The sequence below is a fragment of the Macaca thibetana genome, chromosome 12 (genome assembly GCF_024542745.1).
Source record: "Macaca thibetana thibetana isolate TM-01 chromosome 12, ASM2454274v1, whole genome shotgun sequence".
Lineage (NCBI taxonomy): Eukaryota > Metazoa > Chordata > Mammalia > Primates > Cercopithecidae > Macaca > Macaca thibetana.
The window spans coordinates 82,935,569-84,066,625 of NC_065589.1; the positions used below are offsets into that span (position 1 = coordinate 82,935,569).

A 1,131,057-nucleotide genomic window follows, 5' to 3' on the forward strand; every position below is an offset into this window, starting at 1 on the left:
CTTTAGTTCTAATAGTATTTGCTTTATACATCTGGGTGCTCCAGTGTTGGGTGCATGTATATTTATAATTGTTACATCTTTTGCTAAATTGATCCCTTTATCATTTTATAATGACCTTCGTTGTCCCTTTTTATAGTTTTTGTCTTGAAATCTATTTTGTCTGATGTAAACATAGCTACTCCTGCTCTTTTTTGGTTCTCATTTGCATGGGATAACATTTTTCATCCCTTTATTTTTAGTCTATGTATGTTTTATAGGTGAAGTGTGTATCTTGTAGGTAACAAATCACTGGGTCTTATTTTTTATCCATTCAACCATGCTATGTCTTTTGATAGGTGAGGTTAGTCCACTTAACATTCAATGTTATTATTAAGTAAGGACTTGCTGCTATTATTTTGTTACTTGTTTTGTAGTCTTCTCTTCCTTCCTGTCTTCCCTTTAGTGAAGATGATTTTTCTCTGGTGGTATAAACTTCTTGCTTTTGATTTTTTGTGTATCTGTTGTATTTTTTTTTTGAGATTATCATGAGACTTGCAAATAATATCTTATAACTCATTATTTTAAACTGACAAGAATTTAACATTGATTGCATAAACAAACTAATTAATTAACAAAAAGAAAACTAATTAAAAAATCTCTATATTTTGACTTTGTTCCCCCTTTTTTCTAATTTTGTGTTGTTTCTATTTATATTTTATTGTACTATCTCTGTCTTGAAAAGTTGTAGTTATTATTTTTGATTATTCATCTTTTAGTCTTTCTACTCAAGATATGACTAGTTTACACACTACAATTACAGTATTACAATTTTCTGTTTTTCTATGTATTTACTCTTACCAGCAAGTTTTGTATGTTTAAACAATTTTTTGTTGCTTATCAACATCCTTTATTTTGAGATTGAAGAACTCTCTTTAGCATTTTTTTTATTATTATTATACTTTAAGTTCTACGGTACATGTGTACAATGTGCAGGTTTGTTACATATGTACACATGTGCCGTGTTGGTGTGCTGCACCCATTAACTCATCATTTACATTAGGTATATCTCCTAATGCTATCCCTCCCCCACCCCACCACCACACAACAGGCCCCAGTGTGTGATATTCCCCTTCCTGTGTCCAAGTATTCTCATTGTTCAATTCCCACCTATAAGTGAGAAAATGTGGTGTTTGGTTTTTTGTCCTTGCGATTGTTTGCTGAGAATGATGGTTTCCAGCTTCATCCACAGCTTCATCCATGTCCCTACAAAGGACATGAACTTATCCTTTTTTATGGCTGCATAGTATTCCATGTGTATATGTGCCACATTTTCTTAATCCAGTCTATCATTGACGGACATTTGGGTTGGTTCCAAGTTTTTGCTATTGTGAATAGTACCGCAATAAACATACGTATGCATGTGTCTTTATAGCAGCATGATTTATAGTCCTTTGGGTATATATCCAGTAATGGTATGGCTGAGTCAAATGGTATTTCTAGTTCTAGATCCTTGAGGAATCACCATACTGTCTTCCACAATGGTTGAACTAGTTTACAGTCCCACCAACAGTGTAAAAGTGTTCCTATTTCTCCACATCCTCTCCAGCACCTGTTGTTTCCTGACTTTTTAATGATTGCCATTCTAACTAGTGTGAGATGGTATCTCATTGTGGTTTTGATTTGCATTTCTGTGATGGCCAGTGATGATGAGCATTTTTTTATGTGTCTCTTAGCTGCATAAATGTCTTCTCTTGAGAAGTGCCTGTTCATATCCTTTGCCCACTTTTTGATGGGGTTGTTTGATTTTTTCTTGTAAATTTGTTTAAGTTCTTTGTCAATTCTGGATATTAGCCCTTTGTCAGATGGGTAGATTGTAAAAATTTTCTCCCATTCTGTAGGTTGTCTGTTTACTCTGATGGTAGTTTCTTTTGCTGTGCAGAAGCTCTTTAGTTTAATTAGATCCCATTTGTCAATTTTGGCTTTTGTTGCCATTACTTTTGGTGTTTTAGTCATAAAGTCCTTGCCCATGCCTATGTCCTGAATGGTATTTCCTAGGTTTTCTTCTAGGGTTTTTATAGTTTTGGGTCTAATATTTAAGTCTCTAATCCATCTTGAATTAATTTTTGCATAGGGTATAAGGAAGGGATCCAGTTTTAGCTTTCTACTTATGGCTAGCCAGTTTTCCCAGCACCATTTATTAAATGGGGAATCCTTTCCCCATTTCTTGTTTTTGTCAGATTTGTCAAAGATCAGATGGTTGTAGATGTGTGGTGTTATTTCTGGGAGCTCTGTTCTGTTCCATTGGTCTAGATATCTGTTTTGGTACCAGTACCATGCTGTTTTGGTTACTGTAGCCTTGCAATATAATTTGAAGTCAGGTAGCATGATGCCTCCAGCTTTGTTCTTTTGGCTTAGGACTGACTTGGCTATGCGGGCTTTTTTTTGGTTCCATATGAATGTTAAAGTAGTTTTTTCCAATTCTGTGAAGAAAGTCATTGGTAGCTTGATGGGGATGGCATTGAATCTATAAATTACCTTGGGCAGTATGACCATTTTCACAATATTGATTCTTCCTATCCATGAGCATGGAATGGTCTTCCATTTATTTGTGTCCTCTTTTATTTCCGTGAGCAATGGTTTGTAGTTCTCCTTGAAGAGGTCCTTCACATCCCTTGTAAGTTGGATTCCTAGGTATTTTGTTCTATTTGAAGCAATTGTGAATGGGAGTTCACTCATGATTTGGCTCTCTGTTTGTCTGTTATTTGTGTATAAGGATGCTTGTGATTTTTGCACGTTAATTTTGTATCCTGACTTTGCCGAAGTTGCTTATCAGCTTAAGATTTTGGGCTGAGATGATGGGGTTTTCTAGATATACAATCATGTCATCTGCAAACAGGGACAATTTGACTTCCTCTTTTCCTAATCGAATACCATTTATTTCTTTCTCCTACCTGATTGCCCTGGCCAGAACTTCCAGTACTATGTTGAATAGGAGTGGTGAGAAGGGGCATCTCTGTCTTGTGCCAGTTTTCAGAGGGAATGCTTCCAGTTTTTGCTCATTCAATATGATACTGGCTGTGGGTTTGTCATAAATAGCTCTTATTATTGTGATATACGTCCCATCAATACCTAGTTTATTGAGAGTTTTTAAGATGAAGGCCTGTTGAATTTTTTTCGAAGGCCTTTTCTGCATCTATTGAGATAATCATGTGGTTTTTGTCTTTGGTTCTGTTTATATGCTGGATTACGTTTATTGATTTGCGCATGTTGAACCAGTCTTGCATCCCAGGGATGAAGCCCACTTGATCATGGTGGATGAGCTTTTTGATGTGCTGCTGGATTAAGTTTGCCAGTATTTTATTGAGGATTTTTGCATCGATGTTCATCAGGGATATTGGTCTAAAATTCTCTTTTTTTTGTTGTGTCTCTGCCAGGCTTTGGTATCAGGATGATGGTGGCCTCATAAAATGAGTTAGGGAGGATTCCCTCTTTTTCTATTGATTGGAATAGTTTCAGAAGGAATGGTACCAGCTCCTCCTTGTACCTCTAGTAGAATTCGGCTGTGAATCCATCTGGTCCTGGACTTTTTTTGGTTGGTAAGCTGTTAATTATTGCCTCAATTTCAGAGCCTGTTATTGGTCTATTCGGAGATTCAACTTCTCGGTTTAGTCTTGGGAGGGTGTATGTGTCCAGGAATTTGTCCATTTCTTCTAGATTTTCTGGTTTATTTGTGTAGAGGTGTTTACAGTATTCTCTGATGGTAGTTTTTATTTCTGGGGGATCAGTGGTCATATTCCCTTTATCATTTTTTATTGCATCTATTTGATTCTTCTCTCTTTTCTTCTTTATTAGTCTTGCTAGCAGTCTATCAGTTTTGTTGATCTTTCCAAAACACCAGCTCCTGGATTCATTGATTATTTGAAGAGTTTTTTTGTGTCTCTATCTCCTTCAGTCCTGCTCTGATCTTAGTTATTTCTTGCCTTCTGCTAGCTTTTGAATGTGTTTGCTCTTGCTTCTCTAGTTCTTTTAATTGTGTTGTTAGGGTGTCAATTTTAGATCTTTCCTGCTCTCTCTTGTGGGCATTTAGTGTTACAAATTTCCCTCTACACACTGCTTTAAATGTGTCCCTGACATTCTTGTATGTTGTGTGTTTGTTCTCATTGGTTTCAAAGAACATCTTTATTTCTGCCTTCATTTCGTTAAGTACCCAGCAGTCATTCAGGAGCAGGTTGTTCAGTTTCCATGTAGTTGAGTGGTTTTGAGTGAGTTTCTTAATCCTGAGTTCTAGTTTGATTGCACTGTGGTCTGAGAGACAGTTTGTTATAATTTCTGTTCTTTTACATTTGCTGAGGAGTGCTTTACTTCCAACCATGTGGTCAATTTTGGAATAAGTGCAATGTGGTGCTGAGAAGAATGTATATTCTCTTGATTTGGGGTGGAGAGTTCTGTAGATGTCTATTAGGTCTGCATGGTGCAGAGCTGAGTTCAATTCCTGCATATCCTTGTTAACTTTCTGTCTCGTTGATTTGCCTAATGTTGATAGTGGGGTGTTAAAATCTCCCATTATTATTGTGTGGGAATCTAAGTCTCTTTATAGGTCTCTAAGGACTTGCTTTATGAATCTGGGTGCTCCTGTATTGGGTGCATATATATTTAGGATAGTTAGCTCTTCTTGTTGAATTGATCCCTTTTCCATTATGTAATGGCCTTCTTTGTCTTTTTTGATCTTTATTGGTTTAAAGTCTGTTTTATCAGAGACTAGGATTGCAACCCTGGCTTTTTTTTTGTTTTCCATTTGCTTGGTAGATCTTCCTCCATCTCTTTATTCTGAGCCTATGTGTGTCTCTGCACGTGAGATGGGTCTCCTGAATACAGTACACTGATTGGTCTTGACTCTTTATCCAATTTGCCAGTCTGTGTTTTTTAATTGGAGCATTTAGCCCATTTACATTTAAGGTTAATATTGTTATGTGTGAATTTGATCCTGTCATTATGGCTGGGAATGTATTGAGTCACACTTGAAGCTAACACGGCTTTGAGCCTTACCCAGTGTCCATGGCAAGTGCTGCCTGGCTACCACTGTTGATAATTCAAGGCCCAAAATCTCTTTAGTCAGCAGTTGATGAATCCTTTAAGGATTGGGTCCTTCCCTTCAAGGCAGCAGGTACCCTTCTGGCCCAGGGTATGTCTAGAAATGTTGGTCAGGAGCTAGGCCCTGGAATGGGGGCCTCACAACTCTCCCTAGTACCCTATCCTATCATAGCTGTGCTGATATATATGTTGTGAGACAAAGTTATCTTTATCCTTCCTTCTCATCTCCTCAAGCAGAGGTAAGGAGTCTCTCCTGGAGCTGTGAGCTGCACTGCCTGAGGTTGGGGGAGGGGTGGCACAAGCACTCCCTTGGCTATTCCAGCTGATGTATCATTGAATTGTATGTCCCCCAAGTTCCCTGGCCCTGAGCTCAGCCCAGCTCCAGGACTTGCCCAGAAACTGCAGTCCTTGTTGTGTAGACTGCCTTTCAAGTTTATTTAGGGTCCCAGAGCACTTTAGCCTAAGGTAGTAGAGCTTGCTGGAACTCAGGTTCTGAGTGCTGGCATGGGCAATTCCCCTCTGTCTAGAGCTGTAAATGCTCCTTCCACAGGCGGCAGCTGAATTCTGCACTGCATTGATTTCCACTGTGACAGGAAGCACTGAGTTCCAATGCAAAGTTCCACAATCACTGCACTCTTCTACCCCCAAATGTACAGATTCTCTGTCTGTACCATGAGGCTGCTGCCAGAGGATGGGACAGGGATGGCATTAGCAATTCAAGACTGTCTTTTCTACTCTCTTCACTGCTTCTTTCAATGATATGAGCTTTAAACTAGGTACTGTGATCACTCACCTGATTTTTGTTCTTATGTAGATGCATTTTTTGTGTGGAGAGTTTTTCATTTTGATGTCCCTTCCGCTATCCTGCTCCACCTCAGTTACTGGGCATTTTAAAGGGAGAGGAGGAAATCCAGTGGGGAGTGAGTGGAGGCTCAGGAGAGTCGGAGAAGTGAAAAATTACAAAAAGTGAGAAGGAGGTTTGGTCCATGTGAAATCCGTCTGAGTTTATTAACTGGTATTTATGGAAGTTAGGCTTCTACTCTCCCACAGAGGCTGGAGGACAAGTCCTATCTTCAGGCATCGGCTGGAACAAACAGTAAATTCTTTTGGTAGCCTTGAGTTTTGTCGGACAGGCACTTGAAGAGGGGTAAGGTCAGGGTCATCTGAGGGATGCAGACTTGAGTTACTAAAAATGGTGTTAGTGTTTTGTTCAAGTCTTTTTTTTTTTTTTTGACTGGGTCTCACTCTGTTGCCCAGGCTGGAGTGCAGTGGTGCTATCTCAGCTCACTGCAACCTCCGCCTCCTGGGCTCAAATGATCATCCCACCTCAACCTCCCAAGTAGCTGAGACAACAGGCATGCACCACCAAACCTCATGAATTTTCGTATTTTTTGCAGAGATGGGGTTTTACCCATGTTGCCCAGGCTGGTTTCATACTCCAGGAAGGAAGCAATCCACCCACTTCAGCCTCCCAAAGTGCTGGGATTACAGGTGTGAGCCATTGTGCCCTGCCCTTTTAAGTCTTTATAGGCCGAAGTTGAGGCCCAGTTGAAAAGAGAGGTCAGAGAAGACTGGCTAGAGTTTGGTCAAGGAGAAAATATTTGAATCCAAGCAACCTAGATTTGGAATGCATGCTCTTAATCACTATGCTATACCATCTTATAAATGCCCAGTTAAAGACGTAATAACAACACAAGCCACCATTTATTGATTATCTGCTATAACCAGCATTATGCAAAGCATATTTCAGTCCCTGACTAAATATGATCAGATATATAATATGTTTTGCATAATGCTGGTTATAGCAAATAAACAATAAACAAACAGTACATGCATCTTATCATAGATCATATTTAAATGTTTCCCCTATTCTTTAGAAACTAAGCCTCAAAAAGCTTAAGGGATTTGCCAAGAGTAACTGAGTCTGTAAATTACAAAAGTGGAATTTGAACCTGAGCACCTCTCACACCAAAATCCTCAGTCTTAAACCCTGTTCTATAGTGATAGTCTCTTCTAGAGCTCACCTTGGCTTTGTCCCTTCTTTTGTATAAAATGAGAGGTGCTACTTTCTGCCCCTTGGTACTAAACATCTTAAGTTGCTTTTCCAGATATAGTCATGGATTTGCACTGATCCATGTGAACCTAACTGCCTGAGAGTTAAGTTAATACACCTGAGAACTGGGTTGGGGAAATGTTCTGCTCAGTTCTCATTCAATAGCCCTGTCTGTCACTCTTTAAACCAGATGGGGACTGCTACTATGCACATATGTGTGAAGTTTTATCGCAGTATCATGAGTCCTAGGGATGGGGAAATTGAGGTTGTTTTGAGGTAAGGGTCTCAGCATGTCAAGGAATCTGTTCTTGGCAGCAAAAACTTCCATATCCATACTGACATTTTCCAGAAATGTTGCTCTTTTATGCTCACTTGGGTAGAAGTGTTGTCTGAAAGTTCTCTTCCCACAATATCCTTGCAGAGTTCACACACTGCTGTCCTGATGGTTCCCCTTCTTCCCTTTGGGGGCTGGTACTAGTGGAAGCAAATACTCAGCAGAAGGGGCCCCGCCTGCTTGACATGAGAGGATTGGAGGAAAAAGTGGACAACGTGCCAAAGCCAGGATGCCCTGCTTTGCTAGATGATTAATTAGAAGATGGAGACAAGGGTAAGAATGAGGGTGTGGGTGATGGCAAATGTAGCCAGAAAATATTAATGACCATGCAAGGAAGGTTCTCCAATATGGGTAATTCTGAAGCCCTTGTCTTTACTTTCTTTTTTTTTTTCTCCCCTCAGAACAAGCTACTGGAGATACAAATTGGGATAAGTCTTTTTAAAATTGAAAATGGTTATCATTTAGTAGTTTTTTAAGAGATCTTCTTAGGCTACATTACATAAAGTACTCTGAATTCAAGGTGTAATTGCCTTTATGAAATGTCTTAACAAAACACACATATACACACGCATTTTAATGCTATCAATAAACAACAGTTTTTTCATAATTTTCTCTTTCATTAATAACTATTTTTGCTCCATGTTTTTCTTTTAAAATAAAAAATTATGCCTCTTTTAGTTGTTCATCTCCTATAAGAAATAACTATACTATATTCTCTATAAAATACTATTAGTGGGATAATGAAAATTTAAATTAAATAAACTGTTAAATGTATTTTGCTTGCTTAGTTTTAGTACATTGAATATCCATTTCATCGTTTTCTAGAAGTATATCATATTTTGGAACCTTTGTTTATCAAAGTGATGGAATTGGAGATAAAAGATATAAATAAAAGAAGATTGAAAACACTGAGAATAATAAAAGATACGAACTTGTCATAGAGGCAAAAAATAAAATATATGATGTTTCTCTCTGAGGCTTCCTTGGTCTTAGCCACACATGTTCAGTCAGTGTTTGATTTAATCAAATTTAATATCCATTTGTAGAGACAACCAACACACGCTTTAATAAAGGTTTATAATTCATTCAACAACCTGAAAATAGTTCCAGTTCCAGAGAAACCCAGGGAAGCACCCAATATAATGTCATCCTATAGTTGCAGAGCAACTTTCTCAGCACAAAGTTATCATTTTAATTCCTTGGCTTAGAATTAGTCTAAGATTAAGATAATTAGCCTTAGAATTAGATAATTTAGTAACCGATTATAAATATGCATGTCTTAACTTCACATACTAAGTTCACAGGGGAGAGATAGCAATCTGATGGACACTCCTGTTCTCAGCTTGGTTCTGTGTTCTATAAGTACTGCATATATTCTCACCGATTCCCTAGAGTCATTGTGAGGATTAAATGAAATAACATTTTCAAGTATTTGACCTAATATGCTCAATAAATGGTAGCTGCATTCATTAACTGAGTGCCTCTAATAATCATCCTCTTAGAAAAAAAGCAGAGTACCCAAGGTTGGGGGTCTAGGTATGATTGGAGAACTGGTGAAGGGGGAAGGTACAACAGAAGACAAGTTTTAAAGAACCATTAGGTGCATGAAAAACAGTAACATTAATACCATGAGTTAGATCAGGGGTTCCCAATCTCCAGGCTGCACAGAAGGAGGTGAGTGGCAGGCAAGCTAAAAAAGCTTCATCTGTATTTACAGCCACTCCCCATTGCTTGCATTACTGCCTGAGCTCGACCTCCTTTCAGATCAGTAGTAGCATTAGATTCTCATAGGAGTAGGAACCCTATTGTGAACTGCATATGCGAGGGATCTAGGTTGTACACTCCTTATGAGAATCTAATGCCTGATGATCTGTCACTGTCTCCCATCACTGCCAGATGGGACCGTCTAGTTGCAGGAAAACAAGCTCAGGTATCCCACTGATTCTACAGTATGGTGAACTGTATAATTATATATTACAATGTAATAATAGTAGAAATAAAGTGCACAATTAATGTGATGCACTTGAATCATCCTGAAACCATCCCCTTGGCCAGTCTGTGGAAAAATTGTCTTCCATGAAACTGTTCCCTGGTGCCAAAAATGTTGGGGACCTCAGAGTTAGATAACTCAGAACAAGGGTCGTATTGTAAGAGGAGAATGCTGGTTCTGGGTAAATATGGTGGCAGTTCCTTAAACTACACCTCAAAAGAACTATATATAAACTAAAATCTGACCTACTGAACTCTTGGGGCCCGAGCAATACTAATGTGGGGCCCTTTTGAGACAAGTAGAGTACAGAAGAGGAGACCTGCTTCCAAATGGCTAAAAATAAGATGAGTCTGTCAGCTCAGAAGGCAGAGCATCAAGCTGTGGACTGGAGTTGAGTGGCTTCAGTGGAGCAGGGACCTGCCAATGCTGCAGGTTGAGCAGAAGCCTAGAGACAGGCAGGCACAGGGAACACAGTGGGCCACTGAAACCTTGGGAGGGGCCTAAAGGCAGGCGCTCAGCACATGCCATGAAAGGTGGGGCAGCGTTCTGAGCCTGGGCATGGAGCTATGGAGGCTGCCAAGGAAGTAGCTGCCTAAAGAAGCACTGACAAGCTGCCATGAGGGCATGTGAGGTGCCCCCTGAGTATCCCCAGATACTAGAGGTGAGTGTGAGCACTGGAAGGGGCCCCTCAAATCTTCCAGGGACTGCAGTAAGTAACACAGGCCACGAAATTCAGGTCTGAATGTTAAAAAGACTGTTTATTCCCACTGGGCACTGACACTTGGAAAGGTTTGGGACTCAAAGGACAGAAATATTTGATATGAAGGTAGACAAAGGAAAACCAATTTAAAGTAACATTTCTCAAATTAACATCTGTAGACCCTTAAAGGTCATTGCTGAATTCTAAGAGTAATTTTACAATCATGCAGCTTATTCAGTCCTTTCCTTAGCCAGTCCTCCCAGAGGGACAGTACACCAAACAAATCTCAAGTTTTTCAGGGAAGTAGGATGGCGGTGGGAAAATAAGGAGAAAGGAGTAGGGGAATTATGTAGGTCATGAGGACCTACGGGCAAAAATAAGAGTACTGATGGAAATAACAAAGCCACAACTATTATGATAAATAACAAGCATAAGTGACAGATTCCAGATTTCATTTTTTAAGAAACTAAAACAAGCCAGGACCAGTTCAGATTTGGGTTTAGCCTTTCTGAAAATAACCACTCTTACTAACAAACAGGAATTTACCTGACTAGAATGCACAAGTCAAAACAGAAATTTACTAAAAAGAGACGCATAGATTTTCTGTAGCTCACACAGGTGAGTCACACAACTCTCTCTGGGAATACAATTAAGGACAAAGGAGCAGGGAAAAATTCCAGAAGGCAGAGTATTTCATCACACTAAGGGAGTGGAATGTTTTAGAAAGTACTGCTACGCCACCTGTGATTTAGTTTAAGCATGGCATGCCTTTATCCAGCCTATAAGGTAGAAGTGTACCACCCTGATTTGGAAATTAAAGTACTCTGAAAGCAAAATCACTCAGAGAGTGAAAAGTCAGCTCAAAAGGAAGTCATTAACCATTTTCAGAAACAACCCAAGAGACCATCTTTGAATAAGAGATTTAGGGAGATTTGGAAACCCAAAAATATAATTAAGGCAACAAGAATGGGATTGAGATGTGATTTGCCACAAGAAAGCCCCAAGATGATTGACATTTTCTACCATATAGTCTGAGGAAAGACAGTGTCAGTGGAAAGCAAAGGTCTTCATGGAGCTTAGAAAAGGAAAGGTAAAAGTAGACCCTGGACCAAATGGAGTTTATTCCAGAAATGCAGGGTTTGTTTAACATACAAAATGAATAAGATAATTCACTATATTAACAAACTGAAAAGAAAATTCATATGATCATCTCATAGATGCAGAAGCAGCATTTGACAAAATCCAACATCCATTCCTGATAAAACTTCTCATCAAACTAGGAATAGAAAGGACCCTCCTTAAGTTGATAAAGGACAGCTACAAAACTTTAGGGTTAACATGCTAACTATCCTAGCTACTACTAGAGGTTCTAGCTGGTACAATCAGGCAATAAATAAAATAGATTAGAAAGAAAGACATAAAGCTGTCTTCATTCATAGATGACATGGTCATCTATGCAGAAACTCCAACAGAATCTACAAAACTACTGTAACCAATAAATGAGGATAGCAAGATTTCAGGATACAAGATTAATCTACAAAATCAATTGTATTTCTATATATTCACAGCAAACAACTGGAAAATTTAAAAAAGAATGCTTCTTATAAGAGCATCAAAAATATGAAATATTTTGGAATAAAAATGACATAAATATAAAAGATCTATAAATTAGAAACTATGAAACATTGCTGAGAAAAGTTGGTGACTAAATAAATGGATAGATATTTCTTGTTCATTGGGTCAAAAGACTCAATATTGTTAAGATGTCAATTTTCCCCAAATTGATCCTTAATTCCATGCAATTCCAATCAAAATCCTGGTAACGCTTTTGTAGAAATTGGCAAACTGGTTGTGAAACTCAAATCAGAATCCAAAGGATCTTCAACAGCCAAAACAATTCTGAAAAAGAACAAAATTAGAAGGTTAACACTACCTGACTTCAAGACTTATGATAACACTACCATAATCAAAACAATGTGGTACTGATGTAAAGATAAATAATTTAGTGGAACAGAAAACAGAGTCCGGAAATAGACATATATGGATAACTCATTTTTTTTTTTAAATCAAGGTGTGAAGCAATTCAATGGAAAAACTGACACAGGAGCTAGAAAGAAATTATTTAGGCAAGAGAGTCCTTGGCAGAATTTCTCTTTTAACAATAAAAGTAGCCCAAAATCATTATTTTTCTAACAAAGAGTAGCATGAAAAATTGAGCTACAGACATAGATAAGCAAGCTGGAAGCTTGCACAGGTGAATGCCGACAGCTGTGCCAATGGAAAAGGGCTACCTGGGGGCCAGTTATGTTCAACATGGAGGCTCCATCTTCCCTTTTCTTTGTCACCATGTGTACAGTAAAGAAGCAGGCAACATGGTGTTGGCAGATAACTCATCTGCATAAGAAAAGATTAGTGGGGAGACAGCCAGATTTTCATATGCTATGCAAATGGCACACCTGGTCTGACTAATCTTTCATGTTCTATGTAAATCAGACACCACCTCCTCAAGTTCATCTATAAAACTCCTTGCATTTTGCCTTGGACCAGAAAATGTGCTCTGGACCCCTCTCTCTGCAGGAGAGAGCTTTTCTCTTTCTTTCACCGATTAAACTTCCGCTCTCTTCCTCATTCTTTGCGTGTCCGTGTCCTAGTTTTCCATGGCCATAAGACAACAAATCTTGGGTATTTACCCCAGACAATGGCACTGCTTCATTTTGGGGGCCCATCCGGGTAGACTCATCAGAAGGGTGAGTATAGGAGCGGACCCCAACCCGTTCTTCTCATTTTGAGGCCTCCATCTTCCATTTTAAAATCAAAGCAAACACTGGGCCCCCTTCAGTCATTTAAAAACAGTTAGTGTGGCTGCCAGCCTTACAAGACTGGGGGCAGGCTTGCCAGGAGAACTTAGTGAATTCCTCAGTGCCCTCAGGGTGCTGGGAATGTTGGCTTTGTTTTGAAACAGTTTCTTTTCACAGAGAGCCTAGCTGTCACATGAGGCTGGAAGAAGTTCGGAGGTAACTGAGGGTTCCTGGCCAGGGTCACACTCTGGTGTTATGTGAAGCCTTCTGGACTAACCCCAGCCTCTGACAGCCTGCAGGGCATTGGAAGCAGGATCTCCAAGCTTTTCATATCACAATTTTCCTCCTTTTCTGTCTGCAACCACCATGTCTCCTATCCACTCTCTGTATGCAATGCTGTGGGAATTTTTACAATTCAGGGAAGTAACCCTGTTAGTCAAGATCAGGAAATGCCATAGTAACCAGGAATATAGCTCAAGGGATTGCTGTTTTTGCAATTTTCTTGAAATATGGGGTCTTCTTCCCCTACATTACCTCCCCCCTCCCCCCTCCAGTGAGTGTCTCTCTCTTTACCCTTGGTCTGGAGAGCACGTGGTATTTTAAGGCCAACAGTACCACCTAGTCGAATAGGACTCCTACATGAGGCACATTGTCAGCTGTTTGATGAAACACTCTAGTTCCCCAATTCTCCTCCCTTTTGGCACTCCTCTACCAGAGACCAGGCTTTATGTTCCTTCTGTGTACAGGAAAACTCAACAATGGGGAGGAAAAAGTTCTCCAAAACAAAATTCTAGTCTTGATACTGTCCCATCATCAGAAAGACTGCCATTCAGTCCCTATGTTCTTTTAAGTCACCTCTTCTGCCTCCAATTAGAATGGTACTTAAATAGTAAGGGGATTTTGTATCTGGAACTTAACCAGAGCTGCCGAAAAATAAATGTTTTAGTCCAGGACTCCCTCCATTAAAAGGCCTGTCAAATGCAACTGTTACATAGTCTTACCCAAGATCCATTTATTGGGGAGTGGCACAGGTCACACAGGTCTAGGAAGTCAAAGGGAAGTGGAGGACTAGAGTCACATGGGTGGGGTGAGTGTGACGAATCCCAATCACTCAGTTCCTCCTTTTTCATGGCTGAGGGTCATGCCTGCATCCATGGGTGGCACCTTTAATGGATGCTGGGGCTCAGAGAACCAAGGAGGAAAAACAGTTGAGGGGATGCCTCCCCTATCTTCCCCTCCACCTTGGGCTAATCCAAAGGAAAGGAAAGAGACTAAAGGGACACTTTTTTTTCTCACTTTGCTTTCCAGATGGGTAACAGACCATCTTCAGCCTGCACTCTTTTGAAACTCTGCTTTTGCACAAGCATATAGCCTTTTTACTAGACTTTTGCAAGCATGGCACAATCTACCCACCTCTTTTAGCAGTCATAGCAGGCAGGCCCATAGGGAATGGTTCCACAAAATTAGAGAAGCAACTTCCAGGGGAACTATCTGAGGCAGATATTGAGTGTCCAGGCCCTTCTTGTCCCCCTTATTTTGGGCCCCCTCCAACTGTGCCATCAGCTCCTCCAGTTCCACCATCTCCAAAACTCTCCACCCTCCAACTTCACTCTTAACCCTACAGGAAATGCCCAATGGAGGTGACACCACTAGGATTCATGTTCCCTTCTCATCGCAAATAAGTGAAATAGGCAAATAAAGAGAGACTTAGGCTCATTTTATGACAACCCTGATAGGTATATAGAAGCTTTCCAAAATTTAACTCAGGTGTTTGACCTCTCATGGAGGGATGTTATGCTGCTCCTAAGCCAAACCCTAACCACAGCTGAAAACAGGCAGCTCTGCAGGCAGCAGAGAAGTTTCGAGAGAAGCAATATATCTCCTACAGCAGGCCAAAAAGGAAAAGAGAACATCGCCAAGGTGAAGAAATAGGGAAACCATTATTCCCAGTAGTAAGAGAAGCAGTACCTCTTGACAAACCTGAATGGAACCCCAATGACTCCAGAGATGAATGGAAAAGGAAACACTTTTTTATTATTATAAAATTATATTAATTTTATATACAATTTAATTAATAATAAAAATATTATTTTATTATAAGTTCTAGGGTACATGTGCATAACATGCAGGTTTGATACATTGGTATACATGTGCCATGTTGGTTTGCTGCACCCATCAACTCATCATTTATATTAGGTATTTCTCCTAATGCTATCCCTCCCCCAACCCCCCACTCCACAACAGGCCCCGGCGTGTGATGTTCCCCGCCCTGTGTCCAAGTGATCTCTGTTCAATTCCCACCTATAAGTGACGACATGCAATGTTTGGTTTTCTGTCCTTGTGATAGTTTGCTAAGAATGATGGTTTCCAGCTTCATCCATGTCCCTGCAAAGGACATGAACTCATCTGGAAAAGGAAACACTTTTTAATGTACATATTGGAGACCTATGAAAAACTAGGGCCCAACCTCTTAATTACACTAAACTATCTATGATAGACCAAAAGCCAGATGTGAATTCCACATCCTTTATGGAAAGGCTGAGAGAGGCACTAATAAAAATACCTCCTTATCCCCTGATTCAGTCAAGAAGCAGTTAATTGTAAAGGAAATGTTTATTACACAGGCAGCTCCCAATATTAGGAGGAAACTGCAGAAGCAGGCTGTAGGGCCAGATAGCACCTTGGAAAACCTCCTAAGGGTAGCCACCTCAGCCTTTCATAAGAGGGATCAGAAGGAGGTCCAAGAGAAAGAGTGAAAACACAAGAGAAGGACTGAGGCTCTAGTAACTGCTTTGTAGGCTTGCAAAGTCCGGGATCCCTGAGGTGCATCCACTGGTTGCTACCAGTGTGGCAAGTCAGGGCACTATAAGAAGGAGTGCCCAGGCAGCAAGAAGAAGCCACCTCAACTCTGTTCAGCCTGTGGTGGGACCACTGGAGATCAGACTGCCCCCAGAAATGAAGGTCATTGGGTTCAGAACTAGTCTCACAGATGGTCCAACAGGACTGATGCTCCCAGGGCTCAAACTCTTAGCTCCAGCAACTCAAAACTGCCATCACTGCACAGGAGCCCTGGGTAATTCTGGAAATTGAAGGAAGGAGGGTAGACTTCCTTCTGGACACTGGAGCCAGTCTCTCTCTTCTCTCTGATCCAGACCTCCCCTCTTCCTGTAGCACAACCATATGGGCATCTCAGGAAAGGTTCTAACCTGAAATTTTTCTCAACCCCTTAGTTGTAGTTGGTGGGAACCCATTATTTACATGTGCCTTCTTAATCATGCTAGAAAATCTCACTCCTTTATTAGGTAGAGACATTTTAGCTCACATGGGGGCCAGCATCCTAATAGCCCCAGGACACTCTTTGTCTCCCCCTGGTGGAAGCTAATATTAATACAGAAGTATGGGCAACTCAAGGAAGAATAGGTGGAGCTATAACCACTAGGCCAGTCAATATCCATCTTAAGGATCCCACTTCTTTTCCTAACCAGAGTCAATATCCCCCAAAGCCAGAGGCTAAGAAAGGGCTAGAAGCCATTATTAATAACCTGAAGATGCAGGGCCTCCTCAAACCCTGTAACAGCTTCTGCAACACCCCAATATTAGGAGTGTAGAAACCCAATGGGGAATGAAGACTAGTTCAGGACCTCTGCCTCATTAATGAGGCCATAGTCTCAATTCATCTGCTGGTCTCTAATCTCTATAGCTTCCTAACTCAAATACCTCAGGGAACTAAATTATTCACAGTCCTAAAGCTAAAGGATGCCTTTTTCTGTATACTGTTACATCTCGACTCCCAGTACTTGTTTTCCTTCAAAGATCCCTCCAGCCAAACCACCCAGGTAATATGGATGGTGCTGCCTTGGGGATTTTGAGACAGTTGTTACTTATTAAGACAGGCAGGGTCAAAGGACCTATCCAAGTTTTCCCAACCTCAGGTCAGGTCTTGCAACATATAGATGACATATTGGTCTGTGCCCCAGTTGAGGAAACTTCTCAAGAAGGCACTGAAGCTCTTCTTAATTTCTTAGCAGACACAGAATGTAAGGTTTCAAAATCTAAGGTCCAGTTTGGCCAAACCTCAGTGAAGTATCTGTGTTTAGTATTGACTGAAGGGACCAGAGAATTAGGGGAAGAAAGGATTATTTCCTCCTTTCCCCTCCCTAAAACCCTCAAGCAACTAAGAGGATTTGGGGACATTATGGAATTTTGCAGACTATGGATACCTGGGTACGGTGAGATAGCACTTCCCTTATGTCACTGCATAACAGAAACTCAAGCAGCTGAAACTTATTTCCTGACCTAGGAACCTGAAGCTCAAAAGGCCTTTAACCAGTAAAAACAAGCCTTACTTAAGGCACCAGCCTTCAGCCTTCCCACAGGGAGGGCCTTCAATCTTTATGTATCAGAAAGGAAGGGAATGGCCTTGGGAGTTTTAACACAGGCCCAAGGACCAGCTCAACAGCCACTGAACTACCTGAGTAAGGAACTTAATTTGGTGGCTAAAGGATGACCAGCATACCTCCGAGCAGTTGCCACGGTGGCCTGACGGGTACCAGAGGCCACCAAATTAACCCTGGGAAATGGCTTAAAGTTATGTGGGGCCTGGGAAATGGCCCCACATAATGTAGCAAGATGGCTGTCTTCCAGGGGAAGCCTTTGGCTAACAGCCAGCCAGCTCCTTAAATATCAGGATTTGCTGTTAGAAGGATCTACAATCCAATTGAAAACTTGTTCTTGCCTAAATCCGGCCACTTTCCTCCCTGAGAAAACTGAACGTAACTGTGAACAAGTTATGGTACAGACCTATGAAGCCAGGGAGGATATCAGGGAAACTCCCTAGAAAATCCAGACTGGACCCTCTTCACGGATGGAAGTTCCTTTGCACAGCAAGGAGTTCATAAGGCAGGATATGCAGTAGTCACTCTGAATGATGGTGTTGAAAGTGTGCCTCTCTCTCTAGGCACAAGTGCTCAACTAGCTCAACTGATAGTTCTTACAAGGGCACTTGAATTAAGCAAAGAAAAGTTAGCTGACTCCAAGTATGCTTTCCTAGTTCTCCATGCTCATGCTGCCATTTGGAAGGAAAGACACTTTCTTGCTGCTCATGGATCCCCTACACAATACCACCAGGAAATTAACAGGTTATTATCCTCAGTTTTTCTTCCATGAGAGACAGCAATGATGCATGGTAAGGGACATCAGAAGGGAATAGATGTAATAGCCAAATGAAACAAGCTAGCTGATCAGGCAGCCGAGTCAGCGGCAATGAAGCCTCAGGGCATCCACACACTCGAAGCCCCTCTAATCTGGGAAGGCTCCATAAGATAAATTAAGCTTCAGCACTCCCCTGCAGAGATGGAATGGGCCATCTCTCGAGGGTACACTTTACAGCCCTTAGGATGGCCACAGTCAGAGGAGGATAAACTCCACTTGCCACCATCCAGCCTGTGAAAAGTCCTTAAAATCCTTCACCAAGCTTTTCACTCGATAAAAGATAAAATTTATCAGTGTGCCCAGAGATTGTTTTCAGGAGAGAACTTATTAAAAACAGTCAAATAGGTTGTTAATGCTTGTGAAGTCTGTCTTAAAAATAATCCCCTCAATAGTTGGCTCCTTCCTCCTCAAACCCAAAGTATGAGAAGCTATCCCAGGGAGGACTGGCAGATAGACTTCACCCATATGCCAAAGATGAAGGGCATCCAATACCTCCAGGTATGGGCAGATACTTTCACTAACTGGGTAGAGGCATTTCTATGCTGTACAGAAAAGACCTCTGAGGTAATAAAAGTGTTAGTGAATGAGATCACTCCCCACTTTGGCCTACCTAAATACCTCAAAAGTGACAAAGACCTCTCATTGAAGGCAGCCATCACACAGGGGGTCTCAAAGGCACTAGATATACAACATCATCTCCATTGTGCTTGGAGACCCCAGTCCTCAGGAAAGGTAGAGAAAACAAATGATGTCATCAAAAGACAACTCAGAAAACTGTCCCAAGAAACTCACCTTCCTTGTGTCAGGGTCACTCTTCTTCCCATGGCTTTACTGTGGGTGAGAAATACCCTTTTAAAGTTAGATCTAAGCCCTTTCAAAATGCTGTACGGACGGCTTTTCCTGGTCTGTTAGACCAGGAAGCCTCTCAAATCGTTAAGCATGTAACCTCTCTGGCTCACTTCTAATAGGAATTAATACAACTAGCAGAAACCCAACCCCAAGAAATAGGACCACCTTAATGAACCCAGGAGATTTGGTATTGGCGAAAGCTCTCCCTTCTTGCTCTCCTTCTCTAAGCCCAAGCTGGGAAGGACTCTACACTGCTCTTCTTTCAACACCCTCGAGAGTAAAAGTCAAGACAGTAAAAGTTACAGTATGGACTCTTGGATAAATTACACTTGAGTCAAATCCTGGAAAGCTGGACAGCTAGAAAGCCCCAGACAGCCCAGAGGAACGTCCTGGATGTCAACGTGAAGAAATAGGAGATCTTAAGCTGAAAATCATAAAAGATAAGTAAATGAGTGAGGGCTACTCAACCTACTCAGTCCCACGCCTACCTTCTCTATTTTTAGTCATTTCTACTGTTCCTCTCAAGATTTGTTATCAGATATTAGAATTCCTTTTTGACCCTTAAAGGGAAATTCTATATCTTGGTGTGTAAAATTTTACATAGAAATTATTTATTTCACCACACTTGTAGGATTGCTATACTCACTCTACTATTTGCATTAGGAATATACACTGTGGAACCTGCAAAGTGGAATTCTGGATGGAAAATTCTAATTGCTGTAATATTCTGCCTAGTTATCATCTTTATAACAGGACTGATAATTACAGGAAAGATTTAGCCAAAGGTAACACTAAAATTACTCTGGTCACCCAATCCAATGTCACTTTTCCTGAAAGGAAAAATGTTGCTTCTATATTAATGCTTCTAGTAAAGTACAGTGAAATCTGGTAGAGTCAAACCAGCATTACAACCCATCAAAATGACTAAGAGGTATCAAACTCTGCTGTCATGGTTATGGCCTATAGTACCCACACTAATAGTGGTAATTTTCTTTTTTTTTTTTTTTTTTTTTTGAGACAAAGTCTCATTCTGTCATGCAGTGGCATGATCTCAACTCACTGCAACCTCCACTTCATGGGTTCAAGTGATTCTCCTGCCTCAGCCTCCTGAGTAGCTGGGATTACAGGCGCCTGCCACCATGCCTGGCTAATTTTTGTATTGTTAGTAGAGATAGGGTTTCGCCATGTTAGCAGGCTGATCTTGAATTCCTGACCTCAGGTGATCTGCCCACATCGGTCTCCAAAAGTGCTGGGATTACAGGTGTGAGCCACTGAGACTGGCCAAATAGTGGTAATCGTAATACTCATATTAAAACCCTATATTGAACATATATATATATATATATATATATATATATGAGTAATCTTAATACTCATATTCAAATCCTATATTGAACATATATTTACAACAAACCTTCTTGTAAAATTTATCTCTTCTCACCTAGAAACTATTAAACTTCAAACAGTGCTATGATGAAACCATGCATGGACACACCATTCTTCTGAGGGTCCTTAGATTGACCCCAGGAGGAGCCTTAACTGTTGTTCCCCACCCGGTGCCGCTTTTCAGCAGGAAGTAGCCAGAAAGAGTCATTGTCCAACATCCCCTAATAGCAGTCAGAGTTACCACTCCTGAGGGGGGATTATGATACAGGATCTAGAAAGAAATTATTTAGGCAGATAGTAAGGGCAACAGAGTCCTCAGCAGAATTTCCCTTTTAACAGAAAAAGCAGCCTCAAAACCATTCCTTTTCTCATAAAGAGCGGCCCGAAAAATCGAGCTGCAGACATAGAAATCTAGCTGCTTATAATCTAAGGCAAGCTGATAACCTAAGACATAGATTATCAAGCTGGAAACTTGCACAGGTGAATGTCAGCAACTGTGCCAATAGAAAAGGTCTACCTGGGGGCCAAGTATGTTCAACATGGAGGCTCCATCTTCCCTTTTCTTTGTCACCATGTATACAGTAAAGAGGCAGGCAACATGGTGCCAGCCAGGCAGAGAATCCATCTGCATAATAAAAGATTAGGGTGGGGGTGGCCAGATTTTTGAACTTAATGCAAATGGCACACCTAGCTCTAACCAGATTTTCACACCTTATGCAAATGGCACACCTGGTCCAACCAATATTTTTTGTCATATGTAAATCAGACACCACCTCCTCGAGCTCATCTATAAAACACTTTCCATTTCGCTGTGGACCGGAAAACCCACTGGGGACACCTCTCCAGGAGAGAGCTCTTCTCTTTCTTTCACCTATTAAAATTCTCCTCTGAACTTCACATTTTATGTATCTCTGTCCTAGTTTTCTGTGGCCATGAGACAACAAATCTTAGGTATTTACCCCAGACAGTGATGCTGCTTTGAAAGGATGGTCTATCCAATAAATATGTTGGAACAACTGAATATTCGTATTTTTTAAAAAAACTTCACAGCATGCATAAACATCAACACCAAATGAACCACAGACCTAAAAGTAAAATCTAAAAGCATAATGGCATTTAGAAGATAACAGAATATATTTGTGACCTTGAGTTAGTCAAAGATTCCTTAGATTCAAGGATCCATAAAAGAACTTATTGATAAGGTGAACCACCAAAATCTAAAACTTACATTCTTCAAAAAAACAATATTGATGGGCACAGTGGCTCACACCTGTAATTCCAGCACTTTGGCGCCAAAGTGGGCAGATCACCTTAGGTCAGGAGTTTGAGACCAGACTGACCAACATGACAAAAATCCTGTCTCTACTAAAAATACAAAAACTAGCAAGGTGTGGTGGTGTACACCTGAAGTTCCAGCTACTGAGGAGGCTGAGGCAGGAGAATCACTTGAACCCGGGAGGTGGAGGTTGCAGCAAGCCAAGATTGTGTCACTGTACTCCAGCCTGAGTGAAAAAGTGAGACTCTGTCTAAAAAAAAAGAAACCCACAATATTAAGACAACACAAATATAAGCCACAGGCTGGGAGAAAATATTAATAAATTATATATCTGATAAGGAACTTGTATCTAGAATATATAAAAATTTCTCAAAACTCAATAAGAAGAAAACCCAATGGAGAAGAAAAAAGAAACAAAGAATTTGAACATGTATTCCACCATTATTTAACATGCAGATATCAAATAAGTACATGAAATGATTTTCAAAATCCTTAATTATTAGATAAACAGAAATTTAAACCACAGTGAGATCCACTGTCTTCCTATTGGAAGGGTTAAAATTTAAAAGATCAACCATACTAAATGTTGTTAAGTATATTCATATCTTAGGACTCCCCTAACAAATTTCCACAAACTAGGTGGCTTGAACAGTATAAATGTATTGTCTCACAGTACTGGAGGCCACACATTTGAGATCAAGACGTTGACAGGGTGGGTTCCTTCTGGCAGCCATGAGGGAGAATCTCTTCCATGCCTTTCTCCTAGCTTCTGGTGGTTTGCTGGCAGTCTTTGGCTCTCCTAGGCTTGTAGCTGCATCACCCCAACCTCTGACTTCATATTCATATGGTGTTCTCTTCAGATGTATGTCTGTCCCTATGTCCAAATTTCCCCGCTTTGTAGGGACACCAGGCATATCAGATTATGGCTCACCCTAATGACTTCACCTTAACTTGATCATCTGCAAAGACCCTAGTCCTAAATAAGGTCACATTTACAGGTACTGGGGGTTAGGACTTCCGCATCTTTTCGGGGGACACAGTTCAACTCAGAGCAGCAAGGATGTGGAGGAACTAGAACTCACACACTACTGGTGAGAATGTAAAAAGTTAAAGTATAACCTCTATGTGATCCAGTCATTCCACTCGTAGGTATTTACACAAGAAAAATAAAATGGCATGTCCATACAAGGATTTATATATGAATGTTCATATCGGCTGTATGTGTAATAGGCCCAAATTGGAAACAACCCAAATATCCATCAACAGATGATGGGTAAACAAATTGTGGTACATTCATGCCATGAACTACAACTCAGCAATAAAAAAGATTGAACTATTGATGAGTGTAACATGGGTGTATCTCAAAATATGCTGAGTGAAAGAAGTCAGACCAAAAAAAAAAAAAAAAAAAGGAGTATGCATTGTATGTTTCACTTACATAAAATTCTGGAAATTGCAAACAAATCTATAGTGACAGAAAGCAGCTCAATAATTGACTGGGAGCTGGGGTGGGAAGGGGTACAACAGAGGACTTACCAAAGAACACAAGAAGCTTGCAGGAATGGTAGGTATGGCCACCACCTCGATTATGGTAATGCTTTCATGGGTGTAAAAGTATGTCAAAAACTTTCAGACTGTATACTTTAAATGTGTACAGTCCATTATAAGTCATTTATGCCCCATTAAAGCTATAACAAGGGGCTTATATAATTTTATAATTCACTGGATTCACTAGGAATATTAAAATTTTATTTAATCTATCAATTCTAGTATCAAAAGCTGAGGTTTCTGGCCCTATATTAATAACTTGCTTTTTTCTAGCATCAAATGTAAATGAAGCCACTATGCAGGAACAAAACTATATATTAATTGATAAACATAATGCACGAAAAAAATTAAGTTATAGTCATGGATTCCTGATCACTTGTCCATCCACATCTTCACCTTTTATAAAATTTGCACATGGCAACATTGTAATTCCTGTTTTAACCCAGAAAACATGTTAAGCTAAGGAAAAACCATACAGCATGCCTCAAATGATTCTTAAGAGAGCTAAGCAATATAAAACAGGCTTGCCAATTTCTTAGTGCTCAATTCACTTAGCTTTATAAATCTTCTTCTCAGAAAGTCACAGTGAACTTTAATATTTAACCAGTTTTACTTGGAAAGTTCGGTGAAGACCTTTGTCCACAAGTTTCTTTTCACAGTCCCATGATCACTTCATGCCAAATCCCCATTATCTCCACTACCCTGAGCTTTAGCATTTTGAATTGCCTAGAAATAAAGCTTGACAAAGTATCCAACCCTCCAAGCAAGCAAGATAAGTATGATCATGCAGGCTTGCTGTCCCTGATCCTTTAGGACCAGCCTCCTTCCCTCAGAGTGACTGTGGCTGTACTTCTGGGGGACCTACTTGTGCGAGGTGTTTGGCTCACTTCATTTCTCACCTTACAATAACCTTGCAAGACAGGTTTTTATTGTCCCATATATAGAGGAAGAAACAGCAAGATTATGTAATTTGACCCAGGTAACATAGCTAAGAAATCATGGAAGAAAGTGTTTTCATCCACCTAGTCCAACCTGCTCTCTGTCTGCCTCCTTTTTCTCCCCTCACCTCTCCCTTCCAGATGTGAATACATTCACAGACTCTGCTTCCATTTATTGGTGAATACTTTGGATGAAACCAAAAGATGACAGACCTTAAATTTTGTTATTTTTATTTATAAGGAACATTGGTAATTATGAAAGCTTTTATACACTTTCCTGAATCTTAACTGACATAGAATATTTAAATCCCTAGAAAATGATTACTAGACGTTAAGTAAATATTAGTTTAACTCTCCAGCCTTTCCCCTTGAGTTCTAGGAAGGTTATAGAGCTCAAAGGACGTTAACTAGAGATGCAATGCCTGGGAAGATGCTTCAGTAGCTTTGATTCCCAAATTGGGGTTCCTAGATTCAGGCAGCAACACACTCCATGACAGCCATACGTCTGCTGTGGCTTCCTGTGCCTTGCTCCCCATTCTCTTTGTAATTACAACACAGCCGATTGGAAATTGTATTCTAAAACCAGCCTTCTCTCCCCCAACTGAGCAACTTATTGTTGATTTCCCTTTCTTTCCATGTCCCAATCATTACCTCCTGCCCTTTTCTATTCAGAACCCAGAATGGGTTCTCTGCACAGACCAGCCCTTCTCCACTCTAGCTGCATATTAGAATCCATCACTTTGGGAGCTTTTCAAAAAAATACTGTTGCCTAGTCCTACCCAAAACCAACGGAATCAGAATCTCTGAGGGGCTGAGAGCCTGAATAATGGCTGATTTTTAAAGCTCCCAGGTGACTCTGGCCACAGTGAGGGCTGAGCACTACTGGGCCTTCGTAGGTTTCAGAAACATATGCTGCAGGTGCACATTCTCTCCAGGGGGATTGCCTCTTTCTTTTAACAATGTGTGCCCCTTTGCCTGCTTCCTCTGCATCACCTCAATAAAGTTACATACAGGAAGCAGAAGTGAAGGTGTGAGCACGCAGAATTTAGGCTTAGCTCACTGACAGGGGAAGAAAGAGACCCTGCGCAAGCCCAGTCAAGACAGAAGCTCAAATAGAACTTCTGAGTAAGTGAAACTTTCTTTCTGGCTAAGAACCACACATGGGGAAAGTCATTAATTGAATTAAATTGATATAAATTGCTGCTTAGACTAAGGTGAGCAGCTAGTTCATTAATTCACTACTGAAATTGGCCCATAGCCCAGTAAATTTTCACTTCTTTTCACTTCTCAGTACTCAAGCCGCTGTGGATGTTATTAGTTAAAATATCATGGTTCTGCAAAATCGCAACATAAAACAATATTTTGAACACATCCAGAAGTGTTTAATAAGTAGCTGGGAGATAGCTGCTAAATATACATATTAAATAGGTTAGAAAACTCCTGTCTTATATAAACCAATGTTCTCTTTTATCTCTAGTACAGTTGCCTCTTAATGAAATAGCTTATTACATGTAGTTAATGAATAGCTCAGGATAGAGATTTAACAATGCGTCACTTAACCTCTTGCAGTGTCCTTATCAGCATCTAGTGATTCTAAAAATACAAACTTCATGGTGTTGCTGTTATCAGGATTACCTAGCAACCCTAGCTACATTTTGTGAGCACTCATTATTTGCCAGGTTATGAGTGCTGTCCATGTATTACGTTATGGAGTGGATATTATACTACCCTAATTTACACAAAAGAAACTGAGGCTGAGCAAAGTGCTGTGACTTAGCATCGGTCCCAGAGAAGATTCCAAACTAGGCAATATGACCTTTTAACCACTGCACTGTGAGCACGATGCATAAAGCCTGGCACATACCAACCTCTCAATAAATGGCAGCTATTAGGAAGAAACGAGGACAAGGTCACATGGCTTTTCTCTCCACCTGTCAAGAAGACAAATCAATACTCACTCTTTATTTGCCTGCAGGATATTTTTATTTGTTTTAAGTAATAACAATTAATAATAAAAGCTACTTTTGTTGAGTATTTACTATGTGTCACTGTTCTAAGCACTTCCCATGTAATAACTCATTTATTCTCCAAAACAAGCTAATGAGATAGGCACTATTGTTGTTGTTGTTGTTGTTGTTATTTTGAGACTGAGTTTCACTCTTGTTGCCCAGGCTGGAGGGCAATGTTGCAATCTCGGCTCACTGCAACCTCTGCCTCCCGGGTTCAAGTGATTCTCCTGCCTCAGCCTCCCAAGTAGCTGGGATTACAGGCGCCCACCACCACGCCCAGCTAATTATGGTATTTTTAGTAGAGACGGGATTTCACCATGTTGGCCAGGTTGGTCTCAAACTCCTGACCTCAGGTGATCCACCCTCCTCGGCCTCCCAAAGTCCTGAGATTATAGGCGTGAGCCACCACGACCAGCCAGCGCTATTATTATTATTCAATTTTGCAGATGAGGCAACTATGGTACATGAAGGTCAAGCAGCTTGCCCAAGTCACACAACTGATGAGTGACAAAACCATGATCTGAACCTGGCAATCTGGCCCCAGAGCCCTCTCTGCCTGCCACCACCTATCCATCTGTGGTCATGGAGCTGAGTCCAGTGAGATTCCCACCAAGAACTACAACCTTTCCCTCGCCAATATCCTCAACTCTTTTGCATATAACATCCTGATTAGGTAACATCATCATGGAAGAAGCCCAGTGCCCACCTTCTTCCTGCCGACACCTGCACTGCTGAACATTATTAAGAAAACACGTGCTTTGCAGACGCTGCCGCCGAGGAAAGTCATGTACTACTAGCCATGGTCAACCCTACCGTGTTCTTTGACATTGCCGTCGACAGCGAGCCCTTGGGCCGCGTCTCCTTCGAGCTGTTTGCAGACAAGGTTCCAAAGACAGCAGAAAATTTTCGTGCTCTGAGCACTGGAGAGAAAGGATTTGGTTATAAGGGTTCCTGCTTTCACAGAATTATTCCAGGGTTTATGTGTCAGGGTGGTGACTTCACACACCATAATGGCACTGGTGGCAAGTCCATCTATAGGGAGAAATTTGAAGATGAGAACTTCATCCTAGAGCATACAGGTCCTGGCATCTTGTCCATGGCAAATGCTGGACCCAACACAAATGGTTCCCAGTTTTTCATCTGCACTGCCAAGACTGAGTGGTTGGATGGCAAGCATGTGGTCTTTGGCAAAGTGAAAGAAGGCATGAATATTGTGGAGGCCATGGAGCGCTTTGGGTCCAGGAATGGCAAAACCAGCAAGAAGATCACCATTGCTGACTGTGGACAACTCGAATAAGTTTGACTTGTGTTTTATCTTAACCACCAGACCATTCCTTCTGTAGCTCAGGAGAGCACCCCTCCGCCCCATTTGCTCGCAGTATCCTAGAATCTTTGCTCTCGCTGCAGTTCCCTTTGGGTTCCATGTTTTCCTTGTTCTCTCCCATGCCTAGCTGGATTGCAGAGTTAAGTTTATGATTATGAAATAAAAACTAAGTAACAAAAAAAAAAAAAAAAAAGAAAAGAAAACACGTGAGTCATCGTAAATTCGTTGGTCCTGGACTGCATTTGGGCCCCTGGTGATTTTCAGATTTCCAGTCTCCCCAGCAGCTCTCTCTGCTGTTTTATATTGAAGCCAGCCTCACCTGCTCTCTCCAACTCCAGCTCTCCCTTCATTCTCAGCTGATGAACTCCTCTGTCACTTCTCAGGGAAACTAGAAGCTAGCAGATGAGAGAACTCTCAACTCTACCCACAGCTTACAGGATTACCTTGGTCTACACTATTATTTCCTGCATTTCAACTATATGAGAGGTTCCACCTTCCTTTCTAAAGTGAGTCCTCTTAGTTTTAGATCTGGAAACTTCGGTCTTCTCAAGGAACTTACTCTATAAATTCCCTCAGAGTAAGCATTTTTGACTTCTCCCTCCCTAGTACAGTCTTTCCATCAGGGTTCAGACATGTTAAATCTCTCATCTAACAATGTAATAATGACAACAATAACAACAACATTCTATGTTCCCAGCCTGTTTCTGACTTTGGTACCCATATATGCAACTGCCTCCGGACATTCTCCTTCTTCCCCGATCATATACCCACAGACTATACAGCCATTTCTCCTTCTCCTTGCAACTACAAACTGCTTGAAAGAGTTGTCTATCCTTGTCTCTGCTCCTAGTCATTCTCAAACCACCAATGTGTCTCCTGCCTCCAACCCTTAAGAGCATTCTTCCCAAGTTCATAGTTTACCTCTCTGTCCCAAAATTCAGCACATGTGTCTATCCTTAATCCTTTGACCTCGCCAGAGCATATGAAGCTGTTTTTGTTATCTCCTTGAAACGCTCTCCCCAACTTCCAGAGCACCACACTTTCTACCTACCCTCTCCTGCCTCTCTAACTCCATCTCAGTGTGCTTCCCTAGCTGTCCTTACATTTGGTTATTTCTATGATTCTTTCAGGCCTCTCCCCTTTCTTCTCAACTTAAACTCCCTAGGAAATTGCACATGCTCCCAGGGCTTTAATTGTTAACCACAGATAACCCCCAAATCTATGCTCCCAGACTGTTTCTGACTTTGATATCCATAATATGCAACTGCCCTCTGGATATCTCCACCTGGATGTCCCATCAGTCTTTCAGCATATCCCAAAGTGAAATCCTCCACCTTCCCCAAACTGTTTCTCAGTGTATGAAGCAATTAGGTTGGCCATAAAATGGGAAATCATTCTTGACAACTTCCCCTCTTACTCCCCAACACACTCAGTCAAAACTTCATCTTGATGATCCTTCCTCTTCAATATCTCAAAATGTGTGTTCGGATTTCTTTACCTTCCACTGCCTCCTTCCTAGTCGAGACAACTGCCCTCTCTCTATCTAGGCTCCTGCAGCGGCCTCCTAAGCCTTATGAATTGCTCAATCCCATCCATTCTCTATGCTACAGCAGAAACATTCTTTCTAAAATGTAAAACATAAATCTGGTCGCAATGAAACCACTTAATGACTTCTTCCTGGCTTTAGCATAAATTCTTAACATGATCTTGGATCTAGCACCAGCTTTTCTATTTAGTCTCAATGCTCCTAGAACATCCCAATGCAATCCAATCTGTCTGCTACAAGAGTCTCTCAAGCACCTTTTATGTGCACTCTCACCTCTCTTCAGTCTGTCTGGAGTATTTGTTTGTTCCTTCTTGGCTCAGCTAAGTCTCTGTCCATGCTAGCCCTTCATTCCCATTCCCAGGCAACCACTGATTTGCTTTTCTGTCACTACATATCAGTTTACATTTTCCAGAATTTTCTATAAATGCAGTTATAAAGTATATACTCTATTTGTTTAGCTTCTTACAGTCAGCAGAATTATTTGGAGACACAGTCACATTCATTCTTGCCAGAAGCTGGGTGCTTCACCACCCTGTTTTGGTTCCCTTCACTCTGCCCACACCTTTGTAAATAGTCCTGTAAAAGGGAAATATCTTGGGCCCCCAAAATCAGTAAGCTAAAGGGAAAAGTCACACTGGGAAATGCTTAGAGTAAACCTGCCTCCCATTCTATTCAAAGTCACCCTTCTGTTCACTGAGATAAATGTATATCTAATTGCCTCCTGTGGAGAGGCTAATCAGAAACTCAAAAGAATGCACTCATTTGTCTCTTATCTACCTATGACCTGGAAGCCCCCTCCTCCACTTCGAGTTGTCCTGCCTTTACAGATCAAACAAATGTTCATCATACATACGTTGATTGATGCCTCATGTCTCCCTAAAATGTATAAAACCAAACTGTGCTCTGAGCACTTTGGGCACATGTCACCAGGACCTCCTGAGTCTGCGTTATGGGCATGTATCCTCAATCTTGGCAAAATAAACTTTCTAAATCAACTGAGACCTGTCATAAATTTTCAGGGTTCACATTTTGGTAACCATGAAGGGATTCTGAGTGGAGGTGTCCCTAACCTTTAACAAATCTCCTTTCTGTGCTTGGTACCAGCATGAGCTAACTTTATGGCTCAAACCAATAGGACAATTTGTGGAAGTCTGGGAGCACCCCCTCCAGAGAATCCCTGATCTCCCAAAATTTGGTCAAGATCTAAAGTTTATTTTGCTGCAACTCCTCCAACCCCGCCTTTTTTTCTTTTTCTTTTTTTTTTTTTTGGAGTTTTACTTGCTTACAACAAGGAAGGCAAGTTTTTCTGCTTCCATGACAACGGAAGGCAGGTAACTCCTTCATAGAGTTTGAGCTCATTTCCAACAGGGAATATAAGTTATTATTTTTTTTCTGCTTCTAGGACGGTGGAGATACATTTTCAGCATGAGACCCACCCCTAAGTAAGTAGCTGAGCAGGGATTTTTGTCTTGGAGAAAGTTAACAACCAACTGGTCTTAATTTCTCTTTACCATTAGAGCACTCAGTAATCACATAAGTTGTACAATTGTTTGTTTTGCTTAACTGTGTTTTTTTGGGGGGGAGTTGTCTGGTTCTGTTTTCATTGTTGGGTCTTTTTCCCATTGGGTTTGATCAACTCTGTCGGACTTGATCAAATCCAAAGAAAGTTCCAAATTACGGGGAACAAGGCTTCTGAAGTGGTTAAATTTCAACAAATATATAAAAAAAAAAAAGTTGTGTGGTAGTAGGGAGAAAAATGATCAACAAAAGGAAAAAAAAAAGATGAAAGATTTTCGATTTTGACTACTAAGTGACTTTACTTACATAACAAGACCACTTTTTTGCTAGCCAGGCAAAACCGAAACATCAATAGCTATACTTCTGAAATCGCAGCAATTTGTCCTAGCTGAAATACGGTAATGGGATTTAAAAAGATTTTTTTTAAAGAAGTTCAATGGTTAAAAGTCACCTTAATTGAAAGCTAACATCCAAAGTGTGTGTGTGTGTGTATGTGTGTGTATGTGTGCATATGTGTTTGTATTTAAAATGCCTTCATGTTTTTCTTTTTGTTTTTCACCTAGGACTTTGTCTTTTTTTGAGCAAAAGGTTTTTCTTCTCAGTTTCCTGAATTCTGTTTTCTTCATTTACTTCTGTTGTCTCTCCTTTCTCTTGTACCCTCTGCTGTATGGTGGACCTAAAATGCACTCATATATGGGGCTCCATAAAGAAAATAGGGAAGGCAGCAGGCTCCCGTTAGGGCAGAAGCCTGTTTTACCTTATGGAACCACAATAATGAAAACAGACAAGTTTGTCTCAGCTCTTAAACTGCTTACTTTTGTATTGTGTTACCTATTTGTTTGGGTTTTTTTGTTTTGTTTTGTTTTTCGTGTGTGTGTGTGTGTGTGTGTGTGTTTTTTTTTTTTTTTTTTTCCTGCCTAAAATAGTTGTTGCCACGGAGGTACTCCTGTTTTTTTAAGAAAGAGTGTGGTTTAGACACTTGGAAATGTCTTTATTTTAAAAAAAATTTTTTTAAGTACACTGCAAAAACATCACAAGGTCTAAACTCATAATAATTCTTCCTTTTTGGAGACCCAGGATTCAGTGGGAGATCCTGTTAAAAGATAGGTAGTCCCTATGTAGATAAAATTGGTCTTCTTATACAATCCTATGATAGATTTCTATAATTTTTTGTCTGATTTGGCATCCATCTTTAATATCCCTCTAGGACCACCAGATATTTTCTCTCTGTACCTTATGACATACATTTTGCTATTTGGTTTTCACCTGAGTTGTTTCCTTTAATATGCAAATTTAAGGCTGTTAAGCTGACAACTGCCTAGGGTTGTGAAATAGTTTATCTAGAATCTGATAGCCTAAGATAGAAATAAAAAAGGTTTTTATGAATCTATAAGATGTATTTCTATCAGCATGCCTAATATGTCTGTGTATTTATGTGTACACAATGTTTCACTACTGAAAAAATATAAAAAACCTCTAATTCATTGACTTAAGAAAATAAAAGCACTTGCATCAAATACTTTATCAGGATAAAAGAAAAGACTAGTAAAATGCTTTTTCAAACTTATGTAACTTAAGTAAAATCTTTAATAAATAAGTTAGCTTTAAAATTATTGGTAAAGTGGCCGGGCGCGGTGGCTCAAGCCTGTAATCCCAGCACTTTGGGAGGCCGAGACGGGCGGATCATGAGGTCAGGAGATCGAGACCATCCTGGCTAACATGGTGAAACCCCGTCTCTACTAAAAAAAAAAAAAAAAATGCAAAAAAAAAAAAAAAATTATTGGTAAAGTATTATTAGAAATGTCTTAAGAATTGCCAGCATACATTTTTGTTTGCATTTATAAATCAAGTAATTTCATACTTATCCCTGCCAAATACTATAAGTTGTCAAAATATTGGCATAAGGGTTACAAAACTATAAACCCAGCCCAAATCAGAATGACCTTTGCTTGAGTAATCTTTAATAAGATATTGATATTGGTTTAATAAAAAAAGCTACATCTTGAATTTAGTACAATTACCATATCTTCTAATCTTGTGGCTTTAGGTGGTCTATTCTACAGTCAGTAAGGTTTGTTTGGGGAAAGGACTGTTACAGTCCTTGTTTCAAAGCTAAACTATAAACTAAGTTCCTCCCAAAGTTAGTTATACCTATGCCCAGGAATGAAAAGAACAGTTTGGAGGTTAGAAGCAAGATGGAGTCAGTCAGGTGAAATCTTTTTTACTGTCTCAATTACAATTTTGCAATGGTGGTTCTATAACTTTAAATAATGACAGTCACAGTTTTTGTAAAAAATCTAGGTAAATGATAAAAAAAATTATTAGGTAAACATAATAGAATAAATACTTGTAGACAAAATAGTCATAATTTAGAATCTAAAGTTATATCAAATTAAATAACATATATTTTATTATTTGGATATTTTCCAACAAAAATATATTTGTAGGAAAACATTCAAAACAAATGTGTCCTTTAAAAAAAACAGTAAACAATTTTTATCAAATTCAAAGTTCATTTAAAGGTCATGTATAAAACAAGGTAAAAGGAACCAGGAAATAAAAGAGATGTAAAGAAAGTTATTAAAATAAAGAGGATTTTTTGTAAGAAAGCTTAAAGGAAAATAATTTCATATGAGAAAGTATCTTGTATGGTAAATTGAGTCCTAGAGTAAAATGACTGGTTGTTTAAGAAAGAGGGATGTTCAGAACAAACCAGAAAGTCCAAGCATGTCATGAATGGTCTGTGTAAGTGACAATAAGAGGATTTATTTTTTAAAGACCCAAAACTTTTATATGATCAAGTTGTCATATTATTATTTAAGTTTTGGTTTGCTTAGGAAAAAAACTGAGATTAAAATTTTTAAATGAAGGTTATTACATCCATCTATCTCTCATCTCTCTGTATGCACTTTTAAAATACTTGTGACACTGAGTTACAGGGCTTTGACTCCTGGGTCTAAAAAGGACAGCAACTCCTACTACATTTTAAACACTGACAGCAATTAAAGCCCTATTTTCAGGCCCTGTAGGAGACGTCAATCAAAATAAACTGCATTTCTAAGACACACGGCCAGAAATTAAAGCTATTTCAACTCAAATTCCAGGGACTATCATGGAAAATATGGGCACATGAGATTGTAAAGGCTGATTTTGAAAGATAAAATAAGTTGTTTCTCTATAAATTAATCATTAATGTTAAAGGCACAGTGATGCAAGACTAGCATGTGGGCCCCTGTGTCAAATTAACAAGGTTGTCTTGAAGCATTAACTGACTCCTCAATAAAGGTTGTAAAAGGTTTATGGAAGTTGTATCTTATGGTCAAGATTAAAATTTTATAGGTTGTTTATAAAATTTCAAAAAACAAATTTAATTGGCTTCATGTTGTTTTTATTAGCTTATTGTTTGGAACATTAAGTCTCCTTTCTCAAAGAATGAAGGTTTTTTCCTTTTTTAAATCCTTGAGTTATCACTTTGGTTAAATGAATGATCTTATTTTGTGATATCAAGAGTTTTAAACCTTTGATATTTGATGAACTTTCCAAAATCAAATTATAAATTATGTCTTTTTCTAACCTAATCAATCCTTTAAGATATTAAGTTCCTTAAAGTTCAAAAATGACATTGTTTGGTTTATCTGGTATAAAAATTATGCAGGATACATTGCCAAAGATGAAATGGTATTTGGTTTTCTTTAGGCTGTATTTATATAAATATGTGGTATCTGTTCCAAAATCATGGTCACTTCTATAATTCTGATATGACTTACTGTACATTATCAGTAATACTTATAATTGTTATGTTAAATTATTGTGTGCCGCAGAGGTAACACATTTCCTTATCAATTGTGTCTTTGACTATGACTGCCCTAAAACTCTTTGTCATCCACAGATAATTGTTGTCTTGTTTTGGTCCTCTTTAGGAGGTGGTTTTATAATCAGCTATAAAACTCTAACGGGTTTTCTTAAATGCAGGTTTTTTGATAACTTTGCAGACTGTGACATTAGAATAGAGGAAAAAACTTTCAGGACTCTCATGGGGAGTTGAAATGTTCATGAATATCAAGCAGAACAGGAGTTAACTGTGTAAAATGAACTGATAGAAGACTAAAGTAATCTTTTTGATTTGTGCTTTAAATGTTGCTGATCCTTCGTTTTGCTTTTTTCAGAGTCAAGGAAACTTTTCTTCTGAGCTATTGACAACTTTAACAATTTAGTATACTCCTATAGACACAATTTGGAGCATATTTGTTTCTCTCTACCTGATTTCTCCAGAATTTGGAAACTATTTGTGGGTATTCTTAACTTATGGCAATACAGTTATTTGCATAAGTGCAATAAGAATCTATTTTCATTTTGCAACAGGACACAATTGGAGAAATTGGTTATTTTACCAAGGTTTTAATGGTGTGCATTCCTTTAAGGAATCAAACTTGACTTACGGAGTCAATAAAAGCCCTTGGGGAAACTGACCTCATACCTTCCCTGTACAGTGGTAAGTAAAGAATTTTACTTTCTGACAGGCCCAGGAGCTCCAAGTTTATCTTGGAACCTCAGGAGAAAAGGATCACCCAACTCATAGGTATTAGGTGGCACAAATTCATCATTGGGTTCAGCTTTAAAAAAGTCTTATCTGAAATTCCTTCTATGGAACAAAGCCCCATCAAAGACGATTTAAAAGCCTATGTAAAAAATAATTATTCTTGCTGCACTGTATGCAAATAATTAGGACAAGTATAGTAAAGCAAATCAGTCCTACCATGATTTGTCTTTAAAAATGGGAAACTGGAGAGAGAAAAATTATGTTTCAAAGCTGTAGTGCACCTGTTGTTAAATTCTAGTCTTGCCTGATATTTTTCAATTTTATTATTTTCTACAGTTTGGACTGAACTCTAATATTTTTTGGCTATTAATTTTCAAAACAGTGTTTTCAATTTTTTTCCCCTTTTTCCCCTTTTCTCCTAATTTGGCGTCCCTGAAAACAAAACTGTGCTTACGTAAAGCTCTGCAAACTGAGGCTAGACAACTTGAACTTCAGAAGACAATAACAACCACCTATTTACATACCTAAGCCACTTTCATACCTGCCTACTGATATATGGACTTCAGAGTAATGTGGCCAACATCAATTTTCCAAAATGGTTCTTTTGTTTATTGTTGTTGTTCTCCCTTCCTCCCTCTATTTTCTCCATAGGACATGAGACTTCACAACTTTCTAAAAATGAGCTTTCCTAATAACTCAGGACCTACCTGTCTAGGAATAAATCATCCTAGCCATGAGATACCAGATAAAAAGACAAAACCTGGAACCAGAGACTAATTTTCTCCAAAAGATTTTTTTTTTTTTTTTTTGAGATGGAGAATGGCTCTGTCACACAGGCTGGAGTGCAGTGGCATGATCTCGGCTCACTGCAATCTCTGCCTCTCAGGTTCAAGCAATTCTCTTGCCTCGGCCTCCTGAGTAGCTAGGATTACAGGCGTGCACCACCACACCCAGCTAATTTGTGTATTTTAGTAGAGACGAGGTTTCACCATGTTAGCTAGGCTGGTCTTAAACTCCTGACCTCAGGTGATACACCTGCCTCAGGCTCCCATAGTGCTGTGATCACAGGTGTGAGCCACCATGCTCAGCCTTCAAAAGATTTTTTTAGAAGAAAAGAGGGGAGATGTGAAAGAAAAATATCTTGGGTCCCCCAAATCACTAAGCTAAAGGGAAAAGTCAAACTGGGAACTGTTTAGCGTAAACCTGCCTCCCATTCTATTCAAAGTCACCCCTCTGCTCACTGAGATAAATGCATATCTGATTGCCTGCTTTGGAGAGGCTAATCAGTAACTTGAAAAAATGCAGCCACTTGTCTCTTATCTACCTATGTCCTGGAAGCCCCGCTGTCCACTTCAAGTTGTCCCACCTTTCCAGACCAAACCAATGTTCATCGTACATACATTGATTGATGTCTCATGTCTCCCTAAAATGTATAAAACCAAACTGTGCTCTGACCACCTTGGGCATATGTCGTCAGGACCTCCTGAGGCCGTGCCATGGGTATGTGTCCTCAACCTTGGCAAAATAGACTTTCTAAATTAACTGAGGCCCGTCTCAAATTTCTGGGGTTCACAGTCCCTTGGGTAAACGTTCAACAAACCAGGACCTCACCCTTTCTTAATGATACCCTGATTCATACAGTGCTCAAAAAATTTGTTAATTTTGACAAACCACAATCTATACCTTGAGTTTTAAATCCCATTTTCTTCACTATCAATACAATTCAAAGTTTTAATATTTTTCTCAAGTTTCAAATGACCCCACACACTGTACAGGAAGTCTTCACTTAACACCATGAACAGGTTCTTGGAAACTGCAATTTTCAGTGAAATGACATATAGCAGGTCCTCAAATAACATTATTTCCTTCAACGTGATTTCTTTATGACATTGATGAGAAAAAGAAAATTGGTTTTCTTATATGCCATTTTTCTTAAAATCATAGTCTCTAAGAACCTATAGATGACGTTAAGTGAAGACTGACTATATTTCTTTCAACGTCTTTCTTTTCTTCCCTCATTCCTTCACTCATTCAGCAGAAACTGAGAGATGACTAAGTGCCAGGAAGTGTGCTGTCCTGGAATTCACATTCAAGTGAGAGATATAAATAATGAATTCCAATTCCAAAGGAGAAGGGAAGCAATAGGAAGCTGTACAAAGGCCAGCAGGCACTGAGCCCTGCCCACCGTGTTCCCCAGCTGGAGTCCAGAGCCATAATTACCACTAGCACAGCGCTTTGCAGCATGGCTTCTAAGCTCTCCTTTGCTCTTGCTCTGTGCTCCTCATGCCCTCCCCACACACCCACAGCTCCCAGAGGTGAACTTTACAGTGTGCTAGCACTGTGCTAAGCACTCTGCATACATTAGCTCGTTTAATGCAGTCACACAATGAAGCAAACATTATTATCTCCATTTTACATAGAGGCAAACTGAGGCTGGGGCAAACTAAGTGGTGTGCTGGTAAGTAGCAGAGTTGCCTCTTTTAACCATGACCCTACACTGCCTCATGAACCTGAAACACATGTGAGACCAGGATATGGGTGGTGGTCATTTTCTTGAAGGTTAAAAAGCTCTTTACCACAGATTTCCATTTCAAAGCTGCAGTGTTTCAGGAACAGATTTAAAAAAAAAAAAAAAGAAAAAGAAAAAGAAAGAAAAGAAAAAGTAGCTCTTTTCTGAGTGTTCTAATGGTTGAATAGAAAATATGGGGTTGGTAGGCCAGGAAGCTGTCATCACCTCTCTTCATTATACTAATTGCTCTGAAGATGAAATAAGGTTTGTTTCTCCCTTCTTATCCTACTCATAGTCCTAGCTCTGCTACTTCAGAATTGTATCTGCTATGGGTCAAGGGAGGCTTTTTTCCCCCTCATTATACGGAGACTAAAACAGGCCCGTAGCACGTGGACAACTCACACTGGTGCACAGCCAGTGAGAGGTAGCCCAATGTCCCAGCAACTGTCCTCATTCGTCAGGGTGCCCCAGTGGCTGCCCTTTATTTCAACCAGGCATGCCTCACTCTCTCCCATACAAGCAGTTCTCACTCTAACCTTTGTATAATATATATTTTTTTCACAACTTCTTCCCATCCTAGAACAGCCTCTTCCTCCCAATATCCACCATACTATCTGAGCACACTTAGGCCTCTATGCCCACTCCAGCCTAGTCTTTCTCCCCTTTACTGTTACTGCCCTGGACCTCACCAGAGATTAGCATCAGTGTCCCATTTTATGACCTAATTATGCCACATGCATTGCACTTGCCTGCTGCAATGCACGCCAACTTGCTCAGGCAGGGCCAAATCTTCTATTACAATACTACGGGGATATTCCCATAGCAATGTAGTTCTGAGACTATAGGAGAGATGGATACATAGTTTGTAGCTGAAGTCTGTGTAATCTACTAGGCTTAAAGCATCTCTTTTCTGCATGTTTTCAAGCAGGGATGCTGAATTCTACATGTAATGATACGTTATAGACTCTACACACATTGGAACCTCTCACATCCTCTCAACTCACCTCTTACTCCAGCCCCCTCTGCAGCCTGTCTCCCCTAGCTGTCCCCCTGTCCCCCACCCCCCTGAGAAACAACCTGACAACGCCTCACCTTTTGCCATGCTATGCACCCAGGGCTTCTCAGAGACAAAGCGTGGAACCATGCCTGAAACTCACCACTGCTGTAGAACAGTGCAGCAGAGTTAATCTCTAGGAGCTCCCTTACCAACAGGGAAGGATAAAGTCCATGGATAAACGCTTGCCCCTTTTGTCCTCAGACAGACAGTTCTGAGGCTCTCTGAGGTTCCTGCAGGACTGAGCACCTTTCGTTAAGGCAGTGGCCAAGACAACCACTTTCCCTTCTTCCACTTTTAGCTCTGACCTTCAATCCTCCTCCCTGCTGGGCATTTCCTTCCAGGCTCTGCTTTCTGCCCTCCCCTCCCCCTCTCTTATGTTTTAACGACTAATGTCAAGGTCCCGCTGAGGAAAGGTCTTATATAAGCCTGTTCTCAGAATATTAAACACTTACAGTGTTCTGCTGGTTATTTGAAGGAGGACAGTTAGAAGGACTACATTCTAGCCAGGACTGCCCTACTTACTACAGAGAAACTTTTGCTGGATTAGGAAGTAACCTAGGGCAAAGCACTTCGACTTTCTGGGCAGGGTTTCTCAGCTGTAAAAATGGGTAATAGGGACCCTGGCTACTTTGCGGGGCTTGGGGGATCAAAGGAGATGTAAAGAGGAGGTTATTTCAAAACCGAAGGAGCTGAACAATAAAAGAATCTTTGGGTTACTCTGTGGCAAGGAAGGTAGACCACGGGGTGGCCCCTCAGGGGTTTCCAGTGCTCCACATTTCAGAGGAGTCCAGGGCGCTCCCAAAGCGCCCGGGTCGCAGAGCAGCTGGGTTCACTCTAAGCTGCCCGCTGCAAACCCGCGGTGTTTTCCAGAATCCGGGTGGTTTGCAAACCCGGATGTCAGGCTCCTTGTCCTGGAGATTCCCAAATCGCTCACCCACAACTCCTCTTCGGCCTCCCCCGGAAAGGAGAGAGCGGGGCTGCGAACTGGAAGAGCAGGGAGTGTGCGCTGGGCAGCCTCACTGCTCCTGTCCCCACCCCAAAGGCAGGAATTTCTGGGATGGGCAGATGGCTCACCCCTCCTCCTCCTCCTTCCTCAAGCCGCAGTGGGTAGGGCGGGGAAAACGCGGGGGACTTTCCCGCGTCCCAGCCAGAGCCCCGAGTGTCCGTTCACTGTGGCGACAGGGGTGGCGGAGTGGGTCTCCAGGGCCCGGGAGTGTCGAGGCCCCCGGAGGGGTGGGGCGCGGAGGAGGCTGCGGATCCGCCTCCGCGCTGCAGGGCCGGGTGCTTGGGGTGCGGCTGTGGGCTCCCGGGACAAGGGGCGCCCGGCGAGCCCAGTGGTTAGCGATGCTTCTGTCGCCGTCGCTGCTGCTGCTGTTGCTGCTGCTGCTGCTGGGGGCGCCGAGGGGCTACGCTGAGGACGTGGCGGCGGCGCTCACCCCCGAGCGGCTCCTGGAGTGGCGGGGTGAGTCTCCCAGGGTCGGGGACTGGATCGGTACGTTGGGGAGGGGGGTCGGGGTGGTCGAGGGAGAGGAAGAAGGGGTGAAGCTAGGGGCCAAGCTGGCGGGCAAGGGCGGCCGCGTTTGTAGGGGTTCGTGTGTCAGCAGTCTTGAGCATGGGGGGAGGGAGTGGTGTCCTGCAGCCTCATGTCTAGGCCCAGCACCCTCCTGGCTCCTGCGGGGGTCCGGCGGCGGGGGGCGGGGCTTGGTCTCGCAGGCAGCTCCTCTCGACTCTGGCACCCGGAGCCAGCCCGGAATAGGAGTGTCGGAGAAGTTTCAAAACGGAAACTTTCCGAGAGCTGCTTATTTGGACCGATCGCATCTCGGATAAATGATGGCAAAAAAAAAAAAAAAAAAAAGGCTCAGTTCGTCCCCTTGCAAAACAAGCGCTCAGAGTGTGGGCCGCCACCTGCGGAGTGACCCCCAAGCCAGGCCTCCCCAGTCCACCCCTTCCTGAAGGAAAACTTTTTTTTTTTTTTTTTGAGACAGAATCTTGCTCTGTCGCCCAGGATGTAGTGTAATGGCGGGATCTCCGCTCACTGCAGCCTCTGCCTCCAGGCGTCAAGTGATCCTCCCATCTCAGCCTCCCGAGTAGCTGGGACCACAGGTGCGCGCCCCCACGCCCAGCTGTTTTTGTATTTTTGGTGGAGACGGGGTTTCACCACGTTGCCCAAGCTGGTCTTGAACTCCTGGGCTCAAGTCATCCTCCCACCTCGGCCTCCCAAAGTTCTGGGATTACAGGCGTGACCCACCGCACCCGGCCTGAAAACATCAGACCAGGTGAGGGAGAGGAGCCCCAGTGACTCCATGAGCTGTGCGATCTGGAGCCTTTGTGCCTTAGTCTCTGTCAGAGGAAAAATGGGATTTGTTATATACATGGGACCCCTGAGAATTAAGTTACTCCCCAAACACGCACCTGCGCACACAGACCAATTCAGCAAACACTTATTGAGCACCTACTACACATGAGACTCAGAAGGATGTGTAAAGAGATGGAAGGAGATTTCTGGCCTGCAGGGGTCCGCATTCGAGAATGGGCCACCTCAGGCAGAGAAGCCTGCGCCTAAGTGCAGAAGTCCATATATGCAAGTAGGAGGGGGACAGGAGGGAGTTAAATATGCCAGGAGGAGACTCCAGACAGACTCCATCCTCTCTGCCTTTGGAGATAAGTTTGGAGAGAAGGGGTAACACAAAATGTGATCAATATCTGCGTTCACATTTTTTCCTCCCCGGTAGAATATATCGACATTTTTGAGGTAATCTTTTTTAGACTGTGTTTCCTAAGATCCCTGGAGGCTTAATCAGGGGCAGGTAGAACAAGACCATTCTTATTCTAAAGTGACCAAAGTCAGAGATGCTCTTACCTTCTTGGTCAATTCAGTAAAAATTGCTCCTGTGGATGCACATCTGATCCTGTGGTATGTTTGATTCCTTTCCACTAAGTTTACCATGCAGTGGTTATTCCTTTGCGTTTTAAAATGTGGGTTTTGACTGGGCACTAGGTGGTAGAACAGGGCAGCAGTCCGCAGGACAGAAGTTGGACTGGGCCACACAGAGAGTATGTGCTGGTGATCTCTGAGCGAAGGGCTAATCCTTTTTATATGTAGCAGACCCAAATCCTGGCCTAAGACAAATTCTCATCAGTGTCTTCTTTTTGGTAGTCAAGGGCACTCTGAAATTAGAGCCATCTGCTAGCCCTTGTACCTACCAGGTGCAATTTGCAAATCTGACAAGGTCGAAATAGTTGGCATAGAGATTCTCCAGATATGAAAATACTGCTGCTCATTTTCCAAGGAGCACAGAGGTTATCTACCAATCCTCGCACAGGCTCCCTCCCTGATTCCAGTCATCTGCATCAGTAGAATTTCAAGTGTAAGCTAGACGGTATGAAGTCAAGTTTTTACTGTCAATACAAAATGGAAAAACAAAATCTTAACATTGAAAAGGACCTGAGACATTGTCTACTCTAGCCCTCTGTTCTTCAGATGTGGAAATTGAAATATGGCTGCCATGTAGTTAGCCACGCTTTGGGGTGCCTCAGTTTCCTGCTGTGTTCGCTGTACCACATTGACTCACTTTAGCCACGATTGACATCCACAGAGCAACTGAGAGGAAAACGCACACTCATTTTCATTTCCAATCCACTAATAATGGCTATGTGATATTGTACAGCAGATTATACATACAGCATTTTTATCTGAATTGTTTGATATGTATTATTTATAGATCTGATATGTATTGTAAGCATGCCAGCCTTGGGAGGCAGATGATATATTGTATTGTAATGATTTTCCAATGATTTATCAATAATTCTTGATATGGTTTGGCTGTGCCCCCACCCAAATCTTAACTTGAATTGTATCTCCCAGAATTCCCACGTGTTGTGGGAAGGACCCAGGGGGAAGTAATTGAATTATGGGATCTTTCCCATGCTATTGTCTTAATAGTGACTAAGTCTCACAAGATCTGATGGGTTTATCAGGGATTTCTGCTTTTGCTTCTTCCTCATTTTTCTCTTGCCACTGCCATGGAAGAAGTGCCTTTCGCCTCCCATCATGATACTGAGGCCTCCCCAGCCATGTTGAACTGTAAGTTCAATTAAACCTCTTTTTCTTCCCAGTCTTGGGTATGTCTTTTTCAACAGTGTAAAAATGGGCAATACAATTCTGTATTCAAAAGTCAGTAGATACGGTATTATGCAGTAGTTAAGTTATTGGGCTTCAGAGCTAGACGGTCTGAGTTCAAATCCTGACTATGCCATTTACCATCGTGTGACCCTGGACAAGTACTTCACCCGTCAGTAGCTCAGTTTCCTCATCTGTCAAATGGAGCTAGTAATAGTACTAATCTAAGTGTTGTCCTTTTGCTGCCCTCTCACCATGGCGCCCTCCTCCTCTGGCCAATCCAGACTATTTTGACAGGTTGACAGCCCCATAACAATTATTTACTACCCTGTGTACAGCACTGTACTTGGCAGGTCTGAGGCTCATCTCCTCCTACCTTTAGTTCAGGCATCCCCAACCTCCAGGCCACCTACCAGTTTGTGGCCTGTTAGGAACTGGGCCACACAACAGAAGGTGAGCAGCAGTGAACAAAAGAGGCTTCATCTGTATGTACAGCTGCTCCCCATCCTTCACATTACTGCCTGAACTCCACCTCCTGTCAGATCAGTGGTGGCATCAGATTCTCAAAGGAACCTGAACCCTATTGTGAACTGCACATGCGAAGGATCTAGGTTGCACTCCTTATGATAATCTAATGCCTGATGATCTGTCAGTGTCTCCTATCACCCCAGATGGGACCGTCTAGTTGCAGGAAAACAAGCTCAGGGCTCCCCTGATTCTACATTATGGTGAGCTGTATAATTACTTCATTATATATTACAATGTAATAATAATAGAAATGAAGTGCACAATAAATGTAATGCCCTTGAATCATCCCGAAACCATCCCCCACCCCACCACCCCACTGGTCTGTGGAAAATTTGTCTTCTATGAAACCAGTGCCTGGTGCAGAAAAGGCTGGGGACCTTTGTTCTGGTTGGTTATTCCAAGGAGCCTGATTGTGGTTTGTTTTCCCTGATCAGAATCTGAGCCCTTCTTCTAGCAAGTGCTAAGACATGCTAACTTCACTCACTCAAGTACTCCAGATACAAAGAGGACAGAGGGGAGAAAGAAGAAGAGGATGGCGCATCCTGGTGAAAGCTGGGCATAGTCATTGCTGAAGGAAATGATCAGGGGGCAAGTAAAATGGTTTTGAAGCTTTGTTGAGGGTTGAAAAATGATCAATGTGAAATGGTCCCCAACTAATATCGTAGGAGAGTTTCCTTCTGTAGTGCTCAGCTTCCCAGAGCAGGAGTGGAAAGAACCCAAGTCTGTGTCAGTGCCTGGGGACTCTCAGGGTAGGCTCTTCTAAATGACCAGTGACCAAGGGAGGTGAGGGTGCTGATGAGTGTGTGGTCAGTGTGCTTGCCATCAGGTCCTAACTTGGGAGAATATAGTGAAACAGGGTTGGGTGTACAGGGTGTCTCTTGACATGCTGTGCCAATGGAAAGAGGGGTAGAGGCTGATGACCTCAGTCATTCATTATCTGTCAGGCACTATGTGTTTTATCTCCCTGTTTTACTTGGGCTCATCCAAAAGCAATTCCTGAGACATGTTTTCATTAGGGTGCAAGTAGGTTTTTTTTAGGAAGTGATTCTAGAAAGCATGGTAAGGGAGTGAGGACATGAGACCAAGGAGGGAAGAAAGCCACCACAGGCCACTGGGGCTCAGTTTCACAAAGGACCCTTTGAGGAACTGTATAGAACTCAGTGGACCCACCGACAGGCAAGAAGCTGAAGTATTTATCCACCAACTCCCACCTCTCGCTGTCTAAGGGTCACTCCTGGGGCATTCACCCCCTGGTGCTCCTGGTATCCCTGAAACACTCAGGCAGAGAGCCACAGAAAGTCACTGGGAGTGCACAGGGACTGTCTGCAGGTGAGTGAGCTCCAGGTTAGAGGGTGTGAGGAGGGAACCAACAGAATCTGCTACCCACCTCCAGATTGGGGAGGTAAAAACATGAGTAGGATTGACACTGGCCCCAAGAGGCTGAGAGTGCAGGGACAGATACAGAAACACAAACAATTACAAAACAGCGAGAGAGGTCTTATGATAACTAGGGATGAGCAAAGTGCTGAAGGCGTGCAGAGGAGGCGCTGGCCTGGGGAGCTGGAGGCTCATAAAAAAACATTTGTTTTCCTAAAGGATAAGTAGGCAGTTGCCATATAGGAAAAAGGAGACTGAGCATTCCTGGGAATGCATATTTCATGTGCAAAGGCACAGGATTATGTGTCAGGCAACAGTAAAAGTTCAGTGAGCTGAAAGTTCCCTTCTGAGCTCTTTTGGATTCAAGGAAAGAGGCCCACTGAAGGTCACTCAAGCAAGCGTGGAGTTGTTGTAATGGTCCCAGGATCTCAAGGGGGACCCAGGACAGGTTCTTCAGGGCAGCCAGATCTTCTGGGACACAGGTACTGGCCACTGACATGAAGCATTACTTTATGTGTTTCTCTCTGTCTCTGGGGCTCTATGGTGTCTCCAGCTTGGTTGTTCTATCTGTTGACTAGTTTCTTTGGCTTTGACTAGCAGGACTTTCCTGTGTAGCTCCCTTAGCTTCTTGGGAAGAGTCCCTTAATTTCCTAGGAGAGGGGTCCAGTTACACTCTTCACAGCATGCTAGTCAGTTCCTGTGCTCTGCCCTCGAGTCGAAGGCCTTCCCCTGGCTAATTGGCCATGGTAGGGGCAAGAGGTGGACACAGGGATGGATGCTGCTTCATCCGGGGCTGTGGATGGGGGAGACCACCAGAGTAGGGCCCCAGGCAAAACAAGAAGCAGTAACATGTCTATATTTGGAAGCGTGAGATTGATGAGGAAGAGTTGGTTGGAGGCACCCTGCTTCCGGAAACAGTCTGGTCCAGTGAATTGGGCACTGCTGAGAAGGGCCTTGTGGGTTTGCACAAAAGGGAACCAGATCGCATGTTTAAGTTTAGAAGTGCCATGTTCAATTTGGGCCTTGAAGAGAAGGTCTCCTGTCACCTTGAAGAGGGTAATTCTGGAGGGCAGCAAAGAAATGGTCTGGATAGTTAAAGCTGAGCTAAGTCAATAACAATAGGAAGATTGAGGAACAGAAAGTTTTGTTCATGAAACAGGGTTTAAAAAGAGGAAAATATATATTTAAAAACAGTAACAAAAGAAAACAGTTAGTGAAGGTTAGGAGATGAGGGAAAATTGCAGAATAGGAGAGGTAGTGGTTATAGAGTGCAAAATCCAAGTTTTGGAGATGGACCTATTCTTGGTAGTAACCAGATCTGTGATATGGTTGTGGGAGTGGTCACCAAAGTGGAGAAGAGGCAAAAGAAGGTCCTCACCACAGAGGAGGTCAAGGAACCCAATGTCCTGAGCAAAGCTAGGTTGGAGTAGAGTTTGGGACTCTTTTGTCAGCAAGCCACAATAAGAAACACATTTTACGTCACAACCCACAGCATATAGGTCTACATATGTATAACTGAAACAATGTTTCATTTTAAAAAAATACTCTTACCTAATATGACATGCTGCCACATTTCCCCCTGTTCCATTCTGTTTTGTTTTGTCTAGCTAGTCATAACATGCTCAGTTGATTGCATGACCATAAATGGGCCACAACCTGCAGTGGGGAAAGCATTGAGTCAGAGTGTTAGGTCGTATGTGTGGAAGCTAAAGTGGCTTTGGGATGTGGAGAACAGCAGAGAGTCTGCTGGTATCAAACCATGGTGAATGTGGGGAAGAGTGGTTCAGGGCTGAGGGCCCCAGTGGCGAGGAAGAGGGGTAGGTGCCACCTTCTGAAAAACAGCGATAAGAGCCACTACCTGGAGGCGGCAGAGGGGAGAAGCTGTAGCCCTGAGATTTCCCACATAGCTTCTGTTTCTAATACAAAGGTAAAAATGCCCCTCTACTGCTTCTAGTATTTTCTAAAAGTTGGGGAGTCGTTACTCTTTGTTGTTTTACTTACATCGACACGTTGTCTCCTCACCTAAACAGGTAGGCAATATTAATACATACCCTTCTTTTACAGATGAAGAAGGGTTAAGCAACTTGTGCCCACAGGAGCTTGTAGCATGGGGTTTGAATCAAGCACTCAGCACTAATGCAAAGGATCCCTGAATAGCCTTGTGACCCCATGGTATGGTTCATTCTGTATCCTGCTGCACGACAGGAGCACACGATTTGGTTTCACAGCAGGAAGAACAGGAGGCCAGCCTCTTGCTCTCTGCAACTCCTCCTTTTCCAAACCCCTCCTTTCACAAGTGGGAGTGGTATTTTCCTAAAGCAGAAATGTGCAAAGCTATTGATTTGTGTATTGTTCTAGGCAATTCTGATGTCTCTAGGCAATGAGCCATTCTACTAATCTGGAGATGGAATTTCAGTAAAAGTGTGATCAGATAGTGGTTTAGCTGCCCTTCCTGGCCATGAATCATGCTAGCCATCTTGACTCCATTTCTCCCGTTTCTGTTTGTCATCCCTCAGCGTTTCTTCCCCTTCATACTTTTCTCATCCCACCTTCTCTGCCTGCCTCCTTTCCTGGCAAGCCTTTGTGAGTCAGCATAGACGTCCAGTTTTCCTGGTCCTATTTACTCTTTCTCGTTAAGCCTCTAACTATTTTCCTATTGTTGGTTGTCACCGTAACTGATACCACACAATGCAGGTTCCAAGCCCATGACAGGAAAGATGGGGCCACACAGATGGCTTAGTTGTCCCTGCAGCTCCCCTTCTTTGACCTAATAATCTGCTTATTTATATCAAGTTATCTGAAGAAACGATCCCCTTGTGTTGCCTCTTCTGAACTCAATCCTAATGCCGCAAATCCTCATGGAATCTATCAAAGTAATCGATTTAAGACATTTATAAACCCTTCCCTCCATTTTTCTTTTTAGAAATTATGCTTGAGAGCCTTTTGGAGATGTTCCAATGCATAGCTAGGAGCATAAATTACATTTTGAACTGATCAAACCAAAAAGAAATATTATTGTTCATAAAATAGACAAAAGAACACCATATAAACACTATATAAAGTCATTTAGGGAAAAACATTTTATAAAGCCACTCAAGAAAATTAGAAAATTAGAATTAGAATTTCTGTAACTTGGGTTCTGAGACACAGAGCTAAACAAAACAGAAAAGTCATAACCACTTGGCTTTTTAATTTATGATACTTTCCAGACAACTACAGTTCCAAAGAAGTATGGAAATAAAATAGTGTTACCACTTCTAGCTTTTGGTATTCTGCTCTTGAGAACTTTTCAATTATGAAAATATAAACAGGAATCTCAAAGTAATTATTTAACTATAAACATTTTTTTCATTTTGCTGCTCTTTGGCACCATTCATATTCAAAGTTAAGATTGGCTTTTATTTTTATTAATATTTATAAAGTGATCATCATAACTGAGATAACCCTTATCAAGGTCTTGTGAAGCTAGCACGATTATTTTTTCTTTTTATTATAAATTTAAACTTTTTGTAAAGAAGGGGTCTTGCTATGTTGCCCAGGCTGGTCTCAAACTCCTGGTCTCAAGTTGTCCTCCAGCCCCGGCCTCCCAGAGTGCTGGGACTACAGATGTGAACTACACACCCAGCCCCAGCATTACTATTAAACCCATTGTGCAGATGGGAAAACCAAGGCAGATACTTTCCTAGTTTTAAGCAGTTCTGCCCTAAAAGAAGTGCTCTGTAGTTTGCCAAGGTCTTTTTTCCATAATGTTAACCTTGTTCAAATACAAACAAGGAGAGCTTCATGGGGATATAACCAGTGCAGTCGCACAGAGTCCTATAGTCAGAAGGGCCTTCTTTCCACTTAGGGTTTAAAGCTCCATGGATAGGGGCCTTGGGATTCATAATTATTTCTATCTTTGAAATTGTGTGCTGTGCGTGATGTTCAGTGGAACAATGGAACTCAAGCCAGAGGTTTGGAGCCTCTGTTCAATTCTGCCTGGGGTCCGCTGTCTACCTCCCTGGGATGGGTTCTCAGCTGCCTCCCCCACACTCCTGCCCCACAGTTGCTGCTGCCTTCTGCACACAGTGGCAACCGGGTTGCATTGAAGTTGGGGGACTGGAGGCCTGGGCCCTGGGAGTAGATGCCTTGTGGCATTTACGGGCAGTGCAAAGCAACATCTGTCACCACTGGACTAGTAGCACTTCTGTGGGTTCTGTGAGGGCTGAGTGGGAACGTGTCACATATCCTCAGTCCAGGTACTATATTCCAAGCATGTTATAGCTCAGAGGTTGCAATCTCTTGTGGGCCCAAGGGAAAGGGACATTGACTTGACTTCCCCATGTCCAGCCAAGACCACATATTTTCATTGTACCCTGGACCCTGCAAATGATGCAGACAGCCTGAATAAGAATGATAGGGATGGTTGTGACTTGAATTTTGTTTCCCCCCACCACCAAATTCATATAAAAATGAGACTTTACTTGGAGATAGGGTCTTCACAGAGGTAAACGAGTTAAAATGAGGCAGTTAGGGTAGCCCTAGTCTATTATGACTGGTATACTCATAAGAAGGGGAAACTTGGACACAGAAATATGCATAGAGAGATGATGTGAAGAGACACAGGGAAAAGGTGGTCCTCCAGGGGCCGAGGAGAGAATCCAGGATCCCATCCTTCCCTCACAGCCCTCAGAAGGAACCAACTCTGCCACACCTTGATCTCACGCTTCCAGCCTCCAGAATTATGAGAAAAGAAATTTCTGTCATTGAGGCCACTCAGTTTGTGGTATTTTATTATGGCAACTCTAGTAGCAAATCAATACAGGGACTAACACTCTACCTACCACTAAACGTTGTTTTTTTGTTTTTGTTTTTGTTTTTAACATTTCTACCTTGCACTGTAGTAAATGTTTTGTTTTTTTTTTTTAATGGCCATACTCTCAAAGCAGCTAAGATGGATAGCTCATTGTAAGCACTTTTGTTTTCAGTCATGCCATATCATTTCCAGAGTTGTTTTGGTTGATGATGGAGTTATTTTCTGGTTTTGTTGGTTTTTTGTGACCCAGTCTTTGAATCATTTCCAGGCTTTAATATGCAGGCATTTGTGAGGGCATCTTAACAATGTTCTGTCTTTTTGTCCTTGCCCTAACTTGCACTTTGTAATGAGGCACGTTTTTGACTGAGATGGTATATTTTCAACAGAGTGTATAAGGTAATCACGGAGCTGCTGTAAATAATGATTTTTACACCAGCAATGTCTGTTAGGTACTTTCCAGTTAAATAAAGGTAAAACAATGGGAGAAGAGACAAAAAGCTAAAAGGAAGAAGAATGTTTTCAACTCAGTTTAAAAATTCATTGGTAAGATACAGAGGTCTAGCAAAGAATCACGGAAGAGAGAAGATCTTCTGCCAGGGTCAGCAACTGCTAAATGAGGACAGAGCAGGAGGACAGAGGAGGGAACAGGAATGGCCAGGGAGTGGCAAGGACAGTCTGAAAGGGTAAACCCCTCCTGGCACAGGGGTTAGTAACAGGCAATTTGAAGCCTCACAGAACTACAGTCCGGTGGCACTGATTATGCTGGGTTTCATTTTTCCCATATGTGAGAAAGACTATTGTGTGCCTCATGGAACTTGGAGAGGCAATTTGGGGAGGTTAGAGAGAAAAGGGAAGAGAACATGTAAAAAGATTTATCAAGAGGGATCCACGACCCTGTGGAGATGGTGATTATCCAGGTTCAGAAGCTATAGGAGAATAAAGAAGGCTCAGAGTTAAGGACAATGCTAGGACAGAGAAAGAGAAGGAAGTTCTGAGACAGGACAAAGAGGTTTCTTAAAAAATATATTTGGTTAACTTTTTAGTTGATTAATAGAAAGCAATTGACAGGAACTCAAAAGCTTCAGATTAAGAGACACATGAAAACTCAGATGATTTGAGATAAAATGCACATTTTCATGCAGAGAGAGGTAGGAAGGACTGGCCCACTTTTCACTTTGTTCCGTGGATCTGTTCTTTGAAGAACCATGCACATGCTGATTGCTGCAAGCATGGGAAATTCCTCACTTATTGGTTTGAAAGGTCATGTTAAGAATCCAGATTTTCTGCATCACTCGGCCATGAATAGGACTTGATTCAGCAGCTTACAGTATCCCTTCCTGCTACAGAGTAATCTTAGGAATGCAATCGGCTCTGAATCCATTGTTCACTAGATGGAAGAGATAGAGACAAACCCAAATTTGTGAAGCTGGAAAAGGTCAATACATCTCAAGAGAGAAGCTGCTCACCTTCAGATTGGTTACAGAGGAGAGATGCCCTCCCCATTTCCTTCTGGACTGTGTCCCTGCTGAAACCTAAATACTGTCAGAACAGCAAGGAAATGGACAGAGTCCAGAGAGGCTGCAAGGCAGGACGGGCGTGAGCCCAGCACTAGCTCTGTGGGTAGATGGAGTAGAAGCAATTTCAAACCTATGGACTGGGGTAGGAGATTGAAATTGGGCTGCAGCCTGCATGCTGTGGCTTTCTAATAGCTTGTCTTACGCATTGCACTTGATGTGAACCATGCACTGGAACTTTTCCTTCCAGTTCCCTTAATGAAGCGGCACAGAGACGGACTTTATGTGTATAGTTGGATTAGGTGAACACCTTCATGATATAATTTATTGATTACCAGAAAGTCCTTTGTTTGCCTAAAATGCCACCATTGAAATTGCTGTTTTATTATTTCTTCCAAGTGTTTTTTGTTAAAAATGCAGAAACTTCACAAAAGCTTAACAGTACAAATCTTATCCTACTCACTTAACACTTCAAACCTTCATTCAGCTAGTTCTAAGAGAAGAGCTGTCTAAAGCTAAAGGGAACACCAAAGGCAAGCAGAGGTGATCAGAAGGGGTGCAGAAGGTCAAGTGGAGGGGCCCCAGGAGAAACTTCCTGTAGGTACCTCCAGTCTGCTGTTCACACAGACAGATCAAACTGCAATAATGCCCCCAGGCTTTAGACTCCAACCTCATGGCACACCATTTTGCTTGTATCTCCTATGTCAAAATATATGTTGGCATTAAGTTATAATTTTTTTCTGTGTATTTCAGGGATTCCCAGGGAGAATATGACTTCCTTGCAGGCAAACACTATGACATATATATCCTTCTGTCTGCAGGGTTCCCAAACCATGCCACATTAAGCACATGCTAGATCTTTGTCATCTGAAATTTCAAGTCAGCTACTTCAACATGTTTGGCGACAATCTATAGCAGTTTATTTTCTTCTTTCTTAAGTTATAAGAGAATGCATGTAAATAAAGCTACACCTGGACTGAATATAGTAGATAGATATAAAACTTCTAAGACAAAAATGAATTTGAAAAAAAAAAAAGTAAAAGATTGGTTCAGTTAAATAATCTTTACAGTTCCATCCAGCTCTGAAGTTCATGGTTCGGGGTTTATGGGTGAAGTGAGTCTCCTCTGCCACACCTGTCTTCCTTCCAGCACTGCCCTGCTTTGTCCTCCCTAGAAAGTGGGCAAGTATATGTGTGTGCACACTCCCTGCTCAGAGTCTGGTGACACTGAGGGGTCCTGTCCAACTCACATGTGACATCAGTTGAAGAGCCAGTTCGGTGTCTTAAATTTTGGGTTATTTTCTTTTTTTTTTTTTTTTTTTTTTGAGACGGAGTCTTGCTCTGTCACCCAGGCTGGAGTGCAGTGGCTGGATCTCAGCTCACTGCAAGCTCCTCCTCTCGGGTTCACGCCATTCTCCTGCCTCAGCCTCCCGAGTAGCTGGGACTACAGGCACCCGCCACTTCGCCCGGCTAGTTTTTTGTATTTTTTAGTAGAGACGGGGTTTCACCGTGTTAGCCAGGATGGTCTCGATCTCCTGACCTCGTGATCCGCCCGTCTCGGCCTTCCAAAGTGCTGGGATTACAGGCTTGAGCCACCGCACCCGGCCTATTTTCTTTCTCTTATTTGTTATCACTTAGTTTTTAAAATCTTTTAAAATCATTTTTTATTTTATTTTAAGTTCCGGGATGCATGTGCAGGATGTGCAGGTTTGTTGCATAGGGAAATGTGTGCCATGGTGGTTTCCTGCATCTATCATCCCAACATCTACGTATTAAGCCCACATGCATTAGCTCTTTATCCTGACGCTTTCCCTTCCCCTGCCACAGGCCTCGGTGTATATTCTTTCCCCCCTGTGTCCCTGTGTTCTTATTGTTCACCTCCCACTTATAAGTGTTATCACTTGTTTTTAAGAGCTTATTGTATCAGTTTGTTGTTGTTGTTTATTTGTTTGTTTGTTTTGAGACACAATCTCACTCTGTCCCCCAGGTTGGAGCGCAGTGGCATGATCTTGGCTCACTACAGCCTCCACCTCCTGGGTTCAAGCGATTCTTGTGCCTCAGCTTCCCGAGTAGCTGGGAATACAGGCACGCACCGCCAAGCCCAGCTAATTTTTGTATTCTTAGTAGAGACCTCAAGTGATTCCCCTGCTTTAGACTCCCAAAGTGCTGGGATTACAGGTATGAGCCATCACGCCCCACCATTAAGGGCTTATTTTGAATGCAATTATAAAGTTTTCTTTGGAATTGATGGAACTCCCTTCTTTTCATTAGCTAGCCAAATTCCCATGATTCCAGAACAAATATACACAGTTTCAAAGGACAGATATTTAGGCAAATGATTTCTCTCTATCTCTAGCATCTTACCCAGTGTCTATGAAGTAGCTGGCATCCAATGAAAGCTAGTTGAAGGAATGAATGTTCCATACGCAGTCATAAAGGTAACACCCTAAACTTTGGTTTAACAGTTGATCAATGAAACATTCTCCTCCCACTCCTTAGAAGAGTACACATTATCTTATGGGGCTAAAGAGTGGATCTGAAATGATCTCCTCCTAAAGGAACTCAGAAGTAGAAAGTAGAACCACTGTCTTCCATGGATTTTATTTTAGAAAAAAAAGGATAGAAATTAGCTTATAAGTTTCTTCTAATAAATCAATCCTTTCTCTCCTCCTAAACTTATAATTATGAAGGGAAGTATAATAACATTTTCCTGCAAAGAGATTTAGTAATTCTGGCAGTACTTCATTAATCACTTAATCAGTGTTCAAGCAGAACTGATGTCCTTGACATGTATAATCAATCTTGATTCCTCCCACATTTGATTTTCATCTTTTAAAAAATCCAGCAACTATACACACTAAGGATTGGTGGCTTATTTTCACATTATAGTTTTGTTAGAGACATTATGTGCATATAATAACAATCGGAATATTGATACCTATATTAAGTCTCCTCATAGTCTGTTTGAAAGTAATTGTTTTCTCTTCAGTGAATTTATGGAGATTAACAGTGCCAGGATCATATTCTATTATAACTTAATGGAAAAATGGGCTCAAGTCATTTTTTAACTTAGTATATTTGGAGGCAGCATGTTGATTATTATTGGTGAACCAGAGCTACTTGCCTATGGCAGATTCTGAAGAACTTTTCTAAAGCTATTTCCTAAATGCAGCTGGCATGGAAATATAAGTAGCACCCCAAAATTAAGCAGCAATGGATTAGGTGTGTCTAATATGTTCTGCTTTGGAAAGGTAATTTTATGATTGCTAGTGTGATACAGAAGTTCCAATTTCTGCCACTCTTTTTCTCTTAACACTTATTAATTTGGAAGTTTAAAAGCATTATTGGCCAGGCATGGTGGCTCACACCTGTAGTCCCAGGACTTTGGGAGGCCAAGGTGGGAGGATTGCTTGAGCCCAGGAGTTTGGAGACCATCCTGGGCAATATATTGAGATCCCGTCTCTACCAAAAACAAACAAACAAAAAATTAGCCAGGCATGGTGGTACACACCTGTAATCCCAGCTACTCAGGAGGCTGAGTTGGGAGGATCAGTTGAGCCTGGGAGGCCAAGGCCTCAGTGAGCGGTGACAGTGCCACTGCACTCCAGCCTGGGTTACTAGAGCAAGACCTTTTTTCAAACCCCCCGCCCCACACAATATTTATTCACCCCAAATGTTAGGTTTGTAATTTTCATGTCCACTTATTCACAGACCACCCGTTTCCCCCCATCTACACACTGCTTGTCAACACCATGTATTTTTCTCTTTCCTATTAAAAAACCTACAGTGTAGACTTTACTGGTGGGTAATGCAGAAAATCAACAGATGAAAGCTCTTAATTCATCACTGCACACATATTTGAACAAATGAGACAAAGATTTTGTTATCTGGTTGTTTGGAGAGTATTTTTCCTCCATAAAAGGTGATAGCGATTGTTTAAAAAAAAAGCGATAGCATTGTTTAAAACTAAAATGTCTGCGCCCACTGTGTGCTGCAGAAACTGCAGTAAAAATAAGCTTTTGTGCTAACAGTGTAAGAGAAGAAGCCTTTGAGGGATGCTGAGATTAGCACTCTGTAGGTTCAACCAGGTCTGCAGCTGGATCTATAGACCAAGAATCAGGAAGTCAGAGGGATAAAGTAATAATGATAGCTCCCATTTCCTAAGGCTTTTCATGGTAGTATGTGGTGTGCTTTTCATGGGTTATTCAATGGAATATCCTTAACATCCCTAAGAGGTGAGTACCATACATAGTCCCAGTTCAAGGAGGAAAGACGAGGCTCGCTGAGATGGAGCAATCTGCCCAAAGTTACACAGCGGGTCCGTGATGGTTCTACGTGACTCCAGAGCTCTCAACCACTAGCCAGGTCATCTATATACCTATCTGAGGTGTATAAACTGAGGCACAGTCAGTACGTTGCAGAGCTTATAATACATTTGAACATATATATTAGGTAGAAGCTGAACTACAAAACCATTATAGTAAAATAATTATCCTTTGATGAAAAATTAATGAACTCTAGGTTAACTAGAAAGTAATTAGTAGGTTACAACAAAAATTAAGGTGAACATTCTACCCAGGCATGAAAAGGTGAAAAGGAGAGTTGGACAGAAGGTTAATTATCGGACTCCATGTCACACTGATGAGAGGTGGATTTGATTTTGAATCACTATTGCTAATAACCATGCAGACAAGGCCCTCATTAGGAAAACAAATTTCCTGATCTAAATGAAATCTCCCTAAAACCATTCATTTTCCCTACCCCACCCCCTCTCTTTTACTCTGATGTACGGTGATCAAAGCAATTCTATGACAACTAATTCAACTCCTCAAATCTATGGCTATAAGTAAGGTCATCAATTATTAAATGAGGTATAGCATTTATTAATACATTGACAATCTTTTTGAAACAGTATCTTAAGTGATTTTGGTAACTGTAAATCAGTTCTCCTCAGGCTGATTAACTTTGGAGAAACCAAAAGAACATTTACCAGAATGAAGCATTGTTCCCTCGTGGATCTGTGAGAAGACCTGTCCTGCACTGTCCCAAACCTCTCCAAGGCCTCTGCCTATACCTGTTCTGCCCTCCATGACACGACCCACCCTAAACCCCAGACATTCGAGGGAACCCTATCATGTCCCTTCAGAGTTTTGAAAAAATAGACAGGAAGTAAAATAGAAAAAGGGGAACCCAGCTACTGGGAGAATAAAAGAGTGCCAGGGCCTGACCAGACATGACCGAGGTGACTTCAGCAGCCAAAGGCCGAAGCAGCAGCAGCTGGTGTATTTCATCAACAGCAAGCACTGACTGAATTTCCATCATGTGCGCAACACACTCCGTGCTTAGACCAAAGAAATGAGACTTGGTTTCCATCTTCAAAAAGCCTGAGAGAAAACAAGTTCATACTAACTGTTGAGTACTAGGTGCCTTCCAGGCCCGCAACTTGGGTTAAGTCAGGTAGCAGGCTGGCAGCTAACATGTATTCCCCGGCTGGGTCCCACCAGCTTTTCCATAGGAAACTCACCCAAATCCCTTCTTCCATCTCCAGGAAGGAGAGCTCAGGGGCATATCACAAAATGCCTACTTTCTCCAACCGTCCATGTGGCCTCTGGTTTCTGCCACGGTAATGGTGGTCCATCACCTCTCGTGTTTCGAGGTGTGGTGCCATAGCTAGTGGCCTGGGCATCTACCTGCTTCTGCCAGCCCCACCCAGCAAGCCGTCTCCTACTAAGAGTCTATCCCCATAGCAAGAGGTCCCCGCCTCCACCTCTGTACTGCTGAGAAGCCCTGTGTTCTCACCAGCATGGAATCCTGCATCAGATCACAAAGCAGCATTTCATTGATAGCCTTTCAGTTTTCTACAGGAACTTGATGGTAGAGAGTTTCATTCAGTGGTTCTTGATTCAGCAGCTGTGTCCCTAACATTCAGGCATTTGTCTGAGACAGTGTTGTCCCATCCATGGGCCCCCAGTGTCCCTCCCCAGGAGCCCTGAGTATTATTACCAATCCCCCTCTCTAACCAATTGTGTGAGCGCACCTTCTCTGTCAGTAACAGACCTGAGTGGATTGACAGGTAACCCTTGTTCCTATATGGCCAATGAGGTCTTAGATCAGAGCTCTCCCATTAGCTCCATAAGCCCTTTTATGCTTCCAAAGAAACTCCTTTGTTTTATGGAAATAAAGCCCTTCAGATGGACCCTGCCCAACAACGCCAGATCTGTGGGAAATGACCGGCAACTGTGGCATATCGCACTTAGATATGCACACTGAGATCCTCATGATGCTAGTAAATTATATAAGAAAATTTCATGCCAGGTCTTTGATTTTTGTTTCAGATAAAGGGCTATTTATTATCCAAAGTGAGAGTCTGAAGAAATGCATTCAAGCAGGTAAATCGGTACTGACCCTGGAGAACTGCAAGCAAGCAAACAAGCACATGCTGTGGAAATGGGTTTCAAACCATGGCCTCTTTAACATAGGAGGCAGCGGTTGCCTGGGCCTGAATTTCTCTGCCCCAGAGCAGCCCTTAAGCTTATACGAATGTGACTCCACCCTCATTTCCTTGCGGTGGCGCTGTAACAGGAAGATGATCACCGGCCCGCTGCAGTACTCCGTCCAGGTGGCGCATGACAACACAGTGGTGGCCTCACGGAAGTATTTTCATAAGTGGATTTCTTATGTGTCAGGTGGTGGAGACATTTGTGAATATCTACACAAAGGTAAAAATAATTTAAAGAAGCACTCAGGGAATAGTATTTTTTTAAAGTTTGCCTATAAGTAAAGATTTGTAAAGCGTTATGTGAAAGAAGTACACAAAGCCTGGACCCTCAGGGGACTTCTGTTAAATACATTTTAGTTGCTTCCTTGCTTATGGTAAAAGGGTTATGAGAGTCTCAGAATGGACATACTACATTCTACTAAAGAAGCAGAACTTCTCAGAATTTAAAGGTATTGGGAGGAAAAACATTCAACTGACTCTGGGAATCAATGGAAAGGAGGAGAAAGAACAAGCAGACAGGAGAGAGAGAGAAAAGGAAGGTGGAAGGAAAAGATATTTGAAGACTTTTGTCATGACAAATATAATAACTTCTCCTTCCCTGCCTCCATTTCTCTTATTGTAAAAACGCATCCCCACCTATGGAGGTATGTATCCAGGGCACCTCCAATGCCTCCTGATGCTGGCTGGCATTCATGTGATAATCATGTTGCAAGTCACTTGAAGATAAATGACAGACTGTTGTCAGGGGTTATTTGGTGTGTGCCAAGCATGGTCAGTGGGGAAGCATGGTTTAGAGGGGAATTTCATTTTCTATGGTTATCTTTGTCATTTCTAAACAGAAAAAAAAAAATAAAGAAAGTTACATAGTTAAATTCTAAAATCTCAAACCTGTCCCTCAGGGTTTGTTTGGTAGCTCACTCTATCCAACCATCCATCTATCGATCCATCCATCCATCCATTCATCCCACATTTTTATATAACACTGCTGACAAATCCACCCCATATTGATCAGGCACTGGGCTAGGCACCTGGTTTACAGAGGCCCACAGGACAAGCGGAGTCCCTCCTCTTGTGGTGCTCTGTAGAGTTATGCTTTCACAAGAGCATATCTTCCTAAGAATTCTGTACAGTCCTGGGAAGCAGAGCAAGGAACTCCTAAAGAAGAAATGATTAAAAAGAGACAGAGCCAAGGACCAGGCATTTTCAGGGCTCACTAAAATAAAGCTAGTGCTGCAAATCAGCACTCTGAATAATCTACAGTCCTGAAGAGGAACTTGCTATTTTGCTTTATGTTAGCTTTTTTAGCCACATACCCACATTCATGGTGCATGCAGGAGAAGATTCTAGAGAACATATGCTTCTGAGTAGAAGGAAGGGGACTGAAAGAAAAGGGCATGTCCTGAAATACCTACGGTTCCTAAGTAGCCTTAACTGCTAAGGCTGGTGACTGGTGACATGTCGTGAGCTCAGGTCACCCCTGCCAGTTGTGGGAAAGAGGTGAGGCTCTCCACAGCTGGTCCTTTTGCCCCAGGACCTACCACTGGCAACCCCAGTTGAGTCGTGACAAGTTTTTGTTGATTCCTGATTAAGGCCAAGAATGACCAAGTATTGCAAAACCCTGAGAAGGCAGCCAGCAGGCTACGTCTGCATGATCGTCTCACTCTAGATCATTGTAGAAGTCACCCAGTCAGCTGTCTGGCTTCACCCTCTCCCCATGTCGGCTGTTTGCCCCCTTGCACTCTCAGTGATTCTTTAAAAATGGAAATCTGAACCTGTCACTTTTCCATTTGAAATGCGCAAGAGACTTGCCCCCACCCTCAGAGTAGAGGCCAAAGCCCACAGTATGGCAGGGAGACAGCCCTATGTGCGCTGGCACTCCAGTACATCCCTGGTTCCCCTTCCCAGAGGGCCTCCTTCCTCTTCTTCATTCTCCCACACCTGTTCTTGTCTCAGGTTCTTTTTACTTGCTCTTCCTTCTGCTGGATCAACTCTTGTCTAAAGACCTGCACTCTCGGGTCACCCAGTTCCTATTCAGAGAGGCCTTTCACTGCCCATCCTGTCCAAAGTAGTGCCCTGTGCTCCTCCATCCCGTCTCTCCCTCTCTCTCTTTCTCTCTGTCTCTCCCTCTGTCTCATGCATACACACATACACATACACACGCACACACACACCCCACTCTGTCTTCTCATCCTATTTATTTTCCGTCATGGCACTTTTCAATACCTGCAATGATACTGTATGTTTACTTGTATATTTGCTTTCTTTTTCTCTCTCCTTGCTAGAATAGAAGTTCCACATGAAGGAACTTATGCTGGTTTGTTCACTGTTGTATCCCCAGTACTGAGTACACTAAATGCTCAATAAATAGTTATTGAATGAGTAAATTAATAAATGCCTATGAATCTATTGAGCCTTAGATGCTAATGGCTGATGTATTTGGGGACTGGAAGGTATTATGAAGTTAAATCTCCATTAAAGTTTCCTTCTCATCCATCCACAAGTATGAATGTTACTGTGGCAGCTCACCATAGTAAGTAAACAAGTAGATAAATGCGTAAGCAAACCATGTATCAGCACTTCCTCTGAGCCCAGCTCTTGGTCTCACACTTCTACTGACAGGAGAGAGTGAGGAACTGAGGGCTCACTCTGTTGTAGTGAGTATCTGCCCCTAAGAGGGTTTCAGTCCATAAAAAATGCTTTTGATGTATAGCAGTTTCCAAAGGTAAAGCTGACATCATACATGTCTGACTTTGTACATTTCTTTCTCCTAGATTTGCACACAATCAAAGGGAACACCCATGGGATGCCGTGTATGTTTCCCTTCCAGTATAACCATCAGTGGCATCATGAGTGTACCCGTGAAGGTCGGGAAGATGACTTATTGTGGTGTGCCACGACAAGCCGTTATGAAAGAGATGAAAAGTGGGGATTTTGCCCTGATCCCAGTAAGAATAAATTTTGTCTTCTCTATATGTCATGAATGAATCAAAGAGGATTAGAAAGTTATCTGTATCTAAACAAAAGCACTGGGATTGATATATTGAAGTCTGAATAAGCACCCTGATGCTATTAATTCAGATTTTGAATGGGGTTTTTGTTTTTGCCTTGAAAAGACAACTCTAATGTATATTCTTTTTGCCATACATTCAAGAGATGTTAATTAGCCATTCTTCATTAAGCTCAGTGCATAATGATGTTTTAACCCGAATTAAATTATAATACTCTGCGATCTCATTGATCCTAGCTTCTTGGCTGGATACTTCAAAACAAACCTGATTGCATATAAAACCCAGTTAGCCTTTCAATCCACTACCTCTTATGAGCTGCCTTAATTTCTCCACATCCAGGCTGCTTGTCTTGTCCATTGTCAAGTCCAGGCACCAGCTGGCCTCTTGATGATCTTTCTAAAATCGCAATTGCCCTCATTATTTCTTGACAGTGGATTCTTGTCTTGACTCCCTTTCCTTACTACTTACCTTCTGGATATAACCTCATTTTTTTTTTTTCTTTTCTTATCTTGATTTTCAAAGGTCAATGGCAGTGGCAATGTTCTAACTTTTTTTTCCATTAGTGCTTTATTATTTTATTTTATTTTTATTTAGCTGAAAAGTTTCCAGTTGTTCTCAAGTATTAGAGAATATTTATATATGCCTCCTACTTTCTATATTCAATTTCCTTTCCCGTGGTTTCTGTGAGTCAGAGGGTACAGCTCTTACAGTCTTCATCTCCCATGCCTGCCTCCCCTCCGCATACATAAAATGCAACAAATAAATTTGAAGCAAAAGCAAATTGAAGAGATTAACTCCAAATAATCTGATTTATAAAGTATCTGTAGAATTGTTTTCTAATCCAAGAGCTAGTATGGCTTAGTAAATAAGAAAGTATAAACTTTGAAATAATCAGACAGGTCAAGATTGGAATCCTGCTTCTTCCCAACAATGAAATTTTGGGAAGCTCTCTCCATCTTTCTGAGTCTCAGTTTCCTCAGCCGTAAAATGTAGATAATAGCAGTACCTATTAGGATTATTGTGCAATTCAATTAGATGAAGCATTCAAGGCACTTTTCATAATGTCTGGCACACAGTAAGCACCCACAAGGGCTAACCATTGTGGCCAGCAGCAGCAGCAACAATAGCAGCAGCAGCATCAAACCCAATTTATCTTTTCAGCATACACTTCTGAATCCACGATTTCCCCTCTCTGTTGTCAGTCAACAAGCCCTAAGCTAGGCATAGTGGTGAATGCCAAGAGTTTTAGGACTTAAGATCTTCCCTTTAAGGAACTTGGCATCTAGAGAGAAGACAGGACAGACAGGTTTGCTGTATGCCAGAAAATGCAGGCTGTATTTGAGACAATGCCCTAGAATCACCTGGGAGATAGTTTAAATGCATATCCTGGCCCATCTACCAGAGATGCAGTGGGAGCAGTATGTAAAACCCAAACATCTGCATTTTTGAGAAGTGCCCCAGGTGACCCTGGTGCAGATAATTCATCATCAAGCAATTAATAATATGGAGATAATTATATGCAATATACATCTATATACAGGAATAATATCAATACATTTAACAGCCAATATGGTATGGGCTATTGGTCAATCAATAGTGGAGACCTTAGTGTGGGGTTGGGAATTCCAGAGGCCCTCTGCTGATATTAACCCCTTAGCTGCTGGAATGCAGGAGTAGGGTACAGGGAAGGCTGGGGCAGCAGTGGTGTAATAGAGAAGCAGAGAACAGTGGCTATTCACCAACCAGCATGAAAGCATTTCGTTATTTTATAACTGTCAGATCACCAGCCTTCTCTATCTGAATCTAAATGTATGCATGTAGGTGTGTATGCATGTAATCCCTACACTCCTTGGATTCCTGAACCAGATGTCATGTTATTTTTATTATTGTCATTTTGTTTGCATCATGTTTTCTCTTTCCTTTTCCATCCCCAATAGAGGTCATTGTTAAAACCAAATAAATGAATCAATACTAATAAAGTTAACACATACTTCACTTGGCTCTAATACTAGGGACTTAAAAAAAAAAAAAAAAAAACTACAACATTCTCCTTAAGGTTCTGAAAAGAACCCCGCCACCATCCTCTGTCACTTATAGCCAATGATAGTTTCCCAGTGGAAGCCTGGGTTCAGTGATGCTCTGGGCTTTTCATTCCCCAGACTATCTATTTGTTCAGCCTCCTACAGCTCAGAAGCTTCCTCTGCTTGACAGCCTGCCAGATTCCAGCTCTCCTGACCTTTACCACAACCAGCAGAGAGCATGTTTATTTGTTCAGTGCCAGTTTTCTTCCTTTCTCGTTACTTTTGGCTCCCGGCAGCCAATATAACTCAAAATGACATGTCAGAGATTGAAACCTGAGCAAGCCAATGGCTCTTTCCATGGGGTCAACAAGTGGATAGGACAGAGAAGAGTGAGGGGAATAAAGTAAAGGTCTGTACTACTGTATCTCATCCTTCTTATGTGGGAGTTTTTAAAAAATATCTCAGTGTAAAATGATGCTACCTTTTTTTAAAAAAAAAGTTGATTGTAAATGAGCAAAATTTAAATGTAGTATTCATAAACACATACACAAATATACTAACAGTGAAGGATGTAATAAAACATCTTCAGCAATAAGGATGACATACAGGAATCTCTCTGGGTTTGTTTAGTGGCAATTATGGGCCATTCTAGGTCTTTCTTGGTTGTGTGCCTTACACAGCTGCAGAACCACACTTAGTTAATTTGAGATGTTTTTACAATACCAACCTGTGAAATGATATGGTTGCCCTTGAACCTTATTTTTATATAATTCTATAATAAAGCAGATTTAGGCTGGGCACAGTGACTCACACCTGTAATCCCAGCACTTTGGGAGGCCGAGGTGGGCAGATCACTTGAGGTCAGGAGTTTGAGACCAGCATGGCAAACATGGTGAAATCCCATCTCTACTAAAAATACAAAAATTAGCTGAGTGTGGTGGTGGGCACCTGTAATCCCAGCTACTTAGGAGGCTAAGGCAGAAGAATCGCTTGAACCCAGGAGGTGGAGGTTGCAGTGAGCCAAGGTTACGCCACCGCACTACAGCCTGGTGACAGAGCAAGACTCTGTCACCGCCAGCCCACCCCCTCCCCCTGCAAGAAAGAAAAACAAGCAGATTGATACAATAAAGGTATGGCTGCTCTCTCCTGAGCCCTCAACATGAATCAGCAATGCTATGTGTTTCTATCATGCAGCTCTCACACCCCACGACGACCCTGCCAACCTCTCTATTCTCCTTTAACTTCTAACCCTACCTTCCAGTCTCCTTTCTGATTCTCAGTAGGTGACCTCAATTCCTACCTCATAATGGCAAAAAGATCCATCAGACAGGCAGTTTGGCAACTTCCTGCTCCCTCATCTTTAAGCCTACCTGCGTCTGTGCCCATCCTTATTTCCTTCCTTTTATGCATGAGGATGATGTTCCTCCTCCTATGTAGGCCAAGTCTCCCCACCTGGACTCTGGAGCACCCCATCCAACCTTCTCTAACCTGTATCTCAATGGTTCTCAGTGTGTGGTCCCCGTTCCAGCAGCGTTGGAATTCCCTGGGAGCTGGCTAGAAATGCAAGTAGCAGTCACACCCTAGACCATCATATCAGAAATTCTAGAAGTGCAGCCCAGCAATCTGTGTTTTAACAAACTTCTAGGTGATTCCAGTGCACACCCCCGGTGCTTCTTTGCTGGGCCCTTTTCCTTAGCAGTTAGCCCTGTGTGAGTCTTAAAATAACATCTTAAAAATGATGCAATTCTTTCATTCCCATTTCTGCCTCCTGAAAACACCTGTCTCTCTCATTCTCTAAGTAAAGAGAATTCGCAAAAGAATTGTCTATGCCTTCTTCAGGGCGCTGTCTCTTCTTGTCTTCTACAACAATGCATGCCTGACCTGACCTTGACCTCCATTTCCACAGACCATTGATTCATTTATCCATTTAACAAACAGGTATTGAACACCTACTATGTGCCAGGGACTTCTCTGGCTCCTGGGGTTATGACTGTGAATGTGAAACATGAAAGTCATCGTGCCTGCCCTGATGACATTCACATTCAAGTATAATACCCAAATTAGGCCGGGCGCGGTGGCTCAAGCCTGTAATCCCAGCACTTTGGGAGGCCGAGACGGGCGGATCATGAGGTCAGGAGATCGAGACCATCCTGGCTAACACGGTGAAACCCCGTCTCTACTAAAAATACAAGAAAATTAGCCGGGCGAGGTGGCGGGCGCCTGTAGTCCCAGCTACTCGGGAGGCTGAGGCAGGAGAATGGCGTGAACCCGGGGGAGCGGAGCTTGCAGTGAGCCGAGATCGCGCCACTGCACTCCAGCCTGGGGCACAGAGCAAGACTCCGCGTCAAAAAAAAAAAAAAAAAAAATACCCAAATTAATATATAATTACAGTTTGTCATGGGTTCTACCTTAAGAAAATACAGTATTATAAGTGAGAAACCAAAGTTAAAATTGGGAGTCATGGAAGGTTTTCCTGAGGAAGTTGTATTTGAACTTCCCAAGAGATGAGTAGAAGTTGTCAAAATGGAAAGTGAGGGAATTAGATATTCACACAGAGATGCATGATGCAGCCATGTACAAAGGAAGGGGAGAGGGAGTGGTCAGCATAGGATGCAGGCAATAAAGGGGGTATATGGTTTAAATAGAACTAAAAAATAATAATAAAACCAAGTAAAAGACAGCATGCTTTTGATTCACCATGCACATGCTCTAACACTTCCAATGTCATCGATCAAATACGCCCACCTGTCCAGGCTGACTGCTCCTCCACCCCCAGCCCTCAGCATGTCACTGGCCAAATATCTGAAGGTTTTGAAGGGGGAAAGAGGTTATTGAAATCTAAGGAAGTCAACATGGCAAGAGTACAGTGATTGAAGGAGAGAGAAACAAGACACTCTGAAAGGGCAGACAGAGCCCAACTCCTGGACAGGCTAGATAGTTCAGAGTGTCATAAATGTAAGGACTTACCTAATTCTAAGTGCAAAAGAAAGCCATCAAAGGGTTTTAAGCAGGGCAGTGATGATTTTTTTTAAAAAAGATATTTAAGGATTACTCTGGTTCCATTATACTGAATGGCTTGGAAGGGAGCAATAGGCAAATCCTGCAGACCAGTTAGAAGGCTAGAGCAATAGTCTGGGCCAGGAATAGTGGTGGCTTCAGTTAGGTGGCAGCAAGGGGATTGGAGAAATGTGGATGTATTGAAGATCTAACTCGTAGATAAACTGAACAGGACCTGGTTGTCAGGAGCTTAGCTGGGCTGGAGACAGCTGAGCTGTCATGTGTTGGAGTAGCTAATTAAAGCAACAAACCAAAACTGAAGGTGTTAGGCTGCTCATCACTCACTACGATGGTATAATGAAGAGAATAAAAGAAGAATTCGCCACCTCCCCCTGTTCCATTTTTCCCCAGGGAACAGCACCGCCATCCAGGGTCAGTGGATCCGCACAGACGTGGAGTTCAGCTCAGCTCACCGTTGAGAGACCCCTCAACAACAACAACAACAAAGGCTTTTCAGTTGTGTAGATTCTGGGTTGGGGTAAGGTGAGGGGAAGAGCTAGGAGTCGAAAAGTACTGAGCACTGAGTCAGAGTGGGGAAAAAGTGTCTTCAAGATTCCTCTCCTTCCCGCTCCATACCAGCCTCGGCAGAGGCACCTGAAGAGGACCTTGGCCCAAGGCCTCACACAGAAAGAGACGTAGGAGCGGAAGGCACCTGTGCCAGAAATGCAAATAACACAGAGCACGATGGGCCTGAGGGGCCTGAACCTTAACTATGACTCTCTTTAGAAACTGCAGTGTGCCAGCTCAGCACCAAGTCTGGAGTAGGGGCAGCTTTCCCCCATGAGGCCTGCCAGGTAAAGCCTTTGTAACTGCCTATGGTCAGGCCTCAAGAATCACATATAGGTTTTTAACCAGGAGTAGGACTTCTCACTCCTAAGAACTTGGAGGCTAGGAGAAAAAGTGAGACATTAATTCAGACTCCATGTTTCTGACATGCATAGCTAAGTTTATGGAGATATACAGTTGGAAAAGAAAATTAAATACTATTCAGGTTGGCACATGTTATATGTGAGTCAGTTATGTGGAGATGTGTACTAGGTAGGTAGATGTAATGATCTCTATGGATTTGGAAGTTATAGGAAATGGACCCATGAGAACAGGTTAGATAGCCATGTGCAGAAAGAATGTGTAGAATAGAAAGGAAGGGGGCTCAGGGCCAAGTCTGGAGGCCTCCAACATTTAATTTGAGTAGAGAAGAATAAATCAGCAAGGGAGACTGAAAGGGGGCAGCCAGGGAGGTTTAAGGGTAGCCTGGCATGGGAAGTCAGGCAAAGAGAGTAAATCAGCATGGAGAGGGAACTCAGCCTGCCAAGTGCTGATGAAGGGCCTTGTTTGATAAAGTCTCAAACTAACAGTTGCTGAATTTGGCAACACAGGGGTCATTGATGGCCTTAAACAAGATATACATTAATGGCTAGATTGAGTGGATGAGAGACTAAGTGGGAAATTAAAAGAGGATGAAACACGTCCCAAATCATTCTACGTATGCACTTCAGTTCATTAAAAAAGAGATGTAGTTTAGGAGGGGAAAGTCACCTATTTATATAACACCATGAAAAAGATTTTGGTAATCTCTCATCATGTACTAGGAGACTCAGTTATATATGACACGATTGCTTCCCTGGAGCTCATAATTTAACAATAGAAGAGATGATATAAAGACAATCAAAGATGTAAAGAATATAACAATAGGATTCTAGCCCTTAGATTAGAATTTTTCCAGAATAATAAACATACCTGAAACGCCAGCCTTTGATCCTGCGTTTTCTGTGGCTTGGAAGGAGAGACTATATGTAAGTGCAAATGCCCAGGTCAAGGTGGGAGCCTGTGGAACGTGGTGGGTTCCCGGGGAGCAGTCTTTAAGCCAAAGGTTAACATGTGGGATGTTCTTGGGGAGCCCCTTCAGGATCAGTTCATGTGGAAAGGAAGGGAAGAGAGCAGGATTGCACAGAGGAGGCTCTGATGCAGGCCTGACGGCCCCTAGACCAACTCTATTCAGAGTTCTCAAGCTGGGGTGACCCTTCAGAGTTGCCCCTTGTTGGGAGACGGGGGCTAAGTATATCACTGCATTGACCAGTCATGGTCTGTCAACTGCCCTTGGGAAGGGAGAGTGACAATGGGCAAAGAGACTCTTCTGCCAAAGCAATCTTTAAGGAGCAGCACATCACAGTGTCTACGACAACATTTTCATTCCATTTGTTACTTACAACTTACAAATGAGATTCATGGAGTGACGTGCAGTCCACCTAGAGAAGCAGAGAAAAGACCTGTGTCTGCCTGTACAGAAGTACAAATTCTTATACAGGCTGAGTATCCCTTATCCAAAATTCTTGGGCCCAAAAGTGTTTTGGATTTCTGATTTTAGGATATTTGCATATACATAATAAGATTTCTTGGGCACAGGAGCCAAGTGTAAAGACAGAATTCATTTATGTTTCATATATACATTATACCCATAGCCTGAAGGTAATTTTATACAATATTTAAAATAATTTTGTGCATGAAACAAAGTATTGACCAAAACCCATCACACAAGATCAAGTGGTGTCATGTCAGCACTCAAAAAATTTTCACCATGTTGCCCAGGCTGGTCTTGAACTCCTGGGCTCAGCTTCCCAAAGGGCTGGGATTACAGACATGAGCCACCACACCCAGCCTCTTTCTTTCTCTTTTTGTAGCAATAGGGTCTCGCTTTGTTGACCTGGCGGGTCTCGAACTCCTGACTTCAAGTGATCCTCCCACTTCAGCCTCCCAAAGTGCTAGAATTACAGGCATGAGCCACTGTGACTGTCCTAAATGATTCTTATGCACGCCAAAACTATGAACACACCCCCACTCCCCCATCATGGTCTCAGCTGTCATGGTGGGTGAGTATGGCTGAACTAGTGTCTCATAACACGTAGTAGCATATTGTCCATCTCAGGGAAGGCCTAGCATTTTAACTGAAAACAATCAAGGATTCCATCTCAATTGGGAAATTTCAGCCACCAGGGCAAAATGGTTACTGAAAATTTCCCTTCTCTTTTTCCTTTCTTTTTTTTCCTTCCCTTGAGTGTTACTTGGTGATAGCCTTGTCTTCTGCCTTCCTTTAATCTTGGATCCTTCTATAAACACATGTATCAGTCAGGAAACTCTATAGACAGCCTTAGATTTATATGTGATTTAAAACCTCTGGAATGTGTGTTGCAACCAGACATGAAAATAAACTTTCCACATATCCCAAGGGGACCATCTAAGTGTTATGAGGGAGAAAAAGACAAACAAAACAGATTTTATTGTCAAATAAGTTTGAAGTGCACTGAATTAAAATTAAGCATGTTTGTTTACTCCAAAACTTCTCAGAGCCTTGAATATGCTAATATTTGTTGTGAATTTCCTAGAGAACCCTATGCATGCATTGTGTCTCAGATTTTCTTGGGGAGCCTCTTAAAGTTGTCTTACTTTGGGGATCACACTTCGGGAAAGGCTGTCCTAGATTTCAGCTGGTTATCTGTCAGTCATTTTCAGTCATGCTGCAGTATGGCTCACATTCTCTGCATTCTGATATTTTCTGTTTGAGTTTGATTTCCGGTCATTATTGTGGCTACTTTTTTCACCTTGGAGTTTGATTTAAAATGTTAGCAAAAGCACCCAAACTCAGTCTTAATTTTCTGTTATTTCAAAACACTTTGGACTTCAGCTCCACATTTCATACTTTATTTAATTTACTTTTGAGCATACTATGCAGTCTTCGGCCAGTGTCTTACAAGTGGATCTTGCTTCTATTCGTCTTGGCTGAAAGAATTTTCTTAAACTATATGTCAGTGTTCCGGTGCTTGATGTTTATTTGAAAACTTGTGTTTACTATTGACTTATATTCCTACTCTATCCTTTTGTTTTAGCATTTTGTATTTGGGAAGAAATGCCTTTGAAATAACATTTGTATCCACTAAAATGAACTTTTAAAGACACAAGTTTTCAATGTAAAGTTCTAAATAACAAAAGAACTCAGATCTTATTTTCACAAATACTTCGCTTCCATTTCCTTCTCTTAAAACTGGTTCCTATTATTACTCTGGAAAGGATTATAGCTTCTTCATAGGTGATTTCTTATATTTCCTTAGGTAAATCATGAAAGAGTTTAACCGTATCTTAACAATGGGATAGCAATGCAGATTTTATCATAAAGATCTAATCAAGAATAGATAAGGCACTGAAGTTTTAGAGATTGCAAGATGGAATAATTCCGTTCAGATTTATGTTACAAATATGTTGCTGTATAGATAAAATAAGACTTGGATGATTTAACGGCCGTTGTTTCCAGCCTCTGCAGAAGTAAGCTGTGATACTATTTGGGAGAAGGACCTCAATTCACACATTTGTTACCAGTTCAACCTGCTTTCATCTCTCTCTTGGAGCGAGGCACATTCTTCATGCCAGATGCAAGGAGGTGCTCTGTTAAGTATTACAGATGAAACTGAAGAAAATTTCGTAAGGAGTAAGTAGGTGGATGATGCACATTGATACTGATACAATAAAAAGACTGTTGTTAACTGATTTCACATATACAAAAATATATTCTGGAAAAAAAGCTCTTAGAAAATATTTTTCTTTCCTTAATATGGCCCAAAACTCTCACCCAAAATGTTTCCATGAACCTTGAGTGATTCCATTTGGCATCCAGTGATGTCTTTCTTATTTTCTCCCCCTTGGAGAAGAGAATTTGAGGCCACAGCAAGGGACTCAGGAGAGTTGCAGTTCTAACAGGTGAATCAGGAAGATTTCTAAATTTAAGGGCTATTTCTTGCTCTTCTAGAGATCTTAGCCATTCCATTTCCATTAATAAATCATTAAGCATTTTATTAATTAAACGAAATCTTACGTATCATTCACCATGTGCAGGTACATCATAGGCCTTTTGGTGGGTCCCAAAAACAAAATCTTAAACTTTGGTGGGAAAAGCAAAAGCACATATATGTTAACTAACAGTATAGACAATAATGTGTTAAAAGAATTGTGCCAGTAAACTAAGACTTGTGTTTCACTCATTTCCTACACTCTCCTCTTACTTTTCCTTTATAGATTAAATGTATTCGTATGTGTGTACGCACACCTCTTTAAAAACTTGTGGAAACATTAGAAAATATCACAAAATTAGTCACTTTCATTAACAGTTTTTGATGCCAGTTTTTTTCAAATATTATTGCATATGTAGTCCATGTTTATTTTAGAATAATTTGTAAAATTCAGGTATATAGAAAGAAAAACCAATGAAAAAGTTCCCATAGTTCTGTAATCCAGAGATAACTGTTTTCTCTGCAAAAACATATAAATGCACGTGTACATACATAGTCTATATTAAAAATGGTATTATATGAAAACATGGCAGCAGCCAGGCGCAGTGGCTCACACTTGTAATCCCAGCACTATGGGAGGCCAAGGTGGGTGGATCAGTTGAGGCCAAGAGTTCAAGACCAGCCTGGCCAACATGGTGAAACCCTCTCTCTACTAAAAATACAAAAATTTGCCGGATGTGGTGGCATACACCCGTAGTCCCAGCTACTAAGGAGACTGAGGCAGGAGAATCACTTGAACCTGGGAGGTAGAGGATGCAGTGAGCCAAGATCATGCCATTGCACTCCAGCCCGGGCTGCAGAACCAGACTCCATATCAAAATACATAAATACATAAATAAAAAATAAAAATAAATAAAAACATGGCAGCTATTGCACAGTGGTTAGAAGAGCAGGGAGCCACCTGGGTTTGAATCCTGCCTCTACCACTTGAGTAGCAGGGTTACTCAAGCAAGTGATTTAACCGCTCTGTGCCTCAATTTCCCCCTCTACCAAGTGGAAATAATAATAATGCAAATTCCTTGTGTGGATTACATATTTTAATACAGGTGAAATCATAGAAAAGTGCCTGGCACACATAACAAACACTCAGTGTGTGTTAACCATTTAGCAACAACTATGTACACAGTTTGGTAATCTGGTTATTTTATTTACCTGCATATAATGAACATTTGCCTGTATCTATAAATATAGATCTACATAATAATTTTTAATGGTTACATAGTAGTATAGGTTAGTGGTAATACATTGATCGAATCTCCTTTTACTAGAGATATATTGATGAAACCATTTGTTATTTATTTATTTATTTGTTGATATTGTAAACCATCCCTGCACATAGCTTTGTGCATACCTCCCCAATTATTTTTTATAAGTTTGCAGAAGTGCGTTCACTGGATGGAAAAGTAAGCACACTTTAAAGCTTTTGTAAGTCATTAATATCTTCCAGAAGGATTGTAAGAAATGAATGAGCAATGTGTGCCTACCCTTTCCCCACAGCTGTGCAAAAGTCAGAAATTATTATTGAATTTGATTTGAGTAAGTCATAGTGCAGGAAAACATCAATTTTCAAAATCATTATAAGCCAGAAATGGTTTTCATATAAAAGTTTACATGCCATTTATGAATTACAATTATCTATCTTAACTGCCAGGATCTGTCATGAGAAGGTCTGGAGTTATTCATCAAATTTGAATAACAATTTAAAAAAATAAGACATGTCAGGGACTTTGCTTTAACTACCTCAGTTCTATATTTAGTCTTTGGGAATTGTTTGGAAAAACAGAAGTCTGTTCATAAAGACAGAAACCTGTTCATTCCAACCAAGGTATTTTTTAATGATGAAAATAATCTAATGTTTCTTGCTAATTCTGGTGAACATGTACTATGGTACAAGGAATTATCTAAGCTGTCATGAATGCCAAGAAATATCCAAAGGAATTTAAATTCTAGTTTCTTATTACAGTATTGTGGGCCAGCTTAGTCATAAAGATAAATAGATGGTTTTTTGTGCCTTCAGACATCGATTATAAATTGCACAATGATTTTTTATCTGCATTATTGAAACAATTGCACAATGGGTATTCAAAATAATTCTAAGAGAAGAATAATTCACGTTTTAATATTTTAACTAGATTTTAAAATATCACTTGGCACTTGCCTGGATGTGAAATGTGAAAATTACTCCCTGCCTTGTCAATCCATTTCACTTCTTATCATCATAAGACCTGCTAAATGATTTAATCAAATGGTGCTATTGAAAGGAATAATCAAATGGACATTAGAAAGAGATTCCATGTGAATGCCATGGAAACTTGGAAGGGTGAAACCCACGTATAGGATGCTGTTTCTGTTTATTGATTTCTGGGGATCTCAAAATTATAAAGCACCTTTTTCTCTTTTCCTAAATGGGTTAGGCTCTTTGAGTTTTTCACAATTGTATTGAAATGTCTAGTCACTGAGGATGCTGCAGCCTTGTTATATGACTACAATGACCTTCACAACCTGGGTAATCATACAGTCTATCATCCAAACTGAGACTCTTTTGATAGTAAAAGGGACTGTGATTAATAATTATTCTGGAACTACCAGCATGAACCATGAGCTTTCCAGGAAAACGGGGGCATACGGTCACCCTGTTTATTACTCTTATCCGTCAGGGTCTTAATCTCAGGCAGGACCCCTGCATCTGACTAAAAATACATTGCGCTCTGAAGCAGGTGAATTGTAAGCGAACAATGCTCTCCTTTGTAGATTAAAAGAGTAAATGGCAACATTTCAAAGCGTCACAAAATTGCCACTTTCATTACGTTTCTGATACTGGGTTTTGGTCCCCCCGACCCTCATTTTTACTGCACAAATAGTACCTATTTGTTCTGGAAGAATGTTTAAAATTTAGGTGCACAGAAAGAAAAACTGAAGAAAAATTCCCATAATTCTATAATCTTGATAACTATGTTTTTCTGCACGTCAATGCATGTTTTTATTCATAGTGTCTTTAACAAACATAGTATTGCCTTAAACCTAGAGTTGTAGTGGACTGGTTAAGAGGAGGGGCCACAGAGCCAGCCTGCCATAAAATCTTCCTCCACCTCAAGCTGTGGAAGCAGCCTCTAGTTTGCACTGCACACAGCCTTAGGTCCCAACCTGCTAGGGATGCCCCGAGACACTCTGGTCCCTCCTGTTGAGCAGACAACTCCTAGTGCCTCTCACACTGTACACCCCTCCTTGATCTACTCCAGCACACTTTTTTACCTTTGAAGATGTGCCTCTGTTCACTTTCTGGGAGTGACCCTGCACACCTCCTCCTCCACCCTATAAAACCTTTAAGTTCATGAGCTCACTCAAGTAAGATGGCCTCAAATGTGCAACCATGCACCCTTGTCTAGATTGACAACCGTGAAAGGCAACATTTCTGGGTACTCGCATGAAGCATTCACAGTTGAAAAACAGCTGTCAGTGAGCCTGCTGTGTTTCTCAAGATGGTGGGAGCCTGCTTTATCACTCAGAAGCACCACGTGCATTCTCTGCACCTTTCCTATCATTGACTGGGATTAATTTCTGACTCCATGATCCAGGAATAGGAGAACAAGAAAGATGTGTGACACTGGATTTTTTTTTTTTTTTTTTGAAGCTTCATAATTTTCATTTCAGAGCACATGAGCAGTAAGGCAGTGGAGGTGTGGATCGGTCTCAATCAGCTGGATGAACACGCTGGCTGGCAGTGGTCTGATGGAACACCGCTCAACTACCTAAATTGGAGCCCAGGTACACGCAGTGTTTTCTTTGCCTTTGTCACGTGGCATCATCCTGCAGCCTTACACCGCAGCGTTTCCCATGCACATAGGACATGCTTTTCTGAGAGTAGTTTATAAACATTTTTTAACCTGACTGAATTCTTTTAAGGCAAGCTTTTCCAAACAAGAAAATAGAGTCCAGGAAGATAAGCTTTTTAGCCAAAGTTGCAAGAGAATTTGGGTACAAGCCAAGATTCCAGTCTGCTGCTTTAAAAATAGCTACAAATTGCAAAGTATCTCTCTACTTTAAGATAGTGAAATTGGGTCTTTTGGAATCTTTGGGAAATCATTTAATTGACATGCCTGGACTGTAACTGCAAAATCATGGATAACATCTTATAGGATATAACATCTTTACAGGATTTACTATACATGACAAGCAAAAAGGCTATCCCCTTGATGCTGAAACTACATTTCAATATATATTAAACTAGCTGCTTTTGCTTCTAATATTAAACACACTCTTTGTATTTTCAGAGGTAAATTTTGAGCCATTTGTTGAAAATCACTGTGGAACATTTAGCTCATTTATGCCAAGTGCCTGGAGGAGTCGGGATTGTGAGTCCACCTTGCCATATATATGTAAAAAATATCTAAACCACACTGATCATGAAATAGTTGGTAAGTGTTTTTATTTTAAGTTGTTCTTAGGTGTTGTTTACTTGTCCTCTCAATATATGTAAATTTCTCTAATTTTTACTAATAATTCATAATGTAAACTTAGCTAAATCTAGTTTATATTTATATGAAAAAATGTGTAATTAGATAATATCTGCTATGTCAAAGGGACTGTGATTTTAACAAATGCATTTAGGTTTTTACTAAAAAACTGAAATAAACCGAGCATAGCAAACATTTTCTTCCTCTCTTCTAAAAAATTTGCACTCTTAGTCACTCTGTATTAGAAAAATAAGATACATTTCTTTTTCTATTCTAGTTTTGAGTTTTATTTATTGTTCCCCTAGAAATTAAACATAATTTAAAAAACAATTTTATATAATTATTTACTTCATTGATTTTCTGGCACACTCTGAATCTCTTATTAGTAACACACCCTCCTCCCTGAAATCACATGCAGGACTTTTTAGATGGAGTTAATACTTAAATAATATCTAATCACAGTCTACTACCAGAAGTCCAATTATTTCTGTTTTCAGGTCTATAACCTCTTTCTAGTTTCTCTGAGAATTAATGTCTTAACTCCAAATGTAGAGATAAAAATATAACTTTTTTTTTTCTTTTGAGACGGAGTCTCGCTCTGTGGTCCAGGCTGGAGTGCAGTGGCACAATCTCAGCTCACTGCAAGCTCAGCCCTCCTGCCTCACTCTCCTGAGTAGCTGGGAGTACAGGCGCCCGCCACTACGCCTGGCTAATTTGTTGTATAGTTAGTAGAGATGGAGTTTCACCGTGTTAGCCAGGATGGTCTCGATCTCCTGACCTTGTGATCTACCCTCCTCGGCCTCCCAAAGTTCTGGGATTACAGGCGTGAGCCACCGCGCCCGGCCAATATAACCATTTTATAAAGAATCATTGCAAAAATATTAGAAAAACTCTAGATTTAAAATAATAAGCTGAATTATCATTTTTAAATATTGTCTCTGACAATCGGGTTTTAACTTTCATTTTCCTTTAAATAGCTAACTAGAAGTTTTGTAGAATATGGGGTACAAGTTGGGGAAAAAAGAAGCATCTTGCCATTTTTTAATGTAGAGATTTGTCCATTATTTCAGGAATTTGCTGAAATTGCTACCACCTGTTATTGTCCTTTTCCCTCCCTCTCTTCCTTCTTTCATATTCCTTTCTCCATTCCTTCTCTCTTCATTTTTTCTTTCTTTCTTATGCCATCTTGCATTCCCTCCTGCCACCCTTCATTTCTTCTGTTATATTTATCCTTCTGGTCTGCTAATTGAGGTCAGAAGACCAGAAATGGGAGTAGTTAAGTTAGCTCGTTTGGATTATTGGCTTTGCTTCAAGTTCAACACATTCTTCTGCGGATCGATTGAAGTCTTGCTTTTGTGACCCAGGCTGGAATGCAATGGCGCGATCTCAGATCAGTGCAACCTCTGCCTCCCGGGTTCAAGCAATTCTGCCTCAGCCTCCCAAGTAGCTGGGATTACAGGCGCCTACCACCATGCCCAGCTAATTTTTGTATTTTTAGTAGAAACAGGGTTTCACCATGTTCACCAGGCTGGTCTCGAACTCCTGACCTGAGGCTATCCATCCGCCTCAGCCTCCCAAAGTGCTGGGATTACAGGCGTGAGCCACCACGTGCAGCCTAAAATTCCAAGTTTAAAAAGGGTGTCATGAGTACTTTTTTAGGCTGAAAACCATTGGGGTCAATGATATACAAAATTCTAACACTCTTTGGCCATGATTCCAATTGCTGTCAGAGTCCTAGAAACAATTTTAAAAGAATGTTTTGTTTCCCACAGTGAAATCATATTTAGTTTAAATTCGTTCTTAATGGAGGCACCTCGTTGTGGTTAATAAAATAAGGCAAAAAATGCCATCATCAGATAGGGGACAGTCTCGCGAGAAAGGAAAACCAACATATAGCATGTGCATCACCACTGCCCTCCAATGTCCAAGCATCATGGCACTGTGTTCCTGAAAGCCCCACCTGGCATCCGTATCAGCCCAGAGCAACACCGTGGACACTCAAGACTTGTCTTCAAAGTGAAACCTATTTGTCATCCCCATTTTAGAGGAAGTCATCAGAGTTTTAGGCTCTTTTCAGCTGGGGATAAATATCTACCTCACCCATACACTATGTATAAAATCCCTGAAATGCCATTTAAATTGTATTCCATAATACTTCTTTTAAATGTAAAAAGGTTTCAAAAATGAACAACTTTGTTAAATTTTATACCTAGTCCCAACACCCTGCTTTCATTGTATGTCCTTTGTCAAGTCTCTTTACTTCTTTGGTTTTGTTGTTGTTGTTTGTTTTACTTTTTTACTATTTTTTAAAATAAAATATACTATATATGTTCAAAGTATACAATATGATGTCATAGGATATATATATATATATAGTAAAATGGTTATTTTAGTGACACAAATTAACACATGCATCATCTCACTTAGTTACCCATTTCCCCCACTGTGACAAGAGCAACTATAGTTTACTCATTTATCAAGAATCCTGAATACACTATATTAACTATAGTCCTCATGCTGTACAGTAGACCTTTAGACTTGTTCATCCTACAGATCTGCTACTTGTATCCTTTTTCCTACCTCTGCTCATTTTCTCTCTTTGACTCCTAGTAACCTTTTATCCGTTCAGCCATTCTGTGTTTTGATTAGACAATTTAATCCATTTGCATTCAGAGTAATGATTGATAGGTAAAGACTTACTATTGCCATTTTGTTCATTGTTTTCTGCTTGTTTTATAGATTCTTTTTTCTTTCTTCCTCTCTTATTGTTTACCTTTGTGATTTGGTGATTTTTTTTGTGTGTGTGGTGCTAAATTTCAATTCCTTTCTCTTTATCAGTTGTGTATCTGCTATAGTTTTTTTTTTTTTTCTTTGTGGTTATCATATGGCTTACATAAAACATCTTGTAGTTATAATGGACTGTTTTACACTGATAACTGCTTAACTTTAGTTGCATACAATCACTCTAGATTTTTACCCTACCTCCAATAGTTAAAATTTTGATGTCACTATTTACATCTTTTAATATTGTGTATTTCTTAATTTATTGTAGCTATAGTTATGTTTTAGCATTTTGGTTATTTATTTATTTATTTACTTATTTATTTATGTTTTAGAGACAGGGTCTTGCTCTGTTGCCCAGGCTGGAATATGGTGGCGTGATCATAGCTCGACCTCCTGGGTTCAACTAATCCTCCCACCTCAGCCTCCCAAAGTGCTGGGATTACAGCCGTGAGCCACTGTGCCCAACCTATTTTTGACAATTTTGACTTTAATCTTCATACTGGATATATAAATGATTTACAGACCACCATTACAGTATTTGAACATTCTGAATTTGACTATATATTTACCTCCAAGGAAGAAGGGGTACTCTGGAGGTTTGGCTCCAGGGAACAGCGCACGGCTGTAATTTGGGAACCAGAACCAGTATGGCACTGTGGCAACTCCAGCTCTAGGGGTGAAGCACCAGGCAGTGGTGACTCCGGACCCTGGGATGGTGGGACACAGCAGAATCTCAGACTCTGTAAGGTCAGGTTCAGTAGCAACAAGGACCCAGGAATGTTGGCATATAGCTATGGCCTGTTTCCTGGGGGGCAAGGAGCAGCAAAATGATGACTCCTCTCCCGGGGAAGGCGGGGTGCCTCAGCAGTTCAGGCTTTGTGGGACTAGTCCAGTTCCAGGAAAGCAGGGTGCTACAGCTGTTTGGCCTGGAGGGCAGGATGTCCCAGCCTTGCCAATGCTGTTTCCATTGGATGCAGGGTACCACATCAGCCAAGCCCCACGAGGCACAGCTGCTCAGCTCAGCCAAGGCACCCATTCCCCCATGAGATGGGGCTGCTTCAGCTTAGGTGCTGGGGGGTATGACTGCTTTGGGCAGCTAAAGCACTGTTTCCCCTGGATTTGGGAGCCACTTCAGCTCAGGTGCCAGAGGTGTGACTGCTCTCGGCAGCCAGGGCAGGGATTCCCTGGGAGGCAGGGCGCCACTTCAGCACACATACTGGGGAATATGACTACTCTGGGAGGCCAAGGCACCATTTCTTTGGAGGCAGGGTGATAAGCCAGCTCAGGCTCTGAGGGGCATGGCACAGCAACAACCAGGAAAGGTAAATAGAGCAGCTCATGGCAACTTGGCCACGCCAGGTAGAGTGAGAGCCCCACAGCAATTTGGCATGGGGTTGGTGGGCCACGAGGTAGAAGTGGTGCAGTGGTTACAAAGCCTCAAAGATGGAGAAGTGCTGTGGCTACTCACTACCGGAGCAGAACATGACATTCTAGCAGTGGTTCTTTTTTCAAGATGGTGCAGCACAATAGCCCCACAGGCCACAGAGAGACAGGGTACAGCGTCAGAACTTTCTCTGGGGCAAGCATAGTCCTGTAGACTCCAGGCAGCCCCCTCAACTGGGCTTAGTGTCTGTGAAGGCTGCAGGGGTCCCCAGTAGCAAGGACTGTAGGTGACCCTGGTGGTGTTGGAGGCTGCTGGGGTCCTCTTGCTCATACTTTCCTTACAGGGAGAAGTCTCTCCTGGCTCTAAGCTGCTTCCAACGGGGACTGGGGGAGATTGTGGGGGTGGAGGTGGCAAGGGTTTCTGTGCTCCGTGTTGTTTCTGCTACTCCCTTGATGTGCTCCAGCACTCTCTTTCAGCTGCCTTTGTGAAAATGTAATCATTTATTCGTTGCTTTGGCTGTTCCTATAGCAGGGATGAGTGCCAGGTTTTACCAGAAAGGGGTCCCAATCCAGACCCCAAGAAAGAATTGGAGGTGAATCCATAAAAGGAAAGCAAGTTTATCAGGAAAGTAAAGGAATAAAGATTGGCTACTCCAGAGGCCGAGCAGCGGCTTGGGCTGCTCAGCTGATTACACTTACAGTTCTTTCTCGATTATATGCTAAACAAGGGGTAGATTATTCATGAGTTTTCTGGGAAAGGAGTATACCATTTCCGGAAATGAGGGTTCCTCCCCCTTTTAGAACATATAGGGTAACTTCCTGATGTTGCCATGGCTTGTAAACTGTCATAGCATTGGTGGGAGTGTCTTTTAGCATGCTAATACATTATAATTAGCATATAATGAGCAGCTAGGATCACCAGAGCTCACTTTCCTCACCATCTTGGTTTTGATGAGTTTTGGCCAGCTTCTTTACCGCAGCTTGTTTTATCAGCAAGGTCTTCGTGACCTGTATTTTGTGTTGACTTTCTGTCTCATCTTGTAGAATGCCTGACCTTCTGGAAATGCAGCTCAGTAGGTCTCAGCCTTATTTTACTCAGCCCCTAAACAAGATGGAATTGCTGTTGTTCAAAGGCTTCTGACACAGGTGTCTCTATCGGCCATTTTGCTGCCATCCCTCCTCTCCTTACTTCTTTGTACCTTCACTAGCTCATCTGGAAAATGAAATACTGAGGTTCATTTTATCCTAGATCTAGATCTAAATCATAGATTAGACCCTTCTCAACTCTGAAGATCTAGAATTCCATGATATATGTCATTTTGTATATTTCTGTTTTTCACATTTTTAAAGTAATCATATAAATGGCAATTTACATAAACTGTAATAAGTAATGTTAAAATAATTGTGGAAAATGACATTGTTTTTTGTTGGTTTAAAAAGAAAAAGATGCGTGGAAATATTATGCTACCCACTGTGAGCCTGGCTGGAATCCCTACAATCGTAATTGCTACAAACTTCAGAAAGAAGAAAAGACCTGGCATAAGGCTTTGCGTTCCTGTCAGGCTGATAACAGTGCATTAATAGATATAACCTCATTAGCAGAGGTGGAGTTTCTTGTAACCCTCCTTGGAGATGGTGAGTCCCAGCTGCCTTTGGTTTAAGAGGTATAAAATATAATGTAGTAACTACTTTTATTAGTAGAGTTGAAAAGAAATTTAAGTTATTTAAAAGTGGTTATTCATGACACATATATTTAAAGTTTCTAAATGTTATTCAGGAGTTCAAATTTATTGGATTTTTACAAAATACATGTTCAGAAACTTTGTAACATCTTCATATATGCCACATTTATTAGATGATTTTTAACTTTTTTGTAAAGTAGGAAAGTTCATTTCCTAAAACTTCTAGGGAAAAACCTAAACCTGTAATTTAGCTTTATGGCCACTAGATAGCAGTAGTGTGTTGTTATCATGTAATCCACATACTAAAGGGAACCCCTTAGGCAAATAATTGGATTTACACAATTTTAGCCGGTGAACATGGGTAATTTATTTGGTGAGGTGATGTTCAGACTGTTCCCCATGTATAGGAGTTTTAGGCTCCTGGCTTCCACCCAGCCTGAGTCCATCAGAGTTGGCTTGCTCTTCAATGTGTCATGCATTTGACATAGACTTCTGCTGAAAAATACTGAAATTATTTATTTCATTTTTCAGTTTTTAAAAATACAAAAAAATTTCCAGGATCTACTTTGATGACATTTTCAATTGTTAGGTTTTAGTATGGAGTGAAAACATGCATCCTTCTCTGTTATTTTTCCTAATCCTTTGCATTTGGGATTAAAGAACCCTGTGGGCTGCTTATCTCAACAAGGGCACTTACACATCTCTTTCAGCCACATAGGGTCCTTTCCTACCTAGGCTGTCAACTTTTAATTCCTTTTCCAGCAACTCCACTTCAATTCCTTTAAGAGGTTTTGCTCCTTTTTTCTCATGGCAGAAAAAAGAAAAAGGAAAAAACATACTTTAAAAAATAGGTTTAAGAGGTACAGGTGAGTATTTCTTACATGCATATATTGCAGTGGTGAAATCTGGCCTCTTAGCGGTCCCATCACCCAGATAGTGAACATTGTACCCAACAGGTGATTTTTCAACCCTCAGCCTCACCCCTACCACCTTTTGGAGTCTCCAGTGTTTATTATCCTGCTCTGTATCTCCATGTGTCCCCATTGTTTAGCTCCCCCCATAAATGAGAACATGCAGTATTTAATGTTCTGAGTTATTTCACTTAGCAGAATCGCCTCAAGTGCTACCTGTGTGCAAAAGACATGATTTCATTCTTTTCTATGGCTGAGTAGTATTCCGTGATGTGTGTGTGTGTATATATATATGCATATATATGTGTATATATGTGTATATATATGCATATATGTGTGTATATATGTGTGTATATATGCATATATGTGTATATATGTGTATATATATGCATATATGTGTATATATGTGTATATATATGCATATATGTGTATATATGTGTATATATATGCATATATGTGTATATATGTGTATATATATGTGTGTGTATATATATATATAAAACCATATTTTGTTTATCCAGCCCTCCTCTGATGGATACTTACATGATTCCATCTTTGCTATTGTGAATAATGCTGTGATAAACATATGAGTACAGGTGTCTTTTTGATATGATTTTTTTCCCTTTGGGTATATATCCAGTAGTGGGATTGCTGGATTGAATGGTAGTTCTATGTTTAGTTCTTTGAGTAATCCCCATACTGTTTTCCATAAAGGTTGTACTAATTTACATTCCCACCAATAATGTATAAGTGTTCCTTTTTTTGCATCCTCACCAACATCTGTTGGGGGGGGGAAAAAACTTATCTTTAAGCTAGACTATCATTAAAAGTTTGTTTCATGCCCTTTTCATAATCCAGTGGGTCTTCCTATTTTTCCTTTCTCTAGGCAGAAGCAAAACCAGACTTTTCAGATCTACTTAACGTACATACACGATTCTAGCAGAAATCAGAGCCCCAGGAATCCAACTTGCTTAGGCTTTGTTGTTGCATTGGCTTTGGCTCACACTCTGCCTCACTTATAAGGCCTATATCAAGCAGATCTGGATATTATGGGGGTGTCTTAGTCCATTTTCTATTGATTATAATAGAATACAAAGAAACTGAGTAATTTATAAAGAAAAGAACTTTATTTCCTACAGTTATGGAGGCTGGGAAGTTCAAGGTCAAAGGGCCACATCTGGAGAGGGTCTCCTTGCTGGTGGGAATTCTCTGCAGAGTCCCATGGTGGCACAGGGCATCACATGGAGAGGGGGCTGAGTGTGCTATCTCAGGTCTCTCTTCCTCTTCTTATAAAGCCACCAGTACCATTCCCATGAGAACTAGTTAATCCATTAACCCATTAATCCATTCATCAGGACAGAGCCTTCATGACCCACTCGACACTTAGAGGCTCCCCCTCAATATTGCCACATTGGGGATTAAGTTTCAACCTGAATTTTGGAGGGGACAAACATTCAAACCATAGCAGAGAGGGGAAAATGTTTAAACAGACATTTTATGCCAAGACTTAAACAGATTTCATTATGCAAAGAAATAAAGAAGAAATCACATGTGAAGTGGTATATTTTGGTAGTAACTCCAGGGTGTTATCTCCTTTGCAAATAATAGGATCCCGTAAGTAATTTACATTTATCTCTTACAGAAAATGCATCAGAAACATGGATTGGTTTGAGCAGCAATAAAATTCCAGTTTCCTTTGAATGGTCTAGTGACTCTTCAGTCATCTTTACTAATTGGCACACACTTGAGCCGCAAATTTTTCCAAATAGAAGCCAGCTGTGTGTCTCAGCAGAGCAGTCTGTAAGTCAATTCATTTGTTCAGTGTTCACTTTACTGGTCTTGTACTGAAGGCCACCTATGCTGGAGCCTTGGGCTATGGCAGAGACCAAGACAGGCACAATCCCTGCTCCTCATGGGCCTTCCGTGTTAGAGAGTAAACAAGTACACACAGAAAAAACGTGGTAATTATAGTTGTAATGATTGCTCCAAGGAAATATGTGACATGATAGTGAAAAGCTTGGGTTGGGAAAGGATAAGATAGTCACAGAAAGCATTTCTGAAAAGTTGACATTTAAGCTTGGACTTAAAAAAAAAAAACAAAACTCTCAGAGAGAAGGGGGAAGAATATTCTAAGCAGAAGATGCAGAGGGTAGCAAGTGCAAAGGCCTAAAGACAGACCAAGACTTGCTATGTTGAATTATCAAAAAGGAGACCAGTGGTGAGGAGGTCGTAAGAGACGGGCAGTAGGAATTCTAAAATGCCAGGTTTCTAGACTGTGGTACAGTAATCAATAAAGTGCTTCAAGGAAACAAATGGCATGATCTGATTTACATTTTAAAATTAACTGTGGCTGCTACACAGAAAATGGTTAGGAGAGGGATAAAATGGAAGCAGAAAAGCCAGTTTGGAGGCTACACCAGAGTTGAATTAGGGTAGTGACTGTGAAGAGAAGTGGACAGATCCAAGTGTGCTTTGGAGAACAGGAGGTGTTGCTAAGTTAGATGTTGGGGTGGGAGAGAGGTCGGCTTTTGGCTTGAGCAACCACGGTTTTGGTGGATGGTGGTGCCATTGACTGCCGTGATGAAGATGAGGGGAAGAACTGAGGGATGGAAGATTACTCTGGAGAGTGATGGTTTTTAAGCTCCTTTATCTTATTCACATAAAAGGATTTAAACAGTATGTGTAACCTCTTTGAAAATTATGGATCAGTGGCAAGTCTTGCTCTTTTCCTCACGTGGATGGAGTGGTCCCAGTAGTCTGAACACCACATTCATCCCTATGTTCTAGTCTCTCATTTATCTAAAACATCTGATTATACAGAATTAGTTTAATACCAAGCCATTTGAATAGTTTATTATGCCTAAAACAGACTTAATGTCTTTGATCAAGATAGCTGCTGAATACAGTGGCTGAGTTTTAGGAGGTTGTTGGGACTTGGTAGATGTCCTTATTCTTCTAACCACCGGGATACTCTGTCAAGTTCCCCCAAGAGGCAGTTTATTAAATGTTACTGACATGGCTTGACAAAGTAATTATGCCAGCCAAACAGGAAGCATTTCTGAGCACTTAACTTTTGTGACATGTTTCATGGTTTCATCTTTTAATGCTAGCACAGACAATTACAATTGTACAGTGCAGTAACAGTTATACATGCTAAGGCCGTGTCTCTCAGCCCCATATGAAGAAGGAGAAACATACCTCTCAATGTTTGTCTTGGGTCTAGCTCTGCTGAAATTCACCACAATGTTTTGTTTGTTTGTTTGTCTGTTTGTTTGTTTTTGAGACAGAGTCTCACTCTGTCACCCAGGCTGGAGTGCAGTAGTGCGATCTCAGCTCACTGCAACCTCCACTTCCTGGATTCAAGTGATTCTCATGCCTCAGCCTCCCGAGTAGCTGGGATTACAGGCCTGCACCACCACGCCTGGCTAATTTTTGTACTTTTAGTAGAGGTGGGGTTTCATGTTGCCCATGCTGGTCTCAAACTCCTGGACTCCACCCTCCTTAGCCTCCCAAAGTGTTGAGATTACTGGCGTGGGCCACCGCGCCTGGCCCACCACAGTTTATTCCACAGTATCTGCTGATTTATTGGTTCATTAGTTTTGATATAATTTAGGTGATCATTTCTTATTGACAGGCATGGGTATGTTGCTCTGCAAGTTTACAGAACAGGAACCAATATTTGGACAGAGATTATTTTTTAAGAGATTGAGGATAAGTATTAATAGTATTGGACATGTCAGGACAATGCTGCCATAAGTGTAATATTTTGTGGCCCCTTTTCTGGCAACTCAGAAGCTCCTTGAATAGTAGATGTATAAAAAATAACATTTATTTCCTGGAGTAGAACTCAGTATGAATATAATTATTATAATTAACAAGTTAACAAATCACAGTTGACACAAATTTGAATATGAGAGCCTAGGAAACAATTCATTTGTTCTTCCATTCATCTAACAGTTCTTAACTACAGAATGCCTGACACTATCCTGTAACTGGATGGTTTGCTGGAAGACTCCCTGGGGGAGTGATGCAGGGCTCCTCTTACAGATGAAGGTGTCAGCCCTGGATGTTGTATTTTTCTAAGGGTCATGGAAGGGCTCCACATTCCCCTAAAATTCTAGATGTGTGAAATACCACCTGGAATTTGAATTGTGTAACTTTAGCCTAAGGTTCTGATTTGTGTTATTAAAAAAAATCCTACAGGAAGGTAAAATTTTAATCTGTTAGCAATTATTATATCATTATTAATGAAAGATCTGAGAGTAGCCTTCAATAGGATTACAGAAAAACATGAAAGTATCTGCCTAGCATATAAAGAGGAGATGGGGTGGTGCTGTTTGAATTCCTGATGGAGGGATCATTGAAGGGTGAACGTGAATTTCATCTATGCCAGTATTACCTAGGGTGCTTCATGGTAGCTTCTAGGAATTTCCCCAGCATCAGGTAGAGACATGAAAGCAGCAAAGCATTTAATGTAACACTTAGAATTGGTTGAAGAGAGGTATCAGCACTCTCACTTGGTCAGGAGGATGGCTTCATCCCAGTGGTTCTCACAGTGTCACCCCCAGACCAACAGCATTAACACCACCTGAAAGCTTGTTAGGAATGCCAATTCTCAAGTCCCACCAGACCTACTGAGTGAGACACTGGTCTTGCAGCCCAGTCAGCTAGGTTTCAGTTAGCCCTCCAGGTGCTTCTGGAGCACACTCAAGATTGAGAACCGTGGCTCTATCCCATCTTTTCACAGAAAAATTGAGAACAGCTTAATGGAAAGCCAGGCTGACCTTTGTATTAATCCTAGCTCCAATTGTTACTGACTCTAGGACCATGTAAAATGCTAACTCTAACCTTTAAAACGGGAATAATAATCCCTACCTCACTGGAGCATTGAGATAATAGATGAAAATCGCCCTGCATTAAGCCAGCACATGGCGGCTCTCAAGAAGCACCAGTTGTTGATAGTTGCTTCCTCTCTCCCGCCCACTCAGTTACAGATTGAACACCTTGGAACTCGTGCTGAAGAGAGGGGCCTCCCATCCCTAGAGAAAGTGTGAACCCTTTCCATGACAAAGTGGGGTGCTGCCTGAAACATTATCCCATGCGGGAGCACATTATTCATCATATTTTTATTTGTAAGAATTGCTATGGCCCACCAGCATCAGCACAGAGTGTATTCATTCTCTTGTAACATTTTTCTCCATAGGAGGGACACTGGAAAGTCAAAAATTGTGAAGAAACACTTTTTTACATTTGTAAAAAAGCAGGCCATGTCCTCTCTGATGCAGAATCAGGATGTCAAGAGGTAAATGCTGTTAACATTGCAATTTAGGTACAGGAACTTCATAGCTAGATATCAATTCCACCATCAATTTGAAGTGAATTTCTCTTTCTCCTCTCTCTCTCTTTATCTCTCTCTCTCCTCTCTTGCTCTCTCTCTCTCCCAACCCCCCTTCTTTCCTTTCCTCTTTTTTTTTTGTCCTGAGAAACATTGTCTTGCTATCTTCTACACGGGATTGCTTTTCTTTTGAGATTAAAAATGTAAATGGTCCTGATACAGCATCTGTACAGTGACTATCCTGTCTGTGTGATGCCCTGTCTCACACTTGATTTTCCTAGTTTTCTTTCTTTTTTTTTTTTTTTTGAGATGGAGTCTTGCTCTGTCACCCAGGCTGGAGTGCAGTGGTGCGATCTTGGCTCACTGAACTTCCATCTCCTAGGCTCAAGCAATTCTCTTGCCTCAGTCTCCCGAGTAGCTGGGACTACAAGTATGCGCCACTACGCCTCGCTAATTTTTGTATTTTTAGTAGAGACAGGATTTTGCCATGCTGGCCAGACTGGTCTCGAACTCCTGACCTCAAGTGAACTACCTCCTCGGCCTCCCAAAGTACTGGGATTACAGGCTTGAGCCACTGTGCCTGACCTATGGTTTTCCTAATTTTCAAGTGAGATGTCAGAAAACAATTGTGTTCCTCTGAGTCAGAGTGAACTATGCTGTATCAGTCTCAACAGTTTTCCAGACCTGGTTTTTATGCAACTATGCTTTAATTATTTTCTCTTCTAATCCAGTTATTTGTGTTGCAATTGAACAATGACCCATCCCCTTAGAATCTTCATTTTATTCGTTAATCAATGTGTAAACATGTGAACTACTCTTCATACTCTAGCTGGATAACAGATGTGCCATAGCTGACATGTCACCATTTTATCTAATGATTACAATTTTGAATTATAGCTGATATCTGATTAATCTCTACCTGATCTGAAATATTGAAGACGGGGCAGGGGCGAGGGTGGGGGTATTTGTCTTACTGTGGCTTCCCAGGAAACTCAACGTGTTTTATTTTTGTTGAAAGGACAATTAACTTTTTACACTGCAGAAACAGAACTGATGTTCTATTCAAACTTTTGTTCACTGCTTCCCTTTTCCAGCCGGCATTACCAGTATTTAAAGTTTCTGAGTTCATAGCCAGTTCTCTAGCTTTGTAAGGAAATTTCCATTAATTTTATTATGCATCAGTCTATGAATATGGTTTTGAAAGTTTTCTCTTTCTTAGAACGTTGCTTCAATGCAATTCTCTAAACAGTCTGCACTTGAAAAATCAATTTGTAAAATCAATCTTGATAATTTCAAAGCAAAAAAAAAAAAGTGATTTGTTTTTCCTTCTGAGTCACTTTTTTGGGATTGGACAATATGAGCAATTCCTTCAGTCTTGTCACCACCATCCTTTCATTTAAAAATGAAATAGCACCTAGTGTACAAAGGGTTAACTTATATACTCAGTTATCCTTCCCGCATTCATTGTGTGGACAAAGCCTTGAAGTAACAAGTCTGTTTTTCTGACTATTCTATGCCAGATCTATTTTTCCCTCCCTTTTCTTGAGCCTGTTCAGTTACTGGATTTTTTTGTTTGTTTGCTTTGCTAAGCAGCCTATGATCTAAAAACTTCTAACGAAGAAGAAATACATTATCAGAAAGGTCAGATTGCCAGCCTCCCTCTCCCTGTCCTTCCAAGTGCAGGAGCAGTCTAACATCCCTGCTCCTATCCTGGAGGGATGCCTGAAGGAGCTGTATGGAGCTGTCAGGTACTCACAGAGAGAAGACTGGGAATAGAGGTGAAAGAGAGTGAGTTCAGAGCAGATCCTAGATGGCTGGATGTGGGAGCTCCTGTGCTTCCCACCTCAGTTAATGATATGTTTGAACTAACATAGCTGATTTCTAAATTAAGGTTTTCTTTAATTTACCGCAAGACCAAAATCTTTTCCAAGAAATTTATGAGAAATCATGTTATGACTGATCAAAAGCTGGCAAGTATTGGCATAGCATAAAATGAAGAGTGTTTTAAAACTGGTGAATAAATTAAAATAGATAAAAATCATGTGATCATAATATTGGGAAAAAAAAGAACTAAAATAGCTCAGTTTAAATATAGAGGACTAATGAATGTATGTCTTTCATACTGTATGATTTCTGATGAGATCGGGCACGTTCAGGGTGGTATGGCTGTAGACTGTACTGCATGATTTCAAAGAATAGAGCCACCCTTCATTGTTCCCAGGGTTAAGACACAGACCTGCGTGTTTGTCATTTTTGTCTGAGTGCCAAAGCTTACTTTCTTCCCCTCTAAAAGGCGAGCCAGTTAATTTAGTAATAATCTTTACCAAAAAAAAAGAAAAAATACATATATTGGCCATTTTCTATTTGGAAGCATTATGCTCCAAACAAGACCATCCTGGACTATGCCAGAATTGGGTTTCAGGCCCAGCTGATCCACTAGTTTGACTTTATCCAAGTCCCTAATCTCAATGAATCTCAGTGGGATAACATGAAATAATCAATATGAAAGTTGGAAAAATCTATAATATTATCTAGATATATATTCTCTTTGTTCATGTTCTCTTTCCCCTCTGTTCAATTCTGAAATCTCTATCTGCATTGTCCTTCTCTGATTCTCAGAACTGCCCCATAAATACTATTACTATCCTCATTGTATAGATGAAAAAACTAAGATATTAAACAAGGTTGCACAGTAGTGGAGCCAGAATTCAAACCCACGCATCCTGACCCTAGAGCCAACACTTAATTTCTACCCTCCTGTCAGGGCCATTTATATGAAATTCTGTAAGTAAGGGCGGGGGGGGGGGGAGAGAGAAAGAGAGAGAGAGAGAGACAGAGACAGAGACAGAGAAAGAGAGAGAGAGAGGGGCAGAGATCTCGAATGAGTGCCCTTTATTTTCATTTACTTTTAAGGTTTCACATTTTAAGTAAATTAAAAATTTTACGTTTTAAGATAATAAATCAAATAAATGTAGAAGTGGCTATAGTTAATGGTGTTACCAGATAGAAGAAATATAAAAATATCAAGACGAAAATTCAAGGAGTTTTAAAGGAGTAAGAGAAGACAGTCATGTAGGTGGTAAAAGAGTATGCAAAAATATCTCTTGGTATTTAACTAAATCAGATTGTGTCCTTAATTTCCCTTTGATTCTTTTTAAGGGATGGGAGAGACATGGTGGATTCTGTTACAAAATTGACACAGTCCTTCGAAGCTTTGACCAAGCTTCCAGTGGTTATTACTGTCCTCCTGCACTTGTAACCATTACAAACAGGTAAATTAAATTTTTTTTTAACAGAAGCAAGACGGCTTTGACATGAGGGCTCTTGGAATGATAAAATCTAGCTACAATCATAACTCGTCAAAATCTAAATCGTGCTATACATCAAAGTACAAAATTATTTAAATTATTTATTGAGATGAATTTAAATTATACTGTGTTATTCCAGAATTGGTTTTTGAGTAATCAATAATAAAATTTAAGGTGACCTTTACTTTCCATAAAGATTTATTAATTATCCAGCTTTTCTAATATATTCAGATGTTTTTAGATTTTATCTTCTAACTGCTTATACTGGAAAAGAAACACATTATTTATTTTTTATTTTATTTTATTTCATTTTTTTGAGACAGAATCTTGCTCTGTTGCCCAGGCTGGAGTGCAGTGATGCAATCTCAGCTCACTGCAACCTCCACTTCCTGTGTTCAAGCATTTCTCCTGCCTCAGCCCCATGAGTAGCTGGGATTACAGGCACCCACCACCACGCCCTGCTAATTTTTGTATTTTTAGTAGAGACAGGGTTTCACCATGTTGGCCAGGCTGGTCTGAACTCCTGACCTCAAGTGCCTCAGCCTCCCAAAATGCCAGGATTACAGGTATGAGCCACCGTGCTCAGCCAAAACACATTACTTAACAAGTATTTTTTTAATGTAATGTATGTGAGTTGTATCAGGGTGTTTTTAGCAGAAGAGAAACTATAATATGTAGAAGATATTCAAATCCCTCACCATCACTTCTATTTTATTTAGACTGAGACTTCTCTGTGCACATATGCCTTCTTGATGCTGGCACAAAAACTGTGCCCTTTTTACACTCCATACAATCTGCAGCATGCTACCGATGCATAATACCTGTAGGGGATAAAAGTACCAAGAGCAAAGGTGACCTCATATCACTATCGATGCCAGGAGGACAGTGGGGGCTGGAACACCTGGGAGACCCATTCCTCCTGGGGAAGACAGAAGCAGGGTAGAACTCCAGTGGTGCCACAGGAAACTACACCTGCAAAGCAAGTCACTTGCATATTTGCCTGGGCCATTGCCTTTAAAAATATTCACTGAATACCAGCAAATAGGACAACTGGTTTTACCTAGAGACCCTTCCCATGTAAGTCTAATTTGTAGAGGAATTCCTGTATAACTTCTCTGCTCCTCCCATATTGGAAGTCAACATCCAAAGCTGCCAGTATGTCCTTCCTCCTCTTACCCTCTTACTTTCTTGCCTTCTTACCTAACTTCTGTTCCAAACAATGCACAGGCATGCATACACACACACACACACGCACACACACACACGCACACAAAAAGCACACATACACACACGCACTCAAATGGATTGATAGCATTTGGTAGACTAAATCACCTCGTGAAACATTTTACTTTCAGGAGATCCTCCCATCGAAATATAGCACTACCTTTGATGTATTTCAGCATTGTTTTTAGTTTTACCTTTCTCCCCCCAGGTTTGGCTAACAGGCAGAAGAAAGCCTTTATCAATTTATTAACTCACCCAAAAGGTTCCAAGAGCACCCTGGGTTGGAAGTCCCCCAGTCAGTGAGTCAACATTGGACTTTACAGGAGCCTGACCAATGAAGCTATATGCTCTTTTGTTAATTACAATTTCATTATGTTTTTTACCAAAGAAAATAAGTCTAATTGTTTCACCTGGTTTTTATGTCTTATTCTTTATTTTTTTGTTTAATGTTCATTGAGTGCCTGCCACATACCTGGCACTGTGTTAATTATTTTTCATATGTTACCTGACCACACAAAAAATTAATAGCCAAGAGTTTATTAGAAAATTATTTTTTGAATACCTGTTTTGTGAGAGGCCCCGTATTAAACACTGACATGCTACACACAAGAAATAAAAGGCATGCTATTATTGTCCAGTGCTTTCTGAAACCCAGCAGCTGAAGAGATAGAACATAGACACAAGAAATAAGTGAAGAAGGTAGAATAGCACAATAAATGGATAAACTCACAGTGACATTACAGATAACCCATAGCACCAAAGTGACCCAAGCTAAGGCAGAAATCTGTTAGAACAAATGCTTCACATTCTATGAACCCTTTGGGGACCTCATACAAATGACAGAAAGTATCTGAGAAAAAAAATCTGTTTCATTTTCCCCAAAACTGGATACAAGACTATGTTGTGAATACTTTTAAATGTTTTCTCTGGTAAACTGTAGTCAGTAGCCAGCGCTCATGCCCGATCCAGCTCTAAAGCAGAACTATGGCATGGGAAGTCTGTTTTTATCCCAGTCTTGGCCTCCTAGGCCTGTCCAGATTGCCCTGTGCTGGCGTGCTGCCTGGTCACCAGTCAAGCCCTGAGGGAATACAGATGAACAGGGATGTGTCATCTGTCCAAGTCAGTTAACAGATACTTATGCTACCCCCAAACATGTCTACATTCAAAGCAGCGACTCCCACACAGGACTCACCAGTTGAAGAAAGGAAGGGCCAATGCTCTTGATTTTTAATCATTCAGACCCCATCAGGGAAGAAACAAGGGTCCACACCGTACTACTTTTGATTCACAATACACATTGGAATTTTTGCAAACGCACCTTTTGTCTGAGAAGGTTTGGCAGTAGACAGAAAGTGTCTCAGATCCAGGAGTGTCCACTAACGGCCATGGTAATCATTTTCTTCCATTACTGATTTCCTGTTTGAGTTAAGACACTGCTGTCACTCTTCAGTACCCAAGCTTGTAGTTGCTAATTGATTTTCCACTCTTCTGCACAATGGAATGACAGGTTTGATGGGCACAATTAGAACCACCTGCTACAAATTACTTATTTCTTTTGTGATCAGGCAACTGCTCCTGGTCTAAGACTTTTAACACTTTGTGGAATAGAGAGGGGAAGAAAAACAGATCCTTATTGTTGAGTAACAAATTTGTATTTGCTTGCTGATTGTTACAAAATCTTTTCAGGCCTGGCCACTTTGCTTCCAGACAAAGCATGAATGCAGAAGTTGAGTTCCAAAATTATAACGCATAATTGGCTAAATCCATGTATGTCTAAATTTTGAATCAATCAGCCATGGAATATTGGTACAAAATAATCCAAATGGCATTCAATTTTGTGAATTTTGCCAAAAGTGAGAAATTCTGCAATATCTCATTTTCTCCTAAGTTTATTTTACTTTCATTTATTTTTGAGGCAGTGTCTCACTCTGTTGCCCAGGCTGGAGTGTAGTGGTGCCTTCATGACTCACTGCAGCTTTGACCTCCTGGGCTCAAGTAATCCTCCTGCCTCAGCCCCCCAAGTAGTTGGGACTACAGGCGTGTACCACCATGCCTGGCTAATTTTTTAAATTTTTTTGTAGAGACAGATTCTTGCCATGTTGCCATGGCTGGTCTTGAACTCCTGGGCTCAAGAAATCCTCCTGCCTTAGCCTCTCAGAGTGCTGGGATTATAGGCGTGAGCCACTGTGCCTCTCCTAAGCTTAAATGTGCATTATTTTAAAGCATTTTTACAGCTCTACCATTTTCCTGCAACTGTCATATCTCCCCAAAACACTTTTGCAGTTAATATTTTTTATTGTGGTAAAATATAGATAACACACATATAAACATAAAATTCACTATGTTAGTCATTTTTAAGTGTGCAGTTCAGTGGTGTTAACTGCATTCACATTGTTGTTCACCACTACCATCATCCATCTCCAGAACTCTTTTCATCTTCCCAAACCGAAACTCTGTACCCGTTAAACAATAGCTGCCTATTCTCCCCTCCTCCCAGACCCTGGCAACTACTATTCTATTTTCTGTCTCTGTGAGTTTAACTATCTAGGTGTCTCATGTAAGTGTAATTATGTTTTTTCTGTATCTGCTTTATTTCACTTAGCATGTTGTAGTGTCAGCATTTCCTTTCTGTTTAAGGCTAATTAATATTCCATTGTATGTATATACACATACTGTTTATCTATTCATCCATTAATGGATATTTGGGTTGCTCCCACCATTTGGCTATTGTGACTAATGCTGCTATGAACATGAATGTACAAATACCCTTTGAGTCCCTGCTTTCAATTCTTTGGCATGTATGCCTATAAGTGAAATTGCTGGATCATATGAAAATTTAATTTTAAATTTTTTGAGGAACCGCCATACTCTTTTCCATAATGGCTGCACCATTTTCCATTCCCACCGGTAGTGCATAAGGGTTCCAGTTTCTCCACATCCTAGCCAATGCTTCCTATTTTCTGGTTGTTTTGTTTTGATAATAGCCATCCTACTGGGTGTGCAGTGGTATTTCGCTGTGGTTTTGATCTGCATTTCGCTAGTGATTGATGCTATTGAACATCTTTTCATGTTCACGTGCTTATTGGCTAGCTATATATCTTCTTTGGAGAAATGTCTATTCAAGTCCTTTGCCCATTTTTTAATTGGGATGTTTGTCTTCTCTATTGTTTAGTTATAGGAATTTTCAATATATTCTGGATATTAATCCCTTATCTGATGTATAACTTGCAAATACTTTCTCCCATTTTGTGGGTTGCCTTTTCATTCTGTTGATAGTGTCCTTTGATGCACAAAGTTTTTAATTTTGATGAAGTCCAATTTATTCATTTCTTATTTTGTTGCCTGTGCTTTTGGTATCATATACAAGAAATCATTGCCAAATACAATGTTATGAAGCCTTTTTCCTATGTTTCCTTTTAAGAGTTTTATAGTTTTAGCTCTTATGTTTAGGTCTTTAATCTACTTTGAGTTCGTTTTTGTGCATAGTATAAGGTAAGGGTCTAACTTCATTCTGTTGCAAGTGGATGTCTAGTTTTCCCAACACAGTTTATTGAGAAGACTGTCCTTTCTGCACTGAGCAGTCTTGGCACCATTCTTGAGAATCATTTGACATATATGCAAGGGTTTATTCCTGGTCTATTCCACTGGCCTATGTGTTAGTCTTTCTGCTAGTACCACACTGGTTTTTTGTTTCATTTTGTTTTTGAGACAGGGTCTCACTCTATCACCCAGCCTGGAGTACAGTGGCTCCATCATAGCTCACTGGAGCCTTGACCTCCTGGGCTCAGGCCATCCTCCCGCCTTGACCTCCCTAGTAGCTGGGACTACAGGCATCTACCGCCACCACTCACAGCAAATGTTTTTTATGTTTTGTAGCAACAGGATCTCCCTATGTTGCCCAGGCTGGTCTTGAGCTCCTGGGCTCAAGCAAGCTGCCTGCCTCAGTCTCCCAAAGTGCTGAGATTATAGGCATGAGCCAATATGCCCAGCCCACACTGTCTTGATTACTGTAGCTTTGTAGTAAGTTTGGAAATCAAGAAGTGTCAGACCTCTAACTTGGTTTCTTTTCACAATTATATTGGCTATTCAGGATTCCTTGAATTTCCATATGGATTTTAGGATGAACTTTTCTATTTTTGAAAAAGATATCATTGGGATTTTGATAGGGATTGCATTGAATATATACATCATTTTGGGTAGTATAAGCATCTTAACAATATTAAGTCTTCCAAGCCATGAACACGGGATTTATTTCCATTTCCTTGTGGCTTCTTTAATTTCCTTCACCATTTTGCAGTTTTCAGTATACAAGTCTTTCTCGTTTGTGTAGTTTATTCCTATGTATTTGGGGGGCACTATTGTAAGTGGAGTTATTTTCTTAACTTCCTTCTGGCCAAACTCCACATCGTTCTTCCTGTCGATGACCTGCCGGCCTCTGCCGGTGCCTGTCGGTGTGCTCTTGTACCGGTGTGTTCCTCTGGATGTCCAGCCGCTTGTCTCTCTTCCCACTAGGGTCTCGGGGGGTTTTATAGGCAGAAGATGGGGGCGTGGCAAGCCAGGGTGGTCTTGGGAAATGCAACATTTGGGCACGAAAACAGAAATGCTTGTCTTCACCTAGGTCTGGGGGCACAGGCCGGGGGTGGAGCCCTAACCAGGAACCCTGCCCTTCTCCTCCCAGCACTTCCCTGACCCCGTATTACTTACTCTGCCTTGGAGGAGATAGAGAAAAGCAGATCGTATATTATTGAGAGCACGAACCAACTGAAGTGTAAGGAAAATTACAACAGCATGTAGGCAATATTTAGTCTTCTATACATTTCTTTTGAAGCACATTTATGTAAGGTTCTGCCAGTATGATCTGGATTAAAAAAAGAACTTTTCCTGTTTCGAATGTGTGCTATTTAGGTTATTAATAGAGTATCTGCAGAAAATATTTACTAAAGCATGATGAAAATCCATTTCCCCTGCAAAGATGAGTACCATAAATGCCTAAGATCTCTAAATGTTGCTAATAATATCTGTAAGACACTTAAAATTTTTCCTTCTTTTTATTCTTCTCTCTTTTTATCTCCTATTTCCTTTGAGACTCCTCTATTCATAAATGACCCCATTGCTTTTGCTTCCCTTAGCAAGTTAAGGATGCACAGTAATGAAAAAAACCACCAAAATTGAATAAAAAGGTCTAATTTGCTTTCTCCTTAGGTTTGGCTTCAGCCTTTCCTTTCCCACTGACTCAGCAGGTCTGCCCGGAAGTCACCACTGTTTCAAATGTGTTTCTTCTAACTTTATATGTTCTAAAAATAGCTTTCTCAAGATAGTTTCAACTTAGCTGAAAGGTTCAATGCTAGTTAAGTTTTAATAGTCATGATTTTCTTGGTAGGTGTGCATGTGGAAGCATGTATGCAAGTTTTCTAGATTCTGCTTTTGACGCATTCATACTGGAAAGGGGGCACTGCCACCAATCATTAAACAGTAATTCATTCAGCTGTTTGGGAAGTACATTAGTGGATGTAGAGCTTTAGATTAGTTCCTGGGCTTTCACATTTTTCTTCAGTGAACATGCAGATTTAAACACATTTGAATAAGCTGAGACCTACCTGTGCCTATGAACACACTGATTTGGGAGACATAAAATTGCTACTTTAATTTCTGTTTCTTTCTCCCCAGGCAAGTATGGTAGGTGGGTGCATGTGAACTCTGTATTAGTAAATGCTCATTCAGAAAAGCATAATATCTTTCCTCCTCCCTCCTGCCCACCCTTACCCCATGCATATTGTGGCATGGTTTGTGTGGTGTGTGGCCTAATTACAAAATAGGCCACATCGTACTCCAAGAAATGCATTGCTGGCCATATGAACTTTACCACCTATGCTTTGAAATTGGAGCTGGACTTTATTCCGTGCAAGAATTAAGCCCCATATGCAAGAGTCAGATTCTCCTCACTCATGTATTTCTGGGAATTGCACTGACATTCGGCATTTATTAGTAATGTTCAGGGTCTTTGGGTGTTTTCCTGCTCCATGTTCTAAAGAATTAATGAGAAACGCTTACTCTGGGGCCATTCTGTGCACTTCATTATGCTTTAATGACTTTTTTTATTGCCCAGAAACTTAATATAATCACTTCTTTTTTCTCCTTTTAAGGTTTGAACAGGCTTTTATTACCAGTTTGATCAGTAGTGTGGTAAAAATGAAGGACACTTATTTTTGGATAGCTCTTCAAGACCAAAATGATACAGGAGAATACACTTGGAAGCCAGCAGGGCGGAAACCTGAGCCGGTGCAGTACACACACTGGAACACACACCAGCCCAGTGAGTAGAGTGAGCTGCATCGCCAACCCTCCCTCACCTCTGGCTCCTGTTTTCTTTACTCCAAATTCCTTCTACCCCTTGGTCCACCTCCTTTGATTCTTTCTTAATGTTTTCTTAATGCCTAAATCAACTACAAGGATCAGCACAGGTTAACAGGGGGTGACATATGGCTGATCTTTGTTTTTATTTATTTATTTATTTACTTATTTATTTGTTTGTTTGTTTTGAGACAAAGTCTCGCTCTGTCACCCAGCCTAAACTGCAGTGGTGCAATCTCAGCTCACTGCAGCCTTGACCTCCCGGGCTCAAGTGATCCTCCCACCTCAGCCTCCCCAGTAGCTGGGACCACAGGCATGTGCCACCACACCCAGCTAATTTTTGTATTTTCTGTAGAGACAGACTGGTATTGAACTCTTGGGCTCAAGCAATCCGCCCACCTTGGCCTCCCAAAGTGCTGGGTTTATAGACGTGAGCCAAATTGCCTGGCCCGATGGTCGTTTTTAAAACTATAATCCATATGAGTCATTTGACATATTAAAGGTATAAATTCATTGCTCAAGACCACCACTGTCTTTATTAGCAGCAAGTCCAGTTTCTCCCTCCTAAAGTCTTTCTCCCCACCTGCAACCCCCCCACCCCACTACCTAAGAATCTCAAGCGCTTCCTCAGTTCAGAATGGTCAGTTAAACTTCAAAGTACAGTGGCTGGGCACATATGGGTACATCCAGTCAGTTCACAGTCACTGCCTGGGGTACCTTAACCAGGATTCCAGCTCTACTAGTTCATCCTCAGGTGTTCAGCTCTGAATCCCAAGGCATGAAACTGGGCCAGGTTGGTCAGTACCAGAGAAACTGATGGCTTCCACCACAGCCTACACTAGAACCTGTCTCTGTGGAACAAGCTTCAGGCTCTTGTATTAAGCTGAGGTCGACAGCCTAGACCCAACAGCCCCTATATTTCAGAGTGAGTTCTTGCTTGCCTGGATCTCCATCAGGGCTATGCCAGAGAAAACAGCAAAGAGTTACCAAGTTTGTATGTAGAGGAAATGGCTTAGGGGCCCCAGGCTCTTCCCTCCCTGAAGAGGGAAGAGACACAGAGGTAGAAAATGTTTTAAAAATATTAACAAACATGGAGGAGAGGTTGAGTCACTGGAACGATAAAAGGAAAGGTTAGAATGAATGGGAAGAGGCAGTATTTGAAGAGATAATGCTTGAATAGCTAGTGTAACAAATAAAAACAGTAAACATTTATACAGTAAACATTTATTAGAATATGCCTCATATTTTATATAGGAGATTTAAAAACCACATTCAATTTCTGTAATGCTTATAAGACTATTGAGACTTCCTACTTCCTTCCAAGTGCTGCTTGAGTTGTATCCCACAAGATTTAGTAGAGTTTTATAATTTTTCAATTGAGAATACATTCTAATTTCCAATATGAATATGATTTCAACCCATAAATTAGTTAGAAGATTTTTTTAATTTCCCAAAATACAGGTGTTTCTAGTTCCTTTTGTTGTCAATACCTAATTTAATTGCACTGTGGTCAAGAAATACTGTTTGTTTGGTGCCTGTCCTTTCAAATACAGAGTTGGTATTATGGCCTTGCATGTGATCATTTTTTTTTTTATATCCCATATGTACTTGAAAAGGTTGCATATTCTGCTTTTGCTACATGAAATGCTTCATATCTGTCAACTGATTATGTTAAATGTGCTGTTCAGATCATCTATAGCCTGAATATTTTTTGCCCACATGATCAATCAATTACTGAGAGTGTTAAATATCTCCCACTATGATGGTGGATGTAGAAACTTTTCCCTGTAGTTCTGTCGAGTTTTTATATTACATACTTTTTAGGCTGTTTTATTAGCAACATACAAGTTTAGAATCATGATATCCTACCTGTGGTGTCAAAATCGGTATAGTATCCTGAGTGATCCTCTTGTTCTCTCAAAATTATTTTCTCCATAGAGTTAATTTGTTCATGAATGTAGCTACAGTAACTTTTTAAAAATTAGTATTGGCCTAGTACTTTTTTTTATTTTTTCTAACTTTGAATATTTTTGTGTTCTTAGAGTTAATGTATCACTTATAAACAGCATATAACTAAATTTTTAAAATCTTATTCACACATTTGTTGTCCTTAACTGCAGAGTTTGGTTTACTTATATTTTTTGTGATTATGTATAGAATTGGATTCATTTCTTCCATTTCATTATGTCCTTTCCATTTATCCTGCACTTTTTAGTCATGTTTTCTCTTCTTTCTTGCCATCTTTTGAATTTATCTTTTTCTTCTTTTCTCATTTCATTCTTTCCCCTTTACTTATCTGGAAATTGTATTATCTAAATCTATGTTTTTATATGTTACACTAGCTATTCAACATGCATTCTTAACAAAATCAACAATACCATCTTTGCTCTCATCTTTAAAAGGATTGTAATTTGCTATTGCTGCCTAGTTTTGAAAATTCTGAACTGTTTCATTTCTGTTAGCCATGATTTTGTTGTTGCTATCTTTGCAGCGAATATTTGTTTAGATGTATTCATATGCTAACTATATTTATTTCATTTCTAGAAAGACTATTTCTGTTTTAAATTTGGTTTGTGGCTCTTTGTAGTCACTTGTTTCCTACTCATATTTTAAAGATTCTCTTTATTTCCTTAAATATATCCAAGTTATTTTGTATTTGGTTTCTAACAATCTCATACCTGAAGTTTTATGGGTCTGTTTCTGTATCTCATTTCTTTCACTTTGTGGGTTTTGCCTGGAACTACTGATTTTTCTATGTACTTTATTTATGGGAGTTCTGTAACCCCTAGGTTGAAGTTGGGCTCCTCCAATGAAAATTAGCATTTGTTTCCATCACTCAGTTTGAGGCACTACCAACTAAGGACCACTTTAAAAGCTCTGACTGAGGTTTTCTTGAACACATAGGTAGCATGAGTTCGATGACTAACCTGCATGAAGTTTGAGTTGTGGTTATAAATTCTTTAGAAAGTTATTTCTTTTACTATTATTCACTGCCAAGATTGACAGAGACAAGTTTCCTTACAAACAGCTGAGTGAGTATGTTCTCATGTATGCTTCCCAAAAGTGGCCATTTGGGATTCTATTTTATGCAGGTTTCTTCTATTAGACTTTTCATTTTGTATATCTGTTAGGCTTCATCTCCTTTCCCTCAAAATCTCCATGCAACTATCAAAGCAGATGCTCAAGGTCTCCAGAATTAGAAAGAAACCTTTAGGGTAAATCCCGCTAGGAAGGTAGTTTGGCTACCATGGTTCATACTTTTACTTCATTTGCGAGCTCTGTAGATTTGTTTATTTTATGCCAACTCAGCCATACATTTATAAAGATGTTTTCAAAATGTTTTATCTAGCATTTCAACTAGTTTGACTGAAAGAATCTTTCAGGGTACCTAATCTGCTGGTTATTTCTCATAGCACCATTTATTTTAACACATGAGATTTTTAGGATGGAGAAGAGATAAACACATGTATTCAGTCTACTGCTCAATCTTTGAGATGTCTCCCTCTGTGTTTTTTTAAAAAAATTTTCTTTCTATAACCCTACTGCATAATTAAAGCCATTCATTTAATGAGCTTTATAGGGCGTTTGTATGACAAGGGAGATTTAAAAATTACCTAATGTGCATGCCTTCATGTTGCTATAATCTGGGAGTGGTGATAGCAAATACAATAAATAACTCGTATATAGAGTCTTAGTCATTCCTGCTGCTATAACAAAGTATCACATATTGGGTAATTTATAAATAACACAAATTTATTTCTCACAGTTCTAGAGGCTGGGAAGTCCAAGATTAAGGTGCTAGCAGATTTGGTGTCTGCTGAAGGCCTTCTTGCAGCACCCTCACATGGTGGAAGGGCAAAACAGCAAAACGAGAGTAGGACACCCCCTCAGCCTCTTTTGTAAAAGCACTAATCCCATTCATGGGATGGAGCACTCATGACTTTATTACTTCCCAGAAGGCCCTGCCTCTTAATACTATCACATATGAATTTTGGAGGGATATATTACGTTCAAACCATGGCAACAGGAAAATATGTGGTGAGTGCTGTAAGAAGTATAAAATAAAGTATTCTAACAGTTAAATGAAGGGAGGATTTATTGAAGTTACCATAAAAGTTCAAGAGGAAGTGGCCTTTCACCTGGGATTGAAAATGTCTGAAATATAGTAGGATTTAGTGGTTAAAGAAGTAAAAAGAATTTTCTCAGCAGAAGCAAATATATGGGGCAACTCTGAGAAATTTTAGGAGCACTGTGTAATTAGAGATTAAGATATATGTAAAAGAGTTGTAAAAGATAAGGCCAGAGTAAGATATTGAAACCACAGCCTAATATTACAAGCTAAAGAGTTTTCACTTCTTATCTAGGTATAGGAAGCCACTAGAGGTTTTGGATCAAAAAATATTAAGATCAGAAGTGTTCTTCATTGAGGGTGTTAAGTAAGGTGATATAAATAGATATAAGAGACTGCACTGCAGGATAACATATGCATAAAGAGTACCTACCCGCTATTGAGTTGAACTAAAGTTCAAATTCCAGCATTATGATCTCAGAGAAATTACTTAATCTCTCCATATCTCAGTTTCCTCTTATTTAAAATAAGGACAGTAATAGTATCTACCTTACAGGATTGTTGTGAGGATTAAAAGAAATATTACATAGTTGCTACTGCATTGTAAATAATTAATAAATATTAGCCTTTCTTATTGCAGAGAAATAATTTGCAGAATTTTACCTAAAGCTACAGACAGTGACATTGCTAATCTATTAGGGTTCCTCACCCATACATTCTAAGATGCAGGACCTATTCTGTGCTGGACCAGTCACCAATGTGAGCACCCTGGGAAACCACAGAGCTTTAAAGGAAGGTATGACTGTGGCCTACACACACATTTCCCCAACACTTATAAGCTAGTGTTAAATGTTTTTTTAAAAATTCCTTTAGACCTCCTGAAATTAGAAGAAAGAAAAAAGAGAGAGATCAAAGAAAGTCAGTTTACATTCTCTCTGTTAAATACATGGTTTAAAACCATGTAGTTTTGAAGACTTAAGTTTAGAAGTTACACCATCCTAATGAGTAAAGAGCTGAACAAACTGAAAAATCAACAACTCTTCTTAGACCCATCACAAGGCAAACCACGGCCACCCAAAACTGGAAAAATACAAAGATACAGAGAATCACAACTTCCTGGATCGGAAACCCGTCAGCAGAAACCTCCAGAGGAACCTGTGCTGGGAGAGGAACATCTGAACCGTCATTGATAAAATTGCTGGAGGCTCAGCACAGACACTCTGAGGGTTCTCCCGGGTGACCCAGTCATAGGGGACCCCCACACTTTTGTGAGTTCTAGTTCCAGGTAATCTATCAGGTTATCACAGTGAAATATCAGAGAAAAAATTCCCTAATGCTTCCAGCAGAGGGAGAGGAAAAGGAACCATTTTGAAATATAGCAAAGCATTCCGTTCCTAACAAGGCCCCACCTCAGGAGAGGCTGTTTTGTCAGACTGCTGCTGGAGTTTTATCAGAGCCTGACTCATCTGGAGGAAGGGAAATCTACAACTCCAGCCAGCTCTATCCTTTCACGTGATGGAAAGGAAATACCCCGCTCCAGCTCTCTAGCCATCCTGTCCCACCAAGCAGGGAAAAATAACTGAGAAGCATTCGCTGGTCAAGGGCACAGTCCAGGAACACAGGCTCACCAAAAGGCTGAAACCTAATGGTAAAATTGTAGAACACTTCCCCTCCTCTCACACCTTACCATTCCATCGCAAAGGCCTGTTTACTGCAGTTTCTTTTACCCAGTATATTACATCCACTTTTCAACAAAAATATTACAAGACATACTAAAAGGCAAGAAACATAGTTTGAAGAGACTGAACAAGCATCAGAGCCAGTCAGCTATGACAGGGATGTTGAAATTACCAGACAAGCAATTTTTTTAAATTTGATTAATATGCTAAGGGCTTTAATGGGAAAAGTAGACAACATGCAAGAACAGCTGGATCCTGTAAGCAGAGAGGTGGAGAGTCTAAGAAAAAACAAAAAAACAAACAAAAAAAAGAAATGCTACAGATCAAAACACCATCACAGAAATGAAGAATGCTTTTGATGAGTTTATAGTAGACTGAACACACATGAGAAAAGAATCTCTGAGTTTGAGTATATGATAATACAAACTTCTGAAACTGAAAAACAAAGAGGAAAAAGACTGAAACAGAACAGAATATTCAAGAACTGTGGGACAACTACAAACTGTGTAATGGGAATATCAGAAGGAAAAGAAAGAAATAAAGGAAAAGAAGCAATATTTGAAGCACTAATAACTGAGAATTTCCCCCAAGTTAGTATCAGACACCAAACCACAGATCCAGGAAACTCTGAGAACACCAACCAAGATAAACACACGAAAAACTACATGTAGACATACTGTATTCGAACTTCAGAAAATAAAAAATAAAGACAAAATCTTGAAAGAAGCCAGAGGGGAAAAAAACACCTTACCTCTGGAGGAGCAAAGATAAGAATTATATCTGACTGCTCTTCAGAAATCATCGAAGCAAGAAGAAAGTAGCATGAAATATTTAAAGTGTTAAGAGAAAAAAAACCCTCCAACTTAGGATTCTATACTCTGTGAAATTATCCTTTAAAAATGAAGGAGAATTTTTATCAGATTTTATCTGATTTTTATCAGACAAACAAAAATTCGGGAAATTTGTTGCTAGTAGACCTACCTTGCAAGAAATATTCAAAGAAATTCTTCAGAGAGAAGAAAAATGATATAGAAGCTCAGATCTATGTAAAGAAAGAAGGAGCATCAGAGAATAAATGAAGGTAAAATAAAAACTTCTATTTTTCTTATTCTTAATTGATCCAACAAATAATAGTATGTTTAAAGTAATAGCAGCAATATATTCAGTCATAGGTGAGATAGATAGATGATAGATGATAGAGTTGCTTTTATACAAGTGAAATGAGTGACAGAGATGGCGCAAGGGATGAGAGGGACTTTGGGTGGTTGTGATGTGTCCGTGTAAGTTCATCAGTGGTAATAAATGCACCACTGTGGCGTGGGATGTCTATAGTGAAGGAGATTGGAGGGCAGTGGTGTTAGAGGGGCGCTCTCTGTATTTTGCATTCAATTTTGCTGTCAACCTAAAACTTTCTGTTACTATTTTTTAAAATTATACTTTTGAAAGATGCATGCAAAGTGAAATGAAGACAAATTAGTTTTTTGTATATAAACATCAGTTTAGGAAATTTGTATGGAAACTGGTGACTTTCCATAGCTCCAAACAAGTAACATCATAATTCGCTCAACAGAAAGACCTTGTTCTACAAATCTATGAATATTATTAAAATAAAGAGAGTAATAAACTTCCATGTCACACTATACTGCAAAAAAATAAAAGTTTAGGTATCATTTCTATACACTTAGGAATTTTGTTAGGAATGTCTATACCTGTCAAAATAAATTAATACATTTTGAGTAGAGAAAATCTTTGGTTTTTAATATTAAGTTTCTTGGGGGCATATTTAGATGTCGGAAATCTGGAATTGAAGCAGAGCTTCTTGTCATTCATAAGTTTCTGCTGTAATTTATTTGAGTGGCACTACTCTTTTTCTCTTTTCCCTAAAGCAAAAATAATGCCATGATGTTCAGTTTGGCTGCTCAAGCTGATTGACACTGAGTAAATTGTCTCTGAATAAGATGAAAATGTAAATCTTTTTGAAGAAAATAGCAATATAAAAGCTTCTGTGTTTCCCTTTTTCTTTTAAATTGCAACTTGCAGAAACACTGCCTAAATCACCTTTTCTTTCCTGCCTGTCACAAAATAATCCATTAGCTTCGTCCCCACGTCAGAATCTTAATCCAGCAAAGACTAACTACATGAATTGACCACTGAACAGGAAGCCTACAGCTTTTTGTAAACTCATCCAGGACTCTGTCTCTATGTCATACCAGCAAAATATTCACCCACCCCACATCCCACACCACAGTGTATATTTGCTACAATTGACGAACCTACATGAACACATCAGAACCCCCAAAGTCCCTCTCATCCTTCCTATCATTCCTGTCACGCATTTCACTTGCATAAAAGCAAATCAGAAGGTAATCACCTTTCTGTCATTTTTTTTTCAACTTAGTGTTATGTTCACCAAATAGTATTACCACCAGATGGCATCTACCAGTAGTAGAACCACCAAGCATCAGCAATTATCAATTCATGACCAATCTTCTTCCATCTGTACCCTCACCCCTTTCCCATATTTTTTCATAGCAAATCCTCAACATCATATTGTTTCATCCATAAATATTTCAGCATTATTTCCAAAAAATAGAGACTTCTTTTTAAAAGACCTAATAATACAATTATCACCCCTTAAAGTAATTAACTATAATTGCCTATCATTATAAATCTTCAGTTAACGCTCAAATTTCTAAATGGCTCATAAATATTACGTAATGTATTTTACAGCTAGTTTGAATCAAGATCCAAAGAAGGTTCACGCATTGTAATTGGTTGATAGATCTCCTAAAGTCTGTTTTCATCTCTGTGTTTCCCGCCCCTCCCCAATTTCCACCCCTGCCTTTATTTGTTAATGCAAATGTGCTTTGTCTTATAAATTTTCCTGCAGTTTGTTGATTGTATTCACATCACATTGTTTAATGTGTTACTCTATTTTCTTTTTCATAAAATAGGCATTTTTATTTTTAAAAAGAATGAAAGGATTGACCAAAATCAGATTTTTTTTTTTTTTGAAAGATGGTTTCATAGGTAGTTGTGTGCTCTGTCTGGAGGCACATAATGTCCAATTTTTTTCTCTTTTTGTGATATTAGCAGCCTTTGATGGTCAATTCTTAAATCCATTGACTCATTAGGGGTTTCTTCATTTATAGCTGGGATAGTCCTATAAAGAGGTAATTCCTTTCAATCAATTTTTTGTTACCCCATGGTACAATTTTTATAGGAAACACAGAACAAATGCTTAGTTCTTTCCCTTTACTAGCTTTCAAAATAATTATTTCTTCATTAGCATCCTTCATCCGTGACCCATTAGAGGTGTTTTTCTTTTTTTAGCATTACTATGAAGTAAGGGTTTTAAACATAGTTGATATGTTTTAGTCCATTGGAATTATCCTTTTTAATGCTCAAATGCCCCATCTTTGTGATGGGAATCTCTTCAAGGAATATCTTCTGAATCCTTCTGATGTGATCCTAGTAGTCTTTGATAGTGTCCGTGCTATCTGATATGACAGATATAAATTTCTGCTGCAGACCTAGAAGCATCCATTGCATCAAGGAACCCTGGTTTCTTTTGATGGAAAATGATATTATTTCAGCATCACAGACTGGGCTTATGTGTTCTCGTTGTTTGTGGTTTGTTATTGTTTCTAGGCCATTTCAGTGGACAGATCTAGGAAGTGTGTGTTTGTGTGCATGTGTGTGTAAGATTAAACACTTTTTGAGTTCAAATTCATACTTGCCATTTGAATTCAGGACTACAAAGTTAATTAACCTATATTTTAACTGTATTTCCTTTCTTTCATGCCAAATTTTCCATTCTTAAAACACCAGAAAATCCTGTTATTTTTAGTAAAAAGCGACAACAAAGGCTCTCTATGACAGTTGGTATTTCAAGAGAAATGAAATATTCAGGTGAAACAGGAAAAATGGTTTTCATCCATACTAATTATTGCCACTGATTAAATGGAAAGATGATAAATTAGCTTCTCATTCAAGGAGAAGCTAATGCTTAGAAACTAAAATGTACTTTGTACCTAGATTCAAGATTCAATATAAGTGGAGGTTGCTCTATGGTGAAAGAAAATAGATGAGTCTATACTTGTTAAGACATTCAAAAACACTTTTCCAAGTTATATTAGAGGCTCATAGGTGTCTGTATTGAGAAAAATAAACACTTTCGATCAGTCCTTTGCAGCCATCCATAACTCAGGCTCTGTGAAAAATGTTTTGTTTCTAGACCTAGATACCCCTGGCGTGTTCCATTCCTGTGGGATGACTCTGGGGCATGTTCACCCTGATTGTTCCCAGCCCATGGAAATCTGCAAGTGACAAGGAAAATAAGATCCCAATAGAGCAAGTCAGGTTTATTTTCTTGAAAGTGCCCTGCACATAGTGAGGAGTAGTAAGAAGCCTGTCCCATCAGTAGGCCAATCCATTTTAAGGCTCATCAAAGCTCTGAAACGAGCCACCACATAAATAAGGATAAACCCAGTCTAATTTCTGAGAAGCCCTTAGAACACTGACGTATCTCCTCATAATCATGTAAGTAACTGTCATGCAAAGTAAAAATGTGACAGTAGATCTTCAAGGAAATGCTGTGGCCACACACAGGAGAGAAACAGGATCAGGGGAATGCGAGAGAGCTCCATGGGACAGGAGCATAATTTTAGGGGAACTCATTCATTCATTTATTCAACTGCTTATCGAATGCCCACCCACTCACTCTGTACCTTGATACTGTCTCACAGTAGACCCAAATAAATCTGGTTTCAAATCCCGGAGCAAGCCCACTACGTTTGCGGCCTTTGGCAAGTTACTAAGCCTCTGTGCCCTAATTTTTCCATCTGCACAATCAGGCACTAATGCCTGTCTCAAAGAGTTTCTGAAGTTAAACAGGGAAAAGACCATATAAATTGCCTAGCACAGTGCCTGGCAGATACACAGCATTGTAGGAAACTTGCCTAGCCTACCCAAAGAGCTTCACTTTCCTCTGTTAGAGGAGAGAAGGAGAGAGAGGGAAGGTGAGAGGGTAGAGGACTTGAGAGATGAGGATGTAAAGGGTTGTTGCAGGGAACTGGAAAATAAGTAGGCAGACTCAAGTGAAATAATTGTCTAGAGGCACTGAAAAGCCAGCACAAAAAGGTTTGGTCAGGCCGGGCGCGGTGGCTCAAGCCTGTAATCCCAGCACTTTGGGAGGCTGAGACGGGCGGATCACGAGGTCAGGAGATCGAGACTATCCTGGCTAACACGGTGAAACCCCATCTCTACTAAAAAAATACAAAAAACTAGCCGGGCGAGGTGGCGGGCGCCTGTAGTCCCAGCTACTCGGGAGGCTGAGGCAGGAGAATGGCGTGAACCCGGGAGGCGGAGCTTGCAGTGAGCTGAGATCCGGCCACTGCACTCCAGCCTGGGCGACAGAGCGAGACTCCGTCTCAAAAAAAAAAAAAAAAAAAAAAAAAAAAAAAGGTTTGGTCAATGGGTTTGTTTTTAGATATCTGAACAGAGAGGTGGACAGTGGCGGTTTTCCCAGCTCACTTAATTTTGCATAGTTAGATAACTTGGTGAATTAGAATTTCTTAATTGACAGAAAGTCTCCCCATTCATGTTGGCAGGAGAAGAGTGAGTGGGGTGAGGGTATGGCAGGTAAGGAGAATCTGTCAAAATGTGAGATTCACCACTGAGAATAATCATTTTTCTTCCCCAGTGGGAAGTGAGTTATCAAATTTAAGAACAATATCTCTGAAAGAAAATTCGCCTCTGCTCTTTCCCACACCCTTACCCTTATTATTTGGCTTTGCAAGCATCCCCACAATATAGGCTTATAAATTTAGTTTATCTCTCCCTTAGCCTGGTCTCCCTTTATTATACCACTTTACTGCTTCTTTGGGGCTGAGACTCTAAAATTTGGGTCAAATGTTCCATTAAGTTAACCACTTTAGAATACCAATACCACTCCTGCAGCACTTTTCATGTTCATAATGGTTCACAAACATCTCCTTCTTCACTAATGAAGATGAGTCGAATATCTTATAGCATCTAAAACCAAAGCTATTTAATCATTGTCTGATGTGGGAAAGTGAGACAAAATGCAAGACCAACAAAAAAGTATATTACATTTCAAACTTGCTGATTCAAACTTTTGAAAAATTCTATGAACATACAGGCAGAATTCATGCCACAAAATCCTGGTTTTTGTAATGAAAATGGCCATAAGCATAATAGCAACACTGCAGGGGTATATTTAGCTCATCATATTTTATAGAGTGCTTTTCAATTCATTATTTCATTTGATCTTCATGAAAACCCATGAGAAGAAAAGGAATTATTATTCACATATTTTAGACAAGGCCTATTGTGATTAATTCACATCCTCAAGTTTCCAGTTACTAAAGATTTGTACTGGGACTAGAACCCCAAACTTCATGCTCCAAGTCCCCCACGAGGTTTCCTGCCTGTGCTGTGCAGTTTCTGGAGGTTCCACTGGGGCCCCTCAAAGGATGGGGGAACGGAGCAGGAATGTGTGTGTTCCCTCCTCTTTCAACTAGAGCAGCTCCACAAATATATTGTATTCGGGGCTTCCACATGGATTTCTCCGGTTCGGTTTTATTGCACAGAGCATGCAGCATCTCCTCTATTGTTCATGATCCAGCTGGACTGTGAGCTGCATTCTGAAGTTACTCAACAGGCCTTCAAAGCTCCACTAATGGCAGGGGCAGTTACATACTATAATCTCTCCCCCTTGCCTGCCCACAACCTTGCATCTATAACACCAGCTAGCTGTTCTCGGCCAGTAGAGCCATCTGATGGATTTTGGATGCACCAACTCTTCCTTGACTTCCTTTTCTTCTATATGAGACATAGCGTGTTTCCTCTTTTACCACTGGCCGTTTTTACCTTTGAGGCTCTCTGATTCATCACACAGGCCCAGGGAGTTCTTCCAGATCAGAACCGCCTTGCCATGGTGATGCTGGTGCCTAACACACTTGTGCAGCCAGGACTGTTGAAGACACAAACACTCATACACTCATTCTTTAGCAAATGATTCCATTCCTAAAGAGATGCTCTATGTCTTCCTTTGTCTTCTTTCTTCTCACTTGCACTCTTCATTTTCCCTCTCTTTTGTCTTTCCATGAGCATAAAACAATCAGAACATAGATGACAAGCACAATGCCAGTTACTCAGTATCTGAAAACATTGAAGCCATTACTTCTGAAGGGAAATTAAGCAAGATAAATATCAAGTAGCAAGTGACGACATTTTTTAAAGAGCATTCAGGTACAGAATCATCGCAAGTCTTCAGATGCTTCGTCTATAATCACTCTCTTTTTACAAGCATGCCTTGAAAACTCATGTCTCCTTTTCATCCTTCAAAATTCAGCTCACATGTCACTTCCTACAAATGTTTTACTGACATCTCTGGTGAGGCTCCATCACCCCTTCTGATGTCTCCTCCAGAACTTCGAACACACCTTTTACTATGGCACTTTACACATTATATTTATTACAATTGCTTGTTTATGTGTCTGTATCTCACACTAAACTAAGAATTGGTTTTTGGTTTGCTTTGCTTCATCCTTTTGTTTCAAGCAGCTAATTATACAACCTCGCTGAGCACATTGCAGATGTACAATTTTTTATTGTTGTTGATGAATGTGAATTTAGTTAATTAAATGACCACCCAGGATTCGAGAAAAAACAAGCTCATTCTTACTCATTTTAATCTTATTTTTGGAATAGAATTGCTTTCTACTATTCTTCACTGAAATTTGGAGTGTTGTTTTTGTTTTTGTTTTGTTTTGTTTTGTTTTTGCTGTCATATGAGTTGTATAGATTTTGCTGACAAACTTAAGAATCTTAATTTATACATTGTTTCTGTGGAAAAACACATTTTACCTTCTAAAATGTTCAAGCATACACAAAGAAAAAAGTGGAGTTTTGTCCGTGACTATTATATCACATTTCCCAATATCTCACATATACTATGAAGGTGGGAGGCAAAATCTCTGTACTTTGCTTTTCATACAAAAGCCTCTCTCTCTAATTCTGTTTCTCTCTTCCTTTTCTCTGATGTCTGCCTTGTCCCTGCCCCTAGATCTTTACCTCATTTAGAGAATTCATCTCATTCTCTTCATTCTTCCAAGGTTTACAGTTTGGTTTTCTGTTGTATACTTTATGGTCTACCTTGAATCTGTTATTCACATATTTCCCCCTGTTGAATCCAGTTGTTAGAGGATGAGCACTATGCACTTTTCATTGTTGATTTTTCACAGTGGGATTTCGAAGTATAATATTGAAATATGGGGGATATTTTGGTTCCAGGTAGGAATAGCTCCTAATTCTTCATCATTTGCCATCTGAGCACAAAGCAGACAAGGTCCAAATTTCAGCCTTCACACTCTCTTTTCTCTCTTTCCCATCTTCCATTATTTTCTCCAGAGATGAAGAGAAATGACATAATCAGGTCAATAAGACATTCGTTTTCATCTTGATTGTTCCTGTCTGGGTGCTTAATTATGAGATGTCAATTATTCAACACTCTAAAGAGCAGTCTTCTGAGCACAAAACGTTTTAGTTGTCTGGTATTAAAAGTGCTTGTTTTCTGCTTTCAGGCTACAGTGGTGGCTGTGTTGCCATGCGAGGAAAGCATCCACTTGGTAGCTGGGAAGTGAAGGACTGTCGGCACTTTAAGGCAATGTCCTTGTGCAAGCAGCCAGTTGAAAATCAGGAAACAACAGAGCATGAAGAGAGATGGCCCTTTCACCCCTGCTATTTGGACTGGGAGTCAGAGCCTGGTCTGGCCAGTTGCTTCAAGGTGATACCAAGGTTACATGGGCATTCTTAACAGGACTAACACTATTTTAATTTGATCCATGTATCCCAAATTCCTTTATTCCAGGACTCTTTTTTTTCCAGAACAGTGCCTGACAGACAGCAGGTGCTTAATCAACATTTGTTGCCTGTCTCTATCCTTTCAATCATATTCCAAATAATTTTTAAGTAAAAAAAATCGACACATCCTGGTGATATTGAAGACTTCCTCATGAAGATTGTTATCAGTTCAGCAGAAATACCATGCACGTGGCCAGGCATGGTGGTTCATGCCTGTAATCCCAGCACTTTGGGAGGCCAAGGCAGGCATATCACTTGAGGTCAGGAGTTCCAGACCAGCCTGGCCAACATGATGAAATCCCACCTCTACTAAAAATACAAAAAGTAGCCAGGCGTGGTGGCATGCACCTGTAGTCCCAGCTACTTGGGAGGCTGAGACAGGAGAATCACTTGAACCCGGGAGGCAGAGGTTGCAGTGAGCCGAGACTGCACCACAGCATTCCATCCTGGGCAACACAGCGAGACTCTGTCTCAAAAAAAAAAAAAAAAAAAAAAAAAGGAAAGAAAAGAAATACCATTAATCCCTGGAAGGAGGGCACCGTGCTCTGGTTATCACTCCTGGGGGAGAACTCTAAACACCTAACCAGTTTCTGCATAAGTTCCTAGCTCTGACAGGAGGTTTTGCACAAACTTGGCTGCCAGAGTATGAATCTGGTGAGACAGAATTCCCACACAACAAGATGGGCAAAATAACTTTATTACAGGGTGAGTACTCCTTGGCTGAAATGCTTGGAACCAGAAGTGCTTTGGATTCTGGATTTTTTTTTTATATTTACATAGTACTTACCAGTTGAGCATCCCAAATCTGAAAGTTCAAACTCCAAAATGCTCTAGTGAGCATTTCCTTTGAGTGTCTTGTCACTGCTCCAAAAGTTTTGGATTTTGGAGCATTTTGGAGTTTGGATTTTTGGATTTGAGATGCTCAACTTGTATTCACAGATAGGCAGCAAGAAGCAACCAAAGCCTAGGATCTATGGTGAGCCATTCCCCCAAGGCTCAGGAAAGCACCCCTGGGAAGATGGAATCTTGTCTGCACATGCCCCACTTTGCAGGACAGCTGAGGGCTCCCGAAAGTGCTCCTTTCTGGGTTTTTATCCCGGGTGCCACCTGGATCACTGAGCTAAAGTATTGCAAGACATCCTACTCTAGGAGGGATAAGGACGGTTCCTCCTTATCTCAGGATATTGCATTCTTGGTACACTCTGCCTGAGAATTGCCAAGAAAAAGAGGAAGAGCTGGGTCAGCAAGGGTCATCTGGGGACCTGTCCTCCTGCAATATTGTTAATACACCAAGTGAAGGAGGCAGACACTCAGAGGGTGTTAAGTGGTATAATTTCATATTGTTTGTAAACCAACAAATAAAGTTTTTATTATTGAATAATACAATTTTACTAATAAGGATAGCTTTTGCAGCTTGCCAGACACCTGAAGATCAAACAAATTAATGCATACGGTTGATTTGTATGTGTATAATGTGTGTGTGTGTGTGTGTGTGTGTGTGTGTGAAGAAATTTCTATTTTTAAAATCAGCTTTAGATCCTACATTTAAATTAGTTCCTACAATCCTGTCAGAAACACTTTTTTGAAATATGATTTTTTTAAATGTTTGGTGGTTTTGTTTTGGTTTATTTTACAAATAGGGTTTCACTAAGTCTTGGGAGAAAGTTCCCCAGCAGCTCTGCACGTCAGAGCGGAACGAAGACAGTCTCTATCTCCGGAACTGTGGTAGCTTGTACGTGGCATGAAGCAGCTGTGAATGTGCTCGATTTAAGTTGTACACATATATAATCCTACATTACGTTCATAGAATGATAGGCCCAAAAGTGGCCTCACCCAGTAATAAGTTAAACCTTAGAGATCAGTAAACTGAGGCATGTGAAATGTTGTGATTTGCCCAAGATCACAATTATTTATTGACAGAGTTGGAATAAATCCCTGGTTTGGGACTTCTGGTCTGGTGCCTTTTCTACTATATATCACCCTGATATGTCAACAAATGCATGGTGTGTGTGTGATAGGCATGGTGGTAGGATTTATGAATTTAGAGTGATTCAGGAAGAGGTTCCCAGAGGAGACAAGTTTTGACATATAATTTAAAAGATGGAAAGGTTGTTCTGTGGTCCACAGGACTTGGAAAGCTATTCATTCTGGTCTCAGCAAATAAGAGCCTGGGGGGGGCTGGCCACAGGGTGTACCTGTCTGGCATCAGAGGCTCAGGCTTAGTGCCAGGCAGTTAAAAATAAGAAGGGTACAGAGGACTGGGATTGCAAGCTCTGGGTCTTCAGTCCCTTTCCCCAATCTTAAATAAGCCAACAGAAGACCTTCCATTCAGCTGGCTTCTTCCTGCCACCATGAAGACAGCTGAGAAGCAGCAGAGATTTTAGAGACAGCTGAACCACTGCATCTGCCAGTTCAACTAAGATCCAAAGACTCTAGAAATAGAGCTACCCTAGGTCCCAGGTCTCATTTCTCATTTCTTGCCCTGGGTCAGGCAGAGTAATGATCAGTCTGCTAATTCTAATCTGTCAGAAGGCAGTCTGGTGGGATGGAAGTTTATGGACTCTGGAAGCAAGGAATTGTAGGTCTAATCCTAGCTCTGCCAGTTTATAGCTGTGTGACCTAAAATTCTTAACCTCTCTTGGCCTGACTTTATTTATCTATTGACAAATATTTACTGAGGGACAAGTACATGCCAGTCACAGAAGATTTAGGGTGAAAAAAAATTCTTCAAAAAGCTCATTTATAAAACTGAGTTTATTACATTCTCATCAGGAATTTGTTATGAGGATAAAAGGAACTAATAGTTTTATGATGACTAGGCACATTCTAGTTCAGTAAATGTTACTTCCTCCCACTAGATCAAGCTCTTATAAAGAATAATGACAATTATATTAATATTACTCTTACTTTCTAGAGCAGAGTTTAACAACCTCACCTTATCTATAACAATGTTAATTTATTTTCTTTTACTATACAGGTATTTCATAGTGAAAAAGTTCTGACGAAAAGAACATGGAGAGAAGCTGAAGCGTTTTGCGAAGAATTTGGAGCTCATCTTGCAAGCTTTGCCCATATTGAGGAAGAGAATTTTGTGAATGAGCTCTTACATTCAAAATTTAACTGGTAAATACTTGTTAATTATGAAAACTTACAGTCAAATATTCTATCTCTCAGTAATGGCTTCTGAGGGGTGAGTATCCCAAGTAGTTGTTTAAAATTCCCATATTTGTATTACACCCAAAGCCAAGAAAAATAAATATACATATAGTTTTATATTTATCTTGTACCAGGTTCTAATTTCATAAAACGAAGAACAAAGTGACAATTGTTTAGATATTTGAAATCTTTTCTTTGTGCCTCAAGTCAGAACTGTAGAGCTTTCCTGCCAAACTCAGGAATTATCTACCCCCGTGGTTTTCAAAGTGTTGTGGAAGGATCCCAGGAATCCTGGAACCCCAGGAGTATGAGAGGACCATGTAGGCAGAGCTCCTGGTTCCTTCCACGCCTCACCAGAGCAGCTCCAACCAGCTCCACTGCTGATTATTTTGTATATAATGCGATCCTATGTAAGATTTTGTTTGAAAAAAAAAAAAAAAAAAACAGTCCCAGTAATTTTTTTTTACATTCCAACCCAACCCCCTAAGTTTTCATTTGAGGAAACAAACTTTCTCTTATCTGTATCCACCTTGCAAGTTTACAGAACCTTGAATTCAATGGAGTTAGAAATTCAAGCTTAAATTGGAAGAACTCTAAACTGTCTTGTGCTACCTCCCACCACATACCGTGGTCATCCGCTGTCTGCATAATTCCTTCCAATTTCAGAATGCTTCTTATTTGAGAGAAAGCCCATTCCATTGCAGAAGGTTGATTTCAAAGAGCAGTTTTCTAATAAGCTAGAAATCTGCCTCCCCTCAATTTGAGCTAGAGCAAATACAGATCAAATCTATGCTATTTTCAAATATTTGAAGACAGTCATCTTGTCCCCTTCCTGTGAACCCCCCACTCCCCACGTTGGCCTCTCACTTTGGAATGTTCTGTCAGTCAGCCTGCACTGTGAGAGTATCTTCTGTGGAAGATACATGCATTACATGCATAGCTGGTTGGAGAATTCAATAGATGTGACAGACAAAATCCTGCCTCTGAGGATGTTGTGATCAGCACAACTCCATGGCTCTGTATATTTATTTAATGAAAACAACTATAATAATAGGTATTCTGCTTCGAGCGCTGGAAATCTGAAGTCTCAATGAAACACTGGCCTGAATCCCAGAGAAAAATCCCGGACTATTTTTTGAGGAAAATCCTCCTCGCCTTTCCCACAAGTTTCCTTGTAGGACATTCCCATGACAAGATTAACATGCAACATCTATCAAATTATTCATCTTCCACATCTACAACAATGACCTTAAAGCTGGGAGATTTTGACATCTCTCCATGTGAGTCTTGTGCAGCATTCTGCAGGGAAGGAAGGAGATTTTATCGTAAAATATGTTTGCAAAACAATGTACAGTCTTGGAGATTTGCCATGTTCATTAGCATCATAAAGGGTTCTAGAAGGAAGCACTTTCTTTGACCACAAATCCCTTTTTTAAGAACACTTATTGACATCCCACAGAACTGCTAGTCCCTACGGGAAATGCTGACATGAGGCCATGACTCAGGAACCTGGCTCCTCATCACACTTGGTCGGGACGCCTTTTTTACAGAGCTTTCTGGCCTCACACCAGAGCTGCTGAGTCAGACTCTGAGTCTGAAGAAAAGTTTAAGAAGCTTCCTGGCTAATTGGATTATCAGCCAGGTCTGAGGCCATAAATCCAAGGAATAGGTGATAGTCTCCATTGTTCAAAGTTACATTTTACTTCATTACTTCAGCTTCCTGCAAAACATATTTGCATATTCTGCCTTTGCATTTTAGTGAGGTTTGCCATATGACAACCACACACAAACTGCTTCCCAGTTTGCTTTAAGATCAAATGTCACTGTCATTTCTGTTTATATAAGTTCTCGTGCTTAAAATGTCTCGTAGAATTTAGTCCCAAGCATCTATCAAATCATAGTTTTTCAATATCTGATCACAAAAGCCGTATAATATGAGCCAGGCACAGTGGGTCACAGCACTTTGGGACACTAAGGTGGAAGGAACACTTAAGGCCAGGAATTCAAGATCAGCCTAGGCAGCATAGTGAGACTCAGTTTCTACCAAAAAAATTTCACAATTAGCCGGGTGTGGTGGCCACACCTGTAGTCCCAGCAAAACCTAGTTCGAAGTTACAGTGAGGTATGATTTTGCCACTGCACTCCAGCTGGGCAACAGAGCGAGAACCATCTTTAAAGAAAATATTTTAAAATTCTTGACTGGGCGCAGTGACTCACACCTGTAATTGTAGCACTTTGAGAGGCCAAGGCAGATTGCTTGAGCCCAGGAGTTAGGGAACAGCCTGGGCAACATGGTAAAAACCCCATCTCTACCAAAAAAATACAAAAAAAAAAAATAGCCAGGTGTAGTGGCACACGTCTGTAGTACCAGCTGAGCAGACTGAGCTGAGGTAGGAGTATCAGTTGAGCCCAGAAGAGGAGGTTGCAGTGAGCCAAGATTGTGCCACTATACTCCAGCCTGGGTGACAGTGTGACCCTGTCTCAAAAAAAAAAAAATTATCAATAACTGTGTATATTTCACTTTATTCCCAGATTACCAGAGAATTCAGTCAAATCTGATGCTTAATTATAGCAAACATACCAGATCTCATAGTTAGCAGCTATAGCAGGTATGCTGCTTTTCCTTCCTATGGCACTGCTTTTCTATTTCTATTTTATTAGTCAGACATACACACACACGCACACGTATGCACATACATATGTGTTTATTAAATGTTATACAATTTCAGGAAACTGATGAAGAGAAAGTAAATACCATTTCATCTTCCAGGAGCCAGTATATAGCAGGGAAGACATAGATCTCTGAATTCAGTGAGGAAAGACAAAGTTCACAACACCAGGAGAGAGACATGGATTTTCAGCCTATGCCATGGAGATTAGTGTGCTTGGCTTAAACAGAAGGTGGCCATTCTCACCTTCTCCCAACCTTAAATGTAAGGTGTCATCATGACAGTGCCCAGCTGGGCACCAGTGATCTCTTAGATTTCTAAGCTGAATTTGCTTTTAATTTGTGTCATCCAGGCAGAGTAGCTGACACATCTGAGAAGGAATTCCTCAGAATAGGTTTGCTTCTCTGCACGAAGGAAAATAAAGTATCTTTCCTGACATCTGAATCTTTTAAATCTTTGATTCTTCAAAATTATTCTCAGAAAATGATCTTAGTGAGATGGTTCATTGCACAATTAGGCTTTATCACTCGATTGATTGAGGACTCTGTGGACACATTTGTACTCTGCCTCATAGAGGGGAAAGTGACTCTCTGTGGAGCTTCTCGCCAAGTCTAAACCAATGGTGATGACTGAAGTTAATCTACCATGGCTCAGGGTGACTGGCTTTAGAATTATTTATGTTGATATCTGAAAAAAAAAAAAAAAACCTGTGTACCTTTTATTCAATGAAGATGATGATGGCTGACTTTCAGAGAATACATGAACGTTTAACAAAAGAACAACAAATCAAAGCATAGTAAAGTAGAACAAATAGTATAGTGAGGTAGTAAACACACAGTAAAGTAGCGAAAGGTCCTCTTGGCTAGAGATGTTCCAAAATTTCTTACTAATTTTCTTTTCATGTGTTCTTGTCCTGACTGAAAGGCTTTGCTATTCCTGATGAGAAACTCATGTTCTCAATAAAAGCTGACTTTTCCCCAACTGTATATCACCTGTGAGCAAACCACACAAACCAAGAGAAATAGAATGTGAGGCTTATTCTTCTCTCAGTTCATGCCATAGCACAGCGTTTTGCACATTTAAAATGTTCATTGCTTGTTGACTTGATCAATCCTGCCAGTAGCATCAGCTGTTTCCTGCATACATAAATATTTTTGAATTTTTTTTAACCTTTCACGTAATGCCGTAAATTTGATGGGAAAGGCAAAGCTTTTGTTTCTTCTCTTCACAGGACAGAAGCAAGGCAGTTCTGGATTGGATTTAATAAACGAAACCCACTGAACGCTGGCTCGTGGGAGTGGTCTGATAGAACTCCTGTAAGTCTTTTCGAACTGGAGAAAAGGGATGGATTCCAAACAAGTGGCCCCAGAACCACGTGGTAAACCAAGAGAACCTAGAAATGATGGCCAGAGCTCCCATGACAAAACTGCACCAGACCTTGGTACCAGGAGAATTATTTGGCAAGGTCCTGGGAAATGTTTGCCAGCCACATTGTTCTGAGGCCATTGTACAATCTCAGCCTGAAAAAGTATCAAAAACCTCCAAAAAGTCTCCCTAAACCAACCTGAAAAAGAATAAAAAAACCTCCAAAAAGTCCCCCCCCCAAATCATCTCCCATATGAAGAGTCTCTCTGGCAGAGAAGCAGCTATTCTTTTAAATAACACAAGACTCCCTTTACCCTGTACCTCCCTATCCTGCATAGCACCTGATGTCTGAGTATGGGAACCTTGTCCATGTCATAATGAAAGGAAGATTATTTTGGAGAATGATTTTTCATTTACCTCACTCTGAAAGGACAGTAAATCAAGTTTTAGAAATATCACCTTCTAGAGCAAGTTGTTCCAGAAGGAAAAAGTCTTGCTTTTCATTCATTCCCATACTTGCAAACCTCTATGAAGGACAGAGAGAACTCACTATTGCGTTTTTTTTTTTCAGTTGCAATCGGTAATTCTCACATTTTTCTCAAAATGACAGGGAAAAAAACTGAAGTAGTATTCTAGATTGAAGTGGGATCCATCCTACGGCACATGAAAAATCACATTATTCACTTTCACCTGTGAAATGGGGCGACTCCTGAGAGACCGCAGTGAGCACTTCATGCAACTGCTGTCGATTGAGTCCTCATGTTGTTCTGAGCACCGAGCTGAATGCACTCCTACATGATCTCATTTCATCCTTACAATAACTCAGTGTCATGGGTATTAGAATGATTAAGTGGTTTGCCTAAAATAATACATAGGAGAGCCAGGATTTGCACACAGGTTGTCTGACTCCAAAGTCACAATGCTATAATATCTCATGGTTGGCAAAATATCAGTAGCCAAACTTTGAAGTAGTAAAGAACAATAGAGAAAGCCCCATACCAAGGTGGTGTTCAAATTAGTGTCAAGGAAGAGGTTTATAGGAGAGAGTAGGAAGAGATTTTAAAGATCATTCAGCCCCACTAATCTATTTTGCTGATAGAGAAACCAAGGCTCAGAAAACAGAAAAGGCATAGCAGGGTCAACTTGCCCCGTAAATGGCAGCCACTACATAGGACAGCTGGGTGGTTCAAGTCAATATAGTACTTGAAAAAGAAAATGTGATACATAGAGGTTGAGAACACTTTCTTTTGTTTTAGTGTAACAAACTCATTAGTAATAGGAGAGAAATAGACAATCTGGCTCAGAATAAATTAGATAAGGCCGTGAAGCAGTGGCTGAGCTTCTCACCAATATCTGCTCTGAATCTGAGGCTATACATATTTAAGATAGATGAATTATTGCATGATGGTGTACATGTTTGAGGAAGAACATAAGGGATTTAAAAGCATCCTTTTTTCCCCCAAATTTTTACCCCAATTTTACTTGTCATCCATCCATTCTTCTATGAGGTAGTCATTAAATAATTGAGAAGGTTGAGTCTTTAATACCCTTGTAATGTGAATTATATGAGTTATGTGGTCGTTCATGGAAAGTGACCTGATAGATTCCTGATTAAAGCTAACTATGGCTCAGAATTTAGTTATTAGAGGCAAAAAAACTTAGCATATGTTCAAAGTAATCAAAATCAAAGTTAATACCAAGATCTGGCACACCCTTGAGTCCCTAAGTCTACCCAGGATCCCAAGGCTAGAAAATGTTCCCAGTTGGAAAAAAGTGCAGAAAAAAGCTTGCGTTTCATTTGATCCTTCTGGAGAAAGGAGTAGCGTACCTTTTTTTATTTTTATTTTATCTATTTATTTATTTATTTATTTAAGACGGAGTCTTGTTCTGTCACCCAAGATGGAGTGCGGTGGCTCGATCTCTGTTCACTGCAAGCTCCGCCTCCCAGGTTCACACCACTCTTCTGCCTCAGCCTCCCCGAGTAGCTAGGACTACTGGCGCCCGCCACCACGCCCAGCTAATTTTTTGTTTTTGTATTTTTAGTAGAGATGGGTTTTCACCGTGTTAGCCAGGATGGTCTCAATCTCCTGACCTTGTGATCCGCCCGCCTCGGCCTCCCGAAGTGCTGGGATTACAGGCGTTAGACACCACGTCCAGCTTTTTTTTTTAAAGCATCTTTAAATTTAAAAAGCTAAATATTGATTAGCTTGTTCTTCACAAATGTGAAATAACCTTCAACTAGAATGACATCCAGACATTTCTGAAGCTTCCTGTAGAAGCCTATAATGCTTATGTACAGGGATGCCCTTTTTGATCTTTTGAAACTTTGTGGGGGAATCATCATTAAGAAATAATGAACTTCATCTGCTGCAGGTTGTCTCTTCGTTTTTAGACAATAATTATTTTGGAGAAGATGCAAGAAACTGTGCTGTTTATAAGGCAAACAAAACGTTGCTGCCCTTACACTGTGGTTCCAAGCGTGAATGGATATGCAAAATCCCAAGAGGTAAAAATATAATAAGATCTTTGCTATGTGTTTGGTTTCTAATAATCTCTAGTACTTTCTCAGTTTAAACACCCCAAACCACAATATCAACAACCTGCATGATAAACTAAATTACACTATTTTAGCAAAAAATGTTTCTATACGAAATGAGAAAAAGCGACACCAATGCAGGATGCCAAGGTAGTTCACTGGGAACTGAGGTAACCAGCTAATATTCCAGAACATTTATAATGCAAGTATAGTCTGGGAGAAATGTCACTTTGACTTTACAAAGTAAATGGAATTACTTGTACAATGAGTAAGTGGAAGCACCTAGTACAGTGTGTGACACACAGTGGCCTCAGCGAGTGCTCATGTCCTTCGTTCTTTAATCAGAAGCCTCTCTGGAGCCTCCTCTTCAAGTGTGAGAACTCCCCACATATTCCAAACAGCACAATGTACCTGTTTTAAAGTGAAATTTTTTAAAATGAAGGACAAAATAATGTGTTTAGAGCTGAAGTAATTCACAGACAATGCACTTGAGAAGCAAGATCAGTCAAAGTGATTTGCTTTCACTTTGCAGATGTGAAACCCAAGATTCCCTTCTGGTACCAGTACGGTAAGAACGACTCTGCAGCTCTTGAATTTCTAATTATTAATATATACCATATAAGTGCTACTATATAGCATTAATGTGTTGTTATATTTCTCAAATCAAGCCTCTCTTTTCTTGTGTCAACCTCGAGCTAATTTGTTCAAATTAATAATTAATAAATGTAGTCATTAAATATGGTTAAGGACTAGTATCGTCAATCATTTTTATGACATGTGGTTTTAGAATATGTATCTATCCCTGATCTTTTAATCCTGGTGAAGGTATCTTGCAAGAGATAGACCAAGGAAAAAAAGCAAGTTATTTATCTATTTATGTGCATGTGTCTGTGTGTGTGTGCGGTGTGTGTGTGTGCAAATTTGTGTGTGTGTGTGTGTGTGTATACAATTATTTTTAATGCTGAGTGACCAAATCACAAATTTGGGGTGAATCCTAGCATACCTATTTATCTTTTCTGCATTATTTTCACTGTTTCTTTTTCTTTCAGATGTACCGTGGCTCTTTTATCAGGATGCAGAATACCTTTTTCATACCTTTGCCTCAGAATGGTCGAATTTTGGGTTTGTCTGTAGCTGGCTACACAGTGATCTTCTTACAATTCATTCTGCACATGAGCAAGAATTCATCCACAGCAAAATAAAAGCGGTACTTGAACATAACTCACCACGAAAAATTCAGAGTTTAGCACCTTCTTTTGCCCTTAGGACGGAGGGAGGGATGGTTTTCTCGGTTTGACTTCGGATATTTATTTAAATTTCAGTAAAAGCCATAGATTTCAGTAAAACCATAGATTTTTGAGAATTTTTTTTTCTGTTATAGAGATTAAGAGAAAATAATGGAGATACAGATTTACTCTATTGCTCAGTCACTTCCCTCCTCTTCACTCTTTGTTAGCAATAATGGTGAGCATGTCGAGATTGTTTCATGAGGTTCTACAGACCCAAATTCCTATCTTCATGGAGTTTATATTCTCGTCTGGGAAGAAAGACCATAATCAATACGAGTAAATAGAATTATATAATATATTAGAAAAAAAATAAGTGGATAAACACCACAGGGGAAAATTAAGCTCAAATGAGAGATGAGGAATACCCGGGGGGTGCCTGGCACTTTTAAAACTTCAAATCTTACAAGAGTACATTATTTTTAAGTTTGTAAAGACTAATATACAGAAAATAGTAAGGAGTAGTTTTCTATTTCAACTTAAGCTAGAGAAAGTCTACTTAATTCCTTGCAGAACTAAGCTAGTAAGAAAGAAACATGCAAGACCTATTTAATAATAAAATAAACTGGCCAACATACTTGTCAGTGTGTTCCTTCAGTAAGCATTCATTAGTGAGTATGTGCCAGGCACTGGGGTATTTGTCAAAGATGCAAAAATGTATGAGATACAGTCTCTGTTTTTAAAAAGACTGGATATATATACTTTAAAACATCGTGTTGTAGACAATAAATACGTACAATTTTATCTGTCAATTTTTAAAACATAAATTAAATTTAAAAAATAAAGAAGCTGGAAGTGATATGATGTAGTAAACAGAAAGGGCACAGACAGTACAAATTACAATGGAGGCATGAAGGCAGGAAATCCTCACTCCCAACTTTCCCTTGGAAGCTTTGAAAGCAAGAAGCCATTTTCTTTTCCTGTAATTTAATCATATTTCATGATCTTCAGGAATCCTTTCTAGCCCTATCATCTTTTTATATCTTTGTAAGTTGACTATAAAATGAAGCCCTGTGTTAAAGCATCCTAGACTTGAAAAAGAAATGTCTTTCCTCACAGTTCATGGGGATTTACTGTCTCTGTATCCTGTCTGTTGCACATACAGCCCATGAGGTACAAGCAGGTCAGGACTCCTGCTACATTCTGATGGAGAAGCCGAGAAAAACAGAAGTTAGATGACAATCATGTGGTCCCACAGACACTCAGTGGCAGAACAACTACTAGATCTGGAATGTTCCCCACCATAAATTTGTACACTATTTTGTCACCCTTCCACTCTTACAAATGGAACACTCAAGCCAAAACCATAATGTTCAATATGAGCAAGTTCAATTCCATATCATAGTGTCAGAAAATACACATTTCTTTAGCCAGACACCATACTCCTCACCTCAGAGGGCAATAACAAGAGACCAGATGAATGACTGAAAACTAATCCACAGGCATGCAAAGTATACATCCCAAAAAGAGTTGATATTTGGCCATACTTACCATAACCGTGTCAGGTACTATAATAAGTACTAAAGTGTAATCTTCCCAAGAACCCTCTGTAGGAAGTCTATTATTAGTACATTTTACAAGTGAGGAGGCTAAGGCTTCAAAGAGGTTGAGCAACTTGGTTACACAGCAGCTAAGTGGTGGAATTTGGAAAGAAACCCAGGCCATCTTACTTATCCAGTCATTTAAAAACCCTACACGGTGCTGCCTGTGACAGTGGAACAGCGGTGTCAGGACATGTAAGAGCACAATGTCTTCATTACATCAAAATGCTAGTTCCAAAATCCTCCCCAAAACATGGCTGCCAGCTTTGTCTCAGACATGAACAATGAAGGGCTTCTTTGATCTTTCCAACGGAGCTTAGCTCTGCTGGGAACTTCAGTAGATCTTCTGTCTTCACCTTTCCCCTTAATTCATCTCCTAATCTTTGGAAGCTGGGAAGCCAGTGGGGATGGCAGAGTTAATGCCTCCCATAGAAGGCAAGGGTGAAAACCCACAGGCTGAGCAGTTTGATTCATCATAGCCACTGCCATGATCTAGTTGAGGATTCTGATCTCAAATCAGACAAACTTTATGGTGCCTCATATGGCAAAATTGTCACCTGGCCTATGACCATGTTGATGTAGAATGCCCCATCAGTTTCATGGGTAAGGTGCTGACTAATCTCCCCACTGTGCTACAAAAGAAAATTATGGGAAGGTATAGGATTTGAATACTGAGAATGGGGCTGGGGGGACTGTCCTAGTCTTTTCAGGCTGCTATAACAGAACACTATAGACTACGCAGTTTACAAACAACAGAAAATTATTGCTCACATTTCTGGAGGCTGGAAACTCAAGATCTCGGCATTGGCCGACTTGATACCTGGTGAATGCCCACTTCCTGGTTCATATATATACTTATAGAGTGGAAGGGGCAAAGGAACTTTCCAGAGCCCCCTTCTAAGGGCGCTAATCCCATTCATGAGACGCCCCCACGGCCATCATGACCTTATCACCTGCCATTTGCCTTGTAATATATCACCTTGAGAGTTAGGATTTCAATATGTAAATTTTAGGGGGACACAAACATTAAGTCTATAGCAGGGTCCAAGGGGAAAGGATATCAAATTGGAAAGAAGAAAGTTGTAGCTTTCCAAGAAATTCTTATTTGTGCATAATTTGTGCCTACCTTGGGCACTTAATGGTGGCGGTGGTGATAGTGGTGTTCACATTTTGTAAGAAAGAAACCCTATACCTAAGAACATCCTACTGGAATGGGTCAATCCAGAAGTTATTTCATTCCATGACGAGGAGCAAGATGTGTAGAGATCATTCCACTCACTTCTGTCTCACATCTATCTTATAAATGTAGGAAGAGCACAAATAAATAATTAAATATTTTTAAAATTACATATGTGCTTTGTATGGCTCCCCTAAAAAGAGCAGTGATTAGAATTGTGAAAAACAAAACTAACATTTAGTTGCAGTGTCAAAAAATTAATTATGAGCAAGAAAGCTAGATACAATTTTAAAAACCCAAAGCAAATAAATTTTAATAAAATGTTTCCATCTTGGAAAAAGAATGTCAATTTTTCTCTCCCACTCTTTGAGTAACAGAAGACCGTAAAGCATAATCAGAGTGAATTTATTTTTTGAGCCATCTTGATAATCACATTAATGCTGAAAAAAAGCTGCAAGCACTTTAGGACTTGTTTGACACAAACTACTAGCTAATTAGTCCACTTGTCTGACATTTTTACACCGTTTTGCAGTATTGTCATTTTGAAATGGCAATTTACCATTATTATTAAATTTTTATTTCTAAATGCTTCTTATAATACATATCAAATCTATTAGTCCTTCTCCAAAATATCATTTTGTCATTCTTGATGGGAGCATTTTAAAAGATGACAGGTTGTTCTTCCTTATATTGCTTTATGGATTAATGTATTGACTGTCACTGTGGGGTTTTGTTTGTTTGTTTTTGGTAAATGCTGTTTCCATATGATGCTAACTATAATGGCTGTTTGTGTATACCAAAACATAGTTGATGTTATAAAATGCATGTTCATATGACATTTTTAAAGTCCTGAGCTTACTTCTCTATCACATTTCTTTATGCAAACGCATATTAATAAGTCTTCTATTGTTGTGGCCTTCCTAAGCTAAAATTTCAAACATCCATTTTCACATTGGATGTTCCATTCTGGATATCTTTTAGTATCTCCTATGAAGTTCAGTTCTGTGCCATATCACAACAGGTTGTGATGTGCCATGTGGAGGTTACCATGCCATAATTGAGGTGGTAATAAATATGCCACTTAAGATGCAGCGGTTATAATTCCTCTTTAGAGGTCCTTAATTGGGGCAGAGAACAATCCAGGCCATGATTTCCAGTCCTGTGGCACATGAAACCTCTTTAGATTGAATGATTGAATGAAATTGTTGTGGTTCCCCCACTGAGTTCACAGCCAGTCTCAGTGGACCCATTCCAAAGTCTGACAATGGGAATCTGAATTCAGCCAGTAAGAACACGTCCAGGAAACAACACCTCAGGGATCCAAAATTACAGTTGTTCCATCTTGCATTATTCTCAAATTGCTGATATGACAAACAGCCACGCTGTTTACAGAATAAAAATACCTGTTTATAAATTAGATTGTTAGAGGACTATTGGGTTCTGTTGTATGGAGAGCTGAAATTCCTATGGAAAAATAATATCTCTTAACATTTCTTCCCATGTCTTTACAGAAGAAATGAGAGTACAAATTTAAATATATAATGCCTTCAAATAAACAGGATTTTTGCACATAAAAATTAAGTTACAGTTCAACATACACCACCCACACACCCCTCCACCATTAAGTATACTGATTTACAGGTCTTAGAAAAACCCTTACTGCCTCTTCCTCTTTTATAGTTAAAGAGGGAATTGCAATTTCCTGGGTCATAAGTCAGTACATCTGCCCTAACGTGTGTGTGTGTGTGCGCGTGTGTGTGTGCGTGCACACACGCACATGTGTGCAGATGCATGCACGTGGTACTTTAATTTTATACTTTATTGTACTTAGGTCCAAGTGATTAATAATGGTGTAAAATTAATAAAATGTAAAAGGATTATTTTCCTTTTGTTATTGTTGTTCAAGTCTTCTATTTCCTTACTAATTTTTACTACCTTTATTCTGAGCACTACAACATTACTAATACAATCTTAGATTAAATGGGTTTTTTTATTGATGATAACTATATCATTCTGTTAACATAAAATTTATAATCTATTAAAATTCCAATTTTTTGTTAAACAGTTTAATTTTATATAAAAAAGTACATATTTTGAAATGTGTCTATGTTGACACATATAAATCTGGTTCCTTTTTTTATTATTATATTTTAAGTTCTGGGATACATGTGCAGAACGTGCAGGTTTGTTACATAGGTATATATGTGCCATGGTAGTTTGCTGCACCCATCAACCCATCATCTACGTTAGGCATTTCTCCTAATGCTATCCCTCCCCCAACCCCCTACCCCCCAACAGGCCCCAGTGTGTGATGTTCCCCTCCCTGCGTCCATGTGTTCTCATTGTTCAACTCCCACTTATGAGTGACAACATGTGGTGTTTGATTTTCTTTTCCTGGGTCAGTTTGCTGAGAATCATGGTTTCCAGCTTCATCCATGTCCCTGCAAAGGACATGAATTCATCAAAAGGATAATTTTCTAGTTGTCAAACACTGGGCGTTCTGTAGTATTCTTTTGTCCTATATTGTGTCTCTCTATTTGAATGGGAAGGAAAGCTTATACTGTTTAAAGCTTAGCAATCAGACTAATACCTAAAATCAGTATCTTTACACTAATGATGCCTTGATACCTTAAATTGTTTTTCAAATACATGTGACATATGCAATGAATTATAAATCACCGAGAGGGTAAATCACTGAGAGGATAAGCCAATAAATTTTTATCAGAAAATGAATTCATTTTCTAATATTACTTTTTAAATCCTTCTTAGAGAGTTAGAAACACTACTTTTCAAGTTGTATAAAACTAAAATTATTTTCCATGTTTGATTCCAGTTTTTCTTCATAACAAGGAGGGAATATTTTAGAATAATGAAGTTTCAGGTTTTCTCAAGATGCTAGGCCTTAGTATACTGTTCCTTAGATAACTGGGTAAAATACTGAAGAATAGAAAGCCACTAGCAGCAACCCCATTAATCTTAATAGTGAAAAAGGAAAACAAGTAGAATAAATGCTGACTTTTTTTATTTCTTTTAATAGCTATCAAAGTATGGTGCAAGCTGGTGGATTGGACTTCAAGAAGAAAGAGCCAATGATGAATTTCGGTATGAACCTAGATTCATTTGCATTTAATTTTGTTTGACAGGTTTTATTTGCAGAATGATTGGATTCAATTTTAGTGATCAATTTGTTGAATACCCTTCAAACATTAACTTATAAATTTTCACTTCTCTAACAAAGACGTGAGAGGTTTTTAAAGAATACACTTATGAAACCATCACAACAATCTAGCCATAAACTTATCCATCACTTCCAAAAGCTTTCTCTCCTGCTCTGTTCATTTATTTATTTATTCACTAATTCATTCATTTTTGTGATGAGAACACTTAACATAAAATCTACCCTCTTAGCTGGGCGTGGTGGTTCACACCTGTAATCCCAGCACTTTGGGAGGCCAAGGTGGGCGGATCACCTGAGCTCAGGAGTTCGACACGAGGCCAACATGGAGAAACGCCGTCTCTACTAAAAATACAAAAATTAGCCGGGCGTGGTGTGATGCATACCTGTAGTCCCAGCTACTTGAGGGGGCTAAGGCAGGAGAATCGCTTGAACCCAAGAGGCAGAGGCTGCAGTGAGCCAAGATCGTGCCACTGCACTCAGCCTGGGTGACAGAGCGAGACTCCATCTCAAAAAAAATCTACTCCCTTAGAAAAACTTTAAGTATATGATACAATATTGTTAACTATAGGCACTATGCTGCATATGAGTATTTTTTAAATTTAATAGGATATTATATCCTCAATCCCTACCTCAGAACGCTAAGAATGATGTTGGAGACTGGACATGCAGAATGAGAGAAGACCTTAACATTTTTAATCTTCCCACAGCTGGAGAGATGGAACACCAGTGATATACCAGAATTGGGACACAGGAAGAGAAAGAACTGTGAATAATCAGAGCCAGAGATGTGGCTTTATTTCTTCTGTAACAGGTTATTTTACTTACCCATTTTTGGGTTTATAATACAAACTGATAATTTTCAGGAGACTTAAAATCTTTTCCTTGCATCATTTCCATGAGAAGTTTCTGTTTATTTCTCTTTTCATTTGATGTGTTCAGTTTTGTCTGCCATAAGGCTTAAGGATGGACATTTTTTCTGTTCAATCCATGTATTCATGTTCTAGGAAATAATTTACATCTGAATAAGTCCTTCCTCATAAATCAAAACAGCACCAGAAATGGGCCCAATAAAACTGTTTAAAAAAAAAAATGCCTGACAAATACTTTTCCCTATGACATTTCAATGGAAGCACTTAAAAAAAAATCTATTCCTATATGCAATTTATAATGGGCCAGAACTTTAACATCTGTGAAATTTACTTCCATTGTCCTATTTAATAAATGTTTTGATTCAAGTCAATATTCTTTTTTTCTTTTAATACCTGGCATCAATTGTTGCCTGCTTTAGAATGGCAACTGTTTGCAAGTTGGATTTAGAAGCACATTTAGGTTGAAGATTGGTTTTTTTAATTCTCTTCGTCAGTGCAGTGTAGTTAGGTTGATTGTCCACTCATTCCCCTTCTTTCTAACCATAAAAGATAATGATATCCGTTACTCTAACAGATTCATAACTAACCTGTGCCCCAGACCAGGAGAGGGATAAACATGGAAAATAATTTTGGGTGTGAGGGCCTCTGCAGAGAGTTAGGAAAGGAAAATCCATGTGGTTAATCAGCTTGCTTTTACCAGCAGGTGTCACAACAGCCTACAGAAAGGACTGTTTTGAGAGTCTGGGAGAATAGCAGCTAATCTGCATTGAAAATAGCATTCCAGCCCCTCCTTCAAAATGCCAACATCTTTTGGACTCATATTCCTGATCTAGAAAACTGAGCCTGCCCTTGCAATTGGCATGCATTCTGCCCTGTTCTGGAATTTATGACTTGGATGCCAATACAATGCATTCTATAATCTTTATTCTGAAAATATAGCTCTTCTAAATTAAAAAAAAAAAAGCAGTCAGTTTGTCGGAGGCTGAGGATTTGAGGATATATCTTACTGAAGACAAGTCTATATGTGAGTCTGTTTTATTTAAGAGTCAGTGTTAAGAAATGCTATTTTCTTGGAAGTTCTTGAGTTAATTTTTCTAAATTATTATATTTTCTAAAGAATTATAAAGTAGAAATTATCTACTGTTTTAGAATCTTTTTCCTCTCTGTACATTGAAGTTGAAGGTTTTAAAATGAAATTGTTACCCTATGAAGTATTCTTTTGCGACACAAGTCAAATACTCTTAAGATTTTAATCAGTTCTATGATTCAAATTGCAGTATTTATTTAGATTTTTTTAATTTGTAAAATTTCTACATTCTTAAATTAAAATTACTGATTTGGCCCCTTGCCCAGTTAACTGTTGTCCCTAGAGAAATCAGTCATCAGTAGTTTAGTTCAGTTTCTAGATTTTAAAAAATAAATTATGAAAAACCACAGCAGTCATAAAAATAGCGATCAATAGAGAATGCCTTCAAAGAATTGCCGTTGTTCCTATACCATTTCTAACCCATTTCCTCCTCCAGGACTCTGGGGTAGTGAAGAGTGTTCAGTTTCTATGCCTAGTATCTGTAAGCGAAAAAAGGTTTGGCTCATAGAGAAAAAGAAAGATACACCAAAACAACATGGAACGTGTCCCAAAGGATGGCTATATTTTAACTATAAGGTAAGCTTGCTTTTCAAAAGTTGCCTTTGTTTCACTTTTGTAGACACTAATTTTGGAAAGTGTTCAAAAAGTAGAAGTGGCTTTTAAAAGCTATGAGTTGACCATAGGACCTGGAATGTTTTTGTCACAATTTTCAAGAAATTTTTCAAGAAATTTGAGTTTTCCATTTAGTAACAAATCTTTTGGAACAAAAAATTTTTGTCAAAAACAGCCTGGATCCTGCCCCTCATTTCTATACTCAGTTTTGCCATTGGCATAGCCATTTATTGTGCTGTATGAATGTTCCATTAGGTGTGACATATGCATGTATGCATGTGTGTGCGCGCTCATGTGTGTGCGTGTGTGTGCACATGTGTATGTATGTGCCTACATGCCTGTGTGTCTAGGTTCTGCTCCCAAATAAGCTGTAAATTTCAGAGGACCCAGACTCCAACCCCTACTCTTGTGTTTTCCCTGCCTGGAGCTGGCATACAGCTCTGCCCACTAGTGAATTGAGGGACTAATAACTTAGCTTGGTCAATGTCATCTGGAGCCTCATAAAGCTGGTGCTTCCATGCAGATTTGAATTAAGAAAACGAAATTGCCAGTGGGGATATTTTAAACCAGATTTATTATTTCTGATGCTGCCTTCAATTAAGGCCTAGACTTTCCCTCCACTCCTCATATTTTATAATAAAATAACTTTGTAGGCCTTAGGTGGAAGTAATTAAAATGCATCCCAAATTATAATTGTTTAACTCTTAGAAAATTAAAAAACCCAAACTGTGTCATCATTTCATATGCTAATATGAAATTCCTCTTCAACTGTGGACAGCCAATTTTTAATCTAAGTGTTCAGTTATATTGGCAGGGCTTTCTCTCCTTTGTGATCTTCCTCCCATTGTTAATTTGAGAAATGAGGCCGCTTGGATTTTTCACACATCCGCTGAGTACCCACTATATATTGTGGCACTGATTTTTAATTTTTTAAATTTCTGGTAAATACAATATAGAATTCACCATTCTAACCATTTTTGTTTACTGTTTACTAGTGTTAAGTGTCATATACTCACACTGTCATTCAAAAAATCTCCAGGCCTTTTCCATCTTGCAAAACTGAAACTCTACCCATTAAGCAACTCCCTGTTCTTCCTACCCCGAACCCCTCGGCAACTACTGTTCTACTTTCTGTGTCTTTGAATTTGACTACTTTAAATACCTCATGTAAGTGGAATCAGACAGTATTTGCCTTTTTGTGACTGGCTTATTTCACTTAGCGTAATGCCCTCAAGGTTCATCAACACTGGCATGTGACAGGACTTCCTTTTGACAATATTCCATTGGATGGATAGATTACATTTTGTTTATCCGTTCATCCATTGGTGGACGTTTGAGTTACTTCCCCTCTTAGCTAATTGATTTTATGTGTATTTCTTGTATCACTGAATTTTAAAAATATATAGAATTACTATCCTCATTTTACATATGAGAAGACAGATGCTAACAAAATTGTATGACTTTTCTGAAACTTCACAGTGATAAGCATCAGACCAAGACGCACTTTTTGTTTTCTGACCCTGAGTCTGGTGGTCTTGCCTCTTTTCTACGCCTGCCACTTCACATTGGCACTTGAGTACAGCTACTCCAGAAATGCAAATTAAAACAACAATGAGTGATTTGCCACTACACAGCTACTAGAACGGCCCACATCCATAGCACTGACAACACTACATACTGGCAAGGAAGCCGAACAACAGGAGCTCTCATTCACTCCTGGTGGGAATGCGGAATGGTACGGCCACTGTGGAAGACAGTTTGGCAGTTTCTTACAAAACTAAACATACTTTTACCATTTGATCCAGCAATCACACTCCTTGGTATTCACCCAAAGGAGTTGAAAACTTATGTACACGTAAAAACCTGTCCATGGATATTTATAACATCTTTATTCTTAATTGCCAAAACTTGGAAACAATTAAGATGTCTCTAGTAGGTGAATGAATAAACTGGTACAACCACACAACGGAATATTACTCAGTGCTAAAAAGAAATTAGCTATCAAGCCTTTAAAATACATGGAGGAAACTTAAATTCATATTACTAAGTGAAAGAAGCCAATCTGAAAAGCCTACAATACTGTATGATTCCAACTATATGACATTCTGGAAAAGACAAAACTAGAGAGACAATAAAAAGATCAGTGGTTGCCAGGTGTTGCAGGAGGGAAGGATGAAGTTGCGGAAGATTCTTAGGGCAGTGAAAATTCTCTGTATGATACCACAATGGTGGACGCATGTCATTAGACATTTGTACAAACTCATAGAATGTATAACACAAAGAATGAACCCTAATGTAAACTATGGACTTTGGTTGGTTATGATGTGTTAATGCAGGTTCATCAATTGTAACAGATGTACCATTCTGGGGTAATGGGATATGTTGATAATGGGGGAGGCTGTGTATGTGTGGATCAGGGAATATATGGGAAATCTCTGTACCTTCCTTTTGTGTGTGTGTGTGTGTGTGTGTGTGTGTGTGTGTGACAGACTGTCACTCTGTCACCCAGGCTGGAGTGCAGTGGCATGATCTCGGCTCACTGCAACCTTCACCTCCCAGGTTCAAGTGATTCTCTTGCCTCAGCCTCCCAAGTAGCTGGGGTTACAGGTGCCTGCCAACACGCCTGACTAATTTTTGTATTTTTAGTAGAAACAGGGTTTCACCATGTTGGCCAGGCTGGTCTCGAACTCCTGACCTCAGGTGATCCGCCAGCCTCGGCCTCCCAAAGTTGTGCCTTTACCTTCCTCTTAACTTTGCTGTGAACCTAAAACTGCTGTTTAAAACATGAAGTCTTTAATAATTTTTTTTTTAAACAAGAGTTGCCGTATCAGCTTAGCCTCATGATACAATGAGCTCAGCAGCACTGTGAGGTATTTTCTAGAGTGGTGTAATTGCACTCTAAAACTTTATGATAGTATTGAGGTACACTATTTTTTAATCATTGATACTTTCTGTATACTTCCTATTTTCTGAAACTATAAAATCTTGCTACCAGGTATAAATTATTTTCACATTTCAGTATGAGAAACTTGTAGATAATATTCAAAAGACACTGAGTATTACTAAGTCTTCTATTAAAACCTTTGGCAATTAATTTTTTAAAGCATTTTTATGGTCATAAATAATGTGACACAAAATTTGCCATTTTAACCATTGTCAAGTGTACAATTCAATGGCATTAATTACATGCACAATGTTATACAACCATCATCTCTATTTCCAAAACATTCTCACTATCCCAAACAGAAACTCTGTAACCATTAAGCACTAACTTCCTGTTCCCCATCCCCTGGTAACCTCTAATCTATTCTCTCTCTCAATGAATGTGCCTATTCTAGATATTTCATATTAGCAAACTCGTACAATATTTGTCCTTGTGTCTGGCCTATTCGCACGATGTTTTCAAGGTTCATTTGTGTTTTAGCATATATCAAAATTTCATTCCTTCTTGTGGCTGAATAATATTCCTGTGTGGCACAGGCGTGTGTGTGTGTGTGTGTGTGTGTGTGTGTGTGTGTGTGTGAATATTGCACATTTTGTTTATTCATTCATCTGTTGATGGACAGACACTTGGGTTGTTTTCACCTTTTGACTATTGTGAATAATGCTTCAATGAACATTGGTGTCTAAGTCTCTGTTTGAGTCCCTATTTTCAATTCTTTTGAGTGTATACCTATGAATAGAATTGCTGGATCATATGGTAACTCAGTAGTAAGCTGTTTGAGGAACTGACAAATGTTCTTCCACAGCGACCAAACCATTTTACAATCCTGCTAGCCGTGTGTGAGGGTTTCAATTTCTCCACATCCTTGCCAACACTGGCTATTATATGTCCATCCTAGAGCATGTTAAGTGTTATTTCATTGTGATTTTTATTTGCATTTCTCTATTATCTGATGAATTTGAGCATCTTTTCATGTGCTTCTTAGCCATTTGTTTATCTTCTTTGGAAAAATGTCTATTAAAGTCCTTTGTCCATTTTTAAATTGGATCATTTGCCTTTTTATTGTTGAGTTATAGGAATGCCTTATATATTCTAAATATTAAACCCCTATCTAATATATGTTTATAAATATTTTCCTTCTTTCTGTAGCTTGTCTTTTAACCTTCTTGATAATGTCCTTTGATGCACAAAAGTTTCCAATTATCTACTTTTTGTTTTGTCACTTGTGCTTTTGGTATCATACTTAAGAATTCACTGCCAAATCCAAGGTCATGAAGATTTGCCCCTGTGTGTTTGTCTAAAAGCTTTATGGTTTTAGCATTTACATTTAGGTTGTTGATCCATTTTGAATTCACTCCAGTATGTGACAATTAGTTTTTCACAACTGTTAGAACAAGTGTATCCTGGCGTGGTCTCTAGGGAACAGGCATAAAGGAATGCCTAGCTAATCTCCAAATCACATTTCTGGTACAGATAGTGAACAATCCCAAAGCATGAACACACTGTTCTAGCTACTAACTCATGCCTCCTCTCATGTGTAAAATAGGATTTTTTAATGTACTTTAAGTTCTGGGGTACATGTGTAGAACGTGCAATTTTGTTACATAGGTATACACATGCCATGGTGGTTTGCTGCACCCATCAACCCATCATCTACATTAGGTATTTCTCCTGATGTTATCCCTTCCCTAGCCCCCCACCCCCTGACCGTCCCTGGTGTGTGATGTTCTCTTCCCTATGTCCATGTGTTCTCATTGTTCAACTCTCACTAATGAGTGACAACATGCAGTGTTTGGTTTTCTGTTCTTGTGATAGTTTGCTGAGAATGATGGTTTCCAGCTTCATCCATGTCCCTGGAAAGGACATGAGCTCATCCTTTTTTATGGCTGCATAGTATTCCATGGTGTTTATGTGCCACATTTTCTTTATCCAGTCTATCATTGGTGGACATTTGGGTTGGTTCCAAGTCTTTGCTATTGTGAATAGTGCTGCAATAAACATACGTGTGCATGTGTCTTTATAGTAGAATTAGTTATAATCTCTTGGGTATATACCCAGTAATGGGATTGCTGGGTCAAATGGTATTTCTAGTTCTAGATCCTTGAGGAATCACCACACTATCTTCCACAAAGGTTGAACTAATTTACACTCCCACCAACAGTGTAAAAGTGTTCTTATTTCTCCACATCCTCTCCAGCATCTGTTGTTTCCTGACCTTTTAATGATCGCCATTCCAACTGGTGTGACATAGTATCTCATTGTGGTTTTTGATTTGCATTTCTCTAATGACCAGTGATGATGAGCATTTTTTCATATGTCTGTTGACTGCATAATGTCTTCTTTTGAGAACTGTTCATCTCCTTTACCCACTTTTTGATATGGTTATTTGTTTTTTTCTTGTAAATTTGTTTAAGTTCTTTGAGATTCTGGATATTAGCCCTTTGTCAGATGGATAGATTGCAAAAATTTTCTCCCATTCTGTAGGTTACCTGTTTACTCTGATGATAGTTTCTTTTGCAGTGCAGAAGCTCTTTAGTTTAATTAGATCTCATTTGTCTATTTTGGCTTTTGTTGCCATTGCTTTTGGTGTTTTAGACATGAAGTCTTTGCCCATGCCTATGTCCTGAATGGTATTGCCCAGGTTTTCTTCTAAGATTAAAAGAGGATATTTTAAGGAAATTAATGACAAGTCAAATCCTTAGCATTTGATAAATAATTCCTAGAAACATGGAATAGTTGTTTCTGGGTCAGCCTTTTGCTGTTGTCCTTCCCCCAAACTTGATTTTTACCCACACAGTTCAGCTCCATCCCATGTGTCCTCCTGTGCATATGTAGAGAGTGTGTATCTATGGAAATGGTGGCAGTGATGGTGGAGCAGACCCAGGGCAAAAGAGCAAGCGAATGCTTCCCAGGAAAGGAATAGAGAGGGGCATAAATACATGCATGAGAATGGCGGGGAGAGGAGGCGCTTTCTGAAGCTAGCCCTGGGGCATGATTAAAACACCCTCATGTAGCTCAGAGTTCTATAAAAAAAATTTATTGATAACTAACAGCTAGATCAGTAGTTTTCAGCCCTGGTCAAATATTTAGAATCAGCAGGCGAGCTTTTTAAAAACATCAAGGTGCAGGAGACGTCCTGAAGTTTCTGATTTAGCTGATCTGCATGGGATCCAGGCATCCGTATTTTTTAAAAGCTCCCTCAGTTATTCTAATGTGTAGCCAACATTTGCCAGGCAATTCAACAGTCATAGTTACACAACTCTTTCTTCAAGGCATTAGGAGAATTTGATACAAAGGATATCATCACAGCAGGCTTCATGAGTAGGTGGCAATTCACCTGGCACAGTGTCAGAGTCACCATGCATGTCTCCCCACCCACAGTGCCTTCCCCGGCACATTAATGCCTAAAATTCCACCACTGGAGTTTCACTCCTTTGTCTCAACACTTTCCTTTATTTTTAAAAGGGAAATATTTTTGAGATTGCCTCATTTGTCATCTACACCTTGAAACAGGTGGGTTTATCAGATTATTAGAAAAACTGCTAATAGAAGAGTTGATAGCTGAGAGGAGTGGGATGGTTTTTCCCTATTAATAAATAAAGCTACAGAAGGAAAACTGGGAGATAACAATGATGGACCTTCTTTGCTTCACAATTCTGAAATAAGTTCCAATATATTATGTCCCATTAAACTTTGCTTCTTGTTTGTGAATTTCCTAGGACTAATTTTTATTGGTTGTTTCTAGGGAAAAAAATCCCACTTTGTTGACGAATTAACCACCTTTTAGAGTTTTTAAAACTGAGATACACAGAAATTAAGCATCTTTTCTGATGTCTCATAAATAGTTTTCTCTGTGTTTGACAATGTAGAAGAGGTTTGACCAGGGGTTAACCCAGGAAGAGTGAGTCATCTAAGATACTTGTCCCAGCAGATCTGTGGGAGGAAGAAATTCTAAGTGTGTGTGTGTGATTAACTCTTGTGCTTCTACTTACATATTTTTATTCAAGACCTAGATTGAGTGGTAATGGCTACTTTGCACCGTCTAGTTTGGGATTAGTCAATATTTGGTTTTGTTCATAACATAGTTTTTCCTTAAAATTAGTCTCACCCATGATTCATTCATTCATTTGACTATGCTGGATGTCGGGAATTCAGTGGTGAGAAAAAACAGAAACAACCCCTTCTCTTTTGGACCTTACACATTAGAGGGAGAACAAACATTAGTAAATCGATCAGGAAAATGGCTGTTTAATTTAAAATTGTGGTGTCTGTGATGAAGGAAAGTTTTGTGGTTCTAGAAAAGTGTATAGCCAGAGGACATGACTGAAGTGGTCAGAAAGGCAAGGAACATTAAAAATAGGGGGAGCCGCATGTGCTAAGGTCCTGCAGCAAGGGGGAGTATGACATTTAAGAAACTAAAGGAAGCATAAAGAACTAGAGTGGCGGAAGGTGAGACAAAAGAAGTGGAAAGGGTGATACCGTATTGGACTACTGTCCTCTATCCTAAAAGCAATGGGAAACTCTTGATGGGTTAAAAACTAAAGAAGGACATGACCAGGACCAAATTTTTAAAAGTTACTCTAGGTACAGTGCCAAGGATATATGGGAGAAGGGCAAGTGTGAGAAAGGTAAGGGCAGTTAGGAAGCTATTGCTATAGTGCAGGCAAGAATTAGTAGCTTGGGCTAAGATGGTGGTAGCAGAGACCATGAGGCAGTGGGAATGGGGGATGGGTGAGGGGACTCTTTGGGAAATGAGATGTCCAAATGGTATGGCTGTTGGGGAGATGGAGTGGAAAGGTGAGGATGCCTCTGAGGCTTCAGGCTTCTTGTATGTGTATAAGTGCATGCTGACCATGCCATTCATTGTGAGTAGGAACACTGGGAAAGGACCAAGTTTGGAGGGAACTGAATTTCATTTTCAAATATTGAGCTAGAAATGATTTTGAGACAAAAAAGAATCTTATATTGAAAGCCCATTTAGAATAGAGTAGGACCTCCTTAATTCACAGTAATAATCGGAGATGCATTAAACTTGATCACATTTTACAAATTAGTAAGTAAACAATTTTTAATTAAGGATGCTGTACTTCATCTTGCTGCTTTGCCTTAATTATTAATGACACAATTTCGGAGTGTGTTAGTAAATATGTTATATTTTTAGAAACAATGAAGTCGTGGTAATGGGAGGCCACACTTCCGTAGTCAAGCTAGTAAATCCTGGCTGAGGCAAACATAGAGGAAGCAGAGGGGGGTGTTTTTCTGGAGAGATTTATTGAGCTAACTGAACCAATGAGGTTCATTGGTATTTTTGAATGGTTCATTAGTGTAACTATCTGAACACAAGGTGAATTCACATTAAATGATAAGACTTCCCAATAATTAATATGTGCCACTCTTTAGAATTTGTAATTAGAGGAAAGAGGCAAAGTGAAAGGAAATAGATAAAAGGATAGTTGTTATAAAATTAAACTCCTTAAAAGCCAATTCAGTTTCTTTGTGAAGCAAACAAGACAAAAAGGACCAGAAGAATTGAAAATGTATTTTCTCTCTTAGTTGGCAACTCAAGCTAGTTCAGGGTTTCAGGCTAGTTCAGGGTTTCTGTTTCTTATCCTAAGGGCAGTGGAAAATTCCTGAAGGGTTTAAACTAAAGGGTGACATGATCAGGACTGAGTTTTAAAAAGAATTACCTTGCACTATTGACATTTGGGGCTGGATAATTCTTTCTTTTGGAAGACTGACCTGACCTGTGCTTTGCAAATGGTTAGCAGCATCCTTGGTCTCTACCCACTAGTTGCCAATAGCAATCCCCTCCCCAGTTGTAAAAATGAAAAAAATCTGCAGACATTATCAAAATATATCATGAGGGGCAAAATTGTCCTGTTGGAGAACCACTGAGCTAAATTTAGAATGCCTGAGAATGTCATTTGACAACCATTTTCAGGTTTGTTGGCTTTTATTTTGCTTAATAAATGTTTACTAGGGACCTTCTCTGGTGTGATGTTCAAAGAGGAGTAAGAGTCTCTCTGCTTTTAAGGGGTGTGTGATGGTGGGGAAGGGGTGGAGAACCGACAAATTTGGAAATTAAAGAATGGTGGGGAAAGATATTGTGTTAGACTAGTCTTGCATTTCTGTAAAGGAATATCTGAGACTGGGTAACTGATAAAGAAAATAGTTTTATTTTGACTTACAGTTCCACAGGCTGTACAAAAAGCATGGTGCCGGCACCTGCTCCTGGTGAGGGCCTCACGGAGCTTACAATCATAGCGGAAGGTAACAGGGAACCAGCATGTCACATGGCAAGAGCATGAGCAAGAAGGTGAGGTGGGAGGAGGTTCCAAAACAATCAGATCTCGCATGAACTGAGAACTCATTCATCACCTAGGGGATGGTCCTAAGTCTTCATGAGGGATCTGCCCCATGATCCAATCACCTCCCACCAGGCCTCACCTTCAACACTGGGAATCACATTTCAACATGAGATTTGGAGGGGACAGATATCCAAACTATATCAGATACTATTCCAAAATAAGGTAGGAAAGGATGCTTGTTCAAGTGTAGGCTTCCATGCTAACCTAGAATTATCCCGTAGCTGGGTTTTTCTCAGTGGCAAGATCTTAGGTTCTGACCTATCAATCACTCTGGTCATCTGTGTTCACTGATGAGAGAATTGAATATGAGAGAAGAATCCCCAGCAATTCCAGATGAAATATCCTTTGCATAAAGTTTCTCCTGACCTCTCTGGAATTTTGCCTGACCCATTATAACCTTTCTCTTCTATCTTTTCCTCTCACCTAACTCCATCTGGTCCTACCAACATTCTTAAATTTCATTGAACTTTCGGGGAAAAACAAACAAACTCATCTTTAACCCTGCCTGTCCTGTCAAGTATGTATCATTCTATTTCTCGTCCCATCCCATAAAAAAGAAACCTCTGCGGCTGGGCACAGTGGCTCACACCTGTAATCCCAGCTCTTTGGAAGGTAAAGCCGAGTAGATCACAGGTTCAAGAGATCAAGCCCATCCTGGCCAACATGGTGAAACCCCCTCTCTACTAAAAATACAAAAACTAGCCAGGCGTGGTGGCATGCACGGGTAGTCGCAGCTACTCGGGAGGCTGAGGCAGGAGAATCACTTGAACCCAGGAGGCGGAGGTTGCAGTGAGCCAAGATCTCACCACTGCACTCCAGCCTGGGCGACAGAGCGAGACTCCATCTCAAAAAAAAAAAAAAGAAAAAGAAAAGAAAAGAAAGGAAACCTCTGCCATGATACAGACATGATTCTCTCCTGCATAACACTCAACTTTTATTACCAAATTCCACAACCTTTTTTGTGTTCTCTTTAACATTGATGGCCAACCTTCCCCTTCATTTCTACTTCTTCCAGGTTTCTTTGGTCATACCCTTGCTTTCTGTCCCACTGGAATCATTTATTTTTCTTCTCTGGCTCTTGCCAATAGACTTAGTGACCAAGTATTTAGTGAATTTAAACACCTGATGCGCTTTGACTCCCCATTATTTCTCTCTCACTTAAAGTAAGGAAGTGTGTTTGTAAATAAAATTGAACTAAGCTGTTCATTGCCACCCCTAGAATGGTTTTTTTTTTTTTTTTTTTTTTTTAGATTAAATGTGCCAGTGTAAACTTTGCAATCAGGGTGGCTCCTTTTTAGGAAGAATACTACATTTCATTGTGCTGAAGGCATTGTTCTGACATTTCACATGACAAAACGCATCCCTGCTTCTGTTCCTGCCTGCCGCAAATGCAGGCAAGTCATTAACTCACCCTGAAAGCTGCTCCTCTTTGTTTTACTGTAACACCTTTGGAGGAGTTGAAAGAAAAATGAGTTCTTTCTGCCCAAGAAAAGTATAAAGAATTTTCAAAACTGATATTCAGTGTCTTTGGGACATTTTTAATTCACTTAGAAAAATACAGAAATGAATCTTTTGTTTTGACATTTTTTGATAGTGCCTTTTGCTGAATATCCCCAAAGACCCAAGCAGTTGGAAGAACTGGACGCATGCTCAACATTTCTGTGCTGAAGAAGCAGGGACCCTGGTCGCCATTGAAAGTGAGGTGGAGCAAGGTAGAGTACTCAAGATCCAACCAACCAGGCCAAGATAACCATTTTTGTTCAAGTATTTATTAAAATATCCCCCCACCAATACTAACATTCCCAAATCAACATTTAAAATACTGTATTGCTGATGATACATGAATTTTCACTTTCACCCATAGATTTTATTTCATGATATCTGTGAAAGTTAGTGTGCTGCATTGCTTATAAACTGCTGGGTTTGGGAGCCTTTTCTCTTACCAGTAGCAGTGGAAAGAATAAGGACATGTTTATGGCCTATATTTCAAAATAGCTAAAAGAGTCTCAGGTATAATCTACATGTAATTGCATGGTATGATTTTTAGATCCCTTTAGATTTACCTACATGCTTTTGTTTGATATTTAAACAATTATTTACTTTAGTTTAAATATAGTAGGTAAATCCTCTTTTGTTTAGAAAGGTAATTAATGAACACTGGAAATTGTTTTGTTAATGATATGATGAAATCTCAGGTTATCCAGCTAATTTCTGTCAATTTAAACTAAAACAAAAGTGAAAGAAACTGCATTACCTTAACAAGGATGAAGTAACAAATTCCTACAAATGATTCATAATTATGTTTTGCTGGCATTTAAATATAATCATAGCTATAAATAGGATTCAGTGATTACCCAAATGCTTTCTGCAGTATTAAATTAGATAATGTATTCCTGCTTTTCAGCTTTCATTACTATGAATCTTTTTGGCCAGACCACTAATGTGTGGATAGGTTTACAAAATGATGATTATGAAACATGGCTAAATGGAAAGCCTGTGGTATATTCTAACTGGTCTCCATTTGATACAATAAATGTAAGTTTTAAGATTCATTTTTTAGAGATCACTTTGGCAAGATATTTTATTCAAGACTTGTTTATTAAAGCTTTTTTATTTCCTGTATTTTGTAGGTATAACTTTATATTAGTTTGTCATTAATACATTAATTTTTAATGTAATTTGATATAATTTTATGTGTTCCATAAATATAATTACTTTACTCATCACAATAATTGTTTATTTTGTAGGTTATGAAATGACTTGTGAATAAGTTTATTAAATGCAAATAAAGGAATAATGGTGTCTTAATTTTAAAAATAATGTTCTTAATACAAATTTTAATGTTATAATAATGCTATATGTTATCATACTTTTGATAATATGCATTATTTTAAAGATTCCAAATCACAGTACCACTGAAGTTCAGAAACACATTCCTCTCTGTGCCTTGCTCTCAAGTAATCCCAATTTTCATTTCACTGGAAAATGGTATTTTGAAGACTGTGGAAAGGAAGGCTATGGGTTTGTATGTGAAAAAATGCAAGGTGAGAAATATTTGGATTTTTATTCCTTTCATTTCCAAAGTCCATCCTTCTCTTCCATGTTGGTTTTACACAGCTGTGTAGCTAACAGCTTCATGGCTCACAGCGTCAGGCACTTCTTTGGCTTTACCTAAGTTTAGTTATTTAATCTCCTCTACCCTAGTCTTACGCCCTTTAGTGGGATTCTAAGGACTGCTGAGGCCACTTGAGTGATGACCAGATTTATGTATCTATCTTAGTCATATTAAATGGTTTTACTGCTTCGTTCTGGGATTATGTATCTGTTCAGGTAATTCCTAAAGGTCACTGAGAAAATGTTGGGAAAGAATCAGGGAAATAAACCAACTCATACTGGCTCCATTTTTGGAACCCTGAAAATGGTCTCTGTGGCTAAATGTGGTATGCAGCAAGCTTCTAGACCTGATGGGCAGAACCCCCAAATGGTTTCTGTGTGAAATGTCAAAGCCACACTATTACAAATAGCCAACAGGGTCAATGAGCAGTGTGAATGCACTATAACTGACCTTGAGTAGTATAAATAAAAACAACAGCTCACGCTTTTATTGAATGCTGGGTATATACCCCTGCCCACACCACCCAAGAAACCCATAGTTGGTGTCTAGAGCTGTGTGGAACTCTGGGCAGTCTAGCATATATATATATGCTTATTTGGAATAGGAATTTTACTTCTGAATGTGGCATACGTGTGAAGTCTCTAATGTTACTATCAACCCATCCTCGAAAAAGCAGTGCCAGGGAAGCTCCATTTCTGGTTCTCAGTTACCACTTAAACATTATAGTGGTCAGGAACTGAAAAAAAGGTACTAGATCTGTAATAGCAAGAGTAATATGGGAACAGCAGAGCCTTGTAGGGAAAGAAATAATATGAGCATGCCAGGTACTTACACATTTATGATGTGCCTGACACTGTGCCTTGAGTGTATGCTCAGTTTGCCATAAAATCCTCAAGACAGTTCTATGAAGTAAGTAAAAGTTTCCCATTTTACAGATGAGGAACTCTAGGCTTAAAAACATAAGTAATCCTTGCTGGGCACGGTGGCTCACTCCAGTAATCCTAGCACTTTGGGGGGCCAAGGCGGGTGGATTGACTGAGCTCAGGAGTTCAAGACCAGCCTGGGCAACATGGTGAAACCCTGTCTCTACTAAAATACAAAAAATTAACCTGGCATGGTGGTGGGCACCTGTAGTCCTAGCTACTAGGGAGGCTAAGGCACGAGAATCACTTGAACCCGGGAGGCGGATGTTGCAGTGAGCCGAGATCGCACCACTGCACTCCAGCCTGGGCTACAGAGCAAGACTCTGTCTCTGGGAAAACAGCACAACACAACACAAAACAAAACAAAACAAAACAAAAATAACACACTCAAGAGAATCTCAGTTAAACACAATGATTTTATTCCACTACCTTCATGTTGATTTATTCTTGGAATTTACCCTCTGATCACTTTCTCTCTTTGGTATTTTTTGGACTAATAGTGTAGATTTGCCTTTAGAGATAGTATAGAATAGTGGTGATTGAGAGCATAGGCACTGGAGTGCCCACCACACATGGGTTCCCACCCTCCTTTGTAGATAAGCTTCAGTCAAGTCGTGACCTTCTGTGATTATGATTTCTGCATCTGCAAAATGTGGTAATAACCATCTCACACACTCTATGTATATATAACACTTAGCATACTTCTAGCATGTATTTAACAAATAATAGAGTTTTTTATTATTTCCAAAAAATATTGTTCAACTACACTAATTACTGTAGCCAACAATAACTATTCAAGTTCTGCTCCTCTTCTCCATTTGCCAGATACATATGTGCTCACATTGGGCTTGAACCCAAAGTCTTTTATCTACCAAAACAATTAAGAAACCAAATAAGAAGAGACACAATGGCAAAGCAAGACTCCCCAGTTTAGAACTTGGTTTCCAATAGATCTTTCTTTTTCAGGGCAATGGGTGGAAAAACCCTGCTGCTCAAAAATCACTTGTTTTGAAACTTAATGGAATCAATTACATATGGAGAAATTTATATATGTAAAAATACAGACATATAACTCAGTGGGGAAAAAAAACAGTCAAATTGGCGTTTGGGTAACATATACAAAGAATTTCATTTAATTTTACAAATTGTTAGCATTTTAAAATAGCTACTTTGATATTATTTTTATTTTGTATGAATAACCATTACACTGGACATATAGGCTGGGCACAGACTTCTAGCAAAGAATAAAAATATGATAAAAGTGTGACCCATCACAATTTATAGAAATTAAATAGATTCATTTTACTTTGGTTTTTCCATATGTATGGCTGCTATATTGAGGTAATGGTTTCAGATAAAGGTCAGTTTCCCACTTTGCCATTTTTATTGGAGGGAGTATGACCGGAGGCGGAGAGTGGAGGAAGAAGCAACAATCATAGGATGCTTTCTGTGTCTCCATACAATAGTGTGTGCGCTGTGTGGATATCTTGTTCAATTCCATCCACACCTCTCCAAGGGAGATCATCATCATCTCTTGGAGACCATAAATTTGAGGTTTAGAAAGATTTATTTGCCCAAGGGCTCTTAGCCAGTTAGGGCCAGGAATAGGATTAAGTCCCAGTCTCATGACCTATCCACACCTCACATGCTTCTTTCCAACACCAAATGTTGTTAAACCAGTACACAGAAATTCAAGTCACTTTGGATCAGAAGGTACAAAAATTCTTACCTTGTTTTTGTCCTTTAGGTTTTCTAAACCTTTAATCTATCCTAGTATATAACATAATACAGAACAGAAAGGCAAACGCACATATTAGAGAGGAAACACCTGTTCATAAACACAGGCTTGGTTTTCACATGATCAGAGGCACTCACGAACACTCAAGCACCAATGCTTGACAACGTGTGGGAAAACCTTGCCTTTTAATTTATAAACCTTGACTGTGACAGGTGACATATTAATAGTAACTGTTTATAAGAACAGTGTGTATTTCTAAGAATTTATTAACTTTATTTTTTAAAGTTCCTTTTAGAATTTATACATGCTAACATTAAGCACAATAGTGACTATCAGTGTCAAAAGTGTTATCAAGTATTTTACCTGATAATATGCACCTGTAATATTAGGTTTGCAGTGCAGTATGTGACTATATAACATGTGCCTCTCTGCTACTAATAAGCACTAAGTTCTGCCAGAGCAGTGTGGATTAGGCCAAGTGTAGTTAGTGGAGTGAAACCCACCTAAGAAGATCACCATCAGTTCCACCAAAAAGCAGTCAATTTGATAAAGGATGGTCAAAAACGGGAAATCTTCTAGAAATGGTTCAATCAATGTTTGTTTTTGAAAAATGATTCATTAAATTTCCTAAGTGTTCTCATTTTTTAGCATCACCTACACTTTCAGATAGTGTCCTCGTTTTGAAACAGTCAATTCCAGAAGAAAGCTCTGTGATCAACATGGATCATAGTGACAAGGATCTATGCTAAGCTTTGCCTCCTCCTTTGTCATCCACATGCTACAAATGACCTTTGTTGCTGTTCTTGTTCTAGATACTTCTGGACGTGGTGTAAATACATCTGATATGTATCCAATGCCCAATACCTTAGAATATGGCAACAGAACTTACAAAATAATTAATGCAAATATGACTTGGTATGCAGCAATAAAAACCTGCCTGATGCACGGAGCACAGCTGGTCAGCATCACAGACCAGTATCACCAGTCCTTCCTCACTGTTGTCCTCAACCGGCTAGGATACGCCCACTGGATTGGACTGTTCACCACAGATGTAGGTATCCTAACTCCCTTGAGACATCCTTGAATAATTAAGTTTAGCATCTACCTCCTTCGTGATCTGGCCACTGAAATTAGCACTGAAAAAAAAAATCTCAAAAATAATAATAAATATAATACTTAAATAATTGGTTTATGCAATTATTTGACCAACCTTATGAGCAGCCTATGACTACAAAATAAGAGTGCACACCTCTTTAGGGTAAACATCCACTTGCCTAATGTCTGGAAATCAATACCCTTCAAAGGTTCTCTGAAAATTTCCAAGTACCCCAATACTGCCTTGCCTGTGCACTGGAACACATCTGAAACTCAAGCACTGCATTTGGGAATTGGTGGCATTTAATGAATCTCCAAGAAAAAAATGAATCATTCTTCTTGTCTAGAAATGTGATTATTAATTAGTTCAGTACCCCTTATAATTAAGCACTTGAGGTTTTATTTTCCTCTAGGGATGTGGTTTAGAGAATACGTTATTTTCATTTTTTAAATAAAAATATTGTACACTCAAAGTAGCGAAAAGTACACTAGTCTATCCTGACCCCTAGTTCTACTCCCTAATGTCAGTAATTGTGAACACTGTCTTGCGTGCCATCTAGAAATTTTCCATGTATGCACATATATATTCACGTAATGGAAGAATATGTATATTATTTTTCAAACACAAATGAGATCCTATTCTATATGCTGTCTTTAAACTTGCTTTTTAATTTAATATATCTTTTACAATTTCACATGTCAGCACATAAAAATCTCGTGAATTCTTTAGAACACGGCATGTAAGGAGGTACTACAACTTATTAAACGATTCTCCTGTGAATAGACATTTGGGTTCTTCTCTGTTTTTCACAGTTATAAACAATGCACATGAAATATCCTTGTTCCAGTAGGATAATTTTTTAGAAGTAAAATTGCTGCATACACTTTAAATTTTGACAAGTACTACCAAATTGCCCTCCAAGAGTTTGCACCAATTTACATGCCAACAACAGCATGTGATAATGTCTAATTTTTTCACATCCTTGCCAACACCAGGTATTCTCAAAATTTTAATCCTTGCCAGTGGGAGAGATAAATGAATGATATTTCATGATGATTTATTGCATCATGTAGTACAGAATGTTTTAACTTTATGTAGTCAATTTTACTTTATGGCCTCTGGATTTTCTATGACTTAGAAAGGTTTTCCCCACACCAACAGTATAAAAAAATTTAACCAAGTTTTCTTTAACATGTTTACATTTTTAATTTTATGTTTGAATCTTTGATCGATCTGAAATGTATTTCACTGTAAAAGACAAGGTACTGGTCCAATTTCACGCTGATTGCTTACTAGAAAATCATAGTGGCAGGGAGCCAAGAATTCCTACAAATCAAAAAAGATCTCATTTGTGGCAGATATTCGTGTTTGTCAAGCTGTATTCACAGATGTCCTCGCCCCTCTTTAAACAGGTGTGTGAAAATAGCGATCGATGTGGGAATTGTAGTATGCTCAGATAACATTGGGTGATGCTGCCAGCAGTCATGGCAAGGAAATGATGGCTCAGTTTTCCTCCACAGAATGGTCTTAATTTTGACTGGTCTGATGGCACCAAATCCTCTTTCACTTTTTGGAAAGACGAGGAGTCCTCCCTCCATGGTGACTGCGTTTTTGCCGACACCAACGGACGCTGGCATAGCACAGCCTGTGAGTCATTTCTGCAAGGTGCCATTTGTCATGTGCCCCCTGGTAGGTACAATTCTATTCAACTCAAAAATATACCCTATGTAACTACTGTATGCAAGGCACTATGCTAAGCAAGGGATATGAGGATGAGTATAGTAAGAAGTCTCTGTCTTCAAGAAGCCTCTGGTCTGGTGGGTGATGTAAAGAAAAACAGAACTACAAAATGATACAAGAGAGGTAGCAAATGTTGTGGGGGTTATCAAGAAACAGAATGCATTGTATCCATTTGGAGAAAGGTAGAAAGGCTTCTTGAAGGACTCGGCAGTGCAGATGGGCCTTGATAAATGAGTGGGTGTAGATGGCTAATAATGGGACATGGAAAGGCATTCTGAGCAGAAAAGCTGGATGAAAATGGGGAAGGAAGGCAGGACTAGGATGTCCGGCAAAGCCGATGTTGGAATTTGCCTGAATGCAGGTTAGGCGTAAGGGAGGGGTGGGAAATTAGATGAGAAACATGGGCTTCAAGCATGTGTGGAGGACTTTGAGGATTCAAGTTTAAATCAAAGATGGATAGGATTCCAGAGCTACAATAAGATGATGGTGATATTGTTTGGATATTTTGTAGCTATCTGGCTCTGCACTTTACATAATATCTCATTTACACTTAAAGTTCACCTGTCCTAACCCCTTTATTAAAAATGAAATGTAAATTCAGAGCATTAAATAGCTTCCTAAGTGTCTCACAGCTGTCCATCACCAGTACCAAGAGTAGAAATCAGGTTTCCTGCACAGAATTCGCTAACACAAGCTGGCCTCCTTTTAAATCTCTCATTTAGTAAAAGTGCGTGTATTTACTTGCATTCTGGGTACTGTATCAAATAACATACAAATTATATATCTTTAGATCAAAACAATCCAGATTAAATATAAATGATAGCCACATGTATCTTGGAAAAGCTAATTGTGCTTCTAAAACACATAAAAAAGCTGTCCTTCCCCCTCCCCACCGCTTTTTTTTGTTGTTGTTAGCTCTTGCCTTTTCTTGGAATCTTGTCCTTTCAATAACAATGCATTTATTGAATGCTTCAGAAGTGTCAGGCTTTAACTCATTGAAACTTCTCAACTTGTAAGGAAGGTGGCTGTGTGGCATACACCAGTAATCGCAGCACTTTGGGAGGCAGGAGCAGGAGGACCTCTTCAGACCAGGAGCTTGAGACCAGCTTGGTTAACACAGTGAGACTCTTTCTCTACAAAAAAAAAAAAAAAAAAAAAATCAATTATCTGAGCTTGGTGGTGCGTGCCTGTAGTCTGCTACTTGGGAGGCTGAGGCTGGAGGATCACTTGAATCCAGGAGTTTGAGGCTGCAGTGAGCTATGATTGTGCCACTGCACTTCAGCCTAGGTGACAGAGTGAGACTTTGTCTCTTAAAAAGTTTTCTGTAATTAAAAAAAAATATTTTTAAAGGTTTTGTTGTTAGCTCTCTTTTATAAAGAAACCAAGTGCAAGGTAACATGCCCATGGCCACGCAGCTAATAAGTGGTGGAGCCGGGATCTCAGCATGGATGTGTCTAACTCTCATGCTGGCTCTCTGAAATAAAATCCCCCTGGAGTTCCCTTATTTATTTTATGTTATGCTACATTATGATACTTTATTGAATGCATTATTTTCTTTCATAGGTTTATTAGTGGGTAAGGACTTTTCAAATCTGTGATACATGGCACTGCATGAAATGCATACATTTGGAAATCTCTTTTGCCAGCGTCAGTCAGCTGCCACTCTCTCTGGGAGTCATAGCCCCTGCTTGTTCCAACCTTTAGGATGCTAACTGTAAACATCAAAGAGCCACGCTCACCCAGGCAGCACCCAAACTAAGCCTACAAAGCTGTGCATTAGCATATTTTGTTATGTTTATGTAAAGATTCTTTCTGTCAGAAATGCTATAAACTGGTCGTAGTTTTATAATCATTTACATGAAACCCAATCTTTTGGAGTATTACCATGAAAATCTTGTTACACATATTTAGCTTGGTCTTTTATAAAATGTAGTATAATATTTATCTCAATAAATAAACCCAGTCACCACCCTGAAATCATAACTGGTTTTTCTTCACAGAAACAAGACCATCTGAACACCCAGAGTTGTGCTCCGAAACATCTATTCCCTGGATAAAATTTAAAAGTAATTGCTACAGTTTTTCTACAGTCCTAGACAGTATGAGTTTTGAGGCTGCTCATGAATTTTGCAAAAAGGAAGGTAATTGTTTTTGTGATGGTAAAAATGCTTTCATGTGCTCTTTCTTGCCATTTCAGTAAACAATGTGGATTTCTTTATTCATCCCATTATTTAGTGACTTAAGAAGCAACAAAAACTATTGAAAAAATAAATACTATTAAAATTTCTTGTTTGGAGGACAGCTACTATATGAAACAGTGTCCAGTGTAAATTTGGAAACCTGAGATGATGTCTCAGCATACTGCACTTTCTGAAGAAAACGCTCCTTTTGCATGCATTTGCATTATGAATTTTGAATGTTCCCTAAAATTAATATTCTATGCCTTAACTTCTGAAGTGCAAGCTTATATCTTTTTAAAACTGTGGTTTTACTTTTTTAATTTAAAGTATCTTATTTACAATGGAAATTTTCACTTTTCAAAACCTGAGCTTTACAAATAATGGTATAGGAAACATTTTTTTAAGTATATTTATGTGTAAACACCAATATTCCTTTGCTACTTGTCTCTCTTATAGGTTCTAATCTTTTAACAATCAAGGATGAGGCTGAAAATGCATTTCTCCTAGAAGAGCTGTTTGCTTTTGGTTCTTCTGTCCAGATGGTTTGGTTGAATGCTCAATTTGATGGTAACAGTAAGTGATTTGGGTAGAGGAGAGGACATAAATAAATACATGGTTGTTAAAGCTGATGATAATGGCATCTGTGAGCCAGAAAACTCTCCTTGGATACATTTTCTGTGAAAAAAAATAGCATGAAGCCTAAAGCCATTTCTTCCAAAAACAACACTGCAACCCTTTTCTCTACGCTTTTGTCTTTTAAAATAATCCCAGAACACCAAAAATAAAAACAAACAAACAATAACATGTTTATCTTTATGCTTAGCAGGAGGATGCTTGACTGGAACTTTGTGTTCACAGACTTAGTCACCGCATACCAAAACCATATTTACTTGAAAATATCCCAGGTTTCTAAATGTTATAAAAGCACAATAGAGTTATGGAAATGTTTCCATGATAAACTGTGGTGTTAGGATTCTGATTTGTTACTCATAAAAACCAGAATTTGTAATAAAATGGAATCATGGTATTCTTTTCTTTATGTAATTGATGGTTATTGAAAGGTACTTGTGAAGAAAATTATTTTAATTGGTATGGAGAGCTTGTTATAGTGGTGTACCAAGGTGGGGGGTGAGCCTACCCTTTCGAGGAGGAGTATTTTAATCACCAACATTGTTCAGAATTTCAAGCAGATGGTGATAATAAAAAGCAGACCAACTTTTAGTTAGCTGTATTGTTAGTTTTAAATTATTTTCAGACAATACACTATTGCCCACACATGGGATGGACTGTCCTACCGCCCCTACCCCTTTGGTACATGGCTGGCTTGCTATTAAAGAAATTCACTGTAAAATCTTTTTAGAAAGCGAGCCTTTTTGTAATGATGAAGATGTTAGGACTTCAAAGGATTTTTCTTGACTCAATTAGTTTTGTTTATCAAATGATTTCTTTAAATTGATCGTATATATATGGAATATTTCAAAATTCAAACTGTCACATTAAGAAACATGATAACCTAAATGACCTAAATTAGAACACTGTACCTAAAATAAAGAGGCAACTTTATTAACGCCTACCTTTTGATGCTGAGTACATGACTATATTTACTGAGTTGAATGTATTAGTTCAAGAGTCTTATTAAATTCAGGGGGTGCTTTTTATGGTTAATTCCAGTCTTAGTATGTTTGGTAACCATGCACATAATTCATAATGAGTCAGCAATTTTCTCACAGATGAAACCATAAAGTGGTTTGATGGAACTCCCACAGACCAGTCAAACTGGGGCATTCGGAAGCCAGACACAGACTACTTCAAGCCCCATCATTGTGTTGCCCTGAGGATCCCGGAAGGATTATGGCAGCTATCCCCGTGTCAAGAAAAAAAGGGCTTTATATGTAAAATGAAGGCAGGTAGGTAAAATCAGAGAGTAATTCTTCATTTTGATTCTACCTTAACTAATGTGACTGATTTCTTCGGCATTTAAAGGTTTTAAAATCCAAGTTTAGAGAATATTCAGATAGATTCTGACGTTATTGTCGTGTTCTGCACCAAACAAGTCAGAGAATAGTTCAGCTCCTTCTTTCTCTGATAGAAGAAAAAAAAAAAATCATTATAAATCAGCTAAAAGACTATGATTTTTCTTGTGTTACCCTGGTTGATCACCTAATGGACAAAAAAGCATTTTCCCTCAAGCAAATACAACTAGGAATGTAAACCAGCAACCTTCATTCTGGTGACTGCTATTCAGAATTCTTAAGGTTTATGTTTTGTCTCAGGCAATATAATCTAGGCTTATGTACATTTGTTGTGGACAAGGAGATGTTATTCTCTGTTGCAAGCATAATGTGTCCTAAAAGTCACATTCTAACTTAATCATGAGCAACATACTTAGTGTTTAGTAATTAAAAAAGAAAACAATAATTTTAGAAATCTAAGCTAGAAACTTCTAGTCAGTTGCAAACAACCAAAGAGAGGGTGTTAAGGAGGATCACTGATGGTGGGAAAATGTCTATAATAATTACAGCAATTTCTAGATGTCAGTATTATAAAGTAGGGATCGCTGTGGCCTGGACTACTAGAGAAGGCTGCAGACGTGAGGTTTTAGGATCCCAAAGGATGAAGAGAATTATAGAAGCTGGAGCAGAAGAGGAAAAGGCCCAGCCTGATTAAAGGCAGCAACTAAGAATGTATTTCAATTAGAGCAAAGGGCTCACGTTAGGGGGTGATGGGAATAAAATTGGACAGTAATGTAGGATCCTTTCACAGAGAGTGCCAGGCTAAAGAGCTAAACTTTGTGGTGGAAGAGACAAACCCCTATGTGCTCTGTAGACACCTGTGATGAAGTAGAACTCATGAGGCTATGAAGAGAAACATTTGTAATTTAAGTAATTGAACTAGGAATGAAAGAGGAGGGGCGAAATAGGAAGAGAGAATCACCAGCCTTGGTGACTGATCTGATACTGGGAATGAAGGAGAAAACACTGCAGGTGTGGGCACCAATGTCTGAAACCCCCACAATGTGAGTCTCAACTCTGTGTGAAAAACATGGCTAAGCCTGATAAATAATGTGACCAAGTTATCACTAGCGTTTAAATATCAAGAACAAATCAGAAACACTTCATGTCTTACAGGACTTTAAAGCTTCCTATTATGCAGATGACACCTCTTTCATCCTTTGTAGCAGCTTTCCAAGGTTGTGGAGCAATTTAAATATCCCCATTTTACAGATGGGAAAAGTGCCTGTCCAAACTGAGGCTACATCAAGGACTACAGAGAAAACTCTAAGTTTTCTAAGTGCTCCTTCCATGCCTCCCACTGCATCTATTCTGAGAACAAACACTCTTAACAGTCTTTCTTAAAGATGTATCTTTGTGTTTAAAGTGATGGTTATCCCAAGTACACTGTATAAAGTGTATGACTATATTCAATTATCACTTGTATTCTGAAAATTTGTGCATCTGATATGCATCAATTTAAAAGAAGTGTCTTCATAAAAACACAATAATACATGTTTTCAACAGTTTAATGCAACGTTAAATGGCATTGTTTTTATATTAAAAGAACAAGTCTGGGCCAGGTGCAGTGGCTCACACCTGTAATCCCAGCACTTTGGGAGGCAGAGGCAGGTGGATCACTTGAAGTCAGGAGTTCAAAACCAACCTGGCCAACATGGCAAAACCCCATCTCTACTAAAAATACAAAAGTTAGCTGGGTGTAGGGGCGCATATCCGTAATCCTAGATACTAAGGAAGCTGAGGCAAGATAATTGCTTGAACCCAGGGCAGAGGTTGCAGTGAGCCAAGATCGCACCATTGCACTCGGGCCCAGGCAACAGAGTGAGACTTCATCTCAAAAAAAAAAAAAAAAAAAAAGTCTGTTTTTTAAAAGTATGGTTTTGCTATTGGTAACGGTGTTTATTTTTTTCATGTCTATCAGAGTGAATGCGCATCAGTAGGACATCAAGGCACTTTTTTTACTCACAAATCCATTTCTTCTTCTTCCTCTGGTTCATTCTCTATATCTTTCTCTGGATCTTTACCTAGATCAAAAATAGAAGAGTTCACATTTTGATATAACATCTACTTAAAAGATGTGTTTTTACAGTAGAAAGTTTTAAAACAGGAACTCTCTAACTTTTTGGATGGAGAAGCTGTTGCTCATTCCCCAAGACCCATGAGACCACAAAGGTGAGAAGATGCTGATTTAAAAATCCTTGTAAAGAGGCAGGCAGATTATCATTGCTGGACAAACTCCATATAAGATCCCAGCAAAACTGTGAGTTCCTTGTATGCAGGGTTTATATTTTACTCTATATTTATTGCAGCACAGTGCTGGAACTGAATGAAAACTTTTTGGCTTGAGAAAAAAAAAAAAGCAGGGTGTGTGTTTGTGAGCACTAATAACAGTGATTACAGTAAATCAAAGGTCAGCAAATTTTTTTGTAAAGGGCCAGCTAGTAAACATTTTAGACTTTGGGAGCCATATGGTCTCTGTCACATGCCATTGTAGCACGAAAGCAGCTGTAACGATACATCAATGAATGAGTGTGGCTAAGTTCCAGTAAAACATTTTTTGTAAAAACAGGTGACCCAGTTTGTTCCATGGACCATAGTTTGCTGATCCCTGTGTAAGTAATGACATATTTTTGCTGAATTAAAAGAAAAACCTCATTTTAATTTTTGTATTTGATCTTAGATATTCGCACTGCAGAGGAGCTGCCAGAAAAAGGTACGTTTGAAACCATACAGAACATTTTGATTTTTCTTAGAAATAATAAGATAGAAAGCAACTGTATGACAGTATCTACATTATTTCATCGCCATTGACATTTTTCTTTTAAAAATATATATATATATATTCTTTCAGGACCAAGTCACAGCATCATTCCTCTTGTGGTAGTCCTGACACTCATAGTCACTGTGGCCATTTGCACTCTTTCCTTCTGCATCTACAAGCAAAACGGTGGTTTCTTCGGGAGACTTGCAGGGTTTCAGAATCCTTACTATCCTGCAACCAACTTTAGTACGGTACATTTAGAAGAAAATATTCTCATTTCTGATCTTGAGAAGAGTGACCAATAATAATGAGGTCAGAGAATGTCCCAGCCACCAGGGTGAGTAAAGAAGACTAAACAGGAGTCTCATCTGCCTTTCCCTTTACAGCCCACATGCTATTAGAATGTGAATTGGGTCACTATTTTAATTATTCTTGAAGTGATTACTGGTTTTGAATTTTAACCAAATCAGATGGGTTTTGATTTATTCATTTCCCTAAACTGTGATCCATTCTTAAAAAGGGGAAATTATGCATTGGTTATTTTTCAGAAAGACAAGAACTATTAAAAGAAACTCCCTATTGAAAATTCTCAAATCAATATGAGTAATAGTTTTTGCATTAATGTGTCTCTACTAAAATTTGGGGGATTAAAACTAATCTGGTATCTATTCAGACATTTACCCACACTTATACCATTAAGAAAGACAGAAAGAAGCAAAAAACAATTAATCTTGTATATGAGAGGAAAAGGAAAGGGCTTCTGAGAGGATTCTTAGTTGTTTCTTTTGAATTCACTTTTAATAGCAGGATTTGAAAAATACTAATTTCTATGCTTAAGGATCACAGGTTCTGGGCTCTCAACTGATATGTAAGGTGACATTCATTTTTATTAGGTCTAACATCTCAAGCTAAAGGAGAAAAAAATACCTTCTTTTAAATGGCAAAGACCTTCGTTAGCAGCACACTTTTATAAACAACCATATAGTTAAAATGTGGCCTTAAACCTTCAATTACTAAATGATTACTAAGTTGGATATTTTAAAATGTCTTATAGATAAGCTTAAAGTAATATATTGAAACTTTAACAGTTGTACTGTTAAAACTCATGGACTTTCTGAAAAACTAAAGATGTAGAATAATATCTAACACTCTTAACAACTGGAAGATATAAAATGTAACTTGGATTTAAAGGGGAAGAGCTAAAGATCTGAATTATAGTTTCATTAGAACCAGACAGACGATTGTTGAGAAGTACTAAATAAATTAGTAATCTAGATATCTTTATTATGTAAATGAGTTTAGGTGTTCTATTTAATAAGCTAGTTTCTGGGAACCATCTCCTTTTATATTAGTCTACTTAGTGTAGATGGTAAATAATGATTATGATACTGTCTGTAAATTAAAAATTACAGATTTTATTTTCCTTTTTTAGTTCCTTATAAAGAAAACAGCTTCATAATCAATATCTAAAAATGTACTCATTACATAACTGTTTATTGGATTTTATCAAGAAAAAAGTGTAATGGGCATGGTGGCATGCACCTGTAGTCCCAGCTACTTGGGAGGCTAAGGGAAGAGAATAAACTGAGCCCAGAAGTTGGAGGCTGCAGTGAGTTATGGTTGCTCCACTGCACTCCAGCCTGGGCAACTGAATGAGACCCCAACTCAAAAAAAGTGCTGTTCTAGAAACAGAGATGCTAAGGTGAGCAACTTGGGGTAAGGGCTATCTTTTCATGGCACTTATTTTCTAATGAGGGAAAACTGACAGTAACTCAGTAAAGAAATGCATATGCAGAAAATAGCAAGTGGTTATGAAAATGAAGTAAAGTTCCATGATAGAGAGAAACTGCGGGCTCTCAGGGCCTCCCTGAGAGTGTGCATTTTAATTATTACAACCAACTGCCTCAAAACCAGTGGCCACTAGTCACAAGGGGGAGCTCTGAGAGAAAGTATGAATGAATTTCTAGGAGGCAAACCATCATCATTAGAAATACAATTTGAAGAGCATACCACTAAGAATGGAATCCTTGTGGCCTGCAGCAGTTAACCCAGCTTCCAAAAGCAGCTCTTCGCTACTGTTATAATAATTTACACACTGAGACAGTCTACTTCCATAATTTTTTAAGTATTGGGACTTCATTTTTTAAAAGATATTATATGATGTGGCAGTTGCGTATTTATGACTCAAAAGAATAATTGGCTTGAACTCACCAGATGGTATAAAAGCCCAATTTAACAATCTTTTGAGTGGAATTAAAGTTCTGTTCTTTTCAATGGACTTGTAAAAACTGCTAATCAACCAGCCTTCCTGTCAGGGTATATAGTCACACATAGTAATTTGACAAAACACACCATTCGGAAAGTGACTTTGCAGAAATAAGCAGTATTGCTTGTCAATGATCCATGCTTTGGTGTTTAGTATTGAACAACACCTCCGGAGAATCTGGACCCATGGACAGATCACACACTTCTTGCCATTACTGAATTTGCAGAAATAGCACTGAAGTATTCTGCTACACTTATATATATGCAATTTTTTTGACCTTTTTTTTCACTTTTTTTTTTTTTTTTTTATGGAGTCTCGCTCTGTTGCCACGCAGGAGTACAGTGGCTTGATCTCAGCTCACTGCAACCTTCGACTGCCTGGTTCAAGCGAGTTTCCTGCCTCAGCCTCCCGAGTAGCTGGGACTACAGGCGCACACCACCACGCCTAGCTAATTTTTGTATTTTTAGTAGAGACAGGGTTTCACCATGTTGGCCAGGATGGTCTCAATCTCCTGACCTCGTGATCCACCCACCCCAGTCTCCCGAAGTGCTGGGATTACAGGCATGAGCCGCCGCACCCAGCCTCATGTGTATTTTTAATCTGAACTAGATTTTGTAGCTATAAGACGAAAAGAAAAAAAAAGTAGCAGGTAATGGGTATATTATACACTATTTTGGTGATGGTTACACCAGACTTTACCACTACATACTGTATTTATGTAACAAAATTACACTTGTACTCCTTACATTTATGCCAAAAAAACAGCAGGATCACAAATTCACACATAGATAATGTGCCCTTTCAAAAGTCAATTATTTTCTATAACTAATTTGAGCATCTTTATAGACTCTGAGTAATGGAAATTCTTGGGTTTTTCCATTTAACAGTATCTTGGGCTCTTACAATTACAACAGTCTTCTTTCAGGTTTAAATGTTTACTGAATGTTCACTTAAACATTGTCTTTTGGAGTTTCTTTACTCTTTTCAAAATGGTGGTTGGATATATGAGAACTTGCTGTGTCCTGATAGTGTTGAGGGGAGAAGGTGATAACTTACGGTGGATGTATGTTAGCTGATGTCCACTGAGAATAGCTGTCTGGCCTCACTCTTGGGAATTCTGCTGGCACCTGCTGTTAAGTCTGCAGTTGCTGTAATCTGTAGTCTGTTCTCTTTGATTTGGCCTCATTCTGGCTGTCCCTGGTGCTGTCTTATCTCAGGAGAAGTGACTGTGTCTCCTGTTGAATTCCCTATCTGGACACTGCAGGTCTTGGCTACAAGGCAGTCACTTCACCCCTGCAGTGGTGAGATCCTATTAGCTACCATTAGCTACTCTTTTAGTACAGAAAGGCAAAATGCCCTAGCAAACAATCCCACAGTCTTGGTGGATTAACACAGTAAAGGTTTATTTCTCACCCACACCTCCATGGGCTGGCAAGAGGACTTTGCTCTATTCGGTCATTCATGGGTCCATGCTCCTCCTATATAGCCAGCCCTCTGTCTCCTAAGGCCTGGAGTCCTCCATGGGCCTCCAATCTGTGGCTGACAGAGGATGTTAACTTGAGACCCATCTTTGATTCATTATGGAGCTTCCACAGGCTGTTGAAATACATCCTCTAAGTCAACAGTCTTCGAACTGGGGACACATGCCTTAGGAATACAGGAGCATGGGTATTTTAAGAAACTTAATTTCCAGAATCTTCATGTATATTTTTTTCTTATAACTGATTTGCCTGAGAGCACCCCTGGTTCTTCTTTCCCACCTCTCTTTACACAAATGCCTTTCTCTACCTTTAAAAAGAAAAAGAAATGGCTTTCATTTCAGATCTTACTATGGGAAAATCCTCCATGGCTCCAAAGAAAAATATTCAAAGTATTGATGTCAGTGAAGCTTCTTTTAATAAAGAAATCATAAACTCATTCTGTAGATCCTCATGTCTTTTTCTGTGTTAGAACATTTTTCTGTAAAAGTTGAAGCAATGACTTAGAAATGAGTTATTTTGCCCCATGTTCATATTCTGAATTAATACGTATTATACAGTGGAACAGCTGGAGTGCTAACCACCTTCATTTGAGAATTTATCTCATCTATTACCTGACTATTGTCAGAGAACAGGCTATAGAAAAAGTCTGGTGAAAGCAAAGTGAAGTGTGTGTTGCTAAGAACCTAACATATTATGTTATCCAGAAGAAAGTCCCAAGGCTTGATTTATCTTAGATTTCTATGTGAGTTGTGAGGATCAGTATTAACAAGCTTCTTTGAACTGAAAAATGAATTCAAACCTTTTCTGAACTTTTTTTTTATTTGGCTCATTGGTTTGACAACAAGGATTGACTTTACCCATTAAGTTTCATGATGAACATTTTGTGTTAATTGAATGAACTAAATCTGCTGCTCTTGTGTTCTGATTAAAGCTTGTAATATGATAAAGGCATTTTAATAGAAAATAGTATTGACCGAACTATAATGAATTGATATTTTACTTTTCCCAGCCTTCATTTGTATATTAGGTAAAGCAAGGTGCCTGTAAGTGAAAGAGTAACAGGCATAATGAACAGTTACTTGAAGGGTCTTAGTAAAGCCTTTTAATTTTACTTGTAGGAAATTGACATGAATCATTCTAATGACTGGGTAACAAATCATTTTGCAAGTAGGGTGCTTCCAGTTCTTTGTGTTACAAAAAACTGAAGGAGGACATAATCAAACAGTTAGCTGATAGATGATAGAAAAATTTTTTAATGTAGAATCACTGATTTTTTTTTGGCACCTATGAGAAAGGAATTCAAATAATAGAGGGATATCATTATAACAAACCTCCTTTTATTCCCATCTACCTATTTAATATGAACAAAGTTTCCATGTTAAGATAAGTTAGAGTATGCTGTGGAAACAAACCCTGCAATACCAGTGGTTAAAAACAAAACTCAGAAGTTAATTTATTGATCATGCGAAGCCTGCTATGGTCAGGACGCTTGCCTCCAAGCAGTAGCTCACAGGTCCAGGCTGTGTCCTACCTCCAGAACATGGGGCTTCCAGTGCTGCTTTGGCACTAGAGAACTGTTAAGTTCCCGGGTTCAGGAAGAAACACTTGGCACTTCCACTCCTGTGTCATTGGCTGGAACTAGTCACATGACCTAAGCTAACTGAAAGGAAGTCCAGGAAGTCTTCTGCTTTGTGTGCTCAGGAAAAAGAGGATAACTGACTACAGTTAGCACCAGCAATTTCTACCAGAGTTTCTCAGCATGTATACCTACAAAAAAAGGAAAGAGAGAACGGAATTGATGCTGAAGCTTGATTTATACTAGTAATTTTTAACTAATGCTAATTAATTTTTATCTGTGATACATCCATTTCATTAAGAGATCCATTTGCTATCATTTTAGTTGGACATATACTGATCTTATTTTAATCTTTGTAACATATTTATTTTGTTCTGATCAATTGTATACTAACAATAATTGAAATGACAACTCAATGTAGAAGAAAATGTATAATACTTAGAGCCTATGTTCACAGGGACTTCTTAAAAAATAATTTTAATTTATATACATATTTTTACTGCAGGAAAATATGATAAGGTAATGAATAAAATATTTCACAAATAAAAGTATATTTCATTAGGATAAAATTCTGGGGGGGAGTTGGAATGGAAATACAAGATTAAAAGAAAGTAATATCTCTGACTGCTGTGTATTTCTATTTTTAAATAGATTATGATAGAGCTCAAATTGTTGTAGTATCTCCAGTCAAAGGAACTTAGGCTTCTTGAGAAAGTAGTTGATTGCAGGTCTAAGGCAGGAAAACACAAGATGAAACTGGAATATCTTGTGACGGCAGAAAATAAGGAGGTGCTCACAGAAAGATGGGGCATGTCCAAAGGGCACAGGAACCAACCTGAAGGAGCTCTCCAGTGGAAATGTTGGAACAATTTGAGCAAAAAATAAAAAATGATAATATTGGATTATAACCCATACAATACATATCTGTGTGTCCATACTGATGTAAACAATTGAATGAGTGAATGAAAGAATGAAAAGAAGACACAGTTCTTCTCCCCAGCAAATTCCAATTAATAAATGTAGAAGAAATGGGAGAAACAAAAATCACTATCAGGAAAACACAACAATAATAATTGTTGTTGGCAAGACCTACAAGTTGGTGCAAAAGTTAGGGGGTGAATGTTTGAGGAGAAACAGAATATTTGCATAACCTTGCAGTATTCCCCCCAAAATAATCACTAATTACAAAGGGAAAGTAATAACTTTACAGTAAAGAAACTTCTTTAATCAAGGGATCAAGGTTAACAGAAGCAGTAATAAGCCACATCAGCATCATGTACCCCCTGGTATGGCACTGAGGAGGGCACATGACTTCTTTGGTATCCTCCCCAAAATGCGTAATCTCAACTTAATCATGAAAAAACATTAGATAAATCCAAGTTGAGGGACATTCCACAAGATAAATGATCACTTCAAAAGTGTCCAGGTCATGAAAGAAAGCAAAGATTGAGGAAATGTCAAGGATTGGAGGACACTAAAGAGACATGACAACTACATGCAAGTTGAAATCCTAAACTGGATCCTGGAACAGAAAATGGACTTTATGGGAAAATGGGAAAGTAAAATAAAGTCTGTGGCTTAATTAATAGTATCGTACCAGTATTAGTTTATTTGTTTTGATGATTATACCATGGTTTTGTGAGATGTACCGTTAGAAGAAGCTGAGGGAGGCTGTACAGGAACTCTCTGGACTAAGTTGGCAATTTTTCTATAAACCTAAAATCATTTCAATATACAAAGTTAACATTTTGCTATGATATTATTCCATTGGCTATATTAAAAGGGCGATAAGGCACTTTTATTTTTACACGTCATTATTTATAATATTCTGAAAATTGCATCCTAATTATAAAAAATTTTGGCTGTCAACTTAGAAATTCGTGAAGCGAAATGCCTTCTTTCACAATTATTTTAGCAATTTTGTATGCTAGCCAAAAAGTTTGAGGACCACTGCTATATGATGTTTTTTCTCTCTTGTCTCAGATGAGAAGCAGTGCAAAACCCTGTGTGTCTCCAACCTACCTAACACACCATCCGCTGTAGGATTAGGACCCAGACACATCTTGCTGCAGGCCACACTGACTTCCATCTGCTCTCTTTTCTCTGCATTCTTCTTTTGTGTCACTTCCCTGTCTTATCAGTACTTCTAATTCTCATACTCCTGCTTATCCCCTACAATCTTATGCCTTAGTATTAATAGGGTACGGCAGGGAAAAACTCACTTCATTTCCATTTTGTTCTTAGAGAAGAAAAATTGGGAGACATTTCCAAAATGGCATGTACATCATGATTCTTATTGCCAACATTTATTAGAAACTTTGACTGTAGTGATTATCAAGATACATGCCTGGACTATTTATTACCTCTTTCCCCACCTTTCAAAATGAGGATTTAGAGCAGGAGTTGGCAGGGCCAAATCCAGCCTGCAGCCCATTTTGGAAATCAGGTTACTGGGACACTGCCATTCCGCATTCGCTCACATACTGTGCATGACTGCTTTCATGCTTCCGTGACAGAGCTGAGTGGTTGCAACAGAGACCGAATGGCCTGCAAAGCCTAAAATACTTACTTTCTGGACCTTTACAGGAAGTTTGCCAACCCCTGATTTAGAAAATGAAAACCTAAATGGGGAAGTCTTACATACTTTAACGTATCTTAGCAAGCACTGTTATGTTAATGTATATGGGCAGCACTTAAAATATATTAATAAACAATTCTGATCAGTAAACATTTATTTAGAGCCTATTGTGGCCCAGAGAGTGTCATGTGCTCGGAGGCTATAAATACCAATAACACCCCATCTCTCCCCTCATGGAACTCAGTCTCGGGGAGAGGAATATGTAAATGATAAGTGCAATGCAATGTGACATAAATAATATCAAGAGGAAGAGAATCAGAAAAAAAAAAGGAGAGGAGACTGATTAATTCTGTCAGAAGTAGACAAGCCTTAACAAGATAAGTAATATGTATTAAATTGTAAGAAATGTTAGATAAAACAGCTTTCTTTAGTATTTTTTGAGTTAGAAAGCAAGTTTTTAGCTTGGGGTCAGAATATTTTTAGAGAAAAATTTTAAAATGTGCCTAAATCTGAAATTCTGGATTTAAAAAAGTGAAACTATGCATGTGCCTCTAATACCTAATGACGAATTCTAATTGCAGAAGAATGCCAATAACTGAAACCACAAAATGAGCCCTACGTATACCGGTGACCTTCTTTACTCAGAATTAATTAACACGAGCACTTGTTTCTTGCAGAGCACTTTGCTGTAATTTAGAACAAATTAAGGGAAAAAATCATTCAAGTGCTGTTTTCTTCACACCATGAAGTAAGCATGATGGACCAAAGTTAACTCATTTAAGATATTATCATCCATTTTTTGTAATTATGAACAGCAATATCATCTTTTTCCTTCAAAAAAAGAAAAAGACACCCTGATCTATGCTATTTTCAGCTTGTTTCCTGTGCTTCTATTTATTAATGGAAATTGATTTTTCAAGATTAATGTAAAATGTGTTTATGTTTCTCCCATTAAGTCTCTTATTTATATTAGATTCAATGTATATGTTCTGGACATTTTTCAAATAAATATATTTTTAATATAATACAGCAATTTGCAAATTGTTAAAGGACCATTTGTAATGTTTTCTCCTGGCCCCCCCAGCCCTGAAACTGTAACTTTATTATTGTCTTCGCACAGTGGTTTGTGAATTAACTTGAGCTCCTTGAGTTCCTACTTCTAAGAAATTATTTAAACTTTACTCTTTATCTTCTTAGTATACAGAGCTTGGTAGGAGCTGGAAACCCGACTCACAGATTTAGGAAACAGTGAGTTCTTGTCCCTGTAGACATCAGAACTGTGGGGAGGGAGAGATAGAGAACCAGAAGGCAGTTGGCTGTAAGTATTTGGCTTTATTTCTGAGTTCTCTATTCTGTTCCTTTGGTCTATTCCTTTGTTCCTCTATTCCTTTGACTATTTTTATACCAGTACCATGCTGTTTTGGTGACTATGGCCTTATAGTATAGTTTGAAGTCAGATAATGTGATGCTTCCAGATTTGTTGTTTTTGCTTAGTCTTGCTTTGGCTCTGTGGGTTCTTTTTTGGTTCCATATGAATTTTAGGATTTTTTTCTAGTTCTGTGAAGAATGATGGTAGCATTTTGATGGGAAATGCATTGAATTTTTAGATTGCTTTTGGCAGTATGGTCATTTTCACAATATTAATTCTACCTATCCATGAACATGGTATGTGTTCCCAGTCATTTGTGTCATGTATGCTTTCTTTCAGCAGTGTTTTGTAGCTTTCCTTGTAGAGGTCTTTCACCTCCTTGGTTAGGTATATTCCTAAACATTTTATTCCTCCTTGTAAATTAATAAACTGACATTGTGATGTCCTCCTCAGTCTCATGTATGATTTTGTTTGGGCAGTGGCAGCTCTGGAACATTGCTATAGGAGGTGCACAGGTGTGCGCAGTCTCACCAGAAAGGGGGTCTAGACCTGAGGAACTTGTCATGGTGCAGTGATTCCACAACAGGGACACCAGGCTTTCTTAGATGGCAGAACAGTCATATATTGGCATTATGACATCTACCTCAGCTTTTGCAGGTGTTTAGTTGAATAAGCCAAAGCATGGCATCCCCTGGTCCAGAAAAGAGTTATGTTTCTGTGACTTGAAACCAGGAACGATGCCTGGGGCATAATGGTGATCTTTAAGTTCCAACCCATCTCCACACAGCCTTCCTTTTCTTTGAAGACAACTAGGCCACTTCTGCCAGCTCTCATCTCTCTTATTTCATGGTAGTATTTGAGAGATCACAAATCTATTTCAAGCACAGTTTTACAGATGACAACAGAAGACTTAGAAATATTCTTTGATTTTACCAGTAATACATGGCTAATTTGTGACAATACATGAGAACTAATCTCATGATTCCCAGTTCTGATCTGGGTGGCTTGCAGTGTGACTGACCCCAGAGCACTGCAAGAAAGGAGGAGGTTAAGAGGAATGTGGGTCATGGTAGACCAGGGATAATGAAAGAGTCTATGTTATCAGACCATAAAATCAGAGAAAGGGAAAGAGGCTTCTCACCTGAATCAGATACCTGGGAAGGTGAGATATAGTTGCAGTTATGCACTGGTACCCAAATAGGTCTGTGGAATAGGAAAGAAGCCCCAAGGAGAGTTCTGAAGTGCGGAGTTGAAGGAAGGGAGTACAGAAGGGAGAATCAGGAACCCCAGAGGATACACAAAATGCCTGACAAACAATTAAATGCAAAGTTCCCCATTTGATTTTACTGATGGATCTTAGGAATGGCCAAACTTCCTCCTACGGCCCTGGATAGTAGCAAGAACTGGGTTGCTTCTGTTTTGCTTCATGTTTCCAGAGACTGATGCATTCTTATGAAAAGCTAGTGATTTACATCCAACCTGATCAAAGATATAAACAAACAGCCCTGCAAGTCACCTAATCACAGGTTTAAAAAAAAGAACTTTAAAAGAGTCTTTTTTCACTAGTAATAACTGGAAAGTAGAAAAAGGGGACTAGAAGATCATTGAGTTTAGATTCCAATTGATCACATGTATATCAAATACAAATGCCAAGTCTTTTAGCATCAGTTTTATTCACCCTTCCTCACTTCCAGTCCTGTATGGATGCTGGCTATTCCTCCAAAGCCACACTCCACCCTTCTTCACCCTGCTGTGTGCCTCAGATTATGTCCCTTGGTGTCCTTGCCCTCTAGTTTCAGTTGGGTCCAGCCCAGCGTGGGGCCGGGAAAGGAGATTTGAAGATGGAAATTAAGAAAGTTTGGAGGTTTGGGTCCCCTTGGCTCCCTCCTTGCCTTGCTGGAACCTAGCACTGGCCACATTCCTTCACTGGGGATACAGTGCCCAGTCACCTTCTCCTCTCCATAGCTTCAGTGTTTTCCAGATCCAGGAACAGCAAACACACTGCCTCTTCAGGCCTGGGGTGGTAAAGGCGCTCTGCAGCATGGAGCTGGCGGGGGAAGGGGTAGTTCATCATCCCTTGTTACTTCCTTTAACCTTTTCACACCTTTATAAATACAGTAGTCCCTTTAGTAAACTCTCTCTGGTGACCACTTCCAGCAAGCCACCCATTTCCTGGACAGCCCCTACTGATACAGCAAGCTTCCAAACATGGAACATGCTTTTGATATTGGAATGGCTCACTATTTAGCCATCTTTTTGTCCCCAGCTTTCCATTTCATTTTTGTGGGAAGCTTTTCTAACAAAACAACATAAAATTCCAATTAAACACATGTTCAGCCCTACTAGACTCTGAGAGCAAGCATAATAAATCATTCCCAAGTAAGCCATTCTTGATCTAAAATAAGAGTGGACACTAAAAAAAAGTTATTATAAGCCCAAACTGCTAAATTATACTTTCATGACTGAACACAACTGTAATCCATATTATTATTTTAAATTACACTATAAAAAGCAGTCATTTATCGCCTTTCCAAAACACAGTGATAATATATTACCAAATTATCAAGGGTTCTTTATTAAATCTCTTGAATTTGATTTATAATACACAAGGTAGCTTATCCTTGAGAAAGATCTACTAAAAGGTATACTTAGTCTTAAAGCTAGTGAAATAAAATTTCCCTCTAATCAGCTGCCAGAAAGCTTCCGCTTCAGTGCTTTGTTGATACTGGTGTCAGCAGGACATTAAAAGCTTGAAGCTTTTTACGTTTGATCAAATACCAACATGATGCTGAAGCAGAAGTATTAATTCATAGAGTAAAGCTTCCAGAACCTCTCCAGCTCTCCTCCATCCTTCCTCACCCCACCAAAAAGGTCGCATCAAATCAGGGATTCAGGGACAAAAGAAAGACGGGCATTTTGTCAGTGTTTCATGTACACAAAACCACTCTAGAACCCAAGGGAGAGACAAGCACTAAAATATACTTTTCTAAAAATGCCAATCACATCTAAGAAAGGGGAAAGTAACTGGTGCTGAAAAATAAGAAGGTGACCTGGTTATTATTCTCATATTATAATAAGAAATGGAGCACCAGAAAGGGTCAGGAATTTGCCCCAAATTTTCAGCTAGTGTTTGGGGAAGCTGGGATCCTTGTCAATCAGATCATATTACTACAGTCCCTTCCCGAACAAAATCTCTCAACAAAGAAATAGGAAGCCTCCAAGGTTAAAGAAAAAATCATTTTTTTCCACAACTTTTTTTTTTTTTTTTTTTGGCTTTGATTCCAGGCCTTCTAAAAGAAAGTTTTTATTATGCTGCCAAACTCACAAAAATGCTCAAGGGAACAGATTGAATTTTAAGTGTGTCTCAGAAACCTGCAGGAAAGTGTCAACAATAAAAACAATGTTTTCAGAAGATTATTTATACATAAGAGCCCAAAATGTATTTATATTGACATCTACGTAGTTGCTCTAAATGCTAATATCAGTCATCTTTTACATAGCTCTCTCGCCCTTGTCAATACACACGTACACACACCTACAATGGAGAAGTAATGCGGACACGGTGCAGCCTGTAAGATGCCTACCATTGCTGTAACACAATTAAGACATGCAAGATCCTAATTGATTATCTGATTTTTTTATAACAGACTGACTTGGAAAACAAGAGTTAGCACCATTATTTTTACCAGGTATACCGGTGAGAGGGGCTGGAAAATTCATTGCTGACATGGAGAAATACATATGTATCAGGGAAAGGGGACAGATACAAGAAGGATCATTTTGGTTTGTTTGAAAATCACATATCAGAGTGTTGAGGAAACAGAAGTTGTCCACATTGTATTGCCCAAGTCCTTATTGCCATAAATGTATTGGACAATGTGGGGCACCACAGGCATAACATGCCTCAGACCAGATAGGAAATGGGATGTACCACGACATACAACCAAATGTTATTCTTAACAAAATATAGGATCTAATCGAATTGTCCATACTGGAGTCTGGAACAGATATTTCCTGGGAGCAAAAAAAGAACAGGACCCTAAATCCATTTCTCATGTTTTTACTTTGGTTTTTTCGTTTGTTTGGTTTTTGTTTTTGTTTTTGTTTTCACCACCACCACCTCCACCCCCATCCCAGAGTAAAAGAAAATTGTTTTCTAGGTGGATGGTCTTTCCTTAGCAATGCTTACATGGCTTGACATTTGGTGCCCAAAGCATTCAGCAATAGGTAACTTCTTTCAGTTTAAAGATTCTGGCTGGTCCATTACATAGAATTTCATTTTTATGTATCTTTGAAGACTATTTTACTTGATATTTGAGATTCATTTTGGTTGCTTTCATCTTTAAACACCTTTCCTAACATGAAGCTACTTCCCAGCCTCCCTTGCAGCTCAGAAGCAGGCATTGGACATGGGTTCCACCAATGAGATCTGTACAAGTGAGACTTTGATTCAGAAGCAAATGACACTGTCCTAGGTTGAAGAGTAGTCCCTACAGATATCAGATCTTAATCCCTGGAATCTGAATGTTACCTTATATGGTAAAGTCTTTGCAGATGGGATTCAGTTAAGGATGTTGAGATGAGGAAATTATCCTGCATTATCCAGGTGGGCCTCACATGCAATCACATGTATCCTTAAAAGAGGGAGGCAGAGGGAAATTCAACATGCATGCAAATAAGGAAGTCATATAAAGATGGGCCAGAGAGGGATTTGAAGATGTTGGCCCTAAAGATTCTGGTTATGCAGCCACAAACCAAAGAATGCTGGTAGACCCCAGAAGCTGGAAAGGAAGAAATGGGTTCTCCTCTAGGGCCTCCAGAGAGAGAGCACAACCCTGCCAGCACCTTGATTTCAACCCAATGATACCTGATTTTGGACTTCTGACCTTCAGAATTATGAGAGAATAAATTTCTGTGGTTTTAGGCAACCAAGTTTGTGGTAATTTGTTACACACTGAAAACTAACACAAACGTAAAGAAGTAGGCCCCATACAGAATGCATTCTAACGAGGTTGGTGGCAGCCACATACAGCTTTCAGAAGCAGCAGTAGCAAAGTTTCCAGGACTACCTTCTGGTTCGCGGTGAGCTGCAGAGTCTATGTCCACAAGGTCTGGCCACGTAGTGCTCCAGCATAATCTGTGCTTTGCTTTTGCTGTGTTGTCTCTGACCCTCTCTGCAATCCTGTGAGCTACTGAGTATACTTTAATAAATTACTTTTCTGCCTGAACTATAGTGCATTCCATTTTTTACAATTGAGAACCCTGGCTATAACAATAATTAAATTAGCATTAACTTCAACATGTTGGGCCATCCTCACCTATGGTAGATCATGTGTAGGTCATCTCCTTCTCCCAGATATTTATCCATGTGAAATCCAGTTAAACTAAGAAGTAAGCAAAACCATGTGGTGGGAAAGAAAAGGAGGTGATGCCAGAAGCATATTCAATTAAGATAAACTGATCAAGTGACTGTATTCAACAAAAATAATGATGAATGAAGCCCAATCCCTGTGTTCAAGGAGGCTAAATGGGTACTGTAAACATTGTAGAATATTGTAAGTGAATACCACATAGTTCCTGTCCTGCTGTCTTGCCCTGTGGTTTAATAATAGAGCATGCCTCACCTTAGGGCCTCACGACCCCAGGTGTGTCCAGGGACCTGTGGCATCACTCAGGAACTTGTTAGAAATGTATTAATAGACTCTCAGACCTTAACCGAGACTTATAAATCAGAATCTGCATTTTTAACAAGATGCTTAAGTGATTCATATGCACTTTAAAGGTTGGAAGCTCTTTACAAGGTGACAAGGAGGAGGACATTTTGGAGGAGATGACACCTGAGTTGCAACTTGGGTTGAACTGAGAGAAAGACACTCCAGGTAAAGAAAATACCCTGAACATAGGCATGAAGGTGGGAAAGTATGGGACATGATCAGGGATCGTAAGGTGTTTTATAAAATTCTACATATAAGATAAATAAAGGGGAAATAGTTTAGGATTCGGTTGTGGAAGGTAAAGGTGGGGTTTCACCTTAGCCTGAGGCGTTGAAGGTGTGTGGAGGGGCAGGTGGGAGGGTGACATGACTAGAACTGTGTTTTAGGAAAATTACACCGACCACATGTTGTCAAGTTGACCCAGAGGGACAGCTAGAAGCAGGCGCTCAGAAAAGAGCATACTGCAATTGTTCAGGCAAGAACAAAGTAGTGACAGTACATGAGAAAAGAAGAATGTAAGAGTTACTGGGCAGGAAAACATAAACAAAACTTGGTACTGTTTGTTTGGGGATGTAAAAGGCAGAGTAGATTTTAAAAATTTAAAGTCTGGGTGTCCAGCAAGGAAGACAGAAACTTGGAGGAGAAGTAGGTGTATCAGCAAGATGAAAACTGGTGAGTATGAGTTTTAGTCCTGTTGATTTTCATGCATCAGAGGACATGCATGGGAAGTGCATTGGAAATGTGAGATTAAACCAGCGCTCAGGAGAGAGGTGGAACCTGGGAAAAGATTTGGGGGAAATTGGTGCAAAGGTGGTAACTGATACCCAGAAAATAGATTAACTTTCTGGCTAAAAGAGTGTGGATGGCGGAAAAAAAACAGCCAGGAAAAGAACCACTGGGAATACTCTCATTTAGGAGATGGAGGAAGAAAATGTGCCAGCCAGGGATCTTAGGAGCAAATCACAGAACACCCAACTCTGGCTCATCTAAGCTGAAACAGGATTTACTGATGGGATATGGTCTTGCTCACACAGAGCCAGAGCTGGAGAACCAGGCTCAGAAAACAAGAGGCAACCAAGTGAGGCAGGCAGCCCAGAGCTGCTACAAGCCCACACCGGCCACAGGAGCCTTTGGTGCGAATGCCACCACGATGCTGCCTGCCCGGGGAGCTCGCCAGGGCTGATGCTGCGCACTCGGCCCTGAGACAGCGCTGCTTCCACCTCCAGAAATGATTTCTGACTGTCCCAGGCTGAAACCTCTGACTGACAGGGGGCAGGTCACATGCCAGCTCTCCAGCAGGGAAGGAGCGGAGGGGAGTGGGAGGGAAATGGCCCCTACTACCTTCCCCCGGGTCCTGCCTGCCTCACAGCCCTAACCCCGATGATTTTCCCAAACAGGCTAGGAAGCAGAGGCCGAGCAGCAGAAAGTGACCACTGTTCAATAAAGCAGTGAGGAAGGTGGGAACCCCGAAATATCTGAGACAGGTCTCAATCAATTTAGAAAGTTTATTTCGCCAAGGTTAAGGACGCATCTGTGACACAGCCTTCAGAAGAGCCGGATGACATGCCCAAGGTGGTCGGTGCACAACTTGCTTTTGTTCACTGTAGGGAGACATAATACATCAATTAATACATGTAAGATTCACATTGGTTCTATCTGGAGGGTAGGACAACTCAAAGCAGGGTGGCGGGGCTTCCAGGTAGATCTAAAAATTTCCCAATTGGCAATTGGTTGAAAGAGTTGTTATCGGTAGAAAGGACTGTCTGGGTTACAATAAGTGGTTGTGAGAGTAAGGAGAAGGGGGTGGTGGTGGTGGGAAGTGTCGGGAACAGACAGGGAAATGAGGACAAGCAAATCCTGGAGGGGCTCCTTTAATACAAGTTAATATTTAAAGGTGTTTATCATAAGCAAGTGTTACTCCCACATCTGTGGGGTGTTCAAACATGGAGAAGACAGGTCATGACTTCAATGAGCTGATGAGCTACCGGGCATCGGAGTAGATGACCTTTAATGTTCGTTCAACCTTAAATATGCTAGAACTTAATATTTTTAACGCAAATATCAATACAAATCAAGTGAGGATTTAATAAGGTCAAATAATAAAAATTGCATTGGGAGTTCAGAGCAGGAGGCAGACACTTCCAGCTGGGAAGGTTTCAGGGAGGAAGCGGAATCTTAAAGGATAAGGAGACTTAGTGGGGACAATGAGCATTTGGAGGGTTTGGCAAAGAAAACAAAAGGTACAAACTATGACACACACACAGAGACACACACACGTATACAAACTGGATGTCAGAGTACACATTTACCAGTTGTGAGGCTTCCCAGCATTTGAATCTCTTGTTTGAGGTTCCCCATCTTATGAGTCACAGCTATGACTCTAAAAGCTGAAAGATCAGATGCTCACTTTCCCTGTCATCTTTAAGTCTAGGGCACAGGGGCACAGCTTAGCTTTCTCAATGAGGGACACTCAGGGGCCGGGCGCGGTGGCTCACACCTGTAATCCCAACACTTTGGGAGGCCGAGGCGGGCAGATCAAGAGGTCAGGAGTTCAAGACCAGCCTGGCCAACATGGTGAAACCTCATCTCTACTAAAAAAATACAAAAATCAGCTGGGCGTGGTGGCATGTACCCGTAATCCCAGCTACTTGGGAGGCTGAGGCAGGAGAATTGCTTGAACCCAGGAGGCGGAGGTTGCAGTTAGCTGCGGTAGCACCACTGTACTCCAGCCTGGGCAACAGAGTGAGACTCTGTCTTGAAAAAAAGAAAAATAGGGACGTGCAGCCTCTGAGTTCAACAGGGGCAGTTGCTGCCCTGGTTCTATGGCATGATTTTGCTTGTGTCCCACTTTCCCTAGATTCATTCTCACTGCCTGGTTCTCCACCCTTTCCAGCAATTCTGCAAGCTTTCTGAAATCCTTTCATTAAATTTCTTTTCTTTTTCAGTTAGCTGTATTTATTTTCTGTTGCTGGCAACTAAAAATACTGACTGATAGAAATGTGATCATCCTGACTGATGAATGTGATCATGGAAAAGCTCATGATCCAGCTTAATTGAAAAATTGGGAGGATATATTAGCCAAGGTTATATTAGGGAAACAGCTCTCTAAATATGTCAAGTAAAACATATTTAATATGGAAAATTAGAAGATTATACAGTCTGGAAGGTCCAAGGGAGCAAAGATCTGAGAAACCACTGTTGCAATTCAAGAAATTTAGGGTTGCATGGGTTGCAGAAACTACTACTGAGGATCTCAGCTCTGCAGCACCAAAGTGATTCTCAGGAGCATGCCTGGAAATCTGAGGGAGGTCTTCCCAGATGTCTGCCATCTGCCAATGCTGATGAGCTTGCCTCTAGCTGCAGCTGGAGAAAAATGACTTCTCCTTTATTACCTTGCAAATCTCATACAAGTGTCCCCCAGTCAGTAGATACTAAACTGAAACTCCACTGACAAAGGGAGTCTGGGAAATGTAGCTTTCCAATTTCCAGCCCTGCCATAAAAGGAAGAGTTTAGAAGGATGGTCACCGGGAGAATGGGAGATAACCGTTCCCCTTCCAAGGTGTGGGGTGGGGCACATGCAAAAATGCCTGGATTCAACTCTCTTCTCTTCTTTAAGCTTCCTCACTCTCCCACTCCCCCTACATCTGCCAAACCAGTAATTTCATTGAGGCTTCCAGACCATCGATACCCCAATTTTCTCTAGTCCATCAGCTCCTTGCACCTTTCTTGCAGTCTTCAACTCCCTTGCCACCTTTTCTTCTAACAGTTGCTTCTCTATGCTGCATAACATCCTAACGTTGTTTCAATCTACCTGTTTGGTTCTTAGGTACAAGCTGGCAGGCATCATTGGGGGAAAAAAATCCTATACCATGAAGGTTGGTGTCATTCGTAGTTTATAGCTTCTAACCAGTCCCAAGTAAGCTACAGTTCTCATTCCCCACAGCTACTGTTTCAAGTTTAGTAATATACCTATCAAGTCTGACTATCCCGTCTCCTCCCCAGCCTGCACACTCTCTAAGCAATGGCCTTGTCTCCTACTCCACAGGGAAAATAAGTAACCTGCACTTGAACTCTTCCATGTGTTCCCTTCCTCCCCCGCACGTAAAACCTACATACTTCTCTGTACAGTTTCCAGTCTTACCACTTTCCTCCTTGTGGTGGAGGAGGCAGCCTTCTCCTGCTTAAGGCTGAATTTCCCATCTGTGCTATAGATCATTGGCAATCTTCCTTTTTTTTTTTTTTTTTTTTGAGACGGAGTCTCGCTCTGTCGCCCAGGCTGGAGTGCAGTGGCGCGATCTCGGCTCACTGCAAGCGCCGCCTCCCGGGTTCACGCCATTCTCCTGCCTCAGCCTCCCGAGTAGCTGGGACTACAGGCGCCCACAACCGCGCCCGGCTAATTTTTTGTATTTTTAGTAGAGACGGGGTTTCACCGTGGTCTCGATCTCCTGACCTTGTGATCCGCCCGCCTCGGCCTCCCAAAGTGCTGGGATTACAGGCGTGAGCCACCGCGCCCGGCCATTGGCAATCTTCCTATCAGTTATCACCTCTCTTGCAGAATTGCCTCAAATGCTCTCTCTTTCCTGCCTCAGTTCCTTCACTGTATAACAATGCTCAATTCATGCACGTCTTTTAAGAAAGACGGGAGGAGGGAATGAGGGGAAGTTCCCTTAACTCTATGAGTTCCCATTTCCCTTTTTTCCTGCTCTTACCCATAGGCAAGCTGCCTGGTTTCCTGGCTACTCAGAAGAGTCATTGTCTACATTCAGTCACTGTCTCCACTAACCTCACGCTGGGAGACCTTAGAGCATATTATTTAAGAGCTCAGTTTTTGAGACGGTCAACGTGGGTTCAAATTCTGCTAGGATCACTTACTTAGCTTTATGACCTAGTACAAGTCACTTAGACTTTGCAAGTCTCTAATTATTATCTTAAATTAGGGATAATCATAACTTCTCAGGGTTGTATGCAAAGTCCTAAGCACAGTGTCTGGAATGTGGTAAGTATACATTCAATGTAACCTGCTACTATTTATTCCTTGAACCTCTACAACCTGGTTGCTCCTCTTCTACTGTTGATACTGCCCCCATGAAGGCCTCCAGTGATCTTCTAGTTGCTAAAGTTTATTAATGTTTTTCCATTTTTAAGACAATATTTTATTTATTGTCTTAGATGTTACATACTGTTGACTCCTCCCTCTTAAAACCAGTCTTTTTTTTTTTTTTTTTTTTTTTTTTTGAGATGTAGTCTCACTCTGTCACCCAGGCTGGAGTGCAGGGGCGGGATCTGGGTTCACTGCAACCTCTGCCTCTCGGGTTCAAGCAATTCTCCTGCCTCAGCCTCCTGAGTACCTGGGATTACAGGTGACCGCCAAAGCACCCGGCTAATTTTCGTATTATTTTTAATAGAGACGGGGTTTCACCATGTCAGCCAGGCTGATCTCAAATTCCTGACCTCAGGTGATCTGCTTGCCTTGGCCTTCCAAAGTGCTGGGATTACAGATGTGAGCCACCACACCCGGCCTAAATCCAGTCCTTAAAGTGAGGCACAATAGAGGATCCACTGGGGTGTGGGAAGAAAACAATTTCTACTGATTGTAAGATGTGCCATTACTATACCAATCTCTAAGAAGGAAAAACACTGCTAATTAAATGAAACAGTTTCCTCTGTCATTTAGAAGTTTAGTTAATATTTATTACAAGAATTATTTTAGATGTATTTAAACTTATAAATTTATTTAAACTTACAAATAATGACACTATGATTCATTGTGACTAAGTTCATGTATGCAGAGATACAACATCATCACCATTCCCTTATGGACAGACAATAAAATTGGGAAAATAAGCATTTTACAGTAGAAAAGATATATTTAGTTTATGTCTAACTTTGTAAGAAATTGAATTTTACTAATAGTTATTATGTGGATTAAAATATATATATAACTTGTAAGTATACATATATGGAATTTTCTCAAAAAAACTTTATTGATTGGGTATCAATTTAAAAGGTTTGGAGACCATCAAACCAATTAAGTTGGCCATTAAATCAATGGTCTCCAAACCTTTCAAATTGTAATTCTCCTCATGGTTTCTTTATCCACTCCAGTGTTTTCTTCTTGGCTGCCTTCTTGCCGCCTCGTCCTATCTCTTTTCCTGACATGTTAGTATTCCCCAGATTCTTCATTGTTTAGACACTCCTAGAACTTATCTACTTCTGTGCACTGATAATACTCAAATCTCTGTCTCCAACATAGTTCTCTCCTGCTTTCCAGACTGAAGGGATTAGTGAATTTTTACCGTATTCATTCAGTGTATATCTAAAATTCCTCAAATCTGAAAAATAAATGTACCTTCCTTTAAATCTTCCCCTCCTCCTGAGTCCCTCATCATAGCAAATGGCACCATCATTTACCAGTTGGCCACTTCAGAAGCATGGAATGCATCCTCCCAACAGCCATTTATACTTCTGGATATTATACCTTCCAATAGCTCTAGAATATGTCACCTGCTCTCCTTCTCCTCTGGTACTGCTCTAATTTAGACCTTGGCTGAAACAGAAAATAAGTTATAATAAAGGCCAATAGCTCCATCTACAATGCAAAATTAAAATGAAAAAATAATTTGCATCGTTAATTCATCATGCTAGAGTTACCAAGATAATCAAAATGGTCCAAAACAAAGACATCTGCTATGAGCGGGTATGTGCCAGGGCTCAACACAATATTGTTTTAAGCCCATAATTACCTGGGATGCTGAATTGATTGTTTTTATCCCATAATTTGGTGTCTAGTGACTTAAGTATCTGGCTATTAGAGAAAATCCCATTACTGTTTGGCAAACTATTTCAGACTGGATTGATTAGCCATGAAATGAATGCAAGAGACTTGCACGGTTTAAACATGCACTTAATAGTTTAAATATGAGATGACGTTGACGGCTTTCCAAATAGTGCTGATACTCTAATAGAGCGATTCACTAACATATATCAGTATACTCCTTACATATTCTCATTACCATCCCATTTTTTCTTTTATACTTCTAGAATTCTCCATTTTTAACTTGACAGTATTTCTAAATTCTTCATTCTGACACCTTTCATGGACAATAAACTATGGCAAATACAAGCTAAGCTACCATGATCATCAAGGGATTGCTGACTTTATTCTCCTCTTCCAATTTTTACAATATAAATGGAGACAAGTGTAGTTGGAAAGTGCAATGAAACCCAAGAGCACAGTATACAATTTGAAGAGAAATGTAAGGAGTCTCAATTGTACATGGATTGATCATCATTAAAATGAGAAGTTTCTTTAGAATAATCGGGAGAGTCTTATTGTACCTTAAATATCAGTCATATCTCTAACCTTTTCAATAGCAGCTTATTATAGCCTATATCCTACTAAGATTTCTCTTACCTCTTATCTCACCTATATCCCATTGATACTGTCCTAGTTAACTCTCTCAACATCATCTCTTGCCTGGCCTTTCCTAATAGTTCTTCCAGTCTTATCAACTTTAAAGGTATCCACAACTGCCAGAGTTTTTGTGTAATCTTTTTAAGTTTTACATCTGATTATATCTTTTTGGGTGGGGGAGGTCAAAACCCTTCAATGATCTGCAGTGTACAGAGGATGAGGACGAAGCCCCCTAATGTTGCACACAGGACCTTTCTTGACATGGCTCCACCTTACCATCCAGTATCACCTTTGGATGTTACTGTACAGGCAGACCTTGCTCCACTGCTAGGTATCCATCCACTCACAGATCCCAAGAGCACTACACTGTGTCATATCTCCATGACGCTACATATTCAGTTAATGCAACTACCCCATATGCCAACCTTCCCAAGTTCCCAGTGTCAATGTGCTACCCCATGGCCTTCCATTCTGGAAAATCTGCCATGACATACTCAAGAAAAATTAGCCAGTCCCTCCCTTAAACTGTGACCCTAACTTCAATATGTCTCTTTTGTTGCACTAAATCCTACCAAATCATAAATGCTCCTTCATACATCTCATTTTCCATTAGCCTCAGAACTACTTGAAGATAGGGAGATATCTTGTCTATTTCTTATCGCTCCAATGCTAACCTTAATAGCTAACAATAATAATAAATATCAGTTATTACACACCAGAACTATGTTTCAGATTCTGATCTAAATGCCTCCTTCATTTAATTCTCACAATAACTTTATGAAGTGAATATTACTATTAGTCCAAATTTATATATAAGAAAAGCAAGACATAGAGTAGGTGCTCAAAAAATGCTAATGAATGTTGTTGCTTTTTAAAAAAATGTAATGTAGTCCTATCATCATTACTCCTGGGAGCTCCCAGATACTATTACAACTGGAAGTTGAAATCTTGGTGCAGGTAAGGTGTGTGCAGTGATATGGATACAGCTACTTGGTTTTAGAAGGAGCTAGATTATCTGCCATGCTGAAGGTCCATGTGTACTGGGCCTCAAGGTTAATTGTGTTGTTTTGTTTTTGTTTTTGTTTTCACATGCTGTACTGGCATTGTAAATCACCGTTCCCTTCCCCAGTCTCATCTGGACCTGACCATTATCTACATGAAAGGTTACATGAAGTCTTACTTATGCATTTTCTTAAAATGTCAGACACATAGATAAAGTTACTAGGCCTCGGCAGAAAAAATGCTCACCTCCATATCACAAAGTGGGTAGTCCTTGCACTAATTTAATGTTTATCTACTTGAAGTTCTCTCTCTGGCAAGTCACTACTAAGACAGATTTGAGGGTTACTCTAGATTATAAAAAATAATTGTTCTGTGGAACCATAGTTTTGCAATTTTTAACTGTATCATCATACATGAGCACATGAACTTAGATTATTAACTGATATGGGTCATTTCCAGGAAACATTTGCATGAACATAATAAATGAGAAGCTGGGGGCTGGGTAAAAGACCAGAAGTTGAAGTACTTATAGTACAAGCCTTGGCACCAATTCACACAGTTTGTAGGCAACTGCTTACTACCCACCATGAAGCTGGCCCTTCCAGTGAGGTAGAGAAGTGTTACAAGCACCTTCAATTTCTAGACTAATTCTACCGAGACATCCATAACTCATACTGAAAAATCACAGAAGGTTGAGTTCAGTGATGATCTATACCTCACCTGACCTAGACAAGTAAGGAAGAAACAGAAGGAAGTGGAATAATAAAGTAGTTGAACCCAAGGATTTGACCACCTGGTTCTTTGGGGGAGTCATGCCTGCTGTCCTAACTTTATATTTAAGACATTCTGTCATTACAAAAGGCAGTGATAGAGTAATGAAAGACCACTGCCCAAGGGGAATTAAAGAGTGCAGCTGAGCGAAACCAGGGCACACCCACGCACGCATAACAGTACACTTTTGCTTCTATTCTTTTTAACTCCTTGAGTTTCTTCATGCTCCTAGATGCTGCTGCTTTATTAATTCTTGCTAAATGTGTAGCTCATACCCAAAATCCCTAAAAGAGAGGATTTCATTAGTTCCAATAATCACAGTAGTCTCTGCTGAGAAACCTCTCATACTGGGCCTATAGAACCCGGTGACAAGGCTCCATGCAGATCCCCTCTGATGGCTGTACTCTTTGTGTACTTCTCTTCCAGCATGCTTTTACTCCCAACAACCAGCACCTGCATCTCTTTGTCAGAGGGCTGCCCTCAGACTGCGTGAGGCAGCTTTTTCTGCATGCAGAGATAGCAGACAGTGCCTGGGAATGCATATCCCCCCAGGTTCAGCATTAGCCAATGATTGACAAGTATAGAAGTGTAAATACCCCAGCTCCCTTAGCCCTGGTGGAACTGTCTATGATGTGACCCCTGCATCTCCAGACCCACTCCCTGTGGAATTGAGACAGTTACCTTCCACAGCGCTTTGCTTGATTCCACCCTTTTTTGTCTTACTTTTCTTTCCTGTTGCATGTTCCCCACTACCCTACTAGTGGTTTTCTGGGAATATGTCCTACCTCAAGAGTCCTGTGGCAACAAGACAAACTCCCTGGATTTTATTTGCAGATTTATTTTCACCAGGGCCTGTTTATACAAATCTTCATCCCAGTACCTGCTTCTGGGGAACCCATCCATCTCAGAAAAGGCCATTTCATATTCTGTTAAGCCACTTAGAGATTGGCTTGTCTTTCAGGCAAGCACCCATCCCTCATCCAATCAGCTATGATGAGGGTTGAGGGTCATGTGGAATGGAGAATTATAATATGTGCCTCATCAGGGGCTTTGAATATGGGCCATGGCAACCTCTCAGAGTATAAGAAGCACAAGGCAAGAACCAGAGCTCTCTCCAGATAATGCATTCATATTCATTTGGATAGTGTCTGCTGGGCTTTAGAATGGCAAAGTGATAACGAATGCAGGCAACAATTGTGAACTGAATGTGTCAAATTAAAAAAACTAAAGTACTCTCTGTATCCAATGTGGAAATGACAATGTGTCAATGTCATTTAAATATGAGATGAATTAAATATGAGACATATTTTGTCTCAAAATATGAGACAAGAATATAAGAAACAAACCTGGGAATATAACTTCAATAGGAAACACACACATAACACACGCACACACATAGAAAGCCTCCATAAATCAGCCTTTCTCACTGAGAACAATGTGAGTTGAACCACGCTTAAGAACCTTAATAATATATTCTTAGTTTTTCATTAACTCACAGGCGAAGTCTGAGCACCCATGGGACAGAAACCTATTACAGCTATTTACATGGTAGACAGGATACACTTTTATTTATGATTGTATTCTGTTTTTAATTTTTGAATTGTTAGGTATCTATCTTTCATTCTACAAATTGCATACAGTAATATGGTAGGTGATTTATACCTTACATTATTTCACTGTAAGAATAATAAAACACTAAAAAAATCCTTTAAACCAAATAACTATTGAACTCACACACAAATGTCATCATATACTAACAACATTATAAAACAATAGAACAATCGATGAAGTCACAAAATATACAAGGTGTCTTTGAAGGAATTGAGGATAGAAGGACCCATAAAGATTCTGCCCAAATTCGCTTGTAGTGGCCTCATTTAGCACAGTGGTCCAGACCCCACTCCCCAAAAGGGAGAAGAAACACCCAGTGTCATTTATAGAATAAACAAAGGTTTCCATTTTTATTCTTGAGTGATCATCCATTGTTACTCGGTATTCTTTCACTTGTATTAAAACGAATTGTGCCAGAGAGTAGGGAATAAAAACGTAAGACTTGGTGCCAGCTCCCATGTGAATGACAAGTATCTACATAATTGTCATACAAAGGAAAATCTGTCAGGCATCCTCATTCTAACTGATAGAATCAGGGTTGGCTTCATGGAAGAGGTCTATTTGAACTAGAATTCAGGGAACAATATAATTTCTGAAAAGAAGCAGTAGGGAGGCTGGGCGCGGTGGCTCACGCCTGTAATCCCAGAATTTTGGGAAGCCGAGGTGGGTGGATCACCTGAGGTCAGGAGTTCAAGACCAACCTGACCAACATGGTGAAACCCTGTCTCTACTAAAAACACAAAATTAGCCAGGTGTGGTCACAGGTGCCTGTAATCCCAGCTACACGGGAGGCTGAGGCAGGAGAATCACTTGAACCCGGGAGACGGAGGTTACAGTGAGCCGAGATTGCACCACTGCACTCCAGCCTGGGCAACAAGAGTGAAATTCCACCTCAAAAAAAAAAAAAAAAAAAAAAAAAAAAAGAGAAAAGAAAAGAAGAAGAAGAAAAAGCAGTAGGGAATAGGATGCTCTAAGGGCTTATTCCAGTGATTATCATTTTTCACTATCTCAGGTGAAAGTAACCCCTGCAAGTCTTAGCATCTTTTTCTTTCAGAGCTTTTCATTCATCTGTCTTTAGGAAGAGAAGCAGGAAGGCTGATTGGCTCTTTTTCTTACAAAAGAGAGCAATTATGTTATTTTTGGAAAGTCTCTCACAGCTATCTTATCTCCATTTCCACTGCAGCCACTAAAATTCAGACTTCCATTATTGTTCCCCTAGACCTTTGCAAGAGTCCTGATCGATTTCTCTATCTCTTGTCTCCCATCAAATTGCTACCACTTTCAGACCAATATTATCAAAACAAGGCTCTCATTATGTCACTCTTTCCACTCAGAAACCTTTAGTGAGACCCAAACAACTGCCAAATCCGGTACCTATCCCCTGTTTAGCATTCAGACAGATGCCAAAGAAGACCAGACTGAAGAAAGAGCAAGGCCAAGATCACAAAGAACGAAAGACCGGCATCATTAAGATGTTATCTTTCTCAAATTAGTTCTTAAATTAAATGCAGTTCCAATGAAAAGCCAAAAAGGTTTTTCATGAAAGTTGGATGCACTGATTCTAAAGTTCAGCTAGAGGAGCAAAAGGGCAGGAATAGCCAAGGTAATTTGAAGAGGAAAAACAAGTGAACTGTTTCACTCTACCAGAAATTGAGACTTATTCTAAAGGTATAATATATAAAAATATTATGCTACTATTGGTGCAAAGATGGGGAGAAAACATTTTAATGAAGCTATATACAAAGCCCAGATACTGTCCCATTAATTTATGAATGTGTATGTACGACAGAAGCAGCACTATGAATCAATGTAGAAAGGATAATTTGGGATAATTAAACATTTAAAAATTTCTATTTTTCATCATAAAGCCAAATGTACCCCAGGTGGATTAAAAATCTAAAGGTGTAAAGGAAAATGTCTTAATGTTTACAAGAAATTATAGGAGAATAATTTTATGATCTTCAAATAGGAAAGGAATTCTTAAACAAGGATGAAATGCATCATCACAAAGAAAAGATTTATACAGGTGAATAAATCAAAGCTTAAAATGTCTATACAATAAAATATACCACAAAGAAAAAAGACAGTCCTCAAATTTGGATTGCTTGAGCCCAGGAGTTAAAGACCAGTCTAGGCAACATGGCAAAACCTTGTCCCTAAAAAAAAAAAAAAAAAAATACAAAAAATCAGCTGGGCATGATCGCATGCACTTGTAGTCCTGGCTACTCAGTAGGCTGAGGTGGTAGAATCACCTAAGCCCCAGAGGTCAAGACTGCAGTGAGCCAAGATTACACCACTGCACTCCAGCCTAGGCTTTGGAGTGAGACCCTGTCTCAAAAAAAAGATTTTAAAAAATGGTACATCTATATAGAGCATTTAGTATTAATGGAGCTTGCCAGACTAGAAGTTGTTTGGGGTGAGTCAATGAGTGAGTGGTGAGCAAATGTAAAGGCCTAGAATATTACCATACGCTACTGTAGACTTTATAAACATTGTACACTTAGGCTACACTAAATTTATGAAAAAGTTAAAGTTTAAAAATAAAACATTTAAAACATGTATAGCGTCTCTGTTTCTCTGAGTCATGGAGAGGGAGAGACTAAAAAATACTAGAGAGAGGAGGAACATGGTTGGGAGTACAGAAGTTGCTTTGTTAAGACAGGAGGGATGCGGGGCATGTGCACGCCTATAATCCTAGGACTTTGGGAGAACAAGGCAGGTGGATCACTTGAGTCCAGGAGTTCCAGACCAGCCTGGGCAACGTGGCGAAACCCTGTCTCCACACACACAAATAAATACAAAATTTAGCCAGGTAGGGTGACACGTGCCTGTAGTCCTAGCTACTCAGGAGGGTAGGGTGGGAGGATCGCTTGAGCCTGGGAGGTCTAGGCTGTAATTAACAGAGATCATGCCACTGCACTCCAGCCTTCGCAACAGAGAGAGACTACAAAAAAAAGAAGAAGAGAAGAAGAAGAAGGAGGAGGAGGAGGAGGAGAAGGAGGGAAGAGAAAAGGAGAAAGAAGAGAAGAGAGGAGAAAAGAAGAGAAGAGAAAAGAAAAGAAAAGGTGGCTAAGATTTATTCCAGGGAGGTGAGGATGGTTCAACATATGCACATCAACAAACATGAGCATCACATCAACAACATAAAGGACAAAAACCATATGATGATTTCAGGAAATGCAGAAAAAGCATTTGATAAAATTAAACATCACTTCATGATAAAAGCTCTCAACAAATTAGGTATAGAAGGAACATATCTCAACATAATAAAGGCCATATATGACAAACCCACAGATAACATCATACTGAATGAGGGAAAGTTGAAAGCTTTTCCTCTAAGAACTGGAACAAGACAAGGATGCCCACTCTCACCACTCTTACTCAACATAGTACTGGGAGTCCTAGCCAGAGCAACCAGGCAAGAGAAAGAAATAAAGGGCATCCACACTGGACAGAAAAAAGTCAAACTGTCCCAGTTTGCAGATGACATGATCTTATATATAGGAAAGCCTAAAGGCTCCATCAAAAAATTCTTAGCACTGATAAACCAATTCAGTAAACTCGCAGAATACAAAATCAACATATAAAAATCAATAGCATTTCTAACACCAATAGTGAATTAGCTAAAAAAGAAATCCAGGATGCAATTCCAATACACACACACACACCCCCCCCTTAGAAATAAATTTAACCCAGGAGTCTAAAAATATATACAATGAAAAATTTGAAAACTCTGACTCAAAAAGTTGAAGAGGACACACAAAAAAATGGAAAAATGTCCCTATTCACGGATTGTAGGAATTAATAGTGTTAAAATGATCATACTGCCCAAAGCAGTCTACAGATTCAATGGAATTCCTACCAAAATACCAATGACATTCTTCATAGAAACAGAAAAAAATCCTAAAATGTGTATGGAACCACAAAAGACTCCAAATAGCCAAAGCAATCCTGAACCAAGAGTGCAAAGTTGGAGGCATCATACTACCTGACCTCAAAATATTCTACAAAGCCATAATAAGCAAAATAGCATGATACTGGCATAAAAATAAATACATAAACCAATGGAACAAAATAAAGAACACAGAAATGAATTCACAAATTTATAGTCAACTGATTCTTGACAAAAGCTCTAAAAACATTCACTGGGAAAAGGACATCTCTTCAATAAATGGTGCTGCGAAAACTGGATGTCCATAGGCAGAAGAATGAAACTAGACTCTATCTCCCGCCATATAGAAAAATCAAATAAAAATGAATTGAATATGTAAATATAAGTCCCAAAACTATGAAACTATAAGAAGAAAACATAGGAGAAACGCTTCAGGACCTTGGTTTGGGCAAAGATTTTATGGATAAGGCCTGAAAAGCACAGACAGCAAAAGCAAAAATAGGCAAATGGGATTATACCAAACCAAAAAAACCTTCCACATAGCAAAGGAAACAAGCAACAGAGTGAAGAGACAACCTACAAAATGGGAGAAAATGCTTGCAAACTATTCATTTGTCAAGGGATTAATATCCACAATATATAAGGAACTCAACAGGAAAAACACAAGAACCTGATTTAGAAATGGGCCAAGGATCTAAATAGGTATTTTTCTTAAAAGAAGACATACAAACATCCAACAAACATATGAAAAATGCTCAACATCGCTAATCATCAGAGAAATGCAAATCAAAACCACAATGAGATGTCTTCTCACCCCTGTTAAAATGGCTTCTATCCAAGACAAACAATAACAAATGCTGGCAAGGATGCAGAGAAAGGGGAACACTCATAAACTGTTGATAGGAATGTAAATTGGTATGACCATTATGGAAAACAGTATGGCGGTTCCTCGAAAAACTAAAAATAGAACTATCATATGATCCAGCAATTCCACTACTGGGATTCCAAAGGGATGAAATAGGTATGTTGACAGATATCTGCACTCCCATGTTTATGGCAGTACTAGTCAAAATAGCCAAGATGTGAAATCAACTTAAGTGTCCATCAATAGATGAATGGATAAAGAAAATGTGGCGTACATACACAATGGAATATTATTCAGCCATAAAAAAGAACAAAATGAAGTCATCTGTGGCAACACAGATGAACCTGGAGGACATTATATTAAGTGAAATAAGCCAGGCACAGAAAGATAAAAACTGCATATTGTCACTCATAAATAAAAGCTAAGTAAGTTGATTTAAAAGTCAAGAGTAAGATAATGAGGCTGGGCGTGGTGGCTCACGCCTGTAATCCCAACACTTTGGGAGGGTGAGGTGGGCAGATCACTTGAGGTCAGGATTTTAAGAGCAGCCTCACCAACATGGTGAAACCCCGTCTCTACTAAAAATACAAAAATTAGTTGAACTTGGTGGTGGATGCCTGTAATCCCAGCTACTTGGGAGGCTGAGGCAGGAGAATCGCTTGAACCCAGGAGGCAGAGGTTGTGGTGAGCTGAGATGGTGCCACTGTACTCCAGCCTAGGTGACAGAGTGAAACTCTGTCTCAAAAAAAACGAGAGAGAGAGAGAGTAGGATAATGGTAACTAGAGACTGGAAAGGGCAGAGAGGAGGGGGACATTTGGAAGGGGAATACAGAGAGGTTGGTGAATGTATACAAAATTATAGCTACACAGGAGGAATACGTGCTAGTGTTTTGTAGTACTGTAGGGTGACTATAGTTAACAATTATTTATTCCATATTTTCAAATAGCTAAAAAAGAGGATTTTGGATGTTCTCAACACAAAGAAATGATAAATGCTTGAGGTGCTAGATATGCTAATTACCCTGATTTGATCATTATACGTTGTATACTAGTATTGAAACATCACACTCTACCCCATAAACATGTACAATTATTATGTGTCAATTAAAAGTAATGAAAAGAAAAGAAAGCAAAATGAAAAAGACTGCTGGCTCTTTCTCCAAGACTGAGAAGCAGACGAGACTACAGAGAGGTGGTGAACTCACATCAGGTGGCCTTGAGCCTATCAGCAAAGTAAGACCTGAAAGAAGCCCATAGGGAGCTGGAGCTGGGTCTTGTTTTGAACAGGAAAAGGATTGGACCATCTGCCTCAGAGAGAGATATTGGGCAGGTCAAGAAAAGGCCCACAAATGGCAACATTGATAAATACAGTAATTTCGTGATGTCATACTTCTCAGTGCTAAAATTTTGTAGTAGGCTCTCACTATTACCCTTCAAAAATGTTTCTAAAAATCAGGAATTCAGCATTCAGCTAACAGGTTAGGTGGTCCTGAGACTTGACACTGGGTTATGAGTCCGCTTGGAAGAGGGTCACATCACACTCTGATTTCCAAAACTAGAAAATCTGACCTTTTCTATCTTCTGTGAAAGTTGGGAAAATAACTGTCCTAAAGCGCAAACCTGATCAGTATTCCCAAGGAGCAGAGACTCCTGGGCTTTGATTATTTATATTCCAACTGTTGTTTTCTTGGAACAGATATCAGCAATGAATTTAGTTCATCCTGAGGAAAGAGCCTCCAATTACATAAGTAAAAGGCAAACACATCACCCCAGTTCTTGCCTCTTTGCCAAAATATGATGAATAAATGTCTCTGCCAAAGTCAAAAACTTGTCTCTTCATCACATTTCTCACATCCAGAAAATCCTCTTTACCACTGAAATTGTTTCCTTATTCTCCAAAACATGCACATGGCATGAAAAAGTCTCCTAGAGAATTCTACCATGCTAGTGATACTACACTCCTACCCAAAACACATTATTGATCCTTGTAACACACTCTTACCAACACCAGCATTTTTTTGACCTGTGATCCACCATTGGGTGCCCAAATTTCACTTCTACCCTCATCAGAAGCATGTAACTAGCCCTAAGATGCTCTCATTGGTACTTCTGCAATCTTTCCATCAATCTCAGGGGTCTACATCTAATCTCTCTAATGCTTCTCATGTCCACAGTGGTCACCAAAATTTCTGCACCTCAGTTTCCCTGTCTTAAAGGGAGAGGACAGGGAATGGACTAAGTGAATGAGTCAACCACATCTACTCCTTGTCCAGTCTCTGCTGTCACTGTTCGGTAGATATGCTAGTTGGGTATTTGCTTGTCTGAAATTCTTTCTAAAGTCTGTGGAGAAAGTTCAGTTTATTCTAATAAGATGAGTTGCTCAATTTTTTTTGTTTTGTTTTTGTTTTTTAAGTGGTTGAATTATAACCTTATATTTGCCCTTTGAGGTCTACATCCATGACTACAGTCCTTAAGAGTTTACTTATGACCAGGAATAAATGCAGATCTTAATTGTTGTGGTGTAGTGGGAATTGTTTAAAATTTATTCTTTGACAAAGTCCTCATCTGGGCCTCCGGATCCCTTCTTACTAGACCTGGAAAAATCGTCATAATTGCAGTTTATGCGAATCCCACACTGGTTCTCTTCATGCCACAACTCTCCAGGCGGTTGAATATGTTCCATGTGTTATTTCTCTAGTCCACATCTAACTCAATTTTGGATGCTGTCCCAAGGTACTATTCTGTTGTATGTAAAATCAATATCTTCAAGGTCCAATAAAGAGAACAAAACCCATGCTAGGTAGTTCAATTGAAGAAATTTAATATAGGGAAATACCGAGTTACAGAAGTGCTGGAAGAGCTAAAAATAAGTGCTTATGAGGCTACTCTGAAAGCAACGACTACAACAAGCTACTGTCGTCCATGAGGCTTGAGGACAGGGAAGGGATGTTATCAGTGTAGGAACCAGGGATACACTGTAGGAGCTAGAACATTGGAGAACCCAAAAGGAGCTGGTAGCAGGGCAGGGGTTGCCTGGTGAGAGTTGGAACACAAAGGTTGGGGCTTCCAGGCAGGAGCTAGAACCACAAAGAGGCACAGCCACTGCTTGGTCTTCTCCCAAAGCAGAGAGGAAAGAAATACCCTGGGTTCTACTCCTCCCAAACTCCCATCTCAGGCCATTGGCTGACCCTAACCAGAAGGAAACAGGTAAGGGGGGTCTGGGAAATGCAAGGTAGCCACTTGGGATTCAAAGCAGAAAAGGGCAGGGAACAGATCTACGAGAAAACAGGCAAATAACCTGTACAAGAATGTGAAAAGGAAATACCAATAACCAATACGCAGAGAAAAATATGTCCAACCTCATTAGCAATCAGGGTAATGCAATTTTAAACCACTAGGAGATACCACTTTACACCCCACCAAAAATTTTACAATGCCAATGTTGATGAAGATGTTTAGCAGTGGGAATGCTTACATACACCAATGGGAGTGTAAATCAGAAAGCACATTGGCATTGTCCAGTAATTGTAATGCTACACATACCCTATGCTCCAGGAATTCCACTTCTAGGACCATATCCTCAGGAAACTCTAGCAATGCGCACCAAGAGACAGGTACAAAAACTTCACAGGAGCATTAACAGCAGCAAGCTACCCAAATGAAAACTACCCAGCGGGAAACTACTCAAACATCCCCCAACAAGAGAATGCATAAAGTGTCCTTTATTCTTATAATGAAATGTTACATAAAAATGAATGTACTACAACTACACACACCAACACAGAAGAATGTCACAGACAGAATCGAGAGCAAAAAGACAAGTGACAAAAAAACCCAACCCTTGAAATGATTCATTTACATAAAATTCAAAAATATGTAAAATTATAGGTACTCTTTAAGGAATGAATGATACATGGGAAAACTGTAAAGAAAGAGTGATGAGTAATTCAGAGGAGAGGTTACCTCGATGTGGGAGTAAGGTGAATATGATCACAGAGGCCAACAAGCATAGCTGTTCTTTTTTTGGGTATGATTTATGTTATAATTAAAAAATATGACTTCAGAGGTTCTAAAAGCTCCTTTACCCCTCCTCCCTAATTGTGATTGGGAATAAAATATTACTAACACTCTCACACACTCATTCAAGTTCTATAGTTAGATTTCCATCATAGTGTCTTCACTTGTGGCTATTAACCTGGTCTAGGTATCAGTCTTCTCTGTGTTCTCTTAGTTTCCACATTTATAAAATGAGGATTATAGGAATACTTACTTTGTAGGATGATTCCTAAACAAGAGAGTACATGGGAAATGCTTAGCACATGGCCTGGCTCCCAGTGGATGGCAGATGTTTGTAATTTGTTTACACCATTGTCTCAGCTTGTAGCATCCTCATTGCCTCTATCTACTGAATGCTTCTCATCCAAGGACATCCAGTTCAGTGCCTGATAACTGCTGCTCCCACCCAAGCCAATTTTCCCCTCTTTTAAATGTCTAGACCTTCCATTGCCTACATCATTTATGAGGCATTACTATATATTTACTTATTCATTCATGTAGCAAATCATGTGCCAGGTATTAGGGACGCAGAAGTGAATGAAGCAGGCATAGTCACTGTCTTCATGGAGCCTGCAGCCTGGTGAGGGAGATACACATTAAACAAATGAGCAAGCACAGAATGATCTACTCCAGCTGTGCTAAGTGCTATCAGGAAGAAGTGTGGAAAGCCTGGAGAACCTGTTATAAAGGAAGCTCACCTAGACCATAGAGTAAAAAAGAAACAACAAAAAAGATTTCTTTGAGAAAGTAACATCCAAGGTGAGACCTGAAGGACACATTGCTTTTTATTGTCACCATTGACAATATTTACTGAGAATCTATAACCTAGGTGAAATAATCAGCGCACGTCCCTGAAGAAAAAAATCGTGGCGAGAGGTAATACATGTTAAATGCCAAGTGAACGGAATGCACACTGTTATGTAGATTTTTGGAAGAGGGTTAACCCCTTGATAGAAGTGTTTTACATAAAATGTCAGATCTAAACAGAAACTTCAAGAAAGGTTGGAACTAAGTACGGGGAAAATGGCATTCTGGATATGCATATATGGGCAGAGATAAGAAAAGGCAAGATAGGTTCAGACAGGTAGCTTGAACCAAAGTGACATATGAAGGCAGTAAAGAGAAAGGGTCAGATTAGGCCAGGCACAGTGGTTCACAACTGTAATACCAGCACTCTGGGAGGCTGAGGCGGGCGAATCACCTGAGGTAACGAGTTCAAGACCAGCCTGACCAACATGGACAAACCCCGTCTCTACCAAAAATACAAAATTAATCTGGCTGTGGTGGCACATGCCCATAATCCCAGCTACTTGGGAGGCTGAGGCAGGAGAATCACTTGAACCCAGGAGGTGGAGGTTGCGGTGAGCTGAGATTGCGCCATTGCACTCCAGCCCGGGCAACAAGAGTGAAACTCCGTCTCAAAAAAAGAGAAAGGTTCAGATTATAGAGGTACTTGCTTTTTGTCTTAGAGTTTTCTTTTTGTACCGTGGGCTTCTCTGGGATTCTCATGAAAGCCTTGCACCCTTCTTCCTCCTCCTCAAAAAACAGTGCATTTATAAAGCTGCATAAAATTTCAGGGTTTCATAATTCCCCTTAAGTAGCATTTAGGAACTCCTGCTATATGCAAATAGCACTGAAAGGATTTGAGTAGAAAAGTGGCATGTTCCAAACAGTGTTTAGAAGGATTCATTTGCCAGAGAGGATAATAACTGTTGGCAGTAAGGTCAATTGAGAAATTATTGCAATATAATGCAAGTAGGAGCTCATACAGCCCTAGGCTAAGGTGGCGGCCCTAGGAATCCATTCCTTGATTAAACTAACATTTATTGAGAGCTTACTTTGGGACAGGCCCTGTGCCCAGTGTTGAGGATGTGATAATGAATACGGCAAGACCACTGCCCTCAAGGATCTCCAAGCTGGGCAGGATCAGAAAGAAAGGCAGGCAGCCACAGAGGCAGAGGGGATCAGATCAGTGGCAGGTTCTCCTACTCAGAAATTCCCACCATGTGTTCCTTAGAACAAAGTCAAGGCCCTTCACAAAACAGACACAACTCACCTTTCTGCTGTCATTTCCACTGGGGCCCCCACCACAACCACTTTGATCTCTCTCGAAGGCACACACCCTGCAGGGCAGCTACCCTGGACTCTTGACTGTCTTCTGACTCTGCTTGCATTTTCTAGTCTCTGCCCTGTCACTAGTTTTCTCCCACCAGCTGTGCCTGCTGAAATTCCTACCCATTCTTTAAGACCCAGCTAAGATGTTGCCTTCCTTCAAACTTTGTCAGAGTCTCCCCATTCATTCTGCCCTGTGTCACTGCGTGTGCCTGTATTAGGGTTCTCTAGAGGGACAGGACTAATAGGATACATGTATATATGAAAGGGAGTTTATTAAGGAGTATTGACTCATACGATCACAAGGTGAAGTCCCACAATAGGCTGTCTGCAAGCTGAGGAACAAAGAAGCCAGTCAGAGTCCCACAACCTCAGAAGTAGGGAAGCCAGCAGTACAGCCTTCAGTCTGTGGCCGAAGGCCAGCGGTCCCCTGATAAACCACTTTTATAGGTCTAAGAGTCCAAAAGCTGAAGAACCTGGAGTCCAATGTTCAAGGGTAGGAAGCATCTAGATGAAGATGAGGAGATGAAGGACAGGAGACTCAGCCAGTCAAGTCCTTCCAGCTTCTGCCTGCTTTTATTCTAGCCATGCTGTCAGCCGATTAGATGGTGCCCACCCAGATTGAGGGCCAGTCTGCCTCTCCCAGTCCGCTGTTAATCTCCGTGGCAACACCCTCACAGACACACCCAGGAACAATACTTTGCATTCCTTCATTCCAATCAAGCTGACAATATTATCCATCACAGTGCCCCAGTCTCCCCAGTATTAAAGGGAGGGCAGAGATGTCTTTTTGTCCTCCTGTTCCATGGAGTGCCCAGATCCTGGGATGGTAGGCGCTCACTATATCTATGGAACTGAAAGGCCAGACCCTGGGGAGAGGACAGAGCCAAGGCAGGTTTGGGAGCCGTCTGTGAAGCCTCAGCAGTGGAAGTCAGGAAGAGCAACTAGGTCTCTGCGTCCTCATGCAACAAGGATAGAGGCCACCTCAAGTACACATTATGTGTTCAGCAAAGACGGATTTAAAAGTATAAAACATTCACTTTTGAGCAACTTAGGTCATTAATAATTTGGTCTCTTTTTAATGATAGCAGTGTCCACAGGAAGAGAGTGGGACATGAAATTTCTGGTTCTGCGTGCAGACTTCTACATTTCTACCAGCTAATTATTATTATCATTAAATTATTACGCAAAGAGCTTACTCGCAAAGCTCAAATTGTTATAAAGCGTAAGTCATCCTTGGAAGTGTCGTTTGGTCACTCTAGTAATTCTTGCTTTTAATTCTTTAACAACTATGGGTAGAACTGAAGTGTACCATTTGCACTATCAAAATACCCAAGACGTTGCCAAGGACGACTGAATTCTTAGGTTTGGCCGCAGTCACCCACGCGGCAGGTGCTCACTTCCTTCTCCGGGGCAAGAGACACCGTGGGTCTCTTTCCAGTCCAGGCTGGAATGGAGAAGTCGTACCTGACCACAGTGAGCTAGGCAGAGCCCAAGGTTCTAAACTGACAGAACCCACCCACCAGGGCGGTGCCAAGTCCCAGTAAGGGCCCCATCTCCCCAGCTTGGCTGATGAAGAGGCGGGGACCAAACCGTCCAGTGCAGGAGCCTGTGCGGTGCCTGGCTTTCCCACCGACCCGCACGTCCCTCTTCCTCGCGGGTCCCACCCCACGCAGGTATCTAGCGCCCCGCCCTGTTCATTTCCCACACCCGGCCCGCTACGCCCCGGGGCCGAGGAGACGCACGTCTGATTGGTCGGGGTCGGCGGGGGCGGGGCCGGGGCGCCCCGAGAGGCCTGATATAGGAGCGGGCGGGGCAGGCCGAGCTCAGCAGGAGGGGCGGGTGCCGCGTGCGCCCGAGGACCCGGCAGGAAAGCTTGCGCCTGCTCAGGATGAGGACAGACTGGGCGACCCCTCGCCGCCCGGCGGGGCTCCTCATGCTACTCCTCTGGTGCTTCGAGCTCGCGGAACCCTCTGGCCGCGCAGGTAACCGCGGGCGCCTCCGCCCCGCAGTCCACTGGGTGCCTCGACGCCGCAGCTCTGCCGCCTTCCAGCCAGGAGCAGGGCTGCGCCCCCGGCGCAGGTCACGGCTGCTTTGCTGTTGGGGGTCTCTGGAGCCGGACGAGTGAGCCGCAGGGGAGGTCTGGCGGAGTAGGCGCCCCAGTGCCCTCGGGAGCCCGGAGGAGGGCGCGGTGGATGTGGGAGGACAGGGCCCTTCTGGTGCAGAGGGGACGCGGTCCACCGTAGAGTAGGCTCACTGAGGCTTTTTTTTTTTTTTTTTTTTTTTTTTTTTTTTTGAGACGTAGTCTCGCTCTGTCGCCCAGGCTGGAGTGCAGTGGCGCGATCTCGGCTCACTGCAAGCTCCGCCTCCCGGGTTCACGCCATTCTCCTGCCTCAGCCTCCCGAGTAGCTGGGACTACAGGCGCCCACAACCGCGCCCGGCTAATTTTTTGTATTTTTAGTAGAGACGGGGTTTCACCGTGGTCTCGATCTCCTGACCTTGTGATCCGCCCGCCTCGGCCTCCCAAAGTGCTGGGATTACAGGCGTGAGCCACCGCGCCCGGCCCACTGAGGCTTTTTTGACTAGGTGCCCTGCTCCGTCGTCTGTCTTATAAAATGTTGCTGGAGTATGGGGTTCCCCATCTGCCCTCTGCGTCCTGTCCCGCCCGTTCTCGCTTTTCCTTCGCCCCTTGGTCACCTTGGCCACAGGGCCAAGAGGAGCCTCCACCCACAGTGCTAAGGATTCCCAACGATTCCCGGATTTCACTGCGCCTACGGTGCGCATCAGAAAGGCAGTCAGGTTAAGTAAACCATCTCCTCTGAAAGTGACCAAGACCAAGAGTCAGCTATGATGCCGTCACCCACCGTCTAGAGCAGCAAACCTTTCTTCTCTTTGTTTTATCAGTTCCAAACGACCCCGCTCCCCCAAGGCTGACAGCCCCACGCTGAAGGGCAGGTCGCCTGGCTGGGGACCTGCTGCCTCTCAATGGGGAAGCAGGACCAGAAACAGCCTTCACTGATGTTCAGGGTAGTGCCAGCGCCACCCCACCACACCCCTTGTCAGCAACCGGTTGCTTTTACTTTCTCTTTTTGCCTGGGCGAGAGGTGTGCAGAGGACTTTGTTTCTTGGTTGGGCCGCATCATAGGCACTCAATGGGCCACCCGCCACCGGCCACTTCTGTTATCGTGCCTGTATGAGGAAAGAAAAGACTGTCCAGGCAGTTTGAAAAACACTAAATTGCTGGTGGCTCTTATTTTCTTTGCAGCTAAGCTAAGTTACCATCTGGTTTAGACTTCGTTCGGAGAGTGATGGGAAGAGATTTCTCAGAGTGTGAGTGCCATCATCCTATCTACAGCAAGGACCTGTAAATGAACCCTGCTCTGAGTCACACTTCTCTATTCTCCTTTGACCCTGTGTGCTATTAACTACCAAAGGAATCATTTAAAATAAGATCCTTTATTGCCTTGAGAATTTATCTGCCTGCCCCACAATCCAAGGTGGAAAAGTTCACTGCAACAACTAACTACAGTGAAAATGCACTAACTTTTCAATCACTAACCTCTTGGTTCCCATCTACATCTGCTTCAGTCCTGTTTTTATCTCCTTCACAAATTTCAAGGTTTCCTTAATTCTTGCAATCTCTGCAATCACTGCCCTTTATCACTGACCCAAAGCAAAAAGCACCAGGTTTAACTCTATTCGCCCTGTGCTAGGTCTCCACAGGTTTTGTTATCCTGTATCCTTCCTTACTCCTAGCAGCTACTCTGATCGATGTTCTCTCAACCTCAGAGCAGACTTGTGGCCTTGTTTGGGGAAGCACTGGAATTTTGAACCCCCAGCCATTTGGGTCAATTGTTTGGCAAGAGTGTCCGCTTCATGATGCTGGTGATGGCATGCACCTCGTCACGTGCATGGCTAGGCTTGTGCAGGTGGCCTCTATCACCCAAACACTGAAGGAGCACCTCTGTGTCCTTGGGGAGATGCCAGGTGCTTAGTTTACATTTTTGCTGCTTGGAGAGCTAACAGCTTGAAGTAAACCAATCCGTCAGGGACTCCTGAGGTTTTCACCAACCAACACCACCCAATCATGCGTGAAGACTTTCTGACTCCCTGGACATTGCCATGGACTCAGCTGTCATTTCAGGACCTGCTTTTGAACTAACAAACCTAGACTTCTGATTCTGTCTTGCTGCGCTTACCTGTACATTCTGAACACATGGTAGAGACTCTACAAAATGCTTAATATGTGATCTATGGATGTTCCCCTGAAATTATCAATGCTGCCATCTTCATCCTTCTTGTTTTCCCAAGCTATTTCCCTATCCATTTGTCTATGGCTATATATGTCAATATCCAGCTCCTCTTTGGAATGCGTGAAGCTATTTGGTCTAGAGTTTATAAGGCAGGAATTATTTAGTGATCAGACAATAAGAAAACACTGAGAGAGATGATTTTCCTTTGATGGATGTAAAAATACTAAAAATTTATTTTCAATTTTTGGTAATGCTACTTAGCCATTTTCTCTCAAACACTGGAGAATTTATATCAAATGAAGCATATACAAATGTATCTAGAGGGTAATGAGGCTTCTTTTAATCAAATTCTGCCTTTTAGATTTGCCCTAATGTTGTATTTGGAGGTAAATACTAAAACTCCATTGAGGACTGGTATAAAGTTGTAAAATGAACAAAATCTAATAGGAAGCTATCTGTAAAGAATCTATTTTATAAAATAAGTTTTATAAAATAAAATCTACTCTGTAATTACCTTTTCAAAGTATAATATATTTCTAAAATAGCTTGTATGCCCTTCTATACCAAATTTTCTAAATAAGGGATTATGTTCACTCTTTCTCAGTCCTCCTTCCGGCTCTTCAACCTACTATCCCAATAAGGGTCGTAAGACTGAGGCAGTTTGAACAGCTCCTGCTAAAGGTAAAGAAAGATACAGGGAAGCATCATGAAAGGATAGGACTCTCCCAATCTAATATATGCATATACGTACCTTATATATGGAGGCTAATAAGTTTCCTTTAAGTATATGAATAATTAAGATCTGTACTAAGTGACCACTATAAGTGTCAAACATTGAAATTGCATACTTGGTTCAAACAAGGGGTTAGTCTGAGAAAAACGTCTATATTCAGAGATGTAGCAGTTTGTTAGGAAGTTTGGCAGCTCCACTTTAACAGAGCTACTCCACACCTCTCCTGCAGTGTTTTAGTATTTCAATCTAGGACTCCTAACTCCTGCTTTTTCCACTGTACAAAGAAATGTAGCTAATCCATTGGATTCTACAAAAACTTTGAAAAATGCAGAATTGCCAACTGCAAAGGAAGGCAAAGCTGCTGCTTCCCCAGTTCACCTGTTTGGGATCGAACGCACAAAGCAGAATGCCCGGGAAAGACAGCAGCAAGACTACAGGGCAGGAGAGGGGATGTTTCCAACAAGGGTGATGGGCACGTCTCCTGCAGGAGCAGACTTCTTTTTTCTTCTGTAATTTTTGATACTTTGGAATGCAAGATTTATTTTGGAGAGGCAAGAGAGAACAGTTTAGAAAAGATGTAGATCAGAGGTCTGAGTAGCTATTGAATTGTGGGAGAAGGCCATGAGAGAAAGTGTAAATAGTAATCTTATAGTACATTTTCTTTTGTTGACTGTCCTCCCAGCCTGTGTCCATCAAGCAGAAAGTGGCAGGGGACTGTCAAAGGAGAAAGTGTGAGGGATGTGGCCGGGCACAGTAGCTCATGCCTGTAATCCCAGCACTTTGGGAGGCCGAGGTGGGTGGATCACCTGAGGTCAGGAGTTCGAGACCAGCTTGGCCAACATGGTAAAACCCTATTTCTACTAAAAATACAAAAATTACCCGGGTGTGATGGCAGGCACCTGTAATCTCAGCTACTCGGGAGGCTGGGGCACAAGAATCACTTGAACCTGGGAGGCGGAGGTTGCAGTGGGCTGAGATTGTGCCACTGCACTCCAGCCTGGGCAACAGACCAAGACTCCATCTCAAAAAAAAAAAAAAAAGTGTGAGGGAGGAAAGCTGCTATGGCAAACATCAAACATCCTTAGCTGCAACCCTGTGGAATACTTTTAAAATTCAGATTTAAAATAACTTTAAGCTTTAAAGGATTTTTGTTGCTGTTCTTGTTGTTTCCCTTGTTGTTGCTTCTGTTATTGAAAACAAAACAAAAAAAAATCCTTCCAAAGTTCAAGCTGCAGTCAGACTTAATTTTATAGTTATTATTTACATGGTAAAAATCCCCTCAAGTCACCAGTCCCTGGTATGGGAATTTTTAACTCTGAAAGCCTTTGAATTATTACTAGGAAAAGCATCTGGTGTTAGTGAAACCAGTGACTGTGACGCTGGTATCAAAATGAAAGTGTCTTTGGGGAACCAAAATTTTATAGATCTTTCTGCTGAACTCTGGTTCATTGACAGTGATTGCTTAAGCTTGTCTAAAATATTTCAGCTTTACTCTTATCAACGTGATGATCTCTGCTATAATTGTTTAAAATTTTCCTTTGTAAAAGAACTAACCAAATTATCCGATTATAGTTTGTTGTAACAGATGTGAATCTTATTCCACAAATTCAGGTGTGCAAGAAACAATGCATTACTTTATTTTCAGAAAACCAAATTAAATTTGGTGCTGAGCTCCCATTCCACCAGGTTGCCAGAACTCCAATAATTGTCCTTATTGGGGTCTTTCCCAGCTCATGCAGAGTGCCAGGGGAACATTCAGGGAAGATTCTTCTTTAGTCATTGGATCCCGCTGGTTACCTCTGGGTTTCCCCTTGTCCAAACCCACAGGATCTTGAATCTGGTGGCTCAAGACTCATCAGCCATCACTCTGGTAGTTCCTGGAGTTTGGGGTTCAGCCTTCTTAGGTGATCCACACAGTCAATCCCCCAGGCTTTCCCCAGGTCCTGTCACCTTCCTGAGGGTGCCACAATGCAGCTGGCCACAGGTTCCCCTACCCTCAGAACCCAGATCTCTATTTCTTCTTGTTTCAGTACCCCCGTTGTTCTGCTGCTCCCCCAGAAGTTTCCCCGTTTCCTCTGACATACCTCAATGAATTTAGTCCTCCAAAAAAATATCTAGGGGGAAGTGGTCTTTAAGAAATTTGTCCTTAAATTTTCCTTTTTAGTGGCCACACTAACTTGCCCTAAGGCAGAGGACCACAGAGGCCTCACTATGTACTTAGATCTGAAGAAAGGAACATATATATAGTGAACATGCTGTGTTAAGCATCGACTTTTCATGTAATAATTTACCCTGTCATAGTAGCTAACATGTAAGCAGGCAGAATTATGGTCCCAACTAGACTTTTCATTGAGATGAAAACTAAAGAGCTTCTTTTATCTCATTAAATGAGAAGGGAAATATCTTTCATGAAATAGCAACAACAAATATACATGCTGCTCTACATGCTTTACATGGATTAGCTCCTTTCATGCTCACACCCATCATAGGAAAACTGGAGCACACAGGTTAAATGATTTGCCCTGATCATATGGCTAATAAGTAGCAGGAGCAAAATATGGACTCAGGCGGACTGGCTCCAGAACCCGTGCTCTGACCCTACAGACTGCACTGCCTCTCTGCTCACCACTGTCCCACCTTGTGTAGTGCCCTGCAGCTTATAAAAAGTGGGAACAGTCTGAGGATGGGAACAGTCCAGTAGTCTCAGACTCTCCTCAGCAAGTAGGGAGCAAGGCACTTCAACCACATAATCCACAATCTGTCTATCCATTTGACTCAGCTAATGACCCCTTCACCATCGTCCATGGAAATACGGGCAAGTGCATCAAGCCAGTGTATGGCTGGATAGTAGCAGAGGACTGTGATGAAACTGAGGACAAGTTATGGAAGTGGGTGTCCCAGCATCGGCTCTTTCATTTGCACTCCCAAAAGTGCCTTGGCCTAGATATTACCAAATCGGTGAATGAGGTAAGAATGTTCAGCTGTGACTCCAGTGTCATGCTGTGGTGGAAATGTGAGCACCACTCTCTGTACAGTGCTGCCCGGTACCAGCTGGCTCTGAAGAATGGGCATGGCGCAGCAATCTCAAATGCATCTGATATCTGGAAGAAAGGAGGCTCAGAGGAAAGCCTTTGTGACCAGCCTTATCACGGTGAGTAGTAGAGAGGGACTTTGACCGATTTGCTGTTGTGCTTGTCACATGTGATATTGAATGTGCACAATTTAGTAAAAATAGAGTCATACATTCGTAAGGGCAGTGAGTGAGCTCTTCAGTTCCAGGCACTGTGCAGTTACTTTGAGCGACATTCTTACGAGTGCATATTTGCCTCTACTTTGCAAGTAAGGCTGAGAGAGGTTAAATGCCTTGTCTGAGGTCACACAGCCATGTTATGATAAACCTGGGATTTCATCAGATAGATATGTAGTTCTTATGATGGTCTTCTAAAGCCTAGAGGAAAGGAAACATTTGATTAACAGGAAATCTTTTTACAGGCTAAAAGTCAAATGATCTAATAATGTTGATCTTATTCTAAGTTTTAAAAGAAGAAGAAAGGCCAGGTGTAGTGGTGCGTGCTTGCAGTCCCAGCTTCTCGAGAGACTGAGACAGCAGGATCACTTCAGCACACAGGAGTTCAAGGCTGTAGCGTGTAATGATCACGCCTGTGAATAGCCACTACACTTCAGCCTGGGCAACATAGTGAGACCCCCATCTTTTAAAAAAGAAAAGAAGGAGAAGGGGGAAAAATGTATTTTTTCTTGCCTACGGATTTTGATAAAATGGGAAAATTTTGAGTGGATTTTCCTATTTATTTTCATTTTTGGCATAGCAACCAAATTTTGATGTTTATATTTATGATTCAGCGTTTTAAGAGTGGAGTTTTTCAGTTGCTTCCAAAAATAAGTATATTAATATTGCCTTGTGGGGAGCTGACCATGGACTTAGCTCTGAGTCTAGGCACTGGACTACAACTAATTTCCAAGTTAAAGAATGAGTAGATTTATTTTTTTAACCACTAAACGTAATTAGCTATCTCCTAAGCAAATATTTTTCATTGTGTTGCTCTAAATTACACCAGATGTCAATATGCATATAATTATGTCCTCTAAGTCCTATTATTTCTCCTTGCCTTTCTTTAAAAATTTCCCTAGCTTTATGGTGGCTTTCTTCTCTTAAAGATCATTGAAGCTAAATTTGACCTCAAAGGCAGGATAGCAGCTTTGCTATCCTTTATCCATCCACACAAGTTTTTCTTTCTAGTCTTTCTATTTCCTAGTGAGGATGCAGAAATTATTCTGAGAATGTCAAGTTCTGTTATGGAGAAATATTAGAGAATTAGGGATGGGGTTTTCCTTTTCATCAATCCCTAACCTTTGAATAGTTGACAGTCTGTTTCTGCGAGCCAGTTTCCTCCTAAAAGTAAAGCAGTTGCTTTCTGGATATGACTTAATGGCAAATTTAAATTCTGTGCCACAAAAGCCCTTCTCTAACTTGCCAACTAAGAGGAAACACAGAGTCAAAAAAAAAAAATGCCTTTTAATTGGATTTAACTTGTTTCATTGTATTTGTCCAGGGATCAGAAAGGATAATTTTCTTGACAGTGTTCTTTTAGCCTCCTGATCTAATTCTTTTGAGGGGCATCGTTGTAATCTTAAACTCCCTCAGTTCCCAGAGTGTCTTCCTTTCAATATAACTGATTTTCCTTTTTATCCTATGTGTTTTATTTATGCATTTCTAATGTTCTTCTAAGACGGGGACTATGGATTTCACCCAGCTGCCAAAGAGATCAGTAGCACAAAAAAGGTTAAGGACCTACCCAGGGGACCACCCAGAGAGAGCTAAGCAACGCCACCAGCATAGCCCACAGGCATGAAATGTCTCTTGACTTTTTCAAATATAATATTTGAAACACTAAATCTTTTTTTTAAAAGCATACACAGTTGTGACTAGTCAAGGCATACTTCAAGTTTTAATTTGCACAGAAGCCAAGGCCAAACCTGCCACCTCTTCTCTGTTTCTGTCGGGGTGACTGGTACCATCTAAGTTCTACATGTCAGAAATTAGCAACTCACCCGAGAGGTTTCAGGCTTGCCTCTTCCACCACTCCAGTATAATCAAACATGAAGTCCTGGCAATTCTACCCTTTTCAATTTATGTACATCCCTTCTGTTCTTAGGTTAGGGACTGTTGTCTTAAGTTAGGGACCTTCTCTAGGACTCCTTTACTCAGACTCTCAATACTGATTGTTGTCCCCACCTTCTTATCTAGCAGTATATAAACAAAACATACAAGACAACTGAGTCCCAACAAAGTGAAATCCAAGGTTACCTAGCTTGTTACAGCAAAGCTAGGGCTCAAAACCAGTATTCCTTTCCCCCAAACAGCTTCTTTCTTTCCCCCTTGGCTTTAGCAGTATAAACAAAGTTTTCACTTGTGATACAAGAACATTAATTTATCACTGTGCCTTGGGTTGCCTCTCACCCCAACTCCCATCCTGTGTGAGTCATGTTCATCTCAGAGAAAACTGAAATTGTATAAATTTTATGAGTGAACTGCTTTTACCTAGCACCCAGGTGTACATTTATACCATTAAGATACCTTGATCTCACTAGGACTTTTCAAATTTTGAATGTTTGGTGAATCATGAAGAGGAAATGGACTTTTTGTGGTAGGGTGGCTGCAGAACTATCAGAATTCTGGGCAACTCTTAGAAGCCTGCCAACAACCCCTTTATCCACTGAAACTATTTTGTCTCATGTTACTGATGACATTAATTTGCTAGTTTTCTGCATAATCACCTCATCTCACAAATTTGTACCTATTGCATAATAAAGCTGTTGTTTTAAGGATGCTATCACCATAAATTTGCACATTCAGAGAAGAGTCTTCCCAGGAAAGCCTGTCTTGCTAAGGAAGCCCATGGCATGTAAGAGGTCCAGCATCAGCAAAGAATGTGTGGGAGCAAAACGCTTAGTGAACAGTTAGCGCAATGTAGCTGCTTCTGGTGTGGTGGTTGTATGCTTATCATTCTTCAAAGCATGTATTGTGACTTAGAGAGCTTATTAATTGAAGCCCAGCTTTGAGCTATGAAATTTAACTTGAAACTTGAGAAGGCACCCACTGATGTCACAAGTTGTCCTTATAGGTCAAGAGTCCAATCAGAGAGAGCCCATTTTCATTCCTGTCACTTGCGGCTGAGTGCCTGAATGTCTCACTTGACTACTCTGCAAAAATGGGGATTTCCCAGACAAATATAATACTTCCCCTATGATCTCACAGGTTTATGATAAAGAACAAATGACAGAAGTGTATACCAAGGCACTTTGTATTCCAAAAATCAAAGGTTTTAGAAAAGAAAACTGATGGTTCTACAAGGAACAGTCCTTGTGTTCAGGGACTGTCCTCTTAGGTTTGTAATATGGGAAGAGAAATTGGTCATGAGCTATTGGGGGGTTTTTGATGCAGTTAAACTGAAACATAGGTAATAAGCAGAATCCTTATAAAATGTAAGGTCAACATACTCTTTAACAGAAGTACCCTTTTGAAACTATTTATATGACATAGCAAAATAAAGCCAGTGATCTTTAAAAGACTATTTGTGAAGAAAAGCATCCAGATTATTACTACCTTTTGCTATAGTTCTACTTAATACATTCTAAGCTGTTAAATGGCCTCACACTTTAGTTAGACAGATACTTGAGAAAAAGAAAGTAGAATCAAATACTGTCTTAAGCACACTTTTAAGCACATCTGTGAGACATTTTGGGGAACCCTAATTGCCTGGTAAAGGGTAATAAGATTTGATTACTATGATTTATCTAATGACCATTACTTGATCTGTTAATGACTGAGGTTTTTAGCAAATTGAGGATTTGGAAAATTGTGGCAGAAAGAGATACAGAGTTAGCCGTTCTACAAAAACACCTTTCCAAGAGAATTAGTATTGATATAAGTATCAAACACTCTTTCCAGCATTTCCAGGCATATTTGAGGTTGGAATCACTTTTCAGTTCCTCCCCATGTACCAGGGAAAATGATTAAAATAAAAGCCAAATCTACTACCTCACTGGCCACCAGCCAGTCACATGACTGCCCCATTGAAGTTGCTGCTTCTTTCACACCCCAAATCACCATGCCCTGTGCCTCCCCAAGAATCTACTCAGAAATTCAGCAGCTCTTCCTTTTACTTGCTTATAAACCACAGTCTCAATTCTACTTCCAGTCTCTGAACAATGGGACTATTTGTCCATCTTTCTAATTCCGCAGGTGGTTCCAAAGTCCACACCCACCCTTAGTGGTTCCAAGGTATTTTTCTGGCTCCAGCACTTTCTAAAGAAAAGAAAATAAAGGTAAATGTAACCTCAGCCAGGGCACCCTTTCTGGTGAAGTGCTCTGCGGCCCACAGCAGAGTTAGTAGACCCTCACCTGACCAAGCCAGGCTCTTTCAGCTCCTCATTACACCACAGTAAGTGAAGCTTCACATGGATGATCACTGAATGCTATCCCCAATTTGCAAAAGCAGAAACAGAGGCTACTAGAGGGTTGGATAGCTAGCCCACAGGCAAACAGTGGGTCAGCAGGGAGCTGGCATTCATGTGCAGACCTGACAGCACCCATGCTCCGAATTCCTACATTCGGATATTGTATTCTAAACAACAATGTTTGTTTTTCAAAGAGTTTTAGAAATGAGCCAACTGAAGCTGACTACCCAGTTTTGTTTTGGTTTGGTTTGGTTTGGTTTGGTTTTGACTACCCAGTTTTTAACTCTCTTTTCCCCAACTTCCTCTCCAACCCAGAGATCTATACCAGAGATGGGAACTCCTATGGGAGACCTTGTGAATTTCCATTCTTAGTTGATGGGACCTGGCATCATGATTGCATCCTTGATGAGGATCATAGTGGGCCATGGTGTGCCACCACCTTAAATTATGAATATGACCGAAAGTGGGGCATCTGCTTGAAGCCTGGTATGTATGGGCTGGTAAACTTTATGTGGAAAGGCAGTACATTTATATGAGGCAACAGGGAGAAGGAAGAGTTCAAAGCGACTCAAAAGTGACTGCAAAAATATCATCCTGGATAAGGAGTGTATGTTTGGAGGAGAAGAGAGAGGTAATGTGTAGCCATGAATTTGCCTTCAGAAGCAGGCCTGGAAGTGAACCAAGGCGGATGGTGTCATGGAGGAGAAGGAGGGAGTGTTCCATAGCACAGACACCTCAGGGAGAGGAAGTGTGGAAAAGGCATGCACAGTTAGGAAATTGCTGCTGACCTTTAGTAGTTTCAGAAGACTAGAGGGGGTAGAAGCTGGGTTGTAGTGGAATGAAGCATGAACAGAAGGAAGTAAGCCTCGCAAGTTTCACGGAGCAGAAGAGACAGTTGGCAAAGGACAAAATTGCAACAAATTTATGTAGTTACAATCTCATTTGGCTTTATTGCAATTCTAGAATCAGGCAACACCTCATTTCATAAAAGAGTACTGTAAGTATTCCAGTTCGTTGAACAGAGAGGATTGGCTTTGTAGACAGAAAAAGGGCTGAAGAAAGCAAAGACAAAAACCAAAGAGTGGATTGGTCGTTTCAAAGTAACTTTCCTTGTAAGAACAATAGAGAAATAATCGATTGGTTAACATCAGGTGACTTCAGGTTAAGCATTAAAACAGAGGGAACTTCATTTTAATTAGGCCAATTAAAGATTGAAACTGGCCTGTTTGGGGAATTAGGCAGTTCTCTCTCTCTCTCTTGATTTCTCAAAAGGCCGGATGACAACTCTGTTTCAGTTTGGTGAGTGGAACTTTGGCATGGGTGACTCTGTTTTGATTTTTGAGTCCTAGATCAGGAGCTTAGTCCAAAACAGTGACCTCCTGTAATTTTTATTTAAAAATGCAAAGGGTAGTTTAAGAAAGAGATCAGTTGAAAAGCACTTTAAGAATGGTGAAGTATTAAGCATGTTTATGGCCTGAAGCAAAGAGCAGGAACGAGAAGAGATAGATCTTCCTGGGGCTCTCAAAATTGGTAACACTGTTCCTTCCACCATTCCTGTGTGTTTGTCAGAGTGCTTTTTCTCATTACTTCTTACCAGAAGCAAACTGAGAGTTGCTAAAGAATTTGCTGTTCTTTAGAAAGACAGAGACCAAAGTAGCAATTACATCATTGTCTGGCACATAACAGAAACAGTTTCTTACCAATTAGGTGAGAGTTACAGGGGATCATGGTACCTGACATGTGATAGGTACTCACAAAATATTACTTAATAGACAATAGATTGAAAGAATCTATAGCAAAGAGAAAGGAAAGAGCTCCAGACCTAAGTAATAATAGTTAATACTTAACAGGGCTCTGCCAGGTGTCAGATACTGTTTCAGGCTCTCAATATACATTAACTCATTTAATCCCCCAGTAACCCTGAAAGGTACCATACTTTATTCCCATTTTACAGATGATCACAGTGAGGCACAAGGGAGCTATGTAACTTGCCTAAGATCACATAGCTAATAAATATCAGAACTAGGATTCAAACCCAGGAAGCCTGGCTATGAAGTCCTTGTCCCAAACAGCTACACTATACTGACTAATTGAGCAGCCAGCCAGGTGGTATTAGTAATGCTGATCCCTCCTTTGGGAATCTGAGCTTCAGCATGCAGAGTTCTAAGCAACTTGAAGAGATTATACTGGGTTAAGACTTCAGATTTCAGGGTGCAACAGAATTACGTGCAGAGTTTGTTAGAACACAGGTATCTAGGGCCCAGAGATTCTGATTCAGTAGATTTTTGGTGGCACCACCAAATTTGGCAAGTTTCCAGGTAGTGCTGATAATGCTGGTCTGGGGACCAGTCTTTGAGGATTATGTATCTAGTTAGAGGCTCAAGCTTCTCAACACCTGTAACCTACCTACTAAAATAGAAAAAGCCAGTATTTTCTTCAGCTGTAATTGATAATAAGCAGAGTTTGGTCAACCAGGTATCAACTTCATTTAACTCTCCTTATTTGGATCAGAAATTTAGATGTGAAAGGTTGTTTAGAGGTTATCCAGTGCAAAACCCTGTTTCTCAGGTGAGAGGCAGCAGGCCCAGATCCATGAAATGGTCTGTCAGGATCAGACCACACTTTTGTGGAAACTAGTGAAGGATTCCTTATCCTCCTTCCCCACTGTACATACTTACCCCCACTGTACCTTGCTGCCTTGACAGGGATGTGTCTTGGTGCCTTTAGCCTCCTGTGGGTGTTGTGTGTGTGCTGGGGGTTTGGGGGTGTGACACATACAGTGTTGTTAATGCATGCATACGCTTCCTAGAGTTACTTTTTATGGAAGAAGCAAGACTGAGTTTCTCAAACCTGAGGGCTGCTAAATCATGGAGGTCATGTTGTATAGTGAACACACGGCCATCCCACTCCTGGAAGCTTCTGGATTTACAAAAGTAGGGCCTCAGTGGTAATAATGAACCTTTAGACAATGTGCTTTCAAATCCACCCTATTTTGTTTTTACCAAATGTCAGAATCTCTGTTGCTATTTATGCCATAGAAAAATGGCTAAAGCAGCAGGATGTGCCATTCAGAGGATCAACAAGACCAGTGCCCTCATTATAGCTCTGCCACAGTCACTTCTAGATCTTTGTTCGTGTGTGTGAAATGAGGACATTAGACAAGATGATCTCTAAAGGCCCTTCCAGCTTATAGGATCATGAGTATAACATCTGATATGTAAGTGGCTATAGGAGGCCTTTTGGAAAATCCCCCAGTTGGAGCCTGGGATGCACTTGACACAGCCTGCACTGGACTTCCCCTCTTGAGGGGTGTACACAGAAGGCTCTGAATATATTTTGAACCAGTTGTCAAAAAACTTTTATATCTCATTCAGGAAACAGCTTGCAGTTTCTTTGTCTGAAATTATGTATACTCTACAAACACATATGTATACGTGTTTGTATGCACATATATACACACATATACATGTATAAATCATATGTAATGTGAATTATATATAATATATTCGATTCTTTATTAAAATATTAAGGAGAAATTTGGACATAGTTTCCCAAATAAGGCAGTCACTTGGGCTCAATATCTTGGCCATTTAAGCAGCATGTCTGTGCACACACGTACACATACGGTGGTTTCTATGCAAGCTGTGGGCAGACCCTCTGTAGTCTGCCACTATGTTCAAATGAGCTTGTTTTCCATTAGCTCAGTGTTCACAACATGTGCACACTGAGACTCATCTCAGGCAGAGGGCAGGCAGGGACATGGGCGAAAACACAGCATTGTAATTGATAGGGATAAAAGGAGAGTGGAAAATAAGAAAGAGTGGAAGCTTCAACCAGCCTGAGTCATTTGGTGTGTTATGATTCCAATTGTATTGTGATCAAAATATGGTCTAAACGAGTGATGGCAGTCTCCATTTGGGCATATCCTAAGAGTATGCAAATTGACTTGCAGTATTTGTAAGCATCCTAAGTAATGGAAAACATTATGTCCTTACTTTATGATCACTAACGTGTCTTTATCAACAGAAAACGGTTGTGAAGATAATTGGGAAAAGAACGAGCAGTTTGGAAGTTGCTACCAATTTAATACTCAGACGGCTCTTTCTTGGAAAGAAGCTTATGTTTCATGTCAGAATCAAGGAGCTGATTTACTGAGCATCAACAGTGCTGCTGAATTAACTTACCTTAAAGGTAGATTTTATTTGCATGTGATAGAGCAAATTGGCTAAAATTGTAAAGGTACTTCTTCTGTTTTCATATCCAGATGTGTTTCTTTGTATGTATCTTTTCTGGCCTCTCTTGGGATTTAAACTTCTGCACTGAAACCCATAAGCAAAAAAGTACCAAATGTAATCATATTTCACCATTGTGAAATACATCTTGTGATGGAAAGTAAAGAGAGATTGATGTTCAGAAAACAAGTTTGGGTAGCAAGATTAGACTGATACCCTAATCCTAAATGAAAGGATTTTTCAAAAAGTGAACAATTAAACTCTTTGAACATTGAAAAATAGAGAATTAAAGGAAGGGAAGGAAGATGGTTACGTTATACCATATGGCCTCAGTAAAGGTCCTCCCCCTGAGTGAAAGGGTACAGTCCTCGGGGCAAGGAGTGTTTTACTAAATCTTAAAGTGGGTTTAATAACATGGATACAGAGTGGATAGGACTTTGTTTTGTTTTGTTTGGGGGATGGTAGTGGTAATTTTTTAATTTTTAATTATGAAAACTTAAATTAATAGGAATAAATAAAAACTTTAAAAGACCACTTATCCTTCCATAAGAATTTAAGGATCACCTTGTTAATTTCAGTAGCAAACCCTATTGTAACTTTAGTTGGAATCGTATTGAATTATAGATTCATTAAAAAGGAATTGGCCGGGTGCAGCAGCTCACACCTGCAATGCCAGCACTTTGAAAGGTAAAAGCAGGAGGATTACTTGAAGCCAGGAGTTTGAAACCAGCCTGGGCAGCCAAGTGAGACCTAGTCTCTACCAAAAAAAAAAAAAAAATTGGCTGTTGGCATGTGCCTGTAGTCCCAGCTGCTCTGGAGGCTGAGGTAGAAGGATCGCTCGAGCGTAGGAGATTGAGGCTGCAGAGAGCTATGATGGCATCACTGCATTTCAGCCTGAGTGACAGAGCAAGACCTTGTCTTAAAAAATAAATAAATAAATAAAAGGTATTGCTGTTTCAATATTGTCTTCTCAACCATGAAAATTATATGCTTTTCTATTTATTTAGGACTTCTTTTATGTACTCAGTAAAATTCTATAACTCTTTCCAGAGTCTTGTATATCTTTCAAAAGAAACTATATAAAAAGAAATTTTAATATTATATTTAAAAATCAAGGAACCCAAGTTACTGAGTCCGTGATGAGTTATTCTTTGAATGAAAGACAAATAATTATAATATATGATAATGATGATGTGCCAGACAGACTACTAAATGCTTTTTATACGTTATCTCATTTCATCCCCATCTAACTACCTTATGAGGTGGACGTTATTGTTATCCTCATTTTGCCAATGAGGAATGCGAGGCTCAGAGAGGAAATATAACTTGTCCAAAGTCACCCACAAGTATTTATCAGAGCCTAAATTTGAATAGTCAGTTTGACTTGAAAACAAATTGCATCAGACATATAAATGGATTCACCTTTTATAAGACTGTAAGTTCTTTGCAGGCAGAAATGGGTCTCATGGGTTGTTTTTTACTTTTGCACAAAGCTGTAAGCTTTATTGCTATATAGTAAACAAGCATGTATTGTCTAAGAATTCAGATATATTCTGTCACACTATTTTATAATAACTGGAAATATTTAATAAATGCTTACTGTAAGCAAGCCCTACTCTCTCCAGATAAATCCATTAATCATTACTACAACCTCATCAAACAAATGGTTTATCACTAGATAAGGAAATTGATCCTCAGAAATAATATACCCAACAGCATACAGCTAAGAAGTATCAGATTGGGATTTGAATATCGACATATAGAATTGCAGAACCCTATTTATTTATTTGAAACAGGGTCTCAATACGTTGTCCAGGGTGGTGTGCAGTGGATATTCACAGGTGTGATCAGAGCACACTATAGCCTGGAACTCCTGGGCTCAAGCGATCTTCCCACCTCAGTCTTCTAAGTAGCTAGGACTACAGGAGCACAGGATTACGCCCAGCTTTCTTTTTTGTTAATACTACGTACCCCTCTTAGATATCTTTATCTCTTTTTATCATTAAAAGGCCACAAGCCTTTTGTCATTCTTTTTGTTTACAGCTTTATTCAGACCTCGTTTCTTACTCGTAGCTTTACCCCTTTCTTGTATTGTTTGGCACTTGAATATTCAGATCTTTAGAATGAAAATCTGCCAAATAAGCCGAATGGGCTAGTGTTTGGCATTGGAGTTCTATTCCAGACCTCGCTGAAGACTTACAAAAAATATTGTTGAGAATGAAAAGTGCCAATAAATTAAAGATTCCTAGAATATTGACATTTGGAAACTGGTGACTTCAATCAAGGAGAAAAGTGCCTAAGTGTGACAATCAACATCCTACTAAACAATCTAATGATGCATTTGGAGGAACAAATGTTGCCTGATTCTTTATGCATCCGTTTTCTTTAATAACTAATGAAAGTAAGGTAATATGGTAAAGGGCCTTATTGCACCCTACTCCTGGCCAGACATGCCCCATATTTAATACATACCATTAATTTTAGAAGTATATCTGTTTCTAATGTTTCAACTTCCTTTTCCAGTATGAAAGCTTCTTAGGCATATCAATATGCCTAATTATGACTATTGGTTTCCCAAGACCCAAGAAAACTGTGTTTTAACCTCTACAACTCACAATATGCAAATCTGGAAAAGAAATTTTTATTAAGTGCCCCTTTACTGAAAACTACCATGTGTAAATACTGATCTAGGAGTAGTGACTTCCTAAGCAGTGTCGAAAATCATTACCATCATTTGCACATTCTTTTTCCAATATACAGGAACCCATACCAACATGATTGCATCCATTTTTTTGTGGGCATATGCACATTGAATCGCGTATCAGAAACTGGCCTCACTACCTAAATTATATCTGCTTTCCATCTTTCTTTCTTTCCTTCCTTCCTTCCTTCCTTCCTTCCTTCCTTTCTTTCTTTCCTTCTTTCTTTCTTTCCTTCTTTCTTTCTTTCTCTTTTCTTTTCTTTTCTTTTCTTTTCTTTTCTTTCTTTCCTTCCTTCCTTCCTTCTTTTTTTTTTTTTTAGACAGAGTCTTGCTCTGTTGCCTAGGATGGAGTGCAGTGGCATGATCTTGGCTCACTGCAACCTCCGTCTCCTGGGTTCAAGCATTCTCCTGCCTCAGCCTCCCGAGTAGCTGGGATTACAGGCACATGCCACCACACCTGGCTAATTTTTGTGTTTTTAGTAGAGACGGGGTTTCACCATGTTGACCAGGGTGGTCTCAAACTCTTAACCTCAGGTGATCCACCCACCTTCTATCTTTCTTAATTGCTGATAGCATCTGGTCATCAAATAATAAATTTGAATGATCTATCTCCATTGTACCACGTGTGTGTGCATGTGTGTGTGCATGCATGCACATGCGTGCATGTGTGTGTGTGTGCACGTGTGTGACTCTCATTCTGTATCTGTAGTCTAAACTGGACCCTTTGGGACCTAGAGCCATGAGTCATATATATGTATTTCATTATCTGTGAAACAGCTGCTATACATATTTCTGATCCAGTCCCAGAAAAACTTGATCATTTGAGGGATCCATGTCTGTCTCCTTCTACTAGATTGAAATTCTCATGAGGGCAGGGACTTTGTCATTTCAGTTTTTATATCCCTAGAACCTGGCAAATAATATGTGTGCCTAATGAATTTAAATTGTCGGTCTAGAATCCAGTCAGATCTTCCAAATCTAGAAGTACAATGGAAACTGCTTTTGATAAGTCTTCTATGTTAATACAAGAGGATTATAAATAGATAGTGAGACAGCTAGTCTAAGAAGCTTCTGTTCTTACCTTAGATGAAAGCGAATTTGACAAGCTAATAGGAGAGAAGAATTGAATTAACTTATCAGCCTTTGGGTTTCTCAATAGTCTGAAGACTTTTGTCTATTAGCATTGCCTGCCTTTGATGTATAGACAGCCTCCTACAGGGACTGCTGCCTTACAATCAAGGTCTGCACGTTTGTTTGTTATTAGTAGAATAAGTCTAATTTAGATAATAATTTAGGCAACTTTGTCACTTTTTAAAATTTTTTAATTCTTACAGAAAAAGAAGGCATTGCTAAAATTTTCTGGATTGGTTTAAATCAGCTATACTCTGCTAGAGGCTGGGAATGGTCAGATCACAAACCATTAAACTTTCTCAACTGGGATCCAGGTAACTGCTCCTTCCCCACCCCTCTGCACAGAACAAATCTTCAAAAAAGCAAAAGCTTCTCACTCACCAATAGCTTAGAAAAGTTTCACATCTTGGCAACTCTTACTATCGTTACCTCTCAGAAGAGTGTTTTCTTCCTAAACCATTCTTAATTGTGATACTGTTATTGCCAAGCTGAACCACACCATGGACAACTGGGCATTTGAACCTTTAGACCTTTAGAACAACCCTGCATTTTTATGTAAGAGCAGAAGGAGCTCCACCACATGGCCCAGAAGCCATTCTGTGTCCCTAAAGGACTTGGCATGGCTGTGACTCACCCATGCTGTGTTTCATCTGCAGCTTAACTCTAATATGGACATATCCCTTCATTTTCAAACTCCTGGGGTCGCTCCCCACTATAGCATGCAAGTACTGACAACATCATGGTTGTATTTTCTAATACAAATAAATACTTCAAAGAGAGTCTTTTAGGGAATAAAACAAACAAAATGCCATTTAGCCAAAAGACTTTCTCCCCAAAGGAAGGATTAGACAATTTTGAAAAATAAAATAAAATCTTTGACTTACGACAAATGTAGAACCTAAAGTTAACACTGATTTCAGTATAAAACTGCTCTGTACACATATAGGAAAACTGAGTTAAGAGCAATAAAATTCCAATTAGTCACTTTAGTTAATTTAGTTTGCTAAATTTCCTTATCAGCAAATGAAGTAATACTTTTATTATTTCACTAAATAGAACCTTTAAAGATAATGTAATCTTTAACTCAAGGCCTTAATGGCATGACAATGATAAATTAATATTTTTATTTTATGGAGTAGCAGATTAAGAGCTACTAACCATAGAATATGACCTGGAAGTCATTTAAGGAAAAAGTTTTTGTTTTTGTTTTTAAAATTAACTACAGTGTATCATAATATTTTCCCCTTAGATCCTATATTTTAGAAGAAAGACATATTTAAGCACATAATTATTCATTGAGGCTTATACATTTCAATTTAGCTAAGTTTTAACTATACTATGAGTTTCCATAAAAGCATAAAATTAGGAGTACAAATTATTCTTTATGACCACCATCCTGGCCCTAACTTTCTCATTCTAATGCTTTGAAAAATGTTCCCTTTTAAGACAGACCCAGTGCACCTACTATAGGTGGCTCCAGCTGCGCAAGAATGGATGTTGAGTCTGGTCTGTGGCAGAGCTTTTCTTGTGACGCTCAACTTCCCTATGTTTGCAGGAAACCATTAAATAATACGGTGGAGTTAACAGGTATCTTTCTTACATGCTTATACAAATAGGTCTTAAAATCATAGTTTTGTGAAAACAAGTAAATCTTTTCCGACATCCATTTCCACCTTTCCTTCTCCTGATACTGATAGTACCAAAAAGTACTTGATTTTTAACCCTGTGGTTAGATGTTATCAACCATATATGAGTAAAGCTTTGGTTGAGGTAATAAAGAATATTAAATAAAAGGATGTACTTGCCCAGAAGAAGGCAGAGATATTCGAGATAGGAAATATACTTCTGTTCGTGTGTGGCTCTTTTTTCTCCAGAGCAGCGGTTCTCCAGGGGTGGTCCCCAGACCAACAGCATCAGCATCACCTCTTCCTGTTAGAAATGCAAGCTCTCAGGACCCACCACGGATTTGCTACATCAGAAACTAGAGGATGGGGTCCAGCAATCTATGTTTTAAGAAGCTCTCCAGGTGGTTCTGATGCATATTCAAGTCTGAGAACCACTACTGTCCATGCCTCCGTAACAAGGCAAAACCTATGGACACAGGAGTAATCCCAGGCTTCTTCACCCTGTGCCCCACAGCACCCGGCCCTCTTCTGTCCTTCTCTACCAGGCAGGTCTTTGCCTTGAAAAATCAAGTAAAAAAGGAGAGGTGCAGAGGGACAAAATGTGTACAATGAGGGGGGTTTTCCAGGGAGTTTGGGGATGAAAGAGACATAAGAACAGCTGAAGTTTTTGAGGAGTGGAAGGGTGTGAGGAGTTTTTGAAAGAATGGAAAAAAGGGGTGCCTTGACTGTCAAGCACAGGGCCTGATGTATACCTGGTATTTAATTACATCCTCACCAAATGAGAGAAACTAATACTCAAAACTGGAGGGGTGTATTAGTCCATTTTCATGCTACTGATAAAGACATACCCAAGACTGGGAGGAAAAAGAGGTTTAATAGACTTACAGTCTCACATGGTTGGGGAGGCCTCACAATCATGGCGGAAGGCAAGGAGGAGCAAGTCACATCTCACATGGATGGTGGCAAGCAAAGAAAGAGAGCTTGTGCAGGGAGACTCCCCCTTATAAGACCGCCAGATCTCGTGAGACTTATTCACTATCACGAGAACAGCACGGGAGAGACCTGCCCCCATGATTCAATTACCTTTCACCAGGTTCCTACCATAACACATGGGAATTTAAGGTGAGATTTGGATGAGGACACAGCCAAACCATATCAAAGGGAAAGGATGATTTTTAAATGTCCTGCTTTAAAAGGAACTATGAGTGAAGGGAATAAAGCATCCAAATGTCTTGTCATCTAAAAAGGAGCATAGAGCAATTTTTAAGGAAAAACTAGATATAAAATAAAGAATGTAAGAGGATATTTTAAGATAATAGGGGAAATGAACATTTGTCTTCCAAGTTGATTCAAACTGCATTTAGTCCATACAACAAAAGGCATAATAGAAAAGCCAGCACAAATGAAAATAAGCTAGAGCAATTGATGATAGATTAAGTAAATATCTCGCAGTAGCAATTATTAAGTAAATCATGATGTTTCCACATGATTGAATAATATGCATTTACTAAAATAACTGTGCCAGCAGGAAAATACAAAGAACAAAACCAAATGATATTCCTACTTATCATTTTAATCTTGTAAAAATATATATTCATTGAGACAAAGACTAGAATATGAAAATGATTGCATTAAGTTCCATTGTGGGTGATATTTTTCCTCTGTTCCTTTATCATAATTATAAAATATAACAATAATACATGCTATTTCAGAATATTAAAGTTAATTGAGTTATCTTGCAAGTGTAAGAGGTTAGCTGAATCTGAATCACTTTATCCTTCAGTAAGAAAACAAACTGTCCACATTTTTAAGATGCTGTGCATTCTTACAACAGATATTCCAAATGGTTCTGAATCAGTGAAGTCTGAGTAACCAACTCACTTTCTGGTTTTGTTAACAGGGGTAGAAGTATTCCGTAGGGTTTTATACTTCATTATTTTTTTCTAATCTGGAAAAATTAGACCTTTGATTGTGAGCTTTATCATGGTCAAAACAGAATCACTAATTCCATGAGGTCCATCTGTCTAGCAGAGGGAAGGAAAGAAGTGCAGGGGTAACCTTTGCCCTTTCCCTCCATTGCTGCCATCTCTTGGATGCGAAGTATATAAACGTCTTATTCTGTCCCTTAAATCTCTGCCTGTTCTTTGTTCAACAGTGAGCATTAATCTACATCCCCTTGCTAAGCTGACCATACAAGAAAACGAGGCTCGCCCTCTTTAATCTTCTCAAGGACAGAGACTGGAGGGAAACCTAACAAATTCCATACCCAGGAAAAGATTTGTCAGAAACTGACTTAAGGCACGTCTTTCTGCTGTCTACTTGGACTAAGGGCAATCTCTCCCTTCATTGTGTCCAAACCCTTTAATAGTCTGTGCTCAGCCATATAGGACATTGAAGCACGTTAAAGTCACATCATTTTCTGAATCCCAGTGGGAATTCCTGCGATGCCATATATACCTCATTTATGTGATAGGCACCACATGAATTCATGTCACTGTAGCATCTGACATCACATTCCCCAGTTTTCCAGGACCCTCATTATTCAAGAAAAAATAATTTGCAATGTTATTGATTCAAATAGATGTATCTTTACTGGAATATAAATAGCTGCTTTTCCCCCAGATGTCTGGACATACTCAGATACCCGCTGTGATGCAGGCTGGCTGCCAAATAATGGATTTTGCTATCTGCTGGTAAATGAAAGTAATTCCTGGGATAAGGCACATGCGAAATGCAAAGACTTCAGTGGTGACCTAATCAGCATTCATTCTTTAGCAGATGTGGAGGTGGTGGTCACAAAACTCCATAATGAGGGTAAGTTTTTAAAAATATCCTATTTGAAAGGCTTAAGGCATTTTAAAGTATCCCTGGTTTTAGACTCTTGGTGGGAATGAAAAGCTTACAGTCTGATCCCACAGGTCAGCACTGTCAGATAGGATTGTCTATGGTGATGGAACTGTTCTACAATTAGCACTGTCTAGTATGGTGGCCACTAGCCACATGCAGCTTTTGAGCAGTTGGCATGTAGCTAGGGCAACTGAGGAACTGAATTATTACTTTTATTTCATTTTAACTAATTTAAGTGGCCACATGTGCCTAGTGGCAACCAATTTGACAGTACTACCATTGATTGAATGATCTCCCTCTTCTCATGAGCTAAATTTTATTTAAGTTGCTCAGAAAACTTAAGTGATAATTACTTCACTTTTGTAATTACTTGAAAGCTAAATACTGGTAAAGGAAAATATACTAGACTGACAGTATTATGATCTCTTCCTAGAATTCACTAATAATAGCTGAGAGTAGATACCTACTCAGTGCCAGCCTGGTGCTCCTTGTTTCACTTGTGAAGGCAGCAGAGTCATACCAGGGCAGCAGTGGACAGTATTTCTGTTCAAACTGGGATATATATGATTGTATTTGTAGAATTTCATTCATCCCACAAAGCAAAGTTTATCTACACCAGATATCAGGAACACTCAGCCTGCAGATGTTCTACCCGTGTACTTTACTGGCATAAGTGACTTAAAAAGCCTTCATTACCCAACCTGCCTGTCTTATCAACATATTAATAACCAAATTAAGAGTACTACAAAGGCTCTTAAAACTCCGTATCAGAATGTAAAAATTCGTATAACAATATAAATATTAAAGTATGTAATTGAGCAAAACCAAAGAAATAAAACATTTTTCTTTTAGATACCAAAGAAGAAGTATGGATAGGCCTTAAGAACATAAATATACCAACTTTATTTCAGTGGTCAGATGGTACTGAAGTTACCCTAACATATTGGGATGAGAATGAGCCAAATGTTCCCTACAATAAGACGCCTAACTGTGTTTCCTACTTAGGAGAGGTAGGAAACCTCCTACGGTTTCTTTATATTCTTATTGTTTCACTTAATGATAATATTAAGATTTCTTTGGTTGGGAAGTTTGTGTATAAGCTGGAAAAGAAAAGGTAAGAGCCCTCTGGATCAGGGTACAGGGCCACGGACCATTACCTGTTAAGAATCGGGTCGCACAGCAGGAGATGAGTGGCGGGTAAGCAAGCATTACTGCCCGAGCTCCCCCTCCTGTAAGATCGGCAGCACCATTAGATTCTCATAGGAGGGCGAACCCTATTATGAACTGCACATGCAAGGGATCTAGGTTGCACTTCCTTGTAGAACAGTTTCATCCCAAAACTATCCTCTTCGCCACCCTCTGTGGAAAAAATTGTCTTCCACAAAACTGGTCCCTGGTGCCAAAAGTTGGCAAAAAATAATCTCAAGTCTAGATTGTCTTTCTGGTAGTTACTTTAAAAAGGTAAATAAAAGCAATTACTAAGTAAGCAACCTACATCCTATCTGAGAGCATCTTTTCTGGTCTCAAACAGATACAGAGAATCCCTTTAGAACTCAGATTCTTGTGCCAGACTGATTCTAGCAACCTGCTTTCTCTCAGGACCAGGGCCTCCACCCACCTTTCTGCCATCAATGTGATATTTGGCTAACCACAATTTAACCTGAAAAATCCCATCTTCCAAATTCATGTTCAGATTGTTTTATATCGATACTACTTTGAAAAGTGAAAAAATGATTTTATTTAAAAATTAGGCCTAACATCTTTCAGAAACCATCTTACTCCTATAGAGTGCTCAGCCTTAATAATCCAAAATAGGCTGTGTCTTGAGCAGAAAAGATATATGTACCTCTATGTTTTGTTTGTATCACTTTCCCGTGGACTCCTAATTGGTTATTGAAAGTGACTGTGTCACTTAGACATCTAAAGAGACTTAAGTGGAAGCAATAAATATTATGTGTGTTTAAAAGCAATTTAGAAAGGTGTCACATTTGAAGCTCTATTCAAAATGATATCCAACATGTCTTTAAAAGAACATCAGAAATGGAAAGGGGTTCCCATGGGCAAGAGTGAACTGATGGCATACCTAGACAGCATTCCAATGTTCAAAACTGACCCTTATCACAATCGTCTTATTAAAATTTAATTCGAAGAAAGCAAAGTGACTTAGTCAATTAAGCAAATTAATGTTAAATAGCATATTTGAAAGAGAGAATTTTGAAGTCCAGGTTGAAGTAGAGTTGAAAGAAACTTTTGACCTAGAATTCGTGGAGAATAGCTATTTTAGCCACCGTCATCATTTTACACGTGAGGAAACTGAGAAAGGGAGGTTGATGATGTGCCTAAAAGTTTCAAACTTTGGCTGTGCCTTAGGGAAGAAGATTAGAATGCTGAAACTGCGGGCTGAGTTCTTCTCTCTTCAGCTTTTATACTAAGTGTCCTTTGATGGTTTTATTGCTACTCTTATAAGAAAATGAAATTTATCCACAATGTGACCTGGAGGTGATGCTGAGGTAACTGGTTGTGAGCCATCGCTTTGCAGGCCTGTTGAGTAGCATTTTCTAGCAGTGTGTTCTCACATTTGATAATTCATTTATATTAATTCTCTTTCTCTCTCTCTCTCTCTCTCTCTCTCTCTCTCTCTCTCCCCCTCTCTCCCCCTCTCCCCCTCTCTCCCTCTCCCTCTCTCTCCCTCTCTCTCCCTCTCTCTCCCTCTTCCTCTCTCTTTGTCTCATAGTTTTTGTGAGTTCAGTTTTGAATATGCGGTAAATAATTTCCTTTCCAAGCAAATGTTTTTGTCTCCTTTCAAAGCTAGGTCAGTGGAAAGTCCAATCGTGTGAGGAGAAACTAAAATATGTATGCAAGAGAAAGGGAGAAAAACTGAACGACACAAGTTCTGATAAGATGTGTCCTCCAAATGAGGTAGGTGAAATCCCTATGTAAATTTTCTCAAGCAGTGTTACAACTTCTTGGTTAGAAATGGTAGCTGAGACTTAAATAATTCAGACTTATAAAATTGAGGAAACTACTAGTTTCTGTTCATTTATGTTAGAACAAGCCAGAAGGCAGTGAGTTACAGCATATTGCTTCTTACAGAAGCAGAAGTTTGAAAATTTCTATAAATATTTGTAGAATTACTAGCCTCAAGGCCAATGTCTTTACTTCCCCCACTAATATTATCAATATTCAAAAATAATTCATCCAGTGACTATTATACTCTTATGATGAGCCAGCCTCCAAGGATAAAGAGAATTAACCCATACCTTTTGTCTGACACAGGCTCACAGTCTTGTGGAAGTTATCTGTGAAATTGCATCCCACCCCCATCACATGTGTGAATTCAATAGCCATGTCCTCAATTTCCACATGTTCTAAGATGCTATCAATGTAACAGAAACATGCTTGACAGACGGGGACACCATCAAGTCTGGCAAACAGTTTGACAGTATTTTTCCTCTGATTTAGGGCTGGAAGAGACATGGAGAAACCTGTTACAAGATTTACGAGGATGAGGTCCCTTTTGGAACAAACTGCAATCTGACTATCACTAGCAGGTGTGACCATCAGTCAACTTGTACTCAGAAACTTTCAACTCTGAGTTCTTTTGCTAAACAGTCTTCATAAGAAAAAGGTGCATCTTCAAATAGAGTCAATCATTGTGAAACACTTGCCAATTTGATTCTCCTTTTGTAGATTTGAGCAAGAATACCTAAATGATTTGATGAAAAAGTATGATAAATCTCTAAGAAAATACTTCTGGACTGGCCTGAGAGATGTAGATTCTCGTGGCGAGTATAACTGGGCAACTGTTGGTGGAACAAGGCGGTCTGTAACCTTTTCCAACTGGAATTTTCTTGAGCCAGGTGAGTGTGTTAATCTTTTTTTATATATATACTTTAAATTCTAGGGTACACGTGCACAACATGCAGGTTTGTTACATAGGTATGCATGTGCCATGTTGGTGTGCTGCACTAAAGTAGCAGTATACTGTGACTAGTGAAAGGCAGCACTCCTCTCAAAGGTGTTCCTCACTCACTTTTGAAATGTGAGGGACTCGATGATCTTCAGGATTGGAGGCTGTCTATGGAAAAATACACAGAAGCACTGGCTGTGTCTTCCCTATTATGTCCTTGAGAATAATCCAGTGAAAGAAGTTCAAAAACTTAGTTCTCCCAAACCACCGTCTAATGGCTCAGAGCTAGAAGCACCAGTGCGAGTTTTTAAAATCTTTTCTGTGTAAATCTCAAATAGAATCTCAAAGTGCCCATGTGGGGCTCTTTACATTTTCATCTCTCTGCTTCCTAACCTTTTATCAAAACTGAATGTGTTTTCTTCCATTATTCTCAATGGGTAAGAATTATGGAGGCTATCTTGCATTATTTATTTTAATACTGTTTCATACTTTTAATACTGTTATGAATACATAAAATTATGACGGTCATAAAATAAACAGCAAACAAATGTATGTTACCACATACCTCCTTCTATCTTTATTATACCAGCTTTTCCTTTGGATCAGAATCTGGGAGAGTTGTGTTTTGAGGTTTACTAGGTTGCTTAAAAACTGCTCAAAGTTGTTAAGCTAATTTGAACCACTATCCTAAGCAGCAATAGTATTTAGGGTACAGCTCTAGAAACAGACCACCTGGGCACAAATCCTGGGGGCAACCACTTACTAATTCTATGACCTTGAACAAGTCACTTAATTCTCACTGTACCTCAAATTATGACAATAGAATCCCCCCTATAGGTTTGTTGTGAGGATTAATCTTTTTCAAAAAGTACTTTACAAATAGTAAACACCTATCATTATTATTCTGAACAACACATTTCTTTCCTCTCTTTGTTCCATGTCTTTTTATTCTCTCTCCCCAACTTGGCTGAAATAAAGAGTAGGAACACTAGAAGATGTTTGAACTTTAACATTTTAATTGTTAATTGAGCTTTCCACTTCAATCCCAGCTTCCCCGGGCGGCTGCGTGGCTATGTCTACTGGAAAGTCTCTTGGAAAGTGGGAGGTGAAGGACTGCAGAAGCTTCAAAGCACTTTCAATTTGCAAGAAAATGAGTGGACCCCTTGAGCCTGAAGAAGCAGCCCCTAAGCCTGATGACCCCTGTCCTGAAGGATGGCAGAGTTTCCCCACAAGTCTTTCTTGTTATAAGGTAAAGTGACATTCTCATTCTATCCTTTAATGAAGTTATTTTTCCACTATCCTAGTTCGTGTCCTTGTACAAATTATGCTCTTCTCCATAGTCCTATGTAACCTAACTAAAGTGCTCTGGAGCACAGAGTCCTTGGCAGGGCGTCGCCGAACCTCTGGCATGAGGTGGTCAGCCCCACACCCTGCACGTGTCCTACCCGAAAAGGCAGGCCCAAGAACTGGCTCCTTCCCAAAGTCCTTTTTTCCCAGTAAGTTGGTATACTATATGCCATACTGCCGCTCTGCCTATGATCCTCATATTCCTCTAATTCTTGTTGTCAAACTGATAGCTCCAGCACTGTTTATAGTGTAAAAAATTATATATATATATTTATATATGTATTTATATTTATATATTTGGGTCTGCATCAGTCAGCTAGTCCCATAAACAAACCATTAGATGCCACCCCAAAATTCGGTGGCTATGACAACAAACATATAGCCTCACATTCTCACAGATCTCCAGGCCATCTAGGGTTTGACTGATCTAGTTCGGTGACCTCTGCTCCCAACTTCAGGTCAGCTGTGCTGGGCTCCAGCCCTTCATTCTAGGGCTCAGGCTGAAAGGGCAGCAGTTTGCAGGGGTTGGTTATTCTCGTGGTATATCGCTGGAGCCCAAGAAGGCAAGCCAACCATATAAGCACATTTCAGGCCTCTGCTCACTTTACCTCCACTAATATCCCATCAACACAGTAAGTCACATGGCCAAGCCCCATGCCAAGGGACAAAGAAGTGTACTCCACCCACCAGGGGGTTGTGGCAAGACCATCTAATTATATTACAAGGAACTGAAAAATTGGGACAAATGTAATTTGGCCTGTCCTTGTGTCATCATCTCTTCTTCCTCCTCCTCCTCTTCTTCTTTCTTCCTTCTTTTTCTCCTTTCTTCTTCTTTTGAAACAGCCCAAGTTCCAGGTTTACTTTTGCCACTTTCTGTCAATGTTCACACACCAGTGCAGACTGCTCTTTGGTTCTTCCTCGTCAGAACATAGTTCTATTTCTGTGTGGGTCACAGTGTCTTATATTCAAAATTTCTATTGTTAGCACATTTCTTTGCCAAAGCCTACTCCCAAAGCATGTATATGTATCGTTTACAGCCTTGCCTACTGGTTCATTTTATCTTTCAAGATCCTAGGAATACGGGAGAACATGGATCTTGTTGGACCACTTCCCCAGTCTGGCTGAGGAAGGCCATCCATCTGACCACAGCGACTGGCATCTGTGCTGGCCCTCAGTTGAGTTGGCACTTTCAGCCGGACTAGTCTGTGTCTCAGTATCTGTGCATTTACCTGAGCCTCCATTACACCTTTCAGAATTCATTTCAGGGGCCCACACATGTGACAGTAATTGACTTTAACACTGTGAAACTTTAAGATTATACCAGAAAACAAATTAACGTTATATTTTGCTAAGGTATTCCATGCAGAAAGAATTGTGAGAAAGAGGAACTGGGAAGAAGCTGAACGATTCTGCCAAGCCCTTGGAGCACACCTTTCTAGCTTCAGCCGTGTGGATGAAATAAAGGAATTTCTTCACTTTTTAACAGATCAGTTCAGGTAATGCTTTTAGAATGAGAATTTCTATGCTGAATTTGATGTCCTCTAGATATTCAAAATTGGCACGTCCTTACCCTCTCTCCCTGTTGGAAAAAAAAAAATGGACATGTTTTATTATCTGAAAGGTCATTTGTTGCTTAGCAGTCATGCAACATCAAGCACTCTTAATATGCAGACACTATGAGGAATCTAAAGGTGAATGAAATGTATTCCCTACCCTTTGTTTAATAAAGTCCAACAGCAATGTGTGGCAGAAAATCTAGAACATAGGCAAGGAAGGGCCTCAGGAATTCAGAGGAGGGAGGGAGTGTTTCTGGGAGTATAACCAGGAAAAGTGTCATAAAGAAGGCTGATTCTTGGAAGGTAGGTATTATTTCAAAAGGCAAGATAGGAGAAGGAGAAGGAACCAGAAAAAAATCAGAACATAAGCAAAGGAACTGAGACCAGAACGTACAGATATGGTCAAGGAGAAATGAGTCATACAAATTAGCTAGAAAATGGGATTTGGATATGAAATTGGAATGTCCTTGTTTGCCAGGGAAGGAGTTTGATCTTAAGTCATTAAGCACAACCAAACAAAAAACAAAAACAAGGTGCCTGTGTGTGTATTTATATCTATACACACTCACATATACATGCATATATACATATATATAGAGAGAGGAAGGAGTTTCACCATGTTGGCCAGGCTCGTCTCGAACTTCTGACCTTAGGTGATCCGCCCACCTCGGCCTTCCAAAGTACTGGGATTGAAAGCATGAGCCACCACGCCCAGCCCGTTTTCAGTTTTGATGAAGTGCGAGTCTGCAAATTTGTTCAATAATAAAGTCTGCGCTTTTGAAAGAGACTTAAAACAAAACTTGCCAATTAGTACTTATCCAGCTCTAAGACTATAATGTTCTTTTCCTGGGAGGAAGGGGCCACAAAATACTACAAAATTGTGAAATTCTAATAAAAATCCTTTAAAAATTAAATTTTTTAAAAAAATTTTAATTTTAAAAATTAAAGCAACTAGCAACATTTTCATTATGCAACAAATAAGTTAGTACTGAGTAGCTGGTGGCCTCCAGAAATGGGTCTGACTCTCCAATTTGCCATGGTCTCTAATTTATTACTTCTTGTCCCCACTTCCCTTGCTTATGTTATGTGCTTGTCTCATATGTACTCAAATAGCAATTGAGTTAATAATCACAAGTCATGTGATCATCTTAACAGGTGCTGAAAATGCATCTGGTAAAATCCACTATTCATTCCTGGTTTAATACATAAATATACACTTACATTTAATAAATATAACATATATAAATTCTTATTAGAATAGAAGAATAGCTCAAATTAATAGCCATATCACACTTAATGATGAAGCATTGTTAAGTGCATTTCCCTGAAAGTCTGAAAAAGGTAAGGATCCCTATATCATCACTATTGTTAATCTTGGTTTGAAATTCATCTCCTGCACATTAAGATAAAAATAATACTATAATGTGTAAATGTTTATATATATTAAGCAGAGGAAAAGATAAATTATCAGAGTAAAGCATATACTATTTACACTCAAACTAGACTTCAAAAATATATCAAAAAGAGTAATGGCTATTATATCTCTAGGAAGTAAGATTTTGAGCGATTTTTAAAGTCTTTTCTTTGGGCTGGGTGTGGTGGCTTACGCCTGTAATCCCAGCACTTTGGGGGCCTGAGGTGAGAGGACTGCTTGAAACCAGGAGTTCGAGACCAGCCTGGGCAGCATAGGGAGACCCTGTCTCTATAAAAAAACAACAACAAAAAAGCCCAAAAGATTAGCTGGGCATGGTGGCACACACCTGTAGTCCTGGTTACTCAGGAGGCTGAGTCAGGAGGATCACTTGAGCCCAGGAGTTCAAGGATACAGTGAGACAAGATAGTGCCACTGCACTCCAGCTTGGGCAACAGAGTGAGATGCTGTCTCTAAAAAATAAATGAATAAAATATTTTCTTTGGAAATTTCCATATCTTCCAGATTTGCTTTTTGTTTTGTTTTGTTTTGTGTTTTGAGACAGGGTCTTGTTTTGTCACTCAAGTCTAGTGGTGTAATTACAGCTCACTGCAGCCTCAACCTCCCAGACTCAGGTAATCCCCCTACTTCAGCCTCCCAAGTAGCTGGGGCTACAGTCACATGCCACAACACCCAGCTGATGTTTGTGGTTTTTTTGTAGAAACAGGTTTTTCCATGTTGCTCAGGCTAATCTCAGATTCCTGGGCTCAAGCGATTCACCTTCCTTGGCCTCCCAAGGTGCTGGGATCACAAATGTGAGCCACAGTGCCTGGCCCAGATTTGCTCTAATATAGCTTCTGCTGTGTTTTTCTCATTAGAGAATGTAGTTTCACTACAGTGTACTGGAAACCTAATGTAAAATACAATACCTGTGTTCCATAAATATTTATTTATTAAGCATCTGTCATAGAATCTCAGGTATTCTAGACATCATTGTCTAGTGTTAGAAATTAATATACAAAATTTCACTGCAGACTGACCCAAGGTAATTTGTATATACTAAATACCAACTCTCGGGTTCTTTTTGAGGTGAGTGTTAGCTATTCCCTCAACCTTGAGAATAGATTATAACAAATACAAAATTCAGACCAAAATTTTCCATACATACAGACATTTGCTATGCAAACATTTATTGAAGCAGACACAAAACATCTTATACAACCTGTTTTGTAAGCTTGACAACATCCCAGCAATCTGTCCTTTTTGGTGTTTTAACTATCACCTTGCACAGGTTTACTTGAGCAGATGTGGCAGCATTCTGTTCCCATTGTAGTGAGTATCAGGCCGTCACAGTCACAGGACCCAATGACTGGATGTGGGATTGTTTAGAATCAAGCCCTACTAAGATACAGGCTGTGGCCTCACAAAATTCTAATATATTCTTGAGAAGTGTGAGAGTTTCTCTAAATATTTTAGCTAATCCCCGCATCTCAAATAACTTATATTTCACCAATGAGAGCCCAATCCTACTATCATGCCGATGAACAAGCTTCCAATTTCAGCGACATTAACCCAGTTCTCACATTCACTCTGCTCATGACCAAAGCTTCCAGTGTGACTTTGGTGATCATGGAAGTCCTCATGATGGCCACCTCTGGAGCATGGCCTTTCTTTTTTTTTTTTTTTTTTTTTTTTAATTGTACTTTAGGTTCTAGGGTACATGTGCATTTTTTAAAATTATACTTTAGGTTCTAGGGTACATGTGCACAATGTGCAGGTTTGTTACGTATGTATACATGTGCCATGTGGTTTGTTGCACCCATTAGCTCATCATTTACATTAGGTATTTCTCCTAATGCTATCCCTCCCCCATCCCTCCGCCCCATGACAGGTCATGGTGTGTGATGTTCCCCACACTGTGTCCAAGTGTTCTCATTGTTCAGTTCCCACCTATGAGTCAGAACATGCAGTGTTTGGTTTTCTGTCCTTGTGATAGTTTGCTCAGAATGATGGTTTCCAGCTTCATCCATGTCCCTACAAAGGACTAGAACTCATCCTTTTTTATGACTGCATAGTATTCCACGGTGTATATGTGTGGGGCATGGCCTTTCTAATACACCACCAATACTTCCTGACATGTAAGTTTCAAGCAGGGCAACTTAACAGCCCTTAGATTTCAAGCTTGACACAGACAATATCGTACTATCCAGGTAAAGTATTTTTAAGTAAAATGCTGATATAAGGTCTAGATTCCAAGCAAGCAGTTAGTAACCCTAACTGGAACGAAGAGCCGTGGATAAGTACTAAGCAATGAGGTTGTAGATATTTGTGAGAAACAATAAGCAGAAAACATTGGAACATCATATGTGATAGAAATGACCATTAAGAGCATCCATATACAGAATGAATTACACCAGGAAACAAAACATGAAAGGAAACTTTTATGATTTGTTTCTTTGTTTTGAATTACACTTGTTGAGCACTCCCTTCTTTAAAAAATTAATACAAGTTCATTATATAAAATTTGGAAAAGATAAAAACAGATAATGAAGCAATCACCTCAAATCCTAGCTCCTGATTATAAACATAGTAAACACTTAATGTAAACCCTTTCCATTTACTTACATCTCTACACATATAGCTTTTACAAAACCTATTTTCCATAGAATGTACTATGTTTAATTTTTTTCTAATAAAAATAATGTATATTGAATTTAGAAAACAGAACAGCACAGAGAAAAAACAAATCTCCATAATCCCTTCACTCGTAGGAACTGTATTTTATTTGTACTTGGATCCTAGCAGCTAACACAATGCCATAGTAAGCATACTGCGTTGTTTGCTTAATAACTTCTCCATAATAAAGAAAGTGTTTGCCTGTGCTGTGCTTACAGAACATATTCTAAAACCAAAATTGTAACTATGGCTTAAAGGAAAGAAGGAAGCAAACCCATTTATATTAGAAAATGATTCTAAAGCGTACTCCTTGATGCCTTGGCTTTTTATTGCAGGAATTGACCTTTCTCAGCAAGATATCTATTGCCCAAATTGTGTATTGCATGCCAAGGAGTTAAGTCAGATTACTGCTGTACCTCTCACAATCTAAGTTCCACATCTCTATTTGTATTTCAGGGAAAAAGATTCATGGTGCACCAAATCATTAAGCCTCTAAGATCTTTGCAACTCCTAATGGTAGCCCAACAGGGAAAGCCATTGTAGGGCAGAAATAGCCATAGGATTAGAGAAGAAAGCCTTGTTTGCGATGCCATTGCTGCTGTGTACACTGCCTCCTGTGATGTGGCATGAATGGATTTAGACATAAATCTAAGGCTTTGTAGAATAAGCACCCTCATCAAATAGTATTTATTGGGGCTTATGGCTGAGATACTGTTTTCCTTCGCAACCAGATGCAGCAGGAAATTTGATTGAGAATAGGAATTTTAACACAATTACACATATTAACCTTTTATGCAATCTCTTCATAACCCAGTAGTTTTAAAACCATATACTTAGTGCTTGGAGTACCAGGAATTTGTAAAGAGAAAGAGGGAATCTCAGTTTGACTTGATTCCCTGGTTATGATCGGGTACAATTTTTTCCTTCACATTTTCTAAAATTAACATTGGAAGTGTGCAATGATTAATGTGATAGCCAATTTCTTCTTCCCTTTATCTTCCTACAGCTCAACTAGGTCAAACCAGGAATGAGTTACAATTGAGGAAATATTTTCCACTTCTGATCCCGCACACAAAAAAAATACATACACGTAGCTATTATTTTCTGTATTTATGACATGTTAGTGAGTTCTTTAAAATGAAGCTGAAATCTGTAAATTTCTGTGTTCAAATGAAACTCAGTTTCAGAAAGTAGTAGAGATTAGAAATTTTGGACAATCGAGCAAACTCTTCTCTAGGAAACTGTCCTCTGAGATGCAGTAAAGGAGCCAGAAATGGGCTTGAAAGCAGAGATGTTTCTAAGTAGAAGGAAGGGGAGCTATTAGCTGAGAGAAGACTGGGTAAGGGCTTAAGGAGCCTAGAAAGTTGAGGACAAACCTCTAAAAAGGCTGCCAGTGGGAGCCTCTGCAATGCAGGTGACAAATGATCTTTGATTGTCTTCCTGGTTGTATTGTGGATTGTGTAAAGAAGATAAAATAGCTAATGCTTACTTTAGGGAAACACAAAATTCTACACGAATTCCCCAGGCCCAAATATACAGTATGCAAAGATTTGGGAGAAATGAAGTTATTTCCCCCAAATAAATATGAGGAAGAATACTTAACTGACTCTCTATTTTAGCCGTCTGGCTCTAACTGTGCTGTATATGCCAGTTGTCTAGACCCTGTGGTTTAGAAATCCAGCACTCGGGTGGTCTGATACACTCAGAAGCCTGTAAGAGAGCTCTGATGAGCAGAAGGCATAAACTGCAAATTCCTCTTTAGCTGCTAAATTTAAACTGGACTTGATTGTCTCCACTGGATATATCTTAAATCCACAAATTGGTGGATCTTTCTCTGTGGAAGAAAACAGTATAACAATGAAAACCAAAACAGGACAGTCCTCATTCATATTCCATTGCATTAAGTCAAAAACCTTGAGGTTGAAAAGATGAAAAAGTACTTATTGTTGTTAAAATACGAGGGAATGTTGAATAAAGGTAAGAAATAAAGAAAAGCAATTATTTATTTAAAAATAAGAAATTAGTTTAAAATTCTTTGTTTCAGCCTTTGATTCACTAGTACATTTTATTAAAATGAACTTATGATATTTCTCTGTAGACTCGTAGCTATATGTTCCATATATTCCATATATTCTGCTGAACTTGAGAATATGCATTGTTTTTAGATTTGAAATCTACCCCTTCTTTAAAATGTATTCTATATTATACTTATAGGCATATTACATTTATATATGTATACACACATGTACTGATCATACATATCATGTGCCAACAAAAAAGGTTAAATTATATGGATTATTATTTGTCACCCAAAAGTGTAATAAATTTTAGAAAATATTTTCAAATGGAGTTAGAGGCAGAGAAAAATTTCTATGCTTATATCACGTCTACTTATGCTGTATATTTATCCCTGGCCAGAGCATAAATGTATTTGAGGGGAAAGATTACTTAGACATATGTTCCTGCCTCCATATGCTTGTGTAGATAGTCTTCCTTAGAAGGCCTACCCTTCTTCCTCTTGGCCAATCTGATTACTGGCATTCGGATCGTGTCTAGAAAGAAATGTTAGCCATCCCTTGAAGAATATCTTTTGTCCTACCAACCTCACGAAGTCTTTCTTCATTTTCTGCAGTCCACAGTGACCTCTCCTTTCTCTGAACTTTTGTATCATCTAAAATGTGTACAACTCATTTGATAGCTTTCATAAATGGTCTTTAGTTTTTTGTTCATATATATCTTATCGCTATTTCATATTACATTTGAGGGTAGATGTAGGTCTTAAACTTCTCTGTGTCATCATTGCTCCTAGCTCAATGCCTTTTACATAAAAGTATAATACTTATAGATGATAAGCATAATCACTTAAATGATTACTTAATATATTTTTCTGGTGTATTTCTTTGGCACATAAGCAATACTCACATTCTTGTTTACTTTAAACTTGGTGGGTAGTAGGAACTCAACTATGTTTCAACTATTGTTTAACAAAAATTTAGCCAACTAGTTCTGCATTTTAAAGAAGATTATTTGATAGTGTTATAGACAAACACTTTAAAGAAATGCCATTGTTGCTTTTGAGTGTATCTGAAAATATTCTTTAATATTCAAGCACTACAGTAAAAGTCTTTTTTCCTCTTAAAATTCAAAGAATGGTTTTTGCCTTTCATATGAAGAAAACAGCTTAAAATGTAGTTTTAAAAGTATGGTACTTTTTATGTAGCTACCCCATATTAAGGACTTAGTTTCGTTTCAAAAGACTTCTTTATGTTGCTTGAAACTGTGCTTTTCATTTAGTGACGCACTTTAGACATGTGAGTGCTAAATATTTTTGCCAAGCATTGTCCTCGTATTTTTAACACTTGCTTTTTACATAGTGGCCAGCGTTGGCTGTGGATTGGTTTGAATAAAAGGAGCCCAGATTTACAAGGATCATGGCAATGGAGTGATCGTACACCAGTAAGTTAAAACATTATTGTTTTAGGTAGTATGGAAGCACTGTTTCAATAACAAGTTGTTTGTTAAATAATACATCCACACCTAAAATTTATATGGAACCAAAAAAGACCCTGAATAGCCAAAGAAATATTGAGCAAAAAGAATAAAGCTGGAGGCCACCACACTACCTGAGCTCAAAAATATACCTTGAAGCTATAGTAACCAAAACAGCATGGTACTGGCATAAAAACAGACACATAGACCAACAGAACAGAATAGAGAGGCCAAAAATACATCCACATATTTATAGCCAACAGGTTTTCAACAAAGATACCAAGAACACACAATGGGAAAAGGACAGTCTCTTCTATAAATGATAGTGGGAAAACTGGATTTCCACAGGCAGAAAAATGAGATTAAGCCCTTATCTCATATCATATACAAAAATCAACTCCAAATGAATTGAAGTACTAAATGGAAGGCCCCAAACTGTGAAACTACTAGGAGAAAACATAGGGGGAAAGCTCCATGACGTTGGTCTGGACAATGATTTTTTTGGATATGAACTCAAAAACGCAGACAACAAAAGCCAAAATAGACAAATGGGATTACATCAAACTAAAAAGCTTCTGTACAATAAAGGAAACAATCAGCAGAGTGAAGAGAAAACCTACAGAATAAGAGAAAATATTTGCAAATCCTATATATATATATCTGATACAAGATTAATATCCAAAATATAGTCATGCATCACTTAACAATGGGATACATTCTGAGAAATGCATTGTGAGGTAGCGGTTTTGTGCAAACAACATAGAACATACTTAAACAAACCTAGATGGTATAGCCTACTACACATAGGCTACACATCTAGGCTCTATATTGCTCCTAGGCTACAAACTTGTAGAACATGTTACTGTACTGAATCCTGTAGGGATTTGTAACACAATGACAACATAGAACAGGTACAGTAAAAATATAATCTTGTGGGAACACATCTTCAAGGGATGGCTAACATTTATTTCTAGCCATGATCTGAATGCCAGTATTCAGATTGGCCTAGAGGAGGAAGGATAGACCTTCCAAGGAAGACTATCTACACAAGCATATGGAGGCAGGAACATACATGTAGGCCATCTGTGGTTGACTGAAAGGCCATTATGCAGTGCATGACTGTAGATAAGGAACTCAAACAAATCAATAGCAAGAAAACAACCTGATTTAAAAATGGCCAAATGACTGAACAGACATTTCTCAAAAGAAGACTTACAGATGGCCAACAGTCATATGAAAAAATGCTCAACATCACTAATCATCAGGGAAATGCAAATTAAAACCATAGTAAGTTATCACCTCCCACTTGTCAGAATGATTGCTATAAAAAAGACAAAAGATACATGTTGGTGAGGATGTAGAGAAGAGGGAACTTTTGCACACTGTTGGTGGGAATGTAAATTAGTACAAACATTATTGCAAACAGTATGAAGATTCCTTAAAAAATTTAAAATAGGCCGGGCGCGGTGGCTCAAGCCTGTAATCCCAGCACTTTGGGAGTCCGAGATGGGCAGATCACGAGGTCAGGAGATCGAGACCATCCTGGCTAACACGGTGAAACCCCGTCTGTACTAAAAAGTACAAAAAACTAGCCGGGCGAGGTGGCGGGCGCCTGTAGTCCGAGCTACTCAGGAGGCTGAGGCAGGGGAATGGCGTAAACCTGGGAGGCGGAGCTTGCAGTGAGCTGAGATCCAGCCACTGCACTCCAGCCTGGGTGACAGAGCGAGACTCCGTCTCAAAAAAAAAAAAAAAAATTTAAAATAGAACTAACCACATGATCCAGCAATCCCACTACTGGGTATATATATTCAAAGGACGTGAAATCAGAATGTTTAAGAGACCCACAGGATGACTGCAGCACTATTCACAATAGCCAAGATATGAAATCAACCTAAGTGTCCATCAACAGATGAATGGATGAAGCAAGTGTGGTACATGTACACAATGGAGTACTACTCAGCCATAAAAGGGAAGGAAATCCTGCCATTTGTGACAATGTGGATGACCCTGGAGGACATTATGTTAAGTGAAAAAAGCCAGGCACAGAAAGACAAATGCCATGTGATGTCACTGAGATGTGGAATTAAAAAAAAAAAAATGGATCTTATGGAACTAGAGAGTAGAATGGTGGTTTCCAAGAGCTGGGGCAGATGAGGTGGGGGACTGGGGAGATGTTGGTCAAAGGATACAAAATTTCATTTAGATAGGAAGGATAAGTTCAAGAGATCTGTTGTACAACAAGTTGGTTATAGTTAATAATATGTTAGATTCTTGAAAAATGCTAAAAGTAGATGTTAAGTGTTCTCACCACAAAAATGATAACTATGTGAAATAATGCATTTGTTAATTAGCTAAGTTTAGTCAGTCCACAATGTATATATACTTCAAAACATCATGTTGTGTATGATAAATGCATATACTTTTATCTGCCAATTTAAAAAATAAAATAAATACATTCACATATCATACAACCATTAAAATTATGTGTCAAATGAAAATAGAGTCATATACAGGCAGTAACGGAAAGACAAGTTACAAATCTTCTTTTTATTTTTAAAAACTCATATGTATAGTCTCTCTATATATAGTCAAAAAGTAATAAAGCTATAAATATAGTAGTCATCTTTGGGTAGTATGAGTGATTTTTTTCTTTTTGAAATGGGGTTTCACTCTGTCACCCAGGGTGAAGTGCAGTGGTGCGATCTCAACTCACTACAACATTCACCTCCCAGGCTCAAGCGATCTTCCCATATCAGCCTCCCCAGTAGCTGAAACCACAGGCGCCCACCATCACACCCAGCTAATTTTTTTTTTTTTTTTTGAGAGGAGTCTCGCTCTGTTGCCCAGGCTAGAGGGCAGTGGTATGATCTCGGCTCACTGTAAGCTCTGCCTCCCGGGTTCACGCCATTCTCCTGCCTCAGCTGCCCGAGTAGCTGGGACTACAGGCGTGTACCACCACGCCCAGCTAATTTTTGTATTTTTTAGTAGAGACGGGGATTCACCATATTGGCCAGGCTGGTCTCTAACTCCTGACCCTGTGATCCACCCGCCTCTGCCCCCCAAAGTTCTGGGATTACAGGCGTGAGCTACCGTGCTCAGCCATGCCCAGCTAATTCTTATATTTTTTTGTAGAGACGGGATTTCACCATTTTGCCCAGGCTGGTCTCAAACTCCTGAACTCAGGCAGTCTACCCATCTCAGCCTCCCAAAGTGCTGGGATTACAGGTGTGAGCCACCACACCTGGCCACAAGTGATTGTTTTCAAAGCTTTCTCTTTATGCTATTTATTTTCATTTTTATAGTGAGAAGCTATTCTTTTTATTATCTAAATATGGAAGAGTAATACAAAAAATAAAATATCTTTTTTTGGGGGGACTAGGTGGGGATGAGAGTCTCGCTGTGTCACCCAGGCTAGAGTGTGGTAGTGCCCTTGTGACTCACTGCAGCCTCAACCTCCTGGGTTCAATTGATCCTCATGTCTCAGCCTCTCAGGTAGCTGGGACCACAGGCACATGCTACCACATCCAGCTAATTTTTGTATTTTTTGTAGAGATGGGGTTTCACCATGTTGCCCAGGCTGGTCTGGAACTCCTGGGCTCAAGCCATCTGCCAATCTTGGCCTCCAAAAGTGCTGGGATTACCAGCATGAGCCACTGTGCCTGGCCAAAAGCATCCTTATTGGAGGAAATTATTTGTTTGAAGAAACCTCTAAAAAATCCTTGCTATTATTCCACATGTTTATATTATCCTAAGGAGATATTAATGTAATGGTTATAGGAGCAAAACTATTCTCAGATATTCAATATTTACTCCAAATTACAGTTGTGTCACCTCGTTTTTTATTCTTTCTAAATGTAAAACTCCTTGAATTTATTTTTAAATTGGAACATACCTGAGATTAGTTAATCAAATAACAAGCATTTCAACACGTGCAAAAAAAAAATGAGAAAAGCATTTTGCAAGCTTGATTCTCTATGACTCCAGTGGCGAACTTAATACACCATTAACCTCAACTTCTGAAACTGTGGCTTCCTTTGTTTGGAAACTTATGACATTATGCCATTTGCTAAGTCCTCTCATGATTCAGCATCATGGTATAAAAAAGAGATGAAAAAGTTTTCTTTCTGTGGCATATGAACACACTTGAGTGATTAAGGCTGCCTAAATTACATCTAAATTGCAAATATTTATACATCAGTCTTAAATTCTCAAGCGTCTCTTGTCTTTTCAGGTGTCTACTATTATCATGCCAAATGAGTTTCAGCAGGATTATGACATCAGAGACTGTGCTGCTGTCAAGGTCAGTACAGTGCTGGAAAATCTGCATATTTAAAACATAAATCCATCATCATATGCAATCAAGTAATGGATCCATGGAGTGTCTTTGTGTGTGGAGCATGATGTTAGATGTGGTGAGAGATAAGCACACCCATGGCCTGGCCCTCAGCAGCCTAACTTACACTTCATTTGAGAGGATAAAATTCATATTCAAGAAAACCTCCCTCATTACCATGCAGTAATAAGCTCCTAATGAGTGGGCTGAGGAAGGCTAATGAAATTCAGAGGAGGAAGTGAGTCCCATGGCCATTTCCAGAAAGAGGTAGGACTTGAACTGGGACTTTAAGGATGGATAGAGTTTCTACAGACGGGATAGAGTAAGGCTTTCTCATGAGGGGATGGTATGAGAAAGTGGCATAAAACAAGGTGGGAGTGGAAGGAAGAGGGCAGTGAGGAGAACAGCATACAGATCAAGAAGTTTTCATTGGTGCTGTCCTTGATAACAGTATTAGGAAATCAGATTGATGCCACGTTCAGGAATTTCTATACTTCTAGATAGGCAACAGGGCATTTTTTAAAGTTTCTGAGTAGGGAGAGTCACATGAACTAAGGAGGGTATGAGGAAGATTCATCTTGAGACAGATGACAACATGCAACAGGTAAGATTGGAAGGCATAAAAGACCGGTTAGGCATCTTCCTTTGCAGAATGCATTCATGTATCCATTTCATAAACAGTCCAAGGGGTCAGTGAGGCACTGGGGGATAGAACAGTGACAAGGTACAAGGCATAGCCATTGTCTTCACAAAACTGAAGTCTAGTAGAAAAGACAAGTAAACAAGCAATTACGACACCATTGAGTAAGGACTATGCCAGGCGAAATACGAGTTTTATGCAAGAACAAGACTATTATGAGACAATAATAATGATGGTGATGGTGATGGTCTATGGTGGTTGTGATGATGATGATGGCAGCAGTTAACACTGATCTGATTAATTCCTTTATCAGGCAGCCACTGTACTAAGCATGTCACATATGTCACACAGCACATAAGCAATCTTGTGAGGTAGGCACTGTTACTATATTCATCTCACATGGAAATTCGAGCTGTGAGTAATTTACTTCAGCTTACATGGAGTAAATTTAAACTGAAAGAACTGAGATTTACACCCAAGTGTGTCTGGGTGTGGTACTCTTAACCACTATGCTATATGACTAGGCATTTATAGAAATAGAAAGGGTACTGATTTATGGAGAAAATTGTATGTTTTAGTTTAGATATTTTGAATCCAAGCTAGCTATAAGATGTATACTATGGTAAGTTGAGATCAAGAGTCCTAAGTTGAAAGGAAAATGTATATTTAAAAAAAAAAAGGGCCAAGAAGTGAATTTGGAGGAACTGCCAACATATAGAGTGAAAAAAGATGAAGATGGAGGAGACATCAGGTAATATCTTTGATTTGTAGTCCAAGAAAGAGATTGAACAAGGTGGCTGACCAGAAATGTTACAGGAAGGCTGAGGCAAATAAGAACTCAAAGCCACAGGAAAGCACGATTTTCAAAGTAACTCTTCTAGTAATAAACTGTGTAATACATGGCATTTTTATAGATTCCCAATTTAACATAAGAAAAGGTGAGAACTTCAGAGAAGCTTATGGAATTTTTAGGAGTGTTGAGAACACTGGTACAATAAACTGTTCTAGGGAAATAGAGTTGCCAAGTATGGAGAGATTTGAAAATCTACCAAATAAATAAAGAGATATTAATGCAACCTGCATCAGGAACAAGCCCAACCAGGGCAGTGTTCTGTAAGGAAAATCTTACCTCACCTGCCACAGAACCCCCACAAACTTGGTCTTGAGAGAAAATAGTCCAAGAAGTGATGGATGCTCTCCCGAGTAATGCCTTCCCCTATCCTTTTTCTCCTACTTGCTAACTGGATTTGTAGTGAGCCATCCTGGAGAAGGGCAAAATCCTAGAAATGGCATGGTAACACCAGAGAAGGAGCCTGAGCCGCTGAGGCTGGACTTTTATGTCACTCTCTGATCTAATTTGATCACAGCTTGGTGCTTGGATAGCTCTGAAATAAATATCCTAACAAAAATTGTCAGGCGTGGGGGAGAAAATTTGCATTTTGGACATAAACATGACCTTACAACATATTTCCCTTATTAGCCCCTTTGAAGGCTCTTGCTCAGGGTATTACTGTTTAAATATTCCATTCATTCATGTGTTCATTTATTGAACAAATATCTTAGGTGCTAGAGCTAAAATACAGATCAAGATCACAGGGCTTACAGTTTAGTGTTCCATAAGGGATGTATCAACTTCAAAATATTCTGCAATACTTTTCCTCTTTTAGGTATTTCATAGGCCATGGCGAAGAGGCTGGCATTTCTATGATGACAGAGAATTTATTTATTTGAGGCCTTTTGCTTGTGATACAAAACTTGAATGGGTGTGCCAAATTCCAAAAGGTAAGTGGTAATTGTTACTTTTCACAACCTTCTCATGTTAACATTGTGAATGCTTAGTTCAAAGTACCTAGGGGAGCATTGTGATCTATAATTCTAAGGTCTAAAAGCCTATGATGATGCAATTGATATGTGGAGCACCCCCTGCCTGACTCTGGCTTCCAATAGAAGGCTAGCTTATTGAAATTTGGTGACATCTTACTCTTGATCATGCAAAAATTTGCATAGAAGATAAAATGTAAGGTTCATTTAGGGAGATTAGATTTTGGATGAAATTATTTTAAGCAAAAGGAGAAATGTAGAATCATTTTAATTTTTATTTTGATGCAAAATGAAAAAATAAAGATAATCTTGGGAATAATAAGGCAGAAGTCAAGAAATAAAAATGTGGCAGGTCCCTGTAAAATTTAGAAGCAATTTTCAATGAACTACAAAACTGCTAATACTTTATATAAATTCAAATTTGAGAAGCCAGTTAGATTGATAGTATAGCCTTTGGTAACAGAAAGGAGAGTGGGGAGAAATGTAGATACCATTTTACTTCACTTTTTCCAGGAAAATATGAAATATTAAGAAAAATGTCAAGAAGATTTTAATTCTCAAATTATTATTATTATTATTATTATTATTATTATTATTATTTTTAAGACAGAGTCTCACTCTGTCTCCCGGGCTGGAGTGCAGTGGCATTATCTTGGCTCACTGCAGCCTCTGCCTCCCAGGTTCAAGTGATTCTCCTGCCTCAGCCTCCAGTATAGCTGGGACTACAGTCACCCATGACCACACCTAGCCAATTTTTGTATCTTTAGTAGAGTCAGGGTTTCATCATGTTGGCTGGGCTGGTCTCGAACTCCTGACCTCAAGTGATTGGCCCGCCTCAGCCTCCCAAAGTGCTAGGTAGGATTACAGGCATGAGCCACCTCACCCAGCCTCAAATTATTTTTAAGCAGACATTGGCTGTATTAAATTAATTAGCAGAAAACCCATAGAAGGTTTTAAAATAAATCTCTGAACTGAATGTAAACAGATTGTTGAAACTAAAGGTGTATCCTCCTACAAGTTCTCAAAGAACCCGAAGTTCACATCATGGAAGTGACTATTAGAAGACTGTTTTCCCTAAAATAGTTAAAAGAGCTTCAGATGTGACATCAGGTAGTAGCGAATCTCTTTCACAAAGGCAAACTGTCAAACCATTTGTAAAAGAGAGAGAGAGAGAGAGTTGTGTTGATGGGTTTTTCTAAAGGATAAATTATGCCTGAGTTATTCTTGATTATTTTATTAAACCCGAAAAAGGGACAAAGGAAAACCAGTTTGGATATCCTTTAAACAAGTGGAAAAGTAACTTGTACATAATTAATTCGGACAATGTCTCTGTTTTGAAGTGTTAATGTGAGCCTCCCATTACTCTCTGGCATTTGTTAGCATTCCACAGACAGTGTCATTGTTCCAACCAAGGTGCCCTCGATGGGAGCTGCTACCCCCACCTCCTGTTTGAGCAGCGGAGCAGACCCCAGAGTTTAAACAAGGGCAACCTTAGAAATGGCAAATTAGTCACCACAGAAAATAGTATGAAGGGCATGTGGAGGAGTATATATATTTTTAAACATATACTTTTAACAAGAGAGAAAGGAATTAACCCACTTAGCAAATATAAATCAATTAATCAAACAAACCTAAAGAATTCCACCTCTATGATCCCCATGCAGAAAGAAAATAAAATACTAAGCTCCTGTTCTCAGTCTGTCTCAATCACTTGAAGCAATCAATGATTGCTTGCTCCAGGGTTTAAATGCTATGTTCAACCTTTTTTGACTATACTATATAACTTTCTAAGTTATGATGTGATGCATTCAGCTGGTTGGATATTTTCTTGGTTATTAGAGCAGCCTAAGTTTTCTCAACTTGTATTCATCTGTATTTTCTGGTTTTCTTAAAGAAGTTTTCCTCTTATGTATCCTAAATCACCATGCCTCTTCTCTGGCTCTTCCTTTTTATTACTTGGTTCTAATGAATCCTGTCTTCCCTAAAAGAGATATTTTGACAACCTGTAAATTTGAAGTAACCTCAACCACAGTGGATATTTGTACTTTTTAAATATTCTTTTTTTAATTGAGAAAACTGTGTCAAAAATAAGGCTCATAAAAGTGTTTTTAGGAATATTACCTATGATGCCATTACCCAAACATAGCTATTTTTATTGTATTTCTTGATGCCTTATACACACATACATGTTGTAATCTTGTATAAAAAACACCTTGCATCCTACTTTTCTCACAATTTAAAGATATTTAAAGGTTAGACATAGCTTTCCCTCCCCCACACACAAATAATCAGAAGCCTTTGACAAGATTACAGACAAGAAACTATGTACATTTTGAACTGACTTGCAACGTTATTGTTGGAAATTATCCAATACGAATCGAATTGGCTCAGAGAGACTAAAGATGCTGGCTATGCAGGCAGTCCTCTGAGTCGGGTCTTCTGATGCCTGCCTGAGGCTCACATGCCACACCAAAATTAAGACTAGCTATTTTACTCTGTAATTTCTAAAATTAAGCAAATGATGTCTTTGACTTGAAGCCAATGAGATCTGTGGCCAGAATGAAAAGGGGGAGGAAAGCAAATAGGCTCCCATGGGGAACTGCTCTGTGCCTGGCCCTGTGCTGGCCGCTTCCTCCAGGGCGTCACATGTGACCTCACTCTCTGTGAGTCAGGTAGCCATCTCGTTTTCATAGAGGAGAAAATCAAGGCTCAGAGGGAGTTAAGCAATTCATCGGAAATACCATAGCAGCAAAATGCATAAGGGCATTTGCACACTGACCTGCCCAGCTTCCAACCCGGAATTCTGTGTAGCATGCCATATTTCCTCCATTTCCATCTGAGAATCCTCAGTGACTTTTATTATTTTCCTCTCAGTTATGTCTCATCTTCTCAAAAGATTCAACATTGGAGCATTGTACGTTGTTTCCAAGGATATCTTGGAAGACAATAGACTCTATCAACCTAAGTTTATAGAATAGTTATTTGTTTCATTAGATGGAGAAGTGGTTCCTGAATAACTTCACTTTACAATGATGATTATTTTGGTTCCTATTTCTTATGCTTCTGTGTGACACATACAATATCATTATTTACTTGTTTTTACTTTCTAATTCTTAGCTATGTTTTATCCATCTGCACTTCTTTTGTGACCTCTGTGACACAAGGTAAAAGACTGCTAGAAATACTTCATTAATATTTAACAGATAAGCCTTTTGGATTGCTCCTAAAGCAGCTTTAGCATCGGCCCCACAAAATACAACTAAAGTGATCAAAACATGAAATGGCTTGGCTAGAAATGGACAAGCCTCAACAATACTGCAAGTCCTTTTGAGCTACATTAAAGGCCTTACTTATGGTATACCCTGATCAGTCATTGAGTACTAATGCCACTTGCTTTCTTCCTCATACAGGCCGTACTCCAAAAACACCAGACTGGTACAATCCAGGTGAGTTAAGAAAACTGAAATTTAACGAAAGCTGCTTTTCCCTTGTCACTAATGCATTTAGTTAATTATTTAAGTGCCAGCTTCTTCTCTGTACATCTTCAAGTGAGACAAAATTTCTCCAGGCAAGGAAGGTAAGTGACTGGTATGGGATGAGGTGATGAGGATGGTTTCTTCTTTCCCTGTGAGTGCAGGGGAATGGCAGAGTCACTGGCTCAGGAATCTCTTGTTCCTTGTAGTCAGTACTGCCCCAGCCAGAGAGGGCTAGTAATCTGAATTACTATTTATAGTTCTGAACATTAACTCATGCTTAGAGGACACAGTTTGCTTTGCATAGTCATAACACTAATCTCTTTCTTCTTCTTCTTTAGAGCGTGCTGGAATTCATGGACCTCCACTTATAATTGAAGGAAGTGAATATTGGTTTGTTGCTGATCTTCACCTAAACTATGAAGAAGCCGTCCTGTACTGTGCCAGCAATCACAGCTTTCTTGCTACTATAACATCTTTTGCGGGACTAAAAGCCATCAAAAACAAAATAGCAAATGTAATTTAAAAGAATCTATTTTAAATATATTTCTTATTTTTATATTTATTCCATTTAAAAATATTACAAAAATTTTGCCAAAATCTACAAAAGTTAAATTTTTCTTTAATGTCAGATCTGCCTCACAACATCCAAATTTATTTCATGTTAGAAAAATTAAGTAGAATTGCTTATGTTTATAATATACAAGATTAATAATAAATGTCACTTTATAAGGTAAACATTAGTAGATAATATAAATGATTCTAATTCCCTGTCACATTTTTTACTAAAAGTCAACTTTACAGTTAACTTGAGTTTCTGTTTCTACTAATAAGTAACTTTGCAAAATAGCCTTTGGGAAGAAAAATAATTTCTGTATTTTTAAATTTACAATTAATTGCAATAGGATACTGTATGCCCACTTAAAGTATTAGTCTAACTAATATATGCCCATAATTACAGCTACCATGTTTCCTGTACCCACAATAGGATCTGTAAATATACAGAGAGTTTTCAACTATTCTTTGGCACAAGGTCCTGGTTTGTATAATTTTGAAATATAAGTAAGGAATGTCTAGAAATTATAGTGGTTAGTGATTACAGTAAGACAAGGTATTTGAATCAAAACCCTCAAGAAAGCTCAGCACATATAAGCATGGATGTTTGGCTTGTTTTTCAGATATCTGGTGATGGGCAGAAGTGGTGGATAAGAATTAACGAGCAGCCAATAGATGATCATTTTACCTAGTAGGTGACATCATTGATTCTACCTTTGTAAAGTTATCACTTAAAAGAAGCAGTTCCTTTTACTAAATGGATTTCTATTTATAAGTAGTTTGAACATTAATCCATAAACTGCCTGAATTAGAGAAACCAAGCCCTTTTGCATGTTAGCATCAAGAAAAAAGGGGTAGAGAATGATGGTATTAACATTAAATTTAGAAATAAAATAACTTACAGTAAAAAGAAAAAAAAATGAAACACCTAATTACATTACGAGTTGTCAAATCTGTCATTTTCTTTTAGCTCACGATATCCATGGCACCGCTTTCATGTGACATTTGGAGAGGAATGCTTGTACATGTCTGCCAAGACTTGGCTTATCGGTAAAGTTAATTCAAATCCTTTAATGCTGATTTTGTAATATGTGAACTTCAGGTTCAGTTTCTAGCTTAATCTTGTTTTCCTTTTGATTATATGTTTGGTCACTTCATCTTATTCTGATTTATTATTAACAACTATAGCTCAAATCCCCAATGCAAATAAAGGTACTTTTCACTGTGAATATTTTAACTTCCTTTATCCTAAAGCAGTTACTTAGAAATAAACTTACCACTTTCCTAATTGATAAGTGTCTAAGCAAATTTTCAAAGATAAGCAGGCAGCAGTTCTAAAATATAGTTTAGGTCCCCTTCCCCTGATTACACTGCCCCTTCAACTTCCTACCTCCTGCCTTCACCCTGGGATGCTATGGTAGTCACACAAAATGCGTGCTGTTTCATAGACAGTATTGGTATGCTGTAACCTACAGATAAAAATAATCATAGAAGACAGAAGTGGCTAGAGAAGAAAGGGAATATATCTTAAGCATTTGGGAAAGATTGATTTCAAGAACCTTTCTTTACTACTGGGGTTGCTTTTAAAATGTGCTGACTTAGCCAGGCGTGGTGGCTCACGCCTGTAATCCCAGCACCTTGGGAGGCTGAGGCAGGCAAAACACTTGAGGCAAGGAGTTCGAGACCAGCCTGGCCAGCATGGTGAATCCACGTCTCTACTAAAAATACAAAAACTAGCCAGGTGTGGTGGCATGCACCTGTAATCCCAGCTACTTGGGAGGCTGAAGTACGAGAATCACTTGAACCTGGGAGGCGGACGATGCAGTGAGCCAAGGTTGCATCACTGCCCTGCAGCCTGGGCAACAGAGCAAGACTCTGTCTCAAAAAAAAAAAAGCACTGACTGAAAAATTCTCACCATAGTAATGCTTGCTTTTCATTTCTCAGACTTAAGTAAACCAACAGACTGTAATACCAAGTTGCCCTTCATCTGTGAAAAATATAATGTTTCTTCATTAGAGAAATACAGCCCAGATTCTGCAGCTAAAGTGCAATGTTCTGAGCAATGGATTCCTTTTCAGAATAAGGTAAAAAGAGAATTGCTACATTATGCAACAATGATTGCTTCCATGCTGGTTATATAGCCTATGGCAGAATGGCAACCCATTAGTGACATCATCACTGAGATAAACTCTACATGTTTCAGGATCCCACCTGGCCCTCTGTGTTGCCAGAAACCGTGGATGATATCAAGAATTAATTCTCAAGTTGGTCATGCCTACAGGTCTTTTAAAGTGCAGCATTTCTATTTTGTTGCTGCCAACACTTAAATTGCTCAAGTTGATCTGTTGATGGATTGGGAGGCATTGAATAGTCAGGACTATCTCTATGGCCTTGTAGGAAGCTGACTTAATTTCTGGCTTGTGTTTTCTTTTTCCCCTCAAGGAGAACATCCAAGCAGCATCTGCCAATCAAATTAGACTGGCATTTCACAAACTACTTTTTGGGGACTACACATATGCTACAAAATGTTAATCATTGATCTTGCCTCCAAATGGGGGTTTCATGATTAAATAGGTTAGAGAAATGCTGCATTCTGTATCTGCCTCTTCGAGATGCATAATCCATTTTGGTATACGTATCTATTAGGAAATGCATTTGGCTGCTGAAAAGAGGTTGCTACAGTATGTTAAAACATTTATTCTGTCACATTAAAGACATTTGAAGATACGCAGGTTTGTGTGGAAACACCATGAAGTCTTCAAAATCAGGCTTCTTGTGATTTTGCTCTGCCATCCTTAATATAAGGCTTCTGAGCTTAAATTCAGGGTGTTCTCTCTAGGGTCTTTTCTAGAAGTTACCCGATGAGGTTGTCCATGTTGGGTAGCTTGGCTCATTGACCACTCCAGTCTATAAGAAAGCTGGAAAAAAATTTTTTTGTAGGATGTTTCAAGGAACACAATTTGGGACATACCACTCTATACCGAGGTGATCATAATGTGAAAAAGGGAAAAAAGATGTGTCTGACAGCTGGAAGGATCTGTAGTAAAGTTAGGGGTACATTTTAACTTTTTAAAATTAGGACAATCTTTTTAATTCCTTGAGGTAATAGTACTGTGTTAATTTGCATAGCTGATATAAATTTGAATTAATATATCCTGCCAAAGATGAATTTTTCAGCAGTGTTTCTTGATATAAGGAGATGATGATTAAGGACACAGATTTTGAAATCAGGTGGAACAGAGTATAAATACTGACCTTACTATTGTGTGTCTATTTCACTTATGGATCAAGTTATTTAATGTCCCTGTGCCTCAGTTTCTCTCTCCGTTGTGAGAATTAAATGAGATAATACTACGCAAACTGCTTAACACATAGGAAGCACTTAATAAATGAGAGATCTTTAAATATATATATTTAAAGATATATATAAAAGATATTATATGTTCTATATGTGTCTTATATATAAGATATGATATATATTTATATATATATGAAAGTTTGAAGACCGCTCTTTGGTTGTTTCAATTGAGAAGGTAGCTTGAGCCTAGGAAGCTCAAGGTTACAGTAAGCTATGATTGCACCACTGCACTCTGGCCTGTGTAACAGAGAGAGACTCTGTCTCTTAAAAAAATAAAAAATTAATGAGAGCATAAACTTGAATTCTTATGGTACTACATTGCAAATTACCATATCTCACAGACCGAAAATTAGCAGCCCTCTAAAAGATGAAGCATTTTACTTCCTGTGTGAGCTTTCCTGTGTCTGGAATCTCATGTTTCACATATGTCTTTGTTTGCAGTGTTTTCTAAAGATCAAACCCATGTCTCTCACATTTTCTCAAGCAAGCGATACCTGTCACTCCTATGGTGGCACCCTTCCTTCAGTGTTGAGCCAGATTGAACAAGGTACTGGAATTATTTGAGAAACATGTTTTATTCTGATCTGGGGCCAGGTTAGTTTTAGGAGGCTATGAGGAATTAATATACAAAAAATCTTATTAAACTTTTTTTATGGAACAGATAAAAGACTATCTTGATAGTTAGATAAACAAAAGATATTCATTGGCATTTTTAGTATATCTTTAATTTGAATAAATCAAATGCTTTTTAAAAATCTCTTTCTAACAGACTTTATTACATCCTTGCTTCCGGATATGGAAGCTACTTTATGGATTGGTTTGCGCTGGACTGCCTATGAAAGGATAAACAAATGGACGGATAACAGAGAGCTGACATACAGTAACTTTCACCCATTATTGGTTAGTAGGAGACTGAGAATACCAGAAAATGTAAGTTTTTTTTAATCAGTACTCTTTACACCTCTGTGAAATACTTGAGTCTTTCATACATTTAAATGATCTGATCAAGGTAATTACCATATTCCTCACTTTAAAGATTTATCATTTCTTTGTAAAGATAACATTCAAAACTTTCTCCTCTATCTATCTTGAAATATACACTACATTGTTCTTTGCAGAGATCATACTCTGATGATAAAGGAATTTGGTGCAACAGTGAAGGGCCCAAGCTCTGGAGTCAGATTGCCTGGGTTTGAATTCCAGTTCAGCCATTTACTATGCCTTTGGAAGTTTACTTAACTTTTCTTAAGCCTCAATTTCTTATCTGCAAGCTCTAATACTGTTGTACTACCTCATAAGGTCAACATAAGGATTATATAAGATAATTTATTTAAAGTTTTAACAATAGTACCTGATAGTATAAAAAAAAAAATAGCCATTATTAATTTTCCATTTCTTTCAAAGTCATTGGTACATTTTGGTGTTTCCACTTTTCCTTATGACAATTTTGCTAATTGGCATTTTTCAAGAAAGTTGTCTATTTAATTTAGATTTTCAAATGTATTGAAGTAAAGTTGCTTATGGTATTTTACAAATCTCCATTATCTTTGCTTGCATTTTTACTTTGCATTATTTACATTTTTACAGAACAGATGCATGTTATTTGTTTTGTTCACTTTTCCACCCTCTACTCCTATTGCTTGACCTGTGTTATGAATACTATTTCTACCTTTTTCTACCCCATTTTTCTTGGGGTTCTGTTTTTGTTCATTTTCCAATCTTCTATATGAAATTCAGTTCATGTTCCCTTTAAAAAAAGAGAATACATTTAATAATACACATTTGGCTCCACATAAAGTTCTACCCATACCTCTTTTTTTGACATTTCTTGTTTTATTCTTTCCTATAATTATTTTCGTTCATTTTTGGTTTCCTATTTATTGAGTAGCATTTTTTTGGTCAGTATCTCCTGATATAAACTTACTTTTCTTATTTTTCTAAGTGCAATATGTTTGAAACACACAGAAAAGTATAGGGATAATACACTTAGAAAAAATTTTCATATCTAATATTATTGATTGCGATCAGAAAATGAAATCTAGATACTTTTGTTTTAATATATGGAGATTTTTATAGTGACTAGTATAGGATCAAAGCTTTAAGGTATATTCTGTTATGTGGTACGCAGCTTATTGTTACAAAAAGTTTGTAAAAATCTAATAAGTTGAATCATTATGTTTTGCTTACTTACACTGTAGTCGAGTGTTAAATGTGACTGGAGGTGTTTTGTCTTATTTCTAACAGTTAATCTGTTTTAAAAATATGTTTATCAAGATTGCCACTATTTTGTTTTTTATAAAGTTAATTGCCCTTTATCCATGCTTTGAAAGTTTATTAAGATTTTCTAAGAAATGTCATGGTCAGGTCCTTCATGGAATTCTTTTATAGGGGGACAAATTCAATCTAGAATCTAAACTTTTCTTGCTAGGATCTCCAGACCATTGTTACAAGATTGCATCTATGTATTTACCTTTTCGTTTAGTTATTTGAGGAAGAGTCTCACTACCACTGTGCCCTAATTCTCAACCTCCAAAAATCACCGTTTATTGGGACGTGGAATTTTACATCCTGCAGTGAACGCCACTTTGTGTCTCTCTGTCAGAAATATTCAGGTAACTATCATTATCTAGATAACTATGGTACTTTATGCTATTAGATATATACAGTCACTTACTATAGGGAGGGAGGGGAACATGGGTTGAAAAATTACCTATTGGGGCCTTCCTGCCTGCCTTCCTTCCTTCCTTCCTTCCTTCCTTCCTTCCTTCCTTCCTTCCTTCCTTCCTTCCTTCCTCCCTCCCTCCCTCCCTCCTTCCTTCTCTCTCTCTCTCTTTTCTTTCTTTCTTTCTTTCTTTCTCTCTTTTCTTTCTTTCTTTCTTTCTTTCTTTCTTTCTTTCTTTCTTTCTTTCTTGCTTTCTTGCTTTCTTGCTTTCTTGCTTTCTTGCTTTCTTGCTTTCTTGCTTTCTTGCTTTCTTGCTTTCTTGCTTCCTTTCTTCCTTTCTTCCTTTCTTTAAAAAAGAAAGAAAAAAAAAAAAAAAGAAAAATTACCTATTGGGTACTGTGCTTACCACCTGGGTCTAATACACCATGTAACAATCCTATGCATGTACCCCCTGTATCTAAAATAAAAGCTGAAAAAAATTTTTAATACTATAAGTGAATTTATATTAATTTATAATCATATGGCTTAAAATTTCAGCATGGCTAAATCCATATTGGCTTAGTGAGTCAGAGTTTATCAAATGGGATGTGATTTTTTTAAAGGATCTTTGCTATAATTTAATTAATTAATTGTATCTGATGGAATTTGTTAATAGGAGTTATCCCATGATAGTAATTGAATTTTGTTCTTTTTTCTACTCTGGCATTTTTCAGATTTTACATTTTATTATGGGAAAAGGAGAAGAAAAAACTTCTTATTTTTAATTGAGTGCAGTATTGAGCTTTAAGTCCACTAATAGTATTCACTGTTAAATTTAGCATTAAAAAATAAACAAGTGGGGATTTGAAACATTATAAAAAGATCACTGTGCCTTTCCATAATCCAAATAAAAGTAGAATGCATACTTAAAAGTATAAATCATCCATATTTTGAAAAATATATTTTTTAAAAAGTATTACATTATTTTTCATTGATCACAATGTGTTTTTAAGAAATGATCAAGAAAAAATTTTGTCATGTAATGAGAACTGTAAGTAGATATTTCATGTGCTTTGGCGGAATTTTTTTTGCTAAATTAATCTTTACCCATTTTTTCCATGTTTTTAACTAACTCCTTTATTAGCAAAATACTACTATAAAGCAATAATTCAAATACCTCCTCTCTGGATGGTTTCTTACATTTCTCCATGCTAGCTCTCCCAGGTGAAAACTTTGTAAGGAGATATCTTAATACATTTCCTTCCTTGTTGAAGTAGTTCAAACAAAAGAGGTATTTAGCACCAACACGACATGATCATGCAGGTTACATTTATTTGCAGATTTTCTCTTTTGTAAATCAGACAAACGAAACAGAATTTTGTTCTGAATGGCGTAAACCCAGGAGGCGGAGCTTGCAGCGAGCTGAGATCCTACCACTGCACTCCAGCCTGGGCGACGGAGCAAGACTCCGTCTCAAAAAAAAAAAAAAAAAAAGAATTTTGTTCTGATTTTAGAAAATAAACGTTGCAGCTCACACATTTTACTTAAGATATACAGTAAGACATACCTAATTCTCTCACCCAAAATATAAAATAAATAGGTAAATAATATCTAAAGTAGATTCGTATGGGGAGAAATGTGAAAAAAATGTCCCATAACTTGCAGAGTGTGGGGAAGGGTTTGTTGTTGTTGTTTTCTTTTACATGCAGAAGTTAAAGGCAGACAGACCTTGCAGAATGCTTCAGAAACTGTAAAATACCTAAATAATCTGTACAAAATAATCCCAAAGACTCTGACTTGGCACGGCGCTCAAAAGGAATGTCTGAAAAATAATATGCAGCTGGTGAGCATCACGGACCCTTACCAACAGGCGTTCCTCAGCGTGCAGGCGCTCCTTCACAACTCTTCCTTATGGATCGGACTCTTCAGTCAAGATGTAAGTTTTCAGTCCCAGCTGCCAGGACTGGGAGATGGAAAGCGACATTTTTTATTGTGCATAGCATCTCTCATAGCAGACTAAAACAAACAGGAGACCTGAAAATCTTACTCCAGTAAATTTCATGGAATATGTCAGGTTTTTTTTATTTTGTTTTGAGACGAGAGCTCACTCACACTGTCGCCCAGGCTGGAGTACAGTGGTGCGATCACACGTCACTACAGCCTTGACCTCCCAGGCTCAAGCGATCCTCCCACCTCAGCCTCCTGAGTAGCTGGGACTGCAGGTACACACCACCATACCTGGATAATTTTTGTATTTTTTGTAAAGACAGGGTTTTGCCGTATTGCCCAAGCTGGTCTCAAAGGCCTAGACTCAAGCAGTCTGCCCACCTCAGCCTCCCAAAGTGCTGGGATTACCAGCATGAGCCATGGCACCTAGGAGCAATATGTGTTTTTTAGAGACAATTATCTTTCCACTATTGAAAGATCTAGTACTTTATTGTTTAAATGAGGAAAAGGTTCTAGTGGAGATAGATAGATATATATATATATATAAATATATATATATATTTGAGCACTTCTTTTTATTAATTCTAATCAAAGACTGAGCTAGAATCTGAAGCTGCCATATCTCTTCAGCCAATGAAAAGATAAGAGAAGAATTTAAAAATCAGATGTGGTTGGGTGTGTGGAAGCACTATGGATAGTTTTAAAGAGTCCTTTCCATCCTTTCACTTTTTTTCTTTTTCTTTATCTTTTTTTTTTTTTTTTTTTGGAGACAGGTTCTTGTTCTATCACCCAGACTGGAGTGCAGTGGTGCAATCTCAGCTCACTGCAACCTCCACCTCCAAGGTTCAAATGATTCGCATGCTTCGGCCTCCTCAGTAGCTGGTATTACAGGCATGTGCCAACATGCCCGGCTAATTTTTGTATTTTTAGTAGAGATGGGGTTTCACCATGTTGGCAAGGCTGGTCTTGAACTCTTTACCTCAAGTGATCCGCCTGCCCCAGCCTCCCAAAGTGTTGGGATTAGAGGCGTGAAACACCACACCCAGCTTCCATCTCTTTCAACATCAGCAGCACTGCTGGGCACCTGGTGCACACCTGTAGTCCCAGTTACTCTGGATGCAAGAGGATCACTTGAGCCCAGGAGTTAAAATCCAGCCTGGACTACATAGCAAGACCCCAGTCTCTAAGAAGACAAAATTCAGCAAAGTAAAATTAAGCAACTCTGAAAAGGAAGTTGAATAATGTTTTCCTCCATCTTAAGTGCTGATCCTAGATAGATGTCTCAGGGGCTTCTCATTCATTTCATAGCCCAACAAAGAATGCTAGTCTCGAGGCAGGAGAATTACTTGAACCGGGACCTAGGAGGCAGAAGCTGCAGTAAGCCAAGATCGCGCCACTGCACTCCAGCCTGGGCTACAGAGCAAGACTCTCTCAAAAAAAAAAAAAAAAAAAAAGAAAAAAAAAAAGGATGCTAGTCTCCTATTAATTCCCATCACTAACCTCTGCACATGTAGCACAAACTGGAATCGTTACACAGCTGAAGTTTTGGCTATAATTAAATAAGGGATTTTTAAATAAAGCTGTTGTATTCCTATTGGCATTATAGGCCACCTTTTTTCTCAGCCATGGTATATCCCAAAGTATACCAGGGCTGTATATCTAGGGCTGCATGGAAAAAATGTGATTGAAGACTCAGAATTGAATTGAAGAATGGGTGGAAAAACAAGAATTGTTATCAGAAGCTCAATTAAAAGTAGCATTTAGGAATAGCTTAAAGAATAGTCTCTCTGAGTCATGGCGTATTCTAAAGTTAACCCAGTTTGGCCAGGCATGGTGATTCACGGCTGTAATCCCAGCACTTTGGGAGGCCAAAGCGGGTGGATCACTTGAGGTCAGGAGTTTGAGACCAGTCTGGCCAACATGGTGAATCCCTGTCTCTACTAAAAATACAAAAATTAGCTGGGTATTATGGCAGGTGTCTGTAATCCCAGCTACTCAGAAGGCTGAGGCAGGAGAATCACTTGAACCTGGGAGGTGGAGGTTGCAGTGAGCCGAGATTGCACCATTGCATTCCAGCCTGGGCGACAGAGTGAGACTCCATCTTTAAATAAATAAATTAATTAAATAAATAATTAAATTAAATTAACCCAGATCAAGCCAGGAGATTGGAAGGCTGCTTACCCAGTCCTCACAGTCTCAACTGTTTCATAGCATTGCTTTACTTGCTTTATCTTCAGTGCTGGAAATTCTGTGAAATGCGTCATTGTGGCTGTTGTGAGGAAGCAATGAGTGATTACATTTCCTAGTTTCAGTCACCCCAAATCTTTTGAGACAAAAACAATATTGCAATGTAGAAAATTTGTCAGTAAATTAAAATAACAAAATTAAAGTCACCTGTAATCCCAGTACCTAAAAATAAACATGATTCAATATTTTGGTATGGATCTTTCAAGTTATTTTTCTATGTGTACCTATTTATTTTTTAGATAGCTAGAGTCAGACTATTTTGTAACTCCCCCCAACTTAATGATTTGGGTCTTCTTATCCTATTTCCAACCTTTACCTATGGTTCTCTTTTCTCTTTCACCCTTAATTTTAACATATTCTGTGTAGCTGTTTAACTATATATCCTAATAGCTGCCTTAATTCTTTGAAAATGACAGGATGTTAATAAATACTTTACATTGAAAGCAATGATAAGATACTGAAAGATTTTAAACAGAGTAGTAACAATATAAGACTTCATTTAAGTAGAAGACATTGTGTGGAAGGCTGGGGAGGACCAAGCAGCTGGAGAGAGGGAGAGCAGTTATTTTTCTATAAATTCATGCAGGAAATGATGTTGGCCTTTACAGTGTCTGAGGGGAGGCAGCTCTGGGTTATGTAAAGTGCAGAGTGTGGCCATGCAGTGGGTCACTCAAGTACCCCGCTTGAAGAAGTAAAAATACATAGAATTAAAGGAAGTCAAGAAGGCTTGGAAACATGAACACAGGCATCCCAAGTTAATGGTAGGGCCGGGAGGACAGCAAGAATTGGGACATCTTAGTGAATGTCAGGGAGGAGCAGGGCGACCAAGTCCTCAGTGAATGTCATGGGGAGTTTGCAGTGATACAAAGGGAATAATCCTCAAAGGAAATAAAAGGAGATAAAAAATATCCACTACTCCTTTCTCACAGCCCCTGTGGTATCTGAGAATAGAATCTCAAATAGCCTTCCCGTGGGTGCTGAAAGGAGATTATTCCCTTGGAAAAGCCAGATTTATGTATTTATTTAAGATTCAGGGGGTACATGTGCAGGTTTGTTACAATACATACACCGTGGGATGCCGAGGCTTGGGCTTCAGTTGAACCTGTCACCCAAAGAGTGAACACAGTACCCAATAGGTAGTTTTTCAACCCTTGCTCCACTCCCTCCCCACTTTTGGAGTCCCCAGACACTATCATTCCCATCTTTACGTCCATGTGTACCCAATATTTAGCTCCCACTTATATAAGTGAGAACATGTGGTATTTGGTTTTCTGTTCCTGCATTAATTCACTTAGGATAATGTCCTCCAGCTACATCCATGTTGCTGTAAAGGACATTATTTTGTTCTTTTTTATGGGTGCACAGTATGCCATCATGTATGTGTGCTACATTTTCTTGATCCAATCCACTGTTGATGGGCATCTAGATTGATTCCATGTCTTTGCTGTTGTGAATAGTGCTATAATAAACATTTGAGCCCAGGTGTCTTTTGGCAGAACGATTTCTTTTCCTTTGGGTGTATACCCAGTAATGGGATTGCTGGGTTGAATGGTAATTCTATTTTTGTTCTTTGGGAAATCTCCAAACTACTTTCCACAGGGGCTGAACTAATTTATAATCCCACCAACAATGTGTGAGCGTTCTAGCCAGAGTTAAATTAAGATCAATTAAGATCAAGAATTTAGTGAAAAGATGTTTATAGTCTTAATATTTTGTATTCAATGAAAAGATAAAAGGTGTGGGATGATTTATTTAGATGGAATGGAAATTCCAAAGGATCAGGGACGGGGTTAGGTGGGGAGTGCCTCAAAGGGGAAGAAATGCAGGGCAGTATGGATGAGTGCAGGCAAAGTCGCACGGCCTCCACACCGGAGGCCACAGTGGCTTAGGCCCTGACTGGGTTAGGGTTAGGGGCTAGGATTACAGCTGGAACTCTGGTCATGAACATTTCAGAATGAAGCAGCCAGTGGTGTTGAAGCTTAACTGTGTTGCTGTTTATGGTTCACTAAGTGTGGCTTCGTTCAATATTTCAAATAAACTAGTGATGTAGATTGTCTTGGGATTCAGGAAAGCTTAGCTCAGTGGGTCTGTTAGGCCAGCACCAGACTCAGCAGTTGGTATGTAAGGCCCGGTGCTCTGGCAGCACCATGGGGAAGCTCAGACAGGCCTGTACCCCACAGTCCATCTCCTGTACCTAGATGGGTGGTCAGGACCTTGGCAGGGTGTAAAGGCAGATGTTCACAGACTTCTAGCACACAGCAAACAGCGGTGTGACATCCATGTGCCTGAGGACTTCAGAGGAAGGGAACCACCAGCTCTCTGTGTGCCAGCTAGCCCCTGAGTTGCAGGCTTTACACATTATCCCATTAATTCCAGCCCCACGAAGTTAAGTGTCACACTGGTTTCATTGATGGGGGATGGAAACTTGGAGACGTGGCACACAAAAGCTAATAAGTAACTGAATCAGGATTCAAAACCATGTGGGCTTAGCTCTGTAGCCCATATTCTTTCCACTACACCAGTTTGTCTCTGATCTAATCAGTGCCGATAGTGATCCTCATCCCATTTTAGTTTTCTGATTTCTGATAACCAGTGGATCCAATTATGTGTGAGACAGCATAGCATAATGGTTAGGACATAGACTCTAGGGACTGACAGCCTGGAAGAGAGGCCCAGCAGTGTGGTTTGTATTCGTGGGACTTTGCAAAGTTGCATACCTTTAGTTTCCTCGTCTTTAAAATGGAGATAATAATAGTACCTCCCTTATATGGTTGTTACAAGGATTAAGTAAGCCAATATTTATAAAGCATTTAGAACAATGCTTGTCATGTAGTAAATGGTATGTAAATGTGTGTTAAATATAAAAAAATAAATAAAAATCGTTAGATTGACCATGGGAGTCAAAATAATACAAAGGGATAACATGAATATTGCCACTTGAAATGTATTTCTGCTCCTTACAGGATGAACTCAACTTTGGTTGGTCAGATGGGAAACGTCTTCATTTTAGTCGCTGGGCTGAAACTAATGGGCAACTTGAAGACTGTGTAATATTAGACACTGATGGATTCTGGAAAACAGCTGATTGCAATGACAATCAACCAGGTGCTATTTGCTACTATTCAGGAAGTATGTGAATTTCAGATATTTTAATTCTTAAATTATTAACAGTCTCATAAGTGGTAAAATTTCTGAGGAGTGGTTTTGTAAAATCTGGTTTTGGAATTGTGAAGAAATTATAGTCATGTCTTTTTGTAGGAACATTTGTGAAAATTTGTATTCAAGCAGAATTATATATTAAATATATTATTATTAATGGGTTATTTTAAGCATGTTTTATTTTTACGTTAGCCGACAATGGGGATTAACACTTTAAAGTCCCATTGTTACTCTACCTCTTTCTGCATATCTTTATACTTGTAGAAAGCTTACACTTGTGAGAATTCTTTTGTGATTCATAACATCACAACTAACATGATTTTTATGAGTCACTCTTAAGATTCAGTTGGTTGTGGCCGGGTGCGGTGGCTCACACCTGTAATCCCAGCACTTTGGGAAGCAGAGGCAGGTGGATCACTTGAAGTCAGGAGTTCGAAACCAGCCTGGCCAAGATGGTGCAACCCCCTCTCTACTAAAAATACAAAAAATTAGCCGGGCATGGTGGCACATACCTGTAATCCCAGCTATTCCAGAGGCTGAGGCAGAGAATTGCTTAAACCTGGAGGGGCAGAGGTTGCAGTGAGCCGAGATCACACCACTGCACTTCAGCCTGGGCGACAGAACGAGACTCTGTCTCAAAAAAAAAAAAAAAAAAAAAAAAAGATTCAGTTGATTGTAAGTAACAGCAACCACCTCAAGCTAGCTTAAAACAAGGGGAAATTCAGGATCCGCAAAACGGGGATAGAGCTGAACCTGTAACTGGAGATGAGTTGAGACAATTTCTAAATTTCACTTTGTAAATCCTTAGAGAAAATCTCATGAACTTAGCCTGAGTCAGGTGTGCCATCTCTAGCCCAGTCAGAGGAAGTGTTTTTGCAACTGTCAAGGTCACATTTGTGGGTTTGTGGTAGAAAGAAGACACTGCTTCATGGACAGAGGGACTTATTGTGATCCAGAAGAGATACTGAGTGATCTCTGCCACATATTAAATCCGTTTAATTTATTTGAGTGGAATATGTTTATGTTTGTATCTTTGTGAATGTATGGCGTTTTCAGAAAATGGAAAAAGATCATAATCAGATACTGTAGATGTCAGATTTTAAATATTATTTCTGTTTTACTTAGTTAAAGCAATAACTTACTTAGAACATCAAGTGTTTCATTTAAATGTTCCTTTAAAATTAATAGTGTCAGTAGACAGAAACTTGAAAATGAATTCTCAAAGTTATAGTTAGGTGACTTTTAATAATGAATGTGTTTGTACAGTATCTCTAGGGGTGGTCCCTTGTACTTGACATTTGGTAATGCAGGAAGACAGAAATTGCATTTAACCTAATAGCACCTCACTTTTTACATTCTTCCACGCCACAGCAGGGGTAAGAAAATTGTGTCAAGTAATTTCCTTCCTATAGAAAGCTGGCTTTTGTGTGCTGTATCTGAGTATAAACAGAGATAGGCTTCACTAGGATATTACTTCTTGGCTTCCTGAATATTTCCTACAAATCAAGCCTAATGACTGCAAACAGGATTTAACATTTATATCTCAAATTAGAATTCTTACCATTAACTCTTTTTCTAGATGAGACTGAAAAAGAGGTCAAACCAGTTGACAGTGTTAAATGTCCATCTCCTGTTCTAAATACTCCATGGATACCATTTCAGAACTGTTGCTACAATTTCATAATAACAAAGAATAGGCATATGGCAACAACACTGGATGAAGTTCATTCTAAATGCCAGAAACTGAGTAAGTATTATATTAGTCCATTCTCACGTTGCTATAAGGACATACCCGAGACTGGGTAATTAATATAGAAAAAGAGGTTGAATGGCCTCACAGTTCCACATGGCTGGGGAGGCCTCACAATCATGGCAGAAGGCGAAGGAGAAGCAAAGGTATGTTTACATGGCAGCAGGCAAGAGAGCATGTGCAGGGGAACTGCCCTTTATAAAACCATCAGATCTGGTGAGACTTACTATCACGAGAACAGCACGGGAAAGACCCACCCTCATGATTCAGTTCGCCGGGTCCCTCCCATGACACTTGGGGATTATGGGAGCTGCAATTCAACATGAAATTTGGATGGGGACACAGCCAAACCATATCAAGTATATGGTACTGTCATTACTTATTGTATTTTGCTAATTAAAAAAAATTTTCTGTGTTATAAATATTTCTAATTAGCACTAGTAACTAGATGTCAAAAATATTCATCTCCTAATATCTACATTATCAGTGACAAAGTATTAAAATTTGTGTTAGTTAAAGTGGAAAGTATAGGCATAACTCCTTTCTTTACTCATCCATTCAAGAACTAGTCTATGTTTGTAAGGAAGGTGGGTTCTTCTTTAAAAGGAAAAGAAATGGGCTAGGCACATTGGCTCATGCCTGTAATCTGAATTCTTTGGGAGGCTGAAGTGGGAGGATGGTTTGATGCCAGGCATTCAAGATCAGCCTGGGCAACATAGTGAGACTTTTTCTCTGCAAAAAATTAAAAGCATGATGGCACATGCCTGTAGTTCTAGCTACTTGGGAGGCTAAGGAGGGAGGATGATTGAGCCCAAGAGGTTGAAGCTGCAGTGAGTTGTGATTACACCATCTGCACTCCAGCCTGGATGACGGGAGACCCTATCTCCAAAAAAAAGGAAGGGGGAAAGAAATGGCACACAAGAGAGGAAGTGAAAATAGGTTAGTTGGAGCAGTCAAAAGCTTAGACACACCACAAAGCAGCAGCTAAGCTTAAAGATGTGCACATTTCACACTTAGAGCTCTCAAGAGTCTTCAGATAATTCCTATGAGATCCACTAAGGATTTGTGACTTCCGAATGATGGAACTGTTGGAACCAATGGAACAAGGAACTTAGTGAAAGTTGCTATAGAAAATATCAAACCATTATTTCCCAAAGCATGCTCTATATAACATTAGTCTTGAGAGATGTTCTGCAAAAAATCCTTAGAATAAGGTTGAAAAAAAAAACCAATAAAAAAGAAAAAGATTGAGAAACACTAGACACCATAGCTTCCTGTTGGACATTAACAAATGTACATTAACATATACCTTAAGAAATACTGGCATAAATAAACGAATTTAACTTTGTTTAAACCAATGTTTGCAAACTTTTTAAAAAATCCATGTAGATCTTTTCTGGAACCTCCTTGTTAATTTTGTGAGGAACACCCTTTGGGAAATATTAAGCCTTTTAACCCTCATACTGATAACTAAGGAAAAGGAAGATCTGTCATATAGGTCAGCAGTCCCCAACCTTTTTGGCACTGCCAGGGAGGGGTGGATGGTTTCAGGATGAAACTGTTCCACCTCAGATCATCAGACCTTAGTTAGATTCTCATAAGGAGTGTGCAAGCTAGATCCCTCGCATGCATAGTTCACAAGACAGTTTGTGCTCCTCTGTCAATCTAATGCCACTCTGCTCTAACAGGAGGCAGAACTCAAGTGGTGATGCTCGCTTGCCTGCTGCCCACCTCCTGCTGCACGGCCCAGTTCCTAACAGGCCTGGTTCCTAACAGTACCAGTCTGTGGCCTGGGGGTTGGGGACCCCTGTTATAGTTCATCTAAGAGGTTTTAATTATTATAGAGTAATCTTTGACAGTCTATCATTACTATGGGTGATTTATACCAACTGAAAATCACCTTTAAATAGGGGAATGTGAAGTGAGTCAATGTTTTAAATTCTCTACTCAGCTACTAGTTTTCTATTATACCATAAGACCAAATTTAACATCAAACATTTGAAAACTCCTTAACCTATTAGTACAATGGCATAATTTTATTTTACATATCTTTCTAATTGTCCGATATTGTTTAAGTTTGAAGTATATTAAAGTGAGAATTAAAATGTTTTAAACCTATCAAAGTGTTCTAGATAAGTAATTATTAAAATTATTGACTATTTTTTATTTAACAGATCCAAAATCACAAATTCTGAGTATTCGAGATGAAAAGGAGAATAACTTTGTTCTTGAGCAACTTCTGTACTTCAATTATATGGCTTCATGGGTCACGTTGGGAATAACTTATGAAAGTAAGTTGTAAATCTGCCAGTTTTCTCTATTTGTTTTTGTGCTTCATTATAACATAATTATCAAGCTGTAGTTCTTCAAAGTACATGTCTATCAATACATGAAAGTATAATGACATACTTAACATAACTTACATAAATACCAAGACAGTTTTTGTGTCTCTGCTCTGCCATTAACATACCTTTAGAGTTTAAAGTTAAATGGCAGAAAATAATTTTCTGAATTAGTTTGTTCCCACACTCCTATAAAGAACTACCTGAAACTAGGTAATTTATGAAGAAAAGAGTTTTGAGTCACAGTTCCGCAGGCTGTACAGAAAGCATGGCTGGGCAGCCTCAGGAAACTTACAATCATGTCAGAGGCAAATGGGAAACAAGCAGATTTTACTATAATGGAGCAGGACAGAGAGTGAAGGGGGAGTTGCTACACACTTTTGAACAACCAGATCTCACGAGAGCTCACTCACTATCACAAGAACAGCAAGGGGGAAGTTTGCCTCCATGATCCAGTCACCTCCCACCAGGCCCCTCCTCCAACACTGAAGATCATAATTCAACATGAGATTTGGATGAGGACACAGAGCCAAACCATATCAATTTTCTTTTACCACTCTTTCCTCTAGCAATTCAAGACTTATCACTCTTCCATCCAGCAACTCAAGACCAACTAAAAATGATCACCATCCCATATAAATCTTCAATACTTACTTTATGTTTCCACTGACTATGTGAGATGAGCAGAGAACTGAATCACTCTTCTATTAGTGTTGCACCTTTGGGTTTATAACCCTGACTTGGGTTATATTGGCTCACATATGATAAGCATTAGAAAAATGAGACACATGGCCAGGTGTAATGCCTCACGCTTGTAATCCCAGCACTTTGGGAGGCTGAGGCGGGTGGATCACCAGAGGTCAGGAGTTCGCCACCGTCTCTACTAAAAATACAAAAATTAGCCAGGTGTGGTGACATGTGCCCTGTTACTTGGGAATCTGAGGCAGGAGAATCACTTGAACCCAGGAGGCAGAGGTTGCAGTGAGCCAAGATCATGCCACTGCACTCCAGCCAGGGCAACAGAGCAAGACTCAAGACTCCGTCTCAAAAAATTTAAAAATGAAAAGAAAAATGAGATACATGGTCTGACAATGGGATCGAATATTTGGAATGTGGGCTAAATACCACGAATTCAAAATATGATTGATATGAATTTTTTTAAAACAGAGTCCAGTATAGAGGAAACAAGACCAATTTAGAAAGATGCTCAGAAATGTCCTGAAAATCATAGACATTTTGGAATTAGGAAAACCTTTCCATGGCCATAGAGCATCAAAAGCATACATTTACTCTAAAAAGGGTTTGATAAGGGGCACAGGACAATGATAACCAGGGGTAGGGAAGGAAAAGAAACTAAATTAGTTTCTGTCTTTTAAAAATAGGCTTCTCCTTTGCTCTCTAACCCATCTATTTTGTGGGGTTACCACTGTTTTCCTGAAATGTTTATGGTTTGCAGAAGGGTTAATGAAAATTAAACTACCAAGCAATAAAGACTTGGTTTACCAGGTGAGGATAAGTTCATCATAGTAGGACTTAGTTGGCCCAAGCCTTTTCTCTAATGACCCTTAACTACCCTTGAATTAAAATGGAGAGAAACTAGCTGGAAAGTTCTGAGGCTTCACCTGAAAGTGACTGAAGAAACAATGGTCTTGTATTGAGCAATGGAGACCACACCCAGTACAGAAATTGAAATTGTACCCTTTGATATACATTATATTATCAGAAACAACTGAAAATGTGTTATATATTCTGAAAAAGCATTTTTAGATCAGAAGACTCCCTTGTTTTGTTTTATCTTCTTTTATAAAATGTTTGAGTAATAAAATTTCTATTAAAATATACAGACATATACATATAGAAAGACATTTCAGGCAAGTGGCAAATTTGGTTTGAATCTCATTCTTACTGACTTAATTTACATCTGTAAGGTACTGTTTTGGGTTATTTTGATATACTTATAAATATTTAATTTATTTGCCCCCGATGCAAGGAATTCTGTTTTTTAAAGCAGTTTTGGCTTTTCAATAGCAGGGCCATGAATAGAAATCACTGTAAGTCACTGTTTTTGGTTATGTTGATATACTTATAGAATATTTAATTGTATTTGGCACCTACACAAAGAATTTTGTTTTTTTGAAACATTTTTGACTTTTCCATAGCAGGGCCATGAATAGAAATTACTATGAGAAGCCACAGTATGTCAACTGAGAGATACATTAAGCCAAGTGAAAAAAGTGACTTTTTCTTAAAGCAACTTTAGAAATCTACCATTACATCATATTGGTCAGAAAATTGATAACTTTGAAGTTTGGGAGAGGGGAGGAGGAACTGGTAGGCATGAGATAATACAAAGCAGCAAACAATAACCAAATCGTGTGTGCAGTGCTTCTAACGTGTCATTGCTGCAAGCAGATGTTTAGGGGTCTTGCCTTGGGAGGTGGTAATCAGTGAAAACCAGAAATAACCAGGACAACATTGGATATGTGTAGGTAGTGATGGCATCAATCTTTATACCAATTTATAATTGTAATAGACCTAGTACCCTTTTTTTAAGCCTTATTGCAACCATCACTACCCTAAAAAGAAACACAATACCCATTAGCATCCCCTCCCTGTCTCCCAGTCCTCAGCAACCACTTGCTATCTCTACAGATTGCCTGAATGTAAAATTCTGGACATTTTATGTAAATGAGATCATACAATGTGTGCTTTTTGCGTGTGACTGGCTTTTTCCATTAGCATAAAGATTTCAAGGTTTATCCATATTGTAGCATGTATCAGTACATTATTCCTTTTTATAACTGAATAAAATTCCATTCTATGGATATAATACATTTTATTTATCCGTGTATCAGTTGATGGACATTTAGGTAAAACAACCTAGATTTTAAACCATTTTTAGTTATTATGTATAATGCTTCTCTGAACATTCACATACAAGTTTTTGCATGGACATATGTTTCCCTTTCTCTTGGGTAAACCCCTAGGAATGGAATTGCTGCATCTTTTGTTTAACCCTTTGAAGAACTACCAGGTTGTTTTCCAAACTGGCTATACCATTTTCCATTCCCGGTATATGAGAGTACTGATTTCTCCATATCGATGCCAACATTTGTGTGTTTTTCATTATAGCCATCCAAGTGAGTGTGAAATATCTCACTGGGATTTTAATTTCATTTCTCTAATGGCTAATGATATTAAGCATCTTTTCATGTGCTTATTGGATATTTGTATATCACATTTAGGGAAATCCCTATTCAGATTTTTTGCTCATTTTTTAAATTGAGTCTTTTTATTGTTGAGGTGTAAGAATTCTTTATATATTCTGGATATAAGTCTTTTATCCAATAAATAATTTGCAAATATTTTCTCCCATGACTTGACTTATACCACAAAAGTGTTTTTCTTTTTTTTTTTCTTCTTTTTTTATTGTACTTTAAGTTTTGGGGTACATGTGTAGAACATGCAGTTTTGTTACATAGGTATACACATGCCATGGTGGTTTGCTGCATCTATCAACATGTCACCTACATTAGGTATTTCTCCTGATGTTATCACTCCCCAACCCCCCAACCCCCGACAGGCCCAGTGTGTGATGTTTCCCCCTAGCCCTGTGTCCATGTGTTCTCATTGTTCAGCTCCCACTTATGAGTGAGAACATGTGGTGTTTGCTTTTCTGTTCCTGTGTTAGTTTGCTGAGATTGATGGTTTCTAGCTTCATCCATGTCCCTGCAAAGGACATGAACTCATCCATTTTTATGGCTGCATAGTATTCCATGGTGTATATTTCTTTATCCAGTCTATCACTGATGGACATTTTGGTTGGTTACAAGTCTTTGCTATTGTGAATAGCGCCACAATAAACATACGTGTGTATACATCTTTATAGTGGAATGATTTATAATCCTCTGGGTATATCCTCAGTAATGGGATGGCTGGGTCAAATGGTATTTCTAGTTCTAGATCCTTGAGGAATTGCCACACTGTCTTCCACAATGGTTGAACTAATTTACACTCCCACCAACAGTGTAAAAGTGTTCCTATTTCTCCACATCCTCTCCAGCACCTGTTGTTTCCTGACTTTTTAATGATTGCCATTCTAACTGGCATGAGATGGTATCTCATTGTGGTTTTGATTTGCATTTCTCTAATGACCAGTGATGATGAGCATTTTTTCATGTGTCTGTTGGCTGCATAAATGTCTTCTCTTGAGAAGTGTCTGTTCATATCCTTTGCCCACTTTTTGATGGGGTTGTTTGTCTTTTCTTGTAAATTTGTTGAAGTTCCTTGCAGATTCTGGATATTAGCCCTTTGTCAGATGGATAGACTGCAAAAATTTTCTCTTGTTTTGTATGTTGCCTGTTCACTCCGATAATAACTTCTTTTGCTATGCAGAAGCTCTTTAGTTTAATTAGATCCCATTTGTCAATTTTGGCTTTTGTTGCCATTGCTTTTGGTGTTTTAGCCATGAAGTCTTTGCCCATGCCTGTGTCCTGAATGGTATTCCAGGTTTTCTTCTGGGATTTTTATGGTCATAGGTCTTACATTTAAGTCTGTGATCTATCTTGAGTTGATTTTTGTATAAGGTGTAAGGAAGGGGGATCCAGTTTCAGTTTTCTGTGAATGGCTAGCCAGTTTTCCCAACACCATATATTAAATAGGGAATATTTTACCCATTGCTTGTTTGTGTCAGATTTGTCAAAGATCAGATGGTTGTAGATGTGTGGTGTTATTTCTGAGGGCTCTGTTCTGTTCCATTGGTCTATGTATCTGTTTTGGTACCAGTACTATGATGTTTTGGTTACTGCAGCCTTGTAGTACAGTTTGAAGTGAGGTATCGTGATGCCTCCAGGTTTGTTCTTCTTGCCCAGGGTTGTCTTGGCTATGCAGGCTCTTTTTTGGTTCCATATGAAGTTTAAAGTAGTTTTTTCCAATTCTGTGAAGAAAGTCAGTGCTGGCTTCATGGGGATAGCATTGAATCTATAAATTACTTTGGGCAGTATGGCCATTTTCATGATATTGATTCTTCCTATCCATGAGCATGGAATGTTTTTCCATTTGTTTGTGTCCTCTTTTATTTCCTTGAGCAGTGGTTTGTAGTTCTCCTTGAAGAGGTCCTTCACATCCCTTGTAAGTTGGATTCCTAGGTATTTTATTCTCTTTATAGCAACTGTGAATGGGAGTTCACTCACGATTTGGCTCTCTGTTTGTCTGTTATTGGTGTACAGGAATGCTTGTGATTTTTGCACATTGATTTTGTATCTTGAGACTTTGCTGAAGTTGCTTATCAGCTTAAGGAGATATTGGGCTGAGGTGATGGGGTTTTCTAAATATACAATCATGTCATCTGCAAACAGAGACAATTTGACTTCCTCTCTTCCTATTTGAATGCCCTTCATTTCTTTCTCTTGCCTGATTACCCTGGCCAGAATTTCCAATACTATGTTGAATAGGAGTGGTGAGAGAGGGCATCCTTATCTTGTGCCAGTTTTCAAAGGGAATGCTTCCAGTTTTTGCCCATTCAGTATGATATTGGCTGTGGGCTTGTCATGAACAGCTCTAATTATTTTGAGATATGTTCCATCAATACCTAGTTTATTGAGAGTTTTTAGCATGAAGGGCTGTTGAATTTTGTCAAAGGCCTTTTCTGCAACTATTGAGGTAATCATGTAATTTTTGTCATTGGTTCTGTTTATGTGATGGATTATGTTTATTGATTTGCATATGTTGAACCAGCCTTGCATCCCAGGTATGAAGCCGACTTGATCCTGGTGGATAAGCTTTTTGATGTGCTGCTGGGTTCGGTTTGGCAGCATTTTGTTGAGGATTTTTGCATTGATGCTCATCAGGGATATTGTCCTGAAGTTTTCTTTTTTTGTTGTGTCTCTGCCAGGTTTTGGTATTAGGATGAAGCTGGCCTTATAAAATGAGTTAGGGAGGAATCCCTCTTTTTCTATTGTTTGGAATAGTTTCAGAAGGAATGGTACCAGCTCCTCTTTGTACCTCTGGTAGAATTCCGCTGTGAATCTGCCTGGTCGTAGACTTGTTTCCGTTGGTAGGCTATTACTGCCTCAATTTCAGAACTTGTTATTGGTTTATTCAGGGATTCGACTTCTTCCTGGTTTAGTCTTGGGAGGGTGTATGTGTTCAGGAATTTATCCATTTCTTCTAGGTGTTCTAGTTTATTTGTGTAGAGGTATTTATAAGTATTCTCTGGTGGTAGTTTGTATTTCTGTGACATCAGTGGTGATATCCCTTGTATCATTTTTTATTGCGTCTATCTGATTCTTCCCTCTTTTCGTCTTTATTAGTCTTGCTAGTGGTCCATTTTGTTGATCTTTTCAAAATGCCAGCTCCTGGATTCATTGATTTTTTGAAGGGTTTTTTTATGTCTCTGTCTTCTTCAGTTCTGCTCTGATCTTAGTTATTTCTTGTCTTCTGCTAGCTTTTGAATTTGTTTGCTGTTGCTTCTCTACTTCTTTTAACTTTGATATTAGAGTGTTAATTTTAGATCTTTCCTGCTTTCTCTTGTGGGCATTTAGTGCTATAAATTTCCCTCTCTACACTGCTTTAAATGTGTCCTAGAGATTCTGGTACGTTGTGTCTTCATTCTCATTGGTTTCAAACAACATCTTTATTTCTGCCCTCATTTTGTTATTTACCCCATAGTCATTCAGAAGCAGTTTGTTCAGTTGCCATGTAGTTGTGTGGTTTTGAGTGAGTTTCTTAATCCTGAGTTCTAATTTGATTGCACTGTGGTATGAGAGACTGTTATGGTTTCTGGTTTTTTTTTTTTTTTTGCTTTTGCTGAGGAGTGTTTTACTTCCAATTATGTGGTCAATTTTAGAAAAAGTGTGATGAGGTCCTGAGAAGAATGTATATTCTATTGATTTGGGGTGGAGAGTTCTGTAGATAGCTATTAGGTCTGCTTGGTCCAGAGCTGCATTCAAGTCCTGAATATCCTTGTTAACTTCCTGTCTCGTTGATCTGTCTAATATTGACAGTGGGGTGTTAAAGTCTCCCACTATTATTGTGTGGGAGCCCAAGTCTCTTTGTAGGTCTTTATGAACTTGCTTTATGAATCTGGGTGCTCCTGTATAGGGTGCATATATATTTAGGATAGTTAGCTCCTCCTGCTGCATTGATCCCTTTACCATTATGTAATGGCCTTTTTTATCTCTTTTGATCTTTGTTGGTTTAAAATCTGTTTCATCAGAGATTAGGATTGCAACTCCAGCTTTTCTTTGCTTTCCCTTTGCTTGGTAAATATTCCTCCATCCCTTTATTTTGAGCCTATGTGTGTCTTTGCCCGTGAGATGGGTCTCCTGAATACAGCACACTGATGGGTCTTGACTCTTTATCCAGTTTGCCAGTCTGTGTCTTTTAACTGAGGGCATTTAACCCCTTTACATTTAAGGTTAATATTGTTACGTGTGAATTTGGTCCTGTCATTATGATTTTAGCTGGTTGTTTTGCCTGTTAGTTGATGCAGTTTCTTCATAGTGTCAATGTTCTTTACAGTTTGGTATGTTTTGCAGTGGCTGGTACTGGTTGTTCCTTTCCATATTTAGTGCTTCCTTCAGGAGCTCTTGTAAGGCAGGCCGAGTGGTGACAAAATCTCTCAGCATTTGTTTGTCTGTAAAGGATTTCATTTCTCCTTCACTTAGTTGGCTGGATACGAAATTGTTGGTTGAAAATTCTTTTCTTTAGGAATGTTGAATATTGGCCCCCACTCTCTTCTGGCTTGTAGGGTTTCTGCAGAGAGATCCACCGTTAGTCTGATGGGTTTCCGTTTGCGAGTAACACGACCTTTCTCTCTGGCTGCCCTTAACATTTTTTCCTTCATTTCAACCTTGGTAAATCTGACAATTAGGTCTCTTGGGGTTGCTCCTCTTGTGGAGTATCTTTGTGGTATTCTCTGTATTTCCTGAATTTGAATGTTAGCCTGTCTTGTTGGGTTGGGGACGTTCTCCTGGATAATATCCTAAACATTGTTTTCCAACTTGGTTCCATTCTCTCTGTCACTTTCAGGTACACCGGTCAAATGTAGATTTGGTCTTTTCACATAGTCCCATATTTCTTGGAGGCATTGTTCATTCCTTTTTATTCTTTTTTCTTTAATCTTGTCTTCTCTCTTTATTTCATTAAGTTGCTATTCAATCTCTGATATCCTTTCTTCTGCTTGATCAATTCAGCTATTGATACTTGTGTATGCTTCATGAAGTTCTCGTGCTGTGTGTTTCAGCTCCATCAGGTCATTTATGTTCTTCTCTACAGAGGTTATTCTAGTTAGCAATTCATCTAACCTTTTTCAAGGTTCTTAGCTTCCTTGCATTGGGTTAGAACATGCTCCTTTAGCTCAGAGGAATTTGTTATTACCCACCTTCTGAAGCCTACTTCTGTCAATTCGTCAAACTCTTTCTCCATCCAGTTTTGTTCGCTTGCTGACTAAGAGTTGTGATCCTTTGGAGGAGAAGAAGCATTCTGGTTTTTGGAATTTTGGCCTTTTTGCATTGGTTTCTCTCCATCTTTGTGGATTTATCTACCTTCGGTGTTTGATGTTGGTGACCTTCGGATGGGGCCTTTGAATGGACATGCTATTCATTTCTGTTTGTTAGTTGTCCTTCTAACAGACCCCTCTGCTGCCAGTCTGCTGGAGTTTGCTGGATGTCCACTCCTGACTCTGTTTGCCTGGGTATCACCAGTGGAGGCTGCAAAACAGCAAAGATTGCTGCCTGTTCTTTCCTCTGGAAGCTTTGGAAGCTTCTTCCCAGAGGAGCACCTGCCTGATGCCAGCCAGAGGTCTCCTGTATGAAGTGTTTGTTGGCCCCTACTGGGAGGTATCTCCCAGTCAGGATACATGGGGGTCAGGGACCCACTTGAGGAGGCTGTCTGACCCTTAGCAGAGCTCGAAGTCTGTGCTGGGAGGTCTGCTGCTCTCTTAGGGCCGTCAGGCAGGGACGTTTAAGTCTGCTATAAGTCCCTGACTGGGGCTGCTGCCTTTTTTTCAGACACCCTGCCCAGAGAGGAGAAATCTGGCAGTCTGGCCATAGCAGCCTTGCTGAGCTACAGGGGCTCCACCCAGTTCGAACTTCCCAGCAGGTTTGTTTACACCAGAAGCGTAAAACCGCCTACTCAAGCCTCAGCAATGGCGGATGCCCCTCCCCCAACCAAGCTCTAGTGTCCCAGGTCAATCTCAGACTGCTGCTGTGCTGGCAGCAAGAATTTCAAGCCAGTGGATCTTAGTTTCCTGGGCTCCGTAGGGGTGGGATCCACCGAGCCAGACCACTTGACTCCCTGGCTTCAGCACCCCTTTCCAGGGGGGTGAACGGTTCTGTCTTGCCGGCATTGCAGGCACCACTGGGGTATGGGAAAAACAGAACTCCTGCAGCTAGTTTGGTGTCTGCCCAAATGGCTGCCCAGTTTTGTGCTTGAAACCCAGGACCCTGGTGGGGTAGGCACCAGAGGGAATCTCCTGGTTTGCAGTTGTGAAGACCGTGGGACAAGCGCGGTATCTGTGCCAGAGTTCCTCACGCCCAGTCCCTCGTGGCTTCCCTTGGGTAGGGGAGAAAATTCCCCAACCCCTTGCACTTCCCAGGTGAGGCGTTGCCCCACTCTGCTTTGGCTCACCCTCCGTGGGCTGCACCCACTGTCCAACCAGTCGCAGTAGGATGAACCCGGTATCTCAGTTGGGAATGCAGAAATCATCCGCCTTCTGCATCAATCTTGCTGGGAGCTGCAGACTGGAGCTGTTCCTATTTGGCCATCTTGCCAGCAATCCATCACAAAAGTGTTTTTCTTTTGTCATTTGTGCATATGTAAGAAGGCTTTGCTTACCCCAAGGTTATGAAGACTTACTCCTATGTTTTCTTTATTTTTTTTGAGACAGACTTTTGCTCTTGTCACCAAAGCTGAAGTGGTGCAGTGGCGTGATCTCAGCTCACTGCAACCTCCGCCTCCTAGCTTCAAGCTGTTCTCCAGCCTCAGCCTCCCGAGTAGCTGGGATTACAGGCGCCCACCACCACGCCCAGCTAATTTTTGTATTTTTAGTAGAGATGGGGTTTTACCATGTTGACCAGGCTGGTTTACTGACCTTAGGTATCTGCCCCACCTCAGCCTCCCAAAGTGCTGCAATTACAGGGGTGAGCCACGGTGCCCGGCCTCTTGTGTTTTCTTCTAAAGGTTTTATAGTTGTAGCTCTTATATTTATGTCTGTGATCTACTTTAATTTTTGTGTGTGGTGAAAGAAAGGGGTCCAACCTCTTTTTTTTTTTTTTTTGCTTGTGGATGTCCAGTTTAGAAGACTATTTTTTCCATACTGAATTGTCTTGGCATCCTTCTTAAAAATCAATTGACTGGCCAGGTGCAGTGGCTCACACCTATAATCGCAGCACTTTGGGAGGCCGAGGCAGGTGGATTATGAGGTCAGGAATTCAAGACCAGCCTGGCCAAGATGGTGAAACCCCATCTCTACTAAAAAATACAAAAGTTAGCCAGCTGTGGTGGCAGGCATCTTAATCCCTGCTACTCAGGAGGCTGAGGCAGAGAATTGCTTGAACCCTGGGGGTGGAGGTTGCAGTGAGCTGAGATTGTGCCACTGTGCTCCAGCCTGGTTGACAGAGTGAGACTCCGTCTCAAAGAAAAAAAAATTAATTGACTGTAAGTATGCACAATTGTTAACAGTTTATGTCCAGAGAAGAGATTTCTTTGGCGACTTTTATAATATATCAATCATGTTTTAAATAATAAAATATCATGTTCATTTCCATTGCAATTAAATGTATATGTAAGATAAAATATTTTTTATTTCAATAGGTTTTGGGGGAACAGGTGGTGGTTGGTTACATAGATAAGTTCTTCAGTGTTGATTTCTGAGATTTTGGTGTACCCATCACACGAGCAGTGTACACTGTACCTAGTGTGTAATCTTTTATCCTTCACCCCCTCCCATCCTTCCCCCTGAGTCCAGTGTCCATTGTATAATTTTTATGCCTTTGCATCCTCATAGCTTAGCTCCCACTTGGTGAGAACACACAATGTTTGATTTTCCATTCCTGAGTTACTTCACTTAGAATAATGGTCTCCATTTCCATTCAGTTTGCTGCGAGTGCCATTATTTCATTCCTTTTTATGGCTGAGTCGTATTCCATGGTACATATATACCACATTACCACATTTTCTTTATCCATTCATTGGTTGATGGGCATTTGGGCTGGTTCTATATTTTTGCTATTGTGAATTGTGCTGCTATAAACATGCACGTGCGAGTATCTTTTTCATATAATGACTTCTGGAAAATAATATTTGATGACAAAAATGAAACGTTATTACTGAAGGATGGTGGAATTATAGGTCAATATTTGTAGTTTGCATTTATAGTCAAATTAAAAATGAGCATGATTTACTGTTATAATCAGAAAATATCTTAAAGGGTTATACATAATCATACAAACTTTTAGAAGGTTGGGAAAAGATAAAATCAGTCAAGTTTGAAATCTTAACTATATAACTGTAATTCAAGTATTGATTTAATCTCTAAGCATAGGAAAACAATGTTTCTTCTCTAGATAATTCTCTTATGTGGTTTGATAAGACCCCACTGTCATATACACATTGGAGAGCAGGAAGACCAACTATAAAAAATGAGAAGTTTTTGGCTGGTTTAAGTACTGATGGCTTCTGGGATATTAAAACCTTTAATGTTATTGAAGAAACACTTTATTTTCACCAGCACAGCATTCTTGCTTGTAAAATTGAAATGGGTAAGTATAGTAATATAGAGTTTTCTTTCACTCCAGGGGAAGAATATAAGGCTATTAGTTCCACTAGCGGGAATCATACAATCAAATGCTTCCTCTGTGTTCAGTCCTGTGCGAGGTGTTCCAGAGGTTAACGAGGAAGGAAAAGACACGGGCCCTGCTGTCAAGGTTTTGACCCTAAGGAGTAAAATGTAGTTGTGGAGATAGCATTAAATTCCTTATTATTGTTTAATGTAAATTAGCCTTAGATTAATTGATACAGGCTTCAATTGTGGGGAAGTCAAAACTGATACATTGGAAAGGGGAATGACAGAAAAAAGGAAAGGCTTCAAGAAGAGGTGAAACTTGGTTGGGGTTTGAAAAATGCATAGGGTTTGTATAAATAAGAAAGTGGGGGAAGAGTTTTGACATTCTGTGCAAAGTGAATGTCTCTCAACCTTGCCTAATTTGTAAATAAATCTATTTTTAAATATATGTTAGTTTTAATTTTTTCACAGCTTAAAAACTGTTAATTATTACCACTGTGCCCTAAAACTCTCATTACTCCCACTGTGCCCTAAGCTTCCTGCTCAATGGGAGCCCGTAATGGTGGCGTGCTGGCTAGTCGGCTCACTTCACAGCGCCGCAGTCACTTCCCAAGACCGTGTCCACCAGCAACATCCAGGGATTCCTTATTCTAACCTACTTTGAGTCAGTGTAAACTTGTGAGACATTTTAGAAACTAGTCTCTATCCCCAATTTCTAGGCCTTCTCCCAGTTCCCTGTTTTTCCCCATTCTTGTTCAGCAAAACATCTTTTTCTCAATCAAGCTGGTCTCTCATTGTCCCAGGCACAGGGTATGCCCATCCTCATACTTGCACCTTTATGTTTTCCTCCTGCCAAGAAGTTTAGCAACTTCTTTCTTTCTTTCTTTTTTTACATCTTTAATAAACTTTTCATTTTAGGATAGCTTTAGAGTTACAGAAAAGTTGCAAAGATAGTACAGAGTGTTCCCATCTATCCTACAATTTCCCCTACTGTTGACATATTACTTTAGTATGGTACATTTGTCACAACTAATAAACCAATATTGATCATTATTATTATTATTAACTAAAGTCCACACATTATTCAAATTTCCGTAGTTTTTATTTAACATACTTTTTCTTTCCAGGATCCCATCCAGGACCCCACCTTACCTTTAGTACTCCTGCCTCCTTAGGCTCCTCTTGGCTGGGTGGTTTCTCAGACTTTTCTTATTTTTGATGGCCTTAACAGTTTTGAGGAACACTGGTCATGTATTTGGTAGAATGTCCCTCAGTTTGGGTTGGCGGATGTTTTTCTCATGATTCAACTGGGGTTATAAGTTTCTGGAGGAAGACCAAAGATGTGAGGGAGCATTCTCACTTCACATGGGCACCATGTACTATTCATGTGACCTATCACTGGCCACCTGGCCCAAGGTAGTGTTTGTTAAGTTCTCTGCTGCAAAGTTACCCGTTTTCCTCCTTTCCATAACTGTCCTCTTTCTAAGGAAGTCACTATGTAGAATCCACACTTAACAGGGTAGAAAGTTATCCTCCACCTTCCTGTGAGGGGAGTATCTATATAAATAACTTGAAATTCTTCTGCACGGGGTATTTGTCTATTTTCTCCAATTTTTATTTTATTTTATTTTTTATTTTTTTTGAGATGGAGTCTTGCTCTGTCACCCAGGCTGGAGTGCAGTGGTGCCATCTCAGCTCACTGCAACCTCTGCCTTCCAGGTTCCAGCGATTCTTTTTCCTCAGCCTCCCAAGTACCTGGGATTACAGGCATGCACCACCATGCCCGGCTAATTTTTTATATTTTTGGTAGAGACGGGGTTTCACCATGTTGGCCAGGCTGGTCTTGAACTCCTGACCTCAGGTGATTCCCCTGCCTTGGCCTCCCAAAATGCTGGGATTACAGGCGTGAGCCACTGCACCTGGCCCCAATTTTTAAATTTATTCAGTTATTTATTTATACCCTCATCATTGTGGTTTTTTTGTTATTTGTTAGTTTGTAGCGCTTCCATACTTTCTCCTTCTTTTTGTTCTTAATTTCCTCCAATCTTCTAGACCTAGTATAGGTTCATGGTTATTTATTTTATACTTTGGATTATAATCTAACATACTGCATTCTGTAATATTTTGCTCAAGTCTTTCCGCTTTGGCCTTTGGTAGCTCTTTCACTTGGCTCCCATGTCCCTTGAAATAACCTCATCATTGTGGCTTTGTTGTTTGTGTTTGTTTTAAGCACTTCCTTACTTTCTGGTTACCTTATTTCTTTTTAGTCTTAATTTCACCTAACCTTTGAGACCTGGTTTATCAAGTAGTCTTCCTGACTCCTCTCATTCAAATGAATCTCTACCAATTTCACAGTTCCTACTGGTTAATAATTTTGCCATCATTTCAGCCATTGTTTCTGTCTCCAACTAATATATAAGCTTCTTAAATGAAAGAAAATGTCTATGCCTTTTAAAAATATCAACCAGAGAACTTTAAGAGCCTAAGATATGTGTCATAGCAGTAAGAAAAATAAAATATGCATTTGACCTCACTTATTAATAAGAAACCCAGTTTTATTTAACTTTTCAAATGATTGCATGTTGTCTCATCCAAAAGGTATATTTGAAATACTTTAAATTTTAATCACCAGTGCTTTTAATTATTATAGTTGACTACAAAGAAGAATATAATACTACATTGCCACAGTTTATGCCATATGAAGATGGTATTTACAGTGTTATTCAAAAAAAGGTAACGTGGTATGAAGCGTTAAACATGTGTTCTCAAAGTGGAGGTCACTTGGCAAGCGTTCACGACCAAAATGGCCAGCTCTTCCTGGAAGATATTGTAAAACGTGATGGATTTCCACTATGGGTTGGGCTCTCAAGTCACGATGTAAGTCTTGCTTTGCTTTCCAGAAACTTTTCAAATGTGTTATTTTGAGGGTTAGAAATCTGAACGTAAAGTATTAATACAAAGTACAACAATAGATGAAGTACTGGGACTCCGTTTGCATAGCATGGTGCTTTCTTACCTTTTACAACATAGAACAAATAGAAAATTTTGGTGCAGAATGCACTAGGGCAAATGCTCAGGCCATCCCAAGGGCCCAGTGGATGAATATCTCAACAACACCTCTATAGCCTAGTTGGGACAGACAAATTGGAAAGCTGGTAAAAATGAAATAGCATAGAATCAGAAAACCCTGAGTTTCAGTACCAGTAGTGGATCTTCTATTTATATGCTGGGTGATCATGAGCAAGTTATTTAGCCTTTGCAACCTTATTTCCTCATGTAGAAAATCAGGGTAATAATAATTTCATTGAGACTTTAACACAAAAGTTTATACAAGTTACCATCTAAAATTCTCCACATGGTTAGGACTAATAAATGCATACTTTCTTCCCACTTTTCCTCTAGAAAATTACACTACTTAAGATTAATTCTGCTAGTAAACACATCTGTGCCACTATTTGAATCATATTATTTAATCATTTATGTACTTACAATAAAGTCTTGTATACAAAAAATGGTTATCTATTGAGACTAGAGTTGTAGTTCTAATTTAAATAATCTTTAGAACAAAATTTAGGGCAAAATTTTTTAAAAGGATAGCAAGTTAAGATAAATTCAAGGAAAACTCAAAAATAGTCTTCCCATTTTGAGTTTCTTGGGAAGTGTTTCTCTTTTCTAGCTCCCTACTGCTTGATGTCCTCTGTAGTGTGAAAAATGTAGCCAGAGACACAAAACACAAAACTATATAACATAGAAAACAATATTCAGAACAATATGAAGGTTGGGATTATAAATTTGTCATTGTGACAAATGGAAGCCATTTGCATGTTGTTTAATTTCAAGTGTTATGTAAACTCATCCTTTAAAAAAATCTAAAGACCAGATATAATAACTCTGTCTCTAAGTTTAAAATCCTCCATAAACGGTGCCAGAGCAAATGTCCTGAATCAATGCATCAGAAGTCAGTCAGACCTACAATAATAGTACGTTCAGACCTACAATACTGGAAGCAAATAATTAATATTCCATTATAATATTTCTTGAAGTATGTATGTTGTTCTTTATATTCTTTCTAAAGTCATACATCTAGGTTCAGATTATCTCTATTATTCTTACAACAGGGAAGTGAATCAAGTTTTGAATGGTCTGATGGTAGTATATTTGACTACATTCCATGGAAAGGCCAAACATCTCCTGGAAATTGTGTCCTCTTGGACCCAAAAGGAACTTGGAAACATGAAAAATGCAACTCTGTTAAGGATGGTGCTATTTGTTATAAACCTACAAAATGTAAGACTTGAATTTCAGTAACAGTACATTTACTAAAATGTGACATAATTTATGCACATAATTAAATGCTCAGTGGAATTTTTATTTAAAGATTTATTCACAAATTATATGAAAATGATTTTGATACTTTGTAAATGGAAACAAATACAATATAAGCACTCAGGGAATTTGTTCCCAAAGACTTTCATTTGTTCTGTCACCAGGTAAATTCTACCCTAGAATTTGTGAATTCTAATTTCACTTAGCAATGTTTTACAAAGGCTGAGATGCTTATTTCAAAAAAGGGTCCCACACATATAAATTTGGGAAACACCTCATGTGATTTATCATATTAAAGGTTCTTATCTTTTCTTTTTTTTTTTGGACAGTGTTTTTTGCTCTGTTGCGCAGGCTGGAGTGCAGTGGCATGAACATGGCTCACTACAGCCTTGACCTCCTGGGCTCAAGCAGTCCTCCCACCTCAGCCTCCTGAGTGGCTGGGACCACAGGCACGTGCCACCACACCCAGCTAATTTTTAAAACATTTTGTAGAGATAGGGTCTCACAATGTTGTTGAAGCTGGTCTTGAACTCCTAGGCTCAAGCAATCCTCCTGTTTCAGCCTCCCAAAGTGCTGAGAGTATAGGTGTGAGCTACTGCACCCGGCCAAAGGTTCTAAGAGAGTTTCTGTAATAATGAAGTCTGTTTAACCTTGTGTAACCAAGCATTTTCCAAACTTACATGATCCTTAAAATTTAAGGGAAGAGCCCCTTCCATTAGAGGCTGGACTTAGGGTCACCCCTGGTGGATAAAGCATGAACCTTGAGGAAGATCACAAAAAAAAAAAAAAAAAAAAAAACTACCAGAGGCTGCAGAGGCCTGCAGGATAGGCAGGGAGGTGGTGGCATTAGTTTCCAAAGCCTCTGGTTCTCAGTGCTCACCATGTTTTCTGCTCTGAAGAATCTTGAATGGCAGATTCAACATTTGGTTGAACAGATTCAGGCAGAAGAAGATGTGAAAACTTTAGAGAAGCAGGTTAATAAAAGAAAGGGAGAATGATATAAACAATGAGGAATCAAGGTACAATCAAGAACTGACTTCTCAGTTGTTAGGCACAGAAAACAAATGTAACTTTTTAGAACAACAATTGGAATCCATGAGAAATAAGGCATGCAGAAATAGAGAAACAGACTTTATGGGATAGAGAATGATAAGATGACCAGACGTAAGTTCTGTGCTCTGCCAGGTTGAATAATGCCTCCTCCCCAAAGATTGCTGTCCAGTCAGAACCTTAGACTGTCACTTTATTGAGAAATAGAGTTTACAGATGTAGGTAGTTGAGATGAGGACATACTGGATTATGGTGGGCCCTAAATCCAATGACTAGTGTCCTTATAAGAGGGAGATACAGACATACAGAGGGAAGAAGGCCACGTGATGACAAAGGCTGAGATTGCAGTGACAGAGTGATAAGCCGAGGATTGTCGGCAACCACCAGAAGATGAGAGGGAGGCACGAGACAGATTCTCCATTAGAGCCTCCAATGAGAACCAATCCTAACCCCTTCAATTCAGACTTCTAGCCTCCAGAACTGTGAGAGCATACATTTCTGTTGTTTTAAGCCACCAATTTTGTGGAATTTATTATGGCAGCCCAAGGAAACTAATACAAGAGCTAACTTTAAAAACTAGATCTTCAAAAAAACCAGAGAATAACAAGCATTAGTGAGGATGTGGAGAAAATGGAACCCTTATGCATTGCTGGTAGGAATATAAAACCGTGTAACCACTGTGCAAAATGGTGTGGCAATTCCTCAAAAGCATATACATAAGATTACTATGTGATCCAGCACTTCAGGTATATACTCAAAACATCTGAAAGCAGGGATTCAAACAGGTGTTTGTCCAACCATGTCATAGCAGCATAATTCATAATAGCCAAAGATGCAAGCACCCCAAGTGTCCATGGATGGACAAATGGGGAAGAAGCCTTAAAAAGGAAGGAAGTTCTGATACGTGCTGCAACACAGATGAACCTTGAAGACAGTATGCTAAGTGAAATAAGCCAGTCACAAAAAGACAAATACTCTATGATTCCATTTATATGAGGTAGTACCCAGAGTTCTCAAATTCATAGAGACAGGAAGTAGAATGGCAGTTACCAGGGACAAGATGGAGGGGAATATGGGGAGTTATTGTTTAGTGGGTATAGAGTTTCAATTTTGCAAGATAGAAAAGTTTTAGAGATGGATGGTGGTGATAGTTGTACAGCAGAGTGAATGCATTTGGTGCCATGGGACTGTACACTGAAAAATGGTTAAGGCCAGATGTGGTGGTTCATGCTTGTAATCTCAGCACTTTGAGGGGCTGAGACAGGTGGATGGCTTGAGCCCAGGAGTTCAAGACCTACCTGGGCAACAGAGTGAGACTCCATCTCTACAAAAAAAATTTTAAAATTAGCTGGACACAGTAGTGCATGCCTGTAATCCCAGCTACTTGGGAAACTGAGGCAGGAGACTCTATTGCACCCAAGAGTTTGAGACTGCAGTGAGCTGTGATTGCACTACTGCATTCCAACCTGGGTGACAGAATAAGACCCTGTCTCTAAAAACAAAACAAAACCAAAATGGTTAAGATGATAAATTTTATGTTATGTGTATTTTACCACAGTTAAAAAAAATGGATCTTCTTGAACAGGAATATAACACACTTACCACGATGCAGGCCCTTCCAAAAAAAAAAGAGTTGGAAGCAAAACTTCATGAAGAACAGGAAGAAAAAAAAATGTATGCAACCTAAGAGACCCCAGTTGCAGACTATACTAGAAACAAATAGACCAAAGATAAGGCATTTCCTTATGTTGCCAGTGTGAGAAATAATAATAAAAAAAAAAAAAAGAGTCAAACCCTTCAGAAAAGTTCCCTATCCTAATGATGCCGTGATAGCCAATGTTCAAGAAGTTTTGCATTAACAGTTGAGCCCAGTGCAACACTAAGTAATCAGCAATATACCTTTGCCCAACCATTTTCATCAGAATAGAAAATGTCAAACAAGAACTTACTAGTAACATTTCTTTTCAACAGCAGCATTAATGAGGAGTTGTGAGAAGTTCTATAGATTGTATAGATGAATTTGGCAAATGCATTTTGATCTGCAGCAGCTGGGAAACTTACCCAGGAGTCCAACTGCTGAACTGAAGACTTAGTACTCAAATTGGTAGCATTAGTGAGAAGAATGGAGGCAAACGCCAATCAAATAACCAAAGTTCAAAAAGATCAAGTCTGGTTTCTAACAGAAGACAGAGAAGCAGCAGAAGGAACCAAGGGCCACTAAAGAGTCTCTTGATGATGAAAGAAACAGCAGCCGCCATCCTTCTCTAATCACAGAGACCACAAGTAAGGACTCTGCCAAGCAGAGATTTGGAGAAAAAAACAGGAAATGCCTTTACTTACTGAAGGACATACAGACCATACAGAATGCATCACAAAGCAATAGTCTGGGTTGAGATTACTGACTGGTACCAGGTCAGATATTTGATTCAGATAATCTGTACCTCACTAATACAACATTGACAATTTACTTTCCAGTTTTCATATGCTCTTCTGTTGGAATTAAAAACAGGTGTTAAGGGGCAAAAGCTGCATTCCCCAGGCTGCTTCTGTTACTCAGCACAATTAAAAATCAATTTAAATGGAAACCAGGGGCATTTTTAAGAGCTAAGAAGCCACTCCTAGTCTTTTTTTGTTTGAGTGATGTTGTGGTGCTGATATATTACGCTTTGTAAAACAAATTAGCAATTTAAAAAATATATTTTTTAAAAATAGTTCTTTTATGACTAAGTAAAACTAGATTTATTTCGATTATCAAAATAAAAAGGAATCCAAGGGGCTAAGCACGGTGGCTCATGCCTGTAACCCCAGCACTTTGGCAGCCTGAGGAGGGCAAATCACTTGCAGTGAGCGAATCACTTGAGGTGAGGAGTTTGAGACCAGCCTGGCCAACATGGTGAAACTTCGTCTCTACTAAAAAAAAAAAAATAAACAAAAAAAGGAATCCAAAGAAAGAAATAATTGTAATTATTATTTCAGAGTAGTTTCAGGTCTGCTTAGCCTGTCTTTACTTCTTTTTCTAGTCTTTCTCATTGTTTTTACTTTAGTCCAAATCAGTCTTAGAAAGCTAAGGCATTTTCTGCTTCTATCATCTATGTTTTTTAAATGGTATTCCAAAAAGTTAATTAAAATATGTATTTATAGAGTGTGGGCTGTGGCTTTCTCTGGTATGAATTAAATGCTTCTTAACCGCAAAAGCAACAGTTCCAATCAGGGACATTTAATTAGATTTTGAATTAGACATTGAATTAGTCTGTTTTTTCCATGCATTGTTATAACTGTGTCTAACATTTTTATAGCTAAAAAGCTGTCCCATCTTACATATTCATCAAGATGTCCAACAGTAAAAGAGAATGGGTCACGGTGGATCCAGTACAAGGGTCATTGTTACACGTCTGATCAGGCATTGCACAGTTTTTCAGAGGCCAAAAAATTGTGTTCCAAACATGGTGAGTTAAAATTTGTTGATTTTCTTATGACTCAATAATTTTTAGAAATGTTTGTTAAGGATGTAATTTGAAGCAATGATTATATTTTTGAAAATATTTTTAAAGCACTTTCCATTTCTAATAGCACTATAAACTAATTGCCCAGTGGTGGGGAAATGGTTAAGTATCTTATGACATAGGAACTCAATGAAATATTGGAATAGCCATTAAAAATGCCAGTAATCCCAGCACTTTGGGAGGCCAAGGCGGGCGGGTCACAAGGTCAAGAGATCGAGACATCCTAGCCAATATGGTGAAACCCTATCTCTACTAAAAATACAAAAATTAGCTGGGTGTGGTCGCACACACCGGTCGTCCCAGCTACTCGGGAGGCTGAGGCAGGAGAATCACTTGCACCCAGGAGGCAGAGGTTGCAGCTAGCCGAGATGGCGCCACTGCACTCCAGCCTGAGTGACAGAGCAAGACCCCATCTCAAAAAAAAAAATTATCAATGTTAATAATAAGTACATGGAAACTAGTAAGTGGGAAGAAGTAGAATTTTAAAGTGGTGGCTGGGCGTGATGGCTGACGCCTATAATCCCAGCACTTTGGGAGGCCGAGGTGGGAGGATCACGAGGTTAGCCATTCAAGACCAGCATGACCAACATGGAGAACCCTTGTCTCTACTAAAAATACAAAAATTAGCTGGGTGTGGTGGTATGCACCTGTAATCCCAGCTACTCGGGAGGCTGAGGCAGGAGACTCGCATGAACCAGGGAGGCGGAGGTTGCAGTGAGTCAAGACTGCGCCACTGCACTCCAGCCTGGGTGACAGAGCAAGACTCCATCTCAAAAAAATAATAAATAAAATAAATAATAAAAAATAATAATAAATTTAAAATAATAAAAGTGGCTAAGTGAACTGCTAAGCAAAACTACTGACGAATTGAAATGGTTTTACCTATAGCTAGACATGCTTAGAAAAAAGAATTAAGAGGTAAAATTTTTGTAACGTTAACTAAGTAGTAAATAAAAATTACAGTTGTTCCACTGCTTGGTTATTAATACATAAGCTTAGCCTCACCAGGGTAACAAATCAAAGTAGTATGGTTGTCCATCCATTCTGCAATAGGATTGGCCGCATCCTCTGACCACCACAAAGGACAGGGATTTTTGCCTTCAGATTTAGCTATTTTAGAAAGAGTAGCAATGATCGGCTCTTTCCCATGACAAATTTGATCCATAGTCAAACTGTAAAATGACTTCTAGGGAAACTACCTAGAGTATTTCAAAGACCAAAATTTGTTTACCTGCTTCCTTGGGTAGCAAATTAGCCAGGTAGATGGGTGGCATTTATCTAATTTATTCTGATAACCATTGTAGAGACACTTGACTGATTGAAAAATCTTCTAATTACTGGGAACTTTTGTGTGGGAACCATTGGGTGTTATACCTGTATACACATGATGGGAACTGTTGTAAGCTATATGTATGTTTTGAAAGTCAGAAACCTTTTTCTCCTAAAGGAGAAAACAGAGTGGTTTACTGTAAAAATAATATGTAGGTTAAGCACTTCAGACTTGGACGCATGAGGGTCTGGGTTCAAATTCCAGCTCCCACATATCCTAGCTAAGTGACATTGGGAGGTTATATAACTCTTTCTCTTTTCTCATCTGAACAGTGAGAGAGAGCTCATGGGTAGGCAGTTCCAGGGCCAAAAAAATATTGACAGATAAATAGTTTGAAGAAGCACAAAATTTATTTATACATGTTTGGAAGTGATTTTTTTTGGAAGTATTTATAAAATTTTGACCTAAATACCAGTTTTTAAAAACTGTCTCTGTGTAAGGCTTGAATTTATCAATGATCTTGTTAATAATATATATATTTTTCAAATGGTTAGTTGAGAATAAACTACTTCTCTAGTTTCCATAAAGCTAATTGAGAATTTGTTTTCCTTCAACAGATCGGTCTGCAACTATCGTTTCCATAAAAGATGAAGATGAGAATAAATTTGTGAGCAGACTGATGAGGGAAAATAATAATATTACCATGAGAGTTTGGCTTGGATTATCTCAACATTCTGTTGGTAAGTGAAATAATTGTATGTGTAGTGTGCAAAGAGAGTTCTAACTCATCCTAAATAACAAGTCATCCTTGCTAAAGAATGTTAAGTGATGGCTAATTCAGGTGCCTCTTATGGATAAATAAACTAGGTCGCTGGCTGTTCTGGACTGTTATAAATTTTGAATGAATCCATGAGTTAACTTAGCAGTGATGGAAACCACTAATGACACAGAAAATCATGTTTAATAAAGTAGAATCATTCTAGAGGCTTATTTCTGGGATCCTTGGATCAACATCAGGATATTTTCTTCTCAGCAATGTCTGTGTCCCCACAAGGAGCCCATGCCTGCCTTCTCTTAGAGTTCTAGTGTCTGTCACCGCGTGGATTTGCAGCTTATAACTTTGTTGTTCAGACAGTTATCTTCTTGTTATTCCCTTCTCTCTAAGAATATTTTTTTACCATTGGTTAAAATTAAATCTTAATAGTAATCTTTAAAAACCGGCTTAGTGTTAGGTTGATGCAAAAGTAATTGCAGTTTTTCCCATTACTTTCGCGCCAACCTATAAAATTGCAGATAATTGATTCAAAGAAAATTTTTGGAAGGATTTTTTAATAAGAAATAGTAGATATAGATAAATGCTTCTTATATTATTCCAAAGTTATTTCATACCAATATTATGTAAATAGGGTTTGGGTGAACTTGGAATTGGTAGAAACAAATTGAGAGTACAAATATGACAGAAAAGAAAGTTTTTTTCACATTTTATGCAAAGTTGAATTTTAAATTATTAAAATGTGAATTCTAAAATGTTAAGTACTTGTCAAAAAATACAAGGATTCCAAGTTGTCCAAATGAATCCTAAATCGTGTTTACACTGTCACCACAAGGTGGTGCCACTTCAGCTGGAAAACAAAGATGAAGTCCTGGTGGTGGTGTGGGAGAAGGGTGGGGATGGAGGTTTCTGCACCCTTCGTCTTCCACCAGCATGTCTTTAATGATATGACTTTTTAAAATTAGACTAGGGGAAGTATATGGGTCCTTAGAAATCTCTCCCTCACAAAATAAATGTGCAAGTATTCTACACTTTAATCGAAACACCACATTCTCTATCTGTGTTGTCCAATAGAACTTTCTACAAAGACAGAAATGTTCTATATCTGCACTGTCCAATATAGTAGTCACTGGTCACATGTGGCTCTTGAGCACTTGAAATGTGAGTAGTGCAACTGAAGGACTGATTTTTTTTTCCTTTTTAATGCATTTTATTTTAACAAGTAGCTATCATATTGGACAGCACAGTTCTGATGAGTTACATGAACCCCAGTTTAGTGTCAGTAAACATAGTTATATTTAATTTCTTTCTTCAGACCAGTCTTGGAGTTGGTTAGATGGATCAGAAGTGACATTTGTCAAATGGGAAAATAAAAGTAAGAGTGGTATTGGAAAATGTAGCATGTTGATAGCTTCAAATGAAACTTGGAAAAATGTTGAATGTGAACATGGCTTTGGAAGAGTTGTCTGCAAAATGCCTCTGGGTAAGTATGGAACCTGTCCTTAGGAAACTTTTTGCAGAACAGTCAGGAAATAAATGCACAATCCAATTATGTACAAAATTCTGTACTTGGTCTTGAAGTATTTAGTCCTTAAAGTATATCCAAATATCTTGATTAAGTCATAGAGATTTCCCCCTGAAAAATAGATTACAAGGGACAATAAATGCAGAAGATGACTAGGACTCCAGTCTACATTTCATATAATTCTTTCCTAAGAAAAACAGAAGTTGCCAGGGTATTAGGGAAGTAATTTCTTTTAAAATGCTCTTGAGATGTATTTTATTCTATAGTTTGATTATATAAAAGCTTAAAGGTCTATTTTTGCAGTTAATTTGCTTCCTTTCTTCCTAATCCTATAAAACTCATGGTTAATTTTAAAACAATGCAAAACTGGATTTAGTTATTGAAAACATTCAGGGTATCTATAAAAAATCATAATTTGAACTTACATTTCATTATGAATTAATACATAAAATTACCATTAAAATATTATATTAACTTCATTTCTGGAGAAAGAGCTCCAAATTTTTCACAGTAACATTTTTAAAGATCTTGCATAAAAATTTCGCTTCTGGTATGTAAATATTAAAGATAAAACCTCAATTCTAGGTAATCAGTATCCATGTATACACACATTGAGTCAGTAAACAGAGTGTCTACTATATGCCATGCCCTGTTTTGCACACTGGGATGCACCTGAGAACAAGACAGATAAGGTATCTGTTCTCACAGAAATTACAATCTGGTGAAGAAAGAGAAGTAAATAGGTCAATTTTTTGAAGAGAGGAAAATATCAAATTGTTATAAACTCTATGTGATGGAGACTAGGTGGATAGCTACTCTAGGATACCAGGGAAGACGCCTAGAAGCAGGAGACATTGAAGCTAAGATCTAAAAAATCAAGCCAAGCAAATATCAAGGGAAAGGGCATAACAGACAGAGGTACCAGTTGGAGCAAAGAGCCTAGGGCAGAACGAGTTTGCTGAGCGCTCAGGGAAGAACTGACAGGTAGGTGCTAGACATACAGAGCTTTGGAAGCAAGGCTTGAGTTCTGGTTTTATTCTGAGTGGAATGGAAAGCAACTGGAAGATTTGGGGGTTGGGTGGGAGCAGAGTTAGGTTGTTGTAAATCAAAAGTTCTATGTTGGCCATTTTGAGTTATCCATAGAGGGATGAGATGTGTAATGTGCATAGCAATGGTATGTAAAGTCATGGAACAGAGCGAATCCATCTGGGCAGCATGCAGATAAGGCGCTTGGAACAGCAGCTGCACTAAATGAACTCATCTGAGAGGCTTAAATCATTTTGAAGCAAATAATACTTTATTTGGCCCCAGGTAAGTCAATCACAAAAATTTATAGCTTTTAGCGATTTGCTATCAAAGTAGGATAATATACAGGTGGTGATATTCTCAAATTGGTGTTAGGAAGGGAATGTGAGAATAATCACAGCACATTAATGTCTTTGGAAGAAAATTCCTATCTCAATGAAGAGGATTTGAATGAAAAGGAAAACACTTACATTTGAAAAGAAATCACTCAAGTGTTTCTTTTGATCTGATGATGAGTTTGAATTCTATGTTAGTGCTATGAAACAATCAGATTTATTATGTCTGTACACAGCTTACAGGTTTACGTGTGTGACACAACCCATAATGTATAAAATCAATAATGATCACTTTTGTATTCTCTCCTCCAACATCAAACCTTTTCCTGTTCCAGGCCCTGATTACACATCCATAGCTATCGCAGTTGCCACACTAAGTATCTTAGTTCTCATGGGCGTACTGATTTGGTTCGTCTTCCAAAGGCACCGTTTGCACCTGGCGGGCTTCTCAGCAGTTCGATATGCACAAGGAGTGAATGAAGATGAGATTATGCTTCCTTCTTTCCATGACTAAATTCTTCTCAAAGTTTTCTAATTTGCACTAATATGTTACAAAAAATTAGTCACTTAAAATGTCCCAGTGTCAGTATTTACTCTGCTTCAAAGTAGAACTCTTAAGTACTTTTTCAGTTGTTTAGATCTTAGGCATGTGCTGGTATCCACAGTTAATAGCCTGCTAAATGCCATGTTTATCACCCTAATTAATAGAATGGAGAGGACTCCAAAGCTGGAACTGAAGTCCAAATTGTTTGTACAGTAATATGTTTAATGTGCATTTTCTCTATATGAATGTGATTGGTAACTAGGATATGTCTATTTTAATAGAAGTGTTTTTACAAAACTTCTTAGAAAATTAAAATTGGCATATTACTAGGTGACATGTCTACTTTTTAATTTTTAAGAGCATCTGGCCAAATGCAAAATTAGTACCTCAAAGTAAAAATTGAACTGTAAACTCTATCAACCTTGTTTCAAAATAGTCATTTTTAGCAATGGAGAAAAATAATAAGACATGCTTACTTTTTAATTTTAATTTTAATTTTTTTTTTTTTTTTTTGAGAGTGATCTCTCTCTGTCACCCAGGCTGGAGTACAATGGCGTGATCCTGGCTCACTGTAAATCTTCGCCTCCCAGGTTCAAGCGATTCTCCTGCCTCAGCCCCCTGAGTAGCTGGGATTACAGGTGCCCACCACCATGCCCGGCTAATTTTTATATTTTTAGTAGAGATAGGGTTTCACCATGCTGGCCAGGCTGGTCTCGAACTCCTGACCTCAGGTGATCCTCCTGCCTCGGCCTCCCAAAGTGCTGGGATTACAGGCATGAGCCACCGCACCTGGCTTCTGCTTACTTTTTATACAGCAAAATGATTCCTCTTGGCAAAATGCTTCTTATATTATTCCAAAGTTATTTCATACCAATATTATGTAAATATGAAGAGTTTTTTTCTGTTTATAACTGTTCATAAAACAATGACTTTTAAAGATTTAGTACTTAACATTTTCTGAAGTGTGGGAACATTATTTTTAGATTGAGTAGGTACCCTGTAGCAGTGTGCTTTGTATTTTCTGATGTATTACATGACTGTTTCTCTTGTAAAGAGAATCAACTAGGTATTTAAGATTGATAATTTTGCAATTTATGTACTTCACATAGCATGTCAACTTTGGACTAAGAATTTTGTTTTACTTTTTTTACACGTGTTAAACAGAGAAAGGGTCCATGAAGGAAAGTGTATGAGTTGCATTTGTAAAAATGAGACTTTTTCAGTAGAACTCTAAACCTTGTGACGACTACTAACAGATTTAAAATTATGAGTGATTAAGAAAACATTGCTTTGTGGTTATGACTTTAAGTTTTGACACCTAGATTATGTTCTTAGTAATAGCATCCACTGGAAAAGGTGAATGTTTTATTCAGCATTTAACTTACATTTGTACTTTAGAGTATTTTTGTATAAAATCCATAGATTTATTTTACATTTAGAGTATTTACACTATGATAAAGTTGTAAATAATTTTCTAAGACAGTTTTTATATAGTCTACAGTTGTCCTGATTTCTTATTGAATTTGTTAGACTGTTAGACTAGTTCTCTTGTCCTATGATCTGTCTACAATTTTAGTCATTAAGACTTTCCTCCAAGAACTAAGCCAAATTGATGTGAAAAGCACAGCTGTATATAATGGTGATGTCGTAATAAAGTTGTTTTATCTTTTAAGTAAAAGTAAAAATGCTGGAGTTGATCCTTATTGAAAAAAAAAATCTCTAGATTGGGTTTTTTATGTTAGGCATACAGTACAAGAAATAAATTGACCACCAATTGTGAAGCGAGGCATTTGCTAAGAGATTTTGTGTGCATTTTTTAGAGAATAAATAGGCTGGGGGTAGTGGCTCACACCTATCCCTCTTCACACTTTGGGAGGCCAAGGCAGGGGGATCATTTGAGCCCAGGAATTCAAGTTCAGCATGGGCAACAAAGCAAGACCCCATTTCTACAAAAAATAAAATAATTAGCCAGCTGTGGTGGCACCCATGTGTACTGCCACCTACTTAAGAAGCCAAGGCAGGAGGATCCCATAAGCCCAGGAGTTTGAGACTACAGTGAGCTATGAACGTGCCACTGAACTCCAGTCTGGGTGACAGAGCAAGACCCTGTTTTGAAAAACAAGTCGATATTGATCCAATTGCTGAATACTGGAGAGGCAAAGTCAGATAAAATTGGATTCTAGGAATTAGGAAACCAATGACCATCTTAGCCAATGGAAATGTAGCAGAGTGGTGAAGCCAGAATCCAGATGGAAGTGAGTTTAAAAGTGAAAGGGAAGGCCAGGTGTGGCACCTCACGCCTATAATCCCAGCACTTTGGGAGGCCGAGGTGGGTGGATCGCTTGAGGTCAGGAGTTTGAGACCAGCCTGACCAACATGGTGAAACCCCGTCTCTGCTAAAAATACAAAAAAAAAAAAAATTAGCCAGGTGTGGTGGTGCATGCTTGTAATCCCAGCTGCTTGGGAAGCTGAGGCAGGAGAATCGTTTGAACCCAGGAGGCAGAGGCAGTGAGCTGAGATTGTACCATTGCACTCCAGCCTGGGTGACACAGCAACGCTCTGTCTCAAAAAAAAAAAAAAAAAAAAAATTTGAAAGGGAAATTAGGAGATGAGGAACATGAGATTTCAAGAAGTATGATGGAGACAGAAAGGAAAGGGACTGGGCCAGAGGGGAAAGAAGGGTTGAAGAAGGGTTTTTTTCTAAAGGGGAAAGAAAGAGGTTCACAAGTTTAGAAGCTGAGAGGAAAAACAAAAACAAAAATAATGGACAGAGAGCAGCTGATGATGCAGTGGGGAGAGGGAATCATTAATGGAAGATCTTGGAGAAGATAAAATGAGAGGGGCAGTCCTAAGCAGAAAGAGGAACTGGTTTGGGTGGGCTGGGGAAGCATGCCTTCTTCTCTGAGGCCACAAGAGAAGAACTGCAGATAAGCATTTGAAGGTGTTTGTCTGTATGTAATGGTCTCCCATTTTCTTGTGTACTAGAAGGCAAGGTCTGCTGAGAAAGATTGGTAGCAGATGGGGTCTTTTAAAAAGTTTAAAAATTTTTTAGAGACAGAGTCTGGCTCAGTTGCCCAGGCTGGAGTGCAGTGGTGCAACTCTAGCTCACTGCAGTCTCAACCTCCAACATTAATTTTTTTTTTTTTTCCTAGAGACAGGTGATTTCAATGTTACCTAGGCTGCTCTCAAACTCCTGGGCTCAAGTGATCCTCCCACTTCAGCCTCCCAAAGTGTTGGGATTACAGGCATAAGGCACCACACCTAGCCTGGGATCTTAGCTTGAAAAGAGTAATAAATTTGAAATACTCAATGAGAAAAATAGGAGAGGACACTGACTAAGGTAAAATCAAATACAAGGATTGCAGAAGAGCAATAGAGGGCCCAGATGAAATTAAAAGCCATATTGTTTATAGTGACAGCCATTGGGAGAACTGACTGATTTCCTCCACCTATCCTCAGTTGACTTCAGTAAAGTTGAGGAAAAAGAGAGCATGGGCCGGGCAAGGTGGCTCATGCCTGCAATCCCAGCACTTTGGGAGACCAAGGCGGGCAGATCACTTGAGGTCAGGAGTTCAAGACTAGCCTGGCCAACATGGTGAAGCCCCATCTCTACTAAAAATACAAAAAACTTAGCCAGGTGTGGTGACGTATGCCTGTAATCCTAGCTAGTCGGGAGGCTGAGGCAGGAGAATTGCTTGAACCCAGGAAGTGGAGGTTGAGGTGAGCTGAGGTAGTGCCACTGCACTCCAGCCTGGGCAACAGAGTGAGACTCTGTCTCCAAAAAAAAAAAAAAAAAAAAAGCATGAAGAAGAAAGCGGAGACCGCAGGTTCTGAGTTGGCCAGGTGAGCACACCAGAGGAACAAGGGGACAGAGGATGTGGTATCCCAGCTGGGTGGAGAAGGGAAAAAGAAAAGGCTGAGAAAAATGCAGGCAAGGGCCTGAAGTCTGGCATGAGTCAAAAGAGGACGTAAGTTGGAGTGAGAGTGAAGGAAAAATTAAGGGTATGAGGTGTAACTGGAGAGTAAATTGGAGAGTGAAATATAACAGTACCCACATACAGGCAATAAGTAGTCTATTTCATCAGATTAGCATCAAAAATGAGGCAGTGTGCACCAGAGTTAACAATAAAATAATATAATTTTCTTTAGTCCAAATGACTTAAAATGACAGTGTTAAAATAGGTTTTGCCTTAAATAGATTGATTCATTAGGATGTCAATTCTATTGGTAAATGTAACCAATATTTGAAAAGTAGCTTAACACAAAGAAAACCACATTGATAAAATATACTTTGGTGCCTGAGGTGGGTTGGAAGAGATAATTTTCACAATTACATGATTGCTTAGAACTGTCCATTTTTACTTCTGTAATTAGGAAGGCAAAAGAGTCCGGAATCAAGATGTGTCAATATTCCAACGTAGAGTACCTTTGGAAGGATTCGCTGTGGTCTGGAGTTTGGTATATAATAAACCCATTATTGGCAGCCTGAGAAGAAGAATGGAAGTAAATAAGTTAAGCAAGACCTTAATACTTTGGCAAAGGGGCAGAACCTGGAATAGGTGGGAGAGTCCAGCACAGGACCTGGGCTCTGGTTCATTTGTTAGCATTCTCTGTGAGCCCACAGGGAATCACATCCCTTCTTTGGGTCACTCAATTTCCTTACTAGTAAATGAAGATGACCCCTACCACATCTAACACTCTATGACTCTCCTTATAGACCCCGTGGGTCAAATTTCCTTGGTGTAACCACTCTGGATTATCAGAAGTGTGGAAAGGGTTAGATTTTATTTTTTAAAAAAAGAGTAATTTTTGAGCAGTTATAGATGTATACAAAAAATGTAGCAGAAGGTATAGAGTTCCCATGTACCTCCTTACACATACCCCAGTTTCTCCAATTATTAACATCTTGCATTAGCAGGTACATTTGTTACAGTGGATGAGCCAATATTGACAAATTATTAACTAAAGGCTATTGTTCACACTAGGGTTCATCTTTGTTTTGTGCATTCTAAGGGTTTTAACACATATATAGTGATACACATCTACCATTACAGTATCCTACAGAATAATTTCATAGCTCTAAAAATCCTGTGTTCCATCTATTCATTCCCTCTTTCTTCCCACCCCTGCCCCTGGCAACCATTTATCTTTTTACTGTCTCCATAGTTTTGCCTTGTCTAAAATGTCATATAGTTGGAATCATATAATATATAGTCTTTTCAGATTGGCTTCTTTCTCTTAGCAAAACATATTTAAAGTTCTTCCATGTCTTTTTGTGGCTTGATAGCTTATTTGGTTTTAGTACTGAATATTTCATTGTTTGGATGTGCCATCGTTTATCCATTCACTTATTGAAGGACATCTTGGTTGCCTCTAGGTTTTGGCAATTATGAATAAAGCTGCTATCAACATTCATGTGCAGGTTTTTGTGTATATGTAAGTTTTTAACTCATTTGGATAAATACCAAGGAGTTGTGATTGCTAGATGGTATGGTAAGAGTACATTTAGTTTTGGAAGAAGCTTCTAAACTGTCTTCCAAAGTGGCTGTCCCATTTTGCATTTGCACCAGCACTGAATGAGAGTTCTTTTTGCTCCACATCTTCGCCAACATGTGATCTTGTTAGTGTTTTTGGATTCTGGTATCTAATAGGTATGTAGTGGTATTTCATTTTTGTTTTAATATACAATTCAGCAATTACATATGATGTTGAGCATCTTTTCATCTATTTGCCATTATATAACTTCTTTGATGAGGTGTGTATTCAGATCATCTGCCCATTTTTTTAACTGGGTCATTTGTTTTCATGTTGTTGAGTTTAGACTTGATTTTTTAGAACTCTTTTGCCGATGACATGAGGCTTAAACAAGCACCCTTGCTTGACCCTGGCTGGTGTTGTCCAGAGGCCCTCATGAGTGAAGTATAATTGCACAGTTTATGCATACATTGTAGCAAGCATAGCTTAAAGACTCTTCATCCAGGAGCTGGTAACAGAAAAGCTGTCGAAGAGACATAGTTCACTGAAAAGAATCTTTGAAAAGGAGGATTCTGGCCAGTAGATCCAAAGGAGAAGGCTGGCAAACGCCACCTTAACCAAGTGATCCAAGTTAACATCAGTGATGAGACATCGACATCTTGTCCTTCTCGAGCAGGTACATCACTTCTGGGGTACTCTTGCCAAAAAAGCGCAACCTGAATCAAATCAGGAGGAAACGTCAGACAAAATGAAACTGAGGGACATTCTACAAAACGACTGGCCAGTACTTTTTAAATGTGGTTTGATCGTGAAAGAAAAAGAATGACAGAGAACTGTCCTAGATTAAAGGGAGACTAAGAAGACACGACATCTCAATGCAATGTATGATCCTGGATTGAATCCCAGAACAGAAAAGGACCCTTAGAGGGGCAATTAATGAGATGCGGTAAGTGCTGTAGATTAGCTAATCGCATTATACCAGTGGGAGTGTCCTGTGTTTGATCACTGCACTGGCGTTATATAAGATGTTAATATTTAGAAAAGCTGGCTGAAGGGTTACGGAAATCTCTTGTGCTGTTTTTGCAATATTTTCGAAAGTCCTAAGTTATTTCGGTTCAAATTAAAAGTTTAAAAAACAAAAATTAGAAGCTCCAGAAGGCCGCGCGCCAGCTGCTCCTGTGGGACGGAGCACACAGGTCCTCCTGGTGGGAGCCCCCCGTGCCGTTCACGCTCCGCCCGGCGGGCATTGAACCCTCACCCGAGAAGCGCCGCCCCCGCCCCCGCCCCGCCCCGCCCCGCCCCGCCCGCTCCGCTCCGCTCAGGCCGCGCCACCGCTGACGCCCCCCGGCACCCGCCGTCATGCCCCTGGCCGCGCCGCCCGCGCTCCTGCTGCCGCTGCTGGGGCTCGCAGCTGCTGCCGTCGCGGGTAAGCCCGTAAGCCGTCCCTCGCCGGGACCGCGCGCGACCGCCTTCGCCCCCTTCCCAACGCACACTCTTCGTCCTCGCGCACCCGAGGGCATCCCGCCCTTCCCTGCACGACCGTCCCCCGTGGGTCCTGGCTCCGGGTCACCTCTCACCCGCCTGCCCTCGGGGAGGGGAGGTGGCCGAGAATACGGGAGGGCCCTGTCTTCCTTCGAGTCCACATCCTCAGCGCAGACCCCACTCCGCGGGGAGGGAACCCCCAAATTAGGCCGATTGGCTGGAGAACTGAGGGACTTGGAGTTGCACGACGGGCGCCGTTTCAGGGCCATTTCAGGCTGAAATGAGAAGCGGGGACATTGGCGGCGATTTCCCCAGCTGCTGCGCGGCCGGGGTGGGGTTGCTGGGATGGGGGTGGGGGCGGAGGAAGCAGGCCCTCTTTTGCAAGCAGCGCTGTTTGTCTAGTTGGTTGGTGTTCAAGTTGTTGAAACAGGAAAACAGTTCAGCCAAATAACCCCTGGATGGAAGAGGAACGGGAACAGGCCAAGCTTGGATTTCACTGAAATCAAGGGGTTTTAAAGTTCTAGTCTGCTGTTGTGCAAGTGATATCTGAAAAATCACACACGTGACCACTCACTCACAAAATGACTTGTGAGGAAAATGCACAATTCTATTGACTGTTTTTTTTTTTTTTTAATTTCCATACAAGCATGTCAAAAATATGTGGATGGGGAGACTGGAGAAGGGAGACTTCCAAAAACACCACTGACTGAACAATTCCGGGAATTAAAGAGCAAAATAAACAATAACTAAATTAGTACTTGTGTGGGCTTAAATAAAGTGCAAGAGATTTAAATAAAATGCAAGAGATTCCCCCCCAACCCCGGCCCCGAATTTCACTGCCTTTTTATAATAAGTGCCTGTTCAAAGTCTGCTGACAGGAATATTTCAGTGGACCTCACTGCTGGAGGCAGCAGCAGCTCAGAACTTGCATACAAACCCAAGGTTCCTTTCTTGAAAGCTTTTGTGGACCAGCATTTATGACTGGTTATGCCACTTGCTGCCTGTCAAAGGGGCAGAAACAAGATGTGCCCATGTTCACACTGTTCAGACTGGGAACATTAATTTTGTCTAAGACAAAGCTGGGCTGTCTCTGAACCCTTCTTCTGCACACCCTCATTTTGCAAGCCAGTAACATCTCAACTCTCATGTAAACCACCCTCTGCGAGGCTGTGCATTTGTACTTTAGGCTAGTCGAATTTTCTTGTCAGATTTTTCTTTCTTGTCAGACTTTTAAAGAAAATCAGTTTCTAGATTTTGGTATGTCTCTTCTTCAGTGAAGCTGTTTTGACCAGCAATAGAGGGCAAATTTCCCTTTGGAAATTTTTGTGCATTTCCTTTGATAAGTCCAGTGTGGATCAATAGGCTTTTCAAGAGCTTTAGAAAAGTGCATGATGAATAAATTAATGTTGTTAATTAATCAGCTTCTCTCAGTCAGGAAGCTTTAAGGATTAATTTAGAAATGAGTGTGAGCTTTGACCTAGCTAGTTAACCAACTTATCTGCACTTCACTAAAACAGAGATAATACTTACCTCACGGGGCTATTGGGAGCATTAAGTGGAAACTCCACGTCTAGTCCCTGTTACAGGTGTGGTTCATCTTGATTTCCTTCCCTTTATTCTCTTCATACAAAATGAAGGGTAATTGTTGCAACCAGAAAACATATGAATACCACCTTATGTGTATTGGATGTTTATGGTTACTGAGCACATTCATATACATGCTAATGTTATAGGGCTGAAAAACTAAGTGTGTTTTTCATAATACTTTACAAATCTCCCATCCAAGCAAGATCAGGGGTCATATTTGGCTTAGAACTAAGTCAAGAAAGAGTTTGTTGCTGAATACCAAGATCTTAATAGAAAAGCTCTTATGATGTTGCATAATAAATATGGGTATTGCATATAAATGTGATATTGAAATGGAAATCATTGTTATTTTCTGTCATTCTGGAGGTTATTAGTGAAGTGATCTTATGTTGTTCTTTGCTATTATTTTGAAAATCACAGTGGACAAAACATTCTTTAAATTCCTGAGTGAAAATCCATGGCATCTCTTTAAAAAGTTTTTCTGTAAGGGTGCTTAAGCACATAGTAGATGATCAGTATGTGTTTATTGGTCAGTGGTTTCCTATGCCTGGCATGAGATAACAAGCATGTTCTGAGTAAGTCCTCATTCCATGATCATCATGTGGATCAGAATCTAGGGAGTTTGAATTGCCATGTCCTACAAGCCTTAGATGAGGTGCCTCTGCCTTCTTCCCTGATGTCATCTCTTACCATCCTTCCTGTCATTCACTCTGTGTATCCATGGAGTAAACAGTATCTGGGTACTCCAACGCCTCTGGTCCTTCTGTGCACACCACCTTCCTGCAGTCCTTGGCATGGCTGCCCCTACCTCCACCATTCAGATCTCTGTTCATATGTCACCTTCTCCAAAGCCTCCCTGAACACCCACATTCTCCATCACATCTCCATGTTTTATCTTTTCCAAGCCTTTCTGAATGCATCGTGTTTATTCATATGTCTTGCTTGTTGCTTCTCTTACCAGAGGGAAGCTCCATAATAACAGAGATTTTACCATCTTGTGGATTTTTGTTTTGTTTGATTTGTGTACCTGCACTTTATTCTAAGTTATAATAAAAGGATGAAAAATTTAGGTGAGTTATTTAAAAAGGAGGTGGGATAAGTGGATTGCAATTTTTTTTCAAATTATATTACCTCTGCTATGCACTCATTTCATAGATTGAATTCAAAGCCTTAAATCATCTTAATCTACTAATGCCACCTTTTCTTTCTTTTTTTTTCCAAGATGGAGTCTCACTCTGTCACCCAGGCTGGAGTGCAGTGGTGCAATCTCGGCTCACTGCAACCACTACCTCCTGGGTTCAAGCAATTCTCCTGCCTCAGCCTCCCGAGTAGCTGGGATTACAGGCATGCGCCACCATGTCTAGCTAATTTTTGTATTTTTAGTAGAGATGGAGTTTCACCATGTTGGCCAGGTTGGTCTCAAACTTCTGACCTCGTGATCTGCCCACTTCAGCCTCCCAAAGTACTGGGATTACAGGGGTGAGCCACCGTGCCCGGCCTGATGCCACCTTTTCTGACCCTTGTGTATGGCACAGTTATGTTTCAGGGGAAATTATCTCAGATTAAATATTAGAGTATTTTAAAATAAATTTTGAAATGTTAATGTTTATTTTTCTTCCAATGAAAAAGTGAAATTACAATTAGGTATTATTTCAGGACTTCTTTTACTGTTGAGAATCTTTTAACAATTTGCTTATGTGTTGAAAACTAGTTTTGCAGCAAGATTACTTTCCATAATTTTTATTGTGCATATCAAGTATTTCATTCCTTTTGTGGGTTTTTTTTGTTTTTATTTTTTTGAGACAGGGTCTCACTCTGTCACCCAGGCTAGAGTGCAGTAGTGCAATCATGGCTCACTACAGCCTTGACCTCCTGGGCTCAAGTGATCCTCCCACCTCAGCCCCCCGAGTAGCTGGGACTACAGGTGCATGCCACCATGCCCTGCTATTTTTTTTTTTTTTTGTAGAGGTGGGGTCTCACTTTGTTGCCCAGGCTAGTCCCGAACTCCTGAGCTCAAGTGATCCTCCTACCTCAGCCTTCCAAAGCTCTGGGATTACAGGTGTGAACTGCCACGCCTGGCCTGTTTTAGATTTTGAGGGCAAATCTTGAGACCGAATCTTTAAAAAAATAGACCAGTGATGCCCAAAGAGAAAGGTACAGATTAACAATGGCACACCCTTCTGTGAAAAAATATTATTCATAGCCCTTCTGAAGAGGGAAGTGATGGGAGAATATGGAGATGCATGTCTTGAAAGCTAGATTGGGAAGAGTGATATGGAGAGGGGATGGGGTGTCAGAGTGCCTCAGTTTCTTTGGGATTCAGAGAGATCTTGCAGCTCAGAGTACAGCCACAGAATCTCTGGATTAGTCAGGGACTTGGAACAGCCACTCCCTCCTCCATACATATAAATGTAATAAATAGCCCCTCTTCTTCATCTGTCTCTGCCACAGTTGCCCTTGCAGAAGTTATGTGACTACAACTCATATCTTAATGGGAGAGGAGCAAAGGTCTTATTATTGACAATGAAAACAAAAAAGAAGTCTTTGCCTTTTCCTTCATTAATGTTTAGAACAAGTATGTCCCAAGAATCACTTCCTCATGCTGTGCCTGTTTTGTTTGTTTGTTTGTTTTTAAAAAAGAGAGAACTTATAAAGGAACCGAGAGTTCTATTAGATTTGACTGGTAATGCAAAGTATTCCTGTGGATATGATACTGTCTTCTATTAGCACATGACAATTTTAGGCAGAGGATCTATATAGAAACTTTTGGAGTTGTGCTAAGTACAGCTTCTAAAATATTCATGAGGCTCCTAAATTTCTGTACATATTAAAGAATTATAAAATTATAAAATCCCTAAGGGTCATTTAAGTGCATTATTAATCACAACCTATCATTCAGGACTGCTGTGAAGAAATAAGAGTCATAGAAAGGCCCTTTGCAGAGAGCTTAATGGGCAGGTTTTTAATTATATTAGGACTATAGCAAACATACTTAGCATTGAAGACGACTTCGTTTAGCCTTTTGCTCATGAGGTGCATGAACGTCAACAACTCTCCTCACAGGAGTTGTCCAGCCTCTATTTGAACCCTGTTCTTCTCAAAGTACAAATATACCTTTTGAGTAGTGCTTAAAATTTGTTTCTGGGGCACACAGTCTGATCTATAGCATGAGAAAAGGGGTTCCATGTTGAATTAACTGGAGTTACTGCTAATGCTGAAATCAGCCTAAGGAGAAGACAGTTGAAAGTTTTGGGGAAGTGAGTCAACAGTCTGTTTTCTCTTTTTCTATACACATCCTGTTAAAAAAGTTTTTTTTGTCTTGTCACATGCAGATGCTCCTCGACTTAGAATGGGGCTATATCCCAATAAACTTGTAAAGTCAAAAAATCGTAAGTCGTCCATCATTAAGTTCAGGACCATTTCTGTATTACTTAGTTATTCATCAATGGTCTTTGAGTAGCTGGTTATCATTATCATCATCATACTCATTCCCATACTGTGCAAACACAGTAGCTTTGTGTTTGCTACTCCCTCTGTTTGCCTGAAATATCCATGTGACTTTTTCCCTCCTATCTTTTCGGGGACACACACCACACACACACACACACACACACACACACACACACACACACAGAGTTGGTTCTCTGTTTCTCTGGAGAACCCTAACACAATAACCAGTAGGATAATACAGTGTGACAATCAAGGCTGGATTATATGAAGCACTGCATGTCCACCTTTGCCCTCCTTTGAATCACTCACTCTGGGAGAAGCTACCTGCCATGTCATAAGGACCCTCAAGCACCCCTGTGTAGAAGTCCATGTGGTGAGGAACTGTGGTGTCCTGCCCACAGCCAGTACCAGCTCACCACCCATATGAGTGAGCCTCCTTGAAGCTGACCTACTAGCTCCAGTTCAGTATTCAGATGGCTGCAGCCCTAGCCAGCATCTTCACTGTAACTTCATAGAGACCCCAAGCCAGAATCACCCAGACAAGCAACTGCTTCTGAATTCCTGACCCTGAGAAACTGTGTATAATAAGTGTTTCTTGTTTTAAGCTGCTCATTTTTTACATAGCAATAGACCACAATACACCATCTAACATATTATTTTACGTATTTGTCTTCCTTTCGCATATCTGCCTCAACTAGAACATAAATTTCCAGGAGGATAGGAATTTTTTTCCTTTTTGTTCACTGTAGAATCCCAAGCACCTAGCACAATTTTTTAACAGCAACCCCCTCACATAGGTACTGTTATTCCCATTATACAGATAAGGAAACCGGGACACAGTAAGGTTAAATAACATGTCCAAGATTGTGTAGTCAGAGCCAGACTTTTCTCTACAACCTAATGGGCTTAACCAGAGTCCTGTATTGACCCACTTCTATGCATCCCTTCCAGTGTTATGTTCAAGGCGGAAGGATAGTTATTATTGAGAATACAATTAGATCTCAGACATGATCTTTGCTGTCGTGGAGTTAACAATCATTTGGGAAAGCAAGATGCATATCAGATAGCCGCTAAATAAAGCAGGATCTAATGAGTGCTATGTAAACGTGGATAGGCCGTCAGAGGGTAACACATTGCCTTTTCCAAAGAAGAATGACTACCCATAGTTCTTATGATTTGTGCCATATTATTTTCAAAACCCTAGCCACAACTAATTGGAATAAGGATAATTTCCTTAATCAAAAGCTGACTACTCTAGGTAGGCATCAGCCCAATATGGGGCCTAGTATATGAACGCTAAGCCTATTTGACTGTTGAGATAGTATCCTCAGTTTTCTTATTGGCCACGTATCTGTACAATAAATCTATCATCTTGTAGCCTGAGCATGTCTTTAGTCCTTGTTGCCAGAAAAGGCCTCTCATGCATAATGCAGTTTAAAAGTCCTACAGATGTTCAGAGGAGTCATAGGTTAGAGGAAGATAAGGCTGAGACACTTCATGGAGAATTGACACATGAGCTGCCGCTGAAATAAGCATATACTTTAATCAGTGTTTTAGAGATCATATCTTTGAATCATTTTAATTTATAAAGTATAAGAACTACATGTTTTCACAGCATGCCAGGAGCAAAAGATAAAAAAAAAGAACTATAAGTGCTTGACTTGGGTGTTGATTATATTTTTGTGGACTTATTACACATATTTTATTTTATATAAATGGTATTTCAAAAATTCATTCATTTTTGTATATTGTCGAGTTATTTGTTATAAGTAGAAAACAGTATCTGTAGTTTTGACTACAAATAATACAAAAGTGCATTTCTGAACCTGTGGTTCAATAATTGCCAATGATTTATAAAAGTGTTTCAGATGTCATTCAGTGTGGTAATGCAGTCTGTTTCCATTTCATTTTTTAAAAAATCCATAAGGTAAAAGAAAAAGAGCAATAAAAGGAACCAGACGAAAGTAAAAGAGGGAAAAAAGAAGAGAAAGAGTAATCAAAGTTTGTAATTTAGAGCCTCTGCCCTTTTGACTTTCAGTTTGAGTTTTATTCTGGAAATGACTGCTGTGTCCTCTGTCATGTCTCTGGCAGCAGAGAGGGGAAGGAGGGAAGAAATCTGCCTTTACATCCTAGTTCACTCATTCAATGAATATTTATGGAGACCTTACTAGGTACCTGTAACTGTGCTTTTTATCATACACCCTCTGCCTGGATTCTTTTTTTTTTTTTTTTTTTTTTTTTTTTTTTTTTTTTTGAGACGGAGTCTGGCTCTGTCGTCCAGGCTGGAGTACAGTGGCCGGATCTCAGCTCACTGCAAGCTCCGCCTCCCGGGTTTACGCCATTCTCCTGCCTCAGCCTCCCGAGTAGCTGGGACTACAGGCGCCCGCCACCTCGCCCGGCTAGTTTTTGTATTTTTTAGTAGAGACGGGGTTTCATCGTGTTAGCCAGGATGGTCTCGATCTCCTGACCTCGTGATTCGCCCGTCTCGGCCTCCCAAAGTGCTGGGATTACAGGCTTGAGCCACCGCGCCCGGCCCTTCTGCCTGGATTCTAAGCATTATACCTGACACGTAGAAGTTGCTCAGCAAATGTCTGATACGGATGATGGGTAGATAGGTGACCAGTTGTTGATAACTTGTTGAAAAGTATAAAAGATGGAATTTTGCATCTCACTATCATGGAGTAGAAGACTAATACTCCCATTAAGAACAACTAGAAAATCTAGATTAAATTCCTGGAAGTAGATTTGAAGGAATAAGAGTTTCTCTGAATAAAGACCAGATTTTCAAAGAAGGTGGCAGAAATGTGTAATGAACCTGAGATGGCCGAATGCTATTTCTCAGGGAAAGGATCTACCTGCTCCATATACAGACTTTCAACCAAGTGTCTTGTTTTCAGACCTTCCTCCTACAAAGCTGTCTGGCTTCTCCAATTCCTGACTCTATTCTGGACTTCTTTGCTTTGCAAATGTTGGTATCATGTAATTTTATAGCCAGATTGTTTTAATGTTTCATAATGAAAATTTTCCCAAAGCAAAGTGTTTGCTGCAAAACAACCGTATCTTTAAGCCAGCATTGTGGGAGAGTTCTAGATTCCTACCAGAGTTAAACCCAAGGTAGTCATATGTGTAATTCAAGTGCTTATAAAACAGCTGGAAGGAAAAAAAACTTGGATATAAAATAAATTTAGGTGGGTCACAGTGGTTCTAGAGCCTAGGCTTAAAAATGCACATCTTTATAATAAACAAAAAGAGACCAAGATAGAGGTGAAGGAGATGTCCCCTTCGAGCAGTAGAGGAAGAGTTATGGTTCTATTTCATTGAACTACTTTAAAGAATCTACTTTGATGAGGTGTTAAATTAAGGACATTCATAAGAACATCAGTCTCGTTTTCCTGTGCAATATGAAAACTTGTGTGAATATTTATAAGCTAGCAACTTCTTTTTCTCTTCTGTTCTTAGAGGTATAATTTGAACAACAGGGCCTTGTAAAAGTCTTAAGACTTTTGAAATTGTTAAATACTGCAAAGATAACCTTCAAACAGAAGTGTGTAATCCTGATTGGCTGTCTTCTAGATAGTTTGTTGCCTTGAATTCCTAAACAACCTAAAAACTTGTATCTTTGCTCTGTAAAGTCAGAAGAGAATCATTGGCACATTTCTCTTTTTCCGTATGTATAATGGAGAGAAACAAATTCCTGTTACACTGGTTGATTTCTTATTTTAATAAAGATTTAACAAAGGAAATTGCCTTTGTGTGTGTGTGAAAATTTAATATCTAATATCCTTATCTTTGGGAATTCATGTAATTCTTTTTCTCAAGTTATTTAACAGTGTTCTTCTTTTTTCTACATAGACTGTCCTTCATCTACTTGGATTCAGTTCCAAGACAATTGCTACATTTTTCTCCAAGAAGCCATCAAAGTAGAAAGCATAGAGGATGTCAGAAATCAGTGTACTGACCATGGTAAAAGGCTTATTCTTTTCTGTTTGTTTTTTCACAAATTAGTAAACAGTGTTCATTAATTTCTTTAAAAACTGATTTTGTCACATCTGACTTTTAACTGGGTCCTAAGATTTCATGTACAACTTTTATTTGACAACACACAAGCTACAGGCAGTGGAATTGGGTATATATTTAATCCTGGAGTTGAAAGACAGTTGTTGGACAATATGGTCCAAAGCAGGGTCTATTTAACATGCATATCCTGTGACAGGCACTGTGGTTAAGCACACCATATACTTTACCTGGCTTTAATTATCATAACAAACCTATCAAGTAGTGTATTATCATCATTTTATTGAGAGATGAAATTAACTTCAGTTATTTGTTCAAGGTAACACAGGAAATAATTGACAAAGCCAGGATTTTAACCCAGGTCTGTTGGATTTTAGGCTTAGAGTTCTTAATCACTTAGTTATTCTCCTGGAAAGTGCTGAAGTCAGATTACATAGGACCATGAAGTAAGACTGTAGTAAAAAAGAGTATATCAAGGAAAAATTATAAAAAGGCGATTTGCTAGAGCATACACTCAGTGTTCTCTAGGAAATAGATTTATAACTTCACATTGTAAAATATTTGAAATAAAAATATCTGTTTTTTTTTTTTTTGAGACAGGATCTTGCTCTGTCACCCAGGCTTGAGTGCAGTGGCATGATCACAGCTCACTACAGCCTTGAACTCCTGGGTTCAAGTGATCCTCCCATGTCAGCCCTCTGAATAGACAGGACTACAGATGTGCGCTATTTTGTTTGTTTGTTTGTAGAGACGGGGTTTCACTATATTACCCAGGCTGGTCTGAAACTCTTGGCCTTAAGTGATCCTCTCACCTTGGCCTTCCAAGGTGCTGGGATTATAAGTGTGAGCCACTGCATCCAGCCAAAAAATGTCATTTTTTAAAGACTGTGCTTGGAGGCTATTTATATATTTGGCTATTGGGCCCAATTGAGCCTCTAATTACTTTGACACTTTTTTTTTTTTTTTGAAATGGAGTTTCACTCTTGTTGCCCAAGCTAGAGTGCAGTGGTGTGATCTCAACTCACTGCAACCTCTGCCTCCTGGGTCCAAGCGATTCTCCTGCCTCAGCCTCTGGAGTAGCTGAGATTACAGGGGTGCACCACCATGCCTGGCTAATTTTTTGTATTTTTAGTAGAAACAAGGTTTCACCATGTTAGCCAGGCTGGTGTCGAACTCCTGAGGTCAGGCAATCCACCTGCCTTGGCCTCCCAAAGTGCTGGGATTACAGGCGTGAGCCACCGTGCCCAGCCTAAAGGTGCTTTTTATTACTGTTATATTCTTCAACAATAACATTTGGAAGAATGTTTCAAACTGTATTAGGGATACCTTAATCAAAATCATATACATTTATTATAGAAGGAATAAATGTAAACACTGAAATTATTAATCTTATTAAAGTGCCACATAGTACTTAATACATATATGTTGTTTCCCTTTGAGAAAGTCCTACATGAACATCGGCTCTGTGAAAACAAGACGAAATTTCCAACATGCCAATATGGTTTTATTTCAAGGCAGCTGAAATAAAATAATAGCAATTCTGCTGGTCTTAGAATATTTTTAAATCAAGTTTTCCCCTGCAACTATTTTCTTTCTTTCCTTCCTTTTCCTTTTTCTTTTCGTCTTTCTCTTTCTTTCTCTCTTCCTTCCTTCTTCTCTTTCTTTTTCTTTCTTTTTCTTCTCTCTCTCTCTTTTTGTCATTCTTTCTTTCCTTTTTACATTTTTTTTTTTAATGGATTCTCAGTCTGTTGCTCAAGCTGGAGTGCAGTGGTGTGATCTCAGCTCATTGCAACCTCTACCTCCTGGGTTCAAGCAATTCTCCTGCCTCAGCCTCCTGAGGAGCTGGGATTACAGACACGTGCCACCAGACCCAGCTATTTTTTTTTTTTTTAATATTTTTTTGGTAGAGACAGGATTTCATCATGTTGGCCAGGCTGCTCTCAAAGTCCTGACCTCAGGTGATCCACCCGCCTCAGCCTCCCAAAGTGCTGGGATTATAGGCATGAGCCACCGCGCCCGGCCCCTACAACTGTTTTCTATCCCTTAAAAAAAAATTATATTAGGTATACTGAGACATAAACGTAATTTCAATGACATAAATCATATTCAAGGCTGAGAGCCAAGACATGTCCCTGTAACCTTATTAGCTTGTATGAACCGTAAGATCAAAGTTCATTGTCCAGCTCTAATATATATAGAAAGTTAAGCAACTATTTATTATTTTTATTTACCTAGTGATTTTCACTGATTCTAGAATATGCTGACTTTTTTCTCTTTAAAATAATTTCAGGAGCGGACATGATAAGCATACATAATGAAGAAGAAAATGCTTTTATATTGGATACTTTGAAAAAGCAATGGAAAGGCTCAGATGATATCCTACTAGGCATGTTTTATGACACAGATGGTAAGTGATATTTACCTCGTGGGACGTGACTTTGTTCTTTTTTAATGTAGTAAAACTGATGGCTCTTCAATTCTCTAGTTCAAGTTGATGATTCCTGTGGCCTCCAGGTGTTACATTTTCAGTGTGCGGCTATGATCGTACCACAGCTTGTATCTGCATAGCTCAATGAGTTACACAGATGAAAGCCACAGTTGATTCTTGTCTGGATTAAAATGTGGCTCTAAGGCTCAGTATTTTTGTAATATAGCATGATCATAAAAGTTAGTATTAGCATCTGCAACTAATAGGCTAAGGATAGAGTAAATTATCACGGTTCTATTATATAAATGTATTTATCATCACTGTAGACAAATATAAAGTACGTATGTAAACATTTTCAAGTGAAATGAAATTACTAAGGTTACTACTAACATTTAACTATTTTTCTTGACTTTTCCCATAAGAATATTATACATGTATATATTTTTGCAAAAACTGAATCATCTTCAGAAACCTCTTAAATCGATAACTTTTGATGATTTGGCTGTACACAGGATATATTCCTCCTTCTAATTTTAATCCTACAACCAAAAGTTTAGACCAGACATACCTTAGTAACTTTCCACCTTTAATCCTACACGCTTTTCAACTTGAACACCTTTTAAAACTGTCATAATGTTGAAAATATTCCTTAATTGACAGATGCGAGTTTCAAGTGGTTTGATAATTCAAATATGACATTTGATAAGTGGACAGACCAAGATGATGGGGAGGATTTAATTGACACCTGTGCTTTTCTGCACATCAAGACAGGTGAATGGAAAAAAGGAAATTGTGAAGTTTCTTTTGTGGAAGGAACACTATGCAAAACAGCTAGTAAGTATGACTGAAGGTGTTTTTCCATTCTAGGAGGGGCAGGGAAAGTAGGGCTGGTTTTAAAATAATTTTGAGATAAGTATGCCTCAATAAATAGGATAAGGCTAGGCACAGTGGCTCACACCTGCAATCCCAGCACTCTGGTAGACTGAGGCGGTGGCTTCCTTGAGTGCAGGAGTTCCCAGCTTGAGCAACATGGCGAAAACTCATCTCTACAAAAAATACAAAAATCAGCTGGGCATGGTGGTGTGCACCTGTGGTCCCAAATACATGGGAGGCTGAGGTGGGTGGATCAATTGAGCCTGGGAGGTTGAGGCTGCAGTAAGCGGTGAATAAGTCATTGTACTCCAGCCTGGGCAAAGAGCAACACTCTGTTTCCAAAAAAAAAAAAAAAAAAAAAAGAAAGAAAAGAAAAGAGAATAAGACTTAAGAATATATTAATAGGATGGTTTGCTCTTAAGTCTCTTGGAACTCAAATTATAATTCTCTTACATTTAGGAGATAAGGCCAGATCACATGAAATAGGCATACTTTTATTCTATCTGCTTAGTGTTTGCAAGAGGTCAAAAATTTATTGTTTAAAGGAATTATTATAATCTCTTTGCATGTGGTTTAAGTGAGCAGAAGTGGTGAAGAATAATCATGTATAATTCTAGAATTCTCGTGTTACTTTACAGGGAATTCGATTCTCCATAAGAACATCCTTTGTTTAGGCAAACAAAAACTACATCATAGTTTATAATTCATTTGGAATTAAAATGTTTTCTTCTGACCCATCATAAGGTTTTTTTTTTTTTTTTTTTTTTTTTTTTTTTTTTTTTTTTGAGACGGAGTCTCTCTCTGTCCCCCAGGCTGGAGTGCGGTGGCGCAATCTTGGCTCACTGCAACCTCTGCCTCCCGGCTTCAAGCGATTCTCCTGCCTCAGCCTCCCGAGTAGCTGGCACTACAGGCAGCTGGCACTACAGGCACCTGCCACCACGCCCGGCTAATTTTTATATTTTTTAGTAGAGATGGGGTTTCACCAGATTGGCCAGGCTGGTCTCAAACTCCTGACCTTGTGGTCTGCCCCCGTCCGGCCTCCCAAAGTGCTGGGATTACAGGCGTGAGCCACTGTGTCCAGCCCAGAAGGTTTTTTAATGAACAGAATTATCCTGGCCCACAACAGTATTTTGATATTTGTTAAAATACTACACAGTTTGTTATTCTAAGTTTTAGAAAGTAAATGTTTTCTCATTAAAGAAACTTAAATTTTCAAAATGTAGGCTGGGCACAGTGGCTCATGCTTGTAATCCCAGCACTTTTTGAGGCTGAGGCAGCCTTGTCAACATAGCAAGACCACCATCTCTACAAAAAAAGTTTTGTTTTGTTTTTTAATGTTTCAAAATATGAATTTGGGGTGCTTGAAACATGATATAAGCAACCATTTCCCCATTTTGCATACTTAGTATTTTCCCCTTCTACTTCAACTGTAAACCAAAACTCCACATCCTGCTCTGCTTAATTCCTTTCTTTACATATGGAAGTATGTACATTTCTTTACTTGCAACGGCAGGATCCTTGACTACTATTAGTTTTACAGTGATTATCAAAATGTTCATCATAGTTTTATGGTAGTAGTATTCAACTTCAAATATTTGTTTTGCAAAATATTGGTTCTTTTCAGGTACTGCACCTCATGGTGCAATTACATAAACAAAATTTTTAATTAAACTATAACTTCAAAACATCAGAAGTAGTGAGTACATCCATACTAAGGTAGTTAGGGTCACAGTTGTTTAATTTTACGACATTTGTTTTCTATACTCTCCAACCAGAATCCTCTTTTTTCCTTTACCTCATTATTGTCTTTTCCTCAAGATCCCATATTCGTTTCCACCAACCAAGCTAATGCATGTTGTGAGCCCTCTACAGCTTTCTTTAAAAACTAAGTTCAAAACAGACAAGAGACAATTAATGAGGCAAAGAAATACGGATTTTAAGCTATGAATGTGTTGATATTAAGCTACTAATAAAAGGGTTTATTTTTAATGATTGTGAACATGTTTAAAGTCAATCCTATAATAAAGCATAATTAAATTCTAATTTTAATTTTCTTTCGTATTTTAGTTCCATACAAAAGGAAATATTTATCAGGTAAGTGATGATTTGGTCTTTAAATTTTTCCCACAATTAAAAATATATCAAAATTCTGGCATATTAAAATACTATTACAGATCCCTTTTAAAAATTATGTAATACAAAGTAGAACAATTTTTATAAGAATGTAGAAAGGTCTCTTAGTAATAAGACTCGACATTTTAAATATATTCTACAATATGTAGTTTTGTCTGGCTTCTTTGACTTGGGAATTTTTTTTAGATTCATCTGTGTTGTGCACATTCACTGAATTTTTTTCCTAAGCCTTATAATACTTTATGAATATATCATATATTGTCCATTCTCTTGTTTATGGATATTTGGATCACTTCTAGTTTCAAACTAATTTGAATAGAGCTGCCTACGAACATTCTCATACATCTTCTTTTGGACTATGTTCTCATTTTCTTTGACTATATTCTAGAAAGTAGAAAGCTGGGTCATAGGGCAAGTATATGTATTTAGATTTATTAGAAACCACCAAATAATTTTTCAAAATGCTTAAATCATGTTACTACTGGCAGCGTGTCCAAGTTCCATTTGCTCCATGTTCACCCCATGATGGTATTGTCAATTTCTTTATTTTTAGCCATTCAGATCAGGTGTGTAGTGATCTTTTTGTGGCTTTCATTTTCATTTACCTGATGATGTTGAGCACCTTTCAGATGATTATTTATTTGTATATCTTTTGTGAAAAGGCTTTTACCCATTTTCGGAGTGCGGAGTGCGGAGCTTGACTCGCTGCAGTCTCGACCTCCTGGGCTCAAGCAATTCTTCCACCTCAGCCTCCCAAGTACCTTGGACTACAGGTGTGGGTCGCCATACCCAGATAATTTTTTTTGTACAGATGGGGTTTCACCCTGTTACCCAGGCTAGTCTCAAACTCCTGGGTTCAAACGATCCACCCACCTCAGCGTCCCAAAGTGCTGAGATTACAGGCGTTGGGCCGCCATTCCCAGCCACCCATATTATTTTTATCGAGTTGCCTTTATTATTGGTAGAAATTTTAAAAATAACTTTTGTTTCTTTAAATTTGGATATGGGCCGGGCTAAATAATACAAAGCTTAGCCGGGCACGGTGGCGAGTGCCTATAATCCCAGCTACTTGGGAGGCTGAGGCAGGGAGAATTACATGAACCTGGGAGGTGGAGGTTGCAGCACTCCAGCCTCGGTGACAGAGTGACTACATCTAAAAACCAAAAAAATTGAATCTGAGTCCTTTGTCAGTTTTCTATTTGGGGGTTACTACGATAGAACTATGACAGAGGAGAAGAAAAGAAGTGTTGAGTTCGTGTGTATACAGGAATTACATCTTCATTCATCTATAGGAAGAAGACAATAACAAGCGTTAGTGTGGATATGCAGCAATTGGAACTCTTGTGGTGGGAATGTAAAATGGGGCAGCCTCTGTGAAAAACAGTGTGGTAGTTCTTCAAAAAAATTAAAATTACCATATGATCCAGCAATTCCACTTCTCAGTATGTATCCCAAATAACTGAAAGCAAGGAGTCTTTAATATCCGTACACCCATCTCTTTGATAGTTGTGTATCTATGTTCATAGCATCATTTGCCATAGCCAAAAGGTGGAAGCAACCCGTGTCCATTGATGAAGAGATAAACAAAATGTAATCTGCGCATACAAATGAGTATCATTTAGCCTTAAAAGACACGAAAATTCTGACACACGCTACAACATTCATAAACCTGAAGGACATTAGGTTAAACAAAATAAGCCAGTCACAGGCCGGGCGCAGTGGCTCACGCCTGTAATCCCAGCACTTTGGGAGGCCGAGGCGGGTGGATCACCTGAGGTCAGGAGTTGGAGACCAGCCTGGCCAACATGGCGAAATCTCGTCTCTACTAAAAAAAAAAAAATTAGGTGAAACCTGGAGGCAGAGGCTGCAGTGAGCCGAGATCGCTCCACTGCACTCCAGCCTGGGCCAGACAGAGCAAGCCTCCATCTAAAAAAAAAAAAAAGAAAAGGAAAAAAAAAAAAAAAGCCAGTCACAAAAGGCCAAGTTCTGTATAATTCTTACCTACAGTATGAGGTACCTGAAGTAGTCAACCTCACCAAGAAACTCTTTGCCAAGGGTTAGGTCAGGAAGAAATGGGAATTTAATAGGTAGAGTTTCAATTTTACAAAATGAGTTGTTCTGTGAATGGATGGTGGTGATGTAGCACAACGAAGTGAATATACTTAATGCTACTGCTCACCTAAGATATTATTTGTTACATGTAATTCCTTAAATTACATTTAAAAAAATCAAGTAGCAGAAGCATGTTATTTAGACATGGAGATAAATAGCTGAAGCAACAGGAGTGTAGTTAACTTTAAGGAATGGATGTTCAGGTGAGTAGTAGTGGAGCAGGAGCACAGTATTTTCATTACGTATCTTCTAGAACTGATTTCTAAGCTATGTAAATGTATTACTTTGGAAAAAACAGAGATACATGTAAGTTGGAACGTTTAGAAAAAAATAGATCTATGGCTTCAAAACCATGAATAGATGAAACATCTGGCAACATAGGGTCTTCAGACTACAGAAAAAGTAATCTCTAAATTCATTACATGTATATATGTGTACGTAACTGCATATTAAATGTGTGTATAATTTAGTGAGTAAATACTGTGTGTCAGACTTTCTCCTAAAGTTAGACATTGAAGACAGAGCAATGAACAAAACAAAAGCCCCTGCTCTCAAGCATACATTCTAGTGGGAAGGGTAAAACAAAAATATGTGAGATAGTGACATATCCTATAGGGAAAACAGGCAGATAAGGATGAATTCCAGTGCAAGAAGGGAGGTGCTGTACTTTTTTATTTTTCATAGGGTGGCCAGGGAAGGCCTCATTTGATAAGGCCATGAGTTTGCAGAATCAAGACCTAAAGTTAAAGTGAAAGCCTGTCATGTAGACAGACAGGGATTAGGCTTAGTCTGACTTTAAGGAGTAACGGTAGAGAACATGGAGTTGAAACAGCAAGGAAAACCACCCAATAATTAAGTGTAGCTGCAATCTTGGCAAACAGGGAGTTCCCCTTCATACCAAGTGTAAGCTGGAAGACTCCCTTGGGAAGAATACTTTCAACAGAATTAAGGTGTCCATCGTCGGATGCACCTAGTGTGGCAAGCAGACAGGAAAGGGCAAGTTAGTCCAAGCTGGGTTCAGCAAAGGTTACTAGAGAGGACACGGGAGTTAAATCTTCAAGGACAGGTTATCTGAGATGACAAATCAGGACCAAGGTGAAGGGTTGAATTTTTGCTGTCACTAAATGGACTTGGGCAAGTCATTTAAACCCTGTGCCTCAGAATTAAATGCACACAGTTGGCACTCAAACTAACCTGAGGTTACAGCCCAACAAAATGTTTCATATAGTTTTTGAGGTGGATTATACATAGTTCGGTCCTCAGATGATCAGTGTTTAGAACTAGGGCATGAAAGTAGCAGTCAAATAGTTAACAGAAGAAAAATGTGTAGTCTTGATAATTAATAGAGAGGAAGTCTATAATTTCCAGATTGGATGACTGGGCAGTGGCTATTTGCAGGAATTCAGAAGCGATTTGGGAGTAAAGTGGGGGTACACACACATATTTATCTATGGATTTACATACAAAACTTGAATGGTTGAGATCAACCATGGAAAGCTTTGAGTCCACAAAGATGACTAGGAAGCAGTTGTCTGAAAAACAGAAGAGAGCAAAGTCAAGGAAGCCAAGTGAGGAGATAACTTCAAGTCTGGACCGCTAACAATCTAGTTGCCTCAGGTTGAACTAAAACATTCACGTGTTTATGCATGTAGTCATAAAGAGATCATTGTTGACCTTTGCCACAGGAATTTCAGAATGTTGAGAAAATGGATTAAATGGGCTTAAGAAATGACAAAGAAGTGAAAGCTTGTTTCAGTGTTTATTATGTCTCCTCAAGTAAGGAACATTGTTAGGCTAAAAAGTATTTTTCCTAAATTTTGTTTCTTTAAAAAAGTAGGATTTCATGGTAAATAGCTATTATACGCTCAAGCAATGGATTTTTCCTTTAATTAATGAGGTAGATAATAGATTTCCTAATGTAAAACTATCCTAACCTCCAGATACAAACTACACATTGTTTTAATACACTGCTCATCAGTTGCCTTGACAACTGACTTTGTCACACATTTAATAGTATGCAGCTAACTAAAACCCCTGGAGTCAACTTTGGCTAAAGGTCACTTGCAGAATGTGAAAATAAAAGCAGCATATATACTTACTGTGTCTCACCCATCTTGGATGCTGTCCAGTTCTTAGGATACCAGGTCTTTTAAAGCTATATAATTTAGTGTGTAAATATTTCTCATTTACCATGATCTTTCAGACTTGTTTTTCTGTATTACCATCATGTAATACCTATTTTTAACGTAGATGCTACTATGAAGCTATTACTGTACAATCATTAGTAGACTGAAATAAAGTGTGTTCACATTGGTAAAGTTAAGGTTCTACACTGAAAATGGGCTATGTTAATTTTAAGAAAACTAACTACGGGTCTGGGCACAGTGGTCCACACCTGTAATCCCAGCACTTTGGGAGGCCGAGGGGGGCAGATCACTTGAGGCCAGGGGTTTCAGACCAACCTGGGCAACATGGCAAAACTCTGTACTAAAAATACAAAAATTAGCTGGACATCATGGTATGTGCCTGTAATCTCTGCTACCCGGGCTAACACATGAGAATCACTGGCACCCAGAAGGCGAAGGTTGCTGTAGACAAAAACTATGGAAGAACCCCATTTGAACTCAGTTTACAGAATTCTTGGCGTTTTTTTTTTTTTTTTCATTTTAATGTCTTTAATAATACCAACAAATCCACCCTCACACCTTACCAAATCTTTACTACCAAATTTTATTTCAGGATTAAAAGATAATTCACTTGTGAGCATTTCCTCACTCCTCCCAAAAAATCCTGTCAATATCTGAAAAATATCAATGGCTCCCCCTCACTTTAACAAATAATTTGGCCAGATTTATCTCACTAATCTTATATACTTCCAGGTCTCATTTTAACAAGCACCAGTTAGAAATAATGGGTATTATGAATATATTTAATAATCAAAAATCTGTCAAAATTATTCTGAAAATTTTTCACATTCTTTAGTCTATTACTATACATAATACAAGTACCTGCCCAAAAGTATTTTCATCCTCCTAAACCAAGTTACTTTCCTCAATTTATTAAACTGGATTCTTATAGAAAGATTACAAGGGTTTGAACAGGCAAGAACTGCAAAGTTGTACATACTTATAGAACTTTAGGGAAACACACAAAGAATGAATGAATGCAGACACCCAAAAGCAAGGTACTTTTACTGCAGCTCTTGGGTGTTTTTTTCAGGTAAACAAATCTTAAATCCCCAAAGCCAGGTGAACCATTAAACCTCAATAATGTAACACATTATCTAAATACTAGAATTCCTAAAGGGAACAGTAGGTCTGAATTTGTAGTCTTAGAAAGTAAAGCAAAGGAACACAAACTGGAGCATGGTGTACTTGGGTGATTTCCATTTTGGGATCTTCAGTAGAGTGGAGAAGTGCACAACTTCCTAGAAAATTTGAGTAATATTCTTCAGGCCAAGAAATATAAATCTTGATAGGAACAAATGTGCAATTTTTGGTTTTCTCATCAGTGTGGGAAATTCTCAACAGAGAAATGTTTAAAAAAACTACAGTTGTGCTCATCAAAATATACTTGCAACTTGTGTACCCTAATCTCCCATATGTTCTTTTGTCTTTTCCTTTTCAGATAACCATATTTTAATATCAGCTTTGGTGATTGCTAGCATAGTAATTTTGACAGTTTTGGGAGCAATCATTTGGTTCCTGTACAAAAAACATTCTGATTCTCGTTTCACCACAGTTTTTTCAACCGCACCCCAATCACCTTATAACGAAGACTGTGTTTTGGTAGTTGGAGAAGAAAATGAATATCCTGTTCAATTTGAGTAAGTTTTTGGTAATCTTGCACTAAGACATCAACAAAATGCCCTGGCAGAGATTCTTGGGAAAAATTTTAATATAAAACTTGACATTGGATATTAGAGCTTTAATGGTTTTCCTTATTCCAGTAACATTTTTATGTATTCATGTTGTGAAAAGAATCTTTAGGTTCATTAAAAAAACAGGTTTTAGAAATGATCTTAGATCTAATATAGTGATTTTAAGCATCCCGTCAAATGCAGAATCTGTCACTTGAATGAAGGAAAGCTTAAAGCCCAAGAAGCAGATAAAAATAAAAGCTCAGCCTATTTATCTTGCCTGCCGTATCTTCCCTTCTAGTTGACCACATATGTTTATTAGTAAACATGAAATGGGGAATAAGTGATTTTAAGTACATTCCATACATTTAAGTATCTTTGATAATTGTTTCTTTGGCAGATAATTCCTCTAGAATGTGTATTTCATGATTTAGATGAAGAAAACTTTACAACTTTTAACACCCCACACCACATAATTTGTTTCATTACACACACCATTTTATCACAAATGACTCGTTTTAATTAATGTTTATAAGTCTTTTGAAACAAAATATGATCGCTGTGTCCAGGATGGCATGGAGAAAGCTGGCAATTAGGTTAACACTTATATATCCTAGTGCCCCTTTAAGGATTTCTTTCTTGCCACCGTACCTTTTGTACCTTCCCCTGTACAAAGTATTTCATTCTCCTCAAGCATTTATAAATTTTTCCTTCAACATGAAAACTGTGTAAACAAAAACCGAAGAAAAACACTAAGTACAACTGTAGTGACAATGATCAGTTTTCAGTGCATTTATTGTACATTTTAAGATAAAGGTGAAAATCATTTGGGGAGTAAAAAAATGAAAAAGCTGAAATGAGTGTTTTCCTCACCATCAATAAATCAAAAACAGGAAAGATAGAATGTATAAATTTCACATAAATTACTCATGTATCACTTATCAATGGGGATAGGTTCTAAGAAATGCATAGTTAGGGAATCTTCTTGTGTGAAAATCAGCTTGTACTTACACAAACCCAGATGGTATGGCCTATTTTGTTCCAAACCTACACAGCATGTTACTGTGCTGAATACTGCAGACAACTGTAACACAACGGTATTTGTGTATCTAAATATAGAAAAGGCACAGTAAAAATATGGTCTACTAAGGGAACACTGTTCTATATGTGATCCATTACTGACTGAAGTATATTGTCTATATTTAGAAGTCTGAAGCTCAAAGAAAAGTAATCCCTCTCCTGAATCCACATCCCATCAATTATCTTACTTTCTTATGGGGAGATACACTATCTCACTAGCTTGACTAATGGCAACAAAGTCCCAGCTTTTGTAATCTTTTTATTGACCACATGAATCGAAAACACTCATCACAATTAACGGCACTATCATTAATGAGACATAAGTAACTAAAAAGTGACACAAAACTATTAACAGTGTGGCTATGTGGTACTGAAAATGCAGGCATTACACCAGCTGTTACATAAGCACAAGCATGCTCTGTAAGAGCTTTACATTTCTGAGATGTGGTGTAGTGTTTGAGATGTCTATTTTATTATTGATAGACTATTACTAATGTCAATATTGAACACTACCTTGGAATTCCTCCCTGGTTTTCCTATCCGAATTGTACCACTCCTTGAAGAACTACAGGCAAAGTAAAATTATGGCGTTATTATATCAACTAAGAGTTCTAAAGGAGTTCTTAAAGGAGTGGTAGAATTTGGGTAGGAAAGTGATTAAGTCCAACTTAAAACCAACACTCTCAAACATCTAGAACTACAATGTCCAATGAGCCACTAACCACATGAGGCTATTTAAGTAAATTAAGTATAGTTTAAAATCCAGTTTCCCAATTACATTAGCCACATTGTCAAGTGTTCAAATCACAGGTGGTTAGTGGCTACCATACTGGGCAACATACATCATAGAACATTTTCATTATAGCAGGCTTTATTGGGCAGTGCTGCTCTTAAATCCTACCTTCCACTCAACTCCCATACAACTTTCTTTTGTATGTTTTGATACTTTCTACCTAATGGCAACTCTTCCAAAACAGCTGTTTTAAACTCTGATTTAATTTTCAACATTTGGTTTCATGGCCTCTGGTAATGAAGTGCTATATACATATATGATGAGTCTCGCTGTGTCGCCCAGGTTAGAGTGCAGTGGCTCAATCTTGGCTCACTCCAATCTCCGCCTTGCAGGTTTTCAAGCGATTCTCCTGCCTCAGTCCCCTTAGTAGCTGAGACCACAGACATCTGTCACCACACCTGGCTTTTTGTATTTTTGGTAGAGACAAGGTTTCACCATATTGGCTGGGCTGGTCTCAAACTCTTGACCTCAAGTGATCCACCCACCTTGGTCTCCCAAAGTGCTGGGAGTACATGCGTGAGCCACCACGCTCGGCCTACATTTTAATTTTCTTTATATACCAGAACATCTATAACAGGCCCCTTATCTACTCATTAGTCAAGAGATAATTGGATTACACACGCAGGCTTGTTTACTACATTCAGAATGTAGAAACTGCTTTCTTCAACATCTTGGTTTTAGCTAGTAATAACAATATAATTCTTTGGCAGATATTTAGAGTAACATTTTAAACTACATTTTCTTAGAAAATTGCATTCTTTGTAGTGAGCAGTGTATGGTCTCTTTTGTTCAGAATTTAAAACTGATAACCAATGAAAGCCTTTTCTCTAATTCCTCTACTGTCATTTACATGATAATCTGAAGCTAATATGACAATATTTAAATACTAAGTGGTACTAGGGAACTAAAAGAATACTGTAAAGCTTAAGCCATTGTTATCACTGTCATTTAGCATTTAATGACAAAACTATACAGAATTATCTTATATGCATACCAATCAATGTTTTGTACCATTTAGTTAAAATTTTTAAATAAAGTTTTATGGGTTAAGCAGAACATAATTGTCATACTGAATTTTATTAAAAGTATATATACTTCAAATTCAAAGCATCCCTAAGGACCCACAGAATATATTAAAACTACCACCCTAAAATTTTATATTTTTGCTTTAAGACAGACAATGCAAAGATAACTGGCAAGAGGTGAGCAATATTTTAGAACATTTATATTACTGCTTAAAATGAGATTTGCAATTTTAATAAAATTATTGGTTATGAAGTTTGATGTCTTCTTTGAGCACCAGTTTAAAAGGAAACATTTCAAACTAAAATAAATCAGTGTGCACTTTATTTCGAGCCAATGTTTTACATAAGACCAACAAACTAAGTGTGGGCAAATTGTTCATTCACTTGAGAAATTACATGGTTCCATTTAGGTTTGAAAAAGTAGTTTGTTGCCATAACATCAGACCTTAAGGTGTTTTAAAGTGTATCCTAAGGGTATTGACAGAAGAAAAATACAGTGTTGTGGAAGTATACACAACTCATGACCACAGTATAGATCCATTCGTGGTAAATAATGTTCATCTGTTATCCAAAGGTAGGGAAAATATTAAGTCATCAAATAAATGCTCAGAATTACCAAGGAACAGTTAGAAACGACCAGGATCCAAACAGGTTATTTATATATTTATCTATAAAGAAGTGACAACACTAAAAAACACATTGAAAACCAGTGTTTTAAACTCTGAATGTGGGATTTAAAAATATTCCATTAACTTAAGATTGCAATAATTTTTTTTTAAACCAAATAGCATTTGACTGGCAAGTCTCATATAATTTAGAGCTGTAATATTCCTAAAAGGAATATCTACATACTATAGCCTATCAAATATAATCTGCATTCTACAAATCAATACAAAAATCTATCCATCATTTATACATTTTATATTTATATACTTTTTAAAAATTAGATTTTATTGCTAAGTGAATTTGGAATTCAAATTAAATTTGGAAACCTAATATAATGCTCTTCTCATAACCTCCCCATTCTTTTTTAAATTTTTAAACACTGGAAGCAAATGATTATCAAAATGAGACTGCAACTTAAGGCATTTTAAAAGAAAAAATAATTAGGTGCCATATAGCATTTTATTTCAAAAGTATATTTTGTCCCACTTTTCTCACTAGCAAGAGTAAAACACAAACCTTTTTTCATAAATAAGACTACAGTAATCAGAACACAAAAAAAGGGTTGATAGGCATTGCTTATTTAAAACAAGGGTAATACTTCCCCACTTACTTAAAAGAAAAAAACCTTTTTGATTACCAGTTTATAAACATCAGATTTGCTATGTTAAAAAGTCCAGCAGAATTTTAATTCAGCAACACTTGAGAATGAATATATATATACAGGCATACATGTGTATGTATATATTCATTTTATATATAGTAAATGTATTTATTAGCCATTCCCCCACAAAAGTAATTTATATTTAATTGCCATTTTTAATAAACATTTGTGTTTACAGATCATCCATCTGTCTTATATGAAGTTAGGCAATATCAAATGTCCTGTTATGGTCTCCATCTTCTTCGGAATCATCCTCTGAAGCTGTTGAAAGAAAACAGGATGATCAAGAATGATTTTAAGGGGGATAAGAATGGGAAGTGTAAATATGAAGCCAGAACAGCAATGACTTGTAAAAACAAAAATCCCAATTTAGTATACTGTTTGATCAAAATGATAAGTTGTATGACAGGGTTAGGGTGGTTTCACCAACCACAATGCTCCTGCCCCCACATCTTTTTGTAATGTTATATCAATTTTTATAAAAATGAAAATGCTTAAAAATGTGGTTCAAGAGCATCTTCTAAAATGTTTCTGAGATCAGTCTGTGTTCATAGTAGCTAATGATATATAAACACTAGGAAAAAAGTGAACTTAAGGCAAGTGCTCTCACACACCTGAGTAGAATCTGGCTTATTACCGCTGCATGTTTGATGCATCCGATGAGAATGAAAAGAAATGTACATAGAATAAGAGGTTATGGGTGTTCTTGCAATTTACATCAAAGCTATGTCTATACAATGCCAAGATAAAAGTTCATTTAGCAAGTCAAAAAAGCTTCATATAGACACAGCCTAAATTAAAATAATTGGATTCAGTAAAAACCTACTGTTGATTATTCCCCTTTCTCCACACTGTCAGAAACTTATCACTTTTGCAACATTTCTGACCTCAATTTATTCAAGAGTCACTAGTGGCTCAAGAGTTAAAAATAAAGCATCCTCGGTGTCTTTAGGAAAGACATAGTAAGTATAAAACTATGAATTCTGTGAACTGCTTTGCATGTGAAAGAAAATGCAAGCTCACTAAAATAAACATCTAACCAGCATCTTTCCCCCATTATCAAGGGCAAAAAGGCTTAATGCACTCTCTATTTATATTTACACTGGACAAATTAAGAGCATCCAACAAACAGAATCAACCTAGGGCAAAGCACAGAAAAACTATGCAACACTAATAGATTTAAATCCATTTAATAAATGACACAAGCATATAACTAACTCATGACTGATATAAACTCTTATGCTGTATCACTGAGAAATACCAAACTAAAAGATTATATAGCTTATTAAGGAACTTCTTGTGTTTTTCCATTTAACTCTACAGGAGAGGACAATTTAGTCAGAACCCATTTCAGAATGTATTCATACTCTGATATTTAGGGGTTAACTTGCCCCTTGTCTTTCATGCTCATTTGAGTTTGGACATATTTCACCTTCATCTTTCTCTTCCCACATGTTAGGAGTAGACAATACTATGTTTAAGAAATCAAATTTTAAACGAGAATGTTAGTTTTTTAAAATGGAGAAATCTGGGGAAAACATACACTGAAACAAATTACTATCATGATATTGGACAAAGTATAAATTGTAATTTAAAAAAACAGAGACCTTTGTATTAGGCCAACCTAAGGGATCTGAAAGAAGGTATAAAGAGAAAAAATTTTATACCAAGTGAATTCGCACTGACTCCTTTCTTTTCACATATCCTAATTAAAATTGTGAAAATATGTTACCTGGTTTCATCTCAAGACCTTTTAAAAGTTGAAAGTAGTATAGAATTAATGACAAAAATCTATGATTTAGATTACCTAGAATTAAAAGGTTCCTATGAGGACTAAGTCTTTTTTAAACCTTACTTCAAAGGATGCTGAGCTTTCTGTAAAAGTAAAAATGTTGTGCGCACTATAGATAACATTCCAAATAATTTGAAGATGAGTACAGAAAGTAATTCTTCAGTATTCAACTGCAGAATACATATTTTAAAAAGACACTTCAGGTAGTGTTTTGGAATGGGCAACAAAGGGTGAAAAAGTAAAATATGTAGGGGGTGGGTGGGGTAATCTTCAATTTCTAGCTGTTCCAGAGCCAATACATGTGCCCACATGGTATGAAGCACACTGGAAGTTACAGGACATTAAGAAGAGGATAGGCTGTACAGATGCCTGTAAAGATTTGAGAATTAAGTGCCTTCACTTATAATCCCAGCCAGAAATCCTGAGGCTGGAATGTGATCTTAAGAGACTGGAGCTGTTGGCAGCGCTGGCTACCTATTAAAGGTCCATGAGGACCTAAAAAAGCCAAACAACAACAACAACAACAAAAAACCCACAAACAAAAGCCCTTTATGGCTTCTGATATGGATTCAGAATTAGGATTCCCTGTCCCATATTTTCCTGGAATCATATATAAGCCCAGGAATAATCTCTTATGATCTAACAAAGCTGAGTAACAGGTAAAATTTCTTACCAAAAACAAAACAAAAAACAAAATCCTAACAGATTAAGAAATGTGGTTTGATTAGTAGTTAAGATTTATGCCTTCGTTTTTATTATAAATCCTGAAATCAAGGTGATCAACAATAAATTTCTCTTTGAAAAAAAAAAAGTAAAATGCAGTTAAAATTACATCCTTCCATACCTTAAAATATGCTTTAAAACAAAACAACAACAACAAAAAACACTAATGTCAGTTGCCCAACCCATATTTCCCAAATCAATCATTTTGGTATTAAGTCTATAAATGAGCTCTAATTTGGCAGAACAGAATATATACTTAGGTTTTGCTTTGGGTTTAATTTGCAAAAGTAAATTCAACAAGTCTGGGGAGGGGAAATTCCACCTACTTTCGAGATCTTCCATATGTGCCTGAAGAGTTCTTGCAAGGTTAATAAACTAGAAACAATGCAGAAAGAAATACAGTAGTTTAAATGTTGCAAATGGCTCTAGAGAATCAGTATAGGAGATTCATTTCTACTTAAAAAGTCAAACATCATTTTAAGCCTTTATAAATAGGGGTTTTTCTCCCCCCAATATCAAAAATCACAAGCTTAATGGTATTAATTTTTAAATGTTTTATATAATCTTTATAATCATGTAGAAACCAGTTTTTAAAAATTGGGAGCAGATACAATAATTTTATCCAATGATATTGCTTATAAACACTTCAAAAAATTATGAAATGGAGGAAAAAAAACCCAAAAAACCACCCTTGTATTTGGACCCAAATAAATTCAGTTTCAGTGGGCGCGCGCGCGCACACACACACACACACACAAACTCCCAAGAACCAATATTTTCCTACCTACATTTGATAAAAGTATACATTTGGTTCTATACATTAAAAAAAATCCTAATGACTTCCACTTTGGAGTATCATTCAACATTCTGTAATTTCCCACTTTTAAAACTTAATACGAACTTTTAGAAACACATGAATTCAAAAGTTCTTAGATGTTTTATATGGTTTATTCATTCTGAAGACTTAAGGTACCTTTTTAGAAATCATTTTATGGTATTAAGGTTTTAAGGGTTCACAATTTCTAAAGTACTTAGAAGTCAAGAGATCTTTGCTCAAATTCTGAATGCTCCTGATAGATAATATGAATGCTCTTCAATGATAATTATCTATTAACTGGCTCACTGGAATAATGTCCACATGATGATAAAATAAAGAAAAATATTTTACTAATTTAGAAAGAGTATTATATACGTTGAATTGCAGTTACTTGATAGTGTTCAAAATAAAAACATTACATGAACTCTACTACATTTTTATCACCGAAGTTAACATTTATATAAGGAAGTCTGAAGGATATATTTATGAACACATTTCAAGATATGAAGTGTTCAGAATGCTACAATAATGGCAGATATATAGAGACCTTAGCCCTTGCTACACAAAATGGCCCAGGCAGCAGAGCATAAAGTTTCTTCTGGTACACTGAGGCAAAGAGCATCATTTACTTATAAATACCTAACATACAGCTAGCCCAAATGTCATATTACGGCCAACAGCGTACACAGTAAACAACCAACTATTCCATATCTAAAATACTTTGTAATATGGACACTTTAAAATTAGTACACTGGTAATCTTTTGTAGAACAGTAAGAAATAAATTGAAGTTAATTTCCCATACTCTTTGGCTTTTGGAGTTCAATTTCAGGTTTCTAAGTGATAATACTCAGGTTTTGTTTTTGTTTTAATAATAAAAAGCCCATTTTCCCTTGATGTTTCCAATTCTGTTTTTCAATGAAATACATTCCAATTACCTTCGAGAGCTAGAAAATTACTTCTTTCTCTAAAATAACTTTATGAGAAAATCAGGCTGCTTGTTATAGAATACAGCAATTTCCATTAAATCTACAGTATCTTTATTTTTAAGAAACATTTAAAAAATAAAAGCTTCCCAAAGGAAATAAGATGTCAACATATAAAACAATCTGCTTTCCAAGGCAAACACTTGCTGCATCATACCCTCCCTCTCCCCGACTTCATTATTACTTACTCGGACACGTGTGCTTGGTTCATTTGTATTTCCCATCATATCAGAAAAGCTTTGTTCGCACAAGTGCAGTAACACCACTAGGTAGAGACCAGAGCTGATAAACTCATACTCAGCCTTCAATAGGGAAGCAAACAGGAGAAAAGAAAAATACAGAGAATGAAAAATTAGTAGAATTGAGATTGATACTCACAGTACACTGATAAACTAGAGGAAATGTATTCATATCCAGTTCCTAGTAAGGGATACAATGCCATTTATTAAGAAAAAAGACTATCCTTTATAATTTCATAAAATTTTACTTTTTATTCTCATACAGTCTTCTTTAGTGTAATGCCTTTATATAAAAATGGAACTTTTAAATAATTTGATGGTGGAATGAATGCTTTGGTTTTCCATAAAGCTCACAGATTTCATTATACAAATGGCTATAGCTATATATGCTTAGTTAAAAATTACATTTCATCTATAGCTATGCCAATATACTACTATAACTATTCTGATAGCTCAAGTGTTTTTCTGTGTAATACAATGAACTTAAAGGCACAGTAAATAAAAGAATGAATAAAGGTAAGAGATCATTCACACAGAAATTTGTAGTTAGTAAAAACAGTTCTTCAAAACTGTTCTGTTGTGTTAACCTAAAAAGCAGCAGCTGAGACAAAATTAACAGAGTTTATTTTAGTTAAGGTTCAGGACTGCTGCCAGGCTCACACTTCCAAGTTGCCTTGGGGAGAGTGCCCCAGAGAACAAAAGAAAAGCTCAAATTTTTAAAGAAAAAAGGACAAATCCAGAAGGGAGAGGTAACAAAAGTTGTTCATTCTGAATTCTCAACATTGGTTTACAGAAATAATGTTGGTTAGTGATTGGCTATACACTATTGAACTATAGGGTATATGACATTTTATGTCTACTTGGCACTAGTTAGTCTAGAAGCCCCAAAGTAAGCAGCTTCAAGAGGTATTTATTTAGCTCAAGGGAGAGTGAGATGCGAATGCTGTCACATTTTAAATACTTCTCTGAACCTGGTAATTTAAAGGGGTTCATATTACTCAGATTAAAAGTTTCTCTCCCCCGCCCACAGATGTTTTCAAGCCATGAATATAAATCATAAATATAGTATTATTAAAAATCTAATCTGTCCTGTAATTTTTACAGTGAACTATTTACAAACTGAATTGGGCAACTGGTTCATTGGACGTCAAGAACTCTATGTTGTTAGTACCAGCTTCAGCAACTAACTGGTTATCAGTCTACTGAGTATTCAAGAAATTTGAGGCCAGTTGTGGTGGCTCACACCTATAATCCCAGCACTTTGGGAGGCTGAGGTGGGTGGATCACTTGAGGTCAGGAGTTCAAGACCAGCCTGGCCAACATGGCGAAACCCTGTCTCTACTAAAAACACAAAAGTTAGCTGGGTGTGGTGGTGGGAGCCTGTAATACCAGCTACTTGCTACTTGGGAGGCTGAGGCAGGAGAATCGCTTGAACCCGGGAGGCAAAGGTTGCAGTTGGCTGAGATCGTGCCATTGTACTCCAGCCTGGGCGACAAGAGTGAAACTCCATCTCAAAAAAAAACAAAAAACCAAAAACCAAAAACCAAAACTGAAATGATTCACTTAATAATTATTGTTGCTTATTTTGAACTTAAAAGGAAATTATATATCCAGAACACTTTTTAAAAATTTTAAATGGGGCCAATCACAGTGGCTCATGCCTGTAATCCCAGCACTTCGGGAGGCTAAGGTGGGTGGATCACCTAAAGTCAGGAGTTCAAGACCAGCCTGGCCAACATGGTGAAACCCCGTGCCTACTAAAAATACAATTAGCCTGGTGTAGAGGCGAGTGCCTGCAATCCCATCTACTTGGGAGGCTGAGGCAAGAGAATAGCTTAAACCCAGGAGGCAGAGGTTGTAGTGAGCTGAGATCGCGCCATTGCACTCCAGCCTGGGCAACAGAGCCTGGGCTCCATCTCAAAAAAAAAAAAAAAAAAAAAAAAGGTTATCACCTTGCAAAAGATCAAGCCACTGGTTAATGTGGAAATACAAACAAATCACTTAAAATCAGTGTAGCTATCAGGCCACTAGAATCTATTGTTCATACAGAACAAACAAGTTAAAACCAGGAAGTTTAAATCAAGGCTGTCATTGTTTTTACAATGACTCCACCTAGTATCTCCTAAAACTTCTAAAGAATATGGTTCATTAAAATGCTTAGAAAACAATAAAAACATTCTTGACTGAGATCAAAAAGGAAAAAACTGGCCGGGTACGGTGGCTCATGCCTGTATTCCCAGCACTTTGGGAGGCTGAGGCAGGTGGATCATGAGGTCAGGAATTCGAGACCAGCCTGACCATCATGGTGAAACCCCATCTCTACTAAAAATACAATTAGCTGGGCATGGCGGCAAATGCCTGTAAACCCAGCAAGTCAGGGGGCTGAGGCAGGAGAATCGCTTGAACCCGGGAGGCAGAGGTCACAGTGAGCCGAGATCATACCAATGCACTCCAGCCTGGGCGACAAAGTGAAACTCCATCTCAAAAAAACAAACCAAAACCAAAACCAAAACAAAAGGAAAAAACTGCCTTTGAGAGACAGGATGAAGCATCTTGGGAAGGAAGATGGCAGAAGAAACAATCCTTTTGAAACCTACTCTCATTTTAAGAAGGCAAGTTATGTATTTATACTTATTTCTGCATGATTCCACTTTTCCATGTTTCCTCTGGTTTTTAAATAACAATGCTCAGCTATCTACAGAAAACTCCTTGGGGATTTAAAACATTGCCTTGCTGAAAGTCATTTTCTTTTTGGATACCTAGTGCATCGGAGAATAAAATAACATAACTGGCATTAGAGTAGCACCTATGCTACATCAACTGCTTAATGTTTCCATTCTCTAGATCAGTGATTCTTTATCTGGATCCAAGCAATTAGCTTCAAAGGATCTGGGAATCCCCTAAATTAGAGACAGAATTTGTGTCTTATATATTTTCTGAGAAGGGTACATAGTTTTAATCAGATTTTCAAAGGGTATCTATTATTCCCACACTTAAAATATATTATTGTATGATTCTATTTGTATGAAATATCCAGGATAAGTAAATCCATAAAACAACACAGACTGGTAGTTGCCAGGGGCTGACAGCACAGAATGGGGAGCTGTTCAATGGGTAGAGGGTTTTCTTTTAGAGTGATGAAAATGTTTTGGAACTAAACAGAGATGGCGGCCACACAAAATGGTTTTTATGTTTTGTAAATCTCATTCAATATAACAAAAGAGGGGAGACCCATTACCCCTACATTTAAAAAGTGTTTTTGTTTTCTGTTTTGTAGAGACTGGGTCTTGCTATGTTGCCAAGGCTGGTCTCAAACTCCTGGCCTCAAACAATCATCCCGTCTTAGCCTGCCAAAGTGCTAGGTGTAAGTGTGAGCTATATTGTACCTGGCCAGAAAGTGTTTTTCAAGCACTTCATGCATTCCCTTTACAGCATATCTTTTTTTGTTTGTTTTTTTTTAAACAAATATGCTAACCACACTTCAACAATTTGGCTCTAAAGTCACCCTTGTAATCTCCTTAAACACACATCTGCCCCACCTCCTGAATTTTCCTTCAGTAAAGAAAAAGGCGGAAATTATTGAGCTCTTCATTCTAACTGTATCATTTATGCATCTCAAAAAACTTACAGCTGTGGGGAAATAAGGTTGGCATCCCTATTTTGGAACAACTTTCCTAAGCTTAAGGGAAAAATAAAAAAAAATTATGAAATTCTAACACCTAATGCAGTAACAGAATTATGTTAATAACATTATCATTGTTGTTATTATTTTAATGCAAGGTTTCTGACCATGATTTAATCTTTTCTTCAAGAGCTGTCCTTGAAGCATAGAATAGACACTTACCAAATTAGGCAAAATATACTAACTTGTTCATTTGCATGAGCTCTATGTAGTTCATGAATATCAAAATCCTCCAGGTTAAGCTCCAGCTTCTCTTTACATAGTTCACAGGTGGTTACAGCTTCTAATGAAGAACCTGGTAAAAATTAAATTACAAGTAAAGCTTAGTTTTACAATGTCTTCATAAAACACTTTTGCTCGCTAAGTTTTAAGCTTAAAATAAATAAAACCTTAAAGGAAAGGAGAAGAAAAGGAAATATTACATTTCTGCAGTAAACCAGTAATGTCCCCTAATAGAGCAGTCTATAATATCCAATGTGCACATTAGGTCCTGCCCTATGATAATAAGCCACCACCATAATTTAGATACCTTGGTTGTTTTCTTCCTCCCAGATACTCAGACATCCTTGATCCTGGGAAGCAGACAGAGGCAATGGAATGTCATCTGTACTTCCTACTTACTCATTAAGTACTTTGACATGATGCCATGAAAACAATGTTTAGTGATGTAACATCTCAAACACCTAGTTACACACCCAAGGTCACATCAAAGATACACCAAAGTATCTTTGATGTGACAACACATACCTAAGACCTTCTGGAGTTTAAAGAATGTGTCTGCCTTACTTGCTAGAAAGGGAAAAAAGGGACCCCACCTTTGTCCAAATAAAAACAGCTCCTTTCACTCATAAAAGGAATTAGTCTTGATATATGCTGCAACATGAACTTTTAAAACATTATGCTAAATGAAATACAGATACAAAAGCACAAGTATTTTATGACTCTACTTACATAAAATATCTGGAATATGCAAATTTAGAGACAGAAAGTAGATCAGAAGTTACCAGGGATTTGGCAGAGAAGGGAGTAGGAAGTGAGGAGTTACTGCTTAATGGTTACAGTTTCTGTCTGGAATGATAAACAATTTTGGAAATAGGAGTGATGGTTGCACAACACTGTGAATATGAAACTTGTATACTTAAAAATGGTCAAAATGGCATATTTTATGTTATTTATGTATTTGTTTTACCAAACATTTTTTTAAAAAGAAAAAGAAAACTTCCATATTCATCCAACATTTGATTATTCCTAAGCTTTTTGGTTCCAATTTGGTAGGTAGTAGTCTTGTGTAATTAAACATGTAGGTTCTGTCTGCCTTTTCCTTTGTTGGTTTATTTTCAGATAGGGTTTCAAATGGAAAAATGGCCTTAAAATTAGAGTAAGTTGTATGAATAATAGGGTAGATAGGTTTCAATTCAATTCAACTAACATTTGTTGAGTGACTGTTATGTGCAAGCAATAATTAGAGGTTTTGGAGATTCAAAAAAGAGTAAGTAGTAGGCCCTGCCTTCAAGGAACTCATAAAACTGCAATAACTAGTGTTAGTTAATAAGAATTTTTTAAGAGTAAAATTTGGCATAAGGTCCAAGACAGCAGTAACTTACATACATGTTCTAGAAAACAGCTGAAAGTGAGTGCTAATCTGAAGAAGCATGCTGTCTCAAAATGGGCTGTAGTCAAATTATATTGAGTTTTCACTATATTTTGAGTATATGAATAAAACCAAGCTTCTTTTTGGAGTCTAGCATATATGAAAATGTAATATGGACCTTGGAGATAATTTAATAGATTCTCTTATATCTTAGGGCTTCATTTTCCTCCTCTATGGAATAGGAGACTTATTAAGTCATTCAAATAGGCTACACACAGCTGGGAGCAACCCGTTTATTCCTACACGTTTTTTCTGGAGACAAGATCTCTCTTTGCTGCCCAGCCTGGAGTGCAGGGGCATGATCATGGCTCGCTGCAGCCTCTAACTCATGGGCTCAAGGGATCCCCTTACCTTGTCCTGTTGGATTACAGGCATGAGCCACCACAGCCAGCCTACTCCTGTATTTCTTAATCAGGGCTCTCTCCATTACACCCTGACTGCATCTGCCTAAATTTGTATATCCTGTAGACTTTAGCAATCCAAATACAGTAGCTTCTTAATAAATGTTTAAATAAATCTCTACCAGAATGAACCTTCTACCAGATGGGGTCTTTGTGTAGCTCTGAGAAATACTTCTGAATACCTATCAGGAAAGTTCAGTTGCTGAGACCTAGACATTCAATTGGCCATATCTTGAAAAGTACTTATTATAACCTTATAAAACTAACTCTAGGCCAGGTGTGGTGGCTCACGCCTATAATCCCAGCACTTTGGGAGGCCACCAAGGCAGGCAGATCACTTGAGGCGAGGAGTTTGAGACCAGCCTGGACAACACGACAAAACCCTATCTCTACTAAAAATACAGAAAACATTAGCCAGGGAGGCCGCCAATGTGGGCAGACCACTTGAGGCCAGGAGTTCGAGACCAGCCTGGCCAACTTGACAAAATTTCATCTCTACTAAAAATACAAAAAATTAGCCAGGTGTGGTGATGTGCACCTGTAATCCCAGCTAACTCAGGAGGCTGAGGCAGGAGAATCACTTGAACTTGGGAGGCAGAGATTGCGGTAAGCTGAGATTGTGCTACTGCACTCCAGCCTGGTGACAAGACTCCGTCTCAAAAAACAAAAACAAAAACAAACTAACTCCCATTTAATTTAACAGTGTACTTACCATGTAACTGGTACAGTGGGAAACTATGAACAATAACTCTTTTGACATTCATAACAACTTTATGAGGTATTACTCAATGTTACTCAGACAGAACTGAGGCCTAACCTAGTCTTACTTAAGAATCTTTAAGAGTGAATCTGAATCATCTGTAAATTTTTTTTTTTTGAGACTGAGTGTCACGCTTGTCACCCAGGCTGCAGTGCAATGGGGCAATCTCGGCTCACTGCAACCTCCGCCTCCTGTGTTCAAGCGATTCTCTTGCTTCAGTCTCCCAAGTAGCTGGGATTACAGGTGTGCTCCACCATGCCCAGCTAATTTTTGTATTTTCAGTAGAGACGGGGTTTCACCATGTTGGCCAGGCTGGTCTCGAACTCCTGACCTCAGGTGTTCCACCTGCCTTGGCCTCCCAAAGTGCTGGGATTACAGGTGTGAGCCACCATACCTGGCCCATCTGTATTTTTAAAAACTCCAGTGGGTGATTTTGATCAGCAGCCAGGGTTTAGAACCAATGTTAAGAAACATGCTCAAGACCCTATAGCTAGCTGAGTGTTCGAGTAAATATTCCAAAGTGGGCTTGTCTAACTTCAAAAAGCCAATGTTCTTAAACAATAAACTATATTATCTGTTTTCCTCCATATCTAGCACTAACAATCCAATTATATGTATCAGAAGTTGAGTCAAGTTGTTGTTCTTCACTTTGGTAATAGCTAACATTTCTGGGCCCTTAAGTGTCAAAATACTAAGCACTTTACGTGTAATCTCTCATTTAGTACATCTAACACCTCAGGGCAGTGACTAACAAAGCCTGTGAGTTACCGTAACACCATATAGCTCAGAGAAAAGGCAGTTCCAGGTGAGATAGCTTGTTCAGAGCCTTGGGCTTAGACTAGCTTAGAAGAAAAGATACTGCTTTCTCCTCTTGTGCCCCCTAGAGGGCTACTGCTCACCACTTGACTACCACATTACTGGGAGTCTCAGGAATTTTCCCAGTATCCCCATCATCTCCAACTTGAACCCAACTCCTCCAACAGATTATTAAAATCAAAATCAGTGCCATCATACCTCACAACATAGTTGTCTGTTACCATGCTAATGATCAGACCTTTAATCTCAAACAACTATGTACATTTATTAATCTGATCTAGTTTTCTACCTTACTAGTTGTTCCTATATCCCCTGGTACTCATGGTCTAATATCAGTAAATTCCTCTAATCACCAACCTTTCTCTTTTGAACTATCTCTTTACTTTCATGCCTGAACCACAGTGCCTTCTGACTAATGATACCTATATATATGCTTCTATAGCCATTTTATCCTCACAGTCCCTTGTAACTCAGGACCAAGAAGTGAGGGTAGTTGCCCACCCAACACACCCATTACTGTTTTCAAATCTTAATTCCCCCCTTAATCATTAATGACTTTCAGCACCTGGTTCTCTACCCTTCTTTGCCAACTAAATCCTTGGTTGTTTCAACATCCAAGACCAGTTCCATTGGATATAACTTTCTCAACATCTTTGCTTCCAATATCACCCTTCCCCACTTCAGTCACCAACTCTAAGTTCATACCCTTGACCTCATCACAATTTGCTGCACTACCCCTAAATCTCCATTTTAAGCATCCCCTCCTCCTGTGTACCAATTCTTATTTTAGCCTACTTACATCAATGTCAATAAAATTCAGATACTCTACCTCTTTCTCACTATACACTTCCTGATGTCCTTACTTTCCTCCTGATTTTAATTTCTATGATCGCCACAATTATGTCCTCATAGATACCCTTAACTCCCTTCATCATATTTGCCTGGCAAAAGACCTACCAGCATTGTACTCTAGTCCATACCTTTATCCCAAGCATCTGAAAACTGCTTTAAAAAAACTGTATGTGTACCTCATTTTAAAATCACTTTTACAGACACTAATACAATCTGGAAATCCTACTACACATTCACATCCTTAGAATGTTATTTTCCTCACACATCAAAACTTCCTAACCAGCTAAAGACCTTACCTCTCTAAGAAAACAGATGCAATTAACAGAGGGAGTCATAAATCTTCCCATCAAAGCAACAAACTGATAAACACATCAACACTAGCCTTCTGAAGAGAAAATATCCTTTCTCCTATTAAGGGATAACCACTCAACCTGTGCTCTGGACCCTATCTTCTTTCCCCTCTTTTCATATTTTTTTTTCCTCTATTAGAAGTCTCAAAATAAAAACATGCCTTAAAATTCCCTACCTCAAAATAAAACAAAAACACTTCTTGTGATCCCATGTAACTCTAATTCCTGTTCCCCATCTCCAGTCTCCTTGGTAGTAAATTTGTTCAAAGTGTTGAACCTATGTTGTTGTCTATCCTTTCTTACCTACTTTTCTCTACTCAGTCTAATCTAATCAGGCTCAGGAACCCAGCATTCCAGAGATTGAAACCACGAAGAACATCTACGCTATCAAATCCAATTATTCTTTTTTCTCATTTTACTTGACCTCTCAGAAGTGCAGGGTTGATCCCACACTCCTTAAAGCATTCTTCTTTTGGCTTGCACAACACATTTTCTTGGTTTTCTTCCTTCCTAAAGGCTGCTTTTCAAATCTCCTTTGTTTTCACTAAACATTTGGGTGTCCCAGGGCTCTGCCCTGGGCCTATTTCTTTGATATATGCTCTTCCTCTAGCTGACCTTATTTAATACCAAAACCTCAAACGTTACTCATGTGTTCATAACTGAAACTTCCAGTGTTTCTCCTGAAATGCCAGGCTTGTCTAGCTAACTGCCTACATGACATTTCCATATGGTTATCTAGTAAGCAGTTCAAATAAAATGTCCAAAACAGAACCCTTGGTTCCTTTTTCAGCTTCCTATTTCAGTAAAAGGAACTGCCGTTCACTTAACTGCTCAAGGCAAAAATATGAGCTTCCCTAATTGTTCTTTCTCCTTCATTCCATCACATCCAATCTGCTGAATTGGATGTCTTATAGAATCTACCTACAAAATATACCAGAATCTACCCATTCTATCATCACGGTCACACTGCTACACGTTAATCAACACCAACTCTAGCAAGTGCTCTGATAACAGACTCCTGGTTGGTCTCCCTGTACTACTCTTATCCCCCTAAAAATCCATTCTCAGAGAAGCCAAATATAAATAAGATAATTTCATTGCCTTTCCCTTTAGTAGCTTCCCATCATATTTAAATCTAAGATTTGGGCCTTTAAAAGTCTTGCACAAACTAACTTCTGCTAATCTTTCTCATCTCAACTTTATCTCCCCTCCCCGACTAACTATACACCAGCCACACTATGCATAATTCAGCTCCTCAAATAGACCTAGGTTGATTCCCACCTTAAAGTCTTTGAACTTGCTGTTCCCTATGCTAGAGTGCTGCTTCCCCTCATCATGGAATAGCTCAGCCCTCAATTTACACGTTCTCACTTCAGAAAGGCATTTCGTTAACACCCAATATCACTACAAGAAGCAGGTGCCTTGTCTTTTTACCATCCTATAACCGACGTCTAGAACTACTGTGCCTGGCTCCATTACAGGCACTCAATGAACAAATAAATCCCCATAGTAGCCTTATTATCATAATTCGCTAAGTGACACAACAGCAACATTAGAAATAAATCTTTCTCAAGGACACACAGCTGGTAAATGGTGAGTCTATTTCCTTGATTCAAAAGGATCTTACATGATAAAAGGGACACACCAGTGATCACAAATTACAGCTGTACTATACATGTATGAAGTAGTAAATAGTTTGGTGGGAAATGAAATATAAGACACATTACTAAAAATTTACAAAGACTAATGCTCTTTAATGCTTCTGCTGAGACTTCAAAAATTAAGACACTTGTTAAAAGTCTAAATTCGACAATCTATAAATTACAAATTTGTTAACCAAAATGCATACATACATGCATCTCTTAGAAAAAATTGTGAAAACACAAAAGGGTAAATCTTACCAGAGTTAATTTTGGCCTGTAACCACTTTTTCATACACTCTTGGTGGACATACTGCAAACTTCCTGTACACTTGCATGGCTCTATCAGCAAATTAGATGATGATGCAGCTGCCATTTGACAAATTCTACATAAGTCACCTTCTTCTTCTTCTGAGTCCTCTAAAAGGAGGCTGCAAAAGAAGGCACATTTCCCAAAGCTATCATAACTCATCCTGGTTGGTTACTTCAGTCATACATAATCACAAGCTTTCTTTTTTGTTATTTCTACCCACACTGTCTCTGGGTGGAAAAAAGCAAATAGTAAAAACAACAAAGCAACAATAATTATATTCATCAGCAACCCTCTGATTGAAAATGAAAAACCCTCTCATTGAGAATAAAAATCGTAACAAATATTTTAAAGGTAAGTAAAATAGGCTATCCTATCATTTATTTTTATTTTCATATGATTAAGTAATTTTGTCATTAACAAATGACAGTTTAGATCTGTATTTTTCTCAATGGCTTTATAAGTACTTCTAAGAGACTTTAATTTCTGCAGTATTCCAGACTACTTCAAGTCCAACAGTATAAAGGTAAGATAAACTTATCACTTTTGCCCCTTGCCTCCCCTCAAACTTTAGGGCTATTTCCATGAATTAAACACATACTGGCTTGTAGATTCTCATTTACATGTTATCAGAACCACGTTTAAACTGATAAACTTTTGTATTACAGAAAAAAATTTAAAAGTATGCTTTAAAATTCTCCATCTGCCCCCTCCCTGCAGCAATCTTATGAAAGTTTCCATTAACCTATGTCATCTATTTAACAGGCCACTGTATACTGCTTGATACATACATGTGGAACAACAGTTTTATATAATAAGGTAAGTAATTGTTAAAATCCCTACTGCATTAGTCCACTGTTGGCATGAAACAGGTACACAGTAAATTGGTAATACAGAATGCTGAACTGTTACTGAAATACAACCCGGAATATATGGATACCTAAATGAACTTAGCAAAAGATTTGTGGAAAGAGATGGATATACAACTGCTAGGAGACTTTCATGCCCTGGGTTAATCAGATATAACCTCAACCATAAATTATTTTTAAAGACTGAAAACATGGTATTTATATTTTACCTTTAAATTTAACTTTCTTCCCTTCATAGTTTCAACTATTTACTTGGTGGATTCAATTTTTCTGTACCATTTTTAACTGCAGAATGTCTTAAAATCCTTAGGTATGAGGAAAGATGTAATACAGGAATGCAAACATACACACACACACTCTCTCTGGCAAAGTAACCAACAAATGCTGCTTTTAAAATTAACCAGATAGAGTGGTGCTAGCTCAATCATTTCTCTCTGAAGATGACTAAAGTAATGCTTTGCTTTCTGCCTACACTACTGTACTTAATCTAACCTTGAAGGCTGAAAATATGTAACTACATCCTTTAGCAGACAGCAGACAGCCTGCAGTTGGAGGAAGCTGCTATAATAAGCAAACACTAAAGCAAACACTACCAGGGTAGAGTAAATCTCTTTCTACAAAAAAAGGAAAAATAGCAAGTTTAAAAGCAGGGAAATAACAGTCACATGGCAAAATCTGTCCTATAAAATTAAAAACAAGGAGTATGGTAGCCCAATGCCCAGCATCTCAGAAAGTGTGCAGAGTTTCCTTTATCACCTGAGTTGGATTTGAAAGCATTTTCTTACTAAAGTACAACAAAAATCTAAAAATAACACTAACAATAATGCTTCCCAACAATTCTACTAGGCCTTTGTGAAAAAGGAAAAAAAAAATCCCACATTACCTTTATATAAGTCTTCTTCCTCGAAGTGTACTTCAAATAAACTACTTTATCTCATTTTAATAAATATTTTAATACTAAGTAATTAGACTAGGATGACTAAATTAAGAGTAAGGCTGGGACTAAGATCTCTGGTTTTTTTTTTGTCTTTTCACTCTTACCAGTGATTTATAAGCAACCTTCAACTCTATAAAGATTTCTTTGTAGAAAAAGATTCTATGCCCTGCATTTAAACCTTTCGTTTTTTTTTTTGAGACAGAGTCTTGCTCTGTCGCCTGGCTGGAGTGCAGTGGCGCAATCTCAGCTCACCGCAACCTCCACCTCCTGGGTTCAAGCAATTCTCCTGCCTCACCCTCCTGAGTAGCTGGGACTACAGGCGCATGCCACCACACCCAGCTAATTTTTGTATTTTTAATAGAGACAGGGTTTCACCATGTAGGCCAGGATGGTCTCAATCTCCTGACCTTGTGATCCACCCGCCTTGGCCTCCCAAAGTGCTGGGATTACAGCGTGAGCCACTGCACCCAGCCTAAACTGGTATTTCTGTTAAATAATACTAACTTCTAAAGAATTGGCTGGGCATGGTGGCTCATGCCTATAATTTCAGCACTTCTGGAGGTTGAAGCATGAGGACTGCTTGAAGCCAGGAGTTCGAGACCAGCCTGGGAAACAAAGGAAGACCCTGTCTCTACAAAAAATTTAAAGAAACATAATATTCAGCATATACTTGGACTTCAAACACAAAATCAAAATTATTTTGTGCATCAAATTTTACTTTGTGAATCAAAGTAAATTTTGTGCATCAAATTCCAAAAAAATATTTGCAGTGAGAAATGTAAATAAATGGTTAGTTAATAAATCATCTTAATAAAGGCTAAGGCAGATTTATTGGTAATCCATGGTCATTCAGTTCCTCTTATGGTCATTCAGTTCCTCTTACTAACCCCATTTAGCATTAGTCTACCAAGGAATTGGGTAAGAGATTAAGGTTTTTGTCTTTGTGTGTATATGTATTCCAACCTGGTTAAAATAACCTTTGGATTACTTTCTGACACAATTCACACCCCTCTACCATGGCTTATCCTCAATTATTAATTCTTATCTATTTACCTATGAGTGAGACATCTTACTGGATGTAAATGTTAAGGGAAGAAATTTCAGGCTGGAAGCAGTGGCTCATGCCTGTAATTCCAGTACTTCGAGAGGTGGAGGCAGGTGGATCACCTGAGGTCAGGAGTTCGAGGTCAGCCTGGCCAATGTGGTGAAACCTTGCTTCTACTAAAAATACAAAAATTAGCCAGGCATGGTGGCAGGTGCCTGTAATCCCAGCTACTTGGGAGGCTGAGGCTTGAACCAGGGAGGCGGAGGCTGCAGGGAGCCAAGATTGTGCCACTGCACTTCAACCTGGGCAAAAGAGTGAGACTCCATCTCAAAAATTTAAAAAAATAATGAAAAAGAAAGAAAGAAAGAAAAGAAACTTCAAATATCAATTTTATAAGAAGCCAATTTAGAAATGAAGAGTTCTAGGCTAGGCACGGTGGCTCATGCCTGTAATCCCAGCACTTTGGGAGGCTGAGGCGGGTGGATCACCTAGGTCAGGAGCTTGAGACCAGCCTGACCAATACGGTAAAACCCCTACTAAAAATTCGAAAATTAGCTGAGCATGGTGGAGTGTGCCTGTAATCCCAGCTACTTGGGAGGGTGAGACAGGAGAACTGCTTGAACCCAGGAGGCCAAGGCTGCAGTGAGCCAAGATCGTGCCATTGCACTCCAGCCTGGGTGACAGAGTGAGACTCCATCTCCAAAAAAAAAAAAAGAAGAGTTCTTTTTCTATTTTTGATTTATAGGTTTAAGACAAGTTTTCGAATTTACCTCTCCTTTATTTTCTGCAATCTTTCTGGATCTCTTGAAGGCGCACTTTTAGTTTTATCACTTTTACCATCAGCTGAATTCCAACCTGAAGGAATAATATCTACTGTGATCATGACATTGTCGGTCAAATTACTCCCAAGTGCTGGGGGGACTGCAAACCGGAATAAGGAACCAGGAAGAATCCCTGCTATTCCTGTATTTCTTCCACCTTGAGCCGAATCTGATGTAGAGCCACCTGTTGTGGCACTGCTTGATGCTGCAGATGCTTGTGGTCTGTTGGCAGCAGCTCCAAGAGGATCATTCTGTGCTTCAAGGTGAACCACTTCATTTGATTCTCTTCTAAAAATATGAGATCTAGATGATGTATCAGAGGTAGATATCCTTGAAGATTCATCTCTTCCCTCTCGCCTCCTTCTAGAGAACAAAGGTGTGCATCTATTTCTAAGTGAGGAAGATAACCATGGTCCTGTATTTCTACCTTCAGATTCTTGGTTAAAATTTTCTGAATCTGACTCAGAGCTATGATTGTGGCTAAGAGATGACAAACCCCATCTTCGCCTAAGAAATCGAAATCCCTGAGAAGCTTCAGATGCCCTATTATCGGGAACTTCAGAAGTTGATGGTACATTACTACGGGACTGTGAAGCTGTCAAAATTCTTGGAGAAACGTAAGAATTTTCAGAATTCAATGATCTCGTATTCAAGGAATCCTGACTAGATCTTCGTGAAAAAAAAGTAGATGACATGCTAGAAGCTATGCGTGACAGCAATCTCCTGGTTGTCCGCCTACCTTCATTGTCAGAAGATTCTTGAAATGGTCTTTGAGATGAAACAACCCTTTCTGAATTGCTTATGATTGGGGTTTCATCTCTACTTGAACTGTAAGAAAATCCAGGCTGTGCATTGCTTCGGGAAGATTCTGATTCTCTTGACGAAAAATTTGATCTTAAAGAATTTCTGGAGTCCCTAGAACTTAGTATGGTCTGATGTTCTGAAGGCAATTGGTGGTTTGTGGATGATGTATTCAACTGTAAAGTGCTCACTGAGTTTTCTTTTGGTCTTGCTCCTTGTGAATATGAAGGAACTCTGTCTTGAACATCTATTTTTGAAAGGAAGTAAAGATAACCAATTACATGAAATAATTTGAGCATTATTATTTGCATTTATTATGTTGAGTGTCAAAACGAAGCGCTGGATTCAAACTGATTACTGTTACATTGTAACTACAGAATTTACTGTTATTATAGAAAAAACATAAACATATTTCTTTCTATTCCTACTGGTAAAATCCAGTACTGCCGTGTAAAGTCAACATTACAAATATATAAAAAAGAAATGTATTATGAGCTTATGAAAATTTTGATAAAATTAAAACAGCTGAATTTATTGATCAGAAATTATTTGGTATGATACAATAATATCTAGTATTTAAATTGAGATGCTTTTAAATAGGCCAAATAATACAATGTAAATGACTCTTAAAATGATTAAAAGCAAAATCATCCAAGGGAGACTGTTTTGGAGATTTTGTTTTTACTCTGTGCAATAAATTAAAAAGTTGTTTTAAACCCTTGTAATTTTATGAAAAATCCCGCTAATAGCTAAAAATTTTTCCAATTTTTTTTTCTTTCAGGTTAACAGCTGTAATTCTTATCCTGTAAATGTATCCTGTGTTACATTTGCTTTAAATACTGGCTAGGAACTATGAATCAGACTAGGGCTATGACATCTGCACTTTTGAAAGGATTCCTTAACTGGTGGTTTAAATCTTCAAATGGGATGAGAAATACTATAGGATTCCTTTGCAAGGAAACTACCCATTCACCTTGTATAAGAGCTAAATTACTACTACACTAATATATGGAGCTTTATGAAAGGGTAAATGTTAGGAACTAAATCTATTTCTATCCTGTACTTTTATAGTCCAAAACCTAAAAGCTATTGATACTGTCTACTAAAGCTCTACTATCCAAAGTCAAGAAAATAAAATGTTTTCATTTGTCACAAATAAACATTTCCCCCAGTAAGATAAATTAAAATAAACTAAACCTTTAAAAACAAAACATTATTTCCTACTATGTAAATCAAACTCCATTTCTGCCTACTATATTTGTCAACTTCAATTAGCACCTTTTTCTTCAGTTACTGAGAGAGGCTGACACAGGAGAATCGCTTGAACCCAGGAGGCGAAGGTTGCAGTGAGCTGACATCGTGCCATTGCACTTCAGCCTGGGCAACAAGAGCAAAACTCCATCTCAAAACAAACAAAGCAAGCAACCAAGCAACCAAAAACAAAGTGTGGGTCTTGAGGTCAATTTAATAAAACTAGAGGTACATCCATGTTATACTAAAGTAATTTTAAATTATGCCTTAAAATGGTGATTTAAACTTTCAGTTATTTCAGAAGTAGAAGAATCAGAAGTAGTTATTAAACTACATATGTTATAGGCAAATTCTATTTGAGGATACAAGATTTAGTATGTTACTTTGTAACACAGACATTCTTAAAAGGAAAAATGCAAGTTAAACAATGTAAAGGTAGATGGAATCTAGATACTCTTACTCATCTACTGTATTTTAAATTATTTTTTAAGGTCAAAACAAGTACTAGAAAGAAACATTAAGGTATTCTGAAATCTTCATAAGACAAAAGATACACTATTCCTTTTTACTGTTGTTTTAGTAATATACATAAAAAGGAAAATAGAACATTATGAGAAGCTACACTTAATGTAATTTATACATACATGATGAAGTTGTGAAATCACCACTTCGGTGACTATAATCCATAAGATTACTAATAGAGGAATCTGTTCTTCTCTCCAAATCTCTCCTCTCTCTCATTAAGTCTGTTCCAAATGATCCAAGTACCACTGATGAAGATCTAGGAACTTGACTATGCCTCCAAGATGAATCTTAAAATAAATGAAGAAGTTTTATATCAGAGAAAGCTTTCAAGGCTTTGGATGGTAACAAATCTTCAGTAATACAGAGGAAAGTTAGTGTTATTTATTATTATCTTTTATTTGAGATGGAGCCTTGCTCTGTCGCCCAGGCTGGAGTACAGTGGCACGATCTCAGCTCACAGCAACCTCCACCTTCTGGGTTCAAGTGATTCTCCTGCCTCAGCCTCCTGAGTAGCTGGGACTATAGGCATGCACCACCATGCCTGGCTAATTTTTGTATTTTCAGTGGAGATGGGGTTTCACCCTGTTGGCCAGGCTGGTCTCAAACTCCTGACCTCTGGTGATCCGCCCACCCCAGCCTCCCAAAGTGTTGGGATTACAGGCATGAGCCACAGCACCCGGCCTTACTGTTGTTTATTATGAGAATCCCCAGTTATGTAGTCATTATCAGAAACAAAATTCAGTAAAACATAAAATTATTCACAAATTATTCACTTATAAAATTATTTCCTACTCTAAACATATTCTTCTCTAACACTAAAATCTACCCCATACATGATGTCAATGTCTCAGTCACTTCCCACAACATCTACCTATACATGATGTAAAATGATTACAGAACAAAAATGTAAATCTTGCCAAACATGGAGAATTTCACAAAAAAAGTCAATGAAAGTGATGCTGGAGAACTGCCAATATAAAAATCAAAGTCATCTGGAAAGGGAAGATGTCAACAATACAATTTTATCAGAATTATTTTTACTGCTACCACAGTTGGTTAATTTTTTATTCTAGAATTCTTAATTCTAAGAATTAAAGTATCGTTATAGTTATTGATATTTTATTAGACATTTCATTTAAAAGTAAATTAAACATTGTCTCAAACCTCTTTCCTTCACTATTTACCTTGAAATTTTGATTCTTTCTTCCCTAATCCTAGTAGTCTTAATAATTCCTCTTTATTAAGAGAAATGGCCCAGAGTATTTATAATGTTTTCACATAGCAGAAGAGAACAAAAATATCTCTGGCACAGTGGTGTTTGACTACAAAGTTATTAACAGTCTGCTCTTAGCCATCCCAACATTCTTAATATCCTTCAGATAGGCACGTCTTTCCCATGACATTCCAGATTATCAAAATAGACAGGAACTGCTTACATTACTTCAATTGGTAACACACAAACATTTAAATAATTTTACCTCCAATTGTGTCATCACAAGTTTTGGCTCCTCTTAAACACTGGCACTGGCTAACATTTCATTTGAAGAGGAGTATGAGTGAGACGGTAGCCTCCTGACCTTTCAACAAAAGATCTTTTCAATGTGTGTGAAAAATATGTGTCTCAGTACAAAATACCAGGCATGACGCTTTATGGATAGATCATCCAAATCCCAGAGTGGTCAGTACCTTGCCCAATGCCACTCATCTAGCTAGAGAACTAAAACTGTGACTTTCTAATCCCTTGTCTAGAAATCCTACAAAAATACCACCATTTTTTTTCTAACTCAAGAGTTTCCGTATTTGTTTTTTGTTTAAGAGACAGAGTCTTGCTCTGTCTACCAGGCCAGAGTGCACTGGCATGATCATAGCTCACCGTAACCTCAAACTCCTTGGGACCAAGCGATCCTCCAGCCTTAGCCCCTCAAGTGGCTGGGGAGTATAGGCATGCACCACCAGGCCCAGCTAATTGTTTTTTTTTTTTGGTAGAAATAGGATCTCACTATGTTGTCTAGGCTGGCCTCAAACTCCTGGCCTCAAGAGATCATTCTGCCTTAGCCTCCGTATTTTCTGAAAATAAATATTATATACTACAATGTTTATCATTTACATAAGACATGCTTAAGCAATATTTTAAACATGTATCAGTAGATTTAGCCTTCCTTGTAACAATTACAAAATATAACCAACAGAATACACACATTTACCAATTTGATGATCATAAAACACCAGCTATTCTAATTAAAATCTGCTAATATCCTGTTTATGTAGAATATCTATATCAACTTTACAAGAAAAATGCAGAAGAGTTAGTATCAGTTCTAGCATTAATTTAAACTAAGATTTTGGAAATTCCACTACATTTCTGACCCACTGTCTTCATATAAAATCTGCTTGCCTCATTCCAAAACTAAGAACAACTGTGTTACACCTAGGGAAAAATGGGCTTAAAATACCTACAGAAACATATTCTTACCTGATAACGTGTTTAAACCGTTTCCAACATTTCTCCCAGCTGAGGTAGTACAGTTTGTACAGGAAAGTTTAGGTCTTTTTGAATCATGATCCCGTTGCTGGTTCTGCGATCTTGAGCGTGCTCCCTGAGTTATCTCAGATTCACTATACCACGCAGATTGAAATGGTGACGCAGATGCTGATGCTGACGTAGACTGTAAGTTCAAAAAACTTTTTTAAACAACAAAAGGCTGCATTCAGTATTAAATTTAACCAACAATCCTCTAATAAATTCCTACAAGCATCAATTTTTCGACCACGTAGTTCTTTCTTTTGAGACAGAGTCTTGCTCTGTTGCCCAGGCTGGAGTGAAGTGGGGCGATCTTGGCTCACTGTAACCTCCACCTTCCGGGTTCAAGCAATTATCCTGCCTCCGCCTCCTGAGTAGCTGGCATGACAGGTGCGCGCCACCACGCCCGGCTCACTTTTGTATTTTTAGTAGAGACGGGGTTTCACCATGTTGGTAAGGCTGGTCTCAAACTCCTGACCTCATGATCTGCCCACCCTGGCCTCCCAAAATGCTGGGATTACAGGCATGAGCCTCTGTGCCCAGCCTCCACCATGTAGTTCTTCTTTAGACTTTGTTCCTTCTACCCACTTGTCCATTTACTATACACTACAATTGTACTTTGCTGGGCTCTCAATCTGATGTAGAGTTAAGTTTTTTTTTTAACCGTATACAAACACTTGGTTATGAAACACTGAAGACCAAAAACTATAATCATTTTCCCTAATTTTTCAGTTTTTTTTCTTTTTGCAAATGAAATCTTTGTTGTACTGGTTTAATATTTCAATCTTTTGAGGAATACTAAGCTATAAAGAGACTGTGAATTACCCTACTATGAAAATCAGATTTTTCAACTAATTAACAAATTTATCCTTGTTCTGATGCCTAGTTTCCAGAATATGGTCATACAACACTAATAAGGGTATGCTTTAAAAAAAAAAAAAAATTCCTAACATCAGAAATTTCTTCATCAGTGAATCAACAACTAAGTACATATTTTAAAACTTGGCTCATGGTTTTCTCTTTTAACATATATGTACACAAAATAAAACTTGTAACACAGATATCACTGATAATGTACAAACTATTTTACTTCTCTCCAATTCTTTAATTTGTTAAGTTTACTCACTACAACGCATTAAAAAGGCGACAGTTTGTCTCCTTAAATATTTAGGTTTAAATGACAACATATTTCAACCACAATTATTGAAATTGTACTAGTCTTTTTACAAAAATGTTTCCATCACAGCAAAGTAATTACCTGGACACACACACACAGGACAGATAGACTAAAAAACATACATTTGGCATACAATCTCTCAATGGTTCAGAGACAGTAAGGATCTCTAAAATAAAAGTAATTTTTCAGTACATAAAATAAAAATAATTTTTAAAAGCATGTTACCATAAGTATGTGGTAAATATTGTGCTAAAGAACATTAAAATGAAACCAAATTATTTTAAGTGTTCTTCTGTTTAACAAAAGAGTTAAAATGGAATGCATCATGGGCCGTAATTTCGGTCTATATTAATCTAAAATTCACATGATAAACACAAGAACCCAAAAAATGTGTTCCATCAAAGCTCTACAGTCTAGGTAACAGATAAGTAAATAAATAATTATACTATAAATAAGTACTATTAATAGTAGGTACAGTGAAAGTTTTACAGAAAGACCCTAAATATGTTTTAAGGACACAGGGAAAGAGTCAAAGAAGATAGTAACTGAAGTTCACAGGGTAGGTGAATGAAAAAAGACATTACAAATAGACAACATAAAAAGACGTATAAACCATTTACCATCAGATTTTTGTTGTTGTTGTTTTGAGACACAGTCTCACTCTGTTGCCCAGGCTGGAGTGCAGTGGCACAATCACAGCTCACTGCTGCCTTGATCTTCCCACCTCAGTCTCCAGAGTAGCTGGGACCACAGGCACATGTCATCATGGCTGGGTAATTTTTATTTTGTAGAGACAGGATCTCACCATGTTGCCCAGATGGTCTTGAATTCCTGGGCTCAAGCAATCTTCTGCCTTAGCGTCTCAAAGTGCTAGGATTACAGGTGTGAGTCACCACATCTGGCCTGGCTTTCTTCTAAGACATTACTATTTATACTTGACCTTCTATTATACTTCAATTATTAACTTTTAAATTTGCTTTTTATAGAGATAGGGTCCCACTACGTTGCCCAAGCTTGTTTTCTACTCTTGGGTTCAAGTGACCCTCCTGCCTCAGCCTCCCAAACAGCTGGGATTACAAGGCATGAGCCATTGCACCCAGCCAATTATGGTTCAATCATGAGAAACATATTGCATGCATTCAGGGGATATATTAGTTCATGGTAACACTGGAGAAGAAATTTTGAAAATAAAGTAGAAGGTGCGAGGCTGAAAAGGCAGGAAAGGGCTACATCAGGAATTCGCCCATCCTTTGCCTAGAGAATATTCTGTAAATTGAATATGGCATTTTTCAGCTTAGCACAAAGTTAAGTCTCACAAGCCTTCTGTACCTAATATTACAGACACCCAGTCAATGAACTGGAGCTAGCACAAGAAATGAAATTAATCTGATATTTCAGAATCAAACCATTTCATATGCCATTATCATCAAGGTATCAGGGACCTTATCCTGCAGGCCAGTGGTTCTAACACTTCTGGATTTCAGAGACCAAAACAAAAAATGTTTTAATTTAAAAATGAGAAAGAACTGTCACTTTTGTCCAGTAGGACATCATTATTTTTCTCATTTTGCAAAGACTTTAGCATAAAGTTACTGAATAGCACTTCTGCAAATATGATTTTGGGAACTAACAAAGGGCGGGATGAATCAGATCTGCTACTATATAGAAAGACTTTTAGAGGCATATGGAAGATGAAATAGATGAAATGAACAGAAAGTAAGAAAACCAATTAGGAAGCCATTAGAATATCAAGAAAGAAGTCCCTATGAAGTAAGTAATGGGAATAGAGAGCAATCATAAAACATAAAAATTCATCAGATGTAGGGCTGTGAGAAATAGAGAAAAAACAGGTTTTTGGTACTTTCTACTGGTGAGATAAATTACTATGCCATTCATTAAAAATACTGATTATAGGGGAGCAGATTTAGATAATGAATTTCATTTGATTCTTGAATGCTGAAGTGTCCAAAGGCTTAAAGTGACACTCACTGTTCATTAAACAATTTTCATGACTCATGACAAAACATGTAGATTATATGGCTATATGCAAGACAAAAAATGTTAATATCAGCATATAGGTATACATATCAGTATACATAATGTCAGTATATAGGAGGAATATTTTGGAGTTTTGCTATTGGCTTAAGTTCAAAATCAAACCTCTTCCTGGTTCCTACAATCCAATTTTGTCCATATTTGTTCAAATATCCTCAGCCTGAAGCAATCAGTTTTTTTCCCTCGGAATTCTTTGAGCAATTAAATAAAGTGTTAGATTCCCTTAACAATGTATTATCTCTTCTGCTGTCTAGAACTACAGGCCAAATGAAATCAGGGAATAAGTCTGTCTTCAAAGTATACTGCCTTGGGCATAATGAATCCTTAAACAAGTGGTTTTGGGGTTGTTTTCACTTTTTGGCTATTATAAACTGCTGTTACGAACAACTGTAAATTTCTGTGTGGATGTATGTTTTCAATATTCTTGGGTGTAACTAATAGATCATGTAGTAACTTGATGCTTAATATTTGGAGGAATTACTATTTTTCCAACTATAGGTTGATGCTAATAGCTGTGATGGCGGCAGCAGCTCATCTGGAGTGGCTGCCACAAAGATGCCAGCTGCAGCAGGGGAGGCATGGCAGGGTCTGTGTGCTCCATGGAGCCAGCAACAGGTGGGAGCCCTGATCACTTCCAAGTTGGTGGGGTAGGAGCCCTGTGCTCCCTGACCCAGCTGTGGCTGTAGACTTGGGTATCCCGGTGTCTCAGGGGTCTGAGAAGCCTCCCTTCCCCACCCTCCGCCCGGCTCCTGCTCAGATTTTGGAGCAAAGTTTTAGCCAAGCTTGTACGCTGTGTATGCACATGCTTGCGGCAGTGCCGACACATCAGCCCACTGCCACCTTGGCCCCCTCTGGACTCTGGGCACCAACAAGCACAGAGGGAGGCCAAGGGGGAACTGAGGGCGGCTTGGCATGGGTCTACAGGCATCCGTTGGCACGAACAGCCTGAGTGCCATGAACAGTAGCAGGAGGCAGACAAGCTCCTGGGTGAAAAGGGGCAGGTCCCCAGTGAAATTCTACCTTCAAGCCTGGGATGGCCTGAAGCCTGGAGGCTTGGCTGCCAGTTCCACGGACCGGAGTGAGACCTTATGGTGCTTATCTCAGGCCCACCCATTGCCTCCCATGGACCAATCAGCATGCACTTCCTCCCCTCTTGAAGCCCATGAAAATCTCAGACTCAGCCAGATGTCAGGCCCACTTCCCTGTGGATAGGAGCTACCCAGTCCTGTGTGGTTTCCTCTCCACTGAAAGCTACACACTCGTTGAGATGACCTGCCTGCGGAAAGGAGCCACCCACTTTGGTCTCCTGAGAGCTGTACTACTGCTCAATAAAGCCCCTCTTCGCCTTGCTAACCCTCCAATTGTCTGTGTACCTCATTCTTTCTGGACGTGGGACAAGAACTCAGGACCCGCCAAATGGTGGGACTTGAAGAGCTGTAATACAAACAGTACTGAAACACCCCTCCCTACCCCCGCTCACCATGCTGTGAGCGACAAGGAAAGAAGATCTCTGACCCTTCGGGGAGACCAGACCTAGGGGCTCCCTGAACCAGGTCTGTGACAACCTCTTTGGGGCTCTGTAGTTCCTGGTGTCTCCAAGCTTCCGGGTGCCACCGTGTTCTTCAGTGCCCACAGAAGCTGCTGCCTGTGGTACACCTGATCCACTCGCAGCCTCACAGGGCACCAGCACCTAGAGCTGCCCGCCCCACTGCACCCAGTGTGCCTGGCTGTAAACAGTGGCCGGCCCCTGCACTCACTTGCTCATGCACCCCTCGCCGATCCATGTCTGGCTCACCCTTGGCAGGCGTGGGATCCGAGCTGATAGCACGAGTCGAACAAAGCCTGCCAGTCCGAGTAGGCAGAACACACCTAGCAGGCCCGAGCAAAGGCTTCTAGCTGGAAAAGCAACACTCCAAGGATCCTGTGACAGCTGTACCATTTTATAATCCCATCAACATTGTATGAAGGTTCCAATTTCTCCACCACTTACCAACACCTGTGATTGTCCACCTTTTTTTAAAATTTTGATACAGGGTCTCAGCTCTGTTGCCCAGGCTAGAATGCAGTGATGAAATCACAGATGACTGTGGCCTTGACTTCCTGGGACCAAGCAATCCTTCCACCTTGGCCTCCAGAACAGCTGAGACTACAGGCATGCAACACCATGCACAGCTAATTTTTAAATTATTTCTTTGTAGAGACTGGGTCTCACTATGTTGCACAGGTCTCAAATTCCTGGGTTCAAGCAATCCTCCCAGATTTGACCTCCCAACTCAGGCCTGGGATTAAAGGCATGAGTCACTGTGCCCAGCCTGTCCATCTTTTTTATTTTGGCTATGCTAGTGGGTGTTAAGTATCTCACTGTAGTTCTGACTTGCATTTCCCTAATGACTAATACTTTCTCATATGCCTATCAGCCATTAATATATCTTTGGAAAAGTATTTATTAAAGTCCTTTGCCCATTTGAAACTGGGTTATCTTTTTATTGTTGAGAGGTAAGAGTTCTTCATATATTCTGGATACAAGTCTCAGTATCCAGTAAGATATATGCTTTGCAAATATTTTCTCTCGTTCTGTGGATTGTCTTTTCACTCTCTTGGTACTGATGCACACAAATTTTAGTTTTCATGAAAACTAATTAATATTTTTTGCCTCCCGACTATGAGCATTCATATGACACTAGATGGAAGTAATTAAATTTACACTGGAGTTTCATAGAGTTTTCTTTCTTTTTCATTAACTTTCCAGTCTCTACCCAGACAGGTAACAGATTTGGCTCCCAGAGTAAATACTTTTCATCAGTTATTTCCAATTCAAAAGGCTATCTGTTATATGGTGAATTGTATGGTATGTGAATTATAACTCAATAAAATAAGGGGAGAGGTAGAAGGCTATCTAGCCCAACCAAAGTAGCTGAAATACTATATGGTGTATCTGAGAAATCATCAATAAGATAGCTTGGAGACTTAATAGCTATAGGTACTCTATGCACAGTGAAAAGAAAATAACTTTCCAAGACTTTATATAACTAGCAGGCATCCAATTTTCATTTTATTTCTTTTTACCTTCATAATATTCATGCCACCTTTCCAAAAACAGGTTTACTGGAAGTATAGTCAATGAAATCATTTACTATTAATATTGTATAAGTCAGTGTTTGCTTTCAGAAAATTATTTCTAAGGTTTTAAAATATTTTCCCAACACAAATGCCCTTAAAACAATGCAATTAAAAAAAAAAAAAACTTGAGAAAATATTTGCAAATCATGTATCCAATAAGGAATTTAAATCTAGAATATATAAAGAACCCTTACAACTCAGTAATAAGACAACCGTACTTTAAAATGAGCAAAAGAGCTATTATAAATAGGCATTTCTGAAAAATGTACAGTAAATGGCCAATTAGCACATGAAAAGATGTACAACATCATTAGTCACCAAGGAAATCCAAATCAAAACCACAATGAGATACATACCACTTCATACCCATGGAGATGGCTAGAATCAGAAAGTAAAATAAGTGTTGGTGAGGATGTGGAGAGAATGGAATCCTCATACACACAAACGGGAATGTAAAATGATCTAGCCAGTTTGAAAACAGTATGGCAGTTCCTCAAATGATTGAACACAGAGGTTACGCATGACTCAGCAATTCCATTCCTTTCTTTTATGAGATACGGTCTCACTCTGGCCCAAGTAGTAGTGAAGTGGTGCCATCATAGCTCACTGAAGCCTCAACCTTCTGAGCTTAAGGGATCCTTTCATTTCAGCCTCCCCAAAAGTTAGGACTACAGGTGTGCACCACCACATCAGGCTAGTTTTAAAAATTTTTTGTAGAGATGGGGTATCACTATGTTGCCTAGGCTGGTCTTGAACTGCTGGCCTTAAATACTCCTGACGTTTGGCCTCCCAAAGTGCTGGGATTACAGGCATGAGCCACCATGCCCGGCTCCATTCTTAGTACATACCAAATACAAGTGAAAACACAAGTCCACACAGAAACTTGCATATGAATGTCTACAGCAGCATTATTCATAATAGCCAAAAGGTAGAAACAACCCAAATGTCCATCAGAAAATAAATGGATACACAAAATATGGCATACCTATACAACGAAATAGTATTTGGCCACAAAAAAGAATAAAGTACGGACATATGCTACAACACAGATGAACACTGAAAATATGCTAAGTTAAAGAAGCTACCAACAAAAGACTACATAGTACCTGTTTCCACTCATGTATATGAAAATCCAAAATAGGGAAATCTACAGATATAAAGTAGATCAATGGTTGCTTTGCACTGGTAGGGGAAGGGGGATTAGAGAAGTAGTGCAGCGATAACCATAATGGTTGTACAGCTGTGAATACACTGAAGACTACTGAACTTTAAATGGGCAAATTGTATGGTATGTAAAATTATAACTTAATACATTTCTTAAAGAATTTTAAAGATACTTGCAAATTTACATTAATGTTATCCACTGGCAAATGATTAATCATTAAAAATCATGTAAAGCACAGGAACAGAAACTAGCCCAGAATGATATTCTTTTCCTGGGCTCCTCATTTCCATGAGTTAACGACTTGACTGTGAAGTGAATAAATTCTGCTTTGAAAAACTTCCAGAACAACATTACCTTCACCATGAGCAACAACTTAAGACTTTGAGCTCTTCCTTGTTTAAAATATTCATGTGATGGAGAGTACCCATCTCCACACCAATGCAGAAGAAACTCGTATCACTCCTCTGTACACTTTAAGACCAAATTGACAAGTTTTGTTTCCTCGGAGGAACGTTGTATCTTTTTCTTCTTCACACAGGGTCTTGTTCTGTCACCTAAGCTGGAGTGCAATTGCATGATCAAGGGTCACTGCAACCTCAACCTCCTGGGCTCAAGCAAACTTCCTGCCTCAGCCTCCTGAGTAGCTGGGACTAAGACGTGTGCTACCATGCCTGGGTAATTTTTATTTTTTTTTTGTAGAGAGGGGGTCCCACTATGTCACCGAGGCTGGTCTCTAACTCCTGGCCACAAGTGACCCTCCCACCTTGGCCCCCCAAAGTGTTGAGATTAAAGGAGTGAGCCACCATGCCCAGTCTCTTTTTCTTATATGCAATACTCATTACAGAGCTAGTTGTGTTTTGCTGTGATCTTCTTGATAACCAAAATGAGAGCAAGTTTAACTTAAAAATGCTGCAGGGTTTATGTAATGCCTATCACTGTTACAATTCTGACCCACTCTCCATATTTATTACTCTCAGTATTCTGTATTTTTCCTTATCCTATTTTAAATTATTTTCATTTTCTTGTTTAATTGTATATGCATCTATGTATTTATTTCCTTGAAAGCTACACTTGCATAAGGTAGATTTTTAAAAAATTAATGACCGCTGGTTCTGCACTATGCAAAATATGCAATGGTACTGATCTCTATAGCAGTTATCTACAAACTAAAAAAAAGGTATCAATAACTTTAAAAAGCCCCTATAACCTTATAAAAAGCCTCCTTTTAAAATTATTTCCTATTAAAAGTAATCAAACTCTCAACAAAGCAAAACAGAACAAGTACTAAACAGACTAGTGCTTCCTTAAAGTTACAGAAAAATATACCAAATCAACATAAAAATTTACATATTCACAAATAACCCATTTTTACTTTTAACAATATGAATTATAGAAATTAAATTTTCCTTTAAAAACATGGAATTATAGAAATTAAATCTTCCTTTAAAACGTAAATTTTGCTTACTGTCACTAAAGACGTAAGATGATCATAGTTTTCAATCATTCAAATTGTAATAAAAATCTAAAGATGGGATAGCAGAAGTAACAGCAAGATTAGTAACAGGTGAAGCGCAGCTTACAAATGGCTGAGAACTAAAAGATATTTAGGAAATCAACCGTTCGGAACTTAGAATCTACATTTCCCCAAAGAAACAATGCTATCCAGAGTCTTGGATTCTTAAGCTCAAGTATATTACATAATAATCACGTAACTGAGAGAAACCACCTATATTTCTAGATTTCAGAACCTTATAGATGAACTGACACAAATATTCGTCTTAACTAAAAACAGAAGTAAAAAAAGGTTCTATAAAATGTCAAGCACTATATAAGGTGTTCCCATAATAAGTCCATAACATAACTGAAATTGATATATCATGTCCTACCCCTGACCCTCTTTTCTCTGAAGCTTCAGATTTACCAAGTGCCTGAGAAAATGGAAGTTTTATGTCTCCAATAGTTGTGAGTTAAAACACTTCAATGATTTTTTTTTTTTTAATGTTGCCTCTGGCCAGGTGTGGTAGCTCATGACTGTAATCCCAGCACTTTCGGAGGGTGAGGCAGGAAGACTGCTTGATCTCCCAAGTTCGAGACCAGCCTGGGCAATATAGTGAGACTTACACTGTAAATAAAAACAGACTTACAACAGATAGACTTACAACAGAAAAATAAAATACTGGCCAGGCATGATGATTCGCATCTACAAAAAATTTAAAAATCAGCACAGTGTGGTGCGCACACCTATATTCTCAAGCTACTCAGGAGGCTGAGGTAGGAGGACTGCTTAAGCCCAGGAGGCAGAGGCTTCAGTGAGCTGAGATCAGTGCCACTACACTCCAACCTGGGTGAGTGTGAGACCCTGTCTCAAAAACTAAAAAATTTTAAAACGCTCCCTTTGACATTGAGTAGTCTTAACAATGCTAAATAAAACTAAACATACTACACGTAATTTAATATTTGGATAAATTATACCATTCCCTACAGATATTACCTTAAACCAATGTAAAGCCAGGAAATAATAATGGTAACAGTAAGTTAACAATAAAAATAATTATAAATAAAAATAACAATTATAAATAGTTATAATTAGTAATACCTGAACCCTTATACTATGTTCTAGGCACTGTTCCAAGTGCTTCACATGTATTCTTTCTTTCAATTAATCTTAACAATATGATGAACAATCTTGTTCATCTTACATCTCACATATAGATGTGGCTGTATGAAGAAACCACTATCACTATCACCATTTTACAGAAGAAAAAACAGATAAATAAAATGCTGGCCAGGCAAGATGGCTTGCATCTGTAATCCCATCACTTTGGGAGGCTGAGGTGGGAGGACTGCTGGAGGCCAGGAGTTTGAGTCCAGCCTGGGCAGCATATCAAGATCCCATCTCTACAAGAAAAATTTTTTAAAAAATTAGCCACATATGTGTATGTGTTGGGGGGATGGGGGTGGGGGAGGGTATGCACCTGTAGTCCCAGCTACTCAGGAGGCTGAAGCAGGAGGATCGCTTGTGCCCAGAAAGTTGTGGCTGTGCTAAGTCATGATTGCTCAACTACACCACAAGCTGGGTGACAGACAGAGCAGGACCCCGTCTCTTAAAAAAAAAACAAAAACAAAAACAAAAAAGTGAAACACTTTGTTTAAGAACATAGGAGTTTCAATTTTGAAATCAAAACTAAAAAAGCAAAGCAGGCTAAAAATGGTTGAATTATGGTTGAAACTGCTCCCATACCATTAAAAAGAAAAAAGCGATTAAAAAAACCATTGTAAGCAACTTAAAGCAACTAAAAAGCATTAAGAAAATCCCTAAAATTTATAAAAATAATTTATCTTAAGAATCAATAAACATTTAAAATATACTACTTGGTTTGGATTTTGGGTGTTTGCAAGTAATTTCTGAATTTTACTTGGATAGTTAAAGACATTAAAATTTTGGAACATAATGAAATCAACACTAATATGTTACTACAACCAACATTTAGGTGGGGTCATTTTGAAGTCATTAACATGGAATTTTTTTTTTTTTTTTTTGAGACAGAGTCTCACTCTGTTGCCCAGGCTGGAGTGCAGTGGTGCAATCTCAGCTCACTGCAAGCTCCAGCCTCCTGGGTTCACACCATTCTCCTCTCAGCTTCCCGAGTGGCTGGGACTACAGGCGCCCTCCACCACACCTGGCTAATTTTTTGTATTTTTAGTGGAGACAGGGTTTCACCATGTTGGCCAGGATGGTCTCGATCTCCTGACCTTGTGATCTGCCCGCCTTGGCCTCCCAAAGTGCTGGGATTACAGACGTGAACCACTGTGCCCGGCCAACATTTAAATGGTTTTTTTAAAAAAATGCTGCTATTTGTTTAACATAATAAGAAATTGACTTTTTTTTTTTTTTTTTGAGACGGAGTTTCACTCTTGTTGCCCAGGCTGGAGTGCAATGGCACAATCTCGGCTCACCGCAACCTCCGCCTCCTGGGTTCAAGTGATTCTCCTGCCTCAGCCTCCTGAGTAGCTAGGACTACAGGCATGTGCCACCACACCCAGCTAACTTTTTAGTAGAGATAGGGTTTCTCCACGTTGGTTAGGCTGGTCTTGCACTCCCGACCTCAGGTGATCCACCCGCTGTGGCCTCCCAAAGTGCTGGGATTACAGGTGTGAGCCACCACGCCTGACCAGAAATGGACTTTTTTTGAATAATCTACAACATTAAGAACAAGTTAGAAGAAACAGTTTGAAACAGTCATATCTTAAGGAGAATGTCAATAAAGATACTAAATATATTCAGGACTTTAGCACCTACACTATTATTATTATAATAATAATTATAAAAAACAAATACAGCAGTAGCTAACGTTTATATAGTGTTTACCATATGCCAGGTACTATTATCATTTAACATACAGCATTGTCATGTAACTGTAACAACTGGATAAAGTAGGTGATACTAAGTCATAAAGATGTCAGCCAGGTGCAGTGGCTCACACCTGCAATCCCAGCACTCTGGGAGGGAAGGATGGGCAGAATGGTTGAGCCCAGGAGTGTAAGACCTGCCTGGGCAACATAGTGAAACTCCACCTCTTCAAAAAAACACAAAAATTAGCTAGGCATGGTGGCACATGCCTGCAGTCCTAGCTGCTGGGGGAGAGGCTGAGGTGAGAGGATCACTTGAGCCTGGGAGGTCCAGGCTGCAGTGAGTCGTGATTGCACCACTCACTCCATCCTGGGTAACAGAGTGAGATCCTGTCTCAAAAAAGAGAAACAAACACTCAAAAACAATCACAACAGAAAAAGATGTCAATAGCTAGTAAGTCATGAAACATGACTCCTCTCTAGGCAGTACAGTCTGGTTTCAAAGTTTGTCTTCCTCATTAATAAGCTATATATATTTTTAAAAGTAGACAAAAATTAGTAGACAAAATTTTATGAATACGGGAAAATACAATTCTGTGCTCTTTATATGTCACCATGATATTTCTATAAAAGGCAAAATATATGATTCTACACCTCTAGGAATCATAAACTTGTCTAGCAGCAGAAAATGTACAATATCAATTGACATTTAAAATGAGACCAGGTTCCACTGAGCTGGAGTTTAAAATAAAACAGAGACCAGGTAAACAGTTCATATAGTCAATTAAGAAATGGGTAGCAGATATGGGCATTTTCTCTTTCTTTTTCTTTTTTTTTTACTTCAGTCTTGCTCTGAATATCTTACAGAATGCTTACTACTGTGTAGGAACATTTTTATGAGACTCTGTCATATATCAGATCATATAACATATAAATATATGAATACTTAATACAAACAGAAATTTTCAAAGGATTCTTTTAGATTACCTCAAAATCAGACTTTTGCAAATCAAACATTAATTATAACATTCAGCCAAAAATGCAATGAGCTTAAATTTGTTACAATGATAAGCCATTTCAAAATCCAAAGAACTAGTCAGGCATGGTGGTGTGTGCCTATAATCTCAGTTACTCAGGAGACTGAGGTGAGAGGATCATTTGAGCCAGAGTTTGAGACCAGTCTGGGCAACATAGCAAGACCCTGTTTCAAACAAAATGAAACGAAAAGCTTGTGCTCCCAACGAAAACTAGCTACATAAGAGTAGATGGACATACCAATATAAACTCATTATTCACCATAAAAATCAAATTTAAAAATTCATGTAAAAGACTTTTAGAACTTTCATAACAAGATAACCTGTTAATTTAAAAATCACTCAACATTCAAAGCAAAATATTTAGAAGTTGTAATCTCAAAGAAAACCACTTAACATTTGTTATTTCACCACTGCTTTGTGTATATGCAGAGAAAGGTCAGATGAATGAGTGTGATTTTAGAGGAAAAGGAGGTACAGTTTTTGTTCCTCCGACAAAGCCATTCACATTGATTGACCAGTTTAAATTTATACTTAAAATTGATACTTATGTTTATATGTACAAAGTTTTCCAAGTCTTTGGAAAGCTTTTTTTTTTTTTTTTTTTTGAGATGGAGTCTCACACTGTCACCCAGGCTGGAGTGCAGTCTCACGATCTCAGCTCACTGCAACCTCCACCTCGGGGTTCAAGCAATCCTCCCACCTCAGCCTCCCAAGTAGCTGGGATTACAGGCGTGTGCCACCACACCAAACAAATTTTTTTGTATTTTTAGTTGAGATGGGGTGTCGCCATGTTAGCCAGGCTGGTCTCGAACTTCTGACCTCAAATGATCTGTCAGTCTCAGTCTGCCAAAGTGCTGGGATTACAGGCGTGAGCCACCGTTCCCAGCCCAAATGTATGATTTTATATGAGGTTACAATCTGTTATTCATAATTCTGAAGTCTAAAAAGTTTGAAAAATTATTATTCATTTTGCTACATATATATTGGTTTTGATTACAGGATGCCTCAGATCCAGCTACTACATTTTAAAAATACCCTCAAAAGAGTGGCCCTAGGGATTTTGAAAAAGGCTGTATACATATATTCCAAATAAAAATGTTACCTGATATTCAGAATCCAATCTAAATGAAGAGTCTCTTGAGTGATAGGTATCATTTAAACTACTTCCTCTACTTCCAGACATCATCCTAGTGCTTAAGGAGCTGGAGGGTTGAACAGAAATTCTTCTTGGAATCCTTGAAGGTTTAGACTCCATTCTTATAGATTTTTCTGTTAAATGAAAATTTTCATTAATTGCCTTTGGGAAAACATGAAAGCCTTTAATGTTTAATCCTCCTTAATCATTAGCTCAAATAAAAAATTAACTATACAAATTAACCATATCTGACAAGGTAAATTGTGAAATGATCACCACTTCTCTTCCACAAAGCAGAAGTTCATCAAAGGTTTTCTACCGTCCGTTAAAGGAAGCAAACAAACATGATAAAAGTGGAATGAAGCACTCTGAGGTCTGTTGTTTCCAAAATCTGGCTCTTTTCCTTACTCAACTTTGTCTATTACATATTCTACATGAATTTGTCCTTGACTCTCTTGGTATTCTCTATTTTTAGTGTTCAATGCTCATACCTGTTGTACTATTTGCATACCCTTTAACACAATGTTCTCACAAACCTTTGTATGTGCCTGGAAAGTCTATACATTACCCACCCAATTCTTGGTCACTGGTTTAAACACAAGTACCTTTCTTCTCTGCACATGTTTCTATTTCATACATACTTTTCATACTACTATGCATTTTAATTTGTTTACCTTTCTATTTCCCCATCTCAACAATGAATTTTCTAGGTCAGAATCATTTAAAGTATTTTAAAATCACTGCCTGGGATATGAATGAACTTTCTTTTTATTTACCACTCACAGTAGGATCTCTTAATTATAACAAAAATAATAGCAACAGCTGATATTTATTAAGTATTATATGCACGGTCTGACAGTAAGGACCTTCTGATTAACTGTTAGTTCACTGAATCTGCAGACCAACCCTGTGAGACAGGTACTATATTATCTCCACTTTATAAATAAGAAAACAGGCACAGAGAGTTTAAGCAATTTGTACGTGATCACAGAGCTAATAAAGTGTTTCTCAAAATGTTTCCAAAGACTGTCACTGGAAAATGATACTTTAAGTAAAAAAGTCAATCTATAAATCTACACATAGAGTATGATTCTATTAATGCAAATAAAATGAATAAAACTTCTAAGAAAAAAAAACCAAAATGCTAAATTTATTTTGTGGAACTGAGTGCTTTCCACTTTATAGATTAATAATTCCAACTTTTCCTTACTAAACATTTCCAAACCCAGGACAAAAATAATGATTACCCATGCCTGATTATTAAATATATATAAATGGAATCATACAATAAGTACTCTTTTGTATCCAGCTTCATTTGCTCAACATTATGTTTGTGAGATTCATCTGTGTTGTTGCATGCAGTTTTAAGTTCACTCTAATTTCTTTACATAGCATTCCACTATATGAATGCACACAATTTATTTTCCCATTCTATCATGAACATACGCAATATTGTTTCCATTTGGGAGCTGTAATAGTGCTACTATAAAGACATTACTACTATAATTTAAAAAGCTTTTTTTTTTTTTCTGAGACAGAGTCTTGCTCTGTTGCCCAGGCTAGAGTGAAGTGGCACGATCTCCGCTCACTGCAAGCTCCACCTCCCGGGTTCACGCCATTCTCTGGCCTCAGCCTCCAGAGGAGCTGGGACTACAGGCGCCTGCCAAAACATTCGGCTAATTTTGTGTATTTTTAGTAGTGACGGGATTTCACCATATTAGCCAGGATGGTCTCGATCTCCTGACTTTGTGATCTGCCCGCCTCGGCCTCCCAAGGTGCTGGGATTAGAGGCATGAGCCACCGTGCCTGGCCTTAAAAAGATTTTAAAATATTCTGAGGCAAGGATTTACAAGGCCTCTGACTGTATCTCATATAAGTGGAATCATACAATATTTGTCTTTTCATGATTGGCTTATTTCCCTTACCCTAACGTCCTCAAAGTTCATCTATATTGTACCATATGCCAGAATTTCCTTCCTTTTTATGGCTGAACATTATTGCATTGTATGCATAGTATGCATAGTCATGCATCACTCAAGAACAGGAATACATTCTAAGAAATGCATCTTTAGGTGATTTCGTCACTGTGCAAAAATAACTGTGTATATACACAAACCTGAATGGTATACTCTAATACCTGGATTATATGGTATAACCTATTGTTTCTAGACAGCAAACCTGTATAGCATGCGACTGTACTGAATACTGTAGACAACTGTAATACAATTGTAAGTATTTATATATCTAAACACAGAAAAGATACATTAAAAATAATTAAGAATAGTCAAATCATAGAGAAAGAAGATTGGTGGTTGGCGGGGGATGGGGAGCTGTTTAATGAGTGTGAAATTTTGGTTTTACAAGATGGAAAGAGTTATGGAGATAGATGTTAGTGATGCTTGCACAACATTATGAAGGTATCCAATAATCCTGAATTGTACACAAACATGACTGAGATGGTAAAATTTATGTTCTCTGTATTTTATCACAAAAAAATAACAGATTGGGGGTATGGTGCATGTGGTCAGACAGCAAGCTGTTGAATTAACACCTGTATCTGGAGCAGCGGAACCTCAGATTCTTCCCCAGTTCCATTCCCCTAAAGATTTATTCTCTGGAGAATAAAGATTTCCTAGATAATACTCTTGTGTCCTCCACGCCTCCCATCTCCCACACACGACATACAATCACCTCTGCAGGAGTTTAGACATGGTCAGTCTAAGAAATAAAAGAAAATTTATACACTCAATATTGAGACCCAAAGACTCTTTCATGGTCCTGTTTCTACAATGCCGTCAGGAGACTAAGGGATTCTACTCTTGGATCACCAAACACCAGTGACAAGATTTCTGAATGTCATTTGAAATGTCTTCACTTCAATAGCTAGCCTTTCACTAAACCATTCTATCCTACAGCAAAGGCTGCTAGTCACCAAGAGTTTCTCATCAGGACTTTTAGTGCTTCCCTCTAACTGACAAACATCAAGGACTACCATGTAATCAAGGAAGGCCTCCAATACGAAAGAAGGACCAAAGTAAACAATAGTAACAACAAAACTTTAAGATGCTGCAGGGAGAGGAAAATTTGGGGGAAAGGGGCTTATTTCTATCCTCACAGAGATCAAATAACATTCATTCATTGGGACGAAATGTTTGCAATCTACCCATCTGACAAAGGGCTAATATCCAGAATCTACAAAGAACTTAAACAAATTTTATAAGGAAAAAATCAAACAACCCCATCAAAAAGTGGGCGAAGGATATGAACAGACACTTCTCAATAGAAGACATTTATGCAGCCAACAGACACACAAAAAAATGCTCATCATCACTGGTCATCAGAGAAATGCAAATCAAAACCATAATGAGATACCATCTCACACCAGTTAGAATGGTGATCATTAAAAAGTCAGGAAACAACAGGTGCTGGAGAGGATGTGGAGAAATAGGAACACTTTTACACTGTTGGTGGGACTGTAAACTAGTTCAACCATTGTAGAAGACAGTGTGGCAATTCCTCAAGGATCTAGAACTGGAAATACCATTTGACCCAGTCATCCCATTATGCAAAGGATTAGACCCAAAGGATTATAAATCATGCTATTATAAAGACACATGCACAAGTATGTTTATTGCTGCACTATTCACAATAGCAAAGACTTGGAATCAACCCAAATGTCCATCAATGATAGATTACATTAAGAAAATGTGGCACATAAACACCATGGAATACTATGCAGCCATAAAAAAGGATGAGTTCATGTACTTTGTAGGGACATGGATGAAGCTGGACACCATCATTCTGAGCAAACTGTTGCAAGGACAGAAAACCAAACACCGTATGTTCTCACTTACAGGTGGGAATTGAACAATGAGAACACTTGGACACAGGGCGGGGAACATCACATACTGGGGCCTGTCATAGGGTGGGGGGAGGGGGGAAGGATGGCATTAAGAGAAATACCTATTGTAAATGACAAGTTAATGGGTGCAGCACACCAACATGGCACATGTATACATATGTAACAAACCTGCAAGTTGTGCACATGTGCCCTAGAACTTAAAGTATATAAAAAAATTCATTCATAAAATAAGAACAGGATGGGTGAGAATACAAAGACAGCATAATCAAGAGCTTATGGAAATTCAAAATGCCATATACTTGTTAAAATGAGATACACTGAAATAAATTCAACATAAGGATTGGGAGTAAGCTGCAGAAACCTCCTGGAAAGCAGAACCAAAACAAATAGCAAATGTAACATGAAAAAATTATCCAAAGTTATCATTTGACTGTGGTTACAGAAAAAGGAAATATAGAGAAAATTACCAAATAAACTTTTCTAGAAACGAAGAACAGAACTCTCCAAATTGAAAGGGCTCAACACTACGTAAGAAAAAAGACCAACACTAAGCACAATATATCACCGTGAAACTGCAGAAACCAGAAGTAATGGAAAGATCCTGTAAGTTACTAGAATGGAAAAAATGGGTCACATACAAAGAGAATGTAATCAGAATGGCTTAACAGCAACAATAAAGACTTAAGACAATGAAATAATGCTTATAATACTGAGAAAAATGTTTAGCCTTGAATTCCAATCTAGCAAGTAAATTTGAAGTGGAGAACAGAACATGTTTTTCAGACATGGAAGGTCTCAACAAAACAAAACGACCAAAAACACAACCAGATGAAGCTAAATGAAAAGCATGTCCTAGAAATAAGGGAGTGTGAGGCAGGAAATAACAAGATACGAAACTCAGGAAGGAGCAATAAAGGGGAAGTTAAGGAGGATGGTATGCAGAAAGCATGGGAAGCAAACAATTCAGACTGGAGCAGGACCTCAGGTAGCAGAAGTTCTAAGGAAAAAAAAAAGCATCACATGGAAACTATATCTCATTGGCATGTGGTAGAGATGATGGTATAACTAGAAAAAAGAAGGTAATTTTAAGAATTAATTTTTTAACTTGGAAAAACTTAGCTGTTCATGAAAGGAGGCATGATTGTACTAGGTGAGCTCTTTAATATTTATATACTCATAATAATGTAAATACAGACTACTGAATCAATTTGTTACATATTGTGAGATGGAAGTGGGCAGTGGGAAATAAGAATGGTAGGAAACAATGAAAAACCATGAAATAACCATATAAGCACCCTGTTTAGAAAAATAAAAGTATGTAAGTCCTAAAAGAAATAGTAAATAGTAGTGGGGCACTGCCTTTGCAAAGTGGGACTAGAGACGGGGTAAAGGGTAAGGAAAAGGACTGCTCTTTTCCTTAGAAGCAGGATGACCATATTTCCCTATTTGCCCAGAACAGTCCTAGTTTATGTGCTGAAAAATTCTAATTTATGCTTATTATCCCAGAAAAATTATTAGTAGTGCCTACGCTGTCTCTTAAAAGTGGCCTCATTTGGATGATAAAGCTTATGGTCACCTAAATTATAAATCTTTTCTACCATCGGCTTTTTACAAACTATATACGTATTTGGTAAGTCGATACAAAATACTTCATTAAAATAAGAGGTAAATCCTGAACTGGAAATTTAAAAAGGCATTCATTAGGGGAAAGAATATTAATGGTTAAACATTGACAATGCAAAAGCCCACGAACAATTTAACAAGTAGCAGATGTGGTATTTTATCAAGGTAGCTAAGAAGACACTAAAGGTATATGCAATCTGAGAATTTTTGGGAAACAAAATGCTTTAAAAGACATACGCCAATATTAAGTTCTACGACAATAGTGCTTCCTAATAATACCTCTCATGGTTTACTCTGACTACATTTATACCCAGTTCTTACTTGTAGAACTAAACTAACCTAGTAGGAAATCTGCTTAAAACAAACCTCCTTGGGAGAAGGCAAAGAGGCAGAGTCCTCTGAGAGAGATAATTTGATACTGTATGAAACTATTTTTGGCAACTCCTCCACATAAATTGATTGAATTTTGACAATGTAGGTGTTACAGGAAAACTTACGTAATTTGGTTGCATAAGTTGTAGGTCAAAAGCACAAAATATAGTGAAGAACAAAAATGTGCAGTCCTTGAGAAACTTCTATCGAATCACTTAGAAGGTTCTAAGATGCATCTTTTTAAGTTCATTCATTCATTTAACCAAGTTTTTTGGATACTCATGCACTAAGCACAGTAATTAATACTCAGCAAGCGAATGAGGTAGGGGGATAACACTAAACATTCTGAGATGGTGCCTGTAAAGAAACTGTAGTCTAATAGGGAACAAACTACACAAATAATTACATAACTTCAATAGCTCTAAGTGCTACAAAGGAAAAAGTATATAGGCTGGGTGTGGTGGCTCACAACTGTAATCTCAGCACTTTGGGAGGCCGAGGTGGATCACTTGAGGCCAGAAGTTCGAGATCAGCCTGGCAAACACAGTGAAACCCTGTCTCTACTAAAAATACAAGTTAGCCAGGTGTGGTGGCACGCGCCTGTGATCCCAGCTACTCAGGAGGCTGAGGCACAAGAATCACTTGAAGCCGGGAGGTGGAGGTTGCAGTGAGCTAACATCAGGCCACTGCACACCAGCCTGGGCAACAGAGAAAGACTGTCTCAAAAACAAAAAAAAAAAAGAAAAAGGTATAAGCAAGAGCAGACCAGTGGAAAGAGGCATTTGAAGCTTAATGTTTTAAACCAAGACTTAAAAACAGTGCAAAAAAAGTTCACACGTACACTCTTTCTTCAATGGTCAATGAAATGGTCTTTCCTTCTGTCACTATATCATGTTTTTTAAAATTCAGATTTCATTTCAGAGCTGGACAGTTAGGCTATCTTCCTGTCCGGTAATAAGAAAGTTATGACCAGGGCTGATTTTGCAGGTGTGGGCTCTGAGCTTCATTAAAAGTTTTGCAACTGCCATAGTGAAGTACGCCTCACTGAAGTCCCAGTCATGATAGATCCACTAGAATTTTATGCTCATACTCCTCATTAACAAGTCTATGACTGAGGAAGGCAAGGCACTGACAAGAGGCTACACTTTCTGTTCTCCAGAATTGGTACTGAGTGTGTAAGGAATGTAATTAGCTACAAAGCCACAAAAAAAACATATGATTAGTATTTGAGATTTTTCACTTATTGAACTTTTTGACTTGTGAGATGAAAGTTTCTGGATGAAGATTCTCTGAAGCTGATAATGTAGCTGCTAGTTTACCTAATAAGACATACTTTTACTCTGTTAAGTATGCCTTCACCTTAAGGCATTTTAATAGTGGCTGACACAGCAACAAGAGTAAAAAACCTGTATTCATACCAATTCAACAATTTATGTAGTCCGTCTGTATCTCACAAACCTATGGGCTTGCTTTAGCTACGAAAAAAATGAACTGTTTTTTAAATGGGTGACTCCATTCCTCTGGGCATCCTAAGAAACTCTGAAGAAATCCAGGACATAAACAAGGTAAGGACTCTTAACAGGCCACCTCCTCACAATAAGGTGGACTCCAAAAGACCACAACCTCAGATTAAGAGTTAAGCTATTAGGCCAGGCGCAGTGGCTCATGCCTGTAATCCCAGCACTTTGGGAGGCCGAGGAGGGCAGATCACAAGGTCAGGAGTTTGAGACCAGCCTGGCCAATGTGGCGAAACCATCTCTACCAAAAATCCAAAAAAAAAAAATAGCTGTGCGTGGTGGCCCGCATCTGTAATCTCAGCTAACCCAGAGACTAAGGCGGGAGAACTGCTTGAATCTGGGAGGCAGAGGTTGCAGTGAGCCAAGATCATGCCACTGAACCCCAGCCTGAGCAACACAGCAGGACTCCGTCTTGAGGGGTAGGGGAAAGCGTTAAGCTATTAATAGAAGTAAACCAGCTCTTGTGCAAATTTGCAGCCCAAGTTAATGTTGCCTGCTTGGTAAATGGAAGTTCAAATCCTGAATTTGGTTTAAGGTGGTCCCAATTCAGTAATCCACCAGGAACATGGCAGAAGCCAACATAAATCTTGCTAGAGGAATATGCCTTCATGCTAACTTTCAAATTATTTCTACAAGTAATTTTTCAAGTATAACGAACAAAGGATAACTAAGTATACAGCAAAATAAGATACCACAAACAAGGTCTTCGAGACACAAGATGAGAGAAAAAAATGGAGTAGCAAAACATCAACTCAAGCATTTTAGGCAGATTATAAAACTATGCTTTGTGTGTTTAAATAAAGAGAAGTTTGAAAAATACAGGCAAGCAACAGGAAACTGCAATAAGAGCACTTTTTAACAAATACACAATAGCCATAATATAAACAATACTACGAGGATAGGACACCCAAAATGGAAGACATTATGTAAGATAATTGGCCTCGACTCCAGAAATCCTCCATGGCTGGGTGTGGTGGCTCATGCCTGTAATCCCAGCACTTTGGGAGGCGAGGCAGGAGGATCACGAAGTCATGAGTTCAAGATCAGCCTGCCCAATATGGTGAAACTCCATCTCTACTCAGAACACAAAAACTAGCGGGGCATGGTGTCACGTGCCTGTAATCCTAGCTACCTGGGAGGTTGAGGCAGGAGAATCGCTTGAATCCAGGAGGTGGAAGTTGCAGTGAGCCGAGATCACACCACTGCACTCCAGCCTGGGCAACAGAGCAAGACTCTGTCTTGGGTTGGGGCGGGGGGAACTCCTCCAATATTCTTGGCCTCATACTAAGCACTACGCAGTGGCAGTCCACTACTGGAATACTCTGAGGGTAAATAAAGCAATAATAAAGCTCATACCCATCTCAACTACAGACAAAACAAAGTCAACCCATCATACTGATACCCCAACAGAAGTAGAATATGCCCATATCAATGCATAAATATTATTTATCTCAGTCTCTAATCTGTTCTTAGTTTAGCATTTAGTCAAAACTTGTACGATGCACAAAAATTCAAGGAAGAAAAAATCAATCCATTAGCAAGAGATAAAATGGCAGAAGCAGACCAAGATTCGGCCCCAATGTCAACAAATGAGCAAACTGATGGGCTTAAAAGTAGACTAGGTAAAACTGAAAAACTGGGGAAGGAGGAAATAAGCTAGAAAAAAATCCCCTCAAACTCAATTAGTATTAGGATTATTAAAGGAAGAGACATGTTGGCTCCATGGGTGAGGACCCAAAGTCATGGAAATGGATAAAAGGTAGATTCAACACAAACTTCTTAAGTCAGAAAGGATTTACCTAACAACTGGGAAAGGAGGGAATTATTTATAATACTGATGAAGAACAAACATTTTACTGTTTTTCTTTCAGGGGGTTGGGAAGGGGTGGGGGGGTAGTTAACGAAGCACACCAAGATTAGTTGGTTTTAAAGAATGAGCTGTCTGGACGGTTGTGGTGCCTTCCAGCACTGTGGGAGGCCAGGGCGCAGGACTGTTTGAGGCCAGGAGTTCAAGACCAGCCTGGGTAACACATTGAGACCCCGTCTCTACAATAAAGAATAAGCAGACCAGCCTGGCCAACATGGTGAAACCCCGTCTCTACTAAAAATACAAAAAAAAAATTAGCCGGGTGGTAGTGGTGCATGCCTGTAATCCCAGCTACTCGGGAACTGAGGCAGGAGAATTGTTTGAGCCTGGGGAGGTGAAGGTTGTAGTGAACGGAGATCGTGCCACTGCACTCAGAGTAAGACACTATCTCAAAATAATAATAATAATAATAAGCAATCAATCAGAAGTGCCCAGAAGGTCCAGTAGAATGCTGTAAATAAAGTTTTGAAAACACGAGAGCAGTGTGGCTGACAGTAAATTTTTCAGTTACATACACTGATTTATTTACTTTTTTCCAGATATATATGCTACCTGCTTGCCTTCTACTTGTACTGTACCTTCTATTTGGCACTCTTCCCACCAACTTATCTCTAGTAGAATTTGGGGTACTATGAAAAAGTAAACTGAAAAACTTCAGGCAGTTTAAGAAAACATTAGGAGGAAAGGAGTTCTACCAATTACCCTACTTATGATTAAAGCTTTCTCTGACCATAACCACAAGCTGCCTACCAGGTAGAGCTTGGATTTTTAGTTTACCAAATTTGGAAAGCTGTGAATTCCTAAAAGCAGTACAATGTCCAAAAGTTTTTCTTTGATTCTGCTTATGAAGATTTTTCTCAAGTATTATGTATCCCCTTCCATTATGCTACAGATCACTGTGTCCCATTATTACAATAATGGCCTTGTTCAGATATGTCAAGAGTCACATAGTAGTCATAAAATAACCAGCCTAACAAAAATGCCTCAGCCCTATTAACACATGCTACCTCCCACACCTAAAAGTCTTTTCCTGTATGTTAATGTATTAATCAATATGTATTTAATATATTAATAAAATTCGTATCACATTTTTTTCCAAAATAGAAAACTGAGGCTAGGCTAGGCAGGAAGTAAGTTAATCTTTGTCTAATTTTGCACATCAGCCAATTTCTATTTGTAGAAATATGCTAGTTGAGTGGAAGCTTTAAAGTCTGCCCCTCACTTGGTATGCTTGGGTATGACTCTAGGTATAAACAAATGCTTAATCTCCTCACCTATAAAATGGTGAAAATGATAGTATCAACTTCACAGGTATATTGTGAAGTTTGCTGGCACACAGAATGTGTTCAGCAAATACTAGCTGTTATTAACCAATACCATCAGTGTGAAGGTTTTCATATAAACAGCTCAGTAGAAATTTTGTTGGCTTTTTCATTATTTGAAATTTGTCTTTAACACATAGTAAAACATCTTTCAAAGTCATCCAGATTTACGTACAGGATATTCACTGCAGGGTAAAGAAACCTATACAGGATTACTTATATTAAGTGTATGCATTAAACAATTGGAAAGAAATAGCCATTTTTATCATTTTACTGTTATCTCAGGTGATGGCATTATTGATGTGTTTTTTTCTTCTTTATACTTAGTTTTAAAAAAATTTCTTTAACGTACTTTGTTAATTGAGGGCAACAATTATTTGCCAGAGGAAAAGGCATTTTTTAAATAACTTGTATTACATAAGTTCTAAGGAGAAGAATTCCCATTCTAACTTGCTGGTTTACAGCCTTAGTAGCTACATACCACAAAGTAGTAAATACTAAGTAATACTCTTCTAGTAAAGACTAAGTAAAAGATAAAGTTAAAATACCTCACAAAACGAAGTTCAGATTACCTGAGGATGACTTAAAGTTTTTATCACGAAAAATTTTAAACATACACAAATAATGATCTTCCATGTACCAATCAAGTCTTCAACTATTATCCATATTCAACCTCTCTAACCTATTTTACCAACCACTCTATTATTTTAAAGCAATCCCAAGCATGACATTTTTGAGGCTATCTATTCTTATAGTGGTCTAAAGAACCTATGGTAAATTACAAAATATGGCTACAAATTTCCCCCATCCTAGTATTAGCCCCCTTTGTAATGCAATGTTGCTGCTCTGCCTAGGATGAGGCAGTCTTACTTCCCCACCCCAGTCTTGCGTGACTAAGAGAATGGATTGTGACATTGTAAGATTTGCAAGGTTGTAAGAGGTCTTACAAGCTTCCCTTAGAATGCTGTCCCAAGACTCCTGTGTCATAAATGATCACACAGAGCAAGGCCTATATGTCCACCAACACTAGCTGCCAAATATGAGTGATGCCATCTTGGACCTCCCAGCCTGGGAAATCCTCCAGCTGAATGCTGGTACATGAGGAGCAAACCCCGGCGAAATCGGTAGAACTGCCCAACAGGCACCTAGAACTGTAAAAACCAGTTGTTTCAATCCACTAGGTTTTGAGGTGGTTTGTTATGCAGCCATAGAGCAAAGCTTCATAACTTATCCTTATTTTCTACTGTTACCATACTATTATCTTATGCTGGCAGTCTCTATAAACTCTGATTTTAACTGAGTCTAACTGGGGAATTATCTTAAATATCCAAGGAAGATTACAAGTATTGAATTACTAAAAGTACACCACTACTATAGGATAAACTCATGGCACATAGGCCAGAGTAACCACACAAAATACCAATGTAATCTTTCTTTCTTTCTTTTTTTTTTTTTTTTTTGGAGACAGGGTCTCACTCTGCTGCCCAGGCCAGAATGCAGTGGTGCAATCACTGCAGCCTCGACCTCCTGGGTTCAAGTGATCCTCCCACCTCAGCCTCCTGAGTAGCCTGGACTATAGGCACGCACCACCATACCCAGCTAGTTTTTGTATTGTTTTTTCCTAGAGACAGGGTTTCTCCATGTTGCCCAGGCTGGTCTTGAACTCTTGAGCTCAAACAATCTGCCTGTCTCGGCCTCCCAAAGTGCTGGGGTTACAGGAGTGAGCTACCATGCCTAGCCCCAATGTAATATTTCAAGAGTCTCGCAGAAATACAAACACACAGTTACAATTTCATTATTTACGTATACTTTGCATATCCTTTTCTTAAACAAAAAAAAAATTTGCTTCTGAGGAATTTTTTTTTTTCTTAGTGGGAAATCATAGTAAACATGGAGACTTGGAAGCTAAGGGTGGGTCAATGAGGGAATCACTTTGAAAGTATACAACATTTTGGGCCTTAAAATGAAAAAGTGTCTCTTAATTTTTAGCTGACAAATATTTAAAACACAAAAATATGGTATGCCCAAATCTTAAAAAATTAGAAAAAACTTTAACATCCCATGAGAAAATATGACTATGATGTTAAGTCTACACTACACCACTTTAAAAGACAAACTGTTCTCCTTGAAGTGAATTTAATCTGCAAGCATCAAGTTTCGATCTTCATTCAATGAGTGGAAACCATTTTAGGGTTCTTTCTACAAAGTGTGAAACATCACACTAATGTACAATGATCATAATGGAAAGATAACTACTTTTAAGGTTCAAAACTTGCCTTCTTTTTAAGCTGTTGACAAAAATGGGTGTAGAGCAGCAAGCAGGTGATTTTAAAACTAGGTGTTCGACTTACCTAGTCTAACCAGTAGAGTCAGAGAAATATATTTGAGGGCAGGAAAAACCAGCTCTGACCATGTAAGTTCATGCCAGGGCAGAAAAGTTGAAAATTAAGATTAATGAAAATTAAACCCTGGCATGCTGTTACTCACACTCAGGCCTGTAATCACAGCACTTTGGGAGGCTGAGGTGGGAGGATTCCTTGAGCTAAGGAGTTGGAGACCAGCCTGGGAAACATGGTGAAATCCTGTCTCTATAAAAAAATATAAAAATTAGGCAGACATGGTGGCGTGACCAGCTACCTAGGAAACTGAGGTGGGAGAACTGCTTGAGTCTGGGAGACTGGGGCTGCAGCAGCCTGAGAAACAGAGTGAGACCCTGCCACAAAAAAAAAAGAAAAAAAATGTATTAACCCCCCTAACCTAAACTCTCAAATTATAATTTCATCCTCCCCAATCTCAGACTTTTTGGCTTATCCTATTATTAGGAAATATTGTATATTAAGATAAATTTTTTGACAGCAATTGAATTCTGCTTTGGTGAATTCGAGAAATCTTAGTATGAACTTAAAATCTAATTCCTTTTAAATTGTAATCATTCTAATACGATCAGTTGATTCACTTATTTAACAGTTAAAAGCTTCGTTAATTTAATTTGTTGTTTAAAAGTGAAGTCTAATGCAACACCGTGCATTTCATTCATGCATGTCCCACTGTTCTTTATTACTGGCACTTAATTATCTGTGGTAACAGAAGGATGTATCAGCAAAGATCATCTAAAAAATATTTTTATTTTGTTAAGGAACACAATAGCTCTCCATTCCACAGCATAGAGCACTAACTTTATTTTTATTTTTTTAGACAGGGTCTCACTCTATGGCACAGGCTGGAGTGCAGCGGAGCTATATCATACTTCACTGCAGTCTCTCCAACCCGTGAGCTCAAATGATGGTCCTGCCTCAGCAGCCCAAGTAGCTAGTAGTAGCAGTGTGCACCACTACACTCGCACCATCATGCCCGTAGAGATGGGGTCTTTGTGGCCTGGCTGGTCTCAGAACTCCTGGCTTTAAGCGATCCTCCCACCTTGGCCTCCCAAAGTGATGGGATTACAGGAGTGAGCCACCACACCCAGACACTAATTTCCTAGTACAGTACAGAAAGTCTTTTATGTCAGGCTCTGACTTACCATTCAATGTATGTTTCAGCTACAGGAACAAATCATGAATTCCTAAAACAAACCATAATATCATGACTTTGCACAGTTTCTTTATCAAAGTCCTAGTGATCCTTCACATCTTAGTTCAAGCAATAAATAAATCCTGTAAAATTTCCAAGAGTAAGCACCCCTCCCCTATGCTCCCACAGAATTACTGTACAGTCATACTAAGATAATAATAGTTGTTTATACATTAGTCTGATGACTAAACAGTGAGTTGTGGAGGGCAGATGCCACATCAAGCTCATTCTTGTAATGTGAAGCTCTCCATAATTTGTAATTTGACTACAACAAATTACAAATTATCCAAAAATGTTTAAAGATATTTGACAGATTTTGCATTACAAAATTATTTTCCAACAATAAAATGTCCAAATGTAGACAATTCTTGAACATAAAGCAGATAAAGAGTTGTGTAAGGTGGGTATGGAGCGGACTAAAAATTGGCTACATGAGAGTCATGGATGACTTCTGGGTCCAGTTTGCTACCTGACACCTTCACGTAGAACATAATCTGGGCATTCTCGTGCTTTATCTGGGAAAATAAGCCCTCTTCCAAAGTGGCAAAAAAAAAGAAATCATTTGTACTTGAATAAGTAGGAATTGTTATTCAAGACATCTGACCCAGCATGAAACTGGAAAAAAACCAAGATTAGTATTATGTCCCCCCAGTGACTGCTTCACACACCACCTCAGCAAATTTAATCCTCTCTAGAAATGAACTGCCATGTTTCTGAGACAATCTCATGAACATAAACAACTATGGCAAAAATGAAAACTCAAACCCAGGTCTTCTGAGTCTGGTGCTACTGCCTCATGCACCAGTCCTGTCTCCCGAAATGCTGTAGAGCTGTTAAATAAAAATATTATACTGACCTCATTTCTCAAACAAACTTTTTGCTACCTCAAGAAAAAGATCTAGTTACACTACATGTGTTCCTTCTTAATAACTGTACACTACTGGATTTTTAAATCCAAAATTCGTATTTAACCCTACATCTTGGATCTGGACAGAAACGTGGAGATTTAAAATAATATATAACCAGAAAAACATCTAATCAATCGTATAAAATAGGGGAAAAAACCTCGCCAAATTCAGCTTTGACACATTTAACTAATAGTACCAAACAACATTAGTCGTGACGAATTTATTACCCAGATAGAGACTTTCCCAATATATTTACTTTGGTACTTGGGAAAAAGTATTAAGTGCAGCATTTTGGGGTGAGTGGGTGGACACATTCATCTTCAATACGCAGTTTCACCAAAATGAGGGAATTTCCTACTCCCAGTGCCTTCCATATTTTTACTTCTTAGGCCAACAGGTCCATTTTTAATACAATTACCTACTTCGAGTTGCAGAACCCACAATTCACCACAACACAAAAATAACTCTCAGGGCGTCACGATATTAAAAACCTGACGTTACCAATAAGACAATCTTGGCCGAATCTAAGGCGCTGCCGAAGTCACTTCGACTCCAGGCCGGGCTGGCCGAGCCGGAGCCCTGCCCACCTTTGCCCCACGCTCACCGGCGAGCTCACGCGCGACGCCCACGGCCCGCAGGGCTCCGAGGACCCCCCCGCCCCGCGGCCCAAGAGGAGGCCGCCCCGCGCCAAAAGAGGGCTCAGGCCTCTTCCCCTCACCCACCACACGTTCCTGAGGAAGACACACTATCTGTCCCCTCCACCCGCCACAAACTCCACCACCCGACAAAAGGCCCCTGGCAGAGGAGGCCTGTGCCGTGACCCGCTTTGCACCAGTGGCCCCGGACCAAGCTCCTCCACCTCATCCTGAGAGGAAGCGGCCTCCGCGTCCCCAGGCCTCTTCGTTTCCTCCCTTCCCCCACTCGCGGCCTGGTCCCGAACTAGCTCCCGGGACGAAGAACGAGCTCCGCAGATCATTACCCCGGCTCCTGAGCCGGCACTGACCAGTGCGCGTCCTGCTCGCAGCGACCAGCACCGCCGCCTTCCTCCTTGGAGTTCTAGGCCTGTGACTGAGGAAAAGCAGTCCGCAGCGAAGCACAATGGCGCCCGCCCCTCTCCCGGATCCGGCGCAGAACCAGCCGCCACCGTTAAGTGCCCCTCCCTGCTCCTCCTCCCCCCACTTCGCGGACTTCCTAGCTTCTCGCGAGAGTGGTGGAGCTGCGGGGACCGAGAGCTGCGGGCGGGCTGGAGGTACCCCACCGCGGGGTGGTGCTCTGACTACGGGAACCGTTGAAGAGCTGCCCCCGGGGAGTCAGCGAGGCGCCACTGGTAAGCGGCAGCGGCTGGCCGGCTGGCGTACCGGCAGCTGGGCTGGCGAGTGTGCGGGCGTCGGGCGCTGGAGGCCCGGCCCTGGGTGGCTGTCCCCGCCCGGCTAGCGTCTCAGAGCCAGCCCCTTCCCTCCCGGGCGCCGGGTCCCCGCCCACAGGCCAACCTGCAGGGCCCCGTGCTCGAAATAACGCCCAGCTCGTTGGCTTTTTTTTTCTTTTTCTGGCGCTTGGTAAGTGGCGCAGTGAATGTTGAATTGAATCAAGCACTGCCTTTTCCGACCTACCCCTCCCCGCTTGCTTCCCTGCCCTCCCTGTGTGATCTGACTGCAAGCTCTTTCCCTTAAGAGTTGGAGCCTGTTTGTCCAACCTTGTGATAATTTCCTTGTGGTAAGTAAATCTTGGTGATGGTGATCATGTCTTTTTAAATCGTGATAGTAACCTTTAATAGCGTAGCCATCGATTTTGCAGTAAACAAATTCACCAATTTAGAAAGAGGGAGGAAAATTGTGAGGTGAATGGTCAGGTGAATATTAGATGAAACTTTCAAAGAACTGTAAATGTAGCAAACTAAGATGTGAATGAGTACTAATAAATAAAAGGAAATAGTTTAAGGAAAATCTACATCTAAATATGTGGAAATATTTAGATGATATGTTGATTTGGAATAATGAATCAGAAATTCTTTAATGGAAAAGATCAGTTATTGAAACTTGGAAGAATACTGAAAGGCACTTGATTTTTTTTAATGACCTATTTTGTTAGGGTATTAAAAGCTATCCTTTGGATCCAAATAATTCCAATAAGTGAAACACAGTCTTTCTATGTATTTGTCATTACATCAGAAGGGAATGGAGTATCAATCACTATCCCTATTTTACTGTACTGGGGACAAACGACTGTACATGTTTCACTATGATAAATTCTAAAATACTATAAATTTTAAAGATTTAAAGTTTAGTATTTTAAGTTAGCATGTAAGTGCCAATCTAACTTTTAGGATATGAAATGAAAATAAGCATCTAGTATGGGGTAAAGTGAACAGAGATTACTTTTGAGGAAATTAATTTGCCCTTTAAAGAAAAATAATTTTTTTCCAGCCTGTTTGAGTGCCCCTGCATTATTGTGGTTATAGATACACGGATGTATACACCCTGAAGAACCAGACTATATGGGTTCAAATTCCAGCCCTGCCTCTTACTACCTTTGTTATCTCAAGCAATTCCTTAATCTTGCTAAACCTAGGTTTCCTGTAAAACGGGATTAGTAGCAGTACCCATGCCCTATAGGGTTGTTTAGATGAGATAATGCATCAGTTCCTGAAACACAGTAAGCATTCCATAATTGTAAGCTATTACATTCCATGTCTAAACCACCAATAATATTTTCTCTTTCTGTGACTTAATATTACATAGGTCCCTTAGACATCTTCTCAAGATTATGCTAAGAGAAATGACTGCTCCCTCTTCCTGAGCTATGGCAGTCAGACCTGGCAGTGGTAACTACTCTACAGAACTCCCAAACCTGGCAAGGATGGTGCAGATTGTGGCAGATTATGGCTTTGTCTCCACCCAGCACTGATGATATTATGAAGTGAGTATGACACCAATTTCCTAGGTTAAACAGAACTTCTGATTTTTTATTGGTGCTAGTAAATAAAGACCACTGATGAATATGTTTTTATTATTTAAGAATGGTTATTGTGTTTCTTTTTAATGTACTCTCTCTGATTTTAGTATTCAGGTAATTATCGTGAGTGATAAATAATTACTGAGATTTTGCTACGGTAAAGACATTTTGCGGCCGGGTATGATGGCTCATGCCTGTAATACCAGCACTTTGGGAGGCCAAGGTGGGTGGATCATGAGGTCAGGAGATGGAGACCATCCTGGCTAACATGGTGAAACCCTGTCTCTACTAAAAATACAAAAAATTAGCTGGGTGTGGTGGCAGGCGCCTGTAGTCCCCGCTACTTGGGAGACTGAGGCAGGAGAATCGCTTGAACCCAGGAGGCGGAGACAGAGTGAAACTCCATTGCAAAAAAAAAAAAAAGACATTTTGCTAGGAATTATGGATGTGAATAGGTAAAACATGGTCATGGAAAATGACCATAGTTTCTTAACTAAAAATCATTACAAAGTGATTTGACAGGCAAGTGTTTGATGTCAGAACTGTTCCAGACAATCTAGACACCATGTTTGCCTTTTAGCCACAGAGTTCTCCCACTTGACCTTTCCTTGCTAAACTTTTTATCCTTTATGAGTGACTCTGATGTACCTTTCTGTATCTAAATATCTTTGTTCACCACTTGCCCTCACCACTCATCTTAGTTTTCATTTTTGAACTTGGCTTCTTCTCTAAGTTAGCATCTTATTGACTATTACTAATTTTTCCTCTTTTATTTTATAAACTTGTCTGTCATTTACCCATGGTCATTCAGCCCTTTACTCTTAGGTTTTGAGTATTTCTTCCACCTGATAGCTTAGAATGCTCGTTCAGATACTGAATTTCAAAGTTCTTGTGTTCCCCTCCTTTATTCATCCCACAACCTAAACTTCTAAAAAGCTTCCCTTTGGTAAGGGCAGTTGTAGAGATATCCTTTACTTTGCATAAATAGTGATACATTGAAAAGATGTGGTTACATTTGCTTTTTGCAAATCATATAATTTTTTATTGATACATAGTATTTTTATATATTTATGGGGTACATGGGATATTTTGTTACATACATAGAATGTGTAATGATCAAGTCAAGGTATTTAGGATAACCATCATCTAGAGCATTTATGACTTCTATGTTGGTAGTATTTCAAGTCTTCCCTTCTAGCTATTTTGAAATAATACAATATGATGTTGTTAACCATAGTCACTCTACTATCAAACATTAGAACTTACTCCTTTTATCCAACTTTATGTTTGTACCCATTAACCATCTTCTTTTTGTCCCCACCCCCCACCACACACATACCCTTCGCAGCCTCTGGTAACTATCGTTCTACTGTCTACCTGCATGAGAACAACTTGTTCAGGTGATCTGCCTGCCTCGGCCTCCCAGTGTGCTGATTACAGGCGTGAGCCACCGTGCCTGGCCGAGGATCCCTGCTTCTTTTTTTTTTTTATTTTTTTATCCAGCCCAAAATGTCATGAGGACTTCTACTTCTAAGGGATATATTACTTAAAGGTCCACTGTTTTAAGTCTTTGATGTAAGGAATTCCTTTCATAACAAAAATAATAAACTCTTGATTTAGTGCCTTTATGCATTTTTATTTTCCCCACATCAAGTTTTATTTAAAGTTGCCACATTTAGTACATGAACATCCAAAACATTCTGTTGGTTGACTTCTGCCGGATTAGCATCAAAAACTTTCAATTCTCCAAGCCAATATTTAAAAGAATATAGAGGCCAGATGTAGTGGCTCAAGCCTATAATCCCAGGACTTTGAGAGGCTGAGTCAGGAGGATGCTTGAGACCAGCCTGGGCAACAAAGCAAGGCCCCATCGCTACAAAAAATTTTAAAAATTAGCCTTGTGTGCATTGGTGCATGCCTGTAATCCCAGCTACTTGGGAGGCTGAGGCAGGAGGATTGCTTGAACCCAGGAGGTTGAGGCTTGCAGTGAGCGGTGATCATGTCACTGTATTCAGGCTTGGGTGACAGACTCTGTCTCTAAATAAATAAATAAATAAATAAAAGGATATTAAAACACATAAAGAGAGTACTATCTTGAAACCCTCTCTGAGAAACCTCTCTTACATCTAAGCTTACAGTCTAGATCTCACTGCTTCTAGAAAGATCATTCCTGCTTTTAGTTGCTCTAGAATATCTGGCCTCACCATGAATAATCCCCAATTTGTGGAACACTTGGAATTCAAACCTTGCACACTGTCTGAAATATATAGAATGCTTAAGAAAAGCAGATACATTTTATTCATGTTTTTAAGTACATGAGGCCTCATTCCATTTCCCAGGCTGGAGTGCATGGTGGTACCATCATAGTTCACTGCAGCCTCAAACTTCTAGGCTAAAGCTGTCCTCCTGCCTCAGCCTCCTGAGTGGCTGTGACTACAGGTTGCCACCACTGTGTGGGGCTAGTTGTTTTTAAATTTTTTGCTGCCCAGGCTGGTCCTGAACTCCAAGCCTCAAGTGATCCTCCCTCCCCAGCCTCCCAAAGTGCTGGAATTACAGGCATCAGTACCACATCCAGTTAACAGCTATATTTTATTTTATTTATTTATTTATTTTGGAGACAGAGTCTCACTCTTGTCTCCCAGGCTGGAATGCAGTGGCTCAATCTCGGCTCACTGCAACCTCTGCCTCCCAGGTTCAAGCAGTTCTCCTGCCTCAGCCTCCCGAGTAACTCAGATTACAGGCACCTGCCATCATGCCAGGCTAATTTTTCTATTTTTAGTAGAGATGGGGTTTCACCATGTTGGCCAGACTGGTCTCAAACTCCTGACCTAAGGTGATCCTCCCAAAGTGCTTGGCCTCCCAAAGTGCTGGGATTACAGGCGTGAGCCACCGCACCCGGCCAACAGCTATACTTTATTATTATTTTTAATAGAGATGAGGTCTCAGTATGTTGAACTCCTGGTCTTGAACTCCTGGTCTCTCATGATCCTCCTGCCTTGGCCTCCCAAAGTGCTGTGATTATAGGTGTGATCCACCATGCCCAGGCTTATTTTTTTATTATTGATAAAACTAGGAGTTGGAAAACTGTGGTACACGGGCCAAATGTAGCCCACTACCTGTTATTTTAAATACTTTTATTGGAACACAGGCACGCCCGTTAGATTATGTATTGTCTGTTGTTGCGTATTATATATTAGGGTTCTCCAGAGAAACAGAACCATAGTATACAATACATTATCTGTCTGTGAAGATATTTATTTTAAGGAATTAGCTCACGTAATTGTGGAGGCTGACAAGTTTGAAATTTGTAGGGCAGGTTCACAGGCTGGAAACTAAGACCAGAGTTGATGCTGCATTCTTAAGGCAGGATTTCTTTTCTAGGAAACTTCCGTTTTTGCTCTTAAGGCTGATTGGACGAGGCCCATCAACATTATGAAGAGTAATTTCTTTAAAGTCTACAGATTATAGCTATTAACCACTTCTACAAAATACCTCCACAGCAGCCCAGATTAATGCTACTTAAGTAACTGGGTACTCTAGCTTTGCCAAGCTGTTATATAAAATTAACCATCACAGTTTAACTGCTTTCACCCTACAATGACAACAGTTTAGTAGTTGTGACAGAGATGGTATGACTTAGAAATCCTAAAATATTTAGTACAGAAAGTTTGCTGACCTCTGGAGTAAACCATAAAACCAAATTGAACTAACCTCTGTTCCTGTAATAGAGTTCAGCCAAATATGCACGTGCGTGCGCGCTCGCACACACACACACAGACAGACGCACACGAACTTCAGAATTATAATAATCAAGGACCATGCTTGGCCTCCATGACCACTTCAGATTACATTTTTTTGAGATTGGAAGCAGAAGGGGATACTGATATAAATTCCTTGAGCATTCCTTCTGCCAAGTTAGGCAGCATCCTGTTTTATCTTAAATTTTTTTTTCATGTCCACATATGTGTACAATTTTATAAAAAGCTATGTATGTGATTGTATCATACCTACTATTTTAGTGTAGTCCTTCTCTTTTCCGTTTTTCACCTTTTCCTTGCCTTTTTCTTTTCCTTTTTAATTTGGCTCTTCTGCCTCTGTCTACCACTGCACAAACATCCTTTGCAGCTCATGTTGACCAACTACTGTGTATCTTCCCACCTTATTTTCTGCATGGTCACACAATCATAAAAGAGTGTGTGTGTGTGTGTCTTATATATGTTTACAGAAATACTGGTATTGATGGAGTTTTTTTTGCCGTTTAATTTATAAAATGAAATCAAATTTAAGCATGCGTCTTCATCTAACTTTTTTCATTCTATAGTACCTTTTCTCTGAATCCCTATTGATATTTAGTTGTTTAGCCTTTGCTTTTGATTTGCAATAGATATTATCACTATACTGCTTTCACAGTGTTTTTTTCATTTCTATTGATTTTACATGTATTTTTTGCCATGGATAGGTTTATATGGAAAAATGTGTCAATGATTTATTTAATAAGTTCTAGGTTTCCAATTTGGCTTAAAAAATCTTACTTATCCCTTGATATTATCATGCAGTATCCTACATTTTCCAGATTGTGCTTAATTATTCTCAATTGATCTCTTACATCTTAAAAAATATCATTTTTGTATATGGAATAAGGTAATAGGATCTAATTTTATTTTATTCTCAATAGATAGCCAGGTGTGCCAGTAGCATTCCTAAATAATCCATTCTTTTCTCTGTAATTAGAAAGACCACCTTTGTCATATATTGAATTTTTAAATTTATGCTGAATATATTTCTGGGTTTTCTATTCTGAAAACTAAACTGTTCAGAACTATAAATGTTAAACTACTCAGAAAACGAAATACTGTTTACCTATCTTTTGAATCTTTCTCATTTATTAATACTGTTCTGTTTTTCTGTCACCTACTTGTTCATTTATAAGAAGTGGTAACTAGGCTGGACGTGGTAGCTCACACCTATAATCCCAGCACTTTGGGAGGCTAAGGTGAGCAGACCACTTGAGTCTGGAGTTTAAGACCAGCCTGGGCCACACAGTGAGACCCCATCTCTACAAAAAAATACAAAAATTAGCCAGACTTGAGGCGCACACCTGTAGTCAAAGCTACTTAGGGGGCTTAGGTGGGAGAATTGCTTGAGCCGAGGAGGCAAAGGTTTCTGTGAGCTGAGATTGTGCCACTGCACCCCAGCCTGGCATCCTGGGCGACAGAGCAAGACCTTGTCTCCAAAAAAAACAACAAAACAAAAAAGGCCGGATGAGACTGGGAGCAATGGCTCACGCCTGTAATCCTAGCACTTTGGGAGGCCGAGGCGGGTGGATCACGAGGACAGGAGATCGAGACCATCCTGGCTGACATGGTGAAACCCCATCTCTATTAAAAATACAAAAAATTAACTGGGTGTGGTGGCAGGCGCCTGTAGTCCCAGCTACTTGGGAGGCTGAGGCAGGAGAATGGCAAGAACCCAGGAGGCGGAGCATGCAGTGAACCGAGAGTGCACCACTACACTCCAGCCTGGGCGATGGAGCAAGATCCGTCTCAAAAAATAAATAAATAAATAAAAAAGTAAAGGCTGGACACGGTGGCTCACGCCTGTAATCCCAGCACTTGGGGAAGCTGAGGTGGGTGGATCACCTGAATTCAGGGGTTTGAGACCAGCCTGGCCAACATAGTGAAACCCATCTCTACAAAAAATCCAAAATTAGCTGGGCGTGGTGGTGCACACCTGTGATCTCAGCTACTCGGGAGGCCGAGGCAGGAGAATCACTTGAACCTGGGAGGTGGAGATTGCAGTGAGCCGAGATCGTGCCTTTGCACTCCAGCCTGGGCAACAAGAGTGAAACTCCATCTCAAAAATAAAGAAAAAAAAGAGAGAGCAAGTGAGAGAGGGAGGGAGGAAGGGAGGGAGGAAGGGAGGGAGGGAGGAAGGAAGGAAATGGTAACTGTGTCCTCCAGAATCACCCAATACACCTAACTGATTTTGCACTATACAGTGCATGTTATACTACCAGCATGCCTAGGAATGATGTTAACTTATTTTTCCCACTATTCCTGTTTCACTTTCTTAGCAGTTGGATAAAGCCATTGAGTACATATACTCCAGTTATTTAGAAACACCTCATCTGTACTTTTGCATATTATAATAATAATTTAAAAACTATATACATACAGCATATGTACTACTTAACTAGTTTCTCAAATAAGCCTATTTTTTATCCCAGAGTCCATTCTAAGTTTCTCACCGTGGAGCTTCAATGCTCTTGACAGCAAGCATGCCATTTATACCAAGGACAGTATAGAAGAAATCCTGCATATTTTTTTATTACATCATCATAAAATGGTATGGGAATGGTAACACACTTAAAATATTTATCTTATATTTATGTTTGTAGGTCTTAACTTTAGCATGGCACATAAGCATGTTGGTGGTAATGGTTGATTGTTATCTTTGAAGCTGAGACCTCTGCACTTTTCAAATTTTTCTTTTTTTTTTTTTGAGACAGGGTCTTGTTCTGTTGCCCAGGCTGGAGTACAGTGGTACGATCACTACTCACTCTAGCCTGGACCTCCTGGGCACAAGAGATCCTATCACCTCAGCCTTCCAAGTAGCTGGGACTACTGACTGACTTTTGTATTTTCTTTAGTGACAGGGTTTCGCTGTGTTGCCAAGGCTGGTCTTGACCTCCAGGGAGGTCAAGCAATCTGCTCACCTCAGCCTTCCAAAGTGCTGGGATTACAGGCGCAAGCCACCACACCTGGCCCAAAATTGAATTTTAATTCTGTTTTTAGAGGCTGTGTAACTCAGCGCTTTTTTTGTTTGTTTGCATAGGATTAATTTTGCCTACATTTGTGGGAAAGCTTTTTCTTTTGCAGGGGCGGGAGGCGGATGTGATTATTTCATTGTTTTAAAGTCCATTTATTAAGGTATTTTTTAAACTTATGTTTATCACAAATAGTTACTTAAATGGAAAGTTTTGGCTGGGCGCAGCCGCTCACACCTATAATCCCAGCACTTTGGGAGGCTGAGGCGGACAGATTACTTGAGGTCAGGAGTTCAAGACCAACCTGGCCAACATGGTGAAATCCTATCTCTACTAAAACAAAATACAAAAATTAGATGGGTATGGTGGCAGAAGCCTATAATCCAAGCTACTTGGAAATCTGAGGCAGGGAGAATTGCTTGAACGCAGGAGGCAGAGGTTGTAGTAAGTAGAGATTGCGCCACTGCACTCCAGCCTGGGCTACAGAGCAAGACTCCATCTCAAAAAAAAAACCCTCCAGCCTGGGCTACAGAGCGAGACTCCATCTCAAAAAAAGAAAGTTTTTTTTTTTTTTGAGATGGAGTCTCGCTCTGTAGCCCAGGCTGGAGTGCAGTGGCGCAATCTCGGCTCACTGCAAGCTCCGCCTCCCGGGTTCATGCCATTCTCCTGCCTCAGCCTCCCTCTCGAGTAGCTGGGACTACAGGCGCCTGCCACCACACCTAGCTAATTGTTTGTGTTTTTAGTAGAGACGAGGTTTCACTGTGTTAGCCAGGATGGTCTCGATCTCCTGACCTCGTGATCTGCCCGCCTCGACCTCCCAAAGTTCTGGGATTACAGGTGTGAGCCACTGCACACGGCCAAAAGAAAGAAAATTTTAAACATGTTTTTGCATATTGGGGTCCTAAGATAGGAATGAAAATGTGAAAAACCATTTTAATGAATATATTATTTCCTTGTAAGCCCTGGAACAGTCTTATAAGCATAATGATATGACTGTTTTGCATTAGGCTTCATTTTCTTGTGTTAATAACCAAATACTTTCCGGATCCATCTATTTCGTTATTACCGATAATAATACAAATTAAAGAACTATTAAAATAAAAATTTTTTTGTAAAGTTTTATGTCAAGACTTTAATGGGATGTATTAATAAGTCATTAATTAAATGGTAGCATTAAAAATTAATTGGGCAGATGAAAATCTGTCTTTTCAAAGTCTGGGTAAAGAGTTTTTAAGTTAAATTTTAATAATTCTTGATAATATCCAGAAATGAAAATAGCTAGTGTTTACTCTTGTCTGTGCTTAGAAGAAAGCTACATAGACATGATTAGCATTAATTCTGATTGAAAGAAAAATGTATAGAAAGAACTAAAAATATGATAACACTTTGCTTTTTAATCAGCCAAAATGGGAGGAAAACAACTCTTACACATTGAATAGAAGCTTTTACATCTTGCTTAGAAGTTTTTGGATTTTGCTAGCAGAACCAACTGTAGAATTTAAACTTTGTCAGAACAAAATTAGCACAGATACGTAGTGAAAAAAATCTACAAAAATTAAGGTAGATGTGGATATAAAATATAAAATGGCCGGGCACAGTGGCTCATGTCTGTAATTCAAGCACTTTGGGAGGCTGAGGCAGGCAATCACCTGAGGTCAGGAGTTCAAGACCAGCCTGGCCAACATGGTGAAACTCTTTCTCTACTAAAAATACAAAAATTAGCTGGGCATGGTGGTGTGCGCCTGTAGTCCTTCCTACTCAGGAGGTTAAGGCAGGAGAATTACTGGAACTTGGGAGGTGGAGGTTGCAGTGAGCCAAGATCATGCCACTGCACTCCATCCTAGGCGACAGAGCAAGACTCTGTTTCAAAAAATATATACATATAAAATACATAATGTATTATAAAATATATTGTTATAAAAATATACAATATAAAACATTAAAATATATTATAAAATGTATATTATGTATTATACATAAATAGACTAAAATATGAAGCTAAATTTTAAAACTACAAATACGACTATTAAAAAATACATCGTACATTTTTAATTAGTTGTAACAGAACATTTCCCTCTTCCCTGAATTTTTTAAAGTTTGAATTTAGCATCCATCAATCCATAGAGATGAGTAAGTTTCCTCTATTTAAAAAAAAGAAATGATATAGATCCTCAATGCTTAAGAATGAGACTATATACTCCTATTAAAAATCAAGAAATACATTAGAGTAGCCTTCATTATTATTTACAGAAATTAATGAGAAGAAGAAGAAAAAAAAAAGAACAGATTCTGTTTGTGTCTATAACACTTTGTTTTAAAATTCTTGCTTGAAATCGTATGTATAAATTGTATTTTACAATAAATGTGTCTTTTTAGTGACATTGACGTTTCATTTATAGAATATATTAAAACTTTTTTATTGCCATTGATTAGAAATAAATTTTATTCTGTAGTTTTTATGGGAGACCAAGCATTCTTCTATTTAGTACAGTAAAATTAAGTTTCGTAATATTTTTCTTTAATGAAAAATGTATTTGCCAATTAAATTTGCTCTAATGTTAAGCATGATTAAATCACATATTTAATCTATGTAACAACTAGGAATTTAATATAAATTTTACTTGAACATCTTTCTCTCATAAAAACGAGATATCACTTTATGAAATTGAGAAATTATTTGTCTTGCCCATTAGTGTAAAAAGATTCTGCTAAATGGAACTTAAGTTAGATAGAATTCATCTGCGTGTTCCACATCCTTGGATTCAACCAGCCACCTATCAATAAATATTCAAGGAAAAAAACAAGAAGAAACGACAATATAGGGCAGTACATGGTGGCTCATGCCTGTAATCCCAACACTTTGGGTGGGCGGATCACGAGGTCAGGAGTTCGAGACCAGTCTGGCCAATATGGTGAAACCCCCTCTCTACAAAAAAATATGAAAGTCAGCCGGGCATGGTGGCGTATGCCTGTAGTCCCAGCTACTCGAGAGGCTGAGGCAGAGGAATCACTGGAACCCTGGAGGCGGAGGTTGCAGTGAGCTCACATCACGCCACTGCACTCCTGCCTGGGCGATCGGGGCAAAACTGTATCTGAAAAACAAACAAACAAAAAACAGTAATAAAAAAATACAAATTAAGCAACAGTATAACAACTTTTACGTAGCATTTGCATTGTATTAGATATTATAAGTAATCCAGAGATGATTTAAAGTATACAGGAGGATTACGTAGGTTATATGCAAATAGTACACCATTTTATATAGGGGACTTGAGCATTCATAGATTTTGATATCCACTGGAGGTCGTGGAACTACTTCCCCCCTATAATAAGGAACAACTGAAATTGTTTTGTAAATTCTAAGTCTGCTATCAGTGAAGTTCTGTGGTCTGAATGTCCTCCATAATTCTTAAATAGTATTATAATACTACCAATGCGATAGTTAAGAGCTGGAGCACTTGTGAGGTGATTGAGTCATAAGGGCAGAGCCTTCATGGATGGGATTGGGGCCCTTGAAGAAGGGCTTGAGGGGAGTGGGTTCACTGTCTTTTCTGTCATGTTAGGAGACAACATTCCTCCTCTCTAGAGGAAGCAGCAATAAAATGCTGTCTTGAAAGCAAGAGTAGGCCGGGCGCGGTGGCTCAAGCCTGTAATCCCAGCACTTTGGGAGGCCGAGACGGGCGGATCACGAGGTCAGGAGATCGAGACCATCCTGGCTAATATGGTGAAACCCCGTCTCTACTAAAAATACAAAAAACTAGCCGGGCGAGGTGGTGGGCGCCTGTAGTCCCAGCTACTCGGGAGGCTGAGCAGGAGAATGGCGTAAACCCGGGAGGCGGAGCTTGCAGTGAGCTGAGATCCGGCCACTGCACTCCAGCCTGGGCGACAAAGCGAGACTCCGTCTCAAAAAAAAAAAAAAAAAAAAAAAAAAGCAAGAGTAGCTCTCACCAGATACCAGTCCAACTGGCACCTTGATGTTGGACTTCCCAGACTCCAGAACGTTGCAGATAAGCAGCATAGATAAAATTCTAGGAGTTGTGAGTTGATAAAATTCATTGTAATTAAGAGTGAATAAAATATATTGTAGGTTTTGTGGATGTGGCTTTACAACTGGGCCCAGAAAAGGATGGGATTCAGATGGGTAGAAAGAAGTAAGAAGCAACATTAGGAGTGACTGGGCCGGGCGCGGTGGCTCAAGCCTGTAATCCCAGCACTTTGGGAGGCCGAGACGGGCGGATCACAAGGTCAGGAGATCGAGACCATCCTGGCTAACCCGGTGAAACCCCGTCTCTACTAAAAAATACAAAAAACTAGCCGGGCGAGGTGGCGGGCACCTGTAGTCCCAGCGACTCGGGAGGCTGAGGCAGGAGAATGGCGTGAACCCGGGAGGCGGAGCTTGCAGTGAGCTGAGATCCGGCCACTGCACTCCAGCCTGGGTGACAGAGCGAGACCCCGTCTCAAAAAAAAAAAAAAAAAAAAAAAAAAAAAATTAGGAGTGACTGATTAATCAAAGTGCTGAGGCAAAATATTAAACAGCATTTTTCCACTGATTTATTGTAAGCTCTGTGAAGAATAAACTTTGAAAATTCATTTTGTTTCTAACCCCAGCTCTTTTTTTTTTCCTCTAAGAGACAGGGTCTTGCTCTGTCACCTAGGCTGAAGTCCAGTGGTGTGATCATAGTTCACTGCAACCTCAAACTCCTGGACTCGAGTGATCCTCCTAACTCAGCTTCCCAAGTACCTAGGACTACAGGCGTGCACCACCACACTCAGCTCATTTTTTAGAAAAAGATGGGTCTCACTGTGTTGCCCAGGCTTGTCTCAAACTCCTGGCCTAAAGCAGTCCTCTCATCTTGGCCTCACCAAGTGTTGGGATTATAAGTTTGAGCCACTGTGCCTGACCCTGGAGCTTTTAAATAAGTGTTGATGTGCTTGGACTAACCTAAATATTGATTTTCTATACAATCCAAAAACTTCCAAGGAAAGTATATCACAATTTTACAAGGGAGGTTGAGACTGTCCTCAGTTGTATGTTCTCAGCCCCACTGAGGATACTGGGTATGTCTGCTACTACCCTATATTCCTTGCTCTGTTACCACATGCTACTTCTGATATCCAGGATTAACCAGAAGACAGTTCTTGCAAGCTATAGGCACTCAATAAATGTTGAAGTAATGAGCAGACACGTTGCTGTAGTTTTTTGTGTTTTAAATTGCTTAAAGAAGTGAAGTAGTAATTATCTGGTAGTAATATGTTTTGGACAGATAGAGTAAATATTGTTTTGTTGTTAAAAAAATTTTCAGTTCAAGTTACTATTCAATTATGTAAGAAATATTTATAACTATTAGAAATTTAAAAATTATTATTGCTTTGGTTAAAATTATAAAATGAATAGTCAGATTTTTAACTCCTAAGAAGCATTGAGAAAAAAGCTTTGATTTAGGGGATTATTAAAGGCAGCTCACTATTTTATAAAAATTTGATGAGAAGGGCTAAACATTCTTAATACATGAAGTAGCAGTACATATTAAAATATTTTTGTATTGAGAAAAACTAGGCAGTTTGCAATACTATATAATATATAGTACTTACTAGAAAGGGCTAAACATTCTCTTCTTTTTTTTTTTTTTTTTTTTTGTGGGAAGGTGGGGGACAGGGTCTCGCTCTGTTGCCCAGGCTAGTGTGCAATGGTGCAGTCACAGCTCACTGCAGCCTCAAACTCCTGGGCTCAAGTCGTCTGAGTAACTGGGACCATAGGTGCATGCTACCATGCCCAGCTAATTTTTTATTTTTTTTGTAGAGATGGGGTCTTGCTATATTGCCCCGACTGGTCTCAAACTCATGGACTCAAGCAGTCCTCCCCCCTCAGCATCCCAAAGTGTTAGGATTACAGGCATGAGCCACTATGCTTGGCCTAGTAAAATATTTTTATACTAAGTAGAGAGAGATTTGTGGAAAATTCTTAAACTTATAAGGTACTGCAACGAAACTTCTAGCATTGGTGATTAGCATGCTAATATGTACTGGGCAAATTTATAATTGTTAGTAATTTGCAATGGAGTCTTTTCATTCTGATACTCAAAGTATTTTACAAACACTAAACCTTTCAAAATCTCTCTAATAATAGGTATTGTTAAATTAATTACATATTTCATATGAAAAAACAAAAGCTGAGGGAGGCAAAGTTACTTACCTAAGATCACATAGTATTTAACTGATGGAACCTGAGTAGTTCCAAATTTCCATTACTCAACTTTAACCCCCATATAAAATAAAATCAGTGTAATGCTAAGAAATGCTATTGTACCTCCAAGAATAAACTTGACAATAAAAATATTGTCATGACAGTTTAAAGAGATGTCTTTATTAAAATGAGTATTCCAAGGTAAAATCCTCTAAGTATAAACATATGTAAGATATTTATATTTAAGAAGTTAGTGATTTCATTCAATATTTGTTTTTAGTATCATGATCATTAAGTTACATAGATTCTCTTCTGGTAAGCAAAGTGCAAAAAAAGCCAAAATTGCTATAGACCGTGATTCAAATACTCTTTTCATATAGCCAGGGTGATAAACTACTTATTTATTGAATTTGACTGTTTAAATATAAAAATGATTGTCCTAGTGGAGAGAGCCCCTAAACAAAAGCAAGTAGCTCGTTTTGCATAAAAGACTTTTACATTATTTTGTATTTTAGTGAACAGTGTTTTTTTCTGTTGTAATTTCTGATATCACATGATTTATGAATTGTTTGTTATGGTAGGAGTATAGTATCTTTTGGAAGAATTTATCTTAGTATATATTAATCAATGAGTCAATTAAGATTAGCCAATTTCAATATTATCCTTAAGCAGTATTACCATTGCAATACTAGAATAGACATATCCCAGACCATTAAAAACCTGATAATTCTTTATCCAGAAAAAACAAGCAGACAAAATATTTACAAAACTATTGAAAGATTGACTGGGGAACTAAAGTAATGGCAAATGCGTTACTCAGAAAATCCTCACACATCCTCCGAAAAACTATAAAGATGAACACATGAAACTACACATAACCAGGCTGGACACAGTGACTCACACCCGTAATCCCAGCACTTTGGGAGGCCGAGATGAGTGGATCACCTGAGGTCAGGAGTTCAAGACCAGCCTGACCAATATGGTGAAATCCTGTCTCTACAAAAATACAACAATTAGCCAAGCGTGGTGGCATGCGCCTGTAGTCACAGCTACTTGGGAGACTGAGGCAGGAGAATCACTTGAACCTGGGAGGCAGAGGTTGCAGTGAGCCGAGATGGCGCCACCGCACTCCAGCCTGGGTGACAGAGCAAGACTCCGTCTCAAAAAAAAAAAACTACATATAACCATATGTTAATATTAGAAGGCAGAGAATGTTCCAACTTCAAATTATGTGTAAGTAGAAAAATACATACTAAATCCTAGCCAGCCATTATTCATGCCTTTGTGCAAGCTGTGGTGGAAAGCAAGGGTGATCTGGGAAAAACTGCAGAGGAGAAGAAAGAAGCTAGTGACAGGCTTAAGATATTCATCTAAAGACATTTCCAGAAGAATTTCCTCCTAAGAAATACTGATAGATCAGAGGAGACTACAGGGAAGGGACTTACAAGTATATATGGGCTCAAAAAGGTAGTTTTGGAAAGGCACTCATTAGGGGAGAAGAGGGTAAAAAAGGAAGGGTTAAACTGAAAACTAAACAGTTAAGAAAAATAGAAGGGGCCGGGCGCGGTGGCTCAAGCCTGTAATCCCAGCACTTTGGGAGGCCGAGACGGGTGGATCACGAGGTCAGGAGATCGAGACCATCCTGGCTAACACGGTGAAACCCCGTCTCTACTAAAAAATACACACACACACACACAAAAAAAAAAAAACTAGCCGGGCGATGTGGCGGGCACCTGTAGTCCCAGCTACTCGGGAGGCTGAGGCAGGAGAATGGCGTAAACCCGGGAGGCGGAGTTTGCAGTGAGCTGAGATCCGGCCACTGCACTCCAGCCTGGGCGACAGAGCGAGACTCTGTCTCAAAAAAAAAAAAAAAAAGAAAGAAAGAAAGAAAAAGAAAAATAGAAGGGGAAAATTTAGGATCCTGCAAGACAGAAAAATATTTTTTAATTGGAGGACAAATCTCACACTGCCTTGCCCCCAAATCCAACTAATAAAGAAACCATACTTTACTAAAAGCAGAAGTCATTTTTGAACTAGGAATCTTGTAAACTACTTCAAACAGCCAGTCCTGTTCACAGAAAAGAAGTGACAGGATCTTTAACTATATAAATAATTTTGAAAGAAAATAGAAAATGAAGGTAAAATAATAGGAAATAATGTTCATTTACTGAAAATACCTATAACCCCCTCCTAAGAAACACAGGCATAAAAATAGATAGATAGGCTAGGTGTAGTGGCTCACACTTGTAATCCCAGCACTTTGGGAGGCTGAGGCTGGGTGATCGCTTGAGGTCAAGAGTTCAAGACCAGTCTGACCAACATGATGAAACCCTGTCTCTACTAAAACAAACAAAAACAAAAAAACTCAGCCAGGCATGGTGGCATGTGTGTCTGTATTCCTAGCTACTCAGGAGGCTGTGACAGGAGAATCACTTAAACCCAGGAGGCAGAGGTTGCAATGAGCCAAGATCACGCCACTGCATTCCACCCTGGGCAACAGAGTGAGACTCTGTCTCAAATAAAATTTAAAAAAAAATAGATAGATAGATCAATGGAATTGAACTGAGACTTTATAACTAGACCCTTATATTTATGGTCAATTCATTTTCTTCAAGAATGCCAAGATAATTCAATGGGGGAAGAAAAACCTCTCTAACAAATGATGCTGGGATAAATGGAAATTGACATGCAGAGAATGAAGTTGGACCTCTACCTCACACCATGCACAAAAATTCATTTAAAATGGATTAAAGATCTAGCTTTAAGTACTAAAACTGTACAACTTGTAGAAAAAATTGTTATGTGAATATTACATGTAAGTATTCTTGACCTACTAGTGGTTTTTTTTAAGATATGACACCTTCAAGTATAAGCAACCAAAGAAAACTAGATAAATTGGACCTCATAAACTAAAACAAAAACCTTTTGCTTCAAAAGATACCATCAAGCAAGTGAAAAGACAACACACAGAATGTGAGAAAAAGGTTGTAAATCCTATATATGACAAGGCACCTGTATCCAGAATAAAGAACCTCTTAAAACTCAACAATAAAAACACAAATAATCTAATTGTAAAATAGGTTACAATTATTGTAAAATTGGCAAAGGATTTAAATAGGTATTTTTCTAAAGAAGATATAAAAATAGCCAATAAATGCATAAAAAATAGACAATAAATGTATGCTCAGCCTCCGCAGTCATTAGGGAAATGCAAATCAAAACCACAGGGGAAGTATTTCTTCACACACACTAGCATGGCTACAATAAAAAAGTTAGTAACAAATGTTGATGAGGATGTAGAAAATTGGTACCTTCATATATTGTTGGTAGGAATGTAAAATGGCACAGCTGTTTCAGAAAGCAGTTTAGCAGTCCTCAGAAGTTTAATTATAGTTACCATATGACTCAGCAATATCATTACTAAGTATATACTAAGGAGGACTGAAAACACATGTCACACAAAACCCTATACACAAATGTTCATTCATATCATAATAGCCAAAATGTGGAAACAACCCAAATGTGCAACAATGGATAAATGGATAAACAAAATGTGGTATATCCATCCAGTGGAATATTATTTAGCCTTAAAAAGGAATGAAGTTCTGCTGCATGGTGCAACATGGATGAACCTTGAAAACATTATCATTAGATATGGGAGCCAAACATAGAGGGTCACATATTGTATTATTCCATTTATATCAATGTCCAGAATAGGCAAATCCATAGAGCTGGAAAACAGATAAGTGGTTCCCAGGTACTGGGAAAAGCAAGAGGTAGAAGTGACTGCTAACGAGTATAGGGTTTCTTTTTGAGGTGATGAAAATGTACTGCAACTAGATACTGGTGTTTGTTTTATGAGGTTGTGAATATACTAAAAGACACTGAATTATATATTTTATGTATTTGTTTGCTAGGACTGTCATAACAAATAATACTACAGGCTGGTGGCTTGAGCAACAGAAACGTATTTTCTCACCGTATGGAGTCTAGAAGTCCACAGTCAAAATGTCTCAAGGGTTGTTTTCATTCTCAGACCTCTTTCTTGGCTTGTAGATAGCTAACTTGCCTGTGGCCTCACATGGTCACCCCTTGGTCTGTGTGTTGTCTGTGTCCTAACCTCCTTGTATAAGGACACCAGTCATACTGAATTAGGGCCACATACATGATATTTTACCTTACTTGTCTATTTAAAGGTCCCGTCTCCAAATACAATCACATTCTGAGGTAGTGGAGGTGTTAGGACTTCTACACATGAATTTAGTTGGGGAGGGAGACACAACACTTTAAAACACATGGGTGAATTTTATGATATGTAAATTATGCCTCAATTTTGAAAAATATAAGAACCTACTTTTCTTTCCAAATAAATTTGAAAACTTAAATGAAAAAGTCGCTTTCAGCCAGGCACAGTAGTACACACCTGTAAGTCCCAGTTACTCAAGAGGTTGAGGAAGGAGGATTGCTTGAGAACAGGAGTTTGAGGCTGTGCCTGTGAATAGTCACGGTACTCCAGCCTGGGCAACATAGTGAGACCCCATCTCTTAAAAAAAAAAAAAAAAAGATGGCCAGGTGCAATGATTCACACTTTGAGAAGTCGAGGTGCGAGGATCCCTTGAATCTAGGAGTTTTGAGACCAGCCTGGGCAACATAGTGAGACCCTGTCTCTACAAAAAATGAAAACTTAGGTATGGTGGCACATGTCTATGGTCCCAGCTACTTGGGAGACTCAGATGGGAGGATCGCTTGAGCCTAGGAGGTGGAGACTGCAGTGAGCCATGATCTCACTATTGCCCTTAGCCTGGGAGGCAGAGTGAGACCCTGTCTTAAAAAAAAAAAAAAGTTTATTTTTAAGGCAAATATATTTCATCAAAATTGGCCACATTTGAGAAAGTTCAATTTCTGTAGAAGAAATAGAAAAGAATATCAAGGATCCACCTCATTAAAAAGCACCAGTCCCAGATGGTTTTGTAGAGATAATCTATGAAACACTCAAAGATAGTCTCAGTGCTCCATAAACTGGTGCAGAGCCTTGAATGTGGATAATACCAATTCCTAAAGACAGCACAAAAAGGAAAAACAAATTATAAACCAATATCAATTGTATATATTCATACCAAGTACTAAATAAAATATTAGCAAACAAATTCCAATATCATATATTAGGAAAATAAGCTGGGCATGGTGGCTTACACCTATAAACCCAGTGCTTTTGGAGGTCAACACAGGAGGATCACTTGAAGCCAGGAGTTCAAGACCAGTGACACCCTGTGTCTATGAAAAAATTTAAAAATTAACCGGCATGGTGGCATGTACCTGTAGTCCTAGCTACTTGGGAAGCTGAGAAAGGACGGTGGCTTGAGCCAAGGAGTTAAAGGCTGTGAGCTGTTGTACTCTGTAGTGCTACTGAGCTGTAGTACCATTGTACTACAGCCTTGGTGACAGAATGAAACTCTGTCTCTAAAATAAAATAACACATTATGACCATATAGGATTTACAGTTGACCCTTGAGCAAAACAAGTTTGAACTGCACAGGTCCATTTATATGTAGGTTTTTTTTTGTTTTTTAATTTTTTATTTTAAAGAGACAGGTCTCACTATGTTGCCCAGACTGGTCTTGAACTCCTATCCTCAAGTGATCCTCCAGCCTCAGCCTCCTGAATGACTGCGATTGCAGGTGTGTGCTGCCATGCCCAGATTCTACAGACTTATTTCAATAAATATATTGGAATATTTTCTGAAGATTTGTGACAATTTGAAAAAACTTGCAGATGAACCACATAGCCTAGAAATATTGAAAAAAATTAAGAAGCCAGGCATGGGGGCTCATGCCTGTAATCCCAGCACTTTGGGAGACCGAGGTGGGCAGATCACCTGAAGTCAGGAGTTCAAGACCAGCCTGGCCAACATGGTGAAACCCCCACCTCTACTAAAAATACAAAAAAACAGCAGGGTGTGGTACTCTGCATGCCTGTAATCCCAGCTACTTGGGAGGCTGAAGCAGGAGAATCACTTGAACCTGGAAGTCGGAGGTTACAGTGAGCTGAGATTGTGCCACTGCATTCTAGCCTGGGTAACAGAGTAAGACTCCGTCTCAAAAAGAAAAAAAAATTAAGAAAAAGATATATCATGAATGCATGAAATATATGTAGATACTAGTCTGTTTTATCATTTAATACCATAAAATATACACGAATCTGATATAAAAAGTTAAAATTTATCAAAACTTACACATATAAACAGGTCATACATAGCATCACTCACAGTGGAGAGAAATGTAAGCAAGCAGAATGATGCAGTATTAATAACTGCATAAAGTTAATTGTAGCACATGTACTGCTGTAGTAATTTTGCAGCTGCCTCATATTGCTATTGTGGTGAGTTCAAGTGTTCATAGTATATGCTTAAAAGGCCTTATGATACTTATCATCTCCAGATGAGCAGTTCATCTCTTCAGTAAATGGCATTGTATCACAGTAAAAAGTGATCTTTTGCAGTTCTTATGTATTCTTTATCCTGTTTAGTGTAATACCGTAAACCATGAGTAACACTATAGGATCCATACAAAGTGCTACTGGTGATGCTGGAGTTGCTACCAAGAAGCAGTGAAGTCATGACATTACAATAAAAAGTCGAATTGCTTAAGATGTACTATAGATTGAGGTGTGCTGCTACAGATGCCTTTTTTTCCATTTCAGACGGGCAATTCTGTAAACAATCTTGTAAACAGATGACATAAACTTACAGTATCAGTAAATACAGTACAATACTGTAAATGTATTTTCTTTCCCGTATTTTCTTAATAACCTTTTCTGTAGCCTACTTTATTGTAAGAATACAGTATTGTATGTAACATACAAAATATGTGTTAATTGACTATGTTATAGGTAAGGCATCTCAGTAGGCAATTAGTAGTTAAGTTTTTGGGGAGTCAAAAGTTATGTGCAGATTTTCACCTGAGTGGGGAGTCAGCACCCCTGCCCCGACATTGTTCAAGGGTCAGCTGTTGTCCAAAAACACAAGATTGTTTCAATATTGGGAAAGCCATTAATATACTATATTAATACATATAGGGATAAATCATATAATTATCTCCGTAGATGCTGCAAAAACCTTTAACAAAAATCAACATCTTCTGATAAAAGCACTTAAGAAAATAGGAATTGATGGGCATTTTCTTAACATGATAAATATATATACACACCTTATATGTATAGGTACACATACACACACACACCCCCCCCTTAGTCTTAAAGTCATCATAATGGAAAACGCCAAGGGCATTTTTACTAGTACCATCAGGAGCAAGGCAAGGGTATCTAGTAACTACACTGTTATTCATCACATTACTGGGGATATTAGCCAGTACAGTTAAAGAAGAGGAATCAGTAGAGGCATAACAGAAGAGAAGAAATAAAACTATCTCTATTTGCAGATGATAAGATAGTATATCTGGAAAACCCTAGAGCAAGGGTTAGCAAACTGAGAGCCAAATTTAGCCATATATACTTGGTTTTGTATTGCCTCTGTCATCTTTTGCACTACACCAGCAGAGTGGAACAGTTGGGATAAGAACTTTTTGGCATACAAAAATGAAATATTTACAGTCTGGTGTTTTTACTGAAAAGATACAGTGTGTGGACTTCTGCACTAGAAAATCAATGATAAAACTAACTCAAATAATTAAAAAATCAGTAACTAGTAGGCTATAAAATTAGCGTTCAGAAATTAATATTTTGTATGTATATAAATAACTATCAGTTAGAAAATAGAGTGGTAAGGGATACCCCAATTAAATACAACGAAGAAGATAAAATACTTAGGAATAAATGTAACCAGAAGTATGTCAAAGCTATTTGAGAAAAGCTTTAAAATACTTGTGAAAGACAATCTCAATAAAAATACCAGCATGGCCTTTTGGCTCTACGAGCAGCACCACAGCAGTTGGCAAGAACAAGTGCCTTATGAAAGGTGGCAGAAGGGAGTCAAGGAGAAAGTGGTTGATCCATTTTCTAAGAAAGATTGATATAATGTGAAAATACCTGCTATGTTCAATATAAGAAATGTTGGAAAGACGCTAGTCACCAGGATCCAAGGAACCAAAACTGTATCTGATGGCCTCAAGGTTCATGTTTTTGAAGTGAGTCTTGCTGATTTGCAGAATGATGAAGTCGCATTTAGAAAAATTCAAACTGATTACTGAAGATGTTCAGGGCAAAAACTGCCCAACTTCCATGTCATGGATCGATCTTGTAACAAAATGTATTCTATGGTCAAAAAATGGCAGACAATGATTGAAGCTCCTGTTCATGTCAAGACTACTGATGGTTACTTGGCTTCATCTGTTCTGTGTTGACTTTACTAAAAAACACAACAATCAGATACGGATGACCTCTTAGGCTCAGCACCAGCAAGTTTGCCAAATCTGGAAGAAGATGATGGAAATCATGACCCGAGAGGTGCAGACAAATGACTTGAAAGAAGTGATCAATAAATTGATTCCAGACAACATTGAAAAAGACATAGAAAATCCTTGCCAATCTATTTTTTCCTCTCCATGATGTCTTCATTAGAAAAGTAAAAAAGCTAGCCGGGAACAGTGGCTCATGCCTCTAATCCCAACACTTTGGGAAACTGAGGTGGGCAGGTAATTTGAGGTCAGGAATTTGAGACCAGCCTGGCCAACATGGTGAAACCCCATCTCTACTAAAAATACAAAGAAATAAGCTGGGCGTGGTGGTATGCACCTGTAATCCCAACTACTCAGGAGACTGAGGCAGGAGGATCACTTGAACCTGGGAGGCAGAGGTTGCAGTGAGCCAAGATCATTCCACTGCACTCTAGCCTGGGAGACAAGAGTGAGACTCCATTTAAAAAAAAAAAAAGAAGAAGAAGAAGAAAAGTAAAAATGCTGAAGAAGCCCAAGTTTGAATTGAGAAAACTCGTGGAGCTTCATGGTGAAGGTAGTAGTTCAGGAAAAGCCACTGGGGATGAGACAGATGCTAAAGTTGAACGAGCTGATGGATATGAACCACCAGTCCAAGAATCTGTTTAAAGTTCAGACTTACAATAGTGCCAAATAAAAAGTCCTATTTGTGAGAAAAATACATGCTTTTTTATGGAGCTGGACAAGTAGATGTAGAATGGAATTCTAGTCAGAAATTGTTTCAGGCAAAAATCAGCAGTGGATTTTACAGTATTTTGTGAAGAGTTGATTACAAGGAGCATGTTTTTACGTGCTCAAAATATCTCCCCACAAGATAGTAATCAAGAATGGAAAAAATAGCAACTATACAATGGACATGCATGACATATACCACCTTTACGAAGTTGCAAAAGTTAACACTAACAGTAGTGGAACCAATAGCATGCGTGTTGACAGGATGCACAAAGAAGAGCACATCACTTCTGCCGTATTACTGCAAAAATGCATAACCTGAACATAAACATGAAGAACCATCAGTAAAGCCCAAATTGAGAGACATTTCACAAAATAAATAGTTTGTACTTTTCAAAAATGTCAAGGTCATGAAAAACAAAGACTGAAGAATGCATTCCAGATCCAAGAAGTCCAAAGAGGTATGACCTTTAAAAATAATGTATGACCCTCGATTGGATCATGGGCTAGGATGGAAACAATTTTATTTTATATTACTCTTTTATCATATTTTTGTTATAAAGTACATTAGTGAAACAAATGGTGAAATGTGAAGGTCTGTATTGGATAGTATTGTATTAATGCTCATTTCCTTATTTTGATAAATGTACTTTTAACAGAAATATACATTGAAATATTCAGGTGTAAAAGGGAATGATGAAAAATATCTTTATAAAGGGAGCAGAAAGAGACTGATAAGGAAAATGTGGTGAAATGTTAAGTTTGGGGAATCTGAGTAACATGTATATGGAACTTCCTTGTGCTTTTTAAAAAATGAATGTCTGGGCTGGACCTGGTGTCTCATGCTTGTAGTTCCAGCACTTTGGGAAGCTGCTTGAGCTTAGGAGTTCAAGGCAAGCCTGGGCAACATAACAAGACCTCATCTCTACTAAAAATTTAAAAAAAAAAACTAGCTGGGCATGGTGGCACATGCCTGTAGTCCCAGCTAGGAAAGCTGAGGTGGGAGGATTGCTTGAGTCAGGGAGATCAAGGTGGCAGTGAACTATGATCTCACATTGACTTTCAGCCTGGGTGACAGAGCAAGATTCTGCCTTAAAAAACAATAATAAAAGAAAAAATAAACGTTTACTTTAGAATAATTTAAGATATGTAAAAGTAGATAAAGAAAAAATTTGTCCTATACTCAAAACATTTCTGATACCAAATGTGTCAATTTTCCACGCCAAGCAATTCTCCAGTTTACTGTGGACACCAGTGCAATTTAATTTGATTCTGATACTATCTACCTAGGGTTAGCATCACACCCCACAGGCTAAGTAAGGCCTTAGTCCTACAAGACTGCCTCAATCCCAGCTTCAGACACCAATCAAAATCCCAGGTCTCCAGTACTTCTGACTAACTTGACTACAAATTGGGAGTTCCCATAACCTCTGCCTCATGTTCAGCAATTTATTATAATAGCTTACAGAACTCAGGGAAACACTTTACTATTACCAGTTTATTATAAAGGATACAAATGCACAAATAGATAAAAAGGCATATAGGGTGAGGTCTGGAAGGGTCTGAGTACAGGAGCTTCTGTCTCCATGGAGCTTTGGACACATCCTGCCTCCTGGCATGTTAATGCATTCAACCTGGAAGCTCTCTGAACCTGTTAGATTAAGGTTTTCATGAAGGTTCCATTACAGAGATGTGATTGATTAAATCATTGGCCATTGGTGATTGACTACAGTCTCCACCCTTTCTTCCCTCCCCCAGAGGTCTGGGGGAAGGATTGAATGTTTGAACCATCTGATCACATGGTTGGTTGCCCTGGCAACCAGCCTCTGTCTTGAGGCTTTTCACCTTAGTAGCATAAATTCAGGTATAGTTGAAAGGAGCTTGGTATGAATAGCAAAACATTCTCCTCCACCTCATTATTACTCAAGAAGCTTCCAGAGTTTTATAAAGTTTGTTCCAGGAACTGGGGACAAAAACCAAATACTCTATTTATCACAGTCGAAAAAAATAGTGCAGTGAGTTATTATATAATACAACCTCAGTTTCAGTTTCCTCTAATGTTAATATTTTCAATTACTGTAGTACTTTTTTTTTCTTTTTTTTTTTTGGAGACAAGAGTCTCGCTCTGTCACCCAGGCCGGAGTGCAGCGCCGCGATCTCGGCTCCCTGCAAGCTCCGCCTGCTGGGTTCATGCCATTCTCCTGCCTCAGCCTCCGGAGTAGCTGGGACTGCAGGCGTCCGCCACCATGACTGTCTAACTTTTTGTATTTTTAGTAGAGACGGGGTTTCATCGTGTTCGATCTCCTGACCTTGTGATCCGCCTGCCTCGGCCTCCCAAAGTGCTGGGATTACAGGCGTGAGCCACCATGTCCGGCCTACTGTGGTACATTTTTTTAAACTAAGAAACCAACGTTAGCACATTACTATTATCTAAACCCCAGACTATTTGGATTTCACCTATTTTTCTATTAATGTCTTTTTAAACTCCAGACTTCATTCAGATTTCACTTATTATTTTTTTAATATCCCTTTTCTGCTCAAGGTCCAATTCAGTTTACTACGTTGCATTTAGTTGCTACATCTCTCAAATCTCTTCTGGTCTGTGATAGTTTCTTAGTGTTGTTTTCCGGTGAGGTAAACCTTGATATCTTAGTTAAGGTAGTACTCTGCCATATTTTCTCTCTCTCTCTTCTCTCTCTCTCTCTCTCTCTCTCTCTCTCCCTCCCCCCCCCACCCCCATCCAAGCTGGAATGTAATGATGCTATTATAGCTCAATGTAACCTTGAACTCCTGGGTTCAAGGGCTCCTCCTGCCTCACCCTCCTGAGTAGCTGGGACTACAGGCACATCCCACTACACTCAGCTAACTATTTTTAAATTTTTTGTAGAGACAAGGTCTTTCTATGTTGCCCAAGGTGGTCTTGAAATCCTGTCCTTTAGTAATCCTCCTGCCTCAGCCTCCCAAAGCATTGGGATTACAGGTGGGGACCACCAGGGCCAGCCTCTATTATTCTTTCTTGTTAAATTCCAATTTTTTCTTCTTCTTTTCTTTGGAAAGGAATCACTAAGTCCAGCTCACTCTGAAAGGAAGGAGTTGAGGTCAGGGGGTGCAGTTAAGTTTCTCCTGGAGGGAAGAGTTTCTATATATCTTACATATCCTGTAAGGAATATTTGACTCTTATTTATTATTCATCATATATTTATAACAGTATGAGCTTATGTTTATTTATATTATTCTTTGCATTATAGTGTAATATTGCATTATGTATAGTGTAATAATGCCATTATGTATAGTGTAATCATGCCAAATTATTCCAGCATTGGCCATGGGGAGTTCTCTGTGGTAGGTTTCTATGGCCCTTTAACATGGCCCCATTCCTTTGTTTTTTGAGCATTTTCTTGCTTTCTGGTACTACAAGATGCTTTTGCCTTTTCTTCTATTTTCTCTCTTCCAGCCCTATAATCAGATATTTCTTCAAGGTTTCTTTGTTCCTTTTTTTAGGGAATGATATTTAGAAACCAAGACCTTGGCACTAAGTAATTTGTACCATGTTTTCTTTAAGTGTAAAATTACTGCAAAAAAAAAATTTAAGAACTGAATGTTGTAAGATGCACATCCCATTTGTAATTCTTAAGTGTTCTACCTTAGTTAAGCTGTTACGTCAGTTACCAAATGTTACCTTATTTATAGATACTTCTTTCTAAATAAAAATTGTATTTATACTTCACTTGGTATCTGGAAGTTGTTAATAAAATTAAACTACAACCTCAGTACAACATTTTTGTATATTTTATTTGTAACGTTTTCCATAAGGTAGAAACACCTTGTCATGTTTTGCTCTTATGAAAAGCATAGAGACCTGTGATTAAATCCATAAAACTTTATATAACAAAACTAATCAGTAAGCAGTCTAGTTTAATATGCATACATAAAAGGGCATAGCAGAGCTATAAAGGAAGGCGTTCTGGACATTACCATGACTCTTTCATGCAATGATACCTCTACCCACAAATTCCACTTTAGTGAATAAGCAGGATGAGGACAGCTTGGCCTGTTTGGCAGGAAATTCTGTGTATGAAAATATAGCATTTCTTTCAGAACTTTTTAAAAATACCTTTTTGATCTATGATATATAATAAGGTTACTACTAAATCAAATTATTTTATTCTGTATCATAGAATCTCATTGTAGAAAATAAATTATTTCTTCCAGAATATATTAGAATGGATAAGGAATGTGTGCAAATAAGAGTATAGCTATGCTTTAACTTTTAGTGACACTTAAGAGTATATTACCAAATAATGTAAAGGGGAATATGAGTAAAGACAGTTACAGTGTATGGTCTGATCCCTGTTTCCCAGCTACTTGGGAGACTGAGTTGGGAGGATCACTTGAGCCCAGGACTTTGAGGCTGCAGTGAACCATGATTGCACCACTGTACTCCAGCCTTTACAAAGAGAAAAAGAAATAATTCATTCTATCATTGTGTAGACAATATAGTCCAACTAATTACTACTTTTTCCACTTTTTATTTAGTGGGTAACCAAGGGTCAGTTTGGCAATTTCTTAGAAAGCCAACCATGCACTTACTACACAACTCAGCAATCTCATTCCCAGGTTTTACTGAAGAGAAATGAAAATTTTATGTTCACACAAAAAGCTGCACATCAGTGTTCATAGCAGCTTTATTCATGCTTGTCAAAAATCCTAAACAGCACAAATACTCATCAACTTTTGAATTGTTAAAGTGTGGGACATCCATGCAGTGGAATTATTCAGTAGTACAAAAGAACAAACTACTGATAAATACAACAGCATGGATGAATCTCATGTGTATTATGCTAAGTGAAGGAAGCCAGACCCAAAAGGCTGCTTACTGTAATTATTGCATTTATATGACATTCTGGAAAAGATAAAAATAGGACAGGACTAACAGCAGTGGTTGCCAGCAGCTGGAGGACAGAGGAGTTGCCTACTGTGTAGGCTGAATAATGGCCTCCCAGAGATATCCACATTCTAATTTCTAGAACCTGAAAGTGTTACCTTATAGAGCAAAAAAGACTTTGTAGATATGACTGAAAATCTTGAGATGGGGCAGCAGTTGTCTTGGATTATTTGAGTAAGCTCTGAATTTAATCACAAAGATACTTAAAGAGAAAAAAGTGTTAATAGGGGAGAAGGTGGCAATATGAAGACAAAGCACACATTGCAGTAATGTAGCCAGGAACCAAGGAATACTGGCAGTCCCTACAAGCTGAAAGGAATAAGAAACAGATTATCTTCCCTGAAGCTTCCAGAAGGAACCAGCCCTGTTAACACCTTGATTTTAGCCTCATACAATTCATTTCACACTTCTGATATGAGGAACTATGTTTGTGTTATTTTAAGGAACCAAGTTTATGGCAATTTTTTATAGCAGCAACAAGAAAACTAACACAACTACAAAGGGGCATAAGGGAATATTTTGGAGTGATGAAACTGTTCTATATTTTGGTTGTTGTGCTGGTGGTTATAACTCTGTTTGTTTTAACTTATAGAACAATATGCTAAAAAGTGTGATTTTAGCTAAGCATGGTGGCGCATGCCTGTAGTCCCAGTTTCTCAGGAGGCTGAGGTGAAAGGGTTGCTTGAGCCCAGGAGTTTGAGACCAGTCTGGGAGTTTGAGACCAGCCTGGAGAGCGTAGAAAGAACCCATCTCTTAAAAAAATTGTGTGAACGTGCTGTATGTTAGTTATACTATAATAAACCTGACTAAATTTTAAAGAAATGTTTCATTCAGAACATGTTTTCCCAAAGAAAAAAAATATACATTAGATATGCTGCTTGGTGTCTTGGACAGCCCAAGGAAAGTCTATACATTTGTCGAAAGTATAATACAGATGGCAACTCTATACAAGTAAATAGAGCATAAATAATAATGCTCCATGGAGGGAATGCACTCCGAATTCTTATACAGTTAGCCAAAAATATCAAAAAGTTTTTTTTAAAAAAAAAAAAGGACAATGTAAGGGAAAGTCTGCTGGGAGGACTCCTAGAAATGTGTGTGTGTGTGTGTGTGTGTGTGCGTGTGTGTGTGTGTGGTTTTATCTCTAAAACAGAGATGCACGAGAAGAAATGGTGCTTTTTTTCCTCTTCTGGAATGATTTCAAGAGAATGTAGTGTTTGGAACTGCTGCAGCCAAGAAGAAAACAGAGGAAATTGTAGAGAAGTTGAGCTGGTATTGTATTACTGAGTTGATGAATTAGTCAACCCTGGAACTGTTCTATCTTCTCGTTATACGAAATAATCAGCATTCTCTGCCCCCGCCTCACCCAATGCCCCTACATAGTTGGCTCTGCTATTTTGCATAGCCAAGAGCTTCTGTGCACGGTATCTTCTATTGTCTCCCCCAGATTTACTTCAGCATTCTCCTTTCTGCACTCCGTTCTGGATGGTTGAACAATATTAGTAGACTCTCTTGCCTTCTAGTTTCAAATGTTTTGGGTGTAACCCTGACTGTATGTTATCCAAACTGATAAAACTGTCCTTCGATATAGTAATTCTCTCTTTCAATCTAGCATTTATCAGATCTGTTAAGGTTTTTATTTCAGTGACTATGTTTTTCTTGTCTAAGATGTCGATTTGTTTCTTTTTCCTTCTTTTTGTTTTTTGGTCAAACTGTGTCTGGTCTGTTTCTTTTTTATATCTATGTATTGTGTCATTTCTACCTGATTTTGTTTTATAATTTATTATCTTTTTTGATGAATGTGAATTCTTTATTACTCTGAACATCTTAAACACTTAAACACTGATTTTAAAAATCTGTCAGATTTGTATAAAATTATTTTTTATAGTAAACTAGTGTTCTGATTATTAATTTTGATAGCTGTTTTACCATGAGATACTCTCTTATGGTAATTTTCTCTTACGGTAAATTTTACCATGAGATTTTCTCTTATGGTAAGACATATGGTATTTCTCTTATGGTAAAACTTACGGTATTGGAATTTAGCAGGCTCGTTTTAAGTAGAAGGAAATTTTAAAGTTTTTCTTTTCCCCCCTTTCTCCTTTACTTCTTGATCTATACTCAGAAGTCTCTCCCTAGCAATTTTGAGGTTACCTCTACCCAAGTCTTGCCCCAGTCTATGAATGGGTTTTGTGTCATCATTTCAGAGCTGTTACACTGTCATATTATTTAGGGATACTGCTCATCCTGACAGGCATGATCATGAGCTATATTTTTGTCTTCCTGTCTGCTGAGCCAATGTAACTCCACAGAACTGGAGCCCAGGCAATAGGTTGGTAGCACATTTTGTAGCCTTATTTTGCAATAGGGGGTAACAGCCCCTACTGCAAAGGACAGGAATAAGGATAAGGAATATATACAAGGAATACATATTATTCCTGTCCTGCAGCTACCTGTAGTTTCAAATAGTGAGCCTGTCTCTGAACCCTTATTATCACATACAACATATTTAGTGAGCATTTCTCCACAGAGGCTGAATTTTCAGCTGCTGTCACTGCCTGCTTTTGAACTGGAGACTAGCGTGCCCAGGGTAACAACCCATTCATTAATTTGTATTACTCTTCAGTTTTTGGTCCATATGTTTGTTTTGACTTTGAACCTGATTGTACCTTTTGGTTTTCTACTTTAAAATTTTATTTGACATTTTAATCTATTTTGGAATATAGGAAATAAATCCATGTATATACTTATTCTATCAGAATCTAACCCTGGTATCTAACAAATAGGTAGTATGAAGACATAAAAGCACAGATTTATTGTCAAGTAAGTACAAGACACAAAGTTCAAAGAATTAGCTTAACGCAGTGGATAATAAAAAAGATTTTTCAATTTCTTAACAGGTTGTAATCTTCATCTTCTTTTCCTCTTTGTCCTTGCTTTCCTTTTTGTAAGATTATACTTTTTTCTCGTGTGCACATTGGATTTTGTTCTGGTACTAACCGATGGCAGTCCAGAACTACCCCAGCAGTTTTTCTTGCTCAGTCTTGTAAAAAAATCACACATTATTAACGTAATAAGCCTAGGATTAAGAATGTTACAGAACGTAATTTTTTCCTTAAAGCGAAAATAATTTTTATAAGTTAGAGTTTATTGAGAATAATTTTTCCTAAGCCAGAGATACAAAATTCATCGCAATGGGAGTCCCAACTCTGATTATGTAGTAATTACTGCCTAGAACTGTGCATTGAGCATTGAGGCTGCATCAACAAAGCAAAGTGCACTTTGAATGATTTTTGATGTATGCCATGGGCAGAGAAAGAGGGAATAGTGGCCCAAGTATTTGGCATTTCCTTCCTAGGTTTTTAAGTAAATTATTATATATTCTCATGTTTCAAAGAAGTTTAATTTTCCTATTTCACTTTTCTCGTATATAAATATGAATAACTGTCTTCTTAATGTCAATTCCTGAATAGTGATGAAGTAATTTAGGCATTGAAAGCATTTATTTAAATTATTACTTTTATGGAAGTTACATTTTCATATCACATTCTGTATAAAGGTCAGAATTAGGAAAGGCTTATAATGTTAAATCACCTACATTTAAAAATTATTTAATAGAAGAGAACCTAGATACAAACGCTTATGGCCATTTTATTCATAATCACCTAAGACAGAAAACAACCCACATGTTCTTCCATGGCTGAATATATAAACAAACTCTGCTATTTTACTTTATACTATACTATTCTATATACTACCACATAGTATATAATATACTCTGGAATGCTGCTCAGCAATAAAAAAGCATGTCACCTTTAACAGAGTCAGAAGAAAAAAAAGGAATGAACCCACATTCGACATCTTGAGTAGTGAATCTCAAAGTCATGCAGAATAGAAACTATTCTCAGAAAGGTTGCTTCTGTATCATGCCATTTATAAGCTATTCTTGACAAGACAAACATATATTGTTAGAAAACAGATCAGTAGTTATCAGGGGTTAGGGATTGTGAAACTGCAAAAGTAATAGTACAAGGGATTTTGGAGGTGTGTGTGATAGAAGTGTTCTGTATCCTGATTGTGGTGGTAGTTACATAAATCTGTATATGTTTTTAAGTTTACAGAACTATTTACCTCTCCCACCATCAAATCAGTTTCATAATTTTAAGTCAATTTTAGGAAAAAATTGTAGAATAATACTTTTTTTTTTTTGACACAAGGTGGTCTCACTATTACCCCAGCTGGCCCCTAACTCCTGGGCTCAAGCAGTCCTACCTATCTCAGCCTCTCGAGTAGCTGGGACTATAGGCATGCACCACTAGAATGGAAAATAGTACTATTAGTATAAGGTTATAAGTGTGCTGTGTAGGAAGCACACTTTACAGGTTGTAAGTGTGCTGTGATATGAAGTAAAAAGGAAATTCTGGAAGTTAGAATAAAATGTCTAAGAAACTATATGCAAAGAATAAAGTATATTGCAATTAGACACTTGGGATTGGTATTTAGTATTTGTATTTTGTAATGTAAAAAGTATAAAATATCTGTGTTATTGATACTGCTCTATTATGGTCTGGTTGAGGGAACTTGATCAAGTAACTTAATTGCTCAAGTTATTAGGTTCTTTTTCAATGGAATGAGAAGTTTGTGCCCTGTGCTTCTCAAACTGAAATACTAATAAAACATTTTATTCCAGACTATGTTTGCATTAACACAAAATGTTTTAAATTATTTAGCGTTACGTAAAATAGATGCTCCAGAAAAATGCTCCTTGTTTTTTCTAGTGGCTTCACATAGTCTCTGCCATTCCATTCCATTCTAATTGTAATAGCATGAGACTAGGTAACATAATAGTATTTCTCATAGCTGTAAAGTTTTGGTTTGTGTTAATTTTTGTCAGATAATTTTTTTTAAGTTTTCATCTTTAAGTATTTATTTTTTGAATACTATGCAGAACAGAAATTTAAGACCACTAGATGGGGATGTAAACAATACAGCATCTGTTTCTGGTCCTCTGAAGTAACTTGGTGCAGCTTTAAGTGTAATTCCCAGAAAAGAGGGAAGAAAACAAAGAACAAATCCACTTGTTTTTATCTTCCTAAATGTTACAGTAATCTGCATTTGGGAAAATTAAGCTTCTGAACTAAGAATGAAGTCCTCTATGCTCAAATAGCATATTGTGAAACCCAAATATGAATGACTTTAAATGACTGTCTTTGAATGACTCTCCATTGTTGCAATATGTGGCATTATTTGTTTTATAAGTGTATTTTGTCCTCACAGATGTTTAATGATAGATACAAAATTAGAAATAAAATGTAGCACTTAAGACACAGTGCAATTTTTTTCTCCTGGGTTTTTCTGCCCCTGTCTTTGATACCATAAAAAATAGTGAATGATCACTTGCCTCTTTTAAAACATACTTTAAAAACTTATATTAATTTCATGACTTATTATTTTAAGTCTTCTACCTATAATTAGCAAAAGCATAGTTACACAAAATATTAAGGATTTCTTTAAAACAAAGATTTGAAACAAAATATCATTGTGTTGTATTCAGTCTTTTAAAGAGTTTAGAAAAAAAATATTAGAAAAGGACAAGGCTTTTTGTTTTTGTAGACTTTTTCCTCTTTCTTATCTTTAAAATGAAGGAAGCTGTGTATTCTCAGGAGTTCAAATTTTTTCTTGAGAATTTTTATCATGTAACTATATTTTATTACTTTTCAAGCAAATATATGTGTTCGTTGGTAATTATATAAGCTTTAATCTTTATCCATCATTATCACTGTTGAAGATTCCCTTTCAGCACAATACAGGACTTCTGTCCAATAAGGGCTGACAATTTTATTTTAATTGACGACTCAATTTTTAAAAATTGTGATATATATATATGTTACTTATGTAACATAAATTTAACCATTTTACTCGTTTTAAGCCTATAACTCAGTAGCATTAAATACATTCACACTATTGTGCAACCATCCACTGTTTCCAAAACTTTTTTATCACCACAAATAGAAACTCTGTAACCATTTAGCAATAACTCCCTATTGCACCCAGTCTCTGGTAGCTTCTAATCTACTTTCTGTCTTTATGAATTTGCCTTGAATTATTCAACTTTAAAACAACTCTGTGTGTGTGTGTGTGTGTGTGTACGCGCACATTAGATACCACTGTGTTACCCAGGCTGGACTTGGACCACTGGGCTCAATCAGTCCTCTCACCTCAGCTTCCCAAGTAGCTGTGACTATAGGCACCCACCGCGTGCTCAGCTTAAAATGACTATATGTTTTAATTTTTCCACTTGAATGAGAAAATTTAATATGGTAAAGGTTTACTATTGTCATTAGGAGAAATATAATACCATGAATAGTGGTGTGTGCATATATACAAATAGTTGTGAAGTATCACAAAGAACCAAGCCACTAATATCAGTAAGTTTACAAGATACCTTATTCAGAAAAGATAATTGAAGCCAGGCATGGTGGATCACACCTGTAATCCCAGCAGTTTGGGAGGCTAAGGTGGGAGGATTGCTGGAGTTCAGGAGTTCAAGACCAGCCTGGGCAACATAGCGAGACCTCGTCTGTACTTAAAAAAAAAAAAAAAATAGCCTAGGCCAGGCACAGTGGCTCACGCCTGTAATCCCAGCACTTTGGGAGACTGAGGCAGGTGGATCACGAGGTCGGGAGTTCAAGACTAGCCTGGCCAAGATGGTGAAACCTTGTCTCTATTAAAAATACAAATATTAGCTGGGTGCAGTGGCAGGCGCCTGTAATCCCAGCTACTCGGGAGGTTGAGGCAGGAGAATCACCTGAACCCAGGGGGCGGAGGTTGCAGTGAGCCTAGATCGCGCCACTACACTCCAGCCTGGGTGACAGAGTGAGACTCCATCTCAAAAAAAAAAAAAAGCCGAACGTACTGGGGTGCGCCTGTATCCCCAGTTACTTGGGAGGCTGAGGTGGGAGGATTTAGCTTAAGCCTGTGAGATGGAGGTTGCAGTGAGCTAGGATCATGCCACTACATTCCAGCCTGGGTGACAGAGTGAGACTCGGTCTCAAAAAAAAAAAAAAAAAAAAAAAAAAAAAAAAAAAAAAAAAAAAGAAAGGTAATTGAAACCTTTCAGATAGAAAAGCTGGGATTTCATTATATTCTCTAAAGAGGTGATATATGGGGAAATATGAAAATAGGTAGATAATTATGAAATCAGTTGGGGAAATCTGGAGAATAATTTTCTGTACATTATTTTAGATAAAATTGTACTTTATCTCCAAAAAAAATTGATCTGTTTTGTTAATATTTCTTCAGATTGTCTTTCTTGGGTTTCACAATTCTATAACTGGAGAGGTTTCCCTTTATAAAGCTCTACATACATTGCTATCACATTTTTACCTTAAACTTATTCCCTCATATCCTATCTTCACCAGAAATAGTGAATACTTTCACTAAAGTATACAAATTTTTCCTATCTATGATTCAGGAATCAGAGGATTTTTACAGTTAATAGGCTCATTTAACATTTGTTAAATTGTATTCTGTTGTGCCTTTTTTTTAAACTGAAGAAGTGTGATGTGTTGATAACTTTAAAAATATGTAATATTTTATTGCCTCTTTAATTTACTTATTATAATAGAGACAGTCTCAAATTCCTGGCCTCAAGTGATTCTGTCACCTAGGCTTCCCAAAGTGCTAGGATTACAAGCAAGAGCCACTGTGCCAGCTTATAATAAGTCTTATTCCAGTCTAAAATGAGAGGATTCTGTCTTGTCTTCCCCAGTTCTGTATTTGTGTGTTCCTTCTCTGCCAGTGAGGTACTCTGGCTCCCCAAGAGCATTTTATATGTTTACTCATTTGCTTAATGCTGCAACAAAGACAAAATCATACAAAAATGCTGCTCCAATGTCATTACAAACAATAGACTTTTAAAGTAGAGCTCAAGAAATTTTTGCATTTCTCTTTATTTTCCAGTGAAAGGTATATACTTCAAACACTGTATTCAGAAATTATTTGGATTAGTTATTTTCCTTGTTCTACATGGCTGTATTATTTATTCAAAAATCCTTATATTTATTTGTTTCTTCAGGTATTCACCTTTAGGTTTTCCCCATTCTTTTTTTTTTTTTTTTTTTTTTTAAGATGGAGCTTCACTCTTGTCGCCCAGGCTGGACTGCAATGGCGCAATCTCAGCTCACTGCAACCTCCGCCTCCCAGGTTCAAGTGATTCTCTTGCCTCAGCCTCTCAAGTAGCTGGGATTACAGGCACATGCCACCATGCCCAGCTAATTTTTATATTTTTTAGTAGAGACACAGTTTCACCATGTTGGCTAGGCTGGTCTCGAACTCCCAACCTGAAGTGATTGGCCCACCTCAACCTCCCAAAGTGCTGGGAATACAGGCATGAGCCACTGCACCCAGCCTTCTCCTCTCCTCTGTCCTCTGTCCTCTCTCCTCTCCTCCTCTCCTCCTCTCCTCCTCTCCTCCTCTCCTCCTCTCCTCCTCCTCTCCTCCCCTCTCCTTCCTTCCTTCTTTCCTTCCTTCCTTCCTTCCTTCCTTCCTTCCTTCCTTCCTTCCTTCCTTCCTTCCCTCCTTCTTTCTTTCCTTCTTTCCTTCTTTCCTTCCTTCCTTCCTTCCTTCCTTCCTTCCTTCCTTCCTTCTTTTTCTTTTCTTTTCTTTTCTTTTCTCTTTTCTTTTCTTTAATTTTCTTTTCTTTTCTTTTCTTTTCTTTCTTTTCTGAGATAGGGTCTCACTTCGTTGCCCAGGCTGGAGTGCAACGGAGCTTACTGCTGCCCTCACTTAGTGGGCTCAGCTGATCCTCCTATCTCAGACTCCCAAGTAACTGAGACTACAGGCACATGCCACCACACTCAGGTTGTTTTTGTAGGGACAAGGTTTCACCATATTGCCCAGGCTGGTCTTGAACTCCTTGGCTCAAGCAATCCGCCCACCTCAGCCTTGCAAAGTGCTTAGGATTACAAGTATCAGCCACTGCATCTGACGTCCCTGTTCTTTTAAATTAAAAAAAAAATTAATTATATCATTTACTCTTAAATGTTCTTAAATAAAAACTGTACAAAAATATATAATCAATGAACTGTCATTCCCTCTTCTGTCCCTCTTTCACTCACCTGCTTTAGATAACTAGTTTTTTTCATTTCTGGTTGTCATTCCTCTAGAGGGTTTGTTTGTTTGTTTTGCTTCTTGGTTTTCATTCTGTGTGTGTGCGAACATATGTATATCTTCATATGTAATTATATATTCTTCTTATGTCTTTCAGAAAAGACAGCTACTCTATGTACTTTTTTATAGTTTTGATTTATTTGATTTTTGGCTAATATATCCTGGATATATTTTTATCAGTTCATAGAGGTCTTCTTTTTTTTTTTTTTACAGCTACATAATTTGTGATGTACAGTGTGTGGGTGTCCGTAGTTTAAAATACTAATGTAAAAGCATTTATGTGTTTTTCCTGTGTTTTGCAATTACAAATAATGCTGCAATTCATCACTTTGTACATACATATTTTTATACATTTAGAGTTGTATAGTCAGGGTAAATTCCAGAAATTGAATTGTTAAATCGAAGGATAAACACCTTTGTAGTTTTGTTTGACATTGCCAAATTCTTCCCTATAGAGATTATAGTATTTTATATCCTGCCAGCAATGGTTAAGTTCCTATTTCCTCACAGCTGCACCAACAGAGTAATTGTCAAACTTTGGAGTTTTTACTGGTCTAAAGGTGAGAAATGGTATCTTAGTGTAGTTTTAATTTGCATTTGCCTCATGAAAGTGAAGCTGAATGTATTTTCATATGTTTAAGAGCCATTTCATATTATTTTTCTGAATCATCTGTTTAATTTTTTTGCCTGTTTTTCTGTTGGGATTTTAGAGTTTTTAATTGGTTATCTAAGAGTTCTTTATATATTAGGAATATTAGCCTATTACCTGTAGTTTATGTTGCAAGTATTTCCTCCCTGCTTATCATTTGTCTTTGGACTTTACTTACGATGTTTTTTGCCATGCAGAAGTTTTTCATTTTTATGTAACAGATTTGTCAATATTTTCTTTTAATGAATCTGGAGTTTGAGTCATTTATATAAAGTCTTTCTCAATACCTAAGTTATAAAGAAATTAATATATGTTTTCTTTCACTCTTGGTATCATTTCATACTTTACATTTAGAACTTAGGTCTACTTGGGGTGTATGCATATGTATAGTATGCAAAATTGATCCAGATATATCATTTTCCAAATAGCTATCTAGTTATCCCAACATTATTTATTTAAAAGTCCATTTTTCCTCTAGTCTTCTGAGATAAGCCCTTTACTGCATACTAAATTTCTAAATCTATACTTGTCCGTTTTTAAAATCTTATTCTTCCTCACTGGTCTTCTGTCTATTCAGGAGGAGGAGTCAGGAAGCCATAATACCTCCCTCTCTCCAAAAGTATAAAGTGGATGCTGCTTATATCTGGAAAAACCTTCACTCTGGTTAGCATCACTGGCAACTGTATTTCCATGAAGATTCTAAGGCCCCAGGATTCTGTACAGGATGTGGTGTTGTTTACTTTCTATTTTCATGAAAATTGCATAGTTTTGTCTTCTTCTTTTTATCTTTCCAACTTGGGAGATTTATGGGGAAGAAAAAGACAATATTGGCCATTGTTGAACATCGTTTATGTGGGTGAGATCCATTGGATTTAACAACTAAAACATTACAATCTGTGTGTTTATGCGACTGACTGGTATAAATTAGCTAAAATAAAATCCTTAAATACATTCATGGTTGTTAATACCACTTCCTCTTCAACATTTTTGAAATGTGTACCATAAATCCTAATTGTCTCAGTTGATTATAAGCAGGCTTATATTCTAAAGCAAAATTATTATTTTGTTGCAACTAGAAAACTATTCTTACATCTTATACAAAAGTTTAGAATGTTTATATGGAAAATGAAATAGTAATGCCTAACATAAACTTTATATAAAAGTTTAGAATGTTTATATGGAAAATGAAATAATAATGCCTAATATAACATAACAATATGTACACAAAGGAAAAAAGAAGCAAAATGTTTCTGGGATGAAAATGAGGTGAAGAATTTTCAAGTCACGCTAAAGTTTGACAACATGGTTGTATTCTTGAGCGGCTCCCAAGAGAACTATTCTAAGAGTTGTGGAACAATATTACATACAGTTAGGATTAGTTGTTTTATAAAGGAATTTGTTGATATGATTAAAAATTATATATCCATGAGAAGTGGCCATTAGAGGGAAAAACAACATGCTATCCAAATCTGAAAGGCCATTAGCTTGAGCATCTCTAGTGTTTGGTCTTCATTATATAAATATATCAGATTATTTACTAAGAATACGTAAACTATTTCTGCTAGTTTGACCAATATACTGAGTATTCCTGAGCAGAAAGAGTTCATATTTATTGACTGACCAGGCCTCTGAAAACTTCAGCAGGATGGGACAATTATTATTTTTTGTCTAATTGGTGAAATCATCCCAATAAATAACTGTTGTACCTGATCTCTTATTTTTAAAATTGAGATATTTATATTTAAACTCATTTTAAAAACATTGCCTCTCTGGGTTCACTTTTAAAAGTATTTGAGGTAGTACCTTCTAGAAAGAATTAATTATTTATGTCCTGTATAGCTACCAATTATTTTCTATCTTAATGTATATCACCCTTGCATGCATTTTTTTTTTTTATTTGAAATGGTTCTTTGGGAGAACAAAAGTATTGCAAGGAGCTCCAGTGACCCAAATGAATTATAAAACATTAACCAGTAAGTCAGCAGTTCTGAACATCAACCTTGACAGCTTATGAGTGAAGATAGTAAGGGAGGGCCAGATTTAAAGGATCAATATATTTGACCTGACACAATCAAGGGATGAGGCATATTGAGGTGCAGTTTAGAACCATGAGTACTATTCTTAGAAAAGCAGGCCTAGACACACTTATAATCTGAAACCTAAGATAAAGAAAAAATTATGAAAGCAGACAGAGAAATGTTTGCTTTACATACCAAAGAACAATAATTTGAAGACCAACATTTTTTCGTCAGGAAACGTAGAGGCCAGAAGACAGTATAAATCATCTTAAAACCTGAAACAATAAATCAGTCATTCCAGAATTCTGTGTCCAGTGGAAGTATCCTTCAGAAATGATGGCAAAATTAAGACAATTTTACAAATGGGAAACTAAGAGAAATTTGTCTCCAGCAGACCTATACTACAAGAAATGATAATGGAAGTTCTTCAAGTGAACAGGAAATGATACTAAGAGAAAACTTGGATCTTCAGGAGCAAATGAAGAACATCAGAAATGGTAAATATCTGGATAAAAATAAAAGACTATTTTTATCCTCTTAAGTCCTTTAAAATGACCTTTGGGTATTTAAAACAAAATTATAACATTGGAGTTTTGGAGTTTTCAGTGTATGTAGATTAATACATATTTACATTGTTAATATACAATAAAAGTAATTTATACGACTACTATAAAATACATAAAACTATAACAATGTATGGTATGTGGCAAGGGGGCAGGTGATTAAAGGGACCTATATGCTTCCAAGGTGTATATATTTTACATGAAGAGAAGAGATATAGTGTTCTGCTTGAACTCTGAAAGATTAGAGATGTATATTGTGATCCTTACAGAAATCGCTAAAAATAAAATACAAAGAGGTACAGTTCCTGAGCCAATAGAATTGTTAAAATGCCATACTAAGGAGTATTTAAATTATCTTTCTTAAAAGTAGAAAAGAGGTAGCTCACGCCTGTCATTCCAGCACTTTGGGAGGCCGAGGCGGGTGGATCACTTGAGGTCAGGAGTTTGAGACCAGCCTGGACAACACAGTAAAACCCCATCTCTAATGAATATACAAAAATTAGCCAGGCATGGTGGTGCATGCCTGTAATCCCAGCTACTCGGGAGGCTGAGGCAGGAGAATCACTTGAACCCGGGAGGCAGAGGTTGCAGTGAGCCGAGGTCACACCACTGCACGCCAGCCTGGGTGACAGAGCAAGACTCAATCTCAAAAAAAAAAAAAAAGAGGAAAGAAAGAACAACAGGAACTACTGCAACAGCACATAGAGATAATAGAGCCAAGTAATAAAATTATTAAATGAAATTCAGTGATAACAATAATCACATTAAATATTAAACATCTAAATACTAAACTGTAAAGGTAGATTGTTAGAGCAGATATAAATGAAAGAACAAACTATACTTCCTACAAAAGATTTATCTTAGGCCTAAAAATACAAATATGTTGGAAGTAAATGAATAGACAAAACTATACCAGGTAAACAGCATAAAAAGAGGAAGCACCTATATTAACATCAGATGAAATCGCTTTTAAGATTGAGAGTATTATCGGAGGTAAAGAGTGATATTTCATCATGATAAAAGGCACAATTTGAGAAAACATAATCACAGATGCCTGTGTAACAGCAACTTAAACATACATGAAGCAGAAATTGAGATCATGGTAGAAGATTTTAACACCTCCTTCTCAGTAATTGATAGAACAACTAAAAAAAATAATCTGTAAAGACATAGAAGATTTGAACCGATTTGATCTAATGGATACATTTGGAATACTATACCTAAATAACTGCTAAATACGTATTTTTTGGGGGTTCACATGGTATATTCTCAAAGAGAGACCATATGATAGACAATAAAACAAAACAACAAATTTAAAAGGAATGAAATTATGCAGTTTGTTCTCTTACCACAACAGAATTAAAAATCAGTGACAAGATAGGAAAATACCAAATATTTTGAAACTTAACACCCCCACCAAATAAAAAATAGGACAAAGAAGAAAGCAAAAAGGAAATTAGAAAATACTTTGAAGGGAGTGATAATGAGAATACAACAGATCAAAATTTGAGGAATGTAGATAAAGCAGTGCTTAAAGGGTGACATAGCTTCAATTTCTTTTTTTTTTTTTTTTTCTTTTTTTTATTTGAGACGGAGTCTCTTGCTCTGTTGCCCAGATTGGAATGAAGTGGCATGATCTCAGCTTATTGCAACCTCCGCCTCCCAGGTTCAAGCAATTCTCCTGCCTCAGCCTCCCGAGTAGCCTGAATCACAGGCATGCACCACCACGCCCAGCTAATTTTTGCATTTTTAGTAGAGATGGGGTTTCGCCATGTTGGACAGGCTGGTCTCAAATTCCTGACCTCAAGTGATCAGCCTGCCTCGGCCTCCCTAAATGCTGGGATTACAGGTGTGAGCCCATTTCAATTTCTTAAATTAGAAAACAAAGCTCTAAAATTAATGACCTGAGATTTTAAGAAGCTAGACTAGGAAAAGCAAATTGAACCTAAACTAAGTAGAAGGAAGAAGGAATAAAGATAAGAACAGAAACCCATCACCCAAAAAACAGATGAGAGAAAACTGACAAAACCAGTATCTGATTATTTGAAAAGAAAAACAAAATAAACATGTACCTACCTAAATGATTGAGATAAAAGAGAAAGCAATAGACAAAATTAAACATGCATTCATTATATAAACTCAGTAAACTTGGAATAATAGCGAACTTCTTAACCTGAAAAGGGGTATATACTGGAAAACCCCCAATTAACATCATACATAGCAGTGAAAGATGGAATATATTACCCCAAGGATTAGAAACATGGAAAGAATGGGCCGGGCGCGGTGGCTCACGCCTGTAATCCTAGCAGTTTGGGAGGCCGAGGCAGGCAGATCACGAAGTCAGGAGATCAAGACCATGGTGAAACCCTCTGTACTAAAAATACAAAATTTTAGCCAGGCGCTGTGGCGGGCGCCTGTCGTCCCAGCTACTCGGAAGGCTGAGGCAGGAGAATGGCGTGAACCCGGGAGGCGGAGCTTGCAGTGCGCCTATATCGCGCCACCGCACTCCAGCCTGGGCGACAGAGACTCCGTCTCCAAAAAAAAAATAAAATAAAATAAAAAAAAAACATGGAAAGAATGACCTAATGACCTCTTTCACCATTTATATTTAACATTGTAACAAATGCTGTAGACATTGCATTAGGGCAAAAGAATAACAGCAATAATGTGTATAAAGATCCTAAAGGACAAAGTAAACAGTCCCTCTGCAAAAGCAACTACTAGAACAAATGAATGAATTAACAATGTTGAAGAATATAAGGTTAATATAAAGTGAGTTGAATATTTTATATACTAGTAGCAAACAATTGGTATTTTTTTAAAACTTCATCAAAAGAATAATAGGAATAAATATAACAAAATACATCTACAGTCTCTACCCAGAATACTATAAAACACTGATGAGAGAATTTTTAAATGACTGAATTTAATAGATATACCATGTTCATGAATTACAGCACTCAAGATTGTTGACATGTTGCTTCTAATGAAATTGATTAATAAAACTAATATAATTTCAATTAAAATTTTAGTAGACCATTTTGAGAGAATATGAAAAGCTGATGGTAAAATCAATGTGAAAATGCACAAAAGCAAACAAGCAATGATAGACAATCCTACTTTTAAAATGATAAAATTGGAGAACCTATCCAGATTTCAAGACTTCACGTTATAATCATAACTATTTGTTATTGACAAAATGAAAGGCCCGTGGAACAATGGAACAGAATCCAATCTTAAAATAGGCCTGGCACACACATATATAATTAACTGATTTTCACCAAGGATGCCGAGATAATTTAGTGAGGGAATAGAGTCTTTTATTTATTTATTTTTGAAACAGTCACACTCTGTCACCCAGGCTGCAATGCAGTGGCACAGTCTTACATCACTGCAACTTCCGCCTCCTGGGTTCAAGCAATTCTCGTGCCTCAGACTCCTGAGTAGCTTGGATTACAGGCAGGTGCCACTATGCCTGGCTAATTTTTGCATTTTTAATAGAGATGAGGTTTCACCGTGTTGGCCAGGCTGGTCTCAAACTCCTGGCCTCAAGTGATCCACCTGGCTTGGCCTTCCAAAGTGCTGGGATTATGGGTGTTAGCCACCATGCCTGGCTGGAGAGTCCTTTCAATAAAATGTTGATATAATTGACTGCCAAAATGGGGGAGAAATTATTATTAATTCCATCTTATATTGAAGAAAAAAAACTCAAAATGAACTATAAACTTAAACCTAAAGCCTCACACTGTAAATCGCTGAGAAGAAAAAAAAAAAAAAACAGACCAGGAGAAAAATCTTTGCAATCTAGAAATGGGAAAATTTTTCTTAGTTTTATTTTTAATTTTTTTATTATACTTTAAGTTATGGGATACATGTACAGAACGTGCAGATTTGTTATATAAGTATATATGTGCCATGGTGGTTTGCTGTACTCATCAACCCGTCATCTAGGTTTTAAGCCCCACGTGCATTAGGTATTTCTCCTAATGCTATCCCTCCCCTTGCCCCCCAACCCCCACCAGGCCCCAGTATGTGATGTTCCCCTCTCTGTGTCCATGTGTGTTTTGTTTTGTTTTGTTTGCAGATGGAGTCTTTGCTCTGTTGCCCAGGCTGGAGTGCAGTGGCCTGATCTTGGCTCACTGCAACCTCCGCCTCCCGAATTCAAGCAATTCTCCTGCCTCTGCCTCCCAAGTAGCTGGGATTACAGGCATGCGCCACCACACCCGGCTAATTTTTGCATTTTAGTAGAGACGGGGTTTTGCTGTGTTGGCCAGGCTGGTCTCGAACTCCTGACATCAAGTAATCCACCCACTTTGGCCTCCTAAATGCTAGGATTACCACATCTGGCCTGTTCTTAGTATTTTAAAAGTATGAATCAGCTGGGTATGGTGGCGCATGCCTGTAATCCCAGCACTTTGGAGGCTGAGGTCGGTGGATCACTTGAGCCCAGGAGTTTGAAACCAGCCTGGGCAACATGGTGAAACCCCATCTTTACAAAAAATACAAAAATTTAGCTAGGCGTGGTGGCATGCCTTTGTAGTCCCAGCTACTTGGAAGGCTGAGGTTGGAAGATCCCCTGAGCCAGTGAGGCAGAGATTGCAGTGAGCCAAGATTGTGCCATTGCACTCTAGCCTGGGCAACAGAGCGAGACACTGTCTCAAAAAAAAAAAAAAAAAAGTGAATCATAAAAGAAAATATAATAAATTGGCCTTTTTTTAAAGATCAAAATTTAAATTTTTTGCTCTTTGGAAACACACTTAATAAAATGAAAATGCAGTGAATGCATGGAGGAACAATATTGTAAATATATATCAAAGGACTGGGACTTGCTTGCAGGATATTAACAGAACTTTTACAACTCACTAACAAGAAGAAAGTGACCCATTTAACAAATGAACAAAAGTTTTGCCTAGGTACATCATAAAAAGATAAGTGAATGTGAAAATAAACACATGAAATTATGCCCAACATCATTAGTCAACAGGGAAATGCAAATTAAAACCAAAAACACCCATTTCACACACATTACAATTGTTAAAACTAAAAAAGATGTCCATATGGAATGCTGTTTAGGACGTACACCAACTAGAATTTGCAAACACTGATGGTGGACATGTAAAATGGTAATCCACCTTAGAAAACGGTTTGACAGTTTCTTAAAAGTTAGTAACAGGCAGCTGGGTGCGGTGGCTCACGCCTGTAATCCCAGCATTTTGGGAGGCCAAGGCAAGCAGATCATGAGGTCAGGAGTTCGAGACCAGCCTGGCCAACATAGTGAAACCCCGTCTCTACCAAAGATACAAAAAATAGCCGATGTGGTGGCATGTGCCTGTAATACTAGCTGCTCGGGAAGCTGAGGCAGGAGAATTGCTTGAACCCGGGAGGCAGAGGTTGCAGTGAGCCGAGACCACACCATTGCATTCCAGCCTGGGTGACAGAGTGTGACTCCATCTCAAAAAAGAAAAAACACACACACAGGCTGGCAACAGGCCGTGCATGGTGGCTCACACCTGTAATCCCAGCACTTTGGGAGGCCAAGGCGGGAGGATCACCTGAGGTCAGGAGTTTGAGACCAGCCTGACCAACATAGTGAAACCACATCTCTACTAAAAACACAAAAAATTAGCTGGGCGTAGTGGCACACGCCTATATTCCCAGCTACTCAGGAGGCTGAGGCAGGAGAATTGCTTGAGCCCAGGAGGTGGAGGTTGCAGTGAGCTGAGATCATGCCGCTGTACTCCAGCCTGGCTGACAGAGTGAGACTCTGTCTCAAAAAAAAAAAAAAAAAGAAAAATAGATAAATTAGACTTTGGCAATATTAAAACTTTTATGCTTCTAGGGACACCACCAAAAAGGTAAAAGACCACCAATAGAATGGGAGAAATATTTCAAATTATATATTTGATAAGAAACTTGTATCTTGAATATATAAAGACCACTTACAATTCAATAAAAAGCTTATTTTAAAAAATAGACAAAAAATCAAAATAGACATTTATCTAAAGAAGTTATATAAATGGTTTATAAGCACATGAAATGATGTTCAACATCATTAGCCATCAGGGAAATGAAAATCAAAATGACAATAAGATACTAATTCACAACCACTAGGATGGCTGTTTAAAAAACAAAAGTAAGGGCTAGGCGCAGTGGCTCACTCCTATAATCCCAGCACTTTGGGAGGTTGAGGCAGGTGGATCATGTGAGGTCAGGAGTTCAAAGCCAGCCTGGCCAACATGGTGAAACCCCATGTCTATTAAAAATACCCCCCCAAAAAAAATTAGCCAGGCATGGTGGTGGGCACCTGTAATCTCAGCTACTCGGGAGGCTGAGGTAGGAGACTCACTTGAGCCCACGAGACAGAGGTTGCAGTGAGCAGAGATCACGCCATTGCACTCCAGCCTAGCCAACAGCAAGACTTCATCTCAAAAAGGAAACAAAACAAAACAAACAAAAGTAAGAAACAAGAATCAGTGAGAATGTGGAAATATTGGAACCTCTCATATGGTGCTGGTAGGTATGTAAAGTGGTTCAGCCACGGTGTGGAAAACAGTTTGGCAGTACATGAAAGAGTTAAACATAGAAATACCATATAACCAAAAAATTCTCCACTTAGGTATATACCTTAAATAATTAAAAACAGATATCATGCATGAATGTTTATAGTAGTACCATTATACAATTGCCAAAAGGTGGAAAGAACTAAATGTCCATCAACAGATCAATAAGCAAATTGTGGTGTAATCTATCCAATGGAATATTATTTTTGGCCAACAAAAAGGAATAGTGGTACATATGCTACAGTGCAGATGAGCCTTGATATCATGCCAAGTGAAAGCAACCAAATACACAAGGCCACATGTTGTATGATTCCATTTGTATGCAATATCCAGAATAGGTAAATCCAGAGAGAGACAGCAGATTGGTGGTTGCCAGTGGCCAGGGAATACCTGTTTCATGGGCCTGGGTTATTTTGGGTGGGGGATGGTCAGGGAGTAATGAAAATCTTTTGCAATTAGATAAGATTGTTGGCCAGGCACGATGGCTTACTCCTGTAGTCCTAGCAGTTTGGGAGGTGGAGACAGGAGTACCGCTTGAGCCCAAGAGTTCAAGACCAACCTTAGCAGTATACTGAGACCTTGTCTCAATTAATTAAAAAAAAAAAGACGATGGTTTTACAACATTGTGAATGTACTAAATGCCACTGAATTGTTGCCTTTAAAATGGTTAATTTTATATTATGGGAATTTACACAATAAAACACATATACAAACATATACTCACACATTGAGATATCACTACACATCAAATAGATGGAATAAAACTTTTAAAACGGACTGCACTGGGTTTTGACATGGTTGTAGAGGAATTAGAACCCTATGTGTGGGAATATAAAATTGTAAAACTGCGTAGGAAAACAGTTTGGCTTTAAAAAGCTTAAAAAGCTGAACAAAAACCAACCACATGATTCATTCACTCTTCTTGGGAATTTGCCCAAGAGAAAAAGAGGATATGGCCATACAGACCCTTGAACTAGAATATACCTAACAGCTTTATTTGTAACAGCCCCCAAATTGGAAACATCTGAAATGTCCATCAACAGGTTAATGAATAGAGAAACTGTAGTATATCCATACAATGGAATACTACTCAGCCATATAGAAAGATGAACTATTCACATATTACAATATGGCTGAAGCTGAAAGTAATTTTTCTAAGTGAATTAACCCACACAAAAAGGGAATATATACTATATGATTTCATTTATGTAAAACTCTAAACAAAATAGACAAACCTCTAGTGGCAAGAAATAGATTGTTAGTTGCCTGGGGATAGGAAGAAGGGGAGTAGGGAGGGAGAAAGGATTACAAAAAGGATGAAAAAACTTTTTGGAGTGATGAATATATTCACTATCTTGATTATGGTACTGTTTCACAAGTATATTCATAAGTCAAAAATTATCAAATTGTATACTGTACATATGTGTATTTTGTATATCAATTATATTTTAATAATGCTATTTTAAAAATAAATATTGGTGGCCAGGCTCGGTGGCTCACGCCTGTAATCCTAGCACTTTGGGAGGCCGAGGCGGGTGGATCTCTTAAGGTCAGGAATTCGAGACCAGCCTGACCAACATGGTAAAACCCTATGCCTACTACAAATATAAAAATTAGCTGGGTGTGGAGGTGCACGACTGTAATCCCAGCTACTCAGGAGGCTGAGGCAGGGGAATTGTTTGAACAGGGAAGGTGGAGGTTGCAGTGAGCTGAAATTGTGCCAGCCTGGGCAACAGAGTGAGACTCTGTCTCAATATATAGGGGAGGATGTGGAGTAATTGGAGCCCTTGTACACTGCTTATGGGAGAGAAAAATGTGTAGTTGCGTTTCACAGTTTGGCAGTTCCTTAAAAAGTTAAACATAGAGTTACCATTAAATCTATCACTTCTACAACTAGGTATATGCTCAAGAGAAATGAAAACATATGTCCACAGAAGAAGTCACAGATTAATGTTCCTGCAGCATCATAATGGCCAAAAGATGGAAACAACCCAAATTCTATTAAATGAAGAAAGAATAAACAAAATGTTATATATCTATACAGTGGAATATTATTTATCCATAAAAAGGAATGAAGTACTGATTCATGGTACAAGGTTGTTGACTCTCCAAAACATTATGCTAACTGAAATAAGCCAAAAATGAAAGGACAGATGTATAATTTCACTTATTTGTGATATATATGATACCTCATAGAGGCAAATTAATAGAGACAAAATAGAATAGAGCTTAGAGCTTACCAAATACTATGGAGAGAAAGGAATGGGGAGTTACTGTTTAATGGATATAGAGTTTCTGTTTGGCATGATGAAAAAGTTCTGGAAATGGAAAATGATGATGTGGTTGCACAAAATTATGAATGTGCTTAATTCCACTGAATTGTACACTTCAAAATGGTTAAAATAGTAAATTGATGTTATATTTATTTTACCTCAGTGAAAAAGTGATGCATGAAATTATGATACTGTAATGAATAGAGGACTTCCAGTTATGGTAAATGGAAATAGTTGATGACTCCTCTTTACAAAAAAATAAGTATAAAAATGGATAAATTTGTCAGAAACAACAACTTCTGTGCACTGGAAATCAACCCAAAGCGGGCAACACATTGAGAAACATTAATTCTTGAAAAACTGTTGCAGTTTTGGGTATGAATAGTGAGAGTCTGTGGCCTTCTTGTCTGGAGTTCTTCCTATACCCCTCCTCCAGGGAACTTAGTGGACAAGAGTGGTAGTTTTACCTGCTTTTGACTGGTCATGGATACTATGACATTTGATGTCAGAGGAATACTCAGAAGTGGAGAGTAAAAATGTGTGTCTTTGCCAGCTAAAATTATCAAATTAGGTTTAAAATGGTGGGGGAAACCCCCAGTTTTGTTAACTAAAAGTTCCACTTGGGAGACCTGGAAATGAGATATCTGTATAGGGGTTCTCCACACATCCCTTGCTAACTAGCAAACTACACATGTTCAAAGAATACCCAAGAGCATCTGACAAAAAGTAAAAAGACAAAGGACACTAAAGATTTGGCTCAAACTTTTAGTAGGTTCTGCAACCCACACACAGATAATTGGCAAGTGGTAGAAATCTTATTGGCTCAAGGTATTTGAGCACAACCCTGAGGCTGATTGAGCCACACCCGTTGGCTGACCACTGAGTAGTGTTGAAACAGGCAACTTCTAGGAAGCCAGATTACAAAATAATAGTAGGAATAAAGAAACGGAACAGAAACATTCATGGAATAAATTATACAACTTCTCTACAATCTCTTCCAGAAAATAGAAACAAAGGGAATGCTTCCTTACACATTCTGTCAAGCTGGGATTATTTCAGTACCCAAACTAGACAAAAGACATTACAAGAAAGGGAAAGCACAGATCAAAATCTCTCATGAATGTAGATGCAAAAATCTTCAGCTGAGGCCAGCCACGATGGCTAATTCCTGTAACCCCAGCACTTTGGGAGGTCGAGGCGGGAGGATTGCTTGATCTCAGGAGTTCAAGACCAGCCTAGGCAACATAGGGAGACCCTATCTGTTCAATACAAATAAAATTTACCTGGGTTCAGTGGCTCATGCCTGTAATCAGACCACTTTGGGAGGCCAAAGCAGGTGGGTTGCCTGAGCTTAGGCGTTCAATACCAGCCTGGGCAACATGGTAAAACCCTGTCTCTACTGAAATGCAAAGAATTATCCAGACTTCGGTGGAGCATGCCTATAATCCCAGCTACTTGGGAGGCTGAGGCACAAGAATCGCTTGAACCTGGGAGGCAGAGGTTGCAGTGAGCTGAGATCGTGCCACTGCACTCCATCCTGGGCAACAGAGCAAGACTCTGTCTCCAAAAAAGTATAAATAAATAAAAATAAAATTTAGCTGGACATGGTGGTACATGCCTGTGGTTCTACATACTCGTGAGGCCTAGGTGAAAGGATCTCTCGAACTCAGGAGATCAAGGTTGCATTGAACCATGATTGTGCCACTGCATCCCAGTCTGGGTGACAGAGCAAGACCCAGTCGCAAAAAAAAAAAATTTTTTTTCAACTAAATATTAGCAAATCAAATCCCACAATGCACAAAAACAATTTTATACCATGACCAACTGGTATTTATTCCAGTTACGCAAGGTTCGTTTAGCAAAGAGCAACTAATGAAATTCATGACATCAACTGGCTAAAGAAATCATATGATCATATCAATAGATGCATAAAAACAATTTGACAAAGTCCAACACCCATTTATGACAAAAATCTTTTTCAAACTGAGAATAGAAGGGTACTCCCTCAAGTTGATAAAGGACATCAACAGAGAAACTACCTCTAAAGTACTTAATAGTGAGAGAACAGATGCTTTCCCACTAAGATCAGAAACAGGGCAGAGATGTCCACTTTCACCACTCCTATTCGACTTCATACTGAAGTGCCTATTTAATTCAATAAGACAAGAAAAAGAAACAAAATGCCTGCGGATTGGAAAAGAAGAAATGAAACTATCTTTATTTGCAAATTTAAAGAATCAACCAAAAAATCTGGAACTAATAACTACTTGTATCAAAGCTGCAAGATACGAAGTTAATGTACAAAATCCAGTTGCCTTCTTATATTCCAGCAGTGAACAATTTGAATTTGACATTAAAAACACAATACCTTTTACATTACCATCAAATCCGAGAAGTACTTAGATATAAATCTGACAAAGTATGTACCAGAACTATATGAGGAAAACTATAAAACTCTGACAAAAGAAATCAAAGATCTAAGTAAATTGTGAGATAGTCCACGTACATGGATAGGAAGAGTCTATTATGTCAAGATTTCAGTTCTTTCCAACCTGATTTATAGATTTAACAGAATCTCAATCAAAGTCATTGCCAATTATTTTGGGGACATCAACAAGCTGATTCTGAAGTTTATACATAAAGACAAAAGATGCATAATAGCCAAGACAATATTGAAGAACAAGGTTAGAGGACTGACACTCTCCAATTCCATGGCTTACTGTAAAGCTACAGTAATCAGCACAGTGTGGTACTGATAAAAGAGAGGACAAATTGATACAGAACACAGAAACAGACCTATGCAAATAATAGTCAATGGATCGTTGACAAAAGAGCAAAGGCAATTTAATGTAGAAAGGATAGTCCTTTCAACAAATGATGCTGGAACTGGACATCTACATGCAAAAAAATTAATCTAAATATAGGCCTTACAGCTTCCAGAAAAATTAGTTAAGCATGGATAGACCTAAATGTAAAACTGCAAAACTATAAAACTCCTGGAGGATAACACTGGAGAAAGTCTAAGTGACCTAGAGTTTGCAGTGAATTTTTAGATACAATACCAAAAGCATATACTCCATAAAAGAAAAAAATTGGTAAGTTGTACATGATTACAATTTAAGACTTCTCTGCAAAAGACACCATTAAAAGAATGAAAAAAAGAGCCACAGAGTGGGAGAAATTATTTGCAAAATACGTATCTGATGACTTATTCAAACATTCAGAGAAATATTTAAAATTCAAAAATAGGCCGGGCGCGGTGGCTCAAGCCTGTAATCCCAGCACTTTGGGAGGCCGAGATGGGCGGATCACAAGGTCAGGAGATCGAGACCATCCTGGCTAACACGGCGAAACCCCGTCTCTACTAAAAAAAAAAAAACACAAAAAATTAGCCGGGTGAGGTGGCGGCGCCTGTGGTCCCAGCTACTCGGGAGGCTGAGGCAGGAGAATGGCGGGAACCCGGGAGGCGGAGCTTGCAGTGAGCTGAGATCTGGCCACTGCACTCCAGCCTGGGCGACAGAGCGAGACTCCGTCTCAAAAAAAAAAAAATAAAAATAAATAAATAAAATAAAATAAAATTCAAAAATAAGGAAACAGACAACCTGATTAAAAAAATGTGCAAAGGATCTAAACATATAAAGAAAAGATACATATGGCCAATAAGCATATGAAAAGATGCTCAGCATCATATGCCATTGGGGAATTGTTAGTTAAAATGAGAGTGTTACATCCAGACAATGGAATATTATTCAGTACTAAAAAGAAATGACCCTATTAAGAAATGAAAAGACATGGAGAAACCTTAAACACATATTGCCAAGTGAAAGAATCCAATCTGAAAAGATTACATACTGTTTAATTCCAACTATATGACATTCTGCAAAAGGTAAATCTGTGGAGACAGTAAAAAGAGCAGTGGTCGTCAAGGGGTTCAGGGTGAGGTAGGGAGAGAGGGATAAATGGGTGTAACACATAATTTTTAGAATCATGAAACTATCCTGTATGATACTATATTGGTGAATACATGTCATTATGCATCTGTCAGAACTCATACAAAGCAACAGAAAGCATACCCCCGATGTAATCTGTAACTTGAGTTAATAATGTATCAGTATTGGCTCATCAGTTGTGACCAGTGTACCACAGTAATTCAAGATACTAATAACTGGGGAAGAGATTTGAGGGGTTATATGGGAACTCTCTGTACTTGCAACTTATTTTTCTGTAAAACTAAAGTTGCTTTAAAAAGCATATTAATTTTTAAAAGAATAATCAGAGACATCAGTAGCTACACACCGCATGAGAGACAAATTCTGAAGTTTAAGTCCAGGCAAGTTACTAAAAATAAATAAACAACACTTTCAGGAAAATAAAACAGAATTTAGAGTTGCTACATGCTCTCTAAAAGTCAAAACTACTAGATATGCAAAGATGAGACATGCTCTGGAAATAAAGCAATCAATAGAAATTGAATCTGAGTGGGCCCAGATGTGAGATTTTGCAAAGGACCTCAACACAGCTATTAGAAATACGCTGAAAAATTGTTTTAAACTTACATTCAAAGAACTAATGGAAAACATAATAACAGTGACTCAATGTAAAGGGGGAATCTAAATAGATAAATAGAATCTATAGAAAAGGAACCAAATAGAAATTCTAGAACTTAAAAGTAAGAGAACTGAAATGAAAAATTTACTTGATGGACTTAGCAGCAAATTGAAACACTCAGTAAACTTGAAGATCATTAAAAATTACCCAGTGAGATGAGATCATTAGAAATTATCCAATGCGATGTCAGGTCACCGTTATACATGTAATGGGCATCCTAGTATGAGAGTGAGGGGGGAGAAAAAATAATTGAAGAAATAATTAATGAGCACCTCCGAGTTTTGGTAGAAACTTGAGGTTCAAGAAGCTCAACAAATCCCATAAAGGAAAAACACTAAAGGACCACACCTGGAAACATTATTGTGAAAGTGCTGACAGCTAAAGACAAAAAGAAACTCTTGAAAGAAGCAAGAAAAAAACAACTCATCATGAACAGGGAAACAGCAATAGATTAATAGCTTACTGCTGTTGTCAGAAACAGTGATCTCCAGAAGACAATACAATGGCATATTTAAAGTCCTGGGGGTGGGTTTGTGGAGGCAACTGACAACAAAGAATACTATATACTATAAAATTAACCTTCGGAAATGAAGGCGATATAAAGATGTTTCCAAGAAAATAAAAACTGAGAGATTTGGTTAATAACCAGCCTGTGCCACAAACACTACTTCAGATTTCTTCAGATTGAAAGAATGTGATACCTGATAGTAACTCATATCCAGAGGAAAGAATGAAGAGGACAGGTAAAAGTAAATTTGTGTGTAAAGGACTTTAAAATATTTTTTTCTATTTTCCTAATTTCTTCAAAAAACAAAGTGTTTAAAGCAGTAATTATGGCACTTTTTTGTTGAATGCATAACATATAATTGACATTAATAATGCTAAGGAGGGTGGTGGAAATGAAACATATAGGAGCAAATTTGTTAAAATAAGATTGTTTTAAAGTAGATTGTCATAAATTAGAGACTAATCGTATAATTCCTAAAGTAATGGACTAAAAAGAAGCTATATATACATGTGCGCACACACACACATATATACACACACAAACGTGTTTAGCATACTTGTTTAACATAAAAGATCATATAGGAGTAACGGAGAACAAAAAAGGACATAAAGGAAAAAAATAGCAAGATGGGAAATACAAATTCAACTATATCAGTAATTACAGTGAAGGTGAATGGACTTCAGGCAAATGGTAGAGATTTACATCCCTTTATTCCTATGCTACACTATTGTGGCTATATTCCATTTGCTCCTGCAAATTCACTATTCTTAGTCCACTTTGCTTTTTACCCTGGGAGTTAGATTTGTGTGAATTATATAGGTCCATATACTCGCTGCCATTTGGTCAGTTTCCACCAATGAGGAGCCCTTGAAGAATATCAGGGAAAAGGAGGAGTATGCGGACAGTTATTTATTCCCCTGGCTCCCTTCCCATATGGGTACGTCAGGCTCACTATGTCTCTTATTGGCCATGGCCTTTTCTACACTATTCCTTCCTTCTGGCTACAGCAGCTAATTTTGCTCCCCATAAGGACAGTAAGAACTCCACTGATATTAGCCCTGTGTTATTGTACTGTTTCTTATGGTTCCCTTTCACCCTGTTTTATGAATACATAAACCCTTCTTGAATTATCCAAACTTGAAAGTGTGTATGTGTCCTAAGGAAACCTGGGCTGATATATATACCTGTAATTTTTACATAGGATGTTTTTCTCACATTCCTTTGTATTAGCCATCTTGTCCTTAAGTATTCTTCAAATATCCTTCGCATTTTTCTTTTTCATTCTGAGAAATATTTTAGTCTGTCTTTCACATCTTTCTTCACTTTTTTTTTCTTTTTTTTTGAGATAGACTTTTGCTCTTTTGCCCATGCTGGAGTGAAGTGGCGTGATCTCAGCTCACTGCAACATCCACCCCACCAGGTGCAAGCAATTCTCCTGCCTCAGCCTCCTGAGTAGCTCAGATTATAGGCGCCTGCCACCACACATGGCTAATTTTTGTATTTTTAGTAGAGACAGGGTTTTGCCATGTTGGCCAGCCTGGTCTCAAACTCCTGACCTCAGGTAATCCACCTGCCTCGGCCTTCTTTCTTCACTTTTAATGTGACCGTAGTGCATGTTTAAATTATTTTGTTATTTTCCATTAGCTAATTCCTTACATTGTACTAATAGCCTTTGAATTCATGTTATCATTTTATTTTAATTCCTCTCTTTGACTTTCCTGTTGCATCTTCTTTGAAATAACCAAGCACATGAAACATAAATGTTTGTATTTTCCTCAGAGGAAACTACAGAATATATGCTATTTTACATGTCTTTTTATCTTTTATCTCGGCTCACTGTAGCCTCTGCCTCCCAGGCTCAAGCGATTCTCCTCCCTCAGCCTCCCAAGTACAGGCATGCATTGCCTTGCCCAGCTAATTTTTGTATTTTTTTGTGGAGATGGGGTTTCACCATGTTGCCCAGGCTGGTCTTGAACCCCTGAGCTCAAGTGATACACCCATCTCGGCCTCCCAAAGTGCTGGAATTACAGGTGTGAGCCACCATGCCTGGCCTGTAGTTTCTTTTCAAAACATTCTTCTCCTTTTTTTTTTTTTTCTTTTTCTTTACTTCATTTTTTTCCTACATACTTAGCAAGTTCTTCTGGCATTTTTTTCAATAGAGAGCATTGAAGAAGAAAACTTAACACTTCCTTGCTTTCATATTACACTGCTAGCAAATTGTGCTCTTAGTGCTAACTTAGAAGGCAGATTTCTACCTTTCCCTGAAATACCTGTTGACATTTATCTTAAATGGATCTGTTAGTGCTTCTTGGGGTTTTTTTTGTCTTGGTTTCTCTGTCTAAATTAGTCAGATCTCAGTTCACAATGCTTTGATAATATGTAATATATTCAAGCCTATCTTTCCATCTTTTGTCTACTACTAACATATATCATATATTTCAACCCTGTGCTCCTGCTTCTTTATGTGTTACATGCTGGGAATTATAAACTCTGTAGATACAACAGAGAAAAGCGGCTATGGTGGAATCTTTGGCAGGCTTCTCGTTCTGGTTTCCTCAGAGTATTACTCCGTGCAGTTGGGATACGGTTGTCTTTTTATTGATCAGTATATTACAACATGTAATGAGAGTTGAGTTCTTTTCCTGCCTGTGTTAGTCCAAGCTGTTCTTGTTGATAGAACATATTTCTGATTGCATTCCCACTATTATAACAGGAAAAAATTCCACTAAGGTTTTGGCTTATTATTTGTTGTTTAAAGCTCCTGTACTCTTTTTTTGGGGTTAACTTCCAAGTCTACTTAATGCTTTTTTATATTCCAGTGAATCTTTTAAATGTGGAAGAATTTGAAGTTATCTAGTAGAATTTCCTATTTGATGAAGATATGGTACAGAGGTTAAATTAGTATTCCATAGGCTCAGCCAAATGTTGTAAGATACAAGTACATTTTCTGATTACTAGTCTATTACCCTTGCCATTGTTTCATGATAAATCTTTTATTATTTGAGTTTGTCAATAATTCCATTAGAAGGAACACTAGTGTAGAAGTCAGCATATCTAGATTTTAGTGACAACTGTGTCAATAATTAGCTAAATTATTTTGAAGTCACTGAACCTTATTTGTAATTACATCATGTATCATATAAGCCAGAAGATCCAGATTTTCTTTAGGATCTTTTTCACTTGTAAAATTCAATTTCAAGTTGTTTTGATTTCTAGGATGCCAAGCAAAGACTATCTCAAGTTTCGTTTAGAGGTACTAAGTAACATAAAACCTGTAAGATATGATTGTTTCCAACTCTTTGATATGTTCTATTAAAAGAATTATAGAATATCTGGGTCAGCTGCATGTATGAGGCTAGGTATACATTTGAACAAATTCCCAAATAGTTTAATAGAAGAAATGTTGTAGAAATGATTTTTTAAAAGAATATTAATATAACGTGTTTATTGAATATTTGTTAGGTAAAATTCTTAAACAGAATTTTTAATAAAAAGGTGGTATAGGAGGTTAATTAAAAAGGACACTTGGAGCCAGGTGTCGTGGCTCACGCCTGTAATCCCAGCACTTTGGGAGGCTGAGGCGGGTGGATCCCTTGAGGTCAGGAGTTGAAGACTAGCCTGGCCAACGTGGTGAAACCCCGTGTCTACCAAAAAGTATAAAAAATTAGCTGAGTATTGTGGCATGTGCCTGTAATCCCAGCTACTTGGAAGGCCGAGGCAGGAGAATCACTTGAACCCGGGAGGCGGAGGTTGCAGTGAGCTGAGATGGCACCCCTGCCCTCCAGCCTGGGCAACAGAGTAAGACTCTGTCTCAAAAAAAAAAAAAAGAAAAAAAAAAAAGGACACTTGGGCCAGGCACAGTGGCTCATGCCTGTAATTCCAGCACTTTAGGAGGCCAAGATAGGAAGATTGCTTGAGCCTAGGAGGTTGAGACCAGTCTGGGCTACAGAGTGAGACTCCATCTCTACAAAAAAATAAGCTAGGCATAGTGGCACACACCTGTACTTCTAACTTCTTGGGAAGCTGAGGCAGGAGGATCACTTGACCCAGGAAGTCAGGACTGTTAGTAAATCGTGTTTGTACCACTCAACAATGCATGAAGCCTTTGGGCAAAAGCGCAAGATACTGTCTCAAAAAAAAAAAAAAGAAAAAGACTTCTTGCATGCTCAACATCATTAATTACAGGGAACTTTAAATCAGAACCACAATGAGATACCACTTTATGCCCACCAGAATGGCTGTCATCAAAATGATAGACAGTGGCCAGGTGCGGTGGCTCACACCTGTAATCCCAGCACTTTAGGAGGCCAAGGAGGGTGGATCACCTGAGGTCAGGAGTTTGAGACCAGCCTGGCCAACATGATGAAACCCTGTCTCTATTAAAAATACAAAATTAGCCAGATATTGTGGCGTGTACCTATAATCCCAGCTATTTGGGAGGGTGAGGCAGGAGATTCACTTGAACCTGGGAGGTAGAGATTGCAGTGAGCCAAGATCATGCCATTGCACTCCAGCCTGGGCAACAAGAGCAAAATTCCATCTCAAAAAAAAAAAAAAAAAAAAAAAAAAAGAGAGTAACAAGTGATGGTAAAGATGGAGAGAAATTAGCATCCCTGTACATTGCTGGGCAGAAAGTAAAATTGTATAGCCAGTTTGGAAAGCAGTCTGTCAGTTCCTCAGAAAATTATAGTTATTGTATGACTCAGTAGTTTTACTTCCAGGTATATACCCAAAAGAGTGGAATAAATACATTTTCACACAAAAACATGTACATGAATGTTTATAGCAGTATTATTCATAATAGCTCAAAATTTGAAACAATTTAAATATTCACTAATAGATGAATGGAAAAAGAAAATGTGATCTATTCATATAATGAAATATTATTCAGCAATGAAACAGAATGAGGTATCAATAAATGCTACAATATGGATCAAACCTGAAAACTTATGCTATGTGAAAGGAGCTAGTCACAAAAGACCACGTATTTTATGGCTCCATTTATATAAAATATGTGGAATAGACAAATTCCACATATTTTTCAGGAACTGGGGGAAGAGAAGAGTCAGTAGTGATGGGTAATGGGTGTGGTGTATCTTTTGTGGGTGATGAAAATCTGTAGTGATGGTTGTACAAATTTGTGACTAAAAAACACTAAATTATATCTTTTAAAGGTGTAAGTTTTATGGTAAATGAATTATATTTCAATAATGTTTTAAAACCTCAAAAAATGATATATTCCTGCCAATCCTGACATAGTTGACCCCACGAATGTACTCTTGAAAGCATAATAAATGAAAACCTACACTACTGCCAAAGATTACGATTGGCAGAAAAGTGGTTATGAGAATGTACAAGGTTTTTTCACTAACACTAAGGAGAGAGCTGGAATGAGAAAACGCATAAATCACATACTTTTCCTCATAAAATAAAATCAGTTCTGGTCCTTGAAAAAGAGAGAAACTTTTTCCCCTACTATTAACTCCCCTTGATTGGAATGAGGTTTGTAATAATCAGAAGGCTCTATAGCCATCCCACTACTCGTTTTTGAGATGGCCATAATACTGTACCAACCCATTTCTGTTTTTTTCTATATTCACAATGTAAGAGTAATGGTAAAATAAGTGCATTGCAATTCTTGGATATATGATTTCCCACATAAGTGAGGAAAGAAAGTACCTTGATAACATTTTGTGCTGGGGATTATAATCACAATTTTTAAAGGAATTTTAAGGCTAGTTAATAAAAGGAATTTTTATCAATTAAATTAAAAATACACAAAAAGGATCTTATATTTCTAGATGAGATGGTGTAACTGGACAAAGTTTAACCTGCTACCTGAAATAAAGAATAGGAAAATGTGAAACAAGGGGTTTTTAAGACATTGGGCATTGGGCAACAAAGGACATTGTTTGCTGAGAGACATTAATCAAACAAGGTTGGCCCTCTTACTGTCTCAGCTTACTGCTGTGAGAGACTTTCCAGGCTCTGTCACAGAAAAGGGGAACAGAGGTAGCACTCAGAGACTCATGACTTGAGGAGACATTGATGATAGTCTGTAGAGACCAAGGTTGCTAGATATCACAGAGTGCAGTACTGAAGTGGTGAGAGTCACTACAAGAACTCCAGAGATTTGCAGAAGATCCCTTGTCATGTTTGCAGTAGAGTACTAATCAGTGTATGAATATGAGGGAGCTACCCAAGGTTAGGGAAAGAACCACTGAAAAGGTTTAGAAGAGAGAAGAGTGTACGCAGTTCTCACAGGAATAGGAATAGTACCTTTTGCCACCTACCAGACTAGAAAGCCTCACAATTTGTGGGGCATTGGGTACAGTGTTTTAAAAGATCCTGCATCAATAGTGTGGAATCCTTAGCCCTAAACTTAAATGCTCCCGTGGTTCTGTCTGACAAATCTTAAAAGCAAGACTTGAAAGGATTAAATCGTTTCCAATTTAACTGCAACCCAGAAAAAAAGCCCAGGAATCTTTATAGTAATACAAACATGTTCAGCACCTCACAAGGTAAAATTCACAATATATGACACCCAGTAAAAAAACTAGCAGGCATGGAAACAACCAAAAAAACAAAAAACTAAAATTGTGAAATTGACAGATAAGGATACCAAAACTTCTTATAACTGTATTCTGTATGTAAGATAAAGCTGGAGAAAAGATCAAACATGTTAAGTAAAAAAATGAATGATATAGAACAAATCCAAAACAAACTTCTAGTGCTGATAACTATAATGTCTGACATGGAAAACACAAGAGATGGGATTAACTAGAGGTCATATCTTGTAGAAGAAAAGATTGGTGAAGTTGAAGAAATTACAATAGAAAACATTCAAAGGAAGGCATAAAGAGAAAAATTAATTATTAAAAAATGAATAGAACATCACTAAGCTGTGGGACACCTTCATAAAAGTTGTGCATCACTCGTATTCAACTATATATATAGCATAATATATTTGTAATGGGACCCCTTTAAGGAAGGGAAGGCAGAAAAAAATACTTGAAGAAATCAAGGCTGAGTTTTTCCAAATTTGATGATAGCTTTAAACCCAGAGACAGAAAAAACTCAAACCAAAAACCAAGAAACATGAAGAAAACTACATCAATGTAGGTCACCATCAAATTGTTCAAAAATAGTAATAAGAGAAAATCTTGAAAGCAGCATGAGGAAAAAAAAAGACACATGACCTATAGCAGGGGTCCCCAATCCCTGGGCCATGGACTGGTACCAGTCCTGGTCTGTGGCCTGTTAGGAACTGGGCCGCACAGCAGGAGGTGAGTGGTGGGCAAGAGAAGCTTCATCTGTATTTACAACCACTCCCCAACACTCATACTACCGCCTGAGCTCCACCTCCTGTCACATCAGTGGCAGCATTAGATTCTCATAGGAACACAAACCCTATTGTGAACTGTGCATGTGAGGGATCTAGGTTGTGTACTCCTTATGAGAATCTAATGCCTGATGATCTGTCAGCGTCTCCCATCACCCCCAGATGGGACCATCTAGTTGCAGGAAAACAAGCTCAGGGCTCCCCTGATTCTACATTATGGTGAGCTGTATAGGCCTTGTACCCAAAATGTATAAAGAACTCTCAAAGCTCAATAATAAGAAAACATATAACACAATTTTTTAAATGGCCAATAAGTTGAACAGACATTTCACCCAAAAAGGTAAAAGGATGGCAAATAAGCATATAAAAATGCTCAACATCATTAGTAATTAGAGAAATGCAAATTAACACCACAATCAGATAATACCACACACCTATTAGAATGACTACAATTTTAAAAAACAGACTACCCCCTCATTTTGGCTAGGGATGTGGGATATGTGGAGTACTTATTCACTGTTGGTGGGAATGTAAAATGTTATAGCCACTTTGGTAAACAATTTGGCAGTTTTTAAAAAAATTAAATACATACCTACCATATGATCCAGCTATTCCACTCCTTAGTATATACCCAGGAAATGTAATGACATAAGTCTGCATAGAGTTTCTTATATAAACGTTCATAGCAACATGATTTATAATAGCTAAAAGGTAGAAAAAAATCTAAATGTTAACCCAAGAGTGTAGGTAAATAAAATCTGGTATCTGTATAATGAAATACAATTTAGCAATAAAAGAGAACAAACAATTTAAACATGCAAACTGGGTGAATCCGAAAATAATTATACTGAATGGAAGAAGCCAGACAAAAAAGAATACATAGTATATGATCTTATTTATATGAACTTCCCAAAATGCAAAGCAATCTATTGTGATTGAAAGCAAATCAGTCATTGCATGGGTTCCATGGAGTTGGGTAACATGGAAGAATGAGAGGAAGCACTATAAAGGAGCAAGAGGGGCTGAACACGGTGGCTCACGCCTGTAATCCCAGCACTTTGGGAGGCCAAGGCAGGTGGATTAGTTGAGGTCAGGAGTTCAAGACCAACCTAAGCAACATGCTGAAACCCCATCTCTACTAAAAAAACAAAAATTAGGTGGGCATGGTGGCATGTGCCTGTAACCCCATCTACTTGGGAGGCTGAGGCAGGAGAATGTCTTGAACCTGGGAGGTGGAGGTTGCAGCGAGCCAAGATCATGCCACTGCACTCTAGCCTGGATGACAGAGTGAGACTCTTTCTCAAAAAAGAAATAAATAAACAAACAAATAAATAAATAGTGGGGGAAGGTAAGAGGAAACTTCAGAAGTAAAGGATATATCCATAATCTTTACTATGTTAAGGTTTCCACGACTATATATGTGTGACAAAATGATCTAATTATGCATTTTAAGTATATGCAATTTGTTGTATGCAAATTACAGTAAGTTCTCACTTTGCATGGTTCCAGTATGCACAAATTTCAGTCATCATACTTTGGTTAAATCTCATCCATCGCCTAAAAACCTTTAAATTTACCACAGAATATTTATTATGAATAATTGCATAAAGTAAATTGTTTACTGCTAGCTCGAAGTCCACAAATCATTATAAATAACAGATGTCTGGCATGATCAGTGGCCTGTCACATTACTTTTTCAAAGTCATCTGGTGGTGATTTTTTAATTTTATTGGTCGTTGTTCAATTCATGCACAGACAGCAAAGCATGTAGTTGTGTTGTCTTCTTGTCTCACAGTGATAAATCTACATGACGTTTTACCAAAATGAATAATCAAGGGAATTGGCTGTGATGGTTAATTTTATGTATCAATTAATCTGGGCCATGGGGTGCTCAGGTATTTATTTGGTCAGTCATTATTCTGAGTGTGTCTCTGGCAGTGTTTTTATATGAAATGTACGTTTGAATCAGTAGACTGAGTAAAGGAGATTGTTCTCCCTAATGTGGATGTGAATCAGTTGAAGGCCTGAATAGAACAAAAACATTGATCCTACTGTGAGTAACAGGAAACACCTCCTGCCTAACTATTGAGCTAGGAAACTGGACTTTTCCTGCCTTCAGACTTGAACTGAAGCATTGGCTCTTCTTGGGTCTTGAGTCTGCCAGCTTTCAGACTTAAACCATTGTCTCTCCTGGATTTCCAATTTGCTGACTGTAGGCCTTGGTACTAATACATAATTGTATGAGCGAATTCCTTACAATAAATATCTTTATACATACATTCTTTTGGTTTTGTTTCTCTGGAGAATCCTGACTAATATAGATTTTGGATCCAAGATGTGGGGTTCTCCTGTAACAAATAATCTAAAATGTGGAAGTGGCTTTGGAACTCGGTAAGTGTAGTACCAAGTACCCAGTAAGTGGAACTGGGTAAGCTGGAAGTTTTGAGATGCATCCTAGAAATATATATGTTTAATGAATGATTGTGTAAGGGCTCAGAAGGAAAACAGCAGAGCAGGAGAGAAAGCTTCTATCTTTAAGAGAACACATAAATAATCATGAGCAGAATGTTAGAATGGTAGAAATATGTATGTTAAAGACCATTCTGGTAAGCTCTCAGGTATAAAAGAGGAACAGGTAGCAATCCTTGTTATAAAGGGGCAAAAATATTGTTTGAATTATGTTCTAGTATTTTGCAGCAAGTAGAATTTTTAAGCCAGGGGTCCCCAACCCCTGGGCTGCAGATTGGTTTAAGTCCATGGCCTATTAGGAACTGGGCCACATAAGCAGGAGGTAAGCAGCAGTTCAGTGAGCATTACCACCCGAGCTCCACCTCCTGTCAGATCAGCAGTGGCATTAGATTCTCAGATGAGCATGCACCCTATTGTGAACCATGCATTGGAGGGATCTAGGTTGCACACTCCTTATGAGAATCTAACTAATGCCTGATGATCTGAGGTGGAACAGTTTCATCCTCAAACCATGGCACCCTCCCACCTCGCTCCATCTGTGGTAAAATTGTCTTCCACGAAACTGGTGCCTGGTGCCAAAAAGGTTAGGGACCACTATTTTAAGCAATGAAATTGGGTATTTAGCAGAAGTGATTTTTTAAAAAACTGTTTTTTAGAGACAGGGCTCTCTCTGTCACCCAGCCTGGATGGAGTACAATGGCACGATCATAGCTCACTGCAACATTTACCTCCCAGGCCCAAGTGATCCTCACACCTCAGCTTCCTGAGTAGCTGAGACTATAGGCGCATGCCACCATGCCCAGCTAATTTTATCATTTGTAGAGACAAGGTTTCACCATGTTGCCCAGGTCTCGAACTCCTGGGCTCAAGCAATCTACCTGCCTTGGGCTCTCAAAATGCAGGGATTACATGTGTGAGCCACTGTGCCTGGCCCAGAGGTGAGTTTTAAAGCCAAGTGTTGAAAATGCAGCATAGATTCTCCTTACTACTTATAGTAAAATATGAGAGGCAAAAAATGAAGAAGGAATTATTAAAGAAAAAGTTATCAGAACATGGAGATTGGGAAAATTCTTAGCCTATCCATACTGCACAAAACTTGTTCTGAAGAGAACATGAAGGGTGGTATGGCTGATAAAGAAATCGTGGGTGTACCTCCTGGGTGTAATCGTCCATCTCAGAAGAAGCTAGGAATAGAAATGCAATTATAACAACAAAGACACTGCCAGTTTGAACTGAGGACAGAGAAAGGCAAGACAGAATGAAGGAAGGCGTTCGGACTTCTTGAATGCTACCAGGCAGAAACGTAGAGCTGTTCAGCTGCAAATGTGCACTATTCTCAAAGAAAGGGAAGAGTAACACCAAAGGTGACTCAGAAATCATGAGTACTGCTACTACCAGCACTAGCCTAAGGGTGTAAGACAGCTTCTTAGTTGGTTTCAGAGGGTAATGCTCTCATAGACAGCCATAGGTGCATGCAGGATCAGACCAAACAGCTGTTGGCATGATATTGCCATCCCAGTAGGCCTGGAAGGTGGGATATCAAGCCAAACACACTCATCTCCAGCCTTAAGATCTAGTGAAGTTTTTCTTACTAGGTTTTAGAGTTGCTGAGGACCTGCCATCACATTCTTCTTCCCTACTTCTCCCTTTTGCAATGGGAATGTCTATCCTATGCATAGCCCACCATTGTATTTTTAAAGCATATAGCTTATCTGGTTTTACAAGTTCACAGCTGGAGAATAATTTTTCCTCAAGATGAATAGTACCTTGAGTCTCACCCATATCTGATTTAGATGATGCTTATTTAATCCTTTATTAAAAGAGATGTGGTCTTGCTCTGTCACCCACGCTGGAGTACAGTGGCATAATCATAGCTAACTGCAGCCTCTACCTCCTGGGGTCAAGAGAGCCTCCTGTCGCAGCCTCCTGTGTAGCTAGTAATACACGTGAGAGTCACTGCACCCAGGTTAGATAATATTTAAATGAGACTTGGGCTTTAGATGTTTGAGTTGATGCTTGAATGAATTAAGACTTTTTTTTTTTTTTTTGTGATGGAGTTTCACTCTTGTTGCCCAGGCTGGAGTGCAATGACGCATTCTCCACTCACTGCACCCTCTGCCTCCTGGGTTCAAGCGATTCTTTTGCCTCAGCCTCCTGAGTAGCTGGGATTACAGGTGCCTGCCACCACACCTGGATAATTGGATAATTTTTTGTATTTTTAGTAGAGATGGTGTTTCACCATGTTGGCCTGGCTGGTCTTGAACTCCTGACCTCAGATCATCCACCTACCTTGGACTCCCAAAGTGCTGGGGTTACAGGCATGAGCCACCGCACCAGCCAAGTTAAAACTTGTTGTTGTTGTTGTTGTTGTTGAGATAGAGTCTGGCTCTGTCTCCCAGGCTGGAGTGCAGTGGCGTGATCTCAGCTTACTGCAAGCTCCACCTCCCGGGTTCACACCATTCTCCTGCCTCAGCCTCCCGAGTAGATGGGACTAAAGGCGCCTGCCACCACACCTGCCACACCTGGCTAATTTTTTGTATTTTTAGTAGAGACAGGGTTTCACCGTGTTAACCAGGATGGTCTCAATCTGCTGACCTCGCGATCCGCCCGCCCTGCCTTCCAAAGTGTTGGGATTACAGGTGTGAGCCACTGTGCCCGGCCCAAGTTAAGACTTTTAAGGCATGTATTTTGCATATGAGAAGGATATGAATTACGGGGGACCAAGGATGGAATGTTAGGCTAAATATTTAGATCCTCTGAAAATTCATATGTTGAAGCTCTAAACTCCAATGTGGCTGTTTTTGGAAATTGAGCCTGTATGGTAAGTGAGATTGTAAGAATGAGGCTTGATCTGATAGGATTAGTGTTTTTATAAGGAGAGATGATAGAGAGCTCACTTTCTCCCTCTGCCATGTTAGGAAAGAGCAAGATGGTGGCTGCATATAAGCCAAGAGAAGAGGCTTCAGAATGAAACCAGCCTTACCATCACCTTGATCTTGGACTTAACCAGCTTTCAGAACTATAAGAAAAAAATTTTGTGGGTTAAACCACCCAGTGTATTGTATTTTGTTGTGGCAACCCAAGCAGACAAATATACTCACAACAATGAAAGTGAAGCAAACAAGTAAAATGTGGTAATGCCATTAGTGATATTCAAGTCTATCATAAATTGAGTTATAGAAAAAATAGCTGATATGAAAATGTTGACATTGCTGTCATTCAAAAGGTTCTAGATATTAAGTCAGGAACTTAGTATTGGTGAAGTTATCAACATAAATGAGGAAAGAGATTGTGAGGAAAAGTATTAAGATGTCCCAAGGAAAGTGATACAGCAAAAAAGTTTCAAGATAACTCATGAGATACTTGATAATATTGGAAACACAAAGGATAAAATGATGGAACGTGATCCATACTTAGAAAGGAGTATGAGGCCGGGCGCGGTGGCTCAAGCCTGTAATCCCAGCACTATGGGAGGCCGAGACGGGCGGATCGTGAGGTCAGGAGATCGAGACCATCCTGGCTAATACGGTGAAACCCCGTCTCTACTAAAAAATACAAAAAACTAGCCGGGCGAAGTGGCGGGTGCCTGTAGTCCCAGCTACTCGGGAGGCTGAGGCAGGAGAATGGCGTGAACCCGGGAGGAGGAGCTTGCAGTGAGCTGAGATCCGGCCACTGCACTCCAGCCTGGGTGACAGAGCAAGACTCCGTCTCAAAAAAAAAAAAAAAAAAAAAAAAAAGAAAGGAGTATGAAATTCACCAAGGCATAGAAAAGGTGAACATTCCCTACGTTAATTTATAGGAGAAGAAGGAAAGCACTGTTCATCCTACTCTTGATAGGGTTTTTAACAAAGATAAAACATTTTAATCTCATTTTTTAATGTTTTAAATTATTTCATACAAGATAAATATTGTAATCTTTTTTCATTTTTCTGTAATTTATTCCTACATTAGGAAAGTTTTCCATGTTTTGCCAAAAATTAGTAAAAGTCACAGGACGATTATAATTTCCCCCATTAATTATTAAGAATGTTTTGGCTGGGCACAATGGCTCACACCTATAATCCCAGCACTTTGGGAGGCCGAGGCAGGTGGATCACCTCAGGGCCAGTGGTTCGAGACCAGCCCGGCCAACATGATGAAACCCTGTCTGTACTAAAACTACAAAAATTAGCCAGGTGTGGTGGCTGGCACCTGTAATCCCAGCTACTTGAGAGGCTGAGACAGGAGAATCACTTGAACCCAGGAGGCAGAGGTTGCAGTGAGCCAAGATTGTGCCATTGCACTCCAGCCTAGGTGAAAGGGTGAGACTTTGTCTCAAAAAAAAAAAAAAAAAAGAAAAGGCCAGGCGCGGTGGCTCAAGCCTGTAATCCCAGCACTTTGGGAAGCCGAGACGGGCGGATCACAAGGTCAGGAGATCGAGACCATCCTGGCTAACCCGGTGAAACCCCGTCTCTACTAAAAAATACAAAAAACTAGCTGGGCGAGGTGGCGGGCGCCTGTAGTCCTAGCTACTCGGGAGGCTGAGGCAGGAGAATGACGTAAACCCGGGAGGCGGAGCTTGCAGTGAGCTGAGATCCCGCCACTGCACTCCAGCCTGGGCAACAGAGCAAGACTCCGTCTCAAAACAAAAAAAAAAAAGAAAAGAAAAAATAGAAAACAATCAATCTATGGAAAACATACTGTAGAACAAGAGAAACATTCTCATCAAAATTCAATGTGTATAACACTGAAAATTAAGTAGAAGAAAATCCACATTTTCAATTTCTGCTATAAAGTTAAAGAGTTAAAGACAGGCATAGGAAATCACAAGGTTGATCTTAATAGAACTTGAGCAGAAAATGCTAACTAAAATAGAAAAATTTCAGAATTAGGCTGGGCATAGTGGCTCAGGCATGTAATCCCAGCACTTTAGGAGGCCAAGGAGGATGGATCACGAGGTCAGGAGATCGAGACCATCCTGGCTAACACAGTGAAACCCCTTCTCTACTAAAAATACAAAAAATTAGCTGGGTATGGTGGTGGGTGCCTGTAGTCCCAGCTACTCAGGAGGCTGAGGCAGGAGAATCACTTGAACCTGGGAGGCAGAGGTTCCAGTGAGCCGAGATCAGGCCACTGTACTCCAGCTTGGGCGAGAGAGCGAGACTCCATCTAAAAAAAAAAAAAGAAAAATTTCAGAATTAGGTAAAAGGGAGTTGAATGATACAAGGAAAGATTCTGAGTAGATTAATTCTTCACTGATAGAATTATTTATGTCTATATTAGAGGCAATATGTACCTAAATGTGCAGACATTGTGATACTGAGTTTACCTTGTGAGCAGAGGAGAAAAAAGGAAAAATATGAAAATAATATTTTATTTGAGAGATAACTAAGGTATGTTTATCATTTCAAAATAAGAACAATGTTGGGATGACTGGCTAGCCATATGTAGAAGATTGAAACTGGACCCCTTCCTTACACCATATACAAAAATCAACCCCAGATGGATTAAAGAATTAAATGTAAAATCCAAAACTATAAAAACCCTGGAAAACAACCTGGGCAATACTATTCAGGAGATAGGCACAGGAAAAGATTTCATGACCAGACTCCAAAAGCAATTGCAACAAAAGCAAAAATTGACAAATGGCATTTAATTAAACTGAAGAGCTTTTGCATAGCAAAAACAACTATCAACAGAGTAAACAGACTGCCTACAGAATGAGAGAACATTTTTGCCAACTATGCATCTAACAAAGTCTAAGATGCAGTGTCTATGAGGAAATTAAACAAATTTACAAGAAAAAGAAACCCCACTAAAAAGTGGGCAAAGGACATGAACAAACACTTTTCAAAAGAAGACATACATGTGCCCCACAATCATGTGGAAAAAAGCTTAACATCACAGGTAATTAGACAAATGTAAATCAAAACCACAATGAGATACTATCTAACACCAGTCAGACTGGCTATTATTAAAAAGTCAAAAAATAACAGATGCTGGTGAGGTTGTGGAGAAAAAGGAATGCTTTTACACTGTTAGTGGGAGTGTAAATTAGTTCAACCATTGTGGAAGACAGTGCGGCTATAAATCATTTCTTCTAAATTTTCCAATTTATTGGCATATAGTTGCTCCTGGTAGACACTTATAATCCTTTGAATTTCTGCAATATCATTTGTAATGTCTCCTTTTTCGTCTCTGATTTTATTTATTTGGTTTTTTTTCCTTTGTCTAAAGGTTTGTCAATTTTATTTTCTTCAAAAAACAATGTTTTTGTTTTGCTAATTTTTTTGTATTTTCTTCATTTCTATTTCATTTATTTCTTCTCTGAGCTTTATTATTTCTTTTCTTCTACTAATCTTGGATTTGATTTGTTACTGCTTTTCTAGTTCTTTTTTTTTTTAATTATTTCATCCTGTCTTATGATGCTGAGCTTTTCCAGTTCTTTAAAATGCATCATTAGGTTATTTATTTGAAGTTTTTCTTCTTTTTGATGTAGGTACTTACAGCCATAAATTTCCTTCTTACAACTGCCTTCACTGTATTGCATAGGTTTTGATATGTTGTGTTTCCATTATTTGTTTCAAGAAGGCTTTCAATTTCCTACTTAATTTTTCATTGACACACTGGCCTTTCAAGAGCATATTGTTTAATCTTCATGTGTTTGTATAGTTTCCAAAATTCCTCTCATTATGGAGTTCTGGTTTTATTCCATGTGGTTAGAGAATGTATTTGATATTATTTCAGGTTTCTTTTTTTAATATTTTAAGATTTGTTTTGTGACCTAATTTATGGTCTATCCTTGAGAATGATTCATATGCCGAGAAGAAGAATGTATATTCTGCAGCTGTTGCATGAAATGTTCTGTAAATAGCTATGAGGCCCATTTTTTTCTGTATAGCAGATTAAGTCTGATGTTTCTTTGTTGATCTTATGTCTGGGAGATCTGTCCAATGCTGAAAATGGGATTTTGAATTCACTATTATTGTATTGGAATTTCTCTCTCCCTTTAGTTCTAATATTTGCTTTATATATCTGGCTGCTCCATTGTTGGGTATATATGTATTTAGAATTATTATATCCTTTGCTGAATGAACCTTTCTGATTATGTAATGAACTTCTGTATCTCTTCTTACAGTTTTTGTTTTGAAATCTATTTTGTCTATTGTTGCGGGGAAATCAGGGACCCCGAACGGAGGGACCGGCTGAAGCCATGGCAGGAGAACATAAATTATGAAGATTTCATGGACATTTATTAGTTCCCCAAATTAATATTTTTATAATTTCTTACATCTGTCTTTACTGCAGTCTCTGAACATAAATTGTGAAGATTTCATGGACACTTATCACTTCTCCAATCAATTCCCTTGTGATTTCCTATGCCTGTCTTTTCTTTAATCTCTTAATCCCATCATCTTCATAAGCTGAGGAGGATATATGTTGCCTCAGGACCCTGTGATGATTGCGTTAACTGCACAAATTGTTTGTAGAGCATGTGTGTTTGAACAATATGAAATCTGGGCACCTTGAAAAAAGAACAGGATAACAGCAATGTTCAGGGAACAAGGGAAATAAGACTTTAAACTCTGACTGCTGGTGAGCTGGATGGAAGAGAGCCATATTTCTCTTCTTTCAAAAGCAAATAGGAGAAATATTGCTGAATTCTTTTTCTCAGCAAGGAACATCCCTGAGAAAGAGAATGTGCCCTGAGGGTAGGTCTATGAACGGCCCCTTTGGAGGCGGCTGTCTTTTACCGTCAAAGCCAAAGGGATGAAATAAGCCCCGGTCTCTTGTAGCGCTCCCAGGCTTATTAGGATGAGGAAATTCCCACCTAATAAATTTTGGTCAGACAGGTTGTCTGCTCTCAAACCCTGTCTCCTGATAAGATGTTATCAATGATAATGCGTGCCCAAAACTTCATTAGCAATTTTAATTTAACTCCATCCTGTGGTCCTGTGATCTTGCCCTGCCTCCACTTGCTTTGTGATATTTTATTACCTTGTGAATCATGTGATCTCTGTGATCCACACCCTATTCGTGCACTCCCTCCTGTTTTGAAAATCGCTAATAAAAACTTGCTGGTTTTACGGCTCAGAGAGCATCACGGAACTTGCCGATATGTGATGTCTCCCCCAGACACCCAGCTTTAAAATTTCTCTCTTTTGTTCTCTTTCCCTTTGTTTCTCAAACCAGCGGAGATGCTTAGGGAAATAGAAAAGAACCCACGTTAACTATCGGGGGTGGGTTCCCCCGATAGTCTATGTCAATATAGCTATTACTGCTTTTTTTGGTTTCCATTGGCACCAAATGAATGTGTTTTTCCATCCCTTTATTTTCAGTCTATGTGTATCTTTATGGGTGAAGTGTGTTTCCTATAGGCAACAAATCACTGGGTCTTATTTTTTTTTAATCCATTCACCTACTCTGTGTCTTCTGATTGGAGAGTTTAGTCTATTTAGATTTGTGTTATTATTGATAAGTAGGGACTAACTCCTACCACTTTGCTACTTGTTTTCTGGTTTGTTTGTTTATTTGTTTTGTGGTCTTCTCCTCCTTCTCTCCTTCCTTCCTGTCTTCCTTTTAGTTAATTTGATTTTTTTCTAGTGGTACGATTTAATTTATTTTTATTTTGTGTGCATCCATTGTTTGTTTTTTGATTTTAGAGTACTATGAAACTTGCAAATACTACCTTACAACCCACTATTTTAAACTGATGACAACTTAACACTGCTTGCATAAACAAATATGAGAGAGAAAACTAATAAAGCAATATACTTTAAGTTCATCTCCCTGCTTTTTAACTTTTTATGGTTTCTCCTTGTTTCATTGTAACTGTCTATGTCTAGAAACGTTCTTGTAGTTATTATTTTTGACTGTTTATCATTTAGTCTTTCTACTTAAGAGTAATTTACATACCAAAATTACAGTGTTATACTATCCTGGGTTTTTTAAATGTGCTTACCATTACCAGTGTTTTTTAACTTCAGACGATTTCTTCTTGCTTATTAATGTCCTTTTCTTTCAGATTGAGGAAATCCCTTTAAGATTTCTTGTAGGACAAGTCTGGTCTTGATGAAAGCCCTCAGCTTTTGTTTGTCTGGGAACATCTTTATTTGTCCTTCTTGATTTGAAGAATATTTTTGCTGGATATAGTATGCTAGGGTAAAAGTGTTTTTTTGCTTTGTGTGTGTGTGTGTGTGTGTGTGTGTGTGTGTGTGTTTTCCCAGCACTTTAAATATGTTATGCTACTCTCTCCTGGCCTATAAGTTTCCATTGAAAAGTCTGCTGCTAGACATATTGGAGCTCCATTGTATGCTGTTTATTTTTTTTTATCTTGCTGCTGTTAGAATCTTTTATTTATTCTTGACCTTTGGGAGTTTGATTACTAAATTTCTTGAGATAGTCTTCTTTGGATTAAATCTGCTTGGTGTTCTGTAACCTTCTTGTACTTGAATGTTGATGTCTTTAAGTTTGGAAATTTTTTTGATATCCCTATGAATAAAGTTTCTACCCCTATCTCTCTCTACCTCCTCTTTAAGGCCAGTAACTCTTATATTTGCCCTTTTGATGCTATTTTCTAGATCTTGTAGGCATACCTCATTGTATTTTTATTTTTTTCTTTTGTCTCCTCTGATTTTGTATTTTTAAATAACTTGTCTTCAAGCTCACTCATTTTTTTTCTGCTTAATCAAGTCTGCTATTAAAAAGCTCTGATGCATTCTTCAGCATGTCAACTGCATTTTCAACTCTAGAATTTCTGCTTGATTCTTTTAAATTATTTCAATTTCTCCGTTAAACTTATCTGTTAGAATTCTGAATGCCTACTCTGTGTTATCTTGAATTTTTTTGAAGTTTCCTCACAACAGCTATTCTGAATTCATTGTCTGAAAGGTCATATATCTCTTTTTTTCCAGGATTGCTCCTATTTAGTTCATTTGGTGAGGTCATGCTTTCCTAGATGATGTTGATGCTTATAGATGTTCATCAATGTCTGGACATTGAAGAGTTAGGTATTTATTGTAGTCTCCACAGTCTGGGCTTGTTTGTGCCTGTCGTTCTTGAGAAGTCTTTCTAGGTATTCAAAGGGACTTGGGCCTCAAGCCCAATAATGCTGTGGTTTTTGTGGACTCATGCCTAAGGTATTACCTTGGTGGTCGTAGATAAAAGCCAGAATTCTCTGGATTACCACACAGAGAATTGTTCTTTTTTCTTACTTTCTTCCAAACAAACAGAGTCTCTCTCTGTGTGTGCTGAATCACCTGGAACTGGGGGTATGGTGATGCGAGTGCCCTTGTAGCCACCACTACTCTTACTGCAGTGGGTCAGACCTAAAGCCAGCACAGCAATGGGCCTTGCCCAAGGAGCTTTCCTTCAGGGTGGCGAGTTCCTCCAGGTCCCCGGAGATGCTGTCTGGGAGCCAGTGATTGGAGTCAAAAACTTTAGAAATTTACAGTCAGGTGTGGTGGCTCACACATGTAATCCTAACAATTTGGGAGGCTGAGGTAGATGGACTGCTTGAGCTCACAAGTTCAAGACCAGTGTAGGCAACATGGTGAAACCCTGTCTCTACAGAAAAATAGAAAAAAAATTCCTCTGGCATGGTAGTGGGCACCTGTAGTCCCAGCTACTTGAGAGGCTGAGGTGGGAGAATTGCTTGAGCCTGGGAGGTTGAGGCTGCAGTGAGCTGTGTTCATGCCACTGCACTCCAGCCTAGGTGACAGAGGGTCTCTAAAAAAATAAAAATAAAAAGCCTTAGCAATTTACCTGATGTTTTATTTTACTGTGGCTAAGCTAGCACTCAAACCACAATATAGAAGCCTTCCCCAGTGTTTCCTCTCCTTTCCACAGGCAGAGGAGCTTCTCCTTGTGGCCAGCACCAACACTAGTCCTTTGCGGGTTCTGCCAGGCCACAGCTGATGTTCAGTTCAAGCCCAAGGACTCTTTTATCAGCTTGTGGTGAATGCTGCCAGGCCTGGGACTCACCCTCAGGACAGTGGGCTCCCCTCTGGCCCTGGGCAAGTCCAGAAATTCTTTTCAAGAGCCTAGGCCTGGACGGAGGGACCCTTAGAGCCTGCTTGTTGCTCTACCCCACTGTGTACAAGCTGGTACCTAAGATTACAAGACAAAGTCCCCTTTACTTTTTCCTCTACTTTTCTCAAACAGAAGGAGTCTGCCACCGTAGCCACCACAGCTGGGAATGTGCTGGGTCCCACCTGAAGCCAGTACATCTCAGAGCCCGAGGCCCAGTGTGTACTCCCCAGGTATTGCTGCTGGTTATTCAGGGCCCAATGACTCTTTAGTCAGCAGGTGATGAATCTTCCCAGGACTGGGTCCTTCCCTTGAAGGTAGTGGATTTCCTTTTGTATGTCTAAAAATGTCATCTGGAAGCTGGTGCCTGGAGTGGGGGCCTCACAACTCTGCCCAGTGCCCTATCCTATTGTGATTGAGCTGGTTTCCAATATGCAAGACCAAGTCCTCTTTATTACTCTTAGCTCTCCTTAAGCAAAAGGAGGGAGGTCTCTTTCATTACTACAAGCTAGACTGCCTGGATTGGGAGAGGGATGGCATAAGCACTCCTATAGCCACCCCAACTAGTATCTTCCTAGGTCACATGCCACCATAGTTCACCGGCTCTAAGCCCAGCCTAGCATTAGGATTTGCCTAGGAATTGCAGTCCTTGTGTCCTAGACTGTCTTTCAAGTTTACCTAGGACCCCAGAGCACTTCAGCCCACAGTGGTGAGGCTTGTCGAGAAACTCAAGTGCTGACCACCGCGATGAGTGATTTCCCTCTGTCTAGTTCTGATCCAAATGCTGTAGTCCAAAAGCCCCCTCCATGCACAGGTGCCAGCTAAGCCCAGCACAGCTTTGTTCTCTGCTATGACAGGGCATCACTGAGTTTAGCGTAAGTCTCCCAGGAGCTGCATTCTCCCTCCCCACAGTGGTGAGAGTTTCTCTCCATGCAGCACAACTACAGTCAGGAGTTGGGAGCAGGGAGGCAGTGGCAATTCAAGACCATCTCTCCTGCCCTCCTCAATGCTTCTTTCAGGAATATGAAGTTAAAGCCAGGTACTGTGATTGCTCACCTTACTTTTGATTTTGTGATGGTGATTTTCTGTGTGCAGATAGTTATTAAAATTTGGTGTTCCATTTGGGGGTTGAGCAGTGTAAGCTTCTATTCTGCCACCATGCTCTGCCCCGTTACCCACGTTATGTTTTTGTATTTGTTTTGTTTTATTTTGTTTGAGATGGAGTCTTGTTCTGTCACCTAGGCTGGAGTGCAGTGGTATGAACATGGTTCACTGCTGCCTTGACCTCCCAGGCTTAAGTAATCCTCCCACTTCAGCCTCCCTAGTATCTGAGACTGCAGGCATGTGCCACCACACCTGGCTATTTTAAAAATTTTTTATAGAAATAGGGTCTCCCTATGTTGCCAGGGACTTTATGTTTTAAAGAGTAAGATATCTCTTGATTATCAGCTTTGCCATTTGTATTATTATCTAAACAATGCTTTAGATATTCACATGGTTTCAATTAAGCATCTTTTCAATTAGGAAAAGAGACTCCTTTTTAAAGCTGGTAAAAAGAAGCTACAGAAATGTCCTCCTATGATACCTAAAAATATGCACTATAACAATGTTAAAAAGGGGAAGGGTAGAATAGCAGAACCAGACAAGAAAAAAAAGAAGAAACAAATTATTCACCAGCAGCAACCAGAAATAACAAACAGGATAGAATTTCATCATACATTTCAAAAGATGATAGCCGAGGAAAGAAATAGGAAATTTCCTGAAGCATAGTATGGCGCCCAGCGCCACATCTGCTCTCAAAAAACCGTGACCTTGAGACACATCATTAATATACCTAAAATAGTAGAGGAATAGATTCATGGAGTTTTTGTTTTGGGGTCTGGTTTTTTTTTTTTTTTTTTTTTTTTTTACATTTTTCTTTCTCTTACTCTGTAAAAGTAGAAACAGCTGCTGAGAAGAGATGACTAAAAGCTGAAAAGTGAAGAATTAATACTGATTTATTGGCAGAAGCAGAAGCTTCAGGACTCTTGAATTGAGGGAATGATCTAAATTCCAAGGATTATCTCTCAGTGAGAACAAGGTATGTTCCCTTCTCTGAGTAGATAGGGTAAACCTCCCAGAAAATCTCATACAACTGAATCCCATTCCTCTACCCAAAGCTGCACATTAAAGTTGCCACACAATTCCAGCGGACATGTCTTCTTTCTATTCCTCGACTGTAGCCACACTAAACTGCTCATGGTATGGCCATTTTTCTTTGCTATTTGAAAAAGTCCTGTTTGTAGCACCTTGTAGCCATGTGACTTCTGCCATTTGTTTTGTTTCTCCAAAGATAATTTGCCTCTCTTTGGATTGTCTCTTCATTAAATATATGGAGGGAAAAAGAGAGACGTTTTAAAAAGTAATTTTAAGTCATTCAGGTTAGGGATATTTTAAAGTCATTGACTATCTTTTAAACAAAACTCAGTGACATTTTCCGTAAACATTGCTGGTAAAACAGTAAACACTTTCCACAATAAGCAGAAAATAATGCTTTTTAGTATTTTTGTCTTCAAAGGTGGAGAAGAAACTAAAGCTAAGGAAGTTATTCAGTATTGCACTCCTCAGAGTAAAATCCGACATAAAACCACACAGTTGGTAAATTCATTAAACCAGCAGCAAAATAATATTTTGTCTATATTGAAGGCAAAAATCAACTCGTCAAAACTCTTTATACACGTGATACTTTTGGACATTATAATATTAACAATATATAATATGAAAGCACAGTTATTCTAACATGTGCATGCTAATGAATAATTACCATTACAGTTGGATGCAGATTTTCTATGTGAAGGGTATGAGCAAATCTTTGATCTGTATGCAGTTCATATGGGGGGGAAGTACTTGACAACTTGTTCCTTTCGTATTGAAAATTCATGCAAAAAGGGGATGAGATTTTTAAAAATTGACTTGTGATTATTTTGTGGGTCAAAAAAGTTTTCTAAAAATGATGTGTTGAGATCAGTATTAACAGAGCAGCAGCTAAGGAACAAGAAAGATCACCATTACATTAGTTAAAGAAATTGCGCTAGAATATTCTCACACTGTGCTATTCCTAGAACATAATTGTCTATAAATGTGAACTCTGATATTGCTTCTCTTATTAAAGGTAATAGTGAAAATTGTACTCGTTATTGAATTTTGGTCCTTGTGTATGTATTTTTTAGAATACAGTGAAAATATGGCTGGGCACGGTGTCTCACACCTGTAATCCCAGCACTTTGGGAGCCCGAGGTGGTTGGATCACCTGAGGTCAGGAGTTCAAAACCAGACTGGCCAACATGCCAAAACCTCATCTCTACTACATATACAAAAATAAGCTGGACATGGTGGTATGTTCCTGTAATTCCAGCTACTCGGGAGGCTGAGGCACAAGAATTGCTTAAACCTGGGAAGCTGAGCCGAGATCATGCCACTGCACTCCCACCTGGGTGACGGAGTAAGACTCTACCTAAAAAAAAAAAAAAAAAAACAATACAGTGAAAATAAATAGGCAGTGAATATAAAACTCTGGTTTCCAACCTGAAAGATACTGGCTGTCAAGAGAGAAGGTAGTCATGAATTTTTAAAATCAGATATGAGATAACATTTCCTCGTGGCCCTAAAAAAGACGATTTTAGTGATTTCAGGGAGCTTTCCCAAATGGCGTGTGGTAGTACCATGAATAGCTTGAAACTGTCCTGCAGGGCTAAACTATTATGAATTTTAATGCTGAAGATAATATGTGAGGACAACCTATGATGCAAACATGGTTTAATCACTGTCAGGTGGCTTCTTTAACACACTGAGAATATGTATTCTCCTTCCCCTGTCTCCACCCAGAAAAAGTAGTCATTCCTTACTGAGTAAATTGTGTACTCATTTTACTTTGAATATTTATATTAGAGTAATTATCACATTGTATCAGATACTTTGGGGTTATTGTTAACATTCAAATTGTCTCATCTTTGGCCAATGGGAGCCACCTCATATTGGACCCTTCAAATTGGCTACCAAGTCCTTTTGACATGACACCAATAATCTTTCATAATTTCCATGCTTACTGGTGTGACAGGTATTCTAAGCTCATTTTTTAATATTTCTTGACCCAAATGTGGAGTCAGCCATTGCTTCATGGCATTTTTTAGGGGCAGTTGATGTATAGAGACCATAATCTGTATACTGTGGGTGTGTGCTCGTTGCTATACACTGGTCCCTGTTTCTAGGTATTTACAGTATGCAAGTAAGAAATATGTATTTTTAAGTATAAAATATATAATGAGTTCATTCTAACACATACATTTTAAATTCAGCATCACAGAGTTTTTATGCAACTCAAAAATTTATTTCCCAAAAACACCAGCGTATTCATTCTTTTCTTTTTATTTATTTATTCATTTATTTTTTGACAGGGCCTTGCTCTGTTGCCCAGGCTGGAATGCAGTGGCACAATCATGACTCACTGTAGTTTTGACCTCCTGGGCTCAAGCAGTCCTTCCACCTCAACCTCCTGAGTACCTGGGACTACAAGTGTGTACCACCATGCCCGGGTAATATTTAAAATTGTTTGTAAAGTTGGGGTTTCACCACATTGCCCAGGCTGGTCTCTAACTCCTGGGCTCAAACAATCCTCCTACTTAGGCCTCTCAAAATGTTGGGATTACACACCGTGAGCCACTGGGCCTGGCCACTTGCTTTTTCTCAGACTGTGCGTGCAACAATGTTACAATAACACCACCAGTAACAGCCTAAGAATATGGTTCCTGATAATTTCAGTTGCTGTTTTGTCTTGTTGCTTTGAATACTATATACTGTTAAATTAGTGTGTTTTTAGCTGTTGTGTTTTAAAGTCACTTGGAATAATTCTCTATGGTTATGCCACCAACTTCACATACAAGTAAGTTCATTTGTTTATTTGGGTTTCACTTTTATGGGATTGTATTTTGTTTTTTTGGTTTTTGTGAGATGCAATCTCACTCTGTTGCCCAGGCTTTTAGTGGTGTGGTCATAGCCCACTGCAGCCTTGAACTCCTGGGCTCAAGCAATCCTCCTGCCTTGGCCTCCCAAAGCACTGGGATTACAGATGCAAGGTACTGCACCTGGCCTGCTTTTTAACTTTCTTTCTGTTTTATAATAATGTAAATGACTTTATATGGTCCCAAATTCACATCTACAATACAGGTTTTATGAGATACCCACATACTGTACTGTTTCTATTTTTACTACTCTGCTCTCTTCCTCCTTTTAGGTAACCATGTTTTTTTTAAGGTTTTATCCTTTCAATTAAAAAATAAGTAAATATTTAGATGAATGGTGACATACTATACTACGTTTTTCTCCAACTTGCTTTCTTCACTTAACAATAAATACTGGAATTCACTGTAAAGTGCTTCATACTGTATATGTCCCTCATGCTTTTTAATTTTTATTTCTTTATATTTTATTTTTTATTATACTATAAGTTGTGGGGTACATGTGCAGAATGTGCAGGTTTGTTACATAGGTATAAAAATGCCATGGTGGTTCGCTGCACTCATCAACCCATCATCTACATTAGGTATTTCTCATAATGCTATCGCTCCCCTAGCCCCCCACCCTCCCCAACAGGCCCCATTGTGTGATATTCCCCTTGCTGTGTCCATGTTTTCTCATCTCCCACTCAGCTCCCACTTATGAGTGAGATCAGTCAGTGTTTGGTTTTCTGTTCTTGTGTTAGTTTGCTGAGAATGATGGTTTCCAGCTTCATCCATGTCCCTGCAAAGGACATGAACTCATCCTTTTTTGTGGCCACATAGTATTCCATGTTGTATGTGTTCCACATTTTCTTTGTCCAGTCTATCATTGATGGGCATTTGGGTTAGTTCTAAGTCTTTGCTATTGTGAATAGTGACACAATAAACATACGTGTGCATGTGTCTTTATGGTAGAATGATTTATAATCCTTCGGGTATATACACACTAATGGGATTGCTAGGTCAAATGGTATTTCTAGTTCTAGGTCCTTGAGGAGTTGCCACACTGTCTTCCACAATGGTTGAACTAATTTACACTCCCATCAACAGTGTAAAAGCATTCCTATTTCTCCACATCCTCTCCAGCCATCTGTTGTTTTCTGACTTTTTAATGATTTCCATTCCAACTGGCATGAGGTGGTAGCTCATTGTGATTTTGATTTGCATTTCTCTAACGACCAGTGATGATGAGCTTTTTTTCATATGTTTGTTTGCTGCATAAATGTGTTCTTTTGAGAAGTGCCTGTTCATATCCTTCACCCACCCCACTTTTTGATGGGGTTATTTGTTTTTTTCTTGTAAATTTGTTTAAGTTCTTTGTAGATTCTGGATATTAGCCCTTTGTCAGATGGATAGATTGCAAAAATTTTCTCCCATTCTGTATGTTTCCTATTCACTCTGATGATAGTTTCTTTTGCTATGCAGAAGCTCTTTTTAAATTATATCCCATTTCTCAATTTTGGCTTTTGTTGCAATTACTTTTGGTGTTTTAGTCATGAAGTCTTTGCGCTTGCCTATGTCCTGAATGGTATTGCCTAGGTTTTCTTCTGGGGTTTTTATGGTTTTAGGTCTTACATTTAAGTCTTTAATCCATCTTGAGTTAATTTTTGTATAAGGTGTAAGGAAGTGGTCCAGTTTCAGTTTTCTGCATATGGCTAGCCAGTTTTCCCAGCACCATTTATTAAATAGGGAATCCTTTCCCCATTTCTTGTTTTTGTCAGGTTTGTCAAAGATCAGATGGTTGTAGATGTGTGGTGTTATTTCTCAGGTCTCTGTTCAGTTCCATTGGTCTATATATCTGTTTTGGTACCAGTACTGTGCTGTTTTGGTTACTGTAGCCTTGTAGTACAGTTTGAAGTCAGGTAGCATGATGCCTCCAGCTTTGTTCTTTTTGCCTGGGTTGTCTTGGCCATGCGGGCTCTTTTTTGGTTCCATTATGAAATTTAAAGTAGTTTTTTCTAATTCTGTGAAGAAAGTCACTGGTAGCTTGATGGGGATGGCATTGAATCTATAAATTACTTTGGGCAGTATGGCCATTTTCACAATATTGACTCTTCCTATCCATGAGCATGGAATGTTTTTCCATTTGTTTGTATCGCCTCTTATTTCCTTGAGCAGTGGTTTGTAGTTCTCCTTGAAGCAGTCCTCCACATCCCTTGTTAGTTGGATTCCTAGGTATTGTATTCTCTTCGTAGCAATTGTGAATGAGAGTTCACTCATGATTTGGCTCTCTGTCTGTTATTGGAGTATAGGAATGCTTGTGATTTTTGCGCATTGATTTTGTATCCTGAGACTTTGCTAAAGTTGCTTATCAGCTTAAGGAGATTTTAGGCTGAGAAGATGAGGTTTTCTAAATATACAATCATGTCATCTGCAAACAGAGACAATTTGACTTCCTCTTTTCCTATTTGAATACCCTTTATTTCTTTCTCTTGCCTGATTGCCCTGGCCAGAACTTCCAGTACTATGTTATAGGAGTGGTGAGAGGGGGCATCCTTGTCTTGTGCTAATTTTCAAAGGGAATGCTGCCAAATTTTGCCCATTTAGTATGATATTCATTGTGGGTTTGTCTTAAATAGCTCTTACTATTTTGAGATATGTTTCATTAACAACGTAGTTCATTGAGAGTTTTTAGCATGTAGGAGTTTTGCATTTTATCAAAGGCTTTTTCTGCATCTGTTGAAATGATCATGTTGTTTTTGTCATTGGTTCTGTTTATGTGATGGATTACGTTTATTGATTTGCATATGTTAAACCAGCCTTGGATCCCAGGGTTGAATCTGACTTGGTCGTGGTGGATAAACTTTTTGATGTGCTGCTGGATTTGGTTTGCCAGTTTTTTATTGAGGATTTTCACATTGATGTTCATCAAGGATATTGGCCTGAAATTTTCTGTTTTTGTTGTGTGTCTGCCAGGTTTTGGTATCAGGACGATGCAGGCCTCATAAAAAGAGGGAGGATTCCCTCTTTTTCTGTTCTTTGGAATAGTTTCAGAAGGAATGGTACCAGTTCCTCTTTGTACCTCTGGTAGAATTCAGCTGTGAATCCATCTGGTCCTGGACTTTTTTTGTGTGGTAGGCTATTAATTACTGCCTCAATTTCAAAACTTGTTATTGGTCTATTCAGGGATTCAACGTCTTCCTTGTTTAGACTTGGGAGGGTATATGTGTCTGTGAAATTATCCATTTCTTCTAGATTTTCTAGTTTATTTGCATAGAGGTGTTTATAGTGTGATCTGATGGTAGTTTGTATTTCTACGGGATCCGTGGTGACATCCATTTTATCATTTTTTATTGTGTCTATTTGATTCTTGTCTCTTTTCTTCTTTATTAGTCTGGCAAGTGGTCTATTTTTGATCTTTTCAAAAAACCAACTCCTGGATTCACTGATTTTTTGAAGGGTTTTTCATGTCTCTATCTCCTTTGGTTCTGTTCTGGTCTTAATTATTTCTTATCTTCTGCTAGCTTTTGAATTTGTTTCCTCTTGCTTCTCTAGTTCTTTTAATTGTGATGTTAAGAGTGTCAATTTTAGATCTTTCCTCCTTTCTTTTGTGGGCATTTGGTGCTATAAATTTCCCTCCACACTGCTTTAAATGCGTCCCAGAGATTCTGGTATGTTGTGTCTTTGTTCTCATTAGTTTCAAAGAATATCTTTATTTCTGCCTTAATTTTGTTATTTACCCAGTAGTCATTCAGGAGCAGGTTGTTCAGTCATTCAGGAGCAGGTTGTTCAATGTGCCCACAGCCGCCCCTTCCCCCAGGGGCTGTGTCCCAGGGACACAGTTGTGTGGTTTTGAGTGAGTTTCTTAATCATGAATTCTCATTTGATTGCACCGTGGTCAGAGAGTGTTTGTTATTATTTCCATTCTTTTGTATTTGCTGAGGAGTGTTTTACTTCTTATGTGGTCAATTTTAGAATAAGTGTGACATGGTGCTGAGAAGAATGTATATTCTGTTGATTTGGGGTGGAGAGTTATGTAGATGTTTATTAGATCCGCTCGGCCCAGAGCTGAGTTCAAGTCCTGAATATTCTTAATTATCTGTCTTGTTGATCTATCTAATATTGACAGTGGGGTGTTAAAGTCTCCCACTATTATTGTGTGGGAGTCTAAGTCTCTTTGTAGGTCTCTAAGAACTTGCTTTATGAATCTGGGTGCTCCTGTATTGGGTGTATATATATTTAGGATAGTTAGCTCCTCTTGTTGTATTGATCCCTTTACTATTATGTAATGGCCTTCTTTGTCTCTTTTGATCTTTGTTGGTTTAAAGTCTGTTTTCTCAGAGAGTAGAATTGCAACCACTTGCTTTTTTTGCTTTCCATTTGCTTGGTAAATATTCCTCCATCCCTTTATTTTTGAGTATGTGTGTCTTTGCATGTGAGATGGGTCTCCTGAATACAGCACACCAATGGGTGTTGACTCTACCCATTTTGCCAGTCTGTGTCTTTTAATTGGGGTATTTAGCCTGTTTACATTTAAGGTTTGTATTACATGTGAATTTGAGCCTGTCATTATGATGCTATCTGGTTATTTTGCCTGTTAGTTGATGCAGTTTCTTCATAGTGTCAAAGGCCTTTACAATTTGGCATGTTTTTGCAGTGGCTGGTAGCGGTTATTCCTTTCCATGTTTAGTGCTTCCTTCAGGAGCTCTTGTAAGGCAGGCCTGGTGGTAACAAAATCTCTCAGCATTTGCTTGTCTGTAAAAGATTTATTTCTCCTTCGCTTATGAAGCTCAGTTTGGCGGGATATGAAATTCTGGGTAGAAAATTCTTTTCTTTAAGAATGTTGAGGCCGGGCGCGGTGGCTTAAGCCTGTAATCCCAGCACTTTGGGAGGCCGAGGCGGGTGGATCACGAGGTCAGGAGATCGAGACTATCCTGGCTAACATGGTGAAACCCCGTCTCTACTAAAAATACAAAAAACTAGCCGGGCGTGGTGGCGGGCGCCTGTAGTCTCAGCTACTTGGGAGGCTGAGGCAGGAGAATGGCGTGAACCCGGGAGGCGGAGCTTGCAGTGAGCCGAGATCACGCCACTGCACTCCAGCCTGGGAGACACAGCGAGACTCCGTCTCAAAAAAAAAAAAAAAAAAAAAAAAAAAAAAAAAAAAAAAAAAAAAAGAATGTTGAATATTGGCCCCTACTCTCTTCTGGCTTGTAGGGTTTCTGCAGAGAGATCCACTCTTAGTCTGATGGGCTTCTCTTTGTGAGTAACCCGACCTTTCTCTCTGGCTGCCCTTAACATTTTTTCCTTCATTTCAACCTTGGTGAATCTGACGATTATGTGTCTTGGGGTTGTTCTTCTCAAGGAGTATCTTTGGGTTGTGCTCTGTATTTCCTGAATTTGAATGTTGGCCTGTCTTGCTAGGTTCGGGAAGTTCTCCTGGATAATATCCTGGGGAGTGTTTTCCAACTTGGTTCTATTCTCTCTGTCATTTTCAGGCACACCAGTCAAATGTAGGTTTGGTCTTTTCACATAGTCCCATATTTCTTGGAGGCTTTGTTAATTCCTTTTCATTCTTTTTTCTCTAATCTTGTCTTCTCGCTTTATTTTATTAAGTTGCTATTCAATCTCTGATGTCCTTTCTTCCGCTTGATCAATTCAGCTATTGATACTTGTGTATGCTTCACGACATTCTCGTGCTGTGTTTTTCATTTCCATCAGATCATTTACGTTCTTCTCTAAACTGGTTATTCTAGTTAGCAGTTCCTGTAACCTTTTTTCAAGATTCTTAGCTTCCTTCCATTGGGTTAGAACATGCTCCTTTAGCTTGGAGGAGTTTGTTATTACCCACCTTCTGAAGCGTACTTCTGTCAGTTAGTCAAACTCATTCTCCATCCAGTTTTGTTCCCTTGCTGGCGAGGAGTTGTGGTCCTTTGGAGGAGAAGAGGCATTCTGTTTTCGGAATTTTTAGCCTTTTTGGGCTGGTTTCTACCCATCTTCATGGATTTATCTACCTTTGGTGCTTCATGTTGGTGACCTTTGGATGGGGTCTCTGAGTGGATATCCTTTTTATTCATGTTGATGCTATTCCTTTCTGTTTGTTAGTTTTCCTTCTAACAGTCAGGCCCCTCTGCTGGAGTTTGCTGGAGATCCACACCAGACCCTGTTTGCCTGGGTCTCACCAGCGGAGGCTGCAAACAGCAAAGATTGCTGCCTGTTCCTTCCTCTGGAAGCTTCGTCCCAGAGGGGCACCTTCCAGATGCCAGCCAGACCTCTCCTATTTGAGGTGTCTGTCAGCCCCTACTGGGAGGTGTCTCCCCATCAGGAGGCACAGGGGTCAGGGACCCGCTTGAGGAGGCAGTCTGACCCTTAGCAGAGCTCAAACGCTGTGCTGGGATATCCGCTGCTGAGGCAGGGACGTTTACTTCTGAAGCTGTGCCCACAGCCGCCCCTGCCCCCGGGTGCTGTGTCCCAGGGAGTTGGGGGTTATATCTATAAGACCCTGACTGGGGCTGCTGCCTTTTTTTCAGAGATGCCTTGCCCAGCGAGGAGAAATCTAGAGAGGCAGTCTGGCCACAGAGGCCTTGCTGAGCTGTGGTGGGCTCCACCCAGTTCAAACCTCCCAGCAACTTTGTTTACACTGTGAGGGTAAAAGCACCCACTCAAGTCTCATCAATGGCGGACGCCCCTCACCCCACCAAGCTCAAGTGTCCCAGGTTGACTTCAGACTGCTGTGCTGGCAGCGAGAATTTCAAGCCATTGGATCTTAGCTTGCTGGGCTCCGCCTCACGCCTTTTTAAAAATTGCATAGTACTCCACTGTGTGAATGTACCATAATTAATTCAACCATTTCATTATGACACATAATTTGGATTATTTCCAGGTTTTTGCTGTAACAGTGCTTCAATGAATAACTTCCCGTATATATACCTATTTTCATATTTTTGTCAGTGTTGGTCAGATTCTTAGAAGTGAAATTTGCTAGCAAAAATAAAATAAACACGTATGTAACTTTGTTACATACTGCCAAATTCTCCCTTGCTGGGGTTTTTCCATTTTGTACTCCAAAAAGAAGAAAAAAAAAAAAAGAAACAAAAAACTGCCCCTTTTTTTCTGCAGGAGCCTCACTCACTAACAGCTTGTTTTGTAAAACTTGGACTTTTGGGCATCTGAAGGATGAGAAATAGTATCTCAGTAATTCTTTTTTTTTTTTTTGAGACGGAGTTTTGCTCTTGTTGCCCAGGCTGGAGTGCAATGGCACGATCTTGGCTCACTGCAACCTCCACCTCCCAGGTTCAAGCGAATTTCCTGCCTCAGCCTCCTTAGTAGCTGGGATTACAGGCATGTGCCACCATGCCTGGTTAATTTTGTATTTTTAGTAGAGAGAGGGTTTCTCCATGTTAGTCAGGCTGGTCTCGAACTCCCGACCTCAGGTGATCCGCCCGCCTCGGCCTCCCAAAGTGCTGGGATTACAGGCATGAGCCACCATGCCCGGCATCTCAGTAATTCTTAATGTGCATTTCTCTTACTATAAGCAAGGTTACGAATGTTTTCATTTAAGGGGAATTGGTTCCCCTTAAATGCCCTTGGGCATTTCTTTTGTGTGTATTTTTTTTTTTTTTTTTTTTTCCTGAGACAGGGTCCTGCATGTTGCCCAGGCTGTAATGCAGTGGTTAATTATAGTGCACTACAACTTCAGACACCTAGACTCAAGTGATCTTTTTAAGTTAACCTCCCAAGTACCTGCAACTACAGGTGTATGCCACTGCACCCAGCTCACTCTCTCGTGCATGTTCTTGCTCTTTCTCTCTTTCTCTCTTCTTTCCTTTTCCTTCCTCCTTTCCTCTCTCCTTCCTTCCTTCATCTTTTTCTTTCCCTTTCCCTCCCTTTCCTTCCCTCTCCTCTCTCCCTCCCCTCTTCCTTCCGTTCTCTTCCCTTCTCTCTTCCTTTCTTTTCTTTCCTCTTTCTTCCTTTCTTTCCTTTCCTCCTTCTCTTTCTTTCTTTCTTCTTTTTTTTTTTTTTTTTGAGACAGGATCTCACTCTATCACCCTAGCTGGAGTCCAGTGGTTTGATCATGGCCTGCTGCAGCCTGGACCTCCCAGGCTTCGAATAGCTGGGAAGATGGACACACCACCATGCCCCACTACTTTTTGTATTTTTTGTAGAGACAGTCTCACCGTGTTGGCTAGGCTGGTCTTCAATTATCTGCCTGCCTCAACCTCTCAAAGTGCTGGCATTGCAGGCATGAGCCACTGTACCCGGCCCCATTTCTTTTTCTCTAAAATGGCTGCTTATCTCTCTAGTCATTTTGCTATCAGGTTGTTAGCCTTTTTCTTCTCTGTTTCTAGGCAGGCTTTACATATAAGGTTATTCAACTGTCTCATATAAGTTGCAAGTATTTCTTTACAGTTTGTCATTTGTCTTTATAGTTTGCTTGTAGTGTTTTGGTTTTGGTTATAGAAAAGCTATTTTATGTAGTAAGATTTACCAATATTTCCCTTTATTGCATCTGGTTTTGACCATTGCTGGGAAAGTTTTCTTTACTCTCTAATTATTGGGGAATCCTCCCACAATTTTTTCTAGTATTTGTATAGGTTCAATTCTTCATGTTCAAATATCTGATCTTTTTCAGTTTTATTTTTGGAACAGATCCAAGTTTATCCTTTTCCTTATGAATACCCAGTTATTTGAACACCACTTTGTTTTTAGACAGTGCTCACTCTGTTGCCCAGGCTGGAGTGCAGTGACACAATCATGACTTCAGTCTTGACCTCTTGGACTCAAGTGATCCTTCTGCCTTGGCCTCCTTGGTAGCTGGGACTACAGGCATGCACTACCATGCTTAATTTTTTTTTTTTTTTTTGAGATGGAGTTTTGCTTTTGTTGCCCAGGTTGGAGTGCAATGGCATGATCTCAGGTCACTGCAACCTCCTCCTCCCGGGTTCAAGCAGTTCTCCTGCCTCAGCCTTCCATGTAGCTGGGATTACAGGCATGTGCCACCACGCCTGGCTAATTTTGTAATGTTTGATAGAGATGGGGTTTCTCCATGTTAGTCAGGCTGGTCTCAACTCCTGACCTCAGGTGATCCGCCTGCCTTGGCCTCCCAAAGTGCTGGGATTACAGGTGTGAGCCACCGCGCCCAGCACCTAGCTAATTTTAATTTTTTTTGTAGAGACAGGATCTAGTTATGTTGCCCAGGCTGGTCCTGACCTCAAACAGTCCTCCCACCTTGGCCTCCCAAAGTGCTGGGATTACAGGCATGAGCTACCATGCGTGGCCTTGAACACCAATTATCAAAAACTCCATCTCTTCCTCACTGTTTTGAGATACAGCTTTTATCTATACTAAATTTCCATATGTACTTGGGTCAATTTCTCATTTTTCTATTATGTTTTATTGTTTTTTTATGCATGTGCCAGTGTTAACTATTAAGTTTTAAAGGTTTTATAATGCTTTAGTATCTGTTATGATTGTCCCCTCCACCCCCGGCAAAGCTCTCTTTTTCAAGATTTCCTGTGTTTTTCTTGTTTCTTTTTCCAACTGAATTTTATAACAAATTTATGCTTACAGCCGTGTTCTTAATCAGGGATGTTTATCAGAAGCACCTTTAGAGTTAAAGAGGAAAAGAAATACTTGATCCCCACCCAGACATAGTGAATTCTGGACGTTAGGGACATTTAAATTCACATAGTGAATTCTGGACACTGGGGACAATTCTAGATATTTAAAACAATCTCTACAGTTGATTCTGATAATCCTATTTTTAAAAGAGGCCTATAAAGCATCATAGCCAGGTTTTAATTCCAGACTACTTTATGATTTGTTTTCCCTTATGTATTCTGGCCCATAGTTAATGACTCCACCATCTACTGTAAGCCAGAAATTTCTCTAGTCCTCTTTCACTCCTTCCTCTTCCTTAATTCTATTTTCAGTTAGTCACCAAACTGAAATTTTACCTCAGAAATATCTGGCTGTAAATCTCCAACGCCACTGTCTCTTACCATCATTCTTATGGACTGTTAAGCAATCCCTTCATGCTGCAGTCTATCATTTGCACTGCCTATACAGTTATTGTTCCCTCAAAACAAGGTTCATCATACCACTCCTTTGCTAGCCTTTGTTGGCTCTTAGGATAAATTCGACCACTTTACCATGGTACTTAGGCCTTTTACTCTCAGGTGCCAGCCTTCATCTTGGTCATGACATCCCTATCATCCCTTTATCTCTATCCTTCCCCATACTGAATATTCCCGCATACAGAATTTCTCACTAGTGGATAGACACCAGATCTAGTATCTCTGCATATTTACACTTATTGTTTCTTTCATTTAGAAGACCACCTCCCACCCTGAACTTCTTTGCCTGGTAAGCTCTCAGTATATAAGATGCAATTCAAATGGCATCTCTTTGATAAAGCCTTTTCTAGTCTCCCAGTGAGAATTAGTTGCCTTATCCTCTTTATTCTCACAAAACTTTATTATTTGTATCTTTATAATGTGATTTATATGAGTCTCTAATCTCCCAGGAATTTCACACTTTCCACATCAACCAAAATGTGAGCTTTTCATGTTTTTCCAGCCTCTAGCATAGCACGTAGCATATAGCAAGCACTCAAATGTTTGTTCAATGAATGAAAACAAATAAAGCTTCATTAGTCTGTAGTGACTGAAACAGAAACAAGATATAACAGTGGCCAGCTTGTTATACTGTTGAGATCTCTCGTTTGTTTTTCTTTGTAGTCAGCCTTCTTAGACTTCATTCTCTGTACATGGCAATTCCTTACTCTTTGAGAAACCATCTACAATACCCACAGTAGTAAATTAGATAGCCATCCAACTCTCTCTCTATATCTACCTATTTAAGAAGTTCTGTCTTTGTCCTAAAAACAGATGCTGCTTTATAGAAGAAAGTGCAACAATTTAGTCCATATTGGTGGCATAATTAGTCTGTGGGATGGGTAAATAGATATAGAATTTCAGAGTTAATTATTCATTAAAATTGGAAAAGATCTGCTTGATCATTAAATTCTTTTACAATTATGTACATAATGCAGTACTAATATAGATGATGATCTTGGGTAGAAGACTAAGTGTTGTTGGGAGTTAAGTTATTTTATAACTATAGCAATTATTTTATCTGAAGTTTTCGCCCTCAACTGTATGATTATGTTATAATCTCTGAAAAGATCAAGTATGATAACATGAAAAAAGGGAAGGAATCATATTTTTAAAATAATTTAAGCACAATTTCTTAGTAAGAAGGTATCAAATACTTGGAGTAATTCAGTTTAAAATTTCTAGGACATCATTTCTTTTTTAAGAAGAATCAGTTTAAAAGTACAGATTAAATTGAATAGTATATCTGAATTACCAAATAATATTAAGTAATTTTAAACATATATTTTAATATAAAATTAAAGTTTTTATTGAGTTTTACTGAAATAGAGAAATATTTATGAATTTGAGATATCTGTCAGTCGTTTACCAACTATTTTGTTAATTATTGATTTCTACATAACTTCATCATTGAGAATGTCACAGATATTTCCTGAAGTATATAACGAGCCCTTCATAATAAATATGTTTTAAAATGTTTTTAAAAGACATTAAAATCAAGGTTTTCACTGTCACCCCTTTTCTCCTTTTTTCCAACCTTTTGATAAGATTATTTTGTTATAAGTTACTTCCTTGTACAATCAAGTAAAAGACAACTCTGCGTTGTATGTGGCTCCAGCTTGAAACTGCATATACATATTCTTATAAAAATTTTTGAATTATGATTCTAAAATTACTCAGGGGAATGATTTGAGTTTTTATATAGTAATCACTTTCATTACATATATTCTGTTTTTTCTGTTGATTAGACATATTTCCACAATTTAAATTAATGAATTTTATTACTTAAAATTTTTTTTTTCACAGCTTTCTTTTCTAAAATCCAGGCAATATAAATTACATATCCTTATGAAACCACTGTTTGGGAAACCAGTGTGGCATCTGCAATGCCAATTTTCAAAATATTATTGTCACCAAAAATTGAACCATGCTTTGCAGTATATTGTTTGAAGTATTTAAGTAAAGGATGTATTCTTAATTATTCAAGTTACAATGTGCCACTTAACTTTATTTCAAGCAAAGTATATTTTGGGAGAATTCTTTATGAAAATCAAGATAACTTGAATCTAGCACATTTTCCTTATCTTTTCAAAATTAAATATTTTCAACAGTAATGCTAATGATTAGGTAAAGTGTCAGTAATAGATTGTTAAAATATTAATATTCAATACTTTACACATAGAAATATCACTGAATTCCATTTTTTAGTTACACATACTTAAAAATATTATTTATTTAATGACCACCATTATAGAACAATGCATTAACTTTTTTGTATGTGACTTGGGATAGAAGACTTAGATACTAAGTGCATTCATACTTATATTTTAATCTATATTTTTCTTCTGGAACATTATTAGTAAATTTTGAGATTATAGAACTGTTGACCCAGTCACACATGTACAGAGCTTGGCCTCCGAGTTAATTAAATATGAGTTAATAATATATTATAAGGAAATTATTGTCCTTATTACAGTTATTAGGTAGTTACTCAAATTATAGCTTGAAAGGAATGCAGAGCATGGAAAACTCAGGATTAAATTATGCATTTGAACCTTAAGCCAGTTTTTACTGTAGAGACAGTTTGCTGCTTAAAGAGAAATTGTATGTCATTGAAATTAAATGCTTTTCTGGGGATGGAAGATTCCACTTTTTAATGAAATTACTGAGTGTGGTGTAGTGAAATGATTAAAATCTGTATTCCGGGAATGTGGCAGGGAAAAAAAATCAATAAGTGCTAGCACAGCTTTGCTGCTCAATGTGAATCCTGAGAATGAAATAAACTACTACAAAAATAATAATTAAAAACATATCAGCACATTAATTTATTTAGCATCAGTCTCCTGAGACATCATCTTCACTAATTTTTAGCATACATTTTACTATGTAATGAGCAGCCTTCTTTTCAGATATCCCTATTAGACAGGCAGTATTTCTGCCCTTCCCCCAGAGCTCCTGCATTGCAATCATTGTACTTGCACTTATTATGTTACAAATGACCGAGGTAAGGCTGACATTCTCAGTGCATGCAAAAAGACCTAGTCTGCCAAGCTTTTTTTTTTCCTAATGAAGCAGCTTTGTGAAATCTCCCCATGTGTTAATACTAATGAAGATCCTCCAGCACAATTAAAATCACAGCCAGTGGCTGAAGAGGAAACATAAAACAATAGCATCTTTTAAGATACATCTATCCACAAATGTATAAAATATACATAGATGATCAAATTATTCTCCGATAGCTTAATTTTTACTTACTCTTCATCCTGAAAATTAAATTAGGCAATATTTAGTTATATGAACTTTGAGAGTTTCTTGTGTTCTGGAGGGAAAAAACGGTACCTCCGCGAACTTATAAAAAAAAAAACGTATCTTCTTGGCTAATAAAGTGTTATCAAGATTAAGGCTTTCAAAAAAAATTGTTTTTTTTTAAGGAATCTATAGGATGGGGTGCGGGAGGGAATGGGGCACCCATTACTACCAATAACTAAAGATTATTGTATCTTAGGTTAACTTGATTGGTTGCAGGATTTGGGAATTGGGGTTGGGGGAGTGGAAGAGTAAAAACAGAGTTGGAAGAGATTCTGGGGATAGACACATAGCATATGACTGCGTGTGTAGTTTAAAGGAGCAAAGGGCTACCAGTCTTACTCATAACTTGATTTTTAAAAAGTGTTCAGTGCCTACAATTTGCTATGCTTTTTTCTAACCTCTCAGAAACTGGAAAAAAAGCTATCGAGATTAACTTTTACAGTGTGTGCATGTAACTTTAAAACAATTGACTATTTTAACGTCTTTTATTTAAATTTTATTTTAACTTAGTGCGTAAACATCACAGCCAGTTTAACTTGTTCGTAGAAAGGCAGTAGAATTTTACCCCGGGACCATCTTGCATCCTGCTTTTTGAGTTTTAACATCCGCGAAATCTCGGCATATTAATTTATTTGGTTTGTAGAATTCTGAGTTTAGGAACAAAAAAAAAGTTTAGGTGGAGATGGTAGTTGACCTATGCTCCCTACTCTGTAGCTTTTGTTTTTAAAAAACTAAGTTTTAAGTCCCATTTTCTGTCCTGTCTTCTTTAAAAGCAAAACAAAACATTTTAAGTTGCTTAACTTTTTCCTGGGACAAGGAACGGTGCAAACTCAAAGCTACAGTATTCTTGGAAAGAAGCAGCAACCCCCTCCCTTAGCTCCTTTAGGAGCTGATAGGTCATTTATTATTGGAACTGAAATGGTATAAACAATTCTCTCTCTTTTTTTCCCTTGTTAACAGCAACTTTCATTGTTAGAGAGAGGAGAGAGAGAGAAGCCTTGTTGGTTGACGTCACTTGGTTCATGAAGCCTTCGCCTAGAAGTGAAGCTGCTGAACAAACCTTGAGAAGAATCATCTCCTGCTTCAATCTGCTGCTGGATAGGAACTAATCAGAGAGAGAGAGGCGGAAGACGGAGAAGGAGGGAGTCGAGGGCTTTCCCGATCACAAATCTCACCTCCACTACAACTCTCTTTCTACTTTTCTTGCAGAAATAATAATAGAAATAAGGAGGTGGTGGGGTTTCCAAAAATCTTAACCTTCAACCATCTGGGGAAAAGGCAAAAATCCCATCTACCGCAACTCTCAGTTCGAAAGTAAAGGTGAGTTTAAAATCCTCGGGCGTGAGGGGTGCGGGTAAGGATGTAAATTCCCAGTGTTACAAAGCTGGTGGAAACAGCAGCGGAGAAACTGCGCTCGGGCAAGCGGGGGACTCCGGAGTTGCTGCGTAGAGGCGCTCGCCCCGCCGCCCTCTCGCCCTCCGCCGCTGTTTACCCTCGCCGGTCGGTGCGGCTCTTTGTTGTGGTGGCCGGAAGGCTGGGGTGGTTCTCGGGGTCCCGAGTGGAGTTTGGGGGAGGAGGCCGCGGAGATGTGCCGTCCTGGGTGGGAGGTGGGGGGTGCGGCATCAGGAGAACGTAAACTTTATTCCTAGAAGCCGGTGCGGGACTTCGCTGGAGTAGGGCCGCGGGGTGTGCTATCGGCCGGGCAGGCGCTGCCGCCGCGAGTCCGCCGCCTTTGTGCCGGCCGCCTTGGCTTCGCGTCTCCTTCCTCTTCCCCTTCGGCTTCCAGCGCTCGGTCGCGGCCAACAGTTTTGCTTCTTAAAAAACCACCTCTGTCAGCGTTGCGATGGCCGTTCCTACCCCGGAATATCCGCTGCTCCCCCACTCCCTGCCGGGGTAGTTTCTGGATCACCCCCCACCCCCGTCCGCCTCCTGCTGCCCTTTTTTGCCTCCGCCCCCTCTTCCCTCTCGGACTGATTAGCTGCGTCTGCCACCCCCACTCCCCGGCTCGGGCCTCTAGCTCTCCCGTGTGTAGCTGGAGGCTCTGAGTTTACTGAAGATGAGCGGGGGTGGGGGTGGGGCAGGTGGGATTGGGAAAAGATCTGGATACCTGGGAAGGTCTATGTCAGGACGCAGAAGGTTTGAGGAGCATTGCTTCTCATACAGTAAGGTCTGTGCCTTGGTCTCATCTTTTAGCAGTTCTTCCCCAGGAACGACCGCCAGCTCCCAACTCCTCTGCTTCCCTCTTTTAATCTTCTCGTTACCCCTCCCCCCCGCCCCCGTTCTCTTTCGCGGCTCCCTCCCCTTTAAGTAGTTTCACGAACCCCAAAATTGGGATTTGGGAAGGGGAAGGAAGTGTTTGAAGAGTCAGAGCTGGGTCTGTTGTTTGGGAGATGTTCTCTTCTTTTCTTTCTCCCTCTGTATTTATCTTTTGTCTGTTGCTTCCTTATAAAGAGGGAAGCAGCTGCAGTCCTTGGCCGAGTTGTTGAAATTTATCCCTTTGTGTATATTACAATATCCTCCATTTTTTTCCCTGCCCTCTAAACAACAAGCGTTTCGCCATCTTGGGCAATTTTATTCCCAAGTCTCTTTTTTATTTTTGAGGAAAGGAAAGAAGCATTAGGAAGTGTGTCTGGATAAGGCTCAAAGTTTAGGGAATGTTCCGGGGGCCCAGTGACGTCATGTAAACTTTATGGAGAAATTTTCCCAAGAGTACATTTTTTGCTTAATTTTTCTCCTGTTGTATAGGATTGTGTAACTTACAGGTTACTGATAAGTTGTGTGGCTTATATTTGTGTTTTGCTCTCAAAATGAGTATACGAAGTCTGCGTATTGTATGTTTTGGTAACAGGTGGAAGATTTTGTGCAAAAAATGGTAAACTTTTGTGCGTCATTTGTTATTTACTAGTTTTTGTGTATTTTTTTCAATTTAAAGGTTTCAACTGTTACCTGTAGTCAGTATATCCCTTTCTTATTTGTTCTACTCTCCCCTATGGATTTTTTGAAAATTAGCTTGGTTAATATTTATGTATGGTTATTTTAGATTATCTGGCTCCCCGTTTATAATAAAATGATGTAAGGGTTTTTTTTCTATTATTTAGATTTTGAAGAGAAATGACTATGGAAAATACCTTAAGATAATGGATACTTTTAAAATTTAGTAGCAGATATTAAGTCAAACAATTGAGTATTTAAGAGGCAGAATTGATTTTAAAAGATATAATCGCTAGCTATAAACTCTTTGTCAGCCATTATGAACAGATAAACAATAAAAACTAGCACTGTTTTAATTTGCTTGTCTAACATAGTTTTTCGCCTCACAAAAGTTGGTTTGGTCACATGACCAAACTTAATGATACACTGACTAGTATATAAATAAGAGGCACTGTAAATTGAATGGGAAAGTGGAATTCTGTCTCCTGTAGTCATTTTCAGTCAGCATATTTACGTCTCTTCTAACAAGGACATGAAACTGTCTGTATTTAATTTGCATTCTCTTTGTCTTCTGGGTTGAGGGAAAAACACTGACTACAATTAACTTAAAAAAAGCTAATAGAAACAATTCTGAATACATTGAAAAGATTTGTCTAACACACAAAAATTTATGTTCTATATGGTATGTTTTTATTTCTGTAGCAGTCTTCTTTGGTGTTATTTATCCAGGAATTTGCTTCATGTAATATGCTATATAGAAAGTTGAATGTCTGCCATTTATGTGAATTGTAGGTAGGTGAAAAATGTTTAAATAGTTAAAAGCACATAGAACAGATGGTTCTAAATTATACATGCAACAAAGGACTAGAAGATTTGGCAGATTATAAATGGCAAGCAACAGAGGATAAGCAGTTTAAGAAAATGGTAGTTAAGTACATTTGACGTCTCACACCTATTGTAAACACTGTACATATTATTGTCACTGTGCTGCATAATCAATAATTTGGACAACATTAAGACACTTGTATGGTTCAGATAGAAAAAAGTAATTTTTACAAGTATTTGAAACAAGTGGTTGAATTTAAAATTATTTTAAACCTATGATGATGATGAAGTTTTTTTTTTTTTTTTTTTAGGAAATCAAATTGTATGCTTTAAAAATAAAAAGTTATTTATGAGAACTTAATATTGTGTTCTTACAATGATTGGAGAGAAATAGGAATGGGTACATATTTTAAAATCCAGATAATAGTAGCTTCACTGTTCTCACATATTAAATTAGTGCCGAACTGTAGTACCATTTACTCTTGCAAACACTAATGAAAAAACACTTCTAAACTCTTCAGTCTTGAAAATGCATTTATTGGAATACTGCTGGCATCATTTATGAAATACTTATTAAGTGAAGAAAGGATATATTTTAGTTTTAATTTTTGAGTTTTGTACATAACAGTATGATACTGATTTTACTTGAATATAGTTTATTTTGAATTTTTAGAATAGATGGATTCTTACGCAGTTTTTTCTTTCTAGAAGAGTCTCTGAGTAATTATATTTAGCATTTTCAAAAAATTTCGAATAGCTTAAAGTATTCAACTTCGTAGAAATTTGTTTTTATTTTTTATAAGCCATTCATTTAAAATGCACATAAGACTGTAATGGAAACCTTAGAATTTTAATTCTGTTGCCCTTTCTCCCATTTCTTTGTTTGCATGTTTATTATAGAACTGCAGTGTAAAGGAGCAGATGTTTTGCCAAACATCCTGATGTGTTGCTTTTTCTTATGGGAGTGCATAACTGTTCCTTCTGATGCATCAACTTGACAGCTGGTTGATTTCATGGAGCTGCTAAGAAGCCATTAGTGGTGTCATTGAATTGAAACAGAACAGTCACTCCCAGCTTGAACTGCAATTGTTAATGTCTTTGTTGCTACTTTTGTGTTACTATACAAGATGTAGGATATCACAGTTGCATGAAAGTTCAGGATTTCTGTCTTATCTCCTTGAATTAGTGAAAGTATATTTTGGAACTTGGTTACTTTTAGGTTTAAAGGTTTCTCAGAGAAGGGATTTTAAGTTATAGTTTCTGAGTAGAACTACCAAAAGAAGAAATATGATTTAGCACAAAGTAATATGGTGATTTTGACCCTTAAGAGGAATTATGCCATCAAGTTTTAGTGATTATTAATATATTTGATTTCCTGGGGGATTAATTAAGTTACCTAGTTAGATATTTTAAGAGTTTTTTTGGTTACATAAAATTAAGTATTTTGTACCATGAAGTTTTAAAAATACTGCTGCCCTGTTTAATAAATGTTAATCCATTTGGCCGTTTCTTTAAACTTTTGTTGTAGGAGGTAATCAGAAAAGAAAAGAAATAATTATTGGGGAAAGAGGCAGTTTTGTATTTAATTTTTCTTTATAATGAGGCTAGAATGTTATTTAAAAATTCATACAAACTATGATCTAAAATAATTTACTGTAGACATTCAATGATTTTTAAAAATTGAAATTATGTTTTATTGTTATAACTTTTATTGATAGTTTCAGCTATCATACTAAAATGTGTGATACTAAATATGTGATACTAAAATGGTGTGATACTAAATATGTGATACTAAAATGGTGTCATCCCATTGGTGCCTACACATATTCTACTTTTTCTAATTATTTGCATGGTGTTTTTTGGTGGTAGAGGAAATGGGAGGGAGAAAAGAGGAAGAATGAAAAGTGATAATCCCAACACAGAAAAACACATTTAAAAAAAATACATGTAAATAAGATTTAAGGATGTAATATAGTTTATTTATTACTATGTTAAGAGAATTTTTCTAGTCCCAGTATTTATTGACTTTTAATTTGTAGGTCTTTAGGTGTATTAGGCATTTAAATAATTCTTCAAAGAGCATAACATTTGTAACACTTAAAATAGTTTGCCATTACAAAAATAAAATATGAAATTGATTAGAATATATAATTTGCTCAAAACTTTCTCTACAATATAAATTTTTAACACTTTTAATATGCCACTGATTCCAGAATTATGATTTCCTGAAATCATGAGTTTATAGAGACACTTTCCTTTTAAATAGGTTGTACATTACTGTGACTAAAGCTAAGATTTATATTCAGGCATTACGCTTTCTCAACCCTTTTTATATAGTAGCCATACAACTCCTTAAAAAGAAAATAATTCTATTACCTTTGACTATGACTCAATATTTAAGAAATGTATTTACTCATAACATATTTTTGTTGAGGTAGATATTCATATAAATCAAATTATGGTACATTGAATTGTGTATGAAATGTGAAAAATTTTTTTAAAGTACTCCTGGTGCTTAGTTTATTTTTAGAGATAATATAGTCTTAATTGTACTACACATAAACATCCTGTAGTTTAAGGAGAAATTTTCAGGCATCAGATTTCTTAAAGGAAGGTAATTCTCAATAGAAAGGTCATTTTAAAAGTTAAAACTTCGATTTACAGGTTTTTCTGTTGACCGTAGTAAGTATGAAATTATGGGTAATAAATATATTTAATTCATTTTCAACTGCATATTGAGTTATAAAATATTGGCCACATCTTTATTGAAAACAGGAAAAGTAAATGAATATATATGACTTTTAAATGTTTTGAGTGCTATTTGATTTGTGGCAGTCATGATAGAGTTTGAAATGTAAAATATTTAAAAGTATGGATATTTACAAGTTAAATATTGAGTTTTTAACATTAATAGGGTTTTATAAGAGTATGAGGTGAAAATGTAGTTTTTATTCCACATAAAGTTTTACTATATAAGGTAAGAGTATTTCAATTTGTTTTAAAAGGTAAAGTTAATTTTTAAAAATAGTTTTTATAATTTATAAAATTCAACTTGTACTTTGGCTTTTGAATGCGTTTCATTCAAATAAAAATTATTGCATATTGGGGATAATAATAATGACGGCAACATAGATATGAACCTTTACTAATTTTGTGTTGTGCACATGTGTGCATGGCATATAAGAAAAAGGAGCATTTGGTTTGAAGATAAAACTATTCTTGCATTGGTACTTCAGCTATGTGTAGACATAATTGTGTGTTTTTTCCTGTTTTCTCCTCTTAACACTTTTCCACAAACATGCACTCATTAATCAAAGATGGTGCACTCCTGCTGAGGGCAGAGAGGTTCATCAAATTGGCAGTCAGTTTGGTGTAAAGAACGGTGTACTGAAGCTCTTAACTCGCTAGGACATAAATAAATCTAAGGTCTTTGTATGCAAACCCTAGAGGTTAATACTGTATAATTCATTGTCCTGTCTTTGTTTTTATGATTGATGTTTTTAAATATTTCAAGCTTGGTGAAAGTCTTCTAGTAGGTCAGGTCTGACAATCTGATTGGCTGTAGTAAGAAAGCATTAGGTTGTCAGAAGGACTTTGAGTATGCTGCAGAGATTTTGATTTTTTTTTCCTACGAGATCATTGTCATATTGCCTGAGCTGTTATAGGAATGTACCAATGATTGACATTCCCTGCTGTGATAATGGACCTAGTGCATGAAATGCCAATAGTTTGGTCCTATTTGTTCAGAAGCTTACTGCTATTTGTATCCTTAACAGAGCTAACATGTAGAACAAGCAAAACTACTGGGATTTCTCTGTAGAAATAGTGCTGGGATTTGGCTTTAACATGAATTGGTTGCATATTCATAATTTAAGAACAGCTGGTTACAGCAAGCACATAGTCATTTGCAAGCTATTATAAACCATTCCACTCACATGGAGCCTGTGCTTGGTGATTTTTTTTTTTTTTTATTGATCTACCTGCATTTAAAATCTGGTCACTGCTGCTACAGAAGCTCTTCATTTTAGCTGTGTTTGCAACACAGAACAGGTTCAATTTTAAATATTTAATTTAAACTTAATGCTGAATAAAATGAAGAAGCATTGCAGGAAACAAGTGTAAAAGGTCATGTCTTACCTGTCATATAGTTAATCTTGGACAGAACCGAACAAACAAACCTAGATTTTACAACTATTGTAATTTTTGGAATATGTGTTTTATTATTTTGTCCATAGATCAATAACAGGATTATCCTTGATTTGAAAATATTGCTAATAATATTTTAATAGTTATACATAGTTTTGGGAAACAACATTAACAGTAGATTGTGATTAATTAGTCTAAAACAATGTCATCTAATATGTAGAAAAGTAGTAGTATAATACTTTTAGCTTATGAGTGGTGGTGTAAAGCAAGATAGAAGGGAAAATTGACAGGACTTTATAATTGGATTAGAATAATGCTAATCCTAAAACTGTAGAGTTACTCTAGTTTTTTAGAAGGAATCTAATAAGAAGTCTCTTTTGCATTTTGAGTCACTTTTGGAATATTAAGCACAGGTAGGCTCTTACAGTATTTAGATGGTATTGGTAAGTTAGGACAGCTATAATAGTTTCCTGCATGTTGTCAGTAATAACTGTAAGGGAAGAGGAGAACACCTTTACATCTCAAGCTTTCAGTGAGAAGGGTGGGAGGAGAAAATGTTAAATGCTATTTCAGCTCTCCTTTTAGGAATCACAGGGAGCTGTGTTGATTTGTGTGTGTTAAAATAAGTGAATACCTGAGTGATTTATAATGATGCGTTTCCACACATGGTGTTAGGCTCACATGTGCATGTATGTGTTTGTCCCCACACTAGATGATAAAGTAGCTCTCAGCACTTCAAGGTTGAGTTCCAGTCCTAAGAGTGCATTTTACTCTTTCTTGGCTTCACAAATGGCTGGATAGGTTCATAATATAACAGAATATATGGCCAAATTTAATCTAGCTGATAGTAGGCTGTACTTTTTTAAAAAACAATAAATCCAAAGGTTATTAAAGGATGATGCATTATATTTTAGTTTTGAGTTGCATAGGATCATAACTGTAATTAGTTAACTTCCCATTATTTGAGATTACATCAGGCGTTTTGTAAATTATTTTATGTCCTCTTCTCTCCCTTTTGACTATTGTCCTTTCATTTATTTCTCTGTTCTTTAGCATCTCATCACAGAATAAAGGAAAGAAAATTCAAACAAATCTGGTTTTCCCTGCCTTCCCCACTTCTTGATGAAGAGGAGTTCTTAGTTTTTGACTAAAATGGAGGTTTAGGATTTTATTTGTCTGCCTTTTCTGGTTCTCATTACATAAATAATTATATTTAGAAAAGAAGAAGTGTGAGTTAATAGACTGAATTTTTATTTTTACTTTTTTTTTTTTTTGGAGACAGGGTCTCACTCTGTTGCCCAGGCTGGAGTGCAGCGGCACGATTCCAGTTTACCTCAACCTCCTGAGCTCAAGTGATCTCCACTGCCTTAGTCCCCCAAGTAGCTGGGACTGCAGGCTTATGCCACCTTGCCTGGCTAATTTTTGTATTTTTGTAGAGATGGGGTTCTAGCACGTTTCCCAGGCTACTCTTGAACTCGTGGACTCAAACGATCTGCCCACCTTGGCCTCTCAAAGTGCTGAGATTACAGGCATGAGCCACCACGCCTGGCCTGACTGAATTTTTCTATACTGTGTTAGTAACCCAGCAAAACAAAAAATTTAGTCATTGTTTGAAAAAGTGAAATGACTCAGTGACACCCACCAGAGGAGAATTGCACATATTTGATATACTTGTATTGTAGTATTAATAATAGGAAAAGGAGGAGGCATCTACCTTCATTCTTCAAGCTTTTATTGAATGCTCTCTCCAAGCATGCTCTGGAAGAGCTATGGATAACAATTTATGAAAGTACATAATAGGAGAGAGATGGCTTCTCGTTGGATTAATTAGAAAAGGCCCTTTGGTTTAGGTAGCATTGAACTAGATCAAGAACAATTAAATTTTGAATATTCACAGATCAGGAAGAAAAGATCCAAGAAAAGAAGGACTGCATAAGCCCATTATAGAACAAATGTAGAGCTAGAGCTCTATATTAGAGCCAGTCCATTTGACATCTGGGATGGTTCTGCCTTTTCAAGGTCACCCCAACCCATCCATGCCTCTTCCACTAGAAGGAAAAGAAAATGTCATGGGATCCTTCCTTTCCTCCATTGCTTTCAAAATTGACTGCTTGGCTTTTTCTGGAGAAGATGGGTCAATCAGTTTCAAATCCTCCATTTCAATGATAGGCTTCTTTGTGGAGGCCGGGTTAAAACTGACAAAACCGCCCTTTCTGATCAGAGGTATTTAAATCTTCTGTTTTGAGATTAACCAGAATCCCTCCCTTCTCCTTGGTTCTTTTCCTATGCTTTTGTGAATAGTTTTTCTGGAAACCTAATGCATGATCACCCCTGCTAAGAACATTGAGTAGGCCGGGCGTGGTGGCTCACAGCACTTTCGGAGGCCGAGGCGGGCAGATCGCAAGGTCAGGAGATCAAGACCATCATGGCTAATATGGTGAAACCCCGTCTCTACTAAAAATATAAAAAAGAATTAGCGGGGCGCAGCGGTGGGCGTCTGTAGTCCTAGCTACTCAGGAGGCTGAGGCAGGAGAATGGTGTGAACCCAGGACGTGGAGCTTGCAGTGAGCAGAGATTGCGCCACTGCTCTCCAGCCTGGGCGACAGATCAAGACTCCACCTCAAAAAAAAAAAAAAAAAAAAGAACATTGAGTGGAGAACAGAGGGTGATATATGTGTATCCCTTTTCTCCATGATGATGGCTATGGCTCAAAAAAACACTTTACTTCTTTTAGTTCCTTTGGATGAATGCAGAAGACAAGCAGACTGCTGGACTGCTAGTAACGGGCGTATCTGTAAAGACAAAAAGGAGGGCCGGGCGCGGTGGCTCATGCCTGTAATCCCAGCACTTTGGGAGACCGAGACAGGCAGATCATTTGAGGCCAGGAGTTTGAGACCATCCTGGCCAACATGGTGAAACCCTGTCTCTACTGAAAATACAAAAATTATTTTTTTGAGGCACAGGTTGCAGTGAGCCAAGATAGTGCCACTGTACTCCAGCTTGGGTGACAGAGTGAGACTCCATCTCAAAAAAAAAAAAAAGCACGATTTATAGCCCCTATTTTCATAACATCAATACTGGTTTTCACTAAAAATAGAAATCTCACTAAAAGAGTATGCAAAAGGAAAGATTTAAAAAATTTTCAAAACACAAATATATGAAAGATCTTTTACATTATGTCTTGGCCAAGGACAATAAATTTTAGTGGTTAGTCTTTTCCTAACTTCATTACTACTACATCATAATAATGATGAAATTCATTATTACTGCATATTAATGAAATGTGTTTTATTTGCAGTATTGTGATAAACATTTACTTGCAAGAGATTTGTCATAAGAAAACCTTAAAACTTTTATGTAACCATTTTTTATCTTGTACAAGGATAAGTTTTGAGGTAAATTAAAGATGGAAAACAGTGGAATAAAAGTTATCTAGTGTCTAAGTTTAGTTCGAAGCCATACTTACGATCTTTTCTGGTTTCTATGATGACATGGTTGTTGATACATGCTTCTGATCTTTGGGTAATGTCTTGCTGTTAACATAAACCATTGTGATGACATAAGCAGCACCAAAACCTGTCTTCAACATTTGAAAAAATCAGGTGCAGCCTGTATGTAAGTCACAAAATGACCTTTTCTTCCTCTCTGGGTTGTTAGTGCAGCATGCTGAAAAAAAACAGGGTCTGCAAGACAACAGTAACTGACAGAGGTGTGGGTCAAATCTCTTTATTTTAAAAGAGGAGTTACTTTGGAGCCAAAGTTAAGTGTTCTTAGGGTTTGGGCAGAAACAACAAAAAAGGAGACAATTTTAAATGAGATTTCTAAATGCAGTCAGAGTGGAGCATTGTTAGGTAATCAAATCCTCTTGGAACATATCAAGATTGTGTCCATAGTGGTGTAAGTATTTTAGCATTAAATTTCTGTGCCTTGTCATTAATATTTTCTGCGACTTGTTGGGAAAATAACTTATCTGTAGTCATGCCTTGGGGATTTGAAGTAAAAAGTTGAAGGGTTAGGGAAGGGCAGTGTAAATAGTAAACACTTGATCCAGGAAGAGAACATGTAATAACTTTGGACAGTTAGATAAAAGTTGTCTTTGCCCTTTCCCCTGCAGAAAGCCTGTACGTAGGCACACTTGCCAAAACTCACAAAAGAGAAGAATTGTTTTAAAAAACGTGAAAATGTTTTTGTACTATGTGTGAAATGGGAAGGTAGGAATAAGGCATGCCTGGGAAGAAAAGCTAAATTGAATGTGACCAGAATTTTACTGTTTTAAAATTTTCATTATTATTAATTTTTTAGAGACAGGATCTTGCTCTGTTGCCCAGACTGGACTGAACTGGGCACAAGAGATCCTCCCATCTTAGCCTCCTGAGTAGCTGGGACTACAGGCATGCACCACTCAGCCTAGCTGTTTTTTTTTTTTTTATAATGAAGTGTTCTATGATGTAGTACCTTGAATTTGACCTTTTGCATTTTAATATGAAACACCTTTTGTGAAATAGATTATTTTTGCGAATATTTTATTTGTTCCAAGTAGCATTTAATATATTGCAGGTACCAACTAAAGTAATTACATGTACATGGGTAAAAATACATGTTTGTTTCTATATTTACAATCTCAGCACTTTAAAAGTGAGCTAAAAATAATCCTACAGCTACCCATGGAAATAAATAAAAATCATCAAGCCAGGCGCAGTGCCTCACACCTGTAATCCTGGCACTTTGGGAGGCCAAAATGGGAGGATCACTTGAGGCTAGGAGTTCAAGAGCAGCCTGGTCAACATAGCAAGATCTTGTCTCTACACCAAATTAAAAAAACAAAAACAAAAACCAGCTGGGTGTGGTGGCATGCACCCATAGTCCTAGCAACTTGGGAGGCTGAGGTGGAAGGATCGCTGGAACCCAGGAGCTCAAGGCTGCAGTGAGGTATTATTGCATTCTCCAGCCCGAGTAACAGAGTGAGATCCTGTCTCTGTTTCTGTCTCTGTCTCTCTGTCTGTCTCTCTGCCTGTCTGTCTCTCTCTCTCTCTCCTCCCCCACCCCCCATCCTATCTCTCTGTCTCACACGCGCGCACACACACACACACACGCGCGCGCACACGCAATATATTGTCAGTTCTTTAGATTTTTTTTTTTTTTTTGAGAGCAAGTCTCGCTCTGTCACCCAGGCTGGAGTGTAGTGGCATGATCTCGGCTCACTGCAAGCTCTGCCTCCCAAATTCACGCCATTCTCCTGCCTCAGCCTCCCCAGTAGCTGGGACTACAGGCCCCCGCCACCACGCCCGGCTAATTTTTTTGTATTTTTAGTAGAGACGGGGTTTCCCCACGTTGGCCAGGATGGTCTCCATCTCCTGACCTCGCGATCCGCCCACCTCGGCCTCCCAGAGTGCTGGGATTACAGGCATGAGCCACCATGCCTGGCAGTTTTTTAGATTTAAAAGTAATTTTCCTACTTTTAAGCTGAAAAATGCCCTCCTCACCCAACTTTTTATAGTTATTTCTCATATTTTTAATGTTTTGACGTTTATCGACACTTACCTATACCGTATTTTCATGTTATATTGCATTCTCTAAAACTTCCGTTATAAGGAATGTTGAGTTAGATAACTAAAGGTCAGTTTTTTAAAGCATTGTCATGTTTTGGTTGTAATTTTGTTTTAACCTCTTGTGATAGGAATCTTTCAAAAAAATACCAATTTTATTAAATATATTGAGAGTATTCAAACTGCTTTCTTTGATAAGGCAGGCTTATGCTGGTAAGTAATTCTATTACATTTTAGATGCCTAAATTAAAACTATTTGAGTATCAAAATATTTTACTCTATAAATATGTACAATTATTATGTGTCAATTAAAAATAGCTGGGCATGGTGACTCACACCTGTAATTCCAGCTACTCGGGAGGCTGAAGTGGGAACATCACTAGAAGCCAGGAGTGTGAGACCAGCCAGAGCAACATAGTAAGACTCCCATCTCTAAAAATAAAATAAAATTAAAAATACACATATAAGAAAGGGAAAAAAACTACTTGAGAATATAACTTGGAATTAAAAAAATAAATTCCCATATCATATTTGTGTCATTTGCTTCTTTATGATAAAAGGGTATATGCAGCTGTACAACTTGCCAGTTACTTATTCCTTCTTACAGTTAATCATATTCATTGTCCTTTGACTTTTCTTCTTTAAAAGTATATTTCTTCACTATAAAATATTAATAAAAGTTTTAAAAAACAGAAAAGCATTAAGATAAAAATTTCAAATGTTCACAATTCTATTATTCACAGGCTACTATATGCATTATTAGTTTGTTTTATGTTGAAATGAAATATTTACTGAAATGAAAGTGTTCATTAGTGAAACAGCAGGTTGGTGTCGTGAACCTATCCCTGCAAAAGATGAGAATGACAGGAGTGGGCATAGAGTGAAATGCTTCTGTGGTATTACCTAAGAAAGAACTAAAATAATCCACTGGATTAAGTGACAAGGACATTAGTGACCTTGGCATTAATAGTTTCAGTGGAGTGGTTTGGATTAAAGCTATAGAAATGGAAACATGTTTAAATAGTTGTGGGGTATTTTTTTGTTTTTTGTTTTTTTTGTAAGGAGCAGGAAAAGAAATTGGGTAGTTTCTGGGAAGGAAATATAGGAAGATGTTTTTTGTTTTTTGTTTTTTTTAAACCAGGGACTGAAGATATAGGGGCAGAGGATATAATTCAGAGATTCTGTGAGAAATGGGAAGAAATGGGTTCCAGACCCATGTTAGACTGATTATCATGAACTGGAATGAGGGATACTCTTTTATTGTAACTAGAGGGAAAGAAAAAATGTGGGAGTGCATAGTAGTGAAATTGGAGCTTGAGGAAAGAAATTTCAGAGAGTTCTAGTTCCAAATGTTAGCACTTCTTTTAACAGAAATGCCTCCTTATGGCATTTTAAATAAAACAAGTTTTAATTTCCATTTTTAAAATGTAAATTTATGTATTTTTACAAAATGGCTATTACGTAGTTTTTGCATTCTACATTGTTTATTAGCTCTTTATTAGTTATTTGGATTATATCATGAGCATTTTTTTGTCATTAAGTATTTTAAAAGACTGTATAATAATTTATCCAATCTTAGGACATTTAAGTTTTTTTGTTTTTGTTTTTGTTTTTGTTTTTTATGAGAAGGAGTCTCGCTCTGTTGCCTAGCCTGGAGTATAGTGGCACAATCTCGGCTCACTGCAACCTCTGCCTCCCAGGTTCGAGCAATTCCCCTGCCTCAGCCTCGTGAGTAGCTGGGACTACAGGCACGTGCCACCACGCCCAGCTAATTTTTGTATTTTTATTAGACACTGTGTTTCACTATATTGTCCTGGCTGGTCTTGAACTCCCAGCCTCAAGCAGTCCACCCTCCTTAGCCTTCCAAAGTGTTGGGATTATAGTTGTGAGCCACCGTGCCTAGCCTCACTATATGTTATTATATGATGGAATGAAATAACATCAAACATCTCTTAGCTTTTTTTATTCTAAGTTATTTCTGTAGGATTCATTCTTAGCGATTGAATTGCTAGATCAAAGAATATGAATATTTTATATATAGTGGTATTCTGGAAAATATTAACTGGTTTGTATATGTGGCAAAGAGAGCCTTGATTTGTAGTGTCTACTCTTTTCCTGTGTAAATACTGCCACCATGGCCTGTTTCAATCCTACAACTTAATGCAACTGAACAAAGTTGAGAAATGTAGTTGTACAATCATTATATAGTATTTTCATCATAATCATACTATAGATGTAAAATAACTTCCTACAGCATAAATAATAAAATGTAAAATAATTAGGAAGTGATGTTTTGAGTGTTTATTACCGTATTATAATTTATTGACTGTAAGTTTATATAATTTAATTAATAATGATTGTTTTTAACAACTAGATTGCAAGAATTCCCAAGAATTAACAGTTGACTCTTGTGAGCCACTATGAGCAAGCTCTAGCATACCAATGCTAGGTTATCTTTTTTAGTTCTCCTCTTCCTGTTTCTTACTCCCATTTCTGATATGTATGGTGGAATTTTTTACTGCTAGATTGTTGTTTCCAATATAGCGATAAATATGGGTGTAGAAGACCAGTGTATCATTTTTTTCACTTATGGCTCATAGGTTTATCTTGCTTTAAACTGAAATCTTTATGCATGATGGAGTCTGTTTAAGTGAAAGAAGTGAAGTTTAGATTCCCAACTTATTTTTTTTCCAAAAGAGTCCAGTTTTCCCCAAAACATCCTACTGACTGTTGATTGAATTATTCAACTCTTATGGTTTTAATAATTTTTCAGTTGATTTTCTAGGGTTTTCTAGATATATAATCATATACAAATAAAGGTAATTTTTCTACCTTCAGTATTGTAACTTTATTGTATAAAGAATGAAATTAAGCTGACTACTATTTGCAATGTATTAGTAACATTGGGCACTCTTATCTTTTCCTGACTTTGGAAATGATTCTAGTACTTAGTCTTCTTTTATGGTATTACCTTTTGGTTTGTTATACGTGTTTTTAAAGATCATGTTAAGCAAGCATGCATCTATTTCTATCTTCGTTTTTTTTTTTTTTTTTTTTTTGAGACAGAGTTTCACTCCTGTTGCCCAGGCTGGAGTACAATGGCACAATCTCTGCTCACCGCAACCTCTGCCTCCCAGGTTCAGGTGATTCTCCTGCCTCAGCCTCCGGAGTAGCTGGAATTACAGGCACCTGCCACCACACCTGGCTAATTTTTGTATTTTTTGTAGAGACGGAGTTTTACCACGTTGGCCAGGCTGGTCTTGAACTCCTGATCTCGTGATCCACCCGCCTCGGCCTCCCAAAGTGCTCGGACTACAGGCGTGAGCCACTGTGCCCAGCCTTTTTTTTTTTTTTTCTTCTTTTGAGACAGGGTCTCACTCTGTCACCCATTCTGGAGTGCAGTGGCACAGTCTCGGTTTACTGAAGCCTTGACCTCCCGGGTGCAAGTGATACTGCAGACTTTTTAAATCAGGAAAGGAAGTTGAATTTTATTAAATGCTTGGGAAACATGGTAATGCTTTTTTACCTCAGTGTTGTTGAAGGGTTTTTTTTTTTTTGTTCCTTGTTTTATGATTTGTGCTACAGGTATAGATGTTGACCATTTTAAATATTTGGAATAAGGGGCAAGAAGAGCTAGGCAACAGGAAGTATAGTTTCCATATGTTTTTTCCTAGAACTTTTTCTCTGAGTCTGTTGAGATCTTTGCTGCTGTTCTGTATGTGAGGGTGGAACTCTGATTTTAGCAGTTTCCCTGCTTTAAGGAGAACTTGGCACACCTGAAGATGTGAGTGGGAGGAGGGAGAGAATGACTCTCTGTAATCCTGTGGATTCTGAGTTTTGTATGATGAGTCAGAGCTTTTGTCTGCTTAGTCAGATTTGATCCTCACCTTCAAAGCTGTCTCCTCAACCCTAATGAAAGGTTGAGAAAAATAAAGACGATGAGGCCAAAAAAGTAGCTCTATTATTTTCTGCTCTGCGAACATGTGTCCGAAGATCTGTGATTCTCCACTTCTCTTTATAGGCCCCCCATGATTCTAAACATCAGCTATGAAAGTTATGCGTTTAGGACGTTTCTGAATATTCTCTTACTTACTAAATTGTAAACTTTGCCCTCTTAGGGCATATGCTTATAGAATCAGTGTTATTAAAATAGTACTGGTATTTTCCCTGGTTCCCACACTAATTTTGGTCCTTTTTGCCCTGTTTGGTGGATTTCGGGACAGGATCATGTGAATGTATGTTATTCAGATTTTAAAGGCTCTTTTCACATATCCACAAAAATCCCCCTCAGAAGAATTAGTGTCATTTTATATACTCTTGCAACTGGAAGTTGAGAATATTTTTTCATTTTTTTAAACAATGGGAATATTATTATTTTAATTTATATATTCTTGATTGTTATGGATAATCATATATGCCTCAATTTGTTAGGGAATTATATTTGTTTCTGAATTATTTGGCAGGAATGGTTATGGTAAGATTTTTGGAGCAATGTGATCATATAATTATCTTAAAGATTTTTCTTGATCCCCCCCAAAAGGCTGGTCTCATTATGAGGTATGGCTTATTTACATAGGTGTGCAAAAATATTAATTAACCATATAGGCTTCCTTGAGTTAACTTGTGCATATTTTGAGCCTATGCACTGTGTACAACTACTAAAGCTACAAAATTAACTTTGTAACTTTTTCTAAGGAATCTGAGCTAGGACATTTAAAAATTACTGATGTTTCCTCTACTCAGGCTAGAAAGCAAGCCTGGGACATTCTACCAGATTTTACCTACTATAGTACCCCCAACTATCCCTCAGATTTCTTTTTTTTTATTTTAATTTTTTTTGAGGTGGAGTCTCGCTCTGTCGCCCAGGCTGGAGTACAGTGGCACAATCTCGGCTCACTGCAAACTCCACCTCTCGAGTTCACGCCATTCTCCTGCCTTTGCCTCCTGAGTAGCTGGGACTACAGGCTCCCGCTACCACGCCTGGCTAATTTTTTGTATTTTTAGTAGAGATGGGGTTTCACCGTGTTAGCCAGGATGGCCTTGATCTGCTGACCTTGTGATCCGCCTGCCTCGGCCTCCCAAAGTGCTGGGATTACAGGCGTGAGCCACCGTGCGTGGCCCCAGATTTCTTTTTTTTATTTTTATTTTTTTGAGACAGAGTTTCCCTCTTGTTGCCCAGGCTGGAGTACAATGGCGCAATCTCGGCTCATGGCAACGTCCACCTCCTAGGTTCAAGCGATTCTCCTGCCTCAGCCTCCCAAGTAGCTGGGATTACAGGCATGAGCCACCACCCGGCTAAATTTGTATTTTTAGTAGAGACGGGGTTTCTCCATGTTGGTCAGGCTGGTCTCAAACTCCTGGCCTCAGGTAATCCACCTGTCTCAGCTTCGCAACATGATGGGATTACAGGCTTGAGCCACCATGCTCGGCAGTCCCTCAGATTTCTTAAGTTTGTGGCCTGCCAGGAAGTGATCTTCCTTATCACTTAAAAGGCTGAGCCCCTGTAAGACAGGGACCAGGCTAGTTTTCTAGGGAGGGCTCGTAAAGTCGACATTAGTTCCTTAAAAGTAACTTGTTATACCTGTTTAAGTGAGCATAGTTCTCAAATATGACACTTTAGGTAAAATGTCAGTTGCTCAATAGGTTGAGTAGCTGGGATTACAGGCGTGTGCCACCAAGACCAGCTAATTTTTTGTATTTTTAGTAGAGACGGGGTTTCACCATGTTGGCCAGGCTGGTCCTTAAGTGATCCTCCCTCCCTGGCCTCCCAAACTGCTAGAATTACAGGCATGAGCCACCATATTCGGTTAACAGCTATATTTTATTTTTTATTTATTTTTGAGACAGAGTCTCACTTTTGCCACCACACCCAGTTAACAGCTATATTTTATTTATTTATTTATTTATTTATTTATTTATTTATTTATTTATGTGACAGAGTCTAACTCTTGTCACCCGGCTGGAATGCAGTGGCTCAGTCTCGGCTCACTGCAACCTCTGCCTCCTGGGTTCAGTTCTCCTCCCTCAGCCTCCCAAGTAGCTGAGATTACAGATGCCTGGCTAATTTTTGTATTTTTAATAGAGACAGGGCTTCACCATGTTGGCCAGGCTGGTCTGTTTTACCAGGCTGGTCTCAAACTCCTGACCTTGTAATCCACCCACCTCGGCTTCCCAAAGTGTTGGGATTACAGGTCTGAGCCACCACACCCGCCCATAATTATTTCTTGAGTTTTCTATCAGTATTTCCTCCGAAAGTAAAATTATAATGGACAGTAAAGACATTGATACATTCCCAGGGATTTCTCATAAAACATAAGTTTTCTGAAATATTTGTACTAATAACACATTATCTATATAATATTAACCTAGGAAAAACTAAATATCTCTCTTGATTTCACACTTTTCCCATGCAGTTCTTGTGAGAGTAACATATCAAGTACACCCAGTTCTTTCCAGCAGCTCTTTTTCTATGAAGTGAAAGAGTAAGTTGGCCAGGCGCAGTGGCTCACGCCTGTTGTCCAAGCACTTTGGGAGGCTGAGGCAGGCGGATCACAAGGTCAGGAGTTCAAGACCAGCCTGGCCAATATGGTGAAACCTTGTCTCTACAAAAACGAGCTGGGCGTAGTGGTGGGCACCTGTAATGCCAGCTACTCAGGAGACTATGACAGGAGAATCGCTTGAACCCGGGAGGCGGACATTGCAGTGAGCGGAGATCGTGCCATTGCACTCCAGCCTAGGCGACACAGCAAGACTCCATCTCAGAAAAAAAAAAAAAAATAGGTCTATGTGGTCTTATTGAGGCACACTGGGAAATCTCAAAGATAGTTTGGTGTATTTAGTGTATTGTGAAAGTTTTATTTTATTTTTCTATATTTAGGATCTGACTGGGGGACCACAAATAGAGAGTTGTTAGGATATTTGGGGTTTGAGTGAGATAGAGTCGTGGCTGCCTGAGAAACAAGCTTTGGTTACTTATTTAATCAGAGTAACAATAAAACATAGACAGGAAAGCCTGGCTGGACGAGGTGGCTCACTCCTGTAATCCCATTACTTTGGGAGGCCAAGGCGGGCGGATCACCTGAGGGTATGGTGACACATGCCTGAAATCCCAGCTACTTGGGATGCTGAGGCGGGAGAATCGCTTGAACCTGCAAGGCGAAGGTTGCAGTGAGCTGACTTGCGTCGCTGCACTCCACTGGGCAACGGAGCAAGACTCCATCTCAAAAAAAATTTAAAAAGGTAAGACCTTACCTCTTTCATACCTGAGGAGGAACCTATTCATTTTTTTTTCCTTTAGATGATCAAGGACATCATGAACTCAACCTAAGCACAGAAAATTATTCTGTTAGGATACAGGATTTCTGCTATTTAGGTACTTTACACAGAAGGTATAGAATAGCCTTTCACATTGAAGATGAAGGAATTAACTGGTATTCTAAGGAAGCAAGTCCATCAATGTTGAGTGAAATTTTCTAAAATTTAAAATGTTTCGAACATTTTAAATACTCAAATGAATTAGCAAGAAAAAAAACAGTCCCATCAAAAAGTGGGCTAAGGACATGAGTAGACAGTTCTCAAAAGAAGATATACAAATGGCCAACAAACAAGAAAAAAATGCTCAACAGCACTATTGATCAGGGAAATGCAAATCAAAACCACAATGCGATACCACCTTACTCATGCAAAAATGGCCATAATCAAAAAGCCAAAAAATAATAGATGTTGGCTTGGATGTGGTGAACAGTGAACACTTCTACACTGTTGTAGGAATGTTAACTAGTACAACTACTATGGAAAACAGTGTGGAGATTCCTTAAAGAACTAAAAGTAGAACAATCATTTGATCCAGCAATCCCACTACTGGATATCTACCCAGAAGGAAAGAAGTCATCATATGAAAAAGATATTAATTAATGGCGTTTGCAGCAACTTGAATAAGATGGGAGACTATTATTCTAAGTGAAGTAACTCAGGAATGGAAAACCAAACACTGTATGTTCTCACTCGTAAGTGGGAGCTAAGCTATGATATGAGGATGCAAAGGCATAAGAATGACACAGTGGACTTTGGGGATTCAGGGGGAAAGGGTGGGAAGGGGGGCTGAGGGATAAAAGACTACAAATTGTGTGCAGTGTATACTGCTCAGGTGATGGATGCACCAAAATCTCACAGATCACCACTCATGTAACCAAACCCCACCTATTCCCCAGTACCTTATGGAAATAAAAAATTTAAAAATATAAAAACAGTGGAGAAAGAACAAAAATAAAATGTTTGGTAGCTTCTTTTCTATGTTAGCTGTTATAAATCAAGACAAATAAAATTTACTTTCTAGGTTAGGTCCTTCATTTTTATATTCTTGAACAAACAGACATTTAGGGCAGTGCTTCTCTCTAACGGGATCTGTGGTGTCACACATATTTTTATAAAACTAAAATTTGCTAATATGCAATATATTAATCATTGTTGTCTTCAAATGGAACAGTAAATAAGCACTTAAAAATATGTATCAGTCTTAATTTCCAATATGGTAAACATCAAGAGTTACAACCTATGTAAAATAAAAGCTCTTTTGGAGTCTTCAACAAGTCCTAAGAGTATAAAGAGGCCAGGAGACCAAAATGCACAAGAATCCCTTCTTTAGAACAATACTACTCCTTTTTGAAAATAAATGCACACTCCGAGCTGTGATTCCATGTCACTATTGCTCCTGGTATAGTCTGGTGAAAGAAAGACTTCAGCCAAATTTATTTAAGTGTTTAATTGAGCAAAGAACAGTTCATGAATCAAGCAGCCTCCCGAGCCAGAGTAGACTCAGAGACTCCAGCATAGTGAAGTGGTGGAAGAAGATTTATGGACAGAAAAAGGAAAGTGACATACAGAAAACAGAAGTGAGGTACAGAAATAGCTGGATTGATTACAGCTTGGTGTTTGCCTTGGTTGAACACAGTTGGAACAATTAGCCACATTTGATTTGCCAAAACTGGGTGACTGGCACAAGAGTGGGCTATGAACTGTTTATACCTCCACTTGTTAGATATAGTTCAGAATGTACAGAGAAACCTTTAGGCTGAACTTAAAATATGTAAGGAGGCAGCTTTAGGCTAAACTTATGTAACAAATCTCAATGAATCATATTAGTTGTAACTTTTAGTTGAAGTGACTAATTTCTGTTTTACAGAGAAAAGTTGGAGATGAATAATTGAGAACTGTGTCATATACCAGCATTTTAGCAGGCAAGTAGAGTTCATGAGCACACACAACACCACTTTTTACAGCACACATATCTCTTTTTCACCTCTTAAAGTGGCAAAAATTGACACTTCCACTAACATGACCTAAAACAGCTTGTCATTAGTATATAAAAGCAAGAAACAAAAGCGTATGTTTAGCCTGTAATCCCAGCACTTTGGGAGGTTGAGGTGGGCAGATCACCTGAGGTCAGGAGTTTGGGACCAGCATGACCAACATGGAGAAACCCGATCTCTACTAAAAATACAAAATTCACCAGGTATGGTGGCGCATGCCTGTGATCCCAGCTACTCAGGAGGATGAGGCAGGAGAATCGCGTGAACCCAGGAGTTGGAGGTTGCGGGAAGCCGAGGTCATGCCATTGCACTCCAGCCTGGACAATGAGCAAAACTCCGTTTGAAAAACAAAAAAAAAAGTGTATGTTTAAAATGATGCATAGTAATCAATGTTTCAGTATTTTATCTTAATTAGAAGTTATTATGCATTGAATAATTATTTTATATCAGTCCAAGGTTTTAGGTTACCTAAAGATCTGAAAAGTATCTTCAAGCCACCATGCTACAAAATATACTTATTGTTGAAATAAAAATTTGTTGGGCCGTGCCCAGTGGCTTGGGCCTGTAATCCCAGCACTTTGGGAGGCTAAGGCAGGCAAATAGCTTGAGGTTAGGAGTTTGAGACCAGCCTGGGCAACATGGTGAAACCCTGTCTCTACAAAAACTACGAAAAATGCACTGGGTATGGTGGCATGCACCTGTAGTCCTAGCTGCTTGGGAGACTGAGCTGGGAGGATGCCTTGAGCCTGGGAGGCGGAGGCTGCAGCACGTTATAATCACACCACTACACTCCATTCTGGGCAACAAAGCAAGATTACATGTCAAAAAAAAAAAAAAAAAACCTGTCAAAATAGTGATTCAATTTACATGAACATGGAAATTTATAGGATTAATCCTAGCTTGTCTGATTGGTTAAAGCCATACATTTTTAAAATTTGAATTTATTAAATTAGTCCCATTTGCCAAAGATTTACCTTTCTTTTGTAAACTTGGGTTCTTAAGATCTTAAAAACTAAAATACTTAGTTTTTCTAATTATTTTTTGTTTTTTAATGCACATGCAGAATATTGGAAGTTCAGTGTTTTTATTGTCTGAGAATTTAGTTCAAAGAGAATTGAAAGGCCTGCAAATGGATAGTGGTGGAGGTTGCACACTGTTGTGAATGCACTTAATACCAGGTAATTGTACACTTAAAAATGGTTAAAGAATGTGCCTGATCTCTAATCTCTAAAGCAAAGCAGGGACAGGCCTGGTTAGTACTTGGATAGGAGAATGTAGGCTTTTTAAAAAACTGGCAAAAATGGCAAATGTTATATTACAGTAGTCCCTGCCTTGTCCCCGAGGAGATACGTTCCAAGACACTCAGTGGTTGCTGCCCAACCCCCAGTGGATGACTATGTTTTGTCAATCTAATAACTAGACAACTATTAGATGACTAACAGGCAGGTAGCGTTTATAGAGTGGATATGCTGGACAAAGGGATGATTTGTGTCCCGGGCAGGATGGAGGGGGAAGGCATGAAATTTCATTATGCTACTCAAAATGGCACACAATTTAAAACTTGTGAATTGTTGATTCCTAAAATTTTCCTTTTATTATTTTTGGACGTTGGCCAACTGCTCGTAACTGAAACCTCACAGTAAAAACATGGATAAGTGGGGACTACTGGTATGTGTATTTTACCATGAAAAACAACCCCCAAAACAATTCTGAAAGGGACAGATAACTTGGTATGATGCCCTAGATAGGACATAATCTTTTTTTTTCCCTTTGTTAAAGTCTTCCATAATTTTTCCTCGCAGGAACATTATTGTTAAGAGGGGTAAGATTTCAACTGATAGAATACATAGAAGTACATTCCAGATTCTACAAAGGTAAAATACAGAGATTTGGCCAAAGTTTGCATGATCACTGAGGAAAATAATGATAGATAAAGGTGAGAATATAGATTTTGGCCATACTCTTTGTTCTCTGATGGCACAGATTGCATATCATATGTTTTATTAAGTGAACATGAATTTTCTTTTTATTACTTTAGTTGTCATATGGAGTTGGGGGCTTAAATTTTTGTTTCCCTTGGCAGTAGAGTAGGCCCATTTGGCATGAGTTTTGGCCAAACTGCATCACAAATCTTAAGACTTTGCTTAGTCGTTTATTTACTAAGTATCTTCTCCAGGCAGGGAACTCAGTGTTGGGGTGAGAGGGAATAAAGAGATGAATAAGATACTTTATTAATTTATCTAATTGTGTTTAGCAAATATTTCAAAACTTAACAGGTTAAAACATATTTGTTATTGGAGTTTCTGTAGTTCAGGAATCTGGTAGTGGCTTAGTTAGGTGGTTTTGGCTTAAGGTCTCTCAAGAGGTGGCTGTCACACTGTCAGTTGGGGCAGCAGTCATTGCAAGGCCCAACTGGGACTAGAAGATCTGCTTCCAAGTTCATATAGTCCTTGGCAGGCCTTTTTTCCTTGTCCCTGTTCTGTTGGTGGGAGGCCTTAGTTCTTGATCACATGGTCATTTCCATGGTGCTGTGTCTGACATGGCAACTTGCTTCCACCAAAGTGAGTGGATGAGATTGAGAGAGACCGTCTCTTTTGAGAATGGGAATGTTGTGAGAGAGGAAAGAAGATAATTTTGAATATAAAGCAACTTGGAAAAGAACAAGCAGTTTAAAAAAATCTGTAAAAGTCATGATACTGGGCCAGGTGCAGTGGCTCATACCTGTAATCCCAGCACTGGGAAACTGAGGCAGGAGAATGGCTTAAGCCTAGGAGTTTAAGACCAGCCTAGGCAATACAGCAAGACCCTGTCTCTAAAAATAAATATATAAATGAATAAATAAAATTCATGATATTGAATATTTACAGACTTAACATGATCCCAGAATTTCTTAGTAAATCTACTGAGGAAATGTCCATTCCAGACACATTGTATGTAATTTATTGATACACAGTATATCTATGTGGAAGATTCATATTAACAGATGGGTCTATTTCTTTTTTTTTCTTTTTCTTTGTTTTTTTGTTTGTTTGAGACAGTGTCTCACTCTGTTGCCCAGGCTGGAGTTTGGTGGTGCAAACATGGCTCACTGCAGCCTCAACCTCCCAGGCTCAGCAGATCCTCACGCCTCAACCTCCTGAGTAGCTGGGGATACAGGCACCCACCATCATGCCTGGCTAATTTTAATAATTTTTGTAGAGAGAGCGTCTTGCCTTGTTGCCCAGCCTGGTCTCGAACTTAAATGTAGCTGCTTTGCTTAGCTTAAAGGGCCACGTTAGAATCAATTATTTTAAAGAAAGTAAGAGTTTAAAGTGAATTCCTAACTAGGATCACAAAATATGATAGAATATTTTTTAAAAAGCATTACTTCAAGTACTGTGATTTTTGCTAGAAAATGAATCTGGGCATTTGATAATTTCTGGTTTTGTTTTTTGGGTTTTGGGCCACCCATAGTAGGAGTGGAATCAAATTTCTAGAAAAGTTATCAGTAAAATTTAAATATGTTTTCATGAAAACAATCAAGGAAAAATATTGGAATGGCAAGGTCCTCCCTTTGAGTATTTTTAAGGTTGTATGAACTGCAATTTCCTTCTTTTAAAAAATATTTTAGATTATTTTCTTAAAATTAAATTACTGTATATGCCATTCAGTACTTTGACTCTCCCCACTTAGCTGTTATCTGAAAGTGGTTCCTTCTGTTTTCCTTATCCTACCTTTGTTGCCATAGAAACAGAAGTAGACTGGGGAACTGGCAAGACACCCAGCAACTGAAATTAATGAGATAACTCTTCACCTGTAGTTGCCATGTCCCATTACAACTCCTGTTCTAATGGAAGTAAGTGTGTAATGGAAGCCTGTTGATCAGAAAAAAAAAGTCTGGAACTTAATTTTCATTTGCTTCAGAGTTGTTCACTTGCCTAGAAAGCTTTTAGGAAAGAGCTCTTTTAATAGTTGGAAAAGAACTTTTCATTTCTATGTAATGGTTATACTTTTAAATGTTTATAATGTGATTTTTATTCATAAGTAGTAACATCTACTTTTTAGGCAATGAGATTTGATATTATTTCATGTCAGCCCACTGTGGACAAAATGTTTTCACAGATACTACTTAAGTGAACCTAGAAACAGAGATATAGGTTTTATAATCTGATAAGAATGCATTAAAATACTATTAAATGTAAGCAGATTTAATGTTACATGTTTATCAACTCAAGAAATGTTTAAAAATAAAAATTTTAAATGTAAAAATGATTTTTAAAAGCTAGTTAGAAGCCTTTTAAAAGTGCTGTTTTACACTTTTTATTTTCCTCTTGAAATGTAAGTAAATCTGATAAAGTCCAGATTGTGAATAGAAGAACTATTAGAGATTGCTAAAAATTTGCTTCTTTCCATTTCACCATGCCCCCCCGCCATTTTTGCAATTAGGGAATAGCATACCGTTTTGAAATTATTTTGCTTTGAGACCCTGAGTTAAAGCATCTTTTCACTGATTGTTATCTTTAAAATTTTCAATTCTTATATCTAATCTATTCCCATATATGTTTGTTTGTTTGTTTGTTTGTTTATTTATTTTTAATCGGACTTTTGCTCTTTCTCCCAGGCTGGAGTGAAGTCGCACGATCTTGTCTCACTGCATCCTCCGCCCCTGGGTTCAAGCAATTCTCCTGCCTCAGCCTCTCTAGTAGCTGAGATTATAGGCACCCACCACTACGTCTGGCTAAGTTTTTGTATTTTTAGTAGAGATGGGATTTCACTATGTTGGCCAGGCTGGTCTTGAACTCCTGGCCTCAGGTAATTCACCCACCTTGGCCTTCCAAAGTGCTAGGATTACAGGCGTGAGCCACCACACCTGGCCTATTTTTGAGGAGCTTTTACTTGTTTTTTGTTTTTGTTTTTTTTTGAGTGGATGATTAACAATAGCCAGTTCTTGCTGGGTGGTTTTTTGTTGTTGTTGTTTGTTTGTTTGAGATGGAGTCTTGCTCTTGTTGCCCAGACTGGAGTACAGTGGCGTGATCTTGGCTCACTGCAACCTCTGCCTCCCAGGTTCAAGTGATTCTCCTGCCTCAGCCTCCCAAGTAGCTGGGATTACAGGTGCCTGCCACCATGCCTGGCTAATTTTTGTATTTTTAGTAGAGAGGGGTTTTTACCACATTGGCCAGGCTGGTCTCGAACTCCTGACCTCAAATGATCTGCCTGCCTCGGCCTGCCAAAGTGCTGGGATCACAGGTGTGAACCACTGGGCCCGGCCTTGCTGGGTATCCTTAAATCTGGTTGACTTAAAGGTTTGGGAAATTCTTCTTAGACTACGTTATTTTAGACTCCTGTCTTCTATAATGATGGTCTTAGAACTATTTTGTGTTTCCCTATCAATAAAAATGTTTTGGAGCATGGATCACCAGTATATTTGTTTATGGATTATATAAATTTACTAATATTCTAGTATTTTATGTCAGATATACACTAATATATATAAACGAAATAGGATGACATAAAGATTATATAAACAGTGTCTTAAGATATTTTGCTAACTGCAAATGCTTTATATTCTTATTGGCCAGTTTCTCAAAGTGAATTAGAAAATTAGGGTGATTGTTAACAATAATAAATATGGTAACTCAAATAGTTTCTTCTTAAATTTATAGTTATTTTTTGGCTGAGATCATTGTTTTTTCCTCACAGTGTGGCTGGTAACTAGCAGCAAAAGCATCAGCTTTCGCACTTTGTGTTATTTCTTGTGATCCTGTTAACTAGTATTATGTTTAATCCATGTGTTTTTTGGAACGAATCTTTTTAAAGACCTCTCACTTTTTATGAAAGTTTGCTTAGAATAGTATAATTTATAAATCTACTTCATTATAGACCCATAAATTATGATTCTGAGCAGTGTGAGTAAGGATACCACTGTGAGTTCCTCTACAATGTGGAATTCACACTCTTCCTGCCGGGTAGCTTGGCATAAAAAGCGTAATATTCAATCCTGTGAGTGGCAGCAGCCTTCATCCATGTGTTAAATATTAGTAGTTAGCAAACTTTTCTTGTTCTCTTAATAAAAGTTAGATTCTTTATGATTTCTTCCCACATGTTAAAAGACCATCCTGAAAATCCTGCTTTTGAAGAAATTAGTTTGTTTAATTCTGGCATCTGCATGTAGACTTTAGATGCCATATTTTCTTTCTGGTCCTTACTGCTTCAACCTGCCTTTAGTCTTTTTGCTTATGTGTATCTCCCTAAGGTAGAGTGGCTGACTATATAAAATGTGTTCCCAGTATTTGAGGAAATAATTTCATATTACAATTTTTATTTTACTTACATTTTGTTTTTGTTTTAGAGATGCATGGCAAGTATTTTCTTTTTTTTTTTTATTGTTATTTTTGTGTATTTGTTTGTTTTGTTTGTTTTTTTTTTCTTTTTTTTTTTTTAAATTTATTTATTATTATTATACTTTAAGTTGTAGGGTACATGTGCATAACGTGCAGGTTTGTTACATACTTGTGCCATGTTGGTGTGCTGCACCCATCAACTCGTCATTTACATCAGGTATAACTCCCAATGCAATCCCTCCCCCTGCCCCCCTCCCCATGATAGGCCCCGGTGTGTGATGTTCCCCTTTCTGAGTCCAAGTGATCTCATTGTTCAGTTCCCACCTATGAGTGAGAACATGCGGTGTTTGGTTTTCTGTTCTTGTGATAGTTTGCTAAGAATGATGGTTTCCAGCTGCATCCATGTCCCTACAAAGGACACAAACTCATCCTTTTTGATGGCTGAATAGTATTCCATGGTGTATATGTGCCACATTTTCTTAATCCAATCTGTCACTGATGGACATTTGGGTTGATTCCAAGTCTTTGCTATTGTGAATAGTGCTGCAATAAACATACGTGTGCATGTGTCTTTATAGCAGCATAATTTATAATCCTTTGGGTATATACCCAGTAATGGGATGGCTGGGTCATATGGTACATCTAGTTCTAGATCCTTGAGGAATCGCCATACTGTTTTCCATAATGGTTGAACTAGTTTACAATCCCACCAACAGTGTAAAAGTGTTGCTATTTCTCCACATCCTCTCCAGCACCTGTTGTTTTTAATGGGAGACTTCAACATGGCAAGTATTTTCTATGGAATATATGATTTATTTATAAATAAAGTCAAAAAGAGCTACAAAGCTAAGCACTGGTTCTCATCTCAGGGTCTGCTTATTCACCTAGGGAGCATTTTTTAATGTGTTGTATGTTTTGGTTTGTCATAATGACTAAACCGAGCTATTGATATTGAGTCTGCAGGGCCAGCAGTGCTAAACATCTGCAAAGTTTGGGATGGACCCTCCCCACTGAAGAATTGTCTTCGTTGGGAAAATAATGGACTGTGGTCATATTTAAGAGGTGTGTGTGTGTGTGTGTGTGTGTGTGTGTGTGTGTGTGTGTGTGAAGATCTTACTCTGTTGCCCAGGCTGGAGTGCAGTGGCCAGTCATAGCCCACTGCAGCCTCCAACTTCTGGGCTCAAGTAGTTCTCTCACCTTGGCCTCCCAAAGTGTTGAGATTACAGTCATGAACCACTACACCCAACCTATATCGGAGTTATTGTTGGCTGAGATGATTCACCATTAATTCTTATAGATTAAAGATTATATCTTATAGATTAAAATGAAGGCTCATTTAAATATGGTTATATAATGGTAAGGTGTTACCACATTTTGTTTCATTTGGCAAGCAGGTTTTTTTTTTTTTTCTGTTGAGCCAGGGTCTTGGTCTGTCTGTTACCCAGGCTGAAGTGTAATGGTACAATCATATCTCACTGCAGCCTCAAGCTCCAGACTCAAGCTATCCTTCTGCCTTAGCCTCCCGAGTAGATGGGACTACAGACACATGCCACCATGTTCAGCTAATTTGTGTAATTTTTAGTAGAGAGGGGGTCTCAACTGTGTTGCCCAGGCTGATCTTAACACTCCAAGGCTCAAGCAGTGCGCTCACATTGGCCTCCGAAAGTGTTGGGATTACAGGCGTTACCCACTGCTCCTGGCCTTTTTTTGTTTTGTTTTTGCTCTTGATATATTGTATACAATTGCAGCATTGAGCAACTACTTTGGTAATTGATTTTGCTTCTTTCTGTTCGCAGACTAGTAGGGGAAAACAGTAATGTAAATAATTACTGTATAGTATGATAAGTACATCCGGAGAATTAGATTTAATGTAAAAGGTAGCTCTGAGAGGGGTAAGGTTTTAGGGAGAAATGCACCAGATTGTTAAACTTTGAGGGCAAGGACTGCATCTTAAGAGTTACATATTTACAACACAGCACTGGGCCTTAAACTTGGTAATTTAGTCAATAAATATTAGCTGGTTAAAAAGTTTCGATTTTAGTGAATTTTTGATGAGTGAATTGAAGTATGTCCAGATGTGCAAAGTGGGAAAGGACAGGCAGGTTTAAAGTTCAGGTATTGTAGGAAGTGCTGGCACATAACATTGGAAGGTGAGGTTTAGATAGGCAATTAAGAAAGTTGCAGGTGATAGGATATTATTAAAGTTTTTCCTCCCATTTTTATGTTAAGTTATTAAAAAGGGGAAGAGACATGATTAGGTTTAGTGAGATTTAGGTTTTAGGAAGGTATGTCTATTGGCATTGTGGAAGATGTACTTGAGGGAGGAGAGAAATGTTATTTCTTAGGTAGTGAACTCTTCAGATCTTAGGTAGTGAACTCTTGTAAGATCTTGTAGGATCAAACTGTTAGTGGAAAATCTAAATTTTAGCTTTTATACATCAATTTATTTTTTAGTTTTAGAGTTTAGATTATGCAAACCTCAGTATATTCTATCTGGAATAATTTTAATTTTTCAATACATTTTTATTCTTTAGTTTTAAAAAAATGTTTTATGCTATTTTTAAGTAGGGACAGGATCTCATTTTGTTGCTCAGGTTGTTCTTGAACTCCTAGTCTCAAGCAGTCCTCCTGCCTCAGTCTCCCAAAGTGCTAGGATTTAAGTCTTTTAATGTTCAAGATAAATAATTCATTTATATCAGTAGTGTTTGGATACAGAACAAAAGTAATAATTATTGGTCTTCCTTAAATTTTTTTTTCTTTAGTAAGATACTTAGAAGCCTGAAGTTGATAAACTGGTTCAACTGAAAATGGATTGATAACACTTTTAAGGTAGCTTGGTAGCAAGGTTAGTAGTAATTTACAAGAAAAATTCTGAATTCTATGTAGGTGATTTATTTATGTTTGTTCAGCAGATTTGCGTATACAGCCGAGCACTTTCCCTACAAAAAATCGAAACAAAACTGTTTGGGTCACAAAATAAAACACATTTTCAAGGGTTAAGTAATAACTTTTAGTCTTGAGATCCTCACAAATTCTTTTTTGCTGTGTCAGATGTAAAAAATTATAATCGTAATATCATTACACAATGTATAGATGATCAATAAACAGTAAATAGCAATGGGTTCTTAGGTTTAATGTGAAATTTTAAAGTTAAAGCTGATGTTGTAAAATAATTACTATAAAAACAATAATCTACTTCTAAGCACATATAAAATGACTGACTTGTACATTCAGATTCTGAGTATGAAATCTGCCTTACTCATAGTTAGTTTCTGAGTTAGCAGTGTAAAGGTGACTTTTGCCAAAAATTTGGCATAAGTAGACATGTAAAGAAAAAGTCATTTATTTAAGCCAATAATGTTGAAAAGATTAGCTTTAAATAAGCATTTAGGCAGCAAGCAGGTCACACCTTCTAATAAAAGAGGAAACTGAAAAACTTGAAAGCAGTCTGGCTGGCGCCATTTAGCATAGGGACAAAGTCCTAGTCATTGAATGAGGGCATCACTATATTACAGTGATAAAACTAACACGTAGGAAATATCAAACTGATTTTATTAAATAATTCTGGGTATCAGACATTGACAATTAAGGAGAAAGAAGAAGTCTGTTAACCATTTTATTTAGAATATTTCTAGTATGGATACTTAACATATTTAAAAATGGCTTTTAACCATTATTTGCAAAATTTACAGCAACAGACTTCTTATCCAATGCAATTGGATTTGATAGCTATTCATTTAATCAAAAAGGTCAAAACAGGAAATCATAAAAAATATATATGCATATAAATGTAAACATTTAATGCAATTTTCACATTCATTTACCATATTTTTTTATGTGTCTGTTGAGGGCCAGACAATATTTTATCTGTGAAGATGGATCCCCTAATTGTAAATCATTGTGTTTTTTGCAACTACATCCCTAAAATAGAAGTTTCATATCACATTCTTTAAAGTGGAGCAAGCCACTTTACTCTTACAGCCAATTGTCTTCCTGTCTTCTTGACTTCTCTACCTGCACACTGATGAGGCATCTTAAATTTAACATGCTCAGTGTCAAAAGTTTGACTTCACCACTCAAGTCTATCCCTATAACAGTCTTCCCCATCTTAGTGACAACTCATTCTTACTGCACATATCGAGAAAACGCTATTGTATTAGTCTGTTCTTGCACTGCTATAAAGAAATACCTGAGACTGGGTAATTTATAAGGCAAGAGGTTTAATTGGCTTATGGTTCCGAAGGCTGTACAGGAAGCATAGTGGCATCTGCTTCTGGGGAGGTTTCAGTAAGCTCCCAATCATGACAGCAGGCAAAGGGGGAGCAGGCATTTCACATGGTGAAAGCAGGAGCAAGCGAGAGAGTGGCCAGGTGCTATACACTTTTAAACGACTAGATCTCCCAAGAACTCACTATTGCAAGAACAGTACCAAGGGGATGGTCCTAGGCCATTCATGAGAAATCCACCCCTATGATCCAATCACCTCCCACCAGGCTCCACCTTTAATATTGGAGATTACATTTCAACATGAGATTTGGTGAGGACACAGATCTAAACCATGTCCTGTCATCCTTGACTCCATTCTTGTCTACATTCTTGACTCTTCTTTTCTGTATCTTAACTCCTCCCATATCCCACTTATAAGGCGTCAACAAATTGTGTTGATTCTACTTTCAAAATCTATTCAAATTCTCACCACGTTTTTCATCACCTTCACTGTTCTGTGGCCCAGGTTACTATCATCTCTTGGTTATTTGTAGTGGCCTTCTGAATGGCTACTACTCCTACTCCCAAGAGTCTGTTCTCAACATAGCAACCAAAGTGATCCTCTTAAAACCTAAATCAGGCTCACGCCTATAATCCCAGCACTTTGGGAGGCCGAGGCAGGCGGATCACCTGAGCTCAGGAGCTCTAGACCAGCCTGGCCAACATGGCGAAACCCCATCTCTACTGAAAATACAAAAATTAGCTGGGTGTGGTGGTGGCGCCTGTAATCCCAGCTACTTGGGAGGCTTAGGCAGGAGAATCATTTGAACCTGGGAGGCAGAGGTTGCAGTGAGCTGAGATTGCGCCATTGTACTCTAGCCTGGGCAACAAGAGCGAGACTCGATCTCAAAAAAAAAAAAAAAAAAAAGAATATATTTCAGATTTTTTACAGGTAAAATAACAAATTATGCATTGGAATTTTTTTACTTATATGTATAAGTATTTTGTGTTGCTGTGTATTCTACATAATTATACAAATTTTTTGTTGAGCTAGCTTTCAAAATCCTTATAAAACTGTAGGCAATTCATAAACAAAATAGGCAAATTGAAAAATTATCTTGGGTTGATATTTAGTCAATTACTTAACTATTGATTATTATAAGCATTTAAGTGTTCCCAATGTGTATTTTTATAGGTAATACCTCAGTGAATATCTTACGAAGTCTTTAATTCAGTAACCTGGAGATACATTCTGTTAGAAGAAATGCATTAAATTTCATATTTATAAAAGAGCCAATATATTTTTGTTGTGAAAAATTTATTTTAAATAATATGAACAGCCAGGCCCAGTAGCTCACACCTGTAATCCAAGCACTTTGGGAGGCTGAGATGGGCTGATCACTGGAGTCCAGGAGTTCAAGACGAGCCTGGGCAACATAGTGGGACCCCATCTCTTAAAAAAAGTACAAAAATTATTTAGACATTATAGTGCTGGCCTGTTGTCCCAGCTACTCCAGAGGCTGAGCTTGAACCTGGGAGGTTGAAGCTGCGGTGAGCCGTGATAGCGCACTCCACTCCAGCTTGGGTTACAGAATCTCAAAAAAAAGTATGTGAACTTACCCAGTGCATTTATGTTTTCTGTTGGCTACTTATTTGTATTACAAAACGATATATTCTTACCGGAGAAACTCAAATCTGTCCATTCATAAAGTAGATGTATTCCCTTTGGCCCTGCTGATTGCAATTTCCAGAATTACTTTAAAATGGTTTGCTGTGCATTCTTTCAGACTTTTTTTATATGCATATGAATATATATACTTATTTTTAAAAATCTAGTTAAGTATGCATTATTTCGTAGTTTGATTATATATTTTACCTATGTCACAGAAGTCTGCCATGTGAATATGTATAAATATGTTTTCTTTGAAAAGATTATACAGTGACGTGTAAGCATTTTTTAAATTATACTTTAAGTTCTAGGGTACATGTGCACAACGTGCAGGTTTGTTACATATATATACATGTGCCATGTTGGTGTGCTGCACCCATTAACTCGTCATTTACATTAGGTATATCTCCTAATGCTGTCCCTCCCCACTCCCCCCGCCCCACGACAGGCCCCAGTGTGTGATGTTCCGGACCCTGTGTCCAAGTGTTCTCATTGTTCAATTCTCACCTGTGAGTGAGAACATGTGATGTTTGGTTTTCTGTCCTTGCGATAGTTTGCTCAGAATGATGGTTTCCAGCTTCTTCCATGTCTCTACAAAGGACATGAACTCATCCTTTTTTATGGCTGCATAGTATTCCATGGTGTGTATGTGCCACATATTCTTAATCCAGCCTATCATTGATGGACATTTGGATTGGTTCCAAGTCTTTGCTATTGTGAATAGTGTCGCAGTAAACATACGTGTGCATGTGTCTTTATAGCAGCATGATTTGTAATCCTTTGGGTGTATACCCAGTAATGGGATGGCTGAGTCAAATGGTATTTCTAGTTCTAGATCCTTGAGGAATCACCACACTGTCTTCCACAATGGTTGAACTAGTTTACAGTCCCACCAATAGTGTAAAAGTGTTCCTATTTCTCCACATTCTCTCCAGCACCTGTTGTTTCCTGACTTTTTAATGGTCGCCATTCTAACTGGTGTGAGATGGTATCTCATTGTGGTTTTGATTTGCATTTCTCTAATGGCCAGTGATGATGAGCATTTTTTCATGTGTCTGTTGGCTGCATAAATGTCTTCTCTTGAGAAGTGCCTGTTCATATCCTTTGCCCACTTTTTGATGGGGTTGTTTGATTTTTTCTTGTAAATTTGTTTAAGTTCTTTGTCAATTCTGGATATTAGCCCTTTGTCAGATGGGTAGATTGTAAAAATTTTCTCCCATTCTGTAGGTTGTCTGTTTACTCTGATGGTAGTTTCTTTTGCTGTGCAGAAGCTGTTTAGTTTAATTAGATCCCGTTTGTCAATTTTGGCTTTTGTCGCCATTATTTTTGGTGTTTTAGTCATAAAGTCCTTGCCCATGCCTATGTCCTGAATGGTATTGCCTAGGTTTTCTTCTAGGGTTTTTATAGTTTTGGGTCTAATATTTAAGTCTCTAATCCATCTTGAATTAATTTTTGCATAGGGTATAAGGAAGGGATCCAGTTTTAGCTTTCTACTTATGGCTAGCCAGTTTTCCCAGCACCATTTATTAAATAGGGAATCCTTTCCCCATTTCTTGTTTTTGTCAGATTTGTCAAAGATCAGATGGTTGTAGATGTGTGGTGTTATTTCTGGGAGCTCTGTTCTGTTCCATTGGTCTAGATATCTGTTTTGGTACCAGTACCATGCTTTTGTTGCCGTTGCTTTGGTGTTTTAGACATGAAGCCCTTGCCCATGCCTATGTCCTGAATGGTATTACCTAGGTTTTCTTCTAGGGTTTTTATGGTTTTAGGTCTAACATTTAAGTCTTTAATCCATCTTGAATTAATTTTTGTATGAGGTGGAAGGAAGGGATCCAGTTTCAGCTTTCTACATATGGCTAGCCAATTTTCCCAGCACCATTTATTAAATATAGGGAATCATTTCCCCCATTGCTTGTTTTTGTCAGGATTGTCAAAGATCAGATGGTTGTAGATGTGTGGTATTATTTCTGAGGGCTCTGTTCTGTTCTATTGGTCTATATCTCTGTTTTGGTACCAGTACCATGCTGTTTTGGTTACTGTAGCCTTGTAGAATAGTTTGAAGTTAGGTAGCATGATGCCTCCAGCTTTGTTCTTTTGGCTTAGGGTTGTCTTGGCAATGCGAGCTCTTTTTTGGATCCATATGAAGTTTAAAGTAGTTTTTTCCAATTTTGTGAAGAAGTCATTGGTAGCTTGATGGGGATGGTATTGAACCTATAAATTACCTTGGGCAGTATGGCCATTTTCGTGATGTTGATTCTTTCTATCCATGAGCATGGAATGTTTTTCCATTTGTTTGTGTCCTCTTTTATTTCATTGAGCAGTGGTTTGTAGTTCTCCTTGAAGAGGTCCTTCACATCCCTTGTAAGTTGGATTCCTAGGTATTTTATTCTCTTTGAAGCGATTGTGAATGGGAGTTCACTCATGATTTGGCTCTTCTCGATTGTTGGTGTATAGGAATGCATGTGATTTTTGCACACTGATTTTGTATCCTGAGACTTTGCTGAAGTTGCTTATCAGCTTAAGGAGATTTGGGGCTGACACGATGGGGTTTTCTAAGTATACAGTCATGTCATCTGCAAACAGGGACAATTTGACTTCCTCTTTTCCTAATCAAATACCCTTTATTTCTTTCTCTTGCCTGATTGGCCTGGCTAGAACTTCCAACACTATGATGAATAGGAGTGGTGAGAGAGGGCATCCCTGTCTTGTGCCAGTTTTCAAAGGAATGCTTCCAGTTTTTGTCCATTCAGTATGATATTGGCTGTGGGTTTGTCATAAATAGCTCTTACTGTTTTGAGATACGTCCCATCAATACCTAGTTTATTGAGAGGTTTTAGCATGAAGGGCTGTTAAATTTTGTCAAAGCCCTTTTCTGCATCTATTGAGATAATCATGTGGTTTTTGTCTTTGGTTCTATGATGGATTACGTTTCCTGATTTGTGTATGTTGAACCAGCCTTGCATCCCAGGGATGAAGCCAACTTAATCGTGGTGGATAAGCTTTTTGATGTGCTGCTGGATTCGGTTTGCCAGTATTTTATTGAGGATTTTTGCATCGATGTTCATCAGGGATATTGGACTAAAATTCTCTTTTTTTGTTGTGTCTCTGCCAGGTTTTGGTATCAGGATGATGCTAGCATTAAAATGAGTTAGGAAGGATTTTCTCTTTTTCTATTGATTGGAATAGTTTCAGAAGGAATGGTACCAGCTCCTTTGTACCTCTGGTAGAATTCGGTTATGAATCCATCTGGTCTTGAACTTTTTTCGTTGGTAGGCTATTAATTATTGCCTCAATTTCAGAGCTTGTTATTGGTCTATTCAGGGATTCAGCTTCTTCCTGGTTTAGTCTTGGGAGCGTGTATGTGTCCAGGAATTTATCCATTTCTTCTAGGTTATCTTGTTTATTTGCGTAGAGGTGTTTATAGTATTCTCTGATGGTAGTTTGTATTTCTGTGGGATCGGTGGTGATATCCCCTTTATCATTTTTTATTGCGTCTATTTGATTCTTCTCTCTTTTCGTCTTTATTAGTCTTGCTAGTCATTTGTCAATTTTGTTGATCTTTTCAAAAAACCAGCTCCTGGATTCATTGCTTTTTTGAAGGGGTTTTTGTGTCTCTATCTCCTTCAATTCTGCTCTGATCTTAGTTATTTCTTGTCTTCTGCTAGCTTTTGAATGTGTTTGCTGTTGCTTGTGTAGTTCTTTTCATTGTGATGTTAGGGTGTCAATTTTAGATCTTTCCTGCTTTCTCGTGGGCATTTAGTGCTGTAAATTTCCCTCTACACACTGCTTTAAATATGTCCCATAGGTTGTGGTATGTTGTGTCTTTGTTCTCATTGGTTTCAAAGAACATCTTTATTTCTGCCTTCATTTCATTATGTACCCAGTAGTCATTCAGGAGCAGGTTGTTCAGTTTCCATGTAGTTGAGTGATTTTGAGTGAGTTTCTTAATCCTGAGTTCTAGTTTGATTGCACTGTGGTCCTAGAGACAGTTTGTTATAATTTCTGTTCTTTTACATTTCCTGAGGAGTGCTTTACTTCCAACTATGTGGTCAATTTTAGAATAAGTGCGATGTGGTGCTGAGAAGAATGTATATTCTGTTGATTTGGGGTGGAGAGTCCTATAGATGTCTATTAGGTCTGCTTGGTGCAGAACTTAGTTCAATTCCTGGATATCCTTGTTAACTTTTTGTCACGTTGATCTGTCTAATGTAAGCATTTTAAAATCATTCCATTGTTGAGGGACATGTAGTTTGTCTCCCATTTTGGGAAACATTGGGTTACACAAAAATATTTTCTTTTCTGCATTATGGATCTCCAAAAAGGGCAAAGGGTGTGCACAATTTTCTGAACTTATTTTACCCTAGAACTTTTCTTTTTTTCATGGACTGTGAATTTTTCAAAGAGTGTAGTATATCACTGATACTCCATTAAAAGTATTTTAAGCTCTTGTCAATCTTCTTGTTTTACTTATAAGAAAATTAAGACTGAGTTAATAGATAATTGAAACCACAGTCTGTTTCTTGCCTCTGTTGTTCAGTGTTGTTCCTTTTGCTTTGAATTTTTATCTTCATTTAGTACTCTTTCCTGAATTCAAATAAGAAAGCTAAGCACTAGAGTTTTTATAAGGGAAAAAACAGTTTTCATGTGTTGATACTAGGAAGTGTTAAAATTTGTATTTCTTTAGGTTTTTCTTTTTGTTAGCAGGTGATATCTTGGTAGGTAATTAATGACAAGTAAAAACAAGTGAGGTTTCAGACAGTTTGATGTAGCTTTCTTTAAATTACTTAAGGCCTCTAACATAAATGAACCAGTTCTTTTCTCATGTTGAATCATTCTTTTAATTACTTTAAGAATAGCTTGAAAAGCAGTATTATAAGTTTCAGTGTGTTTAGTAAATTTCTTAGCTGTTTCTTTAGCTTTTCTCCTTAAGGTGCCTACTTTTATTTCTTGTGGTGTATAAAAGGACTTTGGTCAATCTAAACTGAAGCAGATATGTTTTAAGATGAGATATTGTTGAGTCTTGTCACATAATTGTTATTAGTTTTCATCTTTCCCTAGGCTGTCAGGTTCCTCTAATCTTAGGGCACATTTAAAGTACTTTTCCTCCCTAACTTAACATTTGCTTGGATCAAGCAAATCATTTTGTGTAGTGAAAACAATCATTGGACCAAGAACTGGTATCCGCTTTTAGTTCTTTTTCAAATTTATTTAAAGAAATCAAAATAGTATTTTTTCTGATTATAAAGGTAATGCATACTTATAGAAAGTGTAACTTAATGCAAAAAGAATTTTTTAAAGACAGTTAAATCCCTTAAAATTCTACTATTTGGAGCTAACCTTGTTAAGGTGGTAAATGCTCTTCCCTATAAATATACACACACATTTATAAAAATAAGGTCATAGTCTATTGGTTTGTAATTTACCTTTTTAAACAATAATATGTTCTGGAATATGTTATTTCTTAAGTTAATTTTTTTTAGAGATAGGATTTCACTCTGTCACCTAGGATGGAGTGCAGTGGTACCATCATGGCTCACTGCGGCCTTGGCCCCCTGGGCTCAAATGATCCTCCTGCCTCATCCTTACGAGTAGCTGGGACTAGAGGCATTCACCACTGCACCCAACTAATTTTTAAAATTTTTGGAAAAATGGGGGTCTCACTGTGTTGCTCAGGCTGGTCTTGAACTCCTGGGCTCGAGTAGTCTTCCAACCTCATTCTCCCAAAGGGCTGAGAATACACGTATGAGCCACCGTGCCTAGCCACGCTTGCTTTCTTTTTTTTTTTTTTTTGAGACACAGTCTCGCGTTGTAGCCCAGACTGGAGTGCAATGGCGTGATCTCCGCTCACTGCAACCTCTGCCTCCGGGGTTCAAGCGATTCTTCTGCCTCAGCCTCCCAAGTGACTGGGACTACAGGCGTAGGTCACCATGCCCGACTAATTTTTTGTATTTTTAGTAGAGACAGGGTTTCACCATGTTAGCCAGGATGGTCTCTGTCTCCTGACCTTGTGATCCGCCCGCCTCGGCCTCCCAAAGTGCTGGGGTTACAGGCGTGAGCCACCGCGCCCGGCCACACTTTCATTTTTAAACTAGTGTAGAGAATATAAATTATTAATAACTGCAGATCATTTTATGGATATACTGTAATTTAATTATTGTCCATTAATAGACATTTAAATGATTTCTAAGTTTTCCAAACTATGAAAGTTCTATGATGAGCATTTTATGGATGTGACTTTTTACCCTTGTGATTATCTGCACAGGTTAAATTCCTGAAAGCGAAATTACTGGATCAATTTTTTTTTTTTTTTTTTTTTTTTTGAGATGTGGTTTCACTCTTGTTGCCCAGGCTGGAGTGCGATGGTGCAATCTCGGCTCACTGCAACCTCTGTCTCCTGGGCTCAAGTGATTCTCCTGCGTCAGCCTCCCGAGTAGCTGGGATTACAGGCGTGTGCCACCACGCCTGGCTAATTTTGTATTTTTAGTAGAAACGGGGTTTCTCCATATTGGTCAGGCTGGTCTCAAACTCCTGACCTCAGGTGATCTGCCCGCCTCGGCCTCCCAAAGTGCTGGGATTACAAGTGTGAGCCACAGCACCCAGCCAAAACTTTTATACTTGTTACCGAACTGTCTTTCAGAGTGGTGGTATCAATTTACACTCCCTCTAAAACTACTAATTCTGAGGGCTTTGTTTTGGTTTTTTTTTTAAACCTTTGATAAAATCTGATTGGTGCATAATAACTCAAGATTGTTCAAATTTGCATTTCTCTATTCATAAGAGTTAGTTTATTTTCATGCATTGGTCACCTTTATTTCTTTCTTATTTATTAGTTGGTTTTTATTTTTTGTAAAGACGGAGTCTCACTTTGTTGACCAGACGGATCTCTTTTATTTTTTCTATAAATTATCTGTCAACATCTTTCGACCACATTGATGTTATGCTGTTAGAGCTTTCCATATATTTATTTGTGTAATCCTCACAAGAATTCTCTTAGGTGGGTATATTTGTTCTACTTACAGTTGAGGAAACTGAGATGTGACTAAGTAACTTGCCCAAGATTACATAGCTAGTGTATAGTAAATCTAGGAATCAAATTCAGATTTCCTTTACTGATTCTCAGTAAGACCAGCTGGGTTTAGTTGACCTTTTAAATAAAATTGTGGAGCTAATTTATATTCTTAGTAATGTTGTGAAGCTGTTTGTGTCTCAGGATTTCAGTTTCTAGATCTTAAAGGAAAGATATTTTACTACTGTATGTGAATTTTGGTCCTAGCATTTTAGTATGCTGTTTGTAGAATTGAGCTTTCTGTCCTCCAAACTTCATATAGTCTAAAAGCAGTTGCTATGATTGAAGGAAAACCTAAGATTCTTAGATTTTCTAAGAATGTATTTTTGGAGATTTCATATTCAATCATATTAAAATTTTTATCTTTTGAAAATGATATTCTTGAGGACATACTAGTATCACTACAAGAGTTTTATAATCATGTTAATAAAATGCATGTAAATATAGGACTAAAATCATACTTTTTGTGAATTTTGACCTATTATTCCAATTTCTAGTCTGTCAACATTGTTTTGACTCTTCAGATTTTAGAAGTGAGTGATCTAGGGTCTCCATTCCTCACTTTACAGATTAGGAATCTTAGACACAAAGAGGTTCAATCATTAAGTAGTGGCAAATACTGTGGTCCAACCTTAAAAGCAGTTTTAATTTTATTTAAATTAAATCATTTGGGTGTTGGCTTGTTTGGAGGCAAAGGTTTGTTAAGCCTTCTCGACTTAATGAATTCCTCCATTTACCTTTATATCCTTAATGTTATAGCTCTGTATAACTCTGTGTCTATAATATGGTAAGCACTTGAAACATACCTGTTGAATTGACTTCACTTCTATTTTTTATCCAGTATATTTTAACCTCTTTCATGCTATCCACTCTTCCTTTTCGCATGTTTTTTTTTTCTTTGGGAGACAGAGTCTTGCTCTGTCGCCCAGGCTGGGGTAACCCTGGTATATATGAGGGAAGGTCCAAAAGGATCCTGAGCATAGGAGCATAGGACTCCCTGTGGAGTCACTCTCCATTTCCTGTTCCCCCAGCTCCCATTACCCACTATCCTACTTTCTCTCTCTATGGATTTGCCTACTCTGGACATTGCATGTAAGTGGAATTATACAGTATATAGTCTCTTGTGACTGGCTTCTGTCATGTAACATAATGCTTTCCAGGTTCATCCTTGTTGCAGCATGTATCACAACTTAATTTTATTCCTTCCTTCCTTCCTTCCTTCCTTCCTTCCTTTTTTTTTTTTTTTGATATGGAGTCTTGCTCTGTTGCCCAGGCTGGAATGCAGTGGTGGTATCTCGGCTCACTGCAACCTCCGCCTCCTGGGTTCAAGTGATTCTCCTGCCTGAGCTTCCTGAGTAACTGGGATTACAGGCGTGCGCCACCATGCCTGGCTAATTTTTGTATTTTTAGTAGAGACGGGGTTAGGCTGGTCTCAAACTTTTGACCTCGTGATCCACCTGCCTCAGCCTCCCAGAGTGCTGGGATTACTGTCATGAGCCACCATGCCCAGCCTTCATTTTCTTACCAAATAATATTTCATTGTATGAGTATGTCATATTTTTGTTTATCCATTTATTATTTGATGAACACTTGAATAATTAGAAATAATGCTGTTATGAACATTCATGTACATACATTTTGTTTGTGGACATATGTTTGTAGTTCTCTTGTGTATATACTAGGAATAGAATTGCTGGGTGACATAACTCTATGTTTAACTTATTGAGGAACTGCCAAAATGTTTTCTGTAGTGGCTACAATATTTTGCAATCCCACTGGCATTGTGTAAGGTTCCAGTTTCCCCACATCCCCACTTATTTGTTTGTTTGTTTGTTTGTTTGTTGCCATTCTAGTGAGTGTGAAGTGCTATCTCATTGTGGTTTTGATTTGCATTTCTCTGATGGCTAATGATATTGAGCATCTTTTCTTATGCTTATTGGCCATTTGTGTATCTTCTTTGGATAAAATGTCTATTCAAACCCTTTACCCATTTTAAAATTGTGGTCTCTGTGTGTGTGTGTGGCTGTCTGTCTGTCTGTCCATCTGTTAAGGTCAGGGTCTCACTGTGTCACCCTGGGTAGAATGCAGTAGCACATCATGGCTCACTGCAGCCTCAGCCTCCCAGGATCCAGGGATCCTCCCCCTCAGCCACCCGAGTAGCTGGGACTATAGGCACATGCCAACACACCCAGCTAATTTTTGTATTTTTTTGTAGATAAGGAATTTTGCCATGTTGCCCAGGCTGGTCTTGAACTCTTGGGCTCAAGCGATCTACCTACCTTGGCCTCCCAAACTGCTAGGATTATGGATGTGAGGCACCTGTGCCTAGCTGTGTTGTTTTTAATTATTAAGTAGTTATAAGAGTTTTTTAAAAATATATTTTGGATACAGCTGTCTTCAGATATATGATATACAAATATTTTCTCCCATTCTGTAGGTTGTCTTTTCACTTTCTTAATAGTGTCCTTTGAAGGACGGAAGTCCACATTATCTATTTTTCCTTTGATTGCTTGTGCTTTTGATGCCATATCTAAGAAAACATTGCCTAATCCAAGGTCAAGAAGATTTATGCCTTTATTTTCTTCCAGGAGTTTTATGTTTTTAGCTCTCATGTTTGGGTCATTGATTCATTCTTAGTTCCTTTTTGTGTATGGTGTGGGGTAGGGGTCCAGTTTCCTTCTTTTACTTGTGAATATTCAGTTGTTCCAGCACCTTTTGTTGAAAAGATATTCTTTCCCCATTAAATTGTTTTGGCACCCTTGTAAAGTATCATTTGACTATACATGTAAGTAAGGGTTTGTTTCTTGAATCTCAGTTCTATTCTGTTGATCTAAAGGTCTAGCATTAAGCCAAGCTACTCTACTTTGATTACTGTAGCTTTGTCGTAAATTGAAATCAGAAAGTGTGAACCCTCCAACTTTATTCTTCCTTTTCAAGATTATTTTGGCAATTCTGGATCTCTTATTACCAGATTTCTTGCAACAGGTTCTCCTTTCATATCTTACCTCTGTACAGTCTTATTAACTTTTCATGCTAATTTATCTGAAGTTACTTTCTTCAAAGTCACTTATAATCTTTGGCCTAATTCAGTCATATCTCACCCCTCCTTTTTAAATCCTTTTTCAATTCTCTAGAAAACTTTCTCCTTTCCCACTTTCTGGTCCTCCTTTTGATATTTTGCCCTCATAATATTTCTTTTTGTTTTCCAGCAGGTAGTGACCACTTCTCATGTTCTAAGCACCCTGTTAATCTCTGGAAAAGAAAATTCCAATAAACACAATCCTCATTCTCATGTTGCTTATGATAAATAATATTAAGAGAGAGGCAGGTCCGTTCATGCTAATCTCTGTCTTTCATAAAGGAGAATCTGATTTTTGTTTTTGTTTTGATTTTGATAATTCATGTTGACTTAAGTGTTTTTAAACTTGAAAATAATAGTTTAAAAGAGTGTACTTATATTAAAATAATTGTAAAATATAAAGCAAGCACTATCTATATGGAAAAGTTCAATACAAATTAATTGAACGAACAGCAAAAATCTAGCTCTAAAAAGTGTTACAAACATACCTACGCATAATAATAATAAAATATATGAGTAGTTTAATATATCTTTTATTTATTGTTCACTTTCACTCCTTTATTGATTTATCCCAAATAAATGTATTGAGTATTGTGTGTGTTTTTCCAAAAACAAATTCTCCAATTATTCAGCACCAACTTGGTCTCCAACAATTGAATTCCATTCTGACAGTAACTGTTCGAAGTTATTGTAGACCCCACGGTTTAAGGTCTCAGTCCCGTAAGACTGTCCCCACTTCGGATGCCAGCCACCAATAGGGTCTCAAGGTTACTCACACTTCTGACAGGCTGAAACTAATCAGAGGTTCCCACAACCCCCTGCAGTTTCAGTTATTTGTTAGAATGACTCATTGAACTCAGGAAAGTGCTATGCTTACAGTTTATTATAACAGATACAAATGAGCATCCAGTGGGTGAGGTATATAAGGCAATGTGTAATAGGATCCTGAGCATAGGAGCCTCTGTCCCCATGGAGTCAGGGTGTGCTACCCTCTCAGCACATGGATCTGTTTACCAACTTGGAAACTCTACAAATCCCATAATTTAGTGGTTTTTATGGGGGTTTAATTACATAGGCATGCTTGATGAAAATTTGTACTGGGTTTGAATGTCCCTTCCAAAAATCATGTTGAAACTTGATGCTGCCATTGTAACAGTATTAAGAGGTGCAGCCTTTAAGATGTGATTGGGCCATAAGGGCTCCACCTTTATGAAAGGATTAATGCGCTTACCTGGGAAGTGGGTTTGTTATCTTGGGAGTAGGCTCCTGATCAAGAGGTGGATTTGATGGATATCCTCTCTTTATCTCGGGCACTCCCTTGCCCTTCCATCCTGTTATGATGGAGCATGGAGGCTGTCACAAGATGCCAGTGCTATGCTCTTGGACTTCCCAGCCTCCAGAACTGTGAGCAAAATAAACTGCTATTATTTATAAATTACCCATTTGGTGCCATTCTGTTATAGCAGCAAAATAGGAACTAAGACAATTGGCCATTAGCAATTGAACTCAGTCTCCAGCCCCTTTCCCCTCTCTGGAGGTCAGGAGTAGTACTGAAAGCTCTAACTCCCTAATCATGTGGTTGGTTTTTCTGCAGAGCAGACCCACGATGATGCTGTCCAGCTGTCCCCACCCCATAAATCATCTGTTTAGCATAAAAGACAGTGAATTCCAGGGTTTTTAGGATTCCTGTACCGGTAACTAGGGGTAAAAAGCAAATATTTATTACTACACCCCAGTATCTACTGTATATTATAGGGAAGGAAAAATATCTTTCTTTCTACACATCCTAGATTCATGGCTAAGCTTCCTGCACATGCTGTTCCTCAGATTTCTTTAGCTTAAAATATTCAGTATGTTACAGTGTCATGTTTTTTGGGAGAGCATTTCCTAAACCCCATCAGTATCAGACATAATCCCGGCTTTTCTGAGATTTGAAGACAGAAAACAAATTGATAAAAAGAAAATCCTGACTGAGGCTCACTGGTTCACTTGCAGTCAGGAGTTCAAGACTAGCCTTGTCAACATGGTGAAACCTCATCTCTATTAAAAATACAAAAATTAGCCAGGCATGGTTGCAGGCACCTGAACCTCAGCTACTCGGGAGTCTGAGGCAGGAGAATCTCTTGAACCCAGGAGGAGGAGGCTGCAGTGAGCTGAGATCATCGTGCCACTGCACTCCAGCCTGGGCAACAGAGTGAGTCTCCATCTCAAAAAACAACAACAACAACAACAAAAAAGAAAATGCTAACAATAGGGGATAAATTATTCAATGATAAAGATATGCATAGCATCTTATGAAATATTAGGATTACCACACTTATCCAACCTGCAGGGAGTGCGATGGAGTGCAGCTAGAGTTGGAAGGGAGAGGTCAGAGGTTAAAAAGTATTTCTGAAGAAGGTTGCTTTTTGCCTGACAAGTGGAAATAAGACAGAGACAGAGAAAGGGTGAAAAATGTGCTGGGATATAAATGGCAGGAAAAGGTCAGTCAAGGTGAGGTCACTATCTTCTCAGAGTGATATATAGGAAAGATTTTCAAATTGAGTATTACTTATACTTTTTATGTCCTGCCTTCTGTACTGTGAAATCCCATTAAAAATACTGTAATGAGGCTAGGCACGGTGGCTCACGCCTGTAATCCTAGCACTTTGGGAGGCCAAGGCGGTCAGATCACGAGGTCAGGAGTTTGAGACCAGCCTGGCCAACAGTGAAACCCCGTCTCTACTAAAAATACAAAAATTAGCCAGGCATGGTGGCGGGCCTCTATAGTCCCAGCTACTCTGGAGGCTGAGGCAAGAGAATCGCTTGAACCCAGGAGGCGGAGATTGCAGTGAGCTGAAATTGTACCACTGCACTCCAACCTGGGTCACAGAGCGAGACTCTGTCTCCAAAAAAAAAAAAAAATTTTAATGAAATTCTGTTTTCTAAAGTGAAATTGATTTCTAAGTAAGAACATTCTAAGTTTTAAGTTTTAAACCATAGATAAGAATCTTTATTCTCTTTACACTGGTATTGTACCTCAGAGTAAGGTGAGGCACAGATAATATATACAACTTAGTTTAACAGATGTATATTGAAAGCGTACTATATGTCAGACACTGTGCACAGACTTTATTTCATCATGGATTTTTTTTTTTGTATTTTAACCTATTGACCTGGCTTATTTGAATTAAGGTAGACAACAATAAAAATGATCTCACAGGTGAATTAACTGCTGAAAATGACCTAATTTTCATTTATGAACTTTTTTTTTTTCTTTTTATGAGACAGGCTCTTGCTCTGTCACCCAGGCTGGAGTCACTGGGGTGGTCATAGCTCACTGCTGTCTCAAACTCCTGGGCTCAAGCAGTCCTATCACCTCAGCCTCCTAAAGTGCAGGGATTACAGGTATGTGCTACCACATCTGGCTACGTTTTTGAAATACTATGACAATAAAATAGTTAGAAAAGTGAAATCATTTTTTATTTTGAATCTAAAAAGTATATTTTTAAAGTTTAAATATCTCTTATTATATGTTACTTTGTAAAATCCTAAATCTAACAACTTTTAAAAATGCGTATATTTTATTTGTATCTTTTTATGTTTTTTCTGCTTAGTATTAGAAAACTTGCTAGGGAGTTGGGTAATTATAGAAGTTTAGCATTCAATTTGTTTCTTATTTTTATTAAAAGTTTTTTACCTGTCTTGCCTAGGTATGATAGGAAAAGGAAGAACAGAAACTGCGTGTGTTGCAAAAGTTGATATTCTTTGAATTGCTCCCCAATCATTATTTCATCTTGAATAGCTCATGTCATAATTTTTTCAGAGACTGTGGGTAGCCATTCTCTGTGAATAATTCTATCTTTTATGCTTGTTTAATTCATTAGCAGTTTGAGAATAATAATCTATTTTTCATTTAAATCTTTTTTTGGTTGTTTTGAGAACAATGCTGAGTGGTGTAAATATGTAATGCTTATGTATCATTTATAATAGAGATATATGTTGAAATTGTAAGTCAAGGCATAATTTGTTATGGAATAGATGACATCTCTTAATCGTTTAGTAAATGCTGCCAGTGCATCAATAAGTAGAAAAAAAAAGATCATCTCAAGTAATCTAGTGTCATGAAAACCCTAATATAAGGGGGAACTTAAAATAGTATAGTAAAACTCATGTACTAAGATAGTAGTGAATTAAAATTTATACCTAATCAATTTAGATATTCAAGTGATTAAGTTTGACAACTTTTCATGATCTTGTCCTCTTCTCCCAGTATTATTGTTTTAAATTCAGCTCTTAAGAATCACAATTAGGAAACTCAGAAGTTTTATTTTCACTTTAGCTGCTAATTGAATCTGGTTAATTAGTTTGAGCATTTATCAGTATCTTCTATTCCTATAACTTTAAAGAAACATGTTGCCTGTTCAGTCCAGAGTAATTCAGGCACTGTCAGTCCAGGCAACCATCTTAGCCACTGTTGAAAGAGAATAAAACTAGTATTACTTTTAAAGTTCAAAATAAAAGAGCTTTTTTTTTTTAACTTTTCAGTCTGCATGAACTCCTTTCTCATGAATGAGAACTTAATAACTCATTTAAATAATTTATAGTTAAATACATATAAATACAAATTTGATCATTTTCAGCAGTTGATTCATCCGAGTGATAATTTTTTTTGTTGCATACCTTAATCCAGTCATGATGAAAAAATTACATGCTTTTTCTTTTTCAAGCTATAATCTATTGATTTTGATAGTTTTTGTTGAAAGGCTGCATGCTGTTTTAATATCTATCTTTTTCTGATTATTTAACAATTTCAAGTTTTTGTTGAATGTTAACAATATGATTTTCTATGGACATCAGCTGTTCATTAGCTAGGCAATACATCTGATGGGTGAGGAGGAAGAGAATTCACCAGAGACAGATGAAGGAATGGAGAGTGACTGCTTAATTGGTATGGTGTTTCTTCTGGGAATGATAAAATGTTCTGGAATTAGATAGTGGTTATGGTTGCACAACATTGTGAATGTACTAAAACCGCTGAATTGTACACTTTCCAGAGATTAAATTGGTGAGTTTTATCTCAAAAAAATTTATTGTGATTTTTATTTTTAGTTATTTTTAGTTATTTAAGACCGAGTCTCGCTCTTTCCCCAGGCTGGAGTGCAGTGGCCCAATCTCGGCTCACAACAACCTCCGCCTCCTGGGTTCAAGCAATTCTCCTGCCTCAGCCTCCCAAGTAGCTGGGACTACAGGTGCGTGCCACCATGCCCAGCTAATTTTTGTATTTTTAGTAGAGATGGGGTTTCACCATGTTGGTCAGTATAGTCTCAATCTCTTGATACCGTGATCTGCTGGCCTCGGCCTCCTAAAGTGCTGGGATTACAGGTGTGAGCTACCACGCCCAGCCTGATGTTTAAATTGTAATATTGTAGGGAGGGATACCTGAAACATGGGGAATACTGTTACTCTGGATATTTTAAACTTGTCCTGGAATTAAAATAATGTACAACATTCTCAAACCCTCTTATTTTAGCTGCCAATATGCCCAAGAAATATGCCATGACGAATTCTGAAAGATGTTAAAGAAATAGTCCTACAAAACACATTGAATTTATTACTGGAATTTTTTTTAAATTATTATTATACTTTAAGTTCTAGAGTACATGTGAACAATGTGCAGGTTTGTTACATGTATATACTTGTGCCATGTTGGTGTGCTGCACCCATCAACTCATCAGCACCCATCAACTTGTCATTTACATCAGGTATAACTCCCAATGCCATCCCTCCCCTTCCCCCCTCCCCATAATAGGCCCCGGTGTGTGATGTTCCCCTTCCAGAATCCAAGTGATCTCAATGTTCAGTTCCCACCTATGAGTGAGAACATGTGGTGTTTGATTTTCTGTTCTTGCAATAGTTTGCTGAGAATGGTTTCCAGCTGCATCCATGTCCCTACAAAGGACACGAACTCGTCCTTTTTTATGGCTGCTTAGTATTCCATGGTGTATATGTGCCACATTTTCTTTACTGGAGTATTTTTGACAATTCAGCAGAATGACTTACCTCAGGTCTCAGTAACAAAAAACTGTGCTTCTTTCAAGAAAATGATTTATTTTTACCTTATGAATACTGTAAGTGATATAAACAAATAAAAGCTGTATATGACAGCCATTTCTTCTTTGCACTGATGACCAGGAAACTAAAAGCCATGTATTTATAGGTCCCCTCAGTAACAAAGGCTACAGGGTCTTGTTAAATGATTTTTTTTCTTTTTTTCTTTGAGACTGGGTCTCGCTCTGTCTCCCAGGCTGGAGTGCAGTGGCGCTATCTCGGCTCACTGCAACCTCTGCCTCCTGGGTTCAAGCGTTTCTCCTGCCTCAGCCTCCCAAGTAGCTGGGACTACAGGCACACACTACCATGCCTGGCTAATTTTTGTATATTTAGTAGAAACAAGGTCTCATCATGTTGGCCAGGATGGTCTGAAATTCCTGACCTCAGGTGATCCACTTGCCTTGGCTTCCCAAAGTGCTGGGATTATAGGTATTAGCCACCATGCCTGGCCCCTGATTACATTTTTAATTCCATCCTTATTCTTAACCTCATCCTATTTTTCTTTCTCCATTTCCTTAGTTTGCGTTTTATTCTGTATATTACGTACCTTAGTATTTTACCTCACATCTTATTTTAGAACAGTAAAAGATACAAAATTACAAAAGGTTTAAAAGGATCTTATAATTAGAGGGGGGAAAGTTAAAAATGCAAATGTGTGTTTGAGTAACTTATATATATTACACAAATATGTAATTAGTAGTCTTTCTAACTTTCAAATTCTTAACTTTTTTAAGGAGACAAGAGAACAAGTGGCAAATAGTTAAATAAGCAAAGGGAAGGGTACTCTGGAAATAAGGAAAATTAATGTAAATGATTGATACATGAATGGCCTGTTAGGTGGTGAATTATAGAATTCAGGGATAATGAAAATTCAAAAATGGAAATGGGTCAACACTGCAGAGGGAGAAGGGGAAGCACAGTGGAGATATTTTCTTAAATTGCTGGCTTTGCTTTTGTCTAAGGTTGATTCATCTAAATCCAACTGTGATTAATTAAATCAAAGGCTGTACATGACATTTTTATACTGTTCAACTGCACGTATATAGCTTAGAAGGACATGGCTGTCACATCATAAGATACGTCAACATTGCCGGGTGTGGTGGGTCACACCTCTAATCCCAGCACTTTGGGAGGCTGAGGTGGGCGAATCACCTGAAGTCAGGAGTTCGAGACCAGCCTGACCAACATGGAGAAACACCATCTCTAATAAAAATACAATGTCAACTACTTGGAAGGCGGAGGCAGGAGAATCGCTTGAACCCAGGAGGCGGAGGTTGCTGTGAACCCAGATCGAGCCATTGCACTCCAGACTGGGCAACAAGAGCGAAACTCTGTCTCAAAAAAACAAAAAACAAACAAACAAAAAAACACATGTGTCAACATTGCTTTATGTAATATTTTTAACATGGCAGCCTATTACAAAATAATATTGTTTCTAAATGATTTTTTAATTATCTATTTGTGGTATTTCCCTTCATGATTTTCAATATAGTTTCCATAGAATCCTTCAATTAGTTTCATGTCTTATATTTATTACCTTTGTATTTCCAGCAGCAAGGACAGATATAAGCTTTCTTCCTTTTTCTTTTCTTTTCTTTTTTTTTTTTTTTTTTTTTTGAGACAGAGTCTCACTCTGTTGCCCGGGCTGGAATGCAGTGGGGCAATCTCAGCTCACTACAACCTTGCCCTCCCTGGTTCAAGCGATTCTCCTGCCTCAGCCTCCCAACTAGCTGGGACTACAGGCGCACCACAACGTCTGGCTAATTTTTGTATTTTTGGTAGAGATGGGGTTTCACCATATTGGTCAAGCTGATCTTGAACTCCTCTGACCTCGTGATCTGCCTACCTCTGCCTCCCAAAGGGCTGGGATTACAGGTGTGAACCACCATGTCTGGCCTTAAGCATTTATTAGATGCTTAGTAATCACTGATTTTGCTTCTGCAATTTTTGCCATCATTTTTTCTCTCTCTCGATCATCTCATCAGCATATGTGTTATACTGTCTCCCATTTTAATACAAAAATAACTTTGAAGACTCCACTCCCCCTCCAGGTATAGTACCATTTCTTTTCACCCTTCAGAGCAAAACTCCGTCAGAGTTGTCCATATATGCTGCTTTCATATCCTCATCTCACTTTCTCTGCTTTTTACTGTATTCATTCTTTTGTCCTTACCACTTCACTGACAACATTCTTGTCATAGACACCAGTGAAATTTATCTTGAGGCTGGCATGGTGGCTCACGCCTGTAATCCCAGCACTTCGGGAGGCCGAGGCAGGTGGATCATCTGAGGTCAGCAGTTCGAGACCAGCCTGGCCAACATGGTGAAACCCCGTCTCTACTAAAATTACAAAAATTAGCTGGGTGTGGTGGCGCACACCTCTAATCGCAGCTACTTGGGGGGCTGAGGCAGGAGAATCACTTGAACTCACGAGGCGGAGGTTGCAATGAGCCAAGATTGTGCCACTTCACTCCAGCTTGGGTGACAGAGTGAGATTCTGTCTCAAAAAATAATTTATCTTGCTAAATCCAGTGGTCATTTCTCAGCCCTCATGTTGTTTTCCCAGCAGCATTTGTCATACTTTGTCATGTTGTCTTTCCTGAAACTCTTTACTTGAGTACTTAACTTTGTTAAGATCACACTCTTGGTTCCTTACTACTATTACCACTACCACCACCAGCAATCCTATTTCTATCCCATTGTTCTTTATCTCAAAATTTGGCAATGTCATTTACCCAGTTGACCTCACCAAAACCTTGGAATCATCCTTAATTATGTTGGGTTTTTTTTTTCTTGTTTAGTCATCAGCAACCAAATATAAAAAATAATTACTTTTTTCACCACCAATATGGCTACCACGATAGTCTTCTTTTTTCTACCTGAGTTACTATAGTTGCTTGACTGGTCACTGTGTTTTGATTCTCCTTTCTGTCCCATATCCCCAAGATTATTCCATATGCAGTGGTTAGAGTGTTGCTGGTTTTTTTTTTTAATCGAATCACATCATTCCCATAGTCATAACATCCCATATGGCTTTCAGCACATGTGGAATAACATCTAGAGTATTTACTGTTGCTTTCCAGGCCTTCTATGGCCTCTGCCTTGCTCTCCTACCCCCTATCTTACTCTGCACTAGCCCTGGGCATTCTTGTCATTTTTTGAAAACACCAGGCCTTCTCCCTTCAGGGCCTTGGCACTTCTGTTCTATCTAGAGTCTTCCTTTTTACTTCATTAGCAGGGTAATTATCTTCTCAGAGATATATCCTTGCCATCATTTCACCTCTTTACCCTTCAGTGTAGTACTTACCACTATAAGAAGGATAGTTTGCAAAAATGATATTGTAGGTCTCTACTGCGAAAATGTAACTTCTATGAAGCACAGCCTTCGTCTTGTTGACTGCTATACTACCAGGTCTAACACAGTATCTGCCACATTGAAATCATTTGATAAATATTTACTGAATGAACAAAAGAATGATTCGATTCATGTCTTAATGAGTGAATCAGAAAATGTTAAAATTGGATTGTGATTCATATTCTGATTTTCACACTTGTTTTTTTTAATTGTAGTAAAATATACATAACATTAAATTTACCATTTTAGCCATTTTAAAGCGTATTCAGTGGCATTAAGTATATTTATTCATATTGTTGCACAACCATTACTTTTTTCATCTTCTCAAACTGAAACTCTGTACCCATTAAATAATAACTCCCACTCCTGCTTCCCCTAGTCCCTGGTAATTATCATTTTACTTTCTGTCTCTATGAATTTGACTGTTCTAGGTACCGTATATATGCAGAATCATACTGTATTTGTCCTTGACTGGCTTATTTTACTTAGCATATAATGTCTTTAAGGTTCATCCATGTTGTTGCTGTTAAATATTTTTAAGTGGCATTTTTTCACCAAGTACATATAAATTAATTGTATGTATGCCTTACACCCCTCTTTCATCCGTGACCCTCAAAAAATGTTACAAATGTAATTAACTAAACCACAATATCCCTTGTGAAGTCAATAATTACAGTATTGCAAACTGAAGAAGTACTGATAGATTGCCTAAAGTACATAGTGAATATATGCCAAAATTCTGAGTAAGGACCAGGGTTATGTAGTCCCTGTTGAAAACATTAGACCAAATTTTTTGTTTGTGATGAAATTATTCTAAGTTCTAGGAAAAACCAAGAGCAGTAATCATTATTTAATTTCTCTAAATATTCATAGCAGTGTTCTTTGAATAAAAGAGTAAAATACAAATTTTCTGAAACTTAATATTTATTAGTGATAACTTCAGTTATTTGATCTGACTAAATATTTCTTTGATCTCTGTATTATTAGAGTGCATGATTATTTTTCCAGTCTTCACAGCCATAGTCTGAAATTGATTTTTGAAGATGTGGGTTGGGATAGCATCATGTCTGTTCTTTAGCTATGGTGCTTGAAAACTTTGTAAAACTGTTACCTTATGTTTGTCTTGATTGCTGGCTTATTCGAGTGATATTTTTGTAAAAAAGCAATCTTGTGAGGGTCAAATTATCTGTCAATTTGGCATTTGTGGGCAGGACCAAAATGGACTCTAATTTTGATATAAAAAACTAAAAATTTCTATAATCAGACAATGTGCTTTAACTTAATATTAATTCCTAAAGGTTTAACGTAAAGCTGTCTGTGGGTTGCTACAATTTGAATTGAATTCCCTAAAAACTTATAGTTAGAGAAATAAAAGTATATATAACTAAAACAACACATAATTTTTCTCAAATGAAACTTCATTGTATTACTTCACCCAAGTGATTGGTTCACTTTTGGATATTGTGTATACATTAACCTCAAGAATGTTTCAATAGCAGTTGGCAGTGCTACTACCTCCTTCCTCTACTGGAAGCCCATTTGTGGCTCTAAAATGGAAACTTAAGAGGGAGTGAGTAAAGATGTTGAGAAGTGCTAACCAGTCTTGAAAGAAGAGAGTGGTAAAGTGTGGGAAAACAGGCAGCTTATGTGTGTGTGTGTTTTTAAATTTACACAGTGTAATAGCCAGTTGTGCTTCATTTCTGTGGTTTTTTATCACCAGCAAAACAAAGAAGTTGTCATCTCAGCTCTCGCTAAACTTCATATAATAAGGCTTTTGTAAGCTGTCTGAAAATTTTGTGATTCAACCTATGGGAATTATACCTTTTTTTAGAGAAGTTTCAGTCACACAGAACAATAAAGACAAGTGATGCAAATGAAGAATGAAATGCTTTTTGATGGAATGCCAGTTTTTTGCAGAAAGGATAGTGTAATTATTGATACCTCTCAGTAATTTATGGAAATGCAAATTTAGTTTCATAATAGTCATGAGAAAACAAAGTAAAGCAATTCTGCCCAGCTGACCAATGTAAAGCAAATTGCAGCTTTTAAATACCAAGCAATAATGATGCAATCTGAAGAGGTTAAAAACTCAGTTCTCCAAAACCCAAGATTCGTTTCCCACAGAAGCTCTATTATACATTAAAGATTCTATGGTAAAATAAACCCATTTCCCCAAACATAAATTTGAAAGACATTTGAAGATGTAAGAATTCCTCTCCTCCCAACTTGGAGCACTTTTATTGAAATGTACATATCCTACCAAATAGAACTGAGGTTTTCTTTTTCCAGTTATAAAAAATGGAGAAAACAATTTTTCAAATATTTAGGAGCACCATTTACGGTTCAGTCCAGGTATGGCTTCTGAAATACATAGTAGTACCATCTGATATGGTAGCCATAAGCCACATGTGGCTATTTAAATTTGAGTAATTAAAACTAAATAATATTTAAAAGTTAGTTCCTTAGTAACACCAGCAATATTACAAGTGCTCAGTAGCCACATTTCGCTATGGGCTACTGTCTTAGTTGCTATGAAGGAATACTTAAAGCTGTGTAGTTTATAAAGAAAAGAGGTTTATTAAGCTAACAGTTCTGCAGGCTGTACAAGAGGCATGGTGCTGTCATCAGCTCAGCTTCTCATGAAGGCTGCATCAAAATATGGTGGAGAACGTCAAAGGGGAAGCTGGCATGGGTGAGAGGGACCAAACCCAAAGGTCTCTTGGCTTTATAACAACTCAGTCTCACAGGAACTAACCCATTCCCTAAGAACCAATCAAGTCTTCAAGCAAGAACTCACTCATTACTGCCAGAGCAGCACCAAACCATTCATGAGGGATCCACCCCCATGACCCAAACACCCTACCTTATGCCCCACTTTCCTGCAATATCACACTGGGGATAAAATTTCAACATGAGATTTGGTGGGTACAAACAAACCATATCCAAATCATAGCAGGTATATATTGGACAGCAAAGGCACTGAACATTCCCTTCATTGCAGAAAGTTCTGTTGCACAACCCTGGATAGATCACATTGTCACCAGTTTCCCAGTATATAATTTTCTATTATTTTCAAGTATCCTCCCCTCCTGCCCAAAAAGTATTGCTTATATCCTAAGCCTGTGATTTTTTTTTCCCTACTGAATAATAATCTTCAAATTTAAAAAGTCAGTATTTGAAATGATTAGCAAGTTAGGGTTTTAGCCGGGCGTGGTGGCTCACGCCTGTAATCCCAGCACTTTGGGAGGCCAAGGTGGGTGGATCATGAGGTCAGGAGTTTGAGACCAGCCTGGCCAAGATGGGAAACCCTGTCTCTACTAAAGTACAAAAATTAGCCGGGTGTGGTGACAGGTGCCTGTAATCCCACCTACTCGGGAGGGTGAGGCAGGAGAATCGCTTGAACCTGGGAGGCGGAGATTGCAGTGAGCCGAGATCACACCACTGCACTCTAGCCTGAGTGACAGAGCAAGACTCCATCTCAAAAAAAAAAAAAAAAAAAGTTGTTCTATAAAAATATTGTTAAACCTTAAAAATAAATGCCAAAATATGTACAGTTGACACTTTAAAAAGAGAATGATAAAGACAGTCCTTAACTTCTCCATGTCCATGGTCTATAATCTAAGATAACAACACTGATACATCTACAAATAGCACATGATTTGTGAGATTATTTTTCATATATAAATTTTGAAAATAATTTTTTTATTGTATAACCATACCTTGAAAAGAGCATAGAGCACACACAAAAAATCAACCTGATATATAAATGAATGATTAAATATTTTGTGTTGATTACAAACAAATTTCAGGATTAATCAGCATTACTTCTGTGTTAAGATTGAGCAAAGTGAGAAAAAGCAGATAGATATTCTATTCATTTATTTCATTGATTCCTTTTACTGAGGTAGGTATGGATGAATGTCCATCCTTTGTAGGTATGTAGTATTGTAGTTATCCATAGTTTGTAGGTATGTAGTATTGTCAAGGAAAGGTTAAAACTTGAGTATGTTAAAATTGAGTACATAAAGACTTTGTTTTGGGGCAGAGCATGAAGAAAAATAAAGATAGTACATGCTGATTGCTAGAAAAATACTCATAGGATTGCATATCATGACTTAAAATTCTTTTCCCACATTGGTAGGTGGGTAATACTTGTAGATGTTTTCTGGGGGTTAATATTATTGAGATTTTTCTCTGTGCATATTTACTAAAACAGTGACTTGTAGAGAAGTAGCATATAACCAATACATTAGTTGAATTATGTTTTCATAAAATGTAACATTACTTTTTATATGTGTAATTTGAATACGTTTCTTAGTTTTGAAATGATTTGAAAGAATTACCTTTTGCTCGTAAAAGCCACTTAGGATTTTTATGAGCAGCTTTAAGATTAGTCTGGCTTCATCCTCTAGTGTCATTTTAATTTCACGTGTTTTTTTCCTCATGCAATTGCAAGTACCTAGTGAGTCATGTATAAAAATTGCTATCATGAGGAAGGAATGCCTTTATTAGTTTTTTATCCTATGAGCTTTAGTACTTTAAGTAAACTGTATATATTTTAACTGTAGATCTATCCTTAGTTAACTTAAAATTTTTCCAAAAAATCAAAAGTAAAATGGAATTTATCTTTTATTCAGATATGCATAGTTTGAGTGTAACTGTTTACAATAGTTTTAATACCTGTTTTGAATCACAGGGTTTTATAGAAGTAGTTTTTTCCTTCACAAGACTTCTTGTATTGACTCTGTTACCATCAAAAGACTTATTTTTGCATTGATTAAAGTTGAGAGCTTAATGTTAGGCAAGTAGGTCCTTGAAAGCAGTTTTTTGGATACAGAGAGAATAATGTATTTTATCTACGTGGCCACCTTCTTTTTTTTTTTTTTTTCTTTTAGACAGGGTTACTCCTTCACCCAAGATAGAGTGCAATAGTACAATCAGAGCTCGCTGCAGCCTTGACCTCCCTGGGCTCAGGTCATCCTCCTACCTCAGACACATGAGTAGCTGGGTGGGACTACAGGCATGTGCCACCATGCCTTGCCAATTTTTCTATGTTTTGTAGAGAGAGGGTTTCACCATGTTGCCCAGGCTGGTTTTGAACTCATGGGCTCAAGCCATCTGCTTGCCTCAGCCTCCCAAAGTGCTGGGATTACAGGCGTGAACCACCCGCGCCTGTAACTGCCTTCTGATCTGATTTGGTATGATAGGGGTAGAGAAGGTTAGTTTAAAGAGAATGTTTCCTGTCTTATCTTCTTTTACCCCTCTAACATTTTTACCCCTCTAAAACTGTTCAATATGTTTTTCTCTTTGGAAATCTTTCTTCATGTGCCTTTATTCATTGTATTTTCTATGTCTCTACTTCTTGAACTTAAACAAAACAAAAAACCCTGCAATTCTACTTCTTATTTCCCATGGGCCCTACTTACAGGTCTCTGCCAAATTATGCTGGCTGTTCTGTTTTTTCTCCATATTCCCTTGGTGAACTCACCCACAGTCTTGGCTTGAACTGTACTTTTATGTAACCGATTTTCAAATCTTGGACTCTTCTAAATTTCTACCTGCTGGTGGTAAGTATCTTCATTTGAATGGCCTCTGGTAACACTGGCCTGTCCTACTGTTCTAAACAAAAGTCACCCCACCCTACCACTGCAGATTTCTTTCATTATGTTAGTGGGAACCTTTGATGTAATCTTTCACTCTTTTGCTGTCCTTGTTCCTAATACTTAGTTTAGCATGAAGCCCTCTGGTTTCACCATTTAAGATTTGGGTTTCCCATTCCCTCTGCGTTTTCTCATCTTCACTATCCAGACCTTCATTATCGTACACCTTTAATTCACTACCCCCGCTTTCCCATCACCCCCTGCCTTGCTTTTTTTTTTTAAGCTTCCCAAATGCTTCTTGCAGTGACTTAAAAACGCATACCAAGTTGTTGTGGCATATTTTCTTTAAATAGGTAGTAATTCTTGCAAGAGTTTCTACTTAAATTTTCTTTTGGCTCCTTTGTAGCTCTTGACATAATGCTGGATGTAGTAGGAACTTGATAAGTACTTGTTCACTCATTCATTCAGCAGCTAATTAGCTATTGGGTTCCAGGTACTATATGTTCCTTCAGGAAGTTAAAGCTGACAACAGCCTCTGGTGGTAAAGAAAGGCCTCTCTGAGGAGGTGGCATTTCCTATGAGACCTGATTGAAGTGAGAAAACCGGTCCTATGAAGAGGGCAGAGGGAAGAGCAAGTGTCAAGGCCCTGAAGTGGAACAAATTTGATATGTTTGGGGATTATCAAAAGGGTGCTTGTGACTGGAACATGGTAGAAACAGGAAATGCAGTCAGGGCACAAGGTAACAGAGGGCCTATGAGGTCATGATAGTAAGCATTGTGGGTTTTATTCTAAGAGCTGCTAACGCCATTGTACGGTTTTGAATAAGGGAATGATGTGATTTGATTTACTTGCTTTAAGAACAGATGTAGGTACTTGAGACCGGGAGTTTGAGACCAGCCTGGGCAACATGGTGAGACCCTGTCTCTCCAGAAAAAAAAAAAGAAAGAAAGAAAGAAAAAAAATTAGCAAGGTGTAGTGATACACACCTGTAGTCCCAGCTACTCAGGAGGCTGAGGCAGGAAAAAAAAAAAATAGAAGTAGGGAGGCTATAATGGTAATATAGGAGAGCCAGTAATCATGAACTAGTAAGGTAACTAGCAGTAATAGTTTTTGAATTAAGAACAGAGTGAGGAAGAGTAGTTGGTAGGGTGGACTAGGTGAAAGGTCAGAGGTAAAAGAGAAACCAGGAAAAACTCAGTTCTTTGTGTTTAGACAAGTCATGTATCATTTCTAAATTCTGTTTTCCTGGAGTCTATAATAAGGAATATCTCTTTCCTGCCCCTTTGAAGGAATCGTTATGAGGATCTTATGAAATAACACCTGAAAGCCCATTAGGAACCTTAAAATGCCATAACCATGTCTTACTTTTTAACACTAAACGTTTAAGGGCTCATCTCAAATTAGACTTGTTAATAAAGAAATTTCCAGGCCGGGTGCGGTGGCTCTTGCCTGTAATCCCAGCACTTTGGGAGGTCAAAGTAGGTGGATCACTTGAGGCCAGGAGTTCGAGACCAGGCTGGCCAACATAGTGAAACCCTGTCTCTACTAAATATACAAAAAGTTAGCTGGGTGTGGTGGTGCACACTTGTAGTCCCAGCTACACAGGAGGCTGAGGCACAAGAATCGCTTGAACCCATGAGGCAGAGGTTGCAGGGAGCCAAGATCGCACCACTGCACTCCAGCCTGGGTGAGAGTGAGACCCTGTCTTGAAAAAACAACAACAAAATTCTAAAAATTTAGATTTCACAGGGATAAACTGGAAGCCATTTATAGCTTAGGAAATATTTTTTTCCTCTTCTGAATTATTCCCAGTGATATTTTCAATCTTTTGATAATTTTGTCACTATTCATAAACATTAGCTTGTGGTAATGTCTCCAGTATTAAGTAGATGACATTTTGGTTCTCATCTGTACTGATAATCATAGACAGAAAAGTATTTATAAATAATACCTAATTGTCTTCAGTTTGTGACATATTTAAGATATTGTTTTGCTCTTCTTAGTACATTTTTATTTGTCTTGAAGACAAATAAAACTTGTAACCCAAATGTCCTATAGTTTATTTTTTAATATGTTATGTTCACCCTAGGGTGTTGGTGATTATAAACAAAAACATGACCTGCCATACTATAATAAATAATGATCTATAAATAAACTCCAGTCCTTTTGTGCTTATTTTTGTCATGCTAATTATATGGACCTTGATACTGTAGGTTAATTTCAGTATGACTTATGGCATCAAGAAAGACACAAATTTTGAACAAACTTTTTAGTTTCTGAAATTTCTTAAGTATGCTTCAGCTGATTGCTAATTCTGTTTTCCTATTGCAGGTTTCCCAACAGTGATGTCACAAGATTGACCACATTGATCACAGTAAGACCAAAATGATAGTTAAGCTTTTAAGGAAGTTTGGTTTTCTCTGAGAATGAGAATTGACCTAGAAAACATTTATAATTTGAAATTATTATTTCTTTTGCTAGCCAGTTGAGTGTTAACATTTTAAATGAATCATATCTTATACTTCTAGCTAGTTATTTAAATACTTTTAAAATATTGCTTTAAAGGATTTAAAAAACATTTAAAATGAAAATTACTTTTAATTTACAACTGAAATTATAGGCCTAAATATACTAAATTATTTCAGTGTGAGTTAAACTCTGAATGTCATCTGTTTTGAGTTTTTAGTTTTACTGAAAAATGGCAGAAAGGTTAAGGTGATTCCACATTAGGAAATACATATAAAAGTAAATTACTTGAGATTGTAATGAATTATTAAGGAAAGATTATGAAAATGTAGCATTGGTAGGCTGGGCGTGGTGGCTCACGCCTGTAATCCCAGCACTTTGGGAGGCCGAGGTGGGTGGATCACCTGAGGTCGGGAGTTTGAGACTAGCCTGGCCAACATGGCAAAACCCCATCTCTACTAAAATACAAAAATAGCTGGGCATGGTGGCACACACCTGTAATCCCAGGTACTCGGGAGGCTGAGGCAGGAGAATCACTTGAACCTGGGAGTTGGAGGTTGCAGTGAGCTGAGATTGTGCCACTGCATTCCAACCTGGGCAATAGAGAGACTTGGTCTAAAAAAAAAATATATATATATATAATATATACACACACACACACCCCACATATATATAGCCTTGGTAGAGTTTTTAGGCATCTTGCTTAAATTTCTTATTGATATTTATAGGATTTGTAGAGTCTTCCAGATATGGAGCATTTTTTGATAAAGATGGTTCTCTTAAGGAACTGATACTTTTTAATTTTAAGTGTTAATTTCTGTTGTGTATAAGGACATATATTACCTAAAGAAAAACTTTACCAGGGCCTTTATCCACATTAGAAAATTCTAAATGATAAAATCTGAATTACAATCATGAACGTTATATCATTTTAAAAAAATTCTCTTAAATAACAGATAAATTTGTACTAAATTATTTACTCCATGATCCTGCTGCTTCTTTAACTCTGTTTTAATTTAACTCATTAAATCCAGAAGCATTATTAGAAGTATAAATTCACATATAGATAATGTTTGTATTTATGTTCAATCATTTTTTTTTAAACTGGTTCATTTGTTAAGTTTAACATTTTGCAGAGGCTAGAGAGAAATTTTATTTTTAAAGGCTTTATCATCATAATTTTGTCTACTAATACTTATAGCATATTTATTCATTTTCCTAAGGCAGCATTTTAGCTTTGTTTGATCTGTAGCTCTTTCCTTGTTTATTTTTTCTTAATTAGAACTTTATTGCCCCAACTGAATATTTCATAAGAAAATATTGACATATTTCTATAGAAACCTTCTGTTCAGCATCTAGTGCTTTACAACCAAAGAAGTTAACATTAGCATTAAATGAAACCTTTTTTAAAACTGAAAAATGCTGACTCCCACAGCTTATTTTTGTTTTAAATTTTTTTCCCACAGTTTATTTTTAGGGTAATATTAAGAGAGTAATTAATTGCAACTGATCAAAATCCAAGAATTTCAGGAAGAGAAGTGATATTTAATATTATTAGATGTTAAATATCAGTTAAAGAGTAAGAAGTGTTCATTTGAGAGGTTCATAAGTGACTGATACTAGAAACCTTAACTTTGTTATGTCACTGTTGTGAGGCTTTTGCCAGCCCTTTGAGTTAAGAAAAGAGGGTAGATTTCAACATTGATTCAGGTTGAGAGTACTAGTGAGAGAGTAGTTCAAATATATGTTTACCATGTGGCTGGAATAAAATGAGGCCAGGAAAGGGCTGACTTATCCAAAGGAAGTAGAGAGGTCAGGAGACTAGTCATAGATACATAAACTGGTATAATGAGATGACATAGTAAGAACTAAAGGTAAAATGTTATGGTTAGAGAGGGGGATTATATTATGGGCTGTTTCAGAGCTGAAGTGTAGTAGCTATTTATATATTATGTAATATACACTTTATATATGTTTTAATCAAAATTTTCAGAAGTCAGGAGAATTTCTGTTTTTTTCTTTGATGTCACAATGTATATAAATGTCAAAACCTTTTAACTGATCTCCCTTCTTCCTGGCCATTATCAATTCCATTGAAACTTGTACACAACTCCCAGTTTAATCTGATTAAAGCATTGCTCGGTTCCTTTTATTTCTCTACTTGAAAACGTGTGGTGGCGGCCGGGCACGGTGGCTCAAGCCTGTAATCCCAGCACTTTGGGAGGCCGAGACGGGCAGATCACGAGGTCAGAAGATCGAGACCATCCTGGCTAACATGGTGAAACCCCGTCTCTACTAAAAAAAAAATACAAAAAACTAGCCGGGCGAGGTGGCGGGCGCCTGTAGTCCCAGCTACTCGGGAGGCTGAGGCAGGAGAATGGCGTAAACCCAGGAGGCGGAGCTTGCAGTGAGCTGAGATCGCGCCACTGCACTCCAGCCTGGGCTACAGAGCGAGACTCCCGTCTCAAAAGAAAAAAGAAAAAAAAAGAAAACGTGTGGTGGCTTGTCATTTTCTGTGTGATCAAATCCAGACCTTCTAACTTGGTATTTAAGATCCTTCCTCAGTTTGTCTTCAGCATATTTTCTTTTCTTTCTTTGTTTCCTTTTTTTTTTTTTTTTTTGAGACAGAGTCTCACTCTGTTGCCCAGGCTGGAGTGCAGCGGTGCAATCTTGGCTCACTGCAACCTCTGCCTCCTGGGTTCAGATGATTCTTCTGCCTCAGCCTCCCAAGTAACTGGGATTACAGGCACGCGCCACCATGCCCAGCTAATTTTTGTGTTTTTAGCAGAGACAGGGTTTTACCATGTTGGCCAGGCTGGCCTCGAACTCCTGACTCAAGTGATACACCCACCTTGGCCTCTCAAAGTGCTGGGATTACAGGAGTGAGCCTGTGCCCAAGCTGTCTTCAGCATATTTTCTATTATTCAAGAATAAGAATGGTATACTCTACCTAATGTGGACTACGTTCCCTACCTTGGATACACGTTTTGGCTCCACACTTACATTCATGTTATTCTCTTTACCTAGAATATTGTTTTTATTTTCACACTTAAAAATAATTTCTTCTGGTGAAATCAAACTTTCTCTCTAATAGCATATCCACATATAATCATCTCCCTGAGGTGTTCCCTAATCAGCCTAGTTCTCTGTTCCTAATAATTTGGTAATGCTTAATTTTTATTACTCCAGTGTTACTGATAACATAATTGTATTTAAGATACTTATTTTAATACACATCTTCTTACTATATTCAGCAAATGTTTGTTGGCATTCATGATAAAGCAGAAAGTGCTAAATCAATTACTATCTTTAGTGTTCTTATGTTAAAATTGAAATAAGGATATTAATAAATTAATATAATTTAACCACAGGAAGCAGGGTGGATAGAAAAGAGCTTAGATTTTAGAACCAATAGAGTTCAAGTACTAATGTCACTGTGTACTAGTGGTGTGACTTCCAGCAAGTCAGCCTCTTTGTGCCTCAGTATCTTCATCTATAAAACGATGCATTATTTGAATTTAAAAGGATTATGAAATTTAAATTCAGTTTTTTTTAGCTTTCCTCCCTCTTCCTGATAGAACTTTATGGCTTACTCCTTTACAGATACACAAGGGACGTGAAATCAACCATAAAGATCAGTGATATATCCTAAACATTCAAATTTACCTTACTTACAAATTGTGGCCATTTTGTCTGTTTTAATAAATAGATTTCTACATTATGTATATTAGTGATAACTTTATTGACTTTCAGCAAGTTTCAGCAAGGAGGCCAATTAGACCTGTTAATGTTCTTTTATTTGAGGAAAAGGGAGTGACAACTAGACAACTAGACAGACAACTAGAATGGCAACATCTTAAAAAACCGGAATGAACTATAGAATAGTTTAGAGTACTGTGCATTCCCCTTATGTAATGGGTGAGAAAATCAAGGTTTAGAGAGCTTGAGGGAAAGTAGTGCACATAATAGTTAAGGACATGGACTTAGGGTTAGAAAAACCTTTGTTTTTGTTTGTGTTCTGCTACTTCTGTAGCTGTTGTGATCCTGAGTCAATTTCTTAGTCTAAGACCCAATTTTTTCTTTTCTAGAGTAGGGATAATATTATTATGTCTGGAATATTAAATGAAACATTGCTCATAAAGCACTTAGCACAAAAGATGGCACATACTACATTTTTCTTACTCTCATCATACTCATCAATATCTGTAAAGTTACTTGTTTAAAATCACATGATTTGAGAACTTGGACTAACCTGACTTTGCTTTATCCTGTTAGAATTTTTACTGTTCTGTTTTGTGATTAGTTCTTACTTGATTAAAGATGTCTAAACAGCATTTATAGAAAGTATAATAAAATAATTCAGAGGTTATTTTCTTAAATCTCCCTTAATCCTCTGTCTTCTCTGAGTGTATTTGTGCAGTTTCATATACATGCAGTTTTGTTTATATGTAATTTCATTATTAGAGTGGCTATATTTTATCTTTAAATATTCTTACTTAATATTTTACTATATATTTAATAATCTGTCACAAGGCAATCTTTTTTTTTTTTTTTTGAGTCTGAGTCTCACTGTCACCCAGGCTGGAGAGCAGTGGCACGATCTCGGCTCACTGCCAGTTCTGCCTCCCGGGTTCACACCATTCTCCTGTCTCAGCCTCCTGAGTAGCTGGGACTACAGGCGCCCACCGCCATGCCCAGCTAATTTTTTGTATTTTTAGTAAAGATGGGGTTTCACCGTGTTAGCCAGGATGGTCTCCATCTCCTGACCTCGTGATCTGCCCACCTCGGCCTCCCAAAGTGCTGGATTACAGGCGTGAGCCACTGCGCCCGGCCGGCAACCTTTTAAATAAAGTGACTTTTTCTGTTTTTATTAAAATTTCTTGGTTGGGCACAGTTGCTCTCATTCCTGTAATCCCAGCACTTTGGTAGCCCAACATGGGGGATTGCTTGAGCCCTGGAGTTAAAGACCCACCTGGGCAACATAGTGAGACTTTGTCTCTACAAAATAATAAACAAAATTAGCTAGGCATGGTGGCTCAAGCCTGTAGTCCCAGCTACTCGGGAAGCTGAGGTGGGAGGATTGCTTGAGTCCAGGAGTTCAAAGCTGCAGTAAGCCAAGATTGTACCATTGTACTCCAGCCTAGGCTACAGAGGAAGAGCTTGCCTCAAATAAGAAAAATTTTTTTTCCATTTTTCTTCTTGGTAATTTTATTATGAATATTACTTAAATTTTGTAGAGATACATCTCTCCCAATAGTAATACTTAATAATTGAGGTTTAGAAGGAATTGCTATATAACGTTATAGTGTACATACTGTCAGAAATATTGGTGTTAGATAGTAAATTTAAAATGTCAGGTACCTACCACAGAGAAGATATAACCAAGTATGGCAATGATTGATAGTTGTCCTTAATACTGATTTTCCCCCCTCTTCTAATTTTTTTTCCAGTATATTACTACCTAGAATAAAAACATCATTTCCCCAGTCTCCCTTGCAGCTAGATATAGTAATCTGACTAAACTTTGGCAAGAGATATATAGGCAGAAGTAGTGTGTGCAACTTTCAGGATGTGTCCTTAAAGGAATGGGTGCACATCCTCTTTTTTGCCCCTTCCTCCTTGCTGGCTGAATTGTGAGCATAATTGGACTGTGAGTGGAAACCCTATACTGAGAATGGATAAAGCAACAGTAAGAAAGAAAATCCTTACTAACAATGTTACACTGTCCATACTGGCCTGCCTATCCCTGTACTTCTTTGACATGACAGAGATAAAACTCTGTATTGTATGAGCCATTCACTTTTGGGCTTTCTGTCACTCGTGGCCAAAACTAATCCTGATAGACCAAGATAGCTTGACGAAGAATGTTTATGCCATTGTGGCTGGGTGTGGTGGCTCATGCCTGTAATCCCAGCACTTTGGGAGGCTGAGGTGGGTGGATCAGGCAAAGGTGGGCAGATCACTTGTCTGGAGTTTGAGACCAGCTTGGCCAACATGGCAAAACCCCATCTCTACTAAAAATACAAAAATTAGCCAGGCATGGTGGCACATGCCTGTAGTCCCAGCTGCTCGGAAGGCTGAGGCAGGGGAATTGCTTGAACCCGGGAGGCAGAGGTTGCAGTGAGCTGAGATTGCACCCCTGCATTCCAGCCTGAGCTACACAGCAAGACTCCATCTCAAAAAAAAAAAAAAAAAAAAAAGAAAAAAATGTTTATGCCATTGTTAAAATGTCTTTTTTTTTTTTTTTTTTAACATCTCACTTGTTTTATTTGAACTCTACTGTCTCCATGGTTTAAGTCAAGCTTGTTCATCCTGTGGCCTGTGGGCCACATGCAACCAGGACAGCTATCAGTGCAGCCTAACACAAATTTGGAAACTTTGTCAAAACATTATGAGATTTTTTTTGTGTGATTTTTGTTTTTTGTTTTTTAGCTCATCAGCTATCGTCAGTGCTACTGTATTTTATGTGTGGTTCAACACAATCCCTCTTCATCCAGTGTAGCCCAGGGAAGCCAAAAGATGGGACAGCCCTGGAAGTTTTAGGAGAAGAATGGAAAGGGAAATGATTCATTCTGTGTAGCACCGGGGATCAAGAAACATTTACAGAGGAGTGAGACATGTGGTCTAGATTTTTGAAGTATAATGTAGAAGAGAATCTAGAAAGAGGAAATAGGCATATAGACTTGAAAGAACATATGTTCAGAGACATGTAGATGTTTTAGTTTTTGTTTGGTTGTTTGTGTGTTTTCAGACAGAGTCTCGCTCTGTTGCCCAGGCTGGAGTGCAGTGATGCGATCTCGACTCACTGCAACTTCCGCCTCCCAGGTTCAAGCAGTTCTTCTGCCTCAGCCTCCTGAGTAGGTGGGGTTTCAGGCACATGCCACCATGCCCGGCTAATTTTTATATTTTTAGTAGAGCTGGGGTTTCACCATGTTGCTTAGGCTGGTCTCAAACTCTTGACCTGAACTAATCTGCCTGCCTCGGCCTCCCAAAGTGCTGGGATTACAGGCGTGAGCCACCATGCCTGGCCTTAGTTTAATACTGTTGAAATACAACATTTGAGGAAGTAAATGAGCCTAATGGTCAGCTCTTATAGGAATTTATAAACTAAAAACTTTAGTAAGTGCTAGATACCTAGTGATGAGTTATTTTATTGTAAATAATTTTAATATTATTTATTGCTTTTCCATTAAATTTTAGTGGGTTTTTTTGTTTGTTTGTTATGTTTTTATTTTTAGAAACAGGGTCTTGCTCTGTCACCCAGGCTGGACTACAGTGGCACAATCATAGCTCACTGTAACCTCAAACTCCTGGCCTCAAGCAATCCTTCCACCTAGGCCTCCCAAAGCATGGAAGTTACAGGTGTGAGCCACTGTACTCGACTATCATTAAATATTTTTAATAAATATATTTTGATAAATGTGTTGAGGAATGAAGAACAAAGCTAATATTTATTTATCCACTGATCTTTTAAGATGCTAGGTACTTATTTGAACCTTTAACAATTTTAAAAGACATATCATTACATTTTACAGATGCCCAAACAGATTTGGAAAGGTCAAATATCTTTCCTAATGTGTTGTAAGTGATAGTTAAGTCATTATCTGAAAAGCGCAAAAAATAGTCATTTCCAGAACAAGTTTACTGTGTACTGTCTGACCTTTATTTTTCACTTTTCTAATACCCAAAGTAGAGTTATAGTCAATTTTAAAATATCTGTAGTAAAATATAACAGTAATAAAACCAGAAGTGAAAATCTTTTTAAGAATTTCTATATTTTATAGCAAGTAACAAATCTAAAAGTGTTAAAATTTTTAAATGTAGTACAGTAAAGTTATAAAGTATGTCTTAAACATTTTGTTTTACAGAGTCTGAATATTTTGAATAGTATCTTCAAAATTAGTATGTAGCAGCCATTTAAGTTACTTCATATAAATCTATTTCCCATTGCTATTCCTAAATGTATATTTGGATGAAAGAAACCCTCTGTTTACTTGTACTGCATTTTCTCGTAAGTTGTACTGTTTTAACATTTAACAATTAATGGAGCTAAAAGCATGCATGATGTTCTCTGTATGAGTGGCTGCATGTATAAATAACACCATGCTGCACAGATTCAAGTTTAACTTCTTTTGAACAAGTCAAAATGTGTAATGTTACACAATCCCTTGATTTAAAGATAGATTCTTATTTATCAGAAAATTCTAAATGAGCTACTGTTTAATAAATCTGTCTTTAAAAAAGAAACTTTACAGATCTAGGAATAATTATAGAAACATCAGAGAATATAAAATGAAAACCAGTTTTCTGCTGTGGTTTGATGTTTTCTTATTGTAATCAGCAGTGTCTAGCATGTAGACTAGGTAAATATTTCCTGAATTAAGGCGACTTGAAATTTAATCTGGCTAGTAAATTGTTTTCTTCCACTCACACTTTGTAGAACACTAATGCACACTTCTGCTGTGAGATGTAAGAAACGTTCGTAAGGGAGTGGATAAAATATAACTGTAGTCTGCAGAAACTAGAGATGAAAAAATGGGTGATGTACACTGAGTTATGGGTTTGTGATATTTAACCTCTTTGTTCTTTTTATATAAATATACACAGAAAAAACCATGGAGGAGAAAGAATTTTGACAAAAATGGAAATTTTTTTTGTTGTATAGTATCAAAAGTTTGCGTGTCATGAATGTTAAAAAAAAGTTTAACTGATACAAATATTCCTGAAGCTGTCCTTATGTGAATGCATTTTTAAATGCATTTTAAAACATTACATCAATGGGTACATTTGCATCAAAATGTAAGATAGTATGTGTAAACTTTACAACATGCAAAGTATGCTGTTGATTTTGCAAATAGCACATCTAATGCTTGTAATTTTATTCTCTGATTTTCTTTCTCCTCAAAAGAAACCCGTCAACTTTTGTTCATAAAATTCATGATTTTTGTCCTCACTCCCCTTACCACTGAATATTTCCTGTGTGTCTTTTTTTCTAAACTCTAGTAGCTTTATATTTTCAGTGTCATCTTTATGGAAAGGAAATTTCAGAAAACGTAGACACTTGGCACTAAACTCAAGTGTCACAGTTCATTTCAAATGTTACCTCCTCCATAAAACCTTTGGATCCTTTTCAGTTGGAATTAATCTCCGTATCATTTCTGCCTTTCAGATTTGTTATTTCTGTTATAGCAATTTATTTCAACACGGGGTACATCAACCTGAGTGTGCAAATGTATTCTCCACAGGGAGAAAGGGCTAAAATTTTCAATGTTAATATAAAATAAATTAGTGTGAGCATATTCTTAGGTCATGTGGTATGCCATGCCTACCTTATAACCAATTACTACCATGTATTTTCAGGGCTATGATTATGTTAGTCTAATGAGAAAAGAACAACAATAGACTTAATATTATAAGTGGTTCACTTGTATTAGGTGAAAGCCTGATGACATCAGAGTGAACTAAAAGTTTTGCAGTCATTTGAGTAGAAACAAATGATATTAAATCTTTAGGGCATACTAGATGTATTAGTTCATTTTCACGCTGCTGATTACCCGAGACTGGGCAATTTACAAAAGAAAGAGGTTTATTGGACTTACAGTTCCACATGGCTGGGGAGACCTCACAATCCTGATGGAGGAAGTCACGTCTCACATGGATGGTGGCAGGCAGAGAGAGAGCTTGTGCAAGGAAACTCCTGTTTTTAAAACCATCAGATCTCATGAGACTCACTCACTATCACGAGAACATCGCAAGAAAGACCTGCCCCCATAATTCAGTCACCTCCCACTGGGTTCCTCCCATGACATGGGAATGGTGGGAGTTACAATTCAAGATGAGATTTGGATGGGGACACAGCCAAACCATATCACTAGACTTATAGGCATGTCAAACCAAAATGTAACTGAAAAATAATGGAGAAATAGCAGTCAGTACCATTTTTATGTTGACTATAATGATACATTTTCACGAAAACATTGTATTCGTGAACACAATACACAGTTTTTGAACTGTGTATTTGAACTGTGTTGTTTGTAGCTTTTATGTGCCTATTTGGAAATCCTTTTGGTATTTGAAAGAAGATCTGGAAGCAAGAGGAAGAGTTTATCCTTATCCATAGCTTTATTTTTCTGTATTTCAGTAACAATATAATAAGTCAGTGGGTGGAGGGTGTTTCACAAAACCTTTTTTCTGTCTTCATAAGGGGTTTATACATAGGTTAAGTTTCAGAAACATTGTTACAGAGTCCTTATATACCTTATGTGATGATTGTGTGTTCAGTTGTTTCACCTATTAGGCTATAAACTCCTTATAATCTAGTAAAGGCATAGATTATATTTCATTCATCCTTGCAGTTTCATTAGAGTCTGTCTCAGTACTTTTTCCTAGTAGTGACCCAGTAAATATCTATGCAGCAAACTTGGCTTTGCTGGTGTGCAAAGTGTAATATAAGGAAAATTAGTGACTTTTTTTGTCTTTTACTTTGTAACTGGAATGTGTAGTACAGAAAACAGAGAGATAGTATATATTTTAACAATTTGAAATTCATAGGTGTTAACAGATTCCTCTTTTTGAAATTAAATATCTCCTAGGATTTTGATCACTCACAGTGTTGTATGCACTACCTTAATTAGATAATCAATTTTTGTTTTTTTCTTAGCTGAGATCTGTAGAGGGGCGACAGAGAATGAATGATTTCCTGGGAGAGTAGAACTGAGCAAGGAGATGTAATCAGAGTACTTCAGGGAACAAGACATTGCATCATTGCAAAAATGTAGTTTTTTATATTAGAGCAGATTGAGAACATTGGTTCACCAGGGAAGTGGAGAGGCAGGAGAAGGGACTGGGAAGAGATATGGGAAGGTACTAAAGATAACATTTTCCGCCTTGGGGCTGTTGCCTAAAGTTACAGTGCCTAGACAACATTCCTTTTAACTTCAGTGGAAATAAAACTGGCATAAATTAAAATCCTCTCGAATAATAGAGTAAGTACATTTTACTTTTCATATTCTGTTATGATAGGTTTTTGTATAATGTTGCCACAGCAGAGTTCAGCTGTCTTGCTAACTTTTTCAGTGTCTTATTTCTTACTTAAATTGCATTACCTATTCCTGAATTTCAAAGCCATTTAAATGTAGCCTTGTCCCTATCTACATAAATTAATTTCCCTCTGCTTTCCAACACACATTATTTTATAGTCAAAGCGCTCCTTTAGCCACAAATATAAATATACTGTCGATTTTGTCAGAATGTCTTTTTCCACATATTTCCTTTTCTTGAAGTGCTACTAACTCTCCTTACCCAAAGCCAATCCATTCTTCAAAGAGGTCTTGTAGTCTTTTGTGATAAATGTGACCTTCATTAAGTTCCCTTTCCGCTCGTCATTTGATCCTTATCTGTAGCTCCCCAGACCTCTCTTTTAAATTGCAGAACCTCCATTTGCAGCTCTCTATATAGGATTGGTACCTGGTTATCCCACAGACATGTAATTCAACCTATTCAAACTTGAACTGATTTTCTTCTAATTTTCCAGAAACCTTTTCCTCTTTATATATTACCTGTATTAGTCAATGATATCAACATCTACTTAGCCACTCAAGGTAGAAATATGAGTTATCTTCAGCTTCTTCTTCACAAATTCATATCTAAGCTGGTATCAAATCCTATTGATTCTCTATATGCAATGTAATAATAAGAGCTAATGTTAGTGGAGTCCTTACTGTGTGCCAGGTACTAATCTAAACATTTGACCGGTAGTAAATTAATCCTCTTAACTTTAAGAGTTAGACACCATTATTATCACTGTTTTACATAAGAAAGAAATTATGTACTTGCTAACAAAAGTATGTACCTCCCATAGGAGGCTGTCCAGCCAAAAGAAAAAAAAAAAAAAAAAAAAAAAACCTAAATATGATCAAGCCTAATTTACAGGAAATAAGAAAGACACAAGGACATATTAAATTACACCAGGGGGATAGAGTCAGGAAAATCCAGACTGTGGAAAACTCTAAAAGGCAAAGAACCTAGTTTCTTGAGCTAAAAATAATAAGGAAGGAAAAAGAAAAGATTGGCTAGAGCATTTAGAGATTAAAAGAGACTTGAGTCATTATCAGCCAGATCCAATGTACAGATTTTATTTGAGTCCAGATTCAAACAAACAGGCAATTTAAAAATACAAGACGAAATGTGTACATCAACTGAGTGTTTCATATTAAAGAATTATTGGCCCGGTGCAGTGGCGCATGCCTGTAATCCCAGCACTTTGGGAGGCCGAGGCAGGTGGATCATGAGGTCAAGGGATCAAGACCAGCCTGGCCAACATGGCGAAACCTTGTCTCTACTAAAAATACAAAAATTAGCTGGACGTGGTGGCGTGTGCCTGTAGTTCCAGCTACTCAGGACACTAAGGCAGGAGAATCACTTAAACCCAGGAGGAAGAGGTTGCAGTGAGCCGAGATCACACCACTGCACTCCAGCCTGGTGAAAGAGCGAGACCCCATCTAAAAAAAAAAAAAAGATTTGTTAAGATTTTAGGTATGATAATAATTTGGGGCTATTTGTTTATAGAAAAAGCATAAGTCCATACCACAAAAGGATAAGCATCTCTGTCAGAGGCAAAGCTTGAGAAAAAAATAAAGTATATTCATTGATCACTTATTTTACTTAGTGTCTCTGATAATAAAGGATTTGCTAAAGGAGGTGATAGAACATTTAGCCTGATAGCATTATCATACATAAAATAAATTTTTATTATTTTACCAATTCATACTACTTCTGCAAACAAAAAGATTATTATTGTGTCATACCTCCTCAATAGTCAGTGTTTGTTTCACAGAAATATGGGAAATTCAAGGAAATAAGAATTAAAATTTTTAGAACCTCTATAAAGTGATAATGATAATAATAAGTAATAGTCAACATTTGAGTGATTAATTATGTTCCAGGCAACCTGTCTTGAATTTATAGCTTTAATTTATTTCATCCTCCAAACAACTTTGTGAGGGTGAGGTATCATTATTCTTATTTTATAGATGGGAAAACTTAGCTATGGAGAAGTTAAGGAATTTTCCCAGAGTTACATGGCAATTAGTGAAGTTTAGGATTCAAACCTAGGCATTTGACATGGAACCTGTGTCTTTATTGTTATGCTGCACTGCTTGTCTTTTACTATGATACTAGGTGCCGGCACACCTGGCTTATTAATCTTATTGAAGATTCCTTGTACATAAGAACATAACAAGTTGCCTTTCTCTTGCTGCCTTCAAGATTTTCTCTGTGGCTTTCAATAGCTGATTATAATGTGTCTTTGTGTGGATCTCTTTGAATTTATCCTGCTTGAAGTTCATTGAGCTTGTTGGATATGGATATGTAGATTCACGTCTTTCTTCAAATTTGGGAAGTTTTCATCCATTATTTTTTCAAACATTGTTTCTACTCCTTTCTCTCTGTCTTCTCCTTTTGGCATATCCATAATGCATATTGGTTCACTTAATGGTGTCTTACAGGTTCCATAGCCTCTGTTCACTTTTGTTCACTCTGTTTTCTTCCTATTCCTTAGACTGAATAATCTCAATTGACCTATCTTCAAGTTTGCTGGTTCTTTTCTTCTGCCTACTCATATCTACTGTTAATCCCTCTAGTGAATTTTTCATTTTAGCTATCATACTTTTTAGCTCTGTAATTTCTATTTGGTTCCTTTTTGAAATTTCTGTTTCTTTATTGATATTCTCATTTTGTCCATACATTATTTTCCTTGTTTCCTTTCATTCTTTTGTCTATGGGTTTCCTTTTGCTCTTTGAGCATATTTTAGATAGGGAATCTGTTGCTAGTAAACCTGCGTACAAGAAATGCCCTAATGGGAGATCTTCAGGCTGAAATGAAAGGAACCTAGACAGTAACTTAAAGGCATCTGAAGAAAAATAACTCCAGTTAAGGTTACTACTCAGATAAATAGGAAGGGAACATAGCACTTTGAAGGAAAGAACTAAAAGCCTATGTGACTGGCATACAGAGGGCAAGAATTGCAGTTTGAGGTAAGCAACCAGAAAATACAGGACATAGTAGACCATAATGAGAACTTTTGTTTGTTTAATAGTAAGGACTTTTGGCTCAGTGCAGTGGCTCACACCTGTAATCCCAGCACTTTGGGAGGCTGAGGTGGGCAGATTGCCTGAGGTCAGGAGTTCGAGACCAGCCTGGCCAACATGGTGAAACCCTGTCTCTACTAAAAATACAAAAAATTAGCCAGCGATAGTGGTGGGTACCTGAAATCCCAGCTACTTGGGAGTCTGAGGCAGAAGAATCACTTGACCCAGGAGGCAGAGGTTGCAGTGAGCTGAGATCATGCCACCGCACTCCAGCCTGGGCAACAGAGTGAGACTTCACCTCAAAACAATAATAATAATAATAATAGTAATAATAATAATAATGGATTTTGTTTGTTTGTTTATCCTAGAGCAATGGGAAATGTTTGAAGTATGTTTAAGTTATCAACAACTCGATTTTCATTGAGGTTTATAGAAGTTAAATAACTCTCTCAAGGTCATACAGTGATTAAGCGGTAAAACAAAGGTCATAATCCAGGAATGTTTGGATCTAACATCTGTATCACCCCATTTCTTAGAAATACAAATCTAGGAAATGTGTAAAACATTTAAAGGCTGAAGTTTCTGTGACCTGACATTATTATTTCAGCAGATGAATGCCTACTATGTTGAGAGATGTGAGTTTGCCCTTTGCAAATGTAGTCACATTTACATTAATTTTGTTAGCTCTGCTTGTGACCTGTTGCTTCTCAGTAAACAGGTGAACCACAGTGTTCCACAGTGAACATTAAAATAAAGATACGTTTCATCTATTCTTATGATTTCTTCTACATTTCAGTTCCTGCTCTCTAAGGGAGAACTAACAATGAAGGTACTTATACACTAGATAGTTTCCAAGTGTCATTTTGTTTTAGACTTATGGATATTAAGTAACTGCTCCTTGTTGACATAACTAGTACTGGTTGTAACTAAGATTCCAATTCATATTTCACTAACTGAAGACCATGCTGTTTCTACTACAATACTCGCAAAGAATATAAAACTAACTTGTGTTCAAGAGACCTTAGTATGGATATTTAGAAATAGAAAACATCATCCTCAGTGCATACTTTCTAGTTGATTGAATGACAGAAACAGGATTATGAAAGAAAAGAATTCTAGAATCAGCTAGCGTGTGCCCTGAGGTGATCTTATGCGACACATTCTTCAACCCACTTATATACTGCCAATCTCTCTCATTTAATTATCTTTATTTTTGTGTACCTCAGTTATAGTATTGATATTCAGTAAGGGAAGAGACATAAAGAAAGCTATCAGATGAAAAGTTGTTTGGTCTCAAAGATTCTGCCTGACAGCACATTCCTAGGTAGGAATTTTTAGCCATTTATTCATTTAGTCATTATATTGTATGCTTCACATACTGTCACTCATTCACTCATTTATTCATTCTACAAATATTTATGGAGTGCCGCTTACGTGTTTCCACTGTCTAGATATTGGGATTACTGTGGTCAATAAGATGAAGTTTCTTCTGTTATTAAGTTTACTTTCTAGTGGGGAGAAGTAAACAAATATATAAGTAAAATATTCTCAATTATTGATAAGAGCTCCAAACAGGAATGGAGGAAGGAAAATGTGATAGCATCTACAGGGAGTCAGGTAGAATTGAGGGCAACATACGTATAACAGTCAGGGAAGGTCTCCCTGATGAGGTGACACTTGTGTTGAGAAATGAATCACCAGAAAGAGCCAGGTGTCACATTGTGAAAATCTGAGGTTATAGTGATCACAGTGCCAGTGAGGCTGGAATGTAGTGAGCTGTGGGAATAAAGGTAGGCAGATATAAAAAAAAAATAGTTTACTGGCCGGGCGCGGTGGCTCACGCCTGTAATCCCAGCACTTTGGGAGGCCGAGACGGGCGGATCATGAGGTCAGGAGATTGAGACCATCCTGGCTAACACGGTGAAACTGCGTCTCTACTAAAAATACAAAAAACTAGCCGGGTGTGGTGGCGGGTTCCTGTAGTTGCAGCTACTCGGGAGGCTGAGGCAGCAGAATGGCGTGACCCTGGGAGGCAGAGCTTGCAGTGAGCCGAGATCGCACGACTGCACTCCAGCCTGGGCGACAGAGTGAGACTCCGTCTCAAAAAAAAAAAAAAAAAAAAAAAAGTTTAACTTCTTTCTAATGTGAAGAGAAGCCACTGGAAGTTTTTTTTGTTATTTTAATTTTTTTAATTAAAAAAAAAATACAGACAGGGTCTTACTGTGTTGCCCAGGCTAGTCTTGAACTCCTGGGCTCAAGCAGTCCTCCCATCTCAGCCTTTGAATCCAAGTGCTGGGATTACAGGCATGAGCCACTGTGGCTAGCCGGGAAGATTTTTTTGGCTGATTGATATTAACAAACCCTCCCCCACCATGTTTAATTTGAGAATGTTTCATATTCAACTTTTCTACTAGTGGAGGTTTTTATGGAGGACACTAGTACATAAATGGTATTAAAGCATTATTATAAATTCTTTATGCTGTGTATGAATTTATATTTTTGGTTGCATTCTCCTGTGTTGCCCCTAAATTATTTACCCTTGATAGCATATTTAAGAAACTTGCATTATCTTGAAGAGAAGTTCATGGTTATGATTTATTCCTTGATTTAATAAGCACTGTGGTGGTTCTTTTTGAATTACTTACTAAATTTATAAAAGTAGAAAATGCACTGCTCTTTTTTTCTTCATTAGGAGCTTATCGTCTACTAGAGAGACAGACACATAAACTGGTCATTATAGCTGTGGTAGATGGCACAGTAGAGGTGTATGTTTAATGTTTTTTGAATATAGAAAGCATGATATGATCCTTATGGGTAGAAAGGGCCACATCAAAACTATTCAGTCTATGGAGATTCCCCCCCTCTGCATTTTGAAGCAGAGTATAGGTATCACTCTTTGAACAGTGATGCTGATGCTGCAAAAAATCTGTAAAAAGAGTTTATGTTTTCCAACTTTATAGGGAAATAAAGTAGTATCTGTCTTAAGACAAGTGAAAAAGTTGAATTCGTTTGAAAGTAGAGAGTGAAAAAGCGTTATGTTGCATTTTGTTACTGTTGTCCTCTTCCCCTTCTGTTTTCCCTCATCCCTTTTCTTTTGTATTTGTAAGTTTGCATGAGGTGAGAAGATAAAGTGTTAAAAGTTTTGAAGGAAGGCTTGGTAGCAAATTTTGCCGCTATGTTTTTTGAGTATTGGGCAGTATGATTATAGACAAAGGAATTGATTTATCTCTGATCGTGTGATAATGTCCTCTGTTGGTCCTCAACTGGGTGCCTAGATCTTTCCCCAATTCAAAACCCTAGGTATAAATATACAGTGCTTTTCGCCACAATATTAAGCAGGCACTTTCATAACTAAGACATACCAGAGTGGTATGAGAATGCCTGTACAACTGGAATGGGCAACATGACCATAGAGAAAATGATGTGATTTTTTAAGTGTGTTTGCTGAGAAGCAGGAGGAAGGCTCTTAGAAAGTTAAATCTAGGCAGATTCCTAAAATAAAAATGCAGTCACAAATAAATGCAGAGTACCACATGCAAGGATTAAATCAAAAAAGACTGTGGTGTGCAGATATTTCATATATACAGTGAATATTAAAGAAGTGATAAAAACAGCAGATGTAGCAGAATTTCAAGTGAAGATCGGAAGCCTTTATAATAAAATTGACCTTTAAAGTTAATTGCACATACAGGAGTTCGAGACCAGCCTGGGCAATGTGGTAAAAACCCTGTCTCTACTAAAAATACAAAAATTAGCCAGACATGGTGTTGCGTGCCTGTAGTCTCAGCTACTAGAGAGGCTGAGGTGGGAGGATCCCTTGAACCCAGGAGACAGAGGTTGCAGTGAGCTAAGATCGGGCCACTGCGCTGCAGCTTGAGCAATAGAGTGAGACTCCTCCTAAACAAACAAACAAATAAGTTAATTCCACATAGTATTTACTCATAAAACCAGCATCTTCCTACAGAAGACAATTTCTAACATAGAAAGGATTTCATGAGACTGAAGAAGAGGACAATAGGCGTCTTAAAAAGATGGTAGATTAACATACATGCTTAATTCAGCTAACTGTTGAAGCCCCATTGATTATATAGAAAAAAAAAAGATTTTCAAAAAGGCATAAGCAAAGAAACAGGAGAAGAATGAATAGCAACAAAATTCTGGAAGCTGGAGAGCGATGGATAAATAGTAATTGATTTATCAGATTGAGAGAACCCAATAACTGAATTATCAGATGACAGTGAAGAAAGCCTAGAAAAAATAGTTTACACATTTGAAACTCCTAAAGGCTCAGCAATGAGCAGTTCTCTGTATCTCTGGAATGGGCAGGAGGGGAGAAAAAGGTTATAGTTATAGGTACAGGTGAAACTCTACATATAAAAACTATATGAAAATGGGAAATATTTATTTATTTATTTATTTATTTATTTTATTTTATTTTTTTTAAATTTATTTATTATTATTATACTTTAAGTTGTAGGGTAATGTGCATAACGTGCAGGTTTGTTACATATGTATACTTGTGCCATGTTGGTGTGCTGCACCCATCAACTCGTCATTTACATCAGGTATAACTCCCAATGCAATCCCTCCCCCCTCCCCCCTCCCCATGATAGGCCCCTGTGTGTGATGTTCCCCTTCCTGAGTCCAAGTGATCTCATTGTTCAGTTCCCACCTATGAGTGAGAACATGCGGTGTTTGGTTTTCTGTTCTTGTGATAGTTTGCTAAGAATGATGGTTTCCAGCTGCATCCATGTCCCTACAAAGGACACAAACTCATCCTTTTTGATGGCTGAATAGTATTCCATGGTGTATATGTGCCACATTTTCTTAATCCAATCTGTCACTGATGGACATTTGGGTTGATTCCAAGTCTTTGCTATTGTGAATAGTGCTGCAATAAACATACGTGTGCATGTGTCTTTATAGCAGCATAATTTATAATCCTTTGGGTGTATACCCAGTAATGGGATGGCTGGGTCATATGGTACATCTAGTTCTAGATCCTTGAGGAATCACCATACTGTTTTCCATAATGGTTGAACTAGTTTACAATCCCACCAACAGTGTAAAAGTGTTCCTATTTCTCCACATCCCCTCCAGCACCTGTTGTTTCCTGACTTCTTAATGATCGCCATTCTAACTGGTGTGAGATGGTATCTCATTGTGGTTTTGATTTGCATTTCTCTGATGGCCAGTGATGATGAGCATTTTTTCATGTGTCTGTTGGCTGTATGAATGTCTTCTTTTGAGAAATGTCTGTTCATATCCTTTGCCCACTTTTTGATGGGGTTGTTTGTTTTTTTCTTGTAAATTTGTTTGAGTTCTTTGTAGGTTCTGGATATTAGCCCTTTGTCAGATGAGTAGATTGCAAAAATGTTCTCCCATTCTGTAGGTTGCCTGTTCACTCTGATGGTAGTTTCTTTTGCTGTGCAGAAGCTCTTTAGTTTAATGAGATCCCATTTGTCAATTTTGGCTTTTGCTGCCGTTGCTTTTGGTGTTTTAGACATGAAGTCTTTGCCCATGCCTATGTCCTGAATGGTACTACCTAGGTTTTCCTCTAGGATTTTTATGGTATTAGGTCTAACATTTAAGTCTCTAATCCATCTTGAATTAATTTTCGTATAAGGAGTAAGGAAAGGATCCAGTTTCAGCTTTCTACTTATGGCTAGCCAATTTTCCCAGCACCATTTATTAAATAGGGAATCCTTTCCCCATTTCTTGTTTCTCTCAGGTTTGTCAAAGATCAGATGGCTGTAGATGTGTGGTATTATTTCTGAGGACTCTGTTCTGTTCCATTGGTCTATATCTCTGTTTTGGTACCGGGAAATATTTATTAAGCATTCATGAAACAAAGTCTGTTCAACTAGTTAGATTCCTCAGTCTCCTCCACTTAACACAGTCAGGTAACAGTGCCTCCTTTATCCCTTTTTCCAGAAGAAGACTGAAAGTCAGACATTTGGGGATGTACAGTGCAATCACATTCATGTACAGTCATCACCACCATCCATCTCCAGAATTCTTTTCATCTTTCAAAACTAAAATTCTATAAACATTAAACAATAATACCTCATGCCCACTTTCCCCTGGCCCTGGCCCTTGGCCACCCACCATTTTACTTTCTGTCTCTATGATTTTGACTACTGTAAGTACCTCGTATATGTGAGATCATACAGTATTTGTCTTTTTGTTACTGGATTGTTTCACTTAGTATCATGTCCTTGAAGTTTCATGCATGTTGTAGCATGTGCTAGAATGTCCTTTCATTTTAAGGCTGAATGATATTTCTGTGTGTGTGTATGCCATATTTTATTCATTCTTTCATTTGTGGATGAACTCTTGGGTTGCTTTTGCCTCTTCACTATTGTGATATCAACATTTTAAAGTAACATTTTTATTTTGTTTGTTAAGCATAGATTAAATTTTGCTGTACCACATTTAAAATATTAAAGATTGCTTTCATTTGCTGATGTTTGAAGTTCTTTCAATGTCAACAAATAAACTGGTTTTGTCCTAATTCAGAAAACAGATAATTGTATCCACTTTGGTTATTATATAAAAAGAATTGTCGTTACTTTTTTTCTTAACATTGGTTTTTGAAATAAAGACATCTTGGTGTGCCATGTAAAATCTTTGAGCAGATACATGCAATTGAGAAATTTAGTGAAGATCTTCTTCCTTCATTGGCTTTCATTTTCCTATTAGTTCACCTCATGCTTCTATTCTTTTAACAAATTTTAAAATGCAAAAAAGTCAAAACCATCATGGTAGCTATCTTAGTGCGACACAGGGATTGAACACTCTGATCTGATTGTCACTCACTAACACACATGGTATATATTTAAATTTCTCAACCTGTTCTTTCTGGGTTGCTGAGAAATATTCTTATTTTACTTATTATTAGAAATACAAATTTAATACGCTATTATTTCATTAAAAATATGAACACTTTAGAAAATTTTCCGTTTAAAGTATTTGATTGTGGCTGGTCTGAGAGCCCTGGTCTTTACACCGAATTGATCACAACCAGTTAGAGATTTCTTTGCTTTTCTTCCTCCACTCCCACTACTTCACTTGACTAGCCTTAAAATAAATAAATTAAATAAATAAATAAATAAATATTTGATTGTGAGCTCCTTGTGGACAAAACTACCTTATTCACATATGTCTTTTCAGTGTTGGAACTTAACCCCTCAAACTTGTTTATAATAAATATTCACTGGACTAAATGAGTTTTTAATGTATGTTTGTAGTCAGTTGCTCATGTGTTCAGCAAATCTATATATAATTTCACACATACTGTGTATCAATTACTTTCTATTAATTATTCTTTTCTAATGTGCCATTTAAAGGTAAAGCATTAATATATGAGAACTTGGGGACCAATTACCAAATCACTGCAGCAGCAATAAATCACAGATCTTTGCCACACAGATATGGTTAGCACTGGCTAAAGATTCAGACAGACAATTGCAGAAGTGATCTGGTAGCTGCAGACCATTTTCTAACATGGATTTTGCTTTGAGGAGTGGAGAAATAATTTTATTTTAGTAAAATGTTAATAATGAAGAGAGAATATTAATGTCTTTAAAGAGAGCTGGGTTCATTATTATCTGAAGTTGTATTTTCATAGGTAACAATCAAAACATTTCTAATTCATTTTGTTTCTTATTTTAAGTACTATACTGTGATCATTTTTACATACTGATAATGAGCTTTTAAAGCAAAATAGAGAAAGTTTATTGAGTCATAATATTCTTCAAATAAAATAAAGGTGTATTTTTCTTTTCTTTTTGAGACAGAGTCTCACTGCTCTGTCACCCAGGCTGGAGTGCAGTGGCGCAATCTTGGCTCGTTGCAACCTCCGCCTCCCAGGTTCAAGCATTCTTCTGCCTCAGACTCCCCAGTAGCTGGGATTACAGGCACACACCACCATGCCCAGCTAATTTTTGCATTCTTAGTGGAGACGGGGTTTCACCATATTGGATAGGCTGGTCTCAAACTCCTGACCTCAGGTTATCTGCCCACCTCAGCCTCCCACGGTGCTGGAATTACAGGCATGAGCCACCGCGCCCAGCCAGGTGTATTTTTCATAAGCAAGAGGTCATCTTGGAGATCAAAGTCCATGAGTATGTAGAAATATTTTTCCCAAAGAGCAAAAATTTACCTCACTGGAACATGTGTAGCACTTGCCAATTTAATTATATCTTTAGTTGAGTATATGTTAATAGTAAGTACTGAAAAATTAAGAGTAATAAGCTCTGGTATATTATTTTAATTATTTATTATCGGCATACTGATTTTAATGGAAGAAATAAGACAAGTTTCTAGAAGTTAACTTTTCCCTTTTTTATGTTTGTTAAATTTACTTTCCTATAAAAATTGTTTATTAATTTAGAAATTATGTTTGGAGACCAGGTGTGGTGGCTCACACCTGTAATCCCAGCACTTTGGGAGGCCGAGGTGGGTGGATCACCTGAAGTCAGGAGTTCGAGACCAACCTGGCTAGCATGGCGAAACCCCTTCTCTACTAAAAATACAAAAATTAGTTGGGTGCGGTGGTGCATGCCTGTAGTCCCAGCTACTCAGGAGGCTGAGGCAGGAGAATTGCTTGAACCTGAGAGGTGGACGCTACTGCCCTCCAGCCTGGTGAGAGAGCAAGACTCCGTCTCAAAAAAATAAATAAAATAAAATAAAGAAATTATGTTTGGAGTATAAATTATTTCAGAATACAATGTACTGTCACAAGAGGCATAATGATGTTTTTGGTCAAAGACAGACTGTATATATGACCGTGGTCCCATAAGATTCTAATACCGTAATTTTACTGTTTCTTTTCTTTTTTAGATATGTTTACCTCTATAAATATTTTTCGTATTCACATTTCAGGCCTATTTCTATTAGAAACACCATTGTGTTACAGTTGCCTACAGTATTCAGTACAGTATCATGCTATACAGGTTTGTAGCCTAGACATAACAGGCTATACAATATAACCTAGGTGTGTAGTAGTCTTTACCATCTAGGTTCATGTAAGTACACTCTGTGATGTTCATACAACAAAATCACGTAACAACATGTTTCTCAGAACATATCCCCGTGGGTAAATTGTAATGATGTTTAGTAAATAAAATTATTTTACTCTATTTGCTTTATACATCCCTTCAGAAACACACTTTATAAGTCCTCCCTGTATTTGGAATCATGACATAGGAATAGATACAAGGTTTTTACTTGAAATTGTGAGGAATCATTGTGCAAAAAATAACAGTATGAAATATTTATAAAATTTTAATTCGATTATGGCCTCTCGTTAAAGGAAAACTTCTAATAATATTTATTCTGTTAACCACAGTTTTCAGATTATAGTTCAGTTCTAGCTTTCCTTAGAAATGTTAAGTAATTTTCTTAGTATGTAGCTTAGTCTACATTACAAGGCAGTTTTTGTTTCACATACGTTTTTATATCACCAATAAAGTTATGATATGCTTAAACATGAAAACTGTATATCTTTTGGCTTATTCTTAGTTGCTCATAAAGGATATTTAATGAATGACCAGCTAATAGCTAAAGCAGGATCAGAAATACCAGGTTAATTCTGAAATCTCGTGTTTCTGCCTTCAGTTTTGTGGCAGTTGTGTTATTAGTTATACTTGTTTGGTGAAAAATATTTCTTCTTTTTTGTTTATAAAGTACTTTGTATTTTTTAGCCTTTCATATGTGTAAAAAATGTTAAATCTTAAATCAGTTAGGATTAAGAAGGGATTTTGAAAGATTGCCTGCTTCTACAACTTAAAGTTTGTGGGGAAATTAAGATAATGTATTATATATAAAGCTGAAAATAATGATAAAAATGATCGTAAGTTTAGTACTTTCATTTTGGAAAACCAAACCTCAGAGTGACTTGATCTATATTGCACAGCTAGTTTATGGTGAGACTCTGGTATTGGTGTCGAATTTCCTAGTCCAGTGTTCTTTTTCTGAAAATTAAGTGACTTTCTTCATTTCTCTTTAATGTATTCTATTCTTTCCGTATTGTTTTAGAAAAAGGATTATGTATCAGGCCTATTACTGTTAATGGTATCACCATTTCCCACAACAAGATATCAACTCTTGATATCACTTTAGATTGCTGTTTTCTCTGGCTTCAGATAATCAAAACCTAAAAGTGCCTGTGATCTATCTTCAATATCTTTTTCATCCTTTGTTTTCTTTTCACTCCCACCACCACCCTATCAGGTCATACTTAGATTGCCATATTAATTTACTTTCTAGTTTCTCTTTCTCCAGTATCATGTCTCCTCTTCTTACTTTTTGTGGATAACAGTGCCACATAAACACATCTGAAGTCATGATTTTTTTTTCACACCTTTGTTTATACTATTTCCTTTTTCTGGGAGATACTTTTTCTGTCTCTCCATGTATATTTTAATGTTGCACATTCTTGGAGACTCAACTGAAATCTCATTTCCTTCTCTGTACTGGCCATGTCTACCTAAAAGGACTGTGACTTGTAAAATCTGGGGCCAGGTAGCATGTGTGATCATTTGACATCTTGACACAGAATCCTTTTATCAGAGAGTGCTAGAGCAGAAAAAGACCTTAGATACCACTTATAATAGTCACTTAACTACAGGTGAGTAAGTGGTTTTCCTGGAGTTAAATGATTAACATACGTACTTAGAGAGTTCAGGGCAGAGATGCAAGTAAACTTAAGTCCCTAACCTCTAATTCCAAAATTCGTTCCTATGTAACACACTTCCTATCACTGTAAAGTGCAGTGTCTTTTTAGATGCTTGTTCGTGAGTGCATTTGTTATTTCTGCAGTTTGAGGCCATGAGTCTTGTTGTAAACTTTTTTGTGCTGCCCTTATTATTTTGCACATAATAGGCTTTAACTCATTTTTTCTTTATTTGGTAGAGAACATTTACTTTCAGATAAAAGTGTAAGACTTTATTTCCATTTGTACAGATATTATAGCCAAGGATTATACTGCTTTTGTTTAAAAGGATGGAAGAAGTGTTTTTAATAGTTCTTGGTAGTTAGCATTCTACAAAATATAATTGAAAAATTCTCTGGTTTTATTTTATTGCTATGTAAATGGGTTTCACTTGTTTAAAATGTTAAAAACAGTGATTAGAGTACAAAACTAGAAATGTTATCAATATTTCTTTATTTTAATGTTTTCAATTTCTAAGGAAATAAAATATTTTATAAAAAATAATTTTGTGACTGATTGTTAAATGGAAATATACTATACTTCTCTTGTCTTAGTTTCTAAGCCATTATTGAAAACTACTTAATACAGTCATTTTAGATTTTAAAGTTTTGTGAATATATTTAAGGTACATAAAGCAAAAGGAATTATAGGAAAGTATATATAAGTGTATAGATAATTGAATATATACACTTTAAACTTCTTTTGCAAGTCAGCATGAATAAAAATGGTACTTTAGAGAGCAGCTTAAATACCTCTCAGGTGAATAAAGCATGGGCTTCATGCTTGTAGTTGGGGATATATGTATCATCTGCTGTAGATGTATTACAAAGGTAATGTCAAGGTGAAAGCAGGCTTGCAGAATGGTTGGAAATCATTGATATTCTGACTTGGAGGCTGTAAATGGCTCGGTGGCAGATGGAGTCTTTGTCAAGGAAGAAAAATGGCAGCTTTGGAGCATATAGATGTTTTGCTAGCAGCTCAGCACATAGGCTGTGACCTTCTAGTATTCAGGAGTCTTTTCCATGGTCTAATACATTGTTCTCAGCTTTTATTCACCTAAAGTAGATAAATAGTAGTCATCACATTTCAGTACAAATTGAGGTGTTTCATTATAAAGAAACATAAATATATTTTATTGTCTACTTTTTAAAGAAATAAGCTTTTAAGAGAATGTGCATTTCCTGTATCAGAAATATTTCTCAGTTGGTTTGCAAAAGTAAAAACATCTCGTAGATGTTTTTCAGTCAAAAAAATTGATTGAAAAAATTTTTTTTAGAATCACAGAATATTAAACCCTAACAGTATCTAAAAACCCTGGACCAGTCCACTCATTTTCCAGATGAAGAAAGTAAGGGTCAGAGATTGTGACTTAACTAAGACTGCTTAGCTAGTTTATGACTCTTAAATTATGACTTGTTATAAAATATCTTTAGTTATAGGTAAAACTCTCTTTAAATAAAACTTACAATACCCAGAGAATACACCTAATTATTCATAACGATGCATAATGATGATAATAATTTCAGAGACTTTTATTTATTTTTCAGTTGCAGATATTTTTACTGGAAAGAATTCAGAATTTTCATTTAATTTCCTTTTTTTTTTTTTTTTTTGAGACGGAGTCTTCACTCTGTTGCCCAGGCTAGAGTGTAGTGTCGCATTCTTGGCTCACTTCACCTTCACCTCCTTGAACACCTTCACCAGGGTTCAAGTGATTCTCCTGCCTTAGCCTCCTGAGTAGCTGGGATTACAGGCATGTGCCACCATGCCTGGGTAATTTTTGTATTTTTAGTAGAGACAGGGTTTCGCCATGTTGGCCAGGCTGGTCTCAAACTCCTGACCTCAAGTGATCCACCCACCTTGGCCTCCCAAAGTGCTAGGAGCCACTAGCACCTGGCCTTAATTTGCTGTTAATATATTGCTATATAGAAAAATTTTGTTAAATGGAGAGTTTATATCTGGATTATAAAGTTATATATGCATACCTCTGTTCTTCCTCCTCAACAAACATTTTATATGAAGCAGAACCTATTAAAGTATATGTCTTGTGTTGACTTATTTGGGTATTTTTAAAAGTCCTTTCTTTTAGAAATATTGCATTTTATATTAAAATATTTAAGGGTTTTATAGATTATTTATAGATATACTGAGACATTTTGAAAAAGTGCTGCATTTATCAGTGAGCATTTCTTTCCGTTTTAAGGAGAATGTATGTCACTATGAGAATATTATGTGAAATATGTTCAGTTGGACACTTGATCTATATTGAAGAGTAATAAGTCATGGTTAAAATTAAAAGTAGAGGCATTACACACCTAAAACCTATGAAAGCACTTGACAATTACAAAAGTTGTAGAAAGAAATCACTGTACATCACAAAAGAAAGTGACTCTGTTTTAGAGGGTGAAGGTTGCTACTTTCAATATTATAGGTAGTCCTTTGCAAGCCAGCGTCTAAGGAAGTGCTAAAGAGAAATTTAAGAAGTTATACTAAAATGTCTGTGCATTTTCTAAAGATATAATTATGTAACAATTTTACATTTGTTTTTGATTAAAAGAAAAGTTTGAAAAGTTAGAGTTGAAAGCTTCCAAAATCCTCAATTTTTTAAAGGATAAAACTGGTCAGATCTTTCATATCGAATGTGGACATGAAAAATATGAACAACAAAAGCTTAAATGAAAACACTGTTTTTATCAATGATATGTTGATATGTAGGTATTTTACCTGTTATCTACTTTAATATAAAATAAATACAATCAGAGGTTATATGATGATCACTAAATTATTCAACAACTATTAAGTGCCTAGTTACATGCATGTGCTAAGGATAAGGTACTAAAAAAAACAGCGACTTTGCACTCATGGAGCTTTTCATTCTATCGGTGAAAGAGATAAGTAAGTTATATGTAGTATATTAGATGGCAGCTAACACTTAGGAGAAAGGTAAAGCAAATTAAGAGTCATGAGTATGAATTAGCCAGGGGTATGAATTAGTATTTGTTACAGATTGGCCATTGAAGACCTCTCCAATAAGATGACAATTTTGCAGAGATCTTAAGGAAGTGAGGGAATTGAGTCATGTAGATACCTGGGTGAGAACTGTTCCAAAGAAAACTATAAATGCCATGATACTGGGAGAGATTGTGCTTAGCATTTTCCAAGAATAATAGGGAAATCAAGATGGCTAGAGTTGCGTGAGCAATGAGAGAGAGTTACAAAGGAAGCCAGAGAGATTTCACATAAATCAACATTTAAGCATTTAAGTCTTTTTTTTTAAAGAGAAGATTGAAAAAACGCTCTTTAAGCTTAACCAAAGCCCATATTGTTGCCAAACCAGTGGTACCCAAAGTAGTTTTGGTAGAGCATTTATGGAGTATTTCATGAAAAAAGGTTCCATGCAAGTAAGTTTGGAAGATGTAGAGTTAATGTTAAAGTTAAAAGTTTTTGTTTTATTTAAAAACGTTTTCTGAGCCTTTTAAAATGTGCTAATGTGTTTTGTGAACCTCCAACTTATTTGACCCTTCCTTCAAAGAACATCTTATGGGACTAGTGTTTTTCATGCTTTGGTAAGTGCTGTATTAGACAATCCTACAGGTTAACTTGAGGGTAATAAAAGGATTTTCTACAATCGATTGCTATTTCATAACTTCTTTACTATTCTTTTTTTTTTTTTTTTTTTTTTGAGGCGGAGTTTTGCTCTTGCCACACAGACTGGAGTGCAGTGGCGTGATCTCGGCTTACTGCAACCTCTGCCTCCCGGGTTCAAGTGATTCTTCTGCCTCAGCCTCCCAAGTAGCTGGGATTACAGGCACTCACCACCACACCTGGCTAATTTTTGTATTTTTATTAGAAACAGGGTTTCACCACGTTGGTCAGGCTGGTCTCAGACTCTTGACTTCGGGTCATCCCACCACCTCGACCTTCCAAAGTGCTGGGATTATAGTCATGAGCCACTGCACCCGGCCTTCTCTACTGTTCTTAAGCCAACACCTTTCTCAGCCTGTTATTAACAAAGACTACATTTCTTTTTTTCCCCTGAAATATTTCTCAAATCCATCTTTTCTTCTCTGTTCATGATGCTTAAATCTTAATGTAGATTTGCATCATGTCTCACCTGGGCTGTCACAGTAACCCCCTAACTAGTGTCTCTGCCCCTCATCTTGCTGTGTCCATGTTAATCATCCTCTCAGTGATGACATAATTGACATCAAATTGACAAATCATACTAGGTTATTTACCTACTTAAACTCCTTTATTATCTTCCAACCACTACAGAATAAAATTTAATCTCATTTACAGGGTATATGCAATCTTCCACAGCCTGTCTCCTGCTTACATCTAAAAGTAATGCCTCAGTGTCCCATACTAAGTCTCCAAATGTTAAATGATTTATACTTCCTTAAACCAAGAGGTGGGTATATAGTCCTTTTGCCTTTACTCAGTGCTGTTATCCCTTCCTGACATAGCCTTCCTGTGAGAAGGCTTCCAAGTTATAGCAAAAGTAGTCTACAGAAACACTCTCAAGCTCTTCCTGAGTAAGTCAGGTGTACTCATGTATAACTCTTATCAAAACACTGGAAATAATGAAATAAAAATAGATATTTGTGTTTTTTCTGCTGCCTATATCTGATACTGATACTTTGTAATGGTGCTAAGTGCCTAATACTTCAAGTGGATACCCAGTAAATGTTGAAATTATCTTGACTAACTAGTTGAAGTCCTGATGAAAAGATTGTTCAGTTCCTCTTCTCCTGTAGTTCAGAACCTGTTTGGATCATACATTTAAATGTAGAACTATAAAGCTTTTAGAGGAAGACATAAGTGAAAACCTACAAGACAAAACTTAGTGAAGAGTTCCTCCATATGATGCAAAAACATGATTCATAGAAGAAAGAAATCTGTAAATTGGACTTTATCAAATTAAAAACATTTGCTTTGCAAAATGCCCTGTTAAGATGATGAAAAGACAAACTACATACTGGGAGGAAATATTTGAAAACTGCTTATCTGACAAAGGACTCTTATCTAGGATACATAAAAACTAAAAACTCAGTAGTAAAAAGGCAAACAGTCCAATTAGAAAATGGGCAAAAGATATTCATTTGGCCAAAAAGGATATACGGATGTCAGCTGAACACGTGAAAAGATGTTCAGCATCACTAGCCATCAGAGAAATTAAAAAATGATATATTACCACACACCTATTAGAACAGTTGAACTCTTGCTTGAACCCAGGAGTTTAAGACCAGCCTGCACAATACAGCAAGACCCCATCTAAAAAAATTAAAATTAAAAATAGCAACAATATGAATTGCTGGCAAGGATATGAAGAAATCAGACTCTCATACATTACCAGTGGGAATGTAAAATGGTACAACCACTCTGAAAAATAGTTTGCAGTTTCAAAAAAAAAAAAAGAAACACATGCTTACTATATAAGCTAGTGAGCAGAGATTCCACTACACTCCAGCATGGGTGATAGAATGAGACCCTGTCTCAAAAGCAAAAAAACAAAAACTATTAGGTTTTTTCCTTCTACCTCCGTACCCATATCTGAGAAATAAAGTGTTTCACCTCCTTACTAAACCTAAAACTTCATGCTTTTTAATTTTTATTCACTTCTGCCTCCTCTAGAGGCTTGCTTCATTGATCTGCCAAAAGACATTCATTTTTCTCCCTCATGACTGGTTTATTTCATTGTTATCCAAAGGATTGTCCTGGCATGAAGTAAAGTGATAAACAGAAGTGCAAACAAAACATTAAACCTTCACTTCCCTCAAGTGTTTGTGTTAGCATATTAAAGATATATATCTATGTTAATATAAGTAGCTCTACTTATATTAACTACCATATAGTATTCCATTATAAAAACCTACCATGATATTTTTATTTATTCATTTTCCAGTATTTCCAAGGTTTTACTCTACAAATAGAACTGCAGTTTACATTCATATACATGACTTTTTATGTGCACGTATGGGAACTTTTCTGGGTGAGATATCTAGAATTACTGTATTATAGTCTACATGCAGCTTTACTTTACTATATGTTGCCTGATTTCTTTCTATATAATTGTACCAGTTTATGTGACCAATGCATAAAAGATTTCTGCTCTACTTTTTAGCATTTGCTTAATTTTTGTATTCCCACTTTCTGCATATAGAGCCTGCTTTGAAGTCCAATAAATTTTACTTCTACAATACAATTTTTAAATTTCTTTCTCTACTCTAACCAGCTAAGAAGTAAAAAAATAAATTTATCCCTACTTCTATATATGAATAACTTTTATATTTATCCATCCCCTCATTTCTCACTCTTCTGCCACACCTTAGTACAAAACGTCACTTTTGCCTAAATTATCTCAGGAGACCAAATACTGCAATATCTTTATTGTAAATTTCTTCCTGCTTCAATTTATCCTCCTTAAAACGGCTAGATCAATATTTCTAATGCAAGTAGTTTACCATTGTTCGCAGCATTAACTTTAAACACTTAGTATGGTATTTAAGGTCATCTCCGATAAGGTTTTAAAGTACGTTTTCAGCCAAATAAATATCTCTCGCACTATTTTTTACGTATGTCCTTTGTACTAGCCAGACTATATTACTTTACTGATTGATTGAGTCATTCAAACAGTTTATACATAACAAGCTTTTATGCTGCCCAGGTACAGGTTGAGTATTCCTTATCTGAAATGGTTGGGTCTAGAAGCTTTTGGGATTTCAGATTTTTTTCAGACTTTGGAATATTTTCATATATATAATGATATATCTTGGGGAGGGTAGATACCCAGGTCTAAACACTGAATTTATTAGGTTCATCTATACCTTATACACATAATCTGAAGGCACTTATGTATGATATTTTAAATAATGTGCAACACGTCACATAAGGTCAGGCATGGAATTTTTCACTTGTGGCATCATGTTGATGCTCAGAAAGTATCAGATCTTGGAGCTTTTCAAATTAGGGATGTTCAACCTGTATGTTAACTCTTGGGTGTCATAGGTGCTACTGCCATAAAAGGAGCAACTCATGATTCCTGTTATTAGGGAGCTTGGAAGCCACCTTAAGCTAGTCTCAGAATACATCCAGTGCTTTTCAGCTTTTGATCCTTAGCTTATGTTCTCCTTCCCCTTGGGATGTCTCTTTTCCTAGTTCCTCCACCTACTCACCTTTGTTATTCAAATTCCTACACTACTTTGCAAAGCCTACTTCAGGTATCATTTTTTCATAAAGATTCTTTCTGCCATCCTCAGTTAATTTTGCTCTCATAGTACTTTATTTATACCACTCTTATGGTATAAATGGTAGTATGTTCCATGTATTTATCTTTATTTTAGAGATAGAGTCTCTCTGTGTTAGTCTGGCTGGTCTGGAACTCCTGAGCTCAAGCACTCCTCCTGCCTCAGTCTCCTGAGTAGCTGGGACTACCATGTATTTATTTTATTCTTCCAAGACAATAAATAGAGTACTTTGTCCATTCATCTATATTACTAGCATTTAACATAATGCCTTGTAAATGATAGGCCTTCTACTGATTGAAATAATTTAATTGAAGATAACCTTAGTTACTTCTAACTTCGCCAACTGGATTTATTTAGGAAAATATCAATTTTACTTACAAAAAATTTATGTAATTTTAATCCAGTGTTCTTAGTTTAAAATACTACAGAACAAACTTGAGGACTTGCTTTGATAAATAGTAAACTTTGTGATTAGTACAACAACTTTCCCACTTGTTTTTAGACTCTTAGGTAATCCCCTTTGGTCAAGTCAGACTGTCCTCTGTAGAACCATATGAATTGGTTGTATTGAAATACCTTGGCAGCTGCTAGGCACCTCCTCTACCCCAAAAAGCAGCTCTTTATTTTCTACTATTCTGGGTTTGTTTGTTTGTTTGTTGTTTTGTTTTTGAGATGGGGTTGCACTCTATTGCCCAGGCTTGGGTGTAGTGACATGATCACAGCTCACTGCAGCCTTGACTTCCCAGCTCATGCAATCCTCCCACCTCAGCCTGCTGAGTAGCTGGGACCACAGGCATGCACCACCACCACGCCTGGCTAATTTTATTTTATTTTATTTATTTTTTTAACGCCTGGATAATTTTTTAAAATTTTTGTAGAGATGGGGTCTTGCTGTATTGCCCAGGCTGGTCACAACCTCCTGACGTCAATCCGTCCTCCCAGCTTGGTCTCCCAAGAGTGTTGGGATGACAGGTGTGAGCCTGTAATCTCAGTGTGCGCCCATACTGGACTTCTTCACAGATTTTATTTGAAGAAAGGCCTCTTCTGCTGAAGCAATTTAAAATCTTGCTAAGTGAGTGTAAATTCTTGTTTTTTATATTTTTTCCAGTAATTTATAGAAACATATTATTTCTGCCCACTTATTCCTCATATTACCACAAATTTTAAATCAGTAGTCCATATGAATGAGACTTTAGATGAATAAGCAAAAGATAGGCAGTGGACTTTGGGTACAACAAATAAATTACTCTCTTGAGTATTCTGTCTTTTAATATGGATTTTTGAGGAGTTGTTAGCATATCAGAAATTACTGAAATTGGTGTATAAATTGTTAGGTACTCTGAAGCATTTTCTAGATCAGGGCTTCCTAAACTTTAATGTACAGAATATTCTGAGTAAGTCTAGTCTGGTGCCTGAGTTTCTGCATTTCTGTTTCTTTTTTTTTTTTTTTTTTTTTTTTTTTTTGAGACAGAGTCTCACTCTGTCACCCAGGCTGGAGCGCAATGACATGCTCTCAGCTCACTGCAACCTCTGCCTCCCGGGTTCAAGCAGTTCCCCCACCTTAGCCTCCCGAGTAGCTGGGACTACAGGCGTGCCACCACACCCAGCTAATTTTTGTACTTTTAGTAGAGATGGGGTTTCACTATGTTGGCCAGGCTGGTCTCGAACTCCTGACCTCGTGATCCGCCTGCCTCGGCCTCCCAAAGTGCTGGGATTACAAGCGTGAGCCACTGCACCCAGCCTTGTTTTTTCTTTTTTCTTTTCTTTTTTTTTTTTTAGAGACAGGGTCTTGCTCTGTCACCCAGGCTGGAGTGCAGCGGTGCAGTCATATAGCTCACTGTAACTTCGAACTCCTGGGCTAAAATGATCTTTCCACCTGAGTGTCCTGAGTTGCTAAGACTACAAGTACGTGCCAACATACCTGGCTAATTTTTAGTATTTTTTGTAGAGACTAGGTCTCATTATTACCCAGGCTGGCCTAGAACTCCTGGCCTCAAGTGATCCTCCCAGTTCAGCCTCCTGAGTAGCTGGGACTACAGGCACACATCACCACATCTGGCTAATTATTTTATTTTTTTTATAGAGATGGGGTCTCGTATTGCCTGAGCTAGTGTTGAACTCCTGGCCTCAAGTGATCCTCCTGCCTTGACATCCCAAAAATATTGGGATCACAGGTGTGAGCCACCGTACCTGGCCAAGATTCTGCATTTTTAACAAGTAATTTCCATGTTGCTGGTCTATGGACTGTACTTGGAGTAGCAGTGAGCTAGATGACTCTCCAAACCCTGTCACCATGTTTTAGGTTTTTTGTTTTTTTTTTGGTACTAGTAAAAGTAGGCTTTTGGTATCGCACAGATACTTGTTTACAGTGTGTTTCTCTACAGTCTAATGTATAATTTGACATTTTAATAGAAATTTCTGGATTTTTAAAGGAAAATCTGTTGTGTATAGATTGATTGATTGTTCTGTGGTTGTGTGGTTTTTTCAAGTCATTCTTCAAAGTTTTAAAAATAGACTTGACAATTATTAGACTGTCAGTGGCAACTTTCAGAGTTTACATTTAATAAGGAATGTCTAACTGTTTACTTATTTCTGACAGAATTGTAGTTGATATTGCCTTTGGTTATTTTTGCAGGATATTGTTTTAGGTTACACATTAAGGTAATATAAAAATTTAACAGGAAACTTAATCTTCTGTTTGACTCTGGATGTTTTAGTTGGTATAAGTACTGCTTCTTGTTTTGGTTGCTGTTAAAGCTGTTATTATTATGAATTAGTAGCAATTGTATACCAGAGATTAGCCTGTTAATTTTATCTGTAGCACAGGTGAATTGAAAAACCTAATTTGTGTAAATAGACAACCAATGGTATAGATAGCTCTTTAAATAGCCTATACTCAAAAGGATACAAATTGATTCTGGGGGTACATTAATACTTATTTTTTCTTTAAGATATATCACATTAAATACTTTCATAGTTTTGTGCTTTTATTGAAAATTATAACTAAATCATAGAAAATTCCCAGCATTACTTACTTTTGACAAATATTAATTGGTAATCAACATTTTCAGACCAGGATAGTAAAACATTTTGAGGGAAAAGTATTATTTTATTTTAAAAACTTGAGAATAATTTTCATTTTAATGATTATATTAGCTCTATATTATTTCATTTAATAATTATCAGTAGTCGAAATTGTCGAGGAAATTACATTATTACAAAACTGACTTTAAAATATATTTATTATTTTCTTATTTCTTATTAAATAAGTAAGCACTCACCTTGCAATTAAAGTTTCCACATAGAATTTATGTGAAATATTGATAAAAAATTTTTTGGACCTGAGATCCAACAATTCTCTATAGAAATAAACCTCCTTTGTTTCTTCTGGTAGCATCCATTGATTTCTTTTTTCTAAAGGTACACTAATAGTGCTGATAGAAGCAGAACAATTGGAATTTACATTAAAAATAAATGTGATGAATAAAAAGCAATACATTGTAATATAGAGTTGATTTTGCTTCACCCATAAGTTCTAAAATCTAAAGGACAAAAATACTGAAAGGGTCGAGAAAAAAAGAACAAACGATGCAAAAAGAAAATGACACTGAGGTCTTGGTTTAATACATATGTATTTCAGGTTGATGGTTGATTTCATTAGCAAATCTCATTGTTATGCAATGTCTGTTCTTCTGCAGCAAAATGAATATTGTATTCTCACAGGCTCTGTGTGTATCTATTATGTTGCAATAAATGAAAATATATACATCTATATCTGTCTTTGGCTTACTCTTTCCATTTTGTTTTTAAGGAAAAGAAAGAAAATTGAATAATCTTTTGTTGTTAAATTTGTTCAAAAGCCATTTCAATTTATATTATGGATATGTTTCCTACTTTTTTTCTTTGAAGTAAACAATTATAAGGTGGTTAATAATGTAACCATGATAATTATCCTATAACTTTTTAAATGAATAGAATTAATCTTGATTGATTTAAGTTGGTAATATGAGATACTTAAGCATATGTTTTCTAACATATTTTTAAATATTAGGAGTGGTTTTCCTTACTGCAGGAAAGTATGGTAAGGAGTGTATATATTATGCCAAATCTAAAGACTACTCCTTTTACAATAGCAAAATTATATATTGAGATTACTAAGATTTGAATTTTTATAAAATAGGAAGTTCAGAAATAAATTTCAGTGGCTACACATTGGAAGAATTCATTGAATGGTAATAAAGTAGTAAGCTTCATAAATTTTATGAGTTCAAATATGGATCAAACTGTATTGGATGAAAATTGTCATTTAATCTTAGTCATTTTGAGGTTTGACAGAAGCTTACAAAATAGATTTGGTTTTTGGTAGTGTTCTCAAAAGTTGTCTCACAATTGAAATTATTTTGACAAACTTGAAAGTAGAAAAGCCCAAGGTTTGATTAAATATGGGTTGATTGTATACCATGCGGAAATCACCTTTATGGTAAAAATTTGCCTTCTGGTTCAATTGATGCAATCATAATAAATATCCTAGTTACGCTGAATAAATATGGTCTGTTATAAATATATACAGCAGTTTATTAATGCATTATACTAAGTTTATTTGTATTTAGAGTATTTTCTACATATTGAGCATTTTGTTATTCATGGTGGGTAATATAAAAGAAGGAATTTCAAGATCTGGTAAGGAGATTCCCCAAATAATTATATAGTAATATATAGCTAAATTATGTAGAGAAAGGTTTTATGGGCCCTTCAAATGGAGTCTGAGAGAGAGCCATCCTGGAAGTGATGAGACCTAAACTGATAATGAGGTAGGAGCAGAGATACGAAACAACATAAGCATAATCTGGGAGGCAGGAGGACATAAATTTAGGATCTTTGGGAGGCAGAGAGCAGACCAACCCTAAGTAGTAAGGAAGATATGATTTGCTACAACCTATTTACCTGACACGAAAACCAGAATGCATCATTGTTACAATTTATTAGTGTTCAGTCCAGATACTATACCATGGTAGCATGTCGTTTGACATCACTGGTAGATCTTGTTTTTTTCTTGTATAATAAGAGATAGGAAATTTCCTTTGTATCGATTTCGCTGTCCTTCCCCTCCACCAGTAACAAAAAGTAAATGTTCTGAAAGTATGCAAATATGAATCTAAATTGATGCAAACTGAATGTGAAGACAGAGTCACATTTATCTACTATAGTTAGAAATACCAAACTGGGGAGGATTACAAATCATCATAGATTGGACTCCCAGCTGTTGTAATGAGCAGGATCATGGAAGGAAGATCACCAACGAAAAGAGGAACTCATTTCATTGAAAAAGAAAGGTCCCTTGGCCGGGCGCGGTGGCTCACGCCTGTAATCCCAGCACTTTGAGAGGCCGAGGCGGGCGGATCAGGAGATCAGGAGATCAAGACCATCCTGGCTAACACAGTGAAGCCCTGTCTCTACCAAAAATACAAAAAGGAATTAGCTGGGCGTGGTGGCGGGCGCCTGTAGTCCCAGGTACTTGGGATGCTGAGGCAGGAGAATGGCATGAACTCGGGAGGCAGAGCTTGCAGTGAGCCGAGATCGCGCCACTGCGCTCCAGCCTGGGCGACAGAGCGAGACTCTGTCTGAAAAAAAAAAAATAAAAAAGAAAGCTCCCTTATCTTTTGCCTGATCTGGAACCCTGGTTATCACATTTTATGTGATCTTCTGCTGTCATCTAGCATAAGAACCTGACTTTAGAAAATAGAATATGAATTTGGAATTTGAAAATGGAATTTAACATAAGATTCTGGGAATTGTTAGTGTATGTTTAAAGATCCAGATGAGAATTGCAGACTTCCTAGCAAGATGGCTTATTTTGGGGAATCTTTCATTATGTTATCACTCTGACTTGCACTGACGAAATGTTAAAAGAAACTTTTATGTGAAATTTGTTATTTTAATTGCTGTAAAGATTCTATTGAGAAAACTGTTGTGTGCTCCATTGTTGCATTTTTGAAAATTATTTTTAAAACTTCTCTCAATTCTAAGTACTAGAGAAGGCTTTGGAGCTTGTTTGTAAATTACATCTTATAGAGAATGAGAATTTTGTAATTTGATCTCGTCTCCCACTTTACTTTGATTGCTAAGGAGCTGAACCACCCATATCATAGACTTGTGCAAAACCTTATGATAGGTGTTTCTTTGTTCCAACTTTACCTTGTGTTTTCATCTTTCTCATATCCTCTTATTTTCTCTTTTATTCATATTAGTTTTAAAGACGGCATTCTGTTCTTCTCATAGTTTTGTAAGTCATCTTAAATTATGTTGGAATAAGATGGGATATAAATAATTATGTAACACCTATTTATTGTAGTAGAAGGCAAGCAAGTAAAAAGTAGGAAACTTTCTTCCTCCTCTTGTCTCTCCCTCTGCCTTCCCACCTCATTTTGCACATAGTTCTTAATATGGAGGACTTACCTCTGTGGTTTCTTGGACTTTCCAGAGGATAGGGGAATTCACTCTGAAGCTTTTTGTCTATATAGTACTACTAGGTCCAGTTAAAGAATGCCTGAGAGGACAAGTAGGGCTGAAATATACCCAGGAGAAGGAAAAGGTATATTTCTCTCATTTGTCAGCTCTGAGGGCAAGTCTTTTTCCAACTGGTTTTTGTCCCTTACCTTTTAACTTCATTGTAAACTCATAATATCAAAACTTAATGGCTCTTGATAAAAACCACCTTCAATGAAACCAAATATCATATTTATTTGCTGTACCTCTTTATGTTTTCATTTCATCATGCTCTAAATTTGATACATTATAGGAAGCTAAGATGGTCATAAATCATTGAAACAATTGAAATAATAATTTTCTGATTTAAAATTTTGTTTTGGTGTATGAATTACATACTCAAAGCTACTTACGTGGTAGGAATTACATCTTAAATTTTCTATAAAGGAAATAAGAACTGTGTTTTGCATTCCATGTGACTACTATGGTTTTTAAATTATTTAATGTTAATGTGACCAAGAAATTCAGCTGGAAATGTTAACTTCGTAATCATAGTTTTTTGAAAATTTGCTATTTCATGTGTCATTGTAGTAAATTTTAAGGTGGTGATTAGTGATGTTAGCAACTTAATGTGGTTCAATACCGAGTACATACTCCTTGAAATGACATATTAAGTATATGTAATGAGACTTGTTCTGAGATTCTATACCCTTGGCACAGTCTTCTCTCCTGGGTGTTTTTTTTTTGTTGTTATTTATTATCATTCTGTTTTGTTCTATTTATTTCAGTACATTAGAACTTTATTTTGCAAACTGAATAAATATAAACCTATTTTAAGTAGTATAATTTTAATATCTTAACATGATTATATTGTTGTAAAGGAGTCTTAAGAGCTTTTTGCATTAAAATCAAATCTTACTGTGTTCATAATAGTTAGGATATTGATGCATGGCCTTAGTAAATATAGAATTTTAAAGATAAATGCAAATTTTGTGGATTTACAGAATTATCTAGATTTTTTTTTAAGTAGTAAATTAGTTTATCATTTTGATGGAGTTGGGTTTTTTGTTTGTTTCATACCCATGGCTAATTTAAACCAGCCCTCATCAAACTATACTAGAAATTTCAGAGCATGAAAAAACAGCAATTTGGGGGATTTAAAAAAAAAAAAAACTATGGACAAAGAAACTTAGTTTTCAAGCTTAACAGTGTTTTTAAAAAATGCTCACAGGTTAAATATTTTACGTTTTGTTTTCTTTTTGATATGTGAGTTTAAAATGATGTAGAGAATAGTTTCAAATTATGTAAACTTTCTGATCATAGGAATTTTTTTCCAAAGACTGCCACATAAATTGTAAAGCAGTCTTATTTTGCAGGAAGTTGTCCAAATAAAACAATAAACTTATGCTTTGACCACAAAACAATTAATTTTGGTCTTTTATTATAACTCAGATATTTATTTTACATAGTTTATTGTAGCAGCTGAAATGTAAAGACTTTTCTTTATATTTAGCAGGTTTTTGAGCAGTTATTCTTATTTGTTTTTTTTACATCTTGTTAGCATTGCTTTGTTTTTATAGTTTATCTGCCAGAAGTGATTTTTGAAACCTGCTTTTAAACAGTGCCAGTTTTCAAGCATTCCTATCATGTGAGTTTATGTGAGGAATAAACCCTTCTTTAAAAAGGAAGAAAGACAGACCTCTTTATTGTCTGTTTGACATTAATAAAATTAAGAAAAGAACGATTACTTGAGACATAGCCTTACCTGGCTTAGTTTTATCACGTGAGCATTCACGTTTGCTGGTGATCTAAGTGCTCCACCTGCCTTTCAGTTTGTTTACCAGGAAATCAAGATGTGTAAACTGCAGGAAGTACTATTTGACCCTCTCCGACAGTATCTCATTACAATAATTGCTAATCTCTGAATAAGACAGCCATGTTTTGTGAGTAACTGAGAGAGAGAGAGGTTGTGTTAGGTAGATTTTAGGTGTTTCAACAAATAGAGCATTGTAAATGCTTACTTGGATTATGTTTTCATGATAGCTTTGATAAAAGACATATGCTGACCTTTGGGGTCAGCAAAGCTAGGACACAATAGTAGGTATTCTTTCATGCCTTTTAACTGAAAAATATCACGGCTTGTTGTTTTGGAGTGCTGTCACTGCTCTGAATCGAAAGGATAATGGCTACTTCCTGATTAAACCCACTCTCCACAGTAAGCTGTTAATGTTATACTCTATGTCTTTTTCTCCTGTAAATGCAAGGGTATTTGGTGTTTTCTTTACTTTTTAATATTGCTTTTTCATGGAAAGATCTCTTAGAAATATATCCTGAAGTTAAAGTTTACAATTAGAGTAGAAACTACTGTTTAAGTTTGGAAGATTTCTTAAAATGAAAAAGTATTTCTGTTTGGTATCTTAAATCCAACCAGCTCATACACATACTGTAGGTTTTGGTTACAGAAATTAGCTTTATTAAATAAAGACATTGAAATGATAAATGATATTAAGCTGCCACTTTCTTGCCACTCTAAGCAAAATTTTAAAAATAACTTTTGTAGTAAAAAGATTATTTTTTTCAGAGACTTTGGATAAACTCTAATTTTATCTTGATTTAATAAATTTCATAATTCTATTTACATATATTCTCAAAATATATCGATAATTTTAATTATGAAATTAACTTATTCTGAAATTAGCAAAGAGATCCTTATGATATAAAAACAATGTTAAGTATTGAGAATATAAGAAGGGAATAATGAGCTTCTTAGTTTTAATCCTAAATCTGGCCGTCACTCCATCTGTAGTCTTGGGACAATCATTTAAACTGCTTACCTCAGTTTCCTTGTCTACTGCCCTTGTGAGTGCTTAGGTAAAATGTGTATGTTTGTTTATTTCTTTATAGTGTTACAAACTACAAAGCAAATGAATTTCACAAGTATTTTATAAAATGGAGAACTGACTCTGCACGTAGGAAAACATTAGCAGTAACAATAGACGGAGAAATAATTTTTTTAAAATTTATGACTTTAAAAGAAACACCATTACTTTGGCTTTTTAATTTGAAACAGAACTCTTAGTTTTGCTCAATCTTTAATATAGTATTACCAAAGGAATATACATGGGAATATACATGTTGTTGGATACATGACTAAAATGGGAAGTAGAAAGCTTAAAGGTAATTTAGTAAAGAATGACAAATATACTTAAAATTATTTAACTCTTTCTTAGAAGTCTTATTTCTGAAAGTAAAATTGTTCAGAGTAGAGGGAAGAATGTATGTATGTATATATTATGGACATATAAATGTAGGTGATCTACATAGTAAGATGTTTAATTTTTAATCTGTAGTATTAGATATATTGATTATATAAAAAGAAAACATACGATTATGAAAAATCAAAAGTAGTTACTGAAGAATGTTATAGAACCTAACATCTAGGAATGTTAAAAAATGGAATAATGTAAATAGAATCCTACTTTTGTTGAAAGAATTAAGTTAGTTTCTTTCACATAATGCTTATCAGGGTTATTTTAGGTAACTCAGTAATTTTTGATATAAATTGGCATATTCTGAGGAGATTCTAAAGGTTAAGTTTTGTGAATATTCTAGCTTAGTCAAGTTATCAAAGTAAAAGTTATAATAGTGCCTCTATTTTAATTTACAATAACAAGTAATTTATGTCATTTATTGAATACTTACTATATGCAAACCTCTGGGCTAATTCTATTGTCATTTAATATTCATGATAATCACATGAGGTGGAGGTACCATTATTACTTCCATTTTTATCAATGAGGAAGTAATTGTAGAGAATTTAAATAATTTGAGTAAGGTCCTTAGCCAGTAAATACCAGAGCCAAGCTGAAAACACTGACACAATTCAGAATCCAGAACAGTCTCCAGTGTCATACCCTTAACCATTGTGTTTATATTTTGGAGATAGTAAAGGTGCTTACACATTTGATTCAGATGGTTTTATTTTTTTCATTAATTTATCAAATATAAGTATCAGTCACTTTAAGGAATTAAGGTAATAGCATTATAAAGCAATACAAAATCCCTTGTCTCAAGAAGCCTGCAGTCTAGTGGAAGAGGCAGAAAATTAATAGGCTGTTAACAGTACAATGTGATAACTGATAAAATATAGGTCAGTACAGGATGCTAAAGGTGACGCCAAGGAGAGATATCCAATGTATTGTTTTATTTCCATATTTAATTTGCATATTTGTGTGTTGTTCTAGGTACATGGGAAATATCAGTAAATGAAACTTTCAAAGGTCTCGGCTTTTGTGGCACATATAGTAGGAGTGGAGATAAATGATAATAAGCAAACTGCATAGCATTTTAGAAGATGACAAATATTATGAAGTAAAGAAAAAGGAGCAGGATGTGAAGGTTAGGTGGTGATGGGATTCAGGGGCTGAGGAAGGATTCACAAAGAAGAGATATTGAGGAAAGATTAAGGAAGTTAGCCATCTGGATACCTTTGGAAAGTCTTCGAGGCAGAGGGCATGAGGCAGGAGCATGATTGGTTTGCTCAGGGAAATGAATGGTTGTCACTGTGAGTACGGGTATGGAGAGAGAAAGAGGAGGTATTGTCAAAGGAAATGAGTGAGTGGGTTATTCATGTAGGGCCTCCGTGGGGACTTTGAGGAGCCACTCCAGGGCTTTCGGTATTTTTAAAAAGGATCACTCCAGTTGCTATGTTTAGAATAGATTGTATGTAAAGAGGCATGGACCACCAGATAGAAAGTTCTTAGAGTAATCTAAATGAGAGAAGGTAGTGGCCTAGTAGCAGTTAAATTCTGGATGTTTTTAAGGTACAACCAAAAAGATTTCCAGTTGGGCTGGATGTGAGATGCAAGGAAAGAGGAGAAAAGATGACTTTAAGGGTTTTGGCAGCTGGAAGGATGGTGTTGCCATCAGCTGTGACATGGGGAAGAATTTCAGGTGGAGAAGGTTTGGGATGAGGATGAAGAATCAGGACTCTGGCTTTGGATGTGGTAGACCAAAATGTTTATTAGATATGCAAGTGGAGATGTGAGAAAGCTTTACAGAGAGGGTACAACCCAAATTGAGACTGAAGAATGAATTGGACTTACCTAGTCAAACAGGTAGTTTGTGGTGAAATTTGAGAGCATTTGCTACATACTTGAATGAATCTTGGCATTATCTACTTTGTATATTTACTAATGAAAGTAACATCTAAACATCTAATAAGTAAAAACATTTAAAAAGTAATAAAAATATTTCAAAGAACAAAATTATTCTGGGTAGTCAAGTTTTCAGAGTATTTCACTGACTGCTATTTTCATGAGTTGTACTGTCTGCTTTTACATATGTTGATTCTCACCTTAGTACTGTAAGGTAAATAGTATTTCTGCTTTACATTTGGAGAAACTGAGTATGAGGGAGATTAATATTCCCTAAGGTCATTGATAGATTAGGTGATAGGCCTGGATTCAAATCCAGGCCTTTAGATTCCATTGACCATGCTCCTTATTTTAAAAATGTATGATGTTAAAATTAAAAAATTTTTAGACTTTTGTTTGAGGTCTCAAGGAATTGTCTATTTAAAATGTTGGTTATCATTCTGTAGTGTAACACAGTGATACCCTTGGGACATAAGGTTTTTAGATTCTTGATCAAGGAGTCAAGTCATTTGTTGTTGTTCTTTGAATAACTACAGAGCTTTCAGTATAGTTACCTGTTATAGACACTCCCTCTACTCCTGGTTCCCATCCCTGTGTATAGTGCTTAATAAGTGCTTAGAAAATTACAGCTGATATTATCATCATCTTTTTCTTTGTACTCTACTGTGGCTTTGGGAATCAACCCAAGCTTGTTGGAATTATGTGTCAATTATAAAACTTCAAAGATTAAGGGCACAAAGACATTCTAAATAATGAAGAATGAGTTTGAATCCACACATTTTATCAGCTTGGAGACCATCTTTATTTCTTTTGCTTTTTGGGCTGTTTTTTAGGCAAGTGAATTTGCTAAATAGCTGTGTTTCTTACTGGAAAACCAGTAATCTCTAAGATTACTTAGAGATTAAGTATTTTGAAAATACACTGGGTATTTTCATTGTAAAATTGAACATAAGTTGTTCAACTTTAGTAGGGAATAAAAATATAGTTGTTCTTTGAAACATACTTACTTTTGAGGTGACAATGCCGTATTTTAAAAACTTAAACCTTTTGCCTTCTGGATCGAAATAGAATTTATTTCATGTGAGTTAATACTGTTTACATTTATGATGTTTTTAAAGGTACTTAAGAGCAAGCATTCAGAGAAACTGCAGGAAAGAAACATTTTTATGAAGCCATATCAAACATATAGAAATACCAGTTTTTTAAAAAACCTGTTGTAGATTAAAATAGGATATGAGTCTAAATGGTCATTTTAAGTATATACTAAGGGAATAGGTAGAAACTTTACATTGTCTATATATTTATGTTCTATAAATACATGACTTTACACTAAGTCTGATGTTTTGGTACATTTCTCAAAATTTTATGCTGTTTTCTCAAAGGAACAAAGAAGATGTATTCATTCTTCCTATGCCTTTCTCTAAAGTTTTCCTTTTATTTTATTAACTTAAAGATTTCTTTAAGTATAACTTTTTTATGGTCACTGTAATCATTAAACAGATTATTTAAGTAAACAAAAATGTTGGTTGACCCCTACAACATTCTTTATCTAAGTTATCTATGTAATTTCATATTTTAATTAATTCTGCTTATGATTAGAATTATATTTCCTGAGCATTTCTACTTAGTCATAAAAATAGTAGTGTATATGTTACATGTTTGTGTATCACTTCGTTTTAAAATTTGTTTTATTTGGACTATGTCTTTGGTTCAGTTGGGGAAAAGGAAATGACCTGTTGATCAGAAAAAAAATTTCTGTTCAAAGTACTTTATTAGTGCCTATTTTTAAATAATTATACTGAACTAAATGTTATATCCTTTATAAATTGAAATGTCCAGAGAGGCTGGGCGCAACACCTCACCTCTGTAATCCCAGCATTTTGGGAGGCCAAGGCAGGTGGATCACCAAAGTTCAGGAGTTCAAGACCAGCCTGGCCAACGTGGTGAAACCCCATCTCTACTAAAAATACAAAAAATTAGCCGGGCGTGTTGTCAGGCGCCTGTAATCCCAGCTACTTGGGAGGCTGAGTCAGGAGAATCGCTTGAACCCAGAGGCAGAGGTTGCAGTGAGCTGAAATCACGCCATCCAGCCTGGGTGACAAGAGTGAAACTCCGTCTTAGAAAGAAAGAAAGAGAGAAAAGGAGAGAAGGAGGGAGGGAGGGAGGGACGGGGGGAGAGGGAAAGAGAGAGAAAGAGAGAAATAGAGAGAGAAAGAAATGTCCAGAGAATGAGTATTCTGATTTATTTTTTCTGGAATAGTTTGTCTTAACATTATTAAAATTTAATGTATTTGTGCAAGTATAAAACCATAGAGGGCTACTGGGTCCTGATTTGAAAATCTGCGCTACTACTAATCTAGTTTGGTAAATAAAGTACAAACAAATATTAAATGAGTCTTGATTTGATAATTTGAGCAACTAATCTAGTTTTACAAGCAAAGCTTAATCAAATATTAAATGTGTTACAGTAATTAAAAAACACCAGAGATGTCAAAAGGAGCATAAGATTAATTGCTCAATGAGTGATATGTAAGCAAAATACTATGAATTGACAGTAAGAGAGGGGTCATTTGAATGACCAGGGAAGGCTCCTTTAAGGAAAAGGAACTAGAACAGCGTCTTCAAGCACCAAGCAGGACTTCAAACATACATTTTTACAAATAACTTTATTGAGATATAATTCACAACCATGCAGTTCACCCATTTAAAGTATATAGTTTAATGGCTTTTGGAATATTACATTTTTTTTTACATTGCAGTAAAACGTCTATAACATAAAATTTGTCATTTTAACCATTTTTATGTACACAATTCAGTGGTCTTAATTACATTCATAGTGCTGTGCAGCCATCGTTACTGTCTATTTCCAAAATTTTTTCATCATGCCAAGCAGAAACTCTGTAACCATTAAGTAATAATAACTCCTGGTCAGATGCAGTGGTTCATGCCTGAATCCCAGCACTTTGGGAGGCTGAAGCGGGAGGATCACTTGAGACCAGGAGTTCAAGGCCAGCCTCGGCAATGTAGTGAGACCTCTGCTCTACAAAACTAAAATAGCTGGGCATGGTGGCACACGCCTGTAGTCCCAGCTACTCAGGCCTTGAGCACAGAAGGTTGAGGCAGCAGTAAACTGTGATCGCACCACTGCACTCCAGCCTGGGTGACAGAGTGAGACTGTGTCTCAAAAAAAATTTTTAAATAAAAAAAAGCAGTAACTCCCCATTTCCCTCACCATCTGCTATCTCCTAGTAACCTCTAATCTACTTTCCATCTCTGCAAATTTTCCTCTTCTGCATATTTTTCATAAGTGGAATCATACAATGTTTGTCCTTTTTTGGGTTGGGCTTATCTCACTTTAGAGTTTTCAGGGTTCATCTATGTTATAGCATGTAGCACAACTTCATTTCCTTTTATAGTTCAATTTTATAGATATATGTATGTATGTACATATATACATATAAATGTACATTTATACATACACACTTGTATGTATATATGTACATATATAAACAATTGCTTATATATACATGTACATATATACATATATTTGTGTATCCATATCCATATATTTGTACATATATACAAATGTACATATATACATATGTTTGTACATATATACAAATATATATAATTATATACATATGTATTTATATGTATATCACATTTGTTTATTCATCTTTTGAGGGATATAGGTGTACAGGTATGTTTTCAAGTCTCTGCTTTCAATTCATACAGTAATTTTACATTAACTTTTTGGAGGAACCACAAAACTGTTTCCAGATAGCTGAATCAAGCATTGATTTTATTCTGTTACACTGTGTAGTGAATGTAAAAGATTAGGCTGAATGAATACTGGCTTCAGCACATATGGGCTATTTTTCTTAAAAGAGAGTAAAAAAGCCATATGTGTTATGTGTGAAAACATATATATGTGTAAATAGCCACCTCTTAAAGTGAATTTTAAAAAATAAGCATTCTGGTTGTATGTAACCCCAGTTTTGTAATATTTTCTAGAACATGGTCATTGAGTTTGAATTTCTTAGTCCCTAGGAACTATGTTATAAAAGGATGTTTCCACAAGTAATTAGAATTAACAGTGTATTTCTGCCTGTTTTTAAGATATCTATTAGTTGCCTTTTTTGCATTATAATATAAAATCACTCAATTATATCTGACTGGAAAGTGTTTCCAGTATATTCTTTTTAGTCAATTTATTTTCCTTCATATATGTTAATGTTTTATATTTTATAAGTGAGAGAGAAGACTATAGTCATTTCATTCAGCATTTTTGAGATCACTCTTACAAGTATAAATTCTGGAATTCCATATGGATTAGAACAATGTTTATCTGTCTTTTTGTAGATCAGTGAGGGACCACTAAGCCAAAAGGCAGGGTTTATTTCACTGGCTTGATAAGGTTATAGGACTGAGGAAATGTGGCGCAATATTAAAATAGGGAAACTTTGACCTAATTAGAAGTTTCCCTAAGAGGGATATATAATATCACAAACCCACAAACAGTAATGAATTACCACTTGTGGATTCAATAAGGAAATAAATGGTAATAACAGATATAATGGGTCATACTGATGAGGATATTATTTAGGACATCAGAGAGTAATTTCTGGAAATAAAAGGAAAGCTAATTGGAAGTTTTCTTTAAATTTCTCATCAGGGGGCATACATGAGAGTGTGTAATGCATAGGGAGATTGAAATAGCCAGCAATTTTGAGAAAACTGACATGGATAGCTCATGGAATTTTTTTTTCTTTTGGCAAACCTCTGAGGCAATTTGCCTTAATATGAATTTGAATCTTAAGTAGGAACTGGGAATGAGATTATAGGGTGTTTAAATCATTAACCAAAGTTGGACTTGGAGAAATCTTTTGGGAAATAAGTTTCCACTTGGTTAAAAGCAAAATTTCAATAATCTATAGAGCATTTAATTGTAACAAACTGAATACTCTGAATAACTTACTGAATACAAATTCAATAATTAGATAAGTAGTTTAAATGTTTTTAGTTTGACATTGCTGATCTGGCAAGAAAGTAAGGAGTCACTGTGACTAAAACTTAAGTGAAATAGAAAATTTAAAGAAGATAAGAAAGTGTCAAAGCCAACTTTCATTTCAAGGAACCTGCTGAGCTTGTGATGGAAGTATCTATTTACGAGGCTGTACAATAGCCCATATTCAAAATCAGAGAGATAGGCCAGGCGTTGTGGCTCATGCCTGTGATCACAACACTTTGGGAGGCCAAGGCGGGTAGATTGCTTGAGGCCAAGAGTTCGAAACCAACCTGGCTAATATGACGAAACCCCATCTCTGCTAAAAATACAAAAATTAGCTGGGCGTGGTGGCACATGACTGTAATCCCAGCTAATCGGGAAGCTAAGGCACAAGAATCATTGAACAGGGAGGAGGAGGTTGTGGCGAGCTAAGATCAGGCCACTTGCACTACAGCCTGGGCGACAGAGGGAGACTCTATCTAAATAAATAAATAAATAAATAAATAAATAAATAAATAAGTTAGATAGTGCTGTTACTTTTATTTCAAAACATCTCTACTTCCATTTTGAAACAAGGTGGTCTCTTTTGAACCTCCCTTTTTTAAAATGTTTAAGTTCCTTCTTTCTAAAAGTAATCATACCTTTAGTATAACTCTTACTCACTTTGTCCCTTCTCATTTTCTTAAAGTTTTTTTGTTATTCAATTTAGATTACTTCTCATGGTAGGAAGATTGTAATGAATCCTAGATCTAATTTGATTCCTAATATCTTAGTGCACTGATTGAAAAACATATCTAATTTTCCAAAGTCATATTAATCCCTTATACACAAGCAGATACACATTCAAAGAACCTTAATGCCTTAGAACTTTCTGGACCTCTAGTATATGTGAAATGCAAATGAAATTTTTTTAGGGAGACCACTGCTTTTCTCTTCAAAGAAACACCTTTCCAATTCTTAGTTTTCACCTGAAACTTGGAATTAATATTCTTTCTAGATATAATTGTTTAGATTTTTTTTTAACCTCCTCACTTTCATAGTTGTTTGAAGCCTAACTTTCATCACTAAATCAACTGTTGACCTGTTACCTAATAAACTTTTTCTGGAGCCTATTTCTTCAAGTTTTGTACTTTAATGTATCAGGCTATATGTTACACAGGAAACCTCAAGTTTTTTGTTCTGAAAACCATTTAACTCTCCTTTGCAGCCATCTAATCTCTCTTTGATGACCATCTAAGCATTTTTCAGAAGGCCTTAATTTGTTATTATCCCAGACTTTATTTTGGGGCCCCATGAATCTAAAACTTTTATAATTATAGTTTAGATAACTGAGTAGAAGTACCATTACTTTTATGTTGACCTGTTCCACAAAGTATTACACCTGACACTGAACAAGAGATTTGTGTGTGAGTGATGGGTTATTCATCAGTCCCACCAGTAGTGCCAGTTTTCAGACTCTGATCTCTTTGAATAGTTTATCTTGCGTGTTAGATTCTCTCACTTGAATTGCTCTTTCTCTTTTCCTTTTTCTTATCCTCCTTTCATTCTAGGACACAAATTACTGAGGGTGGAAAAGAACTCAGTACTCTCTATTATTTGTGACCCCAAAAGGAAAGTTTTCAGGGTTAAAAATCGAGAGGAGAAAAGACATTGTGGTAATGGTGTTTCCCATGTTGGTCCTGTATTCTTATAGATAACACAGTTTCTGAAATGCAGGCTTTCTCTTCTAAGCTTTTCTAAGCTGTGCCTGAAGTATTCATAGTATTCTTCCTGAAGGTTTGGAGTTTTTCTGGGCTGGGCCGATCTGGTTCTTTGTGGAGTTACTGCCCAAGTACCAGGAGATATTCCTCCATCTAAGCAGCTGATAGAAGTCTACATCATCCCTTTCTGGATGCTTTTCTTTTTTATTTCCTAATAAGTATCTGTATGTTCAAATCTGCTTATTAATCATTCCTTAGACATGATGTTGAAATGGAACTTTGTGGATATTCATTTATCCCATGTAATACAGTGTATTACAGCTCAGATCTCCTGGATATATGGGTCAGTAGTTCCATTGCTAGGTCCAGTTTCCCTCCTGTCATCTGGCTCCCTCTGGATATAGGTGAGGTGGAGCTTCAAGAAGCAATAGACCATGGTAAGGATTACCTAGCAAGGGATTCATGGGTAGAGAGCCTTACCCAGGTAGTCACATGTCCTTGTAGAATTTTTTTTGGAGGGGTGAAGGTCCTGCTACCACCTTTCCATATGCCTACTCTAGTTATAGCAAACTTGCCAGACAGCCCTTATAAGAGTTTTTTTTGGGAGGGGCAGAAGACTCTTGGAAAGGAGAGATCTGTGTTTCAGATTCTCTGTCATTGTTGACAGGAGGATAGCTGGGAGTTCTCACAACTGCCCTTGTCACCTCTCATCCTGAATGCTCATCTGGACACAGGGTAGTTTATAATGTATTATATTCTTAGCTTGCCAATGTGTAACTATTCAGAGCCTCAGTTATCAGTAAAGCCAATTATTTTTCAAGTCTTTCATTGTCAGTTTCAGGTTATAGAAACTGCCTTATACACATACCTGCTGTTACTTGTATGAATTGTTCTCTTTTTATTTTCCTACCTGGCTTTTGGGGCTTACGATGATGAATTTTATATTCTTGCCTTCTTATGGGACCTTTTCATCTAAGCTATCTGTATATTTTTCCCATTCTTTATATTAGCAGATATTTTCCCATTCCCTTATATTAGCAGATAGTTTCTTCCTTTTTAAATTTTTGTCTGTTTTAGTGAGTCTTATAGCATCTTTAATATTAAGTACTGGGCCAGCAAGACAGTGAATGTTACTCAATTATTATTTTCGTTTGAACTTCAAAATTGACATAATCTGGCAATGGTGAAGCTTATAAAAGCTCTATGGCAGTGATTCTTAACCTTGGAATCTTCTGGAGGGCTTCCCAACCTGTTAATGCTTACCTCCCCACCCCCAGAGATTCTGATATAATTGATCTAGAGATCTGCCTTGTCACAGGTTTATATATTTAAGATCCCCCACGTGTTTCTAATGTGCAGCCAGGCTTGTGAATCATTACATTAAAGGAATTGTGTGATAAACTTGTTTATGAAGTAAAAAATTCATTTTACACTCAGAAAATACTTGAAAAACTACTAGATGACAGGACATTCTGCTGGAATTCGCTTCTACAAAATTACGTATACTTCTTTGCTTCACTGTTTTCTAAATTAAGATTTTTATTGGTCAAGTTTTCTCTAAGTAGATGACCCCCTCCCTTTATAGTGGGCTTATTACTTTTATCTGAAGTTATTGCGTAAGTCATTTTCATAATGTTACTCTTTGTCCATCAAGATTAAAATAAGTTGAGCTTGATTATATAATAAATATGTAGCTTTATAAATTAAGTTCTATCATCTAAGACAGATTGTGAAAGATAATTGCTCTCTTCACCTTTGTTTAAAATATAACTTATATATACAGATTGAACTGGAGAACCAAATAAGTTCATGTAGAACTTTGATAGCTAAAGGAATGTTCTAGACTTGTGTTTTTATGTATTTGTGTATAGTATTTCATATGTATATAAAAATTGTCTTACTGTTTAAGCTGAGTGGAACCCTATTTGCCTTTTATGAGATTCCAATATGTCTTAAGAGAGAAGGATGTTCAATATGGGACTGATAAACCCAGTGTGACTCGATTGATCCCAAGGTATTGATGTGTTTTTAGTAAAATAAAATTAGCTTACACAAATAAACCAGTGGTGCCTAACTCCCTGCCTTTAGTGAATTTGAGAAGTTTGATATAAATACAGAAAAGCAGAGGTTTTTTTTGGCACAAATTGATTTCTTGGATGTCAAGTTAAATTTTAAGGTTCAATCTGGACAGAGTGCCATGTGCCTGTAGTCTCAACTATGCAGGAAGCTGAGGCAGGAGGATCGCTTGAGGCCAGGAGTCAGAGGCTGAAGTGCACTAGGATCTGCCTGTGAATAGCCACTGCACTCAGGCCTGGGCAACATGGTGAGACCCTCATCTCTTAAAAAAATGTTTTTAAGATTTCAACACTTTATTAAAATTAAGATGCCTAAGTGCCAACATGCATCTCAGAAGAATCTGTATAATATTCTTTGAAAGTCGTTTATTTAATGTTAGTATAAATATACTAATCAGTATTAATGCTGTTGCCTTACCAAGTTTACAGTATATTCAAAAAACATTAAAGCAAAATATAGACATTTGACATATTTTATTCAATTCACTACTTTGTGGAAACTTTTGAAGAGATTTTCTGATTTGCCAGAGGAAGCCAGATATCAGCTGGGTGCAGTGGCTCACACCTGTAATCCTAGCACTTTGGGAGGCCAAGGCAGGTGGATCACCTACGGTCAGGAGTTTGAGACTAGCCTGGCCAAAGTGGTGAAACCCTGTCTCTACTAAAAATACAAAAAATTAGCCCAGCGTAGTGGCAGGCACCTGTAATGCCAGTTGCTTGGGAGGCTGAGGCAGGAGAATGGCTTGAACCCAGAAGGGGGAGGCTGCAGTGAGCTGAGATCGCACCATTGCACTCCAACCGGGGCAACAAGAGTGAAACTCCGTCTCAAAAAAAAAAAAGAAGGCAGATAACAAAATAAAAAATTGTTATATAGTACAATGTTATAAGTGACTTAATTAGGGAATACACAAGATTAACAAGAAAGGACCTAAGACTTCCTTGTGAGCCAGAACGGTTCCTTAGAAGAAGTTACACATGAGCTGAGACCTAGAGTGTATGTAGGAGTAAGGCAGAGAATAAGGGCAGGGCATTTGAGGGAGAACAAACATCATGCACCAAAAACATAGTGTGGATACAGGAGGAGACAGTTGTGTATTTGGGAATGGCAAGAAGTTTAGTCACCTAATATGTGAGAAGAGAGTGGAAAAGGAGACCAAAGAAGCCAGAGGCCTATTAAACAGAGCTTGTTATGCTTAGCAGAAGACCTGGAATTTTATCATACAAGTGACATAGAAACACAGAAAGATTTTAAGTAGGGGAGTGGCAGGATCAGATTTTTATATTAAAAAGATTACTGCTTACAAAAAACAAAAACAAAAACAAAAAAAACATGATTACTCTTGGTAGAAACAGGATTGAAGGAAAGAGAAGCAGAGAAACTTCTTGGAAGGCTACTGCATTATTTCCAGTAAGAATTGATTTAGGATTGTACTAAGATGATGGTGGGAGTAGAGAGAAGATATATATGCTTCTAATGTTGGATAAACTTGTTAGTCCCCAAACTGAATTAATATAGCTTTACCAAGTTTTAAAAAAATATATGTAGTATGGAGGTGCAAGATTACTAAATGGATGAGCACCTGGGAGAGTTTGGTATGGGTTCGTGACTTGATTTTCTGTCTCAGCATATCATTATATAGCACATGAAAAGTCATATTAGAGACATTCTACATTTGGTCTTGGATATAGAGTCTAGAATCAAGAATATTGAATTTAAAATTCCCATAGAGAATTCATTAAGTCAAATGGCATTTTGTCATTGAGTATCATTGAGAGATGCAGATAATCTTTTATTTTGGAGACAAGGTCTTGCTCTATTGCCTAGGCTGGAGTATACAGTGTCATGATCACAGCTCACTGCAGCCTCAGTCTCCCAGGCTCAGGCATCCTCTTGTCTCAGCCTCCTGAGTATCTGGGACCACAGGCATATGCCACCATGCTTGGCTAGTTTTTTTTCCTTTTTGAGAGATGGGGTTTTGCCATGTTGCCCAGGCTGGTCTTGAATTCCTGAGCTCAAGGGATCCTCTCATCTTGGCCTCCTAAAGTGCTGGGACTATAGTTTTTAGTGTATTCACAGAGTTGTGCAACCATCATCACAATCAATTAGAACATTTCATAATCCCCCAGAGAGACCCAATATCCATTAGCAGTCACTCTTCATTTTCCCCCAACCTACCCATAGTTCTATATTTTCTGTCTCCACAGAGTATCCCTTTCTAGATGTTTCATTTAAATGGAATCATGAAACCCATGGTCATTTGTGACTGGCTTCTTTTACTTATCTCAATGTTTTCAGAGTTCTTCCATGTTGCATCATTTATCACTTTATTCCTTTTTATTGCTGAATAATATTTAATTGTATGGATATACCACATTTATTCATTCATCAGTTGATAGCCATTTGGGTTATTCTGCTTTGGGGCTATTATGAACAAGAGCTATGAACATTCAGGTACCAGTTTTTGTGTAGACATATATTTTCATTTCTTTAGGGTATATGCCCAAGAATAGGAGTAGAATTCTACCTAAGAGTTGAATTACTGGGTCATACAGTAACTCGGAATGTTTAACCCTTTGAGGAACTCAGATATTCTTAACTTTTCAACATTTGAAGTAGAATATTTAGATGATCATATAAAGTAGAGACAGTTTTGTGGTTAAATTAGGTATTATGGTTTTATCATTAGACTACATTATTTTAGTAATCAGAAAACTGTGTTTATAAAGGATACTTAAAAGTTTTTAAAATCATGGTAATGCTCATTTTTAGAATAATGTTATTATTGAGTTTGTACTTTGTTTTACTTTGTAGAAATACTAAAAAAAAATTTGGCTCATAGTTATATTCATGATATCACTGTGTTTAACCATTGAATATTTTCACACCAAAACACACACACACGGTGTGTGTGTATGTATATAACATATATATTTGACACAGTATCTCACTCCGTCACCCAGGCTGGAGTGCAGTGGCATGATCACAGCCCACCGCAGCCTCAACCTCCCTGGGCTCAGGTGTTCCTCCCCCATCAGCCTCTTGAGTAGCTGGGACTACAGGTGCAAGCCATCATGCTCAGCTAATTTATATATATATAGAGAGAGAGAGAGAGAGTTAATTTTTTTTTTTTTTTTTTTAACAGAGATGGGGTTTCACCATGTTGCCCAGGCTGATCTTGAACTCCTGGGCCCAAGCAATCTGCCTGCCTCAGCCTCCCAAAGTGCTGGGATTATAGGCGTTGGCTATCGTGCCCAGACATTTTCTTTCTTTCTTTCCTTTTCTTTTTTTTTTTTTTTTGAGATAGAGTCTTGCTCTGTCACCCAGGCTGGAGTGCAGTGGCACAGTCTCAGCTCACTACAACCTCCGCCTTCTGGGTTCCAGCGATTCTCCTGACTCAGCCTCCCGAGTAGCTGAGATTACAGGCATGCACCACCACACCCAGCTAATTTTTGTATTTTTAGTAGAGATTGGGTGAAACCCAGTCTGCCAGGCTGGTCTCGAATTCCTGACTTCAGGTGATCCGCATGCCTCGTCCTCCCAAAGTGTTGGGATTACAGGCGTGAACCACCACACCTGGCCTCCAAGCTGTTTTCGTATTTTAATGCAGGTTATGTTTAGACATGTTTAGGATGTATACTTAGGGCCTTGTACTATGAAGGAATTTATTTCCTCTGAGCATTGTCACAGAGGGTCTTCATTCTTCCATATAAAAACTAGGAATATTATGATAAAGAGAAGGCCAAGACAATAAGCAAAAAGAACAAAGCTGGAGGCATCACTTCAAAGAGAACATCACGGAAGGTGCCCCAACTTCAAACTATATTACAAGGCTACTGTAACTGAAACAGCATGGTGCAGGTACAAGAACAAACACAGAGATGAATAGAACAGAATAGATAACTCAAAAATAAGATCACACACCTACAATCATCTGATCTTCAAGAAACCTGACAAAAACGAGCAATGGGAAAATGACTCCCTATTTAATAAAGGGTACTGGGAGAGCTGGCTAGCCATATGCAGAAAATTGAAACTGGACCCCCTCCTTACACCATATACAAAAATTAACTCAAGGTGTATTAAAGACTTAAATGTAAAACCCAAAAGTATAAAAACCCTAGAAGAAAATCTAGGTAGTACCATTCAGGACATAGGCAGGGGCAGAGATTTTATGATGAAAACGGCAAAAGCAATTACAACAAAAGCAAAAACTGATAAATGGGATCTAATTAAACCAAAGAGCTTCTGCACAGCAAAAGACTATCATCAGAGTGAACAGACAACCTACAGAATGGGAGAAAATTTTTGTAGTCTATCTAACTGACAGAGGTCTAATATCCAGAGTCTACAAGGAACTTAAACAAATTTATAAGAAAAAAAACACCATTAAAAAGTGGGCAAAGGACATGAACAGACACTTCTCAAAAGAAGACATACACGTGGCCAACAAACACAAAAAAAAGCTCAACATCATGCCAATCAAAACCACAGTGAGATACCATCTCACACGAGTCAGAATGGCCATTATTAAAAAGTCAAAAACAACAGATGCTGATGAGGTTGCAGGGGAAAAGGAATGCTTTTACACTGTTGATGGGAGTGTAAATTATTTCAACCATGTGGAAGACAGTATGGCGATTCCTCAAAGATCTAAAAGCTGAAATACCATTTGACTCAGCAATCCCATAACTGGGTGTATACCCAAAGGAATATAAATCATTCTATTATAAAGATACATACACCGTGTATGTTCATTGCAGCACTGTTCACAATAGCAGAGACATGGACTCAACTTTAATACCCATCAATGATAGACTGAATAAAGAAAATGTGGTACATACACCATGGAATACTATGCAGCCATAAAAAGGAATGAGATCATGTCCTTTGCAGGGACATGGATGGAGTTGGAAGCCATTATCCTGAGCATTCTAATGTAAGAACAGAAAATCAAACATGACATGTTCTTACGTATAAGTGGAACTGAATAACGAGAACATGTGGACACAGGGAGGAGATATACACACACTGGTGCATGTCGGAGTGGCAGGGGTGGGGGTGAGAGAGAGCATCAGGAAGAATAGCTAATGGATGTTGGGCTTAATACCTAGGTGATGGGTTGATCTATGCAGCAAACCACCATGGCACATGTTTACCTATGTAACAAACCTGCACAGCCTATACATGTACCCCTGAACTTAAAAGTAGAAGAAAAAAATATTAATAATAAAGAGAGGGTGTAGCATGCCTCCTGTTAGGTATTTTGTTACGTATTTGGCCAGGAGAATGTAGAAAGAAAATCTTTTCTTCAAACTTAAGATACATGGGTAGAAAAACAGCTCAATAAAAGTCAACATTATTTATGTTGATATTTGGGTATTGCCAGTACAGTAAGGCATGGACAAGTGTATGCAATTCAGAAAATAATAAAAATTATGAGAGAAATGGATGAGGCATAATTGAAACGATAAGTTAATACATAATTTGACCAAATGGTATAGTTAAGAGAATGGTAGGGGGAATTATAATAACTTTTTTGTGTATATTTGGAGATTATCAATGTCAAAAGGAGAAAACTTGGTCGCTAGATTACTGAAAAACGCACGGCTACAGTCTGAACAAAATTAATTTTGTGTATAATGAAGGTTATAATTATGTATTAACTTCTCAGGGAACAGCAGTTTTACTATTTTAGTTATCTAAGAACTAAAATAAAAATCACTGTTATCTAAAACAAATTTTCAAATTATACTATTATCTAAAGCTAAGGTAAAGATGGTATTTTTGAAAGCTAGCTTGACAGGCGATCGCCTAATATACTCTTGAACACCTCTTTAGGTTTACCTGTGAACTAAATCTGCTTGGAATTGAAAATTACCTTGACATTTTAAACATATGTTTGCTCACATTTAACTTATAAAATAAATAATGTTGACTTTTATTGAGCTTTTTTTTACCCTTGTATCATAAGTTTGAAGAAAATATTTTCTTCTTTGTATTCTCCTGGCCAAACACATCAGAACAAAATACCTAGCAGGAAATGTACTAGGCCCTCTCTTTGTAAATAACTCTTTGAAGTAAGCATAGTTAGTTTCACTGTACTGATTCAGCAACCAAAGCTCAACAGACATACTGGTTGTGTGCTGAATAATACAGTATATTCATAAAACACATACAGAGCTGTAAAAAAGTCATGTAATTAGCAGCTTCCTGGGTAGAAGCTAAAGTGCTCCATAATTTAAAGATGGGAAGTTGGAACCCAAGATTAGTCAGATCCAGCTTTATGGGTAAAGGGACTCTAGGGCCTATATTTAAAGGAGTATAGTGTTTGGATTATTGGAACTGAAAACCAGAATATGTCTCAGTGGTGTAAACGGCATGAGTGAACATGAGAAAAGACAAATAAGCATATTTGTTAGGAAGTTTTCTACTAGGCTCTTTAGCTGGCAGGGAACAGTAACAGAAAAGTATCTTCTCTCCCTCAAGGCCACTCAACTTCTCTGTACAATTACTCTTCCATTTTTTTTTTCCAACTTGTATACTTAGGCCCCCAGCCTTAAGGACCTCTTATCTCAGCAACAACTTTCCCTGTTTCTATCAGTTAAAATGTTTATATCAGAAAGAATCTGATTAGAGTATAGAATCTTTTAGAGACCACCAACACATAGATTTCTGGCCAACTATTGTCTCCTTGGGTTATATCTGTTTCAGACAGCTTTAACCACAGGAATGGGATCATGTGGCCCACTGTTAAGAGACAAGGATTTCCTCAACATCAGGAAGTCCTATCTGCTGAATTAGGTCTGTAAAGAGGAAGCCTGAGTGAAGCACAGGGAAAGCATAATGAGTCATGGACCTTCCTACTTCCTGGATGGGGGTGGAGCGTGGAACTTTTATGAAAACTGTCATCATTTAAAAATTACATCAAGGCAAAAGATCTTTTTTCTTCCTGGTAGTTCGTCAGTGACACTGCCTGTCTCCAAAATCTTTGTGTTTGCGTCTCCTTTGTACTCCTCTCACTACTCTGAATTTAGTGAAGTGAGCACATACATTTCTGTTTCTCAGAAAAATAAAAAAAAATTATAGTAATTGAGATTGAGGTTGAATTATGGAGATAACAGTATGACATGAAAAGAAATTTAGATAAAATTGAGTAGTGAGAACTGTTAAATGATGAACTTTTATAAGGCAAGGACTATGATTTATCTTTATTTCCTAACAACTAAACCAGCGTAGAGATTTGTACTTAATGCTCAAAAATAGTTGTTAAATAAATAATAGACCAGCTATTTCAACACAAGAGGCAAAAAAGGAATAAATCCTTAATGTATAACAATTTTTTCTTGAGTTTTTATCAGAATTCTCAAAATTCTCTTCATTATAGTAGCATTACATTTTGTTTTGTTTTGTTTTGAGATGGAGTTTCGCTCTTATTGCCGGAGCTGGAGTGCAATGGCACAATCTTGGCTCACCGCAACCTCCGCATCCCAGGTTCAAGTGATTCTCCTGCCTCAGCTTCCCGAGTGGCTGGGATTACAGCCATGCGTCACCATGCCTGGCTAATTTTGTATTTTTAGTAGAGATGGGGTTTCTCCATGTTGGTCAGGCTGGTCTCAAACTCCCAACCTCAGGTCATCTGCCCGCCTCGGCCTCCCAGAGTGCTGGGATTAAGGCGTGAGCCACCGTGGATGACCGTTTTTTTGGTGGTGGTTGTTTTGTTTTTTTAAGACAGAGTCTCACTCTGTTGCTCAGGCTGGAGTGCAGTGGTGCAATCGCGGCCCACTGCAACCTCCGCCTCCCAGGTTCAAGCGATTCTAGTAGCATGAATTTATTTAAAATTTATTATTATTTTTTTTTAGCCAAGTCTTGCTCTATCACTAGGCTGGAGAGTACAGTGGCACGATCTTGGCTCACTGCAACCTCCACCTCCTGGGTTCAAGGGATTCCTCTGCCTCAGTCTCCTGAGTAGCTGCGACTGACTACAGGCGCACGCCATCACGCCCGGCTAGTTTTTTTTATTTTTTAGTAGAGATGGGGTTTCACCATGTTGGCCAGGCTAGTCTCGATCTCCTGACCTCGTGATCTGCCTGCCTTGGCCTCCCAAAGTGCTGGGATTACAGGCATGAGCCACCGTGCACAGCCTAATGTTTTTTTTTTTTGTTTTTTTTTTTTTGTTTTTTTTTTTTTTTGAGACGGAGTCTCGCTCTGCCGCCCAGGCTGGAGTGCAGTGGCCAGATCTCGGCTCACTGCAAGCTCCACATCCCGGGTTCACGCCATTCTCCTGCCTCAGCCTCCCGAGTATCTGGGACTACAGGCGCCCGCCACCTCACCCGGCTAGTTTTTTGTATTTTTTAGTAGAGACGGGGTTTCACCGTGTCAGCCAGGATGGTCTCGATCTCCTGACCTCATGATCCGCCCGTCTCGGCCTCCCAAAGTGCTGGGATTACAGGCTTGAGCCACCGCGCCCGGCCAGCCTAATGTTTTAAAAAGTATTTCTTCTGGCCGGACGCGGTGGTTCACGCCTGTAATCCCAGCACTTTGGGAGGCCGACGCGGACGGATCACGAGGTCAGGAGAAGAAGACCATCCTGGCTAACACGGCGAAACCCCCGTCTGTACTAAAAATACATTAAAAAAAAAAAAAAAAAAAAAAAAATGGCCAGGCCTGGTGGCGGATGCCTGTGGTCCCAGCTACTCAGGAGGCTGAGGCAAGAGAATGGCGTGAACGCGGGAGGCGGAGCTTGCAGTGAGCCGAGTGAGCCACTGCATTCCAGCCTGGGTGACAGAGCGACACTCCAAGTCTCAAAAAAAAAAAAAAAAAAAAAGTATTTCTTCTTTGATTAAAATTTATATATAGTTTTGGATACTCATATCTGTTTCTCCTATTTTACTCCAATACTACCACATGGTCTTTGTAGATACTAAAATTTATAAGTAAAAATGAACCATAAATTTGATAATTAGAAAATAATTAAAATTATATAATGTCCTTTATATTATCAAAACTATTCTAGATCTATAATATTAGATTCTGAAATGGCAATCTATTTTCAGAAGCACTTTCTTTTTTCATATTAAATGTTTTTATATTTTTTGGAGTATGAGAAAATGCATAACTTTTAATATAGATACCCCAATAACAAAATTAAGAATAAATAGAATATATTCCAACTGCATATCTTACTTATTTTCTTAATTTGTTTGCTCATCTACACATATGACCCCTGAAAAGACCACCCCATTTCCTAAATTTATATAATACCATTTTCTAATCCCTAGTACCCAGGTACCATCACTTAGCCCAATTTCTTACTAGTAAGAATCTGTTTAACTCAGCGTTGTTTAGGTTTCCACTATTGCTCCAGCCTACTAGAGTATAAACCCTTGAGGTAGAGTACTTGACCTAATTGACTTATTCATTATACCCCAGGCACTAGCATGTTTCATGGTGTGGCAAATGCTTTCTGAAAGGTTGAACATCAGATGTTTTCATAAATGGTTAAAGTTTGTATAATTATCACTTAGAGCATCTGGGTGAAATAACTTTGAAGTATCTTTAATTAGTTGAGTATACAGAATAAAAGACTAGTATTTAGGTGGCATCTCAGGTGGCCAGCCAAACTAAATACCCCATATTTCTTTGTCATAGACTGGAAGGTTAAGAGTATATGCCACTGAGCCCTAGAGGAATTCTTAGAATTTTGTGCAGCTGCTCTCATCAATGAACTGTGTGCAGAAAGCCTGAATTCTGCTAGTGTAGTAGTAGTAGTATATGCATTTATATGTGAGTGTGTATGTGCATGTATATGTGAGTATGTTTATATAAATTTATTTATATGTATAAACAGTTGTTTATATGTGTATATAGTCGTAATCATTCTAATATAGCAGCTAGTATGATTAGGGATTGTAAAATCCTTCTGTGCTTCCCTGTAGAAACCATACATTACTGGGAAACCAAATAGATACGTGTTTTTCAAATATCTCTGAGAGTGGCCCAGAATATTTCATTTTTTTATGATTCTACTATGTGAATTTCATGACCTTGAATGAGTTATGACCCAAAGTTTTAAAAATATTGCTGTAACTGGGACTGAAGAGTTCAGTCAGTAGAAATGACTTCAAGTTTTAGAGTTGGTAGCCAGCACTTCCTATATATTATTTATGTTTGCTTGGCCTACCTAGTAATAGGCCCTTCTGGAATTCTGATGTAAGTTCTAGCATAAAAGGGCAGTGGAATACCTAGGCTTTAGTTTCTTTTCAACTCTTGAAGACCCTCCCTGTACAGAGAGTGTCATCAGCATCAATGGAAGGGCAAAGGGAAACCCATGCACACATAACCTATTTCTGCTTTTTTTCTACAATGCCACCTTTTTTTCCTGTTCAATTCTTTCTAACTAAATACATTGAGCACTTATAGCAGGTATATGTTTATGGCCTCTTCTGCCAATAATCACTGGACCTACAATATTGCAAATAGAACAAAATTCTTCTAATTTGTGCTAGGGATATTTCAGTGGAAACATTTGAGAAGTAATGAAAGATGTAATGAGAGTTATTTCAGGTTATCTTCTGAGTGAATAGTTTAAGCTTTTAAGTGAATATAAATAAGCTAAACTCCACCTCAAATAATCTCCCACTGATTTTAATGAAATTCCACCATTTTAGTAATGGTAAGTATATCCTGTGAAGAAAACATGGTAACATTATATTAGTTTAAGTTTCTTCATAGAGCTAACTGCTGATTTGTATGTAATACTTTGTATCACATCCCTCTTTCTCAAGAAAACTTCGGTAAGGTGGTATCTGCCCTAAAGCTGCCAACTCATGTTTCAACAGTTTATTAATAGTCGAGTTACTCAATATGAAACAGGCTTCCTCACTAAGTGAGAGGATTTCGGTGTCTGAGGGAAGAATGTTATCATTTAGATAGACACTGTGTCATAAAACTTCCTATAATGATGCGATAGCTGTTGAGCACTTAAAATATGGCTAGTGTGACTTTTAAATTTTATTTAATTTTAATTGATTTAAATGTAATTTTCTGCATATGGTTAATGGCTGTCCTATTGGAACGTACACTTTTAGATATTACTTTTGATACACTGATTTTGGGTTCCTCAGAATTGCTTGTTGTATAGTTGAATGCTGTCCTTAAAAATTGGAATGAGGCCGGGCGCGGTGGCTCACGCCTGTAATCCCAGCACTTTGGGAGGCCGAGGCGGGCGGATCACAAGGTCAGGAGATCGAGACTACGGTGAAACCCCGTCTCTACTAGAAATACAAAAAATTAGCCGGGCGCGGTTGTGGGCGCCTGTGGTCCCAGCTACTCGGGAGGCTGAGGCAGGAGAATGGCGTGAACCCGGGAGGCGGAGCTTGCAGTGAGCCGAGATCGCGCCACTGCACTCCAGCCTGGGCGACAGAGCGAGACTCCGTCTCAAAAAAAAAAAAAAAAAAAAAAAATTGGAATGAGCCGGGCGCGGTGGCTCACGCCTGTAATCCCAGCACTTTGGGAGGCCGAGGCGGGCGGATCACGAGGTCAGGAGATCGAGACCATCCTGGCTAACACGATGAAACCCCGTCTCTACTAAAAATACAAAAAATTAGCCAGGGGTGGTGGCGGGCGCCTGTAGTCCCAGCTACTCGGGAGGCTGAGGCAGGAGAATGGCGTGAACCCAGGAGGCGGAGCTTGCAGTGAGCCTAGATCGCACCACTGCACTCCAGCCTGGGTGAGAGCAAGACTCCGTCTCAAAAAGAAAAAAAAGGCCGGTCGCGGTGGCTCAAGCCTGTAATCCCAGCACTTTGGGAGGCCGAGATGGGCGGATCACGAGGTCAGGAGATCGAGACCATCCTGGCTAACACGGTGAAACCCCATCTCTACTAAAAAATACAAAAAACTAGCCGGGCGAGGTGGCGGCGCCTGTAGTCCCAGCTACTCGGGAGGCTGAGCCAGGAGAATGGCGGGAACCCGGGAGGCGGAGCTTGCAGTGAGCTGAGATCCGGCCACAGCACTCCAGCCGGGGTGACAGATCGAGACTCCGTCTCAAAAAAAAAAAAGGAAAAAAAAAAAAAAAAAAAAAAAAAATTGGAATGAAATGTAATGAGTGAACCTGATTTTGTGTCTAGTTGAAGGTATAACCACACACAAGAACTGTTTAAAGTGACTTAAATATTTTAGTTTGACTAGTTGACTATATTTTGAGGATCAAAATAACTGTGTTTTCAGTAATTGTATTATTATGTCAGTGTTGGTGCTGAAAGTGGCAAGAACGGAGGTTGTTGGCACATTAACTGAGATTTTTGACATGTTAAAAGCAAGGACTACAAACGTAAAAACAGATAACAAAAATCCTATAGTTCTGAGTTTGAATTGAAAGTCTTGGTATGACCTCTGTCACTGAAGTGTGAAATACAATTATTTTTTATCAATTATTTTTCTTTGAATTTTAAAATCTATGATAATTTTGAAACAGATTTGATAAAATACCAGCTCCAATATCAGGATTTTATAACTTAATAGTTACAGTGTTGCTGTTTTTCTTGTCATATTTTTGTTTTAAAATATGATGTATTAATTTAAGACACATAAATGATGAAGATACATTTTCATTTATTCAACAAATTTTTAATAAGCAACTGTTTTGAGTAAAGTATTCCTCTAAGCCTCCGGGAAATATAAGATACTAAAAACATGATTTCTTCTCCCATAAGCTTACTAATTCTTAGGCAAATGTATGCAAATTCATAGTTGTAATACAGGATAAAATATGGTAAGTGCAGTGAAAGAGACAGTGATAAAATACTTTTAAAATATTATGGATTTAGAACTTTGACTTCTTCAAATTGTCAGCAGTCAACAGTGCTAAGGGTTTGGGGTCTCTGACTTTCAGCTTAGGTAATTTATGGGTGTCCATGTCATGGGTGTCATTCATGGTGCCACTTTGACCTGGGGTTTAAAGAATAGGGAGGATTTGATATGCAATTATGGGGCAAGGGATGAAGAACATGTTAATGAGAGGGATGCAGTTGGAATTAAAGATTTGGGAAAGTATGATGCAAGAACCAGATGATGGTGACTAATTAAGTTTGATTGGAAATACATAGAAAGTAAGTTTTGAGAAATAAGCAAGCCTATAAGGTCAAGCCTAAGGAGTTTGGGTTTAATTTTGTTGTTAATATGAATGGGAGAATAGATATGTGCTACCACAATGACTTTTTTCAATGAACTGGTTCAGGGGAAAGAGGAATCAATTAGATGACAGTTCAGGTAAGAGAAATAAAAAGAAGAATTAGGCTAGTAATAATGACTATCTTCAGCAACAGTTGGCTATAATAGTTAATTATTAATAGGAGAATTTTGACTTCTATTATAGCCTATGGGAAGTTTTAAAGTAATATGATTGCTAAAAATTTAAATTTCAGTTTAGAGCTCTAAAATGCGATAACCTTTAGCAGAAGACTTTTAATACTCACCAATTATAGAGTTAATTTTCTCCCAAACCCTAGTATTATTATATACCTGCTTTCTAGCAGATAGGCATATGTTAAACTAGCAATCATTAGTTTAGAAACCATTAAACATCAGAAATGCACATTACTTACTTTTGGAATGTTTAAAATTACCTTTTAAATCTATAAGCAATTTGGTTGTTGCATATTTTCTAAGCCTTGTTATTGATATCAATAGCCAACTAAAGGAGGGAGGACATAGATTAGTGAGCGTTGATAGGACTAGAATAAATTTTTGTGAGCCTGCTTTAAAAATTTTGTTCTAAGGTTGATATGACCCTCAGACATATTAAACAGGTAAAATTTATATAAACTTAATAGTAGCTGTAAAATAGCCTCCTGCAAACTTCTGTTTTTTTGCAGATCTTAACAGGTTCTGAAAAAGCTATTTTTGAGGAAAATTTTCATGCATTCTAGACAAGACCAGTAATGTCAGAAAGCATGTTATAGGTGCATTTTGTTGTCAATCTTGCCTTCGTTAATGGAGACCTCTGAGAAAAATGGAAGCTGACCAGGGATGCATGCTGGAGCTCCAGAGGTTTGCAGTGTGCTAGCCAAAGCACAGTATGTGTTAAATGTTAATTTCTTTATGTGTCTATAGCGTCTATGACAAGGGTTATCAATATCACCTTTAAAACCTTCAAGTTACTAGCCTAAGCAACATAGGGAGATCTCATCTCTATTAAAAAAAAAAAAATTAAAAAAAAAAATAGCCAGATGTGGTGGCACAAGGCTGTGGTCCTAGCTACTCAGGAGACTGAGGTGGGAGGACTGCTTGAGCGCGTAAGGTCGAGACTGCAGTCAGTAAGCTGTGATCACACCACTACACTCCAGGCTGGGAGACAGAGTGAGACCTTGTCTCAAAAACAAAACAAAACAAAACAAAACAAAAAACACTAAACCCCAAAACTTCAAGGTTTACTTTTGATATTATCAATCTGGAAAGAATTAACATGAAATGTTCATATGAAACCATAATACTAAGATTTGGTTTAGGTTAGATGGGTCATACCCATGCAGTAAACTTCTAGGAGGTTGGACAGATTCTATTGCTATTTTGGACTTCTGCATTATAAAATTTTGTTTAAAATAACTGGACCATTTTTTAAAGCTTGGATTGAAAAGTGTAACAAAGGGAGATTTGACTACTGTCTTACATGTTTCAGCTATGTATTTCATATCTGTTTGATGTATGGTTTCTCAATTAAGAATTATTAATTATAAGTAAATTTAGTATTTACAAAAAGAATGTATGGATTTTGCTGTATATTCTTTTAGACACTAGCATTTATGAAATTTTGTCATAAATTTAGGAAAAAATTAACATTATAAGAAGTTAGTTTTTGACACTGACTAAAAAAGAATAGGTGAAAACCAATATAATATAATTCCAAATTTCAGCTTACTTTCAGGAGATAAATTGATGAAAGCTGTATACTTAGTTGAAAATTATCCATTTTGTTCATTTCTGTCTAGATTTCTTTTTCTTACTTTTTTGAGACGGGGTCTCACTCTCACGCTGGCTGGAGTGCAGTGGTGTAGCCAAACCTCACTGCACCCTAAAACTCCTGGACTCAAGCAGTCCTCCTGCCTCAGCCTCCCAAATAGCTAGGACTACAGAGAGATGCCTGTAGTCCATACTGGCTGGCTAATTTTTTTTTTTTTTTTTTTTTTTTTAAATTTAGTAGGGATGGATTCTTCTAATTTGCCTAGGCTGGTCTCTAACACCTGGCCTCAAGTGATCCTCCCACCAACCTCCCAAAGTGCTGAGATTATAGGCATGAGCCATCAAGCTTGGCATTTCAGTCTAGATTTCAGTTTCTTGTTGGGTTTATCTGGTTTGGGGTTCGCTCATCTTCTTGAATCTTTAGGTTTTTATGTCTTTAACCAAAAATGAAGTTTTTAGCCACCACCTCTTCAAATAATTTTTCAATTCTACACCATTTTTCCTCCCCTAAGATTCTGTTGACCTGAATCTCAGACATTTTGTTATTGTCTCACAGGTCCTTGGGTCAGTTTTAATTGTTTTTCAATGCTTATTTTGTCTATTGTTCAGACTGGATAATTTCTGTAGATTACCTTTGAGTTCATTGGCTCTTTTTTTTTTTTTCATCATCTTCATTTTGCTATTGAGTCCATCCAGTGAGGTTTTTTATTCAGATTACTTTTGTCAATTCTAAAGTTTCTATTAGTTTTCTTTATGTCTTCTATTTCATTGCTGTTCTTCCATTTCTATCAAGTTTGTTCTTGATAACTTCAATAATCAGCAACTCGTTGGTGTAACATATTGGGCATCAGGAAATACCTATCCGTAGATAGTATGCTGTCTCTTCATTATTAGGGGAAAAGCATAAATGAGAGGAAATAGGCTTTATGAGTTAATCTAGAATCTTGCTTTTTGGTTAGGAAATAGGCCAGTAACACTGATAGGTTGGTTCTCATGAAATACATGTGGCTTTTTAATGAAAAATTATTTCTTTTTAGTGTTACTAAAATTCTGTGACTCTTCAGGTTAATGGTACCTGGAAATGAAGCTCCAGAGTTTGTGTCTAATTCGTCGCTTTTGGACCGTCCTGGAGAAATGACTATTAATCAGCTTCCTAAAGTATCATCCAAAATAGATTTTACATCTGTAAAATAGCTCATTTCGTTGTTGATCACCTTGTGATCAGTAATTTTTCCTATGCCAAATATAAATTTTAAGGTTAGTTCTTACCCCTAAAAAAATAAAAATGGGTGTGTTTCATTTTTGTGTAATATTTTTAATATGGAAAATTGAAATAGACTGAGAAGTACAAAAAACAAATGAAAAGTATAAAAACAAATTAAAGTCATTTATAATATCACCATTCTGAGAAATGTTGTTAACATTTTGGTGTATTTCTTTTTTTGTTGTTCTTTTTTCAAATTTTGTGGGTACATGGTATTTTGTGGGTATTTTGTGGGTACTATGGGATACATGAGATATTTTGATACAGGCATGCAATGCATTATAATCACATCAGGGTAAATGGGATATCCATCACCTCAAGTGTTCATCCTTTGTGTTAAAAACAATCCACTTATTGGCGGGTGTGGTGGCTCACACCTGTAATCCCAGCACTTTGGGAGGCCAAGGCGGGTTGATCACTTAAGGTCAGGAGTTCAAGACCAGCCTGGCCAACATGGTGAAATCCTGTCTCTATTAAAAATACAAAAATTAGCCGGGAGTGGTGGCAGACACCTGTAGTCCCAGCTACTTGGGAGGCTGAAGCGGAAGAATTGCTGAAACCCAGGAGGTGGAGATTGCAGTGAGCTGAGATTGCACTGCTATATTCCAGCCTAAGCGACAGAATGAAACTCTGTCTTAAAAAAAAAAAAAAAAGGCCGGGCGCGGTGGCTCAAGCCTGTAATCCCAGCACTTTGGGAGGCCGAGACCATTGGATCACGAGGTCAGGAGATCGAGACCATCCTGGCTAACACGGTGAAACCCCCTCTCTACTAAAAAATACAAAAAACTAGCCAGGCGAGGTGGTGGGCGCCTGTAGTCCCAGCTACTCGGGAGGCTGAGGCAGGAGAATGGCGTAAACCTGGGAGGTAGAGCTTGCAGTGAGCTGAGATCCCGGCCACTGCACTCCAGCCTGGGCGACAGAGCAAGACCCCATCTCAAAAAAAAAAAAAAAAAAAAAAAAAAAAAAAAAAAAAAAAAAAAAAAACCACACACACACACACATAAAAAATCCAATTCTTTGTGGTAAAAAAAAAAAAAAAAATTCCAATTAAGCCGTGGCCTATAATCCTGATCTTTTTGTGATTAATTTTCCGGGTGTCCTTTGAGCTTCTTGTATTTGGATGTCTAGATCTCTAGCAAGGCCAGGGAAGTTTTTCTTCATTATTCTTTCAAGTAACTTTTCCGAACTTAGATTTTTCTTCTTTCTCAGGAACACTAATTATTATTCTTAATGTTTGCTTATTTAACATAATCCCAGACTCCTTGGAGTCTTTGTTCATTGTTTTTTCTTTTTTTTTTTTTTTTTTCTTTGTCTGATTGGATTAATTTGAAAGCCTTGTCTTCAAGCTCTGAAGTTCTTTCTTCTGCTTGTTTGATTCTCTTGTTGAAACTTGGAAAAAAAATAGTGGATAGATAATAAAATAAATCACTTAAAACCTCCCCAAGTAGGTGATTGACTCAACAGGTCAGAGTCTAGATGTTTAGCATGCAGAACTAGGAATATGACCACCATGAGGAAATAAGATTTCATTTTAAGATACCATGGGCAGTGTTTTGAAATTAGAAATTAAAGACCAGAGAATAGTGAAAGCACCTCCTACTTGAAGGTAAGAACTCAGATTCTGACGTCACGGTGAATAGTGTTAGAAAGATAGCCGTGTTATTAAGAACTGGAATGAGACAGATATTCATTAGACCAGTGATTTGCCACCTTTTTAAAAAAGCACTGGGAGCTTTTCTTTAAACAAAATCTCACATAGAATCACAATATACAAAACATATAAAGGAAGATCCTTGACACAAGCAATTGGTATGTGGGCCAGAGCTAGAGCCTCTATTTCAAGGTTACTGGGAGTAGGTTCCCTGCTTCCTAACACTTAAAGGTAGCCTAAGACCCTGGAGCATTTTGAAAGGTAATTTCTAGCAATAACAAACCTTTAGAAATCTTTCTCTTTTTGTTGACTTAACGGTCATTAATACAATCACATGGTAAAACATTCAAGCACAAAAAATATATGGTGAAAAATAATTCTCCCACCCTCGAATCCAATTTCTCCATTGCCTAGTAAAGCAGTTACCAATTTCTTATATATTTTTCTAGAAATATTCTGTGAGCATACAAGTATATGAATATATCTTCCACTTATTTGTCTTTATTACAAATGAGGTCTTGCTATTTATAGTCTCCCCCACCTTGTTCTTTATATTTAACATATTAGCTAGTATAGGTCTACCTCTTTTTTTTTGAACACCTGCATAGTAATCTAATAAAGATTTTAAAAATCTAATTTAACTATTTATTGATGGAAATGTGTTTTTAAAAGTCTTTTGCAATTATAGTGGTGTAATGAATATCCTTTATGTATACCTTTACCAATAAATATTTGAGTGTATTTCTGGGATATATATTCCTTTGAAGACTTTTGAGTAGGAAAGTGGTAATATTAAAAAGACAAACCTAATGTGAGGGTGACCAGCACCAAGAAAAAAAAAGAAAAAGAAAAGCCCACATTTTTTGCATGGTATTCACAACCTGTTATCCTCACTTTGTTCTTTAAGACTTAGATACTTTGTTTCTGCCGTGTGGTTCTGCATCTTTCCTACTAAAGGGGACTTTTTATTTTAGTTCATCAGACATGTAGTACTTAGACTTTGCTTCCTGGGCTTCTGAGTATACACAGATATTTTATATAGAGTAATACGATTTCTGTTTGATTCTCTGCTTTATTTTTTCAATCTCACGCATTGGTCTCAGTTGCTTTTCAGAACTATCTTAAATATTCTAATTAAAATTTTAATTGTATTTCTTAGTTAAGCAAAGTTTTAGGTCTTTTGCTTGTTCTTTGGAGCCCCTTGGATTTGTAGATGAAAGGATCATCTAACCATACACTGTCTCTTTTTATCTTTCTAACCTTTGTTTCCTTGTTAGACATTTCTAAATCTAGTTAGTATTTAAAATCACACACTATACCTACAGTTTAGTTGATCCATAGATATTAAATCTTTCTCAAATCTTATTATTCTTTTACATCTTTTTCATAAGTCTTAGGATAACGTCTTCCCCACAGATAGCTCATTGCAAAGGAATATTTAATCCTTTGGATGGAAAGGGATACTCTCTGAATAGATTATTTGCTGAGCAATATGAAAACCACTGCTTTTACCCTTGGATAATTTCTCACCATCAGGTCTCTTGAGATAAAAGTACAACAAGAGTAAATCTTTAAAAGATTTAACAGATATCTGTAATTTAACATGATACACATTTGGAGATAGAATCAAGACCGCCAATGAAAAGAATGGTAAAGACAAAGTGGAATTAAATTGTTAAATATGTTAATGCAGTATTAATTTTGTGTATGTTTTTTGTTGGTTTTGGGGGTCAGTTGTTTTTAACCACCAAGTTTGTAAAACTCTGATAGGAACTTGAGAGCTAGTTTAATTCAATCTCATAATTTTTTAGGTAAAGAAACTAGTATTTAGGGGAGTCTGAAACTTGCTCAGTGTCACAGGTTAACACACAGAACACCTGGTTGCCATCCAGTTCTGTTTGAGGATGTAATGAATTGTTTGTTTATAATGGTAGTTAAAATGTGTCAAATGACAGAAAAAGCAACTCATTTTACATATTCACATTTTAAACCACTATATACCATACTTAATTCCTTGAAATTCTGTTTCAGAAAATGTAGGTAAATAAGAATTTTATGAATAGAATCTTTTTCCTATGAACATATTATTTCCAAAGAATAATTTTGTCTGCTGTCTGATAAGGTATTTTGGCCACATCCCCTATTTCTGAATGTCCTTTAACAGACAGCTTTTCATTTGTTGCCTGGTTTTTGTTTTTGTTTTACTATTTAATATCTTGAAGTTTTATATGTTCACATGATCAATTGCCTGGAAGTTATCTAAACAAATAGTTATATATAAACCTTTCTCAGAATTTTTAGAAAATATTGAACTTATATAATAAAACTCTACTCTTAGTGGTTCTAATAAACCAAAAGAAGTAGCATAGTGACTACCTCCTGATATTCTTCCTAATTATCATATTTCTCTGAGGTTACATTATAAAGGAAAAGTAAGGACTTACTGAATCTGCTGTGTTTTGAACTCCCACAGAGAACTTTTGCTACTGTTAGTACAAATAAAATCATTCTTTAAAAAATGTCCTTTCAGGAAAAATATCTGAGTCTATTTTGTTTGTAATTTCTGCATCTTTAATCTATGCCTATACTTTTTTTTATTACCCTGTTTTTCTTGACTGTATATGGCAATACTAAAGTATCAGTGCACCTGAAACACAGGGAACTAATCGTGTTTACATATCTCAAACAACGTGTCTTGGACTCCCTGTTAGCACCTGTTCAGGTTTACAACTACCAGCTGTCAGTGTTCATGAACTCTATGATTACACAAAACAGGAATACTTGAGATACATAAACTTGAACAATATTATCATTAACTGATCATCGAATCCTTTTATAGTACATAAAATCATCATGCAGGGAAGAAGTTGTGGTCTGTCATTTTCATAATTTGGATTTTTATTTGTTCTCAGAATTGTTATAGATAAATGTCATTTTAGTAAAATACAACAAATTTATGTTACTCAGTATGAGTGAGCATTGTGATGTGTGTTAATTGCATGTGATACATTGTCAGTGTTTAAAAATTTGGATAAGATGTAAAATATTAGACTTTTAGAGGGATGCTGACACAAAAGATATCGAGTATAGTTTTATCACTACAGTAGCTTTGGGTCATCAAAATCAGCTTGATTGATCTTACTATTATAGTTATACAGAATTACTATTAAAGTTTTAGCTAGTTGAATTTCAAATAATACCCTTTTTGATACTTTAGATCAGAGTTTTTCATCCATAGCAACACAACTTAGTTTGGATAATTCTGTAGGGGGAAGACTGTTCTTGTCCATTTTAGGGTATTTAACAGCATCCCTGGCCTCTATCTCCACTGAATGCCATTAGCGCTCTTCCAGTTGTGACAACCAAAAATGTCACCCATATGTTCCCTGGTGGGAGAGATGGTGTGTCACAAAACCAAAATCATTGCTTTAGGCTACAGGAAAGATCTATAATGAATCAAATGATCTGTAGGCCCTTCATCTTTTGCACATATTTCTCCCTTGGTTCACAACATTTTTTTTTCACTACAGTGTTTTGTGTTAATTTGTTGTTGTAGTCATCTTTAACTAGTTAATTTTCTTTTTTCTTTTCTTTCCGTTTTTTTGTTTTGTTTTGTTTTTGTTTTTGTTTGAGACAGAGTCTCACTCTGTTGCTCAGACTGGAGTGCAGTGGTGCAACCTCGGCTCACTACAGTCTCCGCCTCTTGAGTTCCAGCAATTCTCCTGCCTCAGCCTCCGGAGTAGCTGGGATTACAGGCACCCACCACGTGGGTCTCGCTAATTTTTGTATTTTTAGTAGAGACAGGGTTTCACCACTTTGGCCAGGCTGGTCTCGAACTCCTGAACTCAAATGATCTGCCCACCTCGGCCTCCCAAAGCTCTGGAATTACAGGCGTGAACCACCGCTTTCAAAAGTTAACTTTTGAAATAAGGAATCTCAGCACTTTGGGAGGCGAAGACAGGCAGATAGTTTGAGCTCGAGTTCAAGATCAGCCTGGGCAACATGGCAAAAACCTGTCTTTACCAAAAAATGCAAAAAATTAGCCAAGCATGGTGACATGCACCTGTAGTCTCAGTTATTTGGGAGGCTGGGGTGGGAGGATCACTGGAGCCCAGGAGGTTGAGGCTGCAGTGAGCCATGATCATGACACTGCACTCCAGCCTGGGTGACAGAGTGAGATCTTGTCTCAAAAAAAAAAAAAAAATGACCAAGTTATACATTAGAAACTGTAATCTCTTGAATGGCCTTAAGTTAAAAGATGTACCTACTAGATATTCTTCCTTTGGTGAGTTATAGATGGGAAGTCATGTTATTATACTCTGTTTGTTTTGATCTTGTGATATCTAGGCTTGTTTTGAACATGAAGAATGGATTAGTTCATGATCATTTGGAACCCAAGATGAAAGTAGTATTCTTAACACAAAGGGTCAGAATGAGAGGCCGTTATAGAAGCATAGGTGTCAGACATGGATGCTCTGGCCCTAACAGAAATCTAGGAATAGATGGTTCTTGGATACCTGAACTGTTTTTATTTTAATGAATGTATTTTTCTTAAAAGATCTGAATGAATGAGTTTCTGCAGATTTTTATGTACTATGCTTGAATTATAAATAATAACTCATGTGATAACAGATACTATATTTTGTCAACAAAATGAATGTATTAATTTTTCATCTGTATTTGTATTATAGATGAAAAATCAGTTTATTTGGAAAATTTTAAGATAACATACCTTACCACATTGGTATCTATACAATTGTGAGACATTTATTTTAAATTCTTAACACATAATCTATCTGGCTAAAAAATATAATGCCATGGTAAGTATATATGTAATCTATAAATGGTATAAATCTTAAATATTCACTTCAACATGAATAATCTAGAACATCTTAAGGTTTCTTTTCTTGCCACGTATACACATGGGTAATTATATACATAGATGTTCCTTCATTAAAAACAATAGCTAACAAGTATTGAATGCTAGGTACCCTGCCCTTTACGTGCATTATCTCATTTAATCCTCTCAACTACATCTTCTTCAAATCACTTACGAGGAAATTGAGAACTGAGAGAAATTACATAATTTTTACAAGATCACAACTAATAAACTTCAGGCATAGTGTTTGAACCCAGATAATGTTTATTAGCAAATATCTCACCAACACAATGTAGTCTGTTCTTCATTCCTTCAAGGTGTAGGTTTTTATACTCTTTAACTTCAAAGCATTTTTTTTTTTTTAGTGCTTACTATATGGAAGACTTTGTGTTTTTTTGTTTGTTTTTTTACTTTTTATTTTGAAATAATTTTAGACTTAATAATAAAAAACACAGTTCACATATATTTTTCATCTAGCTTCTCTTAATGTTAATAACTTATATAACCAGAATACAATTATCAAGATTATAAACATCAGGAAATTAACATTGATAGAATGCTATTAAGTAAACTACAGACCTTATATAATTTTCACTAGTTTTGCCATTAATATCCTTTTCTTATTCTAAAATCCAACTTAGGATCCCACATCACATTTAGTTGTGGGATCCTAGGTCTCACACTAAGGAATTCGTAGTCTCCTTAGTCTCCAACCTATGGCAATTCCAGTCTTCTTTCTTTCTCTTTCTTTCTCTTTCTCTTTCTTTCTCTTTCTTTCTCTGTCTTGTCTCCCCTTCCCTTCCCTTCCCTTCCTTTCCCATGACACTTTCGATGAATACTGGTCAGTTATTTTGCATATCGTTTTTCAATTTGAGTTTGTGTGGTTTCTCATGGTTCAGCTGAGATTGTATATTTTTGGGAAGAATACCACAGAAGCGATGGACTCTTCTAAGGCATCAGAAAATACATGTTGATATTTTGTTATAGGTAATGTTGTTTCCCCACTGTGAAACTATTCTTTTCATCTTTTTCTTTAATGGATATTTTGGAGGAGATACTTTGAGACTATGCAAATGTCCTTTTTCTCCTCAAATTTTTACCCACTGCTTTTAGTTACCTTTGGTGCATATGTATTTTAAATCTTGTTCTTGGACTACTTCTTACAATATGGTAAGCCAATGATTGTTTTGTGGATTTTTCACAATTATACAGTTTCACAATTACAAAGGTATTGCCTTCTCAACTTTTAACTATCGAGTTGATGGCTAGGATTTCTTGTGCTTTAGCAGGGGATGATAGTAAATAAAACTGAAAGAATAATATTTAACTTAAAAAGAAAATTTGAAGAGCTAATCCTTGTAAATTCAGGCATAAGACAATCTTCATTCTAGAGTAGCAAAGGGTAGAGTGGATTTGTTAAATTTCTATAAAATGACAAAAGATTATGTATAAGATGAACTTGGAGTAGTTGACCCAATTTTTGATTATTAGAACTAAGAAATGCCTATTAAAAACAACAACTACTTAAGACTAGTGTGAGAGAATTAGTACTTTACATGCAAGAAGACTACTCAGCCACCTAAGAAATCTTAGGCTAAAAATAAATATCTAATATCAATATAGTTGAAAGAAAATAATACATTAATAATGTCTATAATAGAGCTTCTAAGGAAAATGGTTACATAAACATATGTTTTGTTGTTGTTGTTGTTGTTGTTGTTTTTGAGACAAAGTCTCACTCTGTCACCCAGGCTGGAGTGCACTGGCATGATCTCGGCTTACTGTAGCCTCGGCCTCCCAGGTTCACGCTATTCTCCTGCTTCAGCCTCCCAAGTAGCTGGAACTACAGGCGCCCGCCACCACGCCCCGCTAATTTTTTTCTATTTTTGGTAGAGACGGGGTTTCATCGTGTTAGACAGGATGTTCTTGATCTCCTGACCTCGTGATCTGCACACCTTAGGCTCGCAAAATGCTGGGATTACAGGCATGAGCCACCGCGCCTGGCCATAGGCATATGTTTTTAAGAAGTTAAGCCCATTTGTCAATTTTGGCTTTTGTTGCCATTGCTTTTGGTGTTTTAGACATGAAGTCCTTACCCATGCCTATGTCCTGAATGGTATTCCCTAGGTTTTCTTCTAGGGTTTTTATGGTATTAGGTCTAACATTTAAGTCTCTAATCCATCTCGAATTAATTTTCATATAAGGAGTAAGGAAAGGATCCAGTTTCAGCTTTCTGCTTATGGCTAGCCAATTTTCCCAGCACCATTTATTAAATACGGAATCCTTTCCCCATTTCTTGTTTTTGTCAAGTTTGTCAAAGATCAGATGGCTGTAGATGTGTGGTATTATTTCTGAGGGCTCTGTTCTGTTCTATTGGTCTATATCTCTGTTTTGGTACCAGTACCATGCTGTTTTGGTTACTGTAGTCTTGTAGTATAGTTTGAAGTCAAGTAGCATGCTTCTGCACAGCAAAAGAAACTACCATCAGAGTGAACAGGCAACCTACAGAATGGGAGAAAATTTTTGCAATCTACTCATCTGACAAAGGGCTAAATCCAGAACCTACAAAGAACTCAAACAAATTTACAAGAAAAAAACAACCCCATCAAAAAGTGGGCAAAGGATATGAACAGACATTTCTCTAAAGAAGACATTCATACAGCCAACAGACACATGAAAAAATGCTCATCATCACTGGCCATCAGAGAAATGCAAATCAAAACCACAATGAGATACCATCTCACACCAGTTACAATAGCAGTCATTAAAAAGTCAGGAAACAACAGGTGCTGGAGAGGATGTGGACAAATAGGAACACTTTTACACTGTTGGTGGGATTGTAAACTAGTTCAACCATTGTGGAAAACAGTATGGCGATTCCTCAAGGATCTAGAACTAGAAATACCATTTGACCCAGCCATCCCATTACTGGGGATATACCCAAAGGATTATAAATCATGCTGCTATAAAGACACATGCACACGTATGTTTATCGCGGCACTGTTCACAATAGCAAAGACTTGGAATCAACCCAAATGTCTATCAGTGACAGACTGGATTAAGAAAATGTGGCACATATACACCACAGAATACTATGCAGCCATAAAAAAGGATGAGTTCGTGTCCTTTGTAGGGACATGGGTGCAGCTGGAAACTTTCTCAGCAAACTTTCGCAAGAACAGAAAACCAAACACCGCATGTTCTCACTCATAGGTGGGAATTGAACAATGAGATCACTTGGACATGGGAAGGGGAACATCACACACCGGGGCCTATTATGGGGAGTGGGGAGGAGGGAGGGATGGCATTGGGAGTTATAACTGATGTAAATGACGAGTTGATGGGTGCAGCACACCAACATGGCATATGTATACATATGTAACACACCTGCACATTGTGCACATGTACCCTAGAACTTAAAGTATTAAAAAAAAAAAAAGAAGTTAAGCCCTTTCTTAAACGAGCAAAAAGAACCAGAAATAGAAGAAAAAAATTACATCTTTACTGAAACAAAAAAAAAGGCCCCAGCTTTGTACTACTAGCACTAGTTCTACTCTCATTGCCAGGTTTAAATTTTATTTTTAAGTAGTGCTGTAGCAAAGAATGTTGTATATATCACTTTACCTAATGATACTTTATTTCTCTGTGTGTGTGTGTGTTTGTGTCTCTGTGTGTGTGCGCGCGCATGCGCGTGCATTTGTGCATGTGCGTTTATTTTATTTAAATAAATATTCAGATTAATTCTTCAGGGAAAGTAATATCCATTAAGCAGTATACGAGACTGCTTCTTTTGCCTTCTTGATCTTCCTTGCTTTAGTCCTGAATCAGGTTTTATCAACAATAAGAAATACCTATACTTTATAGCATAATATCCTGTAAAAAAGATAATGACGATTTTATATTGAGCTCTTATATGTCAAGTACTCAGCTAAAGTGCTTATCTTATTATGTCACCAAATTATTTCTGCTGTGGAGTACAAAGGCAAACTTTTTAAAACCCTTTTCATCTTTTTTTTACATAATATATTTAAGTAGCAAGTAGAATTCTTGAAGACAATGAGGTTACCAGCTATAAAGAAAAAATAGCTTTTTCTTAAACTCTCTTCTAGGTAAAGAGTAAATATTTTTCTATTTGGTGAAATTGAACTTGGTAAAAATAATTTTTATGGGCTTTACCATCAGACAACCACATGTCTCAGAGTTCATTAGTTACTGTTGTTGACCCAAAACCTACCCTTTGTACATTAGTTGCATGCAGCCATCAGTAGCAACTATGCCTTTCCCATGATGAATGCTGATAAAAAGAAATATAAATTCTGTAAGAATATGGACAGACTCATCATAGCAGTACTGTAGTCTATGGAAGTGATTTACAGCAATACCAGAATATGAAGACAAGTTTTTGAATTCTGTATGATTGGAAAGCTCATTGAAATGGTCTTTCTAATGATGTTATATGTCGATTTAAGATTACCTTCCCCATATGTATCTATCTTATGAGAAAAATTATCTACATACTTTATGGATTCAATCAACAATTAGGCAAATGCTAGCCTTGCATTATTTTAATTAGTCAACATTTTAAAAATGAAATCCAACTATTTTTCTTAGTAAATCCACAGTTATTCTGTGAATTGCCTGTAGAATTCAGTACAGAAATCTTTCTGTAGTTAGATTATTTAAATGGTGAGAGTTTTCATGTGGCTGATTATAAATTCACTTATAGGCAAGCAGTATCTTTTTCCTTATTATAGATTATGTTCTCTTTAAAGCATCTGTGAATTTAATGACTTCCTTGCTTGAGTGTGGGAACAGTGCATGCAGAGTATTAAAATGAATATAAAATGCCCATTATAGTCCAAATGTTTAATATCAGCATTAGTTATTGCAGTAAAACCAATGCAAGGCTACATCCACAAAGCCCAAAAAATTAATAAAGATGATTAGAAGTGCTTTTGTCATTTTAAATGGGTCACAACTGAGGCCATTTTGAAATCATGGTTTAAACTTGCCTCCAGTTAAACTCTGAAATGTATTTACCTTTGTTGAGGTGTATGGGAGGTGTTCACTTTATTGGGGACTCCCAGGCCAGAGTCTTGGACACTTAAAACCTACAAGTATATTGCTATCTGTATTTAGAAGATAAGGGTGCAACCCATTCAAATGTGGTGGTATTTTTTTTTTAATTATTCATTAAGGTAACATAGGAATTCTGTTGCAAGTGAACAGATGTGAGGTGATTTGGGATGAATAAGATGAATATAACATGTTAATTGATGGTTGTGGCAACACGCATTTGTGTGAAATTACTATATTCGAACCACTATTAATTTGGGGGGTATAAGAAAACTCAAGAGGATTTGGTATACTTAAACTTATTCTATAAATTGGTATTTTAAATTATATTGTTTTTATCTACTCCATATTTTATCTTTCAAAAGACCATATATTTAGAAATTTATATTTTTAAAAGTATACAGAAAGTTTAAATATGTTGAATTATTTTGAAAAAATTTTTTATCTGATACTGAGAATTAACATTTTCCCCTCTCATAGATATGGAGTCTGGAGAACGGTTACCATCCTCAGCAGCCTCCTCTACTACACCAACTTCATCTTCGACACCTTCTGTGGCTTCAGTAGTTTCAAAAGGTGGCCTTTCCACTGGAGTTGCTTCACTTAGCTCTACAATCAACCCATGTGGTAAATACCCTTTTTAAACTCAGTTTTAGAATGCCATTCTTTAAATAATTTGCATAGTATTTTATTGAGCTCTGAATAAAATGTTCTCATGCCTTGCATTGACCTGTTGAATAAAGGCTAAGTGAAACACCTAGCCTTTTTGCTTTTTCAGGATTTTACAGTGGGAAAGCACTGGTTATTCTATGCTGTTAGAAATTGTCTTTGAGAGTTAAATCTTGATACCATCATTTGTTTTATCATTTTAATTAATAAATTAGTGAAGTCTTTTAGAACAATAGGCCCAAGAGGGAATGAAATAGAAGGAAGTCCTTGGTAGATACTTTGCCCTAGATTTCCTTCCAGTATTTGAAATGACCTTGTAAGCTCCAGCTACTCCAGTTCACAGATGTACACTAAGGCAGATCATTTACTTGATGGAAAATGTTTTTAAAGTTTACAGCATAACAAATTTCGCTTAAACATGAATAAAATTTGGCTGAGCGCAGTGGCTCACTGTGTAATCCCAGCACTTTGAGAGGCTAAGGCGAGCAGATCACCTGAGGTCAGGAGTTCGAGACCAGCCTGACCAACATGGGGAAACCTCATCTCTATTAAAAATACAAAATTAGCCAGGCATGGTGGTGCGTGCCTATAATCCCGGCTACTCAGGAGGCTGAGGCAGGAGAATCGCTTGAACCCAGGAGGTGGAGGTTGCAGTGAACCAAAATTGCGCCATTGCACTCCAGCCTGGGTAACAAGAGTGAAACTCCGTCTCAAAGAAAAAAAAAAAAAGAATAAAATTTATATTTGCGTAAAAGGAGAGCTTTATTTCAGAAGTGAAAATATCTTCAATTTTGATTAATTATGTAGAGGATATCTTTAAGCACCTCCCAAAATCACTTTTGGCTCTTTTACAAAGGTGTGGTAGAATACATTCCTTTTATTAAATACTTAAAGTTATTTAACTCATTTATTTATTGGTAGGAAGCATTTTAACTTTAACTATTTCTTATAGATTATTTCATGTTTATAAGCAGTAAACTAAATGATATTTTTCTTATTCAGAATTAAAATGGAAACTTTTGCATGAATGTAATGCATAAATTTTTTTTTTTTTTTTTTTTTTTTTTTTGAGACGGAGTCTCACGCTGTTGCCCAGGCTGGAGTGCAGTGGCGCGATCTCGGCTCACTGCAAGCTCCACCTCCCGGGTTCCCGCCATTCTCCTGCCTCAGCCTCCTGAGTAGCTGGGACTACAGGTGCCCGCCACCGCGCCCGGCTAATTTTTTGTATTTTTAGTAGAGACGGGGTTTCACTGTGGTCTCGATCTCCTGACCTTGTGATCCGCCTGCCTCGGCCTCCCAAAGTGCTGGGATTACAGGCTTGAGCCACCGCGCCCGGCCTGCATAAATGTTTAATATTTGCTTACAAAATACCCTAGCAAATTGTCAAATAAATGTTTTCATTCATTTTTGTTTTTCCAGTCAATGGAATGACAAGTAGGATGCCATTCTGTCATTATATTATGATCAAACCATTTTCTAATATATTCTTAGGGATTACAAAATAACTAAAATAGCACTATATATGTGTGTATATATATATGTGTGTGTGTATATATCTATCTATACATATATAGATATAGATACAGATGTAGATTTTTTTTTTTTTTTTTTGAGATGGAGTCTCGCACTGTCACCCAGGCTGGAGTGCAATGGCACGATCTTGGCTCATTGCAAGCTCCACTTCCCTGGTTCACGCCATTCTCGTGCCTCATCCTCCTGAGTAGCTGGGACTACAGGTGCCTACCACCACGTCCAGTTAATTTTTTTGTATTTTTAGTAGAGACGGGGTTTCACCGTGTTAGCCAGGATGGTCTTGATCTCCTGACCTCGTGATCTGCCCACCTCAGCCTCCCAAAGTGCTGGGATTACAGGCATGAGCCACTGCGCCCAGCTGCACTATATATTTTTTAAAAATCAATATAACTTCTCTACCCTGTGGACAATCTTCATCAAATAATTAGCAAGTTTGTTCACATTTTCCTTATATGCAAAATGATGGCTGGACTCTAAGTGTCCAAGGCTCTGATGACATACCATGCTCAAAAATAGTGATGCTTATGATTGACTTTTTACCTCAGATAACTTTGTGTAAATGATTGTACTCAGTTGTACTTATGTAATTATATTTTGCTGTTTTTTGTAACTCTTCTTTCTCTTTCCCTTGTTGTGAGCTCCTTTCAGTGTATTCTAATCTGCTGTCTTTATATTTATTTCTGAATTAGTCTTTTACATAGTATTCCTAAAGAAATGTCTTTTCTTATGTTGAAGGCTTCAGTAGCATCCTTGAGTACAGATTCTGAGTTTTCTGAACACTTTTTCTCACTTAGTTTTCTGAATTAGTGACATTGGAATTTGCTTGCAGTTCTCATGAGTCACATGTTGGGCACTATTTTTTGTTTGTTAGTGGATGGTTGGAAACTGCAGAAGGGATGGAGTGTGCTGAGTTGCTGAATAACATTAGAAATCTTGTCTAGAAAGGGATGCATGTTTTTAATCGTTATTTACTGCTAGTAAGAAAGGGTGTAGAGTGTTTATATTGAGATGCTTACATTGAATGAAAGTATAATTCCATTTACGCAGAAATGTGTCATTTATTAACACATATTTTTAGTACCTACAACATGAGTGTTTTTCATTTTGTAGGTAAAATAAATTTTTCTAAACTTTCACAGTGTTGTAGTCCATGATTAAAATGAAGCCTTTTACAGCAGCCCCAGTCAGGGACTTACAGATAAAACTCCTGTCTCCCTGGAACAAAGCACCTGGGGGAAGGGGTGGCTGTGGGCACAGCTTCAGCATACTTAAACACTCCTGCCTGCCAGCTCTGAAGAGAGCGGCGGATCTCCCAGCACAGCACTCAAGCTCTGCTAAGGGACAGACTGCCTCCTTAAGTGGGTCCCTGACCCCCGTGCATCCTGACTAGGAGACAACTCCTAGCAGGGGTGACAGACACCTCAAACAGGAGAGCTCCGGCTGGCATCTGGCAGATGCCTCTCTGGGATGAAGTTTCTAGAGGAAGGAATAGGCAGCAATCTTTGCTGTTCTGCAGCCTCCACTGGTGATACCCAGGAAAACAGGTCTGGAGTGGACCTCCAGCAGACCTGCAGCAGAGGGGCCTGACTGTTAGAGAGAAAACTAACAAACAGAAAGACATAGCATCAATATCAACAAAAAGGACATCCACACAGAAACCCCATCCAAAGGTCAACAACATCAAAGACCAAAGGTAGATAAATCCACGAAGATGAGGAAAAACCAGCGCAAAAGAGCTGAAAATTCCAAAAACCAAAATACCTCTTCTCCTCCAAAGAATCACAACTCCTCGCCAGCAAGAGAACAAAACTGGATGGAGAAAGGAGTTTGACTAACTGACAGAAGTAGGCTTCAGAAGGTGGATAATAACAAACTCCTCCGAGCTAAAGTAGCATGTTCTAAACCAATGCAAGAAAGCTAAGAACCTTGAAAAAAGGTTAGAGGAACTGCTAACTAGAATAATCAGTTTATAGAAGAACATAAATGACCTGATGGAGCTGAAAAACACAGCACGAGAACTTCGTGAAGCATATGCAAGTATCAATAGCCAAATCAAGCAGAAGAAAGGATATCAGAGATTGAATCAGCGTAATGAAATAAAGCATGAAGACAAGATTAGAGAAAAAAGAATGAAAGGAAAGAACAAAGCCTCCAAGAAATATAGGACTATGTGGAAAGACTGAACCTATGTTTGATTGGTGTACCTGAAATTGACAAGGAGAATGGAACCAAGTTGGAAAACACTCTTTAAGATATTATCCAGGAGAATTTCCCCAAGCTATCAAGACAGGCCAACATTCAAATTTAGGAAATACAGAGAACACCACAAAGGTATTCCTCAAGAAAAGCAACCCCAAGACACATAATCGTCAGATTTACCAAGGTTGAAATGAAAGAAAAAATGTTAAGGGCAGCCAAAGAGAAAGGTCGGGTTACCCACAAAGGAAACCCCATCAGACTAACAGCAGATCTCTCTGCAGAAACCCTAGAAGCCAGAAGAGAGTGGGGGCCAATATTCAACATTGTTAAAGGAAAGAATTTTCAACCCAGAATTTCATATCCCGCCAAACTGAGCTTCATAAGCGAAGAAGAAATAAATCTTTTACAGACAAGCAAATGCTGAGAGATTTTGTTACCACCAGGCCTGCCTTACAAGAGCTCCTGAAGGAAGCACTAAACATGGAAAGGAATAACCGGTACCAGCCACTGCAAAAACATGCCAAATTGTAAAGACCATCAACGCTATGAAGAAACTGCACCAACTAACGGGCAAAATAACCAGCTAGCATCATAATGACAGGATCAAGTTCACACATAACAATATTAACCTTAAATGTCAATTAAAGGCTGAATGCCCCAATTAAAGGACACAGGCTGGCAGATTGGATAAAGAGTCAAGACCCATTGGTGTGCTGTATTCAGGAGATCCAGCTCACAGGCAAAGACACACATAGGCTCAAAATAAAGGGATGGAGGAATATTTACCAAGCAAATGGAAAGAAAAAAAAAAAAGCAGGGGTTGCAATCCTAGTCTCTGAGAAAACAGACTTTAAACCAACAAAGATCAAAGGAGACAGAAAAGGACATTACATAATGGTAAAGGGATCAATGCAACAAGAAGAACTAACTATCCTAAATATATATGCACCCAGTACAGGAGCACCCAGATTCTATAGAGTTAGACTCCTACACAATAATGGTGGATGACTTTAACACCCACTGCCAATATTAGGTCAACAAAACAGAAAATTAACAAGGATATTCAGGACTTGAACTCAGCTTTGGACCAAGCAGAACTAATACACATCTACAGAACTCTCCATCCCAAATCAACGGAATATAGAGCCCTCTCAGCACCATGTCTCACTTATTCTACAGTTGACCACATAATTGGAAGTAAAACACTCCTCAGCAATTGCAAAAGAATAGAAATCATAACAAACAGTCTCTCAGACCACAGTGCAATCAAATTAGAACTCAGGATTAAGAAACTCACTCAAAACCACACAACTGCATGGAAACGGACCAACCTGCTCCTGAATGAGTACTGGGTAAACAACGAAATGAAGGCAGAAATAAAGATGTTCCTTGAAACCAATGAGAACAAAGATACAATGTACCAGAATCTCTGGGACACAGCTAAAGCAGTGTTTAGAGGGAAATTTATAGCGCTAAATGCCCACAGAAGAAACTGGGAAAGATCTAAAATCAACACCTTGTCAGAAGACAAGAAATAACTAAAATCAGAATAGAACTGAAGGAGAGGGACAAAAAACGCTTCAAAAAAATCAATGAATCCAGGTGCTGGTTTTTTGAAAAGATCAACAAAATAGATAGACTCCTAGCCAGACTAATAAAAAATAGAGAGAATAGAATAGATGCAATAAAAAAATGATAAGGTGGATATCACCACCGATCCCACAGAAATACAGACTGCCATCAGAGAATACATCTCTATGCAAATAAACTAGAAATCTAGAAGAAATGGATAATTTCCTGGACACATGCACCCTCCCAAGACTAAACCAGGAAGAAGTCAAATCCCTGAATAGACCAATAACAAGTTCTGAAACTGAGGCAATAATTAATAGTCTACCAACCAAAGGAAGCCCAGGACCAGATGAATTCACAGCCAAATTCTACCAGAGGTACAGAGAGGAACCGGTACCATTCCTTTTGAAACTATTCTAAACAATAGAAAAAGAGGGAATCCTCCCTAATTCGTTTTATGAGACCAGCATCATCCTCATACCAAAGCCTGGCAGAGACACACACACACACACACAAAAAAAGAATTTTAGACCAATATCCCTGACGAACATCAATGCAAAAATCCTCAATAAAATACTGGCACACCGAATCCAGCAGCACATCAAAAAGCTTATCCACCACAATCAAGTTGGCTTCATCCCTGGGATGCAAAGCTGGTTCAACATACACAAATCAATAAACGTAATCCATCACATCAACAGAAACAACGACAAAATCCACATGATTATCTCAATAGATGCAGAAAAGGCCTGTGATAAAATTCATCACCCCTTCATGCTAAAACCTCTCAATAAACTGGGTATTGATGGAACGTATTTCCAAATAATAAGAGCTATTTATTACAGACCCACAGCCAATATCATATCGAATGGGCTAAAGCTGGAAGCATTCCCTTTGAAAACCGGCACAAGACAAGGATGCCCTCTCTCACCACTCCTATGCAACATAGTGTTGGACGTTCTGGCCAGGGCAATCAGGCAAAAGAAAGAAAGAAAGGGTATGCAAACAGGAAAAGAGAAAGTCAAATTGTCTCTCTTTTCAGATGACATGATTGTATATATCATCTCAGCCCAAAATCTCCTTAAGCTGATAAGTAACTTCAGCAAAGTCTCAGGATACAAAATCAATGTGCAGAAATCACAAGCATTTTTATATACCAACAGTAGACAAACAGAGAGCCAAATCATGAGTAAACTCCCATTCACAGCTGCTACAAAGAGAATAAAATACCTAGGAATACAACTTACCAAGGGATGTGAAGGACCTGTTCAAGGAGAACTATAAACCACTGCTCAAGGAAATAAGAGAGGACAGAAACAAATGGAAAAACATTCCATGCTCATGGCTAGGAAGAATCAGTCATGAAAATGGCTATAATGTCCAAAGTAATTTATAGATTTAATGCTATCCCCGTCAAGCTACCAATGACTTTCTTCACAGAATTAGAAAAAAACTACTTTAAATTTCATATGGAACCGAAAAAGAGCTTGTATAGCCAATACTATCCCAAGCAAAAAGAACAAAGCCGGAGGCATCACACTACCTGACTTCAAACTATACTACAAGGCTACAGTAACCAAAACAGTATTGTACTGGTACCACAACAGATATATAGACCAATGGAACAGAACAGAGGCCTCAGAAATAATGCCACACATCTACAACCATGTGATCTTTGACAAACCTGACAAAAACAAGCAATGGGGAAAGGATTTCCTCTTTAATAAATGGTGTTGGGAAAACTGGCTAGCTATATGCAGAAAACTGAAACTGGATCCCTTCCTTGCACCTTATGCAAAAATTAACTCAAGTTGCATGAAAGACTTAAATGTCAGACCTAAAACCATGAAAACCCTAGAAGAAAACCTAGGCAATACCAGTCAGAACATAGGAATGGGCAAAGACTTCATGACTAAAACACCAAAAGCAATGTCAACAAAAGCCAAAATTGACAAATGGGATCTAATTAAACTAAAGAGCTTCTGCACAGCAAAATAAACTATCATCAGCGTGAACAGGCAACCTACAGAATGGGAGAAAGGTTTTGCAATCTAGCCTTCTGACAAAGGGCTAATATCCAGAATCTACAAGGAACTGAAATGAATGTACAAGAAAAAAAAAGAAAAGAAAAAAAATAAAAAACATCAAAATGTGAGTGAAGGATATGAACAGACACTTCTCAAAAGAAGACATTGATGCAACCAACAAACATGAAAAAAAACTCATCATCTCTGGTCATTAGAGAAATGTAAATCAAAACCACAATGAGATAACATCTCATGCCAGTTAGAATGGCAATCATTAAAAAGTGAGGAAACAACAGATGATGGAGAGGATGTGGAGAAATAGGAACGCTTTTATTTATGCTGTTGGGAGTGTAAATTAGTTCCACCATTGTGGAAGACAGTATGGCAATTCCTCAAGGATCTGGAACCAGAAATACCATTTGACCCAGCAATTCCATTAGTGGGTGTATACCCAAAGGATTATAAATCATTCTACTATTGTGTCCAGAATTGGTGGATTCTTGGTCTCACTGACTTCAAGAACAAAGCCGCAGACCCTCGCGGTGAGTGTTACAGTTCTTAAAGATGGTGTGTCCGGAGTTTGTTCCTTCAGAGCGTTCAAATGTGTCTGGAGCTTCTTTCTTTTGCTGGGTTCGTGGTCTCGCTGTCAGGAGTGAAACTGCAAACCTTCCCGGTGAGTGTTACAGCTCATAAAGGCAGCGTGGACCCAAAGAGTGAGCAGCAGCAAGATTTATTGCAAAGAGTGAAAGAACAAAGCTTCCACAGTGTGGAAGGCGACCGGAGCAGGTTGTCACTGCTGGCTCTGGCTGCCTGCTTTTATTCCCTTATCTGACCCCACCCACATCCTACTGATTGGTCTATTTTACAGAGAGCTGATTGGTCCATTTTGACAGAGCGCTGAGCTAGACACAGAGTGCTGATTGTTGCGTTTACAATCCTTGAGCTAGACACAGAGTGCTAGAGGGAAAAGTTCTCCAAGTCCCCACTAGGTTAGCTAGATACAGAGTTAGCTAGATACAGGTACCAGTTGGTGTATTTACAAACCCTGAGCTAGACACAGAGTGCTGATTGGTGCGTTTATAATCCTTGAGCTAGACACAGAGTGCTGATTGGTGTATTTACGATCCTCCAGCTAGACATAAAAGTTCTCCAAGTCCCCATCCGGCTCAGGAGCCCAGCTGGCTTCACCCACTGGATCCTGCACCAGGGCTGCAGGCAGTGCTGCCTGCAAGTTGCCAGCCCTCCCTGAGCTCCTGAGTCCTTGTGGCACCTGTGGGGGAGGCTCAGGCCACACAGGCGCCCACCACAGCAAGGGGAGCTCAGACATGGCGGGCTACAGGTCCTGAGCCCTGCCCCTTGGGGAGGCAGCAAAGGCTACAGGAGAATTCGAGCACAGCCTCAGTGGACTGGCTCTGCTGGGGGACCTGGTGCACCCACTGCAGCTGCTGTCCCGGGTGCTAAGCCCCTCACTGCTCTGGGCTGCAGTGCTGGCCAGCCGCTCTGTGTGCGGGACCCGCCAAGCCTGTGCCTGCACCCGCCAGAACCCACAATGGCCCGGCAAGCACAGGGCCGCAGCCCCTGTTCCCACCCTTGTCTCTCCCTCCACACCTCCCTGCAAGCAGAGGGAGGAGGTTCCAGCCTCAGCCAGCCCAGAGAGGGGCTCCCATGGTGCCCTGGCGGGCTGAAGGGCTCCTCAAGTGCTGCAAGAGTGGATGCGGAGGCTGAGGAGGTGCTGAGAGTGAGGACTGCTAGCACATTGTCACCTCTCACTATAAAGACACACGCATACGTATATTTATTGTGGCACTATTCACAATAGCAAAGACTTGGAACCAACCCAAATGCCCATCGGTGATAGACTGGATAAAGAAAATGTGGAACATATACACCATGGAATACTATGCAGCCATAAAAAAAGAATGATTTCATGTCCTTTGCAAGAACATGGATAAAACTGGAAACCATCATTCTCAGCAAACTAACACGGGAACAGAAAACCAAACACCACATGTTCTCACTCATAAGTGGGAGTTGAACAATGAGAACACATGGACACAGGGAGAGGAACATTACACACTGGGGGCTGTCCAGGGGTGGGGCGGCAAGGGAAGGGAGAGCATTAGGACAAATACCTAATGCATGCAGGGCTTAAAACCTAGATGATGTGTTGATAGGTACAACAAACCACCATGGCACATGTATACCTACGTGGCAAACCTGCATGTTCAGCACATGTATCCCAGAACTTAAAATTAAAAAAAAAAAAGTATATGGTTATTAGATATCAAACCAGTGTGACAGACTGAATTGGCTTTTTGTTTTTAGAATTCTCATCACTTTGGACTGTTGGTTAATGTTTCAGTCAATTCAACTAAAGATAATAGAAATCACTGAAGTTATTTTAAGCAGAAAGAAATTTAATATAAGGAATTAGGTACTCAGAAAATTATTGAAGATCTGGCCCCTGGCCCCTATGAATGATTTCAATCCAGTGGTCATAAACCACTGACAGAACTCCAGGGCTGTTTTGCATTGCCTGCTGGATCTGAACTTGCCAAAAGGATACTTCATGTGCTACCATTTACTCAACTTAACAGTTTTTAATTCTTCCAAATACATCCCAGTGGCAGAATCTAAATTACTTTCAGAACCCTGGCTGCAAGAGAGACTGGTAAATGTAGTTTTTAGCTGCCAGCTCCTGCATCATTGGAAGGCATGCTAAAAATAAGTTGAAACAAATCTTGAATTAACCAATTATCTACCCATTTAAACTCATCTGATTATAGCTCCTCTGCCATATCTCCCCAGCTCTGTATTGTAATAAACTTTCCTGATACATGTATATGAACTTTATTCCCATTTCAACTGCCCATTTCTTTAAAATCTATTTCAGTAGTGCATCTAGTAGCTTATGTGTATTTATTACAAATCTCCTTTGAAATCCTGTTCTATGTAAGAATATAAATTAAACCAAATAGAATAAATGCTCAACTCAAAGTGATATGGCTCTTAACTTTCACAGACAATAGCAAATATCTATTGGTTTTTTATTAAAGATTATAAAGGATTTTTTCAGTACTTCATTTCTTCTGTACTGTGTCATTAATTCTTCTTTATCTACTGGATCATGTTCATCAGTATAAAAGCATGCTGTTAGTATCACCCATCCTAAAAAAAGCAGTATGTACAAAAAAATCTTCTTTTTAGGGGGAGCCAGGGGGAGACAGAGTCTCGCTCTGTTTGGCTAGAGTGCCGTGGTGTGATCACACCTCACTGCAGTCTCAACCTCCGAGGCTCAGGCAACCTCTCAACCTCCGCCTCCTTAGTAGCTGGAACTACAGGCAAGCCCAGCTAATTTAATTTTTTTTTTTTTTTTTTTTTTGTAGAGACTCACTCTGTTGCCCAGACTGGTCTCAAACTCCTAGGCTGAAGCGATCGTCTTATTTCAACCTCCCAAATTGCTGGGATTACACATGTGAGCCACTGCGCCTGGCCCGCAAACCATTTTTACATCCCAATACTCTTCTGGCTATTGCCCTATTTTCTGCCAGAACGTTCACAGCCCAACTTCTGAAAGGAGATAGTTACATATGCTTTCTTCTTGTCTTTCACACACGTCCCAACTCACACCAATGTCACCTTTCTATCCTCATCTCACTCAACCTCAGCAGAATTTGACATAGCTGATCACTCTCTTCTTGAAAATCTTTCCTTTTAGCTTCCATTATACCACTCATAGTTTTTCTCCAAATTTTTTTATACAACTCCTTCTTAAATTTTTTTTTCCCCCAGATTCCTGTACTCATAAATGTTGCATTTTCTAAGCCTTGATTCTGAGGCGTGTTATCTCTTGTCTTTTTGTTTAAATACACCTGTAGGAAGACTCTGCCCAGACTTTCTCTCTGAGCTCCTGAGCATATACATTTTACATAGATATTTCATAGGCATCTCAAACTTAACAGATTTAACATATCCAAAAACCAAACTTTTGGTTTTTCTCCCAAAACCTGTTTCCTTCACATTCTCTATCATAAAATGATACCACAATTCATCCAGTAGCTTAAGCCATAAAGATAGTGATCTCTGGATTTATCTATTTCTCTTTCACCCTCACATCTAAAGTCTGTTGATTCTACCTTCAAAATAAAGCTTGAGTCTCTACACTTCTTTCTGTCTCCACTACCACTACCCTAGTCTACTCTGAAATTTCTCATCTACATCATTGCAGTTCTTTCTAACTGGCTTCCCCACTTCTATGCTTGCCCTGCTTTTATCTGTTCCTCTCAGAACAGAGTGAAGCTGCATATGCAAACCCTCCTTTTAGTTTCTTTATTTTGGTGTGATTTATGTACAATATAATTCACCATTTTAAATGTATACTTTAATGAATTTTGACAAGTGTATATACTCATGTAACCTCCAGGCTGTAGGACAATTTTATTACTCCAGGAAGTTGCCTTGTATCTTTTTGAAGTTAAATTCCTCCCTCCATCCCTGCCCTGGCAATTACTGAGACAGTTCCCTTCTATTCATTCTTTGCTGAGAGTTTTTTATTATGAATTGGTATTAAATATTGTCACATGCATTTTCTGCACTTATTGAAATGATCATACGGCTTTTCCCTTTTAACTTGCTATTTTGGCAGATTACGTTGATTAGTTTTTTATAGTTAAGCCAATCTTGCATTTCAAGGATTAATCCCACTTGGTAATGATGGGTTATCCCTTCAAAATACTGTTGGTCATGCTTGAAGCAAGTCTAGAAATAAAGCACTGTTGAATTTGATTTGCTAAAATTTTCTTAAGGAATTTTGCACCCGTGTTCATGAGGGTTATTGGTCTATAGTTTTCTTGCAGTTAATTTGTTGGAAATGAGTGGGTAAGATTCCTGCCTCTCTTGTGTTTTTCAAAGAATATAGAATTGATATTATTTTTTCTCTAAATGTTTGGTAGAATTCACTGGTGAAACATCTGGGCCTGGAGAGCTTTGGTTGTTTAAGTTGTTGTTGTTGTTATTGTAAGATACTAAATCATGAGTTCGTCTTTTAAAATGTAGATATAGGCTGGGCGTGGTGGCTCACGCCTGTAATCCCAGCACTCTGGGAGGCTGAGGCAGGCAGATCACTTGAGGTCAGGAGTTCGAGACCAGCCTGGTCAACATGATGAAACCCTGTCTCTACCAAAAAATGTATTAAAAACTTAGCCAGGCATGGTGGCGGGCACCTGTAATCCCAGCTACTCGAGAGGCTGAGGCAGGGGAATCGCCTGAACCTGGGAGGTGGAGGTTGCATTGAGCCGAGATTGTGTCACTGCACTCCAGCCTGGGCGACAGAGCAAGACTGGGTCTCAAAAATAAATAAATAAATAAATAAATAAATAAGCAAAAAATGTAGGTATAGAACAATTCAGGATATCTTTTTCTCCTTGAATGAGCTTTGGTTGGTGTCTTTCAAGGAATTTGTTCATTTCATCTACATCATTAAATGTATGGACCCAAAGTTGTTCCAGATATTACCTCATTCTTTTTATGTCTGTATAATTGCTAGAGATGTTTTTTCTTTCATCGTTGATATGCATAACTTATGTCTTTTTTTAGTGACTAGAGGTTTTTCAATTTTACCGATTTTTTTTAAGAACAAGCTTTTGGTTTCATTGAGTTTTCTCAATTTTCTGTTTTTTTTCTCTCATTAATTATTTCCTTGTGTTTTCCTATGGGTATTATTTTCTCTTCTTTTTCCTTCCTCTTTTTTTTTGAGACAGAGTCTTGAACTATTGCCTGGGCTGAGTGCAATGGCGCAATCTCAGCTCACTGCAACCTCTGCCTCCCGGGTTCAAGTGATTCTCCTGCCTCAGCTTCCCGAATAGATGCAATTACAGGCACCCACCGCCACCACGCCCAGCTAATTTTTTTAATTTTTAGTAGAGATGAGGGTTTCACTATGTTGGCCATGCTGGTCTTGAACTCCTGACCTTGTGAACCACCCGCCTTGGCCTCCCAAAGTGTTGGGATTACAGGCGTGAGCCACAGCACCAGGCCTTTTCTTGTTTTCTAGAGGGAAGCTTAAATTGTTTCTTTAGCACCTTTGTCCTTTTCTTATATATGTATTTAATGCAATGAATTTCCCTTGTAATTGCTGCTGTAGCTGCAGCACATAAGTTTTATGTGTCATTTTCTTACCATTCCAGTAAAAATATTTTCTAGTTTCCTGTGTTAATTCTTCTTTGGCTGATGGGGAGTTTAGAAGTCATTAACATTTAGTCTTTAAAATCGATATCCATTTTAGTTTTACTGTGGTTAGAAAATGTACTGATAATATTTGTGCTATGACTCTTTTGACTTCCTACTTCTGCTTTTTCGTAGTAGACTCCTCTGGGTCTCCTCTGTACCTGTGAAAATTCTTGATTGGCAAAGTATTTAGGCAGAGATGGGTCTCCTTTCCTCTGTGTTTCTTTATTGGGTTTTGTTTTTGCTGTTGGTGGTGGTGGATTTTTTTTTTTCTTCTAAGATTACCCCCTAATCTCCAGTTGCTCTGCCAGCTTGGGGCTCAGTGCTGTGACACTTCATACTTCCTACTGCCTGAGATAATCATGATGAGGGAGTGCACTTAATAAATAAATACATCAAAACCAACAGATCTGCTGTATATAGCTCTGCTTTTCAAGAGTAGATTTATCTTCATTTTCTGCCAGCTAGTTTGTGCTGACCCTGGAGTCCTTTTTCATTCATCCACCGTATACTTGCACCTAGGCATTTGGATATTAATTAAATTGAATTTGGGTCTCATACTTTCTGTGGTTTGCTCACTACCAAGATTTCCCCTTTACATCTCAAGATGCTGCCTTAGTTCTGAATTCTGACCTCTTGCACCTTTAGTTGATAAGCCTGCTGTTTTTTATATTTGACCATCATCTGTACTTACAACTATGTGGTTTAGGCAGCATTATCAGACCAGAAAGCTACAAAGTCGTACTTTTTACTTCTTGTTAACCATTTTTCCAGACTAAACTCTCCTCTGCCTTCCTTCTGCTTTTGGATGCTTTCCAGTATCTTCAGGGTTTTTTTTTTTTTTTTTTAGCCCAATTTTAGTAATTATCCTCTGTGGAGGATTCATATGACCACCTCACTCCTCCACCATTACCAGCAGTTGTCTCCGACGCCAAAATAAATCACTTACTTTAAAAATATTTTTTACCTAAGACACTACAGATGTGTGGCATGTGATCCAACCTAGCCAATCCAAATATCATCTTTCCTAGCCAAGAATGATTGGTTAAGGAATGGACACAACGTAAGTCAATTGATCAAAGCAAAGAGATTCCATTCTGGGATTTTTCTTGGTGCTGGGGGAGGAAAAATACCTCCCCTTGCACTGGCACCTGCAGCTTCCTGCTCCAGAAACCTGGGAGGAAAGGCCCATCTGAGGAGGTAGAACCAGAAGAGGAGAAATTAGGTCTTGGTAAAACGTTCAGTGTAGCTTCTTCATCTATAAAATGAGCCTTTCCCAAAAGCTTTTGAGTTATGTGAGTCATTAGATTAACTTTTTCACCTAGCCATATCGAGCTGGATGTTTTGTACTTACAATTTAATTTTTACATAAGGCTCTACACTCTCCATGACCTAATCTTGCCTGCCTTCTCAAATTTATTTGGTACTGTTCTCATTCTGAACCCTTGTCTTTCAGCCTCCCTGACCTTTTACTTCTTCAGATACAAAACATTATTTCCCAACTCAGAATTTCAAATATGCTCTCCCTCTGTCTGGAAGATCTTCATAAAGCTGATTCTTCCTCATGCTTTGTCTCAGGTTAGATGTCCTGAGATATTATAATAATTAATTTGATGTGTCCACTTGACTAGCTCATGGGTGCTCAGGTTAAACATTATTTCTGGGTGTGTCTGTAAGGGTGTTTAGCAGTTGAATCAGTAGAGTGAGTAGAGCACATTGTCCTCCCCAGTGCAGTGTGGGCATCATCTAATCCATTGAGGACCTGCAGAGAAGAAAAAAAAAAGGAGGAAGAGAGAAGTAGTTCTATTTGCCTGACTGATTGATCTAGGACATCAGTCTTCTCCCATGGCTGGGACTTACACCATCAGCCCTTTGGTTCTCAGAATTATACCACCAGCTTTCCTGGGTCAGCCTCCATAATCTCAATTCCTTATAATCATATGTAATAAATCATATGTAAAAAACAGAACCTGTTGGTTCTGTTTTCTAAAGAATCTTGACTAATACAGACCTTAATTAGACCTCTAATTATAGTGTCTAGGTAATTGCTGCACCTATAATTTCTTCCATAGCACTCTTCACAATTTATAATTAGACATTTGGTGGTGTTTTACTTTTTTGTCAATTCTTCTACATTTAAAGAGCAAGGACTTTATCCATTTTACCAATATGTATCCAGTCAGTGCCTGGCACAAAATATATAATAATAAGAAACAATTATTGAAGAAAGGAAGGGAAGGAGAGATGAATTTACAGGACTAAGACTTAAAACTTAAACGATAATTAACTCTGATTAATAAGTTTTCTGAGCTGTGCTGTGCATTGCTCTGGTAATATCAAGTAACTATGCAGATTTTAGTTAAGGGTGGGCATCATAAGCTACAGGATAAGGAATTTAAAAGATCAGTTTAGATTACTGAAGAGGCAATGTATGAAAAACAAACCTGAGGCCGGGCGCAGTGGCTCAGCCTGTAATCCCAGCACTTTGGGAGGCTGACGTGGGCAGATCATGAGGTCAGGAGATCGAGACCATCCTGGCTAACATCATGAAACTCCATCTCTACTAAAAATACAAAAAATTAGCCGGGCGTGGTGGCAGGTGCCTGTAGTCCCAGCTACTCAGGAGGCTGAGGCAGGAGAATGGCATGAACCCAGGAAGCGGAGCTTGCAGTGAGCCGAGATTGCACCACTGCACTCCAGCCTGGGTGACAAAGCAAGACTCCATCTCAAAAAAAAAAAAAAAAAAAAAAAAACCTGGAAGTCAAAAGTTTTGGTTTAACTAGAACTTAACAGACAGCCAAGACTTAAGTTTATACTTAGTAGGGAATCATCAGGGAATGAGACAGGCCTGTCCTTGGTGGTTTGTGGATAAAGCCAAAGTTTCTTTGAGTATTTATGTTATACTCTGAACTATTACAACATGATTTTCTTTTTTAGTTGATGTGTTAATGTTGTAGGCATCTATAAATCCTAAATAAAGGCTCTTGGATTTTCTTTCTTTTCTTTTCTTTTTTTTTTTTTTTTGAGACAGGGTCTCACTCTGTTGTCCAGGCTGGAGTGCAGTAGTGTGATCTCAGCTCACTTCAACCTCCGCCTCCTGGGTTCAAGTGATTCTCTCACCTCAGCCTCCCAAGTAGCTGGGTGCGTGCCACCATGCCTGAATAATTTTTGCATTTTTGGTAGAGACAGGGTTTCACCATGTTGGCCAGGTTGGTCTTGAACTCCTGACCTCAAATGATCCGCCCACCTCGGCCTCCCAAAATACTGGGATTACAGGCGTAAGCCATCGCGCCTGTTCAGGCTGTTGCATTTTCAACTGTCTAGCCTTTTTTTGCAGTGGGGTTTATTTAATGAAAGATTTGATCACAAGTATTTTTGGACTATTACTTTACTTCACTTTTTAGTAGAACTTTGTAGTTTTAATTTGGGATTTTAGTAGTAGGTTACTTGAGAAAGGTAATGTGTTCAAGTCAATTAAGTTCTCTTAAAAATATAAAGAAAATGTTATAGGTTAAATTGTATCCTCCCCCTCAAAAGACATAGGTTAGAGTCCTAATCCCTTAGTACTTCAGAATGTGACTTTACTTGGTTATAGATACCTTACAGAGCTAATCAAGTTAAAATGAAATCATTAGGTTGGGCCCTAATCCAATACATATCCAGTATTTCTATCAAAGGAGAAATGTAGACACAGAGACATGCACAGCAAGAAGCACATGTGAAGACACAGGAAGAATACCCAAGGTTATAAGAAACTAGGAGAGAATCATGGAACCCATCTTTCCTAGTGCCTTCAGAAGGAACATGGCCTTATTGACACCTTGATTTCAGACTTCTAACCTCCAGCACCATGAGACAATACATTTCTGTTGTTCTAAGTCACACAGTTGTGGTACTTTGTTATGGCAGCTCTAGCAAATTAATACACCCAGTCTATACTTTCAAAGCTAATTGTAATAATTTATGTTCATTATGGGAAAACTAAGACTTTCTTATTTATTGAAACATAAGATGAACAAGATTTAGAATAAGGTAAGTAAAGTAAAACAAGAATTATATTATTTTTAGTTTTTTCTGTTTCCTTACTAGAAGTACGGCTATATTTGAATATAGAAACGTATATAAAATATTCCGTATTTTTAGCGTTTTAATCTGTGAACTCTAATTTTTTTCATTAGATCCAACAAAAATTATCACAAAAGAGGAACTGTCCTTATCTTTTAAGAATAGTCATTTGCCTGAGTATTGATGCATCATTTCTTGAACAAGGCTTGTTCGGCATGTTTGATGTTATTAAATGGCAGCTTTTGTTCCCAAAGTTAACACGGCTCCCAGTGACTTGTTTTCTAATAAAAATGCTGTTTTAGAAGAAAATGGTAATTTTACAGTGGCAAATCCTAGCAGATACCAGCTTAACCAAGTGATCAAAGTTAATGTCACCAGCACTACATAGTAACATTATGGGCCCTAGATATATTGCTCTGAGAAGGGCACATTGACCATCTTTTCTAATAATGCATCACCTCTTCTAATCATGAGAACACATCAGACAAACTCAATCAGAGGGACATCTTACAAAATACCTCTGACCAGTACACTTCAGTGTATTATAGTCATACCAAACAAGACTGAGGAAATATCACAGACTACAAAATTAGGGAAACACAACACCTAAATGTAATATGAGATGCTGGACTGGATCTTGGGATAGAGAAGTAACATTGGTGGGAAAACTGATTAAATCTGAATAAATTCTTTATTCTAATTAGTTAATCAAAGTTAATTTCTTAGTTTGGAAAGTTGTTCTTTAGTCATGTAAGATGTTAACATGAGGAGAAGTAAAGTTGGACAGAGAGTATATAGGAACTCTGTGTACTATTTTTGCAACTCTTGTGAGTCAAAATAATCTCAAAATAACTGCTTAAAAATAAAAATAGGCTGGGCACAGTGGATCACACCTGTAATCCCAGTACTTTGGGAGGCCAAGGCGGGCAGATCACGAGGTCAGGAGTTCGAGACCAGACTGGTCAACGTGATGAAACCCTGTCTCTACTAAAAATACAAAAATTAGCTAGGCGTGGTGGTGGGCGCCTGTAATCCCAGCTCCTCGGGAGGCTGAGGCAGGAGAATTGTTTGAAAACGGGAGGTGGAGGTTGCAGTGAGCCGAGATCGCACCATTGCACTCCAGCCTGGGTGACAGGGCGAGACTATGTCTCAAAAATAAAAATAAAACCCAATCTGAATAGACATTTCTCAAAAGACATACAAATGGCCAGCAGATATATGAAAAAATGCTCAACATCACTAATCGTTAGGGAGATGCAAATTAAAATCACAATAAGATATCATCTCACACCTGTCAGATTGGCTTTTATCAAATAGACAAAAGACAAGTATTGGCAAGGATGTGGAGAAAAGGGAACCCTTGTACACTGTTAATGGGGATGTAAATTAGTACAGCCTTTATAGAAAATAGTATGGAAGTTCCTCAAAAAACTAAAAATAGAATTACTGTATGATCCAGCCATCCTGTTTGTGGGATTTACCCAAAGGACTTGAAAACAGTTTGTCAAAGAGATGTCTGCACTTCCACGTTCATTGCAGAACCATTAACAATAGACACATTAAGGAATCAACCCAAGTGTTCATCAACAGATGAATGTATTTTTTTTTAATCTGGTATGTACACAATGGAATACTATTTGGCCTTGAAAAAGAAAGAAATTTTCTTATTTGCAACATTGTGGATGGAATCAGAGAACATTATGCTAAGTGAAATAAGATAAATCAGGCACAGAAACACAAAATACTGCATGTCTCACATGTGAAATCTAAAACCATTGAACTCAGAAACAGAGAGTAGAATGGTGGTTACAAAGGCTGAGGGATGGCCGGGCGCAGTGGCTCACACCTGTGATCCTAGCACTTTGGGAGGCCGAGGCTGGCAGATCACAAGGTCAGGAGATCCAGACCATCCTGGCCAACATGGTGAAATCCTGTCTCTACTAAAAATACAAAAATTAGCTGGGCATGGTGGTGTGTGCCTTTAGTCCCGGCTACTCGGGAGGCTGAGGCAGGAGAATCGCTTGAACCTGGGAGGCAGAGGTTGCAGTGAGCTGAGATCACGCCACAACACTGTGGCCTGGCAACAGAGCGAGACTCCGTCTCAATAAAAAAAAGAAAAAAGAAAGAAAAACAAAGACTGAGGGATGGGAGGAATGGGAAGATGATGATCAAAGGGTACAAAATCTCAGACAGAAGAAATTTTATTTTCTCTTTTTTGAGTTCTATTGCATAGTGTGGTGAATATTCAAAATAGCTAAGAGAGTAAATTTCAAGTGTTCACATCACAAAAAGTTAAGTATTTGAGGTGATGGCTGTGTTAATTACCTTGATTAAATTATTCTACATTGTATTCAGAGGTTATAATATCACTTTGTGCCCTATAAATTTATGTCATTATAAATTTTCAATTTATAATTAAGAAAAAACACTTGGGGCCAGATTAGCATCAGAAGTGATTTTTTAAATATTTACAAGATACAATACATTTCATATAGTGTATGACATTTCATATAGTGTAAGATAAATAAAAGCTATTTATATCTTAGAAAAAAAAAGACCTTGCTTCCATTCCATGCATCTTTTTAAGTGTTAAAATATAAATGTTGAGAACAGCGCAAGATGGCCAACTTTGTTGATTGTGTGTTGGATGAGAAGGTATGCATAGCTGCTGAATTCATCACTCATGCACCCCCAGGGGAATTTAATGAAGTATTCAGTGATGTTTGGCTACTACGTAATAATGACAACCTCCTCAGGGAAAGGGCAGAACATGCATTTGCTCATTACAACATGAATCAGTTCACACCTGTGAAGATAGAAGGATATGAAGATCAGGTCTTAATTACAGAGCATGGTGACCTGGGCAATAGCAGAGTTTTAGATCCAAGAAACAAATTTTCCTTTAAATTTGATCACTTACAGAAAGAAGCAAGTGACCCCCAGCCAGAACAAGTAGATGGAGGTCTGAAGTCTTGGAGATAATCCTGTGACAGTGCTTTAAGAGCCTGTGTGAAAGACCGTTATTCCAACTGCTTCTGTACTGTTTATGCTAAAACTATCGATGGGCAACAGACTATTATTGCGTGTATTGAAAGCCACCAGAGTCAGCCTAAAAACTTATGGAATGGTCGTTGGAGATCAGAGTGGAAGTTGACCATCACACCACCTACAGGCCAGGTGGTTGGAGTGCTTAAGATTCAGGTTCACTATTATGAAGATGGCAATGTTCAGTTGGTTAGTCATAAAGATGTACATGATTCACTAACTGTTTCGAATGACACACAAACTGCCAAGGAGTTTATTAAAATCATAGAGAATGCAGAAAATGAGCATCAGACAGCAATTAGTGAAAACTATCAAACAATGTCAGATACCACATTCAAGGTCTTGCGCCGGCAGCTTCCAGGTACCCACACCAAAATCGACTAGAACAAGATACTCAGCTACAGCATTGCCAAAGAAATGCAGAATGCCTAAAGGCTGAATGTAGGATTCTTCACTATGTGGAAAGACAAGGATTCAACGTGTGGTCATATGATAAATAAGTGATTTATAAACAAGAGTGCTATTTTGCTAGAGCTTTTAAAGTTAACCAGTTTTCTAGCCTCATGGAATACTGTTGAACCTATAAGCATTGTCTTGATTCTTTTGTGTTCTCTGCCTTGCAATTTTCTGTTATTGCTATATCCAAGTGTAAGTCTTTTTTTGTTGTTGTTAATTCTGGCACATTTTATGTTGGAGAGAGAGATCTATCCTAGAGACATTTTACTGTTGAAAAAAGTTTCCTAGCCATGAAGCCGTGCTGCTGATTTAGACAAGGTATTATGGTCATTACTTTCTACCCCATCCTTCCAAGCACTTCTGGTACTTCAGTGGTTTTCACTGATCCACCAGCACCTAAAGAGACTATACTACAATCTATAGCTAAATGGAAGACACGTTCATCCTTCTCCCTCTGACTGCTTTGATCATCATTTATTGCATCTCAGAACTGTAATTTTCGAAAGTTTGGATTGGGACTTTTCAGGTTCTTTTTGGAGGGCAAAGGAAGTGTCAGCTTCTCTGGGGAACTTGTTTTTAAATCCAAAGACTTGAACCACGTTCCCTGCACATGAACATGTTTGCTTTTATCCCTTCTCTCGTTGTCTGCTTCCCATCTTAGTGCCATTGTAGTTATAGACATCTGCATTTTTAGAAGAGTTTTACCCATTTATTTTTTTAAACAGTCAAGAACTACTGAAATACTGTGGATGTAGAGTATAAAACTTGAAAAATGCAGATGTTGAGGGAATAATAGGTATCTTGTGCTTTAGTACTTTATGGCAGGATTGCACTATAAGCAAATGAATTAAACAGCTATGTAATCATAAACAAAAACTAAAAATGAACCAAAATGAAAAGGATAAATTCCAGGCAGTATCTTTCTATTGTAACCTGTTATTTAAGTAAATGCTAGTGATTTCTTCTAAATAGGATGTAAAACTTACTTCAAATTACTCTTCCTCAGTCCTGCCTTTCAAGAACTCAAGTGTAACTGTGATAAAATAACCTGTTCCAGGTATATTGGCAGGTATGTGTGTAATCTCAGAATACACAGATGACATAGATATAATATAACAACTGGTAATGGTGGATTCATTTACATTGTTTATCGTTCTATGACCCGGCCTTAAGGGAAGGTCAGTTTTTAAAAGAAACAAGTAGTGTCTTCCTGTCTATCTCCAGATACAGATTAAAAAAAAAAAAGTGTTTGTGCTTTAGTTTTGTTTTTGCTCAGTAATATAGTCAAGCAACAGTTTGTTTCCAAGTGACCCATTGAGCTGTGTATGCATTTTTGTTTATTTCAAATAAAATATATTTGTATTATTTGTCATTCATACTATCCATCCATACCACACTATCTTCTGTATCAGGTAGTCTAATAGAAATATACCTGTTTTGTTCTAAAAAAAAAAAAAAAAAAAAAAGGTTAACTAGCTCAAAACATTTTGAGAATTCAAGAGTGAAATGAGAATTACTTGGAGAGAAATGTTTTGTCACCAGTAACTGTAGACTTCTTTCTGTTCTTTAATCAAAATTCAGGTTTACAAAATTTGGACATTTTGAGTTCAGAAATGTTTAAATATTAATATACTGAAGAATTTTAATGTGAGCCAGTAATTTGAATATTGCTTTGATTTACAGTAATTTTGATGATGTTCATTTTGGTATTACACTCACTTATTACTGATATTAACTAAAGTCCTCATAACAACTTTATTTGAATATACTACCATTTTTAATGAATAGCCATACTTTGCAAGATGTATATTAGAGCCTGATTTTGTAATGTTGTAAATTTATACTTACCATTTTAAGGAACTAGAGACAAAATTTGAAGACAAGATATAACAATTTTATGTAGCATTGAAAGATTAAAAGACATTTTTAGCACACAAAAAAACAAAGTTATGTCATAGTAAGCAATTTTCTTGACTTTTAAAAAGATTGAGTGCTTTAACATACTTAGTTCTTACAATTATTTTGTTTTATTTACTTTCTGGACTTTTCCTTAGTGATGGGAGATTTTGTTCACTGGTAGTTTAGATTCAAAGCATTAGTTCAGTACAGTTTCAGGTAGAAAACCTTAATGAATTATTCATTAATACCAAGAAAGACATTTGTAGTTACCATGCCTTGTTACTGCCACACACCAGCATTTGTGTACTGATTTTAATCACTTTTATATGTAGTGATTTGATTTGGCCAGTAGAATTTGAAAAGCTTTGCTGAAAAGTATTTGGCTCATTATAATCTGAGAACATAGGCATTGCAGATGTATATTAATTTTTATTATGTAAAATGTATACAGTTACCTCTCAAAATAGAAACTAAAATAATATTTATATTCATAATATTGAAACTATGTTTGAATGTTAATATCTGCAAAAAAATTGTGATCTTCTAAAAATATTGTTTTATGATATAATTCATCAGCTTGCAATTGTCTTCTCTGAGCAGAACTCAGAAGTTTTCATCAAGACAGGTTTTATTTGTGAGCAATACATCTGTTGATATTAAGTACATTAATATGAAAAACATTTGCTTTTCTAAAAGTGGAACATTGTAATATCCAGATAATTTTGTTTTGCACTCATAAGGTTAATAGAGCCTATTTGACTTGAGTTGTATTTTGTTTTGTGAAATAAAGTATCTTTCTCCTTTTTTATTAATACTGAATATGCTTTGTTTTAAATGTAATTATAGGATTGACTGAGCCATCATCAGTCTATGATCAAAATTTTCCTTGTGAACAGTAGTTTGAAATGTTAAGATGGTTGAAGACTAAGGTTATTTTTCTGGCAATGGACCAAGGGTGTAAACAAAACAGCAATCCCTGCTGTATAAAAAGATTAAAGCCACAAAAGAGACATCATTCTGAATACCCAGTGAGCTTTTACTAACCTTGTGAGTGACTTTTGCAATTGGAGCAAAGTGGCATGTTATATTTTAATCATTTAAAGAATAATTCCTGCTTATTCTAGCCTTTTAAAAGAAAAGTGAAACAAAGAATTGAAAACTATTGTTGTGGAGATGCCTAAACAGGTACTATGAAGTGTTGTCTCTGCCAACTGATAGCAGTTTGCTTTGTGCAATGTTTTGTAAAGAGTAAAAATAGTTAAGACATGGCTGTTTCCTTCATAACTTTTATACCCTAGTAATGGTATGATAAAGGACAAATGGCCAATAATCTATCATGAACAAGGAAAGGAGGCCCCAAACATATCTGTCTGGAGACTCAAGGGAGGCGGAGCTTGCAGTGAGCTGAGATCGCGCCACTGCACTCCAGCCTGGGCAACAGCGTGAGACTCCGTCTCAAAAAAAAAAAAAAAAAAAAAAAAAAAAAAATACTTCTTGAGCAACAGGTTTTTGAAATAGTAAAGAATATAATTATAAAGGGCAGAAATCAAAGAGGATGTTATACAGGCTTTGGAGGTTCTCAAGTGGAAGAAGTAATGTGACCAAAAATACAGCAATGAGAAACAGTTTATTAGGTACTTACTGTGTTTCAGATTATTGGAAATCCTGAGCTAAATAAGATTCAGTTTTTGCCTCAAAGATCTAAAATCCTGGCTTATAATTCATTTGCATAGAAGTGATAGTTTAAACATTATAAGCATGTGAAATATTGAAGGGGAAAGCATAAGAGAAGGAAAGAGACAGCTGGACAAAATCTTTAGGAATACTTTACATTTAGTGGGAAAAAAGCAAAAGAAAATCCAATCAAGGAGATAGTATTATTGAAAGATGTATAGTTAAGAAGAGGACCAAGAGGATTCCATGACCTAGATCTTAAGGATGATAATGGGTTTTGAAAAGAAAGGACCAGGCGCAGTGGCTCACACCTGTAATCCCAGCACTTTGGGAGACCGAGACGAGCGGATCACGAGGTCAGGAGTTTGAGACTAGCCTGGCCAACGTGGTGAAACCCTGTCTCTACTGCAAATACAAAAAAAATTAGCTGGACGTAGTGGCACACAGCTGAAATGCCAGCTACTCGGGAGACTGAGGCAGGAGAATCACTTGAACCCGGAGGCAGAGGTTGCAGTGAGCTGAGATTGTGCCACTGCACTCCAGCCTGGGTGACAGAGTGAGACTCCATGTCAAAAAAATAATAATATGAAAGACGCAATCAGGAATGCCAGACATAAGAGGTTGAGAATGAAAGATTAGAGGGATCTAGTGATTAGGAAAACTTCCATTTTACAGACCAAGTGGCAGGGAGGCTTGGGGCTTGGCACAAATGATGAAACATTCTGAGAAGTGAGGAGGAAGTAGACATAGCAGGTATAAGACTTTTCCTTTAAGGTTAACACAGGAGAGATATTGATGGTATTGAGAGGGAAAGAGACAGATAAGGTCAAGGAGTGGCCCTGGGAGAGGCTAAAGGTCATGTTGAGAAATAAGGGAATGGAAATGTGAAAATTGTGGTTCAAGGGTGAAACTTTAAGAGTTTAAGATCCTGGAGGTGGTAGGATTTTGTGTGATGAAATCCAACATGTGACCTAAATGGAATCAAGGAGGAATAAAGGGCCAGTGGTAATGTTAACAAATTAGGACGAGGGGTTAAGGAAATAAGGCAAAGGAATCTAGGAACCATAACTGCAAGTTTGCATAAAGACTCAAGACAACTTTTTGTTATGATTGAAAGCCTTTGGAATGAGTCCCATGGATAGGCCTCTTCTACTTTAAATGAGTAGTGAATTAATTCATTTAAAAAATTTTATTTTATGTCTGTTATATACTAGACATTGTTTTAGGTGTTTGGGTTGTATTACTGAGTCCTGTATGTGACCGTACCAATTTGTAATATTGAAATATTAACAAACTTGTTTTATACATTATGGTATAAAAATGGTCTTGCACTGTTTAAATTATGCTGAAAACATGAGTTCCTTGAGGTCAGAGATTGTCTTACTCATCCTTGTAGGCCAGTTACTTAAGCAGAGCACCTGATGTTTAATAGGTATGTTCATGAAGTGTTTGAATTACAGAAACTATTAAATAACAGAATAATTCTGTAAGATTTTTACACAGAATTACTATCTGTGTTTTGTAAAAGGTGGAAGAAAAACTATTAAAATTATATATATAGCATTACAGAACTTTTTAATGAGAAAGATTACTTTTTTAAAAATATCACTGAGTTCTCAATTCTTGCTATAAAGGCAAAATATAGTAAAATTGTGAAATGTATTCTTAAATTATTTCCCTTCTATAGTATAACTTCTCCCACATGAAACAGAGGAAGTCTTTTACTTGGGTATTTTTTTAATGCATGGTATTACTACAATCATGTTAAGTGATCTTAGTATATTTCACTAAATACAGAGGTGAGTCTTTTTCTCACCAGCAAAGAATGGACCTGTAGGATTCAGTCGTCACTAAGGGTGCTTTCCATGCTTTGAACTATTTTAACCAAGAATTTTAGAAGAAAGAATTAGGAAGTAGAGTTGAAGTAGCCTTGATCTGAATGCCCATCTCTGCATTCTTGCCAGGCATGGATGTCATTCTTGTGTACAGATTTTTTTTTTTTTTTCATTGGAATCTGTGATGTATACAGCTCATTTTGCTGAAACTTTCTACTCAGTTGCTTCCAGATGCCATTCCTTTTAGAGTTAAAAAAGAACTTTTTGTTGGCAAATTATGTATCATTGGTTCTTAATTGTTGCTGCAAGAGTGGTAACTTCATTTACTTATTGCTTATGTTTTCTGCTTGTGAGACTACAAAGTTTAGCTTGTTTGCTTCTTCCCAATAATGAAATTAATGCTGTAACTATGCGTCTAAGAATGCTGCTTACTACCAATTATGTATTACTTATTATTTATTACTACCAATTATTTATTACTACCAATTATTACCAATTATTTATTACAACTAATTGTAATTACAATTAGTTATTACAGAAGTGTTTCTATCAGTTTCTAATCCTTGGCAATTTCAATTATTCTGGATTTTTATAATATTTAATATAGCTTTTGTAGTTTTGAGGTTACTTCCCTCAAATTTCTTTGTATTAAATCACGACTAAATACATATAATTGATATAATTTAGGAATTGTTATTTGTAAAACATAAATTACAGATGACTCCAAATTCTCCAAAACTGCAAAGTTCAGTTCAACTTGCTTACCACACTAATTGATGGAGAAAGAAAAGAACTGATCATAGTATGTTTATAAATAAAACATTTAAGTACATTTGAGTCAGGAAGTTGAATTGATTGGTGAGAACCAGAGATTTTGTGTGTAATAACAAATGAAAGTAAAAACTGGCTTTTACAGTTACAAGCTCATTTTTTTGAGAAACTAGCTGGGTTTCTGAGAATTTACCAGAAAAAAAAAAAAAAAAAAAACTTAACACAATATTTCTGGTAGCTTATCACTGGTCTTAAAGATAGTGACATTTGGGTAGCCTTTTTTTGGCAGTAGCATACTCTGTTTTATTTTGACTCATCTTCAGTTCTAATGCACTCCACTCTGATACACAGAAGAACCAATTCAACAAAAACAATGATTAGCTGATTTAGAAAAGGCACCCAAGTTTATGCCCTTTTCTTGTCCTCTTACCTCACAGTTTCCTTGTGGGCCTTCCTTGTAAAGACATGAGGATTTTCCCTGTGAAATCTAGTTACTGCTTTGTTGTAGTGGGAGCACTATCCTGATTCAGAACTTTTTTCTTAAATAGCCTGATACAAAACATACTTAATGCAACTTATTTAAATCTTATTTTTAAAAGTCATTCAGATCTTCCTGTTTCAGTAAAGAATATAGCATTATTTTAATAAACAGTATAGGTTTTATATCAGACTTTGGAGGGTACATGCTGACCCTTTTTTAGGACTACCCCTTGGTTTTCAGGAAGCAAGAAAGCCAAGGGAAGAGATTTGGTTGATAACTAAATAATAACAATAAGTATACTATTTTTAACTTACATTTATAAATTTCACACATACTATATTAAAACTAATTAAATTGCAGTGCACAGTCAGGACTGATATAATATAAACAAGAGATAATAAGGAAGCTTTATTCTAATTTTACACAGAGCACAATACTGTTCACACAGTAAATTCTTAAGATAACCTAGAGTATTCTATTATCACAAGACAGGGTACCTTAATTATTTCCTGGAAGTAAAGGGAGGATTTCCAAGTATTAGAAAATTTTTCTGCCAAATTCCTACAAAGTATGAAAAATAAGTCATGTTTTTTATCATACAACATTCCAACCTGGAGTTGTAACACTTACTATTAGATTTTCTTTAGATTAAAAATAGAATTAAAAAGTCAGACTCATTTGAATTGAACATTGTCTTACTCTGAGAAAGTTAAAAATGATTTTTATATTGATAACCACTTGTGAATTCATTTAGAAATATCTTTGTAAATTTATTAAGTACTTATGTTGTCTTGTGCATTGTTTTGTTAGACTAGAATATATTCCCTTTTTGGTATCAAGATACTCTTCTCACCTAAGAAGTACAGTCATACACTGCATAATGACATTTTAGTCAATGCCTGACCACATATTTGACAATAGCCCCCTAAGATTATAATGCCATATTTTTACTGTACCTTTCTTAGGTTGAGATATGTCTAGATATACAAATATTTACCATTGTGTTATAGCTGCCTAAAGTATTCAGTTCAGTAATATCCTGAACAGGTTTGTAGCCTAGGAGCAATAGACTGTATCCTATAGCCTAGGTATGTAGTAGACTGTACCACCTAGGTTGTGTAACTACACTGTACAATGTTTGCACAATGACAGAATCACCTAACAATGCATTTCTTAGAATGTATCCCCGTCATTAAACAACTCATGACTGTATTAGAGAACAGAGCTTCAACTCTGGCTCATTGAAACTGGGATCCCCTTGCTTAGAGTGTATAATAATTTGAGTATTCACCTGGTGACAGATCCTGTACTTATTTCAGTGGCTTTCAACCTTAGATTAATAGGATGTTTTTTATTTCCCTTCTTATGAGTAAAATATATTGATAATATATTAATGTATATATATTAAGAGAAAATTGGCCTCACTTCCTCAGGTCAGACAGTTTTAATTAGTGAAAATTATTTACTTAAAACATCGGTTCTCAAATCTCAAATTCAAAGTAAGTAAAGTTATACCATTCATTTTAATGATTTTTAGCATGCCTTCATGTTTCTAGAAACATTTCATAGGGTTTGAAGAGTAGAAAATGCAGCAGGAAAAAGGTAAAACAAAAATGTAATAGGTAAATTATTATAAATTTTAACTACAAACACTGAAATCAGATAAATCTCATCTGTTTTTTATAGTACAACTTTAAGTGTGTTTTTTTCCCCTCCCAGGACATTTATTCAGAACAGCTGGGGATCAACCGTTTAACCTGTCCACAGTGTCGAGTGCCTTCCCAATGGTCAGCCACCCAGTCTTTGGTCTACATTCAGCCAGCTCAGGGCATTCAGAATTTGGTGGTTTGGGGACACTTGGTACACCCACAGCCTTAGCCGCACATCCCCAACTAGCATCTTTTCCAGGTAAACATCTGTTACAAACAGTGTTCAAGGAAAGGAGGAAAGCTTGAGAATGTTCAAGCAGTAATTTGTCTATTGAATAAAAGGAATAGTCTAATGCCTGGTATATTTAAAACTTTGGTATAAGAATTGGCTCAATCCTATTTATCATGTGCAAAAAATTAAACACCCTACGTGTGTTAAGTGGCAGAGCAGTTAATTAGATATCCAGGTATTTAACTAGAGAAATAAGTGTCTGTCACAGGACAGAGTAATTCAGGCAAGTTTTTCTCATGTTTTTTGTTGAAGTACAATATACAGAAAAGTATACGTATTATAAATGTAGAGTTAAATAAATTTTCCTCAGCCTTATTTGATTTTTAAAAAAATTATTTAGTGTGAAACTGAAGTTGTTTTTATGAGTATTTTTACACCCCTATTTCAAGTTCTCACTTTTCTTCACCATAAGGAAAATGAGCTAGACTCTTACCTTTCTTTATTTTTCTGGTTTTTGTTTGTTTTGTTTTGTTTTTTTCTGAAATGGAATCTTGCTCTGTTGCCCAGGCTAGAGTGCAGTGGTGCAATCTCAGCTCACTGCAACCTCTTCCTCCTAGGTTCAAGCAATTCTCCTGTCTCAGCGTCCCGAGTAGCTGGGATTACAGCCACGCACCCCCATGTCTGGCTAATTTTTGTATTTTTAGTAGAGACGGGGTTTCGCCATGTTGGCCAGGCTGGTCTTGAACTCCTGATCTCAAGTGATCCGCCCGCCTCAGCCTCTCAGAGTGCTGGAATTACAGGTGTGAGCCACTGTGCCCAGCCTGTTTTTCTGTATTTGATCAAAACAACTAGAGAGTTGTACCACTTACATGGCAAGAGGACCATTATTATCCAAAATTCTATAGATTATGAGGATTTAGTAGTTCAGTAAGACATCAGTTAATTAAAACTTTAGACAGACATGCTTTAATTTGTTATATTATCTTGAAAGCTTAAATTTGAATGTGTTTTCTATAGATTAATTTGACTTTAATAAATTTTAGTAAGGTCTGCATGTATTAGTGTATGTAAAATAACTTAAAACATTATAGCATAATTCTAGAGACAAATAGGCCTGAATTTAAATCTGGCTTTGTTATTTCATAGCTGTGTGACTTTGAACAAATTATCTGACCTCTTAGCATCAGTTTTCTCATCTGAAAAATGAGGATCATAATAATAGTACCTGACTTACAGGGTTCTTGTGAGGATTAAAGGAGTTAAGTCATATTTAGTGCCGAGTACAGTATCTGGTACACATAATTAGTCCATAATTGGTAACTATCATTATTTTATTTTGCCTACTTTAATGGTTAATAATTTATCAAATGCTTTCTTAAAAGGAAAGAAGTGTTTTTAAAACAATATGTAGAAAGGATAGATGGTTAAATGTATATTTCAAGTACTATTTCTTGAGTCATATTACTTCTTTAATTCAGTTGTCTGGGAAGCAGGGATGCTGAGGAGGAGTATTGTGAGTAGGCAGTTAAAGAAGTCTTAAACCAAGTTTTAACATTTCCTTCAAAAATATTAATAGGAATTTAGTCAGTTTCTAGCATGGTTGCTTAGCAAGATAAGCATTCCATAGATATTTACTGAAATATAAGTATCTGAATTTACTGAATAAATATCAAAATAAATAGCAATATAGATAGTGATATCTTAAATATTTTTATTGCTTTATCATGGCTTATTACACTGTTGCTTTTGAACATTTCTAAACCACAATGTAAATACTATATTATTAAAATCAAATATCTTTTGTACTAGAATGGTGGTTAACACATTTAAAAAATTACTCATCTGGATTTCAATAATGTTGATACTTCTGTATAGAAAAAAATTTGATAGCTTCCTCAGCCAAAATAAATTATTCACTTTTTCATTAAATGCACAAAATTCTTTGGGCATCTACTATGCTCTGCACACAAGGCCAAAAACAGAAGAATAAACATAGTATATTATATTTTATGTTGCTTACAGTTTTTAGGAGATAGATAAACAGACAATTGCAAGACAGAATCTTTAGTGATAAAAGTATGCCTAGATGAGCATACTTTTTGCCAGATGGGCATAGATTATGCCTAGTTTTCAAAGATTCATTTTGTTTAATTTGCAGTTTCGTACAGTAACTTAAATATAAATTTTCTATAATTGGCTTTATTCAGAAGGGTGACCAAATTGCCAGACTTTTAAATCACCCAGTAAATAAATAAGAACAAAACAGGAAGATATCACTAGGAATTTTTAATGAGGAATAATTTATTTTTACATTTTATGTAGTTTCTAAAATATGCATTTCAAATTAAGTCAATAAATGTAAAATTATTTAATGGATATTAGCATAATAAAATTATTTCCATTTTATATTGAAATAGTATTTCATGGTAATTTTTTAAATATTTGTAATTTTTTTGGTAATTAATTTTAATATTAAATTACCATGAATTTTTGCAAAGTATTTTTGGCTGTATCAAGTATGAATGATTTTTAAATTCTACTAAATCTTCTAGGTTCAAATTGAGATCTATTATGTCCTCTGAAATATTATTAATAGACTCTTTGAGTTAAATATGTCAAATATTGGCTGGCCATGGGTGCCTCATGCCTGTAATCCCAGCACTTTGGGAGGCCGAGGCAGGCAGATCACTTGATGCCTCACCAACATAGCTAAACCTCACCTCTACCAAAACTACAAAAATTAGCCAGGTATGGTGGTGCATGCCTGTAATCCCAGCTACCCTGGAGGCTGAGGCAAGAGAATCACTTGAATCCAGGAGATGGAGGTTGCAGTGAGCCCATGTCAGGCCACTGTACTCCAACCTGGGCAACAGAGCATGAATCTGTCTCCAAAAAAAAAAAAAAAAAAAAAGTTAAATGTTGCTACTATGCTCTTCTTTCTTTTGAATATACTTAGAAATTTACCATATGCTGATTTATGTTATCCTTATTTTGTATTTTTCATTTTATCAACAAGCTGATTTGTGACTAAATTTTGTTTATTTTCCTAAATTTGGAAGACAAGCTTGTCACTTAACAAAAATTATTTCCTATGAAATAACATCAGACATTTGTAAAGTTTATATTCAGAAGCTCTACCATTCGCATCTTTTTATTTAACTAATCTTATTTTCTTATTTTGTATTTTCTTCTGTGGTGTCAGGTTATTTATAACACACATTTTCCCATTGTTTTCTCTAATCTCTACTGTGTACTTATTTACTTTTTTTTTTCTTTGAGAGAGAGTTTCACTCTGTCACCCAGGCTGTGGAGTGCAGTGGTGCGATCTCAGCTCACTGCAACCTCCACTTCCCAGGCTCAAGTGATTCTTGTGCCTCAGCCTCCCCAGTGGCAAGGATTACAGAAGTGCACCACAACACCCAGCTATGTGCTTATTTACCATTGACATTCTCGAGTACTTTTTAAAATGTTTTTTTCTGAGTTTGATTATGTCTAAAATATTTGAATCTTTCTAGACTTTCATTACCTTACCAATTTTTTGGTTGTTTACAAAGTCTTTGAATTCCACTTTCATTACAGACTCTGTGTTAAGTTATATAAATATCTTTGGGAAACTTCAGTCCCTCCCTGCTTTTTAAAATTTTTTATAGCAACATGGTCTCTCTCTGTTGCCCAAGGCTGGTCTCAAATTCCTGGCCTCAAGTGAACCTCTCACCTCAGCCTCCCAAAGCTCTGGGATTACGAGTGTGAACCACTGTGCCTGGTCCTCAGTACAGTAACTTTTTATCAGCTAGGTAGAACCTAGCTTTCAAACCTATAAATGACAAGATTCTGACTGTGCTGATACAAGCCCAAAACACATACTTTGTCTTCCTATCTAAATGTACATCTTTCATCTAAACAGTGGATAAATGATCAATGCTTTTGTATAGTTATTCTTGGTTCAGTTCCCACTGTTCAGGCATGGCTGAATATACATTGGTATCATTTTACTAGTAACACCTTCCTGCAGTGCAGAAGAATAGCTTTTGCAGTTTTCTACTTATACTGTTTTTCAGACCTTTGAAACTGGCAACTACCATGAAAATTTCACTTTTCTTTTAAACTACAGATTTTGCCATTAGATAATGAAGGTGCATACCACTTTACATTCTATTTTTAATGAAGGATATTCCTAGAAAAGTTTTAACAATTATATAATACAATAGCCTGACAATTTTGAGTTTCTTCAGTACTGTATTATTGTGGGGTTTTTTCCTCTAATGTTCTTATGGTTGTCATAGTCAATGAAAAATACCCCATATCTTTTGGAAGTCTGGTCTGAAAGATAATAACTGATTTGGTAATCTAGCAGACTAGCCAGTTGGAGAAGATTGTTTTTGAGATTTTAGATGGGGCAATACAAGATTACTTCATCCTTCCTTGAAAAATGTGTAAAATTTGGCTTATTTCCTTTTCTAAAACTTTAAAGAGATACTCTTTAAGTATTTACCATTTATTGAATGATTTTCTACCACTGGTCATTTTATATCAATAAAACAGTCATTGTTATCTGTAATTTATGAGTGGAAGTAAAAACAAAATTCAGGCTTTCATCATTAACTTTAAGGGGGGAGGCTTTATAAATCTTTTATATTTTAATGTGAAATTACTTGTTTTTGAAATCTCCTTTGAGAACTTATTTTTTAGAACATAAAAAGGCCTACTGATTTTGCTGTATTTATGGGGTTATCTTTAAGTATAGAAGTTTTCTTCCATAAATGTACTTAAGGTATAGTGGATTACAGTAGTCTTATATTATTATTTAGACTATCTGATTTATCAGAGCCAGATTTATATTGTATATAATCTGAGGAAAGTCTTAACATAGGTTGTAGATGTAAACTTAAATTCTAAGGGTTTAAAACAGATGAGAATGGGATAAGTCATCGAAGAGTGAAATAATTCTTTCATATTCCTAGTTTTCACTTTCATTTTTTAAACTGTGGACTACCTTTGTCCTTTACAAGCTTGAACTCCACAAAGCTGCCAAGTGAAGATCCTTAGATACTGGCCTAATGAGAAGAGTGTTAAGTGTACAAGTTCTACTGTTTAAAATTAGGAAAACAATCAGAAGTATGAGCAATTCAGCAGTTTTGTTCCAAGATGAAACTTGAATTATTTTTGAAATAAAACATAGAAAGCCATTGTGATATTAACTGGAAAGTTAATTTATATATTTTTGTTTGGTTGGTTTGTTTGGTTTTGAGGTGCAGAATGGTGGCGAACAACCGATGCTCATACACGTACAGGAGCAACCTTCTTTCCACCATTACTGGGAATTCCACCACTATTTGCTCCCCCAGCCCAGAATCATGATTCTTCTTCATTCCATTCAAGGACTTCAGGAAAAAGTAATCGAAATGGTCCCGAAAAAGGTATCCGCATTAACATAAGTGAAGAGCTATAAATCTTCCATTCTCATATATTTTCATAATGTTCAGGTTTAATACCTTTTTTTCGTTTTTTGTTTTTGTTTGTTTGTTTTAATAGAGACAAGGTCTCACTCTTTTGCCCAGGCTGGAGTGCAGTTATGTGATCATAGCTTACTGTAGCCTCATCCTCCTGGGCTCAAGCAGTCCTCCTGCCCCAGCCTCCCAAGGACTACGGACATGTACCACTATGCCCAGCTACATTTTTAAATTTTATTTTTAATTTTTGTAGCAACAGGGTCTCTGTATGTTTCCAGAGGTCTCAAACTTCTGGCCTCAAGCAATACTCACACCTCAGCCTCCCAAAGCGCTGGGATTATAGGCGTAGGCCACTACACCCGGCCTTAATAACAGTTTTATAATGTTATACTAGACCTTTTCACATTTTCTTGCTTAATTCTTACAATAATTCTTTGAGATTAGAAGTATTTTATTTTTACAGCCAAAGTCAAATAAGTTGTTCAAGAAAATACTGCTTACATATGGATGTGGCCTAGTCAGGATTTTAGCCCAATTCCACTGCTTTTTCCTCTGTATTTCATTACCTCCCTATATGTAACCCAATATAGTGTGTTACTTCTTCTGTAATTAAGTATTCATTAAAACTAATAACCTAGTACTGTTTTTTAAATGATCACTAATATTTCTGCAATTAATAACTTGTTAGAATATAATTTGAAAATTATAACAACATTTTAGATGGTTTATTATCTTTTCACTTAAGTGTTTTACAAAGTTTGTTCTAAAAGGAGAACATTTGCATTTCATTATCTTTCTAAACATTTTGTTTAATTGAGGTGAAATTCAGTTAACATAATATTAACCATCTTAAAGCGAATAATTTAGTGATATTTAATGCTTTTGCAATGTTGTACAACACCACCTCTATCTTTTTCTGAAACATTTTTATCACTGCAAAAGGAAACTTTATACCCATTAAGCAGTTGCTCCCCATTCCCCTCTCCCTCAGCCCCTGGAAACCATCAGTTTTCACTTTGTCCCTATAGGTTTACCTATTCCGAATATTTCATATAGATGGAATCATACAAGATGACCTTTTCTGTCTTCTTTCACTTACCATGTTTTCAAGTTCATCCAATTGTACATATATCTGCACTTCATTTTTAAATGATGCAATAATATTCCATTGTATAAGCATGTTTATTTTTATTTTCAAGGAGTAAATGGGTCAATAAATGGAAATAATACATCATCTGTAATTGGTATCAACACATCTGTACTATCCACTACTGCTTCAAGTTCCATGGGACAAACTAAAAGTACAAGCTCAGGTGGAGGAAATCGAAAATGTAATCAGGAACAAAGCAAAAACCAGCCTTTGGATGCTAGAGTTGACAAAATCAAGGATAAGGTAAGTTATTCTTGGAAGGACTAATATATAACAGATGTATATATATAAGGTTAGCATTCTGAAGGTCATATCAACAAAATCTATGGTTTAATTTCTTATGAATTACCAACTTTTATAGATATGTGTATTTATGGTGTCAGTACAAGTATAAATAATACAAATAGTAACAATAGATAAAATGTATTGAGAATTTACTGCATATCAGCTCTTCTCTAATTGCTTTTCATATAATATATATTAACTCCTCCCTATATCCGAAATGAAGTAGCTACTGTTATTACAAATGGAGAAGCAAAGCACCAAAATAATTAGCCACTAAGTGACTGAGCCAGGATTTGAGAGCAAGTGGGTTAACTCCAGTGCATTAGAGAAGAGTGAATAAGAAAACCTTTTATTATGGAAACTTTCAAATATACAAAGTAGAATAATCATTTGTACCTATTATTCAGCTTCAACAGTTATCACATCATGGCCAGTTTTATTTCATATATATCCCCAACTTTACAAGTTATCAATTTATTGCCTCTCAGCTCTAAATCACTCTCTTCCGGTTTGCCACTTGTTACAATCTTAGTCCTTGTTAGTAGACGGTCCTGGAAGAACACTAGAAGAAGATGGTACTTCTTTTTCTTCTTCTTTCTTCTTTTTTCTTCTTCTTTTCTTCTTTCTTCTTCTCCTTTGACAGGGTCTGACTCTGTTGCATTGGCTGGAGTGCAGTGGCAGAATCTCAGTTCACTGCAACTTCCACCTCCCAGGCTTAAGTTATCTTCCCACCTGAGCTTCCCTAGTAGCTGGGACTACAGGTGCATGCTACCACACACAGATAATTTTTATATTTTTTGCAGAGATGGGGTCTCACTATGTTGCCAAGGCTGGTCTTGAACACCTGAGCTCAAGGGATCCACCGCCTCAGCCTTCCAAAGTGCTGGAATCGCAGGCATGAGCAACCACATGTGGCTGGGACTTCTTTTTCTGGTTCTAGTGTTTTCTTCTTTTAATTATGCTGTGGCTGCCAATGGGTGATTTCCTTGCTGGCTGACAGCTTCTCTACTGGTGGTGGCCAGAAGATCCAGTGGTGGTCGGGAGACCCAGTAGTATACACCATCTAGTGAGTTTCACTGGCATCTCATGAGGCAGTTTACTATCAAGTTTCGGAAAGTAGGTGGCTTTCAAGCTAATTTTACTGCCACTGTAGCTGACAAGTTCCCAGCCATGTTTTTCTGGCATCTTAGCAAGCAGTGTTTTATGTGTGTCAGCCTTGACTGTGATACCTCATTGAGTTTCTCTGCCATCCAATGGGCAATAGCCACATCCTCTCCTACAAAGTGAAACTCAGCCTTGGGTGAATGAAGGGGTTGGAGGAAAAAGTCCCTTTTCCAAGTTTATCTTTATTTCATTATTCTACCTTAGCCCTATGAAAAGTACATATTCCTACATCCCCTTTGCCTGTATTATTTAGAGGTCACTTTATCCCTCCTAGTAGTTAATCTTCTGTTATTAATCCATAATTCTTTATGTTAAATTTTTCCTGTTCAGATTGTTAATGTGGTTTCTTCCTCCTGAGTAGATCTTGTTGGCTCTTTAACTGGTTCCAGTAGTACGGTGGGTACGCAGTTTGCAGGTGGTAAATTCATTTCTACATTCTGAGCACTCTACACTTTTGGATTCCCTCTTCTACATTATGCCAGAAGCTGTGACATCTCAACTTTATAAAATGTACGTCATCACTGAGTCCAGGTTTCATTTATCTAACCAAGTAAGCTGAGAAGCCTCTAACTATATGATCTAGCATATTATGTGTTAGATCACTCTTATCAGTGGATTTGGTCTGCTCCAATTTCTGATTTCTTCTTGAATGAGAGGTCCAAGTTAAAGCCTTGTCGTCAACTGCAAACATTTGGGAAACAAAGACAAGAGTTGTGTCTTCTCTTCTATGTTTTATAAAAACTGCTTTCAGGGCCTGGTTTTCCAGTGGAAGACAGTCGAAAGTTTGTGATCCTACACACATGATGTTCTTCACCATCTCAGCTGTAATATTGTGACAGGAAGCTTCTGATACATCATAACAAGAATAGCAAGATATGGGTAGCCACTGACTGCAGATGACGTTGATCTGAACTTTAAATCTGAGCTACATGCCTCTTATACTCCAATTTGTAATCCTAAGAACTACTTTATCAAACTTTTCTTTATCGTTTTTCAAGGCAGCACCAAGCTCCATATATTTTCGAGAACAAATGAAACAAAACTGAACAAATACATTTATTTTCTTTTGCTGAGCATATTTCATAGATATATTTCCTCTAAATCTTTAAATTTCCTTCTCAATAGAAAACATTTTCCAGAGTATAGCATGCTTATATGAAGACTTGGGGGAAGGCCATCTGGTAATGCTAAGAAGCTTGACAGTACCCATCACAAAAATGCAAAAGTGCTGTACACAGACCCCAAGACAACCATTTTATTTCCCTTTCAACCCACACCACTGAGCACTCAAGCAAACATGATAAAATATTCTTGTTTCCTCCCAGGGACACAGGTATCAGTGTCATACTCTCCACCTGTTGCTCTTTACCTGCTCTTGGCTCTTCTCCCATAGGATTTGTTTCAATGGCAGTCTCATTAGTGTAAGGACTAAGGGCCTGTCTCTGAGCTGCTGCCAGTTTCTCTCATGCCAGACACTGACTGAAACCATCCATTTCTGATTCCCATACTATTTTGAACCAAATCCCAGACATCATGTCATTGGATGCATTTTTATATGTGCTTCTAAAAGTTAAATGCCCATGCTTTTAACCCTTATGCTATCCTACCTCTTAAGAAGTAGTGCTAAAATCAACTAAAATCTCTGGTGCCTCTACAATGTGTAAGGCATTGTACAAGACCTTGGAGGCATGAATATGACACAGTTCCTGTACTTAGTTCTAATGAGGAACCTGCATTGACATTCCTAAACAGAGTCAGTGCTGTCATACTAAAAGCTATTACTAGGAGAACATACTGAAAACTCACAGAGGCACCTCTTTCTGCCCAGTTTTAGAGATAGATTCTGAGGTACCATATTAGTGTCTAAGGCAACTAAGTGGAAATAACATTATAGAGAGATTGTCTATTCAAGTGAGGCATGCTAGAACTTAAGATTTCAAAAGAACAGCACTTTCAGATGATACGTGGTTCAGCATGTGTTTGTGGGAGTGGGTTGTTCAAGTAAAATGGAGATAAAGGGCATTGGAACTAAAGAAGAAAATCCTATACTTTTTCATCCAATATTTTTTTAGTTTTCAAAACTTTTTTAAAAAGTTGCTTCATTCATTCTTTTCGTGTGTAGTTTGAAAAAAATGTTCTTCAGCTAATTTTGATACCGCCCATGGGTGGTGGGGCACTTAGCCGTTCTCATTGAAAGTCACTGATTAAGTCCAATCCCCTCATATAGTCTACATATGCATTTAGAATAAATATTGATATTTTAAATAATTAAATTAAGACTAAAATATACAGACTGTTAAGAAAAAAATAAAACAATTCAAGGTTGAATGAGTTTTATTCCAACCGTCGTACAAATTATTCTTACCACAGCAACCAAAATAACCTTTACAAACATATCTGGTTTTTTATGGTTTGAAAATATTACATGTTAGAGAATAGTAAGTGGTACTGCCACTGTGGAAAACAGTATGACAGTTCCTCAAAAAACTAAAAATTAAATTACCATGTGATTCTGCAATTCTGCTTCTGGGTATGTACCCCCCAAAATTGAAAGCAGGGTCTCAAAGAGGTCTCTGTACACCCATACTCATAGCAGCATTGTCCAGAATAGCTGAAATGTAGACACAACTGAAGTGTCTATCAACAGATAACTGGATAAGCAAAATATGGGGGGAGATGCATGTGTACACATACATACATACATACATACATGTTAATATTATTCAGCTTTAAAAAGGAAGGAAATTCTGATATTTGCTACAACATGGATGAACCTTGAGGACATTATTATACAAAGTGAAGTAAGCCAGACACAAAAAGACAAATACTTTACTGTATGATTCCACTTATTTGAGGTACTTAGACTCATCAGAATTATAGACCAAAGTAGAACGATTGTTGCCAGTGGCTAGCATGGAAGGAGGTGTGCAAAGTTAGTGTTTAATAGATATAGAATTTCAGTTTTACAAGATGAAAAGAGTTAATAGGTATAGAATTTCAGTTTTACAGGATGGATGGCACTGATGTTTGCACAACATTATGAATGTATTTAATATCACTGAACCATACACTTTAAAACGGTTAAAATAGTAAATTTTATGTTATGTGTATTTTTAACAGCAAAAAACGGGGGAGAAATATGCATCAAATGTCATCACTCCCTCCACTAGTGTTCTATCCCACTGGGAATAAAGTCCTTGCCATGGCTTATAAGAGCTGTGTGATCCGACCTCTACCAGTTCATACATGCTTATTTCCGTCCACTGTCTCTCCTGATTCATTATGCTCTAACTGGTCTGCTGACCTTTTCATTTTTGAACACACCCAACCAACTTCTAGCTGGTGGCTTTTTCCTTTGCTACTTCCCATCTTGAAAGGCTCTTCTCTTATGTCCTTGGGTGATTGGCTCTTGCTTTCCCTTGGGAGATGACTACGTGTAAAGCAAAGCCCCACTCCACTCCCCAGCACACATTGTCTATCCAGTTATTCTGTTTTACTCATGGTATTTATCACTCAAAACAATTATTTAAATTGTTTGTTGATTCTCTTCTTCTAGTTCTCACTAAGCAGAGCTGGTGTCTGTTTCTCACACCCTTGTATCAACAGAGACTTGAGCAACTATGCCTGGTACATCATAGCCTTGAATATGTATTTGTTTTGTTATTAAAAGAAATAAGTATACAGTGAAATGAAAGTTCAAGGAGAGGATTCTGAAAAGTTTTCCCAGATTGGATGGGGGAAAATTAATAAACTGTGATACAAACCCATCTTTTCCCTATTTCTCTAATACTCGCACTTCTCATTTCTCCTTGTTTTAATGAGTGCTAAATGTGTTACCTTATCAAACTAGAACTCTTTACACATGGCGAAAGTATGCTCGGCACACACTCCCTGCATCAGAATCACAGTAAGTGCCCAGTTTAGAAGTGGGACTCAGGAATGTTATGCACCCTAAAGCTTCAGAACCAGCACCTCTGGATGACTACTCCTGGGAAGTATAGTCCCCATTTCTCATGCCACCTTTAAATAAAAAGCTACACACTTATTCCTTGGGCATTTAAATAGGAGTTAATTTTTCTCTGCTAAATCACTGTCACGTCACTCTCTTATTTCTTTTCTTTCTTATCCCTTACTAAAACAAAAATGTTTATTTCCGTTTAGGTACCTTATGCTTTTCAGTCTTACTATACATGCTTAGAAAACAACAACAGATTTTGGTTGCAAAGAAGTAGCTGTTTCTTTGACAAACAAATGGTAGTCTTAATATTAATATATTATTATTTTCCTTTAATCTCTACCTTGTGATCTTTCTCATCTTGTGGTGGTTCCCATACAATTCCAATTCAGTTTCTCATTCCTGCCTGCCCTGCTTTGAGGGAAGAAAACTCAAGAAATGATGGGAACTATTAGTCTGCTTATTGAAGTGTGTATCTTTGAAGAAGGCCTTCTGTTAGCTGGTTTGGAGCAGTTAAAACAGAGTCATTGCAAGGCTGGCTGTGGTGGCTCCTGCCTGTAATCCCAGCATTTTGGGAAGCTGAGGCGGGTGAATCATAAGGTTAGGAGTTCAAGACCAGCCTGGCCAAGATGGGGAAACACTGTCTCTACTAAAAATATAAAAATTAGCCGGGCGTGGCGGCGGGTGCCTGTACTCCCAGCTACTCGGGAGACTGAGGCAGAGAATTGCTTGAACCTGGGAGGCAGAGGTTGCAGTGAGCTGAGGTCTTGCCACTGCATTCCAGCCTGGGCGACAGAGCGAGACTCTGTCTCAAAAAAATAAAAAAACAGAGTCATTGCAAACAGAATATAATGGCGGGAGTGACTCTCCTCACTATATGAATGTTACCTGAATCAGTGTTCAGAAGACACAATAAAAAGACTATAGATTTGCAATCTGTAACCGTGGCTTCAATGTGGCTTTCTGTTGTGGAGATATATTACTGTATTTCATTCCCCAATCCTGAGTAGTCATGAAAGGATGTATTTCTGTTAATATCATAACTTTTGTAATTTATTGTTATTTTTTCTATATTTTGTTCTTTATCAGCAAATGCTATTAAATGTTCCTAGATCGTACTTAATCTTCTTGCTCCATCATTTCACTGTTTCTCCTTTTCAGTCTTTCTATTGGTGAAATTTTAACTTTCCCTTTGTTAAATAATTATAAATATTTTCAATGTTCTACGTGACAGAGCTTGTACTTTTTATTGAGGAGTTCTAAGTTACTTGATTGGTTTGTTAATTTGTTATAATTCATCTCATGATTTTTGCTGTTTTTATCTACTACTATTGTGTGTTCTTGAACACAAAACTTCACTTTTATGTGACCTAATGCCACTTTCTACCAGCTTTAGATTTTATTTTTCTTGCAGAGTCTTAACTGTTCCAGAAATAAATATCTCTCTTTATATTTATCTACCTTGTCTTCTACCTTTTTTAATCTTTTCTGAAATGAAACATAAAGAGTTAAATTCCTTGACCCTAACTAAAGCAGCCGCATAAGACTGTTGCTACCCTACTTTATCTTCTCTACAGCACTTATTATTATATGGAATGATTTGTTTTTATGTTAAGCATCTGTCTATACTCCCCTATCACCAGCACTAGTAAGTTTCTTGAAGGCAAGGACTCAGTCTTGGACACACCCAGAAAGGTGTGTGTGGCATGTTATAGGTAAATGTTTGGCTACTGACTCACTGTCTGCAAAAAGAAAGAAGATTAAATGTGTAACTTTTGATGTATGTATCATAGTTGGAATCATTTTGTGAACTGATCTTTTTAGTCTGTCGCACATTTTGAAGATTAGCAGCCATGTGAATACATCTACACATATGCTATATTGATATTTTCAATATTCTACATGACAGAACTTGCACTTTTTATTGAGGAGTTCTGTCATGTAAGTTAAGTTGATCAGTTTGTTAAATAATTATCCTTACAATATGTGACTTTTTCCTACAACAACATTTTGAGATTGAAAATAGCATTTGAAAATTAAAAAGAGCATACCTTTTATTGAAACTTGAATGTTTTCGAAAAATAAAGTCTTGCCAACTACCTTGTCATTATCCAGAAACCAAGGAAGAAAGCAATGGAAAGTTCCAGCAACAGTGATAGTGATTCAGGCACATCATCAGACACCTCAAGTGAAGGCATTAGTAGTAGTGATTCAGATGATCTAGAAGAAGATGAAGAGGAAGAAGATCAAAGTATTGAAGAAAGTGAAGATGATGATTCTGATTCAGAGAGTGAAGCACAACATAAAAGTAACAACCAGGTATAATTTTTTTCATGGACAGTATCCAAACATTATTCATATTTAGAAATTAACTGGTTTATCTTGACTCTCAAAGTCTGTAGTTTTAAAGTTAATCATTACTTTGAGTTCATACTTTTGCCCAAGAAAGAAGATGAAGAAATATTTTTAAAGGGACATATGGTATTTCTTTTATGAATTTTTAGATTTTTGGATATTATCATAAGGCATTAGGAACACTTTTAAAGTATCCTTTTTTATCTCCAGGTTTTACTGCTTGATAGTCTTTATCTTAATAGATGTTAGGAACTTACCTTTTCATTTTTATTTCTAGGTGCTATTACATGGTATTTCAGACCCAAAAGCAGATGGACAGAAAGCAACTGAAAAAGCCCAGGAAAAAAGAATACACCAGCCATTACCTCTTGTGTCTGAATCCCAGACTCACTCATCATTCCAATCCCAGCAGAAGCAGCCTCAGGTTTTGTCACAGCAGCTTCCATTTATTTTCCAAAGCTCTCAGGCAAAGGAGGAATCTGTGAACAAACACACCAGTGTGATACAGTCTACGGGATTGGTGTCCAATGTGAAACCTTTATCTTTGGTAAATCAAGCCAAAAAGGAAACTTACATGAAACTCATAGTTCCTTCTCCTGATGTTCTTAAAGCAGGGAATAAAAATACCTCTGAAGAATCTAGTTCATTGACCAGTGAATTGAGATCCAAACGGGTGAGTTACAAATTATTTATACGAGAATTTTACTACTAGAAACAGATAGAGCTTCTATATTGTCTTATAATACACAAGTTTAAGTTAAATTCTACCCTCATTTTTATACCTTCTTAGTCTCCAGGAATAGAATATGTACATCAGAAAACTAAATGTCTCTCATTTTATATTCATATATGTATCTGTTTAATGTATTTTTGGCAATGCAATCATGTTACTCCAGCTCCCCTGCAACCCATCCCTAAGATAAGCCCCCACACCCAAGATCTAAGGATTTAGAAATAAGGGGATAAGTATGTTTGAATAAGACAAGCTTCACAATTACTTGGGTTTAAAATTAATGTCCTTTTTTTCCTAATACCAATTTTTTTTTTTTTTTTTTTTTTTTGAGATAGGGTCTCAATCTGTTGCCCAGGCTGGAGGGCAGTGGCTCAGTCTCAGCTCACTGCAACCTCCACCTCCTGGATCCAAGTGATCCTGCTGCCTCAGCCTTCCTAATAGCTGGGACTACTGGCGTGCGTCACGACACCAGGCTAATTTTTGTGTATTTAGTAAAGATGGTGTTTCACCATGTTGGCCAGGCTGATCTCGAATTCCTGACCTCAAGTGATCTGCCTGCCTCGGCCTCCCAAAATGCTGGGATTACAGGCGTGAGCCACCACATCCAGCCAAATATATTCTTTTTCAAAGAAATGGACTCAAGTAATTTACCTCTATAGTTCTAGAATGTATACATTTTAAGTGTAAAAACCCTTCATAAAGAATCACTTTTCTGGCCAGACATGGTGGTTCACACCTGTAATCCCAGCACTTTGGGAGCCAAGGCAGAAGGACTGTTTGAGCCCAGGACTGTTTGAGACCAACCTCCGCCACATAGTGAGACCCTGTCTCTACCAAAAAAAAAAATTCCTTTGCCATTTCTAGAAGTAGAAATGTAACTTCTACTTACACAAATACTGGAAACACTCTTCAGAGAATTTTCTCATCTTTGTTTTTCTTGCTGTTGATTTTACTACATAGACTACCTTCATATGTCCAGCAAAATTCTAATAATTAAATGAGTATTGCTTTTTATTCTAGAATCAGCCTAGAGTAGCAAACCATTATGTTTGAACACAATATTACAAACATTATCATTAGGCAACTTAATTAGATAACACTTGTAGAGCATTTACTGTTTGCCAGCCATTGTTTTAATTGCTGAACATACATTAACTTATTGGTCATAACATCTATGAGTGCTACTAATATTATCCTCATTTACAGATGATAAAATTGGACATTCACATTAGACTCAACTCTAAAAGATTACCTTCTCTTTGTCAGTACCTGTCATTGAGTTAGAGGTACCTACCTGCATCCCTCATTAGTTCGTTATTTTCTTAAAGGTTATTTAATCACTGAATCCTTCAGTACCCTTACACTGAAGACAATGTAACTTAAATCCATATAGATTGATTGAATACATAGACCAGGAGTGGAATTTTGTAGATCTTATGTCAGCTTTCTTTTATCAACTTTTTTTTTTTTTGAGGCAGAGTCTCACTCTGCTGCCCAGGCTGGAGTGCGGTTGCGGGATCTCGGCCTCGGCTCACTGCAAGCTCCGCCTTCCGGGTTCACACCATTCTCCTGCCTCAGCCTCCCAAGTAGCTGGGACTACAGGCGCCCACCACCACACCCGGCTATTTTTTCTGTATTTTTAGTAGAGACGGGGTTTCACCGTGTTAGCCAGAATGGTCTCAATCTCCTGACCTCATGATCCACCCGCCTCGGCCTCCCCAAGTACTGGGATTACAGGCATGAGCCACTGCGCCCGGCCCTCTTTTATCGACTTTTATCTGGAGGACTTTTTGTGATCTGCAGGGTCTCGGGGAGCAAGAGCTTGGAGGTAGGACAGGTTTTGGAACTCGTCTCCTCTTCCCGTCCAAACGGGTTTGTTTGTTTTTTTTAGGCAGAGTCTCGCTCTGTTGCCCAGGCTGGAGTGCAGTGGCGCTATCTCGGCTCACTGCAAGCTCCACCTCCCCGGCTCAAGCATTCTCCTGCCTCAGCCTCCCAAGTAGCTGCTACGACAGGCGCCTGCCACTACCCCCAGATAATTTTTATATTTTCGGTAGAGATGCGGTTTCACCATGTTGGCCAGGCTAGTCGCAAACTCCTGACCTCAAGTGATCTGCCTGCCTTGGCCTCCCAAACTGCTGGGATTACAGGCGTGAGCCACCGCGCCTGGCCCCAAATGGATATCTTAAAGCAGCAAGAGGTTTGCTACTATACAGGTCTCAAATTTCTCTCCATCTCCTTTTTACACATCACCCCTGATTTTAAAAATGATAATATGTGTACTATAAAAGAGCAATTTGAATAAAATATAGAAATCTTTGGCTGTTATTAAAAACTTATTGGTGTCAATATATGGGAAGTGATTCTTTAGAATTACAGTGAGGAACACTGTAATTGTTGCAGAAAATTAAAATACAAAACTAAAGGGACTTTGGTTTTTATGGCCCTTTGGACCTGTATATTTTGAAGGAAAACTTACTACCTATAAAAAAAGGTTACAAAATTATTACATAATTATGTTCTAACAGACGAAATCACTCATTTTTCTGCTGAAAATTTAAATCTTGTATATATTAAAGTATTTTATGTAAGAATTTTGCTATAAAATTACATTGAAAAAGTACATCTAACTAGTATAATTTTCCGTAATTTACTGAATAATTACTAATTAAGCACTTTCTCTTTGTAAGATATTGCCTTAGGTACAAATATTTTGTGACAGTTTTTATTTGCAAAGATTATCTTAATTTCTAAACTAATACAGCATAGTTGTTTTTCATAAATGAAAAAGTTTACATTGCTTACTGCTTGTTAGTACTGCTGCTTTAAAATATTTAATAAGTATTTCAGGCTGAGTGCAGTGGCTCATGCCTGTAATCCCAGTACTTTGGGAGGCCAAGAGCAGGTGGATCACGTGAGGTCAGGAGTTCAAGGCCAGCCTGGCCAACATGGTGAAACCCCTTCTCTACTAAAAATCCAAAAAAAAGGCTGGGTGCGGTGGTTCACGTCTGTAGTCCCAGCACTTTGGGAGGCCAAGGCAGGTGGATCACAGGGTCAAGATATCAAGACCATCCTGGCCAACATTGTGAAACCCCATCTTTACTGAAAATATAAATATTAGCTGGGTGTGGTGGCATGCGCCTGTAGTCCCAGCTACTCGGGAGGCTGAGGCAGGAGAATCGCTTGAGCTGGGGAGGCGGAGGTTGCAGTGAGTCAAGATCGCGCCACTGCACTCCAGCCTGGAGACACAGTGAGAGACTCTGTCTCAAAAAAAAACAAAAACAAAAAAAACAAAAACATTAGCCAGGTATGATGGCACGCGTCCGTAGTCTCAGCTACTCAGGAATCTGAGGCAGGCTTGAACCCAAGAGGTGGGGGTTGCAACGAGCCAAGATCGTGCCACTGCACTCCAGCCTGGGTGACAGAGTGAGACTCTGTCTAAAAATAATAATAAGAAGAATAAATACAATATTTAGTAAGTATTTTATATAACGTTCCATCAGCATTTACACTTGCGAAATCTCCATCACAAATCTTTGCTGATTTGAGTGTTAGGAGCCCAAGTCTGATGCTGACAACACTGCTGATTTTAATTTCAAGGCAATCATTTTCAATGTAGAATTTTACCTTAGATTAAGAAATTCTACTCCTTCTGTTAACTGAAAAGATCTTAATAATTCTACTGCTGCTTATTTTTATGTAATATTTTAATCATAGTAGCTTAATAAAAATCATGATTGTATTGTTTTCAAGGAGATTCTAATAGTTAAATAAGTTTTTGTTTCTTTATAGACATAAATTTTATGGCTTAATGGTTTATAATCTTTTCCAAGAAAATTGTATTTTTCTAAATTGTTTACTCTGGAATGTTACTATGGAAAGGCACACTAAAGTAGAACCCACAGAATGTCCACTTCCACCAGCTTAGTGTCTTAAATCTTTGCTTCACAGAAGTTCTTGCTCAGGAATTTACTCATTCAGCAACCTAAAATTGTTTTTTGAGCACATACCAAGCACAGGGTTCTGAGCAATGTCTTAGGAAGACCATAAAGGTGAATAAATGAGTGTTTCTACCCTGAGGAATTTATCAAAGATGTTAAGTTATCTCCTTAGAGATTTCAGGCATATAGGCATATGCTATGTATACTAAAGATGGTGTGGCATAAGAGTACATATAGTCACCAACTTAAACTTGTTTGACTTGGCTGGGCACAGTGGCTCACACCTGTAATCCCAGCACTTTGGGAGGCCGAGGCAGGCGGATCACAAGGTCAAGAGATCGAGACCATCCTGGCCAACATGGTGCAACCCTATCTCTACTAAAAATATAAAAATTAGCTGGGCATGGTGGTGCATGCCTGTAGTTCCAGCTACTTGGGAGACTGAGGCAGAACAATCGCTTGAACCCGGGAGGTAGAGGTTGCAGTGAGCCAAGATCGCACCACTGCACTCCAGCCTGTCAACAGAGCAAGACTCCGTCTCAAAAAAAAAAAAAGACTTGTTTGACTTATGATCTTTCAACTTTACAATGGTGCAAATGCTATACACATTCAGTAGAAATCGGTACAATAGTCCCTTGATGCTGGGCAGCAGCAGTGAGCCACAGCTCCTGCTTGGCCACATGATAATGAGGGCAGACAACCAATACTCTACAGTGTACTGTGTTGGTAGATTATTTTGCTCAACTTTAGGCTAATGTAAGTGTTTTCAGTATATTTAAGGTAGCCTAGACTAAGCTGTGATGTTTGATAGGTTAGGTGTATTGTATCTATTTTTGACTTAATGATATTTTCAACTTTCGATGAGTTTATGGGGAAGTCACCCCATGGCAAGCTGAGGAGCATCTGTATAAAGAGGTAAAGGAGCTCAAAGGAAAGAGGCAAAGAATGCTGGGAAATTTGGAAAGCTTCTTGGTTTGGATCTTGAAGAATAAACAGTATTTTGTCCGCTTGAAATTTCTATTTTTTTTTTTTTCTTTTTTTTGAGACGGAGTCTCGCTCTGTTGCCCAGGCTGGAGTGCAGTGGCCGGATCTCAGCTCACTGCAAGCTCCGCCTCCCAGGTTCAGGCCATTCTCTTGCCTCAGCCTCCCGAGTAGCTCGGGCCATAGGCGCCCACCACCTCGCCCGGCTAGTTTTCTGTATTTTTTAGTAGAGACGGGGTTTCACCGTGTTAGCCAGGATGGTCTCAATCTCCTGACCTAGTGATCTGCCCGGCTCAGCCTCCCAAAGTGCTGGGATTACAGGCTTGAGCCACCGCGCCCAGCCTGTCAGCTTGAAATTTCTAAGAGGAGGCTATTTCATGCAAGAAAATGGTTTTAGGTTTGGATTATTGTGAAAATGGAAGCAACAGTAAAGCAAGGAGGATAGTCAAGAGGCGTATAATTTTTAAGGGGTAAAAGCTAATTAAATTTTATTTAGTTACAGCCGAAATGTAGCAACCAACTAGTCATAGCTGTTGCTACTTTTACAGCACTTGTATATCATGATTTAAATTTGTGTGTGATATGATAGTTGTAATTTGTTTTCAGATATTGAAAGCAAATAAAAGCAATCTTTGTTTTGTGGTACATTTTGTTGTGTTTTTTAACTTATGTTTCAACAGGAACAATATAAACAGGCATTCCCATCACAGTTAAAGAAACAAGAGTCATCTAAGAGCCTGAAGAAGGTTATTGCAGCTTTGTCAAATCCAAAAGCAACCTCTAGTTCACCAGCACATCCAAAACAAATATTAGAAAACAACCACCCAAATCCATTCTTGACAAATGCACTTTTAGGTAATCACCAACCAAATGGAGTTATTCAAAGTGTCATTCAAGAAGCTCCTCTAGCACTTACTACCAAAACTAAAATGCAGAGCAAGAATAATGAAAACATTGCTGCTGCAAGTAGCACTCCTTTTTCCTCACCTGTAAATTTGAGTACAAGTGGGAGAAGAACCCCTGGCAATCAGACACCTGTAATGCCCTCTGCCTCTCCCATCCTGCATAGTCAAGGGAAGGAAAAAGCAGTTAGCAATAATGTAAACCCGGTGAAAACACAGCGTCACTCCCATCCTGCAAAACCTTTAGTGGAACAATTCAGAGGAACAGATTCAGACATTCCCAGTAGTAAAGATTCTGAAGATTCAAATGAGGATGAAGAGGAAGATGATGAGGAAGAAGATGAGGAAGATGATGAAGATGATGAATCTGATGACAGCCAATCAGGTTATTTTCATTTTAAAATTTAAAGTATTTCTCTAAATGCTATATGAACCAGACATTTTAAAGCATTTCTTAATTCAGACTTAAAATCACTGTGATTTACTGTGTTTCACACAGCTTTGTGCATTTCTATAATGAGCTCGTAAAATACAGGAGTAATTGATACTGGAAATCCTAAGTCAGATTCTCAGCTTGTTATTCATTTGACATTAAACAAATAATCACTTTAGGATGAATACAAATGATGCATAAATTAACACATAATTTCATCAACTTGCTTAATTTTTATTTCATTCAGGACCACTCTTCTTTCATTTCTTCTACTTGTTAAAATGTATCACCAGGTGTTTTGAACAAAGATAGAATTATAGTCATAGTCATTCAGAAAGTACCAAAAACCTAAATCTCTATGAATGTTCCATCAATAACAGAAAATTTGTTAAATAACATATAGATGACTCTCTGATTTAATTTTGAGTCACTTTTTTTTTTTTTGCTGGATCGGGGGTTAACTTCTTTGCATTTTTATTTTCCTTCCCTCTCCTCATTCCACAGAAGATTGAAAACATAAAATACAAGAGAGCTTAAATTGTGAATACAAAAATGAAATACATATTATAAACATTTGTGGATTTGTTACTGGTCAACTACAGATTCAACTAATTTTTTTAGCAGCTAATCTGAATAGGAAAATATACTCAGCTGTACAATTTATAGTGTCTATAAGTTAAAAACAAACTTCGTGCTCAGGGTAAGAACCACTCTTCCTGGGGTTTCCATAAAACAACTTTGTATGATAGATCATAAATATCAATATTCATTACTTTAAAAACTTTTATAATGAATTTCAATATAGGCAAATGATATCACACAAACCAGAATTCCACAGAAGCTATTGTTCTGTGAACTATGAGGAAACAGTCTAAGTATTACTCCTATGTTTATCAAGTTTAATCTAGTAATAGATTTTACATATCTAGAGGAACGGATGCATCATACATAGAACTACATAGCTAGAACAAACTTAAATTATTGAATTATCCTACTATAATTATTTCTGTAGGCCTAGTTTTTTGAGAGGCCGGAAAAGCCTGATGAAGTCTTGTATGTAAATAGAAAAACTGCAGCCAAAAAACCAAGAATCTCCTGTTGAAACTGGTTTTCTTTTACTCCAGAGCCCAAATGGAAGTATGATGGTAGTTCCAGATTTCTCTTTCTCATATTTGACTTACTGTACTTCATAAGCTATTGGAATCTGTTAGTTTGAATAGTCAATTTAATCCCCGTTTACTTTAGTTTCTCCATTAAATAAAAAATTATTTTGACACCAAGCAGAACTCATCATGTGAATAATGTCACATGAGAACTGTTTTATGATTAAAGTGTTGAGTAAAACTTACACTTTAAAAAAATTTTTTTGAAGATTTATATCCTGCATACACTGTTCTCAAATAGCTTATAACATTTACTCTGTAGGAAAATTGCTCATTTGAGTTCTCATTCACAGTTGCTGGTTCCTGAGCTAGTCCATTTAGATACAAACTGCAAATTATTGGTGATATTATCTAGTTATAATATACAAATGCTTCTTTTACTTCCCAGAATCAGATAGTAATTCAGAATCAGATACAGAAGGATCAGAAGAAGAAGATGATGATGATAAAGACCAAGATGAATCAGATAGTGATACTGAAGGAGAGAAAACTTCAATGAAACTGAATAAAACAACTTCCTCTGTCAAAAGCCCTTCCATGAGTCTTACAGCTCACTCAACACCTCGTAACCTCCACATAGCAAAAGCCCCAGGCTCTGCTCCTGCTGCCTTATGTTCTGAATCCCAGTTACCTGCTTTTCTTGGTACATCTTCTTCCACACTTACTTCAAGCCCACACTCTGGTACCTACCCTTTATTTTTATTATTCTAAAGTAGAAGTCAAACCATAGCAAGAATTTTTATTGATAGAGTGTTCTGGAGATGATCTCACTGGAATCAAGATTAGAGTTAGATTTTAGGTTGGCTAAGGAAGGTCAGCATGTATTTTCAAAGAATATGACTTATAACCTGGTCTTTTTTTTCCCCCTGATTTTCCAGTTTAAGGATCTGATTAATGACAGTTCTTTTGGTTTTGAACCTTTTCTGCTTTTGTGTTCAGTTTGTGCTTCTAGAATGTAGAATTTAATTGACAGTTGGACTTTTTTGTACACTTGACCCTTGAACGCAGGATTTAGGAGCACTGGCTCCACACACAGTCGAAAATCTACATGGAACTTTTGGCTTCTCAAAAATTTAACTGTTAGCCTACTATTGACCAGAAGCCTTACTGATAACATGAATAGTCAATTAACATATGTTGTATGTGTTCTATGCTGTATTACAATAAAGAGAAAAGACAAATGTTAGTAAGAAAATCATAAGCAAGAGAAAATATATTGACTCTTCATTACGTGGAAGTGGATCATTATAAAGATCTTCATTCTCATCTTCATGTTGAATAGGCTGAGGAGGAGGTGGATTGGTCTTGCTGTCTCCTGGGTGACAGAAGTGGAGGAAAATCTGAATATAAGTGGACTCACACAGTTCAAACCCATGTTGTTCAACGGCCAACTGTACTTTATAAAGAAGCTCACTTGGTTACTTAAGATGCTATCTGCCCAACATGTAGCCAGTGTCGTTTCTATTAGAGAGTAGCAATCTTATTCCATTAACATGCCATGTCCTTTTTTTTCCTATTTGACTTTTTATAAATTCCTAGAGGTCTTCATTAAACATTTCTACATTTAATATTCCAAAACTACTCTCAGTTCTCATTCCATGTCTAAGAAAATATAGATGTATACAGTAAAATATTTTGTTATTTCACTTATTTCATTCTCCTCTTGTCAATTTCTAGCTTTGCTTTCATTTACCACATACCAGTATGATAGCCTACTAATTTTAGATGAGTTTATTTACGTTTGTGAAACTTGATCTCGGTCTTTGAAAATTTTTACATAAAATCATAATCCTGATCCTTGGTGGTTTAGGTTAATTAAAAGACCTGGTAGTGTTTTTGACTATGGATATATATGGACATAGAAATTAAATCATCTTTAAATGTATGAGCCAGCTGTTGAAATTTTTCAGCATCCGAAAACCCATATTTTCAAAGTCAACAATTTAAAAAAGTTTTCTGAAACCTCTTTCTGTCCTGCTTCTCTAGCCATTTCTTTAATAACAAAATGAGAGGAAAGGTATATATTTTTACCTTGAATTGTATTTTCTTTAGAGAGAAAAACTAGTTATTCTGTCATTCAGACCTAAAAGAACAAAAAAGCCCCCTGCCTTATACAGTGTTTTATTGAAAACCATCTAAAAATAATGTATAAATTATAGAAATACACTAAATAATCCAAGTCATTAACATATACTTTTTAAAAGAAAACTTTCTAAACGATCAAGATTATTATCTCTATTAATGAATTTTTTATATTAACCAATTGAATTTTTTTAAAGGCACTTCCAAAAGAAGAAGAGTAACAGATGAACGTGAACTGCGTATTCCATTGGAATATGGGTATGCAAAATAAGGTTTCCCTTTTTCTTTTTCCCCCATATATTTATGCACGTTTGATGTATACTTGATTTCTCATTCTCTACAATTAATAAAAGAAGTACATAGCTGCATAGTATTTATTAGAGCGGAAGAGCCAGAGCAAAGGGCAAGGAATTTGGTATGTCAGAAAACTGAAATTAATCCTGTTTCCTGGAGGTATGGCAGAGCTGGGGTGGGATGATACAGCCAAGTAGGAACATGACTGATGAAGAACCAAGAGCAAATCAGATGGCAAAGGGCAGGAGTACAGCGAGATTGTGAGAAGTTTTTGTGAAGATAGAATTAAAGGACAGTAAAAGCTACTTTGGTCAAAATTGAGGGACTCAACCAGAGTTTGGCTAAAATGGTTTAATTAGAAATGACAGCTTTTAGACTGAATGTACGTGAACCCCAACCAGCAGAGAGCCAGGTTTACTTTACTCCTCCGTTAAAGCTTTTCAGATGTAAAAATCACTATACGTTGACACGTTACTGAAATGTCAGAGTACCCAAAGTAATCAGTTACGATTTCTAAGCATTTTGATGGAGTTTAATATATAAATTGAATAATTAATTTTTTAGTTGAATTAGTTAGAAATCTAAATAATTTTGACAGTTAATATATTTGGGTTGTTTGAGGAGTTTTTGTTTTCATTTTTCATGTTTTCTAGAGAACATGTATACTTTAACTTATTTTTAATTTTTAAAAGCTGTCTTAAAATTAAGTATGTTATAACCTTCATTTCTGTTATGTGTAGCTGGCAGAGAGAGACAAGAATAAGAAACTTTGGAGGGCGCCTTCAAGGAGAAGTAGCATATTATGCTCCATGTGGAAAGAAACTTAGGCAGTACCCTGAAGTAATAAAGGTACATACTTTTCACCAAATAATGTACATTTGGTGCCTATTAAGCATGATCATGTACAAAAAAAAGTGTACTCCTTTCTCAGATAAAGTTCCTTGATACTAAATATTCTCTTGTATGGGACTATTGTACTTAACCTAAATTTATCTCCTATAAATTTATAGCCCCTTGATAGAATATGCAAAACATTAGTGTCCTGAAGCTAGCTATACATCAAAGCTGGGTTGTAATTATTAAAACCTGAAGTGGAAAAATATGTGATTTTTTCAGTATCTCAGCAGAAATGGAATAATGGATATCTCAAGGGACAATTTCAGCTTCAGTGCAAAAATAAGAGTGGGTGACTTCTATGAAGCCAGAGATGGACCGCAGGTATCCACTTTTTAAAAAGTATAGTCTTTAAACCAAAAAGTAGTACCATAACCTAAATGAAGTAAATTTCACTACACTCTGGAGCATTGCCTTTCTTTAATTAGTTCATATGGCTATACATATAACTTTGTGGTAAGCACTCATTAAGGCCTCAATTAACTATGTTTCAGTAACAAGGAGCTTTGACATAATAGGTATCTTTTTCATAAATAAGTAAATTTTTTCTGTTTTTATTAATTCAACCAATAACTTTACAATTTATATAGGTATAAAAGCATCTGCATATTCATATGAAATATAGGAAAACATTAGTTTCCTGAAAAGTACAGCTAGTTTTAAAAACTAATTTGAATATGAAGACCCTATTATAATCAGTCAGTCCAAAAGAGGATATATATGTCCTAGTGTTTTGGAAGAATCTTGTCCATTTGATTATGCCACACTATATGTTGCATTTTCACAAGTTTGATAAGTTTTTTTGTCATTTCTTAAAACTAGGTGAATGAAATTTCTGGTTTTTGCAGAAATTCAGTTTTTACATTAATTGGTGCACATTTCTGAACATATCACCACAGCTCCCTTTGAGCTTATAGTGTTAAGTATACATCCTCACTAGTCAGCAAAAAGAACCCACCAAGGAGATCTCATTTCCTATATGTTTTCTTTAATGCTTTCTCTTTGTTCCTTAGTTGTATTCAGCTGCATGTGCTTATTATTCCCTTTAGCTGCATTGAAAGGGGTCCCAGTTAAGGAGTGATGAGACCTAGATTCTTGTTAATCTGTGAAATACTCTTGTAATTCTGAACAGTAACAAAATAGTGCCCACTTTGCCCACAACTTTGTTATCTGCCAAATAGAAACAATTTTAATATATATAAATATATTACACTTCTGTCTCATAGGATTATGGCAAGATTAAAATGAGATCATATGCATAACAATGTTTCAAAAAGGCTAAAATGCTCAGCCACCTAAAGTTGATATTTTCCTTCTTCATTGAACCTGTCTCTCTTCTGTCCCATCATAATGCATAGAAAAAATTTTTTTGCCAATTAATATTTTCTTTGTGAATAGGGAACTTTTCTATCCTATCTTACCCTTAAATTTTATGATTTAGAAATGGAAAAGGTCTCCCTCATTCTGTAAGAGGTTTATTTTGAGTTTGGAAGCTTAAAGGAATTTTTTAAGGTCACACACAAGGCTGAGACATAACTAGAACTCAAGGTTTCTGAAAAAGTAATCTTTTGCATACATCATGTAACCTATTTTCTATTGTAGTCCATGACTTTTAAAGAAAGAAGTTATGTCCAGATCTACCTGTCTCTTTATTGGTAGTTCTAAAATGTCAAAATGTGTTTATCTGAGATTTATAGAAATATATGGAAATATATTCTAGGGTTTTCTATTTTTTTAAACAAAAAAAATTTTGACTTAGACTAAATCTGTCACCAGATTCTTAGAATTTTAATGAACCACAGTGTTACACATTCTATATACACTGCATCAGTTTTAAAGTCATTATTAGAAACTTTAAAAATTATCATTTTAAACATTTTTGTTTCATGTTGTCACATTCTTACTTGTATTATTTATGCCAAAGATATCTTTGTGATTTTAAGTTCCATAGATTTTTGTTCTGAGAGGAAAGCTAATTGGTATTTAACATATAAAGGATTTTGTTTTATATCAGTGATAATTAGACCTAATCTATAAAGCCTCATTACACAGAATAGAATGTTCCTTGACATGCATTCACTTTTTATTAAATATAATCAGTGTTTTCCAAATGCACACTGTCTTGTTGAGATCAATTCCAATCAAGGAAATAGGATGAATTACTAAAGCCAAATATGTTAAGCTGCCAACATTTCAGCAGAATGCTAGGGGAAAATATTCGTAATTTAGAGAGCATTTCTTTTAGCTAAAACCAAAATTAGTACACAGGAATTCAGGATACTTTTAGAAAACAACAATTAAAGGTAAGTCATCCAAAAAAGTGTTCTAGTTAATTAATTAGAGATGCATATAGTTATAAAACCATGTACATTTTTATATACTGGATTATGTGATTAATAGGTTTAAGCATATGGTTAACTGGAAATATATGTCATTATATAAGAATGTTCTCTGAAAACCAAGATTATATATTTTTGTTATAGTAATTATGATGTGAAATAATTTTGATCACACTGAATTTTGTAGAAGATGTAAAATATAGGGTGGCACAAAGCTACTGTTACCATGCAATGATGATCCTATGTATTTACAATATATCTGCTTTTATGCAAATTGTATAAATGGTTTGATGATGAAACATGTTTTAAAAAGTGTGCATATTAAAAGACTAGAAGGAAATGTGTCAAAACCAATAATGGATGTAATGGTAATAGCAATGGATTTTTTTGCTTTCTACGTTTTTTGCATGTTGTGTCTTTTCAAAAATTTGCTTGTTTTATGTATATAATGTGAAAAACAGGCCAGGCATTGTGGGTTACACCTGTAACCCCAGCACTTTGGGAGGTCGAGGCGGGCGGATCACTTGAGCTCCAGAGTTCAAGACTAAGCCTCAGCAGTGGCGGGCGCCCCTCCCCCGGTCTCGCTGCTGCCTTGCAGTTAGATCTTAGACTGCTGTGCTAGCAATGAGGGAGGCTCCGTGGGCATGGGACCCTCCGGGCCAGATGTGGGATATAATCTCCTGGTGTGCTGTTTGCTAAGACCCTTGGTAAAGTGCAGTATTAGGGTGGGAGTTACCCGATTTTCCAGGTGTTGTGTGTCTCAATTTCCTTTGGCTAGGAAAGGAATTACCTTCCCCCTTGCACTTCCCAGGTGAGGTGATGCCTTGCCGTGCTTCACCTCTCCTTGGTTGGGCTGCACGGGCGGACCAGCGCCAACTGTCCGACATGACACGCCCCAGTGAGATGAACCCGGTACCTCAGTTGAAAATGCAGAAATCACCCGTCTTCTGTGTTGCTCACGCTGGGAGCTGGAAGCTGGAGCTGTTCCTATTCGGCCTTCTTGGGCGCGCTGACAGCTCTATTCTTAATCACTCTCCTATTAAAACATTTTCCTGGGAAGTATATTTTTTTCCTCATTTGTTAATCTTAAAAGATATCCCAAAACCCCCAACATTAGTCCTATATGTTCTAATTTTACTTAACACATTACAAAAATTGCATCAGCGGAATTCCAATTCTCCATATATTATATATAAAATTTAGGAGATAACACTCTGCTAGAAGATAATATCTGCAGTGCAGAATTCTGGGTTTTTCTCTAGTTTATTGAGACAATGATTTGTTCCTTCCAGGAGTATAATTTACATCAAAGGCCATTCATCTCAACATTAAATACTAAAGAGTAAAAAAGTTAATTCAAAACAAAAAACAAGTCCCCTCACCCCCAAAGTCTATACAGCAACCTATGATAAATCTGAAAGAGAAGCAACAGCCCATCAACATTTTATTTCAGAATAGATAAAATCATTAATTTTTTCTTACATTTAAGAATTTCTTTGTTGTTGATATTATTTTTAAAGAAAATCCCTAATTGAAAAAATTTTTTTCTTTAAAAAATAATATTATTGTGGCATATTTACATGCAATAAAACAAAATCATTTTTAAGCATGTAGTTTGGTAATTTTTTTAGGGACACAGTGCTTTGTTTATTTTTCTTTCAACTTTTATTTTAGGCTCAGGGGTACATGTACAGGTTTGCTAGGTGGGCAGGCTATACATCACTGAGGTTCAGTGTGCAAATGATCCTGGAGCACAGTACCTGATTGGTAGTTTTTCAACCCCCACCCCCATCCCCCCCACCACCACTCTCCCCACTCAAGTAGTCTCCAGTGTCTGTTGTTCACATCTTTGCATTTGTGGATATTCAATGTTTAGCTGTCACTTGTGAGAACATGTGATATTTAGTTTTCTGTTCCTTCATTATGTTTCTTAGGTGATGGCCTCCAGCTGCATCCATGTTGTTATAAAGGATAAGATATCATTCTTTCTATGGCTGCATAGTATTCCTGGGCATATGTATACCATTTTCTTTATTCAGTCCACTGTTGATGGGCATATAGGTTGATTCTATGTCTTTGCTATTGTGAATAGTGCTGCAGTGAACATGTGAGGGCATGTGTCTTTTTGGTAGAACAATTTATTTTCCTTTGGGTATATACTCAGTAAGTGGGATTGCTGGGTCTAATGATAGTTCTGTTTTAAGTTCTTTGAGGAATCTCCACATTGCTTTCCACAGTGGCTGAACAAATTTACATTCCTACTATCAGTGTATGAAGTGTTCCCTTTTCTCTGCAATCTTGCCCACATCTATTGTTTTTTGACTTTTTATTAATAGCCTTTTATTTTTGAGATGGAGTCTTGCTCTGTCACCCAGCTGGAGTGCAGTAGTGCCATCTCAGCTCACTGCAAGCCCCACCTCCCAGGTTCACGCCTTTCTCCTGCCTCAGCCTCCTGAGTAGCTGGGACTACAGGCACCCGCCACTGCACCCGGCTAATTTTTTTGTATTTTTAGTAGACACGGGGTTTCACTGTGTTAGCCAGGATGGTCTCAATCTCCTGACCTCGTGATCCGCCTGCCTTGGCCTCCCAAAGTGCTGAGATTAGATTACAGGTGTGAGCCACTGCACCTGGCCAACAATAGCCATTCTGACTCGTGTCAGAATGAGATAGTATTTCATTGTGGTTTTAATTTGCATTTCTTTGTGATTAAGGGTGTTGAGCATTTCTGTGTATATTTGTTGGCTCCATGTATTTTTTTTCAGGAGTGTTTGTGTCCATTTTTTAATGGAGTTCTTTTTTGTTTTTGTTGAATTAAGTTTCTCATAGAGTCTAGATATTACACCTTTGTCAGATATATAGTTTGTGAATATTTGCTCCCATTCTGTAGGTTGTCTGTGATAGTTTCTTCTGCTGTACAGAAGCTCTAGTTTAATTAAGTCTCACTTGTCAATTTTTATTTTTGTTGCAATTGCTTTTAGGGACTTAGTAATAAATTCTTTGCCAAGGTTGATGTTCAGAATGGTATTTCCTAGGTTTGTTCCTAGGAATTTAAGTCTTTAATCCACATAGAGTTAATTTTTGTATATGGTGAAAGGAAGGGGTCCAATTTCAATATTCTGTGTTCATCTAGCCAGTTATCCCAGCACTATTTATTGAATAGGGGAGTTCTTTCTCCGTTGCTTGTTATTGTTGACTTTGTCAAAAATCAGGTGGTCATGGGTGTGCAGCCTTATTTCTGGATTCTCTGTCCTGTTCCATTGGTCTGTGTGTCTGTTTTTGTACCAGTACCATGCTGTTTTGGTTACTGTAGCCTTGTAGTATAGTTGGAAGTCGGGTAAGTGTGATGCTTCCAGCTTTGTTCTTTTAGCTTAGATTGTTTTGGCAATTTAGGCTCTTTAGGTTTCATATGAATTTTAGAATAGTTTTTTTCTGATTCTGTGAAAAATTGCATTGGTGGTTCGATAGGAATAAGCATTGAATCTGTAAATTACTTTGGGCAGTATGGCTATTTTGACAATGTTGATTCTTCCTATCCATGACCATGGAACGTTTCTCCATTTGTTTGTGTCTTCTCTGATTGCTTTCAGCAGTGTTTCGTCATTTTTGTTGTAGAGATCTTTTACCTCCTTGGATAGCTATATTCCTAGGTATTTTGTTCTTTTTGTGGCTATTATAATAAATGAGATTGCGTTCTTGATTTGGCTCTCAGCTTGGATGCTATTGGCATATAGAAATGTTATTGATTTTTGTGTATTGATTTTGTATCCTCAAACCTTACTGAACTCGTTTATCAGTCCTAGGAGCCTTTTGTGAAAGTCTCTAGGGTTTTCTAGGTATAGAATCATATTGTCTGTTAAGACAGATAGTTTGATTTCCTCTCTTCCTATTTGGATGCCTTTTATTTTTTCTTGTTGAGTACCATGGATATTTTGCTTAATCATTTTTTGATTCAAGATATTTCTGGGCTTAAGATATGATTTTATATGTATTTATTAATATTAACAGCAAGCATTTGTTGAAAATATTAACTAACTTTTGTATAGTACAATAAGATGAGAGGTGTGTGAGCTTATATTATTAAAATTTAGGTAAATTAATCATTTACTGAAGGACGACAATGTAATTATTACCTTTAAAAAAAGAGATGTCCTTAATTCAAGAAAATAGGATTACAAATGAAATGGGGATAAAAGGCCCAGCATGGTGGCTCATACCTGTAATCCCAACACTTTGGGAGGCTGAGACAGGAGCATTGCTTAAGTCCGGAAGTTCAAGACTAGCCTGAGCAATGTATCAAGACTCCATCTCCACAAAAAATAAAAATATTACCTGGGCATGATGGTGCATGCCTGTAGTCCCAGCTACATGGGAGGCTAAAGTAAAAGGACTGTTTTAGCCCATGAGTTTGAAACTGCAGAGAACTATGACCATGCCATTATACTAGGAGGACGACTGCCTGGGTGACAGATTGAGACCCTGTCTCTAATTTAAAAAAAAAAAAAAGGGAAGAAAGAAATAGGGAATAAGATACACTTAATGTATGCATTATCAGTTTTATTTATTTTGGTCCACAGATGTAGTGAGGGATTTGTAGAATCGGCTACTTTTCAGCATACTGATAGTTTTCAAGCACTTCTTACCAGCTTCTGTAAAAATCTTGATTTTAGAAGAGTGATAGACTTCATGGAACAAAACAATTGTAATAATCTATATAAGCCCATGCTGTACTGGCTGGCTGCCTTTTAATGAACTTCTGTTGGCAGTTTTAGAAACCCGTTTGAAAATGGTATAAGGTAAATAAATTTCTTACAGACTTCTGTTTCATCACATTATAAAAAACTTGTTGAATAAAATGTTGTTGTTTTTATTTTACTTTGTGTTTGATTGTCAGAATAAAAGAAAGTAAGGTTGAGCTAGACATGTTTTGGTAATAAAATAGCATTATTTTTATTGACCTAAATATAATATTAAGGTAAGAGGTATTTATATATTTCTTAGGAATAGAGGAAGGCATCAAAATAAATTGTTAATGACATACTATTTTGAAATACATGATGATCTACCTTGAAATGCATTTTTTGTGAATTGTAGAAAGCTATACATCTAAGCATGAAGACCTTAACTTTATTTTTTTCAACCAGGACGTTTAGAAGCATTAGAGTATGGAATGTCTACTGTTATCAGGCCAAAAAAAGCATAAAATTGAAAGATACAAGGAAGAAGCAAGTTTAAAATGACTCTGAAAATGTTGCTTTTTTTCTTTGAGATGTTGCATTTAGAAAAAAGTAGTGTTTCTTCTTTTTAATGCACAAGTCCATAAAAAGTAAAATGTCTACAGTTCTTAATGAAAAGAGCCTTTTTTTCTGAGTCATTTAATCAGTAAATATTTGTGACAAATACTTAATGTGCCAGGCATTTTTTTCCCTAAGTAGATGTCCCCTAAAGGCATTTTCCCATAGACAAATTGTGAACACACCTTTGAGTACAGAAATGAAATTGAAAGCCTGAATTTGAAGAAAAACTTAATGTTCATAGAGAAACTGAAGAATACAAAAAAATGATTGTTGGTTTAGAGAAGCTTATTCTCTGGGGAAGATAAAACAGTAGGCAGAATACTGCCCAGCTAAAAATTAGGGTTTTGTTAAGAGGAGGCTTCACAGTAAGGTAGGCAACACACAGTTTCTGGCACAATTTAATGCTGGTAATTATTTCAAATTAAGTGAAGAACAAAAGATTGGAAGTCAACAACCAGAGTTCTAATTCAGCTCTGCTGTTAACTGTCACACCTAATGCAACATAGCCGTGGGCACGAATGGACACTGAGAACATGAAAGATCAGTACCAGAAGTCTAAAAGTCTGGAAATTTATGTCACTGATCTACCAGGTAGGATTTTTGTGGCTAGGCAAGGCCTATACTAGGAGGACGACTGTATGAATCCAAGGATATAGGAGGAGGAGATATTGAAAGTCGTTGACTATTAGAGGATGACATACTTTAAGTAGAAAACATAGTCAGCATTGTGGAAACAGTTGTATCAAACCACATCTTTCTCACGTGTTTTTAATAGATGACACCTTTCCTCACAGTTCTTACTCTTTCACATCTAAAGTGCTATGTAGTGTATGGTATAATAAGCTATATGACTAGGGTGGCTTAAGAATATCTGTCATAAAGTTTGTAATCTATCACCCTTTCACTACCTACCTCTGGCACTATTAAGTAGCTAGAAATAGACATAATACTGAATTGTGAAAAGGCATAAAGAAATCCAACAAAATTTTGATTTTTTTCATGATGTTAATTTTTTTATGTGAATTGTCAAATTTCGTCACAAATATCTGATACCCTTTCTTTGCTCATGCCCTAAGAATTTTTTTTAGTTCTAGCAGGGTAATTTAGTATCTTACATTACTTACGCTGAAGCTAACTTAATTCTCTCATCTGTAATGTAAATGCATATAAGAGGTCTTTAAGATCGATTTGCTTTTAGGTGTGACGTTCTAAAAGTTTCATATAAACAAATTGGGAAGTAAAGGATTCTGAAAGTATAGTTTCAAAAGGAATAGTAGTAAAAAATTAACTTTGTTTACTTAAGCTATGATTAAATTTACTGAAAATTATTTAACCAGAAATCAATTTGGTAAATGATCAATCCACTGAATGACTGATAGGCCTTAAATTGTCAGACCAATTGCCTTAATCCAGATTTAAAACATGCACCACAAATATTTTACTACCAGAAGCAAGGACTGGGATAGATACAGGTCTCAATCCAGAAAAATATGAGAAGAGTAGGGGAAAGTCTCTCCATTCACTTATATAACACTGAGCATTCAAGAAGGACAGTATTAGGCATCTCAAATATTAACTTGGGAAGCTGGGCATCTAATGGCACAGGACTGTAAATCCATGGTGAAATTGCTGCATCAAAGTCTTGGTGATACTAAAACTTTTTTAAAAAGTCATCAATAACTTGGCAAATAAATCATTCAGCTAATCGGCTTTTAGTGGACTGGGAGACTGCATTTACATAATTATATACTGCTTTTCCCAAAAAATAACTCAGCTTACAAGTATTTAAAAAATGGGAGCAACAAAAGAAAAAGTCAAGCCAGAATGTGTAAAATTGAATCAGGAATGAGACTTGAGAACACATCCCATTAAGACTAAACATGTGGCTGCTAAACCACATATTTACTTTAGCTTTCAGTGAAACGTGGGAAACCCAGTTAATTAGGCAATTTACTGTCTATAAGATAAGGTGAAAACAAACCAGTCCCTCATGAAGGGTTCACCTATCCTTTGGAGTCATTTATTTATGAAGACTGTATAACAGAAATGTTGAAATAGGAAGGTCATACTGAAAATAAATTTCATGATCTCTTTTGAATTTCTGAATACAGAAAATAAGAACTCACTAAAAGGAAATATTTTCTTTCTTTAAAAGTCTGTTTATAAGTCATAAAAAAGTTGAGCAATAAATTTATTTTCCAGTTTTCTCAAATATTTCTCCATCCTTATTTGTTCAGTAAGAAAACCTCATTGCCACTTGTTTCCCTTTTCCATGTTGTTTAGAGACTACCCCAAACTTTAACTGCCTTTCTGGTCTTTGGCTTTCCTCCTTCACATCCAGGCAGTGTTCAATTTCAGTCAGTTCTCTCTCCCAAAAGACCAGTGTACTATTCTTCTCTCTTTCCAGCTCTAATTTCTGTGCTCTAATCCAGGCCATCATAATTTTTATATGGGCAGTTGAGACGGCTTTCTCTCCCAAGCTCTAAACTCTTTTTCTAACGCATTACTGAGGGTGTGGTCCTACGGTCACCTGCCTTAGAATAGACTGAGCCTGAGGTCCTTCTTAAAAATGTGGTCCTTTAGGGAAAAGGACTCTCTCTAGCTGACCTGTAGGTAATGTTATGCCTTGCTCAGAGTAAACGTGCCTCAACAAATATTTAAGTAGTGAAAACTTCATTTTTATAATATATTACAGCTTTACAGTGTACTTGCACTTATTTCATTAACTTGTTTACCTGGATTATTCCATCTTCCAAAATAAAACATAAACGCTTTTCTTTTTATCCTTCTTTCTCTTTGTAGTATTTATGGAAGTGAATGTATTATTCACTAAGAATATAAATTACCAACCCTTGAAAGCAGAATTAGAATAATGTAATTAACATAATCTTGTCCAGGCGCGGTGGCTCACACACGTAATCCAAACGAAGGCCAAGGTGGGTGGATCACCTGAGGTCAGGAGTTTGAGACCAGCCTGGCCAACATGGCGAAACCCTGTCTCTACTAAAAATACAAAAATTAGCCGGGTGTGGTGGCAAGTGCCTGTAATCCCAGCTACTTGGGAGGCTGAGGCAGGAGAATCACTTGAACTTAACAGGTGGAGGTTGCAGTGAGCTGAGATTGCACCACTGCACTACAGTTTAGGCCACAGAGTGAGACTTCATCTCAAAAATAAATAAATAAATAATAGTAATAATAATAATCTTTTGCTATCTCCATCTTGTTGATCATCTTTTCTTATCCATGTTTTAAAAATCTTAACAACAGTTATTTTCAGGAAATATATACTATCTTAAGTCTTAGAAATCAAGAAAAAAATTCTTTTGATATATATTAATTAAATTCTTATAATTAAATTGATATATAAACATTAAATTCTTCTGATAAATAAAAAGCCAATGGCATGTGAATCAAATGATATAAATTGTATTTGTTTTTCCTGAGGAAAAATTTATTGAGAAAAATACTATTGGTTCTCACCCACAATTATTTTGGCTCTTCAATGAACTAAAGCTGTAGTATAAGTTTCAGATTTTCCTAATGATTCTTTTCTCATTTTCTAAAATCTAGGAGTCAGAAGACATTATAAGTAATCCAGTATATGCAATCCCTTTAGAAAGTATTTACTTTTTAAATGCCAAGGGCAAAAATGTGAATGATATGGTCACTATATTTGTCTGGTAAGTTTTAGGCACCAACATATTTTGTTCCTCTTTTGACACAGGTGTATTTTCCTAGCTGAATAAAAACATAACTATGTAAAAATTATATCTGGATAAGAAAAGTTGATAAAACTCTTAAAATTTTGGCCAAAAATTGATTTTACTAATAAGATACTTTAAAAACCAAATGCAGATTTGTTTATAGGCTTTTATTAGTCCCTCTTCTCTTCCAAGTATCATGAATGTCACCTTTATATTTTTCAATTTATATGATACATGCTGCCTTGGTGCTTAAGAACATAATAAAAAAATGAAAAGCTAAACTAATCAAAAGCTTCCTATGCTGGTGAACATAACCTAACATAAAACTATTCTGATGTCTTCCTTTTTAGTGGCTTATGGCCTAAAAATACACTTTGTACGTCTATTGTTCCTACTGACTTCATTTGGAATCTCAGCAAAAGATTTTCATTTTCCTCAGAATTAATTTTTAAAATTATTTTAACATAAGAATTACTGAAAGGAGTTAGTATAGATGTTGTTTTTAGCATATATATATATGAACATATGCATTAATTTTTTTCTGACAGTCTTTTCTTGACATAATCTTGGCTGTGCTTTTATAGCTAAATGTTATGATCTGTCACTTATCAAGTATAAGAACATCTTTATAACATCAAGTACTCATAGTGGTCAGGAGCACAGGTTTTAGAGTGAGACAGTCATGGGTTTGAATCACAGTCTGTTCTTTGCTGTCTATTCAACCTTGCTCAGCCTGAATTTCCTCAATTGTAATATAAAGACGATAAAACCCACCATATGAGGTAGAAATGTTGTGAAGATTAAAGTGTAGCCTATTTAAAGTATCTGGAACAAAACACAATACTTGGAATGTAGGATGTAGCTATTATCCATAATCATGTACAATTTAGTACCCATTAACTGCAATATTCATAGACTCCTTGCCCCAGGTTAGGCAAATCATGTTTAACCTAAAACTCAAGAACTTTGGGTTATTTTTGGTTACACAGTTTCTTCTAGTGTCTCAAGCAAAATTTCTGCTTCAAGGATATTTTTAGAGAAAAACACATTTAAAAAATTTCCTTAACCTTCATACTGAAGGAATTAACTCTTAAAAAGAAATAGTAAGACAGTTATTTTTAAAATATGTCTCCTATATCTGAACATATTATTTTTCGACTATAAGGTAATATAACATAGTGTATTTATTTTGATTGACACATGCAGGATACATGTATTTATGTGCTAAGCTGTATTATTATTATTTTATTTATTTTGAGACAGTGTCTTGTTCTTTCGCCCAGGTTGGAGTGCAGTGACGTGATCTCGGCTCTCTGGCGCAATCTCAGCTCACTGCAACTTCCACCTCCTGGGTTCAAGCGATTCTTCTGCCTCAGCCTCCCAAGTAGCTGAGACTACAGACGCACGCCACCACGCCCAGCTGATTTTCGTCTTTTTGGTAGAGATGGGGTTTCACTGTATTGGCCAGGCTGATCTCGAACTCCTGACCTTGTGATCCGCCCAATTTGGCCTCCCAAAGTGCTGGTATTATAGGCATGAGCCACTGCACCTGGCCACAAAATTATTCTTACAATACACTAGCATTGTGTTGGTGTGTGCCTCCACTAGGAGGCTTATAATGGGAAATCTCAAATATATACAGAAATAGATGGACTGATAATATATACCTTGTACCCATCATAAGCTTTAGGAATTATCATTTTGACCAATATTGCTTTACATATACCCTCATCTACTTCTCCCTTCCAAAATTTGTTGAAGGAATGTTTCCATTTGTGACTCTAAAAGATAAGGACTCATGACCACAGTACCATTATTATATTTTTAATATATAATTTCTTTTTAATTTTTTCATTTTTGTGAGTACATAATAGGTATATATATTTATGGGGTACACGAGTGTTTTGTTTTGTTTTGTTTTTGTTTTTTTGAGATGGAGTCTCGCTGTGTTGCCCAGGCTGGAGTACAGTGTGCCATCTCGGCTCACTGCAACCTCCACCTCCCGGGTTCAAGCCATTCTCCTGTGTCACTCTCCCAAGTAACTAGTACTACAGGCACCCACCACCATGCCCAGCTAATTTTTGTATTTTTAGTAGAGACGGGGTTTCACCATGTTGGCCAGGCTGGTCTCAAACTCCTGACTTCAGGAGTTCCATCCGCCTTAGCCTCCCAAAATGCTGGGATTACAGGTGTGAGCCACCGCGCCCAGCCACATGAGATACTTTGATACAGGCATACAATGCAAAATAATAACATCAAAGTAAATGGGGTATTCATCACCTCAAGCATTTATCCTTTCTTTGTGTTACAAACAATCCAGTTATACTCTTTTAGGTTTTTTTAAATGTATGATAAATTATTGTTGATTGTAGTCACCATGTTGTGCTATCAAATACTAGATCTTATTTATTTTACCCACCTATTTTTTATAACCATTAATCATCTCCACTACCTTTCCCCTCTCCTCTCACTATCCTTCCCAGCCTCTGGCAACTATCATTCTGCTTTCTATCTCCGTTGAGTTCAATTGTTTTAATTTTTAGCTCCCACAAATAAGTGAGAACATGCAAAACTTATCTTTCTGGGCCTGGCTTGTTTCACTTAATGTGATATTCTCTAGTTCCATCCATGATGTTGTTGCAAATGAAAGGATCTCATTTTTCTTAATGGCTGAATAGTGTGGTGTATATTGTGTGGTGTATATTTACCACATTTTCTTTATCCATCTAACACATGGGTTGCTTCCAAATCCTGGCTATTGTGAACAGTGCTGCAGTAAACATGGGAATGCAGATACATCTTCAATGTATTCATTTACTTTCTTTTAGATATATACCTAGCAGTGGAATTGCTGAATTATATAGTAGCTCTATTTTTAGTTTTTTGAGGGACCTCTGAACTGTTCTCCATAGTGGTTGTACTTATTTACATTGATATGTTCTTGATATCATCAACTCTCAGTCATTGCTCAGATTTTCAATTGTCTCTTTATTATTCAAATTTTCTTAACAGTTTGTCTGTCTATTTATTTAGAGATGAAGTCTTGCTCTTGTCCCCCAGGCGGGAGTGCAATGGTGTGATCTCGGCTTACTGCAACCTCCGCCTCCTGGGTTCAAACCATTCTCCTGCCTCATCCTCCTGAGTAGCTGGGATTACAGGTGCCTGTCACCATGCCCAGCTAATTTTTGTATTTTTAGTAGAGACAGGGTTTCACCATGTTGGCCAAGCTGGTCTCGAACTCCTGACCTTAGGTGATCCGCCCGCCTCGGCCTCCCAAAGTGCTGGGATTACAGGTGTGAGCCACCACGCCAGGCCAGTTTGTCTATTTAAATAAGTATCCAAGTAAGGTCCACAAATTGGGCTTGTTTGATACATATTTTAATGTTCATTTTAACTTCCTACAGCTTTCTTCTTGCAGCATATTTGTTGAAGAAACTAGGTCATTTGTAGAATTTCCCACAGAATGGATTTTGCCATATAGTTTAACTTATACTTCTGTGTCTCTTTTAAAGTTATTGTAATTAGATCTAGAGGCTTGATCAAATCCAGGTTTGATTTTTGTGTGTGTGTGAGGGGCAGTACTACTTTGTAGGTAGGTGACTGTATGAACCTCCATTAGGAGGCTAATATCTGTCTGGTTGTGTCTCTTTTTGATGATAGGCAACCATTCAAGTTCAATTCTTCGATTCACTAATTTATTAGGTATTGCAGAATCCTGATATTCTAACTCTTTCTGTCTTAATTTATTAGCTGTAATATTTATAAAGAGAAACTTTCATGTATTATTTTGGCTTAACTGATAACCCGTAAGAGCAGTCTATAGTGGCATCAATCCACAACTAGTATTTTTAAATATCTGCTAACTTGATGGTCATTATAGTTCAGAAATTGTGATTAAGATTTATAACTATATGTTTATAGATACAGATACAAATCTCTCTATATATTTAATTAAAGCTTAAGTCATTAAAGTAAGAATATTAAAGCTATACCAAAGGCCATGAATAATTATACATCTAAGTTTAATTTAAAAATGAAATACCTAAAGTTTATATACCAATGTTATAAATTCCAAAATATATGCAATTTTTAGCTAGAATTTTCTGACATATTGGTCTCGTGTTTATTTTGTTTGTAATATATTATTTCTATAAAATGTTAATTAAAAGGGAATGCAGTGGTGTCTTTTGAAAGAAGAGGATGTCATTCCTCGTATCAGGGCAATGGAAGGCCGTAGAGGAAGACCACCAAATCCAGACAGACAGCGAGCAAGAGAGGAATCCAGGATGAGACGTCGGAAGGGTCGACCTCCAAATGTTGGCAATGCTGAATTCCTAGATAACACAGATGCAAAGTTGCTAAGAAAACTGCAAGCTCAAGGTAAGAAACGTAATGTGTCTGACACTAATAATCATACTAAAAAGTATACTAAAAGTATTTCTAATATTTTTGAATTAGGATTGACACTGCTCTCAATTTTTAAAAAGTAAATATTTGTGTTAGAATAAAATGAAAAAATAAGGAGTCCCACTGGTAACTGGAGTTCTTTGATTAGGTAATCTTTCCAGAACCATTATTCATAAACACATCCTATCCTGTCTATTTAGAATGACAAAGGTGGGTGTTAAGCTTTTAAGGCTTGCACAGAAAGGGAATCAACCAGCACTTGGCACATGCCTTAAGGTCGTGCCAACCTTCTGGAAATTCTCATTTTAACAGCTCCCGATTCCTTGAGGTGGTACATGGGAATAACTCCAAAATATGTGGATCTGTGGAGTAAATTTTCAGTCAGAGAACTCCAATTACTGGTAAGTAACCCCAGTCTTTTAGTTCGGGTTCTCCTATAAGTCCAGATGTAGTATATATATTTTCAGAATACCAAATTAATACATTTAAATCAAAAAGTACTTTTAAGATAACCAGAAAGTATCATTTGTCAAGTTCAAAATGCTCATAATAACCTAAACTGTATTAATGATTTGACATTATACATAAGTTCTCAACATGAAAGTCCCATGCTATGTATGGCAAAGAGAAGGCTGAGTAAAATAGAACAGTTTGGCTTTGCAGTTTGCGTTACTAATTACAAATGTGAAGCCGCTTAAGGCTGTGTGAATATATCAACATATGTGTAGATACCTTGTATTTGCAAGGCATATATGTAAAGATATGTAACGATGTAAAATAAAGGTTTAATAATGAAACTGACTTAAAAATCTAACAGAATTTTACTTCTCATGGGTTTTTATTATCCCTATAAATAAGCAAAATGTCGAGGAAATGTATAAAAGACTTGTTTCTATGTATTGTAAACACCATCATAATATTGACTTCTCTGTTGCTGCTTTGCTTTTTGTTATAAAACAAATATCCATGACAAAACTCATACTATAGAATGCTTTAAAGACACATGTAATCTTAGTGCTTTGGGAGGCCAATGTGGGAGGATTGTTTGAGGCCAGGAATTTAAGACCAGCCTGGGCAACAAAGCAAGACCCCATCTCTACAAATAAAATTTAAAAATTAGCCAGCTTTGGTGGCACGCACCTATAATCCTAGCTATTGTGGAGGCTGATGTGGGAGGATCCTCTGAACCCAGGAATTCAAGGTTACAGTGAGCTATGATCATGCCACTGCACTCCAGCCTGGGTGACAGAGTGAGATCCTGTGTCTAAAAAATAAATAAATAAAATAAAAGACACTGTCATTCTTATCAGTGGAATAATTAATCTTTCCAGAAATATGTATACACATACATACACATGCGACCATTCACATGTACATGTACATCCTTTTTGATTTTTAAAATAAATGGACTTGAATCAGTCTCTTTTTGATGACTGTTTAAGCTATTTCCAGATCTTTGCTATCATACAATTGTAATAAATATATATTACACTTTTCTAAGCATATATTATACAAATCTAAACATATTATACAAATCATTTTCAAGTTTTTGTGGATAGCAGGCAGATATTGTCTCCAGTTTATACTTTGACTAATAGCTTAACTGCCTAGCATATAACTTAATATCATATAAGTTTTTTTGTCTTAGTGTGTATATTAGTCTATTCTCACACTGCTATAAAGTTACTACCTGAGACTGGGTAATTTATAAAGGGAAGAGGTTTAATTGACTCACAGTTTTGCATGGCTGGGAGGCCTCAGGGAACTTAAAATCATAATGGAAGGGGAAGCAGCCACCTTCTTCACAAGGCACCCAGAAGAGAGAGAGAGCAAGGGAATCTGCCACTTAGAAAACTCAGATCTCGTGAGAACTCACTTACTATCATGAGAACAGCATGGGGGGAACCCCTGCAATGATCCAATCCCCGCCCACCAGGTCCCTCCTTCAACACATGGGGATTACAGTTTGAGATGAGATTCAGGTGCGAACACAGAGCCAAACCATATCAGTATGGTAGTCAGATTTTTTTTATTTGATTTGATTTCTTATAAGACTTTCATCCCAAAGAGTTACTGGTGAAGGTTAAAAAGAAAAAGTCAGTAAATTAACAGGCATAGATGGGTTTTAAAAATTGATATTGTCAGTAAGCTATTGACTCTTCTGAATAATGTTTAATGCTGGGGAATGTGGACATTGTTTGCATAAAATAAGAAAGTTTGAAATTAACTGATAATCAAAACATGGGCTCTTCATGGATATTTGGTATATCTAAGTATCATTATAAGTTAGAATCTAAAATAGCAAATTTAAATTTGGAAAATTAACTATATTTTTGTTGTAACAAAGTAAAAGTTAATTATTCAACTTTTACCAAATGTATATTCTCCTTCCAGATTTCAAATTGATTTGTATTCAATCACATAGTTTATCCTTGTTATAATATACTGGGTTGCATTTTGCAAGTTCTGTTACCTTTGACCTTATTGTATATTGCATGTGCTCCTTTTCAACATGTATGTAAAGATTATTTAACAGTGAGTAAATAATCATTATTATATATACAAGTATATGGAGTATTGTTTGCATTTTTTCTTGGGAAGAAAAGAAAGTAAAAATGAAGCACTTTATCAACTCTTTCATTTCTAAAAGCCTTCTACGGTAACACTTTGGGGGTTATCTGAGAGGATTCTAGAAGAAGTTTTTGTTATATATTATTATCCTTCTCTGACCAACTAGACTGAGAAACCGGACTTAATTTGAAGAAGGGTTCAGAATAGTGATATAAATGTGAGTTTAGAATGTACATCCAAACATTGTGAAATGAGAACTCTAATTTCTCAGTGTATAGGTAAAAATCTGACAAAGTTTGAATATGATAAAGACTTCCATTCTATATAAATAACCTGCTTATTGATTGACTGATACTATTAATATCTCAAATTTTCCAAAATAACAAGTACACCTATTCATTTCATATGTGATTGAAACTGAGATGCCTATAAGTAATCTATACCAGGCACCATTATTTTAAGATGTACACTAAGAAAGAAAAGAGCTGCCAGTTGTCAGTTACATTCTGACCTTAGGGATATCAAGATGTTTAAAAAAGCATCTTAAAATCAAAGAAATGCGTTATATCCAAAATATCCCTAATTCTATATGAAAATAAACTTCATCTTTGAAATTAAAGTGGACAATTTCGTAAGCCACAAAAGATACTTTTCAAATTAATATTTCAAAAGGTAATTACAATATATTCACCAACCAAAAAACCAAATAAATGAGAAGATACTGGAAGTAGTTTATTTCTACAGCTTGGACAAACTTTTCAAGGTATCTAACTCATTCTCTTTCCTTTGTATTCTCTTTTTTTCTTCTTTTTTTATTTTTATTTTTTTTTAAATTTTGAGATGGAGTTTCACTCTTGTCACCCAGGCTGAAGTGCAATGGTGCGATCTTGGCTCACTGCAACCTCTGCCTCCCGCAATCAGCAATTCTCCTGCCTCAGCCTCCTGAGTAGCTGAGATTACAGGCACCCATCACAATGCCCAGCTAATTTTTGGTATTTTTAGTAGAGATGGGTTTTCATCATGTTGGCCAGGGTGGCCTCAAACTCCTGACCTCAGGTGATCCCCCGCCTTGGCCTCCCAAAGTGCTGGGATTACAGGCGTGAGCTGCTGTGCCCGACCTTTTTCTCATGTCATCTTCTTTTCCAACTGCCCATAATGTAAAATTTAAGCTATGTAAATTTTTAATGATTAATTAAAATTTTATATTTCTTGCTAAAGTAAAAAGATGTGAATTGAACTTTAAAATTTTTTTGGTCCAAAGATTTTTCTAAATTACTGGCCAGACACAGTGGCTTATACCTGTGTAATGCTAGCACTTTGGGAGGCCAAGGTGAGAGGATTGCTTGAAGCCGGGAGTTCAATATCAGCCTGGGCAATAAAGCAAGACCACAAAAAGAAATTTTTAAAAAATTATCTGGGCAAGGTGGTACACTCCTATAGTCCTGGTTATTCAAGAGGCTGAGGGGAGAGGATAACTTGAGCCCAGGAGTTGGAGACTGCAGCAAGCTATGATCATGCCACTGCATCTGGGTTACAGAGTAAGACCTTGTCTCAAACAAATAAACAAAAATTATTGTGGACTTGTGTAGGGCTTGAAATTGACTGATACACTCATACACAAACATGGTTCTATATATATTATAGAATTTTCTTATTCAAAGTTAAACTTATATTAGAGAATATCAGTTTAGCTTGGAGCAAAAGAGCATACTTATGCCATATTTTCTAGGAAATGTTTTTATCAGTACATCTTTACATCTCAAGACACAGTCAGGTCTCTATTGTAGAATTCAAAACTTTCCATCCTTAATGTTCAAGAAATATTTATCTGGCATTATTATAGATGAGAATAATATTCTTCACCCGTATTATTATCAGAGGTTGCTGACCCTGCAGGTCAGTTTATAAGTTTTTATGTCCCAGAGTATTTAGTGAACAGGAGATCCTTTTTGTGTAACCCAGAAATTTTTGATGATGCCTGTAACCTCCTAATTTTGAAAAAGGTTGGGACATTGGAGATAAAACTTTATCATCTTCCATTTTATTTTTCAATAACACTTCTAGTTTACTAGATGAAATTTGACTCTTTTCATTCCTTCTCCTTCTTAAAAGTCTCAGTGATAGAAAATTGGCCATAGTGACCAACTGTACTTCAGCTATTATGAGGACATACAGTTACATTCTTAGCTAAAATCTTAAGGCATTTAAACTTTGCTTAAAGATTTTTAGAGATAGTAGCATATAGACTGTGGCGTCAGAAAGTCCTGGGGTTTCTTTGGGGGTTTTTTTGAGAGAGAGTCTCACTGGAGTGCAGTGGGCAATCTCAACTCACTGCAACCTTTTTCTCCCGGGATCAAGCGGTTCTTCTGCTTCAGCCTCCCAACTAGCTGGGATGACAAGTGCCCACCACCACGCCTGGCTAATTTTTGTATTTTAGTAGAGGTGGGGGTTTCATATGTTGGCCAGGCTGGTCTCGAAGTCCTGACCTCAAGTGACCCACCTACCTCAGCCTCCCAAAGTGCTGGGATTACAGTCATGAGCCATCGTGCCCAGCCAGTCCTGGGTTTTTTTCTTGGCTATGCTATTTAACCTCTAGGAGCCTTAATTATTTTACGTGTAAGTGGGGCAATAATGTTGATCTTATAAAGTAGCCGTGAACATTAAACAAGGTGATATAAATTTAACACAACAGGCGGGACGCAGTGGCTCACGCCTGTAATCCCAGCACTTTGGGAGGCCGAGGCAGGTGAATCACGAGGTCAGGAGATCAAGACCATCCTGGCTAACACGGTGAAACCCCATCTCTACTAAAAATACAAACAATTAGCTGGGTGTGGTGGCGGGCGCCTGTAGTCCCAGCTACTCGGGAGGCTGAGGCAGGAGAATGGCTTAAACCCAGGAGGCAGAGCTTGCAGTGAGCCGAGATCGTGCCACTGCACTCCAGCCTGGGCGACAGAGCAAGACTCTTTCAAAAAAAGAAAGAAAGAAAAAGAAAAATTTAACACAACGGTACCTGCAATCAATAAATGGTGGAAATTTTTAAGAGCTCAAGTGATTCACGTGTTAGCAATTATATTCATTGTCAATGAACATAATTTAGGTTTCTTTGTTCAGTGGCTACAAAATTTATAACAATGTCTAATACAAAGTGATGCTTTCTAAAATGATGATATGATCAACATTATACACCACTTTTAGCGTTAGAAGTATTCAGACCAAGTTTACCAGCAGAAGAAAGCAAGGATGTTGCATGGTTTCTTTGTCTGTTATACCCTTTGCCACAATAATGCTCGGTAACAACCCCCAAACCTTAGTAGCATACAACACTTTCTTAATCACTTGTGCAGATGGAATCAGCTGGAAATTAGCTAGGCAGCTTTGCTTATCTTGGCTGGGCTTATTCACATTTGTGGGGTCAACTGGCTCCCTGTGTCCCAATCTTCCAATAGCCTAGTCCCCAAATCATATCTTCAGTCATGGACAAAGCACAAGAACAAAAGCAGAAAGAATATAACTAAACTTTCAAGCTCTGTTTTCATCACAACTGCTAACAACCTCTTAACCATGGAAAATCACATGGTTGACTTCAGAATCAAGGGACAGGAAAATATATTCCACCTCTTGATGGGAATTGCTCCAAAGTCACATTACAAATGGCACGAATAAAAGGAGGAATGAAGAATTGGAGCCATTAATTTTGTTCATCTACCATAGTTTCATATGTGTCCTTGAAGATAATAAGAACTAGGTTGTCTTTAAAAGTCATTGAAATTCTGCATTCTTTCCATTTAGGAGATTTAGTCCCTCTCCGTCATAAATGAAAATACCACTGGATTCAGGAACTTAACCATTATAGCTAATTGAAATACTAAGTTTGGGTGGGAGGGGACTTTTATATTTGTTTTAATTGGAAGTCTTCCTTTTTTATATATGCTAGGACTGAAGCTACATTACAATTCTTAAAATACTAGCAGCTATTTTCCCACTAAGTGGGATTTACTTGAAATGTGAAAAAAAATGTACTTAAATAAGCCTCTCTGATAAAGATTAAAAGAAACCTCATTTTTATGTAGTCCTAGATATGGGATCATATTTGATGAAATAATTTGATTATTTCCATTGGAATGAACACGACATTGTCTACCACACCACTCTCCTACTTGGTATCTGTCTGACCTTAGGCAATTTTCTTAAATATTATATCCTTGGCCGGGCACAGTGGCTCTCACCTGTAATCCCAGCCCTTTGGGAAGCCAAGGCGAGCAGATCATGACGTCAGGAGATCAAGACCATCCTAGTCAACATGGTGAAACCCCGTCTCTACTAAAAATACAAAAATCAGCTAGGTGTGGTGGCGCGTGCCTGTAATCCCAGCTACTTGGGAGGCCGAGGCAGGAGAATGGCTCGAACCCAGGAGGCGGAGATTACAGTGAGCCGAGATCGCGCCACTGCACTCCAGCCTGACCACAGAGCGAGACTTTGTCTCAAAAAAAAAAAAAAAAAAAAAAAAAATTATATCCTTTATGATGATACCATTTTCACACAGTTACTGTTTTAGGTTAGTAGTTACACAAAGTTGTTAATATTCTTTGAAATTTTGTGTTTTTCAGAAATAGCCAGGCAAGCAGCACAAATAAAGCTTTTGAGAAAACTTCAAAAGCAGGAACAGGCTCGAGTTGCTAAAGAAGCCAAAAAACAACAAGGTGAGTGATTTAAATGATAACATAAACTCTTTTTTTTTTTTTTTAATTTATTTATTATTATTATACTTTAAGTTCTAGGGTACATGTGCATAACGTGCAGGTTTGTTACATATGTATACTTAAACTCAAAGAGTCAGTACTGGGGAATTCATGAGAGGTTTCTTTTCTTCATTCCCTTTTTGATGATATCTATCCTTTGGCTTCTTGTTGTAGCAATAATGGCTGCTGAGGAGAAGCGAAAGCAAAAAGAACAGATAAAGATTATGAAACAGCAGGTATGTGTATGTATTGGAACTGACTTTTAAAATATGGGACTTATTTTGAGGATTTGTTAATAATGTACATTATTTTTTATTTCTTAAATAACTGTATTTCACATTAATGTTTGTGTCTTATTTAGAAAATTGCTATCTTCTCTTAATTAAAATTTTACCTGTTTAATAAAGTATTCTACTTCCAAGTGTTTAAAGAAATGATTACCGAACAGTAAATTTGTGTAAGTACTTTAATATCCTTGTAGACTTTGCATAAGTTGATATCTTGAACAATTTTCAGAATTTTTAAATTAATATATCAGTCAATGAAGTATATTACCCGAATGTTCAAATTTTAATAAAGCCTGTTGTTCTTAAACATGTAAAATATTAGTAGAAAATTAAATTTAAGTTATACAAAATAAGATTTGCCTTCGTTGCTTCTGAATGCTTTCAGGGTTGCTTAAAAGTTGCCACTGCAAAAAAAAAAAAAAAAAAAAAAAAAAAAAGATGAGAGCATTATTTTAGCAAATCCAGAGTTCTGTGTCTTGTATCTACAATATTTCTCCCCGTGTGGTTTTCAAAATTAAGTTTAGGTAAGAGAAGTAATTTTTAAATTTTCATAGATAAAAATTAAGTGAGAAGGTATTCAGCTTCATTTAAGATGAGAATGTGTAAACTACTCTCCCATCTCCTCATATTCATGGTAACATTAAAGCAGAAAGGAAATGGGAGAAAGTACTATTCTTTTAAAAATGTTAGGAAGAAAGTAGTTATTTCTGAGAATGAAATGAAATCAATTATGTTACTATATAAATACCTGCTAAATAAGGGGCTTGGGTTGGATTTGATGTGATTATCTCTAAGGTTTCTTCCAGTATTAACTAAAGCAATATGACTAGAAAAGTTGCTATAGAGTTGGGATTTAGGATTTGAGTTTGTAGTCAGGCAGCCTACGGTTAAATATGGGCTCTGCTACTTAATAATTTTGTGACTTTAGATGAATGACTTAACCCTTAAGTCTTTATTTCTTCCATCGTAAAAGAAGTTAATTGCAATATCCGAATAAATGAGATAATGAACGTAAAGTGCCTACTGCAGTGACCGGCAACAAAACACATGCTCAACTTTTTAAAAATAAATATAAAACATCCAACTACACAGTATACTCTTTTACCACCATAATTTAAAGTAGCAGTTGTAAACTTGAATTCCATCCTTAGTTTGTTGATTGTGACTGCTAGACATTGTAAGATTGACCTGAAATAGGCTAATGAATGCATTTGTTAAAATATATTTACTAAAGAGTATATATGAAAAAATAAGTTCATATTTCATTTTTAAGTGAAATACTGTTGTTTCTGTTATACTTTTATTTAAAAAGTTTTATAGCTTATTCTATTTCCTAATGGCTGGAGACTCATTAGATCCCATCAGTACTTTAAATTCAGCTTTATGATCTTAAAGTCTTACAGTAGCTACAACCTAAATCCACATGGTCTTTGCTACTCATTGAAAAAGCATTGAGCTCCAAAGTTTTCAGCAACATTAATGCAAATGAACTGGTCTTAATATTTATCAAGATACTTATCTGAGGCCAATCTCAGAATACCATCTCATTTATTTGATTCAACAAAGTGAATCGAAGTATAGAGTAATTCTACTCATACTATCTGTTATATAGGGTCTATTTTAAAGTCAGCATTTGATCTAGAATAAAATAGGGTATGTGTTTTCATCCTTTGATTATTTTTTCCACCTAGTAGACCAAAAATATCACCAGACAGTCCTTAAGACAGTTTTCTGGAAGATTTCAGAAACATCATTACAAAGCAGGAGGCACACAGGCATTGGGATCTGACCAGGACTCTGTATTACTACGTATTGGACTTCAGACAAAATATTTACTTGCTGAGAACCTCAGTTTTCTCTTATATAAAAAGAAGATAATTTAAGCTTCTATGATTTTTTAATGATTGATAAGATATTAAATGTAAAGTGACCAGCTCAGTGGTTGAGTACCCGACATTGTAAAGTTAACCTGTATTATAGTAATTTACCATGTTTATCTTATCTACATGCTAATGATAACACTACCAAATATATATGGATATATATAAAAGTCACTTGAATAGTTAAGATAAAGCTTTAGATTGTGTATATCAGCCCCAAGATTCCCTGCCTATCTGTGCTTAAGAGAACAATGAATGACTTTTGCTGACTTGAAAACATAGCACCTTATAATGTTATAATTGACAAGAGCAGGAAAGTTAGATCAAGAGTATACTTTTCTCAGATATCAAGTTCTAATTCAAATAAATACTGCAAATATGGATCAAATACAATCTTTTCTAAGACTTGGAAATTAAACAAAAGATACACTTTAGGGTTTTGGGTTTTATTTTTTGTTTTGTTTTTCTTTGTTTTCTTTTTTGTTTTTTTAGACAGAGTCTCCCTCTGTTGCCCAGGCTGGAATTTCAGTGGCATGATCTCTGCTCACTGCAGCCTCCGCCTCCGGGATTCCAGCAGTTCTCCTGCCTCAGCCTGCCAGGTAGCTGGGATTATAGGCATACACCACTACACCCGGCTAATTTTTTGCATTTTTAGTAGAGACAGGATTTCACCACCTAGCACTGTTCATTTCTCGAACTCCTGACCTCAGGTGATCTGCCCACCTCGGCCTCTCAGAGTGCTAGGATTACAGGTGTGAGCCACAGTGCCCGGCCCACTTTGAGGTTTTTATTTTTGACAGCCTACAATTAATACTCAGTACCAAGATAGGATCACCAAAATCAAAGAATGTGATCAGTCTTGTGAAATCAGAACAGTAATCCCTAAAATTTCATCATCCTGCAGTAGACTCCTGCAGGGAATCAATAACATCAGTGTACATAAAACAATTAAAATGTATATCAAAGTATAGCTTCAATAAGTACAACTAGCATCTGGAGATAGGAGCAGGCATTGTGAAATACAGGTGTATAAAATGTGTTGGCCCTGGAAATTCTAGGATAAGTACAGTTTTCAATTAGGAAACTTTGAATTTTCTTTTTTAACTTGTATTTATTCTCATCAGTGCCAATTTGGGACTTCTGAATGGATTAAAGAACATGAAATTTCTAAGAATGTTTTATAGAATATGAGATAATTAATATGAGATAATTTTTTAAATTAAAATGTAAATTTTTGTCAAAATTTATATGATCACTAAGTTATAAAACATATCCAATAATCAGGTTATTAAATTTAGACAATGTGTACCCCAATTATGTCCTACAAATAATTTCCTGGAATGTTAAATTATAATTAATTAATTTTAAAATAATGTTACAGGTTATTTCTGAAATGGGCTAATTGTGATAATTATAAGCAATGTTATATTGTCATGCTATTCAACATGTGAAATAAATTTTAGAATGGAAATTATTGTTAATAATGTTACAATTGTGTCACTGTATACTTTTTAAAGCATTTTATTTAATCATGACAAATGAGAAAGGGCAAACACCTCTCACTATTTTACACAAGAATAGTTATTATTTGCTCAAGACCATTCAATAAATGACTGTAATCCAGAACTGGCTATATGTTTTCTGACTGCTGATACATGATTTTTCTACTATTAAGTCCTATATTTATTTCAAGTTAAGTATTATTTGTAATTGCAAATATTTATAAAGATCTTCAGGCTATATAGTTTAATCAGCTTGCTTCGCTGAGTTTCTGTTTATTTAGCATTTGCATTTTACAAATTATGAGAAACTTTATCAAATCATATTAGTTTCAGACATGAAAATATATATGATTTTATACTAAATAAATTTTTATGTCCCGCCTTTGGTAATTTTGTACTTATATTTTTATTATTTGATTCTGCTCAAATACTCTTTACTCAGTTTATTATCTCAAGTTATCATAACTTTTCCTACAGGAAAAAATTAAGAGAATACAGCAGATCAGAATGGAAAAAGAACTTCGAGCTCAGCAAATTCTAGAGGTAGAATTCTTAAATTTAACATAATTAAAGTAATATAGCCATATATTTTTAAGTCTGCAAAAATAAAGATTTTACATGCATGTTTTCTCACGTTTGTCAGATACTCTCTTTAAACATTCTGCATAGAATAAAACTTTATCTGAGCCTTATTTAGCAAGCTAATCTAATCCCAACAATAAAGATATACAAAATGAGACAAAAGAAACAGGAAAACTTCTGAGCAGTCAATGGAGTTGTCATAAAGTTCATGCGCTAAAATGTTTTACTTTTATAAAAGTAAACAACAAAAGAAAAATCATTAGGGCTTATAGTCCGATATTTACTTTTAGTTTAGAAACAAATGTTTACAGAAGTAAACATTTCAAAAGTAAAAATAAATCTTAAATGTACAAAGTTTTATCAGATTGTTTTTCTGATTTCTAGCATATCCCTCTTCCCTGCAAGGCTAATTAGAATAGAGATAGAGGGGACATCTGTTGGCAACAGCAAAAGTAATAGGCAAAAGATAGCAAGGAAAAAATACAGGAAAACTTCAGCTAGCACGTATAGGAACTGAAAAGCCTAGCAACAGCCTGTAATCTTTTATTTGAATAGCAAGCAATTTTCAAAACTTTAATAGCCCAAAGGCATTACTCTTTGGAGCTGTGCAGTATGACTGATGTTCAAAATAATTGCCCTGAGTCATCAAGAATACGCCAAATTAGACACAGTACACAGTACACAGGCATAGTGGTGTCTAAGCAGTCACGTCTCAAAATTATTTCCATCTGAAATAGTGAAAATAAACTTCATGTTTAAAATTATTACAACTTCTCCACCATTCCGGAAACTGCTGCCTTATAGAGCAGTTTATTCCCTGAGGGCTCCAGATAACTGAGGTTTTCTCTGTTACAGTTTTATTCCTTCTAGAAATACACACATATTTTCTTACCCATTTCAAATTAATTTTAAAAACCAGAAATTGAAAATATTATTTTAAAGTAAACTGACAATAACTGCTAGGTAGTTATGAAACTTCTACACATTTCATGATTTTAAGATTATGAAGCTTATGTTTGATAAATAGCATGATCTTAATAGTCAGATTGTGACTCATGAAAGATAAGATTACAAGTTTTCATTCTATTAACAAAAAAAAAAACACTTGAACTTAACCACACTATACAGAGATGGGGAAAATCAGACCTAATATGCTTAACTTGAAAGATATAATCCAATAATGAATTTCTTTATCTCAAATTTTTAAGATTTAAAAATAAATTTTAAATAAAGTTAACATGTTCATTCTCAAATATTACTAATTCTTGAAATAATTTTTATTTATCAATTAAAATCTATTCTGTTTTCTAAATGTTTTACAGTGATTATGTTTTACTTTTAAAATCAGAAAAACAATAAATGACATAAAATCATTTTTCTGTGATTAAATTTTAAGGTAAAAGAACATAAACACTCAATTATTTCAGACTTTTAACAGAGCTTGAAGAAGAAAAGCTGTCATATTCTTATGAATCTAAGAAATTTTTGTGTATTCTAATGCTAACCTATAAATTAGAAACACAATTATTACATTAAACATAATGTTAACTGGGGGGAAATCTGTAATTGTCTCCATATATGTTACATATTGTTTCGTACCTTGTGAGACATGTAGCTTCATTTCAAGTCTGACATTATTTGCAAGTTGTAGTGGTGCTGTTGCATGACTTTGAGACCTGTTTTGCATGCACAGGCTAAAAAGAAAAAGAAGGAAGAAGCAGCAAATGCCAAATTATTGGAGGCCGAGAAACGAATAAAGGTTAGTTTAGATGAGAATCAGAGCTTTTACTTTTGAAAAATAAAAACTGTATGTTATACTGGCATCAATTATATGAAACAATATGTCTTCAAAATGACTATCTGAATATATGTTTAGCAGATATAGCATGTGTGTAATGTATGTTTTTATTTGTATGTATACTGTATGTGTATTTTTATTTTATTATGCAGGGTTTTTTTGTAATGCTTTGAGCTCTTTAGGAGACATCAAATCAGAAATGCAAATTGTTGCTTAATACCTGTATGTAGTTTTGCTAAATAAGAATGACTCCCCCAAAAAAACTGTTTTGTGTGTTGTTTATGTTTATGTTTAGCCATAGACTAGATATGGTATAGGTATGTTTATTTTTGTGTCTCAGTCTGATTCTCCCCTTTATAACTTTTTCTTTGTTAATATTCAGCAACTGTTTTATCTATTAAAAATGAAAAGCCTACAGAAACAAAAGCCAAACCTCATCAACTGTTATTTACCAATAACAAAATTAGCTGTTTTTAATTATTTTAACTTCAAGTATTTGGGGGTGTTTTGTTCTGATTTCCTGGCATGGAGTATAAGAGAGATGTCCCCTTCCTCCCCTCCCCCACCCTGCCATCCACCAGTAACTGAATACTGAAAGGGGGTAGCTGGGTGAACCTACTGGTACTGGAAAGAGCCACCACAGTTATACTTTGTAAAGCCAGGAACTGTTTATCTTTTCTACATAGACTCTCTTACTTTATTTTTTAAATTTCTACCTTTTCATGTTTGCCGTTAATATTAATTTCACCATATTTTACCTTTATAAAAATAATGAGATTGGTGACGTTCCTTGAATGGTTTGCCTTACGCCCCATCCCCTTGGAATGGTGCCCTGAATCATAGGTGGACATGAAAATTTCACACTGATTGCCTAGTTTTTATCACTTTAATTCATATGTAGTGTATAGAAATGAAAAACATGATGTTAATTATAGAGTATATTTGAGAGTTCATATTCAGAATGGAGAGAGTTCTAATTGGCTAGATTTGAGGGTTGCACCATAATGTATCACACTGATTAAAAAATACATGTGTGGGTTATATCTGATAGACTCTGACCATCTAGCTAGTTAGTTCAATGAATGTGCCATTGAAATGTGCAGTTAGATCAGTCATTCATTAAATTTTAAGTAAAAATGACTGCTGAAGAAAGATCCTTGCTACCATATTTGCTATGTTATACACTTTGTATGTAAGTATTTGTTGGGTAGAAGCATACAAAATCAAATTGACATTTTATAAGTAAAAAATTATTGAATATTGGCCATTTCATATGGTTCAACCTAATGGAAGACTATAGAATCTCAGAAAAGGAACTTTTAATAATTTTAGCATGTTCTAAATCTTCTCTAAAAATCATGTATTAAAAGTTTCTTATTTTTAAGGAAAAAGAAATGAGAAGACAACAAGCTGTTCTTCTGAAACATCAGGTCTGTAATGTATAGTTATACAACTGTTGAATGTACATTTTATACCATTGCTTAAACCTATTTGGGGGAAAATCTTCAAAATATTTTCTTTAAAATTTCTGATATAATTTCTGCTTAAGTTTTTCCTTCAACCTACAGTTTATTGCCTTGCTTTGGTATTGGTGTCTTTTTGGGGGGTTGAAAAATTGGTTTTATGACTCTGTGATTTCTGTTTCATAATGTTGTGCCAACTCTTTCTACCAGGAGTTGGAGAGGCATAGACTAGATATGGTATGGGTATGTTTATTTTTGTACATCTAACACCGCATTGTGATTTGGTTGTGATATGGTTGTCATAGCAATGCATAAAGTGTAGCACTGGCTGCTGTCATATTACATACTGCTGCATGGCTTACAGCACAGTGCATTGCATACATCTGCTTGTCTGTCTATAAAGAAGTATGATGCATCTCCAAGATTTTACACTGAATTGTACAAGCCTTCAATAAGGCTGCTGTCTAAAAATTTACATTACTGATGTCACAAAGAAAGTTGGATCACTATACAATTAGGTATAATTATGACCAATATTCTCCCATCATTCTAGATGCAAAACTGCCATTGAATACAGTGGGAATTTTGAGTTTGCTTGATGAGAGAATATGAAATATATTCTGGTTTCATAGACAAATTTTAGAAATAATTTTGGAAATATCCCTTTGGAGAAACCAAATATGCTTAAACAAAAAAATCGATTAGATATTATAAATATGTGATTTTTTTATTTTAAAAGTAAAGTGAGATTATCAAATTAAACCAGTGCTTACCTTATTTTCATACTGTGCCTTTAAGATTCCACCTGTTAGCCCATGGTGCAGCTTTTGTGGCTTTAAATAGTGTATCAGGTGGCAGACATCAGTAAATAGGAATATCCCATTTCACTGGTGTTGTATGTGAAACAAGACTAGTTTAACTAAATTGGTATAAAAGCCTTAAAAAATCTTTAATTTGTTGGTGGCTTATTGGATTTACAAAATGATTTTGTAGTTGAAATAAAATAACCAACTCTAAAATCATGAAGTTAAAGTGACTATAAATCAATTTCTTCCTGATCTAAAATTTTAAGAACAACACAACCTTTGGTTTAATTGGCCATAGTATTTGTGGTTTTTCTAATAGCAGATGTAAGGTAACTGACCTGTTCCAGCCAACCATTATGCTTTTCGTTCTGCCAGCTTTTGAAGGAGCATCACAACTGACCATAAGTAAATCTTGTATGCTTCTGTTTACACTGTCTCCATGTTCATTGCTTTACCTTTTTGCTTTTGACTGTTCTTGTATTTGCTTTCTAAACCTGAACTAAAACATGCACAGACTGGCCATTCTTGTCTTATATTTAGTATTTACTGTGACTTGTCTATAAATGCTAAACATGCTATACTGAGTTTTTGTTTTGTTTTTGTTTTTGTTTTTCCATTGGAAAATCAAACTGTTAATTGTGGTTGAGTTATTTTCCACATTTTATCTGGCCTAATAGGAACGAGAGCGAAGGCGACAGCACATGATGCTTATGAAAGCTATGGAGGCTCGTAAAAAAGCAGAAGTAAGTGTATCTTTCTACAAAAATATTACCTTATAAAGTAACACTTTTTCCTAAGGCATTGGCTCTTCTAAATATAAATTTTTCAGAATATAGGTTTGTTGTGATTTACTGGCTTTCATATGCAAACCAGAAATTTAGAGATAGCAACTGAGTGTTAGAACATAAAAGAATGTAGGAAGAGTTCCAATGTATGTGTTAGTTTTCCTGGCTAAGATTTTAATTGTCTTTTTTTAGTCTAGTAAATGACATTGGTTTAGATAAAGGTAGCTATTTATTACACCAGAGTTTCACAAAACTAGTATTACAGCATGCCTAGACAAGTCCTGTATGTCGTAATTCAAACACAAATCATTCCGACCATGGATTCCTGCCCTAAGAATTATTCTTTAGTATTCTCTATGTAAAATTAGGCCTAAGTACTTTTCTTAAAGTAACTTTTAACAGATAATTCAGAATAAGAAAATTATTGCAGTACATCAGAATGAGCTTATTTGGAGTTTAATGGAAATCACTTAAAGGTTAAAATAGATATATGTTACAAAGGAATAACATTCTGTATTAAAACAGTTGAATAGAGTCATTATAACTGGGGTTTTGGAGGTTGAAAGACACAGATTCCCCTGCTGGTTCTGCCACCAATTTGCTTTACATTTTCAAGCCATTTCTTTAAAATTGAGATGATACGTACCTCCTAGGATTATGGGATTATCGAGTGAGATAAGCATTTAATAAGTGAGAATTAATGAAAATGATACTGTTTGATCTAGAAGTTGGGAGGCCTGTATTTCAGTATTTTGGTCTCAGCTCTAGCTTAAATTAGCAATATAGATTTTTGGTGTGTAGAGAAAATAAGTGTATTGTTTTGGAACCTGTGCACAGTAGCCAGATTATCTGAATTTGAATTCCGATTTCATTACTTTCCAGCTATATGACCTTGGGCATGTTATTTAACTTCTCTGTGATTCATTTCATCTATAAAATGAAGATAATACTAATTTCTGTTTCGTAGGACTGAAGAGATGATTAAATGGATATGTGTCTCTGTGTGTGTAAAGTTCTTAGAACAGTGCCTGGCACCACATAGTACCTAACCATTGACACTACATATGTATAGAATGGGCCTAGCAAGATGCATCCCAGGTTGCGAACTACTGACATAGATTGCCTCTTAGCAGAGACTTAACATAGCATGTAACATATATTACAGCAATCACTTTCTGTGACTTTTCCTAAAGGTTATGGAAGTTTTACTCCAACACTTTTCCTGCTGTCTTTTTTTCCCTAACCTTTTGGTTACCCAGGCTTATTGACACCCACTATACCTAACATAATAATTGAATCTATACATCTGTGCATGGAAATATAACCATAATCTCTGAAAAATGACAGTCACGGAAAGAGAGAGGTAACGTATTCCAGGAATTGGCAGGGCTGCTCTGTATTCCGTTATGGAAACAGTACAGTGAAGGGAAGAGTAGGGAAGGGGACTAATTAAAAGCCTGAACACTGAATCTAATTCCCTCAATCTGGAGAGATGGAAATGGAGGGAGCAATTAGTAATTCAGGAAAAAGACCTAGGAAATTCCTCAAGAGACAAGTTCTTCCCTACCAATTGTGGGTTTTGTTTTTTTGGTTTTTTTTTTCTGTTTGTTTGTTTTCTGTTTTTTGTTTTTTTATAAGAAGGAATAAAAAGAACCAGGGCTTGCCATTCTGTTTTTTCTTGGCAGGGAGGAAAGCTAACCAAAATAATCCAAAACGTTATCTTCAGGCATACTAGGATTCATTAGAAGAGAAGATCCTGTAAAATAGTAAGAATGAGATCATCTGAGAGAGGGAATATCCAGGTGAAAGAGGCACCCCAAAGGCCTCAAAGACATGAACCCTCCCGCTGGTTTTTCATATTAGCCCACTAGGGCCTGGGGAGAGTAGGGGAAGCTGCTGCAGAGAGGTGAGGAAGATCTGGGTTGAATGGAGGGTGATAGCCACAGGATAAATAAAGCTGATTAAAATTAGATATTCTAAGAATCCATCAAAGCTCAAGAGCACCTCTCAAGAGGAAAAGGATATACTCTTGACTAAATAGAGTGAATCTGCTACAGTTCTTCCAATAAAACTGAGAAAGAGATTCCAGATACCCGGTACAGCTCTTCCTCTCCTAGCTACCTTTGTCCTGAGCAAAAAGAAGTGGAAGTAGAATACAGAATACTCACCCACAAATCTGAAGTACTTGTAAGTCTAAAATCAGGTAGCAGATAAAGAGAGAAGAGCTGCAGGAAAATTAACCCACCTACATTGGAACAATACAAGTTGTGAATACGGCTGGACATATTAAGCATAAGTACTTTGAAAAGAAATGGTAAGGCAACTGTGTTAAAATATTGAACCAAAATAAAGCCAATAAATGCATATGTACATAAATTAATTACTTAAATTCTAATGGCTGAAAGAGTGAGCCTGGTTTCTCGGTTCTCATTATTGCTATCCTCAGCACTCCCTATACATTCTCTACAGAGCAGCTAAAGTGATCTTTTCAAAAAGTAAACCAGATCATATCCTGACACTATCCAGGGGACTCTCATTGCAATTACAACAAAGTTCAAACTCCTCACCATGGCATTTTCCCACTGACCTCTGCCTCTCACTCCAGTTTTACTTCATACAATTTGTCCCTTGTGCACTATATTCTGGTCATTTTTGTCTTGTTATTATTCCTGAATGAATGGTCTGTGCTATTGGTGTTTTTCCACCAAATATTCAGATGGTTCCTATTTGTTGTTCAATCATCAATCAAATGTTAACTTTTCAAAAAGGCCTTGCCAGCAGGAGAGTCGCTTGAACCTGAGAGGCGGAGGTTGCAGTGAGCCGAGATTGCGCCATTGCACTCCAGCCTGGGCAACAAGAGCAAAACTCCATCTCAAAAAAAAAAAAAAAAAAAGGCCTTCCCAGAAACCTAATTTTGCTTTATCTTACACCCCACACCATTCACTCATCTTATTGTTTGTGGGCTAGTTCCTCCCAGGATATAAGATCTATGAGAACAGGACTCTTGTCTGTCTATGCCATTGTATTGCCAGTGCCTCAGTTAGAACCAAGTAAATAGGAGGTGCCTAGAAAATTGTAAATGAATGAATGGATAGGGTAAAATTAAAGTGATTGTGGCAGAACTAAAAAATCAAATTAAGTACAAAACAATCATTAAATTTTGAGTATATTATTATGTTTTCTATGTAATTCTCTTTGTATGATAGAAAACTCTTTTTATTTTATTTTTCTCCAGATGGTGTTCTTTTGTTACAGTCAAACACTCAAGGAACTATTATTTAACAATGCAATAACATATGCCACAAATAATCCTCAATCAGAATGTTTCAGAAAATTTCGTAGATAAAATTGAGTTCTTAAAATGTTATTGGCCAGGTGCAGTGGCTCACACCTATAATCCCAGCACTTCTGGGAGGCTGAGGCAGGAGGATCACCTGAGGTCGGGAGTTCGAGACCAGCCTGATGGAGTAGTGAAACTCCCTCTCTACTAAAAAATACACACAAAACAAATGAGCCAGGCCTGGTGACACACACCTGTAATCCCAGCTACTCGGGAGGTTGAGGCAGGAGAATCACTTGAACCTGGGAGGCAGAGGTTGCCATGAGCAGAGATCATACCACTGCACTCCAGTCTGGGTGACAGAGTGAGACTCTGTCTTTAAAAAAAAAAGTTATCATCTGCCATAGACCCATGAACAGGACTCATGGACTGGGTAATTTTATCAGTCATTTTGATTTTGAATTGTGTTCCTCTAATGCGGGGGTCCCCGGGGTTTCCGACCAGTACCTCCACCTGAGCCAGATGCCAGAGCCTTACCTCCTCCCAGATCAGTGGCAGGATCAGATTCTCATAGAAGCATGAACTCTATTGTGAACTGCACATGCGAGGGATCTAGGTTGCATGCTCCTAATGAGAATCTAACGATGATGATCTGAGGTGGAACAGTTTCATCCTGAAACCATCCTCCCCACCACCCCACCCCTGTGTCTGTGGAAAAATTGTCTTCCATGAAACTGGTCTCTGGTGCCAAAAAGGTTGGGGACCACTGCTCTAATGAGTGGTGCCCATAGATCTGTGATCAACTGTTCATCTTTCAAACTACTAGTATGTGCCCAAGATTAAATTAGATACTGTGGGAAAAACAAAATATTCAAGATGCAGTAATCATATCAGAGAGATAAAATGAACAGTATAAGTGGTTAGGCAATAAAAGACCTATTTTTAACAACGATCAAAACTTTCGCCCAGTCTTTTACATAAACCTCAGTATTAACAAAGCATTCCTATATGTACTTGCCCATTTCCTCATTATTACTTAACATGCACAAGATGTAACTCATGGAATGTCAACAATGGGCACATTGTGGCTTTATATTCTGCCACCCATGAAAATGTTATGAATAGTGTTTAATGAGTCATGAAGTTTAAAAAACAAATTGATTTCACCTTGTTGATTAAAAATCTCCTATATTACCTGAAATTATTCGAAGAAACTCCCCACACCTATCAAAGGAGGTAACAAAAACACCACTTGTGTGATTCTTTGTGTACACTACACTGATCTTTTGGATTTAGTACTACTTTAGTATATTTTTCACTAAAAAGCTCTCAAATTTCTCTTGGTTTTCTAGTTGTGAAATCTAATTTTTATAGTTTTTCCATTACACAAATTTATAATTAGTAAAAAAATTCTCAGATTTATATAAATTATCTCCTTATTATTATATTAACATTAAAGGGCCATTAGTATATCATCATAGTTCATAAATATTTTCATAATGTAAGAAATAGTCTTTAGCCTCATGAATACAAAAAGCTTATTTTCTAATATAATTTAATATGAAATACATCTGCTTTCATTATTACTAATCCCTAGAAACAAGGTTGGTTTAAGCAACATGAGAAAGTAACATTTAACTCAAAATCTTCAGTTTCCATTATGAAAACTTCAAACTATACCAGTCACAAATTTATAATCAATTTACTCATATTAACTAAATAATCAACCATAGTAATTTTAACACAATCTTCTGCATGTCTCCCCAATGATCAATAAACTGCAAAAAGTTGTTAAACGTGTATCTATCACAGAGTGACTTTGTCAGCACTTTAGGAGACAAAGCCATAAAATGGAAGAAAGTTTCAGGTTTCAGAAGTCATGTAATAAACAATTAGAAAGCAGAAAAAAAGGCATAATGATTCAAGTAATAAAGAATATTTCATAATTACATATTTACACCAGTCATTATTTGGTAAAAACAAAAAAAGCAAAATTGCACATGTAGACAGTTTTTAAGCAAACACATTTTTAGTTGACAAAATAGTAAAGATACTTAAACAATACTTATGCAAATGTACTTTATTTCAATTTTAAAATTGTCTTTATAAACAAATATTAAATTATTCTATATAAACAATTTAACGTTTAGCACCATAGGAAAGATAAAAAATTTTTTTAAATTAAATTTAAAAAATTCAGGGGCTGGGTGTGGTGGCTCACACCTGTAATCCCAGCACTTTGGTAGGCCTAGGTGGGCAGATTGCCTGAGCTCAGGAGTTCAAGACCAGCCTAGGCAACACAGTGAAACCCCATCTCTACTAAAATACAAAAAATTAGCCGGGCGTGACAGCGTGCACCTGTAGTCCCAGCTACTTGGGAGGCTGAAGCAGGAGAATTGCTTGAACCCAGGAGGCGGAGGTTGCAGTGAGCCAAGATTGCACCACGGCACTCCAGTGTGGGTGACAGAGTGAGACTCTGTCTTAAAAAAAAAAAAAAAAAAAAGTGGAATGTTAAATGTCATGTAAAAAAGTAGACTTTGGAAAGAGTTGTTTTTATACTTATTAAAATCTGTAACTCTAGAATTAACAATGTCAATTTTAATTTAGGAGACATTTATGTAATAGTAGCTATCCTACATAATATTTAAGATAGTTTATCTAAAGTAAGTACAGAATAACCAGAATACGTAAGGAGCTCAAACAACTCAATAGGAAAAAATCTGATAATCCAAGTTAAAAGTGGGCAAAAGATCTGAATAGACATCTCTCAAAAGAACACATACAAATGGCAAGGGAGTATATGAAAAGATGCTCAACATCATTGATCATCAAGAAAAGGATATGAAAACTATATTGAGACATCATCTCACCCTAGTGAAAGTGGCTTTTATACAGAAGACAGGCAATGATGAATACTGGCAAGCATGTGGAGAAAAGAGAACCTTCATATGCTGTTGGTGGGACTGTAAATAAGTGCAGCCACTATGGAAAACAGTATGGAGGTTCCTCAGAAAACTCAAAATGGAACTACCATATGATCCAGCAATCCCACTCCTAGGTATATACCCAAAAGAAAGGAAATGAGTATATCAAAGAGATAACCTGTACTCACATGTTTATTGTAGCACTGTTCACAATAGCCAAGATTTGGAAGCAACCTGTGTCCATCAACAGTTGAATAGATAAAGAAAATGTGGTACATATACACAATGGAGTACTATTCAGCTAAAAAAAAGAATGAGATCCTGTCATTTTCAACAACACAGATGGAACTAGAGTAGAAGAAGCCAGGCAAAGAAAAACAAAATTCACATGTTCTCATTTATTTGTGGGAGCTAAAAATTAAAACAATGAATATGGTCGGGCACAGTGGCTTATGCCTGTTTTCCCAGCACTTGCGAGGCCAAGGTGGGTGAATCATGAGGTCAGGAGTTCAAGACCAGCCTGGCCAAGATGGCAAAACCCCATCTCTACTAAAAAATACAAAAATTAGCCGGGCATGGTGGCAGACTCCTGTAGCCCCAGCTACTTGGGAGACTGAGGCAGGAGAATCGCTTGAACCCGAGAGGTGGAGGTTACAGTGAGCCAGGCTTGCGCCACTGCACTCCAGCCTGGGTGACAGAGCAAGACTCCGTCTCAAAAACAAACAAACAATGCAGGAATATAGAGAGTAGAATGATGGTTACCAGAGGCTGGGAAGGGTAGTGGGGTGTTGGGGGGAGAGAGAATGGTTAATGGGTACAAGAATATATTAGATAAAATTAATAAGATCTAGTATTTGATAGCACAACAAGGTGATTACAGTCAACAGTGATTCATTGTATATTTTAAAGTAACTAAAAGAGTATAATTGGAATGTTTGTAACACAAAGAAATGATAAATGCCCAAAGTGATGGGAAAAAATACAAATAAGTACAGAATTTTTCATGTAATATTTTTGTAAGAACATGTGATAAGTGGAAAGTTTTATTCTTTTTAAGTATTTTGTATCTATAAAGTATAAGAAGTATCTTTAGGGTTTCTGGAATCATGTGCTTCATGATTTTTTCCTTTAATTTTTATAATTTATAAATATAAATTAAAATGTAAAAATAATAGGCCTTTTTAAAAAAATTACCTGAAATACTCACAGTCAATATTGGCCCATAAAGCAGTGTCATTTTTGTTCTTTACATCTGTCATCTGTAAATGGCTTGTGTTATTAATCTTATTTGCACTTTTATCCTTCCTGTACCCTGAGGTAAACCTGTGTCTCTTAAACTATATTTTTGTCTTTTAAATTGGAGTACAGATTTCTGTCAAATGAAATGTTTTCTTCTGATTATGCCTAGAACAAACACCTAGGAGACCCGGTAGAATCATCAAATGCGAAAACCATAAGTCTCTGTGCAACATGATCTCTTCAAAATGGCCTGTTTTGCAATCTATAAGTTATAAACTTCACACTAATGGGCCATTCTACTACATTTCTTGTTTGGATTTTTAACTTAAATAATTCTAAAATACAATAAATTTATTCTTGTATTTGTTATTGTGCTATTGAATTGTGGAAATCCTTTGATTTATGTTTTAGAGTCCCTAAAATAATCTTTTCATGTAAATAAAAAATTGATTTTTAAATTTTCACCCTATGTGAAACCAGACTCTTTAGGATAATCTAAATTTAATGCATTTGCTATCAACAGATGTTTCAACTTTGAAATGAAATTTTGACTGACTTCTTAACTAAGATATTAGTAAGATTTTGATACAAAAAGATCCCATTATATATTATATTTCTTCATAGAATATATAATTACGATGATAAAAAAGATATTTTATTATAAATGACTTATAACCCAAGAGCCCATATTTATTTCAAGAATTTCTGTATCTGGAAAACTGGGTAGGGATAGAGGGAAAAAGAAAAAAAAATTAGGATGATGCATGCTGCTTTGCTTGTAATAATAAAAATAAAAAAAATAATAATTATTATTATTATTACTTTGAGATGGAGTTTCGCTCTTTGTTGCCCAGGCTGGAGTGCAGCGGTGCAGTCTCGGCTCACTACAACCTCCACCTCCCAGGTTCAAGCAATTCTCTTGTCTCAGCCTCCCAAGCAGCTGGGATTACAGGCGCCCATGACCACACCCAGCCAATTTTTGTATTTTTAGTAGAGACAGCATTTCACCGTGTTGGCCAGGCTGATCTCAAACTCCGGACCTCAGGTGATCCACCCGCCTCGGCTTCCCTAAGTGCTGGGATTACAGGTGTGAGCCACCGAACCCATCGCTTGGAATTCTTTATAGTTAATCTAAAATCCAGAGCTACATTTTGTAGTCATTGGTAGACAGTCTAAGTTACTGTCCTGCGGTTTTACCAATATTAACATAAAATATGTTTTAACTTTCTTTTCATATTAGGATAGGTTTAATATGTCTTATCTCTGGCAAATCAGAGGTCTGTTATGAACTGACCTTGGAAAATCACAAAATTCCATTGTAAAATCCTATTATTTGACAGAGCAACAAAATATAATATTATAGAAATTAGATATAGGTTCATAATAAGGCAGCTTACTTTGTCAAGAAAAGGCTAAGGTAAAAAGTAGATAAATAGATTACTCTTCCGCTAGGAGCAAGAGTACTATACAAATTTACATGCCTTCATTTTTGGCCTAAGTAGTGCTGCTACTTTAAACTTTAGCTTTTGGCAAAATTATTGGGTAATAAATCTGTTTAATTTTTATGGGAGGGGTATCTATTTGCAAGCATATCAAATCACAGTACATGCTATATGGCTAAGAAATTAATAATGTTGAAGTAGGTGTTAGAAAAATATACTTTAGATAATTTTTAAATTTCTAAACGTAATCTAAATATTCTTAATAAATGTATTTAATTCCACTTTTGGATTCAAGGTTTCTAAATACTCTTAACTGAAAATGGAAGACAGCAATTATGTTTGCCCACAGAGTAAAATATTAAAAGTGAAGAAGAAATTGCCTATTGAATTCATTTAATAACCAGTTCAAAATGTTACCATAATTTTAGTTTGTGTCATTTGAAGAATTAATCATTCAGCAAAGTTATAAATGCTCAAATAATTTTTATATGCCATGGTATGTCAAACGTATCTATTACAGTCATATCACTACTGTAATAAGAAGTAAGAACAATACTTAGACTGTGGAGACCAGTGGGAGAGGAAAGTTGGACTGATACAGGCTCAAGAGTCAAAGAGAAAGATAAAATAATTAAAAACTTTTTCCAGGTGTCCAGGGGGGAATTGAATAGGTCCATGAAGAAACAGGTGAATAAGTTCCTCTGCCCTCTAGAAGAGGCTTATACTTGAGTGAGAGAGATCAACTTTAAAGAAATAATTGCTACACAGTGCCACAAATGCTGTAATAAGTTATATGGAAGCTCAAAAACAAGAAGTACTACCATGTCTAAAGTAGTTGTGGGAACGATTTTAAAAAGTGGGAACAATTTAAAAATTTTAAAAAAAACAAAACAGGCTTTATACAGACTTCTTGTGAAGGAACTAGGTATTCTAGACACTAGGAATGGCATATACAGAGGTATAGTACTGTGACTAAACAAGACCTGGGGGTGGGGTACAAAGAGGGTATTAGCCATTTTAACCTCGTGTACATGCCCATCTTGGCTTTGTTGTTGCTTCATCGTCATTATTCATCCAAGCAGTAAATTCAAAGGGGCTGTGCTGTCTTCTCCACACAGGTGTGTCACACAGTGTGGCTGGAACATGGGAAATCCACTGTGAATCGTGAGATGTGAGACTAGCACTTGTGTGGGGCTAGATTGTGACTGGCTTTATACGTCATTATAAATATTAGTTGGTGATTGAGGGGACCTTGGAAGCTCTGGCTCTTTGAAAGTAAACTTGTACCATAACCACAGAATTTATATTACTTCTATACAATTCATACTGAATTGAGAGACTCCACATTTCCATTAAAGTATGCCTGATAGTAGACAGTAATAAATGCTTGTCTTTAACTGATAAAGGTCACACTGATTTCTATAATTTTTTTGGAAATCTCCATTTTATCATAAATATCAATGTGACTTTTGCATTCTATTCCATATTATACTTTTTCAGTTGGAAAAAGGTGTTGCATATCACCAGCTAAAATTGATACTCCAAGCATATAATCCATACTTATGGCATTCCGTGCACTCTAGCTTATTGCCTGTGTGTCTATTGAGTATGTATGTACCTCCAGGATTGCTACCAATGGGAAGTTGACACAGTGAAAAGAGCATCAGTGTCACACTTTTTAAAAAGTAATAGTAACTATTTTTAACAACTAGTAACTAGTAATCTCAATTATTATGTTTATAATTGCTGTTATGGACATCATTAAGAGATCTGAGTTAGCTCTATGTAAAGCCATGTATCACTTAATGATGACAATACATTCTGAGAAGAGTGTCATTAATCAATTTCATTATTGTGCAGACATCATAGAGTGACGTACCCAAACCTTAGATGGTATAGACTGCTACACTGGGCTATGTGGCATAGACACTGTAGTACATGCAATTCTTTATTGACAAACATCATGTGGCATATGAGTGCAGCAGAAAATTTTACAGTATCTACTTTCAAATCAGTAAGAGATATTTAATATGCTTTTTTCTATTAGTGATCCAAATTCATTACTCTAGTGAGGAACCAAAAACTTAAATCTTCCCTTCTTTGGAAAGTTATTAGAGCAACAGTTCATGTGTTTAAGAATCGAAATTTCAATTCTAGGGGGAAAAAAATTATTCTACCAGTGACTCTGCTGCCCTTTTGTAAGGGCTAGTAATAATAGTACTTCAGGCTATTACCTAATAATTTGATTTGAAAATCAAAACCTCAGAAACTGCTTTTTGGTTTATAATTGGTAAAATTAATTATAAAACTTTGCTGGTGTCAACAATCTCATAAGTTTCCTTATAGTTTGTCCTCCCAGAATGTCTGCGTGAATCAATAACCCAGAAATTCAGAGGCAGTATAAAAATGAACAGTAACTTGTGCATGTCATATAAGACGTCCCTTATGATCTGGCCCTCTGACTATCATAATATTCAGCAACTATTCAACTCACAACCTACACTCCAGTTTTGAAACTGCTAACAATTTTTCAAACACACTGTACTTTCTCTACTCTCTGGTCCCATGTTCTTCCCCACTCCTCTCTTTCTCCCTCTTGGCCATTCCCTCCAGCAGCAGTCAGGGTGCTCACTTACCAGTGACAATCGAAATGGAGATAATTAGAATATGGGCAAAAATAGTAATATAGTACAGAAAGCAATGAGTGCTGTGTTAAAGTCAGAGTTAGGAGCTATGAAATGTAATAGAAATTGGTAGTGTTTAAGATTTAAATATGCAAGATGGGAAAAATGAACTTCTTGATTGGAGTGAACCAATATAAGCAGCTAAGGAAATAAATGTTCATCAGGAATAGGAAATTCTAAACCTACACAGAAAAAAATATGAGAGGTAAGATTAGAAAAGAAGAGTCCGGAATTCAAAAGTAAGGACTTAGACCTTATTTTGATAGAAAATCGAAAGACGGCCAGGCACGGTGGCTCACGCCTGTAATCCCAGCACTTTGGGAGGCCGAGGTGGGTGCACCACAAGGTCAGGAGATCGAGACCAATCCTGGCTAACACGGTGAAACCCCGTCTCTACTGAAAAATACAAAAAATTAGCCGGGCATGGCGGCAGGCACCGGTAGTCCCAGCTACTCGGGAGGCTGAGGCAGGAGAATGGCATGAACCCAGGAGGTGGAGGTTGCAGTGAGCCGAGATCGCCCCACTGCATTCCAGCATCCAGCCTGGGCAACAGAGCGAGACTCCGTCTCAAAAAAAAAAAAAAAAAAAGAAAATCGAAAGACTTTTAATCAAGGAAGAGATATAATGAGCCTTACAAAAGTAAACCAATTAGCAATGTGTGGCACATGTGCGGTAATAGGTTAGAACTGACTGATGATTCTACTGTTATTTCTCCTCTAAATAAATGAGAGCTATACTTGAGATAGAATGAAAAAGTAATGATAATGGTATTATAATAGAAAATCACTTCCTCCAACAAAAAGTCATTCCCTACAACAGAGAGACAAGTCAGTTATTTCCATATTGTTGCCATTACCAGAACATTTTTAATGCTTTTGACATTGCCTCTCTTAAGTGTTGTTTATGGTGGTGAATAATATTTTTCTTTCATCACAGGTGCTATCTTAAGACTAGCTAATTCACTTTGAAAGAACTGCTTTTGCACATTCAAACGTGTACTTCCATTTTCCTACTGTAAATCATATGCTTCCTGGAGCCACACTAAAATTTGTACTAATAACTATTTAATAAGATATGTAGTTGCCCATGTGCATTTTATGTATCTGCTTTTATTAATAAGTATTTTATTCTTATAACTTGGCAAATGATTGAACAAATTTTGAGTAACAAAATAGTCTAGGTTGAATCTAATATATTAAATATATACAGTCATAAGATTATTTTGAAAATTAGAGAGTAAGATTAATGAAAAGCAAAATAATTCATTGTTGCTACATAATTCTAAGTTTATTCCAACATATATAATGATTAAGAAGAATATGTGTACATGATTTTCTTTTTAAGGAAAAAGAACGGTTGAAGCAAGAAAAACGTGATGAGAAAAGATTAAATAAAGAGCGTAAACTAGAGCAACGAAGATTAGAATTAGAAATGGCAAAGGAACTAAAGAAGCCTAATGAAGACATGTGCTTAGCGGACCAAAAGGTAATTTATACGTCATGTATACCATTTCCATTTATAAGTTTAATTTTTCCAGTTTTCTTACCTGATTTCTTTGCCAGAGCTGCTATTGTGAAAGCCTTTCATTTTTAACTATAGCAGTAAATTTCCAACTCTAGGTCAATTTGCCTTTCCTAGATAGCTACCAGTACACCTCTCTGGAGCTCTTGTGCTGGTAATGGCAGTTTTTTTGTTTGTTTGGTTGGTTGGTTGGTTGGTTGGTTGGTTGGTTGGCTGGTTGTTTTCAGACAGGGTCTTACTCTGTCATTTAGGCTGGAGGGAGGGGAGTGGCAGGATTATAGCTCACTGAAGCCTCAACTTCTCATTCCCAGCCTCAAGTGGCCCTCTCATCTCAGTCTTCTGAGTTGCTGGGACCACAGGCACTTGCCACCATTCTTGGCTAGTTTTTTGGGGTTTGTTATTTTAATTTTTTGTAGAGATAGGCTCTTATGTTGCCCAGGCTGGTCTTGAACTCCTGGGCTCAAGTGATCCAACCACTTCAACCTCCCAAAGTGCTGGGATTCCAGGCACAGAAAAATCTTAACTCCTCCCCACACCCCTATAGATATTTAAATAAATTCAGATTTATAATCTATGACCTCCTTCAGTGCTTTAGGTGACAAACCTTTATTAAACATGTTTACTGCATGCTAGGACTATGCTAAGCACATATTTGAATTTTCTTATTTAATCTTCAATATAATCCTGTGGAGTTAGTATTTCTTCCCATTCACATATGAGAAAACTGAGTCACAAAGAGGTTAAGGAACTTGCCCAAGATTACACAACTAATAAATGGCAATTTGGATTCAAACTCCGGTTTGTTAAACTCCAGAGCCTATACTGTTTATCATCCTGAAAGCCAAGAAACTGTGTCCAACGAAAGTACCTCATATGTGTTTTGTCTTCCATAGTGCTTCACAGATGTGTAATGTTGCTGAAATACATAAAAGTATAAATTTAGAAAGATTGCTGTAATCTTGGCAACCAGCATATTTTCATACATTTTTGAGTAAAAATCAATTATGTTTTGACTATAATTAAGAAGATGGTACTTCTAGAAAAATATCAATAATGCATTTCATCTCTATATTATTATACTTCCTTAGCAGGATATGTATTTACTTATATGCAATATTCAAATGATATGCAAATAATGGTTATCTCTTGATTTATGTAAGCTCTTTTCTAAAGTGCTTAAAGCAAACTTTTAGTACACTAAAATGGATTGAACTATATTAATATGCTATTTGTTTACTTAGCATAAATGCTTCTAAATAAAAATGAGAGTGTACTTACTAGTTTTAGTCATTTGAATGTTTAAATTTTCCTAAGCAGAGAATGGGTATATAAATTAGTTAACACATTTTATAAGCTCATAGTGATCAAGCTTTTTAAATCCTAAGTGAGCTTCATTTTCTTGTATCTTTTATTTTCATTTAAATTCATATGTACTATATCAAATATGTAAGTTCATTTTAAGCCATATTTTATTAGCTCAGCTTTGTTATATAAATTTTCAGAATTACCTAGAAATGTGTATGTTTCATGTGGTTCAAGAAAAAGGGAGAATGAGAATTAACTGGTTTTCAAGAAGAATATAAAATATTTGTATGAGATGAGCTATTATCTATAGTTTTGTGTTTCCACACAGTATTAACAGAAAAAGTCTCAACTGGTTACCTCAATAAATGCAGGGTGGAGAAATATTTTTGAACAAGGACCAATTCAGTTAAATAGAAATATTTATGTCACTTTTTTTCCAGTTAAAATATCAAGTACTTTTTAAGGCTCTCATTAATGGGCAAAATATTTTTAATTTAGATTACCTATTTATTGAATTTTTAAAATGTTGATGACAACTGGTACTGCAATTAAGTCATTAAAATGTTAATATGTGAGCATATTTGAGAAATAGCAACAGAGATAGCTAATTTTAATACTGAAGCTAATACTTGCCTAAATACAGGGAAACCTAAAGACCTTTAGTTGCATTATAACTGGGTTTATGTACAGGGTCATGGCTTCTAGTTATGTGGACCTAGTTATTTATCTGCATTCATTAGCCATAGATGATACCACTTTCTCCAACCATAGAGCCCACAGATGCATGCTGTTAGTTTCTAAGCTACAAAAAAAAGTATGATTTTTAAATGTCATCATCATTAGAAGAAATTGGTACACATGCCCCTATAAGTATGTCCATGGTTAAGTACTTATAAAATGTTTATATTTTATTTAATTTTTGCTCTAGTTATATAATTCATGTTTTTGTTAATATGGATATGTCAGTTGATTGAATATGCAAGCTGATTAAAATTAATGTCTCTTTTACAAAAATCTAAGTTCATAATTGAGTTCAACCAAAATTTGTTAATGGTTGCTTACTTGTATGATGATACTTCAAGACACTATGCTTATTTCCATGGGGGTTACAGAAATGCCCCCAGAGAATTTAGCATCCCAAAGGAAGCTACTGGTACAATACAAGAGGGAAAAAAAAGGTAGCAGCTTATTTTACTTTAGAAGATATGAAATCATGGCTTTTAGAAAATTAAGCTATTTTTATTTTATTTATATTTTATTTTATTTTCAGCCTTTGCCAGAGTTGCCTCGTATTCCAGGACTTGTTCTCTCTGGAAGTACATTTTCAGACTGTCTCATGGTGGTGCAGTTCTTACGAAACTTTGGTAAAGTTTTGGGCTTTGATGTGAATATTGATGTTCCAAACCTGAGTGTTCTTCAAGAGGGATTGCTAAATATAGGGGACAGCATGGGTGAAGTACAAGACTTGCTTGTGAGGCTCCTCTCAGCTGCTGTATGTGATCCAGGTCTAATAACAGGATACAAGGTAAAAAAAAACAAAATATAAAATGTTTTAAATTTGTACTGTCAGTGCATTGGTAGATAGCTTTAGCGTATTAGCAGAAGGTTATGTATATTGATCTAATTTTTCCACATAATGTCTCACAAAGTTAAATGTAGATTCGTGTCAGGTTACACTTCATACAAAGAAAACCTGGTTATAGAGCTTAAGGAATATAGACCATTCTCAAGTTACTCTTTTTTTCTCTAGCTGTAGGCAAAGACCAAGGTAATTTAATGAAATACTTAAGCAATATTCATCAACAACAGAACTGATAATTCATAAGGCAACTAGAACTTGTATGTGCCTTCTGATATTATACCTTGTTCTCTCTCAATCACTGTGAATAACTGAAGCTAATCAAGGCACCTACAGACCAGCACATTAAGACCCTGTGCTGCTCAGTGGATGCTCAATTAGTTCACATTTATCTTAATTCCAAATACAGTACACATTCCACAGAGCTTTGCTCTAGATAATATTGTGGAGAGAGAACCTCCCAGATGCACCTGTTTTTCTTCTATCTCCCTCAGTGTTTCCCTATTTATTTTCCCTAGCCAGTAAAACCTATGACATCTTAAAGGTAGAAAACACAATACTGTTTTTTAACCTCCCCACTCTGTCATTCCTGATAAAATGTCCAGATAAAACCTAGGGAAAGGTTAGTGTTGCCTTTGTAGACATGGAAGACTTGATAGGTAGTTTAAAACTTCTGCTACCCATGAATTTGCATACTCTTCTCCCTGCCTGACTTGGAACCAAGGATTTGAAGTGGGAAAAGAAAGATACAAGTACTTGAATATTTGTCTATTTTCTATTGACTATTTTTGTGTCTCTTTCATTTAAAAAAAGTGAATAAAGCTCTTGTCAGTAATATCTAAATTAAATAATATGAGGATTTTTAATCTTATTGTTTTTATGGTATAAATGGTTATGAGCAATACTGATAAAAATGCCAAACTTTTATAGGCTAAAACAGCTCTTGGAGAACATTTGCTGAATGTTGGTGTGAATCGAGACAATGTTTCCGAGATTTTACAGATATTTATGGAAGCCCACTGTGGACAAACTGAGCTTACTGAAAGTCTGAAGACCAAAGCTTTTCAGGCTCACACTCCAGCACAGAAAGCTTCAGTTCTGGCTTTCCTGATCAATGAACTGGCATGCAGCAAGAGTGTGGTCAGGTGAGCATATGCTCAGGCTTATCCATGTTTTTTTCCATTTTGAATTTTTCTAATCACAAAGTAATACAAATTGATTATAGAAAATTGGAAAGTTACAGACTAACATAAAGAAGATAATTAAAATTGTACTTATCTCAATATTTAGAGATGGCCACTAACAATATTTTCATGTATTTCTTTGTAGTGTATTGAAAAAAAATTTGGGTCATACTGTGTGTCTGTAATACATGGTCTTTGTCACCTGTTTTGTTTAATAATTTTGTTAATTCTTTATACATAACTTCTTTTATATTTTTACTTGCTGTGGTACCAGAATGTGGTACCACCACAAGAATATGGAATTTTTTTTTCCTTCACATTTTTTAAGGACAGATGACTACCTGATTTTCCTTTACCTGATTTTCCATTCATAGAATTATGTAGCCACTTTTTATTTTGTTATATGCTAATAGAACCATAGAGTATTCATTTATCACTGTATTAATTTATACTTTTTTTAAAGTACTTGGTCTTATTTAAAAGTCAGAGTTCTCACTCTAGTACTTGTTACTAATAAAATATTAATACCAACACGTACACTAGTATTCAAGATTTCTGAACAAATTCATGTTCATCTTGTCCTTGTTATTCATTATTTTACAAATTTTTAACAACTTTTAGGCCTTCACCTTTCTAGAAAAAGGATCAATCCAAATATTCAGAGTCATGCATTTCTACGAGTGTAGAAATTTTAAATTTTCTGTGCCTATCTTAACTATGATATTGTATTAGTGTAATTTTTTGTTTGTTTCTGCTATTCACTGACAGTCATCCCAAAAAATATAATAATATTCACATCTTACAATTTTATGGAAGAATAAGTTCATTTAAGCATGAGCATGGTAACAAATAGTAATGCTGAGTAGCACTTACTCAAAACACATACACCCAAATTCAGTGAAAATGGTACACTACAGTTTTTACCTTAGAAAGAAAAAGCACCCCATTTGACTTTACCAGATATCATAATATTCTTAGTTCTGTTTGGTTGTTTATACATATACACTTAGATAGTGTATATGCATATGTATGTATGTGCACTTATATAAATATCCATGTGTGTTCTGGTATCCTGCTTTGATTTTGGAAATTATCACATCTTAAATACATGCAACAAAACTTGGAATGCTGGCTTTCTAAGGCAATTGGTGCATAGTTTCTTTCTTGGTTTAAGATAGAAACCACAGTGAATTTTCTAATACTAATGTTGTATCCATTGGAGAAGTTACCACTTTTCAACATATGTGTATACATATATAAACACATATATATATGAACATGTATATGCATGAGGGCAATTGTATCATTTTTATTTACTCAAAAATGCATTAATTTACATATCAAATTTATTGCATATCAAATTAGTGCATTGCATAAATTGATTAATTTATATTTTTTAATAAATTCTTGCATTGGCAGTGAAATCGACAAGAACATTGATTATATGTCAAACTTGAGGAGAGATAAATGGGTGGTAGAAGGTAAACTCCGCAAGTAAGTCCTATTTTATTAAAGTTAATGTACTGTTTTCTTTTTATACAAATTTCCAGTAAAGCATATGAATTGCAAAGATAGAATTTAAACTTTTATTGTCTAAAGAATAGATAATGCTCAATTTAGATGAGATATAAAATTAATAAAACTCAGGGGCAGAATTTGCAGTGGACAAAAGATATAATGAGATTCATTGAGCTTATATTCTTCATACTTAGAAGAAAGTCATTTTCTCTTTTTTCTTTTAAACAAGTCAAGCAATTACATTTTCTAAGATTGTGGTTGCTATTAAGTTGCTTTTATCACAAATAGAATGTTTGGAACTGTAACTTTCTTTCTTAATTGCTTTCTAATTAAAATTTGCTTTTACGGAATCTAACTAAACTTATTCAACATTAAAACTTAATTATCTTCCTGCCAGAAAATATCATGCAGAAATTACTCCTATGTTAAGAGGTTCGTTTCTTTGTAGTAATTTGAATTGAAATTTATTCAGTCAGTTAGTATGGGATCAGAAATTATTACTCAACCGTTGTTAGAATTCTTCTTTTCAGTTTTCATCATTTTTTTTAATGAGTCTAATTCCAAAGAGATACCCAGAATAACTCTTGAAAGTTAATGCATCCTGTAATTTATGGAAACATTTCTTAAGTTTCCTAATTCTGATTTTTTTAACATTGGTATATTGCTTAACACAAAAGAAATGCCATAAGGTATTTTTGCATACAACTCATGTTTTGCTCTTTTAAAAGTATATTGAGAAGTCTTTTTTTCCATGTCATCACTTTTCGTAATATTTAAAGGCTCAGAATCATTCATGCTAAGAAAACAGGCAAAAGAGACACTTCAAGTGGCATTGATCTTGGAGAAGAGCAGCATCCCTTGGGCACACCCACTCCAGGACGCAAGCGAAGAAGGAAGGGAGGAGACAGTGATTATGACGACGACGATGATGATGACAGTGATGACCAAGGTGATGAAGATGATGAGGACGAGGAAGATAAAGAAGACAAAAAAGGAAAAAAGACTGATATCTGTGAAGATGAGGTAATCAAATTTAGGTTGATTTTAAGACAACTAGAACTGCATAACATAGTTTTAAAAACAAAATTTGGAGTCAGATGGATTTGGCTTTGAATTCAGTTTTGACATTTACTTGCCTCAGTTTCTTCATCTGAAAAACAAATATTACAATCTGTGTCCCATAAAGATTTTTGTGATGGTTATATAAATATTTCATAGAATGTCTATACATAAAAGACACTAAGACTTAATTTTAAAAAGTTTTTTTTAAATATAATTACTTGAGAATTCTCCAAAGAGATATGCAGATTTTTAATTTCAGGTATTCTGTTTCATTCTGTTAACATACTGTGTTACATTTGTACAGCACTTCATGCCTTTAAAAGTGTTGTCAGGTTTAGTGAAAATAATGCATTCCTCAAACACCAATTACTATTTCTGTAGTTCTAGGTATTTTTAATCAAAGACAAATAAGGCACTGAACGTCCCATTTCAATTTACAGTCTCACTGAGGAGGATTTGCAAAAAGAAAACATAATGTGTTAACTGCTTTGAGAGGGGTATTGACAATGTACTACGCGGATACACCTTAAGAGCATTTAGATTTTCTGAGTGATAAACTCCCACAGAGTTTCTGGATCCATCAGCTGAGGCTATAAGCTGAGCTGAACATTAACCTGGGTAAAGGTCTAGGGAAGAGTGTTCCAGGCAGAGAGAATTGCATGAGCAAGGGGACAGAAACAGGAAACCACAATGTGCTTTAAGGGGATTGCAAGTGCTTCAGTGTTACTGGAGCCTCATACGCAACAATGATGAACTAGGATCTTTTGCTTTTTTAGTGACAGGAAGCCACTGAAGGGTTATAATCAGAGAATGGCATGGTCAGCATTAATTTTTAAGTTACTCACTCTGGCAGCTATGTGAAAGAAAAAAGGTGGGGCAAAATCAGAGGTGCAGAGATCAGTCAGGAGATACTGCAATGGTTTAGGTGAGTTGTGAGGGGTAGAAACTAGAGCAACGGTAGTTGGGATGAGGGAGGAAATGATTTAATAAATATTTAGGAGGAAGAATGGGCAGGACTTGAAGATGGAAGGTGAACCATGTAGGTTGATAGAGTGGTAGGACTGATTTCCAGCAATCTGGTTTGGAAGACTTCATGCTATTGTTGCCATTAACCAAAATAGGGAAATCAGGAAGAGAGTAAGTACATACTTGGGGGCAGGGGGAGGTAAGGGAACAGGTAATTGAAGACAGGAAATGATGATTTATTTTTGGACTTGCTGAGTTTGAGGTACCTGTGTATAGAAACTCAGCAGTCAGTTAGATTTAGGAATCTGAGGCCTGAAGAAGAGTTCACTCTTAGAAGTATAGATCAGGGTGTTATTATCACGTAGATGATAATTTAAAATCACAAGGTAAGTAAGATTGCAGGAGGGGATTGGTTTAGTGAATAGAGTAGTGGACTGAGGTTGGAACCTCAGGGATCATCAGTATTTAATAGGAGCCCACAAGGCTCCTTGTTCAAGAAGCAAAAGCAGACAGGTTGGAGATTTCTATAATGAGTTGGAGGTCCCCAAGACCACCTTCAGGTTCTGTGATTCACTAGGATGATTCACAGAACTCAGCATATACTTGTGCTTATAGCAATGAATTACTACAGTAAAAGGAAACAAAGCAAAATCAGCAAAGAGTGTATGGGCAAAGTCCAGAGGAAACCAGATACAAGCTTCCAAGAGTCATCTCCCAGCGGAGTCACACAGGACAGGCTTAATTCCCTCAGCAACAAGTTATGACAACATGCATGTAATGTTATCTACCAGGGAAGCTCATTAGAGACTCAGTGTCCAGGTTTTTACTGGGAGCTGGTCGTGTAGGTACCCTCTGCATAGCATGTGCCAAAATATCAGATTCTCTGAAGAAGAGCAGGTATTCAGCATAATCCACATTGTTAGTGCAAATAGTACAGGTCCATGTTAAGAGCTCATCTTAACCCTCCCAAAATCTAAGTTCCCATATGCCAGCCAAGGACCAATCTTGTAAGAAGGCCTTCCAGAGGATACCAGTCAGGCCTGCTGTATTAAGTCTTTTCTACACATGTAATAATAACAGTAATCAAGAAAATCAAACATTGCAAAAAGGAGAGTGATAAACAATGTTAAAGCAGTAAGAGGCTAGTGTGATGTGGACCTAAAATGTTGATTGAATTTGGCAACATAGAGGTCATTGGTAAGCAGTGTCAACACAGTTTTTTAGAGGGATGAGCACACCTACCAGGCTATACTTGATTGATTACAATAGAAAGTGAGAAAGTGAAGATGACTGTTTCAAGCATTGTGTCTCAGAAGACAGGGAGTTCCTAGAGAGGAGAAGGAGCCAAGGATTTTTCAGATGTTAGACTTGAGATGATTTTTGATGGAAAGAAAAGAGTCAGTAAAATGAGAGACGGGGATTTAAGATAAAAGAAATTTAAAAAGCACAGTGCTATAAGGTTCTAAAGATTTTGGAGGGGCTTCAATCAAGGTGAAGGAGCTACCTTTGAAGAGTAGGTCAAAGGGAAGAAGGCAAGGTCATAGAGGGATGTGTGTGTGTATGTATGTATTTGAGTTTAGGGAAAGCTACCGTAAGTCATGAAAATGGACATGTATAAAAGGTTGAAGTTCACCTTTTATCAGAAAAGAATGCTAGCTAGAGCTGTGGAATTGAACTCAAAAAACAACATACAGCTAACCATTTCTTCTGCTCTCAATGCTAAGGGTACTTAGCTAAGGAAGTCTAGAAAGAACTCTTTTCCCTTCTTGCATCAACTCAGTAATGCTGGAGAAATAAAGAAAGCTTAGAGAGATGAATGTATCAGTGGAATGTGAAAGAAAGCTGAGAGATGAATTTTATTGATGGAATGTGTGAAAATAGTATCTAGTTGACACCAATGATAATCAGATTTATGAATGAATGTAGAACTTGTACTATGCAGTTCTCTTTCTTAAGTAAAAATATGAGTACAAAATGTTGTCGTAATTTCTTCTTTTCCAATGTTATATTTTAAACCAGAATGGTAAAAATTATTAGAATGAACTTTTCTTTTTTGTTGTTTAATTTTGGTAAAACATTTAACATGAGATTCACCCTCTTAAGAAATGTTTAAGTATACTGTATACACTATTGGTAACTGTGGGCATGAGGTTGTACAACAGCTTTCTAGAACTTATTCATCTTGCATAACTGAAACTTCACACCTATTAAATAGTAACTCTCCAATTTCCCCTTCCTCCCAGCCCCTGGCAACCACCATTCTACTCTCTGGTTCTATGAGTTTGACCGTTTTAGATACCTCATATAATTGGAATCATATAGAATTTGACCTTCTGTGACTGGTTTATTTCACTTTGCATAATGTCCTCAAGGTTCACCCATGTTGTTACATGTGGCAGGATTTTTAAAGGCTGAATGATATTTCATTGTATCTATATATCACATTTTGTTTATTCATCCATCCATCAATGGACACTTGAGTTGCTTTCACCGTTTGGCCATTGTGAATAACATTGCAGTGAACATGACAGCACAAATACTTCAAGATCCTGATTTCAGTTCTTTTGAATAAATACGCAGAAGTGGGATTGCAGGATCAGATAGTTCTATTTATAATTTTTTGAGGAACCTTTATACTGTTTTCCATAGTGGTTATATCATTTTACAATCCCACAACAGTGTATGAGAGTTCCAATTTCTCCATATCCTTGCCAACACTCCTCTCTCTCTCTTTCTCTTTCTTTTTGAGAGTAATTACCCTAACAGGTGTGAGATGATATCTCATTGTTATTTTGATTTTACATTTCCCTGATTAGTGATGTTGGACATCTTTTCACATACTTGTTGGCCATTTGTATGTCTTCACTGCAGAAATGTCTATTCAGGTTCTATGCCCATTTTAAAAATCTGGTTATCTGGTTTTTGCTATTGAGTTGTAAGAGTTACTTATATGTTTTAGATATTAACCCCTTATCAAATATATGGTTTGCAAATGTTTTCTCCCGTCCTGTAGGTTCTCTTTTCTGTCTGTTGTTTCCTTTGCTATAAAGAAGCACTTTAATTTGATACGGTGCCACTTGTCTATTTTTGCTTTTATTCCCTGCGTTTTTCATGTCATATTTAAGAACTCATTGTAATGAATTTGACTTTACTGCTTTTAATAGTACCAATCTGAAAATGAGTCTACATTGAGATTCCTTGCAGAAATAATTTATTTCATAATATTGTACTATTGAAACTACCAAATTATGTACATTCATCTGTGACAAATAATATGAAGGGCATATAATTTGAGTATCAGAAGTGTAATTACCCAAACAAAAGATAACATTTATAAGCAGTCTGCTTCATTTGGCAAGTGGACCTGTTTCCATAGCAGGAATTAAGACTTTCTGACCAAAATTAATCACCTTTTCATAGAATTAGTGGCCTCTTTTAGCACTTCACATTATAAATTGTTTTAAAGTGTTAACTCGTAAGTTCAATAACTTGGACAACTATGTACTGAGATTTTAGTTTATTCCACTGTATAGTTATCTCACTAAACTAGAACTTATTTACAGAAATTATTTGTTTCACTTGGTTTCTTTTTTAACAGAGAACTAACAAACCATACATTTTATTCTTTACACATAAACTATTTGAAAATCATTATTAAAGTTTTAAAGGAGATGTGTCATTTAAGGTAGTATTTCACTTTTTTTTTTTGAGACAGAGTCTTGCCCTGTCACCCAGGCTGGAGTGCATTGGTGCGATCTCAGCTCACTGCAACCTCTGCCTCCTGGGTTCAAGCGATTCTCCTGCCTCAGCCTCCCGAGTAGCTGGGATTACAGGTGCCTGCCACCACACCCAGCTAATTTTTGTATTTTTAGTAGAGCTGGGGTTTCACTATGTTGGACAGGCTGGTCTCGATCTCAACCTCATGTTCCGCCCGCCTTGGCCTCCTGAAGTGCTGGGATCACAGGCATGAGCCACTGCACCTGGTCGTGTTTCACTTTTTTATGAGTGTTGAATTATAGAGTTAAATAGATTTTAGGATTTCACTGGCAAAGGTAGATCTTGTTAGTAATGTGAGAAAACAATTTCACAATTTTATAAAGTAATAAATGTTAGGACCTAAGAAGTCAAATTAACATTTCATGTTAAATGATTTGAATTATTCTTTATAATAAAGAACTGGCAGACACATCAATTTCCTATATAAGTAAAATTTTGACTACTTAATGAAACTGATAATTTAGGCACATTAGTTCTCAAAAAATAGATTTGACCTCTCAGTTAAATTGTAAGTAGAGTATTGGTAGTTACCTTCCTTAAAGGATTGATTGCAGGTAGGTTTTCTTATTGAGACCCATATGATCCCTTTCGATTAGAAGATACTGCCCTTGACTGGATCATAGCACCTTTATCTCAAAGAGGATTCCCTCTTCTCCTCACTCTTCATTCCTTCATTCCATAGAGTTGTGTTGAGACCTATGGGAGTTGAACCTTACAAGTTGGCCTGTGAGAGGTTATGTGGACAATTAAACTCTGACATATAGGGACATATAATGACACTCTTTTTTGGTTGGGGAACTGTGGTATAGATTCTGTGTTCTTAGTTTTGTTGTTGCTGCTACTACCTTTCTCTCTGTTCTTCCACGTTTTTTTAATCTCTGAAAATTTTAAGTACTATTAGCCAAAACTCCTTTAAATAAAACTTTAGGAGACATTTTATTTATTTCTTTTTGCATTGTAGGAAGAGTCTTAAAAATTGCAGTTAGATTATTTGGCTGATACATGGCATTTTCAAATATTCGATATCTTATTTTGAATATTTATTGATTGAATTGTATTTTTGCATAAACAGATTATCAGACATTTGTCCTGCTGATCAGAAGATCACTTTAGAATCTATTTATAAATATTCACATAAGAGTCAAGATTTAAGAGTTGTTGAGCTACTTATCTTTTAAGGTTTCTTTTAATTCCAAATAGAATTCATGTTACTGTTAGCACAAATAATGTGCCTGAACACCTTTGTAACTTGGTTCCCTAAATTTGGGTAAGGAGTGGATGAGTGAGAGATAATGGTGAAACTATGGCAGTCTTTTTTTCACTTTTTTTTTCATTGGGTAGGTAGCCACACTAGTCAGAAATACATGTTTGTGTGTGGTTGGTGGCAGTGTGGCTTTTTATGAATGCTGATAGGAAGTAAACATCAAAAACAAGTTGTTATTTTTCTTTAATCTGAGCTGTACCTCCATCTTGTTATTAAAGTAGGAACACTGTTGGTTACTTTCAGATCTGTTCTTTCTTAGTCCTCACAAAACCTTCATGTAATTGGTAACATTATCACCAGATTTACAGATGAATAGCCTTACAAAGGTTAAGTAATTTGCCTATGTCTAGTAGTGCAGCTAAGATCCAAAGAAACCCATGTACCTTCTGTTCATGCTTTCCCTCTAAAACCTAAAATTTGGAGATAGTTCTTCTGTTGTCATTTTCTAGAATGAAAAATTTCACGTAATTACTTACAAACCTTCTATTTATGCAATTAGTACTATGCATGTTAGGAATTATTTTTATTCTAAAAGCCCAATGTGTTCAAGTATAACTAATCTTCTTCCCTTCAAAAATAACTCCTTCAATTGATGGTATCAGTATTTTTCCAGTCTCCTAGATTTAAAACCTTAACATCATAATTTATTTATTCCATCATCTCCCTTGCCCCTCTGTGCCACATATTCATGAGTTGACAAGACTCAACAGCTCTATAACTATGTAGTATCTCTTACATTCATTTGCTTTTCTCCATCTTTATTTCTTTTACCCTAGTAAGAACCATATCCCTCCTTCTCTAATCTGTTAGCTAGTTTTAAACCAAAACTAGTCTGTTAGCTAGTTTTACCAATTTTAATCCCTTCTCTGCTCCAGGCCATCTTACAACTATTGCCAGAATAACCTTTGGAAAGCATAGTTCAGATGTTTAGCCCTCCCTCAAAGGATCATTTTGTTAATTGACAAGCATTTACAGGTCTTCAAAATCTAGCCTTAAACTCATTTTGCCTCATCTCCTACCTTACCTTTTATGTACCTCTCATGTCAAGACATGAGACCTGTCCTCTTTTCTCTGATGGATGCATTTCTAACCATTCTTTAGTAGCTAATTAAAACATGACTTCTTCTATAAAGCCTCCCTTGGTATACATTTCTACTAAAAGTAATCTTACTCTGCCTTGAACTTCACAGGTTTTAATCACTACCTCTCTTTGAGACCCTTATACTTTTCCTGCTTTTGGGGGAGTTTATTGTGTGTGTGGTTTGTTATGTTTTGTTTTGTTTCTTTTGGGGATAGGGTCTGCAGGCTGGAGTGCAGTGGCATGATCATAGCTCACTGCAGCCTTGAACTTCTGGGCTTAACCAGTCCTCCTGTATCAACCTCCCAAGTAGCTGGAACTGCAGACATAAGCCACTAAGCTGATTTTATTTTTTGTAGATACTGGGTCTGACTATGATGTCCAGGCTGGTCTCAAACTCCTGGCCTCAAGTGATGATCCTCCCACCTCAGTGTCCTAAAGTGCTGGGATTACAGACATGAGCTACCATACCTAGGTTTTTGTGTGTGTGTGTGTTTTTTTAATATAACGTTTTCTGTATCTCTCTATCAGATTATTAGTTTATAGAAAAGAACTGAGTCTTATACCTTCTTATACAGTGCCTCTTCTAGTATTTTGCATATAAGAGACTTTCATTAAATATTTATGGATTGAATAAATAAATCTTAAAACAGATAAATGACACTGTATTTTCTTATGTATAGGATGAAGGTGACCAAGCAGCAAGTGTTGAAGAGCTGGAAAAACAGATTGAAAAACTGAGTAAAGTAAGCACTTTTCTGATTAACATTTAACATCTTCACAGTGTTTTAGAAATCTACATTGTATGGGGATTAGTTTTTCTGACTGCTAAGCAAAAACAAGCTTTTGGGGAGTAATTAAAAATGAAGATTCTGAATAGCATTTTTGTCACCAAAAAATAAGATGACGAACTCTAGAAACATTCTTACAATTGAACTTTACAAGCTTAATGCTAAGGTTAAAAGCCTGCCTCTTAAAACACGATATTGAACTTAATCAGAGCCTAGAAAGAAAATATTCTATATTCTTCAGCTCTTCATATAAATATGAAATATCAATTAAGGCATAGTTTTATTTCTTGGAATTAATTACTAAAAAATTCAGGTGAATTTCTTAGTGACAGTTTCAGCATCTTAGGTCTTATTTTACATTTGTGTATTTGTGGGTTTTATTTGCATTGGATTTGTAAAGTGTACGTATTTACATACTTCTCATTAAAGAGAAGTGGTTTACACCTGTAATCTCAGCACTTTGGGAGGCTGAGGTGAGAGAATTGTTTGAGCCCAGGAGTTTGAGACAAGCCTGGGCAACATGGCGAGACCCCATCTCTATTTTTTTTTAATTAAAATAAAAATAAAAACTGAATTTCATAGCATTAGTGAAATTTAAGATGAGCTTTTTATAAGAACAAAAATGAGTTTTTTAAAGGTATTACAACATGCCTGTGTATGGTATTAATGTTAGATTCTTCACAGACCTATCCCAAAACTTAAATATACGTTGTCTAGGTTTACAACCTGAGTGTAAAAATAGGCAAATACAGGCTTAGCCAATTACATATATATTATTTGTTTTTTGTTTTGCTTTGCTTTTCGAAACAGAGTCTTGCTCTGTTACCTAGGCTGGAGTGAAATGGCATGATCACGGCAGCCTTGACCTCCCAGGCTCAAGCGATCCTCCCGCCTCAGCCTCCCTGGTAGCTGGAACTACAGGCATGTGCCGCCACGCCTGCTGATTTTTCATATTTTTTTTGTAGATATGGGATGTCACTATGTTGCCAAGGCTGGTCTCTGATTCCTGGGTTTAAACGATCCACCCGCCTCGGCCTCCCAGAGTGCTGGGATTACAGGCATGAGCCACTGTGCCTGGCCTATATGTATTATTAGTTATATACTGTAATCAATAAGAGTTGAATTGAACCAGTTTGCTTTGGCTCCATAAAATACTTGATCCCATTGTTTATTATCAAGTAAAAGGATAAGTTTTATTTTCTCAGGTAACTTATCCTTTTACTCCATGGCAACAAAAATAATTATCCTTAAAATGATTTCTATCTTTATAAATGTTACTGAAATTGAAGTCGGGCATGAATATTTAGCCCTTTTGCTCTTTTCCCAGTAGTGAAATTTATGTGCTTAAAGGTATAAAAGTATAAAGTTACTTATACATTAATTTTTAAAGTATTTAACATCCCAAACCTAATTATATGTACCATTTTTTAACAGCAACAGAGTCAGTACAGAAGGAAGCTCTTTGATGCCTCTCACTCATTGCGTTCAGTGATGTTTGGCCAGGATCGTTACAGACGCCGGTACTGGATTCTTCCCCAATGTGGGGGGATTTTTGTAGAAGGCATGGAGAGTGGTGAAGGTAAGAACTAATAATCCGATACAAATTGTTAAATAAGAAACTATATATTTTAAAACTCTGTTACTTCTTCAATATATTTTATGTTCCCATAATCAATCTTTGGTAAACATGTAAAACCTTAATTCTCATTCCTTTTGAACTCATAATGCCCCTTCTCTGATACACACTTCCTCCTAGCTGTTGATATTTCTTTTGCTACTCTTTCTGACATCAGACATAAACTGTTCTTTCTTTCTTCTGTGGACAAAGACTTGTATTTGTATCTATATTACCTTTTGTAGCTGCTGTTCCATTTCTCTTTCTTCCCATTGTCAAACTTCCCAATAAGTGGTTTATTCTTTTAATAAGCATACATCCTGACAGTAACCCCCTGCAGGTAACTTGCTTAAATCTAAGATCATCATAATCCTCATTCCTTTTCAAATCTTGTTAATGTTTGAAGTTTGTGATCACTTCCTTCTCCTTCAAACTTCTTCCTTTTTTGAATTTTGTGTTACTGCAAATTCATGATATTCTACCTTTAGACTTCTCTCGCTGGCTCCATTTCTGTTACATTAACTAGCAGAGTACATTGTGCATTTATGTGCTTAGTAAACCTTCTTGAATTTAACTTTTCAGAACTCCATATCTGGACATTTTCAAATGCCAAATTCTGATGAAAACAAAAGTGTTATGTTAGTGCTTATAGATTTCAAAATAGCTATTGACTCATGTTGGTACAAGGAAGCAAAAATGTTTTTACATTCTGAAAATCTGTAAGCACTAACATTAACACTTTTGTCCCCGTCAGACATGGAAGAAAAAACACATTTTTGAATGCTTGCTATGTGCTAGACATTTCTAGGCACTGCAGGAGATACAAAGCTGTATAAAATAGAATCCATGTCATGTTTATAGTCCAGTGGGGAGAGAAGACTGGCTAATCATATAGACGACTCTAATAGAAAATATAAATAAAGCAGTTGCTTTTAAGCGTTTTATTTTTAGTAATGGGGTCATGTTTTTTTAAAATGAAAATGTTATGCAGAATCTCAACATCTAACAAAAACGAATTGTTCTGATTGATCTACTTGGGAGAATTTTCTAGCTTATACAAATAGACCTCTGTTCTATATACTTGCTTTCCGATTCAGTAGTGACCCCAGAGGCATCTCTAATGATGTTAGGATTCTGCAATAAGAGTAAGCTCAGAACCTATGAAAGCAAAGTGCCTAGAGGGATCAAAGCTGAGAAACATTATGTACCTTACTTAACATTTTGTCATAATGTTTGGTACAGATGGCCATCTCTGCCACTAGACTGTGAGCTCTTGGAGAGCAGAGATTAATTTTGGCAGGGGAATTACACTGAAATAGATAACCTGGGAGCAAAGTATGCATTGGATTGGAAGAAGAAGTAAAGAAACTGATTGTGCAACCGTTACAATAACCCAGCTGAGAAGTAGGGAGGCCATAACCTCAGGAGCAAACAGGGATAAAAGGAAGACAGAAAGAAGGATCTTCAAGGTTGAATTGCTGTAAGAAATTATTGAATATGATGTAGGAAAGTGGAAATTAGAGATAAATTTAATGACTTAATTCCCAATAGAAAATTTGTGGGCTAGACATGATGGCTCACACCTTTAATCCCAGCACTTTGGGAGGCCAAGACAGACAGATCCCTTGAGGCCAGGAGCTTGAGACCAACCTGGGCAACATGGCAAAACCTCGTCTCTAGCAAAAAATACAAAAATTAGCCAGGTGCAGTGACATGTGCCTATAGTCCCAGCTACTCTGGAGGCTGAGGCACAAGAATCACTTGAACCCGGGAGACAGAGGTTGCAGTGAGCCAAGAGTGCACCACTGCACTCCAGCCTGGGTGACAGAGTGGACACTGTCTCAAAAACAAATAAATACATATATACATACATAATAAAAGTTATGATACTTTGGCCGAGCACAGTGGCTCACATTTATAATCCCAGCACTTTGGGAAGCCAGCATGGGCAGATCACCTGAGGTCAGGAGTCCAAGACCAGCCTGAACAACATGGAGAAACCCCATCTCTACTAAAAATACAAAAAAAACTAGCCAGGTGTGGTGGCGCATGCCTGTAATCCCAGCTACTCGGGAGGCTGAGGCAGGAGAATCGCTTGAACCCAGGAAGCAAACGGAGGTTGCAGTGAGCCGAGATCGTGCCATTGCACTCCAGCCTGGGCAACAGGAGTGAAGATCCGTCTCAAAACAACAACAACAAAAAATTATGATACTTTAAAATGAATTAGAGCAGTCAATAGAAGGGGTTGTTTGAAATGAAATTAAGTCAAAGTTTTAGTATAGGATCTAATTTAAAATGACAAAATTATGTGTCATTTAGAAGTACAGAGGCTGGGAGATTTAAGAGCAGTTTTTTTTTTTTAAATGCCCAGGTGAATGGCTTTTTAACCTTAGGTGTAATTAGAATCACCTGAAAAGCCTAAGAAAACGACTAATCTGAGCCCTACCCCAGACCAGTTAAATATTCAATATGATTAAGAGCCACGTTCTTCTTAATCACTTGGGCATGTAAACTTGAAGTATCTAGGACATCAACTTTCCTTCAAAATACCTGAGATCAGTCTCTTTGCAACACTCCTGAAATCAGTTCTTCTTCATTATATACCTGGATTATTACACCTGTCCTCAACTTCTCTATATATAATTCCCTCCTTCCATCACATTCTGTCAACATACCATGTCTCTACTCTGAAACCTTAAATGACTCTATAACCTGTAACATGAAGTAATAAATATATACTTAGCCTGGCATTCAAGACAGTATACAATTCTGACCCCAAGCTATCTTTACAGTGTTCTCTTAATGAGAATTCACCTAGTCCAATCTACTCACTCAACACATGTGTGTTCCTCCCCTTGCATCTTTGCCAAATCTTGTTTATTATAATAATCTGCTTTTCTTCTACCATCTAAATTTCACCCATCCATCTTGATCCAGCTCAAATCCTAAGCTTTTCCACAAACTTCCCAGCTTATTTAAGTGGACCTTTTAATATACGTGAAATTGAACCCCCAGAAAAGCAGGTAATTAATTAGACCATTATTTTAGCACATTAATATGTATACTATTTCCTTATTTAAATCTTATAATCTTTATCTCTACTTTTAATTTTACACAGTGTTGGAAGGATAGTACTTTATATATCACAGGCTCACTTAAAATACTCTAAGATTTAAATAAACAAATAAATAATTTAATGTCTTTATAAGGTTTACAAGAATAGATTATAGGAGACAGTTTTGTTTTTTGTAATTTTAGGTCTCTCAGATTAACATAGATTGAATTTACATATTAGATCTCCTTTTCCATCCAGGCTCTTCTATGTAACCTCTCTGGACCCTGATTTCCCTTTCTGCAAAAAAAAAATTAATAAGCTGTATATGAATTCTTTGGTTGTTACAAGGATCATGTCAGATAATGGATCTAAAAGAACTACAAAGTGATATATAAATAGCAGTTGTACTTTATACTCTTATTTGTGGTCATTGCAGAGCAGGGAGAAGTAGGGATAATTTTTCACTTAGTTTATTTTCTTCTAAAGTTTTTTATTATTTCATTAATAGATATATTAATAGACATTAATAAAATAATAAGGGGATATATGTCTGCTATATTCTATGTGCTATGAACTTAATAGGTAATACATTCCTTCTCTTTATCTTACAGCTAATTAAAATGAGGAAAAACTCGGATGATTTATTCATCCAATGTTTATTTGCGCCTGTATTGTGCCTTGTACTAAGTGCTATGGAGATGCAAAAGAAGACCAGGCTCACTGGTTCATGCCTGTATTCCTAGCACTTTCAGAGGCTGAGGCAGGAGGATTGCTTGAGCCCAGGAGTTCACAACGAGCCTGGGCAACATAGCAAGACCTTGTCTCTACTAAAAATCATATATATATATATAGGCACCTGTAATCTCAGTTAGTCAGGAGGTTGACATAGGGGGATCACTTTAACATAACATGATGCAAAAGAATCAGTTAACCTGTCCCTATCCACAAAGAGCTCACAGTCTCATTGGAAAGATAGAGCACATATGAAGACAAAGAGAACATACAAGTATATAATATGAGCAAGTAGTGCTCTGACAGGCAAGGCTGATAAGGATCAGTAAGTAGTAGAAGCTACCATAAATAAACAGGTGCTGAAAGTTAATTCAACATTAACAATATACATTATTGTCATCATCTTATTTATTACTTTTTTTTTTTTTTTTTTGAGACAGAGTCTCGCTCTGTTGCCCAGGCTGGAGTGCAGTGGAGTGATCTTGGCTCACTGCAAGCTCCACCTCCCGGGTTCATGCCGTTCTCCTGCCTCAGCCTCCCAAGTAGCTGGGACTACAGGTGCTCACCACCACTCCTGGCTAATTTTTTTTGTAGTTTTTTAGTAGAGACGGGGTTTCACTGTGTTAGCCAGAATGGTCTCGATCTCCTGACCTCGTGATCTGCCCGCCTCTGCCTCCCAAAGTGCTGGGATTACAGGTGTGAGCCACCGCACCCAGCTGCATATTTATTCCTTTTAAAAGTTCCTTAAAAGTATAATGTGTTCTTAATAAAGAAAGGTTAGATTTAACATTAAATATACAAGTTTTAAAAAAATATTTATAATAACATTAACATCAATTAATATTATGGGGAGAAGATATCAGACATTGGATTACCTTCACAGAAAAATATTAATTAACTTCATGTTGTACAAGAGGCAAGGTAATATATACCACAAGCAATACACATGGTGCTAATAACAACAACGTTTATTAGTGTTGATAACTTCAGAGCAGATAAATAACAGAGCACATGGGATCTCTGAGCCCCTACAATGGTTCCACAAGGGTGTGCCTTGTCCATTTGGAGACTGGACAAGAAACAAGATCACTCAAAGAGAGAAAACTCTACCTTCATAACACTGTATATTTTGAGGTTAGTCCAAGTCCTTCATTATTCTAAGAAACAACATATATCTCAAAGGACCTCTGGGCCTAGGAACAACACTAGGAAGTATGCATTACAAAGGACCAGGGTCTGCATACCAAGAACTTTGAGAATAGCAGCTAAAGACCCTACTGTTCCTCTGCAAATCAGCTCAGTGGCTAAGCAGGTTTGCTGATGGGTCTTGGGAACGAGAGAAGGAAGAGAGCCCCCATGACCATTTAGCTAAGACTGAGAGTTTATTCCTTCTCAGTCCACCCCCTGACCCTTGCTGTGGCTCACTAGATAATAAGCGTCCTCATCTGGAATAGAAAGCAATTAGATTTTAAATGGGGCTTCAGTGTTTGTTGAGAGTGCTGAGTCATTATATAGCCAAAGAAATTCCAAAACAAACAATATACCACAGCATTAGGAGATACAGAGCTCCCCTGAGCAATCTGGCTGCATATCCAACAAACAGTTCAAAGCTATGCAATTCTGTAATATTAACTCAGGTCAAGGAAGCAATGCTAATTTGTTCAGTGATATGATCCCAGGCTCTCTTAATGGTAGCGTTTCCCACGATAGCAATTGCGGGTCATACCCTCAGCTTCATAGGTGTCTATTCAAGGCAAGAGCCCTTGTACAAAGTAATGAAAGCCTGTATCCTTAACACCTGCGGATAGGCTCTAATGCTAGCACTGGAGACCACCGCTGGGAAAGTGACCAGTGTCTTAGATTTTGAGTCACTATTAAAGGTCTCATAGTATTTCCAAAATGTGCAGTGTTATGTACAGGTGGGAGGCAGGGAAAGCATGCCTTTCACATAAGACTAGTTCCATTGGATTACAGAGGTTTCATGCTACATTTTATATCCACTTGGTATTTATGTTTTCCTGGGGTTAACACACTGTTGGCATGCTATTAGACTCAACTGCAGGTCTGAAGTGGAAGTATTTGGTTGAGAGTTTTATGCTGCTTTGGGGTTCTCCTAATGTGGGACATGGATCCACTGGGAGCCAAGATGTCAGAGTACATGTTTCTCTGCACCTGAGAAGATGAATAGAGTTTTACACAGTATGACTAGTAAGGGAAGAATTATGGAGGGCCAGGGCAAATGAGAACTCTGGGAGTAGAATTTCCGGAAGGTCCTCTGCAGTTGAATATGTTAAGCATAACAAATCCCACACTGTGGTAGTTTTGCACTGAGTGTCATTGTGTGGGATTGCTGCACAGGATTATTTGGTACAGTTTGTTAATATCTGCAAGAAAGGTGAAGAGAGAGTCATTCCTGCTCCAACCACCCTTTCACTTTTTTTGGTCAGGCACGTTTATGCCCAAAGCACAGTCCATCATCATCTTCAAGGACAACCTATATGGTCTGTTCTTTCTTTCTGGAACAGTAAATTCCACATGAAAGCAGGAGTTGTACTTTCCCACTAGAGATACCCTGTGGATAGAATATACTACATGGATATAGAGACTGCAGCAAAATCTCCCACTTGCAGAATAAGCATACAACAGAAATTTAGAATGTTTGGAATAAAGAGAGAATCAAAGTTGCTCTTCTGTAGGTGTAGCTAGCAAGTGTCACCAGGAAGTCAGGAGGGCATCCAAGTTTGTATCCATCCATTTGTCTGTAATACGAACACACAAACCTCCCAGCCACCTGTTGAAATTATGACAGGTACAAGGAAAGAACTATTGAAGTGTAAAAACTCAGGTCTTGGCATACCAAGTAAATTCTTTGTCTGTTTCTGATTTTTGACTCCCAGGTGCCAAGGAACTTCACCAAAGTGGAGGGACCTTTATGAGTATAAACAGCAGAGGTAACCCAGACCAGACAATCTTACAGAAGTCATTGTTAAAGGGATGGGCACAGCTGTCTTTCAGAATGCTGTTCCACTATTCTATACTGCCTGTGGATAAGAGGGAGCCTAGAATAGCCACTTAGTACCATGTTGGCAATACCATTCTACATGGTCCCATTGTAGAATGCCAGCAGCTGTGAAAGCACTTTCACTGCTTGATTGTGTCATATCTGGAAACCCCAATATATAACAGTATTCCTCAGTCTTGATAGCATGTATATTATCTGCAAATGCAAGAGACACAGTAACTCCAAAGGTGTATACCATTCATTAGCTAGAGGAGATCGAACACCCAAAAACTAACACATGCCATCAGTGTCTCTGCCTGAGACCAGTCATAGATCACTTGTAGTTCCAGTGTCAAACAGGGTTAGGCAAACGGGTTTGTTAAATTGTGAAATGGTGTTGCGCAGTACCCCTGCCTGAGTCTGTTCTTGTATAAGAAATGCAACCTGTTTCACCTCTAGGTGTGCAACACTGTCGCACGATGTCTGCCGACCTTGTAAGTATAGGTGGGTTTTGGCAACATACCTGGCCAACAGTTATAGAAGCTACCAACAGAAGTCACAAAAAAAGGTCTAACTAAGGGCAAGGCATGGTGGCTTATACCTGTAATCCCAGCACTTTGGGAAGCTGAGGTGGGAGAATCAGTTGAGCCCAGGAGTTCAAGACCAGCCTGGGTAACATGGTGGAATCACATCTCTACAGAAAAATTAGCCAGGTGTAGTTCCAGCTACTCAGGAGTTTGAGGTGGGAGAATCAATTAAGCACAGGAGTTCGAGGCTACAGTGAGCCACAATCGCATCACTGCACTTCAGCCTCGGGGACAGAGCAAGACCCTGTCTCAAAAAGAAAAAAAGTCCAACTGACATGTCAACTTAAATACCCCACCCTGATAAAGGAACAACTAAAGTTCACGCAAAAGGTCCAAAAGCCTTCATAGTGATTGTAATTCTAATCTTTTAGCCACAGGTAACGCGGAATCCAAACCCCAGTTGAGGAATTTGTTTGCCAGAGCTCTTTTGCAGTCTGGAATAATAGATACTGGTCCTCCATTTCTAGCAAACCCATAAATATTGAAGGCTGTTCTCTTTTCCAGCATAATCATCTAGGGTACATGGTTAGTGATCCCTTGGAAGAGATTAAAGGGGAATGAGCCCACCCGTATTTCTCCTTGAGTTTGAAAGGGCTCAGATTAGGAACAAAGAATCTTGGCTTCTAGAGTTGACTCAAATTCATAAAGTAGAACTGATGACTAGGAGCATTCCCACCAGCAATGCCACTTCCAGAGTCAAGGTAATGCAGGGTATCTCCCTGTCTCTATGTCCTTTTCTGGAGAGTCTCGAGGTTGTGAGATCTTCCAAGTTTGTGTGGATGAGGCTTAATAGCCCTCGTCCTCCCCAGGGACCTTCTTCACATAATCTTCTAGTGAATCCACCTCTCCCAATAATTACTCAAGCCTGTAAACTATTCAGTATCACGTTTCATCTCACATGTCCCTTTTCCACAGTCTCAGTGGGTCTTTTAACTTTTTGAATAGGACCACACTCCCACACGCAAGAATTAGGCCACCTCTCAATTTCTGTCTTATTCCTTCTGAGCAATACCACATTTATTGGTGTGAGGGAGACTGCCTGAAGTTGGGCCCATCTGTCTATTCCTTCTTTTGTTCCTTCTTTCTTTATATTTTGGGCAGAAACCTGTGCATCTCATGAGACCCTGTCTCTTTCCATTTCCACCCCTGCTGGGGCGCTTGTATGACCTAAAAGAACTATTTCATGTCCAACATTGCCTCCCAGATGAAGGAATAAAGTCAAAGCCGTTGTCCGCTTAGGAGGACCTGCTCTGATTCGGTCATCCAACATTCTCTGCACCGAGAGCATGTTGTTAGGGATTCTGTACTCAAACCCTGGATTTTCTTATAATTATGCTAACACAGCCGGTTGTCTCAGAGTGTGTCCAAGTAACTACACTATCTGTGGATCTAGTCCACTTCACATTCAAGTCTCAGGAAAATCACCGCAATGGTAATATGTATTACCCATGCTACCAAGCATCCAGTTTAGAAGCAGGGTGACAACATCAGCCCCGTATTATTCGTCAACCCAGACTGCTCATTGTTCAACCAGGCCATGTGTTTCCCTTTACTCAGCTTCACTTAACACCACTGTTGTCTCCTAACCATGCAAGTTAGCAGGCCAAGCCTCTGCTATCCCTACAGTAGTGAACCTATTAAGAGCCTTGCTCTTGCTCTGTATAATGCTGGACTCCTCCTGCTGGTGTTCCCACTCAGGCTCCTGAATACCGTGCCTCACAGTAACTGGCTTCACATACAGCAGGACCAGCTGCCTCATACTGTAGATAAACAGTGGGAATTTGTCCCACCTTCCCTTCTAGAGAGACTACCACACCCTTTCTAGTGCACCCTACCCCTTTGTACTCTTGAAAATCTCTTAAGTTGATAAGGAGAAGAGAGAGAACTTAATTTCAAGCCACCTTATTACACTGGAAAGCCTCTTTACCACTTGAGGGCTTCTGCCATTCTCAGGCATAGCTGCTGAGACCATCCTAACTGCCAAGTGAATGACCACTGTGCCCAGAAGATATTATTTGACCCATAGGTTCTCTTCTTTCAGAAAGCCATGACATCGGGACTTTGTTGGGCACCAACTGTAGTACAAGATGCATAGTTACGCAAACCACTGACCCACATGGTGCTAATAGCAGCAAAGTTTGTTAGTGAGAGTAACCTACAAGCAGAGAAGTAACCATACACAGGATTCCCAGCCTCCATAATGAGTCCACAGGACTTGGACATGCAACAAGACTACTCCAAGAGACGAAACACCGTACCCCACACCTTGCTCTGTATGCATTAGTGTGAGAAAGAGTAGAAAGCACTTAATTTCTGAGTAATGATAAACATTATCAAGGGACCTTTGGGTTTAGAAACAGTGCTAGGACATATGCATATCAAGGGTAAAAGTCCACATAGGGAGGACGCTGAGAACAGTGTTGATGTCAGCTGAAGGCCTTCTGACCTGCTGCTGCCTCTCAGGGAAGTTGGAAAGAAGAAAGCCCCCATGGCCTTCCAGCCAAAACCAAGGATTTTTTTTCCAGTTCAGTTCACTATTTTTGTTTGTTTGTTTTTTGTTTTGTTTTATTATACTGTAAGTTCTGAGATACAAGTGCAGAACGTACAGGTTTGTTACACAGGTATTCACGTGCTATGGTGGTTTGCTGCACCCATCAAACCGTCATCTACATTAGGTATTCCTCCTAATGCTATCCCTCCCCCAGACCCTCACCCCACCAACAGGCCCTGGTGTGTGATGTTCCCTTCCCTATGTCCATGTGTTCTTATTGTTCAACTCCCACTTACGAGTGGGAACATGTGGTGTTTGGTTTTCTGTTCCTCTGTTAGCTTGCTGAGAGTGATGGTTTCCAGCTTCATCCATGTCCCTGCAAAGGACATGAACTCATCCTTTTTTATTTCTGCATAGTATTCCATGGTATATATGTGCCACATTTTCTTTATCCAGTCTATCATTGATGGGCATTTGAGTTGGTTCCAAGTCTTTGCTATTGTGAACAGTGCTGCAATAAACATACATATGCATGTGTCTTTATAGTAGAATGATTTATAATCCTTTGGGTATATACCCAGTAATAGGATTGCTGGATCAAATTGTATTCCTGGCTCTAGATCCTTGAGGAATCGCCACACAGTCTTCCACAATGGTTGAACTAATTTACATTCCCACCAACAATGTAAAAGTGTTCCTATTTCTCCATATCCTCTCCAACACCTGTTGTTTCCTGACTTTTTAATGATTGCCATTCTAACTGGCATGAAATGGTATCTCATTGTGGTTTTGATTTGCATTTCTCTAATGACCACTGATGATGAGCATTTTTTCATGTGTCTGTTGGCTGCATAAATATCTTCTCTTGGGAAGTGTCTGTTCATATCCTTCGCCCGCTTTTTGATGGGATTATTTTTTTCTTATAAATTTGTTGAAGTTCCTTGTAGATTCTGGATATTAGCCCTTTGTCAGATGGATAGATTGCAAAAATTTTCTCTCATTTTGTATGTTGAGTTTATTGAGAGTTTTTAGCATGACGGCTGTTGAATTTTGTCAAAGGTCTTTTCTGCATCTATTGAGATAATCATGTGGGTTTTGTCATTGGTTCTGTTTATGTGATGGATTATGTTTATTGATTTCTGTATGTTGAAACAGCCTTGCATCCCAGGGATGAAGCCAACTTGATCATGGTGGATAAGCTTTTTGATGTGCTGCTGTATTCAACTTGCCAGTATTTTATTGAGAATTTTCACATCAATGTTCATCCAGGATATTGGCCTGAAATTTTCTTTTTTTTTTGTTGTGTCTCTGCCAGGTTTTGGTATCAGGATGATGCTGGCCTTATAAAATGAGTTAGGAAGGAGTCCCCCTTTTTCTATTGTTTGGAATAGTTTCAAAAGGAATGGTAGCAGCTCTTTTTTGTACCTCTGGTAAAATTTGGCTGTGAATCCGTCTGGTACTAGCTTTTTTTGGCTGGTAGGCTATTAATTATTGCCTCAATTTCAGAACTTGTTATTGGTCTATCCAGGGATTCGACTTCTTCCTGATTTAGTCTTGGGAGAGTGTATGTGTCCAGGAATTTATCCATTTCTTCCAGATTTTCTAGTTTATTTGTGTAGAGGTGTTTATAGTATTCTCTGATGGTAGTTTATATTTCTGTGGTATCAGTGGTGATATCCACTCTATCATGTTTTATTGTGTCTATTTGATTCTTCTCTCTTTTCTTCTTTATTAGTCTGGCTAGTAGTCTATCTATTTTGTTGATCTTTTCAAAAAACCAGCTCCTGGATTCATTGATTTTTTTGAAGGGCCTTTTGTGTCTCTGTCTCCTTCAGTTCTGCTCTGATCTTAGTTATTTCTTGTGTTCTGCTAGCTTTTGAATTTGTTTGCTCTTGCCTCTCTAGTTCTTTTAATTGTGATGTTAAGGTGTCGATTTTAGATCTTTCCTGCTTTCTCTTATGGGCATTTAGTGCTATAAATTTCCCTCTAAACACTGCTTTGGCTGTGTCCCAGAGATTCTGGTACATTGTGTCTTTGTTCTCATTAGTTTCAAATAACTTATTTATTTCTGCCTTCATTTCATTATTTACCCAGTAGTCATTCAGGCACAGGTTGTTTGGTTTCCATGTAGTTGTGTGATTTTGAGTGAGTTTCTTAACCCTGAGTTATAATTTGATTGCACTGTGGTCTGAGAGACTGTTAATTATTATTTCCGTGGTTTTGCATTTGCTGAGGAGTGTTTTACTTCCAATTATGTGGTCAATTTTAGAATAAGTGCAATGTGGTGCTGAGAAGAATGTATATTCTGTTGATTTGGGGTGGAGAGTTCTGTAGATGTCTATTAGGTCCCCTTGCTCCAGAGCTGAGTTCAAGTCCTGAATGTTCTTGTTAACTTTCTGTCTCGTTGATCTGTCTAACATTGACAGTGGGGTGTTAAAGTCTCCCACTATTATTATGTTAGAGTCTAAGTCTCTTTGTAGGTCTCTAAGAACTTGCTTTATTAATTTGGGTGCTGCTGTATTGGATGCATATATATTTAGGATAGTTAGCTCTTGTTGTGTTGATCCCTTTACCATTATGTAATGCCTTTCTTTGTCTTTTTTTATCTTTGTTGGTTTAAAGTCTGCTTTATCAGAGACTAGGATTGTAACCCCTGCATTTTTTGCTTTCCATTTGCTTGGTAAATATTCCTCCATCCCTTTGTTTTGAGCCCTATTTGTATCTTTTCGTGTGAGATGCGTCTCCTGAATACAGCACACCGATGGGTCTTGACTCCTTATCCAGTTTGCCAGTCTGTGTCTTTTATTTGGGGCATTTAGCCTGTTTACATTTAAGTTTAATATTGTTATGTGTGTATTTGATCCTGTCATTATGGTGCTAGCTGGTTATTTTGCCCAATAGTTGATGCAGTTTCTTCATAGTCTTGATGGTCTTTACAATTTGGTATGTTTTTGCAGTGGCTGGTACCGGTATTTCCTTTCCATGTTTAGTGCTTCCTTCAGGAGCTCTTGTAAGACAAGCCTGGTGGTGACAAAATCTCTCAGCATTTGCCTGTCTGTAAAGGATTTTATTTCTCCTTCACTTATGAAGCTGAGTTTGACTGGAGATGAAATTCTGGGTTGAATATTCTTTTTTTGTTGTTTTTTGTTGTTGTTATTGTTGTTTTTGTTTGTTTTTTTGCTTTTCAAACTTTATTATTATCAGTAAGCAACTTTATGTGTTATCACAAACTCTTCTTTAACAGTACTTTTCCTGGCTGTACACTATTTCCAAAAAATGACCTAGCTACTCTTTTTTTTTTTTTTTTTTTTTTAAATTATACTTTACATTCTAGGGTACATGTGCACAACATGCAGGTTTGTTACATATGTATACAGGTGCCATGTTGGTGTGCTGCACCCATTAACTCATCATTTACATTAGGTATATTTCCTAATGCTATCCCTCCCCTCTCCCCTGTCCCCACAATAGGCCCTGGTGTGTGATGTTCCCCTTCCTGTGTCCAAGTGATCTCATTGTTCAATTCCCACCTATGAGTGAGAACATGCGGTGTTTGGTTTTCTGTTCTTGCGATAGTTTGCTGAGAATGATGGTTTCCAGCTGCATCCATGTCCCTACAAAGGACATGAACTCATCCTTTTTTATGGCTGCATAGTATTCCATGGTGTATATGTGCCACATTTTCTTAATCCAGTCTGTCACTGATGGACATTTGGGTTGATTCCAAGTCTTTGCTATTGTGAATAGTGCCACAATAAACATACGTGTGCATGTGTCTTTATAGCAGCATGATTTATAATCCTTTGGGTATATACCCAGTAATGGGATGGCTGAGTCAAATGGTATTTCTAATTCTAGATCCTTGAGGGATCACCACACTATTTTCCACAATGGTTGAACTAGTTTACAGTCCCACCAACAGTGTAAAAGTGTTCCTGTTTGTCCACATCCTCTCCAGCACCTGTTGTTTCCTGACTTTTTAATGATTGCCATTCTAATTGGTGTGAGATGGTATCTCATTGTGGTTTTGATTTGCATTTCTCTGATGGCGAGTGATGATGAGCATTTTTTCATGTGTCTGTTGGCTGTATAAATGTCTTATTTTGAGAAGTATCTGTTCATATCTTTTGCCCACTTTTTGATGGGGTTGTTTGTTTTTTTCTTGTAAATTTGTTTGAGTTCTTTGTAGGTTCTGGATATTAACCCTTTGTCAGATGAGTAGATTGCAAAACTTTTCTCCCATTCTGTAGATTGCCTGTTCACTCTGATGGTAGTTTCTTTTGCTGTGCAGAAGCTCTTTAGTTTAATTAGATCCATTTGTCAATTTTGGCTTTTGTTGCCATTGCTTTTGGTGTTTTAGACATGAAGTCCTTGCCCATGCCTATGTCCTGAATGGTATTACCTAGTTTTTCTTCTAGGGTTTTTATGGTTTTAGGTCTAACATTTAAGTCTCTAATCCATCTTGAATTAATTTTCGTATAAGGACTAAGGAAAGGATCCAGTTTCAGCTTTCTGTTTATGGCTAGCTATAAATTCTTTTCTTTAAGAATGTTGAATATTGGCCCCTGCTCTCTTTTGGCTTCTAGGGTTTCTGCAGAGAGATCTGCTGTTAGTCTGATGGATTTCCCTTTGTGGAACCCAACCCAACCCAACCCAGAGAAAAAACCCAACCTTTTTCTCTGGCTGCCCTTAACATTTTTTCGTTCATTTCAACCTTGGTGAATCTGATGATTATGTGTCTTGGGGTTGCGCTTCTCAAGGAGTATCTTTGTGGTGTTCTCTGTATTTTGAATGTTGGTCTCTCTTGCTAGGTTGGGGAAGTTCTCCTGGATAATATCCTGAAGTATGTTTTCCAGCTTAGTTCCATTCTCCCCATCACTTTCAGGTACACCAATCAAACGTAGGTTTGGTCTTTTCACATAGTCCCATATTTCTTGGAAGCTTTGTTCATTTCTTTTCATTCTTTTTTCTCTAATCTTGTCTTCACACTTTATTTCATTAAGTTGATATTCAATCATTGATATCCTTTCTTCTGTTTGATTCGGCTATTGCTACTTGTGTGTGCTTTCCAAAGTTCTCGTGCTGTGTTTTTCAGCTCCATCAGGTCATTTATGTCCTTCTGTAAACTGGTTTTTCTAGTTAGCAATCCTTCTAACCTTTTTTCAACGTTCTTAGCTTCCTTGCATTGGATTAGAACATGCTCCTTTAGCTCAGAGGAGTTTGTTATTACCCACCTTCTGAAGCCTACTTCTGTTAATTCGTCAAACTCATTCTCCATCCAGTTTTGTTCCCTTGCTGGCAAGGAGTTGTGTTCCTTTGGAGGAGAAGAGGCGTTCCGGTTTTGGGAATTTTCAGCCGTTTTGTGCTGGTTTTTCCTCATCTTCGTGGATTTATCTACCTTTGGTCTTTGATGTTGGTGAGCTTCGGATGGAATTTCTGTGTGGACGTCCTTTTGATTGATGTTGATGCTATTCCTTTCTGTTTGTTAGTTTTCCTTCTAACAGGCCCCTCTGCTGCAGGTCTGCTGGAGTTTGCTGGAGGTCCACTCCAGATCCTATTTGCCTGTATCACCAGTGGAGGCTGCAGAACAGCAAAGACTGCTACCTGTTCCTTCCTGTGGAACCTTCGTCCCACAGGGGCACCCACCACATGCCAGCCAGAGCTCTCCTGTATGAGGTGTCTGTCGACCCCTGCTCTGAGGTGTCTCCCACTCAGGAGGCACGGGGGTCAGGGACTCAATTGAGGAGGCAGTCTGTCCCTTAGCAGAGCTGAAATACTGTGCTGGGAGATCCTCTGCTCTCTTCAGAGCCAGCAGGCAGGAACATTTAAGTGTGCTGAAGCTGTGCCCACAGCCGTGTCTTCCCCCAGGAAGATGGGAGTTTGATCTGTAAGCCCCTGACTGGGGTTGCTGTCTTTCTTTAAGAGATACCCTGCCCAGAGAGGAGGAATCTAGAGAGGCAGTCTGACTACAGCAGCTTCGCTGAGCTGCAGTGGACTCCACCCAGTTCGAACCTCATGGCAGTTTTATTTACACCGTGAGGGGAAAACCGCCTACTCAAGCCTCTGTAATGGCGGACGCCCCTCCCCACACCAAGGTCAACCATCCCAGGTTGACTTCAGACTGCTGTGCTTGCAGTGAGAATTTCAAGCCAGTGGATCTTAGTTTGCTAGGCTCTGTGAGGGTGAGATCCGCTGAGCTAGACCACTTGGCTTCCTGGCTTCACCCCCCTTTCCAGGGGAGTGAATGGTTCTGTCTCGCTGGCACTCCAGGCACCACTGGGGTGTGAAAAAAATTCCTGCGGCTAGCTCAGTGTCTGCCCAAATGGCCACCCAGTTTTGTGGGTGAAACCCAGTGCCCTGGTGGCACAGGCACCGGAGGCAATCTCCTGGTCTGCAGATTACAAAGACTGTGGGAAAAGCATAGTATCTGGGCCGGCGTGCACCATTCTTCAAGGCAGAGTCTCTCATGGCTTCCCTTGGCTAAGAGAGGGAGTTCCCAGACCCCTTGCACTTCCCAGGTGAGGCGACGCCCCACCCTACTTCGGCTCGCCCTCTGTGGGCTGCACCCACTGTCTAGCCAGTCCCGATGAGATGAGCCAAGTACCTCAGTTGGAAATGCAGAAATCACCCACCTTCTGCGTTGATCACGCTGGGAGCTGCAGACTGGAGCTGTTGGTGTTCAGCCATCTTTCCTGGAAGTAGTTCACTGTTTTTTAGAAAACCATTTGGAGTATGTTAGATTGTAGATAATTTATTCACTATTGGAAGGAAACTGAAACATTTATTGTTAATTATACTGTGATATGAATACTATTCTTCCATTTTGTATTAGGATATAGTTACAGCATTAAGTTTGCAAGTATACAGTGTAATTGCTACCATGGAAATACGAAAATCTTACCTTAAAGATAATGGTTTTATGTTATCATCTTAAAATTTTTAGATCAGCCTGGAAAGGAACAGTCTTAAATAGACATAATAAGAATCTGCTTCCTTTAGTCTCTTCCACAATAATCTCAAGATGCTTCCTAGCATCTTCCTTCCATGATCTTCAAGCTGCTTCCTAGGAGCTGGTTTGTGGTAACACTGCCAACTGAAGACGGGAAAGCTCTGCAAGTACTCCTAAGGCTTAGCGGTACTGAATGGGTAGGGGCGCTTGAGCCCTAGGAAGAGGCCATTTGTGATTGCACCTCTCTTCAACCTGTACTCTAAATGCCAGTGCTTTTACATTTCTTGCTTTTTCCGTTTTGCTTAGAGTTTAGTAAAGTCTCACCGAAAGGTTTAGCTTGCTTCATTCCAACTAATGAGAGCCGAAGGAAAGATGTTTCACTTGAACCAAGAATGGTGGACCCCCAGAATCCCGTGAGAACTATTAGGTGAACCCACAGGGGTCAGAGTGCTTCTGGTAAAACTCAAGGAGACATAGCTTCTTTCCAGTAGCAAACTTTGCTACTTTTAGCATTTGTTTAAATTAGGAAAGGCTATTTTGTCATTATGTACTGCAGTTGCTGCCAGGGTAGTTAATTAGGTGAGGAGTACTTCCAATTTTCTCTCTTAGTTGTCTTCCTCTCCTTTCTTCTGCTTTGAAGATGGTTATTTATAGTCATTGATACATGTCAAAGAAATAAGGACTGGAAAGACCAAGGGATTATATGAGATAAAAGATAGAAAACTATTTAAAGAATCTCTTTACACTAAATATCCCATATATATTTTCAAATGATTAAAAGTAATTTTACGGCCAGAGGCGGTGGCTCACACCTGTAATCCCAGCACTTTGGGAGGCCAAGGCATGTAGATCACGGGAGGTCGTGAGTTCGAGACCAGCCTGACCACCATTCGAATGTAAAAGTCAAAGATAGTCGTGACTTTTGAAATTACCATCAGCTCAATATTAGATACAAATAAGTCATCAATGAGTATCAAACTAGTAAAAAATGGTGTGTTTCTTATTTGTTTTAGAATATATGACAGCAATTTTTGAAATTTTTTTAGTTCTCAGAATACAAATATTAGTACTCCCTTACTAGGTAATACATCACCTAAAGTTAAAAGGATTGGAACACACAGGTATATGAGGAGAATATTTGTGACTATTTTCACATGTGCCTAACTGGAGGTAAAAGTATATGTCTTGGTTTTTTTTCTTCTTTGCATGCCTGCTAACTTTGATTGGATGCAGAGATTGTGAATTTTACCTTGTTGGATGCTGGATATTGTTAAGTTCCTATATCCTTGACATTTGTTTAACTGAGGCACAGTTAAATTATATCCTTGGAAAAGTTCGATCCTTTCAAGTCTTGCATTTAAACTTTGTCAGGCAGAACTAGAACAATGCTCATTCTAGGGCTGATTATGCCCTGCTACTAAAGCAAGATCCTTCTGAGTACTCTACCCAATGCCTATGAATCTTGAGGTTTCCCACTCTGGTGTGTAGGAACAGAAACTACTCCCAGCCTGTGTGAGCACCTGGCACTTTCCCCTCTAATCCTTTAAGGTACTTTTTCCCCCCGAGTCTCACCCATATGTGCTGATCAGTATTTAGCTAAATACTTGAGGAGTTCCTCTGCAGATCACTGGAGTTCTCTGCGCAGCTCTCTCCCTTCCAGAATATTCTCCTGAGCACTCTAGCCGCTTTGGTCTCCCTGAGCTTTCAGTTCCATCTTCTCATCTTAGGGAGTTTGCCAGGCTCCACCTGGATTACTCCTCTCCTTATTGCTGTATCCTAGAAACTATCCCAAGGCACTAAGCTGGGGCAATCACAGGACTCACTGAGTGTGTTTTTCATCTTTGTTATTTGATGTTCAGTTTCCTGCAACTGTTGTTTCATATATTTTTTTCTGTTTCTGGTTGTTTCATACAAGAAGGTAATCTAGTCCCTGTTACTCTATATTGGTCAGAAGTATAAATCTGATGTATATGGATTTAATTTCAACTAGAAACTAATTTGAAGAGAAGGATGTGAGTGCTATGTCAAACATTAATAAAGGACTGGCTGGATAAATTATGGTATACCTATATAACAAAATTATGCAGCTGATCACAAAAATGAACTACAGATGAACTACAGTTACATGTTTTGGAAAGGTTTCTAAGGAATATTGTTAGTGAAAGAATTAAACTCATCCTTTTATTTCATTATTCAAGGAATATTTATTGAGCACCTCCTTTTGTTTTCTTTGGAGACAGGATCTCACTATGTTGCCCATGCTGGACTCAAACTCCTGGGCTCAAGCAATCCTTCCACCTCAGCGTCCCAAGTAGCTGAGACTACAGGTGCATGCCACTGTGCCTGGTTTATTGAGCCACTGTTTCGTAGTAGCCACCACGCTAAGCATTTAGAATCTAATAGCAAGATACAGACATTGACCGGGTGCAGTGGCTCATGCCTGAAATCCCAAAGCTCATGCCTGTAATCTGCAGGTGGATTGCTTGAGCTCAGGAGTTTGAGACCAGCCTGGCAACAGAGTGAAACCTCGTCTCTACAAAAAATACAAAAATTAGCTGGACATGGTGGCGTGCACCTGTAGTCCCAGCTACTTGGGAGGCTGAGTTGGGAGAATCACTTGAGCTTGGTAGGTTAAGGTTGCAGTAAGCCCTAATCACACCACTGCACTCCAGCCTGGGTGACAGAGTGAGACCCTGACTCAGAAAAAAAAAAAAAAAGATACAGACATTGCTCTGCCTTTAAACAAAGCTTGTTGATTTAAATTCTAGTACGTGGGAGGGGGAGGTAATAGAAAATAAACAAACATCATGATTAATGTTAAATTCTGTAAAGGAAACATATAGAATGACGTTCTAAGATGAATGGGGGGTCCTAATTTTAGATAAGGTGATCAGAGAAAATCTCTGTAAGGAAATAACATTTATTATCTGAGACATGAAGGATAAGGAGTCAGACAACAAAACAGTATCCCATGCAGAGGGAAGAACAAGACCAAAGGCTCTGAGAAGGGCAAGAACTTAGCATGTTCAAGAAGCTGAAAATACAGAGCAAGAAGAGGAGCAGAGTTATCAAGGACAAGAGTGGTGCAGAGGTGGTGGAAGTTTTCAGGAACCAGATTATAGAATTTGTAGGCCTCAGTTAGGAGTTTGGATTTTTCTCTAAGCTGCAGAAAAGTGAATAGTAGTATTCCATTTATGTAATAATGCAAAACGATAGTCATAGATAATGTGTATACGATTTTTGGGAAGATATTATATAGATGTAATTAACCATGGCTACCCCTGAAGTGTAGAAATAGAGACTGAAGGAATAGGTAGAAAGGCCTTTACTTTATACCCTTAATGATTGAATATTTTAACTTGAGAGCATATTACTTTTCAAATTGAATAAAGTAGTGGATTTATGTTTTTAAAATAGTTCTTATAAATTATTTTTAAAACAATGAGCAAAAATATGAACCAGAAATTTACAAGAGAGAAATACCAATAAACCTATGAAAAGATATTCAGCCTTATTAACAACCAGAAATAATGCAATCTAGATTTTCACCTCAAATATTGGCAAAGACAAAACATATTGACAGCCTCCAGTTTCAGTGAGGGTGGAGGCACGCGGATGCTCTCAGGTACTTTAATATGAGTATATATTGATCCAGACTTTCTAGAGGACAGTTTGACAATATATTTCCAAAACTCTGAAAAGTACACATCTTAGTTTTTTTCTAGGAATTTATTTTAAGGAAGTAAATCAGGAGAACAAGTCTAAAAATATAGATAAAAGGTCATTATTTACAGCATTGTTTAGAATCGTAAATAATTGGGACCTATTATGTATCAGTAGAAGATTGTTTAATTTATGATATAGTTCATTCTGTAGCCATTAAAATTTATGATGAAGTTATGTGTTTATCGACATGTCAAGGTGTTTACAGGGTATTACTCAATAAAACCCTCTAGCAGTGTAGAATATTATGTATGTAGTAGAATTTCTTTCCTTAATTATGTGGACTTAAGTGTGTATGTATCACATAGAGAACTCCTAGAAGTTTAATACAAAAATATTTGGCCGGGCGCGGTGGCTCACGCCTGTAATCCCAGCACTTTGGGAGGCCGAGGCGGGCGGATCACAAGGTCAGGAGATCGAGACCACGGTGAAACCCCGTCTCTACTAAAAATACAAAAAATTAGCCGGGCGCGGTTGTGGGCGCCTGTAGTCCCAGCTACTCGGGAGGCTGAGGCAGGAGAATGGCGTGAACCCGGGAGGCGGCGCTTGCAGTGAGCCGAGATCGCGCCACTGCACTCCAGCCTGGGCTGGGCGACAGAGCGAGACTCCGTCTCAAAAAAAAAAAAAAATATTAAGGGTAATTTTTGCTGTGTAGTAGGGCTTGTAATATTTTTTGAACTTTTAATATTTTTGGATTTTAATTTTTTATAACAAATATATGTTATTGCCAGCCGGGCGCAGTGGCTCACGCCTGTAATCCCCACACTTTGGGAGGCAGAGGCGGGTGGATTACCTGACCTCAGGCATTGGAGACCAGCCTGGCTAACACGGTGAAACCCCTATTTCTACTAAAAATACAAAATATTAGCCAGGCATGGTGGTGCACCCTTGTAATCTCATTTACTCAGGAGGCTGAGGCAGGAGAATTGCTTGAACCCAGGAGGCAGAGGTTGCAGTGAGCTGAATTCGCACCATTGCACTCCAGCCTGGCGGAAGAGTGAGACTCCATCCATCTCAAAATAAAATTTAAAAAAAAAAATATATATATATGTTAATTTTCCAGTGAGTGAAAGCTATAATCCATAAAAAAGGAAAATATAGGGAGTAAATAGGTAATATAGAAAAGTTTAAGTATTTATGCATGTAATTTGATAAAGAGTAATGAAATTTACAGTATTGGTTTGATCCGGAGTAACTGATCTTCATAATGCTTTTTGATTTTGTAGGACTAGAAGAAATTGCAAAAGAAAGAGAAAAACTAAAAAAGGCAGAAAGTGTCCAGATCAAAGAAGAAATGTTTGAGACTTCTGGGGACAGTTTAAATTGTTCAAATACGGATCACTGTGAACAAAAGGAAGATCTTAAAGAAAAAGATAACACAAATCTATTCCTTCAGAAACCTGGCTCTTTTTCCAAATTAAGCAAGCTTTTGGAAGTAGCTAAGATGCCTCCTGAGTCAGAGGTTATAACACCCAAACCAAATGCTGGTGCAAATGGGTGCACATTGTCTTATCAGAACAGTGGAAAACATTCACTGGGCAGTGTTCAGTCAACAGCAACACAAAGCAATGTGGAAAAGGCAGACTCGAATAATCTGTTTAATACTGGTTCAAGTGGTCCAGGGAAGTTCTACAGTCCTCTCCCCAGTGACCAGTTACTAAAAACGCTGACTGAAAAGAATAGGCAATGGTTTAGTCTTTTGCCACGAACGCCTTGTGATGACACTTCACTTACTCATGCTGATATGTCAACTGCTTCTTTGGTGACTCCTCAGTCTCAGCCACCATCTAAGTCACCTTCACCTGCCCCAGCTCCTCTTGGATCTTCTACTCAGAATCCTGTTGGCTTAAATCCATTTGCTTTATCACCTCTTCAGGTTAGTACTGCTAACTGTAACTCATTTTTATATTGCTTTATGTAATCTGTGACCCCATGGAGATTTTCACTCTAGGGGGATTACTCAAATAGTTAAAATATTCCTGCTACAGTTTGAAAACTGAAGCAAGTCAGAATTTCTGTCACCAAGGTTCATTAGAACTACTGATCTCTAGCCTTGGTGTAAGTCTTCTTTAATTACTTTTTAACTTATTACTATAACAGTATATCCGAAAGGAAAATTACTTTGGGGAACAAATAAGAACATGGAATTTAACATTTTTGTTGCTAATGTATTTCGTTTTCCTCTAATTCTAATAAATGAAAGAATATTTTTCAGAATTTGAAAAATAATTTCATATTCCAAACATTTTTCCTAACTTCTTAATCTACTTTTCATTAATAAATGTTTTCTTTTTGCAGGTGAAAGGTGGAGTATCTATGATGGGACTTCAGTTTTGTGGGTGGCCCACTGGTGTGCTTACTTCTAATATTCCATTTGCATCATCTGTACCTGGTCTAGGATCGGGGTTAGGGTTATCAGAAGGAAATGGTAATTCGCTCTTGACTTCCACTGTTGCTTCGAGTAAAAGTGAGTCTCCAGTACCACAGAATGAAAAGGCCACTTCAGCTCAACCTGCAGCTGTTGAAGTAGCAAAACCAGTAGATTTTCCTAGTCCAAAACCTATTCCAGAAGGTAGGTACATTGAGATGGTTTATAGCAACTTACTCAATTTCAGTATTATGGATTCCTATATTGTAACTGAATATTTGACGGTTCTATATGTAGTTAATGAATCTTTTTATTTCCATGGTATCATTTCCTATTCAAAATATTTGTAAAAGATCTACTTATTTATCTTGACTTAGAAATGCAGTTTGGTTGGTGGAGAATTATTGACCCAGAGGACCTAAAAGCTTTGCTCAAAGTGCTACATCTCAGAGGAATAAGAGAAAAGGCATTACAAAAACAAATTCAGAAACATTTGGATTATATTACTCAAGCCTGCATCAAGAATAAGGATGGTATGTACATAAAAGAGATTTCAGCTTTCTTTCTTGCTTAGTTATTAGAATTCATTATTTTATTCTCAAGCATATTTTAGTACAGTCTACTGGTCCTTCATATTCATGAGTTCCACATCTGTGGAATCAACCAATCACAGATCAAACACTGTCAAAGAAAAGAAAGATGGGTGCATCTGTACTAAACATATATAGACTTTTTTTTCTTATTCTTCCCTAAATAATATAGTATAACAACTATTTCCATAGCATCTACATTGTCTTAGGTACTGTAAGTAACCTAGAAATAACTTAAAGCATATGGGAGGATGTACATAGATTACATGCAAATAGTACACCTTTTTTTTTTTTTTTTTTTTTTTTTTTTTTGAGATGGAGTCTCACTCTGTCGCCCAGGCTGGAGTGCAGTGGCCGGATCTCAGCTCGCTGCAAGCTCCGCCTCCCGGGTTTACGCCATTCTCCTGCCTCAGCCTCCCGAGCAGCTGGGACCTTTTTTTTTTGGTGAGAGAGTCTTGCTGTGTCACCTAGGCTGGAGAACGGTGGTGCAGTCATAGCTGACTGGATTCTCAAAGTCCTAGGCTCAAGCAATCCTCCTGCCTCAGCCTTCTAAGTAGCTGGGACTACAGGCACATGCCCCCACACCCAGCTAGTTTTTTTTTATTTTTTGTAGAGACAGGGTCTCACTATGTTGCCCAGGCTGGTCTCAAACTCCTGGCCTCAAGTGATCCTCTCACCTCAACTTCTCAAAGCGCTAAGATTATGGGCATGAGCCACCACTCCTGGCCAACACCATTTTATATAAGGGATGTGAACATCAAAAGGTTTTGGTATTCATGGGGGCGGGGGGGGGGGTCCTAGAACCAATTCCCCACAGATAACAAGAGAGAAATGATATCTTAATGCACTACTATTTTTTTCTGTTTTACTCAACAAACTATTTATATTTTTTAAATTGGTGTTACTGTCTTGTAATTTTTTACACCTGCAGACATATTGTTTTGTGTTTCTTAGCATGTTTCTACTTTTAAGAGTAAGCTGCGTGTACATACACAAGTGCATTTGTATATGTTAAGTTAGATGTACATGGCTCCCCTAGAATTTTATTCACTTTCTGGAAGAAATCTCTGAGGAGAAAAACTTAATAAGTGGATTTTTAAATTAATTTCTTTTTAAATGTAGTTGCTATTATTGAACTGAATGAAAATGAAGAAAACCAAGTAACTCGAGATATTGTGGAGAACTGGTCAGTAGAAGAACAAGCAATGGAAATGGATTTGGGTGTCCTTCAACAGGTAGAAGATCTAGAAAGGAGAGTTGCATCAGCAAGTTTGCAAGTGAAGGTAAAATCGACTTGGAATAAAATCTGTTTTTAGGATAATGGAAGGTAACTAATGCTTATTACATGCCTAATATATGCTAGCTAATGTGCTAAATGTTCTTACTTTATCTCGTTTAATTCTGAAAACAATCCTGGATTATTTTGCCCCATCTGGTAAGGAATCAGGCTCCGAGTAAGTAATGTGCCAATGGTCATATAGTAAGTGCCTAAATGTGCATTTAAACCAAGTCTGACTCCAAAGCCCATGTTCTTTTTAGTAATCTTGCTACCTCCTTAATGGTATTCAGAAGTATTATTTCTGATGTGCAGTTCTTTACTACCAGCAGAATTCCAGTTTCACTGAGATGAATGTGATGATCTAGTACAACATTATCGATAGGAGTTATCAGACTCCTATTGTAGTGTTTCATATAAGGCTATGAACTTCCTTATATACAAGCCATGTTATGTGTCAGACTTTTACACTATATAGTTTAATTTGGAGACCAATATAGATATATCCAAATATATGTTATAGAACATTATGATATACTGTCACATGCACACATACCCTACATATATATGTAAAGTTTTTATATACTGATTTATTCATTTCTTCATGTATCTGCTGGGCATTATCATGTTACAGGTAATGATCAGAACTGGTTTCCAGTGAACAAACAGAAAAATTCTTGTGCAAGAATTTTTGGTTTTGTGAAGAGGCATATAAAGATCTCCTTAAAAGCATGAAAGGTTTAGAACCTGCTAAGGTTCTGTTTTGGTTTTTGGTTTTGTTTTGTTTTGTTTTTCTTTTTTTGAGATGGAGTCTCACTCTGTCACCCAGGCTGGAGTGCAGTGGCAGAGTCTCGGCTCACTGCAACCTCCACCTCCAGGTTCAAGTGATTCTCCTGCCTCAGGCTTCCAAAGTACATGCCATGACACCCCGCTCATTTTTGTATTTTTAGTAGATATGGGGTTTTGCTACGTTGGCCAGGCTGGTCTCAAACTTCTGACCTCAAGTGATCCACCCGCTTTGGCCTCCCAAAATGCTGGGATTACAGGCATAAGCCACTGCACCTGGCTAGAACCTGCTAAGGTTCTAAAGGTTTAGAAAACTTAATCTCCATGTAATTTGATTTGAAATGCCTTGCTTTATTCAGAATGAGAAATTTATGGCATAATGCTATCCTATTTAATAATTGAGATTTTGCTTCATAATCAGTTTAACATAGGCATTTGGACACTTTTAAGGATCTCAAAAAATGTAGTTTTCCAGAGCTAATAAAATATCCCTTTCTTGTGACAAACATAATTACCAACCTTGGGAAGCAAAAATTTATTATCGAAACTATTGTGCTAGTAAACTATGTGTCTCCTCCTCCTGGTTCTATAATAACAGTATAAAAGTGTCTCGTGTATTGTCATCTTTCTGGCATCTTCAACAAATGAACCCTTTCACACTATTTTATTTTCTGGAGAAATGAAAATTATTCCATTTAGTGCTGGAATTTTTTAACATGTTTTTGGATCACTTATGTTACACATTTCACTGAAAATAACAAACCTGATTTAAATTATCATGGTGGCACAGAATCATCAGTATGAAGATCAATTATTAGACAATAATTCCCTCACGAAATGAGAAGAGGTTTGGCACCTAACCTAATGATCTTAGCGTGCTTTGCTTTTAAAACTGCTACATCTACTTTCTATAACCTGTGGTTGCCCTTTCAGATTGTCAGTTGATACTACTTGCTGATTTAAATTTGATTGGTTCCACAAGAACTATTTTCCTCCAGCTTTTTCCCAACTCATTTGCCAATTCTAATTGACTGTTGGTTGGGAAACTGTATCATCAGGCTTTTTAAAAATATGTGTAAAGTCAGAGTGTGGGCCTGAAACATTTTCCTGGTGACATACTCAGATTTTGGTCCTTTGACCTTATCACGTTGCTGGCTGCTTAAATGTTCTTGGCTGTGTTATCAGTAGCTAAGTAGAATTTGCTTCATAAATCGTTTTAAATTCATAAATAATAATGTACAGTATCATGGAGTACATGGTGATGTTTTGGTACATATAATGTATACTGATCAGATCAGAGTAATTAGCATATTCATTATCTGAAACATTTTCCATTTTTTTCTGTTAAGAATAATCTCCTTTAGCTACTTGAAACAATATATATTATTAACTGTAGTCATCCTACAGTGGTATAGAGCACTAGAACTTATTTCTCCTACCTACCAGTAATTTTGTTTTTTGTTTTTTGTTTTTTGTTTTTGACACCGAGTTTCGCTCTTTTTGCCCAGGCTAGAGTGCAGTGGTGCGATCTCAGCCCAGGCTAAAGTACAGTGGTGCTGCCTCGGCTCGGGCTGGAGTGCAGTGGCACGATCTCAGCCCAGGCTAGAGTGCAGTGGTGCAATCTCGGCTCAGGCACCGCAACCTCCACCTCCCGGATTCAAGCGATTCTCCTGCCTCAGCCTTCCTGAGTAGCTGGGATTACAGGCATGCGCCACCATGCCCGGCTAATTTTTGTATTTTTAGTAGAGACGGGGTTCCTCCGTGTTGGTCAGGCTGGTCTGGAACTCCTGACCACAGATGATCTGCCCGCCTCGGCCTCCCAAAGTGCTGGGATTACAGGCGTGAGCCACCATGCCCAGCCAGTAGTTTTGTATTCTTTAACAAACCTCTCTTTATCCCTCCCTGCCCCCACTTTCTCCAGCCTATGGTATCCTCTGCTCTATTTTTTGCTTCTATGAGATCAATTTTTTTTAAGCTTCCACATGAATGAGAACATGTAATGTTTAACTTTGTGTGCCTGGCTTATTTCACTTAATGTCCTCCAGTTCCATCTATGTTGCATCTAATGAAAGGATATTTCATTCTTTTTGGGTTGTATAGCATTCTGTTGTGTATTTTTGCCACATTTTCTTTATCCATTTATCTGTTGTTGAACCCCTGGATTCATTCTGTATTTTGGCTATTGTTAATAGTGCCACAGTAAACATGGGGATGCAGATGTCTCTTCAATACAACAATTTTCTTTTCCTTTGGATAAATTCCCAGTAGTAGGATTGCTGGATCATATGGTAGCTCTATTTGTAGTTTCTTGAGGAACCTACATACTCTCCTTCATGGTGGCTATACTAGTTTACATTCCCACCAACAGTATGTAAGAGTTCCCTTTTCTGTGCATTCTTACCAGCATCTCATTTTTTTTTCTTTTTTTTTTTGGTGGGGGGGGCGGAGTCTTGTTCTGTCGCCCAGGCTCTGGAGTGCAGTGACGCGAACTCGGCTCACTGCAAGCTCTGCCTCCCAGGTTCACGCCATTCTCCTGCCTCAGCCTCCCTGGTAGCTGGGACTACAGGCGCCCACAACCATGCCCAACTAATTTTTTGTATTTTTAGTAGAGATGGGTTTTCATCGTGTTAGCCAGGATGGTGTCGATCTCCTGACCTCGTAATCCGCGTGCCTCAGCCTCCCAAAGTGCTGGGATTACAGGTGTGAGCCACCACGCATGACCTTTTTTTTTTTTTTTTTTTTTTCTTTTTTTATAATAGCCATTCTTACTGGGGTGAGATAATATCTCATTGTGGCTTTGATTTGCATTCCCCTGATAAGTAGTGATGTTGAGCATTTTTTCATATATTTGTTGGCCATGTATATGTCTTCTTTTGAGAAATGTCTGTTCAGATTATTTGCCCATTTTTAATTGAATTTTTTTTTTTTTTTTTTTTTTGGCTGTTGAGATGTTTGAGTTGCTTGTATATCCTGGATATTAATCTCCTTTCAGATGTATTATTTGCAAATATTTTATCCCATTCTGTGGCTTTTCTTTGCACTCTGTTGACTTTTTCCTTTGCTGTACAGAAGTTTTTTCATTTTCTATAATCGCATTTGTTTATTTTTGCTTCTGTTACCTGTGCTTTTGAAGTTTTATATATAAAATATTTTCCCAGACCAATGTCCTGTTTCTCCTAGTAGTTTTATCATTTGAGGTCTTACATTAAGTCTTTGATCTATTTTGAGTTGATTTTTGTATAGAGTAAGAGGTGGGGGTCTAGTTTCATTCCTCTGCATATGGATATCCAGTTTTCCTGGCACCATTTATTGAAGAGACTATTCTTTTTACAATGAGCATTCTTGGCACCTTTGTTAAAAAGCAGTTGGTTGTAGAGGTATGGATGAATTTCTGGGTTTTCTATTCTATCCCTTTGGTCTATGTGTCAGTTTTTATGCCTGTACATTGCTGTTCTGGTTACTACAGCTTTGTAGTTTATTTTGAAGTCTTGGTAGTCTGATACCTCCAGCTTTGTTCTTGTTGCTCAGGATCGCTTTAGCTATTCAGAGTCTTTTGTAATTCCACACAAAATTTAATATTTTTTCTTTATTTCTGTGAAGAATGTCATTAGTGTTTTGATAGGGATTGTGTTGAATGTGTAGATTGCATTGGGTAGTGTTGTCATTTTAACAATATTTATTCTTCCGATCCATAAGCATGGTTGTATCCTCTCATCCTCTTCAGTTTTTTTCATCAGTGTTTATAGTTTTCCTTGTAGAAGTCTTTCACTTCTTTGGTTAAATTTACTCCTAGAGTTGGGTTTTTGTTTTTGTTTGTGTTTGTTTGGTAGCTGTTGTAAATGGGATTGCCTTCTTGATTTCTTTTTTAGTGAATTCATTGTTCATGTATGAAAATGCTGCTGAGGCCGGACATAGTGGCTCATGCCTGTAATCCCAGAACTTTGGGAGGCGGAGGTGAGAGGATCACTTGAGCTCAGGAGTTTGAGACCAGGCTGGGCAACATGGCAAAACCCCATCTCCACAAACAATACAAACATTAGCTGGGCATAGTGGCACGTGCCTGTAGTCCCAGCTACTTGGGAGGCTGAGGTGGGAGAATGGCTTGAGCCCAAGAGGCGAAGTTGCCTTGGCTATTTGTGCTCTCTTTTGGTTCTATATGAACTTTTAAATAGTTTTTTCTAGTTCTGTGAAGAATTTCATTGGCAGTTTTATAGGAATAGCATTGAATCTGTAAATTGCTTTGGTCAGTATGGCCATTTTAATGATATTTATTATGCCTATCTGTGAGCATGGGATGTTTTTCCATCTGTGTCATCTCTGATTTCTTTGAGCAGTGTGATGTAATTCTCATTGTAGAGATCTTTCACCTCCCTGGTTTGCTACATTCCTAGGTGTTTTATTGTTAGCAAAAGTAACTTTTTGTTTTGTTGATCTTTTGTATTTTTGTCTCCATTTGGTTTATTTCTGCTCTGATCTTGTTTCTTTCCTTCTACTAATTTGGGGTTTGATTTGTTCTTGCATATCTAGTTCCTTGAAGGGCATTGCTAGATTGTTTACTTGAAATCTTTCTACTTTATTAATGTAGGCATTTATTGCTATAAACTTGCCTCTTAATACTGCCTTTGCTGTGTCCCATACGTTTTGGAATGTTGTGTTTCTATTTTCATTTATTTCAAGGAATTTTAAAATTTCATTCTTAATTTCTTTTTTTACCCAGTGGTTGTTCAGGACCCTGTTGTTTATGTTACATGTATTTGCATAGTTTTAAATGTTCCTTTTGTTGTTGATTTATAGTTTATTTCCATGTAGTCAGAGAAGATACTTGATATGATTTCAAATTTTTAAAATTTTTCGAGATTTGAGTCCTAACATATGTTCAGTCCTGGCATATGTCCCATGTACTGATGAAAATAATGTGCATCTGCATCTGATAGATGAAATGTTCTGTAAGTGTCCATTTGATCTATGGTGCAAAGTGATTTTCTGTCTAGAAAATCTATCCAGTGCTGAAAGTGGTATGTTGAAACCCCCAGCCATTATCATATTAGGATCTACCTCTACATTTGGATCGAATAATATTTTGCTTTATGCATCTGAGTGCTCTGGTATTGGGTGCATATATATTTACAATTATTATATTCTCTTGTTGAATTAATCCCTTTATTATATAATTTTCCTTCTTTGTCTCTTTTAACAGCTTTTAACTTGAAGTTTTTTTTATCTGACATAAGTATAACTATTCCTCTTCACTTTTGATTTTCATTTACATGGGATATTTCTATCCATCCATTCACTTTCAGTCTGCATATGTCTTTACAAGTGAGGAGAGTTCCTTACAGGCAGCGTGTAGTTGGGACTTGTTTTTTTAATCCAACCAGCCAGTCTATGTCTTTCAAATGGGAAATTTAATTCATTTACATTCAGGATTACTATTTATAGGTGAGTGCTTACTCCTATCATTGTATTGATTGCTTTTCAGTTGTTTTGTATAATCCTTTGTTCCTCACTTCCTTGATTATTATTTATTTTTGTGGCTGGGTGTTTTTCCATAGGGATAACAGTTTATCATCAGGCTTTTTAAAATTATGTGTGTAATAATTGCCTTTCTCTTTCTCCTTTGTGTATTAGCTTTCCCAGTGAGTTTTATAGTTTCATATTTTCATGATGGTGGTTATCATCTTTTTACTTTCATGTATAAGACTCTTTGAGCATTTCTTGCATGTTTAGTCTAGTGGTGATGAATTCCTTCACTTTCCCTCAGTCTGTAAAAGACTTTTTTTCTCCTTCATTTCTGAAGGCTAGCTTTGCTGGGTATAATATTCTTGGCTGGCAGGGTTTTTTTCTCTTGCTGCTTTGAATATATCATCCCATTCTTTCCTGGCCTATAAGGTTTCTGCTGAGAAATCCACTGTTAGTCTAATGAGGATTTCTTTATATGTGACTTGACACTTTTAATGCTTTCAGAATTCTTTGTCTTTTGACTTCTTACAGGGTGACTATAATATGCCTCAGAGAGGACCTGTTTGGGTTGAATTTCTTGGGATTCTTCGAACTTTCTGGACCTGAATTTTCATCTTTCTCCCAAGACGTGGGAAGTTTTCTGCTATTATTTCATTAAATTTGTTTTCCTCACATTTCCCTTCTCTTCACCTTCTGTAACACCCACAAGAATATTTGTTTGCTTAATGGTGTCCCATAAATCCTATAGACTTTTTCATTCTTTTTTCCTTTTTCTTTGTTTTCCTTTCTTTCTTTCTTCCCTGCTCCCCACCCCCTGGGTCTGCCTGTGTTATTTCAAAAGACCAATCTTTGGGTTCAGAAAATCTTTCTTCTTGGTCTAGTCTGTATTTTTGGTCCAGTCTTGTATTTTTTATTTTATTCATTGAATTATTTAGCTCTAGCACTTCTATTTGGTTCTTTTTTATATCTGTCTCTTTGTCGATTTTCTCATTTAAATCATGATTTGTTTTCCTGATTTAGTCTAATTGTCTTTATGTATTCTCCTATTTCTTCTATCAAACCATATATTTGTACCCATTAATCAATTTCTCTTACTCTCCCTCTCTCACTACCCTTCTCAGGCTCTGGTAACCACCAGTCTACTCTCTACATTCTAGAGTAGAGTAGCTTTTTTAGTTCTCACACATGAGTGAGAACATATAATAATTTGTCTTTCTGTGTCTGGCTTATTTTACCAAGGATAATGTCCTCCAGTTCCATTCATTTTGCTGCAAATAACAGGATTTCATTCTTTATGACTGAGTAGTATTCCATCCTAAAAATATACTGCATTTTCTTTATCCATTTGTCTATTGATGGGCATTTAGGTTGATTCTATATTTTAGCTATTGTGAATATTGCTGCAGTAAATATGAGAGTACAAGTATTTCTTCCATATATTGATTTTCTTTCTTTTCTATGTATATCTACTAATGGAATTGCTAGATCATATGGTAGTTCCATTCTTAGATTTTTGAGGAAACTTCACACTGTTTTTCATAGTGAATAAGTTGATTGTCTACCTTGATCTCACTTTTTTCAGTCTAGAAACTGTGAATTGGGGGGAAATTTTCTGTGTGCTTGGTTCCCGGCAGAATGAGGGTAGAGAAGCATCATGGATGTGGAAGTCCAATTCTCTTACCATCTGCTCAGAGTTTTTTCACTTCTCTCTTGCCCCCAAGAACTGTCTCATCCTCATGTTTGAATTTTGGGATGTTGCTGGTGATCATCTCAGTGCCGTATATTTATTTTTGGTTTTCTGAGTGGTTGGCGGCAGGGGCAGGGGGGCAGTGGGGGCAGGAACTGAAGCCAGCTTGCATCTGTGCCACTATTTTAAGAGTCCATTCTTCCTTTCTAAATATAAATATTCTGCTGAGTTAAAGGGGAAGAACTGATACTAGTATATAAAATAAAATAATTATATCTGAAGAGATGTTTAAGTTCATTCTGTTTTTCATTTAATATGCATTTATTAAATACCTATTGCATCTCAGGCAGTGGACACCAAAAAATTGAATAAAATTTTGTTCCTACCATCAGAAAGCTTGTCATATAATAGGGAGATCAGGCATATACATATATGCAGAATCTAGTACCTGATTGTTGAGAACAGAGTAATGCATGAATTTAGAAAAAGAATACTGACTTCTGGCAGAGATATAGAAGAGATCATGGAAGATTTCATGTAGAAGTTGAAATGGAACTTAAGAAAATGAGTATGGTTTGGACAGTTAGAGACCAGGGAATATCATACTAGGAAGTGGGAACAGCATGAGCAGAGCATGAGGATTGGGAAGCTTATCCCATGTTTGTGGAATAGCAAGTTACAGAATTTGACTGCAACATAAGATGTGTGATTAGGAACATGAAAAGGGATAGATTGAGGTGCTTGAATGCCATGGTGAACATTTCCTAAAGTATAGGAAATCTTTGAAGGATTTTGAGCTACAGGATCAAAAATCCTTTGAAGGATTTTGATTACTCAGTCAGCATACATGTATTGAGTGCCCATTATTTGCCTGCACTATACTGGAGATAAATGAGTAAAAGCAGACATAGTCCTTGCTCTCATGGAATTTAGAAGTAGAAAAATATTCATCAAATAATCACACTAGTATAACATTGTATTTATGACAAGGCTAAGGAGCATGGTCCTGTGAGAACCTGTCAGAGTGGGACTTAGCTCCTGAAAGAGGTCAGGAAAGGATTCCTGTCAGGGGATCCTTTCATGTTAAAGTGAATCTTAGCTACAAAATGAGTGGTGTTAATGAGGTGAAGAGGAGCAGAGAAAAGCAATACAGATAAAGGTAATAGTATTTATGAAACCCCTGCAGTCAAAGGAAAAAGAGCACAGAAGGACCTGTACAGAAGAATAATGGAAGGAATGAAAACAGAAAGGAAGAGCAAAGCTCAGAGGCTACCCAGACATTTCCATTTAAGTGATCCGATGAAACTGATAAGCATTTTAGTCTAAAATCCTTCAAAATATTTTGCTGATTGTTCTTACACTGTTTATAATATCAAAAGTTTTTAAATTTTATTTTTCAAACTTTTCTTACAACTATTTCTTTTAATTTTTTCTTCTTATTTCTACCTAGTTTTAGGAAACACAAGGTAAAATCTTTTAGTAACGATCCTTGAGATCTGCCCGTATCCAATGCTGTTTTTTAAGTAAAGGTAATTCACCCATCTGGCATTTTAAGAGGAAACCACAATAACACTGTTCTCTTGATATATAGGGTTGGATGTGTCCAGAGCCTGCATCAGAAAGGGAGGACTTGGTATATTTTGAACATAAGTCATTTACTAAATTGTGCAAGGAGCATGATGGAGAATTTACTGGCGAAGAAGAAAGCAGTGCACATGCACTAGAACGGAAGAGTGACAACCCCCTAGATATAGCTGTAACCAGGCTGGCTGATTTGGAGCGGAACATTGAAAGAAGGTATCTGAAGAGCCCCTTAAGTACCACCATTCAGATCAAACTGGATAATGTGGGCACAGTTACTGTCCCTGCTCCTGCACCATCCATTAGTGGTGATGGTGACGGGTAGGTTATTGAGATTAACTTGAAAAATTATTGTGCTTCTTTGCTAATTGGAGCCTATTTTCTATTGCCTGTTATCTATGTATCTTCTTGTATGTCTGTGATCCATACGGATCATGCTATTTGCATGGTGCTTTGTAAAAACTTTTTTTTTTGTTATGTGCGTTGATAATCCTGCAAAGTGATCTTACATTTACCTGGTTGTGACTAAGCTTTGAGGCACGTAGCCACAGTCTGTGCACTACATCAAATTTAGTTGCTTAAACCTTATACTTATTGGCTGTTACATGTTCTTGTCATTGCTTGGCTTTCAGTGTGATGATTGTTTCACATTCAGTAATCGTAAGTGTGGACATGACCTACTTAATTTTTCTATATTTCAATGCAGAATTGAAGAGGATATTGCTCCAGGGCTCAGGGTATGGAGAAGGGCATTATCAGAAGCTCGCAGTGCTGCACAGGTAGCTCTGTGCATTCAGCAATTACAGAAATCAATAGCATGGGAAAAATCAATTATGAAAGTTGTAAGTGTTTTTATTTAAGAAATATTATAACTAATTTACTTTGTCCTGTTTCTTCCAACCTCCAGATCTTTCTTAATTATACATTACCTACTGTCATAATAATGTATGCTATATTTGAGAGTTTTTCTAATTCTAAAAGATTTTTGATACTTTCCTCCTCACTGAAGGAATCTTTCAAATGTGTTATCTTTTATTTTTTTAAATCTTGCTTCTGCCTCCTTTGAATATCGTTTATAACTCTAACTGAAGTTGTCTCCCACATTCCATCAGCACAATAGTTGTTAATCTAAATCTTGAAGGCCGTTTCACTGTTGTAAACAGTTCCATTGCTAACATTACCTGCTATATTACTGCATTGCTAAAATGTCTTTTTCTATCAGTTTTCATTTTTTAATTCTAAGAAGCACTTAGATTAGTAAATACAAAATAAGCAGAGAACTCTTAGTTTATGTGCTTGTATCATGTGTTTGGCATCGGATGTGGTTGAAATGAATAGTAGATCCTTTAATCTTTCCTCTACTAATTAAAATTGGTTTTTCACCTTTCTACAACCCCAATTAGTTTATCATTTAGTTTATCACAAAAATCTCTATTTTGTGTAAGGCACCAAAATGCTGTGTGTTCAAAATGCAAAGCTATAATTCATGTTTTCCAGAGAAATATTTATTTCAAATCATGTACAAGTGTCCCTCTTGCCTCTTTTATATTATCATATATAGAATTATCTGTTATATGTAGTCTTTTATGAATTACTTTAACATTTACTCTTTTTTTTTTTGAGACAGAGTCTCGCTCACCCAGGCTGGAGTGCAGTGGCACAGTCTTGGCTCACTGCAATCTCTGCCTCCTGGGTTCAGGTGATTCTCCTCCCTCAGCCTCCTGAGTAGCTGGGATTACAGGCACCTACCATCATGCCTGGTTAATTTTTTGTATTTTTTAGAAGAGACGGGGTTTCACTGTATTGGGAAAGCTGATCTCAAACTCTTGACCTCAGGTGATCCGCCCACTTCAGCCTCCCGAAATGCTAGGATTACAGGCGTGAGCCACCGTGCCCAGCCACCATTTACTTTGAATTACAGACTAGCTTTAAAATTTAAACATTTGAGATTCTTTTCATGAATGGCTAAAGGTGAAATTCCTCTATTTAAAATGGTTGTTTCCCTGAAGAAAAGAAGTGATTCTTAAATAACTTAGCATTCTTTCTTTCGTTTTTATCTTTATGCTTAGACTACTCAAGGTCTTATTAATTCCAGAAAATAAATTACGTTTCTTCTATGGTTTTTCACTGCTTCCTAAAATATCTATGAATCTGCAGTTTCATAATATGCTCGAATACAGGCCTTTCTCAATTCAGATTGGAATTTACTATAATTTTTTTTTTTTTTTGAGACAGAGTCTCTGTTGCCCAGGCTGGAGTGCAGTAGCACAATATCAGCTCACTGCAACCTCAATCTCCTGGGTTCAAGCGATTCTCCTACCTCAGCCTCCCAAGTAGCTGGGATTACAGGCATACACCACCACGCCCAGCTAAATTTTGTATTTTCAGTAAAGACAGTGTTTCACCATGTTGTTCAGGCTAGTCTTGAATTCGTGAACTCAAATGATCCGCCTGCCTTGGCCTCCCAAAGTGCTGGGATTACAGGCATGAGCCACCACACCTGGCCCAGAATTTACTATAAATTTTAAGGCACTGTTCGATTCATTTAGTATTGTTTTTACCAGATACAAATATTTTTTCCTTCTAAAAATTATTATTAAAACCAGCTTGAAAGTCACCTTAGACAAATATATTTGGTGAGATCTAGGCAATAATGATTTTTTTAAAAAGAGAGAAACTGAGACTGAGTTCTTGCCAGGTATGGTGGTACATGCCAATAGTCCCAGCTACTCCAGAGGCCAAGGCAGGATCATTTGAGCCCGAGAGTTCAAGGCTGTAGTGCGCTATAATCACACTTGAGAATAGCCACTGCACTATAGTCTGGGCAACATAGTGAGACCTTGTCTGTAAATAAAATTGAAAAAAAAAAGATTAAGTCCTAGATCAAAATGAAATTTGTATTTATATTTTTCTCATCTACACCAAAGCAATCATCATGATGTGTTCAGTTTTATTATAAACTTATACACAGAAACCTAAAACTTGTATCAAAACCTGCTTTTATATTGATATATTTAAATTCTGCAATCTATAGCTTTATTTCCATTTTTGCAAATTCATTAACCTTTCCCCTGTTCTTCATCTACCCTTATTAATCATATAATTCTAGCTCTCACAATCTTCATTTCCTTTTTAAAATGCTTAATAATACACTTTTTGCTATGAAACTATCTTGAAAAGAAGGCAGTGTTTCATATTCAAAGATTAAGAAGCACTTTATAACCTTTAGAGACATTACAGTGCCTATAGTAATCCTCATAGTAAGTCCTAACAAAATATTAAAGTGCTCAATATCTTTAGAAATACCCTGTTGGACAAAGACCAAGCTTACCAAGAAAAAGAGGGAGTTGTCATAATTTGCCTCCAGATAATTCTCTGCCCACAGTATACTTTATATTGTTGTTATTAAACAGTAGGCAGCATCCAATATTTTTTACTGTAGTAGCAGAGGAATTAAAACCAAATAATAATATATTTACTGTAACATATTATGAGCTATTACTATAATTTTTCAAAATTGTTATGAGTTTGATATCTGTCACTCTTTCTTTAAAAGTATCAGGAAATAATTTCATTTTTAAATCCTAAGTGTGAGATGTAAGACAGACCTTGTAGTATTTATAGTTACCTAGTAGAGAAAACAATGAGTATTTACTTATGTTCATGAATCTCATTTTTAAATTGTGTTGTTACAGGGATATAAATATAACCTTGCATTGTTATTTCTCAGTGAATACTTTTACAGTAGAAGTTTTAACGATGTAACTCAAATATGGAGAAATAACACCATCTTAAGGTATTCAGTGATGGGGATGTTAGGAAAGGTTATAAAATAGATACGGATTGTTGGAATGTTAAACTCTGCTGCTTTTGCTCGTGGTAACCATGCCAATGTTAATATGAAATATGTAATATATACATTTGATAAACATTTGTCAACTTGAATAGTGTGTGTGCTGTTTTAATAAGATTCTACAACTATCATTGGTATACATACTAAGTTATATAAGAAGACCATTTTAGACTTTCCCAGACTGATACAATGTTGCATTGAAAATTAAAGTAAGTTTGAACGGTTAAGCTATTTTGTTTTTAAGAGCATATAAATACCTAACTTAAAGTAGTTTAAATGGTTTCTGGTTTTCATTTTTTAAAACATGCACTGCAGGACATTTTCTTTTGTGACTGGAATATGAACTAGTTGTCAAAAAACAATGTTAGTGCTTACCATCTTTTACAGCCATCTTGAAAGTTTTTACTTGTCTAACTTTTCTTCTTTCCTTTGTAAAACTTACTGTACAGAATATGTGTACACGGAAAAAGTCTTCTTTTTGCAGATTTAAAGTTTTTAATTATATTAGAAAATTTTCAATAGAAAATAACTAGTTTTATTTTTAATTCTAAAAAAATAAATAATGACCTCTTAATTTCTTACATGTATCTTTTTTCCTTAGAAACTGTTTTGTAGGATCCATTTTCTGCACTATGACACATGTTTGATTTGGGTTGATTTTCAAAGTTTCCCAGTTTGAACACATTTTCCAGTCTATCACAATATATATAGATGAATTAGTCAAAAATCTAGGGTTATCTTTTAATTATACATAATTATGATACTAATACAAGTTTTCTAATTTTGATTTTAAAAAATACTGTAACTCTTATTTCTTTCTCAGGATATCATGAGGATGCTAAGATAAGCAAAAGATGAAGCACATTAAACAAAGAAAACACCATGTATTAAAGCTATTCATTGCTTTATGTGCTCTAATGTCATGTTAATTATTTCATATGTTAATGTGTACATGCTTCTGAAGTGTGTGCAGGCATTCTGCCTCTAAGCTTTGTTCTTTGCAGTGTACTTGAAATGTGCATTTACCCCACAGCATTTACCCCAACAGAACTGCTCACCCGTCATGTGGTCCATATCTGTATAACGAAAGATACATAGATGTGTATGGCTACTATATATTTGTTAGCAAGCGGAATGTTCATTACTAATATAAATTAGGAATTATGGTGCATTGAACATCCCAATAACTATTACTCATGGCAGATGGTTAATTTTAAATGATTTTTCATGTATTATAGTACTGCCAAATCTGTCGAAAGGGAGATAATGAAGAACTGCTTCTTCTTTGTGATGGCTGTGACAAAGGCTGTCATACCTACTGCCATAGACCCAAGATTACAACAATCCCAGATGGAGATTGGTTTTGTCCAGCTTGCATTGCTAAGGTAAGACGATCTAAAACTAAACTTTTTATTTTATTTTATTTTATCTTTTTCTTTTTTTTTTAAATACAGGGTCTCAGTTGCCCAGGCCGGAGTGCAGTAGTATGATCATAGCCCACTACAGCCTAAAACTCCTGGGCTCAAGCAATCCTCTGGCCTTAATCTCCTGAGTAGCTGAGACTACAGGTGTGCACTGCAAGCTAATTTTTTTTTTATTTTTCTTTTTTTTTTTTTTTTTTTGTTTTGTTTTGAGAGAGATACGGTCTTGCTATGTTGCCTACAGTGGTCTCATATCTGACCTCAAGCAATCTTCCTACCTCAGCCTGCCAAGTCACTGGAATTACAAATGCAAACCACTGCACCCAGCTCCAAACAACTTTTTTTTTTTTGAGACGGAGTCTCGCTCTGTCTGCCCAGGCTGGAGTGCAGTGGCCGGATCTCAGCTCACTGCAAGCTCCACCTCCCGGGTTCACGCCATTCTCCTGCCTCAGCCTCCCGAGTAGCTGGTACTACAGGCGCCCGCCACCTCGCCCGGCTAGCTTTTTGTATTTTTTTAGTAGAGACGGGGTTTCACCGTGTTAGCCAGGATGGTCTCAATCTCCTGACCTCGTGATCCGCCCGTCTCGGCCTCCCAAAGTGCTGGGATTACAGGCTTGAGCCACCGTGCCCGGCCCAAACAACTTTTTAATTACTAGATTAAAATGCAGAGTTTTATGGTGTTTATGTTTTGAAGGCAGACTCTAGGTATTCCCTACCTCAGTTACTTTCTCCTATATTTAAACTCTTAACCTAATTATTAACAGTAAGCTAATTATTAACAGTCTTTTAACCTAATTATTAACTACCTCTCCACAAACTCACTTCAAACATCCATCTGTCCACCTCCTTTCTTCCCTTCCACTTCACTCCCTGTAGCACTTCAACTCCAATAATCCTTTGATCTCACCAGGACTTACAGTTTGTCTTAAGACTTTTCACTGTTGCTCTCCCATTTCATGTCCTGTCTTTCCTCCTAATCTGTCTTAGATGTCATTATCCCATTATCATCCCAATCATTGATTCCACCATTAGGTCCTTTGCCTGCGCCTGCCCTTGGTAAAAACCATTATTCTGGTTAATACAACTCTCTGATTTCTCTAGCACCTATACCTTTGTATCTGAATATAGCTGTGCAATACTCAGCCTTTAAATTCAAGGCATTAAGGCCCGGGTATGTTGGCTCACGCCTGTAATCCAAGCACTTTGGGAGGCTGAGATGAGCAGATCATTTGAGAGGAGATCAAGGCCAGCCTGGCCAACATGGCAAAACCCCATCTCTACTAAAAATACAAAATTTTAGCCAGGCAAAAATTAGTGGTGGCACATGCCTGTAGTCCCAACTACTTGGGAGGCTCAGGCAGGAGAATCGCTTGAACCTCGGAGGTGGAGGTTGCAGTGAACCCAGGTCATTCCACTGCACTCCAGTCTGAGCTACAGAGTGAGACTCCATCTCTAAATAAATAAATAAACAAGGTGTTAGAGGGCCTTTAATGATGTCAATAATTTATTTCTAGCTCTGTCTCCTCCATCTTAATTCTCAGCTTATTGTCATTCAGCTGAGAAAATGGAAGCCATCGGAAGAAAATATCTCATCTTGCCACCACATCTGCTGTCCTTCTGCTTCCAGGCTCACATACCTTACCTTCTCTGCTGTTGCCATGAACTCCTAACTAAGCGAATTTTCCCACTTGTGCCTCAGATTCCATCCCTTCTTACCCTCTTGGGAATGTTATTCCAGCAGTTCTCCCTTCTCCTGCATCACCGATTTCTCCTTCTCCACTGGGTTCCTCTCTTTAGCCTACTGATGTGCTGCTATCTCTCCCATCTTAAGAAAACTAAACAAAAACCCTCTTCTGTCCTCACTTCTCCCTTAATCCAGTTCCTCCATTTTTTCCTTCCATTTACAGAAAAACACTTGGAAAATGTTTTGTTCTGGTTCTATCTAATATCTCTCCTCTGGTTTATTCTTTGTTTAAGACAGAATCTTAATCTGTTGCCTTGGCTGGAATGCATTGACACTATCACGATTTATCGCAGTCTGGAGTCCCTCAGGTTCAAGTGATCCTCTCACCTCAGCCTCCCAAGCAGCAGGGACTACAGGCCTGTGCCACTACGCCTGGCTATTTTTTTTTTTTTTTTTTTTTTTTTTTTTTTTGTAGAGATGGGTTCTCACTATGTGCCTAGGCTGGTTTCAAACTCTTGGGCTCAGCTGATCCTCACACTGCAGCCTCCAAAGTCTGGGATTACAGGTGTGAGACAGCACACTCGGCCCTGATTCACTCTTGAGCTCACTATAGATTTTCACCTCCACAGCTTCTCCAAAAGTGCTCTTATCGTGGCCACAAACAGCATTCACATTTCCCACTCCAGTGATCAGTGCCTGTCATCTGACCTATTACATTTGGTAGAGCTGAACACTTTCTCCTCCTTGAAACACTGATTTTCACTTGACTTCTAGCATACCATACTCACCTGGTTTTCTTTCCAGTCTTTGCTTCTTCTCAAATCTCCTTCACTGATTTTTCCCCACCTCCCTGATCTGTAAACATTGGAGTGCTTTCTTTGCCTCAAGGTTATCATCTGTAAAATGGCATGGTATCTGCTTTGTGGGGATTTGTGAAGATCAAATAAGGTCATACATGTAAAAGTTTTTATAACTTTATAGTTATGTGAAATGTTAATTTTAATACTTTATTATATTTTAGACTATATTTCACAAGATAGCAAGTGGTCTTACATGGCATCATATTCACTAATAATCATTTTTTGATTATTTTGATTATTCTCATTACTTGATCATTTTTGTCATACATAGTTAAATATAACAGCAGCAGTCTTCACTGATTGTACATAAAATTACCTTTTAACTTCATAACTGTTAAGTTATAGAAAGTTTCTCTAACACTCTATGAATTACTAACAGATAAATGTTTTCGGTCTTGGGAGTATTACCTGGTAGGTCGTTGGATGTTTGTTTTCAATAAATTTTCTTAAATTAGTATCCTAGCTATCTGCCATTCAAGGAGTAGACTTGGAGACATAAGATCTGTAATCTCATTTGAGCCTTTCTATGTGAATACAACTTTCTAAACTTCTGCTTTTTTTGTTTTCTAAATGTAGTGAACTAGATGTTTCTCACAACAATAAAACTCTAAACATTGATTTTGATATATAAGGAAGAGTTAAGGTTTTTTATCTTTCCAGTTAATTCATAGTTATTTAAAAATATTTATACTATACATACACCTTGCTCTCAAGTGGGTTTTTCTGCATACATTATCCTGATTAACTGTTTTTACTGTGCATTTATGTATGTGTGTATGTATGTATATATGTGATCACAGGATCACAGAATTGAAAAGATGTGTATGTGTTTGTTTGTGTGTGTGTGCATATATATACAAGATAGCTATACCTCAGTATCTGCAAGGGATTAGCTCCAGGATCCACCATGGATACCAGAGTCCACAGATGCTCAAGTTCCTTATATAAAATGGAATATTATTTGCATACAACCTACACACATCCTCCCATATACTTTAAGTCATCTCTAGATTATTTATAATACCTAATAAAACATAAATGCTATGCAGATAGTTATTATACCATATTGTTTTTTATTTATTATTTTTTATTGTTTTGTTATGAGGGGGTTGGATTTTTTGTTTTATATTTTCTTTTTTTTTTTTCTATTAAGACAGTGTCTCACTCTGTTGCCCGGGCTGGAGTGCAGTGGCATGATCTTGACTCACTGCTGCAACCTCCGCCTCCCGGGTTCAAGCGATTCTCCTGTGTCAGCCTCCTGAGTAGCTGAGATTACAGGCGTGTGCCACAACGCCTGGTTAACTTTTGTATTTTTAGTAGAGACAGGGTTTTGCCATGTTGGCCAAGCCAGTCTCGAACTCCTAACCTCAAGTTATCTGCCTGCCTCGGCCTCCCAAAGTACTGGGATTACAGGCATGAGCCACTGCGCCCAACCTTTGTTTTATATTTTCGATTTGCAGCTGGTTCAATCCATAGATGTAGAACCTGCAGATATGGAGGTCCAATTGTATTAGTACACACTCTTAGATACACACACACATACACACACAAACTCACATATTAAACATTTCAAACTTCAGTGCCTACAAAAGCCAAGTAAATGACATGAAAGAGATCATTGGACCCCTCGTGGGCGCTGTGGCAAAGAGGGGAGTCATGGCCCTATTTAAATTTAACAGTCAAAGCTCAACTTCACCGAATTGCTGTCATGTAGGAATGTGGGCCCCATGTTCCAGAACCCACTCATATTTCAAGGGAAGTCGAGACTATGGATTTTTATGTCCTCCCAAATATTAAATATTGGAAACAAATTCAGAATTTTTACAAGCATTATATGAACCAAATACATTCTGTGGCCTGTTTGGAGCCTGCAAGCTACTAGTTTGTGACTTATATCAATATATAAACAAGAAAGATATGTGCTGTTGTTCATGAAATCTGGTAAGTGTTGCTTAAGACCCACTAAGTTCCTCTTTGAATTTGTACTGTAGCCAAGAAAAGGTGATGGGGATTGGGGGGATGCCCTGCCCAAGAGCAAAATAATAGGTAATGGAGTAACTTGATGAAAGTTTGCTTTTGAAGTATGTGTATTTGCGCTATTTAATGAGATCAGTTTACACACATCATTTTTTTTTTACATCACAAGTTTTTTTATTCTGTGATTTCAATTTCATACTTTCTTTTTTTTTTTTTTTTTTTTTTTTTTGAGACAGAGTCTCTCGTTCCATCACTCAGGCTGAAGTGCAGTGGTGTGATCTCAGCTCACTGCAACCTCCACCTCCTGGGTTCAAGTGATTCTTGTGCCTCAGCCTCCTGAGTAGCTGGGATTACAGGCGTGCATCACCACACCTGACTAAATTTTGTAGTTTTGGTAGAGACGGGGTTTCACCATGTTGGCCAAGCTGGTCTAAAACTCCTGACCTCAAGTGATCTGCCCTCATTTGGCCTCCCAAAGTGCTGGGATTACGGGCATGAGCTACCATGCCTGGCCCAATTTTATATTTTCTTATTGTGAGTATTAATTTGTTAGAAAATTATCCCAAATAATATTTTAGTTCAAGTAGAAACTAGATGTTTTGGCCCACTATTCATAAAATTTTTTCTGTTTTAAGTAACACAGCTATTTAATCTAATTTGTCATTAAATGGACTTTTTCTTCATTATATTAAGTACTCTCTTTTTTAATGATTTCAGAGTGCTAAAAGCTAAGTGTAATATAAAAACCCAAAATAATCAGATTTTAATGAATATAAATAAGTGGAGAAGAGACTGAATAAAACATATTAATTATTTCAGTTAGTGACAGGGATTGTGATTCTTTGATATGATATGGTGAAAGCGTTGAATTTATGGTTTGCCTTATTTAGTCAATTAAAATATCTCCTTAACTATACTTTAACCTGCCAATAAAGAAGCAAATAATTTTAACTGCTTAAGAGCATTTTTAAGTAATGTACTGGCAGGGGTCATGAAATCCTCAAAGAAACTGCTATGAAATACTCCAAAGAAATGTTTTTCAGCCAGTTTTAAGAATACAGCCAACTTTATTAGCCAGGCATGGTGGCACACACTCGTAGCCCCAGCTACTTGGGTGGCTGACGTGGGAGGATCTCTTGAGCCCCAGAGGTTGAGGCTGCAGTAAGCCATGATTGTACCACTGTACTCCCAGCCTGGGCAACAGAGTGAGACTGCCTCAAAAAAAAAAAAGAATACAGCCAACTTTAAATTATTGCTACACTGATTATGTGACTTTGCAGTCTAGGATTTCTTAACAATCTGGTTAAGGTAACAGTTTTCTAAAAGTGTTTGGTGTTAACCACATATTTGGAAAATAAAAATAAAAGTCATACATTGCCGGAACTTTACCTACCTTTCTTTTATGATCTATTATATTTATTATAACATTTAACTCTCAAAAGGCATATTTTTTTTCTCTATGAATACAGGGTGGGGCACCCTTCTTGTTGCAGCAGTGTGCTGCCTGCAATTTGTAGTTATATTGCATAAGACCACGTTGAGATTTCTTTTTTGCATGTAATTCTAGAGCTAGAATGACTAGCAAGTATGTGGCTAGTCATCCTTATTTTTAAAATGAGAAAACAGGGCCTCACATGTATTTTTGCTTAAAGTTAGTAGCAGAGCCGTAGCTGCAATTCATATCCTTTGATTCCAAGTATAATGTCCTTTATGTCTTTCTTTCTATGTTGTTTTTCTCAAAATCAGACATCTTTTTACCCCATCTTTCGCCACTGCTTTGTTCACACCTGGGAACCACAAGTTTGTGGAACTCTCTTCTTATTGCAAATACCTTTTATTTTTTATCCAGGAAAAAAAATTAATTTCTAGTAGATTTGATCACTTGGACTTCTCTATTTGACACTTCCTTAGCTCTTTTTCATTTTTTGGCCTGGCTTTTTATTACCTCTTCAACTTTCTTATTAACAATCTCTGTGTTTTAATTTATATTCATCTTTGTTCCTAATTCTTTTGTATCTTTAAACTCATTCAAGTAGTGACCTAGACTGAAAGAATACTGCAGACACCCTCTGTAGATGAATTACCATGAGATCAACATCTTCAAGTTTTAAGAATTCTTAAGATGAATAGACCTTTCATTTTTTATTAGATTTTATCCTTATATTATGAAGGGAAGAAATACACAGAACGTTCTTAAGAATAATAGAGTTATCAACATTCTAAATCCGAGTTATTCTTTTTACTTGTTTGTCCTGTCAGACTTTTCATAATTTAAAATAATAGAAGGTCTGTAGACAGTCACTTTCTTACACCTCATTTACTTTTTTTAAATTAAAGGCAAGTGGTCAAACTCTAAAAATCAAAAAACTTCATGTCAAAGGAAAAAAGACTAATGAGTCAAAGAAAGGCAAGAAGGTAACTTTAACAGGAGACACTGAAGATGAAGACTCTGCATCTACAAGTAGTTCACTGAAAAGAGGAAACAAAGACCTCAAGAAAAGAAAAATGGAAGAAAACACTTCTATTAACTTGTCAAAACAAGAAAGTTTTACTTCAGTTAAGAAGCCGAAAAGAGATGACTCCAAGGACCTAGCTCTTTGCAGGTATTATTTCCGTTTTCATGCACTGTATATTTCTAATGTCCCATTTTATTTGTTTAGAAACCTTTTACCATATCAAAGCTTCCTTTCTGACAATTTGTGGAAATAAAAAAATGTAAAGCATAAATGTTAAGAAAATGTGTAAGTATAGTAAATGTATTCCTTTATCTTCTTTTAATGTTAATTTGCATTGAGTTTTATTTGAAAGATTATAACTGGGCCTGGCACATTGGCTCACGCCTGAAATCCCAGCACTTTAAGATGTCAAGACAGGCAGGTCACCTGAGGTCAGGAGTTCAAGATCATCCTGGCCAACATGGCAAAACCCTGTCTCTACTAAAAATACAAAAATTAACTGGGTGTAGTGGCATGCACCCATATTCCCAGCTACTCGAGAGGCTGAGGCAGGAGAATCACTTGAACCCGGGAGGCAGAGGTTGTAGTGAGCTAAGATGGTGCCACTATACTCCAGCCTGGGCAATAGAGCAAGACCCTGTCTCATATATATATAAAATAACTGAAAGCTTTTTTAATTAAAAAATAAGACAATTGTAAAGTAGGGATACTGATTTCAATCATTATTTTCTTTAGTATGATTCTGACTGAAATGGAAACTCATGAGGATGCATGGCCTTTTCTACTTCCTGTAAACTTGAAACTTGTTCCTGGTTATAAGAAAGTTATTAAGAAGCCTATGGATTTTTCCACAATTAGAGAGAAACTAAGTAGTGGACAGTAAGTAAATCATTTCAGTTCACTAAATATTTATTGAATACCTGATATATGCTAGGCATATTTGTCGTGAGCCAAAGATATTTTAATCAACAGCAAGATCTAGGCCCTGCCTTTGAGGCAGGTGTGTGTGTGTGTGTGTGTGTGTGTGTGTGTGTATGGTGCACACACGCGCACACGCGCGTATTTGGTTAGAGTAGAATGCTGTAGAAGAGAAACCAACTAAAATTATTTAAGAAATTAAAAACCAGTGTAATAGACCTGCTTTTGACATTGAAATAGCACCACCAACCCAAGCTGAAGGTAAGGAAAAGTATTAGGAGAGCCTCCCAAAGTAAGTAACATATAAGCCGGAATTTGTATTCTGCATCCATGGAGTATCGACCACACGTCACGTGGATTTAACAAAAATTGACTCAAATATTGTTAGATTATTACAATGTAGAAATAGAAGATCTTTGGAAGCTTTACACATTAAGAGCTTTAATGTGAGTTATTGGAGAATACCAAAATTCCATTTATTAAATGTGGGAGAGAAAACTATTATTTGCTGTTCTCTACCGTATTCTCTTTGCAATCCTATTCCAGGAATAAAGTTACTTATTTTGGGAGGCTTTCCTGATACTCATACAACATATATTTTAATTACATTGTTATTATCTAGTATATATTTAGTTCTTCCTATACATTCTTTTGGTGAAAATAACTGTACTCTATGATTTATATTCAATTTAGAAGAGTTAAATAGAACTTATAATGATCTGTGTCCCTCACATATATCAAGTGATTTACTAGGTTGACCAAATGACTAATTTATTTCTTTGGAGGATGAAATAACAGTCGTCTAAAGGTTTATGTCTGTTTTGTTTTATTATTTTTTAATTACAGAAGGGACCTGCCTAAATTCAGGAAGCATTTAAAACCATTAAAATGATTGATTGGTACTTATTGGTTCCAATATGTAAACACTGTTATCTAGATATGGACTAGTTCTTTTGTTTGTTCTTTTTTTTTTTTTTTTTTTTTTAAGACGGAGTTTCACTCTTGCCCAAGCTGGAGTGCAGTGGTGCATCTCGGCTCACTGCAACCTCCACCCCCCTGGGGTTCAAGCAATTCTCCTGCCTCAGCCTGCCAAGTAGCTGGGATTAGAGGTGCGCGCCACCACACCTGGCTAATGTTTTGTATTTTTAGTATAAACGGGGTTTCACCATGTTAGCCAGGCTGGTCTCAAACTCCTGACCTCAGGTGATCCACCCACCTCCACCTCCCAGAGTGCTGGGATTACAGGCGTGAGCCACAATGCCCAGCCTCTTTTGTTTGTTCTATCAAAATAGTCAGTTGTCTAGGTAGATGGCACAATGAAATTTGTAACTAACATGGCCGAGAAAAAGAATTACACATGAAGACTTTACTAGTATTTAAGTTAACTCTTGATTTTAACTTCCATCATCTTCCAATTCCTAGATAAAAGATTAACGTAAACCTCAAAATTGTTAAAACAAATAGGCTTAGAAATATATATATATAAAAAATGCTACAAAATCATATGGGCCAGGCGAGGTGGCTCATGCCTCTAATCCCAGCACTTTGGGAGGTGGAGGCAGATGGATCACTTAAAGTCAGGAGTTTGAGACCAGCCTGGCCAATATGGTGAACTCTCGTCTGGTACTAAAAGTACAAAAATTAGCTGGGCGTGGTCGTGTATGCTTGTAGTCCCAGCTACTCAGGGATGAGGCACGAGAATCACTTGAAACCGGAGGTGGAGGTTGGAGTAAGCTGAGACCACGCCACTGCACTCCAGCCTGGGCAACAGAGTGAGACTGTCTCAAAAAAAAAAAAAAAAGCTACCAAATCAGAGCTCCTTTGGGGAAGAGGAAGAGAGAAGGAAACAGTCTGTGTAATCCTGTTTGTAATGCCAGCTGTGTGGGAAGCAAAACTCAGTAGATTCAAGCTCCTTGAACTCTCCACTTTGAGTTGTTTGACTAAACTGAAATTAATGAGTTGGAACCAAAACTCACAAACCATGTTTCAAATTTTTAAACTAGAAATTTTTGGAATAGAGGGAGGGGCCTACTTAAATGAATTTTTCTGATTTCCATCAGCTGCCCCATCCCATAAAGGAAGGACACACATATGAGTTGTATGCTTTTTTCACCTAGAATCTCACCTAGAATTCTCTCCTGGATTCCACTCTCCCTAATGTTGATCATTAACCTTTTCTTTGGGTAAGGAACAAAGAGAGAAGTAGTTCTCAAATTAACTTAAAATATTTTATAAAAATTATTCCCACACATATTGTATGATTCCATTTATATGAAGTATCTAGAATAGATAAATCCATAGAGACAGATAGAAGATTGGTGGTTGCCAGGTGCTGGGAAGAGGGAGGAATGGGGAGTACCTGTTCAATGAGTATGGCGTTTCCTTTCAGGGTGATGACAGTGTTTTAGAGGTGACGATAATACAGTGTTGTGACTTAAATGCCACTGAATCATCCACCTTCATATGGTTTATTTTATGTGAATTCCTTAACCTCAATAATAATAAGCAAATAATTCCTAGGAAAATGGATGAGGTTACCTAAGGGCTGACTTAACTCTGTGAGCACATTACACATAGAGAAATATTCCTTTCATTATCACACAGAAGAAGGGAGTGAAAGGTCATACAAGATATGTCACCAAAGAAATAGAATTCCACTTCGACAAGTTCTCACAGCGTCAGTGCCTCATAGGGTATTTCTCTTTTTTTAATTTTTATTTAAGTTTTTGTGGCTACACAGTAGGTGTATATTTATAGATACACGAGATACAGGCATGCAATGCATAATAATCACATCATGGAAAATTGGGTATTCCTCACCTCAAGTATTTATCCTTTGTGTTACAAATAATCCAATTCTACTCTTTTACTTATTTTAAAGTGTACAATTAAACTATTATTGACTATAGTCTCCTTGTTGTGCTATCACCTACTTATTCTTTCCTTCTATTTTTTTGTGCCCAGTAACTATCCCCACCTCCCCACTGCACTTCCCAGCCTCTGGTAACTATCCTTGTACTCTGTTTCCATGAGCTCAATTGTTTTGATTTTTAGATCCCACAAATAAGTGAGAACACGTGATGTTTGTCTTTCTGTGCCTGGCTTATTTCACTTAATATAATGACCTCCAATTTGATCCACGTTGTTTCAAATGAGAAAATCTCATTCTTTTTTTTATGACTGAATGGTGCTCCATTGTGTTTAAGTATCACATTTTCTTTATCCATTCATCCCTTGATGGACACTTAGATTGCTTCTAAATCTTGGCTGTTGTGAACAGTGCTGCACCAAACATAGGAGTGCAAATATCTCTTTCGTATACTGATCTCCTTTCTTTTGGGTATATATCCAGCAGTGGGATTGCTGGATATCATGGTAGCTCTGTTTTTAGTTTTTTGAGGAACCTACAAACTATTCTTCATAGTGGTTGTACTGATTTACACTCATGGAATATTTTTAATGGTTACATTATTTTAGTATCCAGCTTGTCATAGGTTAGAGTTAACTTAAAATTTGCATTTCTAAAAGCTGTCTTAAAATTTGTTGAATTGGCTTGAGTTGGCTTGAAATGACCATTCCCTTCTTACTAATAAGCTTACGTAGATTCATCCACCTTTCTTTTTTCTGTTTTTCTACAGAGAAAGAGAATTGAGCTTATCCCACCAGAAAAGCACAGAAGCCATAGTACTTCTTGTTGAAAGACAGACCCTTGTAATGTTACCTCTAGTAGAGACATAGCATATGCTTATTTTGCTTGTTTGAGTTCGTCATACTCTAATGCTTGGGCAGAAGAGCATATATGAAGAGAAGAGAAATGGGAAATGGGGAAGACTTAACACAGAGCACCATATCTTGGGGTGTATATAAAAGCTACAGGAAAAGTGTAATTTTTATCGTTGCATGGGGAGCATTGACATGATTTCTACTGCAGCTGAGCATTTTCAAATACAGATAATAGGATCCCGCAAGTGATACATTTGGTCAGAGAACTTAATAAACTAGTCAAGTGGGATAGGTCCTGTGACAGAATTGTGTGATACAGGTCAAACAGGAGACGGGTTATGGGGAAAATGCCTGTTGAAATATGTTTTGATCTTCGGAGAAATATATTTTTCCATTTAACCTGTTCTTTAAATCCAGTATGTTTCAGAACACACAAAAATTTTTAAATGTTCCATTTATAAAAGGGTATCAGTTTAAATGCAGTTATCCTAATCATCTTTCTTTCATTGTTACCCTTTATTACCTCTTTATTTGTTTACAAAACAAATCCACTCTATGAAAGCAATCTCTAATTATGTGTTTTCTTTCAGGTATCCAAACCTTGAAACCTTTGCTCTAGATGTCAGGCTTGTTTTTGACAACTGTGAAACATTTAATGAAGATGATTCTGATATAGGCAGAGCTGGCCACAATATGAGGAAGTATTTTGAAAAAAAGTGGACAGATACTTTCAAAGTGAGCTGAAGTTATAATAATCTCTTTATTTTTTTCCTTTTAAACAAGGACAAATGAGACCAGCAATGTGAACTGTATTTACATAAACGTGCAAGGCACATACATAATGACTTTCTTTTTCCTTAAGATAAGTATAAAAAAAAAAGTATCAGAAGAATGATACCATTTTTAAAGGCTTCACTCCTACAACAACCAAGGCCCTCGGTTATTGGTTTGTGTGATTTATCAGCTAATTTAGGTAGAACAGGGAAGCACACCCAAAGAATTTTCAAAGGAAGGGGTGTTATAGTGCAATAGCAATTAAAATATATCAAATCGCACTGAATACTCAACACCAGAGCTCTAACGTGGGAAATGGTTCTCCTTTCCCTCTCAATAAATATCTATTTTTCATTTTTTTACTTTGTAGTTTATTTTTTAGTGAATGTATTTAATTTTATGAATTATTTATGATTAAACCACATCCAGAATCTTCGTTTTCTGTGAAAAGGAAGAACTAGAAAATTGCTTTAAATCTTGAAAATACAACAAGGAATGTTTTAAAATATAAAACAAAGCCAAGTTAAACTGTTTACACTGATGTGCTATAAGAGCACCAAAAAGAAACTTTACTGTAGAGTTACAAGTACATTTATATATATATGTTGCTGCATCACTTGTGTAGTTAAATTGTATTTCAAAACAGTGAAAACATTGACATGTATATACTGTTCATTCTTGTTTATATTAAGTCTTGTTTTAAATATGTATTATGTGTATATATTGTTTGCAGACATTATTGTTCATGCCTTAGAGGATTGTAGCATTTTATTTTCATCTGAAGGTAATGATAGCTATACAGTCTGTACAGTCATTATCCTCTACCAACACTGTGGCGTCTCCTTAATCTTGGTAGTGCCTGCCTTTGAAACAGGGTGTAGGGGATATTAGTTTTCCATTTTTCTATTTTGTTATATAATTTTAAGCCACCAGGGCCTAAATTAAAGTATAATCATTTGTATCCATGTGGAATAAAATTGTGACAATTTCCTACGCACACAGTATTTTTTCATAGAAACATTTCCCTCCCATTTGCCTTGCCTCAGAAATAAATTTAAAAGACATTTGTAACCACTGTGTTTTATCTACTGTGTGTTGTGGTGGCCTGTTGGAGGCAAATAGATCAGAATTTTTTTTGTACCTATGTAAGAGTACTTGAAGTTTTATTTAAAATAAAATGTTGTGGAAAAGGTAGCATTCTTTTTTTTAGGAGTGTTATTTTTCACTATGTATGGCACGGATACAATAAAAGACTTTTACAAACTAATTTTTTAGTTTTTCTTAATATACCTGAAAATATATTCTTTTTTAAAAAGCCAGTTGATTTAAATTTGATTTTTACAGAGACCTAAAGGAAGAACAGTGTGTAGAGTGTGGTTCAAAGAGCACTGGGCTGGGTGGAAGAGGGTGAGTTTAAGTCAAGTGGCCAAACTTCTGTAGCCTGTAAGCCTCACTGGTCTGTAAACTTCTCTGGACCTGGTCTTCTTTCTTATTTCACATTTTCAAGATGAAAATATTAGAATACATTAGATCTTGTTCTGGTCTGAAAAATGCCTCTGTGGGTAGCCAGACAACTCAATTGTCAAGAAGAAAAACAGATATATAAATTAGTCTAATAAGACATGTATTTCTCCAAGAATTCAAGAAACATAGTTTGCTGCCCTGCTAGGGGCCGCCAGACTCCAGAGAATCATTGACATAAAAGACAGGCCCTGCCTTCATGGAGCTAATAGCCCCTTGAAGTGGGCCTTAGATAATGTCCACTGCTTTTCATCATGAAGAGAGAATAGAAATGTTTTGAAAAAAGTTTTAACTTCACAAAGCTTCAAAGCCACAGAGTATTTTCAGTATCTCTAGATTGTTTGTGAAGACTTACATGAAAATCAGCTGTTATTATGTAAATATGTCAGTTTCTGTTAACCAGATATTGCAGTGATGTCTTAAAGAGGCTGATGTTTAAGCAAAAATGCCTTGTAGAGCAGGGAAGAAGGCAGCACCGTGAATAACAGTGTCTGGTTTTTATGTTTCTACAACTGCCTGATGCTCCATGAGGATTCTTCATGATGATTTTTTTTTTACCTTAGAGATTATATATGCTTATGTTAATTTATATTAGATGGTATATAAGGGGCTTGATAATAACATGTCTGGTGCCTGAGGGGCTCATAAATAAGCAAGTACTTAAACACACACACAAAATTTGTTGAGAGTGATAATTTTAAAAATAGGGAAAAAAGGAAGGCTTGGTAAACACTGGCTACTTTGGACTGGTGTCTTCATTGTTATTACTCAGCAGACGTAGCTGTTAAACACTGAGTGGACATGATCCCACGAGGGCTGCGGTTGCAGTAGGTGACAGTGGTTACAATACATATGTGGATCACTTGTTATGTAAGTGACTCATGCACTCCCAGGCCCCTAGGTTGGGCTTATTCTCAATAAAAGCAATATCATTGTTCTCCTCAAATTAAAAAAAAATTATCCTAACTCTCTGCTGTCACATAATTGCCAGTATATATAACATATTTTCATTAAGATAACTTAGGCTTTCACCTGACCCTTCTTCATTTTAGTCCTAACATGCACTGTGAATTATTTACAAACCGGTCTACTTTCAAGTTTAGATTTAGATTATCACTCAAGTGGTGACCCACCAAGGATAACCAAACAATCCACTACTGCTGAGCACAGAAGATAATCATCAGTTTGAAACAGTATGTAGACAGGAAATTAATATTTGAGTTGTTAACCACAGTGAAAATTAAACAGGTGAAAATGTGTCTATAGATACACCTAAAACTCAAAAGAAGTAAATTAGCCATAAATGCAAGGTGTTCTTTTTCTTGTTCCAACTCTAAAATAAAATTTTTCACAAGCACCAGTTTTAATCTGAATTATCAAGGATCTAATCTGTCTGTAGTACCTTAATGTAACCCTCCATGCTCCTTCTCTTTTCCAGCCCCTCAATCCCCATAGTCTATAGGGAAATTCAAAATTCTGTTCCTTTAGCTTTCTTCCGTTAAACACTCCTCAACAAGGAAATCTGCTGTCAAGACATTTATTCATAATTGTACATTTAATTTATGAGCTACCTCTTTCAAGGTTATTTGCATTTCAAATATCTCCATTTGAGAAATGAAAGAGGTTTGTGTCTTGCTAAAAGAATTTTATTTCAACAAGGAGAATAAAAGAGGTATTTTATTTTATTTTATTTTTGAGATGCAGTCTTGCTCGATTGCCCAGGCTGGAGTGCAGTGGTGTGATCATAGCTCACTGCAGCTTCTACCTCCCAGGTTCAAGTGATTCTTGTGCCTCAGCTTCCTGAGTAGCTGGGACTACAGGCATGTGCCACCACACCTGACTAATTTCTGTATTTTCAGTAGTGATGGGAGTTTTACCATATTGACCAGGCTGTTCTCAAACTTCTGACCTCAGATGATCTGCCTGCCTCAGCCTCCCAAAGTGCTGGGATTACAGACATAAGCCACTAAAATTTTCTTTTCTTTTCTTTTCTTTTCTTTTTTTTTTTTTTTTTTTTTTTTTTTTTTTTTGAGATGGAGTCTCACTCTGTCACCCAGGCTGGAGGACAGTGGCACAATCTCTGCTCACTGCAAGCTCTGCCTCTTACGTTCATGCCATTCTCCTGCCTCAGCCTCCTGAGTACCTGGGACTACAGGTGTCCGCCACTATGCCTGGCTAATTTTTGTATTTTTAATAGAGACGGGGTTTCACCGTGTTAGCCAGGGTAGTCTTGATCTGCTGACCTCGTGATCTGCCCGCGTCGGCCTCCCAGAGTGCTGGGATTACAGGCGTGAGCCACTGCACCCGGCCGAGCCACTAAAATTTTCTTTCCACAAGGATGTGACTTTAAAAAATAGGGAAATGAGTAGAATCTTATCTTCTAGGAATCTTGCTTCAACAAGATCTCTTAGACTTGCTTTGGCCACATTACAACTCTACCAGAAAAAGGAATTTTTTAAACCTCAACCAATTGAGGTAATTAGTTCCTTTCTTCAATTCATGGCACACTCTTTACATTATTCTTGCAAAGCCCCTCTTTTTTACTTTTTTTGTTTTATTCTTCAGTTCATCTCCACTTCCCCCATATACAACTACTTAAAATATGCCTTTCCAGATGACCCTTTATGTATTTATTTAGCATTATGTTTCTTTGTATGATATGAAAAATACATATGTACACCGTGGTTTTTAGACATATCAGTTGCATTATGCTATAAATCTTATTGTTTTTAAATTCTGTTTCTGTTTCTTTTTAGTTGAAAAAATGTATAACTCTAGTTCATTGGTTTTGATTGCTATAAGGTATTCCATCAGAGGCATACACCACATTTTACTTACAAGTTTCTCTAGAAACAAAAAACCTAGGTTGCCTGCAACTCATTGTCACTGCAAATAATACTGCAGTGATTTTTTTAATACATAGACTTGTATATGGAATCCAGTTTCCAAAATATCCCCAAGTGATCCGTGCCTTCTAGTATTCATGCCCATGTATACTCCCTTTCCACATTGTATCAGGGTTAATCTTTGTGACAACATAATAGGGCATAGTGATAGCTTGTGAATTCCCAGACTAAGCCATAAAATAACACTGTTGCTTCTGCCTTGTTCTCTTGGATTACTTGTTCTCTTGGATTACTTGTTCTGGGCAAAACCAGCCACTATGTTATGAGGATGCTCTAGCAGCCAAGCCCTATGGAGCAGCCAATAGCTACCACCAACTTACCAGCCCTGTGACTGAGGCATCTTAGAAGTGGATCCTTCAGCCCAAGTTATACATTCAGCTGACCGGAGCCCCAGGCAACATCTCGATTGAAACTTCATAAGCAACCCTGAGCCAGAACTACCCAGCTAAGCCACTCCTGACTTCTTGACCCACAGAAACTATGAGATAATAAATGTTTATTGTTGGTTTAAATACTCCGTTTTGAGTAATTTGTTTATTGTTGGTTTAAATACTCCGTTTTGAGTAATTTGTTATCTGGCAATAGATAACTAATATCCTAAGGTAAGAGCTTCTCTAGGATCTACACGGGGGAGTATGCCCTGATTGTTAGGTCTGTACTTGCTGAACTTGCCATCACAGTGCCATGCTACTCTCCAGACGACTGTACCAGTTTAGCCTCCTACCATCAACAGAAGAGGGCTCTTTCTCCCTACCGCCCAACCAGTGCTCAATATTTGGACTCTTTTTTCCTAACAACTTATTATAGATTTTGAATTTTGAAAAGTATTAAACATTTCTTATTATTATACTTTAAATTCTGAGATACAAGTGCAAAATGTACAGGTTTGTTACACAGGTATTCACGTGCCATGGTGGTTTGCTGCACCCATCAAACCATCACCTACGTTAGGTATTCCTCCTAATGCTGTCCCTCCCCTAGTCCCCCACCCCAACAGGCACCAGTGTGTGATGCTCCCCTCCCTGTGTCCATGTGTTCTCATTGTTCAACTTCCATTTACAAGTGAGAACATGCAGTGTTTGGTTTTCTGTTCCTGTGTTAGTTTTCTGAGAATGATGATTTCCAGCTTCATTGATGTCCCTGCAAAGGACATGAACTCATCCTTTTTTATGGCTGCATAGTATTCCATGGTGTTTATGTGCCACATTTTCTTTATCCAGTCTATCATTGATGGGCATATGAGTTGATTCCAAGTCTTTGCTATTGTGAACAGTGCTGCAATAAACATACATGTCCAAGTGTCTTTATAGTAGAATGATTTATAATCCTTTGGGTATATACCCAGTAATGGGATTGCTGGTTCAAATGGTATTCCTGGTTCTAGATCCTTGAGGAATCGCCACACTGTCTTCTACAGTGATTGAACTAATTTACACTCCCACCAACAGTGTAAAAGCATTCCTATTTCTCCACATCCTCTCCAGCGTCTGTTTGCTGACTTTTTAATGATCGCCATTCTAACTGGCATGAAATGATATCTCACTGTGGTTTTGATTTGCATTTCTCTAATGACCCGTGATGATGAGCTTTTTTTCATATGTTTGTTGGCTGCATAAATGGCTTATTTTGAGAAGTGTCTGTTCATATCCTTTGCCCACTTTTTAATGGGGTTGTTTGTTTTTTTCTTGTAAATTTGTTTAAGTTCTTTGTAGATTCTGGATACTAGCCCTGTGTCAGATGGCTAGATTGCAAAAATCTTCTCCCATTATGGAGGTTGCCTGTTCACTCTGATGATAGTTTCTTTTGCTGTGCAGAAGCTCTTTAGTTTAATTAAGTCCTATTTGTCAATTTTGTCTTTTGTTGCCATTGCTTTTGGTGTTTTAGTCGTGAAGTCTTTGCCCATGCCTATGTCCTGAATGGTATTGCCTAAGTTTTGTTCTAGGGTTTTTATGGCTTTAGGTCTTACATTTAAGTCTTTAATCCATCTTGAGTTAATTTTTGTATAAGTTGTAAGGAAGGGGCCCAGTTTCAGTTTTCTGCATATGGCTAGCCACTTTTCCCAACACCATTTATTAAATAGGGAATCCTTTCCCTGTTGCTTGTTTTTGTCAGGTTTGTCAAAGATCAGATGGTTGTAGATGTGTGGCATTATTTCTGAGGCCTCTGTTCTGTTCCATTGCTCTATATATCTGTTTTCGTACCAGCACCATGCTGTTTTGGTTACCATAGCCTCATAGTATAGTTTGAAGTCATGTAGTGTGATGCCTCCAGCTTTGTTCTTTTTGCCTAGGATTGTCTTGGCTATACAGGCTCTTTTTTGGTTCCATATGAAATTTAAAGTAGTTTTTTCTAATTCTGTGAAGAAAGTCAATGGTAGCTTAATGGGGATGGCATTGAATCTTTAAATTACTTTGGGCAGCATGGCCATTTTCACAATATTGATTCTTCCTGTCCATGAGTATGGAATGTTTTTCCATTTGTTTGTGTCCTCTCATTTCCTTGAGCAGTATCAAGCATTTTTTTTCTAGTCACATGAACAGCTTTAATTTTCATTTACCTTTTTGTAGTTTTTCTCTTATGTAGACATAGCTTAACCCTATCTGCTTTCTAAACTGTAGAAACTGCCCCAAATTTTACTTTCAGCGAGTGATATTCAGGAGATGGAACATTCGCATTTGCTGTGGTTAGCTGGAAAGACTGATGGTGCTAAAGAAAAAGCTCAGGTAGGTATACAGAGGTTCCTAGAAAGTAGAGATTTTGGGTAAGACTGGGGCTAACAGATGTTTGAGTTACCATAGCAAAAGAAGTATTTATAGGTGTGCTAGATGGGCAGTTGGCTAAATCAAAGGTGAAAGGAAAAAGCTCATTGCACCTTCACTGAAAGAATTTTGCACCTTAGCATTTAAATCCATGGAAAGGCAGTGGCAAAATCACCATATGATATCCATTTGTAGTTTCTCTTCCCTAGCCATACACATGAAGATTAGCTAGGCTGTTCTCATTAGACGCCTAAAGAAAAAAGCATTATAGGTATACCATAAATTGTGCATAGTTCATTCTTTAAATGTTTTTTAAATTTAAAACCTTTTTTCGCCGGGTGCAATGGCTCACGCCTGTAATCCCAGCAATTTGGGAGGCCAAGGTGGGCAGGTCACCTGAGGCCAGGAGTTCCAGACCAGCCTGGCCAACATGGCAAAACCCCATCTCTACTAAAAAATACAAAAATTAGCCAGGCGTGGTAGTACACACCTGTAGTCCCAGCTACTGGGGAGGCTGAGGCAGGAGAATCACTTGAACACAGGAGAACGATGTTGCAGTGAGCCAAGATCGTACCACTGCACTCCAGCCTGGGCAACAGAGTGAAGCTCTGTCCCACAGAGTGAGGTTCTGTCCCAAATAAATAAATAAAATAAAACCTTTTTTTAAAATCAAGTATTAAGCTGGACTTGAAAGAATATCCTTATTATCTCTGAACGGACGTCTCTTAGTAAAAATAGCCCTAATAATCATGGTAGTGGCTATCAAAAGAATGTGGTTGAACCTTAAAGAGGGATTCAGTAGTGAATGAAAAAGAGAAATAAGGCTTATTCCCATTTGGGAATAGATCTTGGGCAGAGGTGAAAGGAAAGCTCTGACTTCAGTAGGCCATTAAAAACGAGTGAGGCATTCGCATGACACAGATTTGCACGGAGACAGTAGAAGGCCTGGAGAGGCTATAGACTTAGTCTAGTCATTTTTCTAATCTCCAGATGTTTTCACAGCTTTTTCAAGATTGCATTCAGCATTCGTGATGCACTTTTATGACTATCTTCATCGTGCCAAGTCTCAAATTCTTTTGAATAGAGAAGTGACTTTTTTGAAACAAAGACAGATTCTACCCAACCGTTAAAACGTATTATGTAAATCTATGTAAATATTAGTAAATTAAGTTGAAAGGCTGGATATAGTATAGAATGTATAGTATTTCTGTAAAATATATTGTACTTAGCTTTGAGAAAATTCTGAAGGGGATGTATGTATGTATTTAAATGTTAGCTTTTTCCTCTAGTTGGTAGAATTTGGGAAAACTAATGTTATCTTCCTTATCTGTATATAATATGTGTGCAGCCAGTGTGCATTGTTTGCTTTTTAAACATTTAAAAAATCTTTTACAACCAAGTAGGGTCAATTTAGCTAGTAGATATAACTGGTGAATTTACTAAAAAATGTCATTTAAGGATTAAAATTGATACGACATTACGTAATGATTGAGATGCAGGTTAACTTCACATATAAGATCTAACTTAAGTTAGTTTTTTTATTGCATAGGTATTTACATACAAAATATCTATACAATAAATAGACACTTCAATTGCCTATTCAGTAGCAGTTTTGTCTATCTTCACTCCTTCCTTCCACTCTTTTTAGATGCTGGTTAGCCATAGGATTCCGGGGGTGAGTCTTTGTGAGTAAGCCAACCATAGTATTCCATTCCTCTTGAGAGTGATCGCTTAATAAAGGCATGTGATAGAATTCTAGGTAGTGACAAGAGAGCAAGTCTGCTGGGAGACTTCTGGAGAAGTGTCCGGTGGATAACTTGTGTCCCAAAGAGACATACTCTCTTGTCTTTGGAGATGGTTGTCAGAGGCCATGATGCTTGGAGCTTCTGTAGCCATTGTATAACTATACAGAGAGAAAAGTAACTGAGGAGGGAGGTGAAGATGGGAGGGGGAAAGAAAGGACTTGGGTTCTTAATAACATGAGCCATCAGATTAACCTTAGAACCACCACTACATCTGAACATTTTGCTAGGTAAGATAATAAATTTATTGTGTAAGCCATTTTGATTTGAATCTTTTCTTTCGGATGAAAGTATCTTGATATAGCCAGGGCTGCTCCTTCATAGTTATTCAGGCTATGTGCTGTACAACTCAAGAGTGCTTCATTTATGTAGATCAGGGTACAGCTGACTTTACAGGTAAGAAAACTAATACCCATACTGCTAATACTCATTGCCACCCAGCTTAGTAAACTTGAGTTAGGACTTAAACATTTGGTTTTGGCCTTCAAAATCAGCATTCCTGAGAACATGGTATGACTGATTTTCTTGATGACCTTAAATATTTGTCGAATGTATTTTTCCACAAAATATTCCAAAACTGATTTGGGCACTGGTAGCATTACAGAATAATATCGAGCTATTTATTTTTATTTTTATTTTTATTTTTATTTTTTGAGGTAAGGTCTTGCTCTATTGCCCAGGCTGGAGTGTACTGGTGCAACCATGTCTCACCATAGCCTCAACCTCCTAGACTCAAGCAATCTTCCCCTCAGCCTCCTGAGTAGCTGGGACCACAGGCCCATGCCACCACACCTGACTAATTTTTTTTTTTTCTTTAAGAGATGGTGTCTTGCCATGTTGCCCAGGCTGGTCTCCAACTCCTGGGCTCAAGTAATCCTCCCACTTCGGCCTCCCAAAGTAGCAAGATTATAGGCATGAGCAACTGTGCCTAGCCAGGATGTTTATTCTTAAATTTTTTTTTTTTTTTTTTGAGACGGAGTCTTGCTGTGTCGCTCAGGCTGGAGTGCAGTGGCGCCATCTAGGCTCACTGCAAGCTCTGCCTCCTGGGTTCACTCCGTTCTCCTGCCTCAGCCTCCCGAGTAGCTGGGACTACAGGCGCCCGCCACCACGCCCGGCTAATTTTTTTGTATTTTTAGTAGAGACGGGATTTCACTATGTTAACCAGGATGGTCTTGATCTCCTGACCTCGTGATCCGCCCGCCTCAGTCTCCCAAAGTGCTGGGATTGCAGGTGTGAGCCACCGTGCCCGGCCTATTCTTAAAATATTAATGCATACTAGTTTATTTAGAAAGAGTTACATTGCTTTGGAATGAAAATATAAAAAGAAGAATGAAAGCTAACCTTGCTTCTGTACATGAGGAAGAAACTAGGTCTAACTTTAAGCCTCCTACTGTAATCAATCAGGCAACTGGAGAAAATATATGAAATAAATGTGTTCAGACATTAGATTATAGGCAGTTCAAGACTCTAATTCCTAAAATAAGTGTAACAAATGAAGCTGACCTTGTGTTTTCCCTGGCTTCTGCTGAAGGCACTTTCTGGACTTTAGTGGAGGAGGTATATTCTAAATAGAGCACAGAAATCACACTAAGTTGAGGAGACAGAGGTCAAAGTTTAGGAAGGCTGAGGCTGCTGGTGTTTCCAGGTTATAATACCAGAGAAGAGAGGGTTACACAGAAACAGCTCCAGAAATCAAGTCCGCCCCGAGACACTTGATAAATACTAACCTGCACACGAATAGGGTGAAACTCTCCAAGGCCATGCAAAGAGTGGCCAGGGATCCATAAGTCAAACAATCCCCAGAGCTCACATAGGGTTGGGAGACATTTGAGTTCTGACTAGCCCAAGTTCAGAAACTTCATAGAACTTTCAGGAAATTCAGTAGAGACACCAAGAGTCACTCCTTAAGAGTAGAGCTAAATTAGCCCTAGATAAAAGGCTACTATACTTCTGCCCTAACAAAGTTTACAAACAAGCCTCAAAAGGATCAAAATGATCTGCAAGTAACTTAACTGGCTACTAGAACAAAGTCCAATACTCTTCGGAGAAGACAACACAATTCAGCACTCAACAAGTAAAATTTAATATGTTTACCATTCAATCGAAAATTACTATACCTAGACGTGAAATGAAGGAAAACATGACCCATCCTATGCTATAAAGTGCTGATAAATAAAAATGATGGATAAAATAATAAAATTCAGGATGTAACACATCCAGATACCAAATCTTTAGGACTCTGAAAAAATGGACTATATTAAAATTTAATTTAAGTAAAATAAAATGCAACTATTTAAACTGCACAGTATGTTGAGTTTTAACATTGTTTAAGTAGTAGAATAATTCCATCACACACAAAATTCCCATGACACTTTGCAATGAATCTTTTTCCACCCCTGGTTGTAGGCAACCACTGATCTGCATTTTTTCACTGTAGATTCGTTTGCCTTTTCTTGAATTTACATTCAAACTTGTTGGCATATTAGTAGTTTATTACTTTTATTGCTGACTCATGTTCCATTGTACAAATGTAGTACAATTTGTTTATTCATTTGTTAATGAACAGTTTTTTCCCCCAAACTCTGGCTATTATGAATAGCCAGATGACGGAATTAAGAGGAAAGGACTTTAAAATAGATATTATAAATATTTAAAGGAAAAATGAGCATGATGAAGAGAGAATGAAATATATCAAAAATAAACAGAAGCCCTGGAGATTTTTTTTTAAGTGTAATGTACAAAAAGAAAATACATCATGATCAAGTGGGATTTGTCACAAGAGTACAAGTTTAGTTTAACTTTTGAAAAACATCATAGTAATAGAACATGAGAAAATTTACCATATTAACAATATAGGAAGAAAGCCAGTTATCTCAATAAATGCAGATAAAGCATTTGAAATTTACCATTTCATGTTTAAAATTTTAAGCAAATTAAGACTAGAAGAGAATCTCCTCAATTTGATGAAGTGCATTATGAAAAACCTATACATGGCATCATATCTAATGGTCAAAGACCAAATACATGCTTTCGTTCTAAGATTGGGAACAAGGCAAGGATTTTTTTTTACCACATATCTTCTACATTGCACTGAAAGTATTAGCATTTACAGTAACAAAGAAGAAATAAAAAGCACTCAGAATGGAAAGGAAGAGGCAAAATTGTCTTGATTTGCAGATGGCATGATTATTTATATACACAATCCCAAGGAGACTACAAAAAGATGATCAAAACTAATAAGTGAATTTAGGCAGGTCACAAGGCCCAAGAAAAAAATACTTAAGTTAGATTTCATCAAAATTAAAAATCTTTGCTCTTCAAAACACATTATTTTTAAAAAAGAAAAGAAACTACTGACTGGGAGAAAACACAGAATTAGGAATACACCTGTTTTTGAAAGGTTTGTATCAAAAATATGTTAAAAACCCTTATAAAATATAACTCCACAAAAGAAGATATACAAATGGACAGTAAGCACACACAAACGTGTTAAATTTTATTAATAGCAAAGAAATGGGAATTTTAAAAAAGTGATGAGATACAACTATACACTCAGTACAATGGCTAAAACTGAAAATGCTGAAAATAAATACCACCTGCTGGCAATGATGTAGAGGAATTTGAAACTCTCATGTAGTACTATTGGAAATAGAAGATGGTATGACCACTTTGGAAGATTGTTCAAGTTTCTTACAAACTCAAAGATACACTTTCCGTAGTAATTCCAGTTCTATGTATTAAGAAAAATGGAAACATGTTTAGACAGAGACTTGAACATATATGTTAATAACATTTTTATTCATAATAGCCAGAGTTTGAGGAAAAAAACTGTTCATTAACAAATGAATAAACAAACCGTACTACATTTGTACAATGGAACATGAGTCAGCAATAAAAAGTAATAAACTACTAATATGCCAACAAGTTTGAATGTTAAAAACATAATGATGAACAAAAAAGCCAGACATAAAAGACTATGCACCATATGATTCCATTTACATGAAATTCAAGAAAAGGCAAACGAATCTACAGTGAAAAAATGCAGATCAGTGGTTGCCTACAACCAGGGGTGGAAAAAGATTCATTGCAAAGTGTCATGGGAATTTTGTGTGTGATGGAATTATTCTACTACTTAAACGATGTTAAAACTCAACATACTGTGCAGTTTAAGTAGTTGCTTTTTATTTTACTTAAATTAAATTTTAATACAGTCCATTTTTTCAGAGTACTAAAGATTTGGTCTCTGGATGTGTTACATCCTGGATTTTATTATTTTATCCATCATTTTTATTTATCAGCACTTTATAGCATAGGATGTGGTCACCACCACAGGTAGAGGATTTTCATGGTAGTTCATCTTTCAATGTTGATTTTTTTCAATGTGGAACCGGTGCTATGGTGGCATAAAATATGTTTAAGCCCTTTAGATAAGTTAAGAGTCATATGAAAGACAAGTGGAAAGGAACTTTCTTTTGAAAAATGGGGCACTTCAGCTTTGAATATAGCAGGCTGATGCCTTATCTGAACCAGGAATAAAAATTACATCCCTTATTCATCTTCATACAGTTTCAAATATTACTTCCATGAGTGTTGCTCAATGTTTTTAACATTAAGTACAGCCGGGCACTGTGGCTTACACCTGTAATCCCAACACTTTGGGAGGCCAAGGTGGGTGGATCACGAGGTCAGAAGATTGAGACCATCCTGGCCAACATGATAAAACCCTGTCTCTACTAAAAATACAAAAATGAGCCAGGTGTGATGGCACGTGCCTGTAGTCCCAGCTACTCAGGAGGCCGAGGCAGGAGAAACACTTGAACCCGGGAGGCAGAGGTTGCAGTGAGCCGAGATCGTGCCACTGCACTCCAGCCTGGCGATAGAGACTCAGTCTCAAATACAAACAAGCAAGCAAACATTAAGTACATCTATTGTACAACAATTGTTGTTGTTATTGTAATTGTTCTTGTTGTATTTCCATGATGCCATGCCTAAAATGTTATATTTACCAAATAATGGCATTAAAATAGTTATAGCTTATGTGATATCATGACAGGCGCATGTACCATTCATTTGCGGTTATTTGGAACATTGAAAGTAGCACTAAAACACTAGTTATTTTATTCAGAGATGTGAAAAGGCTGGAAAATCTCAGCCTTACTTATCATTGATGATTCCTGTATCAATTCATATACAGATGGCCCCTGATTTACAATGCTTGACTTACAATTTTCCAACTTTATCATATTGCAAAAGCAATATGCATTCAGTAGAAATCATACTTCAGTAAAGTATTCAAATAAATTACATGAGCTATTCAACAATTCACTATAAAATAAGTTTTGTGTTAGATGATTTTGGCCAACTGTAGGCTAATGTAAGTGTTCTGAACACATTTAGGGTAGGCTAGGTTAAGCTATGCTGTTCAGTAAGTGTATTAAATGCATTTTTGGCTTAGGATATTTACAACTTACAGTGGATTTTCTGGTAAATAACCCCATCACAAATTGAGGAACAACTCTACTCCTTGTCCTTCTTCTGACCTCAAACTCTTATCTTTACTCCCCTACCAGGACATACCACAGGTAACACAAACTCAACACATCTAAAATTGAGTTTATAATCCTCCTACTTTGTGATTTGCTCTTTCCTCTGCATTCCACACCTCAGTTAACAGGATTAACACATATTTAGCCACCCAAGGTTAGAAACCTCAGAGTTCCTATGGACTTCTCATTTTACTTCCCCTCTCCACATATCCTGTTGAGACTTCCTCTAAAATTCCCATAGTGTGAATTCATTTGCAACTTTCCGTTCCCACTGAGACTATACTAATTTAGCACTCACCATCTGCCAGGTACCAATATCTCACTTTTTCTAGTTGCCTCTTTTTTCTTTTAAAAAATTGTGATATAGGCCAGGCGTGGTGGCTCAGACCTGTAATCCCAGCACTTTGGGAGGTCAAGGTGGGCAGATCACCTGAGGTCAGGAGTTTGAGACCAGCCTGGCCAATATGGTGAAACCCCATTGCACTAAAAATACAAAAATTAGCCAGGCATGGTGGTAGGTGTCTGTAACCCCAACCACTTGGGAAGCTGAGGCAGGAGACTCACTTGAACCTGGGAGGCGGAGGTTGCAGTGAGCCAAGATTGTGCCATTGCACTCTGCACTCTAGCCTGGGTGACAGAACGAGACTCCATCTCAAAAAAAAAAAAGAAAAAAAGTTATGATGTAATCACTTCTCAGTCTTTTGGCTAAGATCAAGTGTAAAAAATTGTGATACAATACATATAACATAAAATTTACCATCTTAATAATTGTTAAGTGTCCAGTTCACTGGTAATTAGTGTGTTCACGTTGTTGTACAACCACAACCACCATCCATCCCCAGAATTCCTTTCATCTTGCAAACCTGAAACTCACTATTTTATTGAGGATTTTTGCATCTATATTCATCAGAGATATTGGCCTGAAGTTTTCTCTTTTTTTGTTCTATCTCTGCCTGGTTTTTGTATTAGGATGATGCTGGCCTCATAAAATGAGTTAGGGAGGAGTCCCTCCTTTTCAATTGACTGGAATCGTTCCAGTAGAAATGTTACCAGCTCTCCTTTGTACCTCTGGTTATAATTCAGCTGTAAATTCATCTGGTCCTGGGCTTTTTTTAGTTGGTAAGCTAGATACCGCCTCAATTTCAGAACTTGTTAATGGTCTATTCAGGGATTCAATTTCTTCCTGATCCAGCTTTGGGGAGGGTGTATGTGTCCAGGAATTTATCCATTTCTTCTAGATTTTCTAGTTTATGTGCACAGATATATTTGTAGTATTCTCTAATGCTTGTTTGGATTTCTGTAGGGTCAGTGGTCATATCTCCTTTATTATTTCTGATTGTGTCTATTTGATTTTTCTCTCTTTTCTTCATTAGTCTAGTTAGCAGTCTATTTTATTAATTTTTTCAAAAAACCAGCTCCTGGATCCACTGATTTTTTGAAAGGGTTTCCTTGTCTCTATCTCCTTTGGTTCTGCTCTGATCTTGGTTATTTCCTGTCTTCTGCTAGCTTTGGGGTTTGTTTGCTCTTGGTTCTTTAGTTCTTTTAGTTGTGATGTTAGATTGTTGTTTTGAGGTCTTTCTAGCTTTTTGATGTGGGCATTTAGTGCTTAAATTTCCCTCTTAACACTGCTTTAGCTGCATCCCAGAGATTCTGGTACCTTGTCTCTTTGTTCTCATTAGTTTCAAAGAACTTCTTGATTTCTGCCTTAATTTCATTATTTACCCAGGAGTCATTCAGGAGTAGGTTGTTCAATTTCCATGTAGTGTGTGGCTTTGAGTGAGTTTATTAGTCTTGAGTTCTAATGTGATTGTGCTGTGGTCTGGGAGACTGTTTGTTAGGATTTCAGTTCTTCTGCATTTGATGAGGAGTGTTTTATTTCCTATCGTGTGATCAATTTTAGAGTAAGTGCCATGTGGTGATGAGAAGAATGTGTATTTTCTGTTGTTTTGGGTGAAGAGTTCTGTAGCTATCTATCAGGTCTGCTTGATCCACAGCCGAGTTCAGGTCCTGAATATCTTTGTTAATTTTCTGTCTTGATGATCTGTCTAATATTGTCAGTGAGGTGTTAACGTCTGGAACTATTGTTATGTGGGAGTCTATGTCTCTTTGTAGGTCTCTAAGAACTTGCTTTATGAATCTGGGTGCTCTTGTATTGGGTGCATATATATTTACAATAGTTAGCTCTTCTTATTGAATGAATCCTTTACCATTATGTAATGCCCTTCTTTGTCTTTTTTGATCTTTGTTGGTTTAAAGTCTGTTTTGTCAGAAACTAGGATTATGACCTCTGCTTTTTTCTGTTTTCCACGTGCTTGGTAAATTTTCCTCCATCCCTTTATTTTGAGCCTACAGTGTGTCTTTACACATGAGATAGATCTCTTGAAGACAGCATACCAATTGGTCTTGACTCTATTCATCTTGTCATTCTGTGTCTTTTAATTGGGGGCATTTAGCCCATTTACATTTAAGGTTAATATTATCATGTGTGAATTTGATCCTGTCATGATGATGCTAGCTGGTTATTTTGCAGACTTGTTCTGTGGTTGCTTCATAGTGTCACTGGTCTGTGTATTTCAGCCCTTCAGGACATTGGCACAGGCAGAGATATCATGACAAAATTGCCAAAGATAATTGCAACAAAAGCAAAAATTGACAAATGGGATCTAATTAAATGAAAGAGCTTCTGCATAGCAAAAACAAACAAACAAATGAACAAAACAAACAAACAAGAAAAACTATCTATCATCAGAGTGAACAGACAACCTACAGAATGGGAGAAAATTTTTGCAATCTATCTGACAAAGGCCTAATATTTAGAGTCTACAAAGAACTTAAACATATTTACAAGAACAAAACAATCCCATTAAAAAGTGGGCAAAGGGAGGAGTGTGGTGGCTCACGCCTGTAATCCCAGCACTTTAGGAGGCAGAGGTGGGCAGATCACTTGAGGTCAGGAGTTCAAGACCAGCCTGGCCAATATGGTGAAACCCAGTCTTTATTAAAAATACAAAAATTACCCAGGCATGGTGGTGCATGCCTGTAATCCCCACTACTTGGGAGCCTGAGGCAGGAGAATTGCTTGAACCCAGGGAAAAAGGAACACTTTTACACTGTTGGTGGGAGTGTAAATTAGTTCAACCATTGTGAAAGACAGTGTGGCAATTCCTCAAAGACATAGAAGCAGAAATACGATTTGACCCAGTAATCCCATTACTGTATATATACCCCAAGGAATATAAATTATTCTATTATAAAGACACATGCACACATATGTTCATTGCAGTACTATTCACAATAGCAGAGATATGGAATCAACCCAAATGCCCATTAGTGATAGACTGGATAAAGAAAATGTGGTACATATCCACTATGGAATACTATGCAGCCATAAAACGGAAAAAGATCATGTTCTTTGCAGGGACAGAGATGGAGCTGGAAGCTGTTATCCTCAGCAAACTAACACAGGAACAGAAAATCAAGCACCAAATGTTCTCACTTATAAGTCAAAGCTGATTGATGAGAACACACGGACACATGAGGGGAACAACACTCACTGGGGCCTGTCAGTGGGGTGGAGGATGGGAGAGCATCAGGAAGAATAGCTAATGGATGCTGGACCTAACACTTAGGTGATGGGTTGATCTGTGCAGCAAACCACCATGGCACACGTTTACCTATGTAACAAACCTGCACATCCTGCACATGTACCAAGAACTTAAAATAAAAGTTGGGAAAAAAAAAATACAATGTGGAGGCAAATACTGAGAATGCCCATCTAAGACACTCAAGCAGGAGCGCTCCAGACTAGCTGGAGTATTAAGTGAAGACAGATACAGTTATGTTATATATCCAAATCAAATAACCAACTTTCCTTGCTCAGATTCCTCACTCAACAAGAACCTTTCTATTCAGTTGGCTTTCCATGTAGCTCACCTTCAGGGTGAGATTGCAGCAGACAATGAAAGCTCTTATAAAATTAATGTACAGCATAGTGACTATAGTTAATGATGCTATATTATGTACTTGAAATTTGATAAGAGAGTAGATCTTAAATGTTCTCACCATACCCACACACACACACCCCCATACACACACAGACACAAACACACCCACATGGTAACAATGTGAGGTGATGGATATGTTAATTAGCTTGATGATGGTAATCATTTCACAATATATACATATATCAAAACAGTACTTTGTATATCTTAATATACATAATTTTTATTTGTAAAGAAAGCCTGAAACTCTACACTCATTCAATAATAACTCACCATTCTCCCTTTCTGTAAGTCCCTGGAAATAACCATTCTACTTTCTGTCTATGAATTTGACTACTCTAGGTACCTCACATAAGTGAAATTATACAGTATTTGTCAACAAAATGGACAAAGTTTTAGCTAGACTGAGAAAAACAAGACACAAATTATTGAAGTCAGGAATGAGAGTACATTACTACTGACCTTACAAAAATGAATAAAAAGGAGTATAAGTGAATACTGTGAGCAAATGAATCCCAACAAATTAGATGACTTAGGTGTAAATGGACAAATTCTTAGAAGACACAACGTACTGCAAGTCAATCAAGTACATAAAGTGACTAGAAATATAACAAGGAAACAAACTGAAATAATGAGAATCTTTAAAAGTTTTCACAAAGAAAAGCCCAGACCCAAATAGCTTCACCACTGAATTCTGCCAAACATTTAGAGAAGAGCTAATACCAATTCTTCAGGAATGATTCCAAAATATTTGGAGAAGGGATTACTTCCCAACTCATTTTATGAGGCCAGTATCATCCTAATACAAAAATTAAATGACATTGACATTCACAAGAGAAGAAAACTAGAGGCCAATATCTCTTATGATTATAGGTGCAAAAATTCTCAACAAAATATTAGCGAACTAAATCCATCAACATATAAAAATAACTATGTGCCATAACCAAGTAGGGTTTATTCTAGGAATAAAAGGTTGGTTTAATCACCAAATAATTAATGTAATACACTATGTCAATAGAATAAAAACAAAAACCCCATGATCATCTCAATAGATGCAGAAAAAAATCATTTAATAAAATCTTACACCTTTTCATGATAAAATACTCAACAAAATACGATAGAAGAGAACTTCTCCAACCAGATGAAGGATATTGACAAAATACCCATAGCTAACATCAGACTTAATGATGAAACACTCAATGCTTTCCCCTTAATATAAGCAAGAAATAAACAAGTCACGTACTTCTAGTCAACATTGTACTGGAGGATCTAGCCAGGACAATTAGGGAAGAAAAAGAAATAACAGGCATCCAGACCGCGAAAAAGGAGTAAAACTATCCCTATTTTACAGTGGCTATATTCCTATATAGAGAAAATCCTAATAAATACACACACACAAAAACTATTATAACTAAAAAACAGGTTCAGCAAGGTTGCAGGATATAAGCTAATAGACAAATATCAATTGTATTTCTGTATACAGCAGGTCTTTGAATAACGTCAGTTCCTTCTATATTGTTTCATTATAACGATGAGAAAAAAAATTGATTCCACCGGAGCTGCTGTCCCATGTGGAGTTAGCACGTTCTCCCTTTGTCTGTGTGGGTTTTCTCCAGGTATTCTGTTTTCTCCCACCTCCCAAAGATGTGCACATTAGGTTAAACGGCATGTCTGAATTGCCCCGGTCTGAGTGTGGGCGGTGTGTGTGAGTGCACCCTGTGATGGAATGTTGTCCTGTCCAAGGCTGGTTCCCGCCTCAAGCCCTGAACTGCTGAGATAGACTCTGGCCACCTGTGCCCCTGAACTCGAATCAGCAGGTAAATTAATTACCTTATTTGTTTTTTATTAATCTGTCTTAAATGTATGGATAGCTCACATTTTTTTCAATGTTTAATATTATTACAAGTGTTTTAGTCTTTATTTAGAAGTTTGGTGATGTTTCTGTGACCAGAAATATGCTGTAGGAATTTAATTCTTGTTTCTATCAATAATCTATGGCAAAGTTTGTTTCATTATACATCATTTCACTTAAAGCTGCAATTTCCAAGTATGGATCCATGATGTTAAGTGAGGACTTACTGTGTTAGCAATGAAAAAATCTGAAAATGAAATTAATAAAATAATTCCATTGGTAATATCATCAAAAAGAACAAAATACTTAGAAATAAATGCAACAAATGAAGTATAAAACTTGTGCCATAAAAACTATAAAACACTGTGGAAAGAAATGAAAGAAAACCTAAATAAATGGAAAGACAAACCATTTTTACGGTTGAAAGACTTAATATTGTTAAGATGACAATAATCCCAAGTTGATCTACAGATTCAACACAATCTCTATTAAAATTTCACATAGCTTCTGTGTGTGTGTGTGGAAATTGACAAGCTGTTTCTAACATTCACATGGAAATGAAAGTGGCCAAGAATAGCCACAACAATCTTGAAAGAGAACACTTTCATGAAAGTTGGAGGATCACATGTGCTGATTCGAAAACTTACTAAAAAGTGCAGTAATCAACACAGTGTGACAGTGCATAAGGATAGACATATAAATCAATGAAACAGAATTAAGAGTCCAAAAATAAATCCTTATCTTTATGTTCAATTGATTTGCAAATGGTGCCAAGACAATTCAACGGGAGAAACAGCCTTTTTAACAAATGGTGCTAAGATAACTGGATACCTACATGCAAAAGAATAAAGTTGGACTTCTCCCTTAAACCACACATAAAAATTAAATCCAAATGATCACAGATTTACATGTCAGAGCCAAAATGATAAAACTCTTTTTTTTTTTTTTTTTTTGCTTGCTCTGTTGCCCAGGCTAGAATGCAGTAGCTTGATCTTGGCTCACCACTGCAACCTCTGCCTCCCGGGTTCAAGCCATTCTCCTGCCTCAGCCTCCTGAGTAGCTGGGATTACAGGCACCCACCACTGTGCCTGGCTAATTTTTGTATTTTTAGTAGAGATAGGGTTTCACCATCTTGGCCAGGCTGGTCTCAAATTCCTGACCTTGTAATCCACCTGCCTCAGCCTCCCAAAGTCCTGCGATTATAGGCATGAGCCACCACGTCTGGCCTAAAAACTCTTAGAAGGATGCACAGAAGTAAATCTTTGTAACTGTGGGTTAGGCAAATTCTTCCTATATACTATATCAAATGCATAAATGACAAAAGAACAAAATAGAAAAATTGGACTGCATGAGATACCTCTTCAGAACCATTAAGATGGCTATAATAAAAGAGACAGACAATAGTAAGTGATGGTGAGGTTGTGGAGAGATTGGAACTCTCATACATTGCTTGTGGGATTGTGAAATAGTGTAACTGTTTTGGAAAAAAAGTTTGACAATTCCTCAAAATGTTAAGCAGTTACTTTATAACCCAGAAATTCTACACCTAGGTATATACTTGAGAAAATTGAAAACATATGTGAACCAAAAACTTATACACAAATTTCATAGCAGCATTATTCATAATAGCTAAAAACTGGAAACTCAAATTCCATCAACTGATGAATAAAATAAATGTGGTATATATATATATACACACACAATGGAATATTACTTGGCAAAAAAAAGTAATGAAGCATTGATATATGCCATAATATAGGCAAACCCTGAAAATCCTATGATAAATGAAAGAGCCACTCACAAAGGATTACATATTATTCCATTTACATAAAATAACCAGAATAGGAAAAACTGTAAGAATGGAAACTAGATTAGTATTTGATCAGGTTTGGTGGTAGAGTTGGGTGGATCAGGTAGTAACTGCTAATAGGTATAGGGTTACTTTTTGTAGTTATAAAAAAATTCTGAACTTAGATTGCAGTGATGGTTGCACAATTCTGTGAATATACTAAAAGTCATTGAAATCTATATTTTAAATGGATTAATTGTATGGCATATAAATTATATGTCAATATTATGCATGTCCGTGTGAAGAGACCACCAAACAGGCTTTGTGTGAGCAATAAAGCTTTTTTTTTTTTTTTTTTTTTTTGAGACAGAGTTTTGCTCTGTCGCCCAGGCTGGAGTGCAGCGGTGCGATGTCAGCTCACTGCAAGCTCCGCCTCCCGGGTTCACGCCATTCTCCTGCCTCAGCCTCCTGAGTAGCTGGGACTACAGGCACCCGCCACCATGCCCAGCTAATTTTTTTTTTTTTTTTTTTTTAGTAGACACGTGGTTTCACCATGTTAGCCAGGAAGGTCTTGATCTCCTGACCTCTTGATCTGCCTGCCTCAGCCTCCCAAAGTGCTGGGATTACAGGTGTGAACCACCGCGCCCGGCCGCAATAAAGCTTTTTAATCACCTGGGTGCAGGTGGACTGAGTCTGAAAAAGGAGTCAGCAAAGGGAGATAGGAGTGGCGCAGTTTTATGGGATTTGGGTAGGTAGTGGAAAATTAGAATTAAAAAGGTTGTTATCTTGTGGGCAAGGGTGAGGGTCACAACGTGCTTGGTGGGGAGCTCCTGAGACTCACTGTCCAGGAGAAGGAATGTCACAAGATCAATTGATCAGTTAGGGTGGGGCAGGAACAAATCACAATGGTGGAATGTCATCGGCTAAGGCAGGAAGTGGCTATTTCACTTCTTTTGTGGTTCTTCAATTGCTTCGGGCCATCTGGATGTATATGTGCAGGTCACAGGGGTTATGATGGCTTAGCTTGGGCTCAGAGGCCTAACAGTCAATTAAGCTGTTAAAAAAATGTCTCACTGACTCACTGTTGAATTTCAAGGTGATACAATTATTGTAGGTGGGGACACAAGTATTGCCTATTCCCTAAAGAACATGCCTGAGAAAGGCATAGGAAAGATGAAGTATATTAACTATGATGCAGGCACACAGTGGCTAATGCCTGTAATCCCAGCAACTAGCGAGGCTGAGGTGGGAAGATCACTTGAGGCCAGGAGTTTGAAACCAGCCTGGATGACAAAGCAAGGTCCCGTCTCTACAAAAACTAAAAATATTTTTCCAGTGCAGTGATGCCTGCCTATAGTCCCAGCTACTTGGGAAGCTGAGGCAGAAGGATGGCTTGAGCCCAGGAGTTGGAGGCTGCAGTGAGCTATGATTGCACCGCAGCACTCCAGCCTGGGTGACAGCCAGACCCTATCTCCTAAAAACAAACAAACAAACAACAGTAACAACAACAAAAACAGGCAAACAAAAAAGTCCAGGCCTATTATATATTGGTCTCATAGGATACTCTTTCTTGGGTATGATTATCTTAGATAGGTAAAGGTGGACAAGATTCATTTAAGCCACAAATGCTTTGTCTGTACCAAAATGGAATCACTTATGTCAAACCCTAACAAAATGGAGCTGGAAGGTTGTAAAGGAGGTACCCTCAGTCACACATGTGCCTGCAACAGGAACTGTCACAAAGGACTTTCCCAACTGGAATTTCCAGTTAAGCCACTTCAATGATGGCACTCTTCTAGTAATAGCCAGTACCACTAATGAACAAATGCCACCATCTGTAATAGGCCCCTGTAGCACAGGATGTTGTTTCATTACAGTTTAGTGGATTTCTCCTTTTTTCTTTTTTTAGAGACAGGGTCCTGCTGTGTCACCCAGGCTGCAGTACAGTGGTGGTCTTAGCTCACTGCAGCTTCAAACTCCTGGGCTTGAGCCTCAGCCACCCTAATAGCTGGGATTACCAGGCATAAACCACCATGACTGACTGATTTCTTCTTTTGCCTCTAACCCCCAACCCCCTCTGACGCATCTATGGTGGCCAATGCATTCACATTGTGGATTGCAAGCCCTTGCCATTCTCCAACAACTTCTTCGTTTCTTTCTTGGTCTCTCTGTGGCTCAATTTGGGTTGACACTGCTTTTGGCAGACCTAGTAACACTGATTTCATAACCATCACCATGGAAGACTCCATAAGACAAAATCTACACCTGTCAAAAAAAACAAAATATTTTTTCTTTGGAAAAATAATTGTATTGAACTTAAATTCCTTTGACTTTTTATGCCTTTGGACTTTAATTTTCAAGGAGATTTAATCTTAGGTCCTTAATTTTATTTTATGAATTTCCTAACAGGGAGCAGTTAGTCATATTTTAGTCATTTTGTTGCTGGAATATTTTAATTTAGTTATTTAATCTCATTGCAGAGCCTCTCATGAAAAAATCTGGACACTATGGCAGCACATAGTTTATAACGGGAATAAGATTAGGGAATAATTATTCAGTTTGGGGTATAGAATGGCCCCAGAATTGATTTAATTAATACACCATTCTGACCTATGTCAGAGCTTTCTGGGGGCAAAAACCAATATTGACCTCTGCTGACTAAAAATGATCCACAAAAGAACAACAGTTGGTATTAGGGGAATAACTTAGTGAAAGTCAGGAGCAAGACAATCCAGGAGTGTGGGACCTTCCCACAATACCCTCAGGAGATGGCTACAACTTTGGCTGGCCTTCCTCAGTGGTTCAGTGAAGAGAAGAACAAGCTGCAGAAGGCTGGGGTTGGAAAAACATTCCACTCCTGGGTTCGCTTTCCCCATGAAGGGGCCTCCAGCAGTGTGGTACTCCTGGTCCTTCCACACTTTACTCATGCCTCCCCTCTGTGGTAGGTGTGTTAAGGTAAGAGAATGAGCTTGTATAGCTCATTGCCCCCTCCTGTCTCTTTGGCCGGCCTCCAGGAGCATGTATTCTGGTTGACGTGGGCTGTGCTGTAAGCCTGGCAGCAAAACCTCTGTCCTACGGATGGAAGCTTACAGTTTTTCAGCACTGTCTGGGTGGGCAAATCTGTTTGCTTCTGGGGTTCGGAATTAAGAAGCCCACTGTGGCATACCCCTCGCCCATGTCACCAGCTTAGACTTTTTCAGTACTAAAGGGAATGTTTTGATCTCTGTTGTCTCTGTAGTCTTCAATTGGCATGGAATCCGGATGGAAAAACAGATGTTTTCTGCTGGCTTCTTCAAACTGTATGTGTAGACGAAGCACATCAACTGATACTATATTACAGAGCCAGGAAGATTCTTTCACAAATGAGATAACCATTGGTCTCAGTCTTGAAAATTATTTAGATTGTAATATTCGAAAAAGATAGAAAAGTCACTCCAGAGAAAGGGACACATGTTCATGGTGTCAGCAGTGGCAAGACAATCCAGGAGTGTGGGACTGGATAGAGTGTGCAGCAACTTACCTCCTCAGAGGAAAGAATTCATCTGAGGGATATAAGGCAGAGTGAGAGACCAAGGCAAGTTTTTGAGCAGCAGTGAAAATTTATTAAAACGTATTAGATGGGCTGGGTGCAGTGGCTCACACCTGTAAGCCCAGCACTTTGGGAGGCTGAGGCAGGCAGATCACTTGAGGTCAGGAGTTTGAGACTAGCCTGGACAGCATGGTGAAACCCTGTCTCTATTAAAAAAATACAAAAATCAATCAGGCAGGGTGGCGTGCACCTGTAGTCCCAGCTACTCAGGAGGCTGAGGTGGGAGCATTGCTTGAGTCCGGGAGGTCGAGGCTGCAGTGAGCTGTGACCATGCCACTGCACTGTAGCCTGGGCAATGGAGTGAGACCCTGCTTCAAAAAAAAAAAAAAAAAAATACAAATAAAATAAAAAGAAAGTAACCAAATTACAAACATAATTATTTCCCCATAGTAGTTTTCAAATTTTGGACAAATAACTATAACCAACAAGTTTGGGTTTAATCCATTTTAAGCAAAGAGATATTGTGTTGGCATATTTCTATTCATAATTCACTGAAGTGATAAGGAAATTCTAAACAATGCAAAGTTCAGCCTTTTCTACACTTCTGTCTCTCTGGAAGTTATCTAAGTGCAAAACCAGGTACCTCAAAACTTAGTTGTTTAAAATAATAATCTGCAACTTGGACAGGGCTTGACAGGAAGGTTCATCTCTGCTTAACATGACATCAGCTTTGGCGGCTCCACTGAAAGTTAGCGACTCCTCTCCCAAGAGGGGTCACTCACAGGCACTGGTTATTGGCTGGGAGCTCAGCCTGGATTGAGGGATGGGAACTTCATTCCTCTCCATGTGGGTTTCTTCATGTAGGCCAGGTTTCCTCACTGCACAGTGGCTGGCTGCTGAGAGAAAGTGACTCAAAAACCATATTGCCTCTTACGACCCAGGCTTGGAAGTTATACAGTGTTCTCTATCTTGTGTAGCAGTCTAATGACACACAAATTAAGGGGAAGGGACATAACCCCCACTTCTTGAGGGTGAGTGGCAAAGTTCTGGAAGAGCATGTGGGATGGGATATATTACTGTAGTTATTTTTGAAAAATACAATTTGCTACATCAGTTATGATATTTTATTACATTCTTTTTTTTTTTTTTTTTTGAGATGGAGTCTTGCTCTGTCGCCCAGGCTGGAGTGCAGTGGTGCGAGCTCACTGCAAGCTCTGCCTTCCAGTTTCACGCCATTCTCCTGCCTCAGCCTCCTGAGTAGCTGGGACTACAAGCACCCGCCACCAAGTCTGGCTAATTTTTTTTGTATTTTTAGTAGAGACTGGGTTTCACCGTGTTAGCCAGGATGGTCTCGATCTCCTGACCTTATGATTCACCTGCCTCGGCCTCCCAAAGTGCTGGGATTACAGACGTGAGGCACCGTGCCCGGCCTCTTTATTACATTCTTTAAAATGTGACAATCGTCCTTCCCTTTTCAAGTTACAAACAAAAAGTAAAACTAAAGGAGTATCTTGATTTTCTTTAGGCAAAAATCAGTCAACTAGTTTGAAAGTCATTAGTGAAAATATGGAGAAATATTAATTCCAGATAATCAAGTTAAAATGGAGACCTAACATTATTTGGTCAATTAATTGGCAGAATGTTACAAGATGCCAAAGACTGGCAGCATCAAAATACTATATTCCAGACTACAGTGAGCAGTAAACAGGAAACAGAATCTGTAATTCTGGAAATTGAACTATTGCTGAATGAATTTAATTTTTCCGTATCTGCAATATTTTTACCTTATGTAATAAAAATCATAAATCTGGAAACAAAAGTATATTTTTTTTCAAAAATGCATTAACATCTTGATCTTGAAGAATGTGAATAATAGTATCTGAAAATAAAGAATTTGAGAAAATGGGACAGAATAAGAAAATGAAAAAATTTAAATTGCAATTTAAAATTTCATAAACAAAAGCTGGGCACGGAGTGGCTCATGCCTGTAGTCCCAGCACTTTGGGGGGGGGCAAGGTGGGAGGATTGCCTGGGCCCAGGAGTTGAGAGCAGCCTCAGCAAAATAGTGAGACCCTGTCTCTCTACAAATAAAAATCAAAACATGACCTGGGGTTTGTGCTGCTTGCCCGTAGTCTCAGCTACTCAGGAGGCCGAAGTGCGAGGATCGCTTGAGCCCAGGAGTTGGAAAACAAAACAAAAACGAAAACCAACGAAACAAAAGAAAAATTTCATAAGCAAAAAATATTTCTTGTACCATAAATGGAGAAAAGGGCACAGTGAGAATTGCAAAAAAATGTTTAGTAGGTACCAAATACCAAGTTTCATACATGTCATTACATTTCTTCCTGGTGTTCTGACTTCCAGCCATACGCACATTTTCTGCTGTCAGGCAGTTCTCACTGTGCCCAATCTACACCATCTCATCCCAACCCTGTTTTGTTGTTAGGCAGCCCCTGGATCTTTCTTTTTTCTGTATGGAGTTCCAGGTGTTTCTAAAGAACTCTGCTAATTCTTACTACTTGGTTGGCACACAGGGACTCTGAGTGGTTTAATGAAAAGATGGCCAGTTTCAAGGTGTAAAGTTTACATAATGGCAAAGGAAAAGGAAATCTGTAGAACATTTTATCATGCAGAAGATAACACATCACGCTCCCAGGCAGAGTTGCAGCTTTCCACATCCCCAGAGTCCTCTACAAGCAGGTGGCACTGTGGCTGATACCAGTTTGGAGAGTTAATGGTTGCATCAAATATGAGATAATCTCTGGGCAAACTACCAGGATGTTTTTAAAAATGTCTTCTGAAGTATAATATACACATAGAAAAAGGCAAATTTCATGTGTTCAGCTTGATATAGTTTCATAAACTAAACACCTCAAGGGAGTTTTTATACCTTGAGCTCTACCTTGTCCAACTGTCCTGGAAACTCTGACATTGGGTTTGCCTGCAAAGGAAAACAACCTCAATACATGCCTGAGTGTTTACTGTGAAACTGGGTATTTCCAAAGCTTATCCCTTAGCCGGCCCAGACTTAGGTCTATTTGGCACACATTCTCACGCCGACCTTTTCCAATTTCACAGGTGCTTCTCATCTCTCCTTTAAGCTCTTGTTTACTCAGGACCACATTTTAGTAATTGGTGGCTCGCTCATTGCTTCACATCTATTCTGTTCCCATTGCCACTGTATTTTGACAACATGTATTGCTTACTATTTAATTAAAAAGTTGGTTTTTCTTTAAATATATCATTTAAAATTGTTTTCTATATTCTTCAAGTAGCATTATTTTAAGGAGCAGAACAAGAAATTAATGACAAAATGGGATTTTTATCCTTTAATAAGTTTTTTTTCCTTTTTCTTTTTTTTTTTTTGGAGACACGGTCTCACTCTGTTGCCAAAGTCGGAGTGCAGTGGCTCAATCTCGGCTCACTGCAACCTCTGCCTCTTGGGTTCAAGCAATTCTCCTGCCTCTGCCTCCTGAGTAGTGGGTATTATAGGTGTGCACCACCATGCCTGGCTAATTTTTGTATTTTTAGTAGAAACGGGGTTTCACCACGTTGGCCAGGCTGGTCTCGAACTCCTGACCTCAAATGATCTGCCCACCTCGGCCTCCCAAAGTGCTGTGATTACAGGTGTGAGTCACCGCACCCAGCCTTAAATAAGATTTTCACAGCTACACAATTAAGGTGAGGAATGCATAAAACATTCAAATCGTTAATATTCCAAATGAAAGGTCTAACTACTTTAACACTCTCTCCTGTACCAGTTCACTTTACAAATCTATACATTCTTATAAATTTATCTTTTTAAATTCTGTTTCTATAGTATATTGGCAAGATATTTTAGTTCACATCTCTGAAACTGCAAACCTGTTGTCTGGAGACCAGCCTCAATGAGGCTTCTATCTTTGAAACTGCCTGTCCCTGTAGGACAGGCAAAGCTGACTATACTGGACTTGAGGTCATGGTGCTAAACTACTGGCAGGTGTAGTCACAGGCTTCTTTTACATGTTTTACTTAAAGAATATTATAACCAATTTGGCTTATCAAATTAGTGTAGACAGAGGCTGAGGCGGGCAGATTACTTGAGGTCAGGAGTTCGAGACCAGCCTGGCCGACATGGTGAAACCCTGTTTCTACTAAAAATACAAAAAGTTAGCCGGGCGTGGTGGTGGGTGCTTGTAATCCCAGCTACTTGGGAGTCTGAGGCACGAGAATCGCTTGAACCCGGGAGGTGGAGGTTGCAATGAGCCAAGATCGTGCCACTGCATTCCAGCCTAGACAACAGAGCGAGAGTCCATCTCGCAAACAAAAAAAACCCACACACAAATTAGTGTAGATAAAAAAGGTATCCCTCAAGTTTGACAAGAAAGTGGAGAGACAAACACAACTACATATTGCTGAGAGTGTAAACTGTACAACCTCTCTGAAGAGCAGTGTGGTATTACTTATTAAAACTGTCTACACCTTTATGCCCAGTGATTCCATTTCCTTTTTTTCTTCTTTTGTGAGACGAAGTCTCACTCTATCCCCCAGGCTGGAAGTGGAATGACGCGATGTCTGCTCACTGCAACCTCAGCCTCCTGGGTTCAGGAGATTCTCCTGCCTCAGCCTCCTGAGTAGCTGGGATTACAGGAGCGTGCCACCATGCCCGGCTAATTTTTTGTGTTTTTAGTAGAGACGGGGTTTCACCATGTTGGCCAGGCTGGTCTCGAACTCCTGACCTCAGGTGATCCACCCACCTTGGCCTCCCAAAGTACTGGGATTACAGGCGTAAGCCACCGCGCCAGGCCTCCATTTCAATTTTTATCCTAGGTACCTATTCATAAATATGGATAAACATTTATGTATACAACGTGGTAATATATTGAGGCTAAAAGAAAAAAAGATTTAGGTACAAAGATATTTAATCCAGCATTATTTATACTAAGAGCAAAAATGTTGAAACCATTCAGTAACAGGGAAAATGTTAAATAATTTATGATATGTTTCCATGTAGACCATTAGGTAGAAAAAAAAAAGCTAATGAAATTTTAGACATGGGGAAAGCTCATGACACAAGTTTGTTTAAAAAGGCAGTTTCCAGGACTTTTTGTAAAATTACTGTTTTTTCTGAAAGACTGAGAGAAAATGTTATCTCTGAGTGCGTTATCTCTGAGTGGTGTAATTTATTCACTATTTTCCCGTTTATACAGTCTGTGTTTTCTACAGAGAGCTCTATTATTTATACAATCAAAAACTTGTTTTTAGAAAAATACTGTTTTAGCAATACTTTGGAATGGAATTTGGTGTTCAAAGTCTCAATCATGATGCACTCCGCTAATTTTAAAAAATTACCAAGAGCTTCGCAAAATCATAAATTTTGATCTCCCCTTTCCCCTTAGTCTTTTTCATTACAAATAGTTTCCCACGGTCTCAATTTCATCTTTAAATGTGAGCATTTTAGGTCATTACTCTTCAAATGTAACTTTGGTTTCCACATGTTGATATATTTTTAATGTTTCCTCACGGATTAAAAACAAAAGCTCTCTGTATCTTTGATTTTCATCTGAACATAGTCCCACACTATGTCGTGCATTTAGTTAACAAGTGGCAACTTGCCCAGGAACTTTTTTCTCTGGATAATTTTTATCTTAAAAAGGATGGCAGGGCCACTTTGTAGTCAGTGACACATGGAAACCCGTCTGCCGTTAGCCACTGGGGCGCACTGGGAAAGGCTGAAGAAAAGGCGCCCAGGGTTCCAGTGAGCTCAGGATACCCACTCAGCGGCAGGGCTGGGGCCCGGGGCAGGCAGCCTGCCAGGGAGAGACCTCTGGGGGAACCCGAGTGCGGAGGCGAGGGCAGAAGAAGCCAAGTCACGGACCGCCCAGTGTGGCCGAAACCGAGAAGGCCAATCCGGGAGACCGGCCTCGGAGAACACAGTGCAGGGGGGAGAATGGGAGAAAGAGGTAAAAACTTTCAGCAGGGATGGACGAACAGTCGATGCAACGCCCCCTTTAAAACGACGTTTCAGGCGATCACTAGGCCTTGCCACCGCAGCTTTAGCAAAACAGATAGAATTACGATGGAAGCCCCTTTCCAAGCCTGAACTAGCCTTGACCCTAGAGCCAGAAGCCGGAGATGAACTCGCAGTCCGGACGGAAGGGCGCGCATGCGCCGCCTCAAGGGCCAGCCCCGGGGGCGGGTCCTGTTCCCTCCGCCCTGGGTCTCCACGGGCGTTCGCGGGGCGGGGCCTGGTCCCCAGTCTCTGGGTTTCAGAGGGCTCCGCCCCGCCCACCTCCCCTGCGCGGCACGTGACCCGTGGGCACCAGAGAGAGGATCCGGCGCGCCCCGCGCCCTGCAGGTGAGAGGGGCCGCGCCTATGGGCCGGCTCAGCGGCGGCAGGTGGGGGAGCGCGGCTGGGCTTAGCCGGCTGGGCCTGCTCGCGCGAGGCGTCTGAACCCTCCATTTCCCGGTTCTAACTGCGCAGCAGGGCCCGGCCGGGACTTTGAGTGCAGCGAGGCGTGGTTCGTGCACCCTTGGTCTGGGGCTAGGGCGGGCGTGCTGGCGCCGGGTGGAAGGAAGCCCCCTGCGGGTGAGCTCCCTGCCTCCCAAGCTGCCCTCCTGCCTGGGTCGCTCCGTCCGCAGAGGCCTGGCCGCTGTCAGAGTGGGGCACATTCCTGGTCTTTCGTGCGTGGGGGGTGTAAGTCGCGGACTTTATTTTGGGAGCGCTGGGCACCTTTCAGGTTTGCTTTGGATGAGATGGGATCCATATGTTTACGCTGGCCAGCTGACCTGGCGTGCCCGGTAATTTACTGTTCGCGTGACAGCGGAGGCCCGAGGGGACGCCCACACCCCCAGGCAGGTCCTGGGTAGGCCTGAGAGCTTTTTCAAAACAAATTGTTCAGCTGAAGGTGGCTCGGTGCTTCCACTAAATCCACTGGAGCTGCAAAGGGAGCTGAGTGCCGCAGAGGGCTGGGAGCGGAAGTTTGGAAAATCACCTGTGCGCACTTGCACAGCTGGGATTTGCGAGCTCTCCAGAAAGCACCACCTGGTCTTAATTGTTTTCAATGCAACAGTACAGGGATAGTCTACCAGAAATTTTCGTGTTTGGTTTTTAGGCTTTATTGGAGTTTATGTTCGAAAAAAAGAGACTAAACTTATTCTAAAAAGGAGAAAATTGTGATGGGGGAAAGGCATGGTCCTTATGTCTTAATTGTTTGATTGATTGATGGGATCCTGCTCTGTTGCCCAGGCTAGAGTGCAGTGGTGCAATCACAGCTCACAGCAGTCATCACCTCCGGGGCTCAAGCGATGCTCCCGCCTCAGCCTCTGAAGTAGCCGGGACTGCAGGTGTTCGCCACCACACCCAGCTAATTATTTTTATTTTTAGAGAGATGGGGTCTTGCCTTGTTGCCCAGACTGGTCTCAAACTCCTGGGCTCAAGTGTTCCACCCGTCTCGGCTTCCCAAAGTGCTGGGACTACAGGTGTGCACCATCGCAGTCAGACTTTTATTTATTTATTTTTTTTGGTAGAGGTATTTCCGTAAATAAGACTAGGACACAGGATTATCAATTTTACAAGTCAAGGTTATACCTGCCCCTTTCAGAGCTGATTCTGCCTCTACACCAATTTTCCACAGTCAGTTATGTGTCTGTGTGTGTGTATATATATATATTTAGTCTTGGTAGATTTTCTAATTTCATATTACGTATAGATTATTTAAAGGCTGGAACTCAATTGGGCTTGAGCAAAATAAATATTCAACATATATTTATATAAGTACATTAGATGCCTGACAGTTTTACATGGTGTGGCTACAGAAATGAGCAAGATGGCAAAGTCCCTAGTCCTTTGGAGTTTACATCCTAGTCGGGGGAGACAATTGAACAAATATCCGATGCTAGTGGTAATTGCTGAGAATATAGGGTGATGTGCTAGCCTAGAAAGTGGCTACTTTAAATAGGGAAACCCTCTCTGAGGAGAGACACTGAAATTGAGATCTAAATGACAAATAGAATCCGAAGAGCAGAGGGAAGAGCATTTAAGCTCGAGAAAACCGCTTTATGGAGACGAAAGATTGTTTGGCCAAGGAGGCTGGAAAGAAGAGAGGGAGACTGACCAGAGTTGAGATCTGAGAAGTGGGCAGGCGGGAATTATATAGGATTTTGATTATATAGGATTTTGTTTGCCATCGTGAGGAGTTTGATTTTATTCTAAATTTGTAAATTTGTTCTGAATGTGGTCTGGCTAAGTTCATTTTTTGACACTTTCTTAGGTTTTCTTGGTTTCCTTGATTCATTCAGAGGTGGTTCCTCACCTCAAGTCTTTTGTATAATTACTGTTTATCAGACAGGATGACAAACCATGGTAGGATAGCTTTCAACATGGCCCCTTATTAATAAATTTTCAGTGAGACTTTTGTTGGTTTTTTTAAGAGCAAATCCTACAGTTTCATTTTAAGGGCGGAGCAGATAGCCTTGGCTCCATCCTGTGGAGGGAGCAGCTAAGATAATTATTAGAATAGAAAATACTTTTTGAGTTGAGATGAGCAGATCTGGAATGGGATATTTTTGAGAACTCCTTATGAGAAAGACTTCAAAGGTGAAATAAATACCTTAGGTTTTGAAAGCTCAACATCAAATCAGTTTGAAGTTATTTGACAAGGTTCTTTTTGAGGAATTGTGGAAATTTATTGGTATAACAAAGGTAGTTGTGAAAATCTGAGGTTATAGTCTTAATAGATTTTTTTTTTCTCCAAATTGTTCTTATCCCAGGTAACAGGTTGTCCTTTAAAACAGAGCTCCCTTGGCTGGGCACGGTGGCTCACGCCCATGATCCCAGCATTTTGGGAGGCCAGGATGGGTGGATCACTTGAGGCTAGGAGTTCAAGACCAGCCTGGCCAACATGGGGAAACCCCATCTCTACTAAAAATACAAAAAATTAGCCGGGCGTGGTGGGGCACGCCTGTAATCCCAGCTACTTGGGAGGCTGAGGCAGGAGAATCACTTGAACCCAGGAGGCAGGAGTTGCAGTGAGCTGAGAACATGCCACTTCACTCCAGCTTGGGTGACAGAGGGAGACCCTGTCTCACAAAGACAAAACAGAGCTCCCCAACCCCAGGGCTGAGGACTGGTACCCATCATGGCCTGCTAGGAACTGGGCTGCACGGCAGGAGGTGAGGGCATGAGTGAGCTCCACTTCTTGGCAGATCAGCTTCGGTGTTAGATTTTCTTTCTTTCTTTTTTTTTTAAGATAGAGTTTCGCTCTGTCACCCAGGCTGGAGTGCAGTGGGGTGATCTCGGCTCACTGCAACCTCCGCCTCCCTTCAAGGGATTCTTCTGCCTCAGCCTCCCAAGTAGCTGGGACTGCAGGCACGCGCCACCACACCCTGCTAATTTTTGTAGTTGGGGCTACAGGTATCCACAAGCCCTTTTGTGAACTGCGCCTGCTAGGGATCAAGGGTGTGTGCTTCTTATGAATCTAAAGCCTGATGATCTGAGGTGGAGCTGTTTCATCCTGAAACCATCCCCCACACCCCAGTCCAGGGAAAAATTGTCTTCCATGAAACTGGTCCCTGCTGCCAAAAAGGTTGGGACCACTGCTTTAAAATGTTGATGTGGAAGAATTCATGGAGCAGATTAAAACATTTTGGCCCTTTTATATAGATTCAAATTGCATTTATCTGATTCCTAGAATGAATAACCTTTATCTGCTTAAAAATTTCAGGCTGTTTTACTTCAAATAAAGAACATGGTGAAACTGATTCACACATTAGCTGATCATGGTGACGATGTCAACTGCTGTGCCTTCTCCTTTTCCCTCTTGGCTACTTGCTCCTTGGACAAAACAATTCGCCTGTACTCGTTACATGACTTTACTGAACTGCCACACTCTCCGTTGAAGTTTCACACCTACGCTGTCCACTGCTGCTGTTTCTCCCCTTCAGGACATATTTTGGCATCGTGTTCAACAGATGGTACCACTGTCCTATGGAATACTGAAAATGGACAGATGTTGGCAGTGATGGAACAGCCTAGTGGCAGCCCCGTGAGGGTTTGCCAGTTTTCCCCAGACTCCAGGTGTTTGACATCAGGGGCAGCTGATGGAACTGTGGTTTTGTGGAATGCACAGTCATACAAGTTATATAGGTATGGATATTTAAATCCTTCCTGTTTTAATCCTGTTGACTAGGTGTACTTAAAAAAAGCTGAAAGCAAAATATTTTGATATTCTGCACAGTCTAAGTGATGTAGAAAAAAAGAAAAATATTTCGATGACCCTAGGAAGCCAATAGTTTTCAGGTAGCACAAGAAAAAATATTTTAACTGGACCGGGAGCGGTGGCTCACGCCTGTGATCCTAGCACTTTGAGAGGCCAGTGAGGGTGGATCACGAGGTCAGGAGATCGAGACCATCCTGGCTAACACAGTGAAACCCTGTCTCTACTAAAAGTACAAAAAATTAGCCGGGCGTGGTGGTGGGCACCTGTAGTCCCAGCTACTTGGGAGGCTGAGGCAGGAGAATGGTGTGAACCTGAGAGGCCGCACTTGCAGTGAGCCAAGATTGCACCACTGCACTCCAGCCTGAGAGTGAGACTCCGTCTCAAAAAAAAAAAAAAAAAAAAAAAAAAAATTTGTAACTGGCCTTCTAAAGGTCAAATACCCAGAGAGATGTTTAATATGATTCTTATAGTACATTTGCTTAGCTCTGAGAGTTTTATATTTCCAATCTTAAAATTAAGAGTTAACCTTGTTAGATTTTTATGTTTTTTTTTTAATTGTAAGAGTTACACAATGCAGCATTTTAAAGGTTCAGTAAATTTAGGCTTTCTTTCTTTTTTTTTTTTATTATACTTTAAGTTCTAGGGTACATGTGCACAACGTGCAGGTTTGTTACATATGTATACTTGTGTTAGGCTTTATTTTTGTCACTTGTGGTTTAAGCGTTTTCTTTCTTTTTTGAGACAGCATTTTGCTCTTGTTGCCCAGGATGGAGTGCAATAGTGCGATCTAGGCTCACTGAATCCTCCCCCTCCCGGGTTCAAGTGATTCTCCTGCCTCAGCCTCCCTAGTTGCTGGGATTACAGACTGCCGCCACCACGCCCAGCTAATGTTTTGTATTTTTAGTAGAAACCGGGTTTCACCATGTTGACCAGGCTGGTCTTGAACTGCTGACCTCATGTGATCCACCTGCTTCGGCTTCCCAAAGTGCTGGGATTACAGGTGTGAGCCACTGCGCCTGGCCCAAGTGTTTTCAATAATAAAGTAATAGTATGTAAAGCTCAGCTAAGAGATGCAGTTATTTCTCTGACTGCAATTCTTGCTGGGTGAATGGACAAGCCCAGAAGAAAGAACCTCATGCCTGGTGTGCTGGTGATGTGTTATTTATCATTTCTTAAAAAAAAGAACAACTCACCAGAAAGACTCTTTTGGGAAAAAAACAGTCAATTAATTTACATTGGTAATGTTGTATTGCAATTTAACAACATTAAAACTATTCACATTTATTTATATTGTGGCAAAATATACATAACAAAAGTTATTTTTATTAGCTAGGCGTGGTGGCGTGTGCCTGTAGTCCTCGCTACTCCAGCGGCTGAGGTGAGAGAATCGCTTGAACCCAGGAGTTTGAGGCTGCAGTGAGCTAGGATTGCATTACTGTACTCCACCCTGAGTGACTGAGTGACCTGGTCTCAAAAAAAAAAGTTAACACTTTTAGATGACATTAAGAACATTAGAAACCACGCGCTTTTAAGTAATTAACAATTAAAATAGCCTAGTGTACCTCCCCTTCCTCCTATCTCCCAGCATCTTTCAGAGCACAAATGCCAGTTGGTCAACAACTATTGCTCATTTAAGCTTAGGTCTGGGTTGAAGAGGGTGATGTGTTTTAAGTGGTGTTAATAAACACTTAGGCCAGATACCTTTTTTATATGCATGAAATCCAGCTGTCAGCTAAGGAGTCTTAATCCAATGACAACTTCTGGCTGTATAGCATAACTATCCCTAAAGAATATAATTAATTATATATAAATGATAGATACCCTGCTGGATGGGACAGTGCATTAATTGTTGGGTTTTTAACAGCTTATTTTTCCTAACTGATCTAATATTAATATCTTCAGCACAGTGCCTCCCTGTCTTCCTAACATAATTTTAACTTGCCCACAGCATTTTCCTTTCATGAATAATTATATTTGAAGACCTCACCGTTGCTTCAAGGTAATTTTTAATACAGACATTGAAAGTACCTTTGACTCCAATAACATATTTTCCAATAAAAATAGTTTTATCTTACCTTTAAAATAAAAATATGTTTGTAGTTGATGTTGCTTGTCGTTGCTTTTCTGGTTTAAATTTTACAGATTTTAATGTGTTTATGCTGATTTGCCCTGTGGAAAAATAAGAAGATATGTGGACTTTGGTTTGTAATTTAAGCTTGAACATACCAGTTAAAATGTTTAAGGGAGGGTATTTAAATCCTCCGTTGCTTTTAGACAGTGTATCTCAGTTCATAGCATATAAATGATATTTTATTTCTGTAGGCATCAATTGTCCTTTCTCTCTAGATCTGTTATAGCCATTTATTCTCTTTTTACTGTATCAAGCTGCTGTTAGAGACTGTGGTATAAAGTAAAAGGTACTCTGAAATGAAAACCCACTTTTTACTTTTATTTCAGATGTGGTAGTGTTAAAGATGGCTCCTTGGTGGCATGTGCATTTTCTCCTAATGGAAGCTTCTTTGTCACTGGCTCCTCATGTGGTGATTTAACAGTGTGGGATGATAAAATGAGGTGTCTGCATAGTGAAAAAGCACATGATCTTGGAATTACCTGCTGCGATTTTTCTTCACAGCCAGTTTCTGGTTGGTTATTTTATTCTTTTAAGCGCTAGAAATTCCTGTTTATAATTTGTGCTGTATATGACTTGTTCTTTTATTCTTTTGTATGTTATCATTAGTAGAGTGAGGAGCCCTCTTAATTTATTCCTGTAAAGGGATTATCCTTCTCTCTTTTTTGACCAAAATGAAATCTGAAAAAATATATGAGAAAATCACATTCTTTTCTTTTTTTTGGAGGGGGGGGGCTTGGAGTTTCCTGCAAGAAAATTACATTCTTTATTATATGCAGGGGGTGACTCAGATTGGTACAACAGATTCAGATTCCTTGGATATGGCAATTTAGAGGACCTAACCCTATTGATAGGATTGCAATTAAAAAAAAGAAAAAAAACACTATGTTGATATTCAAGTAGAAATGTAAACTTTAAAAATTGGAAATAGAAGCTATGTTTTCCATTTACTAATTTAATCTTCCAAAAGCTAAATTTATAAAATGTTTGCCAACACAATTGATTTTTTAGAAATAAACAGAGCTCCTGAATATAGTCTCTTGCTTTTAAATAGGTACGGTGAATTGGAAAGTTCTTTCTTTAAAGTTTTCATTTTCCGTGTTAGTGGATGGGAGTTCTGTAGCTCTTGTTCCCCTGCAGTCTTGTTGCCAGACCAGTGCTGTCCATAACAACGTACTGCAGGCCACTTAGGAAAATTTAAAATGTTGCAGTAGTAGATGAAATTAATTTTAACAGTATAATCCCAGTATATAATGTAATTTCAATAATTGATAATAAAAATTATTAAGATACTTTATCTTTTGTACTAAGTCTTTGAAATCTGGTGTGTATATTATAGATAGTACATTTCAATTTGGGCTAGCTGCATTTCAAGTCTTCGGTACCCACATATGGCCAGTCACTGCCTTATTGGACAAAACAGGTCCAGAGAGTAGACAGGAAGATTGTGGTATTCCCCCCTTTTCAAGCCCATCAGTGGCTTGTTAAGATATGATTAAGATCCCAGATCCCAAAAGCAAAACATGTTCTGCTTCCCCCTAATCTCAAATTGCTCTTGGCCTCATGCATTTTTTGCCACATTGACCCTCTTTAATTCCTGGAATGTTTCTAAGATTTTTCCAAGGGTTTTATGTGCAGACCCTTTACCTGGTTTGCTGTTATGTCCGTTAGAATTTGGCTGAAAATCACTAAAGATAAGCCTCTCCTGCTCTTAACTCCTGCACTAAATCTGTATAATTTTGATATAGTCTTTTATTTGCATGCGTTATTTTTCTTTCATAATACTATCACAAGTTTTAATTCTGTATTTATATGGATAATATTTAATGGTGTTTTTCCTATTAGCTTGTAAGCTCCAGGCAGGCAGGGCCTGGGTCTCTTTTATTCATTGTACCTGATACAGAGTAGGCCTTGAAATGTAGATTGATGAGTAAGATTCTTTTTAATGATTTGCTGAAATAATAGATTTTCTTTTCATAAACCCATTCTTATGTTAAACTGCCTCCCTAATTTAATTAAGGCAGTTATTCTTTTAATATATTGTTCTGTGCTGTTTTACTCTAAGGACAGCTTGTAGCAAGTCATTGCTTCCGTTTCTGTGATACCTTCTCCACATCTTGTAGGCACTCAGTGAATCTGGTGAATTATAGAAGTGTGGAGAGATCTAGGTTCCTTTTTTGGTTCTAAATGATCTGAAGATAGATTGCCAATGAAAAGACCACTATATTAGTTTTAATATTAGAATGAAAATAAGGGCTTTTTTGTCCTGCGTTTAGAGAGATTGGGAGCTTCTGGGGTCAGGAAAGGCTCACTACACCAGGCAGAGAATTCTAGATGAGACTCTGAAATGATACCCACATCCCCACCCTGCCTTTAGAACATATATTACACACTTCTCTCGGTAGAATTTTAATCTTCGTGCCTTCTTTAGTTCCTTCAGTGTTGCTGTTGAAATATATCTTAACCTTATGAGTAAATTCTCTGAAACAAATTGATACATGCTTTAAAGTGATTATTGTAGGAGTTTGTGGGAACAACTGTATTTATTTAGAAGACAAAGTATATAATATAAATTTGTTTAATTTAGTATTTGTTATTATCTGTAAATACTTACGATATATTAACTCATCTTGTGACATTTTGCTGAAATAAGGAAAAATAATCCTGTTTGCACCTGAGAGTAAATAATCATTTCTCTCCAGTTTTTAAATGATAAAGTGTGGGTTATTAGGTTATTATAATTTAAATATTTTTCCTGAAGAAAAGTATGTTTCTAAATATTATATTTAGATACTGAACATAAGCACATTTTAAGCTGTGTAATTTTCCATTGTCTTAGCTGAATTTTCACTACTTAAAGAACTTTAGAATTAACTTCAGAGGATCTATTTAGTTAAGAAACGATGAAAAAAATAGGTTTGGTAATTAGGTCTAATACAGAAATATTTTGCTCTCAGTCATTTATTGAATAAAATGTTTTGCCTTAAAAAGACAGTGATTATCAGGAATTGCTTGTATCCCTCAAGATCTCTCTTAGAAAGGATACATTTTGGGTAAACCTATGCTACAGAAAAAACAAAAATGCTATTGAAATATGGAAGTCCCGTGGAGTTAGAAAAACTTTCAGTGAAATGGAATTTAATTCGTTGTTTGTTAGTAAAGTGTTTGTACTTTCAGAGAGGCAGAGTCCATAGAAAAAATTTACATGCCCAGGTGTATACATTTGTTAAATTTTATATACTGAATATTTGGTAAGCTGGAGTGCAATCTCAAGATGGATATTAGATTTCTGTTTTGGTGACAGGGTCTTGCTCTGTCATCCAGGCTGGAGTACAGTGATATGATCATAGCTCATTGCAGCCTCAAACTCCTGGGCTCAAGGGGATCCCCTGCCTCGGCCTCCTAGGTAGCTACAACTATAGATGTGTGCCACCACACCCGGCTAATTTAACAAAATTTTTTGTAGACACAGGGTCTTACCATATTCCCCAGCCTGGTCTCAAACTCCCGGTGTCAGCCTTTTGAAGTGCTAGGATTACAGGCTTCAACCACCATGCCCAGCCTCAATTTCTGAATTGTGCTTTACTGCATATGAATGTGAAAACTTACTTGATGAAACTACATGTGATACTAGGTACCACTTGTGTAAAATTGCATTGATGATATCAATATTTACATTATCCAAAATTGTTTAGGAACTTAATCTAGCAGATATATAATGATACGCTAAAATGAAGTAAGTGTAAAGTAGTAGCGCTTCTGGGACACCATTTAACTGATTACTTTCCCTCAATAATATAATATTTTCAACCAAATGGAGTGAATTGATGTTATTTTTGATTTCTGTAATTCCAGCTTTTGCCTTGATTAAATCAAATGGAAAAAAATTCTCATTATTCCATATGAACTATAGACCAGGCTTTTAAGAAATTGATAAGACCTTAGGCCGGTGCTGTGGCTCATGCCTGTAATCCTAGCACTTTGGGAGGCTGAGGCAAGCGGATCATGAGGTCAGGAGTTCAAGACCAGCCTGGCCAACATGGTGAAACCCCATCTCTACTAGAAATACAAAAATTAGCTAGGCGTGGTGGCACATGCCTCTAATCTCAGCTACTTGGGAGGCTAAGGCAGGAGAATTGCTCGAACCTTGGAGGCGGAGGTTGCGGTGAGCTGAGATCGCACCATTGTACTCCAGCCTGGGCATCAGAGTGAGACTCTGTCTAAAAAAAAAAAAAAAAAAAAAAAAAAGGAAGAAATTGCTATGACCTTAAAAAAAGGTTGGGAATGATGAAACATTTAACACTGTCAAAGTAACTGACTTTTCTTCCTAATTTTTCCCATCAATGCTAGCCTCATAGACTCTAAAATTTGGTTAGAGGATGCTCTATTTAGTGGCTCAATATTGGTTCTTGCAGCCTTGAGTTCTATTCTTTGAGGAATGTAAATGAAAGGTATTTTATTGTAGCAACTTGAGGACTAATAATCCTATATAGTACCTTGTTTAAAAGAAATTCTTTAATCAACGTTTTGTTAAATGGTATAAGTTAACTAATAGCTTGTGAACATGGTTTAAATGAGTAGAATTAACAGATCTCAGTTTAAGAAATGGAAATTTTGGGGGGATTTCAGTGTTTTACAAATTCTCTGTATTTATTTTTAACAAATTTTAGATGGAGAACAAGGTCTTCAGTTTTTTCGATTGGCATCATGTGGTCAGGATTGCCAAGTCAAAATTTGGATTGTTTCTTTTACCCATATCTTAGGTATGTATGCTAAGTAGCACTTCTCTAAAATTATTTGTGGTCTGGATAAAATTTCTGTTTAATCTTTTTACTTAAGGTAGCCTGAGTATCTAAAAATAAGTACAAAAATATGGTTTAAGAAACTTTTAATCAAAGTAATACACATGATTGAAAAATCAGGTGCTCATTGCTGATCATGACCTCACCCATACTACTGCCATGCACATTTCTGCTCACCAGAGGGGGACCACTTTGCACTTGATTTCAACTCCTTTGGTGGTTTTCACAGTTTCTGTGAACATTGTTTATACCACTATATTTTTTATTTATTCACTGTAGGTACTGCTTTTTGTTAGTGTGTGGGTCTTTTCCCTTCCATTGTACTATTCCGTCAGGTGACCCTTTCAGTCAGGAAGCTTATTTTGTGCAGTTTTGGAATAAAGTATTCCGTTATGCTATTTCTTTCATCCTTCTCTCTTTTTACAACTTCCATTAATTGAATGTTGGGCCTCCTGAATTGATTCTCTTTTTTTTCCCCCACACTTCTCTCTCTTTTCTTACACTTTAGGGAAAAATTTCTCTGCTTTTTCTCTTAACCTTTTTTTGAATCTTTTATGTCGTTAATCATATTTTCAGATTCTGAAAGCTCATCATCTTCTTCATTTCCTTTTCATAGTGTCCGTTATAAAGGTAAGCTCTCAAAACTCTCAGGATGTCTTTTAGGAGTTTTTGCTTTGTTTTTAAGTTCCCTCCTGTTTTCTGAGCTTTGTTTGCAGTCGAGTCCCCTTTTTGCTTAGTATTCTGTTTGCATTTAAGAATTAGACAATAATGTTTAGAAGCTCTGTGCACAGGGGTGGTTTGTTAGTGCTGGCTTCCCTCTAGGATGAGGAGGTGGGTAATTGGCCCTTCTGGGTGAGGGACTGGGGGGTTGGGGAGTAGATACTCTGTCACCCTAGGGCTTCCCAGGCAGTTGTTTGTTTGAAAGGTTTCACTGGGGATAAGTGCTTGGCTTTTGTGCAGCATACTAAGGGTGAAGTTGGGGAGAGATTGGAGGTAGACGCCAAATGATCTGTATACAGTCAGTCAATTTTTCTCTTTTCAGGTCTATGTCTGTGTCATTGTAATTTTCCTTTTTCCTGGCTATTGATATTCTGGAACCTTGAGGTATTTTCTTCCTACCCTCTCCACCTCCTCTCCCTGGTCTTGCCCTGGCTAATTTTTAAATTTTTTATAGAGACAGTGTCTCAGTTTGTTTCTCAGAATGGTCTCAAATGATCCTCCCACCTTGGCCTCCCAAAATGCTGGAATTACAGGTGTGAGCCACTACACTTGGCCAGTCTTGGGGTGTTTCCTAGGGCAGAATAACTTTCTTGGCTGTACCCCCGTCTCTTTGTACACTGGGCTGTTATTCTTTTATACTTCATTACTTAATGTGCTTTCTACTTTCCCAAAGTTGATTCAGTGTCTGGTTTGCTGATGCCCCTCTTCCCACTCTCTTTACCAGTGTACATTTCTGTCTTTATTAATTCCTTCATTGACATTTTCATGGGAATCTGAAATATTGTGGTCATCTTGATTGATTTAGGAGCCTCAAAATATTATTATTTGTTACGTAGTACACTTCAGTTAAATGACAAACTACATTTTTGTTGTTCATAATTATCCTATAGCGTATAGAGAAGAACCTTTTATCAGGAAATAAATATGTTCCTTTGATAACTGTTGAAAAGTAAAGCGTTTCACATGTTTACTGGAAAATATGTTGACACTGACTTTTTCACAAAAACATACATGACAGTTTATAAACATGCAGTTACAACCTTTTCATAAGGCTGGGCATGGTGACTCATGACTGTAATCCCAGAACTTGGGAGGCTGAGGCAGGCGGATCACTTGAGGTGAGGAGTTCGATACCAGCCTGGCCAATGTGATGAAACCTGGTCTCGACAAAACTACAAAAATTAGCCAGGTGTGGTGGTGCACAGCTATAGTTCCAGCTTCCTGGGAGGCTGAGGCAGGAGAATCACTTGAACCCAGGAGGTGGAGGTTGCAGTGAGCCGAGACTGCACCACTGCACTCCAGCCTGGGTGACAGAAGGAGACTCTCTGAAAAAAAAGAAAATAATAATAAAACCTTTTCATAAAGCATTTATCACCATTGGTACCTTATTTGCTTATTTGTAGGGAGGAGTAGAGAGACATATGGGTCTTATACTTGAGGACTTAACCTATTCTTATGGTTGTATTAAAGTTTTGTAGTCTTAATTTGGTTTGCACCTTAATATGTTTGCTTTGTTTGATTAATCATGCCTACTTATTGCTCTGTTCCCAGTTAGAATGAAAGCCTTTTGAAGTTCATCATTGTGTTTCTAGCACTTGTGTTTCTAGCATGGTGCCTTTAGTGTGTCTCTGCTCTCTCAGATAAAAATATTTTTTTTTCCTGTTTTGAGCTTGAAACTTTTACTTACTCTGATGACCTTTTTCTTTAGTTAAATGCTTGTTATCCTCACTAAAAGACATTTAACACTTCAAAAAAGGTTTTATTGTGTTTGATGTAGTTATAAATTTCCCTTGTGTATTTCCTTTTCCTTTCCTCCAACCCCTGCCAATTTCTTAATATTTATTTTTATAGGTTGTCACCAAAATGTATTGAATTCCCTCAGTATACTTTTAAAACAGTTGTGATATTTATGTTTAGTAATTCTAAAAGCATAAAAGGGATTTTACACTTTTTTATACTTTGTAGGAGTGTTATAAAGATAATATTGGAATTACAAGATGTGTAAATTACCATTGATTATTTACAGGATGACAAAATATTTTTAAATGCCAGATTTAAAAAATTATAAGCATTTTTTTAAGTCTTTTGGGCAGTTGGCATATTTTGTTTTTATCAGACACCAAAATTGTGGTATAGTTTAAACGTTTAAAAATTTTGGTAGTTACGAAATTACCCCATCTAGCCTTTGTTGAGCTGCTTTTTAAAATCCATTACTGAGCTTTTGAAATGTGAGACAGAGTAACAAACAGGAGAAGCCGTGTTTGCTCCTTTCTGCTTGCCAGCATAATTTCACAAAACCCCTGACTCTGTGACAACGTGCAGCTCTCCGGAAGAATGCCTTGAAGACAAAACAGAGGAGAGCACAGAGTCCCCCATGTCTCTTGCCTGAGTCACTACATTCCTTAAAAGATAAACGAGCCCAGCCTTGCCTTTTCTTACCTGAGATAACGTCCGGAGATCATGTTTCTGCAATCTGTAACCGAATGCACTTTGGTAATCTATAACCAGATGTACTCTTACACCCAGACCTTGATGTGATTCTGCTTTAATGTAACCTCTGTTTGATGTGATTTTGCACGTACTAAGCCTCTACCACCTGTATATAAGCAGTAGGCTGAAGCACCACTTTGGAGTGGTCTCACAGACTGCCCTGTAGTTCCCAGGCCATAGGCCTTAGTCTATAGTCCTCAGAAAGACTTCTGAGTAAAACTACTTGAATTCTTTAAAAACTTGACTTTTTTCTTTAGTCAACAGAAACCAGTTAATCACACTGCATCCCGATTATTTCCTTATAGATATCTGAACTGCATGAGGGTTTTTAATTTTTGTGTCCTTTAGGCACTCAAAGATTATTTGTTGAATAAACAAGTGAAATGGCGTTGACTTAAAAATCAGTTCTAAGCATGGTCAGCTTTCTAATCTCTGTTACCTTGTTATTTGCAGGTTTTGAATTAAAATATAAAAGTACCCTGAGTGGGCACTGTGCTCCTGTTCTGGCTTGTGCTTTTTCCCATGATGGGCAGATGCTAGTCTCAGGGTAAGCTAGTTGGTTTAATTTTCCTAAACCATTTTTATAAGAGATCAAACAGACATACGGAAAAGTACGTGAAACCTCAAAGAAGAGCTTGATGAACCACCGCAAAGGGCAAGAAATAGAACATTGCTGGTTCTGACCCAGAAGCCCTCCCCTTCCGAGTGCCCCTTTTTGGTGACAACATGTTAGATCATATGCACTACTCCTGTTTTCTTTAAAACTGGCCTCCAACAAATTATGCAATATGAATTATTTTGTCGGGCTTCCTGTACCCAACATTACACTTGTGACATTAATTCATATTATTGCCTGGAGCTGTGGCCCATTGATTTTCATTGCTGTGTAATATTCTATGGCGTGGATACATTATAATATATATAATAGTTCATTTTAATGTTAATGGTTATATGATTGTTTCTGGTTTGAGAGCATTACAATAATCTGTGAATCTATCGTATGTCCTGGTACACATGTGCATGCATTTCTGTAAGATAAATACGTAGGAATGGCCTTGCTGAGTCATAGAATATGTGCATTTTCACCTTTGGCAGATAACAACAGTTTCCCAGTGGCTAAACAGTTACTGCTTCTGTAGCAGTGTTGTTTTGTATCCTCGTCTATAGTTGGTATTGTGAGTTTTAAAATTTTAGCCGTTCTGATGAGTGTGTAGTGTTGCCTTAGTATGGTTTTAATTTGCGTTTCGCCAGAACAAAGTGGTTGGAACCTTTTTAGAAGTTTATTAGCCGTATGTGTTTTCTCTTCTATGAAGTGCCTGTTCATGTCTCCAGTCCATTTTTTTCCCTGGGTTTTTTTCTTATTGATTTGTTGTTATATATGTATATGTGTGTGTTTGTGTGTATTTTTATATTTGAGCCATTTGTTGCGAGTTGTAAATATCTTTTCCCACCTTCTAGATTTGCCTTTTCACAGTTAATTATTTTAGTGTAGTCAGCTTCTTCATGTTCTGAGGTCATGAAGATATTTTCCTGTATTATCTTCTAAGACCCTCGTTGTTTTGCCTTTCACACAATTGATTTATGTGTATCATGTGCAGTAGGAATTCCATTTTATTCCTTTCTACGTGAATATCCCGTTGTCCTAGTACTATGTATTGAAAAGACCACTCTTCTCCTCCATTTTGTTGTACTCCCTTGTCAGAAATCACTGACAATATATTTGTGAGTCTGTTTCTTAACCTGCTGCTTTGTTCTGTTTCTGTCCTTGCTCTAATATCATTCTGTCTTTCCCAGGCTTTATATTTTGTCTATTCCTAGCTATTGACATTTTCATATAAATTTTAGAATCAGCTTGTTAGATTGCCCCAATTCCTGTCTCCACACACAAACATGTTTGGGTTTTAATTGGGATTATATAGAGTCTGATGAATTTGGGGAGAATTGACATCTTTGTGATATTGGTCTTGTAATCTGAGAATATTGCATATTTCTTCATTTATCTTTGAATTTCAATAATTGTCTTCTATGTAGAAGTTCTCATCTTTTATTAGCCTTCTTTCTAGGCACTTGTTGTTAGTATATGAAAGATGTGGCCAATATAAGGAAATATATAATGGGAATAAATTGGACTTATCTGGAAAATTTCTTATTTTGGATTATATATATATGAAATCAGATCATTTGTGGATAATGATAGTTTCGTTCCTTCCTTTCTAATTCTTCTATCTTTGGTATCTTCTGTGCCTTACTGAACTGTTGATGCTACCAGGATAATAAAAGCAGTGATAACAGGCCTTGTTGTCTGATTCCTCACTGTGCAGGGAAAGCTTTCATTATTCAATATGATCAATTTTGGGAGATAAGCTTTATTATTCTATTCCTTTTAGTTTGCAAGAGCTTTTGTTGTTGTTTTTTTTAATCATGCAAGGGTATTGTATTTCATCAGATGATTTTTCCTACATCTTTTGAGATGATATAATTTTTCTCTGTTACTCTGTTAGTGGAGTGAATTACAAGATTTTAAAATGTTAAACCAATCTTGCTTTGTTGGAACAAACACATTTTAGGATATATTATTGTTGTGTATTGCTATAGAGAAGTTAGTTTCATTCTAACTGTTGTTCCTTTGGATGTAATTCATGTGTTTTTCCCTGGCTGCTCATGAAATTTTCTGTTTTGAGGTTTTTGCACATCCACTTTGTATCTGTGTGTGAGTTTCCTATTTAGTTTGCTTGGAATTCATTGAACTTCTTAAATCCGTGGAATGATATTTGGCGGTGCACAGTGGTTCATACCTGTAATCCCAGCACTTTGGGAGGCCAAGGTGGGCGTATCATTTGAGCTCAGGAGTTCGAGACCAGCCTGACCAACATGGTGAAACCTCATCTCTACTAAAAATACAAAAATTAGTCAGGCATGGTGGTGGGCACCTGTAATTCCAGCTACTCAGGAGGCTGAGGCAGTAGAATTGCTTGCACCCAGGAGGCAGAGGCTGCAGTGAGCTGAGATCACACCACTGTACTCTAGCCTGGGTGACAGAGCAAGACTCCATCTCAAAAAAAAAAAAAAAAAATGTGGAATGATATTTTACCACTTTTGGAAAATTCTTATTTATTATCTCTTCAAATATTGCCTCTGTTCCTTTCTTTCTGTCCTCTAATTCTGGGATTCCAATTAAATGCACATTACACCTTCTCACTGTAAACTTTATTCTCTCTTTTATATTTATGCTTCTGGTTTTTTGTTTGTTTGTTTGTTTTTTCCTGTTTCCTGTGCTTCATTCTGGATGGTTTTCCCTTTCCTAATTCTTTCTTCAGCTAATATGATATTAAACTGGTCCATTGAATTCTTAATTTTGCTTATTTTATTTTTTGGTCCTAGAATTTCTATTTGGCAATTTTTTTCAATGGTGTCACTCTTTATGATTTCCAGTTCTGTGTTGAAATTTTCAACCTTGGCTTTTATTTTTCAGAGCTTTATTCTGTTAGGCAATTGGCTGGAACATAGTTGCAATGATTCAATTACTTTATACTGTTTTCCTTTTGAATACTTTTGTATATTTTCTCCTTGCCATTAGATTTTCTAAAACTTTCCTGTCTGATCTCACAGGTCATAGTATTCTGACCCACCTTTATGGCTCTTCATAGCAGCTTTCATTCCAGTTAAGATATTGAGGCTCCTAACCTCCACTTAGAATGTCTGGACTAAGGCTGATGGTTCTTTTTTCCATATGCTCCAATTCTTGCCAAACAGCCAAATTACTAGTTATGTTGTTATTATTGTAGATGTGGCTCTTTCATCTCTAAAGATGAAGATTATTCATCATCAAAAGGTATTTATAGTAATTGTCTTTTGACCTAGAATTTAAATCATTGGAAAGTTTAAACAAATAAAGTTGAACTCTGTCTGCTGTGTTAGGGGACAGGTTAATTGACAAAATGATTATGTGCCCAGCTCTCTGCCAGTTGGAAGAGGGCATAGAAGAGGAAGTACAAGACAGTGTTTGTGCTCTTGAAGACATTTTAAGTCCCCTCTTTTCTATTTAATAGTTGATGTTCATGGTGATGAACTAATAGCACTGCAAGACCCTGACATGTACTTACCCTCTGAGTCATGGAGGAAGTGTTAAGTGATACTCAATATTGTTTTAAGTTCATTTTATAGCAGTATAATTCTTTGTCAGTTTGTATATATGTGTGTCTTAGTTAACATATTTATGGAAATGTGTCTTTCCTAGTCATTCTGGATAAATGGAAGTTTACATTATCAAGTGCTTTTGGGTATATGGTGTTGCTCAAGGTCTCATTCAAATATTTTTCTGAATATTTTTAGTTTACTTGGACAATATACAGGCAAATGAATGAGAAATGTAAATTAATAAACTTAATAAACATTTAGTTTTTAGAATAATCGACAGGCATATTTAAATCATACTTAGTAGATGCAAACAGGTCAATTAATGATACATTCTATTTGTGACTAAAAGTCATTGATAAGATAGAATGGATACATATAGGAAAGAGGGAGACTGAAAAAAAGTGAGCAGGATAAAAGGTGGCTGTATATGAATATAAGTGGCTAGAGATGAAAAGTGAATAGACAGCAGAATGCGGTTGTAGGTCAGAATGTGTACTAAGGCCTGCTGTGGTAGCTCATGCCTGTTATTCCAACACTTTGAGAGGTCAAGGCAGAAGGATCACTTGAGACCAGGAGTTTGAGACCAGTCTGGACAACACAGTGAGACCCAGTCCCTACAAAAAAAAAATTAAAGAAATTAGCTGGACATAGGGGTTTGTGCCTGTAGTCTCAGCGACTTGGGAGGCTGAGGCAGGAGAATCCCCTGAGCCCAGGAGTTTGAGGCTGCAGCGACCTATGGTCATGCCACTGCACTCCAGCCTGGGCAACAGAGTGAGAACTTGTCTCTTTAAAAGAAAAAAAAAAAGAAGGAAAAAAGAGGTGTTCTAAGGAAGGTGTGTAGGGCATAGTTGGGGTGGCCTTGGAAAAGGCAGTGTAGAATTTCTGTGCAGATATGGGAAGATTGAGGAACAGAAAGAGCATTCCAGGAGGCAGGAAATTCTTGAGTAGATTAAAATGTATGATAAGCATTCAAATAAATAAGGAGAAATGAGGCCGGAAAAACAGATTGTAGAGATAATAGAGAACCTAGGATGGACGGGGCATGGTGGCTTATGCCTGTAATCCCACCACTTTGGGAGGCTGAGGCAGGAGGATCACTTGTACCCAGGAGTTTGAGACCAGCCTGGGCAACATAGGAAGACCTGGTCTCTACAAATAATAAAAAGTTAGCCGAGCATGGTGGCGTGCACCTGTGGTGCTAGCTCCTCAGGAGGCTGAGGTGAGAGGATCGCTTGAGCCCAGGCAGTGGAGGCTGCAGTGAGCCATGATCGTGCCACTACACTCCAGCCTAGGCAACAGAGTGAAACCCTGACTCAAAACAAAAAACAACAACAAAAAACCCCTGAGAACCTAGGATGGTGTTAGAACTTATTCAAACCTTGTATGTTAAATTTAGGAGAACTTCTGAAACTTTTAAAGCAATTCTAACATGCAAAGCCTAGCTATAGGAGACTAGTGTCTAGAGATGAATATAAGTGACTAGAGATTAAAAGTGAATGGACAACAGAATGCAGTTATAAGTCAGAATAGAGAAGTGAAGAATTGAATCATGATTTAGGTCAGTGGTTCTTATACTTTTTGGTCTTAAGATTCCTTGACACTCTTAAAAGTAAGATTCCTTGGCCGGGCGTGGTGACTCACGCCTGTAATCTCAGCACTTTGGGAAGCTGAGGCAGGCAGATCATGAGGTCAGGAGATCAAGACCATCCTGGCTAACACAGTGAAATCCCGTCTCTACTAAAATTACAAAAAATTAGCCAGGTGTGGTGGTGGGCACCTGTAGTCCCAGCTGCTCGGGAGGCTGAGGCAGGAGAATGGCGTGAACCCAGGAGGTGGAGATTGCAATGAGCCGAGATAGCGCCACTGCACTCCAGCCTGGGCGACAGAGCAAGACTCTGTCTCAAAAAAAAAAAAAAAGTAAGATTCCTTGACGCTCTTAAAAGTTATTACCCTAAAGAGCTTTTGCTTGTATGAGTTACACCTATCACTTATTTATAATATTAGAAAATACAATTGAGAATATTCTTAAATATTTTAAATTCATTTAAAAGCAATAGATTATTGCATATTAGCTTTTTGAGGAAAAAGAAACAGTGAAAAAAGTGGCATTGTTCTAATAAAGCTTATAATTTTCTGAATTTTATATATGGCATTTTTTTGTTTTTTTTGAGATGGAGCCTCACTTTGCCACCCAGGCTGGCGTGCAATGGCATGATCTTGGCTCATTGCAACCTCCACCTCCCAGGTTCAAGCCATCCTCTTGCCTCAGCTTACCAAGGAGCTGGGATTACAGGTGCATGCCACCATGCCCGGATAATTTTTTTCTCTATTTTTAGTAGAGATGGGTTTCACCATGTTGGCCAGGCTGGTCTCGAACTCCTGACCTCATGATCCGCTCGAATCACCCTCCCAAAGTGCTGGGATTACAAGCATGAGCCACTGTGCCTGGCCACGTGTAGTTTTTTTAATTAAAGTTTTCATACATATGAACAAAAGGATTGCATTCTAAATGTATGTTAATATCTGTCTTTTCTAGAAAAGTTACTAAAGTTACTTAAAAATACTAATTACATAAATACTGTACTTTGTTTTTATAGAACTTTTCACCTATAATTTCTTTTCTTTTAAAGGTCAGTGGATAAGTCTGTCATAGTATATGATACTGTAAGTATTTAAAAATCTTGTGATCTATGAATATTATGTTTATTAGACTACTGAACTTCAAGTTAGGCATGGTAGAACAAGTATGTATTTTTTCTGTTTAGTATGACTAAGATCATATATATTTTCACAAATGCTAAAATAGTTATGCAAGTAAGATATCGGTTCTGCAACAAGCCCTTAAATATTTCAGTAATGATTTTAAGATGGATAGATTTTAAATGTGATCATAAAATACACATATTTAAAGAGCACCAGTGTTCAAAACATCACATACAATCAATTATTAAACTTTTACACCAGGCTTCCATAATAGCAAAGGATGAATGTTTACCCTAGGGTTTTTTGTGAATATGGTTGAAAGTGACCTACCATTTTTAGAGTCCTGGCTGGATTTAGAGAGTGGTGTAAGAAAGAATAGGTTATCATGGACTTGGAAAATGGGAGTTTTTGACTGATCCATGGTGAGTAAAGACCAAGTCGTGGCCGGGTGCAGTGGCCCACATCTGTAATCCCAGCATGTCAGGAGGCCGAGGCAGGCAGATGGCTTGAGTTCAGGAGTTCAAGACCAGCCTGGCCAGGATGGTGAAACCTCGTCTCTACCAAAAATACAAAAACTTAGCTGGCTGTGATGGTGCATCCCCGTAGTCCCAGTACTTGGGAGTCTGAGGCGAGAGGATGGCTTGAACCCCAGAGGTGGAGGTCGCAGTGAACCGAGATCGTGCCATTGCATTCCAGCTTGGGCAACAGAGTGAGACTCTGTCTCAAAAATAAATAAAGTAGTTGAAAAGAATATTGTCCAAGAGAAGTAAATGTTGAGTGGAGCCTCCAAATGATTGGATTTAGGCTGTAGCTATGCCAGCAAATAAATGGAGATATAAGTAATCAAAGGGTAGCAAATTAAGCAAGTGATCTAAGCTAGTGGTTCCACACAGAGGTTCAAGCCACTGAGTGTTCTGGCAGGAAATGGAAAAGAATACTCAAGGTAGGTGAGGTAGATGTTTAATATTTCTCATGAACATTTCGTGAGATTTTACATTCTCAGAAACAATTATAACACTAAATTGTCTCTGTAAAATATGTATGAGTCCCACTTAAATACACCTAAAATGTTGGATGGCCACCTTAGTGTACTCAAAATCTAAGGGACTTATTTATTTATTTATTTATTTATTTATTTATTTATTTATTTGAGACAGACTCTTGCTCTGTTGCCCAGGCTGTAGGCAATGGCACGATCTCAGCTCACTGTAACCTCCGCCTCCTGAGTTCAAGCAATTCTCCTGCCTCAGCCTCCCAAGTAGCTGGGACTACAGGCACGTGCCACCATGCCAGCTGATATTTTATATTTTTAATGGAGATGGGGTTTCACTGTGTTGGCCAGACTGGTCTCGAACTCCTGAGCTCAAGTAACCCACCCGCCTCGGCCTCCCAAAGTGCTAGGATTATAGGTATGAGCCACCGCACCCGGCCAAGGGACTAATTTCTAGTCACTGGTCCTGTAATGTGTACAAGTCAAATGCCATAGCCAAAAATATGAATTATTTCAGGTAATAGATGTTTAGGATACTATTAGTAGTTTCAAACAGATGAGCAAATGCCAAGGGTCTACTGTATTAAAAATTTCTAAGGAGATGGCTAGCAGACAATAATGCCAATAATTGACAAAAAGCGAAGTAAGTACCTGAGAATGCTGTTACGGATTCCGTTTCTACTATTCATTGAGTAAAGTTTCATCTTATGTTAGTTACTAATAAATATTAATGTATTCACTTAGTATATAACCCATTTATGTCAAATGAGTCTTCATCAGTGACTTTGCTCTTACCTGAGTGAATGTAAAGCTGCTGTTGTTGTTTTTCAGAACACTGAGAATATCCTTCACACGTTGACTCAGCACACCAGGTCTGAACTGAACCCCACTTTGTATTAATACAATTTAAACATTAGAACATGCATAATAGTTGTTTTTATTAACTAGGTATGTCACAACTTGTGCTTTTGCACCTAATACCCTTTTACTTGCTACTGGTTCGATGGACAAAACAGTGAACATCTGGCAATTTGACCTGGAAACACTTTGCCAAGGTTAGTAAGGACATCATTTTTCACTCGTTTCAACCCCACTCACCATTAGAGTCAGAAAGTTAGTAAATTGGGCCAGGCACAGTGGCTCACACCTGTAATCCCAGCATTTTGGGAAGCCAAGGTGGGTGTATCACTTGAGGTCAGAAATTCGAGACCAGCCTGGCCAACATGATGAAACCCTGTCTCTACTAAAAATACAGAAACGTAGATCAGCAGGATGGCGCATGCTTGTAATCCCAGCTACTCGGGAGGCTGAAGCAGGAGAATCACTTGAACCTGGAAGGCGGAGGTTACAGTGACCTCAGATCGTGCCATTGCACTCCAGCCTGAGTGACAAGAGTGAAACTCCGTCTCAAAAAAAAAAGAAAAAAAAAAGTTAGTAAATCATTTGACAGGTTATTCACATTGCTTTTCTCAATAGAAAGTATGCATCCAAATTTAATGTCATTTAAAAATAATTTGGCCTGGCTTGGTGGCTCACACTTATAATCCCAGCACTTTGGGAGGCTGAGGCGAGTGGATTACATGAGCCCAGGAGTCTGAGATTAGCTTGGGCCACATGATGAAACACCATCTCTACAAAAAAGACAAAAATTAGCCACACATGGGGGTGTGCACCTGTGGCCCCAGCTACTTGGGATGCTGAGGTGGGAAGGATCACCTGAGCCCAGGAGGTCACGAGGCTGCAGTGAGCTGAGAACATGCCACTGTACTTCAGCCTAGGCAAGGGAGTGAGACCCCATCTCTAAAATAATAATAATTTTAGAGAAGCCAGTGTTGAAGTGGCTGGGCTGTGTGAAAGCTGTTGGTAAATGCTTTCGGTGCACATTCATGTGTCCCACACCTCCCATGGTTTGTAAGTTATTTGTTTATACTCCATACTAATTTTTCAGGTAAATATAGCCTCAGGACAAAATAGAAATTATCATTGTATTTTGTTGGTTTTATTTTTGGCATCAAGCAACACTGGCACATAATTTAGGAGTTTTATTTTTATCACTGTCAGAATTAACCAAATAGTGGTGCTGATACAGAGATGATGGAGCAAATAGAATACCTTTGCTAGTATGAATTTTATATAATAAAAAATTGTTTTCCTGATGTGAAAAAGAAAATGTTCCAAAAGGAAGTTAAAGTGGTAAAACAATTTTTTTTTTTTTTTTTTTTTTTTTTTGAGACAGGGCCTCCCTATGTTACTCAGGCCAGTCTTGAACTCCTGACTTCAAGCGATCCTCCTGCCTCAGCCTCTCGAGTAGCTAGGATTATAGGCATGAGCCACTGTACCCAGCTATAAAACACAGATTTAAGGAAATTTTGTTTACTTTTAATTCAAAGTGAGATTGTTTATAAAGGAAATGCTTTTTTGTTATCTCACTTACCTGTTTATTTTAAGCAAGGAGCACAGAAGATCAGCTGAAGCAATTTACTGAAGATTGGTCAGAGGAGGATGTCTCAACATGGCTTTGTGCACAAGATTTAAAAGATCTCGTTGGTATTTTCAAGATGAATAACATTGATGGAAAAGAACTGTTGAATCTTACAAAAGAAAGTCTGGCTGATGATTTGAAAATTGGTAAGCTTAGTGAAAGATAGGCAATCTTCAAAACAACTTTTACCAAATTACTCTGCAGTTGGATTTTGTTGCATTAATGGTTTCTTCTTAATGTTCTGGCACTACACTAATGACCCATCTTCTTGATTATGGCCATCCTAGCAGTTGTGAAGTGGAGTTTCATTGTGGTTTTGATTTTCTTTTACCTAATGACATGCATCTTTCAAGTGCTTATTGGCCATTTATGTATCTTCTTTGGAGAAATGTCTGTTCAGATCCATTGCCCATTTTTAAACGGGGTTGTCTTTTTGTTGTTGACTTTGTAAGAGTTGTTTATATATTCTGGGTACTTGACCTTTACCAAAAACAAGTTGTTTTTTTTTTTTAAATTTTTATTTATTTATTTTTTTGAGATGGAGTCTAGCTCTGTTGCACAGGCTGGAGTGCAGTGGCGCAATCTCGGCTCACTGCAAGCTCAGCCTCCTGGGTTCACGCCATTCTCCGGCCTCAGCCTCCCGAGTAGCTGGGACTACAGGCGCCCGCCACCACGCCCAGCTAATTTTTTGTATTTTTAGTAGAGATGGTGTTTCACCGTATTAGTCAGGATGGTCACGATCTCCTGACCTCGTGATCCACCCGCCTCAGCCTCCCGAAGTGCTGGAATTACAGGTGTGAGCCACTGCGCCTGGCTGAGTACAGTCACCGCGCCTGGCCGAGTTACAGTCACTTTTCTATCTCTTTTTGTGTGTGTGGGGGGGGGGTAGGGGAAGGGATAGGAGGGTGTCACTCCGCTGCCCAGGCTGGAGTGCAGTGGTGCATCACAGCTCACTACAGCCTTGACCTCCCAGGCTCAAGTGGTCTTCCCGTCTCAGCCTCCCAAGTAATGGACCACAGGCACATGCTACCACGCCCAGCTAATTTTTAAAATTTTTTGTAGAGATGAGGTCTCCCTGTTGCCCAGGCTGGTCTTAAACTCCTGGGTTCAAGCAGTCCTCCAGCCGTGGCCTCCCAAAGTGTTGGGATTATGGGCATGAGCCACTGCACCCAGCATCTCTCTCTGATAAAATATTTCCTTTCTAACTTCCTCTTTTTTTCTGAGAGTAGGTAATAGAGTACGAGCTTTATTTTTTTAAAAAAATCTCGTGAATTTAGCATCTTAATTTCTTGTTAATCTCTCACAATGAATCTTAAGGGTACCTTATCAAGTGGAAGTACTTGACAATATGAAATAATTTCAGATTCAACAAAGGATGTTTGAAAACATAAGAAAAGCATATAAAAACAATAGAAATACAATTCTGTTTTTATAACTAGCTAAATAAAGAATAAGGCATTCTAGGTTTTTGTTTGTTTGAGACAGGGTCTCCCTCTATTGCCCAGGCTGGAGTCCTCTGGCATGATCACACCTTACTGCAGCTTCAACCTCCTAGGCTCAAGTGATCCTCCTGCCTCGGCCTCGTGAGTAGCTGGAACCACAGGCATGTACTACCGTGCCCAGCTGATTTTTAAAATTATTTGTAGAGATGAGGTCTCACTACTTTGCCCAGGCTGGTCACAAACTCCTGACCTCAAGTGACCCTCTTGGCTCAGCCTCCCAACGTGCTAGGATTACAGGCATGAGCTGCTGCGCCTGGCCAAGAATAAGACATTCTTGTAGGATTCAGTTAATGATCAATTAATGATTCAATTAGTTTTTGAAGGATGAGTCTCAGGTTTAACCGTAGTAATCATTTTACTTCACAGTTCAGTGAAATGGGTTTTGGAAGTGTCAGGCCCAAGCCAAAATTAAAATACAATTTAAACAAGTTCTGTGATGGTCTAATAGGTGAATTTGAAAAACCATTAAGAATGGAGACAAAAATGTTGCACATTTTCTAGTCAATAAGGACTCTTAAGCTTGTGTTTAAGATTTGGAGATCTAGCAAGCTCAACAAATTAGACATACAATAAAGTAGTAAAAATAGACTATAACATTTATTTTTGATATCATTCTAATGTATTTTAAGGTTTTTGCAACCTTCATTATAAAGAATCAAGCAGCTAACTAATCTATAAATGGTATTGTAAGCTATAATGAATTTCTTTTAGTCCTGAATTTTAAGAAAAATAGACCTTCAAAATAGTAAATTGCACGAATAGAGAATTAAATTTGGTCTAGAAGCAAATGTGTTGAGGTGAACCAACAAGTATATATGCTACTGAATTTTGTTTTAATGCATATCTATTTTACCTGCATTTGCCTTGAACTGTTTAAAACAGCTGCTATGTCAATGTGAATAAATCTGAGTTTAACATTCAGCAAATGGAGGAAGTTGATTACTGTGCAGTAAAGTACATTGGAGGGTTTGAGACCAATGTCGTATGTCTATTATGTTTGACATTTAAATTATTTTTAAGGAATTGAGCAGTTTATCAAATCTATTTTCAGTGGGTCTTTTGTAAATACACAATAAATGAAATTTCTGCAGACTTGAATATGTTTGACTTTGGAGCTTTACCCAAGGATAATAGTCATTTTCTAGGATTGTGTTAATGGAAGCCTAGGGTACAACAGACATACAGCTTTAGTTAGGAAATAATTCCTTATATCTAGAACGGTTTGTATAAGGAATGTCCAGACAGAGTACAGGTTCAAGAGATCCTTGATGTTGAGAGGGATATATCTTAAGACATTTTCTATGAATTTGTGACTACTATAACATTTAATATCTCATTCAAAAGGCATAAAGTGTGAAAGGTTAAGAGTAGGAAAGTCACTTTGAGATGTGATATTATACAACGAGTGAGTCTACTACTAGCTACACAGCTTCCATCTAGCTACTCATTGGCCTCAGTTTATATCTAGGCTTTGGGAATATGGCAGATTGCTACGTATCTTGGAGTTTGGAATTGCTGTATAGAAGATAAAATGATAGAAACTTAAAATGACAAATGCCAAGGAACTATTGTGTATCATGTTGGTATTTATGATTATATTCAGATAATCATCAACCATAGATGCCTAATTGGGAACGAGATTTTTTCAAAGGGTTCACTCTCTGTTTACTCTTCTTTCCAAGAAATCATAAAAGCACGTAAGACATTTTTATCATTTTCTAATTTAAAATTTAGAAATTTAAATACATCACCTGTCTTTATATCCTCGGATTTTGAAAGTTTCATGCTTCAGTTCTTATTAATTCGTTATGTAGATTTCACTTGTTGCCTGGGTAACTGCATTTATTGTTGAGTAATTGAACATTTACAGTTTTTGTTTGTTTGTTTATATGTGATTAAAGTGAAATAGGCTGTTCAAATCTAGTTACTGTGCACTGACCCCCTGTTGGAAGGGCATAACCCTCCGTGGTCAGCTGCTGTCTGAAGTTGGCTCACTCTCCTTTCCAGTGCTTACTTGCTGGACACGCTGGGGTCTCATTTGCTCAGGCCCATCAGATATCCTGTTGCTTTCTTCTACACAGATGCCAACCACAGGTCTTTATGGGTGTTAATGGTTTGTCCTCACTCAGGCATATTGTAGGGTTCATGGAGATGTCTCGCTACCTTGTTTTGTTGGAAATGTCCATGCAATTTGAGTTTATCTAGTTGCTCTGTTTTTTTCAGAGAAATTAAAAAACTATACTGCTTCTATCCTGTTCTTAATATCCTCTTAAAAATTCCCCCTGTACCTAAGCTGTATTTTCCATTCTTAATATAGGTTTCGTGTCTTCTCTTGATCATTTTATGTAGAAATTTGATTTTTAAATTAAAAAATATAATTTTTAAAAGCAGATTTTTAGTTTTCTTTGTAAGAAACCAGCGTTTGGTTCTGTTGTTCTCTGTCAGGGCAGGGGAGAGGTGAGTCAGTAACCAGCTTGGTGGCCTGTGCTTGTTCAATTCCAGGCGCTCGTGCTGTCCTGGTAACTGGCCTCCAGCTGGGGCTGCTGTGGCATTGGTACTTACAGGACAAAGTTGGGAGAGTAAAGGACACATGTAGGAAGGTCTCTGTCTCATTCATGCACCTACATCTCTGCTCTACACTGTCACTTCCCAGCTCTCACTCCAGAACCCAGTTACCTTCTGTTTCATCAGAGGTTTTCAGGGTTGAATTTTATATCCGTTAGTTTAGTCTTGTATATTTGATGGTTATTAGTTTCTAGATTCCATCAGACTCTCAGTGATGTAGCATTTCCAGAGTTGGGTGGTTTTAACTTGTCATGAAGATGTCTTTTCAGGATTATAGTCAGTAATAGCCGGATATTGCCCAGTACTGGTACCAAGGGTTTACTAGCTTAGCTGGTAAGGGTCCTTTCTTTCTCAGCAATTGTATGAGTGTATAAGACTTATTCTGAACCCCCGATCACAAAAGGAGATGTTTGTTTCTGGTAGAGCTCTGGGGATGTGGTTTAACTAAAAGCATCCCTGAGGGCAAGGTGATCTGACTTCATTTCTAAATGACATTAGGATTGGACAAGGATAACACCCAGTTTAACCTTATCTGGGGAATTTTGAATTAGGCCTTCTGTGTTCTCTATTGTAAATATTATAAGCAGTCTAAGTATTAGCACACATGTAGAATATTTTTGACAGGAAAATATGCTTTTTAAAGAACAGTAGTTGCTCCTATATTTTTTTCTTTTTCTTAATGTTTTTAGAGACAGTTTCACTGTCTTGCCCAGGCTGGGGTGCAGTGGCATGAACATGGCTCACTGTAGCCTCTAGCTTCTGGGTTCTGTAGCTCCTCCTGCCTCAGCCTCCTGAAGAGCTGGGACTACAGGTATGCACCACCATACCCAGCTAACTTTTAAACATTTTTTGTAGAGAAAGAGTCTTGCTGTGTTGCCCATACTGGTCTCAAACTCCTGGTCTTAAGCAGTGCTCCCACCTCGGTGCCTCAAGTGCTGAGATTATAGGCATGAGCCACTACACCCAGCCTCCTTTTCATATTATAAGTTATATAATTATCTCTTTAAACAAGATGTCTACTGTCTTCTTGCAAACATGTTCTAGAAACATTTAGGACAGTTTTTGAAGCCATGTCTCTACCCAGGTGGAAGATTTTCAGGAAGCATAACCCAGTCATGATAGATTTTCTACCATCTCATCCAATACCCCACTTCAGCAAATCTTGATCTTATCCTAACCTTTATTCTGTTAATCTTGTGTACCTGTTATCTATCTCTACTCTTATTTTCCACCTTACTTAGCTTTGAATACATGATCCATCCTTATAACTCCTCTTAAGCTTTCCATTGTATTTGCCTGGCAAAGTAAAAACACACAGCCAGCTAACCCTTGGAAAACACACATTGTGAAACGGGACATTCTGGGAAGAGGTGGACTCGATATCTCTGATTTGTTACATTAAAGGCTGGCTGTGGCGATCAGATAACACTGTGCTGCGTTTTAGAGGTACTTCCCTAACTAAGCACTTTTAAGTACTTCTGTGTTGAAATAGCTTTCTCTTGAATATGGATGGTGATTTCATAAAGAATTTGAGGGAATCTTTTTGAGTCATAAATATTTTTGCACAGTCATATTCAACATGTAAGGAAATCATTGATTTGTTTGTGGCGCTTTAAAAAACTTGTTTTAAAAATCCTGAGTTCGGTTTCAGCATGTCCCATTGGAAGGAAGTCACAGGAAAGCAGACCCTCGGCGCCAGGGAGCTGCTAGGATAACTTGCCACATTCACATGAATGTGGGCAGTGAGCCCAGACTGACTCAAACGGTTTATTACTCGTGACACAGCAGACACTCGCACTTCAGGTTCTGATTGTTTCCCCTTCCCCTCTTTTTTTTTTTTTTTTTTTTTTTGAGGCACTCTCACTGTGTCACCCAGGCTGGAGTGCGTGGTGCAATCTCAGTTCACTGCAACCTCTGCCTCCTGGTTTCAAGTGATTCTTCTGCCTCAGCCTCCCAAGTAGCTGGGATTACAGGCATGTGCCACCACATCCAGCTACTTTTTTTTTTTTGTATTTTTAGTAGAGATGGGGTTTTGCCATGTTGGCCAGGGTGGTCTTGAACCCCTGACCTGAAGTGATCCACCTGTCTCATCCTCCCAAAGTGCTGGGATTACAGGCATGAGCCACTGTGCCCAGCCTCCCCTTTCCCTCTTAAGTTTCATGGTGGTGGTTTATGTTTGTGTCACAGCTGAGGAGCCCTGAGCTTGGGAAACCCCCAGTCTTATAAGGGGGTTACCAGCAAAATAGCCCCCAGGAGGCAAGACATTATAGTGGTCAGGAAACATCTGCCCTCCCACAGGGAGGGACGCACTATCTCCAGCTTCCAAGGATGTTTTCAGACATCCTCGAAAAGACCATCTGAAACAGAGGGTGTCCTAAGACCTGTATAAACCTCATGGAGCATTACCTCCTGACAGAAAGTAAGTTGGTTTGGTTTTTTCTCGTAACTATGTGAGGCATTCTGAAATCTTAATTCTTCTACCTACTTCAACCTAAAGTAGAACTGTCAACTAGTTCTAAAAGTGTAAACAGCCAATAATTCTAAAATTCCTAAAATTACATTAGACTTTCTAAAACTAAAATTTTTTTTTAAGTTAAGAATAAAAACAAGTGAAACATGCATATGGTTTGGACAAACAGATGAGCTTCATTTGTGATTGTGCTTCTTATAAGAATCAGCAAATATATCCAATTTCATTAAGTTTAAAAATATAACAGGCATTTTTATGTTTTGAACTCATATTTAAAAATGATTTTTAGGAAATTTTCTGTTGTGTAAGTAACGAGTAATGAGCCTTTTCTGATTTTGTAGAGTATATTAGTGTCTGGCAACCTGAAATTCTTGAACTTTCAGAATCTAAATTTATTTAAAATTAGCTATTAACTGCTGATATATTTTAACCAACAGTATTCTATACAACAGAGATTTGTTAAGGAATGTATAAAGAAAACACTAGTTCATGTGGTAAAACAGTATGTCAGAAGATTTCTGGTGGTGGTAGATAAAATCTCCATTTGTGGTTGGCTGCGGTGGCTCACACCTGTAATCCCAGCACTTTGAGAGGATGAGGCGGAAGGATCACTTGAACCTAGGAATTCGAGACCAGCGTGGGCAATATAGTGAAACCTTATCTTTATAAAAAATACATAAATTAATCGGGCATGGTGGCGTGTGCCTGTAGTCCCAGCTACTCAGGAGGCTGAGGTGGGAGTATCACTTGAGCCCAGGAGGTTGAGGCTGCAATGAGTAGTGATCATTATGCACTGCATTCTAGCCTGGGCAAAAGAGTGAGCCCCTGTCTCAAAATCAAAAACCCCAACAACAAACTATTTGTGAATGACTAGCATAAGGATTACTAGTAGTTTTCCAGCCCTAACAGTAATTTCTTTACAGAATCTCTAGGACTGCGTAGTAAAGTGCTGAGGAAAATTGAAGAGCTCAGGACCAAGGTTAAATCCCTTTCTTCAGGAATCCCTGATGAATTTGTATGTCCAATAACTAGAGAACTTATGAAAGATCCAGTCATCGCCTCAGGTATGTGTGATGCTATACTAAGTTGCAGGGGATGTTTTGTGCTAAATGAATAAGAAGTTTAGACAATTCTCAGAAGTTTGCTTAAATGTGAAGAATTTTAAGTAGTTTTTTTCTTGTTTTTCTTCTTTAAAAAATTTTTTTTATTATGCTTTAAGTTCTAGGGTACATGTGCACAATGTGCAGGTTTGTTACATATGTATACAGGTGCCATGTTGGTGTGCTGTACCCATTAACTCGTCATTTACATTAGGTATATCTCCTAATGCTATCCCTCCCCCGCCCCCTCCCCACAATAGGCCCAGGTGTGTGATGTTCCTCTTCCTGTGTCCAAGTGATCTCATTGTTCAGTTCCCACCTATGAGTGAGAACGTGCGGTGTTTGGTTTTCTGTTCTTGCAATAGTTTGCTGAGAATGATAGTTTCCAGCTGCATACATGTCCCTACAAAGAACACGAACTCATCCTTTTTTATGGCTGCATAGTATTCCATGGTGTATATGTGCCACATTTTCTTAATCCAGTCTGTCACTGATGGACATTTGGGTTGATTCCAAGTCTTTGCTATTGTGAATAGTGCTGCAATAAACATGCATGTGCATGTGTCTTTATAGCAGCATGATTTATAATCCTTTGGGTATATACCCAGTAATGGGATTGCTGGGTCAAATGGTATTTCTAGTTCTAGATCCTTGAGGAATCACCACACTGCTTTCCACAATGGTTGAACTAGTTTACAGTCCCACCAACAGTGTAAAAGTGTTCCTATTTGTCCACATCCTCTCCAGCACCTATTGTTTCCTGATTTTTTAATGATTGCCATTCTAACTGGTGTGAGATGGTATCTCATTGTGGTTTTGATTTGCATTTCTCTGATGGCGAGTGATGATGAGCATTTTTTCATGTGTCTGTTGGCTGTGTGAATTTCTTTTGAGAAGTGTCTGTTCATAATCCTTTGCCCACTTTTTGATGGGGTTGTTTGCTTTTTTCTTGTAAATTTGTTTGAGTTCTTTGTAGGTTCTGGATATTAGCCCTTTGTCAGATGAGTAGATTGCAAGAATTGTCTCCCATTCTGTAGGTTGCCTGTTCACTCTGATGGTAGTTTCTTTTGCTGTGCAGAAGCTCTTTAGTTTAATTAGATCCCATTTGTCAATTTTGGCTTTTGTTGCCATTGCTTTTGGTGTTTTAGACATGAAGTCCTTGCCCATGCCTATGTCCTGAATGGTACTACCTAGGTTTTCTTCTAGGGCTTTTATGGTTTTAGGTCTAACATTTAAGTCTCTAATCCACCTTGAATTAATTTTCGTATAAGGAGTAAGGAAAGGATCCAGTTTCAGCTTTCTACTTATGGCTAGCCAATTTTCCCAGCACCATTTATTAAATAGGGAATCCTTTCCCCATTTCTTGTTTTTGTCAGGTTTGTCAAAGATCAGATGGCTGTAGATGTGTGGTATTATTTCTGAGGGCTCTGTTCTGTTCCATTGGTCTGTACCTCTCTTTTGGTACCAGTACCGTGCTGTTTTGATTACTGTAGCCTTGTAGTATAGTTTGAAGTCAGGTAGCGTGATGCCTCCAGCTTTGTTCTTTTGGCTTAGGATTGTCTTGGCAATGCGGGGTCTTTTTTGGTTCCATATGAACTTTAAAGCAGTTTTTTTCCAATTCTGTGAAGAAAGTCATCGGTAGCTTAATGGGGATGGCATTGAATCTATAAATTACCTTGGGCAGTATGGCCATTTTCACAATATTGATTCTTCCTATCCATGAGCATGGTATGTTCTTCCATTTGTTTGTGTCTTTTATTTCACTGAGCAGTGGTTTGTAGTTCTCCTTGAAGAGGTCCGCTACATCCCTTGTAAGTTGGATTCCTAGGTATTTTATTCTCTTTGAAGCTGTTGTGAATGGGAGTTCATTCATGATTTGGCTCTCTGTTTGTCTGTTACTGGTGTATAAGAATGCTTGTGATTTTTGCACATTGATTTTGCATCTTGAGACTTTGCTGAAGTTGCTTATCAGCTTAAAGAGATTTGGGGCTGAGACAATGGGGTTTTCTAAATATACAATCATGTCATCTGCAAACAGGGACAATTTGACTTCTTCTTTTCCTAACTGAATATCCTTGATTTATTTCTCTTGCCTGATTGCCCTAGCCAGAACCTCCAACACTATGTTGAATAGGAGTGGTGAGAGAGGGAATCCCTGTCTTGTGCCAGTTTTCAAAGGGAATGCTTCCAGTTTTTGCCCATTCAGTATGATATGGGCTGTGGGTTTGTCATAAATAGCTCTTATTATTTTGAGATACATTCCATCAATACCGAATTTATTGAGAGTTTTTAGCATGAAGGGCTGTTGAATTTTGTCAGAGGCCTTTTCTGCATCTATTGAGATAATCATGTGGTTTTTGTCTTTGGTTCTGTTTATATAATGGATTACGTTTATTGATTTGCGTATGTTGAACCAGCCTTGCATCCCAGGGATGAAGCCCACTTGATCATGGTGGATAAGCTTTTTGATGTGCTGCTGGATTCGGTTTGCCAGTATTTTATTGAGGATTTTTGCATCGATGTTCATCAGGGATATTGGTCTAAAATTCTCTTTTTTTGTTGTGTCTCTGCCAGGCTTTGGTATCAGGATGATGTTGGCCTCATAAAATGAGTTAGGGAGGATTCCCTCTTTTTCTATTGATTGGAATAGTTTCAGAAGGAATGGTACCAGCTCCTCCTCGTACCTCTGGTAGAATTCAGCTGTGAATCATCTGGACCTGGACTTTTTTTGGTTGGTAGGCTATTAATTATTGCCTCAATTTCAGAGCCTGCTATTGGTCTATTCAGGGATTCAGCTTCTTCCTGGTTTAGTCTTGGGAGAGTGTAAGTGTCCAGGAAATTATCCATTTCTTCTAGGTTTTCTAATTTATTTGCGTAGAGGTATTCATAGTATTCTCTGATGGTAGTTTGTATTTCTGTGGGGTCGGTGGTGATATCCCCTTTATCATTTTTTATTGCATCTATTTGATTCTTCTCTCTTTTCTTCTTTATTAGTCTTGCTAGCGGTCTATCAATTTTGTTGATCTTCTCAAAAAACCAACTCCTGGATTCATTGACTTTTTGGAAGATTTTTTGTGTCTCTATCTCCTTCAGTTCTGCTCTGATCTTAGTTATTTCTTGCCTTCTGCTAGCTTTTGAATGTGTTTGCTCTTGCTTCTCTAGTTCTTTTAATTGTGATGTTAGGGTGTCAATTTTAGATCTTTTCTGCTTTCTCTTGTGGTCATTTAGTGCTATAAATTTCCCTCTACACATTGCTTTAAATGTGTCCCAGAGATTCTGGTATGTTGTATCTTTGTTCTCATTGGTTTCAAAGAACATGTTTATTTTTGCCTCCATTTCGTTATGTACCCAGTAGTCATTCAGGAGCAGGTTGTTCAGTTCCCATGTAGTTGAGTGGTTTTGATTGAGTTTCTTAGTCCTGAGTTCTAGTTTGATTGCACTGTGGTCTGAGAGACAGTTTGTTATAATTTCTGTTCTTTTACATTTGCTGAGGAGTGTTTTACTTCCAACTATGTGGTCAATTTTGGAATAAGTGCGATGTGTGCTGAGAAGAATGTATATTCTGTTGATTTGGGGTGGAGAGTTCTATAGATGTCTATTAGGTCCGCTTGGTGCAGAGTTGAGTTCAATTCCTGGATATCCTTGTTAACTTTCTGTCTCGTTGATCTGTCTAATGTTGACAGTGGGGTGTTAAAGTCTCCCATTATTATTGTATGGGAGTCTAAGTCTCTTTGTAAGTCTCTAAGGACTTGCTTTATGAATCTGGGTGCTCCTGTATTGGGTGCATATATATTTAGGATAGTTAGCTCTTCCTGATGAATTAATCCCTTTACCATTATGTAATGGCCTTCTTTGTCTCTTTTGATCTTTGATGGTTTAAAGTCTGTTTTATCAGAGACTAGGACTGCAACCCCTGCTTTTTTTTGTTTTACATTTGCTTGGTAGATCTTCCTGCATCCCTTTATTTTGAGCCTATGTGTATCTCTGCATGTGAGATGGGTCTCCTGAATACAGCAAACTGATGGGTCTTGACTCTTTATCCAATTTTCCAGTCTGTGTCTTTTAATTGGACCACTTAGTCCATTTACATTTAAGGTTAATATTGTTATGTGTGAACTTGATCCTGTCATTATGATATTAGTTGGTTATTTTGCTTGCTAGTTGATGCAGTTTCTTCCTCGCATCGATAGACTTTACATTTTGGCATGTTTTTGCAATGGCTGGTACCAGTTGTTCCTTTCCATGTTTGGTGCTTCCTTCAGGAGCTCTTGTAGGGCAGGCCTGGTGGTGACAAAATCTCTAAGCATTTGCTTGTCTGTAAAGGATTTTATTTCTCCTTCACTTATGAAACTTAGTTTGGCTGGATATGAAATTCTGGGTTTAAAATTCTTTTCTTTAAGAATGTTGAATATTGGCCCCCACTCTCTTCTGGCTTGTAGAGTTTCTGCTGAGAAATCTGCTGTTAGTCTGATGGGCTTCCCTTTGTGGGTAACCCGACCTTTCTGTCTGGTAGCCCTTAACGTTTTTTCCTTCTTCAACTTTGGTGAATCTGAATCTGACAATTATGTGTCTTGGAGTTGCTCTTCTCGAGGAGTATCTTTGTGGCATTCTCTGTATTTCCTGAATTTGAATGTTGGCCTGCCTTACTAGGTTGGGGAAGTTCTCCTGGATGATATCCTGCAGAGTGTTTTCCAACTTGGTTCCATTTTCTCCGTCACTTTCAGGCACACGAATCAGACGTAGATTTGATATTTTCACATAATCCCATACTTCTTGGAGGCTTTGTTCATTTCTGTTTACTCTTTTTTCTCTACATTTCTCTTTTTGCTTCATTTCATTCATTTGATCTTCAATCACTGATACTCTTTCTTCCAGTTGATTGAGTCGGTTGCTGAAGCTTGTGCATTTGTCACGTAGTTCTCGTGTCATGGTTTTCATTTCTATCAGTTCTTTTAAGGTCTTCTCTGCATTGATTATTCTAGTTATCCATTCATCCATTCTTTTTTCAAGGTTTTTAGTTTCTCTATGCTGGTTACGTAGTTCCTCCTTTAGCTCTGAGAAGTTTGATAGACTGAAGCCTTCTTCTCTCAACTCGTCAAAGTCATTCTCTGTCCAGCTTTGTTCTGTTGTTGGCGATGAGCTGCATTCCTTTGGAGGGGGAGATGGCTCTGATTTTTTGAATTTCCAGCTTTTCTGCCCTGCTTTTTCCCTATCTTTGTGGTTTTATCTGCCTTTGGTCTTTGATGATGGTGACGTACTGATGGGGTTTTGGTGTGGGTGTCCTTTCTGTTTGTTAGTTTTCCTTCTAACAGTCAGGACCCTCAGCTGCAGGTCCGTTGGAGTTTGCTTGAGGTCTACTCCAGACCATTTGCCTGGGTATCAGCAGCAGAGGTTGGAGTAGATAGAATATTGCTCAACAGCGAGTGTTGCTGTCTGATTCTTGCTCTGGAAGCTTCGTCTCAGAGTGTACCCAGCCGTGTGAGGTGTGATGTGTCGGTCTGCACCTAGTGGGGGATGTCTCCCAGTTAGGCTACTCAGGGGTCAGGGACCCACTTGAGCAGGCAATCTATCTGTTCTCAGATCTCAGCCTCTGTGCTTGGAGAACCACTGCTCTCTCCAAAGCTGTCAGACAGGGACTTTTACATCTGCAGAGGTTTCTGCTGTTTTTTGTTTAGCTATGCTGTGTCCCCAGAGGTGGAGTCTACGGAGGCAGGTAGGCCTTCTTGAGCTGCGGTGGGCTCTACCTAATTCGAGCTTCCCTGTGGCTTTATCTATCTACTTAAGCCTCAGCAATGGCGGGCGCCCCTCCCCCGGCCTTGCTGCCACCTTGCAGTTAGATCTCAGACTGCTCTGCTAGCAATGAGGGAGGCTCCGTGGGCATGGGACCCTCTGGGCCAGATGTGGGATATAATCTCCTAGTGTGCCATTTGCTAAGACCCTTGGTAAAGCATAGTATTAGGGTGGGAGTTACCCGGTTTTCCAGGTGTTGTGTGGCTCAATTTCCCTTGGCTAGGAAAAGGAATTCCCTTCCCCCTTGCACTTCCCAGGTGAGGCGATGCCTTGCCCTGCTTTAGCTCTCGCTGGTCGGGCTGCACCTGGGGACCAGCATCAACTGCCAGACACATCCCAGTGAGATGAACCCGGTATCTCAGTTGAAAATGCAGAAATCACCCGTCGTCTGTGTTGCTTTCGCTGGGAGCTGGAGGCTGGAGCTGTTCCTATTTGGCCATCTTGGGCACCACTCTCCTTAAGTAGTTTTTTCTTAAAAAACTAATTAGACCTTGGGTGAACAAATGAGTGTTGTATATTTCATAATGAAATTGGACAGAGTAGTTGTGGAGTTGACACACAATGATTAAGTTTTACTTAAACTTGTGAAGTGTGTATTTAGTTGCTAGGATGTAAAGATAAAATACTATTTTTTTAAGATTGTTGAGATCTCTTATGTTTGTCTATCATGAATTTAAACAATCTTATACAAAGAATATAAAGTATCATTCCATATTCCTAATCATTAACAGATCCACATACTTTATTATGCAGGGAATCCAAATTTTTATATATATATATTTCTTTTTTAATTTTGGCCTACAGCTTCCTCTGGAGTTTTCACTTTGAATAGCTTCACCCCATTGTGGCTGTATGATACATTGTGTTTGACTTTTCTGTTAGTTGATGTGTATGTGCTTGCATATCTTTACACTGTAAATGGCATGCTGACATCTTGGCATATTTCTTTCTGTTTTTACCATTACTTAGGGTTATTTACATGGGTTATATGTTACAAAGCAGAATTAGTCAATTTGAGGATGTTTTATGAATGTGAAAATAGTTAGATACATTTTGTTAGATGTGTTATTTTCCAGGGAAAAAAACAGTTTAGAGTGCTGCCAGTGATATATCTAATTGTACCTAGTTTTCCAGTTTTGTGATCATTGTATATTATTTTATAACTCCATTTACTTTTGCCAGCTTAATAGTTGTTTTGAAACTATATTCCTTACTTTGCTAGGGAGGCAATGAATTTTTTTTACGTGTTAGCTTACTATTTACATATATTTGGGTATAAAACATCTATTCATCTTCTCTGATAATTAGCTGAAGGACTTACTTTGTATACGCTGTCCACTGTTCACATTATTAGTGGAACTAATTATGTAGTGTCTTATGGTTATGAGTTCATCTATATTAGGTCCTTAAAGCCGTACCTGCATATAATAAACAATAAAAGTCAATTAGCTATTTTTATTTCAGGCTATGAAATTTGCTGTGAGTATAGCAGTGGCTGCACATTTTTTGACTTTGGTTTATCAGGACTCTTGTTTGCAGTTGAAAGCAGCTCAACTCGAGTTAGTTTAAGCAGAAATGGCAATTGAGGTATTAAAAGTGAATCTCAGGAAAACCTGGCAGCAAAGAGTGTAATAGGGTTCTGTCTCTAATTTATTGAGAGGTTTCTTAATATTCACTCTGATGTTCAGTGTGCTTTTTTTCTACAAAACAAAAAACAAACAAAAAAAAACACGACCATAGACAGGTCTCAAATTTTAGTTTCATCCTTGAGGGAAGACACCAATCTGACATTTCCTTCTGGCTGCTTTTCTCAGCTTTCCAGATTGATGTAGCTTGTATTATCAGTAATTTATATTTATTGCTGAGTAATGTTTCATTGCATAGATATGCCATAATATGTTTATTCATTAACCTGTCAGTGGACTTTCAGGTCTTTTCTACTTTGTGGCTATTATGACTGAAGCTGCTGTAACATTTACGTACAGATCTTTGTCTGGATATTTCTCATTTCTCTTGGTTAAATACATAGGAGTGAAATTACTGGGTTGTATCATAAGCAGATGTTTAAAGGGACTACCAAAATGTTTCTCAAAGTGGTGGTACCATTGAAATTTCATAGCTGAGACTTCCAGTTTCTCCCCATCCTCTCCAGCACTTGGTATTGCTAGTCTTTTAAATTTTGCCATTTTAGTGGATATGAAGTGGTATCTCAGTGTGTTTTTTTTTTTTTTTTTTTTGAGATGGAGTCTCGCTCTGTTGCCCTGACTGGAGTGCAGTGGTGGGATCTCGGCTCACTGCAAGCTCTGCCTTCTGGGTTCACGCCATTCTCCTGCCTCAGCCTCCTGGGTAGCTGGGACTACAGGCACCCGCCACCATGTCTGGCTAAATTTTTTGTATTTTTAGTAGAGACGGACTTTCACTGTGTTAGCCAGGATGGTCTCGATCTCCTGACCTTGTGATCGGCCCACCTCCCAAAGTGCTGGGATTACAGGCGTGAGCCACCATGCCCGGCCTCTCATTGTGCTTTTAATTTGCATTTGCCTCTTGACTCATGATGTTGAGCATCTTTTTGTGAGCTTATCTATCCATTCATATATCTTTTTTGTAATGTATATCTTCAAATCTTTTTCCCATTTTGTGTTGGATTATCTTACTGTGTTGTGAGAGTTCTTTAGATGCAAGTCTTTTGTAAGGTAATGTATTGTACATATTTTCTCTTCTCTGTAGCCTGCCTCATCACTTTCATAATAATGTCTCTTATAGAGACGAAGTTTTTAATTTTAATGAAATCTTATTTTTCTCTTTCATACTTTTTGAGTTCTAAGAAATCTGCGTATCCCAAGGTTTCAGAGACCTTTATCCTGTTTTCTTCTAGAAAACTTAAGGTTTAGGTCTAGGACTTATTTCACATTTTTGTATATGGCTTTCCTAAATGAATATCCAGTTGTTCCAGCATCACTTGTTGAGAAATCATTTTATTAATGAATTACTTGGCATGTTTGTTGAAATCATCCAACTTACATCACAGGTCTATTTCTAGACTTTGTATGATGTGTGATTGAGTTTTATGTCTATCTAGGGGCCAGTTACCACAGTGCTTTGATTACTGTAGCTTTATAGTCTTTTTTTTTTTTTTTTTTTTTTGAGACAGTCTCGCTCTGTTGCCCACGCTGGAGTGCAGTGGCTCCATCTCGGCTTACTGCAACCGCCGCCTCCTGGGTTCAAGTGATTCTCATGCCTCAGCCTCCCAAGTAGCTGGGATTACAGGCGTGCAACACCACACCTGGCTAAATTATTTTTGGATTTTTAGTAGAGATGGGGTTTCGCTGCATTGGTCAGGCTGGTCTTGAACTGCTGGCCTCAAGTGGTCTGCCTGCCTTGGCTTTCCAAACTGCTGGGATTACAAGTGGCCGTGCCTGGCCACTTTTATAGTAAGTCTTGAAGTCAGGTAGTGAAAATCACATGACTTAGTTCTTTTACTGTTCTGATTATTCTTGCTCCTTTTGCATTTCCACATAGATCTTAGAAACACTTTCTCAGTTTCCTGGCCAGGATTTTCACTGGGATGGTGTTTAATCAGTTTGGAGTTGAACTGCTCTAATCCATGAACATGGTGTCACTCTGCATTAGCATTTGCTTAGGTCTTCTTTTCCTTTATAGGTTTTGTACATTTTGTCAAAATTATCTTTAAGTAGCTCATTTTTAAAAAATGTTTAAATGTTTACTTTTTAGAGATGAGGTCTCATTCTGTGCCCAGGTTGGCATGCAGTGGCACAATCTTTTTTTGTATTATTATACTTTAAGTTGTAGGGTACATGTGCACAACATGCAGGTTTGTTACATATGTATACTTGTGCCATGTTGGTGTGCTGCACCCATCAACTCGTCATTTACATCAGGTATAACTCCCAGTGCAATCCCTCCCCCCTCCCCCCCTCCCCATAATAGGCCCCGGTTTGTGATGTTCCCCTTCCCGAGTAGTGGCACAATCTTAATTCACTGCAGTTTCGATCTCCTGGGCCCAAGTGATCCTTCTGCCTCAGCCTCCCAAGTAGCTGGGACCACAAGCACCTATTACCAGCCTGGCTAACTTTAAAAAAAGTTTTATTTTTGTAGAGATGGGGTCTCTGTTGTCCAGGCTGGTCCTGAACTTCTGGCTTCAAGCCATCCTCCTGCCTTGTGCTCCCAAAGTGCTAAGAATTGGGAGCTCATATTTTTATAACACTGTACAATCTGCTCAAATAGAAATACAATTTTATATATTGACTTTGTGACCTTGCTACATTGAGTAGTAAAGTCATCCTTCAGTAACCATCTCCCTCAATACAAAACTCTGTGGATGCTCAAGTCCCATATATAAAATGGCGTAATATTTGCATATGACCTACACACATCCTGTCCCTCCAAATCCTCTCTAGCTTACTTATGCCCAATACAATGTAAGTGCTTTGTAAATAGCTGTTATCCTATATTGGCTTTTTTTTTTCTCTCATCAGCAGTTAGTTGAATCAGTGGATGCAGACCCCTTAGATACGGAGGGCTGGTAGTAGCTTTTTAACAGAAGCTTAATAGACTTTCTTCATACAGGAGTGCGTCATCTGTAAGTAATGTCGTTCTTTCCAATCTTTTCCTGTTATTCTTGGTCAGAATTTCCAGTGCGATGTTGAGAAGAAGTGGTGTGCAGACATTCTTACCTTCACCTGCACTTAGAGGGAAAGTATTCAGCTTTCACCATTATGTCAGCTGCCCTTATCAAGTTAGTTCCCTTCTATCTCCAGTTTGTTGAGAATTTTTAGTCTATTGACATTTTTTTTTTCTCCTTTAGACTGTAGTAGGATAGATTGCTTTATTAGTTTACTATTGGATGTCACTCTCTTGGGTCTGGCTTCTTAAACATGTTTGTGAGATTCATCTATATTGTTGCACAACGCAGTTTAATTTTCATTTCTGTATAGAAGTCCATTCTGTTGATGGGCATTGTAGGCTGTTACAAATAGTGCTGCTATGAACCTTTCAGTACATGTTTTTGGTTAACATATGTATGCATTTCTGTTGGCTATATTCCTAAGAGTAGGTATATATAAACAGCATTCCAGAGTGGTTAAACCACTTTCTACGCCCACCAGCAGTGTATGGGAATTCTAACTGCTTCACAGCCTTACTTTCTCCTATTGTCCGTGTCTTTCATTTTAACCTTTCTGGTACCACACATTTATTTTTAAATTTAATCGATGCTGTTATAAGAGACAATAGAGACACATACCTTGTATAATCTGCCCAGCTTTCCCCACTGGTAACATTTTTCAAAATGATACTATTATATCACAACCAGGATATTGACATTGCTAGAACCCACAGATCTTAGATTTCCCCAGTTTTACTTGTGCTTAGTTGTGTGTGTGAAGCTCTACACAGTCTTATCCTGTCTGGAGGTTTGTGATTACCTTACTACAGTTGAAACAGAGTATTTCCAAATGATAACTGCACCCATCATCTCCCTACTGTCTTCCAACCCCAGCCCCTGGAAACCACTAATTTGTCCTCCATTTCAAAAATGGTATTATCAGTGGAATCATGTAGTAAAAGAGCTTTCAATTGGCTTTTTTTTGTTAGCATAATCCCTGTAGATTTACCACTCATTTATTTTTAACCTTCCTGTGTTTTATAAGTGGTTCCTATGGGAAACGAGGATTGGGTCTTTTTAAAAAAAAAAACAAAACTCAATCCTCATCATTAATAGCAGAATTGAACCGATTTCTATTGTGATTATTGATACATGTGTGGAGAAATTCCTGCCAGCATATAATTCTAATTTCTCTTCTGTTTTCCTTTTCCCACCTATATTTTTCTGAATTGAACACTCTTTTTTTCAGTTTTTCGTTATGTATATTTTTATATCTATTGAACTAATTGCCTCAGAAAAACTTTCAGGACCTGTTTGTATTTCTTGTACCTCATTTTTATTTTCTGTATTCTCATGTAGCAATGATATGATTTAGGTATATCCTTCTAGATATTTTTCCATCCATTTACAGTGTCCTGTAACAAATGGGTTATGATGCATAGTTTGTTTATTTTTGAGAGGGAGTTTCGCTCTTGTTGCCCAGGCTAGAGTGCAGTCTTGGCTCACTGCAACCTCTACCTCCTGGATTCAAGCGATTCTCCTGCCTCAGCCTCCCGAGTAGCTGGAATTACAGGCATGTGCCACCATACCCAGCTAATTTTTTGTATTTTTAGTAGCGACGAGGTTTTACTGTGCTGGCCAGGATGGTTTCGATCTCCCAACCTCAAGTGATCTGCCTGCCTCGGTCTCCCAGAGTGCTGGGATTACAGGTGTGAGCCACTTTGCCTGGCCTGATGCATACTTTTAAAAAGTTGCTATCAACAGTGTATCCGAGAAAACACCATTTGTCAGTATATTCAGAAGTACATGCTTCATTCTTATCTGCAGGATAGCATTTCCTGGTATGGATGTCGGTAAAATTAACTCTTACTCTGATTCTATAGAGAACATCCAGCTACTTGGGAGGCTGAGGCAGGAGAATCACTTGAACCTGGAAGGTGGAGGTTGCAGTGAGCCGAGATTGCACCACTGCACTCTAGCCCTGGTGACAGTGCAAGACTCTGTCTCCAAAAAAAAAAAATCCCCAGTTACGTATTTATAGGTACATTTGCTTAAATTCCTAATACTGATAGGCAGTGCTGTACATCTTTAGTTATGTCCAATCTTTTAAAAAATTTGGCTTGGTCATTTTTGCCAATTTAGCTGTCAAGATAATCTGTTTTGAGACAGGGTCTCACTCTGTCACCCAGGCTGGAATGCAGTAGCATGATCTCAGTTCACTGAGACCTCTACCTCCTGGGTTCAAGTGATTCTCCTGCCTCAGCCTCCCTAGTAGTTAGGATTACAGGCACGCACCACCATGTCCGGCTAATTTTTATATTTTTAGTAGAGACGGAGTTTTGCCATGTTGGCCAGGCTGGTCTCGAACGCCTGACCTCAAGTGATGCGCCCGGCCAAGATAAATTTTAGAATCATTTTATGTTACAACATAAAGTGGTATTTTGGTTAGAATTACAGAAAACCTAAAAACTAAATGTTAACTGGGGCTAAAGAGTAGAAATGCCAGCCCTGCACTGGTAGGTGTTCCATCTAGATTATTTCTTTCAGGTCTATTCAAACCTGATCTGCCCACTCTGCTTTTTAGAGCCTTTGCTGTGTTTTAACTTGGTTATACTCTGACTTCAGGTATGCTTTTCAGTTGCAGTTCAAGTATACTGTCTAATTCCTATTTGTCTTTGTAGACTTTTCTCTTTCATGCCCTTCACCAGTTCTGGAAACGTTTCAGCCATTCTCATCCCTTGCACCTTCTCTCTCAAGTCTTTCTAGGTGTTTTTCTTGGACCTGTCTACCAGTTGTCTAACTGCCGTTTACCTGTCCAGTGAGATTTTTAAAAAATTTTAGTTACGATAGTTGTCCTTTCTGGAAGTCCCATGTACAGGGAGAGTAAGAGCATTGTCTGTGGAGCCACACTGCTTGGATTTAAATCCCAGGTCAGTTGCTGCCTACCTGTGTGACCCTGGAAAGTTATTCAGGCCATGCCTCAGTTTCCTCATTTGTAAAATAGGAATGCTAACAATATCTTACATCATAAGGTTGTTGTGAAGATTAAAGAAGTTAATAAAGGTAATGGTGCCCTGGAACCGTCTAATGATACGCTATTTGGCAATAAGCACTTCAAAAGATGGTCAATGTCATTGATGCCAATCAAAACCATGTCATACCTGTTAAGATGGCTAAAATCAAAAAGTAGGAAAATACTTGTTGGCAAGGATGTGCAGAAAATGGAACCTTCGCATGTGGTTGCTGTTGAAAGCAGTCTGGAAGCGCCTCAGAAAGTTATCACAATTCCACTCCTAAGTATATAGGCAGGATAATTGAAAACACATGCTCATACCAAAAGTTGTACAGGCATAGCAGCATTATTAGTAGCCCAAAGGTGGAAACAACCCAGATGTCCAGCAACAAGTGAATGCATGAAATGTGGTATAGCCATACAATAGAATACCAAGCCATGAAAATGCACAAATATATAGAGGATAGACCTTGGAAACATTACGGTAAGTGCAAGAAGCCCGATACCAAAGGCTGCATAGTGTATGAGTCCCATTATACGAAATACCCAAAACAGGCAAAGCCATAGAGACAAAGTCAGAGGCACCCATGGGCTGAAGGGGCAGTGACTGCTAATGGGTATGGGATTGATGGAGTGATACACAACTCTGAAATACACCAAGAACCACAAATGGGTGCATTTTATGGTGTGAAATATATCTGAAAAAGAGCAAAAGGCAGTCACAAGTAACAGTTTCTGCAGAAAGCATGTTTCCCTCTCTAGGACGGAGGAAACAAGTTGAGTTTCTCAGAACCTCAGTCTCTCAGGGCCAGAACTCAGGACCCCAAGGTGGGGGAGCTGCACAGCTGGTGTTTGTTTCTATAAGGAGGCAAAAGTAGCACAGATGTGAAGCAACCAAAACAATCCAGAGACTGGGCTTTCACCATGTCGCCCAGGCTAGTCTTAAACTCCAGGGCTCAAGTGATCCACTCACCTCGGCCTCCCAAGTGCTGAGATTAGAGGCGTGAGCCACTGAGCCTGGCCGACTTTCTTGTATGATAAAAAATACATATACCTTGGCCCACAAGCCAGTGGAAGCATTCCCATTACAGTCAGGAATATAAAGGGTGCTCTCTCTCAGCTATTGTTTTAGAAATACTAGCCACCCCTTACCCCCCCCACACCCCCCCAAAAAAAAATTTGAAAGGGAAAAACCCTTTCTATATAACTGTATATGTAGAAAGCCGAAAAGAATAGAAAATCTACAGACAATATGAATTTTGTAAAGTAGCACATTAAACAAGATTCAGTGAACCAAAGCACTTAAAAGTTGTAACTGAATACTTAAGTTACAATAACAAAAACTAGAACAAATGAGACCTAAACTTGGCTGGGTGCAGTATAATCCATGTCTGTAAACCCAGCACTTTGGGAAGCCAAAGTGGGAGCATTGTTTGAGCCAAGCTGTTCTAGACCAGCCTAGGCAACATAGTGAGACCCCCTTCTGTACAAAAATTTTTAAAAAATTAGCCCAGTGTAGTGACATGTGCCTGTAATCCCAGGTACTTGGGAGGATGAGGTGGGAGGATTGCTTGAGCCTGGGAGGTTGAGGCTGCAGTGAGCTGCCATCATGTCACTGGACTCCAGCCTGGGTGACAGAATGAGACCCTGTCTTAGGAAAAAACCACACACACCAAAACCCCAAACTTATTATGTAAAACTTTCAAACCTACATAAAAACGAAAACATCGCTGTGAAAGTATAATGGCAGCATGCTGAGGGCTAGGAAGACTCAGTGGCAGTGGGATGTCAGCTTTCTCCATTTCATAGGTTTGACGTGATCCTGATAAAACTTTTTACCGAGAGATACGCAAGGTGATTCTTACCGTGCAACCTAATAAGAACAGCAAAAATAACCTAGAAAAAAACAATGAAGAAGGTTGCTAGCCCTATGAGATGTTACATGTTGAGAAGCCTCCGTAAATGAATGTTTAGTGTTGGCCCAGGAATAGAACAATGGAAAAGTTTAAAATCCGGAAATCAATCCATGTGCATTTGGAAATTTAGTGATTGATAAAGATAGAATTTTAAATCAGTGGTAAAAATTACTTCCAACAAGTGGTATTTTGACAATGGAACCACCATGTGGAAAAGGATAAAATTGGATCCATCCTGCATACTGTACATTTAAATTTCAAATGAATCAGAAACCCAGACGTAAAAAGGGAAACCTGCAGAGCGCAGCAGCTTGCACCTGGAGTCCCAGCTATTCTGGAAGCTGATGTAGGAGGGTCACTTGAGCCCAGGAGCTCGAGACCAGCAGGACCCCATCTCTTCAAAGACTTTTAAAGTTCCAAAGACAGTGTAGGTAAATTCCTTGACAGAATTGGGAAAACTTCGCTATCTGGGAGTCAAGGGAGAAATTGATCTAGTGTTGATATTCCATATATATGAAATCTTAAGGACAGCCTAATAGAAAAATGGGCAGAAAATATGAATAGCTCACAGGAAAAAGAAAAGCAAATAGCTCAAACATATGAACAAAAAGATTCTCCATCTGATGTATTGTACCATTGCTTACCTAGAGACTGGCAAAAATCCAAGAGTTTGACCACATATACTGTTGGTTAGGCTGTAGGGGAAAAAGGCATTCTCAAACATTGCTAGTAAGAATGAAAAACGTAGAATTCCTATGGAAGGAAACTGGAACTATCTAGTGAGATTACATTTGCTGCTTTAGCATTCCTACTTCTAAAATCTCCCCAAAACAAAAGTGACACATGCACAAGACTTCATTGTAGCACTATTTGTATTTTGTGTGTGTGTGATTTTCTTGGGGTTTTGTTGGTACAGCACTATTTGTAAAAGGCAAAGATTGTCCATCAATACATCTTTACAGTGGAGTACTGTGGGGAAAATAAACACACCAAGGTGCAAAACAGTGTGGCTAGTATGCTAGCTTTTATGTAGTGTGTGTATGTACTGTGTGCACATACACATATTTGAAAATGGATTGCACATAGTAACTTATATGGGAAGGGTGGGGAACAAGGATTGGACAGGTTAGATTAGACCCCTCTGAAGGTACCTTGTTTTATAGTTTTAACTTTTTTTTGAGATGGAGTCTCACTCTGTCTCCCAGGCTGGAGTGCAGTGGTGGTGCAATCTTAGTTCACCGAACGTCCGTCTCCCAGGCTCAAGTGATTCTCCTGCCTCAGCCTCCTGAGTAGCTGGAATTACAGGCACCCACCACCATGCCTGGCTAATTTTTATATTTTTAGTAGAGATAGGGTTTTTCCATGTTGGCCAGGCTGGTCTCAAACACCTGACCCTCAAGTGATCCACCCGCCTTGGCCTCCCAAAGTGCTGGGATCACAGGTGAGAGGCACCACGTCCAGCCTATGGTTTTTACTTTGAAACCCAGTAGGTGTGGTTTTCATACACAGTATTTTGGGACCACTCTAGTGAATCTACCTTGATGACAGAAAGAACCATAAAGTAATCTTAACATTTCTTTCAATTTTATGTTAGTAAATATACTGGCATTATTCTGAAACAATGACATGTACTATAGATTAAATGTGTAAATGAAATCAGGAACCCAGATTTTCAGCTTGAGAAAGAGCTACAAGTATAAAAATGAAAGTAGTGAAGCAAAAGTCCAATCTTTACCTGTATAAAGGCAAGTAATTTTGCAAGAATATGGTTTTAAAAAAAACCTTAGCGTCTGGGCATGGTGGCTCACGCCTGTAATCCCAGCACTTTGGGAGGCCTAGGCGGGTGGATCACCTGAGGTCAGGAATTCGAGACCAGCCTGGCCAACACAGTGAAACTCTACTAAAAATACAAAACATTAGCCGGGTGAGGTGACGGGCGCCTGTAGTTCCAGCTACACGGGAGGCTGAGGCAGGAGAATCTCTTGAACCTGGGAGGTGGAGCTTGCAGTGAGCTGAGATCTCGCCAGTGCACTCCAGCCTGGGCAACAGCATGAGACTTGGTCTCAAAACATAACCTAAGTCCCTTCACTGTCAAATCCTTAGTGGAGTAAATTCTGTCATCTCAGGGTATCTATCCGTTTTCCTCAGTTTTGCTGAGTCATAAGGCTCTTTTCAACAGCTCTGATGGGCAGTTTATCCTCACTCCCACTCTACCTAGCTCTGTTCCTTTCTTCTCTTCCACTGTGTCTGAATTTGACAGGATCCCGGTCTCAGTGGTATTGTTCAAAGAGTTTATAATGTTATGCTTCTGGGTAATTTTTGCTTCATATATCTCCAATCAATGCATTTCAGATGTTGTGGTAGAGAGATTTTTGGGGGTGGTGGTACAAGACAGGAATAACCCTTAAGTCATAGTAAAGGCCTCCGCAAGGAGTTTTTACATTCACTTCATTTTAATAATCCTCATTTCCCTCTCCTACGTCATGTAATTTGTGCAATTTTTTTTTTTTAGATGGCTATTCATATGAAAAGGAAGCAATAGAAAATTGGATCAGCAAAAAGAAACGTACAAGTCCCATGACAAATCTTGTTCTTCCTTCAGCGGTACTAACACCAAATAGGACTCTGAAAATGGCCATCAATAGATGGCTGGAGACACACCAAAAGTAAAATTGTTGATAGTGTATTGTTTATATTTTCCATGGTCTCATTTGAATGATTTACAGGTAAATATTAATCAGACATTATTATTATTTTTTTTTTTTGAGACGGAGTCTCGCTCTGTAGCCCAGGCTGGAGTGCAGTGGCCGGATCTCAGCTCACTGCAAGCTCCGCCTCCCGGGTTCACGCCATTCTCCGGCCTCAGCCTCCCGAGTAGCTGGGACTACAGGCGCCCGCCACCTCGCCCGGCTAGTTTTTTGTATTTCTTAGTAGAGACGGGGTTTCACCGTGTTATCCAGGATGGTCTCGATCTCCTGACCTCGTGATCCACCCGTCTCGGCCTCCCAAAGTGCTGGGATTACAGGCTTGAGCCACCGTGCCCGGCCAATCAGACATTATTAAAAGCAATACAGGAAAAAGGTAAACTTAAATTTAGTTACCTATAAACATTGTGAATTTTCATTCTTTAAAAACACATGGACTTACTATAAAAGCCTTTTTGTACTAGTGAAAAAAGTCTTCAGCTATGTAGAAATAAAGTTATACTTTAAATTGCAGTGCCCTAATTTTTTTAAATTCCTCTTAATATCATTCCCAACAGTGCCCACATTTATTCTTGTTAGATGTAGGTCATCTCTATAACTGAAGATTGGACTACTCTAGAATAATAGATGTTTACATTCTAGTTAATAGCCATTTATTCAATAACTCTTTGGAGCCCTTTTAAAGAGAATTTGTAGCAAAATGGTTGTAGATTGTTTATGATTAAATTGAGAAAAATCACTTCAGATATTTAAGCAATTTTTTTGGATTTTAAGTTTTCAGGATAATGATTTTCTTATTTTCCAAATAAGGTGCAGGTTAGGTGAAATGAATCCTGAATAAGTTGACTTTGCTGAAATATATAAAGTGGCAAACTCTAGCCTCCCTTCAGAATGAAGAATTATTAAAAGTTCTCACATATAATTCTAAGCTGGAGTAACTATACAAAGGCATCTTTACACAATAGCCTGATATGTTCACTCCAGAAAAAAACTTCAGGTTCAGGAAGTGAAGGTGGTGCTAACTTCTTACTTGCCTGTCCAAAGTTGTTACATTTGGAAGCTGTCCGCGGGAAGCTTGTTAGAACTGCACCATCAGTGCAGGCTGGGTCTCTGGGCCTGCACCCTTCTTTGCACTGTTACCCCCAAAACTCACAATGGAGAATTGTTCAAGAATGCTGAAACTTGGAAATAAAAAGGGAAAAGCAATGTAAATATAGGAAAAGGCTGACTACGCATTTTATAAACTCATAGCTAATATGCCGCATGTTCACAGAAAGGCAGCAAGCCTTGCTAACATGGAAATCTCCAAACACCATTTCTTTATAATTCTTTGTAAACATTTTAACTTAGTGTATTACTAAACTTTGTTAACCTTTACATCATAACTAGGATTCATGATAAATGGTTCTAGAAAACTTTTTTATTCATATGACATGCTTCTCACATTCTTACTATTGAGGACTAGAAAGGCTGGAAGCATGTTCTTGGTGTTTTTCTGTTGTATTCTTTTAGAGTCTCAGTCTGTCGCCCAGACTGGAGTGCAATGGTGTGATCTTGGCTCACTACAACCTCCGCCTCCTGGGTTCAAGCAGTTCTCCTGCCTCAGCTTCCCTGGTGGTAGCTGTGATTACAGGTGCGTGCCATGACGCCCAGCAACTTTTTGTATTTTTAGTAGACACAAGGTTTCACCATGTCAGCTAGGCTGGTCTCGAACTCCTGAGCTCATGATCTACCTGTCTCACCCTCCCAAGGTGTTGGGATTACAGGCGTGAGCCACCAGGCCCAGCCATTTTTCTGTTGTACTGTTTAGGGAAAGTATGCTAATTTCAACAGAACACTTTTTAAACTTGAAAGAACTTACATTGGTCCAACTGTCTCTGTTTTGATAAACAGACTTATTTTCCAATTGAGGTTAGCTGTTTTTTAAATAAAAGTTACTAAAATCATTCAAAGTCATTGCTAGAAAACGCAAAAAGGCATTTTTAAAAGAAGTGTTAAGGTATTTTGCTTTTTTTTTTTTTTGGAGACGGAGTCTTGCTCTGTTGCCAGGCTGGAGTGCAGTGGCATGATCTCGGCTCACTGCAACCTCTGCCCCCTGGGTTCAAGCGATTCTCCTGCCTCAGCCTCCTGAGTAGCTGGGACTAAAGGCACACACCACCACACCCAGCTAATTTTTGTATTTTTAGTAGAGATGGGATTTCACCATGTTGGCCAGGATGGTGTCTATCTCCTGACCTCATGATCCGCCCACCTTGACCTCCCAAAGGGCTGGGATTACAGGCGTGAGCCACCACGCCCAGCCAGTATTTTGCTTTCTTTTATACTTTACCAGAATAGTTTCTTGTAAAACAAAACTGCTGAAAACTAAGATGCCAATAATTTACCTAACTGACACCCCTCTTTTTGTATAAAGCAAACCAAAGCTGAACAACTCTCTTCCATACAAGCAAACCAAAACCATCAGTAACAGGGGACACGACACAGCCCCCATGCTGTGCACTCCAGACCCCACTGTTAGTTCAGGGCAATGTGGAGCAGCAACACCTACCCACCACCCAGTCCTGTCGGGACTGACCATGAGCTTCCTATGGATGTGTTACCTCTTCCTGGCTGGGCCAAGTACCTCACTTACCTTTACTAAGTATATATCAAAATCATAATGTACAATAACTTACGAGAAGATTCTTATTAGCTCCTTTACAGGAAAAATCATCATCTAATGACAAGAATTATGTATTAGGCGATACTTTCCTTCCCATCCCATTTTTGTTTTTAGCCTTCCATTGAATATAAAGCTCTAAAGGACTGAAACTACTTAGTCTTGCTAGCAATAGCAGTGACTAGATAATAACCTGAGGTATTATGATGTTTAAGATTCCAAGAATGTTAACACAATACAACACAGTTTAATGTTCTCTCTCATATTACTTTGAAAAGTGTAGGCATAAAGACAAACATACTTTTAACTGAAAGATAATACAAATGTGTTAAAGAACAAACTGTCATAACAGTGTTCAGTGTGTTGCCAAAGTGTTTGAGAGTTGCAGTAGTAAAGATGTCCTGCTGCCAGTAAAAACAGGCACCAAGATGTCTTGAAACACATAGGAAGTATATATTGCTTTCCTGCATGCTTGCTTTCTATTTGAGGCAAAAAGACTAATTTGGCCCTTGAGTATTGTGGAATTTCTAGCAGCTGTCACCCTTATTCTGAAATTATAAAACGAAATTAAATATGCATTTTGTAGTGTTAATATAAAATATGCTTTTCACTATTCCCTCTAGGGTAACAAGGATTAAAAGCAACAGAGATAGCTGTCATCAGGCTGTTCTCTACTTATCCACTGACTCATTTAGTGCAGAACACATTCTATTAATAGTCTTTATTCCATATGGAAAAGTACAGTAGTTGTGCAGAAACAAAACTAACAAAAGAGTAAGACTTTCACAAATATTAAAGAAAATAAATAAGCCATAGTAGTTACAGCAAAACTCATGGAAAGCCTATAAAAATGATAAAGCTGTCCATACGAAGTACAATTGTACACACAGGAACAACCATTGAAGAATGACATCAGAGGTTCCTATTTGTACAAAACCATAATGATGTTCACAGGAACTTCATTACAACGATTCATTTTAAAACATTCTGCAAATATATAACTTCCTTCTCCTCAATTTTAGAAAATAAATTTCACATCCCAACATATAAAACAAATACACTCCTACCTCTCTCAAATTAGCATTTTAACATCTTCCAATAAGACACCATTTTCATATAAAAATACCTTTAAACCAAGGTTCATTCCTGTACCTTATCTTTACAAATGAATCAATACATCAGCTTGAACTTAAGTAGCACCTCAAAGGTGTTCATATAAATGAAATAAAGTGCTGTTACTGGTATACCGTTAACATGCCATAATAATACATCATTCAGTGCAATAACCAGCATGGATGAAGCTTATAGAGAACATGCAAATCATGACTGGGGTTTTCTTTTTTGTTTTTAGATTAACTACATTGAAATAGTTCTATTTACAAGTCTGAATAAAACTGGGCTATTTAATATATACAACATGTGACTATAAAGTACTAATTGTACAACAAAACAAAAGCAACAACCAGTCCTATCTTTAGTATCTGAATTAAATATTGTCCTTAGAGGAGCTTGGAAGGATTGTTCCAGAGCACTATCATTGTTAAAAGCAGTTTGGAAACCAGGTGAGAGCTAACTTTTAAGCGCCACTAAAAATGCTGGTCTTAGCTAAAATTTAGCTTGAATCCACTTGACCACCAATCATGATTCCAAATGGCTTATACTGTTTCCAAATATCAAAAACACCTTCAAGCACAAATATAGGTTCCAAAAAAAGGTGCTATAAAAATATATGAATAAGAACCATAACACAGAAATAAGTGTTTAATCCCTTTATAGAAACTGCTATGAAGGGAACAATACTTAGGTGTTCTCATATTTTGCTTAAAAAAATTGGCTGCGTTTACAGTCACACTTATATTTAGCTAGAAATCACTCAGAACTTAATTTTTATGTATATATTAAATGGGATTTGACTCAATGGAACTGTAACTGTAAAATTCCATTGTTTCCAGAATACATCCCTCGGATGTACATCACTTGGGCATGAGTTAAACCTGTCACTCTTTAACAACAGACACATTTATTCTCTAAGTAGGTACTGTGATTTTACCACATAGCAAAGGCAAGGAGGAAAGTGGCAAAAGCCAAACAATTTCGTAACTGAAAGTCATTAGTTAATGTCTTCTGGGCTGTCTCAAAATTTTAAGTTGATATAGTTTTCAATTCTGTTTAGCATTCTTATTTATGGTGACTTCTAGCTATTAAAGAAGTTTTATCCCGCATTTTAGATATATCAATGGCATCAGATCCACCCCAAAGGAAAAAAAAGGGCTAAAAAATAATTTTTCTGATGAAAAAACTATTTAATTTACCACCAGGATTAAACACACTTTTCCCAATTCCACAAATGGAGCTTTCTTAAGGCTCACACATTTGACTCTATGAATGATCGCTTTGGTTTGGCTGCAGTGAGGTGGCTCCTGTGGGCTTCATTACTGATATGAGGCTGCTGTTTGGAGATACTTTCCTGGTATAGGTGAGACACAGTCTTAGTTATCCTGTTCTCTTGACAGTGGACTGGAATTTGGCACTTGTTTTCTTCTAGCTCCTTCACCTGTGCCCCATTGTGGACACTTGCACTCAGGGTAGAAACGGAACAGGTTTTGGCTTGGTTATTACATCCTCCCGCTTGCACGAGGGAGGGCTTCTCAGTGGCAGCGGACTGCAGGCCAGCTGCAGATGTGTTTGCCAGCAGCCGCTCTGGGGCCGGACAGTGCCAGGCGCGGCTTGGAGGATTGCTCTGCTGTTGGAACCTCGCAGTCTTATCCATGATGCCCATGAATGGCGTGTTGCGGGGTCTGTGCTCCGCTGTACCGCCCTGAACGTGGGTTACAACCTTGTCTTTAATTCGAGTATCTGGTCCTTGGACCTTGAAGCCATCTGAAAAACTGCTGCTCGAAGTCAAACTACTGGTTGAACTTGACATCTTTATGCTGCTGGATGGAGAACCAGAAGAGCCTGAGCTAGTGAGGGAAGCTGGGTGTCTCATGTCGCTGCTGGTCGCCAGCCCACCTTGGTTTGGAGGGGCTGCGTCCACAGGCATGGAGGAATGGGACAGAAGCCTCTCTGTGGTTTTCGTCTTATTTGGTAAAGGGTGCGCAGAGCCACTCTCACCGCGCTGCAGGCGGACATTCTGGCTGGGGCCCAGCCGATCCCCAAAGTGGCCACAACCAGCTCCGGTAGTGAAAGTACCTGTTCCCTCTAAATGCTGGGTTCTGCTCCCAGCAGGTGTGGCAGCGATTCTCCCTGGCATGGGACTCGGAGGAGGGTTCTGAGAAGAGATCTGAACTTTTGTGCTGCCATTTCTCAAGGCCGACTGGCCAGAGCCCAGGTGCTGGCTGGTTTTCACGATCTGGGCCTGCTTGGAGGGCTGCAGGACCAACCCTGGCTGGGCCACAGGCTCTCTCAGGGGCTTGCCGATTCCTGCCCTGCTCTGTGGCGATACCAGCCTTCCTTTGGACTGTAACCCTTCTTGAAGGTTTCGGATGTATGGGGAAGGGACAGATGAGGATGGCTGGGATCTGGGAGTCGGGGAAACAGATTCTTCCTGGGGAGAAGTTTCTTCCTCTTCAGTCTCCTCAGGGTGAAAGTGGTCACTTAAGCCAGGGGTTGGGGCGTCCTCTTCGTTCTCAGAGTCATTGGGTGGAGCTGGTGGCAGGCCCTGCTGTTTTTGCTGTTGACTCCTCTGGAGTTGCTTGCACTCCTCTTCTACACGGGCCAGAAGCCTTTTGATTTCCTGATTGGTGGGACAGAGTTTCACAGCCTCTTGCAAGTCAGCGAGAGCTGCCACGAATTGCCTTCGTAGGAAAATGTAAGGTAACATTACAAGTCACACACAAACATGCTCAGAGTGTAACTGTTCATAAAAGAGCTGTGCTCAAAGGAAAGAGAAGTTAGCAAGTGAGTTTTGAACACTACGGTGGTGGCCAGGACCCATTTAACCAGCCCAGAGTTACTCAGCTAAGTGGCAGTGCTAAATTCTAACCTAGATGGGTGTGACTCCACAGCCCTGCTCTCCATAAAGACCACTGGGCCAGGAATAAGGGGAAGCATGAATCAGTGGACACCAGAATCCTTTTAATATTGTTACCATCCCATGGTAACACTGTGCCCACCTCTCATTCAACAGGCTTATATCACTCTTCCCCTCCCCTGAATTTCCTAATGCCCCTAGTTGGCAGTTTCCCTGAAATACGGACTAAACTAGGTAGGAAGTTCATGTTGCAGTAAGTTCATGTTGCACCTGGGGGGAAGGGTGGGAAGGAATAATTACTGAGATGTCAGGAGAAAATAGAAGTTTACTCATCACTGATAATGTCCACTGCCATGCCTCTTGGAAGTAGGTAGTAATACTAATTCAGTATTTAAAAGGATGAGAGGCACCTGAGCCTCTCTACAGCAAAACCTCCCCAAATTCGACAGACAGGTTTGATCCCATAGGAAAAAAGTCTTCTCTACACACAAAGATAACTATGGACAGTACCTGCTGTTTCTCTTTGCTCTTGCTCTGGCATAAAAGGCTTCATAGGACTTGGGCTTCATTTCGAGAGCCTTGGAAGCAAATTCCTCTGCCATGCCAAAGTCCTGGTGTCAACAAGAAATACAGGAGTCAGAAGCACTGTGGACACACGATTATGGGAAGCCCTTCTAGCTTTGTTAGAAAGGGTAGAAGCGCCCTAAGGCACAGCCAGAGAGGGAGGAAGGGAAAGGTCTGTTTTCTGTTCATTTTTAAAGTGAGGAGATAATGACAGTTGATTAATATCATTAGGAGAATAATCCACTACAGAAAACAGTGGTAGTAACAGTGCCCCAGAAGGCCAGAGGGCGGAACCTCACACCCCAGTGGAGAGGCAGCCTCAGAGAGGAGTGCAGACGCTGCATCCATTCTGGCAGCAGGGCACAGAAGCAGGCAGCTCAACAGACTGGGGCAGGAGGATGCAGTTAAAAAAAAAAGGTAGGAAGTACAACTGAAACGGATCTACTAGTTACAAATTGACTATGAGTTCCCCACGACTGGTTAGAAACGAGTTACTGGCAGATCCTCTGAGCAAATCTAACAGAAGGCAGGCCCACGACACTAGGCTTGGGTTGGACTCTCGTGAATCTGGGGATGGCAGTGCTGGCAGCATCACTGTTGGGAAGCTGCAGAGGAACAATCTGCATTTGCTTCTCATCACTGAGGCCAAGGAAATGAAACCCAAGTGCATTCCTTCAACATCATGCGAGGAGCGTAGCAGCAGTGACCAAACGATGGTCATGGATAGGAGCTGTTTCCCACATGCCAGGTTCACGTAAATGTGCAAGCAGATTGGACAGGAGGGCCCAGGATTTGGTCTGGAGAAGGGCGGGCCTTCACCGCTGGGGAAGGGCTCTGTTGCTGGAAGACTGGGTTGGAATAAAGGGGCACAGCTTACATTTGTTTTTCTTCGGCATCGAGACAGATTGAGATAGAGGGAAACCCTTAATTCATTGAAGGGTCTCATGTCCTCTCCGAATCCTTCTCGAGGAAACTTCCTTAAGGCATACTGGTACCTCTGGGCTGCCTCTTTCATCTTCCCTTTCTAGGATTCAAAAATCACAAACATTTGTCCTTTTTCAGAGGCTGTAAGATGAATACCCTCCCACACCTGGAACACCCTGGGGAGTTTACTCCCCCCTGCAAACCCATGACAGAACATTGAAAGCATCCAAATAAGTGTCAAGGTGGGAGCTAGTTCACTAACTGGGCTGACGCACGTGGGTTTCACTGTCCTCATACGCACCCGCATCCTGTGGTTACACCGTGAGAAAGAGTCTGTGAACTGCTAGATTGATAACTATCAAACTTAATGTATCAGATTATCTTCTGGTATGTATTTTTGAAAATTATTTCAAGAATGATCTCATATCTAAAGATATTTTAATGCTAAGCATAACAGAAATCAGATGAAAAAACTGATCCTATTCCTAGGACAAGTAGCCTCTTGTAGATGAACCTAGAGAGCTTGCTGCAGAATAATTTTTCTTCTAAGAGGAACTAAAACATGGGATTTAAAAATCAGAACAGCACCACACATCATTTTCAAAGCTAAAAAAATCCATTTGCTCAGTCAGTCCCACTGCACAGCAGGTATAAAGCCTGTTGAAAATGGCTTCGTATTTCCGACATAATTGCCTACCAAAATCCATATTAAAAGCACTTCAAAGCCACAACAATACACACTCTCAACTCAATTTCAAACTGATTCCAAGCCAGGAACCCTGCTGGGTCACGCTATATTGCCTATTTATTTGTTACTATTAAAAAAAAATGAGAAGGAAAAAATCTACAACATAGCAAGTACAGGTGCCTAACAGTAAAAAGGATGAACATGGTCATAATCTAGTTTCCCCTATAATCTTTTAATTCTGTCTGGTCACAGAGCTTCAAAGAATAGTGACCTATGCAAATGGCCTGCATATCTATCTAAAGCAGGGGTTGGCAAACTATAGCTTGGAGGCCAAGTCTGGCCGACCACCTGTGTTTACAAATAAAGTTTTATTGGGACACAGCTGTGCTCATTCACTCTGTGCTATCTGGGGCTGCTTTTGTGCCCCCACAGCAGCACTGGGGAGTTGTGACAGAGGCCACACGGTCTGCAAAGCCTAAAACATTTACTGTCTGGCCCTTTACAGAAAAAGTTTGCTGACCTCTGACCTAAACTGTTGTCTTATTTTAAAAAAATTTAAAGTGAAGTTTATTGATCTGAAAATCGTATTTCCACTTCCAAGGGAAAATGGAAAAAATTAATTCAGTCTCCTGAGTAACTGAGGTGTTACTTGACTATATTAAGTAAAAATATCTCTAAAACAGGTTTCAAATTCTAGAAATTCATAGATATTAAAAATTAGATAGGAAAGGCTTAGGACACAGAATGACCCTTTTCTTCTAGAAACATCTGCTGGGTGTTCCTCTCCCACATCTCATGACGGTGCCTCAGCATGGTGTTCTGAACTCAGAACATGAAAGGCTGAGGAACCTCCTCTATGACGTTCAGTTGACCTAGAGGTGACTCGGCTTCACGCATGGCTTCAGACAGTAAGCATCACTACAGCCTCAAGGATTAGCTCAGAAATAATGGTTCTCAGACACAAAGAGAGGTGCTTTCTACCTTTAAGATTCTGCCGGTAAGATATTAAGCCAACAATGTGGGCATGAAGCCAGGTCAGCCCCTCTTGGCACTTTTTTTTTTTCTTTTGAGACTGAGTCTCACTCTGTTGCTGAGGCTGGAGTGCAGTGGTGCGATCTCAGCTCACTGCAACCTCTGCCTCCTGGATTCAAGCAATTCTCCTGCCTCAGCCTCCCGAGTAGCTGGGATTACAGGCACCTGGCTAATTTTTGTATTTTTAGTAGAGATGGGGTTTTGCCATATTGGCCAGGTTGATCTAGAATTCCTGGCCTCAAGTGATCCGCCCACCTCGGCCTCCCAAAGTGCTGGGGTTACAGGCGTGAGCCACCACACCCAGCCACCTTTTGGCACTTCTATTACATGGATTCTGTGCAGTAGCACAGCTATGGCCATTATATACCCAGTTAAGAGCGTGCTCCGAGGCAGTTTCAATGGCAAAGAAAAGGGCGGCACCACTTACTTTGTACATCACATTTCCTTCCTCCATTAATTTCTGTAAAAGTATAATCAAGATATCAGGTTTGGAAGTGGCCATCGCCCAAGCAGCATTTCCTGCAAAACAAACACGCATTCAGAGGCGCTTCAGAGGCCCCAGGGAAAGGATCCCAATTCCTCCATGGCCCCACAGCTGGAGATCAGCACCAGCAGGAGCCCAGCTGGGAGCAGGACGGTGGCGAGGCTCAGTTGCTAATCCTTTCCACTGACCTGGGCACTCGAATCTGTCCTTGTTATTTTACTGAAAAAAGTAATGAGAAACAAAGGCATCCAAGCAGCGAAGACTCATCCCTCCCTTCCGAGTGGGATGTGAGGGAAACTGATTAAATGAGGCCTCAGCACAACCTCCTCAGTTCCTGCAGCAGCCACCGCGCAGGCATGTGTTCTCAGCATGCAGTCCCTCCACCCTGTCACTGCGCTCTACTCCCAGATGTCATGGCTTCTCTCTCCTACCCTACAGCTCGGCCACCTGCCTGAACTCTCGGGACACTGTGGGAGGAGTGCTGAAGAGCACAGCCCTGGAGCCAGCCTGCCAGGTCCCCATGGCGAGTACCACACAGCAGTCCTAGGGGAAGCCATTTAGCTGCTGGGTGCCTTGGTTTCCTCATCTGTAAAATCATGGGATTGTCACTGAGACTTTCAGGGCTGTGGTAGGGATTAAGGCAGAAGGTGAAACTGCTTGGATAGTTCCTGGCACTGTTCACTGCTTGACAGTACTAGTGAATAGCATTTCCCTCCCAGTGCCCTACCCAGAGCTAATCTTGACCAAGGGCCCCACACATCGAACCAAAATAGGGACCCTCCCCACATCTGGAATGGTGTGTTGTGTCAAAGCCAGCCACGTGGAAAGGGCTTTCCCTACTCAGGGGCCCTTCCATGATCCTCAAGTATCGTCCTAGTTTGTCTCCATGAAATCATACTACTACTACTTCACAGAAACTTGCTGTGGTGGCCACTTCCCCACACAGCTGACTGGCTGCTCTAGAAGAGTGGCTCAGCCTCCGCTGCTGCTCAGAGTCACCTGGAGAGCTTTCAGCAGCACCGCCCGGCCCCACCCCACAGCAAGAGGCTGAGCCAACTACTCTCTGGCATGGTTCCTGGCCACTGATACCACTCCAGACTGTCCTTCAACACCAGTCTCTGCTTTCCACACCCTCTGCCAGAAACACTGTGAGCTACTTACACATTGTGTATAATGATGATTAAGTGAGACTGAGAGAGAGATGTGCAAACATCTGACATCTTACTTCCTAACCTGGGAGCAGGTCACTCTCTGTGCTCTCTAGGCTTCTACAATCGGGAGCTCACCCCTCCTCCTGCTCAAGGGAGGCAGTGCTCACTGACCTAATTTGGCTCCCTTTCTGAGTAGCGCCACCACTACGGACGTGTTTCGGCAGCCGATGGCTCTGTCCAAGGGCCGCATCCCACTGTGGTCCACATGCTCGATCACGGCTCCCTTTTCCACCAGGTACAGCACCTGTAGGGACAGCAGAGGCCTGAGCAGCAGCTGGGGGCAGGAGTTCAGGGGTGCACATGGATTTGGCGGGGGGCAGTCTTAGCTTCAGTCTGATTGTAGATGCCTCTGCCTATTAAGGATCCTAGAACAGAAATAAAGCGGACACGAAAGAGAGAAGAGGAGCTGCAATCCCCAGCTAAAACCTTCACTGCTGAAGAGATTTTGCTGTCAGGGATGAGGAAAGCAGGGGACACGCTGCCATAGGTGGGTGTGTGCACACATGCATGATCTGTCATCTCATACCACTCCCCAGGTCACAGAGATGGGACACAGTCACCTTTGCATCTCCAATGAAGTAGGCAGCAGACTTCTGCAATGAGCTCCAACAAATGAGCAGGCCACAGCAGTGGTGACTTTAGAAATACTCAGACCCACACAACCTGAGCACGGCAGACTGTTAAGATTGGCAGCTTGGGACTGGATGGACCTGAGTATAATCCATTTCAAAGATATTTGAAGGAAATTGGGAAAGTAAAGATGGCAAGTTTGATACCACGGTACAAGGACTGATTTGATGTGATAAAACAGCTGTCACTTGAACTAAACCGGAAACAAGAGGAAGAAACACTGTGGTCACTCAAATTTCTCCATTTACTGGAGCCATTTTAGCCTATAACCATTTTTTAGCCTGTGGCTATTTTAGATTTTCATGTGGATCTAAAAAGATATGCTTCCTATCATCCACTCCACTATTCAAAATGACACTAAGTAGAGGGATTATCTATATAAAGAACTAAACCCAACTACAAAAACCAAATAACCTCATCTTTAGAATGGGCAAAGGACTTGAATAGATTTCTACAAAAATGATCAACGAGTGGCCAACGAGCATATGAGAAGATGTTCAACTCATACCCATTACGATGGCTACTATTTAAAAAAAAAAAGAAAAAAAAAAAAGCTACTATAGAAAAAGCACCAAGACCCAGACATGCAGGGCCATGGCTTCCACTGCCAGGTTTGCAAGCACCTGTCTCTCTAGCTAGTCCTTCCACAAGTACTGGCTGGGTGCGATGGCTCATGCCTGTAATCCCAGCAATTTGGGAGGCCGAGGTGGGCGGATCACCTAAGGTCAGGAGTTCAAGATCAGCCTGGCCCACATAGTGAAACCCCATCTCTACTAAAAATACAAAAATAAGCCAGGTGTGGTGGCACAGGCCTGTAATCCCAGCTACTCAGGAAGCTGAGGCAGGAGAATCGCTCGAACGGAGGAGGCGGAGGTTGCAGTGAGTTGAAATTGCATCACAGCACTTCAGCCTGGGTGACAGAGTGGGACTCCATCTAAAAAAAACAAAAAACAAACAAAAAACAAGTATTGGTGATGATGTAGAACAATTCTGGAAACCTTGTGCACTGTGGTATGAATGTACAATGGTGCAGCAGCTGTGGAAAAAACGTAGGGCAGTTCCTCAAAAAATTAAAAATACAATCACTGTATGAGCCAGAAATTCTGCTTCTGGATATATACCCCAAATAACTAAAAGCAGGGTCTTGAATAAATACTTGGCCACCCATATTCACTGCAGCATTATTCACAATAGCAAAAAACATAGAAGCAACCTAAGTGTGCACTGACAGATGACTGGAAAAACAAGATGTGGTATATACGTACAATGGAGCAATATTCATCCTTAAAAAGGAAGGTAATGCTATTCTAACACATGCTACAACATGGGTGAACCTGGAGGACATTATGCTACGTGAAATAAGCCAGTCACAAAAAGACAAATACTATATGATTCTACTTACATGAGATCTCTAAAGAGGTAAAAAACTCACAGAGACACAAAGTAGAGTGGTGGCTGTGATGGGCTGGGGGAGGTGGAGAGTTGTTTAACAAATACAGTTTCACCTTTGCAAGATGGAAGGTTCTAGATACTGGTTGTACAACAATGTGAATATACTTAAACTACTGAACTCTATATGTTTAGAAATGGTTAAGAGTAAATTTTATGCTATGTGTTTTTGCCACAATATTAAAAAAATGATGTTAGAATGCTAAGTTCCTTCACTGTTCTCTAATTTTGATAAACTACAGAATGTGGAAAGGTAGCTGAAAAATAAGTGTAGACATGTGAGATTTAGTTGAGTATGTTTTTGAAAACTGACATGAAATAGAGTTTACAAGGTATTGGAAGTTGATACCATTTAACTCTGACAGCGCTGCCTTCTAAAAGCACCAAGGCACAGAGGTGCAGGGCCATGGCTTCCACTGCAGGGTCTGCAAGCACCTGTCTCTCCAACTAGTCCTTCCATTAGATGTATTGAACTACTGGAAACTGGTAACTGTCATGTAGCTGACTATTCCTCTGGCACCTACTGGGTGCCTAAGGCATGCAGCCTGACAAAATCACAGTTTCTGCCCTGAAAGACGTTTCAGAGTTCTCAGTTTATTAAGGTTTTATTCCCTCAACCCTTGATTAGACATGGGCATTTGGCAAAGGGATAAAGAGTGTCCAAAGCTTTCCATATTATTTTTAGGCAATGCCATATCACTTTAAAAACAACCAGTATATGTACATGATGAAATACTATGCAGGCTTTAAAAGAAGGAAATCTTACCATTTGCCACAACATGGATGAACCTGAAGGACATTATGGCTAAGTGAAATAAGCCACGCACATAAAGAGAGCATGATCTCACTTATATGTGGAATCTAAACAAGTTGAACTCACAACAGAAGCAGAGAATAGAAAGGTGGTTACCAGAGGCTGGGAGACAGAGGGACCTGGGGAAAGGGTAGGCACTGGTCAAAGGGTACGAAGATTCAGTTAAACAGGAGGAGTAACTTCTGGAGATCTGCATAGCACTGCAACTAGAATTAATAACTTTAAAAAATTATTTTATTTATTTAATTTTATTTTATTTTTGGAGACTGAGTCTCACTCTGTTGCCCAGGCTGGAGTGCAGAGGTACGATCTTGGCTCACTGCAGCCTCCACCTCCCGGGTTCAAGCAATTCTCGTGCCTCACCCTCCCAAGTAGCTGGGATTACAGGCGCCCACCACCACGCTCAGCTAATTTTTTTATTTTTAGTAGAGGTGGGTCGCTTGATCTCGAACTCCTGACCTCAAGTGATCTACCCATCTTGGCCTCCCAAAGTGCCGGGATTACAGGCATGAGCCACTGTGTCCAGTCAATACTGTATTGTTTATTTCAAAACAGCTAAAAGAGATCTTAAATGCTCTCACCAAAAAGAAATAATATTTGGGTGACAGATACATTAATTAGCCTGATTTGATCATTCCACAATGTATACATGTATCAAAACATCACACTGTACCCCATAAATATACACAATCATTTGTCAATTAAAAATAAAACTTTGTCTGGGCATGGTGGCTCATGCCTGTAATCCTACCATTTTCAGAAGCCAAGGTGGGGAGATCACTTGAGCCCAGGTGTTCGAGACCAGCCTGGGTAACATAGTGAAACCCTGTCTCTAAAAATTAGCCAGGTGCGGTGGTGCATGCCTGTATTGCCAGCTACTCAGGGAGCTGAGGTGAGAGGATCTCTTGAGATCAGGAGAGCAAGGCTGCAGTGATCACAGCACTGCACTCCAGTCTGGGCAACAGAGCAAGACTCTGTCTCAAAAATTAATAATAGGCCAGGTGCAGGGGCTCACGCCTGTAATCCCAGCACCTTGGGAGGCCGAGGCAGGTGGATCACGAGGTCAGGAGTTGAAGACCAGCCTGGCCAACATGGTGAAACCCTGTCTCTCCTAAAAATACAGAAATTAGCTGGGCATGGTGGTACGTGCCTGTAATCCCAGCTACTCAGGAGGCTGAGGTAGGAGAACTGCTTGAACCCAGAAGGCGGAGGCTGCAGCAAGCTGAGATTGTGCCACTGCACTCCCACCTGGGCAACAGAGCAAGACTCCATCTCAGAAAAAGAAAATAATAATAATAATAAATTAAAAACAAAACAAAACAACTTTTAAAAAAAGCAACCAGGTAGTCATTAGTCACTTACCATATATAAAAGTACTTTCTAAATGATCTATGCAAAAGTTTTATTTATATGGATGACTGAGAAAATCACGTATGGACATGCATACGCATATTCACGTATGTGTCTTTTGTATGTGCTGTTTGTAAGCAGGTATTTTTAAGCTTTTATGAGTTGACTAAAATCCTAAGTCCTGGAATAGATTGCATGTCACAGAATTAAAGAAAAATGAAAGATCCCCGACACACACACACACACACACACACACACACACACACACACACACACACACACACACACACACACACACACACACACTCTCTCTCTCTCTCTCTCTCTAAAATGAAAGATCCCCGACACACACACACACACACACACACACACACACACACACACTCTCTCTCTCTCTCTCTCTCTCTCTCTCTCTCTCTCTCTCTCTCTCTCTCTCTCTCTCTCTCTGACGACCCTGAGACACAATCTCATGCAGGCCCTGGAGTGAGCTGTTCACTTCCTCGGGTTTCTTTCCAATGCAGGTGGAGGTGGGGAACACCTGCTGGTACTCACAGTCTCGGCATCACCATAGAAGGCAGCCAGGTCCAAGGGCGTGCGGCCATTCTTGTCCATCTGGTCTATCGCAGCTCCTTCTTCAACCAGATACTGTACCACTGCCCTGTGACCTTTCAGACAAGCCCAGCTTAATGCTGACAGACCCTCTTTGTCTAGAGAAGAAAGGGCTGCACCTGAAAGGAAAGCCCATTCACAGAACATGAACCTTATGAGATGACAAAGACAGAAAGCAAATAATTGCACACCTGCAGAACACCTGGCCTGAACCGAGTGTCAGTCAAGCACTGTAAAGGGTGACACTGGCCAGATGGGCTGGCAGAATGGTCATCGCTGCTGAAGAGGAATACCAGGCACGTGGCTGTGTTGCCTATTCTCTCTACTGTATATCAGAAAATTTCCGTACAGCCAGGCGCGGTGGCTCACATCTGTAATCCCAGCACTTTGGGAGGCCAAGGATCACGAGGTCAGGAGATTGAGACCATCCTGGCTAACATGGTGAAACCCCGTCTCTACTAAAAATAGAAAAAAAATTAGCCAGGCGTGCACCTGTAGTCCCAGCTACTCGGGAGGCTGAGGCAGGAGAATGGCATGAACCCGGGAGGCAGAGCTTGCAGTGAGCCAAGATCACGCCACTGCACTCCAGCCTGGGCAACAGAATGAAACTCCGTCTCAAAAAAAAAAAAAAGAAATAAAGAAAGAAAATTTCCATAACAGAAAACTTAGAATTTGAATCAGAAAGCACTGAATGGGTCTGCTAAAGTTCTCTCTCTGTGTCCGTCCAAAAGAAACCTTTGAGGGCATGATGCTGCTACCTTTTGAAAGGAGGAATTCCACGGTGCTCAAGTGCCCTTCACAAGCAGCCACCATGAGGGGCGTCCGGCCTTGCTTGTCACTTAGGTTCACATCACAGCCGTGTTCCAACAGCAGTCTAACAATCTGGAAGAGACACTTGAAATTATCATCCTCCTGCTGCCTTTTCAACCACACCTGCTATACCCAGACAGGTTTCTGAACCTTTAAAAGTAGTCAAACGACTTTCTTTCAAAAATCCCTAAGTTGCGTGAACCATGGGGCCTGGAAAATCTTTCCACTATATTCCTTTGAACAGAATCTTTTCCAAAATATATGCTCTTTTCAACATGCTCAATTCATTGCTGTTATCTACTAAATATACACATACCAGACAGAAATGGTAATTTGGGGGAGGAGGGATGCCAATCACAATCTCCAAGGACAAGACAGCCACAGGGGCATGGGAAAATGAAGCACAACTCAGGGGGGCAAGCAGCAGTCACGGGGTCCCCCATGGGCACTGAAGCTAACTAAGTACCTACAGCTGAGTGCAGGGCAGGAGGGGGTCGCAGAAAGAAGCTCGCCCACTACACACCCAAGCCATGGGCTTTCTTAAGATGCAGCACTGGCGGATGGCATGCCCTTTGGGGAAGGCAACTTTTAGCAAAGCACCCTGAGAAGATTCTCAGCCCTAGAAATACACCTTTCAACCAGGCATGGTCATAAGGTTGGGGAAGAAAAAACCTCAGAAAACCAGATGGGTATCTCATCACCACCATCCCAGCAGAAACTGCTTCACCCACAGCTTAGCCCAAGTTTTTCCCCAACACATCACCTGTTACATGGCCGCAGCAATAGGAGGTGACACATTCCCACTGCCTTCTTGCTTGTTATCCACTAACAAATGCTTTCCAAACTTCCCCGTGACTTAGGACACAGCAGAGCCAGGAAAGGATTAGCCAGAGGATCAGGGTGAACCAGTGAGGGTGACAGGGAACAGATGGTACAAACCAAGCTCTTAGGAATGGAAAGGGGAGAAGAATCCTGCCAGGAAGCACTCACAGCTCCTACCAAGGGAGCCAGCAGGCATCGGCAGAGATGCGATTCCATGACCAAAACTTTGGTCTAGAACATTCTTCTTTGTAATGGTCATAACATCCTTTGTATCCGTAGTGTATGTGTAACCTGGTGCTAGGTGAGGGGTAGGTATGTGGTCACTGTTTATGAAATGAAGGAACAAGGATCCCCTGGCTCCCTTGAATGAACCACAACAATGGATCATTCATAGTAAAAAACAAAACAAAACAAAAAAACGAAAACTAAAACCCAGCCCGAATCAGTGCTGGACCAGAGGGAAACATTTTCTTTTCCAAAGAGCACAAAAGAACTGCTCTTCTTCCAAGTATGTTGGACAAATGCGTCCCAAAACTACAACACGTATGTTAGAGCAAGTCTCTTGTTACCACGATGAGTCCACCCACTCCACCTCCTTCCACAGCTGAAGGCAGTAGCTGTGTCTCTGACCTGAATAGCTCGGCCTTGAGCAGCCTTGCTCCCCAGCCTATGTGGCCAACTGTGTTATCTTGTCAAACGTGTGGCTCTATCAAGTAATCCCGATGGCACAGAAGCCGAGGATGGGGAACAGACAGGTTCAGGGGAGCTGCATGTGTTCTCAGGGGAGCCAGGCAATAGTGAACTCCATCCTCACTCATTGCTTCTGAAGCATTCAGGGGCCCCCCCGGGTACCTGCCAATGCCCCTGGCGTGCGGCACAAAACAAAGGTGGAACCCCTCTCCTGTTTGTCCGCGACACAGCAGCTCCACGCCCCAGCAGCAGCTCGCAGACCTCCAGCTTCCCTCTTCCTGCGGCAGCAGTCAGGGCTAAAGGAAAGTCACATAGAGGGGAATCTGTTAGCATGTGGTGGAGCACAGATGGCCAGAAATTCTTTGACAGTTCTCTCCCCCAGTGGGAGGTAGGGTCTATATGTCCTCCCCCTTTGAACCTGCGGGGGCTCTGTGACAGCTGTGACCAACAGAACACAGCAGAACAAATTCTGTGTGAGTGTCAAGGCCCAGGTCCTAGGAGATGGGCTGCTTGTACATCCTTGAACACTCTTTCCTGGAGGCCGGATGCCATGCTGAGAGGAAGCCCAAGCAGTCCTGTGGTGAGACCCACAGAGAGAAGAACTGAGGCCTGGGCATGGCTGCCAGTTCCAGATGGGCTCCCAGGAGACAGCCAGCACCAGCCGGCCAGCCACATGCATGTGCCATCTGGAAAGGGATCCACCAGCCTGGGTCAAGCTGCCCCAGCTAAAGCAATGTGAGCAGAGGTGAGCCATCCCCACCATGCCCGGCCCAAACTATAGATTCAGAGGTGGCTAAGTTTTTTTCTGTTTTTCACAGGAAGAGATAACCAGAATACAGTGCAACGCAAACACAGGTTGGAATTATTGTCTAGTTTGGCCTCTTACCCTAAAATCGTAAAATTTCATTCAACAAGAATAATCACTCAGGCAGTCTAGCATGCATGTCACTCCCCCCTCGTTAAAGAATCTCCTTAACACGTCAAGATTCAGGGTTAAGAAAGTCAAGAAAGAAAAGAAGATCCAACCGTAGAGGGCCGGAGTGAACACGCTGGCCCAGAGGCAGTGAGCTGTCGTGGCGGTGCTGCGGGGAGTCAGCTAAGGATGAAAGAATGCTGCGGGGAGTCAGTTAAGGATGAAAGAATGCTGCGGGAAGTCAGCTAAGGATGAAAGAAAAATGGCACGCAAGGAGAGAGGACAACGAGACCGGGCACTCATGGCACTCTCCCATCAGCCTGGGCCTCCCCGCTCCCCGATTCTTAATTTGGGGGTAATAGGCAGGGGGTATAGTTCGAAGAGTTGCTTCTGCTCATTGCGGGAATCACTGTCTAGAGAGGAGGACGGAGGAGGTGGCAGAAACAACCCCAGGCCAGGACGATCGGCTCTTCAGTGGGACCAGAGGCCAGCAAAGGGCTGAGTGTCGAGGGATGGCTGTTCTTCTGGAGGGAGGGAGGAGATGGAGCGCCACACCCTGGCTCTATTCCCAGCACATGCCTGGGACGACCCTGTTTCTAAATACAGCCTCCAACCTATACATTTCCAGTTTCCAGAATAGGGAAGTGTTCTTAAAAGTCAGCCAGGCAGACAGACCTCTCAGGCTGAAAATGGGGCAACACAGAAACAGGCCTTCAAAAGGTGTGGTCCGCATGCCAGGGAGCCTATGAGGAGCACCCAGCCCCATTAGTAACCAGGCTCACTAACGAGAGACGGATGTGGAACAAGAAAGCTCACACCCTGCTAGCGGAAAGGCGCACGGTGGCTGCTCTGGAAAACAGGCTGACGCTACGAGTAAGTGGAAGATGGGTGTAACCCCCCACCCAGCAACCCACTTGCAGAGATGCACCCTGCAGGCACTCTCAGGGTGCACCAGAAACACAAGCAAAAATGCTCACCGCACCCCGGGCTGCAAGCAATCCAAACAACCATCATCATCAGCAGCAGTAGGCTTCAAGAAAGTGGCACTGTCAATCAGCAGAACACTACATGTCTACAAAAATAAACACCATGTGGCTAAACACGACTGACCGAGTCAGTCTCACAAACTTAACAAGGATTCAAAGAAACCAAACCCAAAAGAAAACACAGAGGACTTTGTTCATACAGAGTTCAAAAGCAGAATGCTGTGACAGCCGTCTCGGGAGAGGGTCACCTGTGGGCTTCCGATTAGCAAGGGTGGGACCTGGTTTGTCTCCTGTGCACCTTCTGAGCTCAGGTCTCAGAGCTAAGCCCCAGGAGCCAAGGGCTCAGGGATGCTGGTATCTGCACACACCCCTTGGTCTGCCTGTCCTCTTTGACACCCCTCAGGGCAGCTAACAGATGCCTGCTTCCGCTGGTTCCTACAATAAAGCCCAGGGAAGCTGGGAGTCTGTTGCTGATTTGTGACCTCCTCTGGTCACACCAGTCAGCATGGCCATGGTTTAACTTCTAGGAGCCACATACACAAAAGGCGGCAAACCAGTTATCTCCCTGCAACAAACTAGCTCCCCTACTGAACAGTCTCTACAGACTGTCCTCAGGGCCATGGTGCAGTGTGGCTGGCGACCTCACCTCTTCACATGTCACAGAGAGGTAGCCACATCTGTCCCATGGATCACCTGAGCTCCGTGTTCAATCTGGGGCCTCGTCACCGGAAAGTGAGGGAGTGAGCGTGGGCAGCAGGCAGTCCTGGTCTTGTGGACCTACGGATGTAAAGGTCAGGCCCAGGATGACCGTGGGGAAAGCATCCCCTTCTCCATCCTTCCAGAAGGGCAACGCAGCTCTCACTTTGCTTCTGGTCCTCGGTCAGTGTGGACCTCATCAGTGAAGGGACCTTCTTCAGTGGCCTCATCATAGACCAGCCCCTCGTAAGAGTTTACACAGCAGCCCAGGGAGCTCAGGGCCAGTCTGCAGGCCTGGCCAATCCCTCCCACGCCCTATTCCTCACCACCCAGATGACGGCCTGTTTCTTTTCAGAAAAGAGGCCACCACGTTTCTCCAGAAAAATGCGTTTAAAGGGCTCTGTCCTGATGGATGTCCTCAAGCCTCTTGATCTATGTTTGCAGCAGACAGCACTAAAGCGGTGGGGGACCAGAGGAGGTAACAAGTCAGGAGCTCACTCCCAGCTCCCCAGGCCTTGTCTGAGCACCAGAGAGAGCAGGCATCTGCCAGCTGTCAAGATGCTCTGACACCTGATGCTACAATATTTTTCCATGAGGCATAACAACTTCAGTTCTCTGTGGTAGAACAGTCCTTCACGTGCACTGGGACATGGTCCCTTGCAGCTCTTCAAGGAGGTAGCTGGTAAACTCAGCCAAGGTCCTCATGAGAAGTCAGTGCTGGCACCAACATGTGTGTTCAGTGAGTCATCCTAGTGGAGGGCACAGGGGGCCTGTGCACCATGGTTCTCAGAAAGTGAGAGACTGCTCAGCTCTGGAGTCCCAAGGTCTAGGATGTAACAGCACAAGACACCTGAAGACATGATCTAGTCTCAGTTGCTATGTGTGACCTTGGCAAATCCTCAAGGTCTGTGAGCTTCAGTTTTCCCATGCAGAAAGCTAAGGAGTTGAGCCTGACCAGAGTTATGAAAAGGCCAAAGTTTCCGCAAATGCTTAGTCCTCATTTCATTCTTTAAATGCACCTTATTTAAAATTTTGTAATAAACACAACACCCATCCCCCACCCAACCACCACCACATTTGCAGTTACTAAATTCTTTTTGTTTTTGAGACAGGATCTTGCTCTGTTACCCAGGCTGGAGTGCAGTGGTGCAATCTTGGCTCACTGCAACCTTTGCCTCCCAGGTTCAAGGGATTCCCCTGCCTCAGCCTCCCGAGTAGCTGGGATTACAGGCACGAGCCCCCATGCCCGGCTGATTTTTATATTTTTAGTAGAGATGGAGTTTCACCATGTTGGCCCGGCTGGTCTTGAGCTCCTGACCTCAGGTGATCTGCCCACCTTGGCCTCCCAAAGTGCTGGGATTACAGGTATGAGCCATTGTGCCTGGCCGCTGTCACTAAATTCTGATACCTTGGGGCCCAGCGCATTACCATGGGTGCCCAGAATAACTTACCACTGGGCAGTCTTTATAATAGTGCTTTTCCTGTCATCTTTCTAGTTAGATAATTTCTTAGAACTACAGGAAGAGCCATTCTTTTTTTTTTTTTTTTTGAGACGGAGTCTCGCTCTGTCGCCCAGGCTGGAGTGCAGTGGCGCGATCTCGGCTCACTGCAAGCTCCGCCTCCCGGGTTCACGCCATTCTCCTGCCTCAGCCTCCCGAGTAGCTGGGACTACAGGCGCCCACAACCGCGCCCAGCTAATTTTTTGTATTTTTAGTAGAGACGGGGTTTCACCGTGGTCTCGATCTCCTGACCTTGTGATCCGCCCGCCTCGGCCTCCCAAAGTGCTGGGATTACAGGCGTGAGCCACCGCGCCCGGCTAGGAAGAGTCATTCTTAACAACAATTGCCGTCTGCATCACTGATCTGGATGACGAAGTGGATTCTTTCAAGACAGCGCAACCAGAACAAAATATTGAAGGGCACGGATGCTACAGCTGATCTGGACTGCAGGTACCATTCATGTTTGTGTTATGCAAACAGGCCCATTGCCCTTCCTGAGCAGATATTTAATCTCAGTGCGTCGGTATGTAAAACTGACATCAATACCATCCTATTAATGGTATTGATGTCAGTTTTACATACCGACGCACTGAGACGGAAGTGGGGAGGCGGTTCCCATACCTAAAATGTTTGGAAACCAGGGTCCAGGGTGATCCTATCTGTACTCTGAGAATCTACACAAACCAGTTCTGGTCCCTGCTGTCCTGGGAATTCCCGCTGTAGTCTCTTCCTGCCACAATGATAATGTTAATGATTCCTACTAATATAAGGCTCAGGGGTACTTTTATATTGTGAGAGACCAGAATATGCCACCCCAAAATATGTCTTTTTGCATAAAGATTTTGAGCTGATTATTTTGAGATACTGAAGACACAGGAGGTATTCCAAAAACAGAGAAGTTATCCTCTTGTAAGACAAAATTCAAGGGTGTCTTCCTTTCTATACCAAGAAGAGAAGGATGACTACATGACTAGAGACTTCTATCAATGAAGAATCTGGCTCACAAACCTTACCCTTGTTAACCGCTTTTCTTGGGTACCTCCCCATAACTGGCCTTCCCCACACCATTTATCTTTGTTTCAGGGGATTTTTTTTTTTCCCTTAGAGATGGTTTCTCACTCTGTCACCCAGGCTGGAGTGCAGTGGCACAATCTCAGCTCACTGCAACCTCTGCTTCTCGGGTTCAAGCAATTCTCCTGCCTTGGCCTCCCAGTTAGCTGGGATTACAGGCGTGCGCCACCACGCCTGGCTAATTTTTGTATTTTTAGTAGAGACGGGGTTTCACCATGTTGGCCACGCTGGTCTCGAACTCCTGACCTTGTGATCTGCCTGCTTCAGCCTTCCAAAGTGCTGGGATTACAGGCGTGTGCCACCATGCCTGGCTGGGATGATGGCTTTTAAGCCTAAAATCTAAGCCATCTCTTGGACACTGACTCACTTCTCTGGGTATCTCCCACAGATACAACACAAGATAACAAGATACACCTGCTATTCAACTTCTGTTTGTGTAAATCTGTCTTTCATTGCTGCAGTCTGTCCCAAGAACTGTGAAGGGTAAGGATAAAGTGATTTCTTCCTCTCCTACAATATACATTATCTGGATTGATCTGATCATGTGATTCTTATGCTGGAAGATCTGGGTATTGAACCACTACCTGGATCTGCTGCTGCTCTGCCATTTTCCTCCAGGCAAAGAACAACTCCCTCTTCCTCTTCTCCCCGGTTAACCAGAAGAAGGAATGAATCAAAACAAAGACACATTGGCTCCATGCTGAGGCAGGGCCCAGGTAAATGCATGACGCCATGCAAAGGAATAAACACAGGACTCTTCCATTTGATGAGATCTGAAGCAGCCCATCCACCACAGCATTCTGCTCTTTTATTTAGTAAACAAGTTTCATCTCCATTATAAACGGGGCCTTTAAATCAGGATTTCTGTTGCAGCTGCTGCTGAATTTTTGCAACAGCAGCACATCAGAAATGATAGTCCAGCACTAAAAATAGGGACCTCTGTTTCACAGAGGCGTCAGAGAAGCCACAAGTTGGAGCAAATGACAAGGGGCGAGCATGCCACCCTGGGCATGGCAACGGGGTTGGACCCTGTCCTCCTCCTTTTCCTTCACAACTCTTGCTATGGTATTTGGTGACTTCCTCTTGAGGCAACTAAAAACCTGTAAGTACAGGCAGACTTTGCTCAGGCTTAAAACAGATCACGTACTACACACACATTCCTGACGAGGCTCTCGTTTACAAATGATGCAGACAGACAACAAGATCTGTGTTTTCCTTTTTCTAAGCAGATTGAATATTCTGGGGCCATCGCTGCAAACTCCTGAGGCTCTGCCATTTTCAGGGGATCTCAAGTTTTAGCAGCCACAGGGACTTACCAACACCATATACGGAAACAAAGAGACTGAAGAATAGCCAGCCACATGCTTAAGCAAACAGGACCACGGCTAAATTATGCTCAGGAATTCCAGCTATTCTGCTGCAAAGGCCGACCTCGGGTGCTGCCCACCAGGCTCCAGTGAGGGTTAATGCACTCCACCAGACCCGAAGGAAAAGAGGGCAGGGGAGGGCAGGAGAAAAGAATGCCCTGCTATGGGCAGTACCTTGCCTTCTGGCCAGTGAAATACAAAGATGGAGAAAAAAAAAGACTTGGTATGAAATGGGAGCTCAAAAATCAACGTGAACAGATGGCACCTTTTTTTTTTTTTTTTTTTTTTTTTTTTTGAGACGGAGTCTCACGCTGTTGCCCAGGCTGGAGTGCAGTGGCGCGATCTCGGCTCACTGCAAGCTCCGCCTCCTGGGTTCACGCCATTCTCCTGCCTCAGCCTCCTGAGTAGCTAGGACTACAGGCGCCCGCCACCGCGCCCGGCTAATTTTTTGTATTTTTTTTTTTAATAGAGACGGGGTTTCACTGTGGTCTCGATCTCCTGACCTTGTGATCCGCCCGCCTCGGCCTCCCAAAGTGCTGGGATTACAGGCTTGAGCCACCGCGCCCGGCCCAGATGGCACCTTTTAGGACTCAAATTGGACACAATTTACTCTAGTTGCAAAATCCTTAACAAGATGGCATTTGTGAATTAGATTCCCATGAAAGCACATATTTTCTGACGATCTGAATAATTTCACCTTAGCAACTTGCCTTCTGTCTTGAGAAGGCAAGTAGGTTTGTAATGGCAGACGTTCATTTTACGAACAACCTGACTGGCCGGGCACGGTGGCTCACGCCTGTAATACCAGCCAGCACTTTGGGACGCTGAGGCGGGCAGATCACGACGTCAAGAGATCGAGACCATTCTGGCTAACATGGTGAAAACCTGTCTCTACTAAAAGTACAAAAATTAGCTGGGCGTGATGGCACACGCCTGTAATCCCAGCTACTCAGGAGGCTGAGGCAGGAGAATCGCTTGAACCTGGGAGGCAGAGGTTGCAGTGAGCCGAGATCTCTCCACTCCACTCCAACCTGGTGACAGAGTGAGACACGGTCTCAAAATAAATAAATAAATAAATAAATATTAAAAAATAAAACTGACAACAATCTGAACTTATTGGAAACAGCAGCAAGAGAGTTTTTTGCACCATAAAATGGATGGTTTGCAGGAATCTTTTATATACTAAAGTTCTCTGGGAAAAGATTTGATTTGCAAAAACTCCATTGTCAACTTGCCGGGGACACAGTCATTCCACAAACAGGGCTATTCCTAAAATTTTATAGCAGATCTGTCACTCAAATTCACGGGATGTGCTACCCAGGCTCAGGATGGCTTGGCTTATAGATCACAACAATGGGTCTGTATTCCCACCCACATTTGGTTTTGGACCCACCTTGGGGGCTCAGAGAGAAGGGCAGCAGAGTCAGTGCACACAGAAGCAGCTTCCTGCTGGCAGACTATGACCTTTACATGCATTACCCATGGATGTATGAAAACCATTCTGCAAGCTGGAACGAAGTACCTCCGGAGAACAGCTTACACCAGGAGAACCCACTTTCTGCTGGCTGAGAGGGCACTGCGGGCAGGGCAGGGTGGCTGGGCTCTGCCTGTATACTTGTGTTCACATGTGGAATTTCCTTCCTATTATCCTGGCCTCTCCCATATTTTATAAAAATGAGTGGAAAATGGAAAAAAATGAGTGTCAACATTAATTGAAAGCAGCAGGGTTCTCATAAATGTCATCTAATTGTGGCCAAGGTGAGAACTGTGAGATGTGATGAAGGTAGTGATGCTTGACCCTCAGCCCCAGGCCCGATGGCCACACCCTGCTCAAAGGCAGAGAACACCAGGAAAGAGTGTGCCTGACACATTGCACATTTCTCAGCTACTTTATCTCAATGGTAAAATGTAATGAGGGATTTTAGGATTTTTTTTTTTTTTTTTTTTTAACTCTGGGAATGACTGCCCACCCCGCCTTTGTAACTGACTCTAAGCAGCTACATGGAGGCTGACCAGTCAGACTTGCTTTGCTGCCACTGGGCGCTCGGCCATCACACTGAGGGCCTCAGGGAAGCTGGCCCCCATGTCCTCTGGCTGAAAGCAGCAACCCCTCCCCAAAAGGCCAGGCAATGTGCCGCCCCACCCCAACTTCTAGGCATAGGACTAAGATTTACAGAAGCCAAATGTCATAGCCTCGCTTTGTTCTTTGTTAGGCATTTCCTCCTGTCTCTGAGGGAGGGGAAGGCTTCTATTAGAACATACTTTCCAAGAGCTATAAATTTTTCACCTCTACAAAGACCAGGCAATTATCTAACCTAATCCTAAACAATTTAAAGGATAAAATGAAGGTAATCAAGATGGCTCTTCCAGAAAACTGTACTTGCACTGGGAGACAAACGTCCCAAGCCTTGGGGTCTGGGACAAGCCTCCAACACTGCCAGCCTCAAGTGAAGCTTCTGCAGGCTGGGGCACTGCTGTTCAGTGACCTTACGAATGGGAAGCCAGCACTGCCCAGGTATAGTCACAGGCCGTGTGACGATGTTTCAGTCGGCGACAGACTGTGCATACAACAGCACAGTGGTCTCATAATACCATATTTTTATACCTTCTCTATGTTTAGACACACAAGTATTTACCTTTGTGTTATAGCTGCCTACAGTATTCAGTACAGCAATATGCTGTACAGGCTTGGAGCCTGGGAGCAATAGGCTGTGCCATCCAGGCTTGTGTAGGTACACTGGAAGATGTTCACACAATGACCAAATCGCCTAAGGATGCATCTCTCAGAACTATCTCATGCACAAATTTAAAAAGTTGTGGTTTTGAACACCTTGCTTATTGTTTCCCATTTGGCAAAACTCTCCCAGGAGGGCCAGATCTCCCAACAGCCATGATGGGCCTGCAGAAGCAGCCTGGCTGGGGCCAGATACGGGAATTCTGTGTTATAAGGCAATAGGCATCAACCAAGCATCCTGGAAAAATGTGGCTCCCTCTGCTGACAGACATGACCCTGTTTTCACCGAGCTATCTATGGGAGGTGAATACACGGCAGAATCCAAATCTGGGGAACCAGAACACTCCTGACCATGTTACAAATTCTACTGTAAAAACACTGTCAGCCTGTATGTGCATTCGAGATTAAAAAAAAACCTCAAATTGCCAACTTCTTTTAAAAAATAAAACGTGTAACTGCACCTGTAAACAGGACTTCACACGTGTGACCAACATTCCTTTCTTTTCCACCCTTATGACTCCATCTTCCAAAGTAATTGCAAAGTCGAAGATTCCATCACTTACACATCCACTTACTCAACCGAAAAATGTATAGCATACATTAATAACATATTACAATAATAATATTAATCAACTTATCACAACCCTGACAATACATAGCATTTACTGAACACGCATCAACTGCTGAGAGCTGCACAAAATACCCTGGGTGGATTCTCATTTAATCTTGTTAAGAACCTTTTGAACCAGGTGTCATGATGATGCCCACGTTACTGAGGTGAAATAACTGAGTCACAGGAGTTACACCATCTGCCCCAAATCACAAAGGGAATCAGTGTCAGAGTCAGAAATTTAACCCGAGCAACGGAATGGACCTGAAGTCATGCTCTTGATCAAAACAGGAAGATGCTATTGGATTTAAATAACATACCATGCCATTTGTAAAGGGCTGCCTACACAATGCTCTTTGTCCTCCATATTCATAAATTCAGTGAACACAATCAACTTCTATGAGGCAAGCACTACTCACAGTTCTCTGTTACAGATGAGGAAAATAAGCCCCAGAGAAATTAAACAACTTACTTAAGGTCCCACAGCCAGTGGGAGTATAGCTAAGTCTAAGGTTTTTGTTTTGTTTTGTTTTTTGAGACAAGTATCACTCTGTTGCCCAGGCTGGAGTGCAGTGGCAGGATCTTGGCTCACTGCAACCTCTGCCTCCTGGGTTCAAGCAATTCCCTGACTCAGCCTCCTGAGTAGCTGGGATTACAGGCACCTGCCACCACGCCTGGCTAGTTTTTGTATTTTTAGTAGAGACTGGGTTTCACCATGTTGGCCAGGCTGGTCTTGCACTCCTGATCTCATACTCACCTCGGTCTCCCAAAGTGCTGGGATTATAGGCATGAGCCACTGCACCCGGCCAGTCTGAGTTCTTAGCTCCTACACTGCTGCCTCCAGGAAGTTGCCTTTAAAAATATCTAAAGCAATCAACAACCTTCTATGAGTGTTGTTTAGAATGAAAGTACCAGAAAGTGCTTCTCTTTTTTTGAGGAACTGCTGTGATTTCTCCCATGGACAATAAAAATAGTTTACAAGGAGTGTGTTCCCCTCTAATTCTGGCCACATGGCATTCTACAGCCACAGTAGTAGCTCAATTTAGTATGCCATGGCACGAATGTTTGAGCGGTTCTTCATGTCCTATTCCTGACTTAGTGTTTTAAAATTCTTATCTGCATCATTTCAAGTAAGCTTCTTCAAATCCTTTGAGGAATAATGTGTGTGCTATAAATAATGTAACCTCAATTTAAAAATAATTTCCTAAAAGATAAACGACATAAGCCATCTTTCATACAGACTTTGTTCTTTTAAGAATCCATGAGAAGACTAGACCTTTGGACAGCTGTCACTTCTAAAGTGTGCTGAGAATGTTCACATGTGGAAGGCTGGGTTACACACCAAGTTATTTAAAGCAGGCATAAAGTTCTCTCTCTCCTCTCAGTAAGGGCTAAGCTTGTGCTGAGGACTTGGTTACATGCCAGGACACCACGTGAGTTCTCAGTGTAAAAAGGGGGCATTTCCACAAAAGCATTTTATACAATCTCACATCTGGCCCCCAAAACACAGAAAGAATCCAAATATCATTTCAAGAATTTGAAAGAAACAAGGATGATTTTTCTGTGGGAGTGTAATCCTTCCCAAAATATGAATGAATATATTTTTCTGTTGAAGGCAGAAGTATTTTTTGTTAAACATTCAGGGTTCACTCACTAGAAAAATGGACTCTATGTACAGCAAGAACAGCTTGATGAAGGTGGTCAAGGGGCCAATTCGTTCGTGCTTGAGACGCCACCCCTGGGTTTGTACCTGCTCACTGCTGGCCACTCAGCCTGCCCTACAGGGTGGGGACATGCTGACCTGACCCCTCTGCCCTCTTTGCAGAGAGGAGTGGTCTCCAGAACCCACCCACATCAGGGGCAAAACCCAGGGGTCTGTGAGACCAGGAGGACAGGGTGTGGACAAACCCAGTGCCCTCAGTTCTGATCCCCCATCTGCCTCCACTGGTTGGGGGATCCCTGTGCCCATCCTTTCCAACCAGAGCCGTTACCCCTTCCATGTTGGTAACCCCACTTTGTCCCTTACAGGGCACAGGGTCACCCCACCCCATCTTGCTCCTTTCAGGATCCTGGGTAGTCCCTCCCACGCACCCTTGAGGGTACTGGCTTACTCCCCATTGTGTTGTTATGCTGAGGACAGTTCCGACTGACAGCAGCCTGGATTTCCATGCCCACTAACCTTACTGAACCTTCTTAGAACAAACACTTGCAGAGGAAGGAATGCCTTGATAAAAAATTTCCAAATACTGTTGAGATGCTCAGGACCTCTGAAAAATCCAGTATCTTCAGTATTCGACAGCAAGTCACAGTTTTCCCTACAGGATCCTCCATGTGTGTTCCATGCAACACATATTCTCCACATGCCCTAACAAGCCATGGGCAAACACTTTCCTTCCAATCTCTCACCTGAAATTCTGTCCTGAGATGTGCATGCATTACCTAATGAGGAGGATACTTCCTGATAAAGGTCACACATCATCAATGACAGGGATGCATCCTGAGAAATGTATCATTAGGTGATTATATGATCGTGCTAACACCACATGGTGGACTTACACGAACCTCGATGGTGTAGCCTACTATATACCTAGGCTACATGGTACAGCATCTTGCTCCTAAACTGCTAACCTGTACAGCCTATTACTGTACTGGATACTGTAGGCAGCTGTAACACAGTGGTAGTTGTGTAACTAAACACAGAAAAAGTAGCAACACAGAAAAAGTAAAGACACAGTATTTTTATGGGAACACCTTCTCACATGTAGTCTGTTGCTGACAGAAACATCATTATGCGGGGGATGACTGTATATGTGACTGCAAGGCTTAATCCAGTAGGCCTGACCTTTATTTTACATTCTTACCAAATAACAGCCCCTCCTCTCTCCAAAATGCCTAAGGTAAATTCAAATGAGGAATGGGTCATTTTTACACCAACAGTAATAAGGCATCCAGCTTCCTGTGTTCTGGGGCGGCTTTGGATGTGGGAAGCCCACTGTCCATGCCTGGGGGCCCCTGTGATGGAAGCCAAAAGAGTCACAAAAGGGGAAAGGAAAGCAGTCCCATGGAAACAAGAGGGAAACGAAAATCATCAAAGTGTCAAATACAACAGGACCCAGCTTCACAGCCCAATTTGGAAACAGGTGCGAGGATCCCGCCCCCAAGAGGGGCCTGGAAACACCCACCCCAGCTGCAGGGCACTGCCTGAGGGCTCAAGATCCAGAGGGAGCCAGGTTCTGTCCAAAATTCCATGCAGAATTAGTGAATAGTGAACTACGGTGATCACACATGCTGAGTGGAACTGCTTCAACGCGCTACACAAAGGGAGGCCTGCGATGCGGCTAAATAGCCCATTCAACTGACAGTGGAGAAAATCTGGCCCATCTTAGGAACAGAGGCAAATAGTTGCTTTGGCAATAAAAATTAATTACCTGATTAAACTCCTTTAGGAAGTATTCAACAATTAAAATAGTACTGATTTAACATAAAATAACACTTCACATGAAGTATTTCAGTCATACTTTTAACCAACTCTGATAGGGCATCCCCTTCCAGAAATTAGGGAAGGGCAGCCCTGGGGAGCCGCCATGGTCCTGTGCACGAAGCACGGGGCTCTGGGTGTGCTGGTGACCTTCCTTCAAACAGAAGGACCTCTGAGGGGGTGACCTTGACAGGGTGGGATGGCTGCCAGAGATCTGCACGAGGGCACAGCACACCCAGGCTGCAGAGAGGGAGATGTTATGGACACAGATGGGGCTATGCCCACTCTATGCTTGGCTAATAGCTGTGTTTCCAAAGATCCAACCCAGCAGCCCACCGAGGACTTGGCCAGAGGATCTGAGCCATCCTGGAGTCTAGCAAAGCATGGTCTGAGCTAGGACACCAAGAAATCAGGACACTGGGTCTTTATGCGTGACCAGGCCCCTTACTCCTCCCCCTCCAACCACAGGTATTTCTCCCAAATTATTCTGCAGGTGAACATCTCCCTCCCTAAAAATGAGTTTGTTTCATGTAAATCCACTTGTCCACTTGGTCAATACCTATGTGACAAGGACCAGGCTATATCTGCACTGTCCAATTTGGTGGCCACCTGTCACATATAATTTAGATAAATTAAGATGAGATTTTAAACTACTGTTCCTCAGTTGCACAAGTCACCTTTCAAGTACTCAATAGCCACATGTGGCTAGTAGCTACCATGCGGGACAAAACAGATACCACTTCCATTACTACAGAAAGTTCTATTGGGCAGCACTAGAACCGACGGTTGCCATACACGAAGGTGAGGACAAAAGACAGGGACACTTCTGCCCTCACAAAGCCCATGACTGGCTGGGTGTGGTGGCTCATGCCTGTAATCCCAGCACTTTGGGAGGCTGAGTCAGGAGGACCGCTTGAGCCCAGGGATTTGAGACCAGCCTGGGCAACATGACGAATCCCCATGTTTTGCGTCTCTACAAAAAATACAAAAATTAGCCAGGTGTGGTGGCTCATGCCTGTAGTCCTAGCTACTCAGGAGCCCAAGGTGGGAGGAGCACCTGAGCCTGGGGAGGCAGATGCTGCAGTGAACCGTGATTGCGCCACTGCACTCCAACATGGGTGACAGAGTGCGACCCTGTCTCAAAAAACAAACCCAAAAAAGCCCACAATTTGGGAAAAGCAGCCTCCTATCAAATAAGCCTATTAAGGCCAGATGCGGTGGCTCACACCTATAATCCCAGCACTTTGGGAGGCCAAGTTGGGTGGATCATGAGGTAAGGAGATCAAGACCAGTCTGGCCAATAAGGTGAAAACTCTCTCTACTAAAAATACAAAAATTAGCTCAGTGTGGTGGTGCATGCCTGTAATCCCAGCTACTCGGGAGGCTGAGGCAGGAGAATCCCATGAACCAGGGAGTTGGAGGTTGCAGTGAGCCGAGATCGCACCACAGCACTCTAGCCTGGCAACAGAGCGAGACTCTGTCTCAAAAAACAAAACAAAAAGTCCATCAAATACGATGTACTGATGGTAAGTCCTATGAAGGGAACTGCAGAGTGATCCAAGGGAGGGGAGAGGGGTAAGGCTCTGATACCACAGGCCCATCTGCCTACATGGCAAGTGCTGGAGCAGAAGGGCCTCTGTTCTCTTCAATTCAGAGCAAGGTTCTAACCTGAAGCCCACAAGCAGGCTCACACACTTGAGAGTGACCTGGAACTTGCAAACACAGTCCTTCTGCCAATCCACAGCAGCATGAGGTCACCAGCTAAGCATCTCTGGTCACTTCAGCTTGGGCTGATTCACAGCAAACACTGACATGGAGATAGTAACTCAGTGTAGCCAGAACTTTTTGGGAGGCAGCATGGAGTTGTCACAGCTGTGGAATGCCTGAAACAGATGCCACAGGCATCTGGTGGGTTCTCACCATGTTTCAGGCTGCCGAGAAACTACGGAACAGACACTGACCAAGTCTGAATATCAGCGAGTCTGAGTATCACCGAGCCAAGGGCCTTGGCATCCTCAGGGTGGTGCTGTTGGGTGCAGGCATTCATCATCTGCTCTGAGCTTTCTTCTGATGAATGGATCATAATACCTATTCTCCGCTACAGCCTTTTGTTTGAGGCTGCGGAGGATGCATGGGGAGAGGGAGAGCTTAAGAGCTACTGAACTACAGCACTGAGTTCTGAATGGCTTGTCCCTAAACATTGGACAGACAAAAAGCAAATGATCCCAGATGCTGGTGAAACCAGAACCTTACACAAGTTAAGCCCTCTGTTCTCCAAAACCAGTAGAGACAGTCTGCAAGTTTTCTAAAGGCTGTGGGTTTACTGCAGTAAACCCCCAAACTAAATACTGTTCCCGTTTTTTATGAATGTCTTAAAATTCTATTGTACATTTTCTTGTCTCCTTCAACCTAACACAGGAGCCACCTACTTCTGTGATGACATTTGTTGACTCAGGGTCACCAGCAGTCAGATGTGCAGGGCTCTGAGGGTGGAGGGCCGCTGCTGTGCCCAGTGCCACCACACTGAAGGCCTGAGTGAGGGGGACCTCCACGGGGCTGCTGTTCCCTGACTGGTGGCTGTCATTCTTCCTCACCAAGAACCCACCGCTTCCAATCAGCAACAGGTATGACAACCACATTTCCGCCATGTGGAACAGATTCACTGAATTGCAAGGCTCTCCTGGCAGAAAACTGGAGGAGGAATTTGTGCATGAATTTAGCTCCAGCGCCATTGGCTCTGGCAATGGCAGAGAAGAGATGGGCAGGTAGCTGTCCTCCTAACGGGGGTGTCCCTGCAGGAAAACCAAAGGCCAGCAGATGAGTCAAAACAGAAGAGGAAGCTCTGCCTTGTCACCTCATCAGCTAGCATTTTAAAGCCAAGCTGTTCACAGCTAAATCTATGCTGGGCAGACTTCTGTAAACATACTTAAGGTTTCAAAAGAAATAATGAACTGCTATCCACACAAAGCTTCCAGTTTTTCTGCCACCTTCCCACATCCCAGATAGGTATTACTCTTGGGATTCTATCCTTATGCTGTGGCTAGGGACAGATAAGGTTCATCCTAGAGTGTTTTGGACCCAAAACACCATTGACTACACCCAGGAATGAGGACCAAATGAGAACAGGATGCAAAACCACTCCTTTCCCTTCTGTGGGTCCCCACAGCAACAAGCAACAATACACACAGCAGTGCAGTCACACAGGCTGGGGAATCCCAGGGCCCATGGCTTGAAGTTGAGCCTTGGTGAGAACCAGGACTGCGAGCTCACCGATTCACTCGCAGGATCCTTACCAAGGCCTTCAGTTCTCTGTACGATGCCTCATCTGCCTTCATTCCTACATTTAGGGTTGGTAACAGACCCCAAGTGGCCAAATCCCAAACACGGATGTCACATTCCAGAGCATGTAGTATACATTTGTGTAAAGACCCATATTTGCAGATGTTCTCTCAGCTGAAACCCCCTGCAAGATTTCAAGGTATTCCTCTGACAAATGCAGGCCTGGAAAGTAGGAGGGCTTGGGGCAGTAGAGGATAGTGGTTGTCTTTGAAGGAGCACAAGAGAAAGGTACCAGACAGAAAAATGCACAGAGAAGGTAAGGTGGATTTGGTTGAGATGCAGTCCACAGAGAGCCACTGTGGCTCTTTTAGCCTGAAAAATAGCACTTAGCTTGCTTCTTTTTGGTTTACATTTTAACAAGCGTCTCAAGTAAACTCTTGCCTCATGAAATTCACCCTGATGTCTGGTGAGGAAGAGTGTGAACTGCTTCCCAGGTTGCAAAGTGGTTTGAAGGTTATGCATGAGGCTTTGGAAAAGAGGGGCCAAGTTACTGTTTACCTTCTCATTAAGACCCAGGGGCAACTACAAAGAGATGAATTCTGCCAGCAGCTGAGAGCTTGGAAGTCGGTCTTTCCCCGGTGGAGGCTCCGAGAAGAACACAGCCCCAGCCAATACCCAATTAGGAGCCTGGGAAGATCCTGAAGTAGAGAATCCAGCCAAACTGCCAAGAATTCTGATCTAGATAAAGACTGGTGGGAAGTCTGTTGTTTCTCATGTGTCTCTTTAGCCATCAACTGATGGGCAGATTCTCAAGGCAGGAGGATAATGCAATTCAGGACTGGTCATTGAGAGAACAGAGCTCACACAAAGCCTTCAAAAATCAGCCCTTTTCTGGAATTTTCTTCCAAATAAAAAAGTCATCTTGAATATTAAAGGTTAGAAATTCTCACTTAAGCTAAATGTGTGATGTCATGGCTGCTAGACCTGATGTCCATCGTCTTCACGGGTACCTCTCACTGTGTGTCACTCTATGTCAGGCTTTCTAGACAGCTCTGCGGGGCGCTAGGAGTCACCTGAAATGACTTGGGATGCTTGTTAAGAAAATCACATGCTGGGCTTTCCCCCTAGTGAATCAGAATGTCTAAGCCCAAGTACCCCAAGAGGCTCTTATCACTAGGCAATGAAAGAACAGAGATTTGGACCTTCTGGCTGTCAGTAGTCATGCTCTTATCCACTCAGCAACACTCCTGCCCACCACATCATTTGGAATGTGATGGAAACTTTTCTTTCACCAAATGATAGAGCAGCCTATACTATTTAAAAGGGAAGGGGGAGGACTCCATAAAGAATTAGGCAATATTTCAATCCACATACTTTTACCCGTAGACATAATCCAACTCCGCTGGAATTCTGTACTTTCTCTGCACCTGGGAGCACACCCAGCTCCTTCTTTGGGCCCACAATGGGGATGGAACAAACAGCTCTGAGGCTCTGAAGGACAGGCCTGCACTCCTGCCAGGAGGTGAGGCTCTGTGGCTTTCTCCTAGAGTGAGCTATCTAATAAGCTCTCCACACCACCATTTGGCTTGTTAGGAAACAATTTAGGAGCATTTGGAAACAAATCTGTGCAAGAGAAATGGAAGTCACTATATACCAGGTACACAACAGAAACAACCTGGAAATTCATTTTAAATACTCTTGCTGACATCTATTTAAAAACAACTTGTAATTTAAAGTCTCAGATTCCTAACACTAGTCCAGTCAAGCGGAAAACTGGAAAGCAGCATTACTGATTTAGTCTCACAAGTAACAAACTCAGATCTTCACCAGGATGTGCCCAGGCTTCTCACTGTAAAGACCAATGGAAATGACTTGATAGCCTGCATTTGTATGGTAACGTGAGTAAACCCCATGAGGCTGAGTTTTACCCTCATTCTATATAGGGCAGGGCAGGCCACTCCTGCCTTCTGTGCTGAGCCGCCTTTGATTCGTGTGACAATGGGGATAAAAGTTCATGCCTAGCTCACTGTGCGCAGGTCACAGGAAGATCACATTGGTGAGATGTGTGAGATTCGGCAAGCCAGAAAACACGTTACTTAGGTACTTCCACCTGACATTCATCTGATGCACAGTAACTGCTGGTCTAATTCAAAATAATCAGTTAACAGGACTGCTTTAAAAAATAAAATCTTATGCTTCCAGCAAAGTTTTGCTACTCATTTAGAAAGTTCAAGGAGCTCTAAACTTCAAATGCCTGTGATAAAATAAAAATAGGACTACATACATCATAGTAATTCTTAAGACAATTAGGCCAAAATAGGGCTAAAACATCAAGCAAGCTGCCCCAGACTACAAGCAGTGGCATTATAATTACCTGTTTCTCCCCACAATGTGTCGGTGCCATTGACTTCTACTTCATGTTCCTTCTCCATCCCCAGCAAGCACTGGACCACCTGTCAGAAGTGCCAAGGTGATTTAATGAGTTCTCATAGCAAGAGGTGCTTATGATATAGCCCATGTATCAAAGGAGAGAGTGTGTTGTTTTTTAACCATTATCTCACGCTACACAAGGAGAGAAAAATATAATGAAAACTGTTTTGAAGCATAATTCATATGCTATTCACACTTTCAGTTGAAGAATAATTTTAAAAAATCTCTGAATTTCAGCAACATGGTTCAGGATTACTAGGTACTCAGAATTCTAATGAATTCCAACATGACCCAAATATGCCAGCCTCATCAACAAAGGACACGGCAGATCACACCAAGTGCAGTTTCTGCATAAATCACAAGATAGTGAATCAATTTTTCACAAGGAAGGAAAACAAGGCAATATACCTTTTTCAAAATTTTTACAAAGTATGGTTCAAATACATTTTCTACTGGTAGCAGTATTCTTTTTCCCTTATGAGACTCTTCCTGTCAAAGGGTGGGTCAGGTCACAGGTATGGAGGCAGGAATCCTGGCTTGCAGGGAGATGAAGCATCTGTGCCCTGGACCTGAGCCAGAGTTCACCCTGAGCAACAGCAGCAAGCAATGGGAGAACATGACAAAGCCACCTTCCAGTCTCCTAGCCCACACCCTTTGTGGTAGGCTGAATAATGGCCCCCAAAGATGTCTACATCCCAATCCCCAAAGCCTGCGAATGTGACCTTACAGGGCAAGAAGGAATTGCAGATGTGATTATGAACCTTGAAACGGGGCGATTATCTCAAATCATCAAGGTCTATATCTGATACACATCTGATCTAATAAATCACAACCATCCTCTTAAGAGGGACAGGAGGAGTCCAGGTCAGAGGACAGAGGAAATGAGATGACAGAGGCTAAGATGAAAGTAAGGCACTCTGGAGATGGAGGAAGGGTACACGAGCTAAAAAATACAGGTGGCTTCAAGAAGTGAGAAAAAGCAAGGAGACAGGTTCTCCCCTAGAGACTTCAGAAGGAAGGCTGGCCTCCCAATAGTGTGATTTTAGACTTCTGACCTCCAGAATTCTAAGAGTAAGTGTGTGCTACTTTAAGCCACTAAGTTTACATCCATTTGTAATAACAGCATTAGGAAACTAACAAACCATCCAAGTCTTGTGGTGAACAAACCCTGCTTTTTTCACCCTACTGGCTGTGCTGAGGTGGTTTTCGCTCAGCATTTCCTCCCAACAAGCTTTAAAACAAGGGGGTTTGCACGGGTTAAGACAAAGGTCATTCCTAGGCATTCATGGTCCTTCCAATGACGACTTTTCACACTTAAAAAAAGGAAAACATCTATATTTTCATATGTGTGTTTAACAGTCTCTCTCTGTGTGTATATATATGTGTGTGTGTGTGTGTGTTTAATGTTTTAAATGCCAGAAATTAGCCAGCCACTATTTCATGCTTGTGTGTGTGTCTGCCCATGAGTTTTGAATGCCAAAGTCAGCCAGCCAGCTTCGCACTCAAATTTACTAAAGTCATTTTGGAAAAAGAATCTTACCAAATACTGGCACCTCTAATTGCCTGAAGATAATTCAGAGTGAGAAATACACAGGAGGGCGCGAGCAAAACGTTATTAAATTCACAGATAAAGAAAGCCAAGACACACAGGTCAGGAGGTTGACAATTAAATCTTCAAACTGAGGAATACCAACATCTGTCAGAAATAAATGCTCTATTTAACTACCGCATGGAGTTTTCATTCAGTGGAGGAGCTGTAAATGACAAGCATTCTTGCGTGCTATCAAAGCATTAAAGTTCTATTTTTAAAAATCCTTCAAATACTCAGGAACGATTTTAGAATCAGGATTCTATGTGATTATTTTTAAATGAACACAAGGACAGAAGAATGAATCAAAGGGGAAAAAATGTAAAACAGCAGGTCTAGAGGGCAGAGCAGGGAAGGGGGAGAGACATGAGCAAGAGCTGAGAGTTAATGTCATCAAAAGGCTTCCCACAGAAGAACAAGCCTGCCTGTCCCCATCACATGTGCACAGGAGTGTGCACTGTCACTCATGAGAAGAATGCGATGCCCGTAGAAGACCTTCTACTGCAGGTGGTCAATGCCAACTGCTAGTTCTTGGAATCCTCATTCTTTCAGTCCTTCGGTTTGTCAACTGACTTGCTGAGCTACAGCTTCTAGTTTCCCAGTGGGGAAACCCCTGCCCCACTCACCGAGCTGTGGCCCATGCTGGCGGCTGCGGTCAGTGCCTGCTGCAGGGCGTGGTTCTTCCTCAGGGCGCCTGGCTGGGGAGGACCTGGCGACCACTCACAGGTCAGCAGGTACTGGAGAATGTCACCATGGCCCCGTAGGGCACTGTGGACAAGCGCACACTGGCCCTTCTTATCCAAGTGGTCCACCTGGGGGCAGGAGTGGGGGAAGGTTATGGCTGAGCACTACTTTCCCTCTGAGCATGTGGATACACCATAAGCTGTTATAAGTGTAAAGCACAGCTGGGATCTGTAAATGGAGGTGCAGTGATGTGCAGCAGTAACGTACCCACCGCAAAGGCTTAGCCACACATTGCCCTTCTCCATGAACTGAAGTTTATGTATGTCCCAAATGTTGGATTTGAGAGAAAAAAAATAAAGCTCCCATAGCTGTTATAAGCCTAACTGTGTGTAAACCCCACTCCCTGTAAGCATACATGGGGTTCACATTCTGACTTGTCTTTCTGGAGAACATAGAACCTTAGTCTGGATTACTTCCAGACAGTAATGAATGTACCATTCCAGGCCTCAGGTTCCCTTTGCAAGACTCGGTCACAAAACTCTCTCCTTAATCCCATGTCCCTGCAGCAAACTACACAAAGCTCCTAATTCTCTTGTGAGTATGTATGGAGACACACACTAAACCCTCGGACAAAGCCCTGTACTTCCTGACTTTGGTAGCTTGGGTGGGGCATTCTAAGTCTGCTGTGACAAGCTATAATTTGGGGGAGAAAAGCCGCTCTCTGGTCACTGAGCCAGGGGATCCAAAGAAAGAGAGGGATGTGGAAAATCAGCTGAGTGTGGAAGGGCAGGAAAAGAGTCCAAGTGGCATCTGATTGGGAAGGAGGCCTTATGCAGGTCGGTGGCCTGGGCATGCTGGCAAGTAAAGGGGGGGTGGCCACAAAGTCAGGGCAGGCCAGCTAGGCAGAAAGAGTGAGTGAGTGCCATACACCTCCTCAAGGCCCCAAAGCAGTGGCAGCCCTTCATGCCCTGTCTAAACCCCAGAGTACTGGGCCTGGGAGTGGAGCCCAGGGCCTAGCCTTGCATGCCTGCCAAATCTGGGGATGCCCTGTACCCTCATTCAGAGGCTTTGCCAGAGCCCCCCAAAATAGCACTCAGCTTCCTACTCCCGAGCTTTCAGCTGTGATGGGGGGAGGCCTGCTGGCCTCAGAATAAAGTGTAAAGCACAGCTGGGATCCGTAAATGGAGGTGCAGTGATGTGCAGCAGTAACGTACCCACCCCAAAGGCTTAGCCACACATTTCCCTTCTCCATGAACTGAAGTTTATGTATGTCCCAAATGTTGGATTGGAGAGAAAAAAATAAAGCTCCCATAGCTGTTATAAGCCTATTTTTTTTGAACTTTAAATATCCTAATTAAAAGATAAAAGATAATTAGCAGTTTATCTCTATTGTTATTCAAAAGACACATTTCCCAAAAAATTGCTTCCAGTAAATCTAACATTTACTGTGAGCCCGATATCATTCTCATTCACCCTATTAAAGCTGACAGCTCCTGGCCAGACGTGGTGGCTCACATCTATAATCTCAACAGTTTGGGAGGCCAAGGCAGGCAGATCATGTGAGGTCAGGAGTTTGAGACCAGCCTGGCCAACATGGTGAACCCCATCTGTACTAAAAATACAAAAATTAACCAGGCATGGTGGTGTGTGCCTGTAGTCCCAGCTACTTGGAGGATGAAGCAGGAGAATCACTTAAACCTGGGAGGGGGAGGTTGCAGTGAGCTGAGCTCATGCCACTGCACTCCAGACTGAGCGACAGTGAGACTCTGTCAAAACAAAAAAGAAAGCTGACGACTCTAGAGTAACTTGTAGAGTAATACATACTTATTTCATATATGACTGAATGCTTACTCGACAGCCCTGTGGTAGGGACTGCTGTTATGCCCATTTTACAGATAAGAAGCCTGAGTCGTATATAGGCTCAATAACTTGCCCAATACCCTAGAGCTGGCAAGTGAACAGATGAAGATTCCAGGCACTCTAGTTCCTGCAGCTCAGGCACATGGCTTCTTCATGAGTTCATGGAATTCATCTTACTGTTTTAAAAGGACATAAAATGGGATAAGAAGAAGAAAGGGGAAAAAAGCAAACATTTAAAATATTTTAAACCAATCTCGGTGCTTTCTAGGTCAATACTTGCAGGCTTTTTAAAGGCTGGCCCTCCTTATGTGGCTAGGATCCAGAGTCTCCCTGGAATTCTGCCTTCCCCTGGACAACATGAAGCAGAGTTGCTATGTATGAGCAAACACACCTCTCTGAGGCTGCCCCAGTCAGGCACATTACAAAGTGACCAATCCCGGGAGCCCGACCCTTTCTGTGTATGCTATAGTTTCAGAGACAAGAGAGTCTGGTCCAGCAGATAACAATTCTAGCAATGAGATGAAGCCATTTCCCTGCCCGAGCCCCAAAAGAGCAGGCTGCCGCTTACCCTCGCTCCCTTCTTGGTCAGCAGACACACCAGCTTCATGTGGCCGGCAGCTGCTGCGTAACAGAGGGCAGTCATGCCGTTCTCCGATGTTCCGTCCAGGCAGGCACCAAATTCCAGGAGCAGAGTGACAACTTCCTCGTGGCCAAGGTGAGACTGGACGCACAGGATTGGGGCATTATTTAACACTTCTGTCCTGTAGTTCACGTTGGCCCCTCCCAAAATCAGGAGACGGCTCACCTGTTGGACAAGGCCCCCCAACAAGACTGTCACATGTATGTCATCTAAACATTTACGGAAATGGGCAGTATTCTCAATTTTCAGTATCATTTTAATCCAGTGGTTCTCAAACTTGAATGTGCACCAGTATCACCTGGGAATACATTAACAATGCACATTCTCATTGGTGGGAATGTAAAATAGTGTAGCTTACTGGGAAACAGTAAGATGGTTCCTCAAAGATTAAAAATAGAACTACTGCCCCAGGCACGTGGCTGTAACCCCAGCTACTCAGGAAGCTGAGGTGGGAGGATTGCTTGGGGCCAGGAGTTTGAGGCTGTAGTGCACTATGATCATGCCTGTGAATAGCCTGCTGCCCTCTAGCCTGGACAACACAGCAAGGCCCTGATCTGAAAATTAAAAACAAAAATTTAATTAAAAAATTCAGTAGAGGACAGGTGCGGTGGCTCACGCCTGTAATTCCAGCACTTTGGGAGGCCAAGGTGGGCAGATCACGAGGTCAGGAGATCGAGACCATCTGGCTAACATGGTGAAACCCCATCTCTACTAAAAATACAAAAATTAGCTACACATAGTGGTGCACGCCTGCAATCTCAGCTACTTGGGTTGCTGAGGCAGGAGAATCGCTTGAACCTGGGAGGTGGAGGTTGCAGTGAGCTGAGATTGCACCACTGCACTCCAGCCTGGCGACAGAGTGAGGCTCAGTCTCAAAAACAAAAATAACAGCAAAAAATAACAATAGAATGGCCATGTGATCAGCCATCCCACTTCTGAGTATATATCCAAAAGAACTGAAAGCAGGATTTCAAAGACATATTTGCACACTCATGTTAATTGCAGCATTATTCACAACAGCCAAGAGGTAGATGCAACCTCAATGTTCATCAGTGGATGAAGAAAATGTGGTACATATACATACAATGGATTATTACTCAGTCTTACAAAGGGAGAAAATCCTGCCATATGTGACAATATGGGTAAACCTTGGGGAAATGAGATAAGTGAAACAAGCCAGATGTAAAAGAACAAATACTGTGTGATACCACTTATGAGATATATACAGTAGTCAAATTCATAGACAGTAGAATGAAGGTTTCTGGGCCTGGGCACAGGGAGAAATGACAGTTGTTGCTTAAGGGATACAGAGTTTTAATTTTGCAATATGACAAGTACTGAAGATCTATCACACAACAATGTGAGTATTGTTAACACTACTGAATTGCACACTTAAAAATGGTTAAGATGGTAAATTTCCTTTTATGTGTTTTTTAACCACAATTAAAAATAAAAACTAAACAAATGGCCAGGCACGGTGGCTCACGCCTGTAATCCCAGCACTTTGAGAGGCTGAGGAGGGTGGATCACCTGCAGTTAGGAGGTCGAGACCAGCCTGGACAACATGGTGAAACCCCATCTCTACTAAAAATACAAAATTTAGCTGGCGTGGTGGCGCACGCCTGTATCCCAGATATTCAGGAGACTGACACAGGAGAATCGCTTGAATGCAGGAGGCGGAGGCTGCAGTGAGGTAAGATCACATCACTGCACTCCAGCCTGGGGGACAGAGCAAGACTCCGTCTCAAAAACAAAACAAAACAAAAACAAAAACAAAAACACAAAAACAAAAAAAACTAAACAACTGCAATTTCTTGGGCCCCACCCTGATTTCTGATTCATTATATCTGGGTGGTACATTTTTAACGAGTTCCCCGTTGATATTGACACTCTTGGTTTGGGGAACCACAATTTGAAAAATCACTGTTTAACTTCAACAAAACCAGGAAATTCATTTTCCTGGCAATGAAGTAATAACTGTGGCTGGGTACAGGGGCTCACAACTGTAATGCCAGTATTTTAGGAGGCTGAGGAGGGAGGACTGCTTGAGCTCAGGAGTTTGAAACCAATCTGGGCAACATGGCAAGACCCCATCTTTATAAAAAATTTTTTAAAAAAGAAAAAAAACAGTCATGGTGTTAATAGTGACATAAGGCCAAAAGTAAATACAAATACTTTATGGGGATGTGTTCCTAAAAGAAACAGAAAATATGGCAATGTCCACATGTGCCAGGATTGTCAGCAGCATAACACTGCTAGAAAATAATGTGCTGCTTCCACTAATTACTATATTCCTCAGTTAGTAATCTCCTTGGATCTAGGTATTGGGAAAACCTTTACATCTCCAGGTTTTAAAATAAAATCACTGAACATATGCAAATTTTAGGTATATTAATATTTTTTCTTTCAGATCTCCAGATCATTAGATAAAAATGATGCTCCTTTAACAGCTGTTAAGATGTCCAGTGTGTTTCTTTCAAAGGCTCACTTCAATGGTCCTGACCCACATCAATCACTGCCCTTGCCAAAGCCTGGCAGGTCCTCCACCTGCCCACTAAATGTGAAAACCACAGAGACTGTCATTTATTGACTAGAGACACATGGGGATCATTAAAAGATACAGAGAGACGACAAGGCATAAAAAATTCAGGATATTTCAGTGATACGTGTCCACAAGAGTAGCTGACAAACAGAATATTTACAAACAGATGGGTCTGGAAAATTATACTACCAGGTGGTAAAACCATAACTCACAATGGCATAGCGACAGGTTAGAACCCCAGGTGTCAAATTTGAAGATGTCTTGGCTACTGAAGCTTACCCCTATGTGATTCAGGTCTCCAGCTTCCTCTCTGATCTTCTCTGCAGAATCCTTCCCTCACTGCAGCCACCTTGGACTCAGCATGTGCTGTGACGATGCCAGGCAAGGCCAGCCTCGTGGCCTCTACCCCTTTTAGTTCCCTAACTGGAATGCCCATTCCATACATATAGATGCCACAGGATCACTTCCTGCAGGGTTCTGTTCCAGTGCCGGGACACAGGGGAGAGAGTACCCTGCCTCCATGTACACACCTGTGCATGCACCCGGGCCCTTTCTATCCCTCAGCATGCTCTGTTTTCCTGCTTAGTCCACTGCACCAGACTCTGGTTCTACAATACAGAAGTTCACAGAGAAGAAAAGCAAACAGAGCCCCTCCATGGATGGGGATGGCCTACACATCAGGTTCTTCACACTGCTGGGACTGCCACCTACATTTAAGGAAGAACAGGCCGTTTGCAAGTGACAAGGAGGCCCTGAGGAGTCAGCCGACCACCTGACGACCACCCCGCTGTTTACCCCATCAGAGAGACCACTGTCTAGCCAGATCCAGGTGAGCACCAACCCAGCCTCTAGGGTCTCGTTGTCAACTTGTACTCGTGGAGGAACAGATGAGAGATCAGAAAGGGTGTCATGTCCTAACACTGCTATTTCATGGGCAACTTCAGGCAAATGACCTAATTAATCCCCACCGAGCCTTCTTTACAGATCTATATAGGCTTGCTTTTTAAAATGCCACCAGACTCTGATCTAATTCAAAAGCATTTTAAGATTGCATTACACTACAACATTAATAAAAGTGTGGCCAGGCGTGGTGGCTCATGCCTATAATCCCAGCACTTTGGGAGACCAAGGTGTGTGGATCACCTGAGGTCAGGAGTTTGAGACCAGCCTGGCCAATATGGTGAAACCAAGTCTCTAAAATACAAAAATTAGCTGGTTGTGGTGGCACGCGCCTGTAATCTCAGCTACTCGGGAGGCTGAGGCAGGAGAATCACTTGAACCCAGGAGGCGAAGGTTGCAGTGAGCCAAGATCACGCCATTGTACTCCAGCCTTGGCAACAAGAGCAAAACTCCATCTCAAAAAAAAAAAAAATTTAAAATTAAATAATAAAAGTGTCTTTAAAATCCCTTTGAATAACTGTTAGTGTGGACAGAATCAGATTATGCTGAAGAAATACGTGAGGATTTTATTAAGGCCGATGAAACCAGTCCTCAGCAAGAGGAACACAGAAGATACACATGTCTGGACAATACGTGCAACGCCGCAAGGGGCACACCAGACTCTGATAGCCACAGGACGGGCAGGATCATTCGTAAATTCCCTGGATGATTCTGCCAGACAGTTACATTCTTTCCTCCCCCATCAACCCCATACCTTCTTGAGATCCATGAGCCTAAAAGATAAAGGATTAAGTGGTATGAGTTCTCAACCAGCCCCTAAACTAACCTACCGTGTGATTTTCAGAAAATTCCTCGACCTCTCTGTGCTTTAGGTGCCACCTAAGAAAACAGCAGCATGTCATCCTATTCTAACAGGTACTCTTTTGCTAATAATAGTGGAAGGTACACTTGGAGTGCCATGATGAATCCCTTACAAGAGTTTACCTGGAAGGCATGTGCTCAGGGCAGGTTTCCTAAAGATGTCATCAATTCACACGTCATCTGCTTCTGGGAAAAACATGTTCCTTTGTTGGTGTAAGGCTGTAGTTGTTTTTACCACTTAACCCTCCATCATCTTCCCCCAAACTATGGTTCTTAACCTTGATGCATGCTGAAACCACCTGGGAGCTTGAAAGTTTCCAATACCCTGGCCCCACTCTTGGAGATTCTGACTTAACTGGGGCTGGGGCTGTGGTACCCAGAGCTCCCAGGTGATTTTAGCTGGCAGCCAGGGCTGTAAACACATCAAGTGATAAAGGCACCTGCAGAGCAAGGGCTTGCTGAATGTCAGGAACCCTTCCAGCTGTGTGATTTTGGAACGTTATCAACTGCCCTCAGTTTTCTCATCTGAAAAAACGAGGATAAAAGTTTCACTTCACTTGGTGGTTATAAAGATTAAAAATCAATGTGTAAGCACCCATCAACTCTTCATTTACATCAGGTATAAATCCCAATGCAATCCCTCACGTTATGCACATGTACCCTAGAACTCAAAGTATAATAATTAAAAAAAAAAATCAATGTGTAAAAAAAGTATGTATATACATGTGCATCAGGCATTTAGCACAGCACTCAGCATCCTGTACATGCTAAATAAACATTAATCGATGTTATAATCAATCTTTCATGGAGTCTTCAGAAACGACAAGAACTCATGTCCCTGACCTCTGGAAGGCACAGGAGGGAGCTCTGCCCTCCTGTCCACATCACCCTGCATGCCCACCCTGGGTTGTTCACCAGCACAGAGCAGCAGGGACACCTCATGCCAAGTTGAGGGCAGAGGTAAGTCACCTGCAACCATCACATCCTCAAGGTAGGCAGCTCTTGTTAACAAGCACCAACCGACACATCCAGAAGTTCCCAGGTGCCCACAGCAGAACCAGTTTCCAGAGATGAGGCAAAGCACTAACAAGAATTCATGTAAACATAATAAATGCCAAGTATGTTCCCAGTAACTTTAACATCTCAGTAAGGTTTCTCATCACTCGAGACACAGTCTCTTTTGTGTCTCCACTTTATAGGTGAGAAAGCCAGGGCTCAGAGGGAGTAAGGCAGAGCTGAGTGCTAAGCACAAAGCTAATGATGGTCACAGAGCAGTCAGGCAGCAGAGGCAGCAGTCCTGGCTGAGAATGCACTGCGCTGAAGGAGCCCGTTTAAATAACTAATCCTATAGATTTTCCCCCAACAATATGGACATTTTCCGATCATGATCACAGAAGCTCTCCTTGGACAACACTCGGAAGTGGTGGTATCTCTCAACTTCTGGATTTAATGAAAACAGGAAGGGAGGTGGGGGTATGCAAGGCAATACCATCATGAGGATGAGAAGAGGTTTGGCCAGGGTTGTCATGGGGCTGCATCAACATTCCCACTAAGTACACTGGAAGCTCACACAAGCACAGTTGTTTTTAAATGTGTCCTTTCCGACTATGATGCAGGATATGACTGGATCTCCCAGCCAAAGGAAGTTGGGCCAAAGGCCACGCCTAGCTCTTGTTCTCCTCTCCTTTCTGTTGTCAGCTGAGAAAAGAATTGCAACCTAAATCCTCCTGAGGCCACAGCCTATGAGATGGTGCAACAAAACCACTGGCTGGATGGGACCCCAGTGGGCCAGCGGGGCCCAGGCTGGCTCATCCTGGCCTGGCCACAGGAGATGACATGGTTAGAGACTGCTGGCATGCCACTGCAACTAAAATCCATCTACCAAGTAATCATCCCAGAGCAAGTCACTTTAATCTACCAACGTGGCAAACTGCAATTATTGTTCAAAATGACATTCATTCTTGTACGACAACATTTAAGACACTCTAAAAAAAGTTCCTTAATTGCATGCATAATTTAAAATTACTGTAATTTGTTCAGGATCCTGTGAAAACCTTCCCCCCCACCTTGAAAGATACAAGAAACGGAAGGATAATGAAAAGACTTAAGATTCTATAACCACATTATAGAAATAATTTGGGGGATGGTGTAGATGTGACACTGGAGTTTTACAAAACGAAGTAAAAATGATTAACTCTTAAAATCACACATACATTAAAGAGGAAAGTTTATAATCCCAGGAGGGCCATGCTCATTACACTATTATGCTGTACCTTTAAATTTACTGTCTTAAAAACTTGTACTCAACAGATGTTTCCCATTTACTTATCACTGTATTAAAATAAATTCTATGCCCAGAAATTCATTAAAGTATGAAAACAGATATTGCCATTTTTATTCTTGTCTTTCTTCCTTATGATTATAGAATTTCATTAGTTATGGAGAAGCAAAAAGATACACTCTTAGCTGAAATGAAAGATAAAACAATGTGAGTGATTCAGGAGGAAGACCTGGCTCACTAAACTGCCCCAGAGCTTCCATAGGCAGCCGGACACATCAGGGCCTGCAGCTGAAAGGCCTGGACACTAACTGTCTTTGTGTCCTTAATAGGCCACTTGGCCTCTGTGTGCTTCAGATTCCCAGGCTACATGACATCAGGAAGAAAAATCTACCTTAAAAAGCTGAGTAGAACATCATGACATGACAGCCGCTAACCAAGAAGTGAAGAAGCTCTTGGCTCCACAGAAGGCCATGCTGACATCCTTTCCATAGGCAGAAATATGTGTACATGAAACCTTGATGATTGTTTTTCTGTGTACTTATCTCTATGCATCGCGCATCAAGGCTTAATTTCCCATGAACTCTAAAGAGATGGTCCAGATTAGTAACCCAGGACACTTAAAAAACCCATTTTCCCTAGAAATCTCTCTGATCTTTGATCTCTTTTGTAAATTGCTTCCTTATCACATCTGCTGCGCAACAGTCACCACATGTGCCCAGAGCAGCCCTGACCACCCACATCTTTCTGCCAAAGAAAAGCTAAACTTCTGGGAGAATGAGTAATAGAGTGCCCAAGCCTGCATGATCAGGGAAGCACATCATTAGAAGCTCCTCTGCATCCTCTCACCACCACCCAGGGCAGAGGGAAGCAGGGCTGTTGGAGGAACAGCCAGCAGCCGGCCAGGCCTGGGTCTCCGGGTCTCTGTGCAGAAGGTTGCTCACCTTCACGTTGGGAGTATAAAGATTCCTGAGAGAGGCCAGGGCGGCGGACAGCCCCTCGGTGCTATAGCCAATCCACAGGGCTTGGAGATGGCTTGAAGAAATTCCCGTCTTCTTACTGAGGCCCTGGAAACAATCAGAGACAGACCTGCCTGAGCATCTCGTTCCCACCTGCAGGGTCACTCTGAAAGTAGATCTGCCGCAGAGGGTGCAGATACCCGCAGAAGGCACAGGGTCTCACACAAAGAACGCCCGGACACGCGAGCTTTCACTACCTGAAACCAAGGGTCAAGGAACCAGCCTGTCTTCACTAGGTTAACTGTGTGCCTGGGGAGAAAGATGGCAGATGAGAGTTTCTCTTTTTTTGAGTCAGAGTCTTGCTGTGTCGCCCAGGCTGGAAGTACAGTGGTGCAATCTCAGCTCACTTCAACTTCCACCTCTCAGGCTCAAGTGATTCTCATGCCTCAGCCTCTCAAGTACCTGGGATTACTGATACATGTCACCACTCCCAGCTAATTTTTTAATTTTTAGTAGAGACAAGGTTTTGCCATGTTGGAAGTAAATTAGAGGAAGAATAAATGACAGAATTAGAGTATCACCATCTGAGCCCCGCAAGGTGATGCGTGCCTGTAGTTCCAGTTACTTGGGAGGCTGAGGTGAGAGGATTGCTTGAGCCCAGTGAGCTATGATCGCACCATTGCTCTCCAGCCTGGGCAAACAGAGCGAGACTTCATTTCAAAAAAATAAAAATAAAAAAATAAAAAAATCACCAGGTGTAACCGCGAATGAGTAAGTCCAGGCAGTGACCAGAAATGACTGATGGCACCACAAAATGAGAAGCAAACACAAATGCTGTGCCTCCTGATATAAGAAACTTACAACTGGAACCTTGACATCCTAAAAAATGATCAATGTGATTAAGCCTGTGAAAACCCAGGGGAAAGAGGAACATGTTAAACTGCATCATGAAAAACAAGCACACAGTTAGAAAGTCCAGGTGGTATAAAATCACACAGGTCAAGGAACTCAGGTTCTCGGACAAATCAATAACAAGGAAACAAAAAGTAATGAACAAAGTGGAGCCTTTAGATAAAAAGAAACTTATCAGAGATTTAAAGGTGGGAAGAAGTAAAACTTAACTCCAGCACTCAGATATACACTTGAGCAATCAACTATAGCAAGATGCAAGGAAATGCCCAGGCTGAGTCAGAACAGTGGTTACTTTTGGAGAGGGGAGGCAGGAGGAGGTTGCATTTGGGCTGAGGTGTGTGGAGTGTTTCTTGGATGGCTGACAGAGCTCTCTAAAATCTCCAAAGCAAAACCTCAAAATGACAACAAAGAAACCCTTCCCCAAGCTGGTGTGCATCTCACCTTGAAAATGTGTGCCTTCAGGATGTGGTGGCCGAGCTCCATGGTCTGCTGGCGGTTCAACTTGCCCTCCTGACGCGAGAACATGAATGCCAGGAGCGCGTGCCCATTCCTAGGGGAAGGAATACAAAGGCTCATAGCAGAAGAGCCCATTCCACCACACTGCAGACCCACTCTCAATTTACCACCCATTGCCTTAGTCATTGATTTATGTCTGTCACAAAGATGTAAACTCTGGGAGGCTAAGGGTCTCGTCTGAGTCATAATGCCTAGCAAAGTGCCCAGCACTTGGTGAATATTCAAATGTGTTTCTGGGATGCATGCATGAATAGACACAGAGCACAGAACCATCCCTGGGCCTGGCCTTCAGGTCCCCTCAGGATCACCACCACTGGGGGTAGACAAAAGACAAGGCCTCACAGTGGGAAGGAGAGAAAAGCCAGGCCATGCTAGGTGACAGACAGCTCATGATCAGGAAAGCAGAGAATTCTAGGCTTGGATGGCACACAAGTCCTTGTGGTGAGAAGAAGGCTAAGGCCTCTAAGTGGGTTTGCAGTGGCTGGCACATGGTTGACATCCAACCAATAGCGCCCATATCCCTTTTGTGAAGGTACCATCCTGCCCATTTCCCTTTTCTGAAAGGGCCATCCTGCCCATTTGCCCTCTATGTCCATAGGATTCACTGTCTTCCTGTGGACCCCATGCCTTTGTCTGAGCCAATTAATTTCTAAATGACACACAGAGTTGCTTATTCCAATAGCAGTGACTTCTATGCAATGTAAATTAATTTCTATCATCTTGTCAACTTTGAGCAGTTTGATTGCGGAAAAGCAGGTAGTTGTGGAGGGAAGAAAAGATAAACATTACATATATTTTAAAATACATTACATATATTTTAAAATATATGTAATGTTTCCAGGTATCAAGCTCTTACTCTATGCCAGATGCATCCTCCTACTAGTTGCTAATCTAGGATTAAAGGCACGCATTATTTAAAGTGCATTTGTCTATCCAGATGCATGCCTGCTTCTCAAATAGGTTATAAACTATGTTAGAGATGAGGAAATCAAGGCAGGTGGAGGCCAAGGAATCGGTTTTTATACTACAGGGGAGGGCATGACGTTTAAGCCCACACTGCCCACTGAGTCCCGTCCAATGTCTTGTAATGGCCTGAAGTTTTCCCATGAGCACATGCCCTGTCATCCCCTGGACACCTTCTACGTCCCAGATCTTGACCCTGGGATTCCCCTCCTCCCTTGTTCCCATGGAAACCGCTGTCGGCATCTCTCTAGTGCTCCAGGCCCCCAAGGTCTCCCCAGGTCCTACCCATGGACTGATCCCAGGATTCAATGTGGCCCAAATCATGTCAGTTGCGGGCTACTCTCCCAACCACAGGCTAAGTCCTCCTAAGTCTCCCAGCTGGCTGAGCTCTGTGGCCAGGCCAACTGTGTCCATCACAAAGACACACTAAGTATCACCTTATAGGGTAATGACAACACACCCCTTGGTGGCCGGGCCTAAGGTTTCCAGTGCTCCCAGCTGAGCACAGGGCATCCCACCTCTCTGAGGAGACAACTCCCCATGCCACTGTTCCCCACCTATGCTCCTGCAACCCTGCTCATCATTCCTCTCTGCCCTCTTGTTCTTGAAACCAAGCAATCCCCTTCTAAAATCATCTGCATTCATGATTCTGTTCATTTCCAAAGCTTCCAGGTATCAAGCTCTTACTCTATGCCAGATGCAGAAACTTAACTGAATTATCTTGATACATTTACCTGCACAATCCTATGACCCCCATATGCTTACATGAAGAAAGAGGCCTGAACAGGTAAAGCAACTTGTCCAAGACCACATGGTTAGATGACAGAGCAGAGATTTGAATTAAAGTTGGTCAGATAGGAGAGCCTGTGCTCTTAACCAGTAGAGCTTGAGTCCTCCTTCATTCATTCACAGCTACACCTTATCACTGGCACCACGTCTGACGGCAGGGATTTTATGGGGAACAATGCAAGGTGCTTCCTTGAGAAGCTCTAAGCGATGGGAGGGGACACACAAACGAAACGCAAGTTAGCTAACTGGGTGCTGTGAACAGATTCCACAGGAACAAAGAGGAGGCAACCTGCCCCATCGCTCAGGTCCCATTCCCTCCTCCTCGCATTCCCAATTTCTCCTTCTTTATGGATCTTTCTCTGCACTATCTTTCCGTGATGTTTCCGACAATGTCCCAATCTCCTGTGTTATTAAAAAACAAACAAAACCACCTGTCCCCTAAGCCCTTCCACCTCCCATCCCAAGATGCTGGCTCCCTCCTTTCTCTCCTCTCAACTCAATGGTCAGAGTCTCCTAAGGATCCAGGACCCTCCTCCCTCACTGAAAATCCATGGCTTCCTCTTAACACTCATTTCCCTTCACCTCTTGGCAACACTTTACATCCGTAAGGTCCCTCCTTGAAACCCTCCTCTACGCCCTGGAAGCCCAGTGCTATCTTTTCTCTAATGACATGAGCTTCCTCACTGAGTCACGCCAGACACCTCTCCGTCAGTGATGCTAGATCTTCAACCGTCAGTTTCTCCTCCAAACTGCCGACCCACCCTGCCCCTGGAACCTGTCTGCCTGGGACAGACGGCTATCTTGCAATCTCAACTGCTGACAACTAAAACCAGCCCTGTCCCTGCGAAACCTGCTGCATACCGCCTGCCTTTCTTACCCTTCTCCAGAGCAAAGCCACACCTAGTTTCTGACTCCTCTTCCTCTACTCTGCCCATAAGGCCAAGCCACAACAGCTACCTCATGTCAGCAAGGCCTGTCTCTATCCCCAGTCCCCCCCAAGACCCCACTCCTGACTGGTACAGTAGGCCCCACACACTCTGTGCCCTGCACACTCCTTCTGTTAGCTCTTTCCTCTCCTCTGTTCCATGAAAAAAGGTCAAGTCAACCTAGATTTGCTGTTGCAGAATGTGGCCTCCTCATTCTGATGCAAAGTCTTCAACAGCTCCTCCTGTCTTCAACAGCCTTGTTCTACATACCTACTAACAACCTATTCACTTCTCGAGTTAACAGAGAACAGAGCTAATAGGGGGCTGTTCTAGATGAGACTGCCTGTGCAACCAAAAAAAAAGCTGATGGATCTTAGAAACGGTAATCAGTGGCTTCTAGTGCCTACAGAGACACGAGGATGTCATGCACCTCCTGAGAGAGGTACTCACCACCACCTACTAAGTGTCTTTGTTTAAAAACATAGACTCTGAACAAGCTCTAAACTTCACTACCAATTTATAGGAAATAGGGGTGAGAGGAACACATGAAAAAACAACATGAGGACACAAAATTCAGACTATAGGAAACTATACAGGACGAACTACCCAGTTGCTCTTTTTAAACAAATAAATTGTGAGGAAAAAGAAAAAAAGATGAGAAGAGAAACTATAGATTAAAAGAGACAATCGAATGTATTTTATGGACTTTTCGGATTCTGATGTGAACATACTAAAAAATAGAAATTTGAGCATGGCTAAATGTTTAAGATTAATAAGAATTTGCATTAATATTTTAGGTGCAGTAATAGCATGGTTAAGTATGAAAATATCTCTTAAGATGAATATTCAGTTATTTAAAGTAAAATATCATGCTTACAATTTAACATCAACAAAAAAAGGAAACATGTAGCAAATATTGCAAAATGTAAATATGTTTAAGTCTAGGTGGATATGAATGAAAACTCAAACTATCTTTTTTTTTTTGAGACAGAGTTTCGTTCTTGTTGCCCAAGCTGGGGTACAATGGCGCGCTCCTTGGCTCACTGCAACCTTCGCCTGCTGGGTTCAAGCGATTCTCCTGCCTCAGTCTCCCAAGCAATTGGGATTACAGGTGCCTGCCACCAGACTCGGCTCTTTTTTTTTTTTTTTTTTTTTTTTTTTTTTTTTTTAAAGAGACGGGGTTCACCGTGTTGGCCAGGCTGGTCCTGATCTCAGGTGATCCACCCATCTCTGCCTCCCAAAGTGCTAGGATTACACACGTAAGCCACCACACCCGGCCAGACTCAAACTATTCTTTAACTTCTTAATTCTATTTCTGGAATGCTAACCTAGGGCATAACCAAAAATAAGAGGGAAGAAAGAAGAGACAGGAAGTAGTACATCGCCTTAAGATCTTATTTAATAGCTACCAACACTCAGTGAGAAGACACTCATTTTTTATAGCTAAGGAAGGCAGGCATGGAGAATTAAAATATATTTAATGCACAGAAAAATATACAATCAATGGAGGATTTGAATCCAGATCTGTAAGGCACCAAGACATGACAGGTTGTTCTGTTTGTAAGTAATTTAGAAACAACTTAAAAATCCAACAAGGGTATAGTGAAGTACATGATAATTTGCCTCCTAGGAGGTTTGCACAACCATGGAAAATGAAAATGACACTTTTCTAAGGCTTCTAACAGCTTGGTAAAATGCCTGTGACGAGTAAAAACCCAGACAAGAATTCCAAGAGAAAAAGATGGTTGGTATATTATTTAAAATGCGGCAGAAATAAAAAGTGAACTGTTCTTGTCTGGGGGTTGAAATTTTCTCCCTTTATAATTACGGCAAAAATACATCAATTGGGAGTGGGGGAAGAAATGCTACCATTTTTCGAGGCCCAACCCACCATCACCATTTTTTAAAATCACCTCCCCAGGCCCCTCTACTGCCACTGGAAGCTTCTGCGTCTTGTGAGGTCCACAAGAAGTGTGCCTCCCTCTCGCATGTCACTTCCTGCCTCCCCTGCCCTGTGTAGGAAGCCCTGAGAGCAGGGTCCTCGTTCCAGGAATTCCTGTGTCTGCCACAGTACTCCGCACATAACTGCATATAACAAAAACTGTTGCTGAACTGAATCCAGTAGTTTCCTTCCAACATTGTTCTATATCCTCTCAATTGAATGAAACTCAAATACTACAGGGGTCTTGGGAAAACGCCAACAACTTGCACCACCCTAGGAGTGGGTGCTTCCTTAAATTCTGTACCCTTGGTGCCTCTCATGCCTCCACCTAGTCCAGGGTCCTGCCTCAGGGGATGTCCCCACACCTGCTTTTAAGAACACAGTGGCATTCAGGAGCCTATAGGCACCCACCCTAGCTCTGGCCTAGGCTACGTGACGTCAAGGCCCACCAATACCCAAAATGAAGTGAAGCTTAATGAAGACTACAGTCCAGCCACTTTAGCCTCCAACCCAGTAACAACCTACAGTCCTGATGGAGTCTTTCAATTTGTTTTTATGTCTCTACAAACCCAACTATAGCCAGTCTTCCTAGAAAATGACTGGACTTTCCCTATAAAGTAATCTGACTTGGCTAGAAATGTCATAGCACACGTTTCACCTAGCTATTATGGTCTGGCTAAATAAGGAAACATTTAGCCAGACCATATGGATGTTAGTTTATTGCCCCAAACCAGGTTCAAAAGATAACAAACCTTCAACCAGCGTTACTGAAGAAAATAATAAGAACCCCAACATGAACAGCAGCCAGGCCTATCAGATGGATGTTCAGTCAATATTCACAGGGAGGAAAGTGGCTGTGAGGCTCGCAGGGCTCACCAATGCTTGTTCGCCTCTTCATTCTGGATCCCAGCATCTGGTCAAATGCCTAAGGGGTCAGCTGAGCAGCCTGCCAGCTCTGTTACTAGAGCAGGGGGCAATTCTGGCTCACAGAGAGCAGAAGCCACTCAAGACAGCAGAGACACAGGCCAAAGCCAGGGCCAAGTGGAAGTTGGGGGCTTGCCATACATATATCTGAAAGCATCTGCACCCTCAAACTTTCTGACCTCTCACGCTATTACGAGGCCACACAGCAGACAGGCTTCCTTCCCCATCCCACTGTGATAACAGTGGCCCAGGCAGCAAGGAGAACTGCAACCCAGCCTGGTCCAGTCAGCCACACAGAGCTCACTGACGAAGGGTGAGGGGTATGGAGCAAGGAGGCTAGATTGGATCATGGTGCTTCCTCTGGGCTCACAGATACACCTGATCCCTGGGACAAATCACTCCATGTTCAAGGAGTAGTGGGGGAGTGGAGGTGCTGAGGACCCATGACAGTTAGCAGACACACAGGGAACACCCTTTAGAGAAGCCCCCTGTTCCTGGGAGCTGATCTCACATGTTCCCATGCATGACCCTGCAGAAGCTGGGTGGGGGAGGGGACGGGGCTCCATGAGAGAATGGACAGCAAGGAAGGACCACATAGGCACCACCCAGTTTCCCTTTTATCCACATGTACCATCCATAAGGGAGTACTAGCAATTACAAGGCAGCTTCTGTATAGAGAATTCCCCATTGCCCATCCTTCTGCCAAAAAGGAGGAAAAATAAGAAAACAAAGCAGTAACACTGAATTAGTCGTTCTGGATTGCCTTTCCATTGAGACACGTGCATCACATTTAAATCCTTTCCCCAAGTGCACACGAGATTCCCTGCAAAGAGCTGACAGAAAGCGCCTGTCATACCTGGGCTCACACAGGAAGGCTGTGTTTTCCCCGTCTGCTCTCCAAACAAGCCACTCCCTGAAGGATGGGTGGCAGAACATGCGGGTTTTGTCTCGCCTCTTAATGAGGAAGCAGGAGAGGGCGTCCATCCTCTGCTGAAAGTCTTCCCATCCCTGCTCCCCCTGGATGTGGCCGGCATTAATAGCCTGAAAGATCTGCTCGTCTGTCATGGGGTGGAGGGATGCGAGGGCCACGTTGAGAATCGGAAGTGCCCTCTCAAAGGCGGACTGGGTCATGAACTTCATGTTGCACTGCAGCAAATAGAGCTCAGAAAGAGACACAGGCACCACCTTGTAGCTGGCGCTCTTGATGACCAAGTGGCCCCTCTGGAAGAGGTCCAGGGTGAGCTTGAGGTACAGGTAAGAGCCCAGGCTCCGCAGCACCAGGTGGCTGCTCACTTTTCCAATGAGCGTGGCATCAGCCTTGCCGTTCAGGGAGATGTTGCTGAGGATGTCCTGGCTGCTGTGCACCCTGTGCTGGACATAGGCGTGCAGGTCGCTGTGGATGTCTTTGTTGTCTGGGAAGTCATCTAAGGAAAGCTTGACAAACGGCAGTGCACTTATTATTTCCTGGGGGAAAAAAACAAAAACCCACAGTGTCACTCTACAGAGATTCCTTTCTTATTTTAGCAGCATTTTAAACCAGATTCACTAGTTTTCTTTCAAGGAGGATTTTCATGGATTACAGAGACTCATTGTTTTGTATTAAAACGTGTAATAGGATAAGGTGAAGATAAAAAGCTTATGTGAAAGAAATCCTAATGGGAGATGGAATCAGTAAATGCTCTCCCAAGGCCCTCATCTGAGGACCCTGAGCCTAGCGAGCAGAGTAAGAGCCCTGTGTAGACAGCGGCAACGAGGCCAGGGCCAGTAAGGGCAGTGAGACTCTGCAGGTGACTTGATACTCATAATCCTTACACTGTGCAACTGCTTATATAACAAGGACAAACACCAACCAACACTGTACATCTAAGAACATGGCCAGACGCCAAGATAAAAGGCATCCTTCTTTATGCATCAAACACTGGGGCTATGTAACCCAACCAGGAAATCTGAGACGGTCCCTGGGCTGTCTCTCAACGATAGCACATCTTAACAAAGCTGCCTACTTTGGTGCAGCATGTTATTTTATTAATTGCTTTCTTAAAGCAAACTTTTAAATTGAAGTCTAACATATGAACATATGATTTGTGCACAAATCACAATTGCACAGTGTCACTAATTTTCGCTAAGTATACCTGTGTAACCAGCACCCAGAAACAAAACATACTCAGCTCCCAGAAGCCCCGTGTGCCCTTCCCATCTCTTCCCCATTCCAAAGATTAAGCACATCTGACGCCTAACAGCAAAGAGTTTTGCCTTTTTAAAAAGACTTCCCACTGTTGTTTCTGAAGTATTTAAATGCATGTGCTCATTTAATATAACAATATAGATAAAGAGGGCAGAATACAATCACTCCCATTTTACATGGATGCTATCTGAAGCTCTGAAAACTTACACAGCTGAGAAGAGGAACGTAAGGTTCCTGGTTCCCATGCTCTACTGATTGCGAAATTGTGCTTACTGTGTAAAAAAAAGACTGAAAAATATACAAATTGAATGTCCAAAACACACTCATCAAGTTCAACTGAGGTATAATTTCAGTTTTTATAATGAAAAAATTCCAAATGCTGTTTTTAAATAAATATCATAAAAGGGCAAAAATCAAAACCTAATGTCTAAAAGTCTTTACTGAAACACGATAGGTATAGAAGGAGTCAATGGTTAAGATACAATTTCAGGATTCAAGAGAGAAGGAAGACGGAGGGGAAAAAATATCACCCTACCGCTTGCTGCAAATGTTACCTCATGTTTAAGTTTTACGAAAAAATAGACTTCTGAGAATAGGCCTTAAAAATCTTTCACCTTCAGCTGGGCACAGTGGCTCGCGCCTGTAATCCCAGCACTTTGGGAGGCTGAGGCGGTGGATCACCTGATGTCAGGAGTTGGAGACCAGCCTGGCCAACATGGTGAAAATCCATCTCTACTAAAAATACAAAAATTAGCCAGGCGTGGTGGTGGCTGCCTGTAATTCCAGCTACTCGGGAGGCTGAGGCAGGATAATCACTTGAACCCGGGAGGCAGATGCTGCAGTGAGCCAAGATCATGCCACTGTACTCCATCCTAGGCGACAGAGCAAGACTCTATCTCCAAAAAAAAAAAAAAAATCTTTCACCTTCATTTTTCCCTTCAAAAAAACACAAAGCCCCACAGCAAACCCATGCAAATAACTACCAGCAGGAGTAGGTTTAAACTCTGGCAGGCCTCTTGGCCCCACACACTCCATGACGGTAACCAGGGCTAGATGCCACCATTTGAAAATGTGCAATTCGATGCCAACAGGAAACTTACCTGACATCTTAATAAATATGCCTTGAGCTAAAAAGGTCAGAGTTTCACCCATGTGGGGCTCTCTGGACTAATTTTTCAAATTCTTAACATAATTTCTAATTCAAGCAGCTGAATGGTTTACAACAGTTTTATGTTATTAATATTTATCACTGTAAAATTGGAATATAGGGACTTGGAGAAAGATTTGAGAATTCTTTGTTACCTGAAAATTTGCTCTTACAGTCACAATCAACTTCAACCAGGCAGGAAATTTAGAAATAATTTTGGTAATAAATGAAGAAAGCGTATCTCCATAATCAGGTTTATGAAACTCAGCTTCATTTAAGCCATCTATCAAAATAATGTATTCTTCTTCAGGAATTTTCTGCTCTACAGGATAAAATAATTTTTTCAAATTAAGAAATTATACATTTCTCTAAGACAGCAACACCCAGTGTATTTTAGTGCCCAGTTTAATGTTAGAAACTAAAAAGGTTTACATATGGCACAAGAAACAGTTTTCACAGAAGCATATTTTCTATTAAATTTATAGTGAAAACTGGAGCACAGAGCCAAAAGAAAACCAATTCTCACAAAACAAACATATTGCATGACATACGTTAGCAGAATCTCACTCATGTATATAATACAGTTAGCTCTTCATAAACCATTGTCACTGGGGTGAGCTACACAAAGATAATGAACACATAACAGACTTCCAATACAGAAAGGTCACTAGGTCCCCCATGAGAGCTCCTTAGTGGATTCCAGGGAAGGGAAACTGACATCCTCGCTGCCCCCAACCCAGGGCAAAGTGCCCGGCCCAAGCCACACAACCACACAGTGTGAGAGCTCCACACTACTGACTCCTCCAACAGGGCTCTTCTCCGCGAGCCAGAATCTGGTTTTCTATTTATTAGTGCTGATTTTCTGCCCAGGAAATAGAGAAGAAATGATGACATATCTGTTTTCTATCCCTCTAGCACCTTCCAGCAGAGGGGCCATGTGGGCAGATAAACAAGCTCAAAAGGTGAGGAGGTGAGGGGAGAGAAGATGGGAAACTGAAGGGACCATCAGGTCACTGATACCTTGTTGGGGACAAAAAATTAAAATGGAAACCTTTAGAAGTCACTTTAAGGTTTCAATTCAACTGAGCAGAGGCCCTGACAAATATATATTCTGGAAAATTCCTCCAAATAATCCACTTATTCCCTCAGATACTTAGGAGTGCAAAATACGCAACAGTCTTCTGTGGTGCAAGTCATCTAAATAGCCCACAGTTACAAACTACTTTGGAACCGCTCAGTCATCACATTCATTCTTATCAGGGTGCTCCTTTTAACACTATACCACAGGGGTGGTGTAGGAGGGACCTCATGGGGCTGGTTCTGAGAAAGAGGAGCGGATGGGCACTGACGCTTCCACATTCTCTCCCTGCTCCAGCTCACTTCTACCCCAGGGCCCCGCTGACCACCTGCCTTCTGGGGACCACCTGTGTATGCTGTACCACTACTGAGAGGGGCTGTAGGTAGCTGCTATGAGGTACCATTTCTCAGGTTTGTGAGTGGTTCCAGCACTCCCCTCTTGAAAGCTGCCACCGGGTCCTGCACACAGGATCGGAGACTCAGCATGCTCTGTAGTTGGGGCTCCTTTATCAGAAGGTCTCTGTAGGCGGCCAGCTGATGGGACCGGCAGAGCAAAGCTGCGATGCTGTGCACAAACTCGGGCACCAGGCAAGTGTATGTGTTGTCAGCCTGGCAGTAGTGGTAGGCCACCACCTAGGGGGAAGCAGAACTGTCAGCGTCACCTCACCCTCTTCACACAGCTCCTTCTGCGATCTCAAACAGGAACACAACTCTGCTCGTCTGCTGATAACAAGATACATAGCATCTATTGCCCAAGACTGGGTCATTTGTTAGCATAATTGTTCCATTTATTCCTTCCTTCCCTTGTGTGGTTTGCGAACCTTTAACTGCATCCACAAAATCCATCTTGATTAGCATAAAAATCAGCACGTTACTTTGTATTGAATATAAGCAAACAGCATTCATAAAATGTAAAATTTACCCTGGCTTAGAGCAGCTCCAAGCCATCCTAATATTCTCAACATCAAAAAGTGCCATCTTCACTAGGCTTCTGTTCTCAAGAGCAGCAGCACCTCTTTAGGAAACCCTTTTGCTGATCCCAAAAGGCAGATGATAAAGCCAGAGGCTGTGAGACCGGGGCTGCAGAGTCACAGCAGCTCCTTCTCCTGGTCCAGAGGGTCAAGACGTTGGCCCCTCCCCACACCCGCACTGCATCAAGGGACACTGTGGAGAAGTTCAATAGGGACGCTGTCTGAAGAATGAAACCCGAAATCACCAATTCTCTGCCCATCATGTGGAGAGACAAGTTGGAGGAGAGAGGGAGCTGCCTGGGTACTGAGAGGAAAAGGAATCGTTCTGTTCCAAGGGACCTGCAGCATCAGCAGGCTGCTTGTGAGAGGGACGCCAGGAAACGGCCAGACACAGAAGTGTTGGGAATGGGAGGCATGCAGTAGATAGAAGAAAAATCCAATACTTTTCCAAAGAAGGATGATAGGAGAAACACAAGTACAAGGTAAGGAAGGCAAAGAAGAGCAAAACACTTGTGCCAAGAGATACATGTTTTTTGGAAGTATCTGCCTTGCTGCTGTCCCACTGGACGCGGCAAGACCCTGCAGGAAGGACAAGAACCACTAGCCACAGTTCATCACTGAGGGCACCAGACACTGAGGTTAGATGCCTTGCCAACCTGACACAGATAGTCAAGGATGTGGGATTAGATCCCAGGTCTGCAGACTCTTTAAAAGACAAGTGGCAAAAGTAAATGTGCAACAGCTTTCCTCTGGCCAACCTGGAGCTGCCATGAGACTTTTGGTTTAGATTAAATTTATCGTCAACACTCAGAGGAAAGCTGGCTGCTCTCCAACTCTCACCTGGACAGAAATTAGCAGGGATACACGTGAGCATCCTGTAAGCTTGTGCAAACCATCATGAGATGTCCAGTACCACAGTCTTGCACGGCGTTTCACAAAAGCAGCTTTGCTTTTTTTTCCATGACCCAACAGTGGGTCATGAAATCTATTTATTTAGTTATTTACTTTTATTTTTTATTTTTTTGAGATGAAGTCTTGCTCTGTTGCTTGGGTTGGAGTGCAGCTGCACAATCTTGGCTCACTGCAACCTTCGTCTCCTGGGTTCAAGCGATTCTCCTGCCTCAGCTTCCCTAGTAGCTGGGATTACAGGTGCCTGGCACCACGCCCAGCTAATTTTTGTATTTTATTAGAGACGAGGTTTCAATATGTTGGCCAGGCTGGTCTCGAACTCCTGACCACTGGAGTGATCTGTACGCCTCAGCTTCCCAAAGTGCTGGGATTACAGGCATGAAATCAATTTAGAGCCATAATTTTTTAAAAATAAACTCAGGAATACTAGAGTATATTATAGAATATAAGAATAAATATAGTTCTAAAATGCTTTAGTTATGTGGGCGATTATGTGTGAGTGATCACTAGTGTTAGATGTCTCTCTTATGTGGGTCACAGTCAATGGAGTTTGAAAATCACTGTAAGCAGGGATGGCTTTGAAGCCTGCACTACATCACTCATCTCAAATTACCCACCCATGACCAGAGGACTGTTCTGAACCAGTGGTCAGAAGCATCAGGGCTGACGGTCCCAAGAGCAGTCATCATCCAGGAAGGAGAAGGGACAGGGATCTGGTGCAGAACAGGATTCTATTCAGCTGCTCTCACCAACCTCCCCGCAGGGTCTCCTCACAATGTGTCCCCATGGCTGCTGGCTCCAGCAGCTCTCCAGCTCCACTGACTCACACCACCACTGGCCAGGGAAACTTAAGCAGCCCACTAGAAGCAAGGGAAGTAACTGCTTTAATGCAGGAGTGCGGCTGGTGAGCCAGTGATGGGTGCTGAGCAGAAGAAAAACTTCAGAAAGATCTTGATGATCATGAATTTAAGAAGGGAAAGCCAGCCAAGGAAGACTGTATTACAAGTTCACGAGAAACCTCAGTCACAAAGCCGAGGGAACCAAAGGTCTCAGGCAGTAGAGTGCAGGGGAAGAGGTCTGGGTCAAGTCAGAAGCTCCCAATTTCCTGCTCACATACCAAATTAAGAAGAGCACATGGAGGTAAGCATGGATTTGTGGCGAGTGCACATGCTACCTTCTGCTGCCTTGAGGAACTCTCAACCCATTGTTTAACATGGATCAAGTCCACTGCCAATGTCTTAAGACAGATACTGTCATTCATACTTTTACTTGGATAACTTAATCACTATTTCATCAAAAGCTATACTTCATCATTAAGCAGTTGTCTCTGTTTTAAGCTCCCCTTTCCAATTTACTTCTCAGAGACCAAACTAGCAAATCTCTCTATCTGGAAGGCTCCCATAAAACAAGAGAGCTTACCTTAGAAGCAAGATATTTCACTGCATCCTCTCTTGGTCTCTGGTTTTCAGCACTGACAGACCCAAGAGGTGTTTTAGCTGTGCTGGAAGCACTTGTGGAAGAACTCGGTGAAAGCAGCGGGGTGAAAGGAAGATCCTGAGTGGGGTCAGAAGCTGCAGAGAAAGACCCATTTCATTATGTACATCATAGTAGGAGCAGGGTGGGGTGTTGACTATATTTCTTGATTCGCCCCAGGGCATATCTTAATAAGTAAGGAGTGAACATGCTCCAAAATTCAGAGGTCCACATGACAGCACAGGTTCGCCTCCCTGGAGAACAGCCATCTACTGTTTCCAGCTTCCTCTATTAAATTTTTTTTTTTAGACGGAGTCTTGCTCTGGTGCCCAGGCTGGAGTACAGTGGCACCATCTTGGCTCACTGCAACTTCAACCTCTCGGGTTCAAGTGATTCTCCTGCCTCAGCCTCCCGAATAGCTGGGATTACAGGCGCCCACCACCACGCCCAGATAACTTTTGTATTTTTAGTAGAGATAGGGTTTTACCACATTGGTCGGGCTGGTCTTGATCTCCTGACCTTAGGTGATCCAGCCACCTCAGCCTCCCAAAGTGCTGGGATTACAGGCATGAGCCACCGTCCCTGGCATTTAAAAATTTTTTTTGATACAGGCTCTCACTGTGTTGTCCAGGCTACACAATCCCAGCTCACTGCAGTCTCGATTTACTGGGCTCAAGCGATCCTCCCACCTCAGCCTCCTGAGTAGCTGGTACAAAAGGCGTGCACCACTATGACTGGCTAGTTTTTTGTAGAGACGAGGTCTCCCTATGTTGCCCAGGCTGCTCTCAAACTCCTGGGCTCAAGCAATCCTCCCACCTCGGCCTTCCAAAGTGTTGGTATTACAGATATGAGCCACTGTGCCTGACCTATTAAATTCTTTTGGGTCTTAAAAATCTCGCATGATTCACTTGTTCACCATGTTTAGAGTGAGTTTATTGCATATGAAATAAACAGTAAATAGTCAAACATTTGGCTACTCTGTCCTATGTCTTTATAATTTTGGAAAATCCAATACAGAAGACGAAGGCTGTGCCAAACAGGTTCTAATGTGCCAAAAGAACTCCACATTAGACTCCATCTGAGCTTGTTCTGCCAGGAGCCCAACTCCTTGCTCTCAGGGCCCCAAACTGTCCAGAGCACTTGATCAGGCCTCACTGGCCCAACTCTGCCTGTATCTAAAGGAAGAAGGGGTTACAGTTCAGGAGGACATCAGGGAACACTGGCCTCGCCCCAGCTTATAGCTGAATACACATCATGACAGAGGGACGTATTCAAATAGTTTACTTCACACGATTGCAAACCTATATAGTAGCTGCAACAACTTGAAGAAAATTGGTATTTTATGTCTAAGTGAACAGTAATTTCCTCCATCTATCTTATGTTAATAAACTACACATGTAATTAAACACACACATACTTTTAGGTGATGAACTCGGGCTGTTGGAAGCAATCTGCCTCATGCGGCTTCCGTGGCAGCTCAGGGCCACCAACTTGGAAATGATTGCTGTCTTCCCAAACCCCACATTGCCAACCACCACCGCGCCTCTGTTTTCTGCCAGTTCTGTGTTCCTCAGGTTTTCTTCTATCTGGTGAAAGAGCCAATCCCGTCCCACAAACACAGAGTCTGTTGTAATGCTTGGTACTTCAAACAACAAGGGTTTCAACAAAATGTCTTGTGGCTTGTAGGGAGCAAATCGTGCTTCAAAAGAAAAAAAGAAACATTATTTTAGAAAAATGTCATAATTTTATAAACTAAGAAACTCAAATATCATTGCTTATGTGTTACATTAAATCCTTAGCTTTACCCCCACTAGGATCTGTCTGTAAGCATTTCCAATCTGGTTCTGTTAATACTTCTGTAATACCTCAATTATCATACCCTGTTGGACCAACAGGACACTACAGAGTCTCCTATTGAAATTACTTTCTAGTCTGGTCATGGCTTTGAGTTATTCTCAGGACTCAAGGACAAAGAGGATTACAGAAAGCCATGTAAGGGGCCAAATCATGTCTCATGGGTTTATCTGGAACTGCATTTAAGTCGTGCTTCTTCCCTGCTATATGAATAAAACAGAAACATGTTTTCCCTAGAAATAGGGCTCTGCTCTCATCCAGGTGTGATGACACTTTGCCCGTACGGTGAGGCTGCTGTATACCTCACACAACTGTGTTACAGGCAGACAGAGAACATCGCCAATACAGTCCAAGGGATTTTGTCTTTTTCTTTTTCTTTTTTTTTTTTTTTTTTTGAAACAGTTTCACTCTTGTTGCACAGGCTGGAGTGCAATGGCATGATCTCAGCTCACTGCAACCTCCACCTCTTGGGTTCAAGTGATTCTCCTACCTCAGCCTCCCAAGTAGCTGTGATTACAGGCACCTGCCACCATGCCCAGCTAATTTTTATATTTTTAATAGAGACGAGGTTTCAACATGTTGGCCAGGCTGGTCTTGAACTCCAGACCTCAGGTGATCCACCCGCCTTGGCCTCTCAAAGTGCTGGGATTACAGGCATGAGCCACCGTGCCCAGCCTAGTCCAAGAATTGAAACAAAGCTTATACTTTGTTAATAATAAGCACCTACTGAGTGTTAAACTACCCCTCACTTCAAAATAACTTACTGCAGAATTATTTTTTCAATTCCAGAAGCAAGTTAATCACATATTTTAAGGAAGAAGCCCCAAACCGTTGAGGATGACCTCTTAGCCCACCTCACAGATATGCTTTTAGCACAAACACACACACTTTCCATCATGTTATAAACACAGTTGGCTTCAATGCTGGTTATCACAGACTTTCAAAGTCACTGATTGAGTTCATCATAACCATTATTGCAGTGGATGTGAGGATAAATACCTTTAACTTCCTGTGCCCTACCTCCGGCCGTATTGTGCCACGGTAATCTAATTGACGTCCGTAGAGGAGCATTTCTCTGCCCGTCTAAATAACTCAGATCTTCCAGTTTGGTTGAGCTTGTTGCTGTAATATTAAACTGAAGTTTAGGATCTTCAAAGGTGACTTTAAATTTCATACCTAAGTGACTATAATTTATAAATCACTAAGCAATTCAGTTCAGGTTTTCAACAAAATTTACCTAAACGTCATTTTGGTATTGTTTGCCCCAGTTTATTTTTCTGGCAGTATCCATTGAAAAGTGGTAAAAACCAAGTGCTTCTTTTTCTTAAAGTTATGTTGACTGAGTTGCCAGAATTCTCCATTATTCTTGGAAAGAGACAGAATTCACCATAAATTGTTTGATGAAGAAATCTGACAATCATGTGGCACACAGCAAAGCTTCAGTACTTACACCACAAGCAGGTGGCATGCTGCTAGATTCTTCTCTGCAGCTCTGGGGAGCTTTCCGCTGTTTGGAATGCCAAACTTATTAATTAAATGGGCAGATTCTATGTGTACAATTCTGTACAGCACCCAGAACACTAAAAGTTGGCTCAGTAGTAATAGTACAATCATATTCCTAAGCTTCGAATATGTGTAGACTTATATAAACATTATATATCATACTGCATTTTATAGGTGTATTTTTTTAATTCTAAAAATAAGTTACGTTTACCTCTGACCAAATCAGTAAGACTCATATCATGTAAGTATTTGTTATAAAGCGTTAAAAAGCCAGGTGCGGTGGCTCATGTCTGTAATCACAAGACTTTGGGAGGCTAGGGCGGGTGGATCATTTGAGGTCAGGAGTTCCAGACCAGCCTGGCCAACATGGTGAAACCCCATTTCTACTAAAACACACAAAAAATTAGCTGGGCATGGAGGCGGGTCTCTGTAATCCCAGCTACTTGGGAGGCTAAGGCAGGAGAATTGCTTAAACCCGGGAGGCAGAGGTTGCAGTGAGCCAGGATCGTGCCACTACACTCCAGCCTGGGTGATAGAGCAAAACTCTGTCTCAAAAAAAAAAAAAAAAAAAAAAAAAAAAAATTAAAGATCTATTCAAACATTCATACAAGTTAGATTACAAAAATAACTAGCACAAAATAATTTTGCTAATTCTCAAGAAATCTTAGAAGCAAGTATATAGTATACGTTTTTGCCTTTTAAAAACCCCTCCTGTTATTACATTGAGGAAAATCTAAAATTAACCTCATTTGGTTTATGGGTTAAGCCCAACATGAAGTACTGTTGATCTTAGTCAGATTATTATCTTCCAGGACAAGAAAATATACAGTGACTTGAGGGCAAATGAGAGCCTAGAGGGAGTCACAGTGCCTGGGTAAAGGCTTCTTAGGACTGGGGACATCTTCAGTGGGACCAAGGTGCAGGGGACAGAAGTCAAGTTGGGCCACTTGTCTTCGGAAAACCCTCTGGCTGCCCAACAGGCTCTGACCCAGCATCCAGCTGCCGACCAGTGCCATCCATCCTACCTGCACCCTTCCTATTTCCCCCCACTAAGATCTCAGTCCTTCTCTTCCTTCACTGTCTATATCATCCTCTCTCACTCCTTCATTCAACAGCTACCTGGGTGGCTCCAGGCCTGACTGTGTTGGCATATCCCCTCTCACTGCATCCTCTAGCGGGCAATCCAACACATGCCCTGCCTACTCATCCTCCCAGCCAGCAAGAGACACCTGAAACCTTGACTTCACGACAGCATGCACCGATGCCTCTGTATCCTCCTGGTGCATATCCACAGTGTATACACATTTAGGTGAATACTCTGTGCACATTGCCAGTTACCACACAAATCTTTCCCATTAGAAAGCCTCGGCTAATTCCTTGTCAGGGCTTTTAAATGGATCAAATGTATAGTAATCCAAGGGCAGCCTCTAGCTTCTCTCTAGGTCCTTCGTAAGCAGGGTGTATAAAACCTCCCGGAGGGCCAACAGGACTACACTGTCTTCCCCCAACCTTCTTACCTCCCTGTAGTAACACAGCTTGGAACATTTCTAGGCTCCTGCCTGAGCCCTGGGACCCTTCTCCTTACACGCCTCATGATAAATGCACCCACTAAGGCACAGGTAGAAGGGGCAGGCAGCCATATTCATAATCTATAACTCATTTCAGAGCCAGAACAGTCATGAACATCTGACATAATGCTGCAGCCCTAGAGAATACAAAGATGCTTTAGAGCCTCAAACGTGTTGCCTATGTCCCTTCTTCCCCTGACTCCTTAGAACATAACAGTTTATAAATTTATAACAGCTGAAAGGATTAAAAATATGTGACCACAAAAGACATTCCAAATAAAGGATTGCAAAAATGCCCTAGATTGTATCTAAACAGATGCAGGAGATGGTAAGATTTCACAGGCCTGTTTTCAGATTCCCAGTCACTAGAGCTTTGGCACCAAAATCTGCAACAGAGCAGCCTCAGCACTTCCACAGCTCTTGGCTAATTCTCAATTTCAAATACGATTAAGCTGAGCTAAAAGTTGCAGCAGGGCCATAAGCCACCACCTGCCAGCTATCTCAGCTTTCTGAGGCATTTTCGAAGCCACCAACAGAGGTGCCAGTGAATAAGGCAGGCAGATATCAGTGGCTGAGCTATGTGCCCAGGTGCTCCCGACCCTCTGAGCAGGAAACATGGGCCACTCTGCCCTCTCAGGCATGCCTAAGATTCTCAGATGTTACCTGTGCAAAAGTCAGACTCACATTCAGTATTTACCCATAAATGCTTTCAAAATCCTGAACACTACTCAGGGCCCCAAAACCCCAAAGGTAAAGCAATAATTTCATGCAACAATAAACCCACTGCTAGAATCTCTACAGTGAAATTAATGATACACTTGTTGTGCACACACACACACTATATCTAACATCTGGATAAGAAGCACATTTCAAGATGTGGAGGAAAGTTTGTTTTCTGGTGAGGGTGGGTTTGGTGGGGCAAGGCAGAGGGAAACATCTCTAAGCTGAACAAAGAGGAACATTTGCTAAAGTTGTGGACCAACCTATGGAAAGTCCATGCCAATAAGTTCAGGGAAATAACCAGTTTTAGGAAAACTGGATAGCGATCATGCTTGTTTCCTGGAAAATTAAACACAGTGTTCTATAATCCACTCAGAAAGTACTTTGAAAGGAAAAAAATAGTAAAAAATAGAACCCATTACCTAACTTCTATATGATTTAAAACATACTTTTAATGGCTTTTAGGTCTGTTTTTAATAAAGCAAAGAGGTGTCCATATCATGCATTTTGATGTGATATATAGTTGTACAACCCAATCCCACTCTAACAAATATCTTTACAAAGAAAATCTGTATAGTGAAATAATCTTTAAACCTAGCCAACTTATTTTTATAATCTTTGACAAAAAATCAAAATAAAAAAACCTGCCACCGTACTACATGGTTAACAGACAATTCCAGTTCTTGGTAGCAAGCTCAGTAAAGGACTTTAGGAAGAAGTTCTGCACCCAACCCCCTAGGGGTCAGCCCCATGGGGAGGCTGTGAACAGAGGCCTGGCATCATCTTTCCTTTACCTGCCAATCCTCATGTGCCAAAACACCTTTCCCACCAAAAGGCAATTTGTTTACTTGGATCATAACATGCAAGTACTTCTAAGAGATTTCTCTATATGGTCCTTCACATATTATTCTGATTCTTCTAACACTGAGAGTTCTCTGCTGCCCTGTTTGTAGCAGCCTGCCTTCTAATCACTAAGTAGAGCTGCATAGAGTCTATACAACCTGAATCTTACTCTTCAATGGTACTTGAAAAATCTTGCCATTTCCTCTTAACTGAGGTTCAACTTCAGGGGCAGGAAGGGAGGCAATGAAGAATATACCAGACCCCTAGCTTGTTAACAGATACCAGGGAATACGCTTTTGCTCATGTCTTTTCAAAATACGCATTTAGTTTAAAAAATATGCAGCACAGAAGAAATGAGCAAACCCATTAGGCCAGGTAGACTTTGCTCAAATCTAGAGGTAAAACCCTCCCATTCCACAGGAGGTCTAGCTCAAGGGCACACACAGAAGCTAATGAATGCGCACAGCAGAAATCAGAAAGCTCTGCTCTATAATCACGGCAGCCTACTGGAAAAGCTCAGCTGACACCCACTGTCACTTCACATGGCAGGAGATCCATAAAGAACACCGAGCAGAAAACAACCCCAAATGGGATGCTTTTAACACTGTTAAAATTAAGGCAGTAATGTTTCCTAATTTTAAAATAGCTTGACTAAATTGAGCACAAGTTCACTATTTTTGTTGAAGTCAATAAAGTGATCAAGTTCTGGGATAATACAAACGACCCATTCATCATAACTAGGTAAATACGGTCTAAAAGCGCCTTGGGTGCCACATACTCTGTCAAAGTGGTGGGACAGCGGTGGGAGGACAGGAAAGTTTGTGGGAGGACAGGAAAGTTTGTGGAAGGACTATCAGTCAACTCGTTTAATGTTCTCTAGTATTTCTCTCTGGCAGACATGCCAAATCCCTCTTCTGGAACAAGGCCATTTCACTTCCTTTGAAAGTGAATTAGAGTTATGCCTCAGAACTTTTCCATTAGGGCCGCTTATTTATCAGCTACTTCAGAGTCCCATTGTAAAAAACACCCAACAACCACCAGAGTGACCCACCGCATTCTGAAAGCATAGTATAAATCACAGAGAAATTATCTGGTGTAGGAGCAGAGAATCTGGGTCCCTGCATTAGTAGAAGAGAAATGTTAAGTGCTACACTGATAACAAAGAAAGACTAGCAAGTTTCTCTTTTAAATTCAGCACAGGGGCATGTAGAAACCTTAAAAACAGGCACCACAGCTCAGATGCAGAGAGCTCCTTTCCCCACCCATCTGGAGCTATAGTCATCCTTCACTATGCACTGGAGATCAGTTCCAAGGCCCCCTGAGGATACCAAAATCCTTGGATGCTCAAGTTCCTTATATAAAATGGTGTAATATTTGCACATAACCTACATTCTCCTATATATTTTAAATCATCTCTAGATTACTTATGATACCTAATACAATGTAAATAACTGTGAGACTGTATTTTTAAATTATTTTTTATCGATTTTTTTCCTTGGTTATTTCTGCTACATGGCTGGATGAATCCATAGATGTGGAACTATAGATACAGGGGACTGACTGTATTTTCCTTGCTTGACACACACCTGGCAACCAGTCTGAGCACTGACAGTCGCCAGCCTTTGTGCTCTTCTTTGTTCCAGCTGCAGCATCTTGGTAAAGCATGCCTGTCTCGAATATTTTCATTTCCTTGATTGAGAGCTCTTACTTCCATAGCTTACATTTTAAGCTGTGAGCTCCATTTTAACTGAATTGTACAGAAATTTGGCCCTCCTGCCTGTACGATCGGACTCAATTACACAAAAATAAGTTTGTAAGTTTGGTAAGAAGTTCCTTGAGCTGATCCTAACAAACTCACTCAACAATTCCCATTTACCAGGAGGTAATAAACAGTCATGAATTTTCTAAGGCTTAAAATAACAAAAACGGAGAGAAGAGTTTTTATACTTTCTTCTCTTGTATACAAGAGTTCGATAGTCCAAGTAATCGATTTAAAGAATTCCAGAGTAGAAGGATCACTTAAAAACCATTAAGTACAGCCTTATTGTGTTTACAGATTAGTAAACTGAGGCTTAGAAAAGTTAAGTGCCTGACCCAGGGCCACGAAGCTGGCTTGTGTCTGGAATGTCTTCCCACGTGAAGACAGTGAACACAGGGCACCTCGGTCTCCCTGAGATAATCCTTCCAGGGAAAGGTGTGGCCTTACCTGCAACTGAGTTGGGCCGTGGCATTATTAGCGAGCTGGAGCCCTGAGAATAAGGGACCGGACCATCTCCAGCTGAGGATTCTGCTTTGGGCAGCATGCTTTCTGCTGACCCGGTGGTCTCCTCTTCTGCCACTGGGGAGCAGTTATCTGCCCTGCGGTCATGAAGCACTCCCTTCTGTACCCCTAATCTTAGGCTTCCGTCTTTATTCCATTCCAAACTGGAGCCACTCCGGTCATCATTTTCGGATGAACTTGTAATTGTGGCTGAAATGAAAGACCAAAATACTTTGAAGGAGGCCAGGCACAGCTGGGGCTGAAGAGTTAAAACATGCACACTGCCCTCCCCAGGATCAATGGAAAGTTTTCCGGTCCACGCAGATTTTTATCCAAGTATGTTCCATACAATGTATTTTGGTAAATTAGAAGAATGTGGCTCACCAGGGGAAATAAGCTGCTAAATCACTCTACAGAGAAGAGGGGCAAGGGAGAAAGTCTGACAGGAAGATAATGAAAAAAATTGTCTAAAAAGTATCAGAGTTAAGAGTAAATTTATGTAACCTTATAATACATCCTCTCTTTTTAACAAAGATTACTCACAAAAGAATTCATGTCTCATTAAATCCCTTTGAACCTTTAAATATACTTTCCAAATTAATAACATTTGTTGGGGGTGGCGGAGCGGGAATGAACAACAGAATGTTTAATGCAGAAACAGTGCAGGAGAAAATCTTTAGAAACAAAAATACAATTATAAAGTCAAACAGAGAATTTGACCCTTAAAGCTTATAACATCTTTTCAAGATGATCCAGAGAGACTGACTTATTATTTCTTCAGCGGCACGAAATGGAAAACCTTCCCGTACCCAGCACAGGTGAAGCACCAGCATGAGAAGGTATACTACGACTGCAGAATTCACATTTAATCTCCAAGAAAGAAAACCAGCACAGAAAAAAGGTACAAAAAGTCTTTTGTAAACATCTTGGCAAAAAAGCAGAAAGAACATGGTCAAAGAGCGAAGCAATAATCACCCTACTTAGTTTCTACAAAGAGCCACTTTTAATTTAAAGATGCTGAGCCATACGGGATCCCCTTGCAACCACAGGTCATCACCTGGGCCACTCACGCCCCCCCGCCCCCAGCTGTTAGAACTAACGCTGGCTGCGTCCTTGAGAACAGGGGCCATGTCCACCGATGCCTCTTTCCCTATCTGGATTCCAGTCCCCTAGGCCCTCAACCCCAAGCCTGTTAAATGGGAGTGCGCAGGGCCAAAGTGCATTTAGAACCCAGCTCCTGGATCAGGCCCCTTTAGCCACATACCAAGATGATACACACTGAATCAGAAGGTGGTGAATTAGGTCAGGGTCAGTTATTTAGGATCAAAAGGTCTGAAAGGGTTTAGAAGTAAAGACAAAACTATTTCCTTGCGGTGGCCACAGGACATCCTGTCATAATTCTGACTGTCTTTACTCCTCCTGCTGCTGCAGCCTGGACTCATCACCCTCTCTGGTTGCCTATTTTAAAAATTCCCACATAAATGCTGAAGCCTTCCCTAGAGTATCCATGGCGATCTTTTCCTTTTCTGAACAGCACAGCACAGCACATAGTAAGTGCTCAATAAATGCTTGCTAATTGAATGAATGGGCAAATGAATAAACTTCAATTCCATTTGTGGTCAGAGATACTACACTTAGAAGTTCAGGATCTGATTTTGGGTGCCCATTGTTATGACTCCCAGCATTTGCCAGTGTTCCATCAGCAGTATTAGACCCTATTTCCATGTCTTTGGAATCAATCACAGCCTTCCTTGTGTTTTTAAATGGACCATTTATATGAACATAGGCACAGCAAGTATGACTCTTTCCATCACAAAAATGCCAATGGTGTTGCTAACAGCAAAAGCTAGCATTTACTGAAGGTTTGCTATATGCTAGAAGTGTGCTAATGTTTTTCAGGAATGGTCTAATTTATTGGTAAGTTTATTGCTTATTAATGGTAATTATTAATGGTAATCTTGTTAATAAGCTGGAAGTATACAAATGCAGGCAGTCCCATAACACAGATTGTGGTGTTACAAACCTTCACGTTTAAATCCAATGTTTACAACTCAAAATACTTTTCTCAGACATATTGTAATAAGTTAGGTTCCCAGGCTACTCCAACATCCAAGTGACAGGAAGAGTTCCAGGCAAGGGAGATAGGGGATTTGTTTGGTTTTATTTCTGTGGCTGTTACATTGGAGAGCACATATTTGTAAGATGAAAAATTAAAACAAAAGTCAAAGTGCTCTCCCTAAGTGCCAAGCACTTCTGAATCAAACCCCAAAGATTTGAGTCCTAACTAGGACCTCAAGCAGGGGGAACAAGGACTTAGCTCACTTCCCGTTACAAGTGACAGCATTGCAATCAGGACCTCAGGGACCCATGGAGCAGCTGAGGACGGCTGGGAAGGCCAGGTCAGAGCTCCTGATGGCAGGACAGGTGGAAGGTGTGGCTCTCGCTGGCAGGCATGTGCCCTACACTGTGCCCAGCATCTCATGGCGGGGGCGTGGGGGGGGGGCGCGGGCCGGGCGGGGCAACACTCAGGTCCTGGCAGGGAGAAGAAAGAAAAGGGGTGGGGGAGGAAGGGCCCAGCTGCAGGAGCAGTCACTGGGAAGAGAAGTCCCAGATGGGGTAACCATTTAGAAATGAACATATTGTAAGGTCAGTGTTTATAAGAAGGAGACTAGTGAGGAAGAAGAGGCAGCCCTTCTGCCGCCCTCACAAAGTTCCTGTGAGAGATGCATTCCACAGTCCACATGTCCTAGGGTTCTCAGAGGCAGGGAGGCTGGTAAATCTGAAGCCACTCCACAAACACTCCTTCCTGGGATTCAATACCAGATGTAGCCAACACAGCTGGAAGCCCAGACACTCTCATCTTGGCTCAGCTCCATCTGAGCCCTGAAGCAGATCCAGCTGAGCAGATAAAGGCCAAATCAGTCTGGCTTCCCCGCACAACCTAAGAGCAACACCAAACATGGCAGCCCCGAAGTCCCCGAGAAAGAGAAAGCTGGTTCTTCCAATAAAGACAGGCTGCTCAAAAACATCTTTCTTTCTTCCAAGCTTACAGAAATTCAAACTCCTCATCAGGTTAACCCAGTCAGTCACTCTCAAGAATGCTTGTGGGTATACACACACAAGGGCAGCATCTTAACTGTGATGACTTTTTAAAAAAAATCTCTGAAAAGTGCTATTTGACATTTCCCAGAGACTGGCTAATCTTTATAGCGGCTTAATAATTTTAAAATTCTAGCATTTTGTTTTTTTGGACTAGTATAGATGGCAGCTTCTGTCAATTACAGCTTGCTGTCATCACCCAAACTGAGTCTCAGCCACCCTTGCGACACAGAGCATTCTGAAACTGAGCAACTTATCAGGCCTTAAATTTCATGAAGCTGTGCCTCACAATTTAGTGTTAAATTCCATTTGGTCCCAAAGACAGTGTCTTATCTTCCTTTGTACTAGCGTACAGGGGTAGAACACTTCCAAAACTTTTTTTTTTTTTTTTTTTGCGCATAATATGGGGTTTCACTATGCTGCCCAGGCTGGTCTCGAACTCCTGGCCTCAATCAGTCCTCCTGCATCAGCCTCCCAAGTAGCTGGGACTACAGGTACACATTATTGCACCTGGGTCACTTTCTTAATATAACAGGGCATGTACCTGATCACAACCCATGAGAGAAGGCAGAGAGGCAGAGAACCATCAACCCCGCCTTACAGAGATGAAAGGCTCCAGAGAACCTGATCTCTCTCGATTCTCTCTCTCTCTCTCTCTCTCTCACACACACACACACACACGTACGTGTATGCACAATTAGTGGTATAGCCAATACCAATTCTTCTGATACACACAGCATATTTTTAAAACACCATTTGCTTGCATGGTGCTCAACACATAAAAGGAGTTAATTACCTGTAGCTAAAAGTTCATGAAGTCTGCCTTGTTAAAAAGTCATCCACTCAGTCATGAAATGCTTTGCTCTATAAGGCTCTGAAACACGACTGCACTCTTTCCTCACCTTCTCAACGTTTTTTTTTTTTTTGAGACAAGGTCTCACTCTCTTGCCCAGGCTGGAGTACAGTGGTGCAATCTTGGCTCACTGCAGCCCCAGCCTTCCAGGCTCAAGCGATCCTCCCACCTCAGCCCCCAAGTAGCTGGGACTACAGGCACCACACCTCGCTAATTTTTAAATATTTTTTGTAGAGACAGGGTGTTGCCATGTTGCCCACACTGGTCTCGAAGTGATCCACCCACCTTGGCCTTCCAAAGTGCTGGGATCCAACTTTTCTTTACCCCTTGCCTTCTGAAGGCTCTATGTTGAATGGACACTTAGAATCAGCAAAAGAAAAATAAAACCAGTGTAGGTCCAGGACCCTATGGGTAGTTTGGTGGGATCCAAATCAAGTTAATAGGCTTAAATGAACATCAAGAAGAAAGCTAACTATAACCTGACTACAGCATTAGCCCAGAATTGTTTAGAAACTAAGGGCCAGCGATATCAAACATACGCCCACAAACAATTCATCAGATGGACCTTTGAGCTACAGAAGAGACAAGAGGTGAAAAGAGCAAGGGGCTTGCTGCAACCTTGGCTTCTCCCCTCTAGGGGGTCCACAAGGAGGTATGCATCTCCAGACCCGGTACCATTTTGGGCACTGGACATTTTGTCCTTATAAATATCACCTTCCATATGTGTTTTCTCTCTTTCCACTGGCTACCAGGAAACTTAGGTGTAAAGCTTTCTGCCCACTTATAAGAAGCATACAGTCTTATGAACGTGACTCCTCAATGCATCTTTTCTCTTGCCCTTCCTAGTTCATATGTTCCTCAACTCATACCTTTGTGGAAAAAGGAAAAATCCTGGTTTATTACATGTCTGTTTTGAGCATTTCAAATCCACTGATGAGGAATTAACTAATGATCCTTAGGAAATCACAACAGTGGCTAAGATGAATATTGGAATACTGCTTACTATATGCCAGGCTTCACTCTAAGTTCTTTTTGTACTTCAACTCACTGACTCTCGTTAACAGCCCTATGGACAGGAAAGCCTCAGAATGCCCTAAGTCCCACTGTATCCCAGAACAGTGCTCTACACGGTTTTTTTGTTTCGAGACAGGGTCTTGCTCTGTTGCCCAGGCTGGAGTGCAGCGGTGCAGTGACAGCTCACTGCAGCCTCGACCTCACGGGCTCAAACGATCTTCCCACCTTAGCCTCCTGAGTAGCTGGGACCATAGGCACGCACCACCGGCACCCCTGGCTCATTTTAAAATTTTTTTGTAGAAACAAAATCTCCCTATGTTGCCCAGGCTGGTTTTGAACTCCTGGGCTCAAGCGATCCTCCCACCTCAGCCTCACATGGTGATGGGATGACAGGTGTGACCCACCATGCCCGGCCTCTCTACACAGCTCTGATCATGCCATACTATTAAGACTCAGCATGCATCCCAAATACATGTACTACAAATTATGTACATATACTACTTTATTATAATAGAAAATACACATTTTGAGAGGATAAAAAGATCACAAATGAAAATTTTCTCCCAGAACATTATAGACTGTCTTGCATTCCCCATTTTCAAGAGGAGGACTCTGTAAACAGAGTGATTTGTCCTTTCCTGGGTGGCAGAGAAAATCAGACATGAGGGCATATGTCAAGTGCCTTAGGCATCATGAATGCTCAGGAATGTTTTCCTCCCCTCACAACTGAAGAAAAATAAAGTAGCACTTAAAAAGCAAACATTTTTTAACCTCTATATTTAGCTTAGTGGTTGACAGGAAGAATTTAAAGTTAAAACACTGGACCAATGAATTAACGATCAAACAAGAAAGGAACATAATGGTCGCTCCTAAAAGTGGGTGAAAGGAAGAAGTAAATAGAAAAGGAAAAGCCCAGCACTGTAGAGAGACTGCCTCCCGTGACTAACAACTTTCCAAATTAGGTTTCACCGCTGCAGAGGAAGTCAGATCAGGAAAAGATCAGAGACAAGTCAAGGCAGCGAGCGCAGAAGTCTGTAGGCCTCTTGGCTGACAGGTGGCGTCCCTCTCTTGTGCACCCATACCTCATACCCAGCAGGCATTCAGGCCGCCAGGCCACATTTTGGATTTTCCCCAGTGTCTGAGGGAAAGCCCGCACAATGAAACCGGCCTGCCTTAAACCTTTCTGGCCAGAAATGCCAGACTGTACTTTTCTTTCCATCCCACCTAGACCCGGCCACCTGCAAACTAATCAACCACAAAGAACAAAGCCCCTGGTTCACCTGCGATCACAGCTTTTAACCTGAGGGGTCTAGTGAAGACACTTAAGCCACCTTGCCTGGAATGCCAACAGAATGTCCCCGGTGGGACCCCTGCCCCACCCCTGCATGGTAACCTTCAGCTCCAGGGGACTTCTGGCTTCTCTTCTGCAACCGCCCAGCCCCATCCAATGCGCCACAGGACCCTGCTCCCTCTCTGGCCTTGCGCTGGGAGCTGTGTGTGCTGGCTTGTGACAGCCAGATCTCTGCACCAAATTTCTAGCTTCGTGCTCACCTGTGTTGCGCAAGGCATGCTCTGCTATGACATGCAGCAAGGCCAGGGACCCGAGCCGCGCATTCCCAGCCACATTCATCAGGCCCTTCAATTCATCAGGCCCACCTAAAGGAATAGCTGGGAGCAGGCGGTGCTGGAGGGGGAGGATGCGACCCACCACACTGCCCAACTGAGTCTGACACAATGAAGAACAGTCTCCAGAGACAAGCCTAAGGATTTAAATAATATAACATTTTCCAGAAAAAGCACAATGTTTTGGTAAAGCTTCACATAACCTGTGCACTGAATGCACAGACACTGGAGCTTCTCACACAGTCTAGTGACCCTTTCCCAGACTTTGGAAGAGTTCGATTAGTGGTATCATTATGCACCCACAGCATACATCTTCAATCAGAGGTATCAATCACTGTCATGTCTTAAACTCTTCTCAGTAATTGACAACTTGCTCAGACTCTCCACAGAACAGAAGACCATTTTGTAGTCCCACAAGTGGACAAGTTTTGACAATAGATGCTGTGCCTTATCTTTATTGTGCCAGTAGTGAACATGCTTGCTCCTGGTACACAGTAGGCGCCAATAAATGCTTGCTACACCAACAGAACAGTCTGAAGAATCCAACCACAATCTGAATAAAAGTACAGCAGGCTTTTTGCTGACTCAAATCATTGCCAAGAATTTCTTTCCCACATTAAGCATATTACCAAATTATATACATAAAGAAAAATTCTTCTCTTCACCCAAGAGATTTTTTAAAAAGGCTTCTATAATTAAGGATGATTTTAAAAATTACAGGCAATGTAGCAAAATGAATATTAACCCAGACTTGAAACAGTCTAAATAGTTATTACCAAATCAATTTCAAAGCATTTCAATTTAGTAGTGAGCAGGGCGATACAGGTGGCAACAAAGCAGTATTAGCATAAAATCAAAAGGGCAGGATTTACAACAAGTCAAAAAGGAAAATAAAGTACAATTAATTCATCTTTGTGTGCCTCTGCATCTGATTATCTCCCTTGGGACACAAAGTCCAGGAAATAAAAGGTCTAAAGCTACCTCTGGAATCACTTTCATTTTATAAGCCTTGCAGGAGGTAGGAGAGAGTCAAAGGAAGATAAAAGTCAGCCTGTGATAATTTTTTTTTTAACATCTTAAGCAACTAGGCAGAAAAATAAATATTATCAAACTCTAGCAAGCACCAGCAGGATACTAACCAGGTGTCCTGCAAGCTACTTCTGCAAAACTGTTTCTACAAAGGTATTTCCCTGTCTAAATGCATACCTGCCTCTCTTGCTTCAAACTGAGCAAGAAGAAAACAAATGTAAGCATGAGGAAAGCAAAGGAAAGGCAGTAGGAAGAGCTTGAATTCTGAGCACTTAATCACCCAGAAAGCCACGGAGCCAGGTGGAATGTGGTGGCTCATGCCTGCCAGCTCAGGTGCTGAGAGCCAGGCAGGTAGATGATATACCTGCTCTGTGTGGCAGACACACCCAGTTAGGGAGAGGCAGCCACGGTTCCCTCAGGGTCCCCTCCCTTCATGGAACTGTTCTAGCACCGCTTCTCCAAAGGAGGCAGATTCAGGACACTACAAAAATACTCCGGAGATTACACATCTCAACAGGTAAAGGCAGATTACAAAGACAAATGGAGAGAGTGACTGACTTAACGGCCCCTCCCTCAGCCAGAATAAGTCCTCCCCTCTGCACATCTATCATTAATGGATAGGAAGGATTTCTTTTTATTTTGACAGGAAAGCTGGGTTTTTGTTTGTTTCTTCTCATCCAGGCTCTATCTTCTTTATTCCTAAATGCAGAAATAGCCTATTTTCTTGAAACTAATACACACACTTAAAATTTTATGATATGTACATAAAAATTAAATTTACCTCAAAGCACTTTAAAACACATTAAGTGATGCTTTGTTTGAAAATCAGATTGGTTTTCACACATTCTAATGAAAACATACTTTATATTTCTTTCTAAACTGGGATTAATACAGCTTACAGTTTCCATCTGTAACAGTAGGAAGCAAGTCATATTCAAAGGAATGTTACTAAGAAAAAATGTTTTCTCAGACAAGGAGGAAACACCTTTAAAAGCATACTTTGTAAAGTTTTTCTTTTCACAGTAAGTAACTGAAAGCTATTTTATGGTGATCGGGTACAGTTGGGTTTCACATTGAGAAAATTTTCACATTGCAAATATGAAAATCAGACACTAACTTCTGGGTAATGCCAATGATTTTAACATGTAAAGAGTAAGGAAGTTCACTTAAAAAAAAATCGTAGAGAATTCAATTAATCCCATTCAGCTTCGACAGTCTTTCTACATGACAGAATTATTATTCTTCGAAAGACATTTATGTCGGAAGAACTTAGACCTCCTGAAAGAGGATAAAGTGGGACCTCCCTCCAGATAAGATAACACAGTTGAAACAGGGGCAGGAAGGGTTTACGAAGCCCTGGCCTCCAGAGAGGAAGACTGGAAGGGGCCCAATAAATTCTTCTACTGGTCACTAGCCTGCCCTTTCTCCTCCTAAGCAGTGGAAACAGAACACAGGCAGGGCACCTTATGGCAGTCCTGATGAAAACACATACTTTATATTTCTTTCTAAACTGGGTGCCCAGGCATGTGGGAACACACGCTTCCTGTCTCTGCATCTGCTGGGCAAAAATATTGAGATTAAATATAACCAACATGATGCAAATCAGCTTAAAGAGTAAAGAAAGGTCCAGGAATTTTAAAGGATGGTTTAGCACTGTCTGAAATTTCCCTGAACTGCTCTGAATAAACCATGCGAATACTGTACGTGGAATCCTGCTTTGAGCCCACCTGCTGCCCAAAGCTTGCAAGGCCTCGGCAGCTGTATGCACTTTGTACCAGTCCACCCCCAAAGCCTCTGCCATTCCAACCCCAGTAGAGCTGACAAATATTAAACTACTTAAAATGGAAAATTAAATGGAAAACCTCTTCCTGCCTTCTCCAGGCCCTATGTAATTGGGAGCATGGGTCCTCACCAGCCTGTTTTACAAGCCACTGTTAGATCTTCCAAAGTAGGAAGCCAAAGTATCTCATCTTCATCTCCGCCCACTAGGGTCATGGTGCTCTTGAATACTTCACTCTGTGAAACACTTAACGATGCCCAAAAGCTGCCATTCCCAGGCTACACCTTATAAAAACAGGCATGTTCTTCAGATGGAAAAAGGCACACCCCTAGTCCAGCAATCATAGAACCACAACTGAGTCATAGATAATCTGCTCTGTGAAGAGGCAGTGGAACCTGCACACCCTGTATTGATTTAAGAGGAAGCTCTTCCCCTTTCTGTCCCCACCACTCCTGCTTCAAAGACCTGTGGCTACAGTCCGCCTGGAGAGGAAATTCTTGTGTCTTTCCCTTCTCCTCCCTACCACACCTCCAGCGTGTCCTTTGGCAACAGGTTCTAATTCTGCAGGTCACGGAAGAAGAGAGAACACAGGAATGTTGTCAATAGCACTGCCTCCCTATCATCCCTTCTACAGCCTTTGCAACCTTCAGGAGAACATGGTGGGAGGCATGGTCTCCAGAGCGGGGGTCTTCTGGATGAGAGGGACTTACCAGCCACTTCCTAATTCCTTTTGCTTTCACCTCCAGTTGCAAGTTTTCATGCTCAGCCGAGTTAAGGGAACATGCTGGCTTGAGCAGAGGAAAAACGCAGCTTCAACGTCATGAAATGTACTACTTTGTCATCAAGGCAGAGGTTACAACACAGACACTGAAAGGTTTGACAAAGCCCACGAGGGATGGGGATCCTGCATAGCTTCTTTCTAAACTGAACATTCCCTCACCCGATGCAGCTTGACAGTGGCAACACTTCCCTTTCCTTAACTGATCATTTCCAACAGCATGCTAGGAACCTAGTAGATAGCTGGATTAATGAGACCCCTGTTTATATCTGGAGAGAAAATTAAATAACAGAACAAGAACAAATACTCTGAAGGGGAATATTGAGACACTATGGGGAACATATAGGAAGGTGTCTAATCAGTCAGTTACTGGGTGGGACTATATAAGTATTAAGAATCTCCTGCAGCTTAATCTTTCATTGACAACATACACAAAAAAAACCAGAGCCATTTCTTTCCTCTGCTTAGAATACCTTAAAAATTGTGGCACTGTATCTCAGTGAGAAAGAGAAATAAATGAATGGGTGGCTCTCAGTTATTAGAAGTTTGGGCCAGGCACAGTGGCTCATGCCTGTAATCACAGTACTTTGGGAAGTCAAGGTGGGAGGAATGCTTGAGGCCACAAATTTGAGACCAGCCTGGGCAACATAGTGAAATATGTTAAAAAAAATTTTAATGAGCTAAGTGTGGTGGCACATGCCTATAGTCCCAACTACTCGGGAGCCTGAGGTGGGAAGACTGTATTAGCCCAGAAGTTTGGCTGTAGTGAGCTACAATTGCACCACTGCACTCCAGCCTGGGCAACAGAGCAAAATCCTGTCTCAAGAAAAGTTTGTAACTGTCAAAGCAAAAAAAAAAAAAAAAATATTTGGTTATAATCAGAGGCATGTAATGCCAATGGCCCGGACGTTCAAAAGAAAAAGCCTGTCAAAACAATACTGCATTGGACACATCCTTGAAGATAAATTATCTGCAGGAGATGAAATTTCAGAAGAACTGAGAATACTGTGAAGAAAGTCATCTGGTTATCTCAGAATAAATACCAAAGATGTATCTATGGTGGACAGCTCAGAAGAGATAAGAACATAAGAACAGAAGTAACAGTGGGAAAAATTAGCTGAACTAGACTAAACAGCAGCTGGGGAAGCAGGGTAAGATGAGAATGGGGAATTAGCAGAATAAGCTCACTGGAAGGCCTTCAAGCTGAGTGAAAATAATTTAAATTTGCTACACAAAACTCAGCCCATGATTTATATGAAATGTCCAGAATAAGCTACAGAGACAGAAAGATTAATAGATTACTGGTTGACTAGGACTGGGGAGCTTGGGGTAGGAAAGAGTGTGCCTTCTAATGGTCACAGGGTTTCTTTTGGATAATGAAAATGTTCTAAAATCAGATAGTGGTGATAGTTGCACAACTTTTTAAATATACTAAAAACCATCCAGTGGTTCAAATGAATGAATACTATGGTATGTGAATTTCATCTTAATAAAGAATGAAGGCAAAATAAAACAAAAATCCACTAAAGATTCTGATTCGATTGAAAATTATGGCAAGAAGCTGCCTTCCTTAAGCTGAGGGGCCCCTCACGAAGCTATAGTGAGGTCTATACCAAAGAGCCCACAATCCAATCGCAAGAATCTCACTGACCTTCTGGGGCAATCCCCAAAATGCAAACTGGATGAACCTGCTGTCTGGTTTTCCAAATTACACTTGAAATAAATCACAGGTGACTAAAGAAAATAAGGAGCTCAAATGTCGTTCATTCCATTTGATTACATATTAACGTGGAAGCATTCAGTTCACAATAAAACAAACTATCCCTCAAAGACATGTGGAATGGGGACTCAGCAAAAGGGGAGTTAAATCTTTCAGAAGAGCTCCATGTGAAACTGCAGTATAATCTTGGAACAGAGGAAGGTCTGAACAATCCCCTCCAGGGGTCCCACCCATCTTTATCTGAAAGGCACCAAGCTGGAGACCTGAGTCACAAAGACACTGGAGCCCAGCTGCAGAAACATAAATGCAGTCTGTCTGAGATGGCATGTAAAAATAAAGACTCTTAAATTCCACGGATGATTCTAATATAAACCTGGGACTGAAAACTACTGGATTAATCAAAATCCTTAAATTTCTTAATTTTCTAGAGAAAGAAAGTGTGCAAAAAAGGTAAATTCAATGTTGCTCAAGTCACCTGGCAAATTGGCCTAAGAGTCAGGACTGGAACCCATGTCTCCTGACCCCTAGGCTTCAGGACAACCACACTTATTGCATGGGTGTGGGGGCTCAGGGAGGTCATCCGTAGAAAATTCTGGCCTCAAAATGCAGTCAGATCCCATGATAAGAAACTCTAGAGAACACACGCCTGAGCTATCATCAGGAAAATAAGTGACCTTGAGATTGGGCTAAGACGACGTCTTAATATGCAGGAATTTCATTGCTCTGCTGTGTGCCCCAGTGGGACCTGATGCCCAACAAATGGAACTGAATATAGAAGAGCAAAGATTTTTGTAATTGCACAGACCAGATCTGATCTGGATTTTTTTTTTTTTTTTAAACAAATGAGCTGAGTGTTACAAAGTAAACATCAAGGAATGTAAAAGCCAATGCTTAATTCTCTCAGCTACACATGGAGTCAGTGCCGCCTGCAAAGAACAGAGCAGGCGCTGGCAGACTGTCCTTCACAGACCACGCTAAAACCCTCTGAGGAAGTGCCTGGTGAATGCTCTGGTTGACGAGCTTTGAGCCATTACATTACCGAGCAGTGTGCTTCTTACCTATAATTCCACTGTCCTTGCTTTCCAGGGTGGAACTAGGGCTGCTAATGGTCTCACAGGGACTTTTGTTGGCTGCCGTCTTGCTGACACAGCTATTCAAGGTTGAGCAGGGGCTATCGGTGCTAGGAGATGCGGTGCTGCTTGTTAGTGTGGAGCAAGGACTGATGCCTTGACTCAGAGCTGTGCACTGCAAGACGAACGGAAGGAGGAGTTAGCACGGCTTACACAGGATGCTTCGACACATGCTTTTGTTTTTGACGCTAAAACAATAAAACTAAGAACAGGAAAACGGAAGTTTTTTTAAAAAAATCTAAAGAGATGTGTGTATAGATATGGATTCACGGAGCTTTATCTATGTAAATGTATACGTGGTCTTCCAAATTTTAAGAGAGCAGTATCTTTGTTCTGTTCCCCTCCTTTGTGATTTTCTTTTTTATTAAAAGGTCAGTCTTAGCAATAATTTAGTGAGAATGCACATTTGTAAAACAGAAATGGCAAACAGGCAGACTTCCTTTCATTTAAAGTCTGCAGAAGACAAATGGGTTATTTGACCTCTGTACAGAAAACCTGGGAAGTCTGTTTTTGTAATGTTTCACGAACACTGCAACCTGATTCAATTCCTCAAGATTTATGGGCTCTGCATTCAGGGGAAGGAGACTGGTGACCACTGCAGTCTCAATCAATGCATGACACCCTCCCTTGCAGCGCAGAGACCTTCACCAGGGGTAGAAGCTCCATCCTGCATTGCTATTCAGACACACACATCACATCTGGGAAGTGGCAGGGTTCATGCTGCTGCTCCCTTGGAGGGGAAGTGCTCTCCTGATAGATGAACCATTTGATCTCACCTTATTTTGTCTCTGCCTCATCTCCTATAAATCTTTTCCTCACCCCACTGACTCTCCAAAATCTCAACAGCTAAAAAAGCACAGGAAAGCATATACCTAAGCAACCAGATGAGAAGAATGGTGCTATAAAGGTAAAAGTACTAGCAGCATTATGAATGCATTCTTTTAGCCTCTTTAATTCACGTAGCCATTATTCTCTGGGTGGTGACTAGAAGGTTAATGTGGACATTTTCTTATGTTCTGCTTCTTTCTGCTTTTTTCCACCTCCCCACTGCAAAAACCCAGAACCAAACTGTTGAAATAAATTTCAATACACAACAGCCCAGAACTCATTTAACTGAACAATGGTTTCCCTGCTCAAGGAAAGGGAGAAGATGGTTATTGCTTCGTTCATCCTCTGAAGAGGTATGCAATGTAGTGTCTTCCTTGGGTATTACCATGGTTTCATTTTTGTCTTCAATGGTTATGTGTGTGGCACTTGGGATCCCTTCTCCCAGTAAAAATCCCAGCCTTGTCAACAGTTCTTGAGCTGCCGGCGAACAGCTCGGTTCATTATCGGCCTTTGCTTCTGGAACAAAGAAAGAAAACAATGAAGATGCCCCTCTGGGGAATTTCAGTATTGCATCTGGATGAGTTCACACTACAGCTGCTTGTCTGGTGATTTTGTGTGTTTCTATAAAATGCGCACAAAGTTGGACAACGCAGCCTGTCCTCTAGCAATACATTCTAATTAAGGGACTGTGACAGGTTAAGGAAACAGTAAAACAAAAACTCCAAGTGCAAAGGGTGAATCAGAAGAGTCCAGGGTTATCTGATGGCAATTCCTAATTCCAAGTCATGTGAAAACAGGTACTTCAGACATCAGCTTGGGTAAGAAAAGGGCCTATCTTTCATGTTACCCTTACAGAGTACAGGGTATCCAATGCCCACAGGAGGCTGAAATGAAGTAAAACCCTAGGGGCATGCTGGTAGAGACCCAGGCTATTTAGGTGGTGGGGTAAAACTGCAATCCAAGCTCTCATTAAACAAGCCAGGGGAACGACGTGGAAAATTTGGTGGAAAACTTGCTGTGCACATCCCACAGTAGTGAAAGTCAAAACCAGGATTTCGACTTGATGGTCAATCATAGAGAATCCACGTTGAAACAAAAATTTAAAATCACAGTGAAACTTGTCCCAAGAGACAGGACCCAGTACTACTGTTGTGCATGTAAAGATGTAGAAAAATCAAGCTATATTCCCAGAATGCTGCACAGCAATGCTGGGAAAGCCCAGCTTTTCTTGGGTTCTCCCTGAGGTTAGTCAGCTGGTTTCTTGTACTTAAGTTGGATTTGATTTAAATGTTGAGCTGTAGGTTAACCCTGTACCCAAAAAGCCCAAAGGCACTTAATTATGGCCAATAAATAAAATGATATTCACATCCTTCTAACACTTCTCTCACCTTCTAAAATCAGCATCTATCTATCAGGGGATGAAAAATTTACAAAGCAAGCTGCTTACAAAGTTGTAACTTAACAATAAGTGACCTATGACATAGTCACTCAACATTTTGCTCTTTTTTATTAATTGTCTAGGTAACTAGACTCATATGAACCTATTTTGCTTAGATGTGAAAATCTGCAGATAATGGGTAAAGGTCTTAGGAAAAATAAAATGAGGAAACAACGCAGTGATGCTGCCGTTGAGTTACAACAGCACCAACAAAGTTCAATGCTCACTTCGTCTTTTGTAAGGAACCACAAAAATCAAAATAAGCAGAGCTTTTGCAAAGGCCATCTGTCTTATTCTCACTCACATATCAGTTTTGCAAGTCATGCACCCAGGATGGCAGCTACAAGGGAAACTATGCTGGCAGCATCTTCAAGAAAGGAACAGCTTCCCACCCCTTGCTTACTGGTAAAAGCTCCTAATGTTTGGAGTAGGAAGAATGGTTTGCCAGCTTGGATGTTTTTCAGCTGCTCTGGAAAACTGCAGGGGTAAGGAAACCAAGGCTTGACTCTTCTGGGTTAAAAGAGCCCTGATGCTTCTGGACCATGTGAGCCAAACATGAAGGTGGCAGTGGCCCCAACCCAACATAGGGAAAAGCAGCCACCCCAGGGCGGGTCGCCCACATACCAGAGCCGCTCTACAGGAGGTCCCTTCCTACCTCAAAGCACATTTTGATTCTCAAGCTAGCCGGGCATTTGGGGAAGGAGGGCGGCAACCAAACCAGATCAGCACACAGAGGCACACCCAAGGGGTGGGGCCCTCAGAACAGGATGGCACCGCCCTCCCTCCACCTCTGCCCCGGGCCCAGGCAGGGCAGCTACTTTATCTCAGGTGGCAGCTGGGCTGGAGGGAGGGAACAGGACGCAGATGGAAAGGGGAAGAAGTGGGTGAGGGGGCAGATCTCTGCAGTTTCTCCACTCCACACCCCGCTTCCCTTTCGAAACAATCTCCACACTGCTCCCGATTGTGATTATGCCCCAGAACGTCTAGTTTCTGGTTCAACCTGAAACACTCTGTGGAGAGAGAGCCAGAAACGACTCCCGTTTGGCAGCTGCCGTGGAGGCAGAGACAGCAGCTGCAGGAACTTGGCTCCACAGAATTCACCTCGACAACAAACAGGGCCACGCCTGCAGCTCACTCGGGACTGGCAGGAGGACCCTGATCCTGTGTAGGTCCTATGTGCAGCAGGGGGACCGCAACACCCCAGCACATTCGCCACTGCCTCCACAATGTGTCTGCAGACAGATACTCCAGGTTCTCAAGTGTTTCATTTTTTTTAAATCCAGAAACAACTCACCATCCAACCCACTTCAGATAAGCTGGGGAACAGTGGCGATTCCAGCTTTAATGGTTGAGTTGAAAAGGGACACCCAGGCTGGGCATGGTGGCTCACACCTGTAATCCCAGCACTTCGGGAGGCCGAGGCGGGTGGATCACCTGAGGTCAGAAGTTTGAGAGCAGCCTGGCCAACATCGTTGAAACCCTGTCTCTACTAAAAATACAAAAATTAGCCGGGCGTAGTGGCAGACGCCTGTAATCCCAGCTACTCGGGAGGCTGAGGCAGGAGAATCACTTGAATCTGGGAGGCGGAGGTTGCAGTGAGCCAAGATTGTGCCACTGCACTCCAGCCTCGGCAACAGAGCAAGACTCTGTCTCAAAAAAAAAAAAAAGGAAAGGGGACACCCAAATTCATGATTAACTATTCTCTTAACTGTACAACCTGGACTTTGCTGCTACCCAAGTTCTAAACCCTTACCCGGGGTTGGGATGAATGGACAAACGTTATTTACTTATATGTATATCCACTAAGGCACTGAAATTGTATTTTTCCAAAGGCTTGCCACCTGTCTTTTCATATTATTGTCTTCTAAAATGTCATCCCAGTGATCGTCCCCTTAAAAGGTCCTTTTCAGTCTGAATTCCTTAATCTACATGAAGCTGTCTGAATCTCTCCCTTCCCTAATGCACAGAGCCCTCTCTCACTGAACTTCTCACTCTGGCAGAAGGACCTCCTGGGAGAAGTGTCACTGCACCATCTTGGGAGAGATGAGTTGCTTAGGAACTCACATGGATACCCTGTGAAATGGAAATACATGTCTACTTGCATAGCCGTTCACTAAATACTGAGATCTGAACAGCCAGATGGTTTTAAGCTAGTTACTACAAAAGCACCTCCAAGTCAAATTCAAATGGACCACTCTAAATAGCAAGTCTATTTTCATTTATGCAGTTAATATTAAATCACTAATCAATAATGGGTGTACATTACCCAATACCAGTGGGATGAGGGCTAGAGAGAAGACTTCACTTTGCATTTCACAGATTTAAATATCTGACGACTGTATGACGGCTATATTTGGAGATGAGAGAATGATTGGCCTCGCATGCCCTAGGAATCCATTAGGCAAGTGGAGAACAATATTCCTCCCAGCAGCACATTCATGGAACCCTCAGTATTACACAGCATGAAAGGCTGACTGCGTGGAGAAAGGTAAAGGGAAGTTCTTGAATCACTTCTGGCTGCCTCTATTCAGCTACTCACCCCCTGGTCACCATATTTGGGGGCACAAATGCTAAGGAGCAGTCTACAAACTCACCAGCTCCCCGAATACTGCCATCATAACTTTAAACCATCAGTGCCCTCTACAGTCATCCTCTTACCTCCTGCCACTGTCTGGGAAGCCAGGGTGTTCTCAGTGCTAACCACCGTCCAGACCCCTTTGGGTACTGAACCTCTCGCAACTGTACTTTCTTAGTGAGAGAAGTGGCCATACCCACTTCCTACAGGTTGCGAGGCTCAAAACCACTATGTGTGAGAAACAGGTTATAAACCACAAGAAGATATAGAATTGGTCATTATCTCTACCATCTTTAACACCAAGAGCCCACACTTCCTTGTGATTATTTTCTGGTTTCACAAGTTCATATCTATTTTCAAGTGTGCCTGTATGTCTTACATAACTTTCTGTTCATAATTTTTCTGCCTCAAATAGGTTTTTGTAAACTCCCTATTCCAGGACAACAAACCCCCTCCTGTTTCTGCTTACCAAATCAAACCGTCCCCATTTGGCCTGCACTTTACTGCTTTCATTTTCCATTCCAATCACTCTCTCTTGTTTAAAGCCAGTGGGGAAGTGCAGGTCCCTAGCGATGACCAAATACATTCCATAGAGAAGAGTCTCTCCTCTACTCTCATCCTCCTCAGACTCTAAAGAACACTGAGTACTGAAGACATTCATCAGTTCACTGTCATGCAACCTATCACCATGTGACCTTGAACAGCTGACTTAATACCAAGTGTCCAAGATAGCACTTGTGAATCAAGTCTGCTCAATGAGACAGGCCCTTGGTTTGACATTAATCCTCTGCCTCTATCTATCCATCATCTGCTTCTCGTTTAACCTCTTGCCTTCCATGACTCCTACTTACAAGTATTTTCCCTGTTTCTGTCTGCTCCTTCTCAGCCATTACCATTCCTTCCCTCCTTAGATTTCCAAAAACCGTATTTAAAAAGGAACATTGGCTGGATGCGGTGGCTCACGCCTGTAATCCCAGCACTTTGGGAGGCCGAGGCAGATGGATCACCTGAGTGATCAGGTGTTCGAGTGGATCAGGAGTTCAAGACCAGCCTGGCCAACATGGTGAAACCCTGTCTCTACTAAAAATACAAAAAACCTAACTGGGCGTGGTAGCACATGCCTGTAATCCCAGCTACTCGGGAGGTTGAGGCAGGAGACTCACCTGAACCCAGGAAGCGGAGGTCACAGTGAGCCAAGATTGTGCCACTGCACTCCAGTCTGAGTGACAGAACAAGACTCCGTCTCAAAAAAATAAAAATAAAAAGGAACATCCATCCATGGACCTGCTCTGTTTCTGTCATTAATTTGTTGTTTCTGGTCTGCAATACTGAAACAGTTATCATGCAGGTTACCTTCAAAATTTTCATGTCATCCACCCCATATTGAAATTATCTGCAAACTTACTATTTCTCCATTCAAAATACCTCCTGAATTAGCCTTTTCTTCTTCAGTCATCCATCACTCAACTCAGTCTTCATCCTCTTAAGTCTAGAGGACTATCAGAGTTTGAATCAATTTTCTCATCTCTATTTTTATTTTCTCCCTCTCTTTTCCTTCCTCTAAAGCCAGCAGGTTCTTAAGCTTTTTGGTCTCAGAATTCACTCATAAGAACTGAGGACTGCAGGCTTATGAGGGTTTTGTCTATTGATATTTCTCATGCTAGATATTAAAACTAAGAATTTTTAAACTATGTTAGTTCATTTTCAGGTTATAAAACTTCATGTTAACAATATTTTAATTAAAAAACTAATTTTAAACTTATGGGTAAATAGGTAAAAAGTTGTACTTTTGATTTGAAAGATCAGTTAAAAAGAATAGCATTGTTTTTACAATTTTACAAACTTTAATGTCCAATTAAATAGAGGACAGCTGGATTTGCATAACTGCTTCTGCATTCAATCTGTGGGGATCAGTTCTTTTGGTCTTGCAAGCATGCGAAGAACTGCAGCCTCAGACAGATATGTAACTGGGAAAGAGAGGAGTCTTTTCAGTTAATTGTGGATATTCTTCTCTGACACCTAGCCAAAACTTGACAATCAGCAATTTCCCCCCTTTTTCTTTTGAGACGGGATCTCGCTATGTTGCCCAGGCTGGTTATGAACTCCTGGGGCTCAAGCAATCCTCCTGCCTCAGCTTCTGCAAGTGCTGGGATCACAGGCGTGAGCTACTGTGCCCGGCTAACAAACGACAATTTCTTAAAAGTCAGTTCTACTGTTGACTTAATCTGCATCAATGAATTTTTTTGTACTGTTATAGTAAGATCCAATGGTCTGTTTTATACTTTAAATGGATCTTTTACCCATGCAAGACTGTGTAACATTATGCATTGGGTCATTTGGAAAATCATGGTTTTGCAGATTTTGCAAATGTTGACAAATTTTATCACATAATATCAAAACATCACATTACCAGAGATCTCAATTGAAAAGTCTCAGGAAACCATCAAGCTCAATGCGACAGATGTAAAATTTCCCCAAAAAACTAATTTTCATTTGAAATGTCAAGTTTTATCATTGGCAACTAATCCTGCCAGGGTTTTTTTTTTTTTTTTTTTTTTTTTTGGTGGGGGGGACAGAGTCTTGCTCTGTGGCCCAGGCTGGAGTGCAGTGGCACAATCTTGGCTCACAGCAACCTCCAACTCCTGGGTTCAAGCAATTCTCCTGCCTTAGCTGGGATTACAGGCGCCCACCACCATACCCAGTTAGTTTTGTATTTTTAGTAGAGACAGGGTTTTACCATGTTGGCCAGGCTGGTCTCCAACTCCTGACCTCATGTGATCTGCCCGCCTCAGCCTCCCAAAGTGTGGGATTACAGGTGTGAGCCACTGCGCCCGGCCTCTTTTTTTTTTTTAATTGAAGTGCCAAGCTAATTTCATTCCTTTTGAAGAAAAGGTGTGCCAAATACCTACTTCAGAATAACCATGGTTTGTCAGTCATTCTTTCAAATAAAAGCAATACTCCATTTTAAAAATAGCGAGTTCAGCTTGCAATTCAATCATACAAGTGCTCTGCCTCGAGACAACCATCAGACTTCAGAGCATGCAGAAGGGCTTTATGCAGACTTCCCACTTCATCACACAGAATATTAAAAAGATGGGTCTCCAAGGGTCAAGATTTAATAACATTACTTTTAGTGCTTTGTCAAGGACATTCTTCAGTGAATTATTATTTGTGATGCCAGCACGTGGCAGTGAAGAACACCAGTACTACTAGTGTAGCCAGTGCCTTGACATATACTAAGGTATCAGAAGTTTTACTGACAATTGCTTTGCAGCATCAGTGCAAATGTCAACAAAGGGAAATGTAAATAACTTCTCAATATTATTACAAAAGGGTTTTGTATTATTATAAAAAGAGTTTTGACAACACAAACCCCTGAAAGTGTCTTGGGGACACCTAGAAGTCCACAGCCTACACTATCAGAACCTCTGAATTAAGTCTACAATTGTGTTAAATAAAAACCACAGCTGCACACATCTCTCATCCTAGTAACTGATCTCCCATCTTTATCTGTTTAATTTCTTGCGGGTAAAAGAGGGCTCTCTATCCTCACCAATTCCATTTCCTTATCACATAACTATAACTTCAACTAACAGACTTTCACAAGTCTCCTGAAACAGCCCTGATAAGCACATTAATTTTTCTTTTCCCTTTTTTGTAGTACACCTTCTCTTTTGATTTTCCTGTAGATCTATGGCCTTGCAAGCACTCTGTTCTGCAAGGGAGAAAGTGGCAATTGTTGTAAGAGACACACGGAGGGAAACATCCATGATTACCAGAATACTGTGGTCTTATGTCGTCTTTTCCTGTCCCTCTTGCTGGTGCTCCTTGCACCTTAGTCCCAGCTCACAAATGAAATGCCAGTTTCTCAGCCCTCTTTTGTCAATGACCTGTTTCCCTAGTGTAACTTGCCTAGTCTCATAGCATTACCTCCAAGCAAATGGCTGATCAGTTTATATCCCAAGCTTTCTTGAGACCCAGTATGATTTTCCAACTGGTGGCTGGACACTTGCCAAGATGTTCCACCACACTTCGAAGTCTACACGCCTGAAACTGAACTCAAACCAAAACAGACAGCCCCTCGTCCTTCAGTGGTCTCGAAGGCATGGAGTTGTTGTCTCTGTCTCTTCCGGTTCCCAGGTCCTTGCAATTCCTCATGAATCTTCCATTTACCACCTCTTCTTCACTGAACCTGATCTAATTTGAGACTTTATTCTCTCACTTAACTACTAAAACAATTTTTTAATCATTCTTAACCTTAGTCTCTTTCCAGTCCCACTCCATCCTACTCTGTTGCCATGTACCATAGTCTGTGTCTGTGTCTCATGAATGGGATTAGTGTCCTTATAAATGAGGGAGCTTGTTTGTCCCTTCCACTACATGAGGTTACAGCAAAAAGATGGCTGGCTGTCTATGAAACAGTAAGTAGGCCTTTGCCAGACCCCAAATCTGCAGAGTACCTTGATCTTGGACTTTCCATCCTGCACAAATCTAAGAAATAAATTACTGTTGTTTATAAACCACTCAGTTTACGGTATTTATAGCAAAAACTAAGCAGCCTGAACTACGACAACAGGTAAATCTTAAGGCATAGCTCCAACTAAGTCTTTCCATGCTCAGAATCTCCATCTGCTGGCCAAGCACAGTGGTTCACACCTGTAATCCTGGCACTTTGGGAGGCCGAGGTGGGTGGGTCACCTGAGGTCAGGAGTTTGAGACCAGTCTGGCCAACATGGCAAAACCCTGTCTCTACTAAAAATACAAAAATTGGCCAGGTGTGGTGGCAGGTGCCTGTAATCCCAGCTACTCGGGAGGCTGAGGCAAAAGAGTCGCTTGAACCCGGGAGGTGGAGGTTGCAGTGAGCCGAAATTGTGCCACTGCACTCCAGCCTGGGCAACAAGAGTAAAGCTCCATCTCAAAACAAAAATAAAAACAAAAAACCCCATCTGCTGAACTCCCAACTCATCACACAGGTTGGATTAGTCATTACTTCCTCCTTTATTACAGTCACTCTTTACACAGGTCTCTAATCCCCTGCCAGACTCTAAGGCTCCATGAAGACAGGACCCATGCTTGATAACCCATCTCAAATAGCATTTAGCATAGTGGTTTTTCACAACACAGAAATGTAATACTTATTCAAGGAAATGCAGAATGAATGGATACTCTACTTGCAAGAGTCTCTCTTCTATGCACACATACCAGGTATGCCCCTTTTCTGCACTTCCATCACATAAAACCTCATTCAACCGTTGGCTGAATGTTGCATTGCCATTCTAAGAAGCTGAAAATTAAAGCAGGATTGAAGTTACCTCTTGGGAAAGACAGGGTTTTAAGAAATAAAACATGACTATGCATTTTCTTCAATCATACTCTTTTTTTCACCTTTTTTTTTTTTTTTTTTTTGAGACAGGGTCTCACTCTGTCTCCCAGGCTGCAGCATAATGGTGTGATCATGGCTAACTGCAGCTTCCACCTCCCTGGCTCAAGCAATCCTCCCACCTCAGCATCCTGAGTAGCTGGGACTAGAGAGGCACACCACCATGCCTGGCTAATTTTTTGACTTTTTGTTGATGTGGAGGTCTCACTATGTCATCCAGGCTGGTATCAAACTCCTAGGCTCAAGCAATCCTCCTCCCTTAGGCCTCCCAAAGTGCTGGGATTATAAGCGCAAGCCACCACACCGAGCCTCTTTATTCTTTATACCTCTTTAATCCTCTATATCTGTTTGACCATCTAAAATGGTAATAAAAAAATCAGGTGTCAAAATATTTACTTAAGCATATAACTAAAGACCCCTCCCTCCCAGAAGATAGTTTCACACTGAATTATTCTGCTCTTTCATATGTGTTAGCTTTATTTGCTAGTCAGACTGCCAGGAAAAAAGTTCCATCACCGGCTGACATGAAGCGATCATTAAAAAAAGTTTCATCATATTTTGAGATTGATCTTCACAGAGCAATGACTCATGAGACTAAAAACTTTCTCACCCCTCCTCAAAGCTTGCCCAAGTAGCTAGAGATATATTAATGCAAACCTAAATAAATTATAGTTGCCCCTAAATCAAAGAAATAAAGCGTGGATCCTGTTATAATAATAATCTCTAATTTATCTGAAGGCTTTTTTTCCCTTAAGGCATATATTGTTTTGTGGGTAAATGAGTTTTCCCCTAAACAATATGTTGATTTAGCAATAGGAAGCTTATTCATTAAGAACTTATTCTGACACACACCTTATTAGGACCATTTGACAGGAAAATGGGCTTTGTATTTTTTTTGATGATTTTATTATGTCATCCATTTTTCCTAGAGTAGAAAATGCTGTGTTCCAAATATATTTAAACATACTAAGACAGAATGTTTTTTCCTAAAGATGTTTCCAGGTGAGTGCAAACTCCTTTCTGTCCTTCCTTTTTTAAAGAGACAAGGTCTCACTACGCTGCTCAGGCTATTCTCAAATTCCCAGTCTCAAGCAATCCTCCCACCTCGGTCCCCTGAATCACTGGAATTACAGGTGTGAGCTACAGTGCCCAGCTTGCAAACTTTAAGAAACAAGTTATTTGCTTACAAAAAAAAAATTCATCTTCTTATATCATTGAACCCATACTTCCCAGAAGACTGAAACATGCATCACACATAAATGCAATTACTTATAAATAAGCAAATTCAAAGTGTTCTTTGCTTTGCTTTCCTTTGATTTAAAATCCAGAGAGCTAAGAATCAAGAGTTGATGGAGCTACATGACCAAAGCAAATGTGAGGCAGGAAAGAGTATTTCGAGCATTTAGGAATAACTTGATATTTCAGGAGTCCATGGAAATTTCAAAAGCACTTCACAAGGAGCCTTTTCAGTGGAGTCTGTTAGTCTGGTGAATACTGGCATGCTATTATTGACAGCTCCGAGAAAAGTGTCTTAGAAATTTAAACAAGAATGTCCAAAGAAAATACAGATAACAGAAGACCACATTTTGAAGTAAAACTTAAGTGATGATGCTGATATTAAACCCTAAAAATGAGGGTTTACCCATCATGCATCTGCACACACCCGGGCTAACACTCAAACTCAATTAGTTATAGTTGGCTCTGTCGTTCCCTTTGGGTTCGGTGATCTGGATAAAATTTACACTTTGATAAGGCAGACTTAATTAACCCCACTGAAATTTAAGGGACTCCATGGGGACTACAAAACACACCAATCTATACTAATTGTCCTGTTCGACTTTGTTAGGCAGCCACCTCTCCTCATCAACCAAGAGAAAGCTCACCCTGCTGCGGCTTCCACCAACATCATGGCTATCTTCAGGCAAGACCATGCACCCACAGACATCAACTACACCTGCTCCCGCGACACCTAACAAAAATGAAAACATACCCTGCTTCTTAATTTCAGGCAAAACCCAAATGTCTGGTCCTGTATTTGCAGCCCATAGATCTCATAATTTTGGTCCCCATGGAGACTCAAGATGCCGAATCAGAGAGCTCAGGTCTCAGGAGTGAGCACACATGCGAACTTCAGGCCACTCCAGCAAGACCAATTGCTGCATTTGAAATTTAGCTCAGCCCACAGCCAAGCATAAGAACACTTCCTTTTGCCAAGAAAGGTGGCCAATCCTGCCTTGAGCAAGGGAGAAAAGTTAACAATGGGAACTATTTATAACCTTTCATTGCCTAATAAAAATCCAAATTTTCTCCCCCCACTCCCACACCAGGAGGAGGAGGAGGTCCCAATCCCTGTACAGAACCTCAACGATACTCCCAGCCAGGGAGGAAGAGGTTACATAATGGAGTCTAGGCCAGCCAAAATGCCAGGGGCATAATTGACCAGGGCTACAAAGGCTTTGGTGGGTGGGGAAGAAGGGAAGGGGTAGGTAGCAGGCTTAATCTGAGCCAGGCAGACAGCTTAGACATTTGATGACTGATATTCACTACAGATAGATAGATTTTACTTTCCTTTCAGGACACCAAGAAGACCGAGAACAGACCACCTGCCCAAGTGAATGCACAATCAAGAGAGGCCTCATGTACCAGCAGCTGGCTGTCCTAACCAGATCCCACTGTGGAATCTCCACCTTCACCAACATTTGGTGTGTGCAAATCCTCAGCTCAAATCCTCTTCCCTCAACCACACAATGAATGCCTGGACAGAAAGAAAGAGGGTGGCATTTCTCATGCCAGGGCACCTGCAATAGCACCTCTTGCCTGCCCAGAGTGCCCAGTGCCTGGCCCCATCTCTTCCCCATGTTCCAAACTCCCCTTCCCTTCCCAATTTTCAGCTTTTGCTGATTCTTCTTTACAGCTCATTTTTATCTGTATTTTTTTTTTTAACCACCACTCCAGTATATTGTCCTTCCATGTCCTACTTATTACCCACTCCCTGCCATACAGCACCAGCAACACAAAAGGCACACACAGGAGTTAGAATATAAAGGGTCTGTATCTCCCACCACCCACAATTAGGCAGAGGAGGGTGCCAGATATGCCAAAGTAAAAATATGGTTGAGTTCTCTTTCCCAAGTTCTCTTTCAGCTTTGCTACATAAACTTGTGTCCACACTGAGGATAAAGCAAGCCCCTTTACATACAACAAGATTCCTAGTCCCATGTTTCTGCAGAAAAACAGGGTAGAAATTCAAAACACCCAAATTAAAGGCAAGAGAGATGTGAGTTGGGGACTCCCCAGCAAGGAACAAACAGGTAAATTCTTAAACTAATTTTTAAAAATAAACAACTATGAATACATCTGTTAAATGCTACAAATTTGTAATGTCACACATATTTCCAGGTATAAAATATATATACATATAAAATGTCTTTAAAAAGATTCCCATCAATTTGGATTTTTTTTTGCTCCTACTTCAACATCCCCTAAAGAAAAACTTTACATGTTAAAAAAAAGCAGCCTTCAAAAGACACCAAATGCTTTTTTTAAAGCTAGCAATTACATGCTTTGTCCAGTTAAAGTTTCAGCTTTTCAGCCAAAGCCTGTTGTTGAATTTTCTCAAGCAGTAGAGTATTAAAAACAAAACAAAATCTTGGAAGCAATCCACTGGGTGATGCTTCCTATCCTCCAAGACCTGGTAGGTCAAAATTCAGAGGAAAGAGGACTCAATCCTTAAATAATGCATATGTACCCACTTTTCTATACCAGGTATACAATTTCCAAGAATGTGTGTTAGCTAAACAGATCTCTGTAACTGCCGGAGGGGAAAATAGCTCCCAAATACATTCTCAGCAAAGCAGTACAGCAAGGGCACTCAAGTTTAATTCAGAAATGAAGTGTCATTGTATAAAATCTTTGGTTGGGGGAGGGGGGAATCACTGAAAACATGTTCTTACCATGCTCATCAGGCTCTGTTGGCTTGGATACTTCTCTGAATGGCATTATAACTGCATCTCCAGGCACTCTGGGGCTTTCCACATACTTGGGCTTCCTGACGGGACCTGTAGTGGGAAAGATCTCTGAGTGTGGCTAATGTTTTCCAGATGCAAACAAAGCCTTGGAATGTACAGTGTGTGTCCTTACCAGGACCCAAATATGCCTAGAGGAAGAGCCAGTCCCTTCCCCTCCCTTAAACACACACACACACACACACACACACACACACACACACACACACACACACGTAATTTCAGTACAGGCGAGGGAACGTCCAGTCTGGCCTGCCAAAGAAGAAAAGGGTAAGCTCAGATTTGAGAATGTAAACCCTAACAAAAACAAAAGCTGCTCTCTTGCTGTGAAGTCACTACAGCTGTCTTCGCTGGTCAAGTGGGTGATTCTGACATGTTCAAACCTGGACGGCTTGTGACGAAGGGTTTTATGATTTTCCTCTAACTGGCACAAGGATGAGACAAAGATGATTTGGTTGCTTGGTATCTCTAAAGTTGGGAGGCAAGATTACAAACAGCCAGCCTGTAACAGCAGCATGCTCTGCAGGTATCTTATCTAGCTAGTGACGCACAGTAACTGTGCGCGGCACAGCAGCCAGTCAGCTGGTCAGACATACGAGAGACCGACAGGCTTATCTCCCACCTCCTGTTCCCACAGTCCCAGCTTATCATCAGAAAATCTGGAATTCTTCGTAAGACTGGATGGAACCCTCACATGCAATGATGCAGCCATTTTGGAAAACAGTTTGGCAGTTGTTCAAAAGGTTAAGGGCAGAGTTACTACATGGCCCTGCAGTTCTACTCCTATGGGGATATATGTTCACACAAAAACTTGTACCCAAATGCTCATAGTAATGCCATTTGTACTAGCTAAAGGTACGTCAAATGATGACAACAAAATGTGCTTTGCTCACACAATGGAATATTATTGGGCAGTAGAAAGGAATGAAGTATTGATTCATGCTACAACATGGATAAAGCTTGAAAACATTCTGCTAAGTGAAAGAAGCCGGTCACAAAGGATCTACATGATTCCATTCATATGTCATGCCTAGAATAGCCAAATCTTTCAGAAAGTATAAATGGTTGCCAGGGGCTGGGGGTTATGCAGGCTATGCAGGCCTGTGGGGTAATGGTAAGGGATATGTGACTTCTTTCTAGAGTAAACAAATGTTCTAAAATTAGGTCGTAGGGATGGCTGTACAACTCTATGAATATATTTAAAATTAGTCTACTGTATGCTTTAAATGGGTGATCTGTATGGATGTGAATTATACCTAAACAAAACTGCTTAAAAAAAATTAAAAGGCTAGGCGTGGTGGCTCACACGTGTAATTCTTGCACTTAGGCCAACGCAGAAGGATCACTGGAGCCCAGGAGTTTGAGACAAGCCTGGGCAACACAGTGAAGACCTTGTCTCTATAAAAAATAAACAAAGTTAGCTGGGCATAGTGATGTGTGCCTGAAGTCCAAGCTACTCAGGAGGCTGAGGTGGGATGATCACTTGAGCCCAGGAGGTAAAGGTTGCAGTGAGCCAAGATCACACCACTGCATTCTAGCCTGGGCAACAGGGTGAAACCATGTCTCAAAATAAAGAAAATATGCCTTTCTGTTACATTTTGGTCCACAATCACTCCCTTGATTCTTGTGTTCCTTGGTTGCCTTAAAGTGGCTTTTAGCAAGACCACAGAGATAGGAAACATTTTACATCAGTAAGAGAAGGGGTAGTGGAAGACATGCAGGCAGGAATCTACAACTCTCCCCTCTTCTCAGCCCTGGGCCATAGCTCTGACAGTCCCAGGGGCCCAGTTCCACCACTGCATCATGATGGGGTGATGCAGACAGACCATCCTTCTGTCTCAAATGCCTTCTGCATCTAAGAAATTCTGTTCAAAAGATGGTTTACGGTGAGAGATGCTGCCATCTAAAGGCATACTGCAAAAGCATTTATACTACTATAAAAATAATCTAATTCCTAGCCAGCTACATGGGTGTACTACATCTTAAACTAGACTGTTATCAAATAAGCTAATACTACTTTACAAATAAGAATGGTGTTTCAAACTTTAGGAGCCATCCCTTTTAAATGATTCATGTAGTATTTAATCACATGGCAGTCTTCATAATTTAACCCTGTCATAAAGGGAACTTTTACAAAGATTAAAATGGAATGGTTACGGGGGAAGGGAACATATAATTGCAATCTAAGTGTGGGATGTAGGCTATTCAACAGTGTCCAGACTTTATCTACAACATATATATATATATATCCACATGTAAATATGCATAGGGAAAAAGACTTGTGGGGGTTTGGGGGTGGAGCTAAACTACTTGCTGTGTAAGAGACATAAACTAGAAAGAAGGGCCTGAATAGGGCAGATACAAATTGAATCAATTAGCTGGGCATAGTGGTGTTTGCCTGTAGTCCCAGCTACTCAGGAGGCTGAGGTAGGAGGGTCTCGTGAGCCCAGAAGTTGGAGGTTGCAGTAAGCCGTGATTGCACCACTGCACTCCAGCCAAGGTGACAGAGCAAGACCCTCTCTCAAAGAAAAAAGAAAAGAAAAGAAAAGAAAAAAAGGAACCAGAACAAAGATAAGAACTCAAAGACAAGAACTCATATACACTTCTGGTTTGCCACTTACTCCCTAAGGTAAAATAAACTGCTGACATCTTTTCCCTTCATCTGCCCTCGTCCATTTGAAGGACCTGAGGCGGTAAATCTCTTTGTTATTATTGCCTGATGATTTGTCCAATGAGAAGGCATGGCCACTGTTCAACAAGTGCCTGTATTTCTGCTCCCCTTAACTCTTTAGGGTACAGTAACAGCAAATCTAAAGAGATCTATTTCCAGGCTCCAATCTACCTACCCAGCAGAGTCTTTAAAAATATTCTCTAATAGTAAGCACTTTCTTAAAATGTGGGCTATTACATTAATGTATGATGGTTATTGTAAATGTCTGGATCCTGGAACCCAGTGTCACCCAGAGCCTTCAGAAAGCATCCACGTGCCTGCCTGCTTAATTGTCTTGGAACGGTTCTATTCAGATCCAATCCCTCACTCACAGAAAGACTCAACCCTGAGAAGCCAGGATGCTCAACGCAGGGACTCGTGAGTTGGGCAGACCTAGGTTCAAATACTGCACCCAGGCCTGGCACGGTGGCTCACACCTGTAATCCCAGCACTTTGGGAGGCCAAGGCGGGCGGACTGCCTCACAAGTTCCGGTAACATAGTGAAACACCATCTCTACTTAAAAAAAAAAAATTAGCTGGGCATGGTGGCATGCACCTGCAGTCCCAGCTACTTGGGAGGCTGAGGTATGAGAATCGCTTGAACCTGGCAGACAGAGGTTGCAGTGAGCTGAGATCACGCCACTGCACTCCAGCCTGGGCGACAGAGTGAGACTCTGTCTCAAACAAAACAAAACAAAACCCCTCCCTCCTCATGTCCCCTAACTCAGGCCTTACTATGTCCCAGACCCTAAAGGTGAGTGAATGAACCTCTTGCTAAAAGGGGAAAACCCACGCACAAAGACCAGGCCCTGTTACTGTGCCTGTTCCCAGGCACAGTAAATCACAGGAATGTCACATACGAAAGGAGACCTAGAATATACCAAAGTAAGTAAAACATATATTCAGTGGTCACACAAGGCAAAGCACACACATACATTAATTCACTCATTCCTAACAACTTTGGGAGAAAAGTACAATTTCCTTCATTTTTAGGTCAGGAAACTGAAGTTCAAATAAGTTGTTCTCATCTGAACACGGCCCACACATGACAAAGCAGGAAGGAATTCACACCCTGGTCTATGCAGTTTTGAAGCCCATGCCCTGAATCACCATTGAGCACTTCTACAACTATGAAATCTGGATTAAACATGCAATTCTAGAAAAAGCCCAGGCACTGGGAACTTCCACCACCCAGTCATCAACATCCATGGATGCTGGCTGCAGAGGCAGCAAATCATGTATGCATCCTACTTGTCTCTGATCTTCCCTTTCACTCGAGGAAATGTTAAGTGAATATAAACAACTGTTCTCCTGCATGATCCTTGTATTTAAATTGCTTTTCACAAACAGCTGAACCTCAAATGCTATAGAACAAGATAAATTTATAGCCATAGGTTTTATTGTCCCCCCACAATCACTCATTAGAGAATTTGTGCATACTTTGCATTGAACCGAACAGATGATACGTGTTTGCCTCCACTCACTCTCAAAACAACATTAAAGTTGTAGCAAAAAGATTAAACAGAGACCAGTGAGGAAAGGAGAAAGAGCCACTGGCCAGAAACCAAGCCTCTGAATCTAGGAAACAGACTGCCAAGGAGCAGTGGAGCAGACAGAGCATAAAGGTTAGTGTTGAGTGGGGGCGGGGGGAGGGGGAGCCCAGGCCAGAGGCCTTCGTGACAGCAGGCCCGTCAGAAGGCAGGGGCACGGGTGACATCCAGTAGCGCGGCTGGTTGAAAACTACTGAAGGAAAAGTGAGACCCCCCACCCCAGCATTTCTTAAGCCTGGAGCATCCCTTCCACTCCCTCATCCTGGAGGCCAAGTTTATTCTCTGGAAAAAGGCTCAATTCTAAGAACATGGAGAGAGATTCAAGAGCTAACTCATGAGTGCTCTTTTCTTTTCGTGTTTTTTTTAAAACTTGTAACTGCTAAGGAAAAAGTAGATTAAGAAAAATGCTATATGCAGACTGATGGGCCCGAGATGTATCTCCCCCACCCCAGCCCCCAGTTATGAGATCTGACAGCAAAGCTTACAGGCCACGGCAGGAAGAGATGGGAGGATTCCTCTCTGGAGAAGCTCATCAAGAGAAGAAGGCCTAAAGATAGTCACAGGTGGGGACTCCTCTACCCCAAGAAAGGGAGATCCCTGACCATCATGCTGCAGCACAGCTTGCCCTCAACATACCCCTTTCAATCAGCTTTTAGCACCTTATATACAAATAAGGAGCCAAGGAACACCAGGCAGGTGAGGAAAGACCTACCCTGAAAGACAGCGACTGACACAGGTTAAGAAAGGAACTCTGAGCTGGGCACAGTGGTGCACGCCTGTAGTCCCAGCTACTTGGGAGGATTGCTTGAACCCAGGAGTTTGAGGCTGCAATGAGCTATGATTGTGCAACCCTGTCTCTTTAAAAAACAAACTAGGGAATGAGAGAAAAGAAGAAACGCCCTACAGAAAGAAAAGTAATACTGCCTCTATTACACAAAAGGCTACTGGGACAGGGGACACTTGGAGCCCATGATGTGGGCAGCTAAACAGGCTGTGGCTACAGAATAGCTGCAGGCCACATGGTCAGGAGCCATCACAGTCACCAAGCACTAATCTCACATGACCACCTATTAAACCACAATGACACTAATCACTGTGCCATCTATATGGAACACTCTCCCACATAAAGCGGCCACAGTCCTGATCAGCAGAGATCTAGACTGAAAAATCCATCTCCCCAAACCCCTCCTCGGGGAAAACTACTGCCCAGCACCTTTCCCCTCACAACTTTTTGTTTAAAACAAAATACTCAAGCATAAGCTACTTTTAACTTCCCCCTTCAATTAAACCAAGTGTTATAAGGTGAATCCCCCCAAATTAACCAGAATGTAATACTACATAATAATTACCCAGAAAGCATGATATTCCAGCTACTGGGTATGTTTTAAGGCAGGAGGCTCTTAAAAACAAGACAAGACTTGTCTGTGGATAAAAACATAAACAACAACAACAAGAACAAGGAAAGACCATCAGGTATTAGCTGACAACCAGCTCCTCTAGGAGCTGACACGTCTCCAGGGCTGGGCTCCCAGTCCCCCGCTGCCCCGGCACTGGTATCCTGTTGCTGCCACTTTTCCAGCTGTAATGTGCCCAGGCTTCAAATGCAGATTCTGATGTTCAAGGTGTGGGCTGGGACCACAGATGACACTTTGGTAGCACAAATGGGGTCTCTAGGGAAGACCACTGTTCACCACCCACTCCAGTGGTCAGGTTTAAGTGGGGTGCACCCACTTGGTGTGAGTGGAGCACCAACGTGTTCCGTTTACAAGATTAAGATAAACGGGCATTATCCTCCATCATAAATTAAAGCTACTTCACCTGAACTCTAGATCCTTCTCCTCATTCCAATTTCCCCAAGCCACTGCCCCTCCCCTCATAATCTCCACTATGTGATACAGGGGAAAGTAGATCTCAAAGTTATAAAAGACCCTTAAAATTAAAAACAACAAAGTGCCAAAAATATGTTAAACAGCCATAAACTCATAGGTACCAAGTATGCAGCTTGCAAAAGAAAGAAAGAAAAAACAAACAAACAAACAAAAAACCAAAACCTCAAAACCCAAGCACCTGTCAGCTTCTTTAATTGTGTAGCAGGGCCTGTGTCAGTCTGGAAGGATGTGGTCAGAACCCTCCCTTAATCACTCCACTCAGAAGCCCAGGAGGTACAGCAGTCCCCCATTCAGAATTCTGCCTTTATATAAATCTCCAAATAGACTTTCCCAGCGGCCAGTTTTCCCGCTTTTTGACATTTTAATCACACAGCTGACTATTTTGCTGCTTAGAAACTGCCACATAAGGAGTATTTTTTAAAAGGGATGGTAGAAATAAACCAAACCCAGCTTTATCTCGAGGCAGTGAAAGGGAGAAGGGCAGGGATTCTTTTCATTTCTGAGTGTTTCAGTTAAAGATAATTATATATTTATATGAAAGCAATATTTGGGACACAGAACACCTGAGGCTACTTATTGCATTTAAAGTAGATCTTACATTTTTCATGGTATCTGGAGACTGCGAAAAGTGACACTGTGTGTTATCAATCATTTTAGGGATTTTTTAGCATCCTGAACTTTCACAGTAAAGGTTCCTGCCGATTTTATCTGATCTAGGTTTTCATTCCACAGTGGGAAATTTCACAAGATGAGGAAAATAAAGAGAAAAGAGAATATTTCGGGGGGCAGGGGGAACCTTTACCACTAAGGCAAATGGCATTAAATAGCCAATTCCTAATGGCAAACAGTGGTAAACTACCAGATGAGTCTTGGATTTTAAGGAGCAAGACATCCAGACAGAGCTTCAAAAGTGTGACCCCTTTTCCTCTAGTACCTGCACCACCCCCCCAAGAACAAATGAGTGCTTGGTGAGGGAGGAGAATGAAGCGACATGCACTTAGGGACTGAAAAAAGACGACTTGGCCTACCCAAGTCTGCGACATAAAAGGAGTCTTTGTAATAGGAACATGGGCTGATTCCCTGTGGTTTTGTCCCTTGCCTAAGTTGAGGCACAGCTGGGGGACAGAAGGCACTGCCCAAAGACACCATCTTACAGGGTAAGAGCTTCTTGGGAAGACTCACCCTGGGGGAAGGAGACAGAAAATGAACTGACCAAAGTGGAAAACCTTGGCCAAACAGGAGGGCAATTTCAAACACTGCCTGGCATCCATCCCTTGGATATCTCCCATGAGAGGCAGAAGGGGATTAAATAACTAAACTGCTGACAGCTCTCCTCCAGGGAATGACAAAAGGCAGCACCAGGCCCCCCACAACTCCCGGGGTACAGGGTGTGGATGAAGGACAAGGCACCTGGAAAGAGAAGTGCACCAGCTATCCCAGCAGACACCCTCTGGGTACTTCCAGAAGCATCCAGGAACACTTTTACAGGGGCCTGGGGCCTTGTATAAAAAGGTAGTGGCAACACATCAGTGCGATTTGAGTTACTACTACTGGGACCTCATCCTAATCCAAAGACAAGTGAGATCTAGGGAAATTCAGACTGCAATTCTAGGGAAGAAAAAAACAGAAGGCAAGAGAAAAAAAGTGTCACCTGCTGATGGTGAGGAGAATACAAAAGTCACCTGATACCACTCTTAGTACGCCTCCTTTTATTTATTTCAAATACCTCATCTGCAAGGATCCACTGGGAAAGGGCGGACAGCCTTTATTCATTGGTGCAACGCCTAAGACATTGTGAGGATGTAAATGTTCACAATCTAGGAGGAAAACAGTATATCAAAATGGAGCCATGCTCCTTTTTTCCAAATTGTATTTTAAGTTCCAGGATACATGTGCAAAATGTGGTTTATTATACAGGTAAACATGGCAACGGTGGTTTGCTGCACCTATCAACCCATCACCTAGGTGTTAAGCCCTGCATGCATTAGCTATTTATCCTGATGCTCTCCCTCCCACCCATGCCCCGACAAGCCCCGGTATGTGTTGTTCTTCTCCACGTGTCCATGTGTTCTCATTACTACATCCATGTCCCTGTAAAGGGAATGATCTTGTTCCTTTTTGTGGCTGCATAGTATTCCATGGTACTACACTTTCTTTATCTAGTTTATCATTGATGGGCATTTGGGTTGATTCCACATCTTTACTATTGTGAATAGTGCCACAATAAACATATGTGTGCACATGTCTTTACAGAATGATTTATGTTCTTTTGGGTATATACCTAGTAATGGAATTGCTGGGTCAAATGGTATTTCTGGTTCTAGATCCTTGAGGAATTGCCACACTGTCTTCCACAATGGTTGAACTAATTTACATTCCCAGCAACAGTGTAAAAGAGTTCTTGTTCCTCCGTAGCCTCACCAGCATCTGTTTGTTGGCTTTTTAATAACTGCCATTCTGACTGACGTGAGATGGTATCTCATTGTGGTTCTGATTTGCATTTCTCTAATGATCAGTGACGTTGAGCTGTTTTTATGTTTGTTGGCCACGTAAATGTCTTCTTTTGAGAAGTGTCTCTTCATGTCCTTCATCCACTTTTTGATGGGATTTTTGTAGCCATGCTCCTTTCAATAAGGCATCATTAAAATAAATGTTAACACTTTCAAGTCCCAGTTTGTAGTCTACATGTTTATAGTATCATGAGTACAATAAGCTCCTAGTACAACAAAGTAACTTGAATAATATTTCTGCTTTTTTCCAATGCAATCTGTCATGCTGTTCGTATACTAAAATTGTTATATATGAAAGCATGGAAATGCATTAATTCATTTTATTTACTCAACAAATATCTGTGACACATCCACTGCATACCAGGCACAAAGCTGAGAACCACAGACATGACTGAGCTCTCTCGATGCTCTCGGTTAAGATGACAAGAGTCTACTACTAAATTTGAATTTTATTTCAAAACACTTCAACATAAGCTGGGATATAAATGTATGTCCAGTGGCTGTAAGCAACTGCCTAAAGGCAACGAGTTGTCTTAATCTGGAAGACAGGCTCCAAGAGTAGTTCACCGGCTTTTAATCAAAAAGCCACACTCAAGAGACACTACTGCAAGTCAGTCAGCTAGCTCACCTCTTCACCAACCAACAGCAGGTTATGTTAATTAGTATACTTTGGGTCAGAAATGGGCTTTCACATTGGTTAAATTACTGACTTTGTTAATTAGTATTACAGCTGATGGAACATTTTCAGTGGTGAAATGCATGATATTTGAGGTAAGAGGGCTGACTGGAAATGTCAGAAACACTCTGCCTGTGTGTGACTCAAGTATAAAAATCTAGCAGGCCAGAATGTAATCAGCCTCAGAAATATAAGGCTCAAGGTAAAAATGGTGCCCAGGTTTGATAAGTAAATGGCCCCAGGTCCAGCTGCTGATTCCTAGGAATTGTTAGATCCCTGATGTAAAATGGCGGGAAAACCTGAATTCTGCCTTTGGTGAGCCAAATTCTAAAGATACCACTCCAAGATTCCCATCCCCTCATTACTGAATCAAACACAATCTGGGTACAGCCACGTAGGGACTCTTCAGATGGAATTAAGAATACTAATTAGATGACCTTAAAATAGATTATCCTGGATTATCTGGGTAGGCTTACTATAATCACACAGACCCTCGAAAGCAGAAGTGAGATGAGGCAGGAGGGAGGGTCAGATACTAAAGTGTGAGAAGGAAGCCACCTTTCTGGCATTGAAGATGAAGGAAGGGAACCACAAACAGGAATGCAGGCAGCCTCTGAAGTTGAGAAGAATCCTCAGCTGACAGCCAGTAAAGAAATGGGGACCCAGGCCAGGCACAGTAGCTCACGCCTGTAATCCCAGCACTTTGGGAGGCTGAGGTGGGTGGATCACCTGAGGTCAGGAGTTCAAGACCAGCCTGACCAACATGGTGAAACCCCATCTCTGCTAAAAATACAAAAATTAGCTGGGCATGGTGGTGGGCACCTGTAATCCCAGCTACTCGGGAGACTGAGGCAGGAGAATCGCTTGAGCCCAGGAGTTGGAAGTTGCAGTGAGCCGAGATCACATCACTAAACTCCAGCCTGGGCGACAGAGCAAGACGGACGGACGGAAGGGAAACGGAAGGGAAAAGGAAGGGAAAGGGAAGGAAAGGAAAGGAAAGGAAGAAATGGGGACAGAAGTCCTACAGCCACATGGAACCGAATTCTGCCCTCCTGAATGAGCCTGGAAGTGGTTCATCTCCTGAGCCTTAACAGAATACAACCCTGCTACTGTCTTGATTTTGGCCTCAGGAAACCTAGAGAAGAGAGCCAGCTGTGCCTGGACTTCTGTCCTAAAGAATTGTGATAATAGATTTAAGATAAGCATAAGCTTGTAGTAGTTTCTCAGGGCAGCAATAAAACACTGACACAATGTCTATGAAATACTGTCTCATGTGCTACAGGTAAACACTAAATGCAAGCTGCTGTCAGAGCAGACCCCTGAAAAGGACAAAGCTGGAGCCTCACCAGGTATATAAAGCAGGTTGTGTGGATGCGCTGTGACAGCCTACTAATAAATCTGTATGGGCAGAACTCCACCTAAGCCTTATTTTCATTCATGCCTGGTTGTGAGCTCACAGGGAGGAAATCTCTAGCTCTTACTTCCACTAACTTTGGTAGTAATTATAATGTACCATAAAGAATCTAATACCAGCTGGGCATGGTGGCTCACGCCTATAATCCCAGCACTTTGTGGGGCTGAGGTGGGAGGATCACTTGAGCCCAGGAGTTCAGGACCAGCCTGGGAAGCATGGTGAAACCTCATCTCTACTAAAAAAAAATACAAAAATTAGCTGGGCATGGTGGTGCGTGCCTGGAGTCCCACCTACTTCTTGCCAGCCTAGGTGACAAAGTGAGGTCCTGTCTCAAAAAAAAAAAAAAAAAAAAAAAAAAAATTGCAGCTGATTTCCTTAGGTTTGCAGGAATGGTTAAGCAAAGAGTTAAAAACAATTGAACAGCCACAAACTTTGATTTAAAGATATCCCTGGAAGAAAGATCCATCTTCCTAAAATGGTTAATTTCAGAGTTTGTCTAAGGAACTCAGGAAGTAGGCCTTAAGCCACAGGGCTCTTCTGTTATTTGCACAAGCCGGAAATGAGCCCTCCACTGCATGAAGTAACTGACTCCAAAAAGAAGGCAGGATCCTTGAGAATTTTCTCTCCCTGTGGGTTCAGACCAGCCCCTGGACCAACAGCAACAGCACCACCTGCGGACTTGACAGACATGAAAATTCTCAGCCCCTCTCCAGACCACAAAGTGATTCCCATGCCCCACTCAGGATTGTTTTTGGGTTTTGAGACAAAATCTCATTCTGTCGCCCAGGCTGGAGTGCAGTGGCGTGATCTCAGCTCACTGCAAACTCTGCCTCCCAGGTTCAAGTGATTCTTGTGCCTCAGCCTCCTACAGACAGGCACCACCATACCCGGCTAAATTTTTGTATTTTTAGTAAAGACACGGTTTCACTATGTTGGCCAGGCTGATCTTGAACACCTGACTTCAAATGATCCACCAGCCTCAGCTTCCCAAAGTGCTGGGATTACAGGTGTGAGCCACCTCACCCAGCCTCCCATCCAAGTTTGAAAACCACTGGCATGGCCTGTCTGCAGTAGCTATGCAAGACCTTGCCCACAGCCCAAGAGAGCTCAAAATTCAAGTATGAAGACAAAACAGAGTGTGATGTTAAGTGACTTGGGAAAAACAGCAGCGCGAGGGAGGAAGGCAGCGACTGAGCTGTATGTGAGGCTAGGGCGCGGGGGAGGACCGGCGTCACTGAATGGGACCTCAGAGGCGGGAGGCAGGGGGTTTCACTCCATTTCCTAAATGTAGTAAAAGCAGCTGAAGGAAGATAACTTTGTCTCTGTTTAGCTTTCTTACAGTGTTTAGCACAGAGCTAGGTACTCAGGTGGCGCACAAATACGTATTTCAATAAGAAAAAGTTTTTTTCTGCTTGAGTAAATTACACTCATTTGCTATAAACTAGTAACTTCTAAGAAATCCTATAATTTGGGAGTATCTTCTCCAATATTTACTCAGTACAGTGGCTACTACAGAATTCCATTTCATTTCTGTCAGAGCAGGAGATTTGGAAGTAAGGGGAGGACTGTGAAGGGAGGCATGGGGAGGTGTTGGAGGGGTTGAGGTGGGGTGAGGGGAGCGTGGGTCCCGGTCCCTTGAAAGGTTCCACCGATTAGAAGGTGCTCCATGACCCCTCCCTAACCAGCCAGGAAAGGGTAAAGCCAGAGCAGTCCTATGTCTCACTCAACAGCACTCTCTGTTTCCATCCTCCACAGTGACCAGGTCAAGACTACCCCAGCCTTCTCCAACAAATCTCTGGTGCACACACATACACGCTCCACCCTTCACCCTACACGGAAAAAAAATCACCATCAGAAGGAAGCACCTGAAAGAAACTCTCCAGCCCCATCCTCACACCTACCTGCTCTGGCATGCATCTGCGTACATCCACACAAAGCGAATCCTCTACCTACACTCATGGGCCAAGATCAGGGTGCAGAGATCAAGAGCAAGAACAGGGCACACAGATGCAGAATGCAACCGTCTCCATAGAAAAACACCTGTAAGCACTGTTGCTCTTAATAGGATTTATGAGTTTAATCAGATTAGGTCCAAAGATTAGCTACAGATCATAGTTACAACCTGACTAGGTTGCACTGAGTCCATTAAAAGCACCAGTGTGGACAATGAGCTACCACTGCACATCTTTTAGGATGGCTAAAGCTTAGAAAAACAAACAAAATATAAAAACTGCTGAAGATGCAAAGTAACTGAAACCCTCTTACTGTTGGTGGAAATGCAAAATGGTAGAACCACTTTGGGAAACAGTATTACTCTGCAAAAAAAAAAAAAGCAAAGAATTGATATCCACTACAACATGAATGAATCAACCGCATTAGGTAAGTAAAAGAAGCCAGACTCAAAAGGTTATACACAATTCTAAACGTGACATTCTGAAAAGGCAAAACTATAGGTTTGGAGAACAGTTCAGGGGTTGTCAGGAGTTGGGTGTTGACGACAAAGGAGTGGCAGGAGGGAATATTTTGGGGTGAAAGAACTGGTATCTTGATTGTGGTAGTTACACGGCTCTGCATTTGACAGTCACAGATCTGTACAATGAGAAAAAAAGTTCAATTTTGTTGTATGTTAATTTAAAAAAACACATTAAAATGTATTTTAGTTAGAAAAGAGGGTCTGGCCACTCCAATAATAGTGATACCCAGTTGTAGGAAGTACCCAAGTCTCAAATCCTGGGTAAACATCTCTGACCCATGTAGAGACAGCAACAGCTAAAGGCCAGCCCCAGCATCTATCATCTCCTTCCACCTCTGTAAGAAAGCCCTAATTTTTCACTATTTAAAAAATAGGCCAGGCACAGTGGCTCACACCTGTAATTCCAGCATTTTCAAAGACCAAGGCAGGCAGATGGCTTGAGCCAGGAGTTCCAGACCAGCCTGGGTAATATGGTGAAACCCTATCTCTACAGCAAATACAAAAATTAAGTGGGTGTGGTGGCGTGTGCCTGTAGTCCCAGGTACTCGGGAGGCTGAGGTGGCAGGATCACTTCAACGTGGGAGGTTAAGGCTGCAGTGAGCCGTGATCCTGCCACTGCACTCCAGCCTGGGCAACAGAACGAGAGCCTCTCTCAAAAATAAATAAATAAAAAGTATCAAACACTTGGAACGGGACAAAAGAGATAATAGGGTGTGCCTTCAGTGGGCCAGGGTATTGCTTATGTAAAGCAGACCCTCCGGCATTATCTTTCCACAGGCGTGTACACTCCTGAATTTCTATTGACTAGTTTACAGGTCTGTAAATAGCAGAAAACTTGGCAGTGCAAATGATTCCTGTCCATAGCAATACCTGTCCATAGCAATTCTCTGGCAGACAATATAAATCTCTGTAACCCAAAATCTTAGTTAAACCATTAACATCTTTTTGGATTCCCTAATTAATGAATTATGCTATTGCCTTTCTGATAACTGCTGGGTGTGGTGGCTCACAATCCTAGCACTTTGGGAGGCTAAGGTAGGCGGATCACCAGAGGTCAGGAGTTAGAGACCCAGCCAACATGGCGAAACCCCATCTCCACTAAAAATACAAAAATTAGCCGGGCGTGGTGGCGGGCACCTGTAACCGCAGCTACTCAGGAGGTTGAGGCAGGAGAATCACTTGAACCTGGGAAGCAGAGGTTGCAGTGAGTGAAGATTGCACCACTGCACTCCAGCCTGGGTGGTAAGGGCGAGACTCTGTCTCAAACAACAACAATAACGGAGAAAATTATGCTTTAGCACCCTAGTGCAATTAAGTGCATAAATAATTGCATTTCCCAGCCTCCTTGGCAGCTAGGTCCACACAGCCAATGAGAGGTGAGCCAGCATGGGATAGGATTTCAAGGAAGACTGTTTACAAAGATGAGCCAGCTGGGAGAAGCCCCATTTTGCTCTTCTCTTTTCTTCTCCTGGCAGGACATGTGGACATGCTAGCTAGCACGCCGGCAAACATGTTATTAGACCATGAGGTTACCTTGTGTTAGGAAGGTGTGGTAAACTGACAATAGTTCCCAAAGACATACTCCCGGGAACATATGGTATTTGCTACTTGATTTGGAAAAATGATCTGTGTAGATGTGACTAAGTTAAGGATCCTGAAATGAGGGGCTTATCCAGGTGGGCCTCAACTGCCATCATGTAAGTATAAGAGAAAGGAGAGTCCAAGTACAATGGCTCATGCCTATAATCTCAGCACTTTGGGAAGCAGAAGCAGGAGGATCGCTTGAGCTCAGGAGTTCAAGACCAGCTTGGGCAACATAGTGAAACCCCATCTCTACAAAACAAAACAAAAATTAGCCAGGTGTTGTGGTGTGTGCCTGTTTAGTCCCAACTACTTGGGAGGCTGAGGTAGGAGGATCGCTTGAGCTTGGGAGGTTGAGGCTGCAGTGAGTGATGATCCATCGTGCCACCACACTCTATCCTGAAATACATAGTTGTTAGCTTTAAGTGAAATTCATTCTAAAAATAATTAAAAATTTTTAAACACAAGATTGACACATTGAATTTTAAGGCTTGTGGGAAGCCATATTTAAAATTTTTAACCATAATGCACTGAATAGCAATGCAAAATTCATATCATTTGTGCATAAAATGCTTCTCTCCACATCAAAAAGCTCAAAACAGTCCCTCTACCATGTAAAGTCTATCTCTCCCTTTCAGAATACTCAATGGAAGTTCAAGATTCTCTTTAAAAAAACAACAACAACAACAACAAAAAAACAACTCCCTCAAGTCCAAGTCTACCACCGTCTACTCCCTATTGCACAGTGCCTGCCCTGCTGGTAAGGACTGCCATCTCATTTCTGTTACCCTCTGAATTCTAGAACCTTACACGTGCTACCACAGTCCTCTTTTCCCCACAGCACATACACTGTTGTCACCCATGTCCTTGTCTGTGTCCTCCAGCAGACTCAACTCCTGGGTGCCTCTGGCACCTGAGGCATCTGTACAAGATGCTATCTCTGAAGTCAGGAGTAGCCCACAATCCTGTCACACATGGTCAGAGGGCTGGCATGTCAGACCACACACAAGTGGCCTCTAACAATCCCACAATAGGCTGCACCTGAGACTGAAAGCAAGGGCAGTATGAAGGTTGGGCCTGTGAGTAAGAGGCACTGTCCTCCTCTGACCTCGTTGGTGATGAGCTCACACTGGCAAGCACATGCTTTCCATTATCTGAAACACCTCTTCCCTCTTGCGAACATCAAGTGCAGCAGCAAAGCCATATTTGGGGGCTCAGCCATTATCTGTTTAGAGTCTAAAAAGGACAAATTGCACTCACAGATTACATAGGTAACCGGTGACATCACTGAGAGGGGCCAGATGAGTCATGGCCACAGCTCACCTCATAAGAGTGCCTGCTGCCATCCCCTGCAGCAACCCAGGCCATCGTGACCTCTCAGCTGCCGTGTCTGACTTCCCATCAGTGTTCAGCATTCAGGACACAACAGAGAACAGGGTTTCCACATTAAACACACTACAGCTCAGGATGATGTCGAATTTTTATTGGTTAAAGCAACTACAGTTATTGCTTACCTTACTCTAAAACAGGTGATCAAGATTTTACATTAAAGTTAGAATTCCTGAATATACGATGATTTATTACAACAGAGTGGCTGCTTCTTGATTTTTTTTTAAACCAACTGAAACTGATCTCCATGTTAGCACCTGCTAACAGTTGATCAGGTCAACCACAGGTCATATTAAATAATCTTCCCAACTCCCCCACCACCACTGGTTCTGAAGAGTGGGTGTGAACAATGGGTTAAACAATCCAGGATGCAGACAGCTGTTAATCATAACTGGCTCCACATTCCCACACATTACAGTGGACTTCAGTAGACTTCCTGGCTACTTCCTACATAAGCTCAAACCTTTCACACATGCGTACAAAAACATCTGCAGACATTTGGGGGCAAAGAATAATGAATATTAAAATAACTCCTCAATCTGCCGATACCAAAGAAAAATACGACAGAGGTTTGGGGTTCTAACCTATTCTACTTCTACACCTCAGCTATTGAACAATTTTGAACAATCAGAGACAAAAAGGCTTACCAGAAAATACATGGTTAACAGTATGTCAAACAAAGTAACTACAGAGACTTTTTACTTTAAAGTGTTTGCTGTATGTGTGCCAGGTCATGTACAAAGGCGAAGCGAGAAGGTAGCTTCTCTTTTTCTTTAAGAGTTTAAAGTATTTCTTCTTTTCTAAAGTACTTTAGCTACCAGAACAGCTTGCAGACAGGGTAAGAATCACAGAGCCTGGCAGAAAATGTTCCTAGAATACACCGCTCATTCAGCATCAACCACAAGGTGGCGCTGCTTCAATGCTGATTCAGATGCACAGCCCTGCTGGAGACGTTTCTCCACCATCAAGGCTACATTTGCTTGTGTCCTTTCCGGGCTGGCCAGAAATGCTTTCTCCTTAAGGTTTCAGGTAATACACATATGGCTAACAGTCTATATTGAGAAAGTAAACCACTGAGGCACAGTAACTCCCTACCCCCATCTTAGGACAGACTCTGACTGCGCCTGAGAGGACTGATCTCAGCCTCACTTAGTTTACAAGGCAACGAAGTGGGGCAGAAAGGCTTGCATATTCCTGAATCACACCCAAGTACAACACTGGGAGTTCATCTTCCTGGGAATCCATACTGATAGAAATAAATGGGAAACAAGACAAATCCCCTATGCAGAAAAATTCCAAACAATTTACATAGATCCTCCACTCTCATGGTGGTGGTGTACACCACCATGCCCCTTAAGCGTGGGCTGCACACAGTGACTTCCTGCCTTCTGGAGAGTACAGCACACTCCACATACAGCATCTATGCATGCATACAAATGTGTTCATGTTAATATATGGCAGGAGGAGGGAAGGAAAACGAGTAACTTCACCTTGGAGTAACCTGGCACCCACTACCTTGGCCAGGTGATCAAAATCAACACGGGGATAAGCCAGGAAGCTACTGTGTACATCAAAAGATGGGAGCAGACGGCACTTCACTTCTGTGGTTTCTGTCCCAAAACCCGTAACTACAGCTAATCATGAGAAAAACACTAGTACAGAAAAACTCCAGTAGAAAAAAACTCCAATAGAGGGGCAACCTGCAAAATACCAGCCCAGTACTCCCCAAAACCGCCAAGGTCATCAAAACAAGGAGAGTCTGAGCAACCGCCACAGCCAATAAGAGTCTAAGAAGACATGACAACTAAATGCAATATGGTGTCCTCTGGGATACGGGCACAGAAAAAAGACATTGGGTATAAGCTTTTAAAAAAAAAGAAAGAAAGAAAGAAAAAGGAATAGGCCAGGCGCGGTGGCTCATGCCTGTAATCCCAGCACTTTGGGAGGCCGAGGCGGGTGGATCACGAGGTCAGGAGATTGAGACCATCCTGGCTAACACGGTGAAACCCCGTCTCTACTAAAAATACAAAAAAATTAGCCGGGCATGGTGGCGGGCGCCTGGAGTCCCAGCAACTCGGGAGGCTGAGGCAGGAGAATGGCGGGAACCCGGGAGGTGGAGCCTGCGGTGAGCCGATATTGCGCCACTGCACTCCAGCCTGGGCAACAGAGCAAGACTCTGTCTCAAAAAAAAAAAAAAAAAAAAAAAAAAAAAAAACAGGAATACAGTACAGACTTTAGTAGGTGTCAATATCAGTTCATTAACTGTGACAAGTGTGTCATACTAATGTTCTACGTCAATAACGGGAGACTTGGTATGGAGTGCATGGGAACTCTGCATTATTCTTTGCAACTTCTCTATAATTCTAATGCTATTCTGAATGTAAAAATAGAAGTTCACCCAAGCTTTAATGGTAACTAAGAGGTCTCGTCACATACAGGAGAGTCCTTTTACTTTCTATGTTGTATTTAGGTTGTGTTCCTGACAGTCCTTGGACCCTCGGCGTAGAGGAAGGTAAAGCAGCAAACACTGCTTCACTGAAGGTCATGTGAAGGATACGGTGGAAAGGCAGAGTGTGAGGGCTTCTGTGCCATCTGCACCTTTAGAGAGTGATCTGATCTAAGGCCACTATTCCGGGTGGCAATGAAGTAAAGTGAAAATGACTCAGGTTTGGAATTAGACTGAGGTTCAAATCCCAGCTGGTTATCAACGCGTGGTCTAACCTTCAGCAAAGTATATCTAAGCTCTTGGGGCTCTCCATCAACTCTCTGTAAGAGGGGTTCATACCTAAGCTGCAGGCTTGAAAATGTTCATGCACTGTCTAGCACATGGTAAGTTCTGAATAAATGCTAAGTTTCCATTTCTCCTTTCCTTTCCTAAGGCAAAAGTTACATTGGCCAACTACAGCAGGGCCAATTGGACCACTGAGTGTTTTTATACATAAAATGTCACTGGAACACAGTCATGACCACTCATTTATGTATTGTCTAAGGCTGCTCTGTACTATGATGGCAGAGTTACATAGTCGCAACAGGGACTGTGTGGCCCTCAAAGCCTGAGATATTATATTTACTTTCTGGCCCTTGACAGAAAAAGTTTGCCGACTCTGCTCAAAGGTCATCAATTACCCTATTTCCAAAAGCTAACAGGTTCTTTTTTTTTTTTTTTTGAGACTGAGTCTTGCTCTGTCGTATAATACAGTGGTACAATCTCGGCTCACTGCAACATGTGCCTCCTGGTTCAAGCGATTCTCCTCCCTCAGCCTCCTGAGTAGCTGGGATTACAGGTGCATGCCACCATGCCCAGCTAATTTTTTTGTATTTTTAGTAGAGACCAGGTTTCACCATGTTGGTCAGGTTGGTCTCGAACTCCTAACCTGATGATCTGCCCACCTTGGCCTCCCAAAGTGCTGGGATTACAGGCGTGAGCCACCATGCCCGGCCACTAACAGGTACTTTTCATTCCTTATCACACTTGACCTTCACAGCTTCTGCCTCAGATGCCCCATTTCAAAATCCTCTTTTCTCTCCTGAGGCCAGCAACCTGAGCTCAGGCTCTGCACACTACACCTGTGGTAGGGCAGAAACAGCATTACTTGGAATCCCAGGGCCAATGAGGGTTGACATTCTACCTTTCAGAACCATAGAATCCTTACCCAAAACACAGGAATAATACCCACCTTGGAAATACTGTGAAAATTAAATTGGGGAGAAAAAGCCATGAGGCACAACAGAGTATTTTGAATCTTGACCCATCTAGAAAACCGAGCTGGAGCTTGGCAAGCTTCCCAATGGCATGCAAAAAATGAGTGAAGGGTACGCCAGGATATGGATTCTTTCAGCTCTCTGGGCCATTGGGCAGGGTCTGGGGCAGTGCCCGAGGGACAGTTCATTGATCCCATTTGCTGTTCAAAAATCTCCTATATGTGCCATGAGATTAAAAGGACTGGGAAGCCCCTGCCTTGAGCTCTTTTCTTCTGCACTTTCTTCCTTCCCTAATTCTCATGTACAAACTGGTCACCACAACCTAAAGATTCTTTTTCCTAAAACCTCTTCAAATCAACCTCCACCTCACTGCACATTTCTCTGCAGAGTTAAGCCACTATACTACATTTGACTCGTGGAGTCCCAGTCTCAACCCTGAGGAGGACTGTGTGAAACAGTTACCGTCCTAGAACCCAAATCTATTTATTTCATCCCTCTTCTGCTTAACAGTCATAGGACATCACCGCCAAAAGAATAAAACCCCTGGCTCCTCCAAAGACACACGCACATGGACACACACACACCCTTACCAGCTTCCGAAAGGAGAGTCTCGCTCTTCTCCATGAGGTCACAACACTTTGTAGACACCTCCATGTCTTCACTGTTGTCATCTCTTGCCAAACTGGGAGGTCCCCAGAGCTTAGAGCTAAGTATTTATTTACCTTTATATCCACCACATCTCTAGTACAGAGCCCAACACATGGCTGGTGCTCAATAAACTGGTATAAAACAAATGTTTATGAATGCTCATGAAATCACTGCGTGAAAGACTGAATAACTCAGAGTGCCTCTGAGGTCATTTGCAAAAATAAAGATCACCACCCAAAGTCATCATATCCACCCATACAATGTCCTCTTATGATGAAAGGGATCCTAGAACACTCTCTCACCAAAACAAGTCCAGGAGAACTGGGGGAGTAAGAGCTCTTGGGATGACTACAGAATAAAAGGAACTTTATTTTAAAGCCCAAAGGGCACACAAACTAATAATTTCCAGGTTGAAAGAAACAGGAAAAGTATACCATAAAAATAATAAAAGAGTGTCAAAATCCAAATAAAAATGGGATTCTCTTAAGCAGTCTGATATACGTTTCTTGCTCATTTCAGGGGAAACATGTTGAACTCAACGGGTTTTTTATTTTTTCCTTTCTGGGTGTCACACAGAACTCTACCAGCAACAGTGTGTCAGTAAGTCAAGATTTCAGGCTACAGTTAAGATGTAAAATCACCTGCTTGCCTGTTAAAATATCACAAACTATAAGAAAAAGTAAGCGTACAGTAAAACCTAAAACCAGGTAAATATTAGTAAATATTACATCCTCAGAAACTATTTAATGGGTAGCTCCTTGACCTGGTCACTGATATCATTTCTTCCTGACAATCTTATGGGACTCAGGTGAGCCCTGCAACGCATCTCTTTTACAGCCAGGCCACATCTGTCCTCCCCTCTGGAGGGCACTTGGGTGCTTCGTTGGCTCCCTGTCTTCACTCCCCAAAACCTTTGGTATCAGCTCGTTGTCTTATGAACTGCTTTTCACACTCCTCTAAAACTTAGTTCACTGGTTGATCTTTATCACTTTTAATAAAAGCTGCAATAGGACCAAGAATAAATAAGCATAAAGCATTTGGCTGGAAGCAACACACACTTCAGGAAATGAAAACCAATTAAGTATCTGGCAAGACCCTTCCCACAGAAGCTGTAGATGATACTTCAGCTCATCCACAGAGCCATGCCCACAATTCACAAACTCAGATCCCAATTATCAATAATTTGGTTTTAATGGTTTCAACAATATTTGCTAACCCAAGTCCAAATGTCAGCAATTAGATTTTTTTTGTTCAAAAAATTTTTAAGAGACTGGAGTCTCACTATGCTGCCCAGGCTTATCGCAAACTCCGTGGCTCAAGTTATACTCCAGCCTCTGCCTCCCAAGTAGTTGGGATTACAAGTGCACTGCTGTGCCTGCAAGCAATTAGATTTCAAGAGTCCTGCACTGAAGCAGTGGTGCCTTTTCCATTATCCAGGTGAAAAACAGACTAAAGGCAAAAGAGGATGATACAGGAGAGAGGACAATAAAAGGCAGAAGGGGCGATTTACCCCAATCTCAGATGTCAGGACCCGTTTGATGGAACATGACAAGGGCAGCATTCTTTCAACATATATATTCTAGAAGCCAGGCACTTTACATTCCTTCCAATCCTCGCAAAGACCCATATGGTAGATAGGTTATCTCCTTTCTCAATGAGGAAATCAACTGTTAGTGACATTAATTTAGTACTCTTCCAAGGAAACAGAGCTACTAAGAACAAGGACTTGGGATTGAATCCAGGTCTGTCTGTCTTCCTACAATACAATATCCTGGGTAGAATTTTTCTGTTTAGGAGGCAGTAAAAGGGACAATATACGAAATTCATCTAATGCAGCTAAGATTTGCTCAAACTTCTCTCGCCCGTAATCCCAGCACTTTGGGAGGCCAAGGAGGGAAGATTGCTCAAGTCCAGGAGTTCAAGACTAGCATGGGCAATATGGCTGAAGGCAACAGGGTGAGACAGAAAAAAACCCTGTCTCTACAAAAAATACAAAAATTAGCCACATGTGGTGACACATGATTGTGGTCCCAGCTACTTGGGAGGCTGAGGTGGGAGGATTGCTTAGGCCCAGGAGGAAGAGGACCCCAGCCTGGGTGACACAGCAAGACCCTGTCTCAAAAAAATTTTTTTAAATGCCATAGGTTTAAAAAGAAAAAAATCTGCTTAAACTTCACAACCTTTAAAATATATATATATATTTTCTGGCTGGGCGTGGTACCTCACACCTATAATCCCAGCCCTTTGGGAGGCTAAGGTCAGGGGATAGCTTGAGGCTAGGAGTTTGAGACCAGTCTGGCAACACAGCAGAATCCTATCTCTATAAAAATGCAAGATAAAAAAAGTACCTGGCCATGGTGGCATGTGCCTGTAGTCCTAGCTACTCAGAAGACCCAGGTGGGAGGATTGCTTAAGCCCAGGAGCCCAGGAGTTCAAGGATGCAGTGAGCTGTGATTGTGCCGTTGCACTCCAGCTGAGCGACAAAGCAAGAACCTCTTAGAAAAAGGAAAAAAAAAAAAAAAAAAAAAGGCTGGGTGTGGTGGCTCACGCCTGTCATCTCAGCACTTTGCGAGGCCGCGGCATGCAGATCACCTGAGGTCAGGAGTTCGACAGCAGCCTGGCCACCATGGCGAAACCCTGTCTCTCCTAAAAAATACAAGAATTAGCCACATGTGGTGGAATTTGCCTGTAGTCCCAGCTACTAGGGAGGGTAACGCAGGAGAATCACTTGTACCTGGGAGGGGGAGCTGCAGGGGGCCGAGCAAGATGAGATAACTCCACGGCACTTCAGCCTGGGCAACAGAGTGAGACTCTGTCTCAAAAAAAGCAAAAACAAAAACAAAAACAAAACAAATAAATTTACTGAGAATATTTTGCATGCCTACATTCAAATTTTAATGTATATATATGAGTGCATACATATTCATTTAACTCAGAGTGCGCATATCTGCTCTAATAGAAACTGTATAACTGAAAAAAAGTGAATTATTTTGTAAAATACTTTCGAGAAAAGAAATCTCTATTGAATTTTTACCGAAGAGCTATAGTCCACAATCTCTTTCTGACTGACACAACAGGAGATTCTCGTTTGTACGCCTCACTTCAACACATACCATTTCTGTATCAAATGTTAACACTAGACTCTACAATGCATACAATGGGCATATATTTTTCTGTGATTACCAAAGACCTTCAACATCCAAGTGTTGCATCCAAAGTCCTAGTGAAACATCAAACAAACTTCAAACAGCCCAAGATAGAAGCCTCCATAATACTCGCTGTGTTCTCAGAGGACGCCTCTATCTGGCATTATGGTGCCGTTGTGACCAGGGCACAATGACCTCACTTGCATTCCACTGTGTGTACTCCAAAAGGAGGAGGCAGCACCGCCAACTGTGGCACAGACTCATCTGCTGGTCCCTCAGCCAGTCTCGGCCCCATGTGCCCCTCCCATACGGGATTCTGGCGTACCAGGTGTGTGTTTCTGGTACAGTGTAGTCCTGAGTACAAGCTCTCTACTTTATCTGGTACTCATCCAAATAAACAACAATCTGTTTAAATGGCAGAACAACGGCTGTGCCATCAACAGACAGCATGTCTGCAGATGGCATTTAAGCCATCTGAGGGATGTTCAAGGGTAACCTGACACAAAGGCTTCTGCCTCAAGTGCTGACTTTAATCACTTACCTGTGTAAGGAGCACCTGTGTTTCTCTGCTATGCTGCACAGCTTTGAACAGTACGTAGCTATGTGCTCGGCTTCCACCAGAGTTTTGTTCTCATTGCTTAGAGAGCAAACCTGGACCACCTCAGAGCATTTATACTCTCTATCAGCTTCATGAATCACAGGCTCTCATTTCCACAGTGTGCACATGGCAGCTTCACAAATTACCCAGGCAGGGCACCACCAGGCATCCTGCCTTTTTGCTTTACCTATATTTCTCTTTTCTACCAAGAACCATTGCTTTCTTAGACCTTTACACTCACATCACCAGTTCTAAGAGCCGGCTTCCTGTATAGGGCAATTCTATATATATAACATTTTAATCACTTCACACAAATTATGTGCAAACCAGGAGAAGATGAATAACCCAAGGAGCTGGCAGCAGGGCTGGAAGTAGAATCCACTGCGTTCCACTACCTTCACGTTCTATTCCCAGGGAACAAAGGCCCGCAGAAGGGCTGTGCTGCATGTCAAGACGACACATGCTTGGGAGAAAACACAGACCTGGAGGGCATGTGGCTGAGGATAAACATTCAAGGGGACAGATAGTATGGGAATCCATTCATGGCCACCAAGTCAGATGAGGGAAACTGAAGACAGGCTCCAGGGTAGATGGCGATGTGGAAATTACAATCACCACGACCCTACACTTTATAGTCTACATCTCGTTTAAATTTCACTTACCCTATGTGTTAGTTCAGGCTGCTACTTTAAACATACCACAGAAGGCTGGATTCCATGGCTCATACCTGTAATCCCAGCACTTTGAGAGGCCGAAGCAGAAGGATTGCTTTACCCCAGGAGTTCAAGACCAGCCTGCACAACATGGTGAGATCCCATCTTTTTAAAAAAATTGAAAGAAACAAAACCAAACAAAAAACAGCATAGACTGGGTGGCTTAAACAACAACTTATTTCTCAGGTTGGAGGCTGGGAAGTCCCAGCAGAACCAGTGTCTGATGACAATGCCTGCTCACTGTACAGCAGGGCCTCCTTATCTGCAGAGGATATATTCCAAGGCCTCCAGTGGAAACTGAGGATAGTATTGAACCCTGTATACACACTATGGTTTTTCTTATACATACATCCTTCGCTTGCACTAAATGGCTTGGTGTCACTCATTTCAGGGGATCTCTCTTACAGAAGTCTACACAGTCTCAACGCTTTCTCTTGGCAACACGTTGCCATCATTTGGAACACATTTTCTGTTGTCTTCAACCCATAAACGGAAGGTCTTTTTCATCTTAACTAACCTTTATCACACACAGTAGAGGTAACTTATGCAGTTTGACATATGACAGCAAAACTAGTATGAATTTCTTTTTCCTTCGTCATAATTTCACAGATTCGTTCTTACTATAGATCTTAGCAACCTCAGCATAGTCTTTTCTTTATTAAGTCAAGAACTTCTGTCTTTCCACTTAAAGGAAGCACTTTACAGTTTCTCCCTGGCATTTCCAAATTGCCAGCCTCACTACTCTTGTGCTCTGGGGCAACGATTAAGTAAAATAAGGTTGACTTGAACACATGCGGTGTGATACAGCGGAGTCAGTCTGACAACCGAGAGGGCTACTGAGCCTGGGAACAGGCTGTGAAGGTAGTGGAACGCAGTGGATTCCACTTCCAGCCCTGCTGCCAGCTCCTTGCGTTATTCGTATTCTCCTGGTTTGCACATGAGTGACTAACAGGAGGGTAGTGTGTGCAGCACACGGACACTGGGAAAAGGGAAGATTCTTGTCCTGGGTTGGAAAGAGCTGGATTTCAGCACGCTACTCAGAATGGCATGCAATTTATGACTTATCAATTATTTCAAGAATTTCTCATGTAATATTTTTGAAGCGCAGTTGATTGCAGGTAACTGAAACCACAGATATGGAAGGACTACCGTATCCTTACAAGGCTAACAGAAAGAGCTCTAGTATCTTCCTTTTCTTTTACAAGGGCATTAATCCCATCATGGAGGCTCCACCTTCCTGATTTCAAAACTTAATCACCTCCCAAAGTCCCCATCTCTTCACAGCATCCCAATTAGAGGTTAGAATTTCAACATCAATTTTGGGGGGGCAATAACATGCAGTCCATAACATCTTAGAAGCCCCATTATTACCCCACGTCTCAGAGGAAGAAACACCTATGGCCTGCTCAAGCCTATAGAGCTGGGACATGAATCTAGCTCCGTCCACCAGCCCACGACTGGGGCAGACAGACAGCCTGCATCTGTCAGGACCCTTCACGTCTCATTAGCTGAACCGGAGTCTCACCAGTTCCAGTGTTTAGGGTGGTGAACTTGCTCTCCCAGCCTCTTCAAAAGGTCGGCTCATCAGCTGTACTCAGTGCCTGTGACCAGTAACGAGGACTTTGTTGGTGGTGGAAGTAACAAGAAAAGCACATCTCCTTTGGAGAGGGTTTCCCAAATTCTACTTCTCAGAGCCCTTGTCCAGCAAAGCGGCTCCCTGCATGGCACAGTTAACTATCTCGATAGTCCCCACTCCAGGCAAGGCTTTCTGGTTTCAGTGCTCCAGACCCTAATCAGGAAGTTTTCCCCAAAGGTACCAGTTTCCCTTTGGTAAGGCACTCTGGTTCCCACTGGGCTCTCCCTTCTAGAAATCACCACTCTTTGTTCACCTTAGTTTCCCACCTCCGGGCTTGGCACACCCCTGGTGCCCCTCTGCCTGGAGGCAGGCAGCCACCCCTGCCAACAGACGCAGACGCATGCGTGCTCCTGTCACAGCAAATCTGAGGAGTCGAGCTGGAATATCAGGTTTTCTTTCCTGTTTATTTCTGCTTTACACTAGTGCTCATTAGCACTAGATATAATCGCCTGCATGGGCTCCTGTGACTTCTGTGTTTCTCTGTAAATCAGAAATCATGAAAAAGATCCCCACCACCACCGCCTCTGCCCTCATCTATTTTCTCTGAGGTGAAAACATTCATTTCTGAGCATGGCACTGGGTTTGTTCCAGCCGCCATCTGACACCACCACAGGGTGCAGCTGACACTGCTGTAAAGTGTGACTGGATAAAACCTCCAGTCATCATTAACTGCAGGCAGTGGGAAACGGGCAGCAAAAATGCAAAAGCGTGAAAATGGGAGAGAGACAGGAGTGGTGGAAAGCAAGGCTGAGCGGCTACTGACAAACCCAGTTGAAGACACACTCCCTTTTGCTCAGCACCTGGACAGAAAAGTCCTAAGTGGGAGGCTGGACCTAAAGCGTCACTTTTCTCTGGATATGGGGAAAGGTACACTCTCAGCTTTCTAAATGTAAAGAACTGTTACATTTAAAATTGCCTATGCATCTATTAGCATTTTCAACCAATCACATGGATCTGATGAGCATGGAATACTAAAATCCTATTGGTTTTAACAGTTACTTACCTATGCCCCGTCACTAGGATAAAGGAAGTGACTGGATTCTGAAGATGTGATTGGATCCTGTTTTCAGGGCTCCCAAGGGGGAATGACAAGATGCCAACAAAGACAAGAGAGCAGTCCTTACAGAGAATGTCACAGAATGTCAGGGCAGAGATGCGAAATAAAGGTTATGCAGAGCAAAGAGGAGACACAGTGCTACAGATGCTTGGAGCAAAAGAATATTATTTCTCACCTAGAGAAAAGGAGAGGCACACAGAAAGGCTGGGCCAAGCAAGCGATGCAAGCCTTACCCGCGGTCAGCTCCTGAGGAGAAGGTTCTGACCGAGGCACAGGAATTTTCAGAAGATGAGCGATGCGGGAAGAGGAACAAGAGGGCTGGGTAAAGGCACAACAATGATTTGGTCAAGAGAAGACAATTCAGTGGGGAAAGAACAGTCTTTTCAGTAAATGGTGCCAGGCCAACTGGTATCCACATGAAAGAGAATGAAGTTGGTCCCTACTTCACATCACACAAGAAAATGAACTCAAAATGGATCACAGGCCTAAATGTAAGAGTCAAAACTATTAGGGGAAAACATGAATGTGTATCTTTATGACCTTGGATTAGGCAATGGTTACTAGGACATGGCATCAAAAAGACAGACTAATAATACATAAATTTAAAACCTTATAAAAATTTAGAACTGCTGTATTTGAAACAGTATAATCAGCTGGGCACAGTGGCTCATGCCTGTAATCCCAGCACTTTGGGAAGCCAAGGCGGGTGGATCACCTGATGTCAGGAGTTCGAGACCAGCCTGGCCAACATGGTGAAATGCCCTCTCTACTAAAAATACAAAATTAGCCGGGCATGGTGGCACACGCCTTTAGTCCCAGCTACTCAGGAGGCTGAGACAGGAGAATCAATTGAACCCAGGAGGTGGAGGCTGCAGTGAGCCGAGATCTCACCACTGCACTCCAGCCTGGGTAAGACAGAGTGAGACTCCGTCTCAAAAAAAAAAAAAAAAAAAAAAAAGTAAAAAAGACAATCCTCAGAATGTAAGAAAATACTTGTAAATCATTTATCTGATAAGGAACCTGTATCCAGAATATAAAAACAATTTTCACAAACTTATTAAACTACAATGAGATATCAGTTCACATGCTCTAGGATGGCTATAATCAAAAAGAAAATAACAAGCACTGGCAAGGATATGAAGCAATTGGAAACCTCATACTCAGCTGGTAGTGATAAAAAATAGTATGGCCACTTAAACAATTTGGCAGTACCTTAAAAAGGTTTTTACGGAACTACCATATGATTCAGCAATTTCACTAGGTATATACCCAAGGGAAAAACATATGTCCATATAAAAATGCAGACACAGAAGCTGATTGCAGATTTATAATAAATAGCCAGTGTGGAACCAACCAAATATCCACTGATGGAAGACTGGATAAACAAAATGAGTGGCATGTATGAGTATTCATTCTGTTTTATTACCAAATAATGTTTTACTGAATGCGGTACTGATACATGGCACAACATGGATGAACCTAGACAACATGATGCTCCATAAAAGCAGCCAGTCACAAAATACCACATATTATGAGATGACCAGAATAAGCAAATCCAGAGACAGAAAGCAGACTCATGGTTACTAGGGGCTAGGAAGTAGGGAGTGAAGAGTAAGGGCAGGGAGGAATGTGAAATGACTAGTAATGGGTATGGGGTTTTTGCTTTGGTTTCTTTGAGGAGATAACAACGTTCTAAAATTAAGACTGTGGGGATGGTTGCACAACCCTGTGAAAATGCTACAAAAAGAACATCAAACTGTAAACTTTAAATGAGTGAATTATGTGGTATGTAAATTATATCTCAATAAAGCTGTTTTTTAAAAACGCAATGGAATAAATCACAATGGAAAAATATATAAATTTGACTGGAGAAAATGAAAAACTTCTGTGAGTCATAAAACACTGTAACCTAATTAGATGGAAAATGAGCCAGAAACAGTTTTTTATATATAACATACATGACTGATAGCCTTAAAACAATGAAGCTGTGCTCAATCAGTAAGAAACACATATTGTCCCAGTAGAATAAAGGACAGCTATCACAAAGAATTTCCAAAAGAAAAAGTTACCAATGACCAATAAGAATATTCATCTACAATGTTAAAAATGTAAGTTTTGGCCCAGTAATCTCACTTTTATAGTCTGATAAAAATATCAGAGATGCCTTTAAATCTTAATATACAAGAATGCTATTTTTTAGTAGAAAATGGGGAACCTCTTACCTGTCCAATGCTGGGGGAATGGGCAAATGCATGACTGTTGTTTACGTACTATAGAAACAAAGCAGGAGCGATCATCAGAAGTGGTTGTCTTTCAGGGGGTATAGAAGGCCTCAATATTTAGTGTATCATTATTTTGTACTCCTTTATAATGTATTTTCCTCAAATAGTTCCAAAATTTTAAGGATATATATACACATATATTTGTACTCATGGAAATGCAATGAGATAATCACGTATTATTTATCAGTAATTCTCAAACTTTGTTACATATTAGAATCACCAAAGAAGCCTTTTTAAAAATCCCAACATCCAGACCATACTTCATATGCATTTAATCCGAGTCTCTGAAGGTAGGAGCTGGGCATCATCAGAACCCTTTTAAATTACTGGGCTGACTCCAGAGTATATCCAAATTGTATACAGGTGAACCTGGACTCACTGGCAGGGGAATAAATGGACTCAAAGTAGAGCAAATGCATGCACACTGGTTCTATGTATGAACACACGTTCAAGTACAACAGAAAATCTGTGTGTCATGTTCACAGCTGGGCATGCAGTAAGGAGGCCATCATATAACAAGTTTCCAGGAGGAAACAAAGAATGTTCTCCTATTCACCCCAGCAGGAGGAACTGTCCTTGCTCAAGGTTAGATGTCAACTGTGGTCCCAACCACTCAGCAGTGGAAGCAAGGACTAGAACCAACTGGCTCTACAAGGAGAAATGGGACTGTGCATGGCCTGTGTTATTCTCCACCCTCCAAGAAACAGCCTCACGGATGCATGTGAGGCTTTAAGCCCATGCCCTCCTCCTGCCCACACCCCCACCCCATCTATGAAATCAGAACACACTCACATTATTTACAGCTCACATGCCAACAATTTACAGGCAGAACATCAACACAGGCTGGCTGACAAAAGAGAATATGCTGGGGACAGTGTGGAGGATCAGGCTCTACCGGTAACTTGCATGAATTTTGGACAAGTTCCCTAATGACCAAGGGGTCTTTGCTTCCACATCTGCAAAGAGGCCTGGACAGGATGTGCTCTGGAGGCCTCTCCAACTCCAGCATGCCTGTGATCCTCCATGATCTCTAGAATCCTCACCAGGCAGCTGAAACTGGAAGCCAACTGAATGTTTTTCTGACCATGAACTTGATCTGCCTCAGCTGTCAAAGTTCCCGACACAATCTCATGGAAAGGAAGAAAATGAAAATTGTCTGAGAAGTGCAGACAGAACGGAAGTTCTAAAGAAGGCAGCTACAGAATGACGTCTCCCAGCCTCTTAAAATTGTCAGTAGTCCACAGTTAGGCCGCACAAAGCACCATCCATTTAAGCTGTTCCCAGAAGATGTGAACTTCAAAAAGCAGCCACTCAAAGAATGCTGGGGGGAATATGAAATCAATACAGCCTTTCTGGAAAGGAACTGGGCACTATGTATCAAGACTCTTTATAAATGCAGGCCATTTAGTTCAACAATTCCACTGCTGGGAACCTGCTACCCCAAGGAGATATCAGAGATGTTTGTAAATATCACTGGACAAAAGTATTCCTATTGGGAGTTCTAACAACTAGGGTTGTACAACAACGTACTGAACTGTACACTTAAATGGTTAAGATGGTCAATTTTGTTACATGTATTTCACCATAATTAAAAATATTCACACCAGGAATAGCGAAAACAAATCATAACATGCTAAAAACTTTTTTTTCCTTTTTTTAAAGTATCTGGCCGGTATGGGTGGCTCATGCCTGTAATCCCAGCACTTTTGGAGGCTGAGGCGGGCGGATCATGAGGTCAGGAGATCGAGACCATCATGGCTAACACAGTGAAACCCCGTCTCTACTAAAAATACAAAAAATTAGCCAGACGTGGTGGCAGGCGCCTGTAGTCCCAGCTACTCGGGAGGCTGAGGCAGGAGAATGGCGTGACCCTGGGAGGTGGAGCTTGCAGTGAGCCCAGATCATGCCACTGCACTCCAGCCTGGGCAATAGAGCGAGACTCCGTCTCAAAAAAATAAAATAAAAGGAAAAACAGTGAATATCCAACAATCAGAAATGTTTAAAAATCAATTATAAGATATTGAAACAATGGACAACAAATATCAAGCTCTTCAAGTAAACTGGAAATTGCTCATGATAAAATATTAAGCGAGAGCTGGGTACAGTGGCTCATGCCCATAATCCCAGCACTTTGGGAGGCCAAGATAGGAGGATCAGTTGAGGCCAGGAGTTCAAGACAAAACTAGGCAACATGGTGAAAACCTCATCTCTAGGAAAAAAAAAAAGAAAAAAATTAGCTGGGCATGGTGGTGCATGCCTGTGGTCCCAGCTACTCGAGGCTGAGGTAGGAGGATCACTTGAGCCCAGGAGGTTGAGGCTACAGTGAGCCTTGATAGCACCGCTGCACTCCAGCCTGGGTGACAGAGCAAGACCCTGTCTCAAAACAATAAACTTAAGTGACACAAGCAGCACACAAGAGGGTTACATAATGTGGTCTCAGGTTTAGGTGGAGCAGATTTTTTTCAAAAGACTAGAAGAAAAAATGTTCGCAGTAGTTCTTTATCAATGGGATTTCCAGGTTTTTTATATGAAATACTTGCGGGTTGGGGAAGGGAGTGCCTTCGCAGACATTAACTCATGGTCCAAGAATCAAAGAGACAATATGGCTTCTACTACACAGGCTGTCAATTTTGCGGTTTTTCCCTTAACAAAACAGAGGCAGAGAAGTTTCAGAACTGTGACATCAGCTATGTCCACTGTGGGACAGAAGTAGAACCAGAACCGGCAGAAGCAGAAGTGGCCGGCACTCTCCAGTGTCCCCATACAAGGAGTAGGGCAGGAACACCCACTTGTCACCATCTGCTGTCTTACTCCATCACAACATTTCAAAGGGTTGCTTCTCATTCATGCACGATGTTTTGATTGTTTGATAATGGGCCCAGAGTGATCTGGGAAAATAAATGCAGATACTTTATAAAGTATCTAATGATATTACTAATAAATCACAGGAAATGAGCTTTTCTCTTCTCTGGAAAACAGCACACGTTACAAATATAGATGAATTTTAATCCAAAAAGACTTGCAACTGCCACAGAACTACTTTAATGGATGCTGGTCCTTGTTTTCATTAACAGAAAATATATTTACCATTAAAAACAAAAGTTTTGAAACAATACTCAGAAAACAGTCTTCTAACAACAACAAAAAAAGACAAATAAATGGAGGAAGGTGGCAGAAGAGTAAATAAAAATAATAACCTCAATATGAAGGGAAAGTAAGAAACGCAATCATGTAACATGCAAGGTCACACATTATCACAAGGTTAATTAAATTATCTCTGGCCCACAGTTCCCAAGATCCAGGAAGTAATCATCAATTGCATTAACATACCTATTTTTATTAATTCAGGCTGTGTTGTTCAGAGTGTCTACTTACAGGGGTTTGGAGTATTTGATCCTTGCAAGAATAATTGTTCCAGTCCCTGACAGTTTCTGGATTAGCATCAATTAATGAAGAGTTTCTATACAAACAAGTGAAACAAGTTTGATTTTTTTGTTTTTGCTTTTTAACCTTAAACAAGAGAGGAATTGGTGGGGGTGGGGCATCTTACAAATCAGAACAGAAGTCATCAAGGTAATTTCAGAGCACGGGTCTGAATGATGGCACAACCCTGGAGCATGATCCACTGTAGGGCCGGGCTGGAAAGAGAGGAGGGGAGTGGCTCCATACCTCTGAGTGCTGCAGACACACTCTACTGACTCCATCATTAGCAGCAACAGTGCTAGCTTTTAAAATAGATGAGTCTTTTTAAATCCAGTGCACATTCACAACCATATGTCACCTTTTCTTTCTTTCTTTTTTTTTTTTGTTAAAACCAGGCAGGTAGAATATTAGAGCTCTGGATACTTTTACCAACAATATGGTTTAAGCAGAAATCTGTGTTAGACACTGAAAAAAAATATTGTTCATTATTTGATGTACTGAGTCACTGCCATTTTTAAACAGCATCTCTGCCCTAAACTTTTCCAATTAAAATTACCAAGATAATGAAGCCAAATTACCACTGTGAGACACTAATTTGCTGTACAAATTTGGGCAGTGAACAAGCACTGCTCTGTTAGAGATGTATTTGCTTAGTTTATTTAATTATCATTTGGACCAAAAACATCTAATAGAAAGAACATCCCAAATCCATTAAAAGCTTGTATGTTTCAGAACTACTAACCTCCTTCTATTCCAAGGCCTTGCAAAGAATTTAGCAAAAATAAATTTCATTCCTATGGAGAAAAACTTGATATTTTCTTTAAAGAAAAAAACTAATGTCCACACACATATAAGGAGACACGGCCTTATCAGGGATTCTTCTGCCTCCATGCCTGTAACCTCCATGAAACCTTTCTGGGTAGCCACACTCTCGAGGCTTGCCATGCCATTCAATCCTACCTAAAGTCCCACTAAAACACTGAATTTGTCAATAAAATTATATCTGAAGTGCAGTCTTCCCTGAAGTCTCTCAGGTGTTCCCCAGTCCTAATGCCCAAGCAATATTAATTCATTTGCAGTAGCAGAGACTATAGGTAGGCAAATTGTCCAGAAATCTCTGCACTTGGCATTACCTTCAACAGAGATCCCTTAAGAATATCGATAGTTTCTGAATTATCTCTATTATCTATTTTATAGAGATGAGGTATAAGACATCTTGTTTGTCCTCAAGCATCAGACACAGGAAGCACATAATGTTTTTAAGAAGAAAAAACTACTCAGTGATACTTTTTAATGCATAGTAAGGCAGACTTTATTCAGGACCATCTTAACACATATAGGGACCACTGCAGCGGGATTTTGCAGGTAGGGAAAGATTGAGCTCAACTCCAAATACAGGATGGGAAAGCGAGAATTTATAGCCAAGGAACAAGGTGGGGATTGGTGCATGAAAAATTACTAAGAAGAAACATCAGGGGTAGGAAGGCAATTCTTGTTAAAGACAGGTCAGGGTGACCAGACGTCGCCTGGAAGATGGTGGAGGATGAGGAATCTAATCAGATTTGGGTGGGGATGGGGAGGCGTTCTTGCTAAACTTAGTAGCATGCTTCTTAGCTAAACCTGGATTTTACAAGAAAGTGCGTGTGCACACACACACGCGGACCTAGGAGAAAGTTCAGGAGCGTGACTAAAGTGTAGCCAAGCAAAGTGGGTTTTTTCTTTTTTTTTTTTTTTGGTCAATATACACACTAATTCAGGGGGAAAAGACAAATGACATACCTGATAATAAAGAAAAAGTAAAATACTGTGCATACTTTTCGGAAAGAGTAATTCCAATCAGGATAACCCAGTATGACAGGCAGTGTGGGAACTATGATTTGAAGGAAGAGAAGAAATGTGACAAAGAGATACAGCAGTGAGGGAGGGCAAAGAAGGAAGGACGGACATTCCAGGAATTTCCCCAAATACTGATAAACAGGTCAAATTCCTTGGCACAGGAAATTACTTCATACCAAAAAGGTTCCTGAGTTCCAGCTAATTAATGGATTGTAAACAATGTTGTCCTAAACCAGAAAATTCTGCAACAATAAAAGATTTTGGACCCTCACCAATTCAGAGCACCGTTTCTAACATTCAGAGCCTTTAAGGATGCCCTCCTAATTTACCCACACATAAACCTCAAAGATCTACTAAATGAGTCGGCATATGTCATCTCAAGTAATACAAATATTACCAGGAAATCAGAGAAACAGATACCAATTTCACAGCCCTAGGCACACTTTGGGTAGATTCTGAATATGTTTACATGTAATTGAGAAGAAACCCTACACTGGCGTATGATCAACTGGGCCCCAAATTATCCTGCCTTTTGTAAACACTCCACAAACCTTAAAAAAAAAAAAAAATTCAAGAACTTTTAAAACTCAAGGTATCAGCATTTTAGAAAGGCTTTCCTCACATGTGAATCATAACCTCTCAAAGTTCTGTTTGTTTTTTGGGGAGTAATGTTAAGTGTAAAGCATTGATAGAGGGAAGCCAAAATACTTTCAAAGTATAACAGGAATAATCCAAAGTCCCTTTCCCCTACCCCTTTACAAGTCTGAGTTTTCCAAACAAACTTTATAGCTGTTCAAATGGTAGATGATGTAATCAAATAAAATACATCAGTATATAATACTAGGTAGGAATAAACAGACCATCGTCAGATGACTTTTGCCTACATCCATAATCTTTAAACCCACCATGTGTGAGCTTGGATTACAGTCATGTGTCACTTAATGATGGGGATACGTTCTGAGACAGGCATCGTTAGGTGATTTTGTCATTGTGCGAACATCCTCAAGTGTACTTTCATAATCAAGGTGGCACAGCCTACTACACACCTAGGCTCTATGGCATAGCCTATTGCTCCTAGGCTACAAACCTGTACAGCATGTGACTATACTGAATGCTGTAGGCAACTATTAATGCAGTGGCAAGGATCTACGTATCTAAACATAGAAAAGGCACAGTAAAAACACAGTATTACAACCTCATGGGACCACTGTCATACATGCAGTTTGTCATTGATTGAAAGAAACATCATTATTCGGTGTTATAACTGTATAGTGCTCCTTAATTCATCAGTGAGAAAACAATAAAATTGCCGGTTAACATCAGTACTGATAACAAAATCTTAAATCTTTATAAAAATCTAGCCTGGCAGTCCAAACAGAATGAATCTATTAAAACCATACTTTTTCCTTAAATTAAAAAAAAAAAAAAAAGATTTATTTCTTCTAGAAGATACTATGACAAAGAAAAAACGTTCTCCCAGAAGATTTCTCATGGGCACTAGGTTTGCTTATTTTCAACACATGTACTACATATATAACCAAGGCAGCTCCTTCGTTCCCTGTTTACCTGGGGACTTTTTGTTTGCTCTTGATTGCACCAAGTGAGACTGTCGAGGCAGCAAAGGTGATGAAGGCAGAGACATCGAGACACCTTTGGCCAAGCTCACCCTATAGGTGTCCTCTGCTGCGGGAAGACTGCTCACAGGAGAGTCAGCACCGTGGTCAAGAGGCAGGACTGGAGAAGTCTCTGGACCAAAGTCACCTCCTAGAGTAGAGAGGGAATACTTAGGTTAAACCATCCATTCATTACAAGTTGATGCAAATTTAATTCCTATAAACTATATTCTCAGAACATAATTCCCATATATCAGATGTGTGTATTGACTTTTTTAAAATGACTTCTCCCCTACTACTCTTGAAACGTTTTACCCTACGAGGGAAAACTCAAGCATCAGTGAACTCTGCTCCATGTGCCTTTCTGCACTACCCTGATATGGTTTCAATACCTAACAAAGGATCCAGGAAGCCACTGATCTGAGATTAGATCAAGGTCAATTATGAATGATCCACAAGAAGCTTTGATTTCAGAAAAGGAAAAGGAGATGGCTTACTAGCCTTACATGGGTATCAGTAACAGAGATTCAGATACCAACCCTTCCAGAATTCCCGGGCCTCCACTGCTCCTCTCTAATAAGAAAAGTCTAAGGGAGACTCTAGCCTACATCCACATTCCTCCCCAGCACCATCCCTTGGTTCTCTCATCCCATCTACTCAACACTCCCCATGACACAGGGCCACCCTCCTAAAACTCAAACAGCCCCAAACCAGTCATGAGACTGGAAACATCCCTCACTTACTAGGCAGCTTCCGCTTGACACTCTGCCCCTAAACAAGTTTGGGGACAAACAAGCTTACTATTATGAAATTAAACATTGTTAAATATGGTGAACCCCAAGTTTCTCTTCAAAGAATCAGTATGTCAATATGTTCAGCTCTCTTATTCTTTGATTCTCCATTTTAAAGTTTAACTTCTGGCCGGGCGCGGTGGCTCAAGCCTATAATCCCAGCACTTTGGGAGGCCGAGGCGGGCGGATCACGAGGTCAGGAGATCGAGACCATCCTGGCTGACACGGTGAAACTCCGTCTCTACTAAAAAATACAAAAAACTAGCCGGGCGAGGTGGCGGGCGCTTGTAGTCCCAGCTACTGGGGAGGCTGAGGCAGGAGAATGGCGTGAACCCGGGAGGCGGAGCTTGCAGTGAGCTGAGATCCGGCCACTGCACTCCAGCCTGGGTGGCAGAGCGAGACTCTGTCTCAAAAAAATAAATAAATAAATAAATAAATAAATAAATAAATAAATAAATAAAGTTTAACTTCCTGGTTCTCTTCAGCTTCTTGCATCTAGTTTCAGTAAACAACTTGCCTGCCAATCCTAATTAGTAGTTCACACCTGTTCCCTGGTCACCTGCTCTGTCCTGACTCATCCCGGTCACCTGCTCTGACCCAAGTCACCTTTAGTTACCTGTTCCTAACCATCCTTCCCACCAAACTACTTACCCCACCATTCTGGCTCATACCCCTGCTGTCTTTAAAATAGTCAATCAGAATTAGCTTAGACTGTTTGGTCCAACCCTAACCAACAGGGGAATGACACAGCAGTAGGGGCTACCTGCGTCAGGAATAAGAACTCCTGCCCCTCTCCTGTCCAGGTGCACTCTCGCCATTGTTCCATCTGTGATGAGCACCCTTTCTGCAGAAAGTAAAAATTGCCTTGCTGAGATAATCAAATTTATGTTCGAGTGCTATTTCTTTGTGGCACCAGGGAACAAGCATTTCTAAAAACATTCTAGGGCAGGCAAAACCTCAAGCAGCAGAGAGGATATAATCACAATGTTAAAAAAATATACAAGAAAGAGTATCTTCGCTGGAACTAGTCTCCCAAAAAAAAAAAAAAAAATACAGCCAGTCCTCATGTATTCAGATAACACATTTTCCTCCGATTGCCTCTCCCCACCAATTACCTTTCCCACTCCTCAGTATGTACTAAGATGGAACTAAGGATGTGCAGGGAAAGAATGTAAGTCATTATCTGCTTCTTAAAAAGCATCTTCAAACTCTAAGTCACACACAGCAGAATTTGAAAGACGCATAAACTTTCCCAGAAGAACACGAGTGTCTGTGACAAAAGCTATCCAACCACTCCTTGCCATGCCTTCCTGGCTCCAAAAACAAACCAAAAAAACCACACACACACACACACACACACACACACACACACACACAAATCAAAGACTAGATTTTAAAAAAAGAAAAAATGAAAGCTGCCTAGCTAGGCAGGAACTAAATTTTGCAGATTTTTGTGTATAAGGCTGAAAAGGGATACGAACTAAACCATCAAGTTTCAAGTGGTATCACTGTGCTTGTTTTTTGTGTTAGGAGTCAAGGGGAAGTAGAGTCAACCCCTCCATATAGGACAGGCACATGCCTTATTTTTTTTTGAGACAGAGTCTCACTCTGTCACCCAGGCTGGAGTGCAATGGCACGATCTCAACTCACTGCAACCTCCACCTCCTGGGTTCAAGCGATTCTCCTGCCTCAGCCTCCCGAGTAGCTAGGATTACAGGCGCACACCACTACACCTGGCTAATCTTTGTATTTTTAGTAAAGACAGGGTTTCACAATGTTGGTCAGGCTGGTCTCGAACTCCTGACCTTGTGATCCGCCCACCTCTGCCTCCCAAAGTGCTGGAATTACAGGCATGAACCACAGCACCTGGTTGGCACATGCCTTACTTTTAAAGGGAACTCACAGCAGAACAGTGAACAGAAAAGTCCCACAATGGGCATGTCAGCAAAGCCAGATAATTTTAGTCACTCCTGGGTTAGCTATGCATGAGGCGGTTTTTATAAACTTGGGAAACTAAAGATTTATCGCTAACTGCCCAAATTACCGGCATTTGAAGAAACAAGACAGATCAGAAAACTCACTAGGGCCGGGCGGAGTGGCTCACGCCTCTAATCCCAGCACTTGGGAGGCTGAGGCAGGCGAATCACGAGGTCAGGAGTTCGAGACCAGCCTGGCCAACATGGTGAAACCCCATCTCTACTAAAAATACAAAAAAAAATTAGCTGGGCGTGGTGGAGGGCACCTGTAATCCCAGCTACTCAGAAGGCTGAGGCAGGAGTACTGCTTGAACCCAGGAAGCAGAGGTTGCAGTGAGCTGAAAGTACACCACTGCACTCTAGCCCAGGCAACAGTGTGAGACTCCATCTCAAAAAAACAAACACAGAAACAAAAATCTCTCACTGGAGTTACAAAAATAAGGACATTCATGCAAATCCCCAGGACGAAGTTCTGTCCTCAAGGGAGAGAAGCAGGCAGGAGTTAGAGGCCTTTACCTCCTAGAGTCTATGTGGACAGCAATGGCCCCCAGCTGGGCCCCCCCGACAAGCTTCATCCACCTCCTTTCACCAGCCAGCACTGTAAGATACTACTGTCACCAATCCCCAGAACCACAGGGGCCAGTCTTATAGCACTGGGGATGAGCCTGGAATCTTTGAGAAACCACCTCAAGGCTTTCAGCCAGGTCACGAGGTTTCCCAGCTGCTTTCCCTTCAACTGTCTGGCGAGGAAACAGATCTTAAGGCAGAGCTGGGCTGCACTATGATGCCAGCTCGCGGTGAGGCCAGATGCCCTCTGTCTTGACAAACTTGTAAAAGCTGAGGGATGGTTGTTTTCTCATCACCACCTCACTCTCACATTGAGAATGCAAGCAGGTGCTGTGCTTACAAGAACCATATCACATCAGCCAACTCTCGGGTGTACAGGCAAGAAACACCAGGAGACAGACCAGAACTTGGAAAGCGCTGAGGTCACAGCCACAGGACATTACACACAAAAGACGTGTAGGGGACCTTGAAGAGGTGACACTGGTTTTCCATGTGGTTTGAAGAGAGCTACATTGCCCTGTGGCTGTTCTTACATAGCCTAAATCACAGACCCAGCTAGTCAAATGGCTGTGGGACGGCCTGACAGGCCACAAAGGCACTGTCCCCTACTCACACATGAGTATTACTGACCTATACAAAAACAAATAAAAACCCAGATTTCAAGTCCTTTAATTTGGATGAGGACACAAAAGAAGGGAGAAATACATGTACCACCACCAGAAATAAGTAAACAGCACTGAGAAAGGTTTATTTTCTTAAATACTTAGAATTCTCCAACATGACACAAGAGAAATTAGGCATTGAAGGGAAAAAGAATTAGTTTCCTAATTATAAATTCTGCCCATAAACTTTGTTTAGAACAAGCAAAGCAAATATTTTCATTAACTGCAAATGTGGTGGGGATGAGTTTCCAAAGCATGCTGTAAGCATGAGGACCTTCAGCCTTTGGAGCAGCTGGACTCCAGCACTATGATTTTATGCAGGCTGCAATAAAACGAGGCTTAAGAGAAGAGTTAGCGGGAGGGCGGTTTCCATTTCAAGTTTACTTCACTATCTCAGTATAATCACTCCCAAACATGTTGTTCTGTTTGGTTTGTTTTTCAGAGGTAATGCAAGATCTCTAACTTCCAGTATCCTTTCATTAGAAAGGTACAAAGTAGGGAGAGAAGTTTTATGTATGAACAGGAAGCACAAAGCGGGGTGGATCCAGCACTCTGGAGCCAGGAGCTTTAACTGCACAAGCGCAGGGGATTTAAGGTCAAACAAAGGGCATCACAATGACGCCAGGGGCAGAAAGTGAAAATTGCTTAGGGGCATCCACTTGAACAATACAATATTGGTTCTGGGCAACCTGACACCAGAGATTCTCCAGTTGATTTCACATTCCTCAGCAGAAGCTTAAAGACATTTAAGAGGAATTAAAGATGTTTCACTGCAACAACCAGCACAGCTGGCATATTTCTTACCCCTTGAACAGATACTGTTTTCTTTTAACTATGACCTGTTTTATTCCCCACCTTGATTATTGTTTTCTTTTAACTATGACCTATTTTGTTCCCCCCCTTGATTAAGTGATGGGAAGCACATTTCAATCACCCTTCCTGTTGCTGCAGGCAGAAATGCCAGGTAGGACAATGCAACCTCTCCAGGGTATGAAAACCATGTTATCAATGACCAGTAATTTACCTCCTCCAGCTTCACTAGCAGGTGTTTCCCATGGAACATTTACACACCACAGACAGTCACACCTATCCCAACATGCTTTCCATCTCAAAGCATTGAATGCAATCACACTGTCTCAGATGGGAGACTGGGGCCTGGGAGGTAACCCCAAGGAACAGGGACCACAGCTAGAACCTCCCCACAAACGGTCAGCTCAGGCTCTAACATTCTCACCACTTCACATGTTTAAGAGCTTTAATTTGGGGGAAAAGAGAGAGATCCCCAAAACAGATACATTTTTAATGAGTATTTTAAATACATAAGGAGTCAGCACACTTTGCTGCAAAGGGTCTGATAGTAAATATTTTAGGCTTCGCAGGTTACATATAGTCTCTGTCACTCATATACACACACACTCCTTTGCTTCTTTTAAAATCATCAATTCCCTTAAGTCCAAAAATAAAAGTCCAGAAAGGGCAAGGGTACACACAGACATCTATAAGAACCTCTCTGTTCATAATAAATAAAAATATATATGCATACAAATAAGTTAAAGTCCTAGTTTGCAAAGATAACAAAATTATCAAAGGGAATAAAGCCATCCAATAAGGCGTTATAAATTGGCAGAAATGGCTTTTCATAATAGTTGTTTATTTTAAAAAGTGTTTACCATTACAGGCTGTGAAAAGGGATTTCAATTCGAAAATGGAAGAAAATATGAATCTGGGAGATGAATGTTGAAAGGCAGCTATGCAGAATGGCAACGTCCAACATCACAGATTAAAGTACATGGAGTGCAGGATTAGAGACAGCTTTAAAAAATGAGGGCAGTGAAGGCAAGGAGATGAAAGTAAAAGCATATTTCAGGAAGGGAAGGGCTGAGAAAGGCAAGGGTGCACTTAGACACTCAGGTAAATAGGTCTGCAGAGGCAGGAAATAAGATTTCCATTTATTGTGCCACTGAAGTGACTGGGGTGGGGTGGGGCGATAGAAGCTTAGAATAGAAAAAGATAGATGTTCTGTTTATCCAGCTCCAGAAAACGAGACTTGAGCAATGCATTTAACTAGGGCATTAAATGTGTTAGGGCATCTTTTGTGCAGTCTCCACTTTAAGAGTGCAATATTTCTTAAAACATTTTCCACCGTAAGGTTTTATAACCACGTAACTAAATACACACACACACACACAGACACACACACACCCTGCTATATTTATAGAAAACAGAAAGATTTCTTCCACAAGATCCAGTATCATTTTTGAACCCTTCAGAAGGCTACAACTAAAAGCACTTTAAGCCATTTTATGTCTTATAGAATCTCCTAATTACAGGCAGAGCATTTTCAAAATAAATGCATCCAAGAAAACAATTTTCAAAAACCTTATTCAGACAATCATGATTAATTCTCAAACAATACCACTAAGAGGCAAGAAAGCAGCTAACCCCTAGGGTACAAGAAACCTAGCCAATAGGACAGCGTATACTTGTCTTCAAAAATCCACCAAGTGGGATCTAAATAGAGATCAGTCAATACTGTCTGCATGGTTTTATTCTTAATACTCAATGATTATAGAACCAAACGTACAAATGTGCTTTATCCTGAAACAGATGAGTAAACAGACTGGCATTTCCTCTCTAATTGTCAAAGTTTTCCTTTTAAGATATATCAGCATGCAAGAGTTTCTGTGCTTTAAAAATAAATGACCTCAGAAAAACTCCCACCCCCAAACTCCCAGAGGGGTGCAATTTAAAATAAATGCTTATTTTTTTTAGATGTATTAGATGCCAGGACAGGGTTCTGGGTGCTTTATATATATTATTTCACTTAATCTTCACAGCCACCCCACAAATTAGGCATTGCTATTAGCCCCCTTCTCAGATGAGGAAACTGAGGCACAGAAAGGAAAAGTATCTTGCCCAAGGCCACTCTGGCATATGTCAGAGCTGAGTCTGAACCCAGGCAGTGGGATCCAGAGTCCACTGTCTCAGTATTGATCCCCCTGGAGAAGGCTACTGAGAGAGGCTTTCAACATTATGTCATTTTGCATACTTAAGAAGGAAAACCAAAAATAGTATATGTAGGTCTACGCACAGTACTGGGCCACCACAGAGGGAAAACAAAACAAAACAAAGCACCCTGTTCCCTCGTCTATTTTCACTTTTCATGCCGGCTGGTTAATTAGCTCCACAGCACTCCCGCAGCACTCCTTTTGGGAGGTACCCAGGCCCAGTGATCATTAATCTTCTCTCAGTCACACCTCATGCTGTCACCATACAAGCGAAGTGGATCCAGGATAAGTGTTTAGTCATCAAGCACCCTAGTTTCCTCTCCTCTCCATGGGTACTGGACATTTATTAACTCTTGCAGCATTTGGGCCTGCTGCTTCTGCGGCACAGCGGCGCTGGGTCCGGTCATTCTGCCTAGTCCGATGAGGGGTGAAGTCGCGAGCTAGCTGCGGTGGAAGGCAACCTGGCAGGGTTCATTTTCAATCTGCATGGAATTTGTGATTCTACATTTCCTTGCCAGCACAGACTTGTCCAGGTCCACCAGTCCTGGGGAACACACTGCAGCTTGAATTCCGTGGCTCTGCCAGGTCGACTGATGCTACACCTGATTAGAGCAGCAGTTCCCAACGCCCTCCACATAGAGAGACCCCCAATCCCTGCTGAGCGAGGCTGTTTTAACTGGTTGGGAAAATGGCACAGGTGATGGTCCTTAAAGCTCACCAAGTGATTTTACTGTGCAGCCAGGACCGAAAGCCACAGAAGCAAGAAGGTGTCAAAAAGATCTGGACTGCTTATGCTACTTCCCAAGACAAAGAGGTTGCAAGAAAGGGAAAAGAAACTACAGGGCCTACTGTACTAAGTAATGCAGATTATTAAAATAAAAGTTTCCATTCCAAATGTACATTACTTGAGGGTATATATGTATATATATATGTGTATCTATGCATGTGTGTATGCACACACAATACGTTTACATCTATACAAACATGGACACTTGTACATGCATGGAGGGTCTCAAGCAGGATACACATCCAACCAGTAGCAGTGGCTACTATGTTCGAACATCATTCGAATGGGAACTGATCAACTGAGGCATGGGTGTAAGATATACACGTTTAGATGGTTTATATTTTTTCCTCTGTGCACATTTCCTGTAAATATTTAAATGTACATTCCCAAGGATTGAGCCATGTGTCGATTTTAAGATCTTTAGGATAAATGGGCCACCTACTAAGGCCTAACTTGGCAAGTAGGGTGAAATGAAGCTCTATTCCACAAAGCATGTGCTCGAAGTGACATGTGTGTAGGCACTGCTCGGAGGCAAGCTTGTTTGCAGCTGACCACAGTGGACACGGGCATGGCAGGAAGAAGAGTGCCAGTGCCCTGCTCCAAAGGTTGGATGCCAGCAGTGCTGAGCTTGCCACACTCCTGTCATTGATGGGCTCTGGGTCGGCTGGCATTTCTTCTCTTCCCACCCTTCTGTTTATCTTCCAGGTTGTGGTCATCTCTGCTGTCGGTGGCAGGGTGTGGGCACACTTGCAGATGCCCACTCACATGGGATATGGATAATCCAAAGCCCTAGGAAAACATCTAGTCTGCTGGGGAGGGAAGAGGGAAAGAGAGACATGAGGGGTGGAGTGTAATGGGAGAACAAGGAAGAAAACAGATGCTAAAAAGGAAGGAAATGAGGCAGGACAGGACCAAGGAAATGAGAAGTAAAGAGAAGAGGGGGAACAGCCACTCAAGGAGCAGGGAGGGGTGGAGGTGGGGTGCAGGCGATAAACGCATGAATTCCTGTTTCTTTTTAAAACTGCATCTGGTTAGCAGTCCTGGTAAGGCCTCTCCCAATACCCTAGTAAAATGTCTAAGTACAAAGTAAGAAAACTCACGAGTGCAAAAAAAAAAAAAAAAAAAAACCATACCAAAAGGAAGAGACTGCCAGAAAAGGGAAGAATTCCCGGTAATTTTAAAGATGACAAAAGAGGATCCTTTGTTGTTGGAACAAACAATTGGTGGCCTAACCACACTCCAGTCTATAAAACATCAGAGCCCAGCCCACCGTGGAGAGAGGAAGATGGCAAACCTCTGACCCCGGAGTCGGCCTCTATATCTCCACCCCATGCCCACCAGCCGGAACAACAGATCCAGATCAGTAAAACCCAGCTGATTGCATCTTTTCTCTTTGGATAAGCCTCCCCCAACCACCACCCAAAATAATCAATGATGTGACTGAGAAAACATAGCTTATCAGTGAAAGGAAAGAGAACATCTTCTTGAACACTCAAAGATGACTGAGAACAAAACTGTGAACTGCTTGGCACCATCAATAGAATATAGGATGGCCTGGCCTCTAGACCCTTCATAGAGTGTTTCTTTCCTGACGACAGTCCATACTGGGGGTGTCTAATCTTTTGGCTTCCTTGGGCCACACTGGAAGAATTGTCTTGGGCCACACGTAAGATACACTAATGATAGCTGATGAGCTTAAAAAAAAAAAAAAAAAAAAAAAGTTACAAATAAAGTCTCATCATGTTTTAAGAAAGTTTACAAATTTTTGTTGGGCCTCATTCAAAGCTGTCCTGGGCCTCATGTGGCCCACAGGCCGTGGGTTGGACAAGCTTGAGCTATACTATAGACTAAGGCATCCTATACTACATATCTATACTATAGACTATTAAAGATAAGGAAAGAAAAGCAGGAAATTTAAAAGGCAATAATGAAATCGTGATCCACATTTCAGGCAGTCAAGGAGAACTGACACTATAGAAAACAGTCCATGATAAAGAGAATAAGCTCGGGAAGGTTTCCCCAAGAAGCAGAGGGAAGGGGCTAAAATTTTAACAATGTGGGTAAATATTACAGATATGGGAAACAAAAACCTTTCTGGGAAGAAATAAGCACAAGATAAAGTAATTTTTCTAAAAGCCTAAGAAAAATTATCACAGACTTCTAGGTAAACATTAAAAAGGTGTTTTACTAGGATACAAACAAAACCTCGGAGCCTCTGAAAGGCACCAGAGCCCGACTGCACTCAGAACTCTTGTGTTAGTTTCCTGGGGCTGCCGTAACAAAGTTCCACAAACGGTGTGGCCTAAACAACAGAAGTCTACTTTCTCACATTTCTGGAGGCTCCAAGTCCAACATCAAGGTGTTAGGCAAGGCCATGATCTCTCGGAAGGTTCTCAGGGAGAATCTAGTTCATGCCGTTCTCTTCCTTTCCAGTGTGGTCAGCAATCCTTGACATTCCTTGGATTATAGATCCATGCCTCAAATCTCTGCCTACGTCATCACATCACATTCTCCCTCTGTGTCTGTCTCTCCTAAGGACAACAGTCATACTAGGTTAGGACCCACCCTAACCTAGCATGACTTCATCTGAACTTCCTGACATCTGCAAAGAGCACATTTCCAAACAGGATCACTTTAACAGGTATCAAGGATTGGGACTTCAAAGTAACTTTCTGGGGAACATAGTTGCACCCACAACCCTTGACCCCTCCCCTCCAACACGGAAAGCCAGAAATCAAAAAAGCAACATTGACCAGGTGTGGTGGCTCACACCTGTAATCCCAACCCTATGGGAGGCAAAGATAGGAGGATCGCTTGAGCCCAGGAGGTTGAGGCTGAAATGAACCATGATTGTGCCACTGTACTGCAGCCTGGGCAACAAAAGGAGACCCTGTGTCAAAACAAACAAACAAAAAAACGACAAAAAAAAAAAAAAAAAAAAAAAAAAAAAAAAAAAAACCCAGAAAAACAGAAAGGCAAAATCTACAAAACTTGAGGGAGAAAAAAAGCATGGCCAAATCTTGTAAAACTGTACTAGGCTATTATACATATCAATCAGAAAACATTCTCGGATACTCAAAAGCTCAGAAAATGTACAACCCATTTATCCTTCTGAAAGAAACAAGTTCCTTCAGAGAAAAAAACAGAATCCACTACTCAACAGTGGGGACATGGTTTTTAAAAAATACAAGAAACTCTATAACCCAACCCTGGCCTTCCAGCACTTCACTCAACTGCCCCTCTTCCACAGCCTTCTCATTCAGGAAATGGGCTTTTTGAACCACATCCTTCACCCCACAGTGCAGAAAGTCTCTTACTTTATCTGGAGACCCTTAAAGCCATAACTGATGCTGCCTGCCAGAACTTGCTAACAATAGCTTACATTTTTCACATGATTGGGACGCTGGGCAAGGAAAGCTCTCTTTACCCCCACCCACCCCTCTAAACAAGCAGAGTAGCACAGAACACCACAATGACTGCTTTCATTGCTAAGGAACTGAAATTTAAAAAGAAAGAAAATCAGTTTACCATATGAACATTTTCAAAAACATGTAGAAAAAACATTTAAGCTAGTATACACAATCTTTTGTATGCTGTCTGATAACAACGGAAAAATAAGATACACGACCCAAAAGTTAGAAGGAAGTCAGTAAGATGATGGGTTATTTTGAAGGGAGTGGAAGTATGAACGGTTCTTTCCCCTTCCTTTTACATTTTCAGTTTGACATATATTCTGACATGTTTTATAAAATAAAATACACTTTATTTTCCAGCGAACATTGATTTGAAACTCAAATTTATATCCATCTCTTTTATTTCCAGAGGTTCCCCTGTAAGCTGCCACACTGGACACCTGTCAAGTTCTTGAGGCTCCTGCTCTCATGAGTCCTCTTCCAGGAAGGTCTCACTTTTCCCCTATTCAGGCACCTCGAGCTATGCCCACTGTTGTTGCTCCATCCGCCTGCCACACACTTGCCCTTGTCCATGTAGCTCCAACTGCCCATATCCAGGTCTCTCTAATGTCAGATGGTCTTTCCTATTGATTGTTCTCACAATGAAGTTCTGGACCGGCTTCAACCTACAGATACTGCAGGGTCCAAGATCCAGTGCCTCACCCTAGGTGCTTCAAAGCACTTAAAAGGAGCCTCACTGTCCCTGCTATCTGCAATCTCAACCAGTTAATGCTTTAACATTAAACTTTCTCAAAACAATCCAAATACACCCTCTTAATTTATAATAACAGAGAACTCCACATTTTTTTTCACAGCACTTTCTTGAAGGTAACATGAGAAATGACAACAGTAGTGGACCACCATGCAGAACATGTCACATCTATGTTAACAGTGCCCCGGAGCTGTGCAATGAGGCCAACCCAGGGACAACTAACCACAGGATACCGCACTGCTAAAGCCATTCTCCATCCCAAATACCAAGCCCCGAGATTACTGCCAGAGGCCACTTTTCCTCGAACTTCACATACTGTTTCATTCCTGAGTAACACGACAGGATTTATATTGAGTTCTGCTTTACCTATGTTGTGTATGCCTGATAGAGTTTGAACGTCTGTCCCTACAAAATCTCATGTGGAAATGTAATCCCCACTAGGTGGGGCCTAGTGGGAGGTGTTGGGTCATGGGGGTGAATCCCTTATGAATGGCTCGGTACCCTCCCAGCAGTAATGAGTGAGTTCTCACTCTATTAGTTCACTAGAGATCTGATTTTTTTTATTTTTTTTTAAGACCGAATCTCGCTCTGTTGCCCAGGCTGGAGTGCAGTGGCACGATCTTGGCTCACTGCAAGCTCCACCTCCCAGGTTCATGCCGTTCTCCTGTTCTCCTGCCTCAGCCTCCCGAGTAGCTGGGACTACAGGCACCCGCCACTATGCCCGGCTCATTTTTTGTATTTTTAGTAGACACGGGGTTTCACCTTGTTAGCCAGGATGCTCTTGATCTCCTAACCTTGTGATCCGCCTGCCTCAGCCTCCCAAAGTGCTGGGATTACAGGCTTGAGCCACCACACCCGGCCGAGATCTGTTTATTAAAAAGAGCCTGGTACCTCCTCCCTTGGCTTTCTACCAGGAATAAAGGCTTTCTAACCAGGAATAAAGGCTTCCTGAGGCCTCACCAAAGCAGACGCTGGCACTACAGCCTGCAGAACTGTGAGACAGAATAACCCCCTTTCTTTATAAATCACCCAGCCTCAGGTATTCCTTTATAGCAATGCAAAATGGACTAATACAATGCCCATTGTGTATACTTGCCCTAATAACGATGATTAAGCTGGCAGTTCTTAAGCCCTTCCTTTGTGTGCCAGACATCTTGTTAAGCACTTTACATCTATGTATCAGTCCATTTTGAGTTGCTGTAAGAGAATACCTGAGACTAGGCAATTAATAAAGAAAAGAGAGTTCTTAGCTCATCATTCTGCAGGCTGAGAAATTCAAGGGCAAGGCCATGGCTTCCCCATGCATCACAACACGGCAGAGACAGTCAAAAGGGAAGTGGACATGAGCAAAGAGGGGAAAACCTAAGAAGTATCCTGGCTTTGTTACAACCTACTCTCTCTGGAACTAACCCATTCCCATGAGGACTCACCCAGTCTTCCCAGAGCAAAACTCTGGCTTGTTGCAGGAGAACAGCACCAAGCCATTCATGAGGTTTTGGTGGGAACAAACCACAGCAATACATTAACTTAATTATTCACCCCATTCCATTTGAAATGACACTGTCATTGCCCCCTTGCTGCAGATGAGGAAACCAAGGCTTGGAGGAGGGCTAAGTGGCCTAGGATCCCCTACCCTGAAAGTGGCAGATCCAGAATTGAACCCAGGCAGTTTGGCTCCAGAGTCAGAACTCTTAACCACAGTACCACACTGGGCTGTCCCAGATAACATATTCCCTAACCAAGGTGTATACTGAGCATGGAGCATTGCTTGGTGCTTAAGAAAGTCTGACTTAGCCTTAGATAATTTAGCAAGTCATGTTTCCCTGAGTGATAATTGTCAGGAACATTCTGTCACATTGGACATGATGACATTTTGGGGGTGGAAAAATAAGTGGAAGGGAAAAAGACTTTTAGAACAATACTGTAACCAGTACACCACCCCCTCACTAACTACTCAAATCCAAACTCTGGCAGTCCCGTCAGCAAAGCTGTCTGCCAAAAGGCCTCATTACAAGAGAAGGGAGAGAATAAAAGGGAGCTGCTACCATTTATCTTATTTCAACTCCTTACAAGGAAAACGGGATCATTATGGGGGAAAAAATGCCTCAAAGTTTCTAGGCAGTATTTAAAGTTTCTTCTCCACAAAAACATGTTCAAAAATACTACCAACTCAGCTCACATTCTAGAAAAAAAGCAGACTAAATCCACCACGTACATGTGGCTATATAACAAGGTCTTTCCCAGGCCTGTATTGTGGGGGAGCTAGGAGTGAAGAAGAAAATGAAATGACTGCATTTTTTTTTTTTTTTTTGAGATGGAGTCTTGCTCTGTCACCCAGGCTACAGTGCAGTGGCAAAATGTCAGTTCACTGCACCCTCCACTTTCCAGGTCCAAGCAATTCTCCTGCCTCAGTCTCCCAAGTAGCTGGGATTACAGGCACCCACCACCACCTCCAGCTAATTTTTGTATTTTTAGTGAAGATGGGGTTTCACCATGTTGGCCAGGATGGTCTCGATTTCCTGACCTCATGATCCGCCCACCTCGGCCTCCCAAAGTGTTGGGATTACGGGCATAAGCCACCGCGCCCAGCTGGTGACTGCATTTTTCTATATCTTATTTGTATGTATCTTGTGTATTTTGTATACTTTATCCCTATTCCACCATCAGCACCAAAAAAAAAAAAAAAAATTCACTGCTCAGTTTTCCAAACAGCAGTCTCAGTGACACGTCTTGTAAAATATCTTAGCAACAATGTCAATATTGTCTGACTACAGCTAACCATATTAACATTCCATTCTAATCATGAATTCTCAAATATAAAATGGAATGTGAATTACTTACTTCATTCATTTTTTGAGTATTACTCTGGGAAAAGAGCCCTCTAACAATTTCTATAAATTGGCATGTAAATTAAGCATCAAAATTATATTCAATAGCTATTACTTTTTGTGTATCTAACTTGCAAGTATCAGTATGAAAATAAGCAAATGTTGACAAGGAAATCAACATAAGTATAAGAACCAAACAAAATACACTGACAAATTACTTTGATCAAATACTCTTCCTTTGTTATTTCTCTAATGGAACCCTTTCACTCATCTGCTTGTATATTTGTATTCCAAGTTTATCTTTATAGCACTGCCAAGAACAGAGTTTACTAGATAATGAGGGATCTTCTAAGAGTTTTTAAAGTCACATACAACATGGCTGGTGGGGGCAGGCCCTGTGGAGACACAGGAACAAACAGCATATCAGTGGCTCCCAAACATAGCTAACAATTCAAAAATCATAATTAAAAAAAAAAAATAGGCCAGGTGTGGTGGCTCATGCCTGTAATCCCAGCACTTTGGGAGGCCAAGGCAGGCAGATCACTTGAGGCCAGGAGTTCAAGACCAGCCTGGTGGTCTTGAACCAACACGGTGAAACCCCATCTCTACTAAAAATACAAAGATTAGCCAGACATATGGTGGGTGCCTGTAGTCCCAGCTACTCAGGAGGCTGAAGCAGGAGAATCATTTGAACCTGGGTGGTGGAGGCTGCAGTGAGCCAAGATTGTGTCAATGCACCCTAGTCTGGGCGACAAATCAAGACTCTGTCTTAAATAAAGAAAGAATAAAAATAAAAATAAAAATAAAAATAGATGCTTGGACCCCAGCACTAAATTCAGTAGGTCTTATGGGAATTTGAGTCACAAGGGCCTAGGTGAACCAGCCAGGTTTAGGAATCGCCGCACTACACAATTACAGTAGAGCCCATTCCTGTAAAGCCACAGGTGAACACTGATTCTTTGGATGTGCATACATCTTTGCAGACACAGACGTTTCTGATTTTAGGTCCCTGCATTCAGGCCTCATATCCCTGCCCTCTTCTGTCTCCTAGTGAACACATATCCCCCCAAGCCTGTTTACAGCAACTGTCCCTACAGCACTCCGCTAAGGACCTGCCTCTTACTGTGGCTTTTTCCTCCATCTGCTCCAGATGGAAAGGCGAGGGTCATGTTTGCCACACAGACAAGTGAGCTAGGAAACAAGAATATCCTAGATGCCACCACTTACTAAAGTCAAAAGGAGAGTGTAAAGGAGCAGAAAAGCAAGCCAAAATGGTATAGAAATTACTTAAATTATAATAAAAGCAAACATTTATAAGATGCTTACTGTGGTTCAGGCACTGTTCTAAGCACCATAATTCTTTTTTTGACAAGTTTAAAACCTGTATTTTAGATATAATTTATAAAATACTTAGTCTGCTGACTCAGGAGCCCTTAGTACAGGGTCGGGTGGGAGTGGGCAGCTGCCCGCTACACCAGCAGAGCAGGGGTGTGGCCCTCTCTCCCATGCCCTTCTGTTCAGACACCAAGGGGCCTGTGTGCACCCCTGGCATCACACGACCAGAAAACAGGACCCCAGAGGTTTCTTTAGTCACTGTTTACCAGGGAGGCTGGGTATAGCCCTGCTGGCCCATCTCTGAGCAGGGCACCCCCAGATGGGGCAGAGCAGGGTATGGTTGGGCTGGGCTGGGCAGGGCTGGGTGGCAGGTGGACTCTGGAAGGGTCTGATGGTAGCATATAGGGTGTTGCCTCCTGCCTGCAGATGGGGAACACCCTGATCAAGTGGGCTGAGAAGGGCTGGTCACTGGGCCTGGATCCCCAGCTCCTTTGGTTACAGGCTAACATCAGAGTACTGGCTTATGGGAAGCGGTTAGCTGGAAGGTCTGAGGTCTGGCCCATGGGGTCAGGGAGGAGCTGAGGGAAGGGGACAGTACTGTGAAGGCAGATAAAGGGGCAGCAGCCTCAGGTTTCTGCCCCACCCCTCCAATCTCTCTAGGGTTTTCCAAGCCAAAGCCTGTCACTTACTTTAAAATACAAAAGGAAAAAAAAAAAAACACGTAAGCAAAGTTACAGATAACTATACCCCCATACACAAAATCCAAACTGTTTTCTCATCTCCCATCAACTTCTCCCCAACATAATACAGTTGCCCATTTTCTTTTCTAAACTTTTTTCCTGTCACATTTCCATTTGGGAAGCTATGACTGCTGGTGGTGACATGCACAGAGGGTAGACCCCATCTTCGGCAAGAGGGAGGAAGGAGCACCAGTCCCTGCCACATCCTCAATCCACAGACACCCACCAGCCAGCCTTTACTTTGGCCCCCACTAGACAGCAGTGGGACAAGAACAGGTGGTCCCAAAGGCTGAGCAGCCAGCACTTCTGGCCTTCCCACCTGGAATACCTCTGTACCCTTCTCTAATTGAAAGGACAGTCTCACTCTGGGCCAGAAACCACTATCACATGAGGCATGGATGCTATACATTTTGAATGTGGACACTTGGTTATGACGGTGGAACTATAAAGATAGCAGCCAGTTTTCTTCCTTGCCTTCTCCTGAAGGTAGTCCTCTCTCTCACTGACTGAAGCTCTGGTTCCAGCTCTGCTCATGGGCAATGCCTGGCTTTACACAGTTATAAAGCCACGCTATGGACCAGCTGCTGGCTCAACTGACAGCTGGCCCCTCCTCCTGAGAGGAGGATGTGGTGGGATATGGCTTGCTGGGCCTGGCCTACTATTCCCACAGGGAGCCCAAAGTGGAGTGAGCCTGTGAAACTTAGCTTGCCACCTTGGCCACCATGTGCTGCCCTAATCGCAACACCATACCAAACAACCACTCCAAAACTTACCTGCTGGTCAGGAGTTGGGAGGCCGCCTGGCTGGCTGAGGGATAGGGCACAGTGCCACAGAAGGCATCAGAAACCCAAGAGGAGCCGGGCTGTACACACAGGGCTGCTCTGGGCAGCTGCACTCTCAGCCTCTTCCACCTCAAGGAGCCAAAGCAAATCTCAGGCTCCAGGGGCAGAGGAGGAACTGTCTTAATTCCAGGCCCTCACTCTGGAAAAAGGGGTGATGGGTAGCCTAGGCCTATGGGGAACCAGTCTGTCATCAATCTTTGCAAAGCAAAGCTATTCTTTCTCCAACTTTATTCAGAATGCTCTGCGTTCAAGGTACTGATTTCACATAGGAAATATACCAGGTATAGTTACTGAGCTGGGGTTATCAATAGAGATGGAGCACCACAGACTCTTAAGAGTTCAAGCCATGCCAGAGAGGGAAGATCTATCCACCTTCTGACCGTACGAGGCAGAAGTCTCCAGGTCCTGGAGCCAGACTGTCTCCTCATTTTCCCTGTGCTGATGGCAAATACTGAACAAGTCTCACATCCTTTACTTCTAAGCCCAGAAATGCAGTCTCACTCCCTGACACTCTGCTCTCTTCTAGAAGTAGTAAGCCTGGCTGGTAGGGAAACCACCCTGAGGAGTATGGGAAGGGGAAGTCTGTTCACTTTCCCTGTCTCCCAAAATACTAGAGGTGGGGTAACACCCTCCCCAAGCTCTCTGAGCCTTCAGAGCTAGCCCAGTCTCCAGCAAGGCCCAGATGCCCTGGGACTTAGCCAGGGGAGGGAGGTATAGGCATGGGGTGCTCATCTGTCCTGGGGGTTGCAGAGCCCTGCCCCTTCTCTGGGTGGCAGTAGGAACACAGAAGCTAAGATCACCAAAATCCTATGTTTTTAGGGAATTTCCCACAAACATTTTCAAGTAGACTACCAAACTACCCTTTCTCAATTAAAAATTCATTAAACTACTAAAACCCCTCCCATGCACTTCTTATAAATCAGATATTTGTCTAAACAAACAAAAATAGGGGCAAAAAAGGATATTTTCAAAGGGAACTTACTTTTTACATGATGAAGACATGCACTTGGTGGTGGGTAGGTGTGAGTTCTCATTTGTGTTTTGAAATCCCAAATTAATGAGCATGATAAGCTGTTATTGCGGGCACTGGCTTGACCCCAAGTGACACTGTCTGAGTCTGTGCTGGGTTTCCTCAACCTTCCCCTAACTTCTCCCAACCTCTCCCTTTCTATTGATTTGGGACAGCCCTTGTCGACAAAGCACTATAATTTATTTAATCTTCACAATGGAGAGGACATAGATACTGTTATTATCCCTATTGTATAGATGCAGGTGAACCCAAGCAGCCTGGCTGCTATACTGTCCAAAACACAGGCTTTGGAGACAAAACTAGGTTCAAATCCTGGCTCTGATACTCAGTAACTATGTAGTCTTAAGCTAGTTCTTTGAACTCTATGAATAAGCTATTGATGATGTAACTGTTTATAAACATATAGCACACTGTCTGATACACAGCAAACACTCAAAAAAAAAAAAAAAAAAAAGATGCACACACTTTCCAGCCAAGCGAGGTTGCTCACACCTATAATCCCAAGTACTAGGGATGCTAAGGCAGGAGGATCACTTGAGCTAAGGAATTCAAGATCAGCCTGGGCAATATAGCGAGACCCCATCTCTTTAAAAAACAACAACTTCTCATAGTGCTATCATATTTTCTCCAAAAGATTCACTTTTTGCTGAACTGAGATTCACCTCCTGGTTTCTAATACCTTGAGCACTACTTCATCCCTCCCCAGAACATCTGAGTATCAAGAACTCCCAATATAAATTTAAATATCTCTACAAGTATATTTTATTGTCCTTGCTTAATGGGCATTTCCCAAAGGCAGGTATACCACAGATTTAAAAAAAAATACAAAAAATAAAAAATAAAACCCTACATCTTCAACACTATCATGCCTGAAGTTTTTTAAAACAAGATTTAACCCTCATAATTACTTAATGATACAGAGATACTACCTTCATTTTGTAGGCAAGAAAACAGGTTCAGGAAAAATTATTCGAAAAAAACTAGTAGGCATATTCAAACAGACTCTTATGTTACTTAAGTTTTTTGAAACCAAACCCAGAGTTATTCACCCTTAAGATGCTGCTTCCATAAATCAGAAGGATTAGAGGTACTGTTGGAGGAGTCCAATAACCATGGTAACAATTTAATGGATGGAGGGGGAAAAATCCTCCAGAATCTCTAATCTTCAGAATCTTGGAGCTAAGGATGTAGCTCTAAGAGGTTTACTCAGATTAGTAGAATCAAAACTCACACACAAATCAAGGAAATAAAGAGAGCTGACCTCCATGAAATATTGCTTTGTAACCTCTTAGTTTTCAACAGTGAATTTACAGAATTGATACAAAATCCTTCACTTAATCCTACAAAAAATAAGGATGACTCACATGTATCTTTTTAGGCTTTATAATTCAAAATTAAACAAGACACACATTTGCCTTGCTTAGAACTTTAGCTAGCAAGCTATCAATGATTAACGACTTACCAAAATATTAGAACAACTATTGAACCCAAGAGAAAAATAGGTAAACAGGTAGGAAAGAGTAAGAAATTTAAATTTTTATTTTTGAAAAATACTGACATAACATATACTATGTGCCAAGCATGGGCTTGAGCCCTTTATAAATAGTAATTCATTTAATCCTCACAAGTGAATCACAGGGCACAGAAAGGTTAAGTAATTTGCCCAAGTTCACACAGCTGATAAACTGTGGAGCCAGGATACAAACCCAGGCAGTATGGTTTCAAATTGCCCATAAACATATAAAAATGTGTTTGAATTCATTCTAAAGAACTGCATAATTAAAAACAGACACAATTTTTGCCTCTCATGCTAGCAAAGATGAAATAGTTGGATCATAACCTACATTGGTAAGGATTTGAATAAACAACCATTCTCTTGTATTACTGGTGGAATTGCAAACTTACCAACCTTTTCAAGGGACGATTTGACAAAACCTAGAAAAATTATAAATGAACAAACCTGTTACCCAACAGAATTTCTTACAACAATTCTTATGAAAGCACAGGCAGTTATGTACAAGGAGATTCACTCCAGAACTGACTTGTAATAAAAACCAAAAACTATAACTTAAAGTGTCCATTAACAGAAGAATGAAATAAATTATAACTACCCAATGCAACACTGAGCCACTTTTTAGAAGGCTATGTATCGATAAGTGCCAATATGAAAAAAATGTATAAAAATGCAATCACCCTAGTAGTTTACAGAATAAAATGTATTATAAAGTCCTTGTGGGGTTTCTTAAGGATCTATGTATGTATTGATGTGTGTCCATATGCACATATGTGCACAGAAGCACAGAAAATACCTAGAATGATCATCTAAGAAACTTAACATTAATTGCCTTTGGGGAGTGAAAAGAGAAGCAGAGAAGAAATAGGAATAGTGTCCGTTTTAATACCATCGCATAGCTTTTGTTTTCATAATTATGTACACTACTACATTTATGGAGTTTGAATGGCTTTACAAAAACAAGTGATTTTAGAATAGGATGGAATTAGGACAGTCTCAAGGATACCGAGGAAAACTCTGCTTTAAAATATTGAGACCCTACCTCTACAAAAAATTTAAAAGTTAGCCAGGTGTAGAGCTGCACGCCTTAACCCAGCAACTAGAGAGCCTGAGGTGGGAGGATTGCGTAAGCCCAGAAGTTAGAGGCTACAGTGAGCTATGATCACACCACTGCACTTTAGCCTGGGTGACAAAACAAGATCCTGTCCCTAAAAATAAACAATTTTTAAAAAGAAATGTAGATATTACTCAGTGACTCAGTCTAGATTAAGACCATGTAAGAATCTTAAAAATAATCCTTCTAGGAAAAGAAAAAAAATCTAAAGGGGAAAAAAAAAAAAAAAAAATGAACGTCCCTGAAGGAAGAAATTATAAAGAAAATGTTCTATCTTCTATCTCAGGGACAGAGATATAGAGATATAACATAGAGATATGTTTTCCTTTATGCTTATTCAGTGCGAGAGATAATAAAGGAGGCCAGCTGGAGACACAGCATAAACCACTAACGTACAGTCAAACACTACACTTTGAGTCCATCTTTGCTTTAACTAGCTGTATGACTTTGGGTAGTTGCTCAATGCCTCTTTTTCCAGGTCTTCCTCAAACAAGAAATTGAACTCAATTTCTAAGATCCTCCTAGATCTAAAACTTCAAAATGTCATTACTCTATCATAGCTTGAAAAAGAATCTCTACACATAATAATCTAAGAACATGCAGCCATGGATAAAAGTTTGCACTTATGAATACAGCAATTTATTAAGGAAATGTTGCTGGAACTATTCCCGTCTACTGTTGGGAACTCACCAGGAGTCAGGCTTCCAGCACATCTGGGTAGAGGAGCAACTTTGACATCTTTGGCTGTGCAGAGAGACCGAATGTTATCAAGTACTGTGGACAACTTGATGACTCATTGGAGTTACTTTTATGCTTTTATTTTGGTTTCTTTATAAATTCCTGAATGTAAGCCAATCAGACTAGTGGATCTCTAGCCTCAGCACAAACATGAAATGTTAACAATGCACAGAGAAACTTTTACCTATAGAACATAGGCAGTTTCACCATCAGCGACTTCAGTAAAAATTCCCCAATAAGCTTTCTAGATAAGTAATATAGAAAATCTGCGTTACTATACACAACGGCCACATTAGGAAAAGGGAAGAACAAGAATAAGCCCCTCACAATCCCAACAGAAAAAAACAAGTACAAAGGCATGAAAAAGACAATCATTGAAGAAGAAATGCAACAGAGCAATAAATACTGAAAGAGGTCTACCAATCTCAAAGAAATGCTAATTCAAAACAATGAAGTACAAGTTTTAACCTATAAAAGTGGCAAAGATTACTAAAACTTACAAATACCCCCCAGTAATAGGAATTGTGCAAGCAGGCACATTCACATACTGCTTACACAGGTGGCAACCAACAGGAGCTTTCTAGAAAACAATGTGGCAAGAGGCACTAACAGCTTATAAAAAGTTCATTTTCTTTCCCTATTAATTCCATGCTTGAAAACATATTCTAAAATAGTTCGTAATTCATACAAAGGTATGTATTTTCCAGAGGGTTTTGTAAATGAAAAAAAAATATGGAAACAAATTGGGCCCGAATAAAATCATGGTACACTGGTACAATAAAATCTTAGGCATTTTTTTTAAACAAACGAATGACATGTTATTTAAAAAAGATAAAGCAAAAAATACAAAATATCTTGGGTTATTTGCTTATAAGTATTATGAGTGTTTTCTATTTTCTTTTTTTTTTTGTGGAGATAAGGTCTTACTACTCTGTCACCTGGGCTGGAGTGTGGTGGCATGATCACAGCTCACTGCAACCTCCACCTTCCAGGCTCAAGCAATTCTCCCACGTTAGCCTCCTGAGTAGCTGAGACTATAGGCATGTTCCACAACACCTGGCCAGTTCGTTTGTTTGTCTGTTTGTTTTTTAATAGACAAGGTCTCACTATGTTGCCCAGGCTGGTCTTGAATGCCTAGGTTCAAGCAATCCTCCCGCCTCAGCCTCCCAAAGTGTTGGGATTACAGGCATGAACAACTGGGTCCAGCCTATTTTTCTTATTTTGTACATTGAGCATATAAATATTGGGCAGGGATTCAAATACTGGTATTTATTCTCATTTTTACTTATCTAGTAGTTTAAAGAACATCTTAAGTATAATAAACATTCTAATTGAGTTTTATTCTTCCTTAGTAGATAAAATAATGGTGTGTTTCATCATCAATTCTCCAGGGTATCATGTTTATAGTAAGAACATTAAAGTGCTATAGATGAATTGTGTTCCTAAAATTCCTATGTTGAAGCTCTAGCTCCCAATGTGATGGTATTTGGAGTTGGGGCCTTTGGAAGACAACTAGGTTGGATGAGATCAGACTAGATGGTTGGGTTACGTGAGCACATGATGAGATCAGCACTCTTATAAGAAGAGATATCAGAAAACTTGCTGTCCCTGTCTCTACCATGTGAGAACACGGAGAGGGCAGCCGCTACAAGCACCCAAGCATGCTGGCACCCTAATCTCAAACTTTCAAGCCTGCAGCACGGCGAGGGGAAATCAGTTTCTGTTGTTAAAGCCGCCCTGTCAATGGTGCTTTGTTATGGCAGCTCAAGCATACTAAGACAACACAAAGATGTACTATCAAAAATCAAAATACTTTTAACATCTGGTACTCGGAAAACAGCTTTCTAGATAAGTCATATAGAAAATTTGCTTGGTGGGGAGTGAAGAGCAAGCCCTCACAAAGAAACAATGCATTAACATAAATTCCTGAATTCTGGTAAGTGAAATAAAAACACAATCGTCAGGAAGACAGCTGTGTGCAGGTGGCTCTCTTCCATGCTTAACCTGGAGTCTACCTCCAGGCTCTTAGCCTCTGCTATCAGTCAGTTTTATGATCTACAAAAACTCCAGACAAGATCTCAAACCACTACAGCCACCTCCATGCATGTCTCACATCAGAGACATCATCATTCCTGATGACATCCCAGGGCACAAAGATCATCACGATGTACAAATCTAGCAGCTGGAGGCTCCACACTCCCTTTAAAATCGGCAAGTCCCTGACAAACTTTAAGAGTGTCAAGAATTAAAACAAGCTGCTCAGTTCCTTGTTTTACCTTTACCCACTGCACTGTGGTCACCAGAACATAGGACAAGAACTCAGGGTCCACAACGGTATTTTCATGGCGGATGAGTTATAACTAGCCTGCCCCTAAAAGGACAGAGGGGAGTGGGAGAGAGAAGACACACAGATCCTGCTTTCTAATTCTGATTCTAGATGTGAATAAGGTTTCTCAATTTGATGCTGATCCAGAGCTAGTGCTACCCAGCTGGTCACCCGACGGCCACCCTCATCAACTGCAAGGCAACTGATTGGTGAACGCACCATCCCCTTAAGACTTATGAGGAATACTCAGTTTGAATCATCATCCTTGAAATAAAAGTCAGTCTGCTTCAGAATCCTTTGAAGCCCATCTCCCCACTCAGGAACTACACTTGCCAGTAGATTATATGAAATCAAGTTTTTTACATTCCTGTAGGATAGAAATAAAACCTTAGAATTCTCCTTCTAGGAAGTGCAAATAGAAAACACGGAAAAGCAAAGATGAAGCTTTTTGTGGGAATTAAGTTACATATACATGGAGCTTTCTGAAAACTAAGTCTGTACAAAATAAGACCTTTGTGTTTTACAGAGGAGTTTTAATAAAAATTTGTGAAATAAAATTAGATTTGATAATTTAAAAATGAACTCTGAATTGCTCATTTGCCTACTAGTAATCAAACTTCCTGTGGCATTTATACACAAACATACAAAAAGCAGCTCGAGTAAAGAAGCATTGTTTGAGAGTATTATCACATGCTTTATGATGATTCAGATAAGTGGTGCCTTGCTGGAGATCTTATGCCAAAAAAAGGACTTATTAGTCCAGGGTGACTAACTTCCCTTTCCCCTGGGGTTCAGAGCTTTCTCCAAGTATGCCCCCCAAAAGGAAAACAGTCAGTTCAGCATGAAACCAGCTTGGGCCTTACGTGTAGGTGCCTAATGATAAACGGTAGATATCTGTTCCCTTCTTCCTCTAACTCTTGCATCCTTTATATTTACCTAAAACACATGGAAAAGCTATGAAGAGGTGGGGGGATGAGGGCCCTCCATATATAAAGACCTTCATTCACAAAGGATGTGTTGAGATAACATTTTATAAACTGTACTTAGAAATCTATTCTCAAAACTGCCTGCCAACTCCCAAAATCCCTTTAGCAAGGAGAAAAGCCTTTCAGTTTAACTGTATAAAGAGAAAGCCATAAAATACAAGTACTTCATAGAGGTTAAAAGGTAAAATACATTATTTTGAAAGCATAAACCACCACAGGGCAGACAAATGACTCAGAGTTCCCCCAGTTTTGTTATAGGGGAAAGGCTGAAGCTGGGAGAAAGAGCCTTTAGTATCCAGAGGAGATGCCAGAATATTTGGGAATAGGAAGTCATGGAAAGAAGCTTCTAGAACATCATTCTTCACCTGAGAGCAGTCCTGTCTTCTCCATAACAGAAAACAAGTTTTATTTTTTTAAAGGGTTTTGTTAGTTCTTTAAGGTATCACAGTTTTCTCAAGAAAGAAAAGATGTACTGGATATCTAGCAGAGGCCAAATGTCAAGTTAAAACACTTTTGCAAAAGGGTATTCTTATTCAACCCTGACAATATAACTATAAGGTAGTTTAATCAAGGTTAAGAAAATCTGTCCAAATTCAAGTTAAATAGGTGATTGAGCTGCGATGTGAGTCTGTGTCCTCTAATTTCAAAGTCCATGCTTTTTCTTGACTTTGTGACATACATGAGGGACAACAAAGAAAATCTGATGAAGGAACCTATCAAACCAGAGAGAACAACCAGCATTCCTGCTCCTATTAAAAATCAGGCTGGGCGCAGTGGCTCACACCTATAATCCCAGCCCTCTGGGAGGCTGAGGTGGGCGGATCACCTGAGGTTAGGATTTTGAGACCAACCTGGCCAACATGGCAAAACCCCACCTCTACTAAAATAAGAAAATTAGCTGAGTGTGGTGGCACATGCCTGTAATCCCAGCTACTTGGAAGGCTGAGGCAAGAAAATCGCTTGAGCCTAAGAGACTGAGGTTGCAATGATCCAAGATGGCACCACTGCACTCCAGCCCAGGCAACAGAGCCGAGACTTGGTCTCAAAAAACAAAAAACAAAACAAAAAACACAGACCAGTCCCATTCTATGCCTAAATCATGTTCTAACATTTTGCAGAATTTGTTTAAATGCCCCAGTAAATAATACAATACCTTTATACTGAATTATTTCTGCTTGTTTTGTTGCTTGGGAAACACTTTTGGAGAATGTTAACAAGAAGATACCAAATATCCATAGCTCAGCAAGAGAGTCACTGCACTAAATTCCTAAATAGTCCACAACCACAGAAAACGGGCAATGGCAGCACAGAATAATCAAAAGCAGCTTCGTATTTTCCAGATGAAACAAAGCATCATTTGTATTGAGGCATGTTTAGAAGGTACCACTGAAAGCCAGGCTGCAGCCTGGAATGGCTTAAAATACCAAGTTTAACAATCAACATCAATGGCTTTTAAACTTTAGAGGCAAACAGCTTCCTTCTACTTGAAATTCAAAGTGAAGAATTGGAAGCAAAGCTAATAGATTAATTCAGTACACACACAGGCTTAGAGACTATCCAATGCCTTAATTAACATCATTACAAGTGTATTTAGCCAACCACCTGGGTTTTAATGAAAGAAAGGTAAGGGTCAATTTTTTTTTTTAATAAGTTGCTTCAAACTAAGCCCCCCTACTGGGGAAAATAAAAGAGCACAAATAATTTAACTGAAAAGGAAAGACTAATATAAACAGTTATTATTTTGGCATATTAAGGAACTATTCCTTAATCAGTCTCTATTTTAATTGAGGCAATACTGCAATTAAAAGTTCATTGAACTTTGCTGTTCTGCCTCAGCTTGAACCTACTTCCTCACCAATACTGAACAAGTAGAATTAGAGCGGGCAAAACACTACAGATTGAAGACTAGTGGAAGGCAGGAGAAGGAACAGAGGTAGACAGGGACCAGCCTTCCCTAGAGAGGGCAAGAGGCCTTGACCACCTAATGCTTCCAGAGTAAGGACAAAATCTCCAGGGTTTAAAGAAAAAACAGAAACACTACCAACTGTGAGCTTTAAGTACATCATAGATGTTAGATCAAATTACGTTTCATTTCTTGGAGACCAGTAGAAAAAAAATATTAGCTGAGTCATTTACTCGCTATGTGATAGTAACAGCTACCATAATGAACTGTAATTAGATATCTGTGCTTCCTTAGTTTTTGAAGGGGAGGGAACCTGCCCAACGTCTGTGACTGAAGAATCCTCCACAATGCATACGGTGGTGGAAGGTAAAGTCCACCTTGTATAAATCTTAGCCAAGAAGCTGTCCAAACACACTCTTCCAGGCTCTCATGCAGCTAGAACCAAGGCATGTGAATCTGGTTCGGCCATTTACATGCACCTGCCTCACATTTTCAAATTGTCCTTAGTTTTCCTTTAAGTACTTTCTCTTCCAGATGGATTTTGGAATCAATTTTATAGTGTTTTGTTGTTGTTGTTTGTTTTCTGTTTTTTAAGACGGAGTCTCGCTCTGTCTCCCAGGTTGGAGTGCAGTGGTGCAATCTTGGCTCACTGCAAGCGCGGCCTCTCAGGTTCACGCCATTCTCCTGCCTCAGCCTCCTCTGAGTAGCTGGGACTACAGGCACCCGCCACCACGCCTGGCTAATTTTTTGTATTTTTAGTAGAGATGGGGTTTCACCGTGTTAGCCAGGATGGTCTCAATCTCCTGACCTCGTGATCCATCTGCCTCGGCCTCCCAAAGTGCTGGGATTATAGGCGTGAGCCACCCACCCGGCCAATTTTATAGTGTTTTTAAAAAAACACACAGGATTTTTAGAGCCATGAAACTACTCTGTGATACAACAATGGTAGATATGTCATTATACATTTGTTCAAACCCACGGAATATACAATATCAAGAGTGAACCTGATGTAAACTATGGACTTTGGGTGATAACGATGTGTCAATGTAGGTTCATCAGTTGTAACAAATGTACAACTCTGGGGGAGAATGTTGGTAATGGTGGAAGCTATGCATGTGTGGGAGCAAATCTCTGAATCTCCCTCCAATTTTGGCTGTGAACCTAAAACCACTCAAAAAAAAAAAAAAAAGTCTTCTTTAAAAATTGGAGATTTCATTAGGGATTAAATGGAATGTCTACATAATTATGGAAGAGCTAGGTGGTTTAAAATGATGCATCAGCTTATTCAGAAAAACAGTATTTCTTTCCACTTATTCAGGTCTTCCTTTAAGTCCTTCAATGAAGTTTTATTTTCTTTAATGTAAGGCTTGCACAGCCGGTCACAGTGGTTCATGGCTTGTAATCCCAACACTTTGGGAGGCCAAGGTGGATGCATAGGCCCAGGAGTTTGAAACCAGCCTGGGCAACACGGTGGAAACCCCATCTCTATTAAAAAACAACAACAACAACAACAACAAAATCCCACAAAAATTAGCCAGGCAAGGTCACGAGGTGGCTACTCAGGAGGCTGAGGTGGGAGGATGTCCTGAGCCTGGGAGGTCAAGGATGCAGTGAGCCGAGATCGTGCCACTGCACTCCAGCCTGGGTGACACTGCAAAAACCTGTCTCAAAAAAAACAAAACAAAACAAACAAACAAACAAAAAAAAACCTTGCACATTTCTTCTTAGGTTGATAAAGTTTTTTTTCTGTTTTAAAATGGGATTTCTTTCCTATTCATTTTCCAAACAGTGTTGCTGTACAGAAAAATACTAACTTCCAGTGTGGCTCTTATATCCACTGTAAACTCCTACTAGGTCCAGATTTAATATCACAATACTCTTAACAGTCTAGTAATTATTTAATTTTTAAAACTAAGTAACTATTTAATAGTAGTAACATGAATGTTTTCTGATAGTAAAGGTCACTTAAAATTAAGAAACATGTGGTAAAGGTTGTAGGCCTCTCTGGAGAGCTTCAAAAATAAACACGGCGCCTCGTTTGCTTATTTTAGATCAAGGTCCTAACATAAAGCAGGGAGAGGAAAAAAAATAAGATGCCCTCATCTGGCCTTCTCCCTATATTATGGTTTAATACCGATTTTTGCTCCCTTATGCCAAACTCAAGGTCGAGAAAAATATAGTGCTCATTTGCACTGATGGAACAGCAGGAACAAAGTGAATATGCTTTCTAAAAAACCATGGTAAAGTTTTAAAAATTACATTCTCCCGTGTGCCTCTATAGCCTTCTGAAAACACCTTTTTTGCCCAGCTATAAGCATCTCCTAGGTAAAAATGCGTGATCATAAAAAAGAGAAGAATTCTGCTAATTATTTTGAGTTTACTTGATGATTTTCAATAGTTTAAGTTTCACCGTACATAATATTGCAAATATCCGCCAGGCGCAGTGGCTAATGGCTGTAATCCTAGCACTTTGCGAGGCCGAGGCGAGTGGATCACTTGAGGTCAGGAGTTCAAGACCAGCCTGACCAACATGCTGAAACCCCATCTCTACCAAAAATACAACAATTAGCCAGGTATGGTGGCACGTGCCTATAATCCCAGCTACTCGGGAGGCTGCGGCAGGAGAATTGCTTGAACCCAGGAGGCGGAGGTTGCAGTGAGTGGAGATGGTGTGCAACTGCACTCCAGCCTGAGAAACACAGTGAGGCTGTCTCGAAAGAATAAAAACCAACAAACATAATATTGCAAATATCTATATATGTGTCTGTATATATATAGTTTGAATTCAAGACCTGCTAAAGTTTTACCTATAGCTATCCCTAAAAAGATGTGGTAACTTCTTTTTAGGGATAAATGAGGGAATGACAACTGTTCAATGTTTCTGAAAAATACTTGGTTTCCATTGAAGGATATTGAGTTTATCACAGTTACTGCATTTTCCAAATTCTCAAAATAGGTTTAACGTAAAAGTGTAGTAAAAGATTACCTGAAAAAACAACCTACAAAGGACATGAAAAGCTGAACTCAAGTTTTTAGACATGTCTCCTAAATTTCTATGATTATGAGTTCAAGTACATGGGAATGAATTTTCTTCTGTCTTTGCAACAAAGATTGGTTTTAATTGGAAACAGCACAGCAAAATTTTTCCATACTGCAGGAGATATTATTACCTAAGTTTCAGAGCAGTCTTGGTAGATTAGCCAGCTTTAATTTATAGAAAAACTTAGCTATGATTTACTTATATGATGAGGACTGGCATGGACTAACATACGAGTGGTCAAATTCCAAGTATTTCCCCCAACAATCCTGTGACATAACTTCATCAGGATTTAAAACTCCATCTGCTTTGTTGCTAGCCTGATACAACCAGGTTCTAGTTAAGAGCAAAAAGGCACATACCATGCAGATGTTTTATGGGAAACGTTCCCATTGCTCTTTCAAGTTGGTTTATATTAGTGAAAAAGCCATACGTAGTGTGGAAATTATTAAGAAGAAATGACTCAGAAAAAGCAATAGTTGCTTTTAAAGACCAAGGGGAGAAATAAACCCAAAATCACAGCTCTGAAACTGGAAAAGTTTCAAATGCAAACTGTGTTCCTGTCTGGTGTGTCTGAAAGGCACGGGTGCTGAAGATTATTAATATATTGTTATTTCTTCTAAGGATGGCACTGGTCAAAGAGGATGGTAGGCCTGTTTCGAAGAACTGTTACCGACTGGGGAGTTTAGGCTTGGGGACCCTGGTCCTGAGAAAAATAACCCACTGGTTGGCAGTTCCAACCCAACAGACAGCTTAGGATCTAACTTGATGCTGGAAATTACAAAGGCTTCTAACGAAGGAAATAACAAAGTTCCTATGATTGGTGACAGATGAGCCAAAACTGAAAAAGCTTTTCGTTGTTATTATTTTTAAACAGCTTTCAGAAAACTAACAAGACCTTTTGGCCTTGACCCAGCAGAGAATAAATGTCCCCCACTGGATGGATATTCTGTCAACTGAAATTTCTCCACAGTAACAATTCTAATTAATTATTCAAAGCCAGGGGTTGATTTTCTAAGGTTAACTATGGTCTCCTGTTTAGGTCATTAAAAACTGGTTTTTCCTTTTCTTTAGTGTCTGCTCACCCAGGCATTGATGAGAAGCTTTAACAGCAGCCTTGCAATAAAGGCTCTACTTTTAAGGTGAGTTTGTCATTTTGCAGACTTGGTTTAAGGGATAATTAGCAATAAATAGAGATTTTGTCTAGGTTCTATATAACCAAAAACTTTAGAAATCCACTTACTCTCTTATATAAGCATGGAAACAACAGACATTAATATTATCACAAGGCATTGCAAGATCTTTTGAATTAAAGAATTAACCATAATTTTGTGATGCTTCATTAATAAGCATACTTCTTAAAACAGAAATTAAAATTGAAACATTATTTGACATAGTAACTCAGAAAACCAGTCATTCTCCAAGGAGACTGGATTAACATGGGTTTACCGAGTGAAATGTAACACTTCAGGCAAGTCAATTCATGCTAACATATTTTTATTGTGCAATACAGGTAGAAAATATATACTTTTTCTAGCAAGAGAAAAAGGGTGTACCACTCAGTGTTCACCAAAATAACCCTAGAATAGGTTAGTACTAGGTTAGTACATAGAATGTAATGCTATTAAGAGTCACAATGACAATATGCACCAGAACTCTACAAACGAAAATGAAATTCAAGCCAAATTAAGTAGTTTTCATTATAATGAAAACAAGCAGTCTGGCATTAAGTGGGGCTCCACCTGTTAGGAGTAAAATTTGATACTCCAAAAGATGAGGACCAGTCAGCCAGCAGTTGGTCAAACATATAAAATGTAATCACGTGGGAAAGGGAATGGGATTTCTAGAAACCAAATTCCTGAACACACCTGCTATCCCTCAATGTCTTTAACTTTGACTCCCTCCAGATCTGAATGACCTACTGAAACTATGAACCTTTCAAGTCTCTGGGAAAGGATTTGGTTATAACCCAAACTCAATTCTCAAAGTCATTTCTCGTAAGAAAGTTCAAAATTATGTTTTCTGTCCTTTTTCTTTTTTAAGAGACAGGGTCTGGCTCTGTTGCCCAGGCTGGAGTACAGTGGCATTATCATAGCTCACTGCAGCCTTGAACTCCTGGGCTCAAGAGATCCTCCTGCCAGAGCCTCCCAAGTAGCTATGATTTACACACATGTGCCACCATACTCAGATAATTTTTTCAAGCTTTTTTGTAGAGGCAAGTGTCTCGTTATGTTGCCCAGACTGGTCTTGGAACTCCTGGCCTCAAGCAATCCTCCTGCCTTGGCCTCTCAAAATGCTAGGATTACAGCTGTGGGCCACCATGTCTGACCCATTTCATTTCTCATAGCCTCCAGCACACTGTTTGTTCTAACCCAGGTAACCCTCTCTGACCCACTGCCAAAGCAACAAATCCATCCAGCCTGGGGTGAGGAGCAGCTTACTGCCCGCGGTCCATGGCTGGGCTCATTCTTGCACACAAACCTGCTTCCTTCTTGCCTCCTTTTCCTCCTTCTCGGCTCTTCTTCAGCACTGCCTTTAACATTTTCAACACTTGTTTCTAAAGAGAAAAGGAACAGAGAGAAGAGGAATTAAACGTTGAAAGTTGGAATATAACTTGGGTATTGACAAAAAGAGGTAACTTGCATTCAAACAAACAGACCACTTAATATTAAGGTACCTTAGTACCTTAAATCTTACATTAATTTTCTATGAATAAACTATGGCGGGAAACTGAATGCTGAAGACACAAGGAATGTTCTATAACTTTTAATGAAGTGATTAGAAGTTCACTGTTAGAAAAGCTAAAAAAAAAAAATACAATAGTGCATTCTCAGCATTCCACATCTAATTAAGGTTATGAGGCTAAACCTGGGTACAGTACTGCAAGATATTTGGCACAGTTTCCCAATCCCAGTTCATCAAAAGGTGGCACGAGAACATGGAATCAAAAAGAAAATGAAAGAAGCTACATGGTTAAAGGCAATGTTTTACAGGTGTTACTAATTATATAATCACAAGGAAAACATTTTGGAAGGTTATGAAATGAGGCATATCTTACAAACATTTGCAAAATAAATACAGTGGGAACACATTTTAACCCTGATCAGAGAACCCAATTAAACAGCACACACTACAGTGGGTTTTTACTATACATAGTTATAACTTTGGGATAGGGAAGAGAAGTAAGTAGAACAGGCCTGTGGCACTACGGCCAAATCCTTTAAAGAAAAGGCTGTATCTTCATGCAGGGTTGTACTGAGCTTGTAAAAACACCACAATGACCCAGGCCTAAGATGAAACATGAAACCATCTCTACAGCAAGCGACAGACAAAAGGACCATTATTTCATCATGAAGCCAGGATCCTTTAAGCTCTCTCTCCCAACTACTAACTCAGATGAGATGGCTGAACAACCCCAGACGGTAACCAATCTTAGTGGGTTGTGTTACCCATCACACCTTTATTAATGCACTAAGAAAGGGAAGCAGAAGGCAAGCAGGTCTCTCTTGAACAGGCAAGAAAAGGGGTGGGGAGAAGAGTAATGAGGATGGGGAAGGGGAGGGGAGCAGAGAAAGGGAGGCAAGAAGGGAGAAACTCCTATGTAGGAGGGCTCCCAAATTTGCCTCGTCAGCACAAATGCCTCAAATGGCCTCAGTGTAACACACCACCTCTCAGCCCCCAGAGTAAGCAGAAGTTTTGTGGGACCCGTTGAGAAGGGTAAGGAACCCCAATGTGTTGCCATTCACAGAATCACACAACGTAAGCAGGCAGGGTGACCTTTCTTATCATTTGGTCCAAGCCTGTATTTGTTTTCCCAAGCCTTTTGTTTTACTGATGAAGAAACAGAGACCCAGGGAGGCTGGCTTGCCAGGGGTCACGCAGCTAATTAACAGCAGGGCCAGAATCCAAATCTGCAGCAGCCCAGCAGCACCACCTTTCTCCCCTCCACCAGGCCGGTCTCTCCTCACACATCAATGAAAGCTTTGGGCAACAACAATCAAACAAAACTGAGTGATACTAGAAAGATAGTATCTTAGGCAGAATCTGGAAAAAGCCATACTGAAGGTTATCGGAGTAAAATCATCTTACACACAAGTTTTACATACTGAAGGGGCATGGCTTAGAGCCTAATTCTGTTTTTGAAAATGCTGCTTGAATACACCCTGGTGAAAAAATTTAGGTTTCACCTAAAGGGCAAACACTAAAGTTGGAAGAGAGCAATAGTTTCCACAAGGAACCGATGGAAAATACAAACTTCTGTTAACAAGCGCACTTCAGAGAAACAATGAAAAATACTGTAGTATAAAAAAAATGGCAGTAAAAGTTAATAATAAATAGATACCTGGTAAACACAGACATATTCTTCAACCAACCAACTTCGGGGTTTATAATTTAGAAAAAACTACCTAAAAAATATGAGAAAAACACTGACGGAGCCATGCCACCAAAGCTCGTCCAAGGTCCCTTGCACCAAGCCTTGGTGAACTCTTCCAGAGCCGTATGTTTACCTGGATCACTGACCAAGCTCAGGTCCCACCACATCCATGAGCTGCTCCTGATTAATCACCCAGGTCATCACCAGTTAGAGTAGACCTACAATGACACTTAGAATAGGCATCCCATGGGGCAAGGACTAGGTGACACTGACTTTGGTATCTCATCCCAGACACCTTGTTTTCCTATTTTGGGGCACTCACCTATTTTCAGGATAGATGTACCTTCCACATCAGTGGTCTTAAGTGAAAGAAGCTATCAAATATCTGCTATAATACTTCTTCCAGTTCCTGTTTTCCTCCATAAATAGCAACTCTAGGGAAATAGCTTAAATTTTATATTCTTAAAAAAGCTATTCAAACTGCGACCTAGAGCAACTTGAACTGACTATACCCGAGTGCAAAAATAAGGAACCATCCTCCCCTCCCCTAGACTGGAAAGGAAAAATGTAAGTCTTCCCAGCAAGTTAAATTCTGAAATTAACACAGATCAGAGTGGAACTATACAAAGTCACCTGGAAGTCTCAATCATCTCTGGCCAGTTATAAACCTATAACTGGAACTTAATAGTCACCAATGGACATACAGGCTATGCCCACCGAAAGGGGGATGGTCAGAAATAGCATTTATAGGAATAGGCCATAGAGGCCAATGACAACAGTACACTCCAGAGAAGACTATCTGGCATGCCAGACAGTATCTGCACACTTATAAACACATATCCCTACATTCAATTCTGGAAATGGACACATTGGGCTGTTGCAGCTGGGTGCTGTCACACATTGGTATGATACAACTACTTCTTGTTCTGGTTCTGTTCACACTGAGAAGCACCTCATAATTTGGCTCCTTTCTTAGTCTGCAAACAGTGGGGAGAGAGTGTGCTGGTCCAGTTCACACAACTGTCTGGCTTGCTGACAGACACAATTCTGAGAATAAATTAACAAATCAGTACTCCAGCTTTAAACAAAAGCTCTCATGAACTTTGCTTTATTAAAGGGAGTCACTTTGTCCAGTACTATCAATTTAAGACATGGAGAATACTGAGTTTCTGAGGACCAAAGGGAAGACAGTGGTAAATTCCTCAATGGAAATGGCACCGTGAAACCCACCTGTATAGGCAGCCAGCAGGCTCTCCTCTTCTGCATCATCACACTTCCCTTCCAGTAGCAACTTCAACTACTGTCATTTTTCCCCTAAAAGGGTGAACACTGAGCCATCATGGACGTGAACCAAATAGAAATGATGCAAACCAGCCTTTCTGACACAGTAATTCAGACTCAGCAGATTAAATGACAAGCCCAACATACTGTGTGGTAAGGAAGTACCTATGGACAAGTATCACAGGATAAAACATAAGAAATAGTGTTCTTTTTTACTATATGTGTGTGTGTGTGTGTGTGTGTGTGTGTGTGTGTGTTGTTTTGAGACAGAGTCTCACTTTATTGCCCAGGCTGGAGTGCTGTGGCACAGCCTCAGCTCACTACAACCTCCACCTCCTGGGTTCAAGTGATTTTCTTGCCTCAGCCTCCTGAGTACCTGTGATTACAAGTACCTACTACCATGCCCAGCTAATTTTTATGTTTTTAGTAGAGACGGGGTTTCACCATGTTGGCCAGGCTGGTCTCGAACTCCCGATTTCAGGTGATCCGCCTGCCTTGGCCTCCCAAAGTGCTGGGATTACAGGTATGAACTGCTGTACCTGGCCTACTTTATATTATAGACCAAAGGCACAGATATAACTCAAATACTGACCAAACAATCCCTCAAGTTCTGCCCCATAAAACCTTACCCTCTATGACAACAAGTAGAACAAATGTACTGTTAGACCTAAATACTTAAGAATAAGTCTTTGAAAATGTGAAGAACGTCAGATGTCATTTCTTTCCATTACATACTTTTGAGGAAGAGTGTACGGGAGAAAAGGTATCTTTTCCTCACCCATGTTATAGGGGTGTCAGCAAGGTTCATGGCTGACACCCCTATAACAAAAAGACAGATTAACAAGAGAAAGGCATAACAAATTTACTCAACCAAAGTTTTGCATCACACAGGAGCCTTCGGAAATGAGAATCCAGAGACTCAGGAAACTGAATTTTTAGGCTTAAGTACAATGAAGAATGAACAGCCACATAGAAGCATGATTGAACAAAAAGGGAATGAGGCCTAATAATTGGGGTGGGGGCCCTCAGCAAGGCCTGCTTGTCCAGATTCTTCCTGTCCTCTGGGTACAGGGCAGGACCCCTCTGGAATGAGAGTCTGACAACTCACTGTCAGGTGAGATAGGTCAGAGAATTCCTTGATGACCATGCTTCAGGGGAGAAAGGCAAGGGGAGGTCAGAGGGACCTCCTTTCTTCTGCAGTTTCTCTTATATGCCAAGGTGCCATATTGGGGGGTATCCTGTCCTGAGCCCCAACAAAAGGAAAGACCAGCCTCTAGGTTACTACAACTAAAGGTCACCACAACTAAAAATGACTAACAGAAGTAAATTTCCTGTAATGTTCATTGAGAAGAAAAGATGAATAGATAACATTACTCTGAGAAGGCCAATGGTCTGAAGTCACCTAAATTTCTACTATCATTTAACATGTAAGTTTCCCAAATGTCACAGATTATTCTTTCAAGCCCCCCAGAAGTTAGACTGACTATCAAAAGCTTACTTTTACTTCTGGTATTTCTCCTTCAGCACACCCAGTCTTCGGGGACAGGCACAACCTCTCTACATCATGTATTTGAATTCTGCACAGCATGTTGTGTTGGCATATAAAATGTAACAAAAAGCACCCTAGACAAAACAGTAAGATGATTCCAAAACCAGACAAAATCTATTTCAGCCTGTAATCACAATGGCAGTATCAGAGCCATGACCACCTTGTCTGAGATCACAGAAGAGTACTAGCAGCAAAATGTTTCTCTTCTGGAGTGCCATACTGCCTATTTACACAATTTCAAGTGGAATTTGGGAGCTGAGGGCAGGGACTATGTTTATTCTTTAACAGATACAAACAGAAGCCAGAACACAGGCTTCGCACCCACCCTGTTCTCAGTATTTGTTGACAGGCTGCAATGAACACAGATGAACGATTTCCTCCAAATCAAGCAATTAACCAACATTTATAGCAGTTTATAATTGACAAAGAACATTCCTATATATTCACACTTGCAAGGAATGCAAGAAAATTCAGTTAAATCCATGTGACATCAGACAATGAGATATTAGGAGGCAAATGCTGCATTTAGCAATATCTCTTCATATCCACATCTGAATTAACCTTAAAACCTCAGTCCAGTTACCCCAAATACCTAAACACACACACTCTGTGCACGCTCTAATGGAAGGAGCTTCTCCCATCAAACTATCCACCTGGCCTCAAAGCAAAATTATCTGAAGATGCTGCTTTTGTCAAAAATAATAAAGCCAGAGTAGCAACATTTACAAGTGAAACTCTGTAAACTAAGGTACATATAATTAAGAAATTTTCCTTCTTTGCTTCAAAGAAGCATCAAAAACATCCTCAGTGTTACGAGCTTAAAAAGTTCTTTTTTTTTTTTATTTTATTTTATTTTTTTTTGAGACGGAGTCTCGCTCTGTCGCCCAGGCTGGAGTGCAGTGGCCGGATCTCAGCTCACTGCAAGCTCCGCCTCCTGGGTTCACGCCATTCTCCCGCCTCAGCCTCCCGAGTAGCTGGGACCACAGGCGCCCGCCACCTCGCCCGGCTAATTTTTTTTGTATTTTTTAGTAGAGACGGGGTTTCACGGTGTTAGCCAGCATGGTCTCGATCTCCTGACCTCGTGATCCGCCCATCTCGGCCTCCCAAAGTGCTGGGATTACAGGCTTGAGCCACCGCGCCCGGCCAAGAGCTTAAAAAGTTCTTAAAACCTAGTTAGTCTGACTTACCTAACAGTCATGCCTTCTATATGACACCTTTAGAACTGTTCTTCATATTAGCAACATACAGTTTACCACAAGAAAGTAGTAGTGGTAGCAGGGAGTCTGAAGCAGCCTACAAGATAATACAGACTAAAGCAAATAAGAGAAAACAAAGTATAAGAGACCACACACACACACAGAGGTCTGCTAGACAGGGCACTAGCTGTTAGCTAGAAACTCATGGAAAACCCTGTACACAGAAATTTCCTGAAAGCAAGAGCCATGTCTCATCATTCCTAGGAGATGCTAGGAGGCTGGGAAAAGCCAGCCCTTGGTAAGTTTTTGACATTCCAGGATTTCTCTCACACCTCCCCACTGTAATAGAGAAATCCTAGGAATTGACAGAGACCTTGCCAATATCACTGGGAACAACTAATGGAACTTCTCCAGGATCCAGATGCTTCATCCAGAAAAGTGTGCCGGGGTAGGGGGATGGTTAGAACAACCCGTAAGTAATTCTGATAAGTAAAGAATTGGCCTTTGGTTCTTCTTTTTTTTACATATTTCTTCTTTTAAAGAGAGAGTCTCACTCTGTTGCCCAGGCTGGAATGCAGTGGCACCATGACAGTGACAATTCACTGCAGTCTTGTCCTTTCAGGCTCAGGCTATCTTCCCGGCTCAGCCTCCGAAGTAGCTGGGACTACAGGCATGTACCATCAGGCCCAGCTTATTATTTTTTAATAGAGATGGAGGTCTCATTAGGTTGCCCAGGCTGGTCTCTAAACTTCTGGGCTGAAGTGATTCTCTTACTTTGGCCTCCCAAAGCACAGGGATTATAGGCATGAGGTACTGCACCCAGCCTGATTTTTCTTAATTTGCAGAGCTGGAAAATATGACATTAAACTATAATTTATTCTCCAAGACACATAGATCCAGCCATTCATTCTTTATTCAACAACCCGTTCTACAAATTGAACCTCTATTCTACTATTATTTTCTTTATAGTTTTGTCCTAAGCAAAAAGACTTCAGATTTAAGTATGAGTTATTAAAAAGCATAGTAAATTTACAGTCACAAGTAATATGAATTTAGAAGAGTTCTGGGCATGAAATTGGAAATCAAATGCTTAAGTTCTGATGCACTAAAATTAAGTGGAAACTATTGTCATGAAATCACCTTCAACCTATATTTAAAATATTCTGTACATTCATACAGGTTGTTTCGGGAAGAGTTTCTACAAAACAAACAACAAAAACACCTTACCTTAGCCAGTATTTCAAGTTGCCAGAAAATTAGTACTTTGACAAGTACTTGGTAGAAAGAAAATTTCACTTTTGGAGGAAAAGATAAAAGAAGTTGCTTCCTTCTAAGTACGAGAACCATCTTTATATACCTGTAAAGGGAATTGTTCAATCCAAATTCTAACGCCATCTCCTCCATAAAGCCTTCTCAGGCTACAATGGTCAAAAGATATCTTTTCTCTAATTCTACACCCTGCCTTGTTCTAATATGATGATAGATCAAAATTATGGTGAAAAATGTTGAACTCCACAAATCCCCCATGGCATCTAGCAATGTACATTACACACAACAAACACTTAAAAAAAAAAAAGTCGTTAAATGAGTGGCAGGGTTGTTATGGAAGGGAAATCAAAATCAACGGCAATTCTCTTCCAACAAGGAGTTTGGACTAATAATTTAAGAATTCTGGTACCAAGCACTAATTCCCAACTTTATGGTCAAAATAATTTGGTGTATACATGAAAAAATGCACATTTAACATAGTAAGATCTGCTCAAATATCAGGCTTTCAGAAGCACTGGCTGTAGGTAGGTTTTATTTGGGTATTTCAAATAGGCACACAGAAGGGATAAGTGCAAAGACAGTAGCCAAAAATCTGAAATCAATACATTCTCCTTCAAAAAAGGAAGAGTTCAGAAAGGGCAGCATTTCCAGCAATAATCATGATGTTTCCCAGGCCAATGGCTACTGTGCAAGGCAGAGCTCAGTCTTGCAGTGAGCTCCTGCTCACTTACAGGCTGTCTTCAGTTCCCTGTCACCTGTGTGCTCCCTAGCTGAGACTTACCTCCCTACCACAGCAGCAAAACACTGCTAACTAGAAGACAAAACTCCATATATTTGTCGCTAGTACTGTATATCATCCAGGTATTTACATAGATGTTTAGATCTATTAGAGAAAGCAAAAGAATTTCATAAGCCCACTTCAAAACACACCACAGAATCAACTCATCTTAGAAGCCTTCTTCATCTTATTTTAATTGTTTATATACCTGCTTCCTTCACTAGGCTGTGGGCCTCTGAATGGTCAGACCCTGCCTTGCTCCCCACCCCAGCAAAGTATGTGTTTTCCAATTTCAACGTCAATGAATGGTTGTGGAGAAACATAATTTTAATCTATAATTCTCAAAGGGAATGATTGCACCTAAAAACAGACTGTTATCCTTTAATAACTTTCAGTAAAATTAATATCCTTCTACAGGCTGTGAGCAATGGAGAAACTTGCCCTGGCTCTCCTGGACCAGCAAGTGGCAGAAATTGAGTTACAACCTAATTTTCCAATTAAGGAATGAGTGTTGGGTTAGCAATTGCAGCGTTTCATTCTACAAGCATTCATACATAGCTACCCTGTGCCAAACAACAAGGGACCCAAAGGCAAGTGCAATCCGATAGAAGAGGAAGACAACATGTGGACAAACATGAGCAGGAAGCTAAAAACATTCATGCCTCCATTTTCTCTACAAGGTAAAAACAAGGTAAGAGGTGCAGTGAAGGTGTAGGATAGCCCTGTAGATGAGAGGAAGGCAAGTAAGAGATTAAAAGGACAGCTGGCTGGGCATGGTGGCTCACACGTGTAATCCCAGCACTTTGGGAGGATCGTTTGAGCCCAGGCCTTTGAAACCAGCCTGGGCAACAGCGGGAGAGTCTCACAAAAACCAAAAACAATAAAACGGACAGCTGAACAGCTCTGATCATCCAAACTAGGCTGCAGACCAGGCCACAACACTCGATTATGAAACTGCTCCTATCCTCAAAGGCTCACAAGTAACATCATCAAAATCACATCGTGCAACTCATCTATGGTTCTGGGTTAGTGGAATATTTGTGGGCTGGCACACACCATCTGCCTGCTCCTGTAGTTCATGGATACGTCCTATGAGGAGAAATGGCACACGTGCCAGGACACTCCTGACAATGACTGAAGCCAATGGCTGGATGTGATATTCAAGCTAGACCTGGACTTTCCTAATCTGCCCAACTTCATGGATGGGAAGAGCAAGGTCACCCAGAGCAATGCCATCTTGTGCTACACTGCTGGCAAGCACATGTGTGGTGAGACTGAAAAGATTCAAGTAGACATTTTCGAGAACGAAGCAACCAATTTCCACACACAACTGATACAGCACTGTTACAAATCTGACCATGAGAAACTGAAACCTGGCCGGGCTCACGCCTGTAATCCCAGAACTTTGGGAGGCTTCTCTTTTCTTGCGGATCACAAGGTCAGGATCAAGACCATCCTGACTAACACGGCGAAACCCCGTCTCTACTAAAAATACAAAAAGTCAGCCGGGCATGGTGGCACACGCCTGTAGTCTCAGCTACTTGGGAGGCTGAGGCAGGAGAATTGCTTGAACCCGGGAAGCAGAGGTTGCAGTGAGCCGAGATCACACCACTGCACTCCAGCCTGGGTGACAGAACGAGACTCTGTCTCAAAAACAAAAAACACACACAGTACTGAAACCTCAGTACTTGGAACAGCTACCTGAACAACTGAAACAATTCTCCATGTTCCTGGGAGAAATTCTCACGGTTTGCAAGGGAAAGCTCACCTTTGTGGATTTTCCCATCTATGACGTCCTGGATCAGAACTGCATGTTTGAGCCCAAGTGCCTGGATGAGTTCCCACATCTGAAGGCTTTCATGTGCCCTTTTGAGGCTTTGGAGAAAACTGCTGCCTACAATGCAGTCTGACTGCTTCTCCAAGATGCCCATCAACAAGATGGCCCAGTGGGGCAACAAGCTTTTATGCTGAGCTAGAGGCAGACTTGCACTGCTTGTTTTGTTTCATCCTGTCCCTAGGAGGCCTCCACTCTTTTTTGCTCTTTTAAATAAATAGCACTTGGGCTAAAATAAATAAATAAATAAATAAATAAATAAATAAGCTGTGCTGTGCAATTCCCTCCTCTGATGCTCAGCCCCAAGAACTATCCAGGAATGGTCCAGTGAATGCAGGATCTGATCAATGATCAGGAGTTCACAGTGCAGGGGCCAGTACAGGAGTGCTCAGAGTGGGGTGCTGTGGAATCAAGGCTGGTCAGGAAGGGGATGAAGCCCTGAGAGGCAGGATAGCCAGAGAGAAAAAGTATGGTGTCTCAAAGAGATCAAAGAACAAACACAGCCAGAATAAATGAATGGGGAAGTTGAAAAGAGTCTGGTTCTTTTTAATCAAGTTTTAAATTTTGGATGTGGAACAATTCCAGACAATGATAAAGCCCACAGGATTAGTAAAGGCAAATCTGTGATGTGAATCAGGCCTGACTTGAAATCTCAGGCACTGAACAGCTCCCTCCAAAGTCCTCAATGAACTTGGGGGTAGGGGGAATAGGGAGGTGATGAGGACAGCACAGAATACATGCCTCAAAGAAAGGGAGGCTTTGCATGAGGATGAAAGTGTAGCAGTTATGGACACCAGCATCACCTCAGGGCCCCTAGCCACGCAGCTAAAAAGCTCCTGGAGAACCACCTGGGGTTTGAGTATGAACCATGGTCTGAGTGTGGTCTCCTCCTCTCACATAACTCTGTGGAAGGCGTGGCTAGGGCCATAGGGTATTTTCTTGTGTAACTGGAAACCCAAGTCCCAATCCTTATGGCAGTTAGCTCCACAACTACCACACTCAGAATTACATTCTCTTCTCTTTTCCTTTCTCCTTCCTGTGGTTTCCCACTTGTGTCAATACAACAGAGCTACAATCCCCAACTTACACTGCCCACCTTCCTGATGTGCAATTACAACTCAGAATACAGGTAGAGGCATTATGTATACAAAGTGATTCTGGACACGTTGTTATTTCACCAAGAATACTGTTCCCTTTCCTGTTGGACTGGATCATTTCAGGTCTCTTCCACCTGTAGGCATTATAATTTTTAAGGGGGAAACTTTCTTGTTCCTAAGACCACTGTAATCACAGTACATAATAAACCATCATCACAGATGAAAAAGGAACCCCTCAGAGGAGGTCACTATATGAGTGATAAGCTTTTACTACAGAAAGAGAAGAGACCTTGAAGACATTTTCAAAAAGTGTTAAAAGGCACTCAATCAATCAGTGCCAGCCGAATGAAATCTGGTATTATAAACCTAAGGAAATTAAAATTTTTAAATTGCACTAGATCTGGCCTCAAAGTGAAGGGTCAGACAGCCTCAAAGATGCCTGTGAAAGGCAGCTATTCATCACAGAACGATCTCTTGCTCATGTAGCTGACAGATGGATCTTTCACTTAATGCCCAGAACATAAGACATCAAAAAAAACTCCTCCACTCATTAGTGACGTGCAATGACTTGCTGAACAAGGTTATAACCTCCCCAGGCCCTAATTTCATTTGGATTGGAGTTCTCAATACCCACGCAGGGTTTTAAAACTCCACCAGGTGATTCTAATGTGCAGCCAGCAACCCTTATTTACCACTAACCATATGCCTGGCCCTGTTCTAAGCACTTAGCATGCATGTACTCATTAAATCCTCACAACCACCATCTGAGGAAGGTACTGTTAATCTCCATTCCACAGAGGCACAGACAAGCTAGTGACCTGCCCAAGGTCACACAGCTCAGCGTGCATCCAGGCAGTCTGGACCCCCAAACTGACCATGCGGTCAGTCTAGTAGGCCTCCCCTTTCAGTTGAAAAGAAGAGAGACCAGCCCCCAGGGAGTGGTGAGAGTCAAACAAAGGCAAAGCTGCTCAACAGGTGGAAAAAATAAATTGGCTTTGGCCAAACATACACATGCTCACACACACTTCACTCCTAGAGCAGCATCCCATGCTGCAAATCTATCCTGGAAAAAAAAAAAAAAAAAAAAAAAACTGCCTCCATTCAGAGACATCTACAGTACAGTCCCCGAGTAATCAGTTATTTCAAACTACAGTGTCGTCCACGTGTGACCTGGAAGTACCATGCAACAGAACACACACCAAAATGGGCAAGCTCTTGAGTTCATTAGCCCCCAGGGGGAGAACCCTGGGAGTTGGCTAGAATGCCAATGTGGAGGATTTGGGGAGACAGACACCTTTGTGTCACACAAGTAAGGCTGCTCCTATTCCTAACACTTACCCAGAACTCAGCAACCATGGTATTCAAGAAAAACTCAGAAAACTGCCTCATTTCTTGTGAATAAATTGCATAAAGCTTGTTACACGGTGACAGGATGCAGAGAGAAACGGCCTAATGATAATGTCTTTCTCTGGGCAATTTTACACAGTCTAATAAATTTAGTGAGGTTTTAACCTTGGATATCAAGTTCAAAATTAACCAAGATATGCCTGCAGTGATACTGCAGTGAAGAGCTGAATCAAATTCATACAAGCCACACAGCATCATCTCTTCCCATAGCTAAAGCAATGATATCAGCATATGCATCACTGTGCTCTCCTCTGGAATTTGTAAAGGAAACCATTATTGGCCATAAACATTTCGTTGCAGTAAGCAGTCTCACAGAAGCCTGTGAGAAAGGGCATATGGGCATGGACAATGGCTTTATTTTTTTCTCTCTCTCTTTTTTTTTTTTTTTCCTTTAAGCTCTGTTGGACTTGAAGGCTTAATTTTTTAATTAACTCCAACAGCCCCAAAAGGGGAATACCAGAGCTCCAGATGATAAAAGTCACAGACAAGTCATGCTAGAAAACAAAGGCCAAGTATGTTAAGACTTTAAAAAAAAAAAAAAAGTTAACAAATCTAGTCTCAAACAAGGATGAGAAAGACACAAGGGTGCCATATCCAAGGCACGAATCTGTAACCTTTTAAGTGCCATGGATGGCTTTAGCAATCTGTACCTTCAGAGTGTTTCTGAATGATTTTTAAGTAGAAAGTCTTATTACAAAGAAAACTAATTATATTGAAACACAGATAGCAAAATGTTTAAAAAGCAAACCTGATATACCAAAGCGTGCTTAACGCATAAAGAAGACACAGCAGCAGGTTTTATAACTACTGCAGTTTTTAAAGCAGTGATGGGCATAAATGTATTGTAAATTATTTCCACAACGTGATACAAAAATCAGTTAATTTCCAAGTGACAAAGTTACATGTCCTGTTGATCTTACGTGGTTGGTTGCCTACTTTCATGATTGGAGCAATGGCTATATTTTGGCTAGAGGTTAGTGAAAATACAGTTAAGTTTTTCTCCACCCATCCAAGTTTACAGATCCCTTGTCTGAGTCCATTTTGTACTGTACTGTTGTCACAGAATATCATGGAGAGGGTAATTTATAAACAATAGAAATTTGTTTATAAACTTCTGTTTGGCTCACAGTTCTGGAAGCTGGGAAGTCCAAGATTGAGGGGCCCACTTCTGGGGAGCGCCTTCTTACTGCATCATCCCATTAAAATTCAGAAAATTAAACAGTAACCTACTGACTGGCACACATTAGCAGGAGGGAGTATGTCACATACACGCCACTGCTAGCAATTAAAGGCAAGTCCCATGATTCATTTTCAGATAGTCTGTAAAAGTCCTATTTATCAAGAAAGTCCATCGCCACCAAATTACTATCTACAAAAACCAGGCCTGATATGACAGGAAAAAGACTCCAGAAATGTACTGTGAGAGACCATGTACAAAAACAAAACGCCACACTTCATATTTGAGACAGGTGTTTGTAATACATGCTGTTGGTTGTACTGTTTTCTTGGTGCTCTCCTCACTCTTTCTGAAAGTACTTGTACTCTGGAAACTGCAGTGTTTTGGTTAACTGGATCAGGCTTCCTAGTGAATGTGGTACCCAAGGCTTGGCCTCTCCCGCCCCCACTGCCTCATACAGTCACAGGTCATTCCCCAGCTGCATGCCCTAAATCAGGGGATGCCCGTAGGAAGATAAATATAATTCAGAGTCCAAAATACATGGATGTAAACTGGGCCATTGCCAATTTCTCATGGATCCTGGGTAACCGAGATGGTTTTTGTTTTCATGGTTAGGAACAGCTGCAAGAGCGCAATACTCTTTCTAGACTAATAAAATAACCTAAGTCTGGCTCAGTATTTCAGCTGTGGCAGCAGCCAAACTTCCCAGAATGGTGCAAGCCTCGTGCAGTTCTGGAAGAGCTGGGGTGGTAGTTCTCAACTAAACTGAAAGCATTCAAACCCAACCCAACAGCAAGCTAACACACACACACACACACACACACACACACACACACACACACACACAGAGAGAACACCACTTCAACTAAATTTGGAATTAGAGTTAATTCCTATGGGTGGAGATGACATGTTACTTGTAGGGATCCCATAAAACTAATCAAACCTATGAAGTTTTCAAGCCTTATACTTGAAGGTATGTTATGTGCCATGTATGAACATCAGATGTTTTTCCTCTAAAACCCAGTGAAAGGTTCAATTAAAGCTCTTAGTAACTCTGCAATGAAACCTCTGATCACTGATTCTGTCACCACTTCTATTAACACAGACAGTATGAAACATCTCTCAGACCTAAAGAACAAAACTCACTATTGTGAAGCAGCACAGAAAACACATGCACACACACATACACACAGCTTACTTTTCTTGGGGAGGAAAAGGGAGTTGCAGAAGCTGCTTTTTCCACACTGAGACCGTTCTTTATACACTCTTGCACATGTAGCCCAGTTACCAAGTTATTTCCTAAATGTAAGTGTGTGGTCCAAATGTCTCCCACTAAGGAAAAACAGCCCAATTAGAACCCAGTGGAAAACAAGACACATGTTTCTTGAATGGCTTTGAATTAGAGACAGTGAATGTAAAATTGTTCTAGATATAATGAAGATGTTGCACAGATGTACTAAGTTTTCATGGTCTCAGCAAAACATCTTCCTGGTACAGCAAAATATGTGAGTCTGCAACAAAGCTGGATATAAAATAATTTTTAAAATATCTGATTCTTGTTTTTATGCTGTAAAACTTCTCAAGCCAACTCTTTTGCCTTCTCACAAACCTAATAAAGCCCATATTTCAATGTACTGATAATTCACTAAAAATAAAACTGCATTCATCTCCAATTGACATCACTTTTTATAATTCTCATTGATATTGTAAATCAATACAAATGGAAGATTTATTAATACAAACGGACGGCCTTTACTTCACAAATCCAGCAACCAACCACAAAAGCAATGGCAGAAGTAGAGATACTTATTTCACAGACATCCTCCTGTTTAGTCCTCACAACCACCAGGTGGGAACTATAATTATCCTCTTTTGACAGATAAGGAAATTGAGACCTAGAGAATCTCAGTAGCCTGCTCTAAGGTCACACCTTAGCTCTTAACACCTCATTCCACTTCTTCCTCTGGAGGAAAGACAGGCACTAAAACCATGCCTTGGCCTTGGATTTCCAGATAAAATGACATCCAAGAACAAGTCTCTGTTACACAGCATGGGGCCTAAAGGTAAATGGCAAAACTGCAATGCTGTTCTGATAACCTGGTTTAATTTAAAACGGTATCACAGGCTGGGTGTGGTGGCTCACGCCTGTAATCAACACTTTGGGAGGCCAAGGTAGGAGGATCACTTGAGTCCAGGAATTTGAGACCAGCAGTAAGACTTTGTTTCTACAAAAAAAAAATTTTTTTAATTAGCTGGGTGAGGTGGCATATGCCTGTAGTCACAGCACTTTGGGGGACTGAGGTGGGACATCTGAGCCCAGGTGTTCGAGGCTGCAATGAGCTCTCATCATGCCACTGCACTTGCGCCTAGGCAACAGAGTGAGGCTCTTAAACAAAAAAACATGTCACTATGTATTCCTAAGCATTTTCACTTATTCTTCTGAAAGAGAAACAAATGCTGTACTCCCAAGCACCCAATCCCACATCAGTCTATTCTTGGCTCTCGTTTCTCTGTGCTATCACCCTTGGAAAAATGGCCAGAATACTCACTTCAACTGCTGCCTCTATGTAGGCAAGTCACATATCTGTTTCTCCATTCTTTATCTGTGCTACAGTTACACAACTTTATTTCCAACTTGCTGTCATCAACCCTGGCTACACATACCTCAACACGTCCAAAACTAAACCCATCTTCCTCTCCCTACTTCCAAAACCCACTCACTAGTCTGGGTCCAGGTTCCTGCTGATAAAGCACCATCCTTTTTAGTTCACCAAACTTAAAGCCCCTCCTCCTTCTCATGGCCTCCCTTCCTTGTCTAGTAGACAGCCAAAGAGGGCTCTATCTCACCAGTCCCAGCTCCTCTCCATTTGCTTCCACCATTCTGGGGAGGTCCTCACTATCCCTCTGGTGGACTTCAGGCTGAAATCTGTAACATTAGGCCAGTTAAGTGTAACAGAGTTACCCGGGGGACTTGTTAAGGGGCAGGCTGCTGGACCCCACCCTGGAATTCGGTTCTTTAGGTCTGGGGTACAGCTCTCCTGCTGCTGATGAAGCAGTCCCTGATGGCGCACATTCCCAGGAACCACTGCTGTCATACACCCTCCTCCCTCCCTCTCTCAACACTTACATAAATTATTCTTGAATCTTAACACAAACCAGTGTAACCCTTTTAAAATCTGAACATTTAGGCCTCTGATAAGTAAGTTTGGATGGGAAGGGCTACCACCTGCCAAGGACCTACTGTGCTCCATAGTCTGTCAAGTTCAGTCAAAACAATTCTGCAAAATACACAGCACTGTCCCCAAATTTACAGGGCAATTTTGTTAAAACAAAACAAAACAAAACAAACCCAAGACTTTCAAAGTTACACAATTTCTAAATTCCACAATAGATTGGGTTTATATATGTATTAAAAGGGCCCTCTCCTTAGACACACTTTAAAAACCAAATATGACGGAAGAGGGAGACCTATGAAGAAAAAGGAGCATTTCCTTTTCAGAACAGGGCCAAAGGAGGGACCTATGAGGAAACAAAATACAGAATAGCCAGGTCTCAATTTACAGTTCACTGTGGTACAGCACAAAAGTCCATCCATGCTCCCAAGAGCAATTTAACAGAATAAAGAGGGCCAATTGTAGTGGCTCATGCCTGTAATCCCGGCACTTTGGGAGGCCAAGGTGGGAGAATGACTTGAGGCCAAGAGTTCAAGACCAGCCTGGGCAACATAGCAAGAGCCCATCTCTACAAAAAACAACTTCAGTAGACTCTGCTTTCCTTCACCCGCCTATACCCAAAAAGGTTCTGTATGATTTTTGTAGATCATATCCTTACCTGTTCTAAACTAGTTTTACTAAGGACTAATAAAATTTAGGTCTATATGTGCTATAAAAACAAGGTTGTTTCTTGCCTTTTCTGCCTGTGCAAGAACGATCAGCATCAACATCAGAAATCCAGGATAATTTCTATGTTCACATTATCGTTTATTAAAAAAGAGGGCTTGTGTAAGCCAGCAAATGATCAAGTCCCACAATTGAACACAACTTTTCAAAAATGCCCTGAATTTGAAAGCAATTCCCTGTACAGCAATCCATTTCCTTCTCATAAAAACTCTGAGAGGGCAAGCAGTATGATCCTACTGTCCTTGTCTCAGGCAACCCAGCTAATAGACAGTTCATGGAAGAGCCAGGACTGGTATCTAGATGAAGCCACAGATGACATGGACCATCAAGAGTCATGTCTTTACCACTGATTATAAGAAAAAATATACATTAACAGATTCAGATATGAACAAGACCAGTTACTGCTACCCAAAGTCAATCTGCTTGCCAGATATCTACAACAGTGCTGTGGCGTTATGGAAACAACTCAAAACAAGGTGGCATGATACCAAAGGCAAAGGTGTTGGGGTCAGGTCAACCAACACCAGCCCGTGTGGTCTAAATCCCAACTATACCATGCTTTCCTGGACCTGTGCCCCTGGGCCTGGATGTAAGCTCTCTGACCCTAGATTCCTCACTTGTAACAAAGATGACATACCTCAGAATAGCTGTGAAAAAATCAGAAATAAAACATGACAAGTTTGTAGGACTATATCTAGCATGAAATGTGTATTATAGAAATGGTCACTAATGTGTTGTATTATTACACCTGTTTATATAGGCCCAGTGATAAGTTTTAAACATTAACAATTAAATGTTAGTGAAGTCCCAAAATTGGAGACAGGTCTCAGTTAATTTAGAAAGTTTATTCTGCCAAGGTTGACGATGCACACCCTTCAAACAGCCTCAGGAGGTCCTGATGACATGTGCCCAAAGTGGTCAGAGCACAGCTTGGTTTTATACATTTCAGGGAGACAGGAGACATCAATCAGTATATGTAAAATGAACATTGGTTCGGTCTGGAAAGGCAGGACGACTGGAAATGGGGTGGGGGGGCTGCCAGGTCACGGGTAGGTGGGAGACCAATGGTTGCATTCTTTTGAGTTTCTGATTAGCTTTTCCAAAGGAGGCAATCAGATGTGCATTTATCTCAGTGAGCAGAGGGATTACTTTGAATAGAATGAGAGGCAGGTTTGCCCTAAGTAGTTCCCAGCTTGAATTTTCTTTTAGCTTTAGCGATTTGGGGGCCCAAGATATTTTCCTTTCACAGTGGAATGACTTAAGTTTGCCTTTTCCTTCTTTATTTAGGAAATTAAGATAAAATGTAATCAGCAATTTTAAAATGGGGCTGAGGGAGGGCTGAAGGATGAGTCACAAATTTTCTGGCTTGAGTGACAGGGTAGAAAGTAGTGCCAATGACCAAAATGGGAAAAGCAGACAAGCATGGGGTGAGTGGTTTGGAGTGGGGAGCAGGAAGCAGGCAATAACTGGGGGGGAAATGAGTTCAGTTTGGATATCCTGAGTTAAAAGTACCTATGAGTCATCCAAGCAGAAATGTCCAAAAGATTGTCTAAGAGGAGGATGAATTCAGAGAGACCTGGGGGGTCCATTGAAGTGTGGGTGGTGGCTGAAGCCACAGAATTATTGAGGTCTCCCCCAGAAAGGCTGAGCAGACTAAAAGAAAACCACCAAGGATGAACCAGGAACATAAGGGCAGATACAGCAGGACCTAAGAGGAAATTAAAGAAGCAAAAACAAAGCAGTCGAGTATGGTGCAAAGGGGCCGGGCACCATGGCTCATGCCTGTAATCTCAGCATTTTGGGGAGGCCGAGGCAGGTGGATCGCTGGAACTCAGGAGTTTTGAGACCAGCCTGAGTAACATGGTGAAAACCTGTTTCCATAAAAAATACAAAAAAAAATTAGCCAGGTCTGGTGGCTAACGCCTGTACTCCTAGCTATTTGACCAGCTGAGGTGGGAGCGTCGCTTGAGCCCAAGGAGGCAGAGGTTGCAGTGAGCCGAGATTGTGCCGCTGCACTCCAGCCTGGGTGACAAAGCCAGACCCTATCTCAAGAAAAAGAGAAAAGAATGGTGCATAGGAACCCAGAAGAGAAAGCTTTGATGAGGAGTGATCAGTAGAATCCAATACTACGGGAAAAGTCATGTCAAGGACTAACAAGTGACAACAGGGTTCAATGATCAGAGGCCATCTGGAACATCAACAAGGGCAGTTTCCATTGAGGCCAAGGAAACCAGGAGATAGGCCATCTGTAGGGTCAGTCCCTCCTAAATTGTAAAATTCTTTAACTTCAAAACTGAAACTCACCATTCTCCCTCAAACCGACCAAATTAATAAAATGTCAAATAGCAATGGGTTGCAAGGTTTTCTTTCACAGAAAAGGAATTTGCAAAAGAAAGATGCAGTCTAAAACCACAAAACCATTTAACATGATCTTTGCTATTAAGTTCCCATCTACTTTCTAAAGTTGGTCCCAGGTAAGGAGAAAAATTAGTGAATTCTCTGCCAAACAAAAACTAAAGGTGGGGGGAAACAACTTTCTAAATAAATTTCCTTTCTGATAAATCTCTATGGCCAATACACTTAAATTGCTATTTCAATGTTACTTTGAGAAACGTGTTACCACAGGAAGAAAGGCTTGGTTTCAATATGCAAATCTCTTGTAAAATTCCATTTAAGCAGATTTCTGCCTGGATTTCTCAGTAAGCCTAAACTCTTGTTGAATTTAGTAAATTCCTCTTCCATGTCATTTTTCTTGTTCTTTGTCATGTTAGAATAGAAAACGCTATCGCATGCAATTTTAAGTGAAAAATATAAAATGATTTTACAATATGAATTATGGCACAACAGAATGTTTGGGTTGGCAGTGTCAACTGGTTAAACAGGTCAGTGGAATTCAAAAAAGTTCCCCTAAACATCTGCTTGGCTAAGAAAGAGGTTTTTAAGTTTACTCTGCACACAAATATTTTTCAAAAGTTAAATATCTCAAATATTAATGACTATTATAGAATTGTCATTAATATACAGCAAAAAAATTCGAAGATCTGAGGCTTCTGAAATATGTTCCTCTAAAACTACTACTCACTCTTTGTATGCATCACTGAATTTAAGCCGGCAATTTCTTCAGATCTTCTGGTAACTAATTTTATGTATCCTTTAAACTCTTTATCATATGTGGCTATCTTAATTTTATTTATTTATGAGACAGAATCTCACTCTGTTGCCCAGGTTGGAGTGCAGTGGTACAATCTCAGCACACTACAATCTCCGCCTCCCGAGTTCAGGCAATTCTCATGCCTCAGCCTCCCGAGTAGCTGGGACTACAGGCATGTGCCACTATGCCTGACTAATTTTTTTGTATTTTTAGTACAGACAGGGTTTCACCATGTTGCCCAGGCTGGTCTTAAACTCCTGAGCTCAGGCAATCTGCCCGCCTCAGCCTCTCAAAGTGCTAGGATTACAGGTGTGAGCCACCATGCCTGGCCCATATGTGGCTATCTTACTTCATGATATACACTATCACCTCTTGTGGAGCTTTAAAAAGACAACAACAACATAGCAGGGACTCCTCCTCCCCCAAATTCTAGTTCAACACACCTCAAGTGAGTCCCAGTATCCTAATTTTTAAAGCTTCACAGGAATTGCGGTAAGTACTCTTCTGCCCTGCCCCTGTGGAGAAGCTCTGCCTTTTGGCAGGATCCCCCAAAGTTCTGGGGAGCAATGTGGCCACTGCATTCCTCATGGATAGCAGGGTGTGGCAGAAGAAGTGACTGCAAAAAATGAAATCCTGCTGGCAAGTCACACAAAACAGATGGCCGAGTACAACGGGCACATCTCAGACATTTCAAGAACTCAGCAATTTGGAAGCTCCTTTAACCTTGACTCCCATTCCCTTGGAGCAGTATTTCCAACACCCACAGAGAAGGGAGCCGGGTCAGTGTCTTTAACGCCCCCAGTCAGTCATTTGGTCCTGGATGTCTTGGGGACTCCTGCTCGCTGCCTCCACTGTGCAAGGCTGGGCATAAATGGCCACAGTCTTCCAAGCTGTGCTCACTTAAGATGGGATTGGAGACGCCATTCTCAGCCAATTCTCTTTCTTAAAGGAGGGAATATCTGAATCCTACTACATTCTACACATTGGAGACAGAATGCAAATAAAAAGATGACTAGAACAAAGATCGTATACATTAGGGGCCTCCAGCCTCACCAAACCTCTTGAAATAGTTTTAAGACAGGGTTTCATGCTGTCTCCCAGGCTGGAGTACAGTGGCGCCATCAGAGCTCACTGTAGCCTCAATCTCCTGGGCTCAAGCGATCCTCCTACCTCAGCCTCCTGAGTAGCTGGGACTACAGGTGCATGCCACCATAACACAGCCATTTTTGTTTTCTTCTGTTTGGTTTGGTAGGGATCAAGTCTCGCTGTGTTGCCCAGGCTGGACTCAAGTGATCCTTCCACCTCAACCTCCCAAAGTGCTTGGATTACTGGCGAGAGCCATCATTCCTGGCATTAAAGTAGGCATTTCTGTTTCACAACTTACACATAAGACTACAGTACAGGGAGATCTCAGCACATGGTTAACAAGTTTTCTCAAGTTCCCAAAGCCACACACAACTAGAAAATCCTCCTTGAAACCCAGGGGAAGAAGAGGGATGACAACTCAGAATAATAGTCTGCAGAACGGGCATGAGGCAGAGCCTATGCAGCTTTAACTGACATGACCCTAAAAAGCCAATGTATGAAGAGCATTTGAGGTAAGGCAGCCTGTAAATCTTCCCTTATTTGTCTGTCTTCTAGGAGCTATAAGGAGCCTTGTCATTAAACTTTACGAAGTTTTCATGGGGAGTGAGGGGTAGGAGAATGAAAATGATACAGATTACACAGCCAGTCTGACTTTATTAAAAATGTGAAAATTTTATCAGTTACATGTCTGACAATTGTACTTAAACTGTAAATAAAGATAGTAAGCCATTCAGTCAACATATATTAAATGTTTTCAATGGAAAAGTACTGCTCTAGACGCCATAACAAAGGGACCCAGCATTCTAAAATGGGCACAAGTCAATAATCTTAGAAAAGCTTCAAAAGAGCATACTAAAGCACGCATGTTATTAGTAAGAGTGCTTTAACATAGTAAGATAACGATTTAAGTTTCTCTGAAGAAATCTGATTTACTTTCAAAGCCCTCAAAATTTTCCAAGAATAACATATCTTGAATACCTGGCCTGTCAAAGCATGGATTCCCTATGAGCACATCCCTGGTCTCAACTCTCCTCACTCCACACGCCACTTGCTTGCAACAGAGAGTGGTTGTCTCCCTCACTCAGGGGTGCCCCTAAGTTCCTCCAAACAAGTTGACCATAGAAAGCCGGCAAGAGAACTGGAAAAAAGAAAACCTGTCAGCACTCTTCCCTATGAGACAAGAGGCACAGAGTTTATAAACACCAGCTCTGACGTCCCTGAAAATTCCAAAGCAGCAGTAATGGAGAAAAAGACATCACATGTACATACTGTCAAGCCCAGTAAAAGCAGAGTGGCCAGAGGGTTGGCAAAAACAAGAGAATTCATTCCTTCCTCAGATGCTCACTGTCCAAGCTGAGGCAGGACATCAACTGAGAAGCACCTGCTCTTAAGCAAGGTACTAGATGCACCCGGTTTACCACCACTATCTCAGGTGTTCTCTTTATGTGACGCTAATAGATTTACAGCCCAGTCCACAATGAAATGTTTTAAAAGTTTAAGATAACGTGCCAAGAACCACTCTCAAACCCTTAGCGTGCTGAAGTCCCCCTAAGCACCTCCTTCCCTTATCTCCGGCCTCACCCCTCAGAAGTCCCAGGTTTCTAAAAAATTCACCATTCCCAAACACACCACTCAACTTCACACCTTTGCTCTTTCTCTTCCCTCAACCTGAAACCCTCTCTGTCACTCTGAAAATTAGTCATCCTCCAGGTACAGCTCAAATATCACCTGCATGTCCACACCATCCCCCCGCCACCCAGAGTCTTGCCAGCCCTTTCTCTGTGCTTGGAACACCTGGCTGGCCTCTGAGTTGCAGCACTGGCTTTGTTCCGCCTGAGCTCCCCTCCTACCAGTTTCTCCAGGGCTGGTCTTCCCTCACCCACCACCTTCCCGCTCTCACTCTCATCACAAGCAGAAGCAGATGCTCCATCCACGCTTCCTCATTGAAAGATTCCAACAAGGATCTCCTGTGACTGACCCAGAGCCTATCTCGCTGGGAAATGTCCTTTTTACTGCTACACCTTTCCTGGAAAACATTCTTTTTCAAGGGTGCTCTCCATGTTCAAACACACTACCAACTAGGCTGCTGCCCAAGTCAATCCTGCTGGGCTTCGCTGCCAGAAAGAATGGGATCATGTGCAGTCACGTTTGGGCCAAAAAAACCACCTTGGCAGGGCACCAGAGTGCTAATAGGTTTGTGCATGCCGAGGCGGGGTGGAGGCCTCTCCTCTGCCTAAGTCTGTTTAAAGAGGAGCTCCAGAAGACCTGCTGCCTTCCCCACCAGGACTTCAAAGATGACAACAGAGAATAGGAGTTTTTCTCTGGAAGGAAACCAGGGAGTAATACAGGAGATGGGTTCAGCCTTTCCCTGACTTCAGCGTCAGCTGAGATCTCATTTGAGCCAAGTGCAGAGGAGAACCCTATGTGAACCGGGTGGTCACCCCCACATCAAATGCCTAATGTTTCCTCAAAAAAAGCCTCAACTCAAACATGCGGTAGGGTTCCAAGATGGCCGAATAGGAACAGCTCCAGTCTGCAGCTCCCAGCGTGATCGACACAGAAGATAGGTGATTTCTGCATTTCCAACTGAGGTGCCTGGGTCATCTCACTGGGACTGGGGAGACAGTGGATGCAGCCCACAGAGGGTGAGCCGAAGCAGGCCAGGGTGTCACCTCACCCAGGAAGCTCAAGGGGTTGGGGAATTCCCTTTCCTAGCCAAAGGAAGCCATGATAGACTGTAGCTGGAAAATCGGGGCACTCCCACCCTAATACGGCACTTTTCCAACGGTCTTAGCGAACGGCACACCAGGAGATTATATCCCATGCCAAGATCAGTGGGTCCCACTCCCACAGAGCCTTGCTCACTGCTGTGCAGCAGTCAGAGATCGAGCTGCAAGGCCGCAGCTTAGTTGAGGGAGGGGCGTCCGCCATTGCTGAGGCTTGAGTAGGTAAACAAAGCAGCCAGGAAGCTCAAACTGGGTGGAGCCCACCATAGCTCAATGAGGCCTGCCTGCCTCTATAGACTCCATCTCTGGGGGCAGGGCACAGCTGAACAAAAGGCAGCAGAAACTTCTACAGACTTAAACATCCCTGTCTGACAGCTCTGAAGAGAGCAGTGGTTCTCCCAGTACAGTGTCTGAGCTCTGAAAATGGACAGACTGCCTCCTCAAGTGGGTCCCTGACCCCCGTGTAGTCTAACTGGCAGACACCTCCCAGTAGGGGTCAACTGACACCTCATACAGCCAAGTGCCCCTCTGAGATGAAGCTTTCAGAGGAAGGATCAAGCAGCAATATTTGCTGTTCTGCGGCCTCTGCTGGTGATACCCAGGCAAACAGGGTCTGGAGTGGAACTCCAGCAAACTCCAACAGATCTGGAGCTGAGGGACCTGACTCTCAGAAGGAAAACTACAAAACAGAAAGGAATAGCATCAACATCAACAAAAAGGACATCCACACCAAAACCCCATCTGTAGGTCACCATCATCAAAGACCAAAGGTAGATAAACCACAAAGATGGTGAGAAACCAGAGCAGAAAAGCTGAAAATCCTAAAAACCAGAGCACTTCTTCTCCTTTAAAGGATTGCAACTCCTTGCCAGCAACGGAAAAAAGCTGGATGGAGAATGACTTTGATGAGTTGACAGAAGTAGGCTTCACAAAGTTGGTAATAACAAACTTCTCCAAGCTAAAGGAGGATGTTCGAACCCATCGCAAGAAAGCTAAAATCCCTGAAAAAAGATTAGACGAATGGCTAACTAGAATAACCAGTATAGAAAAGACCTTAAATGACCTGATGGAGCTGCAAATCATGGCATGAGAACTACATGACTCATGCACAAGCTTCAGTAGCTGATTTGATCAAGTGGAAGAAAGGGTATCAGTGATTGAAGATCAAATGAATGAAATGAAGTGAGAAAAGAAGTTTAGACAAAAAAGAGTAAAAAGAAACGAGCAAAGCCTCCAAGAAATATGGGACTATGTGAAAAGACCAAATCTACGTTTCATTGGTATACCTGAGAGTTATGGGGAGAACATAACCAAGCTGAAAAACACTGTGCAGGATATTATCCAGGAGAACTTCCCCAACCTAGGAAGGCAGGCCAACATTCAAATCAGGAAATACAGAGAATATCACAAAGATACTCCTTGAGAAGAGGAACCCAAAGGCTCAAAATAAAGGGATGGAGGAAAATTTACCAAGCAAATGGAAAGCAAAAGAAAAAAAGCAGGGGTTGCAATCCTAGTCTCTGATAAAACAGACTTTAAAGCAACAAAGATCAAAAGAGACAAAGACGGCCATCACATAATGGTAAAGGGATCAATTCAACAGGAAGAGCTAACTACCCTAAATATATATGCACCCAATACAGGAGCACCCAGATTCATAAAGCAAGTCCTTAGAGACCTACAAAGAGACTTAAGACTTCCACACAATAATAATGGGAGACTTTAACACCCCACTGTCAATATTAGATCAATGAGACAGAAGGTTAACAAGGATATCCAGGACTTGAACTTAGCTCTGCACCAAGCCGACCTAATAGACATCTACAGAACTCTCCACCCCAAATCAAAATATACATTCTTCTCAGCATATCACACTTATTCCAAAATTGACCACATAGTTGGAAGTAAAGCACTCCTCAGCAAACGTAAAAGAACAGAAATCACAACAAACTGTCTCTCAGACCACAGTGCAATCAAATTAGAACTCAGGACTAAGAAACTCACTCAAAGCTGCACAACTACATGGAAACTGAACAACTTGCTCCTGAATGACTACTGGGTAAATAATGAAATGAAGGCAGAAATAAAGATGTTCTTTGAAACCAATGAGAACAAAGATACAACATACTAGAATCTCTGGGACACATTTAAAGCAGTGTGTAGAGGCAAATTTATAGCACTAAATGCCCACAAGAGAAAGCAGAAAAGATCTAAAACTGACACCCTAACATCACAATGAAAATAACTAGAGAAGCAAGAGCAAACAAATTCAAAAGCTAGCAGAAGGCAAGAAATAACTAAGATCAGAGCAGAACTGAAGGAGATAGAGACACAAAAAACCCTTCAAAAAAAAAAAAAAAAAAAAAATCAATGAACCCAGGAGCTGGTTTTTTGAAAAGATCAACAAAATTGATAGACTGCTAGCAAGACTAATACAGAAGAAAAGAGAAGAATCAAACAGATGCAATAAAAAAATGATAAAGGGGATATCACCCCTGATCCCACAGAAATACAAATTACCATCAGAGAATACTATAAACACCTCTATGCAAATAAACTAGAAAATCTAGAAGAAATGGATCAATTCCTGGACACATACACCCTCCCAAGATTAAACCAGGAAGAAGTTAAGTCTCTGAAGAGACCAATAACAGGCTCTGAAATTGAGGCAATAATAGCCTACCAATCAAAAAGTCCAGGACCAGACGGATTCACAGCAAAATTCTACCAGAGGTACAAAGAGGAGTTGGTACCATTCCTTCTGAAACTATTCCAATCAATAGAAAAAGGGAATCCTTCCTAACTCATTTTATGAGGCCAGTATCATCCTGACACCAAAGCCTGGCAGAGACACAACAAAAAGAGAAGTTTAGACCAATATCGCTGATGAACATCGATGCAAAATTCCTCAATAAAATATTGGCAAACCGAATTCAGCAGCACATCAAAAAGCTTATCCACCACGATCAAGCTGGCTTCATCCCTGGGATGCAAGGCTGGTTCAACATATGCAAATCAATAAATGTATTCCATCACATAAACAGAACCAAAGACAAAAACCACATGAGTATCTCAATAGATGCAGAAGAGGCCTTCAACAAAATTCAACAGCCTTCATGCTAAAAACTCTCAATAAACTAGGTATTGATGGAATGTATCTCAAAATAATAAGAGCTATTTATGACAAACCCACAGCCAATATCATACTGAATGGGCAAAAACTGGAAGCATCCCCTTTGAAAACTGGCACAAGACAGGGATGCCCTCTCTTACCACTCCTATTCAACATAGTGTTGAAAGTTCTGGCCAGGGAAATCAGACAAGAGAAAGAAATAAAGGGTATTTGATTAGGAAAAGAGGAAGTCAAATTGTCCCTGTGTGCAGATGACATGATTGTATATTTAGAAAACCCCATCATCTCAGCCCCAAATCTCCTTAAGCTGATAAGCACCTTCAGCAAAGTCTCAGGATACAAAATCAATGTGCAAAAATCACAAGCATTCCTATATGCCAATAACAGACAAAGACAGCCAAATCATGAGTGAACTCCCATTCACAATTGCTACAAAGAGAATAAAATACCTAGGAATCCAACTTACGAGGGATGTGAAGGACCTCTTCAAGGAGAACTACAAACCACTGTTCAATGAAATACAAGAGGACACAAACAAATGAAAGAACATTCCATGCTCATGGATAGGAAGAATCAATATCATGAAAATGGCCATATTGCCCAAGGTAATTTATAGATTCAATCCATCTCCATCAAGCTACCAATGAGTTTCTTCACAGAATTGGAAAAAATTCCTGTAAAGTTCATATGGAAGCAAGAAAAGAGTCTGCATTGCCAAGGCAATCCTAAGCAAAAAGAACAAAGCTGGAGGCATGCTACCTGACTTCAAACTATACTACAAGGCTACAGTAACTAAAACAGCATGGTACTGGTACCAAAACAGAGAGATAGACCAATGGAACAGAACAGAGGCCTCAGAAATAACATTATACATCTACAACCATCTGATCTTTAACAAACCTGACAAAAACAAGGAACAGGAGAAGGATTCCCTATTTAATAAATGTTGCTGGGAAAACTGGCTAGCCATATGTAGAAAGCCGAAACTGGATCCCTTCCTTACACCTTATACAAAAATTAATTCAAGATGGATTAAAGACTTAAATGTTAGATCAAAGCCATAAAAGCACTAGAAGAAAACCAAGGCAATACCATTCAGGACATAGACATGGGCAAGGACTTCATGACTAAAACACCAAAAGCAATGGCAACAAAAGCCAAAATTGACAAATGGGATCTAATTAAACTAAAGAGCTTCTGCACAGCAAAAGAAACTACCATCAGAGTGAACAGGCTACCTACAAGAATGGGAGAAAATTTTTGCAATCTACCCACCTGACAATGGACTAATACCCAGAATCTACAAAAACGTAAACAAATTTTCAAGAAAAAAATCAACCCCGTCAAAAAGTGGGCAAAAGAGATGAACAGACACTTCTCAAAAGAAGACATTTATGCAGCCAACAGACACATGAAAAAATGTTCATCATCACTCGCCATCAGAGAAATGCAAATCAAAACCACAATGAGATACCATCTCATGCCAGTTAGAATGGCGATCATTAAAAAGTCAGGGAACAACAGGTGCTGAAGAGGATGTGGAGATATAGGAACGCTTTTACACTGTGGGTGGGACTGTAAACTAGCTCAACCATTGTGGAAGACAGTGTGGTGATTCCTCAAGGATCTAGAACTAGAAATACCATTTGACCCAGCCATCCCATTACTGGGTATATACCCAAAGGATTATAAATCATTCTACTGTAAAGACACATGCACACATATGTTTACTGCAGCACTATTCACAATAGCAAAGCCTTGGAACCAACCCAAATGTCTATCAATGATAGGCTGGATTAAGAAAATGTGGCACATATACACCATGGAATACTACGCAGCCATAAAAAAAAAAAGATGAGTTCATGTCCTTTGTAGGAACATGGATGAAGCTGGAAACCATCATTCTGAGCAAACTATTCAAGGACAGAAAACCAAACACTGCATGTTCTCACTCATAGGTGGGAATTGAACAATGAGAACGCTTGGACACAGGGCAGGGAACATCACACACTGGGGCCTGTCATGGGGTGGGCGGATGGGGGAGGGATGGCATTAGGAGATATACCTAATGTAAATGATGAGTTAATGGGTGCAGCAAACCAACATGGCACATGTATTCATATGTAAGAAACCTGCATGTTGTGCACACATGCCCTAGAACTTTAAGTATAATAATAATTTTTTTTTTAAAAAAAGCCTCAACTCACGTTCAGTGACAGCTTGCAAATGCTGCAAGAGTTTCTAAGCACCCTAGGTTTTTCCTACATGAGGTTGCTGACCTCACCGGCACAGTATCTAAGCATTCCCTGCAGGACAGCACCACCTGGTGAACAGTCACAGCTCAAATACCTGAGGTTTCCCAGGATAGGTTCATAAAAGGGAGAGGGCCCTGGCAGCCAGGAAGGGAATCGTCTCCCAGCTGCTGCATGTCCTTCAGCCAAGTCTCCTTTCATAACGCACACCTCAGCAGAAAAGGCAGGCTTCTCATCTGTCCTAACCACAACCAACAGACAAGTATAAAAGAATACCCATCACAGCCCACAGCACGCCCGCTCTCACAGCATGCCCAGTCTCAGACCCTCTGTCCCGAGGACTCACAGACGCGTGTGCACCCTTAAAATTAAATCTAACAGGTCGTGTACACACGCACTTTCTCTCTGGCCTCTTTCCCACCTACAGCAACCCATTTATAAAACTTCTGTAAGGGCAGAGGGGGAAACTCCTTTCTGAGTTTAAAGCTACAAAGGCACCACTATAAATGACAGAGTCGCAGAGATCTCAAGGGAGGCGGCTTCCTCAGAGGAGGAAGACTGTCCTTCCAGCCTGTTTTTGTGGTGATGAGATCACAGAGTTTAGATTCTGTATTTGGTCCTACATGGGTTTTAAGGGCCTTCTTCAGTAATTACAGAAAGGAAAAAGGAAGGTCAATGAGACCAAAGAAACTGAGTGGTGTTTGAGAGGTTACTTATAACTACAGCCAGGTCACCTACCAGACTCAGAAAAGAAACTACGCCTTTGGTTTTTTGTTGTTGTTGTTCCTCAGAATCAAATTTAGCAAAAAAAATTATGAACTTTTACTGTTTTGGCATTCCTGTGTTCAAAGGCCTTTTTCAATGCACAACCCAGCATTTGGGCCCATGATAGTTTTGAAAAAAATGAGCATTACCCCACAAAATATTCTCATGTAAAAGATGACAAAATATACTTATTGCAGGAATTCTTATGAAACCTAAAACACAGGAGGTTAGAGACTAGCCGAATGAGGATTTCAAATGCCCATCAATAGCTTTTTCTTTTCAGATCTAATTTCCCACTGACTCCTTCAAAAAACTTCATAGAGAATTATTACAGTTTACCTCTTGGTCATCACTTTCTTACAAGGATGAACAGAGACACTTCAAAGTTGTTTATCTAATAGAAGAAAAAAAAAATTTTTTTCTCCCAAATACCCTTCTAAAGCCTAGCATTGGGCCTCCTCAGACCACAAGACAAAGGCTACTGTATGTGTTCATGGACCAAAGCATGTCTCTATCGATTCCATGTGACGGTCCAAATCCTCCAGCTGTAAAGGGTTCTGCAGCATTGAGTACTGCCTTGACTACAATGTGAGGCCCAGAGAGGCTAAACAACTTGATGAAAGCCACTCAGGCAAAGCCAGCACCGGTGAGTTCGTGAGGACGTTCAAGTCACACTCAACCCCAGCACAGTAGAAACAATACCACAGAAATCCTAAAGCAAATAAAAGAAAGCTCTTCTTTCATTTTGAATGCTGCTGCTTAATAGAAAGCAGGCTTACATAACAGAGGAAGACAGGAGGAGGAGAGCTTCGTGGGGATCTGTCCTACATTCGGCGCTTGAGTAGCAAAAGGCGTTAAACATACCAATTTCCATCCCAAATCTTTCAGCTTCCATTTCCATGAGACAGGTGTCCTGTTAGCACTGTTACACCTATCAACCTCCCTGAGGCGGTTTTCCATCCCACAGCCCATGAGAATCTCCTAGATAGCTTTAAAAATTCTGAGGCCTGGAAGAAGTGAAATGGGATCGCTGGGGACAGGACCCAAACACTGGTGCTTTTCAAACCCGACCAGCTGATTATAATGTGTAGCCAGGATTGAGAGTCACTACACCTGACCAACTCCCAGCTGTTTCTTTTAGCCTCCTGATGGGGTCAGGTGGGAAGTATTTATGCCTCAAAAAAAGGGGAGAGAGGGAAAAGCAAATGGATCAGGGAAGACAGCTGAAGAAAGCTGGAGTGACTAATGATTTGCAGGTGATGATCGCTGGGGGTGGGTGCAAGGTGTGGCCCAAGGGAGAAGGCAGGAGGAGGGACAGATTAGGCCATTCCCTAAGTGAGCCCTGCATGGCATCTGCCATTGAGTCCGGCTGCTTTGGAAGGTGGAGGCAGGGACAAGAGGCAGCAATTCAAAGCTCATCTGTAAAGAATATTTCCATTAAGTGTTAACTATGTGAGAAATGATATGATGGCTTTCAGATGTGAGGAATTTACTGAACCACTGTATTTGCCACTAGGATTTCACCTGTTCTTCTAATAGTCCTAATAGGGTTTTTGTTTCTTTACTGAGGATCCATATTTTCTTACTCACCAAGTCTGACAAAGCACAATGCACTGAAGGATAACTACTTAGAGCCACAATGCCTGAAGAACAGAGCTTTCCTTGGTATAAAACCAGCTGGTGCACATGCAGGTTGAATGTGACCTTGATTTCATGAGCATCATGATGTTTTCAGATGTGACAGATGCTGGATAAGAATGAACCTGGGGCAAAGACTGCGGGAATACCGGCTCCGTCTGAGTGTTGTCACTCCCATGTCCTGTCATTCTTAGGGCTACTTGCTACCTGCTCTTCTGTAATAGAGCGACAACCACCAGGCTGTCCCTGGATGCCTTTTCCCCAATTTCTATCTCTCATGGTAAGTAAATTTATCTGCTTTGCCTTACCCATCCTTTACCAATGTTTCCCAAAATGTGTCCCATCTGTACTAGAGCAACCTGGGCTGCTCCTGGGCACCTACCCGCTCCCGCAGCCCAGGGACAATCACACCTGAAGCCCAAGAGATTCACAACTCAACAGTCTGTGAACTGGCCATACATGTATGATTCTTCCTTTGAAATGAGTTCCTCAGGGGTGCTGCTACATCTGTCCCTAACCTGTGCCACTTCCTAACTGGTGATTCACAAAGTCATCCATGGCCACTGACTTGAATCCCACTTGGATCCCACACGGCCCCCCCGCCCAATGCCAAGCCCCTGACTTAAATCACTCTTCTCTGAACTCACACAATATGCAAAACCACTACTTTTAATCGGGAGTTTCAGGTCTGTTTTCTCTCCCAACTACAGGCTAGGCTTCTTGATGACAGGGTCCATGACATCCCACTGAACCTTTCGCAGGGCTCAGTCTATTTAGGCTGTACGAACAGTGGCTGATGGACAGGCCAAGGCTTGCTCAGCCCTGGGTCTTCCTCCATTCAGCTTCTTATTTTCCCTAAGAAAACTTTCATTCTTTCCTTTCCATAATAAAATTGATTCAGGCAAGAGTAGGAGGGAAAAAGGGGGAGGCCTATCAAAGACAGAAGTCATATGCTACAACCTCAACTTATCCAGAAAACACTAGGAAACAAGACGCAAATAAGTCTTCAAAGCTGCCAAAATCTGGGGCTCAGTTCATGCACAATGCAGAAGGGAACCTCCTAACCCCCACACGAACCCCCAACACCTCTTCACAGGCCCCCCACTCAGAGCCCTCCCACTGTCTTTCAGATTCAATTCTAACAGAAGGGAATGTGCGGTTTCCCAGACCATTGTAAGTCAAGAGAATGGAGGGCCAGTGTTAGATCTGGCCACCATGGCAGCCCTGAGAAGCTGTGACTGACAGGAGAGAACCTGTAAATTCAAAACAGTAGATTTCAGGCTGTTACAGTTTTAATAGCCTTTCAATCCCCGAATGCATCCAAGGACACCAAAACAAAGCATTTTAAAGCAGCACAATTCTTGGCTCTGAAAGGTGACCCTGGGCACCAAGAAAAGGTTACTTTGCTCAGTGTGTCTCTGCAACAACATCCAGGAGAGATGTCCACATGGCTAACCTCAGTCCACGAGACCCAAATGTCCTCAAAAATAGGAATGGGGACTATATCCAAAGGCAATGTGCTGTCTCTGTGTGGTCTCTAACACCAACGGAAACAAGGACAGGCTTTCTCAAAAGCACTGCCATTCTGATCTGGAATCTTCCATCTAAGTACTCTCCCATTCATTATTCTCATCTATCTTTTCTTATGGTATCTGTGAGTAAAGCTCCTCACCAGATTATAAACTTCTTTGAGCAGATGGACTATGCCTTTGTATTGATGACATGCCCCCTATCTCCTCCTAAGTCACCAACAAAGCCTGCTGAATCTCTGCCAATTCAATCTGCCCAGATACCCTAGGGCCAGATGACCTTAGGGAAGAAGGCATCTGAATGAGAATGTTTTTAAATAGCCTAAGCATTTCTGTAGTCTCTAAAGGTATTAAGTTTCCAACTTTCTTAAAGATGATAAAATTGGTTTAAATGTTAGGATTCTGGGATCAATGAGGCAAGCTTCAGTTGACTCTGGAATCTAATCTGTATTACATACAGAGCCAAGGAATAAATTCTGCACTGTTTTGTGTGCCCATGTGAACCAAGAGGCTAGGGTGAGTTTTCCCTTGATCTAAAGCAACCTCACCTCACATATCTTTAATCATTCATCTACTCAGAATGGATTACTGGATGACTTCATATTTATTTCTTTTTTCCAAAGCTCAGCTTTCTGATTTATATATTTATTTCTTGGTAAGTAATAGCACTCAAACGCACCAATTTGCTTCATGCTTCGTAAAGAGTACTTTCATGAATTTAAGTGACAGTTCTGTACTATAGGGTTATAATTTACACTTGGGAAAAATTGAGGAATTTGTTTTGTCTACATTGAATTTAAAACTACATCCATCTCCAGATTCCCATAAGTAATTCTCAGTTTTCAAGCTCATCATTGAATATGTCCCTTACACCCTAAGACCCGTTCACTTGCAAGCAGGCTAAAATGACCTACCAGGACACTAAAAACCTCTCTGTTTAGGTCTAGGATGTCAGGACATTCAGGCCTGGCCTGCTGTTTTCAGTGTCCACGGCCCTTCCTTCCCCATAGCTGAAGCCTCTTAACCCTCACCCCCACACTCCCCTTGCTGGCTCAACCCAGCGGGAATTTCTAAGAAGAGATTTAAATAGCTCTGGCTAAGTTGCTCTTGCTGCTTAACAGGCAGGCCTTGACCTTGTATCTAATAACTTGGCTTTCTTGCTCCTGCATTCCATAGGCCTAACTCACCCTCTAGCTCAGTTCTGATAAGGAGCCTGAGACCCTCTCTGGATAACCTGCTGTTAACTCCTCAGGGGCCGAGGAGCTGCCTTGCTCTTGGCAATCTTCCAGGGGACTGGAGGTCACTCTGCATTTAGATGGCCAGAGAAAGTCAGGGGACATGGGTGCCTGTGTCAGGCTACTCATATACCCTAAGCCACCAGCCCTGAAGACCTCAGCCCTCTCTTCTTGACACCTGGACTTCCTCCCAGCTGCAGTGGCTGGATCTGCTGCCCCGCTCTGAGCTGGGGATTCCAGGACCAATGCCTCAGGACTCAGTAGGAAATGACTCATCACAAAAAGCTGAGGGTCCTCTGGCCAGAACACAAGTCACAAGATCTGGATCTCAGCTGTCAAAAAATGTCAAAAACAAAACCCCAACAACAAACTGAGAAAACAGGATCTCTCTTTTCCTGGAGAATTCAACACCCCCATCTTGGCTTTGAGTATGCTGAAGCCATTGAACCCTCTTTTATTAGTTCTAAGGCGAAAACTGAGAGAAATCAGAGAAATGGCTACAACTGTGTCTTCTCTGAATAGAGGAGAATCAGAGAGCTTCTTATCAACCACTTCAAAGCTAACACCCATGGTTACTGAAATTACAGCTATGAAATAACTTCTGTCCTAGGAAATCAAGTCATCTTCTAAAAGAAAGCTAAACGTGTATGTGCATTTTTATCAATATCCTTTAAAGAGCCAGGCAACCTTAAAAATCCTAGCTGGTTAAACTGTCCTACACTTTAGAATAACATAAAAAACAGCAACTTTCATTTTCTGGTCAAAGATTACTTTTGCAATACCTATTAATTTCTACAAAATTCCAGCATTTTTTTGCTTTCTATCACTATTCTGTAGAAAGACGTTCCCCCCTTGGCTTTATATCTTTGCTTTTTGATCTTGTTAACAATCCAGAAAATGCCAACCTTGCAATTTTTTTTTCACCCCGGGAAGTAATAACACAGTCACTTAAAAACCAAAAGCAGTGTCAACACTTCCTCAGTGACACAGCTGCTGTGAGTGACCCGTGAATACAAGGGTTTTTGTGGGGAAATGTTGACTTCTCTCCAAAATAATTCTCAGTGTTATTGAAGACATGATAAAAAAAAAAATAGTAAAGAGGCCTGGCACAGTGGCTCACACCTATAATCCAAGCACTTTGGGAGGTCAAAGCAGGAGGACTGCTTGAGGCCAGGAGTTCAAGAACAGTCTGGACAACATAGCAAGACCCCATATCGCTATGTTAAAAATACAGGCATGGTGGTACATACCTGTAGACCTAGCTACTTGGGAGGCTGAGGCAGGTAGATCACTTGAGACTAGGAGTTCAAAACTAGCCTGGGCAACACAGTGAGACCTCATCTCTACATAAAATTTTTAAAATTAACTGGGTGTGGTGGCATGCACCTATAGTGTTAGCTACTCCGGAGGCTGACGTGGGAGGACTGCTTGAGCCCAGGAGTCCAAGGTTATAGTGAACTATGATTGTGCCACTGCACTCAGGCCTGGGTGAGCAAGACTCTGTCTCTAAAAAATAATAATAAGGCATTAGTTAAGCAAGAAACACTAAGTACTTATGATAAACCACAGTGAAAATAATCAAACTATATGGACACTTGGTTTCAAAAGAGGGTGCCCAGACAGGAAAGAACCCACTCTGTGTTACTTGGAACAATGCACATGTTCTATATTACAAACCTTTATTTAAAAAGTGAGGCGTATGATCCAACAATCTCATTTCTGGGTATTTATCCAAAAGAATTGAAGTCAGGATCCCAAAGAGCTATTTGCACTCCAATGTTAATTGCAGCATTATTCACAGTAACCAAAGTGTAGAAGCATCCTAAATATTCACTAACAGATGAATGGATAAACAAAATGTGATATATACATACAATGGATCATTCAGCCATAAAAAAAGGAAATCCTGATACATGCTACAACATGAATGAACCTTGAAGACATTACGCAAGAGAAATATAACAGTCACAGGAGGACAAACAGCACATGATTCCACTCTTATGATGTATATAAAGTAGTCAAACTCAGCCAGGCACTATGGCTCACACCTGTAATCCCAACACTTTGGGAGGCTGACTTGTGAGGATCGCTTGAGGCCATGAGTTCAAGACCAGCCTGGGCAACACAGTAAGATCCTCATCTCTACAAAAAAATCTATAAATTAGCTGGGTATACCGGCATATGCCTGTGGTCTCAGCTGCTTGGGAGGATCACTTGAACACAGGAGTTTGAACTTACAGTGGGCTCCAATCAAGCCACTATACTCTAGACTGGGCAACAGAGTGAGAGACCCTGTCTCAATAATAATAATAATAATAATTAATTAATAATCAAACGCATAGAAGCAGAGCAGAATGGTGAATGCCAGGAGCTTGAGGAGAGAGAAAAATGGAGAATTGTTCAAAGAATATAAAGTTTTCAGTCACAGAGGATGAAACACTTCTAGGAATCTGCTGTATAACATTGTGCTTATAAGTTAACAACACTGTATACTTAAAATTTTGTTAGGAGTTAGATCTCATGTGTTTTGTTTTGTAACTGCAATTTTTTAAAATACGAGGATACAAACTCAGGAATTCAGATTACATTAGCTTCAAAGTTCTTGTCCTTTCTACTGTTTAATTTTGTCTACACACAAGAGAAGTATAAACAGTAAAGATTAGGCCAGGCACAGTGGCTCACACCTGTAATCCCAGCATTTTGGGAGGCCAAGGCGGGCGAATCACTTGAGGTCAGGAGCTCAAGACCAGCCTGGCCAACATGGTGAAACCCTGTCTCTACTAAAAACACAAAAATTAGCCAAGTGTGGTGGTGTGTGCCTATAATCCCAGCTACTTGGGAGGCTGAGGCAGGAGAATCCCTGGAACCTGGGAGGTGGAGGTTGCAGTGAGGTGAGATTGCACCACTGCACTCCAGCCTAGGCAACAAGAGTGAGATTCCGTACCAAGAAAAAAAAAATTAGCATATGCTATGGCTTGAATGTGTCCCCCAACTTTCATGTGTTGGCAACGTAATCCCCAAATTCATATGTGGAGTGGAGGTGGGGCCTCTGGGAGGAAATAGGATGAGATGAGGTCATCGGGATGGGGCTCCCATGATAGGACTGGGGGCTTGAAAGAAGAGGAGGAGAGACTTGAGCTGACATGCACACTTTTGCCCTCTCACTATGTGATACCTTCTGCCATGCTATGAGGCAGGAAGAAGATCCTTATTAGAAGCTAAGCAGATGCTAGCACCATGCTCCTGGACTTCACAGCCTCCAGAACTGTGAGAAATAATTTTCCCTTTTTTTTTTTTATTATAAATTACCCAGTCAGTGGCATTCAGTTATAGCAAGAGAATAGTTACAGCAAGTTATAGCAAGACCAAAAATTGGTACCAAGAATGAGGTCACTGCTATTAACAGATAGCTGAAAATGTGGAAGTGGCTTTGAAACTGGGCAATGAGGAGAGGCTGGAAGGGTTTGAGGGAGCAAGCCAGAAAAAGCCTATAATTGCTATAAGTGGAGCATTAGGGGAGATTCTGATGAGGGTTCAGAAGATGAGAACTAGGGGAAAGTCTGAATCTTCTTCAAGATTTGCTTAAGTGGTGGTACCCAAAATGTTGGTAGAAATGTAAACAGTAAAGGCCATTCCAACAAGGTTTCAGATGGAAATGAGGAACAAAGTATTGGAAACTAGAGTAAAGGCCATCTTTGTCACAAAGTAGCAACAAGCTTGGCTACATTGTGTCCATGTCCTAGGTCTTTGTGAAATGCAAGCTTGAGGGCAATAAACTAAGATATCTGGCAGAAGAAATATTTAAGCAGCAAAGCATTCAGGATATTGCATGGTTACTTTTGACCACATTCAGTGAGATGTGAGAGCAAAGAAATTACTTAAAGACAGAATGTATAATTAAAAAGAAAACAGAATGGGAAGACTTCAAAACGATGCAGGCTGGCCACATAAAGAGTGAAAAACGTGCTTCCCTCAGCAGCACATATACTAAAACTGGACTGATACAGAGAAGATTATCATGGTCCCTGAACAAGGATGACATGCAAATTCATGAAGCATTCCATGTTTGTTTGTTTTTTTTTTCTTTTTAAAAAAGAGTGAAAAAGTGTGTTCAGAAGAGGAAACCAAGGCTGTGGCTAGGTGATCATTTGTTAAGGAGACTACTATTGATAGAAGAAATTATCAAGAGAATAGGAAAAAGACCCCTGCCATTTCACAGATCTTTGAGGCTGTCTCTCCCATCCCTGGCCCAAAGCTCTAGAAGGGTGGAATGGTTTCAGGAGAAGGACCCAGGCACCCTTCATGGGGTTGCTGCCCAGGGCCCCCTTGGGTCTCTGCTTTCTGCATCCCAGTGCAGCACTCCTCAGCCACCCCAACTGTGGCTCAAGCAACCCCGAGTGCAGCTCAACCCAGCACTCCAGAAGGTACAAGCAGCAAGGACTAGCAGCACCTCTACAGAGAGTCCCTACCAGCAAGAAGGCCCTCCCAGATGCAGCCTCAAGACACTGGACTTCATTGTCTCCAGAACTGTAAGAAATAAGTTTTCTTTATAAATTGCTGAGTCTCAGGTATTCAGTTATAGCAACGGAAAACAGCATATAATTAAAGGCTTGAGTGCAGGGTAGGAGAAATGCAGAAGGACAGGAAGCCAAAGAAGCTGAGGTCATCGAGGAAAGCCTCAAAAAAAAAAAAGGGCAACGTAGGCCCAACCCTGAAAGATCAGCTGAGGCTGTGGGAACTGCTACAAGCATCTGAGTAAGGACACTGAGCTGATCCATGCCAAGAAGGCATGCTAGGCAACAGTTTTTAAAGGCTGAGGAGGACATGAACTAAACACTGAAGCTGAAAACTGAAGCAAGGACTGCTAGAGGCCAGGTGTTCAAGACTATGCTGGGCAACAATAGCAACACCCTATCTCTACAAAAAATTTAAATCTTATCCAGGAATCGTGGGTACCCCTGTAGTCCTAGCCATTGGGAAGCTGAGGCAAGAGGATCGCTTGAGCCCAGGACTGGAGGCTTCAGTGAGCTACAATCATGCCACTGCACTCCAGCCTGGGTGATAGAGTAAGACCCTGTCTCCACAAAAAATAAAAATAAAAATAAAAATAGCAAAAAACACTGAGGCAAAATCAAAGGAATTGGTTGGAGTACCCTAAACCATTTATAATCTAGCTCTCAGAATCTGAATGTTCACTGAATCCCTGAAAAGGCCTTGCTATATGACAAACGAGCAATCAAGAAAGTTTTAAGGCACAGCCCTCCATTGGGGCCATCCTGATTAGTTAAATGATCAGAAATAAGACCAAATAAATCGTATGCCATTTCAAAGAAATAAATAAAAATATGGTATTATAGTAAAGCCCCATGTATCCAACATCCCTGAAAAACTTAGTGTGCTAAAAAAAAAAAATGAATCCCTTAGATATTGAAACCTGTGTTAACATGAAAAAAATCTATGTATGGACTGGGTATTGACTAGTATTAAGGAATTATCCTCATTTTGTTTTGTGTTAATGTCATGGGGGGATCTTTATTAATGAGTTACAGACACATACTATTTACAAAGGGAATTACATAATGTCTGGGATTTGCTTTAAATTGCTGGGGATAAAATATAGGTCAAAGGTTACAAGGTTGCAGTTACACAGAATTAATAAATCTAGAGATCTAATGCACAACATGAAGGCTAAGTTAATAACATTGTATTGCTTAGTGGTACTTTGTTAAGAGAGTAGGTTTTAGGTACTCTTACCACAAGAAAGAAAAAAGAAAAGAAGAGAAGAGAAGAGAGGAGGGGAGAGGAGGGGAGGGGAGGGGAGAGGAAGGGAGAGGAAGGGAGGGGAGGGGAGGGAAGGGGAAGGGGTGCAGGGGAGGGGAGGGGAAGGGAGGGGAGGGGAGGGGAGAGGAGAGGAGAGAAAAAGAAAAAAGAGGGAGGGAGGGAGGGAGACAGATGGATAGATAGATAGAGAAAGAAAGAAAGGTAACTATATGAGATGATGGGAATGTTAATTTGCTTGACCACAGTAATCACTTCACTATGTATACGTGTATCAGTAAGTACCAGTCACAGGGGGCTTAATGATGGGGACAGAAGATGGAAGGTGGTGGATTCAGCATTAGCACTGCTGTGCGAATGTAAGAGTGTACTTACACAAATCTACAAGCCTGGGCTATATGCTACAGCCTATTGCTCCTAGGCTACAAACCAGAACAGCATGTTACTGTCCTGAAGATTGTAGGCAAATGTAGCACAATGGGAATTATTTGTGTTATCTAAACATAACTAAACATAGAAAAGACACAGTAAAAATATAATCTAAATATGATCTAAAAGTTTTTTTTTTTTGGGGGGGAGATGAAATCTTGCTCTGTCACCCAAGCTGGAGTGCAGTGGCACAACCTTGGTTCACTGCAGCTTCTGTCTCCCAGGTTCAAGCGATTCTCCTGCCTCAGCCTCCTGAGTAGCTGGGGTTACAGGCATGTACCACCATGCCTGGCCACTTTTTATATTTTTAGTAGAGACAGGCTTTCACCATGTTGGCCAGGCTGGTGTTGAATTCCTGATCTCAAGTGATCTGCCTGCCTCAGCCTCCAAAGTGCTGGGATTATAGATGTGAGCCACTGCACCCGACCTAAAGGATTTTTTAACAGTGTGGCATAGAGTACTTACCACAAATGGAGTTGGCAGGACTGCAAGTTGCTCTGGGTGGGTCAGTGAGTGAATGTAAAGGCCTGGGACATTAACGTACACTACTGTAGACTTTATGAACACTGTACACTTAGGCTACACTAAATTCATTTTAAAAATAAGGTAACTGCACTATAACATTACAATGGCTACCATGTCACTAGGCAATAGGGATTTTCCAGTTCCTATTATAATCTTATGGGAATGCCATTGTATATACATGCCACATTGTGGCACATGACTATATACAAAAACATCATGTTGTAGACCTTAAATATATACAATAAAAAATAAAACTGCTCCAACCACAAAAAAGCAATGCAGGGTTACTAAAACAAGATGGACAAAGTGTTGATATTTGTGAAGCTGGTTGGTAGATACATGATGGTTTGTTATATGCCTCATTATTTGTATATTTTTGACAATTTTTTTTTTTTTTGAGATGGAGTCTCACTCTGTCACCCAGGCTGGAGTGCAGTGGCATGATCTTGGCTCACTGCAACCTCTGCCTCCTGGGTTCAAGTGATTCTCCTGCCTCAGCCTCCCGAGTAGCTGGGGCTACAGGCACATGCAATAATACCCAGTTAATTTTTTGTATTTCTAGTAGAGATGGAGTTTCACCATGATGGTCAGGCTGGTCTCGAACTCCTGACCTCAGGTGATCCACCCACCTCCACCTCACAAAGTGCTGGGATTACAGGCATGAGCCACCGTACCCGGCCTTATTTTTGACAATTTCTATAATGACTTTTAAAAGCCATGGGTGGCTAGAGGCCATGGCACACGCTTGTAATTCCAGCACTTTGGGAAGCCGAAGTGGGAGGATTGCTTGAGCTCAGGAGTTTGAGACCAGCCTGGGCAGAATGGCGAGATCCTGTCTCTTCCAAAAATACCAAAAACTACCCAGGCGTGGTTGTATGTGCCTGTGGTCCCAGCTACTCAGGAGGCTGATGGGAAGATCACTTGATGCAGGAGGGTGGAGGTTGCAGTAAGTCAACATCATACCACTGCACTCCAGCCTGGGTGACAGAGCAAGACTCTGTCTCCAAAAAAAAAAAAAAGTAAGAAGAAGAAAGAAGAAGAAGAGGGAGGAGAAGGGGAGGAGGAGGAGAAGAAGAGGAAGAAGAAGAGGAAGAAGAAGGAGGAGGAGGAGGAGAAGGAGGAGAAGGAGGAGGAGGAGGAGAAGGAGGAGAAGGAGGAGGAGGAGGAGGAGGAGGAGGAGAAGGAGGAGAAGGAGAGGAGAAGGAGAAGGAGGAGGAGAAGGAGAAGGAGAAGGAGAAGGAGAACCAGAAGCCATGGGTTACCCATTTGGTATAAAGTTTTCTCTAAAATTTGTCAGATTCTGTCCACTTTACATACACAGATCTCTCTCTCTCTCTCTCTCTCTCTCTCTCTCTCTCTCTCTCTCTCTACCTAGAATGTCCTTTCATTCCACCTGGACAACTCCTAGTCACTCCCCAAGACCACACACAAAAAAAGCAATGTAGGGTTACTGAAACAAGATTGACAAAGTGTTGATATTTGTGACTTCCTTTCACTTGGAAGCAGAAGTCTCAATTTTCCCTACGCTTCCACTATATGCCACTCATCCCATTATGTAATCCTTAGTATACTGTCTTATATTTATATATGAAACCATGTGCCCTCCTAGGCTGTGAACAAGGAAGGGACCCTAATTTGTTTATCATCACACACCTAGCGCCTGGTATAGTAAGCACCTGATGAATATTGGGTCATGAACAAGACCTAGCCCAAAGTCATCAAAAACCCAGTCCTGCCAAGAGATCTTAGGAAGGTCTGTTGAGCTGCACAACCTGTGTGCTTCCCAAGCTGATGACCTTACCCAGTCAGGCATGCCAGCTTCTTCAGGCCACCTCCACTTCTATTTTGTATTTTATTTTTCAAAGACGGGGTCTTGCTCTGTTGCCCAGGCTGGAGTACAGTGGTGCAATCTCAGCTCACTGCAACCTCCACCTCCTGGGTTCAAGCGATTCTCCTGCCTCAGCCTCCCAAGAACTACAGGCATGTGCTACCATGCCCAGATAATTTTTGTATTTTTAGTAGAGATGGGGTTTCACCATGTTAGCCAGGCTGGTCTCAAACTCCTGACCTCAAGCAATCTGCCCACCTCGGCTTCCCAAAGTGCTGGGATCACAGGCGTGAGCCACCGTGCCTTGCCCCACATCCACTTCTAATTTCCAGCATGTTATTTCTTATTAATAGAACCCTGGAACAAACATCCTGAATTCAAGTGGCCTCCAGATCAAAAACAAGAGGTCCTAGACACACACTTAGGAAAATGGTGCCTACACACTGGTGTGTACCGTACACATGTACTACATATTCTGAACTGCTCAGAGGGCTTCCCTGCTTAACTCCCAAGTCGCAACTGTGAATGGGATAACAAGAGTGCCAGTTGAGAAAGGGTGGCATTCTGGCCACTCCTCTGATAAGTAGTGTCACCTCCAGAGTGACATTACTCCATCAGCCTTCAACAGTGTTCAATGATAAAAACACAAATACCACCAAAGGTTGTTGGGAACAAGTAAAATTATGTATACCAGGATTTCAAAGCAACTTTTAAGTAGCAGAGCTCTTTTTTTCCACTGTTCTGAAATACTGAAAAAGACATTAATCTCTCTATTAATTTATCTTGAAAAATTTTTAGCTGTCTTAATTTAAGACAGGTTTTAAGGTTTTTAATTTTTTAAACAGGACTTTACATGTCCTTGAGATTTCTCCATTCTTCCTCAAACTTGGACTTACGACCTGTATAGGCGACTCTAGCCTTTAATTATATGCCAATCTATACTGTTTATACTTCTCTTGCATGTGGACAATATAGTAAAGCAGAAAAGACTGAAAGTTTGAGAAAACAAGTGTAACCAAAGTTCAGCAATTCCTTTAATTTTACTTTCAGTTGCATTCCGTTAAATTTAAATTAAGGTACTATTTTATTTTAAAATGTCTGCAGCAAATTTCTGAATGCGAAATTACTTTTTCTTTTTTCTTTTTTTTTTTTTAAAGAGATAGGGTCTTGTTACATTGCCCAGACTGGAATGCAGTGGCTATTCACAGACATGATCCCAACGCACTACCACCTGCTCTACTGATCCTCCTGCCTCAGCCTCCTGAGTAGCTAGGACTACAGACGCGTGCCACCTTGCCCAGCTACTTCCCTATTTTTAGGAAGTTCTACCAGAAGCATAGATTACTTTGGTTATCTTTTAAAAAGAAAAGCCTAAATGATTTTCAGTTGAATGAGAGAATGGTACAAACCCTGCCCTCCCCACTAGAAACTGATCTTAAAAACCACTGATGTCTACCTACCAAATTAAGAGGACGAAAGTCAAGGAGATGAATGTGATGATTACTGTATCATTATGTGTAAACTACCCCTTAAAAAAAAAGTTTAAAATTCTCCTTACATTCTCATTTACAGCATTATCTATAAGATGATCAGATCATTTGGTTTAGGGTTCTGTTCCAATGAAGTAAGGTCTTTTCTTGGCCACAGGTAACTGCTAACTCCAGGCATCTCACAAAGGCAAAAAGACAATCCAAATCCACACCAGTACTAGCAAACCACTTCGAATACCCTGGTAATGACGGGTAACTCAGAAGATTTATATGAGTGACACATTATATTACACTTTAACTAACCCTACCTTTCCACAGATGATGGAAAGATAAAAGTAGAAGCACTACGGTATCTAAAAAGACACGATTGGACCAGAGGCCAGGAAAAAAAAAAAAAAGAGACTGACGGCACCATACCACAGGTGTGTCCAAGAAGGTTGTCTATATCACTCAACAGATGCGTGTGTCCAAATGGTTCTGGCTGTACCATACAATGGATGTACGACCTTGGACTAGTCTGTTAAATTCATTGCCCCTGAGCAACTTCATAGGCAAAGCCAATAATACATTGTATTAGATATGTTCAAGCCTTTCTGAATCTAAATTCAGTCCAAATCCACAAATTCTTAGGTGACTTCACACTAAAAAAAATAAGGCATGTAAAACCCTTAACACAGTGGCTACCATGCAGTAAGTATGTCATAAATACTGTGGCTGTTATTGAAAAAAAGGAAGTTTAGGTTTGTATGTTACATACAGCATATATTTAAATTTCTTTGGTGGGACTTTTTCTGAAGGAAAAAAAATCACTTTAAAGTCCTATTCTAAGGCCAGGTGCGGTGGCTCACACCTATAATCGCACCTGTAATCCCAGCACTTTGGGAGGCCAAGGCAGGCGGATTACTTGAGGCCAGGAGTTCAAGACCAGCCAGGCCAACACAGCGAAACGCCGTCTCTACGAAAAATACAAAAATTGGTGGCATGTGCCTGTAATCCCAGCTACTCAGGAAGCTGAGACTAGAGACATGAACCCGGTAGGCAGAGGTTGCAATGAGCTGAGATTGCACCACCACGCTCCAGCCTAGGCGACAGAACAAGACTCCATCTCAGAAGTAAAAATAAAAAATAAAGTCCTATTCTAGTCAGAATTGTTAATTCAAAGAAGCCCCTAATGAAACAATAAATTATGAGGTTCTACATGAAAAGACAGGATCCTCTCAAAATCGACTAGTTTTATTTTGTTTTAAATTAGATTTTCTGTGAACTCTTGGCAGCACTCAGGAAGAAGTCATGAGTGCTTTCAAGACTCTTTTGCTCAGCACACATTTACTGACCATTGCTATATAAAGCTGCAGCTGCACCCCTGCAATCCCAACACTTCGGGAGCCTGAGGCGGGTGAATTGCTTGAGGCCAGGAGTTTGGGACCAGCCTGGCCAACATGTCGAAACCCCGTCTCTATCAAAAAAAATACAAAAATCAGCCAGGCACGGCGGCACACACCTGTAGTCCCAGCTACTTTGTGAGCAGAGATCATGCCACTGTACTCCAGCCTTGGTGACAGAGCGAGACTCTGTCTCAAAAAAACAAAACAAAACAAAACCAAAAAAAACCAAAGAGAAAGAAAGAAAGCTGCAGCTAGGGAAGCAAAGATCATCAAGATACTGCCTCCACGTCCAGACAAGTGGACGACTGTCCCAGAAGTACCAACTGCTGAGGGGTCTGGATAAGAAAAAGATTGTCCTGAAACCTCCAGAGCAAAAGTCTGAAGGTAGTGGGCCACAGATATTGTGTGGCCCACTACCAACACACAGAAAGGAGGTTACACATAAATAAGGATTTCTAGTTTCTCTTGAAAATTTGCAAATGCCAGCAGTATCATGCCTGCATTCCCACTCAGCAACCACCTGTGCAGAATCTCTATTCCCATCACTCCCAACTTGGGCTGAAGATTGCTGGCTGTTTCCTTCAGCTCACTGCCTGGCTGCTGGGCTGCAGTTTCCCTCCCCCCGCCCACTGCACCTGTGCACCTAAGGAGCTTGTAGGAGCTTGGGCTCTGGAGCAGACTGCTGAGCTGCAATCCCAGCTCTGCTGCACATCAGCCCTGTCAGTATCTTAGGCAAGGAATTCATCTCTCTGGGCCTCAGTTTCCCATCCGCAAAATTAGGGTGTTATTCATAGTATCTTCCTCACAGAGCTGGCATGAGTGTCAATGTGTTATTATCTGCAAAGTGCCTGATACAGGAACTGCTCTACAAATATTAGATGTTACTACCTTCAGGCCCCAGAAGGCATAATAAGAGTTTCAAATTTCTGTCCTTGAGTTTTATTCTTTCTTTTTTGTCCCAAGTTTTAATATTCTGAAGTCATCTACTAAATCACTTTATGATCAAAAAGAAAATGGCACATAGTAGAAGCTATATAGATACAATTAAGAATTACTAGAGCCATCAGACAAAGGGACAAATAGGCAATTTTACTGTATGCGATACCTAGGATACGCAAATTCATAAAGACAAAGTCAAATAGAGGTTAGAGGGGCTGAGCGAAGGAGAAATGGAAAGTTATTGTTTAATGGGTACAGAATTTCTCTTTGGGACGACAAAAAAGTTCTGGAGATGGATGGTGGTAATGGCTGCACAACAATGTGAATGTACTTAATGCCACTGAACCGTACACTTACATTTTGTATTAAAATGTAAATTCTATGTTACATATATTTTACCACAGTCTTTTAAAAGAAAGAATTACTGTAGCCTACATAATTTTGTCTGCTGTTTGCTATAATTATACTGTTAATAATCCCAAAGACCCCCAATGCACTATCAGTTTATGTTCTCAAAGGCCACATATGGCACATCCCATAATAGTTGGGAAGCGCAGTATTAACTATTTTAACAGCTGTGCAGCAGAACAGTGAGCTTCCTTTTCTATCTGGAGGTCTTGTGGGAATGCATCTGTAGCAAATATAGGATGAAGCCAGTGGGATAGGCTTTTAATACCTGTCTACAGCAGTTGGGCTGTGCTTCCTTCATAATAAAATGCTCCACACAGACTCCTCATTCTCTCTTATCTCTCAACCAATATTCAAAATGGAAGGCTTCCTGCCAAGCGCTATGTAACTGGCTGCCTTTGAACTGTGGGATGCTGCACAACACGGACAAGAGGTTTGATTCACACCTGTTCTATAACAGTATTCAAAACGCACACATACACTAAGAGACCCACTGGGCTATAAATCAACACACACAGGAGAACATCCCAATCAGGGTACTATTTTTACATTTCTACATGCTGCCACTTTCTAAGGCATCTTTCTTTCTTTTTTATTTATTTTACTTTAAGTTCTGGGATACATGTGCAGAACATGCAGGTTTGTTACATAGGTATACATGTGCCATGGTGGTTTGCTGCACCTATTAACCCGTCATCTAGGTTTAAAGTCCTGCATGCATTAGGTATTTGTCCTAATGCTCTCCCTCCCCTTTCTTTCATATATACATATATATATGTGTGTGTGTGTATACATATACACATATATACGTATATACATGTACATATATGTATATATGTACATATATGTGTACACGTATATATGTATATATACATATATGTACATATATACATATATGTACATATACATATGTATACATATACATATGTATATATACGTATATATGTATATAACTATATATGTATATAACTATATATACATATATATGTATATATGTGTATATAACTATAACTATATATGTATATATATGTATATAACTGGGTAACAAATATACATATATACACACACACACACATATGTATATTTGTTACCCAGACTGCTCATCTGCAAGGCATCTCTCTTTCATTAAAAAAAAAAAAGTGAAATATAAGCAAATTTAACGTTACTTTGAAAACTATAATTAACCTGAGACACACACACAGAACAGGTATATCCAGTCTGCATTCACAGTCTTCTAAACTCAGAACCACTGCAAATACTTACTTCCTAACATTTACAGGGCCATCCCCTGTGAGTTTACAATCTTGAGTCAGGCAGAAGACACCCAGCTCTAAGGAGAAACTCCACTGCACTTGTGAATTTCTTAAATAAACGATGCCTTTTTGGCACAAATGTTGTTTGGCATAAAAGGTTCCTTAAAATACTATTGGTAATTCATGGTGAGAGAATATAATACCTTCCATCTTATAAATATTACATTCTGAGTACCAACCCAAACTCAAGAACCACCTGGCCGCTTGATTTCCACTGTTTCCTAACAGTTAAGGTCCTAACTCCCCAGGGGGCTGTATGTCCCGTATAATAAACCCTCAAACACTGATCATTTTCCCCTGTTAGGGCGCCAAACAAGTGTTCCAAAAAGACTAAAAGGGAAAAGATCATAGGGAAGGTACGTAGTTTATGCCTCTTTAAAACCAATGTGTACATCAAATAGCAATTACTTTTATACTCCTAGGATCAAACAGGGCGGAGATAAATGTTTTTAAAATTCACTGAAAAACAGCCTCAAGCAAAACTGTCACCATCTAAGAAAAGGATTCCAATCCATAAACCAGAAATGGAAGGAAATATAAGAAGTGGAGTAAATATTTCTTTGAGTAGAAAATTTGGCCAAGCTGGGTTGGGTGCGGTGGCTCACACCTGTAATCCCAGCACTTTGGGAGGCCAAGGTGGGTGGATCATGAGGTCATGAGATCAAGACCATCCTGGCTAACACGCTGAAACGCTGTCTCTACTAAAAATACAAAAAATTAGCCAGGCCTGGTGGCGGGCACCTGTAGTCCCAGCTACTCAGGAGGCTGAGGTAGGAGAATGGCATGAACCCGGGAGGCAGAGCTTGCAGTGAGCCGAGATCGCACCACTGCACTCCACCCTGGGCAACAGTAGGCGACAGAGAGAGACTCCATTTCAAAAAAACAAAAAAACAGAAAAACAAAAAAATAAATTTGACCAAGCTGCATATAAACTAAAAAACAAATATTTATTAAACAGGGCAGAGGAAGTTACTGTATTAGGAGACAGAAAGAGACTGTGACCCCACATCTTTGCTGTTAGGGTTGAACTATGTGTCCCCAAAATTCATGTCACAGTCTAATATGGTTTGGCTCTGTGTGCCCACCCAAATCTCACCTTGAATTGTACCCCCATAATTCCCATGTGTTGTGGGAGAGACTCAGTGGGAGATAATTGAATCATGGGAGTGGTTCCCCCATACTGTTCTTGTGATAGTGAATAAGTCTCATGAGATCTGATGGTTTTATTAGGGGTTTCTGCTTTTGCATCTTCCTCATTCTCTCTTTGCCTGCTGCAATCCATGTAAGATGGGACTTGTTCCTCCTTGCCTTCCACCATGATTATGAAGGTTCCTCAGTCACGTAGAAAAGTCCAATTAAACCTCTTTCCTTCATAAATTTCTCAGTCTCAGGTATGTCTTTATCAGCAGTGTGAAAATGGACTAATACAGTAAATTGGTACCAGGAGTGGGGTGCTACTGAAAAGGTACCCGAAAATGTCAAAGCGGCTTTGGAACTGGGTAACAGGCAGAGGTTGGAACAGTCTGGAGGGCTCAGAAGAAGACAGAAAAATGTGGGATAGTTTGGAACTCCCTAGAGATTTGTTGAATGGCTTTGACCAAAATATGCTGATAATGCTATGGACAATGAAATCCAGGCTGATGTGGACTCAGATGGAGATGAGGAACTCATCAGGAACTGGAGCAAAGGTTATGTTTGCTCCAGTTATGTTTTAGCAAAGAGACTGGTGGCATTTTGCCCCTGCCATACAGATTTGTGGAACTCTGAACTTGAGAGAGATGTTCTAGGGTCTCTGGCAGAAGCAACTTCTAAGCAGCAAAGCATTCAAAAGGTTACCTGTGTGCTATTAAAGGCATTCAGTTTTAAATGGGAAGCAGAGCATGTCAGTTCAGAAAATTTGCAGCCTGACAATGCAATAGAAAAGAAAATTCTGTTTTCTGAGGAGAAATCCAAGCCAGCTGTAGAAATTTGCATAAGTAATGAAGAGCCAATGTCAATCCCCAAGAAAATGGGGAAAATGTCTCCAGTGCATATCAGAGGTCTTCACGGCAGCCCCTCCCATCACAGGCCCAGAGGTTTAGGAGGAAAAAGTGGTTTTGTAGGCTGGGCCGAGGGTTTTCGTGCTGTGTGCAGCCTAGGGACTTGTTGCCCTGTGTCCATGCCACTCCAGCCATGGATGAAAGGGGCCAACGTAGAGCTTGGGCTGTGGCTTCAGAGGGTATAACCCCCAGGCCTTGGCAGCTTCCATATAGTGTTAAGCCTGCCAGTGCACAGAAGTCAAGAATTGAGGTTTGAGAATCTCTGCCTAGATTTCAGAAGATGCATGGGAATGCATGGGTGCCCAGGCAGAAGTTTGCTGTAGGGGTGGGGCCATCATGGAGAACCTCTGCTACGGCAGTGCAGAATGGAAATGTGGGGTCGGAGCCCCCACACAGAGTCCCTAGGGCACCACCTAATAGAGCTGTGAGAAGAGGGCCATCATCCTCCAGACCCCAGAATTGTAGATCCACTAACAGCTTGCACCATGCACATGGAAAAGCTGCAGACACTCATGCAGCTGGGAAGCAGGCTGTAGCCTGCAAAGCCATAGGGGTGGAGCTGCCCAAGACCATGGAAACCCAACTCTTGCATCAGTGTGACCTGGATGTGAGACATGGAGACAAAGGAGATCATTTTGGAACTTTTAAGATTTGGAGTTCAGTCTTGCATGGGCCCTGTAGCTCCTTTGTTTTGGCCAATTTCTCCCATTTGGAATGGTTGTAGTTACCCAATGTCAGTACCCCCGTTGTATCTAGGAAATAACTAGTTTGCTTTCGATTTTACAGGCTCATAGGCGGAAGGGACTTGTCTCAGATAAGACTTTGGACTGTGAACTTTTGAGTTAATGCTGAAATAAGTTAAGACTGTGGGGGACTATTGGGAAGGCAATGATTGGTTTTGAAATGTGAGGGCATGAGCTTTGGAGGGGCCAGTGGTGGAACGATAGGATTTGGCTCTGTGTCCCCACCCAAATCTCATCTTGAATTGTACTCCCATAATTCCCACATGTTATGGGAGGGATCCAGTGGGAGATAATTGAATCATGGCGGCAATTTCCCCCATACTGTTCTCACAGTACTGAATAAGTCTCACAAAATCTGATCGTTTTATTAGGGGTTTCCACTTTTGTGTCCTCCTCATTCTCTGCCATTCATATAAGATGTGGCTTGCTTCTCCTTGCCTTCTGCCATGATTGTGAGGCTTTCCCAGCCATGTGGAACTGTAAGCCCAATTAAACCTCTTTGTTTTGTAAATTGCCCAGTCTCAGGTATGTCTTTATCAGCAGTATGAAAATGGACTAATACAAAGTTTTAACACCCAATACCTCAGAATGTGACCTTATTTAGAGATAGATTCTTTATACAGAGTTAATCAAGTTAAAATGAAGTCATTAGGGTGGGCCCTAATTCAATTTAACTGGTGTCTTTTTAAAAAGGAGAAATTTGGACATATGCATAGATGGAAGATGGCATGAAGAGATACAGGGAGAAGATGGCCCTCTACAAGTCAAGGAGTGAGGCCCAGGACAGATCCCTCTCAGAGCCTAGGAAAGAACCAGCTCTGCCAACAGCTTGATCTGGGACGTCCAGTCTCTGTATAACTCTGAGACAATACATTTCTGTTATTTAAGCCATCTACTTTGTGGTACTTAGTTATAGCCACCCTAGCAACTAATACAGCTGCTTACCAATTATGTGACCTCAGACAACACAACGCAGTCCTCGGGTGCCTCTCCTATCCGGAGGACACATGACAATATTCTGCAAATCTCCTGCAAATCTACAATTGGGGATACAGACCGTCAGTACTGTGTCAGGCACGTTGGGGTTATGGGAGAAATCTGAAACTCTCTCTACCCTCTCCTGCAAAGATTTTACCCCCTTAACCAGCATAGGGAACACATAATACATTGTGAAATTATCACACTGCTATAAATCAAGTATAAGCAGGTATAAAACAAAAATATCAAACTCTTTGCTTATCAGTCAACAACAACAACAACAAAAGCATAGCCAATTTTTAAGATAGGACTCTTTCCCAGGACAGATGGCAGGCCTATTATAAACACTCTTATGTTCTGTGAAGTTTGAGTACATCAGGATGTGTGATCCTCTGTGTCTCACCCTCTCGAGACACAATTTTACTGCAGGAATATGACGTAACTGTCCTGGTTAGTGCACCAAACATAATACAATATGCCTTCAATATGTCAGCCTGTTTCATCCTCCCTAAATACATAATTGATTTTCAACATTTTATGCTCCAATTATTGCCCAAAAGCAGATTGGGACAAGTTCATATTTCAAATGCTCCTTGCTTAAAAGTACAAAAAGAATGACTAGAACAATTAATGAATTGTCTTCAATTTTTCTTAGAAGAGAGTCATTTGCTTATGACCCTCTCCAATTTCTCCGTCACACACATACATCCCCCTAATATATCAAAAAGGATACAGAATTTATATATCCTGGCTAAAAAACAGAGCTACATAAATACCATGCAAAACTACCAATAAGAAAAGAAGAATTTTTCTTTATTTGGAACACCAGAAGAGTAGCCTCCTACATCCCCCCAACAGAAACAGAATTAGGACCAATGTCAAACAAAAATTAAAAGCTTAAACTTCCCTTTTTTAAAAAAGTAGAGCTTTATATTTAGGTCATTTTATTTTTAACCACAGCCTCCTAAGTGACCTGAATATCCCAACATCCACTCTAAGTGACAAGTTTTGTAATTCCTCTGAATAATTTAGCTGGGCAAATTTGTTTTACTCATTGTTAAATAAAAACGTTACTTCAGAAATTGACAAGTCAGTTGCCCACAAAAATTTTCGGTCTCAATATCTTCCACTCCTATCAGGAAAAAACTGTGTGAGGGAAAGCACGACTTTAAAACTGGGTCTCTTGTGTGGCAGAGACTTCAACCACCACAACAGAGAGGGGCAGTTTCTGCTAACATGAAGTCTTCCATCTACCCACCATCTCAAAAAAAAAAAAAAAAAAAAAAATAGAAGTACCAAGGTATTTTAAGGTTCCAGAGGCACGTGTTTGAATTCGGGTTCTGAAAGACATTGCCATCGGCACAATCATGTACAGTGACTTTCTTAGAGCACGGAGTGAATCGTACATGTCAGAATATTCTATTTTGACTTCTACTAAAATAGAAACAGCAGCAGCATTGGCCTCAGCAACAACAAGGTTAGGTTTTTTGTTGTTGTTGTTTGTTTTTAATCCAATTTCACTTTTACAAAAGCTGGTATCTCAAGTAAAAGAAAATAATTTATTCTGAATGATGCTGGCTTTAGGAAACACAAGAGCATTTATGATTGAGGCCCAGGGGTGGGATGGGTCTGCCTGGTTCCTGTTTCCTTCTATGAGGACAGCACCCCTCTAGCTTACCATCTGGGCTCCTCTTCTGGCCTGTCACTAGCACCCTTCCTAGAAGGTCTAGTGAATTTCCTAACCCAGGAAGTTTAGGAACAGAGACTGGGGATGGGTCCCAGCCCTTCCCTCCTCCTTCTTGGGGACCGAGCTACTCTCTGGAAGCATAGATTTAAGTCTGGTCAGCCTTCTGGCCCCATGTGGGAAGCCTTGATGGCCCAACACTGCCAGAAGCAGGAGGGCAGGCTGTCTCTACTGTGGAATTCAGGAGTGGGATGTGCACTGTTGGCACATATAAAAATCATTTTAAAAAAATTTAAGTCAAAGTCTCTGATACTAGTTTTATCATCTTAAAAATGTGCAATTTGACCAGGCATGGCGGTGTGTACCTGTGGTCCCAGTTACTCAGGAGGCTAAGAAGGGAAGATGGCTTGAGGCCAGGACCTTGAGGCTACAGTGAGCTATGATCCTGCTACCATACTCTAGCTTGGGCAACAGAGTGAGACCTTGTCTTGTGGGGAAAAAAAAAAAAAAATTAAGGTGTAATTTGAATTCCATATGTTTTCTTTCTCCTTGTCTCTCAGAACTCGTTCAGAATTCAGACAGGGAAAACTGATGTACCATTTATTGCCTGCCCCCATCAGATCCCAAGAATCCAAACACTGTTTCCTCTTTGAGGAGTAGAATTTGAGATCTTACTATCTTCAAAAAAGGTTTGTTGTTTGTTTTTTTTTTTTTAACTTCCAAGTAATCTGTGAGAACACAGGAAGAAAGAGAAAAACCAGAACAATTCTAATACCCAAAACAATGACTTTTTTCATTTCATTTAAACCTTACAATGACTCACTGATATCATTATTACAGCCATTTCTCAATGTAGTCCACCTCAAGTCCACTTAACTAACCAGTAGTAGTTAAGTGAACTTGTCCATGTTACTCACTCTCATCTGTAAAATGGGGACAGTGATATCCTAAACTCATGGGTGCGATTTATAGAGTGAATGAATAATGCAGGATTAAAGCAACTATTGTATGTAAAGCCCCCGAAGACTCATGGGGGTAATATTAAATAACACCACCTTCCATCCTCAGCTCTTCACAACAGACTCACTCGACTCCAGCCTGGGCGACAAAGCAAGACCCTCTCTCAAAACAAAAACCAAAACAAAGAAAAAAAAAAACCAAAATGGATAGATTTAGAAGCAGAACAGTCTTTAGGAGACTATTCCAATAAACCGTTCCTTCATTTTTAGATAAGAAATTAAGATCCAGTGTGAATGAGTGATCTGCCTAAGGTCATTCAGAGAAAAAATGTTAAAGCCTTTCATTTAAACAACAACAACAAAAAAGCCTTTCATTCATTTCTATAAGCACATAGTTCTCAATGTAATCTCCCGTCCACATCCTTGAAATAGGATTTGGCAGATTAGAATCTGTAAACTAGAGCCACGTGCCAGTATTAAATCTTTCTTTACTGTACAAACAATGTGAGGCAGACCCCCAGGATTTGCAGGCATGCCTGCCACAGCCAGGCCCTCCCTCGATGCGCCCACGGCCTCCACTTCAAGAGTGAAGAGGGCATGCTTGCATTCTCCTAATGAGTAATACATCTAGAATCAGCATAACTTTTCCCTGATTCACTCTTTTAGTGAGGCTACTTTTCTCAAGGACTCCTAGCAACCCCAAATTCTTATTTTATCAGTTTCTAATTTTACTCCTGTCAGTTCTAAGTATTTGCCAACTATCATAGTTTCTCAATTTTTCCCCATCTAAGCCACAAATGCATCAACTAATTAGTTATGAAAATGACTAGTCTTTTTTATGTAAAACTAAGGATAAGAATCTTACTACTAATGTTCTCTGAATGATAGCATAACTATCATTTAAGAAAACTCCAGGGCTGAATACTGCCAGACTAGTTCCCTACATAGCTCATCTTTCGAGGAAGTTACTGAGGAATGAAAGGCATGCACCAGTGGTCCATATTTGCTATTTCCTCTGGTTCTTTAACATCTGCCCACCTATTTCCAGATCTTTTCTCTCTTGTTGTGAAATCTTTCTGCTGGAAATACTCCAGTAACACTTAAATATTTTACTTGTGGTTAAATAGAATGCCATCATTGTTGAAATGTTGTCAATTTCTACCTTCTTTCCAGTACCAGGTACACAGATTTTTTTTAAATTTGTAAATTATTGCTAACTTTTTGAGAGGGTAGTGGGATATGTTGATACACGTATACAATGTATAGTGATCAAATCAGGATAATTAACATATGTATCACCTCAAACTTTCATCATTTCTTTGTGCTGGGGACATTCAAAATCCACTCTTCCAGCTATCTGAAAATATACAATGAATTACTGTTAGTTATCGTCACCCTAGATTGCTATAGGACACTAGGATTTATTGCCCCATCTAGCTGTGATTTTGTATCTGTTAACCAACCTCCAGCTCCTCCAACCCTCCTCCAACACTTCCCAGCCTCTAGTAACCACTATTCTACTCTCTATTTCCATGAGATCAACGTTTTTAGTTTTCACGTATGAGTGAGAACATGCGGTATTTACCTTTCTGTGCCTGGCTTATTTCATTTGACATAGTGTCCTCCAACCTCATCCATGTTACCTCGAATGATACAATGTCTTTTTTATGGCTAAATAGTATTCCATTTTATATTCCATTCTATTCATCTGCTGATGGACACTTAAGTTGATTCCATATCTTGACACTGTGAACAGGGCTACAATAAACATGGGAATGCAGATATGTCTTCAACATACTGATTTCCTCTCCTTTGGATATATACTCAATAGTGGGGTTGGTAGACCATATGGTAGCTGTGTTTTTAGCTTTTTTGAGGCACCTTCATACTGTGTTTGATAATGGTTGTTAAGTACATAGTTTTTTTTCTTAGCTTAGTTTTATTTTTTTATGAGCTCACATCTAATCAAAGTAGGTAGTTTTAAACACTCTCAAGTGAAAATGAAGCTTTGGGCAATCTATCATTTATTTTCCAACCTGCTCTTAGTTATTCAAGGATAGTTTTAATTCTAAATGCCTGAAATTGCTGCCTTTTTTCAGTAGTTAAGTCGAGTCCCCAACGTCACTAGAAAACTATGAATGATCAGCTTGCCCCAACCATCATCCCATATGAATTTAAATTCATATTCATTACCATTTGTTGGTCTAGGTGGTTACTGATGTTGCAAGGCCAATGAATTCTGCCCTGGGAGTCCTGCTACAGGACTCTCCCCAGCTGAGCAGAGGATAATTTTTTTTTTTTTTTTTTTGAGACGGAGTCTCGCTGTGTCGCCCAGGCTGGAGTGCAGTGGCGCAATCTCAGCTCACTGCAAGCTCCGCCTACCGGGTTCAAGCCATTCTCCTGCCTCAGCCTCCAGAGTAGCTAGGACTACAGGCGCCCACCACCACGTCCAGCTAATTTTTTGAATTTTTTTTTTTAGTAGAGACGGGGGTTTCATCATGTTAGCCAGGATGGTTTCGATCTCCTGACCTCGTGATCCACCCGCTTCAGCCTCCCAAGTGCTGGGATTACAGGCGTGAGCCACCTCGCCCGGCTGAGCAGAGGATAGTTTAATAGATCAACCGAATACTTTGTCTCTAAGACATATTCAATTAAAGAATTTGTCCTTGAATATTTGTACTAAGACATACTAAAACCAAAAACCAAAACATCATATTAGTTAACAGGAAATTATTTGATATATGCAGTAAAAGAGAATTGAAAGCATTATTTCCAAATCAATCACACCGCATACATTCAGACAACTATGAGTCTAGTATACCAAGACAAACTCCTCTCAAGGTCTCGCACTTTGCTTTACATTTGTTTTTCCAATAAGATACGACATTTTGGGTATGCACACCAAAAGGCAACAGGAAATGAACCTGTTATGGTTAACAGGTTGAATCGTTATGGTTAACCTGAGCATGCTGGAAACCAAGGAAAGGCTGAATGTTATTTTATGCAGCCCATGAACAGCAACAAACCTGCACCTGCAAAATAGGCAGCAAAGTTTGGGCAGAACTGTCGCCAACAATTTCCAAATAATCAACAGCTCGTTGATGGGTTACACCAAAAGCCCATATTTCCCTCAATGGGGCACAGCTGTGATACTTGATTTTATTGCTACAGGACTCATCAATTTGCAAGTAATGACCTGGACTACCAACCTGTATCAGATGCAGTTCAAAGTAATGCTTGCATAGTTTGCAACAGCAATTGTATAACAGATATTGATCACAGCATAAGCTGAAATTCCAGTAACAATAGCTGTTACTTTCTCTTGAAATAAAAATTTTCTCAAAAATAAAACCACTCAAAAAATCTGAATTTGATCCACAGGGGCAAATTTTTCAATTGATCCAGCTGAACTTGATAATCTCTCTTCATGTGATATTTTACACATGAAGGATTGACAATCTTTGAAAATGTTAATTTGTGAAGAAAGTAAGATTAATTTACCAGCAAATATTCCACAATAATGAAGGCGAGCACCCCACTTTAGGCTCTGCGCCTGCCCTGTCACAGTTTTCGGCCACCTTTACCCTGGTCTGTTTGGGGGCCCTGAGCCAAGTCACCTCCTCACTACTCATCTATCCACCCACAGCTCTTGTCCACATTACGTCCAGGGATTTCATCTCATCTCCACTTCTTCACTTCTGAAAGATTAACTTGGCCTCCTTACCATTCCATTCAGGAATACAGTTATGCATCACTTATCAACGAGGATACGTTCTGAGAAATGTGTCAGGAGATTTTGCCATGTCAACATCAGAGTGTACGTACACAAACCTAGATGGGACAGCCTACTATACACCTAGGCTCTGTGGTAGCGACTATTGCTCCTAGGATACAAACCCATACAGCATGCTACTGTAGCGAATACTATAGACAACTGTAAAACAATAGTAAGTACTTATACATCTAAACATAGAAAGGGCACAGTTAAAACACAGTATATGGTCAGGGGCAGTGCCTCACGCCTATAATCCCAGCACTTTGGGAGGCCAAGGCAGGCAGATCACCTGAGGTCGGGAGTTCAAGACCAGCCTGACCAACATGGAGAAACTCCGTCTGTATTAAAAATACAAAGTCAGCTGGGTGTGGTGGCGCAAGCCTGTAATCCCAGCTACTAGGGAGGCTGAGATTCAAGAAGAATCGCTTGAAACTGGGAGGTGGAGGTTGTGGTGAGCCGAGATTGCGCCACTGCACTCTAGCCTGGAAAACAAGAGCGAAACTCTGTCTCAAAACAAAACAAAACAAAAAAACCCACAGTATTAAAGATAAAAAACAGTACACCTATATAAGGCAGCTCCAATATAAACGTATGGGACCACCATTGTATATGTGCTCTGTCGTTGACCTAACGTTAGATGGTGCATGACTGTCGTTTAAATACCTTTCAAATTTAAAAGCATTTTTGCATACCTGTGTATGAACTACATTTTTCCCCTATTCCAGAGTGCACAGCATTAGCAGTTATGAGGAAGTGATTTGAAAATTCTAATGGGGACACTTTAATCCTTAGAAGTTTGATTTGTGATACCTCACCAGTATTTTTAGACAGATGGCCAGGGATAGCTTTCTGGTTTACTCCCCAAACATCCTACATTCAGTCTGTCTAACAATTTACCTTTCGGTCAATATCTCATCCACATATCACTCCAAAGAAATAATAAACTCTCCTTCAAAAAATGCTGTGCATCTCCTCTTCTAGATTACTCTTTCTAAACCAGATGTCTTAAAAGAGAGTAAAAGAATATCTTTAGGGGTATAGAAAGAAAATATTGAAATTTTTAGTCACGTTTGTCTCATTATTTCTGTTTTTGTATATTTTATAATGGAAATAGCTTTAGTAAACTGTGTGTAATTATAAATTTACAAATGTTGCAGGTATGAGCAAAAAGTATTTTACTTAAGGATTGTAAGTGAAAAATGTTTAAAGACTACTATACCAAACAATAACACTTTCTCCTAATATACTTTTCTTGGTCCTGTGTGAACAATTCCTACTAAAACTGTGCATTCTAGTTGTTTGGCTTATAAAATATTTTGTATTAATGTAGTGTTCAGATTGTAACGTGACATTCTTTTTTTTTTTTTTTGAGACTAAGTCTCACTCTCTTGCCCAGGCTGGAGTGCAGCAGCATCATCTCGGCTCACTGCAACCTCCACCTCCCTGTTTCAAGCAATGCTCCTGCCTCAGCCTCCAGAGTAGCTGGGACTACAGGCGTGAACCACCACTCCTGGCTAATTTTCATGTTTTTAGTAGTGATGGGGGTTTCACCATGTTAGCCAGGGCTGATCTCGAATTCCTGGACTCAAGCAATCCATGGGCCTCAGCCTCCCAAAGTGTTGGGATTACAGGCGTAAGCCACTGCGCCCAGCCATGATATTCTAATTACTAAAAATCAGACCTCATTTGGCCTTCCTGTTGTATCTTGAATTACCTTTTCTTATTCAGGTCTAGTCTTAAAGACATCTCCATAGTTAAAAAAAAATTTTTTTTGGCCTTTACTTCAAAATTAAAACCAAGTAAGACATCAAATATCCTAAAAAAAAAAAAAAAATGACATTCAAGGCAAATTTTTGTTTTTCATTTTTGTTTTTGTAGTGTCTCAGAATAGACAAGACAAATTTTCAAACACATATAGCACTTACATGGTACAGACTGTTGTAAGTTCTTTCTCATTTAATCCTCATAACAAAATTATAAAATTATATCATAAAATTATATTTAATAAAATGAATTCTAAAAACTAGCATTAATAGATACAGAAATTTTACTTTTTTTTTGAGACAAGGTCTTACTCTGTCACCCAGGTTGGAATGCAGTACTGTGATCTCAGCTCACAGAAATCTCTGCCTCCTGGGCTCCAGTGATCCTCCCACCTCAGCCTCAGTAGCTTGGACTATAGGAGCAAGTCACTATGTCCAGCTAATTTTTGTATTTTTTGTAGACATGGGGTTTCACCATGTTGCCCAGGCTGGTCTCAAACTCCAGAGGTCAAGCGATAACACCCGCCTCAGCCTCCCGAAGTGCGGAGATTGTAGGTGTAAGCCACCGCACCTGGCCTTTAGTTTTATTCAAGCCTCCTCTAAAACCATGGTCAATATTGTTGGGAACAGGCCCCCAAATCTGGCCATAAACTGGCCCCAAAACTGGCCATAAACAAAATCTCTGCAGCATTGTAACATGTTCATGATGGCCATGACACCCATGCTGAAGGTTGTGGGTTTACCGGAATCAGGGCAAGAACACCTGGCCCACCCAGGGTAGAAAACCGCTTAAAGGCATTCCTGAACCACAAACAATAGCATGAGCGATCTGCGCCTTAAGGACATGCTCCTGCTACAGATAATTAGCCAGACCCATCCCTTTGTTTCGGCCCATCCCTTTATTTCTTGTAAGAAATGCTTTTAGTTAATCTATAATCTATAGAAAAAATGCTTATCACTGGCTTGCTGTCAATAAATATGTGGGTAAATACTGTTCCAGGGTTCTCAGCTCTGAAGGCTCTTGAGACCCCTGATTTCCCACTCCACATCCTGTATTTCTGTGTGTGTGTGTGTGTGTGTGTGTGTGTGTGTGTGTGTGTGTGTATGTCTTTAATTCCTCTAGTGCTGCTGGGTAAGGGTCTCCATGACCAAGCTGGTCTCCTCGGCAAATATTGTCAGTGAAGAGCTTCTGAAGGGAAACTATTTCTGTGACTTCCACTTTATTGCTCTACCTGTTGTTAAGGAATCCAATCCATTAACTGTGTAGCCTTGGGCAGGCAACATAACCTCTCTGTGCTTTAGAATCCTAATCTGCATGAAGTTCATTTATTAAGAGTGCCTACTAAAAGTCAGGCACTGTTTTTGGCTGAGGAATATGGCAGTGAATAAGACACAATCCTGTTCCCAAGCAGCCTGTTAGGTAATTCCAAAAAGGCACAGAAGGTAACTAGTCATTATAAGGTTAGCCATTACTATTTCCCAAAACAAAGGGCTATTTCTGTTATCATTACCTTAGTCCTATTTTCATTTTAAGGCAAATTCCACCTAGCTCCTGTTTCTTAGCTGGGGAAAAGGGGCAGAAATGGAAACAGTAAAACGATCAATCTGAATTTGGCACCAGTGAGCACATACACCCTCTACCTTTCCTTGAAATACACTATGTAAAGCTCCGTAGATCCAGCCAGCTACAGGGGTTAAAAACCTACCACAGCCAGGAACAAAGTTCTGCAGCATCCCGCAGTACTCTGGATCCTCCCAGCACTTTCCAGCGATGCTGATGAAGGTCTATTTACACCTGGAGGTTACAGCTGACATACTGCTGCATGTCTGATAGCTGCAAGATTCAGCTGCAGTGCAACTTAATCCCTCATGATGTCGCTTCCAGGCTGCCCTTATAGGACCTGCCATGAGACATCTTTTTATTTATTCAAAATTATTATATAATCACAGAACCACACTCTCTACGGTCACCTCTATTACACAGAAAGCACTGCTCAGGCAGCCTGCTTTTAGCACAGATTTTAGAACCACCAGCAAGACAGTGAAAGAATCCTGCTGAACCCAAAGTAAACACATAAAAGTAACAGAAACTCTCAAGAGCGCATTTCCCTCCTCAGCAGCTCACAAACACCTCACTAAACCCAAGTATCTGAGACAAACCCACATTTGCACCCAGAGGATCACAAATACCATTGGCCACGCCTTAGGAGTTATAGGTTACGACCTCAAAATCTTTGTGAAGGAGTCGGATAAAATCTGTTTCCTTGTGTATGTATTTCACACCATTCTGCTAAAAAACAAAATCTGTGGCAAGATATTTGCAGTTTGCTGATCGTCTACAAAGCCAGGTAGTTGGCCATGATTTACCCTCACCCTTGGCATTTGGTCTGTCAGCATCAGAAAAATACTCAGTCCTCCTCACTGCCTCCTCCTCCCTGTGTTCATGCACCTAAATTCACGATCAGCTTGCTGACTTCAGACTCAATGGGCAGCCTGGGTCCCCTCAGGCAGGTCAGCAGGAAGAAAGGGCATTCAGGTGGAAGATGAGAAGGGGCACCCAGGCTGAGCTCATGTCCACACTGTCCATACCGCCAGCCCCTCCAGTCGCCGGTCCCAGTCTGGGAAGAATCTTCTGCTGACAAGACCGTCTTTGGGTCACACAGGCACACCCCACGCTGGGCTCTCCCACTTCTGCATAACCTCCAGCCCCTTTCTGAGAACAAGTTTGTGTTACTCGAACTTTTTGCCAGTTCCATGACAGCGCATGCCCAGTCTGGACACTGGAGAATGGTCCTGTCCATCTGACTTCTCATTCCTTTGGTCTAGCTGCTCCTCCATCCCCTTCACCCAGCATTTCCCTATCCCAGATCCTCCCTCCATCAACAACCCCCTCTCCCTTCCCCCACAGACTCTGGAATCTTCTGTCCACTGTTCAATTCCCTAACAACTAGGAGCAAGGGCTTTGGAGTATGAGGATCTGGTTGAGCCCAGCCTCTACCATTTCTGGATGTACATGACCTTGGGCAAGTTGCCTAATCCCTTTAAACCTGAGATTCCTCATCTGCAGAGCAGAGCTTACCTCATCTCTGAAAGTGAGGATTAAATGAAAATACACGTAAAGCACTTAGCAAAATCCCCAGCACACATTCAAATATTTAATAAGTGCCCATTTTGTACCAGGAAAGGGTTTCATAAATGGTAGTGATTATTACTCCCTCCCTCCACCACCTTTTTTTCATTGTGATAAAATAGACATAAAATTTACCATTTTAACCATTTTTAAGTATATAGTTCAGGAGCACTAAGCACATCCTTCTGCAATCATCAGCACTATCCACCTATAAAAAGTTTTTCGTCTTCCCCAACTGAAACTCTGTACCTATTAAACACTAACTCCCCCATCTCTGCTTTTGACAGGGTTTCTCTCCCCTGGAGGTGCTGGTTCACCAGTGGCTCTGGGCAGGTGGAAAGACTGGACGTTCTACAGCCCATCTCTCTTCCAACCTCATGTAAAGATTCATCCCTCTGAGTCACTACTCACAGCCATACCACACTCTACCCCAATCCTCAGCCATCACCTACCTATTTTTGATAACTTCACATGCAACAGGAAAAGGGGGCAGGGGGCCTTAGTTCACAATTTTCTCTTCCACTCTTTCTCCTGAGAGACGTTCCTGCCCAGTAGTCAGCTCCTGAAGGAACAAGAGCAGAGGAGGCAACCTGGGTTAGAAGCTCCACTCCATCATTTATTAACTCCATGACCCTGAGCAATTACTTCACCTCTCTGGGCCTCAGCTGCCTCACCTGTAAACGGCAATAAATAATAGTACCTATTAGTGGGGCTGATTGAATAAATAGTCCAAAGCACTTAGGGCAGTGCCCAGCGCAGGGTCACTGACAGCAGATGTTCTCATTACGCCTGCACTTGAGCTCTGATCCCTGGCTCTTGACTCTGGCCAGCCATTCCCAGGGTCACACCTCAGTCAGAAGCCATATTTCCATACTCTTGCTTCGTGACCACAGCCTCCTTCTGGCACATCCTTCTGGCTCGCACACCCCCTCCCTCCCTCCTGAGGTCCTTGCTCTCAGATGTCCCTTGAGTATATCCCCTTCTTCATTCCCACAGTGTGGACCCCGCCACCAATCACCCCCTTACCAGCACCCTCAATTGTCTGCAACCCTCTTCTTTAGCCAAATCCAAGGGAACTAATAACACAACTCAGCTTGTCCTTACCTACACCCTGGGCCCAAAAGACCACAGAAATTGCATCACCGTGCAGAAAGATGCCACTGCACTTGAATCCTCTTAATTCAAAAGACCTTAATATTTTAAAAGGCCCTCCTCCCACTCCCTGCAACCACTGTTTCAAACTTTTATCATTCTCCTCCTCCCTACTCTAGCAAATGCCCTTTCTTCCCATTTTACTCAGATAACAGAAGCCAGCAGGCTTGATGTGCTAACAGCCCAGCTTCCCGCCTGGGTGCCTAGCCTACCCACTTACCCACAAGTACCTCCCCCGGCTTTTGGTCTTCACTCCTGTTCCAAGCCAACCTTCTTCACAGCTCCCTGCCACATCCCACACTCCATCCATTTACCCACACACACCACCCAGTTCACCTTCCATGCCTTGGCTAGGGTGGTCCCCCCTACCCCAACCCAACTCCCACCTCACCTGGCTACTCCCTTGAGACACAGTTCAAGAATCACCTCCTGCTGGGCATGGAGGCCCACGCCTGTAATCCCAGCTATTTGGGAGGCTGAGGTGGGAGGATCGTTTGAGCCCAGGAGTTAGAGACCAGCCTGGGCAACATAGTAAGATTCCATCTCAAAAAAGAAAAATTACCCCCTCCTTGAACCCCCTGCCCCAGCTTCTCTAATATTCCACTCACACCTATGTAAACTTTACTTTGCTATTTTTTGATTGTCTCCCTGAGAACAGAGGCTATATCGTCCATTGCAAATCGAAGTGCCAGTAAGTGTTGAATAAATAAAAGGATGAGTACAGTGGACCCACTTTCTGTTCTGAAATGTTTTACCAATTAAGACTCATCATCAGCCACTTACATAGGATGTCGAACATTTTCTCCCTCTGATCTAGACTGAGAAGAATCCCCTCCCCTTGCCCTTCCAGAACAAACATCCCTTTGATGAAAGAAAAAACCAGAAACAAAACCACTACTTCCTCCTCAACAAAAACAGAAGGCCCAAAATAGCAAGACAGTTTATGAAAAATATCCAGCTGACGCTGGCTTAGGTAGGGATAAATGCAGTTGTCCCAGCTTAAGAGGAGAAAGGGAAGTTTACCTTGGATGGCTATTTGGGGGAGGCAATAATATTCACGTGCTAACCAAGAAAGTTGACCAAAATAATAAACCTCCCTTGCTATTTATAAAGCAAGGGAGGAAAAGGAAACGGGTAACTCCATGGAAATTTCCTTCCTTTGTCTAGTTTTGCTTCTGGTATATGGCTACCACACTAATTTCTCGATACCAATTTAGGACAATTTAATTTATAGGAAGTCATTTTGAAGGGCCCCAGGGAGCTGCAGATGGTACCTCAGGGGCCCATCTGTTTAAGGATGAAAGCTTAGTGCACACCATGACATCACTCTGACCTCCTCGGAAACTTCCTATCTGACAAAATCTAGATGTTTGCTCTGTCAACAAGATATTTGTGCTTGTCCCCAGCCTCAGGCTTTGGTTCCTGATTAGTTTTAAAATCATTATGCACCCCAACTGAATAGGGCTACTGTTAGCAGCTGTAAGGTCTTCTTCTGGGCAAATCCCCAAGTCTGTGGCCTTCAGGGAGTGATTTCTGTCCTTTCTGCATAATTGCACTCTCCTGATTGATGAGCTGATCAGTGTTCCTGCCCCTTCCTGAGCTAAACCCTCTCTCCTCCCGCTCTATTTATTTTCCCAAGGGATCAGAGGGGAGGGGAGAATGGCATGGTGAGGCAGGCCTTTGGCTCTCCCCAAATAAATGCTCGGGCACTCTACATTATTACAACTTTAGTAGCTCAGTTCTGTCCCAGAGCAGACTCACCATCCCTTCTCATCATCCTTAAAGCTGACTTCGTGTCAGGAAACAGCTGCTATTTTCTGGATCTTCACTGATCCCATGATGCCCCCAGCGCCCACAAGTATAGATCCATGTCAGTCAAGTGGGTCACCCGATCACACACATCTGTGCTCACCTCGGAACGTGCCTATATCACCTACATCCTCTCCAATTTCCCATCCTCCTCGAGGCTCAACAGGACACAATCACATAGCGTCAACTGTGCTGTGGCTGGTAGGTGCTGCACAACAACCTTGGCAGAGAAGGTAGAAACTACATTTTAAACAAATTTTTGTTGGGGGGTGGGGGCTGGGGGATGTTTGCAATTTACTTTGAAATACTTTTTGAAATAAGATGGTGTGATGGGTAGATATGTAATAAAGCCCAGATTGCATGATCTTAATTATAGAATCTAGATGGGGGTATGTCAGTATTCCCTGTATATTTCTTTTAACTTTTTTCTTTTTTCTTTTTTTTTTTTGAGACAGGTTCTCACTCTGTCCCCCAGGCTAGAGTGCAGTGGCACAATCACGACTCACTGGAACCTCAATGTGCCCACCTCAGCCTCCCAAGTAGCTAGAATTACAGGTGCACACCACCACACCCAGCTAAGTTTTAAATTTTAATTTTTGTAGAGATGGGGCCTCACTATGTTGCCCAGGTTGGTCTCAAACTCCTGGCCTCGAGCAATTCTCCCAAAGTGAAACTTTTCTTCATGTCTGAACATGGTTTACTGCTGGTTGTGTTAAACTTTGATTACTTGACCAAGGTAGTGTCTGTCAGGTTTCTCCGCTGTAAATTTACTTTTTCGCCACCTCTCCACACTCTGTTTCTTAGAAGTGAGTCACTAAATTCAGTCCACACTCAAGGAGTACGGAGGATTAAGGCCTAGCTAGTGAAGGGGGAGGTATCTGCAAACATTACTTGAAATTTCTTCTATAAGGAAGTCTCTTCTCCCAGGATAGAGTTATGTGCAGGTATATTTGTTTTATACATTGGACTATAATGCAGTACATCCTAGTATTTATTTTGTTGCTCAAATTATTCCAGCTTTGGCTATTAGGAGCTCTTTGAGGTTGGCTGGTATGGCCTTCAGACACGCCCACATCCTTTGTTTCATGAGCACTTCCTTATTTTTGGACAATGCAAGATGCCCCAGACCTATAATTATCCATTTCTTCGTGGAGTCCTGCTTACTGTGGTTAGATAATGGAATTTAGGAACCAAGATCTGGGTATACTTTTTGCTACCGGGGTGTTATTGCTTCTAAGTTCTTTCAGTGAACAGATCCAGGAAATACATGTGTGTCCTAATCCATGAATACACACGAAAATATAATTACTTCTGTATCTATGTGAAGCTAAACCTAAGTTCACATTGAGGTTTCTGACTTTAACACAGTCCCACAGGTTCGTTCTAGCCTTCCTTCCTTGCATACCTTTGACTTTCCTCTCCAGTTGTGGGAAACTTGGCTCTCTCCATCTACCACCCCTTCAGTATTTGTTTTACCCTTGTACATATGTAAAGCAGTGTTGCAACTGTCAACCTGTGTCCCATGAGAAACTTTACCCACTAGAGTACAGCGTTTATGCGCAGTTTTTTCTTTTTTTGGTAGTTTTAATAGTTTATAGTCAAAACATCATTTTCCAAAGCTACCCAGGTCTACATCTTTCTGTCCCCACTCTCTTCAGAGACCATGTCAGGTAACCATAAATCAGGTAGATTGTTTTGCTACAGTCCATAAAGAAGGTAGATTTTTTTTTGCCACAGTCTGCATCTCAGTGCCCTACTCCCACCACCCCACACATGGAGAGGTATAAATAGCTGCTGGTTGATGTTTTATAAATTTGCATACATTAAAGTTCTTTCATGCCTATTTTATCTAAATAATTAAAGTCTATTTACTTAAGTAGCTGACATCCCTTCCTATTGGTATACACATTGTTTTATCCTTAGTACTATAATACTTATGTCTACGTGTACCCCTGACACCTAGCTCGGTTCTGGACCATGGTATAAATTACTCAGATACTAATAAGATGAACATATTCCACAAATGTATTGAAATAAACTACTATATATAGTTAATTTCACACAGTTAATTGCTGTAAGTCATTCAATAAAACTAGAATAATGTTCACCGCAGTGTTATTTAAAATTCAGTAACAAGTAAATAGTTGAAAAAATTACGTTACACCTACAGGCTGGAAAATGAATTACATGCAATCACTAGAAATCATTTCTTGAAGAATGCATACTACTATAATACACTATGTGTGTACAAAAATATCAAGTTATACAACAAAAAGTATGGCATTTATTTAACATATGTATGTGAAAAGAAAAACACTTAAAGAAGACATATACCAAGTTTTGCTTTTGTTTTGAGACAGGCTGTCACTGTCACCCAGGTTGGAGGGCAGTGATGAGATCTCGGCTCACTGCAGCATCAACCTCCTAGGCTCAAGTGATCCTTCCACCTCAGCCTCACAAGTAACTGGGACCACAGGCACATACTACCACACCCAGCTATCAAATAATTTTGGTATTTTTTTGCAGACTTGGGGGGTCTTACTATGTTGCCCAGGCTGGTCTCAAACTCCTGGGCTCAAACGGTCCTCCCACTCTGGCCTCCCAAAGTGCTGGGATTTTAGGTGTGAATCACCACATTCAGCCACCAAGTTATTTTTAAGTTACTTTTGTCGTTTCTTTCTAAAAGTAATGGAGAGAAGGCTGCTGTGTGGAAAACCTTACAGAGAATTCTTCCAAGACAAAGACTGTTGGATCTGACAAAGAAGAAACAGAATCAGTTGCTGTGAATCAGGCAGAGTGCACCCAAGGCTGGGCCAGGCCAGAGATGCACAGGACACGGCAGGCTGGCTGGTAGATGCCCTCAGGTCGGCTGTAATCCGAGATGAGCATCAAAAAGGTCAAGGCAATGGGTAAGGCAGTGGGTGTCAGTGCTAATATGTTTAATACAGACAGAAGGGTGGAATTAAGAGCTGTCTGGGGAAGCATCCTGAGAATCATAGGGTTTAAAGAACAGGAAAGATTTAAATGGAGGCAGGGAGGAGGAAGGGAGGCAAAATGAATGGAGACAGGTATAAGACTGCCCCTCTGCCTGGAAGGTTTCTCATTATCCCATTCCATAAAAACCCAGGGGAGATCTTAAGCAATGACAGCAATGTGGAGCCTCAGTTTGAAGTTTCCAAGAGTCCCGCCCTCAGGCAATGTGCTACAGGGAGGGGAAGGATTGCCTAATGGGATCTGGTTAGCCTCTAGCGCCAGATAACGCTGGAGTGGCTGATAACAGGAGTCTAGCTCAGGGTTTTCAAAGATGAAAGTTTTCACATTGGAATTTACACTCCACTGGTATAAAAAGTGCCTTTTACCAGAGAATAACACAAACACATGGTAACCATCCATTACACAGAAAGTTCAATGGCAATATAATAACCAACTCTCAGTTTCTAGCAATTTTCAACACACAACACTAAGCCCCCCCAGCCAACCACCTTCAAGACTAGATCACATATGTAAATACAGAAAGAGCTCCAGGACAACCTTATGCAAACACAGGGAATCCCCATCTCACTATAATAGCTGGGGGAGAATTAGTATTTGCTGAACACTTAACTAGACAAGGCATAGGTATCTTACACCCATTATCTCCTTTAATCCTCACAACAAACAAAGCAAAGAACAGCCCCATAAATGGCTAGTTTGGAAATGGCAAAAATTTAAATTCACACTCAGCTCTGTCTAGCTCCAAGCCTTCCATCTTTCCACTTTGGAGTGATGCTTCAAATGTTTCAACAAACTCAAAACAGGCTTAAATACACCTTTAGTATCACTGGTTTAAAAAGAAGAAATCAGATCAGTTCTTTCTCCTAACAGTAATTATTTTGTGAGATAATTCATACATGATGCCAAGATTGCAACTTTAAAACCTAAAGTATATTCTCAAATCCCAATGCAGTAAAGGTAACCATTTATGATTTGGCAAAATAGTATTACGATACCCACAAATAAATCAACTTGATTACAAAGTTTTAAAAAGTTGCAAATCAAAACTAACTCAACTTTTGGCAACATGAAGATCTCAAATTGAGACACGAACACCTAGATTTGATTCTTTTCATTCTCAGTGAGGACTAATCTACCTTGTACTCTTAAAATGTATCACTCTATGCAGGTGTGGTGGCTCACATCTGTAATCCCAGCACTTGGAGAAGCTAAGGGAGGAGAATGGCTTGCGCCTAAGGGCTGCAGACCAGCCTAGGCAAGTAGACACCCCATATCTACAAAAAATAAATAAAAGATTAGCAAGGTGTGGTGGTACTCGCTTATAGTCCTAGCTACTCAGGAGGCTAAGTCAGGAAAATTGCTTGACCCCCCCCGAGTTGGAGGATGCAGTGAGCTATGAACCACTGCATTACAGCCTGGGCAACAGTGCAAGACCTTGTCTCTAAAAAATATAAAGAAAAAATAGTAAAATAAAATATATCACTCTATTCCTATATATCCCTTCTCCTCTGCTCCTATGCACCACCTCTCACCCCAAAAGAGATTCTTGCTTCTATAGTGAATTGCAAAACAATTCTATTATTCAGAAACCACAAAATAAAAAAGATTAGGATCCATTGATAGTTATAATCTCCATTACTCTGAGATAGAAATCCCTCCTGGAAAGTGAAAATCAGATATGTATAGTGCACTAGAGATACTAGTGCATTAGTGCATGGTCCAAACCATGAGAAAGGTTTTTCATATTAAAATGATTTAAATTTTTAAGTACTCTTTAAATGACCAGAGTGATAGTGTCAAATACACACTGTAGGTATTTGAAACCTCAGAACATACATTCATACAGAAGGCATTGAAATACTATTTGTTATGGAATAAAAGCAATTCAGGACAAAAGGTAATGTCCTCTCTTCAGACAAACCAGGAGATGACTTTAGAAATTAACTTTTTAAAAATTTAACAAGAAAATTTAAAGAGTTGAAAATTTGAGGGAGAGAAAGTTCGAGGGAGAGAATTCAGGACAAAAGGTAATGTCTTCTCTTCAGACAAACCAGAAGATGGCTTTAGAAATTAACTTTTTAAAAATTTAACAAGAAAATTTAAGAGTTGAAAGTTCAAGGGAGAGAAAGCCGATGCCCATGTTTTATTTCTTAAGAACAGAGGATTTCCCATTCCCACTGCTTCACCTGACTAGCCTTAAAAAACAATAAAAAATAAGGGCGGGCACAGTATTTCATGCCAGATCACTTGAGAGCAGGAGTACAAAACCAGCCTAGGCAACATGGCGAAACCCTGTCTCTACAAAAAATACAAAAATCAGCCGGGTGTGGTGGCATGCATCTGTAATCTCAGCAACTCAGGAAGCTGAGGTGGAAGAACTGCTTGAGTCTAGGAGGTCAAGACTGCAGTAAGCCGATCACACCATTGCACTCCTGCCTGACAGAACGAGATCCCGCCTCCAAAACAAACAAAACAAAACAACAACAACAACAAAACAACAACAACAAAACAATGCCAAGTGCTTTGCTGGGGTTAGGAGAACTGAACTGAAGTTTCAGTTCACCCACTTCCACATAGCCGCTGTGTGACTTTGGGAAGGCTGTCTGACTCCTTTCCTTGGCTGAAAACTGCTCATATTTACCTATACCTTAAAATGCTGTTATAAAGCTCAGAAGGCACATCTATCCTTCAGACATACTTGCTAAGTATTTTCTCTCTGCCCTGATTCTAATGACAAGAGGTCATTCCACCCCCAGGAGTCTAGGAAGAGATGAGCATGAACGCAGCTCTGATGGAGAACACAAGAGTAAAGATGCCAGTGAAGTACAGTGAAGTAATCACAATGTTCCACAAAACAGCAGCTATTTAAAAGCTAAGGAGGACAACCACACAGCACCTGCGGAAACGCATGAAATACATTACACAGGCTGGGAGCAGTGGCTCGCGCCTCTAATCCCAGCACTTTGGGAAGCCAAGGCGGGCAGATCACAAGGTCAGGAGATAGAGACCATCCTGGCTAACACGGTGAAACCCCGTCTCTACTAAAAATACAAAAAAAAAAAAAAAAGAAAAGAAAGAAAAAATTAGCTGGGCGTGGTGGCGGACGCCCGTAGTCCCACTACTCAGCAGGCTGAGACAGGAAAATGGCGTGAACTCGGGAGGCGGAACTTGTAGAGAGCCGAGACCATACCACTGCACTCCAGCGTGGGAGACACAGCGAGACTCTGTCTCAAAAAAAGAAAAAAAAGAAATACATTACACAGAAAAGCCTATAAGTACATGTATACCTTAGCTACAGTTATATAGATATAGATATAGATATAGATATAGATTTAGATTTTTTTTTTTTTTTTTTTTTTTGAGACGGAGTCTCGCTCTGTAGCCCAGGCTGGAGTGCAGTGGCCGGATCTGAGCTCACTGCAAGCTCCGCCTCCCGGGTTCACGCCATTCTCCTGCCTCAGCCTCCCGAGTAGCTGGGACTACAGGCGCCCGCCACCTCGCCCGGCTAGTAGGTTTTGTTTTTTGTTTTTTTTTTTTTTTGTATTTTTTAGTAGAGACGGGGTTTCACCGGGTTAGCCAGGATGGTCTTGATCTCCTGACCTCGTGATCCGCCCGTCTCGGTCTCCCAAAGTGCTGGGATTACAGGCTTGAGCCACCGCGCCCAGCCTACAGCTATATATTTTTAAGGCATAGGCAAAGAAGAGAAGGGAAAGAAGGAAGATAATAAAATCATGGCTGCTGCATTTAAACACTTTTTTTTTTGAGACAGGGTATCAGTCTGTTGCCCAGGATGGAGTGCAGTGGTGTGATCACAGCTCACTGCAGCCTCTACCTCCCTGGGCTCAAGCCATCCACCCACCTCAGCCTACTGAGTAGATGAGATTACAGGTGCACGCCACCATGCCCAGCTAATTTTTGTATTTTTTCTAGAGATGAGGTCTCACTGTGTTGCCCAGGCTGGTCTCAAACTTCTGGGTTCAAGCTATCTGCCTGTCTCAGCCTCCCAAAGTGCTGGGATTACAGGCATGAGCCACCGCACCCAGCCTAAACGTATATTACTCTTTTCTCTCGCTTTCCAAACTTTATATAACATCATTTAACATTTATAATTCTTAAAATATTTTAACTGATGTGAGAGCACAGATGGCGGAGTGATTAATTTTGACTGAAATAATGTATGTGAAAGGTGAAAACTCTAAAAACCCCCATGAATGAATGGTGTTATTGTCAGAGCATGAAATAATCTAGCATTATGCATAATACTATGACACTGCAGTAGCACAGGTTATTTTTATGTTCTGCCACTTGGTTTCCAGCTCACCTGAAAATGTATAGTGTTAGTCATTTCTTTACAATATTTTCTTTTATTTATTTATTTATTTTTGAGACAGAGTCTTGCTGTCGCCCGGGCTGGAGTGCAGTGGCATGGTCTTGGCTCACTGCAAGCCTCCCGGGTTCACACCATTCTCCTGTCTCAGCCTCCCGAGTAGCTGGGACTATGGGCGCCCGCCACCACACCCAGCTAATTTCTTTTTGTATTTTTAGTAGAGATGGGGTTTCACCGCATTGCATTAGCCAGGATGACCTCGTGACCCACCTGCCTTGTCCTGCCAAAGTGCTGGGATTACAGGCGTAAGCCACTGTGCCCAGCCTCTTATATATATACTTCTAAAGATATTCTATGCATATATATTTTTTGTTTAATAATATTCTTGGAAAATTTTCCTTAAGAGCACACATAAACCTACCTCATTCTTTTAACATCTGCATATCACCCCATCATATGGATGTACCAAAATTTACTTCATCAGGCTGTGCACTGTAAAAATGCATGAGTATGTTATTAACACTATGTATATATTATTTTTCCTCATATTTTTATTTTCTTTCCTAGCAAATTCTACATCTTCCTATCAAAACAGGAAATTTACATGTAAGTATTATTAATCAGTAACAGTGTAGTTTAATCCCTAAACTACCTTTGATATCTAGCCCTGATGTTTTTCTACTTTTTTTTTTTTTTTTTTTTTTTTGATACAAGATCTGGCTCCGTCACCCAGGTTGGAGTGCAGTGGCGCGATCTCGGCTCACCACAACCTCCACCTCCTGGGCTCAAGCAATCCTCCCACCTCAGCCTCCTCACTAGCTGGGACTAGAGCCACCCGCCACTATGTCCATATAGTTTCTGTATTTTTTGTAGAGAAGAGGGTTTGCCATGTTGCCCAGGCTGTTCTCGAACTCCTGAGCTTGGGCAATCTGCCCACCCTGGCCTCCCAAAGCGCTGGGATTACAGGTGTGAGCCACAGCACCCAGCCCCTAACCCTAAATTCTCCAGCAAAGTACACAAGGCCCACCAGCAAGTTCACACTTACCAGGCTCTCTAGGTTAATTTCCTAGGAATTCCTGCTTCACACTATTCCATCCAGCCAATCCCTGACTGTGTATAGTCCTCCTAAATACTCCACCCATTGCTCATGCCGTTGCTTTGGCTACAACCCATCCCACCTTGCTTGCTTAAGTGAATTCTTACTCAATCCCTCAAGACAGAGCTTAGACATAACCTCCTCCCGGAAGGCTCTCCCAACCCTCCAGGCAGAGGAAATGCTCCTGTGCTCTGCTCCAGCCTCAACCTGGGTCTTGGCACTTAACCTCCTCAGGACAAATTCTTGTGTCAGCCTCGCCCACTAGATTTTAAGTTCCTCCAGGATAGAAATCACATGTTATTCATCCTTTTAACTGCCTACAGTTTGATACAATTTGGTTCCTGTTGAATCAAACAAGGAGGGAACTTCTGAACATCTATTATGTGCTAGGAGCTACTCTAAAAGTACTGTACAAACATTATTTCTCACCTTGTAAAATGATCCCCATTTTGGCTGGGCGCAGTGGCTCACGCCTGTAATCCCAGCACTTTGGGAGGCCGAGGCGGGCGGATCACGAGGTCAGGAGTTCAAGACCAGCCTTGCCAACATAGTGAAACCCCATCTCTACTAAAAATACAAAAAATTAGCGGGGCATGGTGGTGGGGGCCTGTAATCCTAGCTACTCAGGAGGTTGAGGCAGGAGAATTGCTTGAACCCAGGAGGCAGAGGTTGCAGTGAGCCAAGATTGTGCCACTGCACTCTAGCCCCTGTGACAGTGTGAGACTCCGTCTTTAAAAACAACAACAAAAAAAATCCCCATTTTACAGATGAAGAAACTAAGGCCATGAAGAAATTTATCCAAGGGCATTAGAGGATGGCTGGAATTTGAAACCAAGTCTACTTTACTCCAGAATCACTGATCTTTCCGTTATGCTGTTCCGATGCATGTTTTTATGCTGAAAGTTAATATGCTGTCCTAAGGGACTTGACATCTTCATAATTATTATGGATAATCTAAGGGCACGACAGTCTCCCAAAAAGTCAGTCAAAAATAATCTAAAATGTAGGACTAAAATGGCTGAAAACAAAAAAGTTCTTTTTTTGTTTTTTTTTTTTTTTGAGACTGAGTCTTGCTCTGTTGCCCAAGCTGGAGTGCAGTGGCACAATCACGGCTCACTGCAGCCTCGATCTTGCAGGCTCAAGCGATTCTCCCACCTCAGGCTTCCAAGTGGCTGGGACTACAGGCATGAGCCACCACGTTCAGCTGATTTTTTTTTTTTTTTTTTTTTTTTAACTTTTAGTAGAGATGAGATCTCACTACGTTGCCAGGCTGCTCTCAAACTCCTGAGCTCAAGCAATCCTCCCACCTCAGCCTCCTACAGTGCTGGGACTACAGGCGTGAGCCACCGTGCCTGGCCTGAATTGCTAAACTTAAATGCCTGTTCCCAAATCATGGTGGAGCCAGGTGAGATCCCAAAGTACTGAAATTATAGGCATGAGCCACCTTGCTCAGGGCCCCCCTAAAAAGTATTATAAACAGGCAAATTCTGCCAACAGCATCCATAAATCTGCATTTAGCATCCTCAGGGGGTGTCTTTGAGGGGCCATTCAAAATGAACAGGACGTGCAGTCTCAGCAGCTGCAATAGTGAGGCTTATTTCCCCTGCTGTGCTGTCCCTGTGAACACTGTCAGCTATGGCCCACATTTCTCTCCCCATCCTCCAACTCCACAGTCCCCATACCACTCACTAAAATTGACCTTTGGACCAGGACCCCTAAAGGATCTACGAAATAACCAATTTGGGTCAGATATAGTCGCCCCAGGAAATGCCCATTAGGAAGCTGATAGTGAGAGTGGGCAAGGAGTGGGTGAGGAGGGCAGCACCACAGGAGGCGGCAGGGATCCAGTCAGCCTGCCATGAGACCTGAGGCAGCATGGGTCCAGTCAGCCTGCCATGAGACCTGGGGGGAGGTACAGAGGCTCACCTGCAAAAACCCATGAGGTAGGAAGAAAGAATGCCTGCTCCCTCTTAAGGCCTTCAAGAGGGCTGAATTAGACTAGCACTTAGCACAGAGCCTGGCCTAGAGTGAGGGCTCAATTGGCTCCTGTTAAGTGACTGAACAAACCAATCAGTGAGCAAGCCGACTTCCTCCTGTGTCCTCCCCAACAGGATGGGGACTAAGGAAAAGAAGCTGGGAGCTGGGAAGCCCTGTCATTGCAACAGGAAGTAGTAATGGCATTTAGCAAAGGTGGAGGGGAAAACAAAGGAAGATGCTCCTCTCTCTCACGTCGGAAAAATGAACTAATCAGCAGCAAGCAGTTAATGAACCCAAACCTTGCTTACTCGGAGAGACAAGCAAAAATTATCCCAAGGGTAGCAAGATACCAACAAAAAAGACACACAAGTTGAAAACAAAACGAAAACACTTTATCTTTTTTTTTTTTTTTTTGAGATAGGGTCTTGCCTATCACTCAGGCTGGAATACAGTGGCCCGATCTTGGCTCACTGCAACCTCCACCTCCAAGGTTCAAGCAATTCTCCCGGCCTCAGACTCCTGAGTAGCTGGGATTACAGGCACCCACCACCACGCCTGGCTAATTTTTGTATTTTTTAGGAGAGATGGGGTTTCGCCATGTTGGCCAGGCTGGTCTTGAACTCCTGACCTCAGGTGATCTGCCTACCTCAGCCTCCCAAAGTGCTGGGATTATACTTGTGAGCCACCACACCCGGCCACTTTTTCTTGATAACCATCAACCACAACCACACAAAAATTCCCTCCAACTCTGGAGGAAAATTAGAGTAAAGTAGGTAATGTAAAGCAATGCACACGATCAACCCTAAATATACTCTCTAGCTGAAAAAGTAGGCACTTAATGTGTGCTGAATGAACCAGGCAGACGCCCAGCCTTCACCTTCCCGCCCAAGATTCAGAGTGGCACTAGCTCAAGTCCAGGTGTTCTGATTTTATCCACTCCATTCCCAAAACTACCTTCCCACATTCCAAATTCACAGAAAGCAGCTCAGGGAGGCTGTGTGTAAAGGAACTAAACTGGGACCTTATCCCAGTCTGTCTGGCTTCAAAGCTTCTACTCCTGAGAAAAAGACATGCATGACAGAGGGGAAGGGGAAGCTAGGCTGGTTAGGACTAATTATAAGCAAATGGTCTAATGAATAAGTGATTGGATTTACAACCCAGATTTCAAGGAATTGAGTACTTTTCAGTGACTTCTTTTTTTCTTCTTTCTTTTTTTTTTTTTTTTTTTTTTTGAGGCAGGGTCTCGCTCTGTCACACAGGCTGGAGTGCAGTGGAGTGATCACAGCTCACTGTAGCCTTGAACTCCTGGGCTCAAGTGATGCTCCTACCCCAGCCTCCCAAGTAGCTGGAACTACAGGTATGTGCCACCACAGCCAGCTAACTTTTGTATTTTTTGTAGAGATGGGGTTCTGCCATGTCGCCCAGGCTGGAAGCTCAAGCGATCCACCCACCTCAGCCTCCCAAACTGCTGGGATCACAGGCATGAGCCACCGTACCCAGCCTTCAGTGACTTTTTTTTTTTTTTTTTTTGGAGACGGAGTGTTGCTCTGTCTCTGAGGCTGGAGGGCAGTGGTGCAATCTCGGCTCACTGCAACCTCCACCTCTTGGGTTCAAGCGATTCTCCTGCCTCAGCCTCCTGAGTTACTAGTATCACAGGCACCTACGATGACGCCTGGCTATTATTTGTATTTTTTTTTTTTTTTTTTTTTTTTAGTGGAGACAGGGTTTCCCCATGTTGGCCAGTGACTTCTTAATCAGTAACAACCTAGGCCACTCCTCGGCAAACCAAGAACCTCAGGCTATCCCTCCTCATTCTCCATGTCCCCGGTTCCCTCTTCCAGCCTCTTTTTAATACATGAGAAAAGTACTCAGAATCAAGCTTCACTAGAAATCTCTTGCCAAATGTCCACTTAAGACAAAAGAACAAACCTAATTTTGAGGACTTGTTATTTTTGAGTGTTAATTCAAAAAACTAAAAAGCATCCTTGGCAGAATTAAATATGAATGTACACAGGTTCCTTTTTTTTTTTTTTTTTTTTGAGACGGAGTCTCGCTCTGTCGCCCAGGCTGGAGTGCAGTGGTGCGATCTCGGCTCACTGCAAGCTCCGCCTCCCGGATTCACGCCATTCTCCTGCCTCAGCCTCCCGAGTAGCTGGGACTACAGGCGCCCACAACCGCGCCCGGCTAATTTTTTGTATTTTTAGTAGAGACGGGGTTTCACCGTGGTCTCGATGTCCTGACCTTGTGATCTGCCCGCCTCGGCCTCCCAAAGTGCTGGGATTACAGGCGTGAGCCACCGCGCCCGGCCTTCAGGTTCCTAAAAGCAAGCAATTTTCTCAGATGTTGCTTTTTACCAGAGATCAACATCCTATTCTTTGAGGAGTTATCAAAAGCTCCCTGAAGGAAGTGAAATTACAAGACAGCCTAGGCCATTGGGAAAGCCAAACATTTCTCAAAAGTGAGAACCTCTCTCTCTCTCTCTCTCTCTCTCAACCCAGGAGCTTGACACAAGTGCAGATCCCCAAACCCCATCAAAGGCCTACTGAAGCACCTCCTGGGGGCAGGGCCTGGAAATCTGCATTCCGAATTAAGTGACCCAGATGATGCTTAGGCATTACCCATGCCCTCCTATAAATTCTAAGTCCATGGCTACCAGGAGGTATATCATTAGCTTAAAGGAGTTTCTACAAGAATGCCAAATTTCCAACCACTGACTGGGCATTTCCAACTGGGTATCCCAGATGGCCCCCAAACTCTGCCCCTCCCCTCCCGAGAGAGTGCTGTTACAGTATTGTTCATCATCCATACCTTGTTGCCACACCTGGAAACTCTACCTTCAGTAAGCTGCTAAGTATTCCTTTTCTAACCTGAAAGAAGCTTCCATTTCATCCCAGTCCAAAAATCATACACCATGCGCACTCCTCCTTCATGTTCTCATTCCCTCTTGTTAAGTAAAATTGATAGGGAGCCACTGATTTGGACTGACCTCCTGCACTAGGATCCAACAGATCAACCCAAATGAAGTCATTCATGCAAAGCTTCCACATCACCAAACCAAAACCTGAGCTGTTTGCTTACAAGATCTGACCCTCTAAGCAAACAGGAGAGAAATAATAGTCAAATCTCCAAACAGGACAGTTTTCAAAAAGCACGAGATTCACGACAACCAATCCAAAGGGGGCCCAGTCAGCTGGGTGCGGTGGCTCATGCCTATGATCGCAGCACTTTGGGAGGCCAAGGCAGGTAGATCACAAGGTCAGGAGTTCAAGACCAGCCTGGCCACATGGTGAAACCCGGTCTCTACTAAAAATACAAAAATTAGCCAAGCGCGGTGGCACATGCCTATAATCCCAGCTACTTGGGAGGCTGAGGCAGGAGAATTGCTTGAACCTGGGAGGTGGAGGTTACAGTGAGCTGAGATCATACCACTGCACTCCAGCCTGGGCGACAGAGCAAGACTCTGTCTTGAAAGAAAAGGGAAAAAAAGGGGGGAGGGTGCCCAGTCAACTAGAGTTGGCAAAAATAAGGAGATCCCCTTTGCTTTAACCCACACAAGGAAAGTAACCTGAAGTAATAACCTGAGGTTAGCCAGTCCACCTTTGGCGCTGTGCGATCTCTGTGCTCCTGCTCAAGCTGCCTTATAGAACCCACTGTTCAGTCATCCCTGCAGAGTGCCCATCTATTTTGTAGTCTGGGTGCTGTCTAGTTCATTAACCCCTAAAAAATGACAATTAAATCTCTAAAGCTTCATTTGTTCAAATTTTGTTCTTTGACATCTTGTTCTAAAAACTGTGGTGGGCACGGGACAGTAAACCCAAGTTCAATCCTGGCTGAACTAGGTTACTTTGAGTCTGTTTCCTTTGCTGCAAAATGAGGATGAAAACAGCATTCTATGAAAAGTTTTTCTGTGAAGATTACATGAGCTAATGTACCTTCACCTTAAGTGCACACACTCAAAGGTATTCAACTGGCATTACTTCTCTTCCTCCCACTAACTCAGACCTCAAACATCATCTCTCACCTGACCTACTTCAAAAGCCTCCTAAGAGACAGCTCTGCAGCCCATCTGTCCCCACGCCAGTCTCTCCTCCACACCACCGCTGCCAAAGCTTTTCTCCAACACACAGATCTGATTACATCATCTCCCTGCTGAAAAACCTTTGACAGCTATCACTTGCTTACAGGATCAAGTCCACGCTTCTTAGCCTGGCATGCAAGTCCTTTGCAATCTGGCTCTCTTCTCCCTGCCACTGTACCCAAACGCAACGTACCGTCTGTTCTAGTAACAACACCCCAAACACCACTTGTATTTTCATGCTACTCAGCCTCTGCTTCTTGTGCTCCTTTTCTCTAGAGAGCCTCTCACCCTCTTTCCCACCTGGCAAAGTCCTAGGCATCCTTCACCTCCTCCCCCTCCTCCCTGAAGCTTTCCCCAGCCACTGTCAACTCCTCCTCCTCCCCTACTCCTCCTCTTTCCGCACTCCCTAACACCTTGCAGGTACTGTGTGTGCACTTGTCTCCTTAGACTGAGACACAGCACTGGGCCTCAAACCCTGAAGGACACAATGACCAGCTCTCAAGAAACATTTGTTGGAAAAATTAATACAAGACCTCCACCACCCATTGACAAATGAAAATAGTTTCTAATTTGTCAAATAGTTACCACCTTCATGGTAACTTTTTATCTTTAAAAAACTCATAAGGAAATTCTATTTGTTGAGTTGGCTAACACTACTCTTATGAAGGAAGCAAGAAAGCCCTGTGAAGAAGGTAAAGTCTCTTTACATTTTCCACTGGCTTAGGTCTCAATCACTGTCCTAGAAATGGCATCTCTTTTTCCATGATGGAAGGGGGAACTAACACCCTTTGATTCCTCCTGGCTTAGCTTTTGATATGTAGAGTTGGGACAGTTACAGGGGTCCTGTTTCGCTGAAGCAAAACATTTCAGAAAGGAAGAGATAAACAAAACTCTGTAATGGTAGAGGAAAAGTGTAAAAAGCTCAAGTACCACTTGACTTGAAAGTCTGTAGGGAATCAAGTTCATTCTCAGGAACAGGTACTATCTGGGAAGGAGCAGTGTGAGTCCTTGCCCAGCTGAGATCTTTTCTTGTCCAAGCCAGATTCAAAGCCAAATGGCCCAAGACTTGGAAACAGCTGATGATAGAAGACAACACTTTTTGGTTTACCAATAAATGGCAAGAATGCAAGGCCCATAGATATCTAGGCAATCTCCAAACTGTTCCTTCACTTCTGTTCAAAACTTAGGATATATTAATTCCACCTTCGCGTGCATCTTTAATAGGCACAAAGGTAATAAGGAGAATCCCCATTTCTCCGTTGTGAGGATCTTGAAGGAAGCACTGACCACCCTCTTCTCTAGAAAAGCCTGCTCTCATGTTGGTAGTATTTATTTCATAAATGAATATGCATGTATGACTTGAGCACAGTACAATAGACTTACTCCATCTAAATAAAGTGTATTGTTCTAAACCATACTCAAGCAAAACATTACATAAGTCTGAGGAGCTTCACATGTTTTCACAGTCTTAGAAAAAAAATTTATTTTTTAAATACTGATTTTCATAAAAACCAGAGTTTGTTAGCAATATTTTTGTGCCAATAATAAAATACCATTTTTGACTCTTATTTGTCCTTTATATATCACCATCTAAAACTGTCCTACTTGTTAGTTCAAAACATTTCATATAGGCATATAATTGTTTTAATATAAGCAACCAACTCCCATACAGATTATCTTGAAATCAAGAACTTATCTGGACTTCTGTAACAAGTACCTTAAAATTTACAATTTTTAAAACACTCAGAACAATTAAAAACTTAAATTTAACAACTGATCCAGAATGTTAAATAAAATATGGTAAGGACTGGATGTAGTGGCTCAAGCCTGTACTCCCCACACTTTGGGAGGTCAAGGCAGGAAGACTGCTTGAGTCCAGGCATTCGAGACCAGCCTGGGCAACACAGCAGATCCCATCTCTACAGAAAAAAAATATTTTGATGTAGAGATGATGGTGCACACCTGTGGTCCCAGCTCTTGGGGAGGCTGAGGCAGAAGAATCATTTGAGCCCAGGAGGTTGAAGCTACAGCGAGCCAAGATTGTGCCACTGCACTTCAGCCTGGGCAACAGAGCAAAACCCTGTCTCAAAAACTAAATAAACAAATAAAATTAAATAAAATAGAATAAAATAAAGTATGGTAAGAGGAGGAGAAGGTGGAAGATGAGCTGGTTTTGGTACCTCTGATCCACGCACAGTGCTAAGCCTTTCATACTGGGCTTCGCCTTTGGCCTTGGCATAAACTCTATGAAACAGGAATCACTGTCCCCATTCTACAGACATAGAAACAGGTCAAGTAAATAGGCAGAGCCAAACACAAAACCAAAGTTTATCTGGCTTCAAAGATCATCCTTTTTACCATATCCTATATGTTTGTGTTTTTTTAAAGAGGGGAGAAAAAGGGAGTGTATATGTATATTTTTAATGGACTAACTATAGTTACAAAGTATTTACTCTGTCCAAGTCACCATACTATTCACAACAGGCAAATTTTAATGCAGAAAACAGTGTCCCTGCTGGTTAAAGGATTAAATATAAGAACGTACTGGGAGCGCCTTATGACAGCTACCATTCATCATGCAAAGCTTCTTTATATATACTAAGTTATTCTTCATTAAGATTCCCAAAATCCTTTAACTTTTCCCAGACATACAACTGGCATTTGGAAGGATATCAAGGCGGAAAAAAAAATGTAAATAGCAAATTAAGTTAGCAAAGTTAGCTATGATAGAACTTTTATTTACATGTCTGGGTTTCTAAGACAATGTACATAGAAAATTATCACCCTGAGGGTGTCCTTGAATTTATGGCTGTATTTTAGATTAGCATAAGCATTTACCAGAAAAATATTCTGTTAAAAATGTATCGAGCAGAGGCAGAAAGAATGCACATTCCTAAATGTGCTTTAAAAATAAGTGACTATAGAGTAGTAGTTTACCATCACAACTCAGACACTTGTCATTCTGAATAAAATTCAACCACCAAAAACGTTTAACACCCAAGCCACGTTACCCAAGAGACACATGGTTTATAGTCGCAAGATATACTGAAAACATATCCATTTAACCACGCCAACTATTCAGAATACCTTTCCAAACACACCTGGAATCAATTCAACTTGCATCCCATTGATATACTAATAACACTAATTTTTAAACTCTAAGCTGTTACTTCTTTTTATATATACATATACCATATATGTATATATATGCTATTAATTGCTAAACTTTTTAAAGATAGGGTCTTACTCTGTCACCCAGCCTGGAGTGCAGTGGTTCAATCATAGCTTGCAGCAGCTTTAATCATCTCCCAGGCTCAAGCAATCCTCCCGCCTCAAGTTCCCTAGTGACTAGGACTACATGCAGGCTAGAACCACCATACCCAGATGATTTTTTTTTTTTTTTTTTTTTTTTTTTTTTTTTGAGACGGAGTCTCGCTCTGTCACCCAGGCTGGAGTGCTGTGGCCGGATCTCAGCTCACTGCAAGCTCCGCCTCCCGGGTTCACGCCATTCTCCTGCCTCAGCCTCCCGAGTAGCTGGGACTACAGGCGCCCGCCACCTCACCCAGCTAGTTTTTTTTTTGTATTTTTTAGTAGAGACAGGGTTTCACCGTGTTAGCCAGGATGGTCTCGATCTCCTGACCTCGTGATCCGCCCGTCTCGGCCTCCCAAAGTGCTGGGATTACAGGCTTGAGCCACCGCGCCCGGCCCAGATGATTTTTTTTTTTTTCCCCACTTTCAGTAGAGATAAGGTCTCACTGTGTTGCCCAGGGTCCCAAACTCCTGAGTTCAAACAATCCTCCCGCCTCCACCTCCACCTCCCAAAGTGCCAGGATTACAGGCATGTCTGACTCACCATGCTGCTCTGAATTACTAAACTTAAATGCCTGTTCTCAAATCATGGAGGGGGTCGGGAGTGCAGAGCGGAATCCTAGTCTAGGACCTATTTTTGCAAAAAATATTTTACTTGACTCTAATCTTGCTTTTAGACCTAGCTTCCAGTTTATAGGAAATACAGGAAACAATGGGACAAGGTAAACACCGCCACAGGAAACAAATTCAGAATATGGGACAACCTACAGGTTCTCTTCTAAAAGTCAGGAATGGGAGGGATGGAGGTAATAAGATATTTTTCTACATTTAAAAAGACGAAAGAGACAACAACAGCAGCTCACAGTGCAATACGTGAACCTTGATTGAATCTTGGTTCCAAAAAAACAAAAATGGTGACAAATGCTATTTAAGGGAGAATTAGATAATTTTTTTTTTTTTTTTTTTTTTTTTTTTTTTGAGACAGAGCCTTGCTCTGTCTCCCAGGCTGGAGTGCAGCGGCGAGATCTCGGCTCACTGCAAGCTCCGCCTCCCGGGTTCACGCCATTCTCCTGCCTCGGCCTCCCTAGTAGCTGGGACTACAGGTGCCCACCACCACGCCCGGCTAATTTTTGTATTTGTTTTAGTAGAGACGGGGTTTCACCATGTTAGCCAGGATGGTCTCGATCTCCCGACCTCGTGATCCGCCCTCCTCGGCCTCCCAAACTGCTGAGATTACAGGTGTGAGCCACTGCACCCAGCCCAAATTAGGTAGTATTTTTAAGTTAATTGTATTAAAAGTGATAACGGGGCGGTGATTTTTTTAAGTCCTGAGTTAGAAATGCATAGCAAAGTTAGGCAAAAGTACATGATGTCTGAGATTTGATTTTTAAGTATTTTGACAAATTAGATAACCCAACAAACATTGTTCTCTGGGCAAAAGATGTTCTGGGGGAAAAAAAAAAAGTTTCTACAATTCAACGTGTTTGGAAAATACTGATAACTCTATTTCCCTTCCAGGATATTTATAATGAACACTAGATCTACGGGTGCTCAAAAGTCCTGTAGTTAAAAAATAAAAATACCTAGTTTACTTTGGTTAACCCAGATTTTCCCACTTATTTGACCACAGAACTTTTTTCCCCGCATAACACCTGTTAACGTCCTAAGACTCAGTTTCCCCCAGAATCCATTTTGGGAATTGTTGCTTTACTTAAATAAACCCTAAGAAAAATAAGGCTCTCTTAAGCTACATGCATGATTCAACAACCCCCGAATAAGAATTTCACAATTGCATCTATTTGCAATTTAGGAACCACTCACTGTTTCGATGTCTTTTGCATCTATAAATATGTTTACTCTTTAACATGTTTTGATTTATAAGTCAGACTCTTTCTACAATATGAAATCCCACTGCAAAAGTTCCTTGAAATGGAATTAACTTTAATTTATTCAAACCCATTGCCTTGGAAATCTACAATGAAACAGATTTCAAATTGTCAAACCATACCTACTTTTTACCTTCAAAACCACCTTAAGATATTTCAAATCTTTCCCTAACCCTTTCCAAAGACTCATGAAAATAAATTACTGGATTTACAGTGGCCAAGAACAACAACAACAAAAACCTTGAAATCAAAGCTCTTTGTGTCTTTCAGTTGGTACTTAGGGTTTCCAGGACCAGAAATCAAAGCTCCACAGATTTCCATCTTTATGAAAACGGGTTTTTAAAAAAATATTTATTTATTTATTTATTTAATTTTTGAAATAAGGCCTTGCTCTGTCGCCAAGGCTAGAGTGCAGTGGTGTGATCACAGCTCACTGCAGCCTCAACTTCCCAGGCTCAAGCAACCCTCCCACCTCAGTCTCCCAAGTAGCTGAACCACAGGCACCGTACCACCATGCCTGGCTAATTTTTTAAAAAATTTTTTGTAGAGACAGAGACTTCCTATGTTTCCCAGGCTGTTCTGAAATTCCTTGGCTCAAGAGATCCTCCTACCTCAGCCTCCCAAAGTACTAGAATTAGAGGCATTAGCAACTACACTCGGCTAAGTGGTCCTATTCTTATAAACAGATCCTTTGGAAAAACTGAACTGGATCCCAAAAGAGATGCACCTTAATCATGAATTCTACTTACTCCACGGGTGAAAGTTTCATAGCAAGATTTTAAGTAATACCTGCAATTCATCTGGAAAAAATTATATCATATTCCATTTAAGAACCCCAACACTTAAAAACTCATTGGAAATGCACTTAAAAATGGCCAACAAAGAAATCTGAGCTAGAAGTCTCTGATACAAGAAAACAACCAACTTTGATGTTCCCTTGCCTCTAAGGAAGCAATTTGTAATGTTCAAAACACTTTATATACATTCTGTCATTTGACCCTCAAAACCCTGGAGACATGTCTGTCTTCCATCAGGGGAGCATATATCTAACATAGCTCAACTTGAAAGCCTACAACTTGTGAACCCTCAACTATCTTTGCATAGAGGGAATAATGACATAGATAACTCTATTCAGCTAAGCACTACAGAGCCCATCACCTCCCATCTCCCAAAGGAGATGCTCAGGCCAGACGCTACCCTGGGGAGTTATCTCCCATGATTTTGCTTTGTGGTACTTGCAGACAGGTCACTATCTGCAGGCATTCAGATCTTCATACATCTCATCCACCAGGCCTTTCCTGTTACTCCACAAGGACTCCCCTTTGAACTCACTGCATCTGCTAGGATTGTCCTTAATGTTTTTGCACTATTCCCATTTCACCTATGTCAGTGTTCCTATATGAAAGAACATGCCACTGTAAATAATATGCATGAGGGCACACAAACTAGCCAGGAAATAAAAATTTTCCAGGTCTGAATCCTGGGTCCTGCTGTCTTGGTTTGTCAGCTCCCTGCCTTCAATCTCCTTTCATGTACATGGAGCTCCCTGCCTTCCTAAGGCTGCCAGAAGGCTGGAGGCGAGACCCACCCTCCAGAGTAACAAGTCCAGAGTGATGTTTAACAACTGTGGATTCTTTGTCTCCCTTTCTCCCAAAGGAGAAACAGATTGTTTTCTTTTTTAAATGACGAAGGTAAGACAGGACCCCCTACCATCAAGAAGCCTACAACCCATCTGCAAAGCCAACAGGTGAACAACTTAATGAAAAGCAAACAGAGAAAGACATTATAATGAATGTACAACATACTAGGGAGACTAAAAGGAAAGAAAAACTGAAATGTGGAAGTGGGGGTAAATTAGAAAAAAATGTTCATAAGAAAGCAATATTTATTTAAGCTAGCCCTTCAAAGTCAAAATTTCAGTGGTGGTGATACCGTGAGGGAAGAGGCAAAATTGAAACAAAGTATGATAGTCAGGGATGGGCAGGAGCTCAGTGGTATTAGCAGAGATAAGGAGAGAACAGCTGGGCCTGGAAAGAAGTTAGGGACCAGATCACAGAGATTCTTGAAAGCTGAGAATAAAACAGGGACAGCTACTACTCTTATCTGTCCTTATATCAGGTATGGTGCTTTCAGCTGCAAGTAACAAAAAACACCTAACTCTAAGTGACTTAAACTGTGGTCTCAAAGCTTTTTTTGATCACGCAGGACTATAAGTTAAAAAAAAAAAAAAAAAAAAATTAGCCAGGCACGGTGGCTCACACCTGTAATTCCAGTACTTTGGGAGGCCGAGGTAGGCAGATCACTTGAGCTCAGGAGTTTGAGACCAGCCTAGCCAACATGGTGAAACCCCGTGTCTACTAAAAATACAAAAATTAGCCAGGTGTGGTGGTGCACACCTGTAATCAATCCCAGCTATTCAGGAGGCTGAGGCAGGAGAATCACTTGAACCCAGAAGGCAGAGGCTACAGTGAGCCAAGACGGCGCCACTGCACTCCAACCTGGGCAACAGAGCAAGTTTCCATCTCAAAAAAAATTTTTTTTTAATTAAGCCAGGTGTTATGGCACACACCTGTAGTCCCAGATACTTGAGAGTCTGAGGTGACAGGATTGCTTGAGCCTAGGAGTTGGAGGCTGCGGTGAACTATCATCACACCACTGCACTCCAGCTTGAGCAACAGAGCAAGACTCACTTCTAAAAATATAAAAAATAAAAAATTTATAAAGGTATTGAAGCTCAGGAATTTCAGGGGAAAAAATTTGTAATATATATATTAACATATTATAAATTGTATATAATTTATGTGTAATTAAAACAGTAATTGTGAATGGTATGTATACACACACATGAATGTAGTATATACATTATACAACATGTAAAACTTTTTAAAGGATGGGAGTCAAACAGTATTTTTAAGTTCATTTTGACTAATAATACAAATTCAAACATAACTTTTTGTTGTGGTTTTTCAAGACAGAGTCTCATTCTGCTGCCCAGGCTAGAATTCACTGGCATAATCTTGGCTCATGGCAACCTCCTGGGTTCCAGTGATTCTCCTGCCTCAGCCTTCTGAGGAGCTGGGATTATAGGCGTACACCACCACACCTGGCTAATTTTTGTATTTTTAGTAGAGACGGTGTTTTACCATGTTGGCCAGGCTAGTCTTAAACTCCTGACCTCAGGTGATCTGCCCACTTTGGCCTCCCAAAGTGCTGGTATTACAGGCATGAGCCATGGCGCTCTGCCCATACATAATTTTTGAGCCACCTTCTTGTCAAATTTGTTTTAAAAGTCATGTTCTAAACTCATAAGAACATTTTCTTGTTCCTTTATACGTCTATCATTATCATTACACTTTCTTTGCAAGAATCTTTTTAAACCACGCGCCCATTTTGTGGGGGTCAGTTTAGTTAAAACTGGATAATCTAGCCATAAATGTATTTAGATGGCTAGAGTTCACCAAAGGCAAGAATAAGAATGAGAGTACCACTGTCAATTCCACCAGGTTGTAAAAGGCCCAGTCTTCCCTCAGGCAACCTCATATAATGTAAGTTGACAAGAGACTATCAGATATACCAACCAGTGTCAACTCATACATTAAATATTTTAACAGCTTAATTTTTTCTAATATTCTTGAATATTTTCTTCCCTCCATATTGGATGATCTAGCACACTCCACTTTGGGGACTACTGATCTTAAACAATAATGAGGCTGGGCACAGTGGCTCTCACACCTGTAATCCCAGCACTTTGGGAGGCCAAGGTGGGAGGATCGCTTGAGCCCAGGAGTTTGAGACCAGCCTGGGCAACATGGGGAAACCCCATCTCTACAAAAAACACAAAAATTAGCCAGGTGTGGTGGTGTACACCTGTAGTCCCAGCTATTCGGAAGGCTGAGGTGGGAGGATCACTTGAGCCCAGGAGGCAGAGGCTACAGTGAGCCATGATCATGCCACTGCAGTCCAGCCTGGGTGACAGAGTGAAACCCTAGCTTAAAAAAAAAAAAGAAAGAAAGAAACATAATGAAAATGTTTTTTCTCACAGAAGTTCTGAGTCACAGTGGTTCTAGGGCTGGCTAATTCAGCAGCTAAAATAAGTCACTGTGGGCTGGGGATGGTGGTTCATGTTGTAACCCAGCACTTTGGGAAACTGAGGTGGAAGGATTGCTTGAGGCCAGGAATTTGAGACGAGCCTGGGCAACATGGTGAGACCCTGTCTCTACCTGCCCACCTCCTACACTCCCAACACTGACCAAAAAAAAAAAAAAGTAATTGTGGTCTTAGGCACCTTTACTCTACACTTGGTGCTACTTGTTCTCTTGTGCTCACAACCTTATGCTTCAAATATGCCAGGACCTAACAGGTGTCATATACACATTCATTAACAAGTCACTGGCAAAAGGTATCGCATTACTAAAATTGACTTGGCTTAATCAAAATTCACTCCCTGGGGCAGGGGACACATCCACCTTACCCTTAAGTACGTGGCAAGTGGAAAACTAATCAAAAGCAGGATTATACTAGTAAGCACAGTCACCCGCTCCACACCCAACCTTCCATATCCTCAGGTCCCATGGCCACAGATTCAACCAACCTAGGTTAGAAAATATTCAAAAAATGGGAAAAAAGATAACAATACAATATTCTAGTAACTGACCAATCCCAGCACTGGAAAAAAAAGATAACAATACAATGAAATCTCTACAAAAAATACAAAAAAACTAGTAACTCGGGAGGCTATAAATCCGGCCACTTTCCAGCCTGGGTGAAAACAAAAAAAAAAAAAAACAAAACAAAACAAAAAAATATAGAATAACAACTACTAGCATTTACATTGTATTAGGTATTGTAAGTAATCTAGAGATGATTTAAAGTATGAAAGAGGACTGGGGGGTTGGCTCATGCCTGTAATCCCAGCACTTTGAGAGGACAAGGCAGGAGGATCACTTGAACCAAGAGTTTGAGATCAGCCTGGGCTGGTCTCATAGTGAGACCCTGTCTCTACAAAAAAAAAAAAATACAAAAATTAGCTGGGTGTGTTGGTGCGCGCCTGTAGTCCCAGCTACTCTGGAGGCTGAGGTGGAAGGACTACTTGAGCCCAGGAGGTTGAGGCTGCAGTGAGCCATGATAGCACCAGTGCAGTGCAGCCTTGATGACAAATGGAAACCCTATCTCAAAATAAAATAAAATAAAATAAAATAAAATAAAATAAAATAAAATAAAATAAAAGGAGGCCGGGCAAGGTGGCTGAAGCCTGTAATCCCAGCACTTTGGGAGGCCGAGGCGGGTAGATCACCTGAGGTCAAGAGTTCAAGACCAGCCCGGCCAACATGGTGAAACCCCATCTTTACTAAAAATGCAAAAATTAGCCAGGCGTGGTGGCACATACCTGTAATCCCAGCTACTCGGGAGGCTGAGGCAGGAGAATCACTTGAACCTGGGAGGCAGAGTTTTCAGTAGCCGAGATTGCACCACTGTGCTCCAGCCTAGGTGACAGAGTGAGACTCTGTCTCAAAACTAATAATAATAAAATTACAAAAAAAAAATATATATATATATATATATATATGAGGGTATGCATAAGCTATATACAAATAATACACGATTTTTTTTTTTTTTTTTTTTTTTTTTTTTTTTTTTTTTTTTTTTTTGAGACGGAGTCTCCCTCTGTCGCCCAGGCTGGAGTGCAGTGGCTGGATCTCAGCTCACTGCAAGCTCCGCCTCCTGGGTTTACGCCATTCTCCTGCCTCAGCCTCTCGAGTAGCTGGGACTATAGCCGCCCACCACCTTGCCCAGCTAGTTTTTTGTATTTTTTAGTAGAGATGGGGTTTCACCGTGTTAGCCAGGATGGTCGCGATCTCCTGACCTCATGATCCGCCCGTCTCGGCCTCCCAAAGTAATACATGATTTTTAATAAGGGACTTAAGCATTTAAGGATTTTGGTATCCATGGGAATCCTGGAACCAATCTTCCATAGACACCAAGAATGGTTATAATGTTGTAAACTATTGCAGCAATGGCCCTCAATGAATCATGTAACCACCACGGCACCAGTGAGCCTAGACACAGGGAACCCGGCCCCCATTTCTGAATTCCAAGCAAATAAATAGTTGTTAAGCCACAAGAAGCAAGGAGGACCAGAACACAGAATGCTGTTGCATGGTGACCATCCCTGCCATAGTATTCTACATATGTAGGACAACACAGGAAGAAAGAGCCAAACTGTTTCATCCACAGACTTTTTAAATTCAAACATGTAGTTCAGAGTCAGCCGGCACTCAATAAACATTAATAATTAATGTTACTTATCCCAAGTAATTTAGAACAAAGCATGGCAGAGAGAGGGGAGTGTAATGGGTTACACGGGAGTAATGACCAACTCTTATGTTTTTAGCAGTAATTCAATACCCCCTTATGCCTGTGTACATAGCAATTCAGAGTCCCACAGAATGTGGACAAGTCCACTGCCCTCAAGACTACAGGGGTGTACATCACAACAACATTAAGAATGTTCATATCCTTTGGTATGTTGTTATGATCAGCAATACCACTTGTGGAAATGTATACTGCCCTGGCTAGCTCTTTTGTTGATCCAGCTCCCTCCCTCTTCCATTAACAATAACCCTCTTCTTTGTGGGATACTCTGTCTCCCCAAAGCCCCATTTTATGGGTCTAACCGTAACTCTCCTTTGGCTGGCATCAAGCCAACTCAGGTTCCCTCCAGGGCTTTCCCAAATTGGAACTAACATCAAAAAGGCCAATTCTGGATGTGAGGCTTGAGAGCTATAATACCAGCAGCCATACATGTATGATCTTTTTCATATTTCTTCAAAAGCTCATGCAACAGAGGATCCCATTTTTGCATGAGTATACATGCATGAAAAGGTCACAGCCGAGTACTTCTTAGAGACTTCCCCACTCTCCACCCCCATCGCCTACCCAAAGAGGTAATAAGCCACTGTTCATGACTGGCAGGTAACCCTAGGTGTGCTGAGGTAGGGCAGGGAAGAGGTTGAGTCACTGTGGCTCTGGGCTATGTGGACTGAACATACTGGGTTCACATCTGTCTACCTCTACAACTGGAAGGTTTTCACTAATAAATTGCCTCATGTTAGCGGCAAAATCTGTGCTAAAATCCAGGAACCAAGTCATCCCTCTGCAACACTTTTGTCCTTGACATTCCTGTCTGTGGAACTCTTCTTTCTAGAACATTCTCCTTGGTCACACCCACCTGCAGGGGACCCTAAAGACAACACCGACCCTAGAAGGGCAAGTTCCATCAGCAACGCAGCTAAACCAAACCAGGACAACCCCTTTCACTCTCCACAAGATAATGTCCTCTGAAAGCCTTCTTCATCAAAGTCCTCTATCATTCCAAATCCATGCTCCCGATAACAGTATTAAAAACCAAGAGTCATTCTTCTCCTTTGCTGCTTTTGTCCCTTCCTGGTACAAAGTCTCCCAACTTCTCTAGCAAATAATGCTTCATAATGTTCTCTTCTCCTCTCACTCATGGAAATGGTGGCAATTTCAGATGTACTACACCTCCTTCCCAGCCAATGAGCACTGATACATCTTCTTCTTGAGGTTTAAACCCCATTGCTTAATATTTTGAAAAGACATTCCTCTGAGAATAAGTTTAAAAAGCTGAAGATGGACAAGCCGCTCACACATAAAAGAGCCTACAGCTTAACACATAATTTCATTTTAGAAACTGTTAAAGAAAATCCATACCAGTCTCCAGATGAGTGTCAACCTGCAGTGAGTGCCGCTAACTAGGCAAGCAGGACAGAGCACAAACATTTAGAGACACAGCAAAAATGGGTCACCTGCAACCTACTACCTCTTTACCATCAACCCAACAGCATAAGGGAAGGATTTATTTAGCATGGAAAGTGCTGCAAAATCAGACTTATCCAGCCATCAGTAGAAACAGCTCAAGAATGATGACACCAAAAAAAGGAATATTCATCCAGGCTTTGCAATCAGGCTGAGAGATACCAAGATCAAAGGCAAATGATATGTTCATTTTTTATTTTTAAAAAGAGGTACAGATTTGAAAAGTGATTTCCTTAAGAATGCTGTCTGAGTTACTAGTCCGGATTATAAATCACATTACACCCTGAAGCCTACTTAATAAAAAAGAAGTTGAAAATAAACAAATGATTAGTTTGAAGCATGTGACTTTCTGAAACTCTCTTGAGGAGAAAGTTTTATTACCATTATTAGTGAACTGTTTTTAATCCCTGACATCAAAGCATGGATGTTAACCCTGGGGTTCTGAAATCAAAATAACTCATATATTTCCCTAAAAATGTATTGTGAGAAATTGCCACATATTAACATTAGTCTTTTTGGCAGGTTTGAATAAACAGAAAAGAGACTAGGGAGAATCAGAAGACTTTGGTTCAAGTTCAGCTCCACTATTTATAGATGATATGCGTCTAATTTAACTTCCTAGGCCTTGGTTTACTCAAATAAAGGATTAGGAATAAAATATGTAAATCAAGCCCTTATAAACCCCATAGCACTGCTCTAATATTACAGCACTGGCTCCAGAATTCCCATATTTCTCAAACTTTTGGAGAGTCACAGAACTTTAGGGATGCAAGGTAATCCCATTTTAGGGATGATAAAAATGAGAAAACCAAAACCTAGAAAGGCTTAAGAGCTCTCTGTACAGCAAAGACTTTTGTAACCTGGGGAGAAAGGGGGAAGGGAGAGGTTCTGGTTTTTCCACCACTGAAATATGCATTTAAAAGAGAGCTAAAAACCAAACTATTTTAAACACTAAAACAAATCCCCCCACAAATATATAAACACTCTGCTTTATTTTGCTTCTGTAAATGTATTCCTGTAACACCAGTTAAACTATTTATCATAAAGATAAAAATAAAGCCATTTCTTTTTCTATGAGACTCTCAACCCAACTGAGACAAAATCTTTACAATTAGGTTAGAAATGTCTAATGGAAACATCGACATAAAGTTAACCTCCAGCTATGCTGGCAGGAGTCATTATAATATGGATTATAGTTCCACTGGCCCAGGGATGCTGGTTTTAGTGTTCCCAGAGAGATAAAGAATTAATCAGCAACTCAGAAGAGGATGTCGCCTAAAAATGGACGATTTAATCCAGACAACTCCATTGTCTCTAAAATTATGCCCTCAATCATCCAGTGTCAAAAACCTACTATGGCACCAAATAAATTGTGTGTGGTTAAAGAGACAAAATTTCTTTTTTTCTACAGGCTGTTATGGGAAGCAGAAAAAGGCTGACCATGAATCAGTTATGTCTTAGATCAAGGATGAATATAAATTATAATAATTTGGGCATTCTGGTGGTTAAACCAAGAAAGCAGGAAAACCATTGCTTCCAAGTTCCAGCAACACTTCGAACCAACAGGCTTGGTGCCAAAAAGTTAAGTTTGGGGCACCACAAGTGCAAGATAGGGTCATAAAAACTCACCTTAAATTTATTTGTGGACTTTTCCTGCTTCCACTAAAATCAATGACACTATTTCCCATCTGTTATTGTCAAATCACAACAGTCCGGAAGCCTGGACCAAGTTCACTTGGCAGGTAACAGGAACAACCCTAGGAGGAAGTCCTGAAGGATATCAGATACCATAGTTCTTTTACTGCCACATACTTTTCATTTCAGAACCACCAGGATATATTTGTGATGCTTTTTGACTAACATTTAAACCAAGCATTCTGACTGACACAAACTGCAGAAACTGGCATACTCTAGGGAAGGTCCCTTGTGAGGTCTTTAAGTAGCTTAGATGAGTAAAACATTCAGACTACTTCCATAATGAACACCTCTCAGCCGCTCATAAATTCTTTCATTCCCAGCAATCAAGAAGCAGCTGTTAAAATCCTGGAATCTTCCTAGCAGCAGATCTGAAATACCTCCAGGCTGACCCAGGAAGCTTCACAACTGCTTTCTTCTCCTTTCCCTCCCCTGCCTCAGGAGTGCCAGCCTGGCAGGAATAAAGATGACCAAGGAAGGAAAAAAGAAGGTAGCGGATCTGGTGAAAGCAGAGACGCAGACTCCCTTCATTTCCACTACAGAGAAATACTAGCCCTCTGTGCCAACTAACCAGGTTTCTCCTTTCCTCTCCCACCCCCACCCCTCCAAACACGCATTAACTTCTGCAGTCTGGTGTGTCTGGCATTTCCAGGGCGAGCGATCTCAGCAATTCTGAGCCCTTTCCTCAGATTCTGAACCAGGAACTTCCTTTGCGCGCCAGCCAGTTTGCGATCCAACCCACGTTAAGGCTCAGCTTCCATTTACCTTGTAACCTGTACAGACGACGCTGCTTCTGAGGTCAAGTTCAAGATGAAGGTTCCCTCATCTCCCAAGTTAACTCCAGCTGGGAACAACGCCACTGCGAACGGTCCCAACATTGGAGGCACAGGGATCTGGATCTGCCAGGAGCTGGCAGGAGGGGGCTGGGAGAAGGCCGTCGCCGAGCCTGGCGTCCTCCGCCCCTTGGCCGCAGCGTTGCGTTTCTACCTGGCCAACGCCACATTTCCTCCCGGAGCACAGTAAGTCCAGTAAGTTTTGAGAACACCGGTCTAGAGACCTTTCTGTCTGCAAACACACCACCCAATGTCTAGAGCTTCCTTCCCAGCCAGGCGTTCCGGAAAGCCGCCGCGCCGAAGCCGGGAGCCCCGCACACCCACAACACTGCGCGCCCGCACCCCAAAGTCCTTCAGGAAGCCAGTGCCCTGATATCGTCCTCCCAAAAGGACCGCTCTGCATCCAAGAACAAGGGGGCTCACAATCTTGACAATTACTGCTTTTCTCAGCGTCCCACCCGTAAAGAAAAACCCCCAAAGTCTAATCCTAACTCACCCCTACCCCCAGTAAAGGAGTGTGGATATGCTAATCGCAGTGTTCTTGGAAGCAAAGCAATAGATTTTCAGCCCAGACTATGGCAATACTATGCCCCCGGCTTAAGTTCTCTCGGCAACTTCGCGACCCGCGCACCCCAACTCTCCGGGGGGCGCCTAGGACCCCGCTGTGCCAGGCGCGCCTCCCCTCGTCTCTCCCGCGCCAGGTACCAGGCGTAGCCCAGGCCCTTGCCAAGCCCGAGGGCTACAGAGAAGGCGGGAAAGGGGGCGAGCAGGCGCGCCGGGCGGGGGTGGTCCCAAAACTCAAGCGTGCCCCGAGCATTCCCGGTTCCCATCACCCCGGTTCCACCGCAGGCCGGCTCGGTCCGGCGCGGCGGAACCGCGCAAGGAAGGTGCGGACTCCCCAAAGCCGCCGAGACCAAGGCCCGGGGCGCCCAACATGTCTGTGCCTATTCCCGGAAAGCTCCCGGGTGTGCCCGGCGGAGAAGGGGGCGCTCCGGAAACTTTCCCACACGCCTTTCCCTTCTCCCATCACCCTCTCCTCCCCGGGTCCCTCTCGACCTTTCCGCACACTGGCAGCTGGCCATGCCCGGGGCGCTCGGAGGCCCACGGCGGAGCCGGGGCGGCGGGAGTTACCTGCCGGGAAAGTTTCCAGCTCCTCGGCGCGGTTCCCCACACCCAGGGCCGGGCCTCGGGGCGCGGCCAGCTCGGCGCTCCGCTGCTGCCTCTCCTCCAGCTCCCGAGGCGGCCGCCGCTCCAGCAGCTGCCACAGCTAAGCGTCCGCTCCGGCCCGTCCCCCGCCTTGTTCGGCCCACACCGGGGCCTCATTGGCAGCGCGAATCCCCGCCCTTGCGCGTGTTCCCGAAGGCACCTTCCTCTCGCGCGCCCGCCCGGGCCGCGCCTCCCGCGCCCCTCCCCGCCCCGGGCTGCGGCAGATCCAGGAACCGGCTGGATCGCGGAGCGCGAACTTTCCGTGGGGTTTGGGCGCGGGGTGGCCTTGTCCCGCCTCTCGGCGCCAGGTCCAGGCCAGAGGCACCCTACCGTCCCTTGGGACACCGGGTCCCCCGGGGTGCGCCTGGGCCTCCCCGGGACCAAAATGAGATGGGCCATAGTCTTTTTTACAGCCTCTTCAAAATCAACAAAGCGACTCCGGCCTTCCCTCCTCGCTGTTTTTTTTACCACAGCCGAGGAGGACATATGGGAACAATTAACCAAGCTGGAGTT

The 1,131,057-nt window shown here is 39.4% G+C and overlaps 8 protein-coding genes, 2 long non-coding RNA genes, 1 other non-coding gene and 2 pseudogenes across 78 annotated transcripts; 10 read left to right on the forward strand and 3 right to left on the reverse strand.

Annotated features, from left to right (window-relative positions):
- Positions 1-26,946: 26,946 nt before the first annotated feature.
- On the forward strand, positions 26,947-27,678 carry LOC126932225 (peptidyl-prolyl cis-trans isomerase A-like). Its single transcript, XM_050750925.1, has one exon. The coding sequence runs from the start codon at positions 26,962-26,964 to the stop codon at positions 27,457-27,459; it is 498 nt and encodes a 165-aa protein (XP_050606882.1). The 5' UTR covers positions 26,947-26,961; the 3' UTR covers positions 27,460-27,678.
- Positions 27,679-39,466: 11,788 nt separating this feature from the next.
- On the forward strand, positions 39,467-165,757 carry PLA2R1 (phospholipase A2 receptor 1). 6 transcript variants are annotated; one of them, XM_050752867.1, is made up of 31 exons: positions 39,470-40,118; positions 57,325-57,708; positions 60,260-60,433; positions 69,878-70,051; positions 74,061-74,174; positions 74,681-74,824; positions 80,471-80,665; positions 83,266-83,423; positions 86,827-86,925; positions 90,118-90,230; positions 97,634-97,803; positions 112,199-112,401; positions 115,456-115,601; positions 119,535-119,619; positions 122,042-122,174; positions 122,737-122,772; positions 123,254-123,411; positions 129,246-129,310; positions 130,094-130,197; positions 131,779-131,918; positions 142,861-142,978; positions 143,671-143,801; positions 144,163-144,310; positions 147,855-148,093; positions 149,659-149,827; positions 151,879-152,019; positions 152,515-152,631; positions 153,789-153,965; positions 156,751-156,783; positions 156,922-157,168; positions 165,410-165,757. In XM_050752867.1, exons 1-30 carry the CDS (start codon positions 39,551-39,553, stop codon positions 157,134-157,136), a joined length of 4,851 nt encoding a protein of 1,616 aa, XP_050608824.1. In that variant the 5' UTR covers positions 39,470-39,550; the 3' UTR covers positions 157,137-157,168; positions 165,410-165,757. The 6 variants fall into 6 exon arrangements, 4 of the variants coding, with proteins under 4 accessions (XP_050608824.1, XP_050608826.1, XP_050608823.1 ...); XR_007718442.1 differs by lacking the exon at positions 165,410-165,757 and having other exon boundaries at positions 156,099-156,783; positions 156,922-156,987; XM_050752869.1 differs by having other exon boundaries at positions 152,515-152,625; positions 156,922-165,757.
- Positions 165,758-195,349: 29,592 nt separating this feature from the next.
- Positions 195,350-289,010, forward strand: LY75 (lymphocyte antigen 75). The gene is made up of 35 exons (XM_050752865.1): positions 195,350-195,524; positions 201,305-201,676; positions 206,320-206,490; positions 210,031-210,195; positions 214,272-214,382; positions 215,515-215,655; positions 218,316-218,507; positions 219,393-219,550; positions 221,349-221,459; positions 222,003-222,091; positions 222,231-222,400; positions 223,500-223,699; positions 225,151-225,293; positions 232,815-232,896; positions 237,161-237,229; positions 239,570-239,684; positions 243,134-243,169; positions 243,538-243,713; positions 244,375-244,442; positions 244,722-244,801; positions 245,697-245,836; positions 247,552-247,657; positions 247,880-248,040; positions 249,593-249,722; positions 251,461-251,687; positions 256,909-257,074; positions 258,684-258,851; positions 261,029-261,145; positions 272,764-272,958; positions 275,632-275,858; positions 277,100-277,268; positions 281,654-281,803; positions 283,748-283,870; positions 285,218-285,385; positions 287,124-289,010. Exons 1-35 carry the CDS (start codon positions 195,431-195,433, stop codon positions 287,300-287,302), a joined length of 5,169 nt encoding a protein of 1,722 aa, XP_050608822.1. The 5' UTR covers positions 195,350-195,430; the 3' UTR covers positions 287,303-289,010.
- Positions 289,011-294,035: 5,025 nt separating this feature from the next.
- On the forward strand, positions 294,036-339,890 carry CD302 (CD302 molecule). 4 transcript variants are annotated; one of them, XM_050752884.1, is made up of 8 exons: positions 294,036-294,233; positions 303,179-303,289; positions 305,631-305,747; positions 306,429-306,602; positions 308,709-308,735; positions 314,514-314,712; positions 334,754-334,807; positions 339,243-339,890. In XM_050752884.1, exons 1-7 carry the CDS (start codon positions 294,167-294,169, stop codon positions 334,770-334,772), a joined length of 714 nt encoding a protein of 237 aa, XP_050608841.1. In that variant the 5' UTR covers positions 294,036-294,166; the 3' UTR covers positions 334,773-334,807; positions 339,243-339,890. The 4 variants fall into 4 exon arrangements, with proteins under 4 accessions (XP_050608841.1, XP_050608840.1, XP_050608842.1 ...); XM_050752883.1 differs by lacking the exons at positions 334,754-334,807; positions 339,243-339,890 and adding an exon at positions 319,149-319,185; XM_050752885.1 differs by lacking the exons at positions 334,754-334,807; positions 339,243-339,890 and having other exon boundaries at positions 314,514-317,896.
- Positions 317,949-373,002, reverse strand: MARCHF7 (membrane associated ring-CH-type finger 7). Of its 10 annotated transcripts, XM_050752877.1 has the most exons (11): positions 372,818-373,000; positions 370,881-370,922; positions 356,765-356,931; positions 342,711-342,903; positions 340,357-340,524; positions 337,610-338,708; positions 333,940-334,109; positions 327,394-327,503; positions 323,476-323,589; positions 321,812-321,860; positions 317,949-319,231 (listed from the first exon to the last, which is right to left on the reverse strand). In XM_050752877.1, exons 3-11 carry the CDS (start codon positions 356,915-356,917, stop codon positions 319,173-319,175), a joined length of 2,115 nt encoding a protein of 704 aa, XP_050608834.1. In that variant the 5' UTR covers positions 356,918-356,931; positions 370,881-370,922; positions 372,818-373,000; the 3' UTR covers positions 317,949-319,172. The 10 variants fall into 10 exon arrangements, with proteins under 10 accessions (XP_050608834.1, XP_050608833.1, XP_050608837.1 ...); XM_050752876.1 differs by lacking the exon at positions 370,881-370,922; XM_050752872.1 differs by lacking the exon at positions 317,949-319,231 and having other exon boundaries at positions 319,447-321,860; positions 372,818-373,001.
- A 20-nt stretch (positions 373,003-373,022) lies between these two features.
- Positions 373,023-786,854, forward strand: BAZ2B (bromodomain adjacent to zinc finger domain 2B). Of its 31 annotated transcripts, XM_050752839.1 has the most exons (45): positions 373,353-373,551; positions 374,577-374,754; positions 414,037-414,139; positions 450,911-451,052; positions 468,327-468,686; positions 515,733-515,849; positions 517,596-517,693; positions 529,840-529,882; positions 610,758-610,904; positions 640,448-640,636; positions 645,859-646,026; positions 647,259-647,452; positions 654,729-654,932; positions 655,246-655,641; positions 661,301-661,907; positions 663,507-663,800; positions 665,398-665,458; positions 666,235-666,343; positions 666,611-666,712; positions 681,896-682,106; positions 689,315-689,407; positions 689,621-689,682; positions 693,593-693,658; positions 695,391-695,456; positions 696,881-696,925; positions 697,169-697,201; positions 698,442-698,507; positions 711,463-711,603; positions 714,215-714,469; positions 715,454-715,668; positions 717,127-717,201; positions 718,005-718,248; positions 726,056-726,118; positions 727,598-727,742; positions 749,543-750,192; positions 750,615-750,888; positions 751,062-751,217; positions 752,397-752,557; positions 762,075-762,385; positions 762,771-762,906; positions 767,156-767,302; positions 774,197-774,462; positions 775,051-775,194; positions 779,547-779,691; positions 784,410-786,854. In XM_050752839.1, the coding sequence occupies exons 9-45, from the start codon at positions 610,760-610,762 to the stop codon at positions 784,500-784,502; spliced, it is 6,732 nt and encodes a 2,243-aa protein (XP_050608796.1). In that variant the 5' UTR covers positions 373,353-373,551; positions 374,577-374,754; positions 414,037-414,139; positions 450,911-451,052; positions 468,327-468,686; positions 515,733-515,849; positions 517,596-517,693; positions 529,840-529,882; positions 610,758-610,759; the 3' UTR covers positions 784,503-786,854. The 31 variants fall into 31 exon arrangements, with proteins under 31 accessions (XP_050608792.1, XP_050608791.1, XP_050608796.1 ...); XM_050752838.1 differs by lacking the exon at positions 517,596-517,693; XM_050752840.1 differs by lacking the exon at positions 515,733-515,849.
- On the reverse strand, positions 467,838-469,592 carry LOC126933191 (uncharacterized). Its single transcript, XR_007718445.1, has 2 exons — positions 469,474-469,592; positions 467,838-469,180 (listed from the first exon to the last, which is right to left on the reverse strand). It is a non-coding gene; the product is annotated as an uncharacterized LOC126933191 (long non-coding RNA).
- On the forward strand, positions 612,291-632,128 carry LOC126933189 (F-actin-capping protein subunit alpha-1-like; annotated as a pseudogene). Its single transcript, XR_007718444.1, has one exon. The product of XR_007718444.1 is annotated as an F-actin-capping protein subunit alpha-1-like (transcript).
- A 24,746-nt stretch (positions 786,855-811,600) lies between the features above and the next one.
- WDSUB1 (WD repeat, sterile alpha motif and U-box domain containing 1) lies at positions 811,601-884,610 on the forward strand. Of its 11 annotated transcripts, none has more exons than XM_050751854.1 (11): positions 811,601-811,772; positions 815,140-815,561; positions 818,092-818,276; positions 822,433-822,525; positions 826,228-826,321; positions 832,542-832,575; positions 834,437-834,477; positions 834,554-834,660; positions 836,054-836,233; positions 843,548-843,688; positions 861,580-865,450. In XM_050751854.1, the coding sequence occupies exons 2-11, from the start codon at positions 815,164-815,166 to the stop codon at positions 861,735-861,737; spliced, it is 1,431 nt and encodes a 476-aa protein (XP_050607811.1). In that variant the 5' UTR covers positions 811,601-811,772; positions 815,140-815,163; the 3' UTR covers positions 861,738-865,450. The 11 variants fall into 11 exon arrangements, 8 of the variants coding, with proteins under 8 accessions (XP_050607811.1, XP_050607812.1, XP_050607816.1 ...); XM_050751855.1 differs by lacking the exon at positions 811,601-811,772 and adding an exon at positions 811,783-811,813; XM_050751859.1 differs by lacking the exon at positions 811,601-811,772 and adding an exon at positions 811,926-812,003.
- On the reverse strand, positions 865,138-1,130,735 carry TANC1 (tetratricopeptide repeat, ankyrin repeat and coiled-coil containing 1). Of its 10 annotated transcripts, none has more exons than XM_050751847.1 (27): positions 1,130,470-1,130,583; positions 1,096,799-1,096,908; positions 1,032,285-1,032,360; positions 999,410-999,607; positions 962,539-962,643; positions 949,578-949,708; positions 948,293-948,479; positions 935,285-935,548; positions 929,444-929,566; positions 928,008-928,289; positions 926,537-926,688; positions 923,639-923,870; positions 922,316-922,482; positions 919,685-920,292; positions 913,210-913,318; positions 911,842-911,964; positions 904,245-904,481; positions 901,759-901,944; positions 899,489-899,567; positions 880,644-880,777; positions 878,918-879,041; positions 878,103-878,278; positions 873,419-873,551; positions 872,040-872,131; positions 869,846-869,992; positions 868,915-869,015; positions 865,138-868,228 (listed from the first exon to the last, which is right to left on the reverse strand). In XM_050751847.1, the coding sequence occupies exons 3-27, from the start codon at positions 1,032,343-1,032,345 to the stop codon at positions 866,797-866,799; spliced, it is 5,583 nt and encodes a 1,860-aa protein (XP_050607804.1). In that variant the 5' UTR covers positions 1,032,346-1,032,360; positions 1,096,799-1,096,908; positions 1,130,470-1,130,583; the 3' UTR covers positions 865,138-866,796. The 10 variants fall into 10 exon arrangements, with proteins under 10 accessions (XP_050607804.1, XP_050607805.1, XP_050607803.1 ...); XM_050751848.1 differs by lacking the exon at positions 1,130,470-1,130,583 and adding an exon at positions 1,129,271-1,129,985; XM_050751846.1 differs by lacking the exon at positions 1,130,470-1,130,583 and adding an exon at positions 1,099,411-1,100,470.
- LOC126932745 (uncharacterized) lies at positions 884,900-898,583 on the forward strand. Its single transcript, XR_007718308.1, has 3 exons — positions 884,900-885,025; positions 896,254-896,459; positions 897,685-898,583. It is a non-coding gene; the product is annotated as an uncharacterized LOC126932745 (long non-coding RNA).
- On the forward strand, positions 1,034,242-1,042,222 carry LOC126933125 (glutathione S-transferase Mu 3-like; annotated as a pseudogene).
- On the forward strand, positions 1,071,144-1,071,250 carry LOC126933356 (U6 spliceosomal RNA). The gene has a single exon (XR_007718578.1). It is a non-coding gene; the product is annotated as a U6 spliceosomal RNA (small nuclear RNA).
- Positions 1,130,736-1,131,057: the final 322 nt, after the last annotated feature.

Excerpts from the sequence above, each read along its gene's own strand:
- CD302 (XM_050752882.1), top strand. The coding sequence starts at position 294,167 with ATGCCCCTGGCCGCGCCGCCCGCGCTCCTGCTGCCGCTGCTGGGGCTC. Across the intron at positions 306,603-308,708 it reads AACACTATGCAAAACAGCTA|TTCCATACAAAAGGAAATAT; the intron begins GTAAGTATGACT and ends TTCGTATTTTAG. Across the intron at positions 308,736-309,436 it reads CAAAAGGAAATATTTATCAG|GCTTTTACCCATTTTCGGAG; the intron begins GTAAGTGATGAT and ends TTTTGTGAAAAG.
- WDSUB1 (XM_050751853.1), top strand. The coding sequence starts at position 812,171 with ATGGGATCCATATGTTTACGCTGGCCAGCTGACCTGGCGTGCCCG. Across the intron at positions 815,562-818,091 it reads CAGTCATACAAGTTATATAG|ATGTGGTAGTGTTAAAGATG; the intron begins GTATGGATATTT and ends CTTTTATTTCAG. Across the intron at positions 818,277-822,432 it reads TTCTTCACAGCCAGTTTCTG|ATGGAGAACAAGGTCTTCAG; the intron begins GTTGGTTATTTT and ends AACAAATTTTAG.
- MARCHF7 (XM_050752873.1), bottom strand. The coding sequence starts at position 356,917 with ATGGAGTCTAAACCTTCAAGGATTCCAAGAAGAATTTCTGTTCAACCC. Across the intron at positions 340,525-342,710 it reads CGGTTTAAACACGTTATCAG|ATTCATCTTGGAGGCATAGT; the intron begins GTAAGAATATGT and ends ATTTATTTTAAG. Across the intron at positions 334,110-337,609 it reads TTGCAGAAAATAAAGGAGAG|CCTCCTTTTAGAGGACTCAG; the intron begins GTAAATTCGAAA and ends CTTCTTTTGCAG.
- LOC126932225 (XM_050750925.1), top strand. The coding sequence starts at position 26,962 with ATGGTCAACCCTACCGTGTTCTTTGACATTGCCGTCGACAGCGAGCCC.
- LY75 (XM_050752865.1), top strand. The coding sequence starts at position 195,431 with ATGAGGACAGACTGGGCGACCCCTCGCCGCCCGGCGGGGCTCCTCATG. Across the intron at positions 218,508-219,392 it reads CACAAAACTCCATAATGAGG|ATACCAAAGAAGAAGTATGG; the intron begins GTAAGTTTTTAA and ends TTTTTCTTTTAG. Across the intron at positions 225,294-232,814 it reads TTTTTAACAGATCAGTTCAG|TGGCCAGCGTTGGCTGTGGA; the intron begins GTAATGCTTTTA and ends CTTTTTACATAG.
- PLA2R1 (XM_050752867.1), top strand. The coding sequence starts at position 39,551 with ATGTCAGGCTCCTTGTCCTGGAGATTCCCAAATCGCTCACCCACAACT. Across the intron at positions 97,804-112,198 it reads CTGGAACACACACCAGCCCA|GCTACAGTGGTGGCTGTGTT; the intron begins GTGAGTAGAGTG and ends TTCTGCTTTCAG. Across the intron at positions 142,979-143,670 it reads TGAAAGTGAGGTGGAGCAAG|CTTTCATTACTATGAATCTT; the intron begins GTAGAGTACTCA and ends CCTGCTTTTCAG.
- BAZ2B (XM_050752835.1), top strand. The coding sequence starts at position 610,760 with ATGGAGTCTGGAGAACGGTTACCATCCTCAGCAGCCTCCTCTACTACA. Across the intron at positions 696,926-697,168 it reads CTGTTCTTCTGAAACATCAG|GAGTTGGAGAGGCATAGACT; the intron begins GTCTGTAATGTA and ends TCTTTCTACCAG. Across the intron at positions 779,692-784,409 it reads AGTGGACAGATACTTTCAAA|CCACTATGTTATGAGGATGC; the intron begins GTGAGCTGAAGT and ends GGGCAAAACCAG.
- TANC1 (XM_050751843.1), bottom strand. The coding sequence starts at position 1,130,661 with ATGAGGCCCCGGTGTGGGCCGAACAAGGCGGGGGACGGGCCGGAGCGG. Across the intron at positions 935,549-948,292 it reads CAAGGACAGTGGAATTATAG|CCACAATTACAAGTTCATCC; the intron begins GTAAGAAGCACA and ends CTTTCATTTCAG. Across the intron at positions 911,965-913,209 it reads TGAAGGCACACATTTTCAAG|GGCCTCAGTAAGAAGACGGG; the intron begins GTGAGATGCACA and ends GATTGTTTCCAG.